The 1,153,433-nt window shown below is 44.5% G+C and overlaps 5 protein-coding genes and 3 long non-coding RNA genes across 17 annotated transcripts; 5 read left to right on the top strand and 3 right to left on the bottom strand.

Annotated features, from left to right (window-relative positions):
- Positions 1-87,309: 87,309 nt before the first annotated feature.
- Positions 87,310-135,349, bottom strand: LOC141096537 (spartin-like). 2 transcript variants are annotated; one of them, XM_073583229.1, is made up of 8 exons: positions 135,246-135,349; positions 104,881-105,695; positions 103,805-104,002; positions 102,516-102,654; positions 91,788-91,982; positions 89,436-89,594; positions 89,263-89,353; positions 87,310-88,222 (listed from the first exon to the last, which is right to left on the bottom strand). In XM_073583229.1, exons 2-8 carry the CDS (start codon positions 105,691-105,693, stop codon positions 88,063-88,065), a joined length of 1,755 nt encoding a protein of 584 aa, XP_073439330.1. In that variant the 5' UTR covers positions 105,694-105,695; positions 135,246-135,349; the 3' UTR covers positions 87,310-88,062. The 2 variants fall into 2 exon arrangements, with proteins under 2 accessions (XP_073439330.1, XP_073439329.1); XM_073583228.1 differs by lacking the exon at positions 135,246-135,349 and adding an exon at positions 121,964-122,034.
- Positions 135,350-181,086: 45,737 nt separating this feature from the next.
- LOC141096534 (spartin-like) lies at positions 181,087-214,945 on the top strand. 2 transcript variants are annotated; one of them, XM_073583222.1, is made up of 8 exons: positions 181,087-181,222; positions 198,806-199,620; positions 202,564-202,761; positions 203,960-204,092; positions 205,976-206,170; positions 207,086-207,244; positions 207,351-207,441; positions 211,985-214,945. In XM_073583222.1, the coding sequence occupies exons 1-8, from the start codon at positions 181,105-181,107 to the stop codon at positions 212,172-212,174; spliced, it is 1,899 nt and encodes a 632-aa protein (XP_073439323.1). In that variant the 5' UTR covers positions 181,087-181,104; the 3' UTR covers positions 212,175-214,945. The 2 variants fall into 2 exon arrangements, with proteins under 2 accessions (XP_073439323.1, XP_073439324.1); XM_073583223.1 differs by lacking the exon at positions 207,351-207,441 and having other exon boundaries at positions 211,985-212,241.
- Positions 214,946-215,360: 415 nt separating this feature from the next.
- On the bottom strand, positions 215,361-234,894 carry LOC141096536 (uncharacterized). Its single transcript, XR_012233708.1, has 4 exons — positions 234,794-234,894; positions 233,974-234,071; positions 228,147-228,257; positions 215,361-215,507 (listed from the first exon to the last, which is right to left on the bottom strand). It is a non-coding gene; the product is annotated as an uncharacterized lncRNA (long non-coding RNA).
- On the bottom strand, positions 221,178-224,676 carry LOC141096533 (uncharacterized). Its single transcript, XM_073583221.1, has 2 exons — positions 222,694-224,676; positions 221,178-222,246 (listed from the first exon to the last, which is right to left on the bottom strand). Exons 1-2 carry the CDS (start codon positions 222,967-222,969, stop codon positions 221,611-221,613), a joined length of 912 nt encoding a protein of 303 aa, XP_073439322.1. The 5' UTR covers positions 222,970-224,676; the 3' UTR covers positions 221,178-221,610.
- Positions 234,895-234,949: 55 nt separating the features above from the next.
- Positions 234,950-366,443, top strand: CCDC169 (coiled-coil domain containing 169). Of its 3 annotated transcripts, none has more exons than XM_073583226.1 (8): positions 234,950-235,167; positions 241,627-241,709; positions 256,097-256,195; positions 262,007-262,047; positions 290,098-290,196; positions 293,245-293,298; positions 357,288-357,364; positions 363,577-366,443. In XM_073583226.1, exons 1-8 carry the CDS (start codon positions 235,085-235,087, stop codon positions 363,674-363,676), a joined length of 636 nt encoding a protein of 211 aa, XP_073439327.1. In that variant the 5' UTR covers positions 234,950-235,084; the 3' UTR covers positions 363,677-366,443. The 3 variants fall into 3 exon arrangements, with proteins under 3 accessions (XP_073439327.1, XP_073439326.1, XP_073439328.1); XM_073583225.1 differs by having other exon boundaries at positions 256,097-256,207; XM_073583227.1 differs by having other exon boundaries at positions 235,000-235,206; positions 256,097-256,207.
- Positions 366,444-374,339: 7,896 nt separating this feature from the next.
- On the top strand, positions 374,340-458,490 carry LOC141096532 (uncharacterized). 2 transcript variants are annotated; one of them, XR_012233707.1, is made up of 4 exons: positions 374,340-374,432; positions 378,170-378,375; positions 456,105-456,167; positions 457,139-458,490. It is a non-coding gene; the product is annotated as an uncharacterized lncRNA (long non-coding RNA). The 2 variants fall into 2 exon arrangements; XR_012233706.1 differs by having other exon boundaries at positions 374,340-374,591.
- A 49,212-nt stretch (positions 458,491-507,702) lies between these two features.
- On the top strand, positions 507,703-1,083,184 carry DCLK1 (doublecortin like kinase 1). Of its 5 annotated transcripts, XM_073583218.1 has the most exons (18): positions 507,707-508,057; positions 604,039-604,425; positions 619,057-619,403; positions 769,781-769,880; positions 838,902-839,018; positions 883,122-883,216; positions 945,027-945,111; positions 950,610-950,718; positions 965,017-965,074; positions 975,031-975,150; positions 981,952-982,098; positions 1,016,377-1,016,510; positions 1,024,361-1,024,438; positions 1,028,161-1,028,257; positions 1,030,838-1,030,918; positions 1,032,201-1,032,314; positions 1,057,482-1,057,555; positions 1,071,827-1,083,184. In XM_073583218.1, the coding sequence occupies exons 1-18, from the start codon at positions 507,754-507,756 to the stop codon at positions 1,071,882-1,071,884; spliced, it is 2,505 nt and encodes an 834-aa protein (XP_073439319.1). In that variant the 5' UTR covers positions 507,707-507,753; the 3' UTR covers positions 1,071,885-1,083,184. The 5 variants fall into 5 exon arrangements, with proteins under 5 accessions (XP_073439320.1, XP_073439319.1, XP_073439318.1 ...); XM_073583217.1 differs by lacking the exon at positions 1,057,482-1,057,555 and having other exon boundaries at positions 1,028,164-1,028,257; XM_073583216.1 differs by lacking the exon at positions 1,057,482-1,057,555.
- Positions 1,083,185-1,094,628: 11,444 nt separating this feature from the next.
- Positions 1,094,629-1,097,441, top strand: LOC141096626 (uncharacterized). The gene is made up of 2 exons (XR_012233731.1): positions 1,094,629-1,095,332; positions 1,096,462-1,097,441. It is a non-coding gene; the product is annotated as an uncharacterized lncRNA (long non-coding RNA).
- Positions 1,097,442-1,153,433: the final 55,992 nt, after the last annotated feature.

The raw sequence follows: 1,153,433 nt of genomic DNA, 5'->3' as shown, positions 1-1,153,433 counted from the left end.
AATGATTCTGTATGGAGAAATAGATGGGCCTCGTCATGAGATGTAAAAAGTGAAGTATTTTTCATTGTACTATACCGCTATTTCTCTGCCGTATCGGAGCATGATGAGTTCTGGTATGGTTCTGGTATGAGTTTTGGCATTCAAATGGGCACTGTAGGTGTGTTTCCTGTCCTCCACTCACTGCTGACTTTTATTCCCCATTGACTTACATTGGGTTTCGTGTTTCGGGACGAACCCGACATTTCCCTATAATCGGCCGATCTTGCTCGACCCGACTTTTGGAAAAGTCGGGTTTCACGAAACTAAACTCGACCCTTAAAAACCAAAAGTCGCTCAACTCTACTGGCTAGTAATTGCTTGCGTTGAGAAACATGTGATGGTGTCTCCGCGGCTTGTGTTTTGCACATGTCTATACAGGTAAGCATCTCTGCCTGTTTTGTTTTTTATATTGCATTATATATAGGACTGAGGAGTGTATTATATTATATGTAGGACTGAGGAGTGTATTATACTATATGGAGGACTGAGGAGTGCATTTTATTTTATGGAGGACTGAGGAGTATATTTTAATATATGGAGGACTATAGGGAGTGTATTATACTATATGGAGGACTATGGGGAGTGTATTATATCTGTATGGAGGACTATGGGGCACATTATATTATATGGAGGACTATGGGGTGTGCATTTTACAGTATGGAGGACTGTGGTGCATATTATAATATATGAAGGCCTATGGGGTGTATTATACTAAACAAGCAAAATGCTGCATATTCATCAAGTGATTGGATTGTTTATGCCAGAACAAAAATCATTGTTCTCAGCAGCACATTGCCGGTGAAAACTGCAGATATGCTGCTGATAACATGATACTGTATGGGGACAGATTGATCTAATAGTGATTGTTCTGTTCCCATCATTCTTCCTCAGTCGGTGTAAAGAGGCCAGGAAACAAGTGTCAAACGACTTCAATATTAGCTGCTGCAAAGGCAATTAAAATAATGGGATGCATTAAAAGAGGCATAGATGTTCATGAGGAGAACATAATTTTACCTCTATATAAGTCACTAGTGCGACCACACTTAGAATACTGTGCACAGTTCTGGTCTCCGGTGTATAAGAAAGACATAGCTGAACTGGAGCGGGTGCAGAGAAGAGCGACCAAGGTTATTAGGGAACTGGGGGTCTGTAATACCAAGACAGGTTATTACACTTGGGGTTATTTAGTTTGGAAAATCGAAGGCTTAGGGGTGATCTTATAACAATGTATAAATATATGCGGGGACAGTACAAAGACCTTTCTAATGATCTTTTTACTCTTAGACCTGTGACGGGGACAAGGGGGCATCCTCTACATCTGGAGGAAAGAAGGTTTAAGCATAATCACAGACGCGGATTCTTTACTGTAAGAGCAGTGAGACTATGGAACTCTCTGCCATATGATGTTGTAATGAGTGATTCCCTACTAAAATTTAAGAAGGGACTGGATGCCTTTCTTGAAAAGTATAATATTACAGGGTATATACACTAGTTTCCTTAATATTGCGTTGATCCAGGGAGCTAGTATGATTGCCATATGTGGAGTCAGGAAGGAATTTTTTTCCCCAATGTGAAGCTTACTGCTTGCCACATGGGGTTTTTTTTGCCTTCCTCTGGATCAACATGTTAGGGCAGGTTAGGATAGGATATGGGTTGAACTAGATGGACTTAAAGTCTTCCTTCAACCTTAATAACTATGTTACTATGTAATATTGTCGATCACACTCGTTTAGCGACCTGAATTCAGCGCATGTAAATATAACAGAAATTGTTCTGTGTGATGTGCAATATGTTAGCATTTGGGGCCCCATTCTAAACTTTTACCTAGGGCCCCACTTTGCCTAAAACCGTCCCTGCGTGGAAACATGCCGTCCGTGTGCTGTACGTGTGCCGTCCGTGTGTTGTAGTGTGCCGTCCTTGTGCCGTCCGTGTGCTGCACATGTGCCGTCCATGTTTTACTTTGAAAATATGTGAGAAGCTTTCTAAGTTCCTTTACAGTATCCCTACTGGAAAAACACGGATGGCACATGGACGAGACACTGATTGAAAACACTGATGATACCGATATCGGTGTAACACGTACTTGTTTTACATGGACATGGCCTAACAGTGTTGTTGTTGGAATATTTCAGGATTGGAGACACCACTTTGAATTTTGTTCATGACCCCAATTTGTCTAAAACCGGCCCTGTATATATGTATGTGTGTATGGCAATATATATATCTGAAGCTTTGTCGCCATAAAAGGAGGGGGGCCCAGACACATTTCTTCAGCAGGGGCCTCAACTGTCAGTGTCCACACAATCCTAGTCAGTTTTACCATATGGTGAACACGGTAAATAGAGAAAAAACAAAGGTGAAATTGCACTTTTCTGCAATTTTTTTTTGCACTTTCAACGCATTTGGATTTTTTTCACCTTTTTCCAGTACACTATGTGGTAGAATGAATGGTGTCATTGAAAAATACAATTCATGCCGCAAACACAAGCCCTCATATGGCTATATTGATGGAAAAATAATAACGTTATGGCTCTTGGAAGAAGGGGAGGAAAAAAGTGATGCGCTTGGTGATGTCACGTCAGTGTTCTTCATGGAATGTTGAAGTCACACAAGTTGTGATGTCACAGTATGAAGAGCTGATAAAAGTTCCGCTCGCTGTCACAGGCTTTGAGGGGTTTTAGAGTTTGTGGAGTGAAGGTTTTGCTATTTCTATTGAGCAAAATGTGTAAAAATATGCGCAAACGTCGCTTTATTATCGAGTCTGATACAGAGGATGACGGCATTATTGACCAGGTGAGTGGCGGCATTGATATGAAATGATTTAGTCTTAGTTTTTCCTCCTGGGTGTTCCTCCACCAGTGCCCATGCTGTGATGTGTAATACCGCCCTGTGGTACATTTAGTAGTGCCCATATTTCAGTGCACAGCAGTAGTTCCTGGCCTGGAATTCTCAGTGATTGTGATTTATGGAAATTTCAAGTTATAGAAATGTCGTTATTTTTCTCTTTTCCTTTCCCAGGTTCCGGTTGATAAAAAATGCCGCACAGTTTCTGTGTCCGACATACAGGACGGCAGCGGTGATGAGAATCTCCGTCAGGTGAGCGCTCACTTCTCTCCAGCGCTGTCTGCGGCTCCGGGCATCTGGCGGAGATCGGTGGACGCCGCATTCTGTGATTATACCGCTATATCGCTGCTTCTCCCTCAGTCTCACTGTTTGGGTCTTTGTGTTTCTTTATTTCAGTATCGTCCACTTATTCCAAGGTCTCCAATTAGCCTTGGATATGAAGATGTCGGCTCTGGCTCCCACCTGCTAAATACAGAGTCAGGTCTGTAATAAAGTGTCTGGAAGGATCATAAACGCCTTCCTGTCAAATAAGAAATGAGACTTTTTATTGATTAGGAAAACTGAATGACACAGAAGTAAATGACGATATTTGTTCTTTTCTCCAGAGCACAATTCTCCCCGATCCAGCTTGGTAGAAGAGAAGACAGCGAGGTAATGTATTCCTACATAACAATATTATCTGGGTCATGTTCATGTTATCTGGTCGCTAGGTGGCGCTGTTATTGGCATTTTCTCCCATAAATTGTCAGCTGTGTGTCTGTAGGTCGTGTATGGCCTTAGTATATAACCAGTATTGATGTGTGATCCTCTCTGATGTTCTGTGACCAGGAGACAGGAGCGTCCCACCAATTACTGTTTCCTGAGGGATCTGTCTTCTCCCAAATCCATATATGTCACCAACTTCCATGAGAACAAAGAGAAGTTGATACGGCGTCTGTACAAGTTTTATAACAGGACCGTCTTTGAGAACAAGGTATTAAGTTATAACACACAGCCCGGAATAGGGAGATATAGGGATGAAGGGTCAGACCTAGGGTTAGTGTATCCAGTGTATATAGTATATACCTCTATATTCTATAAGTATAGGGTAATATGGGGATATTGAATGGAGGGTTAGAGATAGGGTTAGTGTATCCAGTGTAAATAGCATATACCGCTATATTCTGTATTTTCTCCTTCTTTACGCTGTAGCTTCCTGCATATATGGACATAAGCTAGAATAAAAGGCTGTGTAAAACGGCCGCTCGCACCGGCTTCCGGGAGAATAATGGGCAGCGCTACGCCATCATCCAGTTATCGGATAAAGTCTGCGATTCTGCAGGTAGGCTTCACATCAGGCACAATTTATAGATTTGTTGTCTGACATCTTCTATACATCTTACTCCTGATTGCAATTAAATGCTGCTTTGTCCTCAGAACGACTCCGAGACACAATGATCCATGAAATGTGTCATGCTGCATGCTGGGTCATCGATGGCAATGGAGAATATGCCCATCACCAGCTATGGGAGCAATATTGTGGGAAGGCCGCAGAGAACCACCCTGACCTCCCACCCATTACTGTCCTCCACAGTTGGGAGTACCACTACCCGGTGATATACGTATGCCCAAAGTGCCCGTACAGGTAAGATATAACTCACATAAACCATGGATAGACGGGAGCCTGATGCTGGTCCTGGGTTGAATGTGTTAGTTACTATCACTCTCTCCTTCACGGCTTCTGCAGGCAGACATGAAAGGTCTCTGTCATTGATGTTGGATGTGATTGCACATTTAGGATCAGTCTTTAATGTAAGCTTTATCTCCTACCCCAGAGTCGGACGTTGGACGGATTCTCTCGACACCAAGAGGTTATGGTGTGGCTACTGTAATAGCAAGTTAGTTCTTGTAACCTGAGAAGATCCAACAGTGACCACCCAGCTCTATCATCAGTCCGACCATCGGCCCGGCCAAGATGGCAACACATAGATCAAGTCTTCCAGAAGACTGGTGGAAAGTCACATCTCAGTCTTCCACCATAATAACATCTCGTGGGCAGCACGGTGGCTCAGTGGTTAGCACTGGTGTCTGCAGTACGTGGGTCGTGGAAGCAAATCCGACCACGTACGTCTGCATGGAGTTTGTATGTTCTCCCCGTGTCTGCGTGGGTTTCCTCCGGGTTCTCCGGTTTCCTCCCACACTCCAAAAATATACTGATAGGTTAATTGGCTTCTATACAAATTGTCCCTAACCTGAATGATGGGGAAACAAATCCATCATTAAATACAAATGTCTTACACAAACAAGTTTCATGCTGTCAATCATTCAGTATTCAGCCCATTTACAGAAATATTTAGCTAATAGAAATGTGTTGGATCCAGCTTGAAGCCTAACTTTGAATGCAGCTCCTGATGTTAATGCAGCCTAATGCAAAATGTAGATTTTCCTTTCCTGTATCCAGAGCTTGTGCTTTCTCTGTCATCAGGGCAATATCTTAATATATCCCCCATTCTATAATGTATCCGTCTACAGAAGTACTTTGCGCTCCATACTCATATTCTCAGATTGGATTCAGATGAAGAAAGAAGCAATCTCAGCAGAGTTCTTCCGCTTTCCTAATGTCTTATGCAAAATACAATATTTCTGGAAAATGTCGCCATACCCGCATGAAATGACCTGTGCCTTTAGCCCATCTCTGGGCTGTATGAAACTTCTGTCTTGGGTGCATACAGTAATCCATAGACTGCAGATATTGCACATCTATAATAAGTAATACGTCTGATATCAGCGCCAAAGTGAGAGTCACAGAGGAGTCAAGGGCACCCGCTGGCATTCAGGGTTCTTTCCTGTTCATGATAACAAGCCAATACCTTTGGTGTATGAGCCAAAAACGCTGACCACACCCAGGGGCGTAACTACCACGGTCGCAGCAGTCTCCACAGGGGGAGTCAGGGGCCCGGCAGGTCAGACCATGATATCTCCCAACCATCCCGATTCTCACGGGACAGTCACGTTTTTGATCCCGCCCCTCATCCCGCCTGGGATTCTGTTCTTCATGCACTGCACTGAACCACCACGCCCCCCATGCACCCCATCCTCGCCCTCCCAGATAGACCCACCGCAGCCCCCCACAGCCTACAATGACGTCCTAGGCTGTTCTTTTCTGTGCGCACAGGACCTGTGATGAGGTCACAGGAGGAGAGGAGTCAGGGGTCAGATGATCAGGGACCTCATTGTCTGCAGGACTCTGCTGTGCTCGTTGTCATAGTGCTAGATGAGGTAAAGTTTCTGTGTGGGGTCAGGAGGGGTTTACAAGGTGGATGTAGCGGAGCCGTGTGTGTATGAGGTGTACGGAGCAGAGCTGTGTGTGCATGAGGTGTACGGAGCAGAGCTGTGTGTGTACGAGGTGTGTGGAGTCGTGTGTATATGAGGTGTACAGAGCGGAGCCATGTGTGTATGAGGTGTATGGAGCAGAGCTGTGTGTGTACGAGGTGAGTGGAGCCATGTGTGTACGAGGTGTATGGAGCGGAGCCGCGTGTGTGTACGAGGTGTATGGAGTGGAGCCGTGTGTGTGCGAGGTGAGTGGAGCCATGTGTGTATGAGGTGTATGGAGCAGAGCTGTGTGTGTACGAGGTGTATGGAGCGGAGCCGTGTGTGTGTACAATGTGTATGGAGCAGAGTCGTGTGTGTACGAGGTGTATGGAGCGGAGCCGTGTGTGTGCGAGGTGAGTGGAGCCATGTGTGTATGGAGCGGAGCCATGTGTGTATGAGGTGTACGGAGCGGAGCCATGTGTGTATGGAGCGGAGCCATGTGTGTATGAGGTGTACGGAGCGGAGCCGCCTGTGTACGAGGTGTACGGAGCGGAGCCTTGTGTGTACAAGGTGTACGGAGAGGAGCCGTGTGTGTATGGAGAGGAGCCGTGTGTGTACGAGGTGAGTGGAGCCGTGTGTGTACGGAGCGGAGCCATGTGTGTAAGAGGTGTACGGAGAGGAGCCGTGTGTGTATGGAGAGGAGCCGTGTGTGTACGAGGTGAGTGGAGTCATGTGTGTACGGAGCGGAGCCATGTGTGTATGAGGTGTACGGAGCAGAGCCGCCTGTGTACGAGGTGTACGGAGCGGAGCCATGTGTGTACAAGGTGTACGGAGAGGAGCCGTGTGTGTACAAGGTGAGTGGAGCCGTGTGTGTACGGAGCGGAGCCATGTGTGTATGAGGTGTACGGAGCAGAGCCGCCTGTGTACGAGGTGTATGGAGCGGAGCCATGTGTGTACAAGGTGTACGGAGAGGAGCCATATGTGTACGAGGTGTACGGAGTGGAGCCGTGTGTGTACGAGTTGTACGGAGCGGAGCCGTGTGTGTAAGAGGTGTACGGAGCGCAGCCGTGTGTGTATGAGGTGAGTGGAGCCATGTGTGTCCGAGGTGTACGGAGCGGAGCCGCATGTGTACGAGGTGTACGGAGCGGAGCCACGTGTGTACGAGGTGTACGGAGCAGAGCTGCGTGTGTACAAGGTGTATGGAGCTGAGCCGCGTGTGTACGAGGTGTACAGAGTGGAGCCAGGTGTGTACGAGGTGGACGGAGCGGAGATGTGCGTGTTTTTTGGCATGGGGGGCCCCATTTGAAAGTTCACACCGTGGCCCATAACTTTGTAGTTACGCCACTGACCACACCTCTTCTATGGTGCCACACACGGGCATATCAGAAGCACTGGGTGCCAAGATGCCACTCTGTGTTGGCCAAGGTGTTTATATACAAGGCTTGGTAATCTAACTGAATGTTACCCAAGGCAAAGGAAACCTTAGTGCCACTGGTGCCACTGAGAGTGGTGGACTGTACTATTGTGTTCCTGTCCCCGAAGTCACCAATCACGTGTGATATAGTGTGAATAATGTTATGCGACTTTTACATATATTGTGTCATGTGAAATGTGAACTATGTCCCGAGGGTTAAGAGTAAATCGTGGTATGGACCATGGCAGTATGCATAGTACTGGTACTGTACAACATAGAGTTAGATATAGATTAGGATTTAGGACATAAGGCCGGTTTCACATTTGCGCTTTATGGCGCGACGGCCTGCGCACGGCCGCCGCTAAGCCCCACCCATCCGGTCAACGCCACCTACTAGCGCACATGGATGCTTGCAATCTGCGCACCCTATCTTTAGCATAGGGTGTGCAGATCGTGCGCTGGCCGTGCGCTAGCAGGATTTTGCCGTGCGCTGAGCACTTTTGAAGGTGCGCCGTGCGCGCCGAATTGCAACATGCAAAAGATATTAGTTTGGCACCTTCAAGGACCCCACAGCATCTGCCGTGTTTGCCACCGCTATAGTAATGCCCATAGCCTTACTTTTATTTTGTAGGAGGTAAGAGCCAAAGAGATCAGTTTGGAACAGGTAATGTTGGACATATCAAGAGGAGCTTACTATTAAGAGCATATTAAAGATCCTCGTTAGTGTATACTTTGGCTCAGTTATTCTAGCCCTTAGCAACCTTGGGTAGCCCACTGGAGGATGACTTAGTGGCTAATACAGGACACAACAGTTTTGATCTAGAATGGTGTATAACTTCGCGATACAGAATTACAGTACAGAGCTTGATGGTTGCACTTCAGAGCTGAGGTATTGGGCTTGTTGGTTACATATCAAAAGTAGTAGTAGATAAAGTTGTTGGCTGATTATTTTATTGGACTCATTTCCTCCTTGCAAACCATGATTCTGCATTGGATGAGACAGATTTTTTTTAATTTAAGATCCCTATATGCAGAGCAATCAATGGCTGAGCAGTGCTGCTTATCACTTTATATTTTGATTATTGAGTGGCTAATAGTATAATAATGGTGGGGTACATAACTGTATTCAGGGGAGCAGTGTGGGAGAGACACATGTATGTATACAATATATGTGTCCTTGTTATTTTCAGGGCTGCGACGATCATTGTGACGAGTCGTGGCTGGGAGATGTTGACATGAAGGTCTGACCAGATGGAGGAGAAACAGCAGAAAACGGCTCTAATCAGACAAGACAAAAGCGGTAAGTTGAATGTAAATTTTATTCTGTATCTGCACTGTGTGACTTGGAGTGATGATGTTATCTGTAAAATCCCTTATTCTACATTTTCCCATTTGGGTGATGTGCTACCAGATTGTTTTATTGGACGGCACATGGACTCGTAGAGTTTTATAGATCCATTTACAAATCCTTGAAAATCACAGCTCTGAAAATGAGATCCGTAAGGGTCAGATAATGTTTTGTTTTGATCCGATTTTGCAGATCAGAATAGGACATGCTCAGTGCATCTGTAAAAGTGGTCAGCACACCGATATGGCACACGGATACAGGAATGTAGCCTTATTATTACAACAAAAGGTATCATACCTGCTAATAATCACTAATAAATCACAAACATGATGAGTGGGCGACTCCCCATTAGTTAGAACGCATAAGAGATGCTAGAGTCCAAACGACCAAGGTAAAAAACCTTTTAGACAATGAAAAAATTGTCACCTTTTTATCAAAAATGTACAATCTATTTGTTTCATTAATAATTTACAAATTCACATTCAAAATCAATCTGAATGAAAGTACGTTCAAGGTGAGAAACACATAAGCAGAAACATCAGGTTTTAAAGATTGCACAGAAAGAGCACCAAATAGTGCATAATAATTGTAAACAGTACCTGGAATTCAATATTGTGAGTTTAAATTCTGGGGGTCTGAGCGCTAAATCAAAAATAATGGTAACCTCATAGTACTGCCCACAGACAAAATTCAATATTATAGGTTTAAATTCTAGAGGATTGAGAGCTAATGCACATGTCATAATCCAATGCAGAGTTTTTCTGCTGTCTTCTCTCTGGACTGGTCATGCGGGAGTTAATCCCTCTGCCTCGTTTTGGAGCTGGATGGACTATTTCAGTCCCCTGCAGCCTGCGGGTCAGTGTCAGCTATAGTCCATGCTTCCAGGCTAGAGTCGCTAACCCTTATACCCTAGTCATCCTTCTGCCTCTGACTTCACATACTTCTACATGACACGGTCTGATCTCTGGACTCTGCCTCTTGTTTTCCGTCTGATACCACACTCTCTCAATGGCTTGTACCCCGACTACGCTTTACGTCTCACGTTTTAGGATACTACGTTCCTCGTAGGCTCTGACTTCTGGCTTGTCTCTGACTACATGTATTGCTGTGACCTTTGGTACTTCGGCTCCTGACAGTTTCTGATTCGGCTTGTATGACCACTCGTTACCTGTGACACCTGTGCTGCTGCACTGTGTTACTACACTGTGTGTGTGCAATCTCTCTTCCCTCACCAGCACCCCCTGGTGGAGGTTGCATTATACTGCACTGCAGCAGTACATTGCATTATAGCTGACCCACACACTTAAAGGGGATTTTGCATTTTTTTTTCCTCTGGTCATGAATCCGCTTTGCAACTTGGCAGATCAAGTGTCCAGGTTGACACAGAAGATGTGGGTTTTTTCGGTGGAACATTGGGCCCTTGCCACGTCTCATACTCTCTTACAGAAAAAACTGTTAAGACTGTGCAGGAAACCATCCATCATGCTGTTAGTCGACCTGGTGATTCAGTTGATGTTGTTGTGCACTCTCCCAAACCCTCGGTTAAGCTTCCTGACACCTTTTCTGGCGAAAGAGATGCATTTTCTACGTTCAGGGAGAGTTGTAAATTATTTTCTCTTAGACCTTGATCGTCTGAGACTCAGCGGGTATGGATTATTATCTCCTTACTAAAGGAGGGTCCCTAATCTTGGGCTTTCTTGCTGCCCCCTACTGCCCCTGAGAAGATGTCGGTAGATAGGTTCTTTGAGGCACTAGAGCTTATCTATGACATACCGGACCATGTCAGTGTGGCAGACGACACTATTATGGGTCTGGTTCAGGGAAAGCGCTCAGCTGAGTCGTACAGCTCTGAGTTCCGTCGATGGTCCACTGAAGTGTCCTGGGATGACTCCGCACTGAGATGTCAGTTTAGGTGTGGACTGGCGGATTGTCTGAAGGACGCTCTGTTCTCCATACACCTTCCAGCTAATTGAAGGAAGCTATGACTCAGGCTATCCATATGGATCGGAGGCTGCGGGACAGAGGTGTCGCACAGCGAGAGGTTCCGTTGCTCTCTGCTTTTCTCATTTTGCCGCCATCTGAACCCATGGAGGTGGGGTCCGAAAACCTCGAGGAGAAGGAGAGGAGATGGCGGCATGAAGGAAAATTGTGCTTTTATCATGGAGATCCTGGACATTGGAAAAAGGACTGCTCCTACTGTCCACCTACCAATAAGTGACTGAGTCTGGGTGATTGTCATGGACGTCACCAAGACACTCAGGTACCTTTTTCTGCATTTTCAGAAATGTTGTTGGAAGTGGAACTTTGTTGTGTGAATAGCTCCACGTCTACTTCTGCCTTCGTGGATTGCGGGTCATCCATGAACTTTATTAACTGTGACTTGGTGTCCAGGTGTAAGTTAGGGACAGTTAGGCTGGAGACTCCTATTCATGTTGTTGCCATTGACTAAACACCAATGGCTAAGAATGGCATCAACTTTGTTTCAGAGGAGTTTCTCCTTAAAGTGAGTTCCTTGCACCAGGAATGTATATCATGTTTTGTTATGGACAATCTGCCTGCAAGACAGGTGTTGTGGTTCCCCTGGTTGCAATTACATAATCCTGTGATAAACTGGGAATCTCGGGACATTTTTAAATGGGGTCCCAATTGTTCTCTAAGAAATGTCTTGGTACTGTATCTGTGTCATATGTCAGTCTGGAGGGTATTCCAGAGTACCTGAAGGACTTTGAGGATGTATTCTCTGAAAAGGAGGCTGAGGTTCTACCACTACACCGCCCATTCAATTGTGCTGTTGATTTTGTTCCCAGTGCCAAATTGCACAAAGTCCATCTGTACAATCTCTCCGCCCCTGAGCGGGCCGCTATTAAGGAGTATATCTCTGTTAGCCTCAGTAAGGGGCACATTCGGCTATCTGTCTCTCCTTTGGTGGCAGGGTTCTTTTTCTTGAAGAAAAAAGATGGTGGTTTACGCCCATGCCTCGATTTTCAAGAATTTAATAAAATCACTATAAGAAACACTTATCCCCTCCCACTTATACCCTATTTGTACAATCAAATGTCGTGGGCCAGGTGGTTCTTTAAGTTGGACCTCAGGGGGCATACAATCTCATCTGTATGAGGGAGGGGGATGAGTGGAAAACTGCATTTCTCACCTCTGAGGGTCTGTTTGAGAATTTGGTTATACCCTTTGGCCTGACTAACGCGCCAGCAGTATTTCAGAATTTCATGAATCATGTTTTCTCAGATTTTTTAGGGCATTTCATGGTAATTTATTTGGATGACATCCTCATATATTCTTCTGACAAACAGAGTCATATAGGCCACCTCTGTACAGTTCTTCTGAGGTTTAGAAAGAACTCACTATTTGCTAAACCAGAGAAGTGTTCATTTTTTACTCAGGAATTGTCCTTTTTAGGGTCATTTTGTCTGCTGAGGGGTTTTGTATGGACACTAGGAAGGTACAGGCTATTGAGGATTCCCTCTGCTAAGTTGGGCCCCAAGTTTATTGGCCCTTATGAAATTTTAGAAGTGATTAATCCTGTGGTCTTTTGCCTGTGCTTGCCTCCGTCGTTGCGGATCTCCAATGTATTCCATAAGGTGCTTCTGAAGCTGTCGGTGCCTTTCTCAGGTGAGTCTCCCTCGCACCCAACACCTGGAGGACTGAGGAGTGTATTATACTATATGGAGGACTGAAGAGTGTGTTATATTATATGGAGGACTGAGGAGTATATTGCATTATATGAAAACTCAGTGCTAACTATAATGCATCCCGTTGTGAACAGAGGCCACAGTTTACAGAACCATTTGGGTCCAACTGCATCCTGAAAAGATAAAAAGTGTACAAAAACATATCAATATATGTAAGGTATTGGTTAATATTATGGCCATAATACGTAAGCTGGCAAACTAACGTCAAAGTTCCTTACACTTGCCAGTGTAACCAATACCTTACATATATTGATATGTTTTTGTGCACTTTTTATCTTTCAGGGTGCAGTTGGACCCAAATGGTTCTGTCAACTGTGGCCTCTGTTCACACGGGATGCATTGTAGTTAACACTGGGCAACCCCCCCATATGGTGTTACTAAGAGGCTGTGAACCATATGCTCTGCATTCCCTGTGTGAACATTGCCACATACGGATTAATTTTTTTGCACTGGTGGGCCACACGGCCAATCCCTGATTGTAGGCTGGCTGTTTCATTAGGTATTATTGCACCTGTGCAGTTGCCATTTTACTTGGGTCCGCTGCACCCTGTTAGTGCATTTGTATTGAAGCCTGTCTATACAGGTAAAAAATGTGAAAAATGAGGATGAATGAACTCATGGAGATCAACATCCAACACTGCGGAGACACCATCACATGTTTCTCAACGCTGTGATTCTAGAGCAAAGCCCCCATCCCTTATGGGAAATATGTAAAAAAAAAACAAAACACAAGCCGCGGAGACACCATCACATGTTTCTCAATGCAGTGATTCTAGAGCAAAGCCCCCATCCCTTATGGGAAATATGTAAAAATATGCAAAACACAAGCTGCGGAGACACCATCACATGTTTCTCAACGCAAGCATTGACTAGCCAGGTCTTTCCCTGGGAAGGAACAACCACGGGAAGGGCAGTCTCCAATGAAGGAAACCACCTATGCCAAAACATGATATCCATCCACAGACAGCTGTTTCGGGGTATTGCCCCTCATCAGTGTGGAGTAGGAAACTGGCCAGTAGGAACAATGTCTAGTAGAAGACATGTGATGGTGTCTCCGCAGTGTTGGATGTTGATCTCCATGAGTTCATTCATCCTCATTTTTCACAGTCTTCTACTAGACATTGCTCCTACTGGCCAGTTTCCTACTCCACACTGATGAGGGGCAATACCCCGAAACAGCTGTCTGTGGATGGATACCATGTTTTGGCATAGGTGGTTTCCTTCTTTGGAGACTGTCCTTCCCGTGGATGTTCCTTCCCGGGGAAAGACCTGGCTGGTCATTGCTTGCGTTGAGAAACATGTGATGGTGTCTCCGCAGCTTGTGTTTTGCATATTTTTACATATTTCCCATAAGGGATGGGGGCTTTGCTCTAGAATCACTGCGTTGAGAAACATGTGATGGTGTCTCCGCAGTGTTGGATGTTGATCTCCATGAGTTCATTCATCCTCATTTTTCACAGTCTTCTACTAGACATTGCTCCTACTGGCCAGTTTCCTACTCCACACTGATGAGGGGCAATACCCCAAAACAGCTGTCTGTGGATGGATGCCATGTTTTGGCATAGGTGGTTTCCTTCATTGGAGACTACCCTTCCCGTGGTTGTTCCTTCCTGGGGAAAGACCTGGCTAGTCACTGCTTGCGTTGAGAAACATGTGATGGTGTCTCCGCGGCTTGTGTTTTGCATATTTTTACATATTTCCCATAAGGGATGGGGGCTTTGATAGAGAATCACTGCGTTGAGAAACATGTGATGGTGTCTCCGCAGTGTTGGATGTTGATCTCCATGAGTTCATTCATCCTCATTTTTCACAGTCTTCTACTAGACATTGCTCCTACTGGCCAGTTTCCTACTCCACACTGATGAGGGGCAATACCCCGAAACAGCTGTCTGTGGATGGATGCCATGTTTTGGCATAGGTGGTTTCCTTCATTGGAGACTGCCCTTCCCGTGGTTGTTCCTTCCTGGGGAAAGACCTGGCTAGTCATTGCTTGCGTTGAGAAACATGTGATGGTGTCTCCGCGGCTTGTGTTTTGCACATGTCTATACAGGTAAGCATCTCTGCCTGTTTTGTTTTTTTTATATTGCATTATATATAGGACTGAGGAGTGTATTATATTATATGTAGGACTGAGGAGTGTATTATACTATATGGAGGACTGAGGAGTGTATTATACTATATGGAGGACTGAGGAGTATATTTTAATATATGGAGGACTATAGGGAATGTATTATACTATATGGAGGACTATGGGGAGTGTATTATATCTGTATGGAGGACTATGGGGCACATTATATTATATGGAGGACTATGGGGTGTGCATTTTACAGTATGGAGGACTGTGGTGCATATTATAATATATGAAGGCCTATGGGGTGCATTATACTAAACAAGCAAAATGCTGCATATTCATCAAGTGATTGGATTGTTTATGCCAGAACAAAAATCATTGTTCTCAGCAGCACATTGCCAGTGAAAACTGCAGATATGCTGCTGATAACATGATACTGTATGGGGACAGATTGATCTAATAGTGATTGTTCTGTTACCATCATTCTTCCTCAGTCGGTGTAAAGAGGCCAGGAAACAAGTGTCAAACGACTTCAATATTAGCTGCTGCAAAGGCAATTAAAATAATGGGATGCATTAAAAGAGGCATAGATGTTCATGAGGAGAACATAATTTTACCTCTATATAAGTCACTAGTGTGACCACACTTAGAATACTGTGTACAGTTCTGGTCTCCGGTGTATAAGAAAGACATAGCTGAACTGGAGCGGGTGCAGAGAAGAGCGACCAAGGTTATTAGGGAACTGGGGGTCTGTAATACCAAGACAGGTTATTACACTTGGGGTTATTTAGTTTGGAAAATCGAAGGCTTAGGGGTGATCTTATTACAATGTATAAATATATGCGGGGACAGTACAAAGACCTTTCTAATGATCTTTTTACTCTTAGACCTGTGATGGGGACAAGGGGGCATCCTCTACGTCTGGAGGAAAGAAGGTTTAAGCATAATCACAGACGCGGATTCTTTACTGTAAGAGCAGTGAGACTATGGAACTCTCTGCCATATGATGTTGTAATGAGTGATTCCCTACTAAAATTTAAGAAGGGACTGGATGCCTTTCTTGAAAAGTATAATATTACAGGGTATATACACTAGTTTCCTTAATATTTCGCTGATCCAGGGAGCTAGTCTGATTGCCGTATGTGGAGTCGGGAAGGAATTTTTTTCCCTAATGTGAAGCTTACTGTTTGCCACATGGGGTTTTTTTGCCTTCCTCTGGATCAACATGTTAGGGCAAGTTAGGATAGGATATGGGTTGTACTAGATGGACTTAAAGTCTTACTTCAACCTTAATAACTATGTTACTATGTAATATTGTCGATCACACTCTTTTAGCGACCTGAATTCAGCGCATGTAAATATAACAGAAATTGTTCTGTGTGATGTGCAATATGTTAGCATTTGGGGCCCCATTCTAAACTTTTACCTAGGGCGCCACTTTGCCTAAAACCGTCCCTGCGTGTAAACATGCCGTCCGTGTGCTGTACATGTGCCGTCCGTGTGTTGTACGTGTGCCGTCCTTGTGCCGTCCGTGTGCTGTACATGTGCCGTCCATGTTTTACTTTGAAAATATGTGAGAAGCTTTCTAAGTTCCTTTACAGTATCCCTACTGGAAAGACACGGATGGCACATGGACGAGACACTGATTGAAAACACTGGTGATACCGATATCGGTGTAACACGTACTTGTTTTACATGGACATGGCCTAACAGTGGGGTCTGTGGAATATTTCAGGATTGGAGACACCATTTTGAATTTTGTTCATGACCCCAATTTGTCTAAAACCGGCCCTGTATATATGTATGTGTAACGCTAGGGGTACCTAAGATAGAGAGTGGACCCTCTGGATCGCGGATCCGGAGCCCCAGGGTCGAGCACACCAGGTGAAGACCGACCCCTATACAGGGATCGTTTGGGGCAGGACCACAGAGGACGGAGGCGCGACAGCCGGGACCAAGAGGGACGGCTCCACGGACAGAAGGAGAGGGAAGGCAAAGGTACGTGGGAGGACCTAGACGGGCAGAAGGAGGAGGACGGCACCGGAGATGGGAGACAGTGCACAGGCAGGCTGGGAGGGAAGGACGCAGGAGAAAGGGAGCGACAGGGAGTGTCAGGCGGAACGCGGAAAGCTACAGTAGAACTGTAGAGGCCAGAGAGTGCAGGAAAACTACACGATCGTCAGGCGTCCTCCTAACTGCGAGGACGCCTGAAGTACAGCAGCCCCCGGATGCTCGTCACCAAAACCCGCCCTTCGGCGCCGCCCATCGCAGGGGAGACCAGGCCCGCCCCTCAGTGCCGCCCATCATGGGAGAGAGAGGAAAGACGGCGGCGAGCGCGAACCAGGGGGCGGGAAGGAGGAGCCGAGGAGAAGAGGAACTGACGGCGGGCACGTGACCGAGCGGGAGCGCGCAGGTGAGGGGAGGCCGCAGCGGCCGCCGCAGCGAAAGGGGCATCGGCGGGCATAACCGCCGATGTCACAGTACCTCCCCCCTTACGGCGTCCCTTAGCGAGATTGGCCAAAAACTTTTTTAGAATGCGAGGGGCGTTGATATTCTCCCGGGGCTCCCAGGACCTCTCCTCGGGACCAAAACCCACCCAATCGATAAGAAAAAGGGTCTTACCCCGGGCTTTTTTCATAGCCAAGATGTCCTTGACCTCGAAGACGTTATCAGAGATGGCAAGAGGAGGAACGATGGAAACTGGTTGGAACCGGTTCAGGACTACGGGTTTCAGGAGCGAGACATGGAAGGCGTTGGGCACCCGGAGCGAAGCAGGCAACTTTAGTTTGTAAGCCACGGCATTAATACGTCCAATCACCTCAAACGGTCCAATGTACCGAGGACTCAGCTTGTAAGAGGGAACTCTCAGACGGATATGTCGAGTTGAAAGCCAGACCTTGTCACCAGGATGGTACGGGGGTACGTCCTTCCGTCTCTTGTCTGCATGCTTCTTGATTCGGTCGTTGGCACTTTTGAGCGCATCCCGGGTCTCTCTCCAAATCTGCGAGAATTTTTTAGCAAGAGAATCAGCTGCGGGTACCTCGGTAGAGGTAGAAAAAGGCAATGGAATATTTGGGTTCTGACCGGTTACCACAAAAAAAGGTGACCTGGTGGTAGATTCACTGGGATGATTATTGTGTGAGAATTCAGCCCAAGGTAAGAGCGCAACCCAGTCGTCTTGATGAGCGTTGGTAAAGTGACGTAGGAAGGTGGTTAACCCCTGATTAATTCGTTCCACTTGCCCGTTGGTCTGAGGATGATATGCGGAGGAAAAGTCGAGAGATGTACCCATAAGCCGGCAAAGTGCCCTCCAGAAGCGGGAGGTGAACTGGACTCCCCGATCCGACAGAATCCGCTGAGGAAGACCATGCAGCCTGAAGACCTGGTGGATGAAGATCTCAGCCAACTTTGGGGCGGACGGTAGTCCCGATAAGGGAATAAAATGGGCCATCTTAGAAAAGCGATCTGCCACGACTAAGATGGTGGTACATCCGGCCGAGCGGGGCAAATCGGTCACAAAGTCCATGGCGATCTGTTGCCAGGGGGCTTCAGGAACTGGCAACGGATGAAGAAGACCGGCGGGCAAGGTCCTAGCCACCTTGTTCTGGGCACAGATTGTACAAGAGGCCACGTAGTCCATCACATCCTGGCGAAGCGTAGGCCACCAATAATACCGGGAAAGCAGGAAGAGAGTCTTCTTGGTCCCCACGTGTCCAGCAATTTTGGAGGAATGTCCCCAGCACAACACCTCTATACGTTTGCCTGGAGGGACGAAGGTCTTACCGGGCGGAGGGGTAGCAAAATTCACAGGAGCCACGGTGATCATCCTGGAAGGCTCGATGATACAGGATGGGATTTCGTCCCTCTCTGAAGACTGCAACGACCTGGAAAGGGCATCGGCCTTGATGTTCCTATTACCCGGTCGGAAGTGAAGTTGGAAGTCAAAGCGGGAAAAAAACAAGGCCCACCTGGCTTGTCGGGCATTGAGCCTTTGGGCGGATTGCAGATAGGCCAGGTTTTTGTGGTCTGTGAGGATGGTAAAGGGATGTACAGCTCCCTCGAGTAAATACCGCCATTCAGTTAAGGCCATCTTAATGGCCAGTAATTCACGGTCTCCAATGGAGTAGTTGCACTCCGCCGGTGAAAAGATTTTAGAGAAAAAACCGCATGGAACCAGCCGTCCGGACGAAGCCTGCTGGGACAAGACCGCCCCAGCTCCAGTGGAGGAGGCATCCACTTCCAGGACAAAGGGTCTGCTGGCCACAGGCCGATGCAAAATGGGTGCTGAGGCAAAAGAACGTTTCAGAGTTTGGAAAGCTTCCTCCGCTTCAGGGGACCAGCTGTTGGTCTTCGTTCCTTTACGGGTCAGGTTCGTGATGGGTTTGGTAACCGTGGAAAAGTGAGGCACAAACTGGCGGTAATAGTTTGCGAACCCAAGAAACCGCTGGATGGCCTTAATCCCCACAGGACGAGGCCACTTGAGAACCGCATCGAGTTTTTCGGGATCCATGCTTAGACCGGAGTCGGAAACGACATATCCCAAGAAGGGTAGTGACGACTGCTCAAAAAGGCATTTCTCGATCTTGGCGTAGAGTTGGTTCTCTCGGAGACGATGCAAGACCAAGCGTACACTCCTGCGATGAGAAGGCAGATCGGGGGAGAAAACGAGGATGTCGTCCAGGTAGATGACAACACAAGAATAGAGTAGATCCCGGAATACCTCATTGATAAATTCTTGGAACACAGCGGGGGCATTGCAAAGGCCAAATGGCATGACTAGATATTCATAATGCCCGTCACGAGTATTGAAGGCCGTTTTCCACTCGTCCCCAGCACGGATTCGGACCAAATTGTAGGCTCCCCGCAGGTCTAACTTCGTGAAGATCCGGGCTCCTCTCAACCGGTCAAAAAGCTCCGGAATCAACGGAAGAGGGTAACGATTCTTGATGGTGATTTTGTTCAGGCCCCGGTAATCAATGCAAGGCCGCAGTGATCCATCTTTCTTCCGGACGAAGAAAAAACCTGCGCCTGCAGGAGAGGAAGACTTTCGGATAAACCCCTTGGAGAGGTTTTCGCGGATATATTCCGTCATGGCAGTGGTCTCGGCTGGAGAGAGAGGGTATGTTCTACCTCTGGGAGGAATCGCTCCAGGCATCAGGTCGATGGGGCAGTCATAAGACCGGTGCGGTGGCAGGGAATCCGCCTCTCTTTTGCAGAAAACATCAGCATAAGCGTGATATGGCACAGGAAGACCAGGGAGGTCTGTAGGCTTGCGCTGAGGCTGGGGACGAACCAGGTTACGTAAACAGCTTGCATGGCAGGCGTGCCCCCAGCGCAGGATCTCTCCGGAGCGCCAATCGATAACAGGCTCATGCCGCCTGAGCCAAGGTAGCCCCAAAAGAATGGCGTGGGACAACTGAGGCAAGACATAAAAGGCAATCCTTTCAGAGTGGAGGGCGCCAACTTGCAGGTTTACTTCAGTGGTTACCGAGGTGACGAGCCCTGGAAGAGGTTTGCCGTCAACGGAGGTGATTGCTCGAGGATTACTTAGGACGACCACGGGAATCTGGAGCCTGTCCACCTCCTCCTGGTGGATGAAGTTGCCTGCCGCGCCCGAGTCCACATACGCCTCCACAGAGCTACGCCCCCGTCCTGAAATAAGCAGAGCTGAAACAGTAAGTGGAAGAGAGGGAGTAGAATCACCTAGGGGGCCCTCTCCTACCTGGCCTAGGCGGATGCGTTTCCCGGTCTCTCAGGACAAGTGCGTATGAAGTGGTTGGCCCCTCCACAATAGAGACAGAGTCCCTTGGACATTCTCTCCCTACGCCGTTGTTCAGACAACTTGATGCGATCAACTTGCATGGGCTCAGGAGCGGTGTTACTAGGAGGGGCAACGGTGCGCGGAATAGGAGCTTGGTATAACCTAAAGGACCTCTTCTCCCTAGCCGACTCTCGGGCGCGCTCCTGAAAACGCAGATCAATACGAGTAGCCAAGGAGATGAGATCCTCCAGGGTGGTAGGGAGGTCACGCCCGGCCAACTCGTCTTTGATTTTACCAGAAAGTCCTCTCCAAAACGCACCAACCAGGGCTTCATTATTCCACCCCAGCTCCGAGGACAAGGTCCGAAAACGGATGGCGTATTGCCCTACCGTAAGGGACCCCTGGCAGAGGTTAAAAAGGGCCTCAGTGGAGGAAGCAAGGCGTCCAGGTTCATCGAAAACCTTGCGAAATGTCTCCAAAAAACACTGGATGTTGGTCACCACCGGGTCATCCCTCTCCCATAATGGATTCACCCAAGCCAACGCCTCCCCCTCAAGGTGGGAGATTATAAAGGCCACTTTAGCACGGTCCGTAGGATACTGTTGGGGCGAAAGATCAAAGTGCAACCTGCACTGATTTAAAAATCCCCTACACAATTTTGGGTCCCCACAGTACCTGGGTGGTTTACCGAGACGGGGAGGGGGAGTAGAGACGGTGTCCCGGGCTAGGGTGGAGGCGGCCGTGGAGGACTGCAAAGAAAGCAGCCTATCATCCACGGAGGCCATATACCCCAAAATGTGAGACTGAGCATCGCGCTGTTGTGCGAGCTCCTGCTGGAGACTGACTAATAGGGGTGCGTGTGCTGGGTCTGCGGTCTGAAGAGCGGAGAGCCGGGTGTCCATGGACTTCATGAATGACATGATACGGTTCTGATTTTCTCTAAGGAAGAGCAGTTCCTTTTGAGTGGCAGCCGCGGCACCGGCGGGGTCCATGGCCTGACGATACTGTAACGCTAGGGGTACCTAAGATAGAGAGTGGACCCTCTGGATCGCGGATCCGGAGCCCCAGGGTCGAGCACACCAGGTGAAGACCGACCCCTATACAGGGATCGTTTGGGGCAGGACCACAGAGGACGGAGGCGCGACAGCCGGGACCAAGAGGGACGGCTCCACGGACAGAAGGAGAGGGAAGGCAAAGGTACGTGGGAGGACCTAGACGGGCAGAAGGAGGAGGACGGCACCGGAGATGGGAGACAGTGCACAGGCAGGCTGGGAGGGAAGGACGCAGGAGAAAGGGAGCGACAGGGAGTGTCAGGCGGAACGCGGAAAGCTACAGTAGAACTGTAGAGGCCAGAGAGTGCAGGAAAACTACACGATCGTCAGGCGTCCTCCTAACTGCGAGGACGCCTGAAGTACAGCAGCCCCCGGATGCTCGTCACCAAAACCCGCCCTTCGGCGCCGCCCATCGCAGGGGAGACCAGGCCCGCCCCTCAGTGCCGCCCATCATGGGAGAGAGAGGAAAGACGGCGGCGAGCGCGAACCAGGGGGCGGGAAGGAGGAGCCGAGGAGAAGAGGAACTGACGGCGGGCACGTGACCGAGCGGGAGCGCGCAGGTGAGGGGAGGCCGCAGCGGCCGCCGCAGCGAAAGGGGCATCGGCGGGCATAACCGCCGATGTCACAGTATGTGTGTATGGCAATATATATATCTGAAGCTTTGTCGCCATAAAAGGAGGGGGGCCCAGACACATTTCTTCAGCAGGGGCCTCAACTGTCAGTGTCCACACAATCCTAGTCAGTTTTACCATATGGTGAACACGGTAAATAGAAAAAAAACAAAGGTGAAATTGCACTTTTTTGCACTTTTATTTTGCACTTTCAACGCATTTGGATTTTTTTCACCGTTTTTCCGTGCACTATGTGGTAGAATGAATGGTGTCATTGAAAAATACAATTCATGCCGCAAACACAAGCCCTCATATGGCTATATTAATGGAAAAATAATAAAGATATGGCTCTTGGAAGAAGGGGAGGAAAAAAGTGATGCGCTTGGTGATGTCACGTCAGTGTTCTACATGGAATGTTGAAGTCACACAAGTTGTGATGTCACAGTATGAAGAGCTGATAAAAGTTCCGCTCGCTGTCACAGGCTTTGAGTGTTTTTAGAGTTTGTGGAGTGAAGGTTTTGCTTTTTCTGTTGAGCAAAATGTGTAAAAATATGCGCAAACGTCGCTTTATTATCGAGTCTGATACAGAGGATGACGGCATTAATGACCAGGTGAGTGGCGGCATTGATATGAAATGATTTAGTCTTAGTTTTTCCTCCTGGGTGTTCCTCCACCAGTGCCCATGCTGTGAGGTGTAATACCGCCCTGTGGTACATTTAGTAGTGCCCATATTTCAGTGCACAGCAGTAGTTCCAGGCCTGAAATTCTCAGTGATTGTGATTTATGGAAATTTCAAGTTATAGAAATGTCGTTATTTTTCTCTTTTCCTTTCCCAGGTACCGGTTGATAAAAAATGCCGTACAGTTTCTGTGTCCGACATACAGGACGGCAGCGGTGATGAGAATCTCCGTCAGGTGAGCGCTCACTTCTCTCCAGCGCTGTCTGCGGCTCCGGGCATCTGGCGGAGATCGGTGGACGGCGCATTCTGTGATTATACCGCTATATCGCTGCTTCTCCCTCAGTCTCACTGTTTGGGTCTTTGTGTTTATTTCAGTATCGTCCACTTATTCCAAGGTCTCCAATTAGCCTTGGATATGAAGATGTCGGCTCTGGCTCCCACCTGCTAAATACAGAGTCAGGTCTGTAATAAAGTGTCTGGAAGGATCATAAACGCCTTCCTGTCAAATAAGAAATGAGACTTTTTATTGATTAGGAAAACTGAACGACACAGAAGTAAATGACGATATTTGTTCTTTTCTCCAGAGCACAATTCTCCCCGATCCAGCTTGGTAGAAGAGAAGACAGCGAGGTAATGTATTCCTATATAACAATATTATCTGGGTCATGTTCATGTTATCTGGTCGCTAGGTGGCGCTGTTATTGGCATTTTCTCCCATAAATTGTCAGCTGTGTGTCTGCAGGTCGTGTATGGCCTTAGTATATAACCAGTATTGATGTGTGATCCTCTCTGATCTTCTGTGACCAGGAGACAGGAGCGTCCCACCAATTACTGTTTCCTGAGGGATCTGTCTTCTCCCAAATCCATATATGTCACCAACTTCCATGAGAACAAAGAGAAGTTGATACGGCGTCTGTACAAGTTTTATAACAGGACCGTCTTTGAGAACAAGGTATTAAGTTATAACCCACAGCCCGGAATAGGGAGATACAGGGAGGAAGGGATAGACCTAGGGTTAGTGTATCCAGTGTATATAGTGTATACCTCTATATTCTATAGGTATAGGATGATATGGGGATAGTGAATGGAGGCTTAGACATAGGGTTAGTATCCAGTGTATATAGTATATACCTCTATAGGTATAGGATGATATGGGGACAGTGACTGAAGGGTCAGACTTAGGGTTAATATCCAGTGTATATAGTATATACCTCTATATTCTATAAGTATAGGGTAATATGGGGGATATTGAATGGAGGGTTAGAGATAGGGTTAGTTTTACCAGTGTAAATAGCATATACCTCTATATTCTGTATTTTCTCCTTCTTTACGCTGTAGCTTCCTGCATATATGGACATAAGCTGGAATAAAAGGCTGTGTAAAATGGCCGGTCGCACCGGCTTCCGGGAGAATAATGGGCAGCGCTACGCCATCATCCAGTTATCGGATAAAGTCTGCGATTCTGCAGGTAGGCTTCACATCAGGCACAATTTATAGATTTGTTGTCTGACATCTTCTATACATCTTACTCCTGATTGCAATTAAATGCTGCTTTGTCCTCAGAACGACTCCGAGACACAATGATCCATGAAATGTGTCATGCTGCATGCTGGGTCATCGATGGCAATGGAGAATATGCCCATCACCAGCTATGGGAGCAATATTGTGGGAAGGCCGCAGAGAACCACCCTGACCTCCCACCCATTACTGTCCTCCATAGTTGGGAGTACCACTACCCGGTGATATACGTATGCCCAAAGTGCCCGTACAGGTAAGATATAACTCACATAAACCACGGATAGACGGGAGCCTGATGCTGGTCCTGGGGTGAATGTGTTAGTTACTATCACTGTCTCCTTCACGGCTTCTACAGGAAGACATGAAAGGTCTCTGTCATTGATGTTGGATGTGATTGCACATTTAGGATCAGTCTTTAATGTAAGCTTTATCTCCTACCCAGAGTCGGACGTTGGACGGATTCTCTCGACACCAAGAGGTTATGGTGTGGCTACTGTAATAGCAAGTTAGTTCTTGTAACCTGAGAAGATCCAACAGTGACCACCCAGCTCTATCATCAGTCCGACCATCGGCCCGGCCAAGATGGCAACACATAGATCAAGTCATCCAGAAGACTGGTGGAAAGTCACATCTCAGTCTTCTACCATAGTATCATCTCATGGGCAGCACGGTGGCTCAGTGGTTAGCACTGGTGTCTGCAGTACGTGGGTCGTGGAAGCAAATCCGACCACGTACGTCTGCATGGAGTTTGTATGTTCTCCCCGTGTCTGCGTGGGTTTCCTCCGGGTTCTCCGGTTTCCTCCCACACTCCAAAAATATACTGATAGGTTAATTGGCTTCTTTACAAATTGTCCCAACCTGAATGATGGGGAAACAAATCCATCATTAAATACAAATGTCTTACACAAACAAGTTTCATGCTGTCAATCATTCAGTATTCAGCCCATTTACAGAAATATTTAGCTAATAGAAATGTGTTGGATCCAGCTTGAAGCCTAACTTTGAATGCAGCTCCTGATGTTAATGCAGCCTAATGCAAAATGTAGATTTTCCTTTCCTGTATCCAGAGCTTGTGCTTTCTCTGTCATCAGGGCAATATCTTAATATATCCCCCATTCTATAATGTATCCGTCTACAGAAGTACTTTGCGCTTCAGTCATATTCTCAGATTGGATTCAGATGAAGAAAGAAGCAATCTCAGCAGAGTTCTTCCACTTTCCTAATGTCTTATACAAAATACAACATTTCTGGAAAATGTCGCCATACCCGCATGAAATGGCCTGTGCCTTTAGCCCATCTCCGGGCTGTATGAAACTTCTGTCTTGGGTGCATATAGTAATCCATAGACTGCAGATATTGCACATCTATAATAAGTAATATATCTGATATCAGCGCCAAAGTGAGAGTCACAGAGGAGTCAAGGGCACCCGCTGGCATTCAGGGTTTTTTACTGTTCATGATAACAAGCCAATACCTTTGGTGTATGAGCAAAAAACGTTGACCACACCCAGGGGCGTAACTACCACGGTCGCAGCAGTCGCCACTGCGACCGGGCCCAGGGGGAGTCGGGGGCCCGGCAGGTCAGACCATGATATCTCCCAGCCATCCCGATTCTCACGGGACAGTCCCGTTTTTGATCCCCCCCCGCGTCCCGCCCGGGATTCTATTCTTCATGCACTGCACTGAGCCACCACGCCCCCCCATGCACCCCATCCTCGCCCTCCCAGATAGACCCACCGCAGCCCCCCACAGCCGACAGTGACGTCCTAGGCTGTTCTTTTCTGTGCGCACAGGACCTGTGATGAGGTCACAGGAGGAGAGGAGTCAGGGGTCACATGATCAGGTGCCTCATTGTCTGCAGGACTCTGCTGTGCTGGTTGTCATAGTGCTGGATGAGGTAAAGTTTCTGTGTGGGGTCAGGAGGGGTTTACAAGGTGGATGTAGCAGAGCCGTGTGTGTATGAGTTGTACTGAGCAGAGCTGTGTGTGCATGAGGTGTACGGAGCAGAGCTGTGTGTGTATGAGGTGTGTGGAGTCGTGTGTATATGAGGTGTACGGAGCAGAGCTGTGTGTGTACGAGGTGTGTGGAGTCGTGTGTGTATGAGGTGTACGGAGCAGAGCTATTTGTGTACGAGGTGTACGGAGCAGAGCTCTGTGTGTACGAGGTGTGTGGAGTCGTGTGTATATGAGGTGTACGGAGCGGAGCCATGTGTGTATGAGGTGTATGGAGCAGAGCAGTGTGTGTACGAGGTGAGTGGAGCCGTGTGTGTATGAGGTGTACGGAGCAGAGCTGTGTGTGTACGAGGTGTACGGAGCAGAGCTCTGTGTGTACGAGGTGTGTGGAGTCGTGTGTATATGAGGTGTACGGAGCGGAGCCGTGTATGTACGAGGTGTACGGAGAGGAGCCGTGTGTGTGCGAGGTGAGTGGAGCCATGTGTGTTCGAGGTGTACGGAGCAGAGCCGTGTGTGTAGGAGGTGTATGGAGCAGAGCAGTGTGTGTACGAGGTGAGTGGACCCGTGTGTGTATGAGGTGTATGGAGCGGAGCCGTGTGTGTGTACAATGTGTATGGAGCGGAGCCGTGTGTGTACGAGGTGTACGGAGAGGAGCCGTGTGTGTGCGAGGTGAGTGGAGCAGTGTGTGTACGAGGTGTACGAAGCGGAGCCGCCTGTGTACGAGGTGTACGGAGCGGAGCCATGTGTGTACAAGGTGTACGGAGATGAGCCGTGTGTGTAAGAGGTGTACGGAGCGCAGCCGTGTGTGTACAAGGTGAGTGGAGCCATGTGTGTATGAGGTGTACGAAGCGGAGCCGCGTGTGTACGAGGTGTACGGTGCGGAGTCGTGTGTGTACAAGGTGTATGGAGCGGAGCCGCGTGTGTACGAGGTGTACGGAGCAGAGTCGTGTGTGTACAAGGTGTATGGAGCGGAGCCGCGTGTGTACGAGGTGTACGGATAGGAGCCGGGTGTGTATGAGGTGGACGGAGCGGAGATGTGCGTGTATTTTGGCATGGGGGGCCCCATTTGAAATTTCACATTGTGGCCCATAACTTTGTAGCTACGCCACTGATCACACCTCTTCTATGGTGCCACACACAGGCATATCTGTTATGATTGAGTCACCGTAGGAGGCAAAAACAGAAATGCTAGCTAGTCCTGAAAACCGAAGAAGTTGGCAACTATCAGATTGCAGACCCCTGAACCTATCAACACAACTAGCAGTAGCCGTGGGGGGTTCCTACGATGACCTAGACCCCTCGATCACAGCCGGAGAGATACATAGGCCTAAAGAAGGAAAGGGGAAATCTAACTGCCCCAGAGCAGACCCCAAAGCAATAGGCAGCCCCCCACATATAATGACGGTGAAGCAAGATGAAAACACTTACACAGACAGAAAGACAGGCTGAGCAAAGACGGGGCCCAAAAACTACCTAGATAGGAACGGATAGGAAGGCTGCTGTCTGCAATCTGCCAAAACCCTATCAGAGACAAAAGCCAACAAGCTGATATAAAAATGGCCCTGAAGCAACTAAGCTTCAAAAACTAAATCAGCACTCAGGAACTTTCAGAAGACAGAGCTCTAGGAACACTGCACACTCCAGCAGGGAGTGGCAGAATCCAAAAAGCAAGAAAAACAAAAAAACAAATCTTAGATGCAAAAAGGCAAAACAGAAAACTTAGCTTTAAGAGAGCAGGAATCAGACTGGTGTCCAAGAGTCCACAGAGAAATCACCCGCAGGGCAGAAAGGGCGTAGGCTGCCTTAAATCCAGTCAGTGACTCCACTCAGCCAATCGTCTTCATTAGTCCCAGGTGCCTGATAATCAGGCTCACTACCTTCCTTCACTAGAATAGGGAGTTCACCAGGCCTCAGTGACGGAGGGGAAAATGAACTCACAACACATATCAGAAGCACCGGGTGCCAAGATGCCCCTCTGTGTTGGCCAAGGTGTTTATATACAAGGCTTGGTAATCTAACTGAATGTTACCCAAAGCAAAGGAAACCCTAGTACCACTGGTGCCACTGAGAGTGGTGGACTGTACTATCGTGTTCCTGTCCCTGAAGTCACCAATCACGTGTGATATAGTGTGAATAATGTTGTGCATCTTTTACATATATTGTGTCATGTGAAATGTGAACTATGTCCTGAGGTTTTAGAGTAAATCGTGGTATGGACCATGGCAGTATGCATAGTACTGGTACTGTACAACATAGAGTTAGATATAGATTAGGATTTAGGACATAAGAGAGTGTAATTTGCTTAGTACATACGGATATAAAATAATGGCTGTAGTTAGCTGAAACATAGAATAAGATACAGTTAATGTTTGATACTAGCCCACAGTGGGAAGGGAACAGTGCTAGTAAAAGTGGATTGCTTCTCGGTATGGTTCAGATAGGGACGTATAGTAACCAAGTTCAAGCACAGTGGGCTGCTAGGGCCAGCATGCACCTAATGTTTAGAGCAGTAGGAGGCCTTACCGGAATCCCTTGTTAAGATTTCTGCAATGTTCGGAACGCAAAGCTCGATACAGGTACTATGAAAAGTGCCTTATCTTCTGGTGTACAGGGGAAAATGTAGAAGGCATAGGACTGACACCAAATAACCCAGTAATACACGCAATTAAGGGCATATAAGAGAGGCAAGTGGTGCAAAACTCTAACTTTATTGGATAAAAAGTGCAATAGAGAGTGGACATAAAAACATACATATGACTCTGCCTGAATTTATAAAGCCTTTCTCGCTTTACGATCCCACTTGATCACTCTGCTGAGCTTTTCCCTTCAGGTTACCAGTCAGTTCCTTGATCTAACCGTTATCACTTCAACAGATTCAGCACATCAGGTATTTATCTCCTGGGATAGCTTGTTCTCACTCTATCTCTGTGGGATGGACCTGCCACTGGGCATTATATTATTCTTCATTAACATGTTATAACTTCGGGCAGAGTCATATATATTTGCAGACTTAATTGTTTCATGTACTAACAGCTATTTATTTATACTTTGTATTATGGCTTGATTGCTTTTAGTTCTTGGATGCTTTTAGGCTATGTGCCCAAGTTGCAGAAAAGCGGAATTGTCCGCAGCATTCCTGCAACTCCTCACCGCGGGTAAAATGCATGCAGAATTCGCATGCGTTTTTCCGCAAAACACAAGCGTTTTGCAAGCGTTTTTAGCTTGCGGAATTGAAGCGCTTTTGCAAGCAATTTGAAGGATCGCTTGGAAAAGTGATTGACTGGTTGGTCATACTTGTCAAGCATAGTGCTTGACAAGTGTGACCAACTTTTTACTATTGATGCTACCTATGCAGCATCAATAGTAAAATATGAATGTTAAAAATAATAAAATAAAAAATATGGATATATTCACCTCCTGGTGGCCCCCGATCTCCTCAGCGGCGATCCCGATCCTCAACGGCGCTGCCGGCAAGTTCCGTTCCCAGGCGTGCTTTACAAGAATGACCTTGGATGATGTAGCGGTCATGTGACCGCTACGTCATCAGAGGTCATTCTCGCAAAGAACGCCTGGGAATGGAACTTGCCGGCAGCGCCACTAAGGACTGCGGGGGCCAATAGAGGGTAAGCATATCCCTATTTTTCATTTTAATTCTATTTTTTACAGGAATATGGTACCCAGGGCATAGCCACATGCGTAAAGTGAGCATTTCAATGCTATCCTATGGCGGCGGAATCACCGCAATTCCACTAAATTAATGGACATGCTGCAGATTTTTCTGCTATGCGTTTCCGCACTGCATTGGCACAGCAACTGCGGAATCCCATAGGATTGTATAGGGATGCGTTTTATTAGCGTTTTATAAGCGTTTCTGTGGCGCCACTGAGGGTTCAGTCGCCACAGAGGTAATGCACCTCCACCTGAGGTGTGGTGCCCCACCATCCAGGTAAGATGGAGACACCTGACCACACTCCAACACCTGCACCCTACACCACAAAGTAGTGTAGCAAAGCACCTTCGGCGGCTCCCTGCTTGGAGTGTAGCATAGCACCCCTTGGTGGCTCCCTGCTTGGAACACGAAACATGCTGGGAGGTGGGTGGAGTTTAGTTCGCATAAAAGAGCGGGAAGAGATGAGACAGTCAGTCAGTCTTTCATTCAGTCAGTGAGTGAGGATGTAGAAGGACAGAGAGTGAGAAAGAGAAGATCCCCGGGAGAGGGATGGAAGAAGGAAGTGCTGCAGCAGGCCACAGTGATCTGGGTCTGCTGGCACAGGAAAGAGACAGAGAAAGGAAGCTTGATTCTCCATTGGAAGGAAGGATTAGTACGGAACGTAAGGAGAATAGGAGGACTAAGGATCAGGGTTGGAAGAAAGAACCCTTCCCAAGTTCACAGCGCAGGGCCGGGGCCCGGCCCCCAAGGTTGTATGGATACTAATGGTCCTGCAGCAGACACCGGAGGAATAGAAGTAGTGACCACTTTATTCCCACACAAGACTTGCGGGACAACAGCAACGATAGTGAGCCGGGACTAGGTAGTATGGAGTCCCCGAAGCAGGCTACAGCTGTCTGCCGTACAAGTACAGTTCATAGGAACATCTGACAGGAGGAACTCCAGTGTAACTCAGTACTGTGAGTACTTCACTCAAAGGCGCTATAAGAGGAGACGTTCAGAGAAGGCACATATGTTGGCGGAGTGTTGGAAAGGGGTACTTCATCTTGCCTGGAAGTTGGCTGAACTCCTGACCCGGAGGACACGGCACGGATGCGGGCACCTGTACCACAACAGACTGTGAGTAAAGCTTTGGAACTACATACCCTGGTGTCCTCCACTTATTCCCGCGCCAACACGCCCAGCACGGCTACATCCCTTGCGCCCGACACTACACCATCTAAGTGTCACTTCACCTACTCTGCCCTGGGACTACAGCCCTGCCTGTGGAGGGCTATAGCATCACTGCTGCCCCACACCATCTGTCCCAGAGGATCTGTCTACAGCGTCGGCTTACATCTACATTGCCGAACACCACAGGTGGCGTCACGAATCACTTATAAACTTTCCCCTTTTTACAATGGGCGCCCAGGGCCACGGGCCGGGTCCTAGCTGCCGTGTTAAAAGCAATCGACAGCAGTTGACTGTTCCTGGTACGGACCGATGCAAGCAAGTATCGCCTCGGTGCTGTGCTTAGCCAGGTCAACTCGGGGAACCAAGAACACACCGTGTTGTACCTGAGTCGGAAGCTTCTGCCGAGGAAAGTGACCAATTCCACCATAGAGAAGGAGTGCCTGGTCATAGTCTGGGCCCTGCAACGTTTGCAGCCCTATCTGTATGGTCGCATACACTTTCATTGTGGTGACCGACCATAACCCCCTGAGCTGGCTGTAATCTGTGTCTGGTACCAACAGAAGGTTGCTATGCTGGAGCCTTGCCCTCCAACAGTATGACTTTGCAGTGAAACACAAAAAGAGCCGTGAGCATGGCAATGCTGATGGGTTGTCCCACTGGGGCGAACCTGCCGAGGTGCACATGGAGGAGGAGTACCGAGAGATACTGCCTCCATAGCGCAGTCCAAAAGGGGGAGGTGTCGCGATATCATAAATATGCCATATTTTAAGTACACCTCTAAAATATTCCATTGCTTTACTGACACACACACATGCTGCAGATTTGACCCACCCTCTCAGCCCCTTGCACTGGCTGTAGCTCTCTCCTCCCCCCTCACTCCAGCTACACACACTGATGTAATGTAAGCTGCTGAAGCTGACAGCCACCCACAGAGCAGCTCTGAAACCACATGGTGATTTCTTTGTTCTTGGAAACTTAATAGTAGGGCATAACTTAAACCCAATTAGTGATAGAGATATAAAAGTTACATATTCCGAATGTCCACCGATAGATCTATAACCCATTGAATCCTCTGTGATCCAAACCTAACAGAATCCATGGAATGGATTTCTCCATAATCAGGTCATGTATCCACTTTGTGGTTATGCTTAAATGAACCCCCATGTCATGCTGAGCAGAGCATAATGATAGTTTTGTCTTTCTTCTACTAGGTTCACCCTAAAACATATAGGTAATAGAGTATTTCATAACTGTTCAAAAAGGGGGAGTTCCCCAGCCACCCAGTGAGGTCAGCACAGTGGGAGTACCTTAAGTTTGAGCACAGGTATAAGACACAGAGGTAGGACTAGAGCTGCTCTCTCTGTCTCTCTTGGCCTGGGAAGTCACCTAGCAGATACTGTGCCTGATGCATTGGGACGTATGCTCCTCCACCCTGCCACATGGCTTACCATGGAATGATATAAGACAAATGTAAGGTTTTTTTTCTATTTTCATCCCTTTTATTTTGTAGTTGCTTTGTATATATTGTAATTACCTCCCTCTATAATATCTCGTATAGTTTTTGTAAACACTGCCTACTTTTTGGAGTAAAATATAAAATTACTAGCTTTGTTTCTCCTTTTACTCTATAACATACTTTCATGTCTCCTGGGGCTAAATTTAGGCTACTGTTTGGGTCAGCCCTGGGCCCTGACCCAATATTAATTAAAGGGGCTGGTGGCAGCGAAGTGTGTACTGGGCTTTTGGGGAGACTCTGGCAGTGATGGACAGGGTTTGATAAGTGTATACCCCGCCTATGACGGAATTAGTCAGTTCCCTCACTGCAGCCTGCCCATTAGCCCGTACACAGCGAGGTGGCCCGTCTGGCGACTACTTATCCTAGGTGCAATTCCCTGACTGACCTGACGGTAAGGGGGGCGCCAGAGAGCTGCAAGTTCCAAGCCGGAACTGGAAAGTGGGATAATAAATTCCCCTAAGGCTACTTTCACACATCAGGTTTTCGGCGTCAGGCGCGATCCGGCGTCGTGTCGGAACGCCGGATCCGGCAAATGTTTAGTAAAACCGGATGTGACGGATCCGGTTTTCTGCCGGATCCGTCTTTTTCTTGACAGACAGAACCGGATCCGTCTCATCCGGTTCATCCGTTTTTCTATCCGTTTTTCGACGGATTACGCCGGATCCGGTTTTTAAAATTGACCCTTGTGGCCTTCCGAACGGGATTGGCTACTGGAAAACTATATATAGCATGTTCCTACAGCCCTTCTTTGACAGGTTGTAGAGGAGAAAGTGCAGGTTGGAGAGAAGAGCAAGTTACTGGCGAAGATGGATGTTGTCATTGGAAATATTTTGAAGAATTTGGCGGATTTTACAGCGGAGGCAAATCGTTTGAGGGTGATTGTTCTGGAGAAGGAGAGAGCGAGACAGCAGCGCATCAGGCATCGTAGACGACGTTTGTGGATCCACCCCATCACAGCCAAGAGAATGACGCGTGGGGTCTATTCTACACTATGCATGGACCTTCGACGAAACCCGGATAAATTTTTTGGATATGTTAGGATGAAAATGGAGAATTTTGATTACTTGGTGGAGCGCATTGCACACCTCATAAGAAAAGCGGACACCTATTGCCGCTTCTCTGTTTCACCCGCAGAGCGTCTGATGGTGACTTTAAGGTAAGCCACATTTATTGGATATGCTCGCATCAGAGCACACTTTCACTGCAATCTTGTTGGTGGTAATTTGTATCTCCAAGTGTTAGGTCAGTTTTGGTATGTAATGCTGTGATTTAAAACTAATTTATTGTTTTTTAATTCCCCACAGATTTCTTGCAACTGGAGAATCCCTTTCGTCACTGCATTTCCAGTACAGACTCGGGATTTCCACCATATCTGGAATTGTGAAGTACACATGCCGTGCACTGTGGGACTCCTTAGCTGAAGAGTTTTTACCAGAGCCCACAACAGAGAGGTGGATTGAAATTGCTGACAAGTTTCAACAGATATGTCAGTTTCCAAACTGCTTGGGCGCTGTGGACGGGAAACATATCCGCATTGTAAAGCCAGCTGGATCGGGATCGGAATATTTCAATTACAAGAAATATTTTTCAATTGTCCTCATGGCCATCGCTGACGCGGAATACAAATTTATTGCGGTTGATATTGGGGCCTATGGCCGCTCCAATGACTCTCAAGTTTTCAAACTGTCTGCCATGGGGCGTAAACTGTATGGAAACACCTTCCAGTTCCCACCACCTAGACCGCTGCCGCAAACATCTGGTCCACCTATGCCATTTGTCTGTGTAGGGGATGAAGCCTTCCAGCTGTCAGAACACCTTTTGAAACCGTACTCTAGCAGAGGATTGACAAGACCAAAACGCATTTTTAATTACTGCCTCACAAGAGCAAGAAGAATGGTTGAATGTACCTTTGGTATTCTGACAGCCAAATGGCGGGTCCTATTGACTGCGATCAACCTCAAGACAGAAACTGTGGACGAGGTGATCAAAGCGTGCGTGGTACTCCACAATTTTGTTATCTGCAAGGAACCCATTTCCATTGAGGACACCTCTGAAGAAACCACCTTGCAAGATTACCATGACATTACCACTAGAAGTTCTGTGACGGTTTCAGTAATGAGGGACAATTTTGCACTATACTTTATGTCACCTCAAGGCAGAGTACACTGGCAGGATGACAGAGTGTGAAAGATTTGTGCCCTAACCAAACTTGTGTACCTTCTGTACCAACAGTATATACCTTTGCCAACCAAAGTTGGCTATCTTGTCATGGTCTCTATTTTTAGCTTTAGGCCACAGGTGTGTACCTGGTTGTGTTTTATGCAAAGTATTTCACCTTTTAACAAAAGTTGTGTACATTGTTAGGAAATCACCAACAATAAACACAACTTTTTAGGTGAAATACTTTGCTTCAAACACAACCAGGAACACAACTGTGGCAAAAAGCTAAAATTTACCCACAGTTATATACCTAGTTTTGAATACCATTTCACCTTTTAAATACCCTGTATTTAACCTTTTTCGCCGCAGAAAGAAATGACAGACAACCAGTGTAAAATAATTTAACTTTTATTGAAAAATGTTTTTTTTAGTAAACTTTTTTAAAATTTTAATAAACTTGTTTAATAAAACTTTGAAACTATAAAACTGAAACCATAAAACTGGTCATTTTTATTTAAATACACACATTATAATTCTGTGTAGTGTGTGGTGGAAATACTGCTGTAGGGGCTGCGGGACACTTCGACACTGGGAGTGTGGAGAGAGGACTGGGATCGTGGTGGGGAAGGAACAGTTAGAGGTGAAGGTGTGGAAAAAACTACAGAATGGGTGGACATGTGGGAAGCAGAAGAGGTGGTGGGTGGTGGAGTGGAGGGTTGGGCAGGGACTGTAGGAGCAGATGATGTTGATGGCAAGTTGTATGGGGAAGGAGTTTGGTACGGGGCAGGTTGCTGGAAGTGGGGAGATGTCTGGTATGGGGCAGGTTGCTGGAAGTGGGGAGATGTCTGGTACGGGGCAGGTTGCTGGAAGTGGGGAGATGTCTGGTACGGGGCAGGTTGCTGGAAGTGGGGAGATGTCTGGTACTGGGGAGGTTGCTGGTACTGGGGAGTTTGCAGGTACTGTGGAGGTTGCTGGTACTGGTGAGGTTGCTGGTGCTGGGGAGGTTGCTGGTGCTGGGGAGGTGGATGGTGCTGGGGAGGTGGATGGTGCTGGGGAGGTGGATGGTGCTGGGGAGGTGGATGGTATGTAATAGGAGGGGGAGGATGGAAAGTGGCTGGAGGTGGATGGTATGTAATAGGAGGGGGAGGATGGAAAGTGGCTGGAGGGGGTGTAGATGTAATAGGAGGGGGAGGATGGAAAGTGGCTGGAGGGGGTGTAGATGTAATAGGAGGGGGAGGATGGAAAGTGGCTGGAGGGGGTGCAGGTGGAGGAACTACTGTGGTGGGAGGAGGAGGAGGTTGGGAGGTAACTTGCTGGAGAGCAGCGTGGCATGAATGCATTACATGCATCTGCTGGGCAGGAGAGAGCGTTTCCATGCGCTCCAAAACAGACCTGAAAAAGGTGTGGTTTGGCGAAGATCTTGCTTCTGAATGCATGGTTTGCAGAAGTGTCTTCACCTCCAGAATGCTGGAGTTGATCTGCTGATAGCCTGCGGAGATTTGCTCTGACAAGACTTTTAGACAGTTCTGGAAAGATGCATTCAGATGCAAGAACTCTGGCGCATAAGTCTTTTCCTGACCCCTCTGCCGCTGCCGCCCAGTACCCGCAGGTGTACTAGAGGTGGCAGGGGCAGAAGGGTGGGGTAAAGGGAAAGCGATCTCCTCACCAGCAGCTTCATGTAATGTAGGCGGCCACGATGCTCCTGTGCTGGTGGATGGGACAGATGGGTCGAATGTGTTGGAAGGCTGGGAAGGTGCAGATGTACCGGGGCGGTCGAAGTGTCCCTCGGTGCCGGTCTCCTCAGGGATCGCCTCAGAAGTGTCCAATCGTGCCGGCTCCCGAGTGCTGCTCACCGTGCTGTGGAATAAAGAGAAAAAAAAACAATTAAAATACTGACATGGTATGGCCCTGGCTGAAAAAAATTTTTACATCTAACATTTTTTTTCACATGTGGTGTGTAATATTTACCTTCTGGTGACCATTGTTTCCCGGAGGAACGACAGGGCTTCTGCGTACTTGTACTTGCTCCTGCGTCCTCCAGATCCACTCGGGGCCCGCATCTCTTTATTGAACTCCTTCTTGAAACGATCTCTCACAGACCGCCACCGATTCACAATTCTGTTCCCTGAAACGAGAAAGGAGTGGTTAGTATACAACATCAGTGTTTCCCAAACTCCAGTCCTCATGGTCCCCAGGGGTCATGTTTTCAGGATTTCCATAGTAAATAGAAATCCTGAACACATGATCCGTGGGGACCACGGGGACTGGAGTTCGGGAAACACTGGTTTAAATCAAGCAACCGGTACTGTATATACTTACGCTCTGTAATCTGGGCCCGAACATCGAGGTCCTCCCAGCGGCCCACAAGGAGCGAACAGATTTCCTCCCAGAGTCGTCGGGTAACGATCAGGTCAGCGTGGCGGCGGTCAGCCATATTCCAGAGCGGCTCCCTTTCTCTGACGAGATCGATGAGGCGGTCCACATCAATCCCTCCATCCTCAACGTCAGAGTCGGGACCACGCTGTGAAGGCTGTTAAAGAAAAAGACAAAAATAACATAATTAGCCTCCACAAAAGAAATGAAATAAAAAGTGCAAAAAAACAAAGCAAAAATATTTATACTTACACGCTGGTGACCGCCGCGTTGCTGTCGCCGACGACCCTGGGAGGCACTGCGAGGACCTCTTGGCCAAGCACCAGATTGGGAAGACTAGAGAAGAAAACAAAAAAAGTTATGTCTTTGGATGTAGGCATTTGTTTGCTGTGTGTGGTCTGCAGAACATTGTTTTCTATGTGTTGTGTGTAGTGTGATGTTGTGTTTCTGCGTTTGATGCAAAAAACTTACCAATTGTGAGCCCACTCCAGGTGTCTGTCCACCCCTTCCTTCTTCTTCTGGGAGCTCCTCTTCATCTTGTGATTCCTGTTTTGAAATAAAAGGCCATGAATAGACATATATTACAGAGAAGATGGATTTTGGAAATAAAAACTTACCGTCAAACGCTGACGATGCGAGGGAGGGCTCCCAGAAGATGATGTGCTGTCTTCCTGGTGGCCACACTCCATGCCTGTGGGTGGTGTTCCAGCTGCTGCCATTGCTGCTGCTGCTGCTGCATCTATTGGGCGGCTGTTGAATAAAGAGAAACAAAGGGCCAATGAATATCTTGATATTCAATAGCCCTAGTTTGGAGGAATGGGTGATTTGATAATTACCGTCTCTCATCTGCTGCTGGACTCCCCTCCCGTTGTTCAGCATGCTGCTCCAATTGGGGTGGTGCTGATGGTGCTGCTGCAGATGTCTCCTGCCTTCTCCTGCGCCTGGTTGCTGTCTTGGGTGGCATGTTGGGTGTGGCTGTGGGTCCCACTGTCTTGCTTTTATATATGTCTTGTGGGCAGAGCTACTGAGCATGCTCAGACCAAAAAACCGGATCCGGCGCATTGCGGCGCTCATAGGCTTTCATTGTGTGAAAAAGCCGGACGCGCCGGATCCGGCGTGTCCGGCTTTATCGCCGGAGACAAAAAACGTTACAGTAGACGTTTTTTCCAGACGCCGGATCACGACACATTGCGACACATTGCCGGATCCGGCGAAAACCGGATGAAACGCATGGCCATCCGGCGCGATCCGGCGCAAATGCAAGTCAATGGGGGGGAAACCGGATCCGGCATTGCATTTCGCCGGATCCGGTTTCTGTCAAAAGCGCCGGATCGCGCCTGACGGCGAAAACCTGATGTGTGAAAGAGGCCTAAGAAGGAACTGGGGGCAATCAAACACCTCCCAGTTCACGACAAATTGAATTACAGGGTGGGAGTGATGAAATATCCCCCCTGGGATTCCTGACACATTGGCAGAGCAGTGGGATATACAAATGGATCCCCCCTGTAGTTCATGACAGTATTACTCTTGCAATGCTGCTCCAACTCCCCTCTTTTTTTTATTTTTTTTTTTCACGATGGACGTCGAACCACGTGAAGGGAAGGTAACGGATCCCGAGTGTACTTCAGGACTGGACAGGAAATCCCTGGGGCTGACATAACCCATAAACATTGGGATAGTCCAGAAGAGATGCTAAAGGTGCACTTTATTAATGAAACAAGAAATAAGAAGTGTTGGTCCTGACACTGGGTGTTCAATCTGATGAACATGAACTCTCCAGTAAACTTTTGATGGTTAAATGAACCAGGTGTCTCCTGAGTTATGTGAGGCGGCTGCTGAAAATGGAGGCCTAACGACAGAGGAGGTATGCGGCCTACAAGTGAGTGTGATGCACCTCACATTTGACAGCACATTGGGGCTGGGACATGATTTCCCTGTAAAGTGCAAGGGTATTACGGAGCAGCAGCTCGTCCACGATTACCGCCTTTGGTCACTTTACCAAAAAACAACATATCCTAAGGGTAAAATTGGTTTTCATGGAGAATTTTGGTCAATCACCTGCCTTAATTTGTTGTCCTCAGATCTTCAGATTGAAAACTCAGTCATACCAAGGGATGTATTCCTCCAAAAAGATATTAATTTGGCACCTTCAGCTTCAAGGACCCCACAGCAGCTGTCATGTTTGCCACCGCTATAGTAATGCCCATGGCCTTACCTTTTTTTTGTAGGAGGTAAAAGCCAAAGAGATCAGTTTGGAACAGGTAATGTTGGACATATCAAGAGAGGCTTACTGTTAAGAGCATATTAAAGATCCTCGCTAGTGTATACTTTGGCTCAGTCCTTCTAGCTCTTGGCAACCTTCGGTAGCCCACTGGAGGATGACTTAGTGTCTAATACAGGACACAGCAGTTTTAATCTAGAACTGGTGTATAACTTCGTGATACAGAATTCCAGTACAGAGCTTGATGGTTACACTTCACAGCTGAGGTATTGGGCTTGTTGGTTACATATCAAAAGTAGTAGTAGATAAAGTTGTTGGCTGATTATTTTATTGGATTCATCTCCTCCTTGCAAACCATGATTCTGCATTGGAAGAGACAGATTTTTTTTAATTTAAGATCTCTATATGCAGAGCAATCAACAGTGGAGAGTTATCACCCTTGCTTCTTGATCTGTTTTTATGAGTCAATGTCCCTTTGAAAAATACCGGCGCTCGTTGTGACATCTACAAATAATCTAATTATATTCCCATCACAAAGCTGAAATTTTTCCCTGCATTGGCTATGACACTATGTTAACTAAATGTAGATCCCAATCTGATCTTCAGGGACCTATTGTGCGAGTCACATTCCCATTAATTTCTCAGAAGAAATAACATGGCTATGTGCACACATTCAGGGTTTGCAGAAGGAAATTCTCCTGCATGTCCTAATGTGTTGGCAGGAAGAATGCTGCATAAAATAATTTTTTTTGCCACGCTTTTGTTGCGTATTTTCCCCCTCTCATTAGTATTGGTAAAATACGCTGCAAGAATTGACATTATGCAGATTTTAATCAGCTGCAAATTTGCAAGGAAAAAATAAGCAACGTTTGCAAGAGACTTCAGGGATCTCATTCCTTTGTTTGTACTGTAAAGCCTTGCATATTTCCCATAATAAAAATGCAGCGTGTGCACATAGCCTTACAGTTAGTTTGTGAGATGAAGGCTGAATAATTTATATTATTGGGCGGCAGAGATTATAGTTAATGGCGGAGCAGTGCTGCTTATCACTTTATATTTTGATTATTGCGTGGCTAATAGTATAATAATGGTGGGGAACATATCTGTATTCAGGGGTGCAGTGTGGGAGAGACACATGTATGTATACAATATATGTGTCCTTGTTATTTTCAGGGCTGCGACGATCATTGTGACAAGACGAGTCGTGGCTGGGAGATGTTGACATGAGGGTCTGACCAGATAGAGGAGAAACAGCAGAAAAAGGCTCTAATCAGACGAGACAAAAGCGGTAAGTTGAATGTAAATTTTATTCTGTATCTGCACTGTGTGACTTGGAGTGATGATGTTATCTGTAAAATCCCTGATTCTACATTTTCACATTTGGGTGATGTGCTACCAGATTGTTTTATTGGACGGCACATGGACTCATAGAGTTTTATAGATCCATTTACAAATCGTTGAAAATCACAGCTCTGAAAATGAGATCCGTAAGGGTCAGATAATGTTTTGTTTTGATCCGATTTTTTGATCAGAATAGGACATGCTCAGTGCATCTGTAAAAGTGGTCAGCACACCGATATGGCACACGGATACAGGAATGTAGCCTTATTATTACAACAAAAGGTATCATACCTGCTAATAATCACTAATAAATCACAAACATGATGAGTGGGCGACTCCCCATTAGTTAGAACGCATAAGAGATGCTAGAGTCCAAACGCCCAAGGTAAAAAACCTTTTAGACAATGAAAAAATTGTCACCTTTTTATCAAAAATGTACAATCTATTTGTTTCATTAATAATTTACAAATTCACATACAAAATCAATCTAAATGAAAGTACGTTCAAGGTGAGAAACACATAAGCAGAAACATCAGGTTTTAAAGATTGCACAGAAAGAGCACCAAATAGTGCATAATAATTGTAAACAGTACCTGGAATTCAATATTGTGAGTTTAAATTCTGGGGGTCTGAGCGCTAAATCAAAAATAATGGTAACCTCATAGTACTGCCCACAGACAAAATTCAATATTATAGGTTTAAATTCTAGAGGATTGAGAGCTAATGCACATGTCATAATCCAATGCAGAGTTTTTCTGCTGTCTTCTCTCTGGGTTGGTCATGCGGGGGTTAATCCCTCTGCCTCGTTTTGGAGCTGGATGGACTATTTCAGTCCCCTGCAGCCTGCGGGTCAGTGTCAGCTATAGTTCATGCTTCCAGGCTAGAGTCGCTAACCCTTATACCCTAGTCATCCTTCTGCCTCTGACTTCACATACTTGTGCATGACACGGTCTGATCTCTGGACTCTGCCTCTTGTTTTCCGCCTCTGATACCACACTCTCTCAATGGCTTGTACCCCGACTACGTTTTACGTCTCACGTTTTTGGATACTACGTTCCCGGTAGGCTCTGACTTCTGGCTTGTCTCTGACTACATGTATTGCTGTGACCTTTGGTACTTCTGCTCCTGACAGTTTCTGATTCGGCTTGTATGACCACTCTTTCGTTACCTGTGACACCTGTGCTGCTGCTCTGTGTTACTACACTGTGTGTGTGTGCAATCTCTCTTCCCTCACCAGCACCCTTTGGTGGAGGTGGCGCTATACTGCACTGCAGCAGTACATTACATTATAGCTGACCCACACATTTAAAGGGGATTTTGCTTTTTTTTTTCCTCTGGTCATGGATCCGCTTTGCAACTTGGCAGATCAAGTGTCCAGGTTGACACAGAACATGTGGGTTTTTTCGGTGGAACATTGGGCCCTTGCCACGTCTCATACTCTCTTACAGAAAAAATGGACGGAGACTGTTAAGACTGTGCAGGAAACCACCCATCATGCTGTTAGTCGACCTGGTGATTCAGTTGATGTTGTTGTGCACTCTCCCAAACCCTCGGTTAAGCTTCCTGACACCTTTTCTGGCGAAAAAGATGCATTTTGTACGTTCAGGGAGAGTTATAAATTATTTTCTCTTAGACCTTGATCGTCTGAGACTCAGCAGGTATGGATTATTATCTCCTTACTAAAGGAGGGTCCCTAATCTTGGGCTTTCTTGCTGCCCACTACTGCCCCTGAGAAGATGTCGGTAGATAGGTTCTTTGAGGCCCTAGAGCTTATCTATGACATACCGGACCATGTCAGTGTGGCAGAGGACACTATTATGGGTCTGGTTCAGGGAAAGCGCTCAGCTGAGTCGTACAGCTCTGAGTTCCGTCGATGGTCCACTGAAATGTCCTGGGATGACTCCGCACTGAGATGTCAGTTTAGGTGTGGACTGGCAGATTACCTGAAGGATGCTCTGTTCTTCATACACCTTCCAGCTAATTGAAGGAAGCTATGACTCAGGCTATCCATATGGATTGGAGGCTGTGGGAGAGAGGTGTCGCACAGCGAGAGGTTCTGTTGCTCTCTGCTTTTCTCATTTTGCCGCCATCTGAACCCATGGAGGTGGGGTCCGCAATCCTCGAGGAGAAGGAGAGGAGATGGCGGCATGAAGGAAAATTGTGTTTTTATCACGGAGATCGTGGACATTGGAAAAAGGACTGCTCCTACTGTCCACCGACCAATAAGTGGCTGAGACTGGGTGATTGTCATGGACGTCACCCAGACACTCAGGTATCTTTTTCTGCATTTTCAAAAATGTTGTTGGAAGTGGAACTTTGTTGTGTGAGTGGCTCCACGTCCACTTCTGCCTTCGTGGATTGCGGGTCGTCCATGAATTTTATTAACTCTAACTTGGTGTCCAGATGTAAGTTAGGGACAGTTAGGCTGGAGACTCCTATTCATGTTGTTGCCATTGACTAAACACCAATGGCTAAGGATGGCATCAACTTTGTTTCAGAGGAGTTTCTCCTTAAAGTGAGTTCCTTGCACCAGGAATGTATTTCATGTTTTTTTATGGACAATCTGCCTGCAGGACTGGTGTTGTGGTTCCCCTGGTTGCAATTACATAATCCTGTGATAAACTGGGAATCTCGGGACATTTTTAAATGGGGTCCCAATTGTTCTCTAAGAAATGTCTTGTTACTGTATCTGTGTCATATGTCAGTCTGGAGGGTATTCCAGAGTACCTGAAGGACTTTGAGGATGTATGCCCTGTGACTATTACTGGGTTCTTTGGTGTCAGTCCTATGCCTTGTTTGTTTATCGGCTCCATCTCTGGTATATGGCACACTGGCCCATTTATTTACAGTATAAGGTATTACTATTGCGATGCTGCTCCAAAATCCCCCCTTTTTTTCGTATTACAGGGGACGATGGACGATGTGAAGGGAAGGTAACTGATCCCGGATGTACATCTGGACTGGACGGGAAATCCCTGGGGCTGACATAACCAGTAAACATTGGGATAGTCCAGGAGAAATGTCGAAGGTGCACTGTATTAACGAAACAAGAAACAAGAAGTGTTGGTCCTGATACTGGGTGTTACAGTCTGATGAACATGAACTCTCCAGTAGTGATGAGCGAGCAGTAAAATGCTCAGGTGCTCGTTGCTCGGGTCGAGCAAATTGGAATACTTGGGTACTCAGACAGAACAACGAGCCCAATGTATATCTATGGGAAACCCAAGCTTTTTTACCGCGATCCCCCCGTGGGTCCTTTTAAGGTCTAAAAACGTCTGAAAATGATGGAAACACTGCTCAAATTACATGGGAACATCATGGCAAATGCCCCTGGAAGCATTTCTCACTCCTAAGTCACAGCTGTAAACAATGTTCTCAGAGTTTCATGCCATTTTTACAGGCGCACCAAAAAACATAAAAAAACTAAACCAAAATGGATTTTGCTGGGAAATATGTTAAGGAACATCCTTTCCAGGTTAATGACTTGTATATATGGCAAAATAATTAACCTAAAACAAAAATGTTCCTCACCACTTGGGCTATGTTCACACGCAGCGTTTTTGATGCATTTTTCAACTTTAGCATTGCTTTCAACCAATACAAATTCATTCATTGGGAAATGTCATTGTAACATTAAACAACCCTAGCTGGCCATGTGGTGTGTGACACATAAGCAGACACATCTTGTTTCATTTATGAAGGAGGGACTCTTAAAGTCACAGAGCCTATTTTTAGAGGGCCATCAGGCAGCACTAATCTGCTTAAAGGGACATTATTAAACAGTGGGTCTCCTATACTGTTATTGCCTATGCAGTGAATGGATGGGCTGCCAAGAAATACGACGCACCACAATACACCTTTCACGACAGGTACAGGAGGGCTTCCTGAAAAAATGTTGCATTGAATGCAAGGCCTGGCCTGCCCCAAAGTTACATGCACCCCAATAAGATTTTGAAGCCTTGTACTGGATGGCCACAGGAAAACCCACTTCACATTATTTATTTTGTACTCCTATACTGTTTTCTTATGCATTGACTGCAAGGCCTGCCTGCTGCCAAGTCATATGCACCCCAATAAGCCATTGAACCCAGGTACTGGATGGGCACAGGAAAACCCATTTCACATTATTCATTTTGTACTCCCATACTCTTTTCTTTTGCATTGACCGCAAGGCCTGCCTTGCACCAATGTTACATGCACCCCAATAAGTCTTTGAAACCACGTACTGGATGACCACATAAAACAAAAGTTTCCACTATTATTTTATTTTTTATTACCATAAAGTTTGTCTATGAAGTGAATGCAAGGCCTGGCCCTATTTGCATGTACCACAATCCCCCTTGGAAGAAACGTGGAGGAGGGTTTCATTAAAAAAAATTCACATTACAAAGGAGCGTTTCATCTATACTTGGAATGCACATACACTAATTGCTTGGGCTGACAAACATTTCGCCATGGGGGTACATTTCAACATAGTGTATAATTTTTTTTTAGGGGCATCATAAACACCTTGCAAAACTGTAACGTGATTTCCTACACAGTTGCTGCTGGGAAGGTGCAGGTTTTTAGTAAAAATATGGCGGACGAATCGTTAGATGAAGTGATCAGGAAAAGGGGCATGGTGATGCATTTCTTCTTGCGTAGAGCAAGACAGGGAGGGGGGAGCAGGTGAATAAGCCCCGCCCAGCAGACCGGACTGCGGCAGTTTACATACATCTGAACCGATATAAAAAAAGGTATTTATGCATGAAAGGTGCGGGGTCAGGGGGAAGCAAAAGTACTAAGAGAATCCTTATGTGACACACAATTCAATGATATCATTATATGATATCTCAAAAAAGGGGTGACTGATTCCCTTTAATTGTTATCATTGTTAAGTTCATAAGTTTAGCACTGTTTGCTAAACCCTTAAAATTTTGCGACCTACAGAATGACCAATACTTGGATTTCTTTCTGCAATGTAGATCTCAGCTGTAATGTTACTTCAACTATTCTTTAATAAAGAAATATATTACAAAAAAAAGGTTGCCAAAGACGCACGTGTCTGTATAAAGGTCAAAGTGCAACATGTTCGTGAGATGCTGAATTAGAGAAAGCAGATCAGTGTTGGAGGAAAACCAAACAAACTAATGGGTGCTCGTGAAAAACTAAGTTTAAAGAGGAATGCACCGTCCGTAACTATAAACACACCCGTGGCACAAGCTTCTTCATCCATACATATCACCAATAATATACAAATGTCACAGTCGAAAATTATTTGTTCTAGTGTAATGAACACTGTTAAAAGAATGCCACTAAACGTAGATAACCATGACCCTGAGAAACACCAGATTTCCTCTATACAAGATATAGATGAAGATGGTATTGATGACGACTTGGAAATTTACCACATCGTCACCATGAAGATGAAGATCACAGCTGCAAAAAATGTGCAAAAAAGGCCGTGAATGTCTGGAAATTCATTTTCTTTGGGCAAACTTTCCCTCTTACTAAAGTGGTACCAAATGATGCATACACAGCTCTCATGTCTACTCAGCGTGAGATGGTTGAAAGATGATGTATTCTGTTTTGTCCATGTCCACTTTTTGAAAGCGAGCAGAAAAGAAGGATGAAATAGCCGGAAGACACGTGATTTTGGTCAGTAAGGAGGTGTTGTCAGGTACAGATAGGTAGATCTGTATGTCATCGGCATACTGATGATATTGCAAACCATGCCATTACATCAGCTGTCCCAGGCCGAAGGTGTAGATGGAGACGAGTAGGGGTCCTAGAACTGAGCCTTGGGGAACACCGAAATACAGGGGTCGAGGTGAGTAGGTGGTATGGGAGAGGGAGACACTGAATGTCCCTCTAACAGTCTGGTTGTTTTTTGAAGACTCTGCCGATAACCCCAAAAAGGCCATTTACACCACCGGCCTTGCCCGCATCAGCAGAGGTAGCAAAACTACCAGCCTAACCATCACAAGCATGATCCGGTACATGGCAGCAATGCACCCAACTTTGTTGGTTGAACACCAGGCTCCATTAACAGTGTCTGCGGGTGATACCACTGCTTCCTCCGATGTTGTGCATGCAAGCCAATCCTTTGTCCATGGTGCATGCAAAGATGCCTCCTGCCCTGCATCTGTAGTTGCACAAAAACTTAATTAGCACCATCAACAAGCACGTCCACGCCCTTGTCCCAGCGCAGCGTTCAGTTGTCCATACCCCAATCCTTGGAATGTAAGTGGAAATACACAGCAAACGCCACACAGGCCACATAACTAAATTCACACATTTCTTGTCTGCTTGCGCTCGAAATGTTGCATTTTAGGCTTGTGGGAGATGGAAGGTTTCCACAACCTGATGGTGGTGACTGTCACAAGGTACTCTGTCCCCAGCCACCCCAATTTCTCCTGGTCAGCCGTCACGACATTACACAAGCAAGCACATGTCCCACAACATTTCCCGGGCCCTCAACAATGCTGTTACAGGGAAAGTGCACCTAACCACCGACACGTGGAGAAGTGCTTGTGGGCAAGGACAGTACATCTCACTGACGGCACACTGTGTTAGCGTAGAGGAAGCCATGACCCAGTCGTACATTGGGAGACCATGTGACAGATGTATGGAGACAGGTTGTGGAAGGCTTTGTATGTCATAGTTAGGGTTTTGAACTGTAGCCTCGGGGCAATAGGAAGGCAATGAAGGGCCTGGCAGAGAGGAGAGGCTGGGGAATAACAGAGGGACAGTTGGATTACTCAGGCAGCAGAGTTTTGGATAGATTGGAGTGGTGCAAGAGTGCTAGAGGGGAGGCCAGAGAGTAGAAGGTTGCAATAGTCGAGGCGGGAGATCATGAGTGCGTGCACAAACATTTTTGCAGTTTCTTGGAATGTACGGATCCTGGAAATGTTTTTGAGTATTAGTGGGCAGGAGGAGGCAAGGGCTTGGATATGTAGCTGGAAAGAGAGGGCAGAGTCGAGGATCACCCCGAGGCCCTGAACATGCGGGACTATTTGTCCCAGTGTGCCGTCCCAGCATTACACAGGCAGGTGTCCCACAACATTACCTGTGCCCTCCACAATGCTGCTACTGGGAAAGTCCACCTAACCACAGACACGTGGACAATTGCTTGTGGGCAGGGATGGTACATCTCACTGATGGCACACTAGGTTAACATAGTGGAAGCCGTGACCCAGTCCAACCTTGGGATGGTGCATGTCCTCCCAACCCCGAGTATTGCGGGCCCTACGTCAATCTGGGTTGCCTCTACAGTCTACAGTTCCTGCACCTCCTCCTCCTTTGCCTCCTCTTCAACCTCCATCTCCGAAAGTACCACATCGGTCACAAGCTGGAAGCACTGCAGCACTGCCAAAGCCAAGTGGCAACAGGCTATGCTGAAGCTAAAATGCTTAGGTGACAAACCGCACAATGATGAAGATAGAGTTGTGGACAGCTCTGAAAGAGCAGGGAGATCTGTGGCTGACACCGCTGAACCTACAGCCAGGCATGGTCGTGTGTGACAATGGCCGGAACCTGATGGCTGCTCTGTGGCAAGGCGAGCTCACATGGGCCCATGTGCTTAACCACATTGCTCAACGGTTTCTGAAAAGCGACACGGAGCTGCCAGATCGGCTAGGGAAAGTACGACACTCTGCGTGCCCATTTTAGAAAGTCAGCTAGAGCTTCATCCGCCCTTGCCGTGTTACAGCAGAGTTTGCAACTTCTGTCTCACCGACTGGTGTGTGATGTCCCCATGCGTTGGAACTGTAGACTGCAGATGTTGGAAAGGATTTGTGAGCAGAAGAGGGCAGTTGGTGACTACCATCATCAACAAGGCCGTCGGTACTCTGTTCTGACTTCACACTTAAGATCTCAGGAGTGGACCTGGATGTCAGACATATGCACCATCCTCCAAAACTTTGAGGAATCCACCAATATGGTGAGCGGCAATGACGCCATAATTAACATCGCCATCCTGCTTCTCTGTGTTCTAATATTAATATTTATAGTTATTTATATACCACCAACATATTTACAGTTTAACCCCTTAGTGATGGAGCCAATTTGCAGCTTAATGACCAATGGCCAATTTTTACAATTCTGAACACTGTCACTTTATGAGGTAATAACTCTGGAACGCTTCAACTGATCCCACTGATTCTAAGACTGTTTATTCGTGACATATTTTACTTCATGTTAGTGGTAAAGCTTCTTTGATATCACCTGTGTTTATTTATGAAAAAAATGGAAATATGGAGACAATTTTTAAAATTTTGCAATTTTGAAGTTTTTAATTTTTATGCCCTTAAATCACAGAGATATGTCACAAAAAATACTTAATAAATAACATCTCCCACATGTCTGCTTTACATCAGAACAATTTTGGAAGTTATAAGGGTTAAAAGTTGACCAGCGATTTCTCATTTTTACAACAAAATTTACAAAACCATTTTTTTTAGGGAACACCTCACATTTGAAGTCACTTTGTGAGGTCAATATGACAGAAAATACCCAAAAGTGACACCATTCTAAAAACTGCACCCCTCAAGGTGCTCAAAACCACATTCAAGAAGTTTATTAACCCTTTATGTGCTTCACAGGAACTGAAGCAATGTGGAAGGAAAAAATTACCATTCAACTTTTTTTACAAACATTTTACTTCAGAACCAATTTTTTTTATTTCCACAAGTGTAAAATGAGAAAATGAGCCACAAAAATTTGTTGTGCAATTTCTCCTGAATACGCAGATACCCCATATGTGAGGGTAAACCACTGTTTGGGTGCACGGCAGGGCTTGGAACGGAAGGAGCGCCGTTTGACTTTTTCAATGCAGAATTGGCTGGAATTGAAATAAGAAGCCATGTTGCGTTTTGAGAGCCCCTGATGTGCCTAAACAGTGGAAACCTCCAACAAGTGACACCATTTTGGAAACTAGACCCCTTAAGGAACTTTATCTAGATGTGTGATGAGCACTTTGAACCCCCAAGTGCTTCACAGAAGTTTGTAACGCAGAGCAGTGAAAATAAAAAATCATTTTTTTTCCTCAAAAAGGATTTTTTAGCTATTTTTTATTTTCACAAGGCTAACAGGAGAAATTGGACCACAAACGTTGTGCAATTTGTCGTGAATACACTGATACCCCATATGTGGGGGGAACCACTGTTTGGGCACATGGGAGAGCTCAGAAGGGAAGGAGCGCCGTTTTGGTATGCAGACTTTGATGGAAGGTTCTGTGGGAGTCATGTTGCGTTTGCAGAGCCCCTGATGTGCCTAAACAGTAGAAACCACCCACAAGTGACCCCATTTTGGAAACTCGACCCCCAAGGAGCTTATCTAGATGTGTGGTGAGCACCTTGAACCTCCAAGTGCTTGACAGAAGTTTATAATGCAGAGCCGTGAAAATAAAAAATCATTTTGTTTCCAAAAAAAGATTTTTTGAGCCCCCAATTTTATTATTTCCCCAAGGGTAACAGGAGAAATTAGACCCCCAAAGTTGGTGTGTAATTTGTCATGAGTACGCTCATGCCCCATATGTTGGGGTAAACCACTGTTTGGGCACACGTCGGGGCTCGGAAGGAAGTGAGCACCATTTTACATTTTGAATGCAAAATTGGCAGGAATCAATGGTGGTGCCATATTATGTTTTGAGACCCACTGATGTGTCTAAATAGTGGAAACCTCTCAATTCTAGCTCCAACCCTAACCCCAAAACACCTCTAATCCTAATCCCCACCCTAACCCAAATCCTAATCCCTAACCCTAATCCTAATTCCAACCCTAACCCTAATTCCAACCCTAACCCTAATTCTAACCTTAACCCTACCCCTAATGGAAAAATGAAAATAAATATATTTTCATTATTTCATTATTTTCCCTACCTAAGGGGGTGATAAAGGTGGGTTTATTTACTATTTTTTTTATTTTGATCACTGTGATAGGGTATATCACTGTCATGTCGGACGCTGTTCACACCACAGCATCCGGCAGGCAGAGGTAGTTCCACCTCCAGCCACTATAGCCTCAGTGGCGCCGGTTTGATCTTCAGGCTCTCGGGGGTTAATCCTGCTGGAGACCAGGTTGGAAGGTTAGTCACGCCCACGGTCTTTAAATAGTCATACTGGCATATGGGCGTCGCCGATTATAGCTTGTGTTTCATACCAAGTGGTTCCGGTCTGGAGTGGAGGTGTTCAAGAGAGAGAGATTCATATCTGGTGTCGTATGATCCGTCGTTATCCTTTCTCCTTCCCATATTTGTGTTTAGTTGTGCCCTGTTCACATTACTGTTTATTCCTGTGTGTGTGCGGCGCAGTGCAGTTTAAGTTCTCCCTGTCTGTCATTATTTGTGTGGGAGCTTTGGTGGTGTGACTCCTCACTGGGTGGAGGGTGGAGGGTTAAGTGCAGGGCTGAGCAGGAGATAAGGAAAGGTCGGAGGCTCAGGCATTTGCACCTTCAGCAAAAACCCTGGGTTGAGGGTCAGACAGGGTTTCCCCTAGTAAAAGGGACACCACAGGGGCCCCGGGTATTTCAGCCTTAGTTGAACTAAGCCCCCGTGACATTATAATCGGCCCACATTTTTTCAGGAGTCCATGGATCCATTAGATTCCATAACCCGCCAGTTGGCGGCGCTGTCCATACAGGTCTCCGAGTTGAAAGGGGCAGTTCAGCAGCAGGGCCTGGTAGTAGCAAAGGTGCAAACGGCATCTGCAGGTATCGGTGCAGAGCCGAAGTTTCCGCTGCCAGAACGATTTTCAGGCGATCGCAGCAAATTTGTCGTATTTTTTGAGGCCTGCAAATTATACTTCCGCATGCGGCCAATATCCTCAGGTAATGAGGCCCAGCGAGTAGGGCTGGTGTTGTCATTACTGAGTGGTGACCCCCAAGCATGGGCATTTTCCTTACCAGCTGACTCTGCTACATTTCATTCGGTCGATAATGTTTTTTCTGCCCTCGGGCTCATTTACGATGACCCTGACCGACTGGCTCTAGCGGAATCTAAAATCCGCGCCCTCCGCCAGGGGGAGCGCTTGGCAGAAGACTATTGTTCGGAATTTCGCCGCTGGGCTGTAGACACACAGTGGAATGACCCAGCACTGCGGAGCCAGTTTATTCATGGGGTATCAGGGAGGGTGAAACAAGCCCTCCTGATGTATGAGACTCCGGCATCATTGGAGTCTGCCATGAGTTTGGTGATACGTATTGATCGCCGTTTTCGTCAGGGGGCACAGGAGACGCTACCTCTGGGGGAAAACAGAGGTGCAGGTGTGGTTGAAGTAGATGAGTCCCCTGAACCTATGCAGATTGCTGGCGTGGCACAGGTTCAGCCTCGCGCTCCGGGATTCCGGAAGCCCGGAGCATGTTTCTACTGTGGTAAAGGAGGTCATTATGTTAACGTTTGCCCGGTACTACCTAAGAAGGTCACACCGGCGGAAAACTGTTAAGCTCAGAGGGTATGGAGGAGACCCAACTGAGCGTATGCATATCCTCCATGATGGTATCTCAATGTATGCTCCCTGCCAAGGTTATTATCGCCGGCAGAGAGCTACCTATATCAGTGTTTGTGGATAGCGGTTCCGCCACCAATCTCATAGATGAGGAGTTTGCACACACCGCCGGGTTTAAGATCGAAAAACTTCCTCACCCCATACAGGTGGTGACCATTAATGCTGTTCCCCTCCCTCAAGGGGAGATTACTGAGTTTGTGGCAGAGGTGAAACTCCACATTGGGGTCCTACATTCTGAGTCGGTTACATGTAGGGTCCTCCGTAATCTCCCAGCTCAAATGGTCCTGGGTTTTCCATGGCTGTCCAGGCACAACCCGGTAATTGATTGGAAAACTCAGGACATAGTACAATGGAGTGGTTTCTGCCAAGACAATTGCTTGGCCACATGTGTGTCCGCCGTGACGCCCAGCCTGCCGGAGGCTTTGCAGGATTTCGCGGATGTTTTCTCTGAGAAGGATTGCTCAGAACTGCCTCCACATAGAGCCTATGACTGTGCTATTAGGTTAAAACCCGGGGCCAAATTACCTAAGGCCAGGATGTTTAATATTTCTGGTCCTGAGAGACAAGCTCTGAAAGACTACATCGCGGAGAGTCTGAGCAAAGGTCACATCCGGCCTTCGTCCTCGCCTGTAGCCGCGGGGTTTTTCTTCATTAAGAAGAAAGATGGGGGGTTACGCCCGTGTCTGGATTTCCGAGAGTTAAACCAGATTACTATCCGTGATCCCTACCCAATGCCGTTGATCCCGGATTTGTTCAACCAGGTAGCGGGGGCGAAATGGTTTTCCAAGCTGGACCTCAGGGGGGCGTATAACCTCATAAGGGTCCGTCAGGGGGATGAGTGGAAGACGGCGTTTAACACTCCTGAGGGTCATTTTGAGAGTCTGGTTATGCCGTTTGGGTTGACCACCGCGCCTGCCGTTTTCCAACATTTTATTAATGATGTATTTGCTCATGTCCTGGGGAGATTTGTGATTGTATACCTGGATGATATCCTCATTTATTCTAGCGATCGGGACACTCATTTGGAGCATGTTAGGCAGGTGTTACAGTTGCTCCGGGAGAACCAGCTCTATGCTAAGCTGGAAAAATGTTTATTTTTTGTCCAGGAGTTGCCCTTTTTGGGATATATTGTGTCCGCAGCCGGTTTTAAAATGGACACCGCTAAGGTGCAAGCGGTGTTGCAATGGGAGAGGCCGGAGAGTCTGAAAGCACTCCAGCGGTTCCTTGGGTTTGCGAATTATTATAGGAAATTTATAAAACACTTTTCGACTGTCGCCAAACCGCTCACGGACATGACAAAGAAGGGTGCCGATCTGGCGAACTGGCCTGAGGTGGCTATACGTGCATTTGAGCGTCTGAAGAATAGTTTTGCTTCAGCCCCCATTCTGGTGCAACCAGACGTGTCTAAACCTTTTGTGGTAGAGGTTGATGCGTCGGAGGTGGGAGTGGGGGCAGTACTGTCTCAAGGCTCGTCCTTGAGCGAGATGCATCCATGCGCCTACTTCTCCAAGAAGCTGTCGCCGCCCGAACGGAATTATGATATCGGCAACAGGGAGTTGTTGGCCATCAAACTGGCTTTTGAGGAATGGCGACACTTCTTGGAGGGGGCTGCTCACCAGGTCACAGTTATCACCGACCATAAGAATCTGCTCTACCTGGAGTCGGCCAAGCGTCTGTCTCCTAGGCAGGCTCGCTGGGCATTGTTTTTTACTCGTTTCAATTTTCTTGTGACGTACCGTCCCGGGGCTAAAAACACCAAGGCGGATGCTTTGTCTAGGTGTTTTCCGGGGGGAGAACCTCGGGAAGAGCCGGTACCCATCCTCCAGAAAGGGGTAGTGGTCTCGGCTCTCACGACTGAGGTAGAGGCGGAGATTGCCGAGGCCCAAGAGGAGGTACCACCAGGACTTCCCGCCAACAAATCATTTGTACCCCTGCATCTTCGGCCTAAGGTGTTGAAGGAACACCACGATTCGGTACTGGCTGGTCACCCAGGGGTGAAGGGCACCTTAGAGCTGGTATCGCGTCGTTTCTGGTGGCCCAAAATCCGGCAGGACGTGGTCTCGTACGTGGCAGCTTGCATCACGTGCGCTAGGGCTAAGTCACCCCGAACCCATCCTGCTGGCACGCTACAGCCTCTGGGGGTACCCAATAGGCCATGGACAGAAATCTCCATGGATTTTATCACTGACTTGCCAGCCTCGGCAGGGAACACGGTCATCCTGGTGGTGGTTGACCGTTTTTCAAAGATGGCGCATTTTGTGGCGTTGTCCTCTTTGCCCAATGCTAAGACGTTGGCTCAGGTATTTGTGAAGGAGGTGGTCAGACTCCACGGAGTACTGTCTGACATAGTATCTGATAGGGGTACGCAATTTGTGGCGAGGTTTTGGAAAGCTTTTTGCTCTAGGTTGGGGATCAAGTTGTCACATTCATCGGCGTTTCATCCACAGTCTAATGGACAAACTGAGCGCATGAACCAAAATCTAGAACAGTATTTACGATGCTTTGTGTCCGACAACCAGGAGGAGTGGTCTACTTTCCTTCCTCTGGCCGAATTCGCATTAAATAATCACCGCCAAGAGTCATCAGGAGAGTCTCCATTCTTTTGTGTGTACGGTCAACATCCTCAGTTTTGTACCTTACGTCAGGGTGACTCCGGGGGTGTCCCAGAGGAGGATCAGCTAGGAGCCCAATTGTCATCAGTCTGGAGGTGGGTGAAACAGCGTTTGTTGAGCATGAGTGCCAGGTACAAACGGGTGGCTGACAGTAGACGCGTGCCAGGTCCGGACCTGTGTGTGGGTGAATGGGTGTGGTTAGCTACGAAGAACATAAAACTCAAAATCCCATCTTTAAAACTGGGTCCAAGGTTTATTGGGCCTTTTAGGATTTCTGCCATCATTAACCCAGTGGCTTATCGGTTGGAACTTCCTGCGGTGTACAGAATACATAACGTTTTTCACAGGGCTTTATTGAAAAAGGTGGTAGGCTTGGTGGACACGACGCCGATGCCACCTCCAGTCATGGTGGATGGCGAGTTAGAGTTCGAGGTCGCCAAGGTGGTGGACTCTCGAGTAGTACGCCGTACTCTTCAGTATTTGGTGCACTGGCGGGGGTATGGTCCAGAGGAGAGGTCTTGGGTTCCAGCCTCAGACATACATGCGGATCGGCTGGTCAGTTCTTTTCACCGTCGTCATCCGGACAAGCCGGGTCCTATGAGTCTTGAGGGCCCTGGGGTCCCTCGTAGAAGACGGGGTACTGTCATGTCGGACGCTGTTCACACCACAGCATCCGGCAGGCAGAGGTAGTTCCACCTCCAGCCACTATAGCCTCAGTGGCGCCGGTTTGATCTTCAGGCTCTCGGGGGTTAATCCTGCTGGAGACCAGGTTGGAAGGTTAGTCACGCCCACGGTCTTTAAATAGTCATACTGGCATATGGGCGTCGCCGATTATAGCTTGTGTTTCATACCAAGTGGTTCCGGTCTGGAGTGGAGGTGTTCAAGAGAGAGAGATTCATATCTGGTGTCGTATGATCCGTCGTTATCCTTTCTCCTTCCCATATTTGTGTTTAGTTGTGCCCTGTTCACATTACTGTTTATTCCTGTGTGTGTGCGGCGCAGTGCAGTTTAAGTTCTCCCTGTCTGTCATTATTTGTGTGGGAGCTTTGGTGGTGTGACTCCTCACTGGGTGGAGGGTGGAGGGTTAAGTGCAGGGCTGAGCAGGAGATAAGGAAAGGTCGGAGGCTCAGGCATTTGCACCTTCAGCAAAAACCCTGGGTTGAGGGTCAGACAGGGTTTCCCCTAGTAAAAGGGACACCACAGGGGCCCCGGGTATTTCAGCCTTAGTTGAACTAAGCCCCCGTGACATTATAATCGGCCCACATTTTTTCAGGAGTCCATGGATCCATTAGATTCCATAACCCGCCAGTTGGCGGCGCTGTCCATACAGGTCTCCGAGTTGAAAGGGGCAGTTCAGCAGCAGGGCCTGGTAGTAGCAAAGGTGCAAACGGCATCTGCAGGTATCGGTGCAGAGCCGAAGTTTCCGCTGCCAGAACGATTTTCAGGCGATCGCAGCAAATTTGTCGTATTTTGGGAGGCCTGCAAATTATACTTCCGCATGCGGCCAATATCCTCAGGTAATGAGGCCCAGCGAGTAGGGCTGGTGTTGTCATTACTGAGTGGTGACCCCCAAGCATGGGCATTTTCCTTACCAGCTGACTCTGCTACATTTCATTCGGTCGATAATGTTTTTTCTGCCCTCGGGCTCATTTACGATGACCCTGACCGACTGGCTCTAGCGGAATCTAAAATCCGCGCCCTCCGCCAGGGGGAGCGCTTGGCAGAAGACTATTGTTCGGAATTTCGCCGCTGGGCTGTAGACACACAGTGGAATGACCCAGCACTGCGGAGCCAGTTTATTCATGGGGTATCAGGGAGGGTGAAACAAGCCCTCCTGATGTATGAGACTCCGGCATCATTGGAGTCTGCCATGAGTTTGGTGATACGTATTGATCGCCGTTTTCGTCAGGGGGCACAGGAGACGCTACCTCTGGGGGAAAACAGAGGTGCAGGTGTGGTTGAAGTAGATGAGTCCCCTGAACCTATGCAGATTGCTGGCGTGGCACAGGTTCAGCCTCGCGCTCCGGGATTCCGGAAGCCCGGAGCATGTTTCTACTGTGGTAAAGGAGGTCATTATGTTAACGTTTGCCCGGTACTACCTAAGAAGGTCACACCGGCGGAAAACTGTTAAGCTCAGAGGGTATGGAGGAGACCCAACTGAGCGTATGCATATCCTCCATGATGGTATCTCAATGTATGCTCCCTGCCAAGGTTATTATCGCCGGCAGAGAGCTACCTATATCAGTGTTTGTGGATAGCGGTTCCGCCACCAATCTCATAGATGAGGAGTTTGCACACACCGCCGGGTTTAAGATCGAAAAACTTCCTCACCCCATACAGGTGGTGACCATTAATGCTGTTCCCCTCCCTCAAGGGGAGATTACTGAGTTTGTGGCAGAGGTGAAACTCCACATTGGGGTCCTACATTCTGAGTCGGTTACATGTAGGGTCCTCCGTAATCTCCCAGCTCAAATGGTCCTGGGTTTTCCATGGCTGTCCAGTTGAACTAAGCCCCCGTGACAATCACAGTGACCAAAATGAACCAATAGGAAAAATCTTCCTATTGTTGCCAGGTATCGGCCGGCAGATCTCAGCGGGCACACTACGCATGTACCCACCATTTTCTTCCCAGAAGAAGATCGCAGCATCCATGGAGGGAAAGCACATGGGCCAAGGACCACAGGGCGGTACCTTTGTGGATCCGTGAGGGTCAGAGAATGTTCTGTTTTGATCCAATTTTGCGTATCAGAATAGGACATGCTCAATGCATCTGTAAAAGTGGGCAGCACACCGATATGGCATATGGATACAGGAATGTAGCCTTATTATGAATAGCACATGTCATGATCCAGTCCAGAGTATGTTTTCTGCTGTTTTCTCTCTGGACTGGTCATGTGGGGGTTAATCCCCTCTCCCTCGTTTTGGAGCTGGCTGGGCTATTTCAGCCCTCTGCAGCCTGCGGGCCAGTGTTAGCTATAGTTCATGCTTCCAGGCTAGAGCCGCTGACCTGTATACACTTGTTCTGTCCTCACTAAATGAATCAGAATTCATGTAGCTATAAAGGCAGCTAAACTGCTATACCGGGGTCCAATACGGAGACTGTAGTTGAATCTGTGCTTTTATTGAACGTGATGGTATATTGGCGTGGTGAAACTACAAGCAAAACACAATATATACAGTCAGCACGGGGTACATCAGGAATACATATTATACATAATACATTATAAATCAACATCTGCACTAATAGCTAACCAGGGGAAGGACTAATTAACCAGGCTAATATGAGTTAGAAATTAGATACAGGAAGCATAAATACGTACCAGTGATGCTATCACAGGGGGAGAAGAGAAATGAGATGCTTCCTGAATGCAGGCTGAAGGAAAATGGAGAATTGGAGGGAAATGGAGGGTGAATTAACCATAATGCTTTGCAAAACCTACAAGAATGCACTGCAAAGCTTACCAGAATGCACTGCAACGGAGGGAAAAATACAAGCATCAAAGTGAAAGTAAAATAACACAATAACACTGCGGTTATGACTCTGGTCACCAGAGGGAGCCAGAAACACTAAAAACATTAACAAGCAGATAATCAGGGATTGTAAATCAGATATTGGAGACAGAACAACCCTAGTGATCCTTCTGCAACTTGTGTATGACACGGCCTGATTTCTGGGCTCCGCCTCTTGTTTTCCATCTCTGATACCACGCTCCCCGACTGGCTTTGACTCACTGGCTCGTACCCCGACTACGTCTTACATCTCACGTTTTTGGATACTATGTTCCTGGTAGGCTAGCTTGTCTCTGACTACGTGTATTGATGTGACCTTTGGTACTTCTGCTCCTGACAGTTTCTGATTCGGCTTGTATGACCACTCTTTAGTTACCTGGGACACCTGTGCTGCTGCTCTGTGTTACTATACTGTGTGTGTGCAATTTCTCTTCCCTCACCAGCACCCCCTGGTGGAGGTTGCGCTATACTGCACTGCAGCAGTAAATTACATTATAGCTGACCCACACATTTAAAGGGGATTTTGCATTTTTTTCCTTGGTCATGGATCCGCTTTGTAACTTGGCGGATCAATTGTCTAGGTTGACAAAGAAGATGAGGGTTTTTTCGGTGGAACATCGGGCCCTTGCCACGTCTCATACTCTCTTACAGAAAAAACTGACGGAGATTGTTAAGACTGTGCAGGAAACCACCCATCATGCTATTAGTCGAACTGGTGATTCAGTTGATGTTGTTGTGCACCCTCCCAAACCCTCGGTTAAGCTTCCTGACACCTTTTCTATTGAAAAAGATACATTTTGTACGTTGAGGGAGAGTTGTAAATCATTGTTTTCGACCTCGATTGTCTGGGGATGAGACTCAGTGGGTAGGGATCATTATCTCCTTACTAAGGGAAGGTCCCCAATCTTGGGCTTTCTCTCTGCCCCCTACTGCCCCTGAATGTATGTCGGTAGATAGGTTCTTTGAGGCCCTAGGACTTACCTATGACGAACCAGACTGTGTCAGGGTGGCAGAGGACACTATTATGGGTCGGGTTCAGGGAAAGCGCTCAGCCGAGTGGTACAGCTCTGAGTTCCGTCGATGGTCCACTGAAGTGTCCTGGGATGACTCGGCGCTGAGATGTCAGTTCAGATGTGGACTGGTGGATTACCTGAAGGACGCTCTGTTGTCCATCCACCTCCCAGCTCATTGGAGGAAGCTAAGTCTCAGGCTATCCGTATGGATCGGAGGCTGCATGGAAAAGATGTTGCACTGCGAGAGGTTCCGTTGCTCTCTGCTGGTCCTGTTGTTTTGCCGCCGTCTGAACCTATGGAGGTGGGTGCTGCCAGCCTCGAGGAGAAGGAGAGGAGACAGCGGCATGAAGGAAAATTGTGTTTTTACTGCGGAGATCCCTAACATTGGAAAAAGGACTGCGCCTCCTGTCCACCGACCAACAAGCAGCTGAGTCTGGGTGATTGTCGTGGAAGTCACCCAGACTCTCAGGTACCTTTTTCTGCATTTTCAAAAATTTTGTTGGAAGTGGAACTTTGTTGTGAGAGTAGCTCCGCATCCACTTCTGCCTTCGTGGATTGCAGGTCGTCCATAAAGTTTATTAACTCTGACTTGGTCCAGGTGTTAGGGACAGTTAGGTTGGAGACTCTTATTCATGTTGTTGCCATTGACAAAACACCACTGGTTAAGAATGGCATCAAATTTGTTTCAGAGGAGTTTCTCCATAAAGTGAGTTCCTTGCACCATGAACATATTTCATGTTTTCTTATGGACAATCTGCCTGCGGGACAGGTGTTGGGGTTCCCCTGGTTGCAATTACATAATCCTGTGATAAACTGAGAATCTCGGGGCATTGTTAAATGGGGTCTCAATTGTTCTAAGAAATGTCTTGTTACTGTATCTGTGTCATCCGTCAGTCTGGAGGGTATTCCAGAGTAACTGAAGGACTTTGAGGATGTGTTCTCTGAAAAGGAGGCAGAGGTTCTACCACTGTGCTGTTGATCTTGTTCCCGGTGCCAAATTGCCCAAAGCCCATCTGTACAATCTCTCCGCCCCTGACCGGGCCGCTATGAAGGAGTATATCTCTGATAGCCTCCGTAAGGGGAACATTCGTCCATCTGTCTCTCCTGTGGTGGCGGGGTACTTTTTCGTGAAGAAAAAGGATGGTGGTTTACGCCCATGCCTCGATTTTTGAGAACTTAATAAAATCACTATAAGAAACACTTATCCCCTCCCACTTGTACCCGATTTGTACAATCAATTGTCGAGGGCCAGGTGGTTCTCTAAGTTGGACCTCAGGGGGCATACAACCTCATCCGTATGAGGGAGGGGGATGAGTGGAAAACTGCATTTCTCACCTCTGAGGGTCTGTTTGAGAATTTGGTAATGCCCTTTGGCCTGACTAATACACCAGCAGTATTTCAGGATTTTATGAATCATATTTTCTCAGATTTTATTGGGCATTTCATGGTAATGTATTTGGATGACATCCTCATATATTCTTCAGAGTCATATGGGCCACCTACGTGCAGTTCTTCTGAGGCTGAGGGAGAACTCACTATTTGCTAAACCAGAGAAGTGTTCATTTTTTGCTCAGGAATTGTCCTTTCTAGGGGTCATTTTGTCTGCTGAGGGGTTTCGTATGGACCCTAGGAAGGTACAGTTGGGTCCCAAGTTTATTGGCCCTTATGAAATTTTAGAGGTGGTTAATCCTGTGGCCTTTCGCCTGCGCTTGCCTCTGTTGTTGCAGATCCCCAATGTATTCCATAAGGCGCTTCTGAAGCCGTCGGTGCTTTCCTCAGGTGAGTCTCCCTCGCACCCGCCACCTGGAGGACTGAGGAGTGTATTATACTATATGGAGGACTGACGAGTGTATTACATTATATGGAGGACTGAGGAGTGTATTATATTATATGTAGGACTGAGGAGTGTATTATACTATATTGAGGACTGAGGAGTGTATTTTAATATATAGAGGACTACAAGGAGTGTATTATACTATATGGAGGACTGAGGAGTGTATTTTAATATATGGAGGACTATAAGGAGTGTATTATACTATATGGAGGACTGAGGAGTGTACTTTAATATATGTAGGACTATAGGGAGTATATTTTAATATATGGAGGACTATAGGGAGTGTATTATACTATATGGAGGACTATAGGGAGTGTATTATACTATATGGAGGATTATGGGGAGTGTATTCTACTATATGGAGGACTATGGGGCACATTATATTACATGGAGGACTATGAGGTGTGCATTTTACAATATGGAGGACTGTGGTGCACATTAAAATATATGAAGGCCTATGGGGTGTATTATACTAAACAAACAATGTGCTGCATATTCATCAAGTGATTGGATTGTTTATGCCAGAACAAAAATCATTGTTCTCAGCAGCACATTGCCTGCTGAAAACTGCAGATATGCTGCTGATAACATGATACTGTATGGGTGTAGGGGTGGTGAGGAAAGGTAATTAGGTGGTGCTGCTGATGCTGATAGGCGGGGGAGGTGTGCTGATCCAACCGAACTGGGGGGAGTGACCCATTCCTTAGCGCAAACAGACTGAAGACTGAGACAGTACTGGGGTTCAACAGGTCCAAATTTATTCACCAACTTTGTGCTGACGTCCACACTTTAATACAAGACTGTTCACATTTCCTCTTTACACAGACCCGGGTACCTTTGCTTTCTCTGTGTCACCGTCGTGGTGTCCTCTGCGGCTCTCCTCACTGTGGCTGCCCTAGGCACTTCCACCACAGCGCTTTGAAGTTCAAAGTACACTGTTACTTATTTCACTCAGACCGTCTCCGTCTGATGCTACTGTGCTTTGGGTCACCCCCCGTGACTGTCTCTACTGTCAGGCTCTCGCTCTGAGAGCTCTCCACTGCCTTTCTCCTAACAGCAGACCCTCCTTTCTAGTGAGCTCCCCTGACTGACTCAAGCTTCTGGAACCTTCCTTCAGCAGTTACATAACCACCTTCTCCTCAGCTCCCGACTGCCCTCTAATGGTCACACTCAGTACGGCACCCTTTTCTCTTCATCTCAGTGCTTCTATTCCTACACTGAGCTATTCCCTCTGTCTCTTACCAAAAGCAGATTCATCTGTTAGGTCAACCTCCCCACATTCTCCCTTCCTTTAATCATTGTTGTCCTCGACAATCTCATCTTGGGGTATAAGTGGTGTCAGGGGCCTGGCACTTTAGAACAAGTCATGGTCATCGTCTTGGTCACACAGCCCCTTGGTCACACAGACCCCTTTGTCACACAGACCATCGGTCACACAGACCCTCGATCACACAGACCCCTTGGTCACACAGACCCCCTTGGTCACACAGACCCTCGGTCACACAGACCCCTTGGTCACACAGACCCCTTTGTCACACAGACCCTCAGTCACACAGACCCCTTTGTCACACATGTACCCCGGTCAGTCTACCTTCTTCCTGTCTCGTCGGTTTGTCAACTTAGATAAGTCGTGATCGTCATACTCTTCGTACCCAGGACCTGCTGAACACACATTTTTTTATAAATAACACTTTAACATTTCAACTTCACTCCACACTTCTTCATATTTGTTGCAATACGTCTTTATCAAAACAGATATATATATTTTTACCCTTTTCTTTTTCAAACGTCAAGAACTGTCATACTGACATACTCCCTCCTTTGATCTGAGCATCCCCCATATGCACCCCTAATATGTCAGGAGATGAACAACAACAACAAAAAACTTTCTATTAACTCGGACGTGAAACTGCCGATGAATTGCACAATGGTGCATCAAATTCCCGGTACTCCGGGCCATCTCCTGAGGCCGGTGTTTCGCCAACTCAGCAAGGGGCTTAAAGTCCTGGGACTCTTGGGGTGTCTCTGGGAGTCCCTTTTACAGGGGCACGTAATCTTCAGGACACGCAATTACTGCCTCAGGGGCAGTACTCCTTATAATAAGAGACCCAGTCTCCTTCCTGTAGAGCCCGGCCGTGACAGATGGACACCACATTTAAATAAACTTTTTCTCCAGTGGCGCAATCCCGGATGAAGCCATACCCTTTTTCCCGGTTCGCATACACCAGTCTTCCGTCTTCATGTAACAGCCCCCAGATCTCCCACTCTCTGGCCTTCTTGCCTTCCATGACCTCCGCAACCCAGGCTGAGGGTCCAGTATAGGCCGCAGAGTCCGATGGGCGGGCCGCGGTCGAGGTCGGGGGAGGGGCACAAGCGGCCGCAGGCTCCGGTGGTGAGTAGGCCGCAGCCAGCTTTGACAGCGACGTCGGCGTGGCCGCAGGGGAGGCCGCAGCTGGTACCAAGGTGTCCACGGGCTCTGGCAGAGCAACCACAGGTAGGGCCACAGATGAAGCAGAGGCCGAACTTGCCGGTGAGTCAGACACTGAAGATGATGGCCTGATTTCAGCAGTGACCGGGAGTGGGACTGATGCGGTGGCTGTCAGCTTGACGGGGGCCACGCCGTCACTCAGAGCGGGAGGCACCACAATGTAAAGAGGTGAGCGGAGAGGCCGAGGACCGGTGTCAAGGCCCCGTGGTCTGTCCGCTGCATGGTGCGTGGGGACGGGGCTCGCCTGGGGTGTCGCCAGCGGGGCCGGGGACACGCTCACGTTCCCAGCCGCCACAGCTCCCAGTAGGCTCTCCCACTGCTCCTCTTTTGGCCGTTGATTTTCACCCCGCCGTCCGACAGGGTCGGCCTCCTGGCCCGACAGCTCCGCGGGGAGGCTCCCTGGGCAGGTCTCCCGACGTGTCTCCAATTCTTGGCGCCACAGCCATTCCTGGCGTTCGATACCCCGACAGCTACAGCGTCTCATGCCGTCCGAGGTCCAGTAGCTGAATGGCGCCAAACAGCCGCAGCAAGTCTCTCCACCCGGGTCACTCCCGCTCTTGGGGGGTGCGGCGGTGGGCCTCTCCACCTATCTTCCAGGGTCCAACATGAGGGAACAGTTCTCTTCAGACGAACACCACTCCCCCCAGGGGCGGATTTGATAAAGCCCCGGATCATCCAGCACAATCAGCAATGTCTATCTCTCGCTTTGGACACAAAATCACCATAGCCATTTCTTGTACTTATTGGCAGCCAATCAATCCACAGTCCAGTTTCAAATTGTAATCCACAGGGAACATAAAAAATTCTTCACCCCACACAGCTTGGGGGGGGCCTTTGTTACTTGGTGGCAGGCTTGCCGCTGAAGATGTTGTATTGGCAGCAACTATCCTGCCAACTACGCCAAATGTAGGGGGGTGGTGAGGAAAAGTAATTAGGTAGTGCTGCTGATGCTGATAGGCGGGGGAGGTGTGCTGATCCAACCGAACTGGGGGGGTGACCCACTCCTTAGCGCAAACAGACTGAAGACTGAGACAGTACTGGGGTTCAACAGGTCCAAATTTATTTACCAACTTTGTGCTGACGTCCACACTTCAATACAGGACTGTTCACATTTCCTCTTTACACAGACCCTGGTACCTTTGCTTTCTCTGTGTCACCGTCGTGGTGTCCTCTGCAGCTTTCCTCACTGTGGCTGCCCTAGGCACTTCCACCACAGCGCTTCGCCGTTCAAAGTACCCTGTTACTTATTCCACTCAGACCATCTCCGTCTGACGCTACCAGGCCCGGATTGGCAATATAACCAACCGGGCATTTTCCCGCTGGGCCGCTGTCATGTGGGCCGCGGGCGGCAGCGCCCGATCATCTGGCCGCTTGCCAGCTGCTGCGGCCACTGTTGCTCCTGCCGCCGGCCCTCTGCGGGCACGGCGGTGATAGTTTCCAAGTTCCTCCCGCACTGCAGGGAGATAAGCCGCCACGCACCCCATCCTCGCCTTAGCATGAGACCCCCTCCCCCCCGCAGCCACTCACAGCGTCGCACTCGCTTGCCTGCTCGCTCAGTTTGCAGGACCTGTGATGAGGTCACAGGAGGGGAGGAGTCAGGGGGTCACATGATCAGGAGCCTTTGTCCAGACCCCCGATCATGTCACCCCTGACTCCTCCGCGCATGTACGAGATGTACGGAGAGGAGCCGCGCGTGTACGAGGTGTACGGAGAGGAGCCGCGAGTGTACGAGGTGTACGGAGAGGAGCCGCGCGTGTACGAGATGTACGGAGAGGAGCCACGCGTGTACGAGGTGTACGGAGAGGAGCCGCGCGTGTACGAGGTGTACGGACAGGAGTCGTGTGTACGAGGTGTACGGAGCGGAGCCGTGTGTACGAGGTGTACGGAGAGGAGCCGTGTGTACGAGGTGTACGGAGAGGAGCCGTGTGTGTACGAGGTGTAAGGAGTGGAGCCCTGTGTGTACGAGATGTACGGAGAGGAGCCACGCGTGTACGAGGTGGACAGAGTGGAGCCGTGTGTGTATGGAGTGGAGCCATATGTGTACGGAATGTACGGAGCGGAGCCAAGTGTGTACAAAGCATACAAAGCTGCTTTTCCCACGGACACAGGAGTACACGGCGGAGCCCCGAGGAGCATTTTAAAACACACACATGACGTTCCACCTGAAGTGATGTGCTGGAAGCTGACCGGAAATGAGATCATTTCTTGAGGAGATTGTGACGGAACCAGGAATGCTTCAGATCCATCACCGTGTCCTCCTCCGACAGCGCAGACAGCAGGATCGCCTTGGAATCGGGGATGCCGGCCATGTGAGCGGATCATGATAGGTCCTGCACCGGGAGGCTCAGGTGGGCACTACAATGGGAGCCGGGCTGCTATAGTATCTTTGTAGAATCTTTATTTCTTTCTTTCTCTCTTTTTCTTTCTCTCTCTGTTCTTTCTTCCCCTCTTTCTTTCTTTTTCTTTCCTCTCTTTCTCTCTGTTCTTTCTTTCTTTTCTTTACTTCTTTCTTTCTCTCTCTGTTCTTTCTCTGTCTCTCTCTGTTCTTTCTTTCTTTCCCCTCTTTCTTTCTCTCTCTGTTCTTTCTCTGTCTCTCACTGTTCTTTCTTTCTTTCCCCTTTCTTTCTCGCTCTCTCTGTTTTCTTTTTTCTCTCTCTCTCTGTTTTCTCTCTTCCTTAGTGCCAGTCAGTGTGCCCATAATGCCAGCCACTGTGCCCTCAGTACCAGTCAGTGTGATCAGCAGTGCTAAATGTGTGCGGTTGGGCGTGGACATGGGTGTGACTAGTTGCGAAATGGATGTGGCCGGGGTGTGGCCTAAAATTTGCAGCGGCGCTTTGTGCGCCGCAGTCTTTGTCCCTCTCTCCCTTCTTCAAAAGTTGGGAGGTATGATAGGGGCAGCTATGACCTGGGTCTGGTTGCCCAATGGATAGCAGTTCTGCCAGGAATTCTGTCACCATGCGTACAAAAAGGGACAGAGCTTTGGGAGGAGTACTGTACCTAAAAGCAATAAATAGGACTGAGCTGAAATACTGGGCACAGCTATGACTACATGTTATATAGTCGTGTTAATCTCCTCTCACTTCTTGTAAACTACAAGTGTACAAAGATATTATATAGTCACCATGTGACTAGTGGGCCTGTGTAACGTCAAATGCCAGGGCTGAGTTTTAGTCCCAGTCCGGCCCTGGACGCTACTGTGCTTTGGGTCACCCCCTTGACCATCTCTTCTGTCAGGCTCTCTCTCTGAGGGCTCTCCACTGCCTTTCTCCTAACAGCAGACCCTCCTTGCTAGTGAGCTCCCCTGGCTGACTCAAGCTTCTGGAACCTTCCCTCAGCCTTTATACCATCAGCCTAGGTAGCTCTGCCCACTCTCACCTGACAGTCTCCTCTGACCAATGAGAGTGACCTTGACCCACGGCAGTTACATAACCACCTTCTCCTCAGCTCCCGACTGCCCTCTAATGGTCACACTCAGTACGGCACCCTTTTCTCTTCATCTCAGTGCTTCTATTCCTACACTGAGCTATTCCCTCTGCCTCTTACCAAAAGCAGATTCATCTGTTAGGTCAACCTCCCCACATGGGGACAGATTGATCTATCAGTGATTGTTCTGTTCCCATCATTCTTTCTCAGTTGGTGTAAAGAGGTCGGGAAACAAGTGTCGAACGACTTCAATATTGTCGATCACACTCGTTTAACGACCTGAATTCAGCGCATGTAATACAACAGAAATGCTTCTGTGTGATGTGCAATATATTAGCATTGGGGCCCCATTTTAAACTTTTGCCTAAGGCCCCATTTTGCCTAAAACCAGCCCTGGAGGACGGGGAGCCATGCATACAAGGACGGGGATGGGGAGCCATGCATACAAGGATAATGATGGGGAGCCATGCACACCAGGATAGGAATGAGGGGACAATGCATACCCGGCTTATACTCGAGTCAGTAAGTTTTCCCAGTTTTTCGTGGCAAAATTATGTGCCTCGACTTATACTTGGCTCGACTTATACTCGAGTATATACGGTAATATGTTATCTTCAAAAAATAATTGGGCTACTAAAATTTTACGTCATTTAGTGCAGTATTGCTTGAAGCAGAATATTTGGTTAAAAGCTCAATTTAGAAACAGTAGATTTAATGTAATTGCATCTATCCTTTCTCGCCATCAGTGGTGGGCTTTTCATCAATTAGTCCCAGAAGCAGAAAAAGAAGGGATAGCTTGCCCAAATCATCTTTGGGATCTATTAAGGGAATAATCTCGTATTACATTGAAAAGTCTATTTCAAATAGAACATGCGCTGATTATTCTGCTACATGGTGGCATTGGACCAATTTCAGTAAAAGAAACGGTTTTGATTATTTCCAAACTAGTGCGGAGTCTGCTTTACATTTTGCACAATCGTTAATAGATAAAAGTTCCTCATATTCAGCCAAGCCTAAAGTATTAGCAGGGATATGTTTTGCCTTAAAGCTAGCAGCTGAGAACCCACTTTGCAGCATTTTCCCAGTTAAACAATTATTAAAGGGGTTCCGGCATTGTTCTTTCAAACCTGGTGACAGGCGTCCAATCTCCATCGATCTCTTAAATGATTTATGACTATCATTAGCCAATATATGCATTAATCAATACAAAACGTTACTTTTTAGAGCTGCTTTTGTACTAGCATTTTTTGCAACTCTTAGGCTGGTTTCACATTAGCGTTTTTTAGCGCTGAGCTTCGTGCGCAATAGAAACGCATGCAAAAAAGCACATCATGCATTTTGCATGCTTTTGCTTTTTTAGGCGCATGCATTTTAACCAGGTTCTGGCCATGTTAACTCTTAAAACGCATGCAATTTTAAACGCAGCCGTGCGCATGGACTGTAATGTGTTATTTTGGCACATTCTGTGCGCAAGCATTTTTTTGACACATGTTGGACGGACCAAAAATGCAAGAGGTTGCGTCCGGTGTGCCTAGGCGCACACTACAAGAAACTCATGTGCACGAAAACGCATACGAACGCGTGCAAATGCTAGACCATGCGCCCCCATGTTAAACATAGGGGCGCATGGCGCATGCGCATGGACGTTCACGATGCGCTGCGCTAAAAAACACTAATGTGAAACTAGCCTTAGAGTGTGTGAATTAATATCTTTTAAGTCAAAAACTTCAGGTTTATTTATCCATGATATAGAATTACACAATTCTCATATCCTAATATTCATAAGATAGTCAAAACCTGACCAGTTAGGTAAAGGATGTTCAACTAGACTTAATGCAATTTCTGGTTCTAGAATTTGCCTGTGTGTGTATCGTAGGACATTCTTTCATATACTGAGCTCAGATTAGAGCCAACGTTAGAAACTACACCGAGAATTTATTATTTAATCTAGCTGAATTGCAAGTCTGGTGGCACGGTATGAGGGGAGAGAGATGGTCTAACCTGTTAGAAGAAATGGAGAAATTATCAGTTATTTGGCCGATACCTGACCTGGTTATAGTTCATCTAGGTCAGGATTCCCCAACTCCAGTCCTCAAGGCCCACCAATAGATCATGTTTTCAGGATTTCCTTTGTATTGTATGAGTCTTGATATTGTTAACCTAGATTTTCAAACAATGATAGATAATTGGCTTTTTTTGTGTTTTGGGGGGCCACAGCTCTGTGGAACATCGCCCAGCCTGGCTGGGTGGATTTGGTCTTATGGTTATGATATAATGGTGGTTATTTATTCATTTATGGTTATTTATTAAAGATTTAATACGTTACACCTCGAGAGATATTAGATGTTAACCAAAAATAATATAGCTATTATCATCAGGCGCGTAATGATTGCAGTTGCAGGGTATACAACCACGACTAGACCACTAGCAAGGCTGCTGACACCAGAAATATTTTCATCTGCATGTGCGTCCTCGGATACAAATCCAGTTGAAAAATATTGCTGTGAAGAAAGCCATTTACTCCCTGTGCTGCAATAGCTACACAAACCACTGGTCTAGCAGAGGCCAGCAGCTGGTATCCGTCCGTCGCAGGCGACACATTGACAGCACTGCATTGCACCACCTGTGTCAGAAAAAAAAGAAACGGTAGGAAGAAGGAGCAGGAATAGGCGAGAAGCATGGTTTTGTTTTTAATCTATATTTGAAGAGGATCACTATGGAGGATGTAGTCATTATAATGTCCCTCATTCTATAGAGATGTAATGTCCCCCCATTATGGTCCCCATATAAGTGTATGAAGTTAGAATAGGGGAACATTGTAAGTAAATGGGAGCCAGAATGGGAGACATTATAAGTATGGAGAGACAATAATTGGGGACATAAGTGTATGGGGTCATAATAGTGATATTATAAATTAATGAGGACAATATAATTGTATAGGGGCAAAAAGGGGGACCTTATCAGTGTCTGGGTGCTAGAAATGGGGTATATTGTAAGTAAATAGAGGCTAAAATTGTGGAAATTATTAATGTTTGAGGCACAGTGGTGGAAATTATTAAAGAGAATACATTTTTTTTCTATGTAATCTGTGAGCAGCATGATGTAGAGGCAAGGACCCTGATTCCTGATGCCATCCGTGTGCTGTACATGTGTTCCATAGACTTGCATTGGCACTTTTCATCTGTGATACTGAAAAAAAACGCGTAAGTGAATAGCACCATAGATTATACTGGGTACATGTTGTGTCCTTGGAAGAAAAAACAAATACAACACGTATGTGCAACAAGGAGTCTGAATGAGGCCAAACTGTGTGAGGGCAGAAGTGGTGTATGCTACTACTGTATGGATGCCACTGGGGAGGGGCATTGCTACTGTGTTTGGGGCGGGCGCAAAGACAGCCATTACTGCTACATTTGATCACAAAGTGGAATTTTACTATTGTTTTGCAGTCATAAAAAGTGACACAAGTATTAATTTTGTAAGGGGACCACAGGGGAGGATACTTCACCTCAGCGCTCAACTGTCCTGGCGTCTCCTTTTGGGTCATCTCATCTGCACCTCCTATTTTCCTCTTCCCCTGTCGTACATATTCTCTTTGGCCTCTCCAGTCTAGGCCGTCGCTTCTGGCACGACTAGACCTCTTTGCATCAAACTATCAAAGAGCACGTTGTCACGTCAAGACGCACATTTCCAGAGTGACGACGCATCACACAGTGACGTTAGAGGCCTAGCAGCTCTGTAAGCCATGGCCTACATTGGAGAGGCCGAAGAGGACCAATGCAAAGGGGAAAGAAGAGGAACAGAAGACTGGGCAGGCGGGGCAGGTGGGCAGTGGACTGGTGGGCAGTGAGGTGAGGAGTATAGCCTAGCAGCTCTATAAGCCACAGCCTAGACTGGAGAGGCCGAAGAGGCAAAGGAGAAAAAAGAGGTGCAGAAGACTGGGACAGCGGGACTGGTAGGCAGCATCATTTTTTTTTTTACATCCTATGTTTTTCATGCTCTGTGGTCAAGAGGGACCCAGGGCTTAAGAAAATAACATTCAATTTACAACAAATAAATGACCTGCAAATCTGCAGTTTTTTACATGATTTTTAAGGCTCCACATAGGCTATAGAGAAAAAAAACCGCACCAAAACTGCACAGGTCAGCAGCATCTTTGGATACACAGAGGAAACAGTTTTCATTAAATCACAATCATTTTGCTTGGACAGTTAAACACAGGAGAATTTATGTGCCAAAGAAAACACAGTATTTAAGGGGTTGCAACATTTGTACTTGTCTTTAAACCCTAAGGCTATGTGCACACGTAGTTTTAGGTGCTGCGGATTTTTCCGTCCAGATTTGGAAAAATCCACAGGTAAAGTGACCTGTGGTTTACCTGTGGATTAGCCTGCGGTTTAGCCCTGTGGTTTCACACCTCTACAATGGAGAAGGTGTGAAACCGCAGCGGATTCCGCACAAAGAATTGACATACTGCTTATCTGAACCCGCAGCAAATCCGCGTGGAAAAATCCGCAGCATGTGCACAGCGTTTTTCAGTTTACCATTGAAAACAATGGTACTGCACAACTCACCTAAATCTGCTGCAGACCCACAGAGCCTGAAACGGTGCAGATCGGCAGCAGAATCAGCAACGTGTGCACATGGCCTTAATGTTGAATCCCCTATTATGGCAACTGTGCATTTTAATGTTATGCCCTTTGCTGCTGCTAATGTATATTCAATGTAATATATTTTGTGCATATGTTAGGGAGAGTGCAGTACTTAGATAGGCCACAAGACGGGAGCATGGTAATGTTTGGTATAATACACATTCTGTTCTACATAGAAGCACTCATCCTGTATATAGTTAATTATAGGAGGGGCACGGTGGGATAAGACATAGAGTACTTCCTGGTAATAGTCAGTCGGGGTGAGGGCGCCCATTAGCTCTGGAGGGCTGGCTAGCCCTGGGCAACACCGTGTCATGCAACGTTATGTGCAAGCCTAATGCCCAGCATATAAAGGGACCTACAGCGGCAGTACTGGCAGCGCAGTATAAGTGGGTCTGCAGTTGCTAGTGAAGACTAAGCAGTACGGGCACATCTCTTACCATGTGGCAGCTTATCTCGTGGGCTGATGCACTCAAACCTGTTATGATGAATCACCGAAGGAGGAAAAAACAAAATACCAGGTAAGTCCAGAAAAACCAGAGAGGTTGGCAGCTATCGGATTGCAGACCCCTGAACCTATCCACAACAACTAGCATTAGCCGTGGGGGGTTCCTACCGTGCCCTAGACCCCTCGATCACAGCCGGAGAGCTACATAGCCTAAAGACAGAAAGGGGAAAACTAAACTGCCCCAGAGCAGACCCCAAAGCAATAGGCAGCCCCCAACATATAATGACGGTGAAGCAAGATGAAAACACTAACACAGATAGAAAGATAGGTTGAGCAAATGATGGGGCCCAAGCTAACTACATAGGACAGGATAGGAAAGCTGCCATCCGCAAAAACCCTATCAAAATGAGCCAACCGACTGATAGGAAAAACTGGCCCTGAAGTCGCTAGGCTTCAAAAGACTATATCAGCACTCAGGTATATTCTGAAGACAGAGCAAAAGATCAACAGATCAGAGACAAAAATGGAATTCAGCTCACCCCCGGCCGGGGATGGCAGAACTCCCAAAAAACAAGGCAAAACAAAAACAAAACTGAAGAGTACAAAGCAGAGCAGAAAAACTTAGCTTTGAGACGCAGGAATCAGACTGGTCTCCAAGAATCCAGCAGGAAAATCACCAGCCAGGAAGAAGGGCGTCGGCAGCCTTATATCCAGTCCTCAATTCCAGCCAACCAGTTATCATCTAGCTGCCCAGGTGTTTGGTAATCAGTCTCACTACCTTCCTTCACCAGAGGAGGGAGTTCATCAGACCTCAATGGTGAAGGGGAAAATGAGCTCACAACACAAACCCAGGGCGAAACGGTTGACGGAACACCCGACTGGAGTGTGGCTGGGCACTGAAGATGCTGTGGGACCATTCGGCACGGTCCGCCCTGGAAGCGGGCTTAGTGATAGAGAGAAGGAAAGGGACAGAAGATAAATTGTATGCTGTGAACCCTGATGATGATGATGCTGGAAAGAATATGAATATGCTGTGCACAAGTCTCAGTAAAGTTGCTCCGTTTAAAGTTGAACTGGACTGTGACTCCGTTATTTCTAAAGTGGATCCTGAAGTCCTTGAGAAACGTACAGAGGACCTTGATGGAGCTGTGAAAGGCGCTGCAGGTATGCTGATTGATGGGCAGCGTGTTTATGTGATGGGAGGCAAGGGCACCCTGTTGCAGATGTTGGTGGCCACAACTACAGCCCTGGCCATTCCTTGCATACGCTACAGGTGAACATGGCCTAAGTGTCTGTGTATAGTGGATGTGATTCCATGAAATCTCTGCCCTCAGTGCATCTAAAGACGCTGCTGAAGTCTCCGGTTTTGGTGCATTTTTTCTCTACAGGCTTCTTCTGAAAAAATGCATGAAGAAAAAAATGCTGTTGCATTACTAAGCGCAGAATCAAAGCTTTTCTGTAGTAATAAAAAGCATTAAAAATGCAGCTTCACATCTGCACCAAAAATGCATCAAATATGGGGGAACACGCATAAAAGAAAAGCAGCAAACGCGCAATAGTCAGAGAAGATTGTTATTGCATTATGATCCCTGGCCTTACAGTATACGAGCTACCAGGTCATCTCCAGCCTATGCCTACTACAACTCACACTTAGTCAGTATCTTTTATATTTTATTTTTTACATGTTACTTTTTACATGACATTTTTTCTCAACACCTCTGATCTTCTTGGTACGCATACAAATGGATCCTTATGTTCCTTTGGCTTCTTTAATAGCAAAATTTCATGGTTATCCCTTGTCCCTTACATGACTAGCCTTGGTATTGATACTGTTTGACGCTTAATTCACCTAAACGGATGTTAAAGGGGATTTTAATTTTCAATGTTATTATTATTATTATTTATTTTCTCTAATATTGTTCGGAGTTTGCTGTTATCACCTATAAGTTTGTACAATACAATGACAATGTTTGTTTTATTTCAGCGAATTTGAGAAAGACCCCGGCTTGGGTCGAAACGTTAAGTAATCGCCTGAATAATATTTGTTCACTTTTCTATGTTTTATCACTGTGGTGAACTTTGTGCAGAATAATAAAAATATATACATTTTTTGGAAGGAACCCTCACAAGTGCGGCTGCATACTATATGCTGTATATAATGTAACCGTACAATCAGCCTATGGAGGCAGAGCCAGCCATACAGGGAAAGTACACTAAGTTCTCTCCATCACATCATCAGAGCCTGTGGCTCAGTAGCTTCAGCTCCTGCCAGTGTGGGGAAGGTGACTTGACGGACAGACTTAACTGAAGGAAGAAGGGACAGTTTGTGCATTATAGACAGATATTGGCAATGACAGAAGGGAAACAGCTGGGGAAAATGGAATAGGAGTGCAATACCTAAGTTTGACCACAAGATGGCAGAGGGGAGCGTAGAACAGGACTTGACAGCAGCTTAGGGCTACGAAACCGCTTAGTCATGGGGGGCGGGGAGACAGGAACCCAGGAGGGAAATTCCCGAGGAGGGGGATAAATAGAACAGTGGGTTCCAGGGTGGTCTAGTCCGGGAGGAGCTCAGGAGGAGAAGACTCAGTACAGAGGACTGACAACGGTGGAGAGTTCGACCTGGGGACTGATAGAGAGAGACAGTCAGGGGGGTAGCCCCTGACACAAAGAACCGCAGGACAGACGAGGCCCCGGGGGTACTGATTGGACGACGTCCTCGGACAGGTGAAGCGCTGGCGGTAGATATGTCTAGGGAAGCCCCAGCAAAAGATCCGGTAGGAACGTCACTACGACTGAAGGAAGGTGCAGGTACCCGGGCCTGAGTACGGAGGGCTGTAATGGAGCTGCGGTGCATGGCTATGGTTGTCAGGTGGACGGCCAATAAACTCGGACCTGTTACAAGCAAAATCTGCCTCCGTCTGTTGTCTGTGTCGTCTGTGCGCGGTAAGCAGTGGACCACCCCCCAGTCCGGGCCATTACTACACCTGTAATGTTGAGGGTTGTGGGTTTGATTACAGGTGAGACTCACAAACAAGATTTAAAATTTTCTAATTGTTTTAATTATTTTTAGCAGTTTTATAGGAACAGATGAAATCTGACGTTTTCTTCACCTCAGTATACAGGGAACATAAAATACACTGAAATATACAATTTATCTCTATGTACATACATAATCTGCTTCTGGGTTCACTGCATGCAATACGTCTCAAGATTACCAAATTCTCCTATGTTTGCCATTATGAGCTGTGGTTCATAGCTAAATCTGCTGCCTATGAACATTAAGATGCAATTTTGAGTCCTGGGGAGACCCAATCACAGGAGAAGAAGCAGTGAATATTACAGCTTAATTTATGCACTGAGCAGACAGAAGCGGCCCTGCCCCCAAGGAGGAGATACCCGAGTAATGAAGATGTCGGGGTGGTGAGTATTCAGAAGCCGGGACAAAGCGCGGATGTGCCGTCCGGACTGAGCCCGATGAATACGGGATGGTGGGGAGTTATGACTAATAGTGCTATTTTATTAATTTTTGAATTGGAAACAGAGAGGTGTTTTACATATTTTTGATATTTTAAAAATGTGTATTTTTTCTTCAATATATTTTTTAGTCCCCCGAGGGGCCTGGACCTGTGCTAATTTAACCTTTTAAAAAAAAGCAGTTATAGGCTGTGTTACACTGTGCGCTGCTTTCAGATGTATTCCCATCTCCAAAATCCTATTCCAATATGTGGAAGGGGTAATAATACTAATATTTGCAAATACCAGCACGTTGAAATGTAGTACAGTTCTTCTGTTTCTCTGTCGCTTACCCCATATGCAGGGAATAGCAGTAGCTTGGGTATCCATGGTTACGACCGCTAACCAAGGACTCGCTCACACTGGCATATAACTTGGACAAATGCTTTGTAATGCAAATTCAGCATGAAAAAATAATCATAGCATTGTGCAGGTGCATCCGAAGATCAGACCACGTGTACCAATACAAGTCTACGGGTGCATGTGAAGCATTGGACTGCACTTGAATGACATCTGACTGCAGTCTGATTACAGCGTACCCAGAGACAATGGAGAAATTAAGTTCTCTGTCTTCTTCACACCTGTAACATGATTCTCCAAATCGGATCACACTCAAATGAAACTCGGCTCAAACTCTGACAGAGTTTAAGATGTGTATCGTTAGCATAATTGCCCGATTCTTGCACGAGAGAATCTATGCTTGACTGAGTGAGCCCTGTCACTGTATGAGTGGTCGTAACCATGGATACTTAAGCTACCACAATGCCCAGCACCTGGGGTAAACGACATAGCGAAGAACTATAGTACATTTCTAATTGGAGCTATTTGCTAACATTATTATATCTACTACATACTGGGATAGGATCTCGGAGATGGGAATACCCCTTTAAATGCAATGCAATCATGGGGAGCTGATGAAATTGACAAGGCACCCGGGGTCCTGTGAGAGCCCCCGCTGCTTCCATGTAAAATAGTCTACATAAGAATAATTCTAGCAATAATAGGCAAAAGGCAATACAAAGTCTTAAAGGCAATTAAAGGGATATAAAGCAAACCATTAACTCTTCTATATCAGTTACATGATCTGCTGCTGGAAGGTCACTATGGCCACAGGTGGGTCACAATGACAGTACAACACCGCAATCTTCATATTGCTGTGTAGTGTTGGATATGCTCAGTGATCTCCATCCTATTGCTAGTTCTGCTGGCATCTCTCATATCCACATCATGGGGACTAAGTCATACAAAAAAGAACTGACCTGATGTTTCATCCATCATTCGTAAGAAAATATGAAAAAAAAGTGATGTGCACCATAGGCGCAGTTTTCTCCATGGGGACAGTGTCACAAAATGTGCAAAGAATTCTATGTGAACACACCCTAGAATAATCACAACCAGGTAATAAATGTAATTCTGAATTTCTCCATGGTGGGACAATTAAAGGATTATCTTATCTTATCTTAAAACCCTATAATAAACCTTTAAACTGTCTCTGACCCAACACACTTCAATAAACTATATATAATTATATTTATTTTTTATTAAGTAATTTTTGATGTTAAATAATAAGATATTCTTAGAACACAGCGCTGTTATTGGTGCAAGGGCAAAATTTAGTATTTAGTCCAGCTGTAAATATTAGATTATACTATACCCCCTTTCTACGACTCATAGAGTTATTCTTTCAGCTCTACTGACAATAAAGAGGAAAGGGCTGATGTTTCCTTCCGATTGCATTATCTACACTCCAGCACTACATTTTCACCAAGGCTGCTAGCAGGGAACCTAAAACGTCATTTTAAAGGGATTGTCCCCCACCATTAAATATGATTCATTGTATACAGTGTTTGTAATTTACCGGTTGAAGAAATATGACATTTACTTCTTGCACCACCTTGTGTTGATAGAGTGTAGCACCTCCACCTTATTAGTATACCACCATTTATTCCATGGCACTTTACATATGAAAAGGGCTGTATACATAAAAAAACAAGTACAATAATCATAAACAATACAAGTCATCAACTGGTACAGGAGGAGAGAGGGCCCTGCCCGTGAGGGCTCACAATCTACATGGGATGGGTGAGGATAGCATAGGTGAGGGTAGAGCTGGTCGTGTAGTAGTTTGATGGTTACTGCAGGTTGTAGGCTTGTCGGAAGAGGTAGAACTTCAGGTTCCTTTTGAAGGTTTCCATGGTATGCAAGATTCTGACATGCTGAGGTAGAGAGTTTCAAAGTAGGGGGAATTCGCGAAGAGGACATAAGAGGCGAGTAGAGAAGGAGATCTTGCGAGGATCGGAGGTTGTGTGCAGGTAAGTATCGGGAGACGAGGTCACAGATGTATGGAGGAGAGAGGTTGTGTATGCAATGGTTAGGGTTTTGAACTGGAGTCTCTGGGTAATTGGGAGCCAGTGAAGGGATTGACAGAAAGGAGAGGCCGGGGAATAGCAGGGAGATAGGTGGATTATTCGAGCAGCAGATTTTAGGATAGATTGGAGAGGTGCATGTGTGTTACAGGGGAGGCCACAGAACAGGAGGTTGCAGTAGTCAAGGCGGGAGATGAGGGCATGCACTAGTGATTCTTGGTTGAGGAATGTGTGGATCCAGGAAATATTTTAGAGTTGGAGTTTGCAGGAAGTCGAAAGGGCTTGGATATGTGGTTTGAAGGAGAGATCAGAGTCAAGGCAGAGGCAGCGAGCTTGCGAGACTAGGGTGAATGAACAGCCATTTACTTTAATGGACAGGTCTGTTGGGGGGGGTTAAGTGACATGGGGTAACTGTGATGAATTCAGTTTTGTCCTTGTTAAGTTTCAGAAATCGAGCAGAGAAGAATGATTAAATAGATTAGATATTAGAAAAAACGTTTAGACAGTGAGGGGTGAACAAAGCAGCCACGAGAGCTTGTGAAATCTACCATTCTATGATTCTAGGGGCTACATTCTTAGCTGCCAAAAGGGGAAATAGACCAATTCTGCTCATTACCCACCCCTAGCAGTACTCATGTGAAGCAAGAAATAATGGGTACTTTTTATGCTATAGGCATTTCAAGTTACCTTTAAACACCAATGCCCTGCCATTTTAGTGGAAAAATGGATTCCTGGGATAACCCCTATAACCATAAATCCAAAAAGTGAATAATTATTGTCTTCAGAAGATTACCGTATATCACAAGGGATAGTACATGTACAATGCCTGTCTGGAGGAAAAACAAAAGTCTGAGAATTTTCTCTTAGGACCAGGCTATACTACTGCTTTGGTTTTCAAAATATTAACCCCTTTCTGTCATGTGACGTACTATCCCGTCCATGTGCCCTGGGACTTAATTCCCAGGGACGGGATAGTACGTCACGTGGTGAGCGCCGCTGATCGCGGCCGGGTGTCAGCTGATTATCACAGCTGTCACCCGGCACAATGTGTCAGGGGCGGTCATGGACCGCCCCCGACACGTTAGCCCCTTGTACACCGCGATCAAACACGATCGCGGTGTACCGGGGGTTAAAGGGAAGCATCGGTGCTTCCCTGAGCCCCCCACGGCAGCGCAATGTGCAGCGCTGCTGCGGGGGGCTCCTTTCCTCCAGGCCCCCGAATCCAAGATGGCGGTGGGGACCTTCGGGGGCCTGCAGGGAGCTTGCTTCCTCATGCCTGCAAAGCGCAGGCAAGGAGGAAGCCTTGTGCAGTGCCTGTGACAGATTGCTGATCTGTCACAGTGATCTGTGATGTGAAAGATCAGCGATCTGTCACATGACAGTGATGTACCCCCTGGGACAATGTAATAAAGTTAAAAAAAAGTGTAAAAATAATTTTAAAAAAATCGCTAAATAAATTTAAAAAAAAAAAATATTCCCTAATAAATTCATTTTTTGGAAATAAAAAAAAAACAATAAAAGCACACATATTTGGTATCGCCGCGTCCGTAACGACCCACCCTATAAAACTGTCCCATTAGTTAACCCCTTTAGCGAACTCCTTGAAAAATAAAAAACGAAGCAAAAAATAATGATTTCTTATCATACCGCCGAAAAGTGCAATAACGCGCGATCAAAAAGACGCATATAAATATCCATGGTACCACTGAAAACGTCATCTTGTCCCGCAAAAAATGAGCCACCATACAGCATCATCAGCGAAAAAGTAAAAAAGTTATAGCTCGCAGAATAAAGCGATGCAAAAATAATTATTTTTTATATAAAATTGTTTTCATTGCATAAAAGCGCCAAAACAATAAAAAATGACCTAAATGAGGTATCGCTGTAACCATACTGACCCGAAGAATAAAAGCGCTTTATCAATTTTACCGCAGGCAGAACAGTGTAAACGCACCCCCCAAAAGAAATTTATGAAACGCTGGTTTTTGTTCATTCTGCGTCCCAAAAATCGGAATAAAAAGCGATCAAAAGATGTCACATGCCCGAAAATGGTACCAATAAAAACGTCAACTCGTCCCGCAAAAAATAAGACCTCACATGACTCTGTGCGTCAAAATATGGAAAAATTATAGCTCTCAATATGTGGTGATGCAAAAACTATTTTTACAATAAAAAGCGTCTTTTAGCGTGCGACAGCCGCCAAACATAAAAACCACCATAAATAGTAAATCAAACCCCCCGTTATCACCCCCTTAGTTAGGGAAAATAATAAAATTAAAAGAAAATATTTATTTCCATTTTCCCATTAGGGTTAGGGCTAGGGCTTGGGTTAGGGCTAGAGTTAGGGCTGAGATTAGGGTTAGGGGTGTGTTGGGGTTAGGGATGGAGCTATAATTGGGGGGTTTCCACTGTTTGGGCACATCAGGTGCTCTCCAAATGCAACATGGCATCTGATCTCAATTCCAGCCAATTCTGAGTTGAAAAAGTCAAATGGTGCTCCTTCCCTTCCAAGCTCTGCCATGCGCCCAAACAGTGTTTTACCCCCACATATAGGGTATCAGCCTACTCAGGACAAATTGCAAAACAACTTTTGGGGTCCAATTTCTCCTGTTACCCTTAGGAAAATAAAAAATTGGGCGCAAAATATCATTTTTGTGGAAAAAAATGATTTTTTTATTTTCACGTTATAAACTTCTGTGAAGCACTTGGGGGTTCAAAGTGCTCACCACACATCTAGATAAGTTCCGTGGGGGGTCTAGTTTCCAAAATGGGGTCAATTGTGGGGAGTTTCAATAGTTTAGGTACATCAGGGGCTCTCCAAACGCACATGACACCCGCAGACCATTCCATCAAAGTCTGCATTCCAAAACGACACTACTTCCCTTCCGAGCCCCGACGTGTGCCCATACAGTAGTTTTCTCCCACATATGGGGTATCAGCGTACTCAGGACAAATTGTACAACAAATTTTGGGGTCCAATTTCTCCTGTTACCCTTGGGAAAATAAAAAAATTGGGGACTAAATGATCATGTTTGTGGAAAAAATACGATTTTTTTATTTTCATCCCCGGGCATTATAAACTTCTGTGAAGCCTTTGGGGGTTCAAAGTGCTCACCACACATCTAGATAAGTTCCTTTGGGGGTCTAGTTTCCAAAATGGTGTCATATGTGGGGGGTTTCCACTGTTTTGGTACATCAGGGGTTTTCCAATCGCGACATGGTGTCCGATCTCAATTCCAGCCAAAAAAGTCAAATGGCGCTACTTCCCTTCTGAGCTCTGCCATGCGCCCAAATAGTCGTTTACACCGACATATGGGGTATCAGCGTACTCAGGACAAATTGCACAATAACTTTTAGGGTCCTGTTACCCTTGGGAAAATAAAAATCGGGGGTGAAAAGATCCTTTTTGTGGAAAAAATATGATTTTTTAATTGTACCGCTGTACGTTATAAACTTCTGTGAAGCCCTTGGGGGTTCAAAGTTCTCACCACATATCTGGACAAGTTCCTTGGGGGGTCTAGTTTCAAAAATGGGGTCACTTGTGGGGGGGTTTCCACTGTTTAGGTACATCAGGGGCTCTCCAAACGTGACATGGCATCCGATCTGAATTCCAGCCAATTTTGTATTGAAAAAGTCAAACGGCGCTCCTTCCCTTCTGAGCTCTGCCATGCGCCGAAACAGTGGTTCCCCCCCACATATCAGGTATCAGCGTACTCAGGACAAACTGCACAATAACTTTTGCAGTCCAATTTCTCCTGTTACTCTTGGTAAAAAAAAAAAATGGAACCTGAATTATTTTTTTGTGAAAAAAAGTTAAATGTTCATTTTTTTTTTTAAATATTCAAAAAATTCCTGTGAAGCACCTGAAGGGTTAATAAACTTCTTGAATGTGGTTTTTAGCACCTTAAGGGATGCAGTTTTTAGAATGGTGTCACTTTTGGGTATTTTCTATCATATAGACCCCTCAAAGTGGCTTCAAATGTGATGTGGTCCGTAAAAATAAAATGGTGTTGCAAAAATGAGAAATCGTTGGTCAACTTTTAACCCTTATAACTTCCTAACAAAAAAAAATTTTGGTTCCAAAATTGTGCTGATGTAAAGTAAACATGTGGGAAATGTTACTTATTAAGTTTTTTGTGTGCCGTATCTCTGTGATTTAAGGGCATAAAAATTCAAAGTTGGAAAATTGCGAAATTTTCAAAATTTTCAGAATCACTGGGATAGAATCATAGAATCATAGAATCATAGAATGGTAGAGTTGGAAGGGACCTCCTGGGCCATCTGGTCCAACCCCCTGCTCAAAGCAGGATTCGCTAAATCATCCCAGTCAGATGTCTGTCCAGCCTCTGTTTGAAGACTTCCATTGAAGGAGAACTCACCACTTCTCGTGGCAGCTTGTTCCACACATTGATTACTCTAACTGTCAAAAAGTTTTTTCTAATATCTAATCTGTGTTTCCTCCCATTCAGTTTCATCCCATTGCTTCTAGTCTTTCCTTGTGCAAATGAGAATAAAGTTGATCCTTCTACAATGTGACAGCCCTTTAGATATTTGTAGACAGCTATTAAGTCTCCTCTCAGTCTTCTCTTTTGCAAACTAAACATTCCCAAATCCTGCAACCTTTCCTCATAAGACAGGGTTTGCAGACCGGTCACCATTCTGGTCGCTCTTTTCTGAACCTGCTCCAGTTTGTTGATGTCTTTTTTAAAATGTGGTGCCCAAAACTGGACACAATATTCCAGATGAGGTCTGACCAAAGAGGAGTAGAGGGAAATAATGACTTCACGTGATCTAGACTGTATGCTTCTGTTAATACATCCTAGAATTGCATTTGCCTTTTTTGCTGCTGCATCACACTGTTGACTCATATTCAGTCTGTGATCTATTAGTATACCCAAGTCTTTTTCACATGTGCTGTCACTTAGCCCTATTCCTCCCATTCTATATATGCTTTTTTCATTTGTATTGCTCAGATGTAGTACTTTGCATTTCTCCCTGTTAAAAACCATTCTGTTAGTTGCTGCCCACTTCTCCAGTTTATTTATATCTTTTTGAATCCTCTCTCTCTCTTCTCTAGTATTAGCTATCCCTCCTAGCTTTGTGTCATCAGCAAATTTAATCAGTTTACCCTCAATTCCTTCATCTAAATCGTTGATAAAGATGTTGAACAATACAGGGCCCAGGACAGAGCCCTGTGGTACCCCACTTGAGACATTCTTCCAACTGGATGTACAGCCATTTACGACCACTCTTTGGGTCCGATCACTAAGCCAGTTATGAATCCACCTAACAGTTGCCTTGTCCATCCCATACTTAGTCATTTTTTCAATAAGGATTGTATGAGAGACTTTGTCAAATGCTTTGCTGAAGTCAAGATATACTATATCTACAGCATTTCCTTGATCCACCCAATCAGTGATACCGTCATAGAAGGAAATTAAGTTAGTCTGACATGACTTATTAGCTACAAACCCATGCTGACTCTGTTTAATCACTTCATTCTTATCCAGGCATTGACATACATGTTGTTTAATAATTTGTTCAAAGATCTTTCCTGGTATAGAAGTCAGACTCACCGGCCTATAGTTGCCTGGGTCCACCTTCTTCCCCTTTTTGAAGATAGGAACAACATTTGCTCTTCTCCAGTCTTCTGGCACTTCTCCTGTTCTCCAAGAATTTTCAAAGATTATGGAGAGGGGTTCAAAAATTTCTTCTGCTATCTCCTTCAGTACTCTGGGGTGTAATTCATCTGGACCTGGAGACTTGAATTCATTTAGGTTAGCTAAGTGTTTCCTCACTATCTTTCTGTTTATAGATATCCTGGATTCTTCTACTCCCTTAATAGGACAGTGAATAACAGTTGATGTTACATTTCCTTTCTGAGAGAAAACAGATGCAAAATAGGAATTTAAAAGTTCGGCCTTCTCAACATCCTGTCTTACCATTTCATCATTTTCATCCTGTAAAAATCCTATAGCATCTTTGACTTTTCTTTTACTTTTGACATATCCCCAAAATCCTTTATTATTGCTTTTGACATCTCTTGCAAGCCTCAATTCATTTTCAGCTTTAGATAATCTGATTTGTGCCCTGCAGGTTCTGCAGACAGCATTATATTCTTCTTTAGATATGCCTCCCTCTTTCCATTTTATAAACATTTTTTTCTTCCTTTTTAGCATGTGCTTAAGTTCTGTGTTCATCCATCCTGGTTTCCTTAAATGCTTCCTATTCTTCCCTCTTTTCGGAATTGTTAACAACTGTGCTTTGAGAATTTCATTTTTCAAGATTTCCCATCCTTCCTGGACATTTTTGTCTTTAAGGATATCCAGCCATTGGATCCCTCCAATTCTTTTTCTGAATCCCTTAAAATCTGCATTTCTGAAATCTAACCTTGACGTCTGAGTCTTCACAGGTCTTCCGCCTCTAGTTATCCAAAATTCTAAAATAGCATGGTCGCTACCTCCTAGGGTCCCAGCCACTTTTACCTCCTCAACCATTTCCTCCCTGTTTATAAGGATTAGATCCAAGGTAGCAGTTCCCCTTGTTTTCTCCCTTACCTTTTGGAAGATAAAGTTGTCAGCAAGAGAGGATAAGAATTTCCTTGACCTGTTAGTTTTGCCTGAGAGAGATTCCCAACAAATGTCTGGATAGTTGAAATCTCCCATGACAACTATGTCATATTTTTTGGAGAACTTGGCCATTTGATGCATAAAGAGTTCATCCATATCTTCAGCTTGCACAGGCGGCCTGTAGTAAATGCCTACAATGGTGTCCTTTCCATTGTTCTGTCCTTGTATTCTTACCCAAACAGTTTCCACAGAACTCCCAGTCTCTGAAGCTTCAATCTCTGTGCAGATATACGCGTTTCTAACATACAATGCGACACCCCCTCCTCGTTTATCAAGTCTGTTTCTTGCAAATAAGTTGTATCCTTCTAGTCTTGTATTCCAATCATGTGTATTGTCCCACCAAGTTTCAGTGATTCCAATGACATCATATTTCTTTTCCTGTGTTAGTAGTTCCAATTCTCCTTGTTTGTTGCCCATGCTTTGTGCATTAGTATAGAAACATTTTAGTTTGTGATTGGTTTCTCTTTCTCCAATATTTGTATTAATTAGATTCTTTCATCTTTGTTCTTCCTTTCCACTTCTAATAGCAGAGTTCTCAATAGCATTTGTCAGGTGTATGGCTTTTTCTGGCCTTTTGCTTCCCTTCCCATGTTGTTCTAGTTTAAAGCTCTCCTAACAAGTGTAGCAAGGCGACTTCCAAATACATGCTTTCCAGTCTTCGTAAGGTGCACCCCATCTCTAGCAAGTAGTCCATCGTATAAGTAGTTCATTCCGTGATCCAGAAATCCAAATCGTTGCTGACGGCACCATCGACGTAGCCAGTTGTTCACCTGCAGAATCTTATTCCACCTCCTTGCTCCATGGCCATCCACTGGGAGGATGGAAGAGAAGACCACCTGCGCTCCCAGTTCCTTCACTTTCTTGCCCAAGTCTTCAAAGTCTCTGCAGATGGTTTCCAGGTCGTTTCTTGCGGTGTCATTTGTCCCCACATGTAGTAGCAGGAATGGGTAGTCATCTGTAGGTCTGAAGAGTCCTGATATCCTGTCAGACACATCCTTAATCTTCGCACCTGGAAGACAGCACATTTCTCTTGAAGTTATATCCGGTCTGCAGATAGCGGCCTCTGTTCCTCTCAACAGGGAATCCCCCATGACCACCACTCTCCGTTTCTTCTTCACAACATTTTTCTTTCTCCATCCAGGAGGACTCTGAAGGCGTACAAGGTTGCTGTTTGTTGGCAAAGTCTTATCCTGATGTATTTCTTCATCGTTTTCCTGCGTGAGAGCCTGGTACTGGTTTCTGAGCAGTATGGGTGCTGACTGCCTCCTGATCCTCCTGCTTCTCTGGGTCACATGTCTCCATTCCTCTGTTTCTTCAGGTGCACTTCGAATTTCTTCTCTTTCTGTAACATGAAGAGATAATTCTACTCTGTCCAAGAACTCTTCACCTTCCTTAATGATCTTCAACGTAGCTAACCTCTCTTCGAGATTTTGCAACTTTTCCTCCAACAGGGACACAAGCTTGCATTTGTGGCATGTGAACATTGGCTTCTCAACAGGTAAATCTGTGAACATGTAGCAAGAAATGCAGCTCACCAGATGGCTCCTGGCCTCTTCCATCTTGAGATTTCTTAAAAACAATGAAAGATGAGCGCGGTTTTTCCGATTTCCTCTTTTCAGCTGCAACGGCCAAAACCCAGTGATCGTTGAGCTCGTGGAGACTCTTCACTTATCCCAGAAGGCACTGGGAATATGCAAATGATCTCCTCAAGACTCTTCCCCTGGTAGATCCATGGGATCCATGGAAGCGTTCCAGAGTTATGACCTCATAAAGGGACAGTGGTCAAAATTGTAAAAATTGGCCCGGTCATGAACGTGCAAACCACCCTTGGGGGTTAAGGGGTTAACCCCTTAGTGACGGGGCCAATTTTTTAAATTCTGACCAATGTCACTTTATGTGGTGATAACTCTGGAACGCTTCAAGAAATCCCATTAATTTTGAGACTGTTTTTTCGTGGCACATTATAATTTATGATAATGGTAAATTTAGGTTGATATGTTTTGTGTTCATTTATAAAAAATATCAGAAACTTGAAAAAAATGTAAAAATAAATGCAATTTTCAAACTTTGAATGATTATCCCTTTAATCTAGATAGTCATACTACACAAAAACATTAATAAATAACATTTCCCACATGTCTGCTTTACATCAGCACCATTTTTAAAACGCTATTTTATTTTGTTAGCCTTTTAGGAGGTTTAAAAATGTAGCAGCAATTTTTCATTTTTTCAAGGAAAGTTACAATATTTATTATTTGAGGGACCTATCCCGATTTGAAGTGACTTTGAGGGTCCTATATATTGGAAAACCCAAAAAAGTCATATCATTTTAAAAACAGCACCCCTCCACATATTGAAAACTTCTGTCAGGTACTTTATTAACCCTTCAAGTGATTTTCAAGAATTAATGCAAAGTGGTATAGCCGGAATGAAAAAGTGTTTGTGTACCACCTAAATGTCGCTAACTTCTGAACTGACCGCTATAGCCGGGAGACTCTAAGGCCGCTATTTGGCCATGACTTGCTATGGAAAACATCAGGACCACACAATCATGATCTCGGTGTGCCAATTAGATTAAAACGGAAGCCCCCACAATCTATTAACCATTTATTTGATGTAGTCACTTTTGACAGCAGCAACTAAGGGGTTACACAGATATGGACGGTGCCAACACTGATCGTTTGTGATACAGCAAGTTGTAAGCTATAGTGTACAGCCGACAGCTGCTGGATTGTCCCCTGTATGGGGATGATATTCCCTTATATCTCAGGTCAGTAAAAAGACGTATTGGCGGTCATTAAGGGGTATGCTACTGTTTCTATTCATATAGTGGAATATTTTTGGATGCAGACCTGATCTTTGTGCCAGCGTTTCACACGATTCTTAGGCTATGTGCCCACGGTAGCGTTTCTAAACATTCAGGAAACTGATCCCCTTCCCAGAAAACGCGCGTTTTATTTCCGCGCGTTTCTTGTGCGTTTTTGACGCATTTTTTTCCGCACGTTTTCTGGGAACATTGGGAAAGGCTAAAAACACTTAACAATGCGGAAATTAATGTGCATGCTGCGTTTTTAGCCGCTAAGCAATTCCTGAGCATTTAAAAACGCATGCATTGGCACAAAAAGCCAAAAACGCATGCAATTTAATGTGAAGCTTCTTTTAAGCGTTTCTGCAGCGTCTGAGCCGGCACAAACGCTGCGGAAACGCTTAAAAACGCAACGTGGGCACACAGCCTAAGTCTAATATACAGAAAAAAAGTGTATAAAAAAAAACCAAGCAGATACTGTATTAATCAGTGGAAAGGTTTAGTGTCTCATTAAGGCAGAGGGGAGAGCGGGATTACGGTGTCATTGCGGATCCTTCTTTTCTTGTTCCTCTCTCACTCTGGTTTCATTTTTTTTCACTATTGCTTTTACACCTAAATAGTCAATAGTAAGGGCAGTGACCCCAACATTGATTGCAGAATTGACTGCATCATCAGTGGCTTGACCTGCATCTTTTCCATACCTACAAAAAAAAAAAGTAAATTAGGTTATTTCTCAATGAAACTGTTAATGATTAAATTGGTAGAATTTGTATATCTGTGTAATTAATGTGCCAGTACGAGTTCTCCAGCTAGTATACATAACCCATGTGCTACAGGCTCAGGCCATATAGATAGTAAAATGTCACCATATTATGGAGGCATCACTCCACTTTACTTGATATTTGAGAAAAGGTCTAATCCGAGAATGATCAGCAAAAGGAAAAAGGGGGCAGGATTTTTTTTCCCTTCTTACTGCGCTTCCTAGCAAAATAATTGTACATTTGTGAAAAGATAATTGAACATTGATAGGACGCAGCATTGTTAAAAAAAATGTACTTGCTGTCAAAAATTACATGGAATTAACAGAATGTAGAAGGTTGTTCCTAAGACGGCAAGTTCTCACCTATCCGAGGAATGATGGATAATCCGATGATCACTAGGGGTCAGTCTACAGGAGCACCCTGTAATCATGAGATTGGGACCTTAGACTATGAGAATTGGACTCAACAGAGTATAGACCTCTATTCTCAGCACTGCCACAGCAGTTTATTCATCAGTGATTCTTAGCCTAGACAGTCGCATCTTGGCACTGTCTATGTTGAAAACTATTTATCCCCAGACATGGATTATGGTGTGGGACAGAATGACGGACAGGTGATGGATATGTTTTTTTTTTTATTACAGGAGATGATGGTTTCAATGAAATGGCCATTAGAGGAGTATAACTGTATTTGCCATTTTAAATAAAGAGGGAAAAGTATGTTTTGCTTTTATTTCAAATAAAAGACTATACATGCTGTGCGTTTATTTACAATACAACTAAAGGATTAGTAATGGAGAGGCGTCTTATAGAGGCATCTGATAGATGTGCCTTATCTGGGTGGCATCATTTTGGCTCATCATACTAAAGCATTAACCCCTTCCTGCTCAATTATATACTATTGCATCATAGAGCAGAAACTTACCATTTTTGTTTCTGCCCCTTCAACAAAAAAAACCCCACATAAGTATTCAGACCTACTTATAGTTGACCGTATGCACAGTCTCGGAGGCCACACTCTTGGTGACGTTCTTTGCGGCGTACTCTAACCCCTGCCAAACCGTTGCAAATCCTTTAAATAAAGCATAAAAAATGTAACTGTGGGAGGTGGATCAACAAAACCACAAATAATATCTTTATAGCCATGAACATACCTTGTACTCCACTTGTTGCTACCACCATAGCGCCATCCAATGGAGATTTACCATCCTTGTCTTTCTTCAGTGATTCAGGGAGCAGTTTGCTGCCATATTTCTTCACGTGTGGCCCCAGCTCTCTCCCAACACAACTTGCAACAGCACAGACTCCATCCACTAGGACAAAGAAACCCCCATCAGTCTTGGATATTTAGCAAAAAAATCTAAGGTAAAGCAGATGTGGCGCCCCTGAGGAGTAAAAGAGAACAGAGGACGCGGGTGAGAAGAGAACCCTTCCTAGAAGTTCTAAGCGCAAGGCCGGGGCCCGTTCCCCGAGGTTGTACGGATACTAATGGTCCTGCAGCAGACAACGGAGGAATAGAAGTAGTGACCACTTTATTCCCACACAAGACTTGGGGGCACAACAGCAACTGGATAGTGAGCCGGGACTTAGTAGCAAGGAGTCCCCGAAGCAGGCTACAGCTGTCTGCCGTACAAGTAGAGTTCATAGGAACATCAGACAGGAGGAACTCCAGTGTAACTCAGTACTAGGAGTACTTCATCTAAAGGCGCTATAAGAGGAGACGTTCAGAAAGGCACAAGTTGGCGGAGTGTTGGAAAAGAGTATTCCATCTGGCCTGGGGGGTTGACTGAGTCCCAGACCCAGAGGACACGGCACAGAAGCAGACACCTGTTTGTGCAACAGACTGTGAGTAAAGCTTTGGAACTACGTGCCCTGGTGTCCTCCACTTATTCCAGCGTCGACCTGCCCGGCACCGCTACATCCCCTGCGCCTGACACTACACCACCTAAGTCACCATATCTACTCTGCCCTGGGTCAACAGCCCTGCCTGTGGAGGGCTATACCATCACTGCTGCACCACACCGTCTGTCCCAGAGGATCTGTCTGCAGCGTCGGCCTAAAGCCCCCGTTACACACTGCGATATCGCTAGCAATATCACTGTAAAGTCACCGATTTTGTGACGTTGCAGCGATATTGCTAGCGATATCGCTGCTTGTGATACCTCCGACCGGCTCCCCCGCTGGTTATCGCTGATCGCGCAAGAAGCTCCTGGACCATTCCTCGTCGGCCACTTCCTGCGGCGCTTCCTGTGGCGCCGACGAGCGACGCGTGGAGCCGGGCGGGAGGACGCAGGATCGCCGCGTCTGACAGGTAAGAAGCGATCCCCGTCCCCTGCGATGTCGCTGGTGAGATCTGCCTGTGTGGCAGCTCACTAGCGACCACCTAGCGATGCACCAGCGATCCTGACCGCGTCATATCGCTGGTCGGGATCGCTGGTGCATCGCTAGGTGTAACGGTACCCTAACATCTACATTACCGAACACCACAGGTGGCGTCACGACTTATTCATTCACACTGAACATTTACCATGGGCGCCCAGGGCCACGGGCCAGGTCACAGCTACCGTGACAACTCCCGTTGAGGTCCACCGGGCTCGGTACCGAGTACCCCACAGCCCTGAGTGTGAGGGCGTCCCACAGACATGACTTGTTACGAAGTAAACATTCATCTATCAAAAAAAAAAAATACCCATAACACCATTACCTAGGATCCATTTATCATCAAAGGTCAGGGGCCTAACTATAGTGGGTGCAGGGGTTGCAGTTCATCGTGTCCCTGGAGCCTAGGGAAGGCAGGCGGACAAAATGGTCTGTTTGGTCCTTTTCAATAATCAATACTAGTAAAGAGATTCTTTGAGAATGTGATAAATATGGCCACCACCACAAATTTCAAGCTGCAACCCGGTGGCTATAACCTGAAGAAACACCACCTGAGAGGTGGACTATCAGAATAGTTGCATTGTAAGCAAAAACATCTGATCTGTCCCCTAAGGGCTGTAACATGAGAAAAGAAAAACTTCTCCTAGACTGATCACATTTGGGTTTTTCCTCTGGCTTTCTCGTGCCCTTTTCTCATTTGTAAACCCATTCTGCTGAGTCAGTCTGACAGCTTTACAGCAGGGCACAGAGACTGACTGAGCACGCAGTCAGACTGAAAGTGGAAAACAAAAATAAAAATCACCCCCCCCAGTGTGCCAAGTTAGCTGAGGGAGGGTGGGGTTGTTTCTCCTGTTATAGCTCTGCTCTGCTCTGCAGCTTAGCGAGCAAAGTAGGTCAGTTTGTTCATGATGCTGCTTCTCTGACACTAGGGACAGGCAGCATTTGCAGCTTGATATTTGTGACGGTGGCCATTTTTGTCACATTCTTGGAGAACCCCTTTAAAAAGACCTGTTCTTGTAGATTTTGCATTGTGGCACACAAGCTTCAAGTTACGTAATTGACAAGGCTTTACCCCTACTATTCAATTCAAATAACTTTTAAAAGGAAAGCATACTTTATATCTTTACCTAGGAAGTGACTGACTTTAACTGCTCCTCCAGTGGCTTGCTTGGCTATGTTAAGCCCTTTGGCCACTGTGGGATTGATCTCCATAGGTTTATCCCCGGGCTGTATGTGCTCTCTTAATTTGGTAGCACCTTTGTGAATGTTTTTTTCAGTCAATTCTGCTCCTTTAACGAGACCCAAACTCAGCCAAGAAGCTCCTAGTAACGAAAATAAAATAATAAAAAGACAGTAAACCATAAAATTGTTCTGACAAGTCTGCATACCAGCAGTACAGAAATATATGGTTATATACAACAAAAAGTTTGCAATTTCGCATTTCTACACTTGGGGTTTCTAAATCCAGAATCATGTTTTAGACACATGACCGATACTGCTTTAATTTTAAGTGATTTTTGCAATGTAGAACAGCAAAGATGGAGTGCAAATTGTACTAGAGTATGCCTTTTTTGATGGCTCTTGAGAGGAACAACAACGTCTAATAAAATACATTGTATGGTCATCAAATGAGTATAGACGTCTCCATTATGGTCAGCAAACTGCCTCCAAATCGGAGATCCAATCAGTACAAAACATTCACAGCATCAATGCTCAGCTTCTTTAATTTACTGGCACACCATCAATATACAGGGAATAAAATACAAGTATAAGGTTTCGACCCCTTGATCCCTTACGACAGCTGGGGCTTGGAGTGAACATTTGGGATTGAGGACACCCCATTTTTCATGAGCATACATTGGGAGTTGGTGCTGACATGTGCATAATTAAAGGGGGTTTCAGGATTGAACATACATTTCTGAAGTCACCATATGTGACTGCTGAATATCGACACTGTTCAATATCCACACTGTCAGGATTCCCCGCTTTTGTCAGCTTGAGCTGTCATCACTAGTGTTGAGCATTCCGATACCGCAAGTATCGGGTATCGGCCGATACTTGCTGTATCGGAATTCCGATACCGACTTCCGATATTTTTTCAATATCGGAATTCGGCATCGGAATCGGAAGTTCAGTTGATTGACGGCCTGACGTCATCATGATGCGCGGTGTGTGCGCATCATGATGCGCCGTCATTTCGGGCCTTCCGGGGGTCTCTGCCGGCCTGCCGGGGGGCTGTGCCGGCCTGCCGGGGGGCTGTGTGGACTGCCCGGGGTCTGTACCGGCCTGCCGGGGGGCTGTGCCGGCCTGCCGGTGGTCTGTGCACCCTGTGGGGGTCTGTACCGGCCTGCCGGGGGGCTGTGCCGGCCTGCCGGGGGGCTGTGCTGATGTCCGGGGGTCTGTGCAAGCATCGTCCGATGGGACTACAAGTCCCATCGGGCGATGCCTGCTACCATGACAGTGATTGACACATTAGCCAATGATGGGACAGTAGTAGTCCCATCATCCGGCTAATGTGTTAAATGTTAAAAAAAAAAAAAAAAAAAATACTACATACATACTACATGCATGCTACATACATACTACATGCTACATACATACTACATATATACTACATACATACTACATACATGCTACATACATACTACATGCATGCTACATACATACTACATGCTACATACATACTACATGCATGCTACATACATACTACATATATACTACATACATACTACATACATACTGCATGCTACATACATACTACATACATACTACATACATACTACATATATACTACATGCATGCTACATACATACTACATACTACATATATACTACATACATACTACATACATGCTACATACATACTGCATGCTACATACATACTACATACATACTACATACATACTACATGCATGCTACATACATACTACATGCATGCTACATACATACTACATGCTACATACATACCACATACATACTACATACATGCTACATATATACTACATGCATGCTACATACATACTACATATATACTACATGCATGCTACATACATACTACATGCTACATGCATGCTACATACATACTACATGCTACATGCATGCTACATACATACTACATACATACTACATGCTACATACATACCACATATATACTACATACATACAATACATTCATACAATACATACATAGACATACAGTACATATAACATAGAGTAACATACTTACCAATACTTGTCACATTGTTCCCCGAAGCCATTGTCGTTTCCGGAATAAATATTAACATAACAAACCACAAAAATACTCACCCACGATCCGAAGCAGTCCACGAGTGTGTCCCACGACGATCTTGGGTAGAGAACTGCAGCATCAGATGATGCTGCCGTTCTCTACGGGCTGCAGGAATCCAATGACGGAAGGTAGGTATCCTTCCGCACTGTATTCCTCCGCCACTTAAAAAAAAAAAGTCCCTAGTCTCACTTTATGCCATTGCTGCGTGGGAATTTCCCACACAGCAATGGCATAAAGTGAGACTAGGGACTTTTTTTTTTTTTAAGTGGCGGAGGAATACAGTGCGGAAGGATACCTACCTTCCGTCATTGGATTCCTGCAGCCCGTAGAGAACGGCAGCAACAGCTGATGCTGCAGTTCTCTACCCAAGATCGTCGTGGGACACACTCGTGGACTGCTTCGGATCGTGGGTGAGTATTTTTGTGGTTTGTTATGTTAATATTTATTCCGGAAAAGACAATGGCTTCGGGGAACAATGTGACAAGTATTGGTAAGTATGTTACTCTATGTTATATGTACTGTATGTCTATGTATGTATTGTATGAATGTATTGTATGTATGTAGTATATATGTGGTATGTATGTAGCATGTAGTATGTATGTAGTATGTATGTAGTATGTATGTAGCATGCATGTAGCATGCAGTATGTATGTAGCATGCATGTAGTATATATGTAGTATGTATGTGGTATGTATGTAGCATGTAGTATGTATGTAGCATGCATGTAGTATGTATGTAGCATGCATGTAGTATATATGTAGTATGTATGTAGCATGTAGTATGTAGCATGCATGTAGTATATATGTAGTATGTATGTAGCATGTAGTATGTATGTAGCATGCATGTAGTATATATGTAGTATGTATGTAGCATGTAGTATGTATGTAGCATGCATGTAGTATGTATGTAGCATGCATGTAGTATGTATATGGTATGTATGTAGCATGTAGTATGTATGTAGCATGCATGTAGTATATATGTGTTATGTATGTGGTATGTATGTAGCATGCATGTAGCATGCATGTAGTATGTATGTAGTATGTATGTAGTATATATGTAGTATGTATGTAGCATGTAGTATGTATGTAGCATGCATGTAGCATGCAGTATGTATGTAGCATGCATGTAGTATATATGTAGTATGTATGTAGCATGTAGTATGTAGCATGCATGTAGTATATATGTAGTATGTAGCATGTAGTATGTATGTAGCATGCATGTAGTATATATGTGTTATGTATGTAGCATGCATGTAGTATGTATGTAGTATATATGTGGTATGTATGTAGCATGCAGTATGTATGTAGCATGCATGTAGTATATATGTAGTATGTATGTAGCATGCATGTAGTATATATGTAGTATGTATGTTGCATGTAGTATTTATGTAGTATGAATGTAGCATGTATGTAGTATGTAGTATGAATGTAGCATGTATGTAGTATGTAGTATGAATGTAGCATGTATGTAGTATGCATGTTGTATGTATGTAGCATGTAATTTTTTATTTATTTATTTTTTTTTTTACATTTAACACATTAGCCGGATGATGGGACTACTACTGTCCCATCATTGGCTAATGTGTCAATCACTGTCATGGTAGCAGGCATCGCCCGATGGGACTTGTAGTCCCATCGGACGATGCCTGCACAGACCCCCGGAGCCTGCACAGCCCCCCGGCAGGCCGGCACAGCCCCCCGGCAGGCCGGCACAGCCCCCCGGAGCCTGCACAGCCCCCCGGCAGGCCGGCACAGCCCCCCGGAGCCTGCACAGACCACCGGCAGGCCGGCACAGACCACCGGAGCCTGCACAGACCCCCTGGCAGGCCGGCACAGCCCCCGAAAGGCCCGTACAGACCCCAGAGAGGCTGTACAAGGGCAGGAAAGGGTTTTTCTTATTCCGATACCGGAAGTCCCATAGACTTGAATGGGACTTCCGGTATCGGAATCGGCGATACCGATACTTTTTTTAAAGATCGGCCGATACCATCCGATACGATACTTTGAAGTATCGGACGGTATCGCTCAACTCTAGTCATCACGTGACCCAAGAATGTGACTTGCTTAGTCTTGGTCACGCTCAGACTCACTTTTCATCCGCTTCTCTCAATAAAACTTTGAGAAGAGGAGGGGGAAAGATTGCCAATTGGGACATGATGACCACTTGAGCGTACCATAAGTCTGACATTTATTTTTAGCCTGGAAACCCCTTTAAACCTCCTTCAAAAATATAATTACCATCTATAAAAGTAGTCACCAAGCCGTGGTTCAGACGTCATATGTGCCTGACCACATGACAGTATGTACTAGCTGCAATACAGCAGTCACAATGATAAGATTGCAAATATCAGTGTGTCAAGTTTCACCTTGAACAGGGTTTTACCCTTTCAACTTTTGAAACTAATAAGTCCCATCTGGGATCTAGGGGTCTCAAACTCTATAGGTGACAGTTCCACACTTGGGTACGGTCCTTGTTAGGGCAGGAGCTACTGCACGTGGCCCGACAGGGGATGGAGTTTTTTTCCACATCCCATGCTCCTGCACCGTTCTGAATGGTCCATCTTCATTGCAGTGAGACTGAACCATTTTCCTTTTATATGAGCAGTTATTATTGGGACCATTGTATAGGTCCCTACATTTTATCTATGACACTGTGTGTTTCCTGGTCAGACTACATTTAGTCATATTTTAACGCAAATTTTTTGCTTCATAAGACACACCTGATTATAAGACGCACCCCCAAATTTGGTGAACAAAAAGAGAAAAAATGTTTTTTTATGTTAAATGGAGGTGTGTCCATCTTTCAAATCATATACCATATATGTCCCTCATCCTGGTATCTATATAAACCCATCCTGGCACATTGCCCCCTTGTGCTGGCACATAGCCCCCCATCACTATATGCCCCCCTGCTGGCACTCATATGGCCCCCCACTCTCTATATGCCACCCTGCTGGCACGCACATGGCCCCCCTCTCTCTATATGCCTCCCTGCTGGTACGCAAATGGCCCCCGCGTCCCTATATTCCCCCCTGCTGGCATTAACACGGCCCCCCATCCCTATATTCCCCCCTGCTGTCACACATTGTCCCCCCATCCCTATATCCCCCCCTGCTGGCACACATTGTCCCCGTCCCTATATTCCCCCCTGCTGGCACACATTGTCCCCCGTCCCTATATTCCCCCCTGCTGGCACACATTGTCCCCCCATCCCTATATTCCCCCCTGAGGGCACACATTGTCCCCCCGTCCCTATATTCCCCCCTGCTGGCACACATTGTTCCCCCCGTCCCTATATTCCCCCCTTCTGGCAAACACTCCCCCCGTCCCTATATTCCCCCCTGCTGGCACACATTGTCACCCCGTCCATATATTCCCCCCTGCTGTCACATATGGCCCCCATCCGTATATTTCCCCCCTGCTGGCAAGCACATGATAAAATAATAAACAGTTAACTCACCTTCTGATGATGCCTCCTGCTCTCAGCTCCCCTGTGGCTTTCCTGTGTCTGCTGAGATGCTCCTCCTGCGAGGGCGCACGCAGCTGCTGCTCATTCAGGCAGCTCATCGTAGCTACAGGACCTTCCATGATGCGACCAATAGGACCTGCGGTCACGTGACTTGCAGTGCACACTGGGAGTCACGTGACTGCAGGTCCTATTGGTCACATCATGGAAGGTCCTGAAGCGATGAACTGCATGAATGAGCAGCTGCTACTGCGCGCCCTGCAGGAGTAGGATCTCAGCAAACACAAGAAAGCCAAGGGGGAGCTGGGAGCAGGAGCCATCATTGGAAGGTGATTACAGTGACAGGGGGGAGAGTGCAGGCACATGTAATATGCACCGCTTCCCTGTCTACCAACGTGGGGCTGCTTCAGCACCGAGGTGATGGACAGCTGGTGCAGTGAATATTACATGAGCCTAATGAGCGGGAGCACAGGACCTCCTGCTGTCTCTGCAGCCCACAGCCAGCCCACCCCAGCCCCCTGACACCACTCCAGAGCCGCCCCACCCCCCACTCTATAGCACAGCAGAACACAGATTTGCATTATAAGACGCACCCCCCACTTTCCCCCCAAATTTGGGGGAACAATAGTGCATCTTATAATCCAAAAAATACAGTATATTATTAAAAAAGTTTTATAGAATTCATTTTGATTCTCTCCTTGCTTCTTATCTGATGATCTTCTCTGAGAGATCCGTCACCGCCATCATGGTTAGTGGTCTTTGCGTTACTTATTGATCCAAGTCCTGGCTCTGTTATAAATAAAATCAGTCGATGATCCCCCTCACTGACTCCATTGCTCAGTCTCCACTGCTGCAGTCAGGGACCAGCGAAGAGCTGATTTTATTATTGGTATACATTGGCAATGAGCAGTAGGTAATAAAAATAAATATCCCCCATTCTTGAGGGGGATAAAAGTAAGGGAAGGAGCGCCGTTCAATGCAGAATTGACTTGACACCATATAGCATTTGGAGAGCCCCTGATGTGCCTAAACAGTGGAAACCCCCCACAAGTGACCCCATTTTGGAAACTAGACCCTACAGGGAACTTATCTAGATGTGTGGTGTGAAAATTAAAAAAAATCATATTTTTTCCACAAACATGATCTTTTAGTCCCCAATATTTTTATTTTCACAAGGGTAACAGGAGAAATTGGACCCCAAAAGCAGTTGTCCAATTTGTCCTGAATACGTTGATACCCCATATGTGGGAGAAAACTACTGTATGGGCACACATCGGGGCTCGGAAGGGAAGTAGTGACGTTTTGGAATGCAGACTTTGATTGAGTGGTCTGCGGGTGTCATGTCATGTTTGGAGAGCCCCTGATGTGCCTAAACTGTGGAAATCCCCCACAAGTGACCCCATTTTGGAAACTAGACCCCCCCAAGGAACTTATCTAGATGTGTGGTGAGCACTTTGAACCCCCAAGTGCTTCACAGAAGTTTATAACGTATAGCCATACAAATAAAAAAAATCATATTTTTTCCACAAAAATGATATTTTTGCTCCCAATTTTTTATTTTCCCAAGGGTAGCAGAAAACAGGACCGCAAAAGTTGTTGTTCAATTTGTCCTGACTATGCTGATACCCCATATGTGGGGGTAAACCACTGTTTGAGCGCATGGCAAAGCTTGGAAGAGGAGCACCGTTTAACTTTTTCGACACAGAATTGGCTGGAATTGAGATCAGACTCCATGTTGCGTTTGGAGACTCCCTGATGTGCCTAAACAGTGGAAGCCCCCCCAATTCAAACTCCAACCCTAACCCCAACACACCCATTACCCTAATCTCAGCCCTAACCCTAACGGGAAAATGGAAATAAATACATTTTTTTAATTTTATTATTTTTCCCTAACTAAGGGGGTGATAAAGGGGGGTTTGATTTACTATATATGGCAGGTTTTTATGTTTGGTAGCTGTCACATGCTAAGACGCTTTTTATTGTAGAAATAGTTTTTGCATCACCACATTTTGTAAAAATAATTAATAAAAATATCCTAAATAAAAAAAAAATCCCCAATAAATTCTTTTTTTTTTTGTAAATAAAAAAACAATAAAAATACACATATTTAGCATCACCGCGTCCGTAACGACCCGCCCTATAAAATTGTCCCACTAGTTAACCCCTTTAGTGAACCCCTTAAAAAAAAACAAAGCAAAAAATAATGCTTTATCATCATACCGCCGAACAAAAAGTGCAATAACACGCGATCAATAAGACGGATATAAATAAACATGGTACCGCTGAAAACGTCATCTTGTCCCACAAAAAAAGAGCCACCATGCAGCATTATCAGCAAAAAATAAAAAAGTTATAGCTCGCAGAAAAAACGATGCAAAAATTATTATTTTTTTATATAAAATTGTTTTTATTGTATAAAAGCGCCAAAACATAAAAAAATGATATAAATGAGGCATCGCTGTAATCGTATTGACCCGAAGAATAAAACCGGTTTATCAATTTTACCACACGCGGAACGGTGTAAACGCGCCCCCCCAAAAGAAATTCATGAAATGCTGCTTTTTGCTCATTCTGCGTCCCAAAAATCGGAATAAAAAGCAATCAAAAAATGTCGCGTGTGGGTCAAAATATGAAAAAATTATAGCTCTCAAAATGTGGTGATGCAAAAACTATTTTTACAATAAAAAGCGTCTTTTAGCGTGTGACAGCTGCCAAACATAAAAACCCGCTATACATAGTAAATCAAACCCCCCTTTTTCACCGCTGCTCCGAGGGTCTTAGGGAAGCAAGCAGGGAGCCCTATGCCCCTGGTACACTGCGATCATGTTTGATCGCAGTGTGCCAGTGGTTAATGTGCCGGGGGCGGTCCGTGACCGCCCCTGACACATAGAGCCGGGTGTCAGCTGTGGTAATCAGCTGACACCGGCCACGATCAGCGGTGCTTCCTCAGTGAGCGCCGCTGATCACTGTGACATACTATCCCGTCCACGGTCTTACTGGCCCAGGTACCGTGGATGGGATCGTACGTCGGATGTCAGAAAGGGGATAATATTAGACAGAGTAGGACCATCCCAAAAAGGGTCACCTTGCTGACTGTGGGACGGCTTTTATGCTATTTTTGTTTAAAAACAGTGTTACTAAAAACCCTTATGTTATTTAAATGCACTTTTGCTTTTCAGTTATTTAGTTACAGTAGGGTTTATGTTCATTTTGCTTCTTGTAGGTTTTGTATGCTTTATAGCCAAAGTGAACTTGCGCTGCATGTATACCAACTTAACCCAAGCTCAATTTTTGTTTTTTTTTTTCTTTGTATTTTTGCATTTTGTGCAACTGGGGCATGGCCTCCCTTCCATGAGCTGGAAATTACATTTAAATAGCTTTCCAAGACTGATGTCCACAGGTCAGGACCCAGTCCTTTGTCTGCCCTTATTCACGCTAAGGTTAACGGACACATGGTAAGGTTTTTAATATTAAACAGTGTAGGATCATCCAGAAAAGGGTCACCTTGTCGACGATGGAAGAACTTTTACGCTATTTTTGATCAAAAACAGTATTACTACGAACCCTTATGTTATTTCAATGAACATTTGCTTCTTAACTATTTAGTTACAGTAAGGTTTACGTTCATTTTGCTTACTGTAGGTTTTGTAAATTTTTAATACGTAGTAAATTGCATAGTTGCTTTTTTGCCAAGCAATTGTACCCATTTAACAAGATAAGACTAACCCTTTAATTCTCAATATGTAACAGAATCTATAAAGGCATGAAAATGGTCCCCTTGTATCTGCCTGTCCCATTCATGTACAGTTTACTCCATTGCCCAGTGTCATGGAGATGCTGGAACATGGCAGCGATGCCAGAACATAGGTATGAAATTCAAGACATTGTTCAGGAATCTGGGTACTTCTACTTCTTTCTTTATCATAAAAAGAACTTGACCAATTCCATAAGGGAAATATTCAAATTGTCTCTTCAGAGAGGAAGAGGACTAGAACTCTTGTGCCACCTATATCATAGAATCGTAGAGTTGTAAGGGATCTCCTGGGCCATCTGGTCCAACCCCCTGCTCAAAGCAGGATTCGCTAAATCATCCCAGTCAGATGTCTGTCCAGCCTCTGTTTGAAGACTTCCATTGAAGGAGAACTCACCACTTCTCGTGGCAGCCTGTTCCACTCATTGATCACTCTAATGTCAAAAAGTTTTTTCTAATATCTAATCTGTGTCTCCTCCCATTCAGTTTCATCCCATTGCTTCTAGTCTTTCCTTGTGCAAATGAGAATAAAGATGATCCTTCTACAATGTGACAGCCCTTGAGATATTTGTAGACAGCTATTAAGTCTCCTCTCAGTCTTCTCTTTTGCAAACTAAACATTCCCAAATCCTGCAACTGTTCCTCATAAGACAGGGTTTGCAGACCGGTCACCATTCTGGTCGCTCTTTTCTGAACTTGCTCCAGTTTGTTGATGTCTTTTTTAAAATGTGGTGCCCAAAACTGGACACAATATTCCAGATGAGGTCTGACCAAAGAGGAGTAGAGGGAAATAGCAAGTAGCAATCCTAAAAGTCAATGTCGACCCTTGCCACATGACTTAGGATAAAGGCCAAAACAAGAATATCAATTTGCAGACACTGTGTTTCGGGGGACTGCCCCTCGTCAGTGCAAAGTGTGAGATCTGGTTTGGCTGTGTGAGAGGCGTCTGATCAGTATCCAAGGGGTAACTGACGAGGGGCAGTACCCCGAAACACAGTGTCTGCAAATTGAGATTCAGGTTTTGGCTTTTATCCTAAGTCATGTGACAAGGCTCGTTAAAGGGTCGACATTGACTTTTAGGATTGCTACTTCCTATAAGTGGCACTAGAGTTCTAGTTCTCTTGCTCTCTGAAGAGACAATTTGCATATTTCCCAGCGGATCATTGCGGCTTTAAGTCTCCTCATCTCGACATGCTTAACATGTCACTCTCCGCAAGGATAAACATTACTCCTTGGATACCAATTCCATAACAGTGTTACTACATTTCTTTCAGCTTCTTCTCAGATGTTTTTTCCCCTTCTCTTATGAAGAATTGTGCACCGGTAATAGTCATGGCTCCGGTATCTTTACCTTGGCGAATTCCCTGGGCCACCTTCTCACTCCATGGAGGTTGTTCTTCCTTCTCTTTGGGTGTCGGCTCAGGCTCGGGCATAGAAATCCCGTGTATTGTCTGAGTCAGGTCTATGACTTCACCTGATGCTTCACTGGGCTTCATAGGAGAAATAATACACAATTCAGTAAACCTCACCACGAGCCGATACAGCTGTCTGGTCTGTGTAATATTTAATTTTTCTTTTTTCAATATTTCGTAGACCATATCGACCCCACTCCCCCAAGTGGATCCATTTAGGTCCGGGACACATTGTACAGCACGACTGACTATATATATTATCTATGCATTTATCAATATCTCCCCTGGACGTACCATAACTGCCAGCCAAAAATCAGCTAACGGTTTACTCCAATCCTCAATACAACTATACAGGCTTGGTTGGTTGTATTATGTGGGGGGAGGGTATTTAAGTTTCAGGGTCAAGGAGTACCCCCTCTATGTAATTGGGGTTTACGGCCAGAAATGGGTCAGAAATGTGCATTTTCTGTCTTGGCACAGCTGTGAAACAAAGGAACGGAAACTTATATCCTTCTACCAGATTGCAGGCTCCAGATTACACCATGTGAGGTTTGGAAAGATTTTAGGTACAAAGACGACATTGTGCCAATTGAAGGCACATTGAATAATTAAGCACAAAGGGAACGGATATGCTCCAAAATGTACGTATCCATTTACCAAGAAATGACTGGCAGGACTTATTCCTGCAACACTTCTGAGAAAAATCAAAAAGAAAAATCAATTATCAGTGTCCCACAGACATTAGGATCATCAGCTTACAGTAGATCTATCATCAGACTATGCGACCACATGTGAGGGCAGGTTACTTGTGCCATTTGGCTAATAGGTGTAACCAGAGCAGACCGTTGTGAGTCTGGTGTGGCAATGACAGGAAAGCTTCGCCCACCATGATTATTATGATTGACAGGTCACTGTAAGGTCACATACACAGCAGCCATCAAATACACGGCTGTATTCTTCGATTGCTCCAATTAGCAAAAGGGCACACTATGTTTGTTTCAGTTTTTGCTGCAAAGTTGGCAGATCTGTCACTGTATTATACGGCCTCCACATAGACGACATATTGTGATGATAGATCTGCTTTAGCTCCTGGATCCTGTAGGTGCGACATGGAAAATACTACGGTCACTATATCAAATCGAGATCATAAAGCCAGCGAGTAAATCTCCGTTCTGCCCAAGCCATGTACATCGTATGACCTGGGTGATTTTTCTTGCTTTTTACTTACTTGAATTCTCAGGTCAGACATCTGTTTCATTAGGTCTTCAAAGAGCTCCAGATCTGCTGCCGGGAGCTCAACGGAGAGAACGACCCCCACATAAGAGCCGGGGGGCTGCGACATCAGGTCTGGGAACATGTACACCCCATTATTAGAGAGTAAGACTGGAGACTGGTCAGACATGAGCGGGTACAGCCAGTCACACACCTGCCAAACAAAACGGGTGTAGGCGTTATTCTACAGAGATCTTCATTTTTGCACCCTCCTATGTAACATTACTAAATGGGGCCACTCACGTCAGCAGACGGCTGCAGGAGCAGCTTTCTATCGCATGTACCATTTTGGGCTGTAAATATGGACCAGAATACTGTAGGATGTGCGGAAAAGCAGCCATGTGTGCTAGCGATACAGAATGAAACTCACTACTTCTATCATCACCCCCGGACAAAGTCTTCTTTCAGAGAAGCTACAGCAACGGTGGATAGATAGTAGAAGAGACCCGACGCTGCACTTATATCTGCTTTTTTTGCAGTAACTTGGGCTCACGCAATTTGATCACATTGTGCTCCACCTCAGATTTAGAAGTCTAGTCTATATAGCCATAATGCAGTCCTGAATGTTTATATTCAATGTTCACATCTACCTTGGCATGCTCAGAGTGCGGTTGTATTGGTTGGTGTGCTGTAGCAAAGGAATCACACCTGTTCATTTATAGCATTTTGCTCGGAGGCGCTGGTCAATATAAGTCATTTTGCGTTTGTCAGGGTGGGGGGGAGTGACTACCTCCATATTTGATGAGCATTCCTCCTATTTCATCTTAGGCTGTTTCTTGATTAGAGCTGGATCCTATCTGCCCTTTACATATATAGGACTAGGCCCCGGAGAGGCAAGTTTGTTAGTCTAGGATCCCATCTAGAGGGCACCTTCCTGCTATTTGATGGGCACAGTTTTATCACAAGTTGCTCCAATTTATAATTATATAGTGTTGGCAGATAATATATAACCGGTGGCCCTAGTACTAAAAAAGTTTTGGAGGTACTACAACTCCTTCTTTTCTTACATATTGTGCCAAATGTACAGCTTACCTGGAGGAAAGCAGGAGGGCGGTACGGGTCCATTTCAGTACTGGTGTCCATAAACTTAATAATACGGAGATACCCTGGATATGAGGGGGTGCTCACTAATCCATCGGGTGTCACATAGAAAATCTGGACTCCCCTGGGTATAAGGATCAGTTCTTCTGCGTCTACTCCCAGACTCTGCACTGGCGGTGGCTGTGTGGGTATAGCATAAAACTCATCCCTGAATATCGAATGTTCCCCAGACTCAGTCCCATAAGAAACAGTGTAATGTCCATCTGTGGCCTGGGGCGTATATGCTGGGGGTGCGGAGACCCCCGCTACGTGGGGATCCATTGCTGCTCCACTGTTTTGTGCTATACATGAGACTCCATTCACTGGCTCTGAAGGGAATGGTGGTAACGTCGGCAGTGGTGGCCTTTCAGGTTTTTCCTTCTCTTTTGGTGGCAGTGATGGATATACTGTTGGCACTGGGGCAGAGGCACCCACAGTGGGAGGGTTTGCAGGGGGTCCCAACATGCTCTGCTGTAAGATATTCAGTCTGGTATTGATGTTCTCCAGGGTCTCTCGCATCTTCCCTTGCATTTGTCTGGCGGCATCCCAAGCTGGTCCGGTGCACTCAGGTCCCTGTAAGGAGACACTTAGTCCTCTTATCAGATGCTCCTGGCCTTGCTTGTAATAGTTGCGAGCTTCTTCCTTGTATCCGGTCTCATCTGTGTTCAATCCTTTGTTAATGTAGACAAACGCTTTTCTGTATTCTTCCTCAATACTTCGTATTAAAGCGTTGTCCTGCATCTCCGCTAGGGGCTGCTTTTCCATTACTGAAATAAAGAAAAAAGTGCTACATTACCGAAGAAAATACAACTCAGGTACATAGAAATGGAATCGCTAGCCATATGGCTGATTATAGCAGAGTTGAAATCATTCATCTTTTTACGGATGCAGGATATGGACACCTTTGGGGGAAAATTTTATTTTTGGGGGCCTAAAAATATTTTTTGCAATTGAGGTTTTTTTTTCTTTTTTAACTTTTGCTGGGAGGTGCTGGTAAATTTATTTGTTCTGCATTACGGTTAAGCGACTGCCTCCATACTAAATGAGTTTTTAATTTTGCACCACTTTCCTCTCCCCACCTCTTTGCATTAAAGAAGCACTCCTACCATCAAAGTTTTTATCCTTCTAATATATTCCAATCATACTGTATAGCACTGTGTACTTAAAGTTGTTCATTTTACCTTTCTACCCAGTTAATTTTCCCTTTTTTGTTTTTACAGGACTCTGTGCTACTACAGAAGAGGCAAAGTAAAAATCAGATGCCGTATCACAGCACGCTGCTACTTTTTTTTCTCCCTCCTCTAGCATTGGTGTCTCTTATATTCCTCTTGACAATACCCCATAGATTCTCTCTGGGGTTAAGGTCAGGCGAGTTTGCTGGCCAATCAAGCACAGTGATACCGTTGTTTTTAAACCACAAATTGGTACTTTTGGCAGTGTGGACATGAGCCAAGTTCTGCTGGAGAATGAAATTTCCATCTCCAAAAAGCTTGTCGGCAGAGGGAAGCATGAAGTGCTCTAAAATTTCCTGGTAGACGGCTGCGCTGACTTTGGTCTTGATAAAACACAGTGGAGCTATGTAAGCAGATTGTGGGATGCAGTAAAGGACAGGAGGCAGAGCAAGGGTTTACAATTTTACTTAACAGGAGAATACTCCACACAGGGAGGCAAACAGTTAAACGGGGGATTAAACAGTACAATTTTCAAAGGATATTCTGAGTTAAATAACAAAGAATCAGGTAACGGCAGTTCCGGTGAATACGGCTAGCAAGTCTGTAGTCCCTCAGACTATGAGGTGTCCTTTCCAATGGGGTCCTGTGGGCATCAATGCCCCGTCTTCTGGTGGCAGCGGTTGGTCTCCGGTACCTTCCGCTGAGCCCCTAGTCCATGAACATATGCGGCCGGAGCAAACAAGGCAGTAGCACGATCAGGGTCTCCCGTGGGCGGGAAGGTATATACTGCAGTAGCTGACAAGGGTGCGGGCCACAGTCCTGTATGAGCCCAACGTGTCTCGGCAAATATACACTGGCAAAGTCAGGGCGCAAGTGACTGTCCAGTACCCGGTCATTCTTATTTGGCACGTGCACTGTACTCACGGACACGGAGCATATGGCACCTTTCTCCCTCTCTCTGATCCCCACTGTTGGCGGTGAGAGGCGACAGACGCTGGCCAGGGTGATGCTGGTGCTCCCAGGATGGAGCACTCCTCTTTTTGGACTGCTGCAGAACGCTCGGCTCCTCTCTTGACAGCGGTCTGTCTGGAGACGGTGGAGCCGGTGGCAGCGCCAGTACTCGATGGGGAGGCGAAGCGGAGAGCGCCGCTCACCTGACTGGGCGCTTCTCTGGATTGGCGCCAAACTGCACTGCTGCGTGCTCTCTTTTTATCCCCCCGTTCCCCTTGGTCAGGAGGAAGGTCCAGCTTGCTAATGCTTCCCACAGACAACAAGGGATCCAGCCACGACAGTTCCGGCCCCGGTATGCAGGTACCCGCAGTGCGGTCGTCCCCCTTACACTTACACCAGCAGATGACATGGCTCCACAAACCATCACTGGTTTTGGAAAGTTCACACTAGACCAATCAGTGATGGTTTGGGGAGCCATGCCATCTGCTGGTGTATGTCCACTGTGTTTTATCAAGACCAAAGCCAGTGCAGTCGTCTACCAGGAAATTTTAGAGCACTTCATGGTCCCCTCTGCCGACAAGCTTTTTGGAGATGGAAATGTTATTCTCCAGCAAGACTTGGCACCTGTCCACACTGCCAAAAGTACCAATACCTGGTGTAAAAACAACAGTATCACTGTGCTTGATTAGCCAGCAAACTCGCCTGACCTTAACTCTATAGAGAATCTATAGGGTATCGTCAAGAGGAAGATGAGAGACACCAGACCCAACAATGCAGACAAGCTGAAGGCTGCTATCAAAGCAACCTGGGCTTCCATAACACCTCAGCAGTGCCACAGCCTGATCGCCTCCATACCATGTCGCATTGATGCAGTAATTGATGCAAAAGGAGCCCCAACCAAGTATTGAGTGCATTTACTGAACATACATTTCAGTAGACCAACATTTTGGATTTTAAAATCATGCTTGAAGCTGGTGTTATAAAGTATGCTAATTTACTGAGATAATGACTTTATGGCTTACAGCCAGTGAAAACCCAAATCATCAACATTAACAGAAATCAACACGTGAAATAGATCACTCTGTTTGTAATGACTCTACAGTATATAATATACGAGTTTCACTTTTTGTATTGAAGAACTGAAATAAATTAACTTTTTGATGATATTCTAATTTTGTGAGAAGCCCCTGTATCCTGTGGACAGGTAATAAATAGGTTGTTCCGTGAAAGTGGAGCGCTCGCCAGGGCAGTGGGGATATTCGGTACCGGGCCACTTCTTAAAGGGTTGTGTCACGGCAGCTGTGACCCGGTCCGTGGCCTTGGGTGTCCAATAAAAGGGGGTATTTACAAGGGATAATAAAGTTTATAAAGTTTATGATAAAGTGCTCGTGACGCCACCTCTGGTTTCTGGTCAGAGGTGACCAGCGCTACAGGGCAGATCTTCTGGGACGGATGGTAATGCAGCTGAGTTAGTACAGCTCTCCACAGGCAGAGCTTTGTCCCAGGGCAGTTGTTATGAAGATGTTAGAGGTAGTGATGATAGATGTAGCAGAGTTGGTGGGTGACACAGGAATGATCAGAGGACTCAAGTGAGGTGCAGTTCCAAAGCTTTACTCACTGTTCTGGCGCACATATGCCCGCTTGGTGCTGCGTCCTCCAGGTGAGGGGTCCAGCAAACTCCCAGGTAGATCAGGATTCACCTTCCCAGGACTCCCTTCGGTATATGCCTCTCCTGGCCATCTCACCCTGTTGGCTGTTCACCTCTCCTGCCCAACACCTCGCAGTCAGTGTCCCAGGCCAGCAGCCGCGGACCTTGACGGGTGACGTCCTCTCTGCGTCCCCTTGCTCCCTTATGGCTGCCTTTCCAGAGAAGATAACTGTGGCTCGTGGCTGAGGTACCTACAGGTGCCTCTGACTCCGGCTTGGTAGTTGAGTCTAATGATTTCTCCACTAGGCTAGGGGGCCGGTACCCCCATGTAACCTGGTCTCTCCAATACTGGAACGGGCCCCACGGGTGGCTCTCGTACGTCCCATGCCCCTAAGACCCCTTCTGCTCTCCAGGAGCTTCTTTCTGTCTCTTTCCCTCCTTCTGCAGCTCCTCCTGACAGGGAGCTGCTTCAACACACGTCTCTCCACTTACCTTCTTCCTCCTGACTGAACGAACTGTCTCCTCCCGCTCTCTTCCTACCAGCTCCAACCACCTTCCCAACACCCTTTACTACCGAGCCAGAGAGGAGACCATCCTCCCATAGGGTATGTCGAGGGTGCCCTGCTTCTATAGTGTGTGTTGGGTGCAGGTGTCTGAGTACTGGGTGGTGCTCCCTCCTTACCTGAAAATGGGGTACCACACCTCTGGTTAAGGTGCAGTACCTCTGTGGTGAACGAACCCTCAGGGGCACCACAAAAGCAAGTTAAGGGTTCGGAGATAACACGATTTGTGTTAAGCATATTTGCCATTATTGTACTTCTATATGCCAGAGTTTTATTCTTTTAGCTTCCATACATATTCATTGCCTGAGTGAGTGCAGCCTTTTCCTCATTTGAAGCTTTACTTGTATGGTAGAACAGCTCTCTACATACAGCACCTGACGGAGGCTTGTACTAGGTAGCCATTCAGCCTCTGCATGCTGCTGCATAGGCTCCGTTCACACTGGGAAGGAGAAAAAAAAAGTGCAAACATTTACTTCTTAAAAGAGGTTTTCTATGCTTGAGAGAAATTTCAGCAATTACTACTATATGTAGCTACAAGAATCACGTCAAAGCACACACTGTCAGGATTCCCCTCTGTTTCCAGATAGAGTAGGTTGGCCCGTGACCGCTGAATCTTACTCGTGTGCACATTAACACGATTTGACAATCTCAAGTTACACAGAGTGATTGCAAAAATTTCTCTTGAGCCCAAAAAAAACATTTAATTGTAAGTTCACATGTAGCAGATTTGCTGCTGATTTTTCAACGTAGCTGCAGAAAATCCAACCAGGTTTTACAGCAGCAATCTTTCGAGGTTTCCCCCAGTTCATTGTAAAGGGTGAAGTCTGATGAATTTTGCACTGAAAACTGATACACAACAGATTTTAAAATCTGCACCGGATGTCCATTCCCACAGTACACAACCAGTGTGTGAACAGATCCATTGACTGAGTTCACAAACTGCAGCTTTTGTCCAGTTCATCTAAATCAACCCCATTCGGATGAATACAACAAAATTTTACAATCAGGAACGTCTGCAACAAAATCTGCAGCATGTGAATTTATTCTTAGGGTTCACTCCGGCTTCAACAGCAGCATCCAATCTTCTGGAACTATTCTACGGTACAGTGGTCACTGTCCGGGGTCTGTGCCCACAGCTTTGCCATATACAAGGACTCGAATGGATGTTATTTACAGACACCTCATGGCACAAGTTTATGGGATAAGAAACAGGAACGTTATGGGACAGTGACTTCTACCTACAACGTGAACCGCTAGGAGAGATTTGTGTCGTGCAGTTTATTTAATAACACTGGGAGAGGACTGGAGATTCTCACATAAGGCTGGGGTCACACTTAACGTATGAAAAATCGGTCCGAGTCTCCCTGCTGAGAGTCGCAGGAGTGTAACGCGAGTGTCATGCAAGTACAATCCGATCTCTCACACCTAGCATCTGATTTAAATCTGAATGCAGTGCGATTGACATTTTTTTCTGAAAAATAATCTTTTATTAATTAAATACATATACAGTAAGCTGCATACACACACTATACTAATTGTATTTGTCGCCGACATCTATGTGTCTACCTATTCCATTTGTCTTTACTGTATGTAAACCATCTCTTCTATCCTGTCGGCTGCTGCATTGATTTTACAGAACCCGGCAGATGAATTACCGGATTTTCTTCTATCTATGCAATATATATACACTGCTCAAAAAAAATAAAGGGAACACTTAAACAACAGAATATAACTCCAAGTGAATCAAACTTCTGTGAAATCAAATTGTCCACTTAGGAAGCAACACTGATTGACAATCAATTTCACATGCTGTTGTGCAAATGGAATAGACAACAGATGGAAATTATTGGCAATTATCAAAACACCCTCAATAAAGGAGGATGGTCTGAGGGTCCGACGTCCACAGATGGGGCTTGTGCTCACAGCCCAACACCGTGCAGGACGCTTGGCATTTGCCTCAGAACACCAGGATTGGCAAATTCGCCACTGGCACCCTGTGTTCTTCACAGATGAAAGAAGGTTCACTGAGCACATGTGACAGACGTGACAGAGTCGGGAGACATCGTGGAGAGTGATCTGATGCCTGCAACATCCTTCAGCATGACCGGTTTGGCAGTGGGTCAGTAATGGTGTGGGGTGGCATTTCTTTGGAGGGCCGCACGGTGTTGGGCTGTGAGCACAACCCCCATCTGTGGATGTCGGGCACTCAGACCATCCTCATGGAGTTGATTTCTAACTGTTTGTGCAGACACCTGCACATTGTTGGCCTGCTGGAGGTCATTGTGCAGGGCTCTGGCAGTGCTCCTCCAGTTCCTCCTTGCACAAAGGCTGAGGTAGCGGTCCTGCTGCTGGGTTGTTGCCCTCCTACGGCCCCCCTCCACGTCTCCTGGTGTACTGGCCTGTCTCCTGGTAGCGCCTCCAGCCTCTGGACACTACACTGACAGACACAGCAAACCTTCTTGCCACAGCTCGCATTGATGTGCCATCCTTGATGAGGTGCACTACCTGAGCCACTTGTGTGGGTTGTAGAGTCCGTCTCATGCTACCACGAGTGTGAAAGCACCACTAACATTCAAAAGTGACCAAAACATCAGCCAGAAAGCATTGGTACTGAGATGTGGTCTGTGGTCTCCACCTGCAGAACCACTCCTTTATTGAGGGTGTCTTGATAATTGCCAATAATTTCCATCTGTTGTCTATTTCACTTGCACAACAGCATGTGAAATTGATTGTGTGGCGCCCCTGAGGCTCAGTCGCCACAGAGGTACTGCACCTTCTCCTAAGGTGTAGTGCCCCACCATCCAGTTAAGGTGGGAACTCCTTTCCACGCTCCAACACCCGCACCCCACACACACAGGGTAGTTCTGCACAGCCACAAGCAGCTCTGTACTTAGAGAGTAGCAGAGCACCTTTGGTGGTTCCCTGCTTGGAACACTGGACGTGCTGGGAGGTGGGTGGAGTTAAGACATATAAAAGATTGGGAAAGTGTAGGATTAGGGGCAGTCCGTCTGGAGTCAGATAGAAGGTCGGCGGAGTAGTAGGACACTCTGGGAGGAGTAAGGATCCCTGGAAGAAGGGATGGAGGAAGGAGTGCTACAGCTGCCTCAGTGACCTGAGCCAGCTGGCACGGGAAAGGAGAGAAAGGAGAAAGACTTAGAACTGTAACCTAAGTTTCCATAAGAAAGAGAGTAAAGTACGGAACGAAGGAGTAGAGAACAGAGAGGAGACATGGGTTGGAAGAGGAACCCTGCGTATAGGTTCTCAGCGCAAGGCCGGGGCCCGGTCCCCGAGGTTGTATGGACACTTATGGTTCTGCAGCAGACACTGGTGGAGTAGTTGGCTGTAAATGCACTACTCCCATCTAAGACTTGGGGCACAACAGCATCTGTATAGAGAGCCGGGACTCAGGAGAAGGGAGTCCCCAAAGCAGGCTACAGCTGTCTGCCATACGAGTAGAGAACACAGGAACATCTGTAAGGAGGAACTCCAGCGTAACTTAGTGCTAGGAGATCTTCACACTTAAAGGCGCAATAGAGGAGACGTTCAGAAAGGCACATGTTGGCGGAGTGTTGGAGAGGAGCCTTTCATCTTGCCTGGGGGTTGACTGAGTCCCTGACCCGGAGGACACAGCACGGAGGCAGGCACCTGTGTGCCCTACTGACTGTGAGTAAAGCGTTGGAACTACAGACCCTGGTGTCCTCCATTCATTATCGCGCCTACACCCTCAGCACCACTACATCTGGGTACACTCCTACACTGCCTGCGCCTCTCCTCATCTATTAATACTACACCGCCCTGGGACTACAGCTTCACCTGTGGGGAGCTACACCATCTATGCTGCAACACACCACCAGCCCCAGAGGATCTGCAAGCAGCGTCGGCTTAAGGCTGTGTGCACACGCTGCGGATTCCGCTGCGTTTCCGCAGCGGTTTTGGCCGCTGCGGACCCACAGCAGTTTTAGCTGCGGTGTACAGTACCATTCAAATGAATGGTATAAAAAAAACGCTGTGCCGACGCTGCGGAAAAATCCGCGCGGATTTGCTGCGGTTTTGAATCCACAGAAAGAATTGCATGTCAATTCTTTCTGCGGAAACCGCTGCGGGTTCCTATCTCCACCATTGTGGAGATAGTGAATCCGCAGGACCAAACCACAGGCAAAACCGCAGATAATCCGCAGGTCTTTTGACCTGCGGATTATCTGCGGTTTTTGCAAAATCCGTGCGGATTAATCCGCAGCAGATTCCGCAGCGTGTGCACGTACCCTAACACCTCACTTGCCGAACACCACAGGTGGCGTCACGAACTATTACACTACAAACCGCAACCGACATTGATTTGGGCGCACAGGGCCACGGACCGGGTCGCCGCTGCTGTGACACCTCCCGCTGACACCGGCCCGGTACCGAGTGACCCACGGCCCTGGGAGGGCGACCCAACTGTCAATCAGTGTTGCTTCCTGCGTGGACAGTTTGATTTCACAAAAGTTTGATTTACTTGGAGTTATATTCTGTTGTTTAAGTGTTCCCTTTATTTTTTTGAGCAGTGTATGTATATATATATATATATATATATATATATACACTGTATATAATGTCATTGACATCTATATATCTATGTATTCTATATGTATATATTTATTCTTTCTATTCTATTCTGGCCCATCATTGTGATTTTACTGTATGCGGCACCTGAATTTCCGGCTTTTCAAAGGACACCGGTGTGTAAAATTCGGACAGGACTCGCATGATCCGAGTGCTGTGTGATTTTTTTTCGCACCCATAGGCTTGCATTGGCGAATCTCAGCCAAGTCTCAATGACAATTGCATCCTGCTGCGATTTTACATGCACACTGAATACGCCAGAGAAAATAAACGCTGATGTGAGCTGCCCCATAGATTAACAGTGGTCCGAGTGCTATGTGATGTTTTCTCGTATAGCGCTCGCCCTTATTCTCCGGTAGTGTGACCCCAGCCTAAAGTCAATAATGCTGGACGCCCCGCACCCACTAGAAGAAAGAAATCACAACTGTTCATAGAGTAAAAGAAACACAATCTGCATAATAGCAGCCTAGTGTAGTGTGGGCAGAACATCCTGACAAACCCAAGCTATTGGGATGCTGTTTTTCCTAGAAGTCTTTTTCCTCTCTGAAGAGACAATTTGCATATCCTATATGCCAGTGACAGCAGTGCTTGGATCTTGGCAACGCTACTGAACATATGGCTCCTTTATTCTATAGTAATAAATTGGGATCCTAACAAACAAAAGATTACACATCTGCACAAAGGACTGAGGAGTTGTGAGCCGCTGTGTGACTCCCCATTGAATATTGTCCCCTTAGGCTCAGTGCACATGGCGTCTTTTTCAGGTGGATTCCATTCGGAACCTGCCTGAAGAAGTTCTGCAGAAGATACCTAAGAAATGGAAATAGTGACCTGCAATGTAAAGCGACATTGCCCTGCAAGTGATCCGTCTTATGTCTTATGGGGGGGGATCTTCTGCTGGGAAGTCACTAGCTCCCTACACTAGCCGTAACGCTACATTCTCATGAGGAGCTTTGATGTTGCAGATTTTCTGCACCTATTAAGTAAAATAAGTTGTGTGATTTTTTTTTCTCAAAAATGTACAGCATAAAAAAAACTCACCAAAAACTCATGATGGGAACGTAGCCTATTGGGGCTTTCTGGTTTTGAAAAATCTGTCCATCAGCTATACAGTTGTGGCCAAAAGTATTGACACCCCTGCAATTCTGTCAGATAATACTCAGTTTCTTCCTGAAAATGATTGCAAACACAAATTCTTTGGTATTATTATCTTCATTTAATTTGTCTTAAATGAAAAAACACAAAAAGAATTGTCCTAAAGCCAAATTGGATATAATTCCACACCAAACATAAAAAGAGAGGGTGGACAAAAGTATTGGCACTGTTCGAAAAATCATGTGATGCTTCTCTAATTTGTATTTAACAGCACCTGTAACTTACCTGTGGAACCTAACAGGTGTTGGCAATTACTAAATCACACTTGCAGCCAGTTGACATGGATTAAAGTTGACTCAACCTCTGTCCTGTGTCCTTGTGTGTACCACATTGAGCATGGAGAAAAGAAGGAAGACCAAAGAACTGTCTGAGGACTTGAGAAACCAACTTGTGAGGAACCATGAGCAATCTCAAGGCTAAAAGTCCATCTCCAAAGACCTGAATGTTCCTGTGTCTACCGTGCGCAGTGTCATCAAGAAGTTTAAAGCCCATGGCACTGTGGCTAACCTCCCTAGATGTGGATGGAAAAGAAAAATTTACAAGAGATTTCAACGCAAGATTGTGCGGATGTTGGATAAAGAACCTTGACTAACATCCAAACAAGTTCAAGATGCCCTGCAGTCTGAGGGTACAACAGTGTCAACCCGTACTATCCATCGGCGTCTGAATGATAAGGGACTGTATGGTAGGAGACCCAGGAAGACCCCACTTCTTACCCCGAGACATAAAAAAGCCAGGCTGGAGTTTGCCAAAACTTACCTGAAAAAGCCTAAAACGTTTTGGAAGAATGTTCTCTGGTCAGATGAGACAAAAGTAGAGCTTTTTGGGCAAAGGCATCAACATAGAGTTTACAGGAGAAAAAAAGAGGCATTCAAAGAAAAGAACACGGTCCCTACAGTCAAACATGGCGGAGGTTCCCTGATGTTTTGGGGTTGCTTTCCTGCCTCTGGCACTGGACTGCTTGACCGTGTGCATGGCATTATGAAGTCTGAAGACTACCAACAAATTTTGCAGCATAATGTAGGGCCCAGTGTGAGAAAGCTGGGTCTCCCTCAGAGGTCATGGGTCTTCCATCAGGACAATCACCCAAAACACACTTCAAAAAGCACTAGAAAATGGTTTGAGAGAAAGCACTGGAGACTTCTAAGGTGGCCAGCAATGAGTCCAGACCTGAATCCCATAGAACACCTGTGGAGAGATCTAAAAATGGCAGTTTGGAGAAGGCACCCTTCAAATATCAGGGACCTGGAGCAGTTTGCCAAAGAAGAATGGTCTAAAATTCCAGCAGAGCATTGTAAGAGACTCATTGATTGTTACCGGAAGCGGTTGGTCCCAGTTATTTTGGCTAAAGGGTGTGCAACCAAGTATTAGGCTGAGGGTGCCAATACTTTTGGCTGGCCCATTTTTGGAGTTTTGTGTGAAATGATCAATGTTTTGCTTTTTGCTTCATTCTCTCTTGTGTTTTTTCATTTAAGACAAATTAAATGAAGATAATAATACCAAAGAATTTGTGTTTGCAATCATTTTCAGGAAGAAACTGAGTATTATCTGACAGAATTGCAGGGGTGTCAATACTTTTGGCCACAACTGTAGGTTGTATAAAATAAGAAAAGCGCTTTACTCACCCTCTCCGGGTCCAGCGCCGGCTCTCCACTGCTGTTTCTTGTGTCTTTTCTGCAGCTTTGACATCATGTCGGCAGCGCTGCAGACAATCAGTGGACTCTGCCTGTGGTGACAACACAAGCCTCTGAGCTCAATGACTGGCTGCTGTGCACACTGCAGATAACAGATCAAGGGGGTGGGGGTTACATTATAGGGTGCAATCAGTAGTGTAGCTAGCAGGGGGGAGAGGGGGCGGTTGCCCCGGGCCCCTTGCTCTGAGGGGGCCCACCCACACCCAGAGCTGCTACCACTGTTAACCATGTCAGTGTGTGCAGCTCACCGATGTAGTTTAGCTTCTCTGTATAGTGCAGGGACACTATACCTTTAAGCTTCCTCCAGCAAACTGTAGACACGCCCACAATGCTCCCTGTGTGTCTGCAGGAGAGAGGTCACTATGCAGCCTTCAGAGTAAGACAAGATGCTGTCACGCTGTGAGAGTGTGAGAAAGAACTAAGGCTGCTGCGTACATAGGGGGCCCTGAGGTGTCTGTGCAGTGATGAGGGGCAGGACGCTGCTCACCTCCGTACAAGTCCTGAATGGTTTATTGCTTGTGGTCGTGAATCTGAAGTACAGTAGATTTGTGGTGGCTACTTGAACTTTTATACAGCTCAGACGGCGTCTCTGTCAATGCAAATCAGCTGCCATAAATCTCCTTGTGCCTCAGAGCCACTGACAGGAGTGGTCAGTATCATGCACTGCCCTAATAGAAGTCACCTCGGCTGCAGGACAGCACAGATAAGAATATGTGACTTTCCTTCTTCATTTACATATATATATGTAATATATACACAGGTAAATGTAATAATCTACAGTAGCAAAAAAATGAAGGCAGAGCACCATTAACAAAATTAAAAAATAGTGTTTTAATATCTCATTGGGGCTCAGCAATGTTTCGGTTCTACTGAGAACCTTTTTCCAGGAGAACCAAAACTCATTTTTCATTTTGTCTAAATGGTGAGCCGCCTTCATTTTTTGGCTGCTATATTGAAGATCGGTAAATGCCTGGAATGTTTGGCAGCTGTATACTGTATATTTCATATATCTCTCTACATATACAGTATATATACACACACACACCCTGTGACTTGGTCCTGTAGCCGGGGTGAGTGTCCTATCATCTCATATTGTTAATCCAGGGTGGCAAGCATGAAAACCCAATTACGGTATATAACTTTTTATTAAAAAAAATAATCCCCACAAAGTTGAGGATGAATATATCTGATAAAGAGCCAAATAGAAGAAAATATAAACAGCCAGCAGGTGCGTATAGCTGATCACATATAGACCCCTGAACGTATACTCAGTCTGGACAAGACCCCCCCAAAGGCAGAAAAGAGAATAAAAGAGAAGATGTACCAGGGGTGCATTTTCTTCTTTACATGAGTAATATTTTACCTCCCCCTCTTCTAATTCCCTCTTTCTTTCCAGTTCCCTCTTTGGGGTCTTGTCCAGACAAGAGTATTTCTTTTAGGGTCACCTGGGTACATTCAGGGAGCTACACCCATACGCTGGCCTCTATACACACCCACTGGCTGTTTATATTTTCTTCTATTTAGTTCTTTGTCTAATATATCAGAGCTGTGCAAGTTGTATCCACAGACAGGGACTGAGAGAGACCAGAATCAAAGGAATGGGAGCTACAGCGGGGGCCATTATACAGTGTAGAGCTAATTCGGGGGTCATTATACAATGGATGAGCTAATGCGAGAGCCAATATACAGCGTGAGAGCTAATGCAGGGGTCATTATAGACTATAGGAGCTAATGTGAGGCCAGTGTATGCAGGGATCATTATAGAGTACAGGAGCTAATGTGGGGCCAGTGTATGTGGGTCGCCCTCCCAGGGCTGCGGGGTTACTCGGTACCGTGCCGGTCTCAGCGGTTGGTGTGTCACAGCAGCGGGGACCCGGTCCGTGGCCCTGGGCGCCCAAATAATGGCGGGATAATGCTTATGATGGAATAGTTCGTGACGCCACCTGTGGTGTTCGGCAAGTGAGATGTTAGGCCGACGCTGCAGACAGATCCTCTGGGACAGATGGTGTGGTGCAGCAGTGATGTTATAGCCCTCCACAGGCAGGGCTGTTGTCCCAGGGCAGAATAGGTGAAGTGACACTTAGATGGTGTAGTGTCCAGCGCAGGGGATGCAGCAGTGCCAAGCAGGCGGACGCAGGAAGGAATGGAGGACACCAGGGCATGTAGTTCCAAAACTTTACTCAAAGTCTGTAGTGCCCGTTTCCATGCCATGTCCTCCAGGTCAGGGACTCAGTCAACCTCCAGGCAAGATGGAATGCTCCCTTCCAACACTCTGCCAACTTATGTGCCTTTTCTGAACGTCTCCTCTATAGCGCCTTTAAGTGTGAAGCTCTCCTAGTACTGAGTTACACTGGAGTTCCTCCTGACAGATGTTCCCAAGAACTCTACTTGTACGGCAGACAGCTGTAGCCTGCTTCGGGGACTTCTTACTCCTGAGTCCCAGCTCTCTATCCGTGTTGCTGTTGTGCCCCCAAGTCTTAGATGGGAGTAGTGCATTTACAGCCCACTACTCCACCGGTGTCTGCTGCAGAACCATTAGTGTCCATACAACCTCGGGGACCGGGCCCCGGTCTTGCGCTTAGAACTTCTAGGCAGGGTTCACTCCTAACCCACGTCCTGTGTGTTCCCTCTTCTCCTACGTTCCGTACTAGTCTTTCTTTCCTATGGAAGCTCAGGCTTCAGTTCAATGTCTTTCTCTTTCTTTCCTTTCCCGTGCCAGCAGACCCGGGTCACTCAGGCCTGCTGCAGCACTCCTTCCTCCATCCCTCTTCCAGGGATCTCCTTCCCTCACTCCTCTCCGAGTGACTTCCTCCCTCAGTCTCTCCGACTGACTGACCTGTAATCCTAAACCTTCCCACTCTTTTATGTATCATCAACTCCACCCACCTCCCAGCACGTTTAGTTTTCCGAGCAGGGAACCACCAAAGGTGCTCTGCTTCTCTCTAAGCAAGGAGCCGCAATGTGGTTTTGCTGAACTACTCTATTGAGTGGGGTGCGAGTGTTGGAGTGTGGTCAGGAGTTCCCACCTTACCTGGATGGTGGGGCACCACACCTTAAGAGAAGGTGCAGTACCTCTGTGGCGACTGAGCCTCAGGGGCGCCACATATGCAGGGGTCATTATACAGTATGGGAGCTAATGCAGGGGCCATTATAGAGTAAAGGAGCAAATGTGGGGGCCACTACACAGCCGATGAGCTAATGCGGGGGTCATTGTACAGCATGGGAGCAAATGTAGGGGTCATTATACAGTACAGTTTAAAGGCTACTGTGGGGGCCATCATACAGTATGGGGGCCTATATACAGTGTGGGAGTTACTGTGGGGTCTGTCATAAACTGGGGGTTATATACAGTATGGGAGCTATTGTGAGGGAACAAAAGAGACATTCTGCTATTTAAGGGGCACAGTGGTGGCATTATTATATGAGGCAGTTAGAGGAGCTCTGCTTTAGTACCACACAGCAGGGGCAGTAATAGGGACACATACGGCAGCAGGGGCTCAGTATTGGGGTATCAGGTACAGTAATAGCGGCACATACAGCAGCAGCGGCTCAGCATTGGGGTATCATGTGCAGTAATAGGGACACATACGGCAGCAGCGGCTCAGTATTGGGGTATCAAGTGCAGTAATAAGGACACATACGGCAGCAGCGGCTCAGCATTGGGGTATCAGGTGCAGTAATAGAGACATATACGGCAGCAGCGGCTCAGCATTGAGGTATCAGGTGCAGTAATAAGGACACATACGGCAGCAGCGGCTCAGCATTGGGGTATCAGGTACAGTAATAGGGACACATACGGCAGCAGCAGCTTAGCATTGGGGTATCAGGTGCAGTAATAGGGACACATACGGCAGCAGCGGCTCAGTATTGGGGTATCAGGTGCAGTAATAAGGACACATACGGCAGCAGCGGCTCAGTATTGGGGTATCAGGTGCAGTAATAAGGACACATACGGCAGCAGCGGCTCAGCATTGGGGTATCAGGTGCAGTAATAGGGACACATACGGCAGCAGTGGCTCAGCATTGGGGTATCAGGTGCAGTAATAGGGACACATACGGCAGCAGCGGCTCAGTATTGAGGTATCAGGTGCAGTAATAAGGACACATACGGCAGCAGCGGCTCAGCATTGGGGTATCAGGTACAGTAATAGGGACACATACGGCAGCAGCGGCTCAGTATTGGGGTATCAGGTGCAGTAATAGGGACACATACGTCAGCAGCGGCTCAGTATTGGGGTATCAGGTACAATAATAAGGACACATACGGCAGCAGGGGCTCAGTATTGAGGTATCAGGTGCAGTAATAAGGACACATACGGCAGCAGCGGCTCAGCATCGGGGTATCAGGTGCAGTAATAAGGACACATACGGCAGCAGCGGCTCAGTATTGGGGTATCAGGTGCAGTAATAGGGACACATACGGCAGCAGGGGCTCAGTATTTGGTGAGTAGTTTGTGCAGGTTGGAGATAGATGGGTACTGGGCAGGAAATGTGAGAAGTCAGATGTGTCTTTGTAATCTCTGCAGACGAGTCCTGGCTGGAGAAGTCATCATGTCTGAGTAAGATGCAAAAGTGAACGATTATCAGAAAGAACGTGACCTGTAAGTTATCATCTGTAACTGTATAGTAAACTCTTGTATATTCTGCAGGACTGGCATCTACCACTATGAGGTTGCCATATGGCGGTAATATCAGTATTGTTTTTTGTATAGAGATTTGTTTCAGTTACAGCGTGGTCATCTGCTGAGGTTCCCCAATACTCATGACTAGAGTGTGCCAACCTGAGTTGTAATCAGGGTTACCGGTTAGGGGCCCACTCAGATTTTTCGACCCCTCCTAAGCTGAACCCCTAGCTATGCGTCTGGGTGCAATATATGAAACATATTTCCCAGACTGATACTATGTGTCTTACCCTGGATGTAGCAGAGCTGAGCTTTTTCTTTAGAGATGCGTAACTAGCGACTAGTTATGGGTCATGGGGCAAGTTTTCCTGCAGTCCTATGTAAAAGCACATAATGCATTATTGTAATCTAACAATCTAGGCTCTGCTATGTGTGTAACAGATATCTTGCACAGGACTGGTCTAGCAGGAATAAGGCTGTAGTAATAGTCACATGAGAGCACTGAAGTAGAACCAGTAGTCCCAGCAGAGTTGTGGTATGAGCTATAGGTGTAGTGGCCTGTGTCCCCACCTGCCAGTGTCCCCATCCCGCCATCGTCCCCAGCCTCCCATCACCTGGTGCTACTTACAGCAGGGTATGCAGGTGCTCCTCTCTGTGTGAGCTCTGTCACTGATCTGTCAGTACTACACCTCTTCTTTTACATATCTCTGCTAGACCGCCCCCTCTTCCTGCATGCACCTGGAACAAACATTCCTTAAATGGACAGCAGCATATTTCAAGTTAAAGCAATGGCAATGTACCATTATCTCTTTGTCGTCTGCTCTTGTTGTTGCCCCCAGTAAAAAATAAAGCAATATACAGTTGTGCTCAAAAGTTTACATACCCCGGCAGAATCTTTGCTTTTTTGGCCTTTTTTAGGAGAATATGAATGATAACATCAAAACTTTTTCTCCACTCATGGTTAGTGGTTGGTTGAAGCCATTTATTGTCAAACTACTGTGTTTTCTCTTATTAAATCATAACGACAACCCAAAACATCCAAATGACCCTGATCAAAAGTTCACATACCCTGGTGACTTTGGCCTGATAACATGCACTAAAGTTTACACAAATGGCTTTGAATGGCTACTAAAGGTAACATCCTCACCTGTGACCTGTTTGCTTGTAATCAGTGTGTGCATAAATGTTGAGTGAGTTTCTGGGATCCAGACAGACTCTTGCATCTTTCATCCAGCCACTGACGTTTCTGGATTGTGAGTCATGGGGAAAGCAAAAGAATTGTCAATAAATCTCCTGGAAAAGATAGTTGAACTGTATAAAACAAGAAAGGGATACAAAAAGATATCCAAGGAACTGATAATGCCAGTCAGCAGTGTTCAAACTGTGATTAACAAATGGAAAATCAGGTGCTCTGTAAAAAGAAAACCACAGTCAGGTAGACCGTAGACCAACAAAAATTTCTTCCACAACTGCCAGGAAAATTGTTCAGGATGCAAAGAAAAACCCACAAATAATATCAGCTGAAATACTGGACTATGAAAACTAGTTTCAAGATGCACAATAAGGAGGCACTTGAAGGAAAATAGGCTGCATGGTCAAGTCACCAGAAGAAAGCCATTACTGCACAAATACCACAGAGTATCTCGCCTACAATATACAAAACAGCACAGAGACAAGCCTCAAAACTTCTGGAACAAGGTAATTTAGAGTGATGAGACCAAAATTGAACTTTTTGGCCACAGCCATAAATGTTACATTTGGAGAGAGGTCAACAATTACATTTGGAGAGAGGTCAACAAGGCCTACGATGAAACGAACACCATTGCTACTGTAAAGCATGAAGGTGGATCACTGATGTTTTGGGGATGTGTGAGCTACAAAGGCACAGGAAACTTGGTCAAAGTTGAATGAAAGATGAATGCAGCACGCTATTTGTAAATACTGGAGGCAAATTTGCAATAATCAGCCCGGAAGCTGCGCATGAGATGTACTTGGACGTTCTAACATGACAATGATCCAAAACACAAGGCCAAGTTGATCTGTCATTAGCTCCAGCAGAACAAAGTGAAGGTTCTGGAGTGACCATCTCAATCTCCTGACCTCAATATCTTTTAGCCACTCTGTGGAGATCGTAAGTGCACAGTTCATGCTAGACAGCCGAGGAATTTACAGGAACTGGAGGCTTTTTTCCAAGAAGAATGGGCAGCTTCACCATCTGAAAAAATAAAGAACCTCATCCACAACTACCACAAAAGACTTTAATCTGTCATTGATATTAGAGGGGGCAATACACGGTATTAAGAAATGGGTTATATGAACTTTTGATTAGGGTCATTTGGATGATTTGGGTTGTCATTATGTTGTAAAAAGAGAAAAAACAGTAGTTGCAACCTGTTGTGTCCCATGAATAGGAACAACCTGTAATGTATATTCTCTGTTGTTGCTAGGCAGAATTAGACAGTGTGAAGATTGTCTCTATGTCCCTCCTGTAGTTGGGCTCTGTATTTGGTTGCTCCTCCCTTCTTCTTCAGTTTAGTCTACAGCAGCCTTTACTCAAGACACATGTGTGCTCCCCTGTACAGATTACTCCTTTTTACCTACTATTCATTATAAATATTACAAAATTTTGGAAGAAAACAGCATAGTTTCTCCTGGTTTTTCTACAGTTGCATTGCCGGTCGAGTTAAACTGTCTGCGGATGCCTGTTGGTGTGAGTACGAGTTATACAATTATCTAAGAAGCTGATAATTAGAACACTTGGGATTTGCAGCCATTAGGAAGAGGGAGAATACAACCACTAAGCATGAGTGAAGAAAAAGTTTAGATTAGATTAGATTAGATTAGATAAACTTTATTGATCCCGGAGGAAATTACAGTATTACAGCAGCAGAACAAAGATCAAGAACATTACAAGAACAATACACACTTTACAAAATAAGTCTATATGGACAGCAGATGCGGATAGACTGGTACTTGTAACTCACCAATCCCCCCCCATACACTTTGAACTTCATTTAGTCTTGGGATGCTTTACACTTATACATTTGTTAAACATCCCCACAGCTGTCGGAACAAACGATTTTCTATATCTTTCCTTTTTACACATTAGTTGGAGTAGACGCTTGCTGAATGTGCTCTTTTGCTTCGCAAACAGTTCATAGAGCGGGTGTGTATTGTTGCTCATTATAGCCTTGCATTTCTTAGTAATTCTATCCTCTAATACCTCCTCGAAAGTCCTGAGTTGTAGACCCACCGCCGCACTAGCCTTCTTGATAAGTTTATTCAGCTTATTCGCGTCAGCTGTGCGCACACTACTACCCCAGCATATAATTGCATCAAAGATTGCACTCGCCACAATGGATTGGTAGAACATTTCAAGCATTTTGCTACACACATTAAACGACCTTAACTTCCTTAGGAAGTAAAGTCTACTCATCCCTTTCTTGCAAACCTTCTCCATATGGCACCTCCAATCAAGCTTGCTGTCCAGGTGAACCCCCAAATATTTGAAATTCTCCACCATCTCCACATCCTGACCATCAATAGTGATAGGTAAGCAATCCTTCATGCACCTTCCATAACTCAACACCAGCTCCCTGGTTTTCTTTACGTTGAGTTCTAAATGGTTAGCCTGGCACCAGTCAACAAAGTCCAAAACCACCCTTCTGTATTCCTCCTCCCCCCGGTCTCTCTCAATACCTCCGACTATCACTGAGTCATCAGAGTACTTCTGAAGGTGACAAAGGTCTGATTTATACTGAAAATCAGCTGTGTATAACGTAAAAAGGAATGGCGACAGCACCGTTCCCTGAGGGGCTCCAACACTACTCCGCACACTATCCGATACGGCCGCCCCCAACCTCACAAACTGTGGCCTGTCCGACAGATAATCAATGATCCAATTCACTAGTCCCTCATCAACCGCCATTTCAACCAGCTTTTTACGTAATAATAGTGGCTGTAAGGTGTTGAATGCACTGGAGAAATCGAAGAACATGGCACGCACAGTGGTTCTATCATTGTCCAAAAAGGAATGTACTGTTTGTAGTAGATACGCTATAGCATCGTCCACCCCCAGACTCTGCCGATACGCAAACTGAAGGGGGTCCGTAAAAGCAGACACCCTCGGACACAAGTAGGCAAGTACAATTCTCTCCAAGGACTTCATCACATGCGATGTTAAGGCCACCGGTCTATAGTCATTATGGGAGCTCGGGAAGGTAGTCTTGGGAACCGGCACCAGGCAAGAAGTCTTCCATAGAACTGGTACTCTCTGTGATTGTAAGCTCCAGTTAAACAGGTGCTGGAAGACAGTGCACAACTGATTCGCACACACTCTGAGGACACGTGGACAGATACCATCAGGCCCTGCTGCTTTACCCATGACCAGCTTACTAAACTGTTCCCTCACATCATTTTCGGAGATCAAGAAAGACTCCGACTTCCTCCCCCCAGTTGATATTGCTCGTCTCTCCCCGGCCCTCTCCTCTGTTGACATGGCACATTTATTGTTGAATCTGTTGAAAAAAACATTCATTTCATTAGCCAAGATCAGCCCCCCACCCCCCTGATCTGACCTTGCCTTAAACCCAGTCAAAAGCTTCATTCCAGCCCACACTTCTCTGGAGTTGTTATGTGACAATTTATTTTCCAATTTAATTCTGAATGCTTCACGGGCAATCCTAATTTTCCCCTTTAAGTCTCTCTGAACAATTTTCATTTCCTCCTTGTCCTTCCTTTCAAAAGCTTTTTTTTTCCTGTTTAGTAGATGTTTCAATTCTTTTGTAATCCAAGGCTTATTGTTTGCAAAACACCGAACCTCATGAATAGGTACAATATTGTCAGTACAAAAGTTGATGTAATCAGTAACTCTCCTGGTAACCTCATTAACATCATCATTAGGTTCCCTGGCACATAACACCTCCCAGTCTGTGCATTCAAAGCAGTCTTGTAAAGTCTTTTCAGCTGCCGGAGACCATTTCCTTATCCGTTTAATTGTCGCTGGTTGTTTGCAGACAACTGGTTGATAAGCTGGAGACAATAGTATGAGATTGTGGTCAGATTTCCCCAGGGGGGGCAATGCAGATGATGAGTAAGCATCCTTAACACTGGCATAGAGGAGATCCAATATATAATTGTCCCTTGTAGAACATTTGACATATTGATAGAATTTTGGTAATGAGATCTTGGCTCTATTAAAATCCCCAGAAATGACAGTTAGAGAGTTAGGGTGTTTCGTCTGAAGCCGGGCAATCACCCCAGACAGTACATCCCCAGCTACCTCTGGATTTGCAGATGGTGGTATATACGACACCACTGCAATAACAAGAGAGAATTCTCTAGGCAGATAGTAAGGCCTGAGGCCCACTGCTAATAGTTCAATGTTTGGGCAACAATGTCTCTCCTTTACTGTTACATGCCCCTGATTACACCATCTGTTGTTAATGTACAGTATCACTCCTCCACCCTTCTTCTTACCGCACTTCACTCTGTCCCTGTCAGCCCGAACCATTTGAAACCCCGGTACCGATATACTTGAATCCGGGACGTCCTCATGCAACCAGGTTTCTGTAAAGCACATGAGACTGCATTCCCTGAACTCCTTCTGGGTCTTACTCAGAGCCAGCAGTTCATCCGACTTGTTACCAAGCGATCGTACATTACCCATGATGATGGATGGGACTGCAGGTTTAAACCTTCTCCTCCAGGACTTGGTCTTCTTGCCTGCTCTGCAACCTCTGAAAGGTCTCCTCATTTCCCGTGGAACATGTGGTATTGCAACTGCTGGAGAAGACTTTGTCCTGCGCATTTCCAGAAGACGACTCCTTGAATACACTACTCGATTAGCGACAGACCTAGGGACAACCATCCGATCAGTGATTCCATCCATCCCGGGAGACCTCTCCGTGGCATACTGTATACGATGCTCTCCGCTGAGCACATATGGCTGTATCACTGACACAGGCTGTGGGCAGCAGCATACATCCGTCGGTAGTATTAGCTGAGATGGACCATATTGCGTACCCCAAAGTGGCCATGCCAGCAGGGGACTTGTGGGTGGTAGTGGAGGATCCGGGTAAAAACCATATGCAGTGTGCCCGGCGGCAGTAGAAAGTGTGGGGGTGTGCTGCATTTTCCATCCCACAGCAGACCAGCGTGCAGGAACGTCGCAATCCACGAGATGAAAACGTTGCATAGATCCAAGGTTGAAATTAGAGGTCCAAAAAGACATCAGGAAAGGTATAAAAGACTGTAACAAACAAAATAAAATAAAATAATAGCTGCTGCAATGGGCTGCCACTAGCAAGGCGCCCTATTGTCTCCACAGTCTGGCAGAGAGCAGACAGGCACGTCTGCACACCTCTGAGTTATCATTCATATTCTCTGAAAAAAGGCCAAGAAAATAAAAATTCTGCCGGGGTATGTAAACTTTTGAGCACAACTGTTTTCCTTTTGACGCTCTTGAGTCATGTAATTAGACCAGAGGCAAAGCCATATTATTGTCATAAGTGTGTCACGTCCCCCTGGAAGACCTGGAGTTAGACGGTCACGTTGGGTAATTAATCACAGGTCTTTAGAGATTGTGTGATTTGCATCCCATATTAAATGGATTTAGTTCCTCTGGTGCTGAAGAGATTAACTACCCTTTCTATGCTGGTCAGAAACATGCAGCTCCATTTCAGTTGCTTCTGATCTTATTATTACCTCTTCTTATAAAAACTGGTTAGGCCTTCTTGTTCCTGTCAGTGAAAGAGTTGTCATCCCTGCTGTGTGCTAAAGCTAAGTGGTTGGAGTGGAGTTGTTGTTGTAGTTATCTGTAGTTTGCTGTACTACCTGTGTGTTTATCTCCTGATCCCTGTTCCCATTTAGTTTATTCTTCCTTGTCTTCCTCCCTATTGTTGGTAAGTTCTTTTGTATGATAGAGGTTTTCTGTCCCAGCCTCATGGGGTGGGGGAGGGGACAGATCAGGGTTTATAACAGGAGCATAGTAAGATCGGAGCCACTCTACCTTCAAAAGTACCCCCGGACAGGGATAGTTGGGGTCCAAGATCCAGGGACAGATTGAGGCCCCTCTTCCTTACCAAAGTCCATCATAGAGTGACAGTTATGTGCATGTCAAACTAGTTTAAGGCTGGATTCAGACACTCCTGGTTTGTTTTGATTTTTAGCTGCAGAAAATGGAAGAAAAGATGCCACATATGAACACGCAGAAAGGAAGTCAACACAAAATAACACTATTCCGAGTCTGCTCACCTAATGCTCAGCAAAGTAAAGATAACATTGCCGTGGGCATGTTCAGTATTTTGCTACTTCCTTTAATCGCTTCAGGGTTCAAAAACTAAAGGAAGTAACATGTTCATTCTTCGGGCAGATTCCGCTCGGAGTCTGCCTATTTTCCTGAAAAGGTGACAGTGGCTAAGCTGCTGCAAAATAGACAGTAGAACCTCTAGCTTTCTCCTGAAGTAGCTTTGTCTGGGAAAACTCAGACGCTGTGACGGTGTCTAAAAGATGCTGTGCGCACATAGCTGCCGAGAGGAAATTCTCCACATTCCTACTCCAAAAAACGCAAACCTCCTCAAAAACTTTTTGCTCCAAAAACTCAACAAAAAGACTCAATGTGAACACACCCCAAAGCTGGTTTCACATTCTCTGTATTAACAGACTGTTTTTAAATTTCCTCTCCTGCCGAGAGGAAATTCTCCACATTCCTACTCAAAAAAACGCAAACCTCCTCAAAAACTTTTTGCTCCAAAAACTCAACAAAAAGACTCAATGTGAACACACCCCAAAGCTGGTTTCACATTCTCTGTATTAACAGACTGTTTTTAAATTGGGATCCCGGCTCAACCACTGGGTCTCCTGACCTGGACCAACTGCCTCACATGTGTCTATGAGGTGAGGAGATGATGCAGTTAGGCCAGATCTTTTAGTCCAAGCATTGTTTGTGTTTCACAGTTGTGTGAAACTGCTTCTTAGGCCACGTTCACAGTTTACATCAGTATTTATAAGCCAAAACCAGGAGTGGGTGATAACGTTTCTATTATGCTTTTCCTCTGGTTGTTCCATTCCTGATTTTGACTTACAAATACTGATGTAAAATACTGACCAAGTAATGATTGTGTGACCATAGCCTATGCCTAATTCAGAAATCTGTGTATCACGGCCAGTCCATACACGGTAGTCTGAATGAGGCTTTAAGCTGCGTTCATGTGAGAGGAGGTGACAAGACTCCTGAAAAACCATGGCGCTGTGTATCATTGGTGCCTACTTTTCAGACGGGACCATGCAGAACTAACTGGAGCTGGAAGAGTTGCAGGGAGGACGAGTTTAGATGCAACACCCCATCAGGTACCTGTGATGGTCAACGTGTGACTGGATACACCGCCTCCAGTAGGGCGAATTTAAATAATATAACGTGCAGCCGGATACACCGCCTCCAGCAGGCGAATTTCAGAATTACACGTGAAACTGGATACACGGCCTCCAGCAGGGCGAATTTAAATAATAAGGGGAAACACCAGGGAAACCGATACAATGGAGGGCCCTGCGATAGGGAACGGGAACGTGGAGACCTCCTGCACTCCCCTGAGCCAGTCTCTACACTCCTAACAGTCCCTATACAGGCTCCGCACCTATCGCCGAGCTAGAACCTAAGAACCCTAGCTTGCTCTGCACCTAGCCCTTTCTAATGAAATGGACGGTGCAGAAACGAATCCCACCACTGCACTGAAACACACACAAGGGAAGTCACAAACAGGGATAACACCACTTAGCTTTGCTCTGTTGCTCTTGCTCCCAGCAACAGAGTCCACCACCAGAATGCAGCTTTCCACCAGAATGCAGCTTTCCTCCAAAATCGCTGCTACTTCTCCAAGCTTTGTCAGAGCTGCAAGGAACACCTCTCTGTATTTCCTTCCTTCACCAGACTTTACACCAGAGCTCTCCTGAGCTGCAAGGAACTCCTCTCTGTACTTCCTTCCTCCACCAGACTTGGTTGGAAATGAGCAATATCACCAACCGTGATTGCAACACCTGACACTCTTTTATAGCAGAGCCAGAGCAATCACACCTGTTAGTGATAATCACGTGCACTAAACCAAAGTAACCAGAGTGCAATGACCCTAACGGTCACCGGGGGCAAAACTAGAACTGAAATCACCACAGTGCAATGACCCTAATGGCCACCAGGGGCAAAACTACCTTTAAGCACACAGTTTAAGGGAAAAAAAAGGTTACTTGTGCATTTATCTGTCATAATCGAGCATGGATCATGACAGTACCATTGATGACTGAGTTCATGAATGTAAACTGTCTGCGCACCAAAGCGCAGTGGGTTTTGGCACCAAGAGAGCGAGGGGTGCAGACATGCACAGGAGAAAAAGCTGTAGTCAGCGTGACAGGCCTCAGAGAGTAGCGTGTGCCAGCAGGGCGCTGGCCGCTTACAGACAGGACCCTGGCAACTTACAGACAGGACCCCGATTACACCATGTCAGATCCGGAGCCCCAACTACGCTGGTCAAGACTTGAGGACCCAATCTATGTCGGTCAAGACCCATAGTCCAGACTGCGCTAGTCAAGGTCCGAATCCCAGACCTGTACCGCCGATCAAGATCCAGAGCCCAGACAGCACCAGTCAAGTTCTAGAGCCTAGCCCTCTTCTTCCCAGACCTGGGAGCCACCCGTCGTCAGTCAAGCACCGAAGATTCGTGAGGAGACTCTGCCCGTCAGAGGACGCCTGCGGTGGTGAAAGGAAGACATGAGTGAACTGGTCAGTCGCTTCTAGCACTGACGTACGGTACATGGGTTGGTCTGAGCTAGGACAATAGATAGGGTGGTGGTCATTTGGAGCGAAGGAGGCTCAACATGCATTGGTAAACTTTGTCAGGAGGACTTCCTACCACAGAAAAACCCGGTGACCCCCACTAGGGCCATTGCTTCAGGAGAGGCCAACATACTGTAGTAGCTCCCACAGTAACAGGTGTATCACCCCGTCAGAGGGACACTAGCATAGACCCTAAGAGATTTATCTGTCGTTCCAAGTGAACTTTAAGTTTCATTATATGTTCCGTATTGTATAATTTACTTTGTTTCATACTGTTTCCTACCCATTGCACGTTCCCTCCAGTTAGGCTGGGTTCACATTTGCGGTTGTGTCCGCAGCGTTTCTGACGCATACATCCGCATGTGTCGTGTTTTCCTATTTTTAACGTTGTGGATGCAAGTACATGCGTTTGCATGCGTTGGACCGCGTTTTCTTATGCATGCGTCGTTTCGGGGTGTGCGGTGGGGCGCGGCTAACGCAATATGTCACAATTTTTGAGCTGGCAAATTGCCGCCTCCAAACGAATGCGGACGCTTGCAGAAGGAATGTGTCTAAATAACGCAATACAGTCTATGGGAACGCATGCGTACGCTTTGCTTTTGCATACGCAAGAATTTACATAAGACATGCCCATTAGGCGTGGCTTGTGTAAATTCAAAAATTGGCCGGGAAAATAGCACTTGCCAATCATCTGCAAACGCATGCATGCGTTTTTGCATGCGTTTGCGGACGATACGCTGCAAACTCAACCGCAAATGTGAACCTTACATTAATTAGCTGTTCCTGCCTTGTGTCTATCTGCGCGTTGCATCCGGTTATCTGCTTTACAATCACACATAGAGGTCATGCTGTGGCACTGGCTATAAATTGCAGCAGCCCTGTGCCACTATGGCCTTTGTACTGTTTTCCTGCACTACCAATTACTGCAAAGGGAAATAGCTGTTTAATCTGCAAGATGAAATGATTGTTCAGAGAAACAGTAGAAAGGCCATAATGGCAAAGGGCTACGGCAGTTTAAAGCAGCAGCTCGACTGCTGTGTGTTGAATGCAACTTTAGTAATAAAAAAAAACTAGGCACTCAACTTGTAAGAATCTTTTTTCAGAAGCTTTTTATTTTAGCAGTCTGTAAAAAACGTTTTGGTCTAACATAGACCTTCATCAGTCCAACTGCTATGGTGCAGGGAAAGAGATGAATGTACTGAGTACTAGTGTCCAGAATTGTATTGTCAATACAAACGTAGCTATCAAAAATTGGTTGTATATTAGAGGTCCGTTTGTAGCAGTGGTGGTCAGGGGTTAAGCCCGTCATGTAAGCAGTTGGACTGATGAAGGTCTATGTTAGACCGAAACGTTTTTTACAGACTGCTAAAATGAAAAGCTTCTGAAAAAAGATTCTTACAAGTTGAGTGCCAAGTTTTTTATTACTTCACATTGGTTTGGGAGACCTAACTGAGCACCTCACGGTAGTGCCACGTGATTCCTCAGAATGGAACTTTAGGGCTCATTCAGACTTCAATGATTTTGCTAAACTGGGCCGAGTTTCATCAGTACTTTGGATCAGATTTTCATCGGTGTTTGGATGGTGTCCGTTTTACTATCAGAGTTTGGTCAGTTTTTTTCTAATATGCAATAAAAACCTGATGGAGGGTTCTGATGCCTCTCTTATCAAACATTTGGTGAAGACCAGACTGCATTGGAGGCTGTCTCAATTTTTTCATGTCCCATAGACTTGCATCGGCAAGTTTGACTCTAAATCAGACAAGTCTCTATATCTTTGTGTGGACCCATACAGTCTGCAAAAAACATAAGGACATGTGAACATCCCTAGAGACGATAATGGGTATGAGTTTCATCTGTGAAAGACATGGATAGAACATGCACATGGAAAAACGACGTCTCTATGAGGCCTTAAGAGTTACTTTCTAATTAGAAAGATTTCCTAATTGATTATCATCTACACTTCTGGTCTCCTGATTCAACTTTCTTTTTTCTTCAGATAACAGAATTTCACTTTTTTACAAAAATGGCAATCTCAGTCATAACGACCCCATAAGAAGAATGCCTAACCGTCTATAGCCATTTCCTACAACTACACAACAGATAATGTGATCACTTATGGCTGATATGGAATTTGGTATCTTACAAAGTTTATATCCATCTTACTGCCATAGAACTTGTACTTTGCACTCTGGCTGATTGTAAAAGAGACATGTAATAAAAGGATTGCTATAAATTAGTTTTAACCCCTTAGTGACTGAGACAAATTTTTTAAATCTGACCAGTGTCCCTCTGTGTTAATAACTCTGGAACGCTTCAACAAAACCCAGTGATTTTTAGATTGTTTTTGTAGCACATTATATTTTATGGTAATGGTAAATTTAGGTCAATATCTTTTTTGTTTATCTATAAAAAATATCAGAAATTTGACAGAAATGTAAGCAATTTTCAAACTTTGAATGATTATCCCTTTAATACAGATAGTCATACCACAGAAAACAATAATAAATAACATTTCTCTCATGTCTGCTCTAAATCAGCACCTTTTGTAAAATGTTCATTTACGTTGTTAGCATTTTAGGAAGTTTAAAAACGCAGCAGTAGTTTTTCAAGGAAATTTATAAAATTTATTTTTTTAGGGACCTATCCAGATTAGAAGTGACTTTGGGGGTCCTATATATTGGGGAAACCCCCACAAGTGAGACCATTTAAAAAAAACAGCACCCCCTGACATACTGAAAACTGCTGTCAGGTAGTTTATTAACCCTTCAGGTGCTTTTCAGGAATTAATGCAATTGGCATGACAGGAATGAACAAATGTATTTTTATCACCTAAATGTCGGTAACTTCTGAACAGGTCACTACAATCGGCAGACTCTAAGGCCACTATTTGGCTGTGATTTGCTATAGGAAACATCAGGACCACACAATCATGATCTCAGGACGCCGATGGGGATAAAGAGGAAGCCCCCATACTCTGTTAACCATTTATATAATGTAGTCACTATTGACAGCAGCATCTAAGGGGTTAAACAGATATGGACGGTGCCAACACCGATCCTGGCTGATGCAGAAAGTTGTCAGCTATAGTGTACAGCACACAGCTGCTGGATTGTCACCACAGGTCAGTAAAATGATGTATTGGCGGTCATTAAAGGGAATCTGTCACCTCATTTTTGCCCTATGAGCTGAGGCCACCGCCATCAGGGCCTTATCTACAGCATTCTGTAATGCTGTAGATAAGCCCCCGATGTAACCTGAAAGATAAGAAAAACGATTTAGATTATACTCACCCGGGGGTCCGGTCCGATGGGTGTCGAGGTCCACTCCGGTGCCTCCCATCTTCTAGCGATGACGTCCTCCTCCTTACTTCTGCCGCGGCTCCTGCGCAGGCGTACTATATCTGCCTATTGAGGGCAGAGTAAAGTACTGCAGTGCGCAGGCGCCGGACCTCTCTGGCCTTTCCTGGTGCCTGCGCACTGCAGTACTCTGCTCTGCCCTCAATAGGCCAGATATAGTACGCCTGCGCAGGAGTCGCACCGGAGCGGACCTCGACACCCATCGGACCGGACCGGACCCCCGGGTGAGTATAATCTAACTCGTTTTTCTTATCTTTCAGGTTACATCGGGGGCTTATCTACAGAATTACATTAGATTACATAGAAAAACTTGCTTACAGATTCTCTTCAATAATTTCCACCACTGGGCCTCAAACAATAATAATGTCCAACATTTTATTCTCTATTTACTTACAATATACCCCATTTCTGGCACCTAGACACCGATAATGTCCTCCTTTTGGGCTCTCATACATTTATATTGTCCCCATTAATTTAGAATATCCCCATTATGGTCCCCATACACTTATTATACCAATTATTATGGTCCCCTAATTCTTGCCTCTCTATTCTTGTTATGTCCCCCATTTTGGCCCCCATATACTTACAATGTTCCCCTATTCTGGCATCATACACTTAAATGGGGACCAGAATGGGGGGACATTGCAAGTATATAGAGGTCAGAATGAGGGACAATCAACTTATTTTATTTCTTCAAATAGAAATAAAGAAAAATACAATCTGCTTCTCACCTATTCCTGCTCCTTCTTCCTACCGTTCCTTCTTTTTCCGACGCAGGAGGCACGATGTAGTGCTGTCAATGCGCCTCCTGTGATGGACGGCTACCAGCTGCAGTGGATGCTGTAGCTATTGCAGCGCAGGGAGTAAATGGCTTTCTTCATAGCAATATTTTTCAACTGGATTTCTATCCGAGGATTGACGATCGTTACGCCCCCTGGTGGTAAGAGCCATAATATTTTTGATTAGCATCTAATATCTCTGGAGGTGTAATATAGTTTATAATCATTCTATTCACAGATAACGTTCTTTTGCCTGCAGTCTCCTCCTGATGGCCTCAGTAATAACTTAAAAGGAACCTGTCACCTCTGAAAACACTATTTACCTGCAAATATAGGGTTAGTCTGCAAGGAAATAGCATTACAATTCTGCTTAGCCGCCATATAGAAAGTTTGGCTACCAGGAAAAATGAACGTATATCCTAATGGGAGCCACTGGCTTTCAGTCATGGAGGCGGTGCACAGAGCGGCTATAGTCACTGCTGTCAATCAGTGCCAGGGGCGTGCTAAATTCCACCGCTCACAGTATAGTGAGTGGTGCTGTGACCAGTGACTGTAGGCGCTCCATGCAAGCACTATGACTGAAAGCCAGCGACCTCCTGGAGAAAATAAGTTCATTTTCGCTTGGTAGCCACACTTCTAGTTCAGGAGTCAGACCCCATTGTAATGCTATTTACCTGCAGATTAGTCCTATGTATAAGGAAAAGAAGTGTATTCCAAGGTGACAGGTTCCCTTTAAACATTGTTTTCTTGTGAAATACTCTAGAGTGTTTTAAGTACCCAAAAAACTCCTCAAAGTGCACCCCTGCAGTAGCTAATGCATCTTCAATGGTGAAACGTTTTAAGCTTATTTCTATTATCACATGCAATGTTTTATTGCCAGATCAGTACTAAGGTCACCATCTCTGGCATTTAACCGCTTGTGTACTGCGCCCGACATTGGGCCACTTCCTATGTGTGTTGGTGTGAAGATGACATCACAACTAACATATAATATTCCAGAATTGCACACAGATAGCACATGACATTACTTTCTTCATGTGACCGCAAAGTCATGATAATGGCTGTAGCAACTGACTCAGAATCACATGATTGTTTTTGCTGAATGGTTGTCACCTGAGCGATGTAAGGGATTTCCTATCACCTGATGAAGTCATCCATGTACTCGGCGTGTTACTAAGACGTCCCTGTGTAGATATATGAGTTCTGTATACAGGACGCTGTGAGTCACAGCAGCATGACAGCAATTATAGAAAGAAAGCTACTGACCTAGATTACTAAGCAAATATCCTGTGATGATCTCACCCCTTTATAACCTTTTTGCTATTGTTTTAATTATGTAAGAGTATCAAATTGGGAATAATTCAGATTGTGCTTCTTTTTTGGAGTGTGCAATCTTGTTGCATTAATAATAATAATAATAATCTTTATTTATATAGCACGAACATATTCCGCAGCGCTTTACAGTTTAACAGTTTCAAACACAACAGTCATAAGTAACAACGTTAACAATACAATAATTAAAGCAAAATAAGACGAAATAAGACGACCCTGCTCGTGAGAGCTTACAATCTACAATGAGGTGGGGGAGATACAAAGTACAGGTGTGTATTTACAATGATGTATTTACAATGATGGTCCAGCCATCTTGAGTGAGTGCGGGATAGATGGAGCTGGTGAATGGGCTACACACGCACACTTACACATAGAATGACTTTGATTAGGGAATGTGATAGACTGCTCTGAACAAATGTGTTTTGAAGGAGCGACTAAAACTGTGTAAGTTGTGGCTCATCGTAATTTCTTGAGGTAGAGTATTCAAGAGGATTGGTGCAATGCGGGAAAAGTCTTGGAGTCGGGAGTGGGAGGTACAGATTAGTGCAGAGGTTAGTCGAAATTAGTTTGCAAAGCGCAGCGGTCGGCTAGGCCGATATATAGAAATGAAGGAGGAGATGTTTGGAGGTGCCGCACTATGAAGAGCTTTGTGGGTAAGAAGAAGTGCATTGAATTGGATCCTATAATGAATGGGCAGCCAATGTAATGACTGGCGAAGAGCGGACGCGTCCGAGTACGGATTAGCCAGATGGACGACCCTGGCTGCTGCATTAAGGATGGACTGCAGAGGGAAAGTCAAGTGAGGGGGAGGCCAATTAATAGAGCATTACAGTAGTCCAGGCGGGAGTGGATCAGGGCAACAGTGAGGGTTTTTGTTGTTCCCATTAAATACGGTAAGCCCAACATTTATTTTTCAGCAAGTGTTTGGAATTGATTAAGTTGAGGAACTCGTGATTGTATAGGATATGGGCTGGCTCCAGGTTTTCATGGGCCTCGGGCAAAAGAGTACCAGTGGGCTCCTTAACCACATACCACGATTCATGATGCACAGATATGGCAGAGAAATATAGGTATACGAGAATTATAGGTATAGTACAATGTCCAAAGATTTCACTTCTTACATTATTGAGTGATATCTATGGTAAATTCTACAATAGCTCAAAAAACAGCGAATCCTCACAGTGCTCAGTGTGTGCCCTGGGGAGATTCAAAAGTTTTCATTTTAGACCGGACATTATAGTCCTCCATACAGAATTATGGCCACAACATAGTCCTCCATACAGAATTATGGCCACCACATAGTCCTCCATACAGAATTATGGGCACCACATAGTCCACCATTCAGAATTATGGCCACCACATAGTCCTCAATACAGAATTATGGCCACTACATAGTCCTCCATACAGAATTATGGGCACCACATAGTCCACCATACAGAATTATGGGCACCACATAGTCATCCATACAGAATTATGGCCACCACATAGTCCACCATTCAGAATTATGGCCACCACATAGTCCTCAATACAGAATTATGGGCACCACATAGTCCACCATACAGAATTATGGGCACCACATAGTCCACCATACAGAATTATGGGCACCACATAGTCATCCATACAGAATTATGGCCACCACATAGTCCTCAATACTGAATTATGGCCACCACATAGTCCTCCATCCAGAATTATGGGCACCACATAGTCCACCATACAGAATTATGGGCACCACATAGTCCTCCGTACAGAATTATGGCCACCACATAGTCCTCAATACAGAATTATGGCCACTACATAGTCCTCCATACAGAATTATGGGCACCACATAGTCCACCATACAGAATTATGGGCACCACATAGTCATCCATTCAGAATTATGGCCACCACATAGTCCTCAATACAGAATTATGGCCACTACATAGTCCTCCATACAGAATTATGGGCACCACATAGTCCACCATACAGAATTATGGGCACCACATAGTCCACCATACAGAATTATGGGCACCACATAGTCATCCATACAGAATTATGGCCACCACATAGTCCTCAATACTGAATTATGGCCACCACATAGTCCTCCATCCAGAATTATGGGCACCACATAGTCCACCATACAGAATTATGGGCACCACATAGTCCTCCGTACAGAATTATGGCCACCACATAGTCCTCAATACAGAATTATGGCCACTACATAGTCCTCCATACAGAATTATGGGCACCACATAGTCCACCATACAGAATTATGGGCACCACATAGTCATCCATTCAGAATTATGGCCACCACATAGTCCTCAATACAGAATTATGGCCACTACATAGTCCTCCATACAGAATTATGGGCACCACATAGTCCACCATACAGAATTATGGGCACCACATAGTCCACCATACAGAATTATGGGCACCACATAGTCATCCATACAGAATTATGGCCACCACATAGTCCTCAATACTGAATTATGGCCACCACATAGTCCTCCATCCAGAATTATGGGCACCACATAGTCCACCATACAGAATTATGGGCACCACATAGTCCTCCGTACAGAATTATGGCCACCACATAGTCCTCAATACAGAATTATGGCCAGCACATGGTGCTCCTTACAGTATTATGGGCACCACATAGTCCTGCATACAGTATAATGAGCCCAATATATTGCTTCATACAAAATAATGGGCCCCATATATTGTTTTCATACAGAATAATGGACCCCATATAATGCTCCATACAGAATAATGGACCCCATATAATGATCCATACAGAAAAATGGACATCGTATAATGCTCTATACAGAATGGGCCCCACATAATGCTCCAAACAGAATTATGGACCTCATATAATGCTCCATACAGAATAATGGGCCCAATGTAATGCTCCATACAGAATAATGGGCCCAATGTAATGCTCGAAACAGAATAATGGGCCCCATATAATGCTTCGCACAGAATAATGGATCCCTTATAATGCGCCAAGCACAATAATGGACCCCATATAATGATCCATAGAGAATAATGTGGCCGATATATTGCTTCATACAGAATAGTGAGCCCCATATAATGCTGCATACAGAATAATGGACCCCATATAATGCTCCATACAGAATATTGGACCCCATAATATCTCCATACAAAATAATGGAACCCATATAATGCTCCATACAGAATAATGGGCCTCATATAATGCTTTGTACAGAATAATGGAACACATAATACTCCATACAGAATAATGCAACCCATATAATGCCCCATACAGAATAATGGACCCCGTGTTATCTCCATACAAAATAATGGGTCTCATATAATGCTCCGCACAGAATAATGGACTCCATTAATACTGCTCCATACACAATAATGGACCCAATATAATGCTCTATACAGAATAATGGATCCCATATAATGCTCCATACAGAATAATGGACCCGACAGAATGCTCCATACAGAATATTGGACCCCATATTATCACCGTACAAAATAATGGAACCAATATAATGCTCCATACAGAATAATGGGCCTCATATAATACTCTATACAGAATAATGGAACACATATAATGCTTCATACAGAATATCGGACCCCATATTGTAACGCCGCTGGGTTTGTACCTTGTTTCTCCAGCGTAACTCTGCATGTCTCTGTTTTAACCCTTTGCTCCTCTCTCCCTTACTAGCAGGGATACTGTGGTCTGTTACCTGTATGGATGCTGCTCAGTTCCCTGCTCCGCTACATAGCAGTACATGCGTGAGTGTCTCCGCTGCGCTGCATGACCACCCGCATGTGCAGTCCCTGGCTGCCACTGTGGAAGCTACCCGGAGGTTGCGAGGTCCGCTGCAGTTGTGCATGACTTTCCACGTGTGTCCAAGCTTGCAGCCGCTGCCAGGTGCCCTAAGCCTCAGTGCCTGTGCTGACTGTGCTGTATTGGTTTCTGTTTGTGCTTAGGGTGTGTGCGACTACACCTTCCCTGCTTATATGAGGGTTAGTGTGTGCACCTGAGTTGCTTTCCCCAGCCTATTGCTGAGGGGCAGCTCCTATATAAAGTTACTCTTTCCTGTTGGGCATTGCCAGAGCTTTGCATTAAGTTTCGGAGTCTTGCCATGTGTGTTTGGTGTTCAGCTCCTGTTCCGTCTGCATTCAGTTCTAGGAAAGCTAATGCCTGTTTTTCCACCTGCTCTGGGGGCTGAGAATCCAGGTCCGCCTTGCCTGGAGGCTGCATATCAAGGCCTGAAGCCTTGATCCTGTATCTGTTCCTGTACCTGACCCTGTCTGAACTGTGTCCTCTGCATTATGTTCCTGAAGTCCCTTTGTGTCTGGAACCCTGTACCCAGTGACTGTGAACTAACCTGGGTTCATCTTTTAAAGATGCAGTCCGGTGTTTTTGCTGAGCGTTTACTATGCAGTGCTCAGCCTTCTATGCATTGCTAACTCCATCCGGCCCCGGTCCAACCCGGCGGTGATTGCACCATCACGTTTGAGTTCCTTCCTAGGTCTAATGCCCGGAGCCTGACAACCATAGTTTGGAACCTGACGACCACTGCCTGGTGCCTAGATGGTGTCCGATGTCCAAAGTCTGGCGATCGCTGTCTGATTCCCAGAGCTCCACCACCGCTGCCTGATCCTGTGCCATACTTGCCTCAGCCGATGACCTGAGCTGCCACGCCGGTGTACCTGGACCTGCGCTGTCCATGTCTCTGTCTATGATGTGAGCTGCCAGGCTGTTCCTGGTTCTGTGCCGTCCGTGTCCCAGCCGATGACCTGGGCTGCCACGTCTGTGTCCTGATGTCCAGCTTGTGTCCTGATGTCCTGATGTCCAGCCTGTGTCCTGATGTCCAGCCTGTGTCCTGATGTACAGCCTGTTCCCCGGGGTCTACCCCGTTACATCTGTCCAAGGTCGGTGACTGATGTTCTCCTGCTTAGCCTGTGCTACGCCTGAGGCCTGAGAGAGAGGCCGTCCTAGTATGCATGTGCCAGCTAACCCTGTACTGTATCAACCCGTGATGTTCTCCTGCCTTCGGCTGTTATCCTGAGATGTGCACCCTTCATTGATGTGTGGAATCGGGAGCCTGGCATGTTATGTTCTGTTTATGTACTCTGATTTTGTTTAAGCAAGCTTTATGTTTCTACATACCTGAAGTTGTGCGGTGTTATCTAGTTCTGCATCTCGCCATCTTGTTCACATGCTCAACTGCCACAGACCCTGCTCGCTGCCCTTCGCTAGACTGGGTAGGTCCAGGTTCCTTTCTGTGGTGCAGTGGGTCCACATTCCGTCCCCACCTGGAACGCTCGCCTCACGTCGTCGTGGTCGGGCGACGTGCAGGGTCTGGCTCGGCCGCAGCCGTAACACATATTATCACCATGCAAAATAATGGAACCAATATAATGCTCCATACAAAATAATGGGCCTCATATAATACTCCATATAGAATAATGGTCCCTATATAGTGCTCCATGCAGAACAATGGACCCCATATTCTCTCCATACAGAACAATGAAACCCATATAATGCTCCATACAGTATAATGGGCCCATCTAATGCTTCATACATTAAAAAATCAAATACTTACCTCTCCTCGCTGGTCACAGGTTTGGACTCCTTAGTGTGCCGTCTTCCAGCTGTCTGCACTGTGACTGCTCAGAGCAGAGGACGCGCTGTAGTGACGTCATCACACCCTCTGATGTCACAGAGCCAGAAAACGCGGAAGACACCAGAGCTGCAGAGGAACAGGGAGAAGTAAATATTGCAAGTGTCAGGGCTCTGAGCAAGCTGGGGGGTCCACTTGCAGGCACTAGAACCGGGCTCCCCCAACCCACGGGCCTCATACCGTGCCGGTGTCCCCGGCAGCGAGTGGGCCTCCACCCTGTTTCTCAGGGCCCCGGCACTTGTCGAGGTGGTAAAGCCAGCCCTGTATAGGATAGTAGATTAGGCATTTTAAATGGATCAATGTGCATTGTCCTAAGTCGGCATGTCTGCAGCACACATTAGTCATAATAGAAGGACATAGTCAAAATGTACCCAAGAGATCCACTCAATGTAAAATCCACAAAATCAATCAAAGACAGTGCTAGTTAGCAAGTTTCATGTGAAAGTCATTTATTCCTCCATTCCTCCATATAGTAATGACAATAGCAATGTTTCGACCTTTTATGTGTCATCCTCGATCATATCACTTTCATGTCTAAGTCCTGTAAGGAAGATAAATACCATTTATTCCCTGAAGGACAAATCACTATAATCATTAGTAGTAATTATTGTAGTTTCAGGATGGCCATTGTTAATACTGTCCAATTCATAGGTATTTTCCACATTAAATTGTATTTTACTGTTAATAAACGTGCAAAGTGTTTGACATAAAACAAATCTTAAAACAAATCAAAATGAGCTAGAAAACCATTTAGATTGTGGGCGCCCTGAGAGTTCTAAGATGCAACATTATTAGATGTCAGAAAAGCATAATATTTTAAGTATAGAGTGAAGTCTCCACTATAGCTAGTCTTATAGTCACTATATAGTTACACTAAGATGCATCAAAAAGTAAAAATTACATCCATTCATTCATCTGCATATGTCCTGCATGTATCCTGAAACCTCATTTCCATCTCTGCAAGCATATTTAATGGAATATAGTTCATTCATCTTACTGAGCTGGTCCCTGATGCTGTAAGATCATTCCACTAGCGCAAAGAGTTTTATGATCCATATTGGCCTGCAAACTTGACAGGAGACATTTACTGTCTCCTGCTGTCTTAACTCAGTTGATTGATTGTTAATGAGTCAAATTAGTGATAGATCTAAGAACAAACCTCATATCTTCAGACATAGCTTTGGGGATGCATTTGTGTAGGGGTCATTAATGCACATTTTATTCCAAGTGCATTTTTTCAAAGTGCTTTGCAGTTAATCATGGTAGTTAGACAAGCAGGATACAGGTAAGGCTAGGTTCACATTTGCGTATGGAGGAGCTGCGGACTTCCTCCGTGAAGCTCTGCCCACTGCAGCACCTCCTCCAGGCAGCTCCGCCTACATCCGCATACTTCTGCATGCGGCCTGTGTACCCTATCTTTAACATTGGGTACGCAGGTCTTGCAGATGTATGCGGATGCCTCCGCATGCGTCGTTTTGACGATGCGGCGACCGCATCAAATTCCAACATGTTGCATTTGACATGGGTCGCCGCATCGTCAAAACGACGCATGTGAAGGCCTCCTCAAACATCCGCACGACCTGCGTACCCAATGTTAAATATAGGGTACGCAGGCCACATGCAGAAGTAGGCGGAGCTGAACGGAGGAGGTGCGGCAGTGGGTGGAGCTTCACGGAGGAAGTCCGCAGCTCTGAGGAACGCAAATGTGAAGTCTGCCTCAGACATTTAAAGAAACCTATTTCCAGAACATTTGGATTGCAACAATATGCATCATATGCATTTGTATAATTTATGTCCTGGTTGATGCATTCACTCACATCCACTGTCCTTGCACAAACTCTTTACACGCCATCTTTATCAATCCCTCTGTCCTCTCCTATGTATGGCACATTTTTCTCAATGCTAAACTGTACAGATCCATTCACTCCCACCATACAACACAAGATACGCTCTCACAAATCACTTAACCTTCTGCTCACTCTTTCTATCCTCCTCCTAGTCTCAGGTGATGTCTCTCCCAATCCCGGCCCTTCATACTATAATAAGTTGAACCACTCACCTACTACACTCAGGAACCCCTCAAATCTCAGTAATATTCCTTGCATGGCTTCTGTCTCTTTTAACTGTGCCCTCTGGAATTCTCACTCAGCATGTAATAAACTCTCCTTCATCCATAACTTCTTCCTTTCTAATTCTCTTAACCTTCTGGCTCTTACTGAGACCTGAATCCAGCAGTTAGACACCACCGCTGCTGCTGGTCTCTCATATGGTGGACTACATTTCTCTCATGCCCCAAGATCGGACAACAGACTAGGTGGAGGAATTGGTCTGCTCCTATCAACAAAATGTACCTTTCAAGTTATGCCCCAAGTACTCTCACTTATCTTCCCTTCTTTTGAGGTAGACGCTGTCAGACTCTACTTCCCCTTCTCACTGCAAGTGGTGGTTGTGTATCTTCCTCTAGGCCCCTCATGTCAGTTCTTTGATCTCTTTGCCACCTGGCTTCCACATTTTCTATCCTGTAACATCCCCATCCTCATCATGGGAAACTTTAACATCCCCATTGGTTTTCTTCCTCCTTCAGCCTTTCACAGCTTAATAACGCTCTTACGCATGAAGACTGAAATTCACTTTACTTGGTTTTCTCCAGGCTCTGCTCAGTGCATTATTTTACCAACTCCCCTCTGCTGCTCTCTGACCACAACCTTCTTTCATTCCCTGTCAATAACTGTCACTCTGCTCAGCACATCCCCACTTTCCACACTTGTAGAAATATACGTGCCATTAACACCCAGAAACTTATGAAGAATTTGCAGTCATCATTGACCCTAACCTCCTCCCTCTCACATCCTGACTCTGCACTAAAACATTATAATGATACACTGCAAAGTGCCCTAGATGAAGGTGCACCTCCTATACATAGAACATCTTGGCACAGAATGCGACAACCTTGGCTCACGCTGCAAACACGTTTCCTACAGTGGTGCTTCAGTTGTGCCGAACGTCTGTGAAGCAAATTCAATCTGACCGGAGATTTCATCCATTATAAGTGTATGCCTAAAACATACAACTCTGCACTTCACCTCTCCAAACAAACATATTTTAACACCATCATCACCTCTCTATCTACCAATCCTAAATGTCTCTTTGACACTTTACATTCCCTCATCAATCCAAGAGTGCAGGCTCCAACCACGGATCTCAGTCCTGACAATCTGGCCAATTATTTTAAAGAAAAAATTGACCATATCCGATAGGAAATTTTCTCCCAATCCCCTCCATACTATGCACTGTCCTCCCTCCCCCACTGCATCTAGCTCACTCTCTGCCTTTGAACCAGTCACGGAAGAAGTGATCAGGCTCCTTGCAATTTCTCGCCCTTCTAATTGCACCAGTGACCCTATTCTCTCACATCTCCTCCAGTCCATTTCACCAGCTGTCATTAGTCACCTAACGAAAATATTCAATCTCGCTCTCTCTTCTGGTATCTTTCCCTTCTCATTTAAACATGCCAGCATACACCATTACTTAAAAAAATCCCTCGACCAAAACTGTGCTGCTAACTACAGATCTGTCTCTAATCTTTCCTTCATATCTAAACTCCTGGAATGCTTGGTCCACTCCCATCTTATCCGCTATCTCTCAGAACACCCCTCTTCTTGACTCTCTACAATCCGTTTTCCGCTGTTTACACTCTACTGAAACTGTGGTCACTAAAGTCTCTAATGATCTACTAACAGCTACCTCTAATGGCCATTGCACCTTACTGATTTTCCTGGATCACGCTGCAGCATTCCGCACTGTGGATCACCAGCTCCTCCTCACTATGCTCTTCTCCATTAGCCTCATGGACTCTTTTCTCTCCTGGTTCTAATCTTCCCTCTCTGACTGCTCCTTCACTGTATCTTTTGCTAATTCCTCCTCTTCTCCTTTTCCCCTTACTGTTGGGGTTCCTCAAGGATCAGTCCTAGGCCAATTCCTCTTCTCCTTGTATACTTCCCCTACTGAAAAACAATCAGTAAATTTGGTTTCCAGTACCATCTCTTTGCTTATGACACCCAATTATACACCTCAACTCCTGACATCATGCCTGCATTATAACAATACACCAGTGATTGTCTTACCGCTGTCTCCAACATTATATCCTCCCTCTATTTGAAACTGGACGTGTCAAAACTGAACCCCTTGTGTTTCCTCCCTCCACTAATCTACCTGTGCCCGACATTGCCATTTCCGTGTGTGGCTCTACCATTACACTCCCCCAAAACATGCCCGCTGTCTTGGGGTCATACTTGATTCAGAGCTTTCATTCACCTCCCACATCCAATCTTTGGTTCGCTCTTGTCATGTACACCTCAAAAAACATTTCAAGAATTCGACCTTTTCTTACTTTTGACTCTACAAAAACTCTTACTCTTGCTCTTATTCATTCTCGTCTGGACTATTATTTCTCTCTATTAATCGGTATCCCTCTTACTAAACTCTCCCTCTCCAACCTGTCTTGAATGCTGCAGCCAGGATCATAGGATAATAAACCCAAACACCATGGTAACTGGACAAAAATCGTCAAAATGAATAAGTGAACAGTGAAGTGAAAAAAGAAGCCTTTAATGTTTCTGAGCAGAGAAATATTATGCACCATTTTTACTGTGGCAGTTGAGCATCAAATCATACAGCTAGACTTGGTTGCATCTCAACACCGGACCCCCCACTCATCATCGCAAGTTCGGCTATATCGGCTAGTTGCCAATACAGTTGATCGCGTTGATGAGAGTGGGAGCGTTATGCTCCATCTCCCATTATTCCCCCTCTCAGAGTCTGACGTCATGAACGCAGACACTGACAGTGGGCGCAATGACGTCACTAGTCGGTGCCCGCTGTCCATAGATGCGTCAGCACTTGAAGCAGCGGGGGAACGAGGGGAGAGATGAGTATTGTATTTTTTATGGGGTGCATTATACTATATAGAGTCTGCCTATGGGGAGTGCATTATACTATATAGAGTCTGCCTATGGGGGTGCATTATACTACAGAGTCTTCCTATGCGGGTGAATTATACTATATAGAGTCTACCTATGCAGTGTGCATTATACTATAGAGATCTATGAGGACTGCATTATACTATATGGAGGCCTATGGGGAGTGCATTATACTATATTGAGGATTATCTGGTGCATTATACTATATAGAGACTATCTAGGGGGCCATCATACAGTGTGAAGATTACAGTGAGGGCGCTATTAGACAGTGTTGGAGCTATCAAACAGTTTATGGGATACTAAGAGGTCAGTATATATACAGCGAGGGGGCATTATACTGTGTATAAGAGGGCATCATACTGTGTAGAGGGGAGCGACTTGGGACATTATTAAATGTAAAGTGGGCAATTATTCTTATAGAGGAACTCAGGTTATAGTGACTGTCAAAGGGACACACAGAGGGCATTATTACTTTCTAGGGGGCAAAATGTAGGCACTGTTTTCTAGAGCACTTATACTGTATATGTTCCGTAGTACTGGTATCTATCACTAACCATATAGCGGTAATATCAACGTTGGTCTTTGTATAGAGATTATTTTCAGCAACAGCGCAGTCATCTGCTTAGATTCTCCTACATCCACTATTAGGGTGCATCACCCAGTTGTAATCAAGGTTACCTGGTTTGGGTCCCACTCAGAAGTTTTGCCCTCCCCCCAAACCAAAGACCTAGGTAAGCCTCTGCATTTAAGGTATGCAAATTTTCCCGCAGTAGTAATACCACAATTTTTTTCAGCAGTGAAATTTTATAAGGCATTTATCGTGCTCCAGTTGTGCCTCTAAACAAAAAAAGAAAAACTTGTATGGTTAGAAATAGAATGGCAATATTGATACTGCAGTCTAAGAAGTTCATCTGAAGTGCGCAAGTTTTCCTGCCATTGTAGTAAGGGACGGGGGAGTGGACGTGATGCTGATGGTGAGAGCAGAGGTCGGGACAGTGAGCCAGGTGAAACTATGCCTGCCACAGGAAGACAACAAACACACACATCACGTTAATCTAGCTTCCTTTTCCACTTTGTTGGGGGGCGTGGAACACCACTCTTGAAGCCAGACTGGTGTGAAAAGGTTGTTGGATGGATAGCAGATAATGCTTCCAGTCAGTTTGCCAGCATGACCCTGTCTTCCACACTGTCCTGTCTCAGTAGCTGTGGTTCTGGACCACATAATCCTCACCTTGATTCTTCCTCCCACCATGCCGAGTACCTAGAGAAAAGAGAGTCCACGCTTGGACACTTCGAAGAGCCGTTCACATTTCCCTGCCCATTTCAAGGGGAACAGGAGGAGATCGCATGTAGCAATGCACAAATATTTGAGCAGCCATGCTCACAAGAAGGCAATGGTGGTAAAATACAATTACTGTCATAAGAGCTGGATGATGACGAGACACAAAAGCCAGCAAGTGTTGTTGTTACATCAGCAAGTCAGGAGGAGGACCAGGGTGCGGAAGTGGAAGATGAAGTGGTGGTGGACGAAGAAGTCACTAACCCAACCTGGAGCAGAGATTCGCACAACCACAACAGACAGGAAGAGGCAGTGGGCTGGCCAGAGACACAAGGCAGATAACTGTTTCCCAGAGCACCAACATGGGTTAAGGTGACAAACCAAGGGTTAGGTGTTCCCGAGTCTGGCGCAATTTTAAAGACAATCTAGTTAACCTAAAAAAGGCCATTTGCAACATCTGCCAAGCCAGCATCAACAGGGGCAGCACAACTACCAGCATGACCTCAATCACCTGCTCAGGCACATGCAAGCAAAGTATCTGACTACTTGGGCCAGGGACCAGAAACAGAGTCTGAGTGTGGCACCACTGTCTCTTCCCCTGTTCTATGTGTACGTCAGTCTCCTGTCCATGATGTAGGTGAAGATGCCTCCCACCCTTCATCTGTCATTGCATACTTGCAACCACTGTCTTGCAACCATCGTCGCAGCAAGAGTAAATACGAAGGCAACCACACACAGGCCACAATACTAAACACCCACATTTCCAGACTGCTTGCCTTGGAAATGTTGTGGTTTAGGATTGTGGAGATGGAAGCTTCCGCAACCTCATAGTGGTGTCCATCCCTTGGCACCCGGTCCCCAGCAGCTACTGTTTTTCTCAGTGTGCCATCCCCGACTTATACAAGCACGTGTCCCTTAACATCAGCCATGCCCTGACCAACGCTGTTACTGGGAAAGTTCCACTTAACCACATTGGTTTTCTCCTGTCACATAACAGTTTCTTCACCTAAATCCCACTGCCACCCTCTGTTACTGTCCATTTCTTTTAGGTGCACTCTGTGCGCATCTACTCTCCATCCAACCTCCATCTGGCTGCCATTTACCGCCCCCAGGGTCAGACACCGCCTTCTTCGACCACTTCACCACCTGGCTACTTCCTTTTCTCTCCGCTGACATCCCCACCATCATCATGGGCGACTTCAACATTCCCATTGACACTTCCCTTCTCAGCTGTCACTAAACTATCTCTCACTTCCTCCTTTAGCATTGCTCAATGATCTTCTGCAGATACTCACAAAGATGGCCACCCACCGGACCTCATCTTGACCCACCTCTGGTCCCTATCTAACCTCTCTAACACACCGCTCCCTCTTTCTGACCAGAACCTTCTCTTCCCATTCCTCTCCAGGTACACAGTTCCCACTCCACAAACTTGCACACCCTTGCAGAAATATTAAATCCTAAATCCACACTCACTCTCTGAATCCCTTCTTCATCTTACTGACATACAGGGGTTGGACAAAATAATGGAAACACCTAATGTTTTGGCATCATAATCTTCGAACATGTTATAAACATGCAGACCGTGACATATGGTAATGTTTTGTAGTTGAGTATTTGTGTTATGTGATATGTGTATGTAAATTAACTGTTTGTTTTGTAGAATTGTAAGAACATTGATGAGAACCTGATATCAATGGCAAACCTCTCGGATTTTCAAAGAGGTCAAAATGTTGGTGCTCGTATGGCAGGCGCTAGTATAACATAATGTGCCCGAATGCTTGGCGTGTCAAGAGGTACTGTCTCCAAAGTAATGACTGCGTTTGAAAGAGAACGAAAAACATCCGCAGCAAAGCACAGGTCCGGCCGAAAGTCGAAGTTGACTGAGAGAGACCGTCAGGCTCTAAAGCGAATTGTGAGAGAGGATCGCAAGACCACAGCTCTGAAAATCACTGCTGAGCTCAATGAACACCTACAGAAACCAGTTTCCATGAAAACTGTTCGTCGGGAACTGCACAAATCTGGATTCCACGGAAGAGCTGCAATTAGAAAACCGCTGCTCTCAATGACAAATGTTTCCAAGCGTTTAGAGTGGTGTAAAAACCTCCATAATTGGTCCCTCGAGCAGTGGAAACATGTGATATTCTCAGACGAATCATCGTTTACCCTATTTCCGACCTCCGGCCGAAAGAAGCATTCCATCCAGACTGTCTTCTCTCAACCGTAAAACATGGCGGAGGTTCTGTGATGATCTGGGGTGCTATTTCATGGAGATCTGCCGGGCCAATGATATCCCTTCATGGACGAATTAACAGCCGCGACCAAGTGCATCCTATGGTTCAAGCACTGTTTCCGGAGGAAACGCCATCTTTCAGGATGATAATGCACCAATTCATACAGCTAGAATTGTTAAAGCATGACACGAGGAACATTCTAATGAAGTTGAGCATCTCATCTGGCCCCCACAATCCCCAGACCGCAACATCATTGAGCATTTATGGTCGATTTTAGAGATTCAAGTTAGACGTCAATTTCCGCTGCCATCATCGCTCAAAGAACTGGAGGGTGTTTTAACTGAAGTATGGGCTAAAATTCCTTTGGAAACAATTCACACATTGTATGAATCCATACCTCGGGGAATTGAGGCTGTAATCGCTGCAAAAGGTGGACCTACACCATATTAAACTAACTTTTGTTGATGTTTCCAGGTGTTTCCATTATTTTGTCCAACCCCTGTAAGTACCTTACACAATGCAGACGCTGCTGCCGCTTATTATAGCATCATAATAGCTGTAGCTCTTGAATCAGTCGCCCCTCTCACACATACTAAAGCTCTCAAAATCAACAGGCAACCCTGGCACACCAGCCTAACCAAAGAACTGAGGCGGGCTTCCAGGGTTGCTGAGCAGAGATGGAAAAGATCCCACTCTAACTAGCACTTTATTTTATTCAAACAGTCCATCGCTACTATCAAGGCCACACTTGCTGCAGCAAAACAAACCTACTTCTCATCTCTCATATCCTCCCTGTCTCACAATCCTGAACAGCTTTTCAGTACTTTCTATTCTCTCTTCCATCACCAGCACCTCGTCATTCTATTCTCATCTCAGCTGAAGACTTTGCCTCATTCTTCAAGCTGAAGATTGATAACATCAGAGAATGCTTTGGTCCAGGTATAAATACAGACTTTATACCTAGTGCAACATATTTGTTGCTGGTATAAAAATAGAAGTGACAAAAAATACAATAAAACAAATAATTTTTATTTCAATATTTAAAATAGTTTAAATACAGGAATAGGTACTGAAATAAATACAGAGGCAAATGAACTCACATGAATGAAGTTTTAGCTCCACAGGTATAATATCATATCTATTGCATAATTTATTGCTCAAAAGAAATGAAAAATATAAAATATTATTATGATGTGGAAAAGTACATACTAGCCTAAACAAAAAGATATAATTGGTCTTGAAGGAGAACTAATACCACACTTAATCCAAATCGTCATTCAAAAAGGAAGCTGATATTTCACATAGCCACTAGATGGCAATATCATCAATATAAAGTGCTTGTGCTAACTGAGGTTAGAGGACATGTGTATAAGTAAATGTAACAGATACAGCCATATGTTAAAGTTTGGGCACCCCTATTAATGTTAACCTTTTTTCTTTATAACAATTTTGGTTTTTGCAACAGCTATTTCAGTTTCATATATCTAATAACTGATGGACTCAATAACTTATGGATTCAAATGAGGTTTATTGTACTAACAGAAAATGTGCAATCTGCATTTAAACAAAATTTGACCGGTGCAAAAGTATGGGCACCCTTATCATTTTCTTGATTTGAACACTCCTAACTACTTTTTACTGACTTCCTGAAGCACTAAATTGGTTTTGTAACCTCATTGAGCTTTGAAATTCATAGCCAGGTTTATCAAATCACGAGAAAAGGTATTTAAGGTGGCCACTTGCAAGTAGTTCTCCTATTTGATTCTCCTATGAAGAGTGGCATCATGGGCTCCTCAAAACAACTCTCAAATCATCTGAAAACAAAGATTATTCAACATAGCTTTTCAGGGGAAGGATAGAAAAAGTTGTCTCAGAGATTTAGCCTGTCAGTTTCCACTGTGAGGAACATATTAAGGAAATGGAAGAACACAGGTACAGTTCTTGTTAAGCCCAGAAGTGGCAGGCCAAGAAAAATATCAGAAAGGCAGAGAAGAAGAATGGTGAGAACAGTCAAGGACAACCCACAGACCACCTCCAAAGACCTGCAGCATCATCTTGCTGCAGATGGTGTCACTGTGCATCGGTCAACAATACAGCGCACTTTGCACAAGGAGAAGCTGTATGGGAGAGTGATGCGAAAGAAGCCGTTTCTGCAAGCACGCCACAAACAGAGTCGCCTGAGGTATGCAAAAGCACATTTGGACAAGCCAGTTACATTTTGGAAGAAGGTCCTGTGGACTGATGAAACAAAGATTGAGTTGTTTGGTCATACAAAAAGGCGTTATGCATGGAGGCTAAAAAACACAGCATTCCAAGAAAAACACTTGCTACCCACAGTAAAATTTGGTGGAGATTCCATCATGCTTTGGGGCTGTATGGCCAATGCCGGCACCGGCAATCTTGTTAAAGTTGAGGGTCGCGTGGATTCAACTCAGTATCAGCAGATTCTTGACAATAATGTGCAAGAATCAGTGACGAAGTTGAAGTTATGCAGGGGATGGATATTTCAGCAAGACAATGATCCAAAAAAACACTCCAAATCTACTCAGGCATTCATGCAGAGGAACAATTACAATGTTCTGGAATGGCCATCCCAGTCCCCAGACCTGAATATCATTGAACATTTGTGGGATGATTTGAAGCGGGCTGTCCATGCTCGGCGACCATCAAACTTAACTGAACTGGAATTGTTTTGTAAACAGGAATGGTCACAAATACCTTCATCCAGGATCCAGGAACTCATTAATAGCTACAGGAAGCGACTAGAGGCTGTTATTGTTGCAAAAGGAGGATCTACAAAATATTAATGTCACTTTTATGTTGAGGTGCCCATACTTTTGCACCGGTCAAATTTTGTTTAAATGCAGATTGCACATTTTCTGTTAGTACAATAAACCTCATTTGAATCCAGAAATGTAACTGAGTCCATCAGTTATTAGATATATGAAACTGAAATAGCTGTTGCAAAAAACAAAATTGTTATAGAGAAAAAAGGTTAACATTAATAGGGGTGCCCAAACTTTAACATATGACTGTACGTTAGATTTCCTCAGTAACTGTTGGCTAGCAAAAGTTAAAGTGCTAAGTGAGCGACAACTGCAGAGGTGAATAGGCAATAATAGTATAACTGTATGGTCCGCCACTGTGTGAAGGAGCAAAGGAGCTCCTGCCTATTTTAATACCAGCAGCAAATATGTTGCACTATGTATAAAACCTGTATTTGTGTGTTATTACTGATGTATCTCACTCCAGGAAAATATTTCCAACATTACAGGTATATCGTCTACTATTATTGAGGTCTCTGAATACTAGGGTTATACTTCTTACCAGAGGAATTTATCCTAAATATCTGTTTGCGTGTATTGCAGTACATTTGATAGACATACCATTGCCCGTTGGTTGCTAATAGTCAATATTTGGTTTTAAATGGTATTAAATGTTGTCTTGGTTCTCAATAAACATTTGCAGTTTTACTTGTATTTAGGTGTGCACATCGTTCTGTGGTGTCTTTTCCTTCTTTTTTTGTTGCATCCATTGTTCTCCACATGATGTAGCACCCTTCATATCATGTTCGATTAGTGGTGCACCCTTCCCTTTTTTGTACTCTTTTCCTCTACCCCTGATCACATAGTCTCTCTGGCCTCTGCAGTCTAGGCTGTCACTTCCACCTCATCTAGACCTCTGACATCACTGTGCACCATGCTATCAAAGTGAACGTTGTGACCTCACGACGCACGATTCCTGGGTGATGACACCGCACGCAGTAGCGTTAGAGGCCTAGCAGCTCTGTAAGCCACGGCCTACATTGGAGAGGCCGAAAAGGATACATGCCGAAGGGGAAAAAAGAGGCACAGAAGACAGGGACAGCGGGCCAGGTGGACAGTGGAATGGTGACCAGTTAGGTGAGGAGTATTATCTTTTTATTTTTTTACATTCTATGTTTTTCATTCTCTATAGTCTAGAGCAGGGGTCCCCAACCTGTAGCTCGGGAGCCACATGTGGATCGCGGTCCCATGAATTGTGGCTCGCGGCTATCGGCATTAGCTCCAGGTATAGCAAAAAAGTATGAAGAGAACTTCTCAAAATGATGAATTTTGTAAGTAGCCCTGCATAGAAGAGCAGATCTGGATGCACATATACTGTCTTGGGGTTTAAATATGCTTTAGGTATGGTACGCGGGAGGATGATAATACCTGTTAGAGGAGGTTCTTGAAGCTGGATGCGAGTGTTGAGAGTCTTCAATGGGAGAATACTGAATGGGGTATTGTGGGAATAACCCCTGGAACTCTGTGTACTTCTTTGGAATGATTTATGCGGAAAAGCTTTGGTTATGATTATACCTTATTGGGGGCTTTGGTTGACACTACTTTGAGGGGGGTGGGAGCTGGATGTGGCTCGCGAGCCTTTCTCAGTGCGGAATGTGGCTCTCAAGGTCAGAAAGGTTGGGAACCACTGGCCTAGAGGGACCCAGGGCTTTATAAAATAACGATCAGTTTACATTAACTAAATGACCTGCAAACCAAATTTCCCTGTAAAATTTGTGCTGTTTGGACAAATTTGAATCTTGATAGATCTGATTATTTCTAAGGCCAGGAGCACACTACCGTGTGTGATGCGTGAAACTCACACAAGTCTCTCGCATCAATACCAGCAGCTCCGGGCCTGAGAGCGCCGGGTATTGATGTGAGTCGCCCTCCCAGGGCTGTGGGGTACTTGGTACCGGGCCGGTATCAGTGGGATGTGTCACAGCAGCGGTGACCCGGACCGTGGCCCTGGGCGCCCAAGTAATAGGAAGATGTACTTGTAGTTAATAGTTCGTGACGCCACCTGTGGTGTTCAGCAAGGGAGGTGTCCTGCCGACGCTGCAGACTGATCCTCTGGGACAGATGGTGTGGTGCAGCAGTGATGGTATAGCCCTCCACAGGCAGGGCTGATGTCCCAGGGCAGTGTAGTTGTAATGATTGTGGAGAGGCACAGGCAGTGTAAAGGATGGTATCCAGATGTAGTGGTGCTGAGCGGGTTGGCACAAGAATGAATGGAGGACACCGAAGCTTGCAGTTCCAAAGCTTTACTCACAGTCTGCGGTACACAAGGGTGCCTGCCTCCGGGCCGTGTCCTCCGGGTCAGAGACTCAGCCAACCTCCAGGCCAGATGGAAAGCTCCTCTCCAACACTCCGCCAACATGTACCTTTCCTGAACGACTCCTCTATTGCGCCTTAAGGTGTGAAGATCTCCAGTACCGTGGTACTCTGGAGTTCCTCCTGTCAGATGTTCCTAAGAATTCTACTCGTATGGCAGACAGCTGTAGCCTCTCTCGGGGACTCCCTTCTCCGGAGTCCTGGCTCTCTAATCAGTTGCTGTTGTGCCCCGAGTCTTAGTTGGGAGTAGTGCATTTACAGCCAACTACTCCACCGGTGTCTGCTGCAGAACCATAAGTGTCCATACAACCTTGGGGACCGGGCACCGGCCTTGCACTGAGAACCTATAGGCCGGGTTCCTCTTCCAACCCACGTCTCTTCTCTGTTCTCCTACTCCTTCATTCCGTACTGATCCTTCTCTCTCTTATGGAAGCTTAGGTTGCAGTTCTACGTCTTTCTCCTTCTGTTCCTTTCCCGTGCCAGCTGACTCAGATCACTGAGGCAGCTGCAGCACTCCTTCTTCTCAGACCCGTCCTCAGACTCTCCCGACTGACTGTCCTTCTCCTGCCTGACATCCCGTCAGACTGACCTGTAATCCTACACTTTCCCACTCTTTTATATTTCTCAACTCCACCCACCTCCCAGCACAGCCAGTGTTCCATGCAGGGAACCACCAGAGGTGCTCTGCTACTCTCTAAGCACTGAGCCGCAATGTGGTTGTGCAGAACTACCCTGTTGTGTGGGGTGCGAGTGTTGGAGCATGGAAAGGAGTTCCCACCTTACCTGGATGGTGGGGCACTACACCTTAGGAGAAGGTGCAGTACCTCTGTGGCGACTGAGCCTCAGGGGTGCCAGAGATGCGAGAGACTTGTGCGAGTTTCTCGCATCACACACGGTAGTGTGATCCCAGCCTAATGGTGACTACGGTATATAAAACTAAATTATTGAAAACCTTTTATCACAGATCTCTTACAATCTGTCAGAGTGCAAAGTACAAGTAATATGGCACTTAAAAGGATATAAACTTAGTAAGATACCAAATTTGATATCTGCCATAATAAGTGATCACATTATCTGTTGTTTAGTCACAGGAAACGGCTCTAGACCAGGGATGTCAAGCTCAAATACACAGAGGACCAAAATTAAAACCTTGGAGAAAGTCGCGGCCAACCTTGATATTTATTAAAAAAATGTCTATCATTGAGGATATTTTTCCTTGTCAATTATCATAAAATACAACAATGAACTTCTTCATATGGAAACAAACTTAAAGGGAAGAGTATAATTTAATTAATAGATCTAAGAATAAAATATGGAAATAATGTAATATTTTATGTGAAAGCAGTAAAAAGTAATGGCCCAATGGCATAATTTAAATATGTAATAATAAAGGATAAAAAAAACTTGAAAAATACAGATCATAAAGTATGATGCAAACAACAGTGCCCCAAACACAGTATGATATCCCTACAGTGAATTCCTCCACAGTACCCTCCACCCTCCACACACAGTATGATGACCTTACTGTACCCCACCTCCCCCTCCCTCAATCCTCATAACTAAGAATGGTTTTCCCATCACTGTAATCCTCACACAGCCATCCATACAGTATAATGGGCCCCACATAAAGCTCTATACAGTTTAATGGGCCCCAAATTGTCCTCCATACAGCATAATGGAGCTCTGCATTGCCTTCCATACAGTATAATTGCCCACATAGAGCTCAATACAGTACAATGGCCACAAAAAGTGCTCAAAACAATATAATTGCCACACATAGTGCCCCATACAGTATAATGGCCCCACATGGTGGTCCATACAGTATAATGGCACCACATAGTACTCTATACAGTATAATGGCCCCGCAGTGCTCCATATACTGTAGTATAATGGTGTCATGGGTGTGCCAGGTGCGACAGACGGTAATTTTGGATCCAGCTTGGCTTTGCAAGCACCTTCTTGATTTTCATCTCTGTTATGGAGTGATATCCTTCTCCCTTTAGGACCTAGCAGTGACCTCCACCTTCTGCTGCTTATTGACACACCCTTGCTGGTTGGTTAAATACCCCAAGTCCCTTCAGCATAGTGCTGTTGTTAATTGTATTTACCTCTGTGTTGGAAGTGCTAGAAGTCGACTAGTTTCTTCTTGGAGCCTCTTGGAGGATTGCTAGGGTGAACTCTCTTGTGTCGTCTCAAGCTAAGTATATTCCCTCCATTATCTTCCTGATTTGTCTTTAGTTGTAGTGGGGTCTGACTAACGCTACCCGTTCCCTCCCAATCCAGGGCCTATCACTATGGGAAGTCAGGGATTAGGTGCCTGCTCGGCAATAGGTGTGGAACCTATTTTGGGACGTTAGGGATGACAGGGTGTTGTCAGATCTGCCTAGGGATCTCCACTCACCCCTTTCCTAGTGTTTGGGCTCCCCCACCCTCTTCTCGTTATTGTGCATCTAGCTTCTCCCTCACCTCCTCACCTAGCGTGACATTAACACCAGCCGTACACATTTATAGGAAAAAAACAAAACAATGTTTTTTGTGCGGGTTTTTTTTTTCTTTTCCAGGTTTATGGATCCCGTTTCTGTGCTGGCAGAGCAGCTGCTGAGGTTGTCACTGGAAGTGACTGACCTTCGATCTGAGGTTCAGCAGCGGCTGCAGACTCCTACTGAGGGGGACCCTGTGGGTAGGCCGGTCCAGCTTGAACTCAAAATTGCCCTCCCGAACAGATTTTCAGGAGGTAGGGACAAGTTTTTTGCATTCAAAGAAGCTTGTAAGTTGTATTTAAGACTTCTTCCTTACTCCTCAGGAGATGAGGAGCAGCGATTGGGAATTTTGATTTCCTCAATCCTGGGCTTTTTCTTGCTAAAGGGTTCTTTTTGTCTCTAGCTCGTAGAAGGTTTTTTGGGAATTTAGCCCTTATCTATGATGATCCTGACCGAATTTCCTCTGCTGAATCCAGGCTGCGTTGCCTTCAGCAGGGGAATAGTTTAGTGGACACATAGCTCTGTATGTATGTATGCGTATATATGGTATATGTGTTGTGACAAAGTCACTGGTAATGTCATAGAGGGGAGAAATGTGTCACTGCGCTTACTGACGTCAGTGATATAAAACCAGAGTATTTTCCTCCAGCACGCTACATGTTGTGAAGGGTAAGTTAAATAAGTAATGGGCTGGTTTCATGTGGACATTCATAGAGCGGTTGGGAAAATGTCCACTTTATCTACACGGCAGAGCTGACAGGACCTGTGTGATGTCATAATCATGAGATCAGTAACATGATGGAAAGAGTCACATGGTCTTGGGTTTAAATAACTGGGCTCTAGAGGCAGTCTTTGGTCATCTAGACTGGAGAGAGGATTCTCCAGTGGTTTTGTGTGGCCTGAAGAAAGACTGAACCTGTGTTGCTTCAGAGCGTTATGTTACCCGCATAAGTATGGACTGTGTTGTAGCGTTTTGTGTTTTTCCTTTGTTGTTTTACTCGGAAAAGCAGTTTTTATTTTCCCTTCTTGTTGGTTTATGCCACATAATTGTTAGGTGTCGGGTTCCTGCAGCGTCTCAACAGGAATCCAGAGCCTCACAGTCTGCGGTCTCCCATTATCTATCGACCGCAGAAGAGATTGCTCAGCAGTCCCAGCGTCCCAGACGCTCTGCCCAGTCCTGCTCTGTGGGTCTGGCAGTTGCTGCCACCTTTGGGTCAGCAATAGCAATGCAGGCTGCTCAGCAGCAAATCGCTCCAGAGGCCTAGTCCCTCCATCGCTCTACTAGACGTGCTAACAAGACAATCTCTCATTGGAGATTGGGAGTCACATGCCCAGGTCCTTCTCGTGATCTGATTGGTCCATCTCAGGGATCTGGAAGCTTCCGGAAGGTCCCGGCTATAAAAGGTTCGCATGGCCACTCGGCCATGCGCTAGTATAGACTCTAATTGCTATTGTGTGAATTGTGATGGATGTATGGACTGCAAATGACTTATTAAGATTCCCCTCCCTCTGATATTACGAGTGCGTATAGGGATCTAGTTATAGAGTCAGCGCCAGTCAGTGGCAAGTTACTGGTCACACGGCACATCCTCCACAGTACTAGTGTCCGACAGTGCGCCCCTCTTGGGCACTGTCACATTGCGGCTGGGTCAGTCGCCGCGCTGCTGTAGCAGCACTAGTTGGCGTCCACGGTAGCGATGCCGCACGCACGGTAGGTCTACACGGACATCGCCCTGAGTCTTGGGTTTAGCCCTGTGACCACATACCGTGCGTGCACTCCGCTGAGCCCTGTGAGGTCAACAGGCTCAGCATTTATGTTCATGCCTTAAGCGACTCTGTGAATCAACAGAGTACGCCCAGCGCACATCGGGTGACGTTATAACCCGCGTGTGCTATACTGCCATATAGCGCGTCTGCCATTGTCTAGCAGAGGTTTTAACGCCTACTGCACGGTGGACCCCGGGCGGCGAACGCACTTTCTGTTATTTAATATTTAGTGCGTTCCGCCGTCCCTAACACATAATAATAAACCAACTGAAGATTTAACCCTTTCCCAACATGCGCCGTACTAGTACGGCTCTGCAGGAGCTGCATTCCTGTAAACAGCAGTACAGGTACTGCGCACATATCCCACGGCCTCACGCTGAGCGCCGCAGCTATCGGGTGTGGGTGTCAGCTCTGTGTGAGAGCTGACACCCCGCAGCAATGACCACGATTGGTGCTAGCACCAAATGCAGGCATTTAACCCCTCTGATGCCACTGTCAGTAGTGACAGTGACATAAAGGAGAATCACGCAGGGATTGAGTTCCCTGTGGGCTTCCATCAGGACAACGCAATGCGATCATGTTGTTCTGATGGTCTCCATGCTGTGGGGTCCTTCAGGGAAGGTGGCTTCGCCGTGCCTGCAGAGAGCAGGATCTGAGATGCCTCCTTCCCTGCCTGTCAGTCGCTGCTACGATGTTCTGCAATGCAATGCTTGTCCCGCATAAAACAATCCATAACATGACTCTGTCAGCTGACATATGGAAAAATTATAGCTCCCAAAATGTGATGATGCATAAACTAGAAGATTCCCTATAATGAGGCAGATGGAGGCACCGTGGACACCATAGGACCTGTGATCTAGCTGTGTCAGTCCGCCTAGGATTGCATAAAAGTGCCGTCGGCCTTGGTTTGCACCTTTGAAATGAAGGACACCGCTGAACAGAGGCCAGACGGAGTCCAGAGTAACTCTGTTGCCTCATTATGGTGAATGAATTCATCGGGGGTTTCATCTGTCTCGTCACTTGGAGATTTAGATGGAAACCCCGATGCAAGTGGTCAGCAAAGAGCGCCGGATAAATGTGATCCCAAACATGCAAAATGTTCCCAATAAAAGCTTCAACTCAATCCACAAAAAAGCAAGCCCTCACTCAGGTCTGTCATCTTTTAACGGAAATATAGGGGGTTTCCACATTCCTGGTAGCACAAAGGCTCTGGAAAAGAGAAATGGCTCCTTGCCCTCCAAAAGAAATTCAGCAATTTCTCCACTCCCAAATCCAAATGCCCCCCCCTCCCTTCTGAGCCCCAGTGTGCCCAAACCACATTTAGCGTCCATATGTTTGGCATTTCTGCAGTGATGAGAGCCTGCCTACAGGAAAATGTAAAACTTGGAGCTAACACACAATCTTGGTGGTACAAATGTAAATTATTTTATCTTCAATGTGTAGGTATGTGAGCTGACTGGGGGGTGGTGCTCTTAACACCGCGAACAGACTGAGACAGAGACTGTAGTGCGTCCAACAGGTTCTCTTTATTGGCCGTCCTCTCGACGACCCGCAGCACCACACAGAAGCTGCTCGACTCCGCAGCACCACACAGCAGCTGCTCGACTCCGCACACAGGCCCGGGTACCTTCACTTCCTTCCTTTCCTGTTCGACGTCCCTCGCGGCTCTTTCACTGTGGCTGCCCTAGGCCTACCACCACAGCGCTTCACCAGTCCGAGTCCGTCCGTCTTGTGGTACCCCAGGCTCTCTCCACCTGTGGCTTCTACCCTCAGGGCCACCCCCCTGACTGTCTCTGTTGCCAGTCCCGGCGCGGCGCGTACGCCACTATGACAATTCCGTCTGGTTGGGCTAAGACCACCCAGATTCCTTTACGGGTGCTTACTTCCCACTTTTCTCCCGTCCCGTGTCAATTTGCAAATTTGGAGCGCAATGACCGAGGCCCTAACCTACCAGGTCATCGTCAGCGTCCTCCTTTCCTTTTGGGGTATTCGTGGTATTCGGGCCTGTCTGTTACAATTCCGCCTGTCTCTTTGTCCTGTCAAATTTAAATAGTCATGGTCGGTGTTTTTTCCTCTGCACCCTTAGTACCCGGGACCTGTTGAATGTTCTTATTTTAAATAACATTTCAAATCAACTATTATATACTATACATAGTTTTTAACTATACTATGTTTTAATACTACCGCCTTTAACTTTTCCTTTACTGTCAGCGTTTTCAAATAAGACATAACATTTTTTTTTTAACAAAACATGAACATTGGTGCTCCCCCTTCTCGTGCAGCAGCGCCCATACTTCCCGCTCTTTGGCCTTCATCTGCTCAATGACCTCCGCAACTCAGGCGGAGGGTCCGGTGTAGGCCGCAGAGCCACCAGCGAGCGGGCCGTGGCCAAAGTCGGCAGCAAGGCAGGGGCGGCTGAAGATGTCTACCCATAGGCCGCAGCTGGGGCCTGGCGTGGGGCAGAGGCGGCCATAGCCGTCAGCGGGCAGGCCGCTGCCAACACCACAAGTGGAGCCGGAGTGGCCGCGGGGTAGGCCGCAGCCGGAGCCGAAGATGGAGCAGCGGCGGCCGCGGCTGTCAGCGGCGGACTGGAGCGGGATCGTGGCAGCGGCAGGCCGAGATGGGTAGGCCGCCGTGGTGTGGAGCGCGGCAGGAGTCACCGCGGGTCTGTTCCGCACCGGTGACGCGGGACGGAGTGCCGCCGGACGGGGCGGCTCGGGATCGTGGATGGGAATGGAGGTCGGTCCCATCAGGGCCACGAAGTCATCCAGAGCCGAGGTTGCGGGAGGGCAGGAGGTCGAGCGGGGAGACCGGGAGCCGATGGCGGGGCCTGGCTCGTGCACGACAGACCATCCCGCAGCTCCTCCAGGGCCAGCCTCCAGGCCCGGTGGTTCCGCGGGGAGACTCTGTGGCAGTTCTTCCAGCGGCCGTTTCAGCAGGGTCCGAGGTCGCTCCTCTTCCTTGATAGGCGTCCGGGGTACCGACAGTTGCTCCCAGGGGCAGCTCTCCCGACGGGACTCAATCTCCTGACGCCACTTCCATTCCAGGCGTCCGAGGCCACGGCAGCTGCAGCGTCGCATCTCGTCCAATGTCCAGAAGCTTAATGGCGCAGCGATTCAAGCATTCAAGCAGCCGCACCCAGCCTCTCCACCTGGGCCACTCCCATTCTCGGGTGGGGTGTTGGTCGGCCTCTCCATCCATCATCCAGGGTCCAGCATGAGGAGGCGGCTGTCTCCAGATGTATGCCGCTCCCCCCAGGGGCGGGTGCGACATAGTCCCAGATTGTCCAGTGTAGCTGCAAACTCCTGTGCTTCTTTCTGGCGCTGGAGTGCCACAGTCATTCTGTCAAGTCCTTTTCCGCTCCGGATCCACCTGATGAAAAACGACAATCCTGGTCACAGTCTAATTTTGTAATCCACAGGAAAATTCTTCAACCCATTCAGCTTGGGTCCTTTGGATCTTCGGTGCAGGCTTACAGCAGAAGATGGAGTATTGGCGGCGATGATCCTGCCGACTGCGCCAAATGTAAGTAGGTGAGCCGACTGGGGGGTGGTCCTCTTACCTCTTCATCCTCCTCTGTCATGGGAGGCACCACCTCGGGACTCTCAGGTGTTTCTTCCTCTTGAATGGGGTCTTCTGAGAGGCATGGCCGGAGCATACTTCTGTGTACAACTCTAGTGGGAGCATTCTCTTCTCCTTCTGGACAAATTTCATATACGGGTCCTTCTGTACCGACCCAACGCTTCACTTTGTAGGGCCTACTTTCACACCGGTTTTCCAGCTTGTCCCGCAGATGTTTTTCCCACATCAACACTCGATCACCAACATGAAGATCTGTCCCCCGCAGAGGGAGCTTCTCAGGGTGCTCCAACTTCCGGAGCTAAGTCTGTACTAGACGATGTAAGGTCTGCAAACGGTGACGATGTTTTCGGACCCAGGTAGACACCCCTCTCCGTGGGTAGTACTCCCCTGGGTCCAGCTCTACTTCCGTGACTTCTTTCCCTGTTCGGCCAAACAACAAGGAGTAGGGCTTGTAACCGGTGGTTTGGTGGACTCTAATATAATATATTTTTTAGAGGTGTGGGGAGGCCCAAATAGAATTTTTGCTATGGGGCCCTGTGATTGCTATGTACACCCCTGCTTGCAGGGCTGTAATAATGAGGGTGATCTGGCTTTTTTCTCGGAGCCTGAGGTTCCAGAGGTCCCATTGCCAGATTGCCCTCATCCATCTGCCTTATTAAGGTGAGTGGTTCCATGGGGGTATTGTCTGTATCCCATTTTTATGGGATGTACACGGAAACCCTGAGGTAAGTGCTCAGTGTAGAACACAAGAATTTCATCCAGCCATATTCTGGAATCGATCGAAAAATATTATGTACCCTAAAATGTTACCTTAAAAAACAATTTATCCAGCTCAAAACCAGTCCCCACTCTGGTCTATCATCTGTCACTGGAAATATATATCAAATCCAAATGCCCCCTTCTTCTGAGCCCCACTGTGCTTAAACCACAGTTAAGCGGTCACATATTTGACATTCATGTAGTGGGGAGAGAGCACGTAACAATTTACAGGGTGCGTATTGCCAGAAGTACAAGTTGGGCACAATGTATGGGGGTGCTAAAATATATGGGGGCTCTACACTGTATGGAGTCACAATGTATGGGTACTAGACTGGCAGATTTGCAATTCTTTAGAAAAAAAACCTGGCGTGGATGTTACAAAATATTAACTTCAGCCGTAGATTAATTCATTGAGAGGTGCAGTTTCTCTACAGTGGGGTCACTTTTGGGGGTTTTTGGCTATTCTGGTACCTTAGGGGCTTCGCAAATGTCCCCCACAAACTATTCTAGCAAAATCTGTGCTGCAAAAGCCAAAAAGCGCTGCTTCCTTCTCAGCACTGACGTGTGGTCTAACAGTAATTTCTGACAACATATGGGGCAGCACTACGTTCAGGAGAAACTGAGCAATAAATTGTGGGGTCTAGTTTCACCTATTAACCTTTTTGTACCTGACAAATTTTCAGCAAATACAAATGTCAAATTGCAACATCTCAATGTTATAAAATTCTGTGACGCAATTATAGGTTCAAAATACGCTCTACATTCCTAGATGAATTCTTTAGGGGTCTAGTTTCCAAAATGGGGACACTTATGCAGAGTTTCTGCTGTTTTCACAAGTCAGGGGCTCTTGAAATGCGACATGGCATTCACAATCTTTCCCAGACAAGCAGCATTCTTCTAGCCCTGCCATGTACTCAAGCAGAAGTTTTTGACCACTGTGGTAGATTGGCTCACTCAGCTGTACATGGAGGTAGATGCAGGAACACTTTTTCTTTAAGACTATACAACAAATTTTTGTGTTTATTTTCTCCTGTTACCTTTGTGAAAATAATACATTTGGAGATAAAGTTAAATTTTTGTGAAAAAAAGTTAAATGTTCATTTATTCCTTCCACATTGCTTTAGTTCTAGTGATGGAAGGGTTTATAAACTTCTTGAGTTTTGAGTGATGTGGTCCAAAAAAAATGTTTTTGTAAACTTTGTTTAGAAAATAAGTATAAATCTAAAATATGTTTAAAAAACGATGCAGATGTAAAGTAGACATGTGGGAAATGTTATTTATTAACTATTTTGTGTAATATAACTTTCTGATTTAAGGGCATAAGAATTAAAAGTTTGAAAATTATGACATTTTTGAAAATTTCAGCAAATTTTTGATATTTGCTCATATAAACACAAGTCGTATCGAACAAATGTTACCACAATGTCACAAAAAAAAACATTCTCAGAATCAGTGGGATCTGTTGAAGCATTCCAGAGTTATTACTGGTCAGATTAAAAAAAATTTGGCCTGGTCATTAAGGTCAAAATTGTCTCGGGCACTAAGGGGTTCAACTACACACGCACTGGACTAATTATATAGGTCACTGTCATCTATCTCTGTCTATTCTATGATTAGTAATATTTCATTAGGCACATATTAAACAAAGCCCACACAGATGTGGATAATCCATATTTACTGTGTGTATGCAAAACTTGTCACTCCACAAACATGTTTGTAGCAAGAAGAAGGAGTTTTATGACAAAAACTTGATTATTTTATTTAGAAATAACAAAGAAAATGAAGTGACATATAAGTGAATAAAATCATGAACAAACAAGACAAAAAACCATAGTAATACACAGATATCTTGGTGACAAATGGTTGATAGTACAATCAATGTAATGACTTTAATTAAACCTACCTAGGGCAGGCAAGAGCATTGATAATACAGATTGAGCATATAATAATGCTAAGTTACAATTGTCCAAGCAGCTGCCATAAATGTAAGCCCAACACATTGCTCTGACATTGCCAAAAAAGTGCTTGTGCATAATAAAGAGGAAGAGTAAATTATTGCACCCTTACCAATTTTGGCAAGAAGAATGTCCCCAGGACCTGCACGGACCCCAACGCGCGTTTTGCGTATGTTGTATATTGCTTCTATGGGGAGGGGGATACAGAAAAAGGACTTTCCACACATTTGTATCTGCTCTGACCTATGATCATATGGTCGCTATTGACCAATAGCAGTCGATATACCGGCGCATGAGCACATTGCCATACACACCTCCCGCACAGCCCACGGCAATCAGATGAGGCTGCACATAGCTAGGAAGCTTGGGCACAGTCCCGAGTATGTGCGGACACCCATATGGACACTGAAAATAGTGCGGGGGGTGAACAGATGTGCAGGCACGCGCACACCACAGGCTATGACAAGTTAAAGACTCAGGTGAATACACAATGGTGGTATAATGTAACAACAAATCAATTCCCTCAGATCATTAATGTGAATTGAATGTCGTGCCCTCCAAATGCATCTGTGTCAGAGGTAATCCACGGTCAGTCCAACATTCAAGAGATAGAATTAGCGGGTACGAAGATACCTGAACTACTAGTAGAAGGAGAAACAGCCAACACTGTGAAAAAAAATAAAAATAAAATATAAGAGAATAAGACAATAATAACCCAATTATAAAAGAACATTGTAAAAAAATACTATACATTTAAAGAAAGGAGGTGATTCGGGGTCCATGGTTCCAAATTCAACAATCTATTTAGTCTCTCTTTGAGCCATAATTTTCTTTATGTTGCCCCCATGTATACCCCCATGGATGATGTCGATGCCACGAACCATAAAGGTCTTGGGATTACTCCAGTGATAAATTTTAAAATGTTGTGGCTCCCGTCTTTAGTGTGGTAGTGTCAACCACTGTCTTCGCTGCATCAATGTCTCTCACATGCTCTCTGACCCTTATCCGTAATTCTCTCGACGTAAGTCCTATGTATATTTTCAACCAGATGTTGCATAGTTGAAAACATAGGAACTTCTGCACCAGATGTGGTGATTGATGGTATTGTCACGTTCCTCAGAGGCAGTGGTAGTGCTGCAAGAGACATCGGTGGAGGCCAGACAGTGGCTGCACGGATAACAACCATTAGTGGGGGTTTGATATTGGTGGAATATAGTGATTTTTCACTAAACTATCCCTTAAGTTCTTACACCATTTTGGCGTCGATAAATGAAATATCTATTCTATGTATATATCTATTCTATAAATTTACTGTACGTAGCTGATGAAATGTCGGGTTTTCAAGGGGATGGATGAGTAAAAATCAGACGGCATCCACAAGATACAAGGACAATTGCAGCATACTGTGTTTTTCTTTCTCAGTCCGATGTGAGCTGAGAAGAAAATTGCTGATGAGCAGAAAAACAGTGAATAACATTAGTCAGAGTGCAACCCGACTTTTTATCGGATTGCACTCGTCCATTTTTTACCCATATGAGTATGAGCCCTTAAGGCCTCGTACAGATGTCGTTTTTTTACGTTCGTGTTCTGTCTGTGTTTTTCACAGATGGCACTCATTATAGTCTCCTGGGATGTTCACATGTCCCTGTATTTTTGAGGACCGAGCGGTCCACACAAAGACCTAGAGACTTGTATGATTTAGAGTGTATTCACACGTTGCGGATTATGCGGCGGAATTTTCCACACGGATTTGTCTAAATCCGCAGGGAGGATTTATCTGCAGATTTTCTGCGGATTTGCCTGCGGTTTGACACCTGTCATGGAGCAGGTGCCAAACCGCTGCGGAAGCCGCACAAAGAAGTGACATGCTGCGGATTTAAAACCGCAGCAAATCCGCACGGAAAATCCCACAACGTGTGCACTGCGGTTTTTGATTTACATAGGTTCTAATGGTACTGTAAAGCAGCAGAATCCGCAACGTGTGCACATACCCTTAGAGTCACAAATCAAACTCGCCGATGCATGGTCATGGGATATGAAAAAAATGAGACAACACTCAAATGAAATGTGATCTGTTCTTCAGAGAATGCATTCACACGCAGCAGTCGAGCTGCAACTACTGCCCTGTGCCACTATGGCCTTTCTACTGTTTCCCTGAACAACCATTTTATCTTGCACATGAAACATCTATTTCTCTTCACAGTAACTGGTTGTGCAGAGAAACAGTACAAAGGCCATAGTGGCACAGGGCTGCTGCAATTTAAAGCCGCATAATGACCTCAATATGTGACCACCAGTGCCGTAACTATAAACTTCGAGGCCCCGGGGCAAAACTTCATAGTGGGGCTCCTCAACATTTCAGTTACTAGAGGTTGTGCGGAACGTGGTGAAGCCTGCTACGCATTGTTGTATACAACACACAGGCTTCACCACGTTCCGCAAGACCTTTAATAGATTTTGTTTATGATGCAAGTTTTAGAAGTTAAATATTCAGTGAATATGTTTGGAAAATTAATAAGGTGAATAATAATTCCAAATATTGCACAATTTTCAAATAACTGTATATGTTTATTAAATATTAAGTAGTTTTAAATAGTATATATTTAAACTTTGTTCTCTTAGGCCTGTTTCACACATCCGTTTGTGTCCATCAGTCAAAATCCGCCGTTTTGCAAAAAAAACGGATCCGCCATTTTTCTTGGCGGATCTGTTTTTTTCCTATTGAGTTGCATTACCGGCAGATCTTGACAGATGGCCATCCGTTGGATCCGTTTTTTTTGCGGATTCGCCAAAATTTTGACGTCCGCCGACATGCCCGAACGGACCATGCAACGTTTTTTCGGGCGGCCGAATCCACACTTCTCACTGAGCATGCCCGAAAGACTTCACTCAGCCGGAAATTTAACCCTAAACTCTGTTCTGGCAGCTGAAAAATTCTCTCTCTCCTCCCCCAGGCAGCGGTTCCTTTAAAATTCTGCCTTTGATGGATCCGTTAAAATAACGGTCCGGTGACAAACGCTGTGGTCAGTACAAGAACGGATCCGCTATCCGCCATTTTAGCGGATTTTGACTGAACAAAAAAACTGATGTGTGAAACAGGCCTTAAACATAACATTACTTAAACATTACCAATTTGTTCAGTTTTAGGCTATGTGCACACGCTGCGGTTTTTGCTGCGGTTCCGCTGCGGTTTTGGCCCTGCGGAACCGCAGCAGTTCCGCAGACATGGTACTTTACCATGTTAGCCTATGGGTTTTCAAAACCGCAGTGCTCACTCTGCGGTTTTTTCCGCGCGGTTTTGCTGCGTTTTTTTTCCGCAGCATGTCAATTATTTCTGCGGATTCTGCTGCGGTTTCACACCTTTAACATAGTAGAGGTGTGAAACCGCAGGGCAAAACCGCAGGCCAAAACGCAGCAAAACCGCAGGTCACTTTACCTGCGGTTTTACCTGCGTTTCCACGCGGAAAAAACCGCAGCGGAATCCGCAGTGTGTGCACATAGCCTTAAACAGCTACTTAAACATTTATTTCCTAACTTTCAGAGAAGCGAATTCATCAATTACTTTGTCAAAGTTGATCTGTTGAGCTCAATCATTCTCAATTGAAAGTAAAGCTAAGCTGCTGAGTCTTTCTTGAGCCATAGTACCTCTCAAGTAGTTTTTTATGAGTTTAAGCTTAGAGAAGGATCGTTCAGCCTTAGGCCTCTTTCACACATCAGGTTTTCGCCGTCAGGCGCGATCCGGCGCTTTTGACAGAAACCGGATCCGGCGAAATGCAATGCCGGATCCGGTTTCCCCCCCCATTGACTTGCATTTGCGCCGGATCGCGCCGGATGGCCATGCGTTTCATCCGGTTTTCGCCGGATCCGGCAATGTGTCGCAATGTGTCGCGATCCGGCGTCTGGAAAAAACGTCTACTGTAACGTTTTTTGTCTCCGGCGAAAAAGCCGGACACGCCGGATCCGGCGCGTCCGGCTTTTTCACACAATGAAAGCCTATGAGCGCCGCAATGCGCCGGATCCGGTTTTTTTGGTCTGAGCATGCTCAGTAGCTCTGCCCACAGGAGATATATAAGCAAGACAATGGGACCCTCAGCCACACCCAACATGCCACCCAAGACAGCAACCAGGCGCAGGAGAAGGCAGCAGACATCTGCAGCAGCAGCACCATCAGCAACACCCCAAATGGAGCAGCATGCTGAACGGGAGGGGAGTCCAGAAGCAGATGAGAGACGGTAATTATCAAATCCCCCATTCCTCCAAACTAGGGCCATGGAATATCAAGATATTCATTGCCCCTTTGTTTCTCTTTATTCAACAGCCGCCAAAGAGATGCAGCAGCAGCACCATCAGCACCACCCCAAATGGAGCAGCATGCTGAACGGGAGGGGAGTCCAGAAGCAGATGAGAGACGGTAATTATCAAATCCCCCATTCCTCCAAACTAGGGCCATGGAATATCAAGATATTCATTGGCCCTTTGTTTCTCTTTATTCAACAGCCGCCAAAGAGATGCAGCAGCAGCAGCAGCAGCAGCAGAAATGGCATCACTGGCAGCAGCAATACCCACAGCCATGGAGTCTGGCCATCAACAGGACAGCACATCTTCTTCTGGGAGCCCTCCCTCGCATCGTCAGCGTTTGACGGTAAGTTTTTATTTCCAAAATCCATCATCTCTGTAATATATGTCTATTCATTGCCTTTTATTTCAAAACAGGAATCACAAGATGAAGAGGAGCTCCCAGAAGAAGAAGGAAGGGGTGGACAGACGCTTGGAGTGGGCTCACAATTCGTAAGTTTTTTGCATCAAACGCAGAAACACAACATCACACTACACACAACACATAGAAAACAATGTTCTGCAGACCACACACAGCAAACAAATGCCTACATCCAAACTCATAACATTTTTTGTTTTCTTCTCTAGTCTTCCCAATCTGGTGCTCGGCCAAGAGGTCCTTGCAGTGCCTCCCAGGGTCGTCGGCGACAGCAACGCGGCGGTCACCAGCGTGTAAGTATAAATATTTTTGCTTTGTTTTTTTGCACTTTTTATTTCATTTCTTTTGTGGAGGCTAATTATGTTATTTTTGTCTTTTTCTTTAACAGCCTTCACAGCGTGCTCCCGACTCTGACGGTGAGGATGGAGGGATTGATGTGGACCGCCTCATCGATCTCGTCAGAGAAAGGGAGCCGCTCTGGAATATGGCTGACCGCCGCCACGCTGACCTGATCATTACCCGACGACTCTGGGAGGAAATCTGTTCTCTCCTTGTGGGCCGCTGGGAGGACCTCGAAGCTCGGGACCAGATTAAAGAGCGTAAGTATATACAGTAACGGTTGCTTGATGTAAACCAGTGTTTCCCGAACTCCAGTCCTCGTGGTCCCCACGGATCATGTGTTCAGGATTTCTATTTTCTATTGAAATCCTGAAAACATGACCCCTGGGGACCATGAGGACTGGAGTTTGTGAAACACTGATGTTGTATACTAACCACTCCTTTCTCGTTTCAGGGAACAGAATTGTGAATCGGTGGCGGTCTGTGAGGGATCGTTTCAAGAAGGAGTTCAATAAAGAGATGCGGGCCCCGAGTGGATCTGGAGGACGCAGGAGCAAGTACAAGTACGCACAAGCCCTGTCGTTCTTCCGGGAAACAATGCTCACCAGAAGGTAAATATTACACACCACATGTGAAAAAGATGTAACTTTTTTTTTTCAGCCAGGGCCATACCATGTCAGTATTTTAATTGTTTTTTTTTCTCTTTATTCCACAGCACGGTGAGCAGCACTCGGGAGCCTGCACGATTGGACCCTTCTGAGGCGATCCCTGAGGAGACCGGCACCGAGGGACACTTCGACCGCCCCGGTACATCTGCACCTTCCCTGCCTTCCCACACATTCGACCCATCTGTCCCATCCACCAGCACAGGAGCATCGTGGCCGCCTACATTACATGAAGCTGCTGGTGAGGAGATCGCTTTCCCTTTACCCCACCCTTCTGCCCCTGCCGCCTCTAGTACACCTGCGGGTACTGGGCGGCAGCGGCAGAGGGGTCAGGAAAAGAGTTATGCGCAAGAGTTATTGCATCTGAATGCATCTTTCCAGAACTGTCTCAGAGTCTTGTCAGAGCAAATCTCCGCAGGCTTTCAGCAGATCAACTCCAGCATTCTGGAGGTGAAGACACTTCTGCAAACCATGCATTCAGAAGCAAGATCTTCGCCAAACCACACCTTTTTCAGGTCTGTTGTGGAGCGCATGGAAACGCTATCTCCTACCCAGCAGATGCATGTAATGCATTCGTGCCACGGTGCTCTACAGCAGGTTACCTCCCAACCTCCACCTCCCACCACTGTAGTTCCTCCACCTGCACCCCCTCCAGCCACTTTCCATCCTCCCCCTCCTATTACATCTGCACCCCCTCCAGCCACTTTTCATCCTCCCCCTCCTACTACATACCAGCAAACTGCCCAGTACCAGCAACCTCCCCAGTACCAGCAACCTCCCCAGTACCAGTCATCTCCCCACTTCCAGCAACCTGCCCCGTACCAAACTCCTTCCCCGTACCAAACTCCTTCCCCGTACCAAACTCCTTCCCCATACAACTTTCCATCAACATCATCTGCTCCTACAGTCCCTGCCCAACCCTCCACTCCACCACCCACCACCTCTTCTGCTTCCCACATGTCCACCCATTCTGTAGTTTTTTCCACACCTTCACCTCTAACTGTTCCTTCCCCACCACGATCCCAGTCCTCTCTCCACACACCCAGTGTCGAAGTGTCCCGCAGCCCCTCCAGCAGTATTTCCACCCCACAATACACAGAATTGTAATGTGTGTTTTTTAATAAAAATGCCCATTGGGTTTAAAACCTTTATTAAAAAAGTTTTTTGCACTTTAAAAAATTAAAAAAAAAAAAAAAAAATTTTAAATAAAAGTTAAATTATCGTTTCACAATGGTTGTCTGTCTTTTCTTTCTGCGGCGAACTATGTTTAAAAAAAAGGTTAAATACAGGGTATTTCAAAGGTAAAAAGGTATTCAAAACCAGGTATATAACTGTGGGTAAATTTTAGCTTTTTGCCACAGTTGTGTTCCTGGTTGTGTTTGAAGCAAAGTATTTCACCTAAAAAGTTGTGTTTATTGTTGGTGATTTCCTAACAATGTACACAACTTTTGTTAAAAGGTGAAATACTTTGCATAAAACACAACCAGGTACACACCTGTGGCCTAAAGCTAAAAATAGTAAGACCATGACAAGATAGCCAACTTTGGTTGGCAAAGGTATATACTGTTGGTCCAGAAGGTAAACAAGTTTGGTTAGGGCACAAATCTTTCACACTCTGTCATCCTGCCAGTGTACTCTGCCTTGAGGGGCCACAAGGGTCAATTTTAAAAACCGGATCCGGCGTAATCCGTCGAAAAAACGGATAGAAAAACGGATGAACTGGATGAGACGGATCCGGTTTTGTCTGTCAAGAACAAGATGGATCCGGCAGAAAACCGGATCCGGCACATCAGGTTTTACAAAACATTTGCCGGATCCGGCATTCCGGCACGACGCCGGATCGCGCCTGACGCCGAAAACCTGATGTGTGAAAGTAGCCTTAGACACAGTCACAGGAACAGTCAAATCCATGATGCACGCTGTGCAAACGTCTGGATAGCTTGATGAAAGTGAAGAATGCTCGACTATTAGGAAATCAGCAAATTCCTTAACACTTTTCATTTTTTCCAGTTGCTTTTGAAACAAATTTTTTACTGAACATAACTGTGAAGGAAAGGCTGGAGTTACATCATCTGCAAACGTGTTAACAAAATCAACAGCTTTTCTGTGAATATCTCTTTCACTTGCACTGGCCAAAAATCCGGTTGTATTACTTCATAAGAGTCAAGAACAGCTTTCATCCCTTCAAAGTAGCGATGAAGTTGAGTTCAAAGTGTGTCTACCATTGGATAGAACATAGCAACTCGGAAACCAGTTTTTGGGTCTGCTAATCACTCGTCTTCACACAACTCATCAAAGTGTTTCTTCACTTTCCTTACTCTGTTCTGGTGAAATTCATTTTTTATTCCCCATCGACTACACACATCTGATACTTCAGAAACAAGTGCTTCGAACCTTTCACGCATTTCGGTTATCTTTAACAATGCATTACCCAATAACTCATATGCAGACAAGAGGTCCATGGTTTCTGATTGTAAGGATTTCGATACGAGGTTGAGAGTCTCTAAGACTTCACACTGCACAACCAAAAGTAATATAAAATCAAAACTTTCAAGTTTGTTCTTTAGCTGCTGTGCTTCATTTCTGTCTTTGCTTTTTTTGGAAGTCAAAGTTATGCGAGTAAGACTTTTCATCACGTCACAAAACCTGTGTTTCAGTGCATACACTGCATCATGTCTCCAAGACCAACGAGTTGGATTAAGAGTTTTCAGTGTTACTTTCGATTTCAAATTCAGTGAATCGGTCTGAGCTTCGATGCAGTACACTGATTTCAAATCTTGCCAGCGAACAATACTATTGCCAGAAAAAAGTGTGGGGAAGGTGACTTGATGGACAGACGTGACTGGAAGTAGGAGGGGACGGTTTGTGCACTAGAGACGGAGATTGAAAGGATAGAAGGGTGACAGCTGGGAAAGGTGGATAGGAGAGTGCAGTACCTAGAAATGACCACAAGATGGCAGGGGGAGTAGCTTAGGACTTAACATCAGCTTATGGCTTGAGAAACGCTTAGTCATGGGGGGCGGGGAGATAGGAACTCAGAAGGGGGATTCCCGGTGAGAGAGGGGATAAATAGGACAGGGTAGGATTCCAGACAGGCTAGTCCCGGGAGGAGCTCTGTAGAAGACGGTGAACAGAGAAGAGCTCGACCAGGGGACTGACAGCAAAGAGGCAGTCAGGGGGGTGGCCCTGACCCGACGGACCGCAGGACAGATGAGGCCCCGGGGGTACCGATTGGACGACGACCTCGGGCAGGTGAAGCGCTGGCAGTAGATTGGTCTAGGACAGCCCCAGCGAAAGATCTGCGAGGGACGTTACTTCGACTGGAAGGAAGGTGCAGGTACCCGGGCCTGGAGACGGAGAACTGTAAAGAGACTGCGGTGCGTGGTTGTGGTCGTCAGGGAGACCACGAATAAATCTGGAACTGTTACAACTGAACTCAGCCTCTGCCTCGTCCTTGCATCGCCTGGTGTCTGTCATCCGGATGTGGTAAGCAGTGGTCCACCCTCCAATCCCGGCCCCCACCACATTTGGCGTAGTCGGCAGGATCGCCGCCGCTAATACGACATCTTCTGCGGCAGGCCTGCACCAGGAGGACTCCAAACGGACTGTTCCCCTGTGGATTACAAATACCGGTAGATTACAAGACTGCTCACCTGTGGATTATAAATTGGAGACTTTGTTCTGGATCAACGCTTGTCATCAGAGGATCCGGGGCGGTACGAGAAGCCGTCCAACATGGCTGTGGTACTCCAGCGCCAGGGAGAGGCCTGGGCGTTTGCAGTTGTTCTGGACGGACTGGAGCCATCCCCAACTTACCCCAGGGGGAGCGAGGTATGTATGGAGACTGCCGCCCCCTCATCTTGGACCCGGGAAGATGGGTGGAGAAGTCGGCCATCGTCCCACCCACTAGCAGGAGTGGCCCGGGTGAGAAGACCGGCTGCGGCTGCTTGGCGCCACTCGACTGCTGTACACCAGACGGGATGCAACGCTGCAGCTGCCATGGCCTCGGACGCCTGGAATGGCGGTGGCGTCGAGGTCGAATCTCGCTGGGAGACCTGCTTTCAGGAATCGCGGACAGTTCTCAAGACATCGGGCGGAGAGGAGGAGCGACTGCAGGCCCTGCAGGAGCTCTCGCTGAAGACATCACCTGGGAGCCTGCCCGTGGGACCCACGAGCCTGGAGGCTAGCTTTGCCGGATGGCGGGGTGAAGACCGGAGGCTGCAGGAGAAGTCGCGGGGTGGCCTGTCGGAAGCCACGGCGAAGGGGAAGGTGAGAGTTCCCCCGGCTCTGCCGGCGGCTCCGCAAGCAGCCCCCACCACCCGGATGGCCGCATCTGCATCACCCCCAGAGTCGGCTGCGGCCTGCTTGTTGGGCCCTGCGGCCTACCCACCGGGAACCACGGCTGCCCCTGCCCGCCGCCCGGCCCCAGCGGCTGCTGGGCCGCCGACATCTACAGCCGCCTCTGCCCTGCTGTCAACCCCGGCTGTGTCCCGCCCACTGGACTCCGGGGCCTACACCGGACCCTCTGTCTGGGTCGCGGAGGTCCAACGGAAGAAAAAGGCTAGGGAGCAGGAGGTCTGGAACCTGCTCCATGAGAGAGGGGAGGCTGGCATGGCAGCTTCAAGATCTATGGGGCGGCTCGTGTACACCAACCTGGAGAAGGGATATGGGTTCATTCGGGACCTCGCAACCGGCCAGAAATTGTACATCCACGTTACCTCCATCCGTCACGGCCGGGCGTTGCGAGAGGGGGACTTGGTATCGTACTACAAAGAGTACTGTCCCTGCAGCTACTACCTCTTCATCATTAACTATTTTGACATACCGGTAAACTTCACTCATCTGATCAATTTTAGCTATGTCCTGGGTGGTATCTAGGATCAATGGAAAAAAAAAAGCAATTTTGAAGCTCAACTACAATTTCATCTTTGATTTGTAAGGCTAATAGATTAATAAGCTCATTCTGAATTTTAGGACTGAGGTATTTCACAGTCCCTTGCGGACGCTGAAGCAATTCTTGTAGTACTGGGTCATATTTTGACAAAAGCTCAACTATCAAGAGAAAGTTTCCTTTGTTACTATATTCTTACTTTTCAATAGTTCCACGAAACGCAAGATTACATGTTGCAAGTGTTAATGTCACATTCAGGATTCTTTCAAGAACTTTACGCCAAAAGCTTCTTTCACTCTCCACATTTTTGTTGAAAACGTCTTCTAAAGTACCACGTTTCCGCCATTGCTCATAAACTACACAAGCATGTGTATGGCTTTTGGATGCTTCATGAACTGAAATACGTTCTGAAATATGCTTCCAGTCTCGAACTCCGGTTGTTGAAAACGGTAATACACAATTTCTGTATTCAAGTGCTTTCGACTGTGACTGAGGGAATAGCCAACATGGCAAGCCGTAAACACAATCTAATTTTGTTGAGTAACATAACCAACTTCTTTTAAGCTTCAACCCTAACTTTGTGTTGATAAAATAATAGTTACTTGAAAAAGATCGACCTTGTTGGTTGATATCCTTGGGAAATGGTCCGTCAGGCTGTATGGGACCAGACGCTATCAGCCTATATTTCTTATTTTGATTTTCAATCACAGTAGGAAAGGCGTTGTAGTAGGCAGAATCTTCATCTTCCAAAAAATTTGGTGTATCATTGGTTGGGTCTGTTTTATCTTCTTCGCCTATAAATTTTTGTTTTTTCAATTCATTATCATTATTAAGGTTGTCTTGTTCCAATGTATCTGAATTTAATTTTTGTGAGATTTCAATATCATTCCCTGTTGAGTGGTTTTCAACATCCAGCCATGCTGCTAAGTTCTTCGAACTTTTTTCAGCCTCCAAGTTTCTTCTTTTTGCAGTCTGTCTTTTTATTTCCACTTGGCTGGTGCCGAATTCGTTTCATAATAAATGGTTTTATTAACACACACAATCACAGTACCGTATTTTCCTTTTCCGGTATATAAGACTACTATTTAACCCCTCAAAATCTTCTCAGAAGTCAGGGGTCATCTTATACGCCAGGTGCAGGGCACCACCTACTGGCAAAGAGACAGTGCGGCTGCCCAGGATATGTGCACTGTGTCCAGCCGCTCTCTCCAGGAGGAGAGAGACTGGAGCTGACATTTCTGCCTCCCCCAGCAGGTGCCAGACATCAAATACTACAACTCCCGACCACAGGTACAGCAGTCACTATTGTTCCCTCCCGGTTGTGAGGAGAGACTGAGTGGGGGTTGTACACAGCTCTGATTATTGAAAACAAGAGGCAGATGACTCACTGAGAAGATAGATACTGCATGACCGGAGCTGGGAGGAATGTGTGATTATGGAGACTTCCTCCTGACCTCCTCCCCTCCCCCTCGCAGCAGAATGGAGAGGGGCAGGGCTTCTCACAGTTTGTGAAAGAGATATTTGTGTCTGCTGGGACTGTCTCCTCTCAATGCTGAGAGTTTGTTACAGTGTGCACTGTGCCTGCCTTGCCAACTCTCTGTGATCTCCAGACTAAGGTATTGTTACAAATCTTGTGCTATGAGACTCTCCAGGCCAGCGCAGGTTTCCATTCATTGACAGCTGGCAGAGCTCCTGGAAATTATTGAAATGAGAGTCTCCTGTCCTCTGGGTGACATTGACAGGAAAGTTTGCCCCCTGTACTCCCCTAACACCCCCCATCTTGACACAGGCACAAACCCCTCTCCATGTCACCTACCCCCTCACGGTGCTGGCACATCCCAATCCCCATATTCCACCCCCCATCCACACGATGCTGGCACATCACCCCTCTCCATGTTTATAGTATATGGAGGACTATGGGGGTGCAGTATACTATATGGAGCACTAAGATGGTGCATTATAATGGGTGACTATGGATGATGCACTATAATATGCGGAGCCAATTATAATAAGTGGAAGCCATTATAATACTGGGAGGGCTCTGTGGGGGCATGATAATTCTTGAAGGACTATGAAGAAGCCTTTATACTTTATGGAGGGCGATTTAAAGGGACAGTGTCACTTACTGGGCTGCTCAATATAGTTTTCATAAAATCACTGTTCAATCAGTTTGAGATTAACATTGTAGGACTAATCAAATAGTCCAGCACATTCATTTACTGCTAAATATGAAGCAGGGAAAACAGTAATTATATTAAAATTACAGCAAGCAGCTCAGTAAGTGACACATCGCTGGAATCCGGGTCTCTATCTCTACATTACGCTGCTATCAGATGGGATGGCAAAATCCTGGTGACGGTGTCCCTTTAAGGCTGTGTGGGGGCCATAATACAGTGTGAAGAGATGTAGGGGCCATTATACTGTATGAAGGGCTGTGTGGGGTTCACAATGGGAATCATACCGTAGAAGAGGGGTAGTCTTATACGGCGAGTATATTCCAAACTCTATATTTTAACTGGAGAAGTTGGGGGTCGTCTTATACGCCCAGTCGTCTTATACGCCGGAAAATACGGTAATACTAAATACTATCTATCTACACACAACTACTATATGCGACACAGACTGCAATGACGATCCGACACTGGCCGGTGACCAATGAGCAATGGCCAATGAGAAGTTCAGCAGTTGGGGTAAACACACGATCAGCTAACAGTCTACTGTCTGCCATAGAGCTCCTGTTACTAAGCGAAATAGCGTTTCCCCGTTTAAAGTATAAATGAACAAAAAACATTTACGCTTGCACTTTCATGGATCTTTTCGTTATTTTTATTATCTTTAAACTCAAATAATATAGGAGCTGGGTATTTTATGAGAAGTTAAACTATTAATATACACTTTTTTACCATCAGTTTGGAGCCGCTTGGGTGGTTGGGGCCCCGGGGCAGTGCCCTGGCTGCCCCGATTGTAGTAAAGACCCTGGTGACCACAGCCTAATGCCTCATTCAGACTACCGTGTATGGACGGGCCGTGATACACAGATGTGTGAATCAGCCTCAGAGCACGTTCACACATTCAGTATTTCACATCAGTGTTCCACGCCTGGTTTTGGCTTACAGTCAGAGGAAAAGTGTAATAGAAACCCGTCACCACCGCTTCTGTATTTATCACCCACTCCTGGTTTTGGCTTACAGAGCCTGAGGTGAAATACCGACCAAATACTGATGTAAACTGAACATGTGAATTTGGCCTAAGAGGCAGAGGTCAGATGGCCGTGAAACACAAGCCATGCTCGGCCTAACCACATGTGAGGCAGTTAGTCCAGGTCAGAGGAGACCCAGTGGTTGGGCCGTGAATACAGCCAGCTTTGGGGTGTGTTCACATTGAGTCTTTTTGTTGAGTTTTTACAGTGGAAACTCCAAGTTTTTGAGGAATTTAGATTTGTTTGAGGAGGATTTTGGAGCGTTTCCTCTCGGAGGCTGTGTGCGCACAGCGTCTTTTACAGTTTTCCCAGGTGAAGCTACTTCAGGAGAATGCCATTAGCTTTGTGGTTGATTTTTAGGCAGCATCGCCATGGTCGCCTTCTCCCGGCATCTTCAGGTCAGGAGGTCTCTCGGAGCGGAAGCCGCCAGAAAAATGAAGAGGTCACTTCCTTTCGTTTTCAAACTACAGCGGTTGAGGGAAGTAGCAAAACACTGAACATGCGCGCGCCAATGTCATCTTTACATTCCTGAGGGGAGCGGACTCGGAATTGCGTTGTTTTGTGACGACTTCCTTTCAGCTTGTTCATGTAGGATATCTTTTCTTCCATTTTCTGCACTAAAAATCTATACAAACAAGCAGTGTCTGAATCCAGCCTTAAACTAGTTGCGGTAACTTTCACATGCACATAACATTACAAGGCTTTGGTCATGAACTAACAGCGTCATCAGGAAACATATTGCTGTTATTCATACTGTGGGCCACAACCAGGGCAGACATTTTGCATCTGATGCATTTTCCACTTCCAGTACATTGCCACTTTAAGTAGAAATATGCTGCTGCCCCTTTAAGGAATGTTTGTCCCTGGTGCATGCTGGGAATGTGGGCGGTATAGCAGAGCTAAGAGAAGAGGTGAACTAGTGACAGAGCAGTGCCTGAGCTCACCCAGAGAGGAGCACCGTGTACCCTGCTGTAAGTAGCACCAGGTGATGTGGGATGGGCCCTCTGTAGGACACTACACCTGAATCTCACAGCACAACTCTGCTGGGACTCACACTGGGTCACTGCTGTCATGTGACCATCACTACAGCCTTATTCCTGCTAGGCCAGTTCTGTGCAGATATGTTACACATCTAGCAGGGCCGAGATTGTTAGATCCCTTGTGATACAATGATGCATGATGTGCTTTTACATAGGACTGCAGGAAAACTTCCCCCATGACCCATAACTAATGACAAGTAAGGACAACTGTAAAGAGCAGGCTCAGCTCTGCTACATCTGTGTGTGTGGCTGTCAGTGACGCTGCTATATCCAGCAAGGCACATAGTGTCACTGTGGGAAATAGTTTCCTATATTGACCCCTCCCCCTTGTCACATAAGGGGCGATTGTGGTCTAGCGGAGTGCCGGACTGAGGGCGGTACAGCTCTGAGTGACAAACTTCTGTGTTAATTTGCATTCCGTGCTCTCGGTGGGTGACCATTCGGGATAGTAATCCGGCTCCGCAGCGGATGAGGGCGGTTAGAATCCAAAATACTGCGCCCATAATGAGACATGTCAAGGTTGTTTTCATGAGAAGTGGAACATGATTATTAAAGGGACTGTCTGGTTTTGGAAATCTCTTGTCACCCAGCTGCAGTTAAAAACAAACAGACCTTGCTCTGCTTCACCTCCCCTGGTCCAGTGCTGAGTCTCTGCTGCCAGGAAGGATCTGTTATTATCAGCAGCCAATCAGTGGGCTCAGCGGCTCGTGGGGTCACCTTGGGGGCAGAGTTCACTGTCTGCAGCAGTGGAGATTTAGCCTGGGGAGGGTGAGTAACGAGAAATTCTTCGTTTTCAATTGCAGCTGACGGACACTTTTTCCAAAACCAGAAATCCCCATTAGGCTACATTCCCACAATAAAGTGTTTTTTTTTTTTTTTGTTTTTTTTTTCCCTGTTCATGAAAATGGACGACTCTTCAGGCAATTACAATCTGATCACCCAGCATCCGATATACTGATTACAGTCGATATACTGATTACAGTCGGGGCTGTGGAGTCAGTAAGCCAAACCTCCGACTCCACAGCCCTGATTACACGGATATCTTGATTGATTAAATCCGCCTTGTGGTTGTTGTTTAGTCTTTGTTTTCAGTTAAAGGGAATCTGTCACCTATTCTTTCGACTATGAGATGCGCCACAGCCATCAGGGGCTTATCTACAGCTTTCTGTAATGCTGTAGATAAGCCGCCCCCCCCCCCCCCCCCCCCCCCCCGATGTAACCTGAAAGACAAGAAAAATGAGGTCCAGGGCCTCCCATCTTCTAGTGATGACGTCCTCTTCTAAAAAAAAAAAAAAACCCCTGCAGGCAGCGGCTCTACAGCATGTTTCATGTCCCAATAATACTTTCTTCATGTTAATTCAGCTTAAAAAAAAAAAAAAAAAGTTTGAAAATGGAGCCCGCTATCTGAGTTGCTACTGCACAGGCAGTGCCATCTTGGAGGAGGAATTTTTGTTTCTTCTCCAGCAAGACGGTGCCGCCAGCGCATGCGCAGTAGCAGTTATCAAATCGCAGCTATAGACACCAATAGCAGCTACTGTGCGGCGGGAGCCATTTTCCAATTGTTTTTGTTTTTTTAAAACTTCTTTCATTAAAATAAGACTTGGGATCCCCTGGCACTTTATTAACCAGCAGGGGGAAAGGAGACAGCTGGGGGCAAATATATAGAATGGGAAGGGGGGTAACACCCATGGAGCTTCCCAGGCTATCAATATCAGCTCACAGCTGTATACTTGGCCTTTCCTAGTTATTAAAACGGGAGAGACCCCCCCCCCCCACAAAAAAAAAAAAAAAAAAAAAAAAAAATTACATGGACTAAAAACATCAGCTCTCAGGTGCATCTTTGCGCCAATTCTGGCTCTTAACATTGCTCTTCCCACTTGCCCTGGTGTGTTGGCAAGCAGGGCTGTGGAGTCGGTAAGCCAAACCTGCGACTCCGACTCCCACTTATATTGCTTATATTTAAGTGAAAAATGTATTGTACAATGTGAACATCAGACATTTAATCATTTCTATGATCCAATAATCAAGATATTTAGATAGAACATAATATATATTTATTGGAATACAACTTTAGAACACAAAAAACTGTAATAAATTGTAAACATGTAATACACTGTATAGTATCGATTACATACATACGGTACAGACCAAAGTTTGGACACACCTTCTCATTCAAAGAGTTTTCTTTTTTTTCATGACTATGAGAATTGTAGATTCACTCTGAAGGCATCAAAACTATGAATTACCACCACATGTGGAATTATATAATTAACAAAAAAATGTGAAACAACTGAAAATATGTCTTATATTCTAGGTTCTTCAAAGAAGCCACCTTTTGCTTTGATTACTGCTTTGCACACTCTTGGCATTCTCTTGATGAGCTTCAAGAGGTAGTCACCGGAAATGGTCTTCCAACAGTCTTGAAGGAGTTCCCAGAGATGCTTAGCACTTGTTGGCCCTTTTGCCTTCACTCTGCGGTCCAGCTCACCCCTAACCATCTCTCTTGGGTTCAGGTCTGGTGACTGTGGAGGCCAGGTCATCTGGCGTAGCACCCCATCACTCTCCTTCTTGGTCAAATAGCCCTTACACAGCCTGGAGGTGTGTTTGGGGCCATTGTCCTGTTGAAAAATAAATGATGGTCCAACTAAGCGCAAACCGGATGGAATAGCATGCCACTGCAAGATGCTGTGGTAGCCATGCTGGTTCAGTATGCCTTCAATTTTGAATAAATCCCCAACAGTGTCACCAGCAAAGCACCCCCACACCATCACACCTCCTCCTCCATGCTTCACGGTGGGAACCAGGCATGTAGAGTCCATCCGTTCACCTTTTCTGCGCTGCACAAAGACACGGTGGTTGGAACCAAAGATCTCAAATTTGGACTCATCAGACCAAAGCACAGATTTCCACTGGTCTAATATCCATTCCTTGTGTTCTTTAGCCCAACAAGTCTCTTCTGCTTGTTGCCTGTCCTTAGCAGTGGTTTCCTAGCAGCTATTTTACCATGAAGGCCTGCTGCACAAAGTCTCCTCTTAACAGTTGTTGTAGAGATGTGTCTGCTGCTAGAACTCTGTGTGGCATTGACCTGGTCTCTAATCTGAGCTGCTGTTAACCTGCGATTTCTGAGGCTGGTGACTCGGATGAACTTATCCTCCGCAGCAGTGGTGACTCTTGGTCTTCCTTTCCCGGGGCGGTCCTCATGTGAGCCAGTTTCTTTGTAGCGCTTGATGGTTTTTGCCAATGCACTTGGGGACACTTTCAAAGTTTTTCCCAATTTTTCGGACTGACTAACCTTCATTTCTTAAATTAATGATGGCCACTCGTTTTTCTTTACTCAGCTGCTTTTTTTTCTTGCCGTAATACAAATTCTAACAGTCTTACTGAATAGACTATCAGCTGTGTATCCACCAGACTTCTGCACAACACAACTGATGGTCCCAACCTCATTTATAAGGCAAGAAATCCCACTTATTAAACCTGACAGGGCACACCTGTGAAGTGAAAACCATTTCCGGTGACTACCTCTTGAAGCTCATCAAGAGAATGCCAAGAGTGTGCAAAGCAGAAATCAAAGCAAAAGGTGGCTACTTTGAAGAACCTAGAATATAAGACATATTTTCAGTTGTATCACACTTTTTTGTTAATTATATAATTCCACATGTGGTAATTCATAGTTTTGATGCCTTCAGAGTGAATCTACAATATATAGCCATGAAAATAAAGAAAACGCTTTGAGAAGGTGTGTCCAAACTTTTGGTCTGTACTGTGTGTGTGTATTATGTGGGCTGAATAAAACTCGCCTACCACTTTGAAAAACGTTACCATGGAGTGCTGCCTTTTTTTGGAATATATATATATATATATATATATATATATATATATATATATATATATATATATATATATATATTCTATATATATATATATATACCACGTTTTTCAAAGTGGTAGGTGAGTTTTATTCAGCCCACATAATACACACACACAGTACAGACCAAAAGTTTGGACACACCTCACCTATATATATATATATATATTCCAAAAAAAGGCAGCACTCCATGGTAACGTTTTTCAAAGTGGTAGGTGAGTTTTATTCAGCTCTCGGCTAAGATAAAGCCTAGAGCTACATTCACACCATGGGCGTAGCCAGGATCAAACCTGGGGGGGTGGGCAGAACCTCATACTGTTCCACAGAATTTCATACTGCACACCTCAGCTGCTGCAGAACCTCATACTTCACACCCCCACACTTGAAAATAAAGCCTGCACCTTAAGAAGATGTGGTGATGAATGCAGTCTATTTATTCCAACTATCAGTTGATGTTACTGAAGACGAGCAATGCCTGTCCTGGGCGTCCTTTTGGGCAGCTATGAGGTGTACCTGACTGGTGCTAAAAAAAAAAAAAAAAAGGAGTGTTAGTCTGTGTGCTACCTGGCTTTCATTCTTTTTGGTACAGATATGATATGGATAAATGGATGGAGCAGATTTCTAATCTGCTTTTGCTATTGAAAACATTATCTATGAGCTCAAAAACCTTTCAGGTGATGCAGTTTTTTAAAAAGCTGATCTGCTTTTGCAACTAAAAAACGTATCCTGGAAAAACGCTGTGTGTGAATGTAGCCTTAGATCAGGAATAGAACAGCCATTTATAGGACATTTCATAACTTTCCCAAATTCCTATGAAAAAAATATTCAGCACATTCTACATTGACCTACTGTACCCAATTTATTATATGTTTTAGGAGTTGGTCCATTTTATTCCGACTCCACCAAAATGAGCACCGACTCCACGACTCCGACTTTGACTCCACAGCCCTGTTGGCAATAGGGGTTGATGTCACCTTTGTATTGTCAGATGACATCAAGCCCAGAGGCTAGTAATGGAGAGGCGTCAATAAGACTCACCCCCCCCCCCCCAAGTTCTTTTATTTGAAATAAGACTTATTTTTACTGAATCTACATTTACCAAAAAGACGTATACTCAAGTCAACTCCAGTCTGTGAGGTGAAAGGAGTTTACCACGAGGCACTGAGCAAGCACGCTCAGCTCAGAGACTCTGCTGTATTGTCGGGCTGTATAGTCGTATCATGCAACAATACAGCCTGCCATCTAGATGTAGCAGAGCTAGATGTGTCGTGGGAAAAATGGATTACTATCTTCTCAGCGGACAGGTGAGGGATATGGTTGTTATTTTAATTCTGTTACAGGAGAGACAATGGCTTCAGTGGATTGGACGTTGACTTGAGTGTCTTTTTGGTAAATTTTCATTAATTAAAAGGAGTCTAACATTATTTCAAATAAAAGGACTTTAATCTGGGGTTTTTTTTTTTTTTGTTTGTTTTTTTTCTTTTTTCTTCCCCCCCCCCCCTATACAATATTACTATGGGGTTAGTAATGGGGGCGTCTTATAGATGCCTCTCCATTACTAATCTCTGGGTGTGATGTCACCTGACAATATAAAGATGACATCAACCCCCCCTCCAACTATCACCCACTTGCCACCGCACCAGGGAGGCTCTGGCCTACAATTTAATGTGTATGGAGGCCACTTAACATATGATGTTGGAGGCGATAAGGATCCGGTATGTTTAACTTTTGCTGATCCTCCACCCTCAAAGAACATCCGACGATGTGCATCGTCGCGGCGCGTTCTTAACCCCTAGGGTGCCGTCCCCCCAGCACCTGTAAAACCGCCGCCGTGCCCGCAGATATAAAGGGCCGGCGGCAGGAAAAACAGGCCTGTGGCCAACGCATCAGCTGGCAAGTGGCCAGAGGAGCGGGCGCCGCCAGCCAGCAGCGGCCCACAACACATAGCAGCCCAGTGGGAAAATGCCTGGTTCACCCTGTGATAAGCCACCACTAGATGTCCGGCAGCAGCTCTCTCGTAGAGAACACGGGAGCGCTCAGCAGAAGCCAACACTCCAGTGTATGGATAAGTTTGGAGAGATGGCTGATGGTTGAACCATCATTCAGCCTACAGCTATTCTTTTGTTTATGGGGCCCTTGAAGAAGAAAATGGGGAGAATTGAACAGGGCACAAAAATGTTAACAACTCAGATTCTAAAATGCTGAGGCCCCCATTCATTAAGACCGGTCTTGATGAGGGGGCATTCTGGAGTCACACTCCTGATTCATTAAGAGGTGTAGGGAACGCTGCAGCTCGTCATGAATTGGGCAACCTGTGTGGTATTGCCACCGCCGTGCCCCAGCTCTGTCCCTCTTGGTGATGCTAGCAGAAACTAATATGAAAACGCCAAAAGTTGCAAAATTATCTTGATAAATTGGGGCCTGAGTGTCAGACGTTCAGACTATATCAATACATTCGATATATTGCCAACTTTTCTTTTTATGAACTTCAATCATTAACAGGGTTTAATAGCTGAAAATGGATTCTGAGATTGCGCAATTGCCCGTTCCAGCTGGTACCTTGTTTTTGAGCATCTGCTCTCCTTGTTTGTGGAGAGTAGGATTTCTCTGTAGGACTTTGTTCCAGGGCTGATGAAAACGACATTCATCCATCAGTTGGGACAAAGATATTCTTGGCTGTGAAATATTTACAATCACAAGGCCGTTTGTTCACCAGCATTGTTCTTTCACAACTTTAAGAGAACTTTTCTAAGAACTCGTTAATTTGCGCGGTGATTGTTCTCGGCCCTCCATGGCTGCGGATAAGGTTATGCCTGCACAGGATGGGGAAAATCTACCTCCGATTTACAGCATTTTCCACCCACTTATAGTTCAAATGGTGAAATACACAATGAGGGTCTGAAACAAAAAAAACAAAACTCCTGCACTGTGGACTTAAAAATCTGCATCAGAGGTCAGTTCCCATGTGGGAAAATAATTCTTCAACCACAGTTGGTCCTGTGATGCACTGCATATTTGCAGCATTTTTGTACCATGTGGACCTACCATAAAAAAAAAAATACTGTACTTGTTGTTCTACTTCTCTGTAGTTCTCCTTTATAAGACTATGGCCCCCAATTTGTGGGGGGTTTTAAGTCACTTTCCTTTCATTAGCTGCTGTTTGTCGCGCCGAATCCATCAAAATGGCACGCGCGGTTGATGAATTGGCTTTTCTCCAGTCTTTGTGACATTTGGTGCCAAAAGTCGCAAAACTGCACACTCAAATACACTGCGGGGAGGAGGCTTAGAGTGTTGATGCACCAAACTTTGCAACTTCTTTGTATATTGAGCTAAAACATCTGGAATTGCTATACTACACCCACAAAGTGGAATAAGGGAAAAAAAAACTATTATAAACATATAGAACGGACTTAAAAATGGCACCAATGGAATAATTGGGTGCATAAAAGTGGTGAAAAAAAAACTGCACGAAGGCTCTGATGAATCGAAGCCTGCATCTCCAAATCATTAGGACTGGCGCACATCGTTTTTGATAAAATATATATAATTTATTTTGCATATATGAAATAAAGGAATTGGGAAGGAAAGGTTCTACTGCCTGAATTCTGAAAGGGGAGGAAGGAAAACGAGGAATGGGGGAAATAAAGAAATAAGGCTAGTTTCACACTAGCGCTTTGGAGCGCAGCGACGGCCTGCGCACGGCCGCCGCTAAGCCCCGCCCCCTGCCGCGCCTCCGCCGGTAGCTCCGCCTACCGGCGCATGACGCTGCCTTTTTGATGGTGCGCCGGCGCAACCAAACTGCAGCAGGTTGCGTTTGGCGCAGGTCGGCGCACCGTCAAAGGCGCATGCGCCGCCAAACGCATACTGCGCACGGCCTGCGCCCCCAGTGATAAAGATAGGGGACGCATGCAGCGTCATGTGCCGGTAGGCGGAGCTACCGGCGGAGGCGCGGCAAGGGGCGGGGCTTAGTGGCGGCCGTGCGCAGGCCGTCGCTGTGCTCCAAAGCGCTAGTGTGAAACTAGCCTACGAGAAGTCAGTTTATGCCGATCAAATATTCTCAGATAATTTATACCATTTGTTACAGGTTTAAAGTAGAAATATTTGGTAAAGTTTGCATATTGTTCTAGTCTCTTTCCATCTGGCGATGAGGAGTCTTCTTGAAGTTGTTACAAAAAGGCTTCAACGCGGTAAAAAAAAAAACAAAAAAAACCTTTAATCTTGCATGCCACTCTGGCTATGTTCACACGTTGCGTTTTTGCTGCGTCTTTTTTTTTTTATTTTTTTTTGTGAAAATCAAAAGCTGCTGAGATTTCAGAAATTTCATGCAGATACTTTTTCCCCCCCCAAGGTTAAACTGTAGCCAAAGTAAACATTGGCCGACCAAGGTGTGAAATTGAACAATACCTGTGTATGACAAATGTGACAGTAAACAGTGTCCTACAAGCTCAATGCTCTGTCCGTGTCTTAGGTAAACTATTCTTGACCAATTCGCCTCTTCTCCTGCCACTGTTACATTTGTAATTGTGTATTTTTTTTTTTTTTCGTGAACTTTTGTTTTCAGAATAGTCAAAAATGGTTTATGGTTTCACCAATGTCTTGCATTGGTGACCTGTGTTTGTACTTCTGTAGTGGAAGCAAAGCAGAACTTTGGAATCCTGAAAAAACACAACAAAACCAGCTTTTTGTGAGCAGCGCTCCTTTACTGCCAAGAGAGCAGGTTTTGCCTGCAGAAAAAAAAAAAACGCAATATATGAACATAGCCTTACACAAGGGAGCGCTTTGTATGATAAGCATATTCATTAAAGGGAACCTGTCATGTAAAAAAATATATTTGAATTGCAGATATGGTGTTAGAGTTTTAAAGCCGTGCAGATGCCACATTGAAAGCCCCAATTGACTGTATCTGTCCGAGCGGCCTTGGGCTGTCAGTCATAAGGGTACAGCTGGCATGGCTTCAGTAACTACTCAGTACATAGAGAGCGGCGGCTGTAACCATGCCTCAGCACTGACTGACAGCCGGCTCAGTAGAGCAAAAGTGCAGACACAGCTGTTAGTGCTGGGGTGTGGTTACAGTCGCCAATTACTATATCCTGAGCGATGACAGCCGGAGGCTGCTGGGAGGAATAAAGTTGATTTCTTCCCTGTAGCTGTGTTTTCAGTGGCAGCACAGTTTAACTAGCAGACAAACCCCATATCTGCATGTTAATAGTGTTTTGGGACATGACCGCTTCCCTTTAAGATGCGTGTGACCCTTTAATATCTTGCATCTGCTGTGCTCCTCTGTGAGACTTGTTCCATCCAGGGGCTGGGGTCCAGTTCTGGCGAAGCTCATGACTAATTTGTTGGGCAGACATGCCACACTGCCACCAAGTTTTCTAAAAGTTAGCAGAGCTGGCTGGGTGTGGTGTAAAAATTCCAAAAGTTGCTAAAAATTTGCACAATTTCAAGTTTTGCAAAAAATGTTAGAACATTTCAACGAATTTGGATGATGTGAACAGAACACACAAAGCTCAGGGACCATTCCCCATCAGGACACAAGTATCTGAGCCCCCCCATGATGAGCGGTCTCTGGTGTTACATGCTTGGACAATGCAGCCCTGATCTGAGCCCACATTAACCCATTCTGCACTGCAGCAGGAATTCGCTCAGTGCTTTTAAATAGTCATTCATTGCTGAAAGCCGTTGTTGTAATTTAATTGCACATGATCGGAGATGACCATTGTGGACTTGCGTGAGCTACTCAGATGTCACATGCTTGGGCTGGCCGGTGGCCAGTTGGCATGATTATCCCGCTGTGTGACGGGCCGATGTGGCCTATTGCTATGTATTGCAGCATCCATAAACTTTCTTCTGCTTACAGCAATGACTCAACATATGCACTGCTCTCTATTTATATCCAAATATGCAGGAAAGGATCTTATTTAACCCCTTAGTGCAGCAATTTTCCAGGCCATAGGCTTTGATGGTATACACACTATACTATTCTGCAGGAATGTAATTGGAGAGAGGTATTATTCCAGTTTCAAAGTGATGGCCTATTGCTGAGATACGCCATCACATTCTAATCAGTAGGGTCTGTTCTTTTGGGATTTTCGCTGCACGGTGACATTCCGCCCCCAATCTGTAAAGGGCGCTGTAGATTCCCTGCACAGCAGATGGCGGGGGGAAATGGCAGGGAGAGACAGTGAAGGGGCCCAGTGCTGAATCGGCACTGTGAGCCATTCATTTTCCGGATTGTCTGTCCAATGAAGTGAAACTATTCAGTCCAGCAAGGATATATACAAAAAGTAGTTCATTTTTGGTGCATACCGCTACCTTAAAGGGTACCTGTCACCAGAAAAAAAGTGTTGTTAACCTGAAAATATCAGGTAAATCTGCAGGTTAATAGCGTTACTAACCTACGCCGCCACTGCTGGTTATCACTGATTGAGTATACAGAGCGGCAGCGGTAACCCTGACTGACGCTCGCTCTGCATTGCCGCCCCCGTGACTGAAACCAGAACGCTGCCAGGGAGGGTGGATGATAACTATACATTGCCGTAGATTCACAGGAGGAATTCTATAAGGGTACATTCCCATGGTCAGTAAACGCTGTGGGTTGGATGCTGCGTACATCCGCAGCGTTGAACCCGCAGCATCCAGTTGTTACAGCATAGTGATGCCATTTCAAGAAATCCCATGTCCACTATGCGTCCAGATGTCCGCGGCTCCCCCGAGGAGACGGACATGCGGCGCGTCTCTCCAGACTGCAGTATGTCTATTTATCTTGTGGAGACTTGTGATGTTTCAGGGGTAAGCATCCTTTCCTCCTTGCAGTGTCCCAGAATGTAAGACGTCCTCCTGAGAAACCACAGTAATGTCCGTTTTTAAGGTAGTGATATCCCCCAAAAGTGAGCTGTGTTTTTGTAGATAAGCCCCTGATGGCGGTGGCCGCAGCTGATAGGCGACAAATAGGGTGACAGATTCCCTTTAAGGCCTCTTTCACACTTCAGTTTTTTTGCATCAGTTCAAATCCGCCAAAAAGTCATACAAGCGGATCCGTTGTTAACTGATGTGAACGGATGGCACAGGATCCGTTTTTAGACGGATCCTGAAAATGGGGGGGAGAGAGAGAGAGAGAGAGAGAGAGAGAGAGAGAAAAATTTTTTGTCCAGCACCCAGAAAGAATTCCGCCAGAGGAAAAAACGTTACAAGCTCCGTTTTGAAATCTTTGAGGATGGTGATGGACAGCAATTTTTGGCGGATCCTCAAAAAAACGGATGCAACGGACAGCAATCCGCCATTAATGCAAGTCAATGGGGAAAAAAACGGATCCTCAAAAAAAATTTGAGGATCTGTTTTTTTCAAAACCTGGCGGATTGTGACTGATTGTAAAAAACGGAAGTGTGAAAGAGGCCGGATAGAAACTTTCATAGGGGGAGGAGGAGCAGGAGTGCTGCTTATTTAGTACAATTAAATTTGAGGGAGAATAATTTAATTTGGTACATTTACAAGTCTTCGGTTTCTGCTTCTTCTGGTAGAAAGTATGTTTTGCATTTGAATTTCTAAGTCTGTGTGGTGATATACTTGCCTTTTAGGGTTTTGCTCATGCTTGTGTACAAATTCAGTCCCATTCATACAGAAGAGTGGGACAAATCCCCCCCCCCCCACACACACACACACATTGCATTCATACAGTTTGTATGCCAGTGTAAGTGGGCCCTTAAAGAAAGCCTATAGGCACCCCCCAAAAAAAAAAAAACCTTTCATGGTATCCCGCAAATAAATAACATTAGAATAATGTCCACAAGGCTGCAGGGAGAAAATAAAGCTATACTCTCCCTGCAGCCTTTGTTTACAGTCAGGGTGGTGCAGAGAGCGGATACAGTCACCACCTACCAATGAGCACGCTGTAACCACTCTCTGGCACATTGGTGGCTTGTTCACTGTGCTGGTGAGAAATTACAGCCATGCTCAGTTTGTAGTGAGCAGAGACTGTAACTTCTCCCTGCACCATCCTCCTGGACTGGAAGGCAAGTGGCTGCAGGGAGAATGTAACTTAATTTTCTCCCTGTAGCCTCGTTTCCAGTAAGGCCGGTTTCACATTTGCATTTCAGGGCGCAGCGACGGCCTGCGCACGGCTGCCGCTAAGCCCCGCCTCCTGCCACGCCTCCACCGGTAGCTCCGCCTATCGGCGCAAGACGCTGCATGTGTCCTGCGTCCCCTATCTTTATCACTGGGGACGCAGGCCGTGCACAGTATGCGTTTGGCGGCGCCTGCGTCCTTTTGACGGTGCGCCAAACGCAACCTGTTGCAATTTGGTTGCGCTCGGCGCATCGTCAAAAGGACGCAGGCGCCGCCAAACGCATACTGCGCACGGCCTGCGTCCCCAGTGATAAAGATAGGGGACGCATGCAGCGTCATGCACCGATAGGCGGAGCTACCGGCGGAGGCGCGGCAGGGGACGGGGCTATGCGCAGGCCGTCGCTGCGCCCTGAAACGCAAATGTGAAACCGGCCTAAGTCTGACTGCCATTTAAATAATGTCTATTACCAGCAGATCACCCCTCTATCTAAATCACTATTTTGGAAGTGACTAGTTCCATTTTAATTTGTACAGCTCACTTTATAATCCCTGCTACATTATCACCTACCCAAATAATCTAATAGTGCAATAGCCTCCTATGGGACTACAGACACGGATATTGGATGTTATGGCCTCTGGTCATCCTATATGTACTACCAGCATAGTACTGTAGTATTAGGTGCTGGCCACATTGTGTGGATTACAGTGATCCCAGTCGGGTCCGAACGATTATCTGCTGTTACGTAATCACTTCTTTCTAGTCTGTAAATTAGACGCCTCTGAAGAAAATCTGTAGTGGAGGATGTGACTGAGAATTGGTGATGAGTGAGCTTGCTCTGATAAGGGGTTATAGTGCACGCTCGTGTGCTAATATAGTGGCTTTGGCGTGCTCGGATAATATGTCTGAGTCCCGGCGGCTGCATACCTCGCATCTGTTACACAGCCGCGACACATGCCGGGATCGCCTGACTCTCACGAAAACCTGGAGCCGGCCCTGCTTCTGTCTACTCAGTGATGACATTATATCGGACTGCAATCATAGCATGAATTTGTCATTGCACAAATTAATGCCATACAATTTGGTAAAAAGGGTTACCCTACATCCAGCACCAAGGCTCCATGGTGTAATATATACAGTAGATTTGTTGCGTTCTGTGGCAATATTAAGCCAGATAGCGCATCCCTTTATGTAAATTATGGCAGCAAAGAGCAGATGTGAAGGATTCAAATAATGTGAATTCTGCAAAGATTAAAAGAAAAAAACCAGATATTTACATACACCATGACATGGGATGATGGGTCCATTTTATTTATATTTTTTAATGAAATTTTGTGTATATGTAATACATTGTTTTGGGGTAACATGCAGAGTTGCTGTTTTCTTGGCTCTTTCATACGAGGAGGAGATGAGTACAAAATGAAAGATTCTAATATGGCCTCATGCGTATGATGCTCAGGCACAGACTGCAATACAGGTCTGCAAGACAGCATTTGGCTTTTACAGGCTTTGTTTCCACGCACTTTACTGGCTGCAGAATGGGTAAACTAAAAATTAGTCAGTGAGTTGGTTCTGATGAAGAGTTTGCACCTCATTACCTTGCAGTTGAATGCACACATGACATAGCGGGGCTCTTTAATTAGAAGAGGTCTAAGGGCAGCACGGTGGCTCAGTGGTTAGTGCTGGGGTCCTGGGTTCGAATCCCACCAAGGACAACATCTGCAAGGAGTTTGTATGTTCTCCCCGTGTTTGCGTGGGTTTCCTCCGGGCACTCTGGTTTCCTCCCACACTCTAAAGACATACTGATAGGGAATTTAGATTGTGAGCCCCATCGGGGACAGTGATGATAATGTGTGCAAACTGTAAAGCGCTGCGGAATATGTTAGCGCTATATAAAAAGAAAAAAAAAAAAAAGAGGTGGTGCCACATGTAGAAGGAGAGTCCCAGAACTCTTGTCTGGCTGCCACAGACTGTTGACATGGTCATTGCATCAGGACCCGGAGAATCACCAGGAAAAGACACCACAAACATCCCACCGCTGACTGACTCCCAGTTAAAGCACTCGGGTCAAAATTTTTATCCTTCTAAAATGATGACTGCAATATATTATATAGCACTGTGTACTTACAATTGCTTTTGCCTTTCTACCAGATAATTCTTCTCTTTTCAATCAGGTCTATGACATCACGTGATTAATAACTGTCTAGCTGAAGCCTTCTAAGGCTGGAGTCACACATAGCGACTCACCAGCGATCCTGACAACGATATCAATGTGTCAGGATCGCTGGTGAATCGCTATGTGATCGCTGGTGAGCTGTCAAGTTAGTTACCAGCGTGCTGATGCAGGAAGCTGGTAACTAACGTACACATCGGGTATCTAAGGGACGCACGTCCCTTGGATACTCGATGTGTACGTTAGTTACCAGCAGATCGCTGGTCTCCCGCCTGTCACATGCAGCGATGCGTGGTGGCCAGCAGGAGACCAGCGACCAAAAAAAAGTCCTGGCCTTCCCTGCAGCGATACCAGCAGGGGGGGGCCGGTCGCTGTCACACACAGCGATCTCGCTGGTGAGATCGCTGTTGTGTCACAAATTGTGACTCAGCAGCGATCTCGCTAGCGAGATCGCTATGTGATGGGGCCTTAAGCTCCATGTAGAAGCAGGGGGTCAATTTTCCCTGTATGAGTCATCACTGCAAAGTCCCTGGCAGAGGGGAAGGAGGTGAAGAGGGGAATAATAAATGAAGGGAAAAGAGACTTCTTGTTTCTACATAGAGCAGAGAAGAATTTACTGGGTACAAAGGCAAAATGAGCAATTGGGAGTACACAGTGTTGTATAATATGAAGAGGATAAAAACTTTGATGGTAGGAGGAGTGCCTCTTTAATGCAAAAAGGTGGGGAAGAGGAAAGTGGTGCAAAATCAAAAACTGCCTTAGACCAATGCAGTAGGAGGAGTACTCAGCCATATGTGGAGGCAGTCGCTTACCTGTAATGCAAATAAACTAAATTTACCAGCACCTCTCAACAAAAGTGAAAAAGAAAGTTGCAAAATTTTGATTTTAGGCCCAAAAATATGCATTTAAGTAAAAAATAAAAGATTAATGATTAGACTCTGCTACATCTCTATATATAAAACTGAATGTATGTGTGTATCACCAACCAGTCACGACGCATCTTTCATTTTACCAGAGCTGTTCAAAAGAAGCTGAGCTGTGATTGGTTGCTATGAGCAAGTTTTCTCACTTGACAACACCTCAGCAGACACTAACATGGTGAGAGAAATCTAGCATCCCCAGGAATATAAGCTCCCAGGAATATAAGCTCCCAGCCATTGTCTGCCCCCAGAAAGGAGCGGAGAGCACATGACAGAAATGATCTCCCCCCTCCTGTGCCCATATACACATCAGACATCCTCCATCTCATAGGCACATCTTCCCTCTTAAAGGGATCTCTGGTATGGAAGTTAGGGTAAATCCCTCAGCGCTCTGATTCTCACCCCAGGCTTCTCTTAAAGGGATCCCCGGTATGGAAGTTAGGACAGTTCCACTCAGCGCTCTGGTTCTGACCCCAGGCTGACGGGATGATGTGGGATATTAGTGGTAGTAGTCCGGTGGCTCTGACTGACAGGATGATGTGGGATATCATAGGGGCTATACACTCTACTTTATATATAGATATAATCATTATAATTTGTTATAACTAACCGTAGTTAGTTACTATGCTCGGGCAGCGCTGGGCTCTTCAGCTAATAAATATAAATATATATATATAAATATATATATATATATATATATATATATATATATATATATATATATATATATATATATATATATATATATATTTATTATAATGTCACCAACCAATCGCGAAGCATCTTTCATTTCACCAGAGCTGTTCAAAAGAAGTCGAGCTGTGATTGGTTGCTGTGAGCAAGTTTTCCCACTTGACAACACCTCAGCAGACACTGACATGGTGGGAGAAATCTAGCATCCCCAGCCATTGTCTGCTCCCCAGAAAGGAGCAGAGAGCACATGACAAAAATGAATCCCCCCCCCTCCCTGCCCATATCCCCATCACACATCCTCCATCCCATAGGCACATCTTCCCTCTTAAAGGGAGCTCCGGTATGGAAGTTAGGGCAAATCCATCCAGCCCTTTGGTTTTGACCCCAGACCCCTCTTAAAGGGATCCCTGGTATGGAAGTTAGGACCGTTCCACTCAGCTCTGTGGTTCTGACCCCAGGGTCTCTTAAAGGGATCATTGGTATGCAAGTTTAGGCAAATCCACTCAGCGTTTTGGTACTGACCCCAGGCCTTTCTTAAAGGGATCTCCGGTATGGAAGGCATGGCAAATCCACCCAGTGCTTTGGTTCTGACCCCATGCCTCTCTTAAAGGGATCCCCGGTATGGAAGTCAGGGCAATTGCCTTCAAATGCTTTGGTACTGACCCCAGGCCTCTCTTAAAGGGATCTCCTGTACAGAAATTAGGGCAAATCCCTCAGCGCTGATTCTGACCCCAGGGTTCTATTAAAGGGATCATTGGTATGCAAGTCAGGGCAAACTCTCTACCACAACATATCAGACTCTCAACTACCATCGAAACCTTCAAAAAGAGCCTGAAGACCCACCTCTTCCGACAAGCCTATAACTTGCAGTAACCACCGATCGACCAAACCGCTGCACGACCAGCTCTACCCTCGCCTACTGTATTATCACCCATCCCTTGAAGATTGTGAGCCCTTGTGGGCAGGGTCCTCTCTCCTCCTGTACCAGTTATGACTTGTATTGTTTAACATTATTGTACTTGTTTTTATGTATACCCCCTCCTTACATATAAAGCGCCATGGAATAAATGGCGCTATAACAATAAATAATAATCCATCCAGCGCTCTGGTTCTGACCCAAGGACCCTCTTAAAGAGATCTCTGGTGTGGAAGTTAGGGTAAATCCCTCAGTGCTCTGATTATCACCCCAGGCTTGTATAAAAGGGATCATTGGTATGGAAGTCAGGGCAAATCCACTCAGTGCTCTGGTTTTTACGCCAGGCCTCTCTTAAAGGGATCCCCGGTATGGAACTTAGGACCGTTCCACTCAGCGCTCTGTTTCTGACCCCAGGCTGACGGGATGATGTGGGATATTAGAGGTAGTAGTTCGATGGCTTTGGGTGACAGGACGATGTGGAATATTAGGGGTAGTAGTCAGGTGGCTTTGATGGGATGATGTGGGATATTAGGGGTAGTAGTCTGGTGGCTCTGGATGATGTGGGATATTATAGTGAATGTGGCTATGCGGAGTGGGCTGGGCTCTACACTCAGAGAGATAGATAGATAGATAGATATATATATATATATATATATATATACATACACATTATAATTTGTTATAATGAACTGTAGTTAGTTACTATGCCCGGTCAGCGCTGGTCTCTTCAACTAGTCTGTATAATAAAAATGAAGCCAGTATGGGATGGTCATTGCCGGCCTAATCAGTCATATGGATAGTGATGCCATTTCTATGTGTCGGAGTTATTTTTTTTTTTCTGATCTGTTCCTCTTGTTTTTTTTTTTTTTTTTTTTTTTTCAGTAATGGAAAAGCAGCCCCTAGCGGAGATGCAGGACAACGCTTTAATACGAAGTATTGAGGAAGAATACAGGAAAGCATTTGTCTACATTAACAAAGGTTTGAACACAGATGAGACCGGATACAAGGAAGAAGCTCGCAACTATTACAAGCAAGGCCAGGAGCATCTGATAAGAGGACTAAGTGTCTCCTTACAGGGACCTGAGTGCACCGGACCAGCGTGGGATGCCGCCAGACAAATGCAAGTGAAGATGCGAGAGACCCTGGAGAATGTCAATACCAGACTAAATATCTTACAGCAGAGCATGTTGGGACCCCCTGCAAACCCTCCCACTGTGGGTGCCTCTGCCCCAGTGCCAACAGTATATCCATCACTGCCACCAAAAGAGAAGGAAAAACCTGAAAGGCCACCACTGCCGACGTTACCACCATTCCCTTCAGAGCCAGTGAATGGAGTCTCTTGTATAGCACAGAACAGTGGAGCAGCAATGGATCCACACGTAGCTGGGGTCTCCGCACCCCCAGCATATACGCCCCAGGCCACAGATGGACATTACACTGTTTCTTATGGGACTGAGTCTGGGGAGCATTCGATATTCGGGGATGAGTTTTATGCTATGCCCACACAACCACCACCAGTGCAGAGTCTGGGAGTAGACGCAGAAGAACTGATCCTTATACCCAGGGGAGTCCAGATTTTCTATGTAACACCTGATGGATTAGTGAGCGCCCCCTCATATCCAGGGTATCTCCGTATTATTAAGTTTATGGACACCAGTACTGAAATGGACCCGTACCGCCCTCCAGCTTTCCTCCAGGTAAGCTGTACAATATGCAAGAAGAGAAGAAGTTGTAGAAGCTCCTAAACCTTCCAGTGCTAGGGCCACTGATTTTATATTATCTGCCAACACTACATATTTAGAAATTGGAGCAACTTGTGATAAAACTGTGCCCATCAAACGACAAGGTGCCCTCTAGATGGGTTCCTAGACTAGCAAACTTGCCTCTCCGGGGACTAGTCCTAAAAATGTAAAGGGCACAGAAGTTCCAGCTCTAATTCAAAACAGACTAAGATGAAATAGGAGGAGTGCTCAGCCAAATATGGAGGTAGTCAAAGTGATGTGAGTAGTGAGAATAAAAAATTCAGAACTGCATTATAGCTATATATACTAGACTTCTAAATCTGAGGTGGAGTACAGTGTGACCAAATTGTGAGAGCCTGTGTTCTGCGAAAAAGGCAGATGTGAGTGCAGCGCCGCCTTTCTGCTTCTATCTTTCGTTGCTGTAGCTTCTGTGAAAAAATGACCTTGTCAGTGGATGATGATGATGACTACTGACATCAGTGCCATCTGCGATGGCGATTTGTTTGAGGGTGATGCTAGAAGCCATGGGGCAGCGCTGGTGTCACTCATTGCTTCTATCTCTGCCCTCTGACATCTTTTGCTCCACAAGCTGCAGTGGCAATAAAAAGAGTTACAGCACTGCACTCGCATCTCCCACAGTGTCCATCACCCAGGATGTCTTCAGAAGGGGCAGCAATGCAAGAAATTAGTGAGTAACTGCTGCGTTGCCCCTTGTGACGTCCAGTTCCAAGAGGGGCGATGGTTGCTGCGGTCCCAACCTCTTGTGACATCAAGATTTGACTCTCCCAGTGTAACAAAAAAGAGAACTTCGGGATTAGAGTTATTTAGTATACTTTGCTTATACAACGCTATCCTATTCTGCAACGTGCTTTACAGACCTTATCATAGCTGGGGCTCATAATCGAGGTTTCCTATCACTATGTCTTTACCGTACACTTCTCTCTATCTATATTGTGAAATAAAGGCAATTACAAGAGTGGTTAGGGTGTAGGGATAGATATTTAGAAAATGTATTTTAGGTTTCGGACCAACTCTTTTAAGATGGAAGCCTAAACTATTAGATTTACATTGGCTTGCATTGGAGGAATCGGAAAATCTATGTCGGATAGATATGTCGGACTTTAAAACAAAAAAAGGCATGTAGTTGCTAACAGAGGCAACTACCTGTCTGTTGTACCCAGTGCCAGTCATTGACCGCTCCTGCCAGAGATTCAGCTGTTCCCTGTCGTCAAAGCACTAGTTTCTCTTCCTGTTGACAGGGCGGGACTACTGGTGTAATGCTGACAGCCGAGTCCCGCTTCCTAATTGGGGGAAGACTGTTGTTAATCAGCATGACACCAGTAGTCCCGCCCTGTCAACAGGAAGAGAAGCTATTGCCCTGACAGGGAACAGCTGAATATCCGGCAGGAGCGGTCAATGACCGGCACTGGGTACAACAGGCAGGTAGTTGCCTCTGACAGCAAATGCATGCCTTTTATATAACAAAAAGAAAAAAGTCCCGGATATCCCCTTTAAATTGGGTTACTTCTCTGTGGTAGCCATAATGGCGGTGTTGGCCACCTCTATAGTCTTTGCCCTGACTGCATAGTGATGTCGGTGTGATTAAACAAAGATGTATCTATTACAGGGACGTGGTTTAGAGAAGCTATATTGAATCATGTGATCTGTAAACAGGTCTTGTAAATTCAGATGATGTTACCTGATGAATATTTAGGCATCATTATACCATATAAATATGTAGATGGCATCCTGTGCTGTCTATAACGGCACAGCATCCTTTTCATTAAAGATGCATGGGTAAGATAGTGTTTCTGCCACAAGAAGACTGGCACTCAAACTATTTTCTACTTCGTCTCCGTCAGCCTTGGGTTCTAATATCCTCCTACTGAGAATTTTTACTATGAGCTGCACCTTTGGCACTAGACCTTACCAAATTGGAGTATATGGCCCCAATTCATTATTCTATTTGCCTTTTTTTTACACTTTGTCCCCTTACACAATGTTGAAACTCTTGCAACTTGGTGCAAATTATGGTAACAAACACCACAATACAAAAGGGAAAACGGAAATGATTAATTATGACCCTTGTATATTAGATCTGTTTTGTTTTTTCACTTTTACTGTTAAAATATTTTAATTGTGTTTTGAATAAGGGTTCCAGTAATTATAAGGCTGCTGTGCACTATGTACTAAATATCCCAGCAGAACGTAAACTAAAGGGGCCGTGCTCTAGGTCTAAGTACTCACACAGAATTATTTTTAATCTGTGTATATGTTACTATACTCCCCTTCCGCCGTCTTTCGGATCGTACTGCTCTCCCTTCATAGTGGTGTCACTGCAAGTGTCCTAACACGAAAGCCTATGGCGCCATGTTCCGATGCTCCAGAGTTCCGTCTAGCTCAGGGCGCAGCGTGACCCAGAGAGTCTGCAGAATGGTGACGTGACTCAGAAGAGGAGCGGTGCTAAATAGCGGAGAAGGTGGCAATTTATTTTTTTGTTTTTGTTTTTTTTTTAAAAAAAAAACAAAAAAAAAAACATCTTCATGGGAAGGCTTCATTAATGTATGGTTTCCCAGCAGCTTGAGCGTTAATCCTTTGTGGTTGGTGTTTCTTACTTTCACTCATTGAGATGTTTTTGTATCGTTAGTGCACATGCCTGGTGTTCCCCCCTCCCCCTCCCCACATCATACACCACTCTTACTCTAGTCCATTTTACAGACCAAAATAGTGCATGCGATAGAAAGTTCTCCTGCAGCCGTCCGCATTGTAGTCAAGCATGTGGAGCCAATCGCACCTGCAATTTGCGGACGTGAGTGGCCCCATTTAGTAATGTTACATAGTTCTTCGTTTTTGCACCCTCCTATGTAGAATAACGCCTACACCGGTTTTGTTTGGCAGGTGTGTGACTGGCTGTACCCGCTCATGTCTAACCAGTCTCCAGTCTTACTCTCTAATAATGGGGTGTACATGTTCCCAGACCTGATGTCGCAGCCCCCCGGCTCTTATGTGGGGGTCGTTCTCTCTGCTGAGCTCCCAGCAGCGGATCTGGAGCTCTTTGAAGACCTAATGAAACAGATGTCTGACCTGAGAATTCAAGTAAGTGAAAAGCAAGAAAAATCACCCAGGTCATACGATGTACATGGCTTGGGCAGAACGGAGATTTACTCGCTGGTTTTATGATCTCGATTTGATATAGTGACTGCAGTATCTTCCGCGTCGCACCTACAGGATCCAGCTCAGGATCTGTCATGAGAATGTCGTCTATGTGGAGGCCGTATAATAGAGCGACAGATCTGCCATCTTTGCAGCAAAAATATTGACATTTTGCTAATTGGAGCAATCGAAGACTAACGCCGCGTGTTTGATGGGTGCGGTGTATGTGACCATACAGTGACCTGTCAATCGCAATAATCGGGGTGGGCGAAGCTTTCCTCTCATGGCTACACCAGACTCACAACGGTCTGCTCTGGTTACACCTATTAGCCAAATGGCACACCATATTTTGTGCCGTTTTGGCTAAAAGCAGAGCTGATGCTAACCTGCCCGTACTTGTGGTTGCCTAATCTGATGATAGATCTACTGTAAGCTGATGATCCTAATGTCTGTGGGATTACGGTAGTTAAAGGGAAACTGACAATTCCTGACTTTTCTTTTAGATCTTTCTTAGTTCAGATTTTTCCCAGAAGTGTTGCAGGAATAAGTCCTGCCAGTCATTTCTTGGTAAATGGATACGTACATTTTGGAGCGTGTCTGTTCCCTTTTGTCCTTAATTATCCAATGCGTCCTCAATTGGGACAATGTCATCTTTGTACATAATGTTTCCCAACCTCACATGGTGTAATCTGGAGCCTGCAATCTGGTACAAGAATATAAATTTCCGTCCCTTGTTTCACAGCTGTGCTAAGACAGAAAATGCACATTTCTGACCCATTTCTGGCCGTAGACCCAAATTAAATTAGAGGGGGTACTCCTTGACCCTGAAACTTAATGCCACCCCCATATAATACAACCAAGCCATGTCTGTATATTAATATTGAGGATTGGGGTAGACCACTAGCTGATTTTTTGCTGGCAGTTATGGTTCAGCCAGGGGAGATACTGATAAATGTATAGATAATATATACTTGGTCGTGCGGTACATAGTGTCCCGGACCCAAAGGGATCCACTTGGGGGAGTGGGGTCGATATGGTCTTCGAAATATTGAAAAAAGATAAATTAAATATTACAGCTGTCCGGTCTGTGTATCGGCTCGTGGTGAGGTTTACTGAATTGTGTGTTATTTCTCCTATGAAGCCCAGTGAAGCATCAGGTGAAGTCATAGACCTGACTCAGACAATACACGTGATTTCTATGCCCGAGCCGACGCCCAAAGAGAAGGAAGAACAACCTCCATGGAGTGAGAAGGTGGCCCAGGGAATTCTCCAAGGTAAAGATACCGGAGCCATGACTATTACCGATGCACAATTCTTCATAAGAGAAGGGGGAAAAAACATCTGAGAAGAAGCTGAAAGAAATGTAGTAACACTGTTATGGAATTGGTTAAATTCTTTTTATGATATAGAAAGAAGTAGAAGTACCCAGATTCCTGAGCAATGTCCTGAATTCCATACCTATGTTCTGGCGTCCCCGCCGTGTTCCAGCATCTCCATGACGCTGGTCCATGCACACGGCCGCGCTGCCGGTAGGGCAATGGAGCAAACGGTACATATATAAAAGGGACTGATGTAAGGGGACCATTCTCATGCCTTTTTACATGCTGTTTTAATTTTGGGTATTTTTGTTAAATTGGTAGGTGTGTGTAAAAGGAAAAAAAAAAACCTAACCTCCTTATGAAAAAACTTGCATCACATAATGCAGTGAACTACTGCACTAAAGAGGTTTTCCAGGCTGAACACAAATGTCAGAATTCTCCTCTATGGTCCGCCCAAGTGGTCGTCATGTCCCAGCTAGCTACCTTTCCTCCTCCTCTCAATGTCTTATTGAGAGTTGCGGATGAGGAGGGAGTCTGAGCGTGACTAAGACTAAGCTAATCACACTTGGGTCACGTGACGACAGCTCAAGCTCACAAAAGCGGGGAATCCTGACAGTGTGGATATTGAATGTTCTCTGGATTCGGCAGTCACATATGGTGACTTCAGAAATAAAGAAAAAACATAAGCCAGCTCACCAGTAACCTGCCGCAGACCTCGGAACTCCGTACGGACTTTGCAAATTGTCATACATAGGCTGCACTTCAAGAAAAATGAGTGCGCATTAGGGAACATTTGTATGACATTTGCAATACTAACAATGCAAATCGCAGTATATCGGCTGCAGCTCAGCATTTTATAATGCATCATGCTCATAATGTTGCCGGTTTTCGAGCGCAAGGAATAGAACAAGTTAATATTCCCTTTCGTGGAGGGGATTCAAAACGACGCCTTTTAACCAGAGAGGCCTTTTGGATTTATCATCTTAATAACGTATGTTTCTCTTAAACAATTATTTTTTGTATATACAAATGTGTTCGTTATCTGTTTTTACATAGTTAAATTCTGTTTTACATGTCATGTGACCACACAACACATTGCCATTGGAGAAATCCCGCTATATAAGCTAACTGAGGTATTTCCTTATGGCTTTGAAAAAGATCGTTCAGATCGAAACGCGTTGCCGTGTCCGTGATTATGGAATATACTATGGAGAGTTCTTTGTATTTTAAATGGTGATATAAAGAAGTGATTTTACGCAGCTGGAACAAACAACCTCATTTTTTACTTCAGAACTGTATGTTCAGTTCTGAAACCCCCTTTAATTATTCACATGTCAGCACAAACTCCCAATGGATGCACACAAAAAATGGGGTGTCTTCAATCCCAAAAGTTCACTCCAGGCCCCAGCTGTTACAAGGGGTTGAAACCTTGCACTTTATTCTCTGTATATTGATGGTGAGCCAGTAAATTAAAGAAGATGAGCATTGATGCTGTGAATGTTTCGATCTCCAATTAGGATACAGTTTGCTGTTTGAACGATTAAAGTCACAATGATTTGCCATAATGGGAGACATCTATCCCCATTTGACCATACAATGGAATGTATTAGACTTTTGTTGCTTCTCATGAGAGCCATCAAAGGCATACGCTATTACTGTACACTGTGTACTCCATCTTTGATCTCTGCATTGCAAAAATCACATCAGTGTCTGTAACATGAATTCTGTATTTGCAAACCAAGTGTAGAAATCAGAAATTTAAAATTTACAATATATGGCCATAATTTTCTGTACTGCCGATATTGAACCCTAAACATTTACTGTCTTTTGTTATCTAGGAGCTTCTTGGCTGAGTTGGGGTCTTGTTAAAGGAGCAGAATTGACTGAAAAAGCCATTCACAAAGGCGCTTCCAAATTAAGAGAGCACATACAACCTGAGGATAAACCTATGGAGGTCAGTCCCACAGTGGCCAAAGGGCTCAATGTAGCCAAGCAAGCCACCGGAGGAGCAGTTAAAGTCAGTCAATTCCTAGGTAAAGATATAAAGTATACTGGTGACTTTTCTTAAAAGCTCTTATGAACTGAATAGTAGGGGTAAAGTCTTGTCCATTACGTAACTTAACGCTCATGTACCGCAAGGCAAAATCTCTAACCGATCTTTTAAAGGGGTTCTACAAGAATATAAAAATAGCTGCCATCACATATATCATGCTGCAACCCTTCACAGTTGTCAGGATGGATGTCAGCATGAAGATACACTGATCAAGACTTGAGTTCCAAATGTCAGAAGCATCGTGAACAAGCATACTTGGCCTGCTCACTAAGCTGCAGAGTAGGGCTGTAACAGGGCTGTCTACTGTCAGTCTGACTGTGTGCTCAGTCAATCTGTGCCCTGCTGTAAAGCTGTCAGACTGACTCGGCAGAACTGGTTTACAAACGAGAATGGAGCAGGATAAAGCCAGAGGAGCAATCCCATTGTAATCAGTCGAAAGGTGTTTTTTTTTTTTTTTTTTGTTATATTACAGCCCAGCTCTCAGAGAGATCAGGTATGTTGCTGACAGTGCTATTTCTTCAGGTTGTAACCCATCCTGACATGACTAGGACGGGTTGCAGCTTGAAGTATGTGCTAGCATCCATTCGGATCACATTCTCAGAATTTTTTTTTTTTTTTTTTTGCTAGTATTGATCTCTCACAAGGACCAAACAGACCACTTTCCGCTCACTCCCCTTCCCTAGGCTCCAGGTGCAACTTCAGCCTCTGCACCCCCTATAGCTAGGCCCCTGATCTTTGATAGTAAATTGATCCTAGTTAATGGCGTTATTGGTACACTTTTTGATACCAGAATTATTTGGTAACAGGTCCATGTCTGCTTTACTGGCAAGGTTATCCTTGTGTTTTGGTTTTTTTTTGCAACATATCCATGACTGATAGGGTTTCTTTGTTCTAGTGGATGGGGTTTGCTCTGTTGCAAGTTGTGTTGGGAGAGAGCTGGGGCCACACGTGAAGAAACATGGCAGCAAACTTCTCCCTGAATCACTGAAGAAAGACAAGGATGGTAGATCTCCATTGGATGGCGCTATGGTGGTAGCAGCAAGTGGAGTACAAGGTATGTTCATGGCTGTAAAGATATTTGTGGGTTGTGTGTGTTTTTTTTTTTTTTTTTAAGATCCATCTCCCATAAATTTTTTTTTTTTTCTTGTTTTCATTTAAAGGATTTGCAACGGTTTGGCAGGGTTTAGAGTACGCCGCGAAGAACGTCACCAAGAGTGTGGCCTCAGAGACTGTGCACACAGTCAAATACAAGTAGGTCTGACTACCTGTTTTGCCATTAGAACAGTGCCTTGCGAAAGTATTCGGCCCCCTGGAACTTTTCAACCTTTCCCCACATATCATGCTTCAAACATAAAGATGCCAAATGTAAATTTTTGGTGAAGAATCAACAACAAGTGGAACACAATTGTGAAGTTGAACGAAACTTATTGGTTATTTTAAATTTTTGTGGAAATTCAAAAACTGAAAAGTGGGGCGTACAATATTATTCGGCCCCTTTACTGGAGTGAGTTTGCTGCACTGAAAGAAGTTCATTGTGGATCTCTGAATGATCCAATGTTGTCCTAAATGACTAATGATGATAAATATAATCCACCTGTGTGTAATCAAGTCTCCGTATAAATAAACTTGCTCTGTGATAGTCTCAGGGTTTTGTTTGATGCACAGAGAGCATCATGAAGACCAAGGAACACAACAGGCAGGTCCGTGATACTGTTGTGGAGAAGTTTAAAGCCGGATTTGGATACAAAATGATTTCCAAAACTTTAAACATTCCAAGGAGCACTGTGCAAGCGATCATATTGAAATGGAAGGAGTATCATACCACTGCAAATCTACCAAGACCCAGCTGTCCCTCTAAACTTTCATCTCAAACAAGACGACTGATCAGAGATGCAGCCAAAAGGCCCATGATCACTCTGGATGAACTGCAGAGATCTACAGCTGAGGTGGGACAGTCTGTTCATAGGACAACAATCAGTCGCACACTGCACAAATCTGGCCTTTATGGAAGAGTAGCAAGAAGAAAGCGATTTCTCAAAGATATCCGTAAAAAGTGTTTAAAGTTTGCAACAAGCCACCTGAGAGACACACCAAACATGTGGAAGAAGGTGCTCTGGTCAGATGAAACCAAAATCAAACTTTTTGGCAACAATGCCAAACGATGTGTTTGGCGTAAAGGCAACACAGCTCATCACCCTGAACACACCATCCCCACTGTCAAACATGGTGGTGGCAGCATCATGGATTGGGCCTGCTTTTCTTCAATGATCCCAAACATAAAGCAAAATCTACAATGGAATGGTTCACAAACGTATCCAGGTGGTAGAATGGCCAAGTCAAAGTCCAGACCTGAATCCAATCGAGAATCTGTGGAAAAAGCTGAAAACTGCTGTTCAAACATTCTCCATCAAACCTCACTGAGCTCGAGCTGTTTGCCAAGGAAGAATGGGCAAGAATTTCAGTTTCTTGATGTACGAAACTGATAGACATACCCCAAGCGACTTGCAGCTGTAATCGCAGCAAAAGGTGTCGCAACAAAGTATTAAGTTAAAGGGGCCGAATAATATTGCACGCCCCTCTTTTCAGTTTTTGCATTTCCACAAAAATTTAAAATGGCCAATAAATTTCGTTCAACTTCAAAATTGTGTCCCACTTGTTGATTCTTCACCAAAAATTTACATTTGGTATCTTTGTTTGAAGCATGATATGTGGGAAAAGGTTGAAAAGTTCCAGGGGCCCGAATACTTTCGCGAGGCACTGTAACTGAAGATAATCGTTCGTGTCTACTTGTGCAATGCAGACCCATAACTTTTTTTTTTTTTGTGGAAGGTGCGGCAACCGTAAAAAGGAAAGTTTTTCCTCTATGATGCAGTAGTATGTAATTGGGTTGAAAGGGGGTTAATACTATAGTATTGCCAAAAAGTTGCAAAATATTTTGCAGTAGTGCCTATTAACTAATAGTTAGACTTGACAACTTTTACCCAAACGTCACAATATTTTATTCTGCCAACAGATCCTCTCTAATGGTTGCAAACATGAATTTATCAAACATATTTTAAGCTCTATTACCAAAAATGAACCTAATATGCATCATAATTATCTGTAATTATAACACTATTAATATATTTCCATTTTAGATATAGGGGCCTCAGTGTTGATGAACCTCCGGCTACGAAACCATAAGTGATTTACTATTTATTTGTTTGTTCTTTAGTCCTTTTCCTCTTCAATTATCAGTGATTTTGATTTTTTTTTTTTCATTTTAAATATTAAATCCTTAAATTATTATTTTGGGTAATTATGTGGGGTTTTTTTTTTTTTTTTACAGTGTAGTAATATTCCTATAATTGTAGGCAGCGTCGGACTGGAGAATTCTCCGGTGGGCCATACCGACCCTGATTATAGGGGTTATTATCACTATTTGAAATTTCATAACATGTCCAAGAATGACACCCTGTTTCAGCCATGGAGAGGTAGCTGCAGATATACGGCTCTTTTCCTTCCTTATGGGAGTTCCAATTAGTTTTGGCACTACCATTAAAAATGAATCGCTCTGTGAATGCACCAGCATCTCTCCATTCTAGACATGTGCAATGGGGGTCCTGTTCTCAATATAGATCTGCTGTAATTACGGTTCCGATGGTGACTCTGAGCAGGTCCTCTTCTCCGATTTACGAATCTGACTAGCCTTTCTCGTCTATGGAGATTTGTGAGACATGGATGCAAATCGGAAGCCTTCTGTTTTGCATTTGTCTCAAAGTATCTGAGGATAACAGATCTGTTTCTTGGTGGAAATGCTCAAATGGATGTAATTAGAAAATGCAGCACTAAAAATATTAACCCTTTCATGACGGAGCTCTTTTTCATTTTTGCGTTTCTATTTTTCTAAGTGGTGAAAAAAAATCCAAGTTTTGGTTTTTTTAAAAAAAAAAAAAAAAAAAAATTTCCGAGACCCGTAGCGTCTCCATTTTTCGTGATCTGGGGTTGGGTGAGGGCTTATTTTAATTGCCGAGCTGACACTTTTAATGATACCATTTTGGTGCAGATGTGATCGCCTGTTATTGCATTTTAATGCAATATTGCGGTGACCAAAAAAACCTAATTCTGGTGGTTTTGAATTTTTTTTTTTTTCCCCTCTTGCTACTCCGTTTAGCGATCAGGTTAATCCTTTTTTTATTGACCGGGCGAAAGGGGGGTGATTGGAACTTTTTTTTTTTTTTTTTCCCCATGGGAGACTAGAAGCTGCTGTAACCCGATCGGCTCTGCTACATGATGATCAGATTAACTGTATGTAACAGAATTGCTCACTTGCTATGAGCGCCGCCCATGGCAGGAACAACCATAGAAGAATTGCAAAGGATGGCAATTTCCACAGCACTCAAGCGAATAGTCCCCAAAGAAAAAAACAATTTTACTAATTTTTACAGCATCTTAAAAGGAACATGTCCCATGTTTGGAGTAGAATTTCTCTAATTGGTCTGTAATACAGGTGTAATAGTTAGGGTATGTGCACACGCTGCGGACTCTGCTGCGGATTGATCCGCAGGTAAATCCACAGGTCAAAAGACCTGTGGTTTATCTGCGGTTTTGCCCTGCGGTTTATCACCTCTACAATGGAGGAGATGGTAAACCGCAGCGGAATCCGCAGAAAGAATTGACATGTCAATTCTTTCTGCGGATTAGAAACCGCAGCAAATCCATGCGGAAAAATCTGCAACGTCTGCACAGCGGTTTCCATTTCCCATAGGATATTATGGTGCTGTACACCGCAGCAGAAACTGCTGCGGATCCGCAGGACCAAAACCGCTGTGAATCCGCAGCATGTGCACACACCCTTAAACTGGTGTCCTGTGCGCATTACAGATGTCAGTGGGTGAGATTGGTCTTCAGAAACCCCTATAGACCAATGCTTCTAACTGCAGACAGAGATCTGTATGTATTCAGCGTCTTGTGCAGGGGGTGATGGTTTGTAATGTTTTTCTTCATTCAAGCATAAACTGCATCATTTAAAAGGCTATTCCGAAGATACAAAGTTCTCCATCTTTAACCTAATGATCGCTGGGGGTCAGAGCACTGGAGCCCCCAGCGATTGTGAATCTGTGAGGACCGATTCTGCAGAAACTCTTTGACTTTAACAAGAGCTGGATGTGCTTGATCTCTGCTCCATTTATTGTCTGTGTGCTGGAAATGGAGGAGGTCTGTACTCTTTCTTTTGGCAGTCACCTATCTGCAATGTTCAGTTTTCCCAGCCTAAGGTCCCAGTCACATGATTACTGAGTGCTCCTGGGGTCTGACCCCTAGCGATCACTGGATTATCCATCATCCCTTGGATAGTTAAGAACTTGCTGTTTTGGGAACAACCTTTTTATATTAATTCCATGTAATTTTTTAGACATCAAGTTCACTCTTAATCAAACTTTTAAATTGAACATTAACAGAATCCAAAATTGTTTTATATCTTCTCACACATGTGCAATTATTATGCCCGGAAGCACGGTACCAAAAACAAAGTAAAAAAAAAAAAAAAAAAAATCCTGCCCCCCCCCCCCCCCTTTTTTGCTGATCATTCTCGGATTAGGCCTTTTCTCAAATATCAAGGAAAAAAGAATGATGCCTCCATGATATGGTGACATTTTAGTATCTGTGCGGCCTGAGCCTGTAGAACATGGGTTATGTATACTAGCTGGAGAACTCGTCCTGGCACATTAATTGCACAGATGTAGAAATTCTACCAATTTCATCTGTAACATGTTATTTCTCATTGAATCTATTTTACTTTTTTTCTTTTTTGTAGGTATGGGAAAGATGCTGGCCATGCCACTGACGCTGCTGTAAATTCTGCAATCAATGTCGGGGTGACTGCACTTAATATTGACCATTTAGGTATAAAGGCAATAGTGAAAAAAACTGCAAAGGAAACCAGTCATGTCATTCTGGACGAATACAAACTGAAAGAGAAACAGGACAAGAAGGATCCGCACTGATGCCGTAATCCCGCTCTCCCCTCTGCCTTAATAATGAGACACTAAACCTTTCCACTGGCTAACACAACATCGGCTTGGTTTTTAAGACTTCTCTTCTATACATTAGAGTAAGAATCATGTGAAACGTTTGCACAAAGATCAGGTCTGCTCCAAATATTCCACTATACGAATAGAAGCAATAGCAATACTAAGAGTAATAATGGCCTGGTCCTAAGAGGACATTCCCAGACTTCTCTTCTCCAGACAGGCGTTGTATATGTAGTATTCCTTGTTATATAACCTTCTCAAGACAATAGTTATGCACTTTTTGGATTTGTGGTAAAGGGGTTATCCCAGGAATCGCTATACTAAAATTCCTGGCTGGGTATTTGTGGTGCCTATAGCATAAACGGTACCCATCAATGGGCTGGGTGAAAAGCAGAATTGGTCTCCTTCTGGCAGCTCACAATATAGATTCCTTCAGCTAGAGATGAAGGGGCTTATCGGCTTAGGCTGGTTTTGCATTTGGAGGTGCAGTGGACGATTGCTGTGAAGCTCCACCCCCTGCCACGCCTCCTCCAGTCAGCTCCGCCTATGGGCGCATGCAGCCTGTGTACCGTCTTTAGCATTGGGTACGCAGGCTGTGCGCAGGTATGCATTTGCTGCCTCATGCGTCGTTTTGACGATGCAGCGACCTGCGCCCAACGCACCGTGTTGCATTTTGGAGCGGTCACCGCACTGTAAAAACGATGCATGCGGCGGCAAACTCATACCTGCGCTTGGCCTGCGCACCCAATGCTAAAGATGGGGTACGCAGGCTCCATTACACTGCCATGCATCTTACCTGACAAGTGGGGCAGGAAGCCATTTCTATTGTCAGTTTTGCAGTAAGCTAGGTATAGAACTGTATGTAGAGGAACTAGGCATGCGTGACCACCAGCTCTCGGGTCATAAGGCGGACATGCTACACTCTTTGAACACAAGGTGGTGCCAGCAGTAAACACTTCACGGTTTTGTGTTTTTTGTTTCCGCCCCCAACATGTAAATTGCAAACACTATATACAAGAAATGATATTTAACAGTGGGACAATTCCTTTTAAATTGACCATTTAGGTGACCTACTAGCCGCCTTTGTGAAAATGTAGTGCCGGAGTGTAGATAATATAATTGTGAGGAAATGTCAGCCCTTACCTCAGAGGCTTGCCTGTCAGAAGAGCTGAAAGAAATATTCTATTACATGCTATAGGGGTCGTAAAGAGGAGGGTGCTGCGGTCTGGTGAATATAGTCCGACCTTGCCATGGGTGGCTTCTCTGCAAAGAAAAAAACAGTGCCCCCTAGTGTCATGTCCTAAGGCTGCGGCTCACAGGACTCCCTGTCTCAGACTGTGCAATGCAGGTAAAAATAAAATAATCAAAGCAATAATCCATCCAGTTCAGATAAATGTAAAACAAGCCTGTAAACGATATTCATGGCAGCCATGGGCTAACTGCAACCTGTATCAAGCCTCGTAGTATCATATTTACGGGTGGACTAAATACTACATCTTGCACTAATAACGGTGTGCTGTATTAAAATCTTATTTAGCATTAAACAATAAAACACAATTGACATTTAAATCCAAAACCTTCAATAAAAATATAACCAAAGATGTTAGGAATACTAAAATCAAGTGTGACAGCCAGGATTTATTTGTAGTGTCAGAGTATATAATGAAAGTACAGACAGATTTTATAAATGTTTTATTGAAGTGGAAATGTTAGGTCAGAGATGTTGAAGTGTTTTCATGGCTATATCGTCAGGTTTTGATTGTTCCCAAAATACTTTATGGGGACAGTGTCACAGAATCCAAAAAGAAAATCGCACCTATGGTGCACATCGCTTTTTTTTTTTTTTTTGGATGAGTGCTAGATGACCCATCATGTCAGATCTCTGGTGCAGTTTCTGCATATAGACTGCAGCAAAATTAATTTTGTTTAAATTAACCCTAGAAAGAGTAACAATATATCAAACCCACACAGAATTTCTTAAATGCGTAAAATTGCATGTTTTTAAAGCAGTTATTGATGTGTATAACTGTTGACAAAGCCCTGCTTTGCAGGAAAATGGGCCTAGTGTTAAGTAATGGATTGGGGCGCCATCTTGTGGTCACTTAGAGGTCTGCAGTGGATTTCAACACAAAGCTAAATATAGTATTAGGGGACTTTGAGCAAATGGGGTCCACAGAAAAAGTGGATGTGTGGCTCATGAGAACATCACATTATGCAGTTAAGTGACACTGAATCTGGCTGCCAACACTTACTAGTCGGTGTGCCCACAAATGACTCTTGGGTTGGTTTCAGGTTTCCCATCGTGGCTAAACAAGAAGGAAATATTAATGTATGGTGATGCTGTAATAATGCAACCTCACAGGGTGACATTGCGATCTGGAAAGTATCACACGTTGAACAAATAAAAAAGTACGGTATATGATCAAAGACTTGTTTTAGACAAAACTGATGTTTCGGCTCCTCATCCTCCCAGCTCACTGAGCAATGAGAAGACTTCTGGGTGCGAACTTCATATTTTTATTTTTCCCCCTTTAATGTGCTGTATGAAAATGTCACGCAGTGCTATAACCTTCTCAATGTCACAGTATGATGGACTAAAGTGACAAGTGGGTGGCGTTATTTGGCCAGCACAGATGAGAATGGGTGTATGTGTTCTGTCAGACTTATATTCTGCACAGAAAATCTATTTCTGCCTAAAATTTTATTTTCCAAATATAATAAAATAACTTATTTATATAAAGGTTTCTAGTTGTTGTTTCCTCCCTATTTATTTTGTCGCTCTAACTGCACCTGACATCATTGACGACAGTGCGGTAATACACCTGAACTCCTCAAAATGTAAGGCGACCCCATATTGGAAATTCCGACTTTGGATCACACTGCATGTGATCAGGCTCTATCCTCCTCCCTTTTTTTTTTTTTTTATTCTTGCTCAAAGATATTCTGAATTTACAAGTAGTTCTGCAAGATACTTGAATCTGTTATGTCATCTTTATATAATGTCACATTTCGAGCAGATTCCATGAAGAATCCGTCTCAAAGACGTGACCTGTTTTTTTTTTTTTCTTATTTCCCCCCCCCCCCCCCCACACACACCCAGCAGGGCGTTTTTCAAAAGCTCTGAGAAAAAAATTACAGGATCAAAAAAAACTCCATATGTATAGAAAAGTGGCTCTTAAATTGAACACTTTATTTCAGAGAGTGTAGGCGTAGCCTAAGGCCTCCATCACACCGTTTTCTCATATATGCCATACGTGCACTGTTCATGCATTAGTCCATGGCGCTCGTCTTCTTTGCAGACCATATCTAGTTAAAAAAACAAAAAAAAAAAAACTTTACATTGCAAGTCTCTGGCATCCTAGTGCTTTGTTTTCTAGGAGAAGATTGAGAAACCTCCCAGGGTTATTTTTCTTTGCATATGAAATAACTGATGTGACACTGATGGTAAAAACAGACACGCTGACCAAGAATTGGAAGTGTGATCCAGCACACGGATGAAGATTTGTAGCTTTTTTTTTTCACGTAAGAAAAAACGCTGACATTAAATAGTCCTTACCTTGCCAGACCTTCACACCTTCTTTTTCCTGCAATTTTCACACAGAACCTTTTTTTTTTTTTTTTCTCTCTCCAACAGACAACTACCTAGGGAAGCCGTACCAACATGGTAACTGCAGATAATCTCATTACTGCAGAGGGGGACTCCTAATACACCTTACCTGGGAAAGAATGAAACATGAATACAATATTTAACGCCTCTCTGCCATATGACGTACTATCCCGTCCATGTGCCCTGGGACTTAATTCACGTGGACGGGATAGTACGTCATCATCAATCAGCCACGCTCATGAGAGCACAGCTGATTGCGGACGGATGTCAGCTGATTATCACAGCTGACACCCAGCACTAAGTGCCAAGAGCTGTCACGGACCTCTCCTGGCACACCGTGATCAAACCTGATTGCGGCATTCCAGTGGCATAAGGAAGCACCACGCAGGGAGAGTGCTCCCTGAGTGCTTCCCTGACACCCTCACAACAACGCGATGTGATCACGTTGTTCCAAGGGCCTCCTCCCGGCAGGCCCCCAGATCCAATATGGCCGTGGGGTCTTGCAGGGAGGTGGCTTCTCAGTGCCTGCTCCTACACTGCCTGCCAGATCGCTGATCTGACGCAGTGCAAAGTGTCAGATCAGCGATCTGACACTATATATTGATGTCCCACCCTGGGACAAAGTGTAAAAAAATTTTTTTTTTTTTACGTGCAAAAATATTTTTTAAAAATTCCTAAATAAGGAAAATCACACACTTAGGAAGGATCATCCCCGTGCTGCTGCAAGAACTCCAAAAATTGTAGAGGTTTCAGCGTGGTTTATTCTATGCGTTTCAGGGTTCAGGTGACCCCTTCATCAGGACTAACCACAAATATTGTACAAGTCATAGGCATACAGGGTTTAAGTACACATCAGCATTTGAAAACGACACCCAGCGTCAAAGTTCAGGCTCATCAGAAAGTTCACATGAAGATAAAAAGTTATCAGAAAATACAAATTAATATCTTACACAGTTAACCTTATTTTTGTTTGTAGGATAACAAAATTGAAAAAGATATCATGGAAAGAGGAAAAAAAAGTGGTGAGAAACAGTCTCACTGAGAAAAAAGGTGGAATCGAACTCACATAGGAGTGATAGAATAAATTCAGAAGGAATAAGGAAAATAAATTGTTCCAAAAAATACATTTCTTTAAGTTAATAAAACAATAAAAGTACACCTTTAGTATCAGTGTCCTTAACGACCCAACCTATAAAACTGTCACTAGTTAACCCCTTTAGTGAACCCCTTAAAGCAATGTTTTGACTTTTTTTTTTTTAAATCATACAGCCAAAAAAAAGTGGAATAACGCGATAAAAAAAAAATACGGCTATAAACATGGTACCGCTGAAAACATCATCTTGTCCCGCAAAAAACAAGCCGCCATACAGCTCCATCACTAGAAAAATAAGTTATAGCTCGCAGAATAAAGCAAGGCAAAAATTGTTTTTATTGTATAAAAGCACCAAAACATAAAAATAAAGTATCGTAATCATACTGACCCGAATAAAACTGCTTTATCAACTATACCATACGCGGAACGGTGTAAAGGCCCCCCCCCCCCAAAAAAAAAAATAAAATTCATGAATTGCTGGTTTTTGTTCACTTTATATTACCCAATTTTTGGGAAACGATCAGAAAAATATCATGTGCCCGAAAATGGTGCCAATAAAACCGTCAACTCGTCCCACAAAAAATAAGACCTCACATGACTGTGGGCCAAAATATGGAAAAATTATAGCTCTCAAAATGTGGTGATACAAAAATTTTTGCAAAGGCGTCTTTTAGCGTGTGACAGCAGCCAAACATAAAAACCCGCCATAAATAGTAACTCAAACCCCCCGTTATCACCCCCTTAGTTAGGGAAAAATAATAAAACTAAAATGTATTTCCATTTTCCCATTAGGGTTAGGGGTGTGTTGGGGTTAGGGTTGGAGTTAGAATTGGGGGGGTTTCCACTGTTTGGGCACATCAGGTGCTCTCCAAATGCCACATGGCGTCTGATCTCAATTCCAGCCACTTTTGTGTTGAAAAAGTCAAACTGCGCTTCTTCCCTTCCGAGCTCTGCCATGCGCCCAAACAATGGTTTACCCCCACATATGGGGTATCGGCGTACTCAGGACAAATTGCACAATAACTTTTGGGGTCCAATTTCTCCTGTTAACCTTGGGAAAATAAAGAAAAATTGGACCTGAAGTAATTTTTTTGCAAAAAAAAAAAAAGTATGTTCATTTTTTTTTAAACATTCAAAAAATTCCTGTGAAGCACTTGAAGGGTTAATAAACTTCTTGAATGTGGTTTTGAGCATCTTGAGGGGTGCAGTTTTTAGAATGGTTCACTTTTGGGTATTTTCTATCATATAGACCTCATCAAAGTGACTTCAAATGTGATGTGGTCCCTAAAAAAATGGTGTAAAAATGAGAAGTCGTTGGTTAACTTTTAACCCTTAACTTCCTAACAAAAAAAAAAAATTTGGTTCCAAAATTGTGCTGATGTAAAAGTAAATATGTGGGAAATGTTACTTACGTTTTTTTGTGTGACATATCTGTGATTTAACCCCTTTCTGACATCAGACGTACTATCCTGTCCATGGGATCCGGGCCCCTATGCCCATGGATGGGATAGTACGTCTAGCGCGATCAGTGCAAAGCGCAGGCATGAGGAAGCCTGCAGCAGTACCTGTGACAGATCGCTGATCTGTCACAGTGATCTGTGATGTCACAAATCAGCGATCTGTCACAGGACAGTGATGTCCCACCTGGGACTATGTAATAAAGTTAAAAAAAAAAAAGTGTTAAAATAATTTTTTTAAAAATCGCCAAATAAATTAGAAAACAAAAATTCCAATAAATCCATTTTTTGGAAATAAAAAAAAACAATAAAAGTACACATATTAGGTATCGCCGCGTCCGTAACGACCTGCCCTATAAAACTGTCCCATTAGTTCACCCCTTTAGCGAACCCCTTAAAAAATAAAAATAAAAAACGAAGCAAAAAATGATTTATCATATCGCCAAACAAAAAGTGCAATAACATGCGATCAAAAAGACGCATACAAATATCCATGGTACCGCTGAAAACGTCATCTTGTCCCGCAAAAAACGAGCTGCCATACAGCATCATGAGCGAAAAAATAAGTTATAGCTCGCAGAATAAAGCGATGCAAAAATAATTATTTTTTATATAATAGATTTCATTGCATAAAACATAAAAAAACGACCTAAATGAGTTATCGCTGTAACCATACTGACCCGAAGAATGAAAGTTTTATCAATTTTACTGCAGGCGGAACGGTGTAAACGCACCCCCCCAAAAGAAATTCATGAAACGCTGGTTTTTGTTCATTCTGCGTCCCAAAAATCTGAATAAAAAGCGATCAAAAAAAGTCACGTGCCCGAAAATGGTACCAATAAAAACGTCAACTCGTCCCGCAAAAAATAAGACCTCACATGACTCGGTGGGTCAAAAAGCCGGATTACTTACCGGTAATGCTCTTTTAATGAGTCCACGACAGCACCCACTGGAGGTATCGGATCCGCCCCATTTGGAACAGGAAACCCTACAGGAAAGATAAAAGGGGCGGTCCGCCTTTCCTCCTCAGTTTTGCATTTCAGAGTACCAGGAGGACCGCCAAGGATTAGGCAATGTCTTGCATTTGTAACTTTACTTATCCAACTTTAGCCGATATACTTTTAATATTGATATTTCTAGCAGGGAGGGAAGTGAGCGGGTGCTGTCGTGGACTCATTAAAAGAGCATTACCGGTAAGTAATCCGGCTTTTTACCCTTCGCCACGACAACACCCACTGGAGAGATTCCAGAGACCATCACCTGGGTGGGACCACCGTGCTAAGGACAGTCCTGCCAAAGCTTAGGTCAGAAGTAGACGAAAGGTGAAGTCTATAGTGTCTGTAGAAGGGGATGACCAAATTGCCGCCTTACATATGGTTTCAATTGGAACGTCTCCCCTCTCCGCCCAGGAGGCCGCCATTGCTCTGGTGGAATGTGCTCTGATGCCTTCCGGAGGATCTTCATTTTTTGTAGAGTAGGCTAAACGAATGGCATCCCTGATCCATCGGGAAATGGTGCTCTTTGTGACTCCATACCCTTTTTTACAGCCCTGAAAAGAAATGAACAGAGCCCTACACTGCCTCCAGCTCTCGGACCTTTCAATATACTTTAGGACAGTTCTTCTGACGTCCAAAGTGTGGAATTTCTGCTCTTCCGGAGTGGAGGGATCTTCAAAGAAGGTTGGGAGGAGTATCTCCTGAGACCTATGGTACTTTGTTGATACCTTAGGCAGGTATGAGGGGTCTGGCTTTAATATTAATCTATCTTGGTATACCTGTAAAAAGGGTGGATCTATGGACAGGGCCTGGATATCACCCAATCTCCTAGCGGATGTCAGTGCTACCAAGAGGGCCGTCTTAAATGATAAATATTTAAGGGATATCGTATCTATCGGCTCAAAAGGTTCTTCTGTCAGGGCGTCTAACACCAGGTTTAAGTCCCATGTAGGGATTGTAGGTATGTGAACCGGAGTTATTCTTTCACACGCTGTAATGAATCGTGATAATAGGGGGGGAAGCCAGCACTGCTTAAGGTTAGAACGCATAAATTGGAGTGCATATGCACATAATGTCTAGCTGTATTCAAAAATGAGATATTTAGCAAAAAAATTGATCAATTCAATTGAGCCACCCCGCCGCGCCAAGGCAATCTCATATGGGGGGTCCTACTCTATATATTTTTAATAAATACTGTGCCATTACGGCCTCCTAAATACATTTAGAGCATGACCACATCAAGTGCAATCTGTATAATATATAGAGTAGAACCCCCCATATGAGATTGCCTTGGCGCGGCGGGGTGGCTCAATTGAATTGATCAGTTTTTTTGCTAAATATCTCATTTTTGAATACAGCTAGACATTATGTGCATATGCACTCCAATTTATGAGTTCTAACCTTAAGCAGTGCTGGCTTCCCCCCCTATTTTCTTGTTGTTGGTTTGTGACTCACCACCACTGTTGCCGTGCACGCTTGGTTATGTCCGCCATAATTTTTCTGTGTTCATTGTGATGGATTAGGCTGCTGTGCACACACACGGCAGCCCCACCCTGCCCCAAGCTTTATTTAATTGTGCACCTGTGTCTGGACCAACATCGCCCTTCATCTATGTTTGCTGGTCAGGCAATGTGTGGAGGCCATTCCTGATATGTCTGTGTTCAGACCTGGTTGGCCTTCATCTGCACTTGCTTCATCTGGCTTCATGGGAGCGATCCAGCAATGTTCAGGTACAGATTGCACTTGATGTGGTCATGCTCTAAATGTATTTAGGAGGCCGTAATGGCACAGCATTTATTAACAATATATAGAGTAGGACCCCCCATATGAGATTGCCTTGGCGCGGCGGGGTGGCTCAATTGAATTGATCAATTTTTTTGCTAAATATCTCATTTTTGAATACAGCTAGACATTATGTGCATATGCACTCCAATTTATGCGTTCTAACCTTAAGCAGTGCTGGCTTCCCCCCCTATTTTCTTGTTAATGAATCGTGATATCCACTTATTGCCTGCTATATTATGGCCATACAGCGCCCCCAACGCAGACACCTGTACTTTCAGTGTGTTTACTGCCAAGCCCAACTCCTTCCCTTTTTGTAGGAATTCCAAGATAGGAACTATCGGGACTTCTGCTGTATGAGATGCTGTAAGAAACTGTAGGAATTTCTTCCATATTCTTTTATAAATTTGGGTCGTGGACTGCTTCCTGCTCTGTAGGAGCGTAGTAATTAATGATTCCGAAAAGCCTCTTGTTCTTAATAGGTGCCTTTCAAGTTCCACGCCGTCAAGTTTAAGTTGTCCACTTGAGGGTGGAAGAAAGGGCCTTGGGAGAGTAGGTTGGAATTTGAGGGGAGAACCCAAGGATCTGTCACTGACATAATTCGTAGCCACGAGAACCACGGTCTCTTGGGCCAGAATGGTGCTATCAGGATTACTCTCGCCTTGTCCTCTCTGATTTTCCGAATCACTTGTGGTAGGAGAACCAATGGAGGGAAGGCGTATGCCAGCTTGAACTTCCATGAGGCCTGGAGGGCATCCAGTATGTCTGGGTGATCTGCTGGAGACAGGGAAGCAAAGGTCTTTGTCTGTCTGTTCTCCCTTGTGGCAAAGAGGTCCACTTGAGGATGCCCCCATAGAGCTACTATGTCCTGGAAGATTTGGCAACTGAGGCACCACTCCCCTTGCCGAAGTGTGTGTCGGCTTAAGAAATCTGCTTCTTGGTTGTTCTCTCCTCTGATATGAAGAGCCGAGAGGGACAACAAATAGCTTTCGGCTAAGCTTAAGATTCTTGCCGCAGAAGACAGAGTCTCTGATCGAGTACCTCCTTGTCTGTTTATGTAGGCCACTGTGGTGGTGTTGTCCGACAGGATCCTGACATGTTTCTGTTGGAGCTGTGTAAGGAAATGATGTAGAGCATAGTATACTGCTGTCAGTTCTTTTAAATTAGACGAGTATTCTCTTTCCTCTCTATTCCATCTTCCTTGACAAAAGCTATTCCCCATATGGGCTCCCCAGCCTTGGGGGCTAGCGTCGGTGGTTAGGATACAAGATGGTACTATAACCCATGGGACTCCTGAGGATAGATGGTCATCATCTAACCACCATTCTAGAGAAGTCAAGACCTCCTGAGTTAGGGTTATCTTGCTCTCGAGGTGACCACCATGTCGCCTCTCCTCCTGGAGGATCTGATGCTGAAGTGTGCGGACATGATAATGGGCCCACCGGACTGCAGGGGCACAGGAATCTAGCAACCCCAATAGCGACATTGCCCCTCTCAGAGACATGCGTGGTCTATCTATGGCTGCCTCTACTTTCTCTTTTGTTAGTGCAATCTTTACCTGAGGAAGTAGACATTTCTGGGTTATGGAGTTCAATTGGAACCCTAAAAACATCTGGAGGGATTGCGGAACGAGCCTGGACTTCTGTATATTGATGATCCAGCCTAGGTCCTGCAAAGATGAGATTGCATCAGCCACTCGTTCGGTACATTGGGTATCCGAGTTCCCGATTATTAGGAAGTCGTCTAAGTAAGGTACGATTAAAGTATCTTTTTGACGAAGATAGGCCATCACCTTGGTGAAGATTCTTGGCGCTGTAGAGAGGCCGAAAGGCATGGCTGTGTATTGAAAATGATGGACCTTGCCTTCGAACACCACTGCGACCTTTGGATATTTTTGGTATCTATTATGGATAGGAAGATGATATTAAGCATCTTTTAAGTCAATCCCCGCCATCACACAGTTTGGAAAGAGAAGCTTTATGGTGGATCTGATTGATTCCATCTTAAACTTATAATTTTTTATAAACTTATTAAGCTTCCTTAAATTAATAATTGTTCTAAACGTACCATCTGGTTTGGAAATTAAAAATAAAGGAGAGTAGAAGCCTCTACCTTCCTGTCCCTCTGGGACCTCCACTAAAACCCCCTTGCATAGTAGGCTCCGAATTTCTTCCTCGAGGGCCTTTTGTTGGGCTATAGAGTTAAGGCGGGTTAGGATAAAGAAATCATAAGGGTCTTGAAAGAATTCTATTTTCATTCCTTCTTTAATAATACCCAAGATCCATGGGTTTGAGGATATTTGTTCCCATTTTGAATAAAAGAAACGTAATCTACCCCCTACACGTGGGTCTGATTTCTTAATTTCTATTTTCCCTTCGGAATGTTGGACCCCTGAACATGGTACCCTTTTGTTTCTCTTCTTTTGCGGCCCATCTATTTGATCTTTCCGTTTGCCTCCTCCTTCCCAGCGGTCGCCTCTTAAAGGTTCTCCTATAGAAAGGGATAGAAGGGTCAGGGAGGGCCGACTTCCTCTCCTTTGCTTTGGCGAGTATGCTATCTAACTCTTTCCCAAAGAGAAACTCACCCTCGCATGGGGTTGCACAAATCTTAGCCTTTGATTGCGCGTCCCCCTTCCAGCTCTTCATCCACAATGCCCGTCTGGCGTTGTTCACAAGAGCTGCTGATCTTGCTGCCAACCGCAGAGTGTCCGCCGAAGCATCAGCCATAAAGGCAGCTGCCCCTCTGATTAATGGGATAGCGGCCCGTAATTTTTCTCTGGACACCTTTTGCTCAATTTGTTGATCCAGCTGGTCCAACCACACGAGCATAGATCTAGTGGTGCATGTGCTGGCTACCGCTGGCTTAAAAATACCCGTGGTAGATTCCCAAGACCTCTTCAATGATGATTCTGCTTTGCGGTCTAACGGGTCTGCCAACAAGCCTGCGTCCTCTACTGGAATAGCAGATTGTTTCGAGGTAGAGGATATAACGGCATCCACTTTTGGCACTTTGGTCCATTTTAATAGCTCCTCATCGCTAAATGGATACTTTCTTTTTGAGGCTGATGGGAGAAACCTTCTTTGGTCGTGTTTTTCCCATTCCCTTTTTATTAGGGCCTTAATTGCCAGTATTACCGGGAACACTCTCCTTTTCTTTTCCGCCAATCCCGCAAACATTATCTCTTGTGCGGTTTGGGCACCCCTTGGTTCCTCACACCCCATAGTGCTTCTCACCGATTTAACTAGGTTGTCCACACTATCCAGGGGGAAACATGACATCCCTCCATGTCTGATGACGACGAGGATGTGAGTGAGGAGTCAGAGATTAACCCCCCTTCTTCCTCTGACGCTGAGGGTTATCTGTTTTTTGCTGCCAGTCTCTGAGGGAGTTTTGGCGCGGTTAATAGCCTGTATCTCCTCCCTGATTATAACTCTGTCTTTTGTCGACAATTCAGCCCCCTGCTTTGTCTCTCTGGTGCACTGCTTACAGAGCTTCTTAGGGTAGGAGTCAGGGAGAGGTTCAGAGCATAACGCACATTCTTTATGCTTAGATTTATCCTTTTTCTTTGTCTAGAAGGGGACACCAAGGCGGGGGGGGGGGGGGGGAGGAGAGGTCAGCTTAGTAGGCAGAGTATATACTTTGCTCACTCACCCAGTGAAGCCTTATATTACCGGATCAGATGGCTGAGATCCCGTCCTAGGCCTTGATTCTCCTGCTTCATTCCTGCGGCCGGTGTCCATCCTGGTGTTGCGGTCCCTGGTGGAGCTACCTCCTGCAGAATCCCCAGCTGGAGCGTGCGCTTCCGTTGGGGACGACATTGCTGCATCGCCGCTCAGCTGCGGCGCTGTTTAAATAGTTTGCCCCCCCCTTTTTTTTTTTTTCTTCTCTGCTGCTCCACTGGAAGTTGCTCCTCCCTGGGATCACCACGCGCATGCGCCGACACGCTCTCAGCCATCCTGCCCCGGAAGTTCAACCATTACTTCCGGGGGGGTCAGTAGACTCTGCGCCGGCCGGCTACCGCGCCGCTTTGATGTGCGGCCCCCGCTCCATGCACCGCCACCGCCTTCTTCTGCGCCACAGGCGCTCTTACCGCAGCGGTGCATCCTGGTGCCTACCGGCGCGCTCCTGGGTGAGACGGGGCGGCCCTCCCCGGATCCCGTCATCACCCTCCATTCACCAGACGAGGGGGGAGCCGTCTAACGGAATCTCCCCCGACGCTGCCTCCGGACCGCAGCCCCTGCCGTTCCCATGGAGACTGCACAGGCGGCATGCATGGCCCAGGTATTCTTCCTGAAGGATATCGTGGCTCCGTTTGGAACAGGAAACCAAAACTGAGGAGGAAAGGCGGACCGCCCCTTTTATCTTTCCTGTAGGGTTTCCTGTTCCAAATGGGGCGGATCCGATACCTCCAGTGGGTGCTGTCGTGGCGAAGGGTAAAATACGGAAAAATTATAGCTCTCAATATGTGGTGATGCAAAAACTATTTTTACAATAAAAAGCGTCTTTTAGCGTATGACAGCTGCCAAACATAAAAACCCGCCATAAATGGTAAATCAAACCCCTCGTTATCACCCCCTTAGTTAGGGAAAAATAATAAAATTAAAAGAAAATGTATTTATTTCCATTTTCCTGTTAGGGTTAGGGCTGAGATTAGGGTTAGGGGTGTGTTGGGGTTAGGGTTGGAGTTAGAATTGGGGGTTTCCACTGTTTGGGCACATCAGGTGCTTTCCAAATGCAACATGGCGTCTGATCTCAATTCCAGCCAATTCTGAGCTGAAAAAGTCAAATGGTGCTCCTTCCCTTCCAAGCTCTGCCATGAGCCCAAACAGTGGTTTACCCCCACATGTAGGGTATCGCCCTACTCAGGACAAATTGCAAAACAACTTTTGGGGTCCAATTTCTCCTGTTACCCTTAGGAAAATAAAAAATTGGGGGTAAAAATATCATTTTTGTGGAAAAAATGATTTTTTTATTTTCACGCCCGGGCGTTAAACTTTTGTGAAGCACTTGGGGGTTCAAAGTGCTCACCACACATCTAGATAAGTTCCGTGGGGGGTCTAGTGTCCAAAATGGGGACACTTGTGGGGAGTTTCAATAGTTTAGGTACATCAGGGGCTCTCCAAACGCACATGACACCCGCAGATCATTCCATCAAAGTCTGCATTCCAAAACGTCACTACTTCCCTTCCGAGCCCCGACGTGTGTCCATACAGTTGTTTTCTCCCACATATGGGGTATCAGCGTACTCAGGACAAATTGGACAACAACTTTTGGTGTTCAATTTCTCCTGTTACCCTTGGGAAAATAAAAAAATTGGGGACTAATTGATCATGTTTGTAGAAAAAAAATACAATTTTTTTTATTTTCATGCCCGGGCATTATAAACTTCTGTGAAGCCCTTGGGGGTTCAAAGTGCTCACCACACATCTAGATAAGTTCCTTTGGGGGTCTAGTTTCCAAAATGGTGTCATTTGTGGGGGGTTTCCACTGTTTTGGTACATCAGAGGTTTTCCCAATCGCGAAATGGTGTCCGATCTCAATTCCAGCCAAAAACGTCAAATGGCGCTGCTTCCCTTCTGAGCTCTGCCATGCGCCCAAATAGTAGTTTACCCCCACCTGTGGGGTATCAGCGTACTCAGGACAAATTGCACAATAATTTTTAGGGTCCTGCTATCCTTGGGAAAATAAAAATTGGGGGTGAAAAGATCATTTTTGTGGAAAAAATGATTTTTTAATTGTACCGCTGTACGTTATAAACTTCTGTGAAGCCCTTGTGGGTTCAAAGTTCTCACCACATATCTAGATAAGTTCCTTGGGGGGTCTAGTTTCCAAAATGTGATCAGTTGTGGGGGGTTTCCACTGTTTAGGTACATCAGGGGCTCTCCAAACGTGACATGGCGTCCGATCTGAATTCCAGCCAATTTTGCATTGAAAAAGTCAAACGGCGCTCCTTCCCTTCTGAGCGCTGCCATGCGCCGAAACAGTGGATCCCCCCCCCCCCCCATATCAGGTATCAGCGTACTCAGGACAAATTGCACAATAACTTTTGCAGTCCAATTTCTCCTGTTACCCTTGGTAAAATAAAAAAAATTGAACCTGAAGTATCATGAAGTACAATATGTCACGAGAAAACAATGTCAGAATAACCGAGATCCATAAAAGCGTTCCAGAGTTATGACCTCATAAAGGGACAGTGGTCAGAATTGTAAAAATTGGCCCGGTCATGAACGTGCAAACCACCCTTGGGGGTGAAGGGGTTAAGGGCATGAAAATTCTAAATTGGGAAATTTTCACCAAATTTCAGTTTTTTTTCACAAATAAACGCAAGTCATATCAAAAGTTTAACCACTAACATGAAGTACAATATGTCACGAGAAAAAGTCAGAGTCACCAGGATCCATGGAAGTGTTCCAGAGTTATTACCTCATAAAGGGACAGTGATCAGAATTGTAACAATTGGCCCGCTCATTAACGTGCAAACCACTCTTGGGGTAAAGGGGTTAATGGGTTTGTGTATAAAAATTTCACTAATTCATAGTGTAACAAAATGCTCCCTGGAAGTAGCAAGTTTGGCTAATGACACCACTCCAACAGTGCTTTAACAATCTAAGTTCCTGAACCCTAGTATTACACTCGCCAGCCACCGTCTTCATCTGCTCCCAGCATCGCTCCAGTCCTCTTCTCTTCTGTAGGTTGTGACCTACCTGATCGCTCCAGTGTTTGCTGGGAGAGCGGGAAGTCACTACTCAGTGTAAGTATGAGGCCAGAAGGAGGGTCTCAGGCCTACACAGAGCTTGTGACCATTACCCATGTCTCTGGACAGTCAGGAGCTGTGGTCACAACATCGAGCCCTGGATAAGTATATTACTATGTGCAGGGAACATGCATTAATGATACCAGTCCGACAGTGAAACACCAAAAAACACTATCATTCTGTACAATTATATCAAGATTGATTATTACAGTCAACAATATTCATCCTCAGTTGTGAAAATGCCAACTTATCCATACAGTGCTTTCATCCTCTGACCACCGCCATCCAGTCTTTAGAGCGTTCTTTTAAACAAGGATTTTGCTGAACGCTGGTTTTACAGAAGCAACACGCACAAGTCTGGACTGAACCTGTAACAAAAATATAAGACAATTGTTTCAGATGAGCAGGCAGAAATAACACAAAGGTTACATGTGTATGACTTAGTCCCCATGATGTGGATATGAGAGATATACAGTAAGCAGAACTAGTGATAGGATGATGATCACTGCTAGAGAGATCACTGAGTAATAATATCTAACACTACACAGCAACATAACCATCCAGCAGCAATTCGAGTGAGAATGCAATGCGATGCAAGAGCAGTTGTCCACATGGACTCTGTTAATATCATTTTCATTATAAAGTCCTCAGTTTGTGAAAAAAATTAATACACCCCGTGCATTTAGAAAAATACTTGGTGCCTACAGTAAAACATGGTGGTGACACTGTCCTTAAAATGGGCCACATAAGCACTGCTGGTGGCGGGGAGCTACAGTTCATTGATGGCATCATGAATTCACAGATATACTCCTGTATATCGAAAGAGAAGCTGCTGCCATCACTCTGTGCTCGTCTGATGTGCACTTTTCCAGCATGACAGTGATACAAAACCTCACATCTGTTGCATGTCTAAAGAACAGGATGAAAGTGATTCAGTGGCCAAATGTCTCCCGATCTGAACATCTGTAGGGAATTCTAGGAAGAGACAAGTGGTCACTCTCCATCCAGTATAAAGGCTCTAAAAAACGTTGTTCTTAAAGAATGGAAAAAGATAGTTGTTGCAATATGTCACCAACTTGTTCATTCCATGAATAGAAGACTTGGCACTAGTGATGAGCGAGTATACTCGTTACATGAGATTTCCCGAGCATGCTCGGGTGATCGCCGAGTATTTGGATGTGCTCGGAGATTTAGTTTCTGTTGCCATAGCTGCGTGATTTGTGGCTGCTAGACAGCCTGAATACATGTGGGGATTTCCTAACAAACATGCATTCCTCACATGTATTCAGACTGTTTAGCAGCCACAAATCATGCAGCAACGGCGACAGAAACTAAATCTCCGAGCACATCCAAATACTCGGACATCACCCGAGCATGCTCAGGAAAACCCGAGCAACGAGAATACTCGCTCATCACTACTTGGCACATCATACAAAATATTAGATGTAGTAGTTTTAGATGTGGGGTGCACTTATTTTTTCCATCAACTAATTTGAGCTTTACTGAAGATTTTATAATGAAAGTTATATTATGCACCCCACTTTCATTTTATGGGTTAAAAATCACGTATATTACTTACTGGTAATGTGTTTTTACGGAACCCATGACAGCAGCAACGAGACGGGATCCGCCCTTCAAGGACAGGAACCCTTTCAAGATAAAAAGGACGGCTCCTCTTTCCGCATCAGTGGATTACAGCGCATGAGAGGACCTCCGAGTTAGTGTACACATATCTATATACATTTATAGAAGCTATTTCTAACCACAACCATAAGTGGTGTTCTTTATACAGCAACTCTCCAACCGGAAGGTGATGGGGAGGGAATATAAGGATGTGGTCTTGAGTTCCGTAAAAAAACACATTACTGGTAAGTAATATACAGTATGTGTTTTCCAGTCACCCATGACAGCACCGAGAGAATTAGAGAATTTCTCATTTAGCGAGGGACCACAGCCTGTAAAACCCTCTTCCCAAATGCGAGATCAGAAGAGGTAGAAAGATCTAGTCTATAGTAGTGGCTATAAAAGGTGGAAGGTTATGACAACGTAGCTACCTTACAGATCTGCTCTATGGACACGTCTGCTCTTTCTGCCCAAGACGCTGCCATCGCTCTCTTCCTGTGCCTGTTTAGGCCAACTTGATAGCCTCTCTTATCAACCTGAATAGGGTACCCCTTCCTTTCCTAGAGCCCTGAAAGGAGATAAACAGAGCCCTATCCTTCCTCTAAGGCTTGGTCGCTGATAAATAGTGAAGACGGCACCTCCAAACATCCAAGGTGTGAAATTTATTTTCCTTACTATTCTTAGGGTCAGGACAGAAGGACGGCAAAGATATCTCCTGTGACCTATCGAACTTAGATTAGATACTAATTTAGGTAGATAGTTTGGGTCAGGTTTTAAGACAACTCTATCGTCCATAACCAGGGTAAAGGGAGGTTCTGCCGACAAAGCTTGTATTGTATATCACCTACCCTACATGCAAATGATAGGGCTACTAATAGTATAATCTTCAGGATAATCGATTTTATGGACCCTGCACTCAGAGGCTCAAAGGGGGCTTCTGTTAACCCTCCGTCAGGAACAATGGATCTGACAGGCGCAGCTCTTCTACTTTCATTTCTCCCTTCTCACCAGATTTTCAGGAAACCCCCTCCCTCTAGATAGTCTCCTGGCTCTAGCTGCTGTGTGAAACCTGATACCACAGTTGGTCTGCAGAGCTTCAGGAAAGTATAGCTGTGCTGGCTTCTCAGGCTCATTGGTCCCGAACACATCACACTTTATAAGGTTGGTATGTAATGTTTTTAGTCATTACTATTGTTTATTTAGCTTGTTTTATGAATGGATAGAGAAAGGTTTGTGGATATTTCATATAAATAAGGTAGATTTTCTTACAAATGAAAGTGTACTTCTCAGGAGTTTTGAAATTTGTGTATATCAAAGTTATTACTTTTATGTTGAGTAAATGGGTTTGTTTTGCACCTGATAATGTGTAGTCTCTTTTATTACATCCCTATGAAGGTCTCTGATCACTTTTAGATCACTGAAATTGAGAAAATTAGATATTCTAGGCATTTTTCTAGCCTGCACTTGACAGGCACATTGTTCCATTACGAGTTAGTGCGAATATTGTTCCTGACGGAGGGTTAAAGCATTCAGAACCAAGTTTAAATCCCATGGAGAAGCCCTGGCTACCAGGACTGGTCTGGATCTAACAAATGCCTTAACAAACCTGACCATCCACTGATTAACAACAAGGTTGTAATTATATAAAGCACCCAGGGCTCATGCAGGACTGAAGGTTCCCCCGTCAAGGATAGGAAACCAGTGATGCGGAGAGAGGAGCCGCCCTTTTTATCTTGAAGGTTTCCTGTCCTTGAAGGGCGGATCTCCTCTCTCGTTGGTGCTGTCATGGGTGACTGGAAAATGTACTACAGTACAGACCAAAAGTTTGGACACACCTTCTCATTCAAAGAGTTTTCTTTATTTTCATGACCATGAAAATTGTAGATTTACTCTGAAGAATCACCGGAAATGGTCTTCCAACAGTCTTGAAGGAGTTCCCAGAGATGCTTAGCACTTGTTGGCCCTTTTGCCTTCACTCTGCGGTCCAGCTCACCCCCAAACCATCTCGATTGGGTTCAGGTCTGGTGACTGTGGAGGCCAGGTCATCTGGCATAGCACCCCATCACTCTCCTTCTTGGTCAAATAGCCCTTACATAAATCCCCAACAGTGTCACCAGCAAAGCACCCCCACACCATCACACCTCCATGCTTCACGTTGGGAACCAGTCTCTAATCTGAGCTGCTGTTAACCTGCGATTTCTGAGGCTGGTGACTCGGATGAACTTATCCTCCGCAGCAGAGGTGACTCTTGGTCTTCCTTTCCTGGGGTGGTCCTCATGTGAGCCAGTTTCTTTGTAGCGCTTGATGGTTTTTGCCACTGCACTTGGGGACAATTCCAAAGTTTTCCCAATTTTTCGAATTGACTGACCTACATTTCTTAAAGTAATGATGGCCACTCGTTTTTCTTTACTTAGCTGCTTTTTTCTTGCCATAATACAAATTCTAACAGTCTATTCAGTAGGACTACCAGCTATGTATCCACCAGACTTCTGCACAACACAACTGATGGTCCCAACCCCATTTATAAGGCAAAAATCCCACTTATTAAACCTGACAGGTCACACCTGTGAAGTGAAAACCATTTCTAGTGACTACCTCTTGAAGCTCATCAAGAGAATGCCAAGAGTGTGCAAAGCAGTAATCAAAGCAAAGGGTGGCTACTTTGAAGAACCTAGAATATAAGACATATTTTCAGTTGTTTCACACTTTTTTAATTATATAATTCCACGTGTTAATTCATAGTTTTGATGCCTTCAGAGTGAATCTACAATTTTCATAGTCATGAAAATAAAGAAAACTCTTAGAATGAGAAGGTGTGTCCAAACTTTTGGTCTGTATTGTATATTGTTGTTGCAGCCCATGTACATAACTAGAGCTACAGTGCCTTGCGAAAGTATTCGACCCCCTGAAACTTTTCAACCTTTTCCCACATATCATGCTTCAAACAAAGATACCAAATGTAAATTTTTGGTGAAGAATCAACAAGTGGGACACAATTGTGAAGTTGAACAAAATGTATTGGTTATTTTAAATTTTTGTGGAAAGTCATAAACTGAAAAGTGGGGCATGCAATATTATTCAGCCCCTTTACTTTCAGTGCAGCAAACTCACTCCAGAAGTTCATTGTAGATCTCTGAATGATCCAATGTTGCCCTAAATGACTAATGATGATAAATATCCACCTGTGTGTTATCAAGAATCCGTATAAATGCACCTGCTCTGTGATAGTCTCAGGGTTCTGTTTGTAGCACAGAGAGCATCATAAAGACCAAGGAACACAACAGGCAGGTCCGTTATACTGTTGTTGAGAAGTTTAAAGCCGGATTTGGATACAAAATGATTTCCAAAACTTTAAACATTCCAAGGAGAACTGTGCAAGCGATCATATTGAAATGGAAGGAGTATCATACCACTGCAAATCTACCAAGACCCGGCCGTCCCTCTAAACTTTCATCTCAGACAAGGAGAAGACTGATCAGAGATGCAGCCAAAAGGCTCATGATCACTCTGGATGAACTGCAGAGATCTACAGCTGAGGTGGGACAGTCTGTCCATAGGACAACAATCAGTCGTACACTGCAAAAATCAGGCCTTTATGGAAGAGTGGCAAGAAGAAAGCCATTTCTCAAAGATATCCATAAAAGTGTTGTTTAAAGTTTGCAACAAGCCACCTGGGAGACACACCAAACATGTGGAAGGTGCTCTGGTCACATGAAACCAAAATCAAACTTTTTGGCAACAATACTCATCACCCTGAATACACCATCCCCACTGTCAAACATGGTGGTGGCAGCATCATGTTTTGGGGCTGCTTTTCTTCAGCAGGGACAGGGAAGATGGTTAAAATTGATGGGAAGATGGATGGAGCCAAATACAGGACCATTCTTGAAGAAAACCTGTTGGAGTCTGCAAAAGACCTGAGACTGGGACGGAGATTTGTCTTCCAACAAGACAATGATCCCAAACACAAAGCAAAATCTACAATGGAATGGTTCACAAATAAACGTATCCAGGTGTTAGAATGGCCAAGTCAAAGTCCAGACCTGAATCCAATCGAGAATCTGTGGAAAGAGCTGAAAACTGCTGTTCACAAACGATCTCCATCAAACCTCACTAAGCTCGAGCTGTTTGCCAAGGAAGAATGGGCAAGAATTTCAGTCTCTCGATGCACAAAACTGATAGAGACATATCCCAAGCGACTTGCAGCTGTAATCGCAACAAAGTATTAAGTTAAAGGGGCCGAATAATATTGCACGCCCCAATTTTCAGTTTTTGAATATCCACAAAAATTTAAAATAACCAATAAATTTCGATCAACTTTACAATTATGTCCCACTTGTTGTTGATTCTTCACCAAAAATTTACATTTGGTATCTTTATGTTTGAAGCATGATATGTGGGAAAAGGTTGAAAAGTTCCACGGGGCCGAATACTTTCTCAAGGCACTGTATATCATCTCACCTGGTCAAAGCTTGCGTTTAACCTCTGCAGGGTCTCATTGTAGTCTTCCATCCACTTTGTATGTTCGGACAGAACAGCAGCTTCATTGGTTAATTTGTCTGCAAATGTAAAAATCAAACTTTAATACCCGGTTATACAATTTGTACAATGAAGACATGGGGCATTTAAATTGTTGGGTTTCTAGGGCTCTGTGTTTACCAGCACATATTGTCTTATTATTTTTACTAATATTCTACTAAATCAAATAGAAGTCCCCAACGTGAATCTTCGATCGCTTATCCTAAGTGCTGCAGAACCTAATGCTGCGAACGGTTTCCTATGAAGCGCAGCCTGTGGCTCGTCTTGGTAGGAGGACTAACATGGAAGCAGCGGGGGCTCTCACAGGACCCCGGGTGCCTTGTCAACTGCATCAGCTCCCCATGATTGCATTGCAGGGGAGCCAATGGAAGCCTGTGTAGGATCACACAACAGTTAAAGGGGTATTCCCATCTCCTATCCCAATATGCAATAGCTATAATATTAGTAAATATCGAATATTAGAGATGTAGTATAGTTCTTCTGATTTGCTATGTATCTTTCCTCATGTGCAGGCATTGCAGTAGATTAGGTATCCATGGTTACGACCACTTATAGTGACAGTGGTTGGCGGTCATAACCATGGATACCTAGGCTACTGCAATGCCTGCACATGGGGTGAGTGACATAGGGCTCAGGACCTGACAGAGGGTATGGGTTAAATTAGTAATAACGCCATTAACCCAATAACATTCTTCGTTGTGCCCTGTCCCCTCACAGCCGGGCCCGAGCGCCACGTGATTACCCAGCGCCTCCCGCAGACCTCTGTACACCCGCACGGACTGCGCCTCCATTTTTCCCGCGCACTTCGCAATGGTCCCTGGGAATTAACCCTGTCCATATACTGCACGTTCATCTCCGACTTCCGGGCCATGCAGGCTGTCGGCTCCATCGGCAACGAAAGGGTCACAGCGCTACACTACCACGTGACCAAGATGGCGCCTGAGCGCAGAGGCCGCAGTGTTGGGAGAGGATCACGTGATTTGGTCCTGTTGGCATGGAAAAGCATCAACATCTCTGAAGCAGGCGCTCTGGTATGGAAGGCAGGACTGAGAGAAGCCGGGCGGCAGCGGACGAGGAGCGGAGAGCGGAGCAGCTGCAGGCGGAGGCCAAGATGAAGTGAGACCCCGTACTGACTAGTGGTGATGGTGGCCTGCGGTAAGCCGGTAACCATTGCCACGGTATCTCATCTCCACCCATGATTGCATCACTGGGAGCCGATGGGCACCAATGCACCGGAGCTATTAAAATTATTGATAGCAGCTGACTGATAGTGCCGCCTGTGTGGCGCTGGCTGTGTGGCCGGCTGTGTGGCGCTGACTGTATGGCCGGCTGTGTGGCGCTGACTGTATGGCCGGCTGTGTGGCGCTGACTGTGTGGCCGGCTGTGTGGCGCTGTGGCGCTGGCTGTGTGGCCGGCTGTGTGGCGCTGACTGTATGGCCGGCTGTGTGGCGCTGACTGTGTGGCCGGCTGTGTGGCGCTGACTGTGTGGCCGGCTGTGTGGCGCTGACTGTGTGGCCGGCTGTGTGGCGCTGACTGTATGGCCGGCTGTGTGGCGCTGACTGTGTGGCCGGCTGTGTGGCGCTGACTGTGTGGCCGGCTGTGTGGCGCTGTGGCGCCGGCTGTGTGGCGCCGGCTGTGTGGCGCCGGCTGTGTGGCGCCGGCTGTGTGGCCGGCTGTGTGGCGCTGACTGTATGGCCGGCTGTGTGGCGCTGACTGTATGGGCGCTGTGGCGCCGGCTGTGTGGCGCTGACTGTGTGGCCGGCTGTGTGGCCGGCTGTGTGGCGCTGTGGCGCCGGATGTGTAGCGCTGTGGCGCCGGCTGTGTGGCGCTGACTGTGTGGCCGGCTGTGTGGCACTGTGGCGCCGGCTGTGTGGCGCTGACTGTGGCCGGATGTGTAGCGCTGTGGCGCCGGCTGTGTGGCCAGCTGTGTTGCGCAGTGGCGCTGGCTGTGTGGCGCTGACTGTGTGGCCGGCTGTGTGGCACTGTGGCGCCGGCTGTGTGGCGCTGACTGTGGCCGGATGTGTAGCGCTGTGGCGCCGGCTGTGTGGCCAGCTGTGTTGCGCAGTGGCGCTGGCTGTGTGGCGCTGACTGTGTGGCCGGCTGTGTGGCGCTGTGGCGCCGGATGTGTAGCGCTGTGGCGCCGGCTGTGTGGCGCTGACTGTGTGGCCGGCTGTGTGGCACTGTGGCGCCGGCTGTGTGGCGCTGACTGTGGCCGGATGTGTAGCGCTGTGGCGCCGGCTGTGTGGCCAGCTGTGTTGCGCAGTGGCGCTGGCTGTGTGGCGCTGACTGTGTGGCCGGCTGTGTGGCACTGTGGCGCCGGCTGTGTGGCGCTGACTGTGGCCGGATGTGTAGCGCTGTGGCGCCGGCTGTGTGGCCAGCTGTGTTGCGCAGTGGCGCTGGCTGTGTGGCGCTGACTGTGTGGCCGGCTGTGTGGCGCTGTGGCCCCGGATGTGTAGCGCTGTGGCGCCGGCTGTGTGGCGCTGACTGTGTGGCCGGCTGTGTGGCGCTGTGGCGCCGGCTGTGTGGCCAGCTGTGTAGCGCTGTGGCGCTGACTGTGTGGCCGGCTGTGTGGCGCTGTGGCGCCGGATTTGTAGCGCTGTGTGGCCGGCTGTGTGGCGCTGTGGCGCCGGCTGTGTAGCGCTGTGGCGCTGGCTGTGTGGCGCTGACATTGTGGCCGGCTGTGTGGCGCTTTGGCGCCGGATGTGTGGCCAGCTGTGTAGCGCTGTGGCGCTGACTGTGTGGCCGGCTGTGTGGCGCTGTGGCGTCGGCTGTGTGGCGCTGACTGTATGGCCGGCTGTGTGGCGCTGACTGTGTGGCCAGCTGTGTGGCGCAGTGGCGCTGGCTGTGTGGCGCTGACTGTGTGGCCGGCTGTGTGGCGCCGGATGTGTAGCGCTGTGGCGCCGGCTGTGTGGCGCTGACTGTGTGGCCGGCTGTGTGGCGCTGTGGCGCCGGCTGTGTGGCCAGCTGTGTAGCGCTGTGGCGCTGACTGTGTGGCCGGCTGTGTGGCGCTGTGGCGCCGGATTTGTAGCGCTGTGGCGCCGGCTGTGTGGCGCTGTGGCGCCGGATGTGTAGCGCTGTGGCGCCGGCTGTGTGGCGCTGACTGTGTGGCCGGCTGTGTGGCGCTGTGGCGCCGGCTGTGTGGCCAGCTGTGTAGCGCTGTGGCGCTGACTGTGTGGCCGGCTGTGTGGCGCTGTGGCGCCGGATTTGTAGCGCTGTGGCGCCGGCTGTGTGGCGCCGGATGTGTAGCGCTGTGGCGCCGGCTGTGTGGCCGGCTGTGTGGCGCTGTGGCGCCGGATGTGTGGCCAGCTGTGTAGCGCTGTGGCGCTGGCTGTGTGGCGCTGTGGCGCCGGCTGTGTGGCGCTGGCTGTGTAGTGCCGGCTGTGTGTCGCTGTGTGGCGCTGTGGCGCCGGCTGTGTGGCGCTGTGGCGCCGGCTGTGTGGCCAGCTGTGTGGCACTGTGGCGCCGGCTGTGTGGCGCCGTGGCGCTGGCTGTGTGGCCGGCTGTGTGGCACCGGCTGTGGCGCCGGCTGTGTAGCTCTGTGGCGCCGGCTGTGTGGCACTGTGGCGCCGGCTGTGTAGTGCCGGCTGTGTGGCGCTGACTGTGTGGCCGGCTGTGTGGCGCTGTGGCTCTGGCTGTGTGGCGCTGTGGCGCCGGATGTGTAGCGCTGTGTGGCGCCGGCTGTGTGGCTCCGGCTGCGTGGCGCTGTGGCGCCGGCTGCGTGGCGCTGTGGCGCCGGCTGTGTAGTGCCGGCTGTGTGTCGCTGTGTGGCCGGCTGTGTGGCGCTGGCTGTGTGTCGCTGTGGCGCTGGCTGTGTGGCGCTGTGGCGCCGGCTGTGTGGTCGGCTGTGTGGCACTGTGGCGCCGGCTGTGTGGCCGGCTGTGTGGCGCTGTGTGGCGCTGTGGCGCCGGCTGTGTGGTCGGCACTGTGGCGCCGGCTGTGTGGTCGGCACTGTGGCGCCGGCTGTGTGGTCGGCACTGTGGCGCCGGCTGTGTGGTCGGCACTGTGGCGCCGGCTGTGTGGTCGGCACTGTGGCGCCGGCTGTGTGGCCGGCTGTGTGGCGCTGTGGCGCCGGCTGTGTGGCGCTGTGGCGCCGGCTGTGTGTCGCTGTGTGGCCAGCTGTGTGGCGCTGGCTGTGTAGCGCTGTGGCGCCGGCTGTGTGGCACTGTGGCGCCGGCTGTGTGGCGCTGTGGTGCCGGCTGTGTAGTGCCGGCTGTGTGGCGCTGTGGCGCTGACTGTGTGGCGCTGTGGCGCCGGATGTGTAGTGCTGTGTGGCCGGCTGTGTGGCGCTGTGGCTCTGGCTGTGTGGCGCTGTGGCTCTGGCTGTGTGGCGCTGTGGCTCTGGCTGTGTGGCGCTGTGGCTCTGGCTGTGTGGCGCTGTGGCTCTGGCTGTGTGGCTCTGGCTGTGTGGCGCTGTGGCTCTGGCTGTGTGGCGCTGTGGCTCCGGCTGTGTGGCGCTGTGGCTCCGGCTGTGTGGCGCTGTGGCTCCGGCTGTGTGGCGCTGTGGCTCCGGCTGTGTGGCGCTGTGGCTCCGGCTGTGTGGCGCTGTGGCGCCGGCTGTGTGGCGCTGTGGCGCCGGCTGTGTGGCGCTGTGGCGCCGGCTGTGTGGCGCTGTGGCTCCGGCTGTGTGGCGCTGTGGCTCCGGCTGTGTAGCGCTGTGGCTCCGGCTGTGTAGCGCTGTGGCTCCGGCTGTGTAGCGCTGTGGCGCCGGCTGTGTGGCGCTGTGGCGCAGGCTCAGCTTCTTACACCAACTGTGACCATATAATGTAAGTGTCGCAAAGGGGTTAAATGCGGGTCCTGTAACTGCAGGATTGAATGGGACCCATACTGTACAGCTCGGCCGCCTGGTCCTGCACATCCATGTCTGGTGATCGGAGCTACATGGAGTTGTTACTGCCCCAAGCATTACAGACTGACATTGGAAGAACCGTAATACTGATCCTGGAGCCGCTAAATAATTATAGACACCAAACTACTCAAATAACCCTGACCAAATCCTCTATATACAGAACACAGAGCGGACCGCTCCATTTAGAAAGGCCTCAGATCAAACGCCTCCTTTATACTGACCTATGACCAGAACCCAACGTTTTGTTTATACAATCCTTACACCAGACCCCCTATATACACACGTGGTCCAAATTGTTGGTACCCCTCATCTAATGACAGAAAAACCCACAGAAAAGTTATAATAAATCAAAAATCTATGAAAATGAACAAATGAAAGTCAGACATTGATTTTCAACCATGCTTCCACAGAATTAAAAAAAAAAAAAACTCATGAACTAGACCTGACCAGAAATGATGGGACCCCTGAAAATAATGTGACAAAAGATACATGTAAAATCATGGTGTGTCCACTAATTAGCATCACAGGTTTCTACAATCTTGGAATCAGTGAGTGGCCTGTATAGAGGCTACAGATACTCACTGTGCTGTTTGGTGACATGGTGTGTATCACACTCAACATGGACCAGAGGAAGCGAAGGAAAGAGTTCTCTCAGGAGATCAGAAAGAAAATTATAGACAATCATGCTAAAGGTAAAAGTTATCAGACTATCTCCAAGCAGCTTGATGTTCCTGTGACTACAGTTGCACATAATTTTCAGAAATTTAGGCTCCATGGGGCTGTAGCCAACCTCCCTGGACGTGGCCGCAGGAGGAAAAATGATTACAAATCAAAGAGACGGATAATGTGAATGGTAACAAAAGAGCCCAGAAAAACCTTCTAAACAGATTAAAGGTGAACTTCAAGCTCAAGGAACATCAGTGTCAGATTGCACCATCCGTCATTGTAAAAGTGGACTTCATGGGAGACGACCAAGGAGGACGCCATTGTTGAAAAAAAATCATTAAAAAGCCAGACTAGAATTTGCCAAACTACATGTTGACAAGCCACAAAGCTTCTGGGAGAATGTCCTTTGGACAGATGAGAAAAAAATGGAACTTTGTGGCAAGACACATCAGCTCTATGTTCAGACGGAAAAATGAAGCATATCAAGAAAAGAACACAGTCCCTACTGTGAAACATGGAGGAGGCTCTGTTATGTTCTGGGGCTGCTTTGCTGCATTTGGCACAGGGTGTCTAGAATCTGCAATGAAATCTCAAGACTATCAAGGGATTCTAGAGAGAAATGTGCTGCCCAGTGTCAGAAAGCTTGGTCTCAGTCACATCTCATGAGTCTTGCAACAGGACAGTGACCCAAAACACACAGCGAAAAACACCCAAGAATGGCTAAGAGGAAAACATTCGACTATTCTGAAGTGGCCTTCTATGAGCCCTGACCTAAATCCTATTGAGCATCTTTGGAAAGAGCTGAAACATGCCGTCTGGAAAAGACAACCTTCAAACACGAGACAACTGGAGCAGTTTGCTCTTGAGGAGTGGGACAAAATACCTGTCGAGAGGAGCAGAAGTCTCATTGACAGTTACAGGAATCGTTTGATTGCAGTGATTGTCTCAAAAGGATGTGCAACAAAATATTAAGTTAAGGCTACCATCATTTCTGTCCAGGCCTATTTCATGAGTTTTATTTATTTATTTTTTTTTTAATTCTGTAGAAACATGGATGAAAAGCAATGTCTGTCTTTCATTTGTTCATTTTCATAGATTTTTTTTTTTTTTTTTGACAGAGGGGTACCAACAATTTTGACCACGTGTGTATATAGAACAAACCCCTATTTATATAGACCACACCCCCATTTATACAGATGGGGGATAATTTCCCAGTTGTTGAAATCGTGCAGAGACCCTGATTCCAGTGATGTGTCACTTGCTGGTCTGCTTGCTGTCATTTTGATACAATCACTGTTTTATCTGCTGCACAGCTCTGAATGCTGAGCTCTGTATGACCCTGCCCACATCACTGGTTGGCAGCTTTCTGTGTACACTCTACAGTGGCAGTGCTGGGAATGTGGTTGGACTACGAGGCACAAGACGCCTAGGCCTCTAGTGATAATCTTCTGCTGATGAAAAACTGATTTTATTGACATGAGAATACACAGCTCAGTAAGTGACACATCACTGTAATTAGGGTCTCTGCTCCAGCATCATGCTGCTCTCAGATTATATAGGAAAAATCCTGCTGACAGATTCCATTACGGTGATGTTACAGTATATACCCTCTGCATGGTGATGTTTAGAGGACTGCTAAGCAAAATTACTTTGGCACTGTATGAGAATTACCTGAGCCCCATACAGTAATATGTGAAAATGACACTCATTTGTGGGTAGCTTTCCCATTTTAGCCCTCAGCGATCCCTAGTGAATCAGTGATCACAATTAATTGTCTCTGATCGGCACAATTAAGGGGCCCACAGCGGTTTTGAAGAACTGCGTTCACCTCTTTTTATGCACAAGCAGTTTGTCCGTATCGGCAGCCGTGTCTGTTACTGCTTTACAGTGACATGACGTTCAGTACCAGGCACTATGGCTCATACAGAGGTGGCGCTGTAACCCAAAAATGTGCTGGAACACCACGATCGGACCATGAAGACTTGTCCATAGGATGGCCGGACACAATTCAAATCACGGAGACCCTCTTTGAATGTTTAATTAATTAGTTTTCTTTCGCGCAGGGAAATGTTACAGGCCTCAATCTATGAAATGAAAACCACAGTCATGGACCTGGAAAGAAAGCTGAACAGCGCGGAGGATGAAGGTAAAGAGCTCAGCTCAAGGGCTCCGTCAGACGTCCGTGATCATACAGGGGCATCTCACAAAATTAGAATTTCATCAAAGTTAATTTATTTCAGTTCTTCAATGCAAAAAAGAGTCATTACACACAGAGCGATCTATTTCATGTGTTAATTTCTGTTAATGTTGATGATTATGGCTTACAAACAATGAAAACCCAAAAGTCATTATCTCAGTAAATTAGAATACTTTATATCACCAGCTTGGAAAATGATTTTAAAATCCAAAATGTTGGCCTACTGAAAAGTATGATCAGTAAATGCTCTCAGTACTCGGTCGGGGCTCCTTTTGCATCAATTACTGCATCAATGCGGGGTGGCATGGAGGCGATCAGCCTGTGGCACTGCTGAGGGGTTATGGAAGCCCAGGTCGCTTTGATGGCAGCCTTCAGCTCGTCTGCATTGTTGGGTCTGGTGTCTCATCTTCCTCTTGACAATATCCTATACATTCTCTATGAGGTTAACGTCAGGTGAGATTGCTGGCCAATCCAGCACAGTGATACTGTTGTGTTTAACCCAGGTATTGGTACTTTTGGCAGTGTGGACAGGGGCCAAGTCCTGCTGGGGAATGAAATTTCCATCTCCAAAAAGCTTGTCGGCAGAGGGAAGCATGAAGTGCTCTAAAATTTCCTGGTAGACGGCTGCGCTGACTTTGGTCTTGATAAAACACAGTGGACCTACACCAGCAGATGACATGGCTCCCCAAACCATCACTGATTATGGAAACTTCACACTAGACCTTGGAAATCAAGGTGCCAGAGTCTGGAGGAAGAGTGGAGAGGCCACAATCTAAGCTGCTGGAGGTCTAGTGTGAAGTTCCCACAATCGGTGATGGTTTGTCACATCCATAAAAGTCAAAATATACACTTATTTAACTTCTATAACAAATTCCGTGAAGGAAAAAAATCAAAATGCCAGAAATGTTGTTATTCAGTCTCCATTTCATCCCACAAAGTGCCATAAAAAGCACCTACTTTCCCTGCAGGTAGGTTACCTGTGATTCAGAAGATATTCATTGTTTGACATGCACAGCATTTTACACTTTTAGAAACCAAAGAAAATCTATAAAGGCCTAAAACAATGGAGACTGAGTGGGCATGGGGGGTTCATAGCGGATGTCAGGATGCAGGATACTTAAAAACTGCACGTCCCTGGGCAGAGTTTCCTGTTATATATACATGGGATTTTTCTGAGTTTTCGTCTTGTTGCTTTTGTTTTTCTTTATGCCTAGTTATATGTAATCCCAACGATGATCGAGCATAATTCTGCCTCTGCTCCCTTATATATCACATTTATTTCTATTGCAGTCAGGCTTTATATGTTTGTGCAGGATGACATGTGCTTTTATGATTAACAACCTGTATTAGTACTAATGGTGAAGTCTTTTGAAATCCCCATGGGTCCCTAGTGATGACTGCATGGAGCTTCAGATGTACCAAATCCTTAAAAGCTTAGGAACATGCTGAGGAAATTAACTCGTGTGCGCCCTTAAAGAGCCTGCAAATCCCACGTCCAGTGATAAATCCATAATAGGTGGTAGGGATGGAAATGGGCTGCTATAGTCAACAGGATTGTGTCGAGGGAAATTTAGTCTGCTGGATTAAAGGGGTTCTCCGGGACATTTTTTTTTTTTTTTACTATTGGCCTAAATACTAAACAGGCAGGTGGCTGCTAACAAAGGCACTTACCTGCCTATTCTACCCGTTGCCGGTCAGCCCAGTCATGGCTGTCCTGTCAGCCATTCAGCTGCTCCATGTCAACAGATCAGTTCTTCTCCCGGGCTGCTCAGCAGACGGGGCCTGACTGCCATGCTGAAGGACTGGTGGCTCCCCGCAGTTAGGCAGCAGGGAGCTGGCTGTCAATCAGCATGATGTCAACAGTCACGCCCAGTCAACTGACCAGAGCGGCAGAGAAGCTACTGCTCTGTCAACGAGACCTCACCGGAAGCTGCTGAATCGCTGACAGAAGTGGTTGCGTTTTTACAAGTGTTTTTGCTACGGAACAAAACGCAGCGTTTTACAATCCCAGCAAATTAGATGAGATTTTTGAAGTCTCTCTGCAGCGTGTCGGTTCTATCAGCATTTTTGCTTCTTTTTCACTCATTCAAATGGAATGGGGAAAAAAACTCAAGTAAAAATGTATCAAAAAAGTCCAGAAAAACAAGTGGATTTTATGTGTTTTTCCTGCTAACGATCTAGTTTTTGGCAGAAAAATTAGTAGCCTAGACTAAATGTGTGCACATCCCCTACTGGACCCCACTGTTAGTCAATGAGATAATTGGGATTCAAATGAAAGGAGATTTGTCATGTCGTCATGAATTTATCATAAAAGGAAGCCATGATGGTGGTCGGCGCAGAGCGTTAGCATTCTGGCTGCTTCATATATCGTCTGTTATGAGCTCATTTTCTGCTCCACCAGTTGAGTTTCCCTTCCGTTCTCCCTCTGGTGGTGACAGGAGGTAGAGAGGTTGGCTTAAGTGGTAGTGATCTGCCACCTGGTGAGGAAGATGACGATTGGCTCTCTGGAGGATCAGAATGGATATAAGACAGCCGACGCCCTATCCTAGTGCTGGTGATTCTGTCTGCTTCTCAGGTCTAGGACTCAGCTCTGTTCCAGTCTTCCCAAGATAAGTTTGTTTTTTGCTAATGTTCACACTTGCTCTTGTTGGTCATTTCAGTGTTTTGTGTGGCCAGCCAGCCCGGCTGGGCTGTGCTGAATTTCCACACTTATTTGCCAAATTGTCTTTTTTATTCCTTATTGGATTGGCCTCTTTTTGCTCTGTCTCAGAATATTTCAGAGTGCTGATATAGTGGGAGAAGTCTAGTGACTTTCAGGGTTTGCTATCAGTTGTGTTGGACATTTTTGTAGGGTTTTTTGGCAGATTGCAGACAGTATCTTTCGCTTCCTGTCCTTTCTAGTTAGTTTGGCCCCATTGTTTGCTCAGCCTATTTTCCTGCCTTTGTTTGTGTTTTCATCTTGTTTAACCGTCAATACATGTGGGGGGCTGTCTCTCCTTTGGGGTCTGCTCTGGGGCAGTTAGTTTTCCTCTTTTCCTGCTTTAGGCTTATTTAGTTCTCCGGTTGTGACGAGGCATCTAGGACCACCGTAGGAACACTCCACGACTGCTGCTAGTTGCGTGTTAGGATCAGGGGTCTGCAGTCTGCATAGTTACCAACCTCTTTGGTTTTCTGAGACTTAGCTTGTTTGTTTTTTATTTCCTCCTCGGCTACCCGTTCATAACAGAATCACCAGCCATAACGCAGATTCTAGGGTACTCAAAAGCAGGAAAAAGAGAAAAAAAAAAAGTGTCAGAATTTTTATTTCATATATGCATTTTTTCCTCCTTTTTCTCTGGGGCCGTAGGAGGATTTTTTTTTTTTCTTAATGGAGATTAAGCAATTGTCTGATCGTGTTGAGCAGCTCGCTGCTGAAGTGCAGGGAATTTCCGCCTATCTCGCTCAGTCACATGCTGTTGAACCCAAGATCCCTACTCCTGATGTGTTTTCGGTCTAAATTTTTGAATTTTAAGAATAATTGTAAATTATTTATTGCTTTGAAGCCTAACTCATTGGGGAGCTCTGAGCAGCAGGTTAAAATTGTCATCTCCTTGCTGCGCGGTGATCCCCAGAATTAGGCGTTTTCTCTGACACCTGAAAATCCTATTCTGACTAATGTGGATGCATTTTTTTCAGGCCTTGGGGTTGTTGTATGATGAACCTAATTCCGTTGATCAAGCTGAGAGAACCCTGTTGGCATTAAACCAGGGTCAGGATCCTGCAGAGTATTCCAAAAGTGGGCGGTCCTTACTACATGGAATGATAGTGCATTGGCAGCTCTCTTTCGGAAGGGTTTATTAGAGACCGTAAAAGATGTTATGGTGGGATTTCCTGTTCCCTCTGGTCTGGATGGCTCTATGGCATTAGCCATTCAAGTTGATCGGCGTTTAGGTGAGCGTAAAACTACACGGGAGGCGCTGCCACCTTTTGAACAAATGTCTGAACCTATGCAATGTGATGGGGTTTTGTCTAGGGTGCAACGTCGGGAGTTTAGAAGGCGTAATAAGCTGTGTTTTTTCTGTGGAGACGCCTCTCATACTATTTCTGTTTGCCCTAAACGAGAGAAACGTTTTGCACACACATTTGCTGTGGGCAGTGTACAACCTAAGTTCCTTTTGGCAATTACTCTGATCTGCTCCTTGTCCACATTTTCCACTAAGGCTTTTGTGGATTCAGGAGCAGCTCTGAATCTGATGGATTTGGACTTTGCTAAACGTTGTTGTTTGTCCATGACGCCTCTGCAGACGCCTATTCCTTTGAGGGGTATTGATGCCACTCCTTTGGCGGAGAATAAACCTCAGTTTTGGACCCAGGTGATAATGCGAATTGCCCCAGACCACCAGGAAAATTGCAAATTTTTGGTGCTGCATAATTTGCATGATACTATTGTTCTGGGGTTCCCCTGGTTGCAATCTCATAACCCAGTTTTGGATTGGAAATCTGGGTCTGTGGTGAGTTAGGGTTGTCAGTGTGTTCTTAGGGACGTTCCTGTTTTTTCCACCTCTCCTCAGTCTCATGATATTCCTGATTATCTGGCTGATTTCTCTGATGTTTTTAGTGAGAGTAAGTCTGCGTCTTTGCCCCCTCATAGGAGTTATGACTGTGCAATTGAGTTGATGCCTGGGTGTAAATTTCCCAAGGGTCGACTTTTTAATTTATCAGTACCCGAACATGATGCTATGCGATCCTATATTAAGGAGTCGTTGGAGAAGGGTCATATTAGACCATCCTCGTCACCTTTAGGTGCTGGGGTTTTTTTTGTGGCCAAGAAAGACTGTTCATTAAGACCGTGTATTGATTATCGTTCCCTTAACAAGATGACGGTTAAATATCAGTACCCGTTACCTCTGATGCCTGGTTTATTCTCCAGAGTTAAGAGTGCCTGCTGGTTTACTAAGCTTGACCTCAGGGGGGCGTATAATCTTATTCGCATCAATCATGAGGATGAATGGAAGACTGCGTTTAATACTCCGGAGGGACATTTTGAGTACCTGGTGATGCCTTTTGGGCTCTCCAATGCCCCTTCTGTCTTCCAGTCCTTTATGAATGATATTTTCCGAGACTTTGTGGATAAGTTTTTGATCATCTATCTGGATGATATTTTGATCTTTTCTAATGATTGGGATTCCCATGTGGAACATGTCCGGACTGTGTTTCGGATTTTGAGGGAGAATTCCCTGTTTGTTAAGGGATCGAAATGTCTCTTTGGTGTACAGAGGATTTAATTTTTGGGATTTATCTTATCTCCATCGACTATTGAAATGGACCTGGCCAAGGTACAGGCCATTTATGATTGGGTTCAGCCTACTTCTTTGAAGGCTCTTCAGAAGTTTTTGGGTTTTGCTAATTTCTATCGTAAATTTATAGGTAATTTTTCTAGTATTGTCAAACCACTGACTGATCTGACCAAGAAGGGAGCTGATGTGCTGAATTGGTCTCCTGAGGCTGTCTCAGCATTTCAGGAGCTAAAGCGGAGATTTACTTCAGCTCCTGTTTTACGGCAACCTGATGTCTCACTTCCATTTCAAGTGGAGGTAGACGCTTGTGAGATTGGTGCAGGAGCTTTTTTGTCCCAAAAAGACCCGTGACTTCTAAGATGAATCCCTGTGCCTTCTTTTCTCGAAAGGTCTCCCCATCTGAACGCGACTATGACGTGGGGAATCGGGAATTGTTGGCCAGGAAATGGGCATTTGAGGAGTGGAGACATTGGTTGGAGGGAGCTAGACATCAATTTGTGGTCCTCACCGATCACAAGAATCTGACTTATCTGGAGTCGGCCAAATGCTTGAATCCTAGACAGGCTAGATGGGCCTTGTTTTTCACGCGTTTTAATTTTGTGGTCTCTTTTCTTCCTGGCACTAAGAATGTTAAGGCAGACGCCCTTTCTAGGAGTTTCTTTGCTGATTCTCTTAATGTGACCGAGCCTACTACTATCCTAGGTGAGGGGGTAGTTCTTTCTGCCATTTCGCCCGATTTGAGACGCGCCCTGGAGGAATTTCAGGAGGATAAACCTGAGCGTTGGCCTATGGGAAGATTGTATGTTCCTGACCAGTGGAGAAAGAGAGTGATGTCTGAAGTCCATTTACCCGCATTGGCTGGTCATCCAGGTATTTTTGGTACCAAAGATTTGGTGAGTCGGTCGTTTTGGTGGCCTGCCTTATCTCGTGATGTCAGGAATTTTGTACAGTCCTTTGGGGCTTGTTCTCGGTCTAAACCCTGTTCTCGTTCTACTGGGTTGCTGATGCCCCTGCTGGTGCCCAAGAGGCCATGGACCCATATCTCAATGGATTTTATTTCTGATCTTCCTGTCTCTCAGAGAATGACTGTTATCTGGGTAATTTGTGATAGATTTTCGAAGATGATCCATCTTGTACCACTCCCAAAGTTGCCATCTTCCGCTGAGTTGGTACCCTTGTTTTTACAACAGGTGGTTCGGTTACACGGGATTCCTGAGAACATTGTGTCCGATAGAAGGGTCCCGTTTGTTTCCAGATTTTGGAAAGCCTTTTGTTCCAATCTGGGAATTCAGTTATCCTTCTCCTCTGCGTTTCATCCCCAGACCAATGGGCAGACACAGAGAATAAACCAGACCCTGGAGTCTTATTTAAGATGTTTTATATCTGCTGATCAAGATGATTGGGTCTCACTTTTGCCCTTGGCCGAATTTGCGCTGAACAATAGAGCTAGTTCTGCCACCTTGATGTTACCCTTTTTCTGTAATTTTGGGTTTCATCCTCGATTCTCTTCAGGGCAAGTGGAATCTTTATCCTGCCCAGGTGTGGACACTGTGGTTGTTAGAATGCAGCAGATATGGGACCAAGTGGTGGATAAATTGTCACTCTCTCAGGAAAAGGCCCGGCGTTTTTCCAACCGGCAGAGGACCATTGGTCCCCGGTTTAAAGTGGGTGATATGGTTTGGTTGTCGTCTAAGAATATTCCTATGAAGGTTGCATCTCTAAAATTTAAGCCAAGATTTATTGGAACTTATAGGATTTTGGAGATTCTTAATCCTGTTTCTTTTCGACTGGGTCTTCCAGTTGCGTTCAAAATCCATAACGTATTTCACAAATCACTGTTGAAGAGGTTTGTTGAGCCAGTAGTTCCTGTGGCGGCACCTCCTGTCCCTGTGTTGGTTAAAGGCAATATGGAATATGAGGTAGAGAAAAGTCTTAGTTACTCACCGGTTAACGGTGTTTTTCGGAGTCCATGACAGCACCACCTGAGAGAGGGGATCCGCCCTTCAGGAACAGGAAACCTACAGATACAAAAGGGCGGCACCTCTCCCACGCATCAGTTGGATTACAGAGCACAAGAGGACCACAATGGTTAATGGCAAAATTTATATACAGTACTTTTACACAACTATTCCTTACCAGTGTACATACAAGAGGAAGAAGTGCACACCCAAATTTAAACTAAAGGGAGGGAATATACGGGTGCTGTCATGGACTCCGAAAAACACCGTTAACCGGTGAGTAACTAAGACTTTATCGGTCGTCCATGACAGCACCACCTGAGAGAATTACAGAGAGTAAAACTATTTAGGGAGGGACTACAGCCTGCAGTACCCTTATACCAAAAGAGAGGTCTGTGGAAGCACCCAAGTCTAGCCTATAATGACTATAAAAGGTGCTCGGAGAGGACCAAGTAACCGCCTTACATATCTGGTCAATGGACACTTCTGACCTTTCGGCCCACGAGGTCGCCATGGCTCTGGTGGAATGCGCCCTCAGCTTCCGGGGTGGCGACCTGCCTTTTGAGGTGTATGCTATTGAGATCGCTTCTCTATCCCACCTGGCTAGTGTACTTTTTGACGCTCTACAACCTTTCCTAGGGCCATGATGAGAGACAAACAGAGCATTATCTTTTTTCCAGGGATCGGTAACTGCCAGATATTCTATGAGGCATTTCCTAACATCCAAGGTGTGAAGCTTCTCTTCCTTCTCATTAGCTGGATTAGGGAGGAAAGATGGAAGGACTATCTCCTGTGTCCTATGAAAGCTGGAAACTACCTTAGGTAAATATGCCGGATCAGGTCTGAGTATTACCCTATCGTCCTTGAACTGTATATAAGGAGGACGTCGCTTACCCTACGAGCTGAGGTTAGAGCTACCAGGAAGGCTACTTTGAGGGACAGGTTTTTTATGGAAGCTAATGAGATAGGTTCGAATGGGGCTTCTGTCATAGCCGTGAGGACTAGGTTCAAGTCCCACGGCATGAATCTATCCTTCGCTATTGGCCTGGATCTACCTGCTGCCTTAATGAATCTACTGATCCAGTAATTACCCCCGATGTTGCAGCTAAAGAGGGCCCCCAAGGCTGATACTTGTACTTTAAGGGTACTAGTGGAGAGCCCCATATCCAGACCTTTCTGAAGAAACTCTAAGATTTGGTTTACAGGTACTGAAGCGCCAGCAACCACTCCAGAGTTCTGCAGGAATTTTTTCCAAATTCTGACATAAATTTTGGTGGTGATGACTTTTCTACTTTTAAGTAGGGTGCTAATCAGGTCTGGGGAGAAGCCTTTTTCTCTCAGTAGTGTCCGTTCAAACTCCACGCTGTCAGATGTAGGCCAGCCACCTGAGGATGGAACACTGGGCCCTGGGATAGGAGATCCGGGATGTCCGGAAGGACCCAAGGGTCGGACACTGACATGGTCCTGAGGCAAGAAAACCAAGCCCTCCTGGGCCAAAATGGAGCGATAACTATCACCCTTGCTTTGTCTCTCCTGATTTTCTTCATCACCAGGGGTAGTAGCGATAGGGGAGGGAAGGCGTATGCTAGCCCGAAGTCCCACTTTATCAGAAAGGCATCTACCGCCAGGGGGTTCTCTCTGGGATTTAGGGAGCAAAATTGTTTTAATTTTCTGTTTTCCCTGGTAGCGAAGAGGTCTACCTCTGGTTGTCCCCATCTTTGTACAATCAGGTCGAAGATCGAGGTGCTTAGGGACCATTCTCCTTGTTTTAGTGGATTGCGGCTTAGGAAATCTGCCTCTACCGCTGTCAACTCTTTCAGATTAGATCCTTAAGGATATAAAGTTATTCTCGGGCTTACTGTGCGCTGCTTGACCGTAATGAAATCACCACAATGTAAGAAATTTGACCATTTAATTCCCTACGCGTTTCAAAGTGTAAACCACTTCTTCTTCAGGGGTTGACATAAGGGGCCCCTTATGTCAACCCCTGAAGAAGAAGTGGTTTACACTTTGAAACGCGTAGGGAATTAAATGGTCAAATTTCTTACATTGTGGTGATTTCATTACGGTCAAGCAGCGCACAGTAAGCCCGAGAATAACTTTATATCCTTAAGGATTTGCATTGGAGGTCACGCAGTGGACCTTCGGGCGTGCATCAAGCTGACGGCGAGTCTATATGCTTATACCTCTCCTGGAAAGGGTGAGTAGACTTTTTTCATATCTATTCCATTTATCACCAGATAAGACCCTATTGCGCTCTTTTGTTTCCTAGTCTCATTTTATTAGTTCTTTCAGATTAGATGACATTTCTATCTGATGATGCTCCCATAGGCCCTGTACCAGAATCTCACCCATATGGGCCCCACAACCGGAAGGGCTAGCATCCGTGGTGATTATGCGGGATATGTCATACTCCCAGGGGACCCCTTTGGATAAATTATCTTTGACTAGCCACCACTCTAGGGACTCCATTGTGTTTCGGGACAAGGTTAGCTGACCCTCCAAGAAACCCCCAAGGACTCTCTGATGCCTTAAAACCTCGCCCTGCAGTTTTCTTGTATGAAACTGTGCCCACTGGACTGCCGGGATACAGGACGAGAGGGAACCCAGAAGGGACATGGCTTTCCTGAGGGACATGGTAGGGTTATTGCAAGCGTTCAGGACTGATAGTGTAGGCGAACAAGCTTCTCCGGGGGCAGACGGCATTCCTGTTTCTCAGAGTCTAGGATCAGGCCCAAGAACTGTTGGACTCTCACCGGCTGTAACCGAGACTTTTTAATGTTAAGCAGCCATCCTAACCCCTCTAGGGCAGACATTGCCCTTTGTAGTTGTTCCAGACAATGTTTTGCTGTTTTCCCTACGATCAGGAAGTCATCTAAGTAGGGGATCACAAGAATGTCCGATTCACGTAGATGGGCCATAACTTCCGCTACAACTTTGGTAAACACACGGGGAGCGACTGCCACCCCAAAGGGGAGGGCCGCATATTGAAAATGTTGGACTGACCCATCTAGCTGAACCGCCACTCTGAGAAACCGCTGATGGGCTGCATGAATGGGAATATGGTAGTAAGCGTCTTTTAAATCTAAGACCACCATAAAGCAGTTTTGAAACAGTAATTTTATTGTTGATTTAATTGTCTCCATCTTAAACGGCCGTATGATCAGGAATTTGTTGAGGGATTTAAGGTTTATTATAGTTCTGAAGGACCCGTCTGGTTTGCGGACCAGGAACAGGGGGGAATAAAACCCTTTCCCCGTTTCTCCCTCTGGGACCACCGTCAGGACCCTCTTACGGCAGAGATCATGCACCTCGGCCTCCAGGGCAGCTTGTTCTGGTGTGGAAGACCTGAGCGGGGTGACCTTAAATTGATCTTGGGGAACCCGGGCGAATTCTAGGCGTAGACCCGTAGCTATCACCCCCAGTATCCATTTACTATTGGAAATCAAGGACCAGGCTGGGTAGAAGGCAGCTAGTCTCCCCCCTACTGGGGCAACTAGTCATTGGGGAGGTTTTTTAGTGTCACGTGCTGGACCTTCTTGACGCCCCCCTCCTCCGAACATGAAGCCTGTACCTCTCCTTCTTCTGTCCTCCCATCTGCCCTGATCTCTGGACGGCCTTCTACGGAAATAGCCTTTCCTGGTAAAGGGACGTCTGTAGGAAGGATTCGGTAGACTGGGGAACTTCTTTTTATCATCCCCGGCTTTCTCTAAGAGTTCATCCAAGACTGGGCCAAACAGATTTTCGCCTTCACATGGAATGGAGCAGAGCCGTGATCTGGCCTGGATATCTCCCGGCCAGCATTTTAACCAAAGGGCCCTTCGAGCTGCGTTAGATAAACTCGCAGTTCTGGCTGCCATCCTCGCAGAGTCCGCTGAAGCATCCGCCAAAAAAGCTGCCGCACTTTGGATGATTGGCAGCGTTTTCCTGATAGAAGCTCTTGACACTCCGTCCTTTAGTTGGGAATCCAATTGGTCTAGCCAGACCATCATGGATCTGGCCGTACATGTGGCAGCTATCGCTGGTCTTAGAGCACCTGCTGACATCTCCCAAGTTCCCTTCAAAAAGGAGTCTGCTTTCTTATCTAACGGGTCTTTTAAGGAGGCCATGTCGTCGAAGGGAATGGAGGATTTTTTGGAGGCTTTGGCTACTGCCGCATCCAGTTTAGGGGCTTTATCCCATCTGTTTACCACTGGGTCGTCAAACGGGTACCTCCGTTTGAAGGCCGGAGGTAAGGAGCCTCTTTTTTTCAGGTCTCCTCCATTCCCTATCTATTAGGCTCTGAACTTTATCATTTAATGGAAAGGCCTTCCGCTTTCTGGGATCTAGACCCCCGAACATCACGTCCTGAGCTGAAAGTTCCGGTTTTGTATCTGCTACCCCCATGGTGGACCTTATTGCTTTAACTAGCTTATCCATCTGGTCTAAGGGGAAGCAGAATCGACTCGAGTCTTCCTCTGAAGATGATAAAGTGGAGGCCGGGGAATCTGAAGAGTCATCGATCCTTAGGGCGGTCGAGGACTCTGAACCTGAGAAACTACATTCTCTTCCCCTAGAGGAATCCTTTTTAGACAGGGCCTTTATCTCTGTCCTGATTATGTCCCTCAGGCTTGCGGTGAAGTCCGGCGTTTCTTCCGCTACCTGTATGGACGGGGGAGAGTGTAAGGGCCAGTCAATCTACCCCAGGGCCAACGTCCCCTTCCACCCCTACTGTTTGTCTCACGCATGGCTGATACAACTTTTTTGGGTGGCCGTCCGGCAAGGGGAAACTACAGAGGGCACATTCCCTGTGCTTCTGTTTTCCCGTAGCTTTCCTCCCCTGCGAACAAAACATAAGGGAACACTGCATCAGGGTACATTCACGGAGATCTCTTACCCATGCAGATGAGGCAGGTACCGGATCACGGAGGGAGGCAGGAGGATCCTTTAGCCTGGAGGAACTTCTGTGGCTTTATTCGCCCGTCCGTTTCTGTTTTTTCTGCTGGCCACTCGCATGCGGCTTCTCTGTGGCCTGTTTCTGTGGGTGCTCCTGCACGTCGTCCAGCTGCTCTAAGGGGGCTTCTGTCGTATCCATCGCTGGCCTTCAGAAGCACCCCAGCAGCGTCACCTCCTGCCTTTTAAGGCCTCCTTGCCCGGGTCAGCAGGGTTCTCGCGCGCACCCCCCACCCGGGACCCCCCCGCGACCCTCCCCCCGCCAGCTCCGGTCCTCCCCCGGCCACCGCGCGCCGCCCAGGACTGCCGCGCACATGCGGCGCGCGCCGGAAGCCGGCCGGCACCCGACTTCCGGTTTCGGCGTCCCCGGCCCCGCCCCCTCCGCCGCATCACTTCCGCCGCCCGTCTGAGACCTGCCGGGGACGCGCAGAAGGAGCTGGCACGGAGCCCCCCCGGCTCAGGCCAGGCTACAGCCCCCACGCGCGCCGACCTGCGCCGCCGACCAGGCGCCACGCCAGGAGAGAGAGAGAGCGGCCACGGGGAGAGCGCACCAGGAGGGGCCCAGGTCATACATACCTGGTGCGGCAATATGGAGGCGGCTGTCCACCGGACCCCTGGCTCCCACCTGCTCTCACCACCGTCGTGGAGACCTGCCCGGCCCCACCGTGGCGCTTCCAGGGACCCGAGCTTGACCGAGGTAGGAGACCCGCTCGCTACCTGGGTCGGTCAGCCGGCCTGGGAATCCCTCGGTGACTCCATGATGGACGATCTGAAGGAAGTCCCGTCCTCTAGGAACAGGAAACCAACTGATGCGTGGGAGAGGTGCCGCCCTTTTGTATCTGTAGGCTTCCTGTTCCTGAAGGACGGATCCCCTCTCTCAGGTGGTGCTGTCATGGACGACCGATAAATATTGGATTCTCGTTTGGTTAGACGGAGACTCCAGTATTTGATCAAATGGAAGGGTTATGGCCAGGAGGATAATTCTTGGGTCTCTGCCTCTGATATTCATGCCAATAAATTGGTTTGTGCTTTTCACCAGGCCCATCCTGATCAGCCTGGTGGCTTGGATGAGGGTTCGGTGACCCCTTCTCAAGGGGGGGGTACTGTTATGAGCTCATTTTCTGCTCCACCAGTTGAGAGTTCCCTTCCGTTCTCCCTCTGGTCGTGACAGGAGGTAGAGAGGTTGGCTTAAGTGGTAGTGATCTGCCACCTGGTGAGGAAGATGACGATTGGATCTCTGGAGGATCAGAATGGATATAAGACAGCCGACACCCTATCCTAGTGCTGGTGGTTCAGTCTGCTTCTCAGGTCTAGGACTCAGCTCTGTTCGAGTCTTCCCAAGATAAGTTTGTTTTTTTGCTAATGTTCACACTTGCTCTTGTTGGTCACTTCAGTTTTTTGTGTGGTCATCCAGCCCGGCTGGGCTGTGCTGAATTTCCACACTTATTTGCCAAATTGTCTTTTTTGTTCCTTATTGGATTGGCCTCTTTGCTCTGTCTCAGAATATTTCAGAGTGCTGATATAGTGGGAGAAGTCTAGTGACTTCAGGGTTTATTTTGCTATCAGTTGTGTTGGACATTTTTGTAGGGTTTTTTGGCAGATTGCAGACAGTATCTTTCGTTTCCTGTCCTTTCTAGTTAGTTTGGCCCCATCGTTTGCTCAGCCTATTTTCCTGCCTTTGTTTGTTTGTGTTTTCATCTTGTTTAACCGTCAATACATGTGGGGGGCTGTCTCTCCTTTGGGGTCTCCTCTGGGGCAGTTAGTTTTCCTCTTTTCCTGCTTTAGGCTTATTTAGTTCTCCGGTTGTGACGAGGCGTCTAGGACCACCATAGGAGCGCTCCACGACTGCTGCTAGTTGCGTGTTAGGATCAGGGGTCTGCAGTCTGCATAGTTACCAACCTCTTTGGTTTTCTGAGACTTAGCTTGTTTGTTTTTTATTTCCTCCTCGGCTACCCGTTCATAACAATCGTCCCTGTTCTACAATGGCATATATCGGAATGTAGAAGAAGGATGACCCCCACAATCGGGTATCAGCCGCCAATCCGTCCCCGATACTGTCAGTCAAAGATGACAGCCCATCTGCCATAAATCATCCTGTCTGAGCCAATGCACAGCGGAGTCATACAGGAATAATGCTCAACTAATCGATTTCTATTTTACCCCACTGCAGGCAATGAGTGGAAAACCAGATATGAAACGCAAATCGAGCTGAATAAACAATTGGAGACCCAAATCCGTGCACTTCAGGAAAAGTCTGAATACTTACGAGGTAATCCAACCGGTGAGTGATGAGCCGTCATTTCTGTAATGTTTGTAGCCGGCCATACATGTGGGGTCACATCCGCTGCACCCACCAAAATGAAGATACGTCATATGTACCGGGGCATGGCCGAGCGAGGGTGATTATAAGAAAAAGCTGTCGGTCTGCCATATTGATTTTTGAAAACTTCAGAGAGTCATAGACTAGTGGGGACTGTAAGTTGTTCATAGGGAAAAGATTAGTCTACCTGGCCTTGTTACACAAAGATCAATGTGAACAGTTCTATCTTGGTATTTACACCTGTTTTCTGACTTTACTCAACTATTTCCAAAAAAAAAAAGCAAAATGCTCATAAAAATGAATGTGGCTCATTACTGTCCTTACTTAAAAGAGGATGTATCACCAGGACAAAAGTCTCCAGTTGTAGCTCTTGTTTTATTTCCGCTCCTCCCCTGATTATTCTGTTTTTTATTTTTTTTTAATCCGCCATACGGTTCCAGAGATAAGAGCCTTTTTATGCAGTGCTGTTTTTTATGGTCTTTGCCAAGGAGGCGTGGCTCACAGGTTCCTCAGGGGCGTGTCTTTAAACCAGGGCGTCGGAGTCGGTGCTCATTTTGGTGGAGTTGGAGTCGGTATAAAATGGACCGACTCCTAAAATATATAATAAATTGGGTACAGTAGTTCAATGCAGAATGCGCTGAATATTTTTTCATAGGAATTTGGGAAAGTTATGAAAAATATTCAGGATTGAGAATCCTCGGTAGTTGATACCGTACAAAGATTGATACGATTGATAGTTGATACGGTACAAAGATATACATCTTTCCTGTATCAAAAAGGAAAGTTATGAAATGTCCTATAAATGACTGTTCTATTCCTGATCTAAGGCTACTTTCACACACAGCGTTTTTCCTGCGTTTTTTGAGGATACGTTTTTCAGTTGCAAAAGCAGATCCGCTTTTTAAAAAAACCGCATCACCTGAAAGGTTTTTGAGCTCATAATGTTTTCAATAGCAAAAGCAGATTAGAAATCTGCTCTATCTATCTATATATCCATTTATCCATATCTGTCTATCCATATCATATTTGTACCAAAAAGAATGAAAGCCGGATAGCACACAGACTAACACTCCTTTTTTTTTTTTTAGCACCAGTCAGGTACACCTCATAGCTGCCCAAAAGGACGCCCAGTACAGGCATTGCTCGTCTTCAGTAACATCAACTGATAGTTGGAATAAGTAGACTGCATTCATCACCACATCTTCTTAAGGTGCAGGCTTTAACACCTTCTCATTCAAAGTGTTTTCTTTATTTTCATGACTATGAAAATTGTAGATTCACTCTGAAGGCATCAAAACTATGAAATACCACATGTGGAATTATATAATTAACAAAAAAGTGTGAAACAACTGAAAATACTGTCTTATATTCTAGGTTCTTCAAAGTAGCCACCTTTTGCTTTGATTTCTGCTTTGCACACTCTTGGCATTCTCTTGATGAGCTTCGAGAGGTAGTCACCGGAAATGGTTTTCACTTCACAGGTGTGCCCTGTCAGGTTTAATAAGTGGGATTTCTTGCCTTATAAATGGGGTTGGGACCATCAGTTGTGCTGTGCAGAAGTCTGGTGGATACACAGCTGATAGTCCTACTGAATAGACTGTTAGAATTTGTATTATGGCAAGAAAAAAGCAGCTGAGTAAAGAAAAACGAGTGGCCATCATTACTTTAAGAAATGAAGGTTAGTCAGTCCGAAAGACTGGGAAAACTTTGAAAGTGTCCCCAAGTGCATTGGCAAAAACCATCAAGCGTTACAGAGAAACTGGCTCACATGAGGACCGCCCCAGGAAAGGAAGACCAAGAGTCACCTCTGCTGCGGAGGATAAGTTCATCCTAGTCACCAGCCTCAGAAATCGCAGGTTAACAGCAGCTCAGAATAGAGACCAGGTCAATGCCACACAAAGTTCTAGCAGCAGACACATCTCTACAACTGTTAAGAGGAGACTTTGTGCAGCAGGCCTTCATGGTAAAATAGCTGCTAGGAAACCACTGCTAAGGACAGGCCACAAGCAGAAGAGACTTGTTTGGGCTAGAGAACACAAGGAATGGACATTAGACCAGTGGAAATCTGTATTTTTGTCTGAGGAGTCCAAATTTGAGGTCTTTGGTTCCAACCACCGTGTCTTTGTGCAGCGCAGAAAAGGTGAACGGATGGACTCTACATGCCTGGTTCCCACCGTGAAGCATGGAGGAGGAGGTGTGATGGTGTGGGGGTGCTTTGCTGGTGACACTGTTGGGGATTTATTCAAAATTGAAGGCATACTGAACCAGCATGGCTACCACAGCATCTTGCAGCGGCATGCTATTCCATCCGGTTTGTGTTTAGTTGGACCATCATTTATTTTTCAACAGGACAATGGCCTCAAACACACCTCCAGGCTGTGTAAGGGCTATTTGACCAAGAAGGAGAGTGATGGGGTGCTACGCCAGCTGACCTGGCCTCCACAGTCACCAGACCTGAACCCAATCGAGATGGTTTGGGGTGAGCTGGACTGCAGAGTGAAGGCAAAAGGGCCAACAAGTGCTAAGCATCTCTGGGAACTCCTTCAAGACTGTTGGAAGACCATTTCCGGTGACTACCTCTTGAAGCTCATCAAGAGAATGCCAAGAGTGTGCAAAGCAGTAATCAAAGCAAAAGGTGGCTACTTTGAAGAACCTAGAATATAAGACATATTTTCAGTTGTTTCACACTTTAATTATATAATTCCACATGTGTTAATTCATTGTTTTGATGCCTTCAGAATGAATCTACAATTTTCATAGTCATGAAAATAAAGAAAACTCTTTGAATGAGAAGGTGTGTCCAAACTTTGGTCTGTACCGTATATATGTACATGTATACAGTGCATTACATATTTACAATTTATTACAGTTTTTTGTGTTCTAAAGTTGTATTCCAATAAATATATATTATGTTCTATCTAAATATCTTGATTATTGGATCATAGAAATGATTAAGTGTCTGATGTTCACATTGTACTACAATAAATTTTTCACTTAAATATAAGCAATATATGTGGGAGGTGGAGTCGGTGTAAGGGAAATTGAGGAGTCGGAGTCGCAGGTTTGGCTTACCGACTCCACAGCCCTGCTTTAAACCCATCTGTATTATTACCCTGTGAGCACTTAAAAAGGCCCATATCTCTGGGACCGTATGGCGGATTTAAAAAAAATTAAAAATGGAATATTGAGGCACAAAGAATGTCACTTTTGGCAACAGGTCCTCTTTAATTAAAAGAACAACTATACCATTCTCTAAATATTTTAGTCTGTCATCAAAAAGACCTAATATGTGCCAAATCATGAGGTATTAGAGATTTTTAGACTAACATAGAAAAGTGAAAAAACCTTACACTTCTAAGTTTAGAAAGAAACTTGCCAAAACCGCCCAATAATCTGTCACATAAAGCATGTTGACGTAAGTCCAGGTTTACGTGCGGTGGATTTGCAGCAGATTTTTCATGTGGTGTCTACAATTAATGTCAGCAAAAAAAAACTAGTGAGTGATGCAACACATCAAGGGGGATCGAAAATCTGCAGCGCGCTGCGATCTGCTTTGAGAGGGATCTGATGATACTGGTGTATTTACTAATTCATGTCGGAATGGCTGTGTAATCCTGATGTTAAGAGGAGCATTTTATGAGTCCAGCTTGTTTTAATATTGGGCAGGAAAACTTTCAAATAGGATTATAAAGCCATTCCTCTTATGGATTTTTTTTTTTTTTAAATAAGTACACAAGCCTCACCAATGATCCGACATGGATGGGATCGCTGGGACATCGTTAGGCTGATCGCTGGTGAGCTGTCACATAGACAGACTCACCAGCGATTAACACCAGCGAGCAAGCTGGTTTCTAATGCAAACATCGGGTATCCAGGAGCCGCGGCTCTTGGATACCCGCTGTTTACCTTGGAAACCGGCGTACACGCCGATGTTTACATTCGAAACCAGCGTCGCTGATCGCTGGTCTCTCGCTGCTGCACGCAGCGATGCGTGCTGGCGCTAGCGAGATCGCTGTGTGTAACGGGGCCTTAAGAGATCCCATTAGTGAGGTGAGAAGCTTGTATTGTGAAATTGGGTGTCAGATCCAGTTTATAGCATCTTCAATCCAGCAGTAGGAGCGGGTCTGATGCCCTGCTGCCGGGGACAAGACTTTTGCTGTAAAAAGTCACAAGAGAGGTAAAGGATAAAAGAGGAGTGTCGTCAATTTGCACAAAATTTTTCAACCCACATCCGTCACTTTGGCTCAAAAAGCGGCAAGGCATACCCCGAGTTAAAAAAAAAAAAAAAAAAAAAAAAAAAAGCAAAAGATGAATCGGGGACTAATTATATTTTCTTGTGAACTTGCAAATTTGAAAAATAAAACTAAAAAAAAATAAAAAACATTTGTATATAAAGGCATTACAAAGCCCTATGTGTCACAAGACGAAAACACTGAAAAACTTACGGTCACAAAAAAAGAACCGTTGGGGTCATTAGGGTTTTCCAGGCTTACAACAATCATGACCCATCTTTAGACTAAATCCCAACCTCAGATCAGTGGGGTTCGGGACCTACAACAATCAGCTGTTTTCAGCTCCTAAACGGTGCCGGATGTTTTTGTCACTGCAGCTCCTATTTCACACAGAAGGGACTGAGCTGCAGTACCTGAGAACGGCCACTATGCAGTGATAGGCGCTGTGCTGTGATTGTTTACATGTGGACCTGGCTGGAGCTGAGAACAGCTGATCAGTGGCTGCGCCGTGTGGCTGCACCCCACAACCACACAGGCAAAATCAATGAAACGTTCTGTAAGTTTAGGATCAAAACGCTCTGCTCATTAAGGAGGACTTGTCACCAGGTCAAAAGAAGCCAATTTTTTTATTTTTTACTTTTTTTTTTTTTTTTCACATGATTGCCCAAGGATCGTGACTTTACCCTGTTGATCACCACCCCAATAAAGTCCATAAAAAGCACCACTAAATTAAAAGTCCCATGACAAATGTCGCCATGTAGCTCTAGACTAAGGGGTTTGTCAGAGATTGTTTCTTCTTAGTTTTCTCCGATGATGCTGATTGTGGGCATTGTACCTTCATTGAACTGGATTCCCCACAACTTCATTAGTAACTGTATTACACTTTTTTATATTGTTTTGAGTTATATGTTCTTGAGTTTGCCACACTCATCTGTACCCCATATATCTAACGCACTCGTCTGTACCCCCATATATCTGGCGCACTCATCTGTACCCCCATATATCTGGCGCACTCATCTGTACCCCATATATCTAACGCACTCGTCTGTACCCCCATATATCTGGCGCACTCATCTGTACCCCCATATATCTGGCGCACTCATCTGTACCCCCATATATCTGGCGCACTCATCTGTACCCCCATATATCTGGCGCACTCATCTGTACCCCCATATATCTGGCGCACTCACCTGTACCCCCATATATCTGGCGCACTCACCTGTTCCCTCATATATCTGTCACTCTCGCCTGCATGCCCATATATCTGGCGCATTCATCTGTACCCCATATATCTGTCACACTCCTCTGTACCCCCATATATCTATCATTCTCAGCTGTACCCCCATATATATGGCACACTCATCAGTACCCCCGTATATCTGATTCTATAATAATCATTTGTATTTTTCAACAGAAACTTAAAAATAGTAGAAACCGATTGTGTTTAATCACCGATATCTGTCATCTATTTTTATCACTTATTATGTAGTGTTTTGTTGGTAATGATACATATATTCTATATCCGTAGATCGCCTCTCCTCCATTCGATCTTATGATCAGATGCAGGTGGTAAGTAAAGTGATCTTTTATTGTGTATTAGAACTATTGTGCCTCTGTCCTCCTCCTTATATAGTGCTACAGCCCTGTATTACACAGACTATGGGTCACAATCAAGGGGAACAATGTTCTGGAACGATTCTTCTTTGTATGCTTTTTTAAATGACCAAAACCTGGCATTTTAAGAGGGGTGTATAGGCTTTTATATACATTGTACATACATATATATGTGCCGATTTTGTGCCAAGTGGCACTGGGAGAGCTGATAAAGGCCTGATAGCAGATATGCCATGCCGAGCTGGATCCCAGAGATCATTTGATTGCCAGGTCATACAGAACCATCAATAATGCCGATGCGTCTGCACACTGTGCAGCACTCATTGACAGAAGCGGTAATAAACTCCATCACTGTAAACACTGCACTGAACAAGCACTGATTTACTGTCCGAAGAGACCCAGTCAGCTATGCTGTGTATCCAGGAGGCTGCTTTTCCACTGTAACTGGAGCTAATATACCAGCCCAGTTACAGGGGAAATATTAATATTATATAAGCATTTAAATATTTATATGCCGCAATTATGAGGGGCACAATATGTGAACTACCGTACATTAAAAATAAAAAAAAAAAAACATTGCCAATCCAAATCACTGTTACTAGACTGTTGCAAAAAAAAAATGTATCTGATACATAAAAATAATCATTACCTCCGACAGGAAAACAGTTTTTATAAATGTATTTTAGTGCTCTTTTGTGGCCATGATGTTTTGTTTTTTTTTAATGTCAAAAACAGTCACTTCTATTTTCTTTATTTTCCCATATCGCCAAAAGAAATAAACCGTATGCCAATGACCTAAAAATGATGCCCCGTGTAACACTATGAAAGAAGCAGAAATGATTTGTATATCCAAGCGAAAACATTTTTTTTTTACAGCTCTTGTCCAAAAAAAAAAAAAATGTTTCTGGTCACGAACAGATCTAAAATGGAACTGGTTAGAGAGCGTGTCAGTAGGATTTAGCAGTATAAAGTAAGAGTACGGCCATAGTGGCGCTATTACACTAATAATAATAATAATAAATTTTATTTTTATAGCGCCGACATATTCCGCAGCACTTTACATTTCAGAGGGGATTTGTACAGACAATAGACATTACAGCATAACAATAATCACATACAGTAGATTATAACAAATAACAAGAGGAGTGAGGGCCCTGCTCGCAAGCTTACAGTCTATGAGGAAAGAGGTAGACACGAAAGGTGGGTGGTAACAGTTGCTCTGATTGTATGGACCAGCCATAATGTTAAGTGTGTAACAGTACAGACACAGAGGGCTAATGGATGCATAAAGCATGTGGGAACATGATGCTGGGAACCTGGTTATGGTAAAACTTTTGGCTGTGCCACACAGGGATAGGTTAGGTTAATGTGTTGAGGCGATAGGCCAGTCTGAATAAATGCGTTTTCAGGACATGCTTAAAATTGTAGGGATTGGGGACTAATCGTATTGACCTGGGAAGTGCATTCCAAAGAATTGGCGCGGCACGTGTAAAGTCTTGGAGACGGGAGTGGGAGGTTCTGACTATTGAGGATACTAACCTCAGGTCATCAGCAGAACGGAGGGCGCGGGTAGGGTGGTATACTGAAACAAGGGAGGAGATGTAGGGTGGTGCTGAGCCATGGAGGGCTTTGTGGGTGAGGGTAATAAGTTTATACTGAATTCTGGAGTGGATGGGTAGCCAGTGTAATGACTGGCACAAGGTAGAGGCATCGGTGTAACGATTGGTGAGGAATATGATCCTGGCTGCAGCATTCAAGACAGATTGGAGAGGGGAGAGTTTGGTAAGAGGGAGACCGATTAGAAGAGAGTTACAATAGTCGAGACGAGAATGAATAAGAGAAACAGTAAGAGTTTTTGCAGAGTCAAAAGTAAGAAAAGGTCGAATTCTAGAAATGTTTTTGAGGTGCAGATGACAAGAGCGAGCCAGTGATCGAATGTGGGGGGCAAAGGAAAGCTCGGAATCAAGTATGACCCCAAGACAGCGGGCCTGTTGCTGGGGAGTAATAGTGGAACCACACACAGAAATAGCAATGTCGGGTATAGGTACATTAGTAGAGGGAGGAAACACCAGGAGTTCAGTCTTTGACAGGTTCAGTTTCAGATATAGTGAGGACATGATATTAGACACAGCGTTTAGACAATCTCCAGTGTTTTCTAGAAAGGCTGGCGTGATGTCAGGAGAAGAAGCGTATAATTGGGTGTCATCAGCATAGAGATGGTACTGGAAACCAAATCTACTGATTGTTTGACCAATAGGGGCAGTGTACAAGGAGAAGAGGAGGGGGCCTAGAACCGATCCTTGAGGAACCCCAACAGTAAGGGGAAGGTGAGAGGAGGAGGAACCGGCAAAAGAAACAGTAAAGGAGCGGTCGGAGAGATAGGAGGAGAACCAGGAGAGAACGGTGTCCTTGAGGCCAATGGAATGGAGCATAGTGAGGAGGAGCTGATGATCCACAGTGTCGAATGCTGCAGAGAGATCCAAGAGAATTAGCATGGAGTAATGACCATTTGATTTAGCTGTTAGCAGATCATTAGAGACTTTAGTGAGGGCAGTTTCGGTGGAGTGTAAAGAGCGGAAACCGGATTGGAGAGGGTCGAGAACAGAGTTTTCTGAGAGATAGCGGATAAGACGGGAGTGGACCAGGCGTTCCAGGAGTTTAGAGATGAAGGGAAGATTAGAGACAGGTCTATAGTTAGCGGCACAGTTTTGGTCGAGGGATGGTTTTTTAAGTAGTGGATGTATGATGGCATGCTTAAATGAGGAGGGAAAAATACCAGAAGAGAGAGAGAGGTTAAATATTTTAGTTAGGTGAGGGGTGACAGCAGGGGAAAGGGACTGGAGGAGATGTGACGGAAATGGGTACTAATTAATCTGATGCCTTTAATGAAGAAATCCGAAATCTGGTTCTTGTTTAATCGGCCTCTATTGACTTCTTCTAATGATATCTCTACGCATCGGGACTGAGGGTAGGGTCTTCTTCTGCCTGCCTCCTATGTTTCTATGTCAGGTCACTAATTATACAGTGACTTCTGCCTCCTTTTCTTAAATTCTGCACTACCGCCATCATTATGTGATTCCACGGCTGGTCTTCAGGTCCTCAATAAAATGGCGCTGGAGGCGGCGCATGTGCAGCTCGAGATATCCTCTCAGTGATATCTTCATTAAACTGAACCCTCGATCTGCGCATGTGCCGCCATGGAATAACTCTGCATGCGCCACTCACCCCACCCATTATGGCCATGGTCTTTCTTCATAAGCTAAATCCTTCTGGCAAGTTCTCTTTAAGCTCATTTTTATTCATTTTGTTGACGGTTTTCCAATTTTTCCACATCACAATCTTTCTAAAAGATTATGTATGTGATATCTCACCACATATTGGCAAGTTGTAAAGCTTTTTGGCTGGGAACTATACAAGAGCAAACTATTTTGAGTGGAATTGAATTCTGCTTATATGATGCCATGACTTTCGGCTCGTGCTTGCGTCAGTCTGAAGACCGTACAGGTGACGGAGAAGAGCAGAGGGGCCGGAGAGATGAGTGCTGAGGTGAGAATAAGGATTTTTCTTATTTTTTAGATTTTGTTTATTATATTCTGGGGTTAGGGAAGATCCCAGATTATAATGAGGAGCATTAAAATCCACGAGAACAACACATCTTTACTGGAAACCCTTTTTATTATTTTGTTCTGTAAAGCGTGTGCCACATCCACTACCTGATCCCACCTTGTCTGTAGAATAGGGGCTTCTTTCTTGCTGTAATGCCTGTGCCATCCCAGACTTTTGGAAACTTACAGTGCATTTCTACAGATGACCACAGGGGGGCATCCTACGCTATGTTAAAGCACATATAAAACCATGTGCTATAAATGCTCTAAGCCAGGGATGTCAAAACTTGAATACACATAGGGTCAATATTAAAGGCTTGGACAAAGCCGTGTGCCAACTTTGATACAGTGGCAGGTAAAAGTTTGGGCACCGCTTGTCAAAACTACTGTTATTGTGAACCGTTATGAAAGTTGAAAATGAAATGATGTCTAATAGGGCTAACATTTAGGTTAAGTGCACACGTACCGGAACTCTCGCGGAAATTACCGCAAGAATTCCGGAATTCCAGTCTGCGGGAAAATCGCATTTTAAATTCCCGCGATTTTCCCGCGGAAAAACTAGCATTTTGCAAGCGTAATTAGCTTGCAAAATGCTAGCGTTTTCCAAGCGATCTGTAGCATCGCTTGGAGAACTGATTGACAGGTTGGTCACACTCATCAAACACAGTGTTTGACGGGTGTGACCAACTTTTTACTACTGAGGCCGCCTATGCAGCATCAGTAGTAAAAGATAGAATGTAAAAAAAAAAAAAAAAAACGGTGTTATTCTCACCCTCCGACGTCCCGCGCATCTGTTCCCAGTAATCCTTTGCGAAAATGCCCGCGATGACGTCAGTTCTCGCGGGATCGCGACGTCTCGCGGTCATTCGCGATGACGTCGCGCGAATGACCGCGAGACTTCGCGATCCCGCGAGAACGGACGTCATCGCGAGCATTTTCGCAAAGGACTACTGGGACGGGGAGCGTGGAGAGAAGCGGGAAGGCTGCGCGGGACGTCGGAGGGTGAGAATAACAATATTTTTTATTTTAAATTCTATTTTTTACAGGGATATGGTACCCAAAGCCCGGAGGACACTCTCCTCTCCTCCGGACCATGGGTACCATCCGCAATTGTTCTGCTTACTTTCCGCATGTTGTGCACAGCCACATGCGGGAAGTAAGCGGAACAATGCATTCCTATGGGTGCGGGATCGCCGCGATTCCGCAAATTAATGAGCATGCTGCGGTTTTTACCGCGAAGCGATTCCGCCGCGGTAAAAACCGCAGCATTAGCACAGCATTGCGGAATCCCATAGGAATGCATGGGATGCTTATTTTTCGCGTTTTCGCGGCAAAATCGCGCGGTTAAAACCACCGCGGAAACGCGAAAAAAACGCCACGTGTGAACTCAGCCTAACGATGACACATTTCCTTTGTATTTTAGGCAAATATACTGTATATATTAATCTTTTACATTTAGAAATTGAAAAAAGGAAAATGGGTCGATGCTAATGTTTGGACACCCTTGGAGATTTCTGTGATCACATCACTTTGACCAAGGTTTCAGACCTTAATTCTTAATTAGCCTGTTAGGGTTATGGTTTGTTCACCATTATTGTTAGGAAGTGACGCAAATTTCCCAGCTTTATAAAAACCCAGCCTCCTCTAACCTTGTGCCAAAAAACAGCAGCCATGGGTTCTTCTAAGCAGCTGCTGAGCACTCTGAAAATGGTGGAGGCCCACAAAGCAGGAGAAGGCTATAAGAAGATAGCAATGCATTTTTGAGTTGCCGTTTTCTCCGTTCAAAATCTTAGTAAGAAATGGCAGTTACCAACAGGGCTGTGGAGTCGGAGTCGGAGTTAGTTTTGGTCGGAGTCGGTAGAAATGTTCCGACTCCAGCTTTAAAAAAAAATGTATTAATATTTCATAATTGAACTTTCATATGAATTTTATAAATGTTACTCAAATATATATGTTCTATCAAACTATGAACAACAGTGATAAGCAGTTCTGCTGGAGATAGAGACATTTCTTAAGGCCCCTTCTCACTAAGCAATCTCGGTAGCGAGATCGCTGCTGAGTCACAACTTTTGTGACGTAACAGCGATCTCACCAGCGAGATCGCTGTGTGTGACAGCGATCAGCGAGCGGCCCCCCCTGCCGGTATCGCTGATCGCTGCAAGAAATCTCTGGACATTTCTTTGGTCCCTGGTCTCCCGCTGGCCAGCACGCATCGCTGTGTGTGACAGGCGAGAGACCAGCGATCAGGTGTAAAAAATAATAAAAAAAAATAAAAAATATAGTTATTCTCACCTTCCGACGTCGCGTTCAGCCATCCTGCCTCTCTCCACGCTCCGGTCCCAGTGATCCTTTGCACGAATGACCGCGAGACGTCGCTGCCGCGAGACCGTGACATTCTCGTGGTCATTCTCGCAAAGGATCACTGGGACCGGAGCGTGGAGAGAGGCGGGAATGCTGCGCGGGACATCGGAAGGTGAGAATAACAATATTTTTTATTTTAATTCTATTTTTTACAGGGGTGGCCAACGATGCCGCACGCTCGGCATCGCTGTGCTGATCGCTGGTGAAGCTGTCCGTGTGACAGCTCACCAGCGATCACATAGCGACTTACTAGCAATCCTGACACCTTGAGATTGGTGTCGGGATCGCTAGTAAGTCGCTTAGTGTGACGGGGCCTTTACTTCTTGTGTGTCACTGTTCTCCACTGCCCTTATCTAATCTTATACTTGGTTAACCTCATGCTGCCCCAACCCCCCTACTTACAATGTATGAAACTGAAAGTGAAAATGTGTTGCAAATTCTTAGTAGTAAAGCTCCTCCTCTAGACTAGATCATACTAGGGGTGCGTCTTCCAAGCATCTCACAGCTGCCTGCTACTCAGAAGAGGAAGACAGTAAGAAGTATTATCCTTTCAACAAACTTTGCATCAGTTAACTGTGAGTACATGAGGAATAATAACAGTATTACTGACCACTATATCAGTTGTACGACCTGGCAATCATTTTGTACAATTGTTTTTAGGAAAAACAATTGTCATTTGGATTGTGAATGCAGAATTAAAAACCTGAGAATGTCAAAGAAGCATCACATTAAATCAGCTGTATTTGAACATTTCACCATCACTCAAGATAGAAAACATTATGTCTGTCAGTGTATGACAAATGATCCAGACGAAAACAAATGCTGTGAAGCCAAGATGAGTGCATATTCAGGCAAAGATAAAAATGCTCCTACCAGAGCTTCTAATCTAAAGAGACATTTACAGCGCTTTCATCCAGAAGTACTGAAAGCAGTGGATGAGAAAGACTGCATCCAAACCAATGAACCAGTGCCCAGCTCTTCCAGCCAAACAAAGGAGCAGAGAACTTTGCAGCCATCAGTTGCAAGATATTTTGTCAGTGACAAAGTTACTGTGACAATGACAGTAGATACATTTAAAAAACAGATCATAGAGCTTGTTGTAAAGGATAGTGTGCCTATTTCATTATTTTCACGACCAGCTTTTATGTGTCTGAATGGGGAAATGGCCCGCAAGCTTGGTGTTTCTCTGGAGAGAGAGAGTATTAGAAAATTAGTAATCGAAGAAGCTTTTAAACAAAAGGAAGAACTTAAAAAAAACTCTCAAGGGACGCTTTCTGTTTCTTAAAATGGATGCCTGCACACGTCACAGAGTGAACTATTTTGCCATCAATGTCCGATTTGTTTGTGACAAAAATGAAATAGTTACCAAGACATTGGCAGTAAAAGACACCAAAGCTCATCACACCAGTGAGTTTCTCCAGGTCTTGGTGGAAAAGGTTCTGCAAGACTATGAACTTAAAAAAGAGCAAGTTCTTTCTGTCGTAACTGACAATGCTTCAAATATGATAAGTACTATTAAGCTAATGAATGAGAGTAATGATGGTGACCAGCAGCTAGAAGAACATTCTGGGTCCACAGACACAGAAATGTTTGAAATAGAGGAACACAGTATTGTAACTGAGGAGCAAACTGAAGTTGCTTCAGATGAACAGCAACATGATAGTTTAAATGATCTTGTTGAGACTGTGTCAATATGTTCTTTCATTCATCACATGCGCTGTGTTGTGCATACGCTACAGCTGGCTATAAGAGACAGTCTGCAAGAAGGACATGCTGCTGCACTGATTGGCAAGGTGAGAAAATTGGCTACTGTTGCCAGAACCCCTAAAGTTGACTCAATTTTGAAGAGACGTGCTGGAAAAGGGGCAATTATTGATCAAGCCACACAATGGGGCAGTACTTAATGATTCAGCGCTTGGTTGAACTGAAAACCTTTCTTGTAGACATGGCTAACCCTCAACTGACGCTAAATGAAAGTCAGTGGAATCAGGTGACTGAGCTGGAAAAATTGCTAGAGCACCCATTTACAGTGACTAAAAAATTACAAGCAGAGGACTTAACTCCAGGTATTTTCTTAAAGGAGTGGAAGAACCTGATGTTTCGCCTGTCCCAAAGAGGAGGGTTAATTGCAAGTGGCATTGCTACATCAATGAAACGGAGAGAGGAGCTACTATTACAAAATAACATTCTTTTGGCAGCTGTTTATGTAGACCCAATGCATCGGATTCTTCTAGATGATCAACAGCTAAGTAAAGGAAAAGAAGCTCTGTTTGAAATAGCAGTAAGGATGAAAGGGTTGCAGAACAGTCAGGAGGAACAAGAAGAATTTGGTCGTCCTGCCACATCTTCACCCTCATCATCAACTGATGAAGAATTTAATTTCGAAAAATATTTGGATCACAAGGACCGTGCAAAGCGTTCCCGCATAGAAGAAGAGTCATCCCCATCAAGGAACACAGCCAGTACATTTCAGCAGAATTTTTCATGTGCACTAAAAGAAATTGAGAAATTTGACCGTTCATCAAAAATAACAGTGCAACAAGCGATTCCTCTGTATCCTGACATTGTCAGAGATGTTGCCCGAGTGGTTACTGCTTTGCCACCAACACAAGTTAGTGTAGAGAGGTTGTTCTCTGCTCTCAAAATAATTAGGTCAGATTTGAGGGCATCCATGAAGGAGGATCTGACAGAGGCAATACTTTTTCTGAGGACAAATTTATAGATTTCTTCTTATTAACTGCATAAAAGTGTTTATTGCATATTTACTTACAGTTTAGAAAAGTTTATAAAAGTTATTTGCTATATTCTAATTGTATTCTAATAAATGTAGTTTTTGCTCTAAGTGGTCTGATTACTTATATGATGGTGAGAAACTGAATAAGCACGATGTTTAATATTTTACAACAGTAAATTTGTTGTTATGAATTGGCCATTTATGAAGGAGTCGGAGTCGGAGCCTGATAAAATCCAGGAGTCGGAGTCGCAACTGTGGCTTACCGACTCCACAGCCCTGGTTACCAAGAACAATGGAGGCCAAAAGACCTTGAGAAAGATATAGCAGGCTCTGGAGTTGTGGTACATTGTTCTGCTGTTCAGAGACACCTGCACAAATATGGCCTTCATGGAAGATTCATCAGAAGAAAACCTCTCTTGTGTTTTCATCATAAAATTCAGCATCAGCAGTATGCAAAAGATCATCTAAACAAGCCTGATGCATTTTGGAAGCAAGTCCTGCAGACCGATTAGGTTAAAATAGAACTCTTTGGCCACAATGATCAAAAGGTATGTGTGGAGAAAAAAGGGCACAGGATTTCGGGAAAAGAACATGGAAGGGGTAAATTTTCTCCTTGTAGAGAGTGACATGCCAGGTCTGACATGCCAGTATGAGGAGACAACCACCTTGCATGCTCCTCTGGGAAATTAAATATGCCTTGTCAAAGAGGAAGAGGACAAGAACTCTATAGTGCCACCTGTTGAAAACAGTGATCACTGTCGACCCTCTAACGAGCCTTGCAGTATGACCGGATAAAAGCCAAATCAGAATCTCAATGTGCAGACACTGTTTTGCACCTCGTCCGTGCATTCAGATCGCATACTTTGCACTGATAAGGGGAAATACCCTGAAACACCGTGTCATATTGCAAGGCTCCTTAGAGCAGGGGTCCCCAACCTGTAGCTCGGGAGTCACATGTGGCTCGCGGTCCCATGAATTGTGGCTCGCGGCTGTCTGCCAGCTTGGTGCATTAGCTCCAGGTCTAGCAAACAGGTGTATGTAGAGTGTAACAACCTTGCTGGCGTCACTGCATGGCCTCCCATCCCCCGCACACCAACTTACTTTCTGCTTCAAGCCATGCTGTGAAATCTGTCTGTTGCCAGCCCTGAGCTCCATGTGCTATGCCTCTTGTTTTCCTGCTTGCTCTCCATGTTTCCTGACTGTGTGTATAGGGGGGCGGCGCCTGAACTCTCTGGTTCTTATGCAGTCTGGGTGTACCTGGGTAATCTGTCCCTGACCAATCACCTGGAGCCCTTGACTATTTAGTTTCACCACTCCCACTGAAACATTGCCTGTGCAATGTCTAAACTCAGTTAGCTCATTGCTGCTGAACTAGCCAGGCCCTGTTCTGTGTATCTCCTTCTCTGTAGGAATACTCTGTCTCGCTTTGTACCTTGTCCGCCTGCCAGGGGGCAGAATATCCTGGCCCTTGAGTCTTGGTCCTTGTGTCTTTGTCTGTGTCTCTGTCTGAACTCAGTCTTACCTTTGTCTATCAGTCTCCCTTTCTCCTTGTCCGTGGCTCCCTTCCTTGCTGTGTTTTTCCTTGTGTCCTTCCTGTCTGTGCATCTGCACTCTAGCCGCTCTGTCTGCACGGCTCCTGCTGCCGCTGCAGAACCTCTTGCTGCAGCTTCTCTCCACAGACCTTGTGGTTCTGCTTTGCTCCAGTCCTGCTGCTGCAGAACCCCTTCCTGCAGCTTCTCTCCACAGACCTTGTGGTTCTGCTTTGCTCCAGTCCTGCTGCCGCTGCAGAACCTCTTGCTGCAGCTTCTCTCCACAGACCTTGTGGTTCTGCTTTGCTCCATTCCTGCTGCCGCTGCGGAACCTCTTGATGCAGCTTCTCTCCACAGACCTTGTGGTTCAGCTTTGCTCTACTCCTGCTGCCGCTGCAGAACCTCTTTCTGCAGCTTCTCTCTCCACTCCTGCCTTCACCTGCACCTCCCGTGTGAACAGGTCCAAACCTGTTCCTTCATATTCCACGCCTGCCTGCATCCATACCTGCATCTCCTGTGTGAACAGGTCCAAACCCGTTCCTTCATATTCCACTCCTGCCTGCCTGCATCCGTACCTGCACCTCCTGTGTGAACAGGTCCAAACCTGTTCCTTCATATTCCACTCCTGCCTGCCTGCATCCATACCTGCACCTCCTGTGTGTACCTACCTGTTCCTTCTCAAGCCGTGCCCGCTTGCCCAGTGACTCCAAGCCGTGCCCGCTTGCCCAGTGTCTCCAAGCCGTGCCCGCTTGCCCAGTGTCTCCAAGCCGTGCCTCCAAGCCGTGCCTGCCTGCCAGTGTACCAAGCCGTGCCTGCTTGCCCAGTGTCTCAGCCTGCTTGTCACTCGCACCTGTCCAGGTGTCCTGTTCCCGAGTGGGATCAGCAGCCACAGCCAGACACCACCCTGGAGTGGCACCCGGCAGCTACCTGCCGCACAAGCCTGACCTCCCCATCAGAGGCTCCAGTGAAGACCAAGGTAGCTGTCGCAGTCACGCCCCTTCCAGGGTAGTCTGGTCTGTGGCACAGTGGGGCCACAACCCCCGGCTCGCGCCATTCAGCCAAGGCGCGAGCGTGACAGTTTGCACAGGCCATGGTCCCCGCTGAGTCCCATGTCCTTCCGCTCGCAGAGCGTCATGAACCTGTGTTCCGCCAGTATGAGCAACCAGAGGAATTTGTTCCGTCCTGCGTGGTTCCGATTGTGGAGACCTCTGAACCAATCATCGTCTCCAATGCCCTCTACAGTCAGCTCCTGGCCTATGAAGAGCACGACCCAGCAGACCCGCCTAGGTTCTATGGGGACCCTAAAGAGTGCCAAGGGTTCCTGAAGAAATGCCTGCACTACATCCTGCAGAATGTAGCTTGTTTCCCCTCTGACCGGGTCAAGGTGGGATACATCATGTCCTACCTAGCTGGTGATGCCTTGATATGGATCTGTCCCCTTTGGGAAGCAGGGGACCCTGTCGTCATGAGCCTGGGGGCCTTCCTGGTGGCCTTCCGTAAAGTGTTCAACATGCCTCGTCCAGCTGTTCTTGAAAAGTCTTCCCCTCCAAGCTTCCAGAGACAAGAGGAACCTGTGGATGAATCGTCTAAACCACCTATGACAGTCCAGCCATCACCTGTTCCACAGTCTGCCGTTGCGGCCTCCCGTGCAAGATCCAAGAGGTCTAAAAAGAAGCGGGCCAAGTTGCAGCCGGAATCTGGCCTCTGTCCTGTGAAGCCTGTACTCCAGAACGCTGGGCCAGTAGAAGAGGCTGTCCCTGGCGAGAGTACTCCCTCTCCATTAAACTCTTTAACTGTTTCTCTGCCTTCAGGGAGCTTTGGTGTATTTAAGTCGCCAGTCTTACAGAGTCAGTGTGTGGTCTCTGTCATACAGCTCCCGAAGCCGGCGTGGGCGTTGTCTCGAGGTGGCCGAGCCCTATTGGAGAACAGTCTAGTCCTGCAAGGACAACTACAGCTCCAGGTCGGAGCTTTGTATACGAAGAAGTTCGTCTTCCATTTGCTGTCTGGTATGCCCATGGGTCATTCTGAACCAGAGATCCTGATGCCCATTTATGTTTGGAGACCCAGCAAGGCACCACACTTGAAACAACCAAGTGACAAGAGGTGTCTGGTTCCCTTGTGTCGCATTCAGTCAGCAAAGTCGTCTTCTTTGCCTGGTTTGCTAGTCGCCGAGTCAAGGTGTCAGGATGCCTCTGAAGAGGGGGAGGCGGTCTCAGTCTCCTCACACGTCCCCAGCGACTATACCAGTGTCCTGCTCCTAAGAGCACCCCTGCCTCTTGATTGTCTTCCCCAGGATAAAGGGCTGAAGATGGATCCTGAGTGTATGCCTTCAGCTCCCCTGTGGCCCAGGGGCGAAGGTCCCAAGACAGAGCTTTACCCATTATCTAACCAGGAAGATGTGGTCCAGTTTTTTCAGGGTAACAGGCTGAAGTGGCTCCCTTTATGTATGCCTCCAGCTTCCATTTGGCAGGTGGGTGAAGATGTTGGAGCAGTGACCTACCTATCTCCATTTCTCACCAACCAGGAGGAGGAGGTCCAATTTTTCTGGCACATCGGGCGGAGGTCGGACTCGGTGATGGTGTCTTCTGTTTCTAGCTGGCCGGCTGATGTAGGGGTCAAGTCTGAAGCTTCCAGGTCCCTGCCTTCTGCCAATCAGGAGGAAGAAGTCTTTGTACCCTCTGTGTTGGAAACTGACTCCCTTGGGCACCAAGAAACCGGGCAATCTGGGATTCCTGATGGCACACATACTCCACCCTACCTAAAGGATGTCGTGTCAACCTGGACTGTGTGTGGTCCCACACTCCTTCTTCAGGCCATTCTGGCAGGCTTAAGGAAGAGGGGCCGTAAAGGGGGGGTACTGTAACAACCTTGCTGGCGTCACTGCATGGCCTCCCATCCCCCGCACACCAACTTACTTTCTGCTTCAAGCCATGCTGTGAAATCTGTCTGTTGCCAGCCCTGAGCTCCATGTGCTATGCCTCTTGTTTTCCTGCTTGCTCTCCATGTTTCCTGACTGTGTGTATAGGGGGGCGGCGCCTGAACTCTCTGGTTCTTATGCAGTCTGGGTGTACCTGGGTAATCTGTCCCTGACCAATCACCTGGAGCCCTTGACTATTTAGTTTCACCACTCCCACTGAAACATTGCCTGTGCAATGTCTAAACTCAGTTAGCTCATTGCTGCTGAACTAGCCAGGCCCTGTTCTGTGTATCTCCTTCTCTGTAGGAATACTCTGTCTCGCTTTGTACCTTGTCCGCCTGCCAGGGGGCAGAATATCCTGGCCCTTGAGTCTTGGTCCTTGTGTCTTTGTCTGTGTCTCTGTCTGAACTCAGTCTTACCTTTGTCTATCAGTCTCCCTTTCTCCTTGTCCGTGGCTCCCTTCCTTGCTGTGTTTTTCCTTGTGTCCTTCCTGTCTGTGCATCTGCACTCTAGCCGCTCTGTCTGCACGGCTCCTGCTGCCGCTGCAGAACCTCTTGCTGCAGCTTCTCTCCACAGACCTTGTGGTTCTGCTTTGCTCCAGTCCTGCTGCTGCAGAACCCCTTCCTGCAGCTTCTCTCCACAGACCTTGTGGTTCTGCTTTGCTCCAGTCCTGCTGCCGCTGCAGAACCTCTTGCTGCAGCTTCTCTCCACAGACCTTGTGGTTCTGCTTTGCTCCATTCCTGCTGCCGCTGCGGAACCTCTTGATGCAGCTTCTCTCCACAGACCTTGTGGTTCAGCTTTGCTCTACTCCTGCTGCCGCTGCAGAACCTCTTTCTGCAGCTTCTCTCTCCACTCCTGCCTTCACCTGCACCTCCCGTGTGAACAGGTCCAAACCTGTTCCTTCATATTCCACGCCTGCCTGCATCCATACCTGCATCTCCTGTGTGAACAGGTCCAAACCCGTTCCTTCATATTCCACTCCTGCCTGCCTGCATCTGTACCTGCACCTCCTGTGTGAACAGGTCCAAACCTGTTCCTTCATATTCCACTCCTGCCTGCCTGCATCCATACCTGCACCTCCTGTGTGTACCTACCTGTTCCTTCTCAAGCCGTGCCCGCTTGCCCAGTGTCTCCAAGCCGTGCCCGCTTGCCCAGTGTCTCCAAGCCGTGCCCGCTTGCCCAGTGTCTCCAAGCCGTGCCTCCAAGCCGTGCCTGCCTGCCAGTGTACCAAGCCGTGCCTGCTTGCCCAGTGTCTCAGCCTGCTTGTCACTCGCACCTGTCCAGGTGTCCTGTTCCCGAGTGGGATCAGCAGCCACAGCCAGACACCACCCTGGAGTGGCACCCGGCAGCTACCTGCCGCACAAGCCTGACCTCACCATCAGAGGCTCCAGTGAAGACCAAGGTAGCTGTCGCAGTCACGCCCCTTCCAGGGTAGTCTGGTCTGTGGCACAGTGGGGCCACAACCCCCGGCTCGCGCCATTCAGCCAAGGCGCGAGCGTGACATAGAGCGCATCTCAAAATGTTGAATTTTTGAGTAGCCCTCCACATAAGATCAGATCTGGTTGCACATTTACTGGTCTTAGTGGTTTACACATGTTTTAGGTATGGTATGCTAGAGGATGGTACTACCTGTTAGAGGAGGTTCTTGAAGCTGGATGTGACAGTGTGTTGGGAGCCCTTGATGGGAGAATACTGAATTGGGGTATTGTGGGAACCCCTGGTTCTTAGTGTACTGCTTTGGAGTGATTTCTGTGGAAATGCTTCGGGTATCATTATACTCGTAATGGGGGCTTTGGTTGACTTTGAGGAGGACAGGAGCAGGATGTTGCTTGTGACCCCCTCTCAGAGCTGAATGTGGCTCGCGACCCTCTCTCAGTCCTAAATGTAGCTCTCAAGGTCAAAAAGGTTGGGGACCGCTGCCTTAGAGGGTGGATAGCGACTTACAGTGCCTCACGAAAGTATTCAGCCCCCTGGAACTTTTTAACCTTTTCCCACATATCATGCTTCAAACATAAAGATACTAAATGTAAATTTTTGGTGAAGAATCAACAACAAGTGGGACACAATTTTGAAGTTGAATGAAATTTATTGGTTATTTTAAATTTTTGTGGAAATTCAAAAACTGAAAAGTGGGGCGTGCAATATTATTCGGCCCCTTTACCTTAATACTTTGTTGCGCCACCTTTTGCTGCGATTACAGCTGCAAGTCGCTTGGGGTATGTCTCTATCAGTTTTGTACATCGAGAGACTGAAATTGTTGCCCATTCTTCCTTGCCAAACAGCTCGAGCTCAGTGAGATTTGATGGAGATCGTTTGTGAACAGCAGTTTTCAGCTTTTTCCACAGATTCTCGATTGGATTCAGGTCTGGTCTTTGACTTGGCCATTCTAACACCTGGATATGTTTATTTGTGAACCATCCCATTCTAGATTTTGCTTTATGTTTGGGATCATTGTCTTGTTGGAAGACAAATCTCTGTCCCATTCTCAGGTCTTTTGTAGACTCCAACAGGTTTTCTTCAAGAATGGTCCTGTATTTGGCTCCATCCATCTTCCCATCAATTTTAACCATCTTCCCTGTCCCTGCTGAAGAAAGGCAGGCCCAAACCATGATGCTGACACCACCATGTTTGACAGTGGGGATGGTGTGTTCAGGGTGAGGAGCTGTGTTGCCTTTCCGCCAAACATATCGTTTGGCATTGTTGCCAAAATGTTCGATTTTAGTTTCATCTGACTAGAGCACCTTCTTCCACATGTTTGGTGTGTCTCCCAGGTGGCTTGTTGCAAACTTTAAGCCCTTCACCCCCAAGGGTGGTTTGCACGTTCATGACCGGGCCAATTTTTACAATTCTGACCACTGTCCCTTTATGAGGTCATAACTCTGGAACGCTTCCATGGATCCCGGTGATTCTGACATTGTTTTCTCGTGACATATTCTACTTCATGATAGTGGTAAAATTTCATTCAAATAACTTGCGTTTATTTGTGAAAAAAACAGAAATTTGGCGAAAATGTTGAAAATTTCGCAATTTTCCAACTTTGAATTTTTATGCCCTTAAATCACAGAGATACGGCACACAAAAAACTTGATAACTAACATTTCCCACATGTTTACTTTACATCAGCACAATTTTGGAACCAAAATTTTTTTTTGTTAGGAAGTTATAAGGGTTAAAAATTGACCAGCGATTTCTCATTTTTGCAACACCATTTTATTTTTACGGACCACATCACATTTGAAGCCACTTTGAGGGGTCTATGATAGAAAATACCCAAAAGTGACACCATTCTAAAAACTGCACCCCTCAAGGTGCTCAAAACCACATTCAAGAAGTTTATTAACCCTTTAGGTGCGTCACAGGAATTTTTTTGAATATTTAAAAAAAAAAATGAACATCTAACTTTTTTTCACAAAAAAAAATACTTCAGGTTCAATTTTTTTTATTTTACCAATGGTAACAGGAGAAATTGGACTGCAAAAGTTATTGTGTAATTTGTCCTGAGTACGCTGATACCTGATATGTGGGGGGGAACCACTTTCGGCGCATAGCAGAGCTCAGAATGGAAGGAGCGCCGTTTGACTTTTTCAATGCAAAATTGTCTGGAATTCAGATCGGACGCCATGTCACGTTTGGAGAGCCCCTGATGTACCTAAACAGTGGAAACCCCCTACAAGTGACCCCATTTTGGAAACTAGACCCCCCCCAAGAAACTTATCTAGATATGTGGTGAGAACTTTTAACCCACAAGGGCTTCACAGAAGTTTATAACGTACAGCGGTACAATTAAAAAATCATATTTTTTCGAAAAAAATGATCTTTTCACCCCCAATTTTTATTTTCCCAAGGATAACAGGACCCTAAAAGATATTGTGCAATTTGTCCTGAGTACGCTGATACCCCACATGTGGGGGTAAACCACTATTTGGGCGCATGGCAGAGCTCGGAAGGGAAGCAGCGCCATTTGACGTTTTTGGCTGGAATTGAGATCGGACACCATGTCGCGATTGGAAAACCCCTGATGTACCAAAACAGTGGAAACCCCCCACAAATGACACCATTTTGGAAACTAGACCCCCCCCCCCCCCCCAAGGAACTTATCTAGATGTGTGGTGAGCACTTTGAACCCCCAAGGGCTTCACAGAAGTTTATAATGCCCGGGCATGAAAATAAAAAAATCATTTTTTTCCACAAAAATATTTTTGCCCCCAATTTTTTATTTTCCTAAGGGTAACAGGAGAAATTGGACCCCAAAAGTTGTTTTGCAATTTGTCCTGAGTAGGCTGATGCCCTACATGTGGGGGTAAAACACTGTTTGGGCTAATGGCAGAGCTTGGAAGGGAAGGAGCACCATTTGACTCTTTCAACTTATAATTGGCTGGAATTGAGATCAGACGCCATGTTGCATTTGGAGAGCCCCTGATGTGCCCAAACAGTGGAAACCCCCAATTCTAACTCCAACCCGAACCCCAACACACCCCTAATCTCAGCCCTAACCCTAATGGGAAAATGGAAATAAATACATTTTCTTTTAAGTTTATTATTTTTCCCTTACTAAGGGGGTGATAATGAGGGGTTTGATTTACTATTTATGGCGGGTTTTATGTTTGGCAACTGTCACACGCTAAAAGATGCTTTTTATTGTAAAAATAGTTTTTGCATCACCACATATTGAGAGCTATAATTTTTCCGTATTTTGTCCCACTGAGTCATGTGAGGTCTTATTTTTTGCGGGACAAGTTGACGTTTTTATTGGTACCATTTTCGGGCACGTGACATTTTTTGATCGCTTTTTATTCCGATTTTTGGGACGCAGAATGAAAAAAAAAACAGTGTTTCATTAATTTCTTTTCGGGGGGTGCGTTTACACTGTTCCGCGTGCGGTAAAATTGATAAGGCGGTTTTATTCTTCGGGTCAGTACGGTTACAGCGATACCTCATTTAGGCCATTTTTTTATGTTTTGTCGGTTTTATGCAATGAAAACTATTTTATATAAAAAATAATTATTTTTGCATCGCTTTATTCTGCAAGCTATAACTTTTTTATTTTTTCGCTGATGTATGGCAGCTCGTTTTTTTGCAGGACAAGATGACGTTTTCAGCGGTACCATGGATATTTATATGCGTCTTTTTGATCGCGCGTTATTATACTTTTTGTTTGGCGGTATGATAATAAATCTTTATTTTTTGCTTTGTTTTTTATTTTTTAAGGGGTTCGCTAAAGGGGTTAACTAATGGGACAGTTTTATACGGCGGGTCGTTACGGACGCGGCGATACCTAAAATGTGTACTTTTATTGTTTTTTTATTTCCAAAAAATGGATTTATTGGGGGAATATTTTTTTTTTTTTTTTTCTTTTTTTTTAATTATTTTAACACTTTTTTTTTTTTACTTTATTACATAGTCCCAGGTGGGACTTCACTGTCCTGTGACAGATCGCTGATCTGTCACATCACAGATCACTGTGACAGATCAGCGATCTGTCACAGGCACTACTACAGACTTCCTCATGCCTGCGCTTTGCAGGCACTGAGGAAGCCAGCTCCCTGCAGGCCCCCGTCGCCATCTTGGATTCGGGGGCCTGTAGGGAAAGAGACCCCCGCAGCAGCGCTGCACATTGCGCTGCCGTGGGGGGCTCAGGGAAGCACGGAGGGAGCCCCCTCCCTGCCAATGCTTCCCTTTGACCCCTGGTACACCTCGATCATGTTTGATTGCGGTGTGCAAGGGGTTAACGTGTCGGGACCGGTCCGTGACCGCCCCTGACACATTGTGCCGGGTGTCAGCTGTGATAATCAGCTGACACCCGGCCGCGATCAGCGGCGCTCACCACGTGGGCACCGCTGATCGCGCTAGACGTACTATCCCATCCATGGGCATAGGGGCCCGGGTCCCATGGACAGGATAGTACGTCTGATGTCAGAAAGGGGTTAAACAACACTTTTTATGGATATCTTTGAGAAATGGCTTTCTTCTTGCCACTCTTCCATAAAGGCCAGATTTGTGCAGTGTATGACTGATTGTTGTCCTATGGACAGACTGTCCCACCTCAGCTGTAGATCTCTGTAGTTCATCCAGAGTGATCATGGGCCTCTTTGTTGCATCTCTGATCAGTCTTCTCCTTGTTTGAGATTAAATTTTAGAGGGACGGACGTGTCTTGGTAGATTTGCAGTGGTATGATACTCCTTCCATTTCAATATGATCGCTTGCACAGTGCTCCTTGGGATGTTTAAAGTTTTGGAAATAATTTTGTATCCAAATCTGGCTTTAAACTTCTCCACAACAGTATCACGGACCTGTTTGTTGTGTTCCTTGGTCTTCGTGATGCTCTCTGTGCTTCAAACAGAACCCTGAGACTATCACAGAGCACGTGCATTTATACGGAGACTTGATTACACACAGGTGGATTATATTTATCATCATTGGTCATTTAGGACAACATTGGATCATTCAGAGATCCAAAATGAACTTCAGGAGTGAGTTTGATGCACTGAAAGTAAAGGGGCCGAATAATATTGCACGCCCACTTTTCAGTTTTTGAATTTCCACAAAAAATTAAAATAACCAATAAATTTCGTTCAACTTCACAATTGTGTCCCACTTATTGTTGATTCTTCACCAAAAATTTACATTTGGTATCTTTGTTTGAATCATGATATGTGGGAAAAGGTTAAAAAGTTCCAGGGGGCCGAATACTTTCGCAAGGCACTGTATAGGATTGCTGCTTCCAAGGGGGGGATGCTACAGAGTTCTAGTCCTCTTCCTCTCTGAAGAGGCAATTGGGACGCCCTCACACCCAGGGCTGTGGAGTACTCGGTACCGGGCCCGATGAGCTTCAATGGGAGATGTCACGGCAGCTGGGACCCGGCCCGTGGCCCTGGGTGCCCATTGTAAAAGGGGAATGTTCAGTGTGCTTATGATGAGTGATTCGTGACGCCACCTGTGGTGTTCGGCAATAGAGATGTAAGCCGACGCTGCAGACAGATCCTCTGGGACAGATGGTGTGGTGCAGCAGTGATGTTATAGCTCTCCTCAGGCAGGGCTGTAGTCCCAGGGCAGTGTAGGTGAAGTGACACTTAGATGGTGTAGTGTCAGGTGCAAGGGATGTAGCAGTGCTGGCCTGGTTGGCGCAGGAATAAGTGGAGGACACCAGGGCATGTAGTTCCAAAGCTTTACTCACAGTCTGTTGCAAGTACAGGTGCCCGCATCCGTGCCGTGTCCTCCGGGTCAGGAGCTCAGCCAATTTCCAGGCAAGATGAAGTACTCCTTTCCAACACTCCGCCAACACATGTGCCTTTTCTGAACGTCTCCTCTTATAGCGCCTTTGAGTGAAGTACTCCTAGTACTGAGTTACACTGGAGTTCCTCCAGTCAGATGTTCCTATGAACTCTACTTGTACGGCAGACAGCTGTAGCCTGCTTTGGGGACTCCTTGCTACTAAGTCCCGGCTCACTAATATGTTGCTGTTGTGCCCTCAAGTCTTGTGTGGGAATAAAGTGGTCACTACTTCTATTCCTCCGGTGTCTGCTGCTGGATAATTAGTATCCGTACAACCTCGGGGACCGGGCCCCGGCCTTGCGCCTAGAACTTGAAAACGGTTCTCCTCTAACCCTGGTCCTTGTTCTCTTATTCTCATCACGTTCCGTGCTAATCCTTCTTCCCAATGGAGAATCAAGCTTCCTTTCTTGGTCTTTCCTGTGCCAGCAGAACTTCATTCTTCCATCCCTCTCCCGGGGATCTTCTCTTTCTCACTCTCTGTCCTTCTACATCCTCACTCACTGACTGACTGACTCAACGCTTCCCGCTCTTTTATGTGAACTAAACTCCACCCACCTCCCAGCACGTTTCGTGTTCCAAGCAGGGAGCCACCAAGGGGTGCTATGCTACACTCCAAGCAGGGAGCCGCCGAAGGTGCTTTGCTACACTACTTTGTGGTGTGGGGTGCAGGTGTTGGAGTGTGGTCAGGTGTCCCCACCTTACCTGGGTGGTGGGGTACCACACCTCAGGAGGAGGTGCAGTACCTCTGTGGCAACTGAACCCTCAGGGGCGCCACACAATTTGCATAGGAAAACAACATCTTGCCAACCATTAAGCATGGTGGTGGATGAATCATGCTTTGGGGTTGTATTGCAGCCAATTGCACTGGGAACATTTCATGGATAGAGGGAAGAATGAATTCAATGGAATTTCAACATATTCTTGATGCAAACATAACACCATCTGTAAAATAAAAAGCTGAAGTTGAAAAGAGGATGGCTTCTACAAATGGATAATGATACATGTCAAAATCCACACTAGATGACCCCAAAAGGCTCAAGCTGAAGGTTTTACAATGGCCCTCACAGACCCCTGATCTGAATATCATTCAAAATCTGTGGCTATACCTCAAATTAGCAGTGCTTGCAAGATGACACAGGAATCTCAGAGCTGGAATAATTTTCCTAGGAAGAAAATCCCTCAAACAAGAATTGAAAGACTCTTGGCTGGTTACAAAATGTTTACAAGCCGTGATAATTTCAAAAGGGGGTGCTACTAGGTACTAACCCTGCAGTGTGCCCAAACTTTTGCATCAGCCCATTTTCCTTTTGTGTAACTTTTAAAATGTAAAGGATGAAAAAAAAATAGTTTGTTTTTCCTAAAATGCAAAGAAAGTGACTTATCGTAAATGTTATATCTTTTAGAGAGAATTTCATTTTCAACTTGCTTATCTGTTCACAATAACAGTAATTTTGACCGGGGGTGCTCAAATTTTTACATGCCACTGTATGATTCCCCAACTATAATCCTCAAACAGCCCTCCGTACAGTATAATGGACCACAAATAGTCCTCCATACAGTATAATGGACCCCACATTGGGCTCCATACAGTATAATGTGCCCCACATAGTTCTCCATACAGTATAATGGACCTCACATAGTCCTCTATACAGTATAATGGGCCCCACATAGTCCTCCATACAGTATAATGAGCCCCGCATAGTGCTCCATACAGTATAATGGACCCCGCATAGTGCTCCATACAGTATAATGGACCCCGCATAGTCCTCCATACAGTATAATGGGCCCTGCATAGTGCTCCATACAGTATAATGGACCCCGCATAGTGCTCCATACAGTATAATGGACCCCGCATAGTCCTCCATACAGTATAATGGGACCCGCATAGTGCTCCATACAGTATAATGGCCACAAAAAGTGCTCTATAGAGCATAATAGCCCCACATAGTCTTCCATACAGTATAATGGACCACAAATAGTCCTCCATAGAGTATAATGGACCCCACTTAGTGCTCCATACAGAATAGTGGGCCCCACATTAAAAAAAAATACTTGCCTCCCTCACATCCCCTACTGCTCCGGTCTCTTCATGGTGTTTTCAGATCCTCTGCACATCTCGGTAGAAAGGGCGCAATGTAATGACGTCATCGTGCCCGCTGCACTGAGACATCAGAAGCAGAGGGGAAATGATGGGAGAGGTAGTGTCAGCTGACGCTCCTTCCTCCATCATTGCTTTCAACTGTATCGGCATCCTGGATGCCGGTCGTGCCAAATATACTCATTCTGCGAGCCAGATTTGGCCCGTGGGCCACAGTTTGACATGTGCTTTAGGTAATTCTCATCAGCTCTTCCTTATTGTGTCTTTTTTCTTTATACAATTGCAGTCTGATTATTGGGATTAGATTAATTTTCAGATAATGGTAGGCATGATGATTGGATGAACGGCTATAACTTCCTTGTGCTGTTTGGATCCTTGTTCTTCATACATCATCATTCTGTATTATTGATTACCTGTCAGTCTGCCGTCAGTGACCCCCCCCCCTCATATCCTGACACTACCCCCATAAATTCCAGCCCTTCCTTCCCTACGCATTCACTTCTCCCCATCGAGGTCATCGACTTTTATCCGTATAATACACTACACCGAATTTAATCTCATATTTGACGCTGTGACATTTTCTTCCTGCCTGTCGCTTCCTCTTTCACAATGCAGGGGATTTCTCCTTGTAGCTGCTCTACCCTCTTACTAGGATTTCTCCAATGGGAAAATATTAAGATAGAAGGATTTTTATAGCAATGAGTGAGAATTACAAAACAGTTTAGCACTCCCTGATCGCCTGTTTCTGTAATCCCGACACCACATCATGTTTTCCTAATGTAGCCTGAATACTCCTTTAAGGTTTCTACTTAATAATATATTTTACCAACAACCCGCGATTTACCTTTTTTGGCACACATCGCATGTTCCCTCGAAACAAGGCAGTTTCTAGCTGTGTTATACAGATACCACCTGCATCTACATTTGCTCTGATCGCATGGGTTTCACCACTTAAACGCTGCTGTCAATCACTGCATTTAAATGGCGCAGTCCCGGTGTAGTATTTGGTTTGACACTCATCATGTTCCCCTACGACGCATCACAAGGTATTGATTGTTTGACATGGCAGCCAGGAGCATGGTGAAGGCCCCATCACCACCATCTTAATGATTGGGTGCAGCCAAAGCACAGGGGGCCAAGAATTGTTAGTTATATAGTGTAATGTACTATATACTCAAGTATTGTGGTATATATTACAAGTGTTCAAACGTTCGCAGGTTCAAAATAAAGATTAAAAAGAAAAAATGGAAAAGGAATTTAAAAAAAAAAAAAAAAATCTTAATATCCCCAGTGCTATTGGGTCGCCCTCCCAGGGCTGTGGGGTACTCGGTTCCCGGGCCGGTATCGGCGGGATGTGTCACAGCAGCGGTGACCCGGACCGTGGCCCTGGACGCCCAAGTTCTAGGAAGATGTGAATGGTGTAATGAATAATTCGTGACGCCACCTGTGGTGTTCGGCAAGGGAGGTGTTAAGCCGGCGCTGTAAACAGATCCTCCGGGACAGATGGTGTGGTGCAGCAATGATGTTATAGCCCTCCACAGGCAGGGTTGTTGTCCCAGGGCAGTGTAGATATGGGGACACTTAGATGGTGTAGTGTCCGGCGCAGGGGTTGTAGCAGTGCCAGGCGGACGTACGCAGGAAGGAATGGAGGACACCAGGGCATGTAGTTCCAAAGCTTTACTCACAGTCTGTAGTGCCCGCTTCTGTGCCGTGTCCTCCGGGTCAGGGACTCAGTCAACCTCCAGGCAAGATGGAATACTCCCTTCCACACTCCGCCAACTTATGTGCCTTTTCTGAACGTCTCCTCTATAGCGCCTTTAAGTGTGAAGATCTCCTAGTACTGTGTTACACTGGAGTTCCTCCTGACATCTGTTCCCAAGAACTCTACTTGCACGGCAGACAGCTGTAGCCTGCTTCGGGGACTCTCTACTCCTAGTCCTGTTTCTCTATCCGTGTCGCTGTTGTGCCCTCAAGTCTTAGATGGGAGTAGTGCATTTACAGCCCACTACTCCACCGGTGTCTGCTGCAGAACCATTAGTGTCCATACAACCTCAGGGACCGGGCCCCGGCCTTGCGCTTAGAACTTCTAGGCAGGGTTCTTCCTCTAACCCACGTCCTCTGTGTTCCCTTTTGCTCCTACGTTCCGTACTTGTCTTTTCCCTTCTATGAAAGCTCAGGCTTCAGTTCAATGTCCTTCTCCTTCTTTCCTTTCCCGTGCCAGCTGGCTCAGATCACTGAGGCAGCTGCAGCACTCCTTCCTCCATCCCTCTTCCAGGGATCCCCACTCCTCCCGAGTGGCTTCCTCTCTCGTACTCCACCTCTGAACTCAACTGAACCTCAATCCTGGAACCGTCCCGCTCTTTTATATGTATTCTCAACTCCACCCACCTCCCAGCACGTTTAGTGTTCCAACCAGGGAACCACCAAAGGTGCTCTGCTTCTCTCTAAGCAAGGAGCCGCAATGTGGTTTTGCTGAACTACTCTATTGTGTGGGGTGTGAGTGTTGGAGCGTGGTCAGGAGCCTCCAACTTACCTGGTTGGTGGGGAACCACACCTTAGGAAAGGGTGCAGTACCTCTGTGGTGACTGAGCCTCAGGGGCACCACACTATTAACATGGAAATATGGGGTTAATTTGCATATTAAGGTCTCGCTCACACTGGCATGTAGCCAGCGTATACTCTGCCAAGTGCTATCCGATGTTTCAGGTACAGCAAGATGTGAAACACAATTATTTTTTTTTTTTCAAAACTTAAAGCATAATGTCCTGATCTCCTCACCTGAGATGACGGTTAGGATTTGTACAGTTTAATTAAATTGGTGATATGTAATAAATTAAACAAGTACCTGCGCAGTTTAATGACCGACCAATGTGAAACTTGACATTGCCCAATAAATGTGTGAAATTGAACAATGCCGTTCAACTCAATGGCCCTGACCAATGTATGGAAGTAAACAATGTCCACCCTACAAAATTCTCTGCCATTGTCTTAGGTAAACTATTCCCAACCAATTCAACACCCCCCTGCTGTTGTTACCTTTGTAACTATGTACTTTTTCATTATCTCATGAGTTCAGGATAGTCAATATTTTTTCAGACATAAAAAAAAAAAATCTGGTAAATAATTTGAATAATTTGCCCTTTTTCCCAAAAATGTTTTATGGTTTCACATATGTCTTGCATTGGTGGCCGAACACCTCGAATTGTTCGTGCTTGTATGGTGAAGGCAAAGCTGAACTTTGGGTTCCTGAAAAAGCAGCAAAACCTGCTTTTTGTCTGCAGCCTTTTTACTGCCAAGAGATCAGGTTTTGGCTGCAGAAAAAAAAGTAACATGTGAACATAGCCTTATGTTATGGGGCAGTGCCGACTAGAGTTTAGTTTTTCATGCCAAGTCAGCATGAGAAACAAATCAGTACGTGCTTTTATTAGTAGCGTATATTGGACGGCGCAAACACATTGAAGTTTCTGGGTGCGTGCAAAACATCGGACTGCACTCTGATGTCATCCAAGTCCGATATACGCCGACTCAAGGAATGGAGAAGGTGGAGAAATTAATTTCTCCGTCTTCTCCGCACCTGTGCTGTGATTCTCGCATGTGAAAGGATGGGAGCATAGAGCACTGACACTCGGCTCGCACCAATTCCCGCATGAGAGAATTATCGGATGCTACTCGCCAGTGTGAGCGAGCCCTAATAGCGTTTAAGTGCTATCTAGCCACCTTACTGAAATCCTGGCTACTGGGAGAAAATGAAATTTATTCCTCCTGGCAGCCCCTGGCTTTCAGTTACTACTCAGTATAGAGTGAGAGGTGACTGAAGCTGCGCCGGCCGAGCCTCTATGACTGAAAGCCGGAGGCTGCTGGGAGAACTAAAGTTAATTTTCTATTGATATCTGCATTTTCAGTACAGCTGCCGGACAGCATTGTAATGCTATTAGCCTGCAGCTTAAACCTATAGCTGTAGGTAAATGGCATTTGGGCACATGACAGTTTCCCTTTAAATGACCTATTTTGCCCCATCCAGAGGGAAGGAAATAAAATATAAGCAAATTGGTATCGCAAAGTACAAACAGTCTGATCTGTCAAACTCTGAAACCCTTTAATCCATGCAGTGTACGTCTTTTTTCAGTTCCCAAGAACAGAATGTCATCCAAAGTGATTTAAATGTTATCAATACTAATTATGCAAATTGTCTCTTCAGAGAGGAAGAGGACTAGAACTCTAGTGCCACCTATTGGATGTAGCAATCCTAAAAGTCAATGTTGACCATTTAACAAGCCTTGTCATGTAACACGGCTTGTTAAAGGGTCAACATTGATGTTTAGGATTGCTACTTCCAATAGGTGACACTAGAGTTCTAGTCCTCTTCCTCTCTGAAGAGATAATTAGCATATTTCCCAGAGGAGCATTGCGGCTTTAAGTCTCCTCACCTCGACATGCTTAGCATGTCATTCTCTGCAAGGAGAAATGATACTGCTTGGATAAATGTTAACAATAAAACATCATTTATAGCCCAATTAATGCTATAAAGACAGAACAAAAATAAAACAAACACTGGCAATTTTTTTTTTTTTTTTCATAATTTCACAGTGCTTTAAATTTGTTCCCACAGTGCAGTACATTATATGGTAAAATGTACGGTGTCAATCAAAACCACAGTTCATCCCACTAAAAAAAAAACCTACCTTCGTATGGCCAAGTGGGGTGAAAAAAAAAAAATTATATATATATATTTATATATAATATCCTGGAGAAGGAGAAAAGCATAAAAATAGAAAGTCGCCGGTCATGATGGGGTTCAGAAGAATTTGTATGGTAGATGCGCTGGAAGGGTTGCCCTCCAATGTGCTAGGTGTAGGGGGGGCTGCTGATTTGTGGGTCTATGTTTCGTCACTCGCTACCCATCTAGTATAGCATACACTATGCAGAGATTTACTCAAAGTAGCGGCTAAGATTCCAGCCAATGAACCAATAATGCCACCACGATTTCACGTGTCAGAGTCTATCTCTGATGGAGGTCTCTGGTTTCCATGTGATCTCCTCTTTTCATCTATTACTGTAAGGCTATGTGCCCACGTAGCCATTCTGAAGCAGAATATTCCTGAGCAGAATCGCACACCCTGCTTCCGGGAAAACGCATGCGGTTTTTGACGCGCTTTTTTAAGCGTTTGTCAAGCGTTTTTGCATGTGTTTTCCTTATTGTTTTTGCCCATACAATTGATGGTATGCGGAATCGCACATGATTCCGCAAAAGTAATGAACATGCTGCGTTTACCGCTAAGCGATTCCACAGCAGTAAAAAACGCACCATTGGCACAACATGTGCGTTTTCAATTCAGTGAATGGAATGCTTTTTTTTAAGTGCTTCCGCGGCAGAAGAGCGTTTAAAAACGCTGCGGAAACGCTTAAACGCTACGTGGGCACACAGCCTCAAGCAGTTTTTCGGATAATCTTCTGTCTCCACTAATGCGCCTTCTCGCTTCACTTCCAGGGAGCCTTGAACCAATATCTTAAGCGTTTGGAAGAAGAGAAAATTTTAATGGAAAATCAGCTGAAAGATTTTGAACTCCGGATAGAACAAGAAGCAAAGGTTGAATGTTTTTGTGTGTTGTGGGAGTTGTAATATTGCAATGGCTGGTGAACCTCCGAGAAGACCCCACCATGGTGCAATCTGACTGTGAGCACTCCAGCATGAGACCACCATGGTACAATCTGACTGTGAACACTCGAACATGTCACTCAAGCACCTATGATACTCGGTGCATACCTGAGCACACTAAGCAATCTCGAGTAACGAGCACTTGCACTCATCACTACTACTAGTGATATCTTGGAGACCTGGGTCACAACCAATATTGTCACTGGGTATTGTCTGTTACTAGTAGTCAGCCAGCTTTTCCACTCCATTCAATTCCTGAAAATGCAATTGTGCTCAGTTGTCAGATTATACCATGGCGGTCTTCACTAATCACTAGGAAATGGCACTTTGAGGATAGAATGTGTTTAAAGGGAATCTGTCACCAGGTTTTTTTCTATATAATTTAAGAGCAGCTTGATGTAGAAGCTGATACCCTGACTCCAGCGATGTGTCACTTGCTGGTCTGCCTGCTGTCATTTTGATACAATCCCTGTTTTATCTGCTGCAGATCTAGCGGAGCTCGGAATACTGAGCTCTGTATTACTCCGCCCACATCACTGATTGATAGAAAGCTGACAATCAGTGCTGAGGGCCTGGTTGGACCAGGAGGCACGAACCACTTAGTCCTCTAGTAAGAATCTCCTGCTGATAAAACAGTGACGTTATTGAAACAGCAACACACAGCCGAGTAAGTGACACATCGCTGGAATCGGGATCTCTGCCCCTGCATCATGCTGCTTTCAGATTACATAACAACCTGCTGATAATAGTGCCTCTGCAGTACCCAGTGTAACTACTTGTGCCCACACATGTAGAGGCACTTCAGCTGCAGGTTACTCTTCTCTGCCTGTTTCTTTCAGAGGACCTTTGAGCTCATCTCAATAAATCACACCAGTGCAGCACAAACTCAGTGGATGGACTTACAAACTGAAGAAAACAGCCAATGTATCCATCCACTAAGCTCGCTGTACTTCACTCTACATAGTCGGACACAGTCAGACCCGCAGGATGTACCAGGGACCATCATACATTTCTTTTAAGTTATATTTTACTAGTAAAACCAAAGAAGAAAAAAAGGGAAGCAAAATGGCATTAAAAATACACATTCTATTGATACAAATTAAAATAAAATGAGTCAAAAACATGACACTCTCCCCTCAAGAAAAAGCTAAATGCGAAAAGCGCGTCGGGGTCTGTCAGCCGTCCTAAGGTTATATGCCAGGTCAATTAACCGTTCCTGCTTTTTAGACACTATGTCTTATTGACTTCTTGTTTTGTCATCTTTTTGCACATTCAATAAGGGCTTTTCTAGTGACTACATCATACACCTGCAATATTGGAGATTATATATATTACTTTTTACTGCTTCTACTTCCATGTTATACTTGAAGGTGATTTACCTATTATATTTATATAACGTATATGGACATTTAGTGCATCCTTTTTATAGGAAGCTTCTTTCATATTAAGCATTGGTGTAATCTGTTACCTCTATTTTTTTTATGTATACCCATTTTTGGAAGTTTAATGTGCATGTTTATATCTCACTTTTTGGGTCCTGTCAATTAACTATTATAGTCCATAGGCTTTTACACACTTTTTTTTTTTAAGTCTATAACTCCTTTCTTACCTTCTATATAAGCCTTTCTTTGGAGCTCAAACTAAATTAAGCATGAAGAGTGAACTCTTTTACCTACGTCTGGTCTATTTTTTAGTGTATTCCTTTTAAATGGCTTACTTTTGCATTTTTTGTCCCTACATTATCATGTTTGTACTCATTTTATTTTAATATGTATCAGTAAAATTTGTATTTTTAAGGCATTTTGCTTCCCTTTTTCTTCTTTGGTTTCTCTAGTTCTTGGAAGTGCCATTTATCTAGGTTATTTTTTGGTGTATATTTTACTAGTAGTAGTTGTATTAGTGGCAGGTTCTATGTGTGTACATAGGAAGAGAGCTGTTAGTAAAAGGGACTGGAGCGGGTAGATGCTGGTCGGGCCTGGTCGGACTAGTCATCCGAGACATATAGTCCCCGGCTGGGTTTTCAAAGTATTTTTTCTCTGAAATGCCGCAATGTTTCATTAATAAACATATCGGTATATGTCCAACTCTGGTTCGTATTTTCCGAGCTTCGGCAACACAAATTTGATGACCAGTTCCCTTTAATATTCTATTCTTGATTAATAAAGCAGCAGTTTTTTTCGTAGGATTTAATGTCTTGGATAACTTCTTTGAATCTTTCCAGCTCACGTCCCCCGGCTTTATATATAGGTTTCTCAGTATAGAAAGTAGCCGCATGAATAATACAGTTAAGAATGAATGGATGATGATGCATTGCGGCTGACATGGTGAGAAGCCGGTATTGTCACACGGATGGAGCATTCCCTGGAAGTCATGCTTGTCTGCCAGAAAGCTGGTGAAGGAAAGAAGTCGCCTGTCCTACGTAATGTAAAGGGGACGTCTACTGTCAGGTCCTCCAGTGTCCATCCCCGTTAGGACAGCTCCACTTTAAAGGGTTTCCATCATTTTTTTTTTTTTTTTTACAGTAAGGAATTTGCTAAAATAAAAAAAATAGCCATAACTTAACTTTTAATTCCCCCCTAGATCTCTGTTTTTGTTGACTTGTCCTACAACGAGGACATCACGCATCGGCTTGAATGGTGCAGCTGATCACTGTCTTCAGTGGTCCGGTGCCGTCCATAAACCATCACCACTGAGGCTGGTTCTATGGTTTTACACCACATAGAGGTGACTGCATCAGCAGGAATTTACACAGTTGAATAGGTTTTTATTTTTATTTTATCATATTTATTTTGTTAGAAAAAAAATCCTAGACATTTCCTTTAAGAACATAAAATAACTAAAATTACTAATTTTTTCCTCTGCTAGTTTATAGTAACTATGGATTCTGTTCTTAGACTCGTGGCTGATTCAAGTCATGAAATAAATATATAGGCTAATTAATTCAGGTACAGTAATTACATTTGTTGATTTTTATTACAGGCCTACTACAAAGTAAACGATGAAAGGAGAATGTACGTTTCCGAAATTGCTCAGGTTTGTGATCTCACTTCATTCTTGCTAATGTTTTCATCTATTCATTTTCCAGAAAGTGTGTGTGTAATATATATTATATAAAAATATATTAAAAAGCAGCACAACTAAATGTAGGGTGCAGAGCCTCACAGGTACAGTGGGGGAAAAAAAAGTATTTAGTCAGCCACCAATTGTGAGTAAATCTCCAAAACGAGCGTTGGAGTGGGCGTGGGACAGCGTGGTGTTTGGATCTCTACTCTCTGGTATGTTAATTACATTATTTCTCCTTCGTCTCATTGGGGGACTCAGAGACTGTGGGTGTATGCTACTGCCGTCTGGAGGCTGACACTAGGTATACAAAAAACAAGTTAGCTCCTCCTCCGCCGCATACACCCTCGCCCCGATAGCGGGCGGAAACCAGTTTTTTTGCTTAGTGTCTTATGGAGGCACACGCAGTCTGGATCTCTCCAGGCTATTTTTTCTCTAGTTTACCATGAAGACGAGATAGGGGCGACGGATCCTATAGAAAGGGTCCGATCTCCCCAAACCAACAACGGGCGAGCACGCGTTTAGTATCGCCTCTGCGTATCCTTTCCCGCACCGAGGGACATCTCTGGGACTTTTCCCCAGACATCTATTTTTTCTTTGTTTTTTATTTTATGAAGATGAGAGGGGCAACGCATCCTATTGAAAGGATCCGATTTCCCCAAAACAGCAACGGGCGACCACGTGCGAGTGTCCCTCCACGTTTCCTTTCCCGCGACGTGGGACATTATGCCAGACTTAGCCCTGTCCACCCCTAGGTATTGAAACCATGGGCTTGCACAGAGGCACAAGACTAGTCTGTGCGGCCCCCATTGCTCTACCAACGCATGACGGCGGTGCTGCATGGCGGCGGACGGTCCCTCTCCTCGCCCCTGCAAGGCGGTCGGAGCTAGGGTGCCTGCACCGTTCTAAGCGGAAATACCTCAGGTATGAGCTGGAGAGGGCCCTGGGCAGCGTTTTTCGGAGCCGGGGATAGTGGTCAGGCTTACCCCCGGCGGGTGGAGAGGCCGCTGCTGGAGTCAGGCGGCCATCCGGCAAGGGGGGGGACAGATTTACAATAGCCCGAGTTAATCCCCCCTTCCTCTTTTCCTTCCTCCCTCCGCTCCTCTAACCTTCCTCGCGCCGTCACTTCTCCTCCCTCCTGGTACCGGTGCGGTCCGGGAGACTCAGTGGGCCAGGGAACCGCCAGCAGACAGAGCGGCATGGCGGGGTAGCAGTCCACCAGCATACCAAGTGGGCGGACCGTCTCTAATTTAGCCCGCGGCTTCGGCCTGGGCGCGACGTCGTATCCGGCGCCGCCCCCCCCCCATGACCATGGCGGGCGCCGGATAAAATTGAGGCCCGGACTGCAAAGCAGGGTAGGCCGTGATCAGGAGAAGATTCGCAGCTTACCCAGGAGTGGGGCAGGCGGACTACAGGAGCACGGGGAGAGACACGCAGGAGCGGGAAAGTGCGACCCCCGTCCCGGAGCCACACTAAGGCACTACAGGGTTACCCTCCTCCTCCTCCTCTCGAACCTTAAAAGGATTTTTTTTTTTTTTTCTTTTGGCCTACGCCAGCAGTATGTCTGGAAAAGGAAAAACACACACGTTCCTTTATGCCGCATGCGTGTCCTGTGGGGTTATGTTCCCACGAGCGCAGACTGTTAAGTTATGTGAAGCCTGCGACTCCGAACGCGCCCAGGAGCCCTCCCCTGCGACAGAGCCCAGGGGTCTGGATCCCCCAGAATGGGCGTTATCACTCTCTCGGTCCATGGTTTCGCTCACGAAGGTGATTGAGACCCTTCAGGCCCCGGATAGGAGTAGAGACGACGGCTCACCTGTTTGGGAGGGGTCATCCACCTCACGAGCCTCCGGCCTGCAGGGGCCGCACTCTCTCTAGGCAGACGCATAGGAAAAGAGCCCATACTGCGTCTCCAGTCCCCTCCGGTGCCTCAGCATCCGCGAGTGCGGCGTCTCGCTCTCCGTCACCATTTTCTGGGAGCGAGCAGAGTTTAGGTGATGACTGGGAGGAATCCTTGGACCTGGATACCCCGGGGTATCGGGAGACGGTAGACAGTCTTATTGAAGCTGTCAATCAGACTCTGGGTATTGAGGATGATGTCTCCCTAACCGCAGGTCATAAGGTATCCTTTAAGAAGGCCAGGAGACCACATAGAGTGTTTAGCACTCATCCTGAGTTCGATGACATAGTGCAGCGGCACAGGGAACGTCCAGACAAACGTTTTTCAGGACAAAAAACGCTAGAAACGAGATATCCGTTCGCATCAGAGCTCTGTAAGAAATGGGCGGAATCTCCGGTAGTGGATACCCCAGTGTCACGCCTGGCCTCAAGATCCTTGTTGTCAGTACCTAGTGGTTCTTCCATTAAGGACCCCACGGATCGACTCATAGAAGGTTTAGCTCGCTCGGTGTATGAGGCATCGGGATCAGCGCTCTTTCCTTCTTTTGCGGCAACGTGGGTAGCCAAAGCCATGATGTCATGGTCAGATTCTTTGAATAAGGTCCTACAGGATAGAGAATTGCCGACGGAAGTGGCTGAGGTAGCAAGTCAGATCGCGATGGCGGGTGACTATTTAATTAATGCATCTTTGGATGCGGCTAATGGTGCGGCACTAGCGGCAGCAAATGCAATCGCCATTAGGAGAGCCTTGTGGTTAAAGCTATGGCGGGCTGATTCGATTTCTAAGAAGTCTTTGACTTCCCTGCCTTTTCAGGGGAATCAGCAATTTGGGGAGAAATTAGACAAGCTCATTTCAGATGCTACAGGGGGGAAAAAAGCAGCTGTCATCCACAACAGAAGATTAGGCTGCCATTTCGTCAACCTCAGGCGCGCTTTCGAGCATTTCGCACCCCCGGGTGGATGGCAGCGGCCAGTACCTCCGCCCCAGCTCGCTATGGCCAAGACAAAGAGCGTCAGGTCACGTATAAAACTAACCCGCTGGGTAGGATGCGGGGCCGCCCGCCCAGGTCAAGGGGGGCCAGGTCCCAGAGGCCTTCAGCGAAATGAGTCGAGGCATCCGGTACCCGAGGACAGCAGAGTAGGCGGACGTCTGCTCAGGTTCTGCCGCATCTGGGTCGCGGTGGCGCGCGACGCATGGGTGGCAGAATTAGTGTGTTCCGGGTACAAAATAGAATTTGTCAAAGATCCGTCAAGACGATTTTTTTTCTTTCCCGGCTTCCCAAAGCGGAATCCCGGGCAGAGGCATTGCTAGGGGCCATCGAGGTGCTGCAGCGCAACGGGGTCATTGTCCCTGTACCAGAGTGCGAAAGAACCCAAGGATTTTATTCCAACCTGTTCGCAGTCCCCAAGAAGGACGGAACAGTAAGGCCGGTTCTGAACCTAAAGCTCCTGAACAGGTTCATCAGGGTCAGGCGTTTTCGCATGAAATCTCTCCGGTCGGTCATATCGTCCATGGAGCACGGAGAATATTTGGCCTCGATCGATGTCCAGGATGCCTACCTGCACATCCCGATTTTTTTCCCCCGCATCAAAGGTTTCTTCGGTTTGCAATCGATGGTCGGCATTTCCAATTTGTGGCCCTACCTTTCGGGTTGGCCACGGCCCCCAGGATATTCACGAAGGTGATGGCTGTCGTCATGGCCATTCTACATTCTCGGTGCATAGTGGTTTTGCCGTACTTAGACCACCTCTTAGTAAGGGGCCGTCCTTTCGGGCATGCGAGGAGAATGTCAGCATCACACTGGATACCCTATCTCGCCTAGGATGGTTGGTCAACGGGAAGAAGTCATCCCTTACCCCAGCTCAGAGGATCTTATTCCTAGGGATGATTTTCGACACTTCCCGAGGGTTGGTAATTCTCCCTCAGGACAAGGCTCGGGCGCTCCGGCAGGGAGTTCGAAGTCTTAAACAACCGGGCCCTCAGACTATCCGGTTCGGGATGAGGGTTCTAGGAAGGATGGGGGCAGCCAGGGCTGTGGAGTCGGTAAGCCAAACCTGCGACTCCGACTCCGACTCCTCAATTTCCCTTACACCGACTCCACGACTCCGACTCCGACTCCCACACATATTGCTTATATTTAAGTGAAAAATTTATTGTAGTACAATGTGAACATCAGACATTTAATCATTTTTATGATCCAATAATCAAGATATTTAGATAGAACAGAATATATATTGGTGTACTACCCGGTTTTCATTCTTTTTGGTACAGATACGATATGGATAGACAGATATGGATAAATGGATAGATAGAGCAGATTTCTAATCTGCTTTTGCTATTGAAAACATTATCTATGAGCTCAAAAACCTTTCAGGTGATGCAGTTTTTTAAAAAGATGATCAACTTTTGCAGCTGAAAAACGTATCCTCAAAAAACACAGGAAAAACGCTGTGTGTGAATGTAGCCTTAGATCAGGAATATAACAGCCATTTATAGGACATTTCATAACTTTCCCAAACTCCTATGAAAAAATATTCAGCACATCCTGCATTGAATTACTGTACCCAATTTATTATATATTTTAGGAGTCGGAGTCGGTCCATTTTATACCGACTCCGACTCCACCAAAATGAGCTCCGACTCCGACTCCACAGCCCTGGGGGCAGCGATGGAAGCAATTCCGTTTGCTCAATTTCATCTCCGTCCCCTGCAGCATGCTCTCTTAGCAGCTTGGGACAGGAGTCCATTCTCCCTCGATCATCAGTGCAGGTTGTCCTCTCAGGTTCGACGGGCACTTCAATGGTGGACGCGCGACTCCTCTCTTCGTCAGGGGAAGCCCTTTCCCCCAGATCAATGGTTGGTGATCACGACCGATGCGAGTCTTTTCGGTTGGGGGGCAATCTTCCGCCATCACACGGCCCAGGGGCAATGGTCGCCTCAGGAGGCTCGTCTCCCGATCAACCTGTTGGAGATTCGAGCGGTGCGGTTGGCACTGCAGCATTTTCAGCACTTGCTAGCAGGACGCCCAGTCCGGGTTCAGTCAGACAACGCCACGGCAGTGGCGTACGTGAATCACCAGGGAGGCACGCGCAGCAGGGCAACCATGCTCGAGATAGAGCATGTACTCCGTTGGGCACCACTCGATAATCTCAGCAGTTCACATACCAGGCTTGGAAAATTGGGCAGCAGAGGCGTCGCGGCCGTGTAATGGTCCCTTCACCCCGAGGTCTTCCAGCAGATTTGCCAACGGTGGGGGACTCCAGACGTGGATCTGATGGCGTCCAGGGAGAACGCCAAAGTGGGCAAGTTTGTCGCTCGGTCTCAGGACCCGCGAGCAATCGCAGTGGATGCGTTGGTCCTACCGTGGAACCAGTTTCGGCTCCCATACCTGTTTCCCCCACTGCCACTTCTCCCGAGGGTCATCAGAAAGATCAAGACAGAGGGGGTCCCGGCAATTCTGCTGGCCCCAGACTGGCCCCGTCGAGTATGGTACGCGGATCTAGTGCAGCTCCTCGCAGACGTGCCTTGGCGTCTACCGGAACGACCAGTCTTACTGTCTCAGGGGCCGATCTGCCACCCGAACCTGAACTTAGGGGCCCTGGCTTTGACGGCATGGCCATTGAATCTTGGATTCTGACCCAGGCAGGGTTTGGGCGTGAAGTGGTTGCTACAATGGTTAGCGCCCGGAAGCCGGCCTAGGCGAGAATTTATCATAACACTTAGAAAGTTTTCTTTCATTGGTGTCGAGAACACGGGGTGGCGCCTTTATCCTTTTCGGTCCCCAACATCCTGGCTTTTCTGCAGTCCGGACTATACGCAGGGTTGGCGCCGGGTTCCCTTAGGCAGATATCGGCCTTGTCGGTCCTTTTTCAGCGAAAGATCGCTACCAATATGCAGGTCAAGACGTTCATTCAAGGGGTCTCTCATTTAGTTCCCCCCTATAGAGCACCCATAGACGCCTGGGACCTTAACCTGGTCCTGAGTGTCCTGCAGGAAGCCCCGTTTGAACCGTTACAGGAAATTTCATTGTCATATCTCTCCAGGAAGGTTGTATTCTTGGTAGCCATAACTTCCATTAGGCGGGTCTCGGAGTTAGGAACATTATCTTGCAGAGCTCCTTTTCTGACTTTTTTTAAGGATAAAGTAGTCCTTAGACCACCGCCGCCTTTTCTGCCGAAGGTCGTGTCCTCTTTCCATATTAATGAGGACATTGTTCTGCCTTCGTTTTGTCCAGCGCCAGTACACAGAGTGGAAAGGGCGATCCACTCTTTAGATCTGGTAAGAGCTCTCAGGAGGTAAGTGTCAAGGACAGCACCTTTTCGCCAGACGGACTCGTTGTTTGTGATTCCCGAAGGGCGCAGGAAGGGGCTCGCAGCCTCACGATCGACCATAGCCAGATGGATTCGCCTAACTATTCAGGAGGCTTACCGTATTAGAAGCGCACCGATTCCAACAGGGATAGGGGCGCACTCTACTCGGGCAGTGGGCGCCTCTTGGGCGCTTCAGCACCAGGCTTCGGCAGAGCAGGTATGCAAAGCAGCAACCTGGTCCAGCCTGCACACTTTTTGTAAGCATTACAATGTGCATACTCAGGCCTCGTCGGATGCGAGCCTGGGTAGAAAAATTCTCCAAGCAGCAGTGGCACACCTTTAGACAGGAGGGCATGCGGCTTGGATCGGTGAGTTGTCCTCCCACCCAGGGACTGCTTTAGGACGTCCCACAGTCTGTGTCCCCCAATGAGACGGAGAAACATGGATTTTTGTGAGTACTCACCGTAAAATCCTTTTCTCCGAGACGCTCATTGGGGGGACACAGCACCCACCCTATTGGCCAGCTGGCTCTTGTTTATTTAATTACTATAAATTCCTTTTTTAATGCAGGGTGGTCCTTCTTCAGACATATGATTTTCCGCGTTAAGGCTAATTTATTATGTTCCCCTACTGCTTTTGCACTAAACTGGTTTCCGCCCGCTATCGGGGCGAGGGTGTATGCGGCGGAGGAGGAGCTAACTTGTTTTTTGTATACCTAGTGTCAGCCTCCAGACGGCAGTAGCATACACCCACAGTCTCTGTGTCCCCCAATGAGCGTCTCGGAGAAAAGGATTTTACAGTGAGTACTCACAAAAATCCATGTTTCTGGATTATACCTTTTGGATTGGCAGTTATTTAACATCATGGATATGCATGAGCATTGTGTTAGAATACCTTGCCCATTTATTTCATGTACTCTTATTTAACTCTGGGATATTTGGTATATGCTTTCTGCATGATCCTTGGTATATACTAGCCTATGTTTTTTATATATTCCAACACCTCTTGGCTGTCCTACCGCCTGTTTGTGCGGATTTGGCTTGTCACTTTTTACCCTGTGTGCTAATGATCTGGAATATTTAATAAAGTTTTTCTATTTTTGGCAAATTGTTTCTTTTGGACAATTCATTGCGTTTTTTGTTCTTTTGGCGTAGTGTGTTACTGATGGTAACCTTTGTTACGGTGGTCCCAGCTCTATGCAGGTCATTCACTAGGTCCCCCCTGTGTGGTTCTGGGATTTTTGCTCACCGTTCCTGTGATCATTTTGACCCCACAGGGTGAGATCTTGCGTGGAGCCCCAGATTGAGGGAGCTTCTCAGAGGTCTTTAACCCCTTCCTGACATCAGACGTACTATCCCGTCCATGGGACCCGGGCCCCTATGCCCATGGACGGGATAGTACGTCTAGCGCGATCAGCGGCGCCCACATGGTGAGCGCCGCTGATCGCGGCCGGGTGTCAGCTGATTATCACAGCTGACACCCGGCACTATGTGTCAGGGGCGGTCACGGACCGCCCCTGACACGTTAACCCCTTGCACACCGCGATCAAACATGATCGCGGTGTACCGGGAGTTAAAGGGAAGCATCGGCAGGGAGGGGGCTCCCTCCGTGCCTCCCTGAGCCCCCCACGGCAGCGCAATGTGCAGCGCTGCTGCAGGGGACTCCTTTCCTCCAGGCCCCCGGATCCAAGATGGCGAGGGGGGCCTTCGGGGGCCTGGAGGAAGCTGGCTTCCTCAGTGCCTGCAAAGCGCAGGCATGAGGAAGCCTTGTGCACTGCCTGTGACAGATTGCTGATCTGTCACAGTGATCTGTGATGTGACAGATCAGCGATCTGTCACAGGACAGTGATGTCCCACCTGGGACTATGTAATAAAGTAAAAAAAAAATTAAAAAAAAAGTGTAAAAATAATTTAAAAAAAATCGCCAAATAAATTAGTAAAAAAAAAAAAATAAAAAATTCCCCAATAAATTCATTCTTTGAAAATAAAAAAAAACCAAAACAATAAAAGTACACATATTAGGTATCGCCGCGTCCGTAACGACCCGCCCTATAAAACTGTCCCATTAGTTAACCCCTTTAGCGAACCCCTAAAAAATTAAAAATAAAAAACGAAGCAAAAAATAATGATTTATCATACCGCCAAACAAAAAGTGTAATAACGCGCGATCAAAAAGGCGCATATAAATATCCATGGTACCGCTGAAAACGTCATCTTGTCCCGCAAAAAACGAGCCGCCACACAGCATCATCAGCGAAAAAATAAAAAAGTTATAGCTCGCAGAATAAAGCGATGCAAAAATAATTATTTTTTATATAAAATAGTTTTCATTGCATAAAAGCGCCAAAACATAAAAAAAGACCTAAATGAGGTATCGCTGTAACCGTACTGACCCGAAGAATAAAACCGCTTTATCTATTTTACCGCACGCGGAACGGTGTAAACGCACTCCCCCAAAAGAAATTCATGAAACGCTGGTTTTTGTTCATTCTGCGTCCCAAAAATCGGAATAAAAAGCGATGAAAAAATTGCCACGTGCCCGAAAATGGTACCAATAAAAACGTCAACTCGTCCCGCAAAAAATAAGACCTCACATGACTCGGTGGGTCAAAATACGGAAAAATTATAGCTCTCAATATGTGGTGATGCAAAAACTATTTTTTACAATAAAAAGCGTCTTTTAGCATGCGACAGCTGCCAAAAATAAAAACCGCCATAAATAGTAAATCAAACCCCCCGTTATCACCCCCTTAGTTAGGGAAAAATAATAAAATTAAAAAAATGTATTTATTTCCATTTTTCCATTAGGGCTAGGGTTAGGGCTAGGGCTAGGGTTAGGGCTTGGGTTAGGGCTGAGATTAGGGTTAGAGGTGTGTTGGGGTTCGGGTTGGAGTTAGAATTGGGGGTTTCCACTGTTTGGGCACATCAGGGGCTCTCCAAATGCAACATTGCGTCTGATCTCAATTCCAGCCAATTCTGAGTTGAAAAAGTCCTATGGTGCTCCTTCCCTTCCAAGCTCTGCCATGCGCCCAAACAGTGTTTTACCCCCACATGTAGGGTATCAGCCTACTCAGGACAAATTGCAAAACAATTTTTGGGGTCCAATTTCTCCTGTTACCCTTAGGAAAATAAAAAATTGGGGGCAAAAATATCATTTTTGTGGAAAAAAATGATTTTTTTATTTTCACGTCCGAGCGTTATAAACTTCTGTGAAGCACTTGGGGGTTCAAAGTGCTCACCACACATCTAGATAAGCTCCGTGGGGGGGTCTAGTGTCCAAAATGGGGTCACTTGTTGGGAGTTTCAATAGTTTAGGTACATCAGGGGCTCTCCAAACGCACATGACACCCGCAGACCATTCCATCAAAGTCTGCATTCCAAAACGTCACTACTTCCCTTCCGAGACCCGACGTGTGCCCATACAGTAGTTTTCTCCCACATATGGGGGTGTCAGCGTACTCAGGACAAATTGGACAACAACTTTTGCGGTCCAATTTCTCCTGTTACCCTTGGGAAAATGAAAAACTTGGGGACTAATTGATCATGTTTGTGGAAAAAATACAATTTTTTTATTTTCATGCCCGGGCATTATAAACTTCTGTGAAGCCCTTGGGGGTTCAAAGTGCTCACCACACATCTAGATAAGTTCCTTAGGGGTTCTCGTTTCCAAAATGGGGTCATTTATGGGTGTTTCCACTGTTTAGGTACATTAGGGGCTCTCCAAAGGCAACATGACACCCGCAGACCATTCCATCAAAGTCTGCATTCCAAAACGTCACTACTTCCCTTCCGAGCCCTGACGTGTGTCCATACAGTAGTTTTCTCCCACATATGGGGTGTCAGCGTACTCAGGACAAATTGGACAACAACTTTTGGGGTTCAATTTCTCCTGTTACCCTTGGGAAAATAAAAAAATTGGGGACTAATTGATCATGTTTGTGGAAAAAATAAAAATTTTTTATTTTCACGCCCGGGCGTTATAAACTTCTGTGAAGCACTGGGGGGTTCAAAGTGCTCACCACACATCTAGATAAGTTCCTTGGGGGGTCTAGTTTCCAAAATGGTGTCATTTGTGGGGGGTTTCCACTGTTTAGGTACATCAGGGGTTTTCCAATCGCGACATGGTGTCCGATCTCAATTCCAGCCAAAAACGTCAAATGGCGCTGCTTCCCTTCCGAGCTCTGCCATGCGCCCAAATAGTGGTTTACCCCCACATGTGGGGTATCAGCGTACTCAGGACAAATTGCACAATAACTTTTAGGGTGCTGTTACCCTTGGAAAAGTAAGAATTGAGGGAGAAAAGATCATTTTTGTGGAAAAAATATGATTTTTTAATTGTACGGCTTTATGTTATAAACTTCTGTGAAGCCCTTGGGGGTTCAAAGTTCTCACCACACATCTAGATAAGTTCCTTAGGGGGTCTAGTTTCCAAAATGGAGTCACTTGTAGGGGGTTTCCACTGTTTAGGTACATCAGGGACTCTCCAAACGTGACATGGCGTCCGATCTGAATTCCAGCCAATTTTGCTTTGAAAAAGTCAAACGGCGCTCCTTCCATTCTGAGCTCTGCCATGCGCCGAAACAGTCGTTCCCCCCCACAAATCAGGTATCAGCGTACTCAGGACAAATTGCACAATAACTTTTGCAGTCCAATTTCTCCTGTTACCCTTGGTAAAATAAAAAAATTGAACCTGAAGTATTTTTTTTGTGAAAAAAAGTTAGATGTTCATTTTTTTTTAAATATTCAAAAAAATTCCTGTGACGCACCTAAAGGGTTAATAAACTTCTTGAATGTGGTTTTGAGCACCTTAAGGGGTGCAGTTTTTAGAAAGGTGTCACTTTTGGGTATTTTCTATCATATAGACCCCTCAAAGTGGCTTCAAATGTGATGTGGTCCTAAAAATAAAATGGTGTTGTAAAAATGAGAAATCGCTGGTCAACTTTTAACCCTTATAACTTCCTAACAAAAAAAAATTTTGGTTCCAAAATTGTGCTGATGTAAAGTAAACATGTGGGAAATGTTAGTTATCAAGTTTTTTGTGTGCCGTATCTCTGTGATTTAAGGGCATAAAAATTCAAAGTTGGAAAATTGCGAAATTTTCAAAATTTTTGCCAAATTTCCGTTTTTTTCACAAATAAACGCAAGTTATTTGAATGAAATTTTACCACTAACATGAAGTACAATATGTCACTAGAAAACAGTGTCAGAATCACCGGGATCCATAGAAGCGTTCCAGAGTTATGACCTCATAAAGGTTCAGTGGTCAGAATTGTAAAAATTGGCCCGGTCATGAACGTGCAAACCACCCTTGGGGGTGAAGGGTCTTCCGTTTTCTTATTATTGCTCCCACAGTTGATTTCATCACACCAAGCTGCTTACCTATTGCAGATTCAGTCTTCCCAGTCTGGTGCGGGGCTCCAATTTTGTTTCTGGTGTCCTTCGACAGCTCTTTGATCTTCACCATAGTGGAGTTTGGAGTGCGACTATTTGAGGTTGTGGACAGGTGTCTTTTATACTGATAAATTCAAACAGGTGTCATTACTACAGGTAATGAGTGGAGGACAGAGGAGCCGCTTAAAGAAGTTACAGGTCTGTGAGAGCCAGTAATCTTGCATGTTTTTAGGTGACCAAATACTTATTTTCCACCATAATTTGCAAAATAAATCTTGCCAAATCAGACAAGGTGATTTTCTGGATTTGTTTTCTCTTTTTTTTTCTTTTTTTTTTTTTTTTTTTTAAATTCGTTTATTAACCATGAGCAGTTATATAACACACACATTTGGTACAAGATACCAGGCTTGATACAAAGTATATATATGCTCAGATAGCATGAAAACGTGAAGCATAACATGTACACCAACCGTGTGTAAATAAAGCAAACTTAGTATCAATTAAATCACAGTAGTATTGTCATGGTATTATACCAGTAATAAAACCTGCCTAGCTTCTAAACCCTACCTACATCTACCAAAACATAAACTATTCCGCAGCCTACATCTATACAATGAGCAGTTTACTGTGCGACATCTCCGCTCTGCAAAGTGAGACGAGAGGAGTTCCACCTCTCCCAAATCTGCTCGAATTTACGCGGGCACCCTCTATTCTGATACAGTGTACGTTCATATGGGATAATCGAATTTACCAGAGTGATACAGGACCCAAGAGAAGGAGGCGAATTCCCCATCCACCGTAATGCTAGTATCTTCCGTGCCATGAATAGTCTCCCGTAGAAAAACCCCAACATAATGACCCCATACTTCCTCATCCCACGCTCCAAACAGACAGGTCAGTGGTTCAAGGGGAACAGGGGATTGTACCAAGGATGTTAATAATGACGTCACCCCCCTCCAGTATTGCGCAACAACAGGACAGCACCAGATCATATGGATAAAGTCTGCATCTATTGAATGATATCTCAAACATTCCGATGACGAATTGGAGTCAAATGCGATTGATTAATAATATACAATTGTATCATCCTATTGTTGGCAGACGGAGATACCCAGATTGGTGACTCCAGGATTTCTTCCCATTCTTCACCCTGTGTATCTGGGATGAGCCTCTCCCATTTCTTCTTAACTGAATCTAGGGTACATTCTGTCCCCACTGACAACAAATATGTATATAGAGAGGAGATGAGACCCTGAGGGCCCTGTGATTTGAGAATCCCTATCGGGTAGAGACGTAATGGCGTTATCTATACCCGTACATCTCATGTGCGACTGGAAAGCTGATCTTAACTGTAAATAACGGAAAAACTGGGATCTCGGGACACTACGATTAACTTGTAATTGCTCAAAGGATACCAATGTTCCATGATCATATAGATCACCTACCGTAGAGACACCATACTGAACCCAGAACTCAGCGGATGGATGCTCCAGCAGTACCGGGAGGTAGTCATTATTCCATATGGGCATTTTAGCTATAACATCCCCAAATCTAACCACCCCCCCTAATCTGTCTCCATATCGATCGTGCCAGACGAAGCAGAGGTAGCAGTTTCGGGACATTTATTTTCTTCATTTCCAAAAAACCCAGTGGGCAACTAATTCCTGCAGCATGAAGAAGATGACTCTCAGAATTCGGGAGATGACCTCCAGGCATCCATGTACTTATGGCCTTGGCCTGTCCAGCTAAATAATATAAAAAGAAATCAGGTAACTCTGCCCCTCCTCCACTCTTGGGCCTCTGCAGAGTGGCTAGTCTAAGTTTAGGCCTGGCTTTCCCCTAAACAAAGGATGTGGTTTGGGAATTCAGATTAGCAAAAAAGGATTTGGGCACCACCACCGCACTATGTTGAAGAAAGTAGCTAAGCTTGGGGAGTAATATTTTAATTAGATTAATACGTCCGGCTACAGACAGTGGAAGTTTACCCCAAATTGCGAATTTACCTTTGACCGTCTCCAATAATGGTTGTATATTGAGTTGCAGATCAAATTTACTACCTTGAGAGATGTGAACGCCCAAATATTTAAAATTGGTTACAATGGGCAGTAGGGAGAGAGTCTCCAGTCGTGGCATTGGAGCGTGTGAAAGAGGCATTAAAGCAGATTTATCCCAGTTTATGTATAGGCCAGAATATGTACTGAATTTATTTATGGTAGTGATCACTTTTGTCAGGGTCTCCTCCATCTTGTCCATAAATATCACCATATCGTCAGCGTATAGGCCTATGGTATCCGTCCGACCTGCTATTTCTATACCAACAATATTAAGGGAAGATCTTATACGAATTGCCAGCGCCTCAATAGCAAGAGCAAAAAGGGCCGGGGAAAGGGGACACCCCTGACGAGTTCCCCTATACAGTGAGAATGATTCAGATATGGAGTTATTTATGATGACGCGGGCTTTGGGCTTCATGTATAAAACATTAACCCATTCTTGGAATCTATCGCCAAATCCATACCTCTGCACACATGCACGGAGAAAAGGCCATTCAAGCGAGTCAAAGGCCTTAGCCGCATCTAGCGATGCCAGTGCCCATTCATTATCTGGTACCAGAGAGCTATATTGAACCACTGACTGGACTCATCTGATATTTATGGAGGTGCTCTTCCCCGGCATAAAACCCATCTGATCGGGGTGTACAAGATCTAATATAACTGAATTTACTCTTTTGGCCAAAATTTTTGTAAAAATTTTATAATCCACATTTACTAGTGATATAGGCCTGTAAGTTCCACAATCTAATGGGTCCTTCCCCTCTTTTTTAAGAACTATTATATTGGCCTCGTAAAAGGACTCCGGCATGCATCCCCCCTCCCAGATCCCACGAAGCACTGTCAACAAAAGGGGTGCCAGTATATCCTGATATTTCCTATATAACTCCACAGGAAATCCATCCGGCCCGGGGGCCTTCCTGGAGGCCATGTCTTTTATGGCGTCCTCTACCTCCTCCAGAGTAAACTCAGCATCCATAAAGGCCCGCTGGGAAGGACTTAGCGTGGGAAACTCTACATCTGACAAATAATTTAGACACTCCGGGCCATCCACATCAGTCTTAAAATTGTACAATGAACCATAATAGTCAGAAAAGCACTCGAATATCTGCTCAGTTGAGGAAACCAAAGTACCACCTGAATCACGAAGCTGTAGAGTTGTGTTGGTTGCATTATGCTGCCGCACTAAGTAGGCCAGAAATTTACTTGCCTGATTTCCCCATTTCAAAATAAGACTGCCGGGCAAAAAATAATTTACGTTTCGTCTTGGTATCAGTGTATTGAGCATATAACCTTTGAGCGGCCAGCCATTCTACCCTATTACTGTTAGTTTGATCCGATATATAGGCTGCCTCCAAGTCTTTCAGGCGTTGCTCCATCTCGCCATCCTCCTCCGGTGTCATCCGCTTAATGTGAGAAATCGTAGAGGATAGACAACCCCGTAAATAGGCTTTAAGAGCATCCCAAAATACATTAATATTTCGGGGTTTGGGGTGGGACGAGACGAAGCAACGTAACTGATCTATCGTTCTATCAGGGGATGTTATCAACTTCAGCCAAAAAGGGTCCAGCCTCCATGCCATCCTATTAGTTAATGGCCCAAATTTAAGCTTGAGAATAACTGGACTATGATCCGAAATCCCCCTGCTTCCATGTTTGATATCATCCACCCATGCTGCCAGACTACTGGACCCGAAAATGTAATCTATGCGAGACAGAGAGCGTTTAGTGGAGGAATGGCAAGTGTACTCCCTCGTCTCTGGATGGCGCACTCTCCATAGATCCAGCCACCCACTACCCGCCATGAATTGTGACAGTTGGGACGTGCCCTGGGGGGAGACCCCACCCTGTACTCCATCACCCAGTCTCAATTTATCAAGATGGCTATTCATGACCAAATTAAAATCTCCAATACAGATGACATGTGCGTCCGGGTAATTTAAAGCAAAGCTCAGGGCCTTTTGAATAATTGACATATTGGCCGGAGGGGGATAATACGAGTAAATACAAAGAATGACATATTTTTTATTAGCGTTAATCAGCGCATGCACGAACACAAATCGTTCCTCGGGGTCCTTCCGGGCCTCCCTGGCCTCCCACCGAACATCCTTATGAATTAACAGTGAAACTCCCCTTGAAGTAGCTGGTGTGAAAAGCATGTATAAACCATTGCACCCACGGTTTCTGTACCCACCGAACCGTATCTCTAGTCAGGTGCGTCTCTACCAGGGCCACAATGTGAGGACGGTAATGTCTAACTTGTGAGAACACCTTAATTTTTTTCCGAGGGGTTTTTATGCCTCTCACATTCCAGGTCATACAAATCAGCTCAGAACCCATTCCTCCCTATCTGAACATGGTGCATAGAGGTGCCCGATCCAGGTGCAGAGACCCCACACAGATAACAGAATTTGGCGTCGACAGCGGCCTACATCTAAACAACTACAAAAATTAAAACTTTTGAAAAAGAAAAAGCAAAATAGGAACCTAGTAACAGAGGCGTACAGTCTTACGCCCCTATCAAAAAATAAAGGGATACCATCACTGAATACAGTGTCCGGTATAGCTGGTATCTGGGAACTCGCCGGGAGAGCTCCAATTAGACCGTTAATTGAGAGGATCGAAAGTGACAGCCGCCACATTAAGATTCTTTCACAGGGGATCCCCTGTGGGACCGCAGCCACCCAGTCACCTCCGTCGGATCTGTAAAAAATACGGAGGAACCTTCATGAATAACTCGAAGTCGAGCTGGATACATCATCGAGTATACAATGTTCCTGTCCCTGAGTCGTTTCTTGACCTCGGTGAATTGTGCCCGCTGTTTCTGCAGTTCCATGGAGAAATCCGGAAAGATGGAAACGACAGCATTGTCGAACTTAATAGGGCTTTTCAGTCGTGCAAGACGTAGAATGGTATCTCTGTCTTTACAATTGACCAAGCGTGCCAGGAAAGGTCGAGGTGGGGCTCCCGGAGGCAGTGGTCTTGTCAGGACCCTGTGAGCTCTTTCAACAGCGAACATTGAGGAGAATTCATCCCCCAGACAGGTCTTAAGCCAATCCTCCAAAAACTGCTCAGGATGCTGACCTTCCGAGCGCTCAGGCAGACCAACGATGCGAATATCATTCCGGCGCATTCTGTTTTCCAGGTCACCCGCCTTCTGCTTCCAAGCATTCATGGAGCCCGCCACCTTTGTTAACTTAGCCTCCATGGGTGTAATGGTATCCTCTACTCTAGACACCCTTGTCTCCACCTCCGTAATGCGTCCCTTCATGGCCTGCATGTCCTGACGAAGTCTCCCCACCTCCGTGTAAACATCCTCAATTTTCTCCGTCAGGGATGTCCTGGTCTAGGAGACAGCCTGCATCAATTGCTCAGATGCTTGTTTAAGGGTCAGTTCCTCCTGTTCCATCTCCTCCTCACACTCAGAAGGGCGATTTTTGCGCTGAGCCTGAGAGGAAGTGCTCCTATTATGTCGTGCACTTTCAGCGGGGTCCGGTCTAGCAAACTCCTTCAATTTCTCCGCTGCCGCTCCTGCCCCTTTTAGTCGGCTCATGGTTATCTGCAGCACAGTCAAATGGAGCAACTAAAATGCATGGTCTAGGTGTCACCCACCAGAGATGGAGGCCACACACAATTGTGAGCACTATACAGGAGAGTCTCTTGCGGCCTGGGGAGGGAGAGGGCAATCACAGCAGGGTTATTAATAGATATTTATCATTCCAGCACAGACCGCAGATAGGAGGCCACATATAATTGTAAGCACTGTGCAGGAAAGTCTCTTGCGGCCAGGGGAGGGAGAGGAAGCCCCACAGAGACAGCAGGAGTGGGGGAGGGTGCTCAAAGCCTCCCTCGGTAATGGCACCAGCTGGCGCAGTGAGGGGTTAACGGAGGGGGAAACACGCAGGGCCCAATTTTTCAGGGCACTCACCGCGTGTCCCCTCTTTCTGTCTGCCGGTGTCTTCACTGCCCGCGGTGCAGCGGTGTGGGTCAGCACTGCAGCTCTCAGCAGCAGAGCCGCGCGCCCAAGATGGCCGCCGCCTCGTGGAGGAGCAGGACCAGCCGCCCGCCCGCAGAAACCACCTCACGTCCTCCCGCAGGGTACCGGGGGGGTCCCCACTTCCAGGGGGTCTAGATCGCCGCCAGTAGGTCACTCAAAAAGGGGTCCAGATGCCAGGATTAATCCAGGATTTTGAGGAGCTCTCACAGCAGCGTCCTCTCCTGTTCGCTACATAGCCATGCCCCCTTGTTTTCTCATTTTGACGCTCATAGTTGTGGTCTACCTATGATGTCAACTACAGGCCTTTCTCTCATCTTTTTAAGTGGGAGAACTTGCATGGTTGGTGGATGACTAAATACTTTTTTTCCCCACTGTACATACCAGTCCTTTCATATAGGTCAAAAAAAGTTGAAGCAGCACACCATAATGCAGTTATCAGGTGCTATTTATTAGCCCATATGGCGATGTTTGATTCCTAGGCGTGGACTTTTCTCAAGCAGGTCTGCCTTCTGTGGAGCCTACTGAAATAGACCAGGGGACCTTTTTAAACTCTTAGGAATCATTTGCAGGTGTTTTTTTTGTTAATTCTAATTTCCTGAGATAATGACTTTTGGGCTTTCATTGGCTGTAAGCCATAATCATCAACATTAACAGAAATAAACGCTTGAACTAGATCACTCTGTGTGTATGGAGTCTACATAATGAGTTTCACTTTTTGAATTGAAGAACTGAAATCAATTGTTAAAGAATTTAGTAAAACAGGGCACATAGTTGACATTGTCACAACAAAGCAACACATTCATAAAAACTATTGCTGTATTTTTTTTTTTTAGCACAATGAACGCTGTAAAACTAATTAAAATGAAAAAACATCTAATGTTTTGGGAAAAAAGCAATTCTAAGGTGTTATGTCAGAGTCATATGAAATAAAAAGAGAAATTGAAAAAGTTATGTCTGTCAGAATATGAGAACATAGAAACGTTTTTACAAATTAATAAAAAATCTAAATTTAATTTCGCTATTGTATCACATGGAATAACGCCACCATATCACACTGAAAAACAAGAACAGTTGAAGAATTTGTTTTTTTTCCATTTATATTTCATTAAAAAAAAAGCAACTTACTCTGCAAAAACAAACCTTCATACGACAATGTCAACTAAAGAAAAACACAGGTAAGTTATGGTTTTCAAAATTCAGAAAGGGGAAAAAAAATAGATAAAAAACATTGCTACTTCCTTAAGGGTATGTGCACAAGGTTAGTAAACGCTGTGGGTTGGACGCTCCGTACTTGTGCAGCATCCAAATGTTACAGCACAGTGGATGGGATTTTAAGATATTACATGTCCACTATGCATCCACAGACGCCAGCGGCTCACCCGCGGACACTGACATGCAGCTCGTCTTTTCAGATCACAGCATGTCTGTTTATCTTAAAAAGACGCGAGCCTCCGCAAGATAAATGTCACCTGTACAATGTATTGGACGCGCTTCAATAGCCGGCAGCGCTGTGGACGTAGTGGCCACGTGCTGTGTCCAAAGCGCTGCCGATTACTGAACATGTGCACCTACCCTAAGTGATTAAGGGATGCACTTATGACATGGCTAGTGCAGGGTCTGATGGAACAACGCGTAGGAAATCAAAGAACATCAAATGGAGCATTGGGGTATGTTCACACGTGGCAGCGTTTTTTTTTTGTTTTGTTTTTTTGCTGCATTATTTTTTCTGTGGAAAAACGCTGCGCTTCTCAGTACCAACAAAATGATTTAAAAAATCTCATGCACACACCTGGTTTTATTCTCTTAAGTTTCTTGAGCTGCTGGGCTTTTTTTTTTTTTTTTTTTAACCTGCAGCATGTCAGTTCTTTCAGTATTTTTGCAGCGTTTTTCACCTTTTCTAATGAATGGGAAAAGCGAGGCAAAAAAAAAGCACATGTGAACATACCTTTAGACCACATTCGCATGTTGAGTGTTTGGTCAGTATTTTACATCAGTATCTGTAAGCCAAAATCGGAGGAAAAGTATAATGGAAAGACGTCACCACTTCTGTATTTATCACCCGCTCCTGGTTTTGGCTTAGAGATACTGATACACTCAGGCCAAGCAATCGGTGTCTACCTTTTGGATTGGATGAATTAAAGAATAGCAGAATGGTGGGGACCTGACATCCGGCACCCCCACCGATCAGCTGTTATTTACTCCAGCACAGCGCCCATTGTTTTTTATCTGAGCCGTGCCTATAGTTGCCGCCATCCCGTGGATACTTATGTCTGGACAGCTCCTTTAATTCTTTAATTATATTGAGAAGTCTTACTCTAATTAGAGTAAAAAAAATATAAAAAAGGCATTTTTTCTAATGTTTATTTTTGATTTATTACTTAAATATACATAATTCATAAAAATCAATATTTAAGTCATCCCTTATTGATAGGATAAGGAATAACTTCTAAATCACTAGAGGTCCAACCGCCAGAACCCCCACTGATCTACAGAGCCCCATATGAATGGCATTGCTAGAAACAGTGGCGTTCTCTGCTGTCCAGAAAGGAGGATGCTGACGTCTTCTCCATTCAGACAGGACTCATAGGTAGACCACAACTATTGCAAAACAATTCACAGAAAAAAAAGACTAAAAATCAATAAAAGACATCACTGAAAAAGTTAAATTGGCAGCCATGCTTACAACTCCATGTCCAGACACCAATGCACAACAGGACCCCCATGATAAAGGAGGGACACAGGCTGCATAGGGCGCCATTCACACCAATACATCCCTGTCCGTATAAAAGCCTATTACTAGTGATGAGCAAACATGCTGGGCTGAGGTGTTATCCATGCATGCTTGTGTGCTGACCGAGTGTTTTCGGTGTGCTCAAATAATATGTTCAAGCCCCCGCGGCTGCGTGTCTCATGGCTGATCAACAGCTGCAATACATGCAGGGATTGACCAACAAATAGGCAATCCATGCATGTGTTGCGGCTGTCAATCAGCCGTGAGACATGCAGCCGCTGGGACTCGAACATATTTTTCGAGGACGCCAAAGACACTCGGTTAGCAGTGCACACAAGCATGCTCAGATATCACCTTATCCCAGCACATTTGCTCATCACTACCAACGCCCCGACTATTACATCAGGTGGGCTTACAGATCTACTCTATTTGGTGACTTGTGTTCTCCTTCCAAGCTTGTTCTGGTGCAGAGCTCTCCGACCTGCGGCTCACCAGCTGTTGCCGATACTACAACCTCCAGCATTGGCTGTCAGAGCATGTAAGAGTTGTAGTTGTGTAGCAGCTGGAGACCACTGCTCGGGTACATGCTGCACATAGACAGCTTGTTTGGGGCTGGAGGTTCACATTTTGCCAGTACTATTTCCATTGATTTTTAGGACAGTAAAGAAAAAATGGGGGTTCAGTTTCAGGCATTGTCTTCAGTGGTGGACATTTGTGAGCTGGGAGATCCATTTACAGGGCTAAAACACATACCATCAATGATATGTCACCAGTACTTCATTCTGCACAAGCCGCTTGCCTTTACCACTTTGTAACTAAGGCTGGGGTCACACTAGCGAAAAAAATCGGACGAATGCAATGCGATAAAAAAATCGCATTGCGATCGTCCCATTGTTATTTTATGGTGTCGCTCCCATCAACCGATTTATTTTTTTTATTTTTTTTTTTCCCGGATCTTTTCCTCGGACCGAGACAATCGCAACATGCTGCGATTGTCACCGATTTTTGGATCGGACTCGCCAGTGCAAGTCTATGGGTGTGATAAAAAATCGGATTACAAACTGACCACAAGTGTGACTTGCGATAAAATCGCAAGACTTCTCCAGGTCAACAGGAAATAGCATCAGGCATTGGCAGGAAGCTTTGGCATGCAAATTTCACTGGCACCATAAAAAAAACCAGGAAGAACGCCTCCACAGATTCCTCCATCATGTCTATGTGTGTGAATGTTGAAATGCTCGTAGTTGTGGTCCAGGAGAGGCCAGAACTATGGGACCAGAGAGATCCCCACTATGCTGACCGGGCACGCAAGGAGGCAGCGTGGAGAAGAATCTGTTCCCAGATGTTCACTGGTTATGCGGGCAGACCTCGGGAGGAGCAGGAGCAAATTAGTAAGTTCAATCTTCTCCAAAAATTTAAATTACACTATAAAAATGTGGAGCCATAATTCAAAAGACAAATGTGATATGGTCTATGTAAGTTCCAATATGTGGCTTCCTTGGCCAATTATCTTTATGAAAGTACTACGCCATTAATGTCTGCATATTCTCCCAATATAAATTACCCATCCCTGACAATTGGCCCCATTTATTTTTTCGGACAAATATTGCAATCCGTAGCTAATTGTTCTCACAACAAATGCAGTGCTCTTCTTGTTTTTTGGTCCCCATGTTAGCCAGTATTTTTTTTGAAAAAAATAGATGTTCGCATCCATACATCATTAAGTATGTTGGTTAGAAGGTCCTTTGTAGTAGGCCTGAAACCATTACTCCTTTTTGTAGTATTGGAGTAGAGCCATCAGAAACAGAAATCCTATAATTTTAAATATGGTTGCATAAGCACATTTAACCTGTTGATAACATAGCCATATGTGTGGTCTGAACACTTGTGTTTTGGTTTACATTGCAGTGACTGATGTGATGAGGCGTTGGCGCAGCTGTCGGGACACGTATAGGAGGGAGAGACAGCTGAGGGCCTGTAGTGGAGCGGCCGCAACCACCAAGATGAAATACCTTTACTTCGACCGCCTAGATTTCCTTGCTCCTGTGATGGATCTGAGACGTAAGTGCAGGGTTTAATTATTTTATTTTTTTTTTTTTTGTGAAAGCAAAAATATTAAATATATATATATAATATATATTTTTTTTTTTTTTTACATTGTAGTACCGAGTCAAACCTTACAGAGAGGGAGACTGGTTCCGACTCTGAGGTGGTGATAGATCCAGTGTCTGATGTTGCTGCAAGGTCTGGCCCATCTGCAGAACTTTCAAGAGCCACACCCCCACCACCAAGATCACCACCACCACCACAGAATCTGCTAGCCAGCCAGCAAGAGGACCAGGGCAACAGTAGCCGACCCACCATGCCACTGGATACCTCTCCACAGCCTTCTGCCCTACCACGACGAGGCCGGCGCAGGAGAGAAGGAGCAGCTTCGGGAACAAGGAGGCAGGTGGACCGAGGTGTCTTGGACTACTTGTCTACAGCTGCTCATGATGATGGGGAGGAGGCTTATGGGCGCAGTCTGGCACAGTACTTCAGGGCAATTCCCCGTGGGTACAGGCTGCATACCAGAGGGGCTCTGCAAATAGTTCTTGATGCTAGCACACCACCCAATAATCCCAGCACTGTCTTTCAATTTTTGGAAAGGTGGCAGCTGTCGGCGGAAAATCAAATACACAGGCTGGTTGTACATGAAGTGTCAACTCAAGCATCCTTGGAACCTCTTCCTCCTCCTCCGCCACGGGTGCCAACACCTGCGCCTCAGCCAGCACACATACAGAATGTGGCTCCACAGGTCCAATATATGGGCCAGGGCGCACATGCACAATATGGCCACTTTAACTTACCCAATGTTGGAGGGTGGCCCCAACATGGGTATGTTAGACATGGCCATATTGGGAGATATGGGCAATTTGGGCAGCCCTACCATCAGGACTACCCCCAACAATTTCCTAATTACCCATACCCAAACCCACAAATTGATCCTGCCAGGATGCAATAGATGCCAGAGCCAACTGACAGTGATTTGGCCCAGCAACCAAGGCCAAATGTCCAAGCAGGACCCCCACCTTCACCACCCCCAACCTACCATAACTTGTAGGTTTGGCTTTTTTACTGTTTTTTTTTTTTCGGTTTTATATAGTATGTATATTTTTTGGGTCAGATTTTGACATAATATTGTGCTGCTAACATTATGCCATATGTTACTAATATGGTTATTTTCTTTTGGCATTAAAAAAAGACAAACAAGTAATAAACTTGTTAAAATTCACAATGTGTGCTTGTTCATTTTCGGACATGTTCTGTAATGTGTTAGATACATCTTAAACACTAAAGTAGTCACAAAAAACACACAAAAGGTCAAGCCAAAAAAAATCTTTATGAGAACACAACACAACCAAACCACTACATAGATAAGGCATCATCTTGCCAGGGAGTAGCACCCTGAGGTGTAAGAAAATAAGTAGTGAACACATTACGTACTTTGAGTCCCGAGATTGGACGACGGGGTGGGTTCACAAGTGGCCTAGGCCTAGACACATTGCCAGACTCAACTTCAGCATCATCATGTGAGGGGCAATCATAAATTCGTGTGAAGTTATGTAGGACCACGTGGGCTTTAATAACTTAATTTACATTAGCTTCACTCAGCTGAATGGCGGACTGTAGGACCCTCCATTTAGCCGAAAGAATACCAAAGGCGCACTCCACCAGTCGCCGAGCACGTGATAGGCGCAAGTTAAATATTCGACGCCGGTGGTCAAGGTTTCGTGGATATGGCCTCATGACATGTCGGCTCAATTGAAACGCCTCATCTGCTGCAAGAACATAAGGCAGCGGTTCCAGATTTGAGTCTGGAAGCTGACGTGGTGGGGTAGGTCCAGCTGATTATTACGCAGCCGCCAATGCATAATGGAAGAATTGAAGACACTGGAGTCTCCAGTTCTTCCATATGCCCCAATATCTACAATTCTAAACCTGTAGTGAGTGTCGGCCAGGGCCAACAATACTACAGAAAAATATTGTTTATAAGTATAGAATTGGGACCCTGAGTTCGGCAGCTTACGCACACGGATGTGCTTTCCATCCAGGGCTCCAATACATTGTGGAAACTGGCACGTGGCCTCAAATGCACGGGAGATACGCAACCAGTCTGCCATTTTGGGCTCCGGCATTGCCACATGATGGAGTCTGGACCAGATTTCTAAGCAGGTAGACCGGACAATGCCAGAGATTGTGGATTTCACGATTAAAAATTCTAAATGCAGACCAGCATATGAAAGGCCAGTTGAAAGCTAAAAAGCAAAGAAAAAAAAACCCATGAGTACACAGCCCAACAAACAGATAAAACTTTAATCAAAGTTATAGTGTATCAATTCTAAAGTATGCATGGTCAACATTAAATTACATGCCATGGCTTGGTTCAGTAATACACAAGCATATAATGTATCTTGGGAAATGTGCTTGTAAATATATAATATTAAAGGACAAAAATCTATAAGAATCAAGGTCTGCAAGTGAAATATGCTGCTTCACACATCAAAATATTGCTTTAAGACATACCGTAAGGTGAGGAGAAGCCGCTCCTCTGCAGAAATAGCTTTGCGCATCCTCGTGTCCTGAAACGTGATCCCAGGGCGCACAATTTCCAGCAAAATATCAAATGTAGCAAGGCTCATCCGACAATATTGAAAGAACTTCTTCGGATGGCTACGCAGAGATGTATAGAGACGGTGGAAATGGCCTTTAGATATCCTGCGCAACAAAAGCGGATGAACCCACATTCGTCTACGCCTCCTCGGATCCACAATCACAGGGTATTGCTCCCCAAAATGTCGGGATAAAACCCAATAGAAAAGAACACGCTCAGTGGTGTTAAAAGTCAGCCTGTCTGTCATGTTTAGCACAAAGCAGAGATAACCAAATCCAAGCACTGACTCTATGGCAAAGGTAGCAGGCTCCCACCTGTTGAAATTAGTTTCAGGCCTAAAAACCGTTATTTGTCCATTTTGCAAGCCTCCGAGAAAATATCGCCAGACGGATGTCAAACGGATGCTTACATGCAAATAAAATTGGATTATCGCAGGAAATTCGGATGACAGACGGATCACTGTTCATTAAACATTTGTCCGATGTTGGTCCGTAGAAATCGGACCGATTTTTTTTAGCGTTGTGTGTGACTAATGGTAGGAAATGAGTGTATAGAAATAAAATAAGTAATAATCTTTTTTTGAAGAGCTACCCTGGGTGTGATATTGGCAGGGCCGGCATTTGGGACAGGCATACCAGGCAGATACCTGGGACCCCCATCTACAAAGGGGGCCCCCTGCATCTGCAGCCCATTTATCAAGTGCCCAGAGGATGTACAGCAGTGAATAATGCTGTGCCTTGCTCTGAAGTCTTGGAGTGTCTCTGTCATGATCCATGCTGGATCAGGACTGATAAAAAGCACAAGTAACCTTTTTTTTCTTAAGCTGTGCTTAGGTTTGGTTTTTGCCCCCAGTGGCCATTAGGATTATTGCACTGTGGTGTCATTTGTTCTAAGTTTGCCCCCGGTGGTGGTGAGCGTCACTGCACTCTTGTTTCTTTAGTTAAGTGCACATGATTATAATGCAGATGTGGCTCTGCTATAAAAGAGTCACAGGTGTTGCAATCAGTGTTGGTGATAGTGGTCTTTTCAACCATCCTTGGTAGAGGAAGGAGCTGGAGAGCGTTCCTTGCAGCACTGTCTTAGCCCTGGTGTGAAAGGAGTCATAGGGGATTTCCTTGTAGCTCTGACAGAGCTTGGTGGCAGCTATTCAGGAGGAGAGCTGCATTCTGGTGGTGGACTCTGTTGCCAGGAGCAAGAGCAACAGAGTAAAGCTAAGTGGTTTTTCCCTGTTTGTGTTTTTCCTTAGTGTGTATTAGTACAGCGGTGGGGCCAGTGCCTGCATCACCCAGCTCCCTAGCAAGGGATAGGTGTAGGGTGTGCTAGGGCGACAGGTTCCTGATCTGCGCCCGGTGCGGAACCGGCATAGGGAACGTTAGGAGCGTTAGGGACACTGACTCAGGGGAGTGCAGGAGGTCTCCACGTCCCCTTTCCCTATTGCAGGGCCCACCGGTGTAACTGTTTCCCCTTTCCCCTGTCTTGTTGTTTTAGTTACCGGCCTGCGGGTCGCGTCACACAGGATGGGTCATCGTGACAATCTCTTGCAAAGCCCCTTGAGCCCCCCTGTCTCTTTCTCCCTGCAGTTAGGTTAAAAGTTGAGAGTGAGGGGGGGAGGGGCCGATTACAGCACAGCACTGTGACAGCCAAGAAGATGCCTGAAGCTCTGTATGTCTCCGAGTCCTGAGTCCTGATCATGGCTGCTCCTAGCACTGTCCTGAGAATGGATATGCCTAATTGAAGCCACAGAACCTGGTAAGAGCAGCAATAACAGGTCAGAGTGCAGTGATTTACTCACTGTGGTTCCAGCGCTATGTGCTGATTGCTGCAGGATCAGAATTCACAGCCACATACAGCAGCGATCAGCATCAGCTCTGACCGCAGTCACTAATCACTGCTTGTAATATGACAGGGCGACCTCCTGTCACTACTGTCTGGATGACACAAGACAGGGATATTGTCTGCTGAATCGGGATTTATTATATAGAAATAAATGAATTTCCATGTGAAATAATAAGGGTAAACCATACACACATGCATATATATATATATATATAATAGTACTAGTACAGGTGTGCATTTGAATCAGCGTTTTTGGTGCATTTTTTTTTTCCAGCCAAAGCTTGCTCTCTTGGCAGTAAAAACACTGCTTTCAAAATACCCGTTTTTTAGGGTATGTGCAGACGATCCGGAAATGGCAGCACTTTGGACGCAGCGGACATGTGGTCCGTCTAAAGTGCTGCCATCTTACGCAGGTGATTCCACATGTGTTCATTGAACCGTGCGGAATCACCACTCCCAATACATTGTACGGGTGAGAATTCTCTTGTGGAGAATCGCATCTATGCAAGATAAATTGACATGCTGGGGTCTGGAGAGTCGTGCTGCTTGTCTGTCTCTGCGGGTGAGATGCGGGCGTATGTGGATGCTTTGTGGACATGGAATTTCTAGAAATCCCATCCACTATGCTGTAACATCTGGCCGCTGCGGGTTGGATGCTGCGGATGTACGCAGCATCCAGAGTTTACTGATTGTGGACACAGACCCTTAGAGCTTTTGCTGTTTTTTTTTTTTTTGTATAGTATTCATTTTGTCTACAGTACATGTTTAATAAAGTTCGTTTTATTCACCAAAAACACAGCGAAAAACAACGTTGCGACATTTGCAGCTTTTCTAAAACTTTTTCATTGCTTTCTACGGGTGAAAAAAATTGCTGACAGAAGTGACACGCTGCGGATTTATAAAACGCTGCAGTTGTGAAATTCAGTCAGGAGAAAATAAAAAGGTGTGCAGGAGATCTCTGAAAATCTCAGTCTTTGCTTGTGCTATAAAATGCTGTAAACTTCTTATTTGCAGAAGAAAAAGCTGCAGAAATTCTGCATATGAACTTGGCCAAGATCGGCTTTTTAAAGTGCCAGCAAAACATATGAGATTTCCGGAATCTCCTGCATGCGCTTGTTTTTTTCTGACTGAATTTCAGGACTGTAGCGCTTTTTAAATCTGCAGCGTGTCACTTCTTTCAGTGTGTTTTCACCCATAGAAAGCAATGAAAGAATATAAAAAAGAAAGCTGCAGATACTGCAACGGCATTTTTCACTGCAATTTTTTAAGTGGTTTTGGTGAATTAAACTATTAGGTCTCATTTACATATTCAGTATTTGTTCCACTGCTGTTTCTGCATTACAAATACTGATGTGAAATGCTGACCAATCAGAGGAAAAGTATAGTAGAAACACGTCACCACTTCTGGATTTCTCACCCTCCTGGTTTTGACTTGCACATACTGATGTGAAATACTGACCGAATACTCAACGTGTGATCGTGGCCTTAAACATACTGTAGACAAAGCGAACATCCTCACTTTAAAAAAAGCTGAAAAAAGTGTAAAGAACACCAGAAAACAAGCTGAAAAACAGGTGTTTTGAACGCAACATTTTTACTGCCAATAGAACAGGTTTTGGCTACTGAAAAAAATGCATGTGAACATAGTCTTACTCGGAAATGCTATGGCTATCTGTGGTGTTACATAGGACTGCAGGTGACATCTACTATATTATCTGTTCTCAGAGAGTTATCACTGCTCTCTCTGGTGTTACGTATGATGAGGTCAAAGTCATGTGACTGGTCATTTGAGCCAGGGAGGGCTTCTGTTCTGGAGTGTGCTGTGCATAGAGGGAATTGTATGGCGATCGGTACACAGCCCCTTCTGAAATAACAGGTGGGCGTGGTGGCTGATTCGCAGTGCGGGAAAACTACAATCCCGCAGGTGGGAGTGTCAAAATCGGGACTGTCCCGCTGGATCCAGGATGGTTGGAAGCCCTGCTGTGTTATCTGCTGTGTTAAAAAAAAAAAAGAGGGGGTTGGGGGACAACTCTTTGTCTTTGGGGCTTGGGCCCCCCAATCTTTTCTGACCCTGGCAACGCTCCTGTGTAATGCTAATAGTGGCAGACCCTTCAGCCGATATAGGCCCCTGAATATAGGGACCACAGTGCCAGCACTGGCTCCAGGCCCCTCTGCCAACTGTTCATGTAATGTAACCTAAATGTATGATTTTACAATGTTAGCACTTGGGGCCCCACTTTAAACTTTTGCCTAGGGCCCCACTTTGTCTAAAACCGGCCCTGGATATTGGTAAGCTTCACCTTCTTGATGGTCAAATCTTCGGTAGCGTCCTCACAACAGTCCCGTCCATACAGTAATATGGCTGCAGATGGAGACGCGTCCAACCATTGTGTGTCCTTCAGCATCCCTCCAAAATGCCAACCATAAAATTAAAGAGAATTAAAAGGACATTAAAGAATATTAAACTGACAACTGGGTAAAACAAGTCCTTCCATATAAAAGACAGAAATATTCTGCCCTAAAATAAAGGCCATCTGTGCTGAAATAGAATCAACACTACGTAAATTAGGTTTGATGTCGCACACCCTGTATCCTTAAGAGGTTCTGCTATCTCCCCATTCCAAAAATGTTAAACTTTGTAAACATGATTTGTTGGCAATTCTTCTAGGAGCCATAAAACACCCAATTTCCTTGCACTGGAAGAAAAAAGCGCCCATAGAGGTTTTAGAAAATGCCTGGTGGAAAAAAGAAAGGGTAGGTCACTTTGAAGTGGATTCTGAAGGAAACTTCTCCAGACTAGGCACTGTCCAACCAAAGGCTGTGTCCACACAACATCTTTTAAGCTCAGGCAAATCCAACAAGTTCTCCAAGTAAAAAGATTCTTCAGGAAACTGAAGTTTTAATTTGCTGAAGTGTTTGTTGTGTACATTTTTTTTCCTTTGTTTCATGAGTTTTTTTAGTGTGTTTTTTTCAGCCTACTTTTTCTTGGCGGGTTTTCTCATGGTTTTGGTGACATCTATTTTTTTACTGTATTGTTTTTTTTCTAGCTCCATTGAATAATGAAGAAACCGCTAGCGTTTTTTTTTAAAGCAAAACTGATGTCAAAACGCTCTTTGGAACATTTTTGATAGGTTTTCAAATCGAACATGCATGAAAACGATGTCATGCATGTAGCCAGTTGAAAAAAGTTGAAAAAAAAAAAAAAAACCGCTTCAGGAAAAAAATCTCCCCTAAGACTATGTGTACATGGAGTTTAGTGAAGCATTCGAAAACCAGGAGTTGCTCGAGCAGAACTTGCGGCAGGAAAGAGTTTTAGAGAGTCTTTTTCTCTTCCTGGAGCTGTTTTGGAAGAGGGTTTTATTTTTGTTTTTTTCCTGAAACATGTGAAACTTTTTTTCCATCCTTGTGATTGAACAGTGCCTAGTTTGGAGAGTTGTCCTTCAGGAACCACTTGAGACCTTCGCTTTTTTTTTTTTCCACCAGGTTTTTTTCAAACCTTCTTCAGGAAAAAAAAAAAAGAATAAAAAACATATGTGAACAGTAAAGTTGAGTTCCTGCGAAAAAAACAGCAAAACCTGGCAGCTTTTTCTTACAAGCAGCAACTTCGGCGGCTGCGCTGAACTGAGGAGAAAACCAATGTTTCAGCTCAGTTTCTACTTGGTTTTTGCTACAAAAAAAACTCATTAAAAAAACTGTGTGCATATAGCTCTAAGTTCCCAAGATTTGTTGTATTTTTTTCCCCAGTGCATGTGACAGGTCCTTCCTGAACATTGTATGAGAGTTCAATAAATCTTACACCCACTGTGCTTTTTTTTGCCTTGTGGAAACTGACCTGTGGAGCAATTTTTTGAAATCTGCAAGATGTGAGTATCTCTTGCGGTAAACATTCGTTATATTGTATATTTTGCAGACTTTCCCATAGACTTGAATGTGATGAGGAAAATATGTATGTAAAAAAACGAATGTGTTTTTATTGCAGAAATGCTCTAAAAAGGCATGTAATCTGCACACAATGGTATCAATAAGGGTGTGTGCAGACGCTGCGGATTAATCCGCACGGATTTTGCAAAAACCGCAGATAAACCGCAGGTCAAAAGACCTGCGGATTATCTGCGGTTTTGCCTGCGGTTTGGTCCTGCGGATTCACCATCTCCACAATGGTGAAGATAGGAACCCGCTGCGGATTCCGCAGAAAGAATTGACATGTCACTTCTTTCTGCGGTTTCAAAACCGCAGCAAATCCGCGCGGATTTTTCCGCAACGTCTACACAGCGTTTTTTTTTTTACCATTCGTTAGAGTGGTACTGTACACCGCAGCTAAAACTGCTGCGGGTCCACAGCGGCCAAAAACGCTGCGGAAACGCAGCAGAATCCGCAGCGTGTGCACATACCCTAAAGGTTTAGCAAAGCTCAACAACCAGAAATGATCCAAAATAAACTGTAAACATGATGACCCCTAAAAGAGAAAAACTGCAGCTGAAAAAAATGCAATAAACACACTAAAAATAAAGGAATAAAGGACAATTAATCTAATGTAACTATATGCACCAAAAACTCAACAAGAGAACTTATCCTAAGGCCCCGATTTATCAAAGCGGTGTACACCTGAAAACTGTCGTAAATGTAGTTGCAAAAATTTTTGCTAAAAGAATGTTGTGTTTTCACCCCAGTTTCAACCAGTTTTGCTAACAAAAAGTGTGTTTTATTCCTTGCATAATGGATTTTATTAAACTTTAGAAAATTGTCGAAAAACTTTTTAGTAAAAATATGTAGACAAATCACACAAGTAATCTGCACCAAAACAAATGCCACAGAAATGCTGAGAACACGCTGAAAGAAAAAGGTATTTTAAACACACCAGTTTTACTGCCAAGAGAGCAGGTTTTGACTGCTGAGAAAAATGCTGCAAAAACGCAGTGTGAACATAGCCTTACTTTTCAATCCGCTTCAGAAATACAAAAACCCCACCAACAAGCTCATGAGACAAAAGGGAGCGTTCTTTAAATCAGTTTTCCAGGTCACCACCTGACAGCACATTGGAGGACGTCCTTCTCATCCGTAGTGGGACAGGAAACCCCGAGAGTTTAAAAGGATCCTCCCTTTCCCATCCCTCAGTGTTTTTCCTGTCCCACTGCGGATGGGAACGGCGAGAGAAGATCCGGGCCGTTCCATGCAGATGGTCAGGATCGGGGGGCTCAGCCTCACCCTTCCTACCTGATAAGATCTGTGGCTGACACCCGATGCAGGGTCCCTCAGCTTCTCCGGTGTAGCCCTGCTCCCGGACGTGGGGTCGCTTCCCCCTGACGAGGGCTCTCGACCCTGGACGCCACCACCGCAGAACGCCACTGGGGTTGCAGAGCCCGCAAGCGGTCGCCTACAGCAGACTACCGCCGGGTGGAGCCGTTGTGTCCGGAGGGCGGGAGCGCGCAGTAGCAGGCGCGCGTCAGGCGCCCGCCCCACCGGAGGAAAGACGCGCAGGCCAGAGCACCAGAGGCCGGGGGCGCGTCATTTCCAGTGCGCGCGTCACGGGTGCGTTACTTCCGGTGCACGCGTCAGGGACGCGTCACTGCCGGCCGGACGCATAACTTCCGGCCGTGCCGCCGTCAGGACACCTCAGGCAGTGACCGCCCGGTACTGGGCACACCGCGGCGGCATCGGCCCATCAGGAGAAGGGCAGGCGTCCGGAGATTGGAGCGGCAGCGACAATAGAGGCGGTATGCAGCTCTGCTCCACAGGGCAGGTGGCAGAGGGCGCCCGTCACCACTTACATGTATGTGTCTCCTCAGCAGTCAGTGACTTCCATCACCACCAGCATGGAGGACCAGGCAAAGACGGAGGCAGGAGCAGAGTGCCAGGGTCACGTGAGTAACCTCTGAAGAGGTCACTGCAGGGCCCCGTAAGAATAGACCCCACAGAACCCGTATTTTATATGTTCTAGGGGGGAACCTCTACCTCTGAGAGCCTAAACGGAAGGATAAGAAGTGTCCGGTTTGCTATAAGAAGTGTGATAAAACACTCCGGCATCGCCTTTGCTGGGGTCAAAGATCACGTGCGTTCAGCATGAAACTCAGGCGCACAGCCGTGGTCCGGGTATAACTGACACTGGGTCAGGTTTATTAAAGGTGAAAGCATTGCATAAAGGAAAAAAAACAAAAAACAAATCCTTGCCTGTCCGGCACTAACTAAACAAGGTACAACCTAACTACCAACTGGTGGGCTTCTCCCGTCCAGCCAAACCACAGTTACAGTGGGCACTGCTTCCACTCACATGTGTCTCTCACACAGACAGGCTCTCTGTGTCCCCAGGCTGAGACACTCACACAACCACCTGGCATCCTTTTATATCCGCCCTCCCATTATTCATCAGCAACCAGGTGAGATACTGACCAGACAAGGCCACATAGGAAATGTATCTGGGCGAGATATACCTGCCCTCATCCACTATTCCCACATGATTCTCACATACCCCCCCCCCTCTGCTCAGACCACTCCGGTCGAGCAATGACACCTGACAAACAGTGCACTCGGGACAGGGCATCTGCATTCCCCGTCTGTACCCCTGGGCGGTGCTCCACCGTAAAAGTGTAGGCCTGCAGGGCAAGGAACCACCGGGTCACCCGGCTATTCCGTTCCTTGTTCAAGTGCATCCACTTGAGAGGGGCATGGTCAGTGATCAGCCTGAACTTTCGGCCCACCAGGTAATATTTGAGGGCCTCTAGAGCCCACTTAATGGCTAGGCACTCTTTTTCTATGACTGCATACTTTTGCTCATGTTTATTCAGCTTCCTGGTGAAATAGAGGACTGGGTGTTCCACTCCGTCCCTCACTTGTGACAGTACGGCCCCGATACCAGTATCAGAGGCATCCGTTTGTACCACAAACTTGCTGCAGAAGTCTGGAGTCACCAGTACTGGTTGAGAGCAAAGTGCCCGTTTTAGGCTATGGAAGGCTTCTTCAGCCGCTAAATTCCATTTAATCATGACGGAGTCTTTCCCTTTTATAAGATCCGTCAGGGGGGTAGCGATGGCTGCAAAATTGGGTATGAACTGGCGATAATAGCCGGCGATCCCCAGGAAGGCTTGCACCTGCTTCTTGTTGACAGGTTGCGGACAGTCCTGAACAGCCTGAATCTTATCGAGCTGGGGTTTAACAATACCCCTCCCAATTACATACTCCAAATATCGGGCTTCTTCTAGCCCGATATGACATTTCTTGGGGTTCGCGGTTAGACCTGCCTCCCACAGGTCGTCAATCACAGCTTGTACTTTCTGGAGATGAGTCTCCCAGTCCAAGCTGTAAATGACAATGTCATCCAAATAGGCCGAAGCGTACTGCCTATGTGGCCTCAGGACTCGATCCATCAGTCTCTGGAAGGTCGCCGGTGCCCCGTGCAGTCCAAACGGCATATACACATACTGAAATAAACCTTCCGGCGTAGCAAATGCCGTCTTTTCTCTGGCAGCCTCCGCCAGAGGGATCTGCCAATACCCCTTTGTTAGGTCTAGGGTCGTAATATACCGGGCTTTTCCTAACTGATCTATTAACTCGTCGACCCGGGGCATAGGGTAGGCATCAAATTTTGAGACTGCATTCAGTTTCCTGAAGTCATTGCAGAACCGGATGGTGCTGTCCGGTTTAGGAATTGGCACAATCGGGCTGGACCAAGCACTATGCGATTCCTCAATGACTCCTAACTCTAACATTGCCTTCACTTCTCGGGAAACGGCTTCACGGCGCGCTTCCGGGATTCGGCAGGGTTTTACGTGAATGGTGACACCAGGTTCCGTTACGAAGTCATGTTTCATTAGCGTAGTCTGCCCGGGTTTTTCTGAGAAAAACTTTTGGTTGTGAAGTAGAAACTGCCTGACCTCAGTCTTTTGCCGCTCCGAGAGAGTCTCTGCAACCCGTACCTCCGGTACGGTATGCGAGCAGACGGGACGGGCCAGCTCCGCTGACAAGGCAGACCAATCTTTCCAGGGTTTTATCAGATTTACATGATAAATCTGTTCAGGTTTCCGTTTACCTGCCTGGTATACTTTGTAGTTTACTTCACCAACCCTTTCCTTGATCTCAAAGGGGCCCTGCCACTTTGCCAGGAACTTACTGTCCACCGTGGGGACCAGGATCAACACCCTATCTCCGGGTGCAAACGTACGGATCTTGGCGCCCCTATCATAGATTCTTTTTTCGGCTCCTTGAGCCTTCATCATGTGTTCTTTAACGATAGGCATAACAGCCGCAATACGGTCCTGCATTTGTGTGACGTGATCTATCACCGTTTTAAACGGAGTGACCTGACCCTCCCAGGTTTCTCTTGCAACGTCTAACAGTCCGCGAGGACGTCGGGCGTACAATAACTCGAAAGGCGAGAATCCCGTGGAAGACTGGGGTACTTCCCTGATGGAAAAAAGCAAATACGGAAGTAAATAGTCCCAGTTCTTCCCATCCTTGTCTATCACCTTTCTCAGCATCTGCTTCAGAGTTTTATTGAACCGTTCGACCAACCCGTCTGTTTGAGGGTGATACACGGATGTGCGTAACGGTTCGATTTGTAACAATCGGCAGAGCTCCTTCATTACCCTGGACATAAAGGGGGTCCCCTGGTCGGTGAGTATCTGTTTTGGTATACCGACCCGACTAAACACATGCTACAGTTCCTTGGCAATCGTCTTGGTGGCCGTGTTACGCAAAGAGATGGCCTCCGGGTAACGAGTGGCATAATCCAAGATGACCAGGATATGTTGGTGTCCACATGCAGACCGAGGAAGGGGCCCAACTAAATCCATCCCAATCCTCTCAAACGGGACTTCAATAATAGGTAGGGGTACCAAAGGGCTACAGAACCGGGCCTTAGGTGCAGAGGCTTGGCAGTCAGGACAAGACTCACAATATACACGAATATTGTGATGCATGCCTGGCCAAACAAAACAGTGTAGTATCCTTTCAGTGGTTTTCTGGACTCACAGGTGACCTCCCATCACATGTCCGTGGGCAAGGTCCAGCACCTGCCGCCGGTAGGGTTTTGGCACGACCAATAGTTGCACCGTGTCTTCCCCCTTTTTCTCTATCTGATAGAGTAAATCATTCTCCAGAACCATGTAAGGATATGCCAGCCTAGAGCCAGGTTCTACGGGTACCCCATTTATCACTTTTACATTTGTCCTAGCCTGAGAGAGGGTAGGATCCTTTATTTGCTCGCTTTGGAAGTCATCTTTCTGAACTTCTAAATCCGGCAAACGGGGAGGTGGACGGCTGTCGGCCTCCTCCTCTTCCCCGGTCTCCTCCGTATCACCCGCCATGACTGAAAATGGGAACTGCAGGTCATTTCCAGCAGACTCTTCCCCCGAGTCTTCCGGGGAGACCTCTTCCAGGGGTTCGGGACCCGCCCGCCCTGGGAGAAGAATCATGTACACTATTACCTTGGGGTATCAACTGATTCTCCCACAATTGCCAGAAGTGGGGAAAATCCCGGCCCAGGATAACATCATGCAACAACGCCGGGACGAGTCCCACTTTATGTTGCACAGACCCATAGGAAGTAGTAATGCATATGACCGTGGTGAGGTACGAACAGGTGTCTCCATGCACACATGTTACAGAAAATTTGTCCGATGGTCCAGTCGGGGCTGACACCAGACTGGCCTTCACCAGAGTCGCCACACTTCCCGAGTCTAACAATGCCACCACATTTTTTCCATCAACAGTTAAATCACACAAGTGTTTCTCCACATCCTTTTGACCGGCATTCACACTCACTACCCGTGCAACCATAGACATGTGGTTTTTAGAGTCTGTGACGTCGCACTGCATGGGTTCAGTAGTGACCAGACAGTTCGCAGCAATGTGTCCCATCTCTTGGCAGCGGAAACACCTAACGGGCCCCTTGCTTAGACCAAAGTTCGTTACTCTCTGCCTCATAGTGCGGGCAGTCCCGTTTTCCTCCCCCACTGTCTTAGGGATTTTTCCTTCTCCCCTACTCCCTGGAACAGTCTTACCGGTTCCACGTGGAGATGATGAAGAACGAGGTGGGGTAGCGTCGTCTCGGAGTCCTTCTGCCACGGAGTAACGTTCAACCAGATCCACAAGTTGATCTGCCGTCGTAGGATTTCCATGGCTTACCCACTTCCTCAGGGCTGGCGGTAGAGCTCTCAGGTACTTGTCCATGACGACTCTCTGTATTATCTCTGGCGCTGTCAACACCTCGGGTTGTAGCCACTTCGTCACGTGGATCATGTCGAACATCTGTGACCGCGGTGGTTTATCCGGCTGATAAGTCCATTGATGCACTCTCTGTGCACGGACAGCGGTCGTCACTCCCAGCCGGGCCAAGATCTCGGCTTTCAATTTGTCAAAGTCCTGCGCAGCTTCAGGTTCCAAGTCATAATAAACCTTTTGGGCCTCACCGGAAAGAAACGGGGCAATCAGGCCGGCCCATCGTGCCTTCGGCCATTTTTCTCGCACCGCCGTCCGTTCAAACGTGGTCAGGTACGCCTCGACGTCATCTTCGGTCGTCATCTTCTGCCAGTACCGACTCACGTGAATCACTCTCGACTCGGCTTCCAGGTTAACCTCAGGTAAGCTTGCCAGGCGCTGCACCACCTGCTGGAGAAGCGAACGATCAGTAGCTGTCATGTCCACCAACTCCTTCAGCTGGGCCATCATCACCCGATTAACTTCTTGCTGGACGGCGGTGGACTGTACCAGCGCTTTCACCACGTCCTCCATGCTCATGCTTCCAACGTGATGCCCGCGTTCTCCACCACAATGTGATAAAACACGCCGGGATCGCCTTTGCTGGGGTCAACGGTCACGTGCGTTCAGCATGAAACTCAGGCGCACAGCCGTGGTCCGGGTATAACTGACACTGGGTCAGGTTTATTAAAGGTGAAAGCAATGTATAAAGGAAAAAAAACTAAACAAATCTTTGCCTGTCCGGCACTAACTAAACAAGTGATATACGCCCCCTATTGAGGAAGCCAGTATGGCGAAACGGCGCTGTCGGGGTAGCCGGGTACGTGTATGAGAGAGCCACAGAAGTTTTACACATGTAAGTTGTTGTTAATTTCAAGCAGTATTGCTCTGTTACACCATGCAGGAATAGCTCACTCTAACTTGGATCAGTATAGCCGGCACATGAAGCAGGGCACATGAGTAAGCAGTGATTAACCTGTAGTTCTCTGCACTAGGCATCTGATATGTTTGAACTGAGGAGTAAGTTTCCCTGAGGCAAGCGCAATTAGGCTGTTCCTTTATTATTACAATTAGATAACATTTATACAATTGAGTAAGATTATGCAGCAATCATGTATCTGTGTTTGTAAAGTATTTGCAATTGATAAACCTGAGAACAAAAGTCGCTACTATTTGAGCATTAATGCATTGTGATTATTCCATTAAGGATTAGATAGCTCTGCCTTTGATCACTATGGCAGACATATAATGTAGGGAGCTCAGCGAAATTGTTACTTGCCTTCAGCAGTGTGTATTTTACACTATTTGATTAAGGATGTGTTCCTTCTGCTTTTAGAACTATTGGGCTTTTTCCTTAAACATTCAGATGGAAGTTTAATATATATAGCTATATGAATTTATGCCTAAGTAATGAACATTATTTGTATGGGGAAAAAAAAGATTGAAAAAAATGTTTGTATGATATGTGATTATGTTGTATAAAGCTGAACTCTGTGAGCATTTATCATTACATTTGTACCTTGGTTTTTTTTTTTTGTTTTTTTTTTAGAAATTTCCTTGTGAAAAATTTTTTATGAAATTTATTAATAAATGATTGGTTTTATTGATTCATCTATTTTTGCCTATTTGCCTTTGTTATGTCTGCACAAATTTGTGGCAGAAATTGAGATATAAACTAAACAAGGTACAACCTAACTACCAACTGGCGGGCTTCTCCCGTCCAGCCAAACCACAGTTACAGTGGGCACTGCTTCCACTCACGTGTGTCTCTCACACAGACAGGCTCTCTGTGTCCCCAGGCTGAGACACTCACACAACCACCTGGCATCCTTTTATATCCGCCCTCCCATTATTCATCAGCAACCAGGTGAGATACTGACCAGACTAGGCCACATAGGAAAGGTATCTGGGTGAGATATACCTGCCCTCATCCACTATTCCCACATGATTCTCACAGAAGCTAAAGGACACATGGCAGAAGACCCTTTGTGACGCATGTACGAAGCGTATAATGGGGGAAGAGCAGGCTATGTTTATGTCTAATGTGAGAGCGATAATTAGGGAAGAAGTGCAGGCCTCAGTATCCGGGCTAGCCACTTCCCAGGCCCTGCAGGCGAACCCCCAGCCATCCAGGAAAAGACAGAGGCAGTCTGATACGTCATCGGAAGGCATTCTGTCCGACTCTGACGCAGAGGAAGAGGAGATTAGAGAACACCCAGAAAGGGGGAGAAAATACCTGTTTTCGTCTGGGGATACAGACGAACTATTGGGAGCGGTGCGGCAGACTATGCAGATTGAGGAACCCGCTCCTTCCCTCTCAATACAGGACGAAATGTTCGGGGGATTACGCTCCCAGACTTCGATGGTCTTCCCAGTAAACACCCACATACGGGCAATGATACTGGAGGAGTGGGAGGAGGCAGAGAAAAGATTAACTATTCCCAGGGACTTTAGGTCGCGTCTGTCGTTCGACCCGGAGGAGGTTAAAGTCTGGGAAGAGATCCCTAAAATTGACATTCCCGTAGCTAACGTATCAAAGAAAATGGCAATTCCGTTCGAGGATTCCTCAAGCTTGAAGGAACCCCTAGATCGGAAGGCAGAGGGGCTCTTAAAAAGAGCCTGGGAAAGCTCAGCAGCGGTCATAAAGACAAATATAGCCGCGACATCGGTAGCACGCTCCATGCACCTGTGGATAGATGACCTAGAGGAGCATTTGTCAGACAGAACCCCGAGGGAAACAATCCTAAAGTCCACTCCCCTTGCTTAAGTTGGCTACGGGATTCTTGGCCGACGCCTCAGCAGAATCAGTTAGGTGCTCGGCCAGAAGCCAGTCCCTGTCCAACACAGCCAGAAGAGCTATCTGGCTGAAGAGTTGGATAGGCGACATGCAGTCAAAAAATAAACTCTGCTCAATTCCTTTCTCGGGGGGCAGGGCCTTCAGGCCCGTGCTCGACGACATTTTAGAGAAAGCGTCGGATGAAAAAAAGGGTTTCCCTGAGCAGAAACGTAAAAGATACCAGCCCTTTCGTAGGCCCCGTTACAACCAGAGAACGGACTACAGGGGGAAAGGTAAAACGGGTAGATGGAGCTACCCCAAAGGAGGCGAAGGTAGAAATAGGAGTAGAGATAACATCTTTTCCGTCCCAGGGTCCAGCTCCCGGAGGAAATGACGCCACCAGAGTAGGGGGGCGACTACTCAAGTTCTCGGGAGAGTGGCAGAAAGTCGCCTCCAGCCCCTGGGTATTACAAGTCATCTCAAAGGGGTACAAAATAGAATTCAGCTCCCTACCCCCGAACAGATTTTTGGTGACCAGTTCCCGCCTCAGTTCAGCCTCCCCATGTGGTTAGACATCCAAGATCTCCTAGACATGGAAGCAATTACTCCGGTCCCCGCCCAGGAGGAAGGCAGAGGCCACTACTCGAGCCTCTTTGCAATAAAAAAAACCCTCGGGGGAAACCCGAACAATAATAAACCTAAAACCTCTGAACAAATGGGTGTCTTACAGGCGCTTCAAAATGGAATCAATAAGATCCACGATTCCTCTTCTGGGAAGGGATGTGGTAATGTGCACTTTGGATCTAAAAAACGCATATTATCATGTCCCTATCCACCCGGATCACCAGAGATACCTCAGGTTTGCGGTCGAAAGAGACGGCACAATATACCATTATCAGTTTTGTTGCCTGCCCTTCGGCCTAGCATCGGCCCCGAGGGTCTTTACAAAAGTAATAATAGAGGTAGTGGCCTACCTAAGGGCCCGAAATATCACGGTGGTCCCATATTTAGACGACTTCCTATTTATAGCCGATTCAGCAACCCAGCTCAGGATCGACTGTCAATCCTCAATCTCCACGCTGCAGAGTTTAGGATGGATAATAACTTGGGCAAAATCAGATCTCATACCCAAGCCCAGAGTAAAATTCTTGGGGGTCATGTCAGACTCAGAAAAAAGGATGTCGTATCTACCAGCCGAGAAACAGACTTCAATGCCGAAGAAGATTCATCAGTTCTTAAATAATCGGGTATCGGTCAGAGATGCAATGAGGATCCTGGGGCTGATGACTTCTTGCATTTCCTGTGCCAGATGGAGTCAGTTCCACTCTCGCGACCTCCAACACACAGTTCTAGCATCCTGGGACAGAAGGCAGACTTCTCTGGACAGCAAGTTACGGTTAACCCTCCGAGCCAGAAGATCGCTTCTATGGTGGACCATTCCGAGAAACCTAAAAAGGGGTGTCTCCTGGGTTCAGTCCCCGGAGGTCGTAGTGACGACGGACGCAAGTCTATTCGGCTGGGGCGGACACGTCGCAGGAAAGTATTACCAGGGTCGATGGATTCCAGAGGACAGCAGAAGATCCTCCAACGTCAGAGAACTACATGCGGTCTGGAAAGTGCTGCTCGTCGCCAGGTCCCACGTGAAAAACAAACACGTGAAAGTCTTGTCAGACAACACCACAACAGTGGCCTTTCTCCGCCATCAAGGCAGACCAAGACATCCCACACTTCAGGCCTTAGCAGATCAGATTTTCAGATGGGCAGAGAGGGAAGTCCTCTCAATCTCGGCCGTACATCTGGAGGGCTCTCGGAACCAGATCGCAGACTTCCTCAGCAGGAGAAGGGTAACGGCAATGGACTGAGAGCTCAACGATGAAGTGTTCAGCAGCCTGTGCGATCGTTGGGGACAACCAGCAGTAGACCTGTTCGCGGACAAATAGAACGCAAAGCTCACGACCTTCTACTCCCTGAACCCCCTGGGAAATCCGGCAGGAATAGATGCCCTATCACAATCTTGGAGCAGGGGACTGTTGTATGCCTTCCCGCCCCTAGCCCTCATTCCACGGGTCCTCAGAAAAATCTGTGAGGACGGAGCCAGCGTTATATTGATAGTTCCCTACTGGCCAAGAAGAAGCTGGTTTCCCCTACTCAGGAAGCTAGCGGGCGAGGAACCCATTTTCCTACCAAGAAGGAAAGACCTCCTCCATCAGGGTCCGGTTCTGCATCAAAAACCGGAAGCTTTCCAGTTGTCAGCCTGGATCCTGAGCGGCAGGTCTTAAGGGCAAGAGGTCTATCGGACAAAGTCATTTCTACCCTACAAGCAAGTAGAAAACCCGTGACCGCGGCAATATATAATAAAATCTGGAAAAAATTCTGCAGCTTTTGTGGGGAGGAGACAGTCGGAACTGACCAGCCTGACATCCCGAAAATACTCGATTTCTTAGGCTATGTGCCCACGCTTTTTAAACGCTCAGGAAAAGGATCCCCTTTCCCAGAAAACGTGCGTCTTTTTCCGCGCATTTTTTGCGCGATTTTTGACACGAGATTTCTGGGATCATTGGGGATGGCTAAAAACGCTGAGCAATGCGGGAATTAATGAGCATGCTGCGTATTTAGCCACTAAGTGATTCCTGAGCGGTTAAAAACGCATGCATTGGCACAAAAAGCCAAAAACGCATGCTAATTAATTAGAAGCATCTTGTAAGCATTTCTGCAGCGTCTGAGCCGGCACAAACGCTGCGGAAACGCTTACAAAAGCGCAACGTGGGCACACAGCCTAACAGGAAGGGTTCAGGAAGGGCCTTAGACCTAGTACTCTGAGAGTACAGATATCAGCCTTGAGCGTATTCTATGACACAGCTCTATCATCACACCCATGGGTAGCCCGGTTCTCAAGAGCGGTGCAAAGGCTTAAACCCCTAATTAGGAACAGCATACCACCTTGGGACCTTAACCTAGTCCTCAAAAACGCTTTGCAAACAGCCATATCAGATAGGGACAGAGATAAGTATTCGTAATCTCTCTCTTAAAACAGCCTTCTTAGTGGCGGTCACCTCAGCCAAGAGGTTAGGAGAACTGCAGTCCTTATCAACCCAGGATCCCTACTTACAGGTGTTTAGTGACCGGTTAGTGTTAAGACTCGACCCGGCCTTCTTACCCAAAGTAGTCTCAAACTCCAACATGAATCAGGAAGTAGTACTTCCTTCCTTTTTCCAGTCTCCCAAAAATAGCAGGGAAAAACCTACCATAGCTTGGACGTAAAAGAAACTGTGCTCAGGTACCTGGATGTAACCAGGCCCTGGAGACAGGATAGTAATCTTTTTGTCCAGTTTAGAGGTCCTAATAAAGGGAAAAAGGCATCAAAATCGACAATAGCAAGGTGGATTAGGTCCACTATTAGCATAGCCTACAAAACACAGGGTCAAAATCCCCCGGGGAACCTTAGAGCCCACTCAACCAGGGCCTTGGCCGCTTCATGGGCAGAAAGGGGGGGCGCCTCGGCGGAGCAGATCTGCAGGGCGGCATCTTGGACTAGTCTTAGTACTTTCTCCAAACACTATAAACTAGACATAGCATCCACACAGCTGGCATTTGGGAGAAAGGTGCTCCATGCCGTAGTCCCGCCCTAGGACTAATATACTTTGGTACTACTCCAATGTGCTGTCAGGTGGTGACCTGGAAAACAGTAATTAGACCTACCGGTAATTGTGTTTCCAGGAATCCATCCTGACAGCACTGTTAGATCCCTCCCGATAATACTTTCCATACAACTGTGATGTAACATGTGTATGAAGAATGTTGGTTTAAATAAAAATCTGTTTGCATCCATCCAGAGGTGTTACTTTGTGAAATCACTGAGGGATGGGAAAGGGAGGATCCTTTTAAACTCTCATGGTTTCCTGTCCCACTACGGATGAGAAGGACGTCTTCCAATGTGCTGTCAGGATGGATTCCTGGAAACACAATTACCGGTAGGTCTAATTACCGTTTTCCACTTGAAAAACTTTTGCTTTTTGAACACCTAAAAAAATTCAGTGTCAACATAGTCTAAAGATTCCATATGCCGTAATAGTGAAAATGTCCAGTGTTTGTGCATTGGGAACAATTTCTTCAAGTACAGGAAAGAGTAATTTTCTTTCTAGCTCTCGTATAATCTTCATTTATTTACCATAATCTAGGAACATTCTTTTGCCTTCAGGCACGCTGACACGATGTGCAATCCAGCATACAATATAAAACACAGCTCTGTCTTCCAAAATAAGCAGACTGTTCTCTGTAGTCTAACTTGTTTATTTGTGAAGAGTATAGAACATGCGCGGTAAAACTACAAGGAATACAAATAACATGCATAAGTATTGGGCAGATGATCACAGCTAACACAATCACAGAAGTGTACATTGAGATGCAAACATTACATAGGAATACATTAGTTTATGATTACATTTACTGGGAACTAAAGGGTTAATGACATCTCTTGGCTGCTAGACAGTAAATAACACCTCTCTGAATCGCTGCATTGCAAGAAAGACGTGGTGAGCGCCGCTGATCGCGGCCGGGTGTCAGCTGATAATCACAGCTGACACCCGGCACAATGTGTCAGGACGTTAACCCCTTGTACACCGCGATCAAACACGATCGCGGTGTACCGGGGTTAAAGGGAAGCATCGGCAGGGAGGGGGCTCGCTCCGTGCTTCCCTGAGTCCCCCACAGCAGCGCAATGTGCAGCGCTGCTGCGGGGGTCTCTTTCCCTACAGGCCCCCGGATCCAAGATGGCGACGGGGACCTTCGGGGGCCTGTAGGGAGCTGACTTCCTCACTGCCTGCAAAGCGCAGGCATGAGGAAGTCTGCGTCTCAGCGATCTGTCACAGGACAGTGATGTCCCACCTGGGACAATATAATAAAGTTTAAAAAAAAAAGTGTAAAAATAATTTTAAAAAAATCGCTAAATAAATTATTAAAAAAAAAAAAAAAATATTCCCCAATAAATTCATTTTTTGAAAATAAAAAAAAACAAACAATAAAAGTACACATATTTGGTATCGCCGCGTCCGTAACGACCCGCCCTATAAAACTGTCCCATTAGTTAACCCCTTTAATGAACTGCTTAAAAAATAAAAAGCGAAGCAGAAAATAATGATTTATTATCATACCGCCGAACAAAAAGTGCAATAACGCGCAATCAAAAAGACGCATATAAATATGCATGGTACCGCTGAAAACGTCAGCTTGTCTCGCAAAAAACGAGCCGCCATACAGCGATGCAAAAATAATTATTTTTTATATAAAATAGTTTTCATTGCATAAAACCGACAAAACATAAAAAAAGACCTAAATGAGGTATCGCTGTAACCGTACTGACCCGAAGAATAAAACTGCTTTATCAATTTTACCGCACGCGGAACGGTGTAAACGCACCCCCCAAAAGAAATTCATGAAGCTCTGGTTTTTGTTCATTCTGCGTCCCAAAAATCTGAATAAAAAGCGATCAAAAAATGTCACATGCCCAAAAATGGTACCAATAAAAACATCAACTCGTCCCGCAAAGAATAAGACCTCACATGACTCGGTGGGTCAAAATACGGAAAAATTATAGCTCTCAATATGTGGTGATGCAAAAACTATTTTTACGATAAAAAGCGTCTTTTAGCGTGTGACAGTTGCCAAACATAAAAACCGCCATAAATAGTAAATCAAACCCCCGTTATCACCCCCTTAGGGAAAAATAATAAAACTAAAAGAAAATGTATTTATTTCCATTTTCCCATTAGGGTTAGGGCTAGAGTTAGGGCTAGGGTTAGGGCTGAGATTAGGGTTAGGGGTGTGTTGGGGTTAGGGTTGGAGTTAGAATTGGGGGTTTCCACTGTTTGGGCACATCAGGTGCTCTCCAAATGCAACATGGCGTCTGATCTCAATTCCAGCCAATCCTGCGTTGAAAAAGTCAAATGGTGCTCCTTCCCTTCCAAGCTCTGCCATGCGCCCAAACAGTGTTTTACCCCCACATATAGGGTATCAGCCTACTCAGGACAAATTGCAAAACAACTTTTGGGGTCCAATTTCTCCTGTTACCCTTAGGAAAATAAAAAATTGGGGCAAAAATATCATTTTTGTGGAAAAAAAATGATTTTTTTATTTTCACGCCCAGCCGTTATAAACTTTTGTGAAGCACTTGGGGGTTCAAAGTGCTCACCACACATCTAGATAAGTTCCGTGGGGGGTCTGGTTTCCAAAATGGGGTCACTTGTGGGGAGTTTCAATAGTTTAGGTACATCAGGGGCTCTCCAAACGCACATGACACCCACAGACCATTCCATCAAAGTCTGCATTCCAAAACGTCACTACTTCCCTTCCGAGCCCCGACGTGTGCCCATACAGTAGTTTTCTCCCACATATGAGGTATCAGCATACTCAGGACAAATTGGACAACAACTTTTGGGGTCCAATTTCTCCTTGTACCCTTGGGAAAATAAAAAAATTGGTGACTAAAAGATCATGTTTGTGGAAAAAATACGATTTTTTTATTTTCACGCCCGGGCGTTATAAACTTCTGTGACGCACTGGGGGGTTCAAAGTGCTCACCACACATCTAGATAAGTTCCTTGGGGGGTCTAGTTTCCAAAATGGTGTCATTTGTGGGGGTTTACTGTTTTGGTACATCAGGGGATTTCAAACGCGACATGGTCTCAATTCCAGCCAAAAATGTCAAATGGCGCTGCTTCCCTTCCGAGCTCTGCCATGCACCCAAATAGTGGATTACCCCCACATATGGGGTATCAGCGCACTTAGGACAAATTTCACAATAACTTTTAGGGTCCTGTTACCCTTGGAAAAATAAGAATTGAGGGTGAAAAGATCATTTTTTTGGAAAAAATATGATTTTTGTACCGCTGTACGTTATAAACTTCTGTGAAACCCTTGGGGGTTCAAAGTTCCCACCACATATCTGGACAAGTTCCTTGGGGGTCTAGTTTCCAAAATGGGGTCACTTGTCGGGGGTTTCCACTGTTTAGGTACATCAGGGGCTGTCCAAACGCGACATGGCGTCCGATTAGAATTCCAGCCAATTTTGCATTGAAAAAGTCAAACGGCGCTCCTTCCCTTCTGAGGTCTGCCATGCGCGAAACAGTGGTTCCCCCCAACATATCAGGTATCAGCGTACTCAGGACAAATTGCACAATAACTTTTGCAGTCTAATTTCTCCTGTTACCCTTGGTAAAATAAAAAAAATTGAACCTGAAGTATTTTTTTTTTGTGAAAAAAAAGTTAAATGTTCATTTTTTTTTTAAAAATTCAAAAAATTCCTGTGACACACCTAAAGGGTTACTAAACTTCTTGAATGTGGTTTTGAACACCTTAAGGGGTGCAGTTTTTAGAATGGTGTCACTTTTGGGTATTTTCTATCATAGACCCCTCAAAGTGGCTTCAAATGTGATGTGGTCCGTAAAAATAAAATGGTGTTGCAAAAATGAGAAATCGCTGGTCAATTTTTAACCCTTATAACTTCCTAAGAAAAAAAAATGTGGGTTCCAAAATTGTGCTGATGTAAAGTAAACATGTGGGAAATGTTACCTATCAAGTTTTTTGTGTGCCGTATCTCTGTGATTTAAGGGCATAAAAATTCAAAGTTGGAAAATTGCGAAATTTTCAAAATTTTCGCCAAATTTCCGTTTTTTTCACAAACGCAAGTTATATGAATGAAATGTTACCACTAAAATGAAGGACAATATGTCACGAGAAAGCAATGTCAGAATCACCGGGATCCATGGAAGCGTTTCAGAGTTATTACCTCACAAAGGGACAGTGGTCAGAATTGTAAAAATTGGCCCGGTCATGAACGTGCAAACCACCCTTGGGGCTTAAGGGGTTAAAGTCACAGGCTTTATAATGCTATTGAAGACACTGCTATAAATTCAGCCACCACTAGATGGTGCTATAATTAACCCAGCAATAATAAAACATTCTTTGCCCTATTAAGAGGGCAGAACAAACATATTAGGCTGGTTTCACATTTGCGTTTTTTTTCGCGGTAATTTAGCGCTAAATAGCGCATGCGTTTTTTTTTCCTATACTTTGCATGGGATGCGCTTATGTGCGCATACACATGCGTTTGTACGCGTTTTACCGCGCATGCGTTTTTTTGCGGTATGCGCTCGGGGAAAACAAAATGCAACTTGTTGCATTTTTTGTGCGTCCGATTTGCCTCAAAAAAACGCATGCGCGCGCAATGCGTTTTTTTACAGCAAGACACCCAATATAAGTCTGTGGGTGCGCATATGTGCGCATTGGCATGCTTATGTATGCGTTTTTTTGCACATGCGTTTTTTTTGTTAACCATGGAATTTAGGGGTTTGGGTTAGAGTTAGGGTTAGTTAAGAGGGTTTAGGGTCAGGGTTAGGGTTAAGTATGGTTTGGTTAAGGGTTAGGGTCAGGGTTAGGGTTAAGTATGGTTTGGTTAAGGGTTAGGGTCAGGGTTAGGGTCAGGGTTAGGGTTAAGTATGGTTTGGTTAAGGGTTAGGGTCAGGGTTAGGGTTAAGTATGGTTTGGTTAAGGGTTAGGGTCAGGGTTAGGGTCAGGGTTAGGGTTAAGTATGGTTTGGTTAAGGGTTAGGGTCAGGGTTAGGGTTAAGTATGGTTTGGTTAAGGGTTAGGGTCAGGGTTAGGGTCAGGGTTAGGGTTAAGTATGGTTTGGTTAAGGGTTAGGGTCAGGGTTAGGGTTAGGGTCAGGGTTAGGGTTAAGTATGGTTTGGTTAAGGGTTAGGGTTAGGGTCAGGGTTAGGGTTAAGTATGGTTTGGTTAAGGGTTAGGGTCAGGGTTAGGGTTAAGGTTAGTTAGGGTTTGGGTTAGGGTTAAGTATGGTTTGGTTAAGGGTTAGGGTCAGGGTTAGGGTTAAGTATGGTTTGGTTAAGGGTTAGGGTTAGGGTTAGTAAAGTCATGGTTTGGGTTAGTGTGAGGGGCCAACTAATGTTGGAAAAAAACGCAAACGCGGTAAAAACGCACTAAAAACGCATAAAAACGCTGCGTTTTTTTCATGCATGCTCATAAAAATGCTTGAAAAAAACGCAGCAGTTGTATGCTTTTGTATGCGTTTTTCAATGCGTTTTTTTGCGGGAAAAACGCGCTGCAAAAAAAAGCAAGTGTGAAACAGGCCTTAATGAGATATACCGTCTACCAATTCCACTTTTTGATCCTTTTATATACACTGTACTCCTAACTGTCCTGGGAAATAAGACTAGGGAACACTTGCCTCTAGCAGACAAGTGTATTTATTGGATATATATCAATAAGGCTACATTACGGCACACAGCAGTCTTCAAGGGCTTAGAAGTTAATGCCGGCTGTCTTGTCAGTGATATACAGTATTATTGTAGGTAGATCCTGGTCGATGTTGCAAAGCTCAAAATGTCAGTGGTGACCTTCAACTGATCCCCATTCATGTTTTATAGTGAGTGATGGAAACAAAGAAAAAGTGAAAAAGTCCAGGATATAGGGTAACTGTAGTTCAGTTCCAGGAATAGTCGAAATTTGCGTCCACTGTGCAATACACAATATAATTTCAATGATATTTTCAATCACATGGTTTTTTTTTTAGCTACTTTACAGTCTTTAGATATTAAAAGTCCTGGTAGTCCTCACTTTGTTCTGCACTGACGTTCTAAAATGTCAATGCAAAGTAAGCAGCTTGCCGGAGATTGTGCAGCTGTCAGACACAGCCAGACTCCACATAGTGGAGACAGACATGATTTATTATCATGTTTGCTTTTGTTATTGCTGTATTCACAACCCCGAACAAGCGCTGTGTATACAGATTAGGAAGCACCTACAGTTCTTCCTTCTCCGTACCCAGTTATTATGTGATTGCTGGGTGCACGGAAGGGGCAGTAGTTGATGGGTCCTGGGAGACCAAGTCAGTTCTGCTATGCTTGCAGGAGGTTGAATTTCCCCTGTAACTTTGGCTAATATACTAGTCCCAGTTACAGGGAATGTCAGCAATAAAAAGAATGTATTGATATATTCAAATGCCCTGCAAAGATCTTTCAAGACCTTATGGGAGAACATTGTGTAAAATACCGTATTTTTCGGACTATAAGACGCACCGGACCATAAGATGCACCCCAATTTTCAGAAGGAAAATAGGGAAAAAAATAATAATGTGTCAAATAGGGGTCCGTCTTACAGTCCGAATTCAGCTTACCTGAGAAGGGTTCCGGCACAGGTTGAGGAGTAGTCACAGGGGTCATTCAGTGGTTCAGGCTCGTGCGGTGGCGGCGTTGTGCTGGGGCAGCTGCGCTGGGGCAGGTGGGCTGTGCTGGGGCAGCTGTGCTGGGACTGGGGCAGCTGTGCTAGGGCAGCTGTGCTGGGGGAGGTGGGCTCTGCGGGGTGAGGGTGGCGGCGGGCTGTGCTCCGGTGCAGGGGCGGCGGCTCCGCCGGCATTTCCTCGCAGCCCGGAGGCCCCCGCACATCCCTTGCTGGCCGCCGCCATGTTGCGGTGGCCTCCGGGAACATGGACGCAGGGAAGATGGCCGCCGGTCCGGGGATGGCGCATGCGCAGGTGATGTGGAAATTTTGGTTGGGTGACTTTACCCCTGTGCATACTGTGACCTGTCCTAATTAGACAGAGTCTTATTGAGCGCTCAAGGAAGGAAAGACGCCACACATTGTTAGCAGCAATACCTTCCAGCAGAACTCTGGAAACTTTATTCATATTCATGGTCTTTTATCAATTCGTTTAAAGGAGTGGTTACTCATTAACATAAAGGCTGAACTTCTTATCCAATTGGTCAGTTTAAATGCATGAACATATATGGGTGTCTGACCTGGGGTTATTTAGGCACCACGTGATTTACTGTCCGGAGTCTTGCACTTGTCAGCAAGTCTCCAATATCGGCCGGACCACCTGGCCTAAGTTCCTCATTCCCTATGTCTGCTAGACATTTCTCAAGTCACAAGACAATGAGATGACTGGGTAGCAGGTTATTTCCACCAACTAGTTATAAGGTTCAAACTGTAAATATGTATCTGTGCATATAAGAATATGAGTTCATAAGTATATAGCAGTATATGGAGTATATAGCCTGTAGCAGGCAAGTGAGATCTATATGAAATACATATACATTTCCATAACAATCCCCCCTTAGATATCACTTGCCCTAAAATCCTGCTCCTGGCCCAAAGCGCTGCAACTCTTTTGTGTTGCCAGTGGACTGACATATGCCTAGTGCATACATCCTCCTCTGTACAGACTTCGCAAATGGGCGGTCAGGAGATCTGTCCCTAAAGGGGGTGTGGTGCAATGTAATCAAAGTCTCTTAGTTAGCAGTCTATGCAGTCAGTGCATGTGTATTCTCTGTCTGGTAGGTAATTTATTCAGTCAGGGAGGTCATCCACAGCATCATTCCAGCTCATGTGTATCTTCTGGTATGAAGGCCTTTTCGTGCAATGCGATGCGTGGATCCAGGTGGGTGGCGTCAGCACTTGGAGAAGGGCCATCGGATCTGGGATTGAGTGCTTCTCTTTACGGACTTTTTCCACCAACACTCAGCAGTCTCCTGACTTAAGGGCGTACATATCAGGCACCGAATCTGGACCTGGCAATGAGGGAGAAAAAATTTGAGAATGGACATTAGCAAAATTCTTGATAAATTCAATTACACATGCAGACAAAGTATCATATTGCATAGTCAACTGCTAAGTAAAGAATACCCCTAACCTGGGTTTTTGACCCAAATAAAGTCTCACATTGGTGACAGCTTTTTTCTGAGCCTATGGGAGTGTCTAATGCCAGGGTTTGTCTGTCTCTTGGGCAAATTTTTTAGCATGCTGCTCTTAAGTGTCCCACCTAGTCTATGGTGTGGGATGGTGAGTAGTGTGTAGGCCTAAGTCTGACCCTACTGCTGATCAGGTCTCTTGTGTTAGGTTTGCTGTGTATGCGGGTCCCTGATCACTTGCTATTGCTTCTGGAAACCCCATATCTGCACACTATTTTTGAGAGTAGCTTCTTTGCAGTAGTCTTCGCCAACTGGTTCCTTACTGGGAAGTATTCAGGCCAGATGATGTGGGGGAACTTTTCCCGCTTGTCCGATGTTAAATTTGTCGGTGGCCGAACAGCTGCTGGGAATCTTCGCTGTTAAGGTGTGAGTTGAGTCCAATCAGGTCATTCATCGGTGTCTTCAATTCTGTGTGGGGCCCATGTGCCCATTGAACCACCGTAGGGTACACACTTTGAGATAGACTGGGTCTGTCTTAAGGTAGACGTTTTGAGGTAGACGGTTTCTTGGAGCCCAGTGCTTTTGGCCTTCAGTATCCAGCTTTCCTTCTCCTTCCGAGTCTGATCCTGTTACTTCTTGTACAGGTTTCAGGAAGTCATTTTGTCAGGTTTAGTGACTAGGTTGTGGTAATTGACATTCTCTGAGCTGATTGTGGGATTTTAGCTGAGGTTTCGTCTATGTCCGCGCCTCCCTCTGTATGAAGACTCGGGTTAGACTGTGTCAGAGGAGGACTTGGGACTCTTTGCATTGGTACAGATCCAGCCGGTATTCGGGGATGAGGGGGAAAGTCAAACTGTTGTAGCCTTGGGATGCCTTCGTACTCATGCAGCTCGTCTCGGGGAGTGTTGCCGTGGACTGCCAATCGTAGGACTGTGCTGGAGAAGAAGCTTCCCCACGAGAGGGTGGTGGAGGACAATCTTCTGGAATGTTCTCCATCAAATACATCCTTTCTGGTAAAGGTGGGCACCATTCTTCTGTCTCAGAATTTATATCCACGTCAGAGTCTTCATCCTGGAAGTGATTCAGCTTGTTGGCTGTTGGAGGAGGAGACAGCACTTCTGTCCAATTCAGAGATGGCATCATCAACGGTTTTCCCATTGACTTCTGTTTGCCAGGTTTTCTCGCCTTCAGTCGTCATGTAGTAGCCGTCCGGCTCTACGACCTCTCCCATTTTCCATACTGTCTTCCTCTGGCTGCTTCTTTGGCTGCCATGTCTGCTGTTGATGCCCCGTGTCTCTACTGTGTTCAGTTTTCTGTGTGCCTTGACCTTCAGCACTGCCACCACTTTTAGTAGTTGAAGGGCATCCAGCAGGTCTCTGAAGGCTCCATGGTGCTTCACGGTCGATCCGCTTGCTGTGATGAAGTTTCTTGCAGCCCAGATGGGTCCGAAGTCGGGTGCCATGTAATGCGAGTACCTGGAAGTTTTTGTTCTTCGCAATCTGGCAGGTCTTTCGTCAGCTCTATCAGCTCCGCTTTTTGGGCTGACAACCTACTGGACTATAGAATGTCTTGATTGCTGGTCGCTGCACATCCCGTGTGGAACCTTCCTTCCTCATCTGCAAAACTGGAGCCATCTACGGTATCTTGCAGACTTTTCATCTGAGTGTCCGTAGCCGCATCCCCCCTTGGGAGTGGGAGTAGAGACAGGTAACGGCTGAGAGCACTGAAGAGTGGTGCAGAGCAGCCTTGTCAGGAGGGCGTGTGCTGCGGGTATTGTGTTCATGCAGGAGGGCCCCCCCCCCTTGCAACTGGATCCAGGCCGGCTGAGAGGTAGTCTAGAGGCCTCTGGTTTTCCTCCGTGGGTCTGTTTTAAACCTGGCCAGTAGCATGACCTTCTCCATCTTGGTCCTTCTTTTTCCATTTGGTCAGGACGGGATGGCTTCTCGTACTCAGTGAGGCCTAGAGTTGGCGCAAAGACTATGAAGTCTTTCAGTTTCCTGTACGAGATGACGGTTGCAATGCGTTGATGCAATTGTACAGAGGCTGCATTAAGTCTGGAGCACCAGGGATCCAAGTTCTGCAGTATGAGACTAGACCAAGGAAGGCCTGCATCTTTGGAGTTGTTGAGGGAGCCACCTTCTCCTCCGCGGTCCTCCGGTCATCTGTCAAGTGTTTCGTCCAGTGGGCGATACGGTGTCTTCAGGAACTTTCTTTTGACACCACTGGACTCTGTTTTGCAGAACTTACATTGCTGCTCCGTCAGGCAAAGTAGAGGAGACATGGAAAGGGCTGTGCAGGTAGCGATGTTGATGACTTCTGCAAGCTCCGCAATCCAGTTGACAGGGATGGAGGACAATGCTCTGGCGAGCAGTGAAAGGCTGTTCCGGGCCCTCTTGGGCCTCACTGTCCATTTGTTCCGCACCCCCCTTGTGCGTTTTCAGGAACTGGTCGTCCAGGTGAGGAGGAACATTGAGGGAAGCTTCGGGCAGATCCATCACCGTGAGCACCGTTGCTGTGGCTGGCACGTTTGTCAGCAGAGTGTGCAGATCTGGCACAACTGGGGTTTCAAACACGGTTGCTTTGCTCACAGCCCTCAGGTTGTGCACCATTCAATCTGGTCTGGTTCTCCTTTCACAGTCTTCCTCTTGATCGAGAGAAGCTGGGACCGCATGATGATTCCCGTGGGTGAGGCGGCTCAATCTGGCCTTGCTCTTCACAGTGCCGTGAGTGACTCCCATCTTCTGGCACAGGGCTTGCAGGAAACCAAACCGTTTGCTGGGGTCCTTTTTTTTTCGTCAGTGGTGACGTTCAGCTGAGCTTTCTTGCTCTCACAGGGGGTCTTCTTGCTGGGGCGTCTCCTCTACCAGCCAGCAGCAGTTCCTTTCACCCAGCTTGATTTCAGGTCAGCATCTTGTTAACCAATTTGAGGAGCTGAGTGGCTGCCTTCTGGTCCAGGGCCTGGATTAACTTCAGGGAGCACCTTCAGAATCTTGTCCAAAATGATCCTCTGGAGCCGGAAGCAGTGCAGCCATTTCACGAAGCGGGTGTGGTCCCTCTGGGTTGAGAGTTTTCCTGGCCCATGCCAAAGTTCTTAGGCCGTTTCTTAAACAGCAGTTCCACTTAGACCTCCAGTTGGTCAAAGGCAGTTTAGCTCTGGGTGATGAGCTGCGGATGCTGGGCCTTCGGAGCGTCCGGGGTTGCAGACTTGAGTAACACCCACACTGGCGCAACTTGAAGTCTCCCTTGGGCCATAGGCTTCCGGGTGCTATGTCCAGCACCTCCTTGGGTAGGCTTGCACCGGTTATTCGAGCGAGGCTCTTGTAGGGCTACCAGCATGATTGATTCTTCCTGGGCCTGGGGTGGAGAGGAGGTCAAGGTCACATCTTCATGGGAAACTTTAGTCACCTTCAGTTCCTGCAGTAGGTCTGCGTTCATCAGGTGGGGTGGGCAGGTCTCCACCGTAAACTGAAACAGCATAGAGTATCCTGGCTGTGTCCACATGCTCAGGGGCTTGCGAGCTGGGGAACGTCTGTCTTGACCTGCAGTCCCCATATAAGACACACAGTGCTCTGACTGGTGGGGTTGAGGATTTTCACTTCTGACTGCACCAGTGTCCACAAGGAAAGATATGACAGCCCCCAGTGATTTGAGGTATTGGGTCCGCTGACAGGGTTTCACATGTCAGGGGCGTGACGTCTGGCGGACCTGGTTTGCCTCTGTCCTATGGACAGGGTTCTTCATTGTCTTCTGTGTTTCTTTCTTGGCCTATTCCTCTGCGGGATGACCTGGGTTGCTGGGGTGCTGTGCACTGGTTCCGGAAATGGCCAAAGTTGCCACAGTTGAAACACTTGCCAGGTCTTCTGTCTCTGCAGGGTGGTTGCTCCTCCACGTCAGTGGCCATCACGGGAGGGCCTGTCCTCCGTACTCCTGGGAGGGACTCAATTCTTCTGGCTACTGTAAGCAGGAAATCTACTGCTATTGTCCTGTACTCAGGCCTGGCCACTATCAGTAGTCTCTTGATTGGTTCTCTTAGTCCATGCACAAAGGCCTGTGCTAACATTTGTCCGTGTATCTGATCATGAATAGTGAAGCCTAAAACTTGGAATGCTTGCCTCACTCTGCCATGAAACTCGTCTACAGACTCTATCTCGGCTTGGCTCATGTTATGCAGGCTGAGTGCTTGTCTGGCGTTGGCCCACTCTCTAAGCTGTTCAATTAGCTTTGATCCTGATTCCCAGGAATGCACATCTAATTCTGATGGAAGCTTGAAATGTTCCTTCATGATTGGCCAGAGTGTTTCACCTGCTTTAATCTCCATTATGGACCAGAGATCACTCCAGGTTGCAGCATATGTCTGCTGGCTCTGCTGCATTCTTTGGTAAAATAGCATGGGGTCCATATCTGGGCCTGGCAGATTTCTTAGAATACTGAACACCTGACTTGGGGTGAAAGGCACATAGTGTAAGAGTTCTGGCTCTATCTGCCCCTAGTACTATGCAGCATAATCTCCTCTTCATGTTCATCATAGGAGGAACCGTGCCACTGTGTGATTGTCTTTCTGTGTGTGTATACTCCCCCCCCCCCCCCCCCCCCCGCGACTGGAGCTCCATGTGGCACATAGGATCTTCAGTCTCAGCAAGTGCAGTGTCTGATGGCCCACACCTCCCTTCTGCTATCTGTTGTATCGGGAGGGCACCTGTGTTGTCATGTGTGGGGGGGAGGGGTGATTCACTTTCTTCTCCCAGTGTCATAACTGTCTCTTTAGAGAGAGTGCCCTGTGGAACTAGGGACACTTCATTGTCTGGATATGGCACTAGGCCAGCGGGTGATGATGAACTGAGAGGTAGGTGAGAAAAAGAAAGAGAGGGAAGTGTGGAGGAGAGATTTGGAATAGGAGGAGAACGAGATCTCGTCCCCCGAGATCTCGGGACGAGATCTGAACCTGCGCATGCGCCGTCCCCGGACTGGCGGCCATCTTCCCGGCGTCCATGTTCCCGGAGGCCACCGCAACATGGCGGCGGCCAGCAAAGGATGTGCGAGGAAATGCCGGTGGAGCCGCCGCCCCTGCACCGGAGCACAGCCCGCCGCCACCACCGCACCGCAGAGCTCCGCCCGCTGCCACCACCACACCGCAGAGCCCCGGAGGTTAGTATATTGCGACCATAAGACGCACCCCCCACTTTCCCAAAAAATTTTTGGGGAAAAAAGTGCGTTTTATGGTCGGAAAAAGTGAAAGTGAAAATATAAAACCAAAAAGTAAAAAAAACACCGCTAGTCCAGATGGCTGTTTCTATACCTGCCCCCATAAAAAAATATGTCCAATATATGAAAGTAATTTCTACAGAAAATTAAACGCAATTTAATTCCTTTTAGGCCTCTTTCACACATCAGTGTCTCCGGTACTTGTAGTGACAGTTTTCTCACGTACCAGAGACACTGACATACGTAGACCCATTCAAATGAATGGGTCTATGCACATGTCAGCGTGTTTTCACGGACCGTGTGTCCGTGTGCAAAACACGGAGACATGTCCGTTTTAACACGGCCCGCAACATGTGCTGCACACGTGCACACGGAGAACAGTTCACACTGTCCTCCGTGCTCACGGACGGCCGCCGGGAAGAAGCGCTACTGTAAGCGCTGTTCCCGGTGGCTGGTGCTGACCGCGGCTGGCATTCTTCTCTCCTGCTCTGAAGGCAACAGCGAGCAGGAGAGAATGAATGAAAACCCAATGTGGGGTCCCCCTCAGTTTGTGAACCAACCAGACGAAACTTACAGCTGGGGGCTGCAGCCCTCAGCTGTCAGCTTCATCAAGGTTGGTTCTCAAGAATAGAGGGGTCCCCATGTTGTTTTTTTAATTATTTAAATAAAAAACTAAAAAAAAAAATGGCGTAGGGTCCCCCCTATTTTTGACAACCAACCTGACTAAAGCTGACATCTGGGGGCTTGATATTCTCAGGCTGGTAAGGGGCCATTGATCTTTGCCCCCCACAGCCTAAAAACAGCAGCCCAGAAAAGGTGCATCCATTAGATGCGCCTATTCTGGAGCTTTACACGTTTCTTCACACTTGCCCTGTAGCGGTGGCAAGTGGGGTAATAAGGGGTTAATGCCACCTTTCTATTGTAAGATGACATTAAGCCTGGATTAGTAATGGAGAGGTGTCAATAAGACACCTATCCATTACTAATCCTATAGTAAATAAAGGGATAATTAAACAGACACACACACACAATAAGAATAAAGTATTTTAATGAAAGAAGACAACACACACATTTTTTAAATCTTTATTACAATGGTAATTGCTTTGCCACTCCCTCCATCTCCTGTAAAAAAGGTGAAAACAGTAAAGCAACAATATGCATTACCTGTCCGGCGCTCAGTCATGTCCCACCGCGTAAATCCATCTCGGGGGGTTAATAAGTTTACAGGCGGAGCGCTACTAACACAGCCGCTCCGACTGTAAACTACTGGGGAATGAATGGAAGCAGCCGACGCATGCTCAGTAACTAGCGTTGACTTCACCGCTCATCACTGAGTCTGCGCTCTGCTTCCATTCATTCTACAGTAGCTTACAGTCGGGAGCAGCTGTATAAGCAGAGCTCCACCAGTAACCTGATTAACCACCGAGAAGGATTACGATGTGGGACGTGACTGAGCGCCGGACAGGTAATGTATATTGTTGCTTTATTGTTTTTACCTTTTTTTACAGTATATCGAGGGAGTCGCAAAGCAATTACCAGTGTAATAAAGATTTAAAAAATGTGTGTGTTGTCTTCTTTCATTAAAATGCTTTATTCTTATTGTGTGTGTGTTTATCCCTTTATTTACTATAGGATTAGTAATAAACATGTGTCTTATACACCTCTCCATTACTAATCCGGGCTTAATATCACCTTATAATAGAAAGGTGGCATTAACCCCTTATTACCCCACTTGCCACAGCTACAGGGTAAGTGGGAAGAACCGTGCAAAGCTCCAGAATAGGCGCATCTAATAGATACGCCTTTTCTGGGCAGCTGGGGGCTGCTGTTTTTAGGATGTCGGGGGCCAAGATCAATGGCCCCTTACCAGCCTGAGAATATCAGCCCTCAGCTGTCAGCTTTAGTCAGGTTGGTTGTCAAAAATAGGGGGGACCCCACGCCGTTTTTTTAAAATTATTTATTTAAATAATAAAAACAGCGTGGGGGCCCCTCTATTCTTGAGAACCAACCTTGATGAAGCTGACAGCTGAGGGCTGCAGCCCCCAGCTGTAAGTTTCGTCTGGTTGGTTCATAAACTGAGGGGGACCCCACATTGGGTATTCATTCATTCTGCTCTCCTGCTTGCTGTTGCCGGCAGAGCAGGAGAGCAGAATGACAGCCGCGTTCAGCACCAGCCGCAGGGAACAGCGCTTACAGTAGCGCTACTTCCCGGCAGCCATCCGTGTGGTCCTGATGCAGCTCACGTGCGGCACACTGTTGCCACACGGAGGTACCATGTGTTTACCGGTACCGGAATTATCTGGACGTGCGAAACTGGCCTTATTGGTTCTTTTGTGGTTGTAAAGGAAAAAGTAAAGATATGTGAAATGTGCCCGGTCAGGAAGGAGGGAGGGGGAAGGGATAATGGTCCTGATCTGGTTTATGTCTGTTTTGACTCTTATAGGTAAGTATACCTCTCACTAACAAATATCAGATTTGACAGCTATTCTAAGAGCATCAATTTTTTTGCCTAGAGTTGTCGAGGATGTGAAAAACATTGCTTCCTTCTTCCAACAGCTCCGTTTTCTGCAGCTTTTGTCTGGTATGGCAGCTGTGCACCATTTAGTTAAATAAAGCTGACGTGTAATGCCAGCTATAACCTGTAGACAGGGGTGGGGCTGTTCTTTATAGTAGGAAGTCCTCTTTTTCTAGTCCTGGACAAGCCCTTTAGATATACCTAGATAGAGGTCGTGCTAATTGCATGACTAAGAAAAAGAAGTTCTAATCGGCGACTGTCCCTTACTGTGAAGTTTCTTGTGCTCTCTGCACTGAAAGTTCCAGTGATTCTTAGTCCTTTTTTTGTAGATTTGTAGAATAGTGTTGGTGTTATGAAAGTGAACATGAGCAGAATACAGGGGGCGCTCTATATTCCTAGATGACGCTGTTATCAGAGCTGATGCACTCGGCAGCTTCATTACGCTCTGGTGATTAAAGACGCAAATCAAAAGCACTGACCGCATCATATGCCATTCTCCCGGGTATAATGCTGTGCTTCTTCTCTATCCCGACTCCTTCATCTTCATAAAACAGGTCCCTGGTGAAGATGGAGGCAGAGAGATGCAGTATTTTCTCCAAATCACTGGCTTCCTGCTGATGTTAATTGCCTATCACTATGTTGGAGGCGAATTATACTGTTGGCTACGGCCTCGGAAGAGTTATTATTGTTTAGCAGCTAAACTGCTCGAGGTACAAGCCTGAAATAAACCCTAAACGCTTGAAAGAACGAGCAGCTAAAAAATCCTAAACCAAAAGTACAAACCTTCAGACACTATTAGAATTTGTATTCACTTTTAGACCCTGTATAACAAGTCATGGCCGAAAGTGTTGGCACCCTTGAAGTTGTTCCAGAAAGTGAAGTATTTCTCCCAGAAACGTATTGCAATTACACATGTTGTTATACACATTTATTTCCTTTTTTTCTTTATTGGAAGAACACAAAAAAAACAGGAAAAAAAGGCAAATTGAACATAATTTCAAACAAAACCTGAAAAATGGGCAGGACAATTTTTAGCATCTTTCCAAAATTTTGTGCCACACTAAGCATGGAGAACAGAAAAAGGAGAAGAGAACTGTCTGAGGATTTGAGAACCAAAATTGGTGAAAAACATCAAAAATCTGTACTGCAAAGGTGAGGTTGTGGAATATATGTTTCAAGTCACAGGTCCTAAATTATTGCAAGACTGAGCACAGCAACAAAACACAAGGTTGTTCTACTGCATTATCCAGGTTTGCAGTCAGCAAATGAAACCCTGATTCTTATACTGTATTTATGTACTGAACTTGGTTCTTGCGCCATATTTAAGTGCTGAACTGATTTTTTTCACCATATTTATATACTGAACTTGGTTCTGATACCTTTTTATGTAGCAACCTTGCTTTTTACACAAATTTTATGTTCTGAGCTTGGTACTGATACATTATTTATATGCTGAACTTATGTCTTACACCTTATTTATGTACTGAGCTTGGTTCTGATACTATATGTGTGGAGCTTGATACCATAAGAACCTTCAGGATTACAAAGTATTATGGTTTTGTGAATGGTCAATGGACCAGATCCTCTATACGCTAGTCGACCGGCAATGCCACCAGTGCCACCATAAGGCTCAGAGGTACTAGTGGATGCTTTAAAAACTAGTATATTGCAGAGTGTCACTTATATTGTTCTGAATTTACAGCAATGACCACATAAGTGTCATTTATGTACCTAATAAATAGTTACTGTCTTAATAGGAAAGCATGAGCACAGCACTTGGGAACATATATATTCTGAGCAAAAGTATCTCATTAACATGTGGGTATCAGCCTCATTGCTTGCTTAGCCTAGCATAAAGCAGTTTAGCTCACAGGCCTCTATAAAAAATGCAATCTACCCCTATTTATATCAACAACATCACATTTAATAACTTCCTCCATTACTACTTAACATTTATTGGCTTTGGTTGTGACTTGGTTCTTACACACGTGGTCAAAATTGTTGGTACCCCTCGTTTAATGACAGAAAAGCCCACAATGGTGACAAAAATAACTTAAAACTGACAAAAGTAATAATAAATAAAAAAAATCTATGAAAATGAGCAAATAAAAGTCAGACATTGCTTTTCAACCATGCTTCCACAGAATGTTTAGAAAAATAAAACAAATGAATAGGCCTGGACAGAAATGATGGTACCCTTAACTTAATAATTTGTTGCACAACCTTTTGAGGCAATCACTGCAATCAAACGATTCCTGTAACTGTCAATGAGACTTCTGCACCTCTCGACAGATACCGTATTTTTCGGACTGTAAGACTCACCGGACAATAAGACGCACCCCAATTTTCAGAAGGAAAATAGGGAAAAAAATAATAATGTGTCAAATGGGGGTCCGTCTTACAGTCCGAATTCAGCTTACCTGGGAAGGGATCCGGCACAGGTGGAGGAGTAGTCACAGGGGTCATTCAGTGGTCCAGGCTCGTGCGGTGGCGGCTCTGTGCTGGGGCAGCTGTGCTGGGGCAGGGGCAGCTGTGCTGGGGCAGGGGCAGCTTTGCTTGGGCAGGTGACCTGTGCTGAGCTGGGACAGGTGGGCTCTGCAGGGTGAGGGTGGCGGCGGGCTGTGCTCCGGCTCCGCCGGCATTTTCTCGCAGCCCAGGGGCCCCCGCACATCCGCACATCCTCAGGGGACGAGATCTTGTTGCCAAGATTTGAATCTCGACCCCGAGATCTCGGGACGAGATCTGAACCCGCGCATGCGCCGTCCCCGGACCGGCGGCCATCTTTCCGACGTCCATGTTCCCGGAGGCCACCGCAACATGGCGGCGGCCAGCAAGGGATGTGCGGGGGCCTCCGGGTTGCGAGGAAATGCCGGTGGAGCCGCCGCCCCTGCACCGGAGCACAACCTGCCGCCACCACCGCACCGCAGAGCCCCGCCCGCTGCCACCACCGCACCGCAGAGCCCCGCCCACTGCCACCACCGCACCGCAGAGCCCCGGAGGTGAGTATATTACGACCATAAGATGCACCCCCCACTTTCCCCAAAAATTTTTGGGGAAAAAGTGCGTCTTTATGGTCAGAAAAATACGGTATTTTGGCCCACTCCTCAAGAGCAAACTGCTCCAGTTGTCTCGTGTTTGAAGGTTGTCTTTTCCAGACGGCATGTTTCAGCTCTTTCCAAAGCTGCTCAATAGGATTTAAGTCAGGGCTCATAGAAGGCCACTTCAGAATAGTCCAGTATTTTCCTCTTAGCCATTCTTGGGTGTTTTAACTGTGTGTTTTGGGTCATTATCCTGTTGCAAAACCCATGACCTGTGACTGAGACCAAGCTTTCTGACACTGGGCAGCATATTTCTCTCTAGAATCCCTTGATAGTCTTGAGATTTCATTGTACCCTGCACAGATTCTAGACACCCTGTGCCAGATGCAGCAAAGCAGCCCCAGGACATAACAGAGCCTCCTCCATGTTTCACAGTAGGGACAGTGTTCTTTTCTTGATATAATTCATTTGTCCGTCTGTGAACATAGAGCTGATGTGCCTTGTCAAAAAGTTCCATTTTGTCTCATCTGTCCATAGGACATTCTCTCACATCTTTGTGGCTTGTCAACATGTAGTTTGACAAATTCAGTCTGGCTTTTTTATGATTTTTTTCAACAATGGTGCCCTCCTTGGTCGTCTCCCATGAAGTCCACTTTGGCTCATACAACGACGTATGGTGTGATCTGACACTGATGTTCCTTGATCTTGAAGTTCACCTTTAATCTGTTTAGAAGTTTTTCTGGACTCTTTTGTTACCATTCGTATTATCCGTCTCTTTGATTTGTCATCAATTTTCCTCCTGTGGCCAGGTCCAGGGAGGTTGGCTACAGTCCCATGGAGCTTAAATTTCTGAATAATATGTGCAACTGTAGTCACAGGAACATCAAGCTGCTTGGAGATGGTGTTATAGCTTTTCCCTTTAGCATGATTGTCTATAATTTTCTTTCTAATCATCTGAGACAACTCTTTCCTTTGCTTCCTCTGGTTCATGTTGAGTGTGATACTCACCATGTCACCAAACAGCACAGTGAGTATCTGTAGCCCTCTATACAGGCCACTCACTGATTCCAAGGTTGTAGACACCTGTGATGCTAATTAGTTGACACGCCGTGATTCAACATGTCATTTTTGTCACATTATATTCAGGGGTCCCATCATTTCTGTCCAGGCCTATTTCATGAGTTTTATTTTTTTTTAAATTCTATTCAACCATGCTTCCACAGAAATGTCTGATTTTCATTTGTTCATTTTCATAGATTTTTGATTTATTATTACTTTTGTCAGATTCAAGTTATTTCAGTGACCATTGTGGGTTTTTCTTTCATTAAGCGAGGGGTACCAACAATTTTGACTGCGTGTGTATATATTTTTGGCTACTTATCATTTATTTATTTCCTATATTACCCTTCATTAATACGTGATTGCGCTAGCATAAGGCTGGGACTCTGTTCATTCCGATCCTGCATGATTGGAGGCTTAACTCCCCAACAGGCTAAAATAAGGAATAGGAATCGGAGCTGTCATTCTTGTATCGGAGTCTTTGCAGAAAGTTGGCTGTGAATCAGTGCAGCGTTATTTCTGGAAATATAGTGCCACTGAAGGATCTGAGCTTTGTGACTCAGGCCTCACTGGAGCTCACAGTAATCGCGTCTGTTCTATTCTAATTACAGACTTCTGCCGCACAAGAAGCCGCCAGGAAACAGCCAAGTGATCCAGCACACGTCACAAGGGAAAAGCAAGCACATAAGTAAAGATAGTTCTATCATCCTTGGGTTTTTTTTATGCCAGGTCCTATGACAATATATCAATAAAAAATAACAACATCCCATTAGATATCTTTTGCCCCCAGACATGCTGTGCCGTATATACATTACAGCTCTCCTATCAGGAGGGCTTTCATCATAAATAAAAAGTAGACACATTCTTAGAGTAGTGTTATGAGGTCAACATGTTGCAGATTTCAGCTTTCAGCAAAATCTTCAGCACTCAGACATTGCGTGAGAATTAACATACCGCAACGGTTATCAGCATCATCAAAAACATTGAAAATCCAGAAAACAACTGGCTCTATGACGGGGTTTTTTTCATAACAAACGGTGTACCGTTTGTTATGGAAAAAAACAAAAAACCTTTTCTTACCATCCCCGGGTCCTACCAGTGACCCTCCACCTCTGTTTCTGGAGTCTGATTTTGACTGCAGGCCTGACATTACGTCGATAGCCAATCATTGAGCTCTGCGGCTCTGGGCAGGGTGTTCCATCCACAGCGGTGGATCCGCTGATCTTGGTGATTGGCTGTCAACGTGATATCAGTGCTGCAGCCAATATCAGACACGGGGAGTTGCGGTGGGGACTGACCACTGGACATAGGGACAGTAAGTAAAGCAAATTTGTTTGTTTTTGTAACAAATTCTAACCGGGGACTGGGATTTTTTTGAAAGGTGACATCTGCTCAACATTCTTACAGCATAAGCCTGCACCTTTTGCTGTTACTCTAACACAGCACAGTGCATTGTATTTAATTTCTTTCATCAATACGAGTATGGTTATTCACCTTGTTGACCGCACACTAATTGGCATAGAAAAAAAACGTTTTCTGACTACAACCACAAATTTGTTTTCACTGATGCCTATATATTGATTTGTTTTACTGATATAGCATCATCATATCCCACGCGCTTTACAGATATTGTGCCCACAATATAAATTCCCTATCAGTATGCTTTTGGAAAGTGGGAGGAAACCCCCTCAAACATGGGGAGAACATACAAACTCCTTGCAGATGTTGTCCTTGGTGGGATTTGAACCCAGGACCACAGCGTTGCAATGCTAACCACTGAGCCACCGTGATGCCCATTGTCCTAACCCAGGTGCTGACCATAGTCTTAACCCTAAGATTAGGCCCATCGTCATCATTCCTCCCATCACCCACTAGATTTAGATTACTAAAGCGGAAGGGTCATTTTTAATCATGTAAATACTTGTATTCTTTATGACATACCAATTCTGGATCTACTCATTGCTGTGCTGTTATTCCCTTTAGAAGTGTATTACATTATGAGTAAATTGACAGCTGAGTGTTACCAGTTGATGATCTCCTCCTACACTCGGACATTGTCCAGTGAGAGCTGACAGTAGAAGACTGTGCAGGGATATGTCCCTCTGAAAAGGGGGGGATGAAAACACTCAGTTGTCATTTTTCTTCCCATGAATATCCAGGATGTATAGTGGCACAATGCAGAATTATCAAAAAAAAGATGCTTCAAAATTCTTTACCCATAGTGAATACAAGTGTTTATGGAACAAACATCACTAGTGGAAAAAGATCCAAGAATAAAAAAATAATAAAGAAAGAAAATGTCATGAATAATTTACTAGATACGTTTAATTAACAGAAACCTGTCCAGGAATGTTACTAGAAAGGTGTCTGCGAGCATGTGCAGAAGAGCCTGCGAGCATGTGCAGAAGAGCCTGAGAGCATGTGCGAAGAGCCTGCGAGCATGCGCAAATGCTGACAGCGGCATTTAACATGCACTTCCAGCAATAGCGACGGAAATCCGCCCACCGTTGACCACCGTCATGTAATGATTGATGGTTTGGCATGACAACCAGAGGTCTCCTGGAGACCTCTATGTTTGTTACTGCCAGCTTGCTGTGAGCGCCGCCCAGTGGTCGGCGCTCATAGCAACTGAGTCTGCTACATACAGGTGATCTGATCATCATCTCTATGTAGCAGAGCCGATCGGGTTATGGCAGCTTCTAGTCTCCCATGGAGGAGACTATTGAAGCATGCCAAAAGTAAAAAAGAAAAAAAAATTGTTTTTTAAAATATAAAAGTTCAAATCACCCCCCTTCCGCCCCATTCAAAATAAAACAATTAAAAAAAATCAAATATACACATATTTGGTATCGCCGCGTTCAGAATCGCCCGATCTATCAATACAAAAAAAAAAGGATTAACCTGAGAAAAAAGTAAAAATGACAGAAATATGTTTTTTTGGTCGCCACGACATTGCATTAAAATGCAATAACTGGCGATCAGAAGATCGTATTTGCACCAAAGTGCTGTCATTAAAAACGTCAGCTCGGTGACCAAAAAAAAAATAAACCCTCACCCAACCTGAGATCACGAAAAATGTAGACGCTATGGGTATCAGAAATTTTATTATTTTTTTTTAAACAAAGTTTGGAATTTTTTTTCACCACTTTGATAAAAAAGAACCTAGACATGTTTGGTGTCTATGAACTCGTAAAGACCCGGAGAATCATAATGGCAGGTCAGTTTTAGCATTTAGCAACATAGTAAAAAAGCAAAACAAAAAAACAATTATGGAATTGCACTTTTTTTGCAATTTCACTGCACTTGGAATTTGTTTTCCTGTTTTCCAGTACACAATATGTTAAAACCAATGGTGTTGTTCAAAAGTACAACTCGTCCCCCCAAAAAAGAAGCCGTCACATGGCCATTTTGACCAAAAAATAAAAAATGAATATGCAAAACCAAAAATACCTCTGGTCGTTAATGGGTTTATCCAGGACTATTTTTTATTTTTTTTACTATGGGCCTAAGAACTAACTGGAAGGTAGTTGCCAACTACCTGACTGTTGCACCCGGCACCAATTTCTGGCAGCACAGAGAGGTCCCAGACTGCTCCTGGCTACAATTCAGCGGCTTCCACTGACACCACATCAACAGAGCAGCAGCTTCTCTTCCACTCTGCTCTGTTGACGGTCTGATTCATCTCCACATCAACAGAGCAGCTCTTCTTCTTCTGGGCTCCTCTGTGAACGGGGCGTTACTGCCAACATCATGCTGATTGACAACCAACTCCCCGCTGCCTAACTGTGGGAAGCGGGCTGTCAATCACCGTGACGTGGGCCGTCTCGCCCTGTTGGCAGAGCTGCCCAAAGGAAAAAAGTTGTTCTGTTGACATGGACAAGCTGAATTGCCGGAGCAGGCGTATAGTGGAAAAAAAAGGCTGAACAACCCCTTCAACATTCCTGGACAGGTTTAGACGGTGACCAGTTTAGTCTACTATAGTGAAAACTAATGTGATCTGCTAATAAAAAGGAATCTAGGAATTTATTCATAATTACATTTTCTTTCTTTTTTTTCTAGTCCCGGACGGAGAACCCCTTTAAGATATTTTTACATTCAGCTGTCACTAGGGGGAGCTAATTTCATACAGATTTATATACCAAATATTTGGTCACTGCATATATTTGCATAAAGTCATCAAGGACGCTCGCCATAGTGGTGCACGTAGCATGGAGATTTACAGACATTATGCAATTTCCATTACAATTATGTTTACTCCATTTTACCAGATTAATAAAGAATAAAAGAAAAATCCAAACAGATGAAAACCCAAAGAGGGAGCTTGTCAGAGCTAAGCTGCCGTATTTCCCAAATTCCTATAGTCTGCAGCACATTCTGCAGATGGGCTTTATACATTTCTGGTTCCTTTCTCTTATTATCAGCAGGACTAGCGTTCAGCTAAGAACTGCAAATCACTTCTAAGAAGCCAATTTTCATACACGTCTCTTGTAGTTTAATCTCGCATTTAGGAGTAAAGCCTCTGCAGTGCTCGGCTCAGAAATGATTGAGAGGATAAAGGGACAGGGGGCCATAGAAGTGAGCAGTGCAGGAAGGACGCGGATAAGGATGACACAGGGGTTGGATGAAATTAGTTTAATAGGACACCTCCATATTCAGTGACGAACATTGTGTAACTTGTGGGACCTGCGGGATTGCTGTGCATTTGTTCTGGGGAAATATGTTCTGCTGTCTTATACCACTAGTGAGTCCATGGGGCCATACCGACCTCAGAGTTCCTCTGCTTTCATAAAGAGTCTACAAAAACAATTATACCATATTCCATTTTGTCCATTTTGCTGCTTGAGGAACGACAATGTCATGGGGGCACCATACAGCAATACAAAGCATGCCAACCACTCCGCAGGACGCGAAGGCTTAAATCTATTCTTCTGATATTTTGACCACAGAATACTAAATGGATGGCTGTTGGGATGTCTTCATATTTAAAGGGGTTGTACGTAAATTGATACTGACTTACCAGACCGGTGCCGCTCCTCTGTACTATGTCCTCTGCCAGCGTCAGGCTTCTGGTGGGCGACAATATGTAACTGCTGCAGAAGGCAGAAGTAAAAACTTTTTTCCAGCTCGGACATAATATCAAGGATGTAGCCGATCAGCGACCACTGATTGGCTACAGAGGTGATGTGATGCCCCCTGATGGAAGAAGAAGTCAGAAGAGGAGGGCAGAGGAGCCGTATTGACCCAGTAGGCGAATATTTATCAATTTTCTTTATTTCCCACCACCCGAGCTTTTTTAGAATGTGTTTTAATTTAGGGGACATCCCCTTTAAATGACTCTGAGCTGTAGGACAATGTTCATGATAAATAATTGTATTTAATTTTAGTAAAACTCGCTGTGGCGTCTGTGCCTCCTCCCAGTAGCCGTCCTCTGTCTCTGATGCGAATGACGCATCCTACATCATCTGCATAGCTCAAAAAATTCCCGCTCCCGCGTAGTATCATCACCAGCCAGCACAGGCGCACATTTGTCTGCCCTATTGCGGGTCCTGCGCAATGATGTCCTTTGTTCTGCCCTCAGGACATGTCATCCACATCAGTCAGAACCAATGGACGGCTATTGGGCGTAGAGAAGAGGTACAGACGCCACAGCGATGACGCCCATCAGAGCGGACTATCCTCATCTAAATACTGCACGGGACCAAATCAAATGATCATGTTTGAATATACAAAGGGGAGTCAGGAGACGATGTAAAGATTCGTGGAATACATAATGGCAGCAGATAAAAGTCCTGGCATTTGTTAAAAGACTCAAAAACTGGTGACCGCCTCCTTTTAACCCTCTCAGTACTGCTGGGCAATGTCCTCCTTGCTGCTGCTGCTATGCTAAAGAAAGCTAGGGGAGCAGAATTTCTCCTCTTTTCTATGAGTGCTGTGTATTTGAGACATCAAAGCAGTTATTAGCTAGAGATGGAGTAAGCAGAGGAAAATTGGTGACAAAAGCCATATACGCACATGACGGCTTATTTTGAAGTCACTAAAAATGGCAGATCCACCTTAAAAATTATTCCAGTGACAAAAATAATTTAAAAAACAATCTACCCCATGAAAAGCTTTGTTCTTTATGTATTTAGGACATGGTGTATCCATGCCGCATAACTATGGCAGCCAACTGCTGGTCATTGAGATAACATTGCTGTAAAGTGTGGACATCAGGTCTCTATGTTTGGCACTACACTTCTGTAAATCAGGATTACCCTTTTAATTTTCTTCTGAGATTATACAGCTTCTATACTTGAAGTTGCGATGTGTCACTGCTCAGTAAACGGTGTGGGTAAAATCAGACATTGGGAGCTTGAATATGCCTATTTTTCTTCCCAAAGCTAAAATTAGCCTAGAATAAACCCCTAAATTACAAAGCATATGATATTTAAATAGTAATTACACTTTTTTGTTAATTTTTTCCTAGAAATAGTAGTTATGATTTTTTCAGATGTGCTTGATTACCTTTTATGTTCTCCCCCCCTACACTTTGCTGCAGTGTTGCTTCATTCCCCAGTTCAGGCTCCTTTAGAAGCTGCTTTCATTTGCTGTTCAGCAAAGATCTCAACACTATAATTTAAACAGTCTGTGTAAAGGAATTCCTATATTGGAGCCTCTCTTCTCACCACCCTCTTATTGAGAGAGGAAACATCTCATACACAGATTGTTTGAATGCAGCAGTTGAAAGTAGCTTAAAATGGAGAAATAACTTGTCATTTTGGCAAGATATGATAATGAAGTATATTACAAAAATATTCACTTTGCAATTCCTGAAAAGTAATAATAAAAAGATAATAATGAAAGTTTAGTTACTCTTAATGATTTGGATATTGTATTACTGTTTGTTCTTCTGTTTTTCAGAGGTGTGTATAATGCTTCTACTAAGCAAAAGACAATAAGTAAAAAGAAAGATGCTGCACATAAGGCAACAAAGCAGAGTCGTTCCAAAGTGAAACATTAACCCGTCTACAACTATGTGCTGGAAATGTATGTTCCCTGATCCTGGGAACTAAACCAATAAGATTGCAGAAGTACAGAAGAGGACAAGTTGGGTGTCCAGATATCAGAGAAAACTAGACGACCTCCTCAAAAAAAACCTGTGAAGATGACTTAGTTGGACAGGTCCACTTGTGCTGCATCCACCCTCCCCAGCATCCCCATGTGATCAAATTGGGCTATCTGCTATTTTATTCCCAAGTGTGTAGGTATGTCTTTCCAATTGTCATGGCTTTAATCAATAAACAAAAACCCAGACTCATTGAATGGTTGGCAAAGTGAAATTCACTTCGCTACTAACAAACCACTCCAAAGCTAACATATTTAGAAAAACGAGGACCATAGGAGTGTTTCTTTTTTAAAAAATCATACAGAATATCTTTATTAACACATAAGGCAATACAAGATGACATGAATAAAAAGTGCAAATAAGGACACCAAAATGGTGGCACTCACCACTGTGTACAAAAGGGATTCCACATTACAAGGTATATTTATATTCCACTGGCAAGATGTACTCCGTCAGTTTTGGCACTTTTCCTGTGAAACCATATCTTCAGTGATTTTTTTTCAATTTTCTGTAATCTTTTACAAGTAATTCTGTTGTATAGGTTCATATAGCTCAGATGACCTGGTTACTGGTTCAAGCCCCAGAAAGACACACCACATTGTCATATAAAGTCATCATATAAGCATACATTGAATTTGAACAGGGATCATCTTACCATGTACTGAGGCACACAACACTGGATTAACCCCAACGCGCATTTCGCCACTATTTCGCCATACTTTCTCAAGGGGAAGTGTTATATTGGTCCCCTGCAGGATATTTTTGTATCCATAGTAACCAGTCACATGTATATCACGTGACCGGCCGCTGATTGATTGTATTGGTACGGCGCATGCGTCCGGCCGCATTGCACCCACGTGACCCGGTCAGGCCTCCCGGTGTGCAGGAGCAAAGCAGTTGCCATAGCTCCCAGTCAAGCGCCCAGGACGCCGTGTTGCCAGATGACGCGGGGCAGAAACAAGAGACAAGCGGGCGCATGCACACTACAACCCGAACAGCATACGAGACTGAATCATCAACTTATAATGCCACTATGTTGTGGATTGAATAAGATATCAATTCTCACTCCAGTGAGGTCCGTCAGCATTATAATCATCCATTGTAATTTCATCCCCACTGTTTATTTTCTCCTTATATCCACATGACCAATTCAGGCAATGGATCTTCATAATCTTATCGATGTCAAATAATCTTTGTCTTACATTATGGAATGGCATAGTGGTCAAAGGATGTGACTTATGGAAACCCATTACAACCGCTGGAGACTGAAAATAGAATACAAGCCATATTAAAAACATATAACACAAATACTAGTTAAAAAGACACTGCTGGAGGGGGTTACAATTTTTGGTCATTCCCATGATCTCTTCATAAAAAAGGACTCATCAAACTGTCAGGTTTTACTGTTCCCAACATCACAATCCATTTCAATTGGCGCCTGGCCAGGAGTTGTTTAATATTCCCCCCCCCCTTATGCCAGTGTGGACTATGTCAATCCCTCTTACCATAAACCCTTTAGGGTCACAATTATGGACAGATCTAAAGTGTCTATAGTCTTTAATGCTGATAGGTCGTCCACCTTCCTGGCCGTGCCAATGTTCTGCACATGCTCCCTCACTCTCACTCTTAATTCCTTCGAAGTAAGCCCCACATAAATCAGTGGGCATCTGCAAGTTGCATAGTATATAACATTCATGCTATTGCAAGAGATATATTCCCTAATTTGAAAATGCTTCTTACCATCAGCAGGGTGAAAGGAGGTGCTGCTGAGGACATTGACGCAGTCAAGACAGTGGCCGAAGGTATTGCAGTCCTTCAAGGGTCCCCTTGATTCAAAAGGATTACTAGTTGGTGCAATGTAATGACTTCTGATCAAGAGGTCTTTAAGGTTTTTCGACCTACGTGGGGTCATAAGTGGACGGTCAGCCAGATACGGTCCCAGGGAGGGTTCGGCACTCAATATGAGGCAATGTCTTGTTAAAATGGCCCTCATGTTGTCCCATTCGTGATGGAACACCAAAATAAAACGGATCGTTTCATCACCCTTGTCCCAGTGGAATATAAATATACACTGTAATGTGGAATCACTTTTGTACACAGTGCTGAGTGCCACCATTTTGGTGTCTTTATTTGCACTTTTTATTCATATGTGTTAAAAAGATTTTTTTTATGATTTTTAAAAAAAGCACTCCTATGGTTCCCCGTTTCTAAATAGGTTCCCTTTAATGTAGTGGACAATCCTTTTAAATACCCTTAGGCTGTGTACCCACGTAAGCGTTTTTCCTGGCAAAAACGCTTCAAAAACGCATACAAGAAGCATCCCATTCTTTTTAACGAATTCCGCAATTTTTGTGCACATGATGTGTTTTTTTCCGCGAAAAAAACGCAGCATGTTCATTAATTTTGCGGGAAAAAAACGCATTTCCAACTATAGTCTATGAGCATGTGGATGCTCCTGTAAAAAATGCAAAAAAAGTGAAAAAAAACAGCGCGTTTTTCCTGGAATGGAGTCCTTTTTTTTTCTGCATACGTGGTACATAGCCTTTAACTCTAAGGCCATCTACATCCAACTATGCATGCAATGTAATTTTACTTTCGTTTTTATTTCCTTGTTACGTATGTTAATTTTTTTTTTTTTTTAAATAAAAAAATTTACATAATAACAGTAGATTTTGTCCTAATCGATTTCATTGTGACGTGCAATTGATGATTATTTACTTTATGAAAGACTCGCCTGTAGGGAAAAATAACATTTGAATTGGCTCAAGATTTCACTTTTACGTAATCAAAGTTTAATATTATCGCCCAGACAAACAAAATGTAAGATACTAATCAACTTGATCTAAAAATGTGGTGCTGAGCCTTATATTTATAGTAATAACAATAGGTTCCAGCTAATATAACATCTATGGCTTGGTAAAGTCAAGGTGATTTGCCAGATCATTAGGGGGAGAAAAAAATATCATGTTCTGCTGTTTCATGTTCTGCATTTTGGCTGTGGGAGATAAGACATCGGCAGAAAACTTGATTTCAAAATTATGTTGTCACCTCTGAAAAATGACTCCATATTGCTGGTGACTGGTTGTCTCCCTTCTGTGTAACATACCGTCCACTACCTGTTGTCAAATGCAGTATGTCTAGCAGAACAGACACTGAAATGGGTTACAGGAACTATACGGGTGCAAGTGTATGGAGCTTGCTCAGGAACGGAGCCTGCTCCTCAAGCTGCAGGCTGCATTATGCTGCCGACAGCCCCCTCTGACAACATCAACCAGAGCTACTCCAATCACTACTCCAATATCTGACAGCGGCATTTGAATGGCTCCGATGTGAGCACATGATCACATTCGATGGGTTAGTATAGCAGCCAGAGGCCTATTGAAGACCCTCTTCCCAACCATCTTGGTATTCCGCCACCATTTTTGTTGCTGGGCTTCATAAGAGATTGTCATTTTTGCTATGTACTAGGAATGTATTCTATAACGTTCTTAACCTGAGAGACACATTCAGCTCTGAGAGACAATCACAAGCCACATCCAGAGCCTCTCCTAATAGTGACATCTAGATCCCGGTCCCCCTCTACCAAAAAAAATAAGTTCATTTTAAAAAAATATTAGCCCCTTCTCCCCCCAAGCCTGTTTTCACCTTTGTGACCAAGCCAAGTTTTACAATTCTGACCAATGACACTTTATGAGGTAACAACTCTGGAACACTTCAACGTATCCCACTGATTCTGAGAATGTTTTCTTGTGGCATATTGTACTTCATGATAGTGGTAAAATTTGATATGAATTGCATTCATTTGTGACAAAATTGGAAATTAGGCAAAAAATGTGAAAATTTACCAATACATCAGAGAGTTATGTCACAAAATAATTAATAAATAACATTTCGCACATGTCTAATTTACATCAGCACAATTTTTGAAACATAATTTTTTTATTTTTGTTAGGAAGTTAGAAGGGTTAAAAGTTGACCAGCGATTTCTCATTTTTACAACCAAGTTTACAAAACCATTTTTACAACCAAGTTTGCAAAACCATTTTTGTAGGGACCACATCACATTAGATGTGACTTTGATGGGTTTATATGACAGAAAATACCCAAAAGTGACACAAGGGTAACATTAGAAAATGAGCCCCAAAATTTGTTGTACAATTTACCCTGAGGACACCGATACCCCATATGTGGGGGAAAACTACTGTTTGGATGCATGGCAGGGCTTGTAAGGGAAGGAGCACCATTTGACTTTTTGATTGTAAAATTTGCTGCAATCATTAGCGGGCACCATGTCGCATTTCGACATGCCTTAATGTGCCTGAACAGTGGAAACCCTCCACAAGTGACCCTATTATGGGAACTAGACCCTCAAGGAACCTATCTAAATGTGTGGTAAGCACCTTGAACCTCTGGGGGCTTCACTGAAGTGTATAATGTAGAGCCGTGAAAATAAAAAATCACATTTTCCCACCAAAATGTTCTTTTAGCCCCAATTTTTTTATTTTCACAAGGGTAACTGTAAAGTGCACCACACAATCGTGCAATTTCTCCTGAGTACGCTGATATGCTATATGTGGGGGGAAACTGCTGTTTGTGCGCACCACAGAGTTCGAAGTGAAGGAGCGCCATTTGACTTTTTGAATGCAAAATTTGCTGGAATAATTAGTGGGCGCCATGTCGCATATGAATAACTCCTGATGTGCCTAAACAGTAGAGACTCCCATTTTGGAAACTATACCCCTCAAGGAATGCATCCAGATGTGTGGTAAGCAACTTGAACTCCCAGGTGTTTCACAGAAAGAGCCATGAAAATTAAAAAAAATCAAATTTTCCCACCAAAATGTTCTTTTAGACCCAAATTTTTTATTTTCACAAGGGTAATAGAGAAAAAGGGAACCCAAAATTTGTTGTGCAATTTCTACTTAGGACTCAGATATCATATATATGGGGAAACTACTGTTTGGGCTCACAGCAAGGCTCAGATAGGCAGGAGTGACGTTTTGGAACACAAACTTTGATGAAATGCTCTGCCAGTGTCTTGTCGCGTTTGGAGTAATGTTTAGCCATACGGTTGGACCAGGGAGGAGATTTGGCTCCTGGAGCGCAGATTTTCATAGAATAGTTTGCGGGCTTCATATACAGAGGCCCTAAGTGCTAGAAGAGCAGAATACCCCCTCAAGTGACCCCATTTTGGAAATTATAGCCCTTTGTGAATTTATCTACAGGTGTAGTGATGATATTGAATCCATGGGTGTTTTCCAGAAACAAGCATCTATGAATGTTGCTGAGTGAAAATTGCAAACTGCCATTGTAATGACCAATACATGCTTCTGGGGACATGCACCCATAAATTAGGCAGGCTCTCATCGCTACAGAAATGCCAAACGTGTGGACGCTAAGTGTAGTTTAAGCATACTGTGGGGCTCAGAAGAGAGGGGTCATTTGGATTTGGGAGCGCAGAATTTGTTGAATATCTATTGGGGGGGCGAGAAGCCATTTCAATTTTTCAGAGCCTTTGTACGAACAGTAATGTGGGACCCTCCTAATTTTCCGTTAACAGATGATGGACCTGAGTGGCAACTTGCTAATTTTGTGGATTGAGTTGAAGCTTTTATTTGGAACATTTTACATAATGTTTGAGATTACATTTATCTTGCGCTCTACTCTACGCTGAACACTTACTTTGGGTTTTCCATCTAATTCTCTGAGTGACGTGATTCAGATGAAACTCTCGAGGAATCCATTCACTATAATGCAGCAGAGTTAATTTAGACTCTGTCTGGCCTCTGTTCAGCATTATCCTTTTTTTTCAGAAGTGCACAAAACATTGGCGCAGGATGAATGTGAGCTGAGCTTTACTGCGATCATTGGGAGGCAGAATGAAAAAATTTGTCACGCCGACTCCGCACACATACCCGGCCTCCGCTCCCACGCCGCAGCCCCCCACCGCCCGACTGCCACGGCGGTCCCTTCTGACAGGCTCGCGGCCGACAGGGTCTCTGCATGCAATGCGCATGTGCCATAGGCCGCGGCTGTGCCTCCCTCCTGTTACTTGTGCTCCGGCAATGCCCTGACCTGGAAGCACCTACGGACCAATGGCAGACCTGACGGCCATATCAGGCCGTTCCCCCCTGAGGGAGGCACCTGATCATTGTGTTTGCTAGCACACTGGGCCCTGCTTCCTCGTGTGCTCTCTGCAGTCTCGCAGTCCTGTCTTCTGTGGTCCCTGCAGTAGCCCCGCAGTCCGGTGCTCCGTGTACACTCCAGTCCTGCCTCCGGTGGTCCTGCTTCATCCTGTTATCCACACTCCAGTCCTTCAGTCCTACTCCAGTCCTGCCTCCGGTGTTCCTGCTCCATCCTGCTATCCACACTCCAGTCCTACAGTCCTACTCCAGTCCTGCCTCCCGTGTTCCTGCTCCGTCCTGTTGTCTATGCTCCAGTCCTGCAGTCCTACTCCAGTCCAGTCTCCAGTGATCCCGCTCTGTTGTCTACGCTTCAGTCCCGCACTCCTACTCCAGTCCGTCCTGAGTCGCCCCTCTCGGTACCGGCTATCGTGGTACCCGAACCACTGGGCCTGCTCCTAACGATCCCTGTATAGGGGTCGGCTCCACCTGGCAGCTCGCCCGGGGCCCCTCGGTGCCACGGTCCAGAGGGTCCACTCCTGGAGATTTGTCTCCTGACCAGCCGTGGTAACAAAATCAACAGTAGGTGAAGAATTGGTTTTATTTTTCACGCAGTTCCGCGGCATAAGTGACTAGACAACATTATTCTTCAGGACGGTGCAATTACATTTATATTGTTAATGTGTGGCTGCTGTCACACACTAAAAAGCGCTTTTTATTGCAAAAACAAATATCTGCATTGCCATATTTTGATAGTTATAATTTTCCATATTTCGGCCTACAGAGTCATATGAGGGCTTTTTTTTTGCGGGACGAGATGACGTTTATTGGTACAATTTGAGTTGATTACACACAGGTGGATTATATTTATCATCATTACTCATTTAGGACAACATTGGATCATTCAGAGATCCAAAATGAACTTCTGGATGAGTTTGCTGCACTGAAAGTAAAGAGGCCGAATAATATTGCACGCCCCACTTTTCAGTTTTTGAATTTCCACAAAAATTTAAAATAAGCAATAAATTTTGTTCAACTTCACAATTGTGTTCCACTTGTTGATTCTTCACCAAAAATTTACATTTGGTATCTTTATGTTTGAAGCATGATATGTGGGAAAAGGTTGAAAAGTTCCAGGGGGCTGAATACTTTCGCAAGGCACTGCATATAATTTGATGACTGCCATATATTAAGAGGATAAAAACTTTGATGTGAATGCTAAATAATGAATAAGGTGCAAACATGAAAGTGACCAAAGAACCATTTTTACTACATAAAAAGGCACAAAGACTAAGATGAATCAGGGGCCAATGTGTTCTGCACTGGATAAAGTTTAATATTATAGATTTTCTCCAGTATAGCATAAACTTGTATCGCTGAATTAAAAGGTTTTTCCTGTATAGCTCTTATGTTCTTTAATATTCAAACATCAACTAGGTCCAACCTCAATTAAAAGGTGGAAAGCCGCCAAGCCTCTACATTCAGCCTCAGTGATTTTTGGCTTAACCATCTACCAGACAATTGCCTTACGATGAGCTGAGCATCTAACATTATTATAAATATTTAAAATGCTGAATAAATGCTGTGAGTTTTGTGATGGACCCTCACCCACTACGTTACCTGCCAGACTTATCCAGTAAATTCATCAATCACTTTATTATTCATCTTCCTCCAGGAAGCCATGATATGTGTCTCAGTAGATGAATATTATTCCATTAGAACAAACATCTGGGAAACTTTAAAATCTGTGAATTTCAATCATTGGTCTTCTCTTCCTCATTATATATGAATACAATAAAGGCTTGGGGAACAGGAGCAGTAATAAATTGGAATCTAAGTTAGAAAACATATTTTTATGCATCCTATTAGTGAATTCGGAGCTAACAGATGGGGGTTCTCTGTTCAGAATCCTCATCTTTTAGGCAGAGAACCCCATAGAGTATCCCATGTGCTGAAGGACCAGTCCTATTCTGCATTGCACAGCTTATTTTTGTCTGCAGTGGAATTGAACACGTTTTGCAATGTTTTCCTACAAATTACAGCTTACTGTTGGTTATCCCTATAAGGTACCTTTAAACAAGTAGGGATTGTCCATAGAGGATAGAGGAAACTCCTTTTAAATAGATGGTCAGGAAGAGGTAGGAATCTATGGATGTTTGTACTATGGATATTTGTATCAGTACACTCATAAAAAAGATTATCAATGTATAAAGAGCAGTGTGTATGTATGTGTATATATATATTTATATATATATACCTTTGCTACAGAAATATGTCAATCATCAACTACAAGGCACTGCGATGGGGGCATCTTGTGCCCCTTCCTACTCTAATTTATTTTTTAGAATATCTGGCTCACACTAGTGGATTGAGATTGAGTTTTCTTACTTCAATATTTATATCAAGAAATATTTATATTATCAACAGACGGTACCATAACAGCACACCTTCCTTCAACTATTCATGAAATTCCTGTTGGCCGATACCTGAAGGCAAAAAGAATTTGCTCCACAGATGGCAAGAACAAGCCACAGATTTATATTCTACAGGGAATTGAGAATTTCGCAAGAAAAACAATGGTGTGCTTGGTTTTAACGTAACATTATTTCATGAGTTATTTACAAGTTTATGAACACTTATAAAATGTGCTCAAAGTGCTGCCCATTGTGTTGGATTGTCAAAGCAACCCTTTTCTCCCACTGTTGACACACTGATAGCAACACCGCAGAAGAAATGCTAGCACAGGGTTCCAGTATCCGTTGTTTCAGATGCTGCACATCTCGTATCTTCAGAGCATAGACAATTGCCTTCAGATGACCCCAAAGATAAAAGTCTAAGGGGGTCAGATCGGGAGACCTTGGTGGCCATTCAACTGGCCCACGACAACCAATCCACTTTCCAGGAAACTTTATGTAGGAATGCTCGGACCTGACACCCATAATTGATAGTATGGTGTGGTATATGGGGTACAAAGATAGTGGGGCCATTCTTCATCAATGGAAACCTCAATGCCCCTGGATATCTGAAATTGCTACATGATGATGTGTTTCCCTCTATATGCACTGAAGATGGCACGTTCCCTGAGGTTTTCCAGCAAGATGGTGCACCACCACATTATGGGTGTCAGGTCCGAGCATTCCTACAAGGAATCTGACCCCCTTAGACTAGCATTTCTTCTGCGGTGTTGCTATCAGTGTGTCAAAGAGTGGGAGAAGAGAGTTGCATTAACAATCCAACACTATGGGCACACTTTGAAAACATTTTATAAGTGGTCATAAACTTGTAAATAACTCGTGAAAGAATAAAGTTACGTTAAAACCAAGCACACCATTGTTTTTCTTGTGAAATTCTCAATAAGTTTGATGTGCACATGACCCTCTTCCCATTGGAAAAAATAAAGTTGGATCCAAAATGGCCACCATGGTCACCACCGATCTTGAAAAGTTTCCCCCCTCCCATATACTAATGTGCCACAAACAGGAAGTTGATATCACCAACCATTCCCATTTTTTTTAGGTGTATCCATATAAATGGCCCACCCTGTAGATTCAGAAAAAGTGGCTATAGACATAGTAAGATCTGACTTTAATATAATAGAGCTGTAAACACGTACAGAAACCATCTGTCATACATCAATGCAAAAAATAACACCACAAATGCAATCAGATATGGTTTATTACTCCTTTTGACAACCAGTAGTCCAAATTCACATATATCGTCCAGAAACATTGAAATATTCACAAAACGGATCCTATTCTATGTAAAACGCTTCCTGTAAAACCATGTATAACAGCGAAAAGATACAAAAATCTTAAAGATCTACTGGTCCTGAGCCATTATCAAGCAAGTAAGAACAAACAGGATTCTTTTACTAGCTCCATCCAAGGTTTTTGCCCCTGCAGATAGTGTAAAGCCTGCATGAATCTAGTCGAGAGCAAAAATTTTCATAACTTTGATAAGACAAAATCGTTCACGATCAAAACATTTCTTACATGCTCCTAAAAAGGAGTGATTTATTTCTGTGGATGACCTTCTGCCAAAACTTATATAGGTATGACAACCTGTGAACTACAAATCATAATGAGGGGTCATATACAAGACATCGATAAATCCAAGACTCAGGAAGATGATGGACAGTTAAAAACACTGCGGAAACATTTTAAGCAATACCGTAAGTCAAATGCAAGCTTGTTGAAAATAAAAGCCTTTAATCAGGAACCGTTGGGTTGAAGGAGGGGGGACTTATTTATGTCTCTATCTCAGGTAGAAAACCAGTGGATTTATAGGCTAAATACAATTGTTCCCTTTGGCCTTAATGAGAACTTTGGATTTGGGTCTCTTATGATTTGTGGATAAGTTTACTTTTTTAGGGGTTAGGATCTTTTGTTTGTTGCACCGTGTTTAATGTATAATGTCTTTATTATAACTTCTAGTTGTCAATCATCTACTCCCTGGAGCGAATTCATGAATTGGATGAAGCGACGTAGGAGCTGTCTGGAGAGCATCTGTCTGGGATTGATACCCCTAAGGTGAAGATTTGACAACCTGCTAAGAGACAGGGTAACACCCAGAGCTTGAACATCCGGTGTTATTCACATCCTTTCCGTCCAAATCTACATCCTATCTGTTCAGACGGAATCTGTCTGGGATAAATATCCCTAGGGTGAAGATTTGGCAACATTCTTAAGGTGAACACCCATTTGGAGCCTGAACACCTGTTGTGATTTACATCCTATTGATGATGCAGTGTGATTTACACCTTATCCCTGGGCAACATCTAGAATTTGAAGAACTTGTGTTATCTATGCCCTATTGGTTATACGGTGGGATACACATCCTATTTCCCTGATGGACAAATTTACAGGACTAGAGAGACCAGTATTATTCACAGGTAGCCATTGTAGGCACCCTCTATTGGATCGATGTAGTACTTTTTAATCAAATTTTTTATCATCTTGATTAACATATTCATATAGATAAAATTATTTGGGTATATTCACTTAATTCCATCAAGTAAATATATACAGTTGTGTGAAAATGTTTTCGCCACCTTCCTGATTTCCTATTCTTTTGCATATTTGTCACGCGTAAATATTTCAGATCACCAAACATTTAAATATTAGACAAAGATGACACAAGTAACACAAAATGCAGTTTTTAAATGAAGGTCTTCATTATTAAAGGAAAAAGAAATCCAAACCTACAGGGCCCTGTGTGAAAAAGTGATTGCCCCCTAAATCTAATAACTGGTTAGGCCACCCTTAGCAGCAACAACTGCAATCAAGCATGGGCGATAACTGGCAATGAATCTTTTACAACACTCTGGAGGAATTTTGGCCAACTTATCTTTGCAGAATTGTTGTAATTCAGCCATATTGGAGGGTTCCCGACTATGAACCACCTTTTTAAGTTCATCCTACAGCATCTCAATCGGATTAAGGTCAGGACATTGACTAGGCCACCCCAAAGTCTTAATTTTGTTTTCCTTAAGCCATTCAGAGGTGGACTTGCTGGTGTGTTTTGGATAATTGTCCTGCTGCATAATCCAAGTGCGCTTCAGCTTGAGATCAATACCAGATGGCCAGACATTCTTCTTCAGGATTTTTTGATAGACAGCAGAATACTTTTCTGAAATGTCGTGTTACTTTTACGCCAGATGTAATGGGACATACACCTTCCACAAAGTTCATCTTTTGTCTCGTCAGTCCACAGAGTATTGTCCCAAAAGTCTTAGGGATTATCAAGATGTTTTCTGGCAAAGCTGAGATGAGTCTTTAAGTTCGTATTGTTCAGCAGTGGTTTTTGTCTTGGAACCCTGCCATGCAGGCCATTTTTGCCCAGTCTCTTTTTTTATGGTGGAGTCATGAACACTGACCTTAACTGAGGCAAGTGAGGCCTGCAGTTCTTTGGCTGTTGTTGTGGGGTCTTTTATGACCTCTTGGATGAGTCATCGCTGCGCTCTTGGGGTCGCGTGGCCACTTCTGGGAAGGTTCACCACTGTTACATGTTTTTGCCATTTAAGGATAATGGCTCTCACTGTGGTTCACTGTAGTTTCAAAGCTTTAGAAATGGCTTTATAACCTTTTCCAGACTGATAGATCTCAATTACTTTGTTTCTCATTTGTTGCAGAATTTCTTTCGACCGCTGCATGTCTAGCTTTTGAGGTTCTCTTGGTCTACTTCACTTTGTCAGGCAGGTCCTATTTAAGTGATTTCTTGATTGAGAACATATGCGGCAGTAATCAGGTCTGCTTCTGGCTAGGGAATTTGAACTCAGCTTCCCAGAGATGTGAGCAACCACAGTTAATTTATGTTTTAAACGTGATGGGGGCAATCACTTTCTCACACAGGGACTTGTAGGTTTGGATTTCTTTTTCCCTTAATAATAAATACTGTATATACTCGAGTATAAGCCAAGATTTTCGGCCCATTTTTGGGGGCTGAAAGTCCCCCTCTTGGCTTATACTTGAGTCATATACCAGGTGTCGGCGGGGGAGGGGGTGTCAGAGATCATAGACACACCCTCCTGGCACGGTCCCTGCAGCCCCCTGCTTCTTTCATGGTCTCGGTGCCCCAGCTCTTCCTGCGTTCAGCGGTCATGTGGTACCGCTCATTAAAGTCATGAATATGTGCATATTCATGACTTTAATGAGCATTACCATGTGACCGCTGAAACCTGGAAGAGCTGCCGCGCCGAGACCATGGAGGAAGCAGGGGCTGCAGAGACTGTGCGCTAGGTGGGGGTGAGTATGACGGGGGGAGGACAGGGAGCAGTGCTATATTCATCTGTCCCATTCCACTGCTGCTTTGTCCTCTACATCCTCTGACATTCAGGTCAGAGGGCACGATGACATAGTCAGTGTGCACCCTCTGCTGAATGTCACTGCACAGGACCCTTGAGACAGAGCGGCGATGGAATGGGGACAGGTGAATATTGCCAGTGCCGGGGGCATGAGCCAGCGGTACACCGGCACCTGGCCCACATAGCGCGCCAGTGTCCCCACCTGCTCAGGACACTGGCACCTGGCCCCCAGCGACAGGTGAGTATGTCATTTTTTTTTATATGGGCCGTATTTATCTATGGAGCATCTTCTTGGCCCACCATTAACCCTTGTGCAACAATATATGGGGGGTATTTATCTATGGAGCAACTTATAGGGCCAACATTAACCCTTGTGCAGCATTTTATGGGGGGGTATTTATCTATGGAGCATCTTCTTGGACCACCATTAACCCTTGTGCAGCACCACCTTCGGATTATACTCGAGTCAATACGTTTTCCCAGTTTTGGTGGCAAAATTAGGGGGTCTCGGCTTATACCCAGTATACTGTATATGGCAGGGTTCCCAACTCCAGTCCTCAAGGCTCACCAACAGATCATGTTTTCAGGATTTCCTTTGTATTGTGCAGGTGATGCAATTATCACCTGAGCAATGCTAAGGAAATCCTGAAAACATGATCTGTTAGTGGGCCTTGAGGACTGGAGTTGGGGAACCCTGGTATATATGGTACCTTAATTTAAAAAGATGCATTTTGTGTTAACTTGTGTTATCTTTGTCTAGTGTTTTAATTTGTTTGGTGATCTGAAACATTTAAGTGTGACAGGAAGGGGGCGAAAACTTTTTCACACAATTGTACATATTGTGTTTATCCTCTTTCTTATATATTTACCTGTCTTCTTTACGATATGGTAAACATCATACTATATAATTCAACATTGATACACATCTTTTTTTAAAATATTACTTTACACAGTTTTTGAGAATTCATATTTTATTGTAGTACAGACACAATTGATCAGTTTTTTCTCACATACTTACCGATTTCATTGATGAAAATATATATTTCACTCTTAGACTTCTTGATTTGCACATAGTTTATTTTATTCTTTTCAGTTATTTTTTCACTTTTTCTTTGCAGTTCTTTAAGTGCTCATTCACCTTATATACAACTCACTTTCCTCATATACTGAATGTATGCAAAGTTACCGTATATATATTTTAAAATCCATACTAGAACTAATGTAATAAAATATTAGTTAATATAATTATATAATTACTAGGATTAATAATTTACTAATTGATTTACTAATTGCATATAATAGACAGTATTGATACCTAGCATCATATAATAATGAATATGGTATTTGATAGTATTGTATATATAATGATTTATCCTTCAGTCAAACTCGATCTACACCTTCAAAATAGACGCAATGTTGTGCAAACTGTTAAAGCTTTTAAACCCTGTCTTCTCTATAACACAGCTGACATATAGACACAACGCCAGTCCTCTGATACGAACGCGCTGGGTTGTGCGCATGGTTCGGATCTCCCAGGATCTTCTGTGGACGGACATAGTAAGGCAGGAGAGGCATGGTTTAGACTTACTGTTGTACTCCCGATGACACTGTGGGACGCCGATCTGAGCAGAGGAGGCAGCCGGGGCCCGGAGGAAAATAAAGGGCACCAGGTAGGGTGACGCTACATGTGCAGGGTCACTTTTCAGCTCTGGGGTGATGGGTCAGTTTAAATCTTCGTTATAATTTCTCAACTGTGGCTATTTTGATGCCAAAAAGGTGAGAATCTGTAGAGAATGGCTGTGTGCGCACAAGAATCCCACATCCCAGGCCAAATTGTACATTTGGCCAATCCTTTTTGTAAATTTCAAAAGACTATGATGTGAAGTGGTCCTGTGTTCTAGAGAAGGATTACAGGTAAGAACAACCGCGGATACTATCTGGATATGGATAGACATATATGTACAGGTAACTTATACAATGTCACATAAGATACTGCATAGTGAATATACATATTGGTTTGTTGGGTGATGTTTTTCCGTAATGTTTCTTCTTTTCAAAGCACCAAAGGTGATCTGTTTGGCCCCGGTTGCAGGCCCATAGTGACTTTCAACTCCATTGCTAGGTCTCTTAAGTGACCATTGATGCAGCACTAGGCAACCAATTAAGGCTGGGGCTCTGCAGAGGGCTGCGTACTTCCTCCGTTAAGCCTTGCCTACTTTCACATACTTCTGCATGCGTCCTGCTTACCTATCTTTAACATTGGTTACGCAGGACATGCGGGTGTATGCGGATGCGTCATTTTGACGAGCCCGCCGTCTGTGCAAAACGCAACGGGCGTGTCAAAACAACACATCCACATACATCCACATGTCCTGCGCACCCAATGTTAAAGATGGGTACGCAGGACGCATGCAGAAGTATGCGGAGTAGGTGGGGCTTAACGTAGGAAGTACGCAGCCCTCCGCAGAGCCCGCGAACGGTAATGTGAATGTAGCCTTAGGCTAAGTTGACATATGCATTAGGTATTCAGCATTTTCTGTTCCTTTGTAGGAGCAGAACCATGAAATTAATAATTAATAATCTGTCGTGCAATCGCAAACAAACGACACCCAAACACAGTCCATTGACTTATTGCAGGGTCCATTGGGTTCTTTTGTGGTAACCATAATTTTGAAGGGAAGAATATTCCTGCATCCAGTACATTTTTGACTGGTAAATATGACAGAGTTTGCAATGGATGCCCCGTTTAGAGCTTTCATGGCAGATTACTTTGTATTTGATGTAAAGAACAGCTCAGCAAGCAGCACAATTCTTCCTGTCAAAAAGATTGACACCACAATGAAACCCGTGAGCCCTTATTGTAAATTAATGGGGTCCTTCAGAATCTGTCCATATCTGTCAGATCCATCATAGCATGAATTTGCAGCACAGATCTGGAAAAAAAAAGACCGAGACTGCTTCTGTTGTGACCAGTGGTCATGCACCATATTCTTTGTCATGTGGTGGAAAAAAAAATTGGGCAGGGGCACACTTGGGTTCACCAGTCACTCTGTTCTGCTAGTGGGAGTCATCAGTGATGTTCCCTCGCTCTGGATGCTGCTCGTCACAGCCCAGGACTTCCTTTCATTCTAGCCTCTTCCGCTCCGAGCCAGCTAATAAGCCTCTTTCCACAGTTCTGTGTCATTCTGACAAACAGGACCAACTTGTTGCCTCCCATGCATGTTCCTGCTGTCTGCATTCTCTGCTGGCTCGTGACTCTTCCTGACACCGGGGATACATTATAGCCTCTATGGTCAGGATTGGTGACTGTTGAGTCCCTCATCTTACCAAGCCCTCTCTGCAGTGTCACAGTGTGCAGACGGGCAAATGTATCTCCTTCTCCTTCTGGCAATCTGCAATCAGAATTAGTGTGGTAGTGTAGGGAAGGTGACCTGACGGACGGACGGACTTGTCAGAATAGAGAAGGGAAGGTTTGCACAGTTTAGACAGGTGTCAGTTACTACAGTGTGGAAACAGCTGAGAAAGTGTAGTGGACGTGCAGTAACTTGGGTTGACCATTAGAGGGTAGGGAGGAGTGTGAGCAAAGGACCTGACATCAGCTTAGGGCTTAGGAAACCGTTGGTCATGGGGGCGGAGTTACAAATAATAATAAATAAATTTGAAGGAGGGTTCCAGAAAGTTCCAGTCCCCAGGGGGAGCTTCAGTGACAGGAGGACTACGACAGTTTGTGCACTGTGAGGAGAACCAAACTAAGGGGAACTGAGGAGAGAGAACGTCAGGGGGGTGGTCCTGACAGGAAGAACCGCAGTATAGCAGTATAGACGAGGCACGGGGTGAAGGACACTGTATTTGAAATGACGAAGCTGACCAGTAAAGTGCTGATGGTGTACGGGCCTAAGGCGGCCACAGTGACTCAGCTGACAGGATCGTAACAGAGTGAAAAAGGGGCGGTACATATAGATACGTCCCTGGTGTAAAGTACGGTGTGTGAAGCGGCCCTGGACACGGAGGGCCGTGGGGAAGATATTGCGGTGTGCTGTGAGGGCCGTCAGTCGGACGGTGGAAAATAAACTTGGACCTGTTGCACCCCAAAACATGCCTCATCTTGTGTCTGTACGTCACTGCACGGTATATCGAGGGGCCACCCCCCAGCTCGGCCCACCGACCCTACAGTAGGTCTGTCCTTTGAGGCATGTAAATGTTGGGAATGTTTCATTCAAGAAAGCAGAGCAGATGATTTGTGTTCTGAGTCATTGGGTCACTTTTGTAGCCAAAGGCTGACAATAAAAATGTCAGCTTCTTCCATTTTGAGCAGTGTCCGGGAGTGACAGACTGTGACTACAAGTCCTAACCATTTTCTGTAATATTTAGTGTAAAACTCCAATGTATAATTCTCTTACCACATGATCACAAACAACAATTCTGCTTCTGATTTCAATTAGAGTGAACTAGATGTTTAGTAGATAAAATGTATTACAGCTGGAGAAGATCAAAAAGATTCTCTGAGGAAAAAAAAATTGTACAATACGTATGTCCAATATACAGTAGCAATAAGTACAAAAAAGATTGAGTGTACTTAAAGCTATAAGCAGAGAAGAAGAGGACTAGAGCTCTATTACTACCTACTGGAAGTAGCAATCGTAAAAGTCTATCGACCCATTAATGAGCCTTCCTACATGACTTAGAGATTCTGGTTTGGCTTTTATTCTATTTGCAGACACATGTATCGGGATGTTTGTCCCTCATCAGTGCAAAGCAGGAGAGCTGATTTGGCTTTATGAGAGGCCACTGACTAGGGTTTAAGGGGTAACATCTCTCCTTGTCAAGAGTGACAAGCTACTTACAGTAGATGGCAGTATTGTTCTAGATCTCTTCCCAGAGGAGAATTGCATGGCCTATAAATCTCCTTACACTGACATTGCACTAGTGGCAGTATGAGGGAGCCCAGGGCTGTAGTCGTGGCTCTCAATGGGGGTGTGGTTGCACCCTGATCCTCCATCACATACACACAATGTCCCAGTGGCAGTGTACCTTTTTTTCTGCTTTCCCGTCCATCTGGATCCTATCTGGTCCACCTGGGGTTCCTTTCTTGGGGTTCCACCCAAATAAAGACAGAGTCCAATTCCAACTTAAAGCAAACCATTTTACTTGGTTCCTTTCTCAGCTCATCCAGTTCACATTTAGGTACAGCACAAGATACTTCACAAGACACATTTTCTGTCCCTGTGCTCTCCCTCACTTCTTCCGGAATATCGTAGGGTCGCACCATTGTCCCCGGTACCACAGAACTCTGTTTGACCAGTCTGACTAACTGTAGGAGTTCCCAGTCCGTTTCACCCCAGACATCTAGGAGTCCTCCTAAGTAGCTAACCTCCATGGACAAAGCTGCCCTGTATTCCTTGTCTTCACTGGAAAACTTTGCCCCTAGGCCCTGGACGAGCTGTGCGCCTTTACTTTAAATAACCTTATGGGGTTCAACTGCCCTGTCCGGGCTCCCAGGCCCTACTAACTAAAAGCCAGGAAGCTCACTACCTTATCTCAGTTGGCCCCTCCTATCTTAACTAATTCCTATTCTATTCTAAGTTCCTATTCCTATTGCCATCCTACAATGCCCCCCTCTAGTGGGCTAATCCTATCACTATGCTTTCCCTATCTACACAATACAATATATAGATATACATGTATACACTGCCCTATACAGCAGAACAACATATCAACACATACATAAAGCAGCATTACAAAACATATGATAGCATAATAAATATACCAGCTCCTTAAGAACGTTCATGGCACAGCTAGTTCCTACACACCCCTTACAGCAGCACGCAATTCCAATAGCTTTTCTTTCTGTAGTTTTCCCAACATCCTTTATCTAACAGGATCTAATAAAAGAGAAAGACACAAATATAATTATATCTATTATTGGAGATTATCAAAAATATTCGCGGTATCCTGATCCAGTAGTAAGATTAGTGCTAGTAGTCTGTGGCCGCCGGATCACAGCTCTGCGAGCCTCCTCCTACCCAATGGAATCGCTGGCACCTCTTCTGATTAGTAGGCCTGGTTGTGGTGTGATGAGAGCATGACATTGTGGCACAGTCTACTAATAAGAAAAGGCGATGGGGAGTCTAAAAGGAGGAGGTTTGCAGAGCTTTAATCCGGCAGCCATGGACTACTAAAATGACCACTGGACCATCTTTTTCTTCATCTCTAATTATAGAGAATTATATTTCTGTCTTTCTCTTTTATAAGCCCCTGTAGAAAAGGCATTTAAGTCACTTCTATTGCCCTCATTCTTTTTTTTTTATTCTTAATGCTTCTGTCTCTTATATCGGACATAAGTACTTTTTTTCTCTGTTATTTGCATACCATCGTAGATTGGAAAACAACATTCTTTATCTTATTTATTTATTTATTTGCATTTGGTCTCTTCTTGCTATCTTTTTGTTCTTTCAGGAGTTGTTAGAAAATTTACAATGTCCAGATATCCCCAGAACTTGCAAATACATACTGGGACTATTATATTATACACAAGAATAGTAATTACTGTATAAATGCAAACAACAAGTAGAGCAGTGGCTCATAACATTCAATCTGCTCTATCCAATCTACCCATAGGTCCTGCTCCACTTTCACCTGAAATGAGAAAAGAGGGATATGGGGCTCATCACGCTGTACAACTTGACTGCTAAAGCTTGAAACTCAGTGGTGGGTGCCAATCCCACTGGTGAAATACAGGGGATTATATCCAGCACGTCCATCCAACAATAACATTCAAGAATTTTTATTAGGAGCCGTTAAAAATGATATGGTTAAAAACAGATCCTGACGCGTTTTTGGCACACACACGCGCCCTTAGTCATAGGATATATCCTCTTTTCTCTTTTTTTTCCCTTTGCCTCAAATATTTGTATAATTATGACACTAGTAATATTTTCTCTTGGAAATTAATATGTATCACAATGATTCCTTAAATAATTTTATCTCCTTATCAAAGAATTACTTAAAGGGAATCTGTGACCCCTTTTTTGAGATATCATATAATGATATCATTCAATTGTGTGTCACATAAGGATTCTCTTAGTACTTTTGCTTCCCCCTGACCCCGCACCTTTCATGCATAAATACCGTGTTTATATCAGTTCAGATGTATGTAAACTGCCGCTGTCCGATCCGCTGGGCGGGGCTTATTCAACTGCTCCCCCCTCCCTGTCTTGCTCTTCGCATTTTTTCTTGTGTAGAGCAAGACAGGGAGGGGGGAGCAGGTGAATAAGCCCCGCCCAGCGGACCGGACCGTGGCAGTTTACATACATCTGAACCGATATAAACACGGTATTTATGCATGAAAGATGCGGGGTCAGGGGGAAGCAAAAGTACTAAGAGAATCCTTATGTGACACACAATTGAATGATATCATTATATGATATCTCAAAAAAGGGGTGACAGATTCCCTTTAAAGCAGTCAGAAGAAAGCAATATAAATGGTAAATACAATGCAACAAATAATGTATATAAATATAAGAATCTATATTTGTCTAATCTTAGAAAAAGAAAAAGCATCACGTCGGAATGAGAACCCTACATGTATTGCCACAGGAGGCGGCATCTTCTTCAGGACTCATTCTGTTGTGATTTGCATGGGTCCTCGTTCCCACATGATTCTTTTTTACTAGCCAATTCACCTGAGAATTATGCACATGGCACTTTTTTGCCCAGTGTCATTTCTTCTTTTACATTCCTTTGCATTATTTAAATACTGTATTATTTTCTGTGCATGGTGATTACACCTTTTTCATTATTAAATACTATTTGACATCACTCTAGGGGTAGTGTTTGATAAACCCCTATTTCAGATATTCATTATATTTATCAAGCCGCACATATGTGCTGTATCCCATTGCCAGATTTTGGCAGGTTGGCATTATTTAAATGTAGGAAGTGTAATTGATATTTTGTCTTGTCTTTACTCAATTTTTAATTACATACGTTTTACACTTATTTTCATTAACACTTCATTTAAGTAGACCTGTTACTCGATTGATTTAAATCCACAGGCAGCGGGAATCAGAGCTTGCCTGCACGATTGCATTCAAGTATGATTTAGGCTTAATTCACACACCGGTATTTTTTTTTTTTAATTCTTTATTTTAGCTATATCATATTAAAGATACAAACATGTCTAGGGTATAATCAAAGTACACAACATCTTATGATAATCCGACATGTAGGATATAGTGTAGGAAAGGAGATATGGGAACCGGGGGAGGGTAAGGAGGGAAAGGGAAGGGTAGAAGGGTGAATGAGGTAGGAAAAAAGAGGGAGGAAAAAATATTAACAGGGTACAACAAAAAACAAAGTTAAGTACACACATCAGAGCCAACAACCATGTTTACAATTCAGCAAAATGGGGGAGCTAGAGACACCTGTGAAATCACGTTGAGTGAGGGTCATATCCGAGCGCGAGCGAGGGAGATCACCCATATACTAAACCTAACCATGTAAGTAAGACCCCTACATTGGAGTTACCTCTTGAAGTTTTTTCCATGGAGACCACATTTTGCTATAGATTTCATGGGTATGTGTTTCCCAACTGGTGAGTTCTTCAAGTCGGGAAATTTGATTTACCTTAGAGGTCAATTCTCCTAGGGTGGGAGGAGATTCGTCTCTCCAATGTATGGCTATTAAATGTTTTCGCCGTACTAACCAGTAATGGGAGAAGCCTGTGTTTCAATGGTTTAAAATTTTTGGATGGGCAAGATAGCAGAGCTTCGGTAGCCTGTAGATCGGTATCAATAAGTTTTAGTTTTTTAAGATTAAGATTGACGCCGGACCAAAATTCCCTGAGTTTTGTGCAATCCCAAAAAATGTGAGTATGATGACCAGTTTGATGATGACCAGTTTGACTATGACATCTCCAACACGTGTTGGTGTCTGATAAACCCATATGATGAAGTTTGGCTGGAGTCATATGCCATCTAGTTAGAATTTTATAGGAATTTTCCTGAAGTAGAATACATCTAGAGAAACCATGTGCATTGAGTAAGATTTTGGCAATTTGTTCTTCTGAGAAACTATCCTTAAGTTCTGATTCCCAGGAATATATGAAAGAAGGCTTCAACTTAGAGGGAGGGATACTAAGGCGAGCATATAAACAGGAAACACACCAGTATTTTGTTCAGTCTTTTATAAGTAGAATATGCTCACATCTGCATATATAAAGTTTGAAATTCTCAGCCAGAAAACTTGGAGAGTGACAGGCGAGTATCATGCTTTTTGTTTTTCACCTAGCAGCCATATGACATGCATAAGCAATCCATATACAATGTGATTTTAATATCAGCTTTTACATACAATAATTCTCTGTCATTTCAAGGTAGTTTTCTAAGTAATAATACAATCTCAAATACAGATATAGATACCGGTAAATAGAAAGAAATATGTCAGTGAGATGCATAATCAGTACTTTGCTTGTGATTTTCTGTACTTGTATTTAGCCAATAAATAAAAGAAAAATGGCGCAGCGTCCTCCTTATTTTTGTTAACCAGCTGAGGGAAAGCAGACAGCTGAGAGCTGGTCGTAATAGTCTGGGGAGGGGGCAATAAACAAGAAGCTTCCCAGGCTATTAAAATCAGCTGACAGCTGTCTACTTAGTCCTTACTGGTTATTGAAAAGGACGTAGCCCCCAAAAAATGATGTGGGGTCCCTCCTATTTTTAATAACCAGCAAAGTCTAAGCAGACAGCTGCAGGCTGATACTAATAGGCTTTGAAGGGACTATTCATATTGGCCCCCTTCCAGACTAATAACTACAGCCCTCAGCCGCCACAGAAATTGCGCAACCATTAGATGCGCTAATTCTGGCTCTTAGCCTTGGCTCTTCCTGCTTGCCCTGGTGCTTTGGCAAGAGGAGTAATGGTTTTTGGGGTTGATGTCAGCTTTTTAATGTCAGCTGACATCAAGCTCAGGGGTAATGAAGAGGTGTGTATAAGTAACCTTCATTACTAACCACTTGAATCTAAAGCAAAAAACACACTCGCCGTCCCTCTTTTACTCAATTTTTACCTTTAACAAATCAAATATTCCAAATCCGATCCAATCAATAAAAGGCTTAACAAGAAAAAAAATCTAAATTCCATAACTAAATTGTTTTGGCCCCCAAAACATTACAATAAAATGCAATAAGAGGAGACCAAAACATCGTATTTACCTTCATATCACACAGCCCCATATCCTAAAAAATAAAAACTTTACGGGTCTCGAAAGATAGAGACATAAGCAAAATCAGTTTTTCTTACAAATGTTCAATTTTTTTTGTGTATCCATAGAGAAAAAAGCGGATAGACACAATCGGTCCCATGCAAAAAAAAAATCCTTTATTGTGGCATCATGTTACCGTTTCGCACTTACTTTGCGTTTCAACAGATCAGGTGATGATCTTTTGAAGCGCAATGTAAGCGCGAAACGATCATCGTCTGTATTTGCTCCATCGTTTTATTTGCCTGCTGTTGGTAACATGATGCCACAATAAAGGATTTTTTTTGCACGGGACGGATTGTGCCTATCCACTTTTTTTTCTATGGATACACAGATTTTTTTTCGTTGGAAGTGGCACCTGTATTCCCTGATGTGTGTGCAGCTTCATTAAAGGGAATCTGTCACCCTTTTGTTGAGGGCAGAGCAGAGTCCTGCAGTGCGCAGGCGTCGGGAGAGGTCTGGCGCCTGCGCACTGCAGTATTCTGCCCTGCCCTCAACAGGGCAGAGCCGTGCGCCTGCGCCGGAGCCACTACAGGAAGGGAAGAAGAGGATGGCATCGTATGAAGATGGGAGGAGCCGGACCGGACACCCATCGGACCGCCCCTCCGGTGAGTAAAATCTAACGTGTTTTTCTTATCTTTCAGGTTACATTGGGGGCTTATCTACAGCATTACAGAATGCTGTAGATAAGCCCCTGATGTCAATGCCGGCAGCTGATAGTCAAAATAAAGGGTGACAGATTCCCTTTAACCCGAGGTCATACAGTTGTGCCTTTGTCGTGCTTTTCTTCTATGATATGTGTGTTCAATTTTTTTTTCATCACCTAAATAAAAAAAAAAAACTATACATGATTGGTATCTGCATACTCATACTGACCTGGAGAATCATATTGCCAGGTCAGTTTTACCATATAGTGAACATGGTAAATGAAAAAAAAAAAAAAAAAAAAGAAAGAAACAATTATGGAATTGTGCTTTTTTTTTGCAATTTCAACGCACTTGGAATTTTTTTCCTGCTTTCTGTGCATTACATGATAATATGAATGGTGTCATTCAAAAGTATAATTCATACCACAAAAAACATGCCCACAAATGGCTATATTGACGGAAATATAAAAAATCATGGCTCTTAGTAGAAGAGGAGGCAAAAACTAAAACAAAAAAAACAGAATATCGCTCGGGGGTTGAAGGGGTTAAAACTAATGGCTTAGCTGTAAAGGACCTCCTTGCGGCACCCCTATCGGTAGGCTATTTGAGGGAGGCACCACGGGCAAGTGCTTCAGCCCCTCAATGTATTAGTTTGCTTATAGGCTGGTGTGTACTTTTTGTTGAAGGGACACATTGTATTGCATTATTTAGCATTAACCAATTCAACTGAAAGGAACATGTTTGTCTTTGAGCAACCTCTATAAGTAAGGAGACCACATCTGAATGATTACGATAAATTCCTAAATAATGCAGATCATCCTAAATGAAGACAAACATGTTAAATAATGAATAAGGCAGAGGCTACTGTGCCGTGTATTAAGTATTCATGTTGTCTTTCTGGTCTGGTAGGTAATCATGCAGACTCCATGGTCCGGTATGATGTTCCTCGTGGTAGCGAATGTTCAGTTGACCCATGCCTGCTTGCAGTACAGTGGCAGTAGACACATCAGTCATCACGCAGAGATACTTTGACACAATATTTTTGTGCTAAACTCCCAGCAGCTATTTCGTAACTTACAGATGTCAAACTTGGGCAGAATATTGTCAGCTCTTATTAAATCTGATGCTTTAGGTCTTATTGCTGCTGCTATTTTCTGGACAATAGACACAGATTCAGCGTGGATGAAATGAGACTTGACGTTTCAGATTCAACAGGATCATATTCATGACAGAGCACCAGAGAGAATTGTGTCCCGTTACCTTTATTACATATCAGCAAGGCAATATTTCTCAATGTGACAAAGGTTTGGAGTGATGCTGGGGATAGTACATCAGTCTGATACATTTTGCAAAATCTATCAGACTTGTACCCCTATATAGAGTGCCAAAACAGGGCTGCTCAAATAAGCACTTCCTAAGTCAGTAAAGACAAGCAACGACCCGGCGCTGACTGAGTTATTGTCATAAACCTGGAGTATAACATAGTAACATAGTTTTGAAGGCTGAAGGAAGACCTTATGTCCATCTAGTTCAGCCTATTTTTAGTGCAGCTGTTCTGCATTGTTGATCCTGGGGAAGGCAAAAAAAAACCCACAGAGTAGAAGCCAATTTTCTCCATAGGGAAAAAAAATTCCTTCCCCTAAGCTGGGTCAACCATCTACCTATAATATTCTGTTATTCGTAACCTTCTATACTGTTACTCACAATAAAAGCATCCATTCCTTTCTTAAATTCATTCAGTGAGTTGGCCATCACCACTTCCTCAGGAAGAGAATTCCAGAGCCTCACTGCTCTTACCGTGAAGAACCCTCTTCTATGCTGGTGCAGAAATTGTCTTTCCTCCAAACGAAGAGAATGCCCCCTTGTTCTTGTCACAGTCCTTGGTACAAACAGTTCATTGGAGAGATCTCTGTATTGCCCTCTGATATACTTGTACATATATATTAAGTCTCCCCTAAGTCTTCTCTTTTCTAGAGTAAATAGACCTAATTTTGATACCCTTTCTGGGTGTTGTAGTGAACCAACTCCATTTATCATTTTAGTAGCCCGCCTTTGAACCCTTTCAAGTTCAGTAATGTCTTTCTTGAGCACCGGCGTCCAAAATTGCACACAATACTCCAAGTGTGGTCTGACGAGTGATTTGTACAGAGGGAGAATTATGTTTTCATCTCATGTCCCCAGACCTCTTCTAATGCATCCCATGACTCTATTTGCTTTGGTGGCAGCTGCCTGACACTGGGCACTCCAATTTAGCTTCTTAATGACTAAGATGCCTAAGTCTTTTTCCAAGTCTGATTTCCCCAGCAGTTTCCCATTTAGTAAGTAAATGTAGCATCTGTTTCTCCTTCCCATGTGCATAACCTTACACTTATCTGTGTTAAACCTCATTTGCCATTTTTCAGCCCAATTCTCCAATTTACTCAAATCTGTCTGTAGTTGCAAACTGTCCTCCTTTGTGTTAACTACCTTACATAGTTTTGTATCATCTGCAAATACTGATATTTTACTGTGTAAGCCATCCACTAGATCATTAATGAATATATTAAATAGTAGGGGGTCCAATACAGAACCCTGTGGTACCCCACTAGTAACCATGGCCCAATCTGAGTATGCACCATTAATAACCACTCTTTGTTTTCTATCGCTATTCCTTTTCCTCAATTTAGGGTTAGTGTTGACAATGCCAAGGCACACAACCTAACATGCTCCCCCATTCTTCACCACAAGGTAGTATGGACACTTGCAGTCAGGACCCTCAAACCACCCACCTTAACATGGAAAATGGAGCAGTACCAATATGAGGTTCAAAAGAACAATCAAATAGAGCCAAGGAGTTAGGCTAACCAAGTGAGGTAGATCCTCCAAGGTCCGGGTGGGCGCATGGGCGACAGGCGTTAGTGCAGCAGATGGATGAGGCTTCCAGGTCACGGACAGCTGAGGGGCTGGAGACCACAGATAGACAAGAGACATCCAAGGGACAGGAGACGAACAGTGGATGGACTGGAAATCACAGATAAATAGGAGCTGTGCAGTACGACGCTCCATAACGTCCATATACACAGTATGATGGCTCATAGCCCCTGAAACACAGTACAATTTCCTATAGCTCTCTATATACAATATATTGACCCCAACAGCATCCTATAAATATTATGATGGCCCACACAGCTCCCTATATATTATAATGTACTATGGCCCCAAATTCACAGTATGATGGCCTATAGCTGACTTGCACAGTATAATGCCTACACAGCCCCCATAGACAGTGTGATGGCCCATAGTCCCCTTCATACACATTCTATAACTAAGAACATTTTGTTTGCATCAAGTAGTCTAGTTCCTGGGAAATCATTTTTTAAAAATTACCCAATAAATTGTTGCTTTTTTTTTTTTTACATCTTTGAACGTGTTGCTGGAAACTTTACATATGTGGACTTTTATACAGTGGGGCAAAAAAGAAGTATTTAGTCAGTCAGCAATAGTGCAAGTTCCACCACTTAAAATGATGAGAGGCGTCTGTAATTTACATCATAGGTAGACCTCAACTATGGGAGACAAACTGAGAAAAAAAAAATCCAGAAAATCACATTGTCTGTTTTTTTTTCATTTTATTTGCATATTATGGTGGAAAATAAGTATTTGGTCAGAAACAAGCAATCAAGATTTCTGGCTCTCACAGACCTGTAACTTCTTCTTTAAGAGTCTCCTCTTTCTTTCACTCATTACCTGTAGTAATGGCACCTGTTTAAACTTGTTATCAGTATAAAAAGACACCTGTGCACACCCTCAAACAGTCTGACTCTAAACTCCACTATGGTGAAGACCAAAGAGCTGTCAAAGGACACCAGAAACAAAATTGTAGCCCTGCACCAGGCTGGGAAGACTGAATCTGCAATAGCCAACCAGCTTGGAGTGAAGAAATCAACTGTGGGAGCAATAATTAGAAAATGGAAGACATACAAGACCACTGATAATCTCCCTCGATCTGGTGCTCCACGCAAAATCCCACCCCGTGGGGTCAGAATGATCACAAGAACGGTGAGCAAAAATCCCAGAACCACGCGGGGGGACCTAGTGAATGAACTGCAGAGAGCTGGGACCAATGTAACAAGGCCTACCATAAGTAACACACTACGCCACCATGGACTCAGATCCTGCAGTGCCAGACGTGTCCCACTGCTTAAGCCTGTACATGTCCGGGCCCGTCTGAAGTTTGCTAGAGAGCATTTGGATGATCCAGAGGAGTTTTGGGAGAATGTCCTATGGTCTGATGAAACCAAACTGGAACGTTTTGGTAGAAACACAACTTGTCGTGTTTGGAGGAAAAAGAATATTGAGTTGCATCCATCAAACACCATACCTACTGTAAAGCATGGTGGTGGAAACATCATGCTTTGGGGCTGTTTCTCTGCAAAGGGGCCAGGACGACTGATCCGGGTACATGAAAGAATGAATGGGGCCATGTATCGTGAGATTTTGAGTGCAAACCTCCTTCCATCAGCAAGGGCATTGAATATAAAACGTGGCTGGGTCTTTCAACATGACAATGATCCAAAGCACACCGCCAGGGCAACGAAGGAGTGGCTTCGTAAGAAGCATTTCAAGGTCCTGGAGTGGCCTAGCCAGTCTCCAGATCTCAACCCTATAGAAAACCTTTGGAGGGAGTTGAAAGTCCGTGTTGCCAAGCGAAAAGCCAAAAACATCACTGCTCTAGAGGAGATCTGCATGGAGGAATGGGCCAACATACCAACAACAGTGTGTGGCAACCTTGTGAAGACTTACAGAAAACGTTTGACCTCTGTCATTGCCAACAAAGGATATATCACAAAGTATTGAGATGAAATTTTGTTTCTGACCAAATACTTATTTTCCACCATAATATGAAAATAAAATGAAAAAAAAACAGACAATGTGATTTTCTGGATTTTTTTTTCTCAGTTTGTCTCCCATAGTTGAGGTCTACCTATGATGTAAATTACAGACGCCTCTCATCTTTTTAAGTGGTGGAACTTGCACTATTGCTGACTGACTAAATACTTTTTTGCCCCACTGTATATATATATATATATATATATACAGTGCCTACAAGTAGTATTCAACCCCCTGCAGATTTAGCAGGTTTGATAAGATGCAAATAAGTTAGAGCCTTCAAACTTCACACAAGAGCAGGATTTATTAACAGATGCATAAATCTTACAAACCAAAAAGTTATGTTGCTCAGTTAAATTTTAATAAATTTTAAACATACAAGTGTGGGTCAATTATTATTCAACCCCTAGGTTTAATATTTTGTGGAATAACCCTTGTTTGCAATTACAGCTAATAATCGTCTTTTATAAGACCTGATCAGGCCGGCACAGGTCTCTGGAGTTATCTTGGCCCACTCCTCCATGCAGATCTTCTCCAAGTTATCTCGGTTCTTTGGGTGTCTCATGTGGACTTTAATCTTGAGCTCCTTCCACAAGTTTTCAATTGGGTTAAGGTCAGGAGACTGACTAGGCCACTCCAACACCTTGATTTTTTGCCTCTTGAACCAGGCCTTGGTTTTCTTGGCTGTGTACTTTGGGTCATTGTCTTGTTGGAAGATGAAATGACGACCCATCTTAAGATCCTTGATGGAGGAGCGGAGGTTCTTGGCCAAAATCTCCAGGTAGGCCGTGCTATCCATCTTCCCATGGATGCGGACCAGATGGCCAGACCCCTTGGCTGAGAAACAGCCCCACAGCATGATGCTGCCACCACCATGCTTGACTGTAGGGATGGTATTCTTGGGGTCGTATGCAGTGCCATCCAGTCTCCAAACGTCACGTGTGTGGTTGGCACCAAAGATCTCGATCTTGGTCTCATCAGACCAGAGAACCTTGAACCAGTCTGTCTCAGAGTCCTCCAAGTGATCATGAGCAAACTGTAGACGAGCCTTGACATGACGCTTTGAAAGTAAAGGTACCTTACGGGCTCGTCTGGAACGGAGACCATTGCGGTGGAGTACGTTACTTATGGTATTGACTGAAACCAATGTCCCCACTGCCATGAGATCTTCCCAGAGCTCCTTCCTTGTTGTCCTTGGGTTAGCCTTGACTCTTTGGACAAGCCTGGCCTCGGCACGGGAGGAAACTTTCAAAGGCTGTCCAGGCCGTGGAAGGCTAACAGTAGTTCCATAAGCCTTCCACTTCCGGATGATGCTCCCAACAGTGGAGACAGGTAGGCCCAACTCCTTGGAAAGGGTTTTGTACCCCTTGCCAGCCTTGTGACCCTCCACAATCTTGTCTCTGATGGCCTTGGAATGCTCCTTTGTCTTTCCCATGTTGACCATGTATGAGTGCTGTTCACAAGTTTGGGGAGGGTCTTAAATAGTCAGAAAAGGCTGGAAAAAGAGATAATTAATCCAAACATGTGAAGCTCATTGTTCTTTGTGCCTGAAATACTTCTTAATACTTTAGGGGAACCAAACAGAATTCTGGTGGTTTGAGGGGTTGAATAATAAATGACCCTCTGAATAAACTTTTCACAATTTAAAAAAAAATTAAACAAAGAAATAACATTCTTTTTTGCTGCAGTGCATTTCACACTTCCAGGCTGATCTACAGTCCAAATGTCACAATGCCAATTTAATTCCGAATGTGTAAACCTGCTAAATCTGCAGGGGGTTGAATACTACTTGTAGGCACTGAATATATATATATATATATATATATATATATATATATATATATATATATATATATATATATATATATATATATATATATATATATATATTGATGTCAACGCACAGCCTTAATCTTTGCACTGCCCGCAGGAAATGCCTGTCTTGTTTTTTTTTACATACTACCTCAGGTAAGCTGAAATTTTATTGTTTTTACACATGCAAGTTTTTCACCCCCCTTATACACAAAATAATAGGTCCCTATTCTCAGTATAATGCCTCTCATAGCCTTTCCATACACAGTATGCACGCTCCCTATATACAATATGATGGTATCCACAACAACCTATATATAGTTTGATGGCCTCTTATCTCTCTATATACAGTATAATGGCCTCACAGTTCCACTATATATAGTATGATGGCCCCCACAGCTTTCTATACACAGTAGAATAGCCACACAACACCCCTATATACAGTATGATAGCCCCACAGCTTTCTTTATACAGTACGATGGCCCCACAGTGCCCTATATACAGTAGTATGGCCCAAAGCTCCCTATATACAGTGTGGTGGCTCCACAGCTCCCTACATACATAATGATGTCCTCCACTGTTCAATACATAATATGATGTATAATGTATAATATGATGGCCCCAAAGCTCCAAATATACATTATGATGGTAATACCCAAGGATGCCGAAGAACGTTCTTACCTGTTTTGCCCTAAAAACAGCATGTGGCCTTCACAGACCTTTATACAGTATGTGACCACCACAGCTCCTTATATGCAATATGATGGCCTCACAGTTCCCAATTATCAGTTTGATGGCCCCACAGCCCTCCTAAATAGAGTATTCTCAAGCTTAAAACCTTTCTGATCGCTGAGGGTCCAACCACTGGGGACCTCAGCAATCATGACAACTGGTACTCTCAAAAGCCCAGCGTGAATGGAGCGGAGGTCAGCCTTGTGCACTGCCACTCCATTCACTCTTAATGGGACCGCCGGGGCTTGCAAAGTTCTGTGCGTGGCTAATCTTTGGCACTGTCATTTGAATGAATACAGTGCCAGTGCTTATGATCAACCATCAATCTCTGCCGTTCTTGAGATCACTGGGGGCCTCGGCTGTCAGACCCTCAGTGATTAGAAACATATTCCCTGTTTCACTGATAGGGGATAACTTTAAAACTTAAGAATACCCCTTTAATGAGACTCAGCTGCGGTACTAGCCTCGGAATGCAAAAAAGGGACTCCTTTCCCTGTAGCCCTGCAGCCCCTTCATTCAGTTTATAGTGGGAAATGCTACTCATCAACCAAATATTAATGACCTGCCCTAAGGACAGACCATTATTTATTACAATTCTCAAAAATATAGATATTTTGCATATACTTTGGTTTACCAGTAATACACATTATCACAATTCAAATATAACTCGTACATATAAAACATAGCCTTTGAAATATGCAAATCTTCAGAATCAATGTGATCAACTTTATTTGGATACATGGAAAGCAGTTTGCTGACGCAAAGGAAACAATGAACGAATGAAGGGAAAAGTCCACAGGGAAGGATCTATCTTCCTCATTTAAAACGGAGGAGTAATTAAGATTTTCATTTGAGTCACAGTTTGTAGTTACAGAAATTTCAAATTTTACCTGAAGGTACAGTACATTGCAATATTAAATATATATATATATATATATATATATATATATATATATATATAGTGAGGTAGTGAGAGGGATCTTATATGAGGGCCGGTATGTGTCCACCAGGATGCGGACGGAGTCATATTAAATCCGCTGGAACGCCCTGTGTTTACAGCAAAATGTCTGTGAATCACAAGGCAAAATAAAAAGTAGTGTGGATTGGATCCAAGTAGTCACCCAGTCAGCTTTTAGGAAAACCCGACATGTGCTTTTAATTTTAGAGGTATTTGCAGGTTTGAAAGTGGGGCGAATCAAACCTGGAATGGACAAGGAAACTGTTAGGTGGATTCATAACTGGCTTAGTGATCGGACCCAAAGAGTGGTCGTAAATGGCTGCACATCCAGTTAGAAGAATGTCTCAAGTGGGGTACCACAGGGCTCTGTCCTGGGCCCTGTATTGTTCAAATTCTTTATCATTGATTTAGGTGAAGGAATTGAGGGTAAACTGATTAAATTTGCTGATCACACAAAGCTAAGAGGGATACCTAACACTAGAGAAGAGAGAGAGGATTCAAAAAGATATACATAAACTGGAGCAATGGGCAGCAACTAGCAGAATGGTTTTTAACAGGAAAACTGCAAAGTACTACATCTGGGTAATAAAAATGAAAAAGCATATACAGAATGGGAGGAATAGGGCTAAGCAACAGCACATGTGAAAAAGACTTGGGTATTCTAATAGATCATAAACTAAACATAAGTCAACCATGTGTTGTAACAGGAAAAAAGGCAAATGCAATTCTGGGATGTATTAACAGAGGCATACAGTCTAGATCATGTGAAATTATTGCCCTCTACTCCTCTTTAGTCAGACCTCATCTGGAATACTGTGTCCAGTTTTGGGAGCCACATTTAACCCCTTCACTACCAAGGGTGGTTTGCACGTTAACTCTCGGGCCAATTTTTACAATTCTGACCACTGTACCTTTATGAGGTCATAACTCTGGAACGCTTTCATGGATCCCGGTGATTCTGACATTGTTTTCTCGTGACATATTGTACTTCATGTTAGTGGTAAAATTGCATTCAAATAACTTGCGTTTATTTGTGAAAAAAACGGAAATTTGGCGAAAATTTTGAAAATTTCGCAATTTTCCAACTTTGAATTTTTATGCCCTTAAATCACAGCGATACGGCAAACAAAAAACTTAATACATAACATTTTCCACATGTTTACTTTACATCAGCACAATTTTGGAGCCAAAATTTTTTTTTGTTAGGAAGTTATAAGCGTTAAAAATTGACCAGCGATTTCTCATTTTTGCAACACCATTTTATTTTTAGGGACCACTTCACATTTGAAGCCACTTTGAGGGGTCTATATGATAGAAAATACCCAAAAGTGACACCATTCTAAAAACTGCACCCCTTAAGGTGCTTAAAACCACATTCAAGAAGTTTATTAACCCTTTAGGTGCGTCACAGGAATTTTTTGAATATTAAAAAAAAAATGAACATTTAACTTTTTTTCACAAAAAAAATACTTCAGGTTCAATTTTCTTTATTTTACCAAGGGTAACAGGAGAAATTGGACTGCAAAAGTTATTGTGCAATTTGTCCTGAGTACGCTGATACCTGATATGTGGGGGGGAACCACTGTTTCGGCGCATGGCAGACCTCAGTAGGGAAGGAGCGCCGTTTGACTTTTTCAATGCAAAATTGGCTGGAATTCAGATCGGATGCCATGTCGCGTTTGGAGAGCCCCTGATGTACCTAAAGAGTGGAAACCCCCCCAAAAGTGACCCCATTTTGGAAACTAGACCCCCCAAGGAACTTATCTAGATATGTGGTGAGAACTTTGAACCCACAAGGGCTTCACAGAAGTTTATAACGTACAGCGGTACAATTAAAAAATCATATTTTTTCCACAAAAATGATCTTTTCACCCCCAATTTTTATTTTTCCAAGGGTAACAGGACCCTAAACGTTATTGTGCAATTTGTCCTGAGTACGCTGACACCCCATATGTGGGTGTAAATGACTATTTGGGCGCATAGCAGAGCTCGGAAGGGAAGCAGCGCCATTTGACGTTTTTGGCTAGAATTGAGATCGGACACCATGTCGCGATTGGAAAACCCCTGATGTACCAAAACAGTGGAAACCCCCCACAAATGACACCATTTTGGAATCTAGACCCCCCAAGGAACTTATCTAGATGTGTGGTGAGAACTTTGAACCCCCAAGGGCTTCACAGAAGTTTATAACGTACAGCAGTACAATTAAAAAATCATATTTTTTCCACAAAAATGATCTTTTCACCCTCAATTCTTATTTTTCCAAAAGTAACAGGACCCTAAAAGATATTGTGCAATTTATCCTGAGTACGCTGATACCCCACATGTGGGTGTAAACCACTATTTTGGCGCATGGCAGAGCTCGGAAGGGAAGCAGTGCCATTTGACGTTTTTGGCTGGAATTGAGATCGGACACCATGTCGCGTTAGGAAAGCCCCTGATGTACCAAAACAGTAGAAACCCCCCACAAATGACACCATTTTGGAAACTAGACCCCCCAAGGAACTTATCTAGATGTGTGGTGAGCACTTTGAACCCCCCAGTGCTTCACAGAAGTTTATAACGACCGGGCGTGAAAATAAAAATATCGTATTTTTTCAACAAACATCATCTTTTAGTCCCCATTTTTTTTATTTTCCCAAGGGTAACAGGAGAAATTGGACCCCAAAAGTTGTTGTCCAATTTGTCCTGAGTACGCTGATACCTCATATGTGGGAGAAAACTACTGTATGGGCACACGTCGGGGCTCGGAAGGGAAGTAGTGACGTTTTGGAATGCAGACTTTGATGGATTGGTATGCGGGTGTCATGTGCGTTTGGAGAGCCCCTGATGTACCTAAACTATTGAAACTCCCCACAATTAACCCCATTTTGGAAACTAGACCCCCCACGGAGCTTATCTAGATGTGTGGAGAGCACTTTGAACCCCCGAGTGCTTCACAGAAGTTTATAACACCTGGGCGTGAAAATAAAAAAAACATTTTTTTCCGCAAAATTATATTTTTGCCCCCAATTTTTTATTTTCCTAAGGGTAACAGGAGAAATTGGACCCCAAAAGTTGTTTTGTAATTTGTCCTGAGTAGGCTGATACCCTACATGTGGGGGTAAAACACTGTTTGGGCACATGGCAGAGCTTGGAAGGGAAGGAGCACCATTTGACTTTTTCAACGCAGAATTGGCTGGAATTGAGATCAGACGCCATGTTGCCTTTGGAGAGCACCTGATGTGCCCAAACAGTGGAAACCCCCAATTATAACTCCAACCCTAACCTCAACACACCCCTAACCCTAATCTGAGCCCTAGCCCTAACCCTAGCCCTAACCCTACCCTAACCCTAACCCTAGCGGGAAAATGGAAATAAATACATTTTCTTTTAGTTTTATTATTTTTCCCTAACTAAGGGGGTGATAACGGGGGGTTTGATTTACGATTTATGGCGGTTTTTATGTTTGGCGGCTGTCGTACGCTAAAAGACGCTTTTTATTGTAAAAATAGTTTTTGCATCACCACATATTGTGAGCTATAATTTTTCCGTATTTTGACCCACCGAGTCATGTGAGGTCTTATTTTTTGCGGGACGAGTTGACGTTTTTATTGGTACCATTTTCGGGCACGTGACATTTTTTGATCGCTTTTTATTCCGGTTTTTGGGACGCAGAATGAACAAAAACCAGAATTTCTTTTGGGGGGTGCGTTTACACCGTTCCGCGTGCGGTAAAATTGATAACGCGTTTTTATTCTTCGGGTCAGTACGGTTACAGCAATACCTCATTTAGGTCTTTTTTTATGTTTTGTCGGTTTTTTGCAATGAAAACAATTTTATATAAAAAATAATTATTTTTGTATCGCTTTATTCTGCGAGCTATAACTTTTTTATTTTTTCGCGGATGATGCTGTATGGTGGCTCATTTTTTGCGGGACAAGATGACGTTTTCAGCGGTACCATGGATATTTATATGCGTCTTTTTGATCGCGCGTTATTGCACTTTTTGTTCGGTGGTATGATAATAAATCATTATTTTTTGCTTCGTTTTTTATTTTTATTTTTTAAGGGGTTCGCTAAAGGGGTTAACTAATGGGACAGTTTTATAGGGCAGGTCATTACGGACGCGGCGATACCAAATATGTGTACTTTTATTGTTTTTGTTTTTTTTTATTTTGAAAAAATGGATTTATTGGGGAATATTTTTTTTTTTTTTACTAATTTATTTAGCGATTTTTTTTAAATTATTTTTAACACTTTTTTTTTTTTTACTTTATTACCTTGTCCCAGGTGGGACATCACTGTCCTGTGACAGATCGCTGATCTGTCACATCACAGATCACTGTGACAGATCAGCGATCTGTCACAGGCACTACTGCAGACTTCCTCATGCCTGCGCTTTGCAGGCAGTGAGGAAGTCAGCTCCCTGCAGGCCCCCGTCTCCATCTTGGATCCGGGGGCCTGTAGGGAAAGAGCCCCCCGCAGCAGCGCTGCACATTGCGCTGCCGTGGGGGGCTCAGGGAAGCACGGAGGGAGCCCCCTCCCTGCCGATGCTTCCCTTTAACCCCCAGTTACACGCGATCGCGGTGTGCAAGGGGTTAACGTGTCGGGGGCGGTCCGTGACCGCCCCTGACACATTGTGCCGGGTGTCAGCTATGATAATTAGCTGACACTCGGCCGCGATCAGCGGCGCTCACCACGTGGGCGCAGCTGATCGTGATGACATAATATTCCGTCCATGGTAATTAGGTCCATGGTCACATGGACGGACTATTACGTCAATTGTAGGTAAGGGGTTAAAGAAAAAACATCAACAAACTGAAGTTTAGAGAAGAGCTACCAGAATGGTGACCAGTCTGCAAACCATGTCCTATGAGGAACGGTTACAGGATTTGGGAATGTTTATCTTGCAAAAAAGAAGTCTGAGAGGAGACTTAATAGCTGTCTACAAATATCTCAAAGGCTGTCACATTGTACAGGGTGGGCCATTTATATGGATACACCTGAGTGGGCCATGTATATGAATACACCTAAATTAAATGGGAATGGTTGGTGACATCAACTTCCTGTTTGTGGCACATTAGTATATGGGAGGGGAAAACGTTTCAAGATGGGTGGTGACCATGGTGGCCATTTTGAAGTCGGCCATTTTGGATGTAACTTTATAAATGGCCCACCCAGGTTTAGCCATATAAATGTCCCACCCTGTAGAAGGATCATCTTTATTCTCATTTGCACAAGGAAAGACTAGAAGCAATGGGATGAAACTGAATGGGAGGAGACACAGATATTAGAAAAAAAACTTTTTGACAATAAGGGTGATCAATGAGTGGAACAGGCTGCCACAAGAGGTGGTGAGTTCTCCTTCCATGGAAGTCTTCAAACAGAGGCTGGACATACATCTGTCTGGGATGATTTACTGAATCCTGGTTTTAGCAGGGGGTTGGACCAGATGACCCAGGAGGTTCCTTCTAACTCTAACATTTTATGATTCTATGGAGAGGGTGAATGCTTAGTATTCATTTGCACAATAAAGGCCTGTATAGGGCACTGTTCACATGCAGGTAATGCATAGTGTCTCTCACAGCCTATTAGTTGTGCCCATACTATTCGATTAGGTGGACTGGCCAGCACTCCCTACATGCATCCCATGTGAACACCCCTGTATACAAGACCTAAAGTGCTGGGCTTGGCTGCACTCTGAAAAATAAAGTGCACTAAATATGTTTGAATATGTGAGGTATTGGTTGATATCTTGGCCAAGATATGCAAGCTCGCAACCCAACGTCAAGGGTCCTCACGCTTGCGAGTCCTAACACTAAACTCAGTAGCAAAGCTACAAAAGAGGACTAAAAATCTAAGCCAAGCCCAGCACGTTAGATCTTGTATACAGGGGTGTTCTCATGGGATGCATTTAGAGAGCTTGACTAAAAGGCTGTGAACCAGACACTATGCATTACCTGCATGTAAACAGGGCCCTAATACAAGCCTTTATTGTGCAAATGTATGCTAAGCAGTCATCCCCTCCATGAATGGGTAGGTGGTGAGTGGCTGCCTTTTTAGTATTTTGCACCTGTGTTTTGCAACATCTTAGCTATACGGGTTGGCTGCATCCTCTAGTGCATTTGTTCAGAGACCTGCCCCTTTTCAGCTGTATTTTTGAATTTTTGGAGGATTTTTAGTCCTCTTTTGTGGCTTTGCTACCGAATCCCTCGCTCCACTCAGGGTTTTGGGAGTGACTCTATGGCAACGATTCCATTTTATCTCTCAGTTTGGTTTTGGGCGTGTCAGTTTTGAGTCTTGCAAGCTGCAGAGCAGGAGGCTCTGTGTAACACAGACCTGTGTGAATCCAACACAGAGCCAGGGACTTCAAAGCAGCTGACGCACCCAGGAGTTACAGCGGTGCCATTGCCCACGGCAACAGGTTTAACACTGTTTGTGGGAACCCGTCTGCGACGGAAGGATATCACTTCTGTTTATGTGAGTCTGGAAATAAAGACATTTTTATGTTGACCTTTCTGAGGCCTCTGCCTTTCTGTAGCACTGTATAAACTCCTCTGCACTACAATATATATATAAATATATATATTGTAAAGCAGTGGCTTTTGTGTCCATGCAGCAATGGGGCAATGACCCAAAAAAGTTCAACTTAAACGTCTTTATTTTCACAAAATAAATCCAGAACTTTTAGCCCCTGGTTCACAGCCAAAACGTCCGAATCAGTCTGTTGCTGTGGCGACTGCGCAACTGTATCACTTGTGGGTGTGTCAGTAGCTTTGCCTTTTCTGGCCTGTGTTCAGACTCACACAGGCCGGTCTTGCATAGAGCCTCCTGCTCTGTCTCTGGCAAACAAAACACGGACACACCCAAATCTCAATTGAAAATTTACATGGGTTTTGTGGACATGGTCCACTTCCAAGACCCGAAGTGGAGGGAGAGATCCGTCTTACTACCAAACATACACTTCTCTACAAAAATAAAAGCCCATGTCAGGTTTTCTTAAATCTGACTTGGTCAAATAGTTTGACCAAATCCACACTGTCTTTTATTTTGCATTGTATCCACAGGCGTGGCTGTACTTACAACGCTCTCCAGTAGGTTCAGCATACCTCTATGCGCATCCTGGGGGACACATAATGGCCATCTTATATGGTTTACCTCACAATATGAAAAGCACAAATATGAAAAGCTTCTTGATACTGTATGTTCCAGTCAATCTACTCAACCAACTGTATTTTATATACACTTATTAATTCATGTAAAAAGCTCAAATGCTAATTATTATGGCAAAAAAGTCAAGTGTCACATCATTGAGTAAAAATATCTTAATCATGTATATATGTATATAAAGTAAAATGGAATTGAATGATTAGGTTAGCTAGAGAACAGTGTCAAGAAGCCTTATGGATCTGTGTTTTCATGGTGTTCTTTGTATTGTAAAACATCAGCGTATTATACCAGTGTATCACATGTCTGCTGTTTGCAAGCTGTACATAATCACACAGCAGTTAAATCCTTATTACCCTAGTTTTTACTTGGACTATCCTAGCAGAGATTGCTAAAGCCACATTAATGTAAAAATTAGAGTTGAGCGACTTTGGTCGGATCGGGTTTCATGAAACAAAATTCGTTTCAGATGAAACTGGTCCGACTAGGGCAAAAAAAGTCGGAGTTTCGTCCAAAACCCGACCCCAATGCAAGTCAATGGGGAATAAAAGTCGGCATTGAGCAGATGACATTCAACCACTCAATGCCGACTTTTATTCCCTATTGACTAGCATTGGGGTCGGGTTTTGGACGAAACTCCGACTTATTTTGCCCTAGTCGGACCAGTTTCATCTGAAACAAATTTTGTTTCATGAAACCCGATCCGACCAAAGTCGCTCAACTCTAGTAAAAATAAAACTTCTGAATCGTCAACATGTTATATTGTTTAATAAGCACTCAACATCAGGCCTCATTCAGACGTCAGTTATTATTCACGTGCTCAAACAAATGGTCCAAGGGCCATCAATGTTTGGTCTGTGTGTCAGTTTTTAACATCAGTATTTTATCAGCGATTTTTACAAATGGATAAATAACTTGCACAAATTCTCCTGCTCAGTCATTACAAGGTTAATCATGGACTGTATACTGGCTGATGCCATTCGTACGCTGTCCGTGATTTTCACGGACCCATAGACTTTTATGGGTGATTTTCATCTGTGACGCTGATAAAAAACACACAAGTTTATATGGTGTTTTTTTTGTGGACACACAGTCCTCCAAAAAAATGACGTCAGCACACCCAAAGATTATAATGGATACTTGTTTTATTCATGAAAAAACATGGGCAGAACACATACATGAAAAATAGACAATAAATATATACAGGGGCATGTAAAATTTTGGGCACCCCTGGTCAAAACCTCTGTTATTGTGAAGTTACTTTGAAGATGAAATTATCTCTAAACGGGCTAAAGTTGAAGATGACACATTTCCTTTGTACTTTAGGCAAAAAAAATAATCTTTTACATTTTAAAAATTACAAAAAGGAAAATGGGCCAATACAAAAGTTTAGCCACCTTTGGAGATTTGTGTGCTCAGATTGACATGGAAATTAATATGGGGAGATATACCCTTGTGCGTGCTGTGTCCTGCCCAAATTAGACAGAGTCTTATTGAGCGCTCAAAGGAAAAGAGGAAGCTACACTTGGTTAGCAACAACTCATTCCAGCAGAACTCTGGAAACTTTATTGAATATACTTGGTTTTGTCAGCTGTACAGAAAGGAGTGGTTACTCATTAACATAAAGGCTGAACTTCTTATCTAATTGGTCAGTTTAAATACATGAACATATATGGGTGTCCGACCTGGGGTTACTTAGACACCACGTGATTTACTGTCCGGAGTCTTGCACTCGTCAGCAAGTCGCCAATATCGGCTGGACCATCTGGCCTTACTTCCTCATTCCCTATGTCTGCTAGATATTTCTCAGGTCAGAAGACAATGCTATCATGAGATGACTGGGTAGCAGGTCAACTTCCACCAACTAGTTATAAGGTTCAAACTGTGAATATGTATCAATATGCATATGGCAATATAAGAATACATGAGTATATGGAGTATATAGCAGTATATAGCCTATAGCAGGCAAGTGAGATCTATATGAGATACATATACATATATATTTCCATAACAATCCCCCCTTAGATATCACTTGCCCTAAAATCCTGCTCCTGGCCCAAAGCGCTGCAACTCTTTTATGCTGCCAGTGGACTGACATATGCCTAGTGCATACATCCTCCTCTGTACAGACTTTCCGCAAATGGGCAGTCAGGAGATCTGTACCTAAAGGGGGTGTGGTGCAATGTAATCAAAGTTTCTTAGTTAGCAGTCTATGCAGTCAGTGCATGTGTATTCTCTGTCAGATAGGTCATCCACAGCATCATTCCAGCTCAGGTGTGTCCTCTGGTATGAAGGCTTTTTCCTGCAATGCGGTGCGTGGATCCAGATGGGGGTTTTCCCTCCAGGTTGGTGGCGTCAGCACTTGGAGAAGGGCCATCAGATCTGGGATTGAGTGCTTCTCTTTACGGACACTCAGTCTCCTGACTTCAGGACGTGCATACCAGGCACCGAATCTGGACCTGCCAATGAGGGAGAAAAACTCGAGAATGGACATTAGCAAGATTCTTGATAAATTCAATTACACATGCAGACAAAGTATCATATTGCATAGTCAACTGCTAAGTAAAGAATACCCCTAAACTGGGTTTTTTTTTTGTTTTTTTTTATGGTTCACACAAATTAAATTTATTTTACTCATACCATTAATTCCACAGTACTTCAGACATGGGGCTCACTATCTAATTTCCTTATCAGTATGACATGGAAATTTAGCTGTGAAAGGTTGTTCTGGGCCCTCTTGGGCATCACTGTCCATTTGCTCTGCACCCCCCCTGTGCGTTTTCAGGAACTGGTCGTCCAGGTGGGGGGGAACATTGAGGGGAGCTTCGAGCAGATCCATTGCCGTGAGCACCGTGCTGTGGCTGGCACGTTTGTCAGCAGAGTGTGCAGATCTGGCGCAACTGGGGTTTCAAGCACGGTTGCTTTGCTCACAGCCCTCAGGTTTTACACCATTCAACCGAGTCTGGTTCTCCTTTCACAGTCTTCCTCTTGATTGAGAAAAGCTGGGACTGCATGATGATTCCCATGGGTGAGGCGGCTCAATCCGGCCTTGCTCTTCACAGTGCCGTGAGTGACTCCCATCTTCTGGCACAGGGCCAGCAGGAAAACAAGCCATTATACTGGGGTCCTCTTCATCAGAGATGACGTCCAGCTGAGCTTTCTTGCTCTCATAGGGGGTCTTTTGCTGGGGCGTCTTCTTTACCACCCAGCAGCAGTTCCTTTCACCCAGCTTGATCTCAGGTCAGCATCTTGTTAACCAGTTTGAGGAGCTGAGTGGCTGTCTTCTGGTCCAGGGCCTGGATTAACTCTCAGGGAACACCTTCAGAATCTTGTCAAAGATGATCCTCTGGCGCTGGAGCCGGAAGCAGTGCAGCCATTTCACGCAGCGGGTGTGGGTCCCTCTGGGTTGAGAGTTTTCCTGGCCCATGCCAAAGTTCTTAGGCCGTTTCTTGACCCGCAGTTCCACTTAGACCTCCAGTTGGTCCGAGGCAGTTTAGCTCTGGGTGATGAGCAGCGGATGCTGGGCCTTCTGAGCATTCGGGGTTCCAGACTTGAGTGACACCCGCACTGGCGCGACTTGAAGTCTCCCTTGAACCATAGGCTTCCTGGTGCTATGTCCGGCACCTCCTTGGGTAGGCTTGCGCTGGTTGTTCGAGTGAGGCTCTTGTAGGGCCACCAGCATGGGCATGATTGATTCTTCCTGGGCTTGGGGTGGAGAAGAGGTCAAGGTCACATCTTCATGGGACACTTTGGTCACCTTCAGTTCCTGCAGTAGGTCTGCTCTCATCAGGTGTGGTGGGCAGGTCTCCACCATAAACTGGAACAGGATGGAGTGTCCTGGCTGTGTCCACATGCTCAGGGGCCTGCAAGATGGGGAACATCTGTCTTGACCTTCATCCCCCATACAAGACACAGAGTGCTCTGATAGACTGATGGGGTCGGGGATTTTCCACTTCTGACTGCACCAGTGTACACAATGAAAGATATGACAGCCCCCAGTGATTTGAGGTGTTGGGTCCGCTGATGGGGCTCACCTGTCAGGGGCGTGACCTTGTTTGCCTCTGTCCTATGGCAAGGGTTCTTCATTGTCTTCTGTGTTTCTTTCTTGGCCTATTCCTCTGCGGGATGACCTTGGTTGCCGGGGTGCTGTGCACTGGTTCCGGAAATGGCCAAGGATGCCACAGTTGAAACACCTGACAGGTCTCCTGTCTCTGCAGGGTGGTTGCTCCTCCACGTCAGTGGCCATCACGGGAGGGCCTGTCCTCCGCACCCTCGGGAGGGACTCAATTCTTCTGGCTACCGCAAGCAGGACATCTACGGCTATTGTCCTGTACTCAGGCCTGGGTACTATCAGCAGTCTCTTGATTGGTTCTCTTAGTCCATGCACAAAGGCCTGTGCCAACATTTGTCCGTGTATCTGATCATGAATGGTGAAGCCTAAAACTTGGAATATTTGCCTCACTCTACCATGAAACTTGTCTACAGACTCTGTCTTGGCTTGGCTCATGTTATGCAGGCTGAGTGCTTGTCTGGCCTTGGCCCACTCTCTGAGCTGTTCAATTAGCTTTGATCCTGATTCCCAGGAATGCGCATCTAATTCTGATGGAAGCTTGAAGTGTTCCTTCATGATTGGCCAGAGTGTTTCACCTGCTTTTACCTCCATTATGGACCAGAGATCACTCCAGGTTGCAGCATATGTCTGCTGGCTCTGCTGCATTCTTCTGTAAAATGGCATGGGGTCCATATCTGGGTCTGGCAGGTTTTTTAGAATACTGAACACCTGACTAGGGGTGAAGGGCACATAGTGTAAGAGTTCTGGCTCTATCTGCCCCTGCCTTCTTGGTGCCTGTGAGTTTGCCCTAATACTGTGCAGCATAATCTCTTCATGTTCATCAGAGGAGCAACTGTGCCATTGTGTGATTGTCTTTCTGTGTGTGGGGTACTTCCCCCCGAGACTGCAGCTCTGTGTGGCACATAGGATCCTCAGTATCAGAGTTAGCAGGTGCAGTCTGATGGCCCACACCTCCCTTCTGCTATCTGTTGTATCGGGAGGGCACCTGTGTTGTCATGTGTGGGGAGTGATTCACTTTCTTCTCCCGGTGTTATAGCTGTCTCTCTAGATAGGGTGCCCCGTGGAACTAGGGACGCCTCATTGTCTGGATCTGGCACTGGGCCAGCTGGTGTCGATGAACAGAGAGGTGGGTGAGGAAAAGAAAGAGAGGGAATGGTGGAGGAAAGATTTGGAATAGGAGGAGAAGTGAGAGATAGTGGAGGAGAGCGGGGAGGAGACAAAAGAGGAGGAGATGGTGAAGACAAGGAGGAGGAGGGAAGAGGAGAGGGATGAGAGGTGGGCTTTGGTGATGAAGATGGAGAGGGAGGAGAGATGATAGAGAGAGAGAGAAAAGGAGGAGAGATAGGTGGAGATGAAGAAGATAGAGAGGGGAAGTGGGAGTGAGAATAGCGGAGATAGAGGGAGGACAGAGGTGAGGGAGATGGGAGGAGGGAAGAGTGGGGAGAGAGGAGATGGTGGGGGGAGCGAACTGCTTCCCCCCCTGCCGTCACAGAAGGCATTCTTAGACCTGTGGTCCTTCTCAGACGGCACAGATTAGAATACCGCTGGAAACACTTTTTCGGCAATCACTAGCTACTTCCCTTTTCTTTTCAATACATTATGCCATGCTACAGCATATGGAGCTGCCCATAGAAAATGACATGCTTAACTTTCTGAATAACACCTACTGTGTCTGTTCCAAAAACTTCAAAAAGGTGAGTGATTAAACTTAAAAACTTTGCAACCCCTTTTAACCTGCTTAAAAGGGCAGGAAAAACAAAACAAGAATATTTGGTGAAAAAACTCCAAAAGTAGTGGAAACAGAGAAGGAAAATCAAAATTGACAAGAGAACACAGGAATAACCCAACGCAGGTAAAAATTATCTTTTTAACAAAAACTGAAAGAAAGAAGTGAAAACTAAACCTAAAAAACTGATGAAATGTCACAAAAAGTGGAAGAAAACTAAAAAGAGATAAAAAGGGAAAAATGATTTTCTTTCTTTTTTTTCCCTTAAAAAGATTTTTAAAGGATGAAACCCAAAAAATTGATAAAATCAAAAAGTATATAAACTTTAAAAAGAACCACTCAGAAAAACCAAAAACCAATAAATTCAGGGAAAATGGAGGGAAAAAGAAAGAAAAACAAAAGGAACAATCAAGAAGTTGATAAACCTTGGAAAAAACACTCCAAAATATTTATAAGAATCTAAAAGTCAGTACAACTTCCAACAATAAAAGGGTTAATGCAGAAATGATGCAGGATACACACACTTCCCTTTTTCTGCCTGTGTCTTTCAGTGACATGAAGAGGAAAAAAAAAAAACAAACATTGATATGCTCAAAAAGACCCAGCTTTCCCGAAAATTCTCACACTACAGTAACAAGAATAAAAATCTCCACCAAAAATGCAAGATAAAACATAAAATAGGGAAAAGCAGAGTATAGAACAAAATGTAACAGTATGAAAAATATATATATCAGGGGCACACCCTGTAGGCAAAAGAGGAAGTTTACAAGACAAAAGGAAAAAGGAAAAAAAAAACCATTTTCTGTTTCAGATCTTCGTGGAAACCTGCAATGAATTCACATATAGACGTCCAGGGAGAGATCGAAGCCCTTGTTTTGTGACTCGTATGTCAAACAGCTGCTGACAACCGGTAACTGCCGATCACCCGTGGCGCTTTGGTTAGCACCGGGATGTATCTCCCTCCGTCTGCTGGGAGACGGGCGCCATGACATCCCACTAGATTATCACCCCTCCATGTGCACCCGGGGACCGTGGCAATCTCTCCAGTGATCAGTCTGATATCTCTCCAGTCTGCCTGCATCCGCGTGTGTGCGGGGACTGTGGCAGCCGAGGGATTCACCTGTAATACCTCCTTGAAGCTGACACCTCCGTGTATGTGTGCGGGGACCGTGACAGCTTTTTCAGAGGAACTCACATGTGATATCCCATCTAAGTCAAAACCTCCGCGTGGTGCGGGGACGTCAGAGAGATTCAGTCAGAGAGATTCAGTGTCTTGCTATCGGTTTCTCAGCAGCCACAAAAAACACAATCAGTCACCATGTTTCCACCAACTCTCTCCCTCTGATCAAAACACACAGGACCACAGCAGACACTTAGCTTATCCCAGGGTTTGGATAAGAGCGTGGACTTTTTTCACACTACCTGGATTTGGTGACCACACTGACTGGCTAGAGTTGCTGACCCGGACTGGTCACAGGGAACATTCAGGTAAGATAACTAGATTTTCTTACCTTACTTATGGAGTTGCGCAAATCTCCGTTCCCATGAGCCAAGGCCTTGGCCGGCACCTTTGTCCTCTCCGGTCAGCAGGATCCCCATGCTTTTTCATCCACAGCCCCACGTTGGGCGCCACTTGACATGGAAATTTATATGGGTAGATATACCCTTGTGCGTGCTGTGTCCTGCCCAAATTAGACAGAGTCTTATTGAGCGCTCAAAGGAAAAGAGGAAGCTACACTTGGTTAGCAACAACTCATTCCAGCAGAACTCTGGAAACTTTATTGAATATACTTGGTTTTATCAGCTGTACAGAAAGGAGTGGTTACGCATTAACATAAAGGCTGAACTCCTTATCCAATTGGTCAGTTTAAATACATGAACATATATGGGTGTCCGACCTGGGATTACTTAGACACCACGTGATTTACTGTCCGGAGTCTTGCACTCGTCAGCAAGTCTCCAATATCGGCTGGACCATCTGGCCTTACTTCCTCATTCCCTATGTCTGCTAGATATTTCTCAGGTCAGAAGACAATGCTATCATGAGATGACTGGGTAGCAGGTCAACTTCCACCAACTAGTTATAAGGTTCAAACTGTGAATATGTATCTGTATGCATATGGCTATATAAGAATACATGAGTATATGGAGTATATAGCAGTATATAGCCTATAGCAAGCAAGTGAGATCTATATGAAATACATATATATTTCCAGAACAAGATAACTTGCCCAAGGGTTCAGACCTTAATTAGCCTATTAGAGTAATGGCTTGGTCACGATCATCATTGGGAAAGATGAAAGGTTTTACTTTTTTCACTAAAATACAAATAAAATGTGTCATCTTTAACTTTAGGCCTTTTAGAAATCATTTCAGCTTCAACTGGCTTAACTGTTCACAATAACAGTAATTTTGACTAGGAGTGCCCAAACTTTTACATGCCACTGTAACACACTGATGCAGGGGCGGGACAAGTATTTTGGTGCCCTAGGCAGATGAAACCAATGGCGACCCCCACCCAAAAACAAAGGAATGGCTCAAAGACTAAGGTAACAGGACCCCTAATGCATCTCCCTCTTCCCCTCCAATAGGCTAGGTAGCAAGCTCTCATGACTGCTTCCACTAGAATTGTACTTTATGGATGTGACTTAACAGGGAGTGCAATTTCAAAGTTAGATACAGAATCAATCATTTTTGCAGATCATTTACTCAATACTGGGGAAAAATAGCGATATTCATCCCTAACATCCTAATAAAGCATAACTATAGTTAAGGCCGCTTGGTTTCAGTTAAGATGTCCAGCATTTGACAGATACCCTAATGGAATATAAATAGACCTTCATTATAGATAAAGGGATATGCCTGATGGTTTTTGCATCTGTCATGCAACAAATACAGATTTCACAAAACTGATGATGGTTATAGCGATATATTCCAGCTCTGATGATGTATTCATGTTGTGATGGTTGCTCTGGTGCTGTATTCATGTAGTCATGATGATTCTGGTGATATATTTATCACTGGAACCATCATCAGTACATGAATCCAAAGCCAAAATCATCATCAGTACGTAATTAGAGCACCAGAGCCAGCAATAGAACATGAATATGGCACCAGAAACATTATCAGTAAATAAATATGTCCCCAGAACCATCATCAGTACATGAAAACGTCACCTGGCCCACCATCAGAACATTAATTTGTCACCAGAGCCACCGTTAGCACATGAATGTGTAAGGGGCTGACATTGATATGGACAGCAGAGACACGCTGCCCCTTTAAGAGACAGCACCCCCTTTGCTGATGCGATGGTACATTCGATTCTACTCTTCAAACAAGACTGCTTTGGTTTGCTCTTCCAGCTATGGAGAGGGGAGGGGCTGTTTTCCCAGTGAGTGTTTGGAGCTGAGAGTCTGCAGAAGACTGACGTGAGGAGAAAAACGTGCAGCTTACAACTGACAACCTGTGGGATTTTGTATACCCTTCTGGGGATAACGAAGGTGCTTTTCCTGTGTTACTGCGAGGAACCACAAAGATCTACAAGGAAGGAATTCAGAAGAGGGAGTTCACCGTTTCTAGGAACAGGTTCAGAATCGTCTCACAAGGACAGGACCATGTTGCACAGAGCTGCCAGGGAGGACATCACATCCTCTTGCAGAGAACTGCAGGGGGCCCCCCAGGAAGGAACTGAGACACCAACTTTACCGTGAGTGTTAACCCCGTGTGCGCACATGTTTAGGGCTTAGGATAGGCTGCAATAGACAGAGCATGGTAGCCGTGCGGCTGAAGTAGCAGCGGCCAGTCAGGCTACAGTTAGAGTAGCAGCAGACTATACTTTATTGTATTGTTTTGCCTTTTGAAAGAATACACTGATCTGTAATAGTTGGTGCTCCGTGCCATTTGTACAGCCCAGCTAGAGAATATCACTTTTATAAATTGTTTTATGCCATTGCATACCCCTGTTTACACTTTCCTAACACTGCATTCCTTGCCTGTAAATAAATTAACCCTTTGTTGTTTGCACCTCATCTTGAGTACTGTAGTCTCTCTGCATTGTGGTGGTCCCCCGGTCATCGCTTCAAGTGGCGCTGCGAGCAGGGTGACTATCACCAAGATGCAGGCAGAAGGCGGCAACGACGAGAATACTAGGTTTAGTGGGGATGCTGTGGGCATTGATGGAACCCCTGCAAGGACACTCCCTATAGGCACCATATTTAGTGTGCTTCTGAAATTTGATGGCAATAATATGCCCCTGTCTGATTGGGTGTCCCAGCTGAAAAGCACCCTGAAGATTTATAACATCAGCACAGACCTTGAAGTGGAGACTACGTTGACTGCCTTGGAGGAAGAGGCCCTTAAAAACTTTTGTCTACAGCCGGAACTCACCCGTAGTACCCTGAAGGTGCTAGTGAAATTCGTGGAAGAGATCTACGGCGAGACTGCTAGCGCAGATCACCTCTGCGCCAAATTTTTCTCTAGACTTCTTCTCAGGAAGAAGGGATTTCTCAGTATTCGACAGCACTGCAAGAAGCGTTGGCAGAAGTTCAAAGGAAAGAGACGGATGGGCTCGGTGGCATGGGCTCCAAAAACCGGATACTCCGGGAAAAATTCATTCTGGGACTGCACAACAGATACTTGAGGAGAGCACTGTCAGAACGGGTCCGTGTAGATCCAACTCTTTCATTCCATCAAATCCTGGCAGAAGCAGTGGCCCGAAACAAGGAAAACACTTACGCGTCTGGTGTGATGCGTGTCCAGGGTGCCAATACCAGAGGAGACCCAAATCATCACGAGGCGCTGGCCCAGGTAGTGCACGACTTGCAGCAGTCTCTTGTCAGTATGCATGACAAATTAACCCGGATGGAGCAAAGAATGGGAGAACAACAGTCTGTCTCAATGCACTCATATAACCATTCTTCGGCCCGACCTTCAAGGGATCAGTGGGTGCAAGCTCCCCCCGCCAGGCATCAGAGGCACGAAAACAGGCTCGGGGTGCCCCTCGACGAAGAGGAGGCATCCAATGCTGGGAATGTGGAGGACAAGGGCACCTTGTCAGGGACTGCCGGAATTATGCTCAAAGCCAGCACCAGCCGCCGTTAAACTAGCAACCCCCGCAGTAACGCGGCACTCTGTGGGGGAAGCAAGAAGAGAGGCCGCTCCTTATCATAATGAACACCTGATTGCTGGGAGTCCCATCCTGCCTGCTGAATTTGAGGGCGTTCCAGTGGATTGCTTGATAGATACCGGTTCAAAAGTGACAACAATGCCAGAATCATATTTCAAACAGCATTTTCAAGCCCTGGCCAAGCCAGAGAAGGAGACATTGATCCGGTTGTTTGCTGCCAATCAACAGCCGAACCCGGTCACAGGGGTCGTGTGGATGAATATTCGAATCTGTGGGCAAGAAGTAGGAAAGAAAGGGATCCTGCTAGTCCCTGAGCCCATCAAAGAAGATGTGCCTGTAGTACTGGGAATGAATATCCTGCGAGAACTCGATCAGATAATGTTCACCAAATGGGGACCCAGTTTTTGTAAGAAGGCTGCCACACACAAGCCTACTCAAGAAGCCCTTCAGCGATTGATCCGTGTCTGTGGGATGCAGAAGAGTGTGCTGTCTTTTCAGGCGGTAGGGGTCATCAGGGCCCCTGGGAAGGAGAATGTAATCCTGCCTCCCGAGCGAGAAAGTATATTACACCTTCTAGTGGGGACTCATCGCAACCTTGACGGGCTGGAGGTGATAGTTCAGCCTGTGGTAGGCGGAGGAGCGGACCAAGAAGTCATGATAGCTTGTACAATAGCTGTTGTCCAGCGAGGACACGTACCCATAAGAGCTTTGTACGTGGGCCTTGAGGAAGTCACCTTGCCCCGGGGGACAGATCTGGCCCGGGTGTACCTACACAAGGGCGAAGTGGTGAGTCAGAAGGAGATGTCTTTATTGCCAATCGAAGGTGTGGGGTGGACCCTGGCAGTCGCTGCGGGGCCCAAAGAGAAGCCATCCCTAGAGTGGAATGGGCGGATCATCCTTGACCAAATGGAAGTGGATGTGAAGGCTCTTGGCCCTGAGCGTGTGCGGGCGATAGAAGCTATGCTGTCGGAAAATCAGGCCACATTCGCCCGTCACGCCGAAGATTTTGGCTGTACCAAAGCGATCACACACGAGATACCAACCAGGGACACTCGTCCAATTCGAGAACGATACCGGCAAATCCCACCCAAGATGTACCAAGAGGTGAAGACATTATTGAGGTAGATGCTGGATTCAGGAGTCGTGCAGAGTAGTCAGAGCCCTTGGGCGGTACCGGTGGTGCTCGTCAGGAAGAAGGATGGGACCATCCGGTTCTGTGTAGATTACAGGAAACTCAATGCCTGCACTGTGCGAGACTCATGTCCGTTACCCCGCATCGAGGAATCCTTGACAGCGTTGGGGAAAGCCAAGTACTTCTCCACCTTGGATCTAGCAAGCGGATACTGGCAAGTGGCCTTGGCCGAGGAAGACAAGGAAAAAACTGCCTCCATCCTCCCTATGGGATTGTTCAAGTTTAACCGGATGCCCTTCAGGCTCTCCAATGCTCCAGGCACGTTTCAATGGCTGATGGAAAAGTGTTTGGGAGACTTAAAATTTGAGGCTACCCTGATCTACCTGGATGACATCATTGTGTTCTCTGCCTCATTCAAAGACCATCTTGCCCAGCTTGGACAGGTACTCGGAAGACTGCGGGCTCATAACCTGAAGGTGAAGCCAAAGAAGTGCCACCTCTTCAAGAAAGAGATCGAGTACCTGGGCCACATAGTGTCACAAGATGGAGTTCTGCCTTCACCAGAAAAAGTGGCTGCTATACAGAAGTGGCCAGTTCCTCGAACCATGCGGGAAGTCCAGGCCCTCCTTGGACTCGCCGGGTACTTCCGACGGTTTGTCAAAGATTTCGCAAAGTTGGCGGGTCCTCTGAATGAACTGCTGAGGGGGACCGCCGGAGTGCCGAAGACCCAGTGCATCCCTTGGGACCAGAGGTGAGAGGAGGCCTTCCAGGCTATAAAGAATGCTCTTCTTCAGCCCTGATTTTGACCTACGCAGATTTTGATCAACCGTTCCTGATGTACACAGATGCTAGCCTTCATGGACTCGATGCAGTACTTTCCCAAATACAGGATGGACATGAGAGAGTCATCGGGTATGCCAGTAGGTCCCTGTGAGACAGTGAAAGAAACCCCCATAATTACAGCTCTGGAGATCCCAGAGGTCTACTGCAGGGGTTCCACCAGTCCGATACGTAGAACAGTGTTCTGTCTGTTTTACCGATTTTGTTGCCTCCTCTATAGGTGCTGTTCCCACTTTGCAAGTTTCTTCATTTCACTGCAACCTTGATGCTGTGATGGCCAATGACGACCATCTTTAAGTAGGGAGGCATGTAAGGGGCTGACATTGCTATGGACAGCAGAGACACACTGCCCCTTTAGGAGACAGCACCCCCTTGGCTGATGCGATGGTACATTCGATTCTACCCTTCAAAAGACTGCTTTGGTTTGCTCTTCCAGCTATGGAGAGGGGAGGGGCTGTTTTCCCAGTGAGTGTTTGGAGCTGGGAGTCTGCAAAAGACTGACATGAGGAGAAAAACGTGCAGCTTAGAACTGACTGAACCTGTGGGATTGTGTATACCCTTCTGGGTATAACGAAGGTGCTTTTCCTGTGTTACTGCGATGAGCCACGAAGATCTACAAGGAAGGAATTCAGAAGAGGGAGTTCACCGTTTCTAGAAACAGGTTCGGAATCGTCACACAAGGACAAGACCATGTTGCACAGAGCTTCCAGGGGGGACATCGCATCATCTTGCAGAGAACTGCAGGGGCCCCCAGGAAGGAACTGAGACACCAACTTTACCGTGAGTGTTAACCCCGTATGTGCACATGTTTAGGGCTTAGGATAGGCTGCATAAGACAGAGCACGGTGGCCATGCGGCCGAAGTAGCAGTGGCCAGTCAGGCTACAGTTAGAATAGCAGTATACTGTACTTTATTGTATTGTTTTGCCTTTTGAAAGAATACACTGATCTGTAATAGCTGGTGCACCGTGCCATTTGTATGGCCCAGCTAGAGAATATCACTTTTGTAAATTGTTTTATGTCATTGCATACCCCTGTTTATGCTTTCCTAACACTGCATTCCTTGCCTGCAAATAAATTAACCTTTTGTTGTTTGCACCTCATCTTGTGTACCGTAGTCTCCCTGCATTGTGGTGGTCCCCCGGCCATCGCTTCAAATGCATCACTGATCCACCATCCGTACATGAATACATCAACAAACCCACCATCAGTACTTGGCTACGTCACCAGAACCACCATCAGTAAATTAATATATCACCAGAACCTCCATCTGTATTTGAATACGTCACCAGAATCACCATGAATACATAACCAGAACCAAGAGTACTTGAATACAAGAACCAAGTTTAGTACAACGATCAATTATAATATTAAGTCAGCCCTTTAAACAATTGTATCGCATGAACCTACAACCCTACAAATCCCAGTATGTCCTTAACAATGGTAAGGAGATACTGGGAGTTGTTAACAGCTATCATCAGACTGTAGACCATACAGGAACCACAGTACTCATGAGCATTAGTCAGTATCACATATACACATTTACATACAGGTGCCTTATGGATTACATCTCCTCTGTCCTTGTCTAGATGCCATGATGGCTTTTCACATCCACATCTCGTCTCTGCAGACCTCCCACTTTCTTGTCTTTTGCAGCCCATCCCTACACAGTGCCTTAAAAACAAGTGTTATTTTTATGCAGAGGGCATATTAATATCTGTTCATATTATGACCTAAATGAGCCTCCTATGATATATGGCCTCCACACTGTCTACCATTATCAGCTTTAACCGCCACACCATTTGCCCTTATGAACCACGGTCTATACCATGGTTGTACCCTCTCTAATTTTCCATTACATTTTCTATATTTCCACACTGTCCCCCCACCATGCAAACCCCTCTTCATATTGTGCCTCCATTTCACACTGTTCCCTCTCATATCCATTCTGTGCCCCTTTTCACACTTTGCCCTCATATTGCCCACCATGCTGCCCACCATGCTGCCATCTTCAAACTGTAACCACTCCTCACAATGTCTCCCTAAACAGTATGATAGTCACCATAGCCACCCATACAGTATGATAGCCACAAAAAGCCGCCAATATATAGTATGGTCACCATCACAGTCACCATATATAGTAAGATGTCTACCACAGTCCCCCATAAATAGTATGATGTCCAAAACAGCCCCATGTTTAATATGATGGCGCCCAAAGCACCCCATACAGTATTATTACCCACAAACAGCACCCCAAACAGTATTATATTCACGTCAGAGCCCCCTAACCAGTATGGTCACCACAGCCAAATATACAGTATGGTTACCACACCTCCTCATATACTTTGCTGTCCACCTGTACTGACCCTCATTTCATGGCCCAAACACACAGCCCCTCACATCATCATCCACATGCCTACCCCCCACATTTCATGCCCCTCATTTTATGATCCCCAAACAGCCCCTCATTTCATGACCTTTCTGCATAGCACATCAGTTTATCCCCCCCCCCCTCTGCACAGCCCCTAAGTTTATTCCTCCTCATCTGCACAGCCTCTTATTTTATCCCACGTGCACAGTCACTCAGTTCATTCCCCCATCTGCACAGGCCCTCATTTTATACCCTGTCTGCACAGCCGCTCATTTTATTTCCCCTCTACACAACCACTCATTGTATACCCTAAGGCCTCTTTCACACTTCAGTTTTTTACAATCACTCACAATCTGCCAGGTTTTGAAAAAAACGGATCCGCAATTTTCTTTTGAGGATCCGTTTTTTTTTCCCCATTGACTTCCATTATTGGCGGATTGTGACGGATTGCCGTCCGTTGCATCCGTTTTTTTGCGGATCCGCCAAAAGCTGCTGTCCGTCACCATCCTCAAAGATTTCAAAACGGAACTTGCAACGTTTTTTTCTCTGGCGGATCCTCCAGACACTCATTTAACCCGAAATTCTTTCTGGGTGCCGGACAAAAAAAAAAAATTCTCTCTCTCTCTTTTTTATTCTCCCCTCTGCACAGCCCCTCAGTTTATTCCCCCCATATGAACAGCCCCTCATTTTATCCCCCCAACTGCATGGCCCCTCATTTTATTTCTCCCTAGCTGCACAGACCCTCATTGTATTCCCCCCTTCTTCAAAGTTCCTCAGTTTATTACCCCCTTCTGCAGAGCCCCTTAGTGTAATCTCCCATCTTTTTTTTTTAAATTCGTTTATTGAACCTCAGGACACAAAAAATGTACAACTTACATATTGGCTTATGATGACAAGCATTATACAGAGCATACATGCTTCTGTCCATTGTGAAATATAAAGCAAAAAAATTGCACACTCTTATTGATACAGTCATATGTTAAAGTTTGGGCACCCCTATTAATGTTAACCTTTTTTCTTTAAAACAATTTTGGTTTTTGCAACAGCTATTTCAGTTTCATATATCTAATAACTGATGGACTCAGTTATATTTCTGGATTCAAATGAGGTTTATTGTACTAACAGAAAATGTGCAATCTGCATTTAAACAAAATTTGACTGGTGCAAAAGTATGGGCACCCTTTTATTTTCTTGATTTGAACACTCCTAACTACTTTTTGCTGACTTACTGAAGCACTAAATTGGTTTTGTAACCTCATTGAGCTTTGAACTTCATAGCCAGGTGTATCAAATCATGAGAAAAGGTATTTAAGGTGGACACTTGAAAGTAGTTCTCCTATTTGATTCTCCTATGAAGAGTGGCATCATGGGCTCCTCATAACAACTCTCAAATGATCTGAAAACAAAGATTATTAAACATAGCTTTTCAGGGGAAGGATACAAAAAGTTGTCTCAGTGATTTAACCTGTCAGTTTCCACTGTGAGGAACATAGTAAGGAAATGGAAGAACACAGGTACAGTTCCTGATAAGCTCTGAAGTGGCAGGCCAAGAAAAATATCAGAAAGGCAGAGAAGAAGAATGGTGAGAACAGTCAAGGACAATCCACAGACCACCTCCAAAGACCTGCAGCATCATCTTGCTGCAGATGGTGTCACTGTGCATCGGTCAACAATACAGCGCACTTTGCACAAGGAGAAGCTGTATGGGAGAGTGATGCGAAAGGAGCCGTTTTTGGAAGCACGCCACAAACAGTCGCCTGAGGTATGCAAAAGCACATTTGGACAAGCCAGTTACATTTTGGAAGAAGGTCCTGTGGACTGATGAAACAAAGATTGGCTTGTTTGGTCATACAAAAAGGCATTATGCATGGAGGCTAAAAAATACAGCATTCCAAGAAAAACACTTGCTACCCACAGTAAAATTTGGAGGAGGTTCCATCATGCTTTGGGGCTGTGTGGCCAATGCCGGCACCGGGAATCTTGTTAAAGTTGAGGGTCGCATGGATTCGACTCAGTATCAGCAGATTCTTGACAATAATGTGCAAGGATCAGTGACAAAGTTGAAGTTACGCAGGGGATGGATATTTCAGCAAGACAATGATCCAAAACACCGCTCCAAATCTACTCAGGCATTCATGCAGAGGAACAATTACAATGTTCTGGAATGGCCATCCCAGTCCCCAGACCTGAATATCATTGAACATCTGTAGGATGATTTGAAGCGGGCTGTCCATGCTCGGCGACCATCAAACTTAACTGAACTGGAATTGTTTTGTAAACAGGAATGGTCACAAATACCTTCATCCAGGATCTCATTAATAGCTACAGGAAGCGACTAGAGGCTGTTATTTTTGCAAAAGGAGGATCTACAAAAATATTAATGTCACTTTTATGTTGAGGTGCCCATACTTTTGCACCGGTCAAATTTTGTATAAATGCAGATTGCACATTTTCTGTTAGTACAATAAACCTCATTTGAATCCAGAAATATAACTGAGTCCATCAATTATTAAATATATGAAACTGAAATAGCTGTTGCAAAAACCAAAATTGATATAAAGATAAAAGGTTAACATTAATAGGGGTGCCCAAACTTTAGCATATGACTGTATGTATATAACAAGGATATGAGACCTTGGGGATCCTGCGAATTAAGGATTCCTATCAGAGGTAAAGATGAAATCGTGCAGCCCACACCCCTACCCCTCATATGTAATTGAAGAGCCGATCTCAGCTGTAAATAGCGAAAAAAATTGAGATCTTGGAATATCATGTGTGACCTGTAATTGTTCAAAAGACTTTAAGATCCCTTGGTCATACAAGTCTCCCATTGAAGAGACGCCATACTGAATCCAAAAAACGGTGGATGGGTGATTTAGTAATTCCGGAAAAAAGTTATTATTCCACAGGGGCATTTCAGCTATAAAATCTTTAAACCCAATTACGTTCTTGATTTGCCTCCATATTAATTGTGCCAGCCAGAGCAGGGGAAGTAGACGTGGGACATTAGCTTTCTCTAGCTCAAGGAAACCTAATGGGCAATCCGCTTGTGCAGCGTGAAGCAGGTGATTTTCAGAATTGGGGAGGCAATTACCCGGCATCCATTTACTTAAAGCTTTAGCCTGCCCAGCCAAGTAGTATAGGAAAAAATCTGGCAACGCCGCCCTACCTCCCCTCTTTCGTTTTTGTAAAGTGGACAATTTAAGTTTGGGCCTAGTTTTCCCCCATATAAAGGATGTGACCAGGGAATTGAGATTTACAAAAAAGGACCTGGGCACCGCTACCGCACTGTGCTGAAGGGAGTAGCTATTCTTAGGGAGTAATATCATTTTAATCAGGTTAATGCGTCCAGCCACAGATAATGGGAGCCTACTCCAGGATGCAAATTTAACTTTAACTAGTTCCAGCAGTGGGTGGACATTAAGTTGTAAATCAAGCGTACTATTGTAAGATATGTGGATGCCCAAATATTTAAAACTAGATACAATAGACAGCGAGGAGAGAGCCTCCAGCTGGGGCATCGGAGCTTGGGAAGGGGGCAACAGGGCAGACTTCTCCCAATCCTTATGTAAACCTGAATATTTACTGAATCTATCAATAAGGGATATCACCTGTGGTAAAGTTTCTTCCGCTTCATTCAAGAATATCACCATGTCGTCGGCATACAGGCCTATGGTATCCACCCGACCTGCTATATCTACACCTTTGATGTTAGGGGAGGACCTTATATGTATTGCTAGTGCCTAAATCGCAAAGGCAAAGAGGGCCGGTGAAAGAGGGCAGCCTTGACGGGTTCCTCTATGTAATGAGAAAGACTCAGATATAGAGTTATTTACTATAATACGGGCCTTGGGTTTCAATATTTTGATCCATGTTATACATTTATTGCCAAAGCCATACCTTTGCAAGCATGCCGAGAGGAAAGGCCATTCAAGAGTCAAAAGCCTTGGCAGCATCTAGCGATGCCAACGCCCATCTATTGTCTGGTATTAGGGAGCTATATTGGACTATTGACTCATCTGATGTTAATGGAAGTACTTTTACCAGGCATAAAGCCCGTTTGATCAGGATGTATAAGGTTCAATATTAGAGTTGAGCGAAACGGGTCTGCCAAATTCAGAATTTGCCGACTTTTGCTAAAGTCGGGTTTCGCCGATCGAAACCCGACCATAGAATCATAGAATGGTAGAGTTGGAAGGGACCTCCTGGGCCATCTGGTCCAACCCCCTGCTCAAAGCAGGATTTGCTAAATCATCCCAGTCAGATGTCTGTCCAGCTTCTGTTTATAGCGTGAGGTCGGCCATGATGTCGCCGACTTGAGCGCCAAAGTTGCATTTCCAACAATGCTTCCTGCGCCTTTTCTCAGCCAATCATCAAGGACGCACACTGTGGGCAATGCGATTACATAGGCAGCGGCCCCCACCATCTTAGAGAAGGGCATCCAAGTGATTGGCTGGCTTTGTGTGGCTGTAAAAGGCCGTGACCGCTGACCGCCATCTTACTTCTGCCGATCTTAGCATAGGAAGAGGTTGCTGCTGCTTGTTCTCAATAGGGAGAGTGTTTAGGTAGGCAAAAAAAAAAAATTTGCTTCTGCTGATAGCGATTTTCACTGTACAACACAACTGTATAGTGTGCAGTGACAGGTGAGGATATATTTGTGCGCATCAGCTCTGTTGGTGATTAGGCTGCTTATAAGGCTCCCTGATAGTTGCATTGCTGTTTGCACACTGCTGTGCAGAGTGTTTTTTTAAAAGCAAAAAAACTTTTATTCCTTTTCTCTGCACAGTTACCAAGCGTTCATTTTTTCACACTTTTGTGTGCAGCAGCTCTGTTGGTGATTAGGCTGCCTTATAAGGCTCCTTGATAGCTGCATTGCTGTTTGCACACTGCTGTGCAGAGTGCTTTTTTAAAAGCAAAAAAACTTTTATTCCTTTTCTCTGCACAGTAGTTACTGAGCGTAAATTTTTGCGCACACCGCATAGAGGTGCATGCTCCTCACACACTACCGTGTTCCGGCTGATATCCGGGACAAATACATGCTATATGTGTGTGACTCCGTAAAAAAATACACGGAGATTAACATTTTTCCATACATACACCATATAGAGGTGTCCGATTCTCATACAGTATCGGATTTCTGCTGTACTTATTACGGTCACATCTACACAGAGTCAGCGTGTGTGTGTGACATTCCGTAAATTCATATACGGACATTTCCATTTCTCCATACACCGTATTGAGCTGTCCGATTCTCAAACAGTATCGGATATCTGCTGTTCTTATTACGGTCACATCTACACAAAGTCAGCGTGTGTGTGTGTGTGTGTGTGACTTTTCCTAAATAGATATACGGACATTTCCATTTCTCCATACACCGTATTGATCTGTCCGATTCTCAAACAGTTTTGTATATCTGGTGTTCTTATTACGGTCACATCTACACAGAGTCAGCGTGTGTGTGACATTCCCTAAATACATATACGGACATTTCCATTTCTCCATACACCGTATTGAGCTGTCCGATTCTCAAACAGTATTGTATATCTGCTGTTCTTATTACGGTCACAACTATACAGAGTCAGCGTGTGTGTGACACTCCGTAAATACATATACGGACGTTGACAGTTTCACCAACAACGTATACAGCTGTACACTTCTAATACAGTACCGTATATCTGCTTGTTGGATTACGGTGAAATACATACTGGGTGAGCGTCTGTGACTCACAAACTATATACGGAGATTTCACTTCTTACATACACCTTACACAGCGCTATTTCTCTGCTGCTTTTTTGGCACATTTTCCCAAACATGAGGAAGTCTGGTGGAAGAGGCTGTGGACGTGGGCGGGGGGGCGCAGCTGGTACTGGTGGTGGTGCATCGGCTGGTTCTGGCAAAAGCACAATAGCAGCTAAGGCAGGAGATGTTGAGCCAGCGTCATCGTCTGGCACAAGAAGGCCTTTAAGGTTCCCTTTTCTGGGAGTAAGTAAACCGCTTTTAAAGCCGGAGCATCAGGAACAAGGTTTTGACTTACATTACCGAAACAGCCTCCAGCTCTCTTGCCTCCTCTTCTGAAGTTACAAAAACTACGAACACAGAGTCGTCAGTGCTGGCTTCTGGTCAGGAACAACACCTTTCCTTGTGTCCTTCACCCACACCAAAAGTGAAGGATGCTGCAGCACACACACTTCAGATTACTCCATGGAGCTCTTTTCACATACCATTCCTGGGTTATCAAGTCAAATCCTGAATTCCCCAGTCCAAGATGAATCTGACATGGAGTGCACTGATGCACAGCCACTGCTAGATGATTCTGCTGGTACATTCACCCACAGCACTACATTGCCCTCACAGTCTACTGAGCCTGAATCAGACCCTGATGAAACTCAGGTGCCCCTTCCCGCATACTATACCACCTTACACGGTGACACAGAGGAAGGTATAGAGGAAGGCGCAGATGACATTGAAGACGAGGTCATGGATGACCCAGATGTTGTCCCGGATTGGCATCCATTGGGGAAGAGGGTGTCGGTGACAATAGGTCAGAACAGGAGAAGGATCCGCACCATGCATCGTCATCGCAGCAGCGGTTATCCGGCAGGCCCGTAGCTGTCAAAAAACTTGGTAAGAAAACTAAAAGAGTTGCAGGACAGCTTGGCCAGATGGTCAAATTAGCACAGCATGCAAGCCCTGAAAATTTGTACCATAGTAGGAAGAGTGCAGTGTGGCACTTTTTTGAACAAAATCCTACTGATGACGCAAAGGTTATCTGTAAGAAGTGCCGAAGGACCTTTAGCAGAGGGAAAAATCTGCGAAATTTGAATACCAGTTGCATGCTTAGACATTTAACAAACATGCACTTGCAAGCGTGGATGGACTACAAAACCTCAGGTAGCACATGTGCACCTGCTCCGACTGAAGTTAGCCAGCAACGCTCCATCGCTTCCCCCACTGTAAGGCCAACGCTAAGCACACCACCATCAAGAAATGTTGAGGTGTCGTCGCTAGGCCAAAGCAGTCAGGCAATCACAATATTTTCATGAGGAAACACTGAATCTAGGCCATCAACACCCTCACCATCACCAACCCCTTCTCAGTCCGTCATGTCCAATGCTAGTTCCCCCATATGCAGCTCTCAAGTCCAGCTCACCCTATCAGACTCTGAGTAGGACAAGAAAGTACTCATCCTCTCATCCGCGTACACTGGCTTTGAACGCCTACATTGCCAAACTGATCTCATTAGAGATTATGCCCTTCTGCTTGGTAGAAAGTGAAGCTTTCCGAGAGCTCATGGCCTACGCTGTCCCACGTTATGACCTACCCAGTCGGCACTTCTTTTCTCGAAACGCCATCCCTGCCCTCCACCGGCATGTGAAAGACCGCATTGTCCATGCACTAAAACAATCAGTGAGTGGAAAGGTGCACCTCACAACAGATGCATGGGCCAGTAGGCATGGCCAGGGCCGTTACGTGTCCATCACTGCGCACTGGGTTAATGTGGTGGATGCAGGCTCCACAGGGGACAGCGGCGATGGGAGAGTGCTGCCTAGCCCACGGTATAGGAAACAGTTGGCTGTAGGCATTCGACCCTCCTCCTCCTCCTCCAGAAGCGAAAGCTCGTCGACAGAGCGGAGTCGCACGAGCACTCCATCCACATCTGTCAGTGTTGCACACGAGGTGTCCCACTATCGAACAGCTAGTGGTAAGCGGCAGCAGGCTGTTTTAAAAATGATGTCTTTGGGCGACAGCAGACACACCATGGAGGTACTGGCCGACTACTTGCATCGACAAACTGAGTCATGGCTGGGCAGTCTACATCTTGAGCCAGGCAAGGTAGTCAGTGATAATGGGCGGAATTTTGTGGCAGCCATAGCCCTTTCAAAACTCATACACATACCTTGCCTGGCTCACACCTTGAACCTGGTGGTGCAGTGCTTCCTAAATAATTATCCGGAGTTAACAGCCCTGCTCCATAAGGTGCAAAGACTGTGCTCGCACATCTGTCGCTTAACCGTCTACTCCAGTCGTATGCAGAAGCTGCAGCGATCACTCAACCTCCCCAAGCACCGCCTAATCATAGACGTTGCTACAAGATGGAACTCTACCATGCATGTGGTTGAGAGGCTGTGCGAACAGAGGCAGGCTGTAATGCATTTGTGGGAGGATACACGGGCAGGCAGCTTGAGGGCAGACATGGAATTGTCGGGTGTGCGTGGTCAAAGCTGAAAGACCTCTGTAAAGTCCTTCAGTGTTTTGCGGTATGCACACGGCTGGTAAGCTCAGACGACGCCATCATAAGCATGAGCATACCACTTATGCGTCTGCTCATGCAAACTTTGACGCACATTAAGGATCAGGCGTCTGCAGCTGAGGAGCAACAGGAGAAGGAGGAGGGAAGCCTTGATGACAGTCAGCCATTGTCTGGTCAGGGAACTGGCCTGGACGAGGTGGAGGAAGATGCGGAGGAGGATGAGGGGGATGATTATTTTGGGGACGAGGATGCTTCTCAGGGGGTAAGAGAAAATGTGGGCATGCCAAGGTCAGGTACAGGGTTTGTGCGTGACTGGAAGGGATGTGGATTTGCCAGAAAGTGCTCCTCCACCCACCACTGGCAGTGCAGCATTGACACCTGGAACATTGGCCCACATGTGTGACTATGTCTTGCTGATCCTAAAAAGGGACCCCCGTATTGCCAAAATGATGAGGGATGACTACTGGTTGGCCAGCATCCTCGATCTACGCTATATAGGCAAATTACACAACATCATGCCACAGGAGAACCTAGAGCTAATAATGGCTAACAAGCAAGTCTGGTAAACCGGTTGTTTGAGGCATTCCCAGCACACGGCAGCGGAGCTGGTTCTCCCACGAGCCGTAGTGGGCAAAATGGAAGAGGTGTTCGTGGTGCACACAGCTGAACTGGCGTTGGAGACAGGGGTTTCCTGACCATGTTGTGGTCTGATTTCTCAAGTCCCGCACACACGACAGCTAATACAGAATCGATTGCAAGTGACAGGAGACAGCAGTTGTCAACTATGGTTACAAACTACTTCTCCCATATCGAGGTTCTCCCTCACAGGTCATTCCCCTTTGATTATTGGGCCTGAAAACTGGACACATGGCCTGAATTGGCACAATATGCCTTACAGGAGCTCGCTTGCCCTGCTGGTAGTGTGCTATCTGAAAGAGTCTTCAGTAGAGTTGAGCGACTTTGGTCGGATTGGGTTTCATGAAACAAAATTTGTTTCAGATGAAACTGGTCCGACTAGGGCAAAAAAAGTCGGAGTTTCGTCCGAAACCCGACCCCAGTGCAAGTCAATGGGGAATAAAAGTCGGCATTGAGTGGATGAATGTCCATGAAAATTTGTTTCATGAAACCCGATCCGACCAAAGTCGCTCAACTCTAGTAAGTACTGCAGGATATCACCAATTATGCTGCATCGAAGTTACCAATTGTCTTCACCATTAATTTTCAAGATATATAATTTAAAGAGTGTTGTTTTTTATTTGTAGTTCATAAATCAATAGTACACATAATAATAAGCAACTGTGTAATATAACTTACTAGAGAAATCTACTTTTTATTCCTCCAGGGCTGAACTTTCACATTCAAAATTCTCAATTTGCACTTAAAATCTGCACTCATTTGTAAGGAGGAAGACCGGGCTCCGGGCACCTGTACCGCGCTAGGTCCGGAACAGTCGAGGCTGCGTCCCGGGTTGTCCAGGGAAAAGAATAGTGAACCAGACAGACCATTTGAACCGGAAGCAGGGGACGCTGCAGAAAGAAAAGTGCGTAACCAAGGACAGTTTCTTGTCGGGAGAGACTGAGGCAGACGGGGTGTGTGCGTGGCGTGCTCCGGCCTCCAGGGAGCAGAGGCGCGGCAGTTGGCAGCTGACAACCCACTGGCACGTAACCGGGACTGTGAGCAGAGACAGGCCCGTGGGCTCTGGTAGGCTTAGGGCCGCGTTTGTGCAAAAAGGTGTGGACTGTGTACAGGACCCGGCACTGAGGCCCCCGTGCTCTCCCGCATACCGGAGACCTCATCTGATTTAGGGGGGTTTTCCGCATCTGTGAATTTGGCTGCACCAGCGTATGGACTAGAGGCTCAGCGGAAGGTACCTGAGACCAACCGCTGCCACCAGAAGATGGATCGCTAACCCTGACCCCATTTGAGGACATTTCGTCGATAGCCACAAGAGCTACAACCCTCATTGGAACAATTGCGGCTGAGAGAACTGTGGACACGATAAGTTTACTGAGTGAGCTGTTACTTTTTTTTTTGGTCTATTCTCCTTTAATCATTCCCTGTTTAACTGTTTCTCCCTGGGAGGAGTACCCTTACTGTAAAATTAAACTGTTAACCCTTGCTCTGCCTTTCTTGCGCCACTGCATCCCGCAACCTGCTTACACTTGGCGTAGTCGGCAGGATGCAGTCAGCAAGCAGAGAAGTGGCAGACTAGGTTGTCATGGGTGCCCCATGGGCCAGCTTACCTCTGGGGGCCATGCTCAGCAACCTCCCAAAGTTTACAGGGAGTAACTCACTACAATGGACTGGACCGAGCAAGTCAAGGGAATTCTGAGGATGCACCCTATGACATCTGCTATGCAGGCAGAGATTGTTGTGATGGCCCTGGATGGAGAAGCCAGATGTTCTGTCAAGTTTCGGCCCCCCCGCATGAGCAGAACACTTTTACTAAAGTGTTACAAACTTTGGAGGAAATCCATGGTGACCCCATGGATATCGCAGAACTGCGCATGTACTTTTTTAGCCGCACTCAGAGTGATGGGATGTCTGTGACCCCATATATAAACGCCCTGCAGGAGATTTACGCAGCCATTACCAAGCGGGATGATGTGGGTGTGGGTCCTCCTGACGTGATCCTGAGAGATCAACGTGTAGCCGGTCTCAGAAGTCCGCTGCTTAGGCAGGCCTTGCGAGAGCACTTGCGAGTTAACCCACGTATGTCTTTCTTAGAGATTGGGGCAGAGGCGTGCGTGCTGGACCAGGAGTAGGGGACGGAAGCCTTGGCAGGGGAGGTCTGGAGCGGGGAGGTGCCCGCTTCGCCCATATCTGAACCAGGATGGGTCAGAGAGATCCGAAAGGAGATACAAGAAATGTTGGAAGAGTGGTCCGACCTCAGAAAATCCCCTCCTGTAGCTCCAAAGCCACCCAGAGAAAGAGCTAGCCCTGACTCCCGCTTGTCTCCTGTACCTCGCCAGGAAATGGGACAATCCCAGACAGAGAGACAACCGATCTGTTTCAGATGTGGAGATGTCGGACATTATGCCCGAGAGTGCGCCAAGCAGGGGAGACCGCTCACTCAGCAGCCGTTAAACTAGTGGGCTCCATGGCCGGGGGGACGACGCCTGGAGCCTGAGCAGCCAAGGAGGTGAGAAGGCAGTCCCGCAATTTGGATTTCCTTGAGCCCCCTCGTATGGGTCGAAATGGATGGTTGAGCCATCCGCTGTCTAGTCGATACCGGTTTCCAGGTGACCACCATGCCAGAAACCTATTTCCGACGTAATTTTTCTAAGGCGCCTGAATGGGGTCCGGTGATTAAATTAACTGCGGAAAATCAATTGTCCAACCCGGTCGCAGGGATAGTCTGGATGCAGATTACCGTGTGTGGCAAAGACGTGTGCTGGAAAGGAGTTGTATTGACTGCTGGAGACTCAAGTAATGGCCCCTGACGCTGGGGATGAATGTACTATAAGAACTTGGGACTCTCCTGATTAGCGAGTCACCAGATGCTTTTCTCGACCGATGGACTCCCCACACCCTCCAGAGGAATGTGTTTCAAAAGCTGATATGGGCTGCTCAGGCGCAAGAGACGTCAAGTTAAGGAAAAGTTTTGGTAAGAGTGGTGATCCCAGCCGGTGCTAAACTAGCTCTGCTGCCTGGACAGATGGTGCTCACGCTGTCCGTACGAGCTTGTACACCCGTCGAGGGGGTAGAAGTCCAGATAGAACCCATGGTACTGGAACAAATACCCCCGGAACTCCTCCTTGGTCGGACATTGGCTATCGTTCACGACGGCAGTGTAGTGGTGCAGTGTGTCAACCTGTGGGAGGATCTCTTACGCTATCACCCAAGAGTGAAATGGCGCAGGTGCTGGGCATGCCAGAAGAATGCAACCAGAGGCGGTGCAGCTAGCAGTGAAACCAGGGGGCCGTTGGACAGTAGCCGTTACGTGCCCCCAGAACAGTCGACTGGGAGTGTGAGGGAAGGGCGTCGAATCCTGGAGCAGATGTGGGCTGAACTGACGGGGCTCTCACCCCAGCAGGTGCAACAGGTGGAAGCTGTGCTGGAGTGTTACCAGGACATCTTCGCCTGTCATGACGATGACTTCAGGTGTACCACAGCCATAACCCATGAGATACCTACAGGAGGTGCCGCACAATCTGTGAGAGATATCAGCAGATCCCGCCTCAGATGGATCACGAGGTCAAAAGTGATGTTGGTTCACATGCTGCGAAGTGGAGTTATCCAGGAGACACAGAGCCCGTGGGCAGCCCCGATCGTCCTAGTTCGGAAGAAGGATGGAACCCTACGTTTTTGGGCCAATTATAGGTGACTGAATGCCTGTACGGTGCAGGATTCATACCCCCTACCAAGAATTGAGGAGTCATTGTCCATCTTGGGAAAAGCAAAATACTTCTCATCCCTAGCTCTGGCCAGTGGATATTGGCAGGTGCCCATGGCTGAGCATGACCGGCCAAAGTTCGTGTTGCCCATGGGATTATTTGAATTCAATCCAATACCTTTCTGCCTGACTAATGCTCCTGGCATGTTTCAGCAACTAATGGAGAGATGTTTGGGGGACCTGAGCTTTGAAGATACCCTCATTTACTTGGACAACATCATTCTCTATGCAGCTACCTTTGAAGAGCATCTCCAATGGCTGGAACAAGTATTGAGTCTTTTGCAGAAGCACGGTCTGAAAGTGAAGCCTCAAAAATGTCACCTTTTCCATAAACCAATTGAATACCTGGGACACGTCGCGTCTGCTGAGGGAGTGAGGCCAGAACGAGAGAAAATAGCGGTGGTGCAGGACTGGCCTACCCCGAAGACAGTGAATGACCTTCGAGCCTTCCTAGGCCAACTGGGTGCTACCGAAGGTTTGTGAAGAACTTCACCCGAATTGCTAATCCGCTGCTGAAGTTACTAAAGGGAGTGCCGTCTGGTGCAAAGAATCGGACCATCCAGTGGGGAGATAGCCAGGAAGAACCTGACTGAGGCTCTGATATTGGCCTATGCAGACATCTCCTAGCCCTTCAACCTTCACACCGATAGAAGCTTACACGGCCTAGGAGCTGCCCCGTGAAAGATGCAGGATGGGAAGGAGCGAGTGATTGCCTATGCAAGCCGGTCCCTCCATGACTCAGAACGAAACCCAAATAACTACAGCTCCTTCCAGCTAGAATTGCTGGCCCTGATGTGGGCGATGACTGAGAAATTCGCCGAATACCTGTCAGGGTCCGAGGTCTTAGTGCGCATTGAAGTGGCGTCTGAGAACGAGTGCTGGGGCAACCTCAAGACAACTGGGTGCAACTCCAGCAGGAAGATAGGAATCTTGCCCAGCTGATACAGTGGGTGGCCTTGAAATGACTCTCTAACCCAGGGGTCTCAAACTCGGCAGAGTAAATGGGCCGCACATAAAAAAAAATTTAAGCTGGCAGGCCGCTTTCCTTTCAAACTTAATACAGTACAAAATTATTGTTAAACAATTGTTTATTTGAACTACTATAACAATTCTATATTACTGTACTATAATACTGCTAGGTTTAAACTTAACAGAAATTTGCAGGCTTAGGCTACTTTCACACATCAGGTTTTCGGCGTCAGGCGCGATCCGGCGTCGTGCCGGAATGCCGGATCCGGCAAATGTTTTGTAAAACCTGATGTGCCGGATCCGGTTTTCTGCCGGATCCGTCTTGTTCTTGACAGACAAAACCGGATCCGTCTCATCCGGTTCATCCGTTTTTCTATCCGTTTTTTCGACGGATTACGCCGGATCCGGTTTTTAAAATTGACCCTTGTGGCCCCTCAAGGCAGAGTACACTGGCAGGATGACAGAGTGTGAAAGATTTGTGCCCTAACCAAACTTGTGTACCTTCTGGACCAACAGTATATACCTTTGCCAACCAAAGTTGGCTATCTTGTCATGGTCTACTATTTTTAGCTTTAGGCCACAGGTGTGTACCTGGTTGTGTTTTATGCAAAGTATTTCACCTTTTAACAAAAGTTGTGTACATTGTTAGGAAATCACCAACAATAAACACAACTTTTTAGGTGAAATACTTTGCTTCAAACACAACCAGGAACACAACTGTGGCAAAAAGCTAAAATTTACCCACAGTTATACCTGGTTTTGAATACCTTTTTACCTTTGAAATACCCTGTATTTAACCTTTTTTTTAAACATAGTTCGCCGCAGAAAGAAAAGACAGACAACCATTGTGAAACGATAATTTAACTTTTATTTAAATTTTTTTTTTTTCTTTGTAAAATGTTTTTAAAGTGCAAAAAACTTTTTTAATAAAGGTTTTAAACCCAATGGGCATTTTTATTAAAAAACACACATTACAAATCTGTGTATTGTGGGGTGGAAATACTGCTGGAGGGGCTGCGGGACACTTCGACACTGGGTGTGTGGAGAGAGGACTGGGATCGTGGTGGGGAAGGAACAGTTAGAGGTGAAGGTGTGGAAAAAACTACAGAATGGGTGGACATGTGGGAAGCAGAAGAGGTGGTGGGTGGTGGAGTGGAGGGTTGGGCAGGGACTGTAGGAGCAGATGATGTTGATGGAAAGTTGTATGGGGAAGGAGTTTGGTACGGGGAAGGAGTTTGGTACGGGGCAGGTTGCTGGAAGTGGGGAGATGACTGGTACTGGGGAGGTTGCTGGTACTGGGGAGGTTGCTGGTACTGGGCATGTTGCTGGTATGTAGTAGGAGGGGGAGGATGAAAAGTGGCTGGAGGGGTGCAGATGTAATAGGAGGGGGAGGATGGAAAGTGGCTGGAGGGGGTGCAGGTGGAGGAACTACAGTGGTGGGAGGTGGAGGTTGGGAGGTAACCTGCTGTAGAGCACCGTGGCACGAATGCATTACATGCATCTGCTGGGCAGGAGAGAGCATTTCCATGCGCTCCACAACAGACCTGAAAAAGGTGTGGTTTGGCGAAGATCTTGCTTCTGAATGCATGGTTTGCAGAAGTGTCTTCACCTCCAGAATGCTGGAGTTGATCTGCTGAAAGCCTGCGGAGATTTGCTCTGACAAGACTTTGAGACAGTTCTGGAAAGATGCATTCAGATGCAATAACTCTTGCGCATAACTCTTTTCCTGACCCCTCTGCCGCTGCCGCCCAGTACCCGCAGGTGTACTAGAGGCGGCAGGGGCAGAAGGGTGGGGTAAAGGGAAAGCGATCTCCTCACCAGCAGCTTCATGTAATGTAGGCGGCCACGATGCTCCTGTGCTGGTGGATGGGACAGATGGGTCGAATGTGTGGGAAGGCAGGGAAGGTGCAGATGTACCGGGGCGGTCGAAGTGTCCCTCGGTGCCGGTCTCCTCAGGGATCGCCTCAGAAGGGTCCAATCGTGCAGGCTCCCGAGTGCTGCTCACCGTGCTGTGGAATAAAGAGAAAAAAAAACAATTAAAATACTGACATGGTATGGCCCTGGCTGAAAAAAAAAAGTTACATCTTTTTCACATGTGGTGTGTAATATTTACCTTCTGGTGAGCATTGTTTCCCGGAGGAACGACAGGGCTTGTGCGTACTTGTACTTGCTCCTGCGTCCTCCAGATCCACTCGGGGCCCGCATCTCTTTATTGAACTCCTTCTTGAAACGATCCCTCACAGACCGCCACCGATTCACAATTCTGTTCCCTGAAACGAGAAAGGAGTGGTTAGTATACAACATCAGTGTTTCACAAACTCCAGTCCTCATGGTCCCCAGGGGTCATGTTTTCAGGATTTCAATAGTAAATAGAAATCCTGAACACATGATCCGTGGGGACCACGAGGACTGGAGTTCGGGAAACACTGGTTTACATCAAGCAACCGTTACTGTATATACTTACGCTCTTTAATCTGGTCCCGAGCTTCGAGGTCCTCCCAGCGGCCCACAAGGAGAGAACAGATTTCCTCACAGAGTCGTCGGGTAATGATCAGGTCAGCGTGGCGGCGGTCAGCCATATTCCAGAGCGGCTCCCTTTCTCTGACGAGATCGATGAGGCGGTCCACATCAATCCCTCCATCCTCACCGTCAGAGTCGGGAGCACGCTGTGAAGGCTGTTAAAGAAAAAGACAAAAATAACATAATTAGCCTCCACAAAAGAAATGAAATAAAAAGTGCCAAAAAACAAAGCAAAAATATTTATACTTACACGCTGGTGACCGCCGCGTTGCTGTCGCCGACGACCCTGGGAGGCACTGCGAGGACCTCTTGGCCGAGCACCAGATTGGGAAGACTAGAGAAGAAAACAAAAAATGTTATGAGTTTGGATGTAGGCATTTGTTTGCTGTGTGTGGTCTGCAGAACATTGTTTTCTATGTGTTGTGTGTAGTGTGATGTTGTGTTTCTGCGTTTGATGCAAAAAACTTACGAATTGTGAGCCCACTCCAAGCGTCTGTCCACCCCTTCCTTCTTCTTCTGGGAGCTCCTCTTCATCTTGTGATTCCTGTTTTGAAATAAAAGGCAATGAATAGACATATATTACAGAGATGATGGATTTTGGAAATAAAAACTTACCGTCAAACGCTGACGATGCGAGGGAGGGCTCCCAGAAGAAGATGTGCTGTCCTGTTGATGGCCAGACTCCATGGCTGTGGGTATTGCTGCTGCCAGTGATGCCATTTCTGCTGCTGCTGCTGCTGCATCTCTTTGGCGGCTGTTGAATAAAGAGAAACAAAGGGCCAATGAATATCTTGATATTCCATGGCCCTAGTTTGGAGGAATGGGGGATTTGATAATTACCGTCTCTCATCTGCTTCTGGACTCCCCTCCCGTTCAGCATGCTGCTCCATTTGGGGTGTTGCTGATGGTGCTGCTGCTGCGTCTCTTTGGCGGCTGTTGAATAAAGAGAAACAAAGGGCCAATGAATATCTTGATATTCCATGGCCCTAGTTTGGAGGAATGGGGGATTTGATAATTACCGTCTCTCATCTGCTTCTGGACTCCCCTCCCGTTCAGCATGCTGCTCCATTTGGGGTGTTGCTGATGGTGCTGCTGCTGCATCTCTTTGGCGGCTGTTGAATAAAGAGAAACAAAGGGCCAATGAATATCTTGATATTCCATGGCCCTAGTTTGGAGGAATGGGGGATTTGATAATTACCGTCTCTCATCTGCTTCTGGACTCCCCTCCCGTTCAGCATGCTGCTCCATTTGGGGTGTTGCTGATGGTGCTGCTGCTGCAGATGTCTGCTGCCTTCTCCTGCGCCTGGTTGCTGTCTTGGGTGGCATGTTGGGTATGGCTGAGGGTCCCATTGTCTTGCTTTTATATATCTCCTGTGGGCAGAGCTACTGAGCATGCTCAGACCAAAAAAACCGGATCCGGCGCATTGCGGCGCTAATAGGCTTTCATTGTGTGAAAAACCCGGACGCGCCGGATCCGGCGTGTCCGGCTTTTTCGCCGGAGACAAAAAACGTTACAGTAGACGTTTTTTCCAGACGCCGGATCGCGACACATTGCGACACATTGCCGGATCCGGCGATAACCGGATGAAACGCATGGCCATCCGGCGCGATCCGGCGCAAATGCAAGTCAATGGGGGGGAAACCGGATCCGGCATTGCATTTCGCCGGATCCGGTTTCTGTCAAAAGCGCCGGATCGCGCCTGACGGCGAAAACCTGATGTGTGAAAGAGGCCTTACTCCATATGCTTATTTTAACAATCCAGTTTTCCAGTTCCAGTGTCGCAAAATTCAGTCTGGCTGCTTAGTTGGCAGCGTTTGCCAGATACATTCTGCCCCCTCCTGTGTCTTACTGTCACATTCTGCCCCCATGTCTTGCATTCTCCCCTCGTGTCTTGCATTCTGCCCCGGGTGTCTCACATTCTGCCCCCATCATGTCTCGCATTCTTCCCCCATCATGTCTCACATTCTGCCCCCATCATGTCTCGCATTCTGCCCCATCATGTCTCGCATTCAGCCCCCATCATGTCTCTCATTCAGCCCCCATCATGTCTCGCATTCTGCCCCCATCATGTTTCGCAATCTGCCCTCATCATGTCTCGCAGTCTGCCCCGGGTCCCCTGGATTGCCGCTTTCTATAAAAATAAAAAAAAAAAAAAGCAAAAAAAACCCAACATGTTCTTCTTACCTGGCCGCACTCCTGTGGCGAAGCTCCCTCCACGCAACTGAAGGGCGCACTCTTCGGCGACTGAATGACGTCAGATGCTGGCGACATGCGCGCTGTGGCTGACGTCAGCTGCCAGCCTCCGATTGGCTGGCGGCTGTTAACTATTGATGTGCGGGCGACCTCTCTTCTAGCGTGAGACATGTGGTGCACCTTGGCCGCAGATGCCTGCCTCAGGGGCCGCATGCAGCCCGCGGGCCGCGTGTTTGAGACTTCTGCCCTAATCTAAGTGAAAGAGATGCTTTGTCCCTAGGAATGCTGCAGATCCTCAGGCAGTGGGAGAGACTTCAGTTGGAAGGTGAAGTTGGTACTGGAGAAGGTTACCTGGCAAGTAGTGCTCCCGGAGAAGTTGATTAGCGTGATAGCTACAGATGCTCATGACAGAGGGGCTCACTTTGGCCCGGAGAAGACATTCCAGTGATTACAGAAGTTGGTCTACCATCCCCGATTGAAATCTGCGGTAGAAGAAGCCTGCCAGCAATGTCGAAGCTGCGAACTGGTTGAACCCCCAGAACAGAGAGCCCCCACACAATCCATCGTGAAGTCCGCTCCATTAGAGCTACTGATGATCGACTACTTGACCGTGGGCCCAGCTCATCTGGGATATGAACACTGCTTAGTGATGACCAACCACTTTACCAAATTTCACTCCCACTCGAGATCAGACAGCTGAGTTGGCTGTACAGGCCATCTGTCGAGACTTCATCCGGGTGTACGGCTGTCCAAAGAGGATTCATTCTGATTAGGATGCTTGTTTCCAAGGCCGAGTAATGGAGAAGTTACACCACCTGTACCAGATTGAGAAGTCCAGGATGACGCCCTATCACCCCCAAGGGAACAAAGCTTGTGAGCGCTTCAACCGGACAATATCCAAATGTTGAGAATGTTGAAAGAAGACAGGAAAGTCTGCTGGCCTGAGTATGTGGCTGACCTGGTCAGTCTGGGTGTACAAAAATCGTTTACACAGTATGACCGGATACACCCCGTATACCCTGCTGTTTGGGTGCAAAGGACGGGAGATTACGGAATTGAAACTGGATCCAGTAGAGGTGTTATGAATGAGTCACAGAGGAAGAAAAAACAAAAAGCAAGCTAAGCCCAGAAAACCGGAGAGGTTGGTAACTAGCGGATTGCAGACCCCTGATCCTATCCACACAACTAGCAGTAGCCATGGAGCGTGCCTACGGTGGTCCTAGATGCCTCGTCACGGCCGGAGAACTAAATAAGCCTAAAGAAAGAAAGGGAAAATCTAAAGTGCCCCAGAGCAGACCCCAAAGCAATAGACATCCCCAACATGTATTGTCGGTGAAACAAGATGAAAACGCAAACACAGATAGAAAGATAGGCTGAGCAAACGATGGGGCCCTCACTAACTAGAAAGGACAGGAAAAAAAGCTGCTGTCTGCAATCACGCAAAAAACCCTGCCAAAAATGTCCAACACGTCTGATAGAAAAAGGCCCTGAAGTCGCTAGACTTCAATTCCCTATATCAGCACTCAGGTATATTCTGAAGACAGAGCAAAAGAGATCAACTGATCAGAGACAAAATGGGGATTCAGCCCAGTCCCAGCCAGGGCTGGCTGAACACAAAAACTAAGTAAACCAGACGAAAACTCATATGAACAATAGCAGAGAAAACTTAGCTTTAAGAAGGCAGGAACCAAACTGGAAATCAGAAGCCACAGTCAGGAGAAATCACCAGCAAGAAACTAGGGAGTCGGCTGCCTTAAATCCAATCAGAAATTCCTGATGTCCAATCACAGTCCTCTTCCTCAGGTGGCCGGCCTCTGCCATTTAGATCAGCTTCATTACCTCCCTTCACCAACAGAGGGAGTCCAGATAGAGAACTCACTACTCTGTCAGCACAGCCAGCTCCATAACCCTCACCAGAAGCCAGAGGCAAACCCGAAAATGAGCTCACAACAGTACCCCCCCTTGAGAAGGGGTCACCGAACCCTCATCCACGCCACCGGGCCTATCAGGATAGGCCCGATGAAAAGCACAAACCAGTCTATCGTCATGAATATCAGAGGCAGAGACCCAAGAATTGTCCTCCTGGCCATAACCCTTCCACTTGACCAAATACTGGAGTCTCCGTCTAGCCAGACGAGAATCCAGTATTTTCTCTACCTCATATTCCACATTACCTTTAACCAATACAGGGTCAGGAGGTGCCGCCATAGGAACTACTGTCTCAACATATCTCTTCAACAGCGACTTATGAAACACGTTATGGATCTTAAACGTAACAGGAAGAGCCAATCGAGAAGAAACCGGATTAAGAATCTCCAAAATCTTGTAAGGTCCAATAAATCTTGGCTTGAACTTTGGAGAAGCCACCTTCATAGAGGTATTCTTTGATGACAACCAAACCATATCACCCACTTTAAACCGGGGACTAATGGTCCTATGCCGGTTAGAAAACCGCTGGGCCTTTTCCTCGGAGAGAGACAACTTATCCACTACTTGGTCCCAAATCTGCTGCATTCTCTCTACCACAGTGTCAACACCTGGGCAGGCTGAAGATTCCACTTGCCCTGAAGAAAATCAAGGATGAAACCCAAAGTTACAGAAAAAGGGGGACATCAAGGTGGCAGAACTAGCTCTATTATTTAAAGCAAATTCGGCCAAGGGCAAAAATGAAACCCAATCATCCTGATCAGCAGATAAAAACATCTCAAATAGGACTCCAAAGTCTGGTTTGTTCTCTCCGTCTGCCCATTGGTCTGAGGGTGAAACGCAGAGGAGAAGGACAACTGAATTCCCAGCTTGGAACAAAAGGCTTTCCAGAATCTGGAAACAAACTGAACTCCTCTGTCCGTTACAATGTTCTCAGGAATCCCATGCAACCGAACCACATGTTGTAAAAACAAGGGTACCAACTCTGAGGAAGATGGCAACTTTGGGAGTGGTACAAGATGGCCCATCTTAGAGAATCTATCACAAATCACCCAGATAACAGTCATTCTCTGAGAGACAGGAAGATCAGAAATAAAATCCATTAAAATATGGGTCCATGGCCTCTTAGGCACCGGCAAGGGCATCAACAACCCACTAGAGCGAGAACAGGGTTTAGACTGGGAACAAGTCCCACAGGGCTGCATAAAACTCCTGACATCACGAGACTAGGCCGGCCACCAAAAAGACCGACTGACCAAATCTCTGGTACCAAAAATACCTGGATGACCAGCCAATGCGGAGCAATGAACTTCAGACATCACTCTCTTCCTCCACTGGTCAGGACCATACAATTTTCCCATAGGACAACGCTCAGGTTTTTCCTCCTGGAATTCTTCCAGAGCACGTCTCAAATCGGGCGAGATGGCAGAAAGAACTAGCCCCTCACCTAGGATGGTAGTAGGCTTGGTCACAATAGGAGAATCAGCAAAGAAACTCCTAGAAAGGGCATCTGCCTTAACATTCTTAGTGCCTGGAAGAAAGGAGACCACAAAATCAAAACGTGCAAAAAACAAGGCCCACCTAGCCTGTCTAGGATTCAAGCGTTTGGCTGACTCAAGGTAAATCAAATTCTTGTGGTCAGTGAGGACCACAACTTGATGTCTACCTCCCTCCAACCAATGTCTCCACTCCTCAAATGCCCATTTCGTGGCTAACAATTCCCGATTCCCCACATCATAGTTGCGTTCAGATGGGGAGAACTTTCGGGAAAAGAAGGCACAGGGATTCATTTTAGACGTCACCGGATCTTTTTGGGACAAAACAGCTCCTGCACCAATCTCTGAAGCATCTACCTCCACCTGAAAAGGAAGTGAGACATCAGGTTGCAGCAAAACCGGAGCAGAAGTGAACCTCCGCTTCAGCTCCTGAAAGGCCGAAACAGCCTCTGAAGACCAATTCAGCACATCAGCACCCTTCTTAGTTAAATCAGTCAGTGGTTTAGCAATACCCGAAAAATTAGCTATACATTTACGATAAAATTTAGCAAAATCCCAAAACTTCTGGAGAGCCTTCAAAGAAGTGGGTTGAACCCAGTCATAAATGGCCTGTACCTTGGCCGGGTCCGTTTCAATAGTTGACGGAGACAAAATAAATCCCAAAAATGAAATCCTCTGTACACCAAAAAGGCACTTCGATCCCTTAACATACAAGGAATTCACTCTCAAAATCCAGAACACAGTCCGAACATATTCCACATGAGAATCCAATCCCTGGAAAAGATCAAAATATCATCCAGATAGATGATCAAAAACTTATCCACAAAGTCCCGGAAAATACCATTCATGAAGGATTGAAAGACAGAAGGGGCATTAGTGAGCCCAAAAGGCATCACCAGGTACTCAAAATGTCCCTCCGGAGTATTAAACGCCGTCTTCCATTCATCCCCATGCTTGATGCGAATAAGATTATACGCCCCCTGAGGTCACGCTTAGTAAACCAGCAAGCACCTTTAACTCTGGAGAATAAATCAGAAATCAGGGGTAACGGATACTGATATTTAACCGTAATTTTGTTAGGGAACGATAATCAATACAAGGCCTTAATGAACCATCTTTTTTGGCCACGAAAAAAAACCCAGCACCTAAGGGCGAAGAGGATGGTCTAATATGACCGTTCTTCAACGACTCCTTAATATAAAATCGCATAGCCTCATGTTCGGGTACAGATAAATTGAAAAGTCGACCCTTGGGAAATTTACACCCAGGTCTCAACTCAATTGCACAGTCATAACTCCTATGAGGAGGCAAAGACGCTGACTTGCTCTCACTAAATACATTATAAAAATCAGCCAAATAGTCAGGAACATCATGCGACTGGGGAGAGGTGGAGAAAACAGGAGTGTCGCCAAGAGCACACCGACAACCCCAACTCACCACAGACACAGATTTCCAATCCAAAACCGGATTATGGATTTGCAACCAGAACAATGGTATCATGTAAATTATGCAACACCAAAAATCTGCAATTTTCTTGGTGGACTGGGGCGACGCATTATCACCTGGGTCCAAAACTGAGGTTTATTCTTCGCCAAAGGAGTAGCATCAATACCCCTCAAAGAAATAGGCGTCCGCAGAGGTGTCATAGGAAAACCACAACGTTTAGCAAAATCCAAGTCCATCAGATTCAAGGCCGCTCCTGAATCCACAAAAGTCTTCGCGGAAAATGAGGTAAGGAGCAGATCAGAGTAATTGCCAAAAGAAACTTAGGTTGTACACCACCCACAGCAAATGTGTGTGCAAAACGTTTCTCTCGTTTAGGGCAGACAGAAATAACATAAGAGGCATCTCCACAGAAAAAACACAGCTTATTACGCCTTCTAAACTCCTGACGTTGCGCCCTAGACAAAACTCTATCACATTGCATTACATTTGCTCAAAATGTGGCAGCGCCTTCCGTGTAGTCTTGCGTTCACGTAAACGCCGATCAACTTGAATGGCTAATGACATAGAATTGTCAAGAGGGAACAGAAAATAACACCATAGTATTTTTTAAAGTTTCAGACAAACCCTTCCGAAAGAGAGTTGCCAATGCACTATCATTTCATGTAGTAAGGGCCGCCCACTTTCAGAATTTCTGACAGTATAACTCTGCAGGATCCTGACCCTGGTTCAATGCCAATAGGGCTCTCTCAGCTTGATCAATAGCATTAGGTTCATCATATAACAACCCCAAGGCTTGAAAAAATGCATCCACATTAGTCAAAACAGGATCTTCAGGTGTCAAAGAAAACGCCCAATCCTGGGGATCGCCGCGCAGCCAGGAGATGACAATTTTAACCTGCTGCGCAGAGCTCCCCGATGAGTTAGGCTTCAAGGCAAGAAATAATTTACAATTATTCTTAAAATTCAAAAATTTAGACCGATCCCCAAAAAACACATCAGGAGTAGGGATCTTTGGTTCAACAGCATGTGAATGAGTGAGATAGATGGAAATTCACCGCACTTCAGCAGCGAGCTGCTCCATACGATCAGACAATTGCTTAATCTCCATCAAGGAGAAAAAAAAAGAATCCTCCTACGGCCCCAGAGAAAAAGAGAAAATATACACAATAAAAAAAAAAATTCCGACACTTTTTTTTTTTTTACAATTCTCTCCTGCTTCTGAGTACCCTAGAATCTGCGGTATGGCTGGTGATTCTGTTATGAATGAGTCACCGAGGAGGAAAAAACAAAAAGCAAGCTAAGCCCAGAAAACCGGAGAGGTTGGTAACTAGCGGATTGCAGACCCCTGATCCTATCCACACAACTAGCAGTAGCCATGGAGCGTGCCTACGGTGGTCCTAGATGCCTCGTCACGGCCGGAGAACTAAATAAGCCTAAAGAAAGAAAGGGAAAATCTAAAGTGCCCCAGAGCAGACCCCAAAGCAATAGACATCCCCAACATGTATTGTCGGTGAAACAAGATGAAAACGCAAACACAGATAGAAAGATAGGCTGAGCAAACGATGGGGCCCTCACTAACTAGAAAGGACAGGAAAAAAAGCTGCTGTCTGCAATCACGCAAAAAACCCTGCCAAAAATGTCCAACACGTCTGATAGAAAAAGGCCCTGAAGTCGCTAGACTTCAATTCCCTATATCAGCACTCAGGTATATTCTGAAGACAGAGCAAAAGAGATCAACTGATCAGAGACAAAATGGGGATTCAGCCCAGTCCCAGCCAGGGCTGGCTGAACACAAAAACTTAGTAAACCAGACGAAAACTCATATGAACAATAGCAGAGAAAACTTAGCTTTAAGAAGGCAGGAACCAAACTGGAAATCAGAAGCCACAGTCAGGAGAAATCACCAGCAAGAAACTAGGGAGTCGGCTGCCTTAAATCCAATCAGAAATTCCTGATGTCCAATCACAGTCCTCTTCCTCAGGTGGCCGGTCTCTGCCATTTAGATCAGCTTCATTACCTCCCTTCACCAACAGAGGGAGTCCAGATAGAGACCTCACTACTCTGTCAGCACAGCCAGCTCCATAACCCTCACCAGAAGCCAGAGGCAAACCCGAAAATGAGCTCACTACCCACGGACGTGGATGTCTTCCTGGCTCCGAGAACATTGACACTGACTGCAGACTCTTCATCGGCTGGGACACACCAGGTTTCGAGAGCTGGAGCATAATGAGATGACACCTCTTCGAGAGACAGCTCTAAAGGCCGGAGACCGTGCGCTGGTCTGAGACAAGTGACATCGGGGCAAGTTGGAACACCATTGGGAAAAGACTCCTTATCGGGTGAAACCCTGCATTAGGCCCAATGGTCCCATTTATGAAGTTCAGCCCGAAGGGGAAGAAGGGGCACCTACCCGAATAGTCCACCCAAGTATGTTATGATCTTGCCTGTCCCAAGACCCCGAAGTTAAGGAGAGAATGCCAAGCACCCCTGCAATGCTTACCCCTACGGTTCCTGATTGTGATGAAGAGGACTCATTTGCTTGGTTACCTGAAAGGGATGGCTCATTGTCCATTAGAAGGGAGGAAGTACGCGGGCCTGAAACTCCAGAGATGGCTGCTCCAGAGAACTCAGGTAAACCGCCGTCCTCCACAACCCAACCTGATTCTACCACTCAACCTGAGTTACGTCGTACTGAGCGGACGACAGCTTTAATACCCCCAATCAGTATGAACAAGACCAATTCATTTGGCAATGGATTATTCAAGAGATGGAAGAATGCCAACGTCTACTACAAGAATTCTCGCCCGTGGAATGGCGAGCTGAAAGAGAGGGGGAGTGTAAGGAGGAAGACCAGGCTGCGGGCACCTGTACTGTGCCGGGTCCGGAATTGTCGAGGCTGCATCCCAGGTTGCGGATGAGAGAACCGTGGACACTTTACTGAGTGAAGTTTACTGAGTGAACTGTTACTATTTTTTTTGGCCTATTGTCCTTTAATCAATCCCAGTTTAACTGTTTATCTCCCTGCGAGAAGTACCCTTACTGTAAAATTAAACTGTTAACACTTGCTCTGCCTTTCTTGTGCCACTGCATCCCGCAACCTGCTTACACAGTAATGGCAGATTTTTAAATTACTGAGACAGGAGATGACAGTTACTACCAATAAGATTCTATACTTATTCTACGGGGCCCCCATGATTCTATGTACACTGCTGCTTCTGGTTACATTCCAACTAGACTTTAATCTCACTCAATACATTTGCATGGAGTGAGGTCAAGCTCATCTAGATGGCATGTGACCGCATGTATGCAAATCACGTACTTGTGTTCACACACCTACCACTCTCGGCCCTGACATTGGAGAATCCTCACAGATAGCAGTGCGCATGATGTGAGGATTCACAAGTCTGTAGTCACATAGAGTGACTGCAGACTTGTACCTCAAGGCCAGACAATGGCAGATTTACACTCACAGATCGTAGCCATTAAATGGATGCCAATCGGCTACATGCAAACTAATTGGTGGCCATTTAATGGCCTGTTTACATTGGGCCTATCGCATTTCCATCTGCACAGAATGATCGTTGATACATTTGTTCTGTGTGCACAAAATATCTTGCTATTGGCAGAACAGATTAACACAGGCCAATGTGTCACTGAGAACTATGATTTTCAAGACGCCAAAAAATTATGATACCCAAAGAATGAACGCTTTACTCACTCTTCGGGGGCTTGCCAGCTTGTTTAGATGGCCTGACAGTCGGGAATGAGCATTCCTGGAAATTCTCATTCACCACATTTACAACCTGTATAAAAGCAGCATTAAGGAGAACAGACCAAGCTATCCAGGAGTTTACAGATGAAGAAGAGATTAGAGACGGATCTGTAATACACAGAGCAGGACAAATGAAAAGATATTTTTCTTAGTAATAGAATTATGACATTTTGAACCATAACTCCCTTTACTCATGTAACCTCGTATTCATCTTTACACTTCATCCACGAAATGATAATTCTAGCATACCAAGAACTGTCGAAAACCTTGAAATAAAGCAGTAAATTAGAGATATTAAAATAATAATTATTACTATTATACTTAACATTGCAGTGTTAAAAATAATAATGCTCATTACTTTTTTATAATTGATACCTGTGTTTAGTATATTCTGTGTTCCAATAAACTGGGTGACATTGGTTTGCACACAGTGCAGTACTTCTGTTAATAAGGCATGAATCTGACGTACAAATTGAAGTGAACTACCAGAATAATCACATAAATACGCACATTTACACTAACTAATTGCTGCAAGTCGTTAATGATTTCAAGAACTCATCATGTTCTATCATGCTCTATGGAAACTTTTACGCGAAACACTGCTATGGGACCCCCTTTGTTTAGTTTGTAGAAAAGCGGCAGTAGCTAATAAAATAACAAAAAAGGGTCATGCTCAGGACTGGTAAGTCTGACGTACGGCACAACATACACAAACAACGGGATGGAATAGCGAGAGGAAGGCCCTAACAGTAGGGAGCACGGGATAGGGTACCTCCTAACTCGAACCTGTGCCTACTTCTAAGCTCCCCTAACGTCCTATGCAGGTCCTTCCCCCGCCACAATCATGTGCCTAGTCCCTAGCTGTCACCTCTCTATACACTGGCTAGTGCTCTGGCCGGCAAGGACATTAGCATCAACACTGCAGATGGTATCAACACAGGGTAAGTGACAAACATGAGACAGACAAGGAAAAGGAAAACTATTGTCATGACTCTGGACAGGATGGTTCCGCCTCAATCCTGGTCAGGTCAGGGATAATTTTAGTTCGCCTCTCTTTGGTTCAGGGGCAGCTATTTAATGTTGGCAGTTCCTGGATTTTGTGTCGGTGATACTTCCGTATACTCGGTTTGTGGTTGCTGACCCAGGTTACTTGTCCGTAAACGTTGTGCCTCTTTGCTTGTGTGCTTTGCTGTGTATGACCCGGTTTGTCCCCTGACTTTTGCCTCTGTATCCTGCTTTGCACTGCCCAGTCCCTACTGGTTATCTGACCCCTTGGCTTGTCTCGATTTACTCTTTGTCTTATCCCTAGGTACTATGCTCTTGTCTGGCTTTTGATCCTCGGCTTTCCTTGACCATGTTTACTGCCTGTGCCCTGTACTGTATGTGTTCAGTTTCCTTCCCTGTACTCACCCACGGTGGCTCCGCCCCCTGGTCATGTGACTGCCTTGTGCCAGGTCCTATGCTCACTGCTTAGTCTCAGGTCCTTGTGCACAGCGTGCCTTGTTCCTGCACTCCCTGCGCTCGTTCACATGTGGCGCCCCTGAGGCTCAGTCGCCACAGAGGTACTGCACCTTCCTCTCTCCTAAGGTGTGGTGACCCAGCATCCAGGTAAGTTGGAGGCTCCTGACCACGCTACAACACTCGCACCCCACACAATAGAGTAGTTCAGAATAACCACATTGCGGCTCCTTGCTTAGAGAGTAGCAGAGCACCTTTGGTGGTTCCCTGCTTGGAACACTAGATGTGCTGGGAGGTGGGTGGAGTTCAGAATATATATATATATATGAGAGGGATGGTTTAGGATGACAGGTTAGTCTGACAGGAGGTCAGTGAGGAAGGAAGCTACTCGGGAGGAGTGGGGATCCCTGGAAGAAGGGATGGAGGAAGGAGTGCTGCAGCTGCCTCAGTGACCTGAGCCAGCTGGCACGGGAAAGGAAAGGAAAGAAGGAGAAGGACGTTGACCTGAAGCCTGAGTTTCCATAGAAGGGAAAGGACAAGTATGGAACGTAGGAGTAAAGAGGAACACAGAGGACGTGGGTTAGAGGAAGAACCCTGCCTAGAAGTTCTAAGCGCAAGGCCAGGGCCCGGTCCCCGAGGTTGTATGAACACTAATGGTTCTGCAGCAGACACCGGTGGAGTAGTGGACTGTAAATGCACTACTCCCATCTAACACTTGAGGGCACAACAGCAATACGGATAGAGAGACGGGACTTAGGAGTAGAGAGTCCCCGAAGCAGACTACAGCTGTCTGCCGTGCAAGTAGAGTTCTTGGGAACATCTGTCAGGAGCTACTCCAGTGTACCACGGTACTGGGGATCTTCACACATAAAGGCGCTATAGAGGAGACGTTCAGGAAAGGCACATAAGTTGGTGGAGTGTGGAAGGGAGCTTTCCATCTTGCCTGGAGGTTGACTGAGTCCCTGACCCGGAGGACACGGCGCAGAAGCGGGCACTACAGACTGTGAGTAAAGCATTGGAACTACATGCCCTGGTGTCCTCCATTCCTTCCTGCGTCCGTCCGCCTGACACTACACCATCTAAGTGTCTCCACATCTACACTGCCCTGGGACAACAACCCTGCCTGTGGAGGGTTATACCACCATTGCTGCACCACACCATCTGTCCTGGAGGATCTGCATGCAGCGTCGGCTTAACACCTCCCTTGCCAACACCACAGGTGGCGTCACAAACTATTCATTTAATAACATTCAAACCACAACATCTTTCTATTTACTTGGGCGCCCAGGGCCACGGTCCAGGTCACCGCCACTGTGACACATCTCCCTGATACCGGCCCGGTACCGAGTACCCCACAGCCCTGGGAGGGCGACCCACATGTGCCCCCTGATAGCACCCCCTAGGCAGCGCCAGTGACACCATTGCTGTCATCACAGCTATACTCAACTACTGCCTCTGCTGCCAAGCTCCAAACAGCAGAGGATACAGAACCAGGAACCTGAACTCCACAGAAGCAGCAGATACACCACTGGCACCAGAGAGCAACAATCTCTTAGGCTGGTCTTCATAGATTAATTCTATTAGCAACAGTCATCTGATGCGTCATGTGACTATTTAAAGGATGGTGGGAGTGGTCACCACCCACATCAGTTTACCAGCAACAGAGCAGCTGCCAGCAAAGAAACTGACAATAACTCTTGGTGGCCCAAATTGAAAAAAACAACATTTAAATTATAGCAGAACAAGAGCTAGAGCTGTCACAAATCCAAAAATAAATTGTGACAGTATCTCCCGTTCAACGAGGGACCTCTGGACCCTTTACACCAGACTCACCAGAAATTATGTAAGGTGAGGGAGCCTCAACCTACTAGGATTCATCTCTGCATTCACTTGATCCTCAGGTTTAGGCAAACGTAGCCTGATGGTGGCGGAAATAACGTAGGCTCCGGAGGCGCAACAAATCTCCAGAACGCCGACCTGTGGAATATATTAACTACCTGCATTCCTGGGGGTAACTCCAACTGGAAGGTCCTAGGACTGAGAACAGCCGACACCCACTACGGGCCGATCACCCTAGAACTCCAGATCCCAGATGCATACTTCTACTTGATGTTTTAGTAGACACCCAGGGCCGGTTTTAGACAAAGTGGGGCCCTACGCAAAAGTTTAAAGTGGGGCCCCAAATGCTAACATTATAAAATCATACATTTAGGTTACATTACATGAACAGTTGGCAGAGTGGCCTGGAGCCAGTGCTGGCAATGTGGCCCCCATATTTAGGGGCCTTATATTGGCCGACGGGTCTGCCACTATTAGCATTACACAGGAGCGTTGCTAGGGTCAAAAAAGATTGGGGGGCCCAAGCCCCAAAGACAAAGAGTTGTCCCCCAACCCCCTCTTAATTTTTTTTTTTAACAGCAGATAACACAGCAGGGCTCCCAACCGTCCTGGATCCAGCGGGACAGTACCGATTTTGACACTCCCACCTGCAGGATTGTAGTTTTCCCGCACTGCGAATAAGCCACCACGCCCACCTGTTATTTCAGAAGGGGCTGTGTACCGATCGCCATACAATTTCCTCTATGCACAGCACACTCCAAAACAGAAGCCCTCCCCGGCTTACATGACCTCATCATACGTAACACCAGAGAGAGCAGTGATAACTCTGAGAACAGATAATATAGTAGATGTCACCTGCAGTCCTATGTAACACCACAGATAGTCTTACTCTGAGACGCTATGGCTATGTTCACATGCATTTTTTTCAGTAGCCAAAACCTGTTCTATTGGCAGTAAAAATGTGTTCAGAACACCTGTTTTTCAGCTTGTTTTCTGGTGTTCTTTACACTTTTTTCAGCTTTTTTTAAAGTGAGGATGTTGCTTTGTCTACAGTATGTTTAAGGCCACGATCACACATTGAGGATTCGGTCAGTATTTCACATCAGTATGTGCAAGTCAAAACCAGGAGGGTGAGAAATCCAGAAGTGGTGACGTGTTTCTTCTATACTTTTCCTCTGATTGTTCCACTTCTGTTTCTGCATTACAAATACTGATGTGAAATACTGTCCAAATACTGAACATGTAAACGAGACTTAATAGTTTAATTCACCAAAACCACTTAAAAAATTGCAGTGAAAAATGCCGTTGCAATATCTGCAGCTTTCTTTTCTATATTCTTTCATTGCTTTCTATGGGTGAAAACACACTGAAAGAAGTGACACGCTGCAGATTTAAAAAGCGCTACAGTCCTGAAATTCAGTCAGAAAAAAACAAGCGCATGCAGGAGATTTCGGAAATCTCATATGTTTTGCTGGCACTTTAAAAAGCAGCTTTTGGCCATGTTCATATGCAGAATTTTTGCAGCTTTTTCTTCTGGAAATAAGAAGTTTACAGCATTTTATAGCACAAGCAAAGACTTGAGATTTTCAGAGATCTCCTGCACACCCTTTTATTTTCTCCTGACTGAATTTCACAACTGCAGCGTGTCACTTCTTTCAGCAATTTTTTTTCACCCATAGAAAGCAATGAAAAAGTTTTAGAAAAGCTGCAAATGTCGCAACGTTGTTTTTCGCTGTGTTTTTGGTGAATAAAGCGAACTTTATTAAACATGTACTGTAGACAAAATGAATACTATACAAAAAAAAAAAAACCCAGCAAAAGCTCTAAGGGTCTGTGTCCACAATCAGTATACTCTGGATGCTGCGTACATCCGCAGCATCCGACCCGCAGCGGTCAGATGTTACAGCATAGTGGATGGGATGAACACATGTGGAATCACCTGCGTAAGATGGCAGCACTTTAGAAGGAGCACATGTCCGCTGCGTCCAAAGTGCTGCCATTTCCGGATCGTCTGCACATACCCTAAAAATGGGTGTTTTGAAAGCAGTGTTTTTACTGCCAAGAGAGCCGGCTTTGGCTGCAAAAAAAACAAACAAACACCAAAAACGCTGATTCAAATGCACACCTGTACTAGTACTATATATATGTGTATGGTTTACCCTTATTATTTCACATGGAAATTCATTTATTTCTATATAATAAATCCCCTGATTTATCTGCTGAGACAACTCAGGAAGAAACGCTGCTGGACAAATGACGGCAGTTATCTTATAGGGACCAATGAATCTAGGTCCTAACTTTCAGGAAGGAACCGTCATCCTGAAACTCCTGGTAGACAATCACACAAAATCATTCACATTCAGTCCGGACCTGGCATGCGTTTACTGACAGTCATACGTTTATACCTGTCTCTCCTGACCCTGTTAGGAACAGGTAGTGGCGAAACAGGACCAGATGACCTGGTATGTGATACTTTAGAACGTGCGAAAACATTGCAGGTAGACACTTGTTCAACCACATCCTGATGCAACCCCGGCTACCAAAATCGACGAGAAAGGAAGTCTGCAGTTGCCTTACCACATTGGTGACCAGCAAGTACAGAGTCATATTCTCTAGCTACTTTGCAGCGCAATTTAGACAGCACAACAACCTCCCCGAAGGGTAAGAGGCAGGGACATCCCCGAGCCTCCAACATCTAACACTCTTGGTTTGGGTGCAAGGCTGAAATTGGGGCAGGGTCCTCAAAGCCTGACAAAAATATCAGTAAGGTCCCTGTTTATACAGCAGAAGGGGAAACATTTAGATAGTTACCATGACAGTAATCTCCCCACTTTACAATCTATCTGGATTATGCTTCCAGGGCTAACCCAGAACCATTGGAGTGTGGACACCAGTCAGGGCATAAGAGATTACTTTGTAGGGGGGGTCATCGTGGCCGTCCTGTATATTTATATATGTTGTTGAATGCTGATATAAGTCTCCAGTGTAATATTGTAATTCTGATGCACAATGTAGATAATAGGGACAGTGCATTGTACAGTTTGGATACTACATGGGGGCATAGAGTTCTTGAGTATGAGCCACCATATAAATAGTTAACATAGGAGGAGTTAGTTGGGGAGTAAGGTAGCAGGATTTCCTGTTTTATTTCAGTTAGGGCGGGTAGCCCTTATTGCTCCTGTGGGCGACATGCCCGAGCTACCCAACGCCCCGCAACGTGAAAGGAAGTGCCCAGCCATCCGGAGACAGTGTGCAGTTAGTGAAGTGACAGCTGAAGTGAGAGGAGATTGAGTTTCCTCAGAAGCGGGAGATTGAGTTTTCCCAGGAAGAACACTGCATTACAGAATGCGGCAGGACAGACGGGCAGGTAACTCAGGATGTGGAGATTGCTAGCATGGGTGGACTCCCTTGGTGCCGGGACGAAACAGATGAGGGACCCCCTGTATACAGTGAGTGTACACAACGAGGCCGCCGAGAAAACGTACAGTGTGGTACGACCCGATCTCGACCTGTGTGGCAGGGAGAGAAGAGAAGGGAAAGATGCAGTATTGTGTAACATGGAAACTGTTGTTGTAGATGGAATGTATCTGGATGTGCTGCGAAGATCCGAAAGTAAAGGTTTGAGTTGGAGGTGGACTGTGTCTCTGTTTATTCAGAAGTGGCCAGAGGTAACTCTAAGGAACAGAGTGGAGACCCTGATGTCGCAGGGAACGAGCAGGCAAGTACGTTGCCAAAAGAATGTGATTTTCTTATAAGGAAAGGCCAGGGCATGCAAAGCCCACTAAATTCAGCCAAGACTACTGTCCTGGCCAACTCCCACAACTTCATAATGCAAAGACCCCACTTTCAGCCTTATGTTATGAACAATCTGTGTCAGTGTTCTCTGTGCAAGTGGTGCTGAGTCGATGACGCAAATAGGAATAGGTTTAGCCAAGATATAGCAGACAAAACCATGAGCAAACTCATCATCCACCATACAGGCTCCAGCTCCACTGTCTACAAACACAAAAAAAATTTCATACCTGCTTTCTAGCACCACCTCTGCTTTCAGGACAAAACGAGAACTTCAGGTTGATAACAAACACACCCCTTGATTATCAAGCTCAAGGTTCCCAAGGGTTAATCAAGTTTCTTTTTGCTTTTTAATTACAGGATAGGCCCCAATAAAATGTCCATTCATCCCACCCAAAAAAACATACACCCTTTTTCTTGCAAGTGTCGGGAGAAACATACGACATGGACACACCTCCCAACTGCAGGAGAACCTCTAGCTCCGCAAGTATAGGTTCATCCCCGGTCCTAGACTCCAATATCGGGATCTTGTCCCGGAAAGACGGCTCAGAAGCTGGTCATATTACCCAACTGTCCTGCAGGCGTCTATACACCCGAATAGCCAAGTACCTTCTGCAGCCAGATGCAGTGTGACTGTCTGCAGCTTCTGACATACCCATGACACCTGGCTAGTGCACTGTCCGGCAAGGACGCTAGCCTCACCACTGCAGATGGTATCAACACAGGGGAAGTGACAAACAAGAGGCATTCAAGGAAAGGGAAAACTATACTCAGCTACTGCCTCTGCTGCCAAGCTCCAAACAGCAAAGAATATGGAACCCAAAGCCTGAACTCCACAGGAGCAGCAGATACACCACTGGTACCAGAGAGCAGCAAACTCCAGGCTGGTCTTCATAGATTAACTCTATTACCAACAGTCAGCTGATGCACCCATCATTTGACGATTCAATTGATGGTGGGAATGGTCACCACCCACATCAGCTGACCAACAACAAAGCAGCTGCCAACAAAGAAACTTAAAACCTGGCACTCAACTTAGTGCTTAGTGGAACAATTTATTGTAGTACCAGAAAACATTTCGGTCAGTATAGACCACCAGTTACTACAAAGTGAAAAAATAAATAAATAAACACAAATAAAGTATATACAGAGAATCAATTCTGGTCATAATGGTGTAAATAGCATACAACTTAATTTCTGAGACCCCAAAATATTGCTAAAATGGTCAGATTAGGAGGATAGAAGAATAGGACGTACCGTGCTTAGATATTAAATGTAGTTAATGGAGGGCATCTTGTAAATGTCCCTATGATGGGTGACACTATTAGAGGGTAGAGACTGAGCCAGGGAAAATAGTGTCATTGCTAGTGTTGAGCTTTCCGATACCGCAAGTATCGGGTATCGGCCGATATTAGCTGTATCGGAATTCCGATACTGACTTCTGACTTTTTTCATATCGGATACCGGAATCGGAAGTTCCCATAATGCTATGAGCCCGCTCGCTTTGATTCAGCCAATGGGAATCCTCAGAAGTGTGGGCACATCCTGTTAGGCATGTAGGCATGTTAACTATTGGCATGGCTGTGAATGGCTGCTGAAATGATGTCATGATGCACTATAAAAGCCACCGCCGCCACCATTTCTGGTCACTCTGCTGTGAATTCAGTTAGGGACAGGCTGCTGTTGAAGACTGTGAGGGACAGTTAGAAATAGCGATTCTCAAAACAATATTGTGCTTTACCCAGGCTACATAAACCACCACTGTAGCTTTCTTTTCCCTAGCAGCAGTGTTCACAGCTGTCTGCAAGGGCTGTGTGAGTGCAGCTCACGCTGTGGAGTGGGTCCTGCAGCCACGCCTGTTTGTAGGCCGCCCAGCGTGCCTCACTGCTGCCTCATACATATTTTTCTTTTTGAGCTGCTTATTTTTAAAAAATTCTATCTAGTGTGCTTCCATCCATATCCATATGCTTTGGTTGCAAACACTAGTAGTAGACAGCGGAGCCTTTCTGCAGCCTTTCAGTGCTAGTGCCCACTTAGCTGCACTGTTCATGGCTGCAAGGGGGAGGAAGAAAGAAAAACTTCCTGACAACAAATAGGTCAATAAATAAAATTGCTTTATTAAGGATACAGGGCAAGGAACAATACAGATAAAAATTTGTATAAGTTGGTAACTTGTCATAAGATGTAAAAAGGCACCACCAAAGTCCTCACATGTCACTCAAGCATAACCCAAATGGGGAGGACAAAAAGAAAAAAACACAAAAGTGTTATATCAGACACACAGGGTGTAATGTGGGGACATAGCCCACTCAGTATAGCAGTGATACCATCAAGATATATTACACAAAAGATAAATCTGTCCTACATTACCGATATAGATGTCCGTACACAGAGACAAGTGGGAGGACCAGGTACCCGCCCCGACGCGCGTTTCGGGAGCCTTCGTCAGGGGGCGCTATGACAGAATAATCATAAGTGCTTTTTATAGTGCAATTTTATTTATTGACCTATTTGTTGTCAGGAAGTTTCTTTCTTCCTCCCCCTTGCATATGTTTGTTTGATAAATGGTCTTTTTCTAGTCCACAACACCATGAGTACTATGGGGTTACTATTACCCTTCTGCTGGTAGTATATATTATATTTTATACCCCATTGCATTTGCTATGTTAGTGCGTGCTACCTTTATCTTTTATTTGCATGTTTATGCTGTGTTTTGCACAGGTCTTGGTGGCACTATTATGGACTTTCGAGCTAAAGAGAAATCCTGGCTTGGCCAAATGGAACGGGTCTTTGGTTCTAATACTGGAACTTCACAATCTGATGACTCCAAATTTGATGATCTCTGTTCCTCCAAACAAGAGCATTTGATTAGTCGTACTAAATTGTGGTGGAACAGGGCCTTTCTTGACAAATATGTTACTAGTAATATGATACCCAGGGGCTTGAGGGTTCGGGTAATTCCCACCTTTCCCATTCAGGATGCACAGTTCATTTCTAGCTGGGAAGAGGCGTGCAGTGTGTGTTCCATCACCCTGATGAAGCTCTTAATTGGTCACAATACAACTAAAATTTGTGAATTAGACAAACTGATCGATTTAGCACAAAATGATATAAGGTCCAATAGTTCGGCTGAGAAAATCCGTACTTTTGATTCGAATCTTGAGAAAATATTGGATGTTACAGTTAAAAAAATACAGGAAACCCAGCAAAATAAATTTACTAGGGATCAGAGAGATTACCAGCAACGTACTGTGTACCTATGGAGAAGAAGGAAAAATTCTTCACAGACTCTACATCATTCCTCTTCTATTACATCTTTATCTTCGATCGGTGGTCAATTGGATGTTTCATCAGCTTCTATGACCACACGGTCTGGAGCTAGGATTAACAGGTCACGCAACCATAACTACTATCCACAAAAAAGGCGACATCTTCGCTCACCAGACCATCCTAATAATGACAATAAGGTGATTAATCTGAGTGAGCATATTCTGTCAGCTGCTGATCTATCACTATTAAGTCGTGGTTTGTCTTTCTCACCCACTGTTGGCTTTGATTCCTTCACAGTAATTAAGGATCTTCATTTATTTGCCAGACCATTAATTTTTAAACGACATTTTTTTGATAAGCAATCATATGATCTCTTCCCTACAGAGGAAGAGCAAGTTGCGGTGAGGACACTTGAGGAGCTCTCCAGTGGCAAGTCCGATGAGGGAGGTAAGATTCCCCCTACGATTCGACCTCATTCCCGGAAGTTTCCCCCGCTCTCGACATGCGCTAGCATTGATATGTTTGTACAAGTGGTTACCCAGGATCTCCTTAAGATTCCTCAACATTTTCGTAGGGACAATTTGAGTAGAGAGGAGAGATCAAGACTTCGCTTCCTTAAAGAGCTCCAGAATATTGAATTGAAACCAGCGGACAAGGGGGGTAATGTGGTGATTTGGCCCAAGGCCATGTATGTAAAAGAAGCTTTGGGACAGCTGCACAATACAGTCCATTTTACAAGTGGACCCGATTATTTCTAAAATCCTACCTGAAAAGCCATCTTTGTCCTTTAGGAGAGCCAGAAACCTAAAGGATCACCAGACCCACATTCTCTTTGTGGGTGAGACAAAGACTACATTTTTGGATTTTGTTCCCATTCGACGTGGATGTCGTCCCTGTGGTCACTGCGTCGCCTGCCCTAATATCGATCGAGCCTCCACTTTTGTGGACTCAAATGGCAAGGTTTTTCGTATTAAAAAAACTATCACTTGTGAGACCCGCCACGTGATCTACTACACTACCTGTCCATGTAGACTTATCTATGTGGGATTGACATCGCGCCAACTTAAGGTGCGAGTACGTGAACACATCTTGGGAATTGAGGCGGCAGCTGACCACACGGACGCATCCACGTTGAAAACAATTCCACGCCATTTTAAATTGTTTCATAACAGCGACAGTAAATTGATCAGATTTAAAGGTATTGATATGGTTGATGCGGGCATTAGGGGTGGTAGAATGTCTTCCAGACTGGCGCGCCTCGAATCCAGGTGGATCTGGACACTTAAAACTGTGCACCCTCATGGGTTGAACGAAAATTTGAGTTTTGCCCCTTTTTTGGAGTAGGTGTTTATTTTTTGTAAAAAGCTGCTTTCTTGTCATTTATTTTTAATTTCTTCCTTGTTTTAATCTCTTTTTAGTATATATAGTGCTGGGTACTGTGGATTCCGGAATTTTGAGGATATATGATGAAGAGGACCACATTTCATCTTTTGGATCTTCACATCGAAGAACGTCATGTGACGAAATTCTTGTTATGGACACTGTATATGTGTCATGAGTTAGGGTTATAGGTGTATATCTCTGTACATGTAGTCATACTTATATATCCACATTTATGGTGATATACCTTTTCACGTTGTATGTTTTAAGATTGCTGTAGATACATTTGTAATATTTGGGTATATATTAGTGTTACAGTTGCGGGTTTATTTCAGAGGGTATCCTCTAGCCCAATTAAGCAGTAGTATCTGTGCTGCGGGTAATGGGCACATATATATTATATCTAGTAATATTGCTCTGTGGACCCTTTCTTTTTTCATTATATATGCTATTGACATCCTATATCTGAGTACAGTGTCACATAGTTGACTGTCATTATCCGTTTGGTTGGGACTTGTTCCTAAGCAATAGGTTATTCATTCTCATATACTTTCTATATGCATGTCCGTTTTAGTATGCCTGTCATATTTGGTTTATCTATTGGTATTATTTTATGTATTATTTACTTTTTCTATTGTACTTGTTATCAATATTCCAATGTGCGTTATCTTTGATAATATATTCATGGTGTTATCCTTTAGACCCGCTACTGCTGTCTTCCGCCTATGCAGGACTTATTGCCCTCAACCAATATGGCGTCTACTCTCATATGTTCGCTATGCGCATGCCTGATTTACTCTGTGTGACTCGTGGGATCCTCCTCCTGGTCGGCGCATGGCAGCTTTGGGCGTCCGGTCACGTGGGGCCCTGCGTCATCCGGGCGTCACGGCTGCTCATCTGCCGAACGTGGGGGCGGATCCACGGTTACCCGGGCAGCGCTGGGTGACTTCCGCCCAACACACTGATTGGCCCTTCCGGTTTCTGCACTATAAAAAGCACTTATGATTATTCTGTCATAGCGCCCACTGACGAAGGCTCCCGAAACGCGCGTCGGGGCGGGTACCTGGTCCTCCCACTTGTCTCTGTGTACGGGCATCTATATCGGTAATGTAGGACAGATTTATCTTTTGTGTCATGACTTTGTGTAATATATCTTGATGGTATCACTGCTATACTGAGTGGGCTATGTCCCCACATTACACCCTGTGTTTCTGATATAACACTTTTGTGTTTTTTTCTTTTTGTCCTCCCCATTTGGGTTATGTTTGAGTGACATGTGAGGACTTTGGTGCCTTTTTATATCTTATGACAAGTTACCAACTTATACTACTATAATTTTTATCTGTATTGTTCCTTGCCCTGTATCCTTAATAAAGCAATTTTATTTATTGACCTATTTGTTGTCAGGAAGTTTTTCTTTCTTCCTCCCCCTTGCATATGTTTGTTTGACAAATGGTCTTTTTCTAGTCCACAACACCATGAGTACTATGGGGTTACTATTACCCTTCTGCTGGTAGTATATATTATATTTTATACCCCATTGCGTTTGATATGTTGGTGCGTGCTACCTTTATCTTTTATTACTGTTCACGGCTGTCTGAGAGGTCTCTGACTGTGTGTGAGTGCAGCTCACGCTGAGTAGTGTGTCTTGCAGCTACGTCTGGTTGTAGGCGGCTCAGCGTGTCACTGCCTCACACATTTTTCTTTTATTGCAGCTCATTTTTTCTCCTATTAGTGTGCATCCATCCGTATCCATATACGGTGGTTGCAAACACTCTAGGAGTACACAGCGGAGCCTTTCTGCAGCCTGTCAGTGCTAGTGCCCACTTAGCTGCACTGTTCACGGCTGTCTGAGAGGTCTCTGACTGTGTGTGAGTGCAGCTCACGCTGAGTAGTGTGTCCTGCAGCTACGTCTGGTTGTAGGCCGCTCGGCGTGCGTCACTGCCTCACACATATTTTTCTAGTGTGCATCCATCCATATCCATCTACATTGGTTGGTTGCAAACACTATATAGGAGTAGATAGAGGAGCCTTTTTTCTGGCTTGTGCCCTTCAGCTGCAGCCAGATTAGTATTACCCAATTTTTTTTGGAGCCTCATCTTTTGCATTGTAGGTTACCTTACTGCATTGTAATAGCTCCAGAAAGTTGGTGATACTCTCACATTCAAATCTTTGGTCACATCCTTTTAGTTTTTTTTCCCAAAAAAAAACAAAACAAAGTTTACCAAACACTACATTTGAAAGTTGTGTAGGCCACATTAGCTCCCATTAAAGTGTAGTCGACACACACACTGCATAAAATTAGTGTTTCTTAAACCTGTAACCAGCTGTTCAGGAATAAGCACACTAAGGCCCCCCCTTTGTACTTTTCTGTCTGTCTTTCTCAGTCTAGCAAGATGAAGAAGGCAGGGAGTAAGGCACGTGGGCGTGGAGTTTCAGCAGGGAGAGGACGTGGGGATTCTGCAGGGAGAGGACGTGGGGATTCTGCAGGGAGAGGACGTGGGGGATTCAGTGCCTGCTTTTGGCACCAGTGAGTCAGCATCCCCCAGTTTTAGCAGGCAACAGTCCTTTATGCGCAGCTTTGTATGACCTCACCGTACCCCACTGCTGCGGGAGGAACAAATTGAAGCCGTTGTGGGATGGATGGCAGCTAACGCATCAACTTCAATTTCTTCCACATCCTCTCAGGGCCAGAGCACCGAAGAGCAACCATCTGTCTCTTCACCACCTGCCAAAGTGCCCAGGCAGTCAGAGAGCCCTGGACAGGAGCCATCACAGTCTCTACTTCTGTTCTCGGAATCTGTTGGTTTGGAAAGAGGGGGCCAGCCAAGCAGCATTCTAGAATGTGAAGAAGAGGGAGTATGCAGTGATGCGCAACTTCTTTGTCCCTCTGAATCTGAAGAGGCGGGTGGGCCAGTGCCTATGGTCAGCACACCTCAGTACGCATCAGATGTTGACGAGACACAGGTGCCACTTTCTGTTGCGTACGGTGCTGGCGAGACAACCCAGGAGAAGCAGGTGTTTGAAGAGGGGAGTGTAGATGATGAGGTCCTTGACCCATCATGGCGTGAGGAACAGGAAGGTGGTGGGAGCAGCTCTGAGGAAGAGATTCCCCGAACGGCAAAAACCGGAGGGAGAGGGAGGGGGCAGACTTGGTTGCCTGTAACCTCCACTTCGGCACCCGTTAGGAGCATTCCACTTTCAAAAGGCAAAACGGGCGCTCCCAAGACTTGCAGTGCGTGGTCCTTTTTTGACACAGTTTCAGATGACATTTGCTTTGTCAAATGCAAGCTGTGTCATCAGAGAGTCAAAAGAGGGAAAAATGTCAGCAACCTCAATACCACTAATATGTGGAAACATGTGCGGACCAAGCACGAGGTGTAGTTACACAGACACACTGAAGACGTAGGCCAACGTACAGCACCACCTACCACCTCTTCAGCTCGTGTTGGGGCCTCTTCCTCCAGCTCACACACAGCTGGTTCGGCTTCCTCACAGGATCGCCAAGGAAAAACCTCTGGCACTGTTGTCCGGAGACCCTGTGACATTCCACCCACAGCACCACGTTCCAAGTCATCCTCACACTCCCAGGCCACTCGACAGCCATCGGTAGCACAGGCATGGGAGAAAAGGAGGCCATACTCGGCAAACCATCCCCGAGCACAGGCTCTGAATGCTGGCATTGTCAAACTTCTGGCACTTGAAATGCTGTCATTCAGGCTGGTGGAGACTGACACCTTCCGGGACTTCATGACATTGGCAGTCCCACAATACACCGTGCCCAGCCGCTTTTATTTCAGCAGGCGAGCCGTCCCTGCCCTGCAGAAACATGTGGAGGCAAACATAAAACATGCGCTACTAAACGCCGTCAGTAGCAAGGTCCACCTGAGCACCGATGCGTGGACCAGTAACCATGGACAGGGACGATACCTTTCCCTCACTGCCCATTGGGTCAATGTTGTGGAGCCGGGTACAGATCTGGAGAGTGGCGCTCTACGTGTTCTGCCAACTCCACGGATTGCAGGAATCCAGTCTGTACACACTGACTCCTCCTCCTACTCAAGTTCCTCTGAAACAGCGCAGCAGGAGCCTGTTACGACCGATATGAGCACAGCCGTGGCCAAACGTTAACAGGCCGTACTGAAATTAATTTCTTTGGGGAATCGAAGCCACACAGCGCAGGAGCTCTGGAATGCCATCAGGCAGGAGAGGGACGTGTGGTTTGTGCCAGCAAATCCCCAGCCGGGCTTGGTAGTGTGTGACAATGGCCGAAATCTGGTGGCAGCTCTTGGTCTTGGCAACCTCACTCACATCCCATGTCTGGCACATGTGCTCAACTTGGTCGTGCAGAGCTTTCTGAGGGACTATCCGGATTTTGATGCACTGCTGCACAAGGTCCGCATAGAGTGCGCTCACTTGCGGCGTTCCAGCACGGCAAGGTCACGCCTTGCTGCTCTGCAGTCTGCGCTACGTGCTTCCTCACAAAGGCCTAGGCAGGGGACACTTTGTGAGGAGGATGAGGAGGAGTCGATGGAGGAGGAAGACATCTCTCCACAGGAGGGAGGTACACAAAGCTCTAGTCAGTATGTACAGCGAGGGTGGGGTGATGCAGAGCAGGCAGAGATGACGACTCAAGCAGGGGACAGCGGTTCTTTGGCAGTTGGGAGTCTGCAGCACATGGTTGACTTCATGCTGCAGTGCCTGAGAAACGACCGCCGCATCGCCCACATTCTCTACACGGCTGATTATTGGGTGTACACCCTCCTAGATCCTCGCTACCGGGACAACTTGCAAACCCTCATACCAACGTTGAACCGGGAGCGTAAACTGCGGGAGTACCAAGACACACTGGTGCAGTCCATCATGTTTTCCATTCCACCCGACAGCAGTGGTGCTAGTGCTTTACAAAGCACCTCTGTGCGTTGAGCCAGTGGAGGAAACTCGGCACAAAGAGGGAGCAGAGGCAGCGCCTCAGCACAAGGCAAGACCACTATGGCCCAAATGTGGCAAAGTTTTGTGTGTCCGCCACAATTGTCTACACCATCACTGACGGCTCCAGTCAGCAGGAGGCAACGTTTCCGTCAGATGGTGACAGACTACATGTCTTGCCCTGTGAGTGTACTCCCAGATGTCTCTTCCCCCTTCAAGTTTTGGGTCTCTAAGCTGGATACATGGCCAGAGCTTAGCCAGTATGCATTGGAGGTGCTGGCTTGCCCTGCTGCCAGTGTATTATCGGAACGCGTCTTTAGTGCCGCAGGTGGTGTACTAACAGACCGTCGCACGTGACTTTCTTCCGATAACGTCGACCGGCTTACTTTTCTGAAAATGAACAAGGCATGGATCTCCCCAGAATTTGCCAGTCCTCTTCCCGACTAAATAATTGGTTGGCAACTGTATCCAGGTCTCCTGTTGTGTTCATGTTTCTACCACCTGAACTAAAAGCCCTGGGCTTCAACACAGCCAGTTGTTGCTCAGATGTGTCGTCTGCACAGAGAAAAACACTAGCTCCTGTGTTATTGAGGTTCAGTAATGCCAGCTGCTCCCCTGCTGTGTGGACGGCAAAGTCTCCTGCTCCATCCACATGTCATGGTCACGTGTGTCAGGACGCAGATGTTTCCGCAAGGCGAACCCATGTGACACACGTGACCCTGGATACACCGCCTCCAGTGGGGCGAATTTAAATAATAAAACGTGCAGGTGGATACGCCGCCTCCACCTGGCGAATTTGGGTATTACACGTTATACATACAATAATCAAATAATAAAGGGGGAACCTGGGAAACTATAACAATGGTGGGCCCTGCGATAGGGAATGGGGACATGGAGACCTCCTAAGCTCCCCTGAGCCAGTGTCCCTGCACTCCTTACATTCCCTAAACAGGCTCCGCACCTGTCGCCGCACGCGTACCTTAACGCCCTTACTCACCCTGACCCTAAACCCTCACTAGGGAATGGGTCGGTGCGGAGACTAATCCCACCACTGCACTAATAACACACATGAGGAAAGAGACAATACAGGGGAAACACCACTTAGCTTTGCTCTGTTGCGTGCGCTCCTAGCAACAGAGCCCTCCACCTGAGTGCATCTTCTCCTCCACCTGGATCCATCACCATAACAGGATCCTTCACCTTAGTGCAGCCTTGGAGCAGAGTCCAACACCAGTTGCAGCTGCTTAGTACCAGAGTCCCAAGGAAGTGTTCAGCTTCTGCCACGAAGTCAAGCATGCTTGAGTCCAGCTCAGCGGCCAAGTCCCACATGGTGATTGCCACTCTCCATAGTAGCCACTCCACCAGACCATGCAGACACTTCCCGCTGACTCCATCACTGCGACCCCACCACGCCATGCCAGCCCTTCGTCCAGACACCATAGCTGCAACACGTCCCCCCTGGCTAAGCTGCGCAGGACTCCTCACCAGCTCCATCCTTCCTCCAGGCTCTCCAACTCAAAGTGAAAGCAATCTCACAATATCACAGGCAGTGAGTGAACACCCTGAGCACACCTTTATAGGGTGTCACACCTGATCCATAATTAAGTGAACATTAACCTAAACCTAAGGTGCGATACCATTCCCCACCATCGGGCAACTTAGAATGAACAACACCACGTGTGATAATTCTAATGGCCACCGGGGGCTATCACGACACACTTTAGAACCAAAGGAAAAAAAGTTCACTTAATGCATTTAATACCGCCAGATCCAACACTGGATCATGACACCACATTCAAACTACTACTGATTTTTTACCCTGCTCCACTTAGGCCTCTGGCTCCACTGTCTCTAGTATTTCCCCTGGCCTCCAACCCCGCCAGTTGCTGCTCTGAAGTGGCGTCTGCACAATCCACACTTGTTCCTGAGTTACTGGGTCTCAGTCACGTCAGTTGATCCCCTGATGTGTGTCCGGCAAGGTCTCCTGGTCTGTCCAGATTCCCATTACTAGTAGTGTGAATGAGGACAGAGCAGGAGACCTTGCCGGACACACTTCAGGCGATCAACTGACGGGACTGAGCCCAAGTAACACAGGAACAAGTGTGGATTGTGCTGACGCCACTTCAGAGCTGTCACTGGCGGGGTTGGAGGCCAGGGGAAATACTAGAGACAGTGGAGTCTGAGGCCATAGTGGAGCCCGGTTACAATCAGTAGTAGTCTACAACCTCTATAAAACGTGCTGCAAGTTGGCCTCAGCCTGCTCCATGCCTCATCCTGGGCTCCAACAACGCAAGTTGGTGTTCAGAAGTGCTGTCTTCGCAGAGAAAAACACACTCGCTACTGTGTCTGTGGGGTTCAGTAATGCCAGCTGTTCCCCTGCTGTGTAGACGGCAAAGTCTCCTGCTCCATCCACATGCCAACAACATCAGACCTCAGCCTGCTCCATGCCTCAACCTGGGCTCCAACACCGCCAGTTGGTGTTCAGAAGTGCCATCTTCACAGAGCAAAACACACTAGCTCCTGTGTCTGTGGGGTTCAGTAATGCCAGCTGTTCCCCTGCTGTGTAGACGGCAAAGTCTCCTGCTCCATCCACATGCCAACACCATCAGGCCTCAGCCTGCTCCATGCCTCATCCTGGGCTCCAACAACGCAAGTTGGTGTTCAGAAGTGCCGTCTACACAGAGCAAAACACACTAGCTCCTGTGTCTGTGGGCCTCAGTAACGTCAGCTGTTCCCCTGCTGTGTGGACGGCAATGTCTCCTGCCTCCACATGCCAACACCGTCAGGCCTCAGCCTGCTCCATGCCTCAACCTGGGCTCCAACAACGCCAGTTGGTGTTCAGAAGTGCCGTCTTCACAGAGCAAAACACACTAGCTCCTGTGTCTGTGGGGGTTCAGTAACGTCAGCTGTTCCCCTGCTGTGTGGATGGCAATGTCTCCTGCTGCCTCCAAATGCCAACACCATCAGGCCTCAGCCTGCTCCATGCCTCAACCTGGGCTCCAACACCGCCAGTTGGTGTTCAGAAGTGCCGTCTTCACAGAGCAAAACACACTAGCTCCTGTGTTAGTGGGGTTCAGTAATGCCAGCTGTTCCCCTGCTGTGTAGACGGCAAAGTCTCCTGCTCTATCCACATGCCAACACCATCAGGCCTCAGCCTGCTCCATGCCTCAACCTGGGCCCCAACAACGCTAGTTGGTGTTCAGAAGTGCCGTCTTCACAGAGCAAAACACACTAGCTCCTGTGTTAGTGGGGTTCAGTAATGCCAGCTGTTCCCCTGCTGTGTAGACGGAAAAGTCTCCTGCTCCATCCACATGCCAACACCATCAGGCCTCAGCCTGCTCCATGCCTCATCCTGGGCTCCAACAACACCAGTTGGTGTTCAGAAGTGCCGTCTTCACAGAGCAAAACACACTAGCTCCTGTGTTAGTGGGGTTCAGTAACGTCAGCTGTTCCCCTGCTGTGTGGACAGCAATGCCTCCTGCTGCCTCCATATGCCAACACCATTAGGCCTCAGCCTGCTCCATGCCTCATCCTGGGCTCCAACAACACCAGTTGGTGTTCAGAAGTGCCGTCTTCGCAGAGAAAAACACACTCGCTGCTGTGTCTGTGGGGTTCAGTAATGCCAGCTGTTCCCCTGCTGTGTAGATGGCAAAGTCTCCTGCTCCATCCACATGCAAACTACTACAGATTTGTAACTGTGCTCCACTTAGGCCTCTGGCTCCACTGTCTCTAGTGTTTCCCCTGGCCTCCAACCCCGCCAGTCGCTGCTCTGAAGTGGCGTCTGCACAATCCACACTTGTTCCTGAGTTACTGTGGCTCAGTCACATCAGTTGATTCCCTGATGTGTGTCCGGCAAGGTCTCCTGCTCTGTCCACATTCCCATTACTAGTAGTGGGAATGAGGACTGATCAGGAGACCTTGCCAGACACACATCAGGGGATCAACTGACGTGACTGAGCCACCGTTACACAGGAACAAGTGTGGATTGTGCAGATGCCACTTCAGAGCAGGAACTGGCGGGGTGGGAGGCCAGGGGAAATACTAGAGACAGTGGAGCTGGAGACCATAGTGGAGCACGGTTACAATCAGTAGTAGTCTACAACCTCTATAAAACCAGCTGCAAGTTGGCCTCCGCCTGCTGCATGCTTCATCCTGGGCTACAACACAGCCAGTTGTAGCCTGGAAGTGCCGTCCGCACAGATTGAAACACTCGCTCCGGTGTCTGTGGGGTTCAGCAACGCCAGCTGTTCCCCTGCTGTGTGGATGGCAAAGTCTCCTGCTGCCTCCAAACTCACACTACATCGTATTTTCTCCTCGCTCCAAGTAGGCCTCAGCCTGCTCAGAGCATTGATCCTGGGCTACAACACAGCCAGTTGTAGCCTGGAAGTGCCGTCCGCACAGATTGAAACACTCGCTCCGGTGTCTGTGGGGTTCAGTAACGCCAGCTGTTCCCCTGCTGTGTGGATGGCAAAGTCTCCTGCTGCCTCCAAACTCACACTACTACTGATTTTTAACCATGCTCCACTTAGGCCTCTGGCTCTACTGTCTCTAGTATTTCCCCTGGCCTCCAACCCCGCCAGTCGCTGCTCTGAAGTGGCGTCTGCACAATCCACTCTTGTTCCTGTGTTACTGTGGCTCAGGCATGTCAGTTGATCCACTGATGTGTGTCCGGCAATGCCTCCCGCTCTGTCCCCATTCACATTACTAGTAGTGGGAATGTGGACAGAGCAGGAGACCTTGCCGGACACACATCAGTGGATCAACTGACGTAAATGAGCCCCAGTCACACAGGAACAAGTGTGGACTGTGCACACGCCACTTCAGAGCAGCGACTGGCGGGGTTGGAGGCCAGGGGAAATACTAGAGACAGTAGAGCCAGAGGCCTAAGTGGAGCACGGTTAAAATCAGTAGTTGTGTACAACCAAGATAAAACTCGCTCCAAGTAGGCCTCAGCCTGCTGCATGATTGACCCCTGGGCTCCAACATCGCCAGTTGCAGCTCAGAAGTGTCTTTGGCACGGGCACTCCCTCCTGCCCAGCCTGGTTCTAGCACGCCTGCTGTTTCAGGGTAGTGTCAACGTCACTTTGCCACCGATACGTTGTCCTGTCGTGTTGCGGTCGGGTTAGCCGAGTCTATGGTACCTGCAGTTTTGGTGCTTCCTATGTGGGCTGCGGGTTCTGGTAATAAAGGCTGGTTCCGTAGTGCCAATAGGACAAGCACCCCCTGTTGGACTGTGGGTTTCGGAAACTGCGTCCTGCTCGCGGCCTTGCAACTTTGTTGATCATGGGTACCTTCTGCTACCCATCCGGGTTCCAGCACCGTCAGCTGGTTCTTGGAAGTGTCTTTGGCACGGGCACTCCCTCCTGCCCAGCCTGGTTCCAGCACGCCTGCTGTTTCCGGGTAGTGTCAACGTCACTTTGCCACCGATACGTTGTCCTGTCGTGTTGCGGTCGGGTTAGCCGAGTCTATGGTGCCTGCAGTTTTGGTGCTTCCTATGTGGGCTGCGGGTTCTGGTAATAAAGGCTGGTTCCGTAGTGCCAATAGGACAAGCACCCCCTGTAGGACTGTGGGTTTCGGTAACTGCGGTCGGCTCACGGCCTTGCAACTTTGTTTTTTTCCTGGGTACCTTGTGCTACCCATCCGGGTTCCAGCACAGTCAGCTGGTTCTCGGCAGTGCCTTTGGCCCAGGTGCCTCCTTCTTGGTATTCGAGTTCCAGCAACGTCTGCTGGTCCTTGGTAGTGCTTTGGAGCACAGGTACCTCCTGCTTAGTAACCGTGTTCCAGCACCATCAGCTGGTCCACGGTTGTGCCATTGGCTCTTGTTCCTTCTGCTGCCCCTCCCGGTTCCAGTACCGTCAGCTGGTTCTCGGCAGAGCCTTTGGCCTAGGTGCCTCCTCGGTATCCGAGTTCCAGCACCGTCAGCTGGTCCACGGTTGTGCCATTGGCTGTTGTTCCTTCTGCTGCCACTCTGGGTTCCAGCACCGTCAGCTGGTTCTCGGTGGTTCCATTGACTCTTGTAGCTAATGCTACCCATCCGGGTTCCAGCACCGTCAGCTGGTTCTCGGAAGTGTCTTTGGCACGGGCACTCCCTCCTGCTCAGCCTGGTTCCAGCACGCCTGCTGTTTCCGGGTAGTGTCAACGTCACTTTGCCACCAATATGTTGTCCTGTCGTGTTGCGGTCGGGTTAGCAGAGTCTATGGTGCCTGCAGTTTTGGTGCTTCCTATGTGGGCTGCGGGTTCTGGTACTAAAGGCTGGTTCTGTAATGCCAATAGTACAAGCACCCCCTGTAGGACTGTGGGTTTCGGAAACTGCGTCCTGCTCGCGGCCTTGCAACTTTGTTGATCATGGGTACCTTCTGCTACCCATCCGGGTTCCAGCACCGTCAGCTGGTTCTCGGCAGAGCCTTTGGCCTAGGTGCCTCCTTCTCGGTATCCGAGTTCCAGCAACGTCTGCTGGTCCTTGGTAGTGCTTTTTAGCACAGGTAGCTCCTGCTTAGAAACCGTGTTACAGCACCGTCATCTGTTCCACGGTTGTCGCATTGGCTCTTGTTCCTTCTGCTGCCCCTCCGGGTTCCAGCACCGTCAGCTGGTCCTCGCTAGTGTCATTTGCTCTTGCAGCTTCTGCTACCCAACCGGGTTCCAGCACCGTCAGCTGGTTCTCGGCAGTGCCTTTGGCCTAGGTGCCTCCTTCTCGGTATCCGAGTTCCAGCAACGTCTGCTGGTCCTTGATAGTGCTTTGGAGCACAGGTACCTCCTGCTTAGTAACCGTGTTCCAGCAACGTCAGCTGGTCCACGGTTGTGCCATTGGCTCTTGTTCATTCTGCTGCCCCTCCGGGTTCCAGTACCGTCAGCTGGTTCTCGACAGTTCCTCAGCCTTCTTGTACCTTCTGCTACTTTTCCAAGTTCAAGCTTGTGGAAATGGTTTTTGATTCTCACTCTGGATCTCCCTGACAACGACCCTGAAGACGACGACCCTGAAGACCACACAGAAGAATACCTAAAAGATGACCCTGAAGAAGATGACCAAGAGGACAAAGAACAGGAAGACCACCACCAAGATGCAGAACAACAAGAGACAGAAGACCAAGAAGCATAAAAACCAAAAGCAGAAGAACATTAAGCATAAGACTAAAAATCAGAGCAAATGATATTATCTAATTTATAAGCAGAAGAAGACTAAGCAGTGTATGGGGGTGAGTCCGTTCCTCCTCGTGGTGCCCCTGGAAAAGGCCTGCTGCTGCAGGCCAAACTGAACGCGGACAAATCCTGTTGTAAATCTGTTGTCACAGGCTGAACGGAAGGTGTAATCTTCAAACTTTTATAGATTACAACTACAGGAATGCCTGACACAAATAAGAATATGATGAAGAAGAAGATGAAGAAGTAGAATATGAAGAAGAATAATAGTTGAATAAGAAGAATATGAAGAATGTAAAAAAAAAGAAAATAGGAAGAAGGTGAAGAAGAAGAAGATGAATAAGGTGAAGAAGTTGATGAAAAAGATGCTGCTGAGGATGATGAAGGAGAAAGTGTGGGAGAAGTAAAAAAGAAGGTGAAGAGCATGGAAGTAGTGAAACATACATATCTGACAAAATATAAAAGAGGTTAACATAGTAAATATCTTTGTAACTCCAAACGTCTTAAAAAAAAAAAAAAAATTTAATTCCTGCTATTCCATTTGATTGGGCTAAAACTCTATGGCTTTAATGTCTCCTACACCCACAATACATTCTACATTATTATTAGTTGTGTTTCTTCATGTAGAATTAACCTACAGGGAAAGAAAGGGTTTTTTTTAATTCCGATATTTCAGTTCCATTGACTTGAATGGGACTTCCGGGATCGGAATCGGCGATACCCGATACTTTTTTTAGATCGGCCGATCCATTCCGATCCGATATTTTTCAGTATCGGGTGGTATCGCTCAACACTAGTCATTGCCTGATACATACCAGTAATTCATGTACTGCTAAGAGGCAGATGAATCTGTAAGGCAAATGCCGTATGAGATGCTGTTAACTGGCGGTAAAATAAGCCAAGTACAGATAGTAGTGAATACTACTGTGCGGTAGTCAGGGGAATTACCTTAACACATGGCAGGGAGAGCGCGAGCCTGGTCCTCCTGGATGCGGATTACATTTAATATCTAAGCACGGTACGTCCTATTCTTCTATCCTCCTAATCTGACCATTTTAGCAATATTTTGGGGTCTCAGAAATTAAGTTGTATGCTATTAGGACCAGAATTGATTCTCTGTATATACTTTATTTGTGTTTATTTGTTTATCTTTTCACTTTGTAGTAACTGATGAAGGTCTATACTGACCGAAACGTTTTCTGGTACTACAATAAATTGTTCCACTAAGCACTAAGTTGAGTGCCAGGTTTTCATTTTACCATATATGGTTTGGGAACCTACCTCAGCACCACTACAGTTGTGCACACGGTGTTTTCTCCTAGCCAGCAAAGAAACCGACATTAGCCCTTGCTGGCGCAAAAGGAAAAAAGCAACATTTAAATTATAGCAGAACCAGAGCTGTCCCAAATCCAGAAATGAATTGTGACAAAAAGTCTTTGAAAAACTACCATGAAGTTAAAAGAAGAACAATAAATCCATATAATAATAATATTATTATTATTATTATAATAGTCTTCAAATAATACCATTATAGATTGCTCAAATAACACCACCCTACAGCGCTAAAATAGCACGATGCAGTGTTCAGATAAAGGAAAATAGAAAGACACATCACAACAATTCTATGTAACCCAATTTATTCACATTAAATTTCCCTTTAAGCCCCTGAGATTTATTTAACATGATAATTGGAGTCATTTTTCCTCTGGGACAATGTCTGGGAGCCATGTAACAAATATATAAAAATGTCCTACGATACATGACATTACTTATGGGACATAATTACTGTAGCTGTCTGCAACTTATATTTGAAAATGTTACTTAAATTTAGAGCTTACACTTACAGGTAAAGAGCCTTTAGGATCAGTAATTGGGAGCCATGTGACTCCTTAATATGATGCCGCACTCCTTCCATGCCCCATTAGGCATTTTTGGTATGGAAATATTGTCTTCTAGGACCAAAGCTTATGGGAGTGGATACCACTGTATAAATTGAGCCTAATAGAACATGCCACAGTATTTTCAGTCAAATCCATACAGAATCTGATAGAGAAAAATGATATTATAATAATAAATAATTTTATTTCTATAGCGCCAACATATTCCGCAGCACTTTACATTATAGAGGGGACTTCTACAGACAATAGACATTACTGTTAGGAACGGCGGAACGCACTAAATAAAAATAAATAATAAAGTGCGTTCGCCGCTCGGAGTCCACCGTGCAGTAGATATTACACCGCTGTTAGGTAATGACAGACGAGCAATATGGCGGTTAATGCACGGGTTCAACTTCACCCGAAGTGCAAAAAGTAGACTCTGTTCACACACAGAGGCGCCGCAACATAAACATACAAAAACGCTGAGCCTGTTAGTGTCACAGACCACAGGGAAATGCACACACGGTATCTGGTCACAGGAGCGGGACCCAAGGCAGAGGAGCTGCTTCCGTCTAGACCTAACGTGTGTGCGGCATCACTACTGCGGACGCCAAGAGGGGCTGCAACTGCAGCGCGGCGTAGGACACAGCCGCTAGTCGACAAAGCTAGGAAGCTGTGTGCACAGTGGCCTAAGGCTTGCCACTGACTGGCGCTGACTAATTCCCTATCCACATGCGTAATGTCAGAGGGAAGGGGTTTCAAATGAGTCAGTCACCAGAATCATACATCCGTCACTATTCACACATTTAGATTGAAAAGTCTATACCAGTGCATGGCCGAATGGTCATGCGTGCTTTTTATAGCCGTGCGGGACCTTCCAGATCTCCGAGATGGACCAATGAGATCTGGAGCAGGACCTGGGCACATGACCGTCTCGTGAGCATGCCCAGTAGGAGCACAGAGGAACTTAGTCTCTGGAACGGTCTGCTGCAAAGAAATCTCTGCAGTAGATAGACAGCAGGAGACCGCAGAATGTGAGGCTCTGGATTGCTGCAGAGCAGACGCAGAAACCTGACGCCTAACATTACACCCCTCTCCTAGGGCCCCCTCCCCTCTGAGCCTTCCAATCCACCACCTTGTGCCCATCAGAGGCATAGGCCTCAGACTCGTCCGAAGGCAAGTCTGATGTCCCGGTAGATGACACGGAAAACCGGGACACGCGGAAGGTATCAGAGGCGGCAAGATCGCCAGGTTTAAGAAGGGACACGTGGGAGACAACGGGAGCGGCAAAACTGCCCGGAGCATAGGTTGAAGTGGAACACCGCGGTGTGTCGGTGGACGTTTCCACACTCTGTTTAAGAAGGCTACCCCAAGCACATGAGGCGCATGCCCGAATATATTTTTTAATGTCTCGAGCCCTGTGCGGCCACCAATACGACCCTGCCAGGAGTTTTGTGGTCTGCATGTAGCCACAGTGACCACCCGCCCTGGACGCGTGTGTCCACGCGAGAACCTTCAGCCGAAGGCGAGGGGGGACAAAGGTCTTGCCCGGCGGCACAGAGTTTGGCCATTGCGGGGCCCCGTTATCCTGGGGAACAGAGTGCTGATAGTGGTAGCCGCAAGCGGAGCTTGGTGACGGGCGCGCCTCGAGACTGGCGCGAGACACCGCCATGGGCTCTGGGAGTCAACACTCTGGCTCGGGTGATTCCAGAGGTTCAAAGAGGTTAGGAGCCTGAGTAACCCTCCGTCTGGATTGAGCACGCTCCAGCCCGCGCTCCAAGAAACGGAGATCAATGCGGGTGGCAATGGCAATCAGCTCCTCCAGACTTGCAGGAACCTCTCTGGTAGATAGAGCATCCTCAACATGCTCAGCTAAACCTCTCCAAAACACAGGGATGAGGGCTTTATCAGACCACTCCAGCTCGGAAGCCAGTGTCCGAAATTGAACGGCATACTGGCTGACCGAGAGGGATCCCTGAGTTCCTTGAGTTAATGCAAGGAGTTGAAGAGAGGTATCGTGCGTGACCCGTGGTCCCAGGAAAACCTGCTTGATAGATGTTAAGAACTGAGCAGCGGTCCGAACCTCAGGGTCACCACGCTCCTACAGTGGCGTGGCCCACTCCAACACCCTGCCTGACAGGAGGGAAATAATAAACCCCACCTTAGCCCGTTCCGTAGGGAATCGCACAGCCAGTAACTCCAGCTGGATAGAGCACTGGCTCACGAAACCCCTACAGGAGGCGCAATCGCCAGAAAATTTATCGGGCAACGGGAGGCGGGAAACTGTCGGCGCAGGGGAGGACGTGAACATACGTGAAACCGCCTCTGCGATCTCCTGTACAGCAGCCTCCAAAGACTTCGCCGCTGAGATAACACTCTCAAGAGTAGCCAACTGGCCCTCTAGCTGGTGAATGCACTGAAGGAGTTGCTGCTGATCTGCTATTACTAGCCAGACCCTGGTGCAAGTATAATGTTAGGAACGGCGGAACGCACTAAATAAGAATAATAAAGTGTGTTGGCCGCTTGGGGTCCACCATGCAGTAGATGTTACACCGCTGCTAGGTAATGACAGACGAGCAATATGGCGGTTAATACGCACGGGTTCAACTTCACCCGAAGTGCGCAAAGCGGACTCTTCACACACAGAGGCGCCGCAACATAAACATACAAAAACGCTGAGCCTGTTAGTGTCACAGACCACAGGGAAATGCACACACGGTATCTGGTCACAGGAGCAGGACCCAAGGCAGAGGAGCTGCGTCCGTCTAGACCTACCGTGTGTGCGGCATCGCTACTGCGGACGCCAAAAAGGACTGCAACTGCAGCGCGGCGTAGGACACAGCTGCGAGTCGACAAAGCTAGGAAGCAGGCGCAATGTCAGACGCTAGAGTAGAGGTGCGGTGTGCACAGTGGGCTAAGGCTTGCCACTGACTGGCGCTGACTGCTGCACTAATTCCCTATCCACATGCGTAATATCAGAGGGAAGGGGTTTCAAATGAGTCAGTCACCAGAATCATACATCCGTCACCATTCACACATTTAGCTTGAAAAGTCTATACTAGCGCATGGCCGAACGGTTATGCGCACTTTTTATAGCCGTGCAGGACCTTCCAGATCTCTGAGATGGACCAATGAGATCTGGAGCAGGATCTGGGCACATGACTCCCGATCTCCAATGGGAGATCATCTCGTGAGCATGCCCAGTAGGAGCACAGAGGAACTTAGTCTCTGGAACAGTCTGCTGCAAAGAAATCTTCTCTGCAGTAGATAGAAAGCAGGAGACCACAGGATGTGAGGCTCTGGATTCCTGCAGAGCAGACGCAGCAACGTGACGCCTAATAATTACAGCATAGCATAGCAATATACACATAGATCAAAACAGATACAAGTAGGAATGAGGGCCCTGCTCGCAAGCTTACAATCTATAAGGAAAAAGGGGAGACACGAAAGGTGGATGGTAACAATTGCTTTTATTGTTTTTATTGTTTGGACCAACCCTAGTGTAAGAATTGCGTGTTCCTGTTGCTGCATGAACCAGTTAACAGTCTAAATATGTAATAGTACAGACACAGAGGGCTATTAAATGCAAAAAGCATGTGCGAACATGATGCAAGGAACCTGGTTATGGTAAAAAATTTTGAATGAGCCACACAGGGATATTTAGGTTAATGCGTTGAGGCGATAGGCCAGTCTGAACAAATGCATTTTTAAGGCACGCTTAAAACTGTGGGGATTGGGGATTAATTGTATTAATCTGGGTAGTGCATTCCAAAGAATTGGCACAGCACGTGAAAAGTCTTGGAGACGGGAGTGGGAGGTTCTGATTAATGAGGATGTTAACCTCAAGTTATTAGCAGAATAGAGGGCACGGGTAGAGTGGTAGGCTGAGACAGGGCCGCATCATCCATGAGCCAAGGTGAGAAGTCAGCTCAGGCGGCACAGAGTCTCTGAAGAGCGGGGGCAGCAGAGCAGCGTTGTCCCCTGCAATCAGATAAGCTGACGCCATGCTCCTGGCTGCAATGCTGTTTGCGGTGATTGGTGAGTCACTTGTGTTTGTGTCACTGTGTGACACTGACACTGTGAAGATAAGAACCAGAGAGCTGCCTGGCTGGCTGTAATCAAGACCTGCGAAGGAGGACTCGGAGGCTGCCTGTCTCTCTATAAATACTTTTGTTTCACTTTCATTTGAACAACAATTGGTTGGCTCTCTGCCTCCTCTGTGTCCACCCCCTGCAGCCAGGGAGTGTGATGAGATGATTGGTGATCTAGTCAGTGAGTTACAGTCACTCTACCTCTATGTACTGTATGTGTTCATCCCATGTCCTGTCCCAAACTCCCAGTGCAGACTGCAGATTACTGGAGGAGAACTTGGAGAACGGAGATCGAGATATAATACCCACATACATCAGCGATTGTAAGCTGCAGGACTGAGTGGAGGCTCCATTATTCTCTATGTGGAGTGCGGCTCTGTGGGTGGAGGTTGGTGCTGGAGGCCCCATTATTCTCTATGCGGAGTTCAGGTGGAGGTCGGTGCTGGAGGCCCCATTATTCTCTATGTGGAATGCGGCTCTGCGGGTGGAGGTCGGTGCCGGAGGCTCCATTATTCTCTATGTGGAATGCGGCTCTGCGGGTGGAGGTCGGTGCCGGAGGCTCCATTATTCTCTATGTGGAGTGTGGCTCTGTGGGTGGAGGTCGGTGCCGGAGGCTCCATTATTCTCTATGTGGAGTGTGGCTCTGCGGGTGGAGGTCGGTGCCGGAGGCTCCATTATTCTCTATGTGGAGTGTGGCTCTGTGGGTGGAGGTCGGTGCTGGAGGCTCCATTATTCTCTATGTGGAGTGCGGCTCTGCGGGTGGAGGTCGGTGCCGGAGGCTCCATTATTATCTGTGGAGTGCGGCTCTGTGGGTGGAGGTCGGTGCTGGAGGCCCCATTACTCTCTATGTGGAGTGTGGCTCTGTGGGTGGAGTTCGGTGCTGGAGGCTCTATTATTCTCTAAGTGGAGTGTAGGTGGAGGTCGGTGCTGGAGGCCCCATTATTCTCTATGTGGAGTGCGGCTCTGTGGGTGGAGGTCGGTGCCGGAGGCTCCATTATTCTCTATGTGGAGTGCGGCTCTGTGGGTGGAGGTCGGTGCCGGAGGCTCCATTATTCTCTATGTGAAGTGCAGCTCTGTGGGTGGAGGTCGGTGCCGGAGGCTGCATTATTCTCTATGTGGAGTGCAGCTCTGTGGGTGGAGGTCGGTGCCGGAGGCTCCATTATTCTCTATGTGGAGTGTGGCTCTGCAGGTGGAGGCCGGTGCCGGAGGCTCCATTATTCTCTATGTAGAGTGCGGCTCTGCAGGTGGAGGTCGGTGCTGGAGGCCCCATTATTCTTTATGTGGAGTGCAGCTCTGTGGGTGGAGGTCGGTGCCGGAGGCTCCATTATTCTCTATGTGGAGTGCGGCTCTGTGGGTGGAGGTCGGTGCCGGAGGCTCCATTATTCTCTATGTGGAGTGCGGCTCTGTGGGTGGAGGTCGGTGCCGGAGGCTCCATTATTCTCTATGTGGAGTGCAGCTCTGTGGGTGGAGGTCGGTGCCGGAGGCTCCATTATTCTCTATGTGCAGTGCGGCTCTGTGGGTGGAGGTTGGTGCCGGAGGCTCCATTATTCTCTATGTGGAGTGTGGCTCTCCGGGTGGAGGTCGGTGCTGGAGGCCCCATTATTCTCTATATGGAATGCGGGTGGAGGTCAGTGCTGGAGGCCCCATTATTCTCTATGTGGAGAGCGGCTCTGTGGGTGGAGGTCGGTGCTGGAGGCCCCATTATTCTCTATGTGGAGTGTGGCTCTGCGGGTGGAGGTTGGTGCCGGAGGCCCCATTATTCTCTATGTGGAGAGCGGCTCTGTGGGTGGAGGTCGGTGCCGGAGGCTCCATTATTCTCTATGTGGAGTGCGGGTGGAGGTCGGTGCTGGAGGCCCCATTATTTATGTGGAGTGCGGGTGGAGGTCGGTACTGGAGGCTCCATTATTCTCTATGTGGAGTGCAGCTCTGTGGGTGGAGGTCGGTGCCGGAGGCTCCATTATTCTCTATGTGGAGTGCGGCTCTGTGGGTGGAGGTCGGTGCTAGAGAATAATGGGGCCTCCAGCACCGACCCCCACCCGGAGAGCCACACTCCACATAGAGAATAATGGAGCCTCCGGCACCAACCTCCACCCGCAGTATAATGTTCCCCCAGTACCGCCATCCCCCACACGCAGTATAATGTTCCCCCAGTACCGTCACCCCCACACAGTATAATATTCCCACAGTACTGCCATCCCCCACACAGTATAATGTTCCCCCAGTACCGCCATCCCCCCACATACAGTATAATGTTCCCCCAGTACCGCCATCCCCCACACGCAGTATAATGTTCCCCACTACCGTCACCCCCCCACACAGTATAATGTTCCCCCAGTACCGCCATCCCCCACACGCAGTATAATGTTCCCCACTACCGTCACCCCCCCACAGTATAATGTTCCCCCAGTACCGCCATCCCCCCCATACACAGTATAACGTTCCCGCAGTACCCAGTATCATCCCTTGGTTTATGCAGGACTCTGCTGTCTGTGCTGGTTCTCATCGTCCTGGATGAGGTGAAGCTTATGTGTGGGGTCAGGGAGGGTTTACAGTGTGGATGTAGCAGAGTCGTGTGTGCGAGGTGTACGGAGCTGAGCCGTGTGTGTGTACGAGGTGTACAGAGCAGAGCTGCTTGTGTGTGAGTTGTCCGGAGCGGAGCCGCACGTGTACGAGGTGTACGGAGCAGAGACGCACGTGTGTGTATGGAGCGGCGCCGCGTGTGTGTGAGGTGTATGGAGCTGAACCGCATGTGTACAAGGTTTACGGAGTGGAGCCATTTGTGTACAAGGTTTACAGAGCGTGGCCACGTGCCTATAAGGTGTACGGAGCAGAGTCGCATGTGTACGAGGTTTATGGAGTGGAGCCATGTGTGTACTGAGTGGAGCCGTGTGTGTGCGAGGTGTACAGAACGGAGCCGTGTGTACGAGGCATAAAAAGCAGAACCGTGTGTGTATGATGTATGCGGAGCCATACATGTACAAGGTGTATGGTGGGGAGCATTCATACCTCCCAGGGGGACAGTCCCGATTTTGAGAGAGATACTGTCCCGGCAGGGAGCTTACTTTTCCAGCAGACACAGGAGTACACGGTGGAGCCCCGAGGAGCACTTTAAAATTCGCACGTGACGTTCCACCGGAAGTGACGTGCTAGAAGCTGACCGGAAATGAGGTAATTTCGGGAGGAGATTGTGACGAAACCATGGAAGCACTTCAGGGAATGCTTCAGATCCATCACCGTGTCCTCCAACAGCGCGGATAGCAGGATCGCCTTGAACTCGGGGAGGCTCAGGTGGGCACTACAGTGGGAGCCGGGCTGCTATAGTATCTTTACAGAATCTTTCTCTCTTTCTTTATCTTTCTAATCTTTCTTTCTCTCTCTGTTTTCATTTTTCTCTCTGTTCTTTGATTCTTTTCCTCAGTACCAGTCAGCGTGCCCACAGTACCAGTAGAAAAAGGGGGGTAGGAAACTAGGTGGCACTGGTCACTTTGAGCCTCTCATACTTTTTATTGGTGTATAATCATATGCCCTGAGCACCCCTTAAAGAGGGCCAGCCCCAGACAACAGGGTACAAACAAATCACTATTACTATCAGTCCAAGTGGACAATTATATACGTAAAAGGTAATGATGTCCCTGTGCCAAGCAGTGCGGAGGATCAGAATACACTGAGGAGACCAGAGCAGCGGGGTTTGGGGTGAAGAATAGAATAATTATATGGGGCCCATTATACTGTCTGGAGCATTATATGGGGCCCATTACACTGTATGAAGCAATATATCATGCCCATTATGCTGTATGAAGTAGTATATGGTGCCCATTATACTGTATGCAGTAATATATGGGGCCCATAATACTGTATGGAGCATTATATGGGGATAAGGGATGACTTTCTGTTTGTTGTGGATCTGACCGCTGGGACACCCATGATCCTAGGAAACGTAGCTTTGAAGAGCACCATGTAAATGGAGCTGTGGTCAATCATACGCACTGTGGTGCCATTCACATGTGGCTCTTCAAATAACTCCTTAAAGAGAGTGATATGTGTTATGAATGAGTCACCGTAGGAGGCAAAAACAGAAATACTAGCTAAGTCCAGAAAACCAGAGAAGTTGGCAGCTATCGGATTGCAGACCCCTGAACCTAACAACAACAACTAGCAGTAGCCGTGGGGGGTTCCTACGGTGCCCTAGACCCCTCGATCACAGCCGGAGAAATACATAGCCTAAAGACAGAAAGGGAAATCTAAACTGCCCCAGAGCAGACCCCAAAGCAATAGGCAGCCCCCAACATATAATGACGGTGAAGCAAGATGAAAAAACACTCACATAGATAGAAAGATAGGCTGAGCAAATGATGGGGCCCAAGCTAACTAAATAGGACAGAATAGAAAAGCTGCTGTCTGCAATCCGCCAAAACCCTCTCAAAAACAAGAGCCAACAGACTGATAGGGAAAAAAGCCATGAAGACGCTATGCTTCAAAAAGACTATATCAGTACTCAGGTATTATCTGAAGACAGAGCAAAAAGGAATTCAGCTCACCCAGCAGGGAAAGGCAGAAATCCAGAAAAACAAGGCAAAACAAAACCAAAACACAAATGCAAAAAGTAGAGCAGAAAACTTAGCTTTTGAGGAGCAGGAATCAGACTGGTCTCCAAGAATCCCTCAGAGTAATCACCCGCAAGGCAGAAAGGCGTCGGCTGCCTTATATGCAGTCAGCAATCCCAGTCACCCAGTCATCATCATTCTGCTCAGGTGCTTTGTAATCAGCCTCACTACCTTCCTTCACCAGAAGAGGGAGTTTATCAGACCTCAATGGTGAAGGGGAAAATGAACTCACAACAGATATGGGGACGACAAAGTATAGCAAAAATTCACTGATCGGGGTGAGGAGTGCTATAGTTTGTGGGCTGGTGGGATTTGTGTGGCAGGGCTGCATTTTTGTCCCAGTCCGGCCCTGTGGCAGGCCTACCATTGCCATTAATGGCCCTTGTTCTGGATACTTCTGTGTTGTTCTTGTATGTGCGTGTGATGGCGCTGACATCCTTGTGTTTGGACACCTTTTTTTTCTATTTATCTAAATCAAAATGTCCATTATTGCACTCAGTTTTACAGGATAGATATGAAATTTTACTTTGTGGGGGGGGGGGGGGCGTCATTTTGCTGTTCGCCTCAGGCAGCAGAGAGGCTAGGTTCACCCCTGGGCTGAGATGAGGGAGGAGATGTAGAGTGGTGTTGAGCCATGGAGTGCTTTGTGGGCGAGGGTAATAAGTTTATACTGAATTCTGGAGTGGATGCGTAGCCAGTGTAATGACTGGCACAAGGTAGAGGCATCAGTGTAACGATTGGTGAGGAATATGATCCTAGCTGCAGCATTCAGGACGGATTGGAGAGGGGAGAGTCTGGTAAGAGGGAGACCGATTAGTAGAGAGTTACAATAGTCCAGACGAGAATGAATAAGAGAAACAGTAAGAGTTTTTGCAGAGTCGAAAGTAAGAAAGGGTCAAATTATAGAAATGTTTTTGAGGTGCAGTTAACAAGAGCGAGCCAGTAATCAGATGTGGGGGTGAATGAAAGCTCGGAATCAAGAATGACCCCAAGAATAATATGCCTTTATGAAAACAGAGGTCTGGTGTACGTCCCTGACTTCCCTAATAGAGATTTGTACCAAATAAAAGCAAAATAGGGCCACATAAACGTATACAAATTTGCCAGAAAAAGATAATACAGTCATGGCTGAAAGTATTGGCACCCACTTATTCAATAAAATGGAAGTCTTCAAACAGAGGCTGGACAGATATCTGTCTGAGATGGTTTAGTGAATCCTGCATTGAGCAGGGGGTTGGACAAGATGACCCTGGAGATCCTTTCCAACTCTAACATTCTGTTATTCTAAGTATTTCTCCCAGAAAAGTGTTGCAATTACACTTGTTTTCTTATACACATGTTTATTTCCTTCATGTGTACTGGAGCAACACAAACAAAACAGAGAAAAAAATCAAGCACCAATCAAGCTCCAAAGAAATTCAAGATGTTTTGCAGGTTCAGGGTGCATCACTGTCAGTGCGAACTATCCGTCAAGACTTGAATGAAATGAAACTGTGACGGACTCAGCTTCTGCTGAGCCCATTTTGAGTGGACCCTATGGGTCGTGGCACCCATCCACCGAGGGCGAGCTTACCTTGTGAGAATCCACCCCCTATACAGGGAGTGTCAGGGGCAAGACCAAGGGGATGAGCCACCACGACTGCTGGGACCAGACGGCCGGCTCAGGGGGACACTAAATGCAAGTGTCTGACTACAAGGACAAGTAAGAGACAAGACAAGACGTAGGTGCAAGGTATCTTCATTAGGATAACTTCAGAATCACATTCAGTGTAAAAACGTGACAACAAGCAAAATGTGCAAAGTGCCTGCGTGGGCACACCAAGGTCCATAGCATGGTACGTGCCAGGTGGCACGCCTGGTACAGGCAAAGGCACAATGGCATCGGACTCCGGACAGCTGGCAACGATCGACATGATCAGGGCATCAGGCTGCGGACATCAGCTCCGGAGCAGCAGGCCGCAGTCATCAGGCTTACGATCTCTGGCAGCGATCGGCAGGTTCTGGACATCCGTCAGGCAAACCAGGGTTCAGGCAGGGAGGCACAACAGATCTCCAGGTATGGTGCGTGTTAGGGAACATGCCGAGGTCCAAGACTAGGTGCAAGGCAGGGTGCGTGTGTAGGGGACACGCCAGGGTTCAAAGCAAGGTGCAAGGCAAGGTGCGTGTGTAGGGGACACGCCAGGGTTCATAGTTCAACAGACAAGACAGGGTTCAAAGTTCAACAAACAAGACAGGGTTCAAAGTTTGACAAACAAGACAGGGTGCGTGTATAGAGACACGCCAAGGCACAAGGTACAAGGCAGAATGCGTGTATATAGACACGCCAAGGCACAAGGTACAAGACAGAGTCCTGCTCGTGCAGAGAGACACGCCAGGGTCAGGGTTCAAGAAAGAAGACAGAGTGCGTGTGTAGAGACACACCAGGTTCAAGGCAGGATGCGTGCTAGGAGCCACGCCAGGGTTCAAGGCGGTGCGTGCTAGGAGCCACGCCAGGGTTCAAGGCAGGGTGCGTGCTAGGAGCCACGCCAGGGTTCAAGAAAGGGCTGCGTGCTAGGAGCCACGCAGAAGGCACGCCTCACTGGCCAGTGCACATGGTTGTACATAAACAAGAGGCACTACTACGGCACAGGAGGTGTGCAAGGGGAACCCACGCCGGGGTTCGAGGCAAGGGCAAGGCAAGGAACAAGGCAAGACAGGGTACGGAACAGGGAGCGGAACATAGGCAGAAACAGAGAGTCAGATCAGAGCGACAACAGAGCTAGCAGCGGAGCGTAGGCCGAAGCCCAGAGCCGGGCCACGGCAGAGCCTTGGGACTGGCCAGGAAACGAGACATAGAACTAGCAGCGGAGCGTAGGCCGAAGCCCAGATCCTGGCCAAGTTAGAGCCTTGGGACTAGTCAGGGAGTGTGCTAGAGCAGGGGTCCCCAACCACCGGTCCGCGGCCCAGCACCGGGCCGTTGCAGTGCCCTTGCCGGTCCGCGGACAGAAGGGGAGCCGGCGGCGGTGCAGCAGCTGATACTCACCCTGCATCCCGCGGCGGTTTCATCCAGCGCTGAGCGGTCACGTGTACCGCTCATTTAAGGTCATGAATATGGACGCCACTCATCTCCCATAGGCGTGGCGTCCATATTCATAGACCTTAATGAGCGGTAGCACGTGACCGCTCCGCACAGGAGCTGAAGCGCCGCGAGATGCAGGGAGGGAAGTTCAGCCGAAGGAAGGTCAGCGATGTGAGGGTAAGTATGATGGGGGAGGATGGGGAAGCCGAGCGGAGCCATATATACAAGGGAGGGAGAGTGGGAGCGGAGCCATATGTACAAGGGAGGGAGAGTGGGAACGGAGCCTTATATACAAGGGAGGGAGAGTGGGAACGGAGCCATATATATACAAGGGAGAGAGAGTGGGAACGGAGCCTTATATACAAGGGAGGGAGAGTGGGAGCGGAGCCATATATACAGGGGAGGAAGAGTGGGAGCGGAGCCATATATACAGGGGAGGGAGAGTGGGAGCGGAGCCATATATACAAGGGAGGGAGAGTGGGAACGGAGCCATATATACAAGGGAGGGAGAGTGGGAGCGGAGCCATATATACAAGGGAGGGAGAGTGGGAGCGGAGCCATGTATACAAGGGAGGGAGAGTGGGAGCGGAGCCATGCATACAGGGGAGAAAGAGTGGGAGCGGAGACATATATACAGGATGGGAGGGTGGGAGCAGAGCCATGTATACAGGATGGGACAGGGGAGCCATGTATACAGGATGGAAGAGTGGGAGCAGAGCCATGTATACAGGATGGGAGGGTGGGAGCAGAGCCATGTATACAGGTTGGGAGGGTGGAAGCAGAGCCATGTATACAAGGATGGGACAGGGGAGCCATGCATACAACAGGGGGAGCCACACAGAACTGGACAGGACGGGGGGAAACACACACACATTTTCTGATGATTAGAAAATAAGCAGCATGTACAGAACTCCAGTACAATTTTTCTTAAGTGCTCAATGCTCCATTTCCTTGTAGGTTCCAATCATCATTAGCAGTGAGGATCATCAGTAGAAGTAGCCCAGTGCTCCCACTGAAACAGAGAAACAAGCCAGGTGCTCCCACTCATTCAAAACCTATGGTGAGTTGAGTCACATTAAAAATGTTATAATTAAATTATAAGTATGCACTGCTAAACTACAACCACGTCCATAGCCCCGCCCCTTATGACCAAAGCCCCGCCCCGTCACACCTCCATCCCCGCCCTGCCGGGCCATGGAAGAATGGTCTTGCTTCAAGTCGGTCCCTGGTGCAAAAAAGGTTGGGGACCACTGTGCTAGAGAGCACCAGAGGACAGAGTATGGAAAACCAGGCTGAGACAAGAAACATGAGAAGTACTACAAGGCTCAGAATAGCAAAGACCAGACATGGCGAAACAGGCAAGGCAGAGAACAGAGGAAGGACTACAACTCAAAGAATAGCTAAGGCGAGACATAGCAAAACAGGCTAAGGCAGAAAACAGCGGAAGTACTACAAGGCAAAGCAAGGCAAAGACAAACATGGCACGAGAGACAAACGTAAGACAAGGCACGGGACAAGAGACGGAGTACAAGCACAGAGCGTGTGCAGAGACGCACGACAGGGCAGAGTGCAAGGGCACAGAATAGAGGGCGCGACCCAGCAGACCAAACAGCCATGCAGGGAAGCAACACAATACCCAGGCCCTGACCATAGGGAGGGGCAGTCTGATATAGCACCATAGCACCAGTACTTCCCGGTCAAGACCAGGGGAGAACTTCCAGTTCACATCCTCCAGGATTACAGATAGCAGTCACATGACCAGGGATTCCAGACATGCAGAGATGATTGCAGAACCAGAGAATACTGGATCCTTGGAAAGGTCACATGATCAGGGGTTGCAGACATGCAGGGATGATTGCAGAAACAGACAGTGCTGGAGCCTAGGAAAGGTCACATGATCAGGCGTTCCAGACATGCAGACATGATTGCAGAACCAGACAGCGCTGGAGCCTAGGAAAGGTCACATGATCAGGGGTTCCAGACATGCAGAGATGATTGCAGAACCAGACAGCGCTGGAGCCTAGGAAGGACACATGATCAGGGGTTCTTGGAACACAGAGATGATCACAGGAGGAAGAGCAGAAACGCAGGCATCTTGCAGCCCAACAGTCATGAGGTGAGTGTGCACACTGCTCTAGGGAACATGCAGGATAGCAGACATGAGATGTGCGTGCACACCGCTCCAGGGGTCATGAGGCAAAACAGACATGGCGGACGTGACAAACGCTATGGCAGGATACTCAGGAGGACCTCACTGGTGACAAAGAGACATAAAAAGCTAGACTGCAGTTTGCCAAAATGTACATGAGCAAGCCAAAATCCTTTTGGGAAAGTGTATTGTGAACAGATGAGAAGGAGATTTTTGGTAAAGCACATCATTCTACTGTGTCGCAAAAAAAGAATGAGACCACAAAGAAAAGAATACAATACCCACAGTCAAATATGGTGGAGGTTCAAAGATGTTTTAGGGTTGTTTTGCTGCCTCTGGCACCGTGTGCCTTGTCTGCATGCAAGGCATCATGTAATGTGAAGATTACCAAAGGATTTTGGGTCTCAATATAGTGCTTTATGACAGAAAGCTGGTTTTGCGTCCTAGATCATGACTCTTCCAGCAGGACAATGACCCCAAACATACTTCAAGAAGCGCCTAGAAATGAATGGAAACAAAGCGTTGGAGAGTTCTGAAGTGGCCAGAAATTAGCCAGATCTATATCCCATTGAACACCTGTGGAGAGATCTTAAAATTGCTGTTGGGAGAAAGCATCCTGAGACCTGGAGCAGTTTGCAAACGAAGAGTGGTCCAAAATTCCAGTTGAGAGGTGTAAGAAGCTTGTTGATGGTTATAGGAAATGATTGATTACAGTTATTTATTCCTAAGGGTGTGTAACCAATTATTAAATTGAGGGTGCCAACAATTTTGCCCAGCCCATTTTGGGAGTTGTGTGTGAAATTATGTCCAATTTGCCTTTTTTCTGTGTTTTTTTCTGTTACACACAAAGGAAATAAACGTGTATAACAAAACAAGCGCAATTGCAATAATTTTCTGGGAGAGATACTTCATTTTCTGGAACAATTTCAAGGGTGCTAACACTTTTGTCCATGACTGTATATATAGTATTTTACAGTGACTTTTAAAAGATTGGCAAACCTAGTCAAATTTACTGTTTTTGTCAACAGTTAAGCAAGTTGAAGATGAAACGATCTCTAAAAGGCCTAAAGTTAATGAAGACAAATTCCCTCTGTATTTTAGGCAAAAAAAAGAAATTAAATTATATATATATATATATATATATATATATATATATACACATAGAGAGAGAGAGAGATATGCAGTCTAGAATTATTGTTGGGGGATAAGGGTGTTATGGAGATTTGGTTAGGATAAATCTATCCCTGTGTGCTGCCGCCGTTCCCAATTAGACTGAGTATTTTGATCGCTCAAGAATGGCAACTGTACACCCATGGTGACAGAATAACATTACATCAATACTGATGGTTTATTGTACATACATGGTTTTATAATTGCGCATAGAAAGGGGGTGGTTGGCTAACTACCATGTTGGTGAGCTTCAATGTTATTGGCTATCTAATTATATGTATGGAATATTTTGTGATTAATGCATGGCAAGATGCTGATTAAGTAACCAAAGTGTAACTGTCGCCTTTTGGAAAGTTGATCTACTCATCACTTTAGCACATCTGGTGTTGTTCATCTTTTCTTATCTTGGAAAGCCCCAAAGAGCTGTCTAGTTCATGGCAGCCATTTTCAAGAAGTGGATTATAGTATGTATATTAGCTGTTATTATGTACTAGATTAAGGCCCGATGCTATCGCATCGGGAGGATAGTGACTAGAGTTGAGCGATACCGTCCGATACTTCAAAGTATCGGATCGGAATGGATCGGCCGATCTTAAAAAAAAGTATCGGTATCGCCGATTCCGATACCGGAAGTCCCATTCAAGTCTATGGGACTTCCGGTATCGGAATAAGAAAAATCCTGTTTTTCCCTTGTACAGCCTCTCTGGGGTCTGTACGGGCCTTTCGGGGGGCTGTGCCGGCCTGCCAGGGGGTCTGTGCAGGCTCCGGTGGGCTGTGCCGGCCTGCCGGGGGGCTGTGCCGGCCTGCCGGGGGGCTGTGCAGGCTCCGGTGGTCTGTGCCGGCCTGCCGGGGGGCTGTGCAGGCTCCGGTGGGCTGTGCAGGCTTCGGGGGTCTGTGCAGGCATCGTCCGATGGGACTACAAGTCCCATCGGGCGATGCCTGCTACCATGACAGTGATTGACACATTAGCCAATGATGGGACAGTAGTAGTCCCATCATCCGGCTAATGTGTTGAATGTAAAAAAAAAAAAATTACATGCTACATACATACAACATGCATACTACATACATGCTACATTCATACTACATGCTACATTCATACTACATATATACTACATGCAACATACATACTACATATATACTACATGCAACATACATACTACATATATACTACATGCTACATACATACTACATATATGCTACATACATACTACATATATACTACATGCATGCTACATACATACTACATATATACTACATGCATGCTACATACATACTGCATGCTACATACATACTGCATGCTACATACATACTACATGCTACATACATACCACATATATACTACATACATACTACATGCATGCTACATGCTACATACATACCACATACATACTACATACATACTACATACATACTACATACATGCTACATACATACTACATGCTACATACATACTACATATATACTACATGCATGCTACATACATACTACATGCATGCTACATACATACTACATGCTACATACATACCACATATATACTACATACATACTACATGCTACATACATACTACATATATACTACATGCATGCTACATACATACTGCATGCTACATGCATGCTACATACATACTACATACATACTACATGCTACATACATACCACATATATACTACATACATACAATACATACATAGACATACAGTACATATAACATAGAGTAACATACTTACCAATACTTGTCACATTGTTCCCCGAAGCCATTGTCTTTTACGGAATAAATATTAACATAACAAACCACAAAAATACTCACCCACGATCCGAAGCAGTCCACGAGTGTGTCCCACGACGATCTTGGGTAGAGAACTGCAGCATCAGCTGTTGCTGCCGTTCTCTACGGGCTGCAGGAATCCAATGACGGAAGGTAGGTATCCTTCCGCACTGTATTCCTCCGCCACTTAAAAAAAAAAAAGTCCCTAGTCTCACTTTATGCCATTGCTGTGTGGGAAATTCCCACGCAGCAATGGCATAAAGTGAGACTAGGGACTTTTTTTTTTTTAAGTGGCGGAGGAATACAGTGCGGAAGGATACCTACCTTCCGTCATTGGATTCCTGCAGCCCGTAGAGAACGGCAGCAACAGCTGATGCTGCAGTTCTCTACCCAAGATCGTCGTGGGACACACTCGTGGACTGCTTCGGATCGTGGGTGAGTATTTTTGTGGTTTGTTATGTTAATATTTATTCCGTAAAAGACAATGGCTTCGGGGAACAATGTGACAAGTATTGGTAAGTATGTTACTCTATGTTATATGTACTGTATGTCTATGTATGTATTGTATGAATGTATTGTATGTAGTATGTATGTAGTATATATGTGGTATGTATGTAGCATGTAGTATGTATGTAGTATGTATGTAGCATGCATGTAGCATGCAGTATGTATGTAGCATGCATGTAGTATATATGTAGTATGTATGTAGCATGTAGTATGTATGTAGTATATATGTGGTATGTATGTAGCATGTAGTATGTATGTAGCATGCATGTAGTATGTATGTAGCATGCATGTAGTATATATGTAGTATGTATGTAGCATGTAGCATGCATGTAGCATGCATGTAGTATGTATGTGGTATGTATGTAGCATGTAGCATGCATGTAGTATGTATGTAGTATATATGTGGTATGTATGTAGCATGTAGTATGTATGTAGCATGCATGTAGTATATATGTAGTATGTATGTAGCATATATGTAGTATGTATGTAGCATGCATGTAGTATATATGTAGTATGTATGTAGTTTATATGTAGTATGTATGTAGCATGCATGTAGTATATATGTAGTATGTATGTTGCATGTAGTATATATGTAGTATGTATGTAGCATGTAGTATGTATGTAGTATGTATGTAGTATGTATGTAGCATGTAGTATGTATGTAGTATATATGTGTTATGTATGTAGTATGTATGTGGTATATATGTGGTATGTATGTGGTATGTATGTAGTATGTATGTAGTATGTATGTAGCATACATGTAGTATGTATGTAGTATGTATGTAGTATTTTTTTTTTTTTTTTTTTAACATTTAACACATTAGCCGGATGATGGGACTACTACTGTCCCATCATTGGCTAATGTGTCAATCACTGTCATGGTAGCAGGCATCGCCAGATGGGACTTGTAGTCCCATCGGACGATGCTTGCACAGACCCCGGACATCAGCACAGCCCCCCGGCAGGCCGGCACAGCCCCCCTGCAGGCCGGTACAGACCCCGGGCAGTCCACACAGCCCCCCCCGGCAGGCCGGCAGAGACCCCCGGAAGGCCCGAAATGACGGCGCATCATGATGCGCACACACCGCGCATCATGATGACGTCAGGCTGTCAATCAACTTTGAACTTCCGATTCCGATGCCGACTTCCGATATTGAAAAAATATCAGAAGTCGGTATCGGAATTCCGATACAGCAAGTATCGGCCGATACCCGATACTTGCGGTATCGGAATGCTCAACACTAATAGTGACACACCTCTTGCCATGTTAACCCTCAACACACACACCTCCTCAACACACACTCCTCTCACCTTTCACCATCTCCACTCACGTCCCCCCCCTCTTTCACTCCACATACGACCCTTTCTCTCACTCCGTCTCTCATACTCACGCCGTCATCGCCGCTGCTCCACGATCCCAGACATCATCTTCCGCCGGCGCCATCCTGGATCCAGACGTTGTCCATGCCGGCGACATGTTCTTGCGGCGACGCCATCTTGATTATCGTGAAATCCCGCGATACTCAAGATGGCGTCTCCGCAAGAACATGTCGCCGGCGGGGACGATGTCGGGATCCAAAATGGAGTCGGCGAAATCTCGCGAGGACGATGTCGGGATCCAAAATGGAGTCTGCGAAATCTCGCGAGGACGATGTCGGGATCCAAAATGGCGTCGGCGAAATCTCGCCGACGCCATTCTGGATCCCGACGTCGTCCACGCCGGCGACATGTTCTTGCGGCGACGCCATCTTGAGTATCGCGGGATTTCAAGATACTCAAGATGGCGTCGCCGCAAGAACATGTTGCCGGCGTGGACAACGTCTGGATCCAGAATGGCGCCGGCGGAAGAAGTTGTCGGGGATCGTGGAGCAGCGGCGATGACGGCGTGAGTATGAGAGACGGAGTGAGAGAAAGGGTCGTATGTGGAGTGAAAGAGGGGGGGACGTGAGTGGAGATGGTGAAAGGTGAGAGGAGTGTGTGTTGAGGAGGTGTGTGTTGAGGAGGAGTGGTGTGTTGAGTGTTAATATGGCAAGAGGTGTGCGGTGACGTCACCAGTTACAACTGGACGGAAGCTGCTTAGCGCATTTATTATTATAGATGAGTATATATGCAAGTGAGATCTGCATGAAATATATATATATATATATATATATATATATTGTGAGGTAGCGCTGTCATTCAAGTAGGGGATACTCGCTCAGCAGCCACAAAATCAGATCCGGCACAGGTTTTCATAAAGCATGTCACCGTCCATGCGGTTTGTTCTTCCTTCGTAAACCCATAGAAGCAACATAAACAGCATTACAGCATAGCGTCCATTATAGCTTCACTCTGGTTAAGCCTGTGGTCACACAGGTTACTCATTGTCCATACTCAGGCTCTTCAGCCTCATCATTATCTCACCCACGTCAGGGTTTCCTCATGGCTGTTTCCCCACGCTGCAGACATCCACTCTCTTCTCTGGGACACTCAGACGCTGGCAGCCATGACACACAGCCACTCCACAGGCTGTTAGCCAGGAGACGCTTCTCCTAGCGGGACCTTCCACACTGGACCAACTGGGTCCCAGCATTCACCTCATGTGACCTACCCTGGCCACCTTATATGGTCCGTAGCCACGCCCACCGGGTCACATGGCCATGACCTCATCACAGGTCCTTCACACACACATATACACTTTACAATAGCGTTAATAAACACACCCCCTGGGAGGGTTTGGAGGTAACTAGTTCCTGACACATTGAACCAGCACCTCAGCACTATCACTGCTGATTAAGGCTGTGTGCCCACGATGCGATTTTTAAGAGTTTTTGCCGCGATTTTCGGCGCGAAAACGCTGCGAAAACGTTTAAAAATCGTGTACAGAACGCACCCTATGCATTCCTATGGCATTCCGCACATGCTGTGCTAATGCTGCGCTTTTTTCCGCAGCGGAATCGCATTGCGGAAAAAATCGCAGCATGCTCATTCTTTTGTGCGGAATCGCAAAGAATTGCCGCGATTCCGCACCCATAGGAATGCATGAGAATCGCTTACTTCCCGCATGTGGCTATGCCCACCATGCGGGAAGTTAAGTGTCTCATGTGCGGTTGGTACCCACGGTGTGGAGGAGAGGAGACTGTGCTCCAGGCCCTGGGTACCATACCCCTGTAAAAAAAAGAATAAAAAATAAAAAATCGGGGTATATTTACCTTCCGACGTCCCGCGCTGCATTCCCGGCCTCAGCGTTCCCAGTAATGCTTTGCGGCACGGTCCAGTGATGACGTGATCTCGCGAGATCGCTATAGTAACGTTAGACCAACGTCATCACAGGTCTCGCAAGGCATTACTGGGAACGCTGAGGCCCGGGATGGCAGCGCGGGACGTCGGAAGGTAAATATACCCCGATTTTTTTATTTATCATTTTTAACATTTTATCTTTTACTATTGAGGCCGCCTAGGCGGCCTCAATAGTAAAAAGCTGCTCACACTTGTCAAACACTATGTTTGATGAGTGTGACCAACCTGTCAATCACTTTCCAAGCGATTCTGTTCGCGATGCCAAGCGGCAAAATCGAGAACAGAATCGCGGTAAAATCGCGGTGAAATCACGTGGAAAAAAACGCGCGATTTCTGGGAAGGAGTCCGGTTTTTAGTGTGCATTTTAACATGCAACATGGGCCCATAGCCTGACACACACATAAATCTCCGTCTCAAGGCCACCCACCTTGAGATACATAATGGTCATTCTGTATTTCGATCTTCATCCACTCTCCTGGGACATCCATATAGCGCCCCCTAGCGGACACAGTGGTTACTACACCACAATACAGTTGTGGCCAAAAGTATTGACACCCCTGCAATTCTGTCAGATAATACTCAGTTTCTTCCTGAAAATGATTGCAAACACAAATTTTTTGGTATTATTATCTTCATTTAATTTGTCTTAAATGAAAAAATACAAAAAGAATTGTCCTAAAGCCAAATTGGATATAATTCCACACCAAAGATAGAAAAGAGGGTGGACAAAAGTATTGGCAGTGTTCGAAAAATCATGTGATGCTTCTCTAATTTGTGTAATTAACAGCACCTGTAACTTACCTGTGGCACCTAACAGGTGTTGGCAATAACTAAATCACACTTGCAGCCAGTTGACATGGATTAAAGTTGACTCAACCTCTGTCCTGTGTCCTTGTGTGTACCACATTGAGCATGGAGAAAAGAAAGAAGACCAAAGAACTGTCTGAGGACTTGAGAAACCAAATTGTGAGGAAGCATGAGCAATCTCAAGGCTACAAGTCCATCTCCAAAGACCTGAATGTTCCTGTGTCTACCGTGCGCAGTGTCATCAAGAAGTTTAAAGCCCATGGCACTGTGGCTAACCTCCCTAGATGTGGACGGAAAATAAAAATTGACAAGAGATTTCAACGCAAGATTGTGCGGATGTTGGATAAAGAACCTCGACTAACATCCAAACAAGTTCAGGCTGCCCTGCAGTCCGAGGGTACAAAAGTGTCAACCCATACTATCCGTTGGCGTCTGAATGAAAAGGGACTGTATGGTAGGAGACCCAGGAAGACCCCACTTCTTACCCCGAGACAAAAAAAAGCCAGGCTAGAGTTTGCCAAAACATACCTGAAAAAGCCTAAAATGTTTTGGAAGAATGTTCTCTGGTCAGATGAGACAAAAGTAGAGTTTTTTGGGCAAAGGCATCAACATAGAGTTTACAGGAGAAAAAAGTGGCATTCAAAGAAAAGAACACGGTCCCTACAGTCAAACATGGCGGAGGTTCCCTGATGTTTTGGGGTTGCTTTGCTGCCTCTGGCACTGGACTGCTTGACCCTGTGCATGGCATTATGAAGTCTGAAGACTACCAACAAATTTTGCAGCATAATGTAGGGCCCAGTGTGAGAAAGCTGGGTCTCCCTCAGAGGTCATGGGTCTTCCAGCAGGACAATGACCCAAAACACACTTCAAAAAGTACTAGAAAATGGTTTGAGAGAAAGCACTGGAAACTTCTAAGGTGGCCAGCAATGAGTCCAGACCTGAATCCCATAGAACACCTGTGGAGAGATCTAAAAATGGCAGTTTCGAGAAGACACCCTTCAAATATCAGGGACCTGGAGCAGTTTGCCAATAGAAGAATGGTCTAAAATTCCAGCAGAGCATTGTAAGAAACTCATTAATGTTTACCGGAAGCGGTTGGCACAGTTATTTTGGCTAAAGGTTGTGCAACCAAGTATTAGGCTGAGGGTGCCAATACTTTTGTGTGGCCCATTTTTGGAGTTTTGTGTGAAATGATCAGTGTTTTCCTTTTTGCTTCATTCTCTTTTGTGTTTTTCATTTAAGACAAATTAAATGAAGATAATAATACCAAAGAATTTGTGTTTGCAATCATTTTCAGGAAGAAACTGAGTATTATATGACAGAATTGCAGGGGTGTCAATACTTTTGGCCACAACTGTATATACAATATATATATATATTTATTTCCATCACAAGGGCAATAAGACTGTTTTTTTCTACAGGTTTTTGAAGAAAGAACAGGTACACTTAATAAAAAATCTGAATATTGCAATCTAAATCATATGTACAATGCCATGTAAAAGTTTGTGCACCTAGTCATATTGTGAACAGTTATGCAAGTTGATGATGAAATGATATCTAAAAGGCCTGAATTAAAGATAACATGTTCCTTTATATTTTAGGTAAAAAAAATAATCTGAAATGTTCAGGAACTGTCCAGATTTTCCTGCTTTGTAACTTGCCATTCGCTCCTTTTCATCTGTATTCTGTCAGCATTTAAGAGGTGGAATTTCCTTTTCATCACCTACTACAATGCCTTGCTCCTACCACTGTTAAATGGCTTGCCTGCCCAGAACTGAAAGTCTGCCTCTCTATGATGCTTATATGCAGACAGGAGGGCAGGAGCACAGAGAAAGATGTGCCCCCACTTCCTGTAACTAATATAATTGTTTTTGCTGCTAAAGAAGGATTACACCTGACAACAGGCAGTGGACAGAAAGTTATACAGAAGGGAGATATCTAGCGGCTGACATTTAGCAGTGACTTTTTTTTAGAGGGGAAAACATAATTTTTAAATAAAGCTATTTCCAAAATTATTTATCACATTATCTATCAAATGAACAATCGCATTGTCTAAAAAGTCAGTGACCATTTATCTCTTTTATAAATGATCCTGTGTCTATAAGTTGAGTACTTATGTACCTTGAAACATGCAGAATCAAAAAATAAGTAATGTTAGTGTTTCTTTAGGAAAACAATTTTACCTCTCCCATTATTGGAAAGCCAGAATGTGAGGCTCCAAGTTCTTTGCGTGTTTATATTCTATCATAAATTGCTGCACCTCCTCTGGTCAGCTCCGCCTACGTCCGCATACTTCTGCATGCGGCCTGCGTACCCTATCTTTAACATTGTGTATGCAGGTCGTGCGGATGTATGCGGATGCCTCCGCATGCGTCGTTTTGACGGTGCGGCGACCCGCGTCAAACGCAGCATGTTGGAATTTGATGTGGTCGCCTCATCGTCAAAACGACGCATGCGGAGGCATCCGCATACGTCCGCACGACCTGCATACACAATGTTAAAGATAGGGTACACAGGCCACATGCAGAAGTATGCGGACGTAGGCGGAGCTGACCGGAGGAGGTGCGGCAGTGGGCGGAGCTTCATGGAGGAAGTCCGCAGCTCCTCCATACGCAAATGTGAAACAAGCCTAACAGCTTCCACTCTTCTGCGAAGGCGTCCCACAACATCATGGAGTGCGTCTAGGAATTTTCAGCCATTCATCTAGAAGAGCAATTATGACACTGATATTAGACAAGAGGGCAAGGCCCACAATATCTATTTAAATTAAAGTTTTGGGGTTGAGGTCAGGGCTCTGAGCAGTGTTCATGTTCCTCAATACCAAACTAATCTGCATGTGGTTTCAAAGCCTGATGTCTCAATTGCTGGCACGTTGTACTAGGACCACCAGTTTCTTGATTTTACACACTTTCTTGCAATGGTTGTGAAACACGTGCTCAATTAAAAGGGGTGTCCACTAACAATGAGTGGATCAGTCAAAATTTAAATTCGCCTGTTCAAGTTTTTTTACTGGGTAAATGTAAAATCCCTTATTATGATCTGAGGTCTCTCCAGACCTTAGAGCATAATAAATGTAATTTGTAAAAAATAAAGAAAACCTCACCTTATTGCTCACCTCTCTGGCCTCTCAGCCCCTCACCGAAACTTGTCCAGTCCTCATCGCATCTTCTAATCCCCATCGCTCTCACTGAAATCCCCCCAGCCATTCCCAGCTCTAATGAGGATCTGGAAAATCTGTGCAAGGGCCAAAAAGGTCACAACATCACGTCTTTGTGATTTTGCGCATGCATGTGCAGAACTGTCCTAGGCCTCATTGTGAGAGGTCTGGAAATAAAAGTGCCAGCGTCATGAATCATAAGATACGGCAAGAACTGCACTGGTGATGATGAGGAGTTGAGAAAACGAAGGGGTGAGTATAAGTATTTATTTTATTATTTAAAAAAAAAAATCAGCATTTTAGTGAATGTGGATTTTTGTCAGATTTGAACACAATTCAATTCCAGCAGAATATATTTGCTCATCTCTAGTGTCCACATACATTTGGCCATCCAATGTATCAACATGTATAATTAAAAAAAAATCACAATTGCAAATTAATGTTACTCGTAGACATAGATCTGTACTTGAGAGAACCCATACAACATAAACTTTCCTAAATTATTCATCAATATTAGAGGATATTAATATTTAGGACTCCCATGATTCCTGATATAAAATAACTTTCAATGATGTTCATTCTCTGTAATCTTGCAATTATGTAGTTTACGATTCCAACTTGGTGAGACCAGTAATTAGCTCTTATATAATAAGCCATCTGTGTAGATATAATTAAAGGCACAATAACACAAGCAAACACATTGCACATAAGGACACAGAGCCAGATCTTCGCACTGTGCAAACTTAATTTATGTTGAAGGATTTCTTGTCCTTGGTTCAACTGCTGGTTTTGCTATTTTGCCATAAGTGCTCATGGATGAGGCAGTATTAGGACTCTGGTATCTAAGTAGTCGGAAGAGGGGTGTCATAGAGGTGCATACAAATAGTCTCCTCAGAGAGGACGAGGTCTACAAATCTAGTGCCACCTATTGGACGTAGCAATCCTAAAAACCAATATCGACTCTTTAAAGACGCTCTCCATCAACATTTTTATTCTCTTAATATATTGCAATCATCATATTGTATAGCACTGTGTACTTACAATTGCTCATTTTGCCTTTCTACCCAGCAATTCTTCTCTTTTCCATTATGTATATGACATCACATGATTAAAAACTGACAAGCTGAATCCTTCTAAGCTCTATATAGAAAAAGGAAGTCTCTTTTCCCTGTATGAGTCATAAGTCACTGTAAATGTCCTTGGCATGGGGAGGAGCAGAGCAGCTGGGTCAGGATTTGAAGAGGGGAATGATAAATGTAGGAACAAGAGACTTCCTGATTCTACATAGAGCAAAATAACTTACTGGATAGAAAGGCAAAATGAGCAATTGTAAATACACAGTGTCATATAGTATGATGACTGCAATATATTAGAAGGATAATGAGGAGTGCTTCTTTAATAAGCCTTGCCACATGAGTTAGGATAAAGTGGCACTAGAGTTCCAGTCCTCTTCCTCTCTGAGGAGAGTTTTTGCGTATTTAAATTCCCAGAGGAGCATTGCATGGCCTATAAGTTTTCTTACTCCAGATTGACACTCTCCACAAGTAGAAATGTTCCCCTTTAGAAGTGCTGTCAGTGGCCTCTCGCCCAGCCAAATCAGATCTCCTGCTTTGCACTGATGAGGGGTAAATACTTGTTTCAGCAACTGGAGTGTATGGTTTGACTCCTTATCCTAAGTGATGTGACAAGACTTGTTATAGGGTCAATATTGACTTTTGGATTTGCACATCCAATAGGTGGCACTAGAGTTCTTGTCTTCTTCCTCTCTGAAATCTCTCTGAGACTATTTGCATATTTAAATTCCAGAGCATTACATGGCCAATATTTCTCCTAACACAAGCTTGACGCTCTCCACAAGGAGAAATGTCCCTCCTTAGATTCTGCCAGAGAGCACTCACCAAGCCTAATTCGATCTCCTCCTTTGCACTGATGAGGGTCAAACACCTCAAAACAAGTGTCTGCAAATAGATTTTGTGGATTGGCTTCTCATCCTAAGTCATGCGGCAAGCCTCATTAAAGGGTCAATATTGACATTTAGGATAGCTACCCCCAATAAGCGGCACTAGAGTTCCTGACCTTTTCCTCTTTAACTGCTTCATGAGCTCTAACAGTAGATAAAAGTTGGTGCTTGCTGGGCATTGTGCTGCGCCAATGTTTGTCTACGGTCAGCAGTTTTATTCTTATCAGGACTCCCATGTACCTTATAACGCAGGAATTCCAGTGTAGAACACTGGGTGTGACCTTTGACTTCATTGAGACCTGTTTGTTTCAGGTCCTGATGACGTTGGTGTAACTCCAGCCAATGAGACCAATCACTGGGAAAGTTTGTTGTAGCAACAAACTTCTTTCCCGGTCAATCTGCCTCACAAAAACAGTTTCTCCTCTCATCTCCTATTAGTGATAGATCAGAGGAGAAACAGTGTGACAAGTGCTGCAGCTGTGTCAGTCAGCGATCTTGCTATAAAGTAAAAAAACAAAAAAAAAAACAGGGTTAGTATTAGTCTAAAGTTAGGGTTAAGGCCCCGTCTCACATAACGAGATCGTTAGCGAGACCGCTGAAACGTCACCGATTTTGTGTCACAACAGCGATCTCGCCTGCGATTTCGCTACGTGTGACACATAGCGGCGACCGGCCCCCCCGATGCATATCGCTGATCGTGCTCGTATGTCCTGGGCCATTTTTTGATCACTGGTGTCCCGCTGGCCAGCATGCATCGCTGTGTTTGACGCCAACGAGCGACCTCGTTGGCGACACAGAACTCAGGGACGCAGGCGTGAGTCATCAGAATAGCTGCTGTGTGACAAGGTCCCAATGACCGCCAAGGTCGTTATACGGATCGCCGCATCATTGCGTAGATCTGCCTATTTGACAGCTTACTAGCGGCCATGTAGCGACGCACCAACGATCCTTACCAGGTCGTATCGTTGTCGGGATCGCTGGTGTGTCGCTTAGTGTAACGGTACCCTTAGTATTAGGCTTAAAGTAAGGGAGGGGCTTAAAGTTAGGCTTAGGCTTGTTTGCAATTGCTTTACCAATAACCAATAATTTCATAGTAGTCATGTAAATTAGTCAAGTCAGTTAGTCATGTCAATTAGTTTGTTAATTATATAGTATAGATAATTATACATAATTTGCTAGGAACTTAGTTTGTAAAAATATAACTAATACTGTTGAGTTTTTGATTAGTTCTGGAAAAAAAAAATTAAAACTAATAAAATGGCCAGTCATGTCTTACAGTGCCAAGGAAGCATACAAACTTTTACAGTATGTTCTGACAGTGACGAAAATAATCTGTCAGATGGCGATGTGGATTTAGAAGGCTTTAATAGCAGCGACAGTGATCACTCAAAAATGAGCAGTGACTCTGGTCCATCCTGAAACACAACAAAGATCTGTACAAGAGGGGCAAATAGCACTAATGGAGAAACGTCTCCAAATCAGGGAACACTGCCCAGTACAAGCGCTGTCCCTGGTATTAGTGAATTGGCGCACGCCAATCTTCAAGGAGCTTTGCCACTTGACGTAGCATTTCCCAGATGGGAGGCTTCGGATTCGGTTACTCCAGTTATCCCTAATTTGAATGCCTTTCCTGGTATAAATGTGGAGGTGGAAGATTTTGGACCATTTAATTTTTTTTTATTGGTTTATAACAGATAGGAAGCTAGAACATATTGTCCTGCAAACAAATTTATAAGAGTCCCATTTTATCAGCCAGAATCCATGATCCTATTATGCTAGGTCAAATTTATGGACGCCAACTTATGTTCCAGAAATTAAAAATTTTTTAGAACTTAAACACGTGATCAAATTTGTTGTTACCCCTCGTTTAATGACAGGAAAACCCACAATGGTCACCGAAATAACTTGAATCTGACAAAAGTAATAATAAATAAAAAAAATCTATGAAAATGAATAAATGAAAGTCAGACATTGCTTTTCAACCATGCTTCCACAGAATTTAAAAGAAAAAAAATAAAACTCATGAAATAGGCCTGGACAGAAATGATGGGACCCCTGAAAATAAGGTGACAAAAGGGACATGTTAAATCAAGCTGTGTCCACTGATTAGCATCACAGGTGTCTACAGTCTTGGAATCAGTGAGTGGCCTGTATAGAGGGCTACAGATGCTCAATGTGCTGTTTGGTGACATGGTGTGTATCACACTCAACATGGACCAGAGGAAGCTCTTGCGCATTAGACCTTCCATACTTCTGCGTTTTGCCCCACTTCCGATCGCCGCCCCCTCCAGCAGCGGGGAGTGATCATCTCTATATATAAAAATCAATGCGTGTGTGTGTATCACCAACCAATCACGAAGCATCTTTCATTTCACCAGAGCTGTTCAAAAGAAGCTACGCTGTGATTGGTTGCTATAACCAACAGTTTTCCTTGCAACCAATCACTAAGCATACTAAGCATCTCTCATTTCACCAGAGCTGGTTAAAAGTAGCTGAGCTGTGATTGGTTTCTATGCGCAAGTTTTTCCACTTGACAACACCTCAGCAGACACTGACATGGTGGGAGAAATCTAGCATCCCCAGGAACATAAGCTCCCAGCCATTGTCTGCCCCCCAGAAAGGAGCAGTGAGTACATGACAGCTTAGACCCCCCCGTGTGGTATCATTAAGTGACACACATGAATGTAGGAAAGTGCACATATTAAATGTCATGTGGATTTAATATTTTTCTCACAGACACTTTTATGCATTATTGATGTGTTACTGTGCTCTGATGCAGATTTTTTTTTTTAAAGTGCTACTTTCCCCATAATTCACCGGAATATACCCACATAACACGTAATGCTTTTCCCATTACAACCCATTAAATATGATACTATACTGCATACAGATGCTGTACATCCATGAGTAACTCAGCCGGACAAATTACAAGTTGACGGTGCATGAAAATGTGTGTGAAGGTTTCTCTACTGTACTAATGTATAAGGTTTGTGCCTGTCCATTGGTGAGAAGCATGACTGTGATATTTATGGTGGCAGATAAGTGAGAATATCAGCCTGATCAGTAGAAAACCTGGGATCTTAGTGAACCATGTTTCTGTGCAATTTCACTATTCTACTTTTACTGGCTTTGACGGGATGATGTGGGATATTAGGGACAGTAGTCCGGTAGCTCTGGCTGACGGGATGATGTGGGATATTAGGAGTAATAGTCCGGTAGCTCAGGCTGACGGGATGATGTGGGATATTATAGTGAATGTGGCTATGTGGAGTGGGCGGGGCTCTACACTCAGCTATATATATATATATAACGGTGTGGGATATTAGGGGTAGTAGTCTGGTGGCTCTGGTTGACGGGATAAAGTGGGATATTATAGTGAATGTGGCTATGTGGAGTGGGCGGGGCTCTACACTCAGCTTTATATATATAACGGTGTGGGATATTAGGGGTAGTAGTCCGGTGGCTCTGGCTGACGGGATAATGTGGGATTTTATAGTGAATGTGGCTCTGCGGAGTGGGCGGGGCTCTACACTCAGCTTTATATATATATAACGGTGTGGGATATTAGGGGTAGTAGTCTGGTGGCTCTGGCTGACGGGATAATGTGGGATTTTATAGTGAATGTGGCTCTGCGGAGTGGGCGGGGCTCTACACTCAGCTTTATATATATATAACGATGTGGGATATTAGGGGTAGTAGTCCGGTGGCCCTGTGTGACGAGCGTCAGCTTACGCTGAGTCGTTTTTCCTTTTAGAGTGGACCCTCTGGGCTGTGGCACCGACCCACCTAGGGGGTGAGCCACCACGGCAGCTGGACCAGACAGCCGGCTCAGGGAGACACTATTGAGTGTCTAGCAACAGGACGAACAGGATATGAAACATAAGAGAGGTCAAAGGGTTTCTTCAGCAAACGTGGTTACACGCTTTAATCAGATACAAGGCAAAAACAGTGAATCAGATGCAGGGCACCAACGGTGAAACATGGCAAGGTGCGTGCAAGGGCACGCCTAAAGTTCAGACATAACACGTGCAGAAAACATACCGGAGTCCAGGGCAGAGTACGTGTTAGGGATCACACAAGAGTTCCTAGGAGGGATGCGTGCTAGGACACGCCAGAGTCCAAGGCAGAGTGCGTGCAAGGAGACACGCTAGGATCCAAGACAGGGTGCGATGGCATCGGACTCCGGACTACTGGCAACAACCGACAGGATCCAGGCATCAGGCTGCGGAAATCAGCTCCGGACATCAGGCCGCAGTCATCTGGTTCCGGACCTCTGGCAGCGGTCAGCAGGTTTCGGGAATATGGCAGACAAGCCAGGGTTCAAGGCAGGATGCGTGCTTGGAGACACACCAGGGTTCATTCAAGGACGGAGGCCTGCGCATGCAAAGGACACTCCAGGGAAAGGTACAGAGCAGAGTCCTGCATGTGCAAAGGAACATGCCAGGGTCAGGTTCAAGGCTTGAGGCCTGCGCATGCCAAGGGCCACGCCAGGGACAGGTTCAGAGCAGAGTCCTGCGCGTGCAAAGGAACACGCCAGGGTCAGGGTTCAACAACGGAGGCCTGCGTGTGCAGAGGGCACGCCAGGGACAGGTACAAGGATGGAGGCCTGCGCGTGTAGAGGGACACGCCAGGGACAGGTTCAGAGCAGAGTCCTGCGCATGCAAAGGAACACGCCAGGGTCAGGGTTCAAGACGAGGTACAGACTAGGACCTGTGCGGGCTGGAGGGCATGACAGGGTATATGGCAAAACCTGCGCGTACTTTTATAGAAGCACGGGGAGGTATGCCAAGGGCAGGCGAGGACCTGCACGTGCTATAGAGAGCATGTAGAGCACAGTGCAGAAACAACGTGAAGTGCAAGGAAGCACAGAGAGCACGGCTGGGGCACTGGCTAGCTGATCGGTCTGCAGCACAAACAGGCGGGCAAGACTCCAGCGAACCCGGCTGAGGCATAGCAGGCGACACAGCTGTCACTGACCGACGAGCACGGCTGAGGCACAAGCAGGCGGGCTCGGCTAGGGCGGGCACCGCTGAGGCACAAGCAGGAGGCTAGGAAGGCCAGGTGCTTGCAAAGGGCACACAAAGCAACAAAGCAAAGCAAGATAAGAAACAAGGAAGAGATAGGCAGGTACGGAACACAGAGCGGAAACTTAGGCAGAGACACAGAGTTAGATCAGAGCGAGAACAGAGCTAGCAGCGTAGAGTAGGCTGAAGCCCAGAGCCGGACCAAGGCAGAGCCTTGGGACTAGCGTGGAAATGTGCAAGAGAGCATGATTATGCAAATTATCTCTTCAGAGAGGAAGAGGACTAGAACTCTAGTGCCACCTATTGGAGGTAGCAATCCTAAAAGTCAATGTTGACCCTTTAACGAGCCTAGTTACATGACTTAGGATAAAAGCCAAGCCAGAATCTCCATTTGCAGACACTGTGTTTCGGGGTACTGCCCCTCATCAGTGCAAAGTGGGAGATCTGGTTTGGCTGTGAGAGAGGCGTCTGACCGATATCCAAGAAGTATCATTTCTCCTTGCGGAGAATGACATGCTAAGCATGTCGAGGTGAGGAGACTTAAAGCCGCAATGCTCCTCTGGGAAATATGCTAATTATGCAAATTGTCTCTTCAGAGAGGAAGAGGACTAGAACTCTAGTGCCACCTATTGGAGGTAGCAATCCTAAAAGTCAATGTTGACCCTTTAACGAGCCTAGTTACATGACTTAGGATAAAAGCCAAGCCAGAATCTCCATTTGCAGACACTGTGTTTCGGGGTACTGCCCCTCATCAGTGCAAAGTGGGAGATCTGGTTTGGCTGTGAGAGAGGCGTCTGACCGATATCCAAGAAGGATTGCTACCTCCAATAGTGTGTTTTGGGTCATTGTCCTGCTGGAAGACCCATGACCTCTGAGGGAGACCCAGCTTTCTCACACTGGGCCCTACATTATGCTGCAAAATTTGTTGGTAGTCTTCAGATTTCATAATGCCATGCACACGGACGGTCAAGCAGTCCAGTGCCAGAGGCAGCAAAGCAACCCCAAAACATCAGGGAACCTCCGCCATGTTTGACTGTAGGGACCGTGTTTTTTTCTTTGAATGCCTCTTTTTTTCTCCTGTAAACTCTATGTTGATGCCTTTGCCCATCTGACCAGAGAACATTCTTCCAAAACGTTTTAGGCTTTTTCAGGTAAGTTTTGGCAAACTCCAGCCTGGCTTTTTTATGTCTCGGGGTCAGAAGTGGGGTCTTCCTGGGTCTCCTACCATACAGTCCCTTTTCATTCAAATGCCGACGGATAGTACGGGTTGACACTGTTGTACCCTCGGACTGCAGGGCAGCTTGAACTTGTTTGAATGTTAGTCGAGGTTCTTTATCCAACATCCGCACAATCTTGCATTGAAATCTCTTGTCAATTTTTCTTTTCCGTCCACATCTAGGGAGGTTAGCCACAGTGCCATGGGCTTTAAACTTCTTGATGACACTGCGCACGGTAGACACAGGAACATTCTGGTCTTTGGAGATGGACTTGTAGCCTTGAGATTGCTCATGCTTCCTCACAATTTGGTTTCTCAAGTCCTCAGACAGTTCTTTGGTCTTCTTTCTTTTCTCCATGCTCAATGTGGTACACACAAGGACACAGGACAGAGGTTGAGTCAATTTTAATCCATGTCAACTGGCTGCAAGTGTGATTTACTTATTGCCAACACCTGTTGGGTGCCACAGGTAAGTTACAGGTGCTGTTAATTACACAAATTAGAGAAGCATTACATGATTTTTTGAACAGTGCCAATACTTTTGTCCACCCTCTTTTTTATGTTTGGTGTGGAATTATATCCAATTTGGCTTTAGGACAATTCTTTTTGTGTTTTTTCATTTAAGACAAATTAAATGAAGATAATAATACCAAAGAATTTGTGTTTGCAATCATTTTCAGGAAGAAACTGAGTATTATCTGACAGAATTGAAGGGGTGTCAATACTTTTGGCCACAACTGTACGTGCCCTTCTCATTCTTTAGCACACCTTCTTCTATTACAGCGGCTTGTCCCTGATTCCCTATCCAAGCTACAAGAAGGTATTAAGTTTTTTCCGCCTCTCTTCACCACCACTCTGTCTTTGTAATTGACACGATATTGTATTTAGGAGAAAGAGGACTTGGAGCTTGCATCGTATCCAAATGTGAGCCACTCTGGGCTGGGTCCAATCTTGAACAGGTGGGTGCACATTTCAATGGTGAGCAAAGCAAGGATCCAAAATAAGAAAGAAAAATCAGCACACCAACCATAAAAAATTGAAAACTTTATTCGGCAACTATGCCATATTAAAATGTAAAGTAAACCTGACGCGTTTCTGGTGCGCGAGACGCACCCTTAGTCATAGGTAATTTAAAAGGAAAATACATGGGAATAATATAGAGGTAATGAACCAATCAGAAAACACTCACAATTTAATTACAAAAGTGGCAACACCTGAGAAAAGTAATATGCGACAAAATCAACAAATGCAACGAATCAATAAATATAATGCAGATCGTTCCTGAAATTCATGCCACCCGGGAATAATTATTACAAAACGGTTATATGATAGAGGAGATAATTACCGAAATGTAAATGATGCGTTTTGTAAAGTACCAAATAAATCCAGATTTTTTTAATTCTACCAAAAAAATCTACAATTTCTGATAATTCAGCAGTTACTTTTTCGACTCCTTTTAGCCCCCAATTCAATTAAATCAGGGAAATTGTGAGAAAATATCTGCCTGTCGTGAACCAAGATGACAAACTGAGACAGATTACACAGACTGGATGTCGGTATGTTGCCCGGAGGGGCACTAGCTTAGCAAATTATTTGTCTCCAAGTTTTCTAAAATCATCTCATGGCGGTAATACTCGCTTAACCTCCACTGGATTTCATAAATGTGATGGTTCCAGATATGATGTGTGTACATATGCCATAGACAAAACTAAATTTATTTTTCATACAAAGGTTTTTCCCAACAGATTACATCTTTTATGAATTGTTATAGTCAATTTGTAGTCTGTTGTATCTGCTGCACTATATGTAAAATTCAATACATTGGTTGTACCATACGCAAAATAAAAAAGAGAATAGCTGAGCATATAAAAAATATTATTCTGGAGCAGTTAAACACTTTGTTCAGATCCATCATGGTAACATGGAATCCTTCGCATTTTATGGTCTGGAAAGAGTTAATACTCCTGTGCGTGACGGAGTCACACAAAAATTGCTGAATATACGTGAAGCTTTTTGGTTCTTGAACCTTGACACAAAGTTCCCGGGTGGCATGAATTTCAGGAACGATTTGTATTATATGTATTGATTTGTTGCATTTGATGATTTTGTCGCATGTTACTTTTCTCAGGTGTTGCCACTTTTGTAATTAAATTGTGCGTGTTTTCTAATTGGTTCATTACCTCGGGTTTCATTAGGGATATTTGAACACTGAGGCATCCATTAACCTAGGCATTTAAGCCAAATGCCCCTAAATAGGGTTTATACATGGACAAAAATGTTACTACTGGACATAGTATGTTCTCTCTTATATTTACTGGTTGTTAAATGCACTATGCACTTTTGTAGGCCTTCAGGCTGCTCTATATGCAGTACATAGCCTTTATTCACTTTTAAGTAATATAAAGCTATTTTTTTGGTTATTGTATGAATTATGCACTTTTGTAGGCCTTCTGGCTGCTTTATATGCCTGCATATCAATGTTATACGCACGGTTTTACTAATTTGGGATTAGTACATACAAGAAAATAGGGGGGGGAAGCCAGCACTGCTTAAGGCTAGAACGCATAAACTGAAGTGCATATGCACATAATATCCAACTGTATTCAAAAATGAGATATTTGGCAAAAAAATTGATCAATTTAATTGAGCCACCCCGCCGCGCCAAGGCAATCTCATGTGGGGGGTCCTACTCTACATTTATAATAAATACTGGCCTTCATCTGCACCTGCTCCATCTGGCTGCACGGGAGTGATGCAGATATGCTTCAGGTATGGATTGCATTTGATATGGTCTTGCTTTTAAAACATTTAGGAGGCCGCAATGGCACAGTGAATAAATAAAAATGTAGAGTAGAACCCCCCATATGAGATTGCCTTGGCGTGGCGGGGTGGCTCAATATATTGATCAATATTTTGCTAAATGTCTCATTTTGAATGCAGTAAGATATGTGCATATGCACCTCATGTTATGCGTTCTGACCACTGGCAGTGCTGGCTCTTCTCTTTTTTTATTGCAAATTAGTACATACAGTCTGGTTGTTTTCATAACTCCAATCACCGTTCTTTTTTGCATTGGCAAAAACGCATAAACAGATTGGTTGTATCTTTTTAAATTTTCTTGAATAAAATTTGTATTTTTATGGCAATATGACTTCTTAATTTCTTTATGGGATGATTTGACATTTGGAGTTTGCCATTGACCTAGGCATTTTGTGAATTTTGATTACCCCATAGAATAACATTAGTCCAAGGGCCATCTGATGTTTTGTCAGGTCGCGCTGAGACTGAGAATACGGTCAGCAATATAAAGTAATGGACCACTCCTATGAATAAAAAAAAATCTGTGCACGTTTGGTATCTCCATTGTACTTACATGGAGACTTGCATTTTGGTTCACCATTTCATCCTGGTTGAAATTTTTTTCTTGTTTCTCATAATAAAAAGCCATAAAAAACATATTAAGTTAAAGCTCTTGGAAGACAGGAAAGAAAAATGTAAATGTAAAAATGGATCTTGGCTGTGGAGGCAAATGGGTTAAGATCCTAGCAATACCCCTGTTTCTATACACTATCTACTGTATCTATCTATCCATCAAACATGTATCTATCTTCTATATATCTATTCATTACCTATCATCTATCTGTCTATCTCTTTATCTATGATCTATCCAATACCTATCTTTCTAATATCTATCTTTATCATCTATCCAGTATCTTTCTATCATCTATCCATCGAATATGTATCTATCTCCCATATATCATTTCATTATCTATCATCTATCTATCTATCTATCTATCTATCTATCTATCTATCTATCTATCTATCTATCTATCTATCCATTCATCCCTCTGTAGATTACAGAGACCATTACTCAGGGTTGCCTGAGATCAGTGCCTTTCTGTCGTGCCCTGTCCCTGATGCCTCATGTCCAGGGCCGTACATGGCGCTGGGCCTCCAGGTTGTGCCCTGACCGCTGCTGCCAATCCCCTGCGGGCACATCTGTGGTGGGCAGGATGGCTGGCGGATGCTGCTGGTGTGAGGAGGAGAGCAGCATCTCAGTGAGGGCCGGGCTAATGCAAATCACTGCACTAGCAGCTGCAGCCCAGACTGAGCACATCAGCAGTCAGAGTCAGTCAGGGGCCAGCACCTCCGTAACAAAGACCCCCAGCCTGCCTGAGCCGGCACCATACCCTGCAGGACGCCCACCCAGCAGCAGAGAAGGTAAGTCCCTGGCACTGCCATCATCCTGCTCCTCTATTCATTGTGCTGCCATGTATTAGGTAATGCTGGGAGAGCGCTCATCCTCCCCTGTGCCCTGCAGCAGGCTGGTGAGAGATGGCACAGAGCAGGGCTGGCTCCATCCTCACCGCTCCTTACATCTGTGGTCTGCCAGCCTGGCACTGTATGAGGAATATCTGCTGTCTATCACTTATGGATGTCACTGTATAATATGTATAAATGTCCCCTGTAATTACATTGCAGGTTCCTCCTGTACAGAAATGCGCATTATACATGTCGCTCTCTCTATATACTGTATATAGCACAGGACTGGCCTCTGCATATACACTTCTAAGCTTTCCAAAAAGTGACATAGAAGGCTCATCCCATACACCCGATACGGAATAGTACTGAGTATATATATATATGTTATTGGAGTGGCCTGGGTTTTGTGCTGTGATTGATGCTGACAGATGCACCATACGTAGCCCCCCAGCGCGGTGACAATGCATACAAGATGCAGGTTCATCCTATACATCCCCCCTCCTCCCCATGAGATAATTGGCTCTGATGCCTTAGTAATTGTCTATGGATAGACAGGACAGACAATAGTTGTACGGACTGCCATCTTCTTATACCGGGGATGGGGGGGCTGCACTTCATTATACTGCAAAACTTATGTACCGGTTCCATTTATAGTCCGCATTGAGCCCAAATTTGCATTTTGGAGAAAAATTAGCTTCTATGCAGAAGGGACCAGGAGGAGATGATCATGCCTTCAGAAACCTAAGGGTTAATAATTCTCCCTTGCTGCAGAACACTGATTAGACAAAGAAATACAGTTCTTCCAGGCATCCTAAAAATGCTTCAAGTGGCATTCAATCATCATCAGCCTGGAGAGGGTGAGCTCACCATCTTATTCCTCTGCGCCTGACATGTAAATGTGAGATCCGGGCATGAGACGTATTGATTAATAAAACATTACTGCATCTCCTTGGCACATGGCTTAGATCTCCGTGCCCTGGATTGCAGTAGATGAAGGCATGGTACTTGGCGTGAGGTGGGCAGAAGGGAGTTGTCCATCTCATTCATTTCCCTGCACTTTGTAAGGTGCAGGGTTGGATGGGAAGAATTCATGTATCTGAGGAGCCCTGCAATGTGGCATTAAAGAGAATGTCATTTATACCGTAGTCACAGAGGATCTGGTGCGTCCTGTGTATACTGCATGGTCAGCACATTGTACGGCGGAGGAACGGGTAGCGCATGGCAGGTGCTGCACCCTGGAGACACCATCATCAGACACATCTTACCGTGTGTGTCGCCTCCTGGCATTTATTGCCCTCAGTGGATGCAATATGATAGGACCTCATATTCTAGTGGGATTCCTCAGCTATCCGTAGGCTACAATGTGTATATATAGGCAGTATACAACACCGATGGTTTCCCACTATTTAGCTTTGGCTTTTCCAGTTTTACATGTTAGATTCTTGTACAAGCGGAAAGTTAATTAGAAGGTAGAATCTATCGATAAATCCGTGTTCTCTATTGGAAATCAATCAGTAAGGTGAGATACATGTCACTAATATTGTTGTAAATGGGAAATCCCACCAGTTCCTCGTTCCCTGTAGATCCGCGGATCTGGAGGAGTTTGTGGAATGTGATTTTTTTCCTTTTTTTTTTTCATATAGGAGGAATTTTTTCAGGAATTTTCTCCCGTCTGTAGTGCTAAGTATCCAGGCTGTGTCTACAGTATTGTAATGGTCTAGTCAGACTAAATGAACTAGAAAAATGGTCTGGCATCTGGAGCCAGTGAGCAGACACTGTATGGCTGCCAGGCCTACGTAGGCCTCTGTGACATGGATTCTCTTATCATTCCATGTCTAATATCATGGCTAGACTTACACGTCTTACCATATTGTTTTACAGTTTAGGCTGATGTTCATCTGTTGTAGTGGACAGAAGCCATGTGCTATGTATAAAATATACATATAGGATTTTCTGAGAGGTCTGTACATAGTGATTAAGATGGCTCCATTACTGTTATCAAAGTGGGACCCCCTACCGGTGTATATTCACATCATTGACTCCCTTCCCCTGGAGAAGAGAAGAGCAGCTAAACACGTCCTCTCTCTTTTTTGCTGTCGGGCCTAGGGAGACAGGGGAAACCTGTTTGTAGTTAGCACTGCCTGATGTTTAAGATCCCCCCAGAAACATTACACTGACGTGGACGAGACCCACCAATATCGACAGGTGTAGCTGAGCAGTCTTAACATTTATGGGGGCTGTCCAACTGTCCCTCAACAGATGAGGTCAGGGGAGATGAGGAAACGGTACGTCCAATTTCAGACTGCCGATTCTTTTGTTTTTTTAAGATAAAAGTCACCACCAGAGATGTCTGCCAGATACCGTACTTTCTCACAGAGATTACGGGAGTGCTCCTGTGTAATATGTGAGAGTCCAGGAAGATAGTTGCCGGCTGAATAATCAGCCGACCCAGTGCTGGACTGGGGAGCCAAGGGCCCACTAGTAATCAACTCCAGGGCCCCATGCAAATGTGACATTATCCTCAATTACAAATTTATATATCAATGAGATGAGTAGGTTAGTAAATGAATAAGATGCCGCCTTTGTACATATTATTCAAGTATATTGTGGATTCTACTGTTCTCCTGTGGGCCAATATCCAAGCCTGGGCCAAACCATCATTTGGCAGACAGATATCTAGTGTGTATGGGGGCATAATACAGAGATTTCACCTATTGCTGAGTTAGAACAACAGTGGTGGGCATTACACTGCTCATGTGAGATGCTCTCTATTGACCGACTCTAAATAGCAGATCAGTTTGCTTTACATACACTAAATAGACTAAAGTATCAGGAAACCTCCATATTGCATCTATGGGAGCTTTTATGTCATCCCAAACTAAATCCATTGACAATGGCATTAATATAAAGTTAGTTTTTATTTGCAGCTATAACAGCTTCCATCCTTCTGGGAACGTTTTCTGCCTATTCATCCAGAAGAGAATTTGTGAGGTCAAACACTGATTTTGGAGGCGAGGACTCGGCTCAGAAACACTCCCCTAGTTCATGCCAAAGGTGTTGGATGGGTCAGTCCTTTGTTCTTCCTAATCTCCCACAACCATGTCTTTATGGATCTTACATTATGCACTGGGGCACAGTCATGGACAACAACATACCTCCCAACTTTTGAAGAAGGCAAAGAGGGACAAAGGCTGCGACACATTTTAGGCCACGCCCCTAGCCACACCCATTTTAGTAGTCACGCCCATATCCACGCCCCAACCGCACCCATTTAGCACTGCTGATCACACTGTTTCATAAACAATAATTATAAACAGAAAAAAAAATAAATTTATTTAAAAGTAATGAATTAAAGTATTAATGCAAACTTGGTAAAAGAGGAGGGGTTTTATGTGAAGGCTTTAAGGGGCAGGACGCATAAGGAGGCCGAGGAGCTCACCAAGGAGATGACTGTGCCCTTTTACACCAGCCGCATCGACGACGTATTACTGCACCAGGACGTGGACCTGGTGGTGCTCATCAACCTGCCCCCTCCTCTCACCAAGCAGATCGCAGTGACAGTCAAGACCCTAGGTGAGTGGCCATATACTAATCTCTCAGTCCTGAGGCATGACAGCCAAGTGAGACACTGTTTACACCCAGAGAGTGACGCAGACAGGGCTTAGGCGCTGCACTGTGCCAGCCATTTGTTTACACATCATCCAAAGCACTGAGGATGATATGAAAAGAAATGGCTGGCACAGTGCAGCGCCTAAGCCCTGTCTGCGTCACTCTCTGGCCAGGCTGTAAACAATCCCTCCCCCTGGCCCGGTGGACAAGTGAGTGCTCCATACAGTACCCGGCTCAGGCTCTCACTCTCTAACATATGAGATCCCATCTTGCCTGTCTCGCTCTCACATGCTGCCGCTCCATGCGCCGTGGCAGCATGTGACAGAGAGAGACAGGCAGGATCTGGGATGATCATCTCTGTTAGAGTGAGAGCCGGGTACGGAGCGCTGATGCGCCGCCGCTTCTCTGTCCTCCCGCGGAGTCCTGAATGATTACCTCCTCCTGAGGTGACATGCTGTACTGTATGCAGCGCTGATGCGCCGCTGCCGGTTCTCTGTCCTCCCGCGGAGTCCTGAATGATTACCTCCTCCTGAGGTGACATGCTGTACTGTATGCAGCGCTGATGCGCTGCCGCCGCCGCTTCTCTGTCCTCCAGCGGAGTCCTGAATGATTACCTCCTCCTGAGGTGACATGCTGTACTGTATGCAGCGCTGATGCGCTGCCGCCGCCGCTTCTCTGTCCTCCAGCGGAGTCCTGAATGATTACCTCCTCCTGAGGTGACATGCTGTACTGTATGCAGTGCTGATGCGCCGCTGCCGGTTCTCTGTCCTCCCGTGGAGTCCCGAACGATTACCTCCTCCTGAGGTGACATGCTATAAGATGACCGCCGGAAATGAGGTCAGCAGTCATTTCCGGCGGTCAGCTTACAGCACGTCACTTCCGGTGGAACGTGATGTGTAGCTCAGAGTGCTGTATTTTGCGGTCATACACCGCGATCGCGGGATAGAAAGCTTCCCGGCCGGGACGGCGGCATACGGACCCGAAATCAGGACTGTCCCGCGGGAATCAGGACGGTTGGGACCTATGCACACGCGGCTCCGCTCCGTGCACACATGGCTCCGCTCCATACACCTCGTACACGCAGCTCCGCTCTGTAAGCATCTCTGCTCTGTACACCTCGTACACACACGGCTCCGCTCCATACACACACGGCTCCGCTCCATACACCTCGTACACGCAGCTCCGCTCTATAAGCATCTCTGCTCTGTACACCTCGTACACACACGGCTCCGCTCCATACACACACGGCTCCGCTCCATACACCTCATACACGCAGCTCCGCTCTATAAGCATCTCTGCTCCGTACACCTCGTACATACACGGCTCCGCTCCGTACACACATTGCTCTGCTACATCCTCCCTGTAAACCCCACACATAAACTTCACTCATCCAGCACCATGACAACCAGCACAGCAGAGTCCTGCACACACTGAGGCACCTGACCACCGCAGCCCCTCACAGCCTGCAATGAACGCTAGGGTGTAGTTAGTTCTCTTCTCTGTGCGCACAGGACCTGTGATGAGGCCACAGGAGGAGAGGAGTCAGGTCCTGTGCGCACAGAAAAGAGAACTAACTACACCCTAGCATTCATTGCAGGCTGTGACTGGCTTCGGTGGGTCTCTGGGAGGGCGAGTATGGGGAGGGGCGTGCGGTTTGTCTCCCTGCAGTGCGGGACAAATAGTATCGCGGGCGGGACAGCGGGTGGGAGGGGCAAAAACGGGACTGTCCCGCGGAATCCGGGACACTTGGGAGCTATGCAACAGATAAGGGCCTTCCCCAAACTCTTCCCACAAAGCTGAAACCTACAATTGTCTATATTGTCTTGTGTTGAAGAATTAAGATTTCTCTTCTCTTTTGATTGGCACAATGAAGTTTGGCAGTTAATGCTTTTCTGGTATTCACCAGACCCAGACTCGTCCATTAGATGCCAGATAGAGAGGCGTAGTTTATCACGCCACAGAACATGTTTCCATTGTTCCAGTGGTGGCTGCTTTACACCACTCCATATGACGCCTGGTATTGTGCTTGGTAATGTAAGGCTAACTTGCAGTTGCTCGGCTATGGAAAAAATGTCAAAAATCTTGGCACTCAGTGTGTGAAATATTCAGATACTTTTTATTTTGTGCATCCAGACAGAAAGGGTTAAACGTTTTCGGTCCACTATAGCAGTGGTCCCCAACCTTTTTTGCACCAGGGACCGGTTTCAAGCAAGACCATTCTTCCATGGCCCGGCAGGGCGGGGATGGAGGTGTGGCGGGGCGGGGCTTTGGTCATAAGGGGGCGTGGCTATGGACGCGGTTGTAGTGTAGCAGTGCATACTTATAATTAAATAACATTTATAATGTGACTCAACTCACCATAGGTTTTGAATGAGTGCTCCATCACCCCATTCTTGCCTGCTCCATCACCCCATCACTCCCTTCTCCCCATCACTGCCATCTCTCCATCATTGCCTTCACCCCATCACTGACGTCTCTCCATCACTCCCATCAATGCCTTCTCTCCATCACCCCCATCATGGCCTTCTCCCATTACCCCCTCATGGCCTTCTCCCATCACCCCAGGCATCATGGCCTTCTCTCCCCATCACGGTCTTCTCCTCATGTCCCCATCTCCTCCAGGGCCAGGCTCCACCTACACAAACACAGACAAACACACACACACACAGACATACATGTACACACACAGACAGACATACATACACACACCACCTCTCACCTGTCGCAGCATCGCCCGCGCTTCCTCGCTCTGACACAGCAGCGGCGCGCTCCTCTCTGTGTCAGTCAGAGACAGGAAGCGTGGGCGGCGGGCAGGAAGCTGGACGGGTCCTTGCAGCTCCGCTCCTGCTATTTCCTATTGCAGGCAGCGGAGCTGCTTGGATCGCTCCCTGGCCGCCGCTACACACGAGGGCAGTTTAAGAATTGCTGCGCCACTGACCGCCCCTGGCTCCCCTTGTGTCCGCGGACCGGCAAGGGCACTGCAGCGGCCCGGTGCTGGGCCGCGGACCGGTGGTTGGGGACCTCTGCACTATAGGACCTTCATCAGAACAATCTTGTTAACTGAAACAGATAAATCCTTTAAATGATAGCCAAATGGACAAAGTAGAGAGTCTGGATAGCCTGTGAATGTGTTAGGAAGCTGGCGTCTGGGAAGCGTATATGGACAGAACCGTCCAAACTTAGAGCAGGCAGCTGTGCACCATGTGGCTTCAGAGAAGAGACCTCCAGGGTCACAGCGCTGATAGCGTCTTCCACATGGGCAGCCAGACCACAGACCAGGACGTCACTTGCGCTATACTACTCCAGAGGTGATATACCCACTGCTATCAGACGCCAGCTTCTTAACACCTTCACAGGCTATCCAGACTCTCTACTTTGTCCTTTGGCTATCATTTAAAGGATTTATCTGTTTCAGTAAACAAGATTGTTCTGATGAAGGTCCTATAGTGGTCCGAAAACGTTTAACCCTTTCTGTCTGGATGCACAAAATAAAAAGCATCTGAATATTTCACACATTGAGTGCCAAGATTTTTGGCATTCTGATTTGATGGGTTGGACACCCGACTTGAGCACCAATAACCAAGCTATTGCTGAGTGCCGTGCTCTCTCTACAAATTTGCACCTTAATACTCGGTGATCGCGCTCTTCTCCAAGTGGTCTCCTGAGAGGCTGAGTTGCTAAACGCCTCTACTTATCCATAATACCACTCACAGATGATGGTGAAATTTTTAGGAGGGAAGACATTTAACCAATTTACCCCCGAGGGTGGTTTGCACGTTAATGACCAGGCCAATTTTTACAATTCTGACCACTGTCCCTTTATGAGGTAATAACTCTGGAATGCATCAACGGATCTTGACAATTCTAAGATTGTTTATTCATGACATATTGTATTTCACGTTAATGGTAAAAATTTATTGGATATAACTTGCGTTTATTTGTGTAAAAACGGAAATTTGGCAAACATTTGGAAAATTTTGCAATTTTCAAACGTTGAATTTTTAGGCCCTTAAATCATAGAATCGCAGAGTTGGAAGGGACCTCCTGGGCCATCTGGTCCAACCCCCTGCTCAAAGCAGGATTCGCTAAATCATCCCAGACAGATGTCTGTCCAGCCTCTGTTTGAAGACATCCATTGAAGGAGAACTCACCACTTCTCGTGGCAGCTTGTTCCACTCATTGATCACTCTAACTGTAAAAAAGTTTTTTCTAATATCTAATCTGTGTCTCCTCCCATTCAGTTTCATCCCATTGCTTCTAGTCTTTCCTTGTGCAAATGAGAATAAAGTTGATCCTTCTACAATGTGACAGCCCTTGAGATATTTGTAGACAGCTATTAAGTCTCCTCTCAGTCTTCTCTTTTGCAAACTAAACATTCCCAAATCCTGCAACCTTTCCTCATAAGACAGGGTTTGCACACCGGTCACCATTCTGGTCGCTCTTTTCTGAACTTGCTCCAGTTTGTTGATGTCTTTTTTAAAATGTGGTGCCCAAAACTGGACACAATATTCCAGATGAGGTCTGACCAAAGAGGAGTAGAGGGAAATAATGACTTCACGTGATCTAGACTGTATGCTTCTGTTAATACATCCTAGAATTGAATTTGCCTTTTTTGCTGCTGCAACACACTGTTGACTCATATTCAGTCTGTGATCTATTAGTATACCCAAGTCTTTTTCACATGTGCTGTTGCTCAGCCCTATTCCTCCCATTCTGTATATGCTTTTTTCATTTTTATTGCCCAGATGTAGTACTTTGCATTTTTCCCTGTTAAAAACCATTCTGTTAGTTGCTGCCCACTTCTCCAGTTTATTTATAACTTTTTGAATCCTCTCTCTCTTCTCTAGTATTTGCTATCCCTCCTAGCTTTGTGTCATCAGCAAATTTAATCAGTTTACCCTCAATTCCTTCATCTAAATCGTTGATAAAGATGTTGAACAATACAGGGCCCAGGACAGAGCCCTGTGGTACCCCACTTGAGACATTCTTCCAACTGAATGTGCAGCCATTTACGACCACTCTTTGGGTCCGATCACTAAGCCAGTTATGAATCCACCTAACAGTTGCATTGTCCATTCCATACTTAGTCATTTTTTCAATAAGGATTGTATGAGATACTTTGTCAAATGCTTTGCTGAAGTCAAGATATACTATATCTACAGCATTTCCTTGATCCACCCAATCAGTGATTCCGTCATAGAAGGAAATTAAGTTAGTCTGACATGACTTATTAGTTACAAGCCCATGCTGACTCTGTTTAATCACTTCATTCTTATCCAGGTACTGACATACATGTTGTTTAATAATTTGCTCAAAGATCTTTCCTGGTATAGAAGTCAGACTCACCGGCCTATAGTTGCCTGGGTCCACCATCTTCCCCTTTTTGAAGATAGGAACAACATTTGCTCTTCTCCAGTCTTCTGGGACTTCGCCTGTTCTCCAAGAATTTTCAAAGATTATGGAGAGGGGTTCAAAAATTTCTTCTGCTATCTCCTTCAGTACTCTGGGGTGTAATTCATCTGGACCTGGAGACTTGAATTCATTTAGGTTAGCTAAGTGCTTCCTCACTATATTTCTGTTTATAGATATCCTGGATTCTTCTATTCCCTTAATAGGACAGTGAAGAACAGTTGATGTTACATTTCCTTTTTGAGAGAAAACAGATGCAAAATAGGAATTTAAAAGTTCGGCCTTCTCAACATCCTGTCTTACCATTTCATCATTTTCATCCTGTAAAAATCCTACAGCATCTTTGACTTTTCTTTTACTTTTGACATATCCCCAAAATCCTTTATTATTGCTTTTGACATCTCTTGCAAGCCTCAATTCATTGTCAGCTTTAGATAATCTGATTTGTGCCCTGCAGGTTCTGCAGACAGCATTATATTCTTCTTTAGATATGCCTCCCTCTTTCCATTTTATAAACATTTTTTTCTTCCTTTTTAGCATGTGCTTAAGTTCTGTGTTCATCCATCCTGGCTTCCTTAAATGCTTCCTATTCTTCCTTCTTTTCGGAATTGTTAACAACTGTGCTTTGAGAATTTCATTTTTCAAGATTTCCCATCCTTCCTGGACATTTTTGTCTTTAAGGATATCCAGCCATTGGATCCCTCCAATTCTCTTTCTGAATCCCTTAAAATCTGCCTTTCTGAAATCTAACCTTGACGTCTGAGTCTTCACAGGTCTTCTTCCTCTAGTTATCCAAAATTCTAAAATAGCATGGTCGCTACCTCCTAGGGTCCCAGCCACTTTTACCTCCTCAACCATTTCCTCCCTGTTTATAAGGATTAGATCCAAGGTAGCAGTTCCCCTTGTTTTCTCCCTTACCTTTTGGAAGATAAAGTTGTCAGCAAGAGAGGATAAGAATTTCCTTGACCTGTTAGTTTTGCCTGAGAGAGATTCCCAACAAATGTCTGGATAGTTGAAATCTCCCATGACAACTATGCCATATTTTTTGGAGAACTTGGCCATTTGATGCATAAAGAGTTCATCCATATCTTCAGCTTGCACAGGCGGCCTGTAGTAAATGCCTACAATGGTGTCCTTTCCATTGTTCTGTCCTTGCCCAAACAGTTTCCACAGAACTCCCAGTCTCTGAAGCTTCAATCTCTGTGCAGATATATGCGTTTCTAACATACAATGCGACTCCTCCTCCTCGTTTATCAAGTCTGTTTCTTGCAAATAAGTTGTATCCTTCTAGTCTTGTATTCCAATCATGTGTATCATCCCACCAAGTTTCAGTGATTCCAATGACATCATATTTCTTTTCCTGTGTTAGTATTTCCAATTCTCCTTGTTTGTTGCCCATGCTTTGTGCATTAGTATAGAAACATTTTAGTTTGTAATTGGTTTCTCTTTCTCCAATATTTGTATTAATTAGATTCTTTTGTCTTTGCTCTTCCTTTCCACTTCTAATAGCAGAGTTCTCAATAGCATTTGTCAGGTGTTTGGCTTTTTCTGGTCTTTTGCTTCCCTTCCCATGTTGTTCTAGTTTAAAGCTCTCCTTACAAGTGTAGCAAGGCGACTTCCAAATACATGTTTTCCAGTCTTCGTAAGGTGCACCCCATCTCTAGCAAGTAGTCCATCGTAAAGGTAATTCAATCCGTGATCCATAAATCCAAATCGTTGCTGACGGCACCATCGACGTAGCCAGTTGTTCACCTGCAGAATCTTATTCCACCTCCTTGTTCCATGGCCATCCACTGGGAGGATGGAAGAGAAGACCACCTGCGGTCCCAGTTCTTTCACTTTCTTGCCTAAGTCTTCAAAGTCTCTGCAGATGGTTTCCAGGTCGTTTCTTGCGGTGTCATTTGTCCCCACGTGTAGTAGCAGGAATGGGTAGTCATCTGTAGGTCTGAAGAGTCCTGATATCCTGTCAGACACGTCTTTAATTTTTGCACCTGGAAGACAGCACATTTCTCTTGAAGTTATATCCGGTCTGCAGATAGCGGCCTCTGTTCCTCTCAACAGGGAATCCCCCATGACCACCACTCTCCGTTTCTTTTTCACAACGTTTTTCTTTCTCCATCCAGGAGGACTCTGAAGGCGTACAAGGTTGCTGTTTGTGGGCAAAGTCTTATCCTGATGTATATCTTCATCGTTTTCCTGCGTGAGAGCCTGGTACTGGTTCCTGAGAAGTATGGGCGCTGACTGCCTCCTGATCCTCTTGCTTCTCTGGGTCACATGTTTCCATTTCTCTGTTTCTTCAGGTGCACTTTGAATTTCTTCTCTTTCTGTAACATGAAGAGATAATTCTGCTCTGTCTAAGAACTCTTCACCTTCCTTAATGATCTTCAACGTAGCTAACCTCTCTTCGAGATTTTGCAACTTTTCCTCCAACAGGGACACAAGCTTGCATTTGTGGCATGTGAAGTTTGGCTTTTCCACTGGTAAGTCTGTGAACATGTAGCAAGAAATGCAGCTCATCAAATGGCTCCTGGCCTCTTCCATATTGAGATTTCTTAAAAACGATGAAAGATGAGCCAAAATTTGCGCGCTGATATGCAAATGATCTCCTCAAGACTCTTCCCCTGGTCAGAGCGATATGTCACACAAAATACTTAATACAGTAAGTAACATTGTCCACATGTCTACTTTACATCAGCACAGTTTTGGAAACAAATTTTTTTTTTGCCAGGTTATAAAGGTTAAAAGTGGACCAGCGATTTCTCATTTTACAACAAAATGTCCAAAACCACTTTGAGGGGTCTATATGGCATAAAATGCCCAAAAGTGACACCATTCTAAAAACTACACCTCTCAAGCTGATCAAAACCACATTCAAGAAGTTTATTAAGCCTTCAGGTTTCTCCTGAACATGCCAATACCCAATATATGGGCGCATGGCAAAGTTCGGAAGAGAAGGAGCGCTGTTTGACTTTTTCAATGTAAAATTGGCTGGAATTGAGATCGGACGCCAAGATCCATTCGGATCCATTCGGAGAGCCCCTGATGTGCCTAAACAGTGGAAACCCCCGCCACAAGTGACCTCATTTTGGAAACTAGACCCCCCAAGGATCGTATCTAGATGTGTGGTGAGCACTTTGAACCCCCAAGTGCTTCACAGAAATTTATAACGTAGAGTCGTGAAAATAAAAAATCATATTTTTTTCCACAAAAATTATCTTTTAGTCCCCAATTTTTTATTTTCCCAAGGGTAACAGTAGAAATTGGACCCCAAAAGTTGTGCAATATGTCCTGAGTACGCTGATACCCCATATGTGGGGGGGAACCACTGTTTGTGAGCATGGCAGAGCTCGGAATGGAAGGAGTGCCATTTGACTTTCAAACCAAAATTGGCTGCAATTAAGATTGGACGCCATGTCACGTTTTGAGAGCCCATGATGTGCCTAAACAGTGGAAACTCCCCCACAAGTGATCCCATTTTGGAATCTAGACCCCTAAGGAACTTATCTAGATGTGTGGTGAGCACTTTGAACCACCAAGTATTTCACAGAAGTTTATAATGTAGAGCCGTGAAAATTATAAATCATATATTTTCCACAAAAATGATCTTTTAGTCCCCATTTATTATATTTTACCAAGTGTAACAGGAGAAATTGGACCCCAAAATTTGTTGTACAATTTGTCCTGAGTACGTTGATACCCCATATGTGGGAGAAAACTACTGTTTGGGCACATGTCGGGGCTCGGAAGGGAAGTAGTGACATTTTGAAATGCAGAATTTGATGGAATGGTCTGCGGTTGTCATGTCTCGCATTTGCAGAGCCCCTGATGTACCTAAACAGTGGAAATGTCCCACAAGTGACCCTATTTTGGAAACTCGATCCCCCAAGGAACTTATCTAGATGTGTGGTAAGAACTTCGAACCACCAAGTGTTTCACTAAAGTTTATAACGCTCGGCCGTGAAAATAAAAAAATAATATTTTTTTTCCGACAGAAATGATCTTTTAGTCACCAATTTTTATATTTTACCAAGGGTAACAGGAGAAATTGCTCCCCAGAAGTTGTTGTCCAATTTGTCCTGATTACGCTGATACCCCATATGTCGGAGAAAACTATTGTTTGGGCACACGTCGGGGCTTGGAAGGGAAGTAGTGACGTTTTGGAATGCAGACTTTGATCCGGACTTCATGTCGCTTTTGCAGAGCCCCTGATGTGACTAAATAGTGGAAATGCCCAACAAGTGCCCCCTTTTCGGAACTAATCTACTGTTTCCTGGTATGTGAATTTTATAATGCAGTAGCATACTTGAGTTGTGTAATGTTCGTCAAGTTGTCATACGTCAGTTGTGTAAGTCAGAAATGAATTTAGTAGTACATGGAGGTGTGGTACAGTTTGAAACAATCTTTAATACACAGGCCAGGTTTGTCGAGGCAGGTGTCACATTGATAAATGGTGTCCTTGCGTATTTCCCTTTTGTAACACACTCGGCACCTCTTTTGCGACCTTCCTTTTTTTCCCACTAGGAGGGACCTTTCCCGGAAAATACTGACCTGGTACGATACGACCACCTTCAGTTCCGGAAGTACTGGGGCCCGGTCCTTCCTGATTTCCAAAGATTAAGGTCTTGATCACTACCTCCTGGAACTGAAGGTACGAATTAGCGGTCTGGCCTGCACATCAATACAGCAGGAAAATGTTGAGCATTGCCATTTGTACGATGTGCACGGCCAGCTTTTTGTACCACACCTTGGCCTTTCTCAAAGCACTGTATGGCTGAAGGACTTGATCAGAGAGATCAACGCCCCTCATGTTTTTGTTGTACCCCAGTACACAGTCCAGTTTGAAGGCCTGTGTAGAGGTACCTTGCACAGTGCTGAGGGTTCTGCCATCACTATCTATTGTTGTCAAGGAAAAGACCTCCCTCTTGTCCTTGTACCTGACCACCAGCTTATTGTCGCTACATTAGGCTCTGCTGTCACCCCTTCTGAGCCTCTGCCCATTTAGCGTTTTTGGGAGGCCTCTCTGAATTTTGCGGACAGTACCGCAGGCTGCGTTACCTCGCGCAGAGAGGGACTTAAAGAGTGGGATGCTGGTATAAAAGTTATACACATAGAGGTGATAACCTTAATCCAGCAATGGGTGCACCAAATCCCACACAATTTTCCCACTCACTCCCAGGACAAGGGGGCATTCAGGTTGTTCAGTCCGGGTGTCCTTCCCTTCATAAACTCTAAACCTGTGGGTGTACCCTGTGGTACTTTCACACAGTTTATAGAGTTTAATTCCATACCTGACCCTCTTGCTGGGAGGGAATGATGAAATTTGAGTCTCCCCTTGAAATGAGTTAAGGACTCATCCATGCAGAAGTCCCTTTGGGGCACGTACACTTCAGCAAACTTTTTGTTGAAGTGTTCGATGACCGGTCAAACTTTGAACAGACGGACAAAGTTGGGGTCATCATGTGGGGGACACTGCATTATCGGTATAATGCAGGAATCTATAGATGGCCTCAAAACATGTCCGGGCCACGACCATTCAGAACACTGGAGTGTTGTATAAAACATCAACACTCCAATATTGCCGAAGTTCTGGTTTTTCAGGATCCCCATGTGAAGGACCAGGCCCCAAAACTGCATCATTTCAACTGCGTCTACAGGAGACCAGTTAGAAAATGATCAACCGGGGTTTTGTGCCAAAAACTGATGAGCATACAAATTAGTTTGGCCCACCTTGAGGTTAACAAAATCCTCAGAGAAAAAGACTTTGAAAAAGTCTAGTTCTGTGAGGCCGGAGGTGTCAAACTCGATTCCCGATTCTGCCACAAAATCAGGAATCATTGGCTCATAATTTTCAGGGGGCAAGGTCCATACGGGGTCAAGAATGGGGGGTGCTGGTACATCTTCTGTACTGGGACATCTGAGTGGCGGTTGAGCAGGACCTGAGGAGGAAGATTAGGAAGAGAAAGAGGACGAGGAGGGCGAATCTGAAAAGTAAAGAAATGTGGGATCCTCTCAGTGTCGGAGGCAAGGAAAGCATACGCCTCCTCCACTGAATAGCATTGTTGGGATGAGCGGGACAGCATTTTTTTTTTAAATAAATATGGTGATTGTGTCAGCACTTATTTAACTGTTTATGTGTGTGAGATAATGCTTGGTGTAAACTTTTTTGTCTGAAAAGAAAAACATTGACCGCACCAAATCAGACTTGGCCCGGGTGACCCTGGTGTTGCCAGGCAACAGCCTAGGATCGGAGCTCACAACTCTGATCCTAGGCAGGTAACATCCAGGGCACAGCCAGGTCACAGCGCGGTCACACCGCGGCTGTGCCCTGTGATTGGCGCGATCGATGGAATCATTGATCACGCCAATCAGCTGGTCCAGGCCATGTCTGGCGTGGCTAGGCACCAGTCTAGGATCGGTGCTCTTGCAGCTTCGATCCTAGGCAGGGCACAGGCAGGGCACAGCGCGGTTAAACCGCGGCTGTGCGCTGTGATTGGAGCGATCAGTGTAATCGTGTACAGGCAGGGCACAGCGCGGTTACACCGCGGCTGTGCCCTGTGATTGGAGCGATCAGTGTAATCGCGCCAATCAGCTGGTCCAAGCCATGCCTGGCATAGTTAGGACCAGCCTAGGATCGGTGCCCAATCCTAGGCTGGGACATCAGTGTTTCAGGCAATCTGATCTGAGAAATGCTGCGATTGGCTGTTCAGAATTGATCAGCCAATCACAGCGAGTGTGGTTGCGGGAGGGTGACGACACCCCCCAGGATGGCGACACCATCTACCCAGAGGTAAGATGGCACCAGAATTTTAATGCGATCACCGCGACTTCGGTCGCAGTGTCGCATTACATATGTGACGTAATGATCCGTTCATAGTCAAATTGGCCCAGGTCACATGGACAGATCATTACGTCCGATGTCAGAAAGGGGTTAATGTACTGACTTGTTAGATTTGTGACGTCCTATAACAGTAGCATTCTGGTATCGGTGCACTCTTTATAATAAGCCATTTTGTTACAAATGTTAGTAAAGGCAGAATTGGTACGAGGGTCAATGGGAATGAAAGAGAAACCTGAATTCAATGATTAAGATGTGTATCCAATACTTTTATCCATATAGTGTATTTACAGCCTCTTTTCTTCCGATCTGTCTTTATGATTGTACTTTAGAATAGCCAACTGAACTCCGTTGTATATTTCCATGTCAGAAAATGGAAGCTGTGCACTCGGATTTTTGTTGTAGCACTGCTGTGGATCCGCACAAGAGGATTAGCCTGATTGTCACCCAATAGTCCTCTGCATTTCCATCTGAAATAGTGACATGCCACAACCAGAGGTTCCCTTTCACATACAGTACATGGGATGCAGATTGTTAGTCTATTTATGCTGTATCTCCAAAACAGCGGGTCTCATCAGGTATTCCCAGTATGTGGTGGTTAATACTGCTAAGATAGAAACACGTGCAAACAGGAGTGTTTTGAGGGACAAGACAAAGTTAAATTTATTGACTTGGCCTCTAAATTCCGCGGAACTCAATCCATTTGAGCATCTGAGAGATGTGCTAGGAGAAGAATCCATGAAGGTTGCACCTCACAACTTACAGGACTCAGAGGACCTTGGGATCAGATACCACAGGACTCTAGAGTTGGTGCGAATCAATACGCAAGTCCTGGTCCATTGGCCACCTCAGTAGTCATACGGGAGCCCTGAGAGCTGCCTCTGACCTTTTTCTTTTGCTTAGTCTGGCCACCTCATCTAGGGAAGCAGATGCCATTAGGTTGGAGGCAGTCTGAACAACTCTTTAGAGGTCTTATGGAGTGGACTTGACGGGTTAGAGATGTTTGGTGCCACGAGGTGAATGTACACAATAATCAGCAGGCTCTTTTAATGTTATGGCTGATTAGCTACAAATGAAATTTGTTGGACAATCAATCTCAACATACAAAATTTATAGTTGTATTGATCAAAAGAAAAACAAAGTAAAGCCACGTGAGGTGGCTACATTCTATTAAAATCCGAATTTTTGACTAATTGTTAAAGAGACTAAATTCCCAGATCAACCAACCATTTAATGATGAGATTATGTATTTTCATAGATTAGATTTCCTAGGAATAACATGAAAACAATTTGAAAATCTAAGCAGCCAGCCAATGCTACATCCAGGGAGACAGAGTCTAAAAACCTAGTTGCCCTTTAATATCCTTCTTTTGGAAATTATTTTCAGGCCTACTCTCTTAGAAGACATTAGAAAACTGTCTCATAAGAACATCTCCTATCCATATCACTCTGAGATTCCCCTTTAAAAAAACAAGAGTGAATGTGTATGATTCAGGTCTGGCATACCTGGGGCATCCATCTTTTACTTGTTGGAACATTTATTCTAACTGCTCGGCCGGTATTGCTGTAGGGGTACTATAAGGCCGGGGTCACACTGGCGAGGAATACGGCCGAGTGAGAGGCGCTAAAAGCACGCATTAGACACGGACCAATGATTCTCTATGGGGTCCCTCGCACCAGGCGTATATTTCTCATCCGTATTCTACGGTCCGTGCCAATCGCAGCATGCTGCGATTGTCAGCGTACTACGGCCGTAGTACGCCAATGCAAGTCTATGGGTGCGCAAAAAATACGGATTACACACGGACCACACATGTGACTTGCGAGAAATACGCACCCGGTGTCTTTTAGCAAAGCCGGCAATTCAGTGCGCTATACAGTAAACTCACACTGACAGTTTTAATAAAGAAACGAAAGAATAGATATATACACATAGAATACATGTGGCTTCACCATTGAAAACAGCTTATCACCTGGAAGGGGAAATGCTGGGCCAATGGCAATGTTTAATTGCTGAACTGGCTTTTATTTAAAGGGGTTATTCCAGCTTTGAAATTTATGCTAAAGCAACATTACGGGGCCGATTCACCCAGACTGTCTTAGCACAAGCTCGTGCTGCGCCATTCTTGATAGAGTACACAGTATCGAATTTAGTAAGACCTGCACTTAATGAATTTGGCACCGCCATGCGCGGTGCCAGAAATGCTGCTCTAGTCAGAGACTGGAGTAGCATTTTTGGCCTAAAAACGTTTGCACATTTGATGACTTTAATAGTCCCGCCTGGCTCCTCCTCAGCTTCACTCATTTAAGCTGAGGTGATGTAAAGATGCATGACAACGCCAAAAGTCGTAAAAGTTTTGCCCAACTCCTCATTGTGCAAAAAATGTTGCAACTTTTCAAAGCTTTTACGCCACTCTTGTGGCTTAAAAGCTTTAATGATTTGGTCCCCAAATGCTTGAAATGTACAAAAGATCGGGACTTGCATTTTTTATGAAAACAGGGCTCTGTTATGGGCTGTAAGGAATGGAGATTTGGCTGGGCTGCAGTGGCTCTTTCCATTAATTTCTATAGCAGCTCCAAAAATTTCTAAGCCAGCGCCATGTGGTCTATCCTGTAGATGTGCCATATAAATGTCCCTTAGCCATGTTTCCTGTTACCACTGTAGTTCACAACATAGGATGTAGATAGTCATCAGTAGAGGTGATGTGGATCGATTCCCAGGACCTGTACCAAGGGCCATAGGACAGGAGATCTTGAGAATTACCTCCTACTTCCCGGCATCTGCGGCTCTTCTTTTAATTAGCAGGCCTGGTGTGACCCCACACGTCCATCACGCCGCAACGATGATGTTATGCCAGGCTGACTAATCAAAAGAGTACCCGGACATGTATATACACAAGGGCTTAACTGATTGGAAGCCAAAAAACTAAACCACGTGAAAGTAAACTAAAGCCAACACAAGGGGAACATGCAAAGTGTCATTATGTAATATCAGTAATGTTCTTCTCACAGAATTTACATACACATGAAGTTTATTTCATTTGATAAAATAATACCTTGTACCTAGGGAATTATTTTGCACTGTTGGCTCAACACTATGTCATTACTCCTCATTAATATTCCCTCATTTTGAGGCTCATAAGAAGAACCATTCATGGAATTACATTATAATGCTTCTGATTATTGTAGGAACTTGTCTGACATTTGTATAACTTTGAATATGATTTCCCTTCTGGCCAGACAATGGGATCATGTTAATCTACCAGTGAAATACCACCCATGCTCTTATGTGAAAAAAATCAAAACTTTTAAAAACATTCATACTGGCAAGTTAACAGTCCAATTGTGATCGGATATAGGACTCCCAATCAGGGCAGCCTGGAATGAAACATTGTGCAAAATTAAGGCCAATATTTCATACAGCAGAAAATGAGGCTGAATTCGAAGTGTGTGTGTAGATGGGTAGGCAGCTGGCTTAGTGATAGAAAGCAAAGAGTGGTTATTAATGGTGCATACTCAGATTGGGCCAGGATTACTAGTGGGGTACCACAGGGTTCTGTATTGGGCCCCCTACTAATTAATATATTTATTAATGATCTAGTGGATGGCTTACACAGTAAAATATCAGTATTTGCAGATGATACAAAACTATGTAAGGTAGTTAACACAAAGGAGGAAAGTTTGCAACTACAGACAGATTTGAGTAAATTGGAGAATTGGGCTGAAAAACAGCAAATGAGGTTTAACACAGATAAGTGTAAGGTTATGCACATGGGAAGGAGAAACAGATGCTACAATTACTTACTAAATGGGAAACTGCTGGGGAAATCAGACATGGAAAAAGACTTAGGCATCTTAGTCAATAAGCAGCTAAATTGGAGTGCCCAGTGTCAGGCAGCTGCCACCAAAGCAAATAGGGTCATGGGATGCATTAGAAGAGGTCTGGGGACACGAGATGAAAACATAATTCTCCCTCTGTACAAATCACTCGTCAGACCACACTTTGAGTATTGTGTGCAATTTTGGACGCCGGTGCTCAAGAAAGACATTACTGAACTTGAAAGGGTTCAAAGGCGGGCTACTAAAATGATAAATGGAGTTGGTTCACTACAATACCTAGAAAGGTTATCAAAATTAGGTCTATTTACTCTAGAAAAGAGAAGACTTAGGGGAGACCTAATATATATGTACAAGTATATCAGAGGGCAATACAGAGATCTCTCCAATGAACTGTTTGTACCAAGGACTGTGACAAGAACAAGGGGGCATTCTCTTCGTTTGGAGGAAAGACAATTTCTGCACCAGCATAGAAGAGGGTTCTTCACGGTAAGAGCAGTGAGGCTCTGGAATTCTCTTCCTGAGGAAGTGGTGATGGTCAACTCACGGAATGAATTTAAGAAAGGAATGGATGCTTTTCTTGTGAGTAACAGTATAGAAGGTTACGAATAACAGAATATTATAGGTAGATGGTTGACCCAGCTTAGGGGAAGGAATTTTTTTCCCTATGGAGAAAATTGGCTTCTACTCTGTGGGTTTTTTGCCTTCCCCAGGATCAACAATGCAGAACAGCTGCACTAATAATAGGCTGAACTAGATGGACATAAGGTCTTCCTTCAGCCTTCAAAACTATGTTACTATGAATAGTCCATGCAAAAAGCTTTCCAGTCCAATCAAAGTAGCTGGTCCATACATTTTCATGTGCCTCCATTGCCGCACAAAAAAATGATTTGAAGATCCCCACTAATGTCCAGTTGCTTGGCTATAGCACGAGGTATCTAGTAATTTGACATGCCTGACTGTAATGTCATGAACAGTATATATTATACTTAAAAGGCAAAAATTAAAAGATTTGAAGTTTAAACGGCACCAATCTTATCACACATAAATGCGTGACTTTTTATACCAGGCATAAGGAACTATATGGTCTATAGGATGTATTTATCTCTGCGGTGGTGCAAAGCAAAGACTGAAGGGCTTATGTAGTGGTAGAAGAATAAAAGTCAATTAAAAGTCCTTTAATCCATGCTGATTCCATGTCCGAGGACATTTTCTGGGGCGTGCAGGTAAATAGAGGAGGTGTGCAGGGGAAAGAATAGCAGTGCACGACGGCCTTCTCCCAGCTGTGTTCTGCTTCTATGTATGGACCCGTAGAAGATGAGGTGGATCCTCAAAGCCTAAGATCTGGGTGGCCAATAGGGCCCCAATTTTTGGTGCAGCAGGTAGTTGAAGCATGCAAGAAATAGGTAGCAGGGGTCCAGGAGACCGCAGACATGTAGCAGAGGTCCTGGAGACTGCACACAGTTAACAGAGGCCCTAAAGACTGCAGAAATGTAGAAGAGGTCCTGGAGACCACAGACAAGTAGCAGAGGTCCTGGAGACTGCAGACATGTAGCAAAGGTTCTGGAGACTTCAGTCAGTTAGCAGAGGTCCCAAAGACCGCAGACATGTAGCAAAGATCCTGGAGACTGAGCACTCAGCTGAGGTACTAAAGACTGCAGAAAGTTATCAGAGGTACTGAAAACTGCAGAAAAGTAGAAGAAGTCCTGGAGAACGCAGACAGGTAGCAGAGGTCCTGGAGACCGCAGACAGGTAGCAGAGTCCTGGAGACCGCAGACAGGTAGCAGAGGTCCTGAAAACCGCAGACGTGTAGCAAAGGTCCTGGAGACCGCAGACAGGTAGAAAAGGTCCAGGAGACTGCAGACGTGTAGCAGAGGCCCTGTAGACTGCAGAAAAGCACAGAAGTGGTAAAGACTGCAGAACTGAGCAGGTCTTGGTGCACCGACAACTAAGAATCTTAATAGCAAGGCTTGGTAGGCCAGCGGGGAGATGCATGGACACTGCCAGCTATTATGGGTGAGCAGGATTAACTGTGGGGCATATATGTATTTGGTGGCTTATGGATTTGTTATTTCTGATTTATTTGGTCATTTTCATGCTCTTTTACTATGTATGCCTGCATTAATTTGCCCTTCAGGTTATGATCTGTATTACCTCTGGATACTTTGTTGCCCGTTTTCTCCTTTGCTGTACCAGCATGTCTCCACACCTATTTGCCTCTTTGGTGCCAGTATTTGTGACTCTTATTTTGTGTATGTAATTTTGTTTGATACATTTTTGGGATTTTATTATCCTTGTGGTGGTCTGTATATACTCCAAGCTTTCTGGTGTCTTATATTGGCTTAGGTAGATGATCACATTGGAGCACGCCAGGCTACTTGCCAAGCCCGACGTGGACCCCAAGATAGTTTAACCCCTTTCCTACATTGGACGTACTATTCCGTCCATGTGACCTGGGACCTAAGTCCCATGGACGGAATAGTACGTCATGCTCTTTAATGCGACATCGCAACTTAAGTCGCGGTGATCGCATTAAATTGCCGACGCCATCTTACCTCTGGATAGATGGCCTCGTCATCCCGGGCAGTCTCCGCCCTGGCCCGCCCCTCTGTGAGCTGTGATTGGCTGTTCAATTCAGAACAGCCAATCACAGCGCTTCTTTGTTTCAGCCAATCAGATTGGCTGAAACAGGATCCTAGGTTAGGATCGAGTACCGATGTACTCGATCCTAGGACCTGTGCCTGGCAACGCCAGGCACCGGAGAAAAGCCCCCAGATTGGCGCGATCGCCGATCTAATCGATTGCGCCAATCGCAGCACACAGCGGCGCAATATCGCCGCTGTGCCCTGCTGGTACCGGCCCGGATCGGTGCTGTAATAGCACCAATCCTATGCCGGAGTCTAGGACAGGCCCAGCAGGGCCTGCAGGAAGTGGTTGGCGCGATCGATTAGATCGGCAATCGCGCCAGCCACAGGGCACAGCTGCGGTCACGCTGTGACCGCTGTGTGCCCTGCTGATGATCTGGCCATGACCTGCCTAGGAATCGGAGCTGTGAGCTCCGATCCTAGGCAGTTACCATGGTCACCAGGCAGAGCAGGGATTGTTGGGATTGATGTAATCATTCGATCCCACCAATGACAGGTCACAGCAGCGATGTGACCGCTCTGTGACCTGCCTCTGACCTGTCTGACTTGTCTGCAGGGGTCCTCACTCTAGCTGAGGATTCCTGTAGAGAGGTCGGACGCAGCAAGAGCTCCTGTGCTGGGTATTGTGGTGCCACAGCTTGTAGCATCACAATCCCTGCAGAAGAAGATAGAAAACTACAACTGTAAGTATTAATTGATCCCTGATCCCCTGCCCAATCTATCTTCACCCCCCCAATCTATCTTCATCCCCCCTTTTACCCCCCTCCACCCACCCTTTTGCGCCGCCTCCGTGCGCAGCCGCCGAGCGTTGATCGGTGACGCAGTTCACCGATCAACACTCGTGCTCGCTTTTTTTCCTTAGCCCCCTTTGCGCCATCTCCGCACACACATCCCGTTTTTCATTTTTTTCACTCCCCTTTGGGCCACCAAACTACAACCCTAACTGATCCCTGCCCAATCTCTCTTCATCCACCCCAATCCCCCCATACCCCTTCCCCCCCATTTTTACCCCCCTCCACCCCACTTTTGCGCCACCTCCGTGTGCAGCCGCCAAGCGTTGATTGGTGACGCAGTTTACCGATCAACACTCGTGCTCGCTTTTTTTCCTTAGCCCCCTTTGCGCCACCTAAGCACACACATCCCACAGCCGCAAAACTTTGATAAGTGATGTACATCATTTATCAGAGCTTGTGCCTGCCGTTTTTCATTTTTTCCACCCCTTTTTGTGCCACCTAACTACAACCCTAACTGTTGATCCCTGCCCGATCTCTATTCATCCACCCCAATCTCCCCAGCCCCCCTCTTTTTACCCCCCTTTGTGCCGTTTCCGTGTGCATATTTAGCAGCCGCCGAATTTTGATAAGTGATGCAATTCACTTATCAAAGTTCGTGCCGGCTGTTTTCTATTTTTCTTTTTCACTTCCCCCCCTTTGAGCCACCCCTGTGCACACATCCAGCAGCCACTAAATTTTGATAAGTGACGCCGTTCACTTATCATATCTAGGATCTGCTGTTTTAGACCTTTTTTCAAAGGTATTTTGCTCCCCATTTCCTTTTAGCTTTTTCTTACAGGATAGTGTGCACCAATCACTAGCCCCCCCCACCACATACACAGTTATAAATAAAGTACGCCCAAGCACCATATTTGCACAATAAAATGTCCCGCCTATCACGTTCCTCCCAACAGCGCTATTCAATAGAGGAGGCATATGCTTTACTTGCCTCTGACACTGATAGCGAGGATGACGATCCGACTTTTCTTTATTTTTCGGATTCTTCATCCTCTTCCTCTTCCCCCTCCTCATCTTCCTCCTCGGGTCCTGCAGAACCGCCACGCAGACGCTCCAGGACAGAAGATGAGGCAGCGCCCACCATGCCCGCAGCTGATTCAGCAGACCCTGTGTGGACCTCGCCCCCCGAAAATTACGAGCCACCGATTCCTGATTTGGGGCAGAATCAGGAATCAAGTTTGACACCACCGGCCTCACAGAAATTGACTTTTTCAAAGTCTTTTTCTCTGAGGATTTTGTTAACCTCATGGTGGAGCAAACTAATTTGTACGCTCGGCAATTTTTGTTGCAAAACCCACGTTCATCCTATACTAACTGGTCTCCTGTGGACGCAGTTGAGATGACACAGTTTTGAGGCCTGGTCCTCCACATGGGTATCCTGAAGAAGCCTGAAATTCGGCAATATTGGAGTGTTGATATTTTATACAACACTCCAGTGTTCCGAATGGTCATGGTCCGGACGCGTTTTCAGGCCATCCACAAGTTTCTGAATTATAACGATAATGCACAGTGTCCTGCACGAGATGACCCCAACTTTGACCGTCTGTTCAAAGTTCGGCTGGTCATCGAACACTTCAACAAAAAATTTGCTGAAGTATACATGCCCCAAAGGAACTTCTGCGTGGATGAGTCCTTGGTCCATTTCAAGGGGAGGCTCGGATTCCGTCAATACCTGCCCAGTAAGAGGGCCAGGTACGGAATCAAACTCTATAAGCTGTGTGAGAGTACCTCAGGGTACACCCACAGGTTTAGAGTGTACGAAGGAAAGGACACCAGGATTGAACCCCCTGAGTGTCCTCCTGACCTGGGAGTGAGTGGGAAAATTGTGTGGAATTTGGTGCACCCACTGCTGGATAAAGGTTATCACCTCTAATCCCTCTTTGCGCGAGGTACCGCAGCTTGCGGTACTGTCCGCAAAAATCAGAGAGGCCTCCCGAAGACGCTACTTGGGCAGATGCTCCGAAAAGGTGAGAGCAGGGCCCAATGTAGCGACCACCTGCTGGTGGTCAAGTACAAGGACAAGAGGGATGTCTTTCTCTTGACCACCATACACGGTGATGGCAGCGCCCTCAGCACTGTACGGGGTACCTCTGCACAGGTCAGCAAACCTGAATGTGTGCTGGGGTGCAATAAAAACATTGGGGGCGTTGATCGCTCCGATCAACTCCTCCAACCCTTCAATGCTTTGAGAAAGGCCAAGGTGTGGTAAAAAAAGCTGGCCGTGCACATTGTCCAATTGGCAATGCTCAACGCATTCCTGCTGTCACAATGTGCACACCACACCGATACGTCGTACCTTGAGTTCCAGGAGGTAGTGGTTAAGGCCCTCATGTTTGGCACTCTGGAAGGAGCGGGCCCCAGAACTTCCGGAACTGAAGGTGCTCGTATTGTACTAGGTCAGCATTTCCCGGGGGAGGTCCCGCAAACTACAAAAAGAGGTAAATCGCAAAAAAGGTGCCGAGTGTGTTACAAAAACGGAATACGCAAGGACACCATTTATCAATGCGACACCTGCCCCGAAAAACCTGGCCTGTGTATGAAGGATTGCTTCAAATTGTACCACTCCTCAATGCTCTACTAAATTACTTTACCGGAAACATTAGATTAGTTGGGGCACATCTAGATAAGTTCCTTGGGGGTCTAGTTTCCAAAACAATGTCACTTGTGGGTTTGTTTTACTGTTTAGGCACATCAGGGGCTCTGCAAATGCAAAATGACGCCCGCAGACCATTCCATCTAAGTCTGCATTCCAAAACGTCACTCCCTTCCGATCCCCGACGTGTGCCTAAACAGTTTTTTCCCACATATGGGGACCAGCGTACTCAGGACAAATTGGACAACAACTTTTGGAGTCCAATTTCTCCTGTTACCCTTGGGAAAATTAAAAATTGGGGACTAAACAATCATTTTTGTGGGCACAAATTAGGATTTTTTATTTTCACGCCTGGGCAATATAAACTTTAGTGAAACACTTGGGGGTTCAAAGATCTCACCACATATCTAGATAAGTTCCTTATGGGGTCTAGTTTCCAAAATGGGGTCACTTGTGGGGGGTTTCTACTGTTTATCCACATTGGGGCTCTGCAAACGGAACATGACGCCCGCAGACCATTCCATCAAAGTCTGCATTCCAAAGTGTCACTTCTTCCCTTCTGAGCCCCGACGTGTGCACAAACAGTAGTTTTCTCCCACATATAGGGTACCAGCGTACTCAGGACAAATTGGACAACAACTTTTGGGGTCCAATTTCTCCTATTACCCTTGGGAAAATTAAAAATTGGTGACTAAACGATCATTTTTGTGGGCACAAAATAGGATTTTTTATTTTCACGCCTGGGCAGTATAAACTTTAGTGAAACACTTGGGGGTTCAAAGTTCTCACCACATATCTAGATAAGTTCCTTAGGGGGTCTAGTTTCCAAAATGGGGTCACTTGTGGGGGTTCCACTGTTTGGGCACATTGGGGTCTTGTCAAACGCAACATGGCGTCCAATCTCAATTCCAGTCAATTTTAGGTTGAAAAAGTCAAACGGCGCTGCTTCCCTTCCGAGCCCTGCCGTGCGCCCAAACAGTGGTCCCCCCCACATATAGGGTATCAGTGTACTCAGGACAAATTGGACAACAACTTTTGGGGTCCAATTTCTCCTGCTACCTTTGGGAGAATAAAAAATTGGGGACTAAACGATCATGTTTGTGGAAAAAATATGATTTTTTATTTTCACGCCTGGGCGTTATAAACTCCTGTGAAGCCCTAGGTGGTTCAAGGTGCTCAGCACACATCTAGATAAGTTCCTTAGGGGTCTAGTTTCCAAAATGGGGTCACTTGTGGGGGGTTTCCACTGTTTGGGCACATTGGGGGCTCATCAAACGCAACATGGAGTCCAATCTCAATTCCAGCCAATTTTAGGTTGAAAAAGTCAAACGGCGCTGCTTCCCTTCCGAGCCCTGCTGTGCGCCCAAACAGTGGTCCCCCCCAACATATAGGGTATCAGCGTACTCAGGACAAATTGGAAAACAACTTTTGGGGTCCAATTTCTCCTGTTACCCTTGGGAAAATTAAAAAATTGTTGCCAACATATAATTTTTGTGACTAAAAAGTTAAATGTTACTTTTTTCCTTCCATGTTGCTTCTGCTCCTGTGAAGCGCCTGAATGGTTAATAATCTTCTTGAATGTAGTTTTGAGTAGCTTGAGGGGTGCAGTTTTTAGAATGGTGTCACTTTTGGGTATTTTCTACCATATAGACCCCTCAAAGTGACTTCAAATGTGAGGTGGTCCCTAAAAAAAAGGTTTTGTAAATTTTGTTGTAAAAATGAGAAATCGCTGGTCAACTTTTAACCCTTATAACTTCCTAACAAAAAAAATTTTGTTTCCAAAATTGTGCTGATATAAAGTAGACATGTGGGAAATGTTATTTATTAACTATTTTGTGTTACGTAACTCTCTGGTTTAAGGGCATAAAAATTCAAAGTTTGAAAATCACAAAATTTTCAAAATTTTCGCCATATTTCCATTTTTTTCATAAATAAACGCACGTTATAGCGAAGAAATTTTATCACTAAAGTGAAGTACAATATGTCCACGAGAAAACAGTGTCAGAATCGCCTAGATCCGTTGAAGCGTTCCAGAGTTATTACCTCATAAAGGAAAAATATTCAGAATTGAGAGTCCTCAGTGGTTGATACCTTTTAATGGCTAACTGAAAAGATGGTAACACATTGCAAGCTTTCGAGACTACTCAGGTCTCTTCAGGCTAGACTAATACAAAATCTGAAGAGTCACATATTTATGCACAATACAACACAGAAAAAATGCAATGGATAAGACAAGTGACGTGAAGCAGAACTATCAATATAGGAGAGGGAGAAACATAAATATTGGACCAGTACATAGATAAGGAGTCCAGATGTTTTATAGTCCTCTGATTGGGGTCTCCTAATGTGTTGTGATGCCCCCACCAGGTCTTGAAAGTAAATCCATGCGACACATTCATTCCAGCACTGAGAGTGTCAAAGGTCGTCATAAATTTATACTCCCAAACACGTCTCTCTCTCTGAGATGTGAAGTTACCTTTTAATACCAGTAATTTCATATCCATGTTGCTGTGATGAGGCGACAAAAATGTTTTGCCACAGGTAGATCCATTCTTTTTTCTCTTATTGAGTGACGATGAGCATTCAAAAAACAATGGAATAGAGACATCCCTGTATCAAAAGCCAATCGACCGTCCAACATACCTTAAATGGGACAGTTTCCATCCAAAACACATAAAGAACTCTATTATCTATAGCCAAGCCATCAGATACAATCGTATATGTTCCAACCCCATGGATAGAGACAAACACCTTGGTCGCCTCAAAAAGACCTTTTTGAATCATGGCTACCATCCAAGAACAATTGAAAACCAAATCACAAGAGCCACCAGAATGTCAAGGAATCACCTGCTACATTACAAAGCTAAAGAAGAAAATAACCGGGTGCCTCTAGTGGTCACCTACAGCCCAAATCTGGAGGTGCTAAGGGGAGCTGCACGGATATTACAACCTTTACTACAAAAAGATGCCCGATTACAATCCATTTTTCCAGACCCCCACTGCTGTGTTTTAGGCAGCCCCCAAATTTAAGAAGCATCATTGTCAGAAGCACCCTGTCCTCTCCAACAGCTGCAGGAACCTTTCCTTGCAACCAGAAAAAATGTAAAACTTGTCCATTTATAATGACCACGGACAAGATAAAGATCCCCAACTCACATCAGGACTACAAGATCCCAGGTACTTTCAGCTGTATTACATCTAATGTGGTGTACTTAATTATTTGTACTAAATGTCCAACTGGGGGTCTGTATGTGGGGGGAGACAGGGCAAAAGCTTAGAACAAGGATGAATGCTCATCGTCACACAATAAGAGAAAAAAGAATGGATCTACCTGTGGCAAAACATTTTTGTACGCCTCATCACTGCAACATGGATATGAAATTACTGGTATTGAAAGGTAACTTCACATCTCAGAGAGAGAGACGTGTTTGGGAGTATAAATTTATGACGACCTTTGACACTCTCAGTGCTGGAATGAATGTGTCACGTGGATTTATGTCTTTTTACATCAATTAAGGAATTTGCTTTCAAGACCTGGTGGGGGCATCACAACACATTAGGAGACCCCAATCAGAGGACTATAAAACATCCGGACTCCTTATCTATGAACTGGTCCAATATTTATATTTATGTTTCTCCCTCTCCTATATTGATAGTTCTGCTTCACGTCACTTGTCTTATCCATTGCATTTTTTCTGTGTTGTATTGTGCATAAATATGTGACTCTTCAGATTTTGTATTAGTCTAGCCTGAAGAAGAGACCTGAGTAGTCTCGAAAGCTTGCAATGTGTTACCATCTTTTCAGTTAGCCATTAAATGGTATCAACCACTGAGGACTCTCAATTCTGAATATTTATCTACTGGCTAACACGGTACAAAGATATACATCTTTCCTGTACCTCATAAAGGGACAGTGTCATGATCCCAGTGCAGGTTTTTGAGCTGCACACCGGGGGTTAATGTCTGGAGCTCTGTGCAGGTTTTGACCTGCACACTTGGGGTTAATGATTGTGGCCTCTTTCTGGTTCTGGGAGAGCTTCATAAACCCCTGGGTAGCTTTAATCCCTGCCAGTTATACTTTTGCCTTTGGCCGAGTGTACTGACCCCCGTGTGCCTGTTTGTTGCTATAGCTTGTTTATATGGTTCTGACCCGATTCTGTTTCCCGTTGTGAGTTTGCCTGTTGATTTTGTACTGCGTTATTATCTGTGTATGACTCATTGCCTGTGACTTGACTACTCTCTGCTCGCCCCTCTTGTACCTTGCAACTATCTGTGTATGACTCATTGGCTACGTCCTGACTATTCTCACTGTCTATGCCCCTTGGTAACTTTGTCTCGCAGTTACTCTGCTAGGAATTGTCTTGCAGCTCCTAGCTCTGTGGAGTTTAGGCCACGCCTCTAGCAGTCACGTGCTTCAGGTCCTGCGGGTGTGAAGTACACATCTACTCGGTTGCTGCCCGCTCCACAGGTAGCTTTGAGCACTGTTCGCTTTACTCAGGACACGCGCACTGGCTCAGTGAGCAAGTTCAGTGTGGTGTCTCTGACAGACAGTGGTCAAAATTGTAAAAATTGGCCCGGGAGTGAACGTCCAAACCACCCTTGGTAGTGAAGGGGTTAATGGACCGGGGTGAAGGGAGCAGGACCCGGACCCGGGACAGGGGTGTAACAGTGCAAATTTGATTGCGGTATTTTTATTGAAATTACAAGAATAATACAAACTCAAATACAAAATTTAGGTTAATGGCCAATGTTGTGAACTCAATAAGATGTGTAACAGGAAAAAAAGGGGTGAGAGTGGAGGGGCTATATACCACCAGATAAAAGATAGGAAATCAAGAGAGGGTCAGGGTGAAGGGGATAAAGGAGGAAGGTGTTATGGCTGTGAATCCATCAGGTGTCTAAGAAATTACTTGTGGCATCATAGATATCCCAGGAGACCTAGATTTGCGCAAATTTGTCTAGAGTGCAAAAAATTTAATGAAATCCATTTACAAGAAAGATTTTTAGCCCCAAATACATACCGTACATTTAAGTGAAAAAAGGTCCTCAAAATTGGACAAATCATTTAGTTTAGAGCGTGGTGTATCTGGCAGAACTTAATACATAGTGTATACGGATGTCATATCTGTAGCTATATTCCATTCCAATGTAAACCTCCCATTTGTCATTCCTTGGCTTGCTATAAATTGTTTTTACTTTTATTAGAGCTTGCACTTCATAAATATTGCATTCCTTCTTGAAAAGACTTGGCTCCAACTTCCAAAGCAAAAAAAAAAAAGATCTGACATATTTATTAATGTGCCATACAATATTATTTATAGAAACTAATATGAGGCGAGGTCCAGACAAGATCCTTGAGAATATTTATAGCGATTTGGAAAATTCTCCTCATTTTCCACACTGAGGATCTGGCCGTATATTAAAAGGCCTGAAATGTTCTTCGAAAGAGGGAAAAAAAATCCTTCCGTAGAATAATTTCTTGTGGGAATTTAAGGGCTGATTCATTATTACATTTTTTCCTTTTTTTTTCTAGTTTTTGGCATTTTTTTGACTTTTTTCATTTTCTTCTTTTACTTTGTGCCCTTTTTAAAATCTATTTTATCTATGTTCACCTTGGTTTTTTTTCCACCATTGTGCAAGCGGTTTGAGGTTTCCAGATTTTTTCAGCTTAAAAAGTTGCAAAAATTTTGCTCAATGTTCTCCAGGTCTTCCTTTTGCGTCTATCTGATATTTTTGCACGAATTAAAACATTTTAGCAGAACATGCGACTTTTTGCGCTAAGACATGACAAAAATAAAGAGCATTTTTTATTTTGCGCAAATTTAATGAACCACGTGATCCATTTTGAAGAGATTGGCTAAGGCTAGTTTCACACTAGCGTTTATTCGACGCAGCACACGGCGCCGCTAAGCCCCGCCCCCTGCCGGCTCCCTGCCCGCCCCATCCGGTCATCGCCACCTACTATCGCACATAGACGCTTGCGATCTGCGCACCCTATCTTGAGCATAGGGTGCGCAGATCATGCGCTGGCTGTGCGCTAGTTGGATTTTGGTGTGCGCTGCGCACTTTTGAAGGTGCGCCGAGCGCGCCGAAATGCAACATACTGCGTTTGGCGCGCACGGGCGCACCTTTAAAAGTGCGCAGCGTACGCCAAAATCCTACTAGCGCATGGCCAGCGCACGATCTGCGCACCCTATGCTCAAGATAGGGTGCGCAGATCGCAAGCGTCCATGTGCGATAGTAGGTGGCGATGACCGGATGGGGGCGGGCAGGGAGCCGGCAGGGGGCAGGGCTTAGCGGCGCCGTGCGCTGCGTCGAATAAACGCTAGTGTGAAACTAGCCTAAGGAAAGGTCAAGGAACTCTACAAGACAAAAGTTCCGTAAGCAATGCATCGGCCCCTTAGTGTTTTACCTTTCCAATAATTTTTTTACTATTCCATCCCATTTTACATATACAATCATTCCCAAGCACAAGTTACTGTAACATTTATTGTCACTTTTACTCCAGTGCAATGCTCTTTATTCTTTATGTCCAAATCACAATGAGCCTCATGTAGTTTTGTGTACAAACAACTCAAATTAGAGAAAAAAATAACCTCTCAGGAAAATAGGTAACAAAAGCATCTCAACATTGCGAAGTATAAACTGGGAATAGTTTACCTACAATAAGTGATATACACTCCTCAACATTGACACTGCAACACCAAAAGGGAAAAGTCATGGGGTTTTGGAAATCATACGGTGGATACATATGTTAATGATATTCAGATGATGAAAAAATTTAAATTTTTAAAACATCTCAATTGTTTTTCTTGTGAAATTCTCAATAAGTTTGATGTGTCACATGACCCTCTTCCCATTGGAGAAAATAAAGTTGGATCAAAAATGGCCAACTTCCAAATGGCCGCCATGGTCACCACCCATCTTGAAAAGTTTCCCCCCTCCCATATACTAATGTGCCACAAACAGGAAGTTGATATCACCAACCATTCCCATTTTATTTAGGTGTATCCATATAAATGGCCCACCCTGTAGTTTTGGCTCCACTCCTGGGTTATATTTTGTATAACCCTGCACCATCACACAAAATGGTCCCGCTAAGAGATCAGTTGCTAAAATGGGATAAAATTGGTTCAGAGTGTTGGTAATGAAGAACCGTTTCTGGGGCTTCCAGCCATCTGAGAAAGATTTTGAAAATCAGTATGTGTAGTTTTTACTTTTGTTTTGCCCTTTAAATGTGGTCAAAAGTTCTGCTATATACATACACGCTATCACCGTCACTTCTCTCTTGTTACTTTTTTTTCTCTCTATGTATTTACTCTTTCTAATGTGTTCGCCCTTCACCGTTTCCTGTTCAAACGCAACAGTGATCCGAAGTCTGGGCATATTTGTTCTACAGTTTCCCCCGTGTACAACATTGCGATATGTATCTTATTGAATTGTATACACAGCTTCCTTATCTAGAAGGCACTTGTCACCTCCTCTGCTCAAGATCACCCTCTTCATAGGTACCTAGTATCTATAGAAACTAGTATATGTACTGTAATAATACCGTTGAGGGGTAGCAAGGTCACTTTGTTACAACATTACAACATTTACTGCACTTTTAATATTCCTTAAAGGAATGTATCACCTGTATTCATTTTGCTAAAACCTAATAGTGATACATAATGTTTTCTAGTCTGTTTTTATTGTAGCTTTTTTTATATATTTTCTATATGTGGTTATAAGGAATTCATCCTGCCTGAACTTCTGCTCATGGCACTCACACGTATGCTTTACAGGAGCCACATCAACCTAAAAAAACAGTAGTCTGGAGATGTTCATTGACTTCTAAGGTACACGTGGAGGAGGTGAGCTGTGATATCAGCTATTGTAAATACTGTAACCTGTATTAGCTGGAAAGTGCTCTCCATAGAAGAGAACGTTTTAAGGCTCGTTTTAGTCTGCATAAACATAGTAAAAACATCAAGATTTCCGGATTTTTAAAATATAGATCGTGAAACGGAAACATTAAAATATATATATTTAACCTAAAAATTTAAGGAAAGTAAAATAGTTTTCTGATGGCACATTCCCTTTAAAGTAATCTTTACCAGTAGAGCTCTGTAGGTCCACTTACATCCCTTCCCCCTCCATACACTTTAGATGACTGTCAGCAAATCAATGGTTCCGCAGACTTTTCTCTGGGAGAACAAATGGATCGGAAGTCCGAAGTCAGATCCTTTACTCCTCCGACAATCAGTTGTCCAGGCCCATATACATTTAGACTGTCAGTGAAACCAGTTGTTATTACCAGTTATTACCTTAGTCTGATTTGTATTGGGGGGGCTTTAGGTATAGTGATTATGTATTGTGTATTATTATTATAGTATTATGTATTATCTGGTACTCCAGGTGGAAAGGTGGAAAGACATGTTAAAGGAAACCTGACAGCCGATTCAGGCTGCCTAAACCATGGGAAGCATGAAACATAGTCTGGCACCATCTTTTTAGTCACGTAGATTATGTCTTACTTTGAAACTTAGAGAGCGGGGAGCAGCAGCCGGAAACCGGCCTCTTGGACTAGTCATTGGAGCTGCATGGTCCCCGGTCGTTCCATAGTAGAATATACATGGCTGAATGGACAGAGCCATACTCTGACTCATGCTGCCCAATTTCATCTAAGTTTTTTCTTCATGTTTCTTAGTACATTATATGGTAAAATGAATAGTGTCATTCACAACTGCAACTCTTTCCTCGAAATTAGTGATGAGCGAGTATACTCATTGCTCGGGTTTTCCCGAGCATACTCGGGTGTCCTCCAAGTATTTTGGCGTTTGTGTCGACGTAGCTGCATGATTTGCGGCTGCTGCACAGCCTGAATACATGTGAGGGTTGCCTGTTTGTTAGGGAATTCCCACATGTATTCAGGCTGTCTAGCAGCTGCAAATCATGCAGCTACGTCGACAAAAACTAAATCCATGAGCACGCCAAAATACTTGGAAGACACCCGAGCATGCATAGGAAAACCCGAGCAACAAGTATACTCGTTCATCACTACTCGAAATACAAGGCCTCATATTGCTATGTCAACAGAAAAATTAGAAAGTAATGACTCTCAGAAGAAGAGGGGAAAAAAACAAAAGTGCAAAAACATGGTCAGCCAATCATGTAATACAGTAGATAGCAGTGCAGGATCTGTGGGGGTTTAGGTGACAACCCAAGGGGCTCTGTAAGTGCTGCCATTGATTAGTATCCATGAGACCACAACTAAAGATATATAGTTATATTCCCTGGTGAATTTCTGAGGAATGGGCACACTGGATGAATGCCCAACAGTGTACTTACTTCCTCTTGCAACTTCCCTTTTTGACACTTGGACTTTACTAGCTACTAAAATAGGAAATTACAATTGATTAAAACAGTTGTTGATTGTGTACGGCAGCTTTGAAGGTGTACCATCTTCACAAGCAGCATTTTTAAAGGGGTTGTCCACTCCTCGGACAACCCCTTCTCAATCCGTATGTTTGTCATCAGTAAAATAATAACACTTACACTCACCTCTGGTGCTGGCGCTGTTCCAGCAGTGTCGACACTGGCTCTCCCGGCAATTGCTTAATATTATTACATCACGAGATCCCTGCAGCCAATCAGCAGCCACTTCAGTCTTCCGTCCTTCAGACATATCACAGACATCCATAGGGAGTGAGAGAGCAGCAGTTGTCACTTCCTCTGGATGTATGGGATTGTCACGCAATCCCCAGGAGAGCCATTGTTGGTGTTTTACTGGGGGCAAACATACTTATTGAGAAATTGATTGTCTGAGTAATGGACAACCCTTTTAATGATCCCAAGGCATCTAAAATGAAAAAATGTTGCAATACGTTATAAGGGGTTGTCCATTATTTTATCACTAATGACCTATCCTTAGGATAGATCATCAATGTCTGATTGGTCAGGGTCCGGCACCACTGCCGATCAGCCAGAACTTCTAATTATGGAGCTGTTTTGTCTTCTGATAGTGGCCCCGACTGGGTACTGCACATCCACCTCCTAATCAAATCAATATGAGGCGGATGTGCAGTACTCAGTCTAGGCCACTATCCGAAGAGGGAGCAGCTCCGCAATTGAGCATTTCCAGTTGTTGGCTGCCAACACCTAGAACGGCGGGGGTGCCGAGTGTCAGATCCAGACCGATATTGTAAGGATAGGTCATCAATGATAAAGTAGTTGACAACCTTTTTAATTAATAATTTTCTATTTTTCTTCCTGTCAGCAGGATTTCACACCCCATACTATTTATTTATATGCACATGTAGCTCTTTCAAAGACAAGCAATACTTTTACATGGCCAGTCCATTCCTCCATTACTGAGAAATCAGTATTGGAAATTATATGAAAATGAGGCTGAAGAACTATTTGTAGTTCTGAAGCCTCTGTCACTCCAGCTCTATTCCTTACCTAGAATCTCCTGTTCCTGCTTGACTGATGGCAGTACTGTATACCAGCTGTCAGTCAAACAGGTGGACACGGCGCTGTAAGGGGAATAGAATTGGAGTGACAGGGGATTCAGATCTACAAATAGCTCTTTAGTCTCATTTGCATATGAATTCAAGCACCGATTTCTCAGTAACAAAGGAACGGACTGACCATGTAAGGGCAAAACCTAAGAAAAAAACAAAATGAGCAAATACCCTGCAGTTAAATAAATAAATAAATAGCAACAGTGCATGAAAATAATATAGAGTACTTAGTTAAGATAATTTTTATCAAAAACACATAAAAGCCATCCCACCGCGTCAAGGTGACCCTATTTGGGACAGTCCTCACCTCTAGAATTAAAACCTTACCTTTTGTGAAATGACATAAATGTGAATAAGGGCCGAGCAGGACCGAGACCCCCGACCCAGCAGTGGAGGAACAGACTGGCCATGTAAAGTGTGAGAATCATGTGGGAATAGTGGATGAGGGCAGGTATATCTCGCCCAGATTCCTTTCCTATGTGGCCTAGTCTGGTCAGTATCGCACCTGCTTGCTAATGAATAATGGGAGGTGGATATAAAAGGATGTCAGGTGGTTGTGTGAGTGTCTCAGCCTGGGAACACAGAGAGCCTGTCTGTGTGAGAGACACACGTGAGTGGAAGCAGTGCCCACTGTAACTGTGGTTTGGCTGGACGGGAGAAGCCCGCCAGTTGGTAGTTAGGTTGTCCATTGTTTAGTTAGTGCCGGACAGGCAAGGATTTGTTTTATGTTTTATTTCCTTTTGCATTGCTTTCACCGTTAATAAACCTGACCCAGGGTCAGTTACACCCGAATCCCAGCTCTGCGCCTGAGTTTCATGCTGAATGCACGTGACCTTTGACCCCAGCAAAGGCGATCCCGGAGTGTTTTATCACATTGTGGTGGAGAACGCGGGCATCACGTTGCAAGCATGAGCATGGAGGACGTGGTGAAAGCGCTGGTACAGTCCACCGCCGTCCAGCAAGAAGCTAATCGGGTGATGATGGCCCAGCTGAAGGAGTTGGTGGACATGACAGTTACCGATCGTTCGCTTCTCCAGCAGGTGGCGCAGCGCTTGGCAAGCTTACCTGAGCTTAACCTGGAAGCCGAGTCGAGAGTGATTCACGTGAGTCGGTACTGGCAGAAAATGACGCCTGATGATGACGTCGAGGCATACCTGACCACGTTTGAACGGACGGCGGTGCGAGAAAAATGGCCGAAGGCACGATGGGCCGGCCTGATTGCCCCGTTTCTTTCCGGTGAGGCCCAAAAGGCGTATTATGACTTGGAACCTGAAGCTGCGCAGGACTTTGACAAATTGAAAGCCGAGATCTTGGCCCGGCTGGGAGTGACGACCGCTGTCCGGGCACAGAGAGTGCATCAATGGACTTATCAGCCGGATAAACCACCGCGGTCACAGATGTTCGACCTGATCCACGTGACGAAGAAGTGGCTACAACCCGAGGTGTTGACAGCGCCAGAGATAATCCAGAGAGTCGTCCTGGACAAGTACCTGAGAGCTCTACCGCCAGCCCTGAGGAAGTGGGTAAGCCATGGAAATCCTACGACGGCAGATCAACTGGTGGATCTGGTTGAACGTTACTCCGTGGCGGAAGGACTCCGAGACGACGCTACCCCACCTCGTTCTTCATCATCTCCACGTGGAACCGGTAAGACTGTTCCAGGGAGTAGGGGAGATGGAAAAATCCCTAAGACAGTGGGGGAGGAAAACGGGACTGCCCGCACTGCGAGGCCGAGAGTAATGAACTATGGTCTAAGCAAGGGGCCCGTTAGGTGTTTCCGCTGCCAAGAGATGGGACATATTGCTGCGAACTGTCCGGTCACTACTGAACCCATGCAGTGCGACGTCACAGACTCTAAAAACCGCATGTCTATGGTTGCACGGGTAGTGAGTGTGAATGCCGGTCAAAAGGATGTGGAAAAACACTTGTGTGATTTAACTGTTGATGGCAAAAATGTGGTGGCATTGTTAGACTCGGGAAGTGTGGTGACTCTGGTGAAGGTCAGTCTGGTGCCAGCCCCGACTGGACCATCAGACAAATTCTCTGTAACGTGTGTGCATGGAGACACCTGTTCGTACCTCACCACGGTCATATGCATTACAACTTCCTATGGGTCTGTGCAACATAAAGTGGGACTCGTCCCGGCGTTATTGCATGATGTTATCCTGGGCCGGGATTTTCCCCACTTCTGGCAATTGTGGGAGAATCAGTTGATGCCTTCGGGTAGTAGTGTACATGATTCTTCTCCCAGGGCGCGTGTGGGTCCCGAACCCCGGGAAGAGGTCTCCCCGGAAGACTCGGGGGAAGAGTCTGCGGGAAATGACCTGCAGTTCCCGTTTTCAGTCATGGCGGGTGATACGGAGGAGACCGGGGAAGAGGAGGAGGCTGACAGCCGTCCACCTCCCCGTTTGCCGGATTTAGAAGTTCAGAAAGATGACTTCCAAAGCGAGCAAATAAAGGATCCTACCCTTTCTCAGGCTAGGACAAATGTAAAAGTGATAAATGAGGTACCCGTAGAACCTGGCTCTAGGCTGGCATACCCTTACATGGTTCTGGAGAATGATTTACTCTATCAGATAGAGAAAAAGGGGGAAGATACGCTGCAACTATTAGTCGTGCCAAAACCCTACCGGCGGCAGGTGCTGGACCTGGCCCACGGACATGTGATGGGAGGTCACCTGGGAGTCCAGAAAACCACCGAAAGGATATTACACTGTTTTGTTTGGCCAGGCATGCATCACGATATCCGTGTATATTGTGAGTCTTGTCCTGACTGCCAAGCCTCTGCACCTAAGCCCCGGTTCTGTAGCCCTTTGGTACCCCTACCTATTATTGAAGTCCCATTTGAGAGGATTGGGATGGATTTAGTTGGGCCCCTTCCACGGTCTGCACGTGGACACCAACATATCCTGGTCATCTTGGATTATGCCACTCGTTACCCGGAGGCCATCCCTTTGCGTAACACGGCCACCAAGACGATTGCCAAGGAACTGGTGCATGTGTTTAGTCGGGTCGGTATACCAAAACAGATACTCACCGACCAGGGGACCCCCTTTATGTCCCGGGTAATGAAGGAGCTCTGCCGATTGTTACAAATAGAACCGTTACGCACATCCGTGTATCACCCTCAAACAGACGGGTTGGTCGAACGGTTCAATAAAACTCTGAAGCAGATGATGAGAAAGGTGATAGACAAGGATGGGAAGAACTGGGACTATTTACTTCCGTATTTGCTTTTTGCCATCAGGGAAGTACCTCAGTCTTCCACGGGATTCTCGCCTTTCGAGTTATTGTACGCCCGACGTCCTCGCGGACTGTTAGACATTGCAAAAGAAACCTGGGAGGGTCAGGTCACTCCGTTTAAAACAGTGATAGATCACGTCACACAAATGCAGGACCGTATTGCGGCTGTTATGCCTATCGTCAAAGAACACATGATACAGGCTCAAGGAGCCCAAAAAAGAATCTATGAAGGGGCGCCAAGATCCGTACGTTTGCACCCGGAGATAGGGTGTTGATCCTGGTCCCCACGGTGGACAGTAAGTTCCTGGCAAAGTGGCAGGGCCCCTTTGAGATCAAGGAAAGAGTTGGTGAAGTAAACTACAAAGTATACCAGGCAGGTAAACGGAAACCTGAACAGATTTATCATGTAAATCTGATAAAGCCCTGGAAGGATCGGTCTGCCTTGTCAGCGGAGCTGGCCCGTCCTGTCTGCTCACATACCGTACCGGAGGTACGTGTTGCAGAGACTCTCTCGGAGCGGCAAAAGACTGAGGTCAGGCTGTCATGTCGGACGCTGTTCACACCACAGCATCCGGCAGGCAGAGGTAGTTCCACCTCCAGCCACTATAGCCTCGGTGGCGCCGGCCTGATCTTCAGGCTCTCGGGGGTTAATCCTGCTGGAGACCAGGTTGGATGGTTAGCAGGGGCGGACTGGGACTAAAATTCAGCCCTGGCATTTGAAGTTACACAGGCCCACTAGTCACATGGTGACTATATAATATCTTTGTACACTTGTAGGTTACAAGAAGTGAGAGGAGATTAACACGACTATATAACATGTAGTCACAGCTGTGCCCAGTATTTCAGCTCAGTCCTATTTATTGCTCTTAGGTACAGTACTCCTCCCAAAGCTCTGTCCCCTTTTGTACGCATGGTGACAGAATTCCTGGCAGAACTGCTATCCATTGGGCAACCAGACGCCCTGGTCATAGCCGCCCCTATTATACCTCCCAAGTTTTGAAGAAGGGAAAGAGGGAGAAAGAAATTTTAGGCCACACCCCGGCCACATCCATTTTGCAACTAGTCACACCCATGTCCACGCCCAACCGCACCCATTTAGCACTGCTGATCAGACTGACTGGTACTGAGGGCACAGTGGCTGGCATTATGGGCACACTGACTGGCACTAAGGAAGAGAGAAAATAGAGAGAGAGAAAGAAAGGAGAGTGAGAAAGAAAGAACAGAGAGAAAGAAGAAAGAACAGAGAGAGAAAGAGAAAGAACAGAGAGAAAAAAAGAAGTAAAGAAAAGAAAGAAAGAACAGAGAGAAAGAAAGAGGAAAGAAAAAGAAAGAGGGGAAAGAAAGAACAGAGAGAGAGAGAAAGAAAAAAGAAAGATTAGAGAGAGAAAGAAAGAACAGAGAGAGAAAGAAAATGAGGGAAAGACAGAACAGAGAATGAGAAAGAAAGAACAGAGAAAGAAAGAAAAAGAGAAATAAAGAAAGATTCTATAAAGATACTATAACAGCCCGGCTCCCATTGTAGTGCCCACCTGAGCCTCCCAATGCAGGACATATCATGATCCGCTCACATGGCCGGCATCCCCGATTCCAAGGTGATCCCGCTGTCGGAAGAGGACATGGTGCCGGAACTGAAGCATTCCTAGTTCCATCACAATCTCATGAAATTATCTAATTTCCGGTCAGCTTCCAGCACATCACTTCCGGTGGAACGTCATGTGTGAGTTTTAAAATGCTCCTCAGGGCTCCGCCGTGTACTCCTGTGTCTGTGGGAAAAGCCCGCTTTGTATGCTTCGTACACACTTGGCTCCACTCCGTACATCCCGTACACATATGGCTCCACGCTGTACACACACGGCTCCGCTCCATATACCCCCTGCAGTGCGGGAGGATTGGAAACTATAACTGCCATGCCCGCAGAGGGTTGGCAGCAGGAACAACAGCCAGGCCAGTGGCCGCATCAGCTGGCAAGCGGCCAGATGAGCGGACGCTGCCGCCCGCGGCCCACATGACAGCAGCCCAGTGGGAAAATGCCCGGTTGGTTATATTACCAATCCGGGCCTGATTCTAGCAACAGCAGGGAAAATATTCCAGAGACAAAAACTTCCCCAAGGAACCAACTTCCTGTCCCTTCCCCCAGATCCCCGTCCTCTCTGGTCAGGGCTGGAGTCCATGTGTGCGGTACTTGTACAGCTCAGTGCAGACGGACAATGCACGGAGGACTGAATAGTAGGAATAGTTATAGGGTCTCTCTCTTGGAGACCACAGTGCCGGGTACATGGAGCATATCCATTGTGGGGGTCTCATTAGTGACATGTACCCGTAGCTGTGAGCCACCCAGGACCCTGCAGGGCACAGTGACAGCAGCGGGGTGCTGGGCGCCATAAGGCTACACACACATGAATAGTCTCCACTGACGCTGCACTGGCCAAGTCACCAGCCCCGAGCATTGCCATCACACAGAGGCAGTGACAGCACCCAGCTGAGGAGAGCACTTACCTCACTCACGGCCACCTCGCAGTCGTCCCCATAGGTGAGCTCCAGTCCGGCGCTCATGGCTGCAGCCAGACTTCCTGCCTCTATGGCAGCGCACACATGGGAGAGCAGCAGGACGAGCCGCGCACATCCCCCGCTCCAGCCCCGCACAACTTCTGCTGCCGGCCGCACACATGTGAGTGACTCATAAAAAATACTGCTACAAAAAGGCTGCATTACTCTGCTAATGCAGCCTTTTTGTAGCTGTATTTTTTATGAGTCAGACAGAGTCACTCACTCACATCATGGCCCAGCGCCAGCCCAGGCCCAGGGTCGCCACTCGCCAAGTCCGACTCGCCCACTCACGCCATGCGCTCAAATTATAAATGGCCGCGGCCGCCAGGCTTCCTCCTGCTCCTGCTGCGGTCCGGGGGCGGGGCCTCGTCGACCGACGACGTGCAGCGTCACCACATCGCGTCACGTTTTTAACCCCCGCTGCCTGCCGCCTTGCCAGAAAATTTAAAGGGCCTGCGGCAGGAAAAAAGAGGCTGACCCGCCGCCGCCGCCAGCGGCCCATCACCTCTTGAAAATGGCAGCCCAGCGGGAAAATGCCCGGTTGGGTAAGTGGCCAATCCGGGCCTGATGGTTAGTCACGCCCACGGTCTTTAAATAGTCATGCTGGCCTATGGGCGTCGCCGATTATAGCTTGTGTTTCATACCAAGTGGTTCCGGTCTGGAGTGGAGGTGTTCAAGAGAGAGAGATTCATATCTGGTGTCGTATGATCCGTCGTTATCCTTTCTCCTTCCCATATTTGTGTTTAGTTGTGCCCTGTTCACATTACTGTTTATTCCTCTGTGTGTGCGGCGCAGTGCAGTTTAAGTTCTCCCTGTCTGTCATTATTTGTGTGGGAGCTTTGGTGGTGACTTCTCACTGGGTGGAGGGTTAAGTGCAGGGCTGAGCAGGAGATAAGGAAAGGTCGGAGGCTCAGGCATTTGCACCTTCAGCAAAAACCCTGGGTTGAGGGTCAGACAGGGTTTCCCCTAGTAAAGGGACACCACAGGGGCCCCGGGTATTTCAGCCTTAGTTGAACTAAGCCCCATGACATTATAATCGGCCCACATTTTTTCAGGAGTCCATGGATCCATTAGATTCCATAACCCGCCAGTTGGCGGCGCTGTCCATACAGGTCTCCGAGTTGAATGGGGCAGTTCAGCAGCAGGGCCTGGTAGTAGCAAAGGTGCAAACGGCATCTGCAGGTATCGGTGCAGAGCCGAAGTTTCCGCTGCCAGAACGATTTTCAGGCGATCGCAGCAAATTTGTCGTATTTCGGGAGGCCTGCAAATTATACTTCCGCATGCGGCCAATATCCTCAGGTAATGAGGCCCAGCGAGTAGGGCTGGTGTTGTCATTACTGAGTGGTGACCCCCAAGCATGGGCATTTTCCTTACCACCTGACTCTGCTACATTTCATTCGGTCGATAATGTTTTTTCTGCCCTCGGGCTCATTTACGATGACCCTGACCGACTGGCTCTAGCGGAATCTAAAATCCGCGCCCTCCGCCAGGGGGAGCGCTTGGCAGAAGACTATTGTTCGGAATTTCGCCGCTGGGCTGTAGACACACAGTGGAATGACCCAGCACTGCGGAGCCAGTTTATTCATGGGGTATCAGGGAGGGTGAAACAAGCCCTCCTGATGTATGAGACTCCGGCATCATTGGAGTCTGCCATGAGTTTGGTGATACGTATTGATCGCCGTTTTCGTCAGGGGGCACAGGAGACGCTACCTCTGGGGGAAAACAGAGGTGCAGGTGTGGTTGAAGTAGATGAGTCCCCTGAACCTATGCAGATTGCTGGCGTGGCACAGGTTCAGCCTCGCGCTCCGGGAGTCCGGAAGTCCGGAGCATGTTTCTACTGTGGTAAAGGTGGTCATTATGTTAACGTTTGCCCGGTACTACCTAAGAGGGTCACACCGGCGGAAAACTGTTAAGCTCAGAGGGTATGGAGGAGACCCAACTGAGCGTATGCATATCCTCCATGATGGTATCTCAGTGTATGCTCCCTGCCAAGGTTATTGTCGCCGGCAGAGAGCTACCTATATCAGTGTTTGTGGATAGCGGTTCCGCCACCAATCTCATAGATGAGGAGTTTGCACACACCGCCGGGTTTAAGATTGAAAAACTTCCTCACCCCATACAGGTGGTGACCATTAATGCTGTTCCCCTCCCTCAAGGGGAGATTACTGAGTTTGTGGCAGAGGTGAAACTCCACATTGGGGTCCTACATTCTGAGTCGGTTACATGTAGGGTCCTCCGTAATCTCCCAGCTCAAATGGTCCTGGGTTTTCCATGGCTGTCCAGGCACAACCCGGTAATTGATTGGAAAACTCAGGACATAGTACAATGGAGTGGTTTCTGCCAAGACAATTGCTTGGCCACATGTGTGTCCGCCGTGACGCCCAGCCTGCCGGAGGCTTTGCAGGATTTCGCGGATGTTTTCTCTGAGAAGGGTTGCTCAGAACTGCCTCCACATAGAGCCTATGACTGTGCTATTAGGTTAAAACCCGGGGCCAAATTACCTAAGGCCAGGATGTTTAATATTTCTGGTCCTGAGAGACAAGCTCTGAAAGACTACATCGCGGAGAGTCTGAGCAAAGGTCACATCCGGCCTTCGTCCTCGCCTGTAGCCGCGGGGTTTTTCTTCATTAAGAAGAAAGATGGGGGGTTACGCCCGTGTCTGGATTTCCGAGAGTTAAACCAGATTACTATCCGTGATCCCTACCCAATGCCGTTGATCCCGGATTTGTTCAACCAGGTAGCGGGGGCAAAATGGTTTTCCAAGCTGGACCTCAGGGGGGCGTATAACCTCATAAGGGTCCGTCAGGGGGATGAGTGGAAGACGGCGTTTAACACTCCTGAGGGTCATTTTGAGAGTCTGGTTATGCCGTTTGGGTTGACCACCGCGCCTGCCGTTTTCCAACATTTTATTAATGATGTCTTTGCTCATGTCCTGGGGAGATTTGTGATTGTATACCTGGATGATATCCTCATTTATTCTAGTGATCGGGACACTCATTTGCAGCATGTTAGGCAGGTGTTACAGTTGCTCCGGGAGAACCAGCTCTATGCTAAGCTGGAAAAATGTTTATTTTTTGTCCAGGAGTTGCCCTTTTTGGGATATATTGTGTCCGCAGCTGGTTTTAAAATGGACACCGCTAAGGTGCAAGCGGTGTTGCAATGGGAGAGGCCGGAGAGTCTGAAAGCACTCCAGCGGTTCCTTGGGTTTGCGAATTATTATAGGAAATTTATAAAACACTTTTCGACTGTCGCCAAACCGCTCACGGACATGACAAAAAAGGGTGCAGATCTGGCGAACTGGCCTGAGGTGGCTATACGTGCATTTGAGCGTCTGAAGAATAGTTTTGCTTCAGCCCCCATTCTGGTGCAACCAGACGTGTCTAAACCTTTTGTGGTAGAGGTTGATGCGTCGGAGGTGGGAGTGGGGGCAGTACTGTCTCAAGGCTCGTCCTTGAGCGAGATGCATCCATGCGCCTACTTCTCCAAGAAGTTGTCGCCGGCCGAACGGAATTATGATATCGGCAACAGGGAGTTGTTGGCCATCAAACTGGCTTTTGAGGAATGGCGACACTTCTTGGAGGGGGCGGCTCACCAGGTCACAGTTATCACCGACCATAAGAATCTGCTCTACCTGGAGTCGGCCAAGCGTCTGTCTCCTAGGCAGGCTCGCTGGGCATTGTTTTTTACTCGTTTCAATTTTCTTGTGACGTACCGTCCCGGGGCTAAAAACACCAAGGCGGATGCTTTGTCTAGGTGTTTTCTGGGGGGAGAACCTCGGGAAGAGCCGGTACCCATCCTCCAGAAAGGGGTAGTGGTCTCGGCTCTCACGACTGAGGTAGAGGCGGAGATTGCCGAGGCCCAAGAGGAGGTACCACCAGGACTTCCCGCCAACAAATCATTTGTACCCCTGCATCTTCGGCCTAAGGTGTTGAAGGAACACCACGATTCGGTACTGGCTGGTCACCCAGGGGTGAAGGGCACCTTAGAGCTGGTATCGCGTCGTTTCTGGTGGCCCAAAATCCGGCAGGACGTGGTCTCGTACGTGGCATCTTGCATCACGTGCGCTAGGGCTAAGTCACCCCGAACCCGTCCTGCTGGCACGCTACAGCCTCTGGGGGTACCCAATAGGCCATGGACAGAAATCTCCATGGATTTTATCACTGACTTGCCAGCCTCGGCAGGGAACACGGTCATCCTGGTGGTGGTTGACCGTTTTTCAAAGATGGCGCATTTTGTGGCGTTGTCCTCTTTGCCCAATGCTAAGACGTTGGCTCAGGTATTTGTGAAGGAGGTGGTCAGACTCCACGGAGTACCGTCTGACATAGTATCTGATAGGGGTACGCAATTTGTGGCGAGGTTTTGGAAAGCTTTTTGCTCAAGGTTGGGGATCAAGTTGTCACATTCATCGGCGTTTCATCCACAGTCTAATGGACAAACTGAGCGCATGAACCAAAATCTAGAACAGTATTTACGATGCTTTGTGTCCGACAACCAGGAGGAGTGGTCTACTTTCCTTCCTCTGGCCGAATTCGCATTAAATAATCACCGCCAAGAGTCATCAGGAGAGTCTCCATTCTTTTGTGTGTACGGTCAACATCCTCAGTTTTGTACCTTACGTCAGGGTGACTCCGGGGGTGTCCCGGAGGAGGATCAGCTAGGAGCCCAATTGTCATCAGTCTGGAGGCGGGTGAAACAGCGTTTGTTGAGCATGAGTGCCAGGTACAAACGGGTGGCTGACAGTAGACGCGTGCCAGGTCCGGACCTGTGTGTGGGTGAATGGGTGTGGTTAGCTAGAAGAACATAAAACTCAAAATCCCTTCTTTAAAACTGGGTCCAAGGTTTATTGGGCCTTTTAGGATTTCTGCCATCATTAACCCAGTGGCTTATCGGTTGGAACTTCCCGCAGTGTACAAGATACACAACGTGTTTCACAGGGCTTTATTGAAAAAGGTGGTAGGCCCTGTGGACACAACGCCGATGCCACCTCCAGTCATGGTGGATGGCGAGTTAGAGTTCGAGGTCGCCAAGGTAGTGGACTCTCGAGTAGTATGCCGTACTCTTCAGTATTTGGTGCACTGGCGGGGGTATGGTCCAGAGGAGAGGTCTTGGGTTCCAGCCTCAGACATACATGCGGATCGGCTGGTCAGTTCTTTTCACCGTCGTCATCCGGACAAGCCGGGTCCTAGGAGTCTTGAGGGCCCTGGGGTCCCTCGTAGAAGACGGGGTACTGTCATGTCGGACGCTGTTCACACCACAGCATCCGGCAGGCAGAGGTAGTTCCACCTCCAGCCACTATAGCCTCGGTGGCGCCGGCCTGATCTTCAGGCTCTCGGGGGTTAATCCTGCTGGAGACCAGGTTGGATGGTTAGTCACGCCCACGGTCTTTAAATAGTCATGCTGGCCTATGGGCGTCGCCGATTATAGCTTGTGTTTCATACCAAGTGGTTCCGGTCTGGAGTGGAGGTGTTCAAGAGAGAGAGATTCATATCTGGTGTCGTATGATCCGTCCTTATCCTTTCTCCTTCCCATATTTGTGTTTAGTTGTGCCCTGTTCACATTACTGTTTATTCCTGTGTGTGTGCGGCGCAGTGCAGTTTAAGTTCTCCCTGTCTGTCATTATTTGTGTGGGAGCTTTGGTGGTGACTTCTCACTGGGTGGAGGGTGGAGGGTTAAGTGCAGGGCTGAGCAGGAGATAAGGAAAGGTCGGAGGCTCAGGCATTTGCACCTTCAGCAAAAACCCTGGGTTGAGGGTCAGACAGGGTTTCCCCTAGTAAAGGGACACCACAGGGGCCCCGGGTATTTCAGCCTTAGTTGAACTAAGCCCCCGTGACACAGGCAGTTTCTACTTCACAACCAAAAGTTTTTCTCAGAAAAACCCGGGCAGACTACGCTAATAAAACATGACATCGTAACGGAACCTGGTGTCACAGTTCACATAAAGCCCTACCGAATCCCGGAAGCGCGCCGTGAAGCCGTTTCCCGAGAAGTGAAGGCAATGTTAGAGTTAGGTGTCATTGAGGAATCGCACAGTGCTTGGTCCAGCCCGATTGTGCTAATTCCTAAACCGGACGGCACCATCCGGTTCTGCAATGACTTCAGGAAACTGAATGCGGTCTCAAAATTTGATGCCTACCCCATACCCCGGGTCGACGAGTTAATAGATCGGTTAGGAAAAGCCCGGTATATTACGACCCTAGACCTAACAAAGGGGTATTGGCAGATCCCTCTGGTGGAGGCTGCCAGAGAAAAGACAGCATTTGCTACCCCAGAAGGTCTATTTCAGTATGTGTATATGCCGTTTGGACTGCACGGAGCACCGGCGACCTTCCAGAGACTGATGGATCGAGTCCTGAGGCCACATAGGCAGTACGCTTCGGCCTATTTGGACGACATTGTCATTTACAGCTTGGACTGGGAGACTCATCTCCAGAAAGTACAAGCTGTGATTGACGACCTGTGGGAGGCAGGTCTAACCGCGAACCCCAAGAAATGTCACATCGGGCTAGAAGAAGCCCGGTATTTGGGGTATGTAATTGGGAGGGGTGTTGTTAAACCCCAGGTTGATAAGATTCAGGCGGTTCAGGACTGGCCACAACCTGTCAACAAGAAGCAGGTGCAAGCCTTCCTGGGGATCGCCAGTTATTATCGCCGGTTCATACCCAATTTTGCAGCCATCGCTACCCCCCTGACGGATCTTACAAAAGGGAAAGACTCCGTCATGATTAAATGGAGTTTAGCGGCTGAAGAAGCCTTCCATAGCCTAAAACGGGCACTTTGCTCTCAGCCCGTACTGGTGACTCCGGACTTCCGCAGTGAGTTTGTGGTACAAACGGATGCCTCTGATACCGGTATCGGGGCCGTACTCTCACAAGTGAGGGACGGAGTGGAACACCCAGTCCTCTATCTCAGCAGGAAGCTGAATAAACACGAGCAAAGGTATGCAGTCGTAGAAAAAGAGTGCCTCGCCATTAAGTGGGCTCTAGAGGCCCTCAAATATTACCTGGTGGGCCGAAAGTTCAGGCTGATCACTGACCATGCCCCTCTCAAGTGGATGCACTTGAACAAGGAACGGAATAGCCGGGTGACCCGGTGGTTCCTTGCCCTGCAGGCCTACACTTTTACGGTGGAGCACCGCCCAGGGGTACAGATGGGAAATGCCGATGCCCTGTCCCGAGTGCACTCTTTGGCGGGTGTCATTGCTCGACCGGAGTGGTCTGAGCAGAAGGGGGGGATATGTGAGAATCATGTGGGAATAGTGGATGAGGGCAGGTATATCTCGCCCAGATTCTTTTCCTATGTGGCCTAGTCCGGTCAGTATCGCACCTGCTTGCTAATGAATAATGGGAGGTGGATATAAAAGGATGTCAGGTGGTTGTGTGAGTGTCTCAGCCTGGGAACACAGAGAGCCTGTCTGTGTGAGAGACACACGTGAGTGGAAGCAGTGCCCACTGCAACTGTGGTTTGGCTGGACGGGAGAAGCCCGCCAGTTGGTAGTTAGGTTGTCCATTGTTTAGTTAGTGCTGGACAGGCAAGGATTTGTTTTATGTTTTATTTCCTTTTGCATTGCTTTCACCGTTAATAAACCTGACCCAGGGTCAGTTACACCCGAATCCCAGCTCTGCGCCTGAGTTTCATGCTGAATGCACGTGACCTTTGACCCCAGCAAAGGCGATCCCGGAGTGTTTTATCACAAAAGGTTTTCCTTGACTTGTCTTTGAAGGAGCTACATGCACATATAAGTGGTTTGGGGGATGAAATCCTTCTGACATTCATTTTTTAGGACGTTTTTAATTAAGACTTATTATGATTGCAAAGTTGCATGTTTTTGTATTTAAGGTGTATTGGGTCAGAAATGGTTATTTGGTAGCCATTAGCACTAGGCTCCTGTCATACTGTAGAGGACATTGAGTGTTGGTTACTGCGGTCATAGAGTGCGACAGGGACTCAGCTCATATGTATACACCCTTGGGTGCTGAATTGCAGAATTTTTATTGCAGCACTCCAGGGTGGGATCCCATTACCTAACCCTTTCGATTACACTTTGCTTATGCTGAATGGAACATTAGATAGACTAATGCGGTATGAAATCACTGGTACGTTTGCCATCTGGCACAAAACCTACCTTGAAGGTTGTTTAAAAAAAAACCAAATCACTAATAAAAATAGAAATTGGTTGAATTTCAAGATTTAGGCTCATCCGTAAAAATAAGTACATTTCCCTATATATCTATTTTATTGTCCGTAAATCTGGAGATATTCTGGTTAAGATATATTTATGCTAAAAATGTCTCTCTGAACATGAGAACCGCCATATGGTATTTTTCTAATTAAACCCGATCCTCGCTGACTTTCCTTAGGCAACAGCATTTAAAGCCTTGGCTCAGATGTAAGTGATCAGAACATTATTTCTCATGGCAGTGAACATACCGTAAGACTAAAATATACAGTTTAAAAGTTTTTTTTTAATTCTTTTTGCCCCGAAAGCAAATTTCTGCCAAAACATAGGCAAAAATCAGAGAAAATATGTAATCGGTTTGTCAGACAAATGCAAGTTATGCTTTACATTTGCATTTACTGCCATGCAATACCAAGTACGGTAATCCTTCCTTACATCACCCACACAACACAGTCAGTAAGTGCACTAAGAAAACTGCCTTATAATGGCTAAATAATACTTCAAAACAGTATAGATTATAACTACAATATACATAGGAAAAATATATTTCCCACACAACATTTTAATTCGTTGACCAAATAAAACTTCATTCATTGTCTAAAGCATACTTCTATACAATGCCTGAATGATGATAGGGTCTAATTATGTGTCTGGTCGTCTAGCTAAGGCAAAGGAAGGGTTAATAGTAAAGTTCTAGGTGGTTTACGGTTGTCAAAGTTTATAAGTTCCCCTATCAGGGTTATCCTGAAGGTCCTTAACCTCTTCATGACCTTGAGGTTTTCTGTTTTTGCATTTCCATTTTTAGTTCCCCTTCTTCCCAGAGCCATAACTTTTTTTTATTATTCTGTCAATATGGCCATGTGAGGGCTTGCTTTTTGCGGGACAAGTTGTACACCTTTTGTTTTACCGTATCGTACTGGAAAATGGGATAAAAATTCAAAGTGCAGTAAAATTGCAAAAAAAACCCTGTAATTTTGATTTTTTTTTTTTTTGTACCATGTTCACTAAATGCTAAAACTGACCTGCCATTATGATTTTTCAGGTCATTATGAGTTTTTAGACTAGTGGGTATAGAAAGTATAGAAAGTATTCAGACCCCTTTAAATTTTTCCCTCTTTGTTTCATTGCAGCCATTTGGTAAATTCAAAAAAGTTCATTTTTTTCTCATTAATGTACACTCTGCACCCCATCTTGACTGTAAAAAACCCAGAAATGTAGAAATTTTTGCAAATTTATTAAAAAAGCAAAACTGATATATCACATGGTCATAAGTATTCAGACCCTGTGCTCAGTATTGAGTAGAAGCACCCTTTTGACCTAGTACAGCCATGAGTCTTCTTGGGAATGATGCCACAAGTTTTTCACATCTGTATTTGGGGATCCTCTGCCATTCTTCCTTGCAGATCCTCTCCAGTTCCGTCAGGTTGGATGGTGAACGTTGGTGGACAGCCATTTTCAGGTCTCTCCAGAGATGCTCAATTGGGTTTAGGTCAGGGCTCTGGCTGGGCCAGTCAAGAATGGTCACAGAGTTGTTCTGAAGCCACTCCTTTGTTATTTTAGCTGTGTGCTTAGGGTCATAGTTTTGTTGGAAGGTGAACCTTCAGCCAAGTATGAGGTCCAGAGCACTCTGGAAGAGGTTTTCATCCAGGATATCTCTGTACTTGGCCACATTCATGTTTCCTTCAATTGCAACTAGTCGTCCTGTCCCTGCAGCTGAAAAACACCCCCATAGCATGATGCTTCACCACCATGTTTCACTGTTGGGATTGTATTGGACAGGTGATGAGCAGTGCCTGGTTTTCTCCACACATACCGCTTAGAATTATCACCAAAAAGTTCTATCTTCGTCTCATCAGACCAGAGAATCTTATTTCTCATAGTCTGAGAGTCCTTCATGTGTTTTTAGCAAACTCTATGCGGGCTTTCGTATGTCTTGCACTGAGGAGAGGCTTCCGTCGAGCCACTCTGCCAAAAAGGCCGACTGGTGGAGGGCTGCAGGTGATAGTTGAGTTTGTGGAACTTTCTCCCATCTCCCTACTGCATCTCTGGAGCTCAGCCACAGTGATCTTGGGGTTCTTCTTTACCTCTCTCACCAAGACTCTTCTCCCACGATTGCTCAGTTTGGCTGGACAGCCAGGTCTAGGAAGACTTCTGGTGCTCCCAAACTTCTTCCATTTAAGGATTATGGAGACCATTGTGCTCTTAGAAACCTTGAGTAATGCAGAAATTCTTTTGTAACCTTGTCCAGATCAGTGCCTTGCCACAATTCTGTCTCTGAGCTCCTTGGCCAGTTCCTTTGACCTCATGATTCTCATTTGGTCTGACATGCACTGTGAGCTGTGAGGTCTTATATAGACAGGTGTGCGCCTTTACAAATCAATTCCTATCAGTTTAATTTAACACAGCTGGACCCCAATGAAGGAGTAGAACCATCTCAAGGAGGATCACAAGGAAATGGACAGCATGTGACTTAAATATGAGTGTTTCAGCAAAGGGTCTGAATACTTATGACCATGTGATATTTCAGTTTTTCTTTTTTAATAAATTTGCATAAATGTCTACATTTCTGTTTTTTTTCAGTGAAAATGCGGTGCAGAGTGTTGCATTAATGAGAAAAAAAATGAACTTTTTTGAATTTACCAAATGGCTGCAATGAAACAAAGAGTGAAAAATTCAAAGGGGTCTGAATACTCTCTGTACCCACTGTATATAGTACATGTACGGCAATCTACATATATTCTGTTTACTATACAGATATTTACTTGTGCTACATGTACTGTACTTTTCCAGTACAACGTAGACTGTAATGCTATTTACCTGTTCTACATATATTGTACTACTATCTACCTGTACTGTGTCCTACCTGCACTACATGTACTGTATTGCTCTCTGTCTGTAATGAATGTACTGAACTGCATGTACTTTACTGCTCTCTTCCTGTATTACATGTACTGTACTGTCCTGTATCTATATCAGGTCTCCATGTTAGGCTGGTGAATTTTATATAAAATTATTTCTTATTTTTTTCTATCAGGTGTTTGCTAATTATAATATTTATACGTTTATTTTGTCGTATTCTCAGACCTTCTTACAGCATTTTTAAATGGCAATGTCTGTATCATAACAAATTATATCTTACAGTAAAACTCTACATTCCTAGATGATAATAGTCATTAATTCAAAGTGACATCCACCACAGTCATAGCAGCTTCTGAGCTATTCATAGTGACAACCATGTGTCTATCTCATGAGATTCTCTGAAGTAAAATAACATTTCTGTCATTAAGGTGATCCTGTCAGCAGGATTGTGCACAGTAACCTACACACAGCGTCAGGTCGGCGCCGTTATGCTGATTACAATGATACCTGGTGATCAAATCCGTCTTGTGGTTCTTGTTTAATCTTTATTTTCAGTTTTCGGTTAATGATATACCTGTGCTCGGGGCGGCCTGTGGGGGGGGGGTCTTCATGTGGTGCTCGGATTAGATATTCATAATGCAGAATGCTGACTGGTCACTGATCCCTCACTTACCTGCCCCCTAGTTTGCATAGTGAATATTATATGTAAATACTGAAAAAAAAAAACCTTCTGCAGGCAGGCGCTGGTGGTGGAACCTGCGGTTCAGCATAATCGTATGTTTACTGTGTTTATAATTAATGTGGCTGAGGTTATCCTGATATTAAAAAAAAAATACATTTGAAAATGGCGCCCACCACGCATGCGCAATGGCATGTATCGGTGTATATAAAGGTGATCCAATAGCTGCTATTGAGCAGGCGGAAGACTTTTTTTTTCTCTAGCAACACCGTCCAAAATATATCCCAAATGCTTCTTGGTGTTAACGTATTTTTTCAAGAGATTAATTACAATTGAACTGTGACATGTATATTATATTCTCTATACCACACCCAGAGCATATGTTAAAGAAATGAGAAAAGAATATGCTCCTCTACCAGTCCTAACCATCCACCACAGTCCTAACCATCCACCACAGTCCTAACTATCCACCACAGTCCTAACCATCCACCTCATTCCTAACCATCCACCTCATTCCTAACCATCCACCACACTCCTAACCATCCACCACACTCCTAACCATCCACCACACTCCTAACCATCCACCATCCCTAACCATCCACCACAGTCCTAACCATACACCATAGTCCTAACCATCCACCACAGTCCTAACCAACCATCAATGCATACTCCATTAATTGTGGTAGAACTTTCTAAATGCAGTGGAAAGTACTGAATTTAGTCATCACTTGTAACATCTCACACCCCAAAAATTATTGACAGATGTACGGTGTCACCAGAGCATGAACCTCGCCAGCCATTGTACCCAAATTCAGCATATTATGGAGACCTACAGAAGAGATTTCCAGGCGTCATACAAGACTTTAGAAAAAAATAAGTCTATTAGCAGTCATGTAGCACACATTATATGAATGTACTGTAACATCAGAGCGATTACCGAGCTGAGCATTCATCTCACTACCACCCAGGTTATATGCACTGGGTTATTTATTCAGTTTGTTGCCTACATGAAGCCATGAACGTTTGGTGACAGCCTTGTCCGTGCGTCACATAATATTATGTATCTACATTTGCCTCCTATTTACGGTATATGTATAGCAACTTCTGATTTACAGAGAAACAGATGTTATCATCTTGTCAAATAAGTCCTAACAATTTGTTATCCTTGATTGTACAGGAAGTCATAACTGAGAAATTCCCCATGTGAAATACATCTTACATTAAGTAGGAAAACAAAAAAATTACAGATGTTTGATTTGTATCAGGAGATAACATTGTAAAGACGTCCTAAATAGAAGATGCATCTCTACCATCACATGGCAAGAAATCAAGAGACCCTGGGACAGTGAGAATAAATATGTCAGACGTTTCTGTAGGACCCTGAGGCCAAGTCTGGAAGGTTAAGTTCCCACAGTGAGTTTTTTGTGTTCTGGGACCATCTTAGGCCACTTTTTGAGTATTTGGCGAGATTTTTACCTCAGGATTTGTAAGCCTAAAACCATTAGTGAAACAATCAGAGGAAAATATAATAGAAACACGTCACCACTAGAGTTGAGCGACTTTGGTCGGATCGGGTTTCATAAAGCAAAATTTTGTTTTGTGATGTTGGTCTACTAGGCATTGCTCCCACCTAGCCTGAATCCTACTCCACACTGATGAGGGGCAACACCCCGAAACAGCTGTCTGTGGATGGATACCTGGCCTTGGTATTTCCCTTGTTATATCTGTAAACTCGTAAAGAGCTGCATATTGACATAAAGGGCCAGTTAATATGGTGGTAGTGGTGGTTTCCGAAAGGAGCCACTCCTTGGCTGGGTCCTTCCCTGGAGGAAGATCTGGCTAGTCCCGTGTTTGAGACTCTTAAATGAGGCTTCACGGACTTTAGTTGCATATTCGTATTTCCCAGGGAACATTGCACCTAGGATTTCACTGATTGAGCGCCTTTGCCGGCTGCCGCAGTGTTTTCTTTGACTTGTCTCCCTGAGGTCAGTGATTGTTTCGTGATGAAACAAAATTTGTTTCAAATGAAACTGGTCCGACTAGGGCAAAAAAAAGTCGGAGTTTCGTCCGAAACCCGACCCCAATGCAAGTCAATGGGAAATAAAAGTCGGCATTGATCAGATGACATTCATCCACTCAATGCTGACTTTTATTCCCCATTGACTTGCATTGGGGTCGGGTTTCGGACGAAACTCCGACTTTTTTTTTTTGCCCTAGTCGGACCAGTTTCATCTGAAACAAATTTTGTTTCATGAAACCCGATCCGAACAAAGTCGCTCAACTCTAGTCACCACTTCTGCATTTTTTATCTGCTCCTGGTTTTGGCTTACAAATACTGAGGTAAAAAACTCAGCAAATACTCAATGTGTGCACCTGACCTTACTGTTCTAGCAAAGTGGAAGAGATTTACAGAAATCTCATGCCCACCATGCTTTTTTTATGCAGCGTAAACTGACCTGCGGAGCATGTTTGAAATCGACAACATGTCAATTTCTCTTGTAGGTACTGTACGCTGAGTTTTCTGTGAGGATTTTCCCCATAGATTTACATTAGATGCAGAAAATCCACAATTAAAAACTTACATGTGCAAAAACAAAGCTTTGTTTAAAACATGACATGTCAAAAAGAGACAAAAAACGCATGTAAAAAAAAAAGACAATAAAAAAACATAAGTAACCTAATTTGCCTAAAAGGTGCAGAAATGCTGCAGAAAATAGGCAATATAAAAAAAAACCTCACCAAAAACTCATCATTGGATCATGGCCTAATACAGATAAAATCTTACAAACATCTGTTAAGATTTGTTAGCCCTCAGTAGTACAACATAGGGAAACTAGGGCCTTGATTCAATAAAATCACGTTTCGAATCCTATTCTTTTTTAAACCATATATTTTATTGAAGTTTAACAATAAAAATAGAAAATAAACATACAGATTATGGCAGTTACAATCGTTTATACTGTCTTCCAGTCGGTTATCTTTAATAATAAGCAATTATCTCTTTTCTGGTTTCCAGTTTCAAAATTTAACAATCATTATACAACATTGAAACCCCAATGATTGAGCCTCCACCTATACACCAGACAGCCTGAACTCCTACATGCCCCTTGACCTAATCTCGCCTGGAATCCGAGTACTCCAGCCATTTTCCCCAAGTAACTTCAAACTTATACCCTCTATTATTGCTGATTGCTATCATCTTTTCCATACTACAATTATGTCGCATCTTAGCCCTTATTTCTTGAACAGTAGGAACCTGCAAAGTTTTCCATTTGCTCGCAATACACCCTCTAACCACAGTCAAAAATTGTACAGTTATTATTGCATCGTTATGGTCCATATCTTCCAGGCCTATGGACAACAAGGCAGTTTCAGGCCCCATCTCCACACCATAGCCCAGTATCGAGCTTAAACATTGTTGTGTCTCCGCCCATACAGGCTGAATCAGCTCACACTCCCACCAGACGTGTAGCAACGAGCCTGGCTGTTTATTACACCTCCAGCACTCGTCTGATAATTGAGGATACATTTTTTGTAAACGCGTTGGCGTATAATACCATCTATATAAATTTTTTCTTGATATCTCCAAATGATTAATACAGTGGGACATTTTTTTGTGTATTTGAAAAGAGTAATCCCATTGTTCTTCCCAAAAATGTGTTTTTAAATCAATTTCCCATTTCCCCACAAATGGTAGGGAGTGCGAACCACCCACGTCATTCAAGACCTCATACGCCCTTGATATTCCCCCTTTTGTATCTTTATTGACTTCAAAGAAGTTTCGTATGGTGAGACCAATTCCTGTTGATCTATTTTAATACTTGTTAGTAGGTGTCTAATTTGGAGGTATTTATAAAAATCCCTCTGATGTACCCCAAACATTCTAACTAGATCACTAAACGGTCTAAGGAACGAGTTAATCATAATATCTCCAACTCTTGGTAATCCCTTCGCGATCCAGTCTCCCAAATCCAAATTCTGGATCAAGTTACCCACTACATTCATAGGAAGCTTATGTATTCTTGTAGGGAGTAATTTTTGTCCTATCGTCTGCATTATCCAGGTGTTTGCGCCTGCTCGTATCGTGGGGTGTCTTGGCAATTGCTCCTTTTTGGCCAATCGGAGGTGCCACATATACGAGGCCATAGAGGGATTCCCCACTATTTGCGCTTCCAGTTTTACCCAAGCCTTTGTAGAGTTTCCATCCCACCAGCATCTTAACTGATCTAACAATGTAGCACGATAATATGCTCGTACACATGGGCATCCCAGCCCCCCACGTCTTATTGGCAAATACAAGAATTTCGCTGATACTCTCGCTCTCCGTTGGTTCCATATGTAATTCATTAAAGCAGACTGGAGCCTTTGGAGGGTGTGAAGTGGGACTCGGACAGGCAAGTTGCGAAAATAATATAAAATTTGGGGTAATACCATTATTTTTACCACTGAAATCCGGCCCAACCAGGAAATCATTGCTTTGGAAAATGACTGCAACTCCTTATGGATATTCTGCAGTAAACGTGTGTAATTTGTTTTCCCCAGATTTTGATTGGGTAGGTTAATTGAATCCCTAAGTATGGAATTGAGTCAGCCCTCCATGTCAAAGGATATTGTTCCATTAGTTTCTGCTTTGTAGTCTGTGGGATACCCATGTCAAGAATTAAACATTTACTTAAATTAATTTTGTAATAGCTAGCTTTTCCGAATTGGGTAATAAGTCTAAATATATGGGGCAGGGATACTTCAGGATTCGTGACACATAATATAACGTCGTCAGCAAATAGACCTATCTTATTTTCCATAGTACCCACTCTGATCCCAGAAATTTCTTTCTCCATTCTTATAGCCTGGGCGAATGGTTCCATCAATAAGACGAATATCAATGGGGAGAGAGGGCACCCCTGCCTCGTTCCGTTTGTGATATTAAACCCAGGAGACAAATACCCATTTGCATATACCTGGGCCGAGGGCCCAGAGTATAATGCCATAATGGAAGACAGAATGGGTCCCCCGAATCCAAAACATCCAAGCGTCCTTTCCATAAATCCCCAGTGGATTCTGTCAAACGCCTTCTCCGCATCCAATGACAGGAGCAGAGAAGGCGCCCGACTCCCCTCCACCTCAGCAATTAAATCAATAAGGTGTCTGGTTCCGTCACTGGTTTGTCTGTTTTTGACAAATCCAACCTGATCCCAATGGATCAACTCGGGAAGAATGTCTAGAAGTCTCAAGGATAATACTTTAGCAAATAGCTTGATGTCCGTGTTCAAAAGCGAAATTGGTCGGAAGTTTGCCGGGGTATTTGGATCCTTTCCTGGTTTGGGTAGGGTAATAATATGAGCCTTCAGCATTTCTGCTGGAAAGGCACCATTCTTGGTAGCTTCTTTGAATACTCTCGCCAAGTAAGGAGAGATCAGATTTTTATATTTTACATAATAGTTGCTTGGATTGCCATCTGGTCCTGGGGCCTTATTTAGCTTCAAGGTATCAATAGCTCTATGAATTTCCAATAATGTGAGTCCCTGAGATAATTTTTCTTTCTGTGTGGGTGATAGCGTGGGTAAGCTTATTGAGTCTAAGAATCTCCCTATTTCTGCATCACTTGGTTGGTGGGTTTGATTATCTCCTTTTAAATTGTATAAGGATTCATAATAGTTGGCAAATTCGTTTGCGATTCTCTGAGGGTCTATTATTTTTCCCTTATTGGGGCCGTTTAAATATGGGATACGGGATTTTGCTGCACGTATTTTCACCTGTTTGGCCAATAATTCCCCAGATCTATTACCATGCCAATAATATTTCATTTTGAGTTTTTGGAGGGCTTTCTGGTATGTATGTAAATTAAGCTCATGTAGCCTTTTATGAAGGTCTGAAATCTCAGCCGCTCTTGTGGGAGAGTATGATCTTTTGTGCAATCTATGTAATATTCCCAATTTGGTTTGAATATCATGTACTGCATTTTGCGTAGATTTTTTATAATGGGAAGCCTGCTTTATAAAATGCCCCCTCATTACTGCCTTATGTGCACACCATAGGGTTGCGTCCGATACTTCTCCATTATCATTTTGTATAAAATAGTCTTGAATGGGTTGTTGCGTTTGTGAAGCATAAGTGGGGTGGTTCAGGATATAAGTATTGAGCCTCCAAATTGGGGATCTATCTATGACATGCTTCTCTTCTATTTCCAGTGTGATAGGAGCATGGTCGCTCCAAGTTATAGTACCTATGTTAGCGGTTAATACTCAAGGGATTATTGTTTTATCAACTAGAAAAAAATCAATTCTCGTATACGTATTATGCGGGTGAGAAAGAAACGTATAATCTCGTGTAGATGGGTTTTTAAGTCTCCAAATATCGTACAGTTCTTGCATGTGACACAGTTTGGCAAGTGGGCTGGGATTGAGTTTATTTGATCTGGTTGTAGTATCCATGTTGGGCCACAATGCTACATTAAAATCCCATACTACTATAAGAGAACCTTTCTTGACTTTAATAGCTTTTGCTATTATTTTCTTAATGTGAGTATATTGTCCTGTGTTGGGGGCATATATGGTTACCAGTGTGTAAGGGATGTTGTTGATTAAACACTGTAGTATAATGTATCTTTCATGAGGATCTATTATTTGGTTAGTTAGGGAAAAGGCCACCGTGTCCCTTATTGCAATCGACACCCCACCTTTTTTCCTATTTGCCGGTGCTAGAATCACATGAGGGAATCTTTTATGTTTTAATCTACTCGTATCTTCACTGTTTAAATGAGTCTCCTGTATACACAATATGTCCGCATTGGTCCTCAATGCCTCCTTCCATAGTATTGACCTCTTGTAAGGGGAATTTAAGCCTTTGGCATTTACAGATAAAAACTTAATCACTATCTATGAGTGTGACCAAGAATGCTAAATGCCACTGCTGTGTATAAGGTATACTGGTGGGATATACTCCCCTGTGCAGGCTTACCAAACATGCCATGAAACATACGAACTCATACTTATCCTGGGCATTAGCGCCCACATGATCAAATTGCTTCTCTCCCCATTTCCCCACCCCTGAAGATCCGACTGTGAAGTACTGCCACTGTGAATGCAAAAAACAGTAAACACAAACACAAATAACATTCAAACTAATAACTATGCCCTCTAAGGCACACATACAGAGAGCCATTGCAGGCTGCCTGTCAAAGGTATCGGGAGCCAAGCAAAAGCTTAATAGGCCACATACAGCCTGGGCCCTGACATAAGTCCCAAACTTGGACCAGTACCAGAAAAAGTACCAAATTCGGAGTAAAACAGCACAAAGAACCATAAAATTTGGGAAGCAGTAAAAAAATCAAAAAGGCTGCATGAAAAATCTCCATATGAGGAAAAAAATAAAACAAAAACAAAACCAAAAACCAAAGTTCCGAAGATCCTGGTGAATGATCCATGTCCAAGTCCCGATAGCCGTAAGTAATGGAGTCCTGCCATAAATGCCCCCCGACTTCTCAGACCCGGACAGTCCTACCCCAACGGGTTTTACTGCTCTCAATTTGTATAACCAAAAAGAACGAAGCCATAAAAGCTCCCCTGATAGATATCAACCACCGGAGGACCTCCTCCAGATTTCCGTTTCCTGTTCCAGAAGACTAAGCCAGTTCCTTGTAGCATGCTGCTCACGCTTGAGACCATTCCTCAAAGATTGGTCGTAGTAGTGTGTTTTTCCCCTTAAGCTCCCCAGCTTTGAGAGGGAGATTCCATTCTTTACAAAGACGTAAGGCTTGCTCCAAGTTGTTCGCCACATGCTTGCGTCCATCTTTCGTTATTACCAACTTCACTGGAAACCCCCACTTGTACGGGATATTATGTTCTCTTAGGATCCCCGTTGATGATGAAAATGATCTCCTGCGTGCTAGAGTGAAGGCTGACAAATCCGCAAATATAATTATGTCTTTAAAGCGGTCGGGCAGAGATGGCGGACTTCGAGCAGCTTCCATCACCTTTTCTTTTATATGAAAGAAATGGATTCTTACTATAACATCTCTCGGTATTGCGGTTGGGAGTCGGTTTGGCTTGGGCAATCTATGCGCCCTATCCATAATCAGGTCGAGCTGTGAGGTCTCCTGCAACAAACATGAGAAATAGTCAGTAAGAAATTCTTTAAGGTCTTCAGTCTTCACCGTTTCCGCAATGCCCCTCAAACGGATGTTGTTGCGGCGAGATCTGTCTTCCATATCTGCTATTTTCAGTTTTAATGCATCTACCTCTTCATCCGTGGACACCACTGTGTCCACCACCTCATTGTGCGCAGCAGTTAACTCCGCCATCTTATCTTCTATGTGGGACGTGCGTTCTTCCAGAACATTAATGTCCTTTTGCATAGATCTAAGCATATTTTGCATATCTTTTTTAAAGGTAGACATTATTTCAGACATAAGTTGTCTCATAGTGTGCTCGTTTAGTGGTTCTCCAGCAGAGGTGAATACATTGCTTTGTCTGTATTCTTTAGAGCCGCTTGAGGCCCTTGGGCCACTTCCATGAGGGGATGCCTGGGGCTGGATTTCTGATTCCTCCCCGCCGCTTCCATCCCTCTGCGCCGTGGAGGTTCCAGAGTCAACCCCATCCCGGTCCTCCCTGCTATACTCGGGTAGGCTGCTCGCCCTATTTTCCCCCTCCGCATGCCTCCGTGGAGATTCTCCTACCTCTCCCCTTGAGCGTGGGGCGGATGAGCGCTGTGTCTCCATGCCGCGTCTGTGCTTCCCAGCGCCATTTTGTTCACTCTCCGCCGCCGGGTAAAACTGGGTAAGCTTAAGGGGGCTTTTCCTGCCCTTTCCTCTGCTGCTGCGAAGGTCTTTCATGGCCCCACACTCCCACTACTGTCCGCTGTCTTTCGGGTCTGGAGCCGTTGCTGTACATAGCTGTGTGCCGCTTTATGTGGTCAGTATGCACCAGAGAAGTTCTACTGTGCTTCTGTCTCCATGTGCAGCAGGCCACGCCCCCCTCAAATCCTATTCTTAATGAGGGGCTTGTAGGAATAAGATGCGCTAAATTCATTAAGAGTCATATGACATCAGTGGTGGCTGCACATCTCTTTACACCTCTCCAGAAATGTTACTCCAGTGGGGAGTTCCCGGTGTGCCCCTTTTGAGAAATATGACAGACTAGCTGAAGAGCCCGGTGTTGCCCAGGCATAGTAACTAACTGCCGCCCCCTCTCCACTCGACGTCCCGCTCTCTCCCTCCGAAGCCCAACTCTCCACCCGCCGTCCCGCATTGTCCCTCGGCAGCCCCGCTCTCCATCCGCCGTCCCGCTCTCCATCCGCCGTCCCGCTCTCTCCCTCCGCACCCCCTGTCTCCACTGGCCGTCCCACTCTCTCCCTCAGCAGCCCAGCTCTTCACCCATGTCCCGCGCTCTCCCTTAAAAGCCCCGCTCTCCACACGCCATCATGTTCTCTCCTTCCGCAGCCCCGCTCTCCACCAGCCGTCCCGCTCTCACCCTCTACAGTCTCGCTAATTGCTAAAAAATTGCTAAAAAAATATTACCCCCCCAAAAAAAATTAGAATTGACGGCAAGCATGTACTTGGATTTCTGTAAGTTCTGTTCAGATGAAACGGGCAATTACAGAAATTCCTGCACTACTAATATTTGCAACATGTGAATCCACCATAATAAATCAGACATTAGAGAACCTTAATATCACTTTTGTCAAAACTTGCTCCATAGGTGAGACTTTTCAAGTATTAGCGAAGTACGACTTCAAGGGGTTTTCCATGAATTCAATAATGAAGGAGTATCGTTAGGCTATTGTCATACCATTGTATTTTCTCTCATCAGAGAATTGGGTTGATTGTGCTAATCACACCCTCCTCAAACTCTGAGTGATCCCATTTTATCGGATGAGTTTCTCTATTCTGTCAGTTCATGAAAATCGGATTGCACTCATGTCATCAAAGTGCAGCACAATTTTTTTCAATGTACTTGTTGACTTGCATGGCTGAGGTACAATCCGATAACTGGATCCAACTCGGGCATTCTATGTTTTTTTCCACTGACAGGCTCGGGCTGAGAAAAAAATTCAAACACATGCACAACCCCATAGAATAACATTGGTCCAAGTGTGATCCAGAGTTTTGTTGGATCGCACTCAGACTGAAAAAAATGAAACCTCCTCTAAGTGTTTAACGGGGAAGGGCATGGTAACACGGGCCCCTATTGTTTTAATTGGTTTATCTATTACAGCTGAAAGGCATAGGATGTTTTTTGTTGTTGCTAGCCAACTTCTGTCAGGTATGTTTAACAATTGGTTTATGTCCAGCCAATCACATGTGCAAGTCCAGGTGTGTTTTTTGATTGGCTGGTGAATTTCTGGCGGCAAGGTGCGGGCTATTTATAGCCAGCTATTTCAGTCAGAGCTCATCATCAGCTCTGACCATCAAGCAATGGATCAGCTGGTGGCTGATATTCTCCTCAGAGCCGGTCAGTCAGGGGGTGAGGACTGGCTGCGGACATGTTTGGCCTTGCCACAGGGCCCTGCTGCCCCCGTTATGCCTTTTCAAGTACCGGAGCCGCCGGTAACCGGTGATTTACCTGAAGCTGCAGGGCGCAGTCTGCACAAAAAGAAGCCTCTCAGGGAATACTATTCACCATCCCCAGCTCCAGGGAAGAGACACCAGCCCCCTTCTAGACACCTGAGGTCTCCTTCCCCTGTTTCTTCCTCACGGGGAACTTGCAGCTACCTGGATCCTCCGCTGAACACCAACTTCTGCCGGATTCAAGGGCGGACGTCGCTCATGGAGCCTGGATGTCGAACTCTGATTCCTCTGATGAAGACTTCCCTCATCGTCGTGACGACATTGGTGCCCCGGCTGTTGCTCCTGTGAGGTCGGCGTCTCCTGCTGTCGATCTCCATGCTGGCTCCTGTCCTCGTCTGCCTCAGACTAGTGGTGAGAACTCTGCAGTTTCTAATTTTTCTGCCTCTCAATGTCTTTCTTTGGAATTCGTTCAATCTTTAGTCAAGCTTTGGCTAATGTGTTCCTTGAGAGGCAGGGTGGGGTTGGCTCAGGGATTTCTCCTGCTTCATTACCATTTGCTCAGTCTAATGTGTCTGAGTCTATTTAGAAATAAGCGTTAACATGTGAATTGTCCCCTCTGGGTTTCCATCTATCTACATCCGTGAAAGAGAAAATCTCGAATAGGGAATATATAGATATTTTTTCCCTATTGCCAGTTAATAGGGACAAAGGGGACAAGAAGGATGACAAATCTGAGCAAGATTCAGATAAGTGCAAGGCTTATCGGTCTTTACATTCTTGGTTACAGGCGTTCGTGATCTACGCCTCGGTTTTAGGAGAATGGTCTCCTTCTTTGTGTAGTGGTTTGTTTCAGCATTTGGATATCATCATGGAGGCATACCACAATTTTGGCAGTGTTGCATGGTTACAATATGATGAATCGTTCCGACAGAATCTGGCAGTACGCTGGGGTGTGAAAGACGTTGGGTTATGGCTTAACCTGATGTTGCCCCAGCGTACTCCATCTTCCAAACCATCTGCTGGACAGACTCTTCGTAAGGGATTTTGTTTTGCTTTTAACAAATCTACCTGTAAGTGGTTGAATTCTTGCAGGTTTCGCCATGATTGCTCTTTCTGTGAGGGCAATCATATGTTTTAAAAAAACAGCAGCAACAGGGCCAGTTAACCGTCCAGGGACGTGAGCAGTTTGCAAAACTGTTACCGTGGCTCGCCAAGTTCCCAGACAGACGGCGCTCCTTCTCATTGAAGGTTTTAGTTTTGGTTTTAAGGTTCCTAGTTTTCGGGGCCACGGTTGTTCGTTAGTAAGGAATTTGTCATCGTTTTTTTCTCATATGTCGGCAGTAGCGTTGCACATTGCTAAAGAATTGCGGCTTGGCCGCATTTCTGGGCCGTTTTCTGAGCCCCCTTAACGGATTTTAGGATATCCCCATTAGGGGTTGTTCCTAAAAAGGAACCTGGTGCATTTCACATCATTCATCACTTGTCATTTCCGAAAGGGGGTTCTCTCAATGATGAGGTTGATCCTTCTTCCTCTTCGGTTCATTATAGCTCCTTTGATTGTACGGTTGAGCTTTTACAACGTTCAGGCGCTAACTGCTTGCTGGCTAAATCCGACATTAAGTCGGCTTTTCGTTAACTGCCAATTCGGCCGTCCGGTTTTAATTCTCTCGGTTTTTATTTTGATGGGCATTTTTATTTTGATCATTGTTTGCCCATGGGATTTTCGTTATCTTGTTTTTATTTTGAGGCTTTTTCGACCTTTTTGGCGTGGACAGAGAGCTCTATTTGCCCTGTTGGCGGGGTGCTTCACTACCTCGACGACTTTTTGTTTGTCGGTAGGGATGGCACTTCTGAGTGCCATTCTCTTTTGAATCATTTTGTGGAGCTTATGGGCCAATTTGGAGTCCCACTAGCTCCCGATAAAACTGTGCGGCCTTGTCACCGCCTTGAGTACCTGGGCATTACCATCGATACTACCAAGGTGGAATTCAGCTTATCTGACGATAAAATTGGTAAGCTGAAGGGTCTGGTTTTTGCTATGCTGGGGAAGGATAAAGCGACTTTGAGGGATTTCCAATCTTTATTGGGGAGCCTCAATTTCGCTCTTCATATAATGCCTATGGGCCGCCCTTTTCTTCGGCATATGTATGCGGCTACGAAAGGGGCGACTCCTCCGAGATCCCATATTCGGATTACTGCTCCTTTAAAGTCTGATCTGTTGGTTTGGTTAGATTTTTTAAAGGATTTTAATGGGATTTGCTGTATCCAATCCCCTTTTTTGGCAGTGGACGATTTAGGCTTATTTTGGCATCTTCTTCCTTCAAGGGGTTTTGGGATTCTGTATGGGAACAAATGGTGTGCTTCCTCGTGGCCTGTTTTCTTTGCAGCGGCACATTTGAGTGCTAATGCTGTGGTTTTGGATTTGCTGATAATCCTAATTTGGGTGGAGCTTTGGGGTTCTTGTTTTTCCAATCGTCGGGTTTTGTTGCGTTTTTCTTCCCCTGGGACGGTCATGGTCCTTAACACTCTTTCGTCCAAATTGGATATAGCTAACAAGCTTCTCCGACATATTGTTCTTAAATGTTTACGTCTTAATCTATGGCTGAGATCGGCCTTGACCACTGATTTGCATGACAATCCTGCGGTTTTCCTTTCTCACCAGCAATGGAATTGTTTTCAGGAGGCTTACCCTGCGGTGAATCGCAACGGGATGTTGGTCCCTACCGAGGTGTGGTCCTTGATTCTACGTTAGCCCTAAGATATAGCTCCTTCAACTTGGGCTGCTTATGCAGCTGCTTGGCAGAAGTGGTGTATTTTTTGTGTTTCTAGGGACTTTAATGTCCTCAATAATAGAATTGATTGTGCACTATCTTTTTGTAATATGTTAGCCAGTCGAGGCTTACGCCATTCGAATTTGTCTAAGCTGCTCTTTGGAGTTTCCTTTTTTCTTCAGCTTTACGGAGGAACTTCATTGATGAACCTTTTTCCTGTTAGGCAGTTCCTAAAAGGTGTGAAAAATCTGCATTTTACGGCGGATGCGCGCCGGTCGATTTCTGTGGACTTATTGCGTAAGCTTTGGTTTTCATTAAAGGATGTTTGTTTTACCCCATTTGAAGTTTGTCTGTTTCGTTCTTGTTTTGTCACTGCATTCTTTGGGGCTTTTCGTATTGGGGAATTGATCTGTTATAGTCGTAATAGGGCCTCCGGCTTGCAAGTGGAGGATCTCTCATTTTTGTCTTCTGCAGTGACTTTGCTGGTTCGCCGTTCTAAGACTGATCAACTTGGATATGGTGTAAGTATAAAGCTTCGGGAAATTCAGGGCTCTCCCGTGTGCCCGGTAGCTAATCTTCATCAGTAGTGTTCCATACGGCCGCACGTGGCAGGCCCCTTGTTTGTTCATCAAAATGGAGAACCTGTTACTTGTTTTCAGTTTTCTGCAGTACTTAAAAAATGCCTGGGTCATCTGAACTTAGGGCATTTGAATTTTTCGTCACAGTTATTTCAAATTGGGGCTGCCACTGAGGCGGCTAGAGCAGGTTTAGGGGATATGCAAATTCAGCATCTGGGGCATATGGTAGAGCTAAATTGTACATACGTCCCGCTCTGTTGGTTTAACTGTTTTATTCTTTTATATGTCCTATTATCATATGGATTGTTGGCCACTAATTCATCTTTTGGGCCCGAAGAGGGCTTTGGTTCACTCTTATGGTGAGAATCTATCATTTGACACCTCGCAAGTGGCCATCTATTGGCTTGGGATGAGAGGCATGCGTTTGTCCCATGTGTGCCCTTGCCTTAATCAACTTTCAAGGGTCTTCCCTCCTCCTGATGTTATCTTATTGCACGTTGGCGGGAACGATATTGGCAAGGTCCCAACCTTAGACATTTAGCGTATTTTAATCGGGACCTGCATTTGATCAAGTCCATGTTCCCTGGGTCTTGGTTGATCTTGTCTGAGATCGTTCCTCGCCTTATTTGGGCATCTGATAGGTTAAAATTCATGGAGAGCATCAAAAAAAGGGTCAACAGGTGTTTGGAAAGATTTTTACAGTCAACAGGTGATATGTCTTATCGTCATGTCGATCTTGGGGTTTATCTTCCGGGTTTCTATAGGCCGGACAGTGTCCATTTGGGAGATATTGGCCTGGATATTTTTAATCTTGGTCTTCAGACTGCTGTGGAATCTTGTCTTTCTTGGCTGTGGGGGGCTTCTCATCTTTGATGTTCAGCCTTTTGGGGGCAAAAATATCCCAATTTTATTGGGTTGATTTTGGTCTTCGGATTTAATAAAGGACTTTATTTTGGAAAGTATGGTGGATTAAAGGACTTTATTTTGGAAAGTATGGTGGTTAAGGTAATTTTGGAGGAATTTGAAATAAAATGGTATTTATTTAATTATTTTATTCTGTTTTAAACCTTAATAAAGCCTCACGGCCACAAGATTTTATTCCACATCAGTCTGAGTCAGTTTACATTATTTACATTAATTTTATTAATTTGAAAGGGAATAAGTGGGCCTTGTGTTCCCATGGTGATGTGCAAGATCCCTTAGGAAATTCAATCGTTATCAGATTGGTGGAGGTCCAACTCTCGTCAACCCCGTCAATTCGACGTTTGAAACTTCAGTGGGTCAATGCTAATTAGATGTTTGCAGGTATATAGTGCAGTGTAGGCAATTAAAAACACAAACACTGCATCCCCTTCAAACAACTGACCGGCAGGGGTGCCTAGTGTGGTCCCCTACTTATCGGATTTACAGGCCAACGAATCATGGGTAACTCAGAAACTCAAGAAATCCACACAGTGCCTGTCAGTGGCCAGAGAGCACCAACTTGGACCAAGGACTAGGGTTGTGTCACGTGATCTGCTCATTTCTAATAAGCCCTAATTAGTGTCATGGAAAAGGGGATTTATCCTGAGACCACCCCTTTAACATTTATCGACACATTGCATTTTTACTCCTTATTTTCGTTCAGAAGGATAGTAAGCATAATATAAAGAAGTTGTCCATTACTTGGATAACTACTTCTTATAGCCTTCGCTTGACCCCGTAAAATAATAAAGTATATACTCGTCTCCCGTGCTGTACCCGCAGTATCGACACTCCGTCTCCCGGGGCTCCTGTGCTGTTGTTGTGACACGTGATGCCGCCTCCTGTCGAATTGAGCATGAAGAAGAAGCCAGGGATCAGTTGCAGCCCAGAGATCCTCTTCGTGTTTGATTTGTCCAAAGTCGGGGATAGTGATGGGTCACAACAACCGCATCCGTGCCCTAGTACCGCGAATGCTGACACCGCAGGAACATCACCTGCATAGGAGGTGAGTATGTGCTTTATTATTTTATGGGGGCCATATGGATCCAGAAGGTGTTATCCTAGTAGTGGACAACCCCTTTAAACCCTGCGTTAGGCACAATAGGCCAGACAAGCACAGCTGACACATTTTTGTTTCCTCCTCTTCTCCAAGGCTGCAGGGTATCCCGCCCCTCCCAGTACCTTCCTATCTTTAGGTGCTGCTTGAACTCCCCCCCACTCAGTTTTACTTTCATCCTTTAGGAGAGCAGGTGTGACCTCCGTGGCCTCTCAGGTTCTCACTTTTGAAGGTTCGTACTTTCTGGGGGGATTTCGTCACAATTGTTTATTTTGCTCATCTTATAAATTAATAATGCAACATATGTGGATATTTCATAGAAATAAGTAGGGTTTTCTTAGAAATGACCTGTCAGGCACCCGAACACGTAATAATAATCGATGATATGACAATATGATCTGCCAACCTTGCTTTTCTCTCTGCCATTATGATTCTTCTGCTGAGCTTGTAACGTCTGAATCTGAGTGAACTTGACTCCAGTAGCATCTAAAGGGGGTTTTACAAATAGCGATATCGCTATAACGTCACCGATTTTGTGACGTTATAGCGATATCGCTATGTGTGATACTTATCTCCGACCGGCTCCCCCGCTGTCCATCGCTGATCGCGCGAGAAGGTCCGGCTCCATTTCTCGTCGGGCGCTTCCTGCTGGCGCTGACGAGCGACGCTGGAGGCGGGCGGGAGGACGTCAGGATCGCTGTGTGTGAAAGGTGAGTATTGTGCGCTGCGTCGCTGCTGCATCACTGTGAGGTCTGCCTGTGTGACAGCTCACTAGCGATCATTTAGAGATGCACCAGCGATCCTGACGATGTCGTATCGCTGGTGCATCGCTAAATGTAAAAGGGCCTTTAGTGCCTAACAATTAAGTTTTTTACCTAAATTTAATGTTTACTAATAGTTATGTCCTGAAAAAAACTGAAGTCTATTTGTCGGTGTTTGCAAAATTTGGGAACTTTTTGTTTTATTACTTTTATGGTTATTACGGTAAATTTGTTTTTTGCATCTGTCATATAGTCTCTTTTAATACATCACTATGAAGGTCCCTGATTACTTTTAGAGCCCTGAAATTTAGATACCGGTAACTAGATATTATAGGTGATTTTCTAACTCATGCCTGTCAGGTGCACTGCATACAAACTCTGGTTCTCAGAGATGCGCTTGACGTGGGGTTAAAAAAAAAAATCAAACTAATGACATTTCCCAAGGCCCCAATACAAGTCGCTACTTTATTCAGAAAAATTGATGTAACTTCTAAAAGAGACAGGCATCCGTACTGAAATTTGGACTGTACATACCTTGGTTCATGTGTTTCACTGGGTTTCCTCTGGGTTCTCCAATTTCCTCCCACACTCCTAAGACATATTGATGGGGAATTTATATTGTGCGCCCCAATGGGGACAGTGATGATAATGACTGTAAACCACTGTGGAATATGATGGTGCTATATAAGTAAGTAGTATAAATAAATAATATATTAGTTTATTCATCAATATCAAAATCTCACTATGAATGTGCATCAAGGAAAGCATAAAATATTCATATATTAATATATTATGTAATTACAGCTTGTGTATATATCAGAAAATAAAGCATAAAGCCATATACACCAAACCAAAGCTGCTTAGCAAAAATCATCAGCTATCCTCAATGTCTGATGTCCAGAAGCGAGTGATAAACTGCAGACCAATAAAACCAGTCATTGGCACTTATGCAGCGGGGACAGATGTTTGCCCCGATAAAGACAATGTCCATTCAGATGGCGCAGTCAAGAGGAATAGGGCATTGTTTATTAACAGATGGCTCAAAGGTCACAATGACACTGCACAAGCCTCTTGACCATTGAAGAAAATCTTTCTCAACTCTATTTAGGTGTAGAGGCGACACATTGTCACATCTAATAATGAATGGCAGCCGTTAATGGGAAGCATAGTAATTACACATAGGGGCAGAATTCTTACAACGAACTTCCAGGACAACTAGGTATTGGGCTACAATACAGATAAACCATAATCAGATAATGTATTTAATAATTAATGCATCATTAACAATCATGATAAGTAAGCTGCAGCTTGGATCCTAAGGGAATCTGTTACAGAAGTACAGAAATGTATTGTTGGCATAATGTATACAGAAAGGTATTGTTGGCATTTCCATCCTTTAGGTCATTTTTAAGTGTTGCAATAATAAGCCATCAAAATTGCAGAAAATGTAAAATGTCCCAGCCTACCTTTACCACAATAGGTTGTTGTATGACTGCCTGTAGTGTAGAGTTCATTGATGAATTACTAGAGAGGATCAGATGCTCTCCTCACTGAGAGTTACATAGGATAGAGGGGGATATGTTGAGATTAAGGGATAGATCCAGTTTTCTATAATTTCATTCTGTGTTTTAGTTTAAGACTGGGACTACGTGGTGATTTTGTCTATGACACAGATTGCACGGTCAAAGATGGCTGTATGCTGCTACAATGCAACCAATGGGCTCATATTGCACGCTGCAAGGTACTGAATCCGTGACCAGTAAGTTGCAAAAATCCAACTTTTTCTGAGACTCACTTGTAGCATTACCTTCCATTGTGGCACCATTCGCCTGCATTATGTTGCAATGTAGCAGAGGCATATAGTGATATGTCACGGGGTTACCGCAACAGAGAGGAGCCAGAAGACTGCAGGGTCTGATTGCTCCTACTCCTGTGCTGCGCAGAGGCACTTCTCCTTCTTTTAATGGTGTTTATTTCTTTTGGCAGAACAGGGGTTAATCGGCCATAGATCTCAGCTGAGCTCGGTTAACGTCTCCCATCCCCTTTATAATCTGGGTCTTAATTCAAACCCATGTCAGAGCTAGCTTATGCTGCATGGCTTAGGAGGAGATGTGTTCTTATGAGAAGGAGTTTTGGAGGAGTTATCTGTGACTGTTACATGGTTTGTAAGTGTGATCATTCCCTTTCCTCCTCTTACTTTGGTTATTCCCCCGTCCTCCACTCCCCCAGTGCATTCTTCTCTTATATGCGAGTGAATATTTGTATGCTTGGTGTTTTCAGTTTACCCTTGTTTGTGTTGCCTTGTTTGTCTGGTTGGATTACTACGGTGCACAGTAGCGCCTCTGTCTCTGGGTGGGTGAAGGGAATAGACTGATGGCTCATTGTCATGCTAGTGCAGTGCATTATAGGGCAACCTCCACCAGGGGGTGCTGGTGAGGGAAGAGAGGTTGCACACACAGAGTAGCAACACTGAGCAGCAGCACAAGTGCCACCAGGTGGCGAAACAGTGGTGAGACGAGCCGAGTCAGAAACAGTCAGGAGCAGAAGTACCAGAGGTCACAGCAGTACACGTGGTGATAAACAAGCCAGGGTATCAGCAGTGGTCAAAGCGGGTAAGACAAAGACAGAAGCAAGTCTGAATGCAAGCCAAGTCAAAACCAGAGAGTTATCAAACTTACAGGGAAACACTGAGTCAGGACAGACAGAGGGAATAAACAAACACAGGGCAAGTCAGGGATCACAGCAGGACAAATCAGGATATATCAGAGTCAAATACACACACCGAAGGAAGAACTATAGCTGACACCACCTGCAGGATGCAGCGGAGCTAAATAGCAAACCTGAAACCAGACTGAGGCTGAGAAAAGTTAACCCCTGAATTGACCAGACTGAGAACATGAATAACCCCAAATAAACAGATCCAAATGAATGGAAATATTAAAATACTTTATTAAGCTCTTTTTAAAAACAAGGAATAAAGAAACCAGCTACAATAGACATATATAGTACCATAAAACATAGTGTTTATATAGTGGACATAAGGGCCAAGGTATATACAAATTGATTAAATATAATCCTCAAAATATAAAACATAAAGTGCAGTGACAATAGACAGATAAATCTGAATTAAAGTGCATAGCAAATGTAAACAGGATTATATATACCAGTAATGAAGGGCCCAGGATTATTCATTATCAGAGAGGGTCTATCAAGTTGTATTATGAATATCCCATAATGATATAGATTATTGGGTGGGCGATCCCACTAAGTTGTTGGCAGACTGAGAATATGGAAAGACAGGACTCAAAACCCGGTCTGGATCATGACATTGATTCCTGAGATAAGGCAAGGGTTGGGGCCCCAGCATCTTTACCTTCAGAAGTATCCCAGGGATTAGGGCGAGCTAGGGCACCCGACAGCTGGGTCGTGACATGACCTTTGGCAACACGACTTCTGTTTTGCCAAATTCGACTTTGTCAAAATACTGAAAAGATTCATAGAGAGAACCTTTTCACCAAAACAAAGCAGGGTTTTCCAACATCTTGCTGGATATCTGAAAAGCCTTTTTGCTTTTCCATTATACTTCCACCATTGCTTTTCCTGCCCTTTGTGCACTGAAACGTCAAATCAGATGACTGTTACTGTCAATCATTACATGTCCCTTGGGTAGCAACTTTGTTGTCCTGTACCATATCTATAAATATTTTCACCAAGAGATAAAATCACAGTTCTTTTATTTTTCCTGTGTGCACCATCTATATATATATAATTGCCTTAAATTGTCTGTCATCCACTTCCATCTGGATGTCCCCGAATCCCACAATCCACTGCTCCGCACCGGAAGTACGCCGAGCGCCATTTTGGTACACCCAAGTGATCCAGGACGCAGCTGTGATCCCGACGGCCGTTGGAATCGCAGCCGCTGCTGGGATCCCAGCCACTGCGCATGTGTGAATTCAGTTGCTCTATCTGTTCATTTATGAACTGCATCACAGCATGTCATTGCTGTGATACACCTGCCAGCAGACTCTGCATTGGTGTACATAAAAAAAGGTTACACTTGCAGCCTGTCACTGGACCTAAAACATACACATTACAGTGTGTCACTGGACCTAAAATAATACACGTTACAGCATGTCGCTGGAACTACAAAAGACACGTTACAGGCAGCATGTCGCTGGACCACTGGACCTAAAATAATACACGCTGTACAAACGGGATAACTCAGCACATGGTGAAAAGAGAAAGTGGATAGGTGGGTGAGCGCTTGGGAACGACAGATTCTCAGTGCAGCAAAGCCTGCCCCCATCGAGAAATCACCACCCTCTCGATGCGATAGCATCTGGCCGACCGCAGCTGTGATCCCGATGGCGGTCAGATCCAGGACTCAGCTGCGATCCCAACCGCCCCTGGGATCCCAGCTGCCGCTCAGATGCAGGCTGCCGTTGCGATCATGAGGCTGTGAAAGGGGTGTAACATGGGGGTAAAACGAGAGGGGTGTAATAAATGGGGTATAATGAGAGGGATGCTGCCACCGGACCCCCGCCAGGACCCACTGCCTGACTACACGCGCCGGATCCCGCCGCTGCCTGCCCACCCACCTCCGTGCAGTCACAGCTGGCAGGAAAGACCGCGGCTTGAGGCCTGTGCTGGAGATTGGGTGCGGCCACCCCCAGCGCCACAAAGCTGCCCCCATCGTGATGTTACTGCCCTCCCGATGCGATAGCATCGGGCACACATCTAGTCAAACATAAATCTGAGCAATCAAAAAACCCCTTTCTCAAGCTGAAATGTATGAAGACAGATCACTATGTAAACAGAAAAATAAATAAAAATGTGTCAATATTTATTCCATAGTATCACCTATAACATCAGTTTACCAAATACCAACATCTGAGTCCCAAACTAGAGGTACAGCTAAATTGAGGGTAGTAGGCAGCTGATAAGAGCAGTATAATTATAGCTATTAGAATTTTTTTGTACACACATTGTTGTATATTTTTGCCACTTTTTTTTATTAAAAACATTTTATTAAACATTGACATACAGTATATCTATACATATTACAGCTTATGATGGGGCTTTTTTAGAAAACCAAATCCTGACAACAAGTAAGAACAAAGCTCCACCTTGGATTTGTCAGGTCCTTTATGGGGCTTTATCTATACATATTATAGCTTGTGATGGGGCTTTGTCTATACATATTACAACTTGTGATAGGGCTTTGTCTCTATATATTACAGCTTGTGATAGGGCTTTGTCTCTATATATTACAGCTTGTGATAGGGCTTTGTCTCTATATATTACAGCTTGTGATGGGGCTTTGTCTATACACATTACAGCTTGTGATAGGGCTTTGTCTATACATATTACAGCTTGTGATAGGGCTTTGTCTATACATATTACAGCTTGTGATAGGGCTTTGTCTATACACATTACAGCTTGTGATAGGGCTTTGTCTATACATATTACAGCTTGTGATGGGGCTTTGTCTATACATATTACAGCTTGTGATGGGGCTTTGTCTATACACATTACAGCTTGTGATGGGGCTTTTATCTGTTAACAGTGTTTTGATTTAAAGATACATGATACCTTCTAACGTGACACCTTAATGAACATAACATCACTACCTGTAGAACCGGCGCAAAATAAAGGGCCTGACCGATCCAAGGTTGAGCTTTGTTCTTACTTGTTATAAAGATTTGGTATTCTTAAACTGATCATACACATTAAGTTATTGTAGATAATATACATAGATTGACTTTATACAGATCAAAACAACGACCACCCACCAAAAAATAAACTCTTTACTGTATAACCACTACTGTATGACCACTGAAGAGCGTAATATCTGTATTATGGTATGTACCTCAAATATGCACAATAGTTCTGTGGACACAACTATTTGGAACAGTTTGGGAACGCTTATTGATAGGATTAGGTGTGCACACATACTGCTCCCTTAAGATAGCAAAAAGGTAGGTTTGGAGTTATGGCCATGTTTATAAGGTTCATATATTGGGGTACAAATGTAACTGGCATGTGATGAGCAATACGTGTGACTTGCGCCACTTTAACACAGATTTTGAAAAAAGAGACATTGCAGCGGTTTAGCTAACAGAATTTATTACGGACGAGCCCAATTTCTGGTTACCAAATATTGACATACCATATATCAGAGGTCCCCAACCTGTTTCTTTGGAGCCACATAAGACCATAATGTATGGCAACGTGGTGTATAAGCACCAGGCCTAGCCAACAGCTATGAAGAGCAGGTCGGGACTCGCATATACTGGCCTGGGGGTTTGGGAGATAAATTAAGTAAGAGCCAAGCTGGACATAAGATGATACTGATACTGCTAGATAGAGCTTGTGCTTGAAGCTGGGGGCTATAGCGTGGTGGGAGTGCTTGGTGCAAGTATACCCAATGGGGGTGAGGTGGAATCCCCTGGATACAAAGATACTGTCTTGGTGTGACTTCTGGGGGGGGAGGCAGGAGCTGGATGTCACTATTTAGGGGAGTCTGGATGTGGCTCGAGAACCTCTCACAGCTGATGGTGGCTCTCAAGGTATGAGAGGTTGGCGACCACTGCCGTATATCTGCATCACAGTTTGGCAAGTGAAGGAAGAGTTTTTAGGACGCAGTAGGCTGCACCTTATTGTGATACTTCTAGTGCAGATTGCCTTTTTAACATGAAAATCAGTTCTATTCATGCTATCTGCATTCTATTCAGTTCTATCTGCAAATACAGAGGATCGGGATAGTGGAAGAAAATTCTGTGACCAATGTGACGTGTGTCAGAATCTCCGAACTAGACAGCCTCTGACTTCTGGCGCTAAAAGCATTGAGATACCTTCAAATGCTAGAGATTTTGCTGTGATGGCCAAATCTGAGTCATTTGACTTTGTCTCTTACACAAAATGGACAGATATCAGCTGCTTACATGTCCATTGTACTAGGAACAAAGGACAAGACATTTCTTGGCTCCACACACACAGCTGTGAGGCCATCAAACCAATTTTATTTGTTATTTCTCCTTTGCACATATGTATGTAGATTTATATACTCAGTCATACATTTGTGTATTTATACATAAATTGCAACTCCAAGAATGAAAATTTGTGGAATTATGGAAATCACAGGACTAACCAATGTTATTGCTTATGGGGAAAAGTTGGAACTAACATTTTTCATAACTTCTCTATGTATTCAGTATCAAGTATGAGCACCATATGCAGAAATCCTTGTACTTACATGACTTGGCTGCTATCAGTGAGGTTATTAATGGTTGTCTGAGGAGTATTCTGCAATGCTGAGTGCACTTGGCAAATCATCAAGATCTGCTGCCAGCAGCTTCCTTTGTAATTGCCGACTAGTCCCAGATGTGGTCAATGGGAGACAAGTTCAAAGACTCTGCAAGCCATGGTCACATGTTTAGTCCATACAGGCTGCTCACAGTAGGCTTACTGGGACACTTTGGAAAAATGGCTGAACCACTGGTTCCACAACTAAATTAATGTAGCAACTATAGCTGTTCATGTATCAGGAATGAAGAATAAAGGAGTCTGTCTACCATACATTATGCCACCCCCCACTATATAATCCTGGGAATAGGACCGGTGTGACCTTCCCTCATGAAGGATCCTTCTGGAGATGCCCACATGGTCTTGAGACCAATCTCTGGCTATCATTGCATCCATTCAAAAGCAGGACTTGGTGCTCAGTTATAACTGCGGTCACATATTTGATATTTATAGGTCATCAGGGTGTCATTTTTTGGCAGACACTCCATACTGCATTACAGAAGAGTGCAGGTCTAAAGGATGTGACTTATCTCATAGGCTTAGAGACATTCGAAATGGCAGAATAACAATGTGGTGAGAAGCAAAGATTCACATAGAAAATTAGTATGGAGGTTTTCATAATTTAGTTATATAGATAGTGCAGAGAAAATTTTACGGCAGAGTGGCGTTCAATGACAATTTTATTACGGAGTAGTTCAATGACAAATTGCTCTCTGCTTCGTAAATAAAATGTGCAGTGCATGCAATAACTAGGTATTAAACTAAAACAGCAAACTAATGGCCTATTCGTTTCATGATATTGTTGGGTTGTCTGGAAATGTTTTTCTAATAGCAGCGAATAGTATGAAATAGAAAAAAATTGCTGACATGTTAAATCCCTTGTAGCTTCTGTGCCGCCAACCCTGTACTCCCCTTCAATCTCTGTTTACTTTGCTAAAACAGTTCATCCATGTGACCACTGCAGCCAGTCACTGGCCTCCGCAGTCATACCTGTATGTACAGGAAGTGTTAGGCGTCTGGTTTCTGCGTCTGCTCTGCAGGAATCCAGAGCCTCACATTCTGCGGTGTCCTGCTGTCTATCTACTGCAGAGAAGATTACTTTGCAGCAGACCGCTCCAGAGACTAAGTTCCTCTGTGCTCCTACTGGGCATGCTCATGAGGCGATCTCCCATTGGAAATCGGGAGTCATGTGCATAGGTCCTGCTCCAGATCTCATTGGTCCATCTCGGAGATCTGGAAGGTCCCGCACCCTATGTGCTAGTATAGACTATACTTGCTATGTGTGTGTGACGAGCGTCAGCTTACGCTGAGTCGTTTTCCTTTTTAGAGTGGACCCTCTGGGCCGTGGCACCCACCCACCTAGGGCGAGCTGACCTAGTGAGAACCCACCCCCTATACAGGGAGTGTTAGGGGCAAGACCACGGGGGTGAGCCACCACAGCAGCTGGACCAGACGGCTGGCTCAGGGGGACAGTATTGAGTGTCTGGCAACAGGACGGACAGGATACGAAACATAAAGCGAAGTCACAGGGTTTCCTCAGCAAACGTGGTTACACACTTAATTCAGGTGCAAGGCATAAACAGGGAATCAGGTGCAGGGCACAAACGGTGAAACACGGCAAGGTGCGTGCAAGGGCACGCCAAATGTTCCAGACATAACACGTGCAGAAAACATACCAGGGTCCTGGGCAGGGTACTTGTTAGGGGTCACACCAGAGTTCCTAAGAAGGATGCGTGCTAAGACACGCTAGAGTCCAAGACAAGGTGCGTGTTAGGAGATACGCCAGAGTCCAAGGCAGAGTGCGTGCAAGGAGACACGCCAAGATCCAAGGCAGAGTGCGATGGCATCGGACTCCGGACATCTGGCAACGACCGACAGGATCCAGGCATCAGGCTGCGGACATCAGCTTCGGATATCAGGCCGCAGTCATCTGGTTCCGGAACTCTGCCAGCAGTCGGCAGGCTTCGGGAATCTGGCAGGCAAACCAGGATATGAGGCAGGGTGCGTGCTAGGAGACACGCCAGGGTCAGATTCAAGGACGGAGGCCTGCATGTGCAGAGGGCACGCCAGGGACAGGTGCAATCACACAAACAAGGTGCGTGAATAAAGACACGCCAAGGTCAGAGTTCAAGGCAGAGTCCTGCGCGTGCAGAGAGGCACGCTAGGGTCAGACGAGGCAAAGTCCTGCGCGTGCAGAGAGGCACGCCAGGGTCAAGGTTCGAGGCAGAGTCCTGCGCATGCAGAGAGGCATGCCATGGTCAAGGTTCGAGGCAGAGACCTGTGTGTGTGCAGAGAGACACGCCAGGGTCAGGGTTCAAGGCAGAGTCCTGCGCGTGCAGAGAGGCATGCTAGGGTCAGACGGGGCAAAGTCCTGCGCGTGCAGAGAGGCACGCCAGGGTCAAGGTTCGAGGCAGAGTCCTGCGCGTGCAGAGAGACACGCCAGGGTCAGGGTTCAAGGCAGAGTCCTGCGTGTGCAGAAAGGCACGCCAGGGTCAGGGTTCAAGGACAGGGTTAGGACCTGTGCGTGCAAGAGGGCACGACAGGGTACACGGCAAGACCTGCACATACTTATACAGAAGCACGAGGAGGTATGCCAAGGAGCAGGCGAGGGCCTGCACGTGCTTTAGAGAGCACGTAGAGCGCAGTGCAGAAACAGCGTGAGGTGCAAGGGAGCACGGCTGGGGCACTGGCTATCTGATTGGGCTGCGGCACTGACAGACGGGCAAGACTCCAGCGAACCCGACTGAGGCATGGCAGGCGACACAGCTGTCACTGACCGACGAGCACGGCTGAGGCACAAGCAGGTGGGCAGGGCTAGGGCGGGCACGGCTGAGGCACAAACAGGAGGCTAGGAAGGCCAGGCGCATGCAAAGAGCACACGAAGCAACAAGGCAAAGCAAGACGAGAAACACGACAGATCTTAGGCAGAGTATGGAACCAGGAATGGAAGCATAGGCAGAAACACGGAATCAGGTCAGAGCAAGAACAGAGCTAGCAGCGGAGCGTAGGCCGAAGCCCAGAGCCAGGGGAAGGCAGAACCTTGGGACTAGCCTAGAAACGTGCAAGAGAGCATAATAGGAAAGAGTCTAGCAGCGGAGCGTAGGCCAAAGCCCAGAGCCAGGCCAAGGCAGAGCCTTGGGACTACACATGAAAAAGAGCACCAAAAGTAAGAGAGGAGGAATGGTGCGTGTGCCAGGGAGCACTACAGAGCACCATAGGAGAGAGCGAGGCAGAGCAAGCAGACAGGGACCATAGGGAGGAACAATGCAGAGCAAGGCAAGGTACGGAACAAGGAACGGAAGCTAGACTGAAGCACAGAATGGAATCAGAGCAAGGAAGGACTAAAATGCAAAGCAGAGCAGAGACAAAAGATGGCATGAAGGACAAACATAAGACAAGGCACGGGACAAGAGACGGAGTACGAGCACGGAGCGTGTGTAGAGACGCACGACAGGGCAGAGTGCAAGGGCACAGAATAGAGGGAGAGACCAAGCAGCCATGCAGGGAAGCAACACAATACTCAGGCCCTGAGCATAGGGAGGGGCGGTCTGATATAGGGCATTAGCACCTCCACTTCTGGGTCAGGACCAGGGGAGAACTTCCAGTTCAGATCCTCCAGGATCACAGAGAGCAGTCACATGACCAGGGATTCCAGACATGCAGAGATGATTGCAGAACCAGACAATGCTGGACCCTAGGAAAGGTCACCTGGTCAGGGGTTTCAGACATGCAGAGATGATTGCAGAACCAGACAATGCTGGAACCTAGGAAAGGTCACATGATCAGTGGTTTCAGACATGCAGAGATGATTGCAGAACCAGACAATGCTGGAACCCAGGAAAGGTCACATGATCAGGGGTTTCAGACATGCAGAGGTGATCACAGAAGGCAGAGCTGAAATGCAGGCATCTTGCAGCCCAACAGTCATGAGGTGAGTGTGCACACTGCTCTAAGGAACATGCAGGATAGCAACATGAGATGCGCGTGCACACCGCTCCAGGGGTCATGAGGCAAAACAGACATGGCGAGCATGACAGTGTGAATGGTGACGGATGTATGATTCTGGTGACTGACTCATTATAAAACCCCTTCCCTCTGATATTATGCATGTGGATAGGGAATTAGTCCAGCAGTCAGCGCCAGTCAGTGGCAAGCCTTAGGCCACTGTGCACACCGCACCTCTACGCTAGCGTCCGACATTGCGCTTGCTTTCTAGCTTTGTCGTCGAGCGGCAGTGTCCTTCGCCGCGCTGCAGTTGCAGCCCCTCTTGGCGCTCGCAGTAGCGACGCCGTACACACGGTAGGTCTAGAAGGACGCAGCTCCTCTGTCTTAGGTCCTGCTCCTGTGACCAGATACCATGTGTGCATTTCCCTGTGGTCTGTGACACTAGCAGGCTCAGCGTTTTTGTATATGTTTATGTTGCGGTGCCTCTTGTGTGTGAACAGAGCCCGCTCTGCGCACTTCGGGTGAAGTTGAACCCATGCGCATTATACTGCCATATTGCTCGTCTGTCATTACCTAGCAGCGGTGTAACACCTACTGCACGGTGGACCCCGAGCGGCGAACGCACTTTTTTATTTTTATTTAGTGCGTTCCGCCGTTCCTAACAGGAAGAAACCACTGAGACCAGTGAATGAGTGCAGTGGTCACACGGATGTACAGTATATGGTTGCTGAAGTCGAGTGAAAGAGAATCTGTCAGAAGTTTTTTGCTATTAAAACTGAGAGCAACATAATATAGGGCAAGAGACCCTGATTTCAGCGATGTCACATACTGGGCTGTGTTATAGTTTCAATATATCAGTGTTTTATTAGCAGGAGATCATCACTGCATGACTAGCTCTCACGTGCACGGTAGTCAAGCTAATCTGTGCAACCCTGCCCCCATCACTGATTGGCAGCTTCCTGCCAATCAGGGGTGTGGGCGAGGTTATACAAAGCTTAGCATTTGCCCATTGCTACAGCTACAACAGATAAAACGTAGCTGCACAAAGATTACATAGCAAAAGCCTGCTGACAGATTCCCTTTAACAGACTGGTGGGTAGCACCACAGCTGCAGAGGATTTAACATTGTTTTTGTTTTGTATTATACAATTGTCTGCGGTAATAAAACATTTTTGATATTATGGATAACCCCTATTTAATCTCTCTAAGGCCGGGGTCAGACTTGCGTTTGTAATGCGAGAAACTCACCCGAGTCTCTCGCACCAATACCCGGCGCTGCCGTTACCACTTGGGACTGCAGTGTGTGGCTGCATGTATTTCTATGCAGCCGCACACTCCGGTCCGAGTACCGGCGGCAGTGGGCGGCGATCACAGCAAGTGAGCTTTTCTGCTACACACAGGCGATCTGATCATCGCCTATGTGTAAGAGAGATGATCGAAGTATTGCAGCTTCTAGTCTCCCATGGAGACTATTGAAGCATGCAAAAAGAAAAAAAAATTGTTTTTAAAAATATTTAAAATATAATAAATATAAAAGTTCAAATCACTCCCGTTTTGCACCATTCAAAATAAAACAATAAAAAAGCAAACATACACATATTTGGTATTACCGCGTTCAGAATCAATCAATATAAAAAAAATTAACCCAATCGTTAAGCAGCATAACGAGAAAAAAAATTAAAAACGCCAGAATTAAGTTTTTTGGTCACTGCTACATTGTAATAAAATGTAACAACAGGCGATCAAATGATCGTATCTACATCAAAATGGTATCAATAAAAACAACAGCTCGCCACACAAAATATAAGCTCTCACCCACTCCCAGATCACGAAAAATGAAGACGCTACAGGTCTTGGAAAATGGCGCAATTTTTTATTATTTTTTTTAAACAAATTTTGGAATTGTTTTTTACCCCTTAAATAAAAAGGAACCTAGACATGTTTGGTGTTTGTGAACTCGTAATGACCCGGAGAATCATAATGGCTGGTCAGTTTTAGCATTTAGTGAACATGGTAAAAAAAAAAGAAAAAAACTGTGGAATTGCACTTTTTTTTTTGCAATTTCACCACACTTGGATTTTTTTTCTTGTATTCCAGTACACAACATGCTAAAACCAAATACAACTTGCCCCGCAAAAAGCAAGCCCTCACATGGCCATATTGACGGGAAAATAAAAAAAGTTATGGCTGTGGGAGGAAAGGGAGCAAAAAACAGAAATTCAAAAACTGAAATACCCCTGATTGTTAAGGGGTTAAAAAGCTGAACTGATGCCACAGGGAAACGTCTGCTGAGATTGATCCCATTTATTTTGAGCACTGGATTTGTGCTGCTCGTTTATGACTGGTGATTGATTGCCCTTTAATCCACCAGTTATTTGACCTGTAAATGTTTAGATCAAAGTTTAACCACTATCTGGGTGGCTGCTGTGTGTTTTTCTATAAATTGTAACGGTCTGTCATTGTAAGGGACTTTTTGGGGGAACTTTTTGGTTATGTTTTTTTTTACTGATATTTGTTAAAAGTTAAATTTGAAGTATTATTTTGCAATACCTTTTTTAAGGATAGATCATCAACATCATTTGATCGGACAAGCCCTTTAATTCCATACAGCTTTAATATGACATTTGTATACCTGGAAATATTGGCTGGGCTTATCCTATCTGTAGGTAACAAATATATAGAAATGGGGAATTATTCATATTCCTCCTGCAGCAGTGCCCGAGGCTGGCACTATATCACCTGATCACAAATCCTGACATTAATTCATAACAAGCAATTTTTATCAGTGCATTAAAGACGATTAGCCTAACGACACCAACCTTGGTTTCTACTGCGATATACCTGTGTCAGCAGTACTCGTGTGTTGATAAATTAGTTGGAAAGGTGGCACTGAAAACAATAATTTGGCCATAAGTGATGCGTTGTATAAGTACAAAGCTAAGTAAGGGGTTGTATGTGGCTGAATAAAGTCCATTGTATGAAATAAACACTCCCCTTCTCTATTTTACCCATTTGTTTTAAAAATGAAAAATAAAAAAAAAAACAAAGTCATACTCAATATAAATTAAAAAAAAAGGAGGGGAAGCTGAATGCCATAAAAATGTGAGATTTTTTTGAGACAATTTAAAAAGACCACTTAAAAATGTAAAGAAGTGGGGACAAAATATGCAAATGAAAGCCATACATTCAAGGTAATATTAATGAGAAAAATAGAACAATTCAACACCGTGTATAGATTATTGTTATGAACCCAAACATAAGAATAATATGTATAAAGGAGGTTCAAGATGAATCATCACAGAATAAATAATCATGGGCTCAATTCAATTAGGGGAGAGTTGGATCAAAATAAATGGCATTAAAGGAAGCCTCCTTTAAGAAGAGGGTTATTCCACATAATAAAATGCAAATCAGTATACAGTAATAGTAATGGCTTAAATATTGCCCTGGTGAATAGAGGAGTAGTAGGTAAAAAGATAATAAAGTGTGCCGAGCATTTAAGCCATGTGAGCTACAACCTATCATACAAAGGGGCTCAAAGAGGATAAATGATCAGTAAATAGCGTTGCTACATTACTTGGAATGGCGGCTATACCCCGACGCGCGTTTCGTTTGTTGCTTTATTGAGGGGGATGTTTGCCACAGAGCCAGTGTGAGGTTTATATATCGTGTTCAATTTAATTGGTGGCAGCAGTAGAAGTGCGGCACTTCCGTCGCCAGGACCTGCCTGACGTCATCACGCATCAGAACGAGGGGTGGAACAGGCAGCAGTCAAGACACGTCTCCCAGGAGACGTGTAAACAGGAAGCCGACAGGAGCGCACACCGCCGGAAGAGGATGCTGATGCATTAGAGAATCGAAATGAAATCATAATAGAAACAGGGAGGGCTGGGTGATGAATTATAATGGTATAAAAAAGCCTATTATGTGTAAATGTAGTAACATGGTTAAGTGTAACATTGCGCAAAAATAACATCTATATAGATACTAAAGAGTGCAACAGACGAGTGCAAACACTATAAGTAGTATATACAACTTTGTTCATATTTAAACAAATATATATAGGAGTGTTAAAAAGTGCAATGTGAACACATCTGCAATATAAAGATGTGCTGCATCATATAAAATTTAAAGTGGACATGCACAATGGATAATAAAATAAAAAGAAGCATGTATGCAATAAAATACAAAAATATGTGAGAAAAAATTCTGTTATTCAAGATTGAGAATAAATATGAATGAAAGTGCTAAACATGCAATAAAGGTGAAAGTGACTGGTGCCTATTGACAATACCATAAGGAGGGCAAGATGCATGAACAATAAAAATATAATAAAGTGCAAAATTGAAATATTTAGAAGCTTCTTGATGAAACTATAAAATAACAAAATAAAAATAACGATAAAGTTCTCTAGAAAAGTTATCTCCCAATAAGACCGTAATTCATCTTCCAAACAATACAGTCTGTTCGGATCTAAATAGATCACATCAAGATGAGAGGAATGAAAGCATCATCATCACAAATCAGGGTGAGATGAAATCACCAATGAAGTCATCAATTCCGGGAAGGCATAGCGAACAAGCAGCCACAGCAATGAAAAATAGAACAGCCAGGCATAAAAGTAAATCACTAAAGAGGGAAAAAATAAAAAAAACAGTTAAAAAGCGATAAAACAAAACAAAACATGAACACTTCAAGAAAAGGGGCAAAAGTTCGTTAAGACCAAAAGGTTGGACAGAATTGATCCTAGAGATCCATCGGGCCTCTAGTTGGGCAAGTGTCTTTCTCCTTTAAAATCAATGTGCACCTTGTCAATGCCAGTAACCAACAATAATTCAGCATCACAATTGTGAAAATGCTTAAAGTGCCTCGGTACTGGTTTCAAAAGTGAGGCATCCTTTGCGTCACACACATTTAGGATATCTCGGTAATGTTCCCTCACCCTAGTCTTGAGGGGTCTAGATGTGTGGCTTACATAAATGCTGGGACAAGGAGAAACGGCATAGGAGACAGCCCCTACCGTGTTACAAGTGATATGTTGGGTAAATGTAAATGTTTTCTTACCGTCACTTGACTGGAAAGAAGTGGCACGGGACATGTTAGGGCAGGCGATATTATTGCCACACGGATAGAATCCCCGTTTAGGGCCTTTGGATCCAAATGCTTTGTCCAATCGTGGTCCATGATAGTAACTATGGACAAGTTGGTCCTTAAGATTGGACGATTTCCTGTAGGTAATTGACGGTTTATCAGTCAAATATTTTGAAAGGGTATTGTCCATTTTAAGTATGGGCCAGTATTTGTTTAAGACATTTTTCATTTCAGACCATCTACTATTGTACGTGGAGATGAATCTTACATTAGATTCCTTAGCAGGTTTTTGTCGTGGCTGTAAGAGATCAAGCCATTTGGCTTTTTTAGCCAATTGTTGGCCTTTTTTAATGCTTCTTTTGGAATAACCCCGTTCCTCAAATCTAATTGAAAGGAGAAGCCTGTTCAAGAAAGGATTGGTCGTTGAAACAAATCCTCTTGGCCCTGAGAAATTGTTCAGTCGGTATTCCAGTTATGAGAGGATTCAGATGCGAGGAACTGGCGTGCAGGAGCGAATTAACAGCAGTTTCCTTCCAGAAGATGGTGGTTTACAGTAGGCCATTCATGTCTCCTGAAATTTGGATATCCAAAAAATCAATGGCGGTTTGGCTGTATTTGCATGTAAGCTTGATGTTCAATGTATTATCATTCAAGATATTTAAGAATTCGAGAAGGTCATGTTCTGAGCCCTGCCACACGAGGAGGATGTCATCTATGTAGCGAGCCCAGAACAGGATCTTCTCAATGAAGGCCACTGGTTTGGAAAAAAAGATATCTCTTTCCCACATGCCCATGAACAGACTTGCGTAGGAAGAAGCGAAGGCCGCCCCGGTACCTTGCTTCTGCAGGTAAATACTTTCCTTAAAAATGAAGAAATTGTGTTATAAGGCAAATCTAAGGAGGTTAAGGAGAAATTCGATGAACTCAGAATTATAAACTTCACTGGATTCTTTATGGGTTCCGTGCGCTGCTTGACATATTATACCGTACAAAGACTAATGTATTAAAGGATCAATCTTTATTCTCTTTCCCAACGCGTTTCGAAGTAAAAAAATTCCTCAGGGGATGACATCTGATGTCATCCCCTGAGGAAGAAGTTTTTTACTTCGAAACGCGTTGGGAAAGAGAATAAAGATTGATCCTTTAATACATTAGTCTTTGTATAATATGTCAAGCAGCGCACGGAACCCATAAAGAATCCAGTGAAGTTTATATTTCGGTGGTCACTTGTTTGACCTTTGGACGTTCAGCAGCTGACTATCACTTCCATGCGATCTATCTCCCTTACATCAGGTGAGTAGAATATATACATTTCTCTTGCCTTAACCATCGGATAAGACCCTATTTGCGCTTTTTCAAGTTCCTCTAGTGCAATATAATGAACTCAGAATTGTGATCCCTCATGGCTAAAAAGGTTTTGACTGCTTGAATCCAATCCCATGATCATGATGGATAGAGGTATACAGGGATTCAACATCCATGGTGACGAGCCACATCTCATCATCCAAGGGTATCCCCTCAATCTTCTTCAGGACGTCATTTGTATCCTTCACATATGAAGGGAGATCACATACCAGTGGTTTCACGTAAAAATCCAAATATACAGTGGGGCAAAAAAGTATTTAGTCAGTCAGCAATAGTGCAAGTTCCACCACTTAAAAAGATGAGCGGCGTCTGTAATTTACATCATAGGTAGACCTCAACTATGGGAGACAAACTGAGAAAAAAAAATCCAGAAAATCACATTGTCTGTTATTTTTTCATTTTATTTGCATATTATGGTGGAAAATAAGTATTTGGTCAGAAACAAGCAATCAAGATTTCTGGCTCTCACAGACCTGTAACTTCTTCTTTAAGAGTCTCCTCTTTCCTCCACTCATTACCTGTAGTAATGGCACCTGTTTAAACTTGTTATCAGTATAAAAAGACACCTGTGCACACCCTCAAACAGTCTGACTCCAAACTCCACTATGGTGAAGACCAAAGAGCTGTCAAAGGACACCAGAAACAAAATTGTAGCCCTGCACCAGGCTGGGAAGACTGAATCTGCAATAGCCAACCAGCTTGGAGTGAAGAAATCAACTGTGGGAGCAATAATTAGAAAATGGAAGACATACAAGACCACTGATAATCTCCCTCGATCTGGTGCTCCACGCAAAATCCCACCCCGTGGGGTCAGAATGAAAACAAGAACGGTGAGCAAAAATCCCAGAACCACGCGGGGGACCTAGTGAATGAACTGCAGAGAGCTGGGACCAATGTAACAAGGCCTACCATAAGTAACACACTACGCCACCATGGACTCAGATCCTGCAGTGCCAGACGTGTCCCACTGCTTAAGCCTGTACATGTCCGGGCCCGTCTGAAGTTTGCTAGAGAGCATTTGGATGATCCAGAGGAGTTTTGGGAGAATGTCCTATGGTCTGATGAAACCAAACTGGAACTGTTTGGTAGAAACACAACTTGTCGTGTTTGGAGGAAAAAGAATACTGAGTTGCATCCATCAAACACCATACCTACTGTAAAGCATGGTGGTGGAAACATCATGCTTTGGGGCTGTTTCTCTGCAAAGGGGCCAGGACGACTGATCAGGGTACATGAAAGAATGAATGGGGCCATGTATCATGAGATTTTGAGTGCAAACCTCCTTCCATCAGCAAGGGCATTGAAGATGAAACGTGGCTGGGTCTTTCAACATGACAATGATCCAAAGCACACCACCAGGGCAACGAAGGAGTGGCTTCGTAAGAAGCATTTCAAGGTCCTGGAGTGGCCTAGCCAGTCTCCAGATCTCAACCCTATAGAAAACCTTTGGAGGGAGTTGAAAGTCCGTGTTGCCAAGCGAAAAGCCAAAAACATCACTGCTCTAGAGGAGATCTGCATGGAGGAATGGGCCAACATACCAACAACAGTGTGTGGCAACCTTGTGAAGACTTACAGAAAACGTTTGACCTCTGTCATTGCCAACAAAGGATATATCACAAAGTATTGAGATGAAATTTTGTTTCTGACCAAATACTTATTTTCCACCATAATATGCAAATAAAATAAAAAAAAAACAGACAATGTGATTTTCTGGATATTTTTTTCTCAGTTTGTCTCCCATAGTTGAGGTCTACCTATGATGTAAATTACAGACGCCTCTCATCTTTTTAAGTGGTGGAACTTGCACTATTGCTGACTGACTAAATACTTTTTTGCCCCACTGTATATGCATACAATTTTGCAGAGGTTTCCATTACCTGATTCGATAGGACATCTTGGAGGGGTTACAGCATTCTTATGTATTTTCGGGATGAAGCAGATGCAGGCCATTTTCTGATATGTTGGTATCAGGTGATCCCTAAGATCCTTAGTTATGATGCCTCTGTCAAAGGCTTTATTTAGAATGCCTTGCAATTCTTCCTGAAAATTCAAAGATGGATTGTATGTTAGCTTCTTGTAGCAAGTTTCATCTCTCATCTATCTAAAAGCCTCCTTTTCATACATTTTAACAGGCCAAACCACCACATTGCCCCCTTTGTCTGCAGGCTTAATTAAAGCCCCTTTTAGGCTTTTTAATTCTTTTAAAGCTGTTCGCTGAGCAGGAGTAAGATTGACTCTAGTTATTTTATGTGATGTTTGTTCAAATTCTTTAGAGACCAATTTGACAAATAGCTCAATATTTTAGGGTATAATTGTAGTGGTGGAAATTTTTTTGGGACAGGATGAATTAATTTACCTAAATTGTTGTATCCAAGCGGCTTGTCCCTCAATTCCTCCAAAATAGAAATAGCCTGTAATTCCTTCTCAGTCCAAGCATCTCCAAAAGTGGATTTTTCATGCAATTTTTTCAAAACTAGTTTGCGGGCGAAGACCTGGAGTTCTTTGTTAGCTGCAAAGTAATCAAAGGGAGATGCAGGTGAAAAGCTGAATCTCTGAAAGGTTGATCACCTGTAATTTCCTTTATACATATTATTCTTATGTTTGGGCTCATAACAATAATCTATACATGGTGTTGGACTGTTCTATTTTTCTCATTAATATTACATTGAATGTATGGCTTTCATTTGCATATTTTGTTCCCACTTCTTTACATTTATAAGTTGTCTCAATAAAATCTCATATTTTTTGGCATTCAACTTCCCCTCTTTTCTTTATTTATATTTAATTAAGAAGCGGCCTCTAGGCATTTGCCAATTTGGATAAAAAAGTTATTCTCAGCTGTCCGACGAGAAGATAATCCATCGATGCCCATGTCACCTGTAAAAGGCAAAAAATAATAAAACAGCATATTCCTCACCTGTCCGAAAAGAAGATAATCCATTTGTCCTGCGATGAGAACTTTCTCATGCTAGCAGTGTCATCAGTGAGGTGAACGCAGTTTATAGGCTATGAAGTCCGTATTGTTACCATCATCTTTTGAAATTACCGTATGTTTCCTCTGAAACACTGCACATTACAACATACTTGGCTGCAATATACCTGGCTGTGTGTGCAACAAATGCAGAACAGTTTACAATAAATAATGAATATAAACCTGTCCTGTATACTGTAGATCACGGGTAGCCATAAAATTGAACTCATGGGGGGGGGGTGCAGGGGTCCTAATGTATCTCTGTAGTGCTCAGTCAGCAAATGTCATACCAAAATTTACAAACGTACATAATATTTGGGTTGAATAATTACTATAAGAGTGGTTGTCCTGAATATATGCTCCTCCTACTCTCTAGGCTCCAATCACTAGGCATTAAGGACACTGCTCTCTCCTGGTTCTCTTCCTATCTCTCTGACCGCTCCTTCAGTGTTTTGTTCTCTGGCTCCACGTCATCTCCTCTTCCTCTTGCTGTTGGGTTACCTCAGGGCTCAGTCCTTAGTCCCCTTCTTTTCTCTCTCTACACAGCCCCAATTGGACAGACCATCAGCAGATTTGGCTTTCAGTACCATCTTTATGCTGATGACACACAACTATACACATCTTCCCCCGACCTCACCCCCGCTGTACTACAGAACGCTAGTGACTGTCTGTCCGCAGTCTCCAATATCATGTCCACTCTCTATCTGAAACTCAACCTCTCTAAAACTGAACTTCTTCTGCTCCCGCCGTCTACTAACCTCCCTAAATCTGACATTTCCCTCTCCGTGGATGGTACCACAATAACACCCCGGCAGCAGGCACGCTGTCTGGGTGTTTTGTTTGACACCAATCTCTCCTTCACATCTCATATACAATCTCTTGCCCGCTCTTGCCGCTTACACCTAAAGAACATCTCTAGAATCCGCCCTTTTCTCACTATGGAAACAACAAAACCCCTCAATGTAGCATTGATCCACTCCCGCCTGGATTACTGCAATGCTCTATTAATTGGCCTCCCCGTCACTCGACTATCCCCCCTCCAGTCCATACTTAATGCAGCGGCCAGGATCGTCCATCTGGCTAATCGGTACTCGGACGCATCCGCTCTTCGCCAGTCTTTACATTGGCTGCCCATTCATTATAGGATCCAATTCAAAGTACTTGTTCTCACCCACAAAGCTCTCCATGGTGCAGCACCCCCTTACATTTCTTCCCTCATTTCTGTCTATCGGCCTAGCCGATCGCTGCGCTCTGCAAACGACTTTCGACTAACCTCTGCACTAATCCGTACCTCCCACTCCCGACTCCAAGACTTCTCCCGTGCTGCTCCTATCCTCTGGAATGCTCTACCCCAAGAAATCAGGACTATCCACAATTTGCATAGTTTTAGGCGCTCCCTCAAAACACACTTGTTCAGAGCGGCCTATCACGTTCACTGATCAAAGTAATTCTCTGTGTAAGTGTGCTTGTGTAGCCCATTCACTATCTCCATCCATCCTTCACTCCCTCAAGATGGCTGGACCTTCATTGTAAATACACAATTGTAAATACACACCTGTACTTTGTATCTCCCCCACCTCATTGTAGATTGTATGCTCTCACGAGCAGGGTCATCTCATTTCATCTTATTTTGCTTTAATTATTGTATTGTTAACGTTGTTACTTATGACTTGTGTTTTGAAACTGTTAAACTGTAAAGCGCTGCGGAATATGTTGGCGCTATATAAATAAAGATTATTATTATTATTACTAGGGCCACTTGACATCACTGAAGAAATCTTTGCTTTGCACATCCATCTTTAAAAGACTGTGAGCATAAAGTGACCATTGAAACCAAGCTCAAACACTCAGTGCACACTCTTGTGGCCAAACAGTTCAGTCCAACTTCCCACTTACTTGTTTTTACTCTATCTACACTTTCCTCTTCCTCGATTGACAGGACTGGCTTTACAGGAACCAAAAAGGGCAAAGACTGATGGAAAAAGAGTAGGTGGAAAGGTGTACTGAACCGTCTGACCATAACAAGGGTGCACCGAGTGCCTATGCTTGGTTTGTACAGTCATTGTTATGCTGACAGACTCTCTTTAAAGGGGTAGTCTCGTGTTAAGTTACAAGTCTGTAGTCACTGTATGTGACTGCAGACTTGTGAATCCTCACATCGCTGCGCACTATGAGGAGTCTCGTGCCGGTTCTGGTAGTGGCGGGCTCATGAACCCAAGAATGTAATATATATACCTGCGGGCATATGCCGACTAGACGTGTGTGGCCTTACTCAATGCAGATGTGTAATGGCTGGTACGCCGGTCGTTGTTCGAGATTGCAATACGGCTTTGCTATGAACGACTCAGAAAACAATATGAAATTAAACCAACTTTTCTATATAACTGGTGCAAAGAATAACAGGATTCGATCTCCTAGCAAAATATGGGCTACAACAGCCACAAACCACACAATACAAATTATGCAACCTGAGAGATCCCAAGTGCCAGCTTCACGGACAGACTACCCCAAGACTATGCCACTCCCTCCCTTACCCGTAACGGGCCTATATGGGGTGCTACCGCGACTGTGACACATGGTCCTCTCAGGTATACAATCTTACACCCGTCTCCCGCCTTAATTATAATAAGTCACGGGTACCGTTTTGCTTTAAAATATATATATATATTTCTACTCAAAAAATCACTTAAACCAGCACAATATGTACATTGTGCATTGTCTTATTAGTGAGCGTTCAGAGCGTACGCCTTCACAGAATATACTCAACAGTAAACAACTGAACTTGTTATACAGACGTCCTGCCACCGGATTAAAACAGCTTTCCAGGTCACCAAATATTCTGACACAGATACAGATGAAGTTCACAATCAGTTCCAGTAATATTTCACGGCCAGAATCTTGATACACAGGAATTCACACAGTCTCTATCAGTTCATATGCAATTCTAAGGCCTCTTTCACACATCAGTCTTTTAGAATCAGTCACAATCTATCAAAGTGTTGAAAAAACGGATCCTGTGCAGATTGTAAAAAACTGATGCATCGGATCCATTTTTTTGACGGATCTGTCGAAGCAGCAGTTGTAGGAATTTGAAAGGAACAGAATTCTGGATAGAGAGAGAGAATATGAATGACTGTGGGGGTTAAATTAAATTGTTCCAGGCATGCTTAGTTTGAAAAACGGAATCCAGTGACGGATTCCGTCTTTTCACAGACAGCGATGGATCCTGCGCCCATAGGCTTCCATTATAGCCAACGATGGACGGCGTTGGATCCATCGCTGTCCGACTTTTCATCGCTGTCCGTTGACTCTGACAGACAAAGAATTTATGATGGATCCATCAAACGATGGATGAAACGGTGGCCATCCATCACAATCCGTCGCTAATATAAGTCTATGAGAAAAAAACGGATCCAGTGGCATTGTTCACTGGATCCGTTTTTGTCAAAAAAGGACGGATTGCGACTGATGGCAAAAAACTGATGTGTGAAAGAGGCCTTAGTAACAAGAGTGTCCTTGAATATGCTGCGACTTCTATCTAGCTATCCCTAACTAATTACACAGTCAGTGACCGGTCACACTTCTCAGTTTACTCACAGGAGCCACTGTCTTTGAAATACACTGTCCAAACAAGAATACTTCAGGTGCTGGATTCCTCTCAGTCTCTCAAACAAGCTTTTTCTCCATATCAACCCAGGAAAATCTGAGTCTTCTTTTCCAGTTTTCCAGAGTTTTCTGTCTGTTACTCAAAGGTAAACTCTGGTGGCCGAACTAAATTACTGCATCATCATTGTTCATAATAGAAAACACCAACTTACTACAGGTGTAATAATTGAGGCAAGATACAGTCTAATCGGAATGTGGCTAGAAGTATGGAAATCATTTTCTGGCAGCCACATGAATGCCTGCTCCAGACTCCGACACCTGAGAATTCTCACAGTGCATAGTGACTACAGACTTGTGGTTTAAGACCAGACAACCCCTTTAAGCTATAAATGAGATTCACTATGTAAGGCCACCCATACGCAGTCACAGACAGAAAAGGGCTCCTGTGCAAGATCAATATATAGTCCTTTTACAGCCCAAGAGCTTCTAAAAGATGCAAAATTGCACCTGCTTTGGAGGTATAAATGGGCCCCTTTACCTCTTCGGCCCCTGTGTGGTGGTGCAGGTTGCACCAACGATATGTCCGCCCCTGAGACCACCTATTCTGTTTCTTTGGTTCTACAAGCAGTACATGGTTGAGCATTCCCCAGGTATGAGAGATGTTGAAACGGGGGGCACCATCTGATCACCAGAGTGGCTTGTAATTAACAAGGGGTTATCTTTATGAGACATCCCCTTTAACACATTGCTTTTATAGTCTAATATATAAGTGTTTTCTTAGTAAGATCTTATTTAGGAATCTCGGACGCTGGTTTGCATTCATTTGTGTAATGTGTCAAGCTATATACAATATATACATATCTATTTTTGGCGGTGTAGAACATGCAGTCTGTCACTATTAAATTCTCCGAATTCATTGTTAACCGCCCGTTGCTCCCATAGATCTGCGTGTAATTGTTTGGATAGCAGGCGTTGTATGTAACAATCACGGTTGATGTATTTGTTATTGCTTTTCTATTGTTTCTTCTATTTTTAATATGTGTTTATGTTCAATTACATTATTTCTAAATGAGAAACTGAGCTCTTAATGGTTCAGGAACAAATCTATATGAATGTAACAAAAGGCGGCTCAGTCATTCCATGCTACTAAAATAGTAGCGGTGTTAATGAGACACGTTTTTCTCGCAGCCCACGTACGGTGTTTTTGAACCATTATATGACAGTCATCACTGTTTATATGTGCAGAGGAGTTTCTAATCCACCGGTGAATAACGTTTCTTTTCCTTTGCAGATATCTCTACGATGTCTTTGGGGAGAGACATGGAGCTTGAACATTTTGATGAGCGTGATAAAGCACAAAGGTACAGCAGAAGTTCTCGAGCGAATGGTCTACCAAGTCCAACCCATAGTGCCCACTGCAGTTTTTACCGAACCCGTACTCTGCAGGCCCTGAGTTCAGAGAAGAAGGCAAAGAAAGTCCGATTCTATCGCAACGGTGATCGATATTTTAAAGGAATTGTCTATGCCATTTCCCCTGACCGATTCCGATCCTTTGAGGCTCTCCTGGCTGATTTGACCAGAACTCTTTCCGATAATGTGAATCTGCCCCAGGGAGTGAGAACTATCTACACAGTGGATGGAATCAGGAAGATCATTTCCATGGATCAACTAACTGAAGGTCGGTATGACATTTCGCATCTTACTTTACAGTTTGTGAAGAGGTGTGAATAACCACATGATTCCCAAAATGGGCAACTCTGGAAGTTTCTGTGGGTGTTCCTGGGTGGATCAGGCAGGGCTTAAATGGTCACTGTAAGTCCAAGCTCATCTGATAATGAGTAACATCATTACCGTATATGCTCGCATATAAGCCAAGATTTTCGCCCCATTTTTTGGGGCAGAAAGTCCCCCTCTCGGCTTATACGCGAGTCATATACCAGGGGGTCGGCGGGGGAGGGGTAGTGGGGGTATCAGGTCATACTTGCCTCCCCCGGCACGGTCTCTGCAGCCCCCCTGCTTCTCCCGATCTCAGGCTCCTTCCTTCAGCAGTCACATGGTACTGCTCATTAAAGTCTTGAATATGTGCATATTTATGACTTTAATGAGCGGTGACCGCTGAAGGAAGGAAGGGAGACCGTGGGAGAAGCAGGGGGGCTGCAGAGACCGCGCCAGGAGGGGGTAAGTATAAACTATATTCACCTGTCCCCGCTCCATCGCTGCGCGCTGCTGTCCTCCGCGTCCTCTGTCTTTGGTGTTCAGGTCAGAGGGCTCGGTGCCGTAGTTAGTGCGCACCGCAACCCTCTGCCTGAACGTCATTGACAGAGGGACCCGGCAGACAGAGCGACGCGCAGCCATGGAGTGGGGATCGGTAAATATTGCCAGTGCTGGGGTCCTGAGCCAGCGGTGACACCAGCACCTGTCCCCGCCTGCTCAGGACACTGGCACCGGGCCCCCAGCAACGAGATGTGAGTATGTCATTTTTTTTTCATTTGCAGCGGCAGCAGCAGCAGCAATATATAGGGACATAATCTATGGAGCAGCATATGGGGGCATAATTATGGAGCAGCATATGGGTGCACAAACTATGGAGCAGCATATGGGGGCATAATCTCTGGAGCAGCATATGGGGGCATAAACTAAGGAGCAGCATATGGGGAGTAATCTATGGAGCAGCATATGGAGAAATAATTATGGAGCAGCATATGGGGGCATAATCTATGAAGCAGCATATGGGGGCATAATCTATGGAGCAGCATATGGGAGCATAATCTATGGAGCAGCATATGGGGCATAAACTAAGGAGCAGCATATGGGGAGTAATCTATGGAGCAGCATATGGGGAAATAATTATGGAGCAGCATATGGGGGCATAATCTATGAAGCAGCATATGGGGGCATAATCTATGGAGCAGCATATGGGAGCATAATTATGGTGCATCTTATGGGGGCATAAACTATGGAGCAGCATATTGGGCATAATCTATGGAGCAGCATATTGGGGCATAATTATGGAGCAGCATATGGGGGCGTAATCTATGGAGCAGCATATGGGGGCATAATCTATGGAGCAGCATATGGGGGCATAATCTATGGAGCATCTTATTGGGCAGCATATGGGGGCATAATCTATGGAGCATTTTATGGGGGCATAATCTATGGAATATCTTATGGGGCCATAACCTTTATGGAGCAGCATATGGGGCATATTATTCTATGGAGCATCTTATGGGGCCATTATTAACCTTTGTGCAGCATTATATGGGGCATATTTTGTATGGAGCATCTTATGGGCCCATCATGAACTGTATGGAGCATTATATGGGGCTCCTGATTCAATATGGATATTCAAAAACATTTAACCTACTGATGTCTCAATTAATTTTACTTTTATTGGTATCTATTTTTATTTTTGAAATTTACGAGTAGCTGCTGCATTTTCCACCCTAGGCTTATACGCGAGTCAATAAGTTTTCCCAGTTTTTTTGTGGCAAATAAAGAGGATTCGGCATATACATGGGTCGGCTTATACACAAGTATATACAGTACACATTACTTGACTTTCCAATCCCATTTTCAGCCTAAAAATCTCTTCCAAATGCCAGACACATACACTGTACACTTCTCACTGTCATGTGTGGACAGCAAAAACAGAAAGGAGCAGGTTTAGCCAATGCTGAGGTCGTGTAATGCATGATTGGAAACTAGGGAATGGAAGCTCCAGAAACTATAGTGCTGGCAGAATGGTCAATCTGAATAACTAACCAATTAAATGTTGTGTACGAAATGAAAGAGTGCATCAAAACAGTGGCAGCTTCTGGCCAAATAGGACTCTCGACTTCAAGATCCGGACTCCGCAGACCGTAGGAGATGTTCAATGGTCTAACTTCAGTTCATCAGACACAGGAAGGGGGCCTTGCTGACAAAATATAAATATATAATAGTAAATGAATTAAATTAATAACAAATTAATACATTAGTTAAATAAATTAAAATAAAATAAATACTATAATTATAAATATATTAAATACAAATTTACAACTTATGTTCAGATGTGAAGGGTGACAGCCATGGGAAGCTGATGACAAACAAGTCCTGAGGGGTTATAGGAAGAAAGCTAATCATGGAAATGCTACTTTTCTCGTGCCGTGGCCTATAGCTGCCAGTTACCCCTGATCGGTCTGGGACCTGCTGGGACGGTGCAGATTACTAAATAAAGTCTTTGAAGTGAGAACAGGCGTCTTTTGTTCCTAAAATGACTGTGACCCACGGGTCTAATTGCTCCACTGTCATTAAACCATTTTCATTTGAAGTGGCAATTACCAGTGTAGCAGAGCTAAATTAGTTATTTAACCCTTCGGTAAAGCATGATAATAATTCTCTGAATAAAGTGAATGCGGTCTTTGTAGGCTTTGATATCGCAATAGGTCATGTTCAGTTCTACTGCAGTCCATGAAACATAAAGGGGCATTCCACTTATAAAGCGTTGAGAACTGGAGATAAATGGGTTAAACCTGCGCTGCCATCAGAAGGAAGAGGAGAAGACAGGAATCCAAAGTATGCGATTTATTAGTCAACACGTTTCGAGTTCATCGGGACAAACTACGGTGATTGTCCTGATGAAGTTTGAGCACGATCGTCCATTTTCTCCTATCTTATAACCAAATAAGACCCTGGAAAGAAATTGTCATCTATAGCTTTCAGATCAGAGGGGGTCTGACCTCTGAGACCCCCACAGATCCCCAAAAGAGGGCACTTTTGTCCCTAGTCAGAATGGAGCGGCATTGCACGCGCTCGACCGCCGTTCCGTTCATTCTCTATGGGACTGCGGAGCGGTCAGATTACTTATGCCTACGCTACGGCCGGGTCCTCAATTATTTAATATTAGATGGCGGAGGCGTGACGTAAAGGATCCGACTGCCTTCACAAAATCTGTAACCAGTCCCCTCACCTACCATGTGCCACTGATGTGCCACTAAAACCAGGGGAAGAGTCTTGAGGAGATCATTTGCATATTCCCAGTGCCTTCTGGGATAAGTGAAGAGTCTCCGCGAGCTCAACGATCACTGGGTTTTGGCCGTTGCAGCTGAAAAGAGGAAATCGGAAAACCAGGGGAAGAGTCTTGAGGAGATCATTTGCATATTCCCAGTGCCTTCTGGGATAAGTGAAGAGTCTCCGCGAGCTCAACGATCACTGGGTTTTGGCCGTTGCAGCTGAAAAGAGGAAATCGGAAAACCAGGGGAAGAGTCTTGAGGAGATCATTTGCATATTCCCAGTGCCTTCTGGGATAAGTGAAGAGTCTCCGCGAGCTCAACGATCACTGGGTTTTGGCCGTTGCAGCGAAATTTGGCTCATCTTTCATCGTTTTTAAGAAATCTCAAGATGGAAGAGGCCAGGAGCCATTTGGTGAGCTGCATTTCTTGCTACATGTTCACAGATTTACCAGTGGAAAAGCCAAACTTCACATGCCACAAATGCAAGCTTGTGTCCCTGTTGGAGGAAAAGTTGCAAAATCTCGAAGAGAGGTTAGCTACGTTGAAGATCATTAAGGAAGGTGAAGAGTTCTTGGACAGAGCAGAATTATCTCTTCATGTTACAGAAAGAGAAGAAATTCGAAGTGCACCTGAAGAAACAGAGGAATGGAGACATGTGACCCAGAGAAGCAGGAGGATCAGGAGGCAGTCAGCACCCATACTGCTCAGGAACCAGTACCAGGCTCTCACGCAGGAAAACGATGAAGAAATACATCAGGATAAGACTTTGCCAACAAACAGCAACCTTGTACGCCCTCAGAGTCCTCCTGGATGGAGAAAGAAAAATGTTGTGAAGAAGAAACGGAGAGTGGTGGTCATGGGGGATTCCCTGCTGAGAGGAACAGAGGCCGCTATCTGCAGACCGGATATAACTACAAGAGAAATGTGCTGTCTTCCAGGTGCAAAAATTAAAGATGTGTCTGACAGGATATCAGGACTCTTCAGACCTACAGATGACTACCCATTCCTGCTACTACATGTGGGGACAAATGACACCGCAAGAAACGACCTGGAAACCATCTGCAGAGACTTTGAAGACTTAGGCAAGAAAGTGAAAGAACTGGGAGCGCAGGTGGTCTTTTCCATCCTCCCAGTGGATGGCCATGGAACAAGGAGGTGGAATAAGATTCTGCAGGTGAACAACTGGCTACGTCGATGGTGCCGTCAGCAACGATTTGGATTTCTGGATCACGGAGTGAACTACTTATACGATGGACTACTTGCTAGAGATGGGGTGCACCTTACGAAGACTGGAAAGCATGTATTTGGAAGTCGCCTTGCTACACTTGTAAGGAGAGCTTTAAACTAGAACAACATGGGAAGGGAAGCAAAAGACCAGAAAAAGCCATACACCTGACAAATGCTATTGAGAACTCTGCTATTAGAAGTGGAAAGGAAGAACAAAGACGAAAGAATCTAATTAATAAAAATAATGGAGAAAGAGAAACCAATCACAAACTAAAATGTTTCTATACTAATGCACAAAGCATGGGCAACAAACAAGGAGAATTGGAACTACTAACACAGGAACAGAAATATGATGTAATTGGAATCACTGAAACTTGGTGGGACAATACACATGATTGGAATACAAGACTAGAAGGATACAACTTATTTGCAAGAAATAGACTTGATAAACGAGGAGGGGGTGTCGCATTGTATGTTCGAAACGCGTATATCTGCACAGAGATTGAAGCTTCAGAGACTGGGAGTTCTGTGGAAACTGTTTGGGTAAGAATACAAGGACAGAACAATGGAAAGGACACCATTGTAGGCATTTACTACAGGCCGCCTGTGCAAGCCGAAGATATAGATGAACTCTTTATGCATCAGATGGCCAAGTTCTCCAAAAAATATGACATAGTTGTCATGGGAGATTTCAACTATCCAGACATTTGTTGGGAATCTCTCTCAGGCAAAACTAACAGGTCAAGGAAATTCTTATCCTCTCTTGCTGACAACTTTATCTTCCAAAAGGTAGGGGAGAAAACAAGGGGAACTGCTACCTTGGATCTAATCCTTATAAACAGGGAGGAAATGGTTGAGGAGGTAAAAGTGGCTGGGACCCTAGGAGGTAGCGACCATGCTATTTTAGAATTTTGGATTACTAGAGGTGGAAGACCTGTGAAGACTCAGACGTCAAGGTTAGATTTCAGAAAGGCAGATTTTAAGGGATTCAGAAAGAGAATTGGAGGGATCCAATGGCTGGATATCCTTAAAGACAAAAATGTCCAGGAAGGATGGGAAATCTTGAAAAATGAAATTCTCAAAGCACAGTTGTTAACAATTCCGAAAAGAGGGAAGAATAGGAAGCATTTAAGGAAACCAGGATGGATGAACACAGAACTTAAGCACATGCTAAAAAGGAAGAAAAAAATGTTTATAAAATGGAAAGAGGGAGGCATATCTAAAGAAGAATATAATGCTGTCTGCAGAACCTGCAGGGCACAAATCAGATTATCTAAAGCTGAAAATGAACTGAGGCTTGCAAGAGATGTCAAAAGCAATAATAAAGGATTTTGGGGATATGTCAAAAGTAAAAGAAAAGTCAAAGATGCTATAGGATTTTTACAGGATGAAAATGATGAAATGGTAAGACAGGATGTTGAGAAGGCTGACCTTTTAAATTCCTATTTTGCATCTGTTTTCTCTCAGAAAGGAAATGCAACATCAACTGTTATTCACTGTCCTATTAAGGGAATAGAAGAATCCAGGATATCTATAAACAGAAAGATAGTGAGGAAACACTTAGCTAACCTAAATGAATTCAAGTCTCCAGGTCCAGATGAATTACACCCCAGAGTACTGAAGGAGATAGCAGAAGAAATTTTTGAACCCCTCTCCATAATCTTTGAAAATTCTTGGAGAACAGGAGAAGTGCCAGAAGACTGGAGAAGAGCAAATGTTGTTCCTATCTTCAAAAAGGGGAAGAAGGTGGACCCAGGCAACTATAGGCCGGTGAGTCTGACTTCTATACCAGGAAAGATCTTTGAACAAATTATTAAACAACATGTATGTCAATACCTGGATAAGAATGAAGTGATTAAACAGAGTCAGCATGGGTTTGTAACTAATAAGTCATGTCAGACTAACTTAATTTCCTTCTATGACGGTATCACTGATTGGGTGGATCAAGGAAATGCTGTAGATATAGTATATCTGGACTTCAGCAAAGCATTTGACAAAGTCTCTCATACAATCCTTATTGAAAAAATGACTAAGTATGGAATGGACAAGGCAACTGTTAGGTGGATTCATAACTGGCTTAGTGATCGGACCCAAAGAGTGGTCGTAAATGGCTGTACATCCAGTTGGAAGAATGTCTCAAGTGGGGTACCACAGGGCTCTGTCCTGGGCCCTGTATTGTTCAACATCTTTATCAACGATTTAGATGAAGGAATTGAGGGTAAACTGATTAAATTTGCTGATGACACAAAGCTAGGAGGGATAGCTAATACTAGAGAAGAGAGAGAGAGGATTCAAAAAGATTTAAATAAACTGGAGAAGTGGGCAGCAACTAACAGAATGGTTTTTAACAGGGAGAAATGCAAAGTACTACATCTGGGCAATAAAAATGAAAAAAGCATATATAGAATGGGAGGAATAGGGCTAAGTGACAGCACATGTGAAAAAGACTTGGGTATACTAATAGATCACAGACTGAATATGAGTCAACAGTGTGATGCAGCAGCAAAAAAGGCAAATGCAATTCTAGGATGTATTAACAGAAGCATACAGTCTAGATCACGTGAAGTCATTATTTCCCTCTACTCCTCTTTGGTCAGACCTCATCTGGAATATTGTGTCCAGTTTTGGGCACCACATTTTAAAAAAGACATCAACAAACTGGAGCAAGTTCAGAAAAGAGCGACCAGAATGGTGACCGGTCTGCAAACCCTGTCTTATGAGGAAAGGTTGCAGGATTTGGGAATGTTTAGTTTGCAAAAGAGAAGACTGAGAGGAGACTTAATAGCTTAATAGCTGTCTACAAATATCTAAAGGGCTGTCACATTGTAGAAGGATCAAATTTATTCTCATTTGCACAAGGAAAGACTAGAAGCAATGGGATGAAACTGAATGGGAAGAGACACAGATTAGATATTAGAAAAAACTTTTTGACAGTTAGAGTGATCAATGAGTGGAACAGGCTGCCACGAGAAGTGGTGAGTTCTCCTTCAATGGAAGTCTTCAAACAGAGGCTGGACAGACATCTGACTGGGATGATTTAGCGAATCCTGCTTTGAGCAGGGGGTTGGACCAGATGGCCCAGGAGGTCCCTTCCAACTCTACGATTCTATGATTCTATGATTCTATGATTCTATGTGGCGGTCTAACCTTAGGCCCTCTCAGGTACCAGGACCTCGGTGGCTTCCTTTTCTCCAGCATTCTCCAGCCATGTATTAGTGTGGGATGTGATTCACTAAACTAATGCATTTCATCAGGTTTTGGTCCTGTACCATCGCTCCGTACCTTGACAGGTGTGATTAATGAATGCACATACTTTTTTTTTAATAGGTTGATTACTCACGAGCATACCGGAAAACCAACATATGTTCTAGATATAATCTGTTATAACTAACCTATATCTAATCCCTATTAAAGATCATGTATCACGCCGTCCTCATTCTGTCTACAGTAATATCCCTTCACACTACACATCATACACAGAGCAGTGCTGCTGATATCGATGTTCTTATGAATAAACTGCGCATCGTACCTATCAGAGTAACAACAGGATCATACTCCAGAAGTTAAGGCTGCTTTTGGGGCACATACCATTCCAAGATATCCAAAAATGTCCCTTTTCTCATGCTCTGTAACTTTCCCTCTTCATCAGCATTCTGCCAGCACTATAGGTTCAAGACTTCCTTTTCTTCATTTTACAGCCTGCATTAGTCATACCATTGTTGGTGCTGAAAGCACATCAGTGACCATTTAAACTCAATTTGGTGCATTAAATAATAAATCTGTTAGCATACTCATGGCCATAACTTAGTTATCCGAAGTTATGTCTCCAGATTAGCCCTTCTGATTTTTTAGGTGTGAATGGATTCATTATGTTAGAATTCAGTAATTACTTTAACCAGACCAGGAGTTAAGCAAAAAATGCAAATATGCATCCAAAGAACTACACATACAACAGATAAAAATGCTGCAAAACCAATCAAATTTGTGATGAACTGAAGAAACTTTTCTTTTTTTTGCCTTTTGGTATTCACTGATGTTTTTTGTGGCAAATTCTTTAAAGTGGCGGATGTGGTTCATGAATGTGCCCCAAAGTCCAAAATGTTTTTTATTTTTTTTAATCAGTTTTTGCAACAAGTTTTTTTAGAAGCAAAAGTCCCAAATTCTTTAAAAAGTTCGCAAAAATGCACCAAATTGAAAACGCCTCCAGGCGGGGACAGGAGTGAGATGACCCCAAAAATGTGACTCTTGGTAAAAGTGGCATTTTATGAATCTCTCTAAAACATTTGGATAAGCAAAATTGTCAAGGGAAAAAACTTATAAAGGGAATTCAAAACCAGGTTTTTACCTTTTTAGCTGAGATCAGCATAATGTAGAGACAGAGACCGTGATTCCAGCAACTTGTCACTCACTGGGTTGCTTGCTATAGTTTTGATAAAATCAATGTATTATCAGCAAGTGACTATCATTATAGGACTAGTAAACCTGCTGCCATGTAGTCCAAACACGCCCCCACCACTGATTGGCAGCTTTCTATGTATAGGCAGAAATCTGCCAACCAGTGGTGTAGGCGGAGTTATACACAGCTCAGCATTCAGAGAACTGCTAGATCTGCAGCAGAAAACTGCAACCATCAACCCAGTAAATTATACATTCCTAGAATCTGGGTCTCTGTCCCTGTATAATGATGCACTCTGATGGGGTAGCAAAAGCTCAGATGTATAAAGAATAAAGGGCAAATACAAAAGAAAATAAAAAGGAGCAAATGACTTCAGAAAAGTGGAAAATCAGCAGTGATGAATTGCAGCCATAATGCAAATTTTCACACCCTTGTTCTCCAGATATATGCCACCAGGAGCCGAGTTGTCGCTGCCTGGCCGTTTGGATGCTTCCTCTGGTCCATTCTCATTTCCACATGGTAATGACCAGGTTCCATTTTTAGTGTAACTAAAACCATGCCAGTCTGGAGATTAAATATCAGATTTGGGGCTGCACAGGCAATACCATGGCCACAATTTGCTTCCCTTGTCCTTGCTTTTCTGAATCAGGAGCTGTTAGTAACGATTGTGCCAGTTTTTCCCCTTAAAAGTGCCTGATGCTGAGATTGTGCAGTAAACTGGAAATCCTCCAGATCTCGTCTGTCTTCTTTTGCATTTTAGCCCAGTATAAATTAGCTTGCAGCCGTAGTTTGTGCTTAAATAACTGGAAAATGACTGAGCTTCTGTACAGGGCTGTGAAGATGAAAACATGAGCAGGTTATAATGACCTATAATGCTGAGGATATGAATGAGTTATATCATAAGAAGGTTTAAGGCAGATGTCGTTTGTCAAACAGGAACGGCAAAACCACAGATCGTGTCATATAGGTATGGCTGCAGCCTGGGGTGCCCAACTTGACTTTTTATTTTTCTGGACAGTTTATCGAAAAATCACAGACAGACAATATTTTTATGGACACATTTTAAAGCCATAATAAATCATTCTGATTCCAACCTCTGAGACCACCAGCTTGTCAGAAGAAGCATTGCCGACTTTTATTGTTTCCTTCTGCTATAGACTTGAAGGGTGCGGATGTAAGGGAGAGCCAGGACCATAGTTGTAGCCGAGGACACCAGGGCTCTGGTGTCCTGGCCTCCCCTCACAGAAAAGTCGCTCGTCGGCATACCTGTGTCTCCTGGTGTCGCTCCTTCTGGGTCTCCTTCCTATGCAACAGGAGACCGTTCCTGAGTTATTCCCGATTAATTGAGATACAGACATTCACAACTTTAACAAGAACTTCTTTACTTGTCTTATTACACAGCACTTCCAAAGTTTCCACAGCATGTACAACAGGTTCCATAATGCAAGGTTCCTTCACTTTCCTGGGCTTCTCTCTCGGCTACAAAGCATGGACCCTGGTTGGACCGTCCCTGACGGTTTCTCTACTTTCTCTCGGTGAAACTCTGCTATGTATGTGTATCCCTCGGTCTGTTTCGCCCCAGACTCAAGATCATTAGTATCCAATGTCAGTAGCCCATGTGAGAGTGACCCGCTCTGGTGTTCTGTCCATTGTGCTGGCCCCGCTTTGTCTCTGTCTGTACTCACTGCTTCTGTGGGTTGCCTTGGTTGTTCCGCCCCAGGCCTAAGGGTTTGTGCCCAAGTAATGTGTTGCCACATTCTCATAACACTTCTGGCTCCTGGCTGTACTTGTCCACTGCTGTAGTGTGCTGTGCTGTGGAAGGCTGGGCTTCTCGCTTAAAAACGTTGTGAGGCTGCTGCAGTGTCCTGGGCTTATAGCCCATGTGGACCCTAGGGCACCCAGGCCCCATCTGAACTAACTTCCTAAAAATTTTCTAAGACTTGCAGCTTACCACCCGGCAACCCCTCCTACTTTAAACATGCCCTGACTTATGTATTAATCTAAGATCTGTATGTACTGAAATGCCCAGCATCTTGTGGCCAAATGAAGGTACTACGCTCTCCCTATAAACCACGGTGCACAACCTGTGAACATAGCAACAACAAGATATAACACAATATACATAAAAACATAGCAGAACATATATATACACTATTGATTTAACTTTTAAGGTAATACACCGTTAGGTGTAGCAATACCCTTCATTTGAGTGGTAATACATAAACTCATGTAGCAATGCCATATTATATCAATAAATATACGCAGAATTTACATTACATTAAAACATGCGGTACCGTGAACACCTGAGAAGGAAAGGGAAAACAGTAACATTCTTCCATCCCCTTACACGGACAATAGAATAATGTTGACTTACTTAATAATTTTGGTATCCTGCCAACCATCTATTGTGTATGGGGACTTCTCCATTTAGCCCTGACATAAGATATTAGAGGAAAGAAGGTTTGGACATGTTGAATTTGAATGCCGGCGATAAATCATCACCACAGGCAATTGCCTATACTGAATGTGCTTGTATATAAGGGTATCTGAAGGAATAGCTGTCAACAATTTGACCAACAGTTATTGAAAGTGTATGGCCAGGTTTGGACCTTTTCCCTTACTATCGTGGGATTTTTGTTTAGTAAGTAGATAAATATCACAGCAGAACACCAAACCCTACACATTACATACAACCCGTTAACGGGGATCTGTCACCAGATGTCACAATATAAGCTGAAAAAAAAATTATTAAATAGATTACTTAGACCTGATGAGGCTGGTATGCTACTTATGAAGGTCAATGTCAGAATGTATAATCCTTTGTGAAATCTTCACAGTCTAATATTAAAGAAGATGTCTGAACAAAATTATTATTTCGTGATCCCTCCTAAGCATTCCAGAAATTATTTGTAAGTGCATTAAAATACTTTTGATTGCCATCTTCTGCTCTTTCCAGAGCAGCTCTGGTCATCTTCTGCCCCACATACGCTGGAGATAGACTAATTGTCTCACACAGGGGTTTACGTGTGAACGGGAAGACGCTTTCTCAGAGTAAGTCTATGGCGCCTCGTTCTGTTCTCTACATTGATAGAAGTAGCACCGTCACCCACAGCAGGGCAGAACGGCCCTGGAAAACAAAGACTACGGCAGTTGGTAAATATTTTAATGAATTTACACATCATTAGATTTCTTCTTTAAAATGAGCATTTTATGAGTCCAGCTGCGTCTGGATACATAAAATCCTAGCTAAAGTGAACCAGTCATGTAAAAAAAGATATGAGGTTAATAAGCAAGTTAATAGCGTTCTGAAGCCATGCAACCGCCACACTGAGAGTCCCACTGCCGTGAGGAAATTAACTTTATTCCTCCCGGCTTTCAGTCTTAGGGGTGGGCCGACTTGGCTTCAGTCACTGGTCAGTACATAGTGAGTGATGGCTATAACCGACCCCAGCCCTGATCGACTGTTGGCTCTAATGCTGAGCGAGCTGTCAGTCAGGGCTGACGGGCAGTTACAGCTGCAGTTACACTGAACGGTTACTGAAGCTGCATCTTTATGACTGAAAGCCCAAGGCTCCCGAGAGGAATAAAGTTATGGTAATTTCCTTCCGACAGAGGGGCTCTCAGTGCTGGCGCCAGGCAGCTTCAGATCGTTATTAACCTGCAGGGTAACCCCATATCTGCAGGTTAATTTTTTTTTACATAACAAGTTCCCTTTAATTTTTGGGATTGTACAGCCCTTCTGATATGATACCAAACTCATTAGGTGTTGGTGATCATGTTTTCCTGTGTATAGTGGTGTGCCCTCACCTGTGACAAGGGGCCTTCAAGGCTTTGTTTGAACAACTACGCCGTCTGCATTTTAAAGGCTATCCTCCAATGTCCATATTCTATCCTTACACCTACCTGATCTTCAACATGTCTGGTTTTTGGAGGTCAGTGTGGGCAAGTCACTCGCATATTCCGTATATTTAGTGCAGGTTTTTGTAGTGTCTGTGTCCCTAACACATTCTGCACCTATATGCAAGTAGTAGAGTGATTTTTTAATCTAGTTTGTATATGCACATTTCATAATGCTGATCTCCCAGAGACTTTAGACAAATGAAGTTTTGTTTTTTCCTACTAAAATGTATGGTAATCATAGTCAAAACAAATTGTGAGTGACTTCATTGACATTTTTGGGGGGTATTTAATAATATGGCAAGCTTTTTTAAGAAAGAGAATCCTGTCCAAGTATCCCAAATGGACACTCTTCCAACCCTATAGTACCAAACAGCTGAGCCCATTATTACAGATACATGTTACAGTAGATGTCACTCATCTCATAGTTAAATCCTTGCAAAGTCTTTTGAAGTTTTATTTTTGTTATATGCTGCCATTGGTCTAAGTTTCCATTATAACAGGTGGATTTAAATCTCCGTCTTGTAAAGTAATTAATGCCAATCTTATCCTGCAGAAAGCTGTCTTCATGCTTGGTACACTAGACACAGCTGTTTTAGTGCAGACATGGTTGTACTGTAAAAAAATCTGCCTGCAACTGATCATAAATTGTCTTTAATGGGAGTATGGCTTTGTTCAGAGTCCTATAAAGTGATGGTGATTATCAGGCAAGTGAGGAAAGAAGGATCCTGGTTCTACATTCTAAACTCTAGAATGTAAGGAGTAGTAAGACAAGTGAAAACTCCGACTTGATTTATGAACACAGTTAAGATGCTGCCTTCTAGTTATGAGCGAACGTGCTGGGATAAGGTGTTATCTGGACATGCTCGAGTGCTAACCGAGTGTATTCGATGTGCTGATAGACAGCCACAGCACATGCAGGGATCGCCTAACAAAAAGGAAATCCCTGCATGTGTTGCATCTGTCAAACAGCTGTGAGACATGCAGCTGCGGGAACTCGAGCATATTATTTGAGCACGCTGAAGTCAGTTGGTTAGCACACGAGCATGCACCATAACACCTTATCCTTGTTTGCTCATCACTACTGCTATGAGTACATTTAAAGAGAACCTGTCACCAGGTTTTCCATATATCATGCGTTGCCACCACCCCTTAGCCATCTTTTTATAAACCCATTTGCACTACATACCTCCCATAATGTCTTTTATACTTGTCCCACACGGCATGCCAATGTGTGTAGCCAGACAGTGCTCGGTGCCTCTGTGTGCCCACAGTCACTGCTCCTCAGCCTTTGATTGATGTGTATGACATCTCCTACTTCATCCACAAAGCTCGTACAAAACTCTTGCCTGCACAGTTGTGATCTAGCAGAGCAACTTCCTGCGCCAGACAGGCCATGTGGATGACGAAGAACATGGGTTTATACACAGTAGTTGTAGGGACAGTGCCAAGAATGGGTGGCAATGGATTATACAGGGAACACCTGGTGACAAATTCCCTTTGCAAGCATACTAGGACTTGTCGCCCCCCAGGCGACTATACTATGGTGTCTGGCTACAATGATGGACACCACCAATTTGTTATTTTGGACCAAGTTTGAAGTCAATAGCTCTTCCATTTTCCCAGACATGGTCCTGAATGGGGGGGCATAGAGATGACATGAACCTGACCTTACTGGTGCTGCGCTGCAAACCAAACACATCCCACGGACAAAAGTAGGTTTGGTTCTAGGAAAGAAGAGACTCTTTTGTTTTGGTCTGCTGCACTAAAACAATTTTATTTTTCACTTTTCTTTAAGGTGAAAGTTATGTTTGTGGATCTATCGAACCATTTAAAAAACTGGAGTACACAAAGAATGTAAACCCCAACTGGTCTGTGAATGTGAAGACAAGTGGTAGCCCTCGCTCGGTGCAACCTCTGGCTACCCCTAAGCCGAGCACCTCGGAGAGTAGAGAGAACAAAGATTTCATAAGGCCCAAGCTTGTCACAATCATCAGGAGTGGTGTGAAGCCTCGCAAAGCCGTCCGGATTCTCCTCAACAAGAAAACAGCCCATTCATTCGAGCAAGTTCTCACTGATATAACTGACGCCATAAAACTGGATTCTGGGGTGGTGAAGCGTCTCTATACACTGGATGGAAAGCAGGTAAGATTGTTGATAGACAATTACCCAAGTCACTGTCTGGTATGCTTATGTGCTTGTCTGGCTATAGAGTTCTCACTCCCTACTGATAGAAGAACTGGGATTTATCTGGAGGTGCGATGGGGTGATGTTTGGTATAAAATTAATAAAAGTCCAGGTTGGTCAAAATGTTGATCCTTTGTTAGAATCAGAGGAGTTGTCCCATGAAGACAAGCTATGTGTAGAAATAAGTTTGCTCCAAGATTTACATATTGAGCCCCGTAAAGTAAAACTTTTATCACCATTGCTAGACATGTGCCGGGCAGTGGGAAATATGTATCATTATGTGCAAGGCTGTGGATTCGGTAAGCCAAACCTCCGACTCCTCGATTTCCCTGACTCCGACTCCACAGCACTGGTCACTACTGAGCATGTGCATAAAGTGCAGCACAGATTCATCTCCACTAAAAGCCGAGATCCTTAGATCAGGAACAGAACAGACATTTATAGGACATTTCAGAACGTTCCCAAATTCTTATGAAAACATTTACAGCACATCCTGCACTGAACTACTGAATCCAATGCATTATATATTTTAGGAGTCGGAGTCAGTCCATTTTGTACCAACTCTGACTCCACCAAAATGGACAGCGACTCTGACTTCAAAGCCCTGATTATATGTCGGTGGCCATTCAAATTATTGGCCACGTTAAGGAATGAATAGATTGGGTTCACTAGATTGGCTCGCCCTCACAGAGGGCTTCTAGAGACATAAGTCAGCTGGACCTACAGATAGCAACGGTGTAATCTGTATGGGGGCGCTAACCAACTCATGGTCGGCAGAGACGTCGATCAGGCATGTCTGATTTTGGACTGCCGATAGCATTGTTGTCTTTGAGATTAAACGCCGGCAGACATGTCAATCAGCGACTTTCTCATAGAGAACACAGGAGCACTCAGCTGAGCGAGCGCTACTGTGGATGAGTGAGGCAGCTGAGATGACTGTCGGCCGTACTATCGGCTAAAGCATAGTTTGGTCGACAGCCATGTAGTGAGTATTGCCGACTTTACAGAGGGACACTCCGTTTTGTTGATAAACTCTGGTTTTCTCACAGATTTTGGACTGATCCAATCAATCTTTATTGTTTATGTCATTGCACTTAGCCGTTTCCACACAGATATTTTGTAAGGCTACAACCAATTCCCTTTTTTAATTTCTGTTATGATCCTGCTACACTGAAACCTTTCTCTGCCCTTTAATAGTCTTACCGTTCAGTTATCTTTCCGATGCTTTTTACGCACTACAATCATAGTCTTGGGGCCGAAACGATCTCAACTTATTCTAAAACTTTAAATGGGTAAGAAGCCCGGCTCACTGGCCTGGAGCCGGGCATGGAATGCGTGCGCCCAGTGGGCCACTTTTGGTAATCATAGTGATCGGCAGACTGATTGCTATGCACAACAGGCCAGTTCACTGGCAAATGAGGAAGATTTCACACAAATCAACTGGCTAATTACACAGACCAATCAAAACTGATATTGGTGTGATTGGGCTGAAACTGGTCAGATGTATCAGTAATAGTTTGAGTAGATGATGTGGCCAGAGGTTGCTGGAGGTTTTTGGGGTAGCAAAAGCCTTAATAAATTTCATTCCAAAACACGCAGCACGGTAGCTGAGTGATTAGCTTTGTTACTGTGCAGCCCAGAGTTCAAATCCAAACAAGGACATGGGAATTGCATGTTCTCCCACAGGGCAGCGATCAGAGAAACAGCCCCTGTCTGGAAGTTTTTTAATTTTACGATGTAGATTGGAGCTGGACAAACCATATATATACCATATAACCATATATGATCTCAGCTGAGAGTTCATGTGTTCAACAGAGAGAGAAAAGTAAGCCATTGGCAGACTCCTCTTTTCACCCATGTCTTTGAAATTTCGAGTGCCCAAATTTTGTCTCATCTGGCATCACCTGTTGAGGAAGAGTCAGGAGGCCGCCATACACGTCAGATATTCGGCAGGTTCAGGCCTGTGTCACACCACAATTTTCTAACTTTTGAAAGTTTCACATTTTTATATTGCAAACAAAAAAAAACTGATCTGTTGCGAAATTGATGAAAATTGATTTATTTTTAAGCAAATGTATATGTTTTCTAACATTATTTTTTGCATCCGTTAAAACCCCCCCACATGTTTTTTAATAGACATTGGAAGGGTGTCAGGAGATCATGGGAGATCATGTGACCTGTTTTTTGGGGCTAAAAATGTGATAAAACGGGTGCAAACATTTGACAGTACATTTCATAGAATGATGGAATGTTAGAGTTGGAAGGGACCTCCAGGGTCTTCGTGTCCAACCCCCTGCTCAATGCAGGATTCAATAAACCATCTCAGACAGATGTCTGTCCAGCTCCTTTATGAAGACTTCCATTGAAGGAGAACTCACCATCTCTTGTGGCAGCCTGTTCCACTCATTGATCACCCTCACTATCAAAAAGTTTCTTCTAATATCTAATCTGTATCTTCTCCCTTTCCATTTCTCTCACCATTTGCATATGTCTTCCATAGACTTCAATGTTATAAAAACTAATCAGTCATTTCAAAGGTTGAAAAAGTGCAACAGACTGTAAAAAAACAAAACGGGTCAAAATATGTTCACAAACGTATGTCATACTGATACAATTTTCCCATTACATTCTATGTAAATACAATTGTATCTGTTTAAATACATTTTTTCACAGTGTAAATGCATACAAAAACTTAGTATAAACTGTTATATAGTTCTTCTAATTAGCTGTCACTTACCCCATGTGCAGGGCATTGCAGTAGCTTACTTATCCATGGTTACCCCCACTCATATAGTGTCAGTTAGTTAGCTGTTAATGTCTGTAACCATGGATACCTAAGCTACTGCAATGCCCTGCACATGGGGTAAGTGACATCAGAAGAACTATACTACAGTTCTAATTAGAGGAATTTGCCAATCTTATTATTATTACTGCTACTACATATTGGGACAGGATCTTTAAGACGGGAATACCCCTTTAACAACAAAATGCAAGCTCTAACGTCCTGCTGTGCCAAGTGGTTTGCGTTAATTTACTTTCGTTCACTAATTTACTCAGAATGTGTTTCTTGGCTTCCACTCCTGCTGGTAAGATGAATTTGATGATTGTACTTAAAAAAAAGTAAAAATCCTATATTTTATATATGGGAAATAATGGAGTTCCAAAAAAACAATGTTGACATTCTTGCAATACTATGAAATGGCTGCAATGGACGTCTGACTGTGATGTTATTATGGGGTCGGGGCATTATGCTTTTCAGTGGTGGCTGCAGCCACATCTCGTGCATTAGCATAAAACATGTATATTTGATGAGCTTTGTGCAGAAGTAATGATTCAGTGATTACTTATTTACATAGTATCGGAAACGAGCACAAGCCACAGTTCAGACGAGAAGCAGAATGTATACGAGAAGGTAGCGGCCTGGCAGTAGAGGCGCGAGGGGTTGGGATGATGTGATAAATCCAGAGATGTCGCCTGAGGAGCAGTAACAATCATGTCTGGATAATGGGGTTTCCCATGTTATATCAGTTTATGTAAGAGGTATGGTGGAGATTCCCTGGAATTCCATGATAATGGCCTTCCCTTAGGATAGACCATAAGGGTGTGTGCACACGCTGCGGTTTTGGCCCTGCGCATCCGCAGCAGTTTTTGCTGCGGTGTAAAGTACCATTATTTTCAATGGAAAACAAAAACCGCAGGGCACACAGTGCAGATTTTTCCGCGCGGATTTACTGCGGTTTCAAAACCGCAGCATGTCACTTCTTTGTGCGGAATCCGCAGCGGTTTTACACCTACTCCATTGTACAGGTGTCAAACTGCAAGACAAAACCGCAGGCTAATCCGCAGATAAACCGCAGGTCTTTTTACCTGCGTATCTACCTGCAGATTTTGCAAAGTCTGCGCGGAAAAATCCGCAGCAGAATCCGCAGCGTGTGCACACACCCTAAATGTTTGATGTGGGGGCTCAACGGTAATGCAGAAGGCATTTGCAAAGTTATGATTTTTTTGCAGTATGCAATTAGGTCCAGAAATATTTGGACAGTGCCGGAATCTTTGTGATTTCAGCTCTGCAGTTCACTATTTTTTATTTAAAATTAAACAACTGAGAAGTGGAGACTTTCAGGGTATATTTGCACACGTTGCGGATTACGCTGCAGATTTTTCCACCCGGATTTGGCTAAATCCGCAGGTCGAATGACCTGCGTTTTACCTGCGGATTTACTGCAGATTTTGTGTGGATTTCCCCTGCGTTTTGACACCTGCGAATTCCTATAATGGAGCAGGTGTGAAAACGCTGCAGAATCCGCACAAAGAATTGACATGCTGCGGATATAAATCCGCAGAAAATCCGCAGCATGTGCACAGCGTTTTTCATTTGTCATAGACTTTAGTGGTACTGTACACCGCAGAAGAATCTGCTGCCGATCTGCAGGGCCAAATCCGCTGCGAGTCCGCAGCAGAATCCGCAACGTGTGCACACACCCTCAGGTTTAATCAAAGGGGTTGAACGAAAATATCCTGCAAAACGTTTAAGAATTGCCATCACCTACATCTTCCGCACAGTGTCCTCCATCGCTCTCCTGCGCATGCGCACTTCTCTCTGCCGTGATGAGGGCAGAGCAAAGTATTGTAGTGCGCATGTGCCGGCGCTCTTTGGCCTTTCCCCGTGCATGCTCACTAGAGTACATTGTTCTTTCCTCGGCTGGGCGCAGAGAAGTGCGCCTGCCCAAGAGCGCGATGGGGGACACTGTGCGGATGATGTAGGCATGTCATCCACATGAAGGAGGAAGGCGATTGCTAGAAGAGAGGAGGCGCCAGATCAAGACCAGAGACACCAATGGAACCGGACCTCACAGTAGGTAAGTATAATAAAAGCTGTATTCTGTACCTTGCAGAGCAGTATGGCAACATACAGACAATATTTTAAAATGCTGTATACAAGGGCTTACAGGTGCTGACCGTACTTTATATGGGGAAAACCTGGTGATAGGATCCCTTTAACTTGATGTGTAATGCATGGTTTTCGCAGATAGTACTCGCACCTGTCATAGACTATGGGGCCATTGACATGTCCGTGACTTTTTTTGTCGACTGAGCAGAGAAACGTCTGATTTTCAACTCAGGTTCGGATCAAAATCTGCGATGCAAGTCTATGGGTCCATGAATAAAAACAGACTGCACTCAGATGACATCCAAGCACAGACCGATTTTCATGGACTGTCACATAGGAGAAGCTAAAGAAACTTTTTTCTTTACGTATGAGAAAAAACAGATGACTTTTGGATCAAACTCTGACCAAATAATCGGTACGATTTTCTTCTACATGAGATAAAACTGATGCCTGAATGAGGCCCAACTCTAGGGGACTATTCATCAAGGCCGGCGTGCAAAATATAATGAATCGTGCCTTAGCGTCAGCACACCATCAACACACTGACGCTGACAGTGCTACAGAACATATTGACCAGATGTAGATCCTTATTGTAAGTAGGCCGTTGTATTGCCAACTGTTCAGCAATAAAGGTTCAGATACAGCTTTAAAGAAGGCTACTACTTGGATATAACACAAATTTATTATACAATGATTAATTTACATAATAAAACAGCAAATTAATGGAATGGCAGATATAACATTACCCTGTCTTGTTAATTTCATGTGAATCATACAATTATTATGAATTATAGTACATAGAGAAATAAGCATCCATACTATACATTACCAAGCATTGTAACATCACTTCTCCACTGGAGGGACCACAGTGTCAGCGAGAAGGAAATACTCTGGTCTTGTCATCACAGAAACCATGCACCCACGATACCTTCTGGAAATGTCCCTCCCTCACTGAACCGGGTCCACCTTTTTATACACAACACTCCCACATTACAACTGTGCAGTATGTTTAGTCTGCATCAGAATCTTGAATCTGCACAAGACTTCAAGGTCTGTTTGTTATAGCCTCTTAGTGTGTTTGCATCAACCAGAGATTTGTTTGCCATTAGTATGTCTCTTAACAATAGCACAATACATCAGGGTTGTTTTGCTACTGATTATAACCCAGGCTCTGTTTGCCTCTGGTCAACTGTTCAAAGTTCAACATATGTTGCTTATTACAAAGTTAACTCTTCATGCTCATAGCATAACGCTCTAAGATGGTAACATATGGGCAGCATGACTTCCATAATCACCTATTCTGAAAACTGGATACCTATCATAACCCAGGCACACACGCATACATGTCTCATGGGTATCACAATCGGTCCTCGATTATTGATGTCATGCATGACCATTGCTACATGAGACCATAACATTTTGGTCTCTCTTGTCTTCGAGAATCATACTATTACCGAGCACAAGACTTCCTTGTTCAAGCAGCATAAATATTCATTATCTATACAGTTGTTATTCCTATTGTAATACACCACATAGAATTAGTTGGAAAGCTCCTTCCCATCAACCACCCCCCCAATTGGCAGGGTATAGTAAAGAGAAAGTATTCAGTCAAAGCAAATATCACTTGTGTGCAAATCAGGATAAGGAATCATTGAAACACAGAGCTTCAAAGACCACAGAACAATTCCTTGTCTCACGGTATTGACACAGAGCAAACGCTTTGTGTCTCAGTATCGAAGTTCAGCATTAATGATATTACACCATAGTATATTGCAATATAGTGTTTAGATTCAAACAACCATATTTCATATTTGCCATACTTTCCACCGTTGGTCTAATGACCACATTATATCAAAGCATATAAACAATATACTACAATATGTAGGCTATAAGATATTCATATTTTTATTAGCACCATAGCCGTATATACGGTAACTACATCCATATTGTAATACCAAATGAGGCATAGAATGTTATTAGTGATGAGCGAGCGTGCTCTGGTAAGGTGTTATCCGATCCTGCTCGGATGCCAACCTAGTATCTTCAGTGTGCTTGAAAAATATGTCCCGAAACTTGAAGCCGCTTGAACTCACACATATTTTTTGAGCACGCCGAAGTCACTCGGTTAGCACCTGAGCATGCCCGTATAACACCTTATCAGAGCCCATAGTTACTGTCGATGTACAGCAAGTTCCGGTCCCGTCAGGCCCATGGACACTGCTTGCCCTGAGCTCCTTTCATGGAGGCTTGTGGCTCATTCATAGACTAGAATGCTTTTTTCAGCTCTCCATTAGCGGGAGATTAGCCGATTAATAAGAATAATAAAGAGGATGAAAGCATAAACAGCCCAGTGTCTGCTCCTAATGTGATTACATGTTCCTGATCAGCGACACAACGCCTGTCACAAAGGAAGACAATCCGTAAGACATCAGATTTGTATTTTATCATGGAGACACTGTACACTGTCGGCGCTGTGCGGTTACTGGAAACTCCATGTTGTCTGTTCCGTCTTAGAGAAAGGCAAACGGAATAAACAGAGTGGCCTCATTGATTATCACGGGGTCCATTTGTCCATTTTTTCTTCCTGCAAATTTTTTTTCTATTTCTGGTCTAAAAAAAAAAAAATGGGAACCCAGACGGACCTCATTGTAATCAATAGGGCCCCCCTGCTTGCGTTTGGTAACTGGGGCTAGAGATCACTTTTTGCGTTTCTCTGTTCTTAAGACGAACATGTGAACAGAGCCTTAGGGTATGTGCACGCTTAAAAAATTCAGCCTCTAGATGTGCAAAGCTGTAGAGACAGACCCCAAAAGTCTTGCAGAAGTAATTGCAGTGAAAGGTGGTCCTACAAAGTATTGACTCAGGGGGGCTGAATAGAAATGCACATCACAATTTTTCAGATTTATTATTATTATTATTATTATTATTATTTATTGTTATAGCGCCATTTATTCCATGGCGCTTTACATGTGAGGGGGGTATACATAAAAACAAGTACAATAATCTTAAACAATACAAGTCATAACTGGTACAGGAGGAGAGAGGACCCTGCCCGCGAGGGCTCACAATCTTCAAGGGATGGGATTAGATTTATATATTTTTTAAAACACGTGTCTTTTCCTTTTCACTTCACAAATACCTTCTACTTCGTTTTGGTATGTTGCATAAAATCCCCAAAAAATACATTTATGTTTGTGGGTGTAATGTGAAAAACAAAGTTCACAGGGTATGAGTACTTTTTTCAAAACACTATAGTATCAATTTTTTCAGATCAAAGTTCCGTAAAAGAACTATGAAATAAAAACACAAAATCTTTTTTTTTTTTTACAAGGTTCTGAGGTTTCTTAACCACTAAAATATAAACCAAAAATCTTATAAGTTTGCTATTGTCATAATCGTACTGACATGGTGAATCATATTGCCAGGTCATTTTAAAAATAAAGCTAAAATCATGGCAGAATTGCAATTATTTTTCACCGTTTCATCCCAATTGGAATTTTTTTTTTTTACCATTTCTCATTGAGTGATGTCATTCAAAGATAGTCTTGCATATGACTACATCAAACTAAAAAAAGAAGAGGAAGGACAAATAATTAAAGAGCAATGATAAAAAAAAAATCGCTAGGACTTGAAAGGGCTAAAAAAAAAAAAAAAGAAAGCTGAACTGTGATTGGTTTCCGTGGACAGCAAACACAGTTTTTGTTTTAGACAAGTTTGATAAATTTGCCCCATTTATATAACCACAACATGATGATGTTTATAGAAATCACCATTATACTCCGATAAATTATATCCAGACCAGTGATGAGCAAATGTGCTGGGAAAAGGTGTTATCTGAGCATGCTCAGGTGCTAACCAAGTATCTTCAGCGTGCTCAAATACTATGTTTGAAACGCCGCAGCTACATGTCTTGTGGCTGTTTGACAGCCGCAACACATGCAGGGATTATCTAACAAACAAAATAATCCATGCATGTGTTGCAGCTGTCGAACAGCCACAAGACATGCAGCCACGGGGATTCGAACATGGTATTCAAGCCAAGCACACCGAAAACACTCGGTTAGCACCCGAGCATGCTGAGATAACACCTTATCCGAGCATGTTCGCACAGCACTAATCCAGACCCATAAGATTAAAAGGTGAAGCATTGACCAAGCTTTGCCATAGACCGAAATATAGGTAGCATAATTATATGTGCTACAATACAGAGGTTTAAAGCACAATTTTGAGCAAACCTGACACATGGAAGTAATAAACTGGAATATACAGCTCTGGCAAAAATTAAGAAACCACTGCAAAATTTTCAATTTGTCTGATTTTTCTCTTTAGGGCAGTCTCACACATCCAGATAATTCCAGTACCGGAATAACCGGTACCGGAGCTATCTGTGTCCATGTGGACACGTGGTACCTCCGTGTGGCAACCATGTGCTGCACGTGTGTCGCATCAGGACCACACGGACAGCGCCGGTAAGAAGGGGCTACAGTAAGCGCTGTTCCCGGCAGCTGGTGCTGACCGCGGCTGTGATTCTTCTCTCCTGCTCTGCCGGCAGGAGAGAAGAATGAATGAAAACCTGACGTGGGGTCCCCCTCATTTTATGAACCAACCAGATGAAACTTACAGCAGGGGGCTGCATCCCTCAGCTGTCAGCTACAGCCAGGTTGGTTGTGAAGAATAGCGGGGTCCCCACACTGTTTTTTTTAAATTATTTAAATAAATAATTTAAAAAAACGACGTGGGTCCCCCCTATTTTTGACAACCAACCTGACTAAAGCCGACAGCTGAGGGCTGATATTCTCAGGCTTGTAAGGGGCCATTGATTTTGGCCCCCCCAGCCTAAAAACAGCAGCCCCCAGCTGCCCGGAAAAGGGCGCATCTATTAGATGCGCCTATTCTGGAGCTTTGTCTGGTTCTTCCCACTTGCCCTGTAGCGGTGGCAAGTGGGGTAATAAAGGGGTTAATGCCACCTTTCTATTATAAGGTGACATTAAGCCCAGATTATCAATGGAGAGGTGTCCTACAGTAAATAAAGGGTTAAATAAACACACTCACACAATAAGAATAAATTATTTTAATGAAAGAATACAACACACAGATTTTTATAATCTTTATTACACTGCTAATTCCTTTGCGAAGACATCGATCTTCTGAAAAAAAGTTGAAAATAATAAACCAACAATATACATTATCAAAAAAGAAGAAAACGCGGACAGCACCGCTGTTACCATATGACTTCTAGTGGTGTGTGGTATCTGGAGCACTCAATTCTGGCAGCTGCGGGTGCTGGTTTTGAGATCCACAACGTAGAATATTTCCAAGGAGAAAGGAAGACCGCACTCCTGAAGCTGATGAAATATCGCTGGATTTATTAGTACATGTTATACATGTCGGCCGGGGAATGATAACAGGAGGGGAGAAAACAGCTGACAATGGCCGTTTTGCGCTACCAAAGCGCTTCAACGTTGAAGCGCTTTGGTAGCGCGAAACGGCCGTTGTCAGCTGTTTTCCCCCTCCTGTTATCACTCCCCCGGCCGACATGTATAACATGTACTAATAAACCCAGCGATATTTCATCAGCTTCAGGAGTGCGGTCTTCCTTTCTCCTTGGAAATATTCAACAATATACATTACCTGTCCGGTGCTCAGTCACATCCCACGTCATAAATCCATCTCGGGGGTTAATACATTTACAGTCGGAGCGCTGCTAACACAGCCGCTCCTGACTGTAACTGACTGGGGAATGAATGGGGCAGAGCCAGACTCGGTGATGAGCAGTGACGTCACCGCTAGTTACTGAGCATGCGCCGGCTGCTCCCATTCATTCCCCAGTCATTTAAAGTCGGCATCGGCTGTGTTTAGCAGCACCCCAACTGCCATTTAAAATTCCTTTTGTAGGTCACTTGATGTCATCCTGCGGTTGCTGAGTGACATTCGAATAAGATGCCGGTCTGTAGCTCTGTTGTCCCCAATGTCTGCTGCTTGACCTTGTTGTAATCGATTGCCGTCTTAGAAATTTTAAGGATGGAGGCAACATGACGCTCACTGTATCCCTCTGCTAGTAAAGCCAGAATTGAGCCCTTCTTTTCCTCACTCAAGACTTTTCTTTTCAACTCCTTTGGCATGGTTAAAGGTTATTTTTTCATTCCTATTACTTTTGGGATATTAGTAGCACTTGTTTTGCCAAACAGCTTGTCCTTTTTCAAAAGGATTGTGACACCACAGCAGGGTTTTTTATACTTTTCTTTGTTAAATAAGATTTGGTTCAGGTAATCACCTAATCAGAAGCACATTAAGTAGAATGAGGTGTCCTCTGGTTGGAATTCAACTGACACTGGAATGGAATGGCTGTCAGACATGTAGAGAAGCTGATTTTTATAAAACTGTGCAGTGGCCTCTTAATTTTTGCCAGAGGTGTATGTGTCAAACATGTTATGCAGCTTAGACACTTTTCACGGCTCAGTAGACAGTTTTCAAAAGGATCTAGAAAAGGCAGCACAGAGACTTGGAGTCATGAAATGCACCAAAATTATCAATGATGCATGCCATTATTTTGTCAGAAAATAATAATATAGTGTAAGCCAAGAAGTGATGTAAGGGAGAGCAAAATGCCTAACCTGGCAAGATAACTGATAAATTTAGTGCAGTCTTGTGTAATTTTTTTGGACTTTGGACTTAGAATGGGGCCCTTGGGTTGTGTCCACAGAGTAGCTGCTAGGCAGAGGAGTGAGCCTGAGGTAAGGATAGTCAAACTAGCCAGGCCACTAAGAGAAAGGACAGAACCATGACTAGACCAGAAGGCAAAACCATGGTCAGAGGAATATCCAGGGTTGGATATCAGGGGGTCAGTGAAAATCAAAGTCATACAAGTTAAGTTTAGATCAGGAGGAATTGCTGAAACAGATGTAGCCAAGGTCAGTAGTTGGGTCAGAAACAGGATGAGCCCAATAGAAGACAAGAGTACAGCGAATAACCAAGCACAATAACTAGCAATGCCAGGTAACAGGAGCAGATGTCGCTGGAACATATCCGGGTAGGGACCCAAGTAACAGTCAGAAAGGCTATAAAATTATTTCTTATAAAATAACCTCAATTGCCACACCTACCCTGATGGGGCAGCTCCTATGAGCTCTTTCATATTTTAACTGGATTCATAACATGATCATTTAATATCAGTATTAGACACCTATTCTGACATGGATTTTATAAGAAAGCACACCAGCTTTCTCAGGTCTAAGAAATCTATTTACTAGTGGATGCAGTTTCCATTGTGAAATTATATGACATAAGTGCTTTAAATGGGTTATCCCAAAATCTGACTTCTTTGCAAAAATCCTTGTGCATTGCTAGCTATAGAAAACATAACATATCATGGCAGCATAAACTTTTCATGTCTATGCGTTTCTCCTCTGATTTTTCTAACACTATGGAGTAAGCATAGTGGGCATCCTCCAGCATTTGCTCACTTTCAAATTGAGAAACTACTGTTAGGCTCACTTGTTGAGGTGGATCCTCTAAGCTTCAGGTTCTGGTGCATACATGGGCACGTGGTAAGCAATGACTTGGCACACTCCGGTACAGCAGGACGGATAAAGTGGAACCCAATGGGGTGGAAACAACTTGAAGCACATTATGCACAAAAGGTGGAGCACACCACGCAGAGAGGTCTAGAGACTCAATCCCAAGACACAGGTGTGGTCAATGGGCCTACTTTTACATTGATGACCTATCTATAGAATAGGTCATTAATGTCAGATTGGCCGGGTTCAACACCCTCGCCGATCAGCTGTTATTGGTGATGGCCTGAAGTACTTACTTGCCGAGCTGATCTGTCTATTTTTAGTATCTGCCACAGGGTACTACACATCCCCCTCCCATTGCTTTGAATTGGAAGAAGCAGATGTGAAGTACCAGGCCCTGGCCACTACAAGTAGACGGAGTAGTTCGGCAGGTAAGTATTTCTGGCCGGCCGGTGGCAGCCGCAGATGACACTGATAACAGCTGATTGACGGAGTGCCGGGTGTTGGACCCCGGCTGATCAGACATTGATGACCTATCCTAAGGATAGGTCATCAATGTAAAAGTAGTGGAACCTCATTAAATAGTTCTAGGGAGCTGATGTAATTGATCCACACCGGGCAAGCTGCAAAACGCAAAGTGAAGCCAAAAAAGAGAGCAGCGGACCCAGGAGAAGAGAGCAGAGTACCGGATACCTGGGACCGGTGTGTAACAACTATGTTGTTTATTTCTGAGTAACTCCTTCTCCAAACTCTTTCATTTTATCATTGCTAGATCCAGATATCTTCAGTGCGTGTTCAGCTGTAGCTGTCGATCAGCTGAGTGGTCAAATGCTGAATTTGCTGCATGCATATCATGAGCAGTGAGACTGCGAAAACTACACAGTGAGATCTCCACGGGACAGACCTACTGTATCCTCCCTTCACATGTTTGTCCTACACACCAAAAACTGGTGAACCAAAAGAAACCTGGAGAAAACAAAGACATGGCTTATTTCTCAGGGGGTGGGAGCAGTAATAGCAGTGGGAGCAGTGAGAGCAGTGACAGCAGTGACAGCAGTGATAGATAGCAGTGGAAGCAGTGATAGCAGTGGGAGCAGGGATAGCAGTGAGAGCAGTGATAGCAGTGGGAGCAGGGATAGCAGTGGGAGCAGCGATAGCAGTGAGAGCAGTGATAGCAGTGAGAGCAGGGATAGCAGTGGGAGCAGGGATAGCAGTGGGAGCAGCGATAGCAGTGAGAGCAGTGATAGCAGTGATAGATAGCAGTGGAAGCAGTGATAGCAGTGGGAGCAGGGATAGCAGTGAGAGCAGTGATAGCAGTGGAAGCAGGGATAGCAGTGGGAGCAGCGATAGCAGTGAGAGCAGTGATAGCAGTGATAGATAGCAGTGGAAGCAGTGATAGCAGTGGGAGCAGGGATAGCAGTGAGAGCAGTGATAGCAGTGGGAGCAGGGATAGCAGTGAGAGCAGTGATAGCAGTGATAGATAGCAGTGATAGCAGTGGGAGCAGTGATAGCAGTGGGAGCAGGGATAGCTGTGGGAGCAGGGATAGCAGTGGGAGCAGCGATAGCAGTGAGAGCAGTGATAGCAGTGATAGATAGCAGTGGAAGCAGTGATAGCAGTGGGAGCAGTGATAGCAGTGAGAGCAGTGATAGCAGTGGGAGCAGGGATAGCAGTGGGAGCAGCGATAGCAGTGAGAGCAGTGATAGCAGTGATAGATAGCAGTGGAAGCAGTGATAGCAGTGGGAGCAGGGATAGCTGTGGGAGCAGGGATAGCAGTGGGAGCAGCGATAGCAGTGAGAGCAGTGATAGCAGTGATAGATAGCAATGGAAGCAGTGATAGCAGTCGGAGCAGTGATAGCAGTGAGAGCAGTGAGAGCAGTGGGACCAGGGATAGCAGTGGGAGCAGCGATAGCAGTGAGAGCAGTGATAGCAGTGATAGATAGCAGTGGAAGCAGTGATAGCAGTGCGAGCAGTGAGAGCAGTGGGAGCAGGGATAGCAGTGGGAGCAGCGATAGCAGTGAGAGCAGTGATAGCAGTGATAGATAGCAGTGAGAGCAGTGATAGATAGCAGTGGGAGTAGCGGTAGCAGTGGGAGCAGTGATAGCAGTGGGAGCAGTTTGATCAGTGATAGCATTGAGAGCAGTGATAGTGGGAGCAGCAATAGCAGTGGGAGCAGTGATAGCATTGGGAGCAGTGATAGCAGTGTGAGCAGTGATAGCATTGGGAGCAGTGATAGCAGTGTGAGCAGTGATAGCATTGGGAGCAGTGATAGCAGTGTGAGCAGTGATAGCAATGGGAGCAGTGATAGCAATGGGAGCAGTGATAGCAGTGTGAGCAGTGATAGCATTGGGAGCAGTGATAGCAGTGGGAGCAGGGATAGCAGTGGGAGCAGTGATAGTAGTGTGAGCAGTGATAGCATTGTGAGCAGTGATAGTAGTGGGAGCAGTGGGAGTAGTGATAGCAGTGGGATCAGCAATAGTAGGAGCAGTGATAGCAGTGGGAGCAGTGATAGCAGTGGGAGTAGTGTTAGTGGTAACAGCGATAGCAGTGGGAGCAGTGATATCAGTGGGAACAGTGATAACAATGGGATCAGTGATAGTAGGAGCAGTGATAGCAGTGGGAGCAACGGGAGCAGTGATATTAGTGGGAAAGTGATAGTGGGAACAACGATAGCAGTGGGAGTAGTGATAGCAGTGGGAACAGCGATAGCAGTGGGAGCAGCGATAGCAGTGAGAGCAGCGATAGCAGTGAGAGCAGTGATAGCAGTGTGAGCAGTGATAGCAGTGGGAGCAGGGATAGCAGTGGGAGCAGTGAGAGTAGTGTGAGCAGTGATAGCATTGTGAGCAGTGATAGTAGTGTGAGCAGTGATAGCAGTGGGAGCAGTGGGAGTAGTGATAGCAGTGGGATCAGCAATAGTAGGAGCAGTGATAGCAGTGGGAGCAGTGATAGCAGTGGGAGTAGTGTTAGTGGTAACAGCGATAGCAGTGGGAGCAGTGATATCAGTGGGAACAGTGATAACAATGGGATCAGTGATAGTAGGAGCAGTGATAGCAGTGGGAGCAACGGGAGCAGTGATATTAGTGGGAAAGTGATAGTGGGAACAACGATAGCAGTGGGAGTAGTGATAGCAGTGGGAACAGCGATAGCAGTGGGAGCAGCGATAGCAGTGAGAGCAGCGATAGCAGTGAGAGCAGTGATAGCAGTGTGAGCAGTGATAGCAGTGGGAGCAGGGATAGCAGTGGGAGCAGTGATAGTAGTGTGAGCAGTGATAGCATTGTGAGCAGTGATAGTAGTGTGAGCAGTGATAGCAGTGGGAGCAGTGGGAGTAGTGATAGCAGTGGGATCAGCAATAGTAGGAGCAGTGATAGCAGTGGGAGCAGTGATAGCAGTGGGAGTAGTGATAGTGGGAACAGCGATAGCAGTGGGAGCAGTGATATCAGTGGGAACAGTGATAACAATGGGATCAGTGATAGTAGGAGCAGTGATAGCAGTGGGAGCAACGGCAGCAGTGATATTAGTGGGAGTAGTGATAGTGGGAACAACGATAGCAGTGGGAGTAGTGATAGCAGTGGGAACAGCGATAGCAGTGGGAGTAGTGATAGCAGTGGGAACAGCGATAGCAGTGGGAGCATTGGGAATAGTGATAGCAGTGGGAATGGTGATAGATAGCAGTGGGAATGGTGATAGCAGAAGATAAATTTGTTTGAGCTAGGTCATTACATTTGCAATTATATTTTATTTTGCAAAAAGAAGACAAATTAAAATACTGATAAGCCAACCCTGACAAAACTGTGATTATGGGCTAAATATCCATAATTACTTGACTTGTTGGAGCATAACATTATTTATTACTGTTATTTATTTCTAACATTATTAATGTTATCTCATGTATCGCCCAACTCTTGAATCTGGATTCAAACGATAACTTTCTATGAAAGCAGCAGATATTTAAATGCTACTTTAGGCAAAGGTATAAGGGTGAGTCAAAATATTTCCGCACTCCAGTTATATTATATATAAAACTTCTGTTGGCCGCACTGTTTTATCACATATAATAATAATTTGTGACTCGCCCTGGTATTTGCTGTGATTCCTGCCTGCAGACTGTTTCTGAGATCAAGCCCATCTCTGCTCGCTCTATAAAGCATCTTCTCAATAAGAGTTACAGCTGCTGTTTCTTTATATCCAGCTGTTTGTGGGAAAATTATTGTAACCTTTACAATGGACGTACTTACATAAGAGCACAGTGATTTCTGAGCATTTGTAAACTGTCACATTGTTGCAGGAGAGATATTATTAGAAGACACACAATATAATCTTTTATTGTGTGATAAAGTTTCATCCGTCTCTTTAGATAGTTGATGAGAAGGATCCGGACATGGTTAGATGTCTCATTGAAGGGACCTACAGAGGGAGCTTATGTGAGCCATGAAGATGGCTGATGAGAGATGGGGTCCCAGTTCAGAATTATCCCATTCAGCTTCCCGATACATTACATAAACCTACACAGGGATCCTAAACAAGGAAAGGGGGAACCAGCTTGCCGATTCCTCAAATTCCCCTCCAACAGAGAATGCAAGCCAGAACACATGAGCACTTGGCGATCTTGATCTGATCAAGCTGGGAAAACACCAATATTTGGGATCCCCATTATGATTTCTGCTTACAGCCCTTTGTTTTTTCCCGTATTGGTCGAATATACAGTTACTCCAATATGGCAAAAAATCTTCTTGCGCTCATTTAACCATTGAGTCCCTTCCTATCTTGTATGATCAGTGGTGTCCTTACAACAAGTTTGACAAAAAGGAGAGAAAGAAATAGGCCATGAGCAGGGGATCACCCTGAATAGGACATAGCATATATAATACAAATTTTATTAAACACAGCAAACAGCAAAAATTCTTAAAAACATTAAAAATGGTCACAAATGTGACACATACACAAATAATACAGTGCTCATAATAGAGCAACCCACCTGCTACCAACTATCACCCTCACCGAGAATGATTCCTATATCCCTAGGTCCATGTAAACAGGATTCTCAATAGGAGAATTAGTAAGCCCACACATAGGTAATATAGAGCATATGAGTCAGAAACACCAATAATATACAAATACAATGAAAAAATGATGCAATTCCAACCCAATAATTACAAAAAACAGTACAAGGGATAATGTAAACCCAAGAAGATGTTGATCACTATGAGGTGTACAAAAAAGATAGAAATGTCCACTAAATAGACCTCATATATGCGTTGAGGTACCCCAGCCCAAGATCAGGCAGAGGGAACAACAAGGACCAGATCAGCCAGACCATTAGGGGCTAGAAAGGGTCTAAGTGGACAGAGAAAACCCGACGCGTGTTGTCCCCTGACGAAGCCACCTAGAGTGGCGACACGCGTCGGGTCTCTGGCTCTACCTGCCCCACTTCACTTTTCATGGGTTTTGTATTGTGCTGATTTGTATGTGTGGTTATCATTTGGTGTGGTTATGGAGATATTCTCTGTCCACTTAGACCCTTTCTAGCCCCTAATGGTCTGGCTGATCAGGTCCTTGTTGTTCCCTATGTCTGATCTTGGGCTGGGGTACCTCTACGCATATATGAGGTCTATTTAGTGTGCATTTCTATCTTTTTTATACACCTCATAGTGATCAGCATCTTCTTGGGTTTACATTATCCCTTGTACTGTTTTTTTAATTTTGTAAAAGCACTATACTCCCCTCTCCTACTCGCTCCCACGCTCATTCTGGCAGCAGCTCTGCTCCGATGTCAGGATCTGCGCTGCAGTCGGCCTCGCACACAGCAGGTACGCGATGAAGTGATGTCATCGCGCACCCGCTGTGTCAGAGGCAGAGAGGGATGATGGGAAAGGGAGCGTCATCTGATGCTCTCTCTTCCATTGTTATCAACTGTATCGGCATCTGATGCTGATACAGTTGAATGTGGCACGCACTGGGGGTCGGTGCTGACGCCGGGCCCCCTGACTTTTGGCCCCATAGCAGCCATGTGGGCTGGAGGCCCTGGGGGAGCGGGGGCCCTGGTCTATGGGCCCTGATAGCAGGCAGTATTAGACGCAGCTTGCAGCTAACAGTGCCCGCTATTAAAGTGTAATGAAGTGACTCCTCTCCACGCCCATGGGGGAATGGGGAAGCGTGAATATTCATTTCACTTTAGCAGCGGGAACAGGCTTCGGCTTCCTGTCACCCGCTGCTGCTGCATTGGCACCAGGAGCCTCCATAGTAGCTGTGTGGTGTGCCGCTACTAGCGACACACCTCTGGCTGGGAGCCCCTGGAGCAGCAGGGGCCCTAGGCAGCTGCCGGCCCTATATGCCAGCAGGTGTCAGTGCCTGGGCCCACCGGAGAATCCTCCAGTGGCCCAATCCGACCCTGTTGTCCAGAGAGATCTGACAGAACTGCTAGGTTAATTCTTTACCCCCTTCCGGTGAGGTCACCGTAGTTGATGTAACTTAGTAGAACATTCTTCTCGTGCAGCCACCCACTCCTGCCTCGTATACCAGATGGTAATGGATTCTAGATTAGCAAGGGAACTGTGATTTCCATCAGTGCTTCTAAAGACATCTTTACAGTTAAGTAAATGTCAGTAAAGTGTGAGCGTTTTCTGAGAAGCTTATAATAATTGATGTCATTTATCACTTATATTAGATCCTTAAAGAAATATGTTCTTCATGTTGAGGTCTCCTACCAACTATTCATTTTAATGGAGAGTTTTTGTGCATGTGTTGTCCACTTATCACAAGAATGGAGACTGGGCATCCCATCATGTTAGGTCGGGTTCAGGTGAATATTGAAATTGTTGGGCAAGTCGTCTGGTCCTTGTGCAGCTTGTGCTCATCCCCATTTTGGATGAGTGCAGATGCTACCTGTCATTACATGCACTGTTCTTGCCTGCAAAACAGATGACACTAGTGTAGGCAGCCTTTATTTCCATATGGATCTAAAAAACACTTGTCCAAACCTGGCCTAAGGGATCATGCAGAGTCCTCAAGAGCGTCTTCTCAGCGTCTTTTGAGCCTTCTTATTGACTTGTAAAGTACAGAGCTTCTTGGGATGGTCAGGTGACTTATTTTTTGGTATCTAAAGAAACCTGAAGCGAGTAAAAGACACCCAAATCCTGAACATATGAGTAAAAAGTCGTTTTTATATAGAAATGCTTATGTTCAGGTGGATTTCAGGCGGAATCTGCAGGCTAAAGTCGTTGTGTGCACACACTCTTAATAGTTTTTTTTAAGACCTTATAGTATCAGAGATACGGGGCTTTTTTATTCAGTGATAATTTTGAAGGTCTTTACCACGGGGGTGGGGCTCACATGATTCTTTGGGGGTGTATCTTTAAGCGACTCTGTATTAATATCCTGTATTTTCCCAAAAAAGTATCACTTAATGAAAGAAAAAAAAACACATAACACTCAGAGACGTGTGAAAAAAATGAGAGCAAAAAAATGGCCACTATTGTCCTGGTGACATGTACGCTTTAAAAAGTGCAGCTTTTAATTTTTGGCCAAATTGTCACCTACAAAAAGAAAAAATTGTGGTTGGCAAAATGATTGACAAGTTTGTAAAAAAATGTGTTTTGCATTAATGTACTCTATGTGTATTGGTATAGGATGCATATTTACCTGCGGATGTCACCTTAGGGTGCGCCTCTTACTATTCTTGGAAACATACTATGAAGTGGGCTCATTCCGTGGGCAGTGAATGTACGGTGTACTGTGTGCATTAGTAATCACATCAGGTCCGTAGCAGACTCCACCGGGATCACCAGCATTAAACCAATTACTTCCATCTTCGCTGATTCAGTGGTTCACACGCTCGCTGCAGCTCCAGGATTTCTGACCGATAATTTTCTCACTCTCCTTTACTAGCGTTCTCGGTGGCAGCTGATTAATATATTGCATTTCATATGAATTTGTCCTAATCTAAACCACAACATAATCTGTAATAATATAGAAGCATTTATCGCTGGCACATACAGTATGGAGGCAGAATGATGGCTTCCAGCGTCCTGTAACGTTTCATGGGAATTATCAGCAGAGATAAGAATCACATATTTTTTATAAATAGGATATTTGAATATCTTAGATTTTTACTCTTTTTTTGCTCTAAGGTTGTCAGGGGACAAGCGGCGGCTTCTCTTTTTCATATTTTTTTGAATCAGTCAGTTCCATCAAGTCTCCCTGGTAACCGATTGTCTGCTAGTTGCCAAGAAACAGCTCCTCGAGCAAGAAACACAAGAACGGCACAAAGTGATTTCATTCTTGGCAGACATATGCTGGCGGCAAATGGATATTTTAATGGATAATTGCAGCTTTCACCAGAATGTACTGTATTTCCTGGCTACACAGATCTACTTGCTAGTTATATCCATTATCTATGTTCTTTAAGGCGCAACTTAAAGGGGGTCCGTCACCAGCAAGATATCATTTTATGTGATGGCTAATAATGCATGGACCTTGTAATATTACTGTTCCTGTAGGCATCATTATTATGGCGGTGAGATTATTGAGATAGAACAGAGTTATATGTAGCTCTGTTCTCAGGAAAGCAGGGGCCATTGTGGTTGAACTCTGCACACTCTGCACATGCTCAGTTGTAATATTGAGTCTTCAGGGTGTACTGGCTGCCAGTAGGACTGTGTCTGTGTTTGTTTTGAACATACATTGTTATCAGTGGGCATAGTGTTGGTTGGAGACACAAGCAGATTGCACTTCCTAACCTTTTTATGTGACTGCTCTAATGCTAGCACTATCCTTACTTCCAGTCTTAACATTAACCCTCGTTCTAGCCTTAACCCTAGTCCTACGTCTAGTTAGTTGCACAAAAAGTTCTTAAAAACGTAAAGTTTCTTTTAACATTAGTATTTTATTTTAGTAAGCACCTGTACATACCTGTTTTCTGTTTGGAAATGACAGTCAGTCTTTTGATATTAGCTCCCGCAGCATGTCTCCCCTCTCACAAAATTATAAATGAGGGGAGAGGCAGTGCAGCTTTTTTTCATTTCAGTTTTTACCTATGTGGAGTGCAGCAGTTGTGATGAATTTGTCATCAGCTGTTGTGGTTTGCATATGCAGAAACTGTTTTAATCATCAGGTTTGCTGGGTGAGTACTGACACCAGCACCAGTGAGTGGGGCGCAAGATAACAGTCATTCTCTGAGAGACAGGAAGATCAGAAATAAAATCCATTGAGATATGGGTCTATGGCCTCCTGGAAACCGTCAGGGGCATCAACAAACCACTAGAACGAGAACAGGGCTTGGACCGAGAACAAGTCCCACAGGACTGCACAAAATTCCTGACATCACGAGATAAGGCAGGCCACCAAAAAGACCGACTCACCAAATCTCTGCTACCAAAAATACCTGGATGACCAGCCAACGCAGAGCAATGAATTTCAGACATTACTCTTTTCCTCCACTGGTCAGGGACATACAATTTTCCCATAGGGCAACGTTCAGGTTTGTCCTCCTGAAATTCCTCCAGGGCACGTCTCAAATCGGGTGAGATGGAGGAAGGAACTACACCCTCATTTAGAATGGTAGTAGGCTCGGTCACATCAAGAGAATTCGCAAAGAAACTCCTAGAAAGGGCGTCCGCCTTCACATTCTTAGGGCCCGGAAGAAAAGAGACCACAAAATTAAAACGCGTGAAAAACAAGGCCCACCTAGCCTGTCTAGGATGGAAGAGTTTGGCTGATTCAAGATAAATCATATTCTTGTGGTCGGTGAGGACCACAACTTGATGTCTAGCTCCCTCCAACCAATGTCTCCACTCTTCAAATGCCCATTTCATGGCCAACAATTCCCGATTCCCCACGTCATACTTACATTCAGATGGGGAAAATTTTCGAGAAAAGAAGGCACAGGGATTCATCTTAGAAGTCCCCGGATCTCTTTGGGACAAAACGGCTCCTGCACCAATCTCAGAAGCATCTACCGCCACCTGAAATGGGAGTGAGACATCAGGTTGCTGTAGAATCGGAGCAGAAGTGAAACTCCACTTAAGGTCCTGAAATGCCGAGACAGCCTCTGGATACCAATTCACCACATTAGCGCCCTTTTTGGTCAAATCAGTCAGTGGTTTAACAATAACAGAAAAATTACTTATAAATTTATGGTAGAAATGAGCAAAACCCAAAAACTTCTGGAGAGCCTTCAAAGAAGTGGGCTGAACCCATTTAAAAATGGCCTGTACCTTGGCCGGGTCCATTTCAAAAGCAGACTGGGACAAAATGAATCCCAAAAATGAAATCCTCTGTACATCAAAGAGACACTTCGATCCCTTAACATACAGAGAATTTTTCCTCAAAATCCGGAACACAGTCCGGACATGTTCCACATGAGAATCCCAATCACTGGAAAAGATCAAAATATCATCCAGATAAAATGATAAATGATCAAAAACTTATCCACAAAGTCCCGGAAAATATCTGTTATGAATGCGTCACCGAGGAGGAAAAACAAAAACAAGCTAAGCCACAGAAAACCAGAGAGGTTGGTAACTAAGCGGATTGCAGACCCCTGATCCTATCCACACAACTAGCAGTGGCCGTGGAGCGTACCTGCGATGATCCTAGATGCCTCGTCACAGCCGGAGAACTAAATTAGCCTAAAGCAAGAAAAGGGGAAATCTAAACTGCCCCAGAGCAGACCCAAAAGCAATAGACAGTCCCCAAACATGTATTGTCGGTGAGACAAGATGAAAACACAAACACAGATAGAAAAATAGGCTGAGCAAACGATGGGGCCCACACTAACTAGAAAGGACAGGAAAGGAAAGATGCTGTCTGCAATCACGCACAAAACCCTGCCAAAAAATGTCCAACACTTTCTGATAACAAAAAACCCTGAAGTCGCTAGACTTCAATTCCCTATATCAGCACTCTGGTATATTCTGAAGACAAAGCAAAAAGAGACCAATCTGATCAGGGTCAAAAAGCAAACTGGCATAAACAGAGACATAAGAATGGAAATTCAGCACAGCCCCAGCAGGGGCTGGCTGACCACAAAAACTGAGTAAACCAGACCAAATCTCATGTGAAAAAATAGCAGAGCACACTTAGCTTGAGAAGGCAGGAACAGAACTGGAAACCAGAACCTGAGGGCAGGAAAATCACCAGCACAAAATTAGGGAGTCGGCTGTCTTAAATCCAGTCAGAGACTCCTGATGTCCACTCACAGTCCTCCTCCTCAGGTGGCAGGTCTCTGCCATTTAGATCAGCTTCATTACCTACTGTCACCACTAGAGGGAGCCCGGATGGAGAACTCACGACTCCTCTGTTAACACAGCCAGCTCCACCACCCTCACCAGAAGCCAGAGGTAAACCAGAAAATGAGTTCACAACAATATCGTTCATAAAAGATTGGAAGACAGAAGGGGCATTAGTGAGCCCAAAAGGCATCACCAGGTACTCAAAATGTCCCTCCGGGGTAATAAACGCCATCTTCCATTCATCCCCGTGCTTGATGCAAATAAGATTATACGCCCCCTGAGGTCAAGCTTGGTAAACCAACAGGCACTTTTAACTCTGGAAAATAAATTAGAAATCAGGGGTAACGGGTACTGATATCCAACAGTGATTTTGTTAAGGGAACGATAGTCAATACATGGCCTTAATGAGCCATCTTTCTTGGCCACAAAAAACCCCAGCACCTAAAGGTGAAGAGGATGGTCTGATATGACCCTTTTCCAAGGACTCCTTGATATAAGATCGCATAGCATCATGTTCTGGTACCGATAAGTTGAAAAGCCGACCCTTGGGAAATTTACACCCGGGCATTAACTCAATTGCACAGTCATGACTCCTATGAGGAGGCAAAGATGCAGACTTACTCTCACTAAATACATCAGAAAAATCAGCCAAATAGTCAGGAATATCATGAGACTGGGGAGAGGTGGAGAAAACAGGAGTGTCACTAAGAACACATTGACAACCCCAACTCACCACAGACAAGATTTCCAGTCCAAAACAGGATTATGAGTTTGCAACCAAGGAAAACCCAGAACAATAGTATCATGCAAACTGTGCAACACCAAAAATTTACAATTCTCTTGGTGGTCCGGGGCGAACCGCATTACCACCTGGGTCCAAACCTGGGGTGTATTCTCCACCAAAGGAGTAGCATCAATACCCCTCAAAGGGATAGGAGTCCGCAGAGGTATCATGGGAAAACCACAACGTTTGGCAAAGTCAAAATCCATCAGATTCAAAGCTGCTCCTGAATCAACAAAAGCCTTAGCGGAAAATGTAGACTAGGAGCAGATCAAGGTAATCACCAAAAGGAACTTAGGCTGTACACTGCCCACCGCAAATGCGTGAGCAAAACGCTTTTCTCGTTTAGGGCAGACAGAAATAGTATGAGAGGCGTCCCCACAGAAAAAACACAACTTATTACGCCTTCTAAACTCCTGGCGTTGCACCCTAGACAAAACCCTATCACATTGCATGGGTTCAGAAGTTCGTTCAAAAGGCGGCAACGCCTCTCGTGTAGTTTTATGTTCATGTAAATGCCGATCAATTTGAATGGCCAGTGACATAGAGTCGTCAAGACCAGAGGGGACAGGAAATCCCACCATAACATCTTTTACAGTTTATGCCAAACCCTTCCAAAAGAGAGCTGCTAGAGCATCGTCATTCCATTTATTAAGGACCGCCCACTTTCGGTATTTTTGGCAATATAACTCTGTAGAATCCTGACCCTGGTTCAATGCCAATATTTTCTCAGCTTGATGATTAGCATTGGGTTCATCATACAACAACCCCAGATTATTATTACTATTATTAACCCCGGGGCTTGAAAAAACGCATCCACATTAGTCAGAATAGGATCTCCGGGTGTCAAAGAAAAGGCCCAATCCTGGGGATTGCCGCGCAGCAGGGAGAAGACAATTTTAACCTGCTGCACAGAGCTCCCCGATGAGTTAGGGTTCAAAGCAAAAAATAGTTTACAATTATTCTTAAAATTCAAAAATTTAGACCGATCCCCAGAAAACACATCAGGTGTAGGGATTTTTGGTTCAACAGCAGATGATTGAGCGAGATAGGCAGAAATTCCCCGCACTTCAGCAGCGAGCTGCTCAATACGATCAGACAATTGCTTAGTCTCCATTTTGACAAAAAATATCCTCCTACGGCCGCAGAAAAAAGAAGAGGAAAAAATTGACAAAAAAAAAAATTCTGACACTTTTTTTTTTTTTTAAATTCTTTCCTTCTTTAGAGTACCCTAGAGTTACAGCAAGGCTGGTGATTCTGTTATGAATGGGTCACCGAGGCGGATAGCAGGCTAAGCCACCAGAAAACCAAAGAGGTTGCTAACTAAGCGGATTGCAGAACCCTGATTGTTATGAATGAGTCACCGAAGGAGGAAAAAACAAAAATACAAGCTAAGTCCAGAAAACCGGAGAGGTTGGTAGCTATCGGTTTGCAGACCCCTGATCCTATCCACAACAACTAACAGTAGCAGTGGGGGGTTCCTACGATGCCCTAGACCCCTCGACCACAGCCGGAGAACTAAATAGGCCTAAAGAAAGAAAGGGGAAATCTAAACTGCCCCAGAGCAGACCCCAAAGCAATAGGCAGCCCCCAACCTATAATGACGGTGAAGCAAGATGAAAACACTAACACAGATAGAAAGATAGGTTGTGCAAACGATGGGGCCCAAGCTAACTAAAAAGGACAGGATAGAAAAGCTGCTGTCTGCAAGCCGCAAAAAACCCTACCAAAAAATGTCCCAACCGTCTGATAGGAAAAACAGGCCCTGAAGTCGCTAGGACTTCAAAAAGACTATATTAGAACTCAGGTAAATTCTGAAGACAGAGCAAAGAGACAAACTGATCAGAGACAAAAATGTAACTCAGCACACCCCCGACCGGGGATGGCTGAACTCCAAAAAACAAGGTAAACAAAACAAAACTAATAAGTTCAATAGCAGAGCAAAAACTTATCTTTGGGAAGCAGGAATCAGACTGGTCTCCAAGAATCCAGCAGAGAAATCATCAGCGACTCAGAAGGGCGTCGGCTGCCTTATATCCAGTCAGCAGTTCCTGTTACGCAGTCATCATCTACCAGATCAGGTGTTTGGTAATCAGCCTCACTACCTTCCTTCACCAGAAGAGGGAGTTCATCAGACATCGACGGTGAAGGGGAAAATGAACTCACAACAGTACCTCCCCCTTGAGGAGGGGTCACCGAACCCTCATCCACGCCACCAGGGCGATCAGGATGGGCCCGATGAAAAGCACGAACCAATCTTTCGGCATGAATATCGGATGCAGGGACCCAAGAATTATCCTCCTGGCTATAACCCTTCCATTTAACCAAATACTGGAGTCTCCGTCTAGCCAGGTTAGAATCCAGTATCTTCTCAACCTCATATTCCACATTACCTTCAACCAATACCGGGTCAGGAGGTGCCACCACAGGAACTACTGGCTCAACAAACCTCTTTAACAGAGACTTATGAAACACATTATGGATCTTAAATGTAACAGGAAGAGCCAATCGAAAAGAGACTGGATTAAGAATCTCCAAAATCTTGTAAGGTCCAATAAATCTAGGTTTAAACTTTGGAGAAGCTACCTTCATAGTGATATTCTTTGATGACAACCAAACCATATCACCCACCTTAAACTGGGGACCAATGGTCCTATGCCGGTTGGAAAACCGCTGGGCCTTTTCCTGGGAGAGAGACAACTTATCCACCACTTGGTCCCAGATCTGGTGCATTCTCTCCACCACAGTGTCAACACCTGGGCAGGCAGAAGGCTCCACCTGCCCTGAAGAGAATCGAGGATGAAACCCAAAGTTAAAAAAAAAGGTGACATCAAAGTGGCAGAACTAGCTCTATTATTTACAGCAAATTCGGCCAAGGGCAAAAATGAAACCCAATCATCCTGATCAGCAGAAATAAAACATCTCAAATACGACTCCAAAGTCTGGTTTGTTCTCTCCGTCTGGCCATTGGTCTGAGGGTGAAACGCAGAGGAGAAGGACAACTGAATTCCCAGCTTGGAACAGAAAGTCCTCCAAAATCTAGACACAAACTGAACTCCTCTGTCAGATACAATGTTCTCAGGAATCCCGTGCAAGCGAACCACCTGTTGCAAAAACAAGGGCACCAACTCTGAGGAAGATGGCAACTTACGGAGTGGTACAAGATGGACCATCTTAGAGAATCTATCACAAATCACCCAAATAACAGTCATTCTCTGAGAGACAGGCATATCAGAGATAAAATCCATTGAAATATGGGTCCATGGCCTCTTGGGCACCGGCAAAGGCATCGACAACCCACTAGAGCGAGAACAAGGTTTAGACCGAGAGCAAGTCCCACAGGACTGCACAAAATTCCTGACATCACGAGACAAGGCGGGCCACCAAAAAGACCGACTCACCAAATCTCTAGTACCATTAGTACCTGGATGACCAGCCAATGCAGAGCAATGAACTTCAGACATTACTCTCTTCCTCCACTGGTCAGGAACATACAATTTTCCAATGGGACAACGCTCAGGTTTGTCCTGAAACTCTTCCAGAGCACGTCTCAAATTGGGCGAGATGGCAGAAAGAACTACCCCCTCACCTAAGATGGTAGCAGGCTTGGTCACAACAGGAGAATCAGCAAAGAAACTCCTAGAGAGGGCGTCTGCCTTGACATTCTTAGTGCCCGGAAGAAAAGAGACCACAAAATCAAAACGTGTGAAAAACAAGGCCCACCTAGCCTGTCTAGGATTCAAGCGTTTGGCCGACTCCAGGTAAATCAAATTCTTGTGGTCAGTAAGGACCACGACTTGATGTTTAGCTCCCTCCAACCAATGTCTCCACTCCTCAAATGCCCATTTCATGGCTAACAGTTCCCGATTCCCCACATCATAGTTATGTTCGGATGGGGAGAACTTTCGGGAAAAGAAAGCACAGGGATTCATTTTAGATGTTACAGGATCCTTTTGGGACAAAACAGCTCCTGCACCAATCTCAGAAGCGTCCACCTCTACCTGAAACGGGAGTGAGACATCAGGTTGCCGCAAAACCGGAGCAGAAGTGAACCTTCGCTTCAGCTCTTGAAAGGAAGAAACAGCCTCCGGAGACCAATTCAGCACATCAGCACCCTTCTTAGTCAAATCAGTCAATGGTTTGGCAATACCAGAAAAATTAGCTATAAATTTACGATAAAAATTAGCAAAACTCAAAAACTTCTGGAGGGCCTTCAAAGAAGTGGGCTGAACCCAATCATAAATGGCCTGTACCTTGACCGGGTCCATTTCATTAGTTGACGGAGACAAAATAAATCCCAAAAATGAAATCCTCTGTACACCAAAAAGGCATTTCGATCCCTTGACATGCAGGGAATTCTCCCTCAAAATCCGGAACACAGTTCGAACATGTTCCACATGAGAGTCCCAATTATTGGAAAAGATCAAAATATCATCCAGATAGATGATCAAAAATTTATCCACCAAGTCTCGGAAATATCATTCATGAAGCACTGGAAGACAGAAGGGGCATTAGTGAGCCCAAAAGGCATCACCAGGTACTCAAAATGTCCCTCCGGAGTATTAAACGCCGTCTTCCATTCATCCCCATGCTTAATGCGAATAAGATTATACGCCCCCCTGAGGTCAAGCTTTGTAAACCAGCAAGCACCTTTAACTCTGGAGAATAGATCAGAAATCAGGGGTAACGGATACTGATATTTAACAGTAATTTTGTTGAGGGAACGATAGTCAATACAAGGCCTTAATGACCCATCTTTCTTAGCCACGAAAAAAAACTCAGCACCTAAGGGTGAAGAGGATGGTCTAATATGACCCTTCTCCAACGACTCCTTAATATAGGATCGCATAGCCTCGTGCTCGGGTACAGATAAATTGAAAAGTCGACCCTTGGGAAATTTACACCCAGGGCTCAGCTCAATTGCACAGTCATAACTCCTATGAGGAGGCAAAGACGCAGACTCATTCTCACTAAATGCATCATATAAATCAGCGAAATAGTCAGGAACATCATGCGACTGGGGAGAGGTGGAGAAAACAGGAGCATCACTAAGGGCACACCGACAACCCCAACTCACCACAGACACAGATTTCCAATCCAAAACTGGATTATGGATTTGCAACCAGGGAAACCCCAGAACAATGGTATCATGCAAATTATGCAACACCAAAAATCTGCAATTTTCTTGATGGTGTGGGGCGACCCGCATTACCACCTGGGTCCAAAACTGAGGTTTATTCTTCGCCAAAGGAGTAGCATCAATCCCCCTCAAAGGGATAGGTGTCTGCAGAGGTGTCATAGGAAATCCACAACGTTTAGCAAAATCCAAGTCCATCAGGTTCAGAGCTGCTCCCGAATCCACAAAAGCCTTAGCGGAAAATGTGGACAGGGAGCAGATCAGAGTAATTGCCAGAAGAAACTTAGGTTGAACACCACCCACAGCAAATGTTTGTGCAAAACGTTTCTCTCGTTTAGGGCAGACAGAAATGATATGCGAGGCATCACCACAGAAGAAACACAGCTTATTACGCCTTCTGAACTCCTGACACTGCGCCCCAGATAAAACTCTATCACATTGCATAGGTTCAGATATTTGTCCAACAGGTGGCAACACCTCTCGTGCGGTTTTGCATTCACGCAAATGCCGATCAACCTGAATGGCTAATGACATAGAATTGTCAAGACCAGAGGGAACAGGAAATCCCACCATAGTATCTTTTACGGTTTCTTACGGTTTCTGACAAACCCTTCCAAAAGAGAGCTGCCAAGGCACCATCATTCCAGGTAGTAAGGACCGCCCACTTTTGGAATTTTTGACAGTACAACTCTGCAGAATCCTGACCCTGGCTCAATGCCAACAGGGCCTTTTCAGCCTGATCAATAGCATTAGGTTCATCATACAACAACCCCAAGGCTTGAAAAAATGCGTTCACATTAGTAAGTATTTGGATCATCAGGTTTCAAAGAAAATGCCCAATCCTGGGGATCGCCGCGCAGCAAAGAGATGACAATTTTAACCTGCTGCGCGGAGCTCCTTGATGAGTTAGGCTTCAAGGCAAAAAATAATTTACAATTATTCTTAAAATTCAAAAATTTAGACCGATCCCCAAAAAACACATCAGGAGTAGGTTCAGCAGCATGTGAATGAGCAAGATAGGTGGAAATTCCCCGCACTTCAGCAGTGAGCTGCTCCACATGATCAGACAATTGCTTCATCTCCATTGAGAAAGAAAAAAAATTCCCCCTGCGGCCTCAGAGACATAGAGGAAAAAATATACACAAAAAAAATATATATACTCTGACAAACTCTTTTTTTTTTTAACAATTCTTTCCTGTTATTGAGTACCCTAGGATCTGCGGTATGGCTGGTGATTCTGTTATGAATGAGTCACCGAAGGAGGAAAAAACAAAAATACAAGCTAAGTCCAGAAAACCGGAGAGGTTGGTAGCTATCGGATTGCAGACCCCTGATTCTATCCACAACAACTAACAGTAGCCGTGGGGGATTCCTACGATGCCCTAGACCCCTTGATCACAGCTGGAGAACTAAATAGTCCTAAAGAAAGGGGAAATCTAAACTGCCCCAGAGCAGCCCCCAAAGCAATAGGCAGCCCCCAACATATAATGACGGTGAAGCAAGATGAAAACACTAACACAGATAGAAAGATAGGTTGAGCAAACGATGGGGTCCAAGCTAACTAAAAAGGACAGGATAGAAAAGCTGCTGTCTGCAATCCGCAAAAAACCCTACCAAAAAATGTCCCAACCGTCTGATAGGAAAAACAGGCCCTGAAGTCGCTAGGACTTCAAAAAGACTATATCAGAACTCAGGTAAATTTTGAAGACAGACCAAAGAGACAAACTGATCAAAGACAAAAATGTAACTCAGCACACCCCCGACCAGGGGGGCTGAACTCCAAAAAACAAGGTAAACAAAACAAAACTAATAAGTTCAATAGCAGAGCAAAAACTTATCTTTGGGAAGCAGGAATCAGACTGGTCTCCAAGAATCCAGCAGAGAAATCTCCAGCGACTCAGAAGGGCATCGGCTGCCTTATATCCAGTCAGCAGTTCCTGTTACCCAGTCTTCATCTACCAGATCAGGTGTTTGGTAATCAGCCTCACTACCTTCCTTCACCAGAAGAGGGAGTTCACCAGACATCGACGGTGAAGGGGAAAATGAACTCACAACACCTGATCCTATCCACACAACTAGCAGTAGCCGTGGAGCATACCTACGATGCCCTAGACGCCTCGGCACAGCCGGAGAGCTAACTAGCCTAAAGCAAGAAAGGTGAAATCTAAACTGCCCCAGAGCAGACCCCAAAGGAATAGATAGCCCCCAAACATATATTGTTGGTGAGACAAGATGAAAACACAAACGCAGGTAGGAAAATAGACTGAGCAAATGATGGGGCCCAAACTGACTAGACAGGACAGGAAAGGAAAGACACTGTCTGCAATCACGCAAAAAACCCTGAAAAATCCAACACGTCTGATGCACAAAAAATACTGAAGTCACACAACTTCGCCCCCATTATATCAGCATTCTGGTATATACTGAAAGCAAAGCAAAAAGAGACCAATATAACAGGGGACAGCAGATCACATGCAAAAAGATTAGCAAATGAACCACTTAGCTGAACCATGCAGGAACAGAGCAGGAGACATCAGACCTCAGAAGGCACAAGAAGAAAATCACCAGCAGGGATTGAAGGAAGTCAGCTGTCTTAAATAATCCAGTCAGAAACCCCAGATCTCCAATCGTCATCATCATTATCAGGTGGCAAGCCTCTATCAATCTGACCAGCTCCACTACCTCCAGTAACCACCAGAGGGAGCCCAGAAAGGGAATTCACAACAGGATGCAGCAGACAGAGGTAAGCAGCGATGGACCCCGGACAGGTGAATATCGCTATACTTACCCCGTCCTGGTGCGGTCTCTGCAGCCCCGCTTCTCCACGGTCTACCTTCCTGCCTTCAGCGGTCACGTTGTACTGCTCATTACACTCATGAATATGCGCATATTCATGAGTTTAATGAGCAGTACCTCGTGACCACTGAAGGCAGGAAGGGAGACCGTGGAGAAGCAGGGGGCTGCAGAGACCGCGCCAGTGGGGGGAGTATGATCTCTGACACTCCCACTCCCCCTCGCCCGCCGACCTCCAGGTATATGACTCGTGTATAAGCCTAGAGGGGGACTTTCAGCCCCAAAAAATGGGCTGAAAATCTCGGCTTATACATGAGTATATACGGTAATTAGAGGAATGAAAAACAACAAGTCCCCGGCCTTGACGTTCTAACGAGCGAATAGGATCTCAGAAATAATCCCGGCCTTAGTGCATAAAGACCAAGTGGGATTTGTTCAGTCTAGACAGAACCTGGATGGCACGAGGAAGATGATCGATATCATCCACATGGCCGGAAGAAAACAAATACCCTCTACGCTACTCTCGTTGGATGCCGAAAAGGCATTTGATCGAGTGCATTGGGGGTTCTTGTTTGAATTGCTGTCAAGAATTGGGTTTGATGGTTATATACTTCGAGCGATTGCCCCTTTATATTCTAGCCCATGAGCCTCAGTTCTTATTTCAGGAATGATGTTGGATACATTCGACATCACTAATGGAACCAGACAGGGGTGTTTACTCTCTCTCCCCTAATATTTGCATTAACAATCGAACCCTTAGCTGAAAAAATTACATCACACCCTGGGATAACCAGTATTAAAATTGGTACTGTAGAGCACAAAATTGGGCTATTCGCTGACGACATTATTTTATCCCTTATTGATCCCGAAGAGTCGCTCAATAGAGTAATGGAAGTGATAGACTCTTTTACTAAGTATCATAATATAAACTAAACATCGCCAAATGCCAAATTCTAAATCTAACACCCAGTAAACCTTAAAGCTAAGTACCCCTTTAATTGGGATCATGAAAATATAACATATCTTGGAATCTGCTTGGCGCCCTCAGTAGATAGAATGCTCTCATTAAATTATGAGGCTCTGAGACAAAAAATTAAAGGCGACTTGCTGCACATGAAGCAACATGACATGTCCTGGTTAGGATGAATAGAGTCTGCAAAAATGTTCATAATTCCCCAAATACTGCATGCATGTATTCCGTAACCTTCCTATCACAGTCCCTATGAAAATACTCAAAGAGTTGCAAGAAATTATATTAAAATACATATGGCAGGAAAAACAGCATACAGTTAAAGCAGATATACTACATATCCCAATAAAAGAGGGAAGCCTGTGCTGCCCCTCAGTGCTTAGATATTATAGGGCAGCCATATTTGAACAACTGAGGTTGATGTGGAATGATAAGGATTAGAAACATTGGATAGAAATCGAGAAACATTTCATGAAATCCCCAAATGTTGCATCATTTTTTTACTTATATTTCATTATCGGGCCTAACCCCAGCGATGATAGGAAATTGTGTCTGCCACCAACAGTGGAAGCGGCTCTGGCAGTGTGGAGCATTCCAATCAATAAATTGCATACTATCAATCTGGCGCTCTCTAAAGCCCCCATAGAGATTTTGGGGCGATGTATTCCGGACCTCCAGATTCAAAACTGGAAGTCACTGGGGGGTCCTATTGGTTGGGGACATGTACGAGGAAGGAATATTGTTATCCTTCTTTATGATCAGAGAGAAAAATCTCCTTCAACATAAAGATCATTATAAATATTTACAAATAAGACATTTTCTACAGAGAAAAAAATATATAATATTTTCACAACCCTCCAAACTATATATAATGCTCCTTGCTCCAGCGCAATAGGTGAGAACGCTGTCCGTAACCTACAACCATATGCTGGAGGAGACGTTCCCCTCTCTGGACTTGTATCTGCAAATTGGGAGACTGATCTGCAATGTGGAATCACCCCAGGTCAATGGCGGACGTCCTTCTCAGTGATAGGGAAACACTCTAAATGCACTAATCACCTGGAGAACCCCAGAAAGCTGCTGTACAGGTGGAACTTCACACCATACAGATTGTCTAAGATCTACCGCAGCTCCCCAGATGAGTGCTGGAGGTGCAGAGAAGCTAAAGCATATATGTTACTTGTTTGGTGGAAGTGCCATAAAGTGGAGCAGCTCTGGGACACAATCTCCCATCTAGTGTCTCAAATTAGTGATATCCCAATGAAAATAGGTGAAAACGCTGTCCGTAACCTACAACCATATGCTGGAGGAAACATTCCCCTCTCTGGACTTGTATCTCCAAAATGGGAGACTGATCTGCAATGTGGAATCACCCCAGGTCAATGGCGGACGTCCTTCTCAATGATAGGACACACTCTAAATGCACTAATCACCTGGAGAACCCCAGAAAGCTGCGGTACAGGTGGAACTTCACACCATACAGATTGGCTAAGATCTACCGTAGCTCCCCAGATGAGTGTTGGAGGTGCGGAGAAGCTTACGCATATATGTTACATGTTTGGTGGAAGTGCCATAAAGTGGAGCAGCTCTGGGACACAATCTCCCATCTAGTGTCTCAAATTAGTGATATCCCAATGAAAATAGGTGAGAACGCTGTCCGTAACCTACAACCATATGCTGGAGCAAACGTTCCCCTCTCTGGACTTGTATCTCCAAAATGGGAGACTGATCTGCAATGTGGAATCACCCCAGGTCAATGGCGGACGTCCTTCTCAATGATAGGACACACTCTAAATGCACTAATCACCTGGAGAACCCCAGAAAGCTGCGGTACAGGTGGAACTTCACACCATACAGATTGTCTAAGATCTACCGCAGCTCCCCAGATGAGTGTTGGAGGTGCGGAGAAGCTTACGCATATATGTTACATGTTTGGTGGAAGTGCCATAAAATGGAGCAGCTCTGGGACACAATCTCCCATCTAGTGTCTCAAATTAGTGATATCCCAATGAAAATAGGTGAGAACGCTGTCCGTAACCTACAACCATATGCTGGAGGAAACGTTCCCCTCTATGGACTTGTATCTCCAAAATGGGAGACTGATCTGCAATGTGGAATCACCCCAGGTCAATGGCGGACGTCCTTCTCAATGATAGGACACACTCTAAATGCACTAATCACCTGGAGAACCCCAGAAAGCTGCGGTACAGGTGGAACTTCACACCATACAGATTGTCTAAGATCTACCGCAGCTCCCCAGATGAGTGTTGGAGGTGCGGAGAAGCTTACGCATATATGTTACATGTTTGGTGGAAGTGCCATAAAGTGGAGCAGCTCTGGGACACAATCTCCCATCTAGTGTCTCAAATTAGTGATATCCCAATGAAAATAGGTGAGAACGCTGTCCGTAACCTACAACCATATGCTGGAGGAAACGTTCCCCTCTCTGGACTTGTATCTCCAAAATGGGAGACTGATCTGCAATGTGGAATCACCCCAGGTCAATGGCGGACGTCCTTCTCAATGATAGGACACACTCTAAATGCACTAATCACCTGGAGAACCCCAGAAAGCTGCGGTACAGGTGGAACTTCACACCATACAGATTGTCTAAGATCTACCGCAGCTCCCCAGATGAGTGTTGGAGGTGCGGAGAAGCTTACGCATATATGTTACATGTTTGGTGGAAGTGCCATAAAGTGGAGCAGCTCTGGGACACAATCTCCCATCTAGTGTCTCAAATTAGTGATATCCCAATGAAAATAGGTGAGAACGCTGTCCGTAACCTACAACCATATGCTGGAGGAAACGTTCCCCTCTCTGGACTTGTATCTCCAAAATGGGAGACTGATCTGCAATGTGGAATCACCCCAGGTCAATGGCGGACGTCCTTCTCAATGATAGGACACACTCTAAATGCACTAATCACCTGGAGAACCCCAGAAAGCTGCGGTACAGGTGGAACTTCACACCATACAGATTGTCTAAGATCTACCACAGCTCCCCAGATGAGTGTTGGAGGTGCGGAGAAGCTAACGCATATATGTTACATGTTTGGTGGAAGTGCCATAAAGTGGAGCAGCTCTGGGACACAATCTCCCATCTATTGTCTCAAATTAGTGATATCCCAATGAAAATAGGTGAGAACGCTGTCCGTAACCTACAACCATATGCTGGAGGAAACGTTCCCCTCTCTGGACTTGTATCTCCAAAATGGGAGACTGATCTGCAATGTGGAATCACCCCAGGTCAATGGTGGACGTCCTTCTCAATGATAGGACACACTCTAAATGCACTAATCACCTGGAGAACCCCAGAAAGCTGCGGTACAGGTGGAACTTCACACCATACAGATTGTCTAAGATCTACCGCAGCTCCCCAGATGAGTGCTGGAGGTGCGGAGAAGCTAACGCATATATGTTACATGTTTGGTGGAAGTGCCATAAAGTGGAGCAGCTCTGGGACACAATCTCCCATGTAGTGTCTCAAATTAGTGATATCCCAATGAAAATTGGGAAAGAGCAGGCACTTCTGGCCATTAACCTGGATTTAATCCCGTATGAGTTCGCGACAGTGATTGTGCACATCCTCATAGCTACTAAAATTAAAATCACAGGATATTGGAAAAATCTCAAATGTCCGTCATTAGCTGAAATCGTGGCAATTGTTTATCAGAGAAGATAATTGCTTCATCCACCAATAATATAACATCATATCTCAGGAGATGGGACAGCTGGCTATCATTCAGACTTAACAGTGTGGTCATAGAGATGTAATAGAGCCATTAATGGTAATATACAGGTATAGTAATTTGTTGTCATCACCCCTTACCATTTCCCTTGTTTTTCCTATCGTATTTAGCTATGTTAAATTATTATTATATTTAGCTGATTAACGTTTTGACGAAACTTCTGTAACAATCAACAATGACTGGAGGCTAAATGGTTGTTAAATATGACTTTATTTAAAATTGACAAAGTTTATGGTTAAAAAAAACATATTCGAGAACAAGCAGAGGTCAGGGCAGGCGGCAGTGCAAAAACATAGTCAGAAACAAGCAGAGGTTAGGGCAGGCGGCAGTGCAAAAACATAGTCGGAAACAAGCAGAGGTCAGGGCAGGCGGCAGTGCAAAAACATAGTCGGAAACAAGCAGAGGTCAGGGCAGGCGGCAGTGCAAAAACATAGTCGGAAACAAGTAGAGGTCAGGGCAGGCGGCAGTGCAAAAACATAGTCGGAAACAAGCAGAGGTCAGGGCAGGCGGCAGTGCAAAAACGTGATCCATTGAACAAGCCATAGTCATAACCAGAAAATCCATCGGAGAAGCAGCTGTGCAGAAGATGTTATGGGCATGCTGCAAACCATTCGCCACTATATTTTCCTCTGGCTAAATGATAGTGCCACGGAATTCTCTCCTAGGGAGAATAACCTTCCAAGTACCAGAAATATTGCCCTCATCTCTCATGTAGGCCCGGCGTATTCCATGTGGGCTCATCAGCATTGCTTGCATGTTCTTTCTAGCAGCATAGCTGACTCCCATGTATGGCATAGGTCTGTAGTCTTGTATAGCAGTCACCTTAATATGCGGTGGGTCTGTAGGTGTTTGAGAGGAAGTTGGCTTCTTCCTGGTGTATAGGATCTTGAGCGCTTTCTCTCTTGTGTGTACCTCACCTATTGTGTTAATGAGTTTCGGGCGTCTCCTTATAACCACTGGCTCTGGTTCTTCACTGATGCTTCCATATTTTTGTTTTAGATACAATTTCAGTCTTTCAAACTGATGCATTTTTTTAGTTGGTGGAGGAGATGATGGTGGATTCTTCACATTTCGGCCTGTTTCGGTTGGTGGAGGATATGGTGGTGGACTTTCCGAATATCGGCCTGTTTCAGTTGGTGATGGACAATTCAAATATTGGCCCGTTTCCTGTTCCGGTGTTTCGAACAGGCATTTAATAAATGACACAATAGAATAAAGTGCTGCCATCAAACACCCAGTGAAGCCCGTTTGCCTTTGGTGGTGTTCAGGCCTCTGGCTGTATGGAGATGTCCCAACATGTGGGAGACGTCTCCGTAGTTGGGTCTTCCCTCCAGCTACGGGTGCAGCCATTACGCTGCCTTCCCCTCCACACACCCAAGTGTGGAAAAGTGCTCAGCTCTCTTCTCTACCTCTGCTTGCCTCGCACTGACCGTTCTTACGGAACATTCCATGACTCGTGGACAACACTTCTGTGATGTCATAAAGCCGAACATGGCAACGGGTCTAACATAAGAAGACTAGTTATGTTACCCATGGCAGACTATCCAATACCAGCTGTCACTGTATGGATAGGGGTTATCTGGATTGGGATGAAATGTATAAAAACTTACTAGAGCACAAGTCATTGCTTTAACCCCATCGTGCCGCAGCCCATTTTTGTTTTTGCTTTTCTGTTTTACAATCCCCTTCTTCCCAGAGCCATAACATTTTTATTTTTCCGTCAATATGGCCATGTGAGGGCTAGTTTTTGGCGGGACAAGTTGTGCTTCTGAACATCAACATTGGTTTGATCTATTGTGTACTCAAAAACAGGAAACAAATTATAAGTGCAGTGAAATTGCAAAAAAAGTGCAATTCCACAACTTTTTTTGGATTTTATTTTTCCATGTTCACCAACTGCTGAAAATGACATGCCATTAAGATTCTCCAGGTCATAATGAGTTCATAGACACCAAACATGTCTAGGTTCTTTTTCATATAAGTGGTGAAAAATTTCCAAAATTTGTTAAAAAAACAATTGTGCCATTTTCCGAGACCAGTAGTGTCTCCATTTTTCATGATATTGGGTTCAGTGAGGGCTTACTTTTTGCATGCCGAGCTGAAGTTTTTAATTATTCCATTTTAGTGTAGATTTGATCTTTTGATCGCCCATTGTTGCATTTTAGTATTACTTAGAGTTAGTTTATTTTATTTTTTTTAGATATTTTTTATAACTATTTACATTGTGTCCCATTACTGCTGAGATTAATGAAATTGCCATGCATTTTGCATTTAATAATGTAACTGCACTATGAGATTAATCAACCAGACTACTATGAGGCTAGAAACCCATGGGGATTACAGTGGGAACGGAAAGTATTCAGACCCCTTTAAATTTTTCACTCTGTTTCATTGCAGCCATTTGGTAAATTTAAAAAAGTTCATTTCTTTTCTCATTATTGTCCACTCTGCACCCCATCTTGACTGAAAAATAACAGAAATGTAGACATTTTTGCAATTTTATTAAAAAAGAAAAACTGAAATATCACATGGTCATAAGTATTCAGACCCTTTGCTCAGACACTCATATTTACGGTATGTATTTAATTATCTAAAAAAGAAAAGCAGATTAGGACAGCATCAACCAAAAATATATTGCTCATGGGGTATAGAAGAATGCAGGTACGAAACATGGGAGACGATCCCCAGTCCTCTACGTTACCGAAAAAGTAAATAGAGATGGGAACAGCAAAGTATAAAAACATTCCATTATGGCTATCACTAATCTAGGAAGACAGCAACATTTCAACCCCACAAGTAGATGGGTCAAGCCATGACTATTTACTTTGTTATATACTAGGCTTTGTTTTACTATGTTTTCTGCATTCTTTCCAAAGTAATATAATTTATTTCTCCCCCAGGTCCTGAACTAGTCATAACATAGGAATTTCATTGTTACATGGTTCATCCTCAATTACAATACAAACTACATATATGTAAAGACAAAATTACACAACTCTCTGTATATTTTTAGTTAAAATATCCTTCAAATCTGCTGCTGTCAGTTCTGTGTGACTCCTGTACATAGCTGGTTGTGCTGTTGCTACTGACATACTATCTCCAACTACAACTTGCTCCTGGCTGTTGTCTTCTTAGGGCTGATGTCTGCTGGCTGCACACATACATTAGCTTATGAAAATAATCCATTTTTACCATATCGAACATCCTGAAAAATGTTGACCGTGTTTACAATTTTTGTTCCTTTAGTCACTCTTTGTCTTAGGACTTTAAACTTGTGCGGCCAATGGAAAAATGGGCTTAAATGTGTATGGCTGTGTCAGTGTAATGATCGTTCATTCAGTAATTGTTCTACCATCAACCTACTTGTACCTGAAGGCTCCATATACATATTACTCGTAGCTGCCGGCTGTACTCGTTGACTTCGGCATCCTTGGCAGCGTCTTCTCTCCTCTCCTCTGCACATTAGACTGTTTGCCGATCCCTCCAACATCGGCGAATTCGGACTACTTTAGTCTGATATATAGGGGCCATAATGTCTATGGCCAACTTTAGGGTAAGAGATATCAGCAGGAAGATACACGGCGGCTGTGGAAGCTAATACAGAGGGAGGGAAGGTCTGTAGGGGTGAGAATGCAGGGTGTGTAGTGAGGAAAGAGAAAATATCACTGAATTTATAAAGAAGAGGTGCACAGCAAATTTTGGTCGAAAGGCCACATTGTCACACTGGACAAATATAGGGGGCCGCATTAAAAATTAAAGGGGTATGTACAATACATATCTGCTAGATGCAAATTCTGCTTGTACGATCCTTACCTCCACCAATCAGCACTCTCATGGTACGTTCAGAGGTTTTTTTACAAGGATTTAGAAAGAGATTCTGCTCCTAAAATCCACACTAAAAACCGCATCAAACACTCTTTGAATAAGTTGTTGACTAATTATAATGCGAAAAGTTCCTATAGCGCACCCAGTACTGTTTTTCACATTATTTTGAACTTTGGAAATCCTTGTAAAAAACTATCTGAATTTACCCTGGAGAGGAAGAGGTGATGCATGCACATGCCTCTCTATAATAGGTTATGTTTTTTTTGCTTATTGCTTAATGTTTCACAACTCCCATAAACTACAGTGGAGCGACCCACAGACACGGATGCTACCTGTCTAATTTATACTCTTTTCTGAAGTGCAAAACTGTTCTAGAGACGCCATTGTCCTTATATAGAGTGGCGTGTTAGCAAGTTGAAGATGAAAGATCTCTAAAAGACGACAAGTTAAAGACGACACATTTCCTTTGTATTTTAGGCAAAAAAAATTGTAATTTCTTACATTTTATTACAGTTTAAAAAGGAAAATGGGCTGATACAAAAAAGTTTGGGCACCATTGGAGATTTGTGTGCTCAGATAACTTTGACCAAGGTATCAGACCTTATTTAGCCTGTAAGGGTTATGGCTTGTTCACTATCATTGTTACGAATACAGCAGCCATGGGTTCTTCTAAGCAGCTGCCTAGCACTCTGAGAATGAAAATGGTGGAGGCCCACAAAGCAAAAGAAGGCTATAAGAAGATAGCAAAGCGTTTTCAAGTTGCTCTTTTCTCAGTTCAAAATGTATTTAAAAAAGGCAGTTAACAGGAACAGTGGAAGTCAAGATAAGGTCTGGAAGACCAAGAAAAATTTAATTGAGAGCTGCTCGTAGGATTGCTAGAGAGGTAAAACATAACCCAGCTTGACTGCAAAAGACCTTCAGAAAGATTTAGCAGACTCTGGATTTGTGATACATTGTTCTGCTGTTCAGAGACAACTACATATATATGGCCTTTATGGAAGAGTCATCAGAAGAAAACGTTTCCTGCATCCTCGCCATAAAATTCAGCGTCAGAAGTATGCAATAGAACATCTAAACAAACCTGATGCATTTTGAAAACAAATCCTGTGGACTGATGAGGTTAAAATAGAACTCTTTGGCCACAATGATCAAAGATATGCCGTATTTTATGCATTATAAGACGCACTATTTTCGCCCAAATTTGGGGGGGAAATGGGAGTGCGTCTTATAATGCGTATATACCTTACCGGTACCGTTGCTGCAGGCTGGGATGAGAGGGTGCCCCCCGCCACTGCTGCCCGGGGTATCCAACGCCGCTACTGCTGCCTGGGGTGTCCGTCGCCAACACTGCTGCTGACCAGGGTGTCCGCCGCAGCTGGGGGCCTCTGACGACATTTCGTGAAAGGCCAGGGCCCCCCGCACAGGAGGAAACCACGGAACTGCGGGGGGCGCTGGCCTTTCACAAAGAGTCGGCAGACACCCCGGGCAGCAGCGGCAGACACCCCGGGCAGCAGCACCACCGGGGACACCCACAACAACGGACACCCGCAGCAATGCACTGCACATCGGACACCCCCTCATCCCACCCTGCGGCTTGCAGCATCACCCCACTCCTGCCTCCTCCAGCCGCGACCCTCGGACCCCGATTCACCGCAGCCACCACCCCCGGTAAGCAATAAAACGCATGGATTATAAGAAGCACCACCATTTTATTTAAAAAAAATTTTTTCCTATTTTTCTCCTCAAAATTTGGGGTGCGTCTTATAATCCAGAACGTCTTATAATCCAAAAAATACTTTATGTGGAGAAAAGAGCACAGAATTTCGTGAAAAGATCTTTGCTCCAACTATTAAACATTGAGGTGGATCAGTCAGGCTTTGGAGTTGTGTTGCAGCCAATGGCATGGGGAACATTTCATGAGTAGTGGGAAGAATTGATTCAATGAAGTTTCAACAAATTCTTGATGCAAACATAACACCATCTGTAAAAAAGCTGAAGTTGAAAAGAGGATGGGTTCTACAAATGGATAATGATCCTAAACACACGTCAAAACCAACAGTAGACAACCTCAAAGGCGCAAACTAAAGGTTTTACAATAGCCCTCAGAGTCCCCTGATCTGAACATCATTGAAAATCTGTGGCTAGACCTCAAAATAGCAGAGGATGCAAGACGACCCTGGAATCTCACAGAACTGGAAGAATTTTCCAAGGAAGAATGGATGAAAATCCTTGAAACAAGAATTGAAATTGAAAGACCCCCTATCTTGCTACAAAAAGTGTTTACAAGCTGTGATACTTGCAAAAGGGGGTGCTACTAGGTATTTACCATGCAGGGTGCCAAAACTTTTGCATTGACCATTTCCCTTTTTGTCATTTTTAAAATGTAAAAGATGAAACTATACATATTATTCTTGCCTAAAATACAAAGGAAAAGTGTCATCTTTAACTTTAGGCCTTTTAGAGATCATTTAATCTTCAACTTGCTTAAATGTTCTCAATAACAGCAATTTTGACCAGGGGCGCCCAAACTTTTACATGCCACTGTATGAGGCATGCAGAGATGTCCACACAGGACAGCAGCTGCCACTACTCTTCTGTGTGTGGCTGACCACATATAGTTAACCTGTCAGACAAGTATTTTTCTGTCCATATGATTGAGGGGCCACACAAAATGGCATCTGGGCTGCCTGTAGCCCTTGACCTCCCATGCTGTTGTGACACGTGACCCCGGTGCCCTATCAGCGCTGGTGTCACTGTCCCCGCCTCTCTTCTAATTGAACCTGAAGAGGAAGTCACGGATCTGCTCCAGCCCGGACTTCCTGCTCCTATTCAATTTGTCCAAAGGCGGAGACAGAGGCGCCAGCACTGATTGGTTGCCAGGGTCACATGTCACAACAATCGCACAAGACCCCCGGGACCGCGAGTGCCCACAACACTGGGACGGCGCCGACAGTGGAAGTGAGTATAGATTTTTTTTTATTTTGTTGGGGCCAAACATTTACATCAAAAAGTGTTTGTCCAAGTAGTGGAAAACCCCTTTAAGTCATCACTTACTGACCTAATGGTGATAAAGTAAGCAGAGCTGGAGTGACGGGGTATTTGACCACTGAATTTAGAAGATCTACACCCTCTAGTCCTGCTCAGTGACTGCCAGCTATCTGTGTATACAAGAAAGACTCAGTCACTGATTAGGATCGCTTTGAAAAGACCAGAATGAGTAGAGATTTAGAAGAAATTCAGCAGGTTTATAAGGTTATTTCCATCTTTTTAGGCGGTAGTCATTAAAATTTGTCCCCGTTTGCCTTCACCTTGCTAAGGTGACTGACCACTGCTGTCGTCTAGGAGAGGACTCCGAACATGCACAGGACTTACAAGCTCATTCTTACTGAGCTTGTAATCACTGCACTTAAGCTGGCCTGGATCGCTGGATTACGGGGCCACCTCTTTTATGTTCTTATGCGCTTCAAATGGTGCAAAACTGCCTTGTATACCAACATCGGGTGCGCAACAATGTTGATGGCCGGTCCTGTCACTCAAGCAGGAGCGTACGTTCCTTCTAGCAACCAGTAAGGCTGGAGCACAGACGGACCAACCCTTTATCATGCTAATAATGAGCATTCCCTGCTGTCTTGCTTTCCTTACATGGCAGCTTTACAATCAGTGGAGACTGCAGAGTAGATCTCCTTACGGATTGTAACGTTCTGCATTACAAACCAGTTCCTATAACCGGCTCTAACTCAGGATTTAATGTCTTAGCCATAAACTTCCATCCTGTGACATAATTGATTTCGAGAATTGCACAGTATGAAGCAGTAAATGTGTTTTTTTTCTTGCCAGCGTAAATGTCCAAAAACAAATAATAATCCAGCACGGAGATTAACATTTCTTGTAACTTTATTTATAGATTCATAAAAATTTCATATTGGCAAATCATGACAGCATGTACGGTATACAGAGTAATGTAAAATAGTCGCCACTCAAAAATTCGGAAGAAATTGCTTTTATTTATGAGGCAATCCACAAAAGTAACGTTTTAACTCTATGACGGGGTCTTTTTCAAACTCGGCTTGCAGAGAAAGATATGGATTAATGTAGATAAGGCTACTTTCACACTTGTGTTTTTTTGCGCTGCGCAGTGCAAACGCGCATAAAAGCCCATCATGCATTTTTAATGCGTTTTCTTGTTTTTTGCAAAAAACCGCATGCATTTTTTTTGTGCTGACATGCGCATGACCATGCACACGTCAGCGCTCCCATAGACTTTAATGGGTTTTGGGTGAATTTCGTGCGCATGCGTTTTTTTGAGACAGGTCGGACGCACAAAAAATGTAACAGGATGCATTTTGTGCGCCCGGGCGCACACTACAAGAAAAACGCATGCGCATACAAACGCGTACAAACGCATGACAATGCGCACCCATGTTGAGTATAGGGGAAAAACGCATGCGCATGTATGCGCAACAACGCAGCCCAAAAAAACGCAAGTGTGAAAGTAGCCTAACAGCACTATGTACGGCGAAAATCCAATGCATTTTTCTTCTTATTTAAAGTCACCTTAAATGTTCAGTAGCTGAGCAAATAAATATATGAGATCATTTAACTCAACAGTCTGGTGGCACATGGTATGGGAATATTACTCAGCTGCCTTTATAGTGTTTATATAAAACTCTATGAGAACAGATACTGTTACCATGGGACACATTGCCCAAACAGTTGTATGAGCCAGAAAACCCATGTATGACAGCAAAAGGGATATAGACCAAATAACGTGCATCCAACCAACTGTTTAAACCATCTCATAGAAAATAGCACACTATCAATATAATAGGTGTTACTATCACTGTGTCAAGAGTGGGAGAAGAGGGTTGCATTGACAATCCAACACAATGGGCAGCACTTTGAACACATTTTATAAGTGATTATAAACTTGTGAATAGCTCATGAAAGAATAAAGTTGTGTTAAAACCAAGTGCACCATTGTTTTTCTTGTGAAATTCTCAATAAGTTTGATGTGTCACATGACCCTCTTCCCATTGGAAAAAATAAAGTTGGATTCAAAATTGCCACCATGGTCACCAACTATCTTGAAAAGTTTCCCCCCCCTCCCATATACTAATGTGCCACAAACAGGAAGTTGATATCACCATCCAGTCTCCTTTTTATTTAGGTTTATCCATAAAATGGCCCACCCTGTATTTCACTTGAGTGCTGGATTCACAGCCACACAGTAATGCTGTAGAATGTCTTCCATTCTATTTCTGTCTGTGTGCTACAAAGAAAGTAGAGCAGTATTGTCTTAGGGGGTGTTATGTATAGGACACATCACAGCAGATAGTGTGTTCCTACCAGCTTAAAGACAATTAAAAATTAAAGATGCATTCTTTAGAGGGAAAAATGGTGAACAATGCAAAGTACATGTTGTGTAATCGCCAGAGGTAATCTTATTCATCATACACACAAATTACAGTATTTTTTGCGAAATGTCATATAAAAGAACAACTATACTTTAAAACCTATCTCTGTTTTGTACTTATGGGACATGTATCAATGCAGAAATGCCAGATTTCTTGCATAATTGGACTTAAATATCAGATTGTGACAAGGATATTATTATGTTATTTATGATGCCTCTTTCCGACTTGTGGCATGAAGGTGTCATGTCGGACACTGTTCGCACCAGGGTGTCCGGCAGATAGCGGTAATACCCCATTCTACCACATGGTTCTCAGCAGCGCTGGTTGCTCTTCTGATCCGGCTTGGATTGGGTTAATCAGGCTGTCATTCTGGCTGAGGGCTTAGCCACGCCCTCTGTCTTTAAATTGCCCTGTGTGACTATGGGCGTCGCCGACTATAGCTCTTGCCTTGTGCTAAGCGATACCGGTCTGGAGTGGTGGTCTAAGGAGCATACGGTTGCTGGAGTAGTATATGCCATTGTTGCCATTTTGCCTCCCTGTGTTGTATTATTTGGTTGCCCTTGCACATTACTGTATTCCCCTGTGTGTACGCGGTGTGGTGCGTTTCCGTTATCCCTGTCCATACTTATTTGTGGGGTCTGGTGCTTGGTCTCCTCACTGGGTGGAGGGTGGTGGGTTCAGCTTAGGGCTGGACAGGAGACAAGGACAGGGTGGAGGCCCAGGCAGGCACACCTTCAGTGTAAACCCTGGGTTGAGGGACAGACAGGGTTTCCCCTAGTCTGAGGGACCCCGCAGGGGCCCCGGGGTTTCAGCCTAAAGTTACCTAGGCTTCCCATGATATTATAGTCGGCCCAAAAAGAGAAAAAAAAAAAAAGGAATTATTTACCATGGATCCTATAGTCTCCATAACCAAGCAGCTGGAGGCTCTGTCCATACAGGTCACTGAACTGAGGGGGGCGGTCCAGCAACAAGGCCTCTCAGTTCCTGCTGTGAGGAAGTCAGGGCAGCTGAACCCAAGTTACCTCTCCCTGAACGATTTTCTGGTGATCGCTGTAAGTTCGTTGTATTTCGTGAATCCTGCAAATTGTATTATCGCATACGTCCTCTCTCCTCAGGAAATGAGGCTCAGCGTGTGGGCTTGGTGGTTTCCTTGCTGGGTGGTGACCCACAAGCATGGGCGTTTTCACTACCTTCGGATTCACCAGCATTTGAGTCCGTAGACCTTTTTCTTTCTGCTCTGGGTTTAATCTATGACGATCCTGACAGACTGGCGTTAGCAGAATCTAAAATACGCTCTCTACTCCAGGGTGAGCGACTGGCGGAGGATTACTGTACTGAATTTCGTCGCTGGGCTGTGGACACGCAATGGAATGACCCTGCACTAAGGAGTCAATTTTTGCATGGGGTTTCTGAAAGGGTTAAACAAGCTCTGCTAATGTATGAGACTCCCGCTTCTCTGGAGGCTGCTATGGTGCTTGTAGTACGCATTGATCGCCGCTTTCGTCAGAGGTCGCAGGAGACATTGCCTGTGGGGGGAGGGGCAGTCTCTGGTGAGGTTGCCTCAGGTGAATCCGTGGAACCTATGCAGATCGCTGGTATATCGCATATACATAATAACAAGCATAAATGTCCCTTGCCCAGAAAGCAAGGGGTCTGTTTTTTTTGTGGCAAAAAAGGACATTTTATTAATGCTTGCCCCCTGGTACCTAAGAAAGACATGCCGGCGGAAAACTGCTAGGCTCAGAGGGTTTGGAGGAGTCTAGTCTGAGCCTTTGCATATCCTCCGTGGTGGTCTCCCAGTGTATGCTCCCTGCCAAGGTAGTAATCGGGGGCCAAGAGCTGTCGATTACTGTATTTGTAGATAGTGGTTCAGCCGCTAATCTCATTGATGAAAAGTTTGCGCGTACTGCGGGATTTAAGGTGGAGACGCTGCCTAATCCTATCCGGGTGGTTACCATCAATGCCTCCCCTCTCTCACAAGGGGAGATTAAAGAGTTTGTGGCTGATGTAAAACTCCACATTGGGGTCCTACACTCTGAGCGGGTAACATGTAAGGTGCTCAGTAATTTACCTGCTCAGGTAGTTCTGGGGTTTCCATGGTTGTCTATGCACAATCCGGTGATTGATTGGAAAACCCAGGACATAATTCAGTGGAGCAAATACTGCCAGGAGAGTTGTCTGGCTACGTGTATCTCCGCTGTGACTCCCAGCATCCCGGAGCCACTGCTGGACTTTGCTGATGTATTTTCTGAAAGAGGTTGTTCAGAGCTGCCACCGCACCGACCCTATGACTGTGCTATTAGGTTAAAACCGGGGGCCAAGTTACCAAAAGCCAGGATGTTTAATATCACGGGTCCGGAGAGGCAAGCTCTCAAAGAATACATTGCAGAAAGTCTAAGCAAAGGGCACATCAGGCCTTCATCATCTCCACTGGCGGCGGGGTTCTTCTTTGTCAAGAAGAAAGATGGCGGATTACACCCGTGTCTGGATTTCAGGAAACTCAACCAGATTACGGTTCGTGACCCCTACCCGATGCCACTGATACCCGATTTGTTCAACCAGGTGTCTGGTGCCAAATGGTTTTCCAAGCTTGACCTCAGGGGGGCGTACAATCTCATAAGAGTCCATCAAGGGGATGAATGGAAGACGGCATTTAATACCCCTGAGGGTCATTTTGAGAATTTGGTGATGCCTTTTGGGTTGACGAGCGCGCCAACAGTATTTCAACATTTCATAAATGATGTCTTTTCTCATCTCTTGGGGAAACTTGTTATTATATACCTTGATGACATTCTTATTTACTCACGCGACCGTGATGCACACATAGAGCATGTTAGGCAGGTATTGCAGTTGCTCAGGGAGAACAAGCTCTATGCCAAGCTTGAGAAATGTGTATTTGTCGTCTAAGAATTACCTTTCTTGGGTTATGTAATTTCCGCCTCAGGGTTTAAAATGGACACCGCTAAGGTGCAAGCGGTGCTCCAGTGGGATCGGCCTGATAATCTCAAGGTGCTTCAGCGATTCCTGGGCTTTTCTAACTATTATAGGAAATTTATTAAGAATTTTTCTATGATTGCTAAGCCGCTCACCGACATGACTAAAAAAGGTACCAATTTTTCTGACTGGTCTGAGGCTGCTGTGCACGCGTTTGAATTCCTCAAGAACAGTTTTGCTTCAGGTCCCATCCTGGTTCAGCCTGATGTCTCCCTACCATTTACCGTGGAGGTGGATGCATCTGAGGTTGGAGTGGGGGCGGTACTGTCTCAGGGTCCATCCTTGGGCGAATTGCATCCGTGTGCCTACTTCTCCAAGAAACTGTCGCCGGCCGAGCGTAATTACGATATTGATAACAGGGAATTGTTGGCCATCAAGTTGGCATTTGAGGAATGGCGACACTTCTTGGAGGGGGCTGTCCATCAGATTACTGTTATAACAGACCATAAGAATCTGCTTTATTTAGAGTCTGCTAAACGCCTGTCCCCCAGACAGGCTCGCTGGGCGTTATTCTTCACCCGGTTCAATTTTTTTGTTACATACCGACCAGGTTCTAAGAATACTAAGGCGGACGCCTTGTCCAGATGTTTTCCGGGTGGAGAGCCACGTGAGGATCCGGTGCCTATCCTCCAAAAGGGAGTTGTGGTCTCGGCTCTCACGACAGAGGTTGAGGCAGAGATTGCTGATGCTCAGGAGGAGGGACCGCCGGATCTGCCTCCTAATAAATCATTTGTGCCACTACACCTACGCTTAAAAGTGTTAGGGGAACATCACGATACTGTCCTGGCGGGTCACCCAGGAGTTAAGGGCACTCTGGAACTTGTATCACGTCGTTTTTGGTGGCCCAAAATCCGGCAGGACGTGGCCTCATATGTGTCAGCCTGTACCACGTGCGCACGGGTCAAGACACCACGCTCCCGTCCTGCTGGCACATTGCATCCTCTCTGTGTGCCCAGTAAGCCATGGACTGAGATTTCCATGGATTTCATTACGGATTTGCCCTCCTTGGCTGGGAACACGGTCATTCTGGTAATAGTTGATCGGTTCTCTAAAATGTCGCATTTCGTTGCTTTTCCATCTTTGCCCAATGCGAAGACCCTTGCTCAGGTATTTATTTGCGAGGTGGTCAGACTTCATGGTGTCCCGTCTGACATTGTATCTGATAGAGGTACACAATTTGTGGCAAAATTTTGGAAAGCTTTTTGTTCACGCCTAGGGATTAAATTGTCTCATTCTTCGGCTTTCCATCCTCAGTCGAATGGGCAGACTGAGCGTATGAACCAAAACCTGGAACAATACTTGCGCTGTTTTGTGTCTGACAATCAGGAAGAGTGGTCGGCGTTTCTTCCTCTGGCTGAATTCGCGATAAACAATCATTATCAGGAATCGTCTGGGGAATCTCCTTTCTTTTGTGTTTATGGTCAACATCCCCAATTCTGTACCTTGCGCCAAGGGAGCTCTGCGGGCGTCCCTGAGGAGGACCAGTTGGGAGCACAATTGTCATCCGTTTGGAGGAGAGTAAAGCAGCGCTTGCTGAATGTAGGTTGTAGGTATAAACGTGTGGCTGACGGTAAACGTGTGCCTGGTCCGGACCTGTGTGTGGGTGATTGGGTGTGGTTGTCTACAAGGAACATCAAACTCAAAATACCATCGCTTAAGTTGGGGCCCAGGTTCATTGGTCCATTTAGGATCTCCGCAATTATCAACCCTGTGGCATTTCGTTTAGAGTTACCTGCCGTATACAAGATACATAATGTGTTTCACAAGTCGTTACTTAAGAAAGTCGTGGGGGCTGTTGATGTTTTTCCCGTGCCACCACCTCCCGTGTTGGTGGATGACACGTTGGAGTTTGAGGTGTCCAAGGTGGTTGACTCTCGGGTAGTGCGTCGCACTCTATAGTACCTGGTCCACTGGCGTGGCTATGGTCCTGAGGAGAGGACTTGGGTGCCGGCCTCGGACATACATGCGGACCGACTGATTACAGGGTTTCATCGCCGACATCCGGACAAGCCGGTTCCTCGACATTGTGAGGTTCCTGGGGTCCCTCGTAGAACGCGGGGTACTGTCATGTCGGACACTGTTCGCACCAGGGTGTCCGGCAGACAGCAGTAATACCCCATTTTACCACATGGTTCTCAGCGGCGCTGGTTCCTCTTCTGATCCGGCTTGGATTGGGTTAACCAGGCTGTCATTCTGGCTGAGGGCTTAGCCACGCCCTCTGTCTTTAAATTGCCCTGTGTGACTATGGGCGTCGCCGACTATAGCTCTTGCCTTGTGCTAAAGCGATACCGGTCTGGAGTGGTGGTCTAAGGAGCATACGGTTGCTGGGGTAGTATATTCCATTGTTGCCATTTTGCCTCCCTGTGTTGTATTATTTGGTTGCCCTTGCACATTACTGTATTCCCCTGTGTGTACGCGGTGTGGTGCGTTTCCGTTATCCCTGTCCATACTTATTTGTGGGGTCTGGTGCTTGGTCTCCTCACTGGGTGGAGGGTGGTGGGTTCAGCTTAGGGCTGGAGGAGACAAGGACAGGGTGGAGGCCCAGGCAGGCACACCTTCAGTGTAAACCCTGGGTTGAGGGACAGACAGGGTTTCCCCTAGTCTGAGGGACACCGCAGGGGCCCCGGGGTTTCAGCCTAAAGTTACCTAGGCTTCCCATGACAGAAGGACAGTTTTGAAAGATTATATGTGAGCGGATCGATCCACTGTGAATTTAAGTAAAATTATTTGAAATTCACAAGTCCTGAAGAATTCAGTTTGCGTTTCGATTCATGAGGACCCCTGAAATAAAGAAAATTGTCTGGTGCCATTTCACATCACTGCTGAATACTGCACCAGCCAGAGAGCGGGCTCAGGTGCCATCATGCGAGCTTCCCTACAATACCCTGCAGCTATTACATCACATCGTGTAGTACAATACAGCCAACTGGGGAGAGGTATCACAGCCACTATAAAAGATGTAGGCCAGCTAAGCAGTAGATTATTACATATAGGGACAGAAAAAGACCTAAATCTAATTGCGGTGTACTACGACAGTACTTAGGCAGAATGAAAATGGGAGTGGTAGTCTTAGTCTGAATAATAATCCAAACATTAAAGTGAAAGAGAGGTGCAGGACCTGTAGAGTCAGTGTGACTGTGAATTGATTTACCTATGATACACTTCGGTACAGCATCGCAAAGGGCCTCTGTCAGTAGGATCAACCCTCCTAAGCAGTCTGTATGGGCATGTAGGTCATAAGAAACTGAAAAAATAATTCCTTGATATCTGTGATCCGATGTTTTATTCCAGAGAAATCCATGTTTTTCTTAATATGTAAATGAGCTGTTAAGATCTATGGGCCTGACATAGATCTCCCTGAGAATCTGCCTCCAGAGCTTGTTATTAATAAAAGGTAGTGTTACCAGTGTGAGACATGTAATGACTGACAGTCTGCTCTCATGATCTACATGTCACTGGAATTTTACATCATGGAGTTGATATCAGACCCACACCAATCTTCCAGTTTTCACTTATCCCCTGGATAGGTGGAATACCCCTTTAAGAAGTTGTAGCTTCATGTCATAAAATAGTGGTAATCGAGGCAGTAAATTAGATGATTGCTTTGTAACCTGAATAACCACGACCTACAGAATATAGTAAAAATTGGCTGAAAACATCAAGAAATATAACCTGTATCTGACCCCTAGAAACAGCGAAAATCTAAAAATACATCCTCGAGAAGCTGCATTTACAGCCTCTTAGATGGTGGATATTTGAGATTTCATTGTAATATACAATGCCATTTACTAGGAACTCCGGCTACACTAAAAGATCCACGCAGAGTTCTCTTGTGCCACACTTCTGGTATCACCTCAGGGGTGAGATTATTTTGCAGCTGAAATCGTTGAAGAGTTGATTATATTTTTCGTAAGACATAGTAAATGTTCTCAGCTTGTAAAGACACTGAACTACAGCTAGTGCCTAAAACTAGCAGAAACTACTAATTTCTCACCAAACAAATCAAATTCAATACACACTCAATATGCGCGCAAAACACTTATTAAGCTGCAGTTCAAATCACCACCACTTGTGGCCACATATAGCATCAACATCTTGCAGGATATAATGAGCCAAAGGAAAAGGGAATGTAGAATGGTTTATAAAAGACAGATAGCTCCTGCTTCATATACAGTACAGTGGGGAAAACACCCTATATAATCGAGTATAATCCGACCCAAGTATAAGCCGAGGTACCTAATTTTGCCACAGAAAACTGGGTAAGCTTATTGACTCGTAAAAGCCAGGTATGCATTGTCCCCTCATCCCTGTCCTGGTATGCGTGGCTCCCCCCATCTTTTCCTGGTATACATGGCTCCCCCTGTCGCTGTCCTGGTATGCGTGGCTTCCCCGTCGCAGTCCTGATATGCGTAGCTCCCTCCAACGCTGTCCTGGTGTCACGAAGTGACTGGCCCTGTGTGACACGACCCGACAATCGGTCGGTCACTAAACAGCAAGACAAACAAGGGGACAGCGGGGACACAATTACAACGATACAGCCTGATCACTCGAAAACTCCAAACCCCAGCAGCACACTTCCACCGGATGTTTTTGGTGGACACCCATACATACTCATTCACACACAACTCCGGACCTGAACGTTTATTGCCACACACACGTTTGCCACAAGACAGAGAACGCTTCAAGTAACTAACAACAGAGGCGTCCCCCTGTGTCACCACACTCACACCCCTACAATTCTCAGAAGAATTCACCACCCTCCTCTGACCCCTCCTCCTACGAGGACTCTGCCTCTCAGGGTTGGCTAGTCGTGAGGGTTGAGACTTGCCCCTACTCCCTGGCAGCACCTCTGCTGCCGCCACTGGAGAAGAAGGGGACAGTTGTAGAAAGACGGCAGAGACAGTAGCCCCTGGGCAGCAGCCCTCACATGACTGATCCCAGCTGACTACTTCCCTAGACCCCCAATCTATGACTGGGTTGTGTCTTTTCAACCAAGGGAGGTCTAAAACGATGGGTGATGGCATTCCCCCCAAGACGTAGCATGACAGGGACTCTTCATGATGAGTCCCTATACGCAGATGTATATTAGCCACAACGTGGGTCAACCTCCCCTGGCTAAGTGGGACAGAGTCAATGGCCTGCACGCTTAGGGGTTTGTCTAGCATCCTACACCTCAGGCCATGGGTCTGGACAAAGCAAGCATCCACCAGATTGACTCCTGCTCCACTGTCCACAAGCACTGGTATACCCTTAGTTACCCCGCCAACCACCACTTCTGTTGACAAGGTACACTGAGGGGACAAAATGGAGGAAAGATACACTCCCTGGTCGCCTCCCTCCACACGACCAGGGGGGCACGGCTTCTTAGGTGGTACAGATGTTTTGACGCGAGCTGGGCAGACCCCGATAAAATGACCAGTCTGCCCACAGTAAAAACATTCCCCCACACCATGACGAACCGCAGGCAACACCGTTTGGGAACCAAGTCCTCCGACCTGCATGGGCTCGTCTGACTGCACCAGTGTGTCCTCCTCCCTAGCAAGGACTACAGGGGGCATATTCACCAAAGCCGCAAAAAACTCGTCCTCTGACCGTAGAGATGGTGAAACGGCCTGCAGGGAGAAGGCCCAGGATTGGGGATCACCCTTAAGAAGGGATATGATGACTCCCACCCGCTGTTCCTCACTCCCTGATGAACAAGGGCGAAGCCTGAAGTGTAGCTTGCAGGCCTTCTGAAAAACCAAAAAATTATCTCTCTCTCCAGAAAACCAGTCTGGGAGAGATAACGTGGGTTCTGGTTGAGCCTGCAACTGAGCTGAGGCCCCAAACCCCAATAACTGCTGCTGCAGCTGCTGCTCCACCTCACCACGCAGCACCCCACACTCCTCGGTGAGGGTCTGAAGCAGTTGGACAAAGGCCTGCTGTCAGAGACACCGCACTACACTTGCTCATAGAGCCAGTGCGCGTGTCCTGAGTACAGAAGCAGTGCTAAAAGTTACCTGAGGAGCAGGGCAGCAGAGGTGACCAGTCGTGCTTCAAACTATTAGTGTCAGGGTCCAGTCAGCGCTGGAAAGTAAAGAGGCACGGGACCTGCGGACACTGAAAATGAGCAAGCTGGCACAGGACCTATGGTCATGTGACTGCAAGGGGGCGGGGCTTAGCGTCCTGCTTTCAGATATGACAGGACACCATACAACAACTCAGAGTCAGGCAAAACGGAGGTCACAACAGTACGGGCAAACGAGGTACAGGAGGGACAAACAGACGGGTAGTCAGACAAAGCCAAAGGTCATACACAAGAGGGCGACGTGGTACCAAGGGGACAAGCAGACAGAAGTCGGTTCACAAGCAGAGAGTCATACACGAGAGGTAGCGCAGTACAAGAGGGACAGGCAGAACTCATAACAGGGACAGAACCAGATCACAACCAAGCAGGCAACAAGTTATCAGGCACAAGGCACACGTATACAAGAGGTCACTTAACTCAGCCAAGGGCAGGAGTATAACTGACACCGGACCCAGGTTCAGTGAGCACTAAATAGTCTCCTTCTGCCAGAGAGAGGCAGCACAATTAACCGATAGTCTAACCAGGACGGGTCAAAGAGAAATCCCGTCCTGGATCATGACACCTGCATTTGGGCCATGGCTCACCAGAAAAAATGGAAGTGTTGGTTATAATGTCACAAAGTGACTGGCCCTGTGTGACACGACCCAACAATCGGTCGGTCACTAAACAGCAAGACAAACAAGGGGACACCGGGGACACAATTACAATTGTGGGCTCTGCAATAGGGAATGGGGAAAGGACACCTCCTGCACTCTCCTGAGGTTGTGCCCTGGACTATCCTGACGTCCCTATACGGCTTCTTTCAAACCTTCGCCGAGCAGGATACCTTGGCCCTCACTTGCCCTGCACCTATCCCTCAGTAGGGAATTGGCAAGTGCGGACACTGGTCCCACCGCTGCACTAATACAATACCAACGGAAGAAATAACAGACAAGGTAAAACAAACAACATTTAGCTCTCTCTGCTGTAGTGCACCGCACAGCAGACTAAGGCACCTAAACACAGCTTTCAGCTAAATAGCCACTGCACCAGAAAGGTCCTGTCTTCAGCATGGTTGGTTTCTAAAAGGACCTGTATAACCAACAGTCAGCTGATGCACCAGGTAACCTTTTAAAGGAGATGGGAGTGGTCACCACCTGCATGAACAAACTCACCAGCCACGTAGTTACACCAGCGGCCACCGGGGGGATAACTGATATTAACCCCCTATGGCCTGAAAGGAAAAAAGTTTATAGGCTCCTTACCTATAGGAGTGGAGACACATGCATATTCATTACCTTAATGAGTGGTGCCACGTGATCGCTCAGCACAGGAAGAGCTGCTTGAAGCCGGAACCAACGAGATGCTGCGAGGGCGCCGAGACCAACGAGATGCTACGAGGGCACACTGGAGGGTGAGTAGGATGTCTTCTGCAAGCCGGCAGATGCATCCTTCACTGCACGATAAGAGAAATGAATATTCATTTCTCTTTAGCAGCGGCACAGGCTGTAGCCACAGCCGCAGATTCCTGCCTCTGTCACCCGCTGCTCCCCCTCCCCCACCGGCCCTCTGGGACATTTGACTCTTGTATAAGCCGAGGGGGGCGTTTTCAGCACAAAATAATGTGCTGAAAATCTTGGCTTATACACGAGTATATACGGTAAGTATTTGATACACTGCCGATTTTGCAAGTTTTCCCACCTACAAAGAATGGAGAGGTCTGCATTTTATTGCGGAAAATAAGTATTTGATCACCTACCAACCACCAAGAATTCTGGCTCTCACAGACCTGTTAGTTTTTTTTTTAAGAAGCCCTCCTACTCTGCACTCATTACCCGTATTGATTGCACATGTTTGAATTTGTTACCTGTATAAAAGACAATTGTTCACACATCAATCAATTACACTCCAACCTCTCCACCAAGGCCAAAACCAAAGAGCTGTCTAAGGACACCAGGGACAAAATTGTACACCTGCTGGGATGGGCTACAGGACAATAGGTAAGCTTGGTGAAGACTGTTATTAGAACATGAAAGAAACACAAGATGATTGTCAATCTTCCTCGGTCTGGGGCTCCATGCTAGATCTCACCACGTGGAGTAAGGATGATTCTGAGAAAGGGCAGGAATCAGCCCAGAACTACACAGGAGGACCTGGTCAATAACCTGAAGAGAGTTGGGACAACATTCTCAAACATTACCATTAGTAACACACTACGCCATCATGAATTAAAATCCTGCAAGGCACACAAGGTCCCCCTTCTCCTGCCAGCACATGTCCAGGCCCATTCGAAGTCCGTCAGTGACTATCTAGATGGAAGGTCATGTGGTCAGATGAGACCAAAATAGAACTTTTTGGTGTCAACTCCACAAGCTGTGTTTGAAGGAAGAAGAAAGATGAGTACAATCTCAAAAACACCATCCAAACCATGAAGCATGGTCTGGGAAACATCATACTTTGGGGTTGCTTTTCTGCAAAGGGGATAGGATGACTGTACCTTATTGAAGGGCAGATGTATGGGGTTATTTATCTTGAGATTTTGGCCAACAACCTCCTTCCCTCAATAAGAGTATTGAAGATGGGTCATGGCTGGGTCTTCCAGCATGACAGTGACCCGAAACACACAGTCAGGGCAACTAAGGAGTGGTTCCGTAAGAAGCATTTCAAAGTCCTGGAGTGGTATAGCCAGTCTCCAGACCTAAACCCAATAGAAAATCTTTGGAGGGAGCTGAAACTCAATGTTGCTTAGCAACAGCCCCGAAACCTGAAAGACCTGGAGAAGATCTGTATGGAGGAGTGGGCGAAAATCCCTGCTGCAGTGTGTGCAAACCTGGTCAAGAACCACATGAAACCTCTGACCTCTGTAATTGCAAACAAAGGTTTCTGTACCAAATATTAAGTTCTGTTTTTCTATAGTATCAAAAACTTTTTTCATGCAATAAAATGCAAATTATTTATGTAAAAATCATACAATGTGATTTTCTGTTTATTTTTTAAGATTCTGTTTCTCATAGTTAAAGTGTACCTGCGATAAAAACTACACTCCTTTCCATTCTTTGTAGGTGGGAAAACTTGCAAAAATCGGCAGTGTATCAAAAACCTATTATCCCCACTATGTATCTATATGTCCTCACGATTATCTCCCGCCGTCTCTTTCTACCAGCTAGTAAGGAAGTAATTGACAATACAGAGAAAATATGCTTTGTTAAAGTTTTTTTATGCTATAAAATGGAATTTGTCTACAGGTTTTGGCTATGTAATCTGATAGAAACATAAAGTAGTGGCTGAGACTCACATTCCAGGAAGGTATAACTGGTCTGCCCTGTGTTTTGATCCAATTACTGTTTTCCCTGCTGCAGATCTAGCAGTACTCTGAATGCTGAGCTGTGTATAACCTGCCCATACCTCTGATTGGCAGCTTTCTGTGCATAGGTAGGAAGCTGCTAATCAGTGGTGGGGGCGGGTTACAAAGTGCAGTTGACATGCACATGGATCGTTGACATGCCCACACACCAGAAGAACCAGGAAAAAAAAGGATGATTTTTTAATTTAATCAGTACATTGTATGCAGGCTTGTGGACTGGCCCACAGCAGAACAGGAGAGTCCTCCGGTGGGCCCCTGTGCAAGAGTAAGCCAGCACCTTCTTATATGAGCAGCACTTAGCACTATATACTTGAATCACTAAGTACAGACAAAGGTGGCATCTTATTCATTTACTAATCTACTCAGCTCATTTGTGATTGTGGATAATGTCACATTTGCATGTAGCTGAAAAGGGGCCTTGGTGTTGGTTACTGGTGGGTGCTTGGTCCCAAGTCCGACACTCATTGTATGTACAAGCTTGCAGTCCTGGATAACCCCTTGAAATGTCTATTTGTCTGTGTAGTGCCTCAGGGGTGTATTCTAAATGTATAACGAGGCCTTGTAAAATAAAACACTTTACATTTTATAAAGATCTTACCATAATGATTTCTGAAACTGGAACTCCATCCTACAATACACCTGTAAAATGTACCATAACAAGAGAAAGATGTCTAGATTATAGATATATAGAGATTAAATATCTGGAGATTACGTTTGTTAAGAGCAAATACATTTTCTTTCTGAATATTTTATTTTAGACTAATATCTTTGGATTTGGCATTAGCATGGTTATGTAAAGAAGGCCCTACTCAATCCCCATTTGGGTTTACCCTGAGTGATTCACTGAAAATAAGTTTAGAATGTTCACCCCAATGTGTAAATTGTAGAATGAAAAGTTGTTTGTTTGCGTCACTCACTCACAGGATGCACAACGTATTCATTTCAGGATGGAGCGCAGGAAAGCTTGGAATTACCGCGGTCCTTTACTTTATCTTGTGCCAGAGATACTGAGATGGATAAAGTTACCTAAACAAGGAATTACAGTCGGGTAGTTCTTGTAGTCCTTCCCAGTAAATTAAGTCTGGTGATTACAGCAGCATCAGCAATGATACAATCAAGTCTTTACAAGGGTAATGTGATCTAACAAATTTATTGACAAAAGTGATCGGGATTGGGCTGTACTGCATCTGTAACATGGAACAACACAAAATCCTAAACCTTGAAGACAAAGGCTCTACAAAAGTTATGTTGAGGATAATCTTAAAGGGAATCTGTCACCCCTTTTTTGAGATATCATGTAATGATATCATTCAATTATGTGTCACATAAGGATTCTCTTAGTACTTTTGCTTCCCCCTGACCCCGCACCTTTCATGCATAAATACCTTGTTTATATCGGTTCAGATGTATGTAAACTGCCGCGGTCCGGTCTGCTGGGCGGGGCTTATTCACCTGCTCCCCCCTCCCTGTCTTGCTCTACGCATTTCTTCTTGTTTAGAGCAAGACAGGGAGGGGGGGGAGCAGTTGAATAAGGTTCTCTTTAACTATGTTTAGACAACTTAACAATATTTCCAAAAGGTTGAACCCTCCGTTGATACGGATGGACGGAGCCAATAATACACCATGTTCCATGTGCCTCAAATGACATAAATACATTGTGGGAACTGCGACTTGGCGTTTTGAGCATAAACAGTTCTCCAAATTAGTAAGCTGTTTTCTATGGGGATTTGTACGTTGCAGCTGAGTCAGAAAGTTTTCCTCCATATTTCAGTGCAACTAACATTTTGGAGCCTAATTTACATGCATTTAATGTCATAACTAGTCATTCTTCTGATACCTGGCATATATTAGGAAATGCTGCCATGGGGTACATCTAGGAAGCCCTGAAAACTACATTAGCATTTTCTATAAAACATTTACATCCTTGTGGGATTCTGAAATGTATTCAATCATAATTGGATGCTAATAGTGGATTAATCTTTTCCTTAGCTTTGCATTGCCTGAATTTTATCAATTTCTTCATTTGTCTGTTATGTTTGGCAAGAAGGAGAAGAAAAAGACTAAGTTATGTACAGTAGATTGCAAGTGTTTATGGAAATGTGACTGTAAGAAATGACATTAAGCCGCATGATCAAAGATTCATGAAGGAACTTTATCGTATGGACGACCTACAGACTATGTATCTGTGTCATCCTTCACACACGTAAAGCCAATGCTCATGTAAATCCTTGCACTGAATACCAAAGGATGGTGCTTTCCCATAAGTTTATAGTGACATCATTAAATGGTTTATCCAAATTTAACTTTTTTTTTACTACGGGCCTAAAAACCAACAGGCAGGTGGTTGCTATCTACCTGCTTGTTTTGCCTGCCTCCAATCTCTGCCTGCAAAGTGGTCACAGACAGCTCCTGCCAGAGATTCAGCTGCTTCCATTGATGTCACATCGACTTCTCTTCCGCTCTGCTCTGTTGACAGGGCGTGATTGCCGACGTCATGCTAATTGACAGTTGGCTCCTCGCTGCCTAACTGCGGGGAGCCATCTGTCAATCAGCATGATGTTGGCAGTCAAACCCCATTGACAAAGAAGCCCAAAAGGATATGAGCAGTTGAAACACCGGCAGGAGCGGTCAAAACCCGATCTCTGCAGGAGCCGGGTAGAACAGGCAGGAGGTTAGCAGCTACCTGCCTATTAATTTTTAGTCCCATAGAAAAAAAATAGTCCTGGATAAACCTTTTACCAGGTCAAATATTTCCTGTTTTTTGCTCTTTTTATTCCATTGTTCCACAGCCGCTAATCAGCAGCTACTGATGGCTGCTTTGGTGATGTTCCGTGTACATCAGGAGACACATTCTTACCTCTTTCTTCCTGCTTGAATGGTATGTTACTGCGGCCAATTAGTGGCCACTGATTGGTTACAGTCAGTCACATGATGTTGTGCCCTGGAAAGGATGCAAAGAGACAGACTGGGGACACAGGCAGTGGTGCAGAGGAAAAGTGGGTGTATGGTCAGAAAGAAACTATATTTTTTATTTTAAGACCATCATGGGCCCATTTTTAAAGTTAAAAATTAAAAATTTAATTAAAAAAATATTAAAAACGAATGGATAAATTCTTTAAATCTGTATACCGTAATACTTAACAGCACTTATTAAAGTCTGGGACATTTCAAAGTGGCCTAAAACAGAAATAAAAATAACCATTTCTCATGTATTAATAACCATTAATAAACCGTTTTGCGGGGGATTTGAGCTTATGCCCCGAAGGGACCCACGAACCTGCAACCAAACACAAGATGTGTCTGGGTAGCTATTTAGGGAGGGCTAAATTAACCCTTCAGGGTTGATCCAGTGATTTCCAAATTATTCCACAGAGTGTTGCTAGCAACTCAAATGACCCCACGGAGATGGGGGTCTCTGTACGGGAGGATCAAGACAGATCACTAAGCCCCTTTATTTTAGTCACTTCTTTTATAACATTTCGTTAAATTATGCAAAGTTCTCAAATACCAATGACATCATTTCACTTTATAAGCCAATAATATTGTAAGAAAACCGGAAACTACATATATGTCCGTATCCAAATAGAAAGTAGTATAATGGCATTTTCTTCAGAGTTTTACACCCCCGCCTCCCTTATCTTGCATCTGATGGGAACAGTCTGGTTTCATGACAGTTTGAACTTTTACCTAATTACAAAATTTATCTTACAGCAACAAAAACGGAGAAGCGAAATCTTCAGAGAATGGACAAAACGAAACTTCAGCTCTGATTTTAGTTTTACCCCTTCACATTCCCCCCAGATAAATTTTGTTAACACATATGCAGCATCAGAGGTGCTATCCCAACCTAACAGCTTGAGGGGTACTGGTCTTCACATGACTGATGCCGTGTTACCAGTCATGGCTGTCGCAGCGCCCCCGTCCCCCCTGTATACCGCAGTTCACGAATAACAATTTTTGATGACGGTGGTGAAGATCTTTTGTAGGTAGCCATGTGCTTGGCTTCAACATCTTTTGAGATCGGTGCAGAGAAGAGCAGGGGCAACGACGCCTTTGGTATCATCATTAGCTGTCTTAGTGCAGAATTTCCTAATACATACAGAAATACACCAAAGAACAAGTTTTAGTATCACATATACAACAAGGATACAGGCAGCAATGTGTAACAAGCTCTGTAAGATCCCAGTTATCCAGCCCCCAATTCCCTTAAATCAACTGGCTGGATTGAGAAAGGAGAAGGTGTCTGACCACCAAGTGTCCTTATTACGATCATTATCTTTATCGTATTGATCTCTGAGTCTCTGAATATCTTCTAACTTTAACTTTTAACTTCTACCAATAATAATATCAAAAATGCGGAAAGCCAAAACATTATGCCCCCTTCATTTGCTATTGGCTTGTTGGGTGATGAGGAGGACTTGATCGGGACCGTCATACGAGGGTTCTAGTCCGTGCTTTCTGACATGCCTCTTCACGACTACCAAATCACCAGGCTTCAGGTTATAACAGGTGTCGGTTTCTGCTGAATCTGGAAAAGAAAAGAAAACTACTCGTAGAACATAGGTGTTAGCAAGATTTTTACTAAGCTGAATAACATATTGAACAGCACGGTCAGTTTCTTCTGATAACTGCTGAGGCTGGAAATTCGCAACTGGGCACCTAGCACCAAACAATATCTCATATGGGGACAGGCCATATTTTACAATAGGGGTAGTACGAATGTGGTATAGTACAATGGGTAGGAGCTCTGGCCATGGAGCCATAGTCTCCTGCATCATTTTGGTCAATTGTTCCCTCAGTGTGCCGTTCAGCCTCTCAACTTTCCCACTGGATTGTGGGTGGTACGGAGTATGGAGGGCTACAGTGGATCCAAGCATTGTCAGAACTTCTTGGTACACATGAGAAGTAAAGGCCGGACCTTGATCACGTTCAACAACTTCTGGAACCCCATATCTGCATATAACTTCCATCACCAATTTCTTCGCTGTGGTCTTTGCAGTCATGTGAACCGGGGCCCAGTAGAATTTTTGCACCAGTGCAAGGGCCTGATTCTTTCCTCGATGTGTAGGTCCATGTGTCCATGTGGCAATAGCAGGGTACATCCGGGTAGGGAGACACACAAGTCGGTCCTTTTTCCAGAGACCATTTTCCATACGTGCCTCATCAGTCTTCCATTGCTTCACCTCTTCCTTTGGAGACATTCTCTGCATCGTCATTAAGCGGTCTCGCGGGGTCCGACAGAAAACTTCAGTCTGTTGTAGATCATCAGTTTCTTGTAGGGTCAATGCTTCTTGTAACTGTTTACGCTAAGAGCGTGTGGTCACCATCGTTGGTATGGTTGGTTCAATGGGTAAAAGAGCGGCGGCTTTTGCTTGCATATCCGCAAATGTGTTACCAACAGTCTGTGGACTGGTCCTAGGACCGTGCGCCTTAACTTTGATAATAGCCACCTGAGTAGGTAATTTGATCGAGTCCATGAGGGTTTTAACAGCTTCAGCATTTTTCACTGGAGTTCTGGCAGTAGTAATAAACCCTCGATTGGCCCATAGAGCCCCAAAATCGTGAGCAATACCAAATGCATACTGTGAGTCCGTGTATATATTAGCCCGTCTGTTCTTGGCCAAAGTACATGCAGTAGACAGAGCTTGGAGTTCTGCTTCTCGTGCTGCCAGTGAGGGCGGGAGCGCAACTGCGTGCACTACAGTGTCCTCTGTGGTAACAGCATATCCCGTGTGGAGTCTACCAAACTCATCAGCGTATCTTGAACCATCCGTGTATAACACCAGATCAGGATTTGGGAGTGGATTCTCACTGACATTTGGTGGAGTAGCTGTTTCTTCAGTCAAAAGTTGGGAACAATCATATCAGAGGTAATCCTAATCACTGCCATCTTTCCTTATAGTTCATTATACGTCTTTCAAGGCATTGTAAAGGGGTTGCATTATGCGGGATGCATCCGGTATCCACTGACAACAATAAGTGCATAGTCCTAGAAAGCGCTGGAGTTCAGTTTCATTTTTTGGGAAAGGAAGGGAGCTGGCAGCTATTTTTCTTTCTTCTGCGAGGTGTCTGGCACCCTAAAGGAGACAGTGACCCAAGAATATCACTTGACCAAGGCAGAACCGAAGTCTCGAGGCCGAAACCTGACAGTTCAGTGCTGCCAGATACTTAAGGAGGCTAACAATGGCAAAAGACACCTGCTCATATTTTTTTTTTTTTTTTTGCAAACTGGTTGGGACTGTTTTGGGCCCCTTGTGGCATCTGTGGGAAAGGCATGAAAAATACAGATTTCCTCACTGTCTTCATCTACATAGGGATTATATAACGTAAGAGCCATCTGACCATCATCTTGGAATTGTATTCTGGAGCGGAACTATGATAATAAATCTGCCCCCTAGTAAATTTACAGGACATGTGGGAGAGATTACAAACTGAATAGTAACATCGGGGAAGGGTTTTATGGGGTTTATAAAAGTATATTAATTGGGTCTGCCATCTACTCCGATTAAAGCAGCAGGGGAATGACAATCTCTCTGAAAGTGTCCGAATCGGGCACAGCGCCAGAATTGCTGACGAGAATTAGCAGGGTTCCCAGTCATAGGATTGGAAGAGATATTGGAGCGTGGGAGCTGGAGTTTGAGGGGAGCTGTGTGTTCACAGCTGCAGTGGGGGCGATGGGAGGGGGCTGGAGCAGCTACGGCTGCTAGCTTGTTTTTTTTTCTTTTTCTCTCTCTCTGCTGAACAGAGCGGGTTAAAGTCTTCTGAAAACTTTTTATTTTTTTTTCTCTGGATCTGGTAAATGGAAGGGGGTGGATACTTATAACCACTAGCAATATTACGCACAACAGTTACTAAGGCTGGTGGCGGTGGCTGATAATAGATACCGTGAGCGTTTAACAAAGAAAAGGTGGGGCCTGCGACTCTCGGTCTCCTTGTACAATTGTCATCTAGCAGGGAGACCTCTTCTTTCAAATCATCACTTTTAACTATTTGTCTGCCTGACACATTAGTATCAATCTTAGTTCCTTCTTAATCAATCACTTCCTCACACCACAGTCACTTTCTTGAACCACCAGTCATCCAGTCCTTGCCATAACAATAGACAATTTTTCCTTCTTCAACATAGCAGTAACAGAAACAATCAGAATTCACTTCCTCTGTTCTTCCTAACACCTTCGTCAGACAATTCATGTGCCAAGCCACAAAATTCTTCTTTTCCTTCCACGGATTCTCTCATTTAGAGCTAAATATCCTTACTTCAGTTGTGCACAGATCTGGAGTGGCCGTATCAGTCTGTTCCACAGGGTCAATAATCCCCCTCTGGGATTGCCCAAAATTCGCGGTACTCAGTGAAAGGAGGAGGGTGTCTCAGACTATCTCTCTGGACACCTCTGGTTATATCTATCTATCTATATATACCTGAGTTACGTATCCTACCCAGTCTTTGATCACCTCACCACGCCAGATTACTAACAATGATCAGGACTTCAGGATATTTTGACTATAAAGAGCGTCACAATCACTGTTCAATCCGGGGTGTCCGTCCCTTATGAGGTACGGTTTGAGCACTGGGCCCCCAACGGGACTGCACCTCTATATGATTCCACCCATGAATCACCCCACCACGGGGACAAACCTCAGATCCTCCTTGCAGCAACAAGCACAGGAAAACCACACCAACGGTGAGTCTGAACAGTATAACTGCCAGCTTACCGTGGTTGTTGTGGGGGATGATCAGTCCCGATTTTCCAGCACCTGTGTCCACTCTGAGGGTCCTTTGTCTTGCTGTCCTCCGGGGGCAGAGGCGTTCCTTTTCGGGGGCCCTACGTTGGGCGGCCAGCTGTCGGGGTAGCTATTTAGGGAGGGCTAAATTAACCCTTCACGGTTGATCCAGTGATTTCCAAATTATTCCACAGAGTGTTGCTAGCAACTCAAATGACCACACGGAGACGGGGGTCTCTGTACGGGAGGATCAAGACAGATCACTAAGCCCCTTTATTTTAGTCACTTCTTTTATAACATTTCGCTTAATTTTGCAAAGTTCTCAACTACCAATAACATCATTTCACTTTATAAGCCAATAATATTGCAAGAAAACCAGAAACTACATATATGTCCGTATCCAAATAGAAAGTAGTATAATGGCATATTCTTCAGAGTTTTACACCCCCGCCTCCCTTATCTTGCACCTGATGGGAACAGTCTGGTTTCATGACAGTTTGAACTTTTACCTAATTACAAAATTTATCTTACAGCAACAAAAACGGAGAAACGAAACCTTCAGAGAATGGACAAAACGAAACTTCAGCTCTGATTTTAGTTTTAACCCTTCACAGATGAAAGCATCTTTAAAGGTTGTATGTTCTCTGTCAAAAATGAGAAAGCTTTAAAATACCAAATCTGGACCCATTGATGCCTAGGGTGTACGCGAAACGGCCATAGTCCACACGGTCACCCGCACTCCCCTACCTCCATGTCTTTTTTATGCAACTAATAAAGAAGTTTTTTTTCACCGACCAGTGTCCACAGAGTGCAACTCTGCATCTTCTATTGAGCATATTTAAAATACCAAACTAAGCAATAGCTATCTGTCGAAGGCCCTGCTGTTCCAGTGCTGCCTTCCCTGGTTTTTGTTGACATGGCTGCCGTGGTTAGGTCCTACAAGACCTGACCATTGTAGCCAATCACTACCCATGGCAGTCTCATGCGTGTATCTTGTTGGGACCAAGCAAGAAGCAATAAAGAGGCAGCAATTGAGTGTCAGCAGCTTCAAAAGGTAATAATGTCTAGTGAAAACAATTTATCACCTATCCACAGGTGATGCGATCCTCACACGAGAATCGCATCAGTCTGCCTGTCACCTTAGACTAGAGCGGCAGTGCGCATGCTCGACCGATGCACACATGGGGATGCTGAATGTTGCGCTCGTCTTTTTCATGCAGTCCCATAGAGAATGAGTGGAGTATTTAACCTGCCACCGCTTTTTGTAATGGGGATAAAGTGCCCCCTGAGGGATAAAAATTCTCTGCTGTGCGGATCAGTCTGTAAGTTATCACCTCTCCTATGAATAGGGGATATCTTGTTTACATCAGACAACCCCTTTAAGGAGGATCCCAATATGAATTTAAGCTGCCATGAAAATACAGTATGGTACAACTTACTGTATTACTGACCTCTCATGTAATGAGATATAATGGACATGTTAGATGCGTTTGGATGCCAACTGTCAACAGCAACACTCGTAAAATGTTTTCTGAACGAGGAATAGATACATTGCTATAATTTGGGATTTCAAAGTCTCTCTATAATTTGTGCATTAAATACTTCTTATCATTAATTATACACTGGGATTTTTTTTAATTAGAGTTGTGAATTGTGTTCCTCTCAGAAGGTTATATAGACATGGAGTCAATTATAAAGTTGAGAAACTTCTATAATGTGGAGAGTTAATTACTCGGATTTGTATAATAATAATAATCTTTATTTATATAGCACAAACATATTCCGCAGCGCTTTACAGTTTAACAGTTTCAAGCACAAGTCATAAGTGACAACGTTAACAATAATACAAGGATTAAAGCAAAATTAGACGACCCTGCTTGTGGGAGCTTACAAAGTACAGGTATGTATTTACAATGATGTATTTATAATGATGGTCCAGCCATCTTGAGGGAGTGGAGGATAGATGGAGATAGTGAATGAGCTACTCACGCACACTTACACATAAAATGACTTTGATTAGGGAACGTGATAGGCTGCTCTGAACAAATGTGTTTTGAGGGAGCGCCTAAAACTGTGCAAGTTGTGGCTGGTCCTAATTTCTTGGGGTAGAGCATTCCAGAGGATTGGCGCAACGCGGGAGAAGTTTTGGAGTCGGGAGTGGGAGGTGCGGATTAGTGCAGAGGTTAGTCGAAAGTCGTTTTCAGAGCGCAGTGATCGGCTAGGCCAATAGACAGAAATGAGGGAGGAGATGTAATGGGGGCCACACTGTGGAGAGCTTTCTGGGTGAGAACAAGTACTTTGAATTGGATCCTATAATGAATGGGCAGCCAGTGTAATAACTGGCGAAGAGCAGACACGTCCGAGTACCTATTAGCCAGATGGATGACCCTGGCTGCTGCATTAAGGATGAACTGGAGAGGGGAAAGTCGAGTGAGGGGGAGGCCAATTGATAAAGCGTTACAGTAGTCCAGGCGGGAGTGGATCAGGGCGACAGTGAAGGTTTATGGTGAGAAAAGGGCAGATTCTAGAGATGTTCTTTAGGTGTAAGAGGCAAGAGCCGATGTTAGTAGAGTTACATTGTGAATACTAGGTATTTTAAGTGGTACCTTGGTAATATTGTGCTAATGAGGCTCTAGAGCATAATATTGTGCCTGACTTCAGCAAATATGCAGCGACTTAACTGGCGCAAAATCTGCACCAAATAGTGAGGATTTCACTGCAGATTATGCTGCAGATTTACTGCACATTTCTTCCTTAGCATTACAAATGGTCGAATTCTTCCAAAGTACATGGATGAAACCTTGTAAAATGTTATTTCTAAGGGCTCATTCCCACTTCCGATTAAATTGGACGAATGCAATCCGATTAAAAATCAGATTGCATTCGGACTAATGTTATTCTATCATTGTGTGTTCATCTGCGGTTTTTTTCCAGCTCTGATTGGATCACCATCGGACTGGAAAAAAATTGCAGCATGCTGCGATTGTAATTGGAAATCGGATCACATTCGGCAATACAAGTCAATGGGTACAAGAAAAAAATCGCACAGCAATCGGACCATGCAAGTGCTGTCCGATTTTTACACTCCAATCTCCTTTGAAAAGCCGACAATTCATCTGCCGCGTACAATAAAATCACAGTGGGACCCGACAGGAAAGAATGAATAAAATAGATCTGTACACATAGAATAGATATAAAGATGTCAGTGACACGTGTACATATATTAGACAGAGAGAAAGATAGATAGATAGATAGATAGATAGATAGATAGATAGATAGATAGATAGATAGATAGATAGAAGAAAAGCCGGCAATTCAACAGCCGCGTACAATAAAAGCACAGCAGGAGCCTGTTAGGAATCTGGGTCATTCTATGCAGCAACCCAGATTCTCACATTTGTCTCCAGAGGCTATGTCCTTTTTCCCTGCTTCTGAGCATGCTCACGGGACTAGCTCTCATTGGAGTTCAGGAGTCAGGTGCTCAGGTCCTGCTCCTGATTTGATTGGTTATGCTCGGGGCTCTGGAGATTTCCGGCAGGTCCCGTACGCTATAAAAAGTGCGCATGGCCGCTATGCCACGCGCTAGTATTTTCCATACTTGCTGCTGTGTGTTTGGTGATGGATGCTTGGACTGGTGAATGACTTATTATGAAACCCCTTCCCTCTGATAATACGAATGTGTGAGTGATTGGGATTCAGCCAGTGTGCGCGCTAGCGCCAGTGTGCTCAAGCATCCTCTGTTGCAGCAGCCTGCGTCCTGCAATGCGCCTGCTAACTTGCGCCTGCAGTCGTTTTGGCGTCCGCAGTTGCGACACTGTGCACACGTTCAGTCACGGTAAGTCCTCTCGGCTGTAGTGACGTCTACAACTACTCCGATCTTTGGCTACCGCATGTGTGCCGCTGAGTGTCTGTGAACTTAATACAGTCCCAGCGTTTTTGTATTTGTGTTCATGTGTGCAGCTCTGTGAGTCTTTTAACAGAGCTTGCTTTTGTGCCTCAGGTGCAGTTTTTTCCTGTGCACATTAACCGTCCTTGTGCTCTGCCTATTTAGCAGCGGTTCTTACACCTGCCGCACGGTGGACCCCGGGCGGCGAACACGCTTTATTTATAATTTTTTAAGCGTGTTCCGCCACCGTAACAGAGCCGACAGGATAGAAGAGATGGATTACACACAGTATATACAAATAGAGCAGATAGATACATTCTCATTTCATAGCGCGGTACCTCCTATTGATCTAAAGGGTCTCAATACTTATGACCATATGATATTTCAGTTTTTCTTTTTTAATAAATTTGCAAAAATGTTTACATTTCTGGGGGGTTTTTCAGTCAAGATGGGGTGCAGAGTGTACATTAATGAGAAAAAAATGAACTTTTTTAGAATTTACCAAATGGCTGCAATGAAACAAAGAGTGAAAAATTTAAAGGGGTCTGATTACTTTCCATACCCACTGTATATAGATGTCAGTCACATATACAATTAGTACAGTGTGTGGGCAGCGTACATGTATTTAATTATTAAAAGATTACTTTTCTGAAAAAAAATGGCATGGGCTCCCTCGTAATTTTCTTAACCAACAGAGGGAAAGCCAATGGGGGGGCAAATGTTTGTAGCCTGGTAAGGTGGTAATGCCCATGGAGCTTCCCAGGCTATTAATATCAGCTGACAGCTGTATACTTAGCCTGTGCTTGCTATTAAAATGGGGGACCAAAAAAATGACGAAGGGTCCCCCTATAATTAATAACCAGCAAAGGTAGGCAGACGGCTTTGGGCCGATATTAATAGCCTAGGAAGAGGCCATGGATACAGCCCCCACCAAGCTAAAAACATCAGCTCTCTCAGCCGCCCCAGAAAAGGCGTATCTATAAGATGTGCCAATTCTGGCACTTAGCCTCACTCTTCCCACTTGCCCTGATGCAGTGGCAAGTGGGGTGATAGTTAGAGGGTTGACATCAGGTGACATCAAGCACAGAGGTTAGTAATGGAGATGCCTCAATAATACACTCTCATTACTAACCTCATAGACATATTGTATAAAAACACACACACCTAGAATAAAGTCTTTTAATTGAAAGAATGACACAGACTTCTTTAAAAAATCTTAATTAAACCATACTTATGTCATCGCCCATTCCAGTGACGCCATTGTCCCCTGCAAGAGAATTAAAATAACAAACAATAATATTCCTCACCTGTCCTCTGAGAAGATGGTAATCCGTTGCTCCCATGACGGGTCTAAGCTCTGCTACATCTAGATGGCAGGCTGCATTATTGCATGATGCGACTATACAGCCTGTAATCCAGCAGAGACACTGAGCAGCATCTACTGCTCAGTGTCTCATGGTGAACTCCTATAGCCTGTCAAACGTCACAGCGAGCGTAAGAAAGTTTTTATGCTTGCGGTGCTGTCAGAAAAGTCCTGGGAGTTCACAGTCAATAAACTCGCTTTACCTAACTGATGAGCGCCATGTGAAAATTTCTAACAGCGCTCGCGCTGATGTCAATTAGGTGAAGTGAGTTCATTGGCTGTGAACTCCCAGCACTAGAGATGGGTGAACCTGAATACTAGGTGTTTGTTGTGCTGTCATGTGCTGATTGGCTGGGGGCCTCAACCCTCAGCTGTCAGCTTCAGCAAGTCTGGTTGTCAAATATGGGGGGGACCCCATGCCGGTTTTTTAAAATAATTTAAAGAATTAAAAAATACAGTGTGGGGGCCTCTCTATTCTTGATAACCAGCCTTGCTGAAGCTGACAGCTGAGGTTACAGCCCCCAGCTGTGAGTTTTGCCTGGCTGGTTATCAAAAATACAGGGGAGCCCATGCCATTTTTTAAAAAATTATTCATATACCTCACAGGAGCCGCTTGCTCTCACAGTTATTAGTGGCAGCTGGCGTTGGTTGATGGTAGCCTCTGATCATAGCTGCGATTTCACGCTATCTTTTGTCAGCGTGTGAACTGTGGCTGTCTGACCAGCGGTGATGAATTTACCGCCGATCAAAAGCAGTGTTTGCCACACTGTCATGCACATGACAGTACAACAAACACCCAGTGTTCGAGGGGCCGAACCCAAACAGTAACACAAACTTTCTAGTGAAGTGTGTGTTCGGTACAGACGGCGAACTTTACTGTTCAAATTTGCCCATCTCTATTCAACACTACTCATCATATTTTCATCATTTTTTTAAGCCCTAACCTCAACCTTAACCCCAACTCCAACTCTAAGACAAGTCCCAACCTTAAGCCCAACCCTAACAATCAACCTAACCCCAACCCTAAGCCTAACCCTAATATTAAGCCCAACTCTAACCATAAGCCCAATCTTAACTATGAGCCCAACCTTAACAATAAGCCCAACCCTAACAATAAGGCAAACCTAACCCTCTAAGCCCAACCCTAACATTAAGAAATCATGAAATACAAATTATAAAATTAAAATCAAATTTATCTGACGAAGGGGATGACACGGGGGTATATCACAGTGATCAAAAGCAGCCAATAGGATAAATCCCTGCTGTTGCCGGGTGCCGCTGTGCATGCGCCCACTATTTTTTATTTTTTTTGCTGTTGACGGGTGCCACTGTGCATGCGCCCGCAATTTTTTTTTCTCACAAAGATGAAGCAGAGGGCCGGGGGATGGTGTAAGATGGATCGGGAGATGGCGGAGGTACAGGGGGGCTTGGGGACATTATATCTCTCTCCTCTGAAGTGTATATTTTGTCAGAGGAGAGAGAAGTGATTTTAATAGCGGACATACTTTATTTCGTGATCGCTGTTATTCATTGAATAACGGCAATCACGTGATCAGGGACCAGAAAATCCAGAGATTTTAGGACTCTGGGAGTGCTATACCCTTATTTCCGATCACCGTTTTAAAACAGCAATGAGGGAATAAGGCCCCTTAACAGCTGCTGTTTTAATGCATATTAGAGGTCGTTAAGGGGTTAAAATATACCTTAGTGCTTCATGGCAACATCATTTTAGCACTTGCTGGAGCTGTCACTTGGCAGTATATAAGTGGGAAAAAATTCTTAGTACCCTTCTGGAAAAGTAAGAAAAGCCCACAATAGTCACTGAAATAGCTTAAAACTTGAAACGAAAGTAATTTTCATTTTAAATTTACTGAATAGTAGCTAATGAGAATCAGACATTGCTTCTGAATTTTGCCTGAATAGAAAAACATAAAGAAGCCAATGAAAATGGCTTTACCACAAGGGTACCAATAATTTGGTCCATGTGAGTATATCACTATTATTTGGAGATGACATTGCATTGTTATTTTAGCTTGGTAGGTGCTTTTATTTTATCATATACTAGCTGAAGAGCCCAGCGCTGCCCGGGCATAGTAACTAACTGTGGTTAGTTATAGCAAATTATAATTATCCTCCATCCCATAGTCCCGTGCCCATGTACCCATCATACATATTCACGATCCCATAGGCCTGTGCCCATATACCCATCATACATATCCTCCATCCCGTAGTCGAGTGCCCGTATACCCATCACACATCCTCCATCCCATAGTCCCATGCCCATATACCCATCACACATCCTCCATCCCATAGTCCCATGCCCATATACCCATCATACATATTCGCCATCCCATAGTCGAGTGCCCATATACCCATCACACATCCTTCATCTCATAGTCCCATGCCCATATACCCATCATACATATTCGCCATCCCATAGTCAAGTGCCCATACAGTATACCCATCACACATCCTTCATCTCATAGTCCCGTGCCCATATACCCATCATACATATCCTTCATCCCATAGTCCCGTGCCCATATACCCATCATACATGTCCGCCATCCCATAGTCCCGTGACCATATACCCGTCATACATATCCTCCATCCCATAGTCCAATGCCCATAGATCCCTTCACATATCCACCATCCCATAGTCCCGTGCCCATATACCCATCATACATATCCGCCATCCCATAGTCCCGTGCCCATATACCCGTCATACATATCCTCCATCCCATAGTCCAGTGCCCATATACCCATCACATATCCACCATCCCATAGTCCCATGCCCATATACCCATCATACATATTCGCCATCCCATAGTCGAGTGCCCATATACCCATCACACATCCTTCATCTCATAGTCCCGTGCCCATATACCCATCATACATATCCTCCATCCCATAGTCCAGTGCCCATATACCCATCACACATCCTCCATCCCATAGTCAACCATTATGACATCATAATGAGTGGCGGGGCTTGCAACCTATGATGACATCAGCGTCGCCATGGCAACCATTATGACATCATAATGAGGGGTGGGGCTTGATAGACACACTTTTTCCCCATTATGTAGATAGGGGCAAAATTGTTTGGTGAATTGGAACGCGCAGGGTTAAAATTTCGCCTCACAACATAGCCTAGGGCGCTCTCGGGGTCCAGACATGTGACTCTGCCAAATTTTGTGGCTGTAACTGCGACGGTGCGGATGCCAATCCCGGACATACACACACATACATACACACACTTTAGCTTTATATATTAGGTTTCAACTGTAAAATACTAAAATAATTAAGGCAGAATAGGTTTGCAAGGTGAACAAGAGGCATAAGCGTTCTCCACTACTGGTCTCTGTGCTGTTCCTCTGAATAGTTAACCTTTAGTTTCTGACCTTCTTGCCATTGTCATTTTTCATAATTTTGACATATATGCCTGGTGTCTTAAAAACAAATCTCTAAGGTTAGGAATGTAATGCACCTCTGGTCCAAGGTACTTTATCTCCAAATGACAGGTTTCTCTACCTGAAGATAATACATTACCTTCTGAATTTATAAGTTTATCGTAGGAATCATTATTTGGCTCCTTAATTATTTTGGTTTGTCTTGTCTGAAGATAATTGCAGAAAGATTTTTCTATAATCATGTATTTTTTTACTTTTTGGGATCAGTTAGAATGGACCCCAATGATAGGCTTATTGCATGTTGTCCACCACAGAGGAAATAAAGTATTACATCATTTAATTTTACAAGCGGTTAATGGATATCGGTCTGAAATAAGACTCTCTTCCCATCTAAATGTTGTTAGTAGCATATTTCAACCCATCTGTAGCAGCCCTGTTCCCCTGCATACTTCGTTAAAAGAGTTTGAAATTATCCAGCATGATATGACAATGAGAACACAGTGGTCCATTGGGAATCTTTAAACCATGCTTGCAGGCCTCTCTCTGTGCTGCCAGCCTCTCTATGCCGGCTGGCCTCTCCATGCCTGCCGGCCTCTCTATGCTTGCCTGCTTCTCTGTGCCAGCTGACCTCTCCATGCCTGCCGGCCTCTCTGTGATTGCCTGCTTCTCTGTGCCGGCTGACCTTTCCATGCCTGCCGGCCTCTCTGTGCTTGTCTGCTTCTCTGTGCCAGCTGACCTCTCCATGCCTGCCGGCCTCTCTGTGCTTGCCTGCTTCTCTGTGCCGGCTGACCTTTCCATGCTTGCAGGCCTCTCTCTGTGCTGCCAGCCTCTTTATGCCGGCTGGCCTCTCCATGCCTGCCGGCCTCTCTATGCTTGCCTGCTTCTCTGTGCCAGCTGACCTCTCCATGCCTGCCGGCCTCTCTGTGCTTGCCTGCTTCTCTGTGCCGGCTGACCTTTCCATGCCTGCCGGCCTCTCTGTGCTTGTCTGCTTCTCTGTGCCAGCTGACCTCTCCATGCCTGCCGGCCTCTCTGTGCTTGCCTGCTTCTCTGTGCCGGCTGACCTTTCCATGCCTGCCGGCCTCTCTGTGCTTGTCTGCTTCTCTGTGCCAGCTGACCTCTCCATGCTTGCCGGCCTCTCTGTGCTTGCCTGCTTCTCTGTGCCGGCTGAACTCTCCATGCCTGCCGGCCTCTCTGTGCTTGCCAGTGTCTCTGTGCAGGCCGGCCTCTCTGGGTCGGCCGATGCACCTTACATCTGTGATTGACTTAGATTAGGAGCGCAGAACTCAGGCCTGAGGGCCAATTTACGGCCCACAATGACATTTTCTCCGACCTCCGGGCAGATTTCTGAGGACCACAGTGCTTGGGCTGGCAACTGTGTTTTGACGGCCACCGGCCTTTTAATTTCTTCTTGCTCTGTGATCGCTGAGGCACGTGCAATGAAAGATTACGTCCTGATACCAGTGTCAGCGTCAAGACTTACTTTGTGGGCAGAGTTAGCGGACAATTTGTACAGCCCCCAAAGAATGGTATGAATATCCAAATGGCCCTTGGCAGAAAGAAGGTTCCTCACCCCTGACTTAGATAGACGTCTCCAATATCATGCACTGAACCAGCCAAATCTGCTATATTTCTTGGAAGACTCATACAATATATGTGCTTTGTCATGCTCTAAACGGCAGAGCGCATCATGCAAGTGCTGGTCTTCTGATCACTGGCGCAGGTACGAGATTTGACTGGCTCTGTGGATGATATACAGTAGGAGCCATCTTGTCTGTCAATCAGAGGTGGAGAGACAGCATTGGCAGGCACAGAGCAGGTGCCAAGCCTGACCTGATGACACCAACTAGACAAATTAATGCTTATTATATTACCACTTGGTCAATTTATTTACAAGGTAGTTTATGAGACAGCATGGGTGTGATAGATAAATTGTTGGGCAACAGAAAAAGAAGTTGCTAACGTGGTGACGCAGGCTTACACAAGTTTCTTCTAGTTTTTTTTTATATACTCCTAGTTTTGACTACATTAAACCTTACATTTGTGAAGACACAAAGTAATAAATTAAAAAATGGAATTATGAGCAGATCTCCATATTATATCAATTAACTAAAATGCTCCCTTTTATGAGCTGAAAAGTTTTACATAATACAGTACAGCTGAGTACCATGTACAGCAGCCTGTACTCTGTGAACAGACGAAGCATAGAGGGGGATTAGAGAATAACACTGGAGAATTTGATTTACCTGCTACTGCCCAGTCTATTGTATAAATCAATCTTACCTTCTAGGGGCTCGTTCAGACGAGTGTATTATATGGCTTGTGTTGCCGGTGTTAAAATCTGATGGAACACAGACAGCGCACTGACGAATGTTATATATCTGGGCTGTTCAGATGACGTTTTTTTCACACGGACCGAGTGATCGTGTGAAAATTTTTTTAGCATACACTAGCATCTTCCGTATTTCGGATGAGACTTACCTGTTCATATCTATGGGTGTGCAAAAAAATTTGGATTCCATATGGAGGCATTCGATTTTTACGGACACGTTACAATAATTAAAAGACTTGATCTTGTAAATTTTAAAATGTTGATGTATAAAAATATATGTCCCAAAGATGTAAAAAAAAAAATGGACATACGAATGGCATAAAGATACCGATAGAAATTAAAATCGACTGATTTGTCTGGATGAAATTACGGGCATCTGAACCCCGCCTGAGTAAGTGCAAATAAGGCCGAAGTCATACTACAGCGAGATATGGCCGAGTCTCGCAGGTTAAAACCAAGCTCTGGCGCCGGCACTCCGGAGCGGAGCGTGCAGCTCCATCTATTGCTGTGCGGCTGCACGCTCCACTCCAGAGTGCCGGCGCCAGAGCTTGGTTTTAACCTGCGAGACTCGGCCGTATCTCGCTGTGTGTGATCCCGGCCTAAGAGGACTAGTGGCAAAATATTACATGATCCAGTGCGATATGTAAACCAAAGTCCCAGTGCATATTCAATAATAGCCATGTGCTACCATGATTCTTACCCATGATACACAAGACTTGATAAGATTCCACACTACAATGAAGTGCGTTTCGCATGCCTGCTTTCTCAAGGGGTTACATTATTAGTGACCAAATTTCCATTATGTGTGCCAAAGCCAATTGCTATTTGTATCCGTTGTGTAGCCAGCACATGCCACTGCCCCACTCCGGACAACAACGAAAAGCGCATAGAATGTGACACCTCTGAGGTGACTTATGTTCAAGTAGCCTCAGACTTTTTTCATTGAAAGTCACATAATGCCTTATATGAATACAGTAGTAAAGTGATGCCCGCAGCAGTAGGTGCTGAACAGATTTTCAATTTTCAGCAGAATTTTGTCTGAATAGTCATTACACGAGATTTGCTCCGTGTGATTAAAACTAGAACACCAATTTGTCTGAATTTGTGAACACTCCACAAATTCCATCAGAATGCCCTTGGCCCTGTGCCATAGGAGCAGGTACACTGGAATTTTATCATTCAGTGTAATCTGAATGTTGGTGGAGCCGTGATGCAGCTGCAGCTGTAACACCTCACATAATGAAGTCCTTGGCAGTCGCCCAGGAATCGCAACAATGCCCTATTTTCTTGGTGTTCAAAAAATCAATTACGGTATTGTGAAATGACACATGGTATTCCACAGTCCGACAATGGACTATAAATACACAGACACAGCACGACTGATATCTACATCTGATTTTTCCAGGACGTCCACCTGACAGCACCATGGAGGACGTCTTCCTCCTCCTTACAGGATCAGGAAAGCACACGAGAGGTTAAAAGACCATGTCCCACCCCCTTTCCCTCAGTGTTTTTCCTGTCCCTGCACGGAGGGACACGCGAGAGCTTACCGGAGGGGCCCAGGGGATCGTGCGGCCAGTCCAATCCTTCCCCTGTGAAGAGGTCCCGGGGCCGAAACTCCCCGGTGGGGAGTCCATCGGCTCCAAAGGCCAGGAGCAGGACGACGCTCCTGGAGGGAGCCGTTCCTCCCGGTGGGGGGGCTCTCGGCTCCAGGATGGGTCGGCTCCCCGCAGGCGGCTGGCCGAGCGGGCACCGACAGAAGTGGGCGCAATCGGGGCTGCAGGCCAGGCGGGCCGGGCCCCGCGGCGGGCCGAGTACCCGCGGGACGGCGCCGACGGTTGGCAGCACGGGAGGCCGGAACGCCATAGCAGCGGCTCCATGCAGGCGGCGGGACCGGGGAACCGAGCGCGGTCGCGCGCAGAGGCCCGGCAGGAAGTGGAGGCGCGGCTTACCAGCGTCACTTCCGGTGACGTCAGACGCCGGTTTCAAATCCAGGGCGCGCGCGCTCCTGGCCCACAGCGCTCTCCAGAGTTGTCACAGGTCGGTCCAGGCTGTGTGACTGCATTGGTCGCCAGGAGCAGGATGGAAGGCAACGATGCAGCTGGCGGAGGGGTAAGTGCGCATAGCGCAGACCACCCTCCCCACCCATCCCCACAGCCCAGATCTGATTAGGTGCCCCTTATGTTATTAGGAAAAGGGAACCCCGGCAGAGTCCCCCTCGGGGAAGGACCCGGCAAAAGCCACCTCCAAATCAGTCAGATGTCCGGTGTGCAGAGTAAAGCTGCCAGACACCTATAGCAAGACCCTATGCGGTCCCTGTACCTCCAGGGTCATAGGCGAGGAACAGTCATCCCTACTTTCCGAAATGAGGTCGCTGATAAGGGAAGAGATTCAGGCTACAACCCGGCGTCGGTCCCCCAGCCCTGGGCCAAGTCGCAAGCGTCCAAGTTGGGAATCAGTTCCAGTATCAGAAGCGAGCCCTAGCGAGGATTCCGATTTCCAGGACTCAGACCAGGAAGAAGGCGAGATCCTGGGGGATAGTCAGGATCAGAACAGGAAGTACCTATTCAGACTGGAGGATACGGACGAGCTGGTACACACGGTCAGAAATACCATGCAGATGGAGGAAGTCCCTAAGCCACAGTCCAGACAGGACTTAATGTTTGGAGGACTGGTGTCCCGCAAACAGGTGGTGTTCCCTGTAAGCGAGCACATCAAAGCAATGATCCTGGAGGAGTGGAAGGAAGCGGAGCGTCGGTTGACACTCTCCCGAAACTTTAAAAATAGACTGCCCTTCGATCCCGAGGAAACTCGGGCGTGGGAAGAAATCCCTAAAATCGACGTCCCAGTCGCCAAGGTTACTAAGAAGACGGCTATCCCAGCCGAGGACTCATCCGGTCTTCGAGACCCGATGGATAGAAAGGCGGACGTCTTGTTAAAAAGAGCATGGGAGACGTCGGCGGCCCTGATTAGAGCCAACATAGCAGCCACCTCGGTGGCTATTTCTATGTTCCTGTGGTTGGGGCAGTTGGAGGAACACCTAACCGACAAGACCCCGAGGTCATTGATACTAGCATCTCTTCCTCTCTTGAAATCAGCCACGGCGTTCCTGTCGGATACGTCGGCGGAATCAGTAAGGTTTGCGGCCAGAAACAGCTCCCTCTCTAATGCGGCCCGGAGAGCTGTCTGGCTTAGATCCTGGTCGGGGGATAACCCTTCTAAAGCAAAGCTATGTGCCATCCCTTTCTCGGGCCTGAGGGTGTTTGGGCCAGCCCTTGATAATATCCTTGAGCTGGTGTCCGATAAGAATAAGGGGTTTCCGGAAGAAAAGCCCAGGCGGCCCCAGTCCTTTCGGAGAGGCTCCTTCTTCAGAGGACAGTCGGAGTTTAGGGGTCGGGCGAGGTCTAATAGAAGCTCCTACAAAGGCTCCTTCAGCCAAAGTGGGAGGAACAGAGGTCCCCCATTTGCATCGACATCTAGATCGAGGAGACAATGACGCCATAGGCATTGGGGGGAGACTTCGCCACTTTGCAGCAAACTGGTCACGAGCCACCAACAATCAGTGGGTCCTCAGAACCATCAGGGAAGGTTACAGGATAGAGCTCTATTCTCCTCCCCCCGACAGATATATTACCCCCACTGTCGTCCGGGAGGACTCCGCAATGTGGTCGGATCTTCAGGACATGTTAGACTCAGGGGTCATAATACCAGTTTCACCGTCAGAAAGAGGGAAAGGGCACTACTCTTCCCTGTTTGCGATCACAAAGAAATCCGGCGAGGCCCGCACCATCATAAACCTGAAGCCACTAAATACCTGAGTCAGATACAGGAGGTTCCGGATGGAATCAATCCGATCCGCAGTTCCTCTAATAGACAGGGACGCAGTTATGTGCACCCTAGACCTAAAAAAGGCATACTATCAGGTTCCTATCCATCCCTCATCCCAAGACCTACTAAGGTTCGCGATCAGCTCACCAGCCCGGACCTGCCATTTCCAGTTCCAGGGTCTTCCATTCGGGTTGGCCTCAGCTCCCAGGATCTTTACGAAACTGGTGGTAGAGGTGGTGGCCTACCTGAGAGATCAGGGTATTGTGATTGTTCCGTACCTGGACGACTTCTTATTGGTGGCAAGATCCAAAGAAGCGCTCATCCGAGACAGGATCCGAACAACTACTGTGATGGAGTTCCTAGGCTGGGTGATCAACTGGGAGAAGTCGGACCTCACACCAGACACCAGAAAGGTATTCCTGGGAGTCCTCCTAGACTCAGCCGACAGAATATCCTGGCTACCCGAGCAGAAGCAGAAGTCCATTCAGGCCAGAACCAGAGGCCTGTTGAAGCGTCAATGCTCCATAAGGGAAGCAATGGAGGTCCTGGGCCTCATGACGGCCTGCATCCAGTGCGTCCGTTGGGCCCAATTCCACTCGCGGTTGTTACAAAGAGAAATTCTCGCGAGGTGGGACAGGAGTCAGGCGTCGCTAGACAAACCCCTAAGGCTCTCAGGACGAGTAAAGGAGTCCCTTCGCTGGTGGTTACAGTCCAGGAACCTTCAGGTGGGCGTGCATTGGACAACCTCTCAATACGTGGTAGTCACCACAGACGCAAGTGCGTGGGGATGGGGAGCCCACATAGAAGGGAAGATCTTCCAGGGGAAGTGGCCAGCAAGCATCAAGGCCAGATCCTCCAATTTCAAGGAACTCTTCGCGGTCTGGGAAGCGTTGCGGAGAAACCGGTCGGTACTAAAGAGCCGTCATGTCCGCATTTTATCCGACAATACAACAACAGTGGCATTCCTGAAACACCAGGGAGGAACCAGACATCAACCACTACAGGCACTGGCGGAAAAGATATTCACGTGGGCAGAACGGACAGTTCGATCCGTGACCGCGGTACATCTAGAGGGTTCCCAAAACGAAGTGGCAGACTACCTGAGCAGACAACAGATCCACCCGACAGAGTGGGAATTGAACGTAGAGATCTTCGACCAGCTTTGTCAGCGCTGGGGGACCCCCAGTATAGATCTCATCGCAAGCCGGAAGAACTCGAAGGTTCCCAGATTCTACTCCCTAAATCCGATGGACCATCCAGAAGGCGTAGACGCCCTGAGTCAGACTTGGGGAGAATCCCTCTCTTATGCGTTCCCACCACTGGCCCTCATACCGGCAGTGCTCAGAAAGATACGCGAGGACCACGCAAGAGTGATATTTTTAGTGCCATACTGGCCGAGGAGAAGCTGGTTTTCCCTTCTGGGAGCCATGGCAGTAGAAGATCCAGTCGAACTGCCCCTGTGGGAGAACATCATCCACCAGGGCCCGATCCACCACCCGGACCCAGCAAGACTCCATTTATCGGCTTGGATCCTGAGAGGGACATCCTGAAAGCAAAAGGATTGTCGGAGCAGGTCATATCCACCCTTCAGGCCAGCAGGAAGCCGGTGACGTCGGCAATTTATCGGAAGATATGGAAAAGATTCTGTCTGGAGGGTGGCAGGTCCGAGCTCGTGGCAGGCACCCCTGATCTCCCTAACATACTAGGGTTCCTGCAGGCAGGTTTTAATAAAGGCCTCAAGCCCAGCACTCTAAAAGTCCAGGTTTCAGCTTTGAGCGCCTTCTTCGATTATCAGTTAGCTGCACATCCCTGGGTGATAAGGTTTATAAAAGCCACACAGCGCCTGCGCCCCACGATTAGGCAGCTCACCCCGCCTTGGGACCTGGGCCTGGTGCTTCGGTTCCTCTGCTCGGACACTTTCGCCCTTAGTGAGAAGATAGCCATCCCTGCTCTCACTCGTAAAACGGCCTTTCTAGTAGCCATTACCACGGCCAAAAGAATAGGGGAGATCCAGGCCCTATCCACTAAGGATCCATACCTCCAGATAAGAGAGGACAGTATAATCCTAAGATTAGACCTGGCATTTACCCCGAAGGTAGCCTCTACAAGAAATCTGAACCAGGAGGTAGTGTTACCCTCTTTCTGCGATAATCCCCGAAATGAGAAGGAGCGGCGGCTCCACTCGCTAGACGTGAGGCACGCAGTTATAGAATACCTAGAGGCCACCAATAGTTGGCGTGTCAACCCGAACCTGTTCGTTCTCTTTGGAGGTAGGAATAAAGGGAAGAAGGCCTCTAAGGCGTCCATCGCGTGTTGGATTACCTCGGTAATCTCGGATGCCTACCTGGCTGAAGGCGCCAGCCCGCCTGATTCCTTAAAAGCCCACTCTACGAGGGCGGTATCGGCCTCATGGGCCGAGCGGGCGGGGGCGTCAGTTGATCAAATTTGTCGAGCGGCAACCTGGGCTAGTCTTAATACGTTCTGCAAACACTACAAACGATGTGTTAGCTGGCCAACAAACCGCATTTGGGAGAAAAGTTCTCCAGGCAGTAATCCCACCCTGAGGAGGTGCTTTGGTACTCTCCATGGTGCTGTCAGGTGGACGTCCTGGAAAATAGGTTAGACCTACCGGTAATGATGTTTCCAGGAGTCCATCCTGACAGCACGGGTAGTTCCCTCCCTGTTATGTTATACTATGTTGTATTATGTTATGTCATATGCTGTAATATGATTGTTTCATTAAACTGTTACTAGCATCATCCACCTTGTGGTACTTGTCAAATCACTGAGGGAAAGGGGGTGGGACATGGCCTTTTAACCTCTCGTGTGCTTTCCTGTCCCTGTAAGGAGGAGGAGGACGTCCTCCATGGTGCTGTCAGGATGGACTCCTGGAAACATCATTACCGGTAGGTCTAATACCTATTTTTTAAGAAACGGTCTCTCCTTTCTATAGTGGTAAAATGAATCAGTCAGTAAAATTACACAATATAACTGAGAAATGGCAGGCGCACAACTGTATAAGGATTGCACCTCTGACTGTGGAGCCCATCTAACAACAACAATAAAATACGGCCAGTGCCCAGTCCCCCTCACAACAATCCCCTTGGTGATGCACTAATTAGGATGACCCTGCCGGCCAATGGTTCTTAAAGGGGAAGGGTCCGACGGCCATTCCTACAGGGGTTAAAGCCAGGTTTCCATGCCATTAACTCCCACTTTCCCTCCCGGCGGACACCTGGAAGCTATCGTGCTATTGTCCTACCAGCATGTCCTATGATTTGTTTGAGGCCCTATGGCAGAGAGCAGCACAGGAAGGTGAGCAATGGACCCAAGCTTTTATTAGCAGCGTTAGCGCTCACCTCCCTGGGCTCTCTGCCGTCCCATTCCAAACGCCTGCCACAGCAACGCAGCCTGCCTCCCCAGTACTCCCCCCTGCTCGACAGCTCACCAGCGGCACCACATGTAGCCCCAGCACGGCGTTTAGCAGCCCCAGCCCAGCACTGGTGCAATCCTCCCCTGATAGGGTCCCTGTCCCTCGCACCTCCACCCCCGTGCTGTACACTCACCCGGGTCTTCCGGTCCAGGCCTACTCTCCCAAGCTGGTCGAAGCCGACCCCCTGGCGCAGACCGCGGCGTGGGGTGGTTCTGCCCCAGCGCCGGGAAGCCGCAGGTCCAGGCGGCACCCCCGGCATCCGGTGCGCCTGCAGGTCGGGGATGCGGCCTCTACCACGCAGTGCACCCCCCCCGGAAGCAGACCGGGAAGCGTCGGTCCCGAGCTCCGGCTGGCTTCGCCCACTGCCAAGCGTCACAGTGCCAAGCATCACAGTGCCAAGCAGCCTCTACGCCTGCTCAGGGGTTCCGGACCTGCGGGACACATAATGCAGCAGCTGGGGAGTGCCCTGATCGGTCCAACCAGACCGATCAGAGCGCTCCGCAACTGCAAAATATAGATGAATGTAACATTTCACTATTGGCACCAAGCATACTGACTTTTGCACCTCCCCCCACAGCTCAAGTACATAATAAAGATGTCCCATTAACCACTGCCCCGCCATATCCCAACACTGAGTCCATTAACCCCTTAACCGCCCCCTTACTAAGCAGCAGGACGGGACCCTCTACGGCCACTAACCCCCCGCCTGCAATTGATATAGCCCCCTCCGAGACACCACATAGTAACGGCGGACGCAGGCGTAGACGCCACACGTCCTCCCAATCTACCTCCAACAGCCCCCGTCACCATTCCCGCTACCCCTCTAAACGCCCCTCCCGTTACTGACACAGACGCAGCTCCCATAGGAGCAGCCGCAGATCGCAGGCCTCAGAATGGCTTTCATCAGCCACATCTGAAGGGTCCGACGCATCCCAGTCCCAGAGTCCAGAGGGCCGATATCGGGTACGCGGCAAACGCAGTAAGTCGTGCGCACCCTCCAGAGCTATCAGCCGGGGAGAACCATCCACCACGGCTTTCAGCCACAACAGCTACCATGCAGTCGCACGAGAAAGAGCCGTAATTCCGCCATCACATGGTTGTAATCAGGCTCAAGCGCACGACAGTCCATCATTGGCTAACAACCAGGAATGCGCTTCTCAAGCTTCCCTGGTTTCCAGACAACACATCGGCCAGTCTACCACTATAGCGGGTGCCAGAGCTTCCCCATCCTGTGACATCACCCCATCAACATCAGCGGGAGCCGGGGTTTCTCCAGGATCGGTGTTCACTCCTCCAGAATCACGCAGCGGTGAGTGCTCAAAAACTGGCAGTGAACTATTACACTATGGGGGTAACATAAAAGAAAAGGAGCTAACCTCAGCGATAAAGGACCTAATTCTACACCTATCGCATCCGAGCGACTCAGTGGCGAACACTACAACTGCACAATCAGCGGGTTTACACAACGACGCCTTCTTCTGCGGGATTAGCCCACTAGGCGCTCACATAGATCAGGAGACTAGGCAAAAAATCTGGAACAATGATTATGTTGACATATGGTCGCTGTTATCAGCTGATCAACAAACGGTGGATAAAAATAACGAACGGGGATATGATAGGAATAGACCAAAAATAGCATTAACAATTGGCTTCAGGCTTTTGCAGTATTGGGCTGTATTATGGGCCAGAAGCATCCAGAACGCTGCTCCAAATTATATATCAAGACACGATATCTAGTTCATACAAATCGCATGGTGGATCAGCCTGGCTTCGGTATGACGAGGAGTTCCGCAGGCGGCTAGCCCTACAACCCGATCTAGGCTGGGGAGTTAAAGCGACAGACGTGTGGCTGCGTCTCATGCTGTCGCAGAAGCAGCCCACCTTTTCAGCTACGACCACTAATTACTCCGCAGCCACAGGTCAAAACTCAGTGGTCGTACGAAAATCCGGGGCCTGCTGGCTGTTTAACGAGGGAAACTGCTGTTTCCACGCGCTATGCAAATTCAGACACGATTGCTCAGCTTGCGGGGGGGACATCCAGCATCAAGGTGCACTTAACAGCCATACAAAGCGCCTGCAAGGCAGAACCCTAGTGAATGTAAACGTGATGGCCCCCTGGCTAGATCTCTACCCCAATAAAAAAGCGGCCCAGCTACTACTATCAGGTTTTACGGACGGCTTTTTTATCCCTTTCAAGTTTACAAGAACGCCAACCATATCCGAGAACTTAAAATCTGCTCGTGAATTCCCTGAAATCCTAAGACAAAAAATACAAAAGGAGGTGGAATTAGGTAGAATGGCAGGCCCCTTTCAGTCACTGCCCTTCAAAAATATCAGAATATCGCCATTAGGTATTATCCCAAAAAAGGAACCCGGTAAGTACCGCCTAATCCATCATTTGTCTCATCCAAAGGGCGAATCTGTTAACGACGCCATCTACCCAGAAGAAGCGTCTGTCACATACGCGTCCTTCGATAAGGCGGTTGAACTAGTCCGGGCAGCCGGACCCGGCGCCCTGCTGGCTAAATCTGACATAGAGTCGGAATTCCGGTTACTACCGGTGCACCCCGAATGTTACCACCTACTGGGATGCAAAGTAGACCAGCACTATTATTTTGAGATGTGCTTACCAATGGGATGTTCCATCTCATGTCACTATTTCGAGTTATTTAGTACCTTTTTGGAGTGGGTAGTTCGGTATGAAACAGGCAGCAAATCCCTAATACACTACCTCGAAGATTTTTTGTTCGTCGGCCCCAGAAATTCTAAACTCTGCTCCTACCTACTTGAGAAATTCAAAACTATCTCACGGCAATTCGGTGTACCATTGTCGCCCGAAAAAACAAGGACCATGCAATATTTTGCCCTTTTTAGGCATCGAGATAGACACCAATTTGATGGTTTTCCGCTTACAGGTGGATAAAATACAAAAAACGCAGCAGATGCTTGAAGGCTTCTGCAAAGTTAACAAGGTAACACTCCAGCAAATGCAGGCATTATTGGGTCTACTGACTTTCGCCTGCCGTGTAATGGCGGTCGGTGGGGCTTTCTCGCGCAGATTATCATTGGCAACTAAGGGCGCTTCTCAACCCGGCCATAGAATTAGGCTCACTCGTGAGTTAAAAGCAGATTTACTAGTATGGCTGACGTTCCTGCAATCGTACAACGGTCACACGTGTCATGGCTAGAGAGACTGCAAGCAAGGACTTGGGGCTGGTAATAGGGTGGAGCAAAAAAGAGGGTTTCGCGGCAATCTACAAAAACCAATGGTGCAAAAACGATTGGCCGGAGCTATGAACCACATCAAGCTGGGGTCGCGACCCAGCCCTAGGGGAGATGTTTGCAACAGTGGCAACTGTGGAGATATGGGCTAATCAGTTAAAAAATAGCAACATTCGTTTCCAAACAAAAAATACGAAAACAGCTAGGTGTCTAAACCACATGTCATCTTCATCCCTGCCCATACTTGCTCTATTACGTCGGATAGCGCTGCTATGCCTACAAAACATACAAAACAATATTTGGTGTAGAGCCACCATTATGGCGGAAGTAGACGACAATATGATTAGCGCATTGTTATTTTCCAATTGGCAGGCTTTCAGAATCCAGTATCCCAACGTGCAAACACTGGGTATTCAGTGTCCACTATCCCTGTGGGACATAGTGGCCAATCACTGATGCCCCTAATCCGTGCCTCCGTGTCGCCGGCTACCTGGCAGGTCTATGGTAAGGCTTGGGAGGAGTGGTGCTCATTAATTCAGGGTAGGCCAGTCGGTAGATACGACCGTACACGAGGCTCTGTGGCGGCGGAGTTTCTAGTACAGCTGAAGGAAAGTGGGGCGTCGGGGACGTCGGCGCAACGGAAATTATCAGGGTTAGCCTTTTTATTTCAATTAACGGGATGGGCGGATGTAACAAAGTATTTTTTCATTAAGCAAGCCATCAAAGGATAGAAAAGGCTTCAGCCAAGCCAAGAATGCCCCCGCCCCATATCACTGAGATTATTGCATGACATTATTTCCATATCCCCATCAGTCTGCACATCTCAATACGAGGCGGTCCTCATATTTGCAGCCTTTGCAATCGCCTTTTTCGGAGAACTGCGCATCAGCGAATTACTACCACGGTCAAAAAACGCGTCGGAAGGTGGCCTAATTAATGAGGACATAGTTATATGCAGCGACGTTATGCGCATTCGGGTGAGGAAATCCAAGTGTGATCCCACTGGTAGGGGCTCATGGGTTCTGGCTAACGCATCAAATGGCCCTGTTTGCCCGCTAAAGATCGTCAAAAGATACGCCGTAATAAAGAACGCAAGTAGATTTTTCCTCACTCATACAGACGGGTCCCCTCTGACTAAGTACCAATTCCAAGCAATTTTTAAGCTATGCTTGGAGAAAACCGGCGCAAATCCAAAAGAGTTCGGGACACATTTGTTCCGTATCGGGGCAGCCACAGAAGCAGCTAGGGCAGGAGTGTCAGAGGCCGAGGTGCAGAGAATGGGGCGTTGGAAATCCGCATGCTTCGCCAGATACATAAGACCTGATTTGCTGAATTAACATATGTTATCTCTTGCAGGAGTTGAAGTTTGGGTTGTAGGACATTCCTATGTCTATTGGGCGGAAAAAAGGGCCAAACTACGTCCGGGAGGAACGAATCTTTACCTCCCGGGCCTAGAGGTTAACTGGAGGGGTATCAGAGGCCTCCAATGGAAACAGGTGTTCAAAGTTGGTTGACACATCAAGGAGGGCAAAGTGCAAAGGATGACATATCAAGGAGGGCAAAGTGCCCGGTGATAATGGTGGTACACGCGGGTGGCAATGATCTTGGCAAGCAAAAGGTGGCGGATCTGTATAAATGGATGACAACGGATATAGAATGGCTCCCCTGTTTATTCACAAATATGCTACTGGTGTGGTCAGAGATTATACCACGGGCTGTCTGGCGAGGCGCAAGAGATAAAAAAGCCATAGAGCGCGCAAGGAGGAAATTCAACGCCCGGATGGGAAAATTTGTGAGAGGAAAAGGCGGTATCGTAATTCGTCACCACCACCTGCAACGGGATAACACAAGACTATTAAGACCGGACGGAGTTCACCTGACGGACATGGGCCTCGATATTTTTCTGTCTGATTTACAGGATGGGGTTGAACAGGCCCTAACGCTGATGGGTGGGGGTCGGAGTCCCGTCTAGGTTATACACAGGATCCTCCGTGGCGGTAGAAGCAGAGGAGGGCAAAGGTTCATAACCGCTCGTTGGGCCAACTTGCCTGTCGAATGCGGACAGGATCTCGGCGCGAGCCGCCCGTTACGAAGTGTAATTGCCTTTCTCTGATTATGTAATTAATAAACTGTGACCGACCTGTTCAACCCACTAGGATTGTCTGTATTTCATTACGGGATTGGAGGGAGGGGAGAAGGCACTGGTTAAGACATGCAGGTCTCCACAGTCTGGCAGGCGCAGAACTGTATAAGGATTGCACCTCTGACTGTGGAGCCCATCTAACAACAACAATAAAATACGGCCAGTGCCCAGTCCCCCTCACACCAATCTCCTTGGTGATGCACTAATTTGGATGACCCTGCCGGCCAATGGTTCTTAAAGGGGAAGGGTCCTACGGCCACACCTACAGGGGTTAAAGCCGCCCGTTATGAAGTGTAATTGCCTTTCTCTGATTATGTAATTAATAAACTGTGACCGACCTGTTCAACCCACCTAGGATTGTCTGTATTTCATTACGAGATTGGAGGGAGGGGGGAAGGCACTGGTTAAGACACACAGGTCTCCACAGTCACCTCTGTGGCAGCTGTAATGACTGCGATATTGGCTAATATTCAGCTTTCCCAGAAATAACTAAATATTTTAATAATTTGATATAAGACGCCCGCATCTCATTATAGATTTTTTAAAAATTTTTTAGTTTGGGTCTCAAATGCAAAAATAAAGCCTAAACTTTCCTATATACATGCTTGATGGGAGCTTAGTTTCTGCACCAAATACAGTCGCTTGATAAGGCCTCATTCACTCTTTTGAATTTAAACACGTATGTAAAAAAATGTTACCGGTGTCATCAGTGTTTTGGATCAGTGTAAATTCCTTGTGTCCATTTTTATCATCAGTGTCATCAGTGTTTTGCACGGATGGATAAAGAAATAAATGACAAAGCTTCTCTTGTACTTTACAATGTTAAAGGGGTATTCTCATCTGCAAGATCCTATCCCCATAAGTAGTAGGTATAACAATAATATTAATATTAGCAAATATTTCCAATTAGAAATGTAGTATAGTTTTTCTGATTTGCTGTGTCTCTTTCCTCATGTGCATTCCAGGACCTTTGGTATCCATGGTTGCGACCACTAGCAACTAGCTAAGTAACTGTCACTATATCAGTGGTCATAACCGTGGATACCTGCAATGCCTGCACTTGAGTAAAGACTTGCATACATTGTCTTTCGACTGACTATAGTTACGACTAATTGTCACCATATCAGTGGTCGTAACCATGGATATCTAAGGTCCTACAATGCCTGAACATGAGTAAAGACATGCATACATTTTTGCGGGAACAATTTATTTTTTCATTTTCACAGTTCAACATTATAAAATTCTGTGAAGCACCTGTTCAAGGTGCTCACCACACATCTAGATAAATTCCTTGAGGGGTTTAGTTTCCAAAATAGCATCACTTGTGGGAGGTTTCCATTGTTTAGCCACATCAGGGGCTCTCAAAATGAGACATTTCATCAGTTAACAATGTTAACCAATTTTGTGTTCAAAAATTAAAATGGCGGTCCTTTTCAAGCCTTGCCATGTGCCTAAACCATAGTTTTCCTCCACATATGGGGTATGAGCATATTCAGGAGAAATTGCACAACAAATTGTATGTGCATTTTCTCTGTTCCCCTTCTGCAAAATGCAAAACTTGGGGCTTAAACAATGTTTGTTGGAAAAATATGATTTTTCATTTTCTCGGCTCAATGTTGTAAAATTCTGTGAAGCAACTGTGGGTCCAAGGTGCTCATCACACATTTAGGGGTCTAGTTTCCAAAATGGGGTCAGTTGTAGAGGGTTTTACACTATTTAGACACTTCAAACGCCACATGACTTCCGCTTTCTATTCCAAACAATTTTGCTCTCCAAAATTCAAATGGCTTTCCTTCCGTTATGAGCCCCACCGTGCGCCCAAACAGTAGTATTTCAAAACCATTTACCGCCAGCATCAGATTTTTTTTTACTGACCCCATATCATAAAAAAGCCGTGATTTTGCATTAAATCTCTCTCTCCTCTGATGTGATCGCAAAGAGAAATAGGGTCCCCGATCCCCCCGGTACCTCCCGGTGGTCCTGTGTCCCCTCCCAACGGTCCTGGGTCCCTCCTGCCTCCTTCGGTGGGCGCTGCCATCTTGGCCCTGGAAGAAAATGACGGGCGCATGCGCAGTGCGCCCACCGAATCTGCCAAGCGGCAGATTCCATTCATTCATTTTGATCACTGTGATAAACTATCACAGTGATCAAAATAAAAAAAAAAAAAAATAACTCCCCCCCCCCCCCCCCCGATTACCCGATTATCACCCCCTTAGTTAGGGAAATATAAAGAAATAATTTTAATTTTTCCATTAGGGTTAAGGTTAGGTCTAGGGTTAGGGCTTGGGTTAGAATTAGGGTTAGAATTAGGGTTAGGGTTGGAATTAGGGTTAGGGTTGGAATTAGAGTTAGGATTAGGGTTCGGATTAGGGTTGAGGTTAGGGGTGTGTTGGGGTTAGGGTTGGAGCAAGAATTGAGAAGTTTCCACTATTTACCATCTTTGGGGGTCTAATTTCTCCTGTTACCCTTGGGAAAATAAAAAAATGGGGGCTAAAAAAATCACTTTTGTGGGAAAAAAAAGGATTTTTTATTTTCACGGCTCTGCGTTATAAATTTCTGTGAAGCACTTGGGGGTTCAAAGTGCTCACCACACATCTATATAAGCTCCTTAGGGGGTCTAGTTTAGAAAATGGGGTCACTTTTGGGGGGTTTCTACTGTTTAGGCACATCAGGGGTTCTGCAAACGCAACATGATGCCCGCAGAACATTCCACCAAAGTCTGCATTCCAAAATGGCGCTCCTTCCCTTCCGAGCTCTCTCATGCGCCCAAACAGTGGTTCCTCCCCCACATATGGGGTATCGGTGTACTCAGGACAAATTGCACAACAACACTTTTGTGGTCCAATTTCTCCTGTTACCCTTAGGAAAATAAAAAATAGCAGGCTAAAAAATAATTTTTGAGGAAAAAAAAATGATTTTTTATTTTCACTGCTCTGCGTTATAAACTTCTATGAAACACTTGGGGGTTCAAAGTGCTCATCACACATCTAGATAAGTTCCTTAAGATCTCTAGTTTCGAAAATGGGGTCACTTGGACATGGCGTCCAATCTCAATTCCAGCCAATTCTGTTTGAAAAAGTCAAACGGTGCTCCTTCGCTTCTGAGCTCTGCCGTACGCCCAAACAGTGGTTTATTCCCACATATGGGGTATGGGTGTACTCAGGACAAATTGCACAACAATTTGGGGGTATAATTTCTCCTGTTACCCTTGTAAAAATAAAAATTTGGGGGCGAAAAGATCATTTTTGTGGAAAAAAATGATTTTTTTATTTTCACGGCTGTACGTTATAAACTTCTGTGAAGCACTTGGGGGTTCAAAGTGCTCACCACACATCTAGATAAGTTCCTTAAGGGGTATAGTTTCCAAAATGGGGTCACTTGTTGGGGTTTCCACTGTAATATGGCGTCCGATCTCAATTCCCATCAATTCTGCCTTGAAAAAGTCAAATGGCGCTCCTTCCCTTGCGAGCTCTGCCGTGCACCCAAAAAGTGGTTTACCCCCACATATGGGGTATCGGCGTATTCAGGAGAAATTGCACAACAAATTTTGTGGTTCATTTTCTCTTTTAACACATAAATAATTGGTTCTGAAGTATATATATTTTTTTAAAAAGTTACATTTTAATTTTTTCAATCCACATTGCTTCAGTTCCTGTGAAGCACTTAAAGGGTTAATAAACTTCTTGAATGTGGTTTTGAGCTCCTTGAGGGGTCTAGTTTTTAGAATGGTGTCACTTTTGGGTATTTTCTGTCATGTGTGACACCCCTCAAAATTACTTTAATGAGGTGGTCCCTAAAAAAATGGTTTTATAAATTTTGTTGTAAAAATGAGAAAGCGCTGGTCAACTTTTTAACCCTTATAACTTCCTAACAAAAAAAAAAATTGTTTCCAAAATTGTGCTGATGTAAAGTAATCATGTGGGAAATGTTATTTATTAAGAAATTTGTGTGACATATCTCTCTGATTTAAGGGCATAAACATTTAAAATTTGAAAATTGCAAAATTTACAAAAATTTTCACCATATTTTCATTTTTTTCATAAATAAACGCAAGCTATATCGAAGAAATTTTACCACTAACATGAAATACAATATGTCACGAAACAACATTCTCAGAATCAGCAGAATCCCTTAAAGCGTTCCAGAGTTATAACCTCATAAAGTGACAGTGGTCAGAATTGTAAAAATTGGCCTGGTCATTAAGCTGCAAAATGGCTGTCACTAAGGGGTTAAATTTCAAAAATCGTGCTAATGTAAAGTAGACATGTGGTGAATGTTATTTATAAACTATTTTGTGTGACATAATGCTCTGGTTTAAAGGCATAAGAAGTGTTCCAGAGTTATTACCACATAAAGTGACAGTGGTCAGAATTGTAAATCTTTTGATCGCCCGTTATTGCATTTTAATGCAATGTTGCAGCAACCCAAAAAATGTAATTCTGGTGTTTTGATTCACAGATACCAAATCTGTGTATTTTTTATTATTATTGTTTTAATTTGAATGGGGCAGATGGGGGTGAAAAGATCATTTTTGTGGAAAAAATGTTTTTTTCTATTGTTTAATATTTTTTAAAACATTTTTTTCTTCCTTTACACTTGCTTCAATAGTCTCCATGGGTGACTAGAAGCTGCGATCACCCAATCGCTTGTGCTACACAGAGCAGGGCTTCAGCTCTGGCCTATGTAGCTAAAATGATCACTTGCTATGAGTGCTGACCACTGGGCGGCGCTCATAGCTATCTGGCAATGACAAGCACAGGGTTCTGCTGCAGATCCCGGGTTGTCATGCCAACCCATCGGCGACCTGTGGGCGCCGATGGGTGGGATTAGTGAAGTGCTTTTTGCATGAGCATGTTAAATCCTGCTGTCAGAGATTGACAGCGGTTTTTAACATGTTAACAGCAGCGGGTGGATCGCGATTCCATCCACAGCTGTTGGGGGACATGTCAGCTGTTCAAATCATTTGACATATGCCGGAAAAGTTGCGGGCTCATCACTGGAGCCCGCAGGAATCAGGGGGAGCCCACTTGGACGTACCTATACAGCCAAGCTGATAAAGGGGTTAAAGAGTAACCGTCATTTTAATTTTCATTTCATACACTGATATAAAAAATTAAACTTCGTAATACCTTATCAGAGAAAGCTGTTTGTTCCTCCTTGTGGACTGAATTTTCAAAATTCTGAATTCATTGGTGAAATCTGTATTCAATGAAGACAGACTTTCCCATTCTGAGATAGGAGATGGAAGCTGCCAGTCAGGGGTTATACGCAGCACAGAAGTCAGCGCTGCTACATATACATCAGACAAATCAGGGATTTTACCAAAACTGCACCAAGCTGCCCAGTAAGTGGCACATCCCTGGAATCCGACTTTCTTGCCTTATATTGTGCTGCTCTGAGATTACATAGCAAAAACAGTCACAGATTCCATTTAGTAGCGCAGTTTACTTTGGAGCCCGATCATATAAACATTTATGATTCGCAATCCATAGTTTGGCCCTTTCTATCACAATTCCCTAAAGTGAGTCACCAAATGGAAGCAATCTGTACGTTTACTGCCTATGATATCACTGGAAAGTAACACTTAGTAGCATCCGGTAGCGGTTTGCCTGCAATCAATGATACAATAAGATGTTCATGAACCTTCATGGCCACTTCAGCTGGTTACTTTCCATGTTGTCACTATGGTGGGGTTTCTGTATCCTTATGGATGAATTACTGTGTTTATTTAATATCCTAAACAGATATTTTGCTGTTTAAAAACGCATCAGTCCTTATTTATAATCGGCGGATTTATTATTTTAAGTCATAAAATAGAAAAAAAAAGCTCTATATTTTTGTCTTTGATCTTTTTTGTGACTTTTTAGCACTAAAAGTTGCTTTTTCTGCTAAATGTTTCAAATTTTGCAGCATCACTACAGTGGTGCATGAAATCACTCAAGGGGAGGACTGGAGTACATATGCGCAGAAATATAGCGACCTTTAGAAAAGTCGCAAATAATGAATCTGCCAAAAACATCTGGAAACGCCACCCACATTGACAAACATAAAAAAAGGCAAACTCATGTAAAATGGACTTTAAAAAGGCGCATATTAAAAGAACAACTCATAAATGAAAAAAGGCAAAAAAAAACCCAAAAAATAGACAAAGGCACAAATGCAGTAAAGAATCGGGCCCTTTGAGTTTGATATACTTTTACTTGGTCTGTACCTTCTCAGTATCAGCTTTGCTTAATTTCTTAATGATGACATTTCCCTTTGTATCCCTTAGGCCTGTTTCACACATCAGTTTCTCCAGATCAGTCAAAATCCGCCAAAAAGTGAAAATGGCGGATCCGCTAAAAATGTGTAAAAACTGATGCATGCGGATGGTATGGATCCGTTTTTTGACGGATCCGCTATACGGATTTTTGGACGGATCCGTCAAAAACCGGATCCGTTCCATCTGCTGGCATCCGTTTTTGCCATCCGTTAGATCCGTTTTCTGACGGATCCGTTTTTCCACACCTCCAAAATGGGATGCTCCCAAATATGATTGGCTCTTGGAAAATGCTCCCAAATGTGATTGGATCCTGGAAACTAGGGAAAACTATATCTATGGTGTTGTAAAACAATATCTTTGAAAGGTTGTAGAGCTAGTGGCAGCGATGGAAGGCGTTATTACGAGTATGGAAGGAGTTATTGCGAGTATTGACAGCTTCTGTGTGGAATTTGATCTTCGCTGCAATCGTTTGGCAATTATTGCTCTCCAGAGGGAGAAAAGAAGATTGCGAATCCTGCGTATGAGGAGACGACGGGAGTGGATTCATCCGATAAATGCACATAGATTTACCCTTGGCGTGTTTTCTACACTGTATCTTGAATTGAGGGATAATCCGGACAAGTTCTTCAACTACGTGCGCATGAGACAGGACCTGTTCGAGATTTTGGTGGAGCATGTTGGAGCGCAAATCCGGAGAAGGGATACCTACATGCGCTTTTCTATTTCACCGGCGGAGCGTTTGATGGTGACCCTTCGGTAAGTTATCTATTTTTTAAAATGTTTCAGATTCTGCAGGCTTTTATTGTTATGTTATTGCTTGCAGTTTGTATTAATTTTACTTTTTTCCCTAGATTCCTGGCAACTGGAGAATCCATCACCTCCCTCCATTACCAGTTCCGGCTTGGGATTTCAACAATATCTGGAATTGTCCAGTAGACCTGCCGGGCATTGTGGGATTGTCTACACGAGGAATACATCCCACAGCCAACACAGGAGAGGTGGCTGGAGATTGCGGACAACTTTGAACAAATCTGCCAGTTTCCAAATTGCGTTGGTGCTGTAGATGGGAACCATATTAGGATTGTGAAACCCATTGGATCTGGATCAGAATTTTTCAACTACAAGAAATTATTTTCAATTGTACTTATGGCCATTGCAGACGCAAAATGCAAATTTATTGCCGTGGACATTGGTGCGTATGGTCGTTCAAATGATTTTCAGGTCTTCAAGATGTCCGCAATGGGCCGTCGTTTGTATGGAGACAATTTTGATTTCCCACCTCCAAGACCACTCCCTGGAACAACAGGCCCACCAATGCCATTTGTGTGTGTTGGTGACGACGCATTTCAGCTGTCCAAATATCTTCTCAAGCCATATGGTAGTCATGGATTGACACACGGGAAAAAAATATTTAACTATCGATTGACCAGAGCGCGAAGAGTGGTGGAGTGCGCTTTTGGGATTTTAACTGCAAAATGGAGAGTGCTGTTGACGGCCATAAAAATGAAAACTGACACTGTGGATGAGGTGGTGAAGGCGTGTGTCATCCTGCACAACTTTGTACTTTCAAAGGAACCTGTTTCCATGGAAGAAAATGTTTGTGAAAACACCTTGTGGGATTATCAGCAGACAAGTGTTCGGAGTACTGGGTCGGTGTCAAGAATGAGGGACACATTTGCGGAATATTTTCTGTCACCAGAAGAAAGAGTCGACTGGCAAGATGGCATGGTATAATTTTTTTTTTTTACCAAGGTTCCTTTTTTGGATAACAAAAACTTTAGTAATTTTTCCTTTTTTAGTTTAGATACCTTTACGCAAATTGTGGGTAATAACAGTGTTGTGTTTTATTACCTGTACACCACCAGTGTAATTTACCAAGTGTTGTGTTTTTTGTACCTTTACACCACCGGTGTACTTTGAAATGTTACCATGTGTTGTGAATTTGTATCTGTACACCACCGGTGTACTTTCAACCTTTTACCAAGAACTTAAGAAAAAAAGGAAAATACACAATAAAATTCTTTTGAAACAGAAACATGTTTATTTTGCAATTTTTTTTCAAAATTATAGACTGTTTTATTAATTTTGAGAAAAGTTAATTTTTTTTTGAGAAAACTTTTCATTTTTTTTTTTATAAAATTACATATATAACATTTTTTGAGAAGATTACAGATGCCGATATTGTTGGGTGGAGATATCATCGGAGGGGTTAACAGGGTTGACCACATCGAGGGGGGGGTGGAGGACTGGGTAGGGAGTTGGTGAGGATCAGAAGTGGAAGGGGGGTTGAAAACATGAGGATGGGACGGGAGTTGATGGACAGAGGAGGTTTGTGGGAACATTGAAGGTGTGTGTGAGGGTGGGTATGGTGATGGCATTGGGGTATAATGCAATGGGGAAGGAAGGTACTGGGAAGAATGGAATGGGGAACTAGAGAAAGGAGAGGGAGTGGTAGGAGGATGGATGGTGGTAGGATGATGGATGGTGGTGGAAGGATGGATGGTGGAAGGATGGACGGGGGAAGGATGGACAGAGGGAGGATGGACAGAGGGAGGATGGACAGAGGGAGGATGTGATGGAATAGGTGCATGGGTAGAATGGGATGCTTCGGAGAGTACAGCCACTAGAGCATTGTGACAGGCTTGCATCACATGCATCTGCTGGTGAGTACTTAAACCTTCCATTTGCCAGACAACTGACTGAAAAAAAATATGTCTCAGCGTCTGGTTTGACTCTGCATTCATCCGTTCCATGTAGCTTCTGAGTTCCATGATACTTTGATTTATCATGTTCAACCCAGAAGCTAACTGTTGTCCATAAATGTGGAAACCATTCTGGACGGATGAGTTCAGACTCAAACAGTCAGACAAAGTCATCCTTTCCTGATATCTCAGACGCTGCCGGCCAAAACCAAAAGTTGGTCGAGATGTTGCGGCAGTGTCAGAGGGGTGAGGTAAAGGGTACTGTAAGTTGTCACCAGCAGCTTCATGTGATGAAGTCTGCCCTGCTGCTCCAGTGCTGGTGGAGGGGATAGAGGCATGAGACAAGAGGTAAGGTAGAGAGGGGTCGGATACCTCGATGTGGTCACCGGTGGCGGCCTCCGAAGGGATCCCTCCAGAGGGAGGCAACTCAGAAACAGGCTCCCGAGTGCTGCAGACGGTGCTAAAAAAAGAGAAAAAAATATATATTAAATTATTTATATTTCATTTAACATTGCTGAAAAAAATAATTTGTTAAACATGGAAACATTTGTACTACAGAAATGGTGTGTGGAATATTTACCTTCTGCTCACCATCATTGACCGGGGGAACAACAGGACTCTGTAATGTTTATATGAGGTGCTCCTGCGTCCTCCCGATCCACTCGTGGCCTGCATCTCCTTGTTGAAGTCCCTCTTGAAGCGATCCCTGAGCGACCGCCACCGTATGATAACCCTGTTACCTGTGAAGGAAAAAAAAAAGTGGTTAGTATTCAACACTTCACATGCTGTAATATAAGTTACTGAAATTGGAATACTTACGCACAAAATCCCTGGCCCTCGCATAGAGCTCCTCCCAGTTCTCTACAACCTCCGAACACACCTCATCCCATAGCCGCCGGGTGGTTGGTTGGTCGGCATGTAAGCGGTTTGCCATGTTCCACAGTGGCTCCCGTGGTTGCACAACCTCAATGAGGAGGTCAACATCAATCAGAAGAGCCTCTTCCACTTGTCTGTGGGGAGCACGCTGTGAACCCTGTGAAGAAAAAAAAAATAAACAAAAAAAAATGATTACATTCAAACACATGAGGTTCATTAATCAATCACCCAAATAAAGGTTTACTTACCGCTCGCCGACCACCAGATGCAGCACCTCGACGACACTGGGATGTCCTGCGAGTCGCTCTAGTGCGGGCACCGGATTCTGAAGACTGTAAAAAAAAAAAAATTTTAGGGTTGTATGGATGCGTAGTTATTGTGTGTGCTGTGATGAACCAGGGGAAGAGTCTTGAGGAGATCATTTGCATATTCTCAGTGCCTTCTGGGATAAGTGAAGAGTCTCCGCGAGCTCAACGATCACTGGGTTTTGGCCGTTGCAGCTGAAAAGAGATCGGAATTTTGGCTCATCTTTCATCGTTTTTAAGAAATCTCAATATGGAAGAGGCCAGGAGCCATTTGGTGAGCTGAATTTCTTGCTACATGTTCACAGACTTACCAATGGAAAAGCCAAACTTCACATGCCACAAATGCAAGCTTGTGTCCCTGTTGGAGGAAAAGTTGCAAAATCTCGAAGAGAGGTTAGCTACGTTGAAGATCATTAAGGAAGGTGAAGAGTTCTTAGACAGAGCAGAATTATCTCTTCATGTTACAGAAAGAGAAGAAATTCGAAGTGCACCTGAAGAAACAGAGGAATGGAGACATGTGACCCAGAGAAGCAGGAGGATCAGGAGGCAGTCAGCACCCATACTTCTCAGGAACCAGTACCAGGCTCTCACGCAGGAAAACGTTGAAGAAATACATCAGGATAAGACTTTGCCCACAAACAGCAACCTTGTACGCCTTCAGAATCCTCCTGGATGGAGAAAGAAAAATGTTGTGAAGAATAAACGGAGAGGGGTGGTCATGGGGGATTCCCTGTTGAGAGGAACAGAGGCCGCTATCTGCAGACCGGATATAACTTCAAGAGAAATGTGCTGTCTTCCAGGTGCAAAAATTAAAGATGTGTCTGACAGGATATCAGGACTCTTCAGACCTGCAGATGACTACCCATTCCTGCTACTACATGTGGGGACAAATGACACCGCAAGAAATGACCTGGAAACCATCTGCAGAGACTTTGAAGACTTAGGCAAGAAAGTGAAAGAACTGGGAGCTCAGGTGGTCTTCTCTTCCATCCTCCCAGTGGATGGCCATGGAACAAGGAGGTGGAATAAGATTCTGCAGGTGAACAACTGGCTACATCGATGGTGCCGTCAGCAACGATTTGGATTTATGGATCACGGAGTGAATTATCTTTACGATGGACTACTTGAGATGGGGTGCACCTTACGAAGACTGGAAAACATGTATTTGGAAGTCGCCTTGCTACACTTGTAAGGAGAGCTTTAAACTAGAACAACATGGGAAGGGAAGCAAAAGACCAGAAAAAGCCATACACCTGACAAATGCTATTGAGAACTCTGCTATTAGAAGTGGAAAGGAAGAACAAAGACAAAAGAATCTAAAAAATAAAAATATTGGAGGAAGAGAAACCAATCACAAACTAAAATGTTTCTATACTAATGCACAAAGCATGGGCAACAAACAAGGAGAATTGGAACTACTAACACAGGAAAAGAAATATGATGTCATTGGAATCACTGAAACTTGGTGGGACGATACACATGATTGGAATGCAAGACTAGAAGGATACAACTTATTTGCAAGAAACAGACTTGATAAACGAGGAGGAGGTGTCGCATTGTATGTTAGAAATGTGTATATCTGCACATAGATTGAAGCTTCAGAGACTGGGAGTTCTGTGGAAACTGTTTGGGTAAAAATACAAGGACAGAACAATGGAAAGGACACCATTGTAGGCATTTACTACAGGCCGCCTGTGCAAGCTGAAGATATGGATGAACTCTTTATGCATCAAATGGCCAAGTTCTCCAAAAAATATGACATAGTTGTCATGGGAGATTTCAACTATCCAGACATTTGTTGGGAATCTCTCTCAGGCAAAACTAACAGGTCAAGGAAATTCTTATCCTCTCTTGCTGACAACTTTATCTTCCAAAAGGTAGGGGAGAAAACAAGGGGAACTGCTACCTTGGATCTAATCCTTATAAACAGGGAGGAAATGGTTGAGGAGGTAAAAGTGTGTGGGACCCTAGGAGGTAGCGACCATGCTATTTTAGAATTTTGGATAACTAGAGGAGGAAGACCTGTGAAGACTCAGACGTCAAGGTTAGATTTCAGAAAGGCAGATTTTAAGGGATTCAGAAAGAGAATTGTAGGGATCCAATGGCTGGATATCCTTAAAGACAAAAATGTCCAAGAAGGATGGGAAATCTTGAAAAATGAAATTCTCAAAGCACAATTGTTAACAATTCCGAAAAGAAGGAAGAATAGGAAGCATTTAAGGAAGCCAGGATGGATCAACACAGAACTTAAGCACAAGCTAAAAAGGAAGAAAAAAATGTTTATAAAATGGAAAGAGGGAGGCATATCTAAAGAAGAATATAATGCTGTCTGCAGAACCTGCAGGGCACAAATCAGATTAGCTAAAGCTGACAATGAATTGAGGCTTGCAAGAGATGTCACAAGCAATAATAAAGGATTTTGGGGATATATCAAAAGTAAAAGAAAAGTCAAAGATGCTATAGGATTTTTACAGGATGAAAATGATGAAATGGTAAGACAGGATGTTGAGAAGGCTGAACTTTTAAATTCCTATTTTGCATCTGTTTTCTCTCAGAAAGGAAATGTAACATCAACTGTTCTTCACTGTCCTATTAATTGAATAGAAGAATCCATGATATCTATAAACAGAAAGATAGTGAGGAAACACTTAGCTAACCTAAATGAATTCAAGTCTCCAGGTCCAGATGAATTACACCCCAGAGTACTGAAGGAGATAGCAGAAGAAATTTTTGAACCCCTCTCCATAATCTTTGAAAATTCTTGGAGAACAGGAGAAGTCCCAGAAGACTGGAGAAGAGCAAATGTTGTTCCTATCTTCAAAAAGGGGAAGAAGGTGGACCCAGGCGACTATAGGCCGGTGAGTCTGACTTCTATACCAGGAAAGATCTTTGAACAAATTATTAAACAACATGTATGTCAGTACCTGGATAAGAATGAAGTGATTAAACAGAGTCAGCATGGGTTTGTAACTAATAAGTCATGTCAGACTAACTTAATTTCCTTCTATGACGGAATCACTGATTGGGTGGATCAAGGAAATGCTGTAGATATAGTATATCTTGACTTCAGCAAAGCATTTGACAAAGTCTCTCATACAATCCTTATTGAAAAAATGACTAAGTATGGAATGGACAAGGCAACTGTTAGGTGGATTCATAACTGGCTTAGTGATCGGACCCAAAGAGTGGTCGTAAATGGTTGCACATCCAGTTGGAAGAATGTCTCAAGTGGGGTACCACAGGGCTCTGTCCTGGGCCCTGTATTGTTCAACATCTTTATCAACGATTTAGATGAAGGAATTGAGGGTAAACTGATTACATTTGCTGATGACACAAAGCTAGGAGGGATAGCTAATACTAGAGAAGAGAGAGAGAGGATTCAAAAAGATATAAATAAACTGGAGAAGTGGGCAGCAACTAACAGAATGGTTTTTAACAGGGAAAAATGCAAAGTACTACATCTGGGCAATAAAAATGAAAAAAGCATATACAGAATGGGAGGAATAGGGCTAAGCAACAGCACATGTGAAAAAGACTTGGGTATACTAATAGATCACAGACTGAATATGAGTCAACAGTGTGATGCAGCAGCAAAAAAGGCAAATGCAATTCTAGGATGTATTAACAGAAGCATACAGTCTAGATCACGTGAAGTCATTATTTCCCTCTACTCCTCTTTGGTCAGACCTCATCTGGAATATTGTGTCCAGTTTTGGGCACCACATTTTAAAAAAGACATCAACAAACTGAAGCAAGTTCAGAAAAGAGCGACCAGAATGGTGACCGGTCTGCAAACCCTGTCTTATGAGGAAAGGTTGCAGGATTTGGGATTGTATAGTTTGCAAAAGAGAAGACTGAGAGGAGACTTAATAGCTGTCTACAAATATCTAAAGGGCTGTCACATTGTAGAAGGATCAACTTTATTCTCATTTGCACAAGGAAAGACTAGAAGCAATGGGATGAAACTGAATGGGAGGAGACACAGATTAGATATTAGAAAAAACTTTTTGACAGTTAGAGTGATCAATGAGTGGAACAGGCTGCCACGAGAAATGGTGAGTTCTCCTTCAATGGAAGTCTTCAAACAGAGGCTGGACAGACATCTGACTGGGATGGTTTAGCGAATCCTGCTTTGAGCAGGGGGTTGGACCAGATGGCCCAGGAGGTCCCTTCCAACTCTACGATTCTATGATTCTATGAATGTTTGTGTTGGGTGTAGCATTATGTATGTATGTATGAGTTTTTGTATCTGCTAAGCTTACACTCTGCGCGCCCCCTCCTTGCATTTCTCCGCCCTGCATGTCTCCTCCTGGAAGCTCCTCAGATTCAGCTTCCTGTGAAAACATAATACATGCATATAGGGTTAAAAAAAAAAAAGCAAAATAAGAGTAAAAAAATAATAAAAATTTACCTCAGTTCGCTGATGATGTGAGGGGGAGCTCTCAGAAGAAGACATTGCTGTGGCCTGGCTTGCGGGTCTGCTGCGGTGTGGCTGTCGGGTCCTTTCTGATCGAATCTGCAAGTATAAAAACACTTGTAAAGCTACTATATAAAGGATCAGAAAAAGCTTTCAGGCCAATATACTTACAGGGAAAATAGAACTGGTTGCCTATCTGCTGCGGTCTGGCTGGCTGCTCTCTGCTGCGGCCTGGCTGGCGGTGCTTCCTGATCAGATCTGCAAGTATAAAGACACTTGTAAAGCTGCTATAGAAAGGATCAGAAAAAGCTTTCAGACCAATATACTTATAGGGAAAATAGAACTGGTTGCCTATCTGCTGCGGTCTGGCTGGCGGCTCCCTGCTGCACCCTTGCGGGTACTTCCTGAACGGATCTGCAAGTATAAAGAGAATTTTAATAACATAGAAAAATAAAAATCTTCATTGGTATTAATGTGTGTAATTCCCTGAAACTCTCACTGAGAGTATACCAAAGTGTTTGCATGTGTGTAAATTCCCTAACACTCTCACTGAGAGTGTAACCACACTGTGATTACATGTGTGTAATTCCCACCACTAGAGGGCGCCCGCACCCCATCTCCAGCACAGGCCACAAGCTGCAGTCTTTCCTGCTGGCTGTGACTGCACGGAGGTGGGTGGGCAGGCAGCGGTGGGATCCGGCACATGTAGTCAGGTATCGGTGGGTCCTGGCGGTGATCCAGCGGCAGGTCCTGGCGGGGGTCCGGTGGCAGGTCCTGTCGGGGGTCCAGCGACAACAGGTGGTCCGGTGTGGGTGTCCCGGTGATGTTCCGCTGGTGGTACTGTGGAAGGGCCTGGTACCACCAACAGGTGCCATATTGGAATACCCATCACTTGGGTATTCCAATATGGCGGTCGGCGTACTTCCGGTGCGGTGGATTGTGGGATTCAAGGACGTCCAGACGGAAGTGGATGACGGAAAATTTTAGGTAAGTATATAATAGGCCAGTTCCGTTGCCCGTAGGCTAACCTCCAACTCCACTCCCCTTTCTCATGAATTATCTATTACTATCTTTATTTTGCTAATTATCTCCCTCCTCAAAAAAAGCCTTCATGGAATCCCACACTGCATTACTGGACATAAATCCCACATTAGAATCGAAGAATTACACTAATTTCTCCTTAGGCTAAGTGCACACGTACCGGAACTCTCGCGGAAATTACCGCGAGAATTCCGGAATTCCATTCCGCGGGAAAATCGCATTGTAAATTCCCGCGATTTTCCCGCGGAAAAACTAGCATTTTGCAAGCGTATTTAGCTTGCAAAATGCTAGCGTTTTCCAAGCGATCTGTAGCATCGCTTGGAGAACTGATTGACAGGTTGGTCACACTCATCAAACATAGTGTTTGACAAGTGTGACCAACTTTTTACTACTGAGGCTGCCTATGCAGCCTCAGTAGTAAAAGATAGAATGTAAAAAAAATAAAAAATGGTGTTATTCTTACCTTCCGACGTCCCGCGCATCCGTTCCCAGTAATCCTTTGCGAAAATGCCCGCGATGACGTCAGTTCTCGAGGGATCGCGATGTCTCGCGGTGATTCGCGATGACGTCGCGCGAATGACCGCGAGACTTCACGATCCCGCGAGAACGGACGTCATCGCGGGCATTTTCGCAAAGGCTTACTGGGACCGGGAGCATGGAGAGAGGCGGGAATGCTGCGCGGGACGCCGGAAGGTAAGAATAACAATATTTTTTATTTTAAATTCTATTTTTTACAGGGATATGGTACCCAAAGTCCGGAGGACAGCCTCCTCCTCTCCTCCGGACCGTGGGTACCATCCGCAATTGTTCTGCTTACTTTCCGCATGATGTGCACAGCCACATGCGGGAAGTAAGCGGAACAATGCATTCCTATGGGTGCGGGATCGCCGCGATTCCGCAAATTAATGAGCATGCTGCGTTTTTTACCGCGAAGCGATTCCGCCGCGGTAAAAACCGCAGCATTAGCACAGCATTGCGGAATCCCATAGGAATGCATGGGATGCTTATTTTTCGCGTTTTCGCGGCAAAATCACGCGGTTAAAACCACCGCGGAAACGCGAAAAAAACGCCACGTGTGAACTCAGCCTTAATCTTATCACAACTAATAAGTTTGAGCCAAAATGGATTAAGTATCCAGCCCAAAGACTGTTTAGCCTTGAATGAATCTATCTGTACCTGGAATAATAGAGGAAAATGATCTGATAGGGATCGGTGGGCGTACTCAATATGGTATATAAAGGGGACCATAGGACGGTTTAAAAGAACCAAGACAATTCTTGATAGGGAATGGAATGTCGAGGAGGCACACAAAAAGTCATTAAAGATGGGAACTTTTCACTCCATATACCTATTAAGCCCAGTTCACTAGTAAGCCGACAGAAGGGAGATAAAATGTTATTACCCCCAGGGAGGCTATCTTTAGCAGGGTTACAAATATTACTAATGTCACCCATAACTATTAGGCTGTGTGCCCATGTTGCGTTTCTTAAGCGTTTCCGCCGCGTTTTTGCCGCATCAATAGTAAAAAGTTGGTCACACTTGTGTGACCAACCTGTCAATCACTTTTCCAAGCGATGCTTCAAATCGCTTGGAAAGCGCAAGCATTCTGCAAGCTAAAAACGTCTGCAAAATGCTTGTGTTTTGCGGGAAAACGCATGCGAATTCCGCATGCGTTTTACCCACGACAGGGACTTGTGGAAATGCTGCTGACATTTCTGCAGCATTTCTGCAATGTGGGCACTTAGCCTAAGGTATATCTTGCCAATTATCAAGTGTTCTAAATTTTTATTGAGAGGGATGTTAGAATATGAAGGAGGAACGTAAATTACTGCAATAATACATTCAAAATGATATATTGGGTGTGCACTCCAACAAACCTGGCCTCCTTATCTTTAAAGGAGTCTATGTACATTATTTAAGAGGTACAGTGGGGAAAAAAAGTATTTAGTCAGCCACCAATTGTGCAAGTTCTCCCACTTAAAAAGAAGAGAGAGGCCTGTAATTGGCATCATAGGTAGACCACAACTATGAGAGTCAAAATGAGAAAACAAATCCAGAAAAATCACCTTTTCTGATTTGGCAAGATTTATTTTGCAAATTATGGTAGAAAATAACTATTTTGTGAGTAACAAAAGTTAATCTCAATATTTTGTTATACTGTATATCCTTTGTTGGCAATGACAGAGGTCAAACGTCAAAAGTCTGTAAGAGCCAGAAATCTTGCATGTTTTTAGGTGACCAAATACTTATTTTCCACCATAATTTGCAAAATAAATCTTGCCAAATCAGACAAGGTGATTTTCTGGATTTGTTTTCTCATTTTGACTCTCATAGTTGTGGTCTACCTATGATGTCAATTACAGGCCTCTCTCATCTTTTTAAGTGGGAGAACTTGCACAATTGGTGGCTGACTAAATACTTTTTTCCCCACTGTATATATCAATGCAGTGGGCTGACTCCTCTTGAATAAATAGAATATAACAAATGCATGCTATATCCAATTCGAGACCTATGTTGCGCATTAATGGAGTCATTTGTCATATGTGTCTCCTGCAGGTCTACAATCGCAGGGCTAGTTTTCCTAATATAATCAAAGATTGCATGCCTTTTAGAATTTTATCTCTCAGGTGACGAATGTTCCAAGAAATGAAACATTTTATAGAAAACATAACAATATATGCAAATATCAATAACATTTCGACATTTACCAGATTAATAACCCTTAAGGTCAACCAGGATCTACAGTAGAACAATTGCACATCATTAATTCTCTTGCCCTTTCCTCAAAAAAAAACAGTCCATCCTCCCAAAATTTTGTAAGCCTACCCTTAAACATAAAGGATGGGACACAAAAAAAACCCTAACCATTTGGGATGGTCTCTTGCTGTAAAAATCAGATACTAGTGTCTGTAGACAAAGCGAGTCACATTGCTATTAGAAACCTCCTTCCTAAGGCCCCCCCCCAAAAAGAAAAATGGTGCTAGGCTCCTGGAGAGGTCAAAGTTGCAAATCAGATAGACTCCTGATATAATGGTTGGAAGTGCTAAGTTCAGTGTCCATATTCCATATTTAATACAGGTCCTCTTCGCCCTTGCGTCCTACTGGATGTGACGTTTGTGAGTGTCTAGTCATCTTAGGGCATCCTTGGGAGACTCGAAGCATGAGGTTGAGTCAAGAGCTACCACTCTAATTTTGGCAGGATAAATCAGCAACTACATTCTCCTTTATGTCCATGAACATAGATGGCTTCCACAGAAAAAATCCGGAAAGATTGCAGTCTTTTGGCCACCATGCTGAATATCTTTATAATGCAAAATTTGAATTAGAATGGGTCAAAGGGGTCTGCCAGCCGAGCCGAGCCTTGTAGGTACCTTAGGTGCCCTCTCCTCCACAAAGAAAAGAGTGAGGACCTCTCTACCAAAGGAACTAGTAGCGATTTAAAAAAACTGCTGGAGTCCCCCCTTCCGCCTTTTCCAGCACCCCAACAAACCCAATGTTATTACGACTCAAGCGATTCTCCAGGTCATCTGCCTTAACAAAGAGAGCCTCCAAAGCTTGAGTATGGGTCTAAACATCCCTGCGGACAGAGGGAAGAGCATACTCCAACTCACTGACTCTGCTCTCAACCGCCTATGTACACTCTGCCCCTTTCTATACATCATGGCGGATTATGGAGATGGGTTCCTGGATATAGCCCACCTGGCTTTCCAGTGAAATAAGAGTAGCATTACATTTATTGACCACAGTGAGAACATCCATCAAAGAAGGGGATTCCCCTGGTGGTACGCCACCTGAAGCACTTTTAATTATTTTGACATCCCAATGGTACCCTGTGTGAAAGCGGCCATTTCAGGAGATCCATAATTTTTCTCATCCTGTGCTAAAGGTGAATATCTGGATCCTGTTGTGGACACACTGTGAGGCCCCTGTAGATTTATTCCCAGTTTCTTTCTCATGAGGGTCGTAACGTGTGCTGTATGAGCATACTGCTCAAGCCTGGCTGCTACATCTCCGCCAACGTCCCTCTGTCTCTTCCAACAGGATGTGCGGGCCTCACCTTGGGAGCTCACCTGCTGTCCACCATCTTCCTTCCCCAGATTCTTACTGCGCATCATGGCCACTCAGAGACTCGGATCCCAACCACCAAACACCAGAAGACACCTGGGAACTTCTAACACTCCTGATGCAGCCCTGTATATTCACCGGCTCTGACCACTGGCACGAGTTCCGGGCAGCACTAGATCCCAGGGAAAACAGCCCTCTCCTCCTGTTATCTGTCCATAGGATCAAAGACTCCATGCCATGACTGAAAAACTTATAAAGGAGCAATCAGGTCGTCTGGTGCCCTGGCGCAGTGGGTAAGTATAGCTGCCACCGTGCACACTCCTGGTCTCCTTTCTTGGCTACTCAGCACTGTGACAGGATGCTAACATGGCCACCACCCCCACCAATAGGTTTTGCAGGCCAGGAGCTTTTAGATCTCATCAGGGCAGATTTCAAGTGTCTGTAATGTTAACCCACCACACCTGCACAATCACCTGCCAGGATCTTTCAGCTTGAATCTGGCCAGAAATTCCTGAATCTCAGCAGGATACTGTTCAGGATGTTAGTAGCTCTGCACAAACATGGCCGCTCACGCCAAGAGCATAACCAGCCACAATCCTCGAAGAATTGACACTTTGATTATTTGTATTTCTAATAGGAACTTATGGATTTAAGCCGTTTGTGAGCTTCCTATTTAACATGGCATACACTAGAGTCCAAAGACCCGAAAGTGCAGCGATTACTACGTTGTCAGTGTAAATGAAAAGCCTGTCAGTGAGACACGACTCCAGCCCCTTAGTCAGAGGCTGGATAATCCAAGGTGCCTTTTCATCACTTAATCTTAGAATAACCCAATCAATCTCTAAGCAGCAAGAGATCAGATGTGGATAATTTACTGTAAGATTTGCATTGGTTTTGCCTCAAGACAGATTCTTGTGACGCCACCTGTGGTTTCTGGTCAGCGGTGACCAGCGATGCAGTGCAGATCCTCTGGCACTGATGGTGATGCAGCAGAATTGGTATAGCTCTACACAGGTAGAGCTTTGTCCCAGGGCAGTTGTGATAGAGAAGATGTATTTGATTTGATGATGATAGATGTAGCAGAGTTGGATAGGTGACGCAGGAATAATTAGAGGACACAGCTGGGTGCAGTTCCAAAGGTTTACTCACAGTTCTGTTGCTCACAGATGCCCGCTTGGTGCTGCGTCCTCATGGTGAGGGGCTCAGTCAACTCCCAGGTAGATCAGGATCCACCTTACCAGGATTCCCTTCAGAGTGTGCCTTTCCTGGCCATCTCACTGTGCTGGTTTTCTACTCCTCTTCCTACCCAACACCTCACAGTCAGTGTCCCAGGCCAGCAGCCGCGGACCTTGTCGGGTAACGTCCTCTCTGCGTTCCCTTGCTCCCTTATGGCTGTCTTTCTGGAGAAGATAACTGTGGCTTGTGGCTGAGACACCTACAGATGCCTCTGCCTCCGGCTTTCCAGCTAAGTCTGATGATTATCCACTGGACTAGGGGGCCGGTACCTCACTGCGACCTGATCCCTCCACCCAACGTTAGCCGGCGTGGAACGAGCCCCACGGACAGTACGGTCGCTGCGCCGTGCCTCTAGGATCCCTTCTCCTTTCCAGGAGCTTCCTTGTGTCTCTTTCCTTTCTGCAGCTCCTCCTGACAGGGAGCTGCTTCACCACAGTCTGTTACTTTCACTTTCTCCTCACATTCTCACTGAACTGAACTGTCCTTTCCCGCTCTCTTCCTACTAGCTCCACTCACCTCCCAACACCCTTTACTACCCAGGCAGGGTTGAGATCCTCCTCCCGTAGGGTACATCCAAGGTGCCCTGCTGCTATAGGGTGTGTGTTGGGTGCAGGTGTTAGAGTCCTGTCAGGTGCCCCTTCCTTACCTGAGAGTGGGGTACCACACCTCTGAGTGAGGTGCAGTACCTCGGTGGCGACTGAACCCTCATTGGTGCCACACATCAGTGGATTAAAATTTACACGCTGATGTCATCACATTACAGGCTAATTGAGGCCGCATTTTGCTAAACCCACTACGCATATGACGTGTATGAGTGATGGAACTAATTCACTAACTATTGATTTGGCTATATTGCATTTTTTTTAAATTAAAAGCAAAGTTTACTTTATCCATTTAATTCCATGTGACTTCCTTTGACCTTACCGAATTCTGTTTCACTCCATTTTCCAAAACAATATCCGGTGCCGGATCACAGACAAGGTTTAATCTCTCTGGAATAAAATCAATGCAGTGACGGTCCATCTGGCACATGACCGATGCTTGAAATTTAACTCCTCTGCGAGACGCAGCATTCTTATATCTGACGTTTATTTTTACAGTGTTTTCGAGTTAAAGTGTTTGGAAAGTAGATCTGGGTCACTGATGGCTGAGAATGTAAAGTACCGCTGCGAGATATGGCCACAGCTGTTTTCTCTCTCCGTCCTGGCTCAGCCTAAACCCTGAAACTTTTAATCCATTTTTATAAATGTTTATAAGAAGCATCAGAAAATGCATTGAAAATGTGCAAGGATTTCTATGTTTGCTGTAATAGGCAAAGACCCCGAAAAACCTAGGCAAGTACTTGTGGACTCATCTTGTTTAATTGCAACCAGTTATGCACAGCATTAAAACCCCTTCACGACCTTTGACGCCACGTAGGCGTCATGAAAAGTCGTGCCAGAACGACCCATGACGCCTATGTGGTGTCATGACTTTAAAGCCCCCCTGCGGGTCGGGTGACCTAGGTCACTGAAAGGTCACCCGACCCGCAGATACAGGGGGCTTTGTTCTTCGCCACAGGGGGCGTGGCTTCGCCCCCACGTGGCTACGATCGCTCTGATTGGCTGTTAAAAGTGAAACAGCCAATCAGAGCGATAGTAATATTTCATCAATGAAAATTGATGAAATATTACAATCCAGCCATGGCCGATGCTGCTGTAGCATCGGACATGGCTGGAGACACCGATTCCACCCCCCCACCGGCGATCGCCCCCCCCGCAACTGAATGACAGATCTGCCGCCGCTGTCATGATCTGCCCCCCTCCCATTCCCTCTGCTCCCCGCCAGCTTCCGATAACCCCCTCACCCCATCTCACCTCCCCCGGCACCTTCTAAGTCCCCCTGTCGCTCCCGGTGTCCGGCGGGTCCGGTTCATGGGCGCCACCATCTTAGAAAATGGCGGGCGCATGCGCAGTGCGCCCGCCCGAATCTGCCGGCTGCAGATTCCATTCTTTCATTTTGATCACTCTCACAGTGATCAAAATGAAAGAAAAAGTAAATAAACCCCCCTATTATCACCCCCATAGGTAGGCACAACTAATAAAATAAAGAAAATATTTTTAGTTTTCCATTAGGGTTAGGGTTAGGGTTGAAAAGAGGGTTAGGGTTAGGGTTGAAAAGAGGGTTAGGGTTAGGGTTGAAAAGAGGGTTAGGGTTAGGGTTGAAAAGAGGGTTAGGGTTGGAAAGAGGGTTAGGGTTGGAAAGAGGGTTAGGGTTAGGGTTGGAAAGAGGGTTAGGGTTGGAAAGAGGGTTAGGGTTAGGATTGGAAAGAGGGTTAGGGTTAGGGTTGGAATTAGGGTTAGCGTTGGAATTAGGGTTAGGCTTGTGGTTAGGGATGTGTTAGGGTTAGGCTTGTGGTTAGGGATGTGTTAGGGTTAGGGCTGTGGTTAGGGGTGTGTTGGGGTTAGGGTTGGAGTTAGAATTGAGGGGTTTCCACTGTTTAGGCACATCAGGGGGTCGCCAAACGCGACATGGTGCAACCATTGATTCCAGCCAATTTTGCGTTCAAAAAGTCAAACGGTGCTCCCTCCCTTCCAAGCCCTGACGTGTGCCCAAACAGTGGTTTACCCCAACATATGAGGTATCAGCGTACTCAGGAAAAATTGCACAACAACTTTTGGGGACTAATTTCTCGTGTTACCCTTGGGAAAATAAAAAATTGGGGGCTAAAAAATTATTTTTGTGGAAAAAAATGATTTTTTCATTTTCACGTCTCTGCATTATAAACTTCTGTGAAGCACTTGGGGGTTCAAAGTGCTCACAACACATCTTACATACGTTCCTTGGAAGGTCTAGTTTCCAAAATGGGGTCACTTGTGGGGGGTTTCCACTGTTTAGGCACATCAGGGGCTCTGCAAACATAATGACGACCGCAGACTATTCCATCAAAGTCTGCATTTCAAAACGTCACTACTTCCATTCCGAGCCTTGACGTGTGCCCAAACAATGGTTCCCCCCCACATATGGGGTACCAGCGTACTCAGGACAAACTGGACAACAACTTTTGGGGTCCAATTTCTCCTGTTACCCTTGTGAAAATAAAAAATTGCGGGCTAAAAAATCATTTTTTGAGTAAAAAAAAGATTTTTTATTTTCACGGTTCTGCATTATAAACTTCTGTGAAGCACTTGGGGGTTCAAAGTGCTGCTCACCACACATCTAGATAAGTTCCTTGGTGGTCTAGTTTCCAAAATGGGGTCACTTGTGGGGGGTTTCCACTGTTTAGGCACATCAGAGGCTCTGCAAACGTAACATGATGCCCGCAGACCATTCGATCAAGTCGGTATTTCAAAACGTCATTACTTCCCTTCCGAGCCCCGACGTGTGCCCAAACAATGGTCCCTCCCCACATATGGGGTATCAGCATACTCAGGGCAAACTGGACAACAACTTTTGGGGTCCAATTTCTCCTGTTACCCTTGTGAAAATAAAAAATTGCGAGCTAAAAATTCATTTTTTGAGGAAAAAAAAGATTTTTTATTTTCATGGCTCTGCGTTACAATCTTCTGTGAAGCTCTTCGGGGTTCAAGGTGCTCACCACACATCTAGATAAGTTCCTTGGGGGGTCTAGTTTCCAAAATGGGGTCACTTGTGGGGGGTTTCCACAGTTTAGGTACATCAAGGGCTCTGCAAATGTAACATGATCCCGCAGACCATTCCATCAAAGTCTGCATACCAAAACGTCACTACTTCCCTTCCGAGCCCTGACGTGTGCCCATACAGTGGTCATCCCCCACATATGGGGTATCAGCGTACTCAGGACAAACTGGACAACAACTTTTGGGGTCCAATTTCTCCTGTTACCCTTGTGAAAAAAAAATTGCGTGCTAAAATTCATTTTTTTTTGAGGGATAAAAAATTATTTTTAATTTTCACGGCTCTGCATTATAAACTTCTGTGAAGCACTTGGGGGTTCAAGGTGCTCACCACACATCTAGATAAGTTCCTTGGGGGGTCTAGTTTCCAAAATGGGGTCACTTGTGGGGGGTTTCTACTGTTTAGGCACACAGGGGCTCAGCAAATGTAACATGACGCCCGCAGACCATTCCATCAAAGTCAGCATTTCAAAATGTCACTACTTCCCTGCTGAGCCCCAACGTGTGCCCAAACAGTGGTTCCCCCCACATATGGGGTACCAGCGTACTCAGGACAAACTGGACAACAACTTTTGGGGTCCAATTTATCCTAGTACCCTTGTGAAAATAAAAAATTGCCAACTAAAAAAAATTTTTTTAGGAAAAAAAAAGATTTTTTATTTTCACTGCTCTGCATTATAAACTTCTGTGAATCACCTGGGGGTTCAAAGTGCTCACTATGCATCTAGATAAGTTCCTTAGGGGGTCTAGTTTCCAAAATGGGGTCATTTGTGGGGGAGCTCCAAAGTTTAGGCACACAGGGGCTCTCCAAACACGACATGGTGTCCGCTAACGATTGGAGCTAATTTTCATTTCAAAAAGTCAAATGGCGCTCATTCCCTTCTGCGCCCTGCCGTGCACCCAAACAGTGCCCCCCCCCACATATGGGGTACCAGCGTACTCAGGACAATCTGGACAACAACTTTTTTGGTTCAATTTCTCCTGTTACCCTTGTGAAAATAAAAAATAGCGTGCTAAAAAATCATTTTTGAGGAAAAAAAATGATTTTTTATTTTCACTGCTCTATGTTATAAACTTTTGTGAAGCACTTGGGGGTTCAAAGTGCTCACTACACATCTAGATAAGTTCCTTAAGGGGTCTAGGTTCCAAAATTGTGTCACTTGTGGGGGAGCTCCAATGTTTAGGTACACAGGGGCTCTCCAAACGCGACATGGTGTCCGATAACGATTGGAGCTAATTTTCCATTCAAAAAGTCAAATGGCGCTCTTTCCCTTCTGGGCCCTGCCGTGCACCCAAACAGTGGTTTATGACCACATATGAGGTATTGGTGTACTCAGGAGAAATTGCCCAACAAATTTTAGGATCCATTTTATCCTGTTGCCCATGTGAAATTGAAAAAACTGAGGCTAAATATAATTTTTGTGAAAAAAAGTACTTTTTGTTTTTTTACGGATCAATTTGAGAAGCACCTGGGGGTTCAAAGTGATCACTATGCATCTAGATAAGTTCCTTGGGGGGTCTAGTTTCCAAAATGGGGTCACTTGTGGGGGAGCTCCAGTGTTTAGGCACACAGCGACTCTCCAAACGCGACATGGCAAGCGCTAAATATTCCAGCATATTTTCCATTCAAAAAGTCAAATGGCGCTCCTTCCCTTCTGAGCCCTGCCGTGCTCCCAAACAGTGGTTTTTGACCACATATGAGGTATCGGTGTACTCAGGGGAAATTGCCCAACAAATTTTAGGATCCATTTTATCCTGTTGCCCATGTGAAAAATGAAAAAATTGATGCTGAAAGAAAATGTTTGTTGGAAAAATTAAAATGTCCTTTTTTTCCTTCCATGTTGCTTTAGTTCCTGTGAAACACCTAAAGGGTTAATAATCTTCTTGAATGTAGTTTTGAGTAGCTTGAGGGGTGCAGTTTTTAGAATGGTGTCACTTTTGGGTATTTTCTACCATATAGACCCCTCAAAGTAACTTCAAATGTGAGGTGGTCCCTAAAAAAAATGGTTTTGTAAATTTTGTTGTAAAAATGAGAAATCGCTGGTCAACTTTTAACCCTTATAACTTCCTAACAAAAAAATATTTTGCTTCCAAAATTGTGCTGATGTAAAGTAGACATGTGGGAAATGTTATTTAGTAACTATTTTGTGTCACATAACTCTCTAGTTTAACAGAATAAAAATTCAAAATTTGCGAAATTTTCACAATTTTCGCCAAATTTCTGATTTTTTCACAAATAAACGCAAAAATTATCGATCTAAATTTACCACTAACATGAAGCCCAATATGTCACGAAAAAACAATCTCAGAATCGCTAGGATGCGTTAAAGCGTTCCAGAGTTATTACCTCATAAAGGGACACTGGTCAGAATTGCAAAAAATGGCCAGGTCATTAAGGTCAAAATAGGCTGGGTCATGAAGGGGTTAAAAGTCTATGGCAGGTCGGAGCTACAGAGGTCTTGGTCCTAAGTTCAGAGAAAAAATAAACTTAACAAATAAGAAACATATGTCAATTTTATTGATGATTACAGCCACAGCACAGAAAATCCGGAGGATTTCACATTCAAATCTTTCCCCATCTGTCGACTTAATCAGCAGTAAAATACATTTATCTGTAAATTCTGAAAATCCTGTAAATTAAGAGAAGATTGTGATTGCAACGGAAAATGGACAAATACAAGGGCTAAGGAGGCTCAAGACACGTCTTTTTCCAACACTATAACATTATGAACTAGTTTGTTAATGGTAACCCATTCCTACCAGCCAAAGATGAACAATTCGATCAACACCCAGTCTGGTGCTCAGTTCTGTGCCCGGCAACCTCAACCCGGCATCCTTCTAGTTCTTTCTAGGCCCATCAGTGATCGTCATGACAAGCTGCAATGGAGAACCGGACAATATGCCAGACCAGGGCAGCACAAATTGAATTGATCATCTCTCTTGCAAACATGTTTTATGCCTTTTGTAGATTAACTTATAAAAAAAACAGTACCGCAGTCTGCACTGTACTTCTGTTTAGCACTTTCTTTTTTACTTCATCTTTCCTTGCTGTATTCTGCATTAGTATTGTATGGGAGCCACACACAGCCCACATGCTCAGTATGATTTCCACCACACAAACCCAATGCGCAGTATGATGTCCCCCACACAGTCCCCATGCACAGTATGATGCCCCCCACACAATGCCAGTGCGTAGTATGATGTCCCGCACACAGTCCCTGTGCACAGTATGTTGGCCCCCACACAAATCCCACGCACAGTGATGTCCCCAAACATTGCCAAAGTGCAATAAGACGTAAAAAAACCCTCCTCACCTAACCCTGTTCCCCCAGAGCTCCAGTCTTTGCTGTGTACTGAGGAACAGCTGACGCAACGTAGTGAAGTCATCATGCCTGCTGCATTCTCAGATGCACAGGCTCAATGTTGGAAAATGGAGCTGTCAGAAAGGAGTGGAAGTGAGACACCGGGCGGAGGGCGGGCACGTGGCATGCCACTGCATAGAGCCCTTTGGCTGTCTGAGTCCACAGGCCACACCAAAATAGCCAATATTAGTCATACCTGCCAGTAGTTTATGTGTGAAAATAGTACCCTTTCAATATCTTTTACATTACATATTTTTTTAACAGATGTGAATTCAATTTTTAATTATCTTTTGGGAAAATCAGAAACTGTACACTCTTCAGAAGGGCAAGCAGCTGTACACACTGGGGTAACAAATCCAAGGGGCCCCAACCCAACGCAGGTTCTAAATTTCACATGAGACTAGTAGGTATTTCCATCACAAACATTTCTGTAATACCCACAGAATATGGCATAAATGATGGATACCACTAGGACACGCTCCTATTTAGGGCATGAGGGGACTGTTTTCCTGTCTATTTAGGCTCGACATTTTCCCCAAAGAACTCAATAGAGAATTGACAGTGATCTACTCTTTCAATTCTTTCATTGACAATTGGAGATCGAGTATGATCACCTTTCCATTTGCTTCTATGGGCAGAGTAAGTCAAATATATGTATAAGTTAAGAAGTGTCCTATGAACGCCCATCTCACAATAGATAAGCTTCCTATGAAACACTTATGATATATCTTGTGGATATGCCGTACATGTTTTTCATGAAAATCCTCCTTAAAATAATTTTAAGCCATGTAATATCTAGTCACCTATAGAAAATATAACTACAATTGATTTCTTCCTAATTTATGATTGTGGTTTACAGACACAGATGTTGCTATTAAAATATTCACATTTCCAGGGAATGCTTCTGAAGAATCTTTTACACTCCATACAGTAACCTGTCAGCCTAATTGGTACCGCAGCAACCAAATAAATTATACAAAGGAAGTATCTTTGAAGAAGCCAAGTTTCTGAAGGAAGACGCTGCATATATCGAGTCGTACTCCCATATTACTCTCCCCTTCAAATAGACCTCACCAACAAAGCTATTAATCTCTGTGTGTGTGCAAAGACAAGGTTGTAGATTAACAACATTTATCATTTAAACTGCAAGAAAAATTACCTGTTTATTGCATCCTGCAGTCCAGAACTGCCCCAAAGCAAATGGAAATACCCACTTTTGAGTAAGCTTCACCTCTTTTTCGAACTGGGACATGTTCGAATCCTAAGAGAATGAAATTCATGACTGTTGTCTTTGTGTTTTTTTAAAGGGGCTTTCTAATTACAAGGTACCGTAATCCCCCTTGCAAAATGAACCCTTATCAAATCACAGCAAGTCCAGTTTCAGTAACCATTGATGTTCACCAGTGACCATGGCGGAAAATAAATGACTGACCTAGTAATACTTGGGCTGGCAAGGTAAGACAGGGCAAGAGCTCATTACTAGGGACTCTGCTCTGCCTAAAGATGGAGAGCTTGTTTGGAGGACCCTCTCCAGAAAAATAGCTTTTGAAGTGGTTGGAATCCATTGCAAATTCATAAGAAATCCCCCAACACATAAGGCACCTCACATTAGATAGCTTAGAAGTTGTCACAAATATTTTCAGCACTGTAGTAATGAGGTTTTATAAAACCCTGTTCACACACCTTGTACTATTTTTTTTCTTGTATGGTGTCTCGATGCAATTTTATTTTTCACAAAAATTGTGCAATACATACTTCACATTTGTGGTTTTAAGATATTTGTGAAAGTGAAAAATCTATGTCAATAATCTGCTCCCTTATTTTATAATAGATTAAGGGTATGTGCAGACGATCAGTAAATGCTGCCGGTTGGATGTGTAGCGTCGAGATGTTACAGCATAGTTGATGCGATATCAAGAAATGCCATGCCCACTATGCATCCAGAGACACCCGCGGCTCACCCGCGGAGATGGACAAGCGGCACATCTCTCCAGACCGCAGCATGTCAATTTCAAATGTCAAGATGTTAACAGAAGTTTCAGCCATAGAATGTATTGGACGCGGTGACTCCGCACGGTTCAGGGAACATATGCGGATTCACCTGCGTTCAATAGACGGCAGCGATTACATAGCAAGTCCTGCTGACAGATTCCGTTTAAAATAAATTTTTTAAAAGTTATAAATTAATTTACTTATAAATTTATAACTTATTTAAAGCATTTGGAAAGCGATGTCTTCTAAAACCTGAAAACCTCTGTGCGCCTCCATAAATGGTGAAGTGGCCATACGTGTGGCTCTCTCTTTTTACTTTTAAGTTCCAAAAATAGGCAAACCTGAAAATAAGACAAAGCAAGTAAAATTTGGTACAAAACCTTTAAGAGAATTATTTGTGAAGCTACTCAACTTTTGTGTTATTGAGAGCATTAAAAGTTTGTCAAGTATTCAAATATTTTAATGACTTGACGCCCTCTTCATCTAGGAATTACCGCGTCGGGGTCTCCCGGGGATGAGTAGTTCGGCCATGCTAGTGTCTATGACCTATGATTTGTATCATATACTGTTTGTATAATATAGGCTTTTTTGCTGCTCCAGCCTTATCTTTTCAGTTTGCTTTCACATTTCTCTTCCGCGTGCAGAACGGCTGGCATTTATTTAGCTTTAGTCTACATCTACAGTGAAATGCTAGCAGTGGGGAATGTATTTATTTTATCAAAACCTGCTTGTTTGTAGATAGCATTTCAATTAGATCCCATGGCAAAAGGATTTTATAAGCCGCTGGACGCCACGCTCGGCTAACTCTATGAAATTGAATTTTATATTTTCCAAAGTGCCAAAAAAAAAAATCACACATTCCACAGAAGTGTCCCTGTTGCCTCTAAACAAGTTATTTAGGTAAAAAATGACTGTTAAAGTGGCCTCATCATTTTTCTTTCACACCAGAGCCATTGGATCATGTAAGTTGCCCTTTAAATAATAGGACATGTGGTTTTAACTGGGGGGGCTGATCAAATAGGGATCCACTAAGACAGGTGCATCAGAATCTTTTCATATCTGTCTTTGAAATTGGAGCACTTGTTTCAGCTTTCATCATGGACATGGCTGGGAAATTTCTCTCTGATATGGGCAGTGCTGTGCCGCGTCTAGTAAGATCAAATGCAGAAGAAGATAAAAGAAAGGCTTGGTTTTATTCATTTCTTATGAATATTAAGCATATTTATGAGTCTGCCAGAGCAAGAAAGTCACTAAGTGTATGTGCCAGTGACGAGCGGGATGGTAGCGACTAGCCATGGCCTTACCCAGTATAAAGCCTAAACCAAAGCAACACTGCGTGTGAATAAATGTCACATTGACTTTAGTGAATAGAAAGTTTGGCCCCGGCCTTTATTAGATTATTAAACAGATAACCAAAAGTTAACCAATAACTTCATAAATTAAAAAACTTTAACCAATCAACGCAGCTTGGCCCAAAGGCTGAAGCCGGTTAACGCCAACTTACTGTCCATTCAGATACCTGAATGACTAACCCTAAGGCAAGGACAAAATTAGGGGAGGGAGAGAGTGGCAGCAGTTCCATATGTAAAGCACCAGAGATCAGACCCGGGCTTAGAAAAAAACCTTTTGACAGTGAGGGTGATCAATGAGTGGAACAGGCTGCCACTAGAGGTGGTGAGTCCTTCAATGGAAGTCTTCAAACAGAGGCTGGACAGACATCTGTCTGAGATGGTTTAGTGAGTCCTGCATTGAGCAGGGGGGTTGGACATGATGACCCTGGAAGTCCCTTCAGACTCTAACATTTTATGATTCTATGATTCCAGCGCTCTCCTCTTTTATCCCTTTCTCCTTCTCTATTTACAAACACCCTCAACCAATCAGGGGGAGTTCGCAGGGCAGAAAACTAAACCTCCTGCTACCACCCTTCAATTGACTAGGCTCAGGTATATTATGCAACCACATGTTGGGTACTCCAGTGTACATGCCCTAGTAAAACTGGTGGAAAAGACACTTTCCCATGATTTAACCCCTTCAGGAGAGGCGCACATAGCCAAGTAGGTAATGCCATGTGTCCCCCTCCTGAAGATAGGGATCAACATTAAATCAAAACAGTTCTTCTTGGCCTGAACTACTTTGGCACACATCAAAAGATGAGTTGGCATTCTACTTACCAACTAAAATATGATGCAAAAATCAACAGGATTCATCTCTACAGGCTACACAATTGCAAACTGCATAAATAACACATCCACAATATTCTAGAAAACAACTTGTGACATCCCTTTTTCTTGCTTTCTAAACTTATCACCGACTCTTAAAAAAATGCTCAATGCAAAAAGGACTGCCAGCACAGTGAAGTGTGAGGTTATGCAGTTTATTAACTGCTATGACAAGGGTGAGGAACCTCTGACCCATGGGGCAGAATCCTGGGGACCGTAGTGCTCGAGCCAGCAAAACGCCAGTCACTGGAACTTTAATTGCCTCTGATACTGCATGCAAGTGCATTCAGTTTTCACTACTGACCATTGTGGCATGTGGAATAAAGGATTGTGTCCAGCGTCAGGATGTACTTTGTGGGCATTTTTTAATCTCAGTTTGAACTCTGCTGACTGGCATTATCAATTCCTTTGATATCTCTTTGTATCCCTTTCCTGTTTCATACAGTTCAACTACCTTTTCCTATAGACCTGTTGACAATTCTTTTGCTTTCCCCATGATTCACAATCCAGAAACGTCAGTGGCTGGATGAAACATGCAAGAGTCTTTCTGGATCCCAGAAAATCACTCAGCTTATATGCACACACACTGATTACAAGCAAACAGGTCACAGGTGAGGATGTTACATTTAGTAACTATTCAAACTCATTTGCGTCAACTTCTGTGTATGTTATCAGGCCAAAATCATCAGGGTATGTGAACTTTTGATCAGGGTCATTTGGAAGTTTTGGGTTGTCATTATGATTTAAAAAGAGAAAACATAGTAGTTTGACAATAAATGGCTTCACCCAACCACTAACCATGAGTGGAGAAAAAGTTTTGGTATTATCATTCATATTCTCTGAAGAAAGGCCAAGAAAGCAAAAATTCTGCCTGGGCTATAGGGAGAGAGGCAGTACAAACTTCTAAAAGGCAAATTGGTTCCATAGCAGTGTAACAGAAACAATACAGTGGCAATATAACACTGTGATTTCCAAGACGTGGGACATAACAGTCTCTTCTAGAAGTTTGGCAGCAATTCTCATGGGTGCATAATAAGGAGCTGGGGGCGCTGTGATCCCACCTTCAGGACAGAAGATTGGAACTCCATTTCTTCCTGTATATTTTTAAGATGGTTCCCACTTTTGCTGTTTGATGCATCTTTACAAGACAATAGAATGGTTTCTTACTTGAAGTGTCAGCCTATATTTTGTGGTCATTGTTTTTGATAGAAATGTCGATGCATGCATCGAGATCACTCGTCTTGAAGATTGAATTCTCCTTCAAGTTCATCTTCTTCAGATGTTATTTACAATTCACACTTGTAAAATAAACTTTGCAGGGTAATTTATTGGCAACTTTGCCTGTCTGCAAAGATGCAGTTGATATTCCCTGGTGAAAATACTTTGCATCTACTAAGACACTGATAGATATCCATGATTAAGTCCTTCTGCCTCAGAACAATGCAATGTGACCTTTGACTATGGCTCTGCCTTGTATCTCCAGATAAGAAGATTGCTCTATCCTTTTCAAACTTTTGTGTTACTTCACATTTTGCAGAAGCTCCTCAGGCGTCCCTGGCAACCGGCACAAAGTCCGACACAAGAAGTGATTATATGGCACTGCATCTTCAGCCATAACCTTTCTGCTGAATACGGAGCCACAGTCTTTACAGGAATTAAATGTTCATCCTGTAATTGCTTCACATAAAATATCCTCAAAGTTTACAAACTAAAATATGTTGTCCATCTCCAGATTTTCTAAGAAGAATCCGAACAAGTAAATACTCTTATTCCCTATGATTCAGGGGCGGCCACGCCGTCCTGCCGGAAGAATCATGGGGGCACATTTCCACCTCCAAAGCTGCGAGCAAGCACATAAAGGAGAGCAATATGATAAACTATAGGACTGAAAAGAGCCCATATGTTGTTCTTCCTCAGGGTGTCCTCTTTTTTTCTTTATCCGCTCCGCCAAAATATATTCTGCAGCATCTTTATGTAGATATTTGTTGTGTTGTTCTTCGTGGTAATATACAGTGAGTGACATGTCCACCCATCATCCTCATGGTAGATGACAATAGATTTTTTTTTATCAATGATGTCTCAGTACATTTATCCATTCATCCTTCCTTCAATTATATGAAGTTGAAAACTCTTTTGTGGAGTCTAGGAGATAATAGGGTTTCCAGGGATACCAATGTGGAGCGGGGGCGCCATATCTTGCAATTTAGGGTGTTAACCTCTGCTGTCACTTAGGGTGACTGCTATAGGGACTCTTTAGGAAATTGTTAGTCCTCAAAACCATCAATATATTTATGTACAGTTTTCTTTATTTTGGATTCAACCCTGGTGGATTGAGTATTCCTCTAGACTATTTTTTAGAAGATTACTCACAAGGCAATGTACTTTCATGCGAATGACTAAAAGTTCTATTTTATTGGTCTATTCTTTTTTGGTTTTCATGTGATAGAGGAGACCCTGTATTCTATTAAGCCTTTTGGTGTTTTCTGAAATTATATGAACTTGCCAGTGCCGTATCCTGAAAAACAGCACCACACCATCATGTTCCCACCTCCAAACTTCACTGTTGGTATTGTGTTTTTGGGGTGATATTCAGCACTTTTTGGCCGCCAGAAACCAAATAGTTCAATTTTGGTCACATCTGAACCGACTATATTCTTCCAGTATTTCACAGGTTTGTCAAAATGTTGTTGAGAAAACTTTAAACAAGCTTTTAGTTCATCAGTGGAGTCACATACATATAGTTCATGGAGGCTGAGTGCATTACTCAGTTTTCTTTGAAAGAATTGTACTTGCTAATTCCAGGTGTTTATGTAGCTCTCCACAGGTGGTCCTTGGCTCGCGGACAACTCTTCTGATAATTATTTTCACTCCTCTGTCTGCTCTTGCTGGGACGCACTGGTTGTTGCCATTTTTTTGTGAAATTATGCTTTTAACACTTCCATATTATGGCCCCAATAGTGCTCACTGCAACCTTCAGTAGTTTAGAAATTTTTCTGTAACCAATGCCATCAGTATGTTTTGCAACAATAAGGTTGCAAAGGTCTTGCGACAGATCACTGGTTTTCCTATATTAAAATGTTTCTTGTGTGGCACCTATTTATAGGCCATCAATTGAACCAGGATTGCTTTCTAATTGCTGATAGATTTCAGCTGGTAGCATGTCTTTTTATGTCTTTTCACACCTCTTCATGTGTTCAATACTTTTTCCCTGTGTCATTTCTCATTATTACACATAACTTTCAATACTAATTTCACCCACTGTATGTGTAAATCCACAACTGGGTTGCATGTAAAATTCCAATATTTCCAGGTGGCGTAACAGAAAATAATAGTGATTTAGGGATGGGTCATCAGTGTTACATCCCAGTAATATGCTGAGGTCTTGTTGGGACAGAAGAACACAATAGGGCGATACTGCAAGAGAAATAGTAGAGGGTGAGAGTGATGGTACTACTGACCTGGGGTGGTTGTCCTTGGACACAAGACCTATAAGAGTCTTAAAATCCGCAGCCACGGCTCCGGAAATATGGAAACACAGGCCTCGGTATGTCGCCGAGGTAACTGTCCACCCAAGAACACCGCTTGTTCTTTTCTATGATGTATTGGTACTACTGGCTCATATATATATATATATATATATGTATAGTGGTTTTAAAACAAAGCACTGACTGCCACCTGATGAAGACGGGGTTACCGTCGAAACTCATTGTGGGCTAAAGAAGAAACATTTGCTTTGTCCTTGTGTTCCTAGCGCTCCGCTGACCGTTCACTATCATCGTCCAGTTTACTATCCTCCTTGGAGGCATACAACTGGAGCTGCAGTGGATCACTGACTCCCATTCAGTTCATTTACCGCTTTCCTGGCACTCCCTAGTGACCGCTACCCCTATTGACTTTTCTATGTTTAAAACAGAACAGTCTGACTGACTGAAGTTACCACTATAGGGATATTACTACATGCTATATATACATGTTTCTTAAAGGGAACCTGTTGGCACATTTTTACCTATAGCTCTATTGATATGGCAATGTAAGCAATGTCCCCCAATAAAAATTGACTTTGTCTGAACCAGTGTCCATTTGAATCCGCGGTGGACACCACGTTCAGCTCTTCCTAGCTGACCCAGGGGATAAAACACAATCTGATATCTTTTCAATTGGACAATAGGCACACTGAGGAAGGTCTAATGTAGACCGAAACATTTGTGAACCTTTATTGTTGGATTACATATAAAATCATTTATTTAATCTCATATACTCTAAGTGCCAAGTTTTCTTACGCTGCACACAGTCAAGGCACCTAGTGCCAGAGACAACAAAACAACTACAAAATATTAAAACTTCCACCAAATTTGACTGTAGGTACCGTGTTCTTTCCTTTGTAGGCCTCATTCCGTTATCGGCAAACAGTACAATGATGTGGCTTATCAAAAAGGTCTATCTTGGTCTCACCTGTCCACAGGACTCTTTCCAAGAAAGATTTTGGCTTACTCCCGTACATTTTGGCAAACTGTAGTCTAGCAGTATGTAGGATGATCAGACCATCTATGATGCCCGATACAGGTGAATGCGGCGCTCTCTGGGGGGGGCGATGCTGGTGCCAGGCCCCCTTGACTTACAGCCCCATAACAGCCGCGTGGGCTGGGGGCCCCTGGGGGAGTGGGGGCCCTGGTCTGCCGGCCCTGATAGCGGGCAGTGTTAGCCGCTATTTATTTCAGCCGTGTCACCCTCATTCATTTTTATGAAGCTGATCCCGGTAGTTGGGATCCCACCAACCAAATATTGATGGCTTTTCATAGAGGATAGTCCAGGTGCACTCATGTTTATTATGAAATATATTGTATCCTTGTATGATTGCAAAGCAGCAGTGAGATGTAGGAGTGAGAGGTTTGTCAGGAGGCGGCAGAGCAGCTGCCCGATGTGGAGCTTTCATTATGATTATCTTATCAGTCATTCACGAAAACCTCAGTAACTATTACCAGTCTCACTATGCATAACAGGTCAACTAAACCCAGGAATTAATTGCGTTTTCATCCTTTGATGTCTGTAATGTTATGTAAGATTGTAAGAATTTCTGCACTTTTTTTTTTAGTTTTATGTCATGTTTTTTATGTATAAATAATTATCAGGATTGCTATATATATCTATGGCATTATCGTCTAACAGCTTGAAACCACCCAGTTACAGGCAAGGAGGCATATTTCATAGCAAATGCAGTGGCATGTATGTTTGGACACCCCTGGTAAAAATTACTGTTATTGTGAACAGTTAAGCAAGTTGAACATGAAATGATCTCTAAAAGGCCTAAAGTTAAAGATGACACATTTCCTTTGAATTTTAGGTAAATAAATATAGAATTTTATGTTTTACATTTTAAAATTTACAAAAAGGAAATTGGGTCAATGCCAAAGTCTGGGCACCCTGCATGGTTAGTACCTAGTAGCTCTCCAATTTCCCAGTATCACAGCCAGATAAGAGTCTTTCAATTTTTGTTTTAGGAATTTTCATCCTTTCATCTAGGTCGTCTTCCATGAACTGCTATTTTGTGGTCTAGCCACAGATTTTCAATGATGTTCAGATGGGGGGACTGTGAGAGCCATTGTAAAATCTTCAGCTTGTGTCTTTTGAGGTAGTCTATTGTGAATTTTGAGGTGTGTTTAGGATTATTATCCATTTGTATAAACCATCCTCTTTTGAACTTTGGCTTTTTGACAGATAGTGTTTAATGATGGGCGAGTAGCATCGTTGCTTGGGTCTCACCGAGCATGCTCGGGTGATCTCCGAGTATTTTGGTGTGCCCGGAGATTTAGTTTACATCGTCTCAGCTGCATGATTTGCGACTTGTAGACAGGCTGAATACATGTGGAAATTCCCTAACAAACAGGCATTCCACACATGTATTCATGCAGCTGAGGCGACGAAAACTAAATCTCCGAGCACACCAAAATACTCGGAGACCACCCGAGCAGCGAGTATACTCGTTCATTACTACAGTAATAGTGTTATGTTTGCATCAAGAATTTGTTGACATTTCATTGAATCCATGCTTCCCTCTACACTTGAAATGTTCTATTGATTGCAACACAACCCCAAGCCTGATTGATCCACCCCCATGCTTAATGTTTAGCGAGATGTTCTTTTACTGAAATTCTGTTCCGTTTTTCTCCACATATGCTTTTGGTCATTGTGGCCAAAGAGTTTTATTTTGACCTCATTGGTCCAAAAACTTTCCAAAATGCATGAGGCTTGTTTAGATGTTCTTCTTCATACTTCTGAAGCTGATTTTTATGATGAGGACACAAGATAGGTTTTCTTCTGATGACTCTTCCTAGAAGGCCATATTTGTTCATGTGTCTCTGAACAGTAGAACAATGTACCAAAACTCCAGAGACTGCTAAATTTGAAGGTCTTTTGCAGTCAAACGGGGGCTCTGATTTGCCTCTCCAGCAATCCTACAAGCATCTCTCACTGATATTTTGCTTGGTCTTCCAGACCTTATCTTGACCTCCACTGTTCCTGTTACCTGCCATTTCTTAATTACATTTCAAAGTGAGGAAAGGGCAACTTGAAAACGCTTTGCCATCTTCTTATAACCTTCGGCTTTGTGGGCCTCCACCATTTTCAGAGTGCTAGGCAGCTGCTTAGAAGAACCCATGGCTGCTGTTTTTTGGCACAAGGTTAGAGAAAGATGATGTGTATATATATTTACCTACAGTGAGGGAAATAAGTATTTGATCCCTTGCAGATTTTGTAAGTTTGCCCACTGACAAAGACAACAAAGACATGAACAGTCTATAATTTTAAGGGAAGGTTAATTTTAACTTTGAGAGATAGAATATCAAAAATAAAATCCAGAAAATCACATTGTATTTCCTCTGCTTTTCCATAGCACAGATGAATAACATTTTCTATAACATGATAGCCATTCAGATGTCTGTCAAAGCCGGAGCCTTGCATACGAGCAGCTCTGTTCTAGCTCATAGATGGGGGTCCCGAACAGGGAATCACCCTCATGACCTCTAATACGGTACATTGACAAAGGTCTTCATGAGATAACTAATTTAATATGGGAGCAGCAGAATCTGAAATCTGAAAGTATTGAAAAGTGTCTATGGCATTAATGAATTAAAGCATAACGCTGAGTAACAGTGGAATATATATATGGCCAGAGCAGCCTTTAATTAATTACAACATGTATATAAACAAAATGAAAAGACCATTAATTCCCTGAGGAGATCCTGGATGGCCCACTCAACACTGGACATGGCCGAACACAACAATCTCCAGTCACACCGCTCTAACTCGGGGTTGACAAACTGTCGTAGTACTTCCCACACAACCATTTCCTGTTCTTTGGGAACCGTCCCAGCGGGAATTAACCACGCTTAATAATGAAGGATCATCACCATACCTCTGATGTGACCCCGACCTCTTTAACCAAGGCCACATCCCTGACCTCCTCACCTCTGACTGCTATGATATAAATATAGCATTGTATGAAAGACCCTACCCCCACCACTGAAGTCTGGTCGTTACCAACCAATATAAAAGAAGGGTGGGTGGGTAGGATGTTCACCGGTACTGGATCTTGAATGGAGACCGTTGCTAATCAGGTCCTCTTCATATAAGGTATGCTAAGATACCCCACCCTCCAGTACCAAATTACCCATACCTGACCCAATCCTACCCAATGTGACCTAACTTGTGACCCACGCCATCCCCTCTGGTGGATGTGCCAAACTATCAGGCAGTTAACCCTTATCATGCCTCCTACTTCCAAATCTTTGTCGTAACCGGGCCTTCTCTAGTTGCGCCCATTACATGTAGTATTGGAAGGCAGCCATGGATGGTCCGGGTCTGTGCGCATCTTTCTTTTTTGTATTTCGGAGGAAGGAGCCAGGCTCCACTTTCTGACTACTGTGTGCCCCAATAATACATAATGAGACACCCCCAGTAACACAATACAGAAAGCAATGAAGCGATCCATTTATAATGTAGTGATTTAGCCTCGGAGCTGTGTATCCCTCTGGCAATATTCAATGACCCCCGAAACTGAAGCATTAATCTGTAAAAGGACTGGATTCACCAGTGTGAAAACAATCGTTTTACATTAGCGTTTCCTTCCGCTGACATATCTGAGTGTCCATGTGGACTGTAGGTGGAGGGAGCTGGAGAAGCCGGTCCGTTCCTCCTGTGATGTAGTCGCCCTGATACCCTTGCTAGTTTTCTTAATTGCTCGCCCCCTTCAGCCATCTGTTGGGTTTTTTTTTTCTTGGAAGTACAGAGAGATGGACATTAAATATACATAGTAAAGGAAATGAATGCAGCCGAAAAACAGACTCTTCTCGTCACATTAGATTCACAGTCTTAGGCTGAGGATATTTGGCTCTGGTGTGTCCGCATGAATAATATATAAGGTGTGGTTTAGAAGGTCGGTGGTTAAAACGTAAATGAGAGCACCAGTGATTTGTGGGTATAAATGGAAAATATAATCAAATCTTATACTGTGAAATGTGTAGTGTGTGACTACACTGTACATAAGGAGGGATACTGCAATGTATATTGGGGAAGTAATGCTGACAGTGCTGGTGAGTGCCAGGCGAAGGGGTCCAATAATTGGGATGAGGTTCTGATGTCTCTACGAAAAAAAGGGATGAAACCCTGGTGGGCAGACAGGAAAGAGGTGACCTGCAGTGACTATAAGGGGGAGAAGTGGGGCACTGAAAATAAGGGGAAAAGGAAAAAGTAGTTGATGTCGTAACAGTGTACTAACTATGATGAAGCTCTATGGCGATTACAGAAAGAAGTGTGGAAGCTCTGTTGTGGCTGCCAGGAAAGGGACAACCTGTTACTAAAATGGGGCACTGATTTATAACACGGGGGGAAAAAAGCAGACATTGCAGTACCAGTGTGATCTCAGCGATGAGGTCCTGATATGACTATAGAAAAATGGAGAGAAGCACTGCTATTGCTGCCTGGAAAGGGGTGACCTGTTGTAACTACAAGGTGTAAAAATGGGTCATTCATGTACAACCTATGGAAAAAAGAACATGACGAAATAACAGCATGATAAATGTGATAAGGCCCTGATATGGCTACAGGAAGAAGGGGGTGAAGGCCCTCTGGGGGTGCCAGGAAAGGGGCGACCTGTGGGTGATGACCTGAAACACAGATGTGGGTATAAAAAAGGATTTCTACCGTTTTGCTAAGAAAACCATAGACTCTTTACGAAAGCACAGCCAGGAACCCTCTACAAGACAGCAGCCAGGACATCATTGCTTCATCACGTGGGACACAGATTTTACACTCTACAGGATGCCATCTTAGGGGACTACGGCCCCTGCTGAAAGAATGCAGTTCTGCTCCATTAACCATCACTGAATCCATGGATACCTTTGGGGAAGCCAGGATTTGGACCAGCCGGTCACCTGAGCCCCATGGATACGTTTGGGCAAGCCAGGATTGGGACCCACTGGTTACCTGGCTCCATGGAGACGTTCGGAGAAGCTAGGTTGTGACCTTCCAGTCACTAGGCCACATGCCTCAATGAACTGTCAGCTTCCTAAGCTTGTTGTTACCTCCTCTCTATGGGTGTCACAGGTGGGGGTAGTCGACCTTGGAAGCCCCGAAGTTGCAGCTGCTCTAATTTTAGCGAGTCAGAGGAAGGGTGAGACTCTGTAACTTTGCACCAACTAGTGTATTTTGCTGGGAATGTTCTATATGTTATTGTCTGTTTTGTGATTCAATGAAGTATTGCCACACTGTTTTACCCTCATCCTGTGTTGTCTGAGTAGTATTCTGTACACGGTAAAAAGGAGAGTGGGTGTTCAGTGGGTTAAGCTCTGGTCCATTCGGTCTAGGGCCAGCGGACTAGAGAACCCACTGACCCCCGTGTCTCCACATCATCTTGTCAAAACAAGTTGGACTACTAACTCACTGAGGGATCAGATTACAGCTTGCTATAAGTCTTATTGATAGTGACGGAATGGGCAGAGGGAGACGCAGACAGATTGTGTTTCTGCTTTCTAATAAGTTTATATTTTATATTCCCAGAGCTCGATTTGCAGCTAACTGCTCAATAATACTGCAATAAAATGTCCTCCATGTTGCTGATGTTTCGGAACACGTGTTACATAGAAACAGGAGCTCGTCCCCTGCGGGAGGGGAAACATGTAAAACCCAGAATAAAAATCATATGATGACCAGAAATAATGTTATTCCTCATGTACACACATGACTTGCTTATTCTAAAACTTTACCAGGCACATAAGATACAATTTAACCATGGATTCCACACTGAATAGTTATCTACATGATTCAGAATATAATTTATGAATGCGAATCATAAAAATAGGCATATTTGCTTTGAATTTGTCTACTGTTTCATACATCCGCATTTAGTGAAGGGTTTTTTTTTCTCTTTAATAAATAACTCATATACACATTTCCACATTCTGTGCAGATGTTCAAAATTTGTTGTATCATAGCACCACCATGTGGCAGTAAGATGAGTTGCACCCCACATTTCTGTAATAACATGTTTGCTCCAGTTAAAGGTTACTTTAAAATGAGTGAAATACAAATATATATATATATATATATATATATATATATATATATAATCAACCACTCAAAAAACTGTGTAGGAGAAACAAATGAAAAAAAAATTAAGAAGATAAATAAATGTGTAGGAGCACTGAGCTTAGGGGAAAGTAGAGCTCAGCTCCTGTATAAGAATGTGCACAGCGGTAAGCACCTAGCAATCATTGTGGTGTAGTGACCACTGTGGCCGCTAGGGGGCGCTGTATGGATGTCCCAGGAGAAGGGATGAATGGCAGAATACTGAATAACCGTTATGTATCTCAAGGTGGGTGGCCTTGAGATGGAGACTTATGTGTGTGTTGATCAGCAGTGATACTGCTGAGGTGCTGTTTCAATGTGTTGAGAAGTCTCTAGGTAGCTGGAGAATCGGGCGGAACAAGTTACCTACAAATCAACCCAGGGGTGTGGTTAAGAACACTATTGTATAGTGTGAATGAATGGTACAAGGACCTGTGATGAGGTCATAGCCATGTGACCCGTGGGCGTGGATACGGACCATATAAGGTGGCCAGGGTAGGTCACATGAGGTGAATGCAGAGACCTGGTTGGTCCGTTTTGGAAGGCCCCGTCTGGGAGAGATGGGGGCTGTCTTTCTGACAGCAAGGAACGCTGTGTTGAATGGCTGCACGTGCCTGATGATTCCCTGGAGGGAATGGACGTCTGCAGCGTGATGAAGGAACTATGAGGAAACCCTGACGTGGGTGAGATAACTGAGGCTGAAGAGCCTGTGTATGCCTAACCTGTGTGACCACAGGGATTACAGACCTGAACTCTGTCATGGACGCTATGCTGATGTTATGAAGTTTATGTTGCTGCTGTGGCTTTATGATGCTAAATAAACCGCATGGACTATGATTGTTTATGGAAAATCCGTGCCGGATCTGGTTTTGTGGCTGTTAAGCGAGTATCCCCTACCCGAACGACAGCGCTACCCTACAATTGGTGGAGAATGCTATGGGCAGTGTTGTAGCCTTGTTGCTAGGAGAAATGGAAGAGGACTGCAAAGTTCGGTTGCTAAGGGCAATGGTTTCCATAGGCACATGGTGCAGTGCTGGCAACGCTGAGCCGGGAGAGCCGGTGAGTGGAAAGGACATATAGGACACCTCTGTGGTAGAGGGGTCCGAGAACCTGCGCGGCCAGCAGGTGACGGTCGTGAAAGCCATGTTGTACTGACCAGGGATCTGAGAAAGAGACTGGTGATTGCTAGGATGCCTCTGCGGATATGAGGTACCCGAGAACCTGTGTGGCCAACAAAGGTAACGGACAGGTGTTCGTGTTGTACTGACCTGGGTCAGTGGGAAAGACTGTGTACCTGGAGGGTTCAGTGAGCAAGGTCCTGGAGGATCAGTGTTGGGAGGTTCTGGGAGAAGAATCGGATCCCTGGAGCACGTGGTATGACCTTGGACCTAGTGAGGCGTGAGTGTTGGGCAGTCTCAGGAGGAGATGGATGTCCTGAAGAGCACCCGCTGAGCCCCTGGACCTGGTGAGGCCGATGTGTTGGGAAACCCTGGGAGGAGGGTCGGCTCCCTGAATAGCACCCGGTGCGCCCTGTGGGTTGGACGGTCTCAGGAGAGGAGACGGACATCCTGAATAGCACACAGACAGGACACGTGAGTTTTGTGTGGTGTGTTTTTTTTTTCTTTTCTCAACTCAGCCTGCGGTGGCTCAGTGGGAGTCAAGAAGGTGACAAGTGGCTTCCTGTAACTCGGCGGGGTTACGAAGGGGACAAGCGTCTTCCAGTAACTCGGCGGTGTTACGAAGGTGACACCAGCAGCTGTGTGTGAACGGCAGCCGGTGGTGTCAAAGATCGGTGACAGCAGGAGCTGTGGTGGTGCCAGCAAGGACTTGTGTGGTATCGTAAAAGAGACATAAACCGTGTGGTGTGAACTGCGGTCTAAAGAGACCGATAAAACGGACATGGGGAAATCCCGAAAGGGGGTGGAGTCCCAGAAGGGGGCAGTGACCCAAATCGGGGTAGTAGCCCAAAAGGGGTGGAGTCCCAGAGGGGGCAGTGACCCAAATTGAGATGGCAACCCAAAAAGGGGTGGAGTCCCAGACGGAGGCGGTGGCCCAAATTGGGATGGTGGTCCAGAAAGGGTCCGAGTTTGCAAAAGGGGCAGCACTGGGTACCTCAGTGGACATATCTGGGGAACCGCAGTGTGTGTGTATGTCTTTTGAGGAGTGCGGCATGTATTTTCCAGATAACAACGGGCCACAGGTGTGTACCGTGATGCTGCATCGGGAAGGAGTCTCTGGTAGGCTGGACTCAAAGAGTCAGGTGACTCTGACAGGAACTCCTCTCATTTTATCTCTGACCAAGAAAAACGCCAGGGTTCGCTGTAAACACGGGGTCACGGTGAACTATGCAGTAGACAGAGTAATGTTTGAGGGGACCAAAGGTGGTGAGTGCCAAAGGGGCGGGATACCACAGGACTTAGTCTATGCCTTGGAGAGGGACTGGGACTTTGTTGTGTTTGATGATGTGTGGCAGGAGGTTAGGGACGTTTCTATTGTTGCGCTAACAGATATTGAGACGGTGACGGCTCCTGACGTGGACAGGTCAGAGGTAGATGTGACCGGACGAAGTGGTACGTCTGCCCAACGGACGGATCTGACGTTTCGTGACAGGACTGATGGTGACCTGATTGATAAGACTGATGAAGTATTCACACAGTTAGTGGGTAACTGGAAGGATTACTCGACAGGCTGGGGTGTCTCAGACTCTGGGGGTGACTGTGGCTCTGAGAGAGAAAGGGAGCACAGAATAGAAGGGCTAGAGAAGGAAGTCTCTGAGCTCAAAGGTCACCTAGCAACATGGTAAAACGTGAATAAAACGCTTAGGGAAGAGATGGAAGAACATGTCAAACGGGAAAGAGTCCTGAGACAACTGGCCGAGAACAGGGTCGAAGAGCTCAAGAAAGAAGTCATGGAGCTCAAAGAAACTGTAAGAGGTTTTCTGCGGGAGCAAAGAGCTGAAGAAGACAGTCACACGGTCGGGTCAACTGTAGTGAGAGAAGTGTCCGTGGTAAAGCCAGAGCCTCCTGGCCTGGAAGAGAGCAAGGCCACGTCCTTCAAGTTTGTAATTGATGTGCCAGAAGACATGCAAGAAGCCTGTGCTGAGGAAGGGGTGCATGAGGCTTTTAAAGAGGCGGTCAAAGCGTGTAAGGTGCACTTGGCGCCTGAGACTCGGCAGTTGGTGATAAAATCAGCCAGAGAACATACATCAAACCGAGTAGCTGTCCTGAAAGAAATGCATCTGCAATGTCTTTGCGACAAACAGCTGGTTAGGCTGAGTAATATGAAAGCTGCTCGACGCCTAGAGTTAGCAAGGGAGGCTATGGATCGGCTGGGTTTGCGGAAAGATGTAGTTCCGGTACCCAAAGGTCTGATTGGGAGAATCATTGGAAGATTCGGGAAAGTAATGCAAGACCTTGTAAATATCTTCGGTGTGGTGAGGGTGAGGATCCCTCCTGATGATGAAGACCAGGTACCCAGTGAAGAGGGTAGGATTTCCGTCCTGGTGGTTGGCTCCGTGGAAAGCCTGAGAAACTTTCGGATGCTCTTGGAGTATCGAGTGGGGTATCTGCAAGAGATTGAGCAGTTAAGGCTGGATTGTCGATGGATCAATAAAGAGGTACGGAACACCAGGTGGCAGCCGCCTTCAACCCAAGATGTAAGGACCCGAAGGGTTCCTCCAAGAAGTGACATGGCAGATGGCCGAAGAATGTCAGCAAGTGGTAGTTCGACTGGCAGGACGAAGTTGAAAGACCGTAGTTCCTGTGAGACGCTGAATGAGTCAGACTCAGGCCAGACAGTACGCTTAACTAAGACTTATGACTGTACTGACCAGGGGAGCTGGTCGGGGAATGGAATAAACAGCGAGAGGAATGTGGTGACTAAACAGTGTCTGATGATGCAGACAGGCTGTGACTGGAGGGCCAAAGATCAGGGCCGATATTCTAACCGCTGGAGGCGGGGGAGGCCTAACGTAGGAATGAGGCCGTATGACAGATGGAGACGGTTCTCTCGACCTGTGGGGCAAGGTGTCGGGAGTGCCCGGTCTCGAGATCCTGGTGTAATGTTGTGTGTTCAACCCCACAAGTTTGAACAGAGGGGGGAGGTATGTGGTGTAGTGACCATTGTGGCCGCTAGGGGGCACTGTATGGATGTCCCAGGAGAAGGGATGAATGGCAGAATACTGAATAACCGTTATGTATCTCAAGGTGGGTGGCCTTGAGATGGAAAATTATGTGTGTGTTGATCAGCTGTGATACTGCTGAGGTGCTGTTTCAATGTGTTGCGAAGTCTCTAGGTAGCTGGAGAGTCGTTCGGGACCAGTTACCTACAAATCCACCCAGGGGTGTGGTTAAGAACGCTATTGTAAAGTGTGTATGAATGGTTCAAGGACCTGTGATGAAGTCATAGCCATGTGACCCGGTGAGCGTGGCTATGGACCATATAAGGTGGCCAGGGTAGGTCACATGAGGTGATTGCAGGGACCTGGTTGGTCCGTTTTGGAAGGCCCTGTCTGGGAGAGATAGGGGCTGTCTTCCTGACAGCAAGGAACGCTGTGTTGAATGGCTGCACATGCCTGATGATTCCCTGGAGGGAATGGACTTCTGCAGCATGATGAAGGAACTATGAAGAAACCCTGACGTGTGTGAGATAACTGAGGCTGAAGAGCCTGTGTATGCATAACCTGTGTGACCACAGGGATTACAGAGCTGAACTCTGTCATGGACGCTATGCTGATGTTATGCTTAGCAACAATAACTGCAATCAAGCATTTGGCGATAACTGGCAACGAGTCTTTTACAACGCTCTGGAGGAATTTTGGTCTCTCATCTTTGCAGAATTGTTGTAATTCAGCCACACTGGAGGGTTTCTGAGCATGAACTGCTTTTTTAAGGTCATGTCACAGCATCTCAATTGGATTAAGGTTAGGACATATACTAGGCCACTCCAGTCTTCAGCCATTCAGAGGTCGACTTTCTGGTGTGTTTTGGGTCATTGTACTGCTGCATTGCCCAAGTGCGCTTCAGCTTGAGGTCACGAACAGATGGCCAGGCATTCTCCATCAGGATGTTTTGTTAGACTGCAGAATTCATTGTTCCATTTACCACAGCAAGTCTTCCAGGTCCTGAAGCAGCAAAACAACCCCAGACCATCACACTACCACGACCATATTTTACTGTTGGTATGATGTTCCTTTTATGAAATGCTGTGTTACTTCTACGCCAGATGTAATAGGCCATACGCCTTCTAAAAAGTTCAACTTTTGCCTTGTCAGTCCACACAGTATTCTCCCAAAAGTCTTGGGGATTGTTGAGATGTTTTCTGGCAAAATTGAGACGAGCTTTTATATTCTTATGCTCAGCAGTGGTTTTCGTCTTGGAACTCTACCATGCAGGCCATTTTTGCCCAATCCCTTATGGTGGAGTCATGAACCCTAACAGTAAGAGTCTGTGCACATTTTGCAGATCCGCAGCGGATTTGGCCCTGCGGATCCGCAGTAGTTTCTGCTGCGTTGTACAGTACCATTGTATTCAATTTAAATTGAAAAACGCAGTGCCTACGGTGCGGAATTTTGCACGCGGATTTGCTGCGGATTTAAATCCGCAGCATGTCAATTCTTTGTGCGGATTCCGCAGCGGTTTGGCACCTGCTCCATGACAGGTGTCAAACCGCAGGCTAATCCGCAGTAAATCCACAGGTCTTTTGACCTGCAGATTTACCTGCGGATTTAGACAAATCCACGTGGAAAACTCCGCAGCAGAATCCGCAATGTGTGCACAAACCCTAAGGCTGGGTTCACACGTAGCGGAACTCTCGCGGAAATTACAGCAAGAGTTCCGGAATTCCATTCGCGGGAAAATCTCATTTTAAGTTCCCGCGGAAAAACTAGCATTTTGCAAGCATAATTAGATGTTCGCGCATGATCGCGACGTCTCGCGGTCATTCGCGATGACGTCGCGCAAATGACCGCGAGACTTCGCGATCCCGCGAGAACAGACGTCATCGCAGGTATTTTCGCAAAGGAGTACTGGGAACGGGAGCGTGGAGAGAGACAGGAAGGCTGCGCGGGACGTCGGAAGGTGAGAATAACAATATTTTTTATTTTAAATTCTATTTTTTACAGGGATATGGTACCCAAAGCCTGGAGGACAGTCTCCTCTCCTCCGGACCGTGGGTACCATCCGCAATTGTTCTGCTTACTTTTCGCATGGTGTGCACAGCCACTTGCGGAAAGTAAGCAGAACAATGCATTCCTATAGGTGCGGGATCGCCGTGATTCCGCAAAATTAATGAGCTTGCTGCGTTTTTTACCGCGAAGCGATTCCGCCGCGGTAAAAACCGCAGTATTAGCACAGAATTGCGAAATCCCATAGGAATGCATGGGATGCTTATTTTTCGCTGCAAAATCGCGCGGTTAAAACCGCCACGGAAATGCGAAAAAAACGCCACGTGTGAACTCAGCCTAACTGAGGCAAATGAGGCCTGCAATTCTTTGGATGTTGTTGTGTTTTTTTGTGACCTCTTAGATGAGTCGTCACTGCTCTCTTGGGGTAATTTTGGCTGGTCGGTGACTCCTTGGAAGGTTTATCACTGTTCAATGTTTTTGCCATTTGTGGATAATGGCTCTCACTGTGGTTCGCTGGAGTCGCTAAGCTTTAGAAATGACTTTATAATGTTTTCCAGACTGATAGATCTCAATTACTTTGTTTCTCATTTGTTGCAGAATTTCTGTGGATCGTGGCATGATGTCTAGCTTTTGAGGATATTTTGGTCTACTTCACTTTGTCAGTCAGGTCCTATTTATGTGATTTCTTGATTGAGAACATGTGTGGCAGTAATCAGGTCTGGGTGTGGCTAGGGAATTTGAACTCAGCTTCCCAAAGATGTAATAAATCACAGTTAATTTATGTTTTAAGGGGCAGGGGGGCAATCACTTTTCACACAGGGTCCCTGTAGGTTTGAATGTATTTTTCCCTTAATAATAAAGACCTTCATCTAAAAACTGCATTTTATGTTTACTTGTGTTATCTTTGTCTAAAATTTAATTTTGTTTGGTGATCTGAAGCGTCCAGGGCTAGCAGCGGATACTGTGTCCAGGTCCATACGCCTAGGCACTACACCTGCACGTGTTCATGTAACCTGATCTACTGATACAAGACTGTTAAAGCGTCTCAGGCATTAACCTCTTAGGATTATAAGAAATTTATTTTTCTCTAACAATTGGTTCAAGTATCAAAAGATATTAACCCACACCCACCAAGCATAAACTCTTACAGGCATAAATCCCCTAGAGACTTAAGCTCCATTGCCTGTTCCAATTTCTTCCGGATTCACCAGAGCACTACACGTGTTATAGACAGTTGGTCATTGCAGTAACCTCCAAAATCACTGCCTTGTAATAGGATCTTATATAATTCTCCACTTTTAACTTCATCATCTGCAGCAGTCGGCAGACTAACGAAGGCCAATTGTAGGCCGAAACGTCCTTTGTGACTGCCACAATAAAAACTTATTTTCAAAAAGGATCATTCAGATGAGTGCCAAGTTACTTTATTATTTTGAGGGGATGTCTTATTTTTTTCCATGAACAACAATGTACATCTATTCTTGAACAAATAAAGAAAATCACACACTGCTTATATACTTATACACACACACACTGCACATTCACATGTATATACACACACTGCCTATACACGTATACACACACACTGCACATACTTACACTCAGGGTAGGTCTTATTTTTGGGAAAACACAGTACCTCTTACAATTGCTGCTGCTTCATTTATTCTGCTATTGTTTTTCTTTATTTTTTAGGGCCTCTCTGTCTCAAAGCTATGCTCCCCCCCCCAGGTAATATTGCAATTATGGTGTAAATTTCCCGTTCATGAACTGGGTGTATAGCACAGGAACATCTGCGGTGTGGCCATGTTTTGATTGGCCAGCATCAGGGGAATAAAAGCAAACACCCACAGAGCAGGTCCTTGGTACACGTCCATTTGGTTTCAGGGTAAATTAGAATAATTTTCAGGGGGGCATAACTTTAGAACTGAGGTGCACAGAAGAAAAAGACAAATGATTCCAGGATCAGAGGACCAGTGGCAATTGTAGGAGGTGCTCAATTTAAATTAAAAGATCCAGTGAAAGGTCCGCTTTAAGGGTTTTATTATTTCAGTTATTTTCGCTGCACAGCAACACTTCCAACCTCCTGCTTGAATGGAGTGGTGCTGTAGTTATCTGCACAGCAGGTTGCTAAGTGTGCCAGTGCACTGGCAAAAGGACATCTGTCCCCTCATTTTCAATGGTCAGCCACACCTTTACCTAATCTTATTGAATGGAAATAGCCTTTTTGATATGATGCTTTAGTTTTGTATTTGTTGAAATGATTCAAGGGGATCTTTCAGCAGGTTTTTGCTTCTTGCTCTGAGAGCAACATAATATAGTGACAGAGACCCTGATTCCAATGATGTATCACTGATATTAATGAGTGCAGCCATTCTGACACAATCAATGTTTTTAGATTTAGCATGAAGCAGAGCTGAGTAAGTTAACCCCTCCCACACCAGGCCCAGTATATAGAATGTCTATAGAAAGTGAACTGATCATCACAGGAGGGGAAGGAGTCAGACCAGGGCTCATGCACTGCTGTAGTCCGAGACAATGTTAATAACAAGATGATAAAACCTTCAGTCAGAGTAAACAACAGCACACAGCCGGACAACACACATCCTTAACCCCTTTCCGACATTGGACGTAAATGTACGCCGATGTTGGACACCCTCCCTTTGATGTGGGCTCTGGTGGTGAGCCAACATATTTCCTGGCACATGTCAGCTGTTTTGAACAGCTGACATGTGCCCAATACAGCGACGGGTGGAATTGCGATCCACCCACGGCTATTAACCCATGTGTCAAGAGTGGGAGAAGAGGGTTGCATTGACAATCCAATGCAATGGGCAGCACTTTGAACACATTTTATAAGTGGTCATAAACTTGTAAATAACTCATGAAAGAATAAAGTTATGTTAAAACCAAGCACACCATTGTTTAAAAAATAAAGTTGGATCCAAAATGGCCAACTTCAAAATGGCTACCATAGGCACCACCCATCTTGAAAAGTTTCCCCCCTCCCATATACTAATGTGCCACAAACAGAAAGTTGATATCACCAACCATTCCCATCTTACTTCGGTGTATCCATATAAATGGCCCACCCTGTATATGCCTATATGTAAAGCTTGAAGATGAACAGGGTTATTATTGTGGTAAATATTTATACTTTATTTTGGACAATTAATTTACCTATATATCTTTGCTAATTCTGTATTTTAGTATCGCTTTATAAGTGTTATTCATAAAAGCAATAACACAGGGTGTTGTCTCTGATATAGAGATGTCTGTGTGTTAAACATTTCTTTGTCTCTGAAAGTCTAGTAATCCAGATAGAACTGGTTTGAATTTTGTTTTTCCCAACTTAAATATCTTCTGTCTTAGATAGTGTTATGCAAGAAGCCATTCCCACTTTCTTATCTCTGTAGTTGTAATAAAGTCTTGTGATTGGGCATCTGAGAACCAGACAAGAATTGTACACTGACAGCCAATGGCTGTGTGTATTTTCTTGTCTCTGATGCATTGTATTTAATTTATTTCTTTTTAATTTTAAATCAATAATGGCAGATCTGGAGATCGTTTATATCTCAACCGAAATTAGCTCTCCTTGGAAGGGGCGACCACAACAGGGTGTAAAAAAAAAATTCTTGCACATTATGTCTATATCACTGAGGTTTATGCTCTTATTTTACTCATCAGATTGTGGAAGCAAATTGTGGAAATCTTTCTGCAGAATTGAACAATTTGCATTTTGTGTATGTCGGACTCTCATTACCAGCAGATGCTGCTGTTGGATAATAAAATACACGATGACCAAAAAAGATTCTAATTCAGATTGTGGACACAGTGTAATGGTCTGTGTTATTATGTGCACACAAAAATGTATTACTGTATGTGCTTAGGAATAATGTTCACATGAGGCATACGTTACAAATTTTTGTTTGGGTTTTCAAAAGTGTACAGCATATTATAGTACTAGCCGAGGGCGTAACTTTACAGCACCCGCCAACTATCTTGAGTCTTTAAAGGTGTTGTCTGGAATTTTAACATTGATTGCCTATTCTTAGGATAGGTCATCAATGCCAGATCGGTGGTGTGGCAACACTCGGAACCCCCACCAATCAGCTGTTCTCGATGTCGGTGGCGACCAGAACTAGCTCAGTTGCTTACTCTATAGTGGCCAAGGCCGGGTACTGCACATCCACCAGCTATTCAAATTAATATGGGGTGGATGTGCAGTACCTAGCCACGGCAACTATTCTGTCGATGGAGCTCTGCAGTTGAGCAGTTCCGGCTGCCACTGTCGGTGGAGGTGCTGAGTGTCGCCACCCCACCTAGGCCATTAATGTTAAATTCCCAGACAGCTCCTTTAACAGTATTGGTTTTCTCACATGGGCCAAAAGGATCTTCTAGGCTCCAGGGCCCGGGTGCAACTGCAACCCTAGTGACTATTATAATTACACCACTGTTACCAGTAAAGTAGGTGAGATTTTACCTACAGATATGGATAACATTGTGTAAGAATTTGCAATGCATGGGGTGAAAACAGCAGCAAATCCACAGTGAAGTCTGAAAGAAAGAAAACTATTGCAGAATTTGCCACAAATTTTGATGCAGATTTTTGATACGTGTGCGGTAAACAAGGGGTTTATATTATGGACCCCAAAACCCTCTAGGTGCCACCATATTGTGTGACACTATGTACTTTATAAAACACTTCTGTAATCTGGGATGGACCATGTCCAAATGTTTTCACATCTTCCCCCATGCCTCTGCATTAAAGGGAGTGGGTGACTTTGTGGTGTGGCTGCCTGTGTCTCTGCGGGAACCAACATTAGTGTAATGCAGCTCATTGAAGTCAGATCCCACTGATGAACTCAGGGATCCCCTGACATTACAGTTTGTTCGAATCAGTTTGCAGAACGTGATCCATCGGCCACTTGGGTAATCTGTGAACAGTGGACGGGAGCCCTGAGAACCGCCTCTTGACTTTCGGCATGTGCAGCTCCTCTTTTGATTAGCCAGCTTGGCGTAACGTCATTGTTGCGGTGTGACATACACTCCCTGACAGAAGTTATGTCGCTTATCCATTTTATGCAAATAAAAGCTTATGACCTGACGTTAAATTCATCCATTGGTTTTTGGCATGTTGTCAGAGCTCAAGTTGAAGCTCAAGAGAAGGTCTGGGGTGCTGGGTTTCTTTTTATACACACCCACTAATTAACCGATCATTTACTGAGCACAGGTGAGGATGTAAACTAGGATTGGGTGCATTATATGACCAGGAGACAAAACTTTTGTCTTGCCAAAATCTGACCATTCTGTGTCCATTCAATGATCAATATTTCTGCATTGATGGCAATTTATTTTCTTAACCTAAACCACATTTCGGATTGTTTCAGCTTTCAAAAGAATGATTTACACAACCAATGGATGAATTTAACGTCAGGTTATCAGCTTTTATCTACATAACATGGATAAGCGACATAACTTCTGTCAGGGAGTGTACATGTGACTTCCCCCTAGGATGGCTAATTAAAAGGAGACCTGCAGATGTTGGCTGTTAGTACACGATTTCTCAGTACTCCTGTCCAGGGGCCACAGATTACTGACGCGACTCATGGATCAGGTCCTACAAATTGATTTGCACCAACTCTAGCTGATTCCCAATGTCTATTGTCTGATAAAGCAAAGATTAGGCACATGACATTTTAACATGTCTGATCCTTACATTGTTGCTCCTAGCCGTATTTGGAAAGCACCTGAGGAGGGCTCTAGATGATGGAGACCCTGGCCGGGACAATTGCCGCTATGTCTTTTTTGCCCCCTGTACGTTCTAGCAAAACAGCTTAATCTTGTTGTGGGGGAGGATAAGGACAACAAGACTAATGTTTTTCCTCAGGATTTCGATGAAATTACAGTTTTGCTTAAAATACAGATGTCACACTACTGAGATTAGGACAGTGAAGAACCCATAAGGTTTAAGGAGGACTCATATCAAGTTTCAAGACAAGGTGAATTTAGGAAAAAATCCTTTTAGGTGGAGAACCTCATGAATGTGTCTTGATACGTGATAATGCTGAGGCCTTGGTTGGTTTGTGCCTAGTTGCGCCCATGGCAGCTGCCGCTTTTCGTCTGCATCTCATCTAGGTGCCATTTTGAAAAACAGATTAACCACTTCAGGACAGCCAATATGTATTTTTACTGACCTGAAATAAAAGAGAATATCATCCCCATACAGGTGACAATCCAGCAGCTGTCGGCTGTCCACTATATCTGACAACTTGCTGTATCACAAATGATCGATGTCGGCACCGTCTATTATCTGTTTAACCCCTTAGTTGCTGCTGTCAAAAGTGACTACATCAAATAAATAGTTAATAGATTGTGGGGGCTTGCACTTTAATCTAATTGACACCTTGAGATCATGATTGTGTGGTCCTGATGTTTGCCATAACAGTTCACGGCCAAATAGTGGCCTTAGAGTCTCTCAGCTATAGCGGTCAGTTCAGAAGGCAGTGACATTTAAAAGGTAAGCAAATATTTTTCATTCCTGCTATACCACTTTGCATTAATTCCTGAAAATCACCTGAAGCGTTAATAAACTACCTGACAGCAGTTTCCAATATGTGGAGGGGTGCTGTTTTTAAAATGGTATCACGTTTGGGGTTTTCCAATATATAGGACCCCCAAAGTTACTTCAAACTTGGATAGGTCCCTCAAAAAATACATTTTGTAAATTTCCTTGAAAAAATGAAAAATTGCTGCTACATTTTTAAACCTCCTTAAAGGCTAACAAAATAAATTAGCATTTTAAAAATGGTGCTGATGTAAAGCAGACATGTGGGAAATGTTATTTATTAATGTTTTCTGTGGTATGACTATCTGGATTAAAGGGATAATCATTCAAAGTTTGAAAACAGCAATTTTTTTAACATTTTTGTCAAGTTTCTGATATTTTTTATAAATAAACACAAAACATATCAATCTAAATTTACTATTATCATAAATTATAATGTGCCACGAAAAAACATTCTCAAAATCACTGGGATATGTTGAAGCATTCCAGAGTTATGACCACATAAAGTGACATTGGTCAGAATTTAAAAAATTGGCCCAGTCACGAAGGGGTTAAATCAGTATAGTCATCCTCTCTGCTTGGAGCCATCATGTTCTTACTTCTTTTTTAGTTAGGAAGTGGCTTACAATTAATTTTCCCCATTGATGAATTTAATACTTGGAGTCGAATAATCTCATTTTCCCGACTCCATACAATGATCTGAATTCTGATCGCTAATCAACCATTACAATGCCTACAGAAGAGGCTGCACCTCGACGCTCCGTTGTTTTTGCTCCGAGAGCTGGATGTTTACCCCCCTTGCAGCGTCTGGCTTTTTAATGTAATTTATTGAGGTCACAGTATGACAGAGGTAGTTTTTTTATGGTGTTGTCTACACAACCGACATGCTTAGAGCATCATTGTGATGTAATTGTTGCCATGGTGATCCGATTCTAAGGGAAAGTAATGAATTCTGGAGCGTTCTCGTATGGACCGATAAATAGCAGGTGCCTTTATACTCGGCTCTCGTAAGACGACCGGAAAGAAGGGACCTAGGAAGTGCTTATATGGTGAACAGACAAGTGTGACCAAGCATACAAATGGTCTCTACCTGTGAAGTCACAGGACTGGAGGCCAAGAGTGAGAACAAAGATGAATCGATAATTTACAACGTGTGAGAACCTAGCCTCAGAGTTTGAGCAGAGTGTCATCTAAGAGTGATTTAATTATCTCGCAAGTGAGAAGATGGAAAACGTAATTTCACAATCTTCTCCACTGTTTGAGTCTGTGGATGTTGGACTGCACTCGGATGAAATCCGAGTGCAGTTCGATATTTCACACTCATCCATAGACTTGTATGGGTGTGGGATCCAAATTCCGAAGCCACTCGCAGCATACTGCGATTTTTTATTTCATGCTGAATTGGCATGAGATAAAGAATCCCAGATTTGCATTGCTCCATAGTATAACATTGGTCGAAGTGCTATATAATATAACATTAGATAGCACTCAGCCATGTTATACATGTAATAAACAAATGTGTCATCAACCCCTAAGAATCGGAATAAAAATGAGAAAATCATGTCTTTCTTTTGCATATACCTTTTCTTTTCCTGGCTCTTTTGTCCTCTGTTTGGCTAGAACACAATTAAAAATGAAGTCTGGACTGGTGTAGTTATAGGCAGATAATATTGAGAGCTACTGGGGCTCAAGGCTCCCATGACCCATGGCCAAATTGTCCTCATTATAATGTTTTGTGTGCCACAATCGGCGGTGCACATCTCCTGGCAAGGAGGTTACCGAAGCTACATTGCTGCAATACAGAATGGCAGCTGAGCTCCAGGAGAGCTCCTGTCACCTTTCCTATGATGTGCCAGCACGACAGTTTCATAAGCCTGTTCCAATACTTGAGCTGGCATCGGCGCAATGACTCAGCCATTGTTCTTCTCAGTGCACAGTGACTGCGCTCTCTCAGTAACATCACTTGCGGGGACGGTGCTGGTATCTGCTCTCTCGTTCTCTACTTACAGTGTGTAATGACAGTGCACTCTTTTGCCCACTCGCCACTTCTGATCAGAGCTGGCGAGAGAGAAGAACAGTGCACAGTGACAGGAATCTACTGAGCATCCATCAGAATTAACAATTGATGCCTGCTCAGTAGATCAGGGACCAGCCCAGTCTTAGAAACGGACGTCACTGATGAGGCTTCATTTCAGGGAGGGAGCAGAGGCTGCGGCAGTGTCTGCAGCCTCTGCACTCTGATAACGACTCTTTTAAGTATCCCAGTATACAAAGAGTCCCATAAGTACCGTGTTTTCCCCTGAAAATAAGCCCTAGTATAGTTTTTCAGGCTTTTGTAGTATGCTTTAAATATAAGCCCTACTCCAAAAATAAGCCCTAGTTACAGATCAATAAGGTGCCATCTACAGGCTAATTGATATATTTATATTTTAATTTGCATTTTTCAATAAATTGTATTTTATCTATTTTTTGTAATACATTTTCTTTTGGGGATTGCTGTTCATGGAATATGAGACACGAATAGGGCTAAGTGACAGCACATGTGAAAAAGACTTGGGTATACTAATAGATCACAGACTGAATATGAGTCAACAGTGTGATGCAGCAGCAAAAAAGGCAAATGCAATTCTAGGATGTATTAACAGAAGCATACAGTCTAGATCACGTGAAGTCATTATTTCCCTCTACTCCTCTTTGGTCAGACCTCATCTGGAATATTGTGTCCAGTTTTGGGCACCACATTTTAAAAAAGACATCAACAAACTGGAGCAAGTTCAGAAAAGAGCGACCAGAGTGGTGACCGGTCTGCAAACCCTGTCTTATGAGGAAAGGTTGCAGGATTTGGGAATGTTTAGTTTGCAAAAGAGAAGACTGAGAGGAGGCTTAATATATGTCTACAAATATCTAAAGGGCTGTCACATTGTAGAAGGATCAACTTTATTCTCATTTGCACAAGGAAAGACTAGAAGCAATGGGATGAAACTGAATGGGAGGAGACACAGATTAGATATTAGAAAAAACTTTTTGACAGGTAGAGTGATCAATGAGTGGAACAGGCTGCCACGAGAAGTGGTGAGTTCTCCTTCAATGGAAGTCTTCAAACAGAAGCTGGACAGACATCTGACTGGGATGATTTAGCGAATCCTGCTTTGAGCAGGGGGTTGGACCAGATGGCCCAGGAGGTCCCTTCCAACTCTACGATTCTATGATTCTATGATTCCTGAAGATAACCCCTAGTGCACCTTTCGGAGCAAAAAATAACATGAGATCCTGTTTCATTTTTGCAGAAACACAGTAGTATAAAATAATAAAATAATAAAGCAGTTAGTATAGTTAGGGAAAGATAAGGAATTTTTAATTAAAGTATATTAGAAAAAAATTAGATTATGACATTAAATAAGGTTTAGGATGAAAATAAAATTGTGTTTCGGACCACCCCTTTAAAGAGATGTCAGTTACAGATGGGTGTTTCCATGCGTATTTGGACATTTCAATGCAGATTCGGGAGCAGGCCTAGTCACTGTGTGGAATTTCCATACACAGAATATTGCAAAAAATTTATTCAACAGCTACTATAGTCTATGAATGACGAATGCCATTGTCGGAGGGCACATAGGATCGGCCACTAATCCCTAAAGGAGAACATTGTAAATGCCCCCGAGTTCTGAGTATGTAATATAAGAGGATTGTTAGCACCTGACCACATTGTATTTGTGGCTTATGTTTCGCGCTTACGCCAGGAAAGTTTTGCAAGATATACGTTAAATGGCAGCTGTGACGGATGTCTAACAAGGACATCTGTCGCCCACAGGCTATGGTGGTACCTGTTTATTGGACATGTCACAAATATTTCATTAGCGTAATGACATATCTGCCAAACGGATACAATAAGAGCGCTATAGGCGAGAAATTTCGCTAAAATGTTGTTTAATGGACAAAGTATGGAAAACTACTGACGTTGCTGTTAAATCCATCACAGCAGATTCTATTCAACGTATACGGCAAATAAATTTCCTGTCGCATATGTTAAATGAAGGCCAAAACTGCTGTTCTCTTATGTCACTGAGCATGTCACAAATTGACAACTAGGTGTTACTATTCCCCTTGTCAAAAAGGCGTGTAAAGCGCAGTCTGGTACTTCCAGTTACGATTGGACACAGTGTAGAGGCGCACCCCCAACAGCTAATGGCGGTTGTATATTTATTCATACTTTTTTAGTAGGAGTAGCAGAGGAACAGTACAACTTGTAGTTTCCAGTGAATGGAGCCTTGGTACTAGAATTTCAAGGGGAATACAGTTATTTTCTAAAATAGATATGTTGGGTGCGGTGACAAGTAGTACTAAGCGAGCGAGCTCGGGTGAGGTGTTATCCGATCATGCTCGGGAGCTCACCATGTGTCTTCGGCGTGCTCGAATACTATGTTCGAGTCCCTGCAGCTGCATGTCTTGCGGCTATTTGACAGCAGCAACATATGCAAGTGTTTATTAGGCAATCCCTGCAAGTGTTGCGGCTGTCGAACAGATGCGAGACATGCAGGCGTGGGAATTCGAACATTTTTTTCGAGCACGCCGAAGACACTCTACAAACACCCGAGCATGGTTGGATAACACCATATCGAAGCACGTTCGCTCATCATTAGCGACAAGTCCTTTTAAAAGTGTGAGAATTTGTTTGTAAAAATGGCTCAAGCATTTGGCATCATAAACCTGGTCTTTGACCATTGAAATGTTTCTCAAAGTGACGGACATATTCTGCCATATTTCCTTGTCATTACAAGTAGTATGCGTCTGATGTACAGAGCGTCTGCTAAAATTATATCTTTGGATAAAGAAGTAAATCGCTGGTGTGACAAAACCTTACTTCTCTTTCAGGTGATGTGCCTTCAGGATTTCTTTGGTGATGATGACATTTTTATTGCTTGTGGACCTGAAAAGTTCCGTTACCAGGATGACTTCTTACTGGATGAGAGCGGTAAGAGAGACTTGCTTGCACAAGTTACACAACGTTCCTTGCACTTGTAAATCCGGCCAAGATTGTGTCATCCAAACATTTTACAGATTATCTGTTCCAAAATCAACAAATCTCACACTAATACAAATTATTTCCATGTCAATATCATAAACAGATGGGAATAAAGAAAGGAGTTTAACTGTTATATAATGGCAATGTCTGCAGTATCCTCAACCATGGACAATGGGGTGTTCTCACTAGTAATAATGGAAACACACTTTCATCATCATCACCAGGAAAATTATATTTATATTTATGTATTCCTGACCCGGCCAATTTTAGGGTTTTGTTGTTTTTTTTCTCCCAATTTTCCAAGAGCCAGATCTCTTTTAATTTACTATATAACTTACAGAAAATTTAAATTCCGCTGTATCTTGATTTTTCAGGTCAGTATTATTACTGTATGCCAGATTTATATAACATAATGTATATGTAAATAGATAATTATTGCTTTTTAAAAAATCTAAACTTTGTAAAAAACTGGCTTGTGTAACCATTTTCTTAGACCCATAGTTTTTTTCCCCTGTCAATAATGCTGTATGAGGGTTTTATTTTTTTTAATTTTTTTGTAGGGCAAGCAGTACGGTTTTGGAGGATTACGTTTTCATCACTTTTTATTGCATTTTCTCTTAGCCTCACTCTTCCCACTTGGCCTGTGGTGGTGGCGAGTGGGGTAATAGGGTTAGGGGGTTGATGTCACCTTTGTATTGTCAGGTGACATCAAGCCCAGGAGTTAGTAAAGGCATCTTTAAACCTTTAAGGTGACTCCATTACTAACCGCATAGTAAGCTTTGAAATAAACGTTACTACCCCATAGTAAGTTTTGAAATAAACGGACAGCAAGAATAAAATCTTTTATTTGAATTAAAACTTAAAACCCTCTTTTACACTTTCATAAAAAAAATTATACTCACCTTTATATTATAAAATAATAAACAAGTTGATATAAACATATATTATAAAATAATAAACAATCTGACAATACAAAGCTAACATCTCCAACCCTATTACACCACTTGCCACCGCCACAGTGCAAGTGGGAAGACCAAGGCTAAGTGTCAGATTTGGCGCATCTTATGGCTGTGTCATTTTCTGGGGCTGCTGAGGGCTGATGTTGGTAGCCTGAGGGGAGGGGGGCAATATCTCTGGCCGCTTCCCAGGCTATTAATGTCAACCCGCAGCTGTCTGTTTAGCCTTTGCTGGTTTGAATTTATAGGGGGACGATGTGTCATTTTTTTTCAGGGGTCCCCCATAAACTCACCAGTAAAAGCTAAGCAAACAGCTCTGAGCTGTTTTTAATAGCCTGGAAACCTTTTGGCATATTGTCTCTTTTCCCAGATTATTAACATGCTGGTTATGAAAATTACGCTGCAGCCCACACCATTTTTTTCATTTAATTCTTAATTTTACACAGGAGGTAAACAGCAGGTGCTGAATACAACTCACACCATTGTCACCTGTACGTGTCACGCTGATAACACATGGATATCATACGTGTGTCATCAGTGTGCGACATGCATTTTGTCCTTGCTGTGCAAAAAAACCTAATATGTCTGCAGGTGTTTTACATAGACACACGGTCCATGTGAAAAACCTGACGTGTGCACCACCATGGAATACAATAGATGGTCCTGGGTTTAAATCCCACCAAGGACAACATCTGCAAGGAGTTTGTATGTTCTCCCCATGTTTGCGTGGGTTTCCGCGGGGTTCCCCCGTTTTCTCCCACAATCCATAGACATACTGATAGGGATTCTAGATTGTGAGCCTCAATGGGGATAGTGATTATAATGCATGTAAAGCGCTTAGGAATTAATGGCGCTATAAAAATGAATAAAATAAAAATAAATGTGCTTTTGTCCGTATTTGCTGTCCTTAAAAAATGGAACACATATGGACATAATAAACGGACGTGTGAAGGGAGCCTTATAATGTGAAGTATAAGTACATCATAGATCCACAAGAGGAAATAAAACATGGTCAGTCACTTATCAATAACCAAAGGTTTGTCAGACAATTTAACCCCTAAATACTTGTGCAAAAGTCCATGAGTGAATAATGGGCCTTAAAAATACCCATCATATACTAGTTGAATGAAACTACTGGTTACTGGTTTTTGTTCATTCTGCCTCCCAAAAATCGGAATAGAAAGCAATCAAAAAACGTTATGTGCCCAAAAATGGTACAAATAAAAATGTTAACTTTTCCCGCAAAAAAACAAGCCTTCGTGTGACTCTGTCGGCAGAAATATAGAAAAATTATAACTCTCAAAATATGGCGATGCCAATAAAAAGTGTCTTCTAGTGTGTGACAGCAACCAAACATAAAAAAACTGATATAAATCTGGTATCGCTGTAATCGCACTGACCTGAAAAAAAAAGTTGTCTAATCACTTATACTGCATGAGAAACAGCATAAAAAAATAAATGCACCAAATTCTTTACCTGGGGCTGATTTTTTAATTCTGGATCGCAGTAAGCCTCGGCTCACATATATCCTGCGTTCTGCGCTGAGCTCTTACACCGTGGTTTCTGTGAAAATCTGTGGAACATGTGATACAGACTAAACCCCTGGCGGAAGATTCCCTATATTGAGGCAGATGGAGGCACTGTGGACACTGTCTGGCTTATGATCCGGTGTTGTCCGTCTTTTTAGGCATGCATAAAAGCGCAGTCGACCACAGCTTTGTGCACTTTTGAAAAGGACAATAATGAACAAAAGCCCGATGAAGTCCAGAGTAACTCTGTTGCCTTATTATAGTGAATGGATACTTTGGGGGTATCATGTCCCCATTCAGATCTGTCATCTGTTAACAGAAATATAGGGGCTTCTACATATCTGATAGTACAAATGCGAAATGGCGCCTTGCCCCCCAAAAGAAATTCAGCAAGTTCTGCTCTCCCAAATCCAAATGCCCCTCTCCCTTCTGAGCTCCAATGTGCCTAAACCACATTTAGCATCCACATATTTGGCATTTTTGTAGTCATGAGAGTCCACCTAATTTACAGGTGCATGTCTCCAGAAGCATGAGCTGGACACTACAACGTACTGGTCACTACAACGTACTGGCCTTTCCAGTGTACTAGGTACTACAATATATTGAGCACTACAATAGCTTGTTGCAATTTTCACTCAGCAATATTCACTTCTTGTTTCTGGGAAAAAAAAATCCATGGAGTCAAAGTTGTCACTACACCTGTAGATAAATTCCCAAAGGGGTATAATTTCCAAAATGGGGTCACTTGAGGGGAGGATTCTGCTCTTCTAGCACCTAGGAGCTCTGTATATGTAGTCCACAAACTATTTTAGGAAAATCTGCGTTATAGGGGGCAAATAGCACTCCGTCCCTCCCGAGCCTCGCTGTGTGTTGTTAAGCATTACTGTACAGCTACATATGGGGTATCTCCACGATCAGTAGAAATTGTGGGACAATTTTTTGTGCCCTTTTTGCCCATTTCCCCTTGGGAAAATGTAAAATCTGGGGCTAAGGCTAGTTTCACACTAGCGTTTATGAGCGCAGCGACGGCCTGCGCACGGCCGCCGCTAAGCCCCGCCCCTGCCGCGCCCCCGCCGGTAGCTCCGCCCACCGGCGCATGACGCTGCATGCGCCCTGCGTCCCCTATCTTTATCACAGGGGGCGCAGGCCGTGCGCAGTATGCGTTTGGCGGCGCATGCGTCCTTTTGACGATGCGCCGACCTGCGCCAAACGCAACCTGCTGCAGTTTGGTTGCATCGGCGCACCGTCAAAAAGGCGCATGCGCCGCCAAACGCATACTGCGCACGGCCTGCGCTCCCTGTGATAAAGATAGGGGACGCAGGGCGCATGCAGCGTCATGTGCCGGTGGGCGGAGCTACCGGCGGGGCGCGGCAGGGGCGGGGCTTGGGCTGCGGCCGTGCGCAGGCCGTCGCTGCGCTCATAAACGCTAGTGGGAAACTAGCCTTAAACAACATTTTTGTGGTTAAAAAGTAATTATTTTTTCTTCACTGCCCAATAGTATAAAATACTGTGACACACTTGTGGTGCCAATTGAATCACTGTACCCCCTGATGAATTCATTGAGAGGTGTAGTTTGTAAAATTAGGTTACTTATGGGGGGTTCTGCTGTTCTGGCCCCTCAGGGGCTATCCCAGTGAGTCATGACACCCGCAAACCATAGCAGTAAAATGTGCGCTATAGTATCAGGCTCCTTCCCTTCTGAACTTTGCACTGTGCCTCAAAAGTATTTCTAGATTATATTCACCGCCCAATGGTATAAAATTCTTTGAGGCACATGTAGTGTTAGCATGCTCACTACACCCCTGGATGAATTCATTGGGGGTATAGTTTGTAAAATGACATCACTTATGGGAGGTTTTGCTGTTCTGGTACCTAATAAGCTCTGCCAGTGTGACATGGCACTCTCAAACCATTCCAGGAAAATCTGAACTCCAATATGGCGCTTCTTCACTTCTGATCTTTGCATTGTGCTTCAAAAGTAGCTTTCGACATCATATGGAATATCGGTGTACTGAGGAGAAAATGCACAACAAAGTTTTGGGTCCATTTTCTCCTGCTATCCTTGTGAAAATTAAAAATTTGGGGATAAAAGAACTGTGTGATATTTTTTTATTTTCATGGCTCTATGTTATAAATTTCTGTGAAGTACCTCTTGGTTCAAGGTGCTCACCACACATCTAGATAAGTTCCTTGAGGGGTTTAGTTTCCAAAATGGGATCACTTGTGGGGAGTTTCCATTATTAGGTTCATCAGGGGCTCTCCAAATGCGACATTTTGTCCGCTAATGATTCCAGCCAATTTTACGCTCCACAAGTCAAATGGCGCTCCTTCCCTTCCAAGCCCTTCCGTGCACCAAAACAGTAGTTTTCCTCCACATATGGGGTATCGACGTTCTCAGGAGAAATTGCACAACAAATTGTATAATGCATTTTCTCCTGTTACCCATGTGAAAATAAGAAATTTGGGACTAAAATAAAATATTTCTGGGAAAAATGTATTTTTTATTTTCTCACAGCTCTACGTTATAAACTTCTGTGAAGCACCTGGGGATTCAAGGTGCTCACCACACATCTAGATGCATTCCTTGAGGGGTCAAGTTTTCACAATGGGGTCACTTCTGCAGGGTTTCCACTGTTTAGGAACATCGGGAGTTTCCAAACGCCACATGGCATCTGCTTTCGTTTCCGGACATTTTTGTGTTAAAAAAATCAAACGGTGCTGCTTCCCTTCCGAGCCCTGCCATGCGGCTAAACAGTAGTTTTCCCCAACATATGGGATATCGACATATTCAGGAGAAATTGCACAACAATTTTTTGGGGGCCATTTTCTCCTGTGACCCTTGTGAAAATAAAACAATTGGGGCTAAAGTAAAATTTTTGAGAAAAAAATTAAAATGTTTAATTTTTTCCTTCCACATTGCATTAATTAATGTGAAGCACCTGAAGGGTTAATAGTATGCAGTTGTTGAATGTGTTTTTTAGGACTTTGAGGGGTTCAGTTTCTAGAATAGTGTAATTTTGGGGTATTTACTGTCATTTAGCCCCCCAAAGTCACTGCAAATGTGATGTGGTCCCTACAATAATGTTTTTGTAAATTTTGTTGTAAAAATGAGAAATTGCTGATCAACTTTTAACCCTTCTAACAAAATAAAATATGCTTAAAAAATTATGTAGATGTAAAGTAGACATGTGGGAAATGTTATTTATTAACTATCACTGCTCTGTTGTCGGGTGTCCCAGGACCAAGTGCTCCTTCCCTGTCTCTAATGATAGGGGCGCCCTAGCTCGCCCTGTTCCCCGGATTACTTCTGATGACGAAAATGCCAGGGCCACATACCTTGTCTTAGCTTCTGAATCCGCTCTCAGTCTGTAACCTTCCCCAGCCAGGGAAGAGAGGAGTAGTAATGTACCATAATACACCAACCAGATTAACAAGGTAAATACAAACAGGAATAAATGATAATACTAATCATACGATGTACAATACAAAATAATATTGTGGTACCGTGTACACTATTCATACAAATATACTCACACAAACAACAGAGGAATGCATCGGGGAGTGGAGGATGGGGTTAAACTAAAGTAGGAAAAGGAGGGGAAGTTAGCACCACCCAAAACCTAGCAACAGTCACTGATAAATCCACCAAACAACTTCTCAAATAACAACCACCAACCAACAACCTCCTTCCATGCAGCATGAAGCTTGCTCTGGCAATGAGTGATTGCCAGGGCCCAGATCATATAGGAGACTGGAGTGGCTAACAGTGCACAGTTTACAGTCTTAAATGCAGGAAACCTTCCAGGAGCTCTCAACTGAGCAGATTAACCCCTGCCCTGCTAAAAGAAACCTGCGCCGTTTAATATGAAGATGAAGTGCTTGTAATCAGTGCAGGAGTAGGAGAAATCAGACGCTGGCTCCTCTCTGTTGCAGTAAACCTGTGACATTAACTATTTTGTGTTACATAATTCTCTGATTAAAGGGCATAAGATTTAAAAGTTTGAAAATTGAGAAATTGTCCAAATTTTTGCCAAATTTCCGATATTTTCACAAATAAATGCAAGTCATATCAAGTAAATTCTACCACTTTCATGAAGTACAATATATCACGAGAAAACACTCCCAGAATCAGTGGGATCCATTGAAGCGTTCCAGAGTTATAACCACATAAAATGACAGTGAAGCACAAATATTTCCCAAAAGGAAAGAAATACACAGAATAGAAAAAAACTCCAAGTATCAATTACCACCAACAAGCCTCACTGAGTGTAACAACACAGAAGAGGTCAAAGAGTTTGTTAAATAAATATATATAGTTTATTAATTATGCACATAAATTCCATGTAAATTCAGAGTCAAGCTACCATAGCAGGACAATGGGAAATAAATCAAAATACATCTGTAGTATAATAATCAATCATGTTTAGGAGTAAAAATATTTTGGGGCATATTATAAATTCAAAATGCAAAAGGAGCACAAAAAGGAGGTAGAATGCTAAATCCTAATCTAAAGAGGAAGAAAGCAAGTAGCAGTGAATGTTGAAGTAACAATTAATCTGCATAACACATGATGTGACCAAACAGGGGACATGCCAAAATAAATTAGCGTTTAAACAGGCATAGATCCCATGCTAAAAGGTTCTAAGGTGCATTGTAACAACATTAAAGTGCTCCTGTGCCTGATGTGCAAATCTCAGCAATACATCAAAGGAATTATTAAGCCCAATAACTCACATGAGGTCAGTGAAAAGTTCCAGCCTGCAGCCCCAACGCGCGTTTCGCACAATCTTCATCAGGAGGCCTCTTCTGTGTTGTTACACTCAGTGAGGCTTGTTGGTGGTAATAAAATGACAGTGGTCAGAATTGTAAAATTTGACCTGGTCATGAAGTTGAAAACAGGCTTTTCTTAAATGTTCCTATATTTTTGTAAATAAATGCAAACCATATCAACCTAAATTTAACACTAACATAAAGTACAATGTGTCACAATTAAAACAATGTCAGAATCAATAGGATTCAAAGAAACATTCCAGAGTTATTGCAGTATAAAATGACACGTCAGATTTGAAAAAAATGGCTTGGTTCCTAGGTTCCTAAGTTCTTGATAAGCAACAATCAGACCATTGTGATTAGGGATAATCAGCGGTCCGGCGCCGCAGCTGCATGTTTCGCGGCTGTGTGACGGTCACCACATGCATGGAGAGCTTGTTTGTTGGGATTATCGGGAGCGCTCCAAGTGTCCGGGTACCCGATGCAGCTACAGTTGTGGCCAAAAGTATTGACACCCCTGCAATTTTGTCAGATAATACTCAGTTTCTTCCTGAAAATTATTGCAAACACAAATTCTTTGTTATTATTATCTTCATTTAATTTGTCTTAAATGAAAAAAACACAAAAAGAATTGTCCTAAAGCCAAATTGGATATAATTCCACACCAAACATAAAAAAGTGGGTTGGCAAAAGTATTGGCACTGTTCGAAAAATCATGTGATGCTTCTCTAATTTGTGTAATTAACAGCACCTGTAACTTATCTGTGGCACCTAACAGGTGTTGGCAATAGCTAAATCACACTTGCAGCCAGTTGACATGGATTAAAGTTGACTCAACCTGTGTCCTTGTGTGTACCACATTGAGCATGGAGAAAAGAAAGAAGACCAAAGAACTGTCTGAGGACTTGAGAAACCAAATTGTGAGGAAGCATGAGCAATCTCAAGGCTACAAGTCCATCTCCAAAGACCTGAATGTTCCTGTGTCTACCGTGCGCAGTGTCATCAAGAAGTTTAAATCCCATGGCACTGTGGCTAACCTCCCTAGATTTGGACGGAAAAGAAAAATTGACAAGAGATTTCAATGCAAGATTGTGCGGATGTTGGATAAAGAACCTCGACTAACATCCAAACAAGTTCAAGCTACCCTGCAGTCCGAGGGTGCAACAGTGTCAACCCGTACTATCCGTTGGCATCTGAATGAAAAGGGACTGTATGGTAGGAGACCCAGGAAGACCCCACGTCTTACCCCAAGACATAAAAAAGCCAGGCTGGAGTTTACCAAAACTTACCTGAAAAAGCCTAAAACGTTTTGGAAGAATGTTCTCTGGTCAGATGAGACAAAGTAGAGCTTTTTGGGCAAAGGCATCAACAGTTTACAGGAGAAAAAAAGAGGCATTCAAAGAAAAAAACACGGTCCCTACAGTCAAACATGGCGGAGGTTCCCTGATGTTTTGGGGTTGCTTTGCTGCCTCTGGCACTGGACTGCTTGACCGTGTGCATGGCATTATGAAGTCTGAAGACTACCAACAAATTTTGCAGCATAATGTAGGGCCCAGTGTGAGAAAGCTGTGTCTCCCTCAGAGGTCATGGGTCTTCCAGCAGGACAATGACCCAGAACACACTTCAAAAAGCACTAGAAAATGGTTTGAGAGAAAGCACTGGAGACTTCTAAAGTGGCCAGCAATGAGTCCAGACCTGAATCCCATAGAACACCTGTGGAGAGATCTAAAAATGGCAGTTTGGAGAAGGCACCCTTCTAATATCAGGGACCTGGAGCAGTTTGCCAAAGAAGAATGGTCTAAAATTCCAGCAGAACATTGTAAGAAACTCATTGATGGTTACCGGAAGCGGTTGGTCGCAGTTATTTTGGCTAAAGGTTGTGCAACCAAGTATTAGGCTGAGGGTGCCAATACTTTTGTCTGGCCCATTTTTGGAGTTTTGTGTGAAATGATCAATGTTTTGCTTTTTGCTTCATTCTCTTTTGTGTTTTTTCATTTAAGACATATTAAATGAAGATAATAATACCAAAGAATTTGTGTTTGCAATCATTTTCAGGAAGAAACTGAGTATTATCTGACAAAATTGCAGGGGTGTCAATACTTTTGGCCACAACTGTATTCAGTAAGCGCTATAGCTATTCGGACAAAGAGCTATCTGAAGCTATTCGCTCATCCTTAATTGTGATCGGTCTGTAAAGCTTCTAGTCACGTACAGAACAGAGTAGTTGGCTGAATTCATTGATTTCACTTTGGTCAGCTGACTGGGGCACGTGACAGACATCTTTACTTTGCTAGAGTTGTCTTAACAGGAGTGTATTCCACTTTTCCCATTGAAATAGATTGTGCCTACTCTACAGCAGAGCAGAGCGGCCACTAGGGGATGCTTGTGGCATATGTATTGATATTACTTTCAGTAACTTCTATGGCAAATGTTTTTTTTCTTAAGGCTGTGTGCGCACACGGAGTATTTGTTTTCCAAACGTTATATTGGAGTTTTAATAAATGGGGAAGAAGGTGTAGAGAAGGGGGGAAAGATGAAAAGGAAAAGAGGAAGGACAACAATGTCCAAATGTAAAGAATACATAAAATGTAACATGTTAATGCAGAAGCATATTATACAATGAACTACTACAAAGGTAAGTATTTAAGCATAAAATATATTAAATTTGTTCCAAGCCAAAGACCTAACCCCAAAGGGGTCTAGGCAGGCGCACTCTGGTTGAAGACCTTAAGAGAACAGCTCCAGCCATCTAGACCATTTCCTAGCATGTTTGGCAAATTGATCATGCATATGTGCAAATTTCAGTTCAAAGGAATGATGAAGGCTAATTTTGTCTATAATATCGTTAATTTGTGGAGGTTTTGGATCTTTCCAAAGGAAAGCGATATTGTGTTTGGAAACTAGTAAAATGTGCATAATCAACAGCCTGTTAGTAGGGTCAATTTTGTCAGCGTCTAGCGAAAGAAGGGCCAGACGAGGAGACAAAATAAGTCGCGTTCCTAAGATAAAATCGATAAGATTTGAAACCTTTCTCCAAAAGGGAACAATTTTGGGACATTGCCAAAATATATGCAAAATATTTCCTGGCCTTCCACAACCCCTCCAAAAGAGCGGAGAATTGTCAGGGTTGATTCTATGGAGTCTTACAGGGGTATAATACCATCTCGTTAAAAGGTTGAAGTGGGTCTCTTGTAGTGATAAGGAAATGGTAGAGGCATACGAGAGGGAGCATGCCTGTTCAAGGTCAGGAGGGTCAATTATTGTATGTAATTCGTTTTCCCATTTGATAATATTTTGAGTCTTGACCACTGCAAAGCTATTATTACACCACTTGTAAGTATACTCAAAACTCCAGAAAATATTATGGTCTATATTACAAATAAGATTAACTGCTGGTTCAGAAATTCTTGGTGAAATAGCAAGGAACTCATGGAGTTTGTCTTTAAGGATGACATCTTGTAAGAAAGCAGGAGTAGTAGATTGAAATCTATTCTTGAGTTTGTTATAAGGTGTACAAATGGCTCCATCGTATAAATCTTTGAGTCTTTTGAGACCAAGTGCAGACCAAACGGGGTCAATAGTCTGATTGGATGCTTGAAAAATAACTGATAAGGTCAAATTTTTTAATGTGACTTCTTTATTAGAGCCTCTTTTTGGAACAGAAATTTTTTTCCAAGCTTCAGAAATAGCTTGAAAAATTGGATGAGGGTTTTCAATTAATTTTTTATGAAGGAGTTGGTTCAGAATTAGTAGGTGAAGATGTTTATAATTGTTAAAAGACAATTCTAGTTCATGCCAAGCTCGTGGCTTATCATGTGGCCACCAGAATGCGCTTTGTTTGACTAAATTTGCAGTGTAATAAGCCGTGATATTTGGGGAACCAGCTCCACCATAAGATTTATGATTGTAGAGAATGTTTTTTGCTATTCTGTGTCTTTTGTTATTCCATATAAAGGAATTCATTGAGGCTTGGAGATTTGTAAGAGAAGAAGTGGGAACTTTTAAAGGAAGAGAGCGAAGTAGATATAGGATTTTTGGGAAGATGTATGATTCTTCCCCACCAAGAGAGTCCATCATCTCTAGATATACGAAATTCATTAAAAAGCTTTTTGGTAAGAATCTTTAAGTTTAATTTTATAAGAGAGTTTATATTTTTGACAAATTTTAGGCCTAGGTATGTCAGCCCATCAGTAGCCCAACCCCAAGTCGAGAGGCCCTCAATTTTTCCTTGGTCTATTCCCAGGTTAAAGCCAAGTATTTTGGATTTAGAGTCGTTTATTTTAAAACAAGAGACCTTGGAAAAAGTCTGGATTAGAGTTTGTAAGGCAGTAATAGAGTTGCTTGGATCGGTAAGGGTAAAAATTATATCATCTGCATATAACGCTATTTTAAATTCTCTATGCAAGGTTTTAATTCCTGTGATCTTTGTACTATTCCTGATTAATTGGGCCAGAGGTTCAATGGCCAATGCGAAAAGCAATGGTGACAAGGGGCAGCCCTGTCTAGTCCCATTAGCTATATTAAACGTAGGGGAAAGATGATTGTTGGAATATACCCTCGCCCAGGGCCGGAGTACAAAGCCATAATCCCTCCCGTGAGTTGAGAATTCAAGCTGTGCAAGCTGAAGATATGGATGAACTCTTTATGCATCAAATGGCCAAGTTCTCCAAAAAATATGACATAGTTGTCATGGGAGATTTCAACTATCCAGACATTTGTTGGGAATCTCTCTCAGGCAAAACTAACAGGTCAAGGAAATTCTTATCCTCTCTTGCTGACAACTTTATCTCCCAAAAGGTAAGGGAGAAAACAAGGGGAACTGCTACCTTGGATCTAATCCTTATAAACAGGGAGGAAATGGTTGAGGAGGTAAAAGTGGCTGGGACCCTAGGAGGTAGCGACCATGCTATTTTAGAATTTTGGATAACTAGAGGCGGAAGACCTGTGAAGACTCAGACGTCAAGGTTAGATTTCAGAAAGGCAGATTTTAAGGGATTCAGAAAGAGAATTGGAGGGATCCAATGGCTGGATATCCTTAAAGACAAAAATGTCCAGGAAGGATGGGAAATCTTGAAAAATGAAATTCTCAAAGCACAGTTGTTAACAATTCCGAAAAGAGGGAAGAATAGGAAGCATTTAAGGAAACCAGGATGGATGAACACAGAACTTAAGCACATGCTAAAAAGAAAGAAAAAAATGTTTATAAAATGGAAAGAGGGAGGCATATCTAAAGAAGAATATAATGCTGTCTGCAGAACCTGCAGGGCACAAATCAGATTAGCTAAAGCTGAAAATGAATTGAGGCTTGCAAGAGATGTCAAAAGCAATAATAAAGGATTTTGGGGATATGTCAAAAGTAAAAGAAAAGTCAAAGATGCTATAGGATTTTTACAGGATGAAAATGATGAAATGGTAAGACAGGATGTTGAGAAGGCTGAACTTTTAAATTCCTATTTTGCATCTGTTTTCTCTCAGAAAGGAAATGTAACATCAACTGTTATTCACTGTCCTATTAAGGGAATAGAAGAATCCAGGATATCTATAAACAGAAAGATAGTGAGGAAACACTTAGCTAACCTAAATGAATTCAAGTCTCCAGGTCCAGATGAATTACACCCCAGAGTACTGAAGGAGATAGCAGAAGAAATTTTTGAACCCCTCTCCATAATCTTTGAAAATTCTTGGAGAACAGGAGAAGTGCCAGAAGACTGGAGAAGAGCAAATGTTGTTCCTATCTTCAAAAAGGGGAAGAAGGTGGACCCAGGCAACTATAGGCCGGTGAGTCTGACTTCTATACCAGGAAAGATCTTTGAACAAATTATTAAACAACATGTATGTCAATACCTGGATAAGAATGAAGTGATTAAACAGAGTCAGCATGGGTTTGTAACTAATAAGTCATGTTAGACTAACTTAATTTCCTTCTATGACGGTATCACTGATTGGGTGGATCAAGGAAATGCTGTAGATATAGTATATCTTGACTTCAGCAAAGCATTTGACAAAGTCTCTCATACAATCCTTATTGAAAAAATGACTAAGTATGGAATGGACAAGGCAACTGTTAGGTGGATTCATAACTGGCTTAGTGATCGGACCCAAAGAGTGGTCGTAAATGGCTGCACATCCAGTTGGAAGAATGTCTCAAGTGGGGTACCACAGGGCTCTGTCCTGGGCCCTGTATTGTTCAACATCTTTATCAACGATTTAGATGAAGGAATTGAGGGTAAACTGATTAAATTTGCTGATGACACAAAGCTAGGAGGGATAGCTAATACTAGAGAAGAGAGAGAGAGGATTCAAAAAGATTTAAATAAACTGGAGAAGTGGGCAGCAACTAACAGAATGGTTTTTAACAGGGAGAAATGCAAAGTACTACATCTGGGCAATAAAAATGAAAAAAGCATATATAGAATGGGAGGAATAGGGCTAAGTGACAGCACATGTGAAAAAGACTTGGGTATACTAATAGATCACAGACTGAATATGAGTCAAAAGTGTGATGCAGCAGCAAAAAAGGCAAATGCAATTCTAGGATGTATTAACAGAAGCATACAGTCTAGATCACGTGAAGTCATTATTTCCCTCTACTCCTCTTTGGTCAGACCTCATCTGGAATATTGTGTCCAGTTTTGGGCACCACATTTTAAAAAAGACATCAACAAACTGGAGCAAGTTCAGAAAAGAGCGACCAGAATGGTGACCGGTCTGCAAACCCTGTCTTATGAGGAAAGGTTGCAGGATTTGGGAATGTTTAGTTTGCAAAAGAGAAGACTGAGAGGAGACTTAATAGCTGTCTACAAATATCTAAAGGGCTGTCACATTGTAGAAGGATCAACTTTATTCTCATTTGCACAAGGAAAGACTAGAAGCAATGGGATGAAATTGAATGGGAGGAGACACAGATTAGATATTAGAAAAAACTTTTTGACAGTTAGAGTGATCAATGAGTGGAACAGGCTGCCACGAGAAGTGGTGAGTTCTCCTTCAATGGAAGTCTTCAAACAGAGGCTGGACAGACATCTGACTGGGATGATTTAGCGAATCCTGCTTTGAGCAGGGGGTTGGACCAGATGGCCCAGGAGGTCCCTTCCAACTCTACGATTCTATGATTCTATGATTTCAAATTTTTTGAGAGTCGCTTCGAGATAAGACCAATTAAGGCGGTCAAACACTTTCTCAGCATCAACAGAGATAACAGTGGCTTTGAGGTTTTTCAAGGAAATGAGCTTAATTATGTTAATGAGCCTTCTCCTACCATCTATGGATTGTCTTCCTTTAATGAAGCCTATCTGATCGTTGGAAATTAGTGTCGGGAAAAATTGATGTAGTCTATTAGCCAAGATTTTTGTGTAAATTTTTACGTCTGTGTTGATGAGGGATTATAGGTCTATAATTAAAAACTTGGCTAGTGTCAGAATTTGGTTTAGGGATTACGACAATGGTCGCTTCCAGCATCTCTTTGGGAAATTGACGTGATTGGAAAGCTGAATTAAATACTTTTACAAGGTGAGTGGCCAATAAATTACTAAAAGACTTGAAATAATCATTACTAAACCCGTCTGGTCCGGGTGATTGAAATGTTTTAAGTTTTTTTTATAGTTTCCAGGACTTCTTGTTCAGTGAAGGGAGAAGACAAAAAAGATAAGTATTCAGAGTTGAGTTTTGGAAGGTTCATGCTGGAAAGGAATGATCCCATCTCTGAGGTGGTTGGCTGCAAATTAGGGTTATCCTGATTAATATTATATAGATTTTTGTAATAATCGGCAAAAGCCTTTACAATATCTTTAGGGTGGACCAGAGATGTACCATTAGAGGAAGTTATAGTGTCAATTCTATTCCGTTTCCGTATATTCTTAATTCTATTTGACATGTATTTTGAAGGGTGATTTATAGATAAGTAATGCTTGCATTTTGCCGATCTAATAGCTGAGTCGTAAAAATTGAATATGATTTTCCTTAATTGCATTCTAAGATTGGTAAGTTCTGATAATACAGCTTGTTTGCTAGAGGAAACAGAGGATCGACAAAGTTCCTCTTCTTTAGATTTAATTGACTGTTATAGGGTAAGGATTTTATCTCTGTTAACTTTTTTTTGTCTGGAAGAAATTTGGATCAAAACTCCCCTCAATACCGCCTTGTGAGCGTTCCAACAGGAAAATGAATTTAGGAGGACGGAGTCGTTTTCACTAAAATAATTCTGTAAGGCTGAGCTGATTTCAGATTTGGTGGAGGGGTTATGAAGCAAAGAGGAGTTGAATTTCCATATGAATTGGGGGTGAGTTGGAGGCCCTATTGTCAATTCTGCAGTTACCGGAGAATGATCTGAAATAGATTTATTAAGTATGGAGACGGAGGAGAACCTTGGCAAGGAGAAGACATCTGTGAGTATCAAGTCTATTCTAGAGGCCGACTGATGGCCATCAGAAAAATGATTAAATTCTCTAGATGTGGTGTTCAAACAGCGGAATGAGTCGAATAGCTCGTGGTTATAAATCCAGGATTGCGATCTTTGTCTGCTGGGGGAGGTGGAGTCTAGTGCATTATCTGGCACCATATTAAAGTCACCTAATAAAAGTAGAGTTCCTGAGTGTAAGGTGTCGATTTTTTTCATTAGCTTATTTAGGAAGCTAAGTTGTCTGATCGTGGGAACCTAAATATTAACTATTGTGAAGGTGTGGCCGTTCAATTTGCATAGGAGAATATGATAGTGACCTTTTACGTCCTTGACTTCAGCGAGAAATTCAAAGGAAATTGAATTACCAATCAGGGTTAAAACCCCAGCTTTCTTTCGTGGGCCGCAAGACTCAAATACAAATGGGAAATTATTGAGATTTATAGAAGGGTGGTTGTCTTTTTGGAACTTAGTTTTTTGGAGGCATACAACCTCGGGATGTAACCCGTTAATTTCTTTACCAATGGAAAATCTCTTCCAAGGGCTATTTAGCCCCTGACATTATAAGACACAACTTTTATTTTCATGTTACAAGAGTGGCAAGGACCGTATGAAGTGGGGAAGATGAAATAAGGAAACCAGAGGGCACCTACCTTTGAAGAACTTAGTTAACAAAAAAAAAAAAAAAAAAAATTAAAACTGAAGACCTGTTTAAAACCGAAAACAGAAAAACACAAAAGAGTAAGAACAAAATTGTCCTTCAGAAAGAGCCTAGCCGGTAGGCTCTAATTCCTTAGAGGGGAAAGTTTGTGTAAGGATCCCATTTGAGGCATCCTTTAGTTGTCAATCATAACTGCACTGTACCTAGAAGGAAAATAATCTCATGTGATATATGACTCCATAAAGAAGTAGAGAAGTAAGAAAACATGTGGAAAGAAGAATAATAAGCAGAGTAATACACTGAACAAATAATCAAAAAGTGTTGAGAGGCGTTTTAACCAGGAGAGAAAATATGTAGGCAGGGTCTTTCCGTTGGATCATCCCGTCTCTGAAGAGGGCCTGGGATCTTGAGAGTTAGAGTTTCTATGGCGATCGGGTATCCTGCAGTAGGACAGGAAATCTCTTCCTTCCTTAGGCGAGAATAGGACGGTCGTCTTTCCTTTGTAGAATACCAAAAGTTTAAGTGGAAAGCCCCATTTATAGGGGATATTATTTTCCCTCAAGGTGGAGGTGACTGGCTTAAAAGACTTTCTTCCTTCAATCGTTTCCTTTGAAAGATCCGTGAATATCTGAAGGTGAGCATAGGGTTCTGGAAAACCTCCTAGATCTTTAACCGATTTTTTAATTTTTTCCTTGATCTTGAAGAAGTGGACCCTTAAGATGGTATCTCTAGGTAGATCTTTATCGATATTCCGTGGTTTGGGAAGTCTGTGGTAGTAATTTTTTGAAAATTGTCTTGACGAAGTCTTCTAGTTTGTCCAGTGAGATAGATTCTTGTATTCCTCTTATTTTCAAGTTGTTTCATCTGTTCCTGTTTTCTATATCCGCAACTTTAATTTTAATATCTCAACAAAAATCGTCATGGGAGGTACCATGAAGACTCAAGAAGTGAAGACAATAAGTGTTCATGGTACCTCCCATGACGATTTTTGTTGAGATATGTCTATTGAAGTGACTACTGTCTTTTTTTGATCTAGGATCATGGGTATAACTTTAATTTTAAGTCTGTGAAATTCAGATTTGAGGTCATGGGCGTCTTATGATAAATCATCAGTGTGTTCTTCCACTACAGTTAGCCGTTTTTCGTGGTTGTCTAACCTGCTGCTAAATTTATCCAAGGTGGATTGTAAAATTTTATTTTAGTTTGCAAATGATTGAGACATACTGGACGTGATTTTCTGGGCGAGAGTATCCATGTAAGAATGTATGGATATAACATCCAGATTTTGGGAAGGAGAAGGATTGGTGTTATCCATCGTAAATTTTGACCTTTCCGGCGAAAAGTTTGGCAAATTATCTCCAGACTCAGGACTTGAAGCGTCGGCTGGCGATGTGAATTTTTTTGAAGTTTTACCAGGATTTTTCCTTTTTGATGAGAGAGATGTATCCATGACCTCTTTATGAGGAGATCTGGCCTTAAATGGATTAACGATATCCACTTGATCTTTAAAGTGAGGATTGTAAGAATCCTGAAATTTTTGTGCTTTTTGAGGAGTCATATTAGACACTTTCGTTGATTTGGACACTGGAGTAGCCTTGTGACTCATCTTGTTCCCTTTTTTGAATCCTGCCTTGCAGGGATTATGTTAGAGAGAATTGATATTATTGGTGATGTTTATACTGAATAAACGTTAAAAATATAGAAAATTGTTGTATCTTCCTATGCCTTTTTATAAAAGGGACCGTGAGGAATGAGATACACCACAGAATCAGATGGCACTTTTAGTATTGTATGATGCATACAGTAAAATCCTTTATTAACTGCGCACCGATATAGACTCGCTCCCTGTAACTTTAAATGCAGCCGTGACAGGCGGCTAGTCTTCACACAGGGCTCAGTGACGTCAGTCCCCGCTCATAAAATATGCAACAGGGGAGCCGGCAGCTGATACACGGCACCGCTGAAGAAAGGCAGATCACCCCAGTGGAGCCGCACAGGAGCGGAGGTAACATAGAAATAGGCACAAATCACGGACTATTTTGTGTCCTTCCGCCTCACACATCTGTTATGACAGGAAAATGGCGTACTTGAGATAGGACGTTGAGATGAAAGAGATCCCTCCGCAGCCGTTATAGCTCCCGCAGCCTCGCACAAAGCAGGGGAATATAGCTAAAGTAGGACACCCTGGGACTTCCAAAGGGTCTAAAACAGACAAGAGGAGATTCCAAAAAAAGTCAATGTCTTTTAATTATGCAACGAGAGAAATCCTGTCAGATTAGGCACAGGGTAGGGACTATTTTGTATCCTTCCGCCAATCAGCTGGTATATGACAGGATTTTTGTAAAAAAAATATCTCCAAAAGACAATAAAGATCTTTAAAATGTGGTAGACAAGCATGGAGATACTTTTTCTGAGGACAAGGACAGCCGGTGGGTAATGGAGGGACCAGGGAAAGGCTTTTTTCACTCACGGTTCAAAATGGTGTCACCTTGCAGTAAAATGGCAGGAAAAGGCCTCAGATTTCAAAAATGTCTTTTTTAATGTCCAAAGCTCAGACAAGGGGTATCAGAATGTACCTCTGACTAACGAGAAAACAATCCTTCCGTGGGTTATCGAAGAGAGCGATTTTCTTTTGCTTTATTTGTCGCTTTAGGAGATGCCTCCTCAGAGATCCTGAGCCGTGCGTGTTACACCATCGCCAGCTCAGGCCGCGCCCCCACACACAGAGTATTTGTAGCAGATTGTTCTGCAACAAAAACTAGAGTTTTAGCAGAAAAAAAAGGTGCATAAAATAAATGTATTTGGATGCATTTTGACACGTTTTTGATGTGCTTTTGCACGCGCTATTTCTCTTGACTTTTTTCCCATTCATTTTAATAAGTGAAAAATGCTTCCAAAACGATGAAAGAATTGACATGCTGTAGATTTGAAAATAAATGCTCTGATGGTTTATCTCAACCAACTCTTCCAAACACTGGAGCGCTCGCTTGGCCAAGTGTACCTGTGTTCAATATGGCACGTCGGCCGGGGACTTATCTCCGGGAGAACAAAGTAACTGGTAGTCCAAAATCAGACATGTACAATCAGCATCTCCTCTGACCATCAGCAGGATATCAGTGGGTTCAGCTGACATTAGCTTATTGTATATGGAGGCCTAAAAAGAACCTGTCAGCACGATATTGCACGTTAAACTAAAGTCATGGCCATAATAGGGCTATTGTACTGATTAAATAGATACATGGAAGAAATACACATCCTGGTTGTTCTTTACTCAGCGTTTGACATTTTAAGCTTTCGGTGCGGGACCTTGGGTAGGGTCTTCGGCTACTCCATCCAGCCCCTCCATCTGCCTCTGTGGTCTTTAGGGCAGGTCACTGCTTTGTGAATGACATGCCTCCTGCTTGAAAGTTTACACTGTTAACATCCTTGCCTTGGAGCGGTACTTGTGCTGACTGATCTCCCAATCATCATCAAGGCAGATGTGTAGATTGACCTCCCGGCTGTCTTCAGTGAAACAGCACTGTTGGTGGTGCATGCATAGATTGAGATCTCCGCTCAATCACATCCCTCGGAGATATAATTGAGTCAGGATCTCACTCTGCACATGCGCCGCCATTGGCGCCATTTTACTGAAGTTCACCTGGAGATCAATCTGCGTTAGCTCCACGCTCGGCAAGGATGGTGTTGGCACAAATTATCAAACAGGAGGTAGACACCAAAGACGGTGGAGCCTTGTCTGGAGCCAAAGCTCCTACCCACAGTCAGATCCCTGTGTACTCAAAGCTTACTAAACTAGAACTTCAGATGCTGTTGAAAGAACAACCACAAAGTGGATTTCTTCAGTAAGGGCTCGCTCACACGAGCATATAGCTCAAATAAGTGCTATCCGATGTGTTATAGGATAGTACTCGGCCCAATGTTATACTCTGGGGCAGTGCAGATCTGTGTTTTTTTCCCACGCCGATTCAGCATGAGACAGAAAAATGGCAATATTCTATGAATGGCTCCGCAAATCCGATCACACTCTCCAAATCAAGTGTATGCAAGTGAAAGATCAGATGTCACTCGGATGTCATCCAAGTGCAGCATAATTTACACGGATATAGACAATGGAGAAATGAAGATGTCATTTTTTTCCGCACCTATGCAATCTCTCAGGCAAGAGGATCGGATCACAGAAAACTGACACTCGGGACAAGAGTTTTTCTCGAGTGTCATTACCATTATCTTGGAATAGAGAATCATCACTTGTGTGATCGAGCCCTAAACTTATCTATTTAATCAGTATAACAGAATAACAGCGCCATTATGGCCACGGTTTTACTTTAACATGCAAAATGCTGCTGACAGGTTCTGTTTTAGTCTTTTTCAAGGTGACCCGTAAGCCAAGCATCTTATCTTATCTTTTACTTTCTTGAGACCTTTATGGAAATTCCTATGCGAAATGAGCCTGCTCCTCAAATACACTGGTTTGCAGCATTTAATGGTGAATATGGAACCCTGCATGTATGACACAAGATGATAAACTACTGGTACATTTACAATAACCTATTAATCTTTGAACAGTTTCCACCATTTATAATTCTAGTGTTCTGAAATAAACAAGCACTTGTATTATTATTGTTGCGCCATCTTGGCGTTCAGCCTTTTTTGGATGAACGTGATGAGTTGGTTAGTGGCGATGGATTAGTGACTACTTTATGTGATGCATCATTCTTGGTGACAGCATTGTATGTTTGTGCCAAAGTGCATGGAACGTACAAACACTTTTCCTGGAATCCTGATGATAACACTGATACATGTGTGCAGATTCATATCACGCTCAGCTCTTCATCACTTTATGAGATCATATTTCTGTTTTTGAGACGCACCATAGCTCCCTATTGCGCAGCTTCACAACTGGATTGAATGCATAACGGTAGGTAAAAAGTGGTAGACGGGAGGTGTTGTAGATCCACAGAAGGATGGATTTTTCCTGCAGTTCTGGGTAGGATCCTGAGAAGGGAACTGCCAAGTAAGAGTGCCTCCATGTGAATACCTACAGAGCAACATTTCCCATGATGGCATCTTATCCTAGTCTTAGCTAATTATACAGCAGTAACACTGAGCTGTAATTCATTCATGTGAGGAAAGGCTGAAAGGGTTGTTTGAAATTAGAAAAATGTGCTCTTCCATTCACAGCACCACTCTTGCCTACCGTCTGCATCACCTATTACAGTTAGGGTACCGTTACACCTAGCGACTCACCAGCGATCCCGACCAGCGATATGACGCGGTCAGGATCGCTGGTGAATCATTGGGTGGTCGCTAGTGAGCTGCCACTCAGGCAGATCTCACCAGCGACATCGCTGGGGACGGGGGTCGCTACTTACCTGTCAGACGCGGCGATCCTGCGTCCTCCCGCCCGGCTCCACGCGTCGCTCGTCGTCACAGCAGGAAGCGCCGCAGGAAGTGAACGACGAGGAATGGTCCAGCAGCTTCTCGTGCGATCAGCGATAACCAGCAGGGGAGTCGGTCGGAGGTAAGTATCACATGCAGCGATATCGCTAGTAATATCGCTGCAACGTCACAAAATCGGTGACTTTACAGCGATATTGCTAGCGATATCGCAGTGTGTAACAGGGGCTTTACATTTGAGATCCCTTAAAGAAGACCTGTTACCAGATTAGAAGTGGCTAGCTTTTCCTCCTTTTTCTTAAATCTGCCATACTGTTCCAGATATATGGACTTTTTTAATTTAGTGCAAATTTTTCAAGTCTTTAGGCTAGTTTCACACTAGCGTTTTTGAGCGCAGCGACGGCCTGCGCACGGCTGCCGCTAAGCCCCGCCCCCTGCCGCGCCTCCGCCGGTAGCTCTGCCTACCGGCGCATGACGCTGCATGCGCCCTGCGTCCCCGATCTTTATCACTGGGGGCGCAGGCCGTGCGCAGTATGCGTTTGGCGGCGCATGCGCCTTTTTGACGGTGCGCTGGCTCAACCAAACTGCAGCAGGTTGCGTTTGGCGCAGGTCGGCGCACTGTCAAAAGGACGCATGCGCCGCCAAACGCATACTGCGCACGGCCTGCACCCCCAGTGATAAAGATAGGGGACGCAGGGTGCATGCAGCGTCATGCGCCGGTAGGCGGAGCTACCGGCGGAGGCGTGGCAGTGGGCGGGGCTTAGCGGCGCCCGTGCGCAGGCCGTCGCTGCACTCAAAAACGCTAGTGTGAAACTAGCCTTACCAAGTGGCTGACAGATTTGTATGGGGTTGTGTGTTTATGCCACTCTGCATTATTATTACCTCATTGGTGAATACCATAAAATTATCACAAAATTAAAAATCTCATATATCTGTAACCGTGTGATGAATTTTTTTTTAAAAAAAGTGAGAATAAACTAAGGCAAAACTAGCGCACTTTTGACATGGTGCTTTTTAAAACAATTGTCTGGCCTTAAAGTACAAGTCTGCCATCACTTTACACTCACTACCTACACACTTTAGGGATCTCCAGTGCTGGGCCCGGGAGCAGGCGATTGGCGTGTTGCTGGCCACATTCCAACTATTCGTGTCCGGCCTTGGTCAATTTACTTTCATTGAGAAAGGCCGCGCACGTCTAGTCGGCATGTGACTTCTTGTATGCAAATCGTATCAGGAGAATCCTGACAGCACGCATTGTGCACGCTGTGGGGATTCACAATTCTGCAGTTACATACAACCCCTTTTTAAGGAGCTTTTCTAGGAAAAGTAAAAGGAACCCCCTTTTCCAGAACAAGTGCCATTGTTTCTAGAAACCAGAAAAAAATGTGAATCCCTTTAAATATTTTCTTATTGGTTAAGCATTCTTTTTCTTTGGGACCACAATAAATTTGTTACTTGATGTCCAATCTGATACGATCACATCTCAGTAGTCCTTGAAATGCAGAATCGTATATTTCCACGTATTAAAGATGGGGAGATCTTTCTTTGCATAACAAATGTAAGTTTCCATCATTTACTCGTCACCTCCTGTCATTCGTTTTCTTGGAGACTTCTTGCAGTTCATTTTCACATGCAGACATAGCTACAGAGCTGGGTTCTTGCAGCGCCTGTGAAACAAATCCCTAGAGATAAAGATAACCTATTCTAAGGATAGTTTGAGTTATTCAGGAAATATGCTGTTGCCATGGTACATAAATCACATGGTCTTATAAGGTCAGCCGGTGCTGGCATCAAAACGGTAGATCTGTAGTTTGCTTTTTTTTTATTCAATTTATTTCTCTTGTAATGTTAGAAAATGACATTTCAAGCACAGTAAATTTGGACAAGGACAATATTGGTTGATCCAAATAATATTATATTATGTAAACAGCATATAGAAAATCCCAAATACGACACAAAATCCCAAACATGTCACGCAAGAAAACATCTGGGCAACGTGTCCGAGACTTGCTGTCGCTCATTATTTTTACGAGTTGTGATTTTGCTGTCAAAATTTTGGTAAGTGAGTCACTTGTGACTTGCCACAAAACCAAATAAGTTTGGAAACATTTGCGATTCCTTCTTGCGGTAGGTTAAAATGAAAAAACAAAATAAAAAACTGATCAGCATCTCGGAGCGGAATAAAGCAAATGTGAACAGGTGAAAGCTGATATGACTACGTAATATATAACCAAAAGAATGTGTGGTGTTTGAAGGTCCGCAGGATGCAGTGACGAGTCGCAAGACAATTTGGTGCTTTCTATAATAACGTTTATAAGACTAGAGGGAACTTTCCTCAGTCACGGCCTGATCAACAAAAGGGGTAACACGGGTTGCCCTCGCAGGGGCTCTATACAAGCAAACACAAACGGGTAGAACACGACTACTTCCGGCAATAGCCGGTCACTATAGGACCGCGGTATGGCAAACTACGGGTCCTTAATTATATAGTCAACTTAGCCGTCCAGACGTCCCTCGCCGTTCGGGATGGTGGTCTTTCATCGTAGTAGTCGCTGGGCCCAGTTGCTGAGCCGTTGACGAAGTCTTCGCACGCTCCGGTGTGCTGATGACACTGGAGCCCCAAAGGCCCCGGCGCAGTCCTTGGACGGATGGGCCGCAACCCCCGAACTGGGGCAAGCGGCAGCGATGTGGGGTGGCGAATAACAGGCCACCTGCGCAGCTAATGGCTGCAACAGGGAGTCCGCGGCCAGCAGAGGCTCGGCCCCTGCTGCGGACCGGAGCGGGACAGTGGTGGCTGCCGACGGCACTGTACTTGCTGCGGCCACTGGTGAGAGCAGGGCTGCTGCGGATGGCAGGGAACAGGCCGCAGCCGCGGGCTGGAGTGAGACGGCAGCTGGCGACCGTGGGTAGGCCGCAGCCGCAGGCTGAGGTGAGGCGGCAGTGGCCGTGGGTCAAACTGGGGCCGATGTGGCTGCGGGCTGGAGCGGGGCAGCAAGTCTCGGATGATCGCCTTGACGCCGTCCCTCTGGAGTCCTCAGTGAGCGTCTTCCCTGGCAGTGGTAAGTCGCTCTAGCTTTCAGTCGCTCCCACGGTCTCCTGCTGCCTCTGTCCCGGTCTGCTGACTCATCGTCCTGGGAATTCCCCGCTTTCTTTATACTGGTCCCTCCCCCAGCCCATCTGTCTGTCACAACGGTCCGTCCCCAAACTCTGTCCCCCGGGGACAGTTTCCCCCGTAACCCAGATGACGGCTCCCTTGCTTCCGGCCCGGACACTCGACGGGGGCCGTTCCTCCCACACTCCCCCGCCCTGTATGCTCACCAGTCCTCAGGCGAGGGTTTTCGTAGACTCGGGTTAGTTTTTTGGGACGACAGTCCTTGTCGCCATACGAACTGGTCCTGTTCGTAATGTTCAGGGGGTTTGCCAGCTGTTGACTGCTCGGAGCGTCGAAGCTCGGGTGTAGTGGAGTCTTCTGGGGTGGTGGAGTGTGGTCGAATAGTTGGTTCTGGTGGGATTCCCGGGTCTACTGTAGTGCCACTACTGGGGCGACCCGCAGATGCGACGGGGAAGTCCTCTTCGTCATCCAGGTCCCAGATGGAGGGCGTGGAGGTGCAGGCTCTCCGAGTAACATGGTTCCACCTGCACCTCCACGCCCTCCAGTGGCATTGGGGCGCGGATCGGCAGAGCCACCACCGTCTGCCCCGGAGGAAGCACGAGCGGGGGGGCTGCCGGCGAGATGACCTTGGCCAGCGCCTCACCCTCCTGACACTCCTGGAGCACTCGCGCCTCCCGCACCAACCGCTGGAAGACCTGCCCCTGGGCCGTGCGAGAACCCCACTGACTTAGGGTCTCCTGCGTGGAATCGTTGAGGAGTAGATTGCCGAACTCCCGCAGTATGTTCATGCCCAAGATGATCGGATGACGGTCGTTAGCCTCTCCTTGGGTTAGGACCACTCCCCAGCGGCCGAGGGATTTACCACACAATGTCATCTGAAGCCACACCACTCTGGTGACAGGTACCGGAAGTTGGTTTGTGGCCACTAGTCGTATCATGGGCCCCCACTGGGGCCTTGCCGCTTCCGGGAAATGCTGCCGGAAGTACGTTGCATGGTCGTTACCTGCGACCCTGTAACCACTAGACACCGCACAGCACAACCCTCGACTTTGGCCCATACTATTGGGCCCTTAGCGACCAGTTCTTTGGGACTTCCACCACCCCTTGTTGTGGCTTCCGGCTCTGAGCGGCGTCCCCCGTGCCCAGAGCCCTCTAGTTTAATGTCCGCCGGAGTGGGTGTTTCCCACGCCACAGACACTCCCGTGCGAAGTGGCCCAGTTCTCCACACTCATAACACCAGGGCGGTGAGGCTCGGCCACCCCGGGTATTGCGAGGCCCCCAGGGCCTGGAATTGTAGCCAGGTCGGCCGGGCGCGGGCTCCGTTCTCTTCTTCACTTCAGCCAGCTCGCCCCGGATACTCTTCAGTTCTTGTCTCATTTCCTCAATCCATTGAGGTTCTTCGACAATGCTTACGGAAGACTCCATGCTCCGGGCCTTCCCCACAGGAGCCGTCATCCCCTGCTCTTGCTCTCGCACCCGGGCCTGACTCCCCACTTCGGAGAAGGCTAAACATGGGTTCACTCGGACCTGTTCCCGCAATGCCTGCTTGATTAGCGGGTCCCGGAGTCCAGTCACTAGCAGGTCACGCAGGGTAATGTCGATGGGCCCTATTCCGTCCTTCTTTTCTATGGCGGTGTGTAGCTCCTGGAGGGCGTTCATATACTGGGTGATGGTCTCCCCCTCCCCTTGCATCCGACTGAACAACCGGGTTCTCAACTCCCCCACGTCTGTTGGATCCCCGTGGGTCTCTTCCAGGATCTGCAAGAACCGGGCGAAGGTGTTGCGACGCCCCGGGGGTCTCAACATTACCGACTTCCGAGCTTCCCCATCTAGCGCCATAAGGGCCACCTCAGCCTCTAAATCGGGGGTCATGGGGTGCATGCAGAAAAGGCCCCGTATACATTATGTCCAGCTCCACAACAGAGTATCCCAGCCAGTTAATTAGCATAGCCCCCAGGGAGATGCTGAAACGGGGGCCCACATCATCAACAGCGCCCGCAGCCCCACTCTGATCAGACGCACCGCCGTCTGCGCTCAGAGACTGCATCCTGCCGACTACACCAAATGTGGTGTTTGCAGGGATGCAGTGACGAGTCGCAAGACAATTTGGTGCTTTCTATAATAACGTTTATAAGACTAGAGGGAACTTTCCTCAGTCACGGCCTGATCAACAAAAGGGGTAACACGGGTTGCCCTCGCAGGGGCTCTATACAAGCAAACACAAACGGGTAGAACACGACTACTTCCGGCAATAGCCGGTCACTATAGGACCGCGGTATGGCCAACTACGGGTCCTTAATTATATAGTCAACTTAGCCGTCCAGACGTCCCTCGCCATTCGGGATAGGGGTCTTTCGGCGTTCTAGTCGCTGGGCCCAGTTGCTCAGGCGTTGACGAAGTCTTCGCGCGCTCCGGCGCGCTGATGACACTGGAGCCCCACAAGCCCCGGCGGAGTCCTTGGACGGATGGGCCGCAACCCCCGGACTGGGGCCAAGCGGCAGCGATGTGGGGGTGGCGAATGACAGGCCACCTGCGCAGCTAACGGCTGCGACGGGGAGTCCGCGGCCAGCAGAGGCTCGGCCCCTGCTGCGGACCGGAGCGGGACAGTGGTGGCCGCCGACGGCACTGTACTTGCCGCAGCTACTGGTGAGAGCAGGGCGGCTGCGGGTGGCAAGGAACAGGCCGCCGCGGGCTGGAGGGAGACGGCAGCGGCCGCGGGTCGAACTTGGGCCGCAGTGGCCGCGGGCTGGAGCGGGGCAGCAAGTCTCGGATGATCGCCTTGGCGCCGTCCCTCTGGAGTCCTCAGGGAGCGTCTTCCCTGGCACTGGTAAGTCGCTCTAGCTTTCAGTCGCTCCCACGGTCTTCTGCTGCCTCTGTCCCGGTCTGCTAACTCATCGTCCCAGGAATTCCCCACCTCCTTTATACTGATCCCTCCCCCAGCCCATCTGTCTGTCACAACGGTCCGTCCCCGAACTCTGTCCCCCTGGGACAGTTTCCCCCAGAACCCAGATGAGGGCTTTCCTTGGTTCCGGCCCGGACACTCGACGGGGGCCGTTCCACCCACAAATGCAGCAGCATTTATTCAGTAAGATGTATGCAAACATTGAATAAATGTGCTGCATTATGCTATATAGCATATACTGTACTAATGACATGAAGGTACTTGGTGAACTTGGCCAATTTTGTGCGCTAAGTACCTTCATTTTATAAATATATTCTATATTGCAGTGATGCTGTCCAAATTTCATATATTCAATGTTTACATACATCTCAGAGCTTACAGAGTGCTGCAGTATGCTTTTGTTTGTATAGGAAATCCTTGGATGCTATGTAGCACGGTAATGTCAATGTGCGCAACACAAGTCTCCATATAGACCCATAGGAAAATTGCCTCCAGCGAAGAAGAGGACTTGAACTCTAGTGCCACTTCTTGGAAGTAGCAATCCTAAAAGTCAATATCGACCCTTTAACAAGCCTTGCCATAATAGTTAGGATAAAAATCAAAACAGACTCTCAATTTGCAGACACTTTGTTTCATGGTAGTGCCCCTCATCATGAGACAAAGTATTACCCCTTAGATCCCAGTCTTATGCCTCTCACCTAGCCACATCAGATCTCATACTTTGCACTGACGAGGGGCAACACCCCTAAACACGGTTCCTACAAATTTAGAGTCTGGTTTGGCTTTTATCTTAAGTCATATGGCAAGGCTTGTTAAAGGGCCAATATTGACTTTTAGGATCGCTACTTCCGGTAGGTGGCACTAAAGTTCAAGTTCTTTTCCTCTCTGATGAGGCAATTTTGCATATTTAATTTCCCAACAGAGCATGCATGGCATATAAGTCTCCTCACTCTGACGTGCCATGCTTTTCATGTCACTCTCCACAAGTGCGCTATTGACATTATCCCCAGTGGGGCTAACAGTCTAAAGTCCCTATCAGTAGGTCTTTTGTAGTGTGGGAAGAACCAAGAGCAAACCCACAGACAAAACGTGGAAACTTCAACTAGATGTAGTTCAGAACTTAGGGCCCTGTCACACATAGCGACGCACCAGCGATCCCGACAACGATATGATCTTGTCAGGATCGCTGGTGTGTCGCTACATGATCGCTGGTGAGCTGCCAAACAGGCAGCTTCACCAGCGATCAGCACCAGCGACAGGAGGGTAACAAGTGACGCACGTGCAGGGAGCTGGTAACCAAAGTACACATCGGGTTTCTAAGCAGCGCGCGGCACTTAGAAACCCGATGTGTACCTTGGTTACCAGCTCCCTGCACCAGCGCGCTGGTAACTAAGGTACACATCAGGTTTCTAAGCGCTGCGCGTAGCTTAGAAGCCCGACGTTTACCTTAGTTACCAGCACCAGCTCGCTGATCGCTGGTCTCCCGCCTGCCACACGCAGCGATGCGTGCTGGCCAGCGGGAGACCAGCGATCAAAAAAATGTCCTGGCCATTCCAGGACAATCAGCGATACCCGGCAGGGGGGACGGTCGCTGGTCAGTGTCACACACAGCGATCTCGCTGGTGGGATCGCTGTTGCGTCACAAAACTTGTGACTCAGCAGCGATCTCGCTAGCGAGATCGCTATGTGTGACAGGGGATTTAGAGGTGTAAAGGAAAAGTGCTAACTACTCAGCCACTGTTAGGGAACATGACTTGTGTCACTCAACACATGTTGACTAGAGATGACCAGGTCAGTATCCTGTTGTCATCGAATGGGAAACCTGAGAACTGCTTCCTATCTCCTGGGATCCGCAACTCTTCTTTTGATTAGCCAACCTAGCACTCCGTCACATGAGTGTCCCCCTGCACTGATGATATCATGGTGCCAGACGAGCTAGTCAACACGTTTTTTGTAAAAATTGGCTCTGATGCATTTTTCTCTCTATGGTCTGCTAATGGACCAACACAATATCGAACCTTTCCCTTAACTACCACCATAAAATACAAACCACCGCAAGGCACAAATAACTAAACCCTCTGAAAGTCATGGATTTTTTCATAGCTGGCCATGGGTATTCAAGCCAAGAAGAAAGGACCCTACTGTAATTGCTGAATTTCCCAGTAAGCCATCGAAGGGGCCGCAGCCCAAGTTAGCAGATCACCTTCGACCGCCATGATCATACACATGCTGCACTTGAGACATGCTAGTGATCTTAGATTCTAGCTCCATTCCTTTTCCATAAACATTGTTCACCTATTTTCAAAGGTAATAATTTTGGCAAACAGTTGCTGAAATGAAATATATGAAATGTCTTTCATTTATCACTATATTACCATAACTAAGACGAGTCAGTTCATGCAATATTTCTAAAGAAATTGTAATAAGACTTGTCTGGTAACCGAGCTTTGCTATATGACTATTTCTAGCTGAGATAATTACAGGCATTTTCTAGGGTAATCGTTTTATTGCGTGTGATTTTCTGTATTCCTCAATGAGCATACTGATCGACTGAAATTTTTTAATGTAGCAAAAATATCACCTAGAGCTTGTGCAAAATGCAATTTTCGGCAGACAGCTTGGGTGTTAAAGTGTCATGTTGTGTCATTTTTATGTGTTATTTTTCTGTACAGATGGTCCAGAAAATAAATTGTTAATTGACTGCCTCATTTTATGCCAGTATTAATATTAAAGCATGAGCCAATTTTTGCACTGATTTATCTTAGGGTTATATGAACTGGATTTGCATTTCATGGAAGGGGCTTGGTATTTTTGTTGGTTCTCCAGACTTATTATATTTATTTATTTATTTTACTCATTTATATAGCGCCATTAATTCCACAGCACTTTACAGCCATTATTGTTGCAATAATCTGATTTATTTTTTTGACTTTCAGAAATGTTGATATAAATTTTAAGCGTTGTAAAATTGTTTTCCATAAATAAGTTTTTTTTTATCCTTATCATCTTGCTGTAGGTAAAAATATTCTAATCCACTATATTCACCTTCCGCAGCTCTGCCGCTCCGCTGCTGCCCCTGGTCTTTGTTGACAGACTGCAGTATCGATGTCACTGTTGCAGCCAGTCACTGGGCTCAGGATTGTTGTGTCGGCTACATTGGAATCACCGCTAGGCAGCTGCTAATTATTGATTCTATATGAAAAAGTGATTTTTGGTAGTTGTGCTATGTTGGGGATGTAACTGGCAATCATGTAATTTCCAAGCCAAATAAAAGCATCTGAGTGTTATACAGGCTGAAAAATAGAAGACAGAAGCAGAACTGGAGCCCTGCGCCACGCACCGTTTAAACTGAGTGGGTTAAAGATGTTTATGTCCCGAGCAGGATAGTCCACTGTGTAGGGATTCACTCTCTCAAGTAGGCAATAGTAGCGTTCACACAGGCACTAGATCATGTATAAAAACAATGTGACATTTATTTTTCACTGTTTGCACAGTACCAAATAAGATCCATAAATATAAATCCCTAGCCTTGTCCAGGCACTAACTAAACAGCACAGACCCTGGCTTCTCATACATGGCTGAGCTAGTCCCAATCCGGTCAAACAAAACAGCTATCGTCCATAGCAGGGGTGGGCAAATAATTTTCCCAAGAGGCCAAATGAGAGACTATTACTGTTGTGGAGGGCTGAGCCAATAGACTGAAATTAATTCTGCTCAATATTAATAGTAACATATTAATTATAATTATTTGTATTACAATTAATTGGATCACTTAATACTGAGCTGAATTAAGCATTCTGACATCCTATGTATCTTATGAGCCGAAACACAGCCCCTATATAGAGTATGAGCCTCCACATGGCCTCCTATATAGAGTATGTAAGCAGGTGCAAGGTTGCAGTAATGAAGGATTAACAACAGTGCGGTTTAATTTATAACAATAATGAACTCCTCGCAGGGAGGTAACCGGTAATTAACAGTAAAATTATGTATAACACAACAGTCTTATTATTAAACTTCACTTATCGTGACTTCTCTGTTCCTTAATCGCATGCAGTCCGATATGAGCTGTAATACTAGCAGCGGCCGGCACTGTCTTCAGACATAACCTGCCAACACACGATCTAGCTTCTGGCTGCAACGGGCAGTCACCGGTTTTGCCCATTGAGCCCCTAGTCCATTAATCTGTAAAGCCGAGGTGGGAAGCTGTAGAAGTCTGTCTGGTGCGTGCTCCGCTGCATGCCTGTCAAGGAGGGGGAACACACCTCACAATCCTGCACCTGGCACTCGCTTCTCAATGAGAACACTGCACATTGTTTGGCTGAGCACCCGACGCTCTGCACACTTACTGTCTCTCGGGAGCCCTCATGTAACCTCTGCCAGGGAACGGCTCCGCACTTTCTCTCTTGCTGCGGAGTGTGGTACACCCGCGCTTCCTGACCTCTCCCGGTCTTGCCATGCCCCTCTCACCAGGTCATGGGTCCTGTCCGGTTCCCCATTCTTTCCCCCTGGCAACACTGGTCGCAGTCTCTACAGTTTCGGACCCGGCATTGCACAGGTACCTGCAGCCCGGTCTTCCTCCTTACAAGTATGAGCCCTCAGTCACTAATGACCATATCATCTAAAAGGGCTAAACGGCTGTGACCTAAGTTATCTCAAATACCAGCCATTGCAGCAGGGAGGTAGCTGTATATTACTGATGGCACCCAGTACAGATGATGTGAGCACAGCTCCTGTGCCCGTGCCATTTATTTTACTTAAAGGGGTTGTCCAGTTACCAGACGTTGATGACCTATTCTAGGATCACCTATCTTTAGATAAACGCTCTAATTTTCTGGTTAAGAAAATAGAAGCTGCTCTTCAGTATCCAGGAGCTTTCACCACAGAACAGCTGTGTAGTGCTGCACTGTTCAATGTGTTTACATGTAGCCGTCTATAAAAGCTAATCAGTTGAGGTGCAAGATGTCAGCCCCCCCACCAATTTGCAGGTAATCAGTACAGAAATGTATGTCCATTTACGATCATTCATCTGCAGAGCTTAAAAGTTGCGTCACGTATTGCAGCTTCATTTTCAGCTTATTAAAGTGAATGGGTTTAAACTGCAATAATAAGCACAACATACAGAAGTGTGTGCACGGACCCCACTGATAGCTGAAATATAGAAGCAGAAATGCTCATCTGAGTACTGTACCCCTTCAGCTGTGATCAGCTCTGCTCCGAGACGTGGTGTACGTAGAGTAAGTATCGTATGGGTTCATACAAAGTGTGTGAGAATATGAATTTGCAAACTATTCTGTTTTCAGAAGAGTCAAGACACATTGATCACAAAGACAAAGGGGTAGAGTTCTCAAATGCGTGATTGTGCCAATTCATTTCAGTGATGAGTTGGATCTCAACACCTGGATATTACACACATGTCCCGGACTTGGACTTTGCTCCCCCCACCCCAGTCCGCAGAACTCTGTTTTGCTCCACATTGGGCTTTGCAGATGGCCCAGTGTGATCCCATGTGCTTGTCTGCCTGACCTTGTGTAAGGCCGGGTTCACATAGCGTTAGCACAGCCCTTTCAGCACATAGCGTTGATGGGCTGCATTAGCACTATAGCATAACGCAATATGCGTTATGCTATACTGCTAGCGCTGATGCTTCATCAACACTAGCGGTTATGCAGCCTCAGATACTGCAGGTCGTGTCCGAGGCTCCGTCAGAGAATAATGGCACGTTGCGTACGTATGCCGCTTTACGGCATACGTCGCGATGCGCCACATAATGGGGGTCTATGGCGGCGTTAATGGACTGCGTTATACTGCGGTGTAACCCCAGCCTAAGGCCTACCAAGACACACACCTCTGTCTTGATATTAAGAATTTTAGTGTTCCTGAGTCCTGTCTGCCTGTGGCCTCCAGTACTTCTGCTAACTGTTTCCCGCCCTTCTTTCCGCCTGCGGCCTCTAGGACCTCTGCTAGATTGTTTCTCGTTTCTTGTCTGACTGTAGCTTTCAGTACATCTGGTTCCTGGTCTCCTGTCTGTGCCCAACCGGTTCTGGAAGTTGCAGAATCCACCTCTCCAGGTTAATCTAATCACTAGACCCCGACCAACCAAAATTTCTGCATATCACCTTGTCATAACAGAAGTTTTCTGAAGCTACAGGTTCACTTAAATGACTCATATTTTCAAACATATCTTGCAGATGCACAAAGCTAAAGGAACGTCTGGGTTTTCCAGTTTCAATAGCACGTGTTTTTAAGGCAAAAGGATAGGAAAGAGGAGGTCTCACTTCTGGGAACCCCTTCTACTAATCAAAGTAAATGACAGATGCAAACAGTAGTCTCTGTATACCCACAGATTTTTAGAACTGCTTCACATCTACGTTGCATAGAGTCATCCAGCTTCTGGCACCTGTCAACTGTTATTCCAGTTCGGAATGCTTGGACTAGATCCCACAGTTTTTTAGCATTTGTTGACTTTGCTTCAGAAACGGCATTTTTAATGTCACCCCACAAGTATTCCATCGAATTTAGGTCCGAAGATTGGGCTGGCCACTCCATAACCTCAATTTTGTTAGACTGGAACCAAGATTTTGCTGGTTTCCTTGTGTGTTTAGGGTTGTTGTCTTGTACAAACACCCATTTCTAAGGCATATCCTCTTCAGCGTAAGGCAAAATGACCTCTTCAAGTATTTTAATATATGCAAACTGGGTAAATACCGCTACAAGATGTAACAATAATGTTTCATTAGTAAAGTGCATGCATATAAACCCTGAGTCAGGCAGCACAAAAGAGCATGAAAAAATGTGTGCAAATCACTGCTGTGCACGAAATGCTAAGGACATAAGGTAAGGCAGCCATAAAAAATGTGAAAGAATCATTGGCAACAGTACTGGAAATGCAGATCCCACAAAAGCGTGTTCCTCTATGGAAGCATTTGCGAAACAGCGCTGTTGTGAGTTCATTCTCCCCTCCGTCACTAAGGCCTGGTGAACTCCCTATTCTAGTGAAGGAAGGTAGTGAGCCTGATTATCAGGCACCTGGAACTAATGAAGACGATTGGCTGAGTGGAGTCACTGACTGGATTTAAGGCAGCCTACGCCCTTTCTGCCCTGCGGGTGATTTCTCTGTGGACTCTTGGACACCAGTCTGATTCCTGCTCTCCTAAAGCTAAGTTTTCTGTTTTGCCTTTTTGCATTTAAGATTTGTTTGGTTTTTCTTGCTTTTTGGATTCTGCCACTCCCTGCTGGAGTGTGCAGTGTTCCGTTAGCTCTGTCTTCTGAAAGTACCTGAGTGCTGATTTAGTTTTGAAGCTTAGTTGCTTCAGGGCCATTTTTATATCAGCTTGTTGGCTTTTGTCTCTGATAGGGTTTTGGCAGATTGCAGACAGCATCCTTCCTATCCGTTCCTATCTAGGTAGTTTTTGGGCCCCGTCTTTGCTCAGCCTGTCTTTCTGTCTGTGTAAGCGTTTTCATCTTGCTTCACCGTCATTATATGTGAGGGGCTGCCTATTGCTTTGGGGTCTGCTCTGGGGCAGTTAGATTTCCCCTTTCCTTCTTTAGGCCTATGTATCTCTCCGGCTGTGATCGAGGGGTCTAGGTCATCGTAGGAACCCCCCACGGCTACTGCTAGTTGTGTTGATAGGTTCAGGGGTCTGCAATCTGATATTTGCCAACTTCTCTGGTTTTCTGGACTTAGCTAGCATTTCTGTTTTTGCCTCCTACGGTGACTCAATCATAACAGAATCACCCGCCAAACCGCAGATCCTGGGGTACTCAATAGCAGGAAAGAATTGTGTTTAAAAAAAAAAAAAAAAAAGAGTAGTTTGTATATCCTTTCCTCTATATCTCTGAGGCCGTAGGGGGAATTTTTTTTTCTCTCAATGGAGATAAAGCAAGTGTCTGATCGTGTGGAGCAGCTCGCTGCTGAAGTGCGAGGAATTTCCGCCTATCTTGCTCGTTCACATGCTGTTGAACCAAAGATCCCCACACCTGATGTATTTTTTGGGGATCAATCTAAATTTTTGAGTTTCAAAAATAATTGTAAATTATTTTTTGCTTTGAAGCCTAACTCGTCAGAGAGCCCCGCGCAGCAGGTTAAAATTGTCATCTCTTTGCTGCACGGCGATCCCCAGGATTGGGCGTTTTCTTTGAAACCAGATGACCCTATTCTGACTAATGTGAACGCATTTTTTCAAGCCTTGGGGTTGCTGTACGACGAACCTAATGCTATTGATCAGGCTGAAAAGACCCTGTTAGCATTGAACCAGGGTCGAGAATCTGCAGAGTTGTACTGTCAAAAGTTCTGAAAGTGGGCGGTCCTTACTACCTGGAATGATAGTGCCTTGGCTGCTCTCTTTCGGAAGGGTTTGTCAGAAGCCGTAAAAGATACTATGGTGGGATTTCCTGTTCCCTCTGGTCTGGACGATTCTATGTCTTTAGCCATTCAGGTTGATCGGTGTTTACGTGAACGCAGGATTACACGAGAGGTGTTGCCACCGGTTGAACAGACGTCTGAACCTATGCAATGTGATAGAGTTTTGTCTAAGGCGCAACGTCAGGAATTCAGAAGGCGCAATAAGCTGTGTTTTTTCTGTGGAGATGCCTCACATATTATTTCTGTTTGTCCTAAACGTGAGAAACGCTTTGCACACACGTTTTCTGTTGGTGGGGTTCAGCCTAAGTTTCTTTTGGCGATTACTCTGATCTGTTCCCTGTCCACATTTTCCGCCAAGGCTTTTGTGGATTCGGGAGCAGCGCTAAACCTAATGGACTTGGATTTTGCTAAACGTTGTGGATTTCCGTTGACACCTCTGCAGACGCCTATCCCTTTGAGGGGGATTGATGCTACCCCTCTGGCTAAAAATAAACCTCAGTTTTGGACCCAGTTGGTCATGCGGGTCACCCCAGACCATCAAGAAAATTGCAGATTTTTGGTGTTGCATGGTCTGCATGATGCCGTTGTTCTGGGGTTTCCCTGGTTGCACATTCATAATCCAGTTTTGGATTGGAAGTCTGTGTCTGTGGTGAGTTGGGGTTGCCGGTGTACCTTTAGTGAGGCTCCGGTTTTTTCCACCTCTCCTCAGTCGCATGAGGTTCCTGACTATTTGGCGGACTTCTATGATGTATTTAGTGAGAATGAGTCTGCGTCCTTGCCTCCTCATAGGAGTTATGACTGTGCAATTGAACTAAGCCCGGGGTGTAAATTTCCTAAGGGTCGGCTCTTCAATTTATCTGTACCCGAGCACGAGGCTATGCGGTCCTATATTAACCCCTTACCTACAATGGACGTAATATTCCGTCCATGTGACCCTGGACCTAACTACCATGGACTGAATATTACGTCCCAGCGATCAGCGGCGCCCACGTGGTGAGCGCCGCTGATCGCGGCCGGGTGTCAGCTAATTATCATAGCTGACACCCGGCACAATGTGTCAGGGGCGGTCACGGACCGCCCCCGACACGTTAACCCCTTGTACACCGCGATCAAACGCGATCGCGGTGTACCGGGGGTTAAAGGGAAGCATCAGCAGGGAGGGGGCTCCCTCCGTGCTTCCCTGAGCCCCCCACGGCAGCGCAATGTGCAGCGCTGCTGCGGGGGACTCTTTCCCTACAGGCCCCCGGATCCAAGATGGCGACGGGGGCCTTCGGGGGCCTGCAGGGAGCTGACTTCCTCACTGCCTGCAAAGCGCAGGCATGAGGAAGTCTGCAGCAGTGCCTGTGACAGAGCGCTGATCTGTCACAGTGATCTGTGATGTGACAGATCAGCGATCTGTCACAGGACAGTGATGTCCCACCTGGGACAAGGTAATAAAGTAAAAAAAAAAAAAAAGTGTTAAAAATAATTTTAAAAAAATCGCTAAATAAATTAGTAAAAAAAAAAAAAAATATTCCCCAATAAATCCATTTTTTCAAAATAAAAAACCCCAAAAACAATAAAAGTACACATATTAGGTATCGCCGCGTCCATAACGACCCGCCCTATAAAACTGTCCCATTAGTTAACCCCTTTAGCGAACCCCTTAAAAAATAAAAATAAAAAAAAAGCAAAAAATAATGATTTATTATCATACCACCGAACAAAAAGTGCAATAACGCGCGATCAAAAAGACGCATATAAATATCCATGGTCCCGCTGAAAACGTCATTTTGTCCTGCAAAAAACAAACCACCATACAGCATCATCCGCAAAAAAATAAAAAATAGCTCGCAGAATAAAGCGATACAAAAATAATTATTTTTTATATAAAATTGTTTTCATTGCAAAAAACCGACAAAACATAAAAAAACGACCTAAATGAGGTATCGCTGTAACCGTACTGACCCGAAGAATAAAACCGCTTTATCAATTTTACCGCATGCGGAACGGTGTAAACGCACCCCCCAAAAGAAATTCATGAAACGCTGGTTTTTGTTCATTCTGCGTCCCAAAAATCGGAATAAAAAGCGATCAAAACATGTCATGTGCCCGAAAATGGTGCCAATGAAAACGTCAACTCGTCCCGCAAAAAATAAGACCTCACATGACTCAGTGGGTCAAAATGCGGAAAAATTATAGCTCACAATATGTGGTGATGCAAAAACTATTTTTACAATAAAAAGCGTCTTTTAGCGTCTGACAGCTGCCAAACATAAAAACCGCCATAAATAGTAAATCAAACCCCCCGTTATCACCCCCTTAGTTAGGGAAAAATAATAAAACTAAAAGAAAATGTATTTATTTCCATTTTCCCGCTAGGGTTAGGGTTAGGGTAGGGTTAGGGCTAGGGTTAGGGCTAGAGTTAGGGCTAGGGTTAGGGCTAGGGCTCAGATTAGGGTTAGGGGTGTGTTGGGGTTAAGGTTGGCGTTATAATTGGGGGGTTTCCACTGTTTGGGCACATCAGGTGCTTTCCAAAGGCAACATGGCGTCTGATCTCAATTCCAGCCAATTCTGCGTTGAAAAAGTCAAATGGTGCTCCTTCCCTTCCAAGCTCTGCCATGCGCCCAAACAGTGTTTTACCCCCACATGTAGGGTATCAGCCTACTCAGGACAAATTACAAAACAACTTTTGGGGTCCAATTTCTCCTGTTACCCTTAGGAAAATAAAAAATTGGGGGCAAAAATATAATTTTGCGGGAAAAAATGTTTTTTTTAATTTCACGCCCAGGCGTTATAAACTTCTGTGAAGCACTTGGGGGTTCAAAGTGCTCTCCACACATCTAGATAAGTTCCATGGGGGGTCTAGTTTCCAAAATGGGGTCACTTGTGGGGAGTTTCAATAGTTTAGGTACATCAGGGGCTCTCCAAACGCACATGACACCCGCAGACCAATCCATCAAAGTCTGCATTCCAAAACGTCATTACTTTCCTTCCGAACCCAGACGTGTGCCCATACAGTAGTTTTCTCCCACATATGAGGTATCAGCGTACTCAGGACAAATTGGACAACAACTTTTGGGGTCCAATTTCTCCTGTTACCCTTGGGAAAATAAAAAAATGGGGACTAAAAGATGATGTTTGTTGAAAAAATACGATATTTTTATTTTCACGCCCGGTCGTTATAAACTTCTGTGAAGCACTGGGGGGTTCAAAGTGCTCACCACACATCTAGATAAGTTCATTAGGGGGTCTAGTTTCCAAAATGGGGTCACTTGTGGGGGGTTTCCACTGTTTAGGTACATCAGGGGCTCTCCAAAAGCAACATGACACCCGCAGACCATGCCATCAAAGTGTCATGTCAGACACTGTTCACACCAGGGTGTCCGGCAGACAGCGGTAATACCCTGTTGGGTATTCTGTTCCAGTCGGGATAGGGTTAACCAGGTTGTCATGCTGGCTGAGGGCTGGGCCACGCCCTTGGTCTTTAAATAGTTCGTCCTGACTATGGGCGTCGCCGACTATAGCTTTTGCCTAGTGCTAGCAATACCGGTCAGCAGTGGTGGTGTTGGAGCGTCTGATATCTGGTGCAGTATATCCCTCAGTGGTTCTTTCTCCAATCTGTTATATATATATTTGGTTGCCCTTGCACATTATTGTATTCCCTGGTGTATTAACTGTGTGGTGTTTCTTTTACCCCTGTCCATACGTATTTGTGGGGTCTGGTGTCTGGTCCCCTCACTGGGTGGAGGGTGGTGGGTTCAGCTTAGGGCTGGACAGGAGACAGGGACAGGGTGGAGGCTCAGGCAAGCACACCTTCAGTGTAAACCCTGGGTAGAGGGACAGACAGGGTACCCCTAGTCTGAGGGACATCGCAGGGGTCCCGGGGTTTTTGCCTAAAGTAACCTAGGCATACCATGACATTATAGTCGGCCCAAATAATAAAAAAAAAAAAAAAAAAAAGGTATAGATAGGGAATATAGGGGTTACTTACTATGGATCCTATACTTTCCCTAACCAAGCAGCTGGAGGCTCTATCCATACAGGTCACTGAACTCAGGGGGGCGGTCCAGCAACAAGGCCTGTCAGCTCCTGCAGTACCTGCTGAGGCTGCAGCCAGGGCAGCTGAGCCCAAGTTTCCCCTTCCTGAACGATTTGCTGGTGATCGTGGTAAGTTCACGGTGTTTCGTGAATCATGCAAATTGTATTTCCGTATGCGTCCACATTCCTCAGGCAATGAGACTCAACGCGTGGGCTTGGTGATTTCTATGCTGAGTGGTGACCCACAGGCCTGGGCCTTTTCACTCCCTTCAGACTCACCGGCATTTGAATCTGTAGATTTTTTTTTCTCTGCTCTGGGTTTGATCTATGATGATCCGGATAGATTAAACTTAGCAGAGTCTAAGATACGCTCACTGCTACAGGGTGATCGACTAGCTGAGGATTACTGCACGGAATTCTGGCGCTGGGCGGTGGACACGCAGTGGAATGACCCTGCGCTTAGAAGTCAATTTTTGCATGGGGTTTCTGAAAGGGTTAAACAGACTCACCTAATGTACGAGACTCCCGCCTCTCTGGAGGCTGCGATGGCACTTGTAGTACGCATAGACCGACGTCTCCGTCAGGGGGCGCTGGTTTCGTTGCCTCCGGGAGGTGGGGGAGTGGTCGGTGAGGTTGCCGTGGGTGAATCCGTGGAACCCATGCAGATCGCTGGTATAGCACAGTCACCGAGTAACAAGCCTAAACGTCCTTGGCACAGAAGGCAGGGGCTCTGTTTTTTTTGTGGCAAAGGAGGACATTTTATTAACGCTTGCCCCCTGGTACCTAAGAAGGGCGCGCCGGCGGAAAACTGATAGGCTCAGAGGGTTTGGAGGAGTCTAGTCTGAGCCTTTGTGTATCCTCCGTCATGGTTTCCCAGTGTATGCTCCCTGCTAGGGTGGTACTTGGGGGGCAAATGCTCTCTATTACAGTATTTATTGATAGTGGCTCAGCTGCCAATCTCATTGATGTGAGATTCGCGCATACAGCGGGATTTCCGGTGGAGAAATTGCCGAACCCCATCCGGGTGGTTACCATCAATGCTTCCCCGTTGTCTCAAGGGGAGATCACAGAGTGTGTGTTGGATATACAACTCCACATCGGAGTATTACACTCAGAGCGGGTAACTTGTAAGGTGCTTAGTAACTTACCGGCTCAGATGGTTCTGGGCTTTCCATGGTTGTCAATGCATAATCCTGTTATTGATTGGAAGACCCAGGACATAATTCAGTGGAGCAGGGAGTGTCAGGAGAGGTGCCTGGCTACATGTATTTCCGCTTTGACCCCCAGTATCCCGGAGCCGTTGCTGGATTATGCGGATGTATTTTCTGAGAAGGGTTGTTCGGAACTACCACCGCATCGCCCCTATGACTGTGCTATTAGGTTGAAACCAGGGGCCAAGTTACCTAAAGCTAGAATGTTTAATATCTCAGGTCCCGAGAGGCTAGCTCTCAAGGAATACATTGCGGATAGCCTGAGCAAGGGTCATATTAGACCTTCCTCTTCTCCTCTGGCTGCTGGCTTCTTCTTTGTTAAAAAGAAGGATGGCGGTTTACGCCCGTGTCTGGATTTCAGAGAACTCAACCAGATTACGGTCCGTGATCCTTACCCTATGCCACTTATACCCGATTTATTCAACCAAGTGGTTGGTGCCAGGTGGTTCTCCAAACTGGACCTCAGGGGGGCGTACAATCTTATAAGAGTCCGTCAGGGGGATGAGTGGAAGACAGAGTTCAATACCCCTGAGGGTCACTTTGAGAGTTTGGTAATGCCGTTTGGGTTGACTATGGCACCGGCGGTCTTTCAACACTTCATTAATGATGTCTTCTCTCAGTTGTTGGGGAGGTTCGTTATAATTTATCTTGACGACATCCTCATTTTCTCTCGCGACCATGATACACATATAGAGCATGTTAGACAGGTTCTGCAGTTGCTCAGAGAGAACAGGCTCTATGTCAAGCTTGAAAAATGTGTGTTTTTCGTACAGGAGCTACCGTTCTTGGGTTATATAATCTCCGCCTCAGGTTTTAAGATGGACACCGCAAAGGTGCAGGCGGTACTACATTGGGATCGGCCTGATAATCTTAAGGCGCTTCAGCGATTTCTTGGCTTCTCCAATTACTATAGGAAATTTATTAAGAACTTCTCTATGATTGCCAAACCACTGACTGACATGACTAAGAAGGGTACCGACTTTTCTGACTGGTCTGAGCCTGCGGTACAGGCGTTTGAATTCCTCAAGAATAGTTTTTCCTCAGCGCCCATTCTGGTGCAGCCCGATGTCTCCTTACCGTTTGTCGTGGAGGTGGATGCGTCGGAGGTTGGAGTGGGGGCTGTACTGTCTCAGGGCCCTTCTTGGGCCAAGTTGCATCCGTGTGCCTTCTTCTCCAAGAAGCTGTCGCCTGCGGAGCGTAATTATGATATTGGCAACAGGGAACTATTGGCCATCAAATTGGCATTTGAGGAGTGGCGACACTTCTTGGAGGGGGCTGTTCATCAGATTACTGTGATAACCGACCATAAGAATTTGCTTTATTTAGAATCTGCTAAGCGCCTGTCCTCCAGACAGGCTCGCTGGGCATTATTCTTCACCCGGTTCAACTTCATTGTTACCTATCGACCTGGGTCGAAGAATGTTAAGGCAGACGCTTTATCCAGGTGTTTTCCTGGTGGAGAGTTATGTGAAGAGCCGGTGCCTATTCTCCAAAAGGGTGTGGTGGTATCTGCCATCACGACAGAGATTGAGGCAGAGATTGCGGAGGCTCAGGAGGTGGTACCGCCGGGGTTGCCTGCTAATAAATCTTTTGTGCCGCTACATCTACGCTCTAGAGTATTGGGCGAACATCACGACACGGTACTGGCAGGTCATCCAGGGGTTAAGAGCACTCTGGAACTGGTATCGCGTCGTTTTTGGTGGCCTAAAATCCGGCAGGATGTGGCCTCATATGTGGCTGCCTGTACCACGTGCGCACGGGCCAAGACTCCTCGTTCCCGTCCCGCTGGTAGCTTGCAGCCTCTCGGGGTGCCCAGTACGCCATGGACTGAGATTTCCAGGGATTTTATTACTGACTTGCCCGCTTCGGCCGGGAACTCGGTCATTTTGGTAATTGTTGATAGGTTCTCCAAAATGTCACATTTCGTTGCTTTACCGACTTTGCCCAATGCTAAGACTCTTGCTCAGATATTTATTCGCGAGGTGGTCAGACTTCATGGTGTCCCGTCTGACATTGTGTCTGATCGAGGTACGCAGTTTGTGGCAAAGTTTTGGAGAGCTTTTTGTTCTCGCCTTGGAATCAAATTATCTCTTTCATCGGCTTTCCACCCTCAGTCGAATGGACAGACTGAGCGGATGAACCAAAACCTGGAGCAATACTTGCGCTGCTTTATTTCCGACAATCAGGAGGAGTGGTCAGCGTTTCTTCCTCTGGCAGAATTCGCAATAAACAACCATTGCCAGGAATCGTCTGGGGAATCTCCTTTTTTTTGTGTGTATGGTCAACATCCTCAATTTTGCACCTTGCGTCAGGGGTGCTCAGTTGGCGTCCCTGAGGAGGACCAGTTGGGAGCTCAATTGTCGTCTGTTTGGAGGAGAGTCAAGCAGCGCTTGTTGAAGGTGGGTTCCAGGTACAAACGGGTGGCTGACTGCAGACGTGTGCCAGGTCCGGTCCTGTGTGTGGGTGATTGGGTGTGGTTATCTACTAGGAACATTAAGCTCAAGATACCGTCACTTAAGTTGGGTCCCAGGTTCATTGGCCCATTTAGAATCTCCGCAGTGATCAACCCCGTGGCATTTCGTTTGGAGTTGCCGGCTGTGTATAAGATTCATAATGTATTTCACAAAGCATTGCTAAAGAAGGTCGTGGGTTTGGTGGATGGTTCCCCCGGGCCACCACCTCCCGTCTTGGTGGATGGCGCGTTGGAATTTGAGGTGTCCAAAGTGGTGGACTCTAGGGTTGTGCGTCGCACTCTACAGTACCTGGTCCACTGGCGTGGCTATGGTCCTGAGGAGAGGACATGGGTGCCAGCCTCTGACATTCATGCTGATCGACTGGTTACTATGTTCCATCGCCGCCATCCGGACAAGCCAGGTCCTCGACATGGTGAGGTTCCGGAGGTCCCTCGTAGAAGGCGGGGTACTGTCATGTCGGACACTGTTCACACCAGGGTGTCCGGCAGACAGCGGTAATACCTTGATGGGTATTCTGTTCCAGTCGGGATAGGGTTAATCAGGTTGTCATGCTGGCTGAGGGCTGGGCCACGCCCTTGGTCTTTAAATAGTTCGTCCTGACTATGGGCGTCGCCGACTATAGCTTTTGCCTAGTGCTAGCAATACCGGTCAGCAGTGGTGGTGTTGGAGCGTCTGATATCTGGTGCAGTATATCCCTCAGTGGTTCTTTCTCCAATCTGTTATATATATATATTTGGTTGCCCTTGCACATTATTGTATTCCCTGGTGTATTAACTGTGTGGTGTTTCTTTTACCCCTGTCCATACGTATTTGTGGGGTCTGGTGTCTGGTCCCCTCACTGGGTGGAGGGTGGTGGGTTCAGCTTAGGGCTGGACAGGGGACAGGGTGGAGGCTCAGGCAAGCACACCTTCAGTGTAAACCCTGGGTAGAGGGACAGACAGGGTTCCCCTAGTCTGAGGGACATCGCAGGGGTCCCGGGGTTTTTGCCTAAAGTAACCTAGGCATACCATGACACAAAGTCTGCATTCCAAAACGTCACTACTTCCCTTTCGAGCCCCGACGTGTGCCCATACAGTAGTTTTCTCCCACATATGAGGTATCAGCGTACTCAGGACAAATTGGACAACAACTTTTGGGGTCCAATTTCTCCTGTTACCCTTGGGAAAATAAAAAAATTGGAGACTAATTGATCATGTTTGTGGAAAAAATACGATTTTTTTATTTTCATGCCTGGGCATTATAAACTTCTGTGAAGCCCTTGGGGGTTCAAAGTGCTCAACACACATCTAGATAAGTTCATTAGGGGGTCTAGTTTCCAAAATGGGGTCACTTGTGGGGGGTTTCCACTGTTTAGGTACATCAGGGGCTCTCCAAAATCAACATGACACCCGCAGACCATGCCATCAAAGTCTGCATTCCAAAACGTCACTACTTCCCTTCCGAGCCCCGACGTGTCCCCATACAGTAGTTTTCTCCCACATATGGGGTGTCAGCGTACTCAGGACAAATTGGACAACAACTTTTGGGGTCCAATTTCTCTTGTTACCCTTGGGAAAATAAAAAAAATGGGGACTAAAAGATGATGTTTGTGGAAAAAATACGATTTTTTTATTTTCACGCCCGGACGTTATAAACTTCAGTGAAGCACTGGGGGGTTCAAAGTGCTCACCACACATCTAGATAAGTTCCTTGGGGGGTCTAGTTTCCAAAATGGTGTCATTTGTGGGGGGTTTCTACTGTTTTGGTACATCAGGGGCTTTCCTAACGCGACATGGTGTCCGATCTCAATTCCAGCCAAAAACGTCAAATGGCGCTGCTTCCCTTCCGAGCTCTGCCATGCACCCAAATAGTGGTTTACACCCACATGTGGGGTATCAGCGCACTCAGGATAAATTGCACAATATCTTTTAGGGTCCTGTTACTTTTGGAAAAATAAGATTTGAGGGTGAAAAGATCATTTTTGTGGAAAAAATATGATTTTTTAATTGTACCGCTGTACGTTATAAACTTCTGTGAAGCCCTTGGGGGTTCAAAGTTCTCAACACACATATAGATAAGTTCCTTGGGGGGTCTAGATTCCAAAATGGTGTCATTTGTGGGGGGTTTCCACTGTTTTGGTACATCAGGGGTTTTCCAATCGCGACATGGTGTCCGATCTCAATTCTAGCCAAAAACGTCAAATGGCGCTGCTTCCCTTCCGAGCTCTGCTATGCGCCCAAATAGTCATTTACACCCACATATGGGGTATCAGCGTACTCAGGACAAATTGCACAATAACTTTTAGGGTCCTGTTACCCTTGGAAAAATAAAAATTGGGGGTGAAAAGATCATTTTTGTGGAAAAAAGTATGATTTTTTAATTGTACCGCTGTACGTTATAAACTTCTGTGAAGCCCTTGTGGGTTCAAAGTTCTCACCACATATCTAGATAAGTTCCTTGGGGGGTCTAGTTTCCAAAATGGGGTCACTTGGGGGGGGTTTCCACTGTTTAGGTACATCAGGGGCTCTCACAACGCGACATGGCGTCCGATATGAATTCCAGCCAATTTTGCATTGAAAAAGTCAAACGGCGCTCCTTCCCTTCTGAGCTCTGCCATGCGCTGAAACAGTGGTTCCCCCCCACATATCAGGTATCAGCGTACTCAGGACAAATTGCACAATAACTTTTGCAGTCCAATTTCTCCTGTTACCCTTGGAAAAATAAAGAAAATTGAACCTGAAGTATTTTTTTTGTGAAAAAAAGTTAAATGTTCATTTTTTTTTTTTAATATTCAAAAAATTCCTGTGACGCACCTAAAGGGTTAATAAACTTCTTGAATGTGGTTTTAAGCACCTTAAGGGGTGCAGTTTTTAGAATGGTGTCACTTTTTGGTATTTTCTATCATATAGACCCCTCAAAGTGGCTTCAAATGTGATGTGGTCCCTAAAAATAAAATGGTGTTGCAAAAATGAGAAATCGCTGGTCAATTTTTAACCCTTATAACTTCCTAACACAAAAAAATTTTGGTTCCAAAATTGTGCTGATGTAAAGTAAACATGTGGGAAATGTTATGTATTAAGTTTTTTGTGTGCCGTGTCGCTGTGATTTAAGGGCATAAAAATTCAAAGTTGGAAAATTGCGAAATTTTCAAAATTTTCGCCAAATTTCCATTTTTTTCACAAATAAACGCATTATTTGAATGCAATTTTACCACTAACATGAAGTACAATATGTCACGAGAAAACAGTGTCAGAATCACCGGGATCCATGGAAGCCTTCCAGAGTTATGACCTCATAAAGATACAGTGGTCAGAATTGTAAAAATTGGCCCGGGAGTTAACGTGCAAACCACCCTTGGTAGTGAAGGGGTTAAGGAGGCGTTGGAGAAGGGTCATATTAGACCATCCTCTTCACCCTTAGGTGCCGGGTTTTTTTTTGTGGCCAAGAAGGATGGTTCTTTAAGGCCTTGTATTGATTATCGTGCCCTCAATAAAATTACTATTAAATATCAGTATCCGTTACCCCTGATTTCGGATCTATTCTCTAGAGTCAGAGGTGCTTGCTGGTTTACCAAGCTTGACCTCAGGGGGGCGTATAATCTTATCCGCATTAAGCAGGGGGATGAATGGAAGATGGCGTTTAATACTCCGGAGGGACATTTTGAGTACCTGGTGATGCCTTTTGGGCTCACTAATGCCCCTTCTGTCTTCCAGTGCTTCATGAACGATATTTTCCGAGACTTTGTCGATAAATTTTTGATTATCTATCTGGACGATATTTTGATCTTCTCCAAGGATTGGGATGCTCATGTGGAACATATTTGGACTGTGTTCCGGATCTTGAGAGAGAATTCTCTGTATGTCAAAGGATCAAAATGCCTTTTTGGAGTACAGAGGATTTCTTTTTTGGGATTTATTTTGTCTCCGTCAACTATTGAAATGGATCCGGCCAAGGTACAGGCCATTTATGATTGGGTTCAGCCCACCTCTTTGAAGGCCCTCCAGAAGTTTTTGGGTTTTGCTAATTTTTATCAGAAATTTATAGCAAAATTTTCTAGTATTGCCAAACCATTGACTGACCTGACCAGGAAGGGTGCGGATGTGTTGAATTGGTCTCCGGAGGCGGTTGCTTCCTTTCAGGAGCTGAAGCGTAGATTTACCTCCGCCCCGGTTCTGTGGCAACCTGATGTCTCACTCCCGTTTCAGGTAGAGGTGGATGCTTCTGAGATTGGTGCAGGAGCAGTGTTGTCCCAAAAGGATCCGGTAACATCTAAAATGAATCCCTGTGCTTTCTTTTCCCGAAAGTTCTCTTCATCTGAACGTAACTATGATGTGGGGAATCGGGAACTGTTGGCCATGAAATGGGCATTTGAGGAGTGGAGACATTGGTTGGAGGGAGCCAAACATCAAGTTGTGGTCCTCACTGACCACAAAAATTTGATTTACCTAGAGTCGGCTAAACGCTTGAACCTAGACAGGCTAGGTGGGCCTTGTTTTTTACACGTTTTGATTTTGTGGTCTCTTTCCTTCCTGGAACTAAGAATGTCAAGGCAGACGCCCTCTCTAGGAGTTTCTTTGCTGATTCTCCTGTGGTGACCAAGCCTGCTACCATCTTAGGCGAAGGGGTAGTTCTTTCTGCCATCTCGCCCGATTTGAGACTTGCTCTGCAAGAGTTCCAGGAGGACAAACCTGAGCGTTGCCCCAGTGGAAAGTTGTATGTTCCTGACCAGTGGAAGAAGAGAGTGATGTCTGAAGTTCATTGCTCTGCATTGGCTGGTCATCCGGGTATTTTTGGTACTAGAGATCTGGTGAGTCGCTCTTTTTGGTGGCCCACCTTGTCTCATGATGTCAGGAATTTTGTGCAGTCCTGTGGGACTTGCTCCCGGTCTAAATCTTGTTCTCGCTCTAGTGGGTTGTTGATGCCTTTGCCGGTCCCCAGGAGGCCATGGACCCATATTTCAATGGATTTCATCTCTGATATGCCGGTCTCTCAAAGAATGACTGTTATTTGGGTGATTTGTGATAGGTTCTCTAAGATGGTTCATCTTGTACCACTCCCTAAGTTGCCATCTTCCTCTGAGTTGGTGCCCCTGTTTTTGCAACAGGTGGTTCGCTTGCACGGGATTCCTGAGAACATTGTATCTGACAGAGGAGTTCAATTTGTGTCTAAATTTTGGAGGACGTTCTGTTCCAAGTTGGGAATTCAGTTGTCCTTCTCCTCTGCTTTTCACCCTCAGACCAATGGGCAGACAGAGAGAACAAACCAGACCTTGGAGTCGTATTTGAGATGTTTTATTTCCGCTGATCAGGATGATTGGGTTTCATTTTTGCCCTTGGCCGAATTTGCTTTAAATAATAGAGCTAGTTCTGCCACTTTAATGTCACCATTTTTTTGTAACTTTGGGTTTCATCCTCGATTTTCTTCAGGGCAGGTGGAGCCCTCTGCCTGCCCAGGTGTTGACACTGTGGTGGAGAGAATGCACCAGATCTGGGACCAAGTGGTGGATAAGTTATCTCTCTCCCAGGAAAAGGCCCAGCGGTTTTCCAATCGACATAGGACCATTGGTCCCCAGTTTAGGATTGGTGATATGGTGTGGTTATCATCAAAAAATATTGCTATGAAGGTGGCTTCTCCTAAGTTTAAGCCTAGATTTATTGGACCTTACAAGATTTTGGAGATTAGTAATCCGGTCTCTTTTCGTTTGGCTCTTCCTGTCACATTTAAGATCCATAATGTGTTCCATAAGTCCTTGTTGAAGAGGTTTGTTGAGCCAGTTGTGCCTGAGGTGGCACCTCCGGACCCTGTATTGGTTGAAGGTAACTTGGAATATGAGGTAGAGAAAATTCTGGATTCCCGTCTGGCTAGACGGAGACTCCAGTATTTGGTTAAGTGGAAGGGTTATGGTCAGGAGGATAATTCCTGGGTCTCTGCCTCTGATATTCATGCCAAAAGATTGGTGCGTGCCTTTCATCGGGCTCACCCTGATCGTCCTGGTAGCGTTGTTGAGGGTTCGGTGACCCCTCCTCAAGGGGGGGGTACTGTTGTGAGTTCATTCTCCCCTCCGTCACTAAGGCCTGGTGAACTCCCTATTCTAGTGAAGGAAGGTAGTGAGCCTGATTATCAGGCACCTGGAACTAATGAAGACGATTGGCTGAGTGGAGTCACTGACTGGATTTAAGGCAGCCTACGCCCTTTCTGCCCTGCGGGTGATTTCTCTGTGGACACTTGGACACCAGTCTGATTCCTGCTCTCCTAAAGCTAAGTTTTCTGTTTTGCCTTTTTGCATTTAAGATTTGTTTGGTTTTTCTTGCTTTTTGGATTCTGCCACTCCCTGCTGGAGTGTGCAGTGTTCCGTTAGCTCTGTCTTCTGAAAGTACCTGAGTGCTGATTTAGTTTTGAAGCTTAGTTGCTTCAGGGCCATTTTTATATCAGCTTGTTGGCTTTTGTCTCTGATAGGGTTTTGGCAGATTGCAGACAGCAGCCTTCCTATCCGTTCCTATCTAGGTAGTTTTTGGGCCCCGTCTTTGCTCAGCCTGTCTTTCTGTCTGTGTAAGTGTTTTCATCTTGCTTCACCGTCATTATATGTGGGGGGCTGCCTATTGCTTTGGGGTCTGCTCTGGGGCAGTTAGATTTCCCCTTTCCTTCTTTAGGCCTATGTATCTCTCCGGCTGTGATCGAGGGGTCTAGGTCATCGTAGGAACCCCCCACGGCTACTGCTAGTTGTGTTGATAGGTTCAGGGGTCTGCAATCTGATAGTTGCCAACTTCTCTGGTTTTCTGGACTTAGCTAGCATTTCTGTTTTTGCCTCCTACGGTGACTCAATCATAACACAGCGCTTTTGGGGTGAGAACACGCTTTTGTGGGACCTGCATTTCCAGCACTATAGGTAATAATAATAATAATAATCTTTATTTTTATATAGCGCTAACATATTCCGCAGCACTTTACAGTTTTGCACACATTATCATCACTGTCATTGATGGGGCTCACAATCTAAATTCCCTATCAGTATGTCTTTGAAATGTGCGAGGAAACCGGAGTGCCCGGAGGGAACCCACGCAACTGTTGCCAATGATTCTTTCACATTTTTTATGGCTGCCTTACCTTATGTCCTTAGCATTTCATGCACAGCAGTGATTTGCACACATTTTTTCATGCTCTTTTATGCTGCCTAATTCAGGGTTTATATGCATGCACTCTGAACTTTACTAATGAAACATTATTGTTACATCTTGTAGCGGTATTTACCGTGTGTTTTGTGAGCATATTACTTTCTGTATATATTGTTGGATAGATTGGACATTGCATTAGGCTCCATTATTTTTATTCTTTTTTACCTATTATTGTGCACTTGGCATTTAATTTATTCAATAATTTTGCGAGCAATTTTTGTGAATACCTTGAGTGCATATACATATTTTGGTACTTACTTTTTATCCCCTTGGCTGTGTTCTTTTATTGTGGTTCCAGTATTCTTGATGACACGTTTTTATCTATTTTTTATCAAATAGTAAAAATTATTTTTTAATTGTATGCTTTTGCATCATATCGTCCTTTTTCTCCCGTCATTGTATGGAATTTGAGTATACTATTTCTCCTTCATCCATGACTTCTTCCTTTCTGATTCTCTTAACCTTCTGGCCCTTACTGAAACCTAGATCCAGCAGTCAGACACCACCGCTGCTGCTGCTCTTTCATATGGTGGATTACACTTCTTTCATACCTCAAGATTGGACAACAGAGCGGTGGAGGCATTGGTCTGCTCCTATCACCCACATGTACCTTTCAGGTTATCCATCAAGTACCCTCACTTGTCTTCCCTTCTTTCGAGGTCCATGCTTTCAGACTCTATATCCCCTTCTCCATGTGAGTGGCGGTGGTGTATCGTCCTCCGGGCCCCTCCCATCAGTTTCTGGATCACTTTGCCACCTGGCTTCCACACTATCTCTCCTGTGACATCCCCACCCTCATCATGGGAGACTTCAACAGCCCCATTGCTCTTCCCCTCTCACTATCTGCTCCTCACTTTTTATTTCTAACCTCCTATTTCGGCCTCTCGCATCATACTAACTCCCCCACGCATGAAGACGGAAACTCCTTCGACTTGGTCTTCTCCCGGCTTTGCTCAGTGGATGATTTCACAAACTCCCCTCTCCCGCTCTATGACCACAACCTTCCATCATTCTCTATCAACAACTGCCATCCTGCCCAGGTCACCCCGAATTCCACACTTATAGAAACATACAGGCCATTAACACCCAGAAACTTATGAAGAACTTGCAGTCTTCATTGGCCTCTATCTCCTCCCTCTCATGTCCTGATTCTGCACTTAAGCATTACAATTAAACACTTCAAAGTGCCCTGGATGAAACTGCACCGCCTATATATAGAACAACTAGGCACAGACGGCGACAACCGTGGCAAACGCGCTTCATACAGCGGTGCTCCAGGTGCGCCGAACATCTGTGGAGAAATTCCAATCTACCCGAAGATTTCATCCATTATAAGTTTATGCTTAAAACATACAACACTGCCCTTCACCTCTCAAAACAAACCTATTTCAACACCCTCATCACCTCACTATCCAATAACCCGAAACATCTCTTTGACATTTTCTTTCCCTACTCAACCCAAGAGTGCAGGCCCCAACCACGGATCTCCACGCTGACGATCTGGCCAATTATTTCAAAGAAAAAATTGACCATATCCAACAGGAAATTATCTCCCACTCACATCATACCATGCACTGCCCTCCCTCCCCCACTACATCTAGCTCACTCTGATTTTGAATCAGTAACAGAAGAAGAAGTAATCAGGCTCCTTGCATCTTCTCGTCCTACTACTTGCACCAGTGACCCCATTCCGTCACATCTCCTCCAGCCCCTTTCCCCTGCTATCACCACTCACCCAGCAAAAATATTCAACCTCTCTCTTCCGGTATCTTTCCTTCCTCATTTAAGCATGCCATCATACAGCAATTACTTAAAAAAAACATCCCTCGACCAAAACTGTGCCGCTAACTATAGACCTGTCTCTAATCTTCCCTTCATCTCTAAACTACTGGAATCATAGAATCATAGAGTTGAAAGGGACCTCCTAGACCATCTGGTCCAACCCCCTGCTCAAAGCAGGATTTGCTAAATCATCCCAGACAGATGTCTGTCCAGCTTCTGTTTGAAGACTTCTATTGAAGGAGAACTCACCACCTCTCGTGGCAGCCTGTTCCACTCATTGATCACTCTGTCAAAAAGTTTTTTCTAATATCTAATCTGTGTCTCCTCCCATTCAGTTTCATCCCATTGCTTCTAGTCTTTCCTTGTGCAAATGAGAATAAAGATGATCCTTCTACAATGTAACAGCCCTTGAGATATTTGTAGACACGCCCGACTTATCCGCTATCTCTCAGATAACTGTGGTTCACGCCCGACTTATCCTCTATCTCTTAGATAACTCTCTTCTCGACCCTCTACAATCCGGTTTCCGCTCTCTACGCTCTACTGCAGTGTTCCCCAACTCCAGTCCTCAAGAGCCACCAACAGGTCAGGTTTTAAGGATTTCCTTAGTATCGCCGAGGTGGTGGAATTATTGCCTGTGCAGATGAGCAGATCTCACCTGTGCAATTTTAAGAGAAATCCTGAAAACATGACCTGTTGGTGGCTCTTGAGGCCTGGAGTTGGGGAACACTGCTCCACTGAAACTGCCCTCACTAAAGTCTCTAATGATCTGCTAACAGCTAAATCTAATGGTCACTACTCCATGCTATTTCTCTTGGATCTCTCCGCAGTATTCGACACTGTGGATCATCAGCTCCTCCTCACTATGCTCCGCTCCATCGGCCTCAAGGACACCGTTCTCTCCTGGTTCTCCTCCTATCTCTCTGACCGCTCCTTTACTGTATCTTTTGCTGGCTCCTTCTCTCATCTTCCCCTTACTGTTGGGGTTCCTCAAGGATCAGTTCTAGGCCCCCTCTTCTTCTCTTTGTATGCTGCTCCTATTGGTCAAGCAATCAGTAGATTTGGTTTCCAGTACCATATTTATGCTGATGACACCCAATTATACACTTCTCCTGATATCACGCCTGCCTTTTTGGAAAACACCAGTGATTGTCTTACCTCTGTCTCTAACATCATGTCCTCCCTTTATCTGAAACTCAACCTGTCAAAAACTGAACTACTCATGTTTCCTCCATCTACAAACCTACCATTACTCCCCAGCAACATGCCATCTGTCTTGGGGTCATACTTGATTCCGAGCTTTCATTCGACCCCCCCCACATCCAATCACTGGCGCGCTCTTGTTATCTGCACCTCAAAAATATTTCTAGAATTCGACCCTTTCTTACATAAGATAATCCTTTAATCGTCCCACCATGGGGAAATTCAGAACTTACTTACAACTCTGCAAAAACTCTTACTATTTCTCTTATTCATTCTCGTCTGGACTATTGTAACTCTCTACTAATCGGTCTCCCTCTTACCAAACTCTCTCCTCTCCAATCTGTCCTGAATGTTTCAGCTAGGATCATATTCCTCACCAATCGTTATACCGATGCCTCTACCTTGTGCCAGTCCTTACACTAGTTACCCATCCACTCCAGAATTCAGTATAAACGTATTACCCTAACCCACAAAGCACTTCATGGCTCATCACCACCCTACATCTCCTTCCTCGTCTCAGTCTACCACCCTACCTGTACCCTCCGTTCTGCTAATGACCTGAGGTTAACATCCTCAATAATCAGAACTTCCCTCTCCCGTCTCCAAGAGTTTTCACGTGCTGCGCCAATTCTTTGGAATGCACTACCGAGGTTAATACGATTAATCTCCAATCCCCAAAGTTTTAAGCGTGCCCTGAAAATACATTTGTTCAGACTGGCTAATCGCCTCAATGCATTAACCTAAATATCCCTGTGTGGCTCATTCAAAATTTTTTACCATAACCAGCTTCCTCGCATCATGTTCTCACATGCTTTATGCATTCAATAGCCCTCTGTGTCTGTACTGTTACATATTTAGACTGTTAACTGGTTCATGGAGCAACAGGAACACCCCATTCTTACACTATGGCTGGTCCGAACAATAAAAGCAATTGTTACCATCCACCTTTCATGTCTCCCTTTTTTCCTTATAGATTGTAAGCTTGTGAGCAGGGCCCTCATTCCTCTTGGTATGTGTTTTGATCTATGTGTTTATTGGTATACTGTAATGTCTATTGTCTGTAGAAGTCCCCTCTAAATGTAAAGTGCTGTGTAATATGTTGGCGCTATAGAAATAAAATTATTATTATTATTGACTTTTGGAGCAATAACCCATCCATGTGATATCCTGAAAAAGTACATCCAGTGATAAGATGTGGATTATAAATCACACATTTCATGGAGCTGACAACCATTTCTTATCAGCGGCCTGCAGGAGGCTTGTTGTTAGTCGCCTTTCATGAGTCATTGAGAAAGGGAAACAAAATCATCACTTTCTTCAGACCCTAGAAATCTGCTTTATCTGGCCGTCGTTCAGTGATATTATCATCTTATATACTTCTGCTGTAGACTCAGACTCATGTGATTCCCATACACCTAGGACTGCAGATATTAATTTACCATATATCTGCTATAAAACATGTCCTCTGTGTGCACTTCCTTTTTTTATAGGTGTAATCGCACCATATCATATATCCACCAAGTAGATATAGATGTCAGGTTGTGGGTGTAGGAAGTAAGAAGAAGCCAGGGTGGCGCCCTCAGTGGACACTTTTCTCTAAGTGCGGCTTGTTGTCAAACTGCCCATTTTTATGCTGACGTGGTTAGGGCAGGGGGACTTTAGGCTATGTGCACATGTTGCGGATTTTGCATCAAATCCGCAGTGTACTGCACCATCAAATTGAGAATTGTTGTGCGCATGCTAAGGAAAAATACATGCGGGCTTGCAGCATTTTATTTTCCGCAGCATGTCAGTTCTTTTTGCGGATCTGCAGCGTTTCTGCACCTATTGATTTCCATTGAGTCAGGCAAATCCGCAGCAAAACCGCAGGTTTATAAAGAGCTGCTGTTTTGCTGCGGAGTTGCATACGAGAAACGCTGCAGATCGAGAGGAGGAAGAGTGTGTGGGCGGAGACTATGTGTGCGGGTCTGTGTGCGGGTGTCTGTATGTATATGTGTGTGTGTGCGCGGGGGTCTGTGGGTGTGCGGGGGTCTGCGGGGCTGTGTGTGTGCGGGTCTGTATGTAGGCAGACTGTCCAGCTATGCCTGCTATAGTGACAGCATTAGCGGATGATGTTACAGTAGTAGTCCCATCATCCGGCTACTGTGTTCAAGTGTGAAAAAAACACACATACACACATACAGTACATACTCACCATACAGCTAATCCCCGATGCCTTCGATCACCTGTAAAATATCCATGGCCCCTTCCTAGGCTACTAATATCAGCCCACAGCTGTCTTCATAGCCTTTTCTGGCTATTCATTATAGGGGAATCCCACATTGTTTTTTTTGGGGGGCCCCCTATTTTAATAGCCAGTAAAGGCTAAATATACAGCTGCCGGCTATCTATCTATAGATCTATCTATCTATAGATATACCTAATCTATCTGTCTGTGTGTGTAAACATTATTCTTCAATGGAGTATGTAAAAGAAGAGGTTGGAGAAGGAAATGACATCACAACTCTTTTTTTTGGTAAATGATATATCTTTATTTAGCTTACAAAAATGCACACAAATCCGCATTAAAAACACATCAAAAATGCGCAGAAATTTACCTGCGTTTTCTGCCAAAAGATGCAGAATCTGCACAGAAAATTCCACAGGCAAGTCCGCAACGTGCACACATACCCTTAAGGAGCTTATTATAATTGAACAGAGAATCTCTGATATAGAGCAGATCTTGAAGGGATTCTCAAGGATTAGAAACACATGGCTGAATTCTTTCAAAAACAGCACCCCCCTCCTACCTGTATGTGGTATTGCATCTTTGCACCATTCAATTTAACATAACTGAGCTGCAGTACCAGACACATTCTGACAGGGGAAGGAGGGGTGCTGTTTTTGAGAGAAGACAGTTGTGTTTTTCTCATCCTGGACTATTCGTCTAAGATCTAAGGTGGATCTGGACACAGTAATAGTCATTAGATAACTGAACGCTCTCCATGCCGAAGAAAACTAAAGACAAAAAATATGTTGGATTTGCATCTTTTTCATGATGTTCTTAAGGCTACTTTCAGACTTGCGTTAGGAGGCACAGTGTAGGGCTGCCGCTAAGCTCCGCCCCGCCACACCTCCTTTTTGCGCTGCGCGACGTGCGCCAAATGTTGCATTTTTGTGCGCTTGGTGCAGTGCAAAAAGGGTGCATGCGCCGGCAAAAACATACCAGCGCACGCCCAGCGTACCCAACGCTAAATATAGGGTACGCCGGTCTCATGCAGTCATGCACCCAGAGGAGGAGCTGACCGGAGGAGGAGTGGCCGGGGCGGAGCTTAGCGGCAGTCCTACACTGCGCCTCCTAACGCAAGTCTGAAAGTAGCCTTAAGAACATCGGAAAAAAAAGCAAATCCAACATATCCCAGTGATGAGTAACCAGTGACTGCGGTAGAAGTGTGGAGCTGTCCAAGTGCTGAACGTACTGTAGCATAGAACATGTGTGACGTACAAACCCGTCTCTTCATTCTGTGTCACGATAATGATGTATCCGCTGTACGGTTCCCAGAGATAGAAAATACTGGGCAGAATAGCTGACAATGCAATCCAGAACATACGTACTGTGTGCCCCCCAGAGTGAGGACTGCTACTTTTTAGCATTTCTCTGTCTTAGCATTTATAGGGCAGGCGTTCACTTTAAAGGATATGAGTATGCTCTATGAATAGGGGGTGTCCGTCAGTCAAACTTAGACTACACGCTTAATTTCAACGTAATGATTTTTTAAAGAGGACCTGTCACCATGTCAAAAGTGGGTAGTTTTTGCTCTTATTTTATTCCTGATGCCCCCCTGAGTAATCCTATTCTACTTTTTTAAAATCCACCATACGGTTCCAGACATATGGGCTTTATTATTTACAGCTACTTTTTAAAGGTCTTTACAAAGGGGACATGGCTCACAGGGTAATAATACTGAGGAGCCTGAAGACACGCCCCTGATAATCCTGTGAGCCACGCCCCTTTGCTATATATCATATACATTATCCACAAATAATAAGGCCCATATCTTTGGAACGATATGACGAATTTAAAGACAACAATAAATTAAATACTCAGGGAAGCAGCCAGAATTAAATAAGTGCAAAAACTGGCCTATTTTGAGATGATCGCAGTTCCCCTTTAAGGATAAAATGTTATTGTCAGTGAGATTTAAGACAATGCAAAATTTGATGGAACTCCTGGACCTTTAACGGTAGTGATTGTTCATGGTCTTCATATGTATTCAGCTTCAGAAATATAAAATAGCTTTCTGAGATATATATATATATATATATATATATATACAGTGGGGCAAAAAAGTATTTAGTCAGTCAGCAATAGTGCAAGTTCCACCACTTAAAAAGATGAGAGGCGTCTGTAATTTACATCATAGGTAGACCTCAACTATGGGAGACAAACTGAGAAAAAAAAATCCAGAAAATCACATTGTCTGTTTTTTTTTCATTTTATTTGCATATTATGGTGGAAAATAAGTATTTGGTCAGAAACAAAATTTCATCTCAATACTTTGTGATATATCCTTTGTTGGCAATGACAGAGGTCAAACGTTTTCTGTAAGTCTTCACAAGGTTGCCACACACTGTTTTTGGTATGTTGGCCCATTCCTCCATGCAGATCTCCTCTAGAGCAGTGATGTTTTTGGCTTTTCGCTTGGCAACACGGACTTTCAACTCCCTCCAAAGGTTTTCTATAGGGTTGAGATCTGGAGACTGGCTAGGCCACTCCAGGACCTTTAAATGCTTCTTACGAAGCCACTCCTTCGTTGCCCTGGCGGTGTGCTTTGGATCATTGTCATGTTGAAAGACCCAGCCACGTTTCATCTTCAATGCCCTTGCTGATGGAAGGAGGTTTGCACTCAAAATCTCACGATACATGGCCCCATTCATTCTTTCATGTACCCGGATCAGTCGTCCTGGCCCCTTTGCAGAGAACCAGCCCCAAAGCATGATGTTTCCACCACCATGCTTTACAGTAGGTATGGTGTTTGATGGATGCAACTCAGTATTCTTTTTCCTCCAAACACGACAAGTTGTGTTTCTACCAAACAGTTCCAGTTTGGTTTCATCAGACCATAGGACATTCTCCCAAAACTCCTCTGGATCATCCAAATGCTCTCTAGCAAACTTCAGATGGGCCCGGACATGTACAGGCTTAAGCAGTGGGACACGTCTGGCACTGCAGGATCTGAGTCCATGGTGGCGTAGTGTGTTACTTATGGTAGGCCTTGTTACATTGGTCCCAGCTCTCTGCAGTTCATTCACTAGGTCATTCACTAGGTCCCCCCGCGTGGTTCTGGGATTTTTGCTCACCGTTCTTGTGATCATTCTGACCCCACGGGGTGGGATTTTGCGTGGAGCACCAGATCGAGGGAGATTATCAGTGGTCTTGTATGTCTGTAGGGTGTGCACAGGTGTCTTTTTATACTGATAACAAGTTTAAACAGGTGCCATTACTACAGGTAATGAGTGGAGGAAAGAGGAGACTCTTAAAGAAGAAGTTACAGGTCTGTGAGAGCCAGAAATCTTGATTGCTTGTTTCTGACCAAATACTTATTTTCCACCATAATATGCAAATAAAATGAAAAAAAAAACAGACAATGTGATTTTCTGGATTTTTTTTCCTCAGTTTGTCTCCCATAGTTGAGGTCTACCTATGATGTAAATTACAGACGCCTCTCATCTTTTTAAGTGGTGGAACTTGCACTATTGCTGACTGACTAAATACTTTTTTGCCCCACTGTGTGTATATATATATATATATATATATATATAAAAAACTACAAAACCCCAGACCTCTGTCTTCTATGTTAGATGTACACAGACTAAATACCACAGTTAAATATAAATTGCTTTTAATAGCAATCACACCTGAAAAACACAGGGTGTTTCATCCATGCACAGGAGACGTCTGGTAACACCGGACGCATCTTCATACATTTCCGGCTTTTTGGCACCTTTGTGTATTACATCTAACAACCTTGATTAACAATTTCCCACCACTGACGCAGGCACGGTGGCTGTGTGCCCATAGCTACAGAATCAAAGCTTGTGTTGATGATGTTTGATTATTTTAATTACGCCGTTTTGTAGTGTTCACAATCAATTAGCATTTCACATAGGAATGTACGTCTTACATAAAGCTGCAATACTTGTGAAGGTCACTAGAAATTACTGTAAATCTAAATTGGGATTAAGTTGACTGGCTACGCTAGACCATGCCTTCATAATCGTTCCAATATCCAGTTTTTATCTTAACTCTCGCATCCCTGCTGGTTCAGTGTCTACAGTTCTAACATATTCAAGTATCCTTTACACTTGGCACAGATGAAGAAAAATATGCATTTTGCAATAGAGGCAAACTCTTGTGCCTCAAACCAAAGTGACTTATAATGCTGCTGCCTGTCTGCTATTTCACCCCCAAATTATTGATACGGACATGTAGCTTTTCAAAGACAAGTCCAGCAATATCTTTACATGGCCAGTCCGTTCTTTCGTTACTGAGAAATCAGTGTATGTACTAATATTCAAATGAGGCTGAAGTGCTATTGTAGATCCGAAGCCTCTGTCACTCCAGCTCTATTCCCCTCCCAGAGCCGCCTCCTGCTGCTTGACTGACAGCCTGTATACTGTGTGACTTTATGCAAAGGAGCATCAGTCAAGGAGAAGGAGGCGGGGCTGGGCGGGGAATAGATCTGGAGTAACAGAGACTTCAGATCTATCATAGCTCTTCAGCCTCATTTGCATAAAAATTCAAACACTGATTTCTCAGTAACGGAGGAACAGACTGGCCATGTTAAAGTGTTGCTGGACTTGTCTTTGAAAGAGCTACATGCACATACTGTATAGTTTGGGGGATTAAATTCTGCTGACAGATTCTCTTAAACAGTGATATACTGTACATATAGTAAGCAAAACTACAACACAAGGCATCATAAATAATAGATAATAAAATAAGAAGAATAGTGTATTATTTAAAATATAAAATAAGTGTTTAAATTATGAAGGTGTTCTAATTTTCTAATGTAGCCTGTATCAAACAATATAGAATATTAATATATGGTAGTAATAATAATAATAATAATAATAATATATTATTAATAAAAAATAAGTGATGATGTAAAATGTGAATCTGGTTCTAATTTTCTTATGTAGCTCTTAACAAACAATAATAATAATAATAAACATAATGACTCAATGTGCAATTTTTTTCTAAAATTGTCCTTGGGGAACTGATGTTGCCACAACCTTGATTTAGCAGGTCTTTTTTATAGATTTTTTTGATTGGTTTAGCTCATAATATTTTAATCTCTGCAAATACTAATAGAAGTACAACCAAGTCATCCCCTGGCAGAGCATAAAGCAAACCTTGCGCCACAGCCAAGTATGCTGCGCTCCTTATGCTGTTGGTCTAATCATTACCGGTAGATAAATATGATTTACGGGGGCCATGTCTGTCCTTGAAGACGAATGTCTGTTCTTCAGTAGTAGAACAAGGAGATGTGATTCATATAATCACCGGCATTTTATGAATCATTTCTTCTGCTATTCTGTAACATCCCCTCTGATACGGAAGATCAAGCAACTTTACTAGATGTTCCGTGAAGTGGATGGTGAATTCAGATTCCGTGGAGTTGTACGGACATTTGTACACTTCAAAGGCATTTCGATCTTTTACTCTTGTGTTTTCAAAATGTTATGTTACTAACTGTTATTTCTATTTTACTCTCCTCTCCCTATATATTAGTAGATGTGAAATGTGGGAATTAGGCAGGAATAAGATCACCTGATGACTGATTGTATGAAATGACTATGGATCTACAACCTCTTTTGTTACATTTGTATCCTAAAAATAAACTGAGATTGGGAAGTCCTGCTGCTGGAAGCTTTGGTGATCAACTGCAATCTGTTGGGGAACCTGGCAACAATTGTTCAGTTTTGCTGCAGTGCCTCCGCAGGGAAAGTAAAGCATTACATGCCACCTATTAATATCAATGAATTGTCCATATAATTCATGGATGCTCTGGGTTCTCCACAGACAGAAATTATACGAGCACTGGTCCCAGCTAATTGATGTGGGTTCCTTCTGTTACCTTAAGATGAAGTGACACCGATACAGCTGGGGTGCAAAGTTATACAAATGTAAGGCCTTTTAGCTTCATAGAAGGGGAATAATGTTTGAGTTGGCAGACCAGCGATTCCTTGACACTGAAACACCCATGTACCCCTTGATACCTCATGGGTCGCTAACCCCTAAAGTCAGCCCTGATGATGTATTTTATCAACTGAGCAAAGTTTTGGAAAGGCGTATCCCGTCGTGCTCTTCAGAGAAAGTAGGACAGTGCTGTTACTCACATGGTTACAGATTTAGATTAAAACATTTCATAATTAACTTTGTAGTTGAGATGTTCTGATTAATTTATGTTAATTCTTTCTTTAGGGAGTAAAATCAGAGTCTGCAGTGGGCAGATACTCCGGACTATGATTTACTTGATTATAGATATTGACGAAAGAATTTGAAGCCATCGTCAGATAAAAATGCAGTGAAGATAATATTGCAATTTAAAGGCCTTTTCATTTCATAATTTCCCTTGTGCTTTGTATGTGCCAAGGCAAATTATATTTTATAGGTCTATATTGCCAATATTAATATTATTATTATTATTATTATTATTATTAAATAACGTTTTCAGATTACTGTCTATTCAGTTGTTCAGTTGATAGAATCTAAAATGTAGACTGAATGTACAGCTGATCAATATGTATTAGTAGTATTCTTACTAAAATAGGAATTAAAATTACTGCTCGTGTTTGACATTATTCTGGTACTCCCAAAATTGCAGTTTCTTTTTTTTTTTTTACAGCACACAGTATCTGCAAGGCTCCAAGCTCAACATAACCTTTCCTTCCTACTTGTACCTTTGGATATAGTAGAGGAAATAAAATAGAAAATGCCAGGCACTAGCGCTATTAGGAAGCACAAGGTATTTATTAATAGTCTAAAATAATTCATTTTGATGACCCCTCTTCTTCAGATAAAATACCTTTAATTTTATTTGAAGAAGAGTGGCTATCTCTTGAAAGGTGTTATTTTAGAATATTAATAAATACAATGTTAATATATACTTATTTTAGAATATGAATTACTGTATTTTAATTATTAATTAATATATTATAATTTATTTATTTTATTTATTTAGTTTATTAAATTAATTTATTGAAATGACTGGTTAGCAAGAGCTCATTATTATCTCAAACTAAATTCTTGAACCAACGTTAGAAGATTTATAATGAACACAAAAGATTAGGAGGCACCAACCCAATGGGAGGGGATCAATCCTGTCGCATGTCAAAGAGCAACAGTGTAAAACAGAGAAGAGAAACAGGCATAGAACAGGGATCACAAGAAAGATTAATGCATTATTAATACACACTATTACAATATTTTTTTTAGCCTGCATCCCTTGACTTGGTGCTGTTAGTATTTTTGTAGTAGTCATATTCATTGCAGCAGAGAGGGGAGGATAGGTAGGACGTAGCCCTAATATGGCCATTGATGTTGTGCTAATATTTTAGATGTTTTTAATTTGTTTTGTGCTTTTGTATTAGTGTATATTAATAAAGCATTAATCTTTATTGGTGATCCTCTGTTCTATGCATGTTTCTCTTCTCTGTTTTGCACAAATGATAGAAGATGTTCCTGTTGCCTCAGTGGAGACACTGGACGGTTTGTCCCACAAAGTTTTTTTAAGGATTTTGCTTTCTTGTGTGACTGTGGTTAGCACAGCAGCCTTGCAGCGCTGGGGTCCTGAGTTAAAATCCCATCTAGGACAACATCTACAAGGAGTTTGTATGTTCTCCTGTGTTTGCGTTCCTTTCCTCCTGTTTCCTTCCACACTCCAAAGACATACTGATAGGCAGTCTAGATTGCCGATAATGTTTGTAAAGCACTGTGGAATATGATGGCGCTGTATAAGTGAGTAAAATAAATAAATAAATCTCTCTATATAAAAGTGTATGTATGTGTGTGTGTGTATCACCAACCAATCACGAAGCATCTTTCATTTCACCAGAGCTGTTCAAAAGAAGCTGAGCTTGTGATTGGTTGCTATGAGCAACAGTTTTCCTTGCAACCAATCAATAAGCATCTCTTATTTCACCAGAGCTGGTTAAAAGAAGCTGAGCTGTGATTGGTTGCTATGAGCAAGTTTTCCCACTTGACAACACCTCAGCAGAAACTGACATGGTGGGAGAAATCTAGCATCCCTGGGAACATAAGCTCCCAGCCAGTCTGCCCCCCAAAAAGTAGCAGAGAGCACATGACAGAAATGAATCCCCCCTCCCGTTCCTATATACCCATCACAAATCCTCCATCCCATAGGCACATCTTCCCTCTTGAAGGTATCATTGGTATGGAAGTCAGAGAAAATCCATCCAGAGCTGTGGTTCTGACCACAGGTCTCTCTTAAAGGGATCTCCGGTATGGAAGTTAGGACCGTTCCACTCAGCTCTGTGGTTCTGACTTGAGGGTCTCTTAAAGAGATCATTGGTATGGAAGTTAGGGCAAATCCACTCTGTGCTATGGTACTGACCCTCAGGCCTCTCTTAAAGGGATCTCCGGTATAGAAGTCAGGGCAAATCCATCCAGTGCTTTGGTTCTGACCCCAGGCCTCTCTTAAAGGGATCCCCGGTATGGAAGTCAGGGCAAATCCAACCAGTGCCTTGGTTCTGACCAGGGATCCCCGGTATGGAAGTCAGGGCTATTGCCTTCAAATGAAGTTAGGGCAAATCCCTCAGCACTCTGATTCTGACCCCAGGGTTCTATTAAAGGGATCATTGGTATGCAAGTCAGGGCAAATCCACTCAGCGCTCTGGTTCTGAAGCAGGCCTCTCTTAAAGGGATCCCAGGTATGGAAGTTAGGGCAAATCCGCTCAGTGCTCTGGTTCTGACCCAAGGCCCCTCTTAAAGGGATCCCCGGTATGGAAGTGAGGGCAAATCACTCAGCGCTATGTTTCTCACCCCAGGCTTCTATTAAAGAGATCATTGGTATGGAAGTCAGGGCAAATCCACTCAGCACTCCGGTTCTGACCCCAGGCTGATGGGATGATGTGGGATATTAGGGGTAGTAGTCCGGTGTCTCTGGCTGACGGGATGATATAGGATATTAGGGGTAGTAGTCCGGTGGCTCTGCCTGACGGGATGATGTGGGATATTAGGGGTAGTAGTCCTGTGTCTCTGGCTGACGGGATGATGTGGGATATTAGAGGTAGTAGTCCGGTGTCTCTGGCTGACGGGATGATGTGGGATATTAGTGGTAGTAGTCCGGTGGCTCTGGCTGACGGGATGATGTGGGAGATTAGGGGTAGTAGTCCGGTGGCTCTGGCTGACGGGATGATGTGGGAGATTAGTGGTAGTAGTCCAGTGGCTCTGGCTGACGGGATGATGTGGGATATTAGGGATAGTAGTCCAGTGGCTCTGGCTGACGGGATGATGAGGGATATTAGGGGTAGTAGTCCGGTGGCTCTGGCTGACGGGATGATGTGGGATATTAGTGGTAGTTGTCCGGTGGCTCTGGCTGACGGGATGATATGGGATATTAGGGGTAGTAGTCCGGCGGCTGTGACGGGATGATGTGGGATATTAGGGGTAGTAGTCCGGTGTCTCTGGTTGACGGTATGATGTGGGATATTAGGGATAGTAGTCCGGTGGCTCTGGCTGACGGGATGACGTGGGATATTAGGGGTAGTAGTCCGGCAGCTGTGACGGGATGATGTCGGATGTTAGTGGTCGTTGTCCGGTGGCTCTGACAGGATGATGTGGGATATTAGTGGTAGTTGTCCGGTGGCTCTGGCTGACGGGATGATAAAGGATATTACGGGTAGTAGTCCGGCTGCTGTGATGGAATGATGTGGGATGTTAAGTGGTAGTAGTCCGGTGGCTCTGGCTGACAGGATGATGTGGGATATTAGGGGTAGTAGTCCAGTAACTCTGGCTGACGGGATGATGTGGGATATTATAGTGAATGTGGCTATGCGGAGTGGGCGGAGCTCTACACTCAGCTTATATCATTATAATTTGTTATAACTAACCATAGTTAGTTACTATGCCCTGGCAGCACCGGGCTCTTCAGCTAGTAAATAAATAAATATGAGGCAGCTTGGTCTTGGCAGAATCAGAGACGACCGGGATTGGGAGCTAACAGTGAGCTTCAGTGACCCTGCCAGCTTCATTGCAGTGCTTACAAGCTCTATTGGAAAAAGCTTGTAAGCACTGAGCATGTTCAGCCATAAATTATAAGTACTTGATTTTATAAGCACTTTGTAGTATTACCTCATCTAAGAAAATATGAATAACCTTTTAAGATAAGACCAGTCTTTTTTTTCCTTGCTAATGGTGATCATGATATGTAGTGTATGTAAAGTATAATGTCAGCAGTGTAGTGTAATGTCATAATGTTGATAGTAATGTTAAAGGGGTTGTCCAGGCTTTTCACATAATCTCAGTACATATCCGAGCTGCAGAATTATGACAGTAAGTAATTTACTTTCTGTCACTAGTTTGCACGGTTTTCTAGATATTCTGAACAGAACGTCCAAGGGGGGGGATGTTATGGCATTGAAATGAGAACTAGTCGTAACCTCCTACTCTACTCCAAACAAGCCCTCTATAGCAACAACCCCACCCTCCATAGCTACAGGCCCTCCCTGTCCACATGAAGAAGCCCTCCTCACACAGTAACAAATCCTCACTACTATCACTTTCCATAGATCACTGTTCAGCGTGTGTCTGGGGGAGGAGCAGCTGGGTGGTCTGCTCTCTGCAGTGAGGCTGCTAGAGGGGGAGGATGTGTTACTCTTTGATGAGGGTTTCTTCATGTGGACGGGGAGGGCCTGTAGCTATGGAGGGTGGGGTTGTTGCTATAGAGGGCATGTTTGGAGTAGAGTAGGAGGTTACGACTTGTTCTCATTTCAATGCCATAACACACTCCCTTGGACGTTCTGTTCAGAATACCTAGAAAACCGTGCAAACTAGTGACAGAAAGTCAATTACTTATTGTCATAATTCTGCAGCCCAGATATGCACTGAGATTATGTGAAAAGCCCGGACAACCCCTTTAAGTACATCCTCTTCTACACTAAAAGAACTCTCTACACCTATGCTGTATACATTATATATGTATTGGGTACATTACTTTTTAAAGGGAACCTATCAGTCTATTCATGCTGCACAAACCACGGGCGGCATGAATCAGCGTCTGCACGATTATGTGTGTGTATTTTTCTCTGCAGCGTTTTAGAGAAAACATAGGTTGAAGAGCCGGCCAGGGACCATCGGCTGATGGTTAGATTCTCCCCACTCTCCTCATGGTGACTTTTTTGTACATGGGGAAGGACCTGTCAATCATCTGGGGTGGTGTGGTGAGAATGCTGCTGGGGACCTCATCGAAATCTTCAAACTACAGTGGTGGAAAAAAAGTATTTAGTCACCTTAATTTGCAAAATAAATCTTGCCAAATCAGACAAGGTGATTTTCTGGATTTGTTTTCTCATATTGACTCTCATAGTTGTGGTCTACCTATGATGTCAATTACAGGCCTCTCGCATCTTTTTAAGTGGGAGAACTTGCACAATTGGTGGCTGACTAAATACTTTTTTCCCCACTGTATGTTTTCTCTGAAACTCCGCAGCATTTAAAAGAAAACAATAGCTGGGTGAAATCATGCTGCCAGGCTCTGTCAGTTTCCCTATAAGGCCTCTTTCACACTTCAGTTTTTTAGCATCAGTTCAAATCCGCCAAAAAGTCAGACAAGCGGATCCGTTCTCAACTGATGCGAACGGATGGCACAGGAAACGGATCCTGAAAATGAGGAAATATAATGGAACTGCTGGCCGGGAAGGAGAGAGAGAGAGAGAGAGAGAGAGAGAGAGAGAGAGAGAGATCTGGAGGATCCGCCACAGAAAAAAACGTTGCAAGCTCCGTTTTGAAATCTTTGAGGATGGTGACGGACAGTAACTTTTGGCGGATCCTCACAAAAAACGGATGCAACGGACAGCAATCCGTCACAATCCGCCATTAATGCAAGTCAATGGGGAAAAAAACGGATCCTCAAAAGAAAATTGAGGATCCGTTTTTTTCAAAACCTGGCGGATTGTGACTGATTGTAAAAAACTGAAGTGTGAAAGAGGCCTAATGTGTTATAGGTGTTCATCTTGTAGAAGAGCATACACCACCCTGAGAGACTGGTGAAAGGAGGATGAGGCGGTATTGTTAACCATGGCCAGAATTACAGTTTTCATCATTTTAGATTATTTTATAGAATAATGTATATGTTTTTGGATTTTTTTTATGGAGCATTTAATTTATTGTGCATATTCTATCGGCCATCATTAGTCACGATGGGTAGCAGCACACCGTGTTCACCAATGAATGAATCTAGGCTTCAAACACAAACTGAATTGTTAACTGCCCCCAAATTCCGAGCTACTGACGCAGCTCGAGTACATGGCCAATAGATAGTGGATTTTCTTCATTATTTGCAATGCCAAGCAGTAAATTCAGGAGGATCTGAACATACTAAATGTCCTGTTTACTTGATAACTGCATCTTCTGTGAAACTCTTCTGTTCTATAGATCTCTCTGCCACATTATGTTGTAAATGTCAATTCACTAAGTCCACCTGTATTATTACAAGTGATGGGACATTAATCCAAGGAAATAGTCTGATTGCTGTATGTGGAGTCGGGAGAGAATATTCCCCTTGTATGGTTCAATTAACATTTGTCTTATTTGGGTTTTTGCCTTCCCCTGGATCAACATGTTAGGGTACAAGTTGAACTCAATGGACATGTGTCTTTCATCCATAAATCTATGAAACTGTACAAATATTTTTTGTGTTTTTCCTTTAGTGCATGACATTTTGTCTTATATTTAACATCACTTTCCCCTTATAACCACTTAAATGACCCCTTAGAAAGAGAAAGAATACATTTCAAGATGCCTATTATTTCTTTCAGAGTGTCGGGTTGTGAAATCTACATCATATACCAAGCTTCCTAATATACCACGCAGGAGTACAACCAAGAGTCCAGGACCTTCCCGGCGCAGCAAGTCCCCTGCATCAACCAGTTCAGGTACATGCCTACGTATACTTGGTAAATGTTGTCTATATATATATATATATATATATATATATATATATATATATATATATATATATATATATATATATTCCATGATTTCATTTTTTGCATTAATTTACCTTTGGAATAGAAAATATCATTTTGTTCCTTTTAGAGTGTTTTATGCTTTATATAATTTTTGGGGTACAATTAGTTTTGACTTTTTCAACATGAACCCTCAGAATTCAGAAATATTTGATCCCTGATGGATATTTTCTATCTTTTTTTTGTCTATTTCTTCTGTCATACAAACCTTGACCTGTCCATAATTCTTACATCCAATAACTTCATCACCATTCTTCATTTGTATTACGTCCTCATCATAAAACCTAACCAAAGATACAGAAGCACAATATATTGTATAATACTAGTAGACATTCACAGTTTAGAAACACTTGCGCCTCATTTCTGTGCCGGTAATATAATATGACTATCGGGACACGTTGGTCCTTACGTCTTTGGTTCCATATTGTATAAACAGTCCATTATATGCAACCCTCTGTGTGACCCTGACTTCTGTTTTGTGCCACCCGTTTTGTGTTGGATGATGCTGTAGTCAGCGGTGCCACAGTGAATAGATGAATGACTCAGATGGCTATTGTGATGGCCGTGACCTAGACAAGAATAACAGCCATTCTTATCGATAGATTCAGCCTTTTTGTTAATATAAACTTCATGCGTGTGACTCAGCAGAACTTTCTTTAGTCATCATAGAAGCTGTGAAGGCAACTTGAAACTGAAAATAAGGGCACAACTCTTATTTAACAAGGACTTGTCGCTAAACTCTTAATAGATGTGGTTGTGCGTAACAGTTGCTTCTCCAACTTTGCGGGTCTTTTATTGGATTGCAGTCAGATCGGAGACAAGGATTATATAGGCTGCAGAATGGACTCAAAGGGAATATCCAGGACTTTGAGTTTTTGGGGCTAAGAACTTACCAGTATATACAGTAGTTGCCAACTACCTGCATGTTCTGCCCTGCTACGATCTGTTTCGGGTCTGAGATGTCACGGACTGCTCCTGCCGGCGATTCTCCTGCTTACAGTGACGTCACGTCATGGGGATTGTCCTCTTCTGGTTTGTCACTGCCGATGCCATGCTGATTGACAGCCAGCTGGCTTGAGTTAGGCTGAGCCAGCTGTCAATCAATATGGCATCATCGGTGATGTCCCTTCAACCGAGCAGAGTGGAAGAGAAAGAACTGCGTTGCTGATGTGTGGTTAAATAAAGTCGGGTAAGCGCCACCTGAGCTGGAACAGATAATTGCAGGACAGAACAGGAAGAAAGTTGGCAACTAACTATTTGCCTGGAAATTCTTAACCCCATAGCCAGAAAAACAACAAAGTCCTGGATAACCCCTTTGAAGTTTGCTACTGGAAAAATGTCAAAGTCCATTTACTTAATGACCAGATTTGTGTGGATTAGTTACAAATACATACGGTAATTGTGGACACCGTGGTGTTTAATATACAGTCATATGTAAACGTTTGGGCACCCCTATTAATGTTAACCTTTTTTCTTTATAACAATTTTGGTTTTTGCAACAGCTATTTCAGTTTCATATATCTAATAACTGATGGACTCAGTTATATTTCTGGATTCAAATGAGGTTTATGGTACTAACAGAAAATGTGCAATCTGCATTTAAACAAAATTTGACCGGTGCAAAAGTATGGGCACCCTTATCGTTTTCTTGATTTGAACACTCCTAACTACTTTTTACTGACTTCCTGAAGCACTAAATTGGTTTTGTAACCTCATTGAGCTTTGAACTTCATAGCCAGGTGTATCAAATCATGAGAAAAGGTATTTAAAGTGGCCACTTGCAAGTAGTTCTCCTATTTGATTCTCCTATGAAGAGTGGCATCATGGGCTCCTCAAAACAACTCTCAAATGATCTGAAAACAAAGACTATTCAACATAGCTTTTCAGGGGAAGGATACAAAAAGTTGTCTCAGAGATTTATCCTGTCAGTTTCCACTGTGAGGAACATAGTAAGGAAATGGAAGAACACAGGTACAGTTCTTGTTAAGCCCAGAAGTGGCAGGCCAAGAAAAATATCAGAAAGGCAGAGAAGAAGAATGGTGAGAACAGTCAAGGACAATCCACAGACCACCTCCAAAGACCTGCAGCATCATCTTGCTGCAGATGGTGTCACTGTGCATCGGTCAACAATACAGCGCATGCATAACGCCTTTTTGTATGACCAAACAACTCAATCTTTGTTTCATCAGTCCACAGGACCTTCTTCCAAAATGTAACTGGCTTGTCCAAATGTGCTTTTGCATACCTCAGGCGACTCTGTTTGTGGCGTGCTTGCAGAAACTGCTTCTTTTGCATCACTCTCCCATACAGCTTCTCCTTGTGCAAAGTGCGCTGTATTGTTGACCGATGCACAGTGACACCATCTGCAGCAAGATGATGCTGCAGGTCTTTGGAGGTGGTCTGTGGATTGTCCTTGACTGTTCTCACCATTCTTCTTCTCTGCCTTTCGGATATTTTTCTTGGCCTGCCACTTCTGGGCTTAACAAGAACTGTACCTGTGTTCTTCCATTTCCTTACTATGTTCCTCACAGTGGAAACTGACAGGTTAAATCTCTGAGACAACTTTTTGTATCCTTCCCCTGAAAAGCTATGTTGAATAATCTTTGTTTTCAGATCATTTGAGAGTTGTTTTGAGGAGCCCATGATGCCACTCTTCATAGGAGAATCAAATAGGAGAACTACTTGCAAGTGGCCACTTTAAATACCTTTTCTCATGATTTGATACACCTGGCTATGAAGTTCAAAGCTCAATGAGGTTACAAAACCAATTTAGTGCTTCAGGAAGTCAGTAAAAAGTAGTTAGGAGTATTCAAATCAAGAAAATGATAAGGGTGCCCATACTTTTGCACCGGTCAAATTTTGTTTAAATGCAGATTGCACATTTTCTGTTAGTACAATAAACCTCATTTGAATCCAGAAATATAACTGAGTCCATCAGTTATTAGATATATGAAACTGAAATACCTGTTGCAAAAACCAAAATTGTTATAAAGAAAAAAGGTTAACATTAATAGGGGTGCCCAAACTTTTACATATGACTGTACCAAGTGTATGTTCATCCAAGGGAATAAATGAGTGCTGGGGATACAGTCACATATGGGCCCTGGAGGGTGTCTAAAGCGTCCCAAATTTCATGTGATGGTTACTCCACTATACCACCCACGTGTTTTTTGAACAACTATTCGCTATTGTTTAAGGAAAATCTGTCTCCAACTTTTTGCCATTTAATCTGAGAGCAGCATAAAGACATAGTGAAGAAAAGTAGAGGTCCAGCTTTCGATAAGGCTTGAATTTATTGAAATTTTTTTTTTTTAAATGACAGGGTACTCATGACCGCAGCAACGTCTTTCGAACACTGGGAGTATTCTTTGTGAAAGCTTTGACAAAGAACAGTACCAGTGTTCGAAATGCGTTGCTTCGGTCATGGGTACCCTGTTATTTTAAAAATCTTTTTTCAATGAATTCAAGCCTTATCAGAAGCTGGACCTCACAGACATAGTTCCTGATTCCACTAATGTCTCACTTACTGGGCTGCTTGCTGTAGCTTTGATAGAATAACTTTTATCAGAAGAAAATTACTCGGTGACTAGTATATGTGCTACCATGTAGTCTTCCATACTCATGAGCACTGTAAAAGCCTCCCCCACCGTTGATTGGAAGATTTCTGCCTATACACAGCATACACGGAAAGCTGTCAATCAGTGGTATGGGCAGGGTTATATATAGCTCAGCATTATGGTAGATTCTCAGAAGCTGCTAATCTGCCACTAAACAGTGATTTCATCCAAACTGCAGCAAGTAAGTGATATATCGCTGGAATTGGGGTCTCTTCCCTTACATCATGACACCTATCACAGTCTACTACGTATGAGTGTTTGCCTCCAGTATGCGTACACTCTCGAAAATGTTAGAACGCACGATTGCTGTGCTGGAACCATTACACTCTGTGGCCACGTTGGCGCATATGTCTGAATCACATTTTGTGGAGTATTCAGACGTGTGCCCCAACGGGGCCACCGAGCATGCACCTAAATGTGAAAGCACCCTAAGTAGTGGTGCTGATGCATGAGAGCCGATGAGGCCCCAGTATCCAGGACACACATACCTCCCATCCAGCATCTACTACGTAGAGGAACGTATCTACATGAGAATAGTCTGAAATTATGAAAAGTGTTATGATTGAGTCACCGTAGGAGGCAAAAACAGAAATGCTAGCTAAGTCCAGAAAACCAGAGAAGTTGGCAACTATCAGATTGCAGACCCCTGAACCTATCAACACAACTAGCAGTAGCCGTGGGGGGTTCCTACGGTGACCTAGACCCCTCGATCACAGCCGGAGAGATACATAGGCCTAAAGAAGGAAAGGGGAAATCTAACTGCCCCAGAGCAGACCCCAAAGCAATAGGCAGCCCCCCACATATAATGACGGTGAAGCAAGATGAAAACACTTACACTGACAGAAAGACAGACTGAGCAAAGACGGGGCTCAAAAACTACCTAGATAGGAACGGATAGGAAGGCTGCTGTCTGCAATCTGCCAAAACCCTGTCAGAGACAAAAGCCAACAAGCTGATATAAAAATGGCCCTGAAGCAACTAAGCTTCAAAAACTAAATCAGCACTCAGGTACTTTCTGAAGACAGAGCTAACGGAATACTGCACACTCCAGCAGGGAGTGGCAGAATCCAAAAAGCAAGAAAAAGAAAAACAAATCTTAAATGCAAAAAGGCAAAACAGAAAACTTAGCTTTAGGAGAGCAGGAATCAGACTGGTGTCCAAGAGTCCACAGAGAAATCACCCGCAGGGCAGAAAGGGCGTAGGCTGCCTTAAATCCAGTCAGTGACTCCACTCAGCCAATCGTCTTCATTAGTCCCAGGTGCCTGATAATCAGGCTCACTACCTTCCTTCACTAGAATAGGGAGTTCACCAGGCCTCAGTGATGGAGGGGAAAATGAACTCACAACAGTACCCCCCCTTGAGGAGGGGTCACCGAACCCTCAACAACGCTACCAGGACGATCAGGGTGAGCCCGATGAAAGGCACGCACCAATCTTTTGGCATGAATATCAGAGGCAGAGACCCAGGAATTATCCTCCTGACCATAACCCTTCCACTTAACCAAATACTGGAGTCTCCGTCTAGCTAGACGGGAATCCAGAATTTTCTCTACCTCATATTCCAAGTTACCTTCAACCAATACAGGGTCCGGAGGTGCCACCTCAGGCACAACTGGCTCAACAAACCTCTTCAACAAGGACTTATGGAACACATTATGGACCTTAAATGTGACAGGAAGAGCCAAACGAAAAGAGACCGGATTAATAATCTCCAAAATCTTGTAAGGTCCAATAAATCTAGGCTTAAACTTAGGAGAAGCCACCTTCATAGCAATATTTTTTGATGATAACCACACCAAATCACCAATCTTAAACTGGGGACCAATGGTCCTATGTCGATTGGAAAACCGCTGGGCCTTTTCCTGGGAGAGAGATAACTTATCCACCACTTGGTCCCAGATCTGGTGCATTTTCTCCACCACAGTGTCAACACCTGGGCAGGCAGAGGGCTCCACCTGCCCTGAAGAAAATCGAGGATGAAACCCAAAGTTACAAAAAAAAGGTGACATCAAAGTGGCAGAACTAGCTCTATTATTTAAAGCAAATTCGGCCAAGGGCAAAAATGAAACCCAATCATCCTGATCAGCGGAAATAAAACATCTCAAATACGACTCCAAGGTCTGGTTTGTTCTCTCTGTCTGCCCATTGGTCTGAGGGTGAAAAGCAGAGGAGAAGGACAACTGAATTCCCAACTTGGAACAGAACGTCCTCCAAAATTTAGACACAAATTGAACTCCTCTGTCAGATACAATGTTCTCAGGAATCCCGTGCAAGTGAACCACCTGTTGCAAAAACAGGGGCACCGACTCAGAGGAAGATGGCAACTTAGGGAATGGTACAAGATGAACCATCTTAGAGAACCTATCACAAATCACCCAATTAACAGTCATTCTTTGAGAGACCGGCATATCAGAGATGAAATCCATTGAAATATGGGTCCATGGCCTCCTGGGGACCGGCAAAGGCATCAACAACCCACTAGAGCGAGAACAAGATTTAGACCGGGAGCAAGTCCCACAGACTGCACAAAATTCCTGACATCATGAGACAAGGTGGGCCACCAAAAAGAGCGACTCACCAGATCTCTAGTACCAAAAATACCTGGATGACCAGCCAATGCAGAGCAATGAACTTCAGACATCACTCTCTTCTTCCACTGGTCAGGAACATACAACTTTCCACAGGGGCAACGCTCAGGTTTTTCCTCCTGGAACTCTTGCAGAGCAAGTCTCAAAACGGGCGAGATGGCAGAAAGAACTACCCCTTCGCCTAAGATGGTAGCAGGCTTGGTCACCATAGGAGAATCAGCAAACTCCTAGAGAGGGCGTCTGCCTTGACATTCTTAGTTCCAGGAAGGAAAGAGACCACAAAATCAAAACGTGTAAAAAACAAGGCCCACCTAGCCTGTCTAGGGTTCAAGCGTTTAGCCGACTCTAGGTAAATCAAATTTTTGTGGTCAGTGAGGACCACAACTTGATGTTTGGCTCCCTCCAACCAATGTCTCCACTCCTCAAATGCCCATTTCATGGCCAACAGTTCCCGATTCCCCACATCATAGTTACGTTCAGATGAAGAGAACTTTCGGGAAAAGAAAGCACAGGGATTCATTTTAGATGTTACCGGATCCTTTTGGGACAACACTGCTCCTGCACCAATCTCAGAAGCATCCACCTCTACCTGAAACGGGAGTGAGACATCAGGCTGCCGCAGAACCGGGGCGGAGGTAAATCTACGCTTCAGCTCCTGAAAGAAAGCAACCGCCTCCGGAGACCAATTCAACACATCAGCACCCTTCCTGGTCAGGTCAGTCAATGGTTTGGCAATACTAGAAAATTTTGCTATAAATTTCCGATAAAAATTAGCAAAACCCAAAAACTTCTGGAGGGCCTTCAAAGAAGTGGGCTGAACCCAATCATAAATGGCCTGTACCTTGGCCGGGTCCATTTCAATAGTTGACGGAGACAAAATAAATCCCAAAAAAGAAATCCTCTGTACTCCAAAAAGGCATTTTGATCCTTTGACATACAGAGAATTCTCTCTCAAGATCTGGAACACAGTCCGAATATGTTCCACATGAGCATCCCAATCCTTAGAGAAGATCAAAATATCGTCCAGATAATCAAAAATTTATCGACAAAGTCTCGGAAAATATCGTTCATGAAGCACTGGAAGACAGAAGGGGCATTAGTGAGCCCAAAAGGCATCACCAGGTACTCAAAATGTCCCTCCGGAGTATTAAACGCTGTCTTCCATTCATCCCCCTGCTTAATGCGAATAATATTATACGCCCCCCTGAGGTCAAGCTTGGTAAACCAGCAAGCTCCTCTGACTCTAGAGAATAGATCCGAAATCAGGGGTAACGGATACTGATATTTAATAGTAATTTTATTGAGGGCACGATAATCAATACAAGGCCTCAAAGAACCATCCTTCTTGGCCACAAAAAAAAACCCGGCACCTAAGGGTGAAGAGGATGGTCTAATATGACCCTTCTCCAACGCCTCCTTAATATAGGACCGCATAGCCTCGTGCTCGGGTACAGATAAATTGAAGAGCCGACCCTTAGGAAATTTACACCCCGGGCTTAGTTCAATAGCACAGTCATAACTCCTATGAGGAGGCAAGGACGCAGACTCATTCTCACTAAATACATCATAGAAGTCCGCCAAATAGTCAGGAACCTCATGCGACTGAGGAGAGGTGGAAAAAACCGGAGCCTCACTAAAGGTACACCGGCAACCCCAACTCACCACAGACACAGACTTCCAATCCAAAACTGGATTATGAATCTGCAACCAGGGAAACCCCAGAACAACAGCATCATGCAGACCATGCAACACCAAAAATCTGCAATTTTCTTGGTGGTCTGGGGCGACTCGCATGACCAACTGGGTCCAAAACTGAGGTTTATTTTTAGCCAGAGGGGTAGCATCAATCCCCCTCAAAGGGATAGGCGTCTGCAGAGGTGTCAACGGAAATCCACAACGTTTAGCAAAATCCAAGTCCATTAGGTTTAGCGCTGCTCCCGAATCCACAAAAGCCTTGGCGGAAAATGTGGACAGGGAACAGATCAGAGTAATCGCCAAAAGAAACTTAGGCTGAACCCCACCAACAGAAAACGTGTGTGCAAAGCGTTTCTCACGTTTAGGACAAACAGAAATAATATGTGAGGCATCTCCACAGAAAAAACACAGCTTATTACGCCTTCTGAATTCCTGACGTTGTGCCTTAGACAAAACTCTATCACATTGCATAGGTTCAGACGTCTGTTCAACAGGTGGCAACAACTCTCGTGTAATCCTACGTTCACGTAAACGCCGATCAACCTGAATGGCTAAAGACATAGAATCCTCCAGACCAGAGAGAACAGGAAATCCCACCATAGTATCTTTTACGGCTTCTGACAAACCCTTCTGAAAGAGAGCAGCCAAGGCACTATCATTCCGGGTAGTAAGGACCGCCCACTTTCGGAACTTTTGACAGTACAACTCTGCAGATTCTCGACCCTGGTTCAATGCTAACAGGGTCTTTTCAGCCTGATCAATAGCATTAGGTTCGTCGTACAGCAACCCCAAGGCTTGAAAAAGTGCATTCACATTAGTCAGAATAGGGTCATCTGGTTTCAAAGAAAACGCCCAATCCTGGGGATCGCCGCGCAGCAAAGAGATGACAATTTTTACCTGCTGCGCGGGGCTCCCCGACGAGTTAGGCTTCAAAGCAAAAAATAATTTACAATTATTTTTGAAACTCAAAAATTTAGATCGATCCCCAAAAAATACATCAGGTGTGGGGATCTTTGGTTCAACAGCATGTGAACGAGCAAGATAGGTGGAAATTCCTCGCACTTCAGCAGCGAGCTGCTCCACACGATCAGACACTTGCTTTATCTCCATTGAGAGAAAAAAAAAAATTCCCCCTACGGCCTCAGAGATATAGAGGAAAGAATATACACACACTTCTTTTTTTTTTTTTTTTTAAACACAATTCTTTCCTGCTATTGAGTACCCAAGGATCTGCGGTTTGGCGGGTGATTCTGTTATGATTGAGTCACCGTAGGAGGCAAAAACAGAAATGCTAGCTAAGTCCAGAAAACCAGAGAAGTTGGCAACTATCAGATTGCAGACCCCTGAACCTATCAACACAACTAGCAGTAGCTGTGGGGGGTTCCTACGATGACCTAGACCCCTCGATCACAGCCGGAGAGATACATAGGCCTAAAGAAGGAAAGGGGAAATCTAACTGCCCCAGAGCAGACCCCAAAGCAATAGGCAGCCCCCCACATATAATGACGGTGAAGCAAGATGAAAACACTTACACAGACAGAAAGACAGGCTGAGCAAAGACGGGGCCCAAAAACTACCTAGATAGGAACGGATAGGAAGGCTGCTGTCTGCAATCTGCCAAAACCCTGTCAGAGACAAAAGCCAACAAGCTGATATAAAAATGGCCCTGAAGCAACTAAGCTTCAAAAACTAAATCAGCACTCAGGTACTTTCAGAAGACAGAGCTAACGGAATACTGCACACTCCAGCAGGGAGTGGCAGAATCCAAAAAGCAAGAAAAAGAAAAACAAATCTTAAATGCAAAAAGGCAAAACAGAAAACTTAGCTTTAGGAGAGCAGGAATCAGACTGGTGTCCAAGAGTCCACAGAGAAATCACCCGCAGGGCAGAAAGGGCGTAGGCTGCCTTATATCCAGTCAGTGACTCCACTCAGCCAATCGTCTTCTTTAGTCCCAGGTGCCTGATAATCAGGCTCACTACCTTCCTTCACTAGAATAGGGAGTTCACCAGGCCTCAGTGACGGAGGGGAAAATGAACTCACAACAGTACCCCCCCCTTACTAACTACTTACTAATACTAACAAACAGTATTATACAAAACAGGTGTGGAAAAAAGTGTTAATAGTTTATTTTTATCAATTAACAAAATGCAAAGTGAATTAACAGAAGAGAAATCTAAATCAAATCAATATTTGGTGTGACCGCCCTTTTCCTTCAAAACAGCATGAAAGCATCAGTCCTTCTAGGGACACTTGCACCAGATTTTGAAAGAATTTGGTAGAGAAGTTGTCTTCGACATCTTGGAGAACTAACCACAGATAATCTGTGGATTTACTTTTGTGCAAATCCTTCTGTCTCTCCATGTAATCCCAGACAGGCTCAATGATAATGTTACGATCAGGGCACTATGGACACCATGTCATCCCTTCCAAGACTGCATGGACTTCTTTATGCAGGAGGTAATTTTTATTATTGACATGTATATGTGGTTGAATGTCTTCCTTCAGTGTTTGCTGAATATATTTGGAGACAATAAGACGACTCTCTGATTATATTGCATGATGGATAATATTTGCCTGTAGTTCTTAGCATTGAAGACACCATTAAGGTACTGTCACACTTAGCGATGTACCAGCGATCCCGACCAGCGATATGAAGCGGTCAGGATCGCTGGTACATCGCTAAGTGGTCACTAGTGAGCTGCAACACAGACAGATCTCACCAGCAACATCGCTGGGGACGGGGGTCGCTACTTACCTGTCAAACTAGGCAATCCTGCGTCCTCCCGCCCAGCTCCACGCTCGACGCTCGTCTCTCCACAGGAAGCTGACGACGAGAAATAGTCCTGAATAGAGTTGAGCGATACCGTCCGATACTTCAAAGTATCGTATCGGATGGTATCGGCCGATCTTTAAAAAAAGTATCGGTATCGCCGATTCCGATACCGGAAGTCCCATTCAAGTCTATGGGACTTCCGGTATCGGAATAAGAAAAACCCTTTCCTGCCCTTGTACAGCCTCTCTGGGGTCTGTACGGGCCTTTCGGGGGGCTGTGCCGGCCTGCCAGGGGGTCTGTGCAGGCTCCGGTGGTCTGTGCCGGCCTGCCGGTGGTCTGTGCAGGCTCCGGGGGGCTGTGCCGGCCTGCCGGGGGGCTGTGCCGGCCTGCCGGGGGGCTGTGCCGGCCTGCCGGGGGGCTGTGCCGGCTCCGGGGGGCTGTGCCGGCCTGCCGGGGGGCTGTGCAGGCTCCGGGGGTCTGTGCAGGCATCGTCCGATGGGACTACAAGTCCCATCGGGCGATGCCTGCTACCATGACAGTGATTGACACATTAGCCAATGATGGGACAGTAGTAGTCCCATCATCCGGCTAATGTGTTAAATGTAAAAAAAAATAAAAAAAAAATTACATGCTACATACATACAACATGCATACTACATACATGCTACATTCATACTACATACTACATACATGCTACATACATACTACATATATACTACATGCATGCTACATACATACTGCATGCTACATACATACCACATACATACTACATACATACTACATATATACTACATGCATGCTACATACATACTACATGCTACATACATACCACATACATACTACATATATACTACATGCATGCTACATACATACTACATGCTACATACATACCACATATATACTACATACATACTACATATATACTGCATGCTACATACATACTACATATATACTACATGCATGCTACATACATACCACATACATACTACATACATACTACATACATACTACATATATACTACATGCATGCTACATACATACTACATATATACTACATGCATGCTACATACATACTACATGCTACATACATACCACATACATACTACATATATACTACATGCATGCTACATACATACTACATGCTACATACATACCACATATATACTACATACATACTACATATATACTGCATGCTACATACATACTACATATATACTACATGCATGCTACATACATACTACATGCTACATACATACTACATACATACTACATACATACTACATACATACTACATATATACTACATGCATGCTACATACATACTACATATATACTACATGCATGCTACATACATACTACATGCTACATGCATGCTACATACATACTACATACATACTACATGCTACATACATACCACATATATACTACATACATACAATACATTCATACAATACATACATAGACATACAGTACATATAACATAGAGTAACATACTTACCAATACTTGTCACATTGTTCCCCGAAGCCATTGTCGTCTACGGAATAAATATTAACATAACAAACCACAAAAATACTCACCCACGATCCGAAGCAGTCCACGAGTGTGTCCCACGACGATCTTGGGTAGAGAACTGCAGCATCAGATGATGCTGCCGTTCTCTACGGGCTGCAGGAATCCAATGACGGAAGGTAGGTATCCTTCCGCACTGTATTCCTCCGCCACTTAAAAAAAAAAAGTCCCTAGTCTCACTTTATGCCATTGCTGTGTGGGAATTTCCCACACAGCAATGGCATAAAGTGAGACTAGGGACTTTTTTTTTTAAGTGGCGGAGGAATACAGTGCGGAAGGATACCTACCTTCCGTCATTGGATTCCTGCAGCCCGTAGAGAACGGCAGCATCATCTGATGCTGCAGTTCTCTACCCAAGATCGTCGTGGGACACACTCGTGGACTGCTTCGGATCGTGGGTGAGTATTTTTGTGGTTTGTTATGTTAATATTTATTCCGTAGACGACAATGGCTTCGGGGAACAATGTGACAAGTATTGGTAAGTATGTTACTCTATGTTATATGTACTGTATGTCTATGTATGTATTGTATGAATGTATTGTATGTATGTAGTATATATGTGGTATGTATGTAGCATGTAGTATGTATGTAGTATGTATGTAGCATGCATGTAGCATGTAGTATGTATGTAGCATGCATGTAGTATATATGTAGTATGTATGTAGCATGCATGTAGTATATATGTAGTATGTATGTAGCATGTAGTATGTATGTAGCATGCATGTAGTATATATGTAGTATGTATGTAGCATGCAGTATATATGTAGTATGTATGTAGTATATATGTGGTATGTATGTAGCATGTAGTATGTATGTAGCATGCATGTAGTATATATGTAGTATGTATGTGGTATGTATGTAGCATGCAGTATGTATGTAGCATGCATGTAGTATGTATGTAGTATGTATGTAGTATGTATGTAGCATGCAGTATGTATGTAGTATGTATGTAGTATATATGTAGTATGTATGTAGCATGCATGTAGTATGTATGTAGCATGTATGTAGTATATATGTAGTATGTATGTAGCATGTAGTATGTATGTAGCATGCATGTAGTATGTATGTAGTATTTTTTTTTTTTTTTTTTTTAACATTTAACACATTAGCCGGATGATGGGACTACTACTGTCCCATCATTGGCTAATGTGTCAATCACTGTCATGGTAGCAGGCATCGCCCGATGGGACTTGTAGTCCCATCGGACGATGCTTGCACAGACCCCCGGACATCAGCACAGCCCCCCGGCAGGCCGGCACAGCCCCCCGGCAGGCCGGTACAGATTCCCACAGGGTGCACAGACCACCGGCAGGCCGGCACAGCCCCCCGGCAGGCCGGTACAGACCCCGGGCAGTCCACACAGCCCCCCGGCAGGCCGGCACAGCCCCCCGGCAGGCCGGCAGAGACCCCCGGAAGGCCCGAAATGACGGCGCATCATGATGCGCACACACCGCGCATCATGATGACGTCAGGCCGTCAATCAACTGAACTTCCGATTCCGATGCCGAATTCCGATATTGAAAAAATATCGGAAGTCGGTATCGGAATTCCGATACAGCAAGTATCGGCCGATACCCGATACTTGCGGTATCGGAATGCTCAACACTAGTCCTGAACGTTCTTGCGCGATCAGCGATAACCAGCGGGGGAGTGGTCGGAGGTAAGTATCAGACACAGCGATATCGCTAGCAATATCGCTATAACGTCACAAGTTATAGCGATATTGCTAGCGATATCGCTTAGTGTGACAGTACCTTTATTCTTGACCAAATCCCCAAATCACCAAATATATTTTCTGAATTGCAGCCCTAAACTTGTAAGGAACCTCCACCATGCTTTACTTTTGCCTGTAAACACATATTATTGTACCTCTTTATTTTGACTTATCAGTCCAGAACACATACTGTCGTTTTTTCTGCACCCTAGTTCCTATGTTTTTGTGCAAAATTGAGTTGCTTAACCATGTATCCATGTTGACTGAATTTGACCAAAATTCTTCCATGGAGGCAGAACATTTCTGAAGTGTAGATGGGTGAAGCTGGTTGCTACCAGTTCTGAGTTGCTTGTATTTCTGGACATCTTCCGATTTTGATGGGAAATAAACATGTATATTTCATCTGCCGCACTAACATTCCTTGGATAAACACTGTGTCTGTGGTCCTCATTGTTGACAATTTGTTGGTGCTTTGTCAAAAGAGCTTGAACAGCACATCTTGAAACCTCAATCTGCTTTGAAATCTTGGCCTGGGAGAGACCTTGCTGATGCAGTATAACTTCCTTGTGTCTTGTTGCTGTGCTCAGTCTTGTTGTAGTGTATGTCCTGTGATATGAAACAGTATTCCACATCCTCACATTTGCAGCAAAGTTGGGATGTTCTTTATCCAGTTTTAAGCCTCCTACATTGATGTTTTAGTTATTGATTGTATTTCAACCTACACATGGAAATTATAACCATGACCACCTCTTTGTTATAATTGGTTACTCATACACTTGACTATAATCCTACAAAATCATTGTCATTGTACATGCGTACATAGAAGAGTTTATGCTGTTGCGAATGCAAAGGTCGGTCCCATCAAATATTGATTTGATTTAGATTTTTCTTTTAACTCTCCATTTTTTTAATAGATAAAAATAAACTATAAACACTTCAATTGTTGAAAGCAATTGTACCTTGCACCATTTTTTCTACACTTAATACTTTTGCAAAGTACTGTATGTAAAAATCAATTTTTCATTGTCAAACGTGTCCAGAATTGTCCATATTAAATATCCATAATTTAATAAAAGTAATAATTTACATTCCACTGACTGAGAGTCTCTAGTTCATTGGAATAAACTCATTGAATGTTTTTTTTCCTGAGCACCATTATACAGTATATCGATTACCATATATATTGACATTAGCCTTGAAAATGTCTAAACTAAATCTATTTCATACTATGTATAAGTAACCACAAAAAAATTAATGAAATAGTGCATGATTAATAAGTACAAAACTTTATAATCAAAGTAGAAATGATTAATATTTCTCTACAAAAACTAACAGAAGTGAATTTATATAACTAACCTGAAAGGATAAAATAAAACATACACAACTTATATAAAAGATATCATGTAAATTATAATCAGTTCCTAAATAGTGATGAGTGAAAGTGCTGGGATAAGGTGTTTTCCGAGCATGCTCAGGTGCTAACCAAGTGACTTCGATGTGCTTGAAAAATATGTCGAATGGCATATTCGACAGTCGCAGCACATGCATGGGTTGTCTAACAAACAGGAAATCCCTGCATGTGTTGCAGCTGTCTACCAACCGCGAGGCATGCAGCCGCGGGGACTCGAACATAATTTTTGAGCATGCTGAGCATGCTCAGATATCACCTTATCCCAGCACGTTCGCTCATCACTATTCCTAAATAAATTAGTAAATTAGCATTGTATTATCGTAATGAATGATAATTTTACTCCAGATCTTGTTATGACTAGAGGGACAGGAAATGTCCAGTAGTTCGTCAAAATTGGTAAAAGACATTCTGTGGGGTTACCTCGGACTTTGGTTATTTCTTCCTATTATGTAAGAACCTACAGGCAGGCACTTGCTAACTACCAGCCTGTAGTGCCCTGTAGTGCCTGGCGAGGATCTAAGCCTGCATGCCATCGGCAGTGACACCCCGTCAACAGAGCAAAGCAGAAAAGAACCTGTTCTATAAATGTAACATGAGTGGAAGCAGGAGAAAAGCTGGCAGTATCAGTCTGTGACCGCCGTGAGCTGGCGGAGATCTACGCTGGTTAGAACAGGCAGATAGTTAGCAAGTACCTGCCTCTAAGTTCTTAGCTACATAGGAAAAAATACCCAATGTCCAGGATATCCCTTTTAACAAGACAAATCTTCTGGAACCAACCACTTGTATTATGAAGCCACGGTCCCTGTATCGATCACTCCTTGTTTTGAATTCTAGCATTATGTTTGTAACTGGGTCGTCACAGTCATATGTTGAGAATTTCCAATCCCCTTCACATTAACGTAAAAGACACCCACATGTACTCTTCAGTACGGAGCTACTCCCAGGGTTGAACACTCCATTATTTACTATGTAGGAATAATGGATGATGTGTGGGAGTTTATGTAATTGAATACTGAATAGGAAAGAGTACAGCAAACAATAGTCTGGTGCTGCCCCATTGTTTTACCTAGCATCTTCATAGGCTAAGTCATTTAGCCATTTCTTGCCATATAACTCTTTAGTGAAGATCTCAAAGAAATCATAAAATTAGGTAATTGAACTTCGGAGACAGTGAGGTCGGAATGAACAAAATGTCTTGACATGGAGCTCTGCGCTGCCCACACAGTTGACGTCAGCTTTAACAATCCAGATGTTCTCATGAAAGTAATAATACTCCTACTAAGCTATTATATGGTATTGTACAAGAAGTTCTAACCCATAGAATTATTCCCTTCAGTCAGCTGTTGGTGTACAATGGTTGTCATCACTAGGTTGTATCCTAGATAGGACACATTGCACTGAGCGGCCATAGTCTCCTGGCACACTTTTATTTATTGACTTGTCATTTGGGTGTAGTAGTATCTGTTGAACATAGCCTTATTGTTTGGCTATATGTAGGAGGTCGCCTTTCTTAATTATTAACAATTTAACACAAAAGAAAGATCCCACAGCATAAGAAGTTAAGGGGCTTCTTCATCAGCTTTTTCCATTTTTTTTTTTTTTTTTTTACTATGGACCTAAAAACTAACAGGCCAGTAGGTGCTACCTACCGGCCTGTTGTGCCCAGTGTCAATCTCTGCCGGCACAGAGTGGTCACAGACCGTTGCTACCGGCAATTTAGCAGCTTCCGCTTTTCTCGCTCTGCTCTGTTGAAGGGACATGACTGCTGACGCCATGCTGATTAACAGCTGGCTACCTTCTGCCTTACTGCGGGGAGCTGTCCCATCGAAAGAGCAGCCTAGAGAGGAAGGGCTCTGTTGACACTGAACGGCTGAATTGCCGACAGGAGCGGTCTATGTTACCAACTACCTGCCTATTAGTTTTTAAACCCATAGTAAAAAAAATATATATATAGATGCATGATGCATTAGCACAGTGCGACAAATGAATACATGAACTCCAATATTTCTCCAAACATTAAAAACCTAAAGGTACTTGGCGTTTTTTGATCAAACAGCACAGAAGTCATCCAACCATGTCAAGGTGTACCTTTTAATATGGATGGTCCCTCACCGCTATATGTCTTACCTCTCTATGTGCAAAACAGCCTCATGTGATTGAGGGTGAAAAGGAAACACGGCGTAGCTCCGAGTTATGTGAGAATGATGAGTGGATAAGGGTGCCACCTATATGTACTACACATAAAAGAAAAAATAGCACCCGCACATTAATTTAATACTAAAGGTGTACTTGCCCTATTTTTTTATTATTTTTTGCATAGAAAAAAAAAAGCCCTGGATAAACCCATTAACTCTTAACTCAACAAATCTCTTTATTTGTGTACTTAGGTGTTGAGTTTCAATCTTCTGTGTCGGGATGTCTTTCTTCATTGTCTTTTTAAGAATAAGCTACATCTGTATATAGAGCCAGTACATCTTTCTTCCCAGACAACTAAGTTACCAGTATAGTGATGGTTGGTCGGCCCAACATTTTGTGTGGGCTAGTCCGATGGATATACATAGTACAGTATGTAGCAAAAAGCAAAAAAAAAAAAACAAGTTGATGTCCATGGTTTAATTTAGTCTCTTTCCACTCCCAAAAGATTATTTAATATTGGAGAAGATGGCGACCGCTTCTCTTTAAGCCACGTCACATCTTTCTCATGACTGCCTTGGCATTCATATTGGCCTATTTCATGAAAGCAAATACCCAGTGTGAGTCTGGCTGTCAATAATGCCGGCCACAGCTTGACAAAACTCATTTACCTTCTGAATATTCTAGAAGCAGCTCGTGCCCCAAGGATTAAAATAGGAATAAATTGAAGAGCGTTAAATGGAGAAAAGGATTTATATGCTCGGCTGTACACCAGTGATGTGCTAAATGAAAGATTTCATTTCAGCTGAGCACAAATAATTTCTAAAACATGAAAACAATCATTCCAGCCGACTTTATACTTAAGACTAATCTTATCTGCGTTTCATAGTTTCTGCTGAATAATCATTGTAATTTAGTTGGGCTTTTTTCACATTGGTGTAGCTGCTATGACATTTATTTTAATACTGTCAGGTCTGAAGTTGTGAATGTGAAGGTCCCTGGAGAAAAATACTGCGCTATACATGATATAGCATTATAATGTGGCCTAAGTGATACCACCATACTGTCCACTAATATCTGAATTATCTAGGGTCCAGAACATAGTTCTATACAATGCCCCAATCAGAAGCTACTTTATATGTAGCAGCCGTCATATCAAGATCTGTGCCATCTCCGCCAATAGAAATTGTCTTCTTCACTGGCTCCACTTTGCCCTTGCATCCTTACACTTTGGCCTCCTCTGTTGGCTACTACATATTGTTGAGTCTGAATGTCTCCTGATAGGGTTACTCCCAAAATAGTAAATTATCCCTTATACCTCAGATAGCAGTAACCTATTGTATCATTGGGTGTCCTACTTTTGAGCTCCCCACCATCCCAAGAACAAAACTATGGAGCCCAGGGTCCAGGTTCTGCAGAGCCCTGTCTTAAATGCAGTGGATATGCTCATGCTTGACCTTTCTTCTGTTCAGTGTTTATGGGACTGACAAAAATTCCCTGCCAGTTCCACAGACAATTAATGGAGATGAGTTCAAGCACATGTTCCTCCACTCAATTCAAAACCGGACTCTGCAATTCCTGAACTCCATAGCCTGTTCTCAGGATTATAGGCTGGGCCCAGGAGTCGGAACACCCAGCGACCAGTACGTTATTCCCTATCCTATGGATTGGGGATAATTTAGTATATCAGGAATAACTCTTTTAATCTGTGGAAAGTAAAATGTGATCCTGGGGATAAGGAAGAAAATCGAATAATGATGTTACCATAATGAATAATGTCATGGAGAATTATATATGTGGATGTAATATGCATTTTTTGTACGCTGAGCATGGTCTTTTATGACCATGTTCAAATAATAGCAATATTAGCTTTTATCATAAATGAGTGTTAAAGAGGTTGCCCACTACGCCGACAACCCCTTCTCAATTACCACATCCTCCCGTGGGACAACAATTCTGTCTGAATTCACCTCCGATGCCGTCACCGTTTCAGTGATGTCGGCGACGGACCTCCCTGGGATCATGTGGCGATGTTATGTCACGTAAGCAGCAGTATTTTACATCAGTGTTTGTAAGACAAAACCAGGAATGGGTGAAAAACACAGAAGTGGTGACGTGTCTCTATTATATGTTTCCTCTGAGTGTTCACCTCCTAATTTTGGCTTACAAATACTGATGTAAATTACTGACCAAATACTGAATGTGTGAACCTGGCCTAAAGGTGTACTGTAGGCAAAATCTAAGGATCAAGACATTTTGTGCCAACAGGCCACTGAGATGCAAATCCAGTCCTGTTTTCTTGTTTTATTATTTGGCAAAACACTGACTGTACCGAAGAACTGAATTAAACAAGGCTGTGCTGACCCTGGAGGATAGGTTGTGTCTGTAGTTAAAAGAATTGTTAAGACCTGGATTTGTATTCATATCATGTTTTAAAGAAATATTTAATTTGCTATTGAAAAGTGAAACAGTAGAAGCCTGATCTGTGTAGGGACCAGGGAAACACCAAATCAATATATGAAACATGATTAGGAGTGTCAATCACATTTTATTAAAGCAGAGTCTACATTACTATATGAAGCCTGAAGATAAAATCTATTCGTAAAGTATTAAATTCGAAGAAGACAAATCTGCCTGCGTCATCTCTTGATAGGTTTCTTGTGCCCCAAGCCAGCTATGAAACTTCCAAAGCGTGCAGTGGATTGAAGCTCCAAAACTCTGAATTTGGTGTACCTGTTTAACACATATAATAATTGAAGAGCAATGCTACTTGTAACTTAGTCACATAGTATGTCCCCCTTCATACGTCCATTTTTCTTGTTCATATGCAGACCGCAAATACTGAAACACGCACACCCATTGTATTCAGTGGTGGTGCGCACATATCAGTTTTTCACACGGACTGTATATCCGTGTGAAAAACGTGAAGGCATGTCTGTTTTTTATCAGCAGCACAGGCCGCAAAACACCCCGCACATGTGTACACTGATAACACAAGGACCATCCCTGTGTCATCAGCGTGACAAGTATCGGCACTTGGGAAAAAAGCAATACAGTCCGTGCTGTTCCCAGGTGCTGTGTGCTGAAGACTGCGTTTCCGTGTGAAAAACGTGAAGACATGTCCGTTTTTTATCAGCAGCACAGGTCGCAAAACACCCCGCAAATGTGTACACTGATAACACACGGACCATCCCTATGTCATCAGCGTGACAAGTACCTGAACTTGGGAAAAAAGCAATACAGTTCGTGCTGTTCCCAGGTGCTGTGTGCTGAAGACAACTCTGCTCCTTGTCACCTGATCTCCCTGTGATCAGCAGGGCTGATGTTATTAATCATGGAAAGGGTACAATATCCCAAAAGGTTCCCAGGCTATTAATAACAGCTCACAGCTGTTTGCTTAGCCTTTACTGGTTAGCTTATGGGAAACCCCAGAAAAAAATGACTTAGGGCCTTCCTATAAATTCCAACCAGCAAAGGCTAAATAGACAGTTGATATTAATAGCCTGGGAAGGGGCCAGGGAGATTGCCCTCGCCCCCCTCCCAGGCTACCAACACCAGCCCTCAGCCACCCCAGAAATGGAGCATCCATAAGATTCGCCAAATCTGGCACTTAGCCTCGCTCTTCCCATTTACCCTAGTGTGGTGGCAAGTGGGGTAATAGGGTTGAGGTTGTTGTCAGCTTTGTATAGTCAGCTGACATCAAGTCCAAGGGTTATAAATGGAGAGATGTCTATAAGACACCTTCATTTTTGAACCAATAGTCATATTTAAAAGAAGACACAGCAAGAATAAAGTCATTTAATTGACATTACCACACCCCAGCCTCATTTCCCATTTATTACTGTAAAATTGAAAATAATGTAAAAACATATTCCTCACCTGTTCGACAACAATCCATTTGTCCCACAAAGAAGTCCAGCTCTGCTACATCTGGATTACATGGCTGAGCAGTGGCATTATGCGCCCATTCAGTCATGAATTCAGGAGATACTATGCTGAGCTTGGAACACAGCACCAGAGTCGAGTGGTAACATCATAGATGTTGCCGTCGGTCACTTCCAGCTGTTCCCACGCTCAGCTCAGTGTGAGCCGGCCGATGAACTATGGTAATGTTAGGAATGGGTCACTGAGGAGGATAGCAGGCCCAGGCTAAGCCACAGAAAAAAAGAAAGGTTGGTAACTAAGCGGATTGCAGACCCCTGATCCTGTCCATACAACTAGCAGTAGCCGTGGAGCGTACCTACGATGATCCTAGACGACTCGGCACAGCCGGAGGGCTAACTAAGCCTAAAGCAAGAAAGGGGAAATCTAAACTGCCCCGGAGCACACCCCAAAGGAATAGATAACCCCCAAACATATATTGTCGGTGAGACAAGATGAAAACACAAACGCAGGCAGATTAATAGACTGAGCAAACGATGGGGCCCACACTGACTAGACAGGACAGGAAAGGAAAGACACTGTCTGCAATCACGCAAAAAACCCTGCAAAAAGTCCAACACGTATGATGCACAAAAAATACTGAAGTCGCACAACTTCTCCCCCACTATATCAGCACTCTGGTATATCCTGAAAGCAAAGCAAAAAGAGACCAATATAACAGGGGACAAAACAAACTGGCACAAGCAGTAACATATGGGCGGTGATCCAGCACAGCCCCAGCCGGAGCTAGCTGACCCGCAGAAAGCAGAGATAGACAAAACCAGATCAAATGCAAACAGAATAGCAAATGAAATACTTAGCTGAAACATGCAGGGAAAGAGCAGGAGACATCAGACCTCAGAAGGCACAGGAAGAAAATCACCAGCAGGGATAGAGGGAGTCGGCTGTCTTAAATCCCAATCAGAAACCCCAGCTCTCCAATCGTCTTCCTCATTATCAGGTGGCAAGCCTCTGTCAATCAGATCTGCTCCACTACCTCCAGTAACCACCAGAGGGAGCCCAGAAAGAGAACTCGCAACCCCTCTCTCAATCTGACCAGCTCCACTACCTTCAGTAATCACCAAAGGGAAGCCAGAGAGAGAATTCACAACATGGTAACCTTCATTGCATCACCGCTAGCAGTTCATTGGGCCACTGACAATGAGCTGCCTGTAGGAACCGCAGTTTCAGTGATCTGCAGTAATCTCAATTATGTCACTGCAGGTCACCTGGATGTCAGGCTGAACAGTCGTATAATGGCACCGTTCAGAAAATGCATCCAGATGAAGCAGAGATGGATTTCGGAGTGAAAGGAATGGATTATTTTCAGATAGGAGGGGAATATTGTGTTTTTTTATTTTTAACTTTACACTTATAAATAGGTAACAGAGGATGGGGAGTGTGTATTTCAAATAAAGGACTCTGTGTCTTTCTTTAAATTAAAGAACTTTATTCTGGCTGTGTATTTTTAACAATATGACTATGGGGTTAGTAATGGGTACGTCTTATAGATGCATCTCCATTAGTAACCCCTGGGCTTGATGTCAGAGGCCATAAAACAGCTGACATCAACCCCAACCCTATTACCCCACTTGCCACCGCACCAGGGCAAATGGGAAGAGCGAGGCTAAGTGCCAGATTTGACACATCTTATTGATGCACCATTTCTGGACCTCTGAGGGCTGATGTTATTAGCTTGGGAGTGGGGCCCATGTCCACGGTCCCTTCCCTGGCTATTAATATCAACCCACAGCTGTCTGTTTAGCCTTTGCTGGTTAGAATTTATATGGGGACCCTACGTAATTTTTTTTCTAGGATATCCCTGTAAAGTAATAATCTTTAACAATAATCTTTATTTTTATATAGCGCTAACATATTCTGCAGCTCTTTACAGTTTGCACACATTATCATCACTGTCCCCTGATGGGGCTCACAATCTAAATTCCCTATCAGTATGTCTTTGGAATGTGGGAGGAAACCAAAGTACCCGGAGGAAACCCACGCAAACACGGGGAGAACATACAAACTCCTTGCAGATGTTTTCCAGATGTTGCTAACCACTGAGTAACCGTGCTGCCCTAAAGTAACCAGTAAAGGCTAAGCAAACAGCCTGGAAAAATTTAGGGTGAATTTAGGGCGAATGGCCTCTTTCCCCCAGATTGTTAATATCAGCCCTGAGTGGTCCACTTTCCTTTTTTTTAAGTAATTTATTTATTTAAAAATAAAAAACAAGTACAGGAAAAACAAAACACTGATTATATAGCACACTGACATACCTGACTATCTATCTATCTATCTATCATGTTCCTTATCACTATCCTTATCTTTGAACATCTATAATACATAACACTCTTTGATTTCTATGCTGCATTTCATTCCATACGTGTCACACTGACAGCACATGGACACTGACAGCACATGGACACACGAATGTCACATACGTACAAACTGATCTCACCAGTACTGTTTTTTCCAGTACCAAAATCACCAGGACGTGTGAAGAAGACCTCAGTGTGACGCTAGTTACTACTCAATGTGATGCTAGTTACTACTCACTGTAGTCAAGAGTTCCAGAGTCAGTACCATGAGGGCTCGTAATAGACAAAGGGGTAAGTCAAACGGATGGTCAAAGGTAACAATGCAGAGCACAGGACAAACACACACCACTTGAGCAAAGCTACAATTAGCAATGGTCTCACAATTGACAGATTGCTAAGTAGCCATGTAATCACCACGAATAGATGACAGCTGGAGGAGATGCCACAGACCCAGCAAGATAGGACAGCTGAGCTGCAATCACAATACTCACACCTCTGCCTCAGAATGGGCAATTGAGCTGTCACTCACAATCCTGACAGCTCAGCAGGCTCTCGATCCTATAGGGCAGCAGAGATGTCATTCACAGCATCCATAGGACACTTTGAGTGGTGGAGTCATGACAGTAAGGTCATGAAATAACATAAATTCAACTAGTTCAAACTTTTCTATTTAGCTGCTGCAATTGCCTTTCTTCCCCCTGCAATGAGTGCCCCCTGGTCCTTAAGATTTGAGACTCATCAGTGGTTGATACCTTCTAATGTCTAACTGAAAAGATGGTAACAAATTGCAAGCTTTTGAGACTGCAAATGTCTCTTCATCAGGCCTAGAATAGCACAAAATATGAAGAGTCTCATATTGGCGTGCAATGACTGTACGTGATTACGGAAAGGGGCCCTGAACTGTCCCTAGGACTGGGGCCCTAACTATCCCTGCTCCCAAAGGTAAGGAGGTTTGAGCCACCAGCCTTACTGTTCAAACATACATTCACCAAAAGTAGAGAGGTACAGTGCCTACAAGTAGTATTCAACCCCCTGCAGATTTAGCAGGTTTGATAAGATGCAAATAAGTTAGAGCCTTCAAACTTCACACAAGAGCAGGATTTATTAACAGATGCATAAATCTTACAAACCAAAAAGTTATGTTGCTCAGTTAAATTTTAATAAATTTTAAACATAAAAGTGTGGGTCAATTATTATTCAACCCCTAGGTTTAATATTTTGTGGAATAACCCTTGTTTGCAATTACAGCTAATAATAGTCTTTTATAAGACCTGATCAGGCCGGCACAGGTCTCTGGAGTTATCTTGGCCCACTCCTCCATGCAGATCTTCTCCAAGTTATCTAGGTTCTTTGGGTGTCTCATGTGGACTTTAATCTTGAGCTCCTTCCACAAGTTTTCAATTGGGTTAAGGTCAGGAGACTGACTAGGCCACTCCAACACCTTGATTTTTTGCCTCTTGAACCAGGCCTTGGTTTTGTTGGCTGTGTGCTTTGGGTCGTTGTCTTGTTGGAAGATGAAATGACGACCCATCTTAAGATCCTTGATGGAGGAGCGGAGGTTCTTGGCCAAAATCTCCAGGTAGGCCGTGCTATCCATCTTCCCATGGATCCGGACCAGATGGCCAGGCCCCTTGGCTGAGAAACAGCCCCACAGCATGATGCTGCCACCACCATGCTTGACTGTAGGGATGGTATTCTTGGGGTCGTATGCAGTGCCATCCAGTCTCCAAACGTCACGTGTGTGTTTGGCACCAAAGATCTCGATCTTGGTCTCATCAGACCAGAGAACCTTCAACCAGTCTGTCTCAGAGTCCTCCAAGTGATCATGAGCAAACTGTAGACGAGCCTTGACATGACGCTTTGAAAGTAAAGGTACCTTACTGGCTCGTCTGGAACGGAGACCATTGCGGTGGAGTACGTTACTTATGGTATTGACTGAAACCAATGTCCCCACTGCCATGAGATCTTCCCAGAGCTCCTTCCTTGTTGTCCTTGGGTTAGCCTTGACTCTTCGGACAAGCCTGGCCTCGGCACGGGAGGAAACTTTCAAAGGCTGTCCAGGCCGTGGAAGGCTAACAGTAGTTCCATAAGCCTTCCACTTCCGGATGATGCTCCCAACTGTGGAGACAGGTAGGCCCAACTCCTTGGAAAGGGTTTTGTACCCCTTGCCAGCCTTGTGACCCTCCACGATCTTGTCTCTGATGGCCTTGGAATGCTCCTTTGTCTTTCCCATGTTGACCATGTATGAGTGCTGTTCACAAGTTTGGGGAGGATCTTAAATAGTCAGAAAAGGCTGGAAAAAGAGATAATTAATCCAAACATGTGAAGCTCATTGTTCTTTGTGCCTGAAATACTTCTTAATACTTTAGGGGAACCAAACAGAATTCTGGTGGTTTGAGGGGTTGAATAATAAATGACCCTCTGAATAAACTTTTCACAATTTAAAAAAAAATTAAACAAAGAAATAACATTCTTTTTTGCTGCAGTGCATTTCACACTTCCAGGCTGATCTACAGTCCAAATGTCACAATGCCAAGTTAATTCCGAATGTGTAAACCTGCTAAATCTGCAGGGGGTTGAATACTACTTGTAGGCACTGTATATAGGGAGGCATAGGAATGTACCAACCAAATGGGAATAGGACAATGAGGAAAGCATACACCCAAAAATAGCATGCAATAATCTCCAGTAGCAGCAACGATCTCAAAATCAACACAGTGTCTCCAAGGAGCTAGGAAGCAAACCTTTCACTGGCAAGGAATAGAAGGTGTGACCAAATTTAATAGGGAGAGGAATGGTGTAGCAAGTTTGTTTTCAGTGCATCGCTAACAGTTTGTAAAGCATAGGAAAGCTCAATTGCTGTTGATTTGTTCATTCTGCCTACCAAAGATCGCAGTAAGGCTTGGCTCATACTTATCCAGCACTCCGTACAGAGCACTTATACCTGGGTTTCCGTATAAATCTAAAATACTTAATTCAGACAGAACCCCCAGCTAAAGATTCCCTATAATGAGGCAGATGGATGCACTGTGGATGCCGTCTGACCTATGATCTAGCGGTGCCTTCTTTTTAGGCGTGCATAAAAGCATGGTCTGTCACAGCTTTGAGCATTTCTGAAAAGGCGGAGCTACCGGCGGCGGCGCAGCAGGAGGCGGGGCTTAGCGGTGGCGGTGCGCAGCCCGACGCTGCGGCCGTAAACGCTAATGTGAAACTAGCCTTACCAAAAAGAAAAAAGGTAGCGTGTGTAAAGAAGGATCACAAATGGTGATCAAAATGGTTGTTAACCTTAAGGGTTTTTTAAAATTGTTTTTAATTGTTTGGTTGTTTGCCTTTTGTTGATATGTCTCAATAAATTTTTATATACCTTTTTGCTATTTTGGGTTTCACTGTTTAGTCACATCAGGGGCTCTCCAAAGCGACATGGTGTCCACTAATTATTCCAGCAAAATTTTGCTTTCATAAAGTCAAATGATGCGCCTTCCTTTCCAAGCCCTGCTGTGCGCCCAAACACTAGGTATCCTCCAAGTATTGACTATCAGCATACGCAAGAAAAATTGTACCATACAATTTGTTATCCAATTTATCCTGTTACCCTTATTAAAATATGCTCAGTAGAAATTGCACAACAAATTTTGTGGTCCACTTTTTCCTGTTACCCTTGTGAAAATAAAAACACTTAACAAGTGTTAACAAGTAACATTTAACTTTTTTTCCTTCCACATTCCATCAATTCATGTAAGGCACCTGAAGGGTTAATGACTTCTTTAATGTGGTTTTGAGCACATTGAGGGGTGCAGTTTTTAGAATGGTGTCACTTTTGGGTATCTTTTGTCATATAGACACCTCAAAGTTTAATGAAATTGTGAATGCCCCTGTCACACTCAGATTATTTTTGAATGGAGGACCACCCTGACGTCACCATAAGAGATGAGCGAATTTGTTTGGATTTTGGCATATTCATGCCATATTCGAACACTTGTCGTGCCGAATGCATGTCTTATGATCGGTTCCGAACATATTCGGTAATTTCTACTCCCATTGACTCTAATAACGTTCAGCTGTGTTTGACGAATATTGCAAAAACAATATTCGATTCCGATCGTATTCAGAACCGAATCCAACCAAATTTGCTCATCTCTAGTCACCATGTAGTGAGGAAGATAAGTGATCCTATTTGGGAAGTACAATCCACAACATTGTTTTGTTTGTTGCACTTCATATAGAGTAAAGTTCTTTACCCAAAATTGCCTTAAATAGTGTGTTTTAGAGGGATGGTCCTCTCAAAAAAAGCCATCTACATAGAATAAAGGGCAATTGAAAATCTTGCACAAAGTATGTGGTCCATAGGAGATATCTATTAGTTTAGATCATTAGATGTCTATTAGTTTAGATCAGAGGTGATGCATGATAAGAGGTAGCGTGTACGGATCTTATGGAAAAGTTTCAGAAGAGTTAACATACTCATTAAAATGGCTCCTAGATTCATTTCCAATATTATCCAGATATATTTGATTTTATGTGCAGGATAAACACATTTGTCAGCTCCTGCCAGTGGAGTTTTGAGACATTTTGTTAGCCACTTGACTCATTCATATTGCTTGACATTTTGGTGCTGTGGTCAGGATCTGATTGTGTGCTCTGAACCGAAACGGTTGACCTTTCTGTTTACCAGGAGGCTTGTTGTACGTCCTATGACAGGAGTATTACTCAGGAAGAAGCAGAAATGCTGCAAATAATTACTAACAATTTCATCAGTCACGCTGGAGACCTCATGATAAATCCATTCTTCTCCTAGATCAATATCAACGTGTCAGACAGCTACAAGCAAAACCTTTCTGAACTTTGTTGACTTTGGGCAAGTGACTTTTTACAGTAAAATTTGCTGTTAATCGCGATTCACTATAAACTTACTGTTCAATTAGTATGAAAAAAATGCCTTGGACGTGTAATAGGAATGATACTACTGATGGGTGTTCCACCGCAGCAAGTTAAGACCTCTCCACAGGATAAGGCAGGGGCGGACACAGACAGAAAAGGACCCCTGTGTATGAACATTATAACACACTCCCTGGTGTGTTGATCAACTGCTAATTTATCCCAAGCCAACTCCCACAATCCCTTTTGCCTGACCCTCTAGTCAGCCCTATAAATTTAGCAACAATCTAAAGGGTGCACATGTGTGGGGTGCATGCACACGTCCCTTCAGCAAATTATCCCTGTAGCTAAATATACAGAAGAAGCAGTTAATTCAATGGCAGTTAGTCAGGGCAGGAGTCAGGTAACCCACACTATGTACTCCCTTGCCATCCACATTCACCACCCCATCCCCCCTCCATCACCACTCATATACATCAGACCCTCTCTACTTTCCTCTCCTATGTACAGCTGCCATGCACTTCTCACTTTCCTGCCGCGCCTCCGGCGGTAGCTCCGCCTCCAGGTGCATGACGCTGCATGCGTCATGCGTCCCCTATCTCTATCACTGAGGACGCAGGCCGTGCGCAGTATGCGTTTAGCGGCGCCTGCGTCCTTTTGACGGTGTGCCGACCAGCGCCAAACGCCAACCTGTTGCAATTTGGTTGCGCTCGGCGCACCGTCAAAAGGATAAATATAGGGGACGCATGACGCATGCAGCGTCATGCCCCCGGAGGCAGAGCTACCGCCAGAGGCGTGGCAGGGGCGGGGTTTAGCGGCGGCCATGCGCAGGTCGGCGCTGCGGCCTGTAGCGCAAATGTGAAGCCGGCCTAAATCTGACTTCTCCCTCTCTGTCAGTTGCACCTTAATAACGTATAGGCAGCAGGCGAGTTTTCTGGGTGCTATGTTTGACACCAATCTTTCCTTCACCTCCCATATACAATCTCTTGCCCGGTCTTGCCGCTTACACCTAAACTCTAAAATCTGCCCCTTTCTCTCTATGGAAAAAACCAAAACCCTCACTGTTGCCCTGATCCACTCCTGCCTGAACGAATGTAATGCTCTATTAATTGGCCTCTTCCTCCCTCAATCTACTTTCCCCTCTCCAGTTCATCCTTAGTGAAGCAGCCAGGGTCATCCATTTGGCTAATTGGTACTCAGCCATGTCCACTCTTCGCCAGTCAGTGCACTGGCTGAATATTCATTATAGGATCCAATTCAAACAGCTTGTTCTAACCCACAAAGTTCTCCACAGTGCAGCACCCCCCTACATCTCATCTCCTCCCTCATTTCTGTTTATCAGCCTACCCACTGGTTACGCTCTGCAAGCGACTTTCGACAAACCTCTGGACTAAGCCGTACCTCCCACTCCCGACTCCAAGACTTCTCCCGCGTTGCGCCAATCCTTTGGAATGCTCTACCCCAAGAAATTAGGACTATCCACAACTTACACAATTTTGGGCGCTACCTCAAAATACATCTGTTCAGAGTGGCTTATCACATTCCCTAATCAAATTCATTTTATGTGTGTGTGTGTTTGTGTAGCCCATTCACTATCTATTTGAGAATAACCCTCCATCAAACTCCACCACACGCAACAGCAACACAAATACTGGCTGGTGACCAGCTCATGCAGCCTATATCTATCCCCCACTACCCCAAGATGTTGGACCATCTTTGTAAATACGCACCTGTACTTTGTGTCTCCCCAACCTCTTACGAGTAGGGACGTCATTGTCTTTGCATTAATTATTGTATTATCTTTAACATTATTACTCATGACTGCTGTGTATGAACTGTTAAACTGTAAAGCGATACAGAATATGTTGGCACTATATAAGTAAAGATTATTATTATTATAAGGACCTTTTGCTTTGTAGGTGGAAGTTGATCCCCTTACCCTATAGGCCCCTGTGTGGCTGCAAAAGTTGCAGCAATTGTATGTCCACCCCTTCATTGAGGGTCTGCTAAGACTGCTAAGACCCCTACTAACCCAGAGAACAAGGCTCTGAAATACTCTTAAGGTACCGTCACACTTAGCGATGCACCAGCGATCCCGACAACGATATGACGCGGTCAGGATCGCTGGTGCATCGCCAAGTGGTCGCTAGTGAGCTGCCAACAGGCAGATCTCACCAGCGACATCGCAGCGGTCGGGGGTCGTTACTTACCTGTCAGATGAGGCGATGAAGACGTCCTCCCGCCCGCGTCCACGCGTCGCTCGTCTCCACAGCAGGAAGCCCAGGAGGAAGCTGACGACGAGAAATGGCCCAGACCGTTCTCATGTGATCAGCGATAACCAGCGGGGGAGCCGGTTGGAGGTAAGTATCAGACATAGCGATATCGCTGCTGCGTCACAAAACCGTTGTCGTTATAGCGATATTGCTAGCGATATCGCTTAGTGTGACGGGCCCTTTAGGATTGGAGGCATTCACACCAAGGTTCTATTCAATGCTTATTGGACTGAACATGTTTTAAATAATGTAGGCTCAACTTCTTGCACCCCACATGTGACCTGTGAGGAAAACACAGTTTGTTAAGGGGTTAAAAAAAGTGGCAGCACACATACTAGAACACTTCAATAAAATAAAAACATGGGAGCCCCGTGCTGATGATTGGTTGGGATGCCTGTGGTAAGCACTTTCAGAATTTGGATAAAAAAGTCATTTTGGGATGGATTTTTAAAGTAAGTACACCGTCCACACCAGGGCCAGGTGATTTATTTAATGATGTATACAGATTATATTGCTATACCTGGTTATAGATCCTCTTTAAATGGAATCTGTCAGCAGAACGGTTTTTTTGCTATGTAATCCCAGAGCAGCATGATGTAGGAGAAAAGAGCCTGATTCCAGTGACGTGTCACTTGTTAGGTTGTGTGTTGTGGTTTCAATAAAATCAGCGTTTTAGCAGCAGAAGATTATTACTACAGGACTAGATGTCTTGTGCCTCCTGGTCCTCCTGCTCTGCATAACCCTGCCCCTTGCACTGATTGGCAGCTTTCTGTCAATGCACAGTGGACGCAAAAAATTGCCAATCAGTGGTGTGGTCGGGGTTATACAGAGCTCAGCATTCTGAGCACTGCTAGATCTGCAGCAGAGAAAACTGGGATTGTATCAAAATGACAGCAGGCAGACCAGTAAGTGATACATCGCTGGAATCAGGGTCTCAGCCCCTACAATATGCTGCTCTCAGATTACATAGGTGACAGGTTCTCTTTAACTGTATCCAAATTCTCTTATGACAAGCTATGTCACTCCTGATCAGGAAAGGCTTTCAGTAATAGTAACAACATTTCCTTTCACTGGCAGCAAGCAGAGATTTACATAACCTATTCAGCTGCAGCCTACTCCTGCTTTGTTCCCCCTGCTAATGCTGGAAGAAATTATCTTTGTGGGGGACAGGAAGATTTCCAGATGTGATGTAAACTGTCGCAGCTTTGGCTTTATAAAATGTCAATGGCAGGATGGTCTTTTATCATAATTATGCAATTTCCTTGTAATGATGCTAATTTCTTACATGGCAGAAATAGCAGTAATGGTCTATCTCCCAAGGCAACAAAATACATAATAGCTGCCATTATTTGCCCATAATGAGACTCACAGTAAGTGATTGGTCACTATAGTGATGTTTGTGGCACTCATCGTTTGTCATGTTCTTTCTTTCCTCCTAAGGGTAAGGTCAGACAGCGCAGTTGTGATGCAGCCATGACGCAGGTAACACACTTAGATCCTGCAGTTTTGGCTGGGTGGCCCGACTTTAATAAGGAGCATTTCGTTAATGTGGAAGAACCTATGATAATGACCCTACCCCGCTTTGATAATGTCCATCACACAGTCAAAAAATGGATTGCACATAAACTGCGTTATAACCACAACCGTGCTGCCGGCCTTCCCCCAAGTATGTAATACGGCATATGTATGCATATATCATCTACAATATACAGTAGGTTTGTTTCAAGGATGTAATGCCTTACATGGGGGTTACGAATTCTAAAGAGGGATTATTTGCTATAGTGCTTAGGAAGAAAATGGCAAAATCCCCTTCATTGCCCCCCCCCCCAAATCCTATTCCGTTCAATAAGAACTATTTGAAAACCTTACTGGTAAGGTCACATGTGGTGTTCACTTGCCATAATGTGGCCATGACCACTGCTCCCTCTAAGCTTTGAGCTTTGGAAATGATAGAGCTAAATTACACCAAAGCTTGGAGATAGCTATTGCTGGGCTCCTTAAACTCATTGGTAAATTTTGGTACCACCTTTTTTCCCAGATTGCTCAGCTTAAAAGAAACAGTGACATTGATTTTGCCAAGAAAGGCAGCGACCCAGAGTCATCATGGTTTTCAAATTTCTTATTAAATCGGTGGTCAACTACTCCAAGAACCCCTTTACAATCCCTAGGTTTCCCCCAATAAAATAATATCTACCCTCCAAGGTTGATGTCGTTCCAGTGGTGTCGGCATTGGTTCTCCCGGGGATCGCGTGACATTATGTCACACGATCCCTGTGGCCATTCAGTGGCCTCTTCACTGTCCCCGCCTTCAGACAAATCATATACATCCAGAGGAAGTGAACAGCCACAACTCTCAGTTTCTCAGGATGTGTGTGATTTGTTTGAAAGTGGGGAGAGTGAAGCACTGATTGGCTGCAGGGATCATGTAACATAACAATGTCACGCAATCCCCGTGAGAACTAGTGACAACACTGCTGGAACAGTGCCAGTACCGGATATGAGTGTCATTGTTATTATTTTACTGAGGGCAAACATGGTGATGGAGCAGGGGTTGTCAGAGTAGTGCATCATCCCTTTAAGCAATATTTGGTTTCACCCTTAAAACCGCATGGCTATAACAGTCGCATCTGGCCTTAACCTTAGTGACTAATAGTGATTAGTGGTTGTGGTTTCTTGTGGTTAGGATGATAAGGGAATTAAAGGAGTTGTCCAGGATGTAGATATTTATGGCCTATCTTTAGGATAGTTCATTAATACCAGATTAGGGGCAGAATGGGGGGTCCCACACCTGGCACCTTCAACAATCTGCTATTTGGAGGTCCTGCAGTGGCAGGAGATAACCGGTGTAAGAAGCCAACACCATGAAGACCAAGGAAATCTCCAAACAAGTCAGGGACAAAGTGGTTGAGACGTACAAGTCGGGGTTTGGTTATAAAAAAAAAAGCCCCCAAACTCTGATGATTCCCCGAAGAACCATCAAGTCCATTATCATCAAATGGAAAGAACATGGTACTACAACAAACTTGTCAAGAGAGGGCCGCCCACCAAAACTCTGTCTGGGCAAGGAGGGCATTAATCAGAGAGGCATCCCAAAGGCAACCCTGAAGGAGCTGCAGAGTTCCCAAGACTGGAGTATACAGTCATATGTTAAAGTTTGGGCACCCCTATTAATGTTAACCTTTTTTCTTTATAACAATTTTGGTTTTTGCAACAGCTATTTCAGTTTCATATATCTAATAACTGATGGACTCAGTTATATTTCTGGATTCAAATGAGGTTTATTGTACTAACAGAAAATGTGCGATCTGCATTTAAACAAAATTTGACCGGTGCAAAAGTATGGGCATCTCAACATAAAAATGACATTAATATTTCGTAGATCCTCCTTTTGCAAAAATAACAGCCTCTAGTCACTTCCTGTAGCTATTAATTAGTTCCTGGATGAAGGTATTTGTGACCATTCCTGTTTACAAAACAATTCCAGTTCAGTTAAGTTTGATGGTCGCCGAGCATGGACAGCCCGCTTCAAATCATCCCACAGATGTTCAATGATATTCAGGTCTGGGGACTGGGATGGCCATTCCAGAACATTGTAATTGTTCCTCTGCATGAATGCCTGAGTAGATTTGGAGCGGTGTTTTGGATCATTTTCTTGCTGAAATATCCATCCCCTGCGTAACTTCAACTTCGTCACTGATTCTTGCACATTATTGTCAAGAATCTGCTGATACTGATTTGAATCCATGCGACCCTCAACTTTAACAAGATTCCCGGTGCTGGCATTGGCCACACAGCCCCAAAGCATGATGGAACCCCCACCAAATTTTACTGTGGGTAGCAAGTGTTTTTCTTGGAATGCTGTGTTTTTTTAGCCTCCATGCATAACGCCTTTTTGTATGACCAAACAACTCAATATTTGTTTCATCAGTCCACAGGACCTTCTTCCAAAATGTAACTGGCTTGTCCAAATGTGCTTTTGCATACCTCAGGCGACTCTGTTTGTGGCGTGCTTGCAGAAACGGCTTCTTTCGCATCACTCTCCCATACAGCTTCTCCTTGTGCAAAGTGCGCTGTATTGTTGACCGATGCACAGTGACACCATCTGCAGCAAGATGTTGTAGCAGGTCTTTGGAGGTGGTCTGTGGATTGTCCTTGACTGTTCTCACCATTCTTCTTCTCTGCCTTTCTGATATTTTTCTTTGCCTGCCACTTTTGGGCTTAACAAGAACTGTACCTGTGTTCTTCCATTTCCTTACTATGTTCCTCACAGTGGAAACTGACAGGTTAAATCTCTGAGACAACTTTTAGTATCCTTTTGTTGTTTTGAGTAGCCCATGATGCCACTCTTCATAGGAGAATCAAATAGGAGAACTACTTGCAAGTGGCCACCTTAAATACCTTTTCTCATGATTTGATACACCTGGCTATGAAGTTCAAAGCTCAATGAGGTTACAAAACCAATTTAGTGCTTCAGGAAGTCAATAAAAAGTAGTTAGGAGTGTTCAAATCAAGAAAATGATAAGGGTGCCCATACTTTTGCACCGATCAAATTTTGTTTAAATGCAGATTGCACATTTTCTGTTAGTACAATAAACCTCATTTGAATCCAGAAATATAACTGAGTCCATCAGTTATTAGATATATGAAACTGAAATAGCTGTTGCAAAAACCAAAATTGTTATAAAGAAAAAAGGTTACCATTAATAGGGGTGCCCAAACTTTAACATATGACTGTATGTCCATACGACCACAATAAGCTGTACACTCCAAAAAAGTTGCCTTTACAGAAGAGTGGGCAGAAAAAAAGCCTTTACTTACACACACAAAAATTTTAAGGCTCATGTTGAGTTTGCCAAAAGACATGTGGGAGACTTTCCTAATGTATGGGGGAAGATGCTGTGGTCAAATGAGACCAAAATTTAACTTTTTGGCCACCGAAGTAAACGCTATGTCTGGCGTCAAACCAATACAACTCATAAGCTGAAGACCACCATCCCCACAATGAAACATAGTGGTGGCAGCATCATGCTGTGGAGATGTTTTTCGGCAACAGGGACAGAGAAAATGGTCCGAGTCGAGGGGGAAGTGGGATGGTGCGAAATATAGGGATATTTTTGAGCGAAACCTGTTTTGGTCCGTCAGTGATTTGAGACTGGGATGGAGGTGCACCTTCCAACAAGACAATGACCCAAAACATACTGCTCTAGCAACACTCGTGTACTTTAATGGGAAACGTGTAAAAGTTTTGGAGTGACCTAGTCAAAGCCCAGACCTTAATCATATTGAGAACTTGTGGTCAGACTTGAAGATTGCTGTTCACCGGTGGAAACCATCTAACTTGAAGGAGCTGGAGCAGTTTTGAGTTGAAGAATGAGCAAAAATACCAGTGTTCAGATGTGGAAAGTTCATAGAGACTTATACAAAGCTACTTGCAGCTGTAATTGCTGCCGCAAAAGGACGCTCTACAAAGCCCCATCCTGGTACAATGACTCCCTTTCATGGTAGAATGTCTTCCATCATGGGCCCCTTCCTGATGTAATGTCTTCCTTTCTTGGTATAATGTCCCCATCCTGGGCCCCTTCCAGTAATATATCCCATAACCCCATATCCTGTTTGGAAGTCCTCAAGAGTGAGCAATTCAGAAGTATCTAAGAAAACATGAAAGGCAAATTTGACACCGTACCTCGCCCACAGGACCACATCAGGCAAAGAGTATAAATGTGGAAGGTGATGATTAAACCAGAATGACACCCCAGTAAAAATTTGTAGCATATCCAAGACTTTCAATTTAGTCAGTGCTATTGCACACACTCTAGGTCTGCCCCTTTAATTTTAAGTGTAGAACACGATTAACTACTGTCAGTGGTCTAGGAGGGTATGGGTTTATAATTAAAATTTTAATTTGAAATTAATATTATCAATGGATTAATGGTGGTGGTCAGGGGCAAAAATAATTAAATTGTATTTAATGAACTAACTCCAGAGTCTTTTGATGGTCGGAGCTCTGCTTTTCTGGTATAAAGTTTACTATCCTGTAGCCATCCAGTTAATGATAAAATTCTATCTGACTGGAGCTGCCACTAGAGGGAGCTCACTGCACAGATTCAGTTCCCAATGGGCCTAATATTTGGAGGAGAGGAGCTGCGTCTTAGAACCTTTCCCTAGTAATCTCTTCACTGTGAATTAATGTGCTTTCATATCATGGTTTTTGGTATTTCTGTTTTAACAGCTGAAAGCTTGAATGTGCATATTGAACTGTGCATTATCTGTTGTATGAAAGTAGGGCAGTGCTTGATGCTACAGTTTTTAAGTAAAAAGAGAAGTAATTATATTTCTTACAGCAGCATATAACAGATTTTCATACTTAATATTTCCATGATTTTATTCTTTACTCTTCACTATAAAATGAGAATCCGATAACTTGCTTTTCTAAGCTAATTTCTGCAAATGATCGCCAATATCATTCAGAGATCGCCGACCCGCCATGCCTATACAGTACCCTGTGATTAATGGCAGCTACTGGATTTCATTAATTAGATATTCCACCGTGGCATACATCTCATCATAGACATTGCTAAGGGGTTGCAAGGATGACACCGGTGTTTGCACAATGGCAGCGTGACCGCTATGAACATAATCAAGTTACTGTCCTGAGAAAGCCAAGCGGCAGACTAGAAAGAAGACAAGATGGCTTTCTTAGTAGTGCTGCAAGAAACCAAGTAGGCGCAACGTAGAGTGATAACATGATAGGTATACAGAGAAGGCCTGAGGGAAGCAGTGCTCACATGGGGAAATTGTGCTGGAATCAGGCACAAGCTTTTGAAAGGCGTGTGCGATCAATTAATCAAGGAAGGACTGGCTGCTGCTTCATCCGCTGAGCCGCCACTCTGAGAATACACCTTTTTAGTATGTAGGTCATTGCCATTGTTCAGGTGTGTGATCCAGATCTTGTGATGATTGCGTCATGGCCATTTGCTATTTATATGGCTGTATAAGTTTTGATCTATATACCTGAGGAAGAAATAATATGGATTTCATAGCACGTTGTCCAGTTCCCCACTCCTGACAGCAACTTACGCAATCCACCTGGTCTGGTATTATAATTAGTCTTATAATATGCCACCAATATATTTGATAAGACAGACCCTTTTTTTTCTTATATGCAAACATAAGTCTGTCATTTGCTCACAAATTGCTGTGCCCCTTCCTCTTACTTTCCCCTTATGCATACCTCCCCCCCACATTGTGCCTTCAGACTGACCCCTCTTTATATTGTCCCTACCACACTGCCCAGTACTGTACAATAGTACAATATAGTGCTCCCTAACCATTTTTCACCCTATATTGTCCCTTGTCATTAATTCTCTCTGCTCTCCCCAAGAAAACGGCTGTGTGTCTTCGGCTCTTTTTGAGCGCTTACCTTCTTGCTGTCTTCAGCTACTCTGAGGAGCAGGAGTGACATCAGCAGCATGATCAGTTGACCTCATTACACTGCCATGCGTGTTCTATGAGCCAGCTTTCAGTTAACAACTGGCTCAAACAATAGCTGAATCTCAATCCTGAGGGGCAGCATTTTGCTGCTTCCTGGAAGACATTTTGGACTGCCGCATGAGGTAGCCCGATGGTGTCCCTTGCTGGTTGCGCCCAAGGCACATACCCCTCATACCCCCCAAAGTTTTGCGCCAGTGAATAAGCAAACTGATTACTTGCTTGTACAGATCTGGTTACATACAGAAATAGTAGAATCAAATAGTAAGCAGGTACGTTTCTTGCATCATTGGTGTGAACAGCAGCAATATTAGCTGTCTGGACACAGGTACCCGTTACAATAGAGTTGAGAGTGGAATAATAACACCAGGATTCACAGAACTAAGATTGGAAGTAGTCGCAGACTGTTACGTAGAAGGCATGCGTTGGCTGATGAGATTAGACAGCTGAGTGAAGTGGGTGACAAGGTAAACTCTTGTAATACCCGTGGTAGCTAAAACTAAGCTTCCTGCATACTCAGACACTACATGCAATTGTATTAACAAAAAGTAACCATTAATATACACTACCATTCAAAAGTTTGGGGTCACCCAGACAATTTTGTGTTTTCCATGAGCATCATACTTTTAGTAATCAAATGAGTTGCCAAATGAAATTAAAACCTAGTCCAGACATTGACAAGGTTCGAAAAAAAGATTTTTATTTGAAATAATAATTTGCTCCTTCAAACTTTGCTTTTGTCAAAGAATACTCCCTTTGCAGCAATTACAGCATTGCAGACCTTTGGCATTCTAGCAGTTAATTTGCTGAGGTAATCTGGAGAAATTTCACCCCATGCTTCCAGAAGCCCCTCCCACAAGTTGGTTTGGCTTGATGGGCACTTTTTGCGTACCATACGGTCAAGCTGCTCCCACAACAGCTCAATGGGGTTGAGATCTGGTGACTGCACTGGCCACTCCATTACAGATAGAATACCAGCTGCCTGATTCTACCCTAAATAGTTCTTGCATAATTTGGAGGTGTGCTTTGGGTCATTGTCCTGTTGTAGGATGAAATTGGCTCCAATCAAGCGCTGTCCACAGGGTATGGCATGGCATTGCAAAATGGAGTGATAGCCTCTTCCTTATTCGAAATCCCTTTTACCTTGTACAAATCTCACACTTTACTTGCTCCAAAGCAACCCCAGACCATCACATTACCTCCACCATGCTTGACAGATGGCGTCAGGCACTCTTCCAGCATCTTTTCAGTTGTTCTGCATCTCACAAATGTTCTTCTGTGTGATCCAAACACCTCAAACTTGGATTCGTCTGTCCATAACACTTTTTTTTTTTTCAATCTTCCTCTGTCCAATGTCTGTGTTCTTTTGCCCATATTAATATTTTCCTTTTATTAGCCAATGTCAGATATGGCTTTATCTTTGCCACTCTGCCCTGAAGGCCAGCATCCAGGAGGCGCCTCTTCACTGTAAACGTTGACACTGGCGTTTTGCATGTACTGTTTAATGAACCTGCCAGTTGAGGACCTGTGAGGTGTTGATTTCTCAAACTACAGACTCTAATGTACTTGTCTTGTTGCTCAGTTGTACAGCGGGGCCTCCCACTTCTCTTTCTACTCTTGATAGAGCCTATTTGTGCTCTCCTCTGAAGGCAGTAGTACACACCATTGTAGGAAATCTTCAGTTTCTTGGCAATTTCTTGCATGGGATAGCCTTTATTTCTAAGAACAAGAATAGACTGTCGAGTTTCACATGAAAGTTCTTTTTTTCTGACCATTTTGCAAGTTTAATGGAACCAACAAATGTAATGCTCCAGATTCTCAACTAGCTGAAAGGAAGGTCAGGTTTACAGCTTCTCTAATCAGCCAAACTGTTTTCAGCTGTGCTAACATACTTGCACATGGGTTTCCAAGGGTATTCTAACCATCCATTAGCCTTCTTACACAGGTAGCAAACACAAAATACCATAAGAACACTGGAGTGATGTTTGTTGGAAATGGGCCTCTATACATCTATGACGATATTGCATTACAAACCAGACGTTTGCAGCTAGAATAGTCATTTACCACATTAACAATGTATAGAGTGTATTTCTGAATCTTTTAATGTTAGCTTCATTGGAAAAACTGTGCTTTTCTTTCAAAAATAAGGACATTTATAAGTGACCCTAAACTTTTGAACGGTAGTATATGTCAAAACAGGTTTTCACATGTCAAAGGTATCCATAACCTTAACCCCTTAATGACCGCCGATACGCTTTTTAACGGCAGCAGCTAAGGGTACTTATTCCTCAGCGTGCAGAGATATAAGGGTATAGCGCCCCCAGCTTTGGAAAATCTCTGGGGTCTCAGCTACCAGGAATAGCTGAGACCCTGGAGAACATGATCAGGGCAGGTTTTTACTGTTCCCTGTGACATGATCGCCATTATTCACCGAATAACGGCAATAAGAAAAAAAAGTGTAATTAAAAATTATTTTTTCTCTCCTCTGACATGATCTAGCATATCAGAAAGGAGAAAAATAGAGTCCCCCAAAACCCCTGGTACCTCCACCATCCCCGGACCCTCCTGATCTGTCCCCCGGCAATGTTATCAAATTCTGTGTTGTACCTGTGTGTTCAAAATGCTCACAATAACCCAGGATAAAATCCTTGAAGAGTGTACTTTCCAAAATGGGGTCACTTGTGGGGGGGTCTCCACAGTTTATGTACATTAGGGACTTTCCAAACGCAGCATGGCATCCGCTCTTGATTCCAGACAATTTTATGTTTAAAAAGTCAAATGGCACTCCTTTCCTTTCAAGCCCTGCCGTGCGCCCAAACAGTGCATTTCCCCCACATATGGGGGAATAATAAGATAATAATAATAAATTTTATTTCTATAGCGCCGACATATTCCGCAGCACTTTACATTTCAGAGGGGATTTGTACAGACAATAGACATTACAACATAACAGTATCAGTATACTCAGGAGAAATTGCATAAAATATGTTGTGGTCCATTTTTTTCCTGTTACCCTTGTGAAAACACAAAAGTTTGGGTCTAAAGTAAATTTTTTGTGAAAAAAGTTAAATGTTAATTTTTTTCCTTCAACATTGCTTCAGTTCTTGAAGGGTTAATAAATGTTTTGAATGTGATTTTGTGCACCTTGAGGGGGTGCAGATTTTGTAATGGTGTCACTTTTGGGTACCTTCTGTCAAATAGACTCCTCAAAGTCACTTCAAATGTGAGGTGGTCCCTAAAAAACTGGTTTTGTAAATTTTTAAAAACCTACAAAAGACAAAATGAAAAAAACCCTGCTGTAATTAAATAAGTAAAAAGCAAAAGTGCATTTAAATCATACAGAGTTCTTAGTAATACTGTATTTGATCAAACATAGCATAAAAGCCATCCCACCATCGACAAGGTGACTCTTTGGTTGGGGCAAGTCATAACGAATAAATTTTACCACTATGATGGAAGTACAATATGTCACGAAAAATGTTCTCAGAATCAGTGGGATCCGTTGAAGCGTTCTAGAGTTATTACCACATAAAGTGACAGTAGTCAGAATTGTAAAAATTGGCCTGGTTATTAAGGTCAAAATTGGCTCTGACACTAAGGGGTTGAATCAGAATTAGTCATTACAAGATGAGCATGTTTATTTATTTCACTCTCTTATATAGCGCCATTGATTTCTCAGCACTTTGCATTCATTATCATCACTCTCCTTGATGGGGCTCACAATCTAAATTCCCTATTAGTATGTCTTTGTACTGTGGGAGGAAACCGTAGAACCCGGAGGAAACCCACGCAAACACGGGGAGAACATACAAACTCCATGCAGATGTTGTCCTTGGTGGAAAATGAACCCAGGACCCCAGAGCTGCAAGGCTGCAGTGCTAACCCCTGCTGCCCACATTCTTCTAGTAGTGAGGACAGCTTTCCCACTTAATTTCTGTTTCAATAATCATCATTGGATATTAAAAGTTATTGTCTTTCCAATTTGAAGATGAGTCAATTGATATTTTACCCTTGTTGACGAGCCCTTTAATGATTCACACCAAAGCTTATTAAATTTCCAGCCTTTGGGTGTAATGGTAAGAGAGGGATAGTGACAGTGATGGGAAGGGAGGGGGGGCGGTCCTTCCAGTGGTTTAGCGGCAATGTTCGGATACCTTTTGAAGTAGCCCTAGCACTGCACCTGCACCTCCCACTGCTGCTCGGAAGACGTCAGGCTTACGCATTATAAGCATCTGCTTCTGCATCCTGCATCTCTCTGTATGAGCAGCACAGCATCCTATCAGCTCCTCGCTGCCTCCCGACCACTGTGCCAGAGCCTCAGTAACGACAAAGCACCATTGGCTTTACATCATTGATTCATTTCATTTTTTGGGGGGTTTTTTTTATATACAACCTGTCTTATCACATAAGCCTTACTCATGTTAGAGCTTATAGAAGGTAAGTTTAACCACTGATTTCCTAAACATTCACAACGTTTTATCAATTTTTTAAACCTTTACAGCTGCATTATTATTTCAGCTATGTTATGGTGGTGATAGTGAATAGTATAATTACTATTATTATTATTATTATGTATTAATGTAAATATTTCTAGCACCGAGCCGGGTGTAATAAGGTATATTGTGCAGCCACCTTAGTAACAATATACAATGTAAGCAGCCGGTAATTATAGTTATAGCAGGTGAACTGTTAGATACCAAGTAGCTATAAAAGCATGGCATTAAGTCATTAGATTGGGCTTCATAGTAGGGTTACGTTTTTATGTTATAAAAGAAAATAGAAAAAAATAGCATTATAAAAGCAATGCAACAACAATTATAGGATATATATTTGTATATTATTAATAATAATATTTATATATTTGTATATAAATTAGTATTGTATGCATACAGTGTATATATATATATGTGTGTGTATATATATTTATACATATAATATCTAGCTATAGATTATATTTGTATATTATTATTATTATGTATATATTTATATATAATTTAGCATTGTATGTGTATATATATATATATTTATATACGGTATATAATATCTAGCTATAGATTGTATTTGTATATTATTATTATAATTTTGATGTCGATATTTGTATATAATTTAGTATTGTATGTATGTATATATTTATATACGTATATAATATCTAGCTATAGATTGCATTTGTATATCGTGAACACAAAACTGCAACATTAAGAAATGTAAAACTTTAATGCACTAACTATTAATGTGATTAGACAGAGAGGGAATAAATTGCTTCTTTTATGAATATTTTAGTTTTATAATACGCTGCACTATGATACCCTCTTGCTTCATGTATTAGAGTGTATAACATGTAGCATGCAATTACAGGTTCTGTAGGGTTATGCTGCTCTTCAGCCGATACCTCCAGGACATAAATCATCCTGCTGCAAGTGTAACGCCACATTGGCCCCGTGTGTGGATTGGTATTCTCATTGTTTCACAGCTGCAATCAGCCTCATGAATGAAAGGAAGTACACATGGCTGTTTCTTATAGGGAAAGCGCAGACAAATGACAGCGATACATTATGGGCTGATTTAGTGCAAACAGGGTCACATGGAGATGAAGATCATTTTTTAATTAACTTGCTCTCCTTGTTTTATTCTCTCAGTCAATGGTACCCCAGGGAGCCAGCTTTCCACTCCTCGCTCGGGGAAATCACCAAGCCCATCACCGACCAGCCCAGGAAGTCTGCGGAGACAGAGGGTACAGTCTTCATTTCTTATCTTTTGTTATTGCTGGCAGAATATTACATGCACTTCTGCATCGCTTCCTGTTGTCAGTGTCACCTGTCAATCAGAAATGTGCTCTGCCAGAACGAATTGTGTGTGTGTATATATATGTGTGTGATAATATATATATATATACAGTGTGTGTATATATATATATATATATATTACATTAGGCACATGCTAATGCTCTCTCTCTCTCAATTCTATATTTCTTAAAAAGGGAACCAGGTTTTCCCCGTAAATAAGTATGGCCACCACCATTAAGGCCTCTTTTACACCATGGTAGAAAGCTGTGAAAAAAGTCCCGACCCCTCTGCAGATGCGAAGATAAGACCTCTTATTATACTCACAGACTGGCCGGTTCGGTCCTATGGGTGTCTCTAGTCTGGCTTCGGCGCATCCTTTGTCCCTGCAATCCTCGTTTTCCTGCCCTGCTTCGTGTGGATGACGTGTCCTATGTCAGTCTTCATAAAGTCTTGGGACGAGACTTGGGTTGGTCTTGCCATCTTGTTTTTAATAACTAATGTGACTTGCAATGAAAATTTAAGGCCAAATCCATAATCCACAGAGATTAGTCTTCTGATATTTTTTATTTTCTGTGATAAAGTCTGTGCTCCTGGAATCATCAGTTATTTCTTTAAGAGAGAATTCTAGCGTCTCGAGACTCAAGCCATTTTGTTCTTAAAAATTGGCAGTTGTTGGAAATTACAGACTTTACTAATGTGATCTTTTGACATGTACAGTGTGTGAGACATATCAGAAGGTTATGTTTATGGATGTCTGATGGATTTTTGGACTTACTATATATTGATAACCGGTGTGGGACCAACACCCAACACTTCCACCCGCGACCAGATGTCAACAGTGAATGGAGCAGAATATCACAGCTCCGTCCACTGTTTAGTGGCTGTTCTCAGGTACTGCAGTTCAGCACGCATTACCTTGAATAGCAGCTGAGTTGTAGGATCTAATATCAGCCATTAAACCGTGAACGGAGCTGATTGGTGGGAATGCCGGGTGTTAGAGTAGCACCAATCCGATCATCAATATCCTAAGCCTGGAGGACTCCTTTAAGGAGAACTAGAAGAATTGGGAGACTTTGAATGCAGCAAATAACTATTGACTTAAAAATAAAAAGCTTTTAGAATGGCAAAAATACAGACTTTCTATTAATACTACAATTAATCTCTACATCTATCTGCTCATTATATTCTCTGTAGACTCCTTTGTTCTCATTACTTAAGTAAAGCATCATCGTTACAAAGCTCTGCGCCTGTGGTGACCTAATCATTATAACATATTTTGTTCATTGTCGTGATGAGGCCATATGGTAGTACTATGGTGACTTTTTATTAGGGTTTCTGTAAGGATTTTAATTCTATTTTCTCTACACAAAAGTGAAAAGAACATTGTTTCACTCTGTTATTCTGGGCAGAAGACATATCCAGAATAAAAGATGTTTGACTATGGTACAGTTCTGAATTTCCTTATGGTCCCCAACATAAATGACACATGTGAAGCAAAAAGGTGAATCTGTAAAAATATATAGAATGGTAGAAGTGTGAACCAGGGATTGAATTTACTATAGGAAATATAATTGTTTCTATAGATATTATTATTTTATTAATGTTATTTATTTCTAAAGATAATTTGAAATTCTATAACTCAGTTATATTTTGGTACAAACAATGTGAAAAAGCTCCGCACAAAATTTGCAAAAATCTTCTATATTTCACATTTGATAAAATGGCTTACAGACAGATATTGAAAGTGGGTAGGAAAACCTACAGATTTTCACATTTATTAGGTCTTACTAGTACATTTCATAAAGCAGCATACAGACAGACACTAAAAATGGGATGAGAAAACCTACTTGTTTAAAACTTTACTATTTGTTGCTCATGATATACCATAAGTAAGAACTAGTAAGTTCTAAATGTGTAGGTTTTCCTACCTCACTTTCAGTGCCTGTCTGATCACCAATTACTTTGCATGCTGCCATGTATGATGACATCATGTAGTATGAGTAGTGTCGGAGTGGCGTGCTAATGGAAAACCAGTAACATCGACTCTTCGGGTCACTGTTCAGCTATATTGCCCTTATTCACAACTGTGGCTCATATAGTAGAGTGGGGGTCCCACTCCTGCACAGGGGCCTACCTAAGGACCCACCCTTTCCCCTATGGTCCAGCTCAAGCCTGGGTATGAGAATAATGGACAGTATGACAATAAAATATCTTCAGTTAGCCCGATTATTGTGCCATTGTGATTGTATGTATGTCTGAAGCACAGTGGAAGCATCAAGTACTAAATAAAATGAACACTATTTCCGACTCTTTCTCAGTTTTTGCCCACGGCTTTTACTGACCCACTGGGCGGGTGCCACAGTTTTGTTTGAAGTCATCACCAGTCTACTCTAAATAGAAATGTTATGGAGGTAACCTAGTTTCCCAAAGATATGACTATTATGTTTTCCTGCCTTGAGCAAAAACTGTAAAAGTTTGACCTTATCTAAACCGTAATTAAAAGCGGATTTACTTTTATGTGAAAGAGCAACAACAAGCTAGTATCTCACAAGTTATAATGTATTCTTGGTTGGCCTAAGGAGAATGGAGCTGACTGGTGCGGCTCATACTCGTGCCAACATAGATTTATAGACTTCTGAAAGAGTTTGTTGACGGATTGGTGTTGACTGCCCTGAATCTCAGTTACAGTATATACATATATATATATATTGCCACAAGGACTGCTTATTCCCTGATTCCTGGCATTCATGACTCGGACGTGACTGCGAAGGGAACCTCACTTCTCATACTCACTTGTACGCTCACCCAGGCGTGGGATTCGAATTTTTAACAACTGGTTCCCTTTTTGTTAAGCAGCCACGTCCATTTTAAAGCCACATTCATGTTCACAAACATACTTTCCTCAACCACAAAATACAAGTAACAGAAGCTAAACGTAAAAGCGCTTTCCCCTTCTCGCCCTACGTGTACCTTCATGCACCGTCTCATTACGTCCTGTCTAGTGCACATGGTCACTGTCAGTCACTCCTTACTAGGGTGAATGGTATTAAAGGATTTTATTAAAGTTTTTAAAATTAGTACTAAAGGAACTCTGCTCACCCATCCATCTGTCACCTCATCTGTCTGTGGCACCTTTTCTCACAACATACAAGGGAGAAATGCTGCCACACTGACCAGACCACATATTACAACCACATAGTGACCAAATAATAACACACACAAGGGACAAATACCACCATACCATGAGCAGACCACATAGTGATCGAATAATACCACATACACCATGACCAGACCACAAATTACCGCCACATAGTGACCGAATACTACAATATTCATCATCATTATAATAATAATAAATTTTATTTCTATAGCGCCGACATATTCCGCAGCACTTTACATTTCAGAGGGGATTTGTACAGACAGTAGACTTTACAGCATAACAATAATCACATAGATAATAACAAATACCAAGAGGAATGAGGGCCCTGCTCGCAAGCTTACAATCTATGAGGAAAAAGGTAGACACGAAAGGCGGGTGGTAACAATTGCCCTGATTATCTGGACCAGCCATAATGTTAAGTGTATAACAGTACAGACACAGAGGGCTAATGGATGCATAAAGCATGTGGGAACATGATGCGGGGAACCTGGTTATGGTAAAACTTTTGGCTCTGCCACACAGGGATAGATTAGGTTAATGTGTTGAGGTGATAGGTCAGTCTGAATAAATGCATTTTCAGGGCACGCTTAAAATTGTGGGGATTGGTGACTAATCGTATTGACCTGGGAAGTGCATTCCAAAGAATTGGCGCAGCACGTGTAAAGTCTTGGAGACGGGAGTGGGAGGTTCTGATTATTGAGGATGCTAACCTCAGGTCATCAGCAGAATGGAGAGCGCGGGTAGGGTGGTATACTGAAACAAGGGAGGAGATGTAGGGTGGTGCTGAGCCATGGAGGGCTTTGTGGGTGAGGGTAATAAGTTTATACTGAATTCTGGAGTGGATGGGTAGCCAGTGTAATGACTGTCACAAGGTAGAGGCATCGGTGTAACGATTGGTGAGGAATATGATCCTGGCTGCAGCATTCAAGACAGATTGGAGGGGGGGTGTTTGGTAAGAGGGAGACCGATTAGAAGAGAGTTACAATAGTCGAGACGAGAATGAATAAGAGAAACAGTAAGAGTTTTTGCAGAGTCAAAAGTAAGAAAAGGTCGAATTCTAGAATTGTTTTTGAGGTGCAGATGACAAGAGCAAGCCAGTGATCGAATGTGGGGGGCAAAGGAAAGCTCTGAGTCAAGTATGACCCCAAGACAGCGGGCATGTTGCTGGGGAGTAATAGTGGAACCACACACAGAAATGGCAAAGTTGGGTATAGGTACATTAGTAGAGGGAGGAAACACAAGGAGTTCAGTCTTTGACAGGTTCAGTTTCAGATATAGTGAGGACATGATGTTAGACACAGCGTTTAGACAATCGCCTGTGTTTTCTAGAAAGGCATTAATATTAATATTATTATATTAATTAATATCATTAATATATATTATATATTATATATTAATATATATATATTATACACTCACTGGCCACTTTATTAGGTACACCTGTCCAACTGTGTGTTAAGACTTAATTTCTAATCAGCCAATCACATGGCGGCAACTCAGTGCATTTAGGCATGTAGACATGGTCAAGACAATCTCCTGCAGTTCAAACCGAGCATCAGTATGGGGAAGAAAGGTGATTTGAGTGCCTTTGAACGTGGCATGATTGTTGGTGCCAGAAGGGCTGGTCTGAGAATTTCAGAAACTGCTGATCTACTGGGATTTTCACGCACAACCATCTCTAGGGTTTACAGAGAATGGTCCGAAAAAGAAAAAAAATCCAGTGAGCGGCAGTTCTGTGGCCGGAAATGCCATGTTGATGCCAGAGGTCAGAGGAGAATGGGCAGACTGGTTCGAGCTGATAGAAAGGCAACAGTGACTCAAATTGCCACCCGTTACAACCAAGGTAGGCAGAAGAGCATCTCTGAACGCACAGTGCGTCGAACTTTGAGGCAGATGGGCTACAGCAGCAGAAGACCACACTGGGTACCACTCCTCTCAGCTAAGAACAGGAAACTGAGGCTACAATTTGCACAAGCTCATCGAAATTGGACAGTAGAAGATTGGAAAAACGTTGCCTGGTCTGATGAGTCTCGATTTCTGCTGCGACATTCGGATGGTAGGGTCAGAATTTGGCGTAAACAACATGAAAGCATGGATCCATCCTGCCTTGTATCAACGGTTCAGGCTGGTGGTGGTGGTGTCATGGTGTGGGGAATTTTTTCTTGGCACTCTTTGGGCCCCTTGGTACCAATTGAGCATCGTTGCAACGCCACAGCCTACCTGAGTATTGTTGCTGACCATGTCCATCCCTTTATGACCACAATGTACCCAACATCTGATGGCTACTTTCAGCAGGATAATGCGCCATGTCATAAAGCTCGAATCATCTCAGATTGGTTTCTTGAACATGACAATGAGTTTACTGTACTCAAATGGCCTCCTCAGTCACCAGATCTCAATCCAATAGAGCATCTTTGGGATGTGGTGGAACGGGAGATTCGCATCAGGGATGTGCAGCCGACAAATCTGCGCCAACTGTGTGATGCCATCATGTCAATATGGTCCAAAATCTCTGAGGAATGCTTCCAGCACCTTGTTGAATCTCTGCCACGAAGAATTGAGGCAGTTCTGAAGGCAAAAGGGGGTCCAACCCCTTACTAGCATGGTGTACCTAATAAAGTGGCCAGTGAGTGTATATTAATATCGTTAATATTAATCAATAAAAACCACAATACTAATAAACATGATATTACTATCAGTGCCATTATACACAGGAGCTCTGTTTATAGTATTTATTGTACAGGTAATACAGGTATCACCAGTGACATTATGCACAGGAACTCTGTATATAGTATACAGTGTATAGTGTACAGGTAATACAGTGATCACCAGTGACATTATATACAGGAGCTCTGTATATAGTGTCAGTGTACAGGTAATACAGGGATCACCAGTGACATTATACACAGGAGCTATTTATATAGTGTACAGATGATACAGTGATCACCAGTGATATTATACACAGGAACTCTGTATATAGTGTTAGTGTACTGGTAATACAGTGATCACTGGTGACATTATACACAGGAGCTCTGTATACAGTGTCAGTGTACAGATAATACAGTGATCACTGGTGATATTATACACGGGAGCTCTGTATACAGTGTCAGGGTATAGATAATGTAGTGATCACTGGTGATATTATGCACAGGAGCTCTGTATAAAGTGTCAGGTACCCTTCTTGCATTCTGGCATACACTGGGTAGTACAACCAGGCTATTCTTTCCCTCATTGAAGTTGTGGGTTTGTTTAGAGCAGGAAGTAAGAAACAAAATTTTAGATTTAATTTATGTAAAAATCTACAGTGCTTAAAAAGTTCCAAAAAGATAAAATAACAAAATGACATACACTCAAGGAAAAAAATTATAAAATAACAAATGATAAAATACAGAACTGTCTTCCAGATGGAATCTTTGAAACCTTCTGACAGAGGAGTCACCACAGAATTTTGGGCAGATCTACAATTCATGTTCATATTTTTGAGTATACTTTTACCATCCTAGACACGCTAAACAGGACTATGATATATCCATAATTTGGGTTGATATTGCACTTCTATGGTTCCCAAAGTCTAAAAACCATGGTGTTTGCAGCCACAGAAGCAGTTAGGTTTCCCAAACACAGATACATCCATCCATTGTTTGGACATCAAATTATTAAAGATATGACAGGGGAAATTTGACATTTCCCTTTCTACCATGTGATGTTACGTAGACATCCAGTCTGCCTTTGGGGCAATTATCTTCACATTTGATGTAGCACCTATTTGCTAACGAGAGAGTACACAGGAGCAGTTTTCTTTTTCAGAAACTGTCAGCTACTACCTAATTAATTTATCTACACACAGAGAAGGATGCTTCAGTGATTCGGAATAGCATATACACAGCAATCCTGGCAACCTGCACTGAAGAATGCTAAACCTGAGAGGAGTGCTACCTAGTGCACACAATATTTTTTTTCACAATGAGCCACAGGCATTCTGGTAGCTGCTGTCATTTTATCAGCATAATGGTTATTGTCTGGAACACAGATTACTGATTACTCTCACAATCAGTGGACAAAGTCTGTTGAACATCAAGTGGCAGAGAATGATGTGAAGAACTCTGGTACAGCAGCCATGTCGGTAGTATCCGCTAAACCAGAGCCATTGTACTCCATTTTCTGCCAGGATTCCCGATGCCCGTTCTGTTTACTAGGTGACATCATTGTTGTGGCATGGCGCACTCATGACATCACACCGGACCTACCAATCAGGAGAGGCACTGGGAATGCCAGCAGGTGTAAGGAGATTAGCAGGGCTTTTTTCCAGTAGCCACTGACTACCGACATGACCAAGGTCCCAAGAATCATTTTGTTCAACTCTAGTAAATGATAGAAGAGTTGCAGCTATTTTATAGTCTTTATGTGAGGTCTGTTGATTAGGATATGCCCCAAGATAGCTAGCAGCTGTTCCCCAAACCCATATAACACAGCATTTTTGCATTATGTATTTGTGCATGTGTAGTGACCCAGTCTAGAGTGTGTCTGTCCCTTTAAGTAATACTGAATTGTGAGTAGCTTCTGTACACTACTGCTCACTCTCTAACTGGCCCTCTACATTATTTGTGAGCTGTAATTCTCCATTTCTAGTCACCTTCATTTTAGATGCAATGCATTTCTCGTTTGCTGTGTTCTGTCGCCATCTAATCGTGAAAGTGTACAATGACTGAATTATTAATGAACAAAAATGGCGGCACAACGAGCTAGAAATGAGTAACATCATATATGAATAATCATAAATGAAAGTAATACAGTAAAGTAATACCCCAGCTCATTGTAGCATAGTGCTGGACACACTGTAAACATGCAGTTAAATCAAAAGGAAAAACCAGTGCAAAGACGTCCAGGATAAGATGTGGTAAAAATCACAAATCTTTATTAAAGACCCAGGTAAAAATGACAATTTGTGGCTACAAAAGTGACACAAGAAAAAACCGCAGGGTGATGGTAAACAGTGCACCTCAATAGATAACAAAATAATATAACATACATCCCGGTTATGTAATTAGGTATAAATAACATATGGTCACAGGGAAAAGGATGCCAGGGGTTAATAGTAAGTGGATGGCCAACATAGAAAAATAACGAAAAAATCCAAAGCTGATCACCCAAGTAGAAAATGTGACTCCATGACAACCTTGTGGCCAAAAAAATAATAAGTCCGACACATACCAGGGAGAGACACTAAGCACCAGACTGTTATGAATGAGTCACCGTAGGAGGCAAAAACAGAACTACTAGCTAAGTCCAGAAAACCAGAGAAGTTGGCAGCTATCGGATTGCAGACCCCTGAACCTATCAACAACAACTAGCAGTAGCCGTGGGGGGTTCCTACGGTGCCCTAGACCCCTCGATCACAGCCGGAGAACTAAATAGCCTAAAGACAGAAAGGGAAATCTAAACTGCCCCAGAGCAGACCCCAAAGCAATAGGCAGCCCCCAACATATAATAACGGTGAAGCAAGATGAAAAAACACTCACACAGATAGAAAGATAGGCTGAGCAAATGATGGGGCCCAAGCTAACTAAATAGGACAGGATAGAAAAGCTGCTGTCTGCAATCTGCCAAAACCCTATCAAAACAAGAGCCAACAGACTGATAGGGAAAAAAGCCCTGAAGACGCTAGGCTTCAAAAAGACTATATCAGTACTCAGGTATTTTCTGAAGACAGAGCAAAAAGGAATTCAGCTCACCCCAGCAGGGAATGGCAGAAATCCAGAAAAACAAGGCAAAACAAAACCAAAACACAAATGCAAAAAGCAGAGCAGAAAACTTAGCTTTTGAGGAGCAGGAATCAGACTGGTTTCCTAGAATCCCTCTGAGAAATCACCAGCAAGGCAGAAGGGCGTCGGCTGCCTTATATCCAGTCAGCAATTCCAGTCACCCAGTCATCATCATCCTGCTCAGGTGCTTGGTAATCAGCCTCACTACCTTCCTTCACCAGAAGAGGGAGTTCATCAGACCTCAATGGTGAAGGGGAAAATGAACTCACAACACCAGACATTGCGAGCCCCAACGCGCGTTTCGGAAAAAGTTCCTTCCTCAGGGGGTGTCAAGGAAGGAAGGAACTTTTTCCGAAATGAGTCTCTTAGACTCATCAGCCTCTTAAGCACTATCTTTGATGAATACCGTACTTTTCCAGGACCAATCTTTCTTTAATTCTCACTGTCCTCTATCAACAGCCAGACAGCTGCTCCCCTGCTCAGACTCCATTTTCTCCAAGGCCTCTTTCACAGCTGGTCAGTTACTGTGACTATGTCCAGACCTCTGAAAATTTTCAAAATCTTTCTGTAAGACTGGGTTCACACTGCATTAGGGGGCAATGCGCTGACGGATCCGTTACATAGCGGCACTAACGCTATGTAACGGATCCGTTAACGCACCCATTGCCCACAATGATACTAACACATACTAACGCGTGCCAAAATTAGCATGCGTTAGAAAGTATGCGTTAATTCATGACGTACCCTCGAACGCTGCTTGCAGCGTTTTTGGGTGCGTTTACAGTAACGCACAGTGAACAGACCCGTTCACTGAAAATAGAACTGTATGGGCTAAGCTAGGTAGCGCATGGTACCTGAGCCCGGGGTGCACCTATAATAAGGCCATTTGAGCCTGTGGCTCAGGCGGCAGACAGCTGCTGTGCACAGGGGGCGTCATTATGCGCTCTGCTACCAGCAGCACCTGCAATTTAGCCTGCACGCTGGTGCTGCTGGTAGCGTGCAAAGGCTTGTAATTGATGATGTCACAGGAGGGAAGGAGTCAGGGCCCTCGATCATGTGACCCCTGACTCCTCCCCTCCTGTGACCTCATCACAGGTCCTGTGCGCATCAGCCCTCGGTCTATCGATCATCTCCGTCCCTGCTCTCCTCTGCCGCTATGTTCTATTCTCTGCCACAGGATCTGTGATGAGGTCACAGGAGGGGAGGAGTCGAGGTCACATGATCAGGGGCCTCAGTGTATGCAAGTCTCTGCTGTGCTGGTTGTCATCGTGCTGAATGAGGCAAGTTTATGTGTGGGGTCAGGAGGGGTTTACAGGGTGGATGTAGCAGAGCCGCATGTGTGCTAGGTGTACGGAGCAGAGCCATGTGTGTGCGAGGTATACGGAGTGGAGCCGTGTGTGTGCGAGGTGTACGGAGCGGAGTCGTGTGTGTGAGGTGTATGGAGCAGAGCCGCACGTGTGCGATGTGTACAGAGCAGAGCCATGTCTGTGCGAGGTGTACAGAGTGGAGCCGTGCGTGTGCGAGGTGTACGGAGCAGACCCATGTGTACAAGTTGAGTGGAGCCACGTGTGTGCGAGGTATACGGAGCGGAACCGCGTTTGTGCGAGGTGTACGGAGCGGAGCCACGCGTGTGCGAGGTGTACGGAGCGGAGCTGTGTGTGTATGGGGCGTACAAAACGGAGCACTGTGTGTACGAAGTGAACGGAGCAGAGCCGTATGTGTACGGAGCGGAGTCGCGTGTGTACGGAGTGGAGCCGCATGTGTGCGAGGTGTATGGAGCAAAGCTGCGTGTGTATAAGGAGTACAGAGTGTGGCCACGTGGGTAAAAGGTGTACAGAGCAGAGCCGCATGTGTACGAGGTTTACGGAGTGGAGCCATGTGTGGACGGAGCGGAGCCGTGTGTGTGAAGTGTATGGAGTGGAGCCGCACGTGTGCGATGTGTACAGAGCAGAGCCATGTCTGAGCGAGGTGTACGGAGTGGAGCCGTGAGTGTGCAAGGTGTATGGAGCAGACCCATGTGTACAAGTTGAGCGGAGCCGCACGTGTGCGAGGTGTACGGAGCAGAGCCGCGTGTGCGCGATGTGTACGGAGCGGAGCCACGCGTGTGCGAGGTGTATGGAGCAAAGCCGCATGTGTACAAGGAGTACAGAGTGTGGCCACGTGTGTAAAAGGTGTGCAGAGTAGAGCCGCATGTGTACGAGGTTTACGGTGTGAAACCATGTGTGTACTGAGTGGAGCCATGTGTGTGCGAGGTGTACAGAGTGGAGCCACGTGTGTACGAGGTGTACGGAGCGGAGCAGCGTGTGTACGGAGCGGAGTCGTGTGTGTACGGAGTGGAGCCGTGTGTGTGCGTGTACGGAGTGGAGCCATGTGTGTGTACGGAGTGGATCCGTGTGTGTGAGGTGTACAGAGTGGAGCCACGTGTGTATGAGGTGTACGGAGCGGATTAGCGTGTGTACAGAGCGGAGCCGCGTGTGTACGGTGTGTACGGAGCGGAGCCGCGTGTGTACGGGATGTACGGAGCAGAGCCGCGTGTGTACGGGATGTACGGAGCAGAGCCGCAAGTATACGTGGTGTACGGAGCGGAGCGGCGTGTGTACGGGGTGGAGCTGCGTGTGTACGGGGTGTACGGAGCGGAGCCGCGTGTGTGAGGGTTGTACAGAGTGGAGCTGTGTGTGTATGGGGCGTACAAAACGGAGCCCTGTGTGTACGAAGTGTACGGAGCTGAGCCGTGTGTGTGTGGAGCAGAGCCGCGTGCGTATGGAGCGGAGTGGAGCCACGTGTGTATGAGGTGTATGGAGCAAAGCCGCATGTGTGCAAGGTTTACGGAGTAGAGCCATGTGTGTCCAAGGTGTACAGAGCGTGGCCATGTGTGTTTAAAGGTGTACGGAGCCGAGCCGCATGTGTACAAGGTTTACGGAGAGGAGCCATGTGTGTACTGAGTGGAGCCGTGTGTGTGAGGCATAAAAAGCGGAACCGTGTGTGTATGAGGTGTGCGGAGCCATACGTGTACAAGGTCTGGCCCGGCCGGGAGCTTACTTTTCCCGCAGACATGGGAGTACATGTTGGAGCCCCGAGGAGCACTTTAAAATTTGCACATGATGTTCCATCGGAAGTGACGTGCTAGAAGCTGACCGGATATGAGGGAATTTCGGGAGGAGATTGTGACGGAACCATGAAGGCACTTCAGGGAATGCTTCAGATCCCTCACCATGTCTTCCGACAGCGCGGACAGCGGGATCGCCTTAAACTCGGGGATGCCGGCCATGTGAGCGGATCATGATATGTCCTGCATCGGGAGGCTCAGGTGGGCACTACAATGGGAGCCGGGCTGCTATAGAATCTTTCTCTCTTTGTTCTTTCTTTCTCTCTCTAATCTTTCTTTTTTTCTTTCTCTCTCTCTCGCTCTCTCTGTTCTTTCTTTCCTCTCTTTCTCTCTCTCTGTTCTTTCTTTCCCCTCTTCCTTTATCTCTCTCTCTGTTCTTTCTTTCCCCTCTTTTTTTCCTCTCTCTGCTTTTTCTTTCTCTCTCTGTTCTTCCTTTCTCTCTGTTCTTTCTTTCTTTCTCTCTCTGTTCTTTCTTGCCCCTCATTCTTTCTTTCTCTCGCTCTGTTCTTTCCTCTCTTTCTCTCTCTGTTCTCTCACTCTCTGATCTCTTTCTTTCCCCTCTTTCTTTCTCTTTCTCTGCTCTTTCTTTCCCTTATTTCTTTCTTTTTCCCTCTGTTTTTTATTTCCCCTCTTTTTCTCTCTCCCTCTCTGTTCTTTCTTTCTCCTCTTTCTTTTTTTCTCCCTCTCTGTTCTTTTTCTTTCTTTTTTCTTTCTCTCTGTTCTTTCTTTCCCCTCTTTCTTTCTCTCTCTCTGTTCTTTCTTTCCCCTCTTTCTCTGTTCTTTCTTTCGCACTGTTCTTTCGTTCTTTCTCACTGTTCTTTCGTTCTTTCTCTTTCCCCTCTTTCTTTCTCTCTGTAATCTTTCTATCATTCTCTCTCTAATCTTTCTATATTCTTTCTCTCTCTGTTCTTCCTTTCTTTCTCTCTTTCTTTCCCCCTTTCTTTCTTTCTTTTCTTTCTTTCTCTCTGTTCTTTCTCTCTGTGTTCTTTCTTTATTTCTCTTTCTTTCCTCTCTTTCTTTCTTTCTTTCTTTCTCTCTCAGTTTTTTCTTTCCCCTCTTTCTTTCTACTCTCCTTCTCTGTTCTTTCTTTCCCCTCTTTCTTTTCTCTCTCTGTTCTTTTTTTCTGTCCCCTCTTTCTTTCTCTCTCTGTTCTTTCTTTCCCCTTTCTTTCTTTCTCTCTGTTGTTTCTTTCTTTCCCCTCTTTCTTTCTTTCTTTTTTTCTTTCTTTGTTTGTTTCTCTCTCTGTTCTTTCTTTCCCCTCTTTCTTTTTCTTTCTCTCTGTTCTTTCTTTCTGTCTTTCCCCTCTTTCTTTCTCTCTCCCTCTCTGTTCTTTCTTTCTTTCCTCTCTTTCTTTTTTCTCTCTTGCTGTTCTTTTGTTCTGTCGCCTCTTTCATTCTCTCTCTCTCAGTTCTTTTTTTCTGTCCCCTCTTTGTTTCTCTCTCTGTTCTTTCTTTCTCTCTCTGTTTTCTTTTTTCTCTCTCTCTGTTCTTTCTTTCTTTTCCTCAGTACCAGTCAGTGTGCCCACAGTACCAGTAGAATAGGAGGGGTAGGAAACTAGGTGGCACTGGTCACATTGAGCCTTTCATACTTTTTACTGGTGTATAATCATATGCCCTGAGCACCCCCATAAAGTGGGCCAGCCCCAGACAACAGGGTACAAACAAATCACTATTACTATCAGTCCAAGTGGACAATTATACACGTAAAGTTAATGATGTCCCTGTGCCAAGCAGTGCGGAGGATCAGAATACACTTAGGAGACCAGACCAGCGGGGTATGGTGAGAAGAATTATATGAGGCCCATTATGCTGTATGAAGTAATATATGGGGCCCATTATGCTGTATGAAGTAATATATGGGGCCCAATATACTGTGTAGAGCATTATATGGGGCCCATAACTGTATGCAGTAATATATGGGGCCCAATATACTGTATAGAGCATTATATGGGGCCCATAATACTGTATGCAGTAATATATGGGGCCCATAATACTGTATGGAGCATTATGTGGGGATAGGGGATGACTTTCTGTTTGTTGTGAATCTGACCGCTGGGACCCCCATGATCCTGGGAAACATAGCTTTGAAGAGCACCATGTAAATGGAACTGTGGTCAATCATACGCACTGTGGTGCCATTCACATGTGGCTCTTCAAATAACTCCTACAAGAGAGTGATGAGGTGACAAGAAAGTATAGCAAAAATTCACTGATCGGGGCTGATGACTCTTATAGTTTGTGGGCTGGTGGGATTTGTGTGGCGGGGCTGGTTTTTTGTCCCAGTCCGGCAGGCCGGCCCTGTGCCAGGCCTATTATTGCCATTAATGATCCTTGTTCTGGATACTTCTGTGTTGTTCTTGTATGTGCGTGTGATGCCGCTGACATCCTTCTGTTTGGACACCTTTTTTGTCTATTTATCTAAATCAAAATGTCCACTATTGTACTCAGGTTTACAGTATAGATATAAAAATGTACTTTGTGTGCGGGGGCGTCATTTTGCTATTTGCCTCAGGCAGCAGAGAGGCTAGGTTCACCCCTGACCTGAGCACTACCTAGCATTAACGCATACCATTAGAGCTAGGTGACTAAAGATAAAGAACGATGCAAAGTTTTGCAAGTGCTCTTAGCATCCACCTGAAAATGATATTTGTGAGCTGCTGTTTGCCAATCAGCATCTGCCAAGCAATTATCACCGTAAGTACTCTCAGCATTTCTGGTTGGCTGAAAACAGTTGATGTACCAGGCTTTACTTACTACTCCTTCCAAATGTCCTTTTCAGTTAGATGCTAGACATTGTTTACTGCCCGATTTCCTTGGGAGCTGTACAGTAGTAGCGTGTCGCCCCAACTAGATTAACTTATCTTAGAATCATGGAATGTTAGAAGGGACCTCCTGGGTCATCTGGTCCAACCCCCTGCTAAATGCAGGATTCACTAAACCATCTCAGACAGATGTCTGTCCAACCAAGACTTCCTTTGAAGGAGAACTCACCACCTCTCATGGTAGCTTGTTCCACTCATTGATCACCCTCACTGTCAAATAGTGTTTTCTAATATCTAATATGTATCTTCTCCCTTTCAGTTTCATCCCATTGCGTCTCGTGTTTCCTTATGCAAATGAGAATAAGAATGATCCTTCTATACTTTTATTGTGACTTTCTGAATTTTAAATGTTTCTGTCTCATGACTAAAGCAATATGGCCCTGATTAATCAAGGACAGTGATTTCACGCCAGTCTTGATGAGGGGGCGTTAAACACTTCTGATTCATTAAGAGGCGCCTCTTACTGAATTACAGCAGGTAATGGAAATGGAAAAGAGGGGATGTCAGCTCACCATGTGTACAAGCACCTTGTCTGGCAATGAATCCTTGCACGGAGCCACCCTGGTCCAGGGCATGGGTCACAAATAGAAAGTTTTCTCTAGCCATGGACTTTATGAATGAAACCTAATGTTTATTGTATTGATATTATAAAAGCAAGGACAATGGCATATCACGGATACCCTGGAGGCAGAACTGACGCATTTCGACAGGTTTTGACCATGACTCAGACCGAGCTGAAACGCGTTGGTTTAAAGTTCATCACTAGAGAAAACTTTCTTTTTCTCTTATTGAATTAGGAGCGTCTGATGAGTCTCTGACTTGAGTAAGATTTGTAGTGTTAGGAATGCCACAACTCATCATGAATTAGGTGGGCTGTGGCATCAAACCCCCTGCTGCCCCCCTATCCCACCTCAGCTACACCTATCTTGGCAGAGCTGTGAGAAATTCGCATGGAAATGCCACAAGTCGCAGAATCCTTGCGAACTTTTTTTGCGGCTATTCAAATCAATTTACTCAAGAATTCTGGCAAAATTGCTTTCATGAATCAGGGCTTTAGAACATTAGCTGGCTCAAAATTATAGGGCTCGATTCATCAAAGCTTTTACAACAAAATTCTGGTGTTAAGCTTTAAAACGTGCTAAATTTTGGCACAATGCAAGGCTGCGCTAGAACTTCTGTTCTCTTTCTGTTTTCATCCAGCTCTCACAAAGTGTGCAAAGTTGGGATAAGATAAGGGCTTGACAAACACCAGCTTATCAAATTCATGACAAGTTTCAGTGTTCATTACACCACAACCCTTATTCCAGTCCACGACTGGATTAAGATTTGTGACGAGGCACACACCACTTGTCCAACGTTTCTGATTGATTAAGGGGCATGTGCCTTCTGACTCCAGAGCACCACCTCATAAACAATCCCTTATAAATTTTGACCATAGACTTCCTTCAACTGCTTGTATTTAGCACTTTATTTATTTTAAATGCTTTTATAGTGCCATCATATTCCACAACGTTTTACAGACATAATCATCATCACTGTCCCTGTTGGGATTCACAATCTAAATTCCCTGTGTGTATGTCTTTGGCGTATGGGAGGAAAACAAAAAAACGGGAGGAAAATGAAAAAATCCAGAGGAAACCCCTTAAATACGGGAAGAACTTACAAACTCTTTGCACCTATATCTGCAAAGCAACAGTGATAACCACTAGAGTTGAGTGAATTTGTTCGAGTTCCCTCTTAGTTAGCATTCCTGGATCGCGCCGGCTGATCAGCTGTTCGGCTCCGCAGCTTGTGTCGCAGCTGTGTGACAGTCACAACACATGCATGGAGAGCCCAACAAACAGGCTCTCCATCATGTGTCGTGACTGTCACACAGCCGCGACACATGGAGCTGCGGAGCCGAACAGCTGATCAGCCGGCGCGATCCAGGAAGCCGGGTTCCCGCTGCAGCTTATTCGGTAAGCGCTATAACTTGCCAAATAAGAGGGAACCCGAACAAATTCGCTCAACTCTACTAACCACTGAGCTGCTAATCTTAAGCCAAAGCATTAACGTCATTAGATGAAAGTGAATTAGTGCGTTTAGAAGGATCTTGCACTTTTACATGTTCTGAAACTGTATGAAAAAAGTTACAAATACATGGAAATTATATTATGACACATAAGACCCCTAAATCTGGAGACATTCTGACATTTCTCATCTATTTCAGAAAACAAAAAGTTGATGGGAATGAAGACTGACTTATTGTTTCTACATTAAAAAGCCAGTATAGGGTTACACAGAATAAAATGTACAGGACCTATGGATATTTTTTTCATAAAAATAAACCCTTTCGGTAACATTCAGTGAGTGGTATTATTCACTGTGCACATATTCCCTGTCACATGGGTGGGAAACAACATAATTACAATGTAGCAGAGGAATTCCGTTCCATTGTTCTTCATTATAAAAATTCTACAGTTAACTTTAGTGTGATTACCAGTGATAAAGATGAAAGGCGTATAATTCCAGGCAATAATTACCTACGCACTAGTCAGTTACATGCAAAAAATCTCTTTTCTACAATTACTGTTTTACATGTGGAAATTTAAGAATAATATATTGATTGATACTTTACTTAATTCATCTTGTTGTGGTCCTCAGTTAGACTCTAATACAAGAAAGTCCCAAATGGGGAGACAATCAGTTACTAACTTGACAATATGCAAATTGCCTCTTCAGAAGACTTGAATATATTGCCATCTTTTGAAAGGAGCAATCCTAAAAGTCAATATCAACCCTTTACCGTGCCAGGATAAAATCCAAACCAGAATCTCAATTTGCAGATACCTGTTTCGGCGTTTTTCCGCTCATCAGTGCAAAGTATAGGATCTGATTTGGCTGTATGAGATGCCTTTGACAGGGATCTAAGGGGCAATGTGGTTTATTGTGGAGAGTGCCATGCCTGACGTGCCAGTGTAAGGAGGCTTATAAGCCATGCAATGCTCCTATGGGAAATTAAATATGCAAATTGCCTCTTCAGAGTGGAAGTGAACAGGAATAAGCCTCCTTACACTAGCACGCATGGCATGTTATTTTCCACAAGGGAAAACGTTATCCCTTAGATCACCAACTTGATAATAGGATATTTGAAAAATAATTTGTTAAACCAGATGACCTCTTGGGAGCAACACATTAGAGGTGCAGTACAGCCAGGATAAGCTTAAATTTTTGGCATTGCTCCATGGCACATTGTAACCTATTAAACTAATCAGAAAAGGTTCTCGTGGAGATTTAACAAATGCTCCATCGTACCCCATGGGCTCCATACGCTCCATCTTTTATCAATGGACTCTTAAATTGTTTTCATAAACCAGAATGAGCAATTTTCAGTGTCCCCTTTGTAGCCATTTAAGGCCAGACAATGAAAAAGCTTGAAAGCAATGTCTGATCTGCCTGTGAGAATGTGACCGTGACTTGCCTTTTGAACTTTAATCTGTCTGTTAGGGATGAATGGACCTGTGGAAGTTCATGTTCTGGTACCCTACCAAACTTTAGTTCAAAGTTCGGTTTGGATACCAGAACTTTAGTCAAATTTGAACCCGTACCCCATTGAAATCTCCTTTTTTTTCTCGCTTTCTTTCTCTCTCCTCATTCCTCTGTCTCCTCCTGGACTTCCCCCGGAACTCCGAACATTAAAACGAACTTCTGGGAGAAGTCTGTGTTTGGCGTTCAAAAAGTTTGTATTCACTCATCTCTACTGTCTGATATTAAATGCTGGATGGAAAGATGGGTTTCATAGAATGAGTTCCAAGAGTACCCTCAACGAATAGATAAAATTCCCGCCAGGAGATGCAATGTTTTTATGGGACCTCATCCTGTTGTCTTCATTTTCTTGGCACTTTTAGGGTATGTGCACACTTTGCGGTTTCTGCTGCGTTTCCGCAGCGGATTTGGCCCTGCGGGTCCGCAGCAGATTCTGCTGCGTTGTACAGTACCTTTATTTCCTATGGAAATAAAAAAAAGCTGTGCACATGCTGCGTTTTTTTCCGCGCGGTTTTGCTGCGGTTTTCAAAACGCAGCATGTCAATTGTTTGGTGCAGAAACGCTGCAGTTTTACACCTCATCCATTATGAGGTGTAAAACCGCAGGGCAAAACCGCAGATAAACCGCAGGACTTTGTCGTGCGGATTTACCTGCGGTTTTCTCTACAAAATCCGCAGAGCCAAAAAACTATGTGTGCACATACCCTTAGAGTCCAAACTATCCAAATTTAATGGTTTGATTTGAACCATCAGAATGTTGAGATATGTTAAAGCCAAAGTTGTCAATTTATGGGATGTGTAGGGAATACTCATATTGGTTTAATGCTGTGTTTCATAGATATTACATAGATATAGCCTTGAGGATATTTTGATGTAGGCAGTACTTAGCATAGGAACGTTAAGGAACATAGGGTATTGTTATGGTTGACCAATGTTATGTTTTCACACCCATCCCTGGTCTAATTGGGCTCTGCACTAGGCCGCATGATAATGAGCACTAACGTTTGGTCTGTGAGTTGACCACAGGCGGTTAAATCCTTCATTTGGCCAAATCTGGTATTCTTTGGTTATCTTATTGTGTTCATCTATGGAATAGGTCAACATTCACATACACCTCCAAGAACTGTTCCATCGAATGCTTGTGTTGCTGATGGCTATCTCTCCTGACCCTCCCATACATGTGAACGCTCAGTTCAGAGGAGTGTGCATTGCATGAGGTTTTAATAATAGCTAATTATTTTAAGAGGAGCAGAAAAGTATCAGGCATTCTAATTTTACATGCCCAATGCTTCGGTCTCTCAACTTAATATGTCGGGGAAGAGCTGGGATGTCTCCATACTGATAAGATAAAGGTCCAGTCCTGAAATCAGTAGCTATGGTACATTGCTTGTACTGTATATGGCGGCCTACAGCTTAAAAAATAAATAAATAAATAAATGAGAAAAATATGATGTTAGAAATGATCCAGTACATCAAGAAAGTACCCTGTGATACTATATAATCTGTGACTGGATACTATAAAGGTGTATAGTATGACGCATAGAACAGATGAGGATAATGCACGTATATGTACAAGATAGCCAAGCACCATCCCAACGGGACCAAATATGAATGTACTCATCTACATTGCTTCTGAACATTTACAATATGCTCTCCTCTGGGTAATATAACTAGGCAAAATATTAAAGGGGTTTTCAAAAAACATGGCCTCATAGACTTGTATGCATATAAAATAATAAACAGAGGACCTTCCCCGGGTTTCAGCAAAGTGGATGAGATTTATGTACAGTGCCTTGAAAAAGTATTCATACCCCATGAACTTTTCCATATTTTTCACGTTACATCCACAAACATAAATGTATTTCATTAGGATTTCATATGATATACCAACACAAAGTAGTAAGTATTTGTGAAGTCTAAATGAAATGATAAATGGTTTTCCAAATATTTTAAAAATATAAATCTGAAACTTTTGAGTTTTTTGGGGGTATGTCTCTACCAGTTTTGCACATCTAGAGGCAGATTTTTTTTTCCTAGCTTCAGCTCATTGAGTTTGGACAGAGAGCGTTTTTTTAGTTCATTGCGGGAGCGGCATTACTGATGTAAGTTCCCTGCTCCTAGTAATGTTATTTACCAGCCACCGTCTTCTTCTGTTCCCGCCATCGCACTGGTCGCTGGTCTCTTCAGGTTGTGACCTGCTGGATTTCTCCAGTCTTTGCTGAGTGACCCGGAAGTCACTTCTCAATGTCAGTCTATGAGGCCAGAGATAAACTCTCATAGACTTATACTGAGAGCTTGTGACCATTACATCAGACTTCTAGTCAGTCGGAAGTTACGATCACAAGATGGCTGAACAAGACTGCAACAGCATTGGAAATAGCAGAAGACAGCGGCCGGTATATTGTGAGGGTCAGGGAAAATGAATTGGTGATACAACTCCAGGGGTGAAATTAAAAAAACCGCTGGAGTGATGCTCTAAGCTTTTACTGGATATACAATATTTCACATATACAATGAGTTCTTTTAATTTTTTTTTGTATGTTTTAGGAGAGAATCGGCAATTTGTTGTTTGATTATTACATAAGAACAAAGTGGAGATTAAATCAATAAATGATGTCCCATAAAATAACCCTTATCTCATATGTAGAGTGTTTGTCACTGGGATACCGCGACAGAGAGGGGACATCTGGTTTCACGAACTCCTGCACTGGTTCGAAGTACTTCACCATCTTATTAAATAGTGCAGATTTTTTCCTTGCTAACAGTGCAAGAGTTAATGTGTTCAGTTGAAGATCCTGGAGTTTTTCTATCTGGATTGTCTCAGCTGTTCAGTGTTGGCCACTCCCCTCTGCTATATATGTATACATAGAACATGTATATATACAGCTCTGGCAAAAATTAAAAGACTACCACATCAAATCCCTGTCATGGGCAGCCCATTCTTCAGACCTGAGTCCCATTGAAAACCTCTGGAATGTAATCAAGAGGATGATGGATAGTCACAAGCCATCAAACAAAGAAGAACTGCTTAAATTTTTGCACCAGGAGCAGTGTGAAAGACTGGTGGAAAGCATGCCAAGACGCATGAAAGCTGTGATTAAAAATCACGGTTATTCCACAAAATACTGATTTCTGAACTCTTCCTGAGTTAAAACATTAGTATTGTTCTTTCTCATTGATTCTGAACTTGTTTTCTTTGCATTATTTGAGGTCTGAAAGCACTGGGTTTTTTTTTTAAATTTTGACCATCTTTCTTTGTCAGAAAAAAAAATACTAAATTTACTGCTTGGAAATTCGGAGACATGTTGTCAGTAGTTTGTGGACTAAAGAACAATTTACATTTTACTCAAAAATGCCTATAAAGAGAAAAATCAGACAAAGGCTAGTTTCACACTAGCGTTTCTGCCGTCTGTGCACGGCCGCCGATAAACCCTGCCCCCTGCCGCGCCCCCTCCTGACATCACCACCTATTATCGCACATGGCCGCATGCGATCTGCACACCCTATCTTTAATATAGGGTGCGCAGACCGTGCGCTAGTAGGATTTTTGAGTGCGCTGCGCACTTTTGTAGGTGCGCCGGTGTGCTCCGAACGCAGCATGTTGCATTTTGCACCTTCAAAAGTGCGCAGCGCACTCAAAAATCCTACTTGCGCACAGTCTGCACACCCTATATTAAAGATAGGGTGCGCAGATCGCATGCGACCATGTGCGATAATAGGCGGTGATATCAGGAGGGAGCGCGGCAGGGGGCAGGGCTTATCGGCAGCCGTGCGCAGACGGCAGAAACGCTAGTGTGAAACTAGCCAAACTGAACATTTTGCAGTGGTCTCTTAATTTTTGCCAGAGCTGTACATTATATGTATGTATGTATGTATATATACGGTGTATATATATATATATATATATATATATATATATATATATACAGTTGTGGCCAAAAGTATTGGCACCCCTGCAATTCTGTCAGATAATACTCAGTTTCTTCCTGAAAATGATTGCAAACACAAATTCTTTGGTATTATTATCTTCATTTAATTTGTCTTAAATGAAAAAACACAAAAAGAATTGTCCTAAAGCCAAACTGGATATAATTCCACACCAAACATAAAAAAGAGGGTGGACAAAAGTATTGGCACTGTTCGAAAAATCATGTGATGCTTCTCTAATTTGTGTAATTAACAGCACCTGTAACTTACCTGTGGCACCTAACAGGTGTTGGCAATAACTAAATTACACTTGCAGCCAGTTGACATGGATTAAAGTTGACTCAACCTCTGTCCTGTGTCCTTGTGTGTACCACATTGAGCATGGAGAAAAGAAAGAAGACCAAAGAACTGTCTGAGGACTTGAGAAACCAAATTGTGAGGAAGCATGAGCAATCTCAAGGCTACAAGTCCATCTCCAAAGACCTGAATGTTCCTGTGTCTACCGTGCGCAGTGTCATTAAGAAGTTTAAAACCCATGGCACTGTGGCTAACCTCCCTAGATGTGGACGGAAAAGAAAAATTGACAAGAGATTTCAACGCAAGATTGTGCGGATATTGGATAAAGAACCTCGACTAACATCCAAACAAGTTCAAGCTGCCCTGCAGTCCGAGGGTACAACAGTGTCAACGAAAAGGGACTGTATGGTAGGAGACCCAGGAAGACCCCACTTCTTACCCCGAGACATAAAAAAGCCAGGCTGGAGTTTGCCAAAACTTACCTGAAAAAGCCTAAAACGTTTTGGAAGAATGTTCTCTGGTCAGATGAGACAAGAGTAGAGCTTTTTGGGCAAAGGCATCAACATAGAGTTTACAGGAGAAAAAAGAGGCATTCAAAGAAAAAAACACGGTCCCTACAGTCAAACATGGCGGAGGTTCCTTCATGTTTTGGGGTTGCTTTGCTGCCACTGGCACTGGACTGCTTGACCGTGTGCATGGCATTATGAAGTCTGAAGACTACCAACAAATTTTGCAGCATAATGTAGGGCCCAGTGTGAGAAAGCTGGGTCTCTCTCTGAGGTAATGGGTCTTCCAGCAGGACAATGACCCAAAACACACTTCAAAAAGCACTAGAAAATGGTTTGAGAGAAAGCACTGGAGACTTCTAAGGTGGCCAGCAATGAGTCCAGACCTGAATCCCATAGAACACCTGTGGAAAGATCTAAAAATGGCAGTTTGGAGAAGGCACCCTTCATATATCAGGGACCTGGAGCAGTTTGCCAAAGAAGAATGGTCTAAAATTCCAGCAGAGCATTGTAAGAAACTCATTGATGGTTACCGGAAGCGGTTGGTCGCAGTTATTTTGGCTAAAGGTTGTGCAACCAAGTATTAGGCTGAGGATGCCAATACTTTTGTCTGGCCCATTTTTGGCGTTTTGTGTGAAATGATCAATGTTTTGCTTTTTGCTTCATTCTCTTTTGTGTTTTATCATTTAAGACAAATTAAATGAAGATAATAATACCAAAGAATTTGTGTTTGCAATCATTTTCAGGAAGAAACTGAGTATTATCTGACAGAATTGCAGGGGTGTCAATACTTTTGGCCACAACTATATATATATATATATATATATATATATATATACATTCATATATATATATATATATATATATGTATATACTTAGCAGTTGTCAGTGTTAGTTCTTAATGCCTGGTTGAGTTACAGGTGTTGTCTGTGGGGTTGGAGTTGACTTTTGTTCAGGAGATTGTTGCTTGGAGTTTGGCTGTGTGCATATCCTTGTCCTCTCCTATTTGGTTTCTCCTTCCTTTAATTTCCCTGTGCTCCACTCTGTTGTATGATGAGTATATTTTGAATGATTGTTATTTTCATTTATCCCTGCCCATCTTCCCCTTGTTTGTCTGGTTAGTGTATTCCTATACACTTCAGCTTGCACCCACCCACTGATAAGGGTTAAGTTAGGATCTTTGTAAGGCACGTGAACCCGACGTCTTCACCTTGAGGTGTAATCCGGGGACAGGGATAGACCAGGGTGCCCCTGGTTCTAATCTGGTTAGCACCCACAGTCCCTCAGTATTGTGTGACAGTGTCACTACATAAAGTGAAAATCAACGATGCCACTAGATTACCAACAAACTGGGTTCCAGTAAGCATAAGTGAATGCTCCAATATTTATAAAAATACAAAATATTTTATTAATTCATATTGCAAATAAACTACAAGCTAAAATAAATCTAATAGCCAGGTAGAAAGAAAATGCATATGCAACAGTAAGGTTATATATGTCAGCAAGTTAAACAACATGTATTGTACATTGTCAGTTTTTCAGCGGCCATGCATTAATAATAGAATAGATAATATATTCATACAGGTGAAGTTTGCATATATTTAAAAGTATATTTCTTTTTATAAATGATGACAATAGTAGCTGATTAACAGGGCAATATAGTGGCCACATAGCAAAGGTAAGGTAAATTAACTGGCAAAAGTGTTTCTTATTTACCTAGAATTGTATTAATAACGGGCATTTGATGGTCAGGTCTGATGTCCCTCAACCATGACGCGTGTTTCGTAACCCTTCCTCAGGATCCGTGAACAAAGTGGAGTGTAAAAAAGAGAAGAGGCCTGATAGCCAGAGCAAAATGATGTACCATTATAGTGACAAGTTTTCATCAAAAAGAGCTTTGTTCCACATCCTTTTCCTTTGTATTATCTTTAGGAAAGAACTCCAGAGTTCATATGGAGAGGGTAGTCCAGCACAGGTAGTTATTTACTATCCAGTAATAAAGAGGATGAGACCGAGGGTCCCATAACAGTTGCTTAGACTGACTATGGCATATGGTACTTGCCAACTTTGGGTGATGCCTGTCCAGAAGACTCAATAAGTGCGACACAAAGTGTATCTACTGGAACTTTTTATTATAAGCATACCCCCTTTTTGTGGCATGATCTGATCCCAATTCCCAAATGTTCATTTGGATGCTGACGTTCTGTCTAATATTGGCGCATCCTGATGATGTTAACAAGGAAACATACAGAAGTGCTGCTTTCTGAGAGATTTTGGTGGCACCTCAGAGATTAACAAACTCTTCTGGGGGTCTGCCTTTTCTTTTGAGCCTCCCAGATGTTTCGGGAGAGTTGGTTATTGCGTTCTATGGCATGAGTGCCCCCGTGAGTGCATATTTAGAAACACATTTTTTAACCCTTTCACATAATAATGAAGATTCCTAAAACTATTTAAAAATATACAGTAGCTCAGGTCATCATGACTGTTGCCTTTCACTCAAGCTCATGTCATCAAGTTACTGTTGTCCTTCACTTAAGCTTAGGTCATCAAGTCACTGTTGTCCTTCACTGAAGCTCAGTTCATCAAGTCACTTGCGTCCTTCACTCAAGCGCAGGTCATCGAGTCACTGTTGTCCTTCACTCAAGCTCAGGTCATCATCCATCCTTTACTCAGGCTCAGGACATTGAGTAACTGTTGTCCTTCACTCAAGCTCAGGTCATTGAGTCACTGTTGTCCTTCACCCAAGCTCAGGTCATCGAGTCACTGTTGTCCTTCACTTAAGCTCAGGTCAATATCCATCCTTAAGTCAGGCTTAGGTCATTGATTAACTGTTGTCCTTCACTCAAGCTCAGGTCATCGAGTCACTGTTGTCTTTCACTCAAGCTCAGGTCATCAAGTAACTGTTGTCCTTCACTCAAGCTCAGGTCATCGAGTCTGTTGTCCTTCCCTCAAGCTCAGGTCATCATCCATGCTTCACTCAGGCTCAGGTCATCGAGTCATTGTTGTCCTTCACTCAAGCTCAGATCATTGAGTCAGTGTTGTACTTCACTTAAGCTCAGGTCATCGAGTCACTGTTGTACTTCATTCAAGCTCAGGTTATCGAGTCACTGTTGTACTTCACTCAAACTCAGGTCATTGAGTCACTGTTGTACTTCACTCAAGCTCAGGTCATCGAGTCACTGTTGTACTTCACTCAAGCTCAGGTCATTCAGTCAGTGTTGTACTTCACTTAAGCTCAGGTCATCGAGTCACTATTGTACTTCACTCAAGCTCAGGTCATCGAGTCACTGTTGTACTTCACTCAAGATCAGGTCATTGAGTCAGTGTTGTACTTCACTTAAGCTCAGGTCATCGAGTCAGTGTTGTACTTCACTCAAGATCAAGTCATTGAGTCAGTGTTGTACTTCACTCAAGCTCAGGTCATTGAGTCAGTGTTGTACTTCACTTAAGCTCAGGTCATCGAGTCAGTGTTGTACTTCACTCAAGATCAAGTCATTGAGTCAGTGTTGTACTTCACTCAAGCTCAGGTCATTGAGTCAGTGTTGTACTTCACTTAAGCTCAGGTCATCGAGTCAGTGTTGTACTTCACTCAAGATCAAGTCATTGAGTCAGTGTTGTACTTCACTCAAGCTCAGGTCATCGAGTCACTGTTGTACTTCACTCAAGTTCAGGTCATCGAGTCACTATTGTCCTTCACTCATTGTGACCTTAGTCTTGAAATGATATTATGCTTTGATGACATACGATAAAATGCATGATGACAGACAAAATAATTGATCTCCTAGGTAGAATTTATATTTTCACCCTGAATCTGATATATTATCGTCAGCCGGATTACCATTATGATGATATAATACTACGTGGCTTAGTTTGTAATATTAGGGTGAAAGGGTTCCATATTAATCATTCATTTAGCATGGAGACTATTTCCTGGCGCGTCTTCAATCATTAGCTGAATATTCTTTAAATATACATGTACTGAAAATTATGTGTATCTGGTCTCATGCTTTTGCACTGTTACCTAGCAACGGGTACTGTTACAGAAAATCCGCTCCTTCTGTTAAGCAATGCATGCCCCAATTTTCAGGATTTTTTCTCGTCAGTGTAAGGTTCATTTTTCCTGATCTAGATGGAAGGTCGTCTTTGCCAGACCTTTTGTTTTGACATGTTGAAGCACAGATTTGAAGCTACCCCTGGTGCCAGACTTTGATGTTAGGGCTGTGGTAATGACAGATGTGTATGTCGGCGCTGGTTTGCCAGATGGGAATATTCAGCACTTATTTTGCCCCGTAGCATAAGCGTACTTTCATTAATGAACAGCAGCAATTATACTAAAACACACTTGTAAAGTTTTAAGATTAATTAATTGATTCTGTGATTATGCGATCTTTCTGTAGCTGTCCTTTACATAACTAACACGCATGGCATCTGCACATTAATTAGTACAAAATGGTAGCATGGTAAATGTTGGAGTTGGCACGAAAACACTCTTTTTTTTCATTGTTATTTGGTGAAATTCAGTCAGTGCACATGTAAATGTACCGCTATGCTTGCTTCCCTTCCAAATTTAGCTCAGCAAGGCTAATGGTGCAATTAGATGTGATGATCTTGGCCCCTCAATGCGCCTTTAATGGAAGCTATCATCAGAACTTAACCTATTGTTTAAATCTTTATCTTTTCTTTCTTTTTTTTTTATATAGCGCTAACATATTCCGCAGCGCTTTACAGTTTGCACACATTATCATCACTGTCCCCGATGGGGCTCACAATCTAGATTCCCTATCAGTATGTTTTTGGAATGTGGGCGGAAACCGGAGTACCTGGAGGAAACCCACGCAAACACGGGGAGAACATACAAATTCCTTGCAGATATTGTCCTTGGTGGGATTTGAACCCGTCCTCCCAGTGCTGCAAGGTTTATTTTAAATTTTTAATATTTTTTTTTAAATTGTTTCCAATGTTTTCTTTTTTTTTTTACAAATCATATTCTGTATTGCAAAATGAAAAGAAATAGAAACCTTGCATTTTTTTTTTACACCAACCACTTGGCCTTTATTTAGACTTTGTTTCAGGAAATAACACATGTACATAGCCCCATAATGGTCAGACCCCAATTGTATCTTTTCTGTTGAAATATCTAATGAGCCTCTGCAAAGGTCATTATAAAGGATCTGCTGTGATATCCGCTATTGTGATTGTTGGATCCTGTGTTAGACTACGTTCACACACCAGTATTTTGGTCACTATTTCACATCAATATGTGTAAGCCAAAACCAGGAGTGGGACCAAAATGCAGGAGTGGTGCATGTGTTTCTATTGTTTTTTTTTTATGATTGTTCCTCTCCTGGTTTTGTCTTATGAATACTGATTTGAAATACTGACCAAAATGTGTGAACGTGTGTTTAGATGTGTTACCCATCATTGTAATCCTGCCTCTGATGATAAGGAGCCTGCTGAAAACTCTTAACTGAAAGGTTAGGAAGTATGAGTCTGAAAACACCCCAACGACCACTGTGAAATTTGATTTACCTGCCTGTTTACAGCGGCTAATGAAAAATATTGGGGACAGAGTGATAATATGATTGTTCTGTCCCCATACAGCATCATGGTTTCATCAGCATATTCCTGTTTATGTGGTGTGAAGTGCTGCTGGAAACACTGAGTTTTTTTTGTTGGCATAAATACTTGGAACATCTGACGAATTGGAGTTTTGGTCATTCAAAAGGAATGATTGCCGGCGTGTTTATTTAGGTGAATAATCAGGAACGTGCATCCCACATGCGCTATTTCACCAATTATCTACTCTTGTCACTGCACCATTAGAGGATAGATGAAGGGAAGTATGACAGCGGGATCAGACCACAGTCTGTTATTGTTACTAGTCACTTTTATATACTTTCTAAGACTTTGATAATCCCGAATATATGATAATCTGGCATCTGCATGCCATCAATTGGGAGAGAAATACATCAAAAGTGAAGAAAGTTGTATGGCGGCTGCTATTTGTTTCTAACACTTGATCACACAAATACTCTGTCCATTGTATTCCATGAGACCCTGCTGAACTTTAGTGTGACACACACAGTTTTTTTTTCCCCCATAAGGATTACATGAAAGATTAATAACATATACTGCGACTTTTTACCATAGGATAGTATGATTGTATTCTTTGCTAAATGCGTTGGCTTTAGGAGGGAACAGTGAGGCACACGGCATTGCAAGACCACAATAGAGTTTGGCATTGTGCGCCCCATTGGCAGGCCAGTCACTGTGAATGAGGCCTGAGGTTGGGGGCTAAATACCGTTTCTTCCTGTTTGTGACAGTTTTATTAGTAATTCTCTTACAACGTGATTTCTGTGTGATTTACATGTTAACTGTATGATATTCTCATGAAAGTTGCATTGAAAGAGAACCTGGCAAATCCCCTGATTAGGGATTTAAGGTGTTTTATTGGGTTTATGCAATCTTTGGAAAATGAACTTTAATCCTGCTGCATCCTTTATTCTAGTGAGGCAGGACTAGTCTGGAAGGGAGTGTCGTCCCCTGGACTATTCTTGCCTTGGATCCTTAAATTGCACCTCGCTGAGCTTTATTGACAGTCTACATACAATACTCTATGGCAGGGGCCCCGAACTTGTAGTCTGAGAGTCACATGTGGCTCACGGGCCCGTGATGTGTGGCTCACAGCTGTCTGCCAGATTGGTGTATTAGCACCAGGTGTAGTTAACAGCTGTTAAGAGCAGATCTGAATTGGAGTAAGATAGGAAACCTTGGAGCCTAGCACCCTGCTTTGGTGTGCTTTCAGTGGAAAAGCTTTGACTGTCATTATACCAGTACTAAGGGCTCTGGGGGTCACTACTGTGAGTGGGGCATGAGCTGGATGTTGCTCGCGACCCTCTCTCCAACCTGAATATGGCTCGCGACCCTCTCTCCGACCTGAACGTGGGTCTCAACCCTCTCTCTGAACTGAATGTGGCTCGCAACCCTCTCTCCGACCTGAATATGTCTCGCGACCCTCTCTCTGACCTGAATGTGGCTCGTGACCCTCTCTCCGAACTGAATGTGGCTTGCGACCCTCTGTCATAGCTGAATATGGCTCTCTAGGTCAGAAAGGTTGGGGACCTCTGCTCTGTGGTAATACCATTAAGTAGGATGTCATTCATGACCAGGAAGTGGCGATTAGAAGATCCGAGGCAGGACTAGTCTGGCGTCAACAATGTCTCGCTGGACTAGTCCTTGCTTATTAGAATATACAAAGCAGCAGGATTAATGTTTATATTTCAAAGATTGCAGCGATAGGAATCTTATAAAGAAATCCCAGATTAATGAAATCCCCATGTGTACTCCTACAGAGGTAGCCAAGTTTGCCCAAATAACACAACACTGAGATATAAGGGCACCAAAAAGTAATCTTAATCCTTTTAAGTGAGATAATCTTCTGTGACAAGTTATCAAGATGGTGCGGTATCTGTCAAGTTAAACTTGGCTACATCTGTACATTATATTTTAGGAACAGTCAGGGGAACTGACAGGTTCCCTTTAAATGCGACTTTCACATGACTCTTGACTCACTGCAATCAATCACAGAACTATACTCCAAGCTTCATGCTAGCATAATTGCTTCTCTTTTCTGTAACCTATTTTCATACACAGTTTATTTTTTTTTTGTTTTCTCTTTCTTCTTCTGGATTATTGACTTTAACCTCAGTAGACATTTTCTCAGAAAATATTCCCGCCGTTAGCACCTAATTTGTTATATCCCGTTAAACTGTTCTGTCAAGAAAGGAAAAGGAACAAACAAATTGTCTCCTGCTATAAAATCCATTTTATTTCCTCCGTTACTTTATTGCAGTGTTTCTGACCCGTCACTATGTCTCACATATCGTGTAATTTTTGCATTGGTGTTATGAAGTTCTTACACTATTTTGAATGTGTTTCTACATTTGCTTGTGACAGAAATGAATATGAATAATATATTACGAGAAATAACAGGTGAACAAATCTATAATCCACTTCATCTTACAGGACCTGTATCCTCACCTGTCATCGGATGATTTGGATTCAGTAGGAGACTCAGTTTAAAAGAGAAAATGGAGCAGTGTTTCTGGTTTGTGGCTCGGTGATAGTTTAAGCTAATTAACGTAACATGACGTGAAACAAAGGCTGACTCTGGTTCATAAAGTATTCTTGGGGCACTAGGTATGTCACATTTATTTTCTTCAAGCATATTTAGTACATTTCGAGACGCACCTGAAAGACAACCTTCATGATTGTGACTTCCAAAAATGATCTCATAATGACTACATCCAAATCTGCAGTCGCACTAGGTAATGCTTAGGCATTGTTCCAGCATGCTGAGATTCAGGGGCTTGTCATTTTAATATATGCAGCCTTCTGCAGCAGTGGTGGCTTCTGGTCATAAAATATTACACTACATGAGACTCAGCAGGGGCCATCCATGTCAAGGAATCCAAAGGTTACAAACTTAGCATAAAAGTTATAATTGGTCGTCTCATTATATCAAAATCTGTCCTTCCACATAAACCAAGACTTTAGATTCTATCTATGCAAACCCTGACTATCCAATGGACACTCCCCATGTAAAATATTAAAGAGCATCCTAGTCTGGCAATATTAGAGTATTGTATTAACAGCAATATTTATTGATATTGCTATCATTAATGCAGAGAGAGCTTTGCGAAAATAAAACATGGCAGTCGAAAGCATTTCATATTCCCTCTGGCTTCCCTGCCGCCAGTAAGCAGACAACAGCCTGTCCTATTGGCACACTACATATGGCCATAACTGGCTGGCAAGCGCTCAGGGCAATCACCTGAAATTCCTCTTGACTTCTGGGTCTTTTCTTTTTTTTATTACTCCCGTTGGTAAGAGGAGAGATTCTGTCGTTATTAGTTTGAGTCAAATTTATTTAATCTGGCGTACAATATAGTTCAGAAATTCTGGTAATCCATCTAGCAGGCTAGGACTGGCCAACAGGAGAGCAGATGAATCCCCTGGTGGGCCCCTCTGTAGGAGTGCTAATAAGTAGTGCTTGATTGTTTATTCACAGAGAAAAGGATAATTTAATCATTCATTAAATAAACTACCCAGTTTAATATTATATATTATATATATTTGACAATCTGACATTTTAATTTTACTGTATTCTACAATTGCATTTTATTCATCTTTCTGATATTTTTTTGGATGGTACCTCTGATCTGGACTGTAATTGCTAAATTTCCAATCCGAACTACACTTTTTGTTTATCAAGGCCTCATTCAGATGTCCAGTTTTCACATACGTGTTCTAGCCTGGTTTTTCACAAATAGAACCCTTCTTAGGTCTTGTTGCATCTTTCCGCAATTTTTTACCGGCGAGAAGAAGACAGTATTTTATAGTATCTGCAAAGTAAATGAGATTTCTGAAATCTCGGGCAGATGCTGTTTATCATTTCCTTGCAGATTTGAACTTTCAAAGTGTGAAAAACTCAAGTAAAAACGCAGCAATAAATGCAGGTATTTTAAGCAAGGTTTTTTTTCTTTCAACACTGCTTTTTGCAGCAGAAGAATGTGCTGCAAATACTAAACGTGCACCTATCGTTTCTGCTGTTTACGGTCACTTTTTTTTTAATCAAGTCACTGATTAAACTTGTCCATTCAAGTCCATGGGGGCCCGATTCATTTGCATTTTTTTATTTTAAAGTCACTTTTCTTTTTTACCTAGTGATATTCCTTGCTTTCATGAATTTTGCAAGTAACAAATGTTCTTTATTGTTGACTTTAGCCTTTTTTTGTGATGTTTTAGCACAAAAAGTCACGTTTCATAAAATGGAGCAAACAAAAAGATGCAAAATTCCTCTAGAATGCATAAAACCACCATTACATTTGCGCAAAATTTTAATGTCCCAAATGATGACTCAATCAAAAACTAGCCAAAAAAAATCCATAAAATCAATAATGAATCGGGCCCTATGTGCCAGTGAAAAACTCAGGGACGGCATCCTGCTTGCATCCTAACGCTGTCCGTTTTTTATTGATGATAGGAAAAATGTGAAAATGTTTTTTAAGCATGCAAGAAAAATTGATGAAATTCTAATAGTAAAAACTGACTCACTGACCAAACATCCAAATCCGATCCAAAACACTGATGGAAATAGACGTCTGAATGAGGCCTAGTTCTAGATTTTTGTACCCTGTTGGACAGTAATACTTTCAAGAAAGTTACTGTGCAAATGTAACGAATATGAAAATTGAAAAAAATCTTAATTATAAATTCAATACAGGAAAAATATTGCATTAAAGTGGTTGCCCAGCACACATTTTTGTTCCAGATACAGTGCCATGTTGATTGTTGGGCCATTTCCGGTATTGTAGCTCATTTTCTTTCAAGCAAATCAAGATGCGATACCAAAAACAGCCCATAGACCAAAGGGGGCGCTGTTACTGTAAAAATAAGGCAGGCTTTTTTTTTTTAATTATTTCTGAATATATCCCCCCGTATTGGCACCTCCTAGCACCCACCTGAGCCGAGCTGTAGCAGGCTGCTTTATTTCAGGTTGACCACCGTTGACAGGTGATTTGTCCTCGTAGCAGATGGACCATTAATTCCCGATCCATGATTTATTCAGTCTCTCTACACCACGATTTGGTCCCCAGTGTGTATTTTATGAATCAGATGTGCAGCTCTTGTCTCGTGGTACTTTGCTAACGTCTACTCTATCACTTCTGAATTGTCAAGATATTGTCAGCTAATGATCATTTTGTGCTTTACTTTTAACTGCTTTTCTTGATCGATGAGTCTTAACACAGCTTCGTGATAATGCCTAATTTATTAATGCAAAGCCATTTAATATTCCGATTGTACCCATTGAATCGCTTATTGAACTTTTCTTTTACTGTTTTTTAAAAAAATTCCTTATTAATTCATGTTTTCCAGGATCTGAGCGTTAGGTGTGTGAGGAGAGCATTGTTAATTGGTTATTATATCATTATGGCATTTTCTATCGATAAAATATACTCATGAGGCCTTGTCTATGAAAACTAGATCATAGAAAGAGTTGGTGCATTGCCCACAGCCACCAAAATCCCTCATGGACCGGTTGCTATGAGCAAGAAGGACAATTTACTGTATCCTCTACTTTTTTGTCAAATCACATAGTTTTCATACACGAGGCCTAAGGTTGTACAGTATTTGTCATGTTTGTATGATATTGATGGTCAACACGATTAATATTTGTGAGGCGGAATCCGTGTTAAAGGGGTTCTCCATAGTGGAGGTCCAACCGGTCAGCAGAATGGGGTCCTGTGCAGATGCTGCTCCATCCATTCCTTATGGGTTTCCATAGAGAATGGAGGACTCTGCGGTCGGGCGTACAATCTGCTGCTCTATTTTGTAAAAGGGATAAAAGTTCCCTGTCAGTGATAAAGATTCCCCAATCTGCCGATCGGTGCGGACCCTCATCAATTAGGAACTTATCACCTACCCCGTGGATAGGCGATAACTTATTTTGACTGGACAACCTCTAATTGAGCATTCTCATGACTATTGGTTCTGTTACCAAAATGGCTGACAGGAAAAGGTTGGTAAAATGAAACACTATGGGCCTGATTCAATTATGCTTTTTTTTTTTGGTCAAATTTTTGGTATTTGTCACCTGATTTTCACTTGCGCCTTACTCTTCTTTTAATTTGTGCCTTTTTGGAAGTCTATTTTATATATTTCTGTCCGTAGCTTTTTTTAATGTCTTCAATGTGATCTAAGATTGGGGGTTTCCACATCTGTTCAGCTGCTTCATCAATTTTTTTTAACGCTGCAAATATTTTTTGCACAGCTATACTCCAGTCCCACCCCCTGCTGGAGTTATTTTTCATGTCTAAATTTTGGGACAAATCTTTCAATTTTTTTAGAGGAACATGTGACTTTTTCCACTAAAAAGTTGCAAAAAAGGTCAAAAATAAAAAAAAAATTTTGATTTAGGGTTAAAATTCATGATCCATGTGCGCTATTTTGAAATATTTGGCGCAAAACACATCAATGAATTCCACGTATGATGAATCGGGCCCTTTGTCTTTTTTATTATTATTATACATTTGGTTTGAGAAACAATTATGTGAAAGAATGGGGCACAAATATAAGTATAAGACATAGCAAAGCTTTGATGTAGGCCCAATCGATTGATTCAAGGGTGGAATATATAAGAAAAAAATGTAATTTGTTGTCATAGGCAACATGAATGTGAGTGGTCTGTGCCTCACAGAGCCTCAGTATCATTGCTACTCTGAGCAACCAATGAAAATTCAGCTTTCATTTTCTATACTGTACTTGAAAATGAAACATGGATTGTTATAGGTTGCTTTGTGACTAGGGCACCTTGCTCTGTACTAGGAACTAAGACCCTGCGATCACAAAAGGCAGCCATTTTGAAGGCAGAATTTATATTCATGTGTCAACAATACCTTTTTAATATTAGTCACACTGGGCTTCATGTATCAAAATGAGAAAAATACCCTTGTTGTTCATAGTCATCTGTCAGGGTTCAATTTTTAGCTAATAAAGTATGTAGATAAAATAGGTGATTGTTTGCAATGAGCACTATGGAGGATTTTTCTTAATTTTCATACATGAGACCTATTGACCATCGCCTACACTTTTGTATTGGTTGTACCTACATGGGTTCTTTCATTGTAATATTAATTGTGTAAAATCGGGATGAAAACTCATTGTTAAATTATTATTGCAAACTTTCCAACAAACCACAATGCTTGTCTAAAATAAAATATTCAGATGAATACATTAATTTGTGTTTAGCCGCCTCTTCTTTTCCAATATTGCTTAATGGTGTGTTTCATTTTCATGTTAATAAATTGGTGTAGTTAGTTACACAGTGTGAAAACAAGCAAGTTTGCTATTGACTTGCTTTTCTGTATTACATAGTGTACAGCTTGTTGCCAGGAGATTGACAACCAGAGATTGGATGAGTATGTGCATTAGTTACATTCCAGGCTGAGGAGTTAACTCCTAACATCCCAGTCAGATCTCTCCAGCCCATTGATTTATATAGAGCAGTTAGATGCTCATCTCCATCTTCCTCCCTGTCAGCTCCTGCGCAAGCACCGACGGTCCACCTGTGGGCAGGGCTTGCACATATTAAGGGTATCGCTTGATGATAGATGCTACTGCGCATGCACCATCACCAGTGCCATTTTTTTGGAGCAAAAAACTAAATTTGGCTCCAGCAATATGGCGACAGATGTGCAGTAGCATCTATAGGTAAGAGATAGATGCTACCGCTCGGGCTCCGGTGCCATTTTGCTGGATGTAAATTTTTTTTTTTCAAAGCCAACACTCTTACATGCAGTATGTAAAATAGGGGGCAGGTTTCTGACAGATCAGTGACCTGTCATACGTCCATACAGATGAATATATAAGCACAGCACTACATAAAGCCCCCCTCACAGGCCGCCCCGAAGCACGAAAATCTAATTTACTGGAAACTACAAGTACAGATTAAACAATAACCACAAGACGGATTTCATCATCCAGCGTATCATTTTAATCAGTGTAACAGCGCGAACTGAGAGTGTCTGGCTGTTTACTATGAGCAACAAAATCAGAGCTCAGCTTTAATTTTCAAGAGCAGTTTAAGTGATAAAAGACTTGTATAAGTGATTTTGATCCACGACTCTGATCAAAAGCAGACATGTCACCGTAAGCGGGCTTGAGCTTTGACTAAGCCTCAGTTTTGGTTTTAAGTAATAAGATTGTTACATGATTGGTTGAAGTTTGGTTATCTATGTTTTTTTTTCATAAATCCATTTTATTAAGTTTTCAAATAAAGACAAAACATATAAGTTCAAAAATCAAACATAAGTAGTGCATCTCATAAGTAGCTTTACAAATACCCGCTTAATATGAACACTACAGAATTGCTGGTAGAAATTGCCAAATATCATAACATTTAACTCCCCCCTCCTCCCCCCTTCCCTGTAGTTTATTCATGTAATGCTTTCTGAATCATAAATGAACTTTGCATATCTTGACCTGGTTCTCCCTGTACTTTTTCTGCCCCCTGTTTCATTACCGCGGATCTACCCCCAGTCTCAAGCCTCCCAACGTGCCCTGCAGGTCCTCTAGGCTGTACCAGGAAGTGTTCCTGAAGGGTGAAACCAGGGCATGAATGTCTTCTCTGGAAAGTTGTTGAAGAATGAAATCCTTCCATTTTGAAAAATTTTTTGTCGTCTTACTGTCTTTGTTGCTCCCTGCTTCTACTTTCTCTAGAGTCATTACCCTCTTTAATTCCACCAACAGCTGACGAAGACCCGGTGTGCTCCCCTCCACCCATTGTCTTAAAATATGTCTTTTGAACAAGATTGCAACCGTATACAATAGCTGAGTGTTTGACTTGGTCAGCCTTAAATCAGTGCTCTTATGGAAAATCCACAACGACTTGTCTAGTGGGAAGTGTATGTTCATCAAGCCACCCGCCCAATTTCTAACTTCCTCCCACTGAGTGTGTACGTGATCACATTCCCATATACCGTGGAACATATCTGTCCTGGGGGTGTCACATTTTGGGCAAGCCTGTCGCCTCTCCTTGTGAGTTTGTGTAACCGGTAGATTGAATCCTAATATGGCTGTGTGCATCATTCGGAAGTGAGTATCCCTCCATCTTTCATTGCTTACATGCTTATGCAGTTCATTCCACATTCCATCCAGACAGAATCGATTCCCCCACCCCCAGTTCCTGCAGTCTAGTTTCCCAACTCTTGAACAGCTCTTGTGGGCCCGATGGCAGTAAGGTCCTCCCCATGGTCCGGTAGATGGTTGAGATATTCACGTCAGATATGTGTCTTGAGAGAAGATTGTCGAGTTCAGAAGAACATTCTTTATGTATATCCCGTAATTTGGGGAATAAGTGATGTCGCAGCTGAGCATATTGTAAGATATGGGAAGGGTCAAGTTTCCACCCTGAAAAAATCTCGTCTGCCGTTAACCATCTATTCTCTAGAATCTGCATCAGGTCCCTCATAGTTCTAATTCCTGGTCCCTCATAGTTCTAATTCCTTTTTCCCTTCATATTTTAAACAGCATTATCTTTTCCCCCGACTAAAGTCAGGATGTCCCCAAGGTGTCAAATATTTAGATATCCTCCATGACATGCCTAGTTTGCATCTTATGGCTTTCCAAACCGCCCTAGTGTCCCAAAAGATCACTGAGTTCCTCACCCTCGGGTCTAATGTTGCGCTTGAGGAGTGCAAAATCGCTGTGAGGTCCCAGGGCTAACACCAGTCAGACTCCAATGTGCAGTCTGAATGTTTGCTAGTGTGTCTTATCCAATCAAGAATGTGCCTGGCGATGCAGGCCAGATTGTACCCTCTAATGTTGGGCAATGCTATCCCCCCCTCCTCCCTCGGTAGCATCAATGTACGTTTGCTAATTCTACTTTTTCTCCCTCTCCATAGAAAGTCAGAAATGGCTTTGTTGAGCTTATTTTTATATCTATGTGTCTTAAAAGGAGGGGCAGTGTTTGCAGGGAATATAGTAGGCGGGAAAAACTGATCATCTTGATCAAATAGTTCCTTGCCAAGAGCGACAGTGGCAAATCTTTCCATCTTGTAAGTTCTTGTATTATTTCATTTATAATGGGGGCAAAGTTGAGTCTATAGATGTCTCTAGTGTCTTTTCCCAAAAAGATCCCCAAGTATTTTATCGTCCTGCTTGCTATTGGTATGCCATGTATGGAAGCATGGCCCCGTTCTAGTTGGCCATCTCCTTGAGGCCTATGAGTAAGAATCAAAGCTTCACACTTAGTTATATTAAGCCTAAACCCCGATATCTCTCCAAAGGTATCCAGCTTCGTCATCAATCTAGGAAGGTCTCTATTTGGATCTGCCATATAAAGGACAATATTGTCCTCAAAGAAACTAGATTTTATCTCTTTTTCGCCCACTTTAATCCCCTGGAAGCTGGGGCCCACGTTAATAAACTTGGCATGTGGTTCAATGGACAAATTAAACAGTAGTGGCGAAAGGGGGCAGCCCTGTCTCGTGCCTCTCCCCAGTGATATTGTGTCTGACAGAAACCCTGGTGTGTGAACTCTGGCTTTTGGATTAGAGTAGATCGATGCAAGAAGTTTCTGAAACCTCCCTGCATGCCAAACTTGTCCAGCACCTGCTCCAACCTTGGCCACCCCACACTATCAAATGCTTTCTCTGCATCTAGCATTCCCATGGCCGGAGCTCTTCCCTGTTGGTCTCCCAACCTCACTGTCTCCAGCACCATCATTGAGCATCTTATGTTCCCTACCGCCGATTTTCCCCTCACAAATCCCACTTGTTCAGGTCCCAATGGTTTAGGAAGAATCTCTGCCAGTCTGTCTGCCATAATTTTTGCCACGATTTTTAGATCCTGGTTGATCAAAGAGATAGGGCAAAGTTGGCCGGGTTATCCGTGGGTTTATTGCCCAGGGGCCTTATGAATAATTAGATCCCTGATAACCCTAGAAATCTCTTCTTCCGTTATTTTCCTATTTAACTCTGATAGATCAGTTTCAGAGATCAACGGTAGTTCAATACCCTCCAGCCATCTCCTTCCTTGCACGTGATCAGACCATCGGGGTTTGTACAGAGAAGCGTAAAACCTCCTCAAAATGCTGTTTATTTCTCATGGGTTAGTCGTTATGGAGTCATCCTGCCTTTTAAGTGCTGCTATTTGAGTCCCTGGGCGTCTACCTTTGGCTAGGTTAGCCATCATGCGTCCAGCTTTGTCAGCAAACCTATGGAACTCAGCATCCCTCAATGACTTCTCCAACATCTCCTTCTTTCTAGCCCATGTGTCAAATTCTGACTTCGCTTCCAACCGAGCTCTTTTATTGACCTCAATGGGGTGCTCTTGGAACTTATTGTACGCTTGTCTGACAAAATTACTTGTCTTTATATATTGGTCAGTCACTCTCCTCTTAATCACAAAAGTGTGTGCTATGATTTTACCTCTGAGAGCGGCTTTAGCCGCCTCCCAGAGTAGTGTTTGGTCTGTTGTAGATTGGTGGTTGTGGTGCAAGTACTCTGACCACCACTCTCCCAACAGTTTGGTGAAGTCTTTGTCTTTTTTTAAGAAATGAGGGAACCTCCATATTATGTCCAAGCCTTTTGGGTGCATATCGAATAAAGTCAGGACAACTGGGGCATGATCGGAAACGGCTAGATCACCTATCTCAGCCTCTTTAACCTTGGCATTTAGGCTCTCACTAACCAGGAACATGTCAGTACGGGACCATGAGTTGTGCGGGTGTGAATAGTGGGTGTATTGCCGCTCGACCGGGTGTTGTTGCCTCCATACATCTCTGGTCATTAGGTCAGTTGCAAAATTGAACAGAGGAGAGCTCCCCCCCATGTTAGAGCTACTTCCACCCCTCCCACCTCTCGATCTAGCCTCCAAATCTAGCATGACCTCATTCATGTCTCCTCCAATTATCAAATTATGCGCGCCAGAAGTCATAATTGAGGTGCAAAGGGCCCGGAAAAACACATCCCTAGCCGAGTTGGGGGCATAAACATTGTGAATATCTAATGTTCCGCTAGGAGTTTCTAGGACCACTCTGACATGCCCTCCCTGATCATCATGTTGATACATTACCAATTTGTGTGGAAGAGTTTTATTAACCAGAATGATCACCCCCGCCTGTCTTCCCTTTGCTCCCGACCCATAAACCTCACCCACCTAAAGCCTGTGCATGCGGAACATGTCATGTTGAGGCAAATGTGTCTCCTGGAGCAGGACTATGTCAACACTTAACCTTTTCAGGTGCCTGAGTACCAAGGACCTCTTTTCTGGGGTCTTAAAACCCTTAACATTCCATGTTATGATCTTAACCATTCGTGTTAGCAATGTGGCTCAATAACAAACGGTCCGCCTGTGTATAGAGTACTGAGCAGATTAACCAAAGTCCGCCCTCAGGTGTGTTATGAGGAGTGAACCAAATCTTGACGAAATGTTACAGCACATACCATGCCAAATCCACCTGATCCCCAAACTGAATACCCCAACATGTGAAACATTTTCAACATTCCCTCCCCCCCCCCCCCCTTGCCATGTATATCACTAGTACTTCCATTTTTTCCAAAGTGACCCTCCACTACCTTCTCCTCATCCTGACCAACTTGACAGAATTGCAGTAGCGGCTGGTTATAAAAAGAGCAGGAAAAAAAAAAGAAACTTTGGAAATATAAAAGCCATTAAAATTGGAAACAAATAGAGAGCAATCAACGTATATCTATGTGTCCGGATGAGCGTGCTGTAACAACTCTCAAAAGTTCGTGAGACCTTCTTCTCTTTCGAGTAATCATGCAGCGTTTAAAGTGCAGCATCAGCAGACAACGTCAGTGAGATCCTCCTGCCCGGAGATGTCCTTGTAGAAAAGTCTTCCCAGTGAAACTCTCATTCCTTCAGGCGAACTAAACGGTTGCTGTTTTCCTCACTTTCTCTATCCTCGTTGCGGTGTCCATTGGGAGATCTCGTGGAAGATGGCATGAGCTCCCTCATGGCTTCGCTGGAGTCCCTCCAAATTTTAAAGGAGCCATCTGTGTGCCTTGTTTTGGGGACAGCAGGGTAAAGTAGCTTGAACTGGATGCCATTCTTGTAAACAAGGCTGCAGATCTCACTGAAGGCCCTGCGTTTTTTAGTGACTTCGGGTGAAAAGTTCTCAAAGATGACAACCTTATGCCCTTGGAGTATGAGTGGTTGTCGCCTGGCTCTAAAAAGGCGCAGAATTGTATCCTTATCCTTAAAGTCCAAATATTTCGCCATAGCCTGGCGAGGCTTCTGGGTGCGTTTATCGTCGCGTCCCGCTCCACTTAGACGCGTGTCTCTAGCCGGGTTCCCTCCAGGCGGGCCCACTTTGTGTGCTCTTTCAACCCTGCACTTATCTTGTACACCTAGGGCTGTAGGCAGTTCTTGTTCAAAAATGTCATTGAGTTGTTGATATGTGACAGATTCGGGCAGCCTCACTAACCGCAAGTTATTTCTTCGGGACCTATTTTCTAGGTCCTCAAGTTTGTCCCTCAGCCATGCGCCTTGTTTTCGGGAAGCTTCCAGCTCCTGTTCAAGCTGAATTGTCCTATCTTCCATGTCCGACACCCTCTGCTCCAAGTGTTCCAGCCTACTGGCATGCTGCGCTGATATTTCATGAATCTCTTCTAAAGCGCCTTTTACTGCCTCCTTCACTGAGATTTTTATATCCCCCGTGAGATATCCGGCCACCTTTCTTGCCAGCTCCCTGCTGTCTCCCTGGATAAGCGTTCCTGTAACAGGGCCTTCCCCGCCCTGTGATTCCGGCCGGCGATCTCCTTTGGGGCTAATCCGGGTTCCCCCTGTCTCTCCCCGCTCTGGTCTGGTTGTTTTCAACTGTGTCTCCGGGTTTCCCTTACCCCTGTGCTTCCCGCTTTGTGGCGCTGCTGCGGCCACCGCCATCTTGGTGATTTCTCCTGCCGTCTCACATGCTCCCGCGGCTCTGCTCTCGCCGCCCGTGCTTCGGAGCCAGCGGTCCACGGAGCCTCCGGTATGCGGTGATGTCAGCGGTCACCTTTCCTGTGAGTAGCGCGGGCCGTTGGACTAATTAAGTCACTCTTTGTCAGGCTGAAGTGCAGAGCTCCCTTACCCCGCTGCAGCCACGTTGGCGCCGGAATCGGAAGTTAAAATGTTTTAATGAAGACCATAGCCAAAATATTTTCCACCAAGCCAAAGTGTTCTGTGTAATTATTATATACCTTTAGATGGGGTACGTTAGTTTAACAATAAGTGGTGTAATTCCATATCATGACAGCTCCAGTTGGTAGCGTATACACAGAACAATATAATTCATCTCATTAAGAGATTTCATTGAGTTTTCATTGGGTAATTTCTGCATTTAAAGGGTTAAAAGCATTCAGCTGGCGTATTGTGGATAAAACAAAAAAACTAGAAACTCTTTACTGAAGCCCAAAGTCAGATCTTCAATTTAGGCTTCCAGAATAAGGAGAAACCTCAGTGAATCTGCTTGAAGCCTCCTAGAAACCAGAAATTTTGGGAGGGTTTTCATTTTGGGAGATTGGGCATAGTGAGGCAGGAAATGGACTCGAAAGGGAGTGGGTTCAAAAACTGTTGTGGCTACTTTCCAAAAATTGCTGCCACAGATTAATCTACCTACTAGATACTCACCTTCAAATGTTGGCAAGTATGGCAAGGTCTCCCAAAGAATCAGTACATTTCAATGGAACTGTGAAAAATGCAGATATTACAGGAACATTACCGACTAGCATTGTGCCAGTATTATCACTGTCTGACAGCAGAATCACAAAGCATTATACACGTAATGCATAAAAAAAATAAGAAGAATCCTTAGGCTGTGTGCACACGGTACAGTTTCTGCTGCGTTTCCGCAGCGGTTTTGCCGCTGCGGAAACGCAGCAGTTCCGCTGACCAAGTACAGTACAATGAAACCCTATGGGGTTTCAAAAACGCTGTGCTGACGGTGCGGTTTTGCTGCGGTTTACAAACCGCAGCATGTCAATTGTTTGTGCGGTTTCCGCAGCGGTTTCATACCTCTACCATAGTAGAGGTGTGAAACCGCAGGGCAAAACCGCAGACCAAAACACAGGAAAACCGCAGGTCACTTTACCTGCGGTTTTACCTGCGTTTCCGCGCGGAAAAAAACGCAGCGGAATCCGCAACGTGTGCACATAGCCTTATACTCACCTCACCGCTCACATCTCCGGCCTCTCCGCTCCTCACCACCACTCGTATGGTCCTTGCTGCATCTTCGGCTCAGTGTCTGCATTGGTGATCTGCAGAGGGTTCTGTGTATACACACCTGCATGCCCACCATTCCAGACCTAGCGACTGAGGTCCGGGGATTTCACTACTGCCGACCCCAATCCGAACATGCGACGAGAGCTAGGCGGGTGGTAGTGAGGAGTTCATTTTGATTAATGCAGATTTTTGTAATACAGTGGGGGAAAAATGTATTTAGTCAGCCACCAAGTGTGCAAGTACTCCCAATTAAAAATACTTATTTTCCCCATAATTTGCAAAATAAATCTTGCCATATTCGACAAGGTGATTTTCTGGATTTGTTTTCTCATTTTGACTCTCATAGTTGTGGTCTACCTATTATGTCAATTACAGGCCTCTCATCTTTTAAGTGGGAGAACTTGCACCATTGGTGGCTGACTAAATACTTTTTTCCCCACTGTATATGAGTAGAATTCAATTCCTTGTGATTTTATCCTCTCAACTCTAATAGTCACTGTTAATGGTTCAACATCATTGGTAGGGTAGACTGGGCACATGACGCCACCAGAGAAAAGGTCAAACAGAGTCCACAGTTGCAGTTGTTGTACTCCGATTTACTCAGTATATTCAAGGCTCCATCCAGATTCCCTTTGAATACCTTTATTCTGAGCGTCAGGTGATATTAAACCAGTTAAAAACATAATGTAAATTATCTTTAGCTCTGTTCAGTGTAGCAGTCTTTGCCGGGTACTGCAGGTCACCTCCCATTTAAGAGAATATGAACTGAACTGTAGCACTCTGCAGCGGGCGCTACACATTTAATGGAGCTCAGCTGTTCAGCTCGGTTAATTGTTTATATCTTTCAGCCTCCTGAACTAATGACAGTGATATGATAAGTCATCAATATTCTATGCCCCTTTATATTTCTAAGGCCGGGATCACATATGTGAGAAACTCGGACGAGTATCGCATCTTAATACCTGCCACTGTCGTCGGCACTCGGGAGCGGAGCGTGCGGCTGCATAGAAATACATGCAGCTGAATGCTCCGATCCGAGTGCCGGCAACAGTGCCGGGTATTAAGATGCGATACTCGTCCGAGTTTCTCACATATCTGATCCCAGCCTAATTTGGGATAATTTAGGTATATTACTATATTTTGTTTCTGTAAATTCCACTTGGTGAACACAACTACTGTCATTCAAGCCACTGCCAGCTCTAAAACGTGGCATAGACGAAGCTCACATCCTGATAGTTGTTTTAGGCCGGGATCACACACAGTGTGATACGGCCGAGTCTCACAGGTTAAAACCAAGCTCTGGCGCCGGCACTCTGGAGCGGCGCGTGCAGCCGCACAGCAATACATGGAGCTGCACGCTCTGCTCCGGAGTGCCGGTGCCAGAGCTTGGTTTTAACCTGCGAGACTCGGCCGTATCTCGCTGTAGTGTGATCCCGGCCTTATACAAAAATAATGCCGAGAGGGGCAATTATATGTGAACTAATCTGTCCCAGTTGACAACCTCTCAGCAGTTGCAGTATTCTGCTGTCACTGCCATAAATATGGGACCTGCCAGACTGAAGACAGTGGTTTCCTGACAGCACATTTATACCTTTATTTTGCACATGGAATAACATGTAGTGTTGGGAGTGGAGTTTGACATATTTGCTTCCTCTCTTGAAGTTGACTTTTATTTATACGGTTCTCTGTAACCTGCATATTTCATCAGGATGTATGATTAACTTTCTTGCACTAAGAGTTGCCAAGTCATTCCGTCTACTTGGTTTTGTGTTTCCATAAAGTTACGGCAATCATAACCAATTAATGTATACATTTAAAAGTTATTTGAGATAAGAAAATATTCTACAGCACCTCTATTCTCCAAGGGCTAAGCTCCAGTCAGCACAACTGGTCATTAGCTGCAGTACCACCTCCAACCACTGAAGAAGAGTGGCGCTGTTTCTGGAGGAAAAAATAAAGTAAACCTTTTTTTCTAATCTGGGATTTGTATGAGAGACTATAAGATGTTTCCATTGATTTTCATCTTTCCTATATAATAGGGGAGGATTTGCTGCTTGCTTCATTGATAGTAATAAGTAGGACACCCATTTATACTAAAGCATCAATAGATTTCTATGAGAATGTGATGTTACACGTTACCAGTGAGGTACAATTGATGCAGCACCATAATGACACGGTGCATGCCCCAAACTCATATAGGAATCATGAGAAAATCCTCCAAATAGGATCCAATGCACAAAGTATGAGCCCATAGAAGGCCATGGGAGCAGTATCACAGTTCTGTACAGCACGAATTTATAATGTGGCCTTGAGTCCTAGAAATATAATGTACTCTGCATGTACATTCACTACTCTTCTCTAAAAAGTACTTTTTAGCAGTATAGGTTTGCTACACTGAAAGATATCGAGATTTTATGGATTACAGCTCTGGAAACAGTTTCAGTGGACAGATATATGGGCTAATGTGTCCATAACTGCTTCCATTTCAATGTGTTCATTTCAATGTGTTCTCACAAGCAACAGGCAGAATAACATTAAAGGGAATCTGTCAGGAGGTGTTTGCTATTTAATCTGTGAGCAGCAAAAAATAGGGCAAGAGAGCATGATTTCAGGGATGTGTCACTTACTAAGCTGTGTGTTGTAGTTTCAATACAATCAGTGTTTTATCAGCAGGAGAGACTAGGTCTCATGTGCATGACTGTCAGGCTAATCTGTGTAACTCCGCCCCCACCACTGATTGGTTGTTTGCTTACAATTCACAGTGTACACAGGAAGCTGCCAATCGGTGGTGTGGGCGGGGTTTCACACAGAGCAGCAATATGACCACTGCTACATCTACAGCAGAGAAAACAGGGATTCTATCAAATCTACATCAATCACTGGAATCAGGCTCTCTTGCTCTATATTATATTGCTCCCAGATTACATAGCAAAAAAACAGCTTTAAATGGAATCTGTCATGTTGATCATGGTGTCCAATCTGCAGGCAGAATGATATAGAGCAGAAAGAGATGAGAAAATTAATGAGACTTGTGACAAAAGATCCAGTATAACTTGTATTATTTTAATTTGAATCACTCCTTTTTTTGCATAGGAGTCCAGTAAGACAGTTATAACTGTCAGTTACTGCTTAGCACCGCCTACTGGACTCCTAAGAATACGCAAGGATATAAATGAATAAAATATAAGTGTAGTGAACCTCCCCACACCCAAAACTATATATCAAACTGATCAGCTCGTCCCGCTCTATAACCTGCTTCCAACACACCGGACTGAATGTCCAACGCTACAGGGTCCATCTAAAACATAAAATTGTTTACATACATGAAACAAGAACTACATTGTAAAGATTTATTTATCTGTCCTGTCCGACTTGTGTCTATGGGGCAGTACTATAGGTGGTATATAATAGGGTATTATGGAAAAGATAATCAGGCAGTATTCAGACCTGTGGCTCAGGCAGTGTGGAGATCACTTCTTTGAGCCAAAACTATTTTCAGAGTTGTCATCTAATCCATTGTGCTCACTTTAAAAGTCATACAAAGTTTGCAATTGAAGACAATAGTGAGTGGATAGTCCATACAAGAGACTGGCAGAACGTGTTTCATTTCTTGCAGCGCCACCTCAGGAGTAAAACAACATCACACACTGGCCATTGAAATCAGACTGTCACAGGATGCTCTCTGCTCTAGCAAACATATGATTTCTTCATATTCATCATCATAGTAATGTAATCATGGGAATCCTCCTTTAATATTATGAATGTGACTTATATAGGAAACATTCCCTGAGTGTTGTGTATTGTACAGCAGTTTATGTTTCATGTTTCTCATATACTTTTCTTGTATTGAATGACTGTAAAATCACATGAGCGTTAAAGGGTTAGTCTCATCTCCAACATACTATCCGAGTATGTAGAAAGTATAATAATAATATTAGCAAATACCTCCAATTACAAATGTAGCATAGTTCCTCTGATTAGCTATGTCGCTTACCCCGTGTACAGGGCATTGCAGTAGCAATGGTTACAACCACTAACAACTGTCATTGTAAGAGAGGCCGTAACCACGGACACCTAAGCTACTGCGTTGCCTTCATAGATTATCAGAAGGACTATACTACATTTATAATTGGAGGTATCTGCTATTATTATTATACCTTCTACATATTGGAATATGATCTTGGAGATGGGAATATTCCTTTAAATTCCAATTTCCAACTTTTTTCCCGGCAGCAAAGTTTTAGATTAATCTAAATTTTGCTTTTCATAAATGTATTGGACCCAAATAACTTGTCCTGTAAACACCTATTTTCCGAAGCGTCAGCTCTTTCAAGCTTTAGTGAATTTTTTCTAGGAAATAATCACAGAAAACCAACCATTATGACAGAATTAGAGATTTGTTTGGTTCTAATGAATTGCAAAGGAACAAAACTTTCCACATAATTTTGCTCCGGCATTTGCTGTGTGAGTCATATTGTTATATTATTCTGCTCAGGGATTGTAGAACTTTTTTTTTTAATGAGGCGTCTTCCAAAACGTGAAGATTTTATATTTTATTCCAAGACTTGTTGCTTGAAGTGTGAACATCATTTTGTTGGCCACAAACCTGTACAGCCCATGATCCACTGAGCGGACATCACCATAGGCGCCAATAGAACTGCGGGGGCTCGAGAACTTGTATTGTGCCATCTGAAATTGGTCTGACCACTGCCTGCGATGCTTTTACATTGTGAGCTAAGGAATACATTTGTCTCCAGCAATGGTGAAAATTAATACTGCAAAAAACATTGAAAACAGCAAAATAGTCTTGATATATAAAATATTATTCTGTATTTTGTCTGCAACTCATATAAAAACCTATATAGACTGGCTGCAAACAAACTGACTACAAAGTGATATTTTGTAGTCTGTAGCCATAGAGAAGCATGTTTTATTGAAACATTATAGAAAAGTAGATAATGAGAAGAGGACATAAGTGAATATTAGTTACATAGCGCCATTAATTTCAACATTGCTTTACAGACATCATTGCCCCCCCTTCCCCTTATGATGCTACCACAGTGACCCCAATGAATATACTGTGCACATTTTGATGCCTCTATCGTGACTCCCACACAGTATGATGGCCCCCACAGCCATTGCCCCGTATATACAGCATGATTGCCCCACAGCCCCTAATACACAGCACAATGACCCAACAGCTCCCATAGGCCATATGGGGGCCCCCCGTACATAGTATGATATCTCCCATTGGCAGTGTGATGGCCCACACACGCAGTATGATGGTCCCCATAGCCCCTAAAGGCAGTATGATGGCCCACACACGCAGTATGATGGTCCCCATAGCCCCTAAAGGCAGTATGATGGCCCACACACGCAGTATGATGGTCCCCACAGCCCCAAAGGCAGTATGATGGCCCACACACGCAGTATGATGGTCCCCATAGCCCCTAAAGGCAGTATGATGGCCCACACACGCAGTATGATGGTCCCCACAGCCCCAAAGGCAGTATGATGGCCCACACACGCAGTATGATGGTCCCCAAAGCCCCTAAAGGCAGTATGATGGCCCACACACGCAGTATGATGGTCCCCACAGCCCCAAAGGCAGTATGATGGCCCATACACGCAGTATGATGGTCCCCACAGCCCCAAAGGCAGTATGATGGCCCACACACACAGTATGATGGTCCCCACAGCCCCAAAAGCAGTATGATGGCCCCCACAGCCATTGCCCCGTATATACAGCATGATTGCCCCACAGCCCCTAATACACAGCACAATGACCCAACAGCTCCCATAGGCCATATGGGGGCCCCCGTACATAGTATGATATCTCCCATTGGCAGTATGATGGCCCACACACGCAGTATGATGGTCCCCATAGCCCCTAAAGGCAGTATAATGGCCCACACACGCAGTATGATGGTCCCCATAGCCCCTAAAGGCAGTATGATGGCCCACACACGCAGTATGATGGTCCCCACAGCCCCAAAGGCAGTATGATGGCCCACACACGCAGTATGATGGTCCCCAAAGCCCCTAAAGGCAGTATGATGGCCCACACACGCAGTATGATGGTCCCCACAGCCCCAAAGGCAGTATGATGACCCACACATGCATTGAGATGGTCCCCACAGCCCCCAAAGGCAGTATGATGGCCCACACATGCAGTGTAATGGTCCCCACAGCCCCAAAGGCAGTATGATGGCCCACACACGCAGTATGATGGTCTCCACAGCCCCAAAGGCAGTATGATGGCCCACACATGCAGTATGATGGTCCCCATAGCCCCAAAGGCAGTATGATGGCCCACACATGCAGTATGACGGTCCACATAGCCCCAAAGGCAGTATGATGGCCCACACATGCAGTATGATGGTCTCCACAGCCCCCAAAGGCAGTATGGTGGCCCACACACGCAGTATGATGGTCCCCACAGCCCCAAAGGCAGTATGATGGTCCACACACGCAGTATAATGGACCCTACAGCTCTGAAGGCAGTATGATGGCCCACACATGTAGTATGATGGTCCCCACAGCCCTGAAGGCAGTATGATGGCCCACACACACAGTATGATGGTCTCCACAGCCCCCAAAGGCAGTATGGTGGCCCACACACGCAGTATGATGGTCCCCACAGCCCCAAAGGCAGTATGATGGTCCCCACAGCCCCAAAGGCAGTATGATGGTCCACACACGCAGTATAATGTCCCCTACAGCTCTGAAGGCAGTATGATGGCCCACACATGCAGTGTGATGGTCCCCACAGCCCTGAAGGCAGTATGAGGACCCACTGTTGCTTCACACAGTATATTGTCCCATCAGTTACTCAGACAATATGAAGGCCTCCACACAGTATTAGGGCGTCCACACACAATATGATGTACCCCTCAGCCCAAACAGTTAGTATGAGTACGCTAACACACAATATGATGTGCCCCATAGGCAGTGTGAGGGGCCCCACAGTTCTCCACACACAATAATATGCTCCCACAAGTAGTGATAATTAAGTAATACAAACTACTCACCTTCCACCAATGTCTGCTCCGGTCAGTGCACTGTGAAGACTGAGGCTCCATCCGCACAGGAGGTGCAATCTAATGACATCATCGTGCATTGGAAGAGTGGTGCAGTAGTGCGCTGATGGCTCCATATTGCACCATTCTATTCAAGAATATCTGCAGCCCGTGGATCCAGATACCATAAAAGTTATGACAACAAACGGGGAGAGGGTCGGTAGGGGTGTGGTCTGCCGCTATGGATGGTACACCCCTATTGGTGGGATGTGAACCCAAGACATCCGTGAAAAATAAAATAATAATATATAGCATATATAACATTGCTCTATCACAAGGTAGGAGAGGTGTGAGTCTATACCCTGTTTGACCAAATGGAAAACAGTACCCTTCAAAACCACCTCCTCCTCTCTTATTATCCAGGTAATATAAAGAAACCAAACAATATGAGAAAAAGGAAGGGTAATTTAATTACATTTAAAGTTACCTATTTTATTTTCCAATGAGTGGGAGTAACAAAAAAAAATAGTTGCAAAGGTGAACATACCCATTAAAGAGGTAATCCCATCTCCTAAATCCCATCCCAATATGTAGTAGGTGTAATAATAATAATAATAATAGCAAATACCTCCAGTTAGAAATGTAGTATAGTTCTTCTGATTAACTACGTCCCTTATGATTTATTGTAATAGCTCAGGTATCTATGGCGATGACCACTAGCAAATTACTAACTGTCGCTATATGAGTGGTCGTAATCATGGCTACCTAAGCAATTGCAATGCCCCGCACATGGGGTAAGTAACATAGCTAATCAGAAAAACTATACTACATTTCTAATTGATGGTATTTGCTAATATTATTATTATTGCACCTAGTACATATTGGGATAGGATCTTGGAGATGGAAATAACCCTTTAAGGATATTTTTTAGCTGATTTGAATGTATTATATTTATTTAGCGGATTCTGAAAATAAATGTGAGAATAAAGAAACTATAACATATGTCTGTCAGAGAAAAAAGATTTGAAATCAAAAGCCATTCATTCATCTGTGGAAGATGAAATGCCTCTTCCATCATCTGTGCTGTTACAATAACAAGAGTAATACAGTAAAACATGAAAGCGGAATTGACATTTCTTGTCACCGTCCCTGGCGTGACACCTCGTCTGTTTCTCTAATTTTCCTATCTCTCCATATTGCTTTGAAGCGGAATACAGTGAAAGAATAAAGAGCGGCGGACTGTGTGGTCCCTCCTGACATCCCTGCTTATATAATGCCTGTGTTCACTGTTATTAGCTTTTTTTTTTTTTTTTACCATTTTAGTATATTTTTTCATAGTACCATTTTCATTGCGAAAAAGTCATATCATCTCGTTGTTAATTAATTTTGTCATACAGGAAATATTTTATCCCTTCGGAGGACAGGCGTGCCCTTTCGTTAATTAATCTGCAAATTAATTATGTAGCATGGACTTCACTAGGTTATTGCTCACATTAAATGTAACAGGTAGGCATTTTGTAGCCTAATGGTGCCAGATCTTTTGCCTTTGAATTGTGTGAATAAGCAATAAATTATATGGTATAATGGGACTGATCTCATTCAGCAAAGTAGGTCAACCCCTGTGAACGCCAAATGTCTGGAGACTTTGGAAGTGACTGAATAATTTCCGCTGTTAATATCTTTCACGCGAGTATGTGACTGTTGCTGAAGGTGATCGGCACAGGCGTCCATTGTTCTTGACTTTCAATTGATGCACGTTACTGATAATAGGCTCAGTCCCTTCAAGGGAGATTTACCAAAATTAGCACAGGAAAAAGTGGAACAGCTGCCCATAGCGAGCAGTCAGATTCTCACTCACTTTTTATAAACCCTTAAGAAAATGAAAAATGCTATGGACAAGCAACTTCAATCTGTCAAGTTCCTCACTGTAACCTGTGCAAGAATAAACTCTACATACACAAGAATATGCGTTTTATTCGTAGGAAACCTTGTGTTTTGTGTCGTGGAAGCCGGTGACCCAAAAAGGCTACTTCAGACAGACTTGTCAAAAGCCACTTCATCTACCAGATCCCAGTGTAACCCCAGGCTTCTTCCCTATACAGTGATATGGAACTATGGGGTCCCCTGGGTTGTGTCCACGAAGTGCCTGCTGACCGTAGAAGCGAGCCTGCAACAAGGATGGTCATACAAAACTGTGTCAATATCAGGAGGCACAAAACAAAGTACAGAATCAGTAGAAAAGGCACAACCATTAGGCTGGGCCGAACCAGTGGTCCCAACTACACCAGTATCTCTGGCAGTACCGCCAGCAGAGTAAAACCAGTCGTATATAGTGACAGAAGCAGACATCACTGACGCACGTTTAGGTGGTATTGTTACAGGGCTCTTAAGAAGAAGCACCAGTATAGACTAGTCCTATGAAAATAGACAATAGGTAGGGACATTACTATTGTGGGGGAGGGGATTGCAGTCCCATCTGGACCCTGGGCATAGGGGACCCAAAAGGTTCTTTTGGCCCAGATCAGAAGACCAATATTTTTAAAAAGGTATGATAGTTGGGGACCTTGATGAATTTACTGCTATAAAATGCTGAACACTTATCATGGACCTTACTTATTGGAGTATTATGAGATTTTAGATATGGAAATATTAATATTTAAACTTTTCGACAAGTGCTTTGAGCAAAATGACTGAATCCTGATTCCCATCACTAAAAAGAAAAGTCACTTTCGTTACCTGACGTGGATGACACGTGCATATAATGGTCCCATAGGGACCAGCATCTCTTCTACGTAAAGGTAATGTATTATTGCAAAAATGTACGTGAACAAAAAAGTTTCTTCACCTTTTCATATCTAACAATCCGTGGACATCAGTCCGCACTCAGATGTCATCCCAGTGCAGTCCGCTTTTTTCGCAGACCTGTAGACTTGCATTGCCAATTTTGAGCCGACACGCAGAACAATATCGTACATGTCTCTGTGATTTTGCGTGGACTGCTCGGTCTGCAAAAAGCGACAGCCAGTATGAGTGCTGGCTGTGAAAAACATGGCACTCGTCTCGTACGCAAAAAAGTGATGTTTGAATGACCCTTTAGGGCTCATATAGGTGTCAATGACTTTCTCGTTCAAGAAAATCTGTCTGAGTTTCATCAGTTTTTTTTTTTTTATCAGTTTCATCCAAGTTTGATCAGTGAGTCAGGTATTACCATCAGAGTTTGTTCTGTTTTATTTCATTAGTTTTTCTAGTATGAGAAAGATAAAAAATTTTCTTCCTTCTACAATCTAGCAGTTTGTGAAAAAACGGAAATCACTCAAATGGCATCCGAGTGCGGTCCAGTTTTTCTCACATCCGACACTTGGATCAATATCGGACATGTCCCTGTGATTTTGCGTGGACAAAGCTCGGTCTGCGAAAAAGCATGAACTGCCCCATTCACTACTACAGGCACGAGTATGAGCCGTCAAAACATGGATAAGACTTGTATGGACGTGTCGATGAGCCCTTAGTTTCTGTTATGGGTGCACTGTTTGTGGAAGTCTGGCAGCTGTTAATTGGTCTTCCATGGCTTAGTGCAAGCTATTCCGCTTCCTAGATCCCATAGATTGCCCTGGCCTTCTCCTATTAAACCCTGAACTGGAATCTGGACCTACACAGTGACCACTGGACAGGAGCCACGGAGTCAGCTGCTGACCGGTGGAGCAAGGTGGAGGCAAGAGGGGTCGTCACGTGCTGTCAATAACAGGAGGTCACATCAAGGATAAAATCTGAAAGCAAGTGGGTGGTCAGAATACAATCTGAGGTCGGAAAACAGGATATATAAAAACGCACGCGGGAAAAATAGATGAGTGACCAAGTCTTAGCAGAATTGAATAACTGGCAGCTAGAGATTGTTTGCTGGGGTTTATATAGGAAGGAGCTCACTACAGCAAAACACAGACGGACAGGAAAGGAACAACTCGTCTCAAAAGTCTAAAAGCTAAACTGTCAAACTCCGAAATCCAGCAGTAACCGTGGTATTAGTGTGGCGCCACCTAGCGACCAGGGCAGGGGTTGCAGCAGTATGTTCCAACATGGATGTGACAGTGTCACGTTGTGTCTTTCCGCTTTTATCTCCTTTCAGCTCCCACCTCCCCTCATCATAGTCTTTTATCATCATAAGGTGTAGTTGGACCCCTCTCTGAAGGCAGATTTGTCAGATTTATGCAGTTTTTGAGAGTGAGTGATCAGTGCAGGGAATGGAAAAACTAACTGATAAGTGGGGAGGAAGGCATGGTTTTCTAATAGGATATATTACAACTTTCTTGTCTTTACTTTTACTATTGAATTATGGGAAGTATTCAGAGATGTATGAACACATACAATAAAGTTTTGGGCGTTACATAGTAATTGTATGAGCATTCAAGAAGCTATTGGGAAATATACAGTAATGTATGATCGGATAGTAAATTATTGGGAGGTATATAGAGATGTATGAGCATATAGTAAAATATTGGAAAGTATAAAGTAATGTATGAGCATACAATAGATTATTGGGAGGTATACAGTAATGTATGAGCATACATGAAGTTATTGGGAGGTATTCAGAGATGTATGGGCATACAATAAATTAATACGCAGACTTTAAAGAAAGGGAAACTAACAGTACCCTGCAGTCTTCACACATTTTTACCCGACCAACCTCATACAATAAGGTAAGTTTTTCATATGTTTCTACCGTATGTATAGTTAAAGGGGTCTAACTTTTATTAAAAAATGTTATGGCTTTTAAAGACAGATTTGGTGATTTAGGGAAGTGTCATAACAAACTTTTGAGTTTGCAGCAGTTTTAATGAATTTTCACCACATTCGTTTTAAAGGAGCCATCAATGTACAGTATGATCCCTGGGACCTCACTCCACTCCAGGGACCCCAGTGTGTAGTAAAGCTAATACCCCATTGTAGTAACTAGGTGACTGCACCTGTGAATCCCTAAGGATAGGCCAGCAAAGAAGACAGAAGAGAGTGCCATACATTTCTTCAAGTTCTCTACAATGGCATTACAAGGAATACAGGCATTTACATTGCACTTTCCCTATACGTCAGGAGAACAATAGTGCTGGGGCACCAACAACCTGTAAATCAGTTTCCAAAGTAGATGAGCCCTCTAACGTGGGTCTGCAAAAGTTTATGTCTGTACAGAATAACTGTACTCTCGATTATATAGGGGAAGTGTTTCTCAGCTATTCATGGTGACAACCAGACCATAAGGCTAAGTGCATACGTAGCAGAAAATTTCTGCTGAAAAACCTGATTCCCTTGCCAGAAACCGTGCGTTTTCCGCGCGGTTTTTGCGCAGAAAACGTGTGGTTTTTATGAGGTTTTTTTCCCGCGCGCTTTCAAAACGCATAGAACTAGCCAGAAACGTGGAAAAATCCGCGAAATGAATGAGCATGCTGCATTTTTTACCACGATGCGGTTTTTTCGCGGTAAAAATACGCATCAATATGCATAAAAAGTGCAAAATGCATAGAAATTAATGGGAAGCTTATTTTTAGCGGTTTTATTGGAAAAACTGCTAAAAATACCGCCAAAAAAACGTTGTGTGTGAACATAGCCTAAGAAAAAATCAGGTGTTTGTATCACTGAACTCTCTTTTAGATGTATAATAAATACAGTATATATACCGTATATACTTTTTTTTAGAGATATGTCATTGTGTTATAATGTATCGTTCATATACAGCTCTGGCAAAAATTAAGAGACCACTGCAAAATTTTCAGTTTGTCTGATTTTTCTCTTTATAGGTATATTTTTGAGTAAAATGTAAATTGCTCTTTTATTCTATAAACTACTGACATGTCTTTGAATTTCCAAGCACTAAATTTTGTATTTATTTTCAGAAAATGAGAAATGGTCAAAATAACAAAAACATACAGTGCTTGCAGACCTCAAATAATGCTAAGAAAACAAGTTCATAATCATTTCGGAACAACAATACTAATGTTTTAACTCAGGAAGAGTTCAGAAATCAATATTTTGTGGAATAACCATGATTTTTAATCACAGCTTTCATGCGTCTTGGCATGCTTTCCACCAGTCTTTCACACTGCTTTTGGGTGACCTTATGGCACTCCTGGTACAAAAATGTAAGCGGTTCTTCTTTGTTTGATGGCTTGTGACTATCCATCTTCCTTTTGATTACATTCCAGAGGTTTTCAATGGGGTTCAGGTCTGGAGATTGGGCTGGCCATGACAGGGATATGATGTGGTGGTCCTTCATCCACACATTGGTTGACCTAGTTGTGCGGCATGGCGCATTGTCCTGCTGGAAAAAACAGTCCTCAGAGTTGGGGAACATTGCCTGAGCAGAAGGAATCAACTGTTTTTCCAGGACAACCTTGTATGCTGCTTTATTCATACGTCCTTCGCAAAAATTAACCTGCACAATTCCAACCTTGCTGAAGCATCTCCAGATCATCACCGATCCTCCACCAAATTTCACAGTGGGTGCAAGACACTGTGGCTTGTACGCCTCTCCAGGTCTCCGTTAAAACCATTAGACAACCAGGTGTTTGGCAAAGCTGAAAATTAGACTCATCAGAGAAGATTACCTTACTCCAGTCCTCTATGGTCCAATCCTTATGGTCTTTGACAAAATTCAGCCTGGCTCTCCTTTGCTTCTCATTGATGTAAATACTTACGTCTAGAGTTGAGCGATACCGTCCGATACTTCAAAGTATCGTATCGGATGGTATCGGCCGATCTTTAAAAAAAGTATCGGTATCGCCGATTCCGATACCGGAAGTCCCATTCAAGTCTATGGGACTTCCGGTATCGGAATAAGAAAAACCCTTTCCTGCCCTTGTACAGCCTCTCTGGGGTCTGTACGGGCCTTTCGGGGGGCTGTGCCGGCCTGCCAGGGGGTCTGTGCAGGCTCCGGTGGTCTGTGCCGGCCTGCCGGTGGTCTGTGCAGGCTCCGGGGGGCTGTGCCGGCCTGCCGGTGGTCTGTGCAGGCTCCGGGGGGCTGTGCCGGCCTGCCGGGGGGCTGTGCCGGCCTGCCGGGGGGCTGTGCAGGCTCCGGGGGTCTGTGCAGGCATCGTCCGATGGGACTACAAGTCCCATCGGGCGATGCCTGCTACCATGACAGTGATTGACACATTAGCCAATGATGGGACAGTAGTAGTCCCATCATCCGGCTAATGTGTTAAATGTAAAAAAAAAAAAAAAAAATTACATGCTACATACATACAACATGCATACTACATACATGCTACATTCATACTACATACTACATACATGCTACATTCATACTACATAAATACTACATGCAACATACATACTACATGTATACTACATGCATGCTACATACATACTGCATGCTACATACATACCACATATATACTACATACATACTACATACATACTACATGCTACATACATACCACATATATACTACATACATACAATACATTCATACAATACATACATAGACATGCAGTTCTCTACCCAAGATCGTCGTGGGACACACTCGTGGACTGCTTCGAATCGTGGGTGAGTATTTTTGTGGTTTGTTATGTTAATATTTATTCCGGAAAAGACAATGGCTTCGGGGAACAATGTGACAAGTATTGGTAAGTATGTTACTCTATGTTATATGTACTGTATGTCTATGTATGTATTGTATGAATGTATTGTATGTATGTAGTATATATGTGGTATGTATGTAGCATGTAGTATGTATGTAGTATGTATGTAGCATGCATGTAGCATGCAGTATGTATGTAGCATGCATGTAGTATATATGTAGTATGTATGTAGCATGCATGTAGTATATATGTAGCATGTATGTAGTATGTATGTGGTATGTATGTAGCATGTAGTATGTATGTAGCATGCATGTAGTATATATGTAGTATGTATGTAGCATGTAGTATGTATGTAGTATGTATGTGGTATGTATGTGGCATGTAGTATGTATGTAGCATGCATGTAGCATGCATGTAGTATGTATGTAGTATGTATGTAGTATGTAGCATGTATGTAGTATGTATGTGGTATGTATGTAGCATGTAGTATGTATGTAGCATGCATGTAGTATATATGTAGTATGTAGTATGTATGTAGTATGTATGTGATATGTATGTAGCATGCATGTTGCATGTATGTAGTATGTATGTAGCATGCATGTAGTATGTATGTAGCATGCATGTAGTATGTATGTAGTATGTATGTAGTATGTATGTAGCATGCAGTATGTATGTAGCATGTATGTAGTATGTATGTAGTATATATGTAGTATGTATGTAGTATATATGTAGTATGTATGTAGCATGTAGTATGTATGTAGCATGCATGTAGTATGTATGTAGCATGTAGTATGTATGTAGCATGCATGTAGTATGTATGTAGCATGTATGTAGTATGTATGTAGTATATATGTAGTATGTATGTAGCATGTAGTATGTATGTAGTATTTTTTTTTTTTTTAACATTTAACACATTAGCCGGATGATGGGACTACTACTGTCCCATCATTGGCTAATGTGTCAATCACTGTCATGGTAGCAGGCATCGCCCGATGGGACTTGTAGTCCCATCGGACGATGCTTGCACAGACCCCCGGACATCAGCACAGCCCCCCGGCAGGCCGGCACAGCCCCCCGGCAGGCCGGTACAGACCCCCACAGGGTGCACAGACCACCGGCAGGCCGGCACAGCCCCCCGGCAGGCCGGTACAGACCCCGGGCAGTCCACACAGCCCCCCGGCAGGCCGGCACAGCCCCCCGGCAGGCCGGCAGAGACCCCCGGAAGGCCCGAAATGACGGCGCATCATGATGCGCACACACCGCGCATCATGATGACGTCAGTCTGTCAATCAACTTTGAACTTCCGATTCCGATGCCGAATTCCGATATTGAAAAAATATCGGAAGTCGGTATTGGAATTCCGATACAGCAAGTATCGGCCGATACCCGATACTTGCGGTATCGGAATGCTCAACACTACTTACGTCTCAAAAAAAAATTGGGAAAAGTTTTCAAGGTGTGATACCTTGAATACTTTTCCCAATTTTTTTTTGAGACATAAGAATTTACATCTATTTTTCTGGCTAACACGGTACCACAATATTATTTTGTATTGTACATCTTCTCATTGATAAAAGGTTTTTTTTCTACCTATACATGACTTGAGCCCTGCCTCTAGGAGCCTGTTACGAACTGTTCTTGCCGTGCACTTCACCCCAGCTGCCATTTGCCATTCCTTTTGTAGGCCACTTGATGTCATCCTGTGGTTGCTGAGTGACATTCAAATAAGATGATGGTCATCCCAGTCAGTGGAGAGTCGTTTTCACCCTCTGCCGGTCTGTAGCTTTGTTGTCCCCAATGTCTGCTGCTTGACCTTGTTGTAATGAATTGCCGTCTTAGAAATTTTAAGGATGGAGGCAACATGACGCTCACTGTATCCCTCTGCCAGTAAAGCCAGAATTGAGCCTTTCTTTTCCTCACTCAAGACTTTTCTTTTCAACTCCTTTGGCATGGTTAAAAGTTATTTTTTCATTCCTATTACTTTTGGGATATTGCTAGCACCTGTTTTACCATCCAGCTTGTCCTATTGCAAGAGGATTGTGAACACCACAGCAGGGTTTTTTATACTTTCCTTTGTTAAATAAAATTTGGTTCAGGTGATCACCTAATCAGAAGCACATTAAGTAGAATGAGGTGTCCTCTGGTTGGAATTCAACTGACAATGGAACGGAATGGCTGTCAGACATGTAGAGAAGCTGATTTTTATAAAACTGTGCAGTGGGCTCTTAATTTTTGGCAGAGCTGTATTTTACTGTTAAGATTTTCAGCAGGGAAAAAGATCAAATAAAGAGGATTCTTTGAGGAAATGTCCATAAGAGGCACTGGTGTATGAGAATCCATGCCATTACTTCTCTAACCCCATACCCTCCTCAGGTCGGATACAGATTTTGGCCGGGTGTATGCTATATTCTATAAACTTCTGTATTATTTACTACACTATATGGATTAATTTTGGCTGAAAACACAATTATTTTTCATTTTGACCAAAACATTTTTAGGCCAAGATTGGATTCTAACGTCATGTTGCTAGGGTATAGTCATCTCAGTTATTTCTGTCAGGATATGCCCAGATGTCTGGTGGGTCCCGGTGGTGCCATTAGGCGACCATGTAACTAATCAAGAGCTGTTCTTAGAACTGCCATAAATGCAAATCGAGAAAGTTGGCACGTGCGGCCTCCTCTCCAGTCTCAGTGGCTGTGGCACAAATTGTGGAATTTTTTTCTGGGTCTCAGATCTATGACATAGCCTGTGAATCTCTGAGATGAAAATACCGCTTTAAATAGTGTCAACATATCCTGCAGAGATCGCCATCGGTCCCTGATCCATTCATTTGTAAGGGCCGTGAGGTAATGTCATTGCACCTCCCTCTGCAATAGCATCTGATCAAAGAAGTCCCTCGAAGTAGGAACCCATTCACTCAGCGAGACATCTCCATTAATAACATGATATAATGACCCGTAACCATGACAACCAATCATTTATGAGTATATGTCAATCAAGAACTGTCACTGATACCCGATGGTTACTGCGGGTAAGAAACACTTGTCTCTTCCCCATCAACACTGATCTGTCACAGAAATAGTCATTGATGAAGAGCCGCACATGGACAATCCTCCAGGAAAGAGAACATTTTAATCCCTAGAAAAAAACATTCCAGAAACTGAAATCCAAATCATGCAAGAAATGACTTTTCTGGAGAAAAAAAAGATAATGCATTATCTACATTCCTCTGGTTTGGAAATAACTACTAATATAATAACCAGCGTCTTTGCTCTTTCAGGGTTCTCAGCACAGCGGCTCCTCTACCTCATTAGCATCCACCAAAGTGTGCAGCTCTATGGACGAGGGTGACGTCTCTGTGGAAGGTAAGATGAGAAATAGTGTAACCTAGGAATACTACACCACCTACAGTTGTGGCCAAAAGTATTGACACCCCTGCAATTCTGTCAGATAATACTCAGTTTCTTCCTGAAAATGATTGCAAACACAAATTCTTTGGTATTATTATCTTCATTTAATTTGTCTTAAATGAAAAAACACAAAAAGAATTGTCCTAAAGCCAAATTGGATATAATTCCACACCAAACATAAAAAAGAGGGTGGACAAAAGTATTGGCACTGTTTGAAAAATCATGTGATGCTTCTCTAATTTGTGTAATTAACAGCACCTGTAACTTACCTGCGGCACCTAACAGGTGTTGGCAATAACTAAATCACACTTGCAGCCAGTTGACATGGATTAAAGTTGACTCAACCTCTGTCCTGTGTCCTTGTGTGTACCACATTGAGCATGGAGAAAAGAAAGAAGACCAAAGAACTGTCTGAGGACTTGAGAAACCAAGTTGTGAGGAAGCATGAGCAATCTCAAGGCTACAAGTCCATCTCCAAAGACCTCAATGTTCCTGTGTCTACCGTGCGCAGTGTCATCAAGAAGTTTACAGCCCATGGCACTGTGGCTAACCTCCCTAGATGTGAACGGAAAAGAAAAATTGAAAACAGATTTCAACGCAAGATTGTGTGGATGTTGGATAAAGAACCTCAACTAACATCCAAACAAGTTCAAGCTGCCCTGCAGTCCGAGGGTACAACAGTGTCAACCCGTACTATCCGTCGGCATCTGAATGAAACGGAACTGTATGGTAGGAGACCCAGGAAGACCCCACTTCTTACCCCGAGACATAAAAAAGCCAGGCTGGAGTTTGCCAAAACTTACCTGAAAAAGCCTAAAACGTTTTGGAAGAATGTTCTCTGGTCAGATGAGACAAAAGTAGAGCTTTTTGGGCAAAGGCATCAACATAGAGTTTACAGGAGAAAAAAAGAGGCATTCAAAGAAAAAAAAACACGGTCCCTACAGTCAAACATGGCGGAGGTTCCCTGATGTTTTGGGGTTGCTTTGCTGCCTCTGGCACTGGACTGCTTGACCGTGTGCATGGCATTATGAAGTCTGAAGACTACCAACAAATTTTGCAGCATAATGTAGTGCCCAGTGTGAGAAAGCTGGGTCTCCCTCAGAGGTCATGGGTCTTCCAGCAGGACAATGACCCAAAACACACTTCAAAAAGCACTAGAAAATGGTTTGAGAGCAAGCACTGGAGACTTCTAAGGTGGCCAGCAATGAGTCCAGACCTGAATCCCATAGAACACCTGTGGAGAGATCTAAAAATGGCAGTTTGGAGAAGGCACCCTTCTAATATCAGGGACCTGGAGCAGTTTGCCAAAGAAGAATGGTCTAAAATTCCAGCAGAGCATTGTAAGAAACTCATTGATGGTTACCGGAAGCGGTTGGTCGCAGTTATTTTGGCTAAAGGTTGTGCAACTAAGTATTAGGCTGAGGGTGCCAATACTTTTGTCTGGCCCATTTTTGGAGTTTTGTGTGAAATGATCAATGTTTTGCTTTTTGCTTCATTCTCTTTTGTGTTTTTTCATTTAAGAAAAATTAAATGAAGATAATAATACCAAAGAATTTGTGTTTGCAATCATTTTCAGGAAGAAACTGAGTATTATCTGACAGAATTGCAGGGGTGTCAATACTTTTGGCCACAACTGTACATATACATAGAATTTTTTTACATTTTATATTACTATGCAGTAGGAGCACTAAGCAGGTGTATCTGTGCTTGCTGCCTTACAACAAACAGACATTTGTAATGCGCTTTTCCAGGCACAAAGCACAGCCTGGAAACTCTTGTTACATTGAAATCTGGGGCAAAGAGTGGTCAGTGGTTTCCATATGAGCACCGCACCTCCAACACAATGAACCTTTCAGTATAGTTTTGCAGTGTGGGAGGAAACATGAGTCCCCATAGAAAACGTGCACAAAAATAGCCCCCAAGTGCTTCAGGACCACAGTGTCAGCCAGTGGGCCACCATGCTGTATGTGGGCTGAACCCCATCTGGGAGACCCCCAACAGTATGAAGAACAGTGATGTTATCACTCATCTCATCTAACGTCTCATGCAGTATGTATTTATTTCCTTGGGATAGCTCCTAGACACTGTTACTGGGAATCTGGTAGATGATTCTTGCTGCTCGAACCATGGACGGTATGAATCAAAGACCAGCTCTGTTATTGCAAGTCGGAATGTTTCAGTCTGAAACGCTGAGGATTGTTAGGGAAACATTCTTTAACAAAGCGGCCAGGGACAAAATGACTAGAATAAGGGCATGTGCACACGCTGCGGAATGGGGTGCGGATTTGGCCGTGCGGATTTTGTAAAATCCGCAGGTAAATCTGCAGGTCAGAAGACCTGTGGTTTTACCTGCGGATTGGCCTGCGGTTTTTCATCTCCACAATGGAGGAGATGGCAGACCGCAGCGGAATCCGCAGTAAGAATTAACATGTCAATTCTCTCTGCGGCTTTGAAACCGCAGGAAAACCGCACGGAAAAAATCGCACCGTCTGCACAGCGGTTTTTAATATCCATAGGATATTATGGTACTGAACACCGCAGCAAAAAGTGCTGCGGATCCGCAGCGGCCAAATCCGCTGCGGAACCGCAGCAGAATCCGCAGCGTGTGCACACACCCTAACTAGTATGTCCCCACTGGCTCCTTCTGCTCTTACCAGGTACATTGACTATTCTTTCCCTATACACACACATAGGAGGAGACCTGTCAATCATGCAAAGTCAGGCAGGGAAAAGCCCGTGTGGACATACCTCTGTGACTGGTCATACTAGTCACCTCTTTCCATTTTAAAGGGGATCTTTGAATGTATTTTTTTTATTGAAACCAGTACCTCCTCTAATTCCTGCTGCTCCACTGATACTGGTTTTCTTTTTCTTCTGGGCCCCTCCGTTCCAAAGTTATTCCTCCTGGAAATAGAGATGCAAATTTTCCGCTTCTAAAGAACCTTTTGTGGGCGTGGCCATGTTTTTGAGTGACCAGTGTCAGAGGAGAAAAGACAAACGCCCACAAGTTCTGCAGTATACACCCAATTGTTTGAAGGGAAAATGTGCATCTTTGTTTCTGGGAAGCATAACTTTGGAACGGAGAGTCACAGACGAAAAATATGAACTATTCCAGCATCAGTGGAGCAGCAGCTACTGGAGGGGTTACTCAGTTTAAGATGAATTAATTATGTGAAAAGTACTTTGAAACATACACGGATCTGTGGCGCCCCTGAGGCTCAGTCGCCACAGAGGTACTGCACCTCCTCCTGATGTGTGGTGCCCCACCTTCCAGGTAAGTTGGAGGCTCCTGACTATGCTCCAACACCTGCATCCCACACAACACAGTAGTTCAGCAAAGCCACATTGCGGCTCCCTGCTTGGAGTGTAGCAGAGCACCTTTGGTGGCTCCCTGCTTGGAACACGAAACGTGCTGGGAGGCGGGTGGAGTTAGAATACATAAAAGAGCGGGAAGGTTTAGGATTTCAGGTCAGTCAGTCAGTCGGAGAGTGGAGAGGTGTGAGGAGAGAAGATCCCTGAGAGAGGGATGGAGGAAGGAGGTGCTGCAGCACGGGAAAGGAAAGAAGGAGAAAGACATTGAACAGAAACCTGATCTTCCATAAGAAGGAAAGACTAGTACAGAACGTAGGAGTAAAAGGGAACAGAGGACGTGGGTTAGAGGAAGAACCCTGCCTAGAAGTTCTAAGCGCAAGGCCGGGGACCGGTCCCCAAGGTTGTATGGACACTTATGGTTCTGCAGCAGACACCGGTGGAGTAATGGGCTTTAAATGCACTACTCCCATCTGAGACTTGGGGGCACAACAGCAACATTCATAGTGAGCCAGGACTCAGGAGTAAGGAGTCCCCGAAGCAGGCTACAGCTCTCTGCCGTACAAGTAGAGTTCTTGGGAACATCTGTCAGGAGGCACTCCAGTGTAACTCAGTACTAGGAGTACTTCACACTTAAAGGCGCTATAAGAGGAGATGTTCAGAAAGGCACATGTTGGCGGCGTGTTGGAAGGGAGCATTCCATCTGGCCTGGAGGTTGATGGAGTCCCTGACCCGGAGGACACAGCACAGAGGCAGGCACCTGTATGTACTACAGACTGTGAGTAAAGCTTTGGAACTACAAGCCCTGGTGTCCTCCATTCATTCTTGCACCAACGCACCCAGCACCGCTACATTTGGGTGCCAGCTTCTACACCGCTTGTGCCTCTCTTCTCCCCCTACATTTACACTGCCCTGGGACTACAGCTCCACCTGTGGGGTGCTTCACCATCTTTGCTGCAACACCTCACCAGCCCCAGAGGATCTGCACGCAGCGTTGGCTCAACATCTCACTTGCCGAACACCACAGGTGGCATCACAAACTATTCATTTACATTCCATCATTTCCAATCTCCCCTGTTTACATTGGGCGCCCAGGGCCACGGACCGGGTCACCGCTGCTGTGACACATCCCGCCGAAGCCGGCCCGGTACCGAGTACCCCACAGCCCTGGGAGGGCGACCCAGATCCAGTTACAGAGCAGATTTCTTTCTTACTGCCTAAGGTTGGGGCGGCATGAATCATCAGATAGGTTCCCTTTAAATTAACATGCATTAATATACTGTAATGAAACCTTCTGAGTACATATTGTATAAAGTGGACTGATCATTTGGGTAATTCCTGTGAGCTTCCTGGAAAGAGTGGGGGCGGGAGAACTAAAAACAAAAAAAAAGTCTAAAACAAAAAAAACGAAAAAAAAAATGCTCAATTAATTATGATGTTGTGCTAAACATACTCATGTGTGTTTGGTAAGATGCCATTGTTTGTCAAGGGCCCTGGTCCACTCTCAATCCTCCCATCTGAAACTATTCTATGAATACAATGGTTAACCCTTACTTATAAGCTTCTCTAAAATAAAGTGAGGCTCTCTTGCCACCTAGTGGCCACACGGTGCAATTAAGCTCTTTAAAGCAGACTGGCTAGGACAGATAGATGTATAGATGGATAGTCAGATTGGCAGACAAATATGTATAAGGGCTCATGCAGACAACCGTATTTTAGATCTGAGTGCAATCTGACAAACCCTCGGATCGCACCAATATTATTCTATGGGGGCCGTGCACATATCTGATTTTTACCTTTGACCGAATCGGTCCTCGAAGAAAATTGTGGCATGCCCAAGTTGGAGCCAATTATAAGATCACACTCAGCCACTGAGTTGGTGGAAAACATTGAACTGCACTCGGATCACATCTGAGTGCAGTTCACTTGTCACGGACTGACACAATGGAAAATTTTCTTTCCATCTTCTCCTCACCCCAGAAGAATTGGATCACACTGTGCTGACACTCTGAATAGTCGGCTTGATTGTCTCAGATGAGAGAATATACGCCGGTGTGACCCTAGCCTAAAAGTGGAACATTTTCAATGATATAGTTGTGTGGCCTGCATTATACAATATGTAAGTATTCACATTTCTGTTACAGATATCATGGATGAAGGTTTCCAGGTACCGGTGTCTATAGCAGAGAGATACAAAGTTGGAAGAACCATAGGAGATGGAAATTTTGCCATAGTGAAAGAGTGTATAGAAAGGCAAGTAACAATTATTCTCTTATTCTCCGGAGAACTCACTAATTATTATATCACTAGGATCATATTGATGAGCTAAGGTGCAGAAAGGTCATCAATACCAGATTTGGAGGAAGTCCGGCATTTACCGATCATTTGAATGGCAGCTGATCTGTAGTTCCCGACTGCATTTGTTAAACTATTGACAGAGCTAGAACTTTCAGCTCCGCAACTGATCACATGTGGTCACCATCAAAGCTGAGAACAGCTGATCCGACTCCCACTGATCGGATACTGTTTACCTACAGTTGTGGCCAAAAGTACTGGCACCCCTGCAATTCTGTCAGATAATACTCAGTTTCTTCCTGAAAATGATTGCAAACACAAATTCTTTGGTATTATTATCTTCATTTAATTTGTCTTAAATTAAAAAACACAAAAAGAGTTGTCCTAAAGCCAAACTGGATATAATTCCACACCAATCATAAAAAAGAGGGTGGACAAAAGTATTGGCACTGTTCGAAAAATCATGTGATGCTTCTCTAATTTGTATTTAACAGCACCTGTAACTTACCTGTGGCACCTAACAGGTGCTGGCAATAACTAAATCACACTTGCAGCCAGTTAACATGGATTAAAGTTGACTCAACCTCTGTCCTGTGTCCTTGTGTGTACCACATTGAGCATGGAGAAAAGAAAGAAGACCAAAGAACTGTCTGAGGACTTGAGAAACCAAATTGTGAGGAAGCATGAGCAATCTCAAGGCTACAAGTCCATCTCCAAAGACCTGAATGTTCCTGTGTCTACCGTGCGCAGTATCATCAAGGAGTTTAAAGCCCATGGCACTGTGGCTAACCTCCCTAGATTTGGACGGAAAAGAAAAATTGAAAAGAGATTTCAACGCAAGATTGTGTGGATGTTGGATAAAGAACCTCGACTAACATCCAAACAAGTTTAAGCTGCCCTGCAGTCCGAGGGTACAACAGTGTCAACCCGTACTATCCGTCGGCGTCTGAATGAAAAGGGATTGTATGGTAGGAGACCCAGGAAGACCCCACTTCTTACCCCGAGACATAAAAAAGCCAGGCTGGAGTTTGCCAAAACTTACCTGAAAAAGCCTAAAACGTTTTGGAAGAATGGTCTCTGGTCAGATGAGACAAAAGTAGAGCTTTTTGGGCAAAGGCATCAACATAGAGTTTACAGGAGAAAAAAAGAGGCATTCAAAGAAAAAAACACGGTCCCTACAGTCAAACATGGCGGAGGTTCCCTGATGTTTTGGGGTTGCTTTGCTGCTTCTGGCACTGGACTGCTTGACCGTGTACATGGCATTATGAAGTCTGAAGACTACCAACAAATTTTGCAGCATAATGTAGGGCCCAGTGTGAGAAAGCTGGGTCTTCCTCAGAGGTCATGGGTCTTCCAGCAGGACAATGACCCAAAACACACTTCAAAAAGCACTAGAAAATGGTTTGAGAGAAAGCACTGGAGACTTCTAAGGTGGCCAGCAATGAGTCCAGACCTGAATCCCATAGAACACCTGTGGAGAGATCTAAAAATGGCAGTTTGGAGAAGGCACCCTTCAAATATCAGGGACCTGGAGCAGTTTGCCAAAGAAGAATGGTCTAAAATTCCAGCAGAGCATTGTAAGAAACTCATTGATGGTTGCCGGAAGCGGTTGGTCGCAGTTATTTTGGCTAAAGGTTGTGCAACCAAGTATTAGGCTGAGGGTGCCAATACTTTTGTCTGGCCCATTTTTGGAGTTTTGTGTGAAATGATCAATGTTTTGCTTTTTGCTTCATTCTCTTTTGTGTTTTTTCATTTAAGACAAATTAAATGAAGATAATAATACCAAAGAATTTGTGATTGCAATCATTTTCAGGAAGAAACTTAGTATTTTAATCTGACAAAATTGCAGGGGTGTCAATACTTTTGGCCACAACTGTAGATTGCGAAATCAGTAATAACATAGTAGTAAACACCCCTTTAAAGGAAGTCTGTCAAACTCAATTTAAACTAATCAAATGTTCATTTACAGGTTTCATAAAAATCATTCGTGTGATGTTTTCATAGGTTTGATTATACAGAAAATGATATTTGTGGGTGCTTGGTGCACCCTGTGTCCTGAACTCTCAGTGCACCGTTCCACCCCTCCCCCTTTGCTGATTGACAGCGCAGTCTGCACTGAACACAGCCATGCGCGCACACACTGACCCTGCAGAAGTGGAGTGCACATGGCTCTATCAGTGCAGGAGTCAAGCAGGTGCGCACACATCCATGCCTCCTGTCTGTTATGGCTCCTGCACTGACACTGTGTGCATGTAGGCAGACCGAGCCACTGGTAAGACGTCCATGATGATATAGAGCGCAGCACTGAGCCGCCTCCTTCATGTGGTCATAGCGTGCAATTATAAATGCTTCTACTTGCAGATATTAGTAACAGACACTTACATAACTTTTTTCAATTAGGTGATGGCATATAGTTAGGAAATGCCATAATTTTCAGCTCAGTGTGGATCCGACTGCTGAGACCCCACCAATAAAGAGAATGAAGGGGCCACAGTTGTAGTTAAACACTGCGTTTCCTTCTAAGCTTATCCTGCACAGTAAGGCTTACTGCGCTGGTTGCACAGGTTGTTGTAGCACAGACACTATGAAAAACTGTAACGGAGCCACAACACTATATCTGTACTGTGGCCCCTCTATTCTCAGGACCAGCAGTGGTCCAGGTTGTCACACCCTCACCGTTCAAATAATGGTGATACATCCTAGTGAGATACCAACACTTTGAGATGGAAAAAAAATCTTAAAGGGAATCTGTCAGTAGGATGAACCCTCCTAAGCTGTCTATATGGGCATGTAGGTCATACGAAGCAGAATAAAAAGACACATTGATATCTGTTATCCGATATCTTATTTCATAGATCTATACATTTTTGTTAATATGGCTATGAGCTGTTAAGATCTATGGGCCAGACGTAGATCTTCCTGAGAATCTGAATCCAGAGATTTTTTTTACATGAAATGGAGCGTTACTAATGTGAGACCTGTAGATCAAGAGAGCAGACTGTCAGTCATTACATGTCTCACACTGGTAACGCTCCCTTTCATTTATAATAAGCTCTGGAGGCAGATTCTCAGGGAGATCTATGTCCAGCCCATAGATCTTAACAGCTCATTTAAATATTAAGAAAAATGTGGATTTCTCTGGAATAAGTGTCCTCAGGACCGTCGGGGAATGCAAGTGATGAGGTCGCTGTTTCAGAGCGTGAACTGCCGTGACCTCATTACTTGCATTCTTCCACGGTCCGAAGGTCACAGCAGGTCAGTTTTTCATTCATTCATTCTCCTCTGCTTGCTGGCAGAGCAGGGGAGAATGGATGACAGCTGCGTTCAGCACCTGCCTCTGGGGAACAGCGTCTTACAGTAGCGCTTCTTCCCCGGCGGCCGTCCAGTGTGCACTGTTCCCCGTGTGCACGTGTGTGGGAGGTTTTGCGGCCCGTGCGTCTGGGAGAAAACGGACATGTCAGCATGTTTGCACATGGACACACGGTCCGTGAAAACACGCTGACATCTGCATAGACACATTCATTACAATGGGTCTACGTGGGTCAGTGTCTCCGGTACGTGAGAAAACTGTCACTACACGTACCGCAGACACTGATGTGTGAAACCAGCCTCCAAATACTAGTGCTATTATTTGCATGAGTTTTGCAGTAAAGCACATTGGGAATAACCACTTATGTGACTCAGTGTGATATTAACAGCTTTTACTCACATTGTGGCTCCAAGAGCAGCATTTTATATGTATGCTTGCCCTTGAACCAACCCCCATGTTAGGATACACACTGTCACTACCTGGCTCCGGTTTGTTTTGAATATATTGTATACTCCTTGGTTTTTGAATGCCGTTTGGACCTTTTTCTAATTTTTGTAATTGGCTTTCATTAAAAATATTGCACCATTTGGCTTTTATAGGATTTTTATCTCCCTCCATATTATTGGCTGCAGAATGAGTTAACTAAGGATTCACCAGTGAGCTTGTTCTTACAGGGAGTTTATTAGGTTTTTAAGGGCTCATACTCAATGCGAGAAACTTGGAGGAGTCTCGCACGTCAATACCCGGCACTGCCGCCGGCACTCGGATCGGAGCGTTCAGCTGCATGTATTTCTATGTGAGTATGAGCCCTTACTGTCTATTACTGACCACTGTTAATTTATGACCACATGAAAGAACAGCTCAACTTAGATGCAGTCTGTCTGTAGTCATAAACAAGATGAGAGGAGCATAGTAAAGAGATACATAGAGTTACAAACTCCCCTTCAGAACTAGTTCACTTATGAATTTTCAGCTAACTCATTCAGCAGTCAGTAATCGCCTAAAAAAGCACACAGTAAAGTAAATTTTTAAGTTAAAAAAAGTCAATAAAAATGTAAAAGTATAATGAATAAAACCCCAGCACATAACATTTGGGTTCATCTTTGAAATGATTTTTCTGCTCATGTCAGCTTGGAGCACAAACAGAATCACATTGCAGACCCTCCACTGTAATAATATATGCACTTCAGATTTATTACAGCCCAAATTGTCTCTCAGACATTTTAAGAGCTCCCTAAGGGATCCCGGCGTCCATTACTTGTGGACATAGCTGATGTATTGTACAAAGTTTGTATCTCAGTAATCTCGACACATGTAGAGTCTATCACTGGGTACAATAAATTTCTACTGTCCTGCAAGTTCAAGTGTTAAATTACAATTGTAGGGTAGACAGAAGGATGAAGATAACGTATTTGCTTGAATATAGAGATTTTCAACATCTAATCGAAGGTTACTGCGGTTTTGAATTTTTCTAATAAAGGTATTGTAACTTTAAAGGGGAGCTGACAGCTGATAGATGCATGCTACCCGATCAACAGGCTGCATGACTTCAGCCAGGTATGTTTGACTCTGAAATGCTGAGGCATTTCAGACTGAGACAGCTTAAAAACCGTCGGTGACTGAGCCGCACGGGAGACTAGACGGAAAAGCAGATGTGATGGACAAGCCGTGATGCAGCGTAGTCCAATGTTCCGGGGTCAGATACCAAGAGAGCACATAGTAAACTAAAGACAAAGTCAGGTCACGGTCTGAGGTCAGAATACCAGGAAGGTCAGAGCAAAGGAGCTAGGCAAACAGATGGTCAGAACGAGGTCCAAGGTCAGGCAGCAATAGATCAACAGAGCATAGAAATATAAGGCAAACCACTGAGCAAATGCTACATCTGGCAGAGATCTGGGACCGACAGCTTAGCTGAGTAATCAATTGGAACAGGGAACACCTGAAGGAAGCTCAGCACCTCCCAGTCTCAGATTGTACAGCTGAGCTGTCAATCAAAATACCAACAGCTCAGCATGCCCTGCACTAGATTGGATGATTGAGCTGTCAGTCGCTGCGTCAAAGATACACTGAGCGGAGGATTTGTGAAAGCAGATCCCCAGTGACTTCTGCCTGACCTTTTCCTTAGGGTAGGTTTACACGACCGTTTAAAAAATTGTTTGGAGTTTCATCCAGAAAAGTTGGGCGACTTATTTCTCTCTTATCATCTGTGTGCAGTCCATATGCAATATTTTTTTTTGCTGCAGATATTAATGATTTACAGTACAAGACCAATTACAATTTTGTATATTACTGAATTGCAATGTATCCGTAAATATCGGATGCTATGATGTGGCACCAGTAGATTTTAACGGACAGCACTCGGACCAATGTTATTCAATGGGGCAGTTAAGACGAGCGATTTTTTTTTCACTGACCAAATTGGCGTGTGAAAGAAATCGCAGTATGCACAAATTTCTTTCGTAAATCGGATGAGACTCACCAATTCATTTTTATGGGTTCTCAAAAAACATCGAACGCCACAGCATAGCATGTGATTCTTACTGAGACATTGCAATTCTGTAACATAGGAAACTTAAAATGTGTTGTAAACGATTTATAGCTGCTGTAAGAAAACGGATTGCATATGGATGACAAGTGAGATAACAATCATCCCGCTTTTCTGAAGCTCTGAATTATTTTTTTGTACCTTCCTTTACGGGGAAAACTACTGCATTCTGCGATTTTTTTTGTCACGATTCGGTCAGTGAAAACAATGGCTCATCTGCCCTTCCCCATTGACTAACATTGGTCCGAGTTCTGTCTTCATTTTTCACAGATACCACTCGGACCCTAAATACAGTCATGTGAATGAGCCCTTAGATTGACAGGCGTCTTCCTGCACGCGAGTATAAGGAGAGACCTGGCAGCAGATGGGGAGAAGCCGCTGGGGACCAACCTTTCCAATTAGTCTCCCGTGCGACTTGGTCCCCTTCATATCCTGATATCCCCTTCTTGATCCGATAACGTAATTTACAATTATTCGGTTTCTCATTTGTTTAACCCAATTCCAAAATAAAATCAGATGTTTGTCAATGATAACGTCTTACAGGATTAGGAGTAGCAGATCAGATTTACAAGAAGACAATCCACTTATCAAACCATATTATCTTTGGTCTTGACCCAAAAGGTCTAAAATAACTCAAAAAGTCTAATTATTACATTATGTGCAAGAAATATAACCGACGTGATGAATAATGGAAAAAGGTCCGACCTTACCGACGTGTAATGCCAATGTATAGCCGCTCAGCCTATATCAGTCTCCAACGTAATGGTGAACGAGGCCAAGAACTTAATTAATGCCCCGAATATAAACTGTATTAATATTGGTAACAGAGAAAATATGAAGCGATGATTGTAGGATGATTAATGAGCAACAATAAGGAGCAGCTGCACGGTTTAGCAGATGGATGAACTATATTGGAGCTTTCAATAAAATGTACAGTATGTAAATTGTTCCTAGGCGCAGCTGGAAAAAAATAGCGGTTTAGAAATGAATGACATAAGATAACAATTACATGTAACAATGCCTTTGATCCTTCATTTTAATCGTCATAATTAAATATTGCAAAGCAATAATAATTAAGGTTTTCTTTTTATTACGTCGCTTTAGCTCACATCAGGGGTGGACACTGACAGCTTGGGGCCCCTGTACAAGAAATGTGTCCGGGCCCCCTTCCTTTTATGGCAACAAATATATATATATACAGTATATATATATATATATATATATATATATGTATATATATATATATATAGCCACACACACTTACAATATATATATTGCATAGTCTCCTTTATTATGTATATTGCAGTCCCTTTATTATTCAGTGCCTTCTCTTGTTATGTATAGTACCATCCCTTACATATTGGATTATATAGAGCCCTGTTTTTTATTACATACCATCCTGTCTTGTTAGCTGTATAATGCAATGATGGCTGATGGAGCATGGGAAAGCTTCCTTTCTAATGGAGGAGATGATGGACTGGTTGTCTGGTCACCGGCTCCTCCATCAGCAGTCATTTTATATCTTAAAAGAGAGGGGACTATGTAATAAAAGAGGGCGCTGTGAATAACAAAATGAACAAGAATACACAATGTAAGAGACAGCACTCTACATAATAGCAGAGGAAGTTATACAATAAGGGACGGCCCCATATATAACTAGAGAGGATGGTACGTAATAAAGGACGGTGTTATACATAATAAAAGAGGAAACTATGTAACTAAAGATGGTGTTATTCAGAATTAGTGAGTCCACTATATACTAAGGGACTGTGTTAGACATAATAAGCGATAATAATGTCTTCCTCCACCTCCCCTGTTCCTAAGTCCATTATAAGTCCCCCTTCCTCCCTTCCCAATCCCCCACACCACTCAATGTCCTCCTCCCCCCGCATCCCATTATTGTCCTCTCCCCCCCATCATTGCCCATTCCACCACCTCCATCATTTCCTGCTCCCCACCACCCCCATTATTGCCCTTTCCACCACCACCATCATAATCCTTTCCACCACCACCATCATTGCATTCTCCACCACCACCCCATCATTGTTCTTTCCATCACCTCCATCATTGCTTTTTCCGCCACCACCTCCATCATTTCCTCCCCCTCCACCCCCATTATTGCCCTTTCCACCACCTCCATCATTACCTTCTCCCCCACACCATCATTTCCCATTCCACCAACTCCATCATTTCCTCCTCCCCACCATTCCCATCATTGCCCTCTCCATTACCCCATCATTGCCTTCTCCCCATTACCCCCATCATTGCTCTCTCCTCCACCTACACACACAGACACACACAGCACCTCTCACTTCTCCTCATGCTCTCCCACAGCTGAAGCATCACCGTCGCCAGCAGCTTCCTCTCTCTGGCACAGACGGTCGCTGAATGATTATGTCATCCAGCGGCGCTGCTGTCTGTGTGAGAGGAAGTGCTGGCAGGAAGCTGGATGATTCTCTGCAGTTCTGCTCCGCTGCTATTTTCTCTTGTAGGCAGTGGATCACTCCCTGCCCGCCGTTCATGAGGGCAATCTGGCCTGGAGCCCCCCGGAGCCTCGGGGCCGGATAAACAGGCCAGATTGCCCTCATTATTAGCCACCCTGCGGGAGCCCTCCTCCACCTCCGGGCCTCAGTGCAGCCGCAAAGGCTGCACATGCGGTATGTCCGCCCATGGCTCACAAAGTAATTAGCACAGATCTCCAAGTCCCCCCAATACTGAAGCTCGTTTGGCTCAGGATACGTGTGAAAGTCTCTTTTTCTCTCTGGTGCTATATGTGCTTGTAGTTTAGAATAATTTTTTGCTGCTATTATAGAAATCAGATCATAATACACCGACTTTCTTGTGCTGTGTGATACTTAAATCTCAAAAAATCCAAACCTGTTAAATGTCTGGCCACATCTCCGATTCAAAGTCCCCAACGTGACCACATTCACATTCATTATGTTATCAGCATTCTAAGATCTTAGACTGGGTGTTGTCTAATGGTCAAAGTCGCTGTGCAGTACTTAAAGGGGCAACCCACTTCTATTTTCATATTAAAAACTGGTCCAGCGTGGTGTAAAAAATTTAAAAAAATCACCTACTGATCCCCCTGCTGCTACTCCATACCACTATCAGAGTCCCAGTCTCTTTGCTTACTTTTCTGGCAGAGATGGGAAATGACCGCTGCAGCCAATCACTGGCCATATAGTAGTGAGGCTTTACTCATGTTTTGACCGCTCTTTGGCTGCAGCGATTACTTATTATCCTTATTATCCATTGCATAAGAGGAAACTGGAAGGCTGTCAGAGGACCCAGAAAATGATATGGAAGAATGGTTGGGATTGGTAGATGACTTTTATTTTTAAGACTATGGTGGGTCTGATTTGAAGTAAAAAAAAATAGGTGAACAACTCCTGTAAGCTTTTTCACTAGGCTTTGTATATTTATATGTCTCCTCCTCAGATACATGGAAAAACAATGATCGTAGCAGTGATGGTGATGAGCTGCCTGCAGTGGTGGTGGTGAGCTGCCTGCCGTGGTGGTGGTGAGCTGCCTGCCGTGGTGGTGATGAGCTGCCTGCCGTGGTGGTGGTGAGCTGCCTGCCGTGGTGGTGGTGAGCTGCCTGCCGTGGTGGTGGTGAGCTGCCTGCCGTGGTGGTGGTGAGCTGCCTGCCGTGGTGGTGGTGAGCTGCCTGCCGTGGTGGTGGTGAGCTGCCTGCAATGGTGGTGGTGAGCTGCCTGCCATGGTGGTGGTGAGCTGCCTGCCATGGTGGTGGTGAGCTGCCTGCCATGGTGGTGGTGAGCTGCCTGCAATGGTGGTGGTGAGCTGCCTGCAATGGTGGTGGTGAGCTGCCTGCAATGGTGGTGGTGAGCTGCCTGCAATGGTGGTGATGAGCTGCCTGCAATGGTGGTGATGAGCTGCCTGCAATGGTGGTGATGAGCTGCCTGCAATGGTGGTGATGAGCTGCCTGCAATGGTGGTGGAGAGCTGCCTGCCATGGTGGTGGTGAGCTGCCTGCCATGGTGGTGGTGAGCTGCCTGCCATGGTGGTGGTGAGCTGCCTGCCATGGTGGTGGTGAACTGCCTGCCATGGTGGTGGTGAGCTGCCTGCAATGGTGGTGGTGAGCTGCCTGCAATGGTGGTGGTGAGCTGCCTGCCATGGTGGTGGTGAGCTGCCTGCCATGGTGGTGATGAGCTGCCTGCAATGGTGGTGATGAGCTGCCTGCAATGGTGGTGATGAGCTGCCTGCAATGGTGGTGATGAGCTGCCTGCAATGGTGGTGATGAGCTGCCTGCATTGTGTGAAGGGTTCACACAGTGTCAATTAGTAAAAAGATAATAAGGTGCCTTGAGTTGTAACACTGAGGAGGGAGGGCCAGACAAGACTCAGAAAGTAGCGCATTATATCCCCGATGAACAGAACACTTAGGCTGGTTTCACATTTGCGTTAAAACAACGCTGCGCCCTGTGTCGTTAAGCCCCGCCCCGAGCCGGCTCCCTGCCCGCCCCATCCGGGATCACCACCTACTTTCGCATTTGCACGCATGCGATCGGCGCACCCTATCTTTAGCATAGGGTGCGCAGATCATGCGCTGCCAGTGTGAAAGTAGCGTGCTGCGCACTTTTGACGGTGCGCCGTGCGCGCCGAAATGCAGCATGTTGCATTTCGGCGCGCACGGCGCATCGTCAAAAGTGCGCAGCACGCTACTTTCACACTGGCAGCGCATGATCTGCGCACCCTATGCTAAAGATAGGGTGCGCCGATCGCATGCGTGCAAATGCGAAAGTAGGCGGTGATCCCGGATGGGGCGGGCAGGGAGCCGGCTCGGGGTGGGGCTTAACGACGCAGGGCGCAGCGTTGTTTTAACGCAAATGTGAAACCAGCCTTAATACTTCTTTTTACTACTGAACTTTGTCTCTCCAGCTGCTGTGCTTTGTATACGCAGTGACAGGGATGGCAGATCTTAATAGTATGAAAAAGTATTGAGTGCTTGTTTCATTGGGGAAGAAGCACTGTACCGATCGCAAAGGAAGGAGTGGCAGCTAGTGATGAGCGAGTATACTCATTGCTCGAGATTTCCCGAGCATGCTCAGGTGATCTCCGAGTATTTGGATGTGCTTGGAGATTTAGTTTCTGTCACCGTAGCTGCATGATTTGTGGCTGTGTGAGGGAAGGCCAGGGCCGTATTTATGGCCAAGGATATCGGGGCATCTGTGCCCTGGCCTCCCATCACATGAAAACAATGTCCATTAGTCCAGCATACCTGTGACTTCAGGTCCAGCATCATTCAGGTTCCTTTTGCGCCACTGAAGGCTGTCTGCAAACATTTTCGCATGGACTGAGTCACAGTCTATTTCAACTTTCAAAAAGACAACTTTACTGTATTAATTTCTCAGCACATCTAAATATTTCACAGCAGTATTCACATGTTTCACATTACACCTCTCTTCCTCTTTCCCTCTACTTCTCTCACTGTCACACAGCATGTTCTCAGGTTGGACCATCTCATACAGTTCCTCAGCATTCTCCCTGTTTAGCTCTGCCACGGTTAGACACTCCTCTGCTTGTTTGGCCCCAGACATAAGATCATCTGTTCCCGAAGTCAGTTGCCACATGGAGAGTTACCTGCCCTTCTGTACTGTCTCCTATGGTGACACAGCATTCTCCCAGTCCAAACTTACTGCATTTGGAAGTTCCCTCAGCTGTTTCGCCCCGGTTCTGAGGGCATCAGCCCATGCTATAAGTTGCCACATACTGGAGTCACCTGCGTCACCGTGTTGCCTCTGTTGCTGCCTTAAGTTCCTGTTCCAAGCCTGTTTTGATTCTCTGCTGCTCTATCCGGTAGCTATGAATGGCTGGGCTTCTCCCTTAAATGTTTCGTGGTCACTGCTACAATTCTGGACACTGAAGTCCGTGCTATTTTCCTGAGCACTTAAGCCCATGCAGGCAGTATGGGCACCGTGGCCCGTCTGACTCCTATCAGGAAGTCCTTACTATCTTAACTGCTTATGTACAATGCTATACCTACAACTTCAATGTACCCCATCTTGTGGCTAAATTCGGGTACTGCACTTTCCCTTCAGTATGTCAATACTATAATGTATAGCAGAACATATATAGCAGGGCATTTTCTAACAGTCAATCCCACATGTATTCAGGCTATCTAGCAGCCACAAATCATGTAGCTATGGTGACAGAAACTAAATCTCCGAGCACATCCAAATACTCGGCGATCACACGAGCATGCTCGGGAAATCTTGTGTAACGAGTAAACTTGCTCATCACTAATGGAAGTTGCGCTCAGTGAATTCCACAGCTCCCGGATTTGTCAGTGGGCACCTCCGTTTGAGGGCCCCTTCACACGTTTGCTTAAAAAAAATGTACATGTGAGATGGTCTGTTTTTACCATCCGTGTGGTTTTCTATTGGCCGTCCATGTGTACCATCCATATGACAAGTATAGGAATAGAATGCAGAATAGAAGTGACAGATTTTTATGTGTTAGAGATTTGGAAAGTTAGAGATGGATAGATATAAAACACAAACCAAGGATGTACACCAGCGCCCTATTGACAGGGGTAAAAAGGATACAGATAAAGTGATAAAGCTGCAGACGGAATCACGGATCCTGTGTGATAGACCGTAAAAAATGTCAACATAGAAACAAACATGAATAGTCCTTCACGCTATTCACTGTACATGCTGTAAATCATCAATAATCAATTGCATCAATTTTCATAGAAAAAAGGACCAAAAACTGCATATTGGAACAACATGAAAAGATAAATTAATAAAAGGGTAACAATACATAGCCTGTTAAAATGCCCTTCCCAGCCTAAAAATACCAGCTGGCAGTCGCCCCAGAAGTTAAGCATCACATGACATACTCCAGTTCTGCCACTTGGCCTTCGTTCTTCACCAAAGGCTCCGGTGCATTGGCATATCATAATTTTCATAGATCATAGATCGCAGATCATAGTTTTTGAAGGTTGTGAATTGTCCATGAACACAGCTGACATGAGGCCCCGGTGTTAGTAATGGAGAGTTGTCTATCAGACAGCTCCATTACTAACCAATAAAATAGACACATACAAAAAATACTTTATTTATATAAACACTCCCCGACAGTTTCCCTAGTTCACCACTTTATTAAAAGAAAACAAAATCCCACTCAGGTCAGACATAATCCGACGTAGTCCAGTAAATGGAAACCTGAAAAGTAAATACAGAGAAAAAAACTAAATACACTTTCCCTTGTTTTCGACTTTATTTTTTAAAAAATGTTCCCACGCAGGTCCGACATAGTCCACCGAATCCAGGGAAGTCCATCAAATCCGCCGTACAAAGTCTATTGAGGCCCCATAGGCTTTGCCAACAGCTCCATAGACTTTGGACGGAGGATTCGGTGGACTACGTCGGACCTGCGTGGGAATTTTTTTTTAATAAGGTGGTGAACAAGGAAAAATGTCTTTGTTTTCTTTTCCCTGTGTTTTGTGTGTAAGTTCTTTATAATTTTCCATTCACTGGACTACCATGGAGTCACTGGACTGTGTCGGACCAGCTTGGGATTGCTTTTTTTGTAAAGTAGTGAACTAGGGAAAAATCGATTTAAATAAAGTACATTTTTGTGTGTTATTGTTTATTTTCATTGGTTAGTAATGGGGGTGTCTGATAGACTTCTCTTCATTACTAACACAAGGGCTTGTTGTCAGCTGTGTTTTTGGACAATTTATAGCTGACATCAACCCCAAAACCTTTACCTCGAATGCCAACGTACCAAGGCAATTGGGAAGAGCCAAGGCAAAGTGCCAGAACTGATGCATCTAATGTGGGGTGGCACTGATCTGGTATTTATAAGCTGGGAAGGGCCCAATAACCAGGGACTTTCCCAGCCTGATAATATCAGCTCTCAACATAAACACTCAAAGCACTGAGTATCTCTTTTTACACATCTTTAACACATAAAAATCTGTAATTTCTATTCCGCTTTCTCTTCCGGTACCATGTGCGGTGTGAATTGTTATCCGTGCTTCCAGGAAGAAAACAGACATGTCTACGTGTGGGTCACAACATGTGTGCCATGTGACAACATGGACATGTGTGCAGCCCCAAAGATTATAATGAGTGTGCATGAGTACGTATCTCCGGTTTGTGTGAAAATAGACGGCACACGTACAGGAAAAAGACATGTGAAGGAGGCTTGAGTGGACCTGGGGCAACTTCCCTCCACCTCCCACTCCAGCTACCTCTGTTTCTGACTTATTAAATATATGCCAAAAACAAGCCCTTATATTGATGGGAAAATAAGCGCTATGGCTCTTGAAATGTAATTTGTAAAAAAAAAAAAAAAAGATTCTTCATTAAGCAACTTACAAAATATTGCTCTTAGACTGTATCATTATTTTTTAATTTTTGTTTCTAGGTCAACTGGCAGAGAATATGCACTAAAAATCATCAACAAAAGCAAGTGCCGAGGAAAGGTAAGTGGTTTAAATACTTTGCTTTAAAAGAAAGATCCCATTCAGACGTCCATCTTTGACATCAACGTTCTATCCGTGATTTTGACAATAAAAACTGAATAAATACTGTCCTGTTCATCAGTGTGTGGGAAGGGAATGTACAGAGCACTAGGAGACTGCTAGTTAGGCCTCAGTGAGACGTCCGTTTTTCACCAAGTCTATCCATGTACCCATTAAAACCTATAGAGCTTTCTCACGCGTTTCACAGCATTTATTTTTTTTTGCAGACTGTGTGCTGTCAAAAAAAAACACAGTGACATGTACAAGTCTATGAATCCATGAAAATCACGGAACACATGCAGATATCATCAGCGTACAATCCGTGTGCGGTCCATGATTAACATTATAATATTTAGGAGAAGCTTTGGCAATTAGTTATTTACTTATTTTTCTGTACGTGAAAAATTCCTGATGGTAAAAGCTGACACACCGACCAAACACTGATAAAAATCGTATAGAAAACACTTTTGGCCATTTTTTGTGTACATGAAAAGTCACAGATTTCTGAATGAGGCCGTATAATTATTTTCATTTCCCATTGGTCAAGTTGAGATACTGTAAATCTAAAATACCCAATTTTATTTTTGGGCCACGCAGTACTTCAATGTGACTTCCGCTGTTAGATTTCAGGTGATGGATCATTGCTTCTAGGAGAGAATAGATACAGGTGCTGTATAGTAGCACACTGACTGCCTATAAGCTGCGGTATATGCATCAGTCCTTGTACTCGTTGGCCTTTAAATAATATACATTAACATTTTTGGATCTGTGCACTGGCTGTCCTGTTAGTTGTTTCCTGTCATGGATCACTATCTGTGGGTATCTCCAGACTGTTTATTTCATGATGTGCAATCCACCATTACAAGAGTTCTCTTTCACAACAACCAACAAGTTTCCAACATGACAATAGTACACACATAAACGTAGTGAGACCCCCAGAGGACACATCATCATATAACATACTCTGGCCACCATATTTAGTCTACTACTAGAGAGAGTGGATTTGGCAACTTCTGAAAACATTCACACCAGTGACTGCTCATTATTGTTGCTGTTAGGCTGGTTTCACACTAGCGTTCGATCGCGCAGCGCATCGTGCGCTATCAGGCGCAAGCGCAATGTTCCCCTATCTTTAACATGGTGATCGCAGGGTCTTGCGAATGTACGCGCTAATCAGCGTTTAGCGTGCGCTGCGCATATTACAGGTGTGCCCAGACGCGCCGAACGTTTCATGTTGCATTTTTTGTTCCGCCTACATACCTAAAAAAATCGCGCGTGCACGTGTGCGCTCGGTGTGCGCCCAAAAATAGCATTACAGTCTATGTGATCGCTGACGAGCGCTTGGCACCGCGCACGTCAGCGCATTGTGCGCGCACGCACTTTGAGTAAACAATGTCTAGACACTTGTCTAAAACTCCCCCTAAACAAGCAACATTGTTTGGGAGGAGTGTAGATAAAAGAAGGTGTCTTCAGGGACAATTACTCTACTGACAGCCTTGCAGAGACCAGAAAAGAGTCTAGAAGAGCCTTTACAAGTGTGGATTCAATCTTCAGGAGCCAAAATGTGAGTATTCTTCAACATAATGTCTGTGCGTCCTGTACAATTTTATAATGTACTAATGTTTAATTTGTTTTCATTTCAACATGTCTTCTTCTGGATCGGTCTATTCGCCATCTCGGCAAGAACTGGCCCAAGCTGATCGTGAGGTGAGAATCTTGCTGCCTTTGGGTAAGTATAGCTGCCTCTAGAAACGTGTTTTATTTTTTTATTTCTTTACAGACATCGGACACGGGCAGTGAAGATGGAGTGCGGGAGCGGTCTGAGCGGGAGAATTCAGAGCGGGAGCAGCGTAGCCAAGTCGTGGCGAGGAGACGCAATGTGAGTATATAATATGCCTTTTTTTTTTTTTTCTGTTTTTATTTTCATCTTTTATCTTGCTTCTTCTCTGTTTCTTTTTCTATCTTTTTCATTCTCCAAAATTACAAACATTCTAATATATTTCTTTTTTTCTAGGTTCCACAACGGGATGACGAAGAAGTCTACATTGACAACGAGCACCTGATCCGCCTCGTTGAGGAGCGTATCCCATTGTGGGACAGCCGTGACCAGCAGTACAAAGACACAGTGGTGACCCGGCAGCTCTAGAATGAGGTGGCCGCAGCGATGATAGATGGCTGGGACAGCGCCTCTGCAGCTTCCAAATGGGCGTTCAGTAAGTATAAAGATGCTCTGTGATACTGCATTGATTTTTTGTCCTGATGGTGCTGGTGCTTTTTTGGCAAGATATATTCTTGCACTGAAAACACCAATGCCATGTGGCACACTGTGATTGATTTTGGTCTTCAACTGCTGCATTGATTTATGGTCCTGATGGTGCTGGTGTTTTTTTGGCAAGATATATTCTTGCATTAAAAACACCAATGCCATGTGGCACACTGTGATTGATTTTGGTCTTCAACTGCTGCATTGATTTATGGTCCTGATGGTGCTAGTGTTTTTTTGGCAAGATATATTCTTGCATTAAAAACACCAATGCCATGTGGCACACTGTGATTGATTTTGGTCTTCAACTGCCACATTGATTGATGGTCCTGATGGTGCTGGTGTTTTTTTGGCAAGATATATTGGTGCATTGAAAACACCAATGCCATGTGGCACACTGTGATTGATTTTGGTCTTCAACTGCTGCATTGATTTATGGTCCTGATGGTGCTGGTGTTTTTTTGGCAAGATATATTCTTGCCTTAAAAACACCAATGCCATGTCGCACACTGTGATTGATTTTGGTCTTCAACTGCCGCATTGATTGATGGTCCTCATGGTGCTGGTGCTTTTGGCAAGATATATTGTAGTGAAAAGTTCAATCTGTTGTGTGCTGATAATTAAGTTGCCTTAAGTGCATTTTATAATTTTTTTTTTTTTTTCCCCAACAGTGAACAAAATCCGCACACATTGGCGCTCGATGAAGGACCGCTTCAACACTGATGTTCGTGCTGAGGGACAGGTTCGGAGTGGTTCAGCGGCAAGGCGCAGAAGAAAGTACCGCTACTATCGAGAGTTGGCTTTCCTGAGACCGGTCCTTGCCAGCAGAGCGTAAGTATTTTTTTTTTTGTTTTGTTATTACTATGTGCTTTTCAATTCAACAGGTGATGCTTCTTGTAAATACATGATACATGTTTTCCCTTTCTTTCCACAGCACTTGGAGCAGCACCCTGCAATCTGTCCCGGGAGCGGTTCTTCATCGATCGACCTCGGACCCATCCCAGCCATCCGACAGCCAGGAAGCATCTTGCAGGTCAGCAACACAGACAGCTGGTGACCAGGAAGCTGGTCCATCAGGTGTTCCCCTGTCCCAGGTCTCTGTCACTGGTTATGCGGGCACTACCCGCCAGCGGCAGAGGGCCTCGGACAGGCCTGTCATGCCCGAGTTCATGCTCTTGAGCGAGGCCTTTAAGGGCAGCCTCAAGGCACTGTCCGCCAGAATGGAAAGTGGTTTTTCCCTGATCGAACGTGGTTTTAACCACATGGAATACCGCTTCCACTATGTCGACCAGCGCCTTGACCGTCTGGAGGCCGACCTCAACAGACCGGCGCACCATTTTTTCAGTAAAATTGAACAGGGCATGGCGGAACACCTTAGTCCTGAGCAACAGCTGAGTGTGTTACAGGCCTGCAACACTGCTTACTTGCAGGCTATGCAGCAGAATCGGTATGTTCAGCAGTCAGTGGTGTCATTTCCAACAGTTCCACCGCTGACTCGCTTTACCACACTACCGACTTCTGCTGCAAACCACTGCACGGCCACATGCATTCCCAGCGAAGCCGGACACCACTACACCACCCCAAGTCTGAGTGCTGCTGGACACTCCTCCGCCACCACCACTATGTCAAGCGCTGCTCCTATATGGAGCACCACCACCGCCAAAGGACCACCAGCTTGGAGCCAAACCACCACAGAACCTGCTTGGGCCACTGACACCACCAGTCAACACCAAAGGAGCACCGCCAGCACTCCTCAGCAACAGAGCACCGCCAGCACTCCTCAGCAACAGAGCACCGCCAGCACTCCTCAGCAACAGAGCACCGCCAGCACTTCTAAGCAACAGAGCACCGCCAGCACTCATCAGCAACAGAGCACCGCCAGCACTCCTCATCTAAGGAGCACCGGCAGCATTCCGCATCAAAGGAGCACCACCACCACTCCTCATCAAAGGAGCACCACCACCACTCCTCATCGAAAGATAACCGCCACCAATTCTCCTCCTCGGAGTCCCCCAAAGAACTTTGCCTGAGGTCCCAGAGAGGCAGCCTCCTGCTCGGAGCACCGACCCAACTTTCTCCCCTTCTAGGAGCACCGCCACTGCCACTTCCAGCAGCACCGCCACCACAGAGCAGCAAAGTGGGGATCCGCATTCCATTTTTTACAGGGCAACGCCACAGTCCACCGTCACCAGGCAGTCAACAAAAGTAAGGCATTCACAGGCTGCCAGTTGGTCCGGGCAGGATATTCCTGCGCCAAAGGAAAAAAAAAAAAAAAACTTTGTTTGTCCATCCACCCTCTACTCCTAATGTCTCTCAACATGCCTCCTTGTCCATTCCAGAGCTCCCTTCCCCCAGTACTTTCGTCGCCCCTTCTCCTAGAACCCCTTCCTCAACCTCCAGTCGTTCCTCATCTCTCCACACACCCAAAGTATCCCAAACTTCCCCCAAAGGTCATTCCTAATAAAATATTTTTTTGTTTGTTTGTTTGTTACAAAATAAATGTGCACTTGTGCTTTCACAAAATCTGGATTGGTTACTGTGTCTATCGCCAACTACACACACTTAGCGTTTTTGCCACCAGTTATCTCCATTACTGACATGTTTCTTGTGTCAGTCTTGGAGATATGTGTTGTCAACTCAACAAATCTACATGACTTGTCTTTTCCATAGCAATCTCTACATTCTTGTAATATTGCACGGTTCCCCAACTCCAGTCCTCATGGCCCACCAACAGATCATGTTGTATGGAATCCTCTTTTTATTTCATTACAACACGATCTGTTGGTGGACCTTGAGGACTGAAGTTGGGGAACCTTGAGTATTAGTGAATTCATGATGCACAAAACACAGCATCATAAATTCACTGATACACCTGGCTACTTGCTAATGGTATTGGGAGTGTAAAAACAGAGAATGCACTCAGTACAGGTATCAAAACAATTTTTTTTATTAACATACCAACAACATGCAATAAATTTTTTTTACAACATTTGCTCTTGCCATTCCACCTGTCCTACATCTGAGTTGAAGTAGCCCGCAAATTGGTCCCTCATTTGGCCAACTTCAACGGATGACCTGAAAGGGTGCTGTGTAAATTCTGGCAAAGGATTAGGAGCAACATCATCAAGATCAAAGTTCAGGTGCTCTCGAAAAATTACAAAATTATGTAGAACAACACAGGCCTTAACCACCTCATCCACTGTTTCCAGTTTAAGATTAATAGCTGTGCCAAGAATGCTCCATCTCGATACAAGTATACCAAAACCACACTCCACTGTTCTCCTGGCCCTGGTCAGCCTGTAATTAAAAATTCTTTTTTGTAGGTCCAAGTCCCGGCTGGAGTAGGGTTTGAGGAGGTTTTTCTGGAACGCTTCATCACCAACCATTACAAATGGCTGTGGCGGACCTTCGGTGTTGGGAAGAGGCCGTGGCATGGGGAAATTGAAGTTGTTGCCATACAACCTCCTGCCCATGTCCGATGTCTTAAAAGCCTGGGAGTCATTCCCACGGCCAAATGCCAAAATGTCCACTGCAATAAACTTACAGTCTGCATCCGCAATGGCCATCAGTACAGTAGAAAAGTACTTTTTGTAGTTATAGAACTCAGAGCCAGTTCTTTTGGGCTTGATAATCCAGATGTGTTTCCCATCCACCGCTCCTAAACAGTTTGGGAAATTGCATACAGTCCAGAATCTTTCGACGATTTCCAACCACTTTGCTGCAGTGGGCATGGGCATGAATTTGGGACAAAGAAAGTTCCAGAGAGCCCGGCAGGTGTCCGCTACAATTCCAGACAACGTGGAGATTCCAATCCGGTACTGGAAGTGCAGTGACGAGAGGGTCTCTCCAGTTGCCAGGAATCTGTAACACAAAGAAAACAATAATTAATATTTGTGTATACGTAATTTTTTTTTTTTACACACGTTTAATTAAAAACCCCCCCAAAAAAAATTCTGCAGCCTTTGGTTCAATACATGCGATGAAAAAATTACCGCAGCTTTTATAGAACTGTAATTTTGCAAGATTTGGAAGAGTACATGTCACAACCAAGAAAAATCAGCAGCCATTGGTTTATGAAAACTACGTACCTTAATGTGACCAGTAGCCGTTCCTCAGGAGTAATCGCACGCCGGAGCTGCGTGTCCTGTCTCCGGATGACTTCTTTTACCTGACCAAGCAAATAGTGAAAGGTTTCTTGGGTCATCAGGGTATAATCCGTAAATTTCTCCGGGTTTGCCTGGAGCTCGCTGTAGAGTGTGTGGTACGCTCCACGGCTCTCCCGGAGTTCAATAATGGGATGTATCCACATACGCCGCTGCTGCCGTCTTCGCTGCCTCTCTCTCTCCCTCTGTTCATGGCAAGCAACGGCATAAGCCTGAGCCATCCTCATGTCCAGATCCAAGTCAAAGTCAAAGCTCTTCCAGCGCAGATCCATGTTTCTCAAGTTAAATGCAAGCAAATGTGAAGAATTCAGCTGTAAAAAGGGGCTATATAAAGAATTTCCATAAGACATGCCCACTGCTGTCTCATTGCTTGAGTGTGTTGCAAGAATTTTCCAAGGATTTTTTCTCTAGTTTATTGCGCATAAAAAATGCAAACGCATGAAAAACGCTTACAAACGCATAAAAACGCTGCGATTTTTTTGTCGTTATGCGCACAATAATGCTACAAAAAAACGCAGCGTTTACAAGCGTTTGTATGCGCTTTTCACATGCGTTTCATGTGCGCTCCTAACGCAGCGCAAAAAAAACGCTAGTGTGAAACTAGCCTTAGGGCTACGTTTACACTACTGTATTTTTGGTCTTATTACTGTTTGTGAAAAAATCAGACAGCTCTCGGACAAATGTTATTCAGTGGAGCAGTGCAGATGAGTGATTTCTTTCACTGACCAAATGTGCATGTAAAATAAATTTCAGCGTGCACAAGTTTCTTCCATAAATTGCATGAGACTCGCCAATTCAAGTCTATGGGTACGCAAAAAAAAAAATCAGATGCCTCACGGAGTCACAGTATAATATACGATTTTTCTGCATACATTCCAATTCTGTAACATAGGAAACTGTTAATGGTCTTGTAAATTCTTAATAGCTGTTCCTGTGGGAAAAAAAACAATAAAAAAAAACGATTGTATATAGATGACAAGTGAGAAAAAAATAGTCAAAGTTTTCTGGATGAACAACTTTTTATACGCTCATGGGAACTTGGTAGGGAATGTAGCTGCTGAGCGCTCCCAAGAAAATGAGCAATACCCAGTATTCACCAAAGTGAACAAGAAAAAGGAAAAATAAAGCTAAAAAGGAATGAAAAAAGTATGAAAAACAACAACGTGTTTCGGCTGTGACCAGGCTTCCTCAGGTGTTACCTGTTATTTTTCCTTTTTCTTGTTCACTTTGGTGAACACTGAGAATTGTTAATTTTCTTGGGAGCGCCCAGCTCTTGGCTCATTACCTTTAACAGCTAAAAGAATGCTACTCGACCGCCACGTGTGAATGCAGGCTTTCATTCTTAGATGGCTATGATGAGTCAAAAATGTAAATAACAATTAAAAAAAATTTCACATTTGAAAAATAAGAATATAAAATGCTGAATGCTTGAAAATATAACATACAAATTGCCTCTTCGTAGAGGAAGAGGACTTGAGCTCTATCTTTTAGAAGCTGCGCTCGGACACTATAGGATGGAATACGGAATAAGATGTCCCAATTTTGACTCTAGCTTCATGTCATTTTTCTTTCCTGGACTGAGTGTTAATAATTCCAACCTTGCTGGTGCCATCTTAAGAGAAGTTACCATTATCTCAGTGCAGCTGAGAATTAGAAATCTGCTTTGATAATGAGAAGTTCTGAACTCAGGACACTGGAAATGTAATTACAGAATTGAGTAAATTAGGAGTTTTTAACTAGACCTCGTACATGTCCTAATCACATCACCCACTCATTAATAATTCCCTTAGTATTACCCACTGGGTTTATACTGCGCTCCAATCCCTTATGATGGGGTTTAGATCAATGTAAAAATAATTGTATAAGTTTAACCATATTGGAATAATTTATAAAGGATTATTATTTTTAAATCTAGACAGTTCATTCAAGGGATTGGCCACTTTCTGTTAACATGTATTGGGAATCTGATTTTTTGGCACTTACTGATATGTAAGTATTACAGGTTCTCCTCCTTCTTCATAGACTGCAAAGTTTGTGTCCAGACCTATTCGTCAGCCTCTTCCAAATGAAAACACTGCACTTTAGAAATCCCCGCACTTACAGCCTTGGATGCTATTGATGAGGTTATTAAAGGGTTGTTCATTACTAAGACAACCCCTTCTCATGCCCCACATTTGGCATTGATAAAATAGAAAAGCCTATACTCACATCCCATAACGGCACCGTTCCCGTGGTGTCGGCACTCGTGGTCCCGGCGCTTTTGTGCGGTTGTATGACACATGGTGCCCGGCGCCCAATCAGCGCTGGCGTCACTGTCTCCGCCTTCTGTCAAATTGAACATGAAAAGGAAGTGAGAGAGCAGCTGGGGCCTGGACTTCCTCTTCATGTTCAATTTGTATGAAGACGGAGACAGTGACACCAGCGCTGATTGGGCGCCAAGTGTCATACAACCGCAAATAAGCCCTGGGACTGCGAGTGCCATCACCGCTGGAATGGCACCAGCACAAAGGAGCCTTTTTTTTTTTTATCAGGGCCAAGCATGGGGAATAAGAAGAGGTTGTATGAGGAATTTTCTGCCATGCTAAATGCAATTAAGCATAGAAATCATCAAGATCCGCTGCTGGCAACTCCCTGTGCAATTTCCAACCAGTTACTTTTGTCTTGTGCACAATGATAGCTGGAGATTGGCGTTGCTTACATAGTCTACAAACCATGAAGAGCCCATCAGGAGTGAATATCACACTGGAAGATTATATTGTGGGGTGGCATAGCTGGACCCTCTAGTCTTCATTCCAGGTACATCTTCATTCTAGGTACACAGATGGCTCGGCTTTACATCACATGTTTGTGGAATCATTGGTTTGGTCATTTCTCTAGGAGCCATTTTTCAACATGACAACACCAGGCTGCAGGTTGCTCCGTTGTGAGCAACCTACGTTGCCTAATCGTATTACCTTGCCTATAGCATCTCCGGACTTGTCTCCCACCGACCACATCTGGACGTCATTGACAATTACAAAGGGAGCTGCCAGCAGTGGATCTTGATTATGTGCCCAAGTTCATTCAACGTGGCAGATCATTCCTCAGGAAACTACTGTATTAATAATCTAATTGATAGCAGTCAAGTAAGTGTGAGGCCTCCTGCACATGGCACAATACTGAATAGATCATGATATTTTGAAAATATTGTTACCATTTTTTCATCATTTGCATATAATTAACATTAGTATCCATCCCATGTTTTCCAGAATTCCACAACTTTTCTTTTTGGTGCTTCAATTTTGATGTTGATTTTGATGTATTAGAAAGTGCGAAAAAATCACGTTCCCAACACATTAATAAAGATAAAAGTGGAGAACTCCTTTAAAATATTCTACTTTCACTGTATATGAATGTTTTTATCAATTGCAGTAGTAAAGTGAATACGATGGTCAGCGTTCTGTCTTTCCACTTCGGAATATACATCCATGTCTTTCTTGTCTCTTGATCAGGAACATATGATCCAAAATGAGGTCTCCATTCTGAGAAGAGTGAAGCATCCCAACATCGTCCTGCTCATTGAGGAGATGGACATGCCCAACGAGCTGTACCTAGTGATGGAGCTAGTGAAGGTCAGCGGCCATGCCTTATCCACGACTTTAAATCGAAGCCTTTATGTTGTAATTCTTCATTATTTTGGTAGAAGTGAATGAAAAGACTCTGGTTTAGATACAGAAGCTGCATTCGCACATCAGTATCTTGGTCAGTATGTTGCATTGGTACCAGGGCAGCCATTGCCGAAGCACCCGCCAGCATGCTTTGCTATTAAGGAAGCGTGCCACGTGGCACTATGCCACCATGGTCCACGTGTAACAGCATGCATGACCCTGATTTACACGCAATAGGTGGGTAAAAAAAAACCGGATGTCATACGGACACCATCAGTATGACTTTCCTTTTTAACAGATCCATTGCATTTACATAGGAAACCTTGTAATTTTTTTTTTTAACTTTTGATCCATAAAATCAGACATACAAATACAATATCGTCCAATTTTTTCTGCATGAAAAAGGCATGATTTTTCATACGGTCATCCGAACCCGGCCTGAATACATCAGAAGGAGCTGACCAGTCTCTCTGCTAGTTTACTACAATGTAATGGTAGACTTTTTACATGATGGGACACCAGTGCGACCAACTGAGCCATTTATGGCAACGCTAGGCAAAGACTAAAGGCTCGCTCACACCAGCTTATACGTCGGACCAGTGGTGTCTGATTTTTAGCAGAAAGCACTCAGCGGTGCTGATGACCGAATTTTTTCACTTATGGAATCTGCCGGTGAAAAAAAATCGCAGCATACTGCAATTTCACTCTGAAATCAGAAGAATCAAGTCTATGGGTGCGTGGAACTCATCAGCCTGCACTCGGATGACATCTGAATGTAGTCCAATTTCTGACAGAATGGAGAAGATGGAGAAATTTTGTTCTCCATCTTCTCATTGTCCTCTGATTGTATCATCTGAAAGAATTGGATGACACTATGCTGACACTCTGAACAAACCTTAGGCCACATTCACGCGTTCAGTATTTGGTCAGTATTTCCAATCAGTACATGAGAAGGGGGCTTACATACAAAATTATAGATATCGTTAACAGTAAACAAATTTACAATGACAGACCGGTACAGAGAGGAGGGGACCCTGTCCTTGCGGACTTACATTCTACGGGATAGTGGGGAAGAGACAGAAGGTCGGGGGAGCCGCAGCTCTGATGGTGATGCGGCGGCTCGGGCGGTGGCGAGGCGGTAGAATGGTTATTGCAGGCTGTAAGCTTTCCTGAAAAGATGGGTTTTCAGGTTCCGTTTGTAGGATCCGAGGGTGGTGGATAATCGGACGTGTTGAGGCATGGCATTCCAGAGGATAGGGGATAGTCGGGAGAAATCTTGGAGGCGGTTGTGTGAGGAACGAATAAGTGTTGAGGAAAGTAGGAGGTCTTGGGAGGATCGAAGATTATGTGAGGGAAGATATTGGAAGATTAGTTCAGGGAGGGGAAAGGTTGTAGATGGCTTTGTAGGTCAGTGTTAGTAGTTTGAACTAGATTCGTTGGGGAATTGGGAGCCTGTGGAGGGATTTGCAGAGGGGAGGGACGGGAGTAGTGAGGAGAGAGGTGGATTAGTCAGGCAGCAGAATTGAGGACAGACTGGAGTGGTGCAAGAGAGTTGGCAGGGAGGCCACAGAGGAGAGTGTTGCAGTAGTCAAGGCTGGAGATAATGAGGGCATGTACAAGAGTTTTCGTAGATTGAGGGCTGAGAAAGGCACGGATTCTGGAAATATTTTTGAGTTGGAGGCGACAGGAGGTGGCAAGAGTTTGGTCGTATGGTTTGAAGGACAAGGCAGAGTCAAGGGTTACTCCGAGGCAGCAGATTTCAGGTGCGGGAGAGAGCATGATGCCGTTTACCATAATAGATACAGAAGATTGGGTAGGGAAGATACACGAGATGGAGGAAAGATAATGAGTTCAGTTTTGTCTACATTGAGTTTTAGGAAGCGAGAGGTGAAAAAGGAGGATATGGCTGATAGACACTCCGGGATTCTGGGCAGCAGAGAGGTGACATCTGGGCCAGAGAGGTAGATCTGAGTGTCATCTGCATACAGGTGGTACTGGAAGCCATGGGACTTTATAAGTTGTCATAGGCCAAGATTATAGATGGAAAAAAGTAGGGCCTGAGGACAGAGCCTTGGGGGAGTCCAACAGAGAGGGGGCGGGATGAGGAGGTAGTGTGGGAGTGGGAAACGCTGAATGGGCGGTCAGAAAGGTATGAGGCAATCCAGGACAGGGCAAGGTCTTTGATGCCAAGGGAAGAAAGAATTTGTAGCAGTAGGCAGTGGTCGACTGTGTCAAAGGCAGAGAACAGGTCGAGAAGGAGGAGGATGGAGAACTGTTTGTTAGCTTTGGCTGTGAGTAAGTCATTAGTTTGGTCATTAATTTTGGTCAGGGCAGTTTCAGTGGAGTGGTGGGGGCAGAAGCCAGATTGCAGGATGTCAAGGAGGGAGTTAAGGCCCCATCACACACAGCGATATCGCCAGAGAGATCGCTCATTTTGTGACGCCACAGTGATATCGCTGTGTGTGACATGGATCAGCGACCGCCCCCCCTGCCAGGTATCGCTGATCGCGCTCGAACGTCCTGGGCCGTTTTATGACTGTTGGTCTCCCGCTGGCCAGCACGCATCGCTGCGTGTGGCAGTGAGAGACCAGCGACGCTGGACTCCAATGTAAACAGCGGGTATCTAAGAGCCGCGTGACTCTTAGATACCCACTGTTTACATTGGAAACCAGCTTCCTCGCTGGTCCTGATCGCTGGACGGACTGTCTATGTGACAGCTCACCAGCGATCAGCTATGTCCCAGCGATCCCATCCATGTCGGATCGTTGGTGGGATCGCTGGGACATCGTTATGTGTAACGGGGCCTTTAGATGAGAGGTGGGAGGAAAGTTGTGCATGGACATGCTGTTCAAGGAGTTTGGAAGCAAACGGGAGCAGTGATATGGGGCGATAGCTGGGCATAGCAGTTAGGTCAAGGTTTGATTTTTTTGAGGATGGGTGTTATGGTGGCATGTTTGAAGGCAGAGGGGAAGGTACCAGAAGATAGGGATAGGTTGAAGAGATGGGATAGGGCTGGAATGATCATGTTAGTGAGGTTGGGGAGCAGGTGGGAAGGGATGGGGTCAAGTGCACAGGTGGTGAGGTGTGATTTGGAAAGGAGATGAGAAAGCTCTCCTTCAGTGATGTTGGAGAGGGAGGTTATTACGGAAGGGCAGAGGTCTGGTAAGTGGTGTGGTTGGGGTGGTGGAACAGTAAAAGTTTGCCTTGTTTGGTCGATCTTGTTTTTGAAGTAGGTGGCAAAGTCCTCAGCAGAGATGAGTGGAATTGGAGGTGGCAGTGGTGGGCGGAGGAGAGAGTTAAATGTGCTGAACAGTTGTTTTGGGTTGTGGGATAATGAAGATACAAGGTTTGTGAAATAGGTCTGTTTAAAATACTGACCAAATACTGAACGTGTGAACGTGGCCTAAGGCTAAGACTGCACAGTGACTTAGGCTGAGACACAAATCTCATGGCCAAAGATGCAGCTGCTACATTGCAGTATATTGCACGATAATAGGGCTGCACTGCGACAAACAAGGTGCTGCAACTGACTTAAGTCACAAAATGTCAGTACCATTTGGATTTTTTGGCAACTTGTTTGCTGCAGTATACAAGGGATTACAGTTCGATCCCGTTCACTTGCATTGTAATGTGATGTAGCAGCGACATTCCGCAATCTGCAGCCAAAACATGTTGCACTAAAGTTGTCGTGTAGCCACAGCCTAACTGTGCTTTAGTTACCCGTACTGGGTCCAGCACCAAGTCTCCGCCGCTGCCCCCTTTCTATGTTGTTTGTCTGCAGCGCTGACATCATGTTGACAGTGCTGCATCCAATCACTGAGTTTATTGGCTCTGATGTAGTTAATGAGCTGCAGCATTGTCAATGTGAAGTCAGCACTGCAGACAAACAACAGTCCACCGCAGCGGTGGAGACACTGGACTCGGGGAGGGTAAGTAAAGGGCAGGTTGCTTGTTTAACTCTGAACTGCACCTGGGGATAATGGTTCATTGAAAATGGAAAACCCCTTTAAATTTGGAAGAGGCATAGGTAGTTTGATTTTTCTGCCAGATCCTGTGTTGAATATTCTCTACTAGTGGTCCTGCTCCTTTTACAATAATATTTCTATAAAATGGCTCCATGGAATCATATAAAACAACTTGTAGGTCAAAACTAATCGTCATATTGGAAACCAGTGTCCATAGAGTCGTGGAGGATTACTGACAACTGCTGCCATCTGGTGGTGATGGGCAACATCACTATTTTCACACCCGCAGATCTCATCTCCCAAAGTGCCGAGCACAGCTAGGTAATGTTGGAACAGCTTCCGCTCAGGACACCTTGCATTACACAAATCAAAGTATAAAACAAGTACGGTACTTATTTAATTTTTCTTCCTATTTACAGTTCTAAGTCATATCTACTAATAAGAAAATGTGTCAGGTTGACTGAAACCAGTGATGCTGTGGGTCTTACTCAAATTAGATCTGTAAAATATCAAATATCTTAATTAATTGCATTTTGACTGCAGTAAATGAAAACATATACTTTACATTGGTGACTAGAACAAGTAAAGGAATAGCAGAAAAGTAGTTACACCATGGAATAGCAGATTGTGTCTTTTTATACAGTTATTGTTGTAGTTAATAAATAATTTTTTATAATCTGATGAGGAAAGGAAACTTTGCAGTCTGGGTTTCCATTCTGTGCTGCTGCCACATGTTCCCACGAATGGTGGGCAATGGCCACGTATTCCTGTGGATAAACAGAAGAGTTCTTATTAAAGGCTATGGACACTTTTGAGATAGAAAGAAAATATTTTAGGTGTGTTAGTGTGGTTACTAGAGATGGGAGAATTGGTTCTCAGGACTCCAAGCCAAGAATACCGGAAGGTAAAGAGACTTGCAGGGATCCCAGATTACTGACCTGGACGATGGACCAGAGTCCTTTAAGTCACTTCTCCCTTCTCTAGTGGTTACCTTTAGTTAATAAAATTGCACTAAGTTTCAGTCTGCATTTTTCATCCAATTTCAGAACCCCTGATATGCAGTTTGCAGACTGATCCAAGTTTCAGATTGGTCTCCTGTTGGAGTGTCTTTCCCTGTAATATAAGCTGGATGAGAGTTCATATCTCATGTGTCAGCACAGCTCCAACTCCACACTAATCTCCTTTTCTTCTGTTTTCTCCTTGTCTATAGCGTGCTGTTTATGCCCCTTCTGAGATCTTTTATCTCCTCTGCGGATCTGGTACAACTCACTCCCTGCTGCTACCTCTAAGTGCTCATACTCACTTGCGAGAGACTCGCACAATTCTCACAAAAACCCAGCACTGGGGCCGGCGCATGCAGCTATATAGAAATGCATGTAGCTGCACGCTCCAGTCCGAGTGCCGGCGGCAGTGCTCTCTTCTCTCACAGATAGACGAGTCTCGCACATCAATACCCGGCACTCGGATCGGAGTGTTCAGCTGCATAGAAATACATGTAGCTGAGCGCTCCGATCCAAGTGCCGGCGGCAGTGACAGGTATTGATATGCGAGACTCGTCCGAGTTTCTCGCATGTGAGTATGAGCCCTTAGAGATAGCAGCAGGGAGTGAGTTTTACCCAGATCTGCAGAGGAGATAAAAGATCTCAGAAAGGCCATAAACAACACACTATAGACAAGGAGAAAACAGACTAAAAGGAGATTAGTGTGGAGTTGGAGCTGTTCTGACATATATGTGATATGAGCTCTCATTCAGCCAATAATAAAGGGAAAGACACTCCAACAGGAGACAATTCTGAAACTTGGATCAGAAATACAGACACTACCTCAGGAAAATCAACTTTTTTTTTTTCAATTAAGACTATTTAGAAAGTTGCTTACAGAAAACTTATGTCCAAAACCCGTCATGTCCACACTAAACCCATATCTGCAGGTAAATAGTTTAAAATGTTGCCTGACTGCCTTACTGAAAGCTCAGCTACAGCTAGAGAATTAATGTACATCCTCCCGGCAGCCACTCACTGGCAGTAATAGGCCAAGTGATAAGTCACTAAAGTGTTAGCAGTGGCTGTAACTGCTCCCTAAAACTTTGATTGACAGCTCACTCAGCACAGAGGCGCTGCAGAGCAGGCTGTCAAAGTGTCTGGGAGTTAACATATAGTGAGCAAAGACTAATGATTGATTGCAGTTATTTATTCCAAAGGGTGTGCAACCAAGTTTTAAGTTGAGGGTACCAACAATTTTGTCTGGCCCATTTTTGGAGTTTTGTATGAAATTATGTCTAATTTGCATTTTTTTTTTCTCTTTTTTGTGTTTTTCCAATACGCACAAAGGAAATAAACATGCTTCTCACAAAACATGTGTAATTGCAATAATTTTTTGTAAGAAATACAACATTTTCTGGCACAATTTCAAGGGTGCAAACTTTTGCCCGCGACTGCAAATTCATTTTTCTCCCGGCAGCTGCACTTCCAGTAAGGCGGCCAGGCAGCATTATATCACTATTTATCTGCAGATTAATAATATAACAGCCAGTAAAGAGCATTTTTGCACGAGACAAGGTATACAAAGCCTTTAAGATCATGCTTCCATCAGCCACCACATGGGGGCGCTATCTCACCCACAAGTGGCCAGCACAGTATGAAGATCCAGCTGTCAATTGATGCCAAAGAGCACTTTATTGAAAGGAGGCTGACGATATGTCTGCTAATTTGAGTCAGGATTATTTTACCCTATAAACAGATTATTATTTTACTGTGTTTATAATATGTCTTCAGGAGATTGATTATTTTGTCTTTTTCAGGGCGGGGATCTGTTCGACGCCATTACCTCTACTAACAAATACACAGAACGAGATGCCAATGGGATGCTCTACAACTTAATGAGCGCCATCAAGTATCTGCACAGCCTGAACATTGTTCATCGGGATATCAAACCTGAAAATTTATTGGTAAGTTCCACAAGAACATGATGGAAAAATACAAAGATTGGTTCTTACTAGTGATGTTATTCAAGCATGCCAAAGTCACTCGGTTAGCACACGAGCATGCTCAGATAACACCTTATCTCATCACCAGTTCTTACTCTTCCGATAAAGCACTTGCTCACCAGCCCGGTATGTATCATACTATCTTTTGCTACATCTGTGGTGTAAATCATAGGCTATACAGCGGGTATTTGACTTATGGTACTGTTACGATCGCGGACGCAGCGTGGCTTACAGCCAACGCTCCCGTGTCGTTGAGCTATAACGACGACGGGGTATGTGTCCCAGGCGGTCATGGAATGTGGACCCACTGGACCACAGGGGGGACCCGGACCTACCCGGACTAGGGAAAGTTAGTGACCGGGGTCTGTGACAGCTGAGCGTGTGGACAAGATGGCCATAAGCAGGACTAAAAAATAAAAAACACCGCACAACTTCAGGTATGAAGAAAAAATAAAGTTTACTGAAATAAGGCAAAAACATAGAAACACCAGGTTCCGGAGTATGCACATCATGAAGGAAACCCATCTCAGGTTGACAGGCGAAGCAGGAGGTCATCATGGGTTGACGCGGTCCAGGTTTGTCTGGCACGGGCTTACCAGGGGGGACCGCACGTGCGGGTGGTCATGAAGCGCAGCAGATCCACGCACGCATGTACGGCAACGGGCGCAGCACAGGCACAGCAGGAGAACGTCAGGCGCCGACCACAGGCGGACTTCAGATGATGGCAGAGGTCATCACGGGTAAGACCCTAGGGAACCGGCAGGATAACAGAACAGTACTCGGATAGCGCAGGTCCAGGAGTGGTGGCACTACAGCATCGGGCATAGGCTGGTCAGATCCAGGACTCGCAGGTGGGATCGTCGCCAGGGAGCAGAGCTGGAAACTCCCGGAAACCATGGAGGATTCCATCCAGGAAGGAGAACGGGACCGGCTTAAGAGCACAACTTGGACCACCAGAACTACAGACTGGATATCTGAACGCAGGCTGGACATCAGAACTCAGAGACATCCGGACTCAGGTCGGACATCAGGAAGACATCTGGTGGACATCTGGAAGGGGTCGTCAGACACGGGACATCATGCGGTGGACGACAGGCTCCGGATGAGAGACCATGGTCATCAGGCTCCGGACATCTGGAAGCGACCTAGAAAGTTCCCAAGCGGTCTGGTGCAAACCCTACCGGGTTGGACAGGAGCCGGCAGGGAATTGCACCGAATTCCCAGCTGAGTACTGAGTAGCAGAAACTCAGCGGACACACTGGACTCCTACTTCCTAGATGAACCCAGGTTAGATCACGGAAAGTCAGGTAACAAAGAGTCTCAGTCACTGGGCACAGGGTTCAAGGCACGGAAGGACCTCTGGAACATCACACAGTGAGCACAGTTCAGACAGGGTCAGGTAAAGGAGCAGACCCAGGAAACAACACATAACATACACGGGGCCTCGATATGCAGCCTCCAGGAAGGGCGATCTGGGTATTACTGCCCCCAGGGCAGGCGGAGAAACAAGACACAATTCAGACAGGCCTGGATATGCAGCCTCCAGGAAAGGCGATCTGAGTATTATGCCCCCAGAGCAGGCCAAGATACAAGACACAGTTCACAGAGGGATAAAGAGCAACAGCTCCCTCAGAACTGAACAGAATCAGAGCAGGAGCAGAACACAGACTCACATGGCAAGGTTCAGGAACTCAATGCGAAGCTCTGGCAATGCCTTAAAGGGGGAGAGACCTTTATATAGGAGCTGCCACACAGCCATAGGCTGGAGCAGCAATTGTAGCACACACCCTTTCCTGATAAAAGGAAGGGAGGTGTGGCCGCACGTGCCCTAAGCAAGACAGAACATAATCAGCAATGCAAAGGACATCTGGCAGAAGCTGAAGCCTGAACACACGTGGTAAGACACGCAATGTGTAGCAGAGCTATTAACCCACGGGTGGCTGCCAGGGACCGCACACACGGGTGGTCATGCAGCGCAGAGGAACCACGCACGCATGTACGGCTCTATGCGGCGGGGCCGGACACTGGGCAGCATCCACACAGATAACTGACAACAGCATTCCAGCACATTAGAGGGAAAAAGAGCGAAGGGTTAAAGCCGAGATGCAGAGTAACGCTATGAATCAAGGTCCAAACACAGCGGCGTTACAGGTATATAGTATTTGTGCTATGAAGAATGACTGTTCATAGCCTCGTAGCTGCTGCTAGCCAATTGGCCATGGGTATAAGGGTATTATTTGTTTTCCATGCTTCATTCACAGTGCCATGCGTCAGGCTGGGTCTCTTCATGTGGAGTAACATGAAGCTTGTGAGTCCCAATACAAAATCTTCAGCAGAGCCCCAATTATCACGGGACTTTAATAGTATTGGTCTTTTCATATAGACCAAAGGGACCATTTGGGACTCTTAGGTTCAGGGGGGATTTCACTTTTGGAAAAGTGGACCGCAAGCATTTTCTTGTGATGTAAGACATCAGAATCAGATAGCACTCACCTTTCTCCGCTCCAGTGCTGCCTCTCCCACACAGCTCCAGTCTCAGTGTCATCAAGTTGACAGTTTTCATCACCGCTGCAGACAGTCACTAAGCTCATAGACTCATGCCTTCTACATCGACTGAGTTCATTGAATGGATTCAGCAATGACGTCAACTGTCGACGTGATTTCTCCACTGCAGCCAAAAACAGTGAGATCGAAGCAGAGGCGGATTATGGGAAACATTTTGGGTCCTCTTTTCTAAAATTGGAAAAACCCTTTCCATTGTCATGCATGAATCAAGATCTCCTACTATTCCTGTTGGAGAACCCTGCTCATGGACCTTCATGTAATATTCTTCTTTGCCAGTGCACAGATTTAACGTAAAGAGTAGATTACAAAGTAAAAGTGGTGGTAGAACACACTTCACTATTAAAGGGTTATTCCGATCGTAGGCGGAAGTTTTGGAAGCAGTATACACAGTGTTTCGGTAACTACTATCCACTGGTATGGTAGATACAGAAATAAAATAGTTCCGCCTCACTTGGCTGTGTCCAGAATAGCGCCATCTGTGGCCGGGGGTTGGACGCTCATATTCGAGTCTCAGCCATGGACAGTTTAGATAGATGGGAGTAACTTTGTAAGTGATGTTCTTCTCCTGGAAATCCTCTGTACATGGTGTCGTCTAAAGTTATGGATAAGGGGAAAACACCCCCCAGGTTAGGGCAAAGACAGATTTTAAGTCAAGACGACACAAAACCCAGTCTATTTATTAAAAAATGTCCTAACTGTTGAAAGTTGGCACTAGGCAAAACTTGGTCTTTAGGAGGAGGGAAACGTAGAAGATAGCTGCACTTGGACAAGGTCAGTTACTTCGATGCCAATTTTCATGTGCCTAGCAGTTAGCATAATAATTGAGTTCGCGCTCATTAAAGACTAGGATTTATCATGCTCTTCTAGGTGAGATATATATTTAATTATACATAGAAGGGTTTATGGCAGAGCGGTAGCGATCGTGTCAGCGGTCATTAATAGTATGAGACACAATAAGAACAGAAGTCTCTAGGGGTCTTGGCTCACACATTAGTTCTCAGGCAATCTTTCTACAGACTGAACTTTTGACAGATTTAGCCTGCAGCATGTTTTAATGGGGAGAAACACCTGGAACAAAAAAGAAAGCATTAAAAATGTAGAAGTGGTCCCACATGATATCCAAAAGATGTAAAGTCACATTTTTAGGGTAAGATGTGCCCATAAATTGTAAGCTATATTTCAATATTAAAAGTAAAAGACACAACAAGGCTACATATTGGGCAAATACATGTAATTCATGCTCCCCTCTCTTTCTTTATAGAATCTGACTAATCTATAGTCTGTGCGCCACGCTAAGTTGAGTAATGCAGCTAAACATAGCGTGGCACACACCATCAGTGAACTGCGCTGATACAGGTCTGTGATGACACAGCAATTTATCTTAATTAACCAGATGTCTATTTTCAGCAAGCCAGGAGGAATAGACTGTTCTCTATATGTTGACTTTTGAATTTATTTGTTTCTTTCTTGTTGATCAAGAAAACACAGACTTTTGTTCATAAAAACCTGTAATATTGATTTGTAAGTTGACATTCGATGTAACATATCGTGCTGTTATCCTGGATAATTAGTGATACAGGGTTATTCAGTAATGATGTTTGCTGATATGTTGATTACACATTGTCCAGGCCAGCCAGCTTCTTGACTTGCAAAACAGAGGAGGAAAAACTATGCAAATTATACTAAATAATCAAATAACGCGAGTTGTTGTCATCACCTTTCTTCCGTTTGACCTGTGAATGCTGGATGAAGGACAGTTCTTAACTATAAAAAGAGGTTCTATACCTTCAGACATCCAGACAGCCAAAAGATACAGAAAACCAAAGAACCAGAGACTCTCTACATGACAGCAGCAAAGAAATCATGGCTCCATCACAAGGGACACAGATTTGTCATTCTACAGGATGCCAGATTAGGGGACCACAGCCTTGGCTGGAAGACTACAGATCTGCTCCATTGACCATTGCTGAACCAGGGATACGTTTAAGGTAGTCAGGATTTGGACCCACCAGTCACCTGAGCCCCATGGATACATTTGGAAAATCAAGGAACGAGACCCAGCGGTCACCAGGCTGCATTGAGATGTTCGGAGAAGCCAGGTTGTGACCCTCCGGTCAACTGCCTTTGTACCTCAATGGACTGTCATCTTCCTAAGATTGTCGTTACCTCCTCTCTGTGCGTGCCACAGGTGGGGTATTCAGCCCAGGAAGCTCTGAAGTCACAGCTGTTCTTATCCCGGCAAGTCAGCGGAAGGTTGAGACTCTGTAATGTGCACCATCTTGGGTATTTTGCTGGGATTGCTCTACATGTTATTTGCCTGTTTTCTGGTTCAATAAAGTATTACCACACTATTTTACACGCACCCTGTGTCGTCTGAGTAGCATTATGCACACAATGAATGGAGAGCAGGTGTTCAGTGGGATGACCCCTGGTCCATGCAGCTTCATCTAGCGGACCAGAGCACCCGCTGATCCCCCGTGTCTCCACAAGGTCTAATCGTTCACCAGGGCAAATACTCTTTGCAGCACAGGGTAGAAGTCCTGGTAAAGAATCCAATGAGAGTGGTGCAGTGGTGCTGGCACCACTTTTCATAGTACTATAGTATCTGCAGGTGTTTTAGCAATGCAGTACCTGTGAAAATACATATAATAGAGGGCTACATAAAGCACTGCGCGCATTCAACTGTAGGGGTGGAGATGAGAGTGCTCTGTAGGTATAGCTGTGACTCGTGTTAATAGCAGGTGTAGATGACCGTGTATTCAATCATTGGGTCGTGTCGATTGTGCAAATGACAGTTTCATCAAACTCTGATGAGAGTGTGATCCGAGTGTCAGCTTAGTGTTCTCCGATTCTCTCAAATGAGAAGATGGAGAAAAAAAATGTCTCCATCTTCTCCATTCTGTCAGTACGTGGAAATCGGACTGCTCTGTCATCTCGAGTGCAGTCTGATGGTTTCCATGGACTCATTGACTTGCATGGCCGAGAAAATTTGTTCGTCTGCACCTGCCCTAAAGAGAACTTTTCACCAAATCAAAAAGTGGCCAGTTTTTGCTCTTATTTCATTCCCATTGCACAACTGAGAAATCTGTTTTTAGTTCTTTTAAAATCCGCTATCTGAGAGCAGTCCGATTTCCGTGCACTGACAAAATGGAGAAGGTGAATACATTTTTTTCACCATCTCGAGAGAATAAACGCTGGTGTTACCATAGCCAAATACTGCCACAATAGTCCAAGCCTTTACCTGGGCTGAATTTACAAGTCCATATTATACAGGCCGTACTTCGGCTGCAATACCTGACCTGACCACAAGACTGCTGACCGGCATGAATATCGTCCAAGTCCTATATGAGGCTATTATTTCAGGTAAGGAGACCCACGGGCAAGTGCTGTGGCCCAAGCATGGACCGTATAATGCAGACATGAGAATTCAGCCTGAAATAAACCTCTGCATTTGTAATGACCTGGTCCAGCATCAGCATCTGTGGGTAATTTTATAGGGTAATTACAGTTATGTCTCCAGCCATATGCAGCGCTTGTTAGGAAGCTCTTAGCAGGCGTTCTGCATTGCTCCAGTGATGGCTCACATATGGTGGGGCACATCTCTATCCTGATGCAGTCATTAACCCTGGTGCAATCACACTGTTATAGCATTGGTGTCCCAGAAGGTTTGCCGCACTCTAGTAATGTTGGCTAATCCTGTCCTAGGTTTCATTGTTTATCAGGGTATAAAGCGGAGAATTCTGCCAGGGTAAAAATAATATGAGGCTCCGAGATTTTGTAGATCTTTAGGTACAGATCATTTATAACTGTTGTTTAAGAACTATTCTTGTCTGGGGTTCATCCACTCATGCACATATTAGTTCTGTATTTGGAAGTAAATATATGGGGTTGGCCGCTTGGTAAAAGTTCACAGACTGTTATGATCTGGCATAAAAGACTGTAGACCTCCCATATGCCTTACCCCAGCTCCTGAAGACCCCCTGCTGCCCACTTATAGGTTGTGTAAACAGGAGCACTGCACTTTCCATGCCCATAAGATAGCGGTGGTCATGTGCTTTACAAATGTAAATATGAAGTTGCACAAAAATTACACCTTTTGGCTTTTTCACGCCATGTTTGGCCAGCTGATCTGTGGAAGAGCTGCGGTGCCCAAAAATTCATCTAAATTTTGTAGCGCACCTTACTCCAGAAATGTTACTCCAGTCTCTGACTGGAGTAATGTTTCTAATAAGGCGCATGGAAGATATATGATGCTCCAAATTCATCAAGTGACGTGCGCCTCTTAATCCTGCACGTTATCTTTATGACCAGGGTATGAAATGTCAGTCTTCATGAATCGGGGCCATATAGTGAAGCGGTATTTAATCACATTGCAGTGAGGCCATATACAACATCGGCACAACGGAAAGGCACGTCTCTTGGTCACTAAACATATTGCTCCGCTTCTATTTATTTGGCTGTGTGCTACATTGGAACCAAAAGTTGTGAGTAAATTTGGGAAAACATCGTGCAATAGAAACTTAATTATTATTAATATAGAAAAAGATATCAGACAATATCTATTGGTAACCCAAAAGGAATGCATGTTATTATATGGTGCCATACTGACAGCACTGCTTTCTCTGCACCTCTGCAACAAGCTTATGGCTGGGTATCCACAATGTGAGTTAGGTTACCCAAAACAAAAAGCCCCTTTAAAACTGCAGTTAATTATCTGTCATTTCTATATCCCTCACACACCGTTTCATAAGGGAGGCAAGTGGCTCATGTTTGCCTGTAAACATAAAATTGCATGTCCATTGGCGTCACTGCAGGTCGGAACGGTTCTCGTTGCGTTGACAGTCGGACTTTGCCGGTTTTAAAAATGCAATTGCATCAGCTAGTAATGGGTGTCTGCTGTGTAAAAGCCAGCATCCGCTGGGTATGATGCAGGCTTAGGGTATGTGCACAATACGTCCTGTTCAGGCAGATTCCGTCTGACAGAAATCATATTAGAAGAAAATAGCACCAAGAGAACCAATTGCTAAAAATATAAAGCTTTATTGAAGAAAAATTTTTAAAAGAAAGTTTATAGCTTCAGGTGATGGAATAATGACAATGGTGAGCCAGAAAAACAGGGAAGAAATAGTCTAACAGAGCTGTATGCAGAGTTAGAGAAAGTGCTGAGCAAATGAATCAATGCCTCCTGTTACCTGGAAGTTGCGGTGCCAGCTGCCCCAACACGCGTTTCGTCTGTGTCTTCTTCCAGCACTGAGCTCAGACTATTTCTACCCTTGTGTAACTCTGAATATTTACACACTTAACATTTAAACTATGTCCATGGGTATCTATTTGCACAAAGCACATGCACTTTTGAACAACTTATATTTCGTTTACCTTGCCTTGGTGTATGCCTGTTTTTGTTGTGGTTCCCTCTTTTTCTTTCTTATCATTGTCATTATTCCATCACCTGAAGCTATAAACTTTCTTTTAAAAAAATGTTCTTCAATAAAGCTTTATATTTTTAGCAATTGGTTCTTTTGGTGCTGTTTTTCTTCTGATATGATTTCTCCAGTTTTGCACTGAACCGGCCTTACTGATCCTCTCACCTCTGTATATTGATCACTTGATCAGTATATTCATTGTGGGTGTGTGCCTTGCGTATAGGATTTGCAGATTCTGCCTGAAAGCCTCCTGAAAAAGCACCAGAAAAACACCCAAAAAATGAACATATGCACAGAAATACAAAAAAAAATTTGGGCTGTCACCAATTGGCATAAAATTTCAGGTTATTGTGATTTCCATAAACAGAGTGTTAGGCGTCGGGTTCCTGCAGCGGCACAACAGGAATCCAGTGCCTCACATTCTGCGGTCTCCCTTTCTCCATCGACCGCAGAGGAACTTGCTCAGCAGCCCCGTCGCTCCGACGCTCTGCCCAGACCTGCTCTGTGTGTCTGGCTGTTGCTGCCACCTTTGGGCCAGCAATGGCAATGCAGGCTGCTCAGCAGCAAACCGCTAGTATAGACTCTAGTTGCTAACTGTGTGAATGATGACAGATGTATGGACTTGCAAATGACTCATTAAGATTCCCCTCCCTCTGATATTACATGTGTGGATAGGGAACTAGTGATAGAGTCAGCGCCAGTCAGTGGCAAGCTACAGGCCACAGTACGCATCCTCCACAGTGCTAGCGTCCGACAGTGTGCCAGCTCCCAGGCATTGTTGTATAGCGGCAGTGTCTGCAGTCAGCAGTACTTCTCGGCGTCCGCGGTTGCGACGCCACACGCACGGTAGGTCTAGAGGGACAAGGACCCTGTGTCTTAGGCCCAAGTCCTGTGACAATAAACCGTGCATTCCACTGAGTCCTGTAACGTCAACAGGCTCGGTCTTTGTATTTAACGCCTCTGCACCTCTGTGAAGGAACAGAGACCGCCCAGCGCACTCTGGGTGACGTTCAACCCGCGTGCGTTATACCGCCATATTGTGCGTCTGCCATTACATAGCAGCAGCGAAACACCTTCTGCACGGTGGACCCCGGTCGGCGAACGCACTTATTATTATGTATTATTTAGTGCGTTCTGCCGTCCCTAACACAGAGTCTATGGAGACAATTGTGACTGATAGCTGTTTCGCATGATAATCACGCTTCCTCTGGGCGGATGTCAAAAGGAGTGTGCAAATACGATTTGGCACCGGGCCCCCAAATCATGGGTTCTAAAGCCATAGTAGGGGTCATAGTTCACCTATTACAGCACTGAGATTGCTTGCAACAACCAGCCAGAAGCCTCCTTTAATTTTCGAAACTAATCATCATTGAAACATGCTCCCTGGTGACAGTATAAACGCTCTTCTTCTCATACATGATGCCTCTCTGGTTGAACTCTGCAATAAAAGTGTCTGGTTTGCACAACATTCTGAACATCAGCATCCACATCCTTCAGTGACAGCATGAAGCCATGTTGACTAACATATCTATAATTTTATTATACATTTTCAAAGGGATTTTTATGGCGAATATTACATGTTTTTATGGGGACAGATGTGTTTAACTAGATGTGGTTTCCAAAGAATCGTAAATACATTGCTGAGCTGTCATCCATGCAGACATCCTTCGCTGGCACAGAAACAGACAAGCTTGGCTCTTTCTTTGAGTCAGACGGCTGCAAAATGATGAGATCCAGTTGTAAGCGTTCATTAAAGAATTTCTGGCAAGCCGAGGATTGCATCAGAGGCTCTTGAACCAATTTGCTCTTGGAGCCATCAGCACGAGTTACAAAGAAGCACATTGACTGTGCAACCCAAAACGTTTTCTCACCATGTTGCAAAATTATTATAAATTTTACCAATACAATAAAATGATGAAAGAAAATGTTATTAAAAAATAATAAAAATAAAATGAAAATTTAGACGTTCAGCTTAAAAGGAATCTGTCACCACGTTTTTTGCAGCTCCATCTGAGAGCAGCATGAAGTAGGGGCAGAGACCTTGATTCCAGCAATGTGTCACTTACTGGGCTTCTTGCTTTAGTTTTGATAACACATTCATGAGCTCTGGCTAGCTCTTCCACCCACCATTGATTGGTATCTTTCTGTCTATGCATAATGTAGGCAGAAAGCTGCCAATCAATGGCAAGAGTGGGGTTGGACACAGTTCATCATAGAGAACACTAGCACAGGAATATGATGTTATATGATCAAAACTACAGCAAGTAGCCCAGTAAGTGACACAGTGCTGGAATGTATCAGGTTCGTTGATGCTATTTGATTGAAAAGTATAAACCTGGCGTCCAATTTAATGTAAAGAGAGCGTGTCGTTCGATTCACGCTGCACGATTGCAGCCACGTATGTTTCTCAAGGATATTCTCATTTTGTATTTGTAAGAAAGGAAAAAATAGTCCAAAAACATTCTTTTTTTAATGAGAGGTATCTGTTATCTGTTAAGGGGTCATACATTATAAGGCCTCGGTGAGACGTCCGTTTTTTCTCACGTACGAGAAAAATGGACTGATTATTTTGATCAGACTTTGACCAGAGTTTGGTCCAAGTGTCCCCATTTTTCTCATACAAGCAGAAAAGAAAAAGTTTCTCCACCTTCTCCTATGTGAAAATGTTTTCACGGACCCATAAACTTGCATTGCGGATTTTGATCCGACCCTTGGATCAAAATCGGACATGTCTCCCTAATTTTCCGTAGACTGCTCCGTCCATAAAAAATCACTAACATGTGAATGGTTCCAAAGACTGGAATCACTGGATTCAGTTTATTTGCCTATTTTCATGACCTTGCAATGTACATTAGAACTTAGAGCCTTGTCCTTTTGAAGAATGTTCAGTTATGGATACAAAACTGAAGGAATTTTTGGAATAAAGACTCGTAGCTTCAGTTTTTGTTGTAGATGCATCTGAGCACTACTAAAAACGTAATTGTCAAGGTGTAAAAAGTCTTGATAAAACACCAAAACTACATTGTAGTATGTAAGCAGAATGTAATACTCAAACTATGTCTCCTAACCTTGGATTAGCCTTCTTTTAGGAGATGACACATACGGTTAGTCAATGATTGCAATGTTAGGCCAATTTATGGGAGGCAATGCCATATCTACTTATACTATGGCAAATCTGAAGGTAGAAGAGACCAGTAATCATTAGGTTCTTTCCAACAGTCTAATGTGTCTTGTAAACATTCTCATACATTTGCTTTTCAAAGGAAAAGAGGATAGTTTAGGTTTGAGGCTACATGGCGACTTTGACTGGTTGTAGGACCGCTACAAGCAAGTTCCAAGAAGTCCAACCCCATTGGATTTTTTTAGACTTACTTGTCGCCGTCGCAGTACCTAGGGTGTCACAATGCGACCACATTCACATGTAATGCGCTAAGATGTAGCAGTGACACATGGCCAAAGTCGCTGAGTGGCTCTTTTTTCTCCACACATACTGTATCAGGGGAAGAGTCCTGAGGAGATCATTTGCATATTTCCAGTGCCTTCTGGGATAAGTGAAGAGTCTCCGCGAGCTCAACGATGACTGGATTTTGGCCGTTGCAGCTAAAAAGAGGAAATCGGTAAACCGCGTGCCAAATTTCGGCACATTTTTCATGGTTTTGAAATCTCAATATGGAAGAAGCCGGGAGCCATTTGGTGAGCTGCATTTCTTGCTACATGTTCACAGACTTAACAGTGGAAAAGCCAAACTTCACATGCCACAAATGCAAGCTTGTGTCCCTGTTGGAGGAAAAGTTGCAAAATCTTGAAGAGAGGTTAGCTACGTTGAAGATCATTAAGGAAGGTGAAGAGTTCTTAGACAGAGCAGAATTATCTCTTCATGTTACAGAAAGAGAAGAAATTCGAAGTGCTAACCATGTGACCCCGAAAAGCAGGAGGATCGGGAGGCAGTCAGCGACCATACTTCTCAGGAACCAGTACCAGGCTGTCACACAGGAGAACGATGAAGAAATACATCAGGATAAGACTTTGCCCACAAACAGCAACCTTGTACGCCTTCAGAATCCTCCTGGATGGAGAAAGAAAAATGTTGTGAAGAAGAAAAGGAGAGTGGTGGTCATGGGGGATTCCCTGTTGAGAGGAACAGAGGCCGCTATCTGCAGACCGGATATAACTTCAAGAGAAATGTGCTGTCTTCCAGGTGCAAAAATTAAAGATGTGTCTGACAGGATATCAGGACTCTTCAGACCTACAGATGACTACCCATTCCTGCTAATACATGTGGGGACAAATAACACAGCAAGAAACGACCTGGAAACCATCTGCAGTGACTTTGAAAACTTAGGCAAGAAAGTGAAAGAACTGGGAGCGCAGGTGGTCTTCACTTCCATCCGCCCAGTGGATGGCCAAGGAACAAGGAGGTGGAATAAGATTCTGCAGGTGAACAACTGGCTAAGTCAATGGTGTTGTCAGCAAGGATTTGGATTTCTGCATAACGGAGTGAATTACCTTTACGATGGACTACTTGCTAGAGATGGGGTGCACCTTACGAAGACTGGAAAGCATGTATTTGGAAGTCGCCTTGCTACACTTGTAAGGAGAGCTTTAAACTAGAACAATGTGGGAAGGGAAGCAAAAGACCAGAAAAAGCCAAACACCTGACAAATGCTATTGAGAACTCTGCTATTAGAAGTGGGAGGAAAGAACAAAGACAAAAAAATCTAAATAATAAAAATATTGGAGAAAGAGAAACCTATCACAAACTAAAATGTTTCTATACAAATGCACAAAGCATGGGCAACAAACAAGGAGATATGGAACTACTAACACAGGAAAAGAAATATGATGTCATTGGAATCACTGAAACTTGGTGGGACAATACACATGATTGGAATACAAGACTAGAAGGATACAACTTATTTGCAAGAAACAGACTTGATAAACGAGGAGGAGGTGTCGCATTGTATGTTAGAAACGTGTATATCTGCACAGAGATTGAAGCTTCAGAGACTGGGAGTTCTGTGGAAGCTGTTTGGGTAAGAATACAAGGACAGAACAATGGAAAGGACACCATTGTAGGCATTTACTACAGGCCGCCTGTGCAAGCTGAAGATATGGATGAACTCTTTATGCATCAAATGGCCAAGTTCTCCAAAAAATATGACAGAGTTGTCATGGGAGATTTCAACTATCCAGACATTTGTTGGGAATCTCTCTCAGGCAAAACTAACAGGTGAAGGAAATTCTTATCCTCTCTTGCTGACAACTTTATCTTCCAAAAGGTAGGGGAGAAAACAAGGGGATCTGCTACCTTCAATCTAATCCTTATAAGCAGGGAGGAAATGGTTGAGGAGGTAAAAGTGGCTGGGACCCTAGGAGGTAGCGACCATGCTATTTTAGAATTTTGGATAACTAGAGGAGGAAGACCTGTGAAGAGTCAGACATCAAGGTTAGATTTCAGAAAGGCAGATTTTAAGGGATTCAGAAAGAGAATTGGAGGGATCCAATGGCTGGATATCCTTAAAGACAAAAACATCCAGGAAGGATGGGAAATCTTGAAAAATGAAATTCTCAAAGCACAATTGTTAACAATTCCGAAAAGAGGGAAGAATGAAGAATAGGAAGCATTTAAGGAAACCAGGATGGATGAACACAGAACTTAAGCACATGCTAAAAAGGCAGAAAGAAATGTTTATAAAATGGAAAGAGGGAGGCATATCTAAAGAAGAATATAATGCTGTCTGTAGAACCTGCAGGGAACAAATCAGATTATCTAAAGCTGACAATGAATTGAGGCTTGCAAGAGACGTCAAAAGCAATAATAAAGGATTTTGGGGATATGTCAAAAGTAAAAGAAAAGTCAAAGATGCTATAGGATTTTTACAGGATGAAAATGATGAAATGGTAAGACAGGATGTTGAGAAGGCTGAACTTTTAAATTCCTATTTTGCATCTGTTTTCTCTCAGAAAGGAAATGTAACATCAACTGTTCTTCACTGTCTTATTAAGGTAATAGAAGAATCCAGGATATCTATAAACAGAAAGATAGTGAGGAAACACTTAGCTAACCTAAATGAATTCAAGTCTCCAGGTCCAGATGAATTACACCCCAGAGTACTGAAGGAGATAGCAGAAGAAATTTTTGAACCCCTCTCCATAATATTTGAAAATTCTTGGAGAACAGGAGAAGTCCCAGAAGACTGGAGAAGAGCAAATGTTGTTCCTGTCTTCCAAAAGGGGAAGAAGGTGGACCAAGGCAACTATAGGCTGGTGAGTCTGACTTCTATACCAGGAAAGATCTTTGAACAAATTGTTAAACAACATGTATGTCAGTACCTGGATAAGAATGAAGTGATTAAACAGAGTCAGCATGGGTTTGCAACTAATAAGTCATGTCAGACTAACTTAATTTCCTTCTATGACGGAATCACTGATTGGATGGATCAGGGAAATGCTGTAGATATAGTATGTCTTGACTTCAGCAAAGCATTTGACAAAGTATCTCACATAATCCTTATTGAAAAAATGACTAGGTATGGAATGGACAAGGCAACTGTTAGGTGGATTCATAACTGGCTTAGTGATCGAACCCAAAGAGTGGTCGTAAATGGCTGCACATCCAGCTGGAAGAATGTCTCAAGTGGGGTACCACAGGGCTTTGTCCTGGGCTCTGTATTGTTCAACATCTTTATCAACGATTTAGATGAAGGAATTGAGGGTAAACTGATTAAATTTGCTGATGACACAGAGCTAGGAGGGATAGCTAATACTAGAGAAGAGAGAGAGGATTCAAAAAGATATAAATAAACTGGAGCAGTGGGCAGCAACTAAGCAACTAACAGAATGGTTTTTAACAGGGGAAAATGCAAAGTACTACATCTGGGCAATAAAAATGAAAAAAGCATATACAGAATGGGAGGAATAGGGCTAAGCAACAGCACATGTGAAAAAGACTTGGGTATACTAATAGATCACAGACTGAATGAGTCAACAGTGTGATGCAGCAGCAAAAAGCAAATGCAATTCTAGGATGTATTAACAGAAGCATACAGTCTAGATCACGTGAAGTCATTATTGCCCTCTACTCCTCTTTGGTCAGACCCCATCTGGAATACTGTGTCCAGTTTTGGGCGCCACATTTTAAAAAAGACATCAACAAACTGGAGCAAGTTCTGAAAAGAGTGGCCAGAATGGTGACCGGTCTGCAAACCATGTCCTATGAGGAAAGGTTGCATGATTTGGGAATGTTTAACTTGCAAAAGAGAAGACTGAGAGGAGACTTAATAGCTGTCTACAAATATCTCAAGGGCTGTCACATTGTAGAAGGATCATCTTTATTCTCATTTGCACAAGGAAAGACTAGAAGCAATGGAATGAAACTGAATGGGAGGAGACACAGATTAGATATTAGAAAAAACTTTTTGACAGAGTGATCAATGAGTGGAACAGGCTGCCACGAGAAGTGGTGAGCTCTCCTTCAATGGAAATCTTCAAACAGAGTCTGGACAGACATCTGTCTGGGATGATTTAGCAAATCCTGCTTTGAGCAGGGGGTTGGACCAGATGGCCCAGGAGATCCCTTCCAACTCTACGATTCTATGATTCTATGATTTGATCATTGTGGCCAAAGAGTTTTATTTTAACCTCATCGGTCCACAGAACTTGTTTCCAAACTGCATCAGGCTTGTTTAGATGTTCTTTCGCATACATTTGATGCTGAATTTTATGGTGAGGACGCAGGAGAGGTTTTCTTCTGATGACTCTTCCATGAAGGCCATGTATGTGCAGGTGTCTCTGAACAGTAGAACAATGTACCACAGCTCCTAGAGTTTGTTAAACCTTTATGAAGGTCTTTTGCAGTTAAGCAGGGATTCTGATTTGCCTCTCTAGCATTCCTGCGAGCAGTTCTAACTGAAATTTTGCTTGGTCTTCCAGACCTTATCTTGACCTCCACAGTTCCTGTAAACTGCCATTAATTACAATTTTCAAACTGAGGAAAGGTCAACTTGGAAATGCATTGCTATCTTCTTATAACCTTCTCCTACTTTGTGGACTTCCACCATTTTCATTTTCAGAGTCCTGGGCAGCTGCTTAGAAGAACCCACAGCTGCTGTATTTTGGCACAAGGTTAGAGGAGGCTGGGTTGTTATAAAGCTGGGAAATTTGCATCACCTGGCCTTTCGTAACAATGATAGTGAACAAGCCATAACCCTTACAGGCTAATTAAGATCTGATACCTTGGGCAAAGTTATCTGAGCACACAAATCTCCAAGAGTACCCAAAATTTTGCATTGGCCCATTTTCCTTTTTATAATTTTTAAAAAGTAAAAGCTGACAATATATATTTTTTCGCTAAAACACAATGGAAATGTGTCGTCTTTAACTTTTAGCCCTTTTAGGCATGAATTCATCTTCATCTTGCTTAACTGTTCACAGTAACAGTAGTTTTGACCAGGGGTAATCAAACTTTTACATGCCACTGTATAATTATGTAATTCAACTTATGGTCATACAGTATTGAGTCAATTTAACAAATAAAGTAAATCATCCAGATCGATGACCCATCTTAAATAGTCTAATGCATCCAGAAAACATTGGCCCTTAAGAAAACCAGCATGTCCTCTGTTGGGCAGAGGTTTAAACATACTTATTAGCCCCTAATAGATGTGAACCCATAGGTTTCCTCTAGAGTCTATTTCTTATCAGATAATTTGCAAAATAATCAGATCTTAAATGGGTTTTCCAATTTCAGGAAAATAGATGCAAAATTCTGTAAAATAATTGAAATAACAAACAGAACATGTACTTACCCTCCACGGCGCTGGTGCCAATCCTCACTGGTGCTCAGATCTTGTTGTTTTCCTGCAGCTGTGACATCATGTCGATAGCGGACATCACTACTATAGCCAGTCACTGAGCGCTTTGAGCGCTTCGACTCTGCTGAGGTAGACGGTCCAAGCTGCCGAGCTCAGTCATTGATATAATGGTGATGCACATGGTTGACCTAACGTCACCACTGCACTGAAAACATCAAGGTATTTTAGAGCATTTGGGGGTTCACTTTCCTGAAAGTGGAAAACCTCTTTCAGATCAAATAGGTTATTTTGCAAATTACCCAATAAGAAATAGATCCTAGAGGCAAATGAATTATTCCTTAGTAAGCTCTTTGCTTGACCATGTTGTCTTCTTTTATTAGGGGATAATGACCATGTTCGAGTCTCAGCCCAACAGAGAATACTCTAGCTTTATTGAGGCCATCTTTCTTGGATGGCTCTCCAGATGGGTCAACGATCTAGAGTAGTGGTCACCAACCTTACTTATCTGGAAAGCCACATTTAGCCCTAAGAGATGCCCAACCTTCCCACCTAAGTGACATACAGTGCCCCAGTTGCTCTTATAAGGACAGCCAAAACTTCTCCACAAAAAGTACACCGAGACCTTATACCTCCCCTATAGGCAGAAATTACATCCAGAGGTCTCCACTTTAGCTCCATTGGGTATTCTTGCGTCAAGCACACCACACTATTTCAACCAGCTTCAAGCACCCCTTTAGCTGTGAGTATCATCCTATCTCCAAATTGCTAAATGTATCCCCCACCCCCGCCATTAAATGTACATTTAAATCTGCTGTTTTCTTCAGGACTACTCACAAAGGTGACCATCTGGAGACCTTCTCTTCATAGCTGTTTGCTACACCTGGCGTTAATGCACCAAGCTAGCCGACAGCCGCTAGCCACATATCATGGTCCCAAGCCAATGGTGGGGACCCCTGATGGAGAGATTTACTATCATTCCTAAATTCACACAATTTTAGTTATTTTAGAGGGTTTAGGGTCCACCCTAAACCCCTTTAATGATGTCATGCCTGGTGTGTACAATTTTAATAGTAAAGGTAACTATTACATGTAAAGAAGACTTACGGTATTTAATATAGATGAAAGGTGGAAGGAATCAATTTCATTTGTGGGTCCAAGGAACCCCCAGTTCAGTGATTACAGGTACTGGTATACTTACTGGGTCAGGACTAATAAGTTATGTGTATGCATTTTTTGGATGGATTGTATGGTGGGAAATATAAATAACATTTTTCATTATATTGTGGTTCTCATAAGATTTTCGTTTCTTAATTGTTTCCAGTGTCTTGTCTCTACTGCCAGGAAAAGGCCAAATTGCTAACATGGCATTTTCTGCCTTTTATTCCAAAGCAAATTATTTCATAGTTGGTTGATTGTCGGGTAGCTGGCAGGACTAGGCAAAATTGTGTTGTTTTTCTTTTCGCTAGCTTGCAATGTGTTTAACATATGCTTCCTTGAGCTAAAATGGGATAAATAGGAGGGATAATGAGGCAGCCGTTAGATTTCTACAGCAGTGTAGCTGGAATTGAATTGTGAAATTCTTCTGCTGATTAAATTCTCATGATATAATGCAAAAAGAATCTCAATTAATTGGGAATGACTACTATGATCCCTTACAGGTCCGTCCAGCAGGAAGGGAAACCAAGCATGAACTCTCTGGTTTGGCAACTGAGAACATAAAGGCCGAGCTTTGTATCTGGTTGACTTATAACATATATCATCCACTGCTGTTTTGAAAGCAAAAAAATGCTTTGATTTATGCTACAGTAATTATCAATATATTTTGGCAGATTTCAAATGATTTCTCAGAAAGCTGAGATTGATTTAATCGCTTTGCAGATACTTATTGTATATACGTCCATGCTTAATTATATGGGTCTGCTGAGCCTTAACCTAAATTATCACGTAGCCTATTTTTTTAACCTCTATAATAAGAGCAGTAAATGCAATAAAATAATATAAGAAAACCTGTTCGATCCCCCACCGGTGCTGCGTTACAGTATCAGAGGTTCCAGTCTGTCTTTACATACTTCGCTGCAGCAGTCACGTACCATCCATCCATGTGACTGCAGACAATCACTAGCAGCAGCGGCAATACATGTATGGCACAAGACCTTGGAAGTCATGTCGATATACATGATTGCTGCAGGAAAGTAAAAAAGAGTATCTGGCAATAGAGCTGTAGTGCTGGACTAGCACATGATTATTATTATTATTATTATTGAGTATTGCTTCTTCCATTATTTTCATATACTTTTGAATCTTAACCCATTTTTAAAAATCCCATATACAAGAAGTATCATTTCTCCTTGTGGTCAGACGCCTCTCACACAGCCAAACCAGATCTCACACTTTGCACTGACGAGGGGCAGCACCCCGAAACACAGTGTCTGCAAATTGAGATTCTGGTTTGGCTTTTATCCTAAGTCATGTGACAAGGCTCGTTAAAGGGTCGACATTGACTTTTAGGATTGCTGCTTCCAATAGGTGGCACTAGAGTTCTAGTCGTCTTCCTCTCTGAAGAGACCATTTGTAAAAATCCCATAAATTCTTTTAGGATTGATTGAACTTACAGGACTTAACCCATTTTTTATTTACTATTAGGTCATATGGCTGTATAAATAGTACCGAGATCGAAACGTATGGTGAGACTGGTCAGCAGGTCTCCCATTCTGAGCGTGACAGCTGTGTGAGCATTGCGTTCCAATCTTGGCATGATATACGGCCGTCTGACCGCGCCCTTAGATTCATTCAGGTATGATAAGTGGGACCTGACCTTGTGGACTCAAAAATGAGAAGTTTTCTATTCCTGAAAAGTTAAATGGACCCCTGGGGCTACGTTCCCACGGTGTTTTAGGCCACGTGCTCATGTTGAGTATTTGGTGAGTTTTTTACCTCAGTATTTGTAAGCCAAAACCAGGAGTGGAACAATTAGAGGAAAAGTATAGTGGAAACATGTCACCACTTCTGGATTTTTCACCCACTCCTGGTTTGTGAAGTCTGCGACATGTCATCTACAGGCACGCTTGTAGATCCGGGTTTTCCCTATACACTGCGTTCCAAATTATTATGCAAATTGGATTTAAGTGTCATAAAGATGTAATTTTTTGTTTTTCAAATAAACTCATAGATGGTATTGTGTATCAGGGCTCTTTGGATCACTGAAATCAATCTCAAACGCCTGTGATAATTAGTTTACCAGGTGAGCCCAATTAAAGTAAAACTACTTAAGATTGATGTTCCACATTATTAAGCAGGGCACAGGTTTCAAGGAATTTAGGAAAGAAAAAGGATCTCTCTGCTGCTGAAAAGCATCAAATAGTGCAATGCCTTGGTCAAGAGATGAAAACATTAGCTATTTCCCAAAAATTTAAACGTGACCATCGTACTGTTAAGAGATTTGTGGTTGATTCTGAGCACAGACATGTTGTGCTGATAAAGGCAGAATGAGGAAGGTTTCTGCCAGGCAAGTTCATCGGACTAAGAGAGCAGCTGCTAAAAAGCCATTACAAACCGGCAAACAGATATTTAAAGCTGCTGGGGCCTCTGGAGTCCCTCGAACCTCATGGTGTAGGATCCTTCAAAGGCTTGCTGTGGTGCATAAACCTACTATTCGGCCACCCCTAAAAAGTGTTCACAAGCAGAAATTGTAGCAGTGGGTCCAGACATACATGAAGACTATTTTTTATACAGTCTTGTTTACTGATGAGTGTCGAGCAACCCTGGATGGTCCAGGTGGATGGTTGGTGGATGGCCACTATGTCCCAACAAGGCTGCGACTTCAGCAAGGAGGAGGAGTCATGTTTTGGGCCGGAATCATGGGGAAACAGCTAATGGGGCCCTTTAAGGTTCCTGAAGGTGTGAAAATTACCTCTGCAAAGTACTGTATATAGAGTTTCTGACTGACAGCTGTCTTCCATGGTATAAAAAGCAGAAATGTGCCTTCAGGAGCAAAATCCTCTTCATGCATGACAATGCACCATCTCATGCTGCAAAGAATACCTCTGAGTCATTGACTGCTATAGTCATAAAAGGAGATAAACTCATGGTATGGCCACCATCTTCCCCTGACCTCAACCCTGTAGAAAACCTTTGGAATATCATCAAGCAAAAGATCTATGAGGGAGGCAGTTCACATCAAAACAGCAGCTCTGGGAGGCTATTCCAACTTCATGCAAAGAAATCCAAGCAGAAACTCTCCAAAAACTCCCAAGTTCAATGGATGCAAGAATTGTGAAGGTGATGTCACAGAAGGGTTCCTATGATAGCATGTAACTTGGCCTGTTAGGATGTTTTGGAGTTAAATAGCTTTTTTGTTCAGTGAATGTGACCTCCTAATGCTGCAAATTCCACAAATGAACATTTTCAGTTCTTTAAAACAGATCAAATGTTTAGAAAGTCTACTGTGCCTAATAATTTGGAACAGTGCAATTTGACTTTTTATTCATTTTGGAGATTATACTGTTATCATTGGGAGGTTTCTTCAATAAAATTCGATGTATACTCTAACTGGTGATGACTTTTATTAGACTGACTGTCATTTGTACTGACTATTTAGGAAAATCATAGAAAAATATCATTTGCATAATAATTTGGAACACAGTGTAGAATTGCATTAGATGCGGAAAATCTGCAGGTAAAAAAAAACACGTATGATTCATAAATGACTATATCAATGACGTTTTGTCAAAGCCAAATACCAGGAAGTATCAAACACAAAGCAACTTTATTTAAAACCTGACAAAAGAGATAAAAAATGCAGCATCAAAAGAGCGATAAAAACGCATTAAAAATGCAATGAAAAAGACGCAAGTAATCTAATTTACCTAATAGGTACACAAAATCTGCAACGTCAAAAACTCCCCAAATTCTCATCTCGGGAAAGTTGTCTAAATCGACAAGGGCAGCATAATTAATATCCACATCATGTCAATTTAGGCTGCGGATGTAGATGCAAATCTTACCCTTTGTAATACAATGTGTGATGTGCGCGGTTCCTTTGCTCCTGCTTTTTAATGATATCCTCAGCGGTAAATGTCACTGCAGATATCACTGCGGTATCTCCGCTAGGGAAGTTTCACAGTGAAGATTCTACATGGAAATGTGGCCTTTCATGTGCCTTAATGAGGACCCAGTGCTTATATTCTACTGTGTTTGACATTCTCATTTGTGGCGCCCCTGAGGGTTCAGTCGCCACAGAGGTACTGCACCTCCTCCTGAGGTGTGGTACCCCACTATCCAGGTAAGGTGGAGACACCTGACCACACTCCAATACTCACATCCCACATGCACACCAGTAGTGTAGCAGAGCAACCTTGGTGGCTCCCTGCTTGGAACACGAAGAGTGCTGGGAGGTGGGTGGAACTTAGACTGCACAAGAGAGCAGGAGAAGATTAGGAAAAGGTCAGTCTGTGAGAGGAGATCCTCTGAGAGGGATGGAGTGAAGGAAGTGCTGCAGCAGACTCCTGTGACCTGGAGCTGCTGGCACAGCAAAGATCCATAGAAAGTCTGATTCTTCAGAAGGAAGAAAGATTAGTGCAGAACGTAAGGAGAAAAGAACTAAGGACTAGGGTCAGAGCAGAGCCCTTCCTCAAGTTTGAAGCGCATGGCCGGAGTCCGGTCTCCGAGATTGTATGGATACTGATGTTCCTGCAGCAGAAACCGGAGGAATAGAAGTCGTCACCACTTTATTCCCATCTAAGACTTGGGGACACAAGAGCAACGTGGGTGAGCCGGGACATGATAGCAAGGAGTCCCCGAAGCAGGCTACAGCTGTCTGCCGTACAAGTAGAGTTCTAAGTAACATCAAGAAGGAGGAACTTGAGTTTAATACGCAACTACAAGTACTTCAGATTAGGAACTAGTGTGGAGACGTTCAGAGAAGGCACATGTTGGAGGAGTGCTGGAAAGGTGTACTTTACCTTGCCTGGGAGTTGGCTGAGCCCCTGACGTGGAGGACACGGCACTGAAGCGGGCATCTGTGCGCACCAGACTGTGAGTAAAGCCTTTGGAACTACATGCCCTTGTGTCCTCCACTTATTATTGCGCCTTGCACCCGGCTCTGCTACATCTACGTCTTTACACCATCTCCCCATTTACCACCTTCATCTACTCTGCCCTGGGACTACAGCTCCACCTGTGGGGAGCTTCAACATCATTGCTGCACCATAACATCTGTCCCAGAGAAGCAACCCTGCAGCGCTGGTCAAACTGACCAGAGACCACAGGTGGCGTCACGAATCATCCACTTATAAACTTTAATCAGCCACGCTTAACCCCCCTTTTTACATGGACGCCCAGGGCCACGGACCGGGTCACTGCTACTGTGACACTTCCCTCTGAGATACCGGCCCGGTACCAAGTACCCCCACGGCCCTGGCGGGCGATCCACATTCACTGTGCGTTGCCCGGGCATATTAACTAACTACGGTTAGTTATAACAAATTATGATTATATATATATATATATATATATATATATATATATATACAGTGGGGCAAAAAAGTATTTAGTCAGTCAGCAATAGTGCAAGTTCTACCACTTAAAAAGATGAGAGGCGTCTGTAATTTACATCATAGGTAGACCTCAACTATGGGAGACAAACTGAGAAAAAAAAATCCAGAAAATCACATTGTCTGTTTTTTTTTTCATTTTATTTGCATATTATGGTGGAAAATAAGTATTTGGTCAGAAACAAGCAATCAAGATTTCTGGCTCTCACAGACCTGTAACTTCTTCTTTAAGAGTCTCCTCTTTCCTCCACTCATTACCTGTAGTAATGGCACCTGTTTAAACTTGTTATCAGTATAAAAAGACACCTGTGCACACCCTCAAACAGTCTGACGCCAAACTCCACTATGGTGAAGACCAAAGAGCTGTCAAAGGACACCAGAAACAAAATTGTAGCCCTGCACCAGGCTGGGAAGACTGAATCTGCAATAGCCAACCAGCTTGGAGTGAAGAAATCAACTGTGGGAGCAATAATTAGAAAATGGAAGACATACAAGACCACTGATAATCTCCCTCGATCTGGTGCTCCACGCAAAATCCCACCCCGTGGGGTCAGAATGATCACAAGAACGGTGAGCAAAAATCCCAGAACCACGCGGGGGGACCTAGTGAATGAACTGCAGAGAGCTGGGACCAATGTAACAAGGCCTACCATAAGTAACACACTACGCCACCATGGACTCAGATCCTGCAGTGCCAGACGTGTCCCACTGCTTAAGCCTGTACATGTCCGGACCAGTCTGAAGTTTGCTAGAGAGCATTTGGATGATCCAGAGGAGTTTTGGGAGAATGTCCTATGGTCTGATGAAACCAAACTGGAACTGTTTGGTAGAAACACAACTTGTCGTGTTTGGAGGAAAAAGAATACTGAGTTGCATCCATCAAACACCATACCTACTGTAAAGCATGGTGGTGGAAACATCATGCTTTGGGGCTGTTTCTCTGCAAAGGGGCCAGGACGACTGATCCGGGTACATGAAAGAATGAATGGGGCCATGTATCGTGAGATTTTGCGTGCAAACCTCCTTCCATCAGCAAGGGCATTGAAGATGAAACGTGGCTGGGTCTTTCAACATGACAATGATCCAAAGCACACCGCCAGGGCAACGAAGGAGTGGCTTCGTAAGAAGCATTTCAAGGTCCTGGAGTGGCCTAGCCAGTCTCCAGATCTCAACCCTATAGAAAACCTTTGGAGGGAGTTGAAAGTCCGTGTTGCCAAGGGAAAAGCCAAAAACATCACTGCTCTAGAGGAGATCTGCATGGAGGAATGGGCCAACATACCAACAACAGTGTGTGGCAACCTTGTGAAGACTTACAGAAAACGTTTGACATCTGTCATTGCCAACAAAGGATATATCACAAAGTATTGAGATGAAATTTTGTTTCTGACCAAATACTTATTTTCCACCATAATATGCAAATAAAATGAAAAAAAAAACAGACAATGTGATTTTCTGGATTTTTTTTTCTCAGTTTGTCTCCCATAGTTGAGGTCTACCTATGATGTAAATTACAGACGACTCTCATCTTTTTAAGTGGTGGAACTTGCACTATTGCTGACTGACTAAATACTTTTTTGCCCCACTGTATATATAGATAGATATATATAAAGCTGAGTGTAGAGCCCCACCCACTCCGCATAGCCACATTCACTATAATATTCCACATCATCCCGTCAGCCAGAGCTACCGGACTACTACCCCTAATATCCCACATCATTCCATCAGCCAGAGCCATCGGACTACTACCACTAATATCCCACATCATCCCGTCAAAGCCACCGGACTACTACTCCTAATATCCCACATCGTCTCGTCAGCCAGAGCCACCGGACTATTACCACTAATATCCCACATCATCCCATCACAGCCGCTGGACTACTACCCCATATATCCCACATCATTCCGTCAGAGCCACCGGACTACTACCCCTAATATCCCACATCATCCCATCAGAGCCACCGGACTACTACCTGGGGTCAGAACCAGAGCGCAGAGTGGAACGGTCCTAACTTTCATACCGGGGATTCCTTTAAGAGAGGCCTGGTGTCAGAACCAGAGCACTGAGTGGATTTGCCCTGACTTCCATACCAATGATCCCTTTAATAGAAGACTGGGGTGAAAATCAGAGCGCTGAGGGATTTACCCTAACTTCCATACCGGAGATCCCTTTAAGAGAGGCCTGGGGTCAGTACCAAAGCACTGAGTGGATTTGCCCTGACTTACATACCGATGATCCCTTTAATAGAATCCTGTGGTCAGAATCAGAGCGCTGAAGCATTTGCCCTAACTTACATACAGGAGATCCCTTTAAGAGGGCTTGGGGTCAGTACCAGAGCATTTGAAGGCAATTGCCCTGACTTCCATACCGGGGATCCCTTTAAGAGAGGCCTGGGGTCAGAACCAAAGCACTGGATGGATTTGCCCTGACTTCCATACCAATGATACCATTAATAGAAGCATGGGGTCAGAATCAAAGCACTGCGGGATTTGCACTAACTTCCATACTGGAGATCCCTTTAAGAGAGGCCTGGGGTCAGTACCAAAGCGCAGAGTGGATTTGCCCACACTTCCATACTGGAGATCCCTTTAAGAGGGGTCTGGGGTCAGAACCAGAGTACTTAGGGAATTGCCCTGACTTCCATACCGGGGATCCCTTTAAGAGAGGCCTGGGGTCAGAACCAAAGCACTGGATGGATTTGCCCTGACTTCCATACCAATGATACCATTAATAGAAGCCTGGGGTCAGAATCAAAGCACCGCAGGATTTGCTCTAACTTCCATACCGGAGATCCCTTTAAGAGGGGCCTGGGTTCAGAACCAGAGTGCTTAGGGAATTGCCCTAACTTCCATACCAATGATCCCTTTAAGAGAGGCCTGGGGTTAAAACCAAAGCGCTGAATGGATTTGCCCTGACTTCCATACCAATGATCCCTTTAATAGAAGCCTGGGGTCAGAATCAGAGCACTGAGGGATTTGCCCTGACTTCCATACCGGAGATCCCTTTAAGAGGGAAGATGTGCCTATGAGTTGGAGGATGTGTATATGGGCACAGGAGGGAGGGATTCATTTCTGTCATGTACTCTCTGCTCCTTTCTGGGGGTCAGACAATGACTGGGAGCGTATGTTCCCGGGGATGTTAGATTTCTCCCACCCGGTCAGTGTCTGCTGAGGTGTTGTTGTGGAGTGGGAAAACTGTTGCTCATAGCAACCAATCACAGCTCAGCTTCTTTTAAACAGCTCTGGTGAAATGAAAGATGCTTCGTGATTGGTTGGGGATACACACATACATACGTATATAGATATACCGAGGCAGGGGAACTGTCACAGTTGAAGGCTTTCTGTCATTTGTTCTGTACTGTTCAATTACAAATATAAAGCACTTTTTAATCACAGATAATTTCCTGAATTGTACAGCTGTAATTCTGCAATTCATTTATTTTATCAAATGATTATTCTACTTTTCAATTTCAAACTCTGCATATATTATAAAATATACTAATTAATTTCTGAAGTTCTTTACTGAAGGATTTCCACGTGTTTTTTTTAATTAATGACCATACAGTGTTGTATTCCGTCTGTTATAAAGGATCATCATTGCAATGCTTACATTTCCCCTGCTGTACTTCTGTCCAGCATTTCTCCTGTAAGGCCGGCGTCACGCACAACGTAGAAAAATACGGACCGTATTGTACGGCCGTAATACGCATAAATGGTCCCTAAATAGTGATCCGTATGTCATCCATTGTCAGGGTGTGGCCGTGTATTTTTCCAGGGCTGTGGAGTCGGAGTCGTGGAGTCGGAGCTCATTTTGGTGGAGTCGGAGTCGGTATAAAATGGACCGACTCCGGCTCCTAAAATATGTAATAAATTGGGTACAGTAGTTCAATGCAGAATGTGCTGAATATTTTTTCATAGGAATTAGGGAAAGTTATGAAATGTCCTATAAATGGCTGTTCTATTCCTGATCTAAGGCTACATTCACACACAGCGTTTTTACTGCGTTTTTTGAGGATACGTTTTTCAGCTGCAAAAGCAGATCAGCTTTTTAAAAAACCGCATCACCTGAAAGGTTTTTGAGCTCATAGATAATGTTTTCAATAGCAAAAGCAGATTAGAAATCTGCTCTATCTATCCATTTATCCATATTTGTCTATCCATATCTTATCTGTACCAAAAAGAATGAAAGCCGGGTAGCAAACAGACTAACACTCCTTTTATTTTTAGCACCAGTCAGGTACACCTTATAGCTGCCCAAAAGGACGCCCAGGACAGGCATTGCTCGTCTTCAGTAACACATCAACATCAATTGATAGTTGGAATAAATAGACTGTATTCACCACATCTTAAGGTGCAGGCTTTATTTTCAAGTGTAGGGGTGTGCAGTATAAGGTTCTGCAGCAGCTGAGGTGTGCAGTATGAGATTCTGCAGAACAGTATGAGGGTTCTGCCCCCCCCCAGTTTTGATCCTGGCTAAAACAGTTTCTTATAGATATGGCGAACCCTCAGGTAACCCTAAATGAAGGTCAATGGACACGGGTGGCTGAATTGAAGGAATTGCTTAATCACCTATTTACCGTGACTAAAAAATTACAAGCTGAGGATTTAACCCCTGGCATTTTCATAAGGGAGTGGAAGAACTTGCTATTTTGACTGTCCCAAAGAGGAGATTTAATCGCAGATGGCATTTCTGCTTCAATGAAACGGAGAGAGACACAGCGATTGGAAAATAAAAATTTTCTGGCAGCTGTTTATGTGGACCCAAGTCATCGTATATTGCTTGATGATCAACAGCTTACTAAAGGAAAAGAAGCTCTGACTGAGGTAGCAGTTAGGATGAGTGGCCTACAGGAGGACTGCCAGGCGCAAGAGGACTTGGGTCCTGACAGTGCTACTGCTGCCATATCTTCAGCCTCATCAGATGAGGAGTTTGACTTTGACAAGTATCTGGATGATATGGAGCAGGCAAAGCATTGCCACAAGGAAAAAGATTTCACTCCGTCTCCTATAGCAAGCAGATTGACCATATTTCAGCAAAATGTTTCACTTGCTCTCAAAGAAAAAGAAAAATTCAACCGTTCATCAAAACTGACTGTGCATGAGGCAATTCCTTTATACTTGGAAATTGTTAGAGATGTTGCCCATGTGGTTTTGGCTTTGCCTCCAACCCAAGTTAGTGTAGAGAGGTCGTTCTCTGGCCTTAAAATTATTAGGTCAGATTTTAGGTCATCTATGAAGGAGGATCTGATGGAGGCAATTCTATTTCTTAGAACAAATTCATAGACTGCACAAATGTTATTTAGTATGTTTTTGTTGCCACTTACATAGTTTATTACATAGTGTTATATATATATATATATATATATACTGTATATATATATATATATGTAATCGATATTACATAGTGTATTACATATTTACAATTTATTACAGTTTTTTGTGTTCTAAAGTTGTATTCCAATAAATATATATTATGTTCTATCTAAATGTCTTGATTATTGTATCATAAAATTGATTAAATGTCTGATGCTCGCATTGTACTACAATAAATTTTTCACTCAAATATAAGCAATATATGTTGGAGTCGGAGTTGTGGAGTCAGAGTCGGTGGAAGGGAAATTGAGGAGTCGGAGTCGCAGGTTTGGCTTACCGACTCCACAGCTCTGTTAATTTTTCCCATGTAAGCATCCGTATGTAATCCGTATGCCGAGAATTTCTGTATCGCGCACTGAGTTGCCGGCTTTTCTAAAGGACACTGGGTGCGTATTTCTCGCAAGTCACACATCTGGTCCATGTGTAATGCGTATTTTTTGCGCACCCATAGTCTTGCATTGGCGTACTACGGTCGTAGTACACTGACAATCGCAGCATGCTGCGATTGGCTCGGCCCGTAAAAAATACACGAGAAAAATATGGCTGATGGGAGCTGCCCCATAGAGAATTATTGGTCCGTGTGCAATGCGTTTTTTTAACGCCTCTCACTCGTCCGTATTTCTCTTTAGTGTGACGCCGGCCTTATATTTTATCACTATCTGTTAGGATATTTTAACAAGACTGCCTTATAAGTTAAAAGTAAAGCAAAAAACAATAGAGAACACTTGGGTTTGACAAAGTTTAATAGCAAAAGGTAAATAAGTGGCCACCAGGCACTTCTTCTTTGGCTTTTTCCCTACATCCAAGAAAAACTGCCCGATTACACTTATCAAATTGTGATTAGAGTTTCATCAGAGGTGGCGAGAAGAAAAAAGTTTCTCCACCTTCTGCATTTTGTCAGTCTGTGAAAAGCCAAGTGTCGTCTGATGTTTTTCTCGGACATGCAATTGCTTTTTTCCTCAGATCACTCACAACCAATGAACTTACTTCACCTATGGGACGTCAGTGCGAGCAAGAGAAATTTCTCACGCTCGCAGTGCCCTCAGCAAGTGTAACGAATGTAAGCGGAGGCACAGGTGATGAAGTTCACATTCGTTTTTTATTTTTTGAGTGGAACCTCAAGACCTCGGCCCGGGGGGGCTCCGAAGGGGGAGTAACTAGTGAGCCCCAGGTATCCGTAGTAAGATCCTTCAAACAGGACTAGAGTGGAATACCTGGAGGTCACAGGTGCTACCTCCAGTTAGACCCCGGACATGTGGCAGCTGTCCCAGCGGGACAAACGAGATATTACAGATATGGTGGAGCGGACATCGGGTATATGAGATGAAGCTGGCTCTGGCGAGGATAGTCAGGTTCCGGGTAAACGGAAGGAAGCTGGCTCCAGCAACTTTAGCGTTGTCCACGGGTTCGGATGACGAGTGGCGGAACGGGATGGCACTTGAGTGTATAGGTACAGATGTCGTCTAGGATAGCCGAACAACAGGTCACTGATATTCTGTGGAAACAAACAGTATAAGAAGAGTGCAAAACGGAATGCTATTACAGCGCAGACAGACAGGGACAGAACTGGATTTAGCAAGAGTAGATACACGTTGCTTTGGCACTCCCCCTATGGCGGAGTGACCAGAAATAGTAATCAGTGCGCTGCCATTGGTTAATTGATATTTTTTTAAAAATGTGCTCTGTCCCTTTAAGAGACCAGAGGGAAGCACACGCGCGTCCTAAGCATTCTCCCTGGAGGCCTGCTGGCAGCTTGCCAGGAAGCGGGGGAGAGAGAAGCAGCAGCAGGACGCCAAGAGACAGACAGAGAGCGAGGATCCTGACAGGGACCTCGCAGAGGTACAGGGGCAGCCTCGGGAACAGGAGCGGGTGAGGGGCCAGAACTGGGGGCAACGCCAAAATCGGGTGCATGGCCAGAACCGGAACCAGGTGTAACAGACAGGGTGGTGCTCAGTGTCTGCAGGATGACAGGCTGTAAAAACGCATCATGCATCCTTGCAGCCTGCCATCTAGATGTAGCAGAGCTGGACCCGTCATGGGGCAATGGATTAAAAGCATCTCTGCGGAAAGGTGAGGAATATTGTAGTTGTTTTTTTAATCTCTTTTGCAGATGGGAACGGGGGAATGGGTGGTCATGAGTATGGTTTAATTAAGAATATTAAAGGAGTCTGTGTCATTCTTTCAATTAAAGGACTTTTTCTGGGTGACTATGTTTTCTTACAATGTGATTTTGGGGATAATAATGGGGGCATGTTATTGACGCCTCTCAATTACTAACCTTGAGGCTTGATGTCACCTAACAATACAAAGTTGAAATCAACCCCCCCAAGTATCACCCCACTTACCACCTCTACAGAGCAAGTGGGAAGAGCGAGGCTAAGTGCCAGAATTGGCACATCTTAGAGATGTGCCTTTTCTGGGGCGGCTGAGAGGTGATGTTTTTAGCCTGTGGGGATGGCAGTATCCATGGCCCCTTCCTAGGCTATTAATATCAGCCTGTAGCTGTCTGCATAGCCTTTGCTGGTTATTAATTATAGGAGACCCCACGTCATTTTTTTGGGGGTCCCCAATTTCATTAGCCAGTAAAGGTTAAATATACAATTGTGAGCTGATATTAATAGCCTGGGAAGCTCCATGGGTATTACCCCTTCCCAGGCTATAAATATCGGCCCCCAGCCATTGGCTTTCCATCTGCTGGTTACGTAAATTGCGTGGCAACCCACAACATTTTTTTCCAAAAATAATCTTTTAATAATTAAACACATGTACAGTAAACTGTACACACACCATACTAATTGTATTTGTCACTGGCATCTATATATCTACCTATTCTATTTGTGTTTACTGTATGTAATCCACCTCTTCTATCCTGTCGGCTCCTGCAGTGATTTTACTGTACACGGCACATGAATTGCCGACTTTTCTTCTACCTATCTATCCATGTAATATATATACTGTATATGTGTGTGTGTCACTGACATCTATATATGTATTCTATGTGTATATATCTATTCTATGCTAATCTGTCACTCTGTAACTTAACTGTACACGGCTCATGAATTGACAACTTTTATTCTATCTATCTATATATATGTTTTGAAGAATATTTCCTTTGTAAATGACTTAGAGAATTTCTCTATGTAAAAGTTCATGTTAAAATCACATTGCAATCAGATAGCAATCACACTGCATTCGGATGTAAATCAGATTGTACTGGCATAAAAAACGAATGACACTTGCATTACACTCGTCCGACTCCCCTGCATCAAAATCTGACCGATTTTAAAATCGCTAGTGTGTCTCAAGCCTTAGATCGAAATCGGCAACGAAAGTCTATGGGTCTGTGAAAGTATCAGACTGTACTCGGATTCTAGGAGAAGCTGGAGCAACTTTTTTTTTCTCATCTGAGGAAAAACTGAGCAAACTCGGATCAAACTCAAGTGAAACTCTGATGAAAATCTTATGAAACTCTGAACAAAATCCCTGATGAAACTAGGACTGTTTTTCTTGTGCATGAAAAAAAGGACGTCAGAATGCGCCCTAAGTGAACTTTCGAGACAGTTTCTGTATGCGTACAAGCCCTAACACCAGAGGTAATTACTTTAGATGTCCATGATCTTGTAGAAACCGCATGCTACAGAAGTGCTAGCAGCAATTATTCCTGCCATGTGGTCAGTGGTTCTTTCAGGATAAGGTGGCCCATGATCCCTAATGCTGAAATGGGTTTATTAGATAAGTGGGTGCACTTATTTTTATATTTATCATGTAGCGAGGCAGGGGAACTGTCACAGTTGAAGGCTTTCTGCGATTTGTTCTGTACTGTTCAATTACAAATATAAAGCACTTTTTAATCACAGCTAATTTCCTGAATTGTACAGCTGTAATTCTGCAATTCATTTATTGAATCAAGGAATTATTCTACTTTTCAATTTTTAAACTCTGCATATATTATAAAATATACTAATTAATTTCTGAAATTCATTACTGAAGGATTTCCATGTGTTTTTTTTTCTAATTAATGACCATACAGTGTTGTATTCCGTGTTGCAATGCTTCCATTTCCCCTGCTGTACTTCTGTCCAGCATTTCTCCTGTTATATTTGATCACTGTCTGTTAGGATATTTTAACAAGACTGCCTTATAAGTAAAGCAAAGAACAATAGAGAGCACTTGGGTTTGACAAAGTCAACATAACAAAAGCGAGACAAGCGGCCACCAGGCACTTCTTCTTCGGATAAGGTCTCACGACCGTTTTCTCTGCATCCAAGAAAAATTGTCCATTTACACTAATCAGATTCTGATCAGAGTTTTATCAGAGTGGGATCAGTTTTTCTCGGAGGTGGAGAGAAAAAAAAAAAGTTTCTCCGCCTTCTCCATTTTGTCAGTCCATGAAAATCCATATGTGGTCCAATGTTTTTCACGGGCCCATAGACTTGCATTGTCAATATTGATCCAATACTCAGATCGAAATCGGACATGCCACTGCTTTTACCCTCAGACCACTCTGTACAAGGAAAAAAAATCGGACGTGTTCACAGCCCCATAGAATAACATGGATACGAGTGGGATCCGTCAAAACCACAGATAGCGCTTGTCCGATTTAAATGGTCGTTTGCACGAGCCCTTTTGGTGACCTTTATCTCTGGGTGGGTTGGTAAAACCAAATAAAACCCACCTGTTCACGTATGTTATCTCACTATCCAGATGAACAACCATTTATAGCATTTTTAGTTGTCATATTTGCAAAATGTAGTAATTGTATTTTACAAGATTCAACCTTTACAGTGGATCTGTCACCAGATTTAACAATACATACGGCATCCATTATTTATAGATACATTAGACCAGATGAGACAAATTTTGTCTAAAATAAACGTCAGAGTTATGGAATAAACTTTTATAAAAGTTAATCTAAATCCTTGCCCAACTATCACCTCTGATGGCCTTTGACCTCATGATTCTCATTTGGCCTGACATGCACTGTGAGCTGTGAGGTCTTATATAGACAGGTGTGCGCCTTTACAAATCAAGTCCTATCAGTTTAATAAAACACAGCTGGACTCCAATGAAGGAGTAGAACCATCTCAAGGAGGATCACAAGGAAATGGACAGCATGTGACTTAAATATGAGTGTCAGAGCAAAGGGTCTGAATACCTATGACCATGTGATATTTCAGTTTTTCTTTTTTAATAATTTTGCAAAAATTGCTACATTTCTATTATTTTTCAGTCAAGATGGGGTGCAGAGTGTACATTAATGAGAAAAAAAATGAACTTTTTGAATTTACCAAATGGCTGCAATGAAACAAAGAGTGAAAAATTTAAATAGGTCTGAATACTCTCCGTACCCACTGTACATCAGTAAAGTCAGGTCATAGAGATCCATTTAACAATACATACGGTTTGTATTGTGAAATATTGAGACAAATCTGCTTTATCATTTATGTAAGGTCTAGTAAAGCAAAATAGATAAATATATCCGATTTGTGTTAAATATTCATTTCCATTATTTTGCAGGTGTATGAGCACCAGGACGGAAGTAAATCTCTAAAGCTTGGAGACTTTGGACTGGCCACCGTAGTTGATGGACCTCTTTACACTGTGTGTGGAACCCCAACATATGTAGCTCCAGAAATCATTGCAGAGACTGGGTAAGGCTTGGTATTCATACATTGTAAAAAAATAAATTATAAATCACTTTGAAAGATAACATGTTCCCTGCACTTTGAAAACGTCTAATTTACCAGCAAATTTTTTTCAAACAGCGCCACTACTGTCCACAGTCTGTGTCTCGTACTGCAGCTCACTGTAAATCCCAAGCACATCATTTCTCAACCTGAAACAAAACCACTTTTCATTGCATAATAGTATGTTCATGTGAGGGAGGAACAGGGCGGTAGTCGTGGCTGATAGAGTTTGCGTTAGTGCGCCCTGCCTTCCCATCACACACACATACTGTTCATAGCTCTGCATACCTGTGGTTTCTTCACTGGTACTGTCAGGGTCCTTTGTACATTTCTGAAGGCTTCTTCAACTTTCAAACAAGTAACTTTACTGATTCTGGTACACAGCATATTTGGATTGTTTACAGCATCAACATCAGGTTTAACAACGTGCAACTCCTCCTCTGTCCCTGTCCTTTTCTCTCTGTCACTAAGTTCGCTTCTGGGATGGGCCGTACCTTTCAATCCCTCATCGTCCTCTCTGTTCAGTCTTACTCCATTTGGGGACTCCCTCAGCTGTTTCTCCCTGGTTCTGAGGCCATCAGCCAACACAATAAGCTGCCACATGATGAGCGACCTCCCCATACTGCTTAGTCTTCTCTAGCACCTGCAGTCCCACTAATACTGCACTGCTAGCACTGTTTCGGCTGCTCCTTCTGATGAGGTCCTGGTCACGGATACTGTATGGCTGGGCCTTAACTTCCTTAACATTGCGTTGCACAGTGTTGCCCGGAGCTTGTTAGCCCAAGTGAGCTGCGTGGGTGCCCTGGCCCCAACTAACTTCTATAAGGAAGTCCTTCCTGCCTTATCCATTGTGCTCCTCCTATTTTAACTATTTACAAAGCTATAACTACAACTATAATGTACCCCATCTTGTGACCAAATTTGGGTACTACACTCACCCTACCAGTACAATGACATTACACATATACAGTACAGAGCAAAAGTTTGGACACACCTTCTCATTCAAAGAGTTTTCTTTATTTTCATGACTATGAAAATTGTAGATTGACTCTAAAGGCATCAAAGCTATGAATTAACACATGTGGAATTATATAATTAACAAAAAAAGTGTGAAACAACTGAAAATACTGTTTTTCTTATATTCTAGGTTCTTCAAAGTAGCCACCTTTTTGCTTTGATTACTGCTTTGCACACTCTGGGCATTCTCTTGATGAGCTTCAAGAGGTAGTCACCGGAAATGGTCTTCCAACAGTGTTGAAGGAGTTTCCAGAGATGCTTAGCACTTGTTGGCTCTTTTGCCTTCACTCTGCAGCCCAGCTCACCCCAAACCATCTTGATTGGGGTCCATTCATTCACCTTTTCTGCGTCGCACAAAGACACGGTGGTTGGAACCAAAGATCTCAAATTTGGACTCATCAGACCAAAGCACAGATTTCCACTGGTCCAATGTCCATTCCTTGTGTTCTTTAGCCCAAACAAGTCTCTCCTGCTTGTTGCCTGTCCTTAGCAGTGGTTTCCTAGCAGCTATTTCACCATGAAGGCCTGCTGCACAAAGTCTCCTCTTGACAGTTGTTGTAGAGATGTGTCTGCTGCTAGAACTCTGTGTGGCAGTGACCTGGTCTCTAATCTGAGCTGCTGTTAACCTGCGATTTCTGAGGCTGGTGACTAGGATGAACTTATCCTCCGCAGCAGAGGTGACTCTTGGTCTTCCTTTCCTCGGGTGGTCCTCATGTGAGCCAGTTTCTTTGTAGCGCTTGATGGTTTTTGCCACTGCACTTGGGGACACTTTCAAAGTTTTCCCAATTTTTCGGACTGACTGACCTTCATTTCTTAAAGTAATGATGGCCACTCGTTTTTCGTTGCTTAGATGCTTTTTTCTTGCCATAATACAAATTCTAACAGTCTATTCAGTAGGACTATCAGCTGTGTATCCACCAGACTTCTGCACAACACAACTGATGGTCCCAACCTCATTTATAAGGCAAGAAATCCCACTTATTAAACCTGACAGGGCACACCTGTGAAGTGAAAACTATTTCCAGTGACTACCTCTTGAAGCTCCTCAAGAGAATGCCAAGAGTGTGCAAAGCAATAATCAAAGCAAAAGGTGGCTACTTTGAAAAACCTGGAATATAAGACATATTTTCAGTTGTTTCACACTTTTGTTAATTATATAATTCCACATGTGGTAATTCATTGTTTTGATGCCTTCAGAGTGAATCTACAGTTTTCATAGTCATGAAAATAAAGAAAACTCTTTGAATGAGAAGGTGTGTCCAAACTTTTGGTCTGTACTGTATGTTACATAGATATACAAGATATATACATACAGCAGCAATAAATACAACCGGGACATACTTAAGGGGTTAGCAAGAGATGGACTTTACAACCCCTTACATTCACACATGGCAATTTTTCAATTTTTTTGCTCCAATTTTTTATCTATGTTTTACAGTACCAGCAAAGGGAATACGATTTCAAAAATCTCATGTACGCGATTGATTTTCCCCATACATTTTTTGTAAGCTGCAGCATGTCAATTCTTTCAGACTTTTTGCAGTTTTTCACCCATTCAAATGAATACAAAAAATGCATTAAACACTGCAAAAACGCTCTTAAAACGCGACAAAAAAGCACACAAAATGTGCTTATTGTACGCAAATTGTATGCAGAGTTTTTCCAGCCACTGTTTTTTTTTTCGTGTAGAAAAACATGCGGATAAAGCTCTGTGTATACCCTTATACCTCATTAATTTCCTGGTTCCAAGTGCTGACCAACAATTGAGGGGTCAGGGCTAGGGCTCTGAGGGGTCAGGGTTAGGGCTTAGTCACATGTCAGTTTTTCACGTACGAGTGCTATCTGTGTTTTTCATGAATATCACTCGTACCTATGACCGTCTATGGGGCTTTTCACTTGTCTGTCATTTTTTGCCAACTGATTGGTCCATGCAAAATCACGGGACATGTCTGATATTCAGGGCCGGACTGGGACTAAAATTCAGCCCTGGCATTTGAAGTTACACAGGCCCACTAGTCACATGGTGACTATATAATATCTTTGTACAGTTGTAGTTTACAAGAAGTGAGAGGAGATTAACACGACTATATAACATGTAGTCAGAGCTGTGCCCAGTATTTCAGCTCAGTCCTATTTATTGCTTTTAGGTACAGTACTCCTCCCAAATCTCTGTCCCCTTTTGTATGCATGATTACAGAATTCCTGGCAGAACTGCTCTCTATTGGGCAACCAGACCCCCTGGTCATAGCCGCCCCTATCATACCTCCCAACTTTCGAAGAAGGGAAAGACGGACAAAGACTGCGGCGCGCGCAGCGCGCCGCTGTAAATTTTGGCCACGCCCAACCACACCCATTTCACAACTAGTCACACCCATGTCCACACCTAATCGCACCCATTTAGCACTGCTGATCACACTGACTGGTACTGAGGGCACAGTGGCTGGCATTATGGGCACACTGACTGGCACTAAGGAAGAGAGAAAACAGAGAGAGAGAGAAAAAAGAAAACAGAGAGAGCGAGAAAGAAAGGGGAAAGAAAGAAAGAACAGTGAGAGACAAAGAAAGAACAGTGAGAGACAGAGAAAGAACAGAGAGAGAAAGAAAGAGGGGAAAGAAAGAAAGAAAGAACAGAGAGAGACAGAGAGAACAGAGAGAGAAAGAAAGAAGTAAAGAAAAGAAAGAAAGAACAGAGAGAAAGAGAGGAAAGAAAAAGAAAGAAAGAAAGAGGGGAAGAAAGAACAGAGAGAAAAAAGAAAGATTAGAGAGAGAAAGAAAGAACAGAGAGAGAAAGAAAAAGAAAGAAAGATTCTACAAAGATACTATAGCAGCCCGGCTCCCATTGTAATGCCCACCTGAGCCTCCCGATGCAGGACCCATCATGATCCGCTCACATGGCCGGCATCCCCGATTCCAAGGCGATCCTGCTGTCTGCGCTGTCGGAGGAGGACACGGTGATGGATCTGAAGCATTCCTGGTTCCGTCACAATCTCCTCAAGAAATGATCTCATTTCCGGTCAGCTTCCAGCACATCACTTCAGGTGGAACGTCATGTGTGTGTTTTAAAATGCTCCTCGGGGCTCCGCCGTGTACTCCTGTGTCCGTGGGAAAAGCACGCTTCGTATGCTTTGTACACACTTGGCTCCGCTCCGTACATCCCGTACACATATGGCTCCACTCCTTACACACACGGCTCCACTCCGTCCACCTCGTACACGCGTGGCTCCTCTCCGTACACCTCGTACACGCGCGGCTCCGCTCCGTACACCTCGTACACGCGCGGCTCAGCTCCGTACACCTCGTACACGCGCGGCTCCGCTCCGTACACCTCGTACACGCGCGGCTCCGCTCCGTACACCTCGTACACGCGCGGCTCCGCTCCGTACACCTCGTACACGCGCGGCTCCGCTCCGTACACCTCGTACACGCGCGGCTCCTCTCCGTACACCTCGTACACGCGCGGCTCCTCTCCGTACACCTCGTACACGCGCGGCTCCTCTCCGTACACCTCGTACACGCGCGGCTCCTCTCCGTACACCTCGTACACGCGCGGCTCCACCTCGTACACACACACACGGCTCCTCTCCGTACAACTCATACACACACGGCTCCTCTCCGTACACCTCATACACACACGGCTCCTCTCCGTACACCTCATACACACACGGCTCCTCTCCGTACACCTCATACACGCGCGGCTCCACCTCGTACACACACACGGCTCCTCTCCGTACACCTCATACACACACGGCTCCTCTCCGTACACCTCATACACGCGCGGCTCCACCTCGTACACACACACGGCTCCGCTCCGTACACCTCATACACACGGCTCCTCTCCGTACACCTCGTACACACGGCTCCGCTCCGTACACCTCGTACACACGGCTCCGCTCCGTACACCTCGTACACACGGCTCTGCTCCGTACATCTCATACACACACAGCTCTGCTACATCCACACTGTAAATCCTGACCCCACACATACTTACCTCAACCAGCACCATGACAACAGCAAAGCAGAGTCTTGCAGACGGTAGCAAGACTGAGCGCACAGGACCTGTGATGAGGTCACAGGAGGGGCGGAGTTAGGGGGTGATACGATCGGGGGTCTGGACAAAGGCTCCTGATCATGTGACCCCCTGACTCCTCCCCTCCTGTGACCTCATCACAGGTCCTGCCAACAGAGCGAGCAGGCAAGCGAGTGCGACGCTGTGAGTGGCTGCGGGGGGGGGGTGCGGGGGGGGGCGTGGCGGCTTATCTCCTTGCAGTGCGGGAGGAACTTGAATCTATCACCGCCGTGCCCGCAGAGGGCCGGCGGCAGGAGCCACAGTGGCCGCAGCAGCTGGCAAGCGGCCAGAAGTTCGGTCGCTGCCGCCCGCGGCCCACATGACAGCGGCCCAGCGGGAAAATGCCCGGTTGGTTATATTGCCAATCCGGGCCTGCTGATATTGATCTGAGCGTCTGATCAAACCTGGCAATGATTGAGGGTTCGGCTTAAAAATCAGATGGCACTCGGATGCCATATGAATGCTGTCAGCTTTTCACTGACTGATAGATAGGAGAAAGTGTGGAACCGTTTTTTTTCCTCATCACTGAAAAAAACTGATGAAACTCTGACAGAACTCGGTATGTTTTTCTTGTACATTGAAAAACTAACGTGTAAATGAGCCTTTAGTTGTTTCTCTACCCTGGGCACATATTCTGTATTCATCCTAGCCCTGCATATACATATATTGGCGCATATACATATATTGGCAGAAGTAGGGTGGTCTGCCTGTCACCCAGTCCCATTGAAGCCCATATTTCACTAGGTATGCTTTTTTTCACACATAGTGGGGGAAATAAGTATTTGATCCCTTGCTGATTTTGTAAGTTTGCCAACTGACAAAGACATGATCAAAATTTTAAGGGTAGGTTAATTTTCACATTGAAAGATAGAATATCAAAAATAAAATCACATTATATAAATGTATTTGCATTTTGCAGTGAGAAATAAGTATTTGATCCCTCTGGCAAACGAGACTTAATACTTGGTGACAAAACCCTTGTTGGCAAGCACAGCAGTCAGACATTTTTCGTAGTTGATGATGAGGTTTGCCACATGTGAGGTGAAATTTTAGTCCACTCCTCTTTGCAGATCATCTCTAGATCATTAAGATTCTGAGGCTGTCACTTGTCAACTCGGAGCTTCAACTCCCTCCATAAGTTTTCTATGGGAATAAGGTCTGGAGACTGGCTAGGCCACTCCATGACCTTAATGTGCTTCTTTTTGAGCCACTCCTTTGTTGCCTTGGCTGTATGTTTTGAGTCATTGTCTTGCTGGAAGACCCAGCCACGACCCATTTTTAATGTCCTGGCGGACAATTCTCCCATTGATGTGGTAAAGTAATCCTGTGCCCTTAGCAGTGAAACACCCCAAAAACATAATGTTTCCACCTCCATGCTTGACAGTAGTGACGGTGTTCTTTGGGTCATAGGCAGCATTTCTCTTCCCCCAAACACAGCGAGTTGTGTTAGGGTATGTTTCCACGGTCCGGATTACATCAGGGTTAGCTGCAGTTTGAAATCCCGTCTCCACTATGCGTACTAAAATGTGGGTGACAGACCCACGAATCCGGACATTCGGTGCGTCTTTATAGAACGCAGCATGTCATACAGTATATGGATATGATGCGGTGATTCCTCTCCTCCAGACTCTGGGTACCATCCGCACATGAAGCACTCACTTTACGCATGGTGGGCATAGTCACGTGCGTAAAGTGAGCTTTCAATGCAATCCTATGGCGGCGGAATCACTGCGATTCCGCAAAATTAATGGACATGCTGCGGATTTTTCCGCAATGCAATTCTGCAGTGGAAAAATCCGCAGCATTGGCACAGCAACGGCGGAATCTCATAGGATTGCATGGGATGCGTTTTAACTAGCGTTTTTTAAGCGTTTCCGCGGCGGCCTTGCAATGTGGGCGACACAGCCTTACGGCATAATGTGTTACCAACAGTTTTCTTGATGACTGTGGTCCCAGCTGCCTCCGTGTAGTTTTAAGCTGATCTCTCATATGCCTCATGATCAAGAATACCTCACGAGGTGATATTTTGCATGGTGTCCCAGATCGATGTCGATTGACAGTCATTTTGGATTTCTTCCATTTTCTTATTATTGCATCAACAGTTGTCTCCTTCTCACCCTGCATCTTACTTATGGTTTTATAGCCCATTCCAGCTTTGTTCAGGTCTATGATCTTCTCCCTGATATCCTTATAAAGCTCTTTGGTCTTGCCCATGTTGTAGAGGTTAGAGTCTGACTGATTGAGTCTGTCTGTAGATAGGGGTCTTTTATAAGACAGCTGTCTTTAATGCAGGTAACAAGTTGATTGGGAGCATCTATTTGGTCTGTAGGAGCCAGAACTCTTAATGGTTGGTAGGGGATCAAATACTTATTTCACACTGCAAAATCCAAATACATTTATATAATTTATACAATGTGATTTTATGGATTTTATTTTTGAAATTCTATCTCTCAATATTAAAATTAACCTACCCTTAAAATTATAGACTATCCATGTCTTTGTCAGTGGGCAAACTTGCAAAATCTGCAAGGAATCAAATACTTATTTCCCCCACTGTGTAAACCCGGAGCTCTGAGCTACAAAAACATCCAGATTTGCTACCTCGTCAGTCTCTGATGGTCACAACCATTGATTTCTTACATTCGTATTTGGTTAGGTCCACGATATGATTTTTAGTTGTTTTATTTTACTATTGTTTGAATAATTTTATTCCTTTCTTGTATTTGTCCAGATATGGATTAAAGGTGGATATCTGGGCCGCTGGTGTAATTACTTACATCCTACTTTGTGGCTTCCCTCCATTCCGTGGGTAAGTTTCTTATTGCAAATATTTCTATGTAAACTGATATATTTATGGACTTGTATAATAGATTTATCATTTCCTTTTTTTCTCCTTATTCCCTGTACAGCACATAAAATAATTGTAGACCGTTATTGGGGGCCATATATCTTCTGTAATGTGTCACCCTATAAACCTGGAGGACAATTACAATGAGGCCAGGTCCAGACGAGGGAATCTTCTGTATGTGTGCTGTCCGTGTTCACATTGGATAGCACATGGGGCAATGATACTAATGGCAGTCTGCCACTAGTATCTCCTCAATTTTGGATGAGACTCATCTATTGAATCTATGGGAACGCAAAAGCCAAAAAAAGTGAATGCCTCTCGGGTCATCCATATTCCATTTGTTTTTTAAGGATAGATTGAATAATATTGGAAACTGTATTTGGTTGGGTCATTTTTTTTTAACTGCTGGTATATGAAAGCGGATGCCTGACGGGACAGAGACAATGAACATACGGATGGAATACAGATGACAAAACTGGTGAAAAGGATCCTTTTTTCTGGATAAAAAACAGACATGTTCGCATGAACCTGACCAAATAGGGCACACAAATTAGGTCCCATTTAGATAAAAATAAATAAATAATTTCAAGGGTAGATATTCTCTTTTGTTACTGTCACCATATTTAGGGCTTGTTCAGATGAGCATATAATCAGTCCGTGCGGTGTCCGTGTGCACCACAGACCACCTATGGAGAGCACACATACCTACTATAGCCACGGTGCCAGAGCACTTGGACGATTTTCCATGAGGCCTGATGATTAGCATGGAAAAAAATCACAGCATGTGATACACTGTACCCACCCAAATAATGTATGTAATGTAAACCCATTCACAATGCGGACGAGCAGGTACACATGCAGTCAGTCACGTCCGCAGTTTGCAGATTGCACTGGCCATTCACCCATCTGATTTTTTTTTTAAACAGATCCATGTGTCCATTCTGTTAAACTCAGTGTATGTCCTATTTTTTTCCGTTTTTAGAAATCAAACTCAGTCAATCAAGTTTATAGGGATCTGTTAAAAATATGAAAAATGGGAGATATCTGTTTTAAATACATAATGGCTGATTAGAATATTGAGGCATGTTCATATGCTGTGGTCAAAAACCACAGCAGCACTGAGCTGCTGAGATCTTCCAACTGCTCCTTGAAGAGTAAGGCTACTTTCAGACTTCAGATTTTTAAATCCGGCGGGCTGCGGCGAAAAGTTGTCAAACCTGATCCGGTAGAAGCCGCAGTTTGCAGATTGCACTGGCCATTCACCCATCTGATTTTTTTTTTAAACAGATCCATGTGTCCATTCTGTTAAACTCAGTGTATGTCCTATTTTTTTCCGTTTTTAGAAATCAAACTCAGTCAATCAAGTTTATAGGGATCTGTTAAAAATATGAAAAATGGGAGATATCGGTTTTAAATACATAATGGCTGATTAGAATATTGAGGCATGTTCATATGCTGTGGTCAAAAACCACAGCAGCACTGAGCTGCTGAGATCTTCCAACTGCTCCTTGAAGAGTAAGGCTACTTTCAGACTTCAGATTTTTAAATCCGGCGGGCTGCGGCGAAAAGTTGTCAAACCTGATCCGGTAGAAGCCGCAGCCCGCCGGGTCATCTGTTGAGGCCGGAGACGGTGCAGGAGAGGGAGAGGGCGAGAGAGTCTTCGGGCATGCGCAGTGGAAAAAAGCGGTCCGGCGCTGTCAAAAAACGTTGCAGGGAACGTTTTTTGTAGACGCCGGACAGGCATTTTTTGCTGTATCCGGCAAAAGCCGGACACGCCGCATAGCCATCAGGCGCAATGCGGCGATAATGCTAGTCTATGGGGAAAAATGCCGGATCCGGGTTTTACATTTTTCGCCGCATCGCGCCTGATGCTTAAAAACTGAAGTCTGAAAGTAGCCTAACTAAAACCTTCTAATGTTTTTTCATATTTCATTGACCTTATAATTAAAAGCAGGTTGGTGGGGTCCTGGTCCTGTGTGCTCCTGTTTGCTGAGCTGCGCGCTCTTTTCTGCTGAGTCATGCGCTCCTGTCTGCTAAGCGGTGTGCTCCGTCTGCTGAGCGGTGCGCTCCGGTCTGCTAAACTGTGCTTTCCTGTCTGCTGAGTTGTGCTTTCCTGTATGCTGATTTGCGCGCTCCTGTCTGCTGAATTGCAAGCATCTGTCCGCTGAGTTGCGTGCTCCTATCTGCTGAGTTGTGTGCTCATGTCTGCTGGTTTGCCTGTTCCTGTCTGCTGAGATGTGCGCTTCTGCCTGTTGATCTATGCTCTCCTGTCTGTTAAGCTGCGTGCTCCTGTCTGTTGAGTCGTGCGCTTCTGTCTGCTGAGTCTTATGCTCCTGTCAGCTGAACTATGCTTTCCTCTCTGCCGAGTTGTCCTTTCCTGTGTGCTGAGATTTTATTTCCTGTCTGCTGAATTGCATGCTTCTATCTGCTGAGTTGTGCACTCATGTCTGTTGGTTTGCACGCTCCTGTCTGCTGAGCTATGCTCTCCTGTCTGCTGAGCTATGCTCTCCTGTCTGCTGAGCTATGCTCTCCTGTCTGCTGAGCTATGCTCTCCTGTCTGCTGAGTTGCGCGCACCTGTCTGCTGAGCTATGCTCTCCTGTCTGCTGAGCTATGCTCTCCTGTCTGCTGAGCTATGCTCTCCTGTCTGCTGAGCTATGCTCTCCTGTCTGCTGAGCTATGCTCTCCTGTCTGCTGAGCTATGCTGTCCTGTCTGCTGAGCTATGCTCTCCTGTCTGCTGAGCTATGCTCTCCTGTCTGCTGAGCTATGCTCTCCTGTCTGCTGAGCTATGCTCTCCTGTCTGCTGAGCTATGCTCTCCTGTCTGCTGAGCTATGCTCTCCTGTCTGCTGAGCTATGCTCTCCTGTCTGCTGAGCTATGCTCTCCTGTCTGCTGAGCTATGCTCTCCTGTCTGCTGAGCTATGCTCTCCTGTCTGCTGTGCTTTGCGTTCCTGTCTTTTGAGCTGATTTTTGGCACCTTTGTGTCCATACAGCCTAAGGTTATGTTATCTCTTGGTGTTTTCCTTGCCAAATTTGTGAAGTAGACAAAAAAATTACCTGCTGTAAGGAAATGTAAATTTTCTTACAGCAACGTATTTTTTCATTTTGTTTCTGTCTTGGGTTTTGTCTATTTTATGGCCAGTGTGAACATACTCCTATTTTAACATGCATACCAACTTGTACTCCAGATCATTTTTTTCGGTTTAAAATTTCTGAAGTGTTAAAACTGTTGTGGATTTCTCATTGGTGAAGGTACAGATTTTATACTTATTTTAGCTGATGCATTGAAAAGAGTGAAATACGCACTGACAACGTCAGCTTTAATTGATATCTTTGAGCTTTCTAATCTGCGGCCAATTTCTACAGTATTTTTTGAGTGTGGGAATGAGATTTGTTTACGTTTCATTCATAACACTAGTTCTGCAATAAGTAATGAATTCGCAATGGAAAATAGGCGGCATTTACACTATGGAAGACCATCTCCTTAAGCAGGACGCCTCAGTGATATTTACATTTTTTACAATTTCTACCACCTTAAATGAAGTTGACTGAAAAATAAACATTAAGGGGATTACACTGTATTGCCTTGAAAAACATTTGTGTCGGAAGTTGAGTTTCCGTCCACTGACATGAATTTATATTCATTTTGAATTTTCTTTTATTTGTTCTTTTCTGTTTATATAAGTAGTGGAGACGACCAAGAAGCACTTTTTGATCAAATCCTAATGGGTCAAGTGGATTTCCCATCACCTTACTGGGATAATGTTTCTGAATCTGCTAAGGTAATATAAAGAGTCTTATACTTCTAATTGTATGGTAATATGAGTGTTATTTGGGGCTCGAGGAGACATCCACATTTTCGGTCCAAGTGGGATCCAACAAAACATCGGATCGCACTCAGACCAATGCTATTCTATGGGGCTGTATACGTCGGTTTTTTTTTTCTCGCACTGCGTCGGTCGAAGGAAAGAATCAAAGCATGCCCAAGTTGGATCTGATATTCGGATCGCACTCGGCCATGGAAGTCAATGAGTCCATGGAAAACAGTGGACTGCACTCGGATGATATCCGATTTTCACACTGGAGAAGATGGAGACTCTTTTTTTCCATCTTCTCATCAAAATTAAATAACACTTTGCTGACATCAGAGTTTGATCAGAGTGTGATGAGCATAATCGGCGAGATTCTATTGGATGAGAGAATATACACTGGTGTGACCCCAGCCTCAGTCAGGGTCATTAGCACTTACCACCTACCCGGGTCATTTAATAGTTTTGCAGAATATTTAGGTTGGGGCTACAAAGCAACTTTGACAAACAGGCAAAAAAATCCAACTGGTTCTCTCTTTTTTTTTTTTGCTACTTACTTGTCCCAAGATATTACTGGTCTCAATGTGAGCACATTCACCGGCATTACGCAGTGTAGCAGCACAGCAGAGCCACGGCCAAAGTTGTCTTATGGCTTTAGCCTTAGATGTCCTTGGATATACTCTTCAGACATAATGGAAATTTTTGCTGAATGCACAACTCAAGAAATTTGGTTGCAGGCCAGATGGGTATAATCTTGCAAACTTGCAATGATGCAGTCTTAAAGGTGTTGTCCGACATTATAATATTTTTTAAGCATCAATTCATTAAAAATAATAAGCAAAGGCATATTTACCTTCCAGCGCTCCCACTGATCCAGTGCAGTCTGCGCCAGAGTTCTGCTGTATACGGAAGTCACATCACCAGTGCAGTCTGTAATTGGCTGCAGCGGTCAAGTGACTAGAGAAACATCCTATGGCACGCTATTCTGGTCACCTGACTGCTGCAGCCAATCACATGGAACAGACACCGCTTCCAGACCTCCTGTGTTGGATCAGTGGGGGCACTGGAAGGTATGTCTCCGTTTATTAGTTCTACTTATTCCATGCCTAAAACTAAATATTTTACTGTTGAATAACCACTTTAACCTGATTTTTATGAAGCCGCGGTCAGCGATGGTTTGTACCCCTGGGTATAGATCTGTACCGTTCTGCTGCTACTATACGTACACCATTCTCAGCCATAGGCAATGCATTCGCTGCCGTATGGTGTCCTCACAATGCTTTCCAAAATTGTAGCTACTCAGAATACAAGGGCATAAAATTATATGGGTGCTAAATAAGAGATCCATGTGGCACAGATCCTATGCTTGAGCCATTACTACTGGACAGGACACGAGTGTTGCATGGCTAAGAGCCCTGTTGGGATTAAAATGTCACCAGTTAATTACTATACAAGAAAAACAGCAACCAAATCATTGAGTTTTGTGGAATGTTATTTTTTGCTTCCCATTTTAGGTTCTTTTTCATCATCCGCTTATAAGAACAGTGAGGAGACAATTGGGAGCGTTAAGAATAATCCTCAGCCTATTCATTGCCAATCATCTCAGTCTACCTTGTCATACATCCAGTATAATGGCGCACGTCCTTGTGCCGGATATGTAGCACTTGTGTAGACGAGTTTAGTAACGCTTTTTTTCTTCCTTCATACTTTTTGGTGAGGGCTGTGGCTTTAACCAGTTCTCCTCCTTTGTTCCTATCTTTGTTCAAACCAACGTTGCCAGACATCTTCAAAATGGTGACCATGGCATTATTTTGGCATATGAAATATAAGCCAATGGTCTGGTGAATTCTGGTAAAGACATGATAGAAACGGATTAGTGGTGAGTGAATGTGCTGGTATAAGGTGTTATCTGACCATGCTCCTTTACTAACCGAGTATCTTCGGCATGCTCGAAAAATATGTTCGACTCCCCGTGGCTGCATGTATCGTAGCTGTCTGACTGCCGCAACACATATAGGGATTGCCTGTTTGTTAGGCCATCCCTGCAAGTGTTGTGGCTGTCAAACAGCCGTGAGACATGCAGGCGTGGCGAGTCGAACATATTTTTCAAGCACAAAGGAGATACTCGGTTAGCCCCCGAGCATGCTCAGATAACACCTTCACCACGCATGTTCATTCATCACTACAACTGATAAAAACAGAAATACTCAAGAGGAAATGAAATGTTATCCCTAGAAACAGCAGTGATTCCTAATACTAATGTAGATGCATTGAATGTGACACGAGAAAGGGCTGCTTGTGATTAGGCAGAGATATTAGGGCAATATATATTATAAATGGAGGTTTATCAGTTCTACAATCTCAGTCTTTGATTGAACAATCTGAAAAGTGAAATATTTTACTGTTGATGCCAGGAATAAATCTAGAGTTTTATTTCTAAGGATAGGGGGATTTCTATTGAAATAGTCGAGTTATTCTCCTAAATGTATGATAATATTACATTGATAGCATACAGCCAACACAATCGAGTCTCCTCTTGTTTCTTTTTTTCAGGGACTGATCACCATGATGCTACAGGTAGAAGTAGACCAGAGGTATTCTGCTCTGCAGGTTCTGGAACATCCATGGGTCAATGTAAGTGATATGCCAGCTATGATAAGGGGCTTACATCCGATACGGGCATGCCAGTCCCTTTTTCTATTGGGTAGCAAAAGCCTATGAAAGACTCATCTCTCCAGAAAAACACACTGTTCGCTGACAAGGGGCGAAGTGGAGGGAGAATTGGCTCAAAGGGGTATTCCCATTTCCAACATCCTATTTCAATATGTAGTAGGTGTGTGTAATAATAATATTAGCAGATATCTTCATTGAGAAATCTAGTACAGTTCTTCTGATTCACTATGTGTAGACATTGCGGTAGCTTAGGTATTCATCGATATAACTACTACCAACTACCTGTCACTTTATGAATGGTTGTTACCATGAATACCTAAGCTACTGTAATGTCCTACATAGGGAAAATGACATAGTTAATCAGAAGTACTATAATACATTTCTAATTGGAGATATTTGCTAACTGTATTATTATTACACTCTCTACGTATTGGGAATAGGGTCTAGGAAATGGGAACACTCCTTTAAAGACCTGTCATGGGGTCAGAAGTGGCCTTTTTGTGCTTATTTTATTCCTGCTGTTTTCCTGATTAGTCCATTTTTTTCTAAATCTACCATACAGTTCCAGAAATATGTTTTTTTATTTATTTAATGCTGATTGTTATGATGGTTCACAGGGAAATAATGCAGAGCAGCCTAAAGACCTGCCTCGAGAAAGTACTGTGAGCCACGCCCTATTGGTAATGACTATAGAAATAGGCACTAAAAGAAGATGCGCGTATCTCTGGAACCGTAGGATAGATTTAAAAAAGGATTACAAAAATAGGATAAAAAACTGATCACTTTTGACCCAGTGACAGGTTTCCCTTAAAGGTTGTGGAGATGAAAACAAGAACTAAGTTGTTCGGTCCAAGATGGCAAAACTCAGAGCAAAAATCAAAATAGCCCCTTATTATGGTGCCAGATACCTTTCTGACTGATTGCTTTGTATACCTTTACTATTGTTTTCAATATTCTGACCATAGCTGGAATGGGGAGTCCTTATCAGTGTTTCCAGTAGTCCTTTCAGTGACTGAAAAGTTCACAGTATTGATTTCCATTGAAATCAGTCTGAGCTCTGCAGTTGCTCTCACATGATGGCTTCTACAAACTCGTATTCTTTGACGTAGAAACAACATGGATGGCCATGTCTGAAATTCAGATGTACATGATCAGGCATTGCAGTACACTTGGAAGGTTGTGCACTGTCCTCATTTCTGACAATATGACGTTCTACTAATTGATCATTATCCAATCTTCCCAGGATGATGGTCTGCCTGAAAATGAGTATCCATTGTCGGTGGCTGGGAAGATCAAGAAACATTTCAATACAGGTCCAAAGCCGAACAGCACCACTGCTGGAGTCTCCGTCATTGCAGTAAGTCACTTACCTACTCCTACGATAATCATCCCCACATTGTACAGCCCTATACCGCATGTGTGTGGGATAATGTAGGACTAATCAGATACACTATTACTAGGTAAGGCTGTAGTGATTAGTGCATCTGTACATCATTAGTTTTAAGATTTTGTATACCAAGATGCAGACAAAGCTCTGCAAACTATAGGAGTAAACCTGAGCTTAAAGGGAATCTGTCAGCAGGTTTTTTGCTGCCTCATCTGAGAGCAGCGTAATGTGAGTAAAGAGAAGCTGAATCCAACAATGTATCACTTAAATTACTGGGTGCAGCCATTCTGACACAAATGGAGCTTTTAGATTTGGAGTAAAGCAGAGCTGAGAAATCTAACCCCGCCCTCACCAGGCTCTACATGTACAGGGTCCATAGACAGTGACCTGCTTATCACAGGAGGGGGCGCGTCTAGTCCAGCAATGTTAATCTCTTAGTGATAATTCCTTCACAGTTTGTAAACAACAGCACTCACTGTGACAAGTGACACATCCCTGAATTCTGTATTTCAGCCTCTCTCTTGCTATCTTCACATTACATCACAAAAACCTGCTGACATTCCCTTTAAGGGATCTGTTAACTGGGAACTATTGATAGATTTAGGCTATTAGTTTAAGTTTGGATATAAGCACATTAGGAGCTTTGCAATATATCGATTACATAGCTAATAGGCTAATAATATACTAGATACAGTGGATATATATCTGTATAATGAAATCATATTGTTCCTTTTAGATTGTAGATTCAAAAGGAGAACATAACAATAAGATTAAAAAACACATATGTAGCAGGTGGTGATTTATTTCCATGATTCACAGTAACATGGGTAGGTTGGTTGGACTTTTTGCTATCCACAGAGTATAGTAACAGATAGCAAAGCTCCAATTCACATAAGAAGAACACTCTCATACTTGTACAGGCTACAAACATGGCTGGTATGCTATATAATGATATGGAGATATGTATCAAAATGTGTCACTGCCACCAAATTCAGGATGTCACATGTATAAAGTGTAGTCAGCGGGCATCGAAAACATCCTGCCAGTTAAGACTTGTCTAAATTTACAGCCATTAAAAACATTTATTCTGGACAACACTTTTCATCCATTGCTCCCCAGAGCGAGAAGGACAGATTAACACCATTTTCTTAAGAGAACGAAATCTTATCAAGGATCAGGCTTGCGCTTTCCCTGCCAGACAGATAAGACTTAACTGCGTCAGCAGCACACTGACATTTGGCTTTACAGGGACATATAAAAAGCGCCCTCCAATCTAAGTACAGACAATCTTTGAGCACGTAACTGATGAAGGTCTGCACTGACCGAAACGTTTTGTTTGGTACTACAAATAAACTGTTCCATTTAAGCATTTGAGTGCCAGGATTTCATTATACTAGAAAGTCAGGTAAGACATTGACATCAGCGATACAATTATTATCAGTGCTAATAATTGACCTTTGGGGACAGGACGCTCATAAAGAAGTTACTCTGGAGATAATCCGTGTATCCTACAGAAATCTTAACTAGTCCCTAAATAGGCGGCCCTCCTAGTTCTAGAGAATACACAAGAACATAACAAGCATCCATTGAAATCAGTGGACCAATTACCCTGGTTATACTGTATGTATGTGTGTATATATATATATATATATATATATATATATATATATATATATATATATATATATTCAAACAATGTGAAAAACATATAGCCAGCTCACCATAAAGGAGTTCCTCTTGATGCAATAATCGGTGTTCACCCTATGCTTTGCACGGATCCAGGTAGGGAGTATGCCCCAACAAATAGAAATATGAGAAAATTGGGATCCAGCAAAAGGATGAAAGTTCACCAGATTTGTAAAAACTTCTTCTTTATTAATCCATTATGTCATAAAAAATATGAGGAACTCCAATCAATTAGTAGCATTCCAGCAAGGGACTACATGTTTCAGCACTATGTGCCTTCCTCACGGTCCTCAACCGTGAGGAAGGCACATAGTGCTGAAACATGTAGTCCCTTGCTGGAATGCTACTAATTGATTGGAGTTCCTCATATTTTTTATGACATAATGGATTAATAAAGAAGAAGTTTTTACAAATCTGGTGAACTTTCATCCTTTTGCTGGATCCCAATTTTCTTTATATATATATATATATATATATATATATATATATATAAAAATCTAGTCTTTTTACCCAAGTGGGCGTGGTCCTCCACTCCTCTCTGTGATTGTCTTCTTGAGGATCATGCCTACTTGGCTAAGAAGACTGGATTTATATACAGGGAAGAGGGAGCCAGGTCTCAGTCACAGACAGATGCGAGAACAAAAGCAAAACAAGGCCAGATTGAGAACAGGGGCATTTAGGTTAAAATAATAGCAAATTTATGGCTAGTGTCAGGAACTCTAACTGTCCATATTTTGGATGTACCACCTAGAACTCAGCCCTCTCTTCCAATTTCTCCATCTCATTACTTCTACTGAATTGGATTTACAGCACCATGGGGATTTACGGATCTGTACAGGGCCTGTCACACTAAGCGATATCGCTGTGTGTGATACTTATCTCCGACCCGCTCCCCCGCTGGTTATCGCTGATCGCGCGAGAACGTCCTGGACTGTTTCTCGTCGTCAGCTTCCTGCGGCGCTTCCTGTGGAGAGACGAGCGTGGAGCCGGGCGGGAGGACGCAGGATCGCCTTGTCTGACAGGTAAGTAGCGACCCCCGTCCCCAGCGATGTCGCTGGTGAGATCTGCCTGTGTGGCAGCTCACTAGCGACCACTTAGCGATGCACCAGCGATCCTGACCGCGTCATATCGCTGGTCGGGATCGCTGGTACATCGCTAAGTGTGACAGTACCTTTAGGTTAGCTCCAGTAGAAGCTTCATGGATATAAGAGTCACTGGTGTATAATATGGACGGTTAAACACCAGTACAAAATATCTGAATGAGTTAGACTTAAGCCCCTCGAAAGCTGTAGCAAAGTTGTCCAAATCTGTAAATGCACAAGTATCATATGTGTATGGGGGGCTCCTGATCCTCCTCCAAATGATGATATTGGAGAAAATAAAGATTAGGCATGTTAAATTTCATCATGTCTGATGCTTTGTTTTCTGGTCAGAAAAGCTTCTGGCAGAGCCGTGTGCTGAGTAGGTCAAGAGGAATGGCTCTCGGCCAACAGCCTGTGAGACCTGTGAGAATAGCCATAATGTTACTGTAGCCATAAAATCAAGGCCCCCCCCCCATTTGGAAAAGGGCAAAAACTAAATTAATAGGTTGTTCTAAACACTTGGGCATTATCCTATGTCTTCCAATCCTCTCCAGAGGCGTCTAGGACTATTCGAGCAGCAGATCCAACTCTCGGATGAGAACATGACTGTTGACCCTAAATGTTTAACGTTCCCCTCGGCTGCTGATGTTAATGATAGATGCTGTTACCCTGTAATGAATGTGGGCTGTGCGTATTGACCCTGCCATGTAGATAGAAGAACATCATTATTATTATTATTAGCAATGCTTTTTTGATTTTATTATGGAAGCATGAAACTCACCTGTTCTCATGATTTTATTTCTTTTGAGTTGTTGGCTTTCTACTTACCTTAGTACTCTGCACATTTTCTTACTTGCATGCGTTTTCAGCGATTCCTCAGTTATTCTTTGCACACATGCACATTGCATAGTCTCTGCTCATTGCTCATATGTATTATGTTGTCATTGCTCACATGGATAACACAGGCAGCAGCACTCTGCACCACATCCGAGGACCGCCAGCACGCTAGTCCATGAAAGGGATTGGGCAATTCCTTCCTAACTTTCTAACGATCCAGTTTTACATTCGTTTTTTCTTTTCCTTGTTCTTTTTCTTTTCTTGCTAGCCTGTTGAGTGCTGTAGTACGGATCACGCTGTGGTATTGAAGCGAGCGACCCACAGTATTGATCGTATTACGCAGGGTTTACCTTAAACTGCTTATAATATTGAGAAAAACATTTTATGTTACTGCCACGCTGATGGACACATTTTCATTACTGGCTTATTTCGAGGATAGTGGACATTTTATGTGTTAATGTACATGGCATTATTCAGCACCTTTTTAGTTATAATATTGTTATAAATCAACATAAAAATATAATTAACCTGGTAAATACATTGCAATATATCTAGTATCGACCCTGGGCTACAACCTGTATTTTATTCCATTCACAATTCCTCTGATCGCTACTGGAAACTGTCAGCAAGCTTGCACCAGCTTAGCTGAACTCCTATAGTGCAATGGGAATAGCCATGTTCCCATGTAGAGTAAATGCTGTATTTTTTGGTCATTTAAAGGGAATCTATCACCAGGTGTTTGCCCTCCAATCTGAAAGCGGCATGACGTAGAGCCAGAGACCCTGATCCAGCTATATGTTACTTACTCGGCTGCTTGCTGTAGCTTTGATAAAATCACTGTTTTATCAGCAGGAGATTATCAGTAGAGGACTAGTAAACCTGCTGCCACGTAGTCCTCTACATTCATGAGCTATTTATAACTCCGCCCCTACCACTGATTGGTGACTTTCTGCACATGTACTTAAAAAGCAGCCATTCAGTGGGGTGGGCGGAGTTACACAGAGCTCAGCATTCAGAGAACTGCTAGGTCTGCAGCACATAAAACAGTGTACAGCAAGCAGCCCAGTAAGAGACACATCACTGGATTCAGGGTCTCTGTATCTACATTATACTATCTTGCTGCTCTCAGATGGGGTAGCAAAACCCTGGTGCCAGGTTCCCTTTAACCGTTCAAGCCAAGTGGATGTTATTACACTGCAGAGATGAGCGTTTATTTGTTTTGACACTGTGTATCCTCACTATGCAAAAAAGAAAAAAATGCAGCGTCTTACAGTTCCAGCATAGTGGATGGGATTTATAGAACCCTCCTGCCCGCTGTGATTTTTTTTTACACAGGGTAAATTGACATGCGGGTTTCAAATCTGCAGCATGTCAATTTCTCTTGCTGGTACGTTGTGTTTTATGTGTGAATTTTACCCACAGAATTGCATTAAATGCGAAAAAATCCGCAGATGAAACCGTTTTAGTGGGTTTCTGCTGTGGAAATGGACTTAAAATGGGTGTAATCCGCACATGTCTGTGTGAGTAAAGTTTTGTCGAAACAAAAAAACAGGAAGTATCGAAAATAAAGCAGCTTTATTTAACCCCTTTCTGTCATGTGACGTACTATCCCGTCCATGTGCCCTGGGACTTAATTCCCAGGGACGGGATAGTACGTCACAGCAATCAGCGGCGCCCACGTGGTGAGCACCGCTGATCGCGGCCGGGTGTCAGCTGATTATCACAGCTGACACCCGGCACACACGTTAACCCCTTGCACACCGCGATCAAACAAGATCGCGGTGTACCGGGGGTTAAAGGGAAGCATCGGCAGGGAGGGGGCTCCCTCCGTACTTCCCTGAGCCCCTCACATCCGAATCCAAGATGGCGACGGGGACCTTTGGGGGCCTGCAGGGAGCTGGCTTCCTCATGCCTGCAAAGCGCAGGCAAGGAGGAAGCCTGTGTAGTGCCTGTGACAGATCGCTGATCTGTCACAGTGATCTGTGATGTGACAGATCAGCGATCTGTCACAGGACAGTGATGTCCCCCCTGGGACATTGTAATAAAGTTTAAAAAAAGAAAAGTGTAAAAATAATTTTTTTTTAAAAAATCGCTAAATGTAGAAAAAAAAAAAATTCCCTAATAAATTCATTTTTTTTAAATAAAAAAAAACAATAAAAGTGCACATATTTGGTATCGCCGCGTCCGTAACGACCCACCCTATAAAACTGTCCCATTAGTTAACCCCTTTAGCGAACCCCTTAAAAAATAAAAATAAAAAACGAAGCAAAAAATAATTTATTATCATACCGCCGAACAAAAAGTGCAATAACGCGTGATCAAAAAGACACATATAAATATCCATGGTACCGCTGAAAACTTCATCTTGTCCCGCAAAAAACGAGCCACAATACAGCGTCATCAGCGAAAAAATAAAAAAGTTATAGCTCGCTGAATAAAGTGATGCAAAAATAATTATTTTTTATATAAAATTGTTTTCATTGCATAAAACCGACAAAACATAAAATAACGACCTAAATGAGGTATCGCTGTAACCGTACTGACCCGAAGAATAAAAGCGCTTTATCAATTTTACTGCAGGCAGAACGGTGTAAACGCACCACCCAAAAGAAATTCATGAAACACTGGTTTTTGTTCATTCTGCGTCCCAAAAATCAGAAGAAAAAGCGATCAAAAGATGTCACATGCCCGAAAATGGTACCAATAAAAACGTCAACTCGTCCCGCAAAAAATAAGACCTCACATGACTCAGTGAGTCAAAATATGGAAAAATTATAGCTCTCAATATGTGGTGGTGCAAAAACTATTTTTACAATAAAAAGCGTCTTTTAGCGTGCGACAGCTGCCAAAACTAAAAAACCGCCATAAATGGTAAATCAAACCCCCCGTTATCACCCCCTTAGTTAGGGAAAAATAATAAAATTAAAAGAAAATGTATTTATTTCCATTTTACCATTAGGGTTAGGGTTAGGGCTAGGTTTAGGGTTAGGGCTAGGGCTAGGGTTATGGCTAGGGTTAGCGCTAGGGTTAGGGCTAGGGTTAGGGCTAGGGCTGAGATTAGGGTTAGGGGTGTGTTGGAGTTAGGGTTGGAGTTATAATTGGGGGGTTTCCACTGTTTGGGCACATTAGGTGCTCTCCAAATGCAACATGGCGTCTAATCTCAATTCCAGCCAATTCTGCGTTGAAAAAGTCAAATGGTGCCCCTTCCCTTCCAAGCTCTGCCATGCGCCCAAACAGTGTTTTACCCCCACATATAGGGTATCAGCCTACTCAGGACAAATTGCAAAACAACTTTTGGGGTCCAATTTCTCCTGTTACCCTTAGGAAAATAAAAAATTGGGGGCAAAAATATCATTTTTGTGGAAAAAATGATTTTTTTATTTTCACGCCTGGGCGTTATAAACTTCTGTGAAGCACTTTGGGGTTCAAAGTGCTCACCACACATCTAGATAAGTTCCATGGGGGGACTAGTTTCCAAAATGGGGTCACTTGTGGGGAGCTTCAATAGTTTAGGTACATCAGGGGCTCTCCAAACGCACATGACACCCGCAGACCATTCCATCAAAGTCTGCATTCCAAAACCTCACTACTTCCCTTCCGAGCCCTGACGTGTGCCCATACAGTAGTTTTCTCACACATATGAGGTATCAGCGTACTCAGAACAAATTGGACAACAATTTTTGGGGTCCAATTTCTCCTGTTACCCTTGGGAAAATAAAAAAATTGGGGACTAAATGATCATGTTTGTGGAAAAAATACGATTTTTTTTATTTTCATGCCCGGGCATTATAAACTTATGTAAAACCCTTGGGGATTCAAAGTGCTCACCACACATCTAGATAAGTTCCTTAGGGGGTCTAGTTTCCAAAATGGGGTCATTTGTGGGTGTTTCCACTGTTTAGGTACATCAGGGGCTTTCCAAAAGCAACATGACTCCCGCAGACCATTCCATCAAAGTCTGCATTCCAAAACGTCACTACTTCCCTTCTGAGCCCTGACGTGTGCCCATACAGTAGTTTTCTCCCACATATGGGGTATCAGCATACTCAGGACAAATTGGACAACTTTTGGGGTCCAATTTCTCCTGGTCCTCTTGGGAAAATAAAAAAAATTGGCGACTAAAAGATCATGTTTGTGGAAAAAAATACGATTTTTTTATTTTTACGCCCGTGCGTTATAAACTTCTGTGAAGCACTGGGGGGTTCAAAGTGCTCACCACACATCTAGATAAGTTCCTTGGGGGGTCTAGTTTCCAAAATGGTGTCATTTGTTGGGGGTTTTCACTGTTTTGGTACATCAGGGGCTTTCCAAACGCGACATGGTGTCCGATCTCTATTCCAGCCAAAAACGTCAAATGGCTCAAATGGCGCTGCTTCCCTTCCAAGCTCTTCCATGCGCCCAAATAGTGGTTTACCCCCACATGTGGGGTATCAGCGTACTCAGGACAAATTGCACAATAACTTTTCGGGTCCTGTTACCCTTGGAAAAATAAGAATTGTGGGTGAAAAGATCATTTTTGTGGAAAAAATATAATTTTTTAATTGTACGGCTGTACGCTATAAACTTCTATGAAGCCCTTGGGGGTTCAAAGTTCTCACCACACATCTAGACAAGTTCCTTGGGGGGTCTAGTTTCCAAAATGGTGCCATTTGTTGGGGTTTCCACTCTTTTGGTACATCAGAGGTTTTCCAATCGCGACATGGTGTCCGATCTCAATTCCAGCCAAAAAAGTCAAATGGCGCTGCTTCCCTTCTGAGCTCTGCCATGCGCCCAAATAGTCGTTTACACCCACATATGGGGTATCAGCGTACTCAGGAAAAATTGCACAATAACTTTTAGGGTCCTGTTACCCTTGGGAAAATAAAAATTGGGGGTGAAAAGATCATTTTTGTGGAAAAAATATGATTTTTTAATTGTACCGCTGTACGTTATAAACTTCTGTGAAGCCCTTGTGGGTTCAAAGTTCTCACCACATATCTAGATAAGTTCCTTGGGGGGGTCTAGTTTCCAAAATAGGGTCACTTGTGGGAGGTTTCCACTGTTTAGGTACATCAGGGGCTCTCCAAACGCGACATGGCGTCCGATCTGAATTCCAGCCAATTTTGCATTGAAAAAGTCAAACAGCGCTCCTTCCCTTCTGAGCTCTGCCATGCGCCGAAACAGTGGTTCCCCCCACATATCAGGTATCAGCGTACTCAGGACAAACTGCACAATAACTTTTGCAGTCCAATTTCTCCTGTTACCCTTGGTAAAATAAAAAAAAATGACCCTGAAGTATTTTTTTTGTGAAAAAAAAGTTAAATGTTAATTTTTTTTAAATATTCAAAAAATTCCTGTGAAGCACCTGAAGGGTTAATAAACTTCTTGAATGTGGTTTTAAGCACCTTAAGGGGTGCAGTCTTTAGAATGGTGTCACTTTTGGGTATTTTCTATCATATAGACCCCTGAAAGTGGCTTCAAATGTGATGTGGTCCGTAAAAATAAAATGGTGTTGTAAAAATGAGAAATCGCTGGTCAACTTTTAACCCTTATAACTTCCTAACAAGAAAAAATTTTGGTTCCAAAATTGTGCTGATGTAAAGTAAATATGTGGGAAATGTTGCTTATTAAGTTTTTTGTGTGCCGTATCTCTGTGATTTAAGGGCATAAAAATTCAAACTTGGAAAATTGCGAAATTTTCGCAAAATTTCCATTTTTTTCACAAATAAACGCAAGTTATATGAATGAAATTTTACCACTAACATGAAGTACAATATGTCATGAGAAAACAATGTCAGAATCACCGGGATCCATGGAAGCGTTCCAGAGTTATTACCTCATAAAGGGACAGTGGTCAGAATTGTAAAAATTGGCCCGGTCATGAACGTGCAATTTAAGGCCAATTTTTACAATTTTGACCACTGTCACATTATGAGGTTATAACTCTGGAACGCTTCAACGTATCCCACTGATTCTAAGAATGTTTTTTCGTGACATATTGTATTTCACGTTAGTGGTAAAATTTCTTCGATATAACTTGCATTTATATATGAAAAAAATAGAAATTTGGCAAAAAATTTGAAAATTTAGCAATTTTTGAACTTTTAATTTTTGTACACTTAAATCAGAGATATGTCACACAAAATAGTTAATAAATAACATTTCCCACATGTCTACTTTACATCAGCACAATTTTGGAAACATAATTTTTTTTGTTAGGAAGTTATAAGGGTTAAAAGTTGACCAGTGATTTCTCATTTTTCCAACAAAATTTGCAAAACCATTTTTTTAGGGACCACATCACATCATTGAAGTGAGTTTGGGGGGTCAATATAACAAAAATACTCAAAAGTAGCAACATTCTAAAAACTGCACCCCAAGTTTATTAACTCTTCAGGTGCTTCATGAGAACTAAAGCAATGTGGAAGGAAAAAAATGAACATTTTTCTTTTTTCTCCAAAAATTTACTTTGGAACCAATTTTTTTTATTTTCACAAGGGTATCAGAAGAAAATGGACCACAAAATTTGTTGTGCAATTTCTTCTGAGTATGCAGATACCCCATATGTGGGGAAAAGCCACTGTTTGGATGCATGGCAGTGTTCAGAATGGAGCAAGCACCATTTGACTTTTTGAACACAATATTGGCTGGAATCAATGGTGGTGGTGCCATGTCACGTTTGGAGACCCCCTGATGTACCTAAACAGTGGACCCCCCCCCAATTCTAACTCCAACCCTAACCCCAACACACCCCTAACCCTAATCCCAACCCTAACCATAACCCTAACCAAAAACTTAACCCTAATCCCAACTCTAGCCATAATCCCAACCATAGCCCCAACCCTAACTTTAGCCCAACTCTAAGGGCCCCGTCACACATAGCGACTCACCAGCGATCCCGACAACTATATCAACTTGTCAGGATCGCTGGTGTATCGCTACATGATCGCTGGTGAGCTGCCAAACAGGCAGCTTCACTAGCGATCAGCAGCAGCGACGCCGAGCGGGCGGGCCGCTGTGTACGTTAGTTACCTGCGCGCTGATGCAGGGAGCTGGTAACTAAGGTACACATCGGGTTTCTAAGCAGCGCACGTCACTTAGAAACCCGGTGTGTACCTTGGTTACCAGCTCCCTGCATCAGCGCGCTGGTAACTAAGGTACACAGAGGGTTTCTAAGCACAGCGCACTGCTTAGAAACCCTGCGTTTACCTTAGTTACCAGTGCGCTGATCGCTGGTCTCCCGCCTGTCACACGCAGCGATGCGTGCTGACCAGCGGGGAGACTAGCGATCAAAAAAATGTCCAGGGCTTTCCAACAATGATCAGCGATACCGGCAGGGGGGCAGGTCGCTGATAGGTGTCACACACAGCGATCTCGCTGGTGAGATCGCTGTTGCGTCACAAAACTTGTGACTCAGCAGCAATCTCACTAGCGAGATCGCTATGTGTGACGGGGGCTTGAGGCTACGTGCACACGGTGCGGATTCTGCTGCGCATCCGCAGCAGATTTGGCCCTGCGGATCCGCAGCAGAACTGCAGGTGATGTACAGTACCATTCTAGCCTATGGAAAATTGAAACCGCTGTACAGACGGTGAGGATTTTTCCGTGCGGTTTTGCCTGCGGTTTCAAATCCGCAGAAAGAATTGGCATGTCATTCTTTTCTGCGGATTCTGCGGCGGTTTGCCATCTCCTCCATTGTGGAGGTGATAAACCGCAGGACAAAACCGCAGGGTAATCCGCAGGTAAACCGCAGGTCTTTTGACCTGCGGATTTACCTGCGGATTGTGCAAAATCCGAGGGGAAAAATCCGCGGGTGAATCTGCACGGTGTGCACATAGCCTAAGCCTAATGGAAAGGGTCTAGCACAGTGTTCAAAATGAACCAATAGGAAAAATTTCCTATTGTTGCCGGGTGCTGGTTGGCAGATCTCGGCGGGCGTACTGTGCCCTCCCGGAAAAAGACACCGACAGCCCGGGGGGGGTTGCAGGGACACCAGAGGTACCGGGGGATTGGGGGACCCTATTTCTCTCTCCTGTGATATGCAATCACATCAGAGGAGAGAGAAATTAAATGGAAAATCTGCCTTTTTTTTTCCGACTGCCGTTATACCATTAATAACGGCAATCGCAACACTGGGGTCGGCAAAAAACGACCCAAATCATGTTCTCTGGGGTAGCCGAGGCCCCAGAGAAATTCTGACTCTGGGAGGCTTTATACACTTATTTCTCAGCGCTGTTAAAAAAACAGAACTGAGGCATAAGTACTAGAGTTGAGCGACTTTGGTCGGATGAAACTGGTCCGACTAGGGCAAAAAAAGTCGGAGTTTCGTCCGAAACCCGACCCCAATGCAAATCAATGGGAAATAAAAGTCGGCATTGAGCGGATGACATTCATCCACTCAGTGCCGACTTTTATTCCCCATTGACTTGCATTGGGCTCGGGTTTCGGACGAAACTCCGACTTTTTTTTGCCCTAGTCGGACCAGTTTCGTCTGAACAAATTTTGTTTCATGAAACCCGATCCGACCAAAGTCACTCAACTCTAATAAGTACCCTTAACTGCTGCCGTTAAAAGGCGTACTGGCGGTCGTTAAGGGGTTAAAAGATCAAAAATCAAAAATAGACAAAAAATGCAGCATCAAAAATAGAATAAAAGCGCCCATTAAAAAAACGCAAGTAATTTATCTAATAGGTGAAAATTTGGAAAAAAAAAACAAAACAAAAACCTCAATAAATGCTCATTGTGGAAACTTAGCCTAAAAAGCTGCATCAAATCCGTACCAAATAACTTATCTAACAAAGCAAAAAAATAATCAAAAGACAAAGCAAAATCGCAGAGTGCAATTGCATATTTTGGTGCTGACTCCTCTGGAAAAACATAGTAAAAAAAATGGTACATTTACACTACATACTTGGGAACATGGCCTTTAATGTGCATTTATAAAATGAAAAACAAAACGGACCAGAACATTTTGGAAAAATTAATGAACTGTGAATAGGAGCAAGCGGATGTGACTCCAAGTGAATCATTACTAATTATTAGCCCATATACAGTGGGTACGGAAAGTATTCAGACCCCTTTAAGTTTTCACTCTTTGTTTCATTGCAGCCATTTGGTAAATTCAAAAAGTTCATTTTTTCTCATTAATGTACACGCTCCTCCCCATCTTGACTGAAAAAAAACAGAAATGTAGAAATTTTTGCAAATTTATTCAAAAAGAAAAACTGAAATATCACATGGTCATAAGTGTTCAGACGCTTTGCTCAGTATTGAGTAGAAGCACCTTTTGAGCTAGTACAGCCAGGAGTCTTCTTGGGAACGATGCAACAAGTTTTTCACACCTGGATTTGGGGATCCTCTGCCATTCTTCCTTGCAGATCCTCTCCAGTTCTGTCAGGTTGGATAGTGAGCGTTGGTGGACAGCCATTTTCAGGTCTCTCCAGAGATACTCAATTGGGTTTAGGTCAGCGATCTGGCTGGGCCAGTCAAGAATCGCCACAGAGTTGTTCTGAAGCCACTCCTTCGTTATTTTAGCTGTGTGCTTAGGGTCATTGTCTTGTTGGAAGGTGAACCTTCGGCCAAGTCTGAGGCCCAGAGCACCCTGGAAGAGGTTTTCATCCAGAATATCTCTGTACTTGGCCGCAATCATGTGTTCTTCAATTGCAACCAGTCATCCTGCACCTGCAGCTGAAAAACACCCCCATAGCATGGTGCTGCCACCACCATGTTTCACTGTTGGGATTGTATTGGGCAGGTGGTGAGCAGTGTCTGGTTTTCTCCACACATACCATTTAGAATTATCATCAAAAAGTTCTTTCTTCGTCTCATCAGACCAGAGAATCTTATTTCTCATAGCTTGGCAGTCCTTCATGTGTTTTTTTTCTTTTAGCAAACTTTCATATGATTGGCACTGAAGAGAGGCTTCTGTTGGGCCACTCTGCCATAAAGGCCCGACTGGTGGAAGGCTGCAGTGATAGTAAACTTTATGGAACTTTCCCCATCTCCCTACTGCATCTGTGGAGCTCAGCCACAGTGATCTTGGGGCTCTTCTTTACCTCTCTCACCAAGGCTCTTCTCCCACGATTGCTCAGTTTGGCTGGACGGCGAGGTCTAGGAAGACTTCTGGTGCTCCCAAACTTCCTCCATTTAAGGATTATGGAGGCCACTGTTCTCTTAGGAACCTTGAGTACTGCAGAAATTCTTTTGTAACCTTGGCCAGATGAGTGCCTTGCCACAATTCTGTCTCTGAGCTCCTTGGCCAGTTCCTTTGACCTCATGATTCTCATTTGGTCTGATATACACTGTGAGCTGTGAGGTCTTATATAGACAGGTGTGCACCTTTACAAATCAAGTCCTATCAGTTTAATTAAACACAGTTGGACTCCAATGAAGGAGTAGAACCAACTCAAGGAGGATCACAAGGAAATGGACAGCATGTGACTTAAATATGAGTGTCTGAGCAAAGGGTCTGAACACTTATGACCATGTGATATTTCAGTTTTTCTTTTCTAATAAATTTGCAAAAATTTCTACATTTCTGGGTTTTTTCATTCAAGATGGGGTGCAGAGTGTACAGTAATGAGAAAAAAATGAACTTTTTTGAATATTCCAAATGGCTGCTATGAAACAAAGAGCAAACAATTTAAAGGGGTCTGAATTCTTTATATACCCACTGTAAACACGCCAGCAAAAAATCATTTTCAGCAGCACATCGCCCCGTGTATACAGGAGAGCTGCTGCCGATGCTGGCTGAGAACATAATCCTCATATTAGCGATTCATCCTCTCTGAATACACCATTAGAGTTTCTCCCACAACAGATTAATCATTGAATTTCCAAACTATAGCAGAGGCTGTAACTGAAAATCAGTATAAGGCTACAATCACACATGTGATAATCCGATTGATTTTGGTAATGACACTGATCAGAGTTTGAGCCGAGTGTCAGTCTACTGTGATGACAGGTGAGGAGAAGACGGATAACTTAATTTGCCCATCTTCTCCATTGTCTGTGTTCAGGTAAATCGGACTTCACTTGGATGTCATCTGAGTGTAGTCTGATGTTTTCCACACACAGAAACTCACAGCATGCAGTGATTTTATTCTTATGCTGAATCAGCATGAGAAAAAAGAACGCTGATCAGCACTGACCTATAGAATAAAATTGGTCCTAGTGCTATCCGATAAAACATCGGATAGCACTAATCCAATGTTAGCGAGCCCTAAGGCCATGTCCACACATGCACTATTACATCAGTATTTGTAGCCCAAACCAGGAGAGAAACAATCAGAGGAAAAGTATAATAGAAACCCGTCCCCACTTCTGTATCTATCACCCACTCCTGGTTTTGGCTTACAGATACTGATGTGAAATACAGACCATTCACTATTAATGGGACCACCAGAGATAGCCGAGCACATCAGCACTCCCACATTGGCTGTTGTCACACTAATAGTAGTGCCACTTTACTGATGAAACAGCTGTTTTCTGAAAAATGAAGCGAGTGTGTAAGGAGCAGTTAAAAGCTGAGCCTCTGCGTGTGGACTTAGCTGTATGGTAGATGACTTCCAATTAGGACCATAATAAAATTCAGAGAGGAAGAGGACTGGTCTCTAGCACCACCTAATGGATGAAGCAATCCGAAAAATCAATAGTGACCCTTTAACGAGCCTTGAGGAGCATTGCATGGCCTTTAAGTCTCCTTACCCCGGCTTGGCCCTCCCCACAAGGAGAAACATTACCCCTTAGAACAGAAATTAGGGCCATGTGAACACATTTAACAAGCTTGTTCAGGTCAATAGTTATAGATACATTAAAATGGTCCCCAGGAAACTTCAAACAGTTACATTTGATCATAGTTGGTTATTAGTGTGCTTTCACGTTTTAATTCCATATTAGTATTTTAGGTAAAAATCCCTTCTATGCAGAGACCACATAGAGTAAAATGCCCAGTCTGCATAAATACTGGAAAAGTTCGGCAGTTCACCGTGCAGCAATGTGAATGGTGACCTTTAGGCTCATGTTCTGGGAATAAGCTATTTGTAGCAGATGTGCATCCGTCAGCCCCAATGTCAGACACAGTCGGTATCATTGTAACGAAAGTCACTGCTGGTAACAATTACAGCTTATGCTCCATTTACCAAGCACATTATAACTTAATACTGTACAGTCTACATTCATTATCAGACAATGCTGCTGGATTCGTGAAAGCCATAAATTGACACATTTCATTGAAGGCATCCTGCAGTTGTAAATCAGTCGTGAACCCCTTTACTACCATCGGGGTCAGCACAGAAAGGAACCTCAAAGACCTGTATTCATTATGTGAGCAGCAAGGAGGATAGTCATTGGTAAGAAGCAAATGAGAGTGAAAACAGGAATGTAAGGGAAATTATAGTCATTGTAATCATCCACTGAATGGCGTGGATTGCACAGGGTTTTGGCGATTGTCAGACACATAATTCAAGATCAAATTAATTTTTCTAAATGAGAAAGAAAATCACCGGAAGATTGAGATGGGTGACATGACGAGTTTAATCCACACCTAAAAGTTATAGAACCAAGACAATTAAAACATAAAAAAATAATTGTAAAAAATAATAGGCCTTTCCTCATGTTAATAAGGTAGTAATTCATATGCCTATTTGGAATTTTAAAAGGGTTGTCCCTTTACAGAAAATATTTACCTGCCGGATCAGTTTGTTGTAAAAAAGCAAACTGTGCTTTACTGGCTGTAGCACTGCTTTCTTGGCGCTGCTCCGCTGATTGTGTATAGGTTGCTGGGATGACGGCATGTCGATAGCGCTGCAGCCAATCACTGAGCTCAGCAGCTCTGTCGACGTACATGGCATTAGCTCAGTGATTAGCTACAGCACTGATGACATGACGTCACCATTGCTACCAAGCAGAGACGGGGTAGTCCAGAAACACAGTGCTGAATTTCTAAAAGGGGACAGACGCTTTATGGGCTCATTCACACTTGCAATGCAATCGGACTAGTGCAATCTGATAAAAGAATTGGATTGCACTCACCCCATTGTTTCTCTGTGGTGCAGCTCACATCTACCATTATTTTCTCATGCCGAATCGGCAAGCGAAAATAATCGCAGCATGCTGCGATTGCACCCAAGAATCGGATTGCACACACCCATATAAGTTTATGGATGCGTGTGAAAACATTACCCGAGTGCAGTACGATTCCCGCTGACGCCGGCAATGCAGAAGATCGAGTGGGAGTACAGAGCACTGACCCTCGGCTCCCACTCTCAGCAGAGCAGGAACCGAGTGAAATTAGCATATCACATCCGATGCTCTCGCACAAGAGAATCATAGTATGTGATCCAGTAATGGGACCCCGCCCTAAGGTTGTTTTACTTCTGAATTCTAAGACACCACACTACTTTTCTTCATAGTTTTGAATTTTAGCGCAGCATTTATACATTGATGTCACAATACAGAGAAATAAACACCGTGGTCTCACAATACAGAGATATTAAACACAGTGATGTCACAATACAGAGAAAATAAACACCGTGGTCTCACAATACAGAGATAATAAACACAGTGATGTCACAATACAGAGAAAATAAACACCGTGGTCTCACAATACAGAGATAATAAACACAGTGATGTCACAATACAGAGAAAATAAACACCGTGGTCTCACAATACAGAGATAATAAACACAGTGATGTCACAATACAGAGAAAATAAACACCGTGGTCTCACAATACAGAGAAAATAAACACAGTGATGTCACAATACAGAGAAAATAAACACCGTGGTCTCACAATACAGAGATATTAAACACAGTGATGTCACAATACAGAGAAAATAAACACCGTGGTCTCACAATACAGAGATATTAAACACAGTGATGTCACAATACAGAGAAAATAAACACCGTGGTCTCACAATACAGAGATAATAAACACAGTGATGTCACAATACAGAGATAATAAACACCGTGGTCTCACAATACAGAGAAAATAAACACAGTGATGTCACAATACAGAGAAAATAAACACAGTGATGTCACAATACAGAGATAATAAACAGTGATGTCACAATACAGAGAAAATAAACACAGTGATGTCACAATACAGAGATAATAAACACAGTGATGTCACAGTATAGGTATAATAAACTCATGTCACAACACAGAGAAAATAAACAAAGTAATGTCACAATACAGAAAAAATAAATAGTGATGTCACAATATAGAGATAATAAACACAGTAATGTCACAGTATAGGTATAATAAACACTGTGATGCCACAATACATAGATAATAAACAAAGTGATGTCACAATACGAGGGGCGATCCAAAAGTAATGATAATCAATAATAAACACAATGAATATAGTCAAAAAAATTTTTTATTTTTCTAAATAGTCTCCTAACAAGTCTATACATTTAGTCCATGTCTTTTCTAAACTTAGAATTCCCTTCGAAAAAAATTCTTGATCTTGACCCTCAAAAAACTCCCCAACAGCGGTTATCACGTCACTATTGTCGTCAAATTTCTTGCCCCGGAGGTGTTCCTTGAGCCAAGGAAAGAGAAAGAAGTCACTGGGGGCTAGATCTGGCAAATGGGGGGGTGTTCCACCAGTTCAAAGCCCGCTTCTTGAATGGTAGCCATGGCAACTGCAGCTTTGTGAGCCGATGCGTTATCTTGGTGAAACAGCACTCCAGCCCGCAGTTTGCCGCGTCTTTTCTCCTTGATAGCCTCCCGCAATCTTCTTATTTGTTCTGCGTAGTAGGAGCCTGTAATAGTGGCTCCCTTCTCCAAATAGTCCACCATAATAATTCCTTCAGCGTCCCAAAAAACGGACGCCATAACCTTCCCTGAATTTCTTCGGCGTCGGTTTGTCGGCTCGTTTCCATGTCATCGATTGTTGTTTAGTTTCAGGATCAAAGTGGTGGATCCAGGTCTCATCCATGGTCAAAAAACGTGACAAAAAATTCTCCTTGTCTGCTTGGAACTTTTTGAGATTTGCTATTGAAATGTCAACTCGTTTCTTCTTTTGCTCGTCGGTTAACATTTTTGGCACCCAACGCGCGGAGACCTTTCTCATATGCAATTCTTTTGCAAGGATTCTTTGAATACTGCCATATGAGATCCTTGTGACCTCAGCTACATGCCTGATAGTCACTCTTCGATCTGCCAACACAACTTCTTCAACTTTTTTCACGTTTTCTTTATTGAGGGACGTGGATGGGCGTCCTTCGCGATGTTCATCTTCCGTCGATGTTCTTCCCAGCTTAAATTCCTTGGCCCAGCATGCAACTGTGGAATATGGAGGAGAAGAGTCCCCCAATGTTTCCACCAAGTCGCTGTGTATGTCTTTGGTAGACATTTTTTTCAAGCAGAGGTATTTGATGACAGCTCTGAGCTCGTTTTTTTTCCATTTTGATGTTCACTCCTTGGCAGTTCATATTCAAATGAAGGTAGCTCCCGGGAATCGTGGCCTATTTAAGTGATTTTTTTTTCCTGGACTAGTGGGTACCTAAGAGAGAAGAAAACATTTTATTTTAATTTCTGTGTGCAATAGAAATAACCGATTATCATTACTTTTGGATCGCCCCTCGTACAATGATAATAACCACAGATATGTCATAGTACAGGGATAATAAACACAGTGATGTCACAGCACAGGGATAATCAACACAGTGATGTTACAATACAGAGATAATAAACACAATGATGTCACAGTACAGGGATAGCAGAGATGTCGCAGTAGAGGGATAATAAACACAGTGATGTCACATTACATGGATAATAAATACAGAGATGTCACAGTACAGGGATAATAAACACTGAGATGTCACAGTGCAGGGATAATAAACACAGTGATGTCACAATACAGGGATAATCAATGCAGTGATGCCACAGTACAGGGATAATCAACACAGATATGTCACAGTACAGGGATAATAACCACAGATATGTCACAGTACAGGGCAAATCAATACAGTGATGTCACAATACAGGGATAATCAACGCAGTGATGTCATAATACAGGGATAATAAACACAGATATATCACAGTACATGGATAATAAACACAGTGCTTTCACAGTACAGGGATGATCAACACAGTGATGTCACAATACAGAGATACTAAACAAAGTGATGTCACAATAAAGGGATAATAAACACAGATATGTCACAGTACAGAGATAATAAACACAATGATGTCACAGTACATGGATAATAAACACAGATCTATCACAGTACATGGATAATAAACACAGAGATGTCACAATACAGAGATAATAAACACAGAGATATCACAGTACAGGGATAGCAGAGATGTCACAGTACATGGATAATAAATACAGAGATGTCACAGTACATGGATAATAAACACAGATATATCACAGTACATGGATAATAAACACAGAGATGTCACAATACAGAGATAATAAACACAGAGATATCACAGTACAGGGATAATAAACACGGAGATGTCACAGTGCAGGGATAATAAACACAGTGATGTTGCAGCAAAAAGATAATAAACAGTGATGTCACAGTACAGGGATAATAAAGATAGTGATGTTGCAGCACAGAGATATTAAGACACTAATGTCACAGCACAGGAATAATAATGTCACAGTGCAGAGACAATAAAGACAGTGATGTCACAGTACAGTGATAATACATTCAGTAATGTCACAGCACATGGATAATTTACACAATGATGTCACAATACAGGGATAACTTACTGATACTACAGCATAGTAATTATACAGAAAGTGGTGTCACAGTGGGGGAATAATATTTCCATGAATTTATAACATAAGAATAACACATACAAATGGCACAATGTACTTGCTACCTCATAGCAAAGAAAACAAAACAAGTTATGTCGGCACAGGTCAGGAATAATGTAGTGATTTCACTGGAATAATATTAAAATGAAGTCACAGAGAAGAGATAATGCATGAGGTTCCATAGCAAAACTTGGAATATGTCCCCTTGGAACCCTCTCTTTAGTGGTTGGGACTCATAGTAGGTGCCATATCTGCTATCTTAGGCTAGTTTCACACTGGCGTTTCCTGGAGCTGCGGAGGGATGCGCACAGACACCGTGAAGCTCCGCCCACAGCCGCACTTCCTCCGGTCAGCTCCGCCTATGGGCGCATGACGCTGCATGCGACCTGCGTACCCTATCTTTAGCATTGGGTATGCGTTTGACGGTGCATGCGCCCTTTTGACGGTGCGCCGAGCGCACCAAAATGCAACACGGTGCGTTTGGCGCAGGTCGGCGCACCATCAAAAGGACGTATGCGCCGTCAAACGCATACCTGTGCACCCAATGCTAAAGATAGGGTATGCAGGTCGCATACAGCGTCATGCATTCATAGGCGGAGCTGACCGGAGGAGGTGCGGCCGTGGGCGGAGCTTCACGGTGGCCGTGCGCATCCCTCCGCAGCTCCAGGAAACACTAGTGTGAAAGTAGCCTTATAGATACACTTTTTCAAAAAAAAATAATTTAACCTTATTTAAAAAAAAAAATATATGACAGTAACTTTTTTGAGTCTCAATGGTTTCATCCAACTCTCCTTTGAGCATTGGCTTCCGATGTTACCACCATTTGTCATTTTGGACCATTTTGCTCCACTAGTCCGAGCTGTGCGCTTTCTGATGCCTAAGGCTATGTGTCCTGCGGTTTATCTGCGGATTAGCCTGCGGTTTTGCCCTGCGGTTTCACACCTCATAATGATAAGGTGTGAAACCGCAGCGGAAAGCGCACAAAGAATTGACATGCTGCAGATTGTAAGGGTATGTGCACACGCTGCAGATTCTGCTGCAGAGCCGCAGCGGTTTTAGCCCTGCGGGTCCGCAGCAGATTCCACTGCGTTGTACAGTACATTTATTTCCTATGGGAAAAAAAACCGCAGTGCACATGCTGCGGATTTTTCCACGCGGATTTGCTGCGGGTTACAATCCGCAGCATGTCAATTCTTTGTGCGGTTTCCGCTGCGGTTTCACATCTTATCATTTTGAGGTGTGAAACCGCAGGGCAAAACCGCAGGCTAATCCGCAGATAAACCGCAGGACTTTTGTCCTGCGGATTTTCCAACAAAATCCGCACAACCTAAAAACTACGTGGGCACATAGCCTTACCTGCAGCAAATCCGCGCGGAAAAATCTGCAGCATGTGCACTGCGGTTTTTTTCTCCATAGGAAATTAAGGTACTGTACAACGCAGCAGAATCTGCTGCGGACCCGCAGAGCCAAAACCGCTGCGTATCCGCAGCAGAATCCGCAGCGTGTGCACATACCCTAAGAGACTAGCCCATGCTGATAGACTGCAGCAGTGGCCGGTAACCTAGACTACAAGTAGTAAACTATAGACTTAAAAATCCCCCCATTCTTTAAATCGAAGAGGATTTTTATAAAAGACAAATCACAAAGTTGTTTTTTTACAAGCACTTTAAACTTTTAATAATTTATAATGTTGACAAAAATCTCTTAAAGACAACCTGTCTTATTATTGTTTCCTAAAACATCCACCTGAAGTGTCTAGAGACCGTGGACACGCGAGCACTGAAACTCAGCCCCACTGCCCGGATCCTCATGTGCCAAGCATGTCAATAGGGACCCTACAAGAGACTTCCATGCTGGGTGAGAAGGGAATCAAAATATTACCTGGAGGAGCCATGATAACAATATCTAGACATACGGACATATTGAAAAGACAATTGGCTCCAAAAATTAATCTTGGTGTTTACACCAAGATTCTAGCGCAAAACGCCTCTAAATGTAGTAGAATTTTTGCAGTATATGAACCTGACATTGCAATAGGCCAATGACACGATAGACCAGTAGGTGGCAGCATTAAACCATTGTCACATCATGAGGAAGGTTAGCGCTTGTGTATGATAGATCCAGACAAGACCACACGTTCATCAACCTATTCTAGATGCCAGCCTTCAAATGGTTAATTACAAGAATGTTCCCCCCCAGCTATACTATTTCCAAAAAACATCTTTGGACACATTAACTGGAATGCATCAGCATTTCTAAGCAATAGGAATTGTGACAAAATGAGTTTTTTTTCCTATGATGGAATCCTTAAAGGGGTTGTCAACTTTCTCTTTATTCCAGCAGACGTGTTGCGCACATGATGTTATGGCACTGACTAATATATAAGTATTACAGGTTATGCTCCTGTAAATTGTAGTATCGCCTTCTACAGACCTCATGTCTACAAAATGATGGAGGAGCATGTGACCAGACCAGTCCATGATCAGCCAGTGGCGGACACAGACAGGAGAGCTCTCTGTGTCTATGGCAGGACCTTCTTGCTGATTTGAAGGTGAAAGTGTGCCCCTTACCTCTTGGGCCCACTTGTGGCTACCCACGTTGCACTAATGATATGTCCACCCACTGACTCGGCCTCCTCCAGCAGAAACAAAAATGCACATGGTAAAGCTGTTTTTCAATCGGAGGAGGCTAATGGACAGGACTGGTCACGTCCTCCACTGTCGGCCATATTGAAAACAAGAGAACTGATCAGTCTGTGAGGAAGGCTGTACTGACAAGTACCGGAGGAGTACATGTCATACTTATAGATTAGTATGCACCAGAAAATCATGCCCCAAATACATCTGTTAGAATAAGGTGGACCACCCCTTTAATGTTGCGCAGTTACAAAACATGGGCATCCTGTTGCGTCCAGACCATCAGGATCATATGCAGTTAATTTCCTAAAGGACTAACTGCAAAGCTGAGGAACTAATGCTATCAATTGTTATTGTATTAGTAATGTAGTCATATTTGTAGCGCAAGTTTTATATTCAGAGAGCAGTTTATCTTATTCATCATGTAATTATAGCTGAAGAATTGTTATTATAGTAAGGCAATTATATTACTAGGTTATTTCTAATTATAGTACTAGAGTCGTTGCAATATTAGTAGTATAGTTACTTTGTTGGTTACTATATTAGTAGTGAAGTTGTTTTTATTGGTATTTTAGTCATTATATTAGTAATGTAATTATTTTATTAGTATAGTACTTCATTATATTAGTAGTTCAGTTATTTTATTAGTATAGCAGTTAATATTAGTAGTGTAGTTCTTCTGTTAGTGTAGTAGTAACTAAATTAGTAGTGCAGTTATTTTATTGGTATATTAGTCTATTAGTAGGGCATTTTATAAATACAGTAGTTACTATATTAGTAGTGGTTATTTAGTTATTATATTTGTAGTGTGATTATTTTTTTAGTATGGTAGTGTAGTATATAGTATAGTATAGAAACCAATGACAGAAACATAATGACTAATTAGTATACTGTAGTAGTTACTATATTAGTAGTGTTGTTCTTCTGTTAGTATACGGTAGTAGGTGTTATTATATTAGTAGTGTAGTTATTTTATTAGTTTCTATATTAGTAGTGTAGTTCTTCTGTTAGTATAGTAGGTGCTATATTAGTTGTGTAGTTATTTAATTAGTAGTGTAATTTTATTAGTATAGTAGTTACTATATCAGTAGTGTAGTTACTTTATTGGTATAGTAGCTACTATATTAGTAGTGTAGTTCTTCTGTTAGTATAGTAGTTGCTATATCAGTAGTGTAGTTATTTTATTAGTAGTGTAGTTATTTTATTAGTTGTGTAGTTATTTTATTAGTTTATTAGTTACTATATTAGTAGTGTAGTTCTTCTGATAGTATAGTAGGTGCTATATTAGTAGTGTAGTTATTTTATTAGTAGTGTAGTTATTTTATTAGTGTATTAGTTACTATATTAGTAGTGTAGTTCTTCTGTTAGTATGGTAGGTGCTATATTAGTAGTGTAGTTATTGTATTAGTATACTGTATTAGTTACTATATTAGTAGTGTAGTTCTTCTGTTAGTATAGAAGGTGCTATATTAGTAGTATATTTATTTTATTGGTAAATTAATTCTATAGTTCTTCTATTAGTGCATAATATATTAGTACGGTAGTTATTTTATTAGTTGTGTATTTATATATTAGTAGTATAGTTATATATTGGAAAATAATCTAACTGTAATTAAAAAGATCTAATATGTTCCATCCTAGTGCTACAACCACAGTAATGATCTATAGTACGGTAATACATACTCAAAAAACAAATTCCCAGATGTACATTTTGATGTCGGCAGTAAAGGAACACTTGAGAACAGATATTCTGTGTTATGCCTAGTGCAGGGCCTAAGGGGGGCAGTGCGTGTAACGTATGAAATAGAGCAGTCACGTACCGGCCCCCTCAGGCATTACATCAGAGATAACACAATGGATGAGTTTTCCTGTAGCGCTGCTTTATTAAGATTCAATACGTTGAAGATTGCGGAAGAGTAACACCTTTAGTAAGTAGGTCATTTTGTTTGGTATTATTACATTAAATGATCCATTGTTCAGTAGGGGTATGATGTTGTAGTGACCCCTCTGATCAATGGAGGGTATGGGGGGGGATAGATAATATGATGTATTACCGTATATTATACCAGGGTCATGTGGAAATACAATCTTTTTACCAAATTGATGATCCACTGAGTTGCCCCATTTCTTTCTGCTCAGCTGGACCACGGTTTTTCCATCAAGAGATCAGGGTCTTTGGACTACTACCAACAGCCAGGAATGTATTGGATAAGGTATGAGATGGTTCAGCGCCAACAGTCAGTGTTTCCATGGCGACGTGCTGGCAGTCTCCATTAACCAGTCCCTTCAGTGGATAAACATGCTTTTTTCAAGTTTTTGTTTTTTTTATACCCAGTCCATATGCCGCTTTATAAGTTATAATCTCAGTCTCTGTTGAGATTTCGCATCCGCCTTTTCCATCCTTTTTCTTCCATTATTCACGCTGACATGGCCAGCTTTCTTCATCACATATTTGCTGAATACCTCTTGTGGTTTAAAAGACAGTATACATACAAATAAAGTGCGGTGCAGTAACCATATCTACAAAAATATAAGAAAAATTGCTATCTTGATTTTATCAGATGTAGCAGAGCTGAAGTTGTTATTAAAGACTTAGGGCAGGGACAGACGACCGTAGTGTCCACCGTCCGAGAGAATCCGGCTGATTGTGCAACTGACACTGTGATCACAGTCTGATCAGAGTTTGATCAGCATTTGATCAGGGTGCGATCTGATTCTCTCGGATGACAAGAAGATGGAGAAAGGAGTTTCTCCATCTCCATTGTGTCAGTCCATAGAAATCCAACTGCACTCGGGTGTCATCCGAGTGCAGTGTGATGTTTTCCACTGACTCATTAACTTGCATGTCTAGCAGCAAGTTTTTCCTTAGACAATCTCTGTCCAAGGAAGATATCGGACATGTGCACGGCCCCATAGACTAACGTTGGTCCGAATGCGATCTGATGTTTTGCCAGATCGGACCGATAATATGGTCATGTGCACGAGCCCTTAGTCGTATTATGAGTGGTTAAAATTGCAAAATGCTTGTTAAAACAAGAAACTTTGTAGTTTATCTCATAGGCCTCATTCTGACGTCAGGTTTTCACGTAGGAGTATATCACGGATAGAACTCGCACCTACTATAGAAGGTGCACGCAGAGGAATGTCTGATTTTGATTTGCTAATGCAATTCCATGGGTCTGTGAAAAACATCAGAGAGCAGAGCTCTGGGACGACATCCATGTGCTGTCCGATTTTCACGATTTGATAGGATGTATTTAAGAAAACTTATGGTATGCAAAAAAAAGAAGATGAAACTCTGATGGTAAAAACTGACACTGATGAAAATCAGACCGTGGTTTGGGTACGAGAATGATCACGGATGTGTGACTGAGGCCTTAGTAAAGATCCTCCCTGTGTTCAGGAAGGGACCTTTAAAGGGGGTGTCCACTACTAGGACAACTCCTTCTTAAACTAAATGTTTCGCCCAATAAAATAATAAAGCCTATACTCACTGCCTGTGCCGGCGTTGTTCCCGCAGTGTCGGCACTCGCTCTCCCCGGGGCTATGATGCGGTGTTGTGACGTGATGCCGGCAACTAGTCACCTCCACCTTCGTACGAACTGAACATGAAGAGGAAGCCAGGGTTGCAGCTGATCCCAGACTTCCTCTTCATGTTCAGTTTGTCCGAAGGCGGAGACAATGACGCCAGCACTGATTGGACACCGGGCATCACACGTTACAACACCGCATCACAGCCCCGGGATTGCAACTGCTGACACAGCTGGAGCGGTACCGACACGGGGCTGAACATTTAGTTTAAGAAAGGGTTGTCCTAGTAGTGGACAACCCCTTTAATTCTATTGTTTACTACCAGTTCCGTAAATTATTAGCCACAATTGCAGTCTATCCATGGAGGCAGGTCTCCTGGGCTAAGAGTGCAGCACTTACAAGCTCTTTCCTCTAGAACTTTCACATGCTGTTCTGAAGAATCTGGCTGCTTCAGTGCTCCTGTGCTCCACTTAGCAAAAGCGGAGTCTGTGGGCAATATTGGAGAGCGCTCAGACTGGAACAGCATCGCGGTCCGAGTTGTCAGTCAATCAAGAGCGCACCGCCCCCCCGGGTAAAGAGGAGAAGTCAGCAGAGCTCTGCGCTACTGATTGAAGACATGAGACAACCCCTAATAACCTTTATTTGTGCAGGTAGATGTACTACATAGGACAGAAGTTGCCAAATTGCCAACTCAGCTCTGTTACATCTGTATACTGCATATTTAATTTTCAGAATATCAGTGTGTAATGTATTATATTTATATTCTGTAGTTTTAAACCACACAAAACACAACCCTTACCGAAAACCGGACGACTAACAATGCATAACATGACAATGCATTGAGCATCAGTCACTTCCGTGTGTTATGGTCTGCCGTTTATTGTCTGGCTCTTCGTTCTGTTTGTCTCTCTCTCTCTATATATATATACAATATATTTTAGTTATGTTTCTGTTTGTACGATACAGAGCTTGAATTCTTTGTGTCTATAAACCTTTGTTTTAAGCAAATGCACATGGTGATTAAAGTAACTTTTATTATTAGGTTAATACAGTAGTGGCGTGTAGAACAATATAACGAGAGGCCAATAATGTTCTGTGATCTGTATCATGTTGTTATTAAAAAGTGAAAAATGGGAGCTGTTCTATTAAAGGTAATTTTTTTACGGAGATGAAATTACATTAGAAAGTGTTACACATTAAGATATTATTGATCCCTGAAAATTCAGGCACTGGGATGTTGACCAAGGTCCTGTGGTTGGAGGTGGTTCACAGCCCCTTTATCAGGTAGGGGCTCTTTACAAATTTGATGAAAGTGAGGCAAACCTGCCAACTTCAGTAACACTGGCCATCTGTCTAATGTGAATGGGACTACTCTCTTCCCCAGTAGTAGATGTCAGGGGAAAAAAGGTTAGGTTTATTGGATTTCAACCTGTTACTGTGGGAGATGAGAGGAGTCTGGCAGCGACTTATTTTTCTTATGCCTTTAAAAAGTCTGGCCGCGGTCTCCTGATCGGAACTCATCAGCCTCACATTGTTCATGCCTGTGGGGCTGTTGAGTTTGGGTCAGGAGACCCACAACCATTATGGACTTCTCAGTCAGTAATTAGATCATGAATGTCAAATGTGTGAACAGCCTCAACCAGATACTCCCAACACACTACTTTATTGTCAATGGCGCTGCTGAGCCTATCTTCTGAGTATTGGTGAGTCCAGCAGTCAGATCTTCACTTATTAGTGAGTGGTGGCATGTCCAAGTAATATTTCTTAATATAATTGGAACTAGTGTAACTTGCCCATATACATTCTGTATAGAGTTGGTGGGAGTCGATTTGCAGGACCCAATATTACGGCCACATCAGTAATTTGTGGCTGCTGGACTGAGAATCTCCTGAGAATCTCCTCCTACCTTCCGGCATTCATGGCTCTTTTGATTAGCCATCCTCGCGCAACGTTACATCGCGATGATGATGTTGCACCAGGCCAGCTAATCAAAATAAGAGCTGCAGATGCGAGAAGGTACGAGGCGGTTCTCAGGGCTCCAGTCTGGTGGCCAGAGATTACTAACCTGGCTGGCCTGGGGCCTACAAATCGATTTGTACCAACTCTGATACTGTTGCAGCTATGGTGACATGCAATCTGCTATGTCTCCATTCTCAGTTTTAGCCTTTTACATGATTAGACAGGGTAGAGACCTTTCCCGCAGTCCTCCAATTTACTCCATTCTAGCTGAAGACTTCATAAGTGACAGATGAGTTTGAGTTTATATTCATGGTATTGCCCTGGAGTCATCAAAAGAGTTAATTGGGCAACAAATGTTAACATATGGGCTGTAATTTATCCATACTGATTAACAGATGGGTGTGCCCATAGTGACCTGCGCGAGACCTTCAAATTCCTCTGAAAAGTGAAAGAAGCTCTATGATTGGTAGCTATGGTGACATGTCTACTGTGAGACAGTTTTGATAAACGAGGTCCAATTGATGTCCCGAAATCTTAGGGGTACGATAATGTTAAACTTTTATGGCCTAATAGCAAACTAGAACTATTTTCAGTTCTTACGGACTTCAGTGGAGAGACTAATCCACAACTGAAATCTGCAGAGGGGTCCTTCAACCCGGTTCTCACAAAATCTGAGGGTCCTAAAATGTGGATCATACCATGCCCATCATACCATTATTGCTTATCCCATGGATATGTCATAAAACATGGGAACCCTTCCCGACATATTATTTTCATGTACATGTCAGGTGCAGGTATATAGGTAGGTTTAGGAGCTGATCCCTCTCCATATGGGACAGGTACCAACTGTGCCATACTGCCTGCACCTGCTACTACCAGGAGCGACTGGAGCTAGCTCTGAACACTGCTATTTGATCTCTTATATTCTGCTGTAATCACTTTCTGGCACTTTGATTAATAGAGCAGGCTGTCAATCACAGTGTTGGCGAGTGATTACAGCCATGCTCACTATGTAGTGAGTAGTGACTGAAAACTGCTTTCTGCACCACCCCAATGACTAGAAGCGAGTGGCTGCAAGGACAATATAACTTCACTTTCTTCCTGAAGCCACTGCTCCAGCCTAATGGAAGCTGCAGACAGTTGTAGATTCTTTCATCTGAGAATTTACAAATGACACTAATCAAACTCTGATCAGAGTTAGATCGGAGTGTGATCTGATTCTCTCGGATGAGGAGAACATGGGGAAAAAAAATGTGTCCATCTTCTCCATTTTGTGAGGCTGCGGAAATCGGAGTTTGCTTAATGTCATCCGAGTGCTGTCCGATATTTGACATGGACTCATTGACTGAGTGTGATCTGATAATTGGATCAAAGTCATGCATGGAGCGACATGGAGTTTCTGTCCAAGGAAAAAATTGAACATGTGCATGGCCCCACACTTGGACTGAAAATACGCAAGCCCTTATAGACATGATTTAAATGCTGTTTAAATGTAGATTGCACCTACAGGGGGTACGGAAAGTATTCAGACCCCCTTTACATTTTTCAATCTTTGTTTCATTGCAGCCATTTGGTAAATTCATAAAAGTTGTTTTTTTTTATCATTAATGTACACTCTGCGCCCCATCTTGAACAAAAAAAACCAGAAATGTAGAAATGTTTGCAATTGTATTTAAAGAAAAGAAAAAGAAAAAACGAATGCTCAGACACTCATATTTAAGTCACATGCTGTCCATTTCCTTGTGATCCTCCTTGAGAAGGTTCTACGCCTTCATTGGAGTCCAGCTGTGTTTAATTAAACTGATAGGACTTGATTTGTAAAGGCGCACACCTGTCTATATAAGACCTCACAGCTCACAGTGCATGTCAGACCAAATGAGAATCATGAGGTCAATGGAACTGGCCAAGGAGCTCAGAGTGGCTAAGGTTACAAAAGAATTTCTGCAGTACTCAAGGTTCCTAAGAGCACAATGGCCTCCATACTCCTTAAATGGAAGAAGTTTGGGAGCACCAGAAGTCTTCCTAGACCTGGCCATCCAGCCAAACTGAGCAATCGTAGAAGAGCCTTGGTGAGAGGTAAGGAAGAACCCCAAGATCACTGTGGCTGAGCTCCACAGATGCAGTAGGGAGATAGGAGAAAGTTCCACAAAGTCAACTATCACTGCAGCCCTCCACCAGTCGGGCCTCCATGGCAGAGTGGCCCGGATGAAAGCCTCTCCTCAGTGCAAAACATATGAAAGCCCGCTTAGAGTTTGCTAAAAAAAACACATGAAGGACTCCCAGACTATGAGAAATAACATTCTCTGGTCTGATGAGATGAAAACAGACCTTTTTGGTGATAATTCTAAGTGGTATGTGAGGAGAAAACCAGGCACTGCTCATCACCTGCCCAATACAATCCCAACAGTGAAACATGGTAGTGGCAGCATCATGCTATGGGGGATGTTTTTCAGCTGCAGGTGCAGAGTGTACATTAAAGAGAAAAAAAATAGCTTTTTTGAATTTACGAATTTACCAAATGGCTGCAATGAAACAAAGAGTTAAAAATTTAAAGGGGTCTGAATACTTTCGGCACCCACTGTATATCTGAAGGTAAATAGCATTTTCAGAGGTGACAGGTAAAAGGACAAATTTAGCTCTGCTACAAAGACATGATATTTCTTTTGTATGTATGCAAAATAAATGGCAGTGAAGAGAAGATTGATGTGGCCGAGAGCAGCCTGGGAGACATTTACATACACTGATCACTATTAGCTTTGGACATAAGCCTTTTACAACACATCATTCCAATGTAAACCTTGTCTATGCTCCTGGACATGGCTGACAATCCCATTCGTTTCATGGAGCTGCTGAGGGTGGCTTTTCAAAAACTCAATCTCTGGCTTTTCTGTGATAAAGTATATACACTGCTAAGCTTTGTTTTGACCGTTAAGAGAATGGACATAGTCTTGAAAAAACCATTACGCCACGAGCAGGGCATTACTTATTTACACAGTTTTCAGTGCTCGGAATTACAGGCACAATTCACCTTGAGGCAAATGACTCTCCTGGGTATCGTGCAGAGCCTAAGCAAAGTGAATAGGAAGGTTATGTTTCCATTATTATATTCAGCAAAGCAGATACTTGGGGCTGTAGTGATAAATAGACAGTAGGATTCATTACATGTTCTTTTAGACCTTTGCTTTACTTAATGTATTTTACATACAAATATATAGCAATTCCCAATTAATGCTAAAGATGAGTAAACTGATTCGCAAAAAATTGAATTTGTTATAAATCTCTCCAAAACTTCCGATTTTTGCAAATCCAAAATTTTGGAAATTAAATTATTATTATTGTGCATTTGTATAGCGCCATTTATTCCATGGAGCTTTACATGTGAAAAGGGGAAATATTGATAAGTATAATAAACATGTGTAAGACAAGGGACACACAAGTACATAAGGAGAGGGGACCCTGCCCGCGAGGGCTCACAGTCTAAAATCCATCCGAATTCTTTTGAGGGACACAAAGGCGTTACAATGAAAATGTTATACTCACCTGTCCTAAGGCCTCACGTACCTCCTTATATTCCCCGGAGCTACCCGGTCTTCAGGATGGGTGTACGTTTCTTCTGGTGCCGAGTCTCACGTGGTCATGTATTGGGTGATGCACGTCATTGACATTTCGGACCAATTTTTGACATTTCAGTTTCAGACCGACTTTAATCTGATAGGCAAATAGAGAATATGCCCTGAAATAAGTTTCAAAAGATTAGTTCATCTCTTGCTGCCATCATAACCAAGCTGAGGGAATGCACTGATTCCCAAACAGGCACACCGGGAAGAAGAGAAAGTCAATAAGTGTCCACTATTGCAAATATTTCCCATTCATGAAAATGCCAGAGCCACGCCTGAGATAATCTTCAGAGGAAAGGGGAAAAAGACATCTAATATCCAGCTAGTGAAGTCAAGTTATAGATGAAAAATATAAAATATATTCTACTGAAATATTTAAAATCCACCATGTCTTGGCAATGGATCACACAAAGAAAACATATAGCAAACCCTAAAACTGAATCCAAACATGAAGTCAATTTTTATATTACAGAAGTACTAGTGGCACAAATTACTTACCGTATGTAAGATGGACGCTCCACAATGTAATGTACAACACTACATATTGTGTTGGCGCTATATAAATAAAGCATGATAATAATTATGTTTGCAATCAGCCCTTCCATCCCAGTGTGTTTTGTAGGTTAACAGGGAATTGCACATTCATTAATGTAAAGTACTTCAAAGTCTTTAAAATGTATCTTCATATAATCGATTTTGTTTAATACGTGCGTTAAAGCACATTTCGTAGATTAAATATATTTTCACATAATTTATAATAGAAGCAGGTGAATATTTAATATTGGCCCTGTTAGCCAATAATCTTTTTTTTTTTTTTTTGCTCTGCTTGGTTTACTGAAGCCCTCTAACTTAAAATTAAAGGGCTTGTCCAATAAGGACTGTCCTCTTTTGTAATAAAGCTGGTTTATAAATTATTTTTTTGTATATGTTAACACCCCAACCATTATAATCTATCGGCCACTTGTACTTTCTGATAGCAGCATGGCCAGTCAGAATAGCTGCAACTGTGAGGAGGCCAGGGTGGTAGTCGTGGCGAGGAGCTGTTGCATTCCTACACCCTGGCCCCCCACAACGGAAACACAAAGTCCTGTCTGCTGTGTGTGATATGTGCGCAGTAGAACACTGACATTAGACTCCAGGGTTTCTTCTGATTCTGTAATCTCAGCTCCAGAGTCCTGGTTCACACAAACAACTCCAGACTCCATGTCCATACTTAACAGTTCAACTTTACTTGAAAACAGTGTTTTTGATACAGATGTAACACAATTCACATACATTGGCATTCCTTGAGCTTTTCCGGTCTTCTCTGACAACTTCCTTCCTGAAGACACTCGTATCTCTGTCTCTTCCAGCAATCTCTGTCCCACAGCACAGATACTCCTTTCTATTCTGTGGCGTCTATGCCCTAGGTCCACTAACTTCCTCCCATTCCCCCTGTCCGGTTTCAATTGGAAAAGGTAAAAGGTGCGCTCAGTTCTGCCTAATCCTGGCCGTATGTCCCAGATCCTCTTTGGAATGGTTACTTCTTTAGATGGTGACCGCTCGCACGCTGCTCAGCCTGGGGTCCCTTGTTGCCTCAGCAAACCACCCCCACGGCTGTCCATGTGTCCGATCTCACTGCTACATCACTTCTGCCTACAAAACAGGAAGTGTCTCACTATAGCTCACTGCTCTGCACTACACACATCTCTAACTCCTCTCAGCCTAGAAAACCCCTTATCCTAAATATACTTATACTGGCATTCTCATTCCCTATCTCTATGGTGCCCCACTAAACTATTCTCAACATTGTCTTATTATCATTGTCACTCTGTGCGCATCTACTCCCCCTCCAACCTCCAACTGGCTGTCATCTACCGCCCCCCAGGGCCAGCCACCACCTTCTTTGACCACTTCACCACCTGGTTACTTCATTTCCTTTCCGCGGACATCCCTACTATCATCATGGGCGACTTCAACATCCCCATTGACACTTCCCTCTCAGCTGCCACTAAACTTCTATCTCTCACTTCCTCCTTCGGCCTCACTCAATGGTCTTCTACAGCCACCCACAAAGATGGCCACACACTGGACCTCATCTTCACCCGCCTCTGCTCCCTATCTAACCTCTCTAACTCACCTCTTCCTCTCTCTGACCACAACCTGCTCACATTCTCTTCCCTCTTCACTCCATGTCTACAATCCCCACCCCACAAACTCTCACACCCTCGCAGGAATCTTAAACACCTTGACCTACACACATTCTCCGAATCCCTCCTCCCTCTTACAGATATAAGTTCCTTACACAATGCGGATGACGCTGCCGCTCTATATAACACCACAATAGCTGTAGCTTTGGAATCCGCTGCCCCACTTACACATACCAAAACTCGCAAAATCAACAGACAGCCCTGGCACACCAGCCTGACCAAAGAGCTGAGGCGAGCTTCCAGGGCTGCTGAGTGCAGATGGAAAAGATCCCACTCCAACGAGCATTTCATCGCATTCAAACAGTCCCTCACTACTTTCAAGACCACACTCGCCACAGCTAAACAAACCTACTTCTCATCTCTCATATCCTCCCTGTCTCACAACCCTAAACAGTTATTCAACACCTTCAATTCTCTCCTCCGCCCCCCAGCACCTCCTCCCTCCCCACTCATCTCAGCTGAAGACTTTGCCTCATTTTTCAAGCAGAAAATTGATAACATCAGGGACAGTTTTGGTCAACAACCCCCAGAGCCCTTCCTCCCGACTTCCCAGCCCTCCACCTTCAAAACCAACTTCTCCACCATTACAGAAGATCGACTCTCCACTCTACTCTCAAGATCACATCTCACCACCTGTGCACTCGACCCGATCCCATCCCACTTCATCCCAAACCTCACCACAGTCTTCATCCCAACCCTAACCCATCTCTTCAACCTATCACTAACAACTGGTGTTTTCCCCTCAAGCTTTAAACATGCCTCCATCACACCTATCCTCAAAAAGCCCTCTCTTGACCCATCCTCTGCATCTAGCTATCGCCCTATATCACTTCTCCCATACGCCTCCAAGCTACTGGAACAACACGTCTACCTTGAACTGTCCTCCCATCTCTCTTCTTGCTCCCTCTTCGACCGCTTACAATCTGGCTTCCGGTCACACCACTCCACTGAAACTGCCCTTACTAAGGTCACCAATGACCTCTTAACTGCCAAGAGCAAGCGACACTACTCTGTCCTCCTCCTCCTGGACCTGTCGGCTGCCTTTGACACAGTGGACCATTCCCTATTATTACAGACCCTCTCATCCCTCGGCATCACAGACTTGGCCCTCTCCTGGATCTCATCATACCTAACAGACCGGACATTCAGCGTCTCCCACTCACACACCACCTCCTCACCTCGCCCCCTATCTGTCGGAGTCCCACAAGGTTCAGTCCTAGGGCCCCTGCTGTTCTCTATTTACACCTTTGGCCTGGGACAGCTCATAGAATCTCATGGCTTTCAATATCATCTTTATGCTGATGACACACAGATCTACATCTCTGGACCAGATATCACCTCCCTACTAACCAGAATCCCTCAATGTCTGTCCACTATTTCATCCTTCTTCTCCACTAGATATCTGAAACTCAACATGGACAAAACAGAATTCATCATCTTTCCCCCATCTCACGTGACCCCCCCTACGAACCTATCAATTACAGTAAATGACTGCCCACTCTCCCCAGTCCCACAAGCTCGCTGCCTCGGAGTAATCCTTGATGCTGATCTCTCCTTCAAACCACATATCCAAACCCTTTCCACTTCCTGCCGACTTCAACTCAAAAATATTTCACGCATCCGTTCATTCCTCACCCAAGAATCTGCAAAAACCCTAGTCCATGCCCTCATCATCTCTCGCCTTGACTACTGCAACCTCATGCTCTGCGGCCTCCCCTCAAACACTCTCGCACCCCTCCAATCTATTCTAAACTCTGCTGCCCGGCTAATCCACCTGTCCCCCCGCTATTCCCCAGCTTCTCCCCTCTGTCAATCCCTTCACTGGCTCCCAATTGCCCAGAGACTCCATTACAAAACCCTAACCATGACATACAAAGCCATCCACAACTTGTCTCCTCCATACATCTGTGACCTCGTCTCCCGGTACTTTCCTGCACGCAACCTCCGATCCTCACAAGATCTCCTTCTCTACTCCCCTCTTATCTCCTCTTCCCACAATCGCATACAAGATTTCTCTCGCGCATCACCCCTACTCTGGAACTCTCTACCACAACATATCAGACTCTCACCTACCATCGAAACCTTCAAAAAGAGCCTGAAGACCCACCTCTTCCGACAAGCCTATAACCTGCAGTAACCACCGATCGACCAAACCGCTGCACGACCAGCTCTACCCTCGCCTACTGTATTATCACCCATCCCTTGAAGATTGTGAGCCCTCGCGGGCAGGGCCCTCTCTCCTCCTGTACCAGTTATGACTTGTATTGTTTAAGATTATTGTACTTGTTTTTATGTATACCCCCCTCACATGTAAAGCGCCATGGAATAAATGGCGCTATAACAATAAATAATAATAAATAATAATAATTATAACATCAAGCAAATATAATAATATACATAAAACTCGATAGAACAGTATATGTGCAATGCCAGCACGGTCATTAGAGGGAGAGGCACATGGCGGCCTCTGTCACCCCCTTACACAACTTCAAAACTGATTGGGCTTCTCTAAAGTCTCCCAAGTTTTATGTCATATACTTGTTGAGAGATAACCCTCTTAGACTTGTTCAACTCCAATTAATCATGGAAATTAGCCATAAAACCTTCACTATTATTTACACACTAGCTGAAGAGCCTGGTGCTGCCCGGGCATAGTAACTAACTGTGGTCAGTTATAGCAAATTATAATTATCCTCCATCCCATAGTCCCATGCCCATATACCCATCATACATATCCATGATCCCATAGGCCCGTGCCCATATACCCATCATACATATCCTCCATCCCATAGTCGAGTGCCCATATACCCATCACACATCCTTCATCCCATAGTCCCATGCCCATATACCCATCATACATATTCGCCATCCCATAGTCGAGTGCCCATATACCCATCATACATATCCTCCATCCCATAGTCCCATGCTCATATACCCATCACACATCCTCCATCCCATAGACCCATGCCCATATACCCATCATACATATCCTCCATCCCATAGTCCCATGCCCATATACCCAGCACACATCCTCCATCCCATAGTCCCGTGCCCATATACCCATCATACATATCCACCATCAAATAGTCCCATGCCCATATACCCATCATACATATCCGCCATCCCATAGTCCCGTCATACATATCCTCCATCCCATAGTCCAGTGCCCATATACCCATTACACATCCTCCATTCCATAGTCAACCATTATGACATCATAAGCGGCGGGGCTTGCAACCTATGATGACATCAGCATCGCCATGGCAACCATTATGACATCATAATGAGGGGCGGGGCTTGATGCACACACACTGTTTCCCCATTATGTAGATAGGGGCATTATGGCATCATAATGAGGGGCGGGGCTTGACGCGCACACACTTTCTCCCCATTATGTAGACAGGGGCAAAATTGTTTGCTGAATTGGGACGCACGGGGTTAAAATTTCGCCTCACAACATAGCTTAGGACGCTCTCGGGGTCCAGATGTGTGACTGTGCCAAATTTTGTGGCTGTAGCTGCGACTGTGCGGATGCCTATCCCGGACATACACACACACACACACACACACACATACATAGATTCAAACATACATACACACACTTGAGCTTTATATATTAGATTACATATTATCACATTTTGGGGTCCCCAATCCCTGTGCCACAGAGACCATAGGTTCTTTATCTGGCTTTAATGAGGACTCTCAACCCTGGTACAGGTGGAATCAATCTTTACCCTAATGCCTAAAGAAGTGCTAAAATGGCCAGTGGTTCTAGATGTCCATATACTGTAAAATATAGAACAATTTACATGGCTGCAAGTTAAGTTTACAGTTTAGTAAGGCATTTTTAAGCCAAAATCAGGATGGATTCCTAAAAAAAAAGAAGTATCAGAATGACTGGCTCTGCAGTCAGATGCACGTTCCCTATACGGTGCCGTTCCTGCCATTCCTTTATATTTTTCAAATTTTGGGATCCAAATTTTGTCTAAGAGGAAAAATAGATATTAAAAATACTGTGTGAACAAGGCTTCAAGGGGCTGTACAATTTAGAAAATGTATTGTCATCAAGCCCTAGTACAGACTTCTTAGTTTTATTTATGATAATCCTGGAAAGAAGATTGTCCTCTTTTGGTCAGAATGAAGAGCACTTACAAGTAGCATCTCTCACTCTGGACACCCTGTCCTGTATTACACATTTTGATCAGCTTATTGTCAAGAGAGCCTTCTAACAAATAAGGTTTGTCCCCAGGGTTGTCCATCTTTGGGGACATTTTTTGTTATTTTACTTAGATACCTGTAAATGGGGGCTAAAAATAATTTTTGCAATTGAGTTTTATTAAGATTGGTTTCACTGTTTTACTTTTACAGGCTAATTTTTTCCCTACGCCTTCAACTTTGATGTGGTCTGTGGTCAAAAATCAGCTGAGAGAAGCTCAGGAAAAAAAATAAAACTATTCAACACAGAGGCCATAGAAGGCAAATTCTGAAAATATTTTTAATGGAACTTAATTGCAAAAAATGATTTTCAGCCCGAATTACATGCATTTAAGGAAAAACAAATCTCCTGAAAGGCGGACAACACCTTTAATTCTCTTGGTAGTATAAATAAGTGATATAAATTATGGTGTGCAATCATCTTGAAGTCCTTACTCAGCATAACTTTACATATTAGCCAATAGTACTGAAAGGAATATATTAGCAAGTTGTGCCACCAGCTATTGCAGAAAGACATCTAAGTTGGGGAGAGTTTCTGTCTTTTCTTGGTTTTCAATTGTAGATGTTGTAAAGACACTGAAGAATGAAGTGGTCAAGTTCTAGGCTTGCTCCTTGCCTGTTGTCATAGATCACATTGGGATTTGGCAGTACAGAATGGTTTATTGTTGTGTGTCTCAGTGTTGGTAGAAAACTGGGAACTTCTCATATGATTTTTAGTTGAGTTTTTCATTAGTTGAAACTTTTCCTGGCACAAAGCCAAAGTGCACTGTTGATGTTAAGCAAGGTGAGAGTAGGCTACTGTTGGGTGGACTTTACCATACCTAGGAACTTAAAAGTTTCTAAATTCAATGCTTTCTATGTTAACATCACTAACCAGAAGTTACATTTTTTGACTTGGTGACTTCTATGTCTTAAAGTTGTATTATTATAACCAGAATTTAACATCTTTATGGTTTCCTGCTCTCCCCCCCAGACCACCGCTCTTGATAAGGAGAGGCAGGTTTTCAGACGAAGACGCAACCAGGATGTGAGGAGACGATTCATGGCCCAGCCAGCTGCACCTGAACTGACTTCGGAGTCAGAGGACTATTCACCAAGTTCATCTGAGACTGTTCGCTCACCTAACTCACCCTTTTAAGGAAACACTTTAAAGTCTTGGCTTAACTCTTCGAGACTTCACAATGAGAAAAAAAGAAAAACCCTTCTGGAAATCTGTTTTGGACATTACCAGTCTTGACAATAAATCTAGGTTTGAAAGAACAAATAGGGGTGAAAATATGAGATTGAGAATGTCTTTTGTCCCAATGGGGGTAAATGCTTGTAATATATTCTTACGAATGACTGATACATGAATGAATATAAGGCTGCTATATGAGGAGAAGACATAAATGGGGTACGGTTTACATTGATTACCACATACAGCAACCATGCAGATTATTATTGGTATATCGTAACATGTTAAGGCCAGGATTAAAAGTGAATATACTGAGCTATAGGAGAATGACAGAATTACATTATTGTGAATTATTCTATGTAATATGAAGCACAGCCACATTATGGTGGGTAACCTAATGTTTCCGAACACCTGTTTGCAGGGCCTATAAAAGGCCAAGTCATGATTGTATGCCTACGTTAGCACAGATGCATGAGAAAGAAAATAGGGATTGCTACAAGTTGTTTTGCAAGTATGGACTGATTGAAGGGCAATCTAACTTCAGTCCAGTCCATGTCGCTATCACTTCCATCATACATTCTCCAGGAAGCCAGGCAGGAAATTCGCAGAGAGTGGATGTATCAATAAAACGTTGTTGAAAACCAGAAAAAAAATGAAATCTACATTTACCGAAAGCCAAAATGACCAGTTAGTGTTTGTCAGCTTCTGTAGTAACGGATATCTTGGATGCCAATGTGTGAGAGCGTTGTATGTCTTTCTTGCCTGTTGTCTTTCTACGTCTCATTCTCCACCAAGAAAAAATAAGTCCAAATATTTTTTTCTCGTTTGTCATTTAAGACAAAAAAACAAATAATAAAGTCTGAATCTTCTGTCATTGTCTTTCAATTTGCTTTTGTCATACCCATTTTTTCACTTTCATTGTCCTCTGTTGTTGTAATATTGTCATTAAAAACAATGAATGAACTAAATAACAACGATTTTATGACTGCTCCACTTCTGTGAATTACCCCATTTCCCCTATTTTGTAACATACTTTGGGGGTCACATTTAGCTATGGACTCGCTATGAAAACTGTTATAACTATAAAAAAAAAAGAAAAAAGCCAAGATGTATCGCAGAAAAGTATGGCAGAGCATTAAAATATTTTTTTTTCACTACAGCTTTTTACATTGCAGGTTTAGGATGTGTTATCAGTACATATTCCACATTCTCCAGTTTTTATTCATAATGATAATCTATAAAATGTAACGTAACTGTGCACACTTTGCTTTTGCACTAATCGTTAGTTAAAGCCTTTGTTAAAGTCCAGAGCAGCAATCTTAATTCGGCCGATTCTTTTTGTTGCTAAACATATCTTTAAAGGGGTTATCTAGGATTATTTTTTTTTTACTATGAGTCAAAAAACTAACAGGCAGGTAGTCGCTAACTCGGCACTGGCTCAGAGTAGTTACTGACCTCTCCTGCCAGCAATTAGCTGCTACAAATCAACAAAGGAGCCTTTTCTTCTTACAGGTTGCTCTGCTGACAAGGTATGACCTGCCAACGTCTTTACGATTGACAGCCATCTTCCCACAGTTATGCAGCATGGAGCCAGCTGTGAATCAGCATGACATCTAAGTCCCTCCCCATCAGTAAAGGGGAAGAGAAGCTGCTCATCTGATGACATGATGTCAACTGAATCTGCAGAATCGCCAGCAGGAGCGATCAGTGACCACTCTGTGCTGGGCAGAACAGACAGGTAGTTCGCAACTATGTGCTTGTTAGTTCTTAGGCACACAGTGAAAAATTAATATAGTCCTAGATAACCCTTTAAAAGAGACCTGTAACATCCAGAAATGCTATTTACCTGCAAATATAGGGTCATTTTGCAGAAAGTAGCATTTAAGTCCTATGTTGTCAGCTTAGTAAAGCAGCAGCTACAGGGAGAAATTGTTTTTTTCTACCTGCAGCTGCTCTCTTCCAGTCATAGGGTAAGGCCTGTTTCACACTTCCGTTTTTGTGTCCGCCAAACGGATCCGTTTCCGTTTTTTTGACGGAAACGGATGCCAACGGATCCGTTTTTAAAAAAACGGATCCGTTTTTTTGACGGATCCGCGGTAACCATAATGGAAGTCTATGGGACAAAAAAAACGGATCCTGCAAAAAATGGCGGATCCGTTTTTTTACGGAAAACAACGGATTTTGACGGATTTGAAAAAACGGAAGTGTGAAACAGGCCTAAGGCTTACAATCATCGCTCACTACTACACAGTGAGCATACTGTGATGATTTTCACTGCACATTGATTGCCAGCCTACTCTGCAGCCATGAATCAAAGTGCCAAGGAGTGATTAGAGTCGCACTCTCTGTGGCGTAATCAGTACCTGCATGCTCCAATGACTGGAAACGAGCAGCTACTTGTAGAATAAAACTGCGTTTTCTCCCTGTAGCCACTGCTCCAGTACTTCAGGTACACATGATTTAAACACTATTGACCTCCAGATTAACCCTATATTTGCAAGTAAATAGCTTTATGGATGTAACATTCCCTTTAATAGCTTAGATTTCGTATATATCAGATTGCTGTCCTAGTGTAAATCATGTGCAGATATTTAGTATCCATGAAATATTTATAGGCTTCACCCCCTGAAACCTGTAACACTATGAATTCTTTTCTATAATGTGAGGTGATCTATATGCAGGTGGTAGAGTATCATAAACTTGCTGGCAGAAAGCTTATTGGTAGCTGCACTTTAGTGAAATTTTGCACCTTAATGCAAAGTTAGTAGGTATAAAGTTTTACTTTGCAATATTTTCTTTTTGCTGATCATTTGATCACCAATGTGCAATAATTTTACACTAGAAAATCTGGTTTTAGCTCGTCAGATCCATCCATAATAATGATTCTGTGATGAATGCGATGAAAGTACATTACTTGTATGACTCCCCCATATGCGCAGTGCCCATTGCACAGTGCTGCTTTTATTAATGGCCTTTGGTATTTCTGCATCATGTGTAAACTGCATCTCTTGATGATCTCCTGATGATTCTTCAGCGCTCTTTTGCTGTCTACAATATATATTACTGGGCCCATGGGCCGCTTTGTATCCCACCCTAAAGCGATCACCATAAAACACCATTGATTTTCTCATATATTAAAAGGTAAAAAGCACAGGGGTATACGAAACGTTATGTTCTGTATTAAAGAAATATCAGGGTATAAAACACGAAGAAAGATTGCTGATGCTAGATGTCTCTGTACACGGGGCAGGATTACTACTAGGGGAGGTAATTTCATTTCATTGGGGGGCAGCTAGTGATGAGTGCAAGTTCTTCTTACTTGAGTTTGCCTAGGGTGCTCGAGTATGCGCAGAGTATCGCAGGTGCTCGAGTGACATGTTCAGGTCCCCATGTACACATTTTTGGCGACTGTTAGACCACTGCAAAACATGCAGACATTCCCTGACAAACACGGGCAATCTCCAAATGTTTTTTGGCTGTCTAACAGCTGCAAAATATGCTGCCGCAAGGACTAGAACATGTCACCCGAGCACCGGCGATACTCTGTGCATACCTGAGCAACATAGGCAAACTCGAGGGACAAGCACTTGCGCTCTTCACTAGTGGCAACTACTAATGGGGCAGCATTCTGGACCCACAAAGCCCATCCAGTCCTACTGTATCTCCCTCTGTAATGTATCCAAACTGCAGACATTGAACTGAGACATTTGACGAGAAGTAGTTCAAGATGCAACACAATTGTAGATTAAATACTTTGCACATTTATATTAATATTGGCAATATTAAACAATAGCCAGAAAAGGAAAACAGCTAATATCATGCACTTCTGCTCAAGATGTCGTGCTGTACTGTAACAGGGTAAAAAAGTTCTAATTTTGGTTATACTTTCTAATTTACCTTACTTTAGTATCATTTCTCAACATGAAATTAAAAATTATTTTTATCTCTGAATTGGGTAAAAAATTCTAGAATGGAATTCAAAAAAGAAGTGATACTTCCTATATTAATCCATTCCTATTTCCATGGTGTTTGGGTCCCCCAGTATTCTCTACTTCCTGCTTTCCTTCCACACTCAGTAAATGACCACTTAGTTAGTCAATCACTAATGTCAGCAATGACCCACCTCAGACATTGATTGGCCTAAAAAAAAAAAAACAACGCATGTTCACATTGGCCATAAAGCATACAAAGCCTACAAGAGACAAAGTAATCAAAACCCTGCAGTAACTAAATAAGTATTGCTAAGAACTCTATTATTTAAATGTACTTTAGCTTTTTACTTAATTAGTTACAGCAGGGTTTTTGCTCATTTTGTCTCTTGTAGGCTTGTGTGCTTTATGGCCAATGTGAACATGCGTTTATGTGCTGCATATGTACCAACTCAAGCCAAGCTCAGTTTTTGTGTTGTTTTCTTTGTATTTTTGCATTTTGTGCAAGCTGGGGTGTGGCCTCCCTCTGCTGAGCTGGAAATTATATTTAAGGACTTCCACTGACTGGTGTCCACTGGTTGGGACCTTGTCCTTTTGTCTGCCCTTATTCACACACTGACGTCAACTTTGACACATGGTAAGGTTTTTAATATTAGACAGTGTAGGACCGCCCGACCACAGAGTCACCTTGTCGATGGTGGGACGGCTTTTAAGCTATGATTGATTGGCCTCAGTAGGTCATATGTTCCTGTGTTGAGACATCATTGCTGCAGCACAAAGTAGAGACTGACTGAGAACGGGCAGCATCAGAACAGGAGAACAGTGAGAAATGTGAAAAAAGAAAAAATTCCAGGAAGATGCATCCTTTAGAAAAATTTATTGAATATACAAGAAGTCAGAAAAAAAAATCACTCCAGCACCATTAAGAAATCAGACGCGGTTCAGGCATGGTCCTTAATGAGTAAGCATATGTGTTTCAGTCCTTACTGAGTGCTGAGGACTACGTCAGAAACGCATCTGATTTTTTAATGGTGTTGGAGTGATATTTTTTTTCTTCTTGTATATTGAATAAATATTTCTCATGGATCCATGTTGTTGGATTTTATCTTTTTCATACAGTGACAGAAAACCTGTCCTGCTCACATTAGAGGGTTCTCTCACGTTTTTATCCAGCCTGGGCCGTTACACATATCTCATTTCTATCCTGAGAGTCATGGACTAAGTGGTTATGTACCAACCTTACTAATTCTGAAAGAGTTATCATCCTGGGGACCAGGCTGGGTTACTTACAAATGATTTCCTGGACTGGATACTTTGCAACAAAGTCTCAACTGTGAGAAGTAATCAGTGATGATAGGTCTTTGGAACCTATATGCAAGGAAGAAAGTTTCCTTTCACTGATTGTAATCAAATATCTTAAAGTCGGTGTGGATATAGAACACATTGCATATAAGTGAGCTACATAAGTTTTCACTATAGGATAATTAAGCTTATTTCCATAAAACTGAGCAATCCCCCTAAATGTCTATCAGCTGTAATATCAGACACTCATAAAGTCCATCAGAGTAGAGTTTATGCTATAACCGTTTTCGAAGGGTTAAGCCAGCTTTCTGGATCTTGTGCCATGTTGGCGATTAAATAATTGTGCTGCTCTTTAAGAAAGGGGGGGTATGAAGTTTTCTATTAGTGAAGTTGGCATCTGAATGTTGGTATCTGTAGCAGACTTTCTACTACAGATGAGGAGCTTACAAAGTAATCTATAGGATCCTAGTTAGTCTACATAACGCGTGCGACAGTCATCTTTTAGGGAAAAGTCTTGGCGGAAGTAGTTGATGTGGCCTCATATAACATTTTATTGTTTTAAGGGAGTTTGGGATTTTTGTTTTTCAACAAAATCAAATCATAGCATAATGAAAAACAAAACCATCTTAAGATAATGAATTACACTAGAGACATCTCTCACCTTCATGCTGCTCTAAATTTTGGTCAAATAGGAGCAGCAGTAAGATATTATATCAGCAACACTTGGAGCCCACAGAAACCTGCTGATTTAATGGGGGAGAGCTGTTCCATCCCACTGCTTAAAGGGAATCCGTCAGCAGGTTTCTGCTATGTAAGCGGAGGACAGCATGCTGTAGGGGTTAAAACACATTTCAGCAATTGTTTGCTTGCAATGTTTGTTTTAGCACCAGAAGCTTATCATTGCTGGACTAGAGCAGCACGTTCCTCCTGGTCTGGCACACCCCCTCCTGTGATAAGCAGCTCACTGTCTATTGACATTGTATATAAACAGCCTGGTGTGGGCGGAGTTAGCTTCCTCAGCTCTGCTCTATTGCTAAATCTAAAAGTTCTGATTGTGTGAGAACGGCTGCACCCAGTAATGTAAGTGATACGTTGTTGGATTCATCTTCTCTTTGTCTACATCAGGCTGCTCTCAAATAAGATAGCAAAAACCTGCTGACAGATTCCCTTTAACTTGACTAGAAACTTGTGTGAATATCTGAAAACAGATATGTTTTAATTGGGATTACATATATTAAAGGTATAGCTATAGGGACTACACAGCTAGCAATCACACCTAGGTCTGAGTCAAAAAAGCCCCTTCCACTAAGAATGACCACAGTCTCGTAAATGGCAATTGATAAGTTGGGGCCTGTTACGGATTCTGCATTAGGGCTCAAGAGCTTGAAGTCTGATAGATACCTACAAAAACAGAGAACAATCTTTTGAATTGTAATATGATTAAAGGTATTCTATCACCAGGCGTTGCTATGTAATCTGGGAGCAGCATCATGTAGGGGCTGAGGGCCATATTACATTGATGTCACTTACTAGGCTGTATGATGTTATTTCAATAAAATCAGCATTTTATCAACAAAAGATTATCACAACAGGACTAGGTGTCTTGTGCCTCTTAGTCAACCGTTGTGTGTAACCCATCCGCTACCACTGTTTTGCAGCTTTCTGTGCATAATATAGTGTACTCAGAAAGATACCAATCTGTGTTAAGGTATCAAAAACCTGGTGGTTGATTCCCTTTAATGTTCCTCTTTGAACCGATCATAAATCAGCTTAGAAGATACTTCAGTAGAAGACAGATAAGGGTTTTAGATCCAGCGGTCTGATCAGCTCAGTAATGGAGTTGATTGTTAAAGCTGGGTTTGCTTAGACTAATTTTTATATAAATTGGCATCTGTTTATGGTCCTTGTACATGGGACAATGCAAATTATGAAGGGACTAAGCAATTGGTAAAGGGAGTCTATGACCCCCAAAATGCATTTTACATAGGTTATATACAGTGTTGTATGGGAATAGGCCCCTATAACAACCATACTAGCATAGTAGCTTTTATTGGTACAGTGCCTGATAAAATAACTCTTAATTAATATGCAAAAAAAAGAGGCTTCAGTGGCAAGACCTAAAGTTTGGTACCCTGTTATTCCTCCTCAACTGCGTATTGGGGCCGGTCTCCCGCTTCTGATTGACAGGGCTTGCTTCCCATAGCCAGTACTGTGTGAATGCTATGCTGCCGGTGAGTGTACGGCCGTGTGCACACACAGTGGCCATGAATGTTCTCCTCCCTGTGTCTTTTCTTCTGATGCCCCTCACTGCACTTCCGGTTAACATCTGTCTGTCAATGATAAGAACCACCCACTTGACTGAGAAGCCCAGAATAAGATTAAATACAATTTCTGCCGAATCTTTTTCTGTAGAATTATATATCAATCTGTTTTCAATGTGACAAATTTCCCTTAAAATCTAAAAAAAAAAAAAAAAAAGTGAAAATATTCCTATCATAAGTTAAATTTTCAGGGTTTTTTTTTAGCACTTTGACTGTACAGCATCTTCAAAAGTGAATATTATTTTCTAAAATATATTTATTTTTAGTTCTAAACATAAAAAAGAGAACATAACTATCCAGTAGCAAAAATAAGTCTGGTGCCATATTTCTGACGGCCCTTAATTGGGTAACGATGACACTCATCTTGTTTTAGATGTAGCATTAAGCCACGGGGAAAGTTCAACTGACCCTAGGCTTTGACTTCCTCCGAGGAGTCATTTCTACTCTTGTGCCATTTTGTACGTTTGTCATAAGGCGATGCATGACATAGACATCACCACACTAACTGCTTGGTATAAGGAAACAGATGACGCCATGTTCTAATGATTAGTATCCATGTTCTATCTTTATCATGTATGTAAACTGTAGAATCATTCATTTGCAATAACTTGTAGTACAGCCGTCAGCTATGTTTTAGCCCTTTCTGCTGATCTTTTATATTTTACTGTCTGAGCAAAAAATGTATTTGCATGAAATATCAGTGGAAACCTGCTACGTTTTGATACATACATTATTATTATTATTATGCTGATTAAGTTAAATTATACTGTAAATCCGATATGTTATTACACTATAATAAATAACCTAAAAGGAGGTTATATCTTCCAAAATAAACATAAGATTGTCGTCAACTTAAGTTTATTTCTGGGAACTTGGACATGTTCACTGGCGAAACTCCAACGTCCTTTTATAGCGAAACTACTTGACATGAGTGTTGTAAATGAATCCTATGGGCACTACTGTGTAATGTCTAGTGCAGGACCTGAGGGGGCGCTGCATGGTCCTGTATCATGTCACCTCCCTTCAGACTCTGCCTGAAGCCTTTCTTGAAGGTTAATATTCAATATGCCCAATCCTTTCTTTCCAAATTATCTGTTGGCGGAGAGCTGGGAGGCCGCCATTCCCACTAAGATCAATTCTGCCAGTTTTACTACAAGAAGAACACTGCATGTGGTGCTGTTATTGCTGACAAAATAATTGCATTATTAGTCATCATAACACAGCATCGTGGCTTTCAATTTTAACAGAAACCATGATGCATGTGTATGAGACTCTGAGAAAACAACAATTTCAACCATAATGTCCTCTCTGGTTAAATCTTATTAAAGCACCACTCCAGCAGGTTTATTTCAGGGCTGGAGTGGCGCTTTAAGTGTAAGCTTCCAATCTCTGATCTTATACTCAGCTTCCGACGGCTTCACCTTTTACCGATCCCCCTCTGGTCCCACGGCGCCATCTTGTGCCCTTAACTGCTGACTCGCCGGACGTCAGAAGTTACATCATAAGAGCTCAAAGCAAGCATATGAGAGTCGGAACGAGGCTCTCATAGAGGTGTATTGAAAAGTGACCTCCGGCGCACTCCGGCAGACACTGGAGTGTGCCAGCAGGTCACTTTTCGCCAGCAATGGATAAGAGCGACGCTGGAAAAGAATGAAGGGGACGACAGGTGTGTAGGAGACAGGGGGCATCTCGTGTAGATGAGCGTATGAATTGGTCTTATGCTGACACATTTTTTATTGGATAGAATACGACAACACACTGCCTCATGTTATTCAATAGGGCTGTTTAGATGACCAATTTTTGTCTCTGCCAAAACTGTGAGTAAAAAAATCGCAGCATACACTAATCTCTTCAGAGTCTCAGATGACACTCACCCATTCATGTCTATGAGTGCATAAAAAAAAATCAGATCCCACTCAGAACATCCATCTGATTTGTATGGATAGATTTCTATTAACTGAGGAAACTGTATTTGGTCATACGCATTTGGAAATGTAGATGTATGAAAACGGACATCACACGGAGGTAAAAAATGGATACAAGGACGGCACACAGATGACAATTTGTTGAAAATCGTGTGTTTTTTAAATGAAAATCGGATTATTTTTCTTACACTCATCAGCAGCCACACTTAGGGCTCATACAGACGTCCCAGAAATTCAGCCTAAGCACAAGACATAATGCACGGACTGTCCGCAGGTCTCCCGACACAAGCTTGATAGCCTCATAGACATATATAAGACCCACGGACAGTCAGTGCATTGTAGTCTGTACTTGGATCGAGTCTCACGGACATCTTCATAAGTTCTTAATATTAAGAAAAGGAGATCTATATTTCTTGCATCGTCTATCTTTCTTCATGACTCAGTATGGGCCCAAAGATTACTAGTATGTTCAATAATACTAATCTTTAATATATATATATGCGTGAGTTATGATGATTACTATTTAACTTTCCACTCCATACTTGTGACTCCACTCCCAGGAATGCCCACACTTTCCTGGTAAGACCTTGATCCACCCTACAGTACACACTTTTGGGTGGGGTTTCCAAAACTCCACCCCTTTTGGGAGCGATCTTGAGAAGTCTGAAACAGATGAGGGGTTTGGAAAGTTGAGCCCCACATACACTTGAAATTGGAACTGGTTTAAAGCAAATAATCCAAGTTTTAAGAAATGAATCCAAATATGAGAATATTGAAGCATTATATTTTGGCGTGTTTCATCTTTGGAATTCTTGGATTTCATATCATTACAATATTGGCCTGAAAAAACTCAAAATGTCATCATGCAGAAGAAGACTAACGAGGTAGGCCAAGAGACATTGGTGTGGGATCTCTGCTATTGAGCCAGTGTTCTTTCTGTGTTGGTTAATGAGAGTGTTACTGTGTGGAGAAATTTCTATTTCCACATTTTTTTCAATTTTAGGTTAGGGTTGTGCTGGAATCTTTACTGCAATCATCCAGAGCCTTATGATACAATGTTCGGTAATTATTTGTGTTTTCTGATAATTTTTGTCGCAACTATTTTGGAAACTTGACCATAGAAGATGTAGTCAGATTGCGACTGATTCTGTTTCTTGGGCTACGTTCCCATGATGCGCTTTCGGTGATTTTTTGACGTAGCAGATTTTCCGCCATATTTCTGCACATATTAAGTAAAATATTTTTTGAAAATATTCAGCGTAAAAAACTTATCTTGGGAACATAGCCTTACAGTTCTTTGTAATTAAAGGAATTCTCCAGTATTAAAAAAAAATAATAAAAACACAGTTATCCGTTAAATCCATCACCACCCTAACAGCAGGTGTGACACAACGCATTAGTGTCCTTTTCCACAGGGAAATACATGTGGATAAATCTTTATTCCTCTTGTATAAGCCATTAGAAAGCCAGGACACGACTCTGTTCACCAAATACATTGTAGCCGACTTCTGACTTGTTAGTATCAACCAATACATTTCTTGCCTCAGACTGTTAGACAGGAGAGTGAGAATTTCGTGATAGGAAATGCTTTATATTTACTGTAGCTCTCATCTCAATGTCAATGTGGTGCATACTACATAAAGCCAAGCCAAACCTGTTAATAAAATATTTACTGAGAAATGGACCGCGAGCTTTTATTCTTCGTCAATGATTGGATGGAAATGGATAGAAAGTTGAAGAGCTTGTCTCAGCATGATAACCTAGCTGTGTGACGTGCCTGCCCTTCCTGTCTCTAGATTTATACTTCCTGAACCATGGGAAGCATGAATCGGAGCTTGGCTACATGATTGCAACCAGGTATGGTTTACTCTGAGACATTCTGACCTATCAATCACCTGGAGAGAGTCAGACAGAAGCCAGCCAGGGGCTCCACCACACTAGTCAGACCTCTCCCTATGATGCCGGCCTTTCATACTATACTTTCTAATCAGGATCTGATTCATGCATCCCATGGTTCAGGCAGCATAAATCTAGTGACATGTTCCCTTTAAACACAGCTTTGCAAGAAAGAGTTTTCAGAGAAGGTGATGGTGAGGCGGGGATGGGGCTATTGGACACTTACTCTTCTTGTTATGCCTTCCTTAATGGTAACTCCTCATAAAGTGTGTTATCAATGATACACCCCTTCCACATTTTAACCTGAGCTCTTTGCATTTCACAGCAATGCATGAGAAACCTCCTTGTAAAAACTTATACTGAACTCAGAGTCTTGTTACATAGATGTATCATAAGAAAATATGACGGCTTCAAAGCAATGCAAACTGTCCACAAGGTGGCGCCAAACACCCTTAAGCTGAATGTGGTGTTGGAAAATCTGTACTGATGGTTTTTATAAAGCAGCAGCTTCCAGCAAAGGATTCATTACAATTACACAAAAAAAGAAAAAGGCATTTTGGATAAATCGGGTCTAGAATAAATGAGAAAAGAGAATATAGAATTTACAAGAATATTTTATATACAGTACCTGCTGTGCTACATGATTAAACAAAAATAAGCAGGAAATGGGCAGCACTGTATGCATACAGTGGGGAAAAAACTCTAGTCAGTCACCAATTGTGCAAGTTCTCCCACTTTAAAAGATGAGAGAGGCCTGTAATTGACATCATAGGTAGAACACAACTATGAGAGTCAAAATGAGAAAACAAATCCAGGAAATCACCTTGTCTGGTTTGGTAAGATTTATTTTGCAAATCATGGTGGAAAATAAGTATTTGGTCACCTAAAAACATGCAAGATTTCTGGCTCTCACAGACCTGTAACTTCTTATTTAAGAGGCACCTCTGTCCTCCACTCATTACCTGTAGTAATGGCACCTGTTTGAACTTGTTATCAGTATAAAAGACACCTGTCCACAACCTCAAATAGTCACACTTCAAACTCCACTATGGTGAAGACCAAAGAGCTGTCGAAGGACACCAGAAACAAAATTGTAGCCCTGCACCAGGCTGGGAAGACTGAATCTGCAATAGGTAAGCAGCTTGGTGAGATGAAATCAGCTGTGGGAGCAATAATAAGAAAATGGAAGACATACAAGACCCCTGATAATCTCCCTCAATCTGGGGCTCCACGCAAGATCTCACCCTGTGGAGTCAAAATGATCACAAAAACGGTGAACAAAAATCCCAGAACCACAAGGGGGGACCTAGTGAATGACCTGCATAGAACTGGGACCACTGTTTCAGAGGCTACCATCAGTAACACACTACGCCGCCAGGGACTCAGATCCTGCAGTGTCAGACATGTCCCCCTGTTTAAGCCAGTACATGTCCGAGTCCATCTGAAGTTTGCTAGAAAGCATTTGGATTATCCAGAAGAGTATTGGGAGAATGTCACATGGTCTGATGAAATCAAAGTAAAACTATTTGGTAGAAACAAAACTTGTCGTGTTTGGAGGAGACAAAATGCTGAGCTGCATCCAAAGAACACAATACCTACTGTGAAGCATGGGGGTGGAAACATCATGCTTTGGGGCTGTTTCTCTGCAAAGTGGCCAGGATGACTGATCTGTGTAGATGAGAGAATGAATGGGGCCATGTATCGTGAGATTTTGAGTGCAAACCTCCTTCCATCAGCAAGGGCATTGAAAATGAAAAGTGGATGGGTCATTCAGCATGATAATGATCCCAAGCACACCACCAAGGAGTGGCTTTGTAAGAAGCATAAGAAGGTCCTGGAGTGGCCTAGCCCAGAGGTCTCAAACTGCATTCCTCAAGGGCCGCAAACAGGTCATGTTTTCAGGACTTCCTTGTATTGCACAAGGTGCTGGAATCATTATCTGTGCAGGTGATTAAATTATTAGTAGTGTTTGCGGCCCTTGAGGAATGCAGTTTGAGATCTCTGGCCTAGCCAGTCTCCAGATCTCATCCCCATAGAAAACCTTTGGAGGGATTTGAAAGTCCGTGTTGCCCAGCGACAGGTCCAAATTATCACTGCTCTATAGGAGATCTGCATGAAGGAATGGGCCAACATACCACCAACAGTGTGTACCAACCTTCTGAAGAGTTACAGAAAACGTTTGACCTCTGTCATTGCCAACAAAGGATATATAACAAAATATTGAGATGAACTTTTGTTAATGACTAAATACTTATTTTCCACCATAATTTGCAAAATAAATCTTGCCAAATCAGACAAGGTGATTTTCTGGATTTGTTTTCTCATTTTGACTCTCATAGTTGTGGTCTACCTATGATGTCAATTACAGGCCTCTCGCTTGGTGGCTGACTAAATACTTTTTTCCCCACTGTATATACTTGTCATTATCCTATTTCATATGTCTGATAATAGAGGTGGGCATTTTGCTCCAGATCCCTCTATATTAGCCTGAATTGAGTGACTTCCTTTGTAGGATAGACAAGATCAGCTGTAGCAAAGAATGCTTAATACCACATGTACAACCCTCTGGGGTTAAATGTCAGTAGCTTGGAGGATTCCCATTCAAAATAAAACATAACCTTTAATAATTCATTAAAACCTGAGACATCACATAAACAACACATAAACAGACATAATAGTGCTCGTGCGTATCAGTGCTCATTTAAAAAATGGCTCGGTCTCACCATTACTCATGGACATAGACGCCCCGGCGTACTTTTCAGAGGTCCCCTGCCGGGTATTCGTGTCCATATAGCAGCACAAGACAGCGTGTGGAGAAGGAGGTTAAAGGATTACAGGTGTGCAGTTTTCCCTATCCTATTTGCACCCCTTCTGACGACTGGAGGTGACACTATAGGGTCCATTTGGGGCCTGTCCTTGTAAGGGCAGGAGTAATACCTGGGCACGACAGGGAGGATAGGTGTCTTATAGACGCTTCTCCATTAGTAATCCGTGGGCTTGATGTCACCTGACAATACAAAGGAGACATCAACCCCACAAATATTAACCCCGTTTTTTAATATTATTTAAATAATTTAAAAACAGTGTGGGGACCCCTCTATTCTTGATAACTAGCCTTGCTGAAGCTGACAGCTGAGGGTTGCAGCCCCAGCAGTGAATTTTTAGACGCCTCTCCATTAGCAATCCGTGGGCTTGATGTCACCTGACAATACAAAGGTGACATCAACCCCACAAATATTAACCCCACTTGCCACTGCTACAGGGCAAGTGGGAAGAGCTGGGCAAAATGCCAGAATTGGCACATCTAATATATGTGCCTTTTCTGGCCAGCCGTGGGCTGCTATTTTTAGGCTGAGGGGCCAATATCCCTTACCAGCCTGAGAATACCAGCCCCCAGCTGTCTGCTTTAGCAAGGCTGGTTGTCAAAAAATGGGGGGACCCCACACCGTTTTTTTAAATTATTTATGTAAATAATTAAAAAACAGTGTGGGGACCCCTCTATTCTTAATAACCAGCCTTGTTGAAGCTGACAGCTGAGGGTTGCAGCCCCCAGCAGTGAGTTTTGGTTAACAAAAATACAAGGGAGCCCACACTGTTTTTTTTAAATTATTTATTTACAGCACAGGTGCGGCTAATGAATACTCTCATCAGCCACTCCTGCTCTCACTGTTATTAGCAGCAGCAGGTGTCAGCTGAAGGGAGCTGTAGTCCTATCAGCTGACACCAGTGACCGGAGGTAAACTTTATACCTCTGATCACAGCTGAATGCAAACGACAGCGTGGGAACCGAAGCTTTGACCAGCGGGGATGATTTCACCCCCGATCAGAAGCGGTGTTTGCCGCACTGTCATGCACATGACAGCGTGGCAAACACTGAATGTTCGGGCCCCCCATTCAAGTGAATGGGGTCCAGGTTTGGGTACTATTCTGGCACCTAAACCCAGTCTTTTTGCAGCCGTTCGTCCAAACCCGCCAGACCCGAACATCCGGGTGTCTGCCCATCTCTACTCATATATTAAAGTCATTAAAAACAAAGTGATCTATTTCAAGTGTTTATTTATATTAATGTTGATGATTATGGCTTACAGCCAATGAAAACCCAAAAGTCATTATCTCAGTAAATTAGAAAAAGTAACAAAAAACACCTGCAAAGGTTTCCTAAGTGTTTAAAAAGGTCCATTAATCTGTTTCAGTAGGCTCCATAATCATGGGGAATACTGCTGACTTGACAGATGTCCAGAAGGCAGTCATTGACACACTCCACAAGGAAAGTAAATTTTGCATTTCATTTGGAAATCAAGGTCCCAGAGACTGGAGGAAGTGTGAAGAGACACACAATCCAAGTTGCTTGAGGTCTAGTGTGAAGTCTCCACAATCAGTGATGGTTTGGGGAGCCATGTCATCTGCTGGTGTGGTCCACTGTGTTTTATCAAGACCAAAGTCAGCAGAGCTGTCTACCAGGAAATTTTAGACCACTTCATGCTTCCCTCTGCTGACAAGCTTTTGGGAGATGGAAATTTAATTCTCCAGCAAGACTTGGCACCTGTCCACACTGCCAAAAGTACCAATACCTGGTTTAAAAACGACAGTATCACTGCACTTGATTGGCCAGCAAACTCGCCTTATCTTAACACTATAGAGAATCTATGCGTTATTGTCAAGAGGAAGATGAGAGACACCAGAACCAACAATGCAGATGAGCTGAGGGCTGCTATCAAAGCAAACTGGGCTTTCATAACACCTCAGCAGTGCCACAGGCTGATCGCCTCCATGCCACTCCGCATTGATGAAGTAATTGATGCAAAAGGAGCCCCAAGTATTGAGAGGATTTACTGAATATACATTTCAGTAGGCCAACATTTCTGATTTTAAAATCATTTTTCAAGCTGGTGTTATAATGTATTCTAATTTACTGAGATAATGACTTTTGGGTTTTCTTTGGCAAGCCATAATCATCAACATTAACAGAAATAAACACTTGAAATAGATCGCTCTGTTTGTAATGACTCTATATAATATGAGTTTCACTTTTTGTATTGAAGAATTGAAATAAATTAACTTTTTGATGATATACTAGTTTTGTGAGAAGCATCTGTACATCACATAGGAGACACTGAGACTGCTGGATATACATCACATTGGAAACACTGAGACTGCTGTATATACATCAAATAGGAGTCACAAACTGCTGTATATATGTGGCGCCCCTGAGGCTCAGTCGCCACAGAGGTACATGCACACTGTACCTCAAGCATTTCAGAATCGCTCCTATGGCACCAGAGAGGACAAGCGCAGATAAAGATTAGCCAGGTCCATGCAGACATTTCAGGTCCAACCTCCACACTGCCTGTCCAGCACCACATGATAAAGGACGATCCAGGCCCAGATACAGGTGCGTAATCAAATAAAGCCTAGGGCAGGGCAGGGCTGCCGTTTAATGTGAACAGCAGCCTAGATCAATCACTGAGAAAACAGAAAGAATGGCGTACATGACCCAGCGCGCACGGCTACAGTGGTGGTCAGCCACAAAACCAATATCAAGAAAAAAGAGGGGGAGAAGCCAGCGCTGCTTGTGGTCAGAACGTAATACAAGAAGTGTGAAAACACACATAGGTTTCAATCTGTATTCAAAAATGAGACATTTAGCAAAAAATTGATCAATTGTTTGAGCTACCCCGCCACGTCAAGGCAGTCTCGTATGGGGAGTCCTACTCTACGTTTTTTATATTCGCTGTGCCATTACGGCCTCCTAAATGTATAAAAGCAAGACCTCATTACATGCACACTGTACCTCAAGCATTTCAGAATCGCTCCTATGGCACCAGAGAGGACAAGCGCAGATAAAGATTAGCCAGGTCCATGCAGACATTTCAGGTCCAACCTCCACACTGCCTGTCCAGCACCACATGATAAAGGACGATCCAGGCCCAGATACAGGTGCGTAATCAAATAAAGCCTAGGGCAGGGCAGGGCTGCCGTTTAATGTGAACAGCAGCCTAGATCAATCACTGAGAAAACAGAAAGAATGGCGTACATGACCCAGCGCGCACGGCTACAGTGGTGGTCAGCCACAAAACCAATATCAAGAAAAAAGAGGGGGAGAAGCCAGCGCTGCTTGTGGTCAGAACGTAATACAAGAAGTGTGAAAACACACATAGGTTTCAATCTGTATTCAAAAATGAGACATTTAGCAAAAAATTGATCAATTGTTTGAGCTACCCCGCCACGTCAAGGCAGTCTCGTATGGGGAGTCCTACTCTACGTTTTTTATATTCGCTGTGCCATTACGGCCTCCTAAATGTATAAAAGCAAGACCTCATTACATGCACACTGTACCTCAAGCATTTCAGAATCGCTCCTATGGCACCAGAGAGGACAAGCGCAGATAAAGATTAGCCAGGTCCATGCAGACATTTCAGGTCCAACCTCCACACTGCCTGTCCAGCACCACATGATAAAGGACGATCCAGGCCCAGATACAGGTGCGTAATCAAATAAAGCCTAGGGCAGGGCAGGGCTGCCGTTTAATGTGAACAGCAGCCTAGATCAATCACTGAGAAAACAGAAAGAATGGCGTACATGACCCAGCGCGCACGGCTACAGTGGTGGTCAGCCACAAAACCAATATCAAGAAAAAAGAGGGGGAGAAGCCAGCGCTGCTTGTGGTCAGAACGTAATACAAGAAGTGTGAAAACACACATAGGTTTCAATCTGTATTCAAAAATGAGACATTTAGCAAAAAATTGATCAATTGTTTGAGCTACCCCGCCACGTCAAGGCAGTCTCGTATGGGGAGTCCTACTCTACGTTTTTTATATTCGCTGTGCCATTACGGCCTCCTAAATGTATAAAAGCAAGACCTCATTACATGCACACTGTACCTCAAGCATTTCAGAATCGCTCCTATGGCACCAGAGAGGACAAGCGCAGATAAAGATTAGCCAGGTCCATGCAGACATTTCAGGTCCAACCTCCACACTGCCTGTCCAGCACCACATGATAAAGGACGATCCAGGCCCAGATACAGGTGCGTAATCAAATAAAGCCTAGGGCAGGGCAGGGCTGCCGTTTAATGTGAACAGCAGCCTAGATCAATCACTGAGAAAACAGAAAGAATGGCGTACATGACCCAGCGCGCACGGCTACAGTGGTGGTCAGCCACAAAACCAATATCAAGAAAAAAGAGGGGGAGAAGCCAGCGCTGCTTGTGGTCAGAACGTAATACAAGAAGTGTGAAAACACACATAGGTTTCAATCTGTATTCAAAAATGAGACATTTAGCAAAAAATTGATCAATTGTTTGAGCTACCCCGCCACGTCAAGGCAGTCTCGTATGGGGAGTCCTACTCTACGTTTTTTATATTCGCTGTGCCATTACGGCCTCCTAAATGTATAAAAGCAAGACCTCATTACATGCACACTGTACCTCAAGCATTTCAGAATCGCTCCTATGGCACCAGAGAGGACAAGCGCAGATAAAGATTAGCCAGGTCCATGCAGACATTTCAGGTCCAACCTCCACACTGCCTGTCCAGCACCACATGATAAAGGACGATCCAGGCCCAGATACAGGTGCGTAATCAAATAAAGCCTAGGGCAGGGCAGGGCTGCCGTTTAATGTGAACAGCAGCCTAGATCAATCACTGAGAAAACAGAAAGAATGGCGTACATGACCCAGCGCGCACGGCTACAGTGGTGGTCAGCCACAAAACCAATATCAAGAAAAAAGAGGGGGAGAAGCCAGCGCTGCTTGTGGTCAGAACGTAATACAAGAAGTGTGAAAACACACATAGGTTTCAATCTGTATTCAAAAATGAGACATTTAGCAAAAAATTGATCAATTGTTTGAGCTACCCCGCCACGTCAAGGCAGTCTCGTATGGGGAGTCCTACTCTACGTTTTTTATATTCGCTGTGCCATTACGGCCTCCTAAATGTATAAAAGCAAGACCTCATTACATGCACACTGTACCTCAAGCATTTCAGAATCGCTCCTATGGCACCAGAGAGGACAAGCGCAGATAAAGATTAGCCAGGTCCATGCAGACATTTCAGGTCCAACCTCCACACTGCCTGTCCAGCACCACATGATAAAGGACGATCCAGGCCCAGATACAGGTGCGTAATCAAATAAAGCCTAGGGCAGGGCAGGGCTGCCGTTTAATGTGAACAGCAGCCTAGATCAATCACTGAGAAAACAGAAAGAATGGCGTACATGACCCAGCGCGCACGGCTACAGTGGTGGTCAGCCACAAAACCAATATCAAGAAAAAAGAGGGGGAGAAGCCAGCGCTGCTTGTGGTCAGAACGTAATACAAGAAGTGTGAAAACACACATAGGTTTCAATCTGTATTCAAAAATGAGACATTTAGCAAAAAATTGATCAATTGTTTGAGCTACCCCGCCACGTCAAGGCAGTCTCGTATGGGGAGTCCTACTCTACGTTTTTTATATTCGCTGTGCCATTACGGCCTCCTAAATGTATAAAAGCAAGACCTCATTACATGCACACTGTACCTCAAGCATTTCAGAATCGCTCCTATGGCACCAGAGAGGACAAGCGCAGATAAAGATTAGCCAGGTCCATGCAGACATTTCAGGTCCAACCTCCACACTGCCTGTCCAGCACCACATGATAAAGGACGATCCAGGCCCAGATACAGGTGCGTAATCAAATAAAGCCTAGGGCAGGGCAGGGCTGCCGTTTAATGTGAACAGCAGCCTAGATCAATCACTGAGAAAACAGAAAGAATGGCGTACATGACCCAGCGCGCACGGCTACAGTGGTGGTCAGCCACAAAACCAATATCAAGAAAAAAGAGGGGGAGAAGCCAGCGCTGCTTGTGGTCAGAACGTAATACAAGAAGTGTGAAAACACACATAGGTTTCAATCTGTATTCAAAAATGAGACATTTAGCAAAAAATTGATCAATTGTTTGAGCTACCCCGCCACGTCAAGGCAGTCTCGTATGGGGAGTCCTACTCTACGTTTTTTATATTCGCTGTGCCATTACGGCCTCCTAAATGTATAAAAGCAAGACCTCATTACATGCACACTGTACCTCAAGCATTTCAGAATCGCTCCTATGGCACCAGAGAGGACAAGCGCAGATAAAGATTAGCCAGGTCCATGCAGACATTTCAGGTCCAACCTCCACACTGCCTGTCCAGCACCACATGATAAAGGACGATCCAGGCCCAGATACAGGTGCGTAATCAAATAAAGCCTAGGGCAGGGCAGGGCTGCCGTTTAATGTGAACAGCAGCCTAGATCAATCACTGAGAAAACAGAAAGAATGGCGTACATGACCCAGCGCGCACGGCTACAGTGGTGGTCAGCCACAAAACCAATATCAAGAAAAAAGAGGGGGAGAAGCCAGCGCTGCTTGTGGTCAGAACGTAATACAAGAAGTGTGAAAACACACATAGGTTTCAATCTGTATTCAAAAATGAGACATTTAGCAAAAAATTGATCAATTGTTTGAGCTACCCCGCCACGTCAAGGCAGTCTCGTATGGGGAGTCCTACTCTACGTTTTTTATATTCGCTGTGCCATTACGGCCTCCTAAATGTATAAAAGCAAGACCTCATTACATGCACACTGTACCTCAAGCATTTCAGAATCGCTCCTATGGCACCAGAGAGGACAAGCGCAGATAAAGATTAGCCAGGTCCATGCAGACATTTCAGGTCCAACCTCCACACTGCCTGTCCAGCACCACATGATAAAGGACGATCCAGGCCCAGATACAGGTGCGTAATCAAATAAAGCCTAGGGCAGGGCAGGGCTGCCGTTTAATGTGAACAGCAGCCTAGATCAATCACTGAGAAAACAGAAAGAATGGCGTACATGACCCAGCGCGCACGGCTACAGTGGTGGTCAGCCACAAAACCAATATCAAGAAAAAAGAGGGGGAGAAGCCAGCGCTGCTTGTGGTCAGAACGTAATACAAGAAGTGTGAAAACACACATAGGTTTCAATCTGTATTCAAAAATGAGACATTTAGCAAAAAATTGATCAATTGTTTGAGCTACCCCGCCACGTCAAGGCAGTCTCGTATGGGGAGTCCTACTCTACGTTTTTTATATTCGCTGTGCCATTACGGCCTCCTAAATGTATAAAAGCAAGACCTCATTACATGCACACTGTACCTCAAGCATTTCAGAATCGCTCCTATGGCACCAGAGAGGACAAGCGCAGATAAAGATTAGCCAGGTCCATGCAGACATTTCAGGTCCAACCTCCACACTGCCTGTCCAGCACCACATGATAAAGGACGATCCAGGCCCAGATACAGGTGCGTAATCAAATAAAGCCTAGGGCAGGGCAGGGCTGCCGTTTAATGTGAACAGCAGCCTAGATCAATCACTGAGAAAACAGAAAGAATGGCGTACATGACCCAGCGCGCACGGCTACAGTGGTGGTCAGCCACAAAACCAATATCAAGAAAAAAGAGGGGGAGAAGCCAGCGCTGCTTGTGGTCAGAACGTAATACAAGAAGTGTGAAAACACACATAGGTTTCAATCTGTATTCAAAAATGAGACATTTAGCAAAAAATTGATCAATTGTTTGAGCTACCCCGCCACGTCAAGGCAGTCTCGTATGGGGAGTCCTACTCTACGTTTTTTATATTCGCTGTGCCATTACGGCCTCCTAAATGTATAAAAGCAAGACCTCATTACATGCACACTGTACCTCAAGCATTTCAGAATCGCTCCTATGGCACCAGAGAGGACAAGCGCAGATAAAGATTAGCCAGGTCCATGCAGACATTTCAGGTCCAACCTCCACACTGCCTGTCCAGCACCACATGATAAAGGACGATCCAGGCCCAGATACAGGTGCGTAATCAAATAAAGCCTAGGGCAGGGCAGGGCTGCCGTTTAATGTGAACAGCAGCCTAGATCAATCACTGAGAAAACAGAAAGAATGGCGTACATGACCCAGCGCGCACGGCTACAGTGGTGGTCAGCCACAAAACCAATATCAAGAAAAAAGAGGGGGAGAAGCCAGCGCTGCTTGTGGTCAGAACGTAATACAAGAAGTGTGAAAACACACATAGGTTTCAATCTGTATTCAAAAATGAGACATTTAGCAAAAAATTGATCAATTGTTTGAGCTACCCCGCCACGTCAAGGCAGTCTCGTATGGGGAGTCCTACTCTACGTTTTTTATATTAACTGTGCCATTACGGCCTCCTAAATGTATAAAAGCAAGACCTCATTACATGCACACTGTACCTCAAGCATTTCAGAATCGCTCCTATGGCACCAGAGAGGACAAGCGCAGATAAAGATTAGCCAGGTCCATGCAGACATTTCAGGTCCAACCTCCACACTGCCTGTCCAGCACCACATGATAAAGGACGATCCAGGCCCAGATACAGGTGCGTAATCAAATAAAGCCTAGGGCAGGGCAGGGCTGCCGTTTAATGTGAACAGCAGCCTAGATCAATCACTGAGAAAACAGAAAGAATGGCGTACATGACCCAGCGCGCACGGCTACAGTGGTGGTCAGCCACAAAACCAATATCAAGAAAAAAGAGGGGGAGAAGCCAGCGCTGCTTGTGGTCAGAACGTAATACAAGAAGTGTGAAAACACACATAGGTTTCAATCTGTATTCAAAAATGAGACATTTAGCAAAAAATTGATCAATTGTTTGAGCTACCCCGCCACGTCAAGGCAGTCTCGTATGGGGAGTCCTACTCTACGTTTTTTATATTCGCTGTGCCATTACGGCCTCCTAAATGTATAAAAGCAAGACCTCATTACATGCACACTGTACCTCAAGCATTTCAGAATCGCTCCTATGGCACCAGAGAGGACAAGCGCAGATAAAGATTAGCCAGGTCCATGCAGACATTTCAGGTCCAACCTCCACACTGCCTGTCCAGCACCACATGATAAAGGACGATCCAGGCCCAGATACAGGTGCGTAATCAAATAAAGCCTAGGGCAGGGCAGGGCTGCCGTTTAATGTGAACAGCAGCCTAGATCAATCACTGAGAAAACAGAAAGAATGGCGTACATGACCCAGCGCGCACGGCTACAGTGGTGGTCAGCCACAAAACCAATATCAAGAAAAAAGAGGGGGAGAAGCCAGCGCTGCTTGTGGTCAGAACGTAATACAAGAAGTGTGAAAACACACATAGGTTTCAATCTGTATTCAAAAATGAGACATTTAGCAAAAAATTGATATTACTGTGTAATACTATACTGTACTATCCTACACTATGTAATAGTATACTATATTGTAATACACTGCACTATACTGTACTATGCTCTTCTCTATTATACATTATATCAACAAATGCTAAATTGATATTTTTTATCTAAAGAGTCTGTATAAAGCACCTAATGGTATCAAATAACATTTTTTTAGACACATGGTTAGGTTTCCTTCTGGACGGCACTAATAGAAAGAGTTTGTAAAGGTTAAGCAAGATCTCCAGTATGGCAATGGGAAAGCTCATTATTTCAAGGACATATTAATCAGCTGATATTTCAGTGAACGAGAAGCTTTTACATGGAGGGGTATTAAAATACTTAAGCCTACAACATTTTATTCAGCACCTTTCAGCATTTTACATATCCAACCAATCTAGCAGAACTATAGTTTATGAGTTCACGACTCACAGTGCATATTATTACTTATATATAAGCTTTGCAGCAAGTTGAGCAACACAGCAAAATTCCAACACAATTTTGACATTGACTCCTGCTGTTGTGTTATATCTGAGTAATTATGAGGAACCATTTGCAGTCAGATGCAATTTTCAGGTTTTGGTTACTGGATTTAATTTTTCATGTCATGTGGATCCAATCTATACCTAGAGAAACTCATCACATGTGGATCTGTTCACTATGGAAGAACCCAGCCACTAACTTACACAGCCATCTCAACCAAATCACGTAAAGTAGCACAAGCAATAAAGACAGACAATAATGGTTCCTTTTAAGAATAAGAAGCACCAAGAACTTTTTCAAAACCATATATATTAATAATCTTTTTGTCTTGTTTACAATTTTGAAAGATAGTATTTTTTCTGTCTTAATTTAGAATTCTAACAAAGCCTTTTAGTGGATGGGGAACAGCACACCTTCTGAAACCTGCGGGAGAGGTCGGCATGTCTGTAAGAGGAAGCTATGACACCCCTGAAGAGCCCTTGCGTGATGAGACACTAATGAGGAAAGACTGCCATCAAAGTGGAACCAATAGGTACCAGACGTATTGCAAGCGGAGCGAGTTCTTGTGCTGGACCTGGTCAGGTGACTCACACGACAGTTTCTGGATATAAAAGCCCTGCGCACCAAACCGCAAGGAGGAGAGTGGAGCAGACCTGAGATGGCACTGAGGCCAGCGGGAAGTGTACGCCACCGGTCATCAACAGGCCAGGTCCGGACAACGCCCTGTGAGACCTGACTATGCCGGTCGAGACCCAGAGTCACAAACTGTACCTGTCAAGACCCAGAGTTCAGACTGCGCTGGTCAAGACCAGAACCTGCACCATATGCCTGTCAAGTCCTGGAGGCCAATTGACACCCGTCGAGAGTCAGGACCCAGTCCTTTCCGTCCTAGGAGACATCCACCGACAGTCAGGCACCGAAGATTCGCTTGGAGATAACAACCAGAGGAGCTTATAGTGGGACATTGCGAGCAAGTAGGGCCGTCACTTTCAGCTATAACATACGGCACCAAGGCTGGCCTGGGTTAGGCTGACATGTGAAGAGGGGGCTGGTTGGTAGATGGGAGGCTCAACACGCTTTATTAGACTTCATCAGAGAGACATATGGTCTAGTGGGAAGACCCGGTGACCCACGCTAGGGCCAGAATTATAGGAAGAGCCTAAGTGGTAACTCCTATGAACGGGTGTACTATCTTTAGAGAGAGATTAGCATTATATACTGAAGAACTTCATTGTTATCACAGTTGTATTGTTATATGGTTCATTCTGAATTTGCATTGTTTAATAGCACCGATTGTCTTTTAACTACTGTAAATTACTGCTGTATTTGAATAGAATTATACCGTTCACTGTGTGTTCGCCTTGTGTCCTTTGTGCGTTGTATTCAGTTACTGCATCACACGTCAGCGCAGGGATATAAAGCTAGGGTGATGGAGGTTTATGGAAGCTGGAGCTGAAGCTCTACCCATTATTACACTTGCTTGGCCCCCAAATCAACCCAAATCTCTGGTCAACCGCCTTCAAATATGCTTAGACATAGTGATAATCAGTGGAATTGCTAACACCCGGCACAATGGGCAAGTACCATGGGTTTGTTGCCAAGTGTTTTAAGTCAATAAGTGTCAGATGTTATCACCACATTCAATTGTACCTACATCATCCCTCACTCAAGGTATCTTTAGAGCATACCAACTTTCTTGATGATGTTCCATACTGCAGTGATGATGGGTTAGTATTTAAGAAATTGCATTGCCAGTACAGTAACAAGATCCACATGGAATTGTCCAAGTCATTGGGCCCACCAGAAAATTACTGGACATTAAAACTTGTGTCAGCTCCATAGCAATGAGAATAAAATCATTTAGAATTTCCAACTGCTCCAGAGGTTCTCAAATTATATCTGACCTTCAGATCTCTAGACTTGAATAGGGAGCGGATGTGCAGTACCGGGCCATGGCCACCGTCATGGGATCAGCTCCGTAACTGCCTACTGCACCGAGAACAGCTGATCGGCAGGGCTGCAGGGTGTCGTACCCCCAATGATCAGACATTGGTAACCTATTCTAGGAATAAGTCATCAATGTTAAAGTAGTGGCCAACCTCTTTAATCCAAAACAGGCTGAAGGACACCTACAGCTATTACTGTTATTACTGTTGTCAAAAGGTATGTTGCTCTCAACATTGTCCAATCACTGATGACAGTATCAGACTATGTATGGACTCAACCTATGAGCATGTGTTGACAAGAGGAACGGCAACACTCGGTTGCCAATGTATTTATCCATTTCCAGGAGATAGAGGAGCAATACAATACAGACTTGTAAGAAAAAGTGTTCTAGAATTGTAATTTATTGGGACATGTAGAATCCGCTAAATAGAGTTTCAAAACCACCCTAAATCCTGTGCTAAAACAAGTGCTTTAACCTTAAGGGATTGCTTCAAAATACGGTAAATACTCTAAGTAAAATTGCAAAAATGCTTTAAAAAATAAGCAACTTTGCAATTTACCTGCTACATATTAAAAAAAATCCTCTTTGTTGTCAAGAGCGGAGTGATTATTTAATTTATAATACACCGCTCATTGCCTAGTGCATTCTCAGAGTGTTTGCTAACCTAGATGAATTGCAAGCACTACTTGTAGGCTCTATGCTTCAGAGCTAGCTTGCGACTCTGAAGCTTACTGAATCTATGGATCTGACCAGCCTTAGTCCCTCTGCCCTTCTCCAAACTGCCTGTGCTAGCAGCAATGGAAAGTGCATAGTTTGGAGTAGCGCTGATCTGAACTGTCAGTCTTCAGGAGTGCCACACTCCAGCAACGCAAGACGCCGGGAGACAGAGGAGCAGCGTGCTCCTGAAGATGAAACATTAGAACAACCCTTTATAACAACATCTTCTACCCATTATAGCAGATACTACCACCGAGAGATTTTTATGAACCGTTAAATTGCTTTGACTTTCAAGAATTACCTTGAATTTTTTAAACACAATTTTAATCCTATTTTTAATGTCAAACACGCTGTATACAGTAATGTTTAATGTCTTTCAATACTGAAGGACTTTCTATACGACAATCATACACTTTTCAGTAATGCTTTCTATGCTCTGAATTATCAACCCACTGCAGTCCCAGAAACCTGGCGCTGCTTGACCCTCTGTGAGGTTAGGGAATACTAAGTCTTCAAGTTTGACGACAAATATATTTAGAATAAATGCAGACAGAAGCATAATGGGTTCACGGATGTTTTCCTCAGGTGAACATGTTGTAGCAGTGACAGGACTTGGAGAGCTGTCTCATCTCGATGCTCTCTAGACCTTGATCTTTTAGTGACTTGTAAACATTTGCTGTGTTCTGGACAGTACAACTATGATCTTGTCTTCTGCTGCACTGTCATAGTGATGAACGTATCAGACTCATACAATGGCGTCTCACTAGCTATGGCATGTGTGCTCTGACATCTGGAGTTATATATTTTTCAGCTTACCAAGGGTGATGTATTATGTTTCTTCATGGAATTCATATTTATTTATAGCTGTATTTGTCATACATTTCGGTACTTCTCAATTTTTTTCTGTCCGTTCTTTTTTCATATTTTGGAGCACCCTTTACAGAGTTTTTGCATCTCGGTAAGTGATTGCATATTGATACGTTATATCATTACTTAAAGGGAATCTGTCACCTCATTTTCGCGTATATTGTGTATACTGTGTATACTGCGGAGTATGCTTTGCCCAACTGAAGGGCAAAGACGAAAAGCATTAGTGCGCATGCGCCGGTGAACTATGTCCCGGAACATACAAATGGCAGCAAAATACTTCAGGGACATAGCACTTCCGGCACATGCGAACTATTGTACTTTTTTCTGACTGTGCCATCAGTTGGGCAAAGCATAATGTGCACACACAAGTGGAAATTGCAATGTGCACGTGCAAAATATGGACGAGAACTACGGAAATTACCTGAAATATTGCGTACTGCGGCCAAAGAAGGGTGGAGGGAAGGAGCAAAAATACCGCCCATCGGACCGGACCAAACTAATTTACATACAGCGCAAAAATGAGGTGACAGACTCCCTTTAATGATTGCTTGGGTTCAGACCTCTGGTAGTCCCACCAATCCTAAAAGTATAGGTGGCTAAAAATTACTTCCTCTGCACTGGGGTATTCCCAGCTGTATGATGGCTTCTTTCCAGTGTACAAAACCATGGAATGGTGTGATGCTATAGAGGTTTTAAATACAGCTCTTCTGATAATGTGTATCAAGAAATCATATTGTATGATTCCCCCCGATGTCTCCAGCCCAGGATTATAAGACCAAACTCCCTCACAAACACAATAAGATGCCCTCACACCCTACAACACAATATAATGACTTTTACAATCCCTCAAACAGCATGGTGCCCCTGTTGTCGGTCAGGACTATAGTTGTGGCCACAGACAGTAAAGCATCGGTGTCCAGACCTTCCCTCACGGACAAGTACAATTCACTGTTCAGCATACCTGCATCTCCAGGTTCGGGTCCCCCTGGGCACTTTCCAAGCGGCGATGGCCCCTCTCCGAAGCGACTCCCATTAACCAAGACACAGTCCATAGTAACTTGAACGGTTTCTTTACTAACAACTTCACACAATATATCCACAGTTGGCACATCATTGATAACACATCGGTCGTTACTTGCTTCCTCAGCGTTCCCTACTTTGCTGACACTTCTATATGGCACGTACCTGGACCGGACCGTCTTAGACTGCTTACCAGCTTCTTCCTGGCCTAACCTTGCCATGATGACAATTCCTTCTGCCTGTTTCGCCCCAGACTCAAAATCATCCACCACCTGGTTTAGTTGCCTCTGGAAAAGCATTCGACCTGTCTGTACTGCTCCCTGTGAAGCTACAGCATCCTTCTGTTCCTCACTCCATTCGACTCCAGCCCTAAGAGCGTCCACCCAGGCTATGAGTCGCCACATCTCCACTGTTCGGGCTCACTGTACTGATGTCCAATAGCCGTAGATAACTTGGACTTTCGCTACTTAACGTTGCGTGGCTGCGAGCCGTCCTGGGCTTATAGCCCATGTGGATACTTCGGGCACCCTGGCCCCCTCTGATCTAACTTCTTTCTAACCTATCCTTACCTCCGGGCAGCCCCTTCTACACTTAACACTATCCTACTAAGATCTCTATATACTAGAGTGCCCCCCTCTAGTGTCCAAAGGGTGCACTACACTTTCCCTATCTAAAACATAGCATTATACAATGGAACACAACATATTTACAAGAAATGGTAACACATATAACAGTGTGGCAATACCACTGATTCTGGGTGGTAATACATGATGACATGTAGCAGTACCACTGGATTGCTATAAATAAAACATTAAGAACACTAAGGGAGGCAAAGCAAGGAAATAGTATCATTCCACCCCCTTTCACCCCTACCAAATCATCATACTTGTCTCACGTGCCTGCTCGCTGCTCCTGTGTTGCGATTCACTGCTGTTGGTCCAAGTAGTACCTGAAGACCTGCCAAGACCTCATGTCATGAGATCTTCTAAGATTACATGATCTGCAGGTCCTTGTAGGACCTCTAGGCTCTACCTAGATACAAGTGTGAAGCAAGGATTTGTTAGTTTCTTGTTTTTGTCCTTGTATATTTAACTATATCTGTGTTCTGCAGACACAGTGTCATGATCCATGCTGGATCATGACAGATAAAAGCACTAGTAACCTTTTTTTTCCTTAAGCTATGTGCTTAAAGTTAGTTTGCCCCCGGTGGTGGTGAGCGTTATTGCACGGGAATCTCTAACAGGTGTGAGACTCTGGCTCCTAACTATAAAGGTGTGTCAGGTGTTCTCACTCACGGTTGGTGATATTGGTGTTTTCCAACCATCTTTGGTGAAGGAAGGAGCTAGAGAGAGTTCCTGGCAGCTCAGTCAGAATCCTGGAGTGGCAGCTATGGTGTCAGCGAGGAGTCCTGGCAAAGCTTGGAGGAGTGGCAGCTATGGTGTCAGCGAGGAGTTCTTTTAAAGTATGGTGGAGTGGCAGCTATGGTGTCAGGGAGTAGTTCTTGCAAAGCTTGGTGGAGTGGCAGCTATGGTGTCAGCGAGGAGTTCTTGAAAAGCTTGGTGGAGTGGCAACTATGGTGAAAGCTGCACTCAGATGCTGGACTCTGTTGCTGGAAGAGAGATGCACTCAGATGCTGGACTCTGTTGCTGGAAAGCTGCACTCAGATGCTGGGCTCTGTTGCTGGAAAGCTGCACTCAGATGCTGGGCTCTGTTGCTGGAAAGCTGCACTCAGATGCTGGACTCTGTTGCTGTAAAGCAGCACTCAGATGCGGGACTCTGTTGCTGGAAAGCTGCACTCAGGTGTTGCATCCGGTTAGAGGAAAAGATGCACTCAGGTGTCGGACTCTGTTGCTTGGATCATTAGCAACAGAGCAAAGCTAAGTGGTGTTTCCCTGTTTGTCACTTTCCTCAATGTGTGTTTTAGTGCAGTGGTGGGATCAGTTTCTGCACCGTCCACTTCATTAGTAAAGGATTGATTCAGTGATTTAGGGCGAGCTAGGGATTTCAGGTATCCTGATCAGCGCCCGGTGCGGAACCGGCCTAGGGATAGTTAGGAGTGTAGAGACACTGACTCAGGGGAGTGCAGGAGGTCTCCACGTCCCCATTCCCTATCGCAGGGCCACCATTGTAATTGTTTTCCTGGTTTTCCCCTTTATTCTGAAATTCGCCTCGCTGGAGGCGGTGTATCCAGACATACGTGTACTACTGAAATTCGCCTGCTGGAGGCGGTGTATCCGGCTGCACGTTCTATTATTTAAATTCGCCCTGCTAGAGGCGGTGTATCCAGGGTCATGTGTGTCATATAAATTCACCCTGCTGGAGGCAGTGTGTCCAGTCACACGTGACCATGACGCACAAATGGAGTTGAAGTCTGGACATATCCCTGGACTACCGAGACTGCTAAACAGTTCACCAAAGTTGGGACTGTGTCGCTGGACGGTTTGGAGGTATGCTTAGAGAAACTCCATATTTTCCTTTCCTGTATACAATTTAAATATTGTGAAAGCATCATTACTGCAGGATGACGTTAGCACGCTAGATGGAGCTATCACACTATATAAATAAATACACAAATGCAGTTCAAATCTGACTTCTGTGGTGATTGACAAGGCTCTCGTGCATACAAGAGTTATGTTATGTCTGTATTTAGCTATGGGATGGAATGATGACCTCTGGGAGGAAACTATCGAATGAAGGTACTAGGACTCTGCAGACAGCATATTGTGCATACTACATCAGCTGTCCTTTATAAGACTACAACTTTCCTTTGTGTCTCTTTTATGGACCCTGCTTATACGATCTCTAAGGCTCTGTCTCCATGGGGCGTAATCCCTGCGCTTTGGACGCAGTGGATACCCCCTGCTCCACCCAAAGCGCCGCCCCCTGTTGTACTCGCGGTGATTCCGCATGTGTTCATTGACCACATCCGGAGTCACCGCATCCTATCCATAGACTGGGTTATTTATCTTGCGGTGACGGAGTGTCTCCGCAAGACAAATAGACATGCTACGGTCTATAAAGATGCGCTGCATGCTCATATACGCAGGTCTGCCACCTGCTTGCTTGCACGCATAGTGGAGATGGGATTTCATAAAATCCCCTCCACTATGCTGTAACATCTGGATGCTGTAGATTGGACGCTGTGGCTGTATGCATTGTCCAATCCACAGCAAATACTGACCAAATCCTTAAGGTGGAAACATACCCTAAGGCTATGTGTGTGTTAGGAGCGACGGAACGCACTAAATAAAAATAATAATAAAGTGCGGTCGCCGCTCAGGGTCCACCGTGCAGTAGGTGATAAAACCGCTGCTAAGTGGTGGCAGGAACAATATGGCGGTAATGCGCACAGGGTTAAACGTCACCCAGGTGCGCAGAGCAATCTCTGTTAAGTCACAGAGATGCCAAATAAACACAAATACAAAGATGGAGGCTGTTGAGGTCACAGTACTCAGTATAAATACACACATGGTATCCGGTCACAGGAGTAGCCCAAGACGAAGGCACTACATCCGTCTAGACCTACCGTGTGTGTGGCGTCGCAGCTGCGGACACTAAGGAGAGCTGCTACTGCAGCGCGGCGTGGACACTGCCGCTAAACGACAAAGCTATGATGCAAGCGCAATGTCGGACGCTAGCAGCTGTGGATGTTGCAGCAGAGGAGCGCTGGCGCTGATTCTAACTCAGTCCCTAACCACATACGTAATATCAGAGGGAAGGGGTTTTATAATGAGTCATTCACCAGAATCATACATCCGTCCTCATACACACAGCAGCAAGTGAGTCTATACTAGCACATGGCGGAACAGCCATGCGCGCCTTTTATAGCAGCCCGGACCTTCCGCAAGCCTCCAGATCTCTGAGATGGACCAATGAGATCTGGAGCTGGACCTGAGCACATGACTCCATGAGCACGCTCAGTAGGAGGACATAAGGACTTAGCCTCAGGAGAGATTTGCTGCAAGGCAATCTCCTCTGCAGTAGATAGACAGCAGGAGACTGCAGAATGTGAGGGTCTGGATCGCTGCGGAGTAAACACAGAAATCCAACGCCTAACAGTGTGCACACATTGCGGCTTTGTTGCGTTTCCGCAGCATTTTTTCTGCGCAGAAATGCTATAAATCTGCAATGGATTATTAAAGCAATGTTAATCAATGGCATTCCTGAATTGTGCACATGCTGAGGAAATTTCCGTCCTTATTTGATATATACCATGTGGTGCTGTGCTATATACCATGGGGCTGTGCTATATACCATGTGGTGCTGTGCTATATACTATGTGGTGCTGTGCTATATACGATGTGGTGCTGTGCTATTTACGATGTGGTGCTGTGCTATATACCATGTGGTGCTGTGCTATATACCATGTGGTGCTGTGCTATATACCATGTGGTGCTGTGCTATATACCATGTGGTGCTGTGCTATATACCATGTGGACTGTGCTATATACCATGTGGTGCTGTGCTATATACCATGTGGGGCTGTGTTATATACCATGTGGGGCTGTGCTATATACCATGCGGCTGTGCTATATACCATGCGGCTGTGCTATATACTATACGGCTGTGTTATATACCATGAGGGGTACATTATACATTATATTCTATGGGGGAGGCTGTGTTATATAATATGGGGGGGCTACATTATATCCTATGGGGAGGTGAGCTGTATTATATTCTATTTGAGGCTACATTATATTCTATGGGGAGGTGGGCTGTATTATATTTATTATATTCTATGGGGGGTGATTGTATCATACTCTATGAGGGGGCTACATTATACTATATGAGACCGCTACATTGTATTCTATGGGGGTGCTGCATTATATTCTATGGGGGGGCTAGAATATATTGTATGGGGGCTTCATTATACTTTATGAGGGTGCTACATTATATTCAATTGGGGCTACATTATACAAAGAGGATGGCTACATTGTATATTGTATTCTATGGAGGGGCTACATTATACTATATAAGGGGCTGCATTATATTCTATGGGGGGCTGCATTATACTATATGTGGGGTTACATTATATTCTGTGGGGTGGCTCCATTATGCACTAAGGGGTGGCTGCATAATACTATAAGAGGAGGCTGCATTATATTCTATGGGGGTTACATTATATTGTATGGCAGGGCTGCATTATACTCTGGGGTGGCTGCATTATACTATATGTGGGCTGCATTATACTGTATCAAGGACTATGGGGAATACATTATACTATATGAAGAACTATGGGGTGCATTATACTATGGGAAGTGAATTGTACTACATGGATGACTGGCGGTGTATTATACTATATGGATGACTGAGCAGCGTATTTTAATATATGGAGGACTGAGCTGTGTATTTTAATATTTGGAGGACTATGAGGAGTGTATTATTTTATATGGAAGACTGAGTAGTGTATAATACTATATGGAGGACTGAGTGTATTTTAATATATGAAGGGCTATGAGGAGTGTATTATACTATATGGAGGACTATGAGGAGTGTATTATACTATATGGAGGACTATATTATACTATATGGAGGACTGAGGAGTGTATTATACTATATGGAGGACTATGGGGCACATTATATTATATGGAGAACTATGGGGTGTAAACTGTAGATGTGCTGCTGATAACATGATACTGTATGGGGATCTGTTAATGATCCATTAGTGATTGTTCTGTCCCCATCATTCTTTCTCAGATGGTAGAAAGAGGCCGGGAAACAAGTGTTGAACTACTTCAATATTGTCGATCACACTAATTTAGCGGCCTGAACTCAGCGCATGTAAATACAATCGAAACGCTTCTGTGTAATGTGCAATATGTTAGCATTTGGGGCCCCATTTTAAACTTTGCCTAGGGCCTCACTTTACCTAATACCGGCCCTGTATGACTTGTCTCTTCTTCTGTGTTAAGAGGCAGAAACAGAGCAGATTATTACACAAGCAAATCCGCAACGTGCGCACATAGCTTAATATATACTCTGTATATATATATATATATATATACTAGCTGAAGAGCCCGGCGCTGCACTGGCATAGTAACTAGTTATAACAAATTATAATGATTATATCTATATATATATATAAAGCTGAGTGTAGAGCCCCGCCCATTCCGCATAGCCACATTCACTATAATATCCCACATCATCCCGTCAGCCAGAGCTACCAGACTACTACCAATAATATCCCACATCATCCCGTCAGCCAGAGCCACTGGACTACTACCCCTAATACAGAACTGAAAAAGAGAGCTATAAGGAAGTTTATACCAGAAATTAGCAATGATTTTATTTATATTCATATATAGAGCATAAGTGCAACAAAGTTATAAGTAGGAACAAAAATACAATTAAAAAAAGCCGCACAGAAGTTCAAGGTATGATGTGTACATAGTATATATTGCACAGTAAACAAATTATCAAAGGGCAAAGAGAAGTATTCCAATTATTAAAAAAGGCAAGTGCCAATTAAACATATGGGGCAAATTCCAGCAAATCACAGCAGATCAGCTATTGCTACTATAAGGAGCATGTGCAAAAAAAGTGGCTGATACAAGAGAGGCATAAGGTGCTAGCAAATGCAATAGCTACCCGATAATAAGAGTCCATATTTGTGCTAATAATGGGTTAAGTAAATATACCTGGAAGCGGCAGGCCTCCCCTGGACAAAGCAAAGTGCGAAACGCGCGTTGGGGTGCCTGCCGCCTCCAGGTATATTTACTTAACCCATTATTAGCACAAATATGGACTCTTATTATCGGGTAGCTATTGCATTTGCTAGCACCTTATGCCTCTCTTGTATCAGCCACTTTTTTTGCACATGCACCTTATAGTAGCAATAGCTGATCTGCTGTGATTTGCTGGAATTTGCCCCATATGTTTAATTGGCACTTGCCTTTTTTAATAATTGGAATACTTCTCTTTGCCCTTAGATAATTTGTTTCCTGTGCAATATATACAATGTATACATGATACCTTGAACTTCTATGCAGCTTTTTTTAATTGTACTTTTGTCCCTACTTATAACTTTGTTACACTTATGCTCTATATATGAATATAAATAAAATCATTGAATAATTTTTGGTAAAAACTTCCTTGTAGCTCTCTTTTTCGGTTCTGTATTGATTTTGGAAGTACCAATCCCTAGGCATTGATCTTATATCTGATATACTACCCCTAATATCCCACATCATCCCATCAGCCAGAGCCACCGGACAACTACCACTAATATCCCACATCATTCCGTCTGCCAGAGCTACCGGACTACTACCCATAATATCCCACATCGTCCCATCAGCAGAGCCACTGGACTACTACCACTAATATCTCACATCATCCCGTCAGCCTGGAGTCAGAACCAGAGCGCTGAGTGGAACTGTCCTAACTTCCATACTGGGGATCCCTTTAAGAGAGGCCTAGCATCAGAACCAGAGCACTGAGTGGATTTGCCCTGATTTCCATACCAATTATCCCTTTAATAGAAGCCTGGGGTGAGAATCGTAGCGCTGAGGGATTTACCCTAACTTCCATACCGGAGATCCCTTTAAGAGAGGCCTGGGGTCAGTACCAAAGCGCAGAGTGGATTTATCCTCACTTCCATACCAAGGATCCCTTTAAGAGGGGACTTGGGTCAGAACCAGAGCGCTGAGTGGATTTGCCCTAACTTCCATACCGGGGATCCCTTTAAGAGAGCCTGGGATCAGAACCAGAGCGCTGAGTGGATTTGCCCTGACTTGCATACCAATGATCCCTTTAATAGAACCCTGGGGTCAGAATCAGAGCGCCGAGGGATTTGCCCTAACTTCCATACAGGAGATCCCTTCAGAGAGCCTGGGGTCAGTACCAGAGCATTTTAAGGCAATTGCCCTGACTTCCATACCAGGGATGCCTTTAAGAGAGGCCTGGGGTCAGAATTAAAGCACTGGATGGATTTGCCCTGACTTCCATACCGGAGATCCCTTTAAGAGACCCTGGGGTCAGAACCACAGAGCTGAGTGGAGCGGTCCTAACTTCCATACCAGGGATCCCTTTAAGAGAGGCCTGGGGTCAAAACCAAAGCGCTGGATGGATTTGCTCTGACTTCCATACCAATGATCCCTTTAAGAGGTAAGATGTGCCTAAGGGATGGAGGATGTGTGATGGGTATATGGGCATGGGAGGGGGGATTTATTTTTGTCATGTGCTCTGTGCTCCTTTTTTGGGGGCAGACAATGGCTGGGAGCTTATGTTCCCAGGAATGCTAGATTTCTCCCACCATGTCAGTTTCTGCTGAGGTGTTGTCAAGTGGGAAAACTGTTGGTCATAGCAACCAATCACAGCTCAGCTTCTTTTAACCAGCTCTGGTGAAATTAGAGATGCTTAGTGATTGTTTGCAAGGAAAACTGTTGCTCATAGCAACCGATCACAGCTCAGCTTCTTTTGAACAGCTCTGGTGAAATGAAAGATGCTTCGTGATTAGTTGTTGATACACACATACATTCATTTTTATATATATATATTATATATACAGTCAAGGAAATAATTATTTGATCCCTTGCTGATTTTGTAAGTTTGCCAACTGACAAAGACACGAACAGTCTATAATTTTAAGGGTAGGTAATTTTAACATTGAGAGATAGAATATCAAAAACAAAATCCAGAAAATCACAGTAGGCAAACATACAAAATCAACAAGGGATCAAATAATTGTTTCTTTCACTGTATATATATTGTAAGGCAGCAGCTTTTACAACAGTGTGGTAATGAGGAAGTGACCCAAGATAGTTCAACTCAGATGTCTTTATTTTGGCAACTTACGAAAAATAAACTCAAACGTTATCCTCCGGTTCCCAACCAGATCGTCCATAACAGTCCATATCAATCTGTTGCAATGGGCGACTATGTGAGCAGGTTGCAGGAGGCAGTGACGGACAGGAGGCAGAACAAGAGTTAACAGGTTTATTAACAAAGGGATTACTCCACGCAGGGAGGTGATGTGTAAGCAGGGATATGGCAGAAGGAAAAGGCCCAGTATAAAGGCCCCGTCTCACATAGCGAGATCGCTAGCGTGTCACCGATTTTGTGACGTGCCTGCGATCTCGCTACATGTGACACGCAGCAGTGACCGGACCGGCCCCCCTGCTGGATATCGCTGATCATGCAGGAATGTCCTGGGCCATTTTTTCGTTGTCGGCGTCCCACTGGCCAGCGCGCATCGCTGTTTGATCGTTGGATGGTTGCTGTGTCGCTGAAGAGATCTGCCTGTTTGGCAGCTTACTAGCAACCATTTAGCGACGCACCAGCGATCCTTACCAGGTCGCATCGTTGTCGGGATCGCTGGTGCATCGCTAAGTGAAACGGGACCCTAAGGGTGGATTAAGATAAAAATGGCAATAGATAAAGAAACTGTTCATGAGGGGTTAAACTTATCAGCCCGACGGCCTCTTAGCTGCAGAGTCCTAATGTTTAACGGTGGCGCCTTCGTAACTGGTGCATGATGATCCCGGGGTCGTCCTGAAGAAGTTGAAGACCCGCTTCCTAACGGTGGCAACGAGTCCTTGCTGTCTCGTGCGGGGTCCTGGTTCTGGATTCGTCGTGCGGAGTGAAGAGTAGTCTGTGACGCTGCCTGAGCGTGATTCAGCTTGGCAGAAAACTACAGGTGAGTTAGGACACAGTTCTATACAAGTCACCCTGTCTGTCTCAGTCGGCACGCGCGCAGCAAAAATCAGCCCGGAGCGTCTGGCACTTTCAGATGCCGGAGCTAGCGGGTACACAGCAGGTCTCTGCTCACAGTCACTGTACTTGACTTTCGGGGGTCTATAGCGCGGGCCTGTGCTATCATGTTGCTGAAAGGACAGAGCACCAACCTTCCCCTGCTGCGCGCTGTCTTCCTGCGCACAGCCCCTTTTATAAAAGACACACCCCCTGTTGAACAGTGCAATGGTCAGTCCGGGATGGAAATCTTTCCCCCTGCAACAATGGTGACAGCCCCCACAGTTCCGGAACCGGTGCAAGACAGGTACACCCTGTCTGGTCCATCCTCTTACAGCTACACCACCGTGTAGCTCATTGGTGTGGCAATGACTTTGCTCTCTCTGGCTCTGGTCTGTGTTCAGTCTCATACAGACCTAACATACACAGAGCTTCTGCTCTGTGATGCTTGCAAAACCCAATACTACACACCTAGTCCTTAATTGAAAGCTTAAATGGGAATCATGGTCATGGGCTGCTCCCAAGAGTGGAGGGGTCTGTGGCTTTTATTCCAATGCTCTCCAGCTGGTTCAGTATGTTTCTATGCACATACTGGGGGATACATAACGATCCTCATTTCTGATCCCCTCACTGCTTCACATACCCCGTTAAAACTTGGGAGGTTGAACACCTGTCACATACCATACACCTGTCACCACACAGGGTGCCCATGACAGAGCATCTGCATTTCCTTGCGGCTTCCCAGCTCTATATTCCACAGAGAAACTAAAGTTTTGCAATGACAAAAACCATCAGGTGACTCGAATATTCTCCTCCTTGGCATTTCTCATTCAGACCAAGGGTGAATTGTCCATTACAAAATGAAACTGTAGCCAGAGTAAATAATAACGTAGGGACTCTAAGGTCTTCTTAATGGCCAAGCACACCTTCTTCACTACACTATAATTTTTCTATGCCAGTGTAAGTTTCCTACCGAAGTAGGTGACCTGATGTTCTTCTCTGTTCACCTCCTGTGACAGGACCGCTCCTAGGCCTACCTCAGATGCATCCATTTTAACGAAAAAAAGCTTTTCTTGATGTTGAGGCTTGTGAGGATGAGCTGTCCGCACATCGCCAACTTCATGGACTGGAATGCTTCCTCCGCCTGAGGGTGCCACCGAACCATGACAGATTTCTTTCCCTTTAAGACATCGGTGAAAGGTGTCAATGTCTCAGCAAAAGTAGGTATAAATCGTCAGTATTACCCAATAATGTTGAGGAACGGTCTTACCTGTTTCGTAGTAAGAGGTCGGGGCTAGTTTTGAATGGCCTCAATTTTGTTTATTTGGGGTTTGATAACCCCACTGCAAATCACGTACCTCAAGTACTGGGCTTACTTGAGACCTGTTGCACATTCTTTTGGGTTCGCCATCAAGCCCACGTCTCGGAGTGGATCCACTACAGCTTGCACCTGGGACAAGTGATAATATCATCCAAGCACGCCGACGCATTCTGATGGGGTTCTAAAACCATGTCCATCAGCCTCTGAAACATGGCCAGGGCCTCAGGTAACCAAAAAGGCAAGACAACATAGTGACATAGTGATAGAGACACTCCGGTGTAATGAAGGCTGTCTTTTCTTTTGCAGACTCTGTCAGAGGCACCTGCCACTAACTCTTGGTCAGATTGAGTGTCGTGAAATACTGCACCTGCCCCAGACTCTTAACCAGCTCATCTATCCGGGGTATTGGATAAAGGTCCGTACAATTGGACTAACCCACTCGCTCCTGGACTCCTCTATGACTTCTAGCTGCAGCATTTGTTTCACCACAGCCATGATGGCTTGCCTCCAGCACACAGTACGGTTTAATTTGCACCCTTAACTGAGGCTCAGCGACAATGTCATGGTGGATCACAGCTGTACGGCCGGGCAGTTCTGAGAATACGTCTACATTCTGCTGCACTAATTTCTGAGCATTTTGTCACTGCTGTTTAGAGAGAAGGTCTCTTATCTTTACATCATTCCCGATCACCTCCCGGGCAGGTGTAGGAGGGTCCACCATTGATATGACCGGAGTCACGTCTGTAACCAAACATTCCCAGTCTTCCATGCCTTTAACACATTAACATAATATAGCTGCTCAGGTTTTCTCTTCTCAGATTTATATACTCTGCAATATAGTGAATACTTTGTAATTCAATTCCCTAACCTTTTCCCAGACTTCATATAGCCCTTGCCACTTGATCATGAGCTTACTTTCTGCAGTGGGAATCAAAACTAATACCCTGTCCCCCTTTCTAAAGGACCTGACTATGGCCTTTCTATTGTACGCTCGGCTCTGCTCTGCCTGGGCACTAGATATTCCTTTACAAATCAGCATCACAGCCACGATCCGGTCCTCCATGCTCACAATGTGCTCTATTTGTGTTAAGGTTAGGGTTGTGGTTAGGGCTATGGTTAGGGTTGAAATTAGGGTTAGGGGTGTGTTGGGGTTAAGGTTGGAGCTAGAATTTGGGGGTTTTCTCTGTTTAGGCACATCAGGGGCTCTCAATTTCAGCCAATTATGCGTTGAAAAAGGCGAACGGCGCTCCTTCCCTTCTGAGCTCTGCTGTGCGCCTAAACAGTGGTTTACCCTGACATATGGGGTATTAGCATACTCAGGACAAATTGCACAACAACTTTTGGGGTCTAATTTCTCCTGCTACCCTTGGGAAAATAAAAATCTGGGGGTGAAAAGATCATTTTTGTGGGAAAAATATATGATTTTTTAATTTTCACGCCTCTACGTTATAAACTTCTGTGACGCACTTGGGGGTTCAAAGTGCTCACCACATATCTAGATAAGTTCCTTGGGGGGTCTAGTTTCCAAAATGGTGTCACTTGTGGAAGGTTTCCACTGTTTAGGCACATCAAGAGCTCTCCAAACGCGCCATGGCGTCCGATCTCAATTCCAGCCAATTCTGCGTCGACAAAGTCAAACGGCGCTCCTTCCCTTCCGAGATCTGCCCTGCACCCAAACAGTGGTTTACCCCACATATGGGCTATCGCCATATTCAGGAGAAATTGCACAACAAATTTTGTGGTTCATTTTCTCTTTTTAAATTTTTTTTACACATGTGAAAATAAAAAAAAATTGGTTCTGAAATAAAATGTTTGTGAAAAAAGTAAAATGTTCATTTTTTTCTTCCACATTGCTTCAATTCCTGTGCAGCACATAAAGGGTTAATAAACTTCTTGAATGTAGTTTGAGCACCTTTAGAGGTGCATTTTTTAGAATGGTGTCACTTTTAGGTATTTTCTGTCATGTAGACCCCTCAAAGTCACTTCAAATATTAGGTGATCCCTTAAAAAATGGTTTTAAAAATCTTGTTGTAAAAATGAGAAATCGCTCGTCAACGCTTAGAACTTCCTAACAAAAAACATGGATTTTTGTGATAAACTCACCGTAAAATCCTTTTCTCTGAGATGCTCATTGGGGGACACAGGTACTCTGGGTGTATGCTACTGCCGCTTGGAGGCTGACACTAAGTGAAAAAAAAGATGTTCGCTCCTCCTCCGCTGTATACACCCTCACCCCTATTGCGGGAGGAAACCAGTTTGGTGCAAAAGCAGTAGGAGATCAAACAAAAATCAGACAATATCAACCTTAATGCAGGTAACAACATGTCTAGAAAAGACACCACTCTAATATCATTCAAAAAGGTATATTAATTAAACAAAATAGAAGCCATCTTGGCTAACAGGGTGGGTGCTGTGTCCCCCAATGAGCGTCTCGGAGAAAAAGATTTTATGGTGAGTTTATCACAAAAATCCATGTTTCTCCTTCGCCTCATTGGGGGACACAGGTACTGTGGGACGTCCTAAAGCAGTCCCTGGGTGGGAAGTTGACTCACCGATCCAAGCTAAATGCACCTCCTGTCTAAAGGTGCGCCGACGCTGCTTGGAGAATCCTTCTACCCAGGTTCGCATCCGCCGAAGCCTGAGTATGGATATTGTAATGTAAACAAGTGAAGGCTGGACCAGGTTGCTGCTTTGCAAATCTGCTCCACCGAAGCCTGGTGCCGAAGCGCCCAAGAGGCGCCCACTGCCCGAGTAGAGTGTGCTCTGATCTCTGCTGGAATCGCCGCGCCTCTGAAGCGGTAGGACTCCTGAATAACCAAACGAATCCATCTGGCTATGGTCGATTTTGAGGCAGCGAGTCCCTTCTTGTGACCTTCAGGGAGCCCAAACAGCGCGTCTGACTGACGAAAGGGTGCCGTCCGCGACACGTACCTCCTGAGTGCTCTCACCAGGTCTAACGTATGCAGGGCCTTTTCCACACGGTATACCGGTGCTGGACAAAAAGAGGGCAAGACAGTATCCTCATTAATATGATACGAGGAAGTCTAAGAACCACCTTGTCTTTGTAAAAGGTCAGAAACGGGGCTCGGCAAGATAACGCTGCCAGCTCCGAGACCCGCCTGATTGATGTTATAGCTACCAGAAACACCACCTTCCAGGAAAGGTATGACAAAGAGATATCCTGTAGTGACTCGAATGGAGCTTCCTGCAGAACACTTAGGACCAGGTTAAGGTCCCAGGCGTCCATAGGTGCTTTATCGGGAGGTACCAATTGGGAGACCCCTTGGATAAAAGTCTTAACCTGCAAGTTGGTAGCAATCTTGCGCTGAAAAAGGACGGATATCTGTCTTCTGAGAGAACTGGGGGCCAAGCCTAAGTCTAGGCCAGACTGGAGAAAAGCCAAGATATTAGGGATGGAGAATCTCAGTGGCAGACAACCATTGCCCCGACACCATGCAAAGAACACCTTCCAGGTTTGGTGGTAAATTCGTGCTGAGGCAGGCTTCCGGGCGCTAACCATCATAGCAACCACTTTGCGCCCAAACCCCGCTTGTGTCAGAATCCAAGATTCAATGGCCAAGCCGTCAAACACAGGGCCCCTGAGTTCGGGTGGCAGATCGGCCCTTGAGAAAGTAGATCTGGGTGCTCTGGCAGTCGCCATGGCACATCAACGAGCAGCTGCACTAGCTCTGCGTACCACGACCAACGAGGCCAGTTTGGGGCCAGCAGAATCACTGCCACCCCTTCTGCCTTGATCTTCTTGATGACCCTCGGAAGTAGTGGCAGCGGGGGGAATAGGTATGGGAGGCGAAACTGATTCCATGGCAGAACCAGCGCATCCACGGCGATTGCCTGCGGGTCCCGGGACCGAGCGACAAACGTGGGCACATTGGCATTCACTCTGGAGGCCATCAGATCCACATCCGGTGTTCTCTACTGTTGGTCAATCTGCTGAAAGACCTCTGGGTGTAGTGACCATTCCCCGGAGGCAAGCCCCTGCCGGCTGAGGAAGTCTGCCGCCCAGTTCTCTACCCCCGGGATGTGGACCGCTGATATCAGCGAGCGGTTCCTCTCGGCCCAGCGAAGCACGTGCCCTACCTCGCACATGGTTGCCCTGCTTCGGGTGCCCCCTTGGTGATTTATGTAAGCCACCACCGTGGCGCTGTCCGACTGAATCCGGACGGGGCGGCCTGCTAGAAGGTGATGAAACCGTTGCAGAGTCAGCCGGATCGCCCGTATCTCCAACAAGTTGATTGGGAGGCATGCTTCCTGCGGCGACCACCGTCCCTGGGTCGTGTGGTGGCGAAAAACTGCTCCCCAGCCGAGAAGGCTGGCGTTGGTTGTGACCACCAGCCACTGATCTGGGGGAAAGGGTTTCCCTGAAGAAGGGAGGAACTGATTGTCCACCATTCTAGTGACTGTCTGACCTGAGAGGACAACCGGCACCGATGATCGAGCGTGAATGAGTTCTTGTCCCAGGCTGACAAAAGGGCATGCTGCAGGGGGCGAAGATGGAACTGGGCGAACGGGATCGCTTCCATCGCTGCCACCATTTTCCCTAGGATCCTCATGCAGAAACGGATGGTGTGAGGGACTGGTTGGCGCAGTACCCGCGCTCCATGCCGGAGGGCTAGGGCCTTGTCTCGAGGGAGAATTACGAACCCTCGGCAAGTCTCGAAGGTCATCCCTAAAAAGGAAATTCTCTGAGCTGGCACAAGGGATGACTTCTTTACATTGACCAACCACCCTAAGCGGGCAAGAGTATCTAGCGTAATGCTGACACTTTCCTCGCATGCCCGCCTTGAAAGGCCCTTGACCAAGAGGTCGACTAAGTAGGGGAATACGACTATGCCCCGGGAGAGCAGGATGGCCATGGGGACTGCCATGACCTTTGTGAACACTCTGGGGGCAGTGGCTAGCCCGAAGGGCAGCGCTGCAAGCTGAAAATGTAGACCGTTGATGACTAAGCGAAGAAATCTTTGATGTGAAGGAAAATGGGGATATGTAGATAGGTGTCCTGGATATCGATAGAGGTCAAGTACTCTCCCTACCCCATTGCTGATATGACTGAACGGAGAGACTCCATCTGGAAATGCCTGATCCTGATAAATTTGTTCAGGAGCTTTAGATCCAAAACGGGCCTGACAGTCCCGTTCTTTTTGGGGACTGCAAACAGATTGGAATAGAAGCCCTGCGTCTTCTCACTTTCCGGTACCGGAATGATGACTCCGTTGTGGCTGAGCGAATCGATGGCTCCTAGTAGAGCCTTTGCCCGGGTATCCACTTTGGGAAGACCGGAAAGAAAAAGTCATCTTGGGGGGTACCTGACAAATTCTATCTTGTATCCTGTGGACACAAGCTCTCTCACCCATGTGTCGTGTGCGACATTGAGCCAGGTGTTTTGAAACCGGAGTAGGCGGCCGCCTACCTTGCTGGTGTCACCTGACAAATGCCCCGAGTCATTTGGCTGAAGATATTTGGGACCTGGATCCCCTCAACCTGGACTGATTAGCACGCATCCTCCTCAATGGGTTGGTTTTATATGAGACTTGCGGCATAATTAGCCGCTGTCATCCACCCAGAGTTGGTGACGAAACGGCGGTTTTGACCTTTTGTTGAGGAAGAAAACCGCTCTTGCCTCCTGTGGAGTCGGAGATGAGCTGATTTAACTCCTTTCCGAACAGGCGGCCACACTGGTATGGTAGCGCTGTCAAGGACTTTTTTGAGGCTGAATCGACCCGCCATGTCCTTAACCATAGCGCTCTCCTAATGGAGATTGCATTTTCGTCTGCAAGTGCCGCGCAGTTGGCCGCATCTAAAGATGCATTAATCAAGTAGTCCCCCGCCATGGCTATCTGATTTGTGATTTCTGATACTTCCGCTGGTAGGTCTGTGTCCTGCAAGGCTCTATTCAAAGTTTCTGACCAAGAAATCATGGCCTTGGCTACCCACGTTGCTGCGAACGAGGGAAAGAGTGCTGATCCTGATGCCTCAAACACTGAGCGAGCCAAGTTCTCTATGAGACTATCAGTGGGATCCTTAATAGAAGAACCACTAGGCACAGATAGTAGAGTATTTGTAAACAAGCGCAACACAGGTGGATCCACCGTTGGGGATTCCGTCCACTTTTTACGGAGATCCGGGGCAAAAGGATACTTCACCTCGAGTGCCTTCTGGCCCGAGAACCGCTTGTCCAGCCGTTCTCTGTGTCTTTGCACTATGTCCTCAAATTCAGGGTGAGTGCAAAATACTCTATGGGGACGCTTGACCCGCTTAAATTACACCTTATGGCCCGCAGCCAAAGTGGAATCATCCTCAATCTCCAGAGTCTGGTTGACAGCTTCTATGAGACTGTCAACTGTTTCCTGACCACCTGGCATATCTAGGTCAAGGGGTTCATCCGAGTCGTAGTCCGAGCCTTGCTTGCTATCGACTGCTGGTGACGGGGAGCGAGGAGCAGAGCTCACGGTTGCCGAGGCACCGGATGGACCGGGAGACACCGTGTGGGTTCGTTTCCCTCGCGTCTGACTGGAGTGAGAGCGGCCCCTGCAGGCCGGAGGCTCCTGTGAGGTAGAGGACCCCTCTAAGACAGGTGAGCCCCTGTCCCTGCCCCTATCTGGGGCCCAAAGGGACTCGATTGCTCTTGTGATGCCAAAGATTGCGACAGTGATAACGCCCATTCCGGGGGACTTGGTACACTGGGCTCGGTCGCAGGGGAGGGCTCCTGAGCGCGTTTGGACTCGCAGGCTTAGCATACTCACTTGGTCTGCGCCCGCAGAAAAGCAGACTGACAGGAGATGCATGCAGCGTATAAGAACGTATGCGCCTTAGCTTTCCTGACATGCTGTACCTGGCAGGGCTCCGTGCTGAAAAAAACACCGGGGGAGGGTGCTCTTTACTCCCGCTAGCGTGGCCTCTCCGTGGGACAGCACTTAGCTTTTTTTTGCCATATTTCCGTTTTTTTTTCAGAAAAAAATGCAAGTCATATCGAAGAAATTTTCCCACTAACAAAGTACAATATGTCATGAAAAAAGATTCTCAGAATCCGCGGGATCCATTAAAGTGTTACGGAGTTATAACCTCATAAAGTAACAGTGGTCAGAATTGTAAAAATTGGCTTGGTCATTAAGTAGCAAATTGGCTCTGTCACTAAGGGGTTAAATTATCTACACAGTGTTAGACTTATCCCCTATAGCAACCATACTAGAACTGTATCTGTTACTGGTACCATGTCTGAGAAAATAATTTTAGAGAAGCAAGCATTGTCAATCAGAAGCAAACAATGTCAATCATAAGCAAGTACTGACAATCAGAAGCTAGCACTGTCAATCAGAAGCAAAGGGAAGGTTCCATTTGCATATTGGGACTCTTCCTTTGCATCTGACTGATAGTAATCACTTCCCAGAGCGTTGCTGCTGGCGTGTGTGCAGCGTTCTTCTCCTTGTCTCCTTAGGAGAATGCACCCAGCCATTGTGCGCATGACCACACTCACGACAGCAGTATTCCGACTGGACAAGTTCAGGTATAGTACCAGGTAAAGAGCTAGTATGGCTGTTATAGGGGCTAAGTCTTTATCCCAATTAAAATGCATTTTGGCGGTGACAGGTTCCTTTTGAATATAATATTCTATAGACATGCAGTTGTGGCCAAAAGTATTGACACCCCTGCAATTCTGTCAGATAATACTCAGTTTCTTCCTGAAAATGATTGCAAACACAAATTCTTTGTTATTATTATCATTTAATTTGTCTTAAATGAAAAAACACAAAAAGAATTGTCCTAAAGCCAAATTGGATATAATTCCACACCAAGCATAAAAAAAGAGGGTGGACAAAAGTACTGGCACTGTTCAAAAAATCATGTGATGCTTCTCTAATTTGTGTCATTAACAGCACCTGTAACTTACCTGCGGCACCTAACAGGTGTTGGCAATAACTAAATCACACTTGCAGCCAGTTGACATGCATTAAAGTTGACTCAACCTCTGTCCTGTGTCCTTGTGTGTACCACATTGAGCATGGAGAAAAGAAAGAAGACCAAAGAACTGTCTGAGGACTTGAGAAACCAAATTGTGAGGAAGCATGAGCAATCTCAAGGCTACAAGTCCATCTCCAAAGACCTGAATGTTCCTGTGTCTACCGTGCGCAGTGTCATCAAGAAGTTTACAGCCCATGGCACTGTGGCTAACCTCCCTAGATGTGGACGGAAAAGAAAAATTGACAAGAGATTTCAACGCAAGATTGTGCGGATGTTGGATAAAGAACCTCGACTAACATCCAAACAAGTTCAAGCTGCCCTACAGTCCAAGGGTACAACAGTGTCAACCCGTACTATCCGTCGGCATCTGAATGAAAAGGGACTGTATGGTAGGAGACCCAGGAAGACCCCACTTCTTACCCCGAGACATAAAAAAGCCAGGCTGGAGTTTGCCAAAACTTACCTGAAAAATCCTAAAACGTTTTGGAAGAATGCTCTCTGGTCAGATGAGACAAAAGTAGAGCTTTTTGGGCAAAGGCATCAACATAGAGTTTAAAGGAGAAAAAAAGAGGCATTCAAAGAAAAGAACACGGTCCCTACAGTCAAACATGGAGGAGGTTCCCTGATGTTTTGGGGTTGCTTTGCTGCCTCTGGCACTGGACTGTTTGACCGTATGCATGGCATTATGAAGTCTGAAGACTACCAACAAATTTTGCAGCATAATGTAGGGCCCAGTGTGAGAAAGCTGGGTCTCCCTCAGAGGTCATGGGACTTCCAGCAGGACAATGACCCAAAACACACTTCAAAAAGCACTAGAAAATGGATTGAGAGAAAGCACTGGAGGCTTCTAAGATTGCCAGCAATGAGTCCAGACCAGAATCCCATAGAACACCTGTGGAGAGATCTAAAAATGGCAGTTTGGAGAAGGCACCCTTCAAATATCAAGGACCTGGAGCAGTTTGCCAAAGAAGAATGGTCTAAAATTCCAGCAAAGCATTGTAAGAAACTCATTGATGGTTACCAGAAGTGGTTGGTCGCAGTTATTTTGGCTAAAGGTTGTGCAACCAAGTATTAGGCTGAGGGTGCCAATACTTTTGTCTGGCCCTTTTTTGGAGTTTTGTGTGAAATGATCAATGTTTTGCTTTTTGCTTCATTCTCTTTTGTGTTGTTTCATTTAAGACAAATTAAATGAAGATAATAATACCAAAGAATTTGTGATTGCTATCATTTTCAGGAAGAAACTGAGTATTATCTGACAGAATTGCAGGGGTGTCAATACTTTTGGCCACAACTGTATAAGGTTGATAGTGGTAAATCTGAAAAATATTGGTAAATCTCTTCCAATCCTTTTATTATCCAAATATTCTAGTATTTCATACTATGATGCAAAATTTGTGGCTGATTGATCCCTTCGTAACAGACTGTATCTGTGCAGAACCCAAGATCACACTGCTGTAGCGGATCACTGATGGAGATATTGCTACCACTTTGCACCCATCCACATGACAGCAGCTCCGTATGTAATAGTCATCTGTGTTACATCTGCTGTGGTTCCTTGTGTTGGGAGAATGCTGGGAAATGGCAGTGAATGGTAGAGAACTGTAAAGAAACATAATTTACAGCCTGACACTTATTTTGCAGTTTACAGTTTCATAAATAATACATTAATGGATGTGCTGCTGTTTCAGAAGCTGCAAACTCCACCATTCTCATTAGTACGTTCAAGTGCTATTTTTCAGTGTGCCACTTCTATGGGAATTTGTGATCTCCGTTAACAGGCTGGAATTGATGGCTTTATGTGCAAATGGTGCATTAGTGCTGTTCTCTGTTTTTACAGCTGTCTACTTAACTGCCCGACGCATTTCAAGGCATAAAAATTAAGGAGCTTATTACTTGGTAACAAAAAAAAAAGCTGGATAATGCTGTTCTGAGACTAAAAGCACTTCAGCTGTAAAGTAACAAAACAGCTTTATAATAAACCACTACACAACTAACACAATGCGAGTAACTAAAAAACTTAATATTATCATTACTTAATGTATGCATCCAATCAAAATAGATCTCTTTGCAATGGATGCTATGTTCTTGCATATCTTTTATATATGCCTACATGTATTCCAGTTTTACAGGAATATTCTTACTTTTTTTTTCTGAAAAATTCCTTTAGGTCGTTAACTTTTCAGTTCGCTTCTTAGTATAGGTGGAGGAACATTTTGTAATGAAACCTCAATGGAATTTTGTTTTGAAAAATGGCTTCTGGGACACTTTGGAGAAATGACCATATCACAACATAATTTAATTGCCTCTTTTTCTTGGCATTTAAATTTCAATGTTAGGAGTGTATGATGGTTAGGGATCCCCATTGATTACTAGAACAGTAGGAGTCCCATTTTGGAGGCGTTTAATGGGAATCGGTCAGTAGGATCAATCCTCCTAAGCCATCTATATGGACATGTAGGCTATAGAAAGCTCAATAAAAATGACACCTTGTGTTCTGTCCTCACTAAAAGAAACAGACTTCACATAGCTATACAGACAGCTAAACCGCTATACCGGGGTCCAATAAGGAGACTGTAGGTTGAATCTGTGTTTTATTGAATGTGATGGTATATTGGCGTGGTTAAACTACAAACATAACATATATGCATACAATCAGTACTGGGTTCATCAGGGATTCATATATACAGAATACATCATCTGCACTAATAGCTAATCAGGGTGAACTAACTAAGCAGGAATTGGATACAAGAAACATAAATACATACCAGCGATGCTGTCACAAGGGGAGAAGAGAAATGAGATGCTTCCTGAATGCAGGCAGAAGGAAAATGGAGGACTGGAGGGAAAATGGGGCTGTACTAACCAAAATCCTTTAGTACCTGCAGTGCTTCTAGTTTACCGCCTGACCAAGAGAATTGAGGTGTTTAATCAGGCATATGAACAGGTTTTTTAGTTTTTTTTATGGAACATGTACAATATGTCTGATTGCATAAAATTTTAAAATTTACAAATATGCTGTTTTAGCCCTGAAGGAGGGATGATGTTATTTAATATGCGTGCACAACATTCTTTTATTGGGGATGAAGTTACAATATATGTACTTTAATTGCTAAACAGTTTGATAATTAGTGATTGGGTCCTCAGTTATTATAACCACACCCATTAGCAAGGAAAATGGGGTATAAATAGCTTACAATAAAATCATTTTTTATACACCTGATGAAGGCCTACACGGCCGAAACACGTTGTGTTTTTTTATAACAAAAATGTTTTAATGTTTTTATTGTTTTTTAAAAAAATTTGCATTTTACTTAGCCAATAAAATATCATCTGATTTAACATCAGAGATACTCAGTTATTTGGCTTTATATCCTTCTTGCTCCAAATTGGGTTAAAGATCCTCTGAAGGAAGCGCCCTGAAACTACAGGAAATATAAATACATACCAGCGAAGCTGTCGCAAGGAGAGAAATGAGCTGCTTCCTGAATGCAGGCAGAAGGAAAATGGAGGACTGGAGGGAAATGGGGCTGAACTAACCATAATTCTTTGCAAAAGGCTACCAGGGTGCATTGCAACCTTACCAGAATGCACTGCAAACGGAGGGAAATAGCAAAGTGAAAGTAAAACATACAACAACACTGTGGTTATGACTCTGGTCACTAGATGGAGTCAGAAAACACTGTAAACATTAACAAGCAGATAATGAAGGATTATGAATTAAATGTTGGAGACAGAACACCTTGATATCTGAAATCTGATGTCTTATTGCAAACAAATCCAAATTTTTCTTAAACATAGATTTGCTGTTCCGGACTATTAGCTGTTCAGGACATAGATGTTCTTGAGAATCTGCCTCCAGAGATTATTTACCAGTGTGTGAGTTACCAGTGTGATGTGCAATGGCTGCTCTCTGCTCTCCTGATCTCACTGCAGAGCTATATGTGAATATACTTGACACATCTATATTGAACTATATTGATGACTACTTCTGATACCTACATTACTTGATCTAATGTATTATAAATATGTTATATTTGTTATTATGCACAAGTTGTGTTGTGCTAAACCTGTTCTGTTATAAAAATGACTGTTTACAGAGACATATGTTGTTGTCTCACTTACTGTATGTAATATAATTTTCAATTATGGAAAAACTTCAATAAAAACATTGTTTAAGAAAATATACCTGACACATCTACAGGTTCTTCTCAGCTTCAGCTTCCATCTCACAGGAGGACAGTGTGGCAATATTACTATAATACAGCAGAGCCGTGAGAGCTGCAGCAAATGTGTTTGTTATGAGATAAAATTCAGTTCTGCTGCTGTGCTAATTACATGTCTCACACTGGTAACTGCCCCATTTAATTAAAATAATCTCTGGAGGCAGATTCTCATGCAGATCTATGTCCTGCTCATAGCCTTGAACATCTCATTTACATATAAGAAAAATGTGTATTTTTCGGGAATAACATCAGATTACAGATGTCAAGATATAATTTTATTCAGCTTCCTATGACCTACATGTCATATAGAAGGCTTAGTAGGGTTGATCTTAATGATTCCCTTTTATGGAATGCTGGTAGTTGAAAACAATGATGTTACCTCTGACAGTCCTATAGATAGTACTCGCTTGTGATCAATGTTCCAGCCAAACTTTGATGGGATGGAAGCTTGGCATATTGTGTACTGATTATTGACAGGGTCCCTGGTAATTGCACATTTATCCATCCAGTGGATTAGTGATAAATGTTTGTCGAGAGATAATGCCTTTTAAAAAATGAAAGCATCTTCAAAGTGCTGTCAGAGTCAAGTCTTTGCCCCAACTTCTGTGTAGAGGGAAATAGTAATCATATTATCAAACAGATGTTTCAGAGCCTTAATAAATCACCTGTGACAAAGTCACTGGTAAAAGTACTGGAGGGGAGATATGTGTCACTACTTGAGATGAGCGACTTTGCCTTTTTTCGGGTCGAGTCCGGTTTCATGAGACCCGACTTTCGCAAAAGTCAGGTCGAACAAAATCGGCCGATTTTTGTGAAAAGTCGAAGGCCGACTGAAATACGAAACCCAATGCAAGTCAATGGGGAAGCAAAGTCGGCAGGGAGTGGAGGACAGGAAACACACCTACAGTGCCCTTTTGAATGCCAAAAACATCAATTCTTATTACTGAAGCATTTCAACCTTAATTTACTTCATAATACTAGTTACGCACTGAAAAATGGGGGTTATTTGGCTAAATTTGTGGGGGGGTAGGGCTGGCTCCAGGTTTTCATGTGCCCTGGGCCAAAGAGCGCCCCTTTAACACATAGCACAACTCATGATGCTCCGATACGGCAGAGAAATAGCGGTATAGTAGAATGAAGAATACTTCACTTTTTACATCTCATGACTGATATCCATTTTAAATTCTCCAATAGCTCCAAAAACGGACAGTATATAACTCCATACAGTATTATGGCCACCGCATAGTGCGCTATACAGAGTAATGAGGCCCATATATTTCTCCATACAGAATCATTGGTCCCATATAATGTTTGAAACAGTATATGATGAGCTCCACATAATGCTACAGTATACGTTGGTCCCCATGGATGAAGCTGCACTGTCTTATGGGCCCAAATAATGCTCCATATATAATGGGCCCCATTTCTAATGCTCTAGTGTATAATGGGCCCTGTAAATGCTGCTCCAGTGTCTGATGTCCGCCTTTGGAATGCTCCAGTGTATGGTGGGCCCCATATATCATTCTCCAGAGTATAGTGCTGCCCAAAAATTGCTGTCCCAACATTAAAAACAATTAAATAAGTCTCCTCAAATAAGTCTCCTCACTAGGGAGACCCTGTACTAGTCTGGGCGTACAGACGTGATGCCATTGCGCTCTCTGATCAGAATATCACTGTCAGGAAACGCGGAAGACGTCATGGCGGTGGAGCAGGAAGAGGTAAGCATGACATCACACTCCCTAGGAGGAAGGTAATGCCACTGTGGCGACCGTACTCCTGGGGGCGCCACAAATGCACTGATGCCCAGCCAATGCTAGATGATTCTGCTGGTACATTGACCCAGACCACTACATTCCCCTTGCACTCTACACAGCCAGAATCTGACCCTGATGAAACTCAGGTTACCCTTCCCATATACTGTACCACCTTACACGGTGACAAAGAGGAAGGTGCAGATGAAAGTGCAGGTTCGGCCCACCTGCCGTCAGACAAACCGCCGTACTATGAGGGGCCCTGTGCCAGTGCCGTCGCCAACGAGTGGGCCCCCCCTGCTTGCTCAGGATCACAGCACTTGCAAAGTTGCAATACTTACCTCTCCCTGCTCCAAAGCCATGATGTCTTCCGCGTTTCCTGACAGTGATATTCTGATCAGAGAGCGCAATGATATCACGTCTGTATGCCCAGACTAGTACAGGGTCTCCCTAGCGAAGAGACTTATTTGAGGAGACTTATTTAATTGTTTTCAATGTTGGGACAGCAATTTTTGGGGAGCACTATACTCTGGAGAATGATATATAGGGCCCACCATACACTGGAGCATTCCAAAGGCGGACATCAGACACTAGAGCAGCATTTACAGGGCCCATTATACACTAGAGCATTAGAAATGGGGCCCATTATATATGGAGCATTATTTGGGCTCATAAGACAGTGCAGCTTCATCCATGGGGACCAACATATACTGTAGCATTATGTGGAGCTCATCATATACTGTTTCAAACATTATATGGGACCAATGATTCTGTATGGAGAAATATATGGGTCTCATTACTCTGTATAGCGCACTATGCGGTGGCCATAATACTGTATGGCGTAATATACTGTCCGTTTTTGGAGCTATTGGAGAATTTAAAATGGATATCAGTCATGAGGTGTAAAAAGTGAAGTATTTTTCATTGTACTATACCGCTATTTCTCTGCCGTATCGGAGCATCATGAGTTGTGCTATGTGTTAAAGGGGCGCTCTTTGGCCCAGGGCACATGAAAACCTGGAGCCAGCCCTACCCCCCCCCACAAATTTAGCCAAATAACCCCCATTTTTCAGTGCGTAACTAGTATTATGAAGTAAATTAAGGTTGAAATGCTTCAGTAATAAGAATTGATGTTTTTGGCATTCAAAAGGGCACTGTAGGTGTGTTTCCTGTCCTCCACTCCCTGCCAACTTTGCTTCCCCATTGACTTGCATTGGGTTTCGTGTTTCAGTCGGCCTTCGACTTTTCACAAAAATCGGCCGATTTCGTTCGACCCGACTTTTGCGAAAGTTGAGTTTCATGAAACCCGGCTCGACCCGAAAAAAGGCAAAGTCGCTCATCTCTAGTTGTGAGGCTTTAGCCAAGTTGCATAATGAGCTTGTTTTCATGTGAACATCCATAGAGCGAGTGGGAGGGTGTCCACCTTATCTCCACCTGCAGAGCCGGCACCGCTGTGTGCTGAGAGGACCTGTGTGATGTCACAGTCTTGTGTTCAGTCACATGGGTGAGGAGTCACATGGTCTGGGGCTTAAATAGCTGAGCTCCAGAGGCAGTATTTGTTCAGCAGGACTGGAGAAAGGATTCTCCAGTGGTTTGTGTCCTGAGGAGGAAAGCCTGAACCTGTGTTGCTGCAGAGTAGGTTGCTACCCGCATAAGTACGGACTCTGTTACAGCATTTTGTTTTCTTCGTTGTTTTCCTTTTTTTGCCTGAAGGGTTGAGTTTACTTTCCCCTTCTGGTTGGTTTATGCTGCCATAAAATAAACCAACCGAAGATTTAAATAGACAGTGTTCCTGTTTCTCTAACTCCAAGTTCAACTGCCATACCACTAGGTAAATTGTTCAAAAAGAGAAGAGGAGGTGCTGCACTATAAGAAATTCTCTATGGTTGGGTGCAAGCCCCAGCAGGACCATCTCAAATCCTAGGATACCAGAAGAAAAAGACAAGGTCAGAGCAGTCTTCCAACTTCAGAAAAAAAATGTGATTTATTCACAGAAGCCTCGGAGATATGCAACTTATCAACATTCATGAAGAGATTTTAAGACACTTTATGAATTCTTTGGATTGTTAAAATGCACCCCTATATATCATATTTACACCCCTGTACACAAATATACTTTTTGGAATTCTGATGTGATGTACAGATCTATGAGGATCATGTATAATAGAAATATTCGATGACAGCTGCACCGTCTTTTGTACTGTCAGATATGCGGATATGTTTTAAGAGGAATCTTTAAAGAATGCAAATAATTTTCAAAACTTATTTGAAGTCCAAATGAATCAGTCGGTGCCGTCTGCTGAATTAAAAAAAAAAATCTGAAAGAGTAATTTATCATTCTCTGCTAGCAATGGTCTTTGTCTGCTCAGAAAATTCATATTACTATCTGTCAGGGGTTACAGACGTATCTTTTATGACTTATTTTATTTAATTAGGAAATTAATAATGTTTGCCTTTTATATTCTGTTTGAAAGAAAACTGTTAAAGGATTACTTGAGTGTGAAATTAAATGACACTTTTTTCATGCTGGCTCAAGGGACGTCTAAAAATCTCATTGGATTGAAATGCGTTTGTGAATGGCCTTTGCTATGAATCAAATTTCTTTAAAAAAAAAATCATCCCATACAATTATAGTCTCTGGAGGAACAAGCTAAATGTTCTTTTAATCTAGAGATAATTAAATAATGCACTATTTATAATTCAATGTCATTTTTTCCTCACAATGTTAGTATAGATAGGATTCATGTATTGTTGCATTTATTTTTTTGTGCACTGTACGGTGCAATTATTTATATATAGTGAACAGAATAGCTCCATATACTGTGTAGTGGATATCCTCATGTACTGCAACTTAGCGCCCATTCACTTCAATAGGAGCCTAACTGCAGTACCCGAGAATGACCACTACACTGTGTATGGAGCTTTGCTGTTCTAGTTTTGTACACTGTGTATATCCATTTGCTGCGGGAACTGTGAGAAGCTCATCAGTGGTGGTGCAGAGTCTCAGAATCCCACCGATTGATACTGATGGCCTATTATTAGGGTAGCTTATCAATATGTAAAGTCCTGGAAAAGAAACCCATGTAGGTGCATGCATAACCACACCAGTGGATGCCCACTTGACAAAAGTCCTTAACCCCTGTTAGCGACTACCCCATAATTTGATAAATTTTTCATTTACCTCCAAGAATATAATACCTACTAACACTTATTGCCAATAATATTAATTGGCTGTATGAGTAGTGTGGTACTGAGAAAAGCAGAAATATTTTGTACTTCTTGCTATAAAGAGCTGCTGAATGTTCACAGCCATTCGTGGCATATCTAAAAATATTCAAGTCCTTTTGGTGAGGGTCAGAAAGCCGCACTCCTGAGATTGTATTATGAATGCGTAAAAAAAATGAGTTTGACGTTGTTGATCTCAAATCTTTTACAAATACTTCACACAAAACTGGAGGGAATAATCCTGTCATCTGTGCTCATAACCTTGAGCTAACATGAGACGGTGGGCTGTAACAAGGACATTCAGAGCATTCGGAATGGGCTCTGGAGCTGTAAGGTTCTGCGCAACCTTCTCCATTCTGACAGTGTGGCAACGTATTAACTATAAGCAGGGAGGCAGTGAACCTAAAAGGGTTGTGCAAGGTTAGAGAAGCATATCTGATTCTTGAAGAAATAGAACCACTTATGTTTACGGACTGCACCCGGGGTCGGATTAGGACTGGCACTGAAATTCAGCCCAGGAATTTTAAAGGAGACAGGCCCCTGCTGCTTCCCCCTTCCTTTCCCAGTTGGGGGGGGTCTCAATTACAAATATTTCTCTGCCTCGAGTAAATCAAGATATATTTTATAGATTATAGCTTAAATAATACAGCTACGCCATGACTACATAGTACCACCAATCAGTGGCAAACTCTAGTGAGAGCAGCAGCTGTAAGCGCACCCTGGTACTTCTGACTGACAGCCAGTTATGCACTGATGCATAGCTGGCTGTCAGTCAAAAAACAACGCAGTGAGCAGGGACCACCCACAAAAGTGACCTCACTATCGAGGGCAGGGCTGATCTCTTCTCTCCCCGTTTTCTCTTTACAATGTGCACTAACTCTTTCTGGCTTGTTACTTTAGAGCTAGGAACACAATGTGATTAAATAATTGTGATGATACAGCGCTGAGATGAGTAGAGCCAGCGAGGTTGTGCACTCTCATTGTGCACAGAGAAGAATATTGCCCAGTGACAAGATCAAACTGATCATGTGTCGGAATTGATCCTGAAATGGACAAAATTTATGATGAGAACATTTTGTTTCAGGGAGGGGACAGAGGTGGTGGCAGTGACTACAGCCTCTGCCTCCTGAATGATGACTCGTTTCAGTATTCCAGCATGCACTGACTTTGTCAAGCAGAATATCATCAAAAAGGAAATATGTAAAAAAAAAATCTAATAAGGACTGATAAGGACTTTTGAATTAAAGCATTTTTAGAAAAGCTATTAATTCAGTGGGTTACTATCTAACCCAGAGGTATTCATTGCCCTGTACTAATCCGCCCTCTCATTGTGTAAGCCCAACCCGGTGGGCGTGGGTGACAATTTTCAAAAGCAACCTCTGCCACCTCTTTGCCAACCTTGCGGGTGGCCGAGTCCAGCGTCACTGCTACCTCCCTGGCAGTACGTACACCCGACTTCATTACACATTCCCATGGAAGTAGAAAAATGCTGTGTGTACAAAATTTGTCAGCGGTGACACTGGTTTAGTGTGCTAGGGAAGCAGTCAGGTTCCCTTTAATGTGTGTTGAGGGCTTTTGTGAGCAGGACTCTGTAGCACCTCTTCAGAGACTGTCAGAAGGAACAGCACTGACCTCTTCACATCTTATCACTATCTTCAATTTTTAAAAACCATTTAATCAAGGCACAAGATTTAACCCTTTCATAATGTAGCTAAAAACACAGTTCTTTAAATCATCTGCAGGGAATCAACAAAATGGTTAAATTCACTGTCTGACAGTCTCCTACATTTAGGCCTGTGATTAGAGCTTCTATGATTGTAAAATGCTGTCTTCAGGCAGCTCCTGTCTCTTTGATCTGCTGCTCCCTTCTTAGGCCTCTTTCACACATCAGTTTTTAGCCATCAGTCACAATCCGTCGTTTTGTGAAAAAAACGGATCCTGAGATCAGCTTGGTGATCCTTGATTTAAATGCCATGTCTGGCTTTATTTGTTCCAAAATGTATTTGTTTTTCTTGCTGTAAAGTACTAGCAGGAACGTGGGATGCAGTGACGAGCAGGAGGCAGAGCAAGAGTTGACGGGTATCTTATAAGGAATAGCAATAACAGTGAATACTTCACGCAGGGAGAGATAATATAGATTTTCAAGGAATATACCAAAAAAGAGCAATAGTAGTGGTTAACTTATCAGTCTGTGTTTCCCAGACGGCGGAGGCTGGAAGATCCCAAGGTGGCGTTGTAGGTGACGCGTGAAGCTCCCGAACTGGTCCCGAAGGAAAGTGAAGCCCTGTCTCTTAATGATAGCAGTGTATTCCGGTCTACTCACGCATGGTCTTGTGGTCCTAGAACAAGTCTGTTGAGTACCGTGTCGCAGGTCTGAAACGGTCAGCAGTGAGGAATGATTTGGACTAGTCAAGTCAGGGATAACAGGAGTAACAGTCTCTGGAACTACACAATCTGTATTCGTGGGGAATACAAAGCGGAGAGCGGGCTTGAATCCTGCCGTAGGTCTGCTGAGAGGGAGTCAACGTTCTCCTGTCACACATGCTGTCTACTCGCCAAAAACCTCATACTCCCCCGCCCCGTCCCTTTTATATCAGACCCGCCCCCTGCAGTCAGGTCCAAAGGTCTCTTCCAGTCAGAAAGTCCTTCACCTGGCAACAATGGGGACAATCCCAACAGTTCCGGCCCTGGTACAAGAGGAACACCACCAGCCTGGTTCATCTCCTTACGTTCCCCCACCCCTTTTGATCGTCATTCCACGGGCTAGAATTTTTGAACAACATATGGCCGTCTTCGTTTTCTTGGACAGTTTGTTGCCAAATGAACTGGTCCTGGTCTTAACTATTGGGGGAGTTGCCAGCTGTTTTTCTTTCAGAGCTTCGTAAATTGGAAGGAGTAGTGAAGTCCCCTTGAGTCAGGTTGCATGGGGGAGAGCGATGATGTATCAGTTTCCTCCGGGGCAGGATCTTCAGAGACCTTGGGTATTTGTTCTATTTGTCCATCCTCAGGTGGTTGTTCAGAACCTTCTTCTTCTCCCCCTCCTACTACTGTGGGACCTTTCTCAAGAGTTTACGGCGTCTCTCTCACTTGAACGGGATCCTGTGACAGACAAGGCTGAAGCATAATCCGGTGAACTATCTGAGTAGGAGAGCTTCCTCCCTCTTCTGGTTGAATCTCATACACAGGCCCTTCAGAGCTGACTCGTCGCTTTACTCGATACGGGTTTTCTTCCCACCGATTTTCCAATTTGTCCTGTGAAAGATCTGTCCCTCGCGGCAGAATTTTCTCAGCGTGCTCCAATTCCCGAAGCCTGGTCTGTACAAGGCGATGTAAAGTCTGTAGATGATGGCGATGTTCTCAAACCCAGGAGGACACCTCTGTCCGTGGGTAGTCCTCTTCTGGATCCAACTCCAGCTCTGTGTTACCTTTTCCTGCTCAGCCAAATAAAAGAGTATAGGGAGTATAGCCAGTGATTCGGTGCACTCAATTGTTGTACACCAATACTAGTTCTGGGACATATTCAGGCCAGCGGGCCTTTCGGTCTTCCTCCAGGGTCCTAAGCATTTGAATTAGGGTCCGGGTTGAATCATTCACAGGCACCATTACCCTGAGGATGATACGGCGTGGTGCGGGACTTCTCAATTTGGTACATACGATGCAACTCCTCCATCACTTTTCCTAAAAAACAGGCCCCCTGGTCAGAATGGATTCTCTGGGGACAGCCAAAGACTTGAATAAAATTTTTACACATGGCATGTGCAGCCGTCTCCACAGTCTGATCTCGGGTTGGGGTCATGACGGCAAACTTCGTGAAGTGATCCACGATTACTAAACAGTATTCATACCCCTGATGGGCCGGCCCGATGGGCAGATAATCTACCATTAATAGTTCCAGGGGGCAGACATCAACAGTTTGTGTGGGGGCTCCCTGCTCCGGTGGTTTAGTTAGTTCTCATGTCTGGCATAGCCTGCAAGCCTCCTCCACCACAGCCTTCAGGCGCGGGTGGAACACAAACCACTGTAGCCACTGAAGTCTTTTCCTGACCAGAGCTCCTTTTTTGTGCGTCTCAGTGGCTATTTTGAGCAACAGTGATTATAGACCTAAGACCTGACAGTGACACCCAGTTCTTTCTAAAGCTGCACCTTTCTGTACAGTAGTCCATTCTTCATCTGAAGGCGTTCCCAGTGTTGAAGAATCTGCAGAGTCTCCGGAGATAGAGTCTCTCTCTCTCGAACTGGGTAGTCTCTTCGAAGTTACCCACTGCCTCAGCAAAGCAAGTTCACTATCTTCTTGTTGCATCCGGACCCACTCATCCCGGGTTCGTCCCAAGACGCCTTCCCAAGTCAAAGTTTGCACCTGGTCCTGCGTAGCCACCACCGTCCTGGTGGGGTCTAGGAATCTGGGGATCTCCTCATCTTCCAATTCTTCATCTCTATTACCTCCAGGATTAGCATGTTTCACCCGGGAAAAAGAATCGGCATGAATGTTTTCAGCCCCTCTTTTGTAAGCAATCTTATACCGAATCTTTGCCATTCTGGCCACCCATCATTGTTCCAAAGCTCCCAGCTTCGCATTCTCCAGGTGAGTCAACAGATTGTTGTCAGTGCGTACCAACACTTTGGACCCAGATATTCTGCGAACCTCTCTGTCATAGCCCACACTAAGACACAGAAAAAACACACAGTATGACAAACGTGCATAAATACTCTGTTGTAAAATATATGTAACAGTAAGCAGCAAGTACTAGTAAAAGATGTTAACAAAACCAGGGTAATTAGTTGATACTTTTTTTTTGCAAAAAAATGTACGCTAAGCCACTTCACTACGCCACGGTGTACCCTTCTCTGAGCAGTCCTATCTAATATATTTAAAATTATAAAATTATAAATTATATATTTTAAAAATATATTAGATAGGAAGAAGGGTATACCGTGACGCGGTGGAGTGGCTTAGTATACATTTTTTTGCAAAAAAAGTATCAACTAAATACCCTGGTTTTGTTAACATCTTTTACTAGCACTTGCTGCTTACTGTTACATATATTTTACAATATACAACAGAGTATTTATACACGTTTGTCATACTGTGTGCTTTTTCTGTGTCTTAGTTCTTGGGTGGTGTGAACAGGGTCTTACTGACCTGTTCATTTTTTGTGCATGTGTCATGTGTTCTGAATCTATAGCCCACACTAACGCCAGCAGCTCTAACTTGAAGGAACTGTGATTGTCTGGATTACGTTCGGAATCATGAAGGGACCGACTTGCATAAGCGATCACCTTCTCTTTTCCGCCCTGTATTTGTGACAACACAGCCCCAAGTCCATGCAAACTCCCATCAATGTGGAGAATAAACGATTGAGAAAAGTCCACTTAATCCAACACTGGAGCTTCTGTCAAAGCCTTCTTCATGTCCTGAAACACTTTTTCCTGAGGCTCCTTCCACTGAATAGTCCAGTTCTTTGCACCCAGAGGTACTCCCTTCAGAAGTTCTAGCAGCGGCTTCACCACGAGTGGACAATTCTTCACAAAATGGTGGTAGTACCCAGTCAGGCCTAGGAAAGCTCAGACATCTTTCACTGTTTCTGGAGTGGGCCAATCCTGTTTCGCAGCAATCTTCTCTCATAATGGTTTCACTCCCTCAGCAGAGACCACATGACCCAAGTACTGAATCTGGGTGCGGAACAAATGACATTTTTGGGGCTTCACTTTTAAGCAGTGTCTTTGAAGGCAACTCAACAACTGCTCAAGTCTTTGGAGATGATCCTCAAATGAAGCAGCATATACTATGATATCATCTAAATAAATGAGCGTAGCTTCAAAGTTCAAGTCACCTAAACATTTTTCCATCAGACGCTGAAAAGTTCCAGGAGCATTGGCTAGACCAAATGGCATTTGATTGAATTCAAACAAGCCCATGGGAAGTATAAAGGTGGTCGTTGCTCGGTCCTGTTCCGACTTTGGTACTTGCCAATAGCCACTGGCGAGGTCTAAAGTGGAGAATAGTTAGCGTTTCCTAGTGCAGACAAGGATTCTTCAATTCTGGGCAATGGGTATGAATCTCTCACGGTACAGGAATTGAGTTTATGATAGTCCACACAAAAACACAGAGTGCAGTCCTTTTGCACTAGAACAATAGGGGCTGCCCACGGACTCTGACTCTCTCTGATGATGCCTTTCTGTAACATCTGACTTAGCATACTATTCACTTCTTGGTACAACTGTGGGGGAATTTGCCGATAACGCTGTCTTATGTGTGCGGTATTTTCGGTCGGTATTTTGTGTGTGATGGCCGTAGTGCAGCCGAAATCGTCCTCATGACGGGCAAATACGTTGGCATAGCGTCCCAAAAGAGCTTCTAACTGCAGCACCTACGCCTGAGTGAGTTCGGTCATCTCGGCCTGCATATGCTCCAAAATATACCGTCCCTCCTGGATATGCTGGAGCTCCGGCGTTGAAGAGAAGTCCAGGGGTCTCCTTGCTGCACTTTCAGCTGCAGAGTCTTAGGTGGTATTACTTCCTCACGCATGCCCATAACCCGAGCTATTTCACTTTTGGAAGAAACCGTGATGTCTTGATCTTCTAAATTGACACAACGTACAAGAACTGTTCCATTACGCACAACGGCTAACGTATGCGCCACCAGAAGTCCCGGAGGAAGCCGTTCTGAAACAGAAAACTCAATTTGGACCTCTACTCCTTCCAATGGGGTGCGAGCTTGGTTGAGCAGAACGAGTACCGTCTGCCCGGGGGCAGAGTGAATTTGGAGGAGGCAGGGACTATCACTTTTCCTAGCGCCCTTCCGTCACCGAAAGACTTGAGCTTGAGCTACACAAATTAACTGTTGGAACACTGTCCTCTGGGGTGTATGTGGGCTCCACTGTTTCCGGTGTTTCACTAGTGGGTTCATTGATGAGGAGCATCTGGCATCATAGTCAACTGTTAGCCGGCGTCCACCAAGCAATGCACTGCTCGACTATCAAATTCGGCCCAAACCAGGGTGCACATTGAAACTAAACTTGTGGGACTTCCATTACTCCCCTGTATCTGCGCTGGCTCCAGGTAGCGTCTCCCAGGCTCGGAGCCCTCTAGTTTAACGGACGACGTGGCTGAGTTCTAGCCCGTTATGAACATTCCAGCGCCACATATCCAATCTCGCCACAATTAAAGCAGGTGAGGGGCCTCTGTCGACGGGACATTCTATAATCACAGCGGGTACCCGGGTCTACTCTGCACATGTGCGCGCTTCGCTTCCTATTTCAGAAAAAGTCAGGCGAGGGTTCACCTGCAAACGCTCTCGCAGGGCCTGTTTTGTCAGCGCGTCCCGCAAGCCCGTCACTAAAAGGTCTTGCAGCATTATGTCCGTAGGGCCTATGCCAATGCTGTCATTTCTGGCAATCGCAGTATGCAATTACTGCAGTGCTTTCATGAGTCACAGTCTTCCCTTCCTTCTGCATGCGACTAGAGACGTGTCCTCAGCTCCCCTAGGTCCGTGAGGTTGCCATGAGTCTCTTTTAAAGTCTGGAGTACCTTATTAAAGGTGTCTCGCTCTCTGGGGGGCCGTAACATAACTGAGTCTCTGGCTTCTCCCTCCAATGCTATGATAGCCACCTCGGCTTCCAATGCAGGGGTCATGGGGTGCATTCTCATCATCCCCCTTAGGCGCTCAGTCCAGCTCCATAACATAGTGTTGCTTCCCATAAACTTTAAATTATTCAACATGGCCCCCAGAGAGATTCTGGAGCTAGGCCCAACCCCAACTGCTTGGTCTGCCGCCTCCGTGCTGTTAGACTGCATCCTGCTGACTACGCCAAGTGTAAGGTTCTAGCAGGAACGCGGGATGCAGTGACGAGCAGGAGGCAGAGCAAGAGTTAATGGGTATCTTATAAGAAATCATAATAAGAGTGAATACTTCACACAGGGAGAGATAATATAGATTTTTAAGGAATATTCCAAAATAGAGTAATAGTAGTGGTTAACTTATCAGTCTATGTTTCCCGGACAGCGGAGGCTGGAAGATCCCACGGTGGGTAGGTGACGCACGAAGCTCCCAAACTGATCCCGAAGAAAAGTGAGGCACTGTCTCTTAAGGGTAGCGGCATATTCCGGTCTACTCATGCATGGTCTTGTGGTCCTGGAACAAGGTGCTGCCCGAGTGGCAATCTGCGGCCCCGCAGTTGGTGATCTCAGTCCCGAAGTGGAAGCCGCGGTCACGTTTACACCTTCAGCGTGCACTGTCTGTTGAGTCCAGTGTCGCGGGTCTGAAACGGTCAGCGGTGAGGAATGATTTGGACTAGACAAGTCAGGGATGACAGGAGTACTGGTCTCTGGAACTACACAGTCTGTATGCGTGGGGGAATGCAAAGCGGAGAGCGGGCTTGAATGCTGGCGTAGGTCTGCTGAGAGGGAGTCAACCTTCTCCTGTCACACACACTGTCTTCCTGCCAAATGCCCCGTACTTCTGCGCCCCATCCCTTTTAAATCAGACCTGCCCCTTGCAGTCAGGTTCAAAGGTCTCTTCCAGTCAGAAAGTCCTTCCCCCGGCAACAATTGTGACAATCCCGACAGTTCCAGCCCTGGTACGAGAAGAACATCACCAGCCTGGTACATCTCCCTACATTGCCATCCATGGTATTGATAACAACCCTCTCCAGCACCATATTTCGAATGCTTCAATTCTTCTTCTTTCTTGTTTCTTTATTGGCCAGGTTTCACATCCGTTTGTTACTACAGAAAAAAATAGACTATGTACAAGCCATGTCTTCGTCACCAGTGAAATGTTCCATGATTTGAAGACCTTGTTCAATGACTCGATTGATGATTTGCTATTAGCTATTCTCCTATTTACTTCCGGTGTTGTCTCTGTATTTTGAGTGATCATTGATCAGATTAGGTTGAAGCCGTACAACTCCCAGTTTGTCGCCATCCAACTTCCAGTTTGTTGCCATCCATCTCAAATGTGTCCTGTTGTACCTGGCAGTAGTCAATATCTTTGTCTTCTTTGTGTTGAGTAGCAGTCCCATGTTCGAGCTTTCCATCTTGTCACTCCATAATAAGTCACTCATTCTATCTACACTTGTTGCTATCAATGTTGTATTGTCTGCGTATTGCTTGGATAGATAACCTCAAATTTATCATTGGCATGTATCCTTTCATGTTATGATACCATTCATTCATCACACTCCGCTTGACTTTTTCCCACTTTTCCTGCATGGATATCAGCTGACTTCATCCCTCTTAAATAAATTTGTAGCCATTTATAACATCCAGGGACTTTGACTACAACCCTATACAGGCAGAGACAAATGTATCCCTTGCCACTATAATCTGGTAATTTTTAGTGGATCACTGCAGGGAAACAGCTTATCACTTTTGTTTAGCGCATTTTAGTGATCCTTTATATACTCAGGTCTGAGCATAGAGTGACAATGCAGTTTTTAACCCCTTCATGACCTTGGACTTATCCATACGTTCTGGTTGGGAAGGGGTTACCGTCCTTGGATGCGTCCTAGCGATTGCACGGCATAGGAGCTGTGCCCGTGCGATTGCTGCCAGGAGTGCAGTTAACACCCGGCACCCACAGCCAGGAGCAGTGTGGGCACCGCCTCCAACTGTTTAACTCCCTACATGACGTGATTGTTATTCATTGCAACATTTCTGAGGGGGCTCCCTCTCCCGTCCAAACGACGCCCCTGCGATCATTGTCATGGTGACCCGAGGTCATCATGAGGACATGCGGGTAACCAGGCTGTGGAAAGCCTGTTAGGCCATACTCGAGCATGGCCTAAGAGGCTTCTGTTAGTGCAGCATTGACAGGTATAAGGTATAAAGCATTCCAATGCTTGTGCATTGCAATGCATTCTACTTTTGATCAGAGTGCTAAAAGTTAAAGTCCCATAGAGGGGCTAAGAAAGAAAGTACAAAAAAGTTAAAAAATAAAAAATATTTTTTTAAAACATCACAAAATAATAATACAAAATATATATATCTTCTAGCTCCAAATTTCCAAAATGGGGTCACTTGAAGGGGCATTCTGCTCTTCTAGCACTTATGTATACGAAGTCCGCAAACTATTCTAGGAAAATCTGCGCTCCAGGAGGCAAAGAGCACTCTGTACCTCTCGAGTCTCGCCATGTGGCTAAGCAGTACTGTATAGCTACATATGGGGTATTGTAACGCTGAGCAGACAGTATCTGACAATTTTTGGTGCCATTTTTACCCATTTCCCCAGTGTGAAAATGTAAAATCTTGGGCTAAAACTAAATTTTTGTGGTAAAAAAGTAATTATTTTTTCTTCACTGCTCAATGGTATAAAATTCTGTGACATACCCATGGTGTCAATATGATTACTGCACCCCTAAATGAATTCATTGAGAGATGTAGTTTGTAAAATGTGGTCACTTATGGTTCTCCTGTTCTGATACCTCATGGCACCTGCAAACAGTAAATTGTGCACCATAATATGGCGTTTCTTCCCTTCTGAGATTTGCACAGTGCCTGAAAAGTAGTTCCCTATTACATATGGGGTATTGGCGCACTCAGGAGAAATTTCACAACAAACTGAGATATCCGGTTTTTTAAACTGAAAGGGAGAAAATACAGATTAGATATTAGAAAAAAACTTTGGACAGTGAGGTTGATCAATGAGTGGAACAGGCTGCCATGAGAGGTGGTGAGTTCTCCTTCAATGAAAGTCTTCAAACAGAGGCTGGACAGACATCTGTCTGAGATAGTTCAGTGATTCCTGCATTGAGCAGGGGGATGGACAAGATGACCCTTGAGATCCCTTCCAACTCTAACATTCTGATTCATTAATGACCATACCAGAAAAGGCTTCAATGTTGGGCCATTTTTTCCCCTTCTTTTCAACTCACCTCTTTTTAGCATGATAAATTGTGTTGTTTTAGTGCTGTTTTGGGGTATATTAATATTACTAAGTAATTTATCTTTTTTTTTCCTTTGCAACACCAATATAGAAAAAAAATAATTACTGACTTAAGTTTTTTTCATATATATTTATTTTTTGGTGTTCATGTTTCACACCAAACAACCTGTTCTATTAATTCTCCAGGTTATTATAGTTGAGCAGATGCCTAATTTGTGTAATTTTGGAGTCCTGCGTTATTATAAGTATGTAAAAAAAAATGTATTTTATAGGAAAATAAAATTTTTTTTTCCTTTTTTTGGGGTGATACTTTTTATTACACAATAATTTGTTCACAAGGTCCTACAGACGTTTCAGCAGTACCACTGCTTCTGTAAATTTCACAGCATTCATTGAATGCTGAATAACCGGTGAAATAGAAGGCGGAAGTAGTATTAAACCGCTTCTGTCTTCTTTCAGGGTTCCTGGATTGCAGGAGTGTTACCCTGAACTGTAAATTTACAATAAATCCCAGAACAAAGCTCTGTAACTGTGTGGTGCTTGTTATAGCATTAAACTTTTCCCTCTGTATTTGTCACTCCTGGTTAATCTTTAGTATCAGACACCCAACCACATCTGACTGCTCTCTGCTTCTAATATTGGTGCTACATCCAACTACCAATCTGAGACTGCTAATAGGCCTGTACCCAAGGTAACTAACTAGTTAAGAAGTAATTACACTTTTTATTTATCCTCCAGGCATTACATAGTAATGAATTTTCTTAATATTACCTTATTTTGCATTATCCTCTCCCAAACACTGTTTTGCAATGTTGTTTCATATCGCCAGTTCATACTCCTTTATAAGCTGCTTTTAATTGCTGCTCAGTCAAGCTCTGCCCTTTATTCATAAACAGAGTAAAGGCTCATTCAGACCTCAGTGATTTTTCTGGTACATGTATGAGAAGGTTTCACAAGTTTTTGCTACTAAACAAACATGAGAATCAGACAGGGCTAGGATGCAAGTAGGATGGCGAAGAGGACAAAATCAGTACATGATTTCATTTTCAAAAATTCATCGTAAATAGTAATGCCTTAGGATAACAAAATAAAAAAAAGGTTTAGTCACTCTTTAAGTCCAGATTTCTTTTCGAGTTTAGTTTGGTAAAAGTTTGGAACATAAATTACAAAATAGAAATATTTTAATGGGAAAAAAACCATTTAATTTTTAAATGTATGTATGATTTAGTGGAAGATTCAATTTTGTATCATCCGTTTTTCTTCTTTATTGATTCATAATATGGATTTGTTGATTGATACAATTTATTCTAAAATTTCCAGGTGGCATTCATAGCGTATCACCGAATTTATGAAATAACAATTCCTACGGTAGATTCTGAAGTGATATGTCAGTGAAGTATTGATTACGCATAATTGGTAGACTTCAAAGGATGGTTATTATAAGGTGAGAAAAGACTTGACATGGAATCACTATCTTGTGCCATATTTAAATCTACCTTTCATTACCTTCATTCTAGGTTTCTGGCTAGTGAGCGGCGCTCACACACAGGTACTGGAGGACACGTTGTCACTTATTCATTTACTGCTTTTGACACTTGGGTAGACATTAGCCGAAGAGGGAGCTAAAATTCTGACAGTGACATTTATTGCTCTTAATAATGCTTGGTATTGACTGCCAGGCAGAGTAATAACCGAGATCATGCCATGCCGCACTCTTTGGGCAAAACTCATTATAAACACTGCTGCGCCCTCCAAAGCAGAGCATTAATCAGTTTAAGAGGGAATATTTCAATAAATTATGAGCATAATTCTAAATACTTTCCAGGAAACGTTTTCACGATGTCATATTTTTGCACAAAAATATAAGCCTTTTGCAAATGAAATACTGGGAAATAAGAGCAGTAGGGAAACGGTTCCCATTTTAGTTTGTCTTGCAATTTCAGTTCTCATATTCCTACCATATAGTGTGCAAGTAATATGTAGTGTAATGATAGCTCACACATTCTGCAATATAGTTCCCATTTAGTACCACCATTCAGTTCTCAAATATATTGGGTGAACTGGTTTGATTCTCTGGTTTCTAGCATTTCTAGCAAATATGGGAACAGGCCAACTGTGCATTTAGCCATTCCCTAAAAATGGCAGTTTTTGCAAATAATACAGTATATCTTACCCTTTTCCCACTTCAGTAAGATAAAAAATGTCCACGGTAACGCTTAGTCAGCATGGCCGTATATCCATATACCATAACGAAAAACGGCCTTTCCTGTACCCAGTGCACCATATTGCAATACACAAAATATAGAGCTGCATGAACTCCATGTGATTTTGCCAAGTAGAAAGGCCTGTGATTGTTATATGCACGCCCAATGCTCAGCAATAGTAGCCATGATTTCATGACAAATTCTCAATTTACATGCTTACCGACATGATAAGTCCCAACCATGTCTCCAAATTGACATTGAAATGTGCCCCTTTTAAAGGAAATTACCATAAACCTCATCATGCGTTTTCTTGTTTTTTGCGCATGGTTTATATAAAAAAAGCATCCTTTTTTTGTGCTGACGTGCGCATGATTATGCGCACGTCAGCGCACCCATAGACTATAATGTGTTTTTGGGTGAATTTCGTGCGCATGCGTTTTTTTGAGACAGGTCAGGTGCACAAAAAATGCAACAGGATGCATTTTGTTGCGCCCGGGCGCACACTACAAAAAGACGCATGCAAACGCATGACTATGCGCACCCATGTTAAGTATAGGGGAAAAAACGCATGCGCATTTATGCGCAAAAGCACAGCGCAAAAAAACGCAAGTGTGAAACCAGCCTTATACTAATGTAATATACATCCCCAGTCAGAGACCATGCTACTCTTCACAAGATTGAGGGGATCTAGAACAGTAACGTAAGGTCATAAATAGGTAAGCGGCTGGGGAGTATGTGTCATGGGAGCAGCTAGGAAGGTGACACCATCAGGTCGCTTCATAGTGTTAAAGTAGCATCTTTCCTCATGTGGCATTCTGTGGTTTCTCCCATGGGGCGGCAGTTTGCCGCTCCCAGGATTAGGATTCAGTGTAAGGACTAATATGGGGATCATTATACAGTGTAAGGGCTACTGTGTGGAACATAAAGTATAGGGACTACTGAGAGGTCCATCATACAGTGTGGGAACTAATGTGTGGACCCTTATACAGATTGGGGGCTACTGTGGGAGTCATCGTACAGTGTGAGGACTACCATGGAGGTCATTTTAATGTGTTTTGGGGAAGCAGTGAGGACATCATACTATGTATAGGAGAGCTGTGCGGGTATCATTGTGTATAGGGGAGCTGTGGAACCATCATACTGTATATGGGGGAGGTATGGGCACTTCATACTGTGTGTAAGGCTAGTTTCACATTAGCGTTTATGGCCGCAGCGTCGGGCTGCGCACGGCTGCCGCTATGCCCCGCCCCTGCCTTCATCGGTAGCTCCGCCTATGGGTGCATGACGCTGCATGTATCCTGCGTCCCCTATCTTTAGCACTGGGGACGCAGGCCGAGCGCAGGTATGCGTTTGGCGGCGCATGCATCCTTTTGACGGTGTGCCGAGTGCACCAAATTGCTACAGGTTGCGTTTGGCGCTGGTCGGCGCACCGACAAAAGGACGCATGTGCCGCCAAATGCATACCTGCGCTCGGCCTGCGTCCCCAGTGCTAAAGATAGGGGACGCAGGACGCATGCAGCGTCATGCGCCCGTAGGCGGAGCTACCGGCGGAGGCACGGCAGGGGTGGGGCTTAGCGGCGGCCTTGTGCAGCCCGACGCTGCGGCCGTAAACGCTAATGTGAAACTAGCCTAAGGGAGCTGTGGGAACACCATACTGAGTATAGAGGCGTTGTGGGGGCATCAGACTGTGTATAGGGGAGTTGTGGGCCTATCATACTGTGTATACTGGAGCTGTGGGCCCATCATACTGTGTATAGAGGAGCTGTACATGGGGGGACTCAAGGGACATTACTAAGTGTTAAATGGGTGCTTAAGAATTGTTATTGTTATAGGGTGTGAGGCAGTGACCCCTCTTACAGCTAGGTGGTGCTGTATGTGCTCCTCAGGATACGCAGGGAAGCGTAACTGTGATGGTGAGACAATGATCGGCATTATTATAAATGGCCGGTATGTGTTGCAGAGGAGGTCCTCTGTGCTGTAAGCCGGAAATGTTGCACTGGGACTTGTAGTTCCACAAGTGTTTGTTAACGTATAAGGGGGGCTTACAGGGTTATCAGAGAGCTGGGCGGGACTGACTAACCACACATACACCGCCCACCTAAGGGGTGGTTACAGCTACATAATGTGATCATGGTTTGGGTCACATGGGCTGTGTGTAATGTCCTGGATGGCCTGTGTGTTGGAAGGTCCTGGGAGTAGGACCGGATTCCTGAATAGTACCAGGCCATGAGGAGAGGCCATGGACCTGAAGGCCTGTGTGTTGGATGGACGTCCTGAATAGCACATGGAGAGGCCCTGGAGATGGATGGTCGCTGTGTTGGAAGGTTGGAGTCTGTGACGGCACTGCATTGAGAAAGCTATGGACCTTCAGAGGGTCTGGACTGTCGGGAGTGCAGCTGTCCCAAGACATCTGTGGAGACAGTGATCCCAGTAAGGTAGGTTCCCTGGGAGAGAGGACTGATGAGGAGTCAGCGTGTGGAGCAGGAGCTCCTGTAAGGTAACTCCAGAAAAAATGGTTATAGGCAGACAAGTATCTGCTTTTGGAATAGACTGTTAGTGCCTATGATGTTCCATGGATGTTAATGAACTATGCGGTCACCCATGGTAACTGGATGGAGTAAGGTCCAGCATGTTTACAGACTGCAACTTAATGTCGTATGTTGGTGCCTGTTGTGTTGCGTGGACATTAATGAACTGTTTGGCGTGCGGTCGCCCACTGTAACTGGACAAAGAAGTCCGGCGTGTTTAGGGACTGTGAGTTAAAGCCGTATATTATGAAGTGTTATAGACTGTGTGTGTGATGTGTAACATGGTGGTTTATGCTGAGGAAAATAAACCCAAATAGACTGTTTTGTGAGAAAAACATGCCCGTGTGCTTTCATCCCATTGCTAAGCGAGTGTCCCCCAACACATGCAGTAAGCGCTGTCTTACAAGGGGTATTCAGAACATTGTGACCGTTAAAGATGCACATGGAGTCATGATTACTTTTTAGGGACAAAATGTGGACACTTTTCTAGGACACTTGTGAGGGGCATTAATATTTTTTTAGGGGGCAATTTTACCATCTGGAGGGTACAAAGCAGGCATTTTACTTTGTAAGGGGCACAGTGGTTGGCATTATTATGTGAAACAGTAAGAGTATTCCTGTTTTTGTGCCACACAGCAAGTGCAGTAATAGTGACCCATACGGCAGCAGCACCTCAGCATTGGGGTATCAGTAGGATGGAGCGTTTTTGCAGGTTGGGAAAAGGTGAGGACGGTGCTGGAAATCTGAGAAGTCAAATGTGTCTTCATTGTAATCTGAAAATGACTCGTGGCTGGAGAAGTTGTCATGCCATTCTGGGCCAAATGGAAAAATTGAACGACTCCATCAGAAAGAACGTCAGCTGTAAGTCGCTATCTATAACTATACTGTAATCTCTTACATGTTGTGCAGGACTGATATCTATCACTATACGGTCGCCATATGCTATATCATCAGTGTTGATCTTTGTATAGTGATTTATCTTCAGTAACAGCCTGCGGAGATTCACCTATACCCACAATTAAGCTGCACCACTGTAACAGTAACATAGTAACATAGTTTTGAAGACTGAAGGAAGACCTTATGTCCATCTAGTTCAGCCTATTTTTAGTGCAGCTGTTCTGCATTGTTGATCCTGGGGAAGGCAAAAAACCCACAGCGTAGAAGCCAATTTTCTCCATAGGGAAAAAAATTCCTTCCCCTAAGCTGGGTCAACCATCTACCTATAATATTCTGTTATTCGTAACCTTTTCTACTGTTACTCACAAGAAAAGCATCCATTCCTTTCTTAAATTCATTCAGTGAGTTGGCCATCACCACTTCCTCAGGAAGAGAATTCCAGAGCCTCACTGCTCTTACAGTGAAGAACCCTCTTCTATGCTGGTGCAGAAAGTGTCTTTGCTCCAAACGAAGAGAATGCCCCCTTGTTCTTGTCACAGTCCTTGGTACGAACAGTTCATTGGAGAGATCTCTGTATTGCCCTCTGATATACTTGTACATATATATTAGGTCTCCCCTAAGTCTTCTCTTTTCTAGAGTAAATAGACCTAATTTTGATAACCATTCTGGGTATTGTAGTGAACCAACTCCATTTATCATTTCAGTAGCCCGCCTTTGAACCCTTTCAAGTTCAGTAATGTCTTTCTTGAGCACCGGCGTCCAAAATTGCACACAATACTCCAAGTGTGGTCTGACGAATGATTTGTACAGAGGGAGAATTATGTTTTCATCTCGTGTCCCCAGACCTCTTCTAATGCATCCCATGACCCTATTTGCTTTGGTGGCAGCTGCCTGACACTGGGCACTCCAATTTAGCTTCTTATTGACTAAGATGCCTAAGTCTTTTTCCATGTCTGATTTCCCCAGCAGTTTCCCATTTAGTAAGTAATTGTAGCATCTGTTTCTCCTTCCCATGTGCATAACCTTACACTTATCTGTGTTAAACCTCATTTGCCATTTTTCAGCCCAATTCTCCAATTTACTCAAATCTGTCTGTAGTTGCAAACTGTGCTCCTTTGTCTTAACTACCTTACATAGTTTTGTATCATCTGCAAATACTGATATTTTACTGTGTAAGCCATCCACTAGATCATTAATAAATATATTAAATAGTAGGGGGCCCAATACAGAACCCTGTGGTACCCCACTAGTAACCCTGGTCCAATCTGAGTGTGCACCATTAATAACCACTCTTTGTTTTCTATCACTAAGCCAGCTACCTACCCATCTACACACATTTTCCCCAAGCCCAAGCTTTCTCATCTTACTTACCAATCTTTTATGTGTGACAGTGTCAAATGCTTTAGAGAAGTCGAGATAAATGACATCCAATGATTCTCCTTGGTCCATTTGAGAGCTTACATCCTCATAGAAGCTGATCAGGTTAGTTTGACAGGAGCGATCCTTCATAAATCCATGTTGATATGGAGTTAAACATTTATTAACATTGAGATATTCCATAATGGTATCCCTTAGAAACCCTTCAAAAATTTTACCCACAACAGATGTTAAGCTTACCGGCCTATAGTTTCCAGGTTCCCTTTTACACCCCTTTTTGAATATTGGTACATTTGCTTGCCGCCAATCAAAAGGAACAGACCCTGTTTCTATAGAGTCTTTAAATATAAGGAATAGAGGCCTGTCTATCACATCACTTAACTCCCTTAATACCCGAGTAACAGTAATCAGCAGGGTTATCTGGTTAGGGCCCAATCAGATGTTTCACCCCCCCGAGCTGAACCCCTAGCTACGCCTCTGCTTGTACCCAATATAGTATGTAGGGCTGTTATCATGTACGAGTATTTTTGCAGACTGAAAGGACTGTCTGATTTTGATCCGAATCACGGATCAAACTCGCCAATGAAAATCTATGTGCCAATGGAAAAAAATCAGATTTGGATGCATCTTAGTTATATCCTCACATACAATTTTCATGTTTGTGAGATAAAAAATGCTTGATGAACTTTCTCAAGCGAAAAAAATAGACACTCCCCAACCAGTAATATAAATTTGATCCAAAGCAATGAAACATTTTTTTTTGCATACCAGAAAAACCACTGATATGTGAATGAGGCCTAGAGGAGATTGATATCTGAAATGCGCCAGATATATTGCCTATTTGGTCTCTGTTTTGCTTTTACACCTGTTCCAATAACAAATCAAATAGGTTTTCTGCTGGTCGAGTCCTGGAATCTCTGTTCTTTTTAAATATATAAAGGCGCTAACTTCCAATACCTTGTAAAGGGATTGTCCAAACTTCGCAAATTATCATCGATCCACTGGATCAGCGATAACTCGCTGATCGCTGAGGAATAAGCACCATTTAGTTGGCTTCTAAAATTAAACATTTTTAGTCTCTAAGTCTTTAGTCCTAAGATTTCTATAATAAATCTTCTCGGTGAGTAAAGATGAGGGCAATAGTATTTATAAGCAGCTGCACCTGACGAAGCTCTAATGCAGAGGCAGTCACAATATGGAACAAGATCTCACTAAATGATCAGACTCTATTATGGGAACCATAGGGTGTAGAAACTGATACCCGTAAAAAATTGAGATATAATATTTCAAATATCTTCATCTATTGGAAACGGATATTTCATGGAAAGGTGCACAGTGCTGCAGAGAAAGGAGAATAATGTTTCTTTCTTTGGCCTTTATTGTGAGTCACCTTCTCTCGCTGACACACCTGTTGTGGCTCATAAGATTTTTACCTTTGTGTTCATCACCTGGATTTTAGCTCGTATATAGCATGTCTGTCCAACCCCTTATATCTTCTAATTAAACAAGAATTGTAAGGAGAATACCTACTGTATGTTCTCCTCATATTATACCTAACTATTTACTGAATTTCAGGCATTCCCTCCTCACAATTTCTTATTAGGTAGGTGTTTTAGGCCTCCCTCACATGTCAGTTTTTCTCGTACGAGTGCTGTATTTTTCACAGATAGTATCCGTATATACCTTGTGAGAATCATGTGGGAATAGTGGATGAGGGCAGGTATATCTCGCCCAGATGCCTTTCCTATGTGGCCTAGTCTGGTCAGTATCGCACCTGCTTGCTAATGAATAATGGGAGGTGGATATAAAAGGATGCAAGGTGGTTGTGTGAGTGTCTCAGCCTGGGAACACAGAGAGCCTGTCTGTGTGAGAGACACACGTGAGTGGAAGCAGTGCCCACTGCAACTGTGGTTTGGCTGGACGGGAGAAGCCCGCCAGTTGGTAGTTAGGTTGTCCATTGTTTAGTTAGTGCCGGACAGGCAAGGATTTGTTTTATGTTTTATTTCCTTTTGCATTGCTTTCACCGTTAATAAACCTGACCCAGGGTCAGTTATACACGAATCCCAGCTCTGCACCTGAGTTTCATGCTGAACGCACGTGACCTTTGACCCCAGCAAAGGCGATCCCGGAGTGTTTTATCACATTGTGGTGGAGAACGCGGGCATCACGTTGCAAGCATGAGCATGGAGGACGTGGTGAAAGCGCTGGTACAGTCCACCGCCGTCCAGCAAGAAGCTAATCGGGTGATGATGGCCCAGCTGAAGGAGTTGGTGGACATGACAGCTACCGATCGTTCGCTTCTCCAGCAGGTGGCGCAGCGCCTGGCAAGCCTACAGGAGGTTAACCTGGAAGCCGAGTCGAGAGTGATTCACGTGAGTCGGTACTGGCAGAAGATGACGACCGAAGATGACGTCGAGGCATACCTGACCACGTTTGAACGGACGGCGGTGAGAGAAAAATGGCCGAAGGCACGATGGGCCGGCCTGATTGCCCCGTTTCTTTCCGGTGAGGCCCAAAAGGCTTATTATGACTTAGAGCCTGAAGCCGCACAGGACTTTGACAAACTGAAAGCCGAGATCTTGGCCCGGCTGGGAGTGACGACCGCTGTCCGTGCACAGAGAGTGCATCAATGGACTTATCAACCGGATAAACCACCGCGGTCCCAGATGTTCGACCTGATCCACGTGACAAAGAAGTGGCTACAACCCGAGGTGTTGACAGCGCCAGAGATAATCCAGAGAGTCGTCATGGACAAGTACCTGAGAGCTCTACCGCCAGCCCTGAGGAAGTGGGTAAGCCATGGAAATCCTACGACGGCAGATCAACTGGTGGATCTGGTTGAACGTTACTCCGTGGCGGAAGGACTCCGAGACGACGCTACCCCACCTCGTTCTTCATCATCTCCACGTGGAACCGGTAAGACTGTTCCAGGGAGTAGGGGAGATGGAAAAATCCCTAAGACAGTGGGGGAGGAAAACGGGACTGCCCGCACTGCGAGGCCGAGAGTAATGAACTATGGTCTAAGCAAGGGGCCCGTTAGGTGTTTCCGCTGCCAAGAGATGGGACATATTGCTACGAACTGTCCGGTCACTACTGAACCCATGCAGTGCGACGTCACAGACTCTAAAAACCGCATGTCTATGGTTGCACGGGTAGTGAGTGTGAATGCCGGTCAAAAGGATGTGGAAAAACACTTGTGTGATTTAACTGTTGATGGCAAAAATGTGGTGGCATTGTTAGACTCGGGAAGTGTGGTGACTCTGGTGAAGGCCAGTCTGGTGTCAGCCGCCACTGGACCATCAGACAAATTTTCTGTAACGTGTGTGCATGGAGACACCTGTTCGTACCTCACCACGGTCATATGCATTACTACTTCCTATGGGTCTGTGCAACATAAAGTGGGACTCGTCCCGGCGTTATTGCATGATGTTATCCTGGGCCGGGATTTTCCCCACTTCTGGCAATTGTGGGAGAATCAGTTGATGCCCTCGGGTAATAGTGTACATGATTCTTCTCCCAGGGAGCGTGTGGGTCCCGAACCCCTGGAAGAGGTCTCCCCGGAAGACTCGGGGGAAGAGTCTGCGGGAAATGACCTGCAGTTCCCGTTTTCAGTCATGGCGGGTGATAATGAGGAGACAGGGGAAGAGGAGGATGCTGACAGCCGTCCACCTCCCCGTTTGCCGGATTTAGAAGTTCAGAAAGATGACTTCCAAAGCGAGCAAATAAAGGATCCTACCCTTTCTCAGGCTAGGACAAATGTGAAAGTGATAAATGGGGTACCCGTAGAACCTGGCTCTAGGCTGGCATATCCTTACATGGTTCTGGAGAATGATTTACTCTATCAGATAGAGAAAAAGGGGGAAGATACGGTGCAACTATTAGTCGTGCCAAAACCCTACCGGCAGCAGGTGCTGGACCTGGCCCACGGACATGTGATGGGAGGTCACCTGGGAGTCCAGAAAACCACCAAAAGGATATTACACTGTTTTGTTTGGCCAGGCATGCATCACGATATTCGTGTATATTGCGAGTCTTGTCCTGACTGCCAAGCCTCTGCACCTAAGCCCCGGTTCTGTAGCCCTTTGGTACCCCTACCTATTATTGAAGTCCCGTTTGAGAGGATTGGGATGGATTTAGTTGGGCCCCTTCCACGGTCTGCACGTGGACACCAACATATCCTGGTCATCTTGGATTATGCCACTCGTTACCCGGAGGCCATCCCTTTGCGTAACACGGCCACCAAGACGATTGCCAAGGAGCTGGTGCATGTGTTTAGTCGGGTCGGTATACCAAAACAGATACTCACTGACCAGGGGACCCCCTTTACGTCCAGGATAATGAAGGAGCTCTGCCGATTGTTACAAATCGAACCGTTACGCACATCCGTGTATCACCCTCAAACAGACGGGTTGGTTGAACGGTTCAATAAAACTCTGAAGCAGATGCTGAGAAAGGTGATAGACAAGGATGGGAAGAACTGGGACTATTTACTTCCGTATTTGCTTTTTTGCCATCAGGGAAGTACCCCAGTCTTCCACGGGATTCTCGCCTTTCGAGTTATTGTACGCCCGACGTCCTCGCAGACTGTTAGACGTTGCAAAAGAAACCTGGGAGGGTCAGGTCACTCCATTTAAAACAGTGATAGATCACGTCACACAAATGCAGGACCGTATTGCGGCTGTTATGCCTATCGTCAAAGAACACATGATACAGGCTCAAGGAGCCCAAAAAAGAATCTATGATAGGGGCGCCAAGATCCGTACGTTTGCACCCGGAGATAGGGTGTTGATCCTGGTCCCCACGGTGGACAGTAAGTTCCTGGCAAAGTGGCAGGGCCCCTTTGAGATCAAGGAAAGAGTTGGTGAAGTAAACTACAAAGTATACCAGGCAGGTAAACGGAAACCTGAACAGATTTATCATGTAAATCTGATAAAGCCCTGGAAGGATCGGTCTGCCTTGTCAGCGGAGCTGGCCCGTCCTGTCTGCTCGCATACCGTACCGGAGGTACGGGTTGCAGAGACTCTCTCGGAGCGGCAAAAGACTGAGGTCAGGCAGTTTCTACTTCACAACCAAAAGTTTTTCTCAGAAAAACCCGGGCAGACTATGCTAATGAAACATGACATCGTAACGGAACCTGGTGTCACAGTTCACGTAAAGCCCTACCGAATCCCGGAAGAGCGCCGTGAAGCCGTTTCCCGAGAAGTGAAGGCAATGTTAGAGTTAGGAGTCATTGAGGAATCGCACAGTGCGTGGTCCAGCCCGATTGTGCTAATTCCTAAACCGGACGGCACCATCCGGTTCTGCAATGACTTCAGGAAACTGAATGCGGTCTCAAAATTTGATGCCTATCCTATGCCCCGGGTCGACGAGTTAATAGATCGGTTAGGAAAAGCCCGGTATATTACGACCCTAGACCTAACAAAGGGGTATTGGCAGATCCCTCTGGCGGAGGCTGCCAGAGAAAAGACGGCATTTGCTACGCTGGAAGGTTTATTTCAGTATGTGTATATGCCGTTTGGACTGCACGGGGCACCGGCGACCTTCCAGAGACTGATGGAGTCTTGAGGCCACATAGGCGGTACGCTTCGGCCTATTTGGATGACATTGTCATTTACAGCTTGGACTGGGAGACTCATCTCCAGAAAGTACAAGCTGTGATTGACGACCTGTGGGAGGCAGGTCTAACCGCGAACCCCAAGAAATGTCACATCGGGCTAGAAGAAGCCCGGTATTTGGGGTATGTAATTGGGAGGGGTGTTGTTAAACCCCAGGTTGATAAGATTCAGGCGGTTCAGGACTGGCCACAACCTGTCAACAAGAAGCAGGTGCAAGCCTTCCTGGGGATCGCCGGCTATTATCGCCGGTTCATACCCAATTTTGCAGCCATCGCTACCCCCCTGACGGATCTTACAAAAGGGAAAGACTCCGTCATGATTAAATGGAGTTTAGCAGCTGAAGAAGCCTTCCATAGCCTAAAACGGGCACTTTGCTCTCAGCCCGTACTGGTGACTCCGGACTTCCGCAGCGAGTTTGTGGTACAAACGGATGCCTCTGATACCGGTATCGGGGCCGTACTCTCACAAGTGAGGGACGGGGTGGAACACCCAGTCCTCTATCTCAGCAGGAAGCTGAATAAACACGAGCAAAGGTATGCAGTCGTAGAAAAAGAGTGCCTCGCCATTAAGTGGGCTCTAGAGGCCCTCAAATATTACCTGGTGGGCCGAAAGTTCAGGCTGATCACTGACCATGCCCCTCTCAAGTGGATGCACTTGAACAAGGAACGGAATAGCCGGGTGACCCGGTGGTTCCTTGCCCTGCAGGCCTACACTTTTACGGTGGAGCACCGCCCAGGGGTACAGATGGGGAATGCAGATGCCCTGTCCCGAGTGCACTGTTTGGCGGGTGTCATTGCTCGACCAGAGTGGTCTGAGCAGCGGGGGGGGATATGTGAGAATCATGTGGGAATAGTGGATGAGGGCAGGTATATCTCGCCCAGATTCCTTTCCTATGTGGCCTAGTCTGGTCAGTATCGCACCTGCTTGCTAATGAATAATGGGAGGTGGATATAAAAGGATGCAAGGTGGTTGTGTGAGTGTCTCAGCCTGGAAACACAGAGAGCCTGTCTGTGTGAGAGACACACGTGAGTGGAAGCAGTGCCCACTGCAACTGTGGTTTGGCTGGACGGGAGAAGCCCGCCAGTTGGTAGTTAGGTTGTCCA

Source organism: Dendrobates tinctorius, unplaced genomic scaffold (assembly GCF_039654945.1).
Source record: "Dendrobates tinctorius isolate UK_male_01 unplaced genomic scaffold, ASM3965494v1 ptg000075l, whole genome shotgun sequence".
Lineage (NCBI taxonomy): Eukaryota > Metazoa > Chordata > Amphibia > Anura > Dendrobatidae > Dendrobates > Dendrobates tinctorius.
This window is presented reverse-complemented; position numbering and strand designations above follow the sequence as displayed.

Coding starts and splice junctions, on each gene's coding strand:
- DCLK1 (XM_073583216.1), top strand. CDS start 507,754: ATGCCTCATGTCCAGGGCCGTACATGGCGCTGGGCCTCCAGGTTGTGC. Junction 619,404..769,780: donor ATACACTGGATGGAAAGCAG/GTAAGATTGTTG, acceptor CTTCTCTTTCAG/GTGATGTGCCTTCAGGATTT. Junction 1,024,439..1,028,160: donor GGCTTCCCTCCATTCCGTGG/GTAAGTTTCTTA, acceptor TGTTTATATAAG/TAGTGGAGACGACCAAGAAG.
- LOC141096534 (XM_073583222.1), top strand. CDS start 181,105: ATGTTTGTCCCTGGTGCATGCTGGGAATGTGGGCGGTATAGCAGAGCT. Junction 181,223..198,805: donor GGAGCACCGTGTACCCTGCT/GTAAGTAGCACC, acceptor TTTTTTTTTCAG/TAATGGAAAAGCAGCCCCTA. Junction 199,621..202,563: donor GCCCTCCAGCTTTCCTCCAG/GTAAGCTGTACA, acceptor TTTGTTTGGCAG/GTGTGTGACTGGCTGTACCC.
- CCDC169 (XM_073583225.1), top strand. CDS start 235,085: ATGGAAGGCAGGACTGAGAGAAGCCGGGCGGCAGCGGACGAGGAGCGG. Junction 241,710..256,096: donor GAACAGCGCGGAGGATGAAG/GTAAAGAGCTCA, acceptor ACCCCACTGCAG/GCAATGAGTGGAAAACCAGA. Junction 293,299..357,287: donor ACGTTTCCGAAATTGCTCAG/GTTTGTGATCTC, acceptor TTCTAATTACAG/ACTTCTGCCGCACAAGAAGC.
- LOC141096533 (XM_073583221.1), bottom strand. CDS start 222,969: ATGCCTTTCGGCCTCTCTACAGCGCCAAGAATCTTCACCAAGGTGATG. Junction 222,247..222,693: donor AGAAATGTCTACTTCCTCAG/GTAAAGATTGCA, acceptor TTCCTTACACAG/CTCCAACAGAAACATGTCAG.
- LOC141096537 (XM_073583229.1), bottom strand. CDS start 105,693: ATGGAAAAGCAGCCCCTAGCGGAGATGCAGGACAACGCTTTAATACGA. Junction 104,003..104,880: donor GCCCTCCTGCTTTCCTCCAG/GTAAGCTGTACA, acceptor TTTGTTTGGCAG/GTGTGTGACTGGCTGTACCC. Junction 89,595..91,787: donor TAAAGTCAGTCACTTCCTAG/GTAAAGATATAA, acceptor TCTTTGTCCTAG/TGGATGGAGTCTGTGCTGTT.